This window comes from Strix aluco, chromosome 1, assembly GCF_031877795.1.
Source record: "Strix aluco isolate bStrAlu1 chromosome 1, bStrAlu1.hap1, whole genome shotgun sequence".
Lineage (NCBI taxonomy): Eukaryota > Metazoa > Chordata > Aves > Strigiformes > Strigidae > Strix > Strix aluco.
In genome coordinates, this window is record NC_133931.1 from 147,549,913 (window position 1) to 148,687,032 (window position 1,137,120).

The window sequence follows — 1,137,120 nt, forward strand, 5'->3', positions numbered from 1 at the left end:
GAGAGATCCAATGGATGGTGCTATCCAGAAAGAGAAAAGAGTTTCAGAATGCAAAGTTTCAGAAGATTAAAAAGGCTCTTATTTTCATGGAATTATACCGAGCCTGGTTTTGCCAATGCAATTTTTAAAAGCTTATTGAAACAGTAAGAAAACCTTGGTTTGTATTCAAAAGGAATGACAAACATTAACAAAAAAATTATATACAGTTTTGATTAAAATGTGTGAAAAAGAGTATTCCCCCTGGCCCCCCCCCCCCCCCCCAATATCAACAAGGAGAGGAGGGAAGTCAATTTACTTAACTGATTATTTAGTTTTTCAATCTACAATTATTCTTATAACAATTAATGATGGCATCACTTCCTGAGCACCATTGAGAAGTTGGAGATACGCTGATATTACCATCACCAGGTGGCCTCTTTCACATGAAGTACGAAACTAACATCTGAACCACTACTGAGTTCCCTCAACATTTTGGTTAGTGGTATTGATGGAAATAGTGATATTAATTATTAGTAGGTTTTGTTTTCCACCTGAGTTGTTCTACAATTTAAAGTGATACAAACATGAGGATGGGAAAAATGCAGTGCTGTTGCTAAAATCCCACCCACAAAAGATACCCAAAGGATTTAAAATAAACATATTTTTAAAGTTATCACAGGAAATTTCAGATTCTGTCTTACTTAGCAATTCAGACTGCTGGTAATTTATCTCTCCAGTTACTCATGTTTACTGCGTAGAGGAACCTGTGACAATCTCCACACACCCAATGTCATACACTTTGATCAAAAATGAAATGGTTAATAGAGTTGACCGTTAATTTACTGTCATTAGTTCTCCAAGTTGATTGTGCATTAATGGGATATTTCTGACCTCTCAGAGATGCAATTGCAAGCTTGCAGAAGGGTAAAGGATCTTCATTACAACACTTGGTATGTGGTTTCTGTTTGTGTCTCCAGATGACTCCATACAGCTCTAGAACTGCCCAGATTTTAAACTGATGAGGATCACATAAACACTGGAAAAAAAGGGGATGGAATTTCAGAGGTTTTTTTTGTTACTATAGGATCAGGTTCTCAGTTATTCCAAGGGGTTTTAATGTGAATGAGACTGAAATCCTTACAGCTGATTTTTGCTTTAATGAATACCTAAATTCTGGAGCACAGATGGCAGTTGAAAAAAAAAGAAGAAAAAGAAACAGCATGACAACCTACTGTAAGGCAACTCACTCCAGTCCTTGGATACAGTCATTTTAAAGTGTTTTCCAATACTGCTATATATTACTAACAGTTCCATTGTACCAGGAAATGTGATGAGACTAATAAACAGCTTTTATGTGAAGCAAATACTTTTAAAACTGCCCCTTAGAATGAAGATTTCTATGCAGATGCAATTTGTTATGGTTTCTGGGGTACATTGTATGGCTCATTTAATTCCATCCATATAGTTTTATATTGTCATATATTTTATTTTATTGAAAACAAAGCTGAGTTAAAACACCAGGCACATTATTTTGCCTCTTTTGAAAATCTAAAATAAGAGGTGTGAAATTCTGCCATTCTTACTCAGTTGTTACACTTTCAAACTTTCAGAATCCAGTTTTTGCTTTGCTTCAAAAGCCAGACTTGTCCAAATCACTTGCAATCACGAAGTTTTCCAGACACACAGGTTGGAAAACTAAAGTGCTTTTAACAGCTGCGTCCCAAGTTCAGAATGTAGGTCTCTGCATGCTTTGTTAGCCCTGAGGAGGGAAGCAGGGACTTCAACATTTTGGCTATGTCTTCCACTGTTTGCCTTTTACTGTCACAGCGGCTGCTGCTGCTGTTGCTAAGGATGACATCTGATGTTGACATCAGACATTGGGGAGATAGAACAGACTTTCAATATCTGCTCTCAGTCACTGGGAGAAAAAGCCTTGATAAGAGCCATCGTAAAAGGAGATAATCTCCTCCTCAACGTGCCATCACCTTCTCCTGCAACCAGAAAGCTTCACAGGAAATCAGGCTAATGAGTGACCCCTGAGCCCCACTTTTAATTCATTTATGCTCTACCTTAGGAGACTCTGCAAGCACAACTGATAATGTAAATAAATAATTTCTATTTTGCAAAAAAGTCATATTTATTGAAGTAATTCTAAATATTGTAAGCAAGCAACCACATACTGACATTTCTCATTCTTTCCAACTGAAAAACTGCCTACATCAAAGGAAGAAAACATTAACAGAAAGAGATGGTGTACTACTTTAGTTTTAACAAGTTAAAGGGAGAACTACCACATGATTGTCTTTACTGCCCTACACCTATTAAGTGAAAATGCATTGAATACAGGACTTCCTGAGGCATAGAAATTTTCAGAGAGCTTGATACTGCAATCCTTATGTCTGTTATCTACCTACATGAGTCACCTACTTGCAAGTAATGGACCAAGTAATTTGTATCTATGAGTGTTGTTCAGCATAGGAGCTGCTAGAGTCTGATCAAGGTTTAATTTCTTAATTATTACACTTATTAAAAATTAAAAAAGCAAGACTGTAAAATGTTTGAATTTGTGAATAACTCTTGTTTAACCACAGTGTTAATATGATACAAAGTCTATCTGAGTTGGAAGGCTTCCTAATATTTCTGTAAGATATAAAAATTGAACACCTCAGCAACGTAACAATGCTCGTTCTAATAAGAATCAACTGAGTTAAGCACATGAAGGAGTAAGAAAAAGGAGTTTTTGCAGCAGTATGGTAAGCATATGCTCCACCCTCTCCAAAAAGCCATTGTGCAAGCTATTTGGTGGGGCAGGCTGCTGGATTTGGTGCTGACGGCTGCAACGGATTTATTGTCTTTCAAATTTATGTCAGCTGCAGCAAAACAAAGAAGTATGTCAGTATTTTAAATTACCCATCTTTTTCCATTCTCAAAAAGTGTTTCAGCACTAGTTAAAGTTTCAAGTCCTCTGAGATTTTTTTATCCCTCTCAATTCATCTATCCCTCTTCAGTACTCACACATGTATTTCCAGTCAGGACAGGTACACAGCTCTGCTGCACATAATTCAGATCATTCAGTCTAAAAATTCAACATTTGGTAATAAGCCAAAGAGACTTTTTTTTTTTTTTTTTTTTTTTTTTTCCAGAGGGAACTCTGTAGTTTTCTTTTGAGAGAGAATAGGAATGAAAGGGGAATCCCAGAAATTCCCCGCATTAGCTCTGTGCTTGAAGTATTATTAACACTTTCACTTTCTCACTCCTACTCTCACCATTTGAATCTGGGTCATAACAGCATGCCTACCCTTCAGTACCCTGAGTGGGTGGTTGTTTTGGCTGGCGCTAAGGCATACTTGCTTTGTGACACAGAGTGCCCTTATGGTGACACATACCTGTCCTTTTCAGTTGCTTTTTATACTTTTTTTTATCAACTCATTTATTATAAAAGACAGACTAGAGAGTGGAATTTGTGATATTCAGTATTTGTATTGTTTTAACAATGTATGAAAGGAAACCCCACAACATATTTTAGTCTATTCTTTTCACAACACTGGATTATTCCCTATAACATCTTTTTTTCCCCCTTTCCTAATACCTTTTCCTTACTAAAATACTGTAATACGTGCCCTACCCTCAAATACTACAATGCATGCCTGAAGTCTCAGGTTGGGACTCTAGTACCAGAGTCTTCAAATCCTGAATGAAGAATTTGAAGAGCTAGAATTAAATTATAGTAGAAATTAAATTAAGTTAATGCCTGGCTGCCTATCTAAAGAAAGTGTCAGACCTATAAGAACTCCTATATGAAAAGAAAAAAGGGACCAAACGAATATGTGAAGGAAGCCTGATCTTCAAATTTCCCTGTTAGCAGAGCAATAAAATCAAGAGTCCAGTGCAGGGAAGGTTTAAGTGATGTGCAGCAGAATGACACCTGTAGATTTATGCCTTTCCAAACAAGTGAAGTCTCTCATTGATTCTTTGTGTATCCTGTCATGATGCTTCTTTCTATCCTCTTTGAGGGATGCAAAGCGTTTGTGAGCAAATAATTCTGGACTTTTAGAAAAGGATGTTATTTTTCCAGATTAAAACATCTACCTTTCTGAGTACGATTCTAAAAAAGATAAAGAGAGATTATTCCACATGGTTCTGTTTTACCCTCCCAGTTACTGTGAAATGGTCGTTAACTAATTGTCAAATCTTTTAAAAAGCTGCTATTTTAAAATTTCTCTAAAATCAGTACCAACAACCTGTTCAAAGTAGTTCCCACCTGTTTTTTTTAAGCTAACATATCAAGTAGAGAGAAATTATTGCTTGTATAGTTATTATATACACTATTAAAACATAATCCTAAAATTATATAAATATATGTATACTGTTTGCTTTTACTACTATAATCACAAAGCAAACACAATATTTGCAACCTGCGTAATTAGCACCAGGACTGTTCTTTCTAACTTGCAAGTGAGTATCTCTCTGCCTTCCTTGTTCTTTGCATCCAATTAAGGCTAATGCATACTGCCCTACAAGAATTTGCAAGCTGTACCGAGAAATAATGCAGTGTTAGTTTTGTAATTTAGTGCACAGGGCACATTTGTGCTTAAGCTCTGTAAACTGGGCCCGTGGTCAAAAGGAGCAATTAGCACTTTGTTAGTATGCAATGATGTACTAATCTACACAGTCCCCAAAAGCAATTGTCTATTCCTTTTGCCCTCACGTACAAATTTTCTACAGTGTGCACCACTCTGCCCCTAAAATAGCCCATCACAGCACAGTTGCTGTAAATCAGGTTTCATGTGATAGAACCTACGTAGAATTTATTGGAAAAAAAATCATGTTGTACCATTAATTCCTTTTTCTGTGTTGAGATCGCTGCATAGTTCTCTGAAAGTGTTGAACAACTGTAACTGTTCTGTTAAAAAGAGGGTCAAATTTAGGTGACAGAATATTTACATCTGAACCCCCTCTAAAGGTTGCTCCTAACTAAAAATAGACAGTTGCAAGCTGTGATCTCCAGGAAAGTAAGCCTGGTGTTAAAGTGGCCGGATGGTAAAAATCCTAGAAGCTACCAATAATACTGACAACTGTCAGGAACGGTGGACTAAAACCTACTATTCAGTGAGTATTCCACATCCCCCTCTTGTGGCTGATACGTAAAGGATGTAAATCTATCACAGGTACCAGCTAAATTATCTTTTAAGATGGAAGGGCTTTGTGATAGTCACCTGAGATGGTCCACAGTAAGGGCTGCAAAAATCAAGGAGAAAAACAAGGCGGCATATTGCCAAGTTTCTGAGAGCTGACTAGTGCTTGTTGTTAAAGTCCTGGTTTCAAAGACTGTTTTCCAAAAATCAGGCTCATTATAAGGTATCCTCTCAGCTGGGGCACCCACCAGCCAAAACACCTTCAGCCACTGCCATTTTGGAAAATCTTGGCATTGCAATATGTACCTACCCATTAAAGGGGTACATGCCAAGCATCCTCTCCTCCCTGTATCAGTTGCCTAGAAGCAAGCTAAGACTACAGTTTCATACCTATCCAGCAAAACTTACAAGGCTGGCAGCATCTTCCAACAGGGCTACAGTTTCCAAAAGGAATATGGAAAACTAGGATGTAAGCTCTCTCAGAAGAAAGGTAGGTGGTACTAAGGAGGCATAGCACCTCCATAATAGCAGAACAATACACAATTAGGATGAGTTGGACATCACTATTCAGCTAGGTAATGTGGAAGTTCAATCCTCAAGTTAAAGGAGAAAATAAAAAAGAAAGGTCTATGAACTGACGGCACAGTCAGTAACTGTACCAGAATGATCCTTCATGGGGACCTCTAAATAAAAAGATACCCTTCATAACCACTGCCCACATACCTGTGTCTGACATTATGCAAAAGAGGTCTTTGGCTCTTCAGACTAGAACAAGAGGCACACCTTGGGCTTTAATGGAAGAAAGGGAAGAACAATGAAAAGAAGGTTGTAGGAAGCTGACAGAGCTTTTCTCCTTTCTCCTTTCTTTCGTATTACATCTGTCATTGGAATGAATTAGGTTCAAAGAGTTTCTGGTTTCCATTTTTCCTTTTTTTTCTTCCTTCACTTTGTTTCCAGTGGAAAAGAAAGGAAAAAAAAGATGAATATGAATGAGGAAATGATAAATCAAAAATCTCACTGCAAAAAAATGTTCTACATTTAATTTTTGGGGGGTAAAAAATTAAAAGACAACATTTTTGTGAGAAATATCTAATAATTCCCTCTCCCCACCCCCCCAAACCCTTTGAACAGTATAGATTGCCTGTTCTCTCAATAAATATTACATTCACTTAATGGGGACACAGTCCACTATTCCATTGCTTCTGACAAGAAAACTTCACCCACACAGAACTGGGCCCATGATATTCCTGCTAAACCTGTCAATACCCACCAAGCAGCCACAGTCATCTTTAGAATGGGAAGGCAATAGGACAGTAAAAGGCCTGAAAGTGTGCTTGTTTCTCCAAATTTGAAGGAAACTACTGAACACAAGAACAAGTCTTGTGAGAGCTCTATTTTTCTCTTAATTAGGGGACCTAAATGTTAGCTTCTCGGTATTGGCCATTTTGGTATCAAAACCAAAAGTAATTTGAAGAGGTATTATAATACAATTACATTCACTACTTGCAACACTCTATAAACTAACATATTCTTTCTAATCTTCTTTTCCTTTAACAAGTTAGGAGTCATAGTATCCCTCAGGGAGCTGAAAGAAGGAAATTAGAAATGGTGGCTAAGGAGCTGGAGTCTCTTGTGACTTGGGATTAGACTATTTAGATCAACTGTTAACGTATAGAATACTCTAACATCATATATTTTATTAATGGGTCTGTTACACAGCAATATGGCTCTACTAAGGTTATATCAACTACTTGTCCTCCTCATTCACTTCCTTGTGCAAGCAGCGGTACCTGATTCATTTGATTTCCTCCATCTGTCTTTCTGTTTTCCCAGTTCATCTCTCCAGGACACCACCTTTTGCAAAGAATGCTTTAAATTTGCTCTGGAAAGAAAATATAGTTGCTTGGATGTTATCCAACATGGGTAGGCATAGAAAAGATTTCAGAGGTTCTTTGCTTGGTTTGCATTTAAGCTGCCGAAAGGTGCAGCTGTCTGAAATATTTGTAACAGTACTGAATTAGTTTTCAGTTAGTTCATTTAGCTTTCATTGTCAATGAGTTTTGTAATAGAGCAGTGGTAGGTGAGGAGTAGATAATATGTTAACAAGAAGGCTGTTCCTGCCTCTACTTAGTGTCAGCACCTGCCATTTGGGATTCTCTCCAAAATTTGTGTTCTGTTTGTGAGAATACTGAAAAACAATGAAGAGAGTTACTGAGAATTCTGATTCTGCTTGTCTACACTTACATTTCTGGACTTAGCAAATTAATGAAAAAGAAATGAGCATACAGAACTGTAAGTTTTCAGATATGTTATCCACACTAGATAGAAATAAGATCCTGCCAAAGATTTAGCATTTGAACAGATTGTTTAATATTCATGCAGAAAAATTTAAACTGATTACGTTCCAAAGATATTTTTAAGTACGACTTTGCTAAAAATTGTGAATTGCTCATCTGCTTAAATCTTTTTTTTTTAGAATAAAATAACATATTTTAATATATGTTGTTATCATGCTGTTATAAATATTGGAAATGATTAACACTGGAAGAGTATTAAAAATTTAAACTGTTTCACCATCTGTGCTGTTTGTTTATTTTTCACATTTCATTCAACTTGGACAGTGAAAATACATTAATTTGTTTTTTTTCTTTCACTCTTGTGCTCTAGCATAATGATTCAGTGTTTCTGCTACAAACACTGCAAGGGTAAATTTATCTCCAAACTGCCATATCCAAAAATGCTGTTTTCATATAGTTAGAAAAAGATATACATATATATAAAATCAAACACAAATAACTTGGCTTTATTAAAATTACTACGTGATTGGTCCTTTGTTTCAGTTTTTTATGTTGATTACTTTTCCCAACATACTACAGGCACACCTGGGCTTATATAGCTAGTGTATATCTATCTGTCGTATGTGACAAAAGCTTCTGCAAAAAGAGGTTGTCAGCTAACCAGGACAAAGGATGCCTGAAGTGTGATGGTAAGGTGCACTTGTCTTTGGTAATGCACTCTATGCTATTTTTATGTGATGGATGGAAGACAAGTGTGAACACTTTTTTATAGGCCCACCTTCATTCAGAATGTCTTGCCCACCTGATTGTCGCAATTTAAAAACACTAGACTCTTCAGCTGCAAAATCACTGAAGATGGAACCAAGTTTCAGGGTCTAGATTTACCACAGAAAAGAGTGGTGCCAGATCTGCTATCCTGTTACAATCTTGCTGCTCAGCTGGAATATCTCAGGGGCATTCTTCTTCCATATTACAATGAAGAAAAATCTGAAACAACTGAATCCTGAGTTGATGATTTCCCTCACAAAGAGAGGTCACATCCCAAGGCCATTTAATCCATCAGGATCTGACAGAGGAGCAACTCCCTGTTGAATCACTTAAATTATAGCACAAAAAACAAAGATAAATCTGTTTGATTAGCATTAACAGACACCTTATTTGTTTCATGTTCACAAGCACAACGGCTAGAGATCAGTGTCATCTCTAAATGGGAGTAGATTCCATGCATTCCTCATAAAATATTTCCCGAATCATGCCACAATCACCCCGCATTTATTGATTCCAAGCCTGGACTCAGTGTCAAAGATCTAAGCTTGAGATCTTTGTGTTTTCTCAAAGTAAAACAAAATAAAACCAATTTCATATAATGCAAAAACTTCACTTGAGATTGTTAGCTTTCTCTACTTACCTATTGGTTACACTTCTCCTGGACAATTTCCAGCAACCATTCCACTGTAATACACTCATTAGCTGCAGTGTTCTGAATTTCAAGTAAACTTTTTAAGTCTGTAGTGAAAGAGGTGGATAAAAAGACAAAAGTTAAGATTAAAACCTCTTCTAAATTAATCATGTTTTTCTTGGCAATTTGCTCTGAGTGGACCACACAGTGACCAGAGCAACACCCCCCACCCCCAATACCATCACAGTGAATCAGAATAACAACAAAGCCTTAAGGAATTTTTTAAAAAAATAAAAAAAGAGAAGAAAAAGTGTGACTTAGAAGGAACATTTAAAAATCTTTACAAATGACAACTTTATGAATGTGATATAGAAATGAAGAACAGGTATAAACAAATTGGACTTGGCTAACAAATAAACTTGACCAAATAGATTTGTTTTATCCTTTCATTTGCCCTTGAATTTTGACAAGAATTCCCCCGCATGCCAATTGTCTGGCATTTGAAAGGTCTGACACACAATATTCATGGTAGTCAGCTTCACTAATAGCTCTCCACTCTTGTTTTTCAAGAAAAAAAAATCACACTTTTTGAAGATGTAATTTCCTTATTCATTTTCTCAGGGGGGATTAAAATGTTAAGTCCTTTATTCCTTACCTTTGATGAGTCTGGAATGGATTGTGAATGTGATATTGCAAATTGGCAGAAAGATCTTATTTCGTCTGAATTTTTGAATCAGCCTCTCTCAAAGAGTCTAATCAAACCTGTCACTCATATGAAGACTGACGTGGCCAACAAGTGTGCTGCTGAACTGCAACCTGCCAGACTTAGAAACTCCTGCCATAAACGCATTTGAAAATCTGGATTTTCTATTGATCCCAACTTGGTTTTGTTATATAATGACTTCTGTAGCAGGACCACATCGATGTTTCTGTCAGAAAGGTTACACTTCATGTGTTGATCATGTCCAATTTACAAAACGTTGAAGTGACAATAATAGGGTTATTTGAACATTTATTGTTGAACAGTGAGAAACAATGTATTTGCTGATGTCAAGGAAGACTCTATATGTGCTCAGACACCAGCAAGTGCAGAATTAATTTACCTAGCCTTCCACAAGCCCTTGGGAAGGGATTTTTCATTCTTATCTCAAAAGAGCCTTAGGCCCAAAAATAAAGTTTCTTTTGGAAACTGATATTCAGAACTAAGCCATGCTTTACTACTGTGGAAATTCATAGTACAAAATGAGTCATTTTTGTTTTCTTCCTCTCCATAGGGATGGCTCGCAAACACATATTCCCCTGCTTTCTCTCTTGTCTCTGTGAATGTTGCACTTTTCCTGCTGCATTCAGCAGCATAGCTTATACTCAGATCACAGCTGGTCATTTTAGGGCTCTGGGAAGATTCTGGATCCTCCACCCAAAACTAAAGGTTAGATTTTTAAAAGAAATATAAGAATTAGGTAAGCAGGTGAGTTCAAGGGGCCTTGAACAGCTAACTTGCTTCACCCTCAGTAGAAACCCAAGACTGGAATTCTGGAAATTTTCCTTGGGCAACACCCAGTAGGGAGTTTTGACTGAATACGGATGTCAGGACTGGATCTTTGCTATACCATACTTTACAAATCTGAATGGTATCAGACTTGTTCCAAGGGCTTGTTTGCTACATTATATTTCCTGAATGTAAGTAAACAAGAACAAAGGAGGCTGTATAAATTGGACAGCATAAACATGTTCAAAAAGAACAGTGGTTCAGCAAGTATCTGTGGGTATGAGGGCTATAATAATGTTAAAAAGCTAAATGTTTTCAAATCAATCCAGTCAAGTGCCTATAAAAAAAAAGAAATAAGAAAAAAAGAAAAAGCTCTCTTTTTTCCTCAGCTGTGGTGGTGCAGCACCTGCCATTAGCTGTGGTGGTTCCTATTTTCATATTGTCTGACAGTAGCAGTTGGACTGAGCCAGAGCCAGTGAGGCCGAGAGGCAGACTCCCTGCTTCCACAAAGCTGAATTTAATAAGATGAGAACAGTATGCCAAGATGGTGAACTCCCTCCCTAGCACTTATCATGACACTAGTCACTCAGCAGGGCCCTTATTGCAGCAGTAATCTGGGTGAGCCTGGCAGAGCGTCCTGCTTACAAGTTCAATATAATAGAACAGCAGGGCACTGGAGGCCTGGCAGAAAAGCTTAGCAAAGTTAAAGCCTATTACGCTATGCTTGAAAAAAATGGCTCTCAAAATATTATATGCCGAGCAAAAACCTGGACATGCCAAGTGCAGTGACATACTAAGCCTCTTCCATAATGGTGCACTCATTAGTCTATAGACACAAGCAACATGGATTTAAAAGTCCATAACTTGAATGGAAATGGATATGCAAATTCATCCTTTTCTTCTGCTTGGCTTGAATTTAATAGGCAACACTACAGCATAATATATAGATAGTGAAAACAAAACTTGAATCTGCTCTGAGCTGCATTAAGTTGTTGAAGTTAGAAAATCCCCGCTCTGAATTTTATTTCCCTTATATTTTCATGAATAACAAAAATCAGTTGGAAGTAATAGACCATCTCACTGGTGTACACTGGTATGTGAACATGAAAACTCAACCTTAACAAGACCTGCGGCAGGGAAGCTGTATCAGACACACCCTTAATATAGCGACATATGACACAAGCCCATCAGTACTTAAATTAAAGCAGAATAAAGATTTTGTGGTGAGCTGTCCACAATAATATCTTAAGTCAGACTGTTTTTCATTGGATTATTACTTATTTGATTGAACATTTTAAAGTCTGTTTTACTCCTGTCCCTATTTTTAGCTTCAGTGGTGTCTATTATAGCATGGACTTGAAATTCATCAAGAACGTGCTGATCCAACCTTGAAACATGGTTAGTTTACCTAGTTTGGTATTTTGGAAAGAGAATTTTACTTGTTAGGAATTGCCAGAAAAGTCTTTCCATCTGGTCAAAAGACCATAATGACAAACTCCCCTGAAATGAATTCTAAAAAAATAAAACAGCTAAAAAGAGATGGAAAAAGAAGAGGTAGTCATATACTCTTCTGCATATACTTCACTTGTGATGGGAAGATCAATGTGTCACCTGGCCACTTTGTAAAGTCAAGCAGTCTTTCATTTGCCTAAACACAGGCCCTTAAAGCCATCTGACATACCCTTGGGTTTTCCATGTAGTCTATATCCATCATTCCAGAAGAGTTAGAGACTCCTGTGGTTTCTGCACCATGAATGTCCCACATACAATAGAATTGCATGTCCTTTCAGCTGGAAGGAACCTCAAGAGGTCTCCAGTCCAACAAGGGTCAACACTGCATTCAGAGGAGGTTGCTCTGGGCTTTGTCCGGTTAAGTTTTGAAAACCTCCAAGGATGGACAATCCATAATTTCTTTGGGCCCCTGTTCCAATGCTTAATTATCCTTACAGTGGAACATTTTTTTCCTTATTTTCAGCTATAACCTTCACTGTTTCAATTTATGGCTCTTGTTCTCCCACTGTGCTCCTTAGTGAAGAAATTGGCTCTGTCTTCCTAGTAACCTCCTCTTAGATAGCAGAAAGATGCTACTAGGTGTCCCACACCTTCCCTGAAAGATCTTGCTTTCTAAAGAAGCACAGTTCCCTCAGGTTCCCCTGACAGGGCATGTGCTCTAGCCTCCTGACCATTCTGGTAGCTCTGTGCTAGACTTGATCAAGTTTACCAGCATCTTCCTTGCACTGGGGAGCCCAAAACTGAAGGCAGTATTCCAGATGCAGTCTCACTAGTAGCAAATGGAGGGGAACCATCGCTCTTTGATCTACTGGCTACACTCCTGTTGATACCTCCAGTGTGCTGCCCACCAGGACACCCAGGTCCTTTTCAACAGAATCTCCTAATGGTAGGGTGGCAATGCATAAGAACCAAGGTCAGTGATCTGGTGACTTCCTTGAGGCGCTTAAAGAAGATTTCATCTGTTTCCTAATATTGCCCACATGATCTGTAGCAGATTCCCACCACAATGTTGCTCTTAGCAGCCTCTCCTTTGATCATGACCCACAAGACCTCATTCACCCTATCTTCTGTTCCACAAAAGAGCTCCATGCATGCAGGCTGCTCCCTCACATAGATAGCACCCCGCTTCCTTGTCTTCCCTGTCTATCTTTCCTAAAGAGCCTGTATCCTCTTTACAATACATAGCTCCTGCCACATCTCAGCTATTCTCAAAATGTCTTACTTCTGCACCCACACGCACAGCTCTAGCTCCTCCTGTTTCCTTCCCAGACTGTGTGCTTTTGTGCACAAACACTTGAGGCAAACCTTCTTTTAACCTGTCTTATCCTTCCTGAGGGTTCTCTTGCTCCCGTCACCCTGTCCCATGTATTTACTGCCCCGACTTCTGTTCCCTCACTTATCTGTGAGCTGTCATCACCATCCCCTGATGTACCTGGTTTAAAGCCTGTTGGCAAAGATCATATGTGTGGATATCTTGGATACTCTAGGGCACCTCAAATGGAAAATACTTGCATTAAGACAGTTAAATCCTGCCTTTAGTGTCTGAGTCCAAGACTTACAGCTGCTTCTGTCTGGTCATGTCTATTTCTCATCCAGTTTTTCCAGTCTGTACCATTCTATTGGTCATTCAGACAGAGGAATAGACCATTATATTCCTAGGTGTTCTTTATAAATGCACAGAAAGAGTATTTTAGATGCAGATTTTAGGGGTTTTTTGAGGAAAAGCCTTCCTGTATGAAAGAAATTCTTTTAGGTATCATCCAACAGAATCTAGCTAAGAAGTGCTCAAGCTACAGCACAAATGTAGCAAAACCAGCAAAAACATTCCCACCCTAGCACAAGGGTCAACAATATTTGGCAGATGTGACAAACACATCATGTAGCGAAATTTTAGGTAGCACACAGCCCTGATTCAGGGTGCCTGAGTACACAAATAGGCCTTAATGGCCCTGACCTGCCTCAGCTGGGTCCTCTACCCATACCCATGGGTCCAGAAGCTCTACTTAAGCTCAGTTCTGCACCTTCTTTTCTTTCTTAAGCTACTTTAGAGGAGCCCTGGTTTTCAGCTCAGCTGCAGCTAAGCCCTTGCCTGGCAATGTGTTCAGTTGACCCTGTTCTCTGTGGACTGACTTCCCAGCTTGACCTGGGGTCTGCCTGGCAATTGCTGGACCTGACCCTGACCTCCAGACTGACTTCCTGGCTTGACCTCAAACCTGGTCCATCACCATGAACTTGCTTGGTGATTTCAACACTTGGACCTGGCTATTATCTTTGGGCCTGCCCTGCTCAGGTACTGTGGGGTGGCCCTTGGCTGATGAGACCCATGCCCTACCGGCCAGTTTATTCTGCTTGGCTCCTTGTCCCTTAGGAACCCTCCAGCCCTTGCTGCTCTCTGATGAAAACTGATGAAAACTGTAAAAATGGTTAATGCGTGGTACTGAGAGCTAAGCATGTAGTTAGAGCATTACTGTGAATACAGCAGAGGCAGCATATTGAATTTTACTGCAAAAGACAAGCTTTCAAAAACATCACCTGTTTCCCTTTCAAGTTTTTCTGTACTGTTCTAGACTGCTGACTAACCTTAATATGTACTGATCTCTGAATTACCTTTGAAAGCCTCTAAGTACTAGTTTTCTAGCCTTATACCCTCTCTCCAATGCCTTGTTATATTCTGCCATGTTGTTGTGATAAGTGATAGTCCCCTAATAGAAGAACTTTAGTTTAGTATTGGCAGACTTGATGGTTTCCCCTTGGAAAGGGACACCTTGTGGCTTTTGTGGAAAATGCTAATAGTCCACTTAACCTGAAGAAGAAATTTTATATAGTAAATTACAACCCGTCATCATTCCTCAGCTTTGTGGCACTTCTGTGCTGGCAACAGAACTGAAAGTAGTTTGATTTGCTTTGCATCCCATCTCCCCAGTTAGCACAATGGGAGCTGAGGACATGCATGGTGCCTTACAGCCCCTGAACACTAAAGACCAAACATGGTGCATACTCCTTCCATACTTGCAGTTCATCTGAGAGGATTCCACATATAGCATAGGGTAAAAAAACCCCAAACAACCAGCTTATGGAACCAACAACCTTAACTCTGCCCTGCAGTATGTTTTGAGATAACTATTCAATTAAGTTTCCTGGATGTCCTGTAAATTACATGGAATTTATTTGTAAAGATGTTGGAGTTGGGATTTATTCTTAGATTTTTTTTTTTTTCCCCACTGACATTTTGAAATATACACACTTCTGTTGCTCACTAGTAAGTGAGCCTAAACTACTATGTTCTTCTGCATGTGTAAAATCTATGGGGAGTTTTTATTGAATGATAATTCACATCAGCAGAAAAATTCCTGGCTAGGATTGGATGAATTTATGCAAATAAGCATAAGAGCCTTAGAGAACAGCGGTGTCCCAGAATATTTTTCAGGGCCTGTGGGCATAACCTGCATGAACCTGAGCAGCTAAGTCTTTAATTTGAACAGAATCTCAGTGAAAAGACACTGTAAGAAGCCCTTGCTTTGCTATGTGGTAAAGCCTCTGCTGTTACAAAGCAAGGGTACCACTGATGTCCTCCTCTGCATATCCAAAACCCTGAGCAAGATGAACAGAAACAAGGCACTGCCAAATCTTACCAAAGAAGAATTTGGTCCTATTTTGTCTCACTGTGGGTGATTGGTTTTAGTTTTATCACCTATCAACTAATGATGAAACATTCCCAGGCAAATGGTGTGTTCAGGACACAGCAATATTAAATGCTCTTGGTAGATTTCAGCTATCTTGTCAATATTAGGTTGGTATTCAACCATTTCAGTGTCATATGAAGGATAGAGACAGCAGTGGTATCTTCAAATTATTTTGTTGCTGAAGCCAAAATTAGAAACAGTAAACTTTTCAAATAAGTTTTTAATATGAGATATCAGGAGTATTGCAGAATTCATTAGCAATGCAGTTTCATGAAAAAAAGAAATTCCTTTGGATATTCTAACTGATGGGACCAGTGTACTTGTAGAGAAGGGAATGAGTGAAAGGAACCTCATAACAGAAAGCACAATGCAGGTAGCCTTATATAAAGCTGAGTGTGCCACTTGGCTTGTCCTATAGCAGCTGTTATTCAAAACCATATGGGAATTTCTGAAAACAACTTTTATCCTGAGTTTCCTCATCTGACTTAGCAGAGACAAATACATAGTAATGAATATGTATACTCTTGATGAAATTCCAAGGAAAAGGTGTTCCAACATTCTGAAAGCAAAGTCTTAATGCCTTTGCATCTTGGTAATCTCTTAACTTAGTTATTTAAGATGAACCAAATGTTTTATTTTGTGGGACCAGATGGCTAACAGTTCATAGGCTAAAATGCCAGCTACCAATTTGTTTGTTGGTGTTTGGCTTTAAGTTACTGCATACACTGGGAGGTAAAGAATAAACTTTAATTTGTCAGATTTATTATTTCACATTTGAATTTTAGATAAGTTCACACTGAGTGGAGCAACAACCTAAGGCAAATGCTTGCCCTTTTCTCTTAGGAGATAATTTCTTACATGTACTTGTGCCACCATTTTGATGTGAAAGATAGGCAGTTATGCTCAAAAGATCCGGTTCTCCTGGAGTTCTAAAGATCAGTGTCAGATGAGTAGCTGATTGTGATTTACCTTTGGTGACGGCTTCTTCTTTTCTTCTGTTGATATCTGTTTCCAGCAACTATTCCAGCTGTGCATGCAATACATTGTAACTGATCTTCCATGTTCCATCAGATATGTCCAATGACATAAAAGGCCAAGATTCATCATTATTGATTTGTATTGCAATAGTCCAAAGATACTATGGTGTAGCCTATGCTGACATCAAACTTGAAGAAATCTCAAAATTATTTTCTTGTCCAAGAGAAAAATTATGTATTCTGCTTGAACAGAATTTTGAAGTATTATGCAATGGACAGACTGGATGTGCATACTAAGCCACTAATTCCAACTGACTCTAAAACCCTTTTCTACCAGACCTTGGCATTGAAAGTTTAAGGTATCATTGTTATCTGTACCCAGAGCTAGTTTGGATATGGGGGACTACTTCATCCTGATTTAAAAAATAATTGAAGTGTTTTTTGCATGGTTTATGTAAAAATTAGCTTCTTGGTGTATCATACGATTAAAAGCTATTCCAAAGAAACTTTCATATATTTTATAGTGTCTGATAATAACTGCAGAACTGCTTGCACAAATAGAACAACCTATGCTAGAATAATAGTGTATAATACAATTCTTGTAGACCACTAATAGTGAAAACAGGATAGTCAAAGTCAAATATTTTATATCCACAAAACAGATTCTGTTAATCAGGAATAAACTGATATGCTGAACTGCACTGTTGGGTAAACAATGTGAGGACGAAAACCAGTTGTTTGATTTGAATGTCAAATTTAGAAAACAAACCAAAGTATGGATATATTCAAACAGGGATTTTTCTTTTTTTATTATTCTGTGATCATCATAGATTTAAATTCATTTTAAGACATGAGAATTAATTCAGGAAAGAAATTACTTCAAAATTGAACATTAGCAACCTCAGTTCTAAAATTTTTTTAAAAAAAGAGGTTAATGGGAAATTTTTTTCAGGACAAAGGTGTCTTCATTTCTTCTTGGTCAAGACTGGCTGTGAATCTGTAACTGAGGCCTTTGTAGGACAAAACCAAATTGTAAAGTACCTATACATCAGAAGTTACATATTTAATTTTTTTTTAGGTTCAGTCACTGTTTTCATTTTATTCAGGAATAAAAGCTAAGTCATCAATGTTAAATTTGCTTTTTCTCCCTATCAGGGGGACATCCATAACTGAGTTCTGTGACTCACAAACACTAAAATAATCAACAATGGTCCTAGCCTGTTAGATTTCTGTAAAACAAAATAGATAAATCTAGTGTTGCCAGCTGTAATGGGGCCTGGTAATATGATTCAAGGGAATTAAATTAGCATTTTTTAGGTTTTCTTTATCTACATTATAATATTGAAACCAACATCATTTCTCATCATAGAGTAGAAGCAGACTTTTCAGATTTTAGAATGTACTGAATATGTCATTATAGTTTTCTCTCTAGCAGCATTCTCTACAAGATATTAGACCACTTCTAGTTCCATCTCCTGTTTTTCCTCTGGTTAGTTGGCTATTTTAAAGTTTTAATTCTGTCTTAGGAGTTAAACTGGTCCCTCCAAATATGGAAGGGATTTTCACTGAAAAAGCTGGTTAATGTTTGTTTATTCTGAAAACAAAAGGACAGCACTAAATGAAAGTGTGCATGTATATTTGTTTCCAGTGTTGCACAGAGCAAATGAGAAGTGAGACAAGTGAGCAATGTACAAACATACATATTGTGCTGTCTGGAGGTAGTGGGATGGATCTGTATGGACTTATATAGTTAGTATAAATTACAGCTGATCTGACCTGCAGTCACTTCCATGCCTGTCTGTGCTTTGTGGTACTGATAAGGAGCTGCTCAACTGTTGTAAGCCCTTGACCTTTCACTTGTCTAAAGTGGTAAGTGTGAAATTTGCAACCAGCTATACTTTGGTGCAATTTCAGAGCACATCAAGATCGTGGCAGGAGATAGATGAATTGAACTGGATAGCGTAAGAGCCAACAACACTGCAGACTGAAATTCTGATATAAGATCCTTGGAGAGAGGTTCATCTTTATTTTATACATCATTGATATTGTTCAATGCTTGCTACTATTATAAAATTATACTCATGAAGAGGATTCCACTTTCAAATGTTGCTATTTTACTCTAAAAAGAGAATTTAACAAAAAGACATTCACCAAATAAAAACAACACACCAATTTATCTTCTCTACAACTTCCTTTGTGGTCAGGAAGTTAAAATGGGCATGAACTTGTGAATGAGAGCTTGGTTTTATATATTTACAAAGGTGTTAATGTCTCTGTTTATCTTCATGATTTTACATTATGAAAACAAATCATAATCTCAAAGTAAGCCAATACTAAGAAAGATTAAAGTCTCTCTATTAATTTTCTAGTGGGATGACACTTACAATTTTCCACTCCTTGCTGCAGGTGGGTAGAAGGCCACAGGTCAATAATCTTTTGAGGATGGTATGCCAGAGTCTTTTGTTTTCTGGAAAAAAAAAGGTGTACTACTCAACAGCATTCAAAGAGTATTTTACAAGTCAATCAATAGTTAAATCAATATAGTTATATATGAAAACATATCAATTCTGTACTCAGCAACCAGAAGAGTGTGAGGTGATTATCATTGCAAGTTATTAATACTTAAGCTATTAAAATATCATGCAGGGTTACATCTGTGTGCCAATGTTTTAGTATGCAGCACTGTTTTATCATTTCTTGTTATCATCTATAGGTAATTCCCCTGCAGCATTCAATCCCTTGCAGCACCTATTAATTTCGTGCTCAGGTTGATGTTTGATCAGAAACATCTATTTCTTTACTGTATTCTGAAATGTCTTCATTCGCTGTGCATCATGTCTGTCCTTCACAGATTCCAGACTCCTACAATGCGGCACACCACCCTTGCTCATTACAGGCCTCCAGTGTTGCTCTCCAGCTATCTTCAACACCTTATGGTCTTCAACAGCCACTGTTGCCTGATAGATCTCCACTTTCATAAAGTAATAGCAACAGCAAATGAGAAGGGTCAAGTACTCCTCTACCCTGATGAGTAATGCTCAGGGTAGTTGCACCAAGATAAACAGGTGGGAGGCCTGAGTAACAAATGTAGTCTTGCTCGAGAGGAAGAGAGGGCTGACCAGAGGCTTAGGGGAGCCTGCCTCCTGTATCTAGCTAAATTTCAGCTCATCTGAAACTGGGAGCTTCATAGTTACTTCTGTATAGGTGCACTTCAACATGTCAGGGCCCTCAGGGTGGTAGTAGGACTTAAAGGCCCTGACCTCCCTCAGCTGAGGCCTCCACACTACCCCATGGCACAGGAGCTCTATTTAAGCTGAGCTTGGGGCCTTCACCCATTGCTTGATCTTGACCTCAGACCTGCCTTCTCAGCATGGATTTGTCTGGCAATCTCAACTCTTGGTGGGATCCGGCCATCACCTCTGGGTCTGCCCTGCTCCGTTCCTGGGAGCAGTGGGATAGGCCCTGGCTGACGTGGCCCTTGCTTTGCTGGCCTGCAGTGCCATGGCCACTGCTGTACCCTATGACTCAGGATCACTGAAGTTTTAAAACCACAATCAAATTAATGAATAGTTAGTTAATGAGAAAATTTAATTTCTGATTCAGTAGACCAGTGGCAGGATTTCTTAGTAATTTCTAAGAGAGGAAAAAAGTAGCCACACTAGTGTCAAAAAAGCTTTATTGAAGACTTCTGTTCACATTCTTTGAATCTGGAAAATGAACTTTGGCAATGAGGTAATTTGGGAGTTCACCAGGTACTTTATGCTGTACTATTAAACTACTCTGATATACATTAAGCCTTCAAAATTAATTACTCATATCCTTGCAAAAGATAGTAGAGTTGCTTATTCTAACTGGACAGTGCAGACAAGTTCTGCAATAAATGTAGGTGGAATTATAACCAAGTCATATCCTTGCTTAGCAGTCTTCTGTTTCAAAGATGATAATTAGAACACTGCTTACTGGTCCTAAAAGTCCCACTAGTATGATATCTGAGAGATAATAAGAGGAAATCAGAAGGCAAATTTTCAAACTGATGCAAAATATCCTCACTGAAATTAGCCACTGTGCACATAAATAAAGGTCAAGTATGACTCAAATTTAGGAATCAATATTATGTTGCCATTGCAGTGTCTTAAGGTTATGACTGAGGTTTTTTACGCTTCTGAATGTCTATGTTTGATTCCAGTATGAATACTGAAGTGACTGTCAGTTAACAGAATATATGAAATGTATAGATCAGACTGAGCCAAACAGACAGCCAATGGCTTAGAATCATGAATGTTCTCAAGTATATTGGACTAATGCAACTGCTTGGATTAATGTACCCATTTATTCACTCTTCTGCATTATGTAAAAAGAACACTTGCATGTAGGCTCAATATAGAAAGAAAATGCCTCTTAAAAATTTCCTTCCATATTGACTCAGTTTTTTATATAACAGAAAGACTGATGAGTATGAAAAGCTTAGTTCTGACAACGTGGAAAAAAACAAGGTTAAATGCAAACCCAAATATGATTTAGCATGGAAGTTTACTACAATTGTAAAAAATATGCTTTTAAAAGGAAAAATACTGAATATTTAATACTGCAAATAAGTAGTATGTAGAATTATGCCTGAGGGCTCTTTTGCTGTGTTGAGTGGATTTAATTTCATTTAGAAGGGCTGAGAAAATATTATATGGTACACACTTTTCTAATCTACCAACTTTTTGTTATCATTGTAGAAAGGCAGAAAGTAAGCTGCATAAATACTCTAAAAAACCTCTAAAATAATTTAAATAGGAGCAGAGTTATACGATGTTCACCTTGCAAACAGCATGGCAGAAAAAACTGCTACACTGGCAGTAGGAGGGAATTCACTTACATAAGTTTTTTTTACTTACACAAGAGAGAAGAAAACATTATCATCAAGCCTGCTCTTACTGAGGTACCTGTGAAATAATATTAAAATAACTTTTCATTTAACATTGTAAACAAATTTGAAATACTTTGCTATACTTGAAATGAACAGAATGTAGAACTGCAGACTTAAAACAAACAAACAAAATCCCAAAACCCCAAAACAAGCAAACAACCAAAACCCCTCAGTGAAGAAGCTTTGTAGAAGTCACGTGTTTTGGTCAAAATTTGTTATTTTTAGTGGTCTAGTGCATAAACTTGATACTGATGTTGTAATGTTACCTCCATGTCAGTGGAGTATTTAAAAAAAACCTCATAGGCTATAGAAATCTGGAGACAACTCAGTGAATACTTTCTGCAAGAATCAGCACCAAAAAAAAAGCGCCTTATTTATACTATGTAGATTATTGCTTATACAATCACATCTTCCACAAATCTAAAATGTTTGCTTCCACAAACACAGGAGGCAGATCGAGTCATTTGTTGGGAATATTGAAAAAGTGCAACTCTGAGAAGAGGTGTACGAGTTTGCATTCTGCCATGCATGTCTACAGCCAATCTTAACAGCTGAACTGCCTCACCAATACTTACTGGTTTCACTGAGGCTTCTTCTTTCGCCATTGCAACCAGATAAAGAAGGATATTCATTACTCTCTATTTTTATCCTAGCATGCTTAACAAGGTAGTAGTAGCATTTTTGTTCAGCATGCTTTGGAAGTCAAATATTCCGACACCTCAGAAGTTCTAAAATACCTATTATTACAAAGGCATTAATTAGTTCATTGCTTCATCACATATAACTAGCTATTTGAACAATTATAGACAAACATCTAAGTCTTGATTCATAAATAAAAGGATTACATTCATGCCAGTGAAATGCTGTATGTATCCTGCTATTGTGTAGTGTAACCCTTTGGGCATTTTCCTTTATATTCACAGTCAGATTTGGTTGTAGAAGTGAACTGCATATATGATTCAAATGGGCTCCAGGCAGATGCTCAGATTTTTCCTGAAAACGTATAAAGGCTTCAGGGAAACATCTTCCCCTGGTGATCATAAAAGCACCACTTGCATGTTTCCATATGGAATATCCTTAGAACCTTGTTCACAAACACAGAGAGAACTGAGAAGCAAAGCTGAGTGGTTCTGGCACCCTAAGGATTTCTGAGATAATAACCATAAGGAGAAGGTTCTTGTGTACATAGCAATGTGTTACAAATAATGGAAGATATCTTACTATTCTTAAATGCTTGAGAGTGCTCTGCTCTGGGGCTTCACTCTGGTCCATTATAATGCCAGCCATTAATTTTGGAGGTGATTGATGTTTCTGTAATTCAGAATAATCTGTAATTACAAGTTATTAATGCCTTGGACTAAAAGCATTTATTTAGAAACAAACAAAATACTGATGTTTATTCATAAAGTAGTAGTAGTAGGTGTAATAAATGGTAGCACTTCTTAATTTGAAACAGCTTGTGATTTCATAGCTGCTTTATGGGAGAAATGCTGCACTTAGTGCAATTGTTCTAACAAGTTAATCTTATCATCACATCATAACCACTACTACATAAAAGCTGGTTATCTTTATCTAAATCTTCATTTAGATAATATTGATGGTAGGCTAAGGGTGGGAGAAAGTCCTTTTTAAACCAGTATCTAAAACCATTGGTAAATGGAGCTGCATCCAAGTATCTTTTTCCATCTAGGTCCAGGGTCACTGTAACTGGAAGTGAAACATTTCTCTATTTGTACTGGTGAAGTTCATTTTTTTTTTTTCTTTTCAGTTACTTTGTAGGGTGTCTCTACTATATAATTTGATTATACTCGGTCATCTTTTTCCATCCATCCATCCCCTGGCTTGTTAGATTTTGTGATGGGAAGCTCTCCCTTGCTGCTTCTATTCTCTTCAGAGGCAGAGAAACCATCACACTTTCATGTATTCATGTCCAAGGTGCTTTACCTGTCAGTAAATTCTAGTTTAGAGACCTAATTCAGGTCTCCATTGAGCTTTCTATCATGTTGCCCCCTATGTAGCAAAGCAATATCAACGCCTGTAAACCCATTCTAGTACCTGCATCCACCACGTGATGCTCAGGACTACCCTTCTCCTGGAATATTACTACTTTTAAAAATGGACTTTCTTTCTCAGATGTCTTATGTGTCATTTAATCATGCCTTTTCTATGGCTCCTAACTGTATTGTGACAGAAGTTCTGTCTTCTGATTTTCTCTCTTAACCTTTTCTGTTGGTGTGTTACATATTTCAATCCTTAATATTATTTCCTTTCGTCTACCCATCTGCTTATTTTAGCTGCTTCTTCCTCTCTGCTGGATTCTGTACAGACTTCCCATCCCCCTGTCCACTCCTTTAAACTCTCCCCCATAGCTCTGTCTATCCTCTCAGTCGGTGCATTTGTGACCCTTCTGTTCAGATGGAACCCGTCCCACCTATATAGGCTCCATCTGTTCGAAAATGTCCCACAAACCTAAAAGGGGACGGAGGAAGTTCTCCTCTACAGAATTGACGTCACTAGGTGGAATTCTCCTGGGGTTCTGGCCCTGGAGCATCAGTAGCATTTATGAACAATAAAAAGGCTTCTCGCTGAAAGGAATTCCTGCGAACAATGTTACCACAATACCTATCTATTTGCATGTATACTTCTTAGGACCTGATCCAAAGCCTAAGTCACTGGGGATTTTCCACTGATCTCAGTGGACTTTGGATCGAGCCTTCATTTCACAAATACAGGCGTTCAAGGGACAGGTTTAAAAAATAGCAACTTCTGCCAAGACAAGGGTGTTTAATAACTCCAAAGCAATTCTCTTAACTCAAAAAAATATGGCAACTAAGAAAATAAATGTTACAGAGAGACTTTTTCGGGAAACCATTATTAACAATATCTGTCTGTATGCTGGGACCTAGTGAAATTAAATCTTGTAGATATGATGCAACCTTTTGTCAGTGAAGTGATTTTTTTGGTTATTCTCCAAATGTTGCTCAATATCTGCAGTATGCAAAGTATTAAAACCTCCTTGTGATCTGCTTCAAGGGACAAGGAAAGGTGGAAGCAGATAAAAGCAAAAAACTCCCTAAAATGGAAGCTGCTTTCAGCACTGGTAAAATCTCTAGTGATTTTCTTCTTTATAGCCTAAGGAGAAAAGTTGTATTAGTCTATCACGTGAAGCAAATCTTTTGCTGTTCAAAATGAATACGGACTGAAATCTGAAATTTACATTTATACATCCCACTGAACAAATGTAAAAATGGGGAGGAAAGGCTGAAATTAATTCTTGGCAATTATTACCCTACTCAGTTGCTGCGATGCACTTTAAAATTGCTAAAAGACAAGCACCAGAACTGCTCTCTACTTCTTTATTTTTGAATAAGGTTCCTTGCAATGATGGTCTCTCCCAGCTTTTTGCAAGGTACAGTAGCTGCAGCTTTGTTTATCTGGCCCCTACACAATATTGTCAGGATGCATTTCCATTTTCCAAGTGACTGCTGCCACTGTGCCACAATCTGTGCTCATTTCTCGAGCAGCTAAACCCTTTGACACTGTGGTTTTTAATTAAAATTACATTAAACTTAATCAGCCAGAAAGAGGCTGCTGTAGAAGGCAGGTTTGATTGCAACCTGCAAAGGGCGCTGGGGCTGCCAACTCGCTAAAGATGTGCCGGCAGATGCCAAGCTGCTTGTGTGAGCCCCATGGTCACAAAAATGCTATGAGAGGTCAGTTCTGTCTTCACTTTTTTCTAGCACTGTCACCAAACTATAATGCGTGATAACTCTTGATAAAGCTCAGGGAAGAGAAAGAAATACATTGCTAATGCAGCCAATGTACTTTTATTCATTTCTCAAATAACTGAGAGTCATAGAAAATGACAAATGCTGTTACTTGGGGAATCCTGCAAATGATAGCCCTGAAGGTCTACCTGCATGTTTAAGAATCAAAACATGTCCAAGGGGTTATGGGATTGGGCCTCGTGATATAAATAGTCCCTCATCTCCTCAAGATTATCACTGGAGTTTCTTTATTTTTTGTTCTTGCCTGGCTTTGAATGGAGTAATGAATGAATGAGCAGGCCCAAGAGTATTAGATTGTCAGTACTTCTTTCTAGAGCTAAGACTGATTTCACTGTGTGAATTAATAGTTTTTATTTGAAAATGAAAGTAAAGGTTAGAGTTTTGCAATAGCATTCATAACCTTTTTAAATATTCTTCAATAGCAGCCCAAAGCAACTGTAGAGTTCCTTAAGCTTGGTAGGATATTGGTATCTTCTAAAACACTTCCCCACGTGTTGGTCATTGAATGGGGTATTATTATTTTATTATTTTAATACTTAAGAAACTTAAACCAGCCCTGTGATTCCACCCTCCCCCTTTTTATGTCCATTGTTTAAATCTGAACAAACTCACAATGAACCTGAAGGGTACCAGTGATAGGACTAAGATGCGTCTCTGAAACCTATTTCCATCTTCTTGAGTTCTGAATTTTAGACTCATAATCTAGAGGGGCATGGTGGTTATAACAATAATGTTTCACGATTGAAACTGTCCAATCTTAAGAGATCTTATTGCTTTGAAATCCCTTCTGCATTCTGTACAGGAAGAGTTAAAAAAAGCCCAGGAGCCTTTTGGCTTCTATTATATGTTATGAAACTCACTAACAAGGCTTCTGAAAGCTTCTGGGCAAGATTTTAATGTTTAACTCCATTTTCTATAGCCTCATGTGGGCTACTTACAACTAGTGATTCTGGAATCACTTGATTTTTGCTGTGAGAAATTGATTTATTTTATGTGTCCAAGGGAAGAGATAACTATTGCTATCTCATGACTATACAAGCTAACCAGAATATAATGCTTCACATAGTTTTCAGCTGTGTATGCCTAGAAATGTGTTTACTGAAACCTGGAAAATCAGGAATAAATTGGGCAAAGTAAGGAGAGAACCAGAGAACAGCTGGATGGGAGAGGTAATGAAATCTAAGAGTCTAGCAGATTTATAATTAGCAAGGGGAAACATCTGAAAAGAAAAGAGAAAGAGCGAACAGTAAGAAAAGTTTCCCAGTGATTGAAGAGGTAGGATAGAAAAGTTATCTTTTTACTACATAATCAGACATATGAATTACAGCAGATGGCAATTACTGTGTTAAGATCTATTATAAACTCTATTAGAAAATAAATACATTAACACTCTCATAAATTAGTAATAACACTAATTAAGTCAATGGGATCAGACTATTCTAGAAGAAAGAGTAATTATTTTTTCTTCAACTGTTCACTCAAGAAAACAAAAGAACAAAGCACTTCATGCTTGCTAATTACATTTGGTGTAGGAAGCAATAAAATATATCAGAAAAATTGAACTTGTCTTGTGTGACACAAAAGCATAAAATAGAAGTGATGGAAGTAAGAAATAGTTTTTAAAAGTTTGGACTTCTTTTTTTATGGATATAGGGATTTAGAAATAAGGAAAGAATTAAGCAATGACAGTTGCATCATGTTATGTCTTAAGTGACCGTGAATCCCTTTCTTCCCCCTTATTCTTGCAATCTCCACTGTATTTTCCATTTCTTTCCACATTATCTTTATGTATACAGTTCTTAATTTATTTGAGTGTTTATTTTGTGCCTTGCAAGTATTCCTGCAACTCCAGCTTTGCTAATCATTTCCTGAGACTGAGCTTTAGCCCTGAAATGAAGGGATGAAATGTGGAAAGCATTACACAGCAAACTTCCCTCTTAATTATTTGGGTAAAACAGGCATTAGCAGTAAACATGAACCAGAGTTTTACACCTTACTAAATGGTATTTTTTCACTGTATCAACTAGACCTTGTAATGCATCAAGTGTGCGCAGCGTAGAGCAAGATGCATGGCAAGAAACACTGTTATTCTGTATGTGGAGCTTGGCCAGTTACTTAAAAGGATTACACAGTGTGATCTCCATGGTTAGCAGGGACTGGAGGAGTCAAATATTTCCTTCTAGTACAATGTTCTTAACAAGGAAGGGTAAAAAAGCAGAAAAAAATATTCTTTCACATTTTAGGTCATCTTTTAAGCTACTTTGTATGTAATGAAGTCTATGTTAAAGCTGCGGATAATACTCTTTACTGATCACCCACAGCTTTACTTGGAATAGTAAGATATGTCACTTATGCAAAAAAATAATGTGTAATTCCATGAAAAATAGAACTGTTGTCTTCTGGTTTGTCTTGGTTTTACGTTTTATCAGTAACTAAAGCTTCTTCTGTGATAGGTCTTGCTAAATAGCTTCCCCTGTGTGGATTCTCTGGGATCTAATCTTAGTTGAATTTACACTGCAATCTTTGTCTTGTGAATCATGGTCTATCACAGAGCTCGGATGCCTTGTTACAGGCAACCTGATGAACTTTACAGTTTGAGACGTCTCTGACAGATTTGATTGAAGCTGGTCAATAGGTTCAGGGAAGGGAGACAAACATACACATGTTCCCTGGGAAATTGCAGAAGTCTTGCTTCCTCAGAAAATGAGGCTAAAACAGATATGTAAAACCAGATCTGAGTATTTTTAGATTGCTTATTTACCCCATTTCTTGATGTACAGTTGTGAACTTGTGTTAATACATTTCAAAGGAGTGATGGACAAAGAGCTCTATAGTTAAAGCAAGGTACAGTACATGCACACAAATTCTGCTGGCCCATGGAACGGCACAAACCTCACTACCTCCAGGAGAAACGAGGGAGTTCAGAATGATGTGTAATACATGATAGGATAAAGATGGCATACATGGCAAAGGGCAATTTGATATGGGGAATTTCTACCTCTTGTATAATTGGGAAACCTCAGAGGTGTGATTGAATGAAGGCAAGGGTGATGGATACAAAAATGATGGCTTCTTAAACTAATGTGTAGAGAACCCTGCCAGGAACGGTTCATGTCTAGATCTAGTTAACCAATGATTGGGCAGTAAGAACAAATTAGAGTTGAGCCCCTGGGGGTCAAGTGACCATAATCTGATTAAATTTATTATAATGCAAAAACCAAAACCAATTAAAACAAATATAAAAAGTATGACTTCCGACTGGCCTGCTCTGATGCCTCATGGAAGAAAGGGTCCTTAGTAGTGCATGTACACTGGGGAAGGCAGAATGCAGCTCTTGGGCAGCTCTGGATTTCAGAGTATGCAAGACAAACCTAGGTTTGGTTCCATTTAAAGCTTAACATTTCAAAAGAAGAATAATTTTATTCCTCCTAGAAAATATCCATCCTACCAGCTGCACCAGTTACATTTTTAAAGTGGTGATTTCTTCCTAATCAGAAAAAATACAATTAAAAGACAGGATTAATATGCATATTATTAGCACTCTAAAGACAAGATGCACATTTTTAAGTGGTTACAGTTAACATGGATATTAATATTGTGATATCATTCATTTGCATCATTAGTATGTCTCCAAGCCAACCACTGCAAACAACCATATGGCAGGGAACCATGTAACTCATCAACCTGCACTTGTAAAGCAGGATCTTGTAAGCAAAACAGACAGTGAAACACAAGCACAATTATTCCCTTGTAGGGGGGATACCCAGTTTTTATTTGGTACCTGTGCCGCATTTTGTAGGGGATGGGCACACATCTACACAATGTGGCAACTGACTTGCAGCTGGTGAGTACTCAGGTGTGGATTCCCAGCTGCCGTGCTTCTCAGCTGTTTCCAGGCAGGATAAAACTTCTTATGAGTGTGTATATGGAGCTATAAGACACCAAAAATACCACAAGAAGGAAACTGGGCAGCACAGTTCCTCCAGGGTTTGGGTACGTACTCAAAGTCCAAACTTGTCAACTGTCCACACAGGAGAAAACTTCGGGTTCATGCTGTCTTTTAGTTTGGGTCCAAGCACATATAAGCCTGAAGTGTCTGCAGGTGGCACATGACAGAGGGACCTCTTATAGAATATTGCCTGCCAGACTGGCAACTAGTATTTGTAGGAAGCCTCAGCTCAGGTTGCAGTCATACAGCGTGGATGCTGGAAACAATGTGAATGCACAGAATCAGGTTGAGAAACAGCCTGTTCTAGCCCCAGTTAATATAGTGCCATGTGATCAAAGAAGGACTTATTGGTGCTTTGAAAGAAGGATTTTTTAAATGAGAAGTTAAAAAGCCTCCCACACTACAGAACTGCTGATGTGCACTGCTGTGTAATGCACAGCTTGAGTTTCTCTCTCTCTTCCCTACAATTTTCAGTGTTCCTCTTTAAAAGACAATGTCATATTCATTACTGTACCAGCTCATGCTCAAAGGCAACACGCAAAGCCTACAATGTCTCATGACGGCATATCTCAGGACAACTCTTGCCTTCTAGCTCTGCTCTCTGGCCTGGCCTGAAGAACAAGACTTGGCTCTCTTAATACTTCTAATAGAGAGTGTTGATTTTGATTAAGCCTGTGTAACATGCCTCATATCCAAGAGACAACAATATAGCTTATGAGTTACTGCTTTCTAAGTTTATCAGACTTGATGCTAAACCATGAAAAAACCTGAAACAAATTATGAAATGGCAAATGTAATTTTTCGTCCATTAATGCAACAATGTGAGGTGCCTCAAAGCAACTGAGATCGTTTCTGGTGGCCAAATATACATTATTTGTAAGGCATCCATCATAAACACCAGAGTTAGTCATCACACTGTAAAATATAGATAAATACCTCTATGTCAGTGAAAACAAAACCTTTGTTAAATAACTACAGCTTCCACATGGCTGAGTCTGCCATTGATATATCTTCTGAATGGTACCATGTTACATGAGTAACCTCAGTAATTTCAGTTAAGTTAGACAAGAGGTAAAGTCCTCTGTAATATAAGTACAAAGAAGATTCTAGTCTTTACTGAACTGGGAGGGCAGTACTTACCTCCCAGAACAGACAATTTTGACTTTAAACGTCTTCTAAAACAACAAGAGTGAAGTCTTGAATGTCTTTTTCTGCACACATGAATTGATACAGATCTTTACATCTTTTTACCACAGGAAAAACACTGACTTAGAAGATGACATCTTGACAACAGAAATACTCTGCCACAGGAAAAAAAAAAAAAAAAGTAGAAAAAATACATCCTATAGGACTGGAAATTTTTTACAAAGTTTAACTTATTATTCATAAATTTATCCCCACTTGACATAATAGCTTTGATATTTTTAGTGAAAATTAGTAATGTGCATGATGTGAGAATAAGTACGGGAAGGAACTAAGCTTGAGATAACTCAGCACATTTGCTCTTCAGGAAAGTATCTGGAGAAAAGAGTAAAAATCCAATAGAACAAATGGAAAAAAAAAAGCATCAACTCAATTCCAAAGCAAAATTCCTGAATTTTTTTTCCCCACTTTACATTGTTCTAATTTCTTTCCAGACTGTCTTTTGCTTTATATTTTTCATGCGTTTTAAAGCCACTGTAGCTGTACACTTAACATTTTGTGCTTAACCTCTTAAATACCCAGAGATGTCTTTCCATCCAACAAAGGAACGGACCTATGACTCATCTGGACCTATGACTGTACTTTATACATCACCACTGATCAGGCAGTGTGAGAGTCTATCATACCAGGCATGGCCCTGGCAGCACTGGGTCATTGCACTCAAGGGGTTAACTGATGGCATTTAATATACTTATCTGAGGGTAAAGAGGTTCAAGGCTGGAAAATACTTCCCCTTGTATTACCACTTGGTCAGTTAGCAACCTTTAGGCCACAGCTATGTGTTCATATCCTCTTGTAATCCTGTCAGGACTCCTTACTCTTTCACCAGTAACAGAGTTCTGTGACTAAAACCTTTTTTGGCCAGGGTAGCTGAAAGACCAGCTTCTGATTCCTCACAGAAACTCTCCTATAGGCAATAAAACAGCAGTTATATCACAACTGCTCAAATGGCAAATGTGAAGTGACTGCTCCAGTATAAGATGCTGCCTGAAAAAAAGGAGATGGGGGTAGCTCATTTGACAGAGCTGTTCACACTTTTTCTGCACAGCTGAGAGACATTAGCTTGATTTCCCAAGATTGGTGTGTTTTCCAGAACGGTGAGTTAGAAAACCCAGCAGCCTCAGAGATAAGCTGGGTCTGATCATACATGTTTCAAAGCTCAGGCACCAAAAGCTAGTCCAAAAAAAACCTCACAGAAAGCTGAATGTTTTTGCAAGGTCAATAGTTCAAATAAAGTAAACAGAAAAAGAAAAAAGGCTTTGGTGAATTGTCTCTAGACCATCTTTCCCACAATGGTACCCTATGTAGCTCAGAATTCCATAATTTCTTTTGTAGATACTTGGGCAAAATTCACCTTTTTTGTCAAAAAAGAACAAATTGTCTATGTTCACTCAGACTGGAGATGACTGGTAACAACTATCCAGTTCAGTGGATTTGGGAATTAAGGCAAAGCAGGACACAGTTGGCGATGAAGGAGGAAACACAAGGCCTTTTATTTTTAGTTTTGATTGATGTCTAAAGCTAAACACCTATATTTTACACTGAACTACTCAGTCTGGCAGACTCATAACACTGCTGGTTACCCAGCAGCTTCCATTTACCTTGCCCACAGAAATCATTACTTCTAAAATATGAAATTATTTTTGGATGCCTAAATATGGATTGAGATTTTTATCTTGGGTAGCCATTTTTTAATCTGCAGAAAAGATATATTTTACCAACTTCATTCTACCGCAGTCACTGATAATCAATATTCTTGTAGAAAAAGATATGTAAATTTCTTTTAATAGTATCAGAACTATTTAAAAATGTGTGTTGTATTATAGTGCACTTATTCAGTGTATTATATAGAATTATACTAGCTCAACCTCTGTCAAAGAAAGTAGAAGCAGCAGAGGCTATTTATCTAGAAAAGATGGAAATCTGTTGATTTTGACAGTTTGATTTTGGGATGTGAAAATTTGTGGGAGGATTTTTATTCAATATGCCTGGTAAAACTCCTCTTTTAACTCATGTACCTGGTATGTACTGAGGGTCGATGATTTATTCAGAGTGTAAAATTTTTTGAAGCTCTTATCTCTTTGGACTGAAGCTACTCATACAGTAGCAGTTCAATATGTAGTAAAGGTAATGTGATTGAAGTTGAAAAGGCTTTCCAGAAGTATTTTGAGTTGTTGACTGCGTACCTGATTGTGGATGCTCACTTCTAGTTCTAAGTAGGCAGGTAGTCCCCTGATCCAGTCTTTGTTATGATATGCGCCACTGTCTGGATTTAGAGGTGGAGGGGTTGTGGGTATTGTTTTGTTCTTTCCTTTAAAGACACCTTTATCACCAGCTGCTGTAGAAATATGGATATGTTAGAGGCCTGAGGATATTTTGAAATGATCTGTGGGAGCCTAATTATGTTTTATTCATGTAAAATTCTGATTCATCAAGAAAATTTCATGAGCTGTAACAGCACCTTCACCTTCCTTCGACTCTACATATGGACTAGAAAGGTATTTTGAAATTCTCTGGATAAGGAAAGGCTCTGATGATTTCATATATATCATACTCTGATTTCAAAGTTTTATGTTTCAGTGAGCTTCCCATTTTTGCAACCATTTTTCTTAGGAACAACAAAAAAAGATGTAACCCTTTAAACATATATGCATGACCCATGAAACTACTTAAGACCTGCAAGGAGATCCTTGTAGTCTTTAATTTAAATTCAGTCTCTGTCTCAGCCCAAGAATACTTATCATACAGATCTCCACAGATTGCTTGTACAAAAAGACAAGTAACTGAGAACAGAAAGCAGATTTCCAAAAAGTTTCTAAATCTAAGCTAAATTTCTGGCCCCACTGAAATAAATGATAGTGGGACACAGATTTCATCATTAGAGCTTCATTATTATATGGATAAAACCAGAGCAACAATATAAAAAAATATTTTATTATATTATATATAATATGCTATCCTGGGTAGCTTTGATATCAGTGTATTCCAGTTACTGGGTTTTTTTTCAAAATTAATATAAATTGTCACAATTTTATAGGTTACAGGGGAGTCTAGTCTCATAAACCTCAGAGCAGAAGAAGAATGGAGGAAGCAGAAATTAAAGGAAAGAGAATGAAGTGGCAGTAGTTCCCACCTAAGCAGTACCTTCTAACTGCAGACACCTCCCTTCATCTCCATTCTGACTGCAGCTGAATGGAGCTGCTTCCAGTTTTAGGTTGCTTTAACAATAGTCAGTATCACCTAACTTTCTAATCTCCAAACTTTACAATAATATAAAGCTGTATTTGTTTTAAACTATTAGGCCTACTTCTCATAATAGTTATAATGACAAAACAGAAATTGTACAAGAAAAAGAAATCAGGTTAATACAAGACAGAGGTAGATCACAGCCAAACAGATTTATGCTTCAGCATACTAAATGAAATTAAAGAGATTATAAAGGTATAATCTCCCTCTTTACTATAAAATAAAAGACAAAGCAACCAAATGTTTTTTCCTAACTTCTCTAAAGTTGCAGATAACAATGGAGGAAAAAAATAGACACTGTATTTTTCAGAAAAGCTTTTTTCCTTTTTTCTGCTGAGATACACTTGATCCCAAATCCTCAGTATATTTGTACAATGATTCACTGCCTCCATCAAAATGCCAAGGTATGTTCATTCTAACCCAGGATGTCTCACTGTTTTACTCATATTTGTTTCAATCTACATTAAGAAAATAATAATTGATCCCTGATCATTTTAAGCTGGACTTTGACAACCTGACACTTCAGTTCAGTTAAAATACATTACCCATTGTGTTCTGCATTAGTTTACAAGAAAGATGTATTTTTGAGGCAGACTTACCATAGAAGTCCTCAATAACAAGTCCTCCAAATTTTTTCAGAAGAAAACAGAAGTTGATTAGATGTGAAAATTGGATACCTTACTGGAATGTTCTAAAAGACATGCAAGATGTGCGACAGAAACCTATAAAGAGTCAATATGAGACCCATACTTTGATACATTTCAGGTGCTTGTTTAAAATCAGTGTTTGTCATGTGAGAAATTCTGTGGTGAATGTTGAGACAAAAATCAGAGGAACAGCGGTGATCACAGCTGGAAGTAAGTTTGAAAAAGAAACAACAATGAAAAATCCACTCTCTAAATCGATACAACTGATAATGTAGACCTATACTTTTTTCATATTGAGTGAAAGCTTGGAGTATGCTGACCTAGGTCTGAACCCACTGCCATGCCTCCTATATGTATCATGTGCTCTGAAAACTAATTGGTTGATGGACTTACGCACAGAGGCGTGAAAAACTTTGTAATGCTCAGTCACAGCAGGATAAGGCCAGAAGAAGACATTAACAGGGACTGAAGAGGAAGATGACATGGTAACAAGAGTGAAGTAATGCGTGTCCTTGTAGACATAAAGGACTAGGAAGATTAAGTAAGCAAGAGCCGTTTTTCCTTTTTCACTGTCAAGAAACAATCCTCACAGATATTTTCCTAGCTTTTGTCAAAACCAGGCTCCGTTTCTTTATGTATTACATGTAATAGAGAACACAGTAATACTTCCCTATGACAGAGGTGAACGCAGTGTAAATGCCTGAAGTGTAGTCACTTTTCCTTCCAATTTTCTTTTATTTTATATTGGCTAAAGATAGAAGAGAGATTTTTGCTGTTTTAAAGAACCAACAGCATGTTTTACCATGATTTCCACTTTTAACAGCAATAACTTTACTAAATTCCATTTGCTGTCAGTTAATTTCAGCATGTGCCCAAATTCTCTCAAAAAGTACCCTTTTGTTAAGATTTTATAGCTATTGCCCAGTTTTCTGCTCTTACTACTACTTCCTCCATTACCACAGTTCTTCTCATTCAGCTGGGGCATTCAGTTAAGGACGAAGTGGAATACTTTGTAGTTAATACATTTTTTAGAGAAACATTTTATAAACATTTCTATCATAAAGAAACCACTATCTGTACAACCACACAATTCATGACTTTCAATCTACAATTGACGAGCTTGGTATGTAGTTTATCAAGCTAACACTAACATTTTCCATAGCAGTTCTCTGAACAGTATCTTCAGCCAGCTAGGTGACTGAGGTGACTTCTCCATCCTGCTAAACCATCATCTGCTCTCCAAAATCTCATCTGTCATGTGGTTGTTAGAGTGCTATAGCAATACTATAAACCATGCATGACATAATCAATACAAAACACTGCAGTGTGTCTTCTCAGAAACTGTATATCAAGTGCATCAAACCTATCCTCCACCCCTTGTTCTGGTTTGCCACTGAATATCAAAAATTAGGGCATTCATTTGCTGACACAAAGAGTATCAATATGAAAGATGGCCTAATGCACACAGAAGATGATGATTGACAACAATTTTCTGCCTGGTTCGGTGGAGCTTTCAACAATCAGAAAAATCTTGTCTGCACAGAAGATGAAGATTTTGGAGTGCTTGTTCATTTCACCACTTCTTGAGGAACTACAGCTCATCACACCTCATGTCTGCCTATTCAAGTGAGAGTATATACTTTTGAGCTTCCTAATATAACCTTTTCAAAATAAAGCCACTTTACTGAACACACTGCTGCCTCTCTGGAGTCCAAGAACAAACATGACACATTAGTCATCTGCACACTGCTTAACACACTGATGGATACAATGGTAGAAACTATGAAGAAGAGAACAGAATACTTTAGCACAGATATAATTGACTGGAAGTGCATTAGCATTGTAGAACATAAGAACAGAGAAACCTTTACAGAGGTTAGCTGAGTGTAAAGTACTATCAGTCATTGAAATTAAAAGCACTCATAGTTCCTGTAAAGCACATGGTCTCAGTACTGAACCATTATAAATAGCACAGTACAATATACACTACTTTTGCAAAACAAATTTGAAGTACTTTGGAAACTGCTAAAATAATTAAAAACGGCAGAAAACACATTTTTTTTTAAATTTACATTTAAAAACAAATGAGAACTATGAGCTAGAAGATGCTACAAAATCTAGATATAAGTCAATAAGGATTAAATTTATTAGTGTTTTCCTACAACTTTCAAAGCCTTGCATAAGAATAGTGAATACAGAAGCTCTGGCAGTACTGAATATGGACAGCACAAACCAGAGAACTCCAAACATGGGCAGCAGTGAAAATAAAACACTAAGTCACGCAGATGGACACGATGTTCTAGTTGATAGCCACGGTTTGCATATATTGTAGGAACTGCTATCTTAAATTTTTGCTTGCTAAGATAAAGACTATTTCTTTTACATTTGATAAACATTAAGTCCCTTAAGCATCATATGTACATAACTGATTTAACCTTGAGATGGGCTGCAGGACTGCAAATCCTTAACAACAACATGTATGAGCACAGATGAGGAGGTTCACACAGGTTTAGGATGGATCATCTTGCACTGTGCAGCAGTGAGTCCTGAGACTTTGAGGAATTAACATCCAATTTCCCCTACACTAAAGAAGACTGTGGAGATCATAGCAGCATAGAAGAGGAGGGGAAATATTATGTCCTTAAAATATCAGAGGTGCTAGAAGAAAATCTTTTTCAGATATACTATTGGTAAAGTGTCTGTTTTAATACTCATGAAGCTCACACTTCAGGAGCAGGGAGCGAGCACCCAAGTGGGTAGGGTAGGAGGAATGTTAAAAGACTTCCCACTGGCTCAACCATTTCCAGTTTGCAAGATGGTTTTTGTTTTGTTGGGTTTTTTTTTTAACACCACAGTATGCTGGCAGCCATTTCAACAGCTTGTCTGTGGCTGTGAGAAAGACAGCTTCTCTTTCCATGGGATCAAAAGATATAAAAAGAACAACCAAACATACCGTAAAAATAGAGCTAATACAGTATATACAACCAACATACTGTAAAATAGACCATTATAAAATTAAAACAATAACCGATACCCAGAAAGTTAGGGATCCTTCCTTCCCCTACGTGAAGGAAGAAATTCCTTCTGAATTTTGTATCTAAGTGCACTACTAGAGAAAGATATTCTTCCAAAAAAGGGGAAAACCAATATATTCACAAAATATTGGAAAACCAAAATATTTACACACAGCATATTAAATGCTCAATAAAATTTTTCCTTATTTTGTTGAATGAGAAGGAGCTTGTTAAGCTTCTTTTTTAGTTTTGAAATGTATTTCAGAAGTTTGACCATCATTTTTATTAGCTGCAGAATAGGTTAAGAAAAGGTATTTTATTTATTTTTTCTCTTTGCATTTATGATGCAAGATGAGAATTCCATTTCTTTTCACCCAACTATTTCAGTATTGTTATTTTTAAAGAAATGTGGTACTGCTATCTAAAACCAGTGTGCAGATCTTTAATTTCACAACATCAAACATAGCTTTCCAAACTAGCAAATACATTTAGTCTACCAATATCTGTGTAATTCAATATGCTGACACATTTTTATTTTCTCAGTAATGTCTCATTCCACTAACTCATTGCCATAGGCTACAAACAACTCTCATTCCCTGAAATGTCACACATAATTAATACGTGGTAAATTTTCAAAGAGAAAGTTCTTCAGACCCATTGAACAGGGCACTTCTTTCCCTTTCTGTCCTACAGTATTGTGTAATGTTGAGGCAAATCATTCCATTTTCAAAGTAGACATATTTAGATGTTCAGTGAAAATCTATGCCAAGATGATATTCTCAAATATCATAATCATTTGGTTGTATAAACATAAGCATAAAAGTTCAGCTAAATATGTTGGCCTAATTTACATGGTGATTCACTGACTGCAAGCACAACTTACATCATATATAAATGTACATGTACTTTTGGTCCTACAATGTTTGTAAAGTCATGCACTAAACAATTTAAAAAAACCTAGCCTATACATTTTGTAAATATTTTCAGTATCTGTAGACAAATACAGCACTATATACTGGGAAGACACATTTTCATTATGTAGTGCTATACCTAAGATCTATGCTTCCTGAAGTCTTCAAGCCAAGGGCCATTCAGAAAACACTTTCTGTCGCCCTTGTTTCTGTTTCATTTCCTACAAATATTAAGTGGCTATCCATATGATATCTCTGGTCCAACAGGATGTGTACATGGATACGGTTTGTTCCCACAAATGATGTTTACTCACATAATTATTTGCAGATTTAGCAGCACAGTCAATTAAAAGAAGTAAAGCAGTCCTAGGTCTGAATACCTCACCACAATCAATTTTTTTCAGAAGCAGAGACTCAACCACAATGATGGCTAAAACCTTGCAGTACCGGTGGAAAGAGAGCTGCACAACCTTCCTCTTTGTTTTGCTTTGCCACTCTCAGTTTTAGCTTTGTTCCTTCATTTTTGCTTTCCTATTTCTATTTTAGCCATCAATCTGAATGTAGGTGAAGCAGTATTTATTGTAGTCCTTCAACACCAATTCTGCTTACATTAGATAAGGATGGTCATCAAACCTGCAGGTGTCTTATGAGGCAGCTGCTAATGATATTATATAGGCTATACAATTTAGATAATTTTATTAAGAAAAACTGGAATGAAGCAGACATCTCTGAATAAAAGTTAATAATTGTAACACACAATATACTCAGATGTTCTTTATGGCTGGACACAATGAATCTGTTGCAGCATACTGTTGTAGATCTGTTGCACCACTAAGAAAAAGGTGGCTAGTAATCTCATATCTTTTTGGTGTAATTTATGGGCATGTTTGTGTGCTCTTGGTTGCCAGGTTCAAGCTCCCAAAGCCAAATGGCTAAAGCCAATTGTGTCCACATTGTCATCCCACATTCATTCACAACTGATGCCTGCTGCATTCAACTCACTTCAACAGGCTTGTTGGGCTCATCTGCTTTTGCACTCAGACTTTCCAGGATTAAACAAGAAGTGATTCTTGTGTGTTTCACACGTCTTACGATCTCCCAGCACACTCTGTGAGAATCTCCCTGGCACGTTAGTTTGTGATTTGCTCCGTCAGGACTGAACTCCCTGCACAAGCAAACTGCATGACAGAGCTGATGAAGTCTGGGATGTGAGTAAGAGGCATCAGGGTGATTTGCCTCCCCTGCCTTGCAGCTGACATCCCTGGAGTTACAGGACCCAGAATTTCTTTGCTCTTTAATCTTGCTAGGTCTAGGTACAGCCCCAGCAAGGGCACTTCTACGTTTGTCTAGATCTAGATAGACCCAAGAGACTTGCACAATAGGCCTCAGAGGGCCAACAACAGATTTACTGAAATGCCTCTTCAAGTTTTAAGTGAACCACAAAGGTCTAAGCAACTATCACATATGCTCCACATTTCCAGTTGAAGCTTTCTTGTCTGGGAGACAGCTGTTTTGCACGAAAGAAGAGACTGAATGTGAGCCAACAGCAGGTACTTATGTGGTCTGGTATCAAATATGTAAGCTTGCAATCTGAGTTACCATGAGAGTATAAAGTGCAGTACCAAGTGTAGTCTAGTTCTCATTCTCAGAGAACTTCTGGTTATTTCCATGACTGGGTTCCATTAGCTGGGTTACAGCCAAGAATCAAACCAAGCTTCCAGCAAGGCCACTCACTTTTCCTTGAGAACACATTCAAAAATAGTTAAGCATCCCAGTTTAAACAACAGCTTCAGCATATATTTTAATGTCATGTATCCTGTGCATTTTCCACAATAAGAATCACCACTAAAAATGCATTATAGTCCATGTAATTTTTCTACAGTTCACACATGAATTGTGAAAGCCAAAACACAGCCAGTGGCTAAATGGGGGAGAGGGGCAGGGAGCAGAAGGCACAATTTAAAGTAGCAACTAAAAGAGTTTTAATTAATTTTGCCCGTCATCAAACTTGCATTTAAGAAGACTATGTTCATTCAGTTAACACAAATTCATATTATTAGATAATATTAGGGTTAGACCTACTACATCCTGACATTTACTTTCATATATGAATACTGTTTTCCCCAAATGACTGCCCTATTAAAATACTGTATCTTAATGCTTTATAGTAATTTATAAATAACTTAACCGATAATACTCTAAATATCCAATGACAATGTATCATTATGCTCAATGTTTTGAGTCTTAAATTCTTACTGTTGATTATCTGTGTGTTACTTATTGAATGCAACAAGTCAAAGCATTTCCTTTTCACATTGTTTTTGGAGTGATATTTCAGACTCTCAGATAGCATCAGCAGTTAGATACTTAAAGCCTCCTGATAGCCTAAGACCAGCACGTATTCTTCTCCAGGAGAAGGTTATTAATAGAATTAACATAACAAGGTTTTAAAACTACACTGTAAAAAACTCTTTCTTCCCCTAGGGTGAAACAGGAGATAATTGCATCATTCTACTAATGTCTGATGATACGTCTGTTTCCAGAAGTTAACTATTTTGGGAAATTATTCATTTTCTGTGACCAATTTCTTCACACAGACACACATCTGACAAGTTCTATTATGTTTTTAGAAGTCCATTTCCAATTACAGAATCAATTACTTGGCATTTTAATTAAAATAGAAAGCCATTTTTCTGCTTTGAACTAGATAAACTTGCTCTGATTTTTGACCTGAGTAAAGATGATAATTTATAGTCCATCTTGCTTATATGAATGGCTAATAAAATGAAAACTTTATCTTTCCTTCTTATAATAAAATGTTTACTCTCTAATAATTTAACCTCTGTCTGGATTGTCTAACAACAGAAGGCCACTTTGTGCCACACAATCAGTATATACTAGAAAATTCTCTTTGTGGTAGGGAACATCCTGTAGTGCCTCCTGAACCAGCTGCCCCATATTTGCTCTAAGCAGAGAAACATGTCAGAGAGGTTCCAGCACTCCTGATGTGGGTAGGTGTGATGATAACAAAGCAGCACAGTAACCAGGCTCCTTTACAGAGCAGGAGCTTTTACAGACCTCACTTTCCCTCCTGGTAGACACTAGAACAAAAGGCTGGTAATGATAAGGTACTACTATTCTGCACCAACTCCAGGTGATATTTAGATACAGGGGAGAATGGAGGTCTGTATCACAAGTTTGAAATTTCTCTGAGTGACAAGCATACAGATACACTGATCGCTGCCACCATGTTCCATCTATATATTTATTATTGCATCTAACCAAATATTTCTCTAAAGCCAACTCAGACTATCTTTTTATTAGTTTTTCTGGTCTTCACCTTTTCAGTATAAAACTGTGTGAAAACAAGAATTAACAGAGGCTTTCCAACCATCACAGAAGTGTTTGTCTTCAGCAAGCAATAAGATAAAGCAAAGTGCATCTTATGGCAAAATAATGGATTTGGGGCACATTAAGCAACAAAATCTGTTTTTAAAAGTCATGTGCAATGGGTAGGATCACACTGTCACTAAGATATATTCATAATCCAACCGGAAACACAAGCTGATCTTTTCACTTACAGAAAGTTCAGAGCTGAGAATAATTAATTTAATATCTGTATGTTATTTATTGAACATAATTTGTTAGTGTGGGGTTTTTTTAATCAGATATCCCCTATGCACCCTTTAGCTCGCTAAATTACGATTTGCAGTGCATTCACTGTGTACATATCTGCCATATACAGTTTCCAACTAGGTGACATATTTTACTGAGCTGGGCCTTTATCTAGGAAAAAGTAGTCAAATATGCATAAGCTTGACGGTATTTTCTACTGAAATCGCTCCTACTGATCTTAGAGTCTTAAAGTCTGAGTTGATTTGGCATTGTTCCTCCTTGCTAGAGACTGAAAGACCGTTTCACATGAATATACAAAAAATGTTGTGTAAATTGTGCAGGTGAAGGAAATTTCTGAGAGTGTCGAAGATTTGAAATATAATGAAATCAACACAGCTGAGTAAGGGAGGTATCAGCTTCCCAGAATACCAAAGCAGAAGTTTAGTGTTCCAAGACTTATTTGATGAAAGGTAAAGCCTAATGAAGCTGTTCTGGATCCTCGTTAGTTTGCACAAAATCACACCAACTGACCCTAAAAAGAGCTATTTCAAGAGGCCAAAATAAGGCAGCATTATCAAACTCACAAAGACTATTAAAAAAAGCATATGAAATGCAATCCCATCTCCTCCTACTTTCTCTTCGGTCCAGAAAAACATAAACCATAATTCAAAATGTCTTTTTTTTTTTTCTTATCTGGGTGAAATTCCAAATGAGCAGTGGAAATTCAAGGGAGAAGTCCTTTCAAAAAAACATATAGGCACTGAGTTCTAATAATTTGAACCATGGATGACACTGCTTTACTGAGGTACATAGGCAACTGAGGAGGGCTGCTGAGTATCTTAAGATGCATGTAAGAAAGGTTTTGCTGCAATAAGTAGAGATGACTATAGCTATGTTTGGCACTTTTAAGAAAGTAAATATGAATATGAAGAAGAAGCTCCACATTTCAAAATTAGAGATTAGTAATTAATTACGTGCAATTATTCCTGCCAAAGTTTATGTAAGGCAAATTGAAAGAAACTACTATTGCTGTCACAATCAGTCTGTTTTGTTTCTTTTTAGACAACCAAGTGATCATGGCTAGGAAAATAAAATTTTAAAAAAATTAACAGATTATTTTTTCCTTTTTATCTTACATTGGAAGTCATCAGAAAGTAAGTTGAGTAGTTTTCCATATAAACTGAATAGTTTTGAATATTAAGTAGATGATAATACAATTCCAGTTGCAGCCTCTCCTTTAATGACAGCAGCCATCTAAGCAGAAATGCAATGTGTTTTTATGTATTTGACATGTGCTGTTATCCTGATTTACACCAGGTACTGTATGAAGGATATGAAGGTATGAAGGATTGACTGAAACGTGATATTATACAATACATATAGACATGTAAGACAATGTACACCACACTAGATAGATCATAATTATCAGCAGGCACAACTTCTGAAATAGCCCATTTAAAGCTGACTGAGAGATGCTCAGGTAATTGACTACATGTGTATTACAGAACGTCCTTACTGCACAACTCACAGCTCCATTTCCACACTTCAGAAAAGCCACATTACTAATACACTAAAATAAATTCTTATTGAGGAAAACCAATATGCACGGGCAGCAAGATAGAAATAAAAAAAATTTATTCTATTACCTTAGAAAGAAAGGGTCCAAAATAACAACTGATATCAGTCCAGCCTTCTGTAATCCATTTTGTCATGAAATACAGCAACAAGCATGGTATTTCAACCAAAGAGGAAATTAACACAATTTGCACAAAAAAATAATTTGGGCCCACACAAATTATAAAAGGAAAATAAATGAGCAACTAAATTACTTAGTTTATTATCAGCACGTCTTTCTGTCCCTTTCTTAATTCAATTACATTTAATAGGGGTACAATATTTAAGAGTCTCCCCATTTAGTTACTCCTCAACATCAATCAGCATCATCGACTCAATCCACATTTTTCCCTTTTGTCTCAGACATGCAGCATTCACCTAGGGCTTCTATTGTCTACAACACAACATGCATATAGATCGTTGAGATAGGATTTGATCTCACTACATAACTTCTATAACATCTTGATGAAAAAAAGTCAAGAGAGGTGGTTTTTTCTCCCCCCATGGAAAACTTGAATTCATGTCTCAGTAGGTCCATTGACTAGCTTTGGTCAAACTCATGTAGGTTACAAGGAATAAGAGAAATAGCTCTGCATATACAGTTTTCATATTTCAAAAGCATTTTATGTTTAAGACACTATTTGAGTCTATGAAGTCTGTGGTTTGTGGGAATTGTAGTTATTTAGCTAACTGAACTCAAAGATATGTGAGAAAAATGTGCAAAATATCAGTAAGAGAGCATTTATACATATTTCCTCTGCTACAGTTAGTAAATATTTTTCTTAAAATGTGACAAAGAAAATTCAAGGGTCCTCTGAAGAGTTACTGTGTTATTCAGAGACTGAACTCAATCTTTAATGTGTGAAACAGGAGGATTATAATTTTGCTTTAAAAGCAAGTATCAACAGAATTGAATTATGGATTCTGATGCCTCACTGATACTGAGTGTGCCATAGAAAGCAAAATAAAAGACTGTCTCACAAGTAAATAACATTATGAATCTCTCCAGCTTGAATCTAGCACAAAAATACTCTTACCATCTCCTGCAGTTGCTGCTCATTTATTAACCTTTATGCAGAAGATATTATCTATCATAATCTGCATCTATGTGATGGTTCAGGAAAAACCCTGATACAAGGAAAATCAGTGATGCAAAGAAAACCACCCAACACTCATAATAATTCAGCTTCACTCTTCAGGAAATCAAACTGTAAACTATAATAAATAAACCTGAATTATTGCAGGAGATCTATCAAACCATTTAGTTTTATCCTGCTATATTTGTTCATCATTGACGCAGAATTTGAGAAATGCTGCAGCAAGTGACATAAAAGGGCCAATGGCTATCAGCCACACAGGTAGCCTGCTGTGAAAGGTTAGTGCCAAAAGATTACTCTCCTGTGTGTAGGACACCTGTGGGTGAATCCTCTATCGCACCAAAAGCTGCTAGCTGGCAATCAAGTTCAAACACCTGATCACTAGATACATGTGTATTTTGCCTGTCCATCTGTGGCACAGAACATGTGCCAGAAGTTTCACTAAAAGTGAATAAGGAAGGAGCAGTGTAAAGTGTATCATACGTTTAGGAAACCACTTTGCTCATAAATCTGCACTAAGTATTTTATTACTTTTCTTATTCACAATCAAAATGCACCACAGGCAGTGAGAACATCAGATTTTCAGTTACGGCCTGAGGGATTTACAAGCTATTATTATATTTTGGGGACTACTGTTGTATTGTAATCTTTTCTCAAAGCCCTTGAAATTTCATATTAAGAGAAACTTCTGAAAAAAAAACAAAGTTAAAGTAAATAATTCCTCAACTGATTCATAAATCTGTCAGAACATGTTCAAAAATCAGACCACTGATACTAAATGCAAACTTCCTGGTACACATGAGTGAAAGGAGATCTAATGCATGATGGGATAAAGAACTGCCAGTCTTGTTAAAAACAGAGATTAATCTAAACCTCACTGAAGAAAATGGGACTTTCCATTAACTTCTACAGTCTTTGGATCAGGTCCTATAGTTTATTTTTCTCTGTCCTTTTATCATCTCTCCCTTTCAGATTTGTTTTTCTCCTTTATGTGTTACAAGAGCAGTACTGAGAGCTGAAATGGACAATGCTTAGCTGGCAGTCATTCTCTGGTAATTAGACTGAGTCTCAAACACCTGACCTGCACATCTATGGATATCAAGCACGTCTGAGTGCCCAATTACCCAGGAGTATTAAGAAATAGGTTTGGAGGATGGGCAAATGATTTGATTCTTAAACTCTTCTCTAGTTGACGCTGTACATGCTTCTTCTTTAGCACAGCCTAGAAGACCCAAAGAGAGACTGGAGGTCAAATCCTGTCTGAACCATCATATACTGGGAACAATTTCTTCATACTGTTTAGGATCTTTGACCTTTAGAAAGTCTACAGCATTCATAATTATATCTAAAGCAGCTTTGATGGTGTCTTCCTCTATAATGGATTCACAGACATGAATAATACTCCTTAATTTTCAAGTATTTCTTTTTCAAATTAATATTTCAAAGAGAAAAACCCTTATCTTGTTAAGAAGAAGAGTTTTTAGGGTTGTAGCTCTTGCATAGGATGATACAGTTTGGTGGCCTCTCTTGTTAAAAATGTTCTAGTACCCATCTAATGCCCACTTATTTATGGATTTTAGACTAAAAGCCCTTTTTTGCCAGTTTTCTTCACAAGCACTTATCTCAACATCCTCATTAGATGGTTTTTCTCTTTTCTTTTTTTCAAGGCCTATCCATGCCCTTGGTACTTTCTTTTGTTCCATTCTGCAAAAGGAATGGCTTTAAAGGATGTCTCTCCACCAGTTTCAACTTTTTTCCTTTGTAATTAGCCTTATTTGAGGAGCAGAAAAGTAGAAGACCAGAGAGAAATAATAATAATAAAAAACCCTGGTGAACAAAGGAGATGATGTTCTTTACTTCAATCATATGCTGTATAGCCTGAGTCAAAGAACTTGCACATCTTTCTTTCTTTCTTTTTTTTTTTTTAAATCTGACTCATATGGTACATGTAAACCAGCTGATAGAAAATTTTGACGCTAAAGAAGAGGAATGTTTTATTCAGCTGGTTATTGTTATTACCAAGAGCTTATTTAAAAGTTAGACAGTAATTTGGAAAGGAAAGATATATTTGCTATAATCTACTGAGAAGGAATATATAGATAGTATTAATATACAAGTGTATAAGAAAGAATATATTTATGATTTTAATGGGCAAGTGTATGAATATGCATATTTGAAAAAAAAGCAGTGAAATAATACATCTGAACTAAAATGGAACTTGAATATGAATTACTGTAGAATAAAGTCTAGAACTACTCATGTCATAGCTAAATCTGGTGTCATTTTTAAATTCAAAAAATCGGGGAGAAGAATTTCTTTGGTATTCTCTTTCAAACTGAAAGAAATACCTAATACATATTTGCATAGAAGATATTTCAGCATACAGAATTTGTAGTGGTTTTGAAACTCACTTGTGAATGGTTCAGAAGGGTTACAAACAAGAAAAAACAAAAGGTGCCTTTACTTATACAGAAAGTGAATGGATATGTAGTCTAATTTTTTTCAAAGTCTTCTTTAAAAAAACAAAGAACATTTGTACCTTGAATATCAGGTCTTGACTTCCTAGGTTTTGTTTGCTCTTTTTGCCTTTTCCCTTCTTGGCATACAGTTCTTGCAAGACTAGATATCTAAATGAAGCAACATTTACTACCTGGAACAAAAGGATATTTGAAACTTTAAAAGATAGAACCGTCCTCCAAATAAACTTCCAAGCATTTAAATTAAGAAGATGTATAAAACATCTTTTACTATCAGAAGTCTACAGCTGTGAATTTTTTTTTTATATATATATATATATGTGAATTACATAAGTGTTTTTATTATTAATGTCACTCACATGAAATTTACCTTGACTGATATCAAAGAGTAGATTAGCTAATTTTTATATACTTGAAGATGACTAAATTTGTGTCTTGTGTTAATTGTCTTGATTTTATGTTCACTCTCAAACAAGTTCAGCTAAAGCTAGTAGTAATTTCCACAGATGTTATAAGATTATCTAATATTTACTATAAAAGAAGCAACATACATGTAAAACCTTGATTATTTAATTTTTGTTTATATGTCTAACTTTTAATAATTCTAGACTTATCCAAGTTAAACTAATTTTGATGGGTACACAGTTCAGTTAAACATTTATACAATTGGGTTACTTCTGTGAATTTTACTCACGCTACAAGATCGTTCTGAATCTGCAAAACTGAATATAAAGAGACATTCCAGCAAGATGATAGGCTGTTTGTTCTGCTGCTTACATCAGAACAACTACCTTTTTTGCCACTTATTTTTTCAGTTCTAGACAGCATTTGAGTGAAAATAAACCAGTATGTATCATTTGAGAATAATCACTATATGCTTTTGAACCTTAAAAAATTAAGTTTAGTTTGAATTTTGGACAAAGAGTTCAGACATTTGTTATCTAAATACAATCACTCTTCCTCATTTTGCATATCATGCACCCAATCAATCTACTGACATTCTATACATCAAGATGTGTAAGTTCACACTTGCAAAATGGGGGACAATATCAGTTTGCATACTGCTACAAACTGCAAGTCTGAAGTGGTTAAATCTCTCATTATTTTATCTCTGTATCTAATCAGACATTTTCCTGTGGTCTCTGCTCATTTACAAAATTGTCTCAGCTAATGCAAATGCATTATGTAATCCATGCTCACGATGAAACTATCAGATTCAGAGTTTGTGGCCTGCATTGTTTAAAGAACTACATCTGTTTCTGTTAGTACTTTACCATGCTGCATGTTTAAGACACCTAGATGCACTATATTTTATCAAGTAAAGCATTTTCTTTTTTGTGTACTTCTACTTTTTATTTCATATATTGTATGATTCCTTTTACATTTTCAGTTACAAGTTGACATTTTCAATCAATCCTCTAGCTGAACCCAGCTATAGCCTAGATATGCACAGGAAAGGCAGACAAGGATCACAGACTTTTCAAAATCTATAAATGTGCAAATACTTGTGGTGCTTCACTTGTATGAAGTTTGGCACAGAAAACATCTGTGGGAAAATCAGAAACTGATTCTTGCGCAGGCTAAGGGCAAGTGAAGAGATTTATAGAAGGGATTTATAACTCCTTCTCTCCTTAATAATCTCAATCTAATGTGCTGAGAAGAACATAGCATGAATAAAGATATTTTAACTACATCCTCATAGAATAAGCATAATTGGATGCAACTTTTTTCCTAAACCTCTTCAGTTACATTGCAAAATTAAATTTCATTTAGCAGTATGTTGCATAAATACGTTAAATACAATGTATTTTTAATTTTTTCCTTTTCTGTGGTAGGTAACTTGCCTACCTATTAGTGACAACTTACTCTGTCTGGCAGTACGCATTTTAAGGGCAAGTGATCACTTTCACACAGGAAGTTACTCCTTCCTACTTTTTCAAGTAATCAGACAGAAACAAAAAGCCCTCTCAATCTTAACTTGAACCTATATTTAAAATGCTAATGACAGACATCAGGAAAGACTTCATTACTAGCAGAGCAATGTAGCTCTGGAATAGGTTACTGGAAGCTACGCATCTCCATCCTTCAATGTTTTCAAGACTTAACTTGACAACACCACAGCTGACCTGCTCTAGCGTTGACAATCATCCCACTTTGAGCAGGAGGCTGGATTAGGTGAACTTCATAGGTTCCTTCCAGACAACATTTCTATCATCCTGTGATTAAACTGAATGAATCCATACTTTAATTAGGCACAGTCAACTTCTGACTTTATTATTCATTCACAAAAGAGAGATCAACATTAAGTTGTTACTTAAACCCCATATTTTTCATAAAATCTTTCTTCAAATACCAGAAGCAAAAGCATCTCTGATGGTTCTGAATGCCATTTAAACAGGATGACTATGGTTTTTTTGCATCCCTGACACGCTCAGACAGGACCAATGCAGGAACAAGGACCGGTGATCTTTATTTCTCTATCTCCCTCCTTTTCTTCTTCCCCTTTTCCCTCACTACCATTAAGTAACGCAAGTCATACCTATATCACTTGCCATGACTCCGTTATATACTTAGCCAATTATTGTGTAGCCAGTTAGTACACTGTGGGAAGTTAATAAATGTCTGGACTTTGAGACTTGTCTCACTGTTGTCCACTCCATTGGTGATTTACGAATCTAAGTCACCTGCCTCCCTTGTCTGAGCAGGACGTGACATTAAAACCTTCTTCAACAGCAGCCTACGCTTTTGATTATGGGTTTTCGTATTAAGCAGATAAAGAAACCAGCTCTGTGCTGACAGACCTGAGGACAGTAGAATTGCTCTGATCCTGCTGTGCAGAACTTGTTTCTTTGTGAAAATATATTTTATAGGGGTCACAAATGTTGTGGGTCTAGCGTTTAGTTAGCTCAGCTGAACTGGGATCCCCAAACCAGAAGATTTGGAAGAAAACAGATGAGGCAGAATCAGAACTATAATAATTGGTAACACACAGATCTGAGAAGTGTCTTCCTATGTTACTCATGACTCATGTCAGACTCCTGCTGTTGAAGGCAGCTGGGGCCTGTAATCCTGTTCATGAACCGATGAAATGTCCTCTTTAAATCAATCCAGTTTGCTCTTTGCATTAATATTTTAAAGAAGTGGTTCCAAATCTCACTCCTCTTAAAGTTAAAAGCCTTTTAATTTCCAATGGTATGCATGCCTAGATTCAATACCACTTCTTGTGCCAACTCAGTTCTTTTACCACACTCTTCCTCACAGAGACCTGGTACCAAGGGTTGGACACTGGTAAGAAAATTTGCTACTTGATATAAAATTAATGCAAGACTGCTTTTTTTTGCAAATAAACAAGAAGTGCTTTGCCACGAGTTCTGTCTGTCCCATCAAATATCAAAACCGCAAAACTAAACTATATTCATTGCACCTTTTCAAACCAGTAGCACCACGGTAAGGCTTTGCCCAGCACCTCTTTCTTTGGATTCAGTATCTAAAACGAGATTGTTGGGAAACACAGAGCAGCAGGAAAGAAAAAAGCCTACTTCTGAGTTTTGGGTGGATCAGCACCTACAGGACTTGGCCTCAGCCATGCATACATGTCATCAACACTAATGTTACAATGGCACTCTTAATGCTCATAGTATAGCCAGTAGCCTGAAACCATACACAGCAAACCTTACGCAGTAGAGTCTGAGATGAAGGCATCCACTGCCAATCTGTTCTCACCATACTTCACGAATCTTGCAGACACCTAAAAGGGTTATCACACGTCCTCCTCACAGTAAATAAAATATTCCTTAAAAGGCTTTTGGGGATCCTCAGGGCATTCCAGTGTTGCCAGGAAGATGTTTACCCTACCTAGCAGAGAAATACATAACAATGTGCTTTAAAAATTAAAAATTTAGAAGAATCTGAATAATTGCTTCCTGTCAATTTTCTAGGTTGGCATCATGTAATTCAAGAGTGAACCATCTCAACAAATTCATTTGGAAATGTCTGTCTAGCCTGTGGAAAAGCTATGTAAAACTGTGTACAGAGCACAATACATAATGAAGTTTACACTTGCTTTGAGTTTGTCCTGAGGAACATACAGCAATTCTGACATGGTATCTGCCAGCATTACTAGTTACAACATTCAGCCTAGTAGCAGAGGAGTCTATTTCCTGTTCAAAGATGAAAACAAAAACTTAAATAAATATTTACAAGTCAATTGCCTCAAAATATTTGTTTCTCCTTAAAAATAAATAACTGCATTATCAGAATAAATGAAAAACAAAGTCATTATGTAGATATTCAAACTATAGGTCAGGACAAAAAAATCCATAATTAAATCAGCGGTTTTCAATGTACTTTTTTAGGTGTGCATATGCTATAGTCTCAGACCACTCTCTTTTGACCTGATCATAAGAATCAATCAAAGCTAAATTGATCAGGGTCTCATACTCTGATTTGCTCAAATAATAGCATTTTGTTTTCTGACATGCACCAAATGGCGCTGCGTGCCTATCCAGGGAATATATACCACAGGCAGAAAGATTCCAGTTTATTTCAGTACCTTTCTGGTTCTTGGAAATAGAACATGCAGGAAAACGTAAAATGGTAAGACATATTTGTTTAAAGTATACATCCCCTAGATGCATGCACCAACTCAAATGCCATCAATCTTGAACAGATTTGCACGCTGTAAAATCTCTGAAAATTGAAAAGTGCTGTTTGAAAACATTAAGGCAACAGAATTTCTCAGCAAAGCAGCAGTTAAGCAAATAAATACACAGTGAAAACAACATATTTTCCCCTATTTTTTTCCAGGAAACAGATGGATTTTATTTGTTTTGCTGCTTTTTAAAAAAAGTTAGCCTCAAAGCAGACTCTAATCAGGGAGAATTTCAAACTGTATGGCTTCCCATATCTCAGAGCTAAAGGCATATCAGGCCATCCTACCTGTAAGCGTATTTACACTGTGACAAGAACAGTGCACACAGCACAATGGAACTTCTGTTATGACTAACAAAAATAATTGGATAAATGTTAAAGACTAAAGAAAGAATATTGTGCCTAAATACAATGTATGAAAGTGACAAATTACATATTTGAGATAGGAGTACAATTATATATTCTCAAGAGTTAGGCATTCTTGCAGATCCCCTGCTGCTTCCACCACTGTGGTCAAGGTCTCTTGATTTAGATGGGTAATGAATCTATTACCAATTATATACACATTCCACTAGTTTCATGTAGTTATATACATATTTTGAAGGAATCATCCCAAGTACTGTGGCTGACTTCCTGAGCAGACTACAGTTTCTGTTTGAGCTACAGGAAGTGGAGCAAGTAAATAAACACCTTGATTGGAAAAGTGACTGATACTGAATTCATTACTTGGTGTGTTAGAAACTGAATCATGCTGCTCATTTTCACTTGTCTTGTTTTCATTTCTAGCCTCTGACTCTTGTAATGTATTTCTATAATGGGGTCTTACAGCATGAATCATCACATATTTTCTCCCAATATTCTGCTGCATGTTGGTGAGGACCAATCCTCCTCTTAGTCTTCTTTTCTGGTAAGCTAAATATATCAAGCTATTTATCAATATAAACCAGGCATTGTTAATATCAAATATGCATATTACGTTAAAATTCCTTTCCAATTCTTAACATTAAAAAATACTAAAACAGTAAAAAATACTGACAACTAAAATGGACACAAACTATTTTGATTCTCCATCACACTTCCTCTTTGCTCCCTTTCTATCTTTGACCTGGCTTCCTGGTGGTTTTTTAGCAGTGCCATGAGCAATGCCATGAACAACAATGATGTAGTAACTCAGTATTTCTCTGTGTATGTACATTATCCAGCTGCTTGAATGGCCAGTGGTGTTGCACTGAATTTCAAGTGCAAATTCAAGTTATATTCAATAACTGTGGTAGATATCCAGCTAATATATCTTAAAATTCATAATTAGGACTAGAGAATTTAACCAAATGCACTTAAAAATACCTGGCAGATCTTGGTCTTAGCTATTAATCCTATTTTCAGTGAAACCAGGGAAATACAACTAAAAAAAATGCTTCCATCCCAGATCCCTGATAATATGTTAACATATTAAATATCTTAAATCTATTGATTTCAAACTTTTATTTTATTTCTGCCTGGCAATTCTTTTACCAAAGAATAGGAGGATTTCTCAGAAGTCAACTCAGGTCTGACTAGAGGTCAAAATTTCCCCACAGATATTAATGAACAATCTGGCTATACAATGTATGCCTCATTCAGAAACAAAACTTTTTTGAAGATATTCTACCTCTTAATACGCTTTGACCTAAAAATTCAGAAACAACATTTGTGAATCAGTATGAGTGTTATGAAGAGTTTAAAATAGGGTTATAAAACTTCTTAAAATTGTAAGGGTAAAAGGCTTTGAATAAGCCATATTTTTAAAGCAATGTTCAGCTCTTGACTTTTGTATCTTGGATACCACTATTTATATGGCATAGATTAATTTCAGGTAAAGAAAAGTTCAAATGAAAAGAAAACAAAGAGGACACTGACCAAACCACTTTCTCTTCATTTGCAGGAAGGAGGTAGTGCAAGTTTGAGAGCACTGCCTTTAAGGGAACAGAGAGGCAAAACGTTGTTTTCATCTCTTCCCATTGCTCTCCCAGGGCATATAGCAAGGCAACATCAGCAGCATTCAACTGCAAGCCTAGCAAGAACACCAGTTAGCTGTACTCAAGGCAGTATTATTGAGCCCTTTCTCCAAGTTCTGCGCACTACCTCAGTTTAAAATTATAGTTCTGATTATTGATCAAACAAAAAATTTCCACTCGAGCAGCCCTGCCAGATTTCCTGCACAGAAGCACAGTCCTTCTATAAGGGTAGCCCATGTACCTGAGGCTCCCTCTTCAGTCATCCTGACAGCTATGACCCTAGGGTGCCTTGAGATATGCCTGAAGTATTTCTCTACCATTCATCTACTCTGTACTGGCTCTTCACCCCAACACTAGTCAACAGTCTTACACTGATCCTCTTCAGCTTGCCATAGAGCATTCCCCAGATGCAAGGTGCCATGAGCACCTATTGTTCATGGGATAACAGTTCCCCTTCATACATTTGCAGAAAATGCTTCAGAGAAATCATGAACGCTAAATTTATTATTTTTCCCTTGATCTACCTGAACCTCAACTTTAGCCAAGTTTAATGACAAAAAGCCCCCAAGGAATTATTAAGCAAGTACTAAATTTAGACTTTTAGTTCAAGAATGGAAATTCTGAACTCCCACTTACATGCTAAGCCTGGCTGCTCAGCCAGTAAGATTCTAATCTTTATATCTGTAACCTCTATTTTTTTTATATTTTGCTGTTAGTTTTGGGACACAAAAGCAAATACCCTAAGTGTTCCAGGACAGTCCAGATAATTGTATGAGTGGGAACTATGGTGATACTTCTACAGTGAAGACCATCTCTTAAAAGGGATGCTTTTTAAACTGGAGACTACATCCACTGCCAGCAATGTCAGAAACTGATGAACTGAAATAAAGTAACAAGTAAATTTATACAAAATTTGCTTTTATGGAGTATAATATGAAACATAGGCTTAAATATCCTCTTTGAATAACCTACAACCAGTTACTTTAATTTATTAGACGTTTGGAATTGCACACAGAAAACAAAAGGGAGGTGATACTTCCCGAGCTAACATAAAGTTGTTAACGTCTAATTTTGAACTCTACCTTTGTGCTTTAGCAGATCTGAAGACAGAGCTTGACAAACTGGAGTATTTATCCAGACAAAAATAGCCACTCAGCTGTGCTTTAGTGCCATTTTCTGTCACACCAGCATGACAGCACTAAGTGTTTAGTTCAAATAAGTGGTTCCATGTCCTCTGATAATACAACATGGTTCCAGCATTCTGTTCACTACAATTTCAGCTCCATCAGGGGTGGCACAAGACAGCTCAGTATTCCCAGAGATTTTCAAACTGTGGTGCATGTGTTCTATTATGCACTCAACCCGTCTGGTCCATTTGGACTGGATTCACCAGGGAATACAATTAGCTGGCCATTTTATTTACACAGCCCAGCCTGCCAATTTGTCTGGAGCTTCAGTTATTTTTATGTTTCTCTTCCTTGCAGTTTCAAATTATTTCTGATGTGGTAACTATCTGTAGCACAGATCCTTCTTCCACTGGGCATTCGTGTGTAAGGCAATCAACTGTTGGGGACTCATCTTGGGACAGTTAGGATCTTCAGATTAGAAGTAGTAGTTATTTCCTCAGCAAACTCAAGTACATTGTTCTTTTAAATGAACCACTAGATAAAACAACTTCTTAATGTGCTGCCAAACAAATAATGGAGAATATGAAGGAATGGCAACAGAACAGCAAACAGACAGCAACAAATTCTGCTCCCTACTGCATGACTAATCGGTGGTCCCAAACCAGGGTGCTACTGTTGCACTGAAGACCAGAATTTGACACAGGCTATTCAGTGTTTTAGGAAAACAGACAAATATTCAAAAAATGAGGTGAGAAATTATCTTATCCAGAGGGCACAGAGCTTATGTCATTTCAGGAAGCCTCATAGAACCACCACTGTCACTGTATTTTGGGTATACTTTCCAAAGTTCAGATAGCACATATAACACAAATATCTCATGTCAAAAAATAAGACCGGACAACCAGATAATTATAAAAAGACTCTCATTCAAATGCGAACATTTGAAATGGTAGACCTATGAAAATATTGTCTGCTTATTCAAACTAGGAGGTTCATGTATTACTGATTTTATGATGCCAGATATTACTTTCTGCCAATGTCTTCACTATTCTTTTCTTCCTCTTTCTCTGCCTCTCTCCTCCTGTACCAAAGAAAAATCTCTCAGCCTCCTACATTTTTATCTTGAGGCAACACAAACTCAAAATGTTTCATACAATTGAAAAGAAACTTAGTAAGAAGAACCTTTCATCAGACACTGTTTTTTCCTGTACAGCTACTCAACACAAGTAGCCTGTCTTACAATTTTCCTAACTACCCTAATTATATTTTTTCCAAAAACATGCTACCTCTGGACAAGCCCATAAAATATGTTCTAAGCTACCCTCTTGCCAAAAGCTTTTTCCACAAGTTTTGCTAATCAGCTTCATGTAACTTATTCAATTTTGTAACGATTTATAATTAAACTTTGATAGGAAGCCCAGATCCTTTGGCCATTTAACTATAAAGAATTCAAATTACTAAAGATTAAAGTTATAGTATACATTTCAAACACAAAATGACTGATCAGATTGCAAAACACCTCTCAACTCTGAAGGTTTCCATCACTTTAAGTCTTTCAGTGAGTAATAATGAGTCAAACTGAAACTGTCACCAAAATAGGATTAAAGGAGAAAGAATTATCAGTGCATTTATGCTGACAGACAGACACAGTCTAGACTCACTAGAGTGCAAGAAATGTTCACTCTCCTAACCAATACAGCATGTTCTTATTTACATTAAGAGGCTTGAGAGCAAAAACCAGAACCTTTATCTGACTACTTATCTCGAGTGTCTCTTATTCCTCAGGGCAGTCCACTACCTCCTGGAATGTTTTCCCAAAGCACCGCAGGTTACTAGCCCTCTTCTCGGGAAAGTACAAAGGCCTAAAATCACTCCTCTCCATTCTGTAACTTCATATTGCATGTTTGTTTGGTGGACTGACATAGCAGTTAGAACAAATACTCCTGTTCTTGATGTGTGTTGGGATTAGAGCATCTGTGAAGCCTCAGGAGGAGAGGGGGACACATTGTCAGGACAAATGGAGTGGTTGCCTGGTCATTCTAGCAGAGCACACTGAGGTGCTGAACTGAGAAGGGGAGGTCTTAAAAGCACTGACAACATGCCATAGTCAAGCAACACACAACTTAATATTAGTTTTTGTAACTTCATCAATACACTGGCTTTGGCATGTTCTAGAGTTTCAATTAATTGCTGGTAAATTTTAAAAATCTAGTGGGGGCACTAGATTTTGGATTTCGGAGGGCTTTTTTGCAGAACAAGCTAAACATAACATTGCTTTCACAAAATAAGACACTTCAGCAATAAACAGGAACACTTCCAGGAGACATTTAACAGCCTACAAAAACAACTGAATGCTAATGCTTGGATCAGGACAGCAATTGTCTTTGTTCTCTCCAGCTGAGTAGAAGGCTAATACACTGCCTTCCTAGAGTGGTTTGGGTGGAAAAATCTGTTCTCCCACACCAAAAACCCGAGCTGTCTGGCCACTGTAGTTACTGCTGGGGTACAGGTCCCACATGATTTCTTCAAAGTGACTAATAGTAGCACTTTTAGTTATCTCAAGAGCTGTGTGATATCCCAGTGAACTTGTAAGTCATTTGTTGCTCTTCTTCATTCCTTGCTGAACATGCCTCCTCTATTCCTCTCTTTCTTGTCCTCTAGACTCACAGTTTTAAGAAGATTACAGAACCCTTCTTCATAGGGCCATTTTTATTTCCTGATCACAGAATCATCTAGGTTGGAAAAGACCTTGAAGATCATCTAGTCCAACCATTAAAGAAGATGAAGGACAATCCCTTGGCAAATATGGAACAGGTGCATCAGAAAGATGACATTAAAAAAATGGGCAGCTATTGTTAAAAGGTAATATAGTATAAAAGCAAACTATACTAAAAAACTGCCCCGAATGCTGCAATTCTGATTTTCAAAAAACTCTGAAATAAACATATCTGCTCACTTGCCACTTGCCTCAGGACAGCTGCACAGATCAAGCACAGTGAGTATTTAGGGACACTTTTCAAAGCCTGTGACTGTGAAGAATAGACCACTGGGTACTGTGGGTCACAGGCATGAGGCAAATAAAGTCTGACTCTGTTTAACAGAGAATGAAAGAATCTAAAGAAGACAGCTGTTAAAGGTAGGCAGAGTTTACCCTGCTACTGGACTTTTTAAAGCAATGATGTTGTCAGACCCCCTTCCCAAGCAGTCCCAAAAGGTACTTGACAAAAGAATCAGTTTGACCACATAAAGATGGCTTACAGAGTACCCGACTGGTAACTATCCCATTTCTACTGGAAAAAGTGAACTCTGGACCAAGGTAAACTGATATGGCACAAGTGGAGAAAGTTTGCTCCTATAGTCCAAACCTGGCCAATTCAAACCCAAGGTCAGTAAGTCAGTAAGAATGTGTCCATTTCTCTCTCCATCCCTCAGTGTAATTGTTGAAGTAGTTTCTCTTGTGCCTGAGCTTCAGACTGGAAACTCAAAACACTGTACCTCATATGCAGATTTCAGACAACCTTGTCAGCTGAATGACCAGTTCCTAGATTGCTTACAAGGATTTCTTTTTCAATTTATACACATAAGCATTAGGTTTACTTTTTCCTTTTGCGATACACTAATTTATGCTTAGAAGAAATAGTACGTGCCTGTCCCACCAAATGCATGTGCACATTTGTAAATGTTTGAGGTTGCTTAAGGTATTCTTAGTTTTGCTTATGTTTTCAAGGACAGAAGGTTAATTTAAGAACTTATTTGAAAGGCAATTAACTGGTCACACAGTTTCTGCTGCAGTCTCCAGACAGTGGAAGCAAAGAGAGGAAAAAAAAAAAGTCATTAATAAACATACCCACTTTATTCTGTGGTTTGTACTTCTAAGTTTCATGGGAAGATAGCAGTTTTAAGAGATCTGAATCTTCTGAGGTCCTCTCCTCAAAGAGACTGCTGTCTGCACTTTTGGATGTTACAAAATAGCCAGTGCTACTTGACAGGGAGAAGATAGTTTTCCCAGTCAAAATGGCATTCAGTTTTATAAGCTTTATCAGTAAATATTTCCTGGTCATATTAAAATATCAAAAATTTTAATATGAAAAATATAAGATCTTTTCTTTCAAATGTGGGTCAGAATTAATTTTAACATTTCCAATAAGATCTGGACAGAAATTCATACATTTCTAGCTAAAAGTTTGGCAAAATTCTTCAAAGTTTTCTGTGTTTCATACAGATTATACAAATCTTAAATAAAACACCATTTAATTCCTACACACCTTAGTAGTTTTACATATTTCCCCACGGACATTTTTGTCATCATTCATCATCATTTGTGCAAGAAAATAACTCACCCTCTCTTAATGTCAATTTTTTTCTTTAAGATGGGTAACACTAATATTAACATTCCAGGTATGAGCCTAGTTCTTATAAAATAGTAAAAGAAAAAAAGAAGTCCTTCATTGATTTTTTGCTGGAAATGCCAAAACTGAAAAAAACAAACACCACCCCACCCCCACCCCCAATTATACAAATGAGCTTTCTAAATATATTTGACCAACGATGAGATTTGTTAGTTGAAAACAGGAGAGCATTTCTGGTTTTCTGGTAATTTTAAGGGTAAAATTACCTAGGTGTGCCCCCATACAACCCAAATACTGGATTCTTCATCACCAACACCAACACAAGTAGATTCCTAAAACTTGACATTGACACATACAATACCTGGTAGTCCAGAAATCAATAAGAGCAGTGACCTGCTTTCAAATGAAAAGCAGGAAGAATCTCTCCCAAAGGCCCAAATGTCTGTATGGCCTTCTGACTAACCACCAAAACACAAGAAAAATGTAGAGGCTTCATACATGGCTACAGAATGGACAGAAGTAAAAAACACACTTGTTTCAAGCAAGTATCATTCATGTTTATATACACTACAAGTTTGGGGTTTTTTATTGCAGAAGTCAGAAGTGGTCTGAAGTAAACGACAGAGGAGAGAGAAACTGAATGAAAAAGTGCTAAGAAGGGTTTATGGCAAAACCAACTTGCCAGAACAGCACAGCACTTACAGAATCACAGTAGCCTGCTGACTGATAGTGTGTGAAAAGCTAGGAGGGTATTTCTGATGTATATCAAACACAGTAAAAGCTGAAGTGAGACCACAAAGCTCTTTCTCTTTTCTGAAACAGGATATGAATTTAAGTCCGTAGAAATGGAACTAGTGTGTGCATGTCTTCTTCTGAGGAGGGTCTTGCAGTTGCTTCCTAGAAAAACTGTTGTTTTACAGTAGCACAGCTTCTAACTCCAAGGAGTTAGAAGTATGTCAGTGCTTGCTACTCTCCTTTCACTGCAGACTCCAGCTCCTCCCTGAGTCAGACTTAATGCACCTCTTTAAAAAAACAACTATTCTGACAATATGTTCATCCTTTCTCAGGGTTTATTGCCAGTTTCCAGAGCCTAATTGCTGGTGTGAACTGTGAGGAATATACTATATCCAAACTGCCCGGAATGAAAAACTACCATTTTCCCCCCTTCTGTGCCCTCACTATGTCAGCAGCAGATTTTCTCCCTTGTTGATGCAACTGTGTGTTGTGGAGGATTTTTCCTTCGCAATAAAACCAAAAGCATCTCTTGGTTTCTAGCATGATTGTTACAAATCAACACTGATTCTGATTTCATATTTGACATTAGCATTGCTCTTTAAAGCAAATTTGGTATTTTCTCAGCAGTAGCATCACGTTTCTTTAATGCTTATTGACAGGTAGGTCAGTAGCCAGTGACTTTTTTTTAATGACTGTATTCTTTTGTTCTCTTTGCAGTACCCACAAGGCCTTGAATGACAGAAAGTTCATTTTTCTCCGAATGAACATCTGATTAGAGTAGCCCATGCTTTACCCCCCTTTGGGAGGCATGCTGTCAGCCAGCAAAGCCATGGTGGTCGTGGTAACTGTCACTGCATATCCAACAGCTGCTCCGTTACACATTCCCTAACCTGGCAAGAACCTTGCTGCTGAGATTCTGCCGCTTTCCCCCACCCTGGCTCTGTGCTGCCATAGCCCCGTGCCTCCAGCAGGCAGGCTGGCGAGCAGCTCTCACTGCAGCTGCTTCTCACCCTCCCAGTGTTGGCTCACCACCAGCAGGAGGTCTCACTCAGGTGTCTTCTGTGGCCTCAACCCTGGGGACTGAGTGTCACCCCTGTCAAGGAACCAGAGCTCTTCAGCTGGAAGGCTGCAGGGGCCTAACCTGGTTGGTACTCAGAATTTGCAGGTGGTGGTACACTGTGGGGTTTTTGCTATACCAATGGAATGAAATTATGAGGAAAAAATTATGCTGGAGATTTTGAATTCTTTAAGTTCAAAGCAGAACATGGCTTAAGATGAATACCAAGTCAACAAAATGGCCAACGTTATGTTCCCCAGATACCAGAAGAATTATGTCTCTGCAGTTGCCATGTTGTAGCTGAGCGTTAGCTCAGGCAGAACTCGGGCTACGTAAGACAGATTTCAATGCAAATTGCATTCAATAGATGGATGTCCTAAACATCATCCAGACAGTAATTTTACTTTAACGCTAAATTGTTCAAAATTATCTTTTAATTATACAAAGCTAGATACCATAATATTTTCTTTGGAACAATCCTTTACATTTCTATCTCTGTTGAAGACATGATAAGAACATGAATGGAGCTTAAAGTGCCACCACAAATGGCTACACCTTCCTAGAGGTACTTTGCTTGCACTTAGGCCAGAAGGTCCTAGTTAGGATTATATCCCAAGTCTCTTACATACAAGTAGCTCTGTCTTCCACAATGAAATCAATGTGAGACATTCTTAAACATCATATTATTCTAGAAGCTTAAAAACATAGCAAACTGCTTCAATTTTTTAAATTAACATATATTCCTGCTTGTGCAAACCATACCTGAGCTGAAAAAAACTTTCAAAATTTCCCCTAATTTTTTTGACTAATGTGACTTAATTTCAAGTCAATTCAAAGAATAGAAGAGCTGAATTACAAAGGTATTTCTTTACTTTCAGTTACAGTATTAATAGCTACCGTCACTGTTGTAAAAGTGCAAATGCATTTCAGTACTTCAAAATGGTAGCATCCATGCATATGCAGTATTTCGAACAACTTGACATTCCAGGTTATAGATGGCTTTTTCTGGTAAAAGGCAAGTTAATATGCAAATGGCTAAGCAAGAAGCAGATGAATACGAAGGGATGGTAAAAGTGCATCTGCAGAAACTCACTTCAGCCACACACCTGATTTGCATTAGTGTATCTGTCAATACTGGTACAGGTCAGGTGCCACTCACCAACCAAACCTTTATATTTAAAAAAGTAGACAAAAACTTTCACGGACAACAAAAGAAAAATAATTAGTATGATAAATTTGGAGATGACTGTGGCAAAAACTGAATGATATTAATGAACTGGAGCATACTGGATGACAGCATAAGTGGCATACCAGTAAGTTTGAAATTGGAACCATAACAAGAATGCCATTTGCCAGAGATGGTAAAGTTTTGCAACATACTGCTTCTTCTCCTGCTAAAATTGACAAAAAGTGATCCTTATACAATACAAAGGGCCAAGCTGTCATACTTGTAATAGAGGGCAAAAGAATAATAAATGTTTTCCTATGCATGAAATAGCAGTGGAAGAAAAGATGTAACATTAAGATACTATACTTACAGTATATGTTTCTGGAATGAAAAATCAAGAAGCATAACAAGAAGGTGTAAGAAGTACTTGTTAAGAACCCAATAAAAACATACTTAAAAAATTAAAATAAAATTGTGATTCTCTAAATGTGCTATGATTTCTGCAGCTAACTTGGCTGTCTCCCTTTTGCTAAGATTTCCTAGCTGTGAAAATAAATGCCAAGCTATGCAAATTTCCATATCTTAAAATCTTTTATAAACAGGGAGAAAAGACCCTCAGAACAAACAGAACTTTTATTTCTATAGATGCTAGCAACAGTATATAGAATAGACAAGCGAAGAGTTACTCTGACATTCCAAATGCAATGTTTTTTTAGAACACAGGGGTTAAAATCTTGCTGTTACTCATAATCTGCTGTTCCATATCAGACAATGATGAAATTCAAACTTCAGCTTCCCCTTTCTACAGCTTAACCCAGCATGGGAATTGATTCATCACACTCTGCAATCAACTTTTTGATACTTAACTGAATACAAACTATGATACTGTGGGAGATGTACATGTTTGTGCCACAGAACACAATGCTCAGGAAAAAAAAAAGTTGCTTTATCCTCTTCAGCGGATTTAGTTACATTTCCAAATTCCCAAAGTAAAACACAGAAAGATTGGGAGGATGGGCATTTTAATAATTTTCTATGCTTTTCTATTTCTCTGTGCTAATTTATGTAATTGTTAATTTTTAAAGAATAATTTTCTGTTTGTTTCAAGCCCTTGACTTACCAGAAATATCAAATTTGCTCTCCCATAATTTTGCTGTAGAAGTGCTGGGAAATATCAGAGATGTTATGAACCTTGCAGAAAGTTCAAAGCACTGACTATTCTCTAAAATGTGAATTAGTCACTGAAATTAAATAAAAGGTGTTACAAAAAGGGGGGTAAAAAAACTCCAAGAAACAATGAATTTGAAATAGCCTGACCAAAAAATCCCTGCTTTTCTGAGTTGATTAACACTTAGCCCTAGTTATATAAAAACATGACAGAAAATTAAACCTTACTTATACTTTCTTTTATACATCATTTTTCAATCATGTCCTCTTTGGTGCTATGCTCCTTCCTAATTCTGTGGCATAGGTAGGAAAGATAAGTAAATACCTATATATCTAGCACATATACTACATTCCACATATATTACATATGTATAATGATAACAGATATGCAGTAGATGTGCTCAAACCAAATATGACAATTGTAGTGTCTTCTTGCTCTCTTTGTCCTTACTCAATTCTGCCTGTTATGTCATTTCAGTTGTTTATACTGTGAGGTTTTTGAAACAGGTATGCAGATAATGCCTGAAGAAACAGACCCCAATCCCCAATACTGATGTCAACAATGCATAATGATCAGACTAATGCTGGAGATAGGTAAATAATATAAATACTTATATAAAATCTATAATCCCAAACTGCAGCTTGTTAGGAAAAGTCAAGAAACACAGGACACACCTTAATCAGTTATTTAATTAGAAAGCAGAGAGATTAACTATGAAATTCTGAATCATAGTGTCTGTATTCAACTCCCAGTTTCAGTTTGCCCTAACTTAAAATCGTTACCACTGTCACTGAAATTTCAGAACTGGCTAGCACTTCAAAGATCTTAGAGATTTGTTTTACTGACTTTGCCAAGGGTTTCCATTGAGTACCCATTTTGGTATCCAGCTTCGTTACATTACATATCCTCATAATCTTTTCAGTTGTGAATAAAGGTTGAACACTGGTTGTAAAGCAAAGGAGACGGTTAATTAAATTCTTTGCAACGAGGAATTTGAATGTAGAAGTCGTCAGGCTCTTATGACCTTCTAAACAGAACTGGAATCAACAGGATAAATCTTTTGAGTTTTCATTTGGATTTTATGTATTACAACATGTCACATTAATCAGTCTGAAAAATATCTCAGGATTCTGCAGACAATACTGTGGTTTGCCACATAACAGCAACTAACCCTTGCTGCACCCCCACCAACCAGCCATCAGAACTGGAGTTGCACAAAACCTGTATTACTTAAGGATGTAAATATCCCACTAAGGTAGATAATTAGGAACATACCAGAATCACGTTGCAGGGAAATGCATGTTGAGAGCTCAGTTTTCAAATCAGATCTCTCTTCCCCACGTTCAGTGCTCCCTTAACACAGAAATGAGTATCAGTAGGTGAAAGTACAGCAGCTATAAAACCATAATCGGCAACATAAAAAAAATGAGACAGGGAGATGGGGATAGAAGTCACATTTGTTTGCAGCTACAATGAGAATTTACTTCTCAGCTCAAAAATATGTGACACGATAATTTCACTGTCTTCAACAATAAGACTCCTGTACTTACAAACAGGCAAGTGCTTAACTGCACAACACAGATAAGATACTAGGAACCAAGAAGTTGTATTTCAAAGCAATGGATGAACACAAAGAAGCTTGTAAGACTTTCTTCCCCTTCCTGAACTTCAGATTATGGAGTTTTATGACTGCCAATACTACCTCTTGATAAAATCCATATCTCAGTAAGTAAAAACACAGAATCAGTGCCGGTCAGTTGAGGCTCCTTAGCAGAGTAGTGTTAAATTTAAAGTCAGATTGAATTTTCCAGACTGGTGAATACAGAGAAGCTAAGTGTTCAGCATTATTATTGTTGCATCACTCTTATACACCTAAAAACTAAAGGGAGGGGAAAAGCTTTTATTAAAAAAACATGTTTTGATCATATCTGTTATGGTAGGAAAAGCATCTTCCTCTACTTACATCCTGTTTATCAGTCTTTAAGTGTTAAGTTTAAATTTGAAACAAGTGAAGTGTAGTGAATATATTTAATTATTGTAAATTTTAAGGAACAGATTGTTTTTTACATTTTATGGAGAAGACGACAAACAACAACAGACTTCTCAACAGTGTAAACTAAGGAGGTATGCAAATATAACATCATAGATAATTATATAACACTATCCTACTGTAAATTTGGGTAGACAGGTATGAGGATTTACCATAAACTAAATATTGAGAGCTTGATGCATGCAAAAAGAAGCCATCTGCTGACAGAAAGATTTTTTTAGACAGTATCAGGATCACATTCAGCAACGGTATTTTTTTCTCATTCATTTCTGCATCCTTCTCTACATACATTAAGAAGTAGCTTTTGTCTCACCTTTGTCCTCTGCCCCCATGACTCAGATCTTACCATGTCCAATGGCACCAATCCAAATGCAAAAGTATGGATTGTATTTAGGTCCAATTTCCTGAACTATGAGTAATAGTGTTATAATCTCATGTCATCTCAATGGACTATAAATGGAGGAGCTTGATCTTCAGATCTCTACCACTAGCATTCCTCCACAATGGCAGGCAAACTGCTTCAGCTCTTCGTACTGTTGTTTCCCTATTTATAAGGCTTTTTGAGGTTTAGAGACGAAAGAAGCAACTACTACAGTTGAACTTCAAGGCAGAATGGTGATCCTACATTACAGGGTGTTGTGTCCTATAAGAAGCAAACATTTACAGAACTAAAGAAACAGACAGTGATACTTAAGAGAATCAACCAGCAGTTAAGAGAATTTGTGTCTCTAAGCAGGAATTTACTACACAAAAAGAGTACGTACAAACAAGACTAGTGCTTAAACAGGACTGACTGCATAGCATGTTTCAGTTATTGAACACTTACTCTGTTTCTTTTTCTATACTTGTAATAACTCCTGACACCAAGGATGGAGCTGTAACACCTGTCTATGTTAAGGAATGGATTGGAAAGTACCTCAAAAGTCCAGAGCTTGCCTCCATAGAGATGTTCTCTACTGCGGCACAAAAACCCCAAACACATTAAAACCAGACCAGGGAGCGATTAGGAAGTCTCCAGGCTAGTACTAATGGAAAGACAGCAGGACGGTGCTAGTGCCAGCTCACACACCCAGAGGACTGAACCACACAGTGGCTACTGTGGCCTAGAAGGCACAGTGAACATTGAACCATTTCCTTTTAAACATCTATGATCAGGGACTAGCTCTTCTCTGTATGGCATTTAAAAAAATGGGAAAGGATAAAGTCAGAGAATGGCTAAGTAGCTTTTTAAAGAAAATCATGAACAGAAAGAAAACTTATGACTGCATGCAGAGCTGCAAGGAAGGAAAATGAAAATCCATAGTAATGGCTGAAGTTTCCAAATAAAACCTTTAATACAAGGGACAGTCACCCTATAATTGTTGTGAATGTATTCAGACAAGAAAACATTCTGACCATAGCCTGAAAAGTAATTCTTCTTGTGAGCAGGGTAGATCAAATGATGAGTTCATGGACTGGTTTGTTTTGGTGGTGGACCTTCCCTTACTTTTACCTTACTGAACTACTATTATTTGAAAATCTTGATGCCGGTCAAGTCATCTACACCTGGTATATAGTTTGTAACTTTAGGGTACCTCTGAATCCATTGAGATAAAGAGGAATTTTTAAGGAAACAAAAGCTAGTGAAAGATTGTGCTCCTGTGTGTGGACTTTGGAAAAGGAATGGAAGTGTTTTTCACTCTGCCAATTGAATCTAGTAGTGACTGGCAAACATAATTATTATTTGATGCAATTTTTCTACTTGAGCAGATGGCCAGCTCCCTAGATACTACTTTAGCAATGTCTTGCTAGAAAGACAACAAACAAATTATGGTAGTCACCCTGATCAGATACTTCCAACTCCCCTGAAACATGAGTGGAAAGGCTAGGCCCACGAAGGGAGAGGTTTCATTCTTGGTGAAGTGGTAAGGGACAGGCTGCAGGACTCGACATAGGCACTGCCACCACAGACCGTGCCACCGAGCAACATGCCAGCTGCAGTTCTGCTAGAGCAAGCGAGAGGCCAAGGCAACACAGCACTAGTGCTTGCACTGTGAAGATACCACAGAAGCCTCATGTCACTTATGCGAGACTTGACAGGCTGCAGGTTCAGAGGTCTGCCAACTACTAGTATCTGCTCATTAGAACAAGCAGAATTTTAGGTTAATACGACAGGACAGAAATAGTTCAACATGCCTAGTGTTTCCTCTTCCTGCAATAGCAGACTCTGCTGTGAAGACCTCCAGTCCTTAAACCTTTAGAAAACAGACATATGGGTGGGTTTAATTTTATATGGGGGAAGAAATATAAAATGTTGCAACTTGCACAACAAAGACACGACAAACTTCTTCATCTTTTTCCATCTCTGGAAGACATCTCTCCAGTCAGTGAAAATCTCAGATGGTAATTGCAAATAAGGCCCTCAACAACTTTACAGTGGCTTCAGTAAAAGTATGCTCCCTTAAGAAGAGAAGGAAATGTTTCTTTGATTCTAAATGTTAATTCTCATTTAAAGCTCCCCCACATCTCTCACCTCTGAGTGAATGTATTTCACACTGGTAAGCTTAGCAACGAATCACAGCCTTTTACTGGAATTTATATTTCATGAAACAAGATCAAAAATGTCAACAGCAAATGTTGAAGAGGTGCCATTTGAAAATAGTCCTTTGAACTCATTTGACCAAGGCTATCGTTTGGAGTTAAAAAAAAAAATAAAATCACACCTGTGTGCAGAAAGATAGGCTCTCTTTATCTGGTAAGAACAAGGTGCAGAGACGTGTGTGATAGATAATTAATCTCTACTGCTATCTATAGTTTCATTGTTAACACTGTCTTGGTTGAAGTGTGAAAATATGTTCACACTTTTGAAAATGGGCGATTAACTAATCAAATGACAATATGAATCTTAGAAACACTGAAATGACTGCAATCCAACACTACTTATGACAATATCTTTATATTTAATTTTATAAGAAAAACATTACCTCAAGCATCCTTCAAGGCTATAAGGGAAGTTACCAGATCTTCCCCACTGTAATAATCAGCGCAGAAATTGGGACCACCATCACCAGACTTTTCACTACAGCACCCAGTATTTTACCCTCAGGGAATTAATTGCAGGGAACATTTTCCTTGTATAGACAAGTTCCAAGAGACCATAACAGACAGATGACTTATAAGCAGCACTGACTAACCAGGGGCAGACACTGGTAAACAGTAGCCACTGTCCCATTAAGACCGTGTTAAGTAACAGTTGTGTGTATTAAGTACTACTAGTCTTACATCAGTGCCCCAGGAGATGTCCCAATTAAGCAAGTTTTCTGGATAAGTATGTCAGTTAAATGAAGCATATGGTACTAACTTGTATCAAAGTGCTACACAGCAAGAGCCCCACAGATTTCAGCATAACTTCACAAGGCTGCAGAACCTGTGCAAGATTCATATTTAAAAAGATTGGACTAAACACAAATTACATACCCCAGACGCCATTTCCAAACTCTCCTGGGATAACATGCAAGTTAGACCTCATGTCTAAGGAAGACCAACTTTGCACTTTTTTTTTTTCTTTTTTTTTAATGAAACCATCCCTTTATACCCTTGGGTGCTCCCACAGGATGGAGTTCACGTAACAGACACTTCCACACTAATGAGGAAAGTAAATCTATCTTTTTTCTCTATATAGATCGATGACCTTATTAACATCTAGACTGCATATAAAAGCATGCAAAACATGTATTTACAAAGTGTTTAGCTTTTTTATCTATGCTACTAAAATTCTTGACGCGGTTCTTAACACTTCACATCTCTAACACAGTAACCTCCCCTTTTCTGGTCGGGGAAATTGTTCTGCTTATATTCATTCAAACTGCTATAAGAAAATAATTTCCTTGTGTTACTGACTCAGCCACTGCACCACCTCCTGGGATCACTGCACTGACTCCCAAGTCAGACACAAGCTATTTAACTTAATTTAAAGCCCTGTGTGGACAGTTTCTGTCCTACTGCCTTACTTATGCCATACCTGCTCTGCATAATGTCACTCTCATTTACTTATCTGTCAAGATAACACTTCCTCTGATACTTTCTCATTTCCAATACTTTCTAATAGCCAAATAACACGAGACTATTATCAGACCCACATATGCATATGCCCTCACTCAAAAACTATTTCTGCCCTATTTCTCCAGAACGAAGTTGTTCTATCCATTTTTTTCTTTTGTATTTGTTTTTATTTCCCCAAGATGTCTCTTACTCCCTTGCAGTTCTTAGCATTCTTCACTCTTGTCTGGCAGACGTAAAAATAAGACTTGCAGAAAAATCCTGTTTCTGCTTTGCAGGGCTGTTACTGGAAGAAGAAGCAGGAGAGAACAACTTCCCCAAATTACAAAGTTGTTAGACTTTTCGTTTTGTATTTGTGTTCAACAAAGAACAGAAATACTACTTCAAAGCAAAGTTCTGTCTAGCCTAATATCCTGTCCCTGAAAACTATCAAATTAACACAACAATACACAGAGCTGACATGTAAGTTCAAAGATCTTCATCTTAAATCTTCAGAGTTCTGATTCTGCAGGGCATTTATAAACACCAGTAGCCAAGAGTTTAAGAGTAGCAAAGATTACTAACTTAAATTATTTTTTTTTTTTTTTAATTCACCTTACTGTTGTAAGTGTATATTCTCCTTTTTGGTTCTCATGCTGAAAGCTCCTTTTTGTACCATGTTTTCTTGTATTTTCTCACTGCACATATATAATAACTCTTTGCAGATTGGCTGGTATCTTTCTTTTTTTTACACTCTTACATTCATTGCAGAAGTGGCATAGTCCAAAACCCTTTAATAAAACAAATACAAATAAATTGGTATGTTGCATTTTCACATCCCTGTTCGATTAAAATTTTCACATCAGTGTATAAACATTAACTGAAGCAGTATAGTTTCAAGCTACAAAAAGCAATTTTAATATCCACATTTTACTCTAAGAAATGAGATCAAACTTGTGGACTAGAAAAAAAAGCATAGACACTTAATGCTCTATAACAAAAATTCTCTAGATCAGTAAGGCCAAAAGCATTCGTGTGGAAGATTTTGCCTACATCACGCTCTACTAATTTCTGTGAACGTATCAGCACGAAGAACTTGGCTCTTAGTGTGGTCTCAAGTTGAAACGATCCATTTTCAAATAAAGGGACTGAATTTTCATATGGGGTAAATAATGTAAATCTGGGGAAAAACTGTGGACTTAAAAACTTTAATGAAAATTCATTTTAAGAACAAATGATGTGATAATTGTGATCAAAATGCCTCCTACTGATTTTTTTCCAGACTGCTTGTTGTTATCTTCCACAGTTATGCAAGGTCTCTCTGGTGTTTGGGGAAGGCTCCGGGAGACCCTACTTCCTTGAGAACGCAATTACGGTCAGTGTTAGGTTAATGGTTGGACTAGATGATCTTCAAGGTCTTTTCCAACCTAGATTCTGAATCTGTGATTCTGCAATGTTTAACATTCACCTTGGGGATACTTGAAATCTTTGATGCTGAACTGCACAAATAGAAGTAAAAGAAACGTGACCTCTAAGTAACTGGGGTATGGAGTAACCCAACTTCTGCATTTCACTAGGCTGATCACCGTGCCAACAGGAGTTTTTCCGTAGTAATATTTTGCGAGAGTTTCTGGTAGGACACTAAATTTCCTGATTCCTCCATCACCTTAACACTTGCTGCAGGAACATGGTCTGAGACATACAGACACAGTAACACTGGAAAGCCCTTTCGAAGGGGCACAAGCCAACTCATCGATCACAACGGCCACCGCTGCCATTCTCATCTTCCACTTCAAGCCCTTGCTGTGGAAGCCTCAGACACCCCAAGGACTCCCTCGGCTGGAGGCTGCGACACCCCGGCCTGCCGTCCCGTTAGGGGCTGGGGAAGCTGCTGTGCTCGATACCCGGCCCTGCGGGGACCGCTCGGGGGACCCCAGAGGCTGCACCCACCCGCGCTGCCTCAGGCCCTGCGCTCACCACACCCTGCCCGGTGCCCAAGGGCGGGCGGCGCTGGAGAACCGGCGGGAGACGCACCACCCCCGCCCCATGGCGCATGCGCCCAGGCTTCCGCGACACAGCCGGCGCACGCGCTTTGCCTACTTCCCCCCCCCCCCCCCCCCCGCCTACTTTCCGCTCCCCGCGCGCGCCCGCCCCCGGTGTCCGCCCGGCGCGCGGGGGGGGGGGGCAGGGCCACGCCTGCGTAGCAGAGGGTAGGGGCGGGCCGCGCCGCGTGCGCAGCCGCCGCCGTAGCATGGGGCCGCCGATGGAGCCTCCCCCCAGCCCCGCAGGTAGGGGCGGCCGGCGCGCGCGCGGGAGGGCGGGCGGCGGTTCGCACGTGCGGCGAGGGGGAGGGCGGCGGCGGAGCATCTCCTGCTCCCCCCCCCGCCCCGCTTCGCCTGGGCTTCCTGTGGGGAAACCCCCGTCGCTCTCCGCTGCCCCCTCACACGCGTGGCGGGGGGAGCGGGCTGGGCTGCACCGCCGGCCGGTGCTGGGAAGAGCCACCCTGAGGGGCTCGGCCCGCCCCCCGCAAGCCTCGGCGGGCCGGGGCTGCCCCGCCGGCCGCAGCGGGCTCCTGGCGTCCTCCGGGCAGCGCTCGCCCCGCCGCCTCCTCCCGCCCTTCCTCCCTCCCTCCTTCCCTCTCTCTGGCCGCCGCCGTGACCTCCCACGGCAAGACGTGGACACGGCGCCCGGCCTCACCTCAGCGGCGGCGCGGACCGCGCTGGGGCGTCGAGGTGACCGCGGGGCCTTTCCGCTGCCGCCCGCCTGCTGTAGCCTCCCTGGCTGGGTAGCAAACATAAAGGCAAAATAGCAAGGTTACGTGGTCCTGGGCGTCGTGTTACCAAGGTCTTGTCTGAACGGTTACAGCCACTTATCCCCAGAAGTGGATTTAAGGCCGTGTCCTCACACCCGCGCAGTATTCACTCATCCGCCCCGTTCCTGAGGCAGGTGTCTTCGGCTGGGTGCGTTGGTGGTAAAAGGCAAGTCCCCCGGCAGAACAAACCCAGCAGGGCGTTGATATGCTTCAGCTAATGCAAGGTGTGGAGGCACCTGTAGTTGGCGGTGAACTGCAGCGGTTGTGACTCTGCCCCTGGGTCCGTGCGGCCTGCGGCTGCTTCTTCAAAAGCCGAAGGACGCCTGCCAAGCTCCCGGTTTCTGATGAAAGTGTGTCCTGGGCCTGGATCTCCAGGCCCTACAAACAAGGCATTTGTAGTAATAAAGTTCTGATTTTTTTGATTGTATCTTCCAAGCATTGATCTGTTATTAACTTAAGAAAATGTTATAAAACTTACCGCTGCATTTCAAGTGGTGGTTGTTCATCTACAGCGTAATTTTGCTTCCCAGTTGTCCTTTGGAAAAAGTCAAGTTATTACACTAGCTTAAGTCAAGCTATTGCGCACTCAGTGTATAGCAAAAAGAACACTGAAGTTCATCAGCGTTCTTCCCTATTTATGTCTATAATAACATTATATGTCCCCCCCAATCCACGTTGTAGCTGTATGTTAGGAGTGTAGGACTACTGAGGATGTACTTTGGGTACATGCTATGTGACACCAATACTGGGATTCTTCAGCTGAGCAGTGGCATTGCTTACTGACATCTCTCTAAATTTGCCACCTTGTTATCCAGTATCTTTTGCTTACACCCCCCCACCCCCATCAGTCCCTGGCCGTTACGGCTCTTTTGAAAACCTCAGAACGTGAACTAAAAGCGGAGATGTCTAAGTGAGGTTGTAGAGAAACTGGAACAATAGTTGCAAGAGGTGTGAGCTGCCCTGTTCATATCAGTAAGGTGCTAACTCAGATACCCCGGTGTGGTAGTTTTTAATGTCATCATTGTTAACTTCTTGGCTTACATACAAGAAGAAAGAGGGAGAATCAGAGTTTAGTACCATGACTGAGGCTTCGTTTTATGGCCACAAAAGACAAATACTCTCATGGCTTTGCCAGGCAGTAAGGAGTGAGTATCAAGAGTCCTCTGAAGCTCAGAATGTAGAACCTGTGAATTATGTTGTGATTTGTATGGGAGGAATCTTTTCACAGCCACAGTTTCGGAAGGAATTGTGTCTGTGTCATTAGTTGATTGCATCTAGTAAATAAATTGATAGATATGTTGACAAAATTTTATGTTACGATATTTTGTTTTATCTTTCTTCAGAATGAATGTGATGCGGCCCAGCATTGAAGTTGATTTTTGTGTGCAACACTTCCAAAACTCTGTAGGGTGCTGTTTTCAGTAGTAGAGGTTATGGGTTATTAGAAAGCTCATTTTCTTTTTAATGTGCACTTAGTTATAGCTGCCATTTTCAGATGGTGATGTCTGGATTCCTAGTTGAAGATTCACAAATCTGTAAAGAGAAAGGCAGGGTTATTTACAGTAGTTTAGTTACACAATACAGGTTTTGGTACCTATTCTGGACATTTTTTGGGATCTTAAAAACAGAGGCATTGAAGACTGATTTCATAATTTTCCTAAGCTACTTAAAATGTCTGTTTCTTACTGTCATGTGGAAGTCTAGGTTGTTAAATACAGCAGCAGCATATCAGTGTAAGGAGAGAGCTGGGCTGGTAGAATGGTTGTGACTTGTTTCAAAGTGGCATGGACAGTACGAGAGCTAGAAGAATATACTGAAAGGAATGAAATTATAGCCTCAAAAGATGGAAAGGAAAAAATAATGGGAGATAAAGCAATGTTGAGTTTAAGGGGGAAAATATGTACGTAAAAGGAAGAACAGTTTCAGCTTTTAATTAAACTTCTTTTAGATAATATTTGTGATTAAGAACATAAGTTGCCACTGTCAAGAAAGGAAATGAATGAGAATGACCTTTTTGATATTCTTAGTGTCTTTGACCTGTATTTGGAACATGAAGGGAAGAAATAACGGAGATTTCCTGAAGTTGTTTGACACCACATTTTAAAGAACTGTTCTGGGAAAAGAACTAAAAAAATATTGGGACGCTTCGGTGAGGTTTATAATACTGAATGGTATGAAAGGATTCTTTAGAGTTTAAAATCCAGACTATCATCTGCAATCCTTGCGTTAATGTAACCAAAAGACTTTCAGCTTTCTCTTCGTGTCAGAACACCTCATGCTCTGCAACTTTTGAAAACACTGATGTGTTCTGGTCATATCCATGACGTTAGTTTCTAAAATCTTCATTCATTTGTATTAGATGTACTGATTGTTCCTTAAATACAGAAATACAGAAATCAAAGGTACGCAGTGTTTTTTCTTGTCTCTTAATTGTTACTTCCAGTTAAAAAAAAAAAAAAGCAGGAAGAATGGTATTTGGTACTGTTGTGCGAAAGCCTTGCTTTTAATTTGTGTGTGCTGTTCTGAAAGGTGTAAATTTTATCTTGAAAGGAGTGGTTAAAGAGCTAAATATTCAAGATCCCAAGGACTTTGGGCAGCTTATTTTTAAATGAAACTGTTATTTGTGATTTACATTGTTTTTCTTTACACCTTATCACACAATTCTAAAAATTAGTGGAGCACGTAGTGCTGGAGCCACCAATTAGTGTTATTGGACATGGTGGGAAATCTTAGGTGGTTAGCATCTCCTCTCGTAGTAATTGGGGAGTTTCATTGGTTCTTAGATTTTCCTGCATTTCTTCTTCCTCCAGACGCTGGGTACTTTGCTCTTTCTATGTAGGTTTTACCTGTTACTCATCTCTTTTTTCTGATGCAAATTATTGCACAGTTCTTGAGGTCACTGCTTAGCTCTATTTTATGTGGTCCCTTTGTTTTATATACTTCAGATAGTTTGTGATTTTTGCAGGACTTTTCTCTATTTCTTACTCCAGGTGGAAACAAGCAGTAAATTCTTGGACAACAACCACTGTTAGTAGGGCATAGAAGAAATATGGATTGTATACTTGGGACTGGTTTCAGACAAGAGGTGCTCAAAAGTTTGGGCTTCCATTAAGAAACGTGAAACCCAGGTTAGGAATACAATTGTATCTGTGCTGTTATTATGTTTTTGCCATCCCAGAAAAAAACCAGAATGTGTATTTGGTTGTTGAAACATTGCTGCATGGTGTCTTTCTTTAAGTGACAGAAAGTTGCGTTGAGGATTTCACATCGGTTAGAGTGAAGCATTCAGAAGCTTTGCAATGGTGGAATTCAGGCTGTCAGTGCTATTTTAGTCCTTGGTCGGTCCGTGGCCCTAGTTACTGACCTGGTGTTTTGTGCGTTTTGCACAGTTGTCTACAGTTGTCAGAAGGGGTTTGAGGTGGGGTGGGGTGTTCCCCTTACAGATAGCTCACCCTAAATTTTCCTAACTGGCAGGTCTGTCATACTTGAACAATAGCTCAGGCTAGGTGTTAATGAACCTGCATTATTTTCAGTAGTAAATATTAAGCTCTGATCTGTAATTAATTTTTGGGCCCTGTAACTGGCTTTGCTTTGTGATCAAGAATGTAAAAAAAAACCTCTCTGTGTCAAAAATCTTCACAAGCAACTTCAGGCTTGGCTTTACTTATTACTCACTAAACAATATGAGCATTTGCAGTCCACGTGTAATTAACAAATAAGTGTGCTCTGTTGGATCTGCTTTTCCTTTTCTTTCTAGATATTACAGACTTGCTGTAATATAGCCATTGTTCATTTTTAGCAAACAGGCTTGTCAGTATTCTCGTAATCCAGTACTACCATATTGAAAGAACATGAGCCCCAAAGCAAAATGTAAGACACAAATTCAGCCAGTGAAAAAGGTGAAAATTGACTTTGAGGTGATGATAGAATGGTGAGAAGTTAAAGCTTTGGAAATTTTCCCTGGTGTTGTCATCCCTGTACTCCATCTTAATTTAAAATGATGTCAGTATTAGATAGAAAGATCTCAAAATCTGTAACTTTTTAAATACAAAGAAATTTATTCATATACATTTAAAGAAGAAGAAATGGTAGCTGCATGAAGAATCTGCACTGATCAGCCTCTTTTGCTTTTAAATCAGGGTTTCAGGATATCACGTATGTTGTTTCACTTGGATTATAACACTTCTGTCACTTCATGTTGTCCTTCTATACTTTAAAACCTTAGTAGAGAGCAAAGTACTTAAGACTGTAGTTGATATGCAAACACTTACGTGCAAATGAAATTACCAAACTCGGTAGCATTTCACGTGTGCATAAAGGTGTTTGGTCCTGGTCCGTCATCAGTCAGTTCATGCTGGATGTTTTTGACTGATAAAATCCTTTACCTTTAACCCGATCCTGAATGTTTTTTGTGGGACCAAGGTTACAGAGCAGTATGCTGAAACTGTTTGTCACTTTGGCTCCTTGAACTTCTTGACAGTAAGGGCACAGGAGCTCCCTCGCAGGCTACAGGATTGTGTACTTAAAGTATTAATTACATGGATACGTAAAATTACAATTGTAGGAAAAAATCCTTAGATTTTAGAAACATATTTTTTTTACTCCCATGACTTTAATAGGTCTATCTCTAAATTAATTTGTTCCGATGTGTGACTTTGTGTTTTCAAATAGAGGTTTTAAGAAGTTGATAATATATTCAATGATACACACTTTTTTGATAACTGTTTTTATGATGCACATATGTGCAAATGAGTTAGCATGAATTAATGTAAGATTGGTAACTTTAATACAAAGTGGATAAGCGTGGCAGAATAAAGGAGATGAAAATTTTGAGTTGAATGCATTCTTTTCCTGGAGGAGTAGTAAGCTATAATTATCTTTGCCTATTCAAAACACTGTTACAAGTACACTAAAATAAATCTGAAATGGTTTTTGAAAAAACCTAACCTCTAGAGCCAATAGTCTGATTCATGAAAGGAATGTTTGCCAATAAGCATGCAATTAACACTGTGCTGCTACTTCTTTTATTAATAAATGTGTACTTTTTCAGTGTAGTTTTATAATTAGCTCATAGGCAAGTGTTTTAAAACAAAACTTTGGGATGAAATGGAGTATTTACAGCACAGAAATAATTTTTACCAAGTGATACGAAAAATAACTGAATCGCCAAAATTAATGCACTTATGTTACTTAGCTATAAACTTATTATTCATTCTCCAGCCCATCCTAACTTTAAGTGTTGTTTATACTATAGGTCTGCTTATGGAAAAAATGAGAGAATGGCTGGTAAACTGAAGTTTAGTAGGCTCATCACAGACGAAGGCAAGACCTTCCCTTCTGGAGAAAGAACCGTGTTGCACTTCAGAGTGGAGATTTTCTTTAAATGTATAAGTTAAAGAATGAGAATTCTGTGTGTATCTTCTTGTTTTTCTTCCCTTTCACTGTAATAACTCTATTATTTGTGCTGCTGAAGTTTCATTAATACTTTTCAAGTTCTATTTCTTAGCTTAAAAAGGAAAGGCATCTTAGAAATCTATTCACTGACAACTATTTATCTTTGATGGCAGCTGGTAGGAGAAAAAATAATAAGGTGTATTTAAAAAAAAACAAACCTCTTTTATGACTCCATGTTTCTGAACCAAGGCCCCAAAATAATGAGAGTGATTGTTTTAAAATGTTTATATTTTTATGAGTGTTGTATTTTTTAACTTGGATTCCTGAACCTTGACTGATCTTTCTACAGCATTTTTGCTAGTAAATAACATAACTGATGTCTAAAAGTTGATATAACTGGGACTTCAAGACAAACATGTGGTATAACAGTTGCTAGTGAAGATGTTAAAAACTTACTAAAATGTTCTCTGTTCTTCATATATACTGTGATTCTTACAGAAATAGCTATAATGTTTAAAGTACTACTTTGAGGTATTTTTTTTAAAATGTGCATAGATAAACTGAACAAAGAAAATCTGAATTACAGGTTGTATAATGAGAAAAGCATGTTTCAAAAACTGTTACTAGAATTGCTTGACTCGCTTCCTCTTGGATGCAGAAGGTATGAGGCTTCTGTAAATATCTGGGTAGACAAGTTTTCAACTTTTTCTCAACTTTTCTCCGTAATCTGTGTCCCTGCTACCTGAAGTCATGAGAGAGATGAAAGCAGAGCTGTAAACTACCAGCAGGACATAGTGACAAAAGGGTGAATAAGTCAGTTACCGGCTGTGCTGAATGAAGAGGGGAGATGATACAACTTTTCTCAGGACACTCTTCTAGGAAAGCTTTTGTCTTGGTATTCCCTTTTTGTAATAGTCTTCTAATTAATATGACAAGCTGTTACAGTCCCTTTCATTATTAGGACTGTACAGCAGCTTTGTATGTCGTTCTCCTCTTGTCCTCTTAAATGCTGCCTGCAGCACAGGGCTACACCATGGTCCTCTTAAGGCCTTCCTGGATCCTGTGGTCAGAGACTAACAAGCCAGGAGTGTATTCATCATCTGTTTGTCCAGCTTCCATACAGAGTGAATTTGATGTATGTTCTGTGCTGTTCTAGTGGTTGTGATGCTGTTGTTCCTACTGACGCATTTATTTACTGATTTTTTTGTTTTTGGTCATTTTTACAAAAATAATGAAAACCATTAAACCGAATGGCTGTGGTCCTTGGCCTTCCATGGCAATAAATAGCTTTTGCAGCTGAGGGTTTTGATCAACCACAGAAAACTATTACAATTGTAGTCTTGTGCCTTACATATTGTATCCAACCAGAGAACCGTTTCAAGCACTGAGATTTGCCAAAACACGCAGATTTTATGTGTAAAAAAAAAAAAAAAAGTCTTACATGTGTTCTTAATGTTTTGCTGAATAGGGATATTTCCCAGTGTAGTAATCTACCTCTCCTTCCTTTAATTCTTTACGCTGGGCTGAGGTGATATGGAAGACAATTTCTTTTTCACAGAGGTATTCCCTTTTCTGTAGTTTTCTCCCCTGCTGTCTTTTTTTCCTGGCAACAGCAAGATTACAACCTCTATATCGGTTCCTTATCCTCTCTTGTGTTCCTCATCCCCATGAGGAGTGGCAGCATCCTGGAGTGTTCTGATCTCTGTCTTTAGGAAACATTCCGTAATTTCACCACACAGATTCCTTGGCCGTAGCCTTATTCACATTTTCAAGGAGCTAGTGACTTAGATGGTGTAACACCTGCAAGCCTGCATTTGGTTTTAATTCTGGCTTAACTTCTGTGTATATTTCTACGAATACTGTTAATTTTATTTAGTCTGCTTTTTGTAACCTTTACTCAATCAGCTTGTATTCATCCATCTGTCCCTTGTAATGTTTGATGGTACTAGGAAATTTCAGCAGAATGTAAGGTAAAGGTAGAATCTCAGAGTATTAAGTTATTCTGACAAACATGCCAGAGTTTTGGCTTGCGGGGGAAGAAGGAGAAGCTGCTGCTGGCCCTCTGGAAGCTGAGAGGTATCGTGTTCTTGTTGGTTCACTTTGTGGCCAAAGACTATGATCATCTCAAAGGGCCTACCCAGAAGACCAGGCAAAATGTGTGGAGGATGTGGGTGGGAGCCAGGTATCAGCTTTCAAATGCACAAGGCAAACTGCAGGAAAACATTTCTTGCTTGTCTGGGGATAATTTTATTGATGTTTTGAAGATAAAATAAACCAGTAGTAGTTCTGTTGTAATGCAGATTCTTCTCTAGGGACTAGTCTGCAGAAAATCGGGTATTAGAATTATCTTTCTTAGTGCAGAATAGTGAACTTTCAAAAGGGGGAAAAAATACTTATTATTCTAGAAACTATAATGTAGTTGAAAAAAGGCAAAAGGAATTGATGGTTTCACATCATGGCTGTCTCGTGTTTTTTGATGAAGTCTTGCTTCTGAGGTGTTGTTTCTTTGGAAGTTCTTGCCATATATGTTACTGCAGAGCTGATTAGGTTGGATTGGTGATGATCTTGCAAGTGCTTATACGTTGGTATCTGAAATGCAGTTACTCTGCATGTAAACATATTTTCTAGCTGGTATCCAGTATTGTTAAAATATGTACCTTATTTTTCTTTAATATTTTGTATAAATGCTAGAGATACCAACTTCAGTAAAGTCTTTTAAGATTTTTGAAGGAAAATCACTGTAATTGGAATGGATAGTTTAGAATCAGGGAAGAATATCAAAATACTTAAGACATTACAATTGAAACTCTGAGTAGATATAGTACTGCCCAAACTGAGCATCTGCATTTGAGCTATTTGGAGAGATGGTTGTACCCAGATGTCTAAAACTACCTCCTAGGCATTATAAGATGATTTAAATTGCTTGTGCTTTTCATGGTTTAAAACCTGATACTTACCAACAAACACACTTTTAAAAACTGTAGGTGACATTGTATGTGGTCTTTATTCCCATTTCCCTTATACTGTTGAATAATTAATTACCTTTGAAGTACTGTTGTAGCTCTCTTCTGATTCATTATACTGGACACCTCCCTGTGTCCTGATGTGCCCTCTCCTTCCTGCAATTTCAGCCTCTGCAGGTTTGACAATATGGGACTGGAAAGAGGGAGTTTGCCTGGAGCACAGCCCTGTCACAGTTCTGGTTGAGCTGGTGTTAACACTGGTACCGTTACTTCTTGCTATCAGTCTTATGCCCCTTGCTTCTTGAATAATCAAACAGAAAATTGGGTGCTCAGATAAAACCTGAAAATCCTTTTTGACTCTCTGGGCTAACAGGGAGGCCACTTTTTTCTTTTTTTTTTTTGAGAATGCTCTTGTCCTGTTTCCTTTCTAGCCTTCCATTCCTTCAGTTGTGTTGCTATCCACTTCTCTTCGTCATTAGTGGGTGGCTGGCTGATCCTTGCATTGGAGCGCTGTGCGTTGCTGTTGTGGGGACTGTGACTGCTCCTAGCCACCTCAGCCAGCAGGGGAGGCTCAGCTGCCCTTCCCAAGGCCCTGAAGGCTTCTGTGTTATCCGCTACATTTCCATGTCTGCTGGGGTAGATACTGATGTATAAAAGTTAAATGAAGTACTTATTGGATCTGATTATTAGATCTAGTTACTCCAGAGTGTAAACCAGCTGAGAAGCCCTTTTTTGCATGTATTTAAGTTAGTTTTCTATATTAAACTGGCGCTTACTGTTTGGTTATCACATCAGCATAATAGTGCTGATGTGATAGGGTTGGGTGAGGGCAATGGGGGACTGTCAAAACTTCCCTTTTGGTGGCATCTAGCAACCCAGTTCCTTACCTGTGTCCACCCACACTCATAGATCAGTTTAGTTCCTGCCTAATCTAAGCACCAGTATAACTATTAAAAAAAAAAAGGGAGAACGTCAACCATCAGCTTAGGCTATAGTTTGAGCCAGTGGTGCTGATGACAGTTGCAGTCTTCCCTCTGCTTATTCCTAGTCTCACACAGTTCCCTTTTCTGGTCCTTTTATGTTGTTATATAATGAACTGGATTGGAGAATTCATCTGGCTGGAAAATTGCCTGACAAGAAATTTATTTAGATTTACACCAAATTAACTTCCCCTTTCAGTTCACCCCAGGGCTGCAGAGCACATCGGTGTGGGTAGAGGGGAAGGAGCATCATAGGGATCGGGCGAGGCAGGACTGCAGTAGTCCCAGCTTGCTTTCATTGAAGTTGTACAAAGTAGAGCTGAGAGAGGTAGCTTGGTGGTGCTGTTCCCTGCCATGTCATTCAGCTGAACTGATTTGTCCTGCTTTTTAAAAAGCATGCGTAGAATTTTATGACAGCTTTATGTTGTCTGTAACATAATAAATGCTCGGTACAGTAACTGTACTGATACTCTTCAGAAAGTTAAAATGAAGGATATTTAATTGTAGTTATTTTATCTCAGTCATGAAAATCAGAGCATAGAAGCAAATCTAAGTTGTGAGCTATTTGTGTTTGGCATTCTTGTATTTACAGAAGATGCTTTATTTTTTTTTTTTTTCTTTTGCTATAGAAGAGATTTTTGAGGAGAAGGACAAATCTTTAGTTCAGATTCTGTATATTGCTCGTTGTAATTCTCTGGTTTGTTACCTGATTCGCCCAGGCTCGGTACTGTTTAACCTTATAATGTAACCTCATAGCATTAGTAATCTTTAAAACACGATGAGTTAGAAATCAGGGAAAGGTTAGTCTCTTGCCTTTTGATCTAGAAGTAACTGCAGATGCTCTGAAAAATAGTGTTTGAAAGCGGTAGGTAACTTATTCTGTTTCTTTCCTTAATTTCAATACATCTCACTTTTAATTTCTTTCATTTAATCTACATTTTTTTATAAGCATTTTTTAAATGAAATGATTGTCACTCAGAATAACAGTGTATCTGACGGTAGAGTTTTCATAATGTGCCCATCAGAGCTGATGCTATTCTGAAGTGTAATATCAACATCAAAGAGTGAATAAATAGTGTGTTTGAGGAGGAAAACCAGGTATTTGGTATAACTGTGTTGGACTATACAATGTTCTGAACAAAAATTCTTTAAAAGGTTTTTAAAGCAGAAGCTAAGAAGTAAAAAGATGTGCTTGATAAATTCTCATCCCTTTGTTTTGAAGAAAGTGGTTTTGGAAATGCAGTAGTTTTTTTCTAAATGGTCTGTCGTTTAACTGTTCAAAATTGCTAGCTGCACTCAAATGTACTGGATTTTGTTTTGAGACAACTAAAAGCAAACTGCAGCTGTACTTTTAAACACAGAATTCAGGCAGCAGCATTTGTTCATGTTTTGAGTTTCTCAGTGAAAAAACTAGTCCTCCATTTAAAAGGCTTAGGGTTTTTTTTTTTTTAAGAACTGAAGTCTTACATGTAGCAATACAAATTTCAGGTTGTGCTATATTTCTTGGCTTTATGACAGTGAGTACAGAAGCCAGTTTGTAGAGGTAATGTACATAGAAAAATACTAGTATCCTGAAATAAAAGTAATTCTGCAGACCTTCTATTTAGTAAGGCATAAGTTAGAATGTCCTGCCAGAATTTTCTCCATTATTTTTGGTTCATTGTCCACATTGAGCAGAACAGAAATATTCAGGATAATGCTCATATTTGTATCTGAGCAATTTTAGGTCTTGAACTTTCCTGCCTTTTGATCTGTGTGGTCCTTCCATGGTACTTTGTGCTGCTTTTTGTGACAGTTCTAGTATACTAGTGTGTCTTACATAAACAGTGCTGTGCTCTTTCTGTAGATTGACTTTCTCTGATGGACAGATGAGAATTTTCTTCCTGTTATTTTGTTTTCTTCTCTCTTGCAGAAAATTCTAAGCTGAGACACGTAGAAAAAGATGTTTTGATTCCGCAAATAATGAGGGAACGAGCCAAGGAGCTGTGTTCAGATAAAGTGCAAGGTAAGAGTCAAATATTCATTGGGAGATCAGATGTATTCACTTTTGTGCCCTGAATATAATCCTTGTTTTTGAAGTCAAGTAGTCAGAGAATTAATACGTATGGTCTGCGTCTTATCTGTTCACTGTGAAACCAGTAGTAAAGTGTATAAATCTGCCGTGTTGGCTTTGGCTACTTGGTGATGTGGACTGTTTTCTAAAATGACTTGTTCTTGAGGGCTGTGGAATTTAGTATGATTAACTAGAAAAAATTTCCACATCTCAGTCTAGACTATGTGATGACAGAGCAACACAAGTGTTACTATATTCCTGTATGTAATATTTGATACTTATATAAATGGAATTCCCTCATGTGAGCCATCAGGGCCTCCCTCATTATGATAAATTTATTTAAATGTTCCCAACTGCATCCTTTCCCTGCTCCAGCATTTTAATGATACATACGCATAAACACATATATGTTATTAGATGGATATTGAAATATGATGGCGCCGTCCCCTTTTGCATGTTTTCATTTTCTTTTCTTGAAGAGTACTGGACAATAACTCTTTAAAGTTGGGTATCACCACTTCTTTTGACACCCAGCTGTTCATATATTCCTGGAAGAAATCTGGAACTTTCTGAAGTACCAGAAGGATGCAGCTATGTACACACAGGTTAGCTGAGAATGCTGTAAGAATGAAAAAAAAAAAAAAAAAAAAAAAAGGCCAAGAATTATTCTATACAAGTGGCATGCTTTCAGTAGAGGGCACTTGCCTCTTATCATCTAGCATCTGTGCTCTCTAAACTTTTTTGATCACATACCCCAATCGTAAAAACTTTCTGAGCATGCAATCATGATATTTATTTATAAGTTATATACATGTACCACTGTACTAGTGTATTATGTACATTACAAAACACAAAAATAGAAATTAAAAAAGGATGAGATAAATATGAAATAAATAGTACTTTAAAATAATTTTTATGTTATTTATCAATGGTACAAAAACCTTTTTGCTCTAAAAATATTACTATTAATAACAATAGTTTTATTGACAGCTATATGTTTGAATATGCTTCATTATTTTTTAAAATCTTTGTTTAACACTTTGTGATACAGCCACTGAAAGGTCTGGTTCTAAATTCAGATTATTTCCATACTTGGTTTTAATGGGTGTCATAACTGAAAAAGAGACCTCACAAAGATGCAGAAATCCCAGTGGAAGAAGTGCGTCGTTCCTGCACTTACTAAATCATTATACTCATTTTTAATCCCATCCACAAGTTCTGCAAAGGTTTTGCTTGAAATTGGGCTCATAAATGACCATCTTCCCTGATGTCAAACAGTTGTTTTTCCAAACTAATCAAGAGGTGTTGCACGTTTATGTTTTTAACAAACAGGTTCAAAAACCCCTGAAACTCTCATTTGGGAGATTTTAAAATGGGTTAGAAAATTCTGTTTCTATCCTTTTAAAGTGTCCAGATATGAGAGGTTTTTATAAGTGACACGCTCACATTATGTTCAGCAACAAAACCAAACCAAAACAACAATCACATGATAAGAGGGACATATTCAAACATCTGTTTTCAAAACGCTCTCTCCATAGCATAAGTTTCTTTTGAAAAGCAGCTGCTTTCTAACTCATTGTTAAAACATCACCTTCACCTTGAAGGGACACATTAAGGGTGTTTATTTTTTGGAAATACCTGCTAGGTAGCAAACTACTCACAGCCACCTCTCCTCACCAAAAAGGTCAGCAAATTTGGAACACTTGTCTTTTTGTGAAAGAAAAATGCATACAGTTTGACAGCTCTTTTAAGCTCTTTGCCACAAGATAACCACTGAACCTCTGCACGGTAGGAGAGATTTTCATGGTCCATCCAGATCTTGTTGCAAAGTCTGGTGAAGATGCTGCTGTTTGAAGGGCTTGTTTCTATAAGGTTAACCACATCGGTGTCATCCTGTGGCACTTTGTGCACTCCTGGCTCCGACTTCTGGGCTGCAATAGCTCGCCTATGAGTGATGCAGTGAAGGAGTTTTCACGTGCAGTGCTGTCCCTGTAGCCTTACCCTTCGCTCCACCACTGGTTACACTTCCGCAGTTTTTCCCTAAAACACTGTTTTTATTAAAGAAGCCATTTTGTGTTGAGAATCTATCTTTTGGTACAGCTCTCCTTTACAGGCTCACAAAACAAAATAAAAGTTCTTCGTGCATTTCATTATTGAAATGCAAATACTGTAAGCTGAGAGAAGTTAGAAACATCTGTACTTCCATCCAGCTGCATAGCAAAGTGCCCGCACTGTGTAACTTGTCCTCATACTTGTTTCTTCAAATCTTCAGCCTTGTCTTCTGTGCATCTTCCAACAGGATTTACTGACAAAGGAGTGCATTTTAGTTTGTTGCCATATTGTTTTGCATACGCTATTTCAGCTATTTTTACCATGGCAGGAAGAACAATTGTTTCCCCAATGGTGTGTGGCTTTTTGTCTTTCAGTATTACCTAAGAAACTTCAAATGAGGCTTCTAGACATTTATCACTAGGTTTAGAGTCAAATCTAGTTGAAGTGGACCAGCGTATTTTCAAGCAACTTATTTTAGGGTTTCTCCAAAAGGCATAAAAGAGCAGTGTTGTTATAATTTTGAGATGAATAAGTGGGAAAAGAGTTGGGAATATCTGCCAAAGGAAAGTGGCATCACATGATAGGTAATTTTCAGTGCTGCCAGAAGGACTTAATACAGCTTTTTTTCATTTGAATGATAGTTGAATCATTTTTACTTTGAACTCTATACCTGTTGTGGAAAAAAAAATGAAGAGGAAAAGCAATTACATGTGGGTCATTGAAAGAGGATGTCAGTTAAAAATATTTTGAGAGCATACTATTTGTATAATTTTGTTTGGGGGTAGACCAAAGCGGGGGTGTGTGTGTATTTTTCTCCTCTGAACTTTTTCTGTGTAAGATGAGGATTTCGGTTTCAGCATCTTAATTTTCTGTGGCATCAGCTAATATTGGAGATTGTTGAGCTGTGAGTTGTGGACCATTACCTTGCAGCTTCTCCATGCTTTTTCCTCCATAAATCTTAAAGTAAAATGCTATCTTTTTTTTATTTCTGTGATATTAGGCAATACTGTATTATTTTTATTCTTTCTCCTGAATAGAGTTCAGTTGTGTATCCTTAGGAAAATGAGGTTTGTGGATATATCTGTCAACCACTCATTCCTCTGTCACCTGTAATCCAGCTTTGATCAAACTGTGTGGAAGTCAGAGGTAGAAAGCGAGTATTTCTGATGCAATTTTTATGATCAAATAGACAAGCAAAACCCACCAGCTTTTTTGTTGTACACATTTTAATCTGGAGGGGGTGGGAGAGACCAAACCACAGGAAGTGAAGCTTAAGCAGTTTTGTGAACAAGAGAATTTATCATCTCTTAAATCCATTGTGAAATTATTCCTGGAATAAATTTGCCTTGTTAGTACACAGGGATAGGTGTTAATCAGAGTAAATAGGCTATGGTTTTTATGCTGTAAGCAATTGTAAGCTATGAACATAAGATGGGTAATTAAGTAATCAAAACTCCTGTGATTCGGTTTGTGTGCTACAGAGTGTACACATGTGCATGAAATTGTGCTGCTTACATTAAGTGGCATAGCTACTCATTTAACTTGCTCTCATTTTAGGATTTTTCTGCTTTATGTTAATTTTGTTTGAACAACTGTTAAATACACCTTTGTTTCATTTATCTTTCGGAAATTGTGGTCAATGCATTGGTAATAGAGGAAATAACACTATTCTATGTGTATGGGCCTTTACAATTTAGTTGATCGCTCTAGGTTCATATGTGTCCCTATGGGGAGCCCCTATACATTCAATAGTGCTCTGCGTGAGCAGGGGGGTCCATCTGTATACAGTCCGTTACCTTAGCCTGCAGCTATACCACCTAGAGCTGTGTGCTTATCAGAGCTAATAATGCAAGTAGTGACAGCCTGTCCAGCACGTGTTCAAGAGCCATCCAGGGAATAGAAACCCCAAGGGTTAAAAAATAAATAAAAAACGAAGGTTTTGTTAACTCAAGAGGTGATCCTACTGCCCTGGCATGGTTAAATGGGTGACCCATTGTTGTGCTTGGTTGTTAGCATACCAGAGTAATTTAGGGATGAAATAACCACAAAAATGTGTCCACCTCATAATGTTTAGAACAATTAAGTATTGTGCCTGGTCATACTTTATTTTACTTAGATTATTTAAATTTACTTTGAACTTTTTTCAGATTATTCCAGTATAGTTCTTGTGTGCTGCATGTTTCTCAAGAATTTAGTACAGTTGCAGAATAATGTCTATAAAGGCTTTTTTTAGTGAAAATGGATGTATTAGTAATTTTGTTAAGAGGGTAAACATGCTTTCTGCAAAACACTAGTCAGTTTTTCCATGACCATTATTTAAATATGTTTTATTGTGTTAAGATCCATGCACTGTATATATGTGAAATTGTGCACTATTACAGGAGTGTCAAAAGTGTTATAAAAAACAAGCAAACAAAAAACCCCAACAGCATTGTGATACAGGAGCTTTTCACTGTATTTGTACAAAGTGTAGCATGAATTCATCTGAAAGAATATTAAATCCATTTATTTCTGTATTAGCGTGTCCTTGACATATGAAAATACATGCTTTCAAACTGAAATAGCTAAAAGGAATGTTTATTTGCCATTGCCTTATCCATTGCTTTTATGAAATAGTTTCTTAAGCAAGCTGTTTTCCTTTAAAATTATAAAGTTTCTGGCTTTAATTTCCAGTTATAAGATTTAAATTTGAGTAAATTTTAAAGCAAAATTATAGCAAATTTCAGGTACCTGAAGTTAGCATTTTCCATCAGAAAGGTTATCTTTAGCTTACCAAAATTTCTATAGTTTCGTCTAGCTGTGCTGTGCTTTCCATGATTCCTCTCTGCTCTGAAACTAGGGACACTCACTAAAAAAACCTGCAGGAACCTTGGTTGATCTTCATCATAGCAACAGAAATGTTTGTTTCACTTCTTAAGAGCACTTACTCTGCTGTTCAGAGTTACCAGTTCTGAAACTTGACTTGATTGGTTTAGGTAGAGAAGAACTGTTGAGGACAGAAATATGCAAACTTTAAGGATTGTACTCTCAGTTCAGTTTGATTTTGGGTTACTTGGCTTGGAAAATTAAATCAGAAACAGCTAACTGATTTTGACAGGTTGTGGGTTTGGACTCTGAAAAAGTTGACTTAAGTTGAGATCCCAAAAAGAAATTACCGGATCACTGAGTCAGTCATGCGGTCATAATTTTGTATTATATTTGTTGTATATGTTTTGTATATGTGTTTTATTATAAAGCAGTTCTGCCCATTTTCCAAAACCTCACAATTTATTTTTTTTTTTTTCTGGGAACAAAACAATCTTGCTTCAGAGACAAGGGGTTTTAGTTCTAAACTTTTTTTCTTCTAAATTTTGTTGTCTGTTAATCATACACGATCTGGGTTTGGGCCTTTCAAGGTCACCAAGAGTGACTTGCAGGTGTCTTCTGTAATTGTGACTCATTTGTAAGACTCCAGGATTCAAGTCGGAAACTGAGCTACATGCTTTGCAGGGTGAATACAGGGGTAGATAGTTCAAATCAGCCTCATTCTGCTGTTAGGAAGACAGTGAAGTAAGGCAAACAATTTGGATGACTGAAGACCTGATCCTGCCTGTGACTCTGCAAATAAGAATGTGGCCATTTCTTATTTGGAGCTTGTTGTGGGAGATATCCATTTGGCCAAGATGGCAAGTTGTTATCGTCTTCTTTTTTTTTTTTTTTTTTTTTAATGAGAGGGACAATAAAGGGGGATGTTTCCGCCTTTGCTGAATTGAGGACCTTTCCTGGAGAAAATTGTTATTTTGGTTCTGTTGTCTGTAGGAACTGTGGTAATTAAGGCAACTGGATTCACATTGCTGAAGAAAACTCTTGATACTTGGCAAGGCTTTAAAAAGTGGTTTGGCAAGTGTGGCTGGAAAAGGACATTTCCAAGCAGCCACCCTCCTCCTATTCTCCAGTTTCCCTATTAGCCCTCTCCTCCTCAGGGCTCATGTTGATACTTAGTGAAAATGATGGGATGCAACACTACTGCAGGCTTCTCTACAGTTGAGCATGACCAGTGTCAACCGGAGTTTTGATAATGTGCAGTTACTCAACAGTCCTGTCACTGACATTATCTCTGTCCCCGTAGGGGCCACCTGCTCTAGACCATGACCCTTACACCTGACAGATCCAGGCCCATAAAACCAAAGAAATTTCTGATTGAACTACATGTGATGCTGCACATCTAAATGCCCAAGCATACCTTTAGATATTCCTTCTTCAAAAAAAGGTCTTGTTATAGATACTTTCTTATCAGAAATGCAGATAATGTGTGAAATACTTAGCAAATTTCAGCTTGATGTTACTCAGTGATGTTGCTCACTTTCCTTTGTGTTGCAGGCCAAGTTCTGTTAACTGGTGCAAACCCTTGCCTAATGCTGGGGGAGGATTAACCTGTTGGTACCTATAGTCATAGTTCTGAGGCTGACACTGGAAGATGCTAAGAGTGATAGTAGTGGGAAATTACATGACAGCTCACATTTAAAAACTTTGATGAGTCTGATTTTCTTGAAGCAAATTAAAACTGAAATCACCATTTATAACTGAACTTTGCTCATCTGCTTTACCTCATTGTGAAAATATAGTCCTTACTTTTTTTTTTTTTTTTTTAAATTCACCTATTTTAGGAATATCTGGGAATACTTCTGATTGACCAAAAAAAAAAGATCAAGTAACTGATAAAAATCAATGAGTTAACATGACAACTCCTGATAACTTTTTTTTTGCTTGAACTGCTGTGACCAGAAATTGCTTGCATGCACTTGTGTACGTATATTGTTCGGAATTTGATGGAAAGCCTGAGAGGTTACATGGGAGGAATCATAGATTTTATGACTGGAATAGCCTTCTCTTATGAGGATGAAAAAAGAATGCTGCCTTATTACCTGCAACTTCATTTTCAGAGAGGAAGGTTAGTATAATTTGAGAACATAGTTTCAATCCAGTGACAAAACTACAGGTGGAGAAGGGAGAAAAATGTTATCCTCTGTTGCTGCATTTATTATCTGAATATTACAGTACATTATAGTCATATTGTATGTGACCCTATGACCCTATATGAAGCTATTGAAATTACTGTTGTACGTGTTGTGCAGTTGTCAGTTATTTAAATTATTCTAGATGTTTTGATAGTGTGCAGCTATATTTAGTACTGGTAATAAATTACTATGTGTTTTTCCCTGGCTAGTGTTTCTCAAGAGTAAGATGCTGAATTTTTATATGATGTTGTTCTTTGTGCACAATAGCTTTTATTTTGAAAAAATGATTCAGCTCTATATATTTCAAATGAACATTTACTCTCATCACATTTAACTATGTGAATTAATACAATCTCTAGAGGGATTATGGTATATTGAGCTTTGCTCCAACAAACTGGGCAGATAGAACAGCTATATGTAAATTACAGTTTGAAGAAATGAGATTGTAGGTCTTATGGTCTTTTTTTAATGATACTTAGAGCATTAACTACCCTAAGCTAATTTAGGGGATTTCATAGAAAAGAAATATGAGAGCATATTGTGTTGCTCGGTGAAGGAAATGTAAGTATTCTAACTAATGTTAGGGCTTTGAAGAAAATGTTTGGGGAGCGAACCTACCCTATTTGATTATTTTTTTTCTTCTCCCCTTCATGTCATTTCAACCCAGCTGATGACAAGAAATGGGTCAGACTGCTAGCTTTACCACTGCAACTTAGTTGTGTGGGTTTTTTTATTTTTTTTTTTATTAGGGAATGGAACAGCTTTTACAGGGACAAAGAGAAATGAAATCACTTTCAATGAAAGAAAGAGGCCTCATTATAGCCACCAACAGCAGTTATTGACAGCTACACTTCCTATTAACAAGGAGCATTTAAGAGTTTGGCTGTTGGATCTTTGGACTTGATCTAATTTGCTAGCATTAATTAGTTTCTTTTGAGCACAGACACTTGGTGCTCACAGCTATAGATTTGGAGGACTAATTAGGACAGAAAATTGAACAGAATGGAGTAAGGCATTAACCTTCAACCATTACCAGCTGGGGCTCTGATAAAGACCACAGAGTCCAAATGCTCCTATTCATGCAAAGAGTACTCTAATGAATATCAATTTCAGCCAGGTTGCAGTATCCTACAAGCGCTGTCTTAATTTTGATTCTCTTACCTGGTAGAGATTTTTACGTATAGATACTAAAGTGATACTGGTAGTTCAGAGCTCGTAGATGACAACCTCAAGTGGTTACCTATGTTTTGTCCAGTCTTTCAATTTGGTTTGCTCAAGTTAGAGATTTTGTTGGTTTCTGGTTAAGATCCTGAATTCCAAATTGTTTTCCCTGTCCAGCATAAATATATTAACATAACATAGATTAGTTACATGATGTTAACAAATGCTGGTTTAAATAGAGGATGCCCGCATGTTTTTGGATTGTTGTAGTACATGGTAGTAATATCCATGACAAGAGCACTGACCAAGCTAACTCTGCTGAAGGTTGAACAACAGGATTGCTGCTTTTGCAGCTTTTATGATGAGATACAATTATTATATTGTGGTGTTAAGTCAGTGATCCAGTTTTAGGGGGAGAACTGCTCTTTCAGACTGTGGATTGATAGTGTTTTAACATCTGCAGAATGGAAGTACTTTATCTGTATATAAAGAAAGGAGAAAAACAATTGCCTTTGTCCTTTTGTACCATTTCTTGGATTACTGGAAGTGTTGGACTTGAAATTAAGATCCAAGATTATCAGGTTTTTCTACCCTTTAGTCATATCACTACTCCCTGACAAACTCCCCATCAAACGTGGATCATTGCTTCTCTCTTCATGTGACTTCTGTACCTGGCAATTCCTTGTCCAGTGATGAGAAAAGTGTAAAAGTCTCTTTGATATCCTTTTTTCAAATTTGTTTCTTTCCAAAGGATGTTATTATTAATGTATATCCTGTGACTTTTGAAGAATTGAATCTATTCGGATTACGTCTGGTGTTCAGCTCTTTGAGGCTAAGATTGCCTTTTATGTGCTCTAATTATTTCCAGTTCTCTACTGGTAAACTCTGTACTGAAGGTTAAATAGCTGATTCCGTGTCTTAGGGTCGTGGTGGGGTCAGTTTGGCACAAGCTGTGAAAATAGAGGAATTCAAACTTCCTGTAGCTACTGATCTTGGGATATTTCATAGTATTTAGATCAGTCTTCAGAGAACCACTTTTGCTGACTGTCTGTGAGGTGAGTGTCCCTAAGGCAGCAGCGAGTGGATAGGGGAGACATGGTCAAGTTGTTCTCCCAACAAAAAGGGGAGGCTAGGGTACTTACTATTGCAGGCTCTTACCAATACCAGGTTTCTATCTTTTCCTAGATGTAATACAGAGTAATTGCTGATTCTTATAGTTTTCTTTCCCAGTTGACACATTTTGATTCTTCTGTGTTAGTCATTCTTACTGCCAGCAAGTGAGAGTATACTTGGGATTCTGCAGGGTTTTTTTGTATCCATTCATTGATGGTGGTGATAACTTACAGATACCATAGCTTATGTATTAGAGTATTACAGTATTGTATTACTGTGGCATAGTTGCACACAGCAATACATTGTTAATGGCAGTACCTCTGACTTACGGTAACTGTTATTTTAACTACATATCCTTAATGATACATTAAGTAGTTGCTTTGCAGTTTTGAATTATAAACCCCTCTTAGATACTACATTCAACAGTAACACAGTTAGCACTTTGTGTAAATAATTCTAATACTTTTAAGGGGTCATGCTATATTCCCATTGCATGTGTATGAATATTTATATTGTATATGAATTATGAATATATACCCTGGGGTTACTTTCACACAGAAAATAGGTTATTTTTCAACTGTTGAAGTCAGAATGTGTTGTGTAGATACCATTAGGTTCAGCAGTGGAAAAAAGAATTCAGTTTGGTCAAAAAGTAGCTACTCTGTATTCAGAAATACAAGAAATAGTGAGCTTTCAGATAGCCTACAAGCAGTGTATTGACCTTGTAAAGAATGTATGATACTCAGGGTAAGGTGATAGGGGAAAACTTCTATCCACCATTCGTTAGAAAACGCGTGAAGTTGGCAAGTGTATTTGCCAAAGAAAATTGCTCATCCAAATCACAAAAATTGACATGAAGTATTAATTCCAGCCGAGCTAAATAGGAATCAGTTGCAGTTTCATCTAATATGCTTTGATTTTGTGAGACAGTGCATTATGAGAGTTGTAGTTTGGATCTCCTGTTATTTCCTGTAGACTGGAGAACTATACCTGTTGTACATATCTTTGCATGGAATATTAGGAGTCAGCAGAACTGGTCAAAAAAAAGGGCAGGAATCACAGGCAATAGGGCAATGCAAGTTAAAGTTGAAATACAGTTTGGCAAATAAACACACTTTCAACAAGATTAGGTGGTCTAAGTGTTGTTCATGCATTTTGGTGTTCTGGAAACATCAGAGTGTGTTTAATGAAATGTCAAGTTTTCATCCTGTTTTGGGATGAAAACATTTTAAACTTCTTTTTCCGTGTGGAACAGTAGTTCTGGATTGTTTAGCTTAAATTGAGTGAGTTGTCCCTCTGGCATTTATTCTTTGATACAGAAGTTAATGGATCTTGTGGTAACAACACTGACAATGCACAACTTCTTTTTTGAAGTAGAAACAATGTTGTCTGTTGCTGAGTAAAACCACATTCTTGTACATTATTGTTCAGGTCCTTTTAGTAATGGCAACAAAAAATAATCCCCCTCTTTCCCACCCCCAAATTTAGTTTTGTTGCTGTTGTAATTGTTTTCCAATATTTGCCTCTGTGGTGCTGCATAGAAAAAGAGTAGGAAGATCTGTGCTCTGAAGAGTGTTCTAGTTACAGGTCTGATGCCTAACAAGGGAGTAAAGGCTACAGTAATAAAAGGTCATAAAACACTTGTGCTCTATTGTCATCCCTCTGAATTTTATTTTTAACAGTTTATCACCCTCAAAAATAAGAAGAAAGGAACCTTGCAGAAAAGAGCGCCTGGAACATGTGCTGCCTAAGATCAGGATAGATACCTTTACATGAAGTGTAAGCATATGACAGAAGGCGAGAAGTATTTTGCATGAGGAATCAAGAGCTGCAGAGCTGGTCAGAGGATGTGAAAGGGGATGGATAAGGAATACTAGAGCTGTACAGAGCTTTGGAGGTATGGATGAGGCTTTAAATTTCTGATCAGAGAGCACGAAAAACAATTTAGCTGCTGTATTCCAGATTTGAGAGGGATACTAGTAAAGGACCTGAAAGAAGTCATGTAAGGTAGCCATTCTGATGGGATAATAAGTAGGAAAGGAACTTACATTAGGAATTTTGCAGAAGATAGCATAGAAGAACAATGTTTGAAAATTTCCCTTGGATGGCGTGAACAGATTCTTCTTTTGATATTCGCTATATTGGGAGGGAGTGGAAATAGTTGTAGGGATGTTTGGACTTTAATTATGGTATTAAGGGATCTGCCTTCTTACCTTTTTACCTAAAATGAGTTTAAAAAAATGTTTCTTTAAGTCTGAAATGGCTTTTTTCACTTCTAATGGTCAAGTTCAGGACTTCCTTGTTTGAATTTTATCACACATAATGTCTTGCACTTTATAGCCTTCTTTCTTCCTGTCTGTGATCCAGAATCTCTCAAGGAAGTATCTAGTCATTCTTCCCCCCCCCCCCCCCCCCCCCACCTCTTCAATATAATACGACCTCCAAGCCTCCAGATTGACATCATATTTTAAGGACATTTAAATAATCCTTTTTGAAACACTAAATCTTACGGTCTGCTTACGTGTGTAAATTTATCGTTACACTTGTATACCAGGCTTGATACTGGTCTTGCTTTGTTTCTTGGTGACAGAAATATCCTATACACTTCACTGTAATGGGATACTCATGAAGTTTGTGAAAAAGCACTGTAAAGGCGTGGCTTGAGATGTAATCTCACCTGTGGCCGTAGACCGCCAATTTAACCTTCTAAAAATCATTTTATGCAGACACAGCTTATGTTGGCAAAAAGGACTTCTAAATGCTATTGTTTAATATGTGGGAAATGGATAGGAAGCATATCATGCGGAAACACACAGGAGAGAATTGAAAGCAGGACTTCTTGATGCAGTCTAGACAGGTCTAACTGTGCTTTAATAGCATTAGCTTCCATTCTACAAAGTGATTGTCAAACTTGAGTGCTCTAGAAAATTACCTCCACATTGGAGGGCACATTTATCAAGTGTAAGAGGAATGCAGGGCTGGAAGGGACTTTTAGAAGACACTTTGGGCCATCATCTTCTCTTGTGGCCATATCCAGTATGCTTGTGTTTTTCCTGTAATCTGAGTAATGTTGCAGCTTCTACAGACAGGCTGTTCCAATGCTTCGTTATTTTTTACCATTCAAAGAATGGTTTTTTGTTTTCTAAGTTTTGGGAGGCTTTTTAATGCCTAAACTAACTTTTCTTTGTATATCAAGCCAGTTATATTCTCAGACATTGGGCAGATTCCTGGTCATGGTCTGAATAAAAGCAGCACTTTGAATGAAAGAAATAGGACAGTCTGTTTTAACTAAAAAAGGCAAAAAGGGGAAAAAGAAGAGGGAAGATAAAAGGCTTGTTCAGTAACCATCCCATAAAACTGTTTCTATCACCGAGTCCCTGAGACGGCTTAGGGAAGGTGTTGGACCCTGAGATTCCAGAGTTGTTTCCAGGAGTATGGAGAGTTTAAAACAAAAAAAAAAACCCAAAACCTTAATGTCACAATGTAAAAAATGGCATTTAAATTCACAGGGAGAACTAGTGCTTTCAGACTGAAGAAAATGATATCTAGTAAACAAGAGTGACCACAGTCTGCAACTTCAAATACTATGCTTTGTTGCCAATTATTTTTTTTTTTCTGCCTTTGGGGTGGTAATTTTCTACAGTGAATCTGACAGCCCAGTCAAAATAATTCATAAGGCCAATGATGAAAAGTACTCTTTATTTTTTCTGGTGTAAATAAACTTTGTCATTCCTCATCTGTCCTGGTTTCTTCCTCTTATTTCTTCGCTTTGTGTTTTCTGAGCGTTTTTTTTAATGCTCCTTCTTAATGTATATAAACTCTCCAACTTACAGTGTGCCTTCTGTTCATTGTTTAAGAAGCATAACAAAAAGTATAGTCTAAACATTGCTGAAGAAATTGAGCACCTAAATATGGAAAACGTGTGTTACAGGTTTTGCACAAGCATTAATTTGTGTGTGATACCCATCCTAGGTATAGGTATACCCATGCTGTAGAATAGTAGCCTAGAGAAGATGGTGCCTGCTTATGTGCCAGCCCATTTCCCACCCAACAATGCAGCTTGCACAAAGTTTGCCTATGCAGGAAATGTCCCTTCTGTTTCTTTCCAGCTTGCAGAGCACCTCAGTGAGGGAGATATTTGAAAGCAAAAGTCAACATGGTTAAAGAAACATGGCATGCTGATTGAGACCCAGAGCAACAGGACAAGCACATAGGTTGTCAAGGATTCAAATGGGCATATTCCTTCTGCCTGCCAGGAGCTCAGGACAAAATTCTGCCAGGCCATAATGTTTACATTCTTACATTATTTTAAGGCACTGTTCTGCATTATTACCTTAATGTAGGCTTTGACATATATCTAGTTAATGAACAGAAACTTACTATTGTTTCCCATAGAATATGGGAAAGAAGAATATAAAAGAATGTGTACTGTTTGGGGTTGTATAACCACAGATTTAACTACTAATTAACTAGTAATTAACTAATTAATAATCTTTAACAGGGTACTGACAGAGCTCAGAGCTTCTGTGGTGTCTTCAGTGACTTCTATGCAATGTCCTGTGTTTAAAATATTTTATACTATCTACATCTAATGATGCTTCATTACTGTTGAGTAATAGTACTAATGGTTCTTCAGCTTTCTCTTTGTAATAGAGGTGTCCTTATCTTATACTTTTGAAAACTATTCCTGATTTAACTAGTTGGAAAATAAAAAGCACATACATGATATGTAATGGAATTTTTTGTATTTTATACATTTAAAACAGCTTGAGAAAGTTTTAAGTCCTTTGTGGGGAGTGAGAATGGTGTGGAAAAGAATCCTCTTGCTTCAGCAAGGCTATTGTGTAAGTTCATTTTGATATGCTTCATCTGTTGAGTAACTATGAAACTTCAGCAGTTTTAAAACAGAATATTGTTTGTCGAATCTGTCCTCTTCACTCTGCCATCAAATTAATGTAAGTACAAGTTACTGACTGTGCATAAACTTTTGAGAAACATTAATTGCTGGGCAGAGAATACTTAGTAAATTACAACCCCAAAAAGTAATTTTTGCACTTCTGTAGAAAGAGGATTTTTAACAGAGTTGGCAACTTTTGCTTTAGCTGCATTTTCCCAACAGACTAGTAATTCAAATGAATAGTTCTGGTCTGATATTTTTCTCTTCTGCTCTTGCCATTTAAATATCAATTCAGGAAAATATGGCGTACGATTTTTTATTTTTTAACCTAAGTTAAATATGCTAGTTCCATTCTCTTCTAGGTAACTACTTATTCAAATATGCATTTATGTACCTGAATTTAATTAGAGTCTCATTACTGCTATTGTTAATGAAAGGTAAGATTCCATATTGGATTTTTAAATGCAAAAATATATTATTGTCTTTGTGGAAAACTGCTGGATTGGCATGACTACAGAATAAAGTTCTTTTCTAAATGATAACTAGTTGAGCTTAGGAAACTGATGCAACATTTCACAGGCAGTTCTATTAGTGCAACCTAATTTTGATCTCGTGATCTTACCCAAGGTTTGTATTTCACAAAAGTATTTTCGCTCTGAGGCATAAGCAGTGGCCTCAGTGCAGTGCTGTTTGTTCCAGATCTGACGTTACTGATCTCCATTGCCCTAGTGTTTGAGTTGCAATGACCTGACTTGCCTGAAAGCTAATTCAGCCACTCTAATAAGGAAGACAAAAAAAATCACCTCTGTGAGCGTGTTAAAAGTACTTAAAGGTAATTTATGTTTGCATTACCATATTTCAGGTCCACCTAGATACATTTCACATAAAGGGTAAATTGTGACAGTGACTATAATTGCTTTATGTGAAGCAGGTAGAATTCCCTAGTTTCTAATGTAATATAGTCAATATCTTAAGTTTGATTACAGGTTGGTGTACTAAAGTTTAGGTTCTGCCATGTGCTGTGGGCATCCATGTAAAGAGATATGGTAGTAATGACTGTTTTGTGTGTTCAAACCCTAACTGATTGCACGATAACTTTTTACTTGGGCAGGTTTTGTACTAGCAGTTCAGTGTTCAAGTCTCTAAGTCTTGGCTGGACTTGTGGCAAAAAGTCAGAATGATCATTTAAAGCTTTTTATGTTTTTAGCAATCAGAGGGCATGAATCTGAATAAGAAACAGTGTCTGTCCCTCCATGTCTCCCTTCTGCACTCTTTCAGAGCTCCAGTGGGACAGCAGCTGCTTCATACTGTTCTGCTGTGTTCAGAGAGGAGACCCTTGTGTGGAGTACAAGCCTTGGAGACTTACGTCAGCTCCTTGAACTCCTCCTTTACGATTTTTTGTTAAGTCATGTAGGATAGGAGACATTTAATCCCAGTTTTAGTCATCTGAAAGTTATGTCTAGTCTAAACCAGTCATCCTGTTTAAATCTCTTAAGTGGGACCTAACTGCATTCTGAAAGTACTTTGCGCTCACTCTGTCTCTCTTTCTCTGTTTTGTGTCAAGGCAACAAGAACGACAGCAAGGTACTTCCAGAATCAGCTTTAGGTGAGACATGTAAATTTTAAGTGGCTAAAATTAGGTAAAGTGAATTCCACGGAGGTCCACGGAGGTCATTTTTAGTCTCTGTTCACACATGTAAATGAGGATAAGACCATATATGAAGGAGAACTATCATGGTTAATGCATATGTGATATTGCACTGATATGCATAAAACAAGGATGGCTACACTATGAATTTTTGTTAGGGTATTTGATCTCCTGCAAAAGCCATGTAGAAACCCTTGGGCTTTGTGAGTATTTGCTGAAAATTCCTTTGAGCTGTTTTTTCCTCCCGATTTCAGGTTGCTTCCACATTGCTTGGGAGTCCCATTGATTTGTTAGTGCCTCCTGTAACATTAAACATCAGTGTGTCTGCAGGTTCTGTGCAGGTGTGGGCTGTCAGGATAGTAAGTGCCTTTCAGCTCCCACCTAGATTTGGTGGAAAGGAGGGGAAAGGCTGTTGATGCCTACTACTTCATTACAAACAAGGCTCAGCTGGGCACTGGAGTTACCAATTCTAACATTTGGGGAGAACACTTGGAATCGAATGAAGGTTTTTCCCTTTTATGACGCCAATTACTTCCCCTTTTTTTTTTCTTTCACCACTAGCAGCAGACCTGGACTCTGGTTGAAGACTGAAGAATAAATGAAACTATTTTCCATAACTAATTTGACATCTTATTTCCTGTTTCATCACTTTTTTAGTGCATCACCAAATACTTATGATATATAAGACTGAATCATAGTATGTAGGGGAAAACAGGCAAATAATCCCAACAGTATAAACTTAAATTCATAAATCTGAGACTTGCAACCAGCTTGCTGTATAAGAAAACAGATGCCATGCAATAAATTAATACTAAGCTGAATAATAAACAAGATGTATTGTTAAAGGTCTTTAATGCAAAGAAAGTGATTTCAGACTTTCATATGCTTGTTTTCTGTCTTTGTTTAAGTGAGGCCCTTGCATGTGTTTTCTTTATTGTTCTCTTTTACACACATTTGAGCTTTGTTGGGTTGAGAACTCGGTCTCTGGTTGGGCAGTGGTGATTAACTTACACTAAATAGGCAGCAGTAATGTGATTTGAGAATGAAAAGGATTCATTTCTTTTAAATGAGGGGAAAAAAACCAAGGTTGAAGGAAATAGTTTACATAATCTGTAAACTAGTTAAGGAGCTGAATATTTATGCAGGTTGAAATTGAAGCTTAGTTGCCCTCTAGGGGTTTTACATTAATACAGCATATGCTAGCTTTTGGGTGGGTTTTTTTTTTCTTTCAGAATAAAGGTGAGAGAAGTCTTTGGAAAAACTTACATACTGACAAATCTGTGGTGGTGGAGGCATGTGTACATCTGCATTCAGTGAGTGAAGCTCATTTAGTTCAGAACCCAGAAAATGGAGGAAAGATTTTTAGCCAGATGATGTTCTTGTAATTTCACTGTACCAGTGGAGACAGTACTCACAGTCATCCAGTCATAGCACTGAGAGGTCCCAGCCAGGAAAGATCCTTATGTGGAAGTCAGGATACACCCTAAAGAGCTTTCAGTCCTAAGTAGACATGGAAGACAAAATGTTACACAGGGATGTAACGGTGCTGCTGAGGTGGCCACAGTAATGGCAGCATTAAGACGGTCAGTCAGTTTCTGCTTGTGTTTGAGCCACTGAATGCTGCTTTGAATTCTTAGTGTCCTCAGCTACCACTGCCTAATGCGCAGGGGTCCTCTGTCACATCATGCCTTACGGATTCAGTGACTGAACTTGTTAGAGACGATCTGTGTCTCCTTTAGACTGAGTAGTTCTTGTTTGTGTAGCATATGATATTCCATAGGAAGTATCCTCATGCCATGGGAAGTGTGACTAAAATGGCTTCTAAACTAAAGCCACATATATATTTCTCCTTGTCTAAACTTTTAATGTCCCCTTTGCCAATGGTTTTGTAGCAGATGTATTGCTAATATTTGAAGGATTGCTAAATAAATTCTTTAAAATGCAGTTATTTTTCTAAATGTGGAAACCACATTTATGTTAGTATTTTTGCTGTTTCTTTCATAACAGTGTTGAGACTCTATTACTCTAAAATCTTTTTGCATCAGAAACAAGATACTTGTGGCAGGCAGAATAGATGCACTTAAGCAAGCACTTCCTGCCAGACTTGAGTGCACGTGTGCATACAGCTTGAGGAACACAGTGAGGTCGGTTGACTGTCAGAAGTTACAGCACTGTCCCCGAGGCTTCATTATACCAAACTAAGTCTGGATTTGTGCCATTAAAGTCTATGGCGTCATACAGATTTTTATGCCATTTCCCCATTAAGCTTTACACTGAAGAATAGTTCCTCTTTTTTGAGGGACTTTCATAGCTGACAAAGAGTTCCTGGTGCATTTTATTTTGCTTTGTGGATCTGTTTGTAAATCCTCTGTCTACAAGTATTTAGTTTTACTGTCTTCAAAATTACAACCTTTGCTGTGGAGAAATGGCCTCATCTCTTAATTTCTTTATAGGATCAGGTCTATTGTTACAACCCCTTATACATGTATAATGCTTTGGCCTGCTACTGTTTGGTTCCGACAGCCGGTAGCATCACAGAAGCATCTGCTTGGTTGTATCTACTGTATGCTTGGGCATGACATCGTGGCTTCAGCCTGGTGCTTCCTTGTCAAAAGTAGTGACTCTTACCAGCAGAGCTCCATGTCATCAGTTCTGCCTTCTCCTGCTCTCTGATGCTTGATGTCCATGCCCAATCTGCCTGGGCAGTAACTGATTCCTGGAAGCTGTGCGTTGGACCAAAAGACATGGTAGGTCAGAGGGGAGGAGTGGGTGGGTTGGTTGTAGGATTTTTTTTTTTCCTTTTTTCCATGATCACTTTCCCTCTGTGCATAGAAGCACCTGAGCTGATCGCTATCTTTATGCAAACTTTTGGCCCAGAATGGAACTGCTCTGTAAGTAAAGATGTAATAAGCTGCTGGTCTTGCATTGTTCAGATGAGCCTTGGCTTCATCAGTTTAATGTCTCTGGAAAGTTTGAAGAAAATGTGTATTAACAGCTCGGGGAGGGTGTGTGGTATGGGGGAGTTCCTGATCGAGGGGAGCATCGTAATTGCCATGTTCCTGCAGGGCAGTGTGCAGTGCTCACAGCTCATGGAGTTTTCTAAGACCCAGACAAAATACTGAGTTGCAGTGCTTTGTCATTTGAAAAAGCTTTTGGGCAGCAGTTTCAAAGATGGAGGAAGAGTCTGGTGACTGGATTATTTGCTGTCTGGTCCCTAGTTAGTGCAGTCATTTATTTAAAACAATTTTCAGAAGATGGAAGATAAATGTTATATAGTTACTGCCAAAAGTCCAGATCTTGCTAAGCTTTAGCAGTGCACTTTCTTGTCTCGTCATTAAAACTCATCTCTTGAAAACCATGAAATGAATAGGGAAGTCTGAAATTCTGACTGCCTGCATAGTTAGTGATGCACTTTCTTTTGAAAAAGTAATTATACATATGTTATCACACTGTGGCCACCATCGCAGAGGGTCAAATTACTCTCTTCAGTACACAGTTCAGAATATAGACACAGCACAATTTTCTTTTCTTCCTTTTTTTTTTGTCTGAAAAATTGCGCTTCTGGTTCTGTCATCTTTAGAAATGCTGAATAGTACCTCATTCAGCAGGAATTCTTCCCACATCTCCACACTGGCATATGCCAAAGGCTAGTAGTTTTTGAAAAGAGAGATTAAACACATACTGCAAAATAAGTTAAGTACACGGTAGCCAGTTTTGGAGATGTTGGACTGATGGTTGGGAAGGAGTATAGGATGATTTGTGACTGTAAGTGAAAGTTGTCCTCTTTTAAAAGAGCGTGAGTGTATTAATCTTTAATATTGTATCCTTGTTGGTCATATTGGGTCCTTGTAGAAGTGCCCAGAAGGCCTGAAATTTTGATCCGGTTCTGTCTGCTCTGTCCCACTCAGCTGGAACCCTGAAAGCAGTTTCACTTTTGCTTAGAGGATATTTTGGTTAATTCAGATGAGGGAGAGATAACAATAATATTAATGATGATAATAATACTTCGGTATTGGAACTTTGAGTTAAAAATCATATTTTTGGAAATACAGAAAATTGAATTGAGGGGGGAAAAAAAATATCCCCGAAACAGCATGCTGTAAATTAGAGCTGGCGTCAGAGTGAAATAGCTGTGTAACTGCCTCTTGAGGAGTTACATAAATGACCTGCTCTATCTCCACCGTGTGGTAGAAGGACATTACTGCTATTTATGCCACTCGGTGAATCTCTGTCTTCTGTAAATACTTTTTTTTAACTTTAGAGTTCAGCTCAGGAGTCAGTCACTATGGGACAGAGGTAGGGGGACGTTGGTTTTTTTTAATCATCTGTTATGCTCGCTTCTCAGCTGTCCCTGAGTGGCTCAGCAGCTCCTGAAGGAGGTGGGAGGATAAGAGCAGCGAGGCTACTCTGCACGGCTCAAGTTGGATGCACTTGTTTATATAGAAGCAGGCAGTGACAGACAGTAGCCATGGGGGAACTTGCATTTGTTCCAGTTCTGCCTCTTCCAGCGCCTGGTATGGTAACACTTGATGTCACGGATACTTACTGCAGGGTGGGAGGAAAATTAGATCAAGTCAGTCTTAAAGAAAGCAGTTGTTTAAAAACAGCGCAGTTTAACTAGGCGGCTGTGCTCACTGGGCGTGCTTTCCGTGAATGCCTTATGTAGAAGGCAGTGCTTGTACTTGACAGGAACATTCCTAAAGCAAGTATCTTTAGTAGACCAATGGTGATTTACCCAAGTAAACTGTTTCACAGCAGCGTTTACTTTGCTTAAAAGGATTTTTTTTTTTTTTTGTAATTACAATGGGAAGAAAAGGAGGTCTGCTTTTCTTGACAAATCTGCCTGACTTGCCCAGCAGATTGTCATCCTTGAGCACTTAAATCTGCCTTGCCTTGCAAACTACAGTCACTGTGAAGCCTTATACATAATAGTTATGCCCTTGCTATTTCTCCCCTGTCTTCTGAGGGCATAACCCTCTTCTTTCTACTGCTATGCTCTGGGTGTCTTGCTTAGTCAGAGGCAGGAGGATCTGTCTCACAGCTGTTAAAGAGCTGGGTTGCTGGAACTTACTTCATAAATGTGACACTGTACTATATTCTGTGTGTTTGGGGCAAAATACGCACACACGCATATGTATGTGTACACATGCATACAAAAATGCTGACAAATCTGGAAATCCAGGTTGGGAGATCAGATCAGGTCAAGCTTGTGGCCACTACACTAAAGCTAACAAGTAGATATTTCTCTGCAACATCTGTGCCAAAGCTTCATTTGCTGTTGAAGTCCAAGTTCTGTTGAAATTCTAGTGACTAAACACATATTGCTAATAAATTATGTCTACCACAGCGTTTCATCAGCATTCAGCGATAGTCAGGAAGATACTATCTGGCATTTTGAAGTGTACGTTTTTTAAAAATCATCTTTTCTGGCTCAGTGATTACTTAGGAAAATACCTTCTCTTAGTCAGGTTTCATGTGTGCATTCAGAATTCTTATAAAACTGAAAACTGACTTTAATCTTTCCATCCTTTGTCCCCCAAAAGTAATTTTGGTCAGATCTCATGGGTGCAGGACTGATACGGAAATGTAGGATGGGGAGAGCTGACTTGTCTTTTTCCAAGCAGCAGAATTAAGAGCTGCTGAAAGTACCGTGAGATTGCACGTGTACATTTATTTCAGAACTCTGTTTTTTAACTCTACTTAAATCTGGTGTATTTTTCTTAACAGTTTTAAGTATTTGTCTATTTTTCGTTACCTATACTGATTGGGTTGGCTTAAATTACTGTGTTTGGCTGTGTTCCTCAGTCTTTGGTGGCTTTTTTTTTTTTTTTAAACACAAAACAATTTTTCTCTTTCTTAAACTTGCTGCTTTTCATTTTCATACACTATCTCTTAGAGCTCATTATGAAATTAGGAAGAAAAGGTCCAACAATCTGCTGTAGACTTTTAGACTACAGCATGTATAGTGAGTCCGGTGAGAGAGATTTCCCCCATGCGAGCCTCTGCCTTGTATAGGAATGGGACTGTGTCTTCAGCATTTATGGCTTTCTTGGATTTATTTGTCATTCCTTGATGCTAGTTTCTTAAAATCCTCTTTTTTTTTTCCAGAAATTTGGTCTTTAATGATTGTTGGGTTTGAAAACAATAGAAACCCTGTTAATGTTTCTGTAATAAAAAGTAGATCAGCAGCTGAGCATGACTTCTGTTTTGAATTAAGTGATGCTGGAGAATCCCTACATGTCTTACATGCGTTTTCAGAATTGGTGTGGTATTGTGGTTTCTAAAAAAACCCAACAAACAAATGAAAAAAAACAATAATTTTTTTATAACTTTTGAAACAGAAGGTTTAAAAAAAGCCATTGATTTTCTATATTCATTTGAAAAGCCCCTTCTAAGCCATAATTTCAGAAAAGAAATGATCTTGCCAGGTGTGAGCAGTTGATCAAACCCAGAAACTTGTAATATCTATGGATTTAAGAGATGAAAACCTTTAAGACTATTGCTTCTAAGTGAAGGTAGATGGCATTTACAGGGCAAGTAACTGGATTGTTCTGAAAAAGACCAACCCAACCAACCCCCAGCGAAAACCAACCCTCAAACATTTCTGATCTGCGCAGATCTGTGCCTTTCCTCCCTACTGCTTTGGCCTATTCTACATCCAGCCGAGGCGTACTTTGAGACCAATTAAATTTTGCAGCAGGATTTTGAAAACTTGCTAATGAAAAAGGCATTCATGGTATGACACAAATAACCACAACTGCGATAGTTGGGACTTCAGCACAGGACTTAAGCAAGCCGGAGCAGATGAATGTTGAAGGAATTCAGGCTAGCATAAGCCTTTTTGGTATTTGGGTGTTTTTTTCCTCTTTCTTCCTCTTCATCTCTTGGAGGCTTGTCAGTTTAGACCCACTGTGCAAGTGATTGTAAGGGTTTTGAAAGGCATGTGAGAACTATATGCTTCAAGGTATAAGCCAAACTTACAGTTGATAGGAAGAAACTTCATCTGAGAAAATGTTTTCCTGTAATGTAGACTTGCTGGAACCTTTCTCTGAAGCAGTTGTTACTGGCTTCTAAGAAATACGGTATAGGAGACAAATGGGCCTTTTGTCTGATGCAGTCAGTATGTTATTTTCTTATCTCTAACTGTAAATGACCCCAAAGCAGTCTTCAGATTTGTTTCTAGGATATTGGTAACATGTATTCTTTACCCCAAGGCAATGTGTTTAGAGAAACAGTTTCTAGTTTTTTGGGAAATATTCTTCCTCTGCAGATCACAGTTGGGCTATCTGCCTTCCTGACAGTTCTTTCCTGCTGTATGTTCACCTCTCAATCATGAGACAAGTGACTCTCCAGCATTTGATACCAGCATGCAAGAGATGCTGTGGTCTGCTGGAGGATCCTCTGTTTGCATTGTACACCTTAAGACAAAGATGGTTTTCCATGCTGAGAGGGCCCTGGAAAAGGTTAGGCGGGAGGAGAGATCTTTAACACAGTGAATATCGCTTCCCTAAAATTCCTGGATTCCTGAAATCATCTTTCCTGCCCAGTCCTGTGTTGTGTGCTGCTATGTTATTGATCATCTGCCCCAGGACAGATGCCCCCAGCAGTATGTTGGAGCTACAAAAGCTGAAATGGAGCAGCTTTTTGGGGTGGTGGTGATGGGCAGGAAAATGGAAATTATCTGATTATTTTTATGTTATAGCAAATGAATATTTGTGGAGACAAAGTATTTGATCTGATAACAGAGGTTCACTTGAAAGAATCAAGGTTATTATATGTCAATTTTCTCTTTGCCCTATATAAGATGCATTTAATTATTTCATGCTATCTCCTTCTATTCAAATTAATCTCTTATATATATTGTTGCTCAAATTAGAATAATTCTTTAATCAGCTGTGTTATGCATACCATAGTAGACTAGAATAGGAAAGCTACTGCTGGCATACTGACGATGCATGTATTTTATTTGTTATTGTAATTTAAAAGTAAAATCAGAAATATTGATTTCTACTTGACTGGAGAGATGATTTAGTTTGAATATCAGACTGATCTTAATCAGGTGAGAATTAATTGAGTTGGAGGTATTAGATATTCAGTGATGTTAACTGAACCATGATCAATCTACAGAGAAGCTTTCTTTTGTACTGTGTTGGAAATACCAAATAGCTTGTACTCTACAATGTAAAACAATCTTTTCATGTTCATCCTACTACTTCCTCTGGCTCATTAAATGCACCAGTAATCTGTTCTGTGCATACTGAGTAATCTTCAAAGTAACAAGCTAATAAGTCACAATTTAATACAAAATTAAAAGCACAACAACTTTGCTATAAAACGTTGCTGATAATGTTTTGTGTCATTTTAATGGTTTTGTACACATTTCACAAACATAGATTTTAAAATCTTGTCCTTGTTTGCATTTTAAAGGGAATTGTTTCCCCCTCCTTCCACTGTCCGCCCCCCAAATCCCCATTGTTACTTGGGCGTGTTTTCACCACCCAGTGGTAGAGCTCAAGGAATGACCCAAACGTTGGACAAAACTATTTCCTTTTTTGTGTAAAGGAAAAAACCTACCCCAGGAATAGAACATAAGCCTGGTCTGGATCATGATACAAGTTTTTTTTTTATTTTAAGAGTGTGATAGCAGTATCATAAGTGTTGAGAAAATATAAATGGTGAGATAACACCTCTGTAGGACTTTCTCTTAAGTAGTAAAATTGTAAAGTCTTTAAATAAACTAGAGCCAGACCCGAGAGGATCAATTTATCTTGATAATGGGGAATATTTCATTTATTTTGTGTACAAGAACATCTGCAAAATAGATACATAATTATGATTGATAAAACTACAATACTACTATGATAAGAATTGCACAACACTTTGCAATATGAGTCAATACAAAAGTGCCAAGTATTGTTATAATCTTAATCTGCAAAAAATGAACTTTCAGAAATAGCTTTCATGCGACATACTGTTCGTACACTGAAAATAATAATGATGATCCCTTGGCATTGTTATATCAACACAGTTTCCATGGAGCTGGTTGTCTGGAGAGAAGTCCCAAACACTTTTTGTTCTTCTCTTGCTTTGCATATGGAAAGACTTCGATGTTTGCAGAAAGAAGTAATTAAGTATCTAATTTTTTAAAATATTTAAAGTAAGAAAAAATACTTTAAAAAACCCCTTACAAATATAATTTGCTTGCTGGTTGTTGCTCTTTATTAAATCACACACACCCCTACCCACCTACTTTCTATTTATTTTTTGTGCTTGAGGCAGGGTGTTACATTTTTTTTTCATAAAGTCTTTCCTTTACATATCTGTAACTGAAACCTCTGCAGTCCAACACACTGATTCCACCATTTCATTTTGAATGCAGCACAGGGAAGAGACCAGCCTACCTCTGCTTGGGGGTGGAGGGGTGTTGCAGGCTACATAAAGGACACTTACATCTTAAATATGGTGCTTTGTTTTTGTTGTCCACTGTTTGTAGGTCTGCAGACACTGAGATGAAGAATGTTAAATTTAACCTTCTCTGGTTTAATGGTGTGGAAGAAAATCATGTCTGTCCCTGAAAATTGTAGGACCTAAGAGGTCTTCCCATCACAGGCAGATCACCTATATGCTAGCACGCTGTAGTTAGCAGGTGAGAACTGGCCAAACTGAATTGCTCTGTATTCAAATATGGTTGTTCAGCTTTCGTTCGGTTGAAAGCAGACCTTCGTCTTTGCAAAGATACAGTTTGGCGCTACATAATTTGTTGATTTAGAGAAGGTATTAAATTGCAAGCTTGCCTTAGCAGTTAAAATCTCTGTGTGGCTGTAATGGCCAAAGAGTAATGAGACTTAAAACTCTCAGAACTGTGCCCAAAACTGATTTGGGATTTGCCTTTCAACAGAGGCACAAAGCTTTCTTCGTGAGAGAGAGGAAGACGACAAAATCTGGCCTCGAATCAATGATGAACTGTTCAGTGAACTGTTTCTGAGCTGTAGCCTCGAGGAGAGCTCTTTGCTCCCTGTGCATCCCTGTAGACCCAGCCTGTGGCACAGAGAAGAGCCTGTGGGGCTAACCTATGTCAGATATGATGTCATGAACTGTATCTGCTGCAGGTGAAAGAGGGGTCCATAGCCAGTTGCCGTGGTAACTGGTAGGCACCTGCAGCTCGTTGACGCAGTACTGGATCTGTCTTTTATCTGTTCATAGAGCATTCACTGATGGGCATATGTAGCTGTGCTGGCAAAGCCTCATCAGGGTTCATTTTATGGAGGGCAAGCTTTTTTTCCCCTTTCTAACAAGGCATTTTCACTCCTGTTGTGTTGAGCTCTGTCTCTCATCTTATTTAGCTTGTGTTTGTAAGTCTTGGGGATAACTTTTATTGTTTGATTGAAACATTTCTTTCTGTTGGATTACAATCTGCAATGAATTTGCAGACTGGCCCGAATTTGCATGTTATTTCACTGCTGCCTGAGGTTCTGTTTTGGTAGCTTGCTGCTTGCAAGGAGGAAGAAAACATTATAGCAGCCCACGAACTTGCAAAGTCATGGAAAGCTGTTTGCTAAAGTTGTAAAGATTGGATGATGCACAAGATTTCTAAAAGATCAATTCTGCTCTGAAAGAGCAATTGTTCTTTGTATCATGTGCAGTGTATCAGGAAGGAGGTTTGTTTGAGTGCGAGACCGGGTTCCCTAGCGTTCTCATCACTGCTCGTAGCTGCTAAAGTGTTAAAACTACAATGGGTTTGTAATCAGATCCTGTGTATCTGTTCCTTTTGTGGTATCTTGCTATGCACCCTGAAGCTTTGGTCTACAATGCAGATATTGTTTGAGTGAGGAATGAGTGGTGATTGTCAAGATTACAGAGATGGAGATGAATTCTTGGTTTGAGATTATATCTGGAACTATTGTGCGCTATTTGTGAGATTAGTCTCCAAACCAGTAGTTTTAACACTCTTTGTGCTACTCAAAATTGAGATGTTTTGTTTCATGAAAGAGATGTGAGCAAGATAAAGCATAATTAAAAATGAAACAACATTCTCCAGACTCCTGTAAGGTTTCTAGTAAATGTTTATAACTAAACCTATCTTGTACTACACTCCTTATGTGACTGCCAAAGGGATTTTAAAGTGCTGAAAGTAAGAGGCGAGAGGGATAGTCAGGTGTTGTGTGCTCGTATGAGGATGCGCAGTATGCTTTAACTGCTCCTTTTTTCCCCTCTGATGTTAAGCATCAGCAATGTTAAAGCTAGATAGCTGGAAGCAGTTTTATTACTTTTCATCAGTCCCTGGCTGTGTACCGCAAGCGGGGCCTTCTGAAGCCAGGGAAAGCTTGCAATTGCAGTTCAGGTTTTGTTCACTGGGACATCACGCCTTTAACCAATCAAGACTGGTGAGCTAGCAAGTGAGAGGGACCTCCTGTTGTCTTCAGTGGTTTTTTTTACTTCACAGCTTCCAGAAGGAATGATTACTACAAAAAAAAACCCCAGCACAGCACTTCAGGAAGTGCCTGTAGAGAGTAGAAATCAAACTGGTCACTAAACAAACCATAAGCTTTCAAAGGCTTCTGATGTTTTTCCCAGAAAAAACAAAGGACATTTTTAGAAATGTGATAATAGGTGATTTTTCTGAGATGCTGATGTAGGAACGTTCAATGTAAAGAGTCCAGGAATGAACTGAAGAAATGTCAGATTCACTTTTAAAAACCAAAGAAACATTTTGATAACCTAATAACCCATTTCTTGTGTGGTTATGAGCTTACATTGCTTTGTAAACTTCGGCTGTCCAGAAGTATTCTCAAAGTTGTGCATGTGTATTTGGATGATTTTAGGTCTAAAATTAAAACACATACCAAAAGAGATCTTAGAAATTGAGTATGGTTGTTAATAGGTACCTTTGAGCACAGGTTACGCTGTCTTCCCAACTGGTAATTAAGTGGTTAATTTAAACCTGGTTTTTGCATACTTTCAGCTGGTACATTTTCGGGTGGCATATGGTGATGTCACCAGCGTATAACGTTAGGTGCTGTGTTGAAGCACACTTTAAGTGTTCATCAATAATATGTTCAAAGTAGGTAAGACGTCAATTCTTTGTAAAGTTTTGCAAAGATATATGTAAGTTTGGCAGTGCAAGGATACTCAAGACCGTCATCAACACTTTCAGCAAACACCACTTTTTCTGGTAAATTATTTTATCAAAAGCCTGATTAATATAGCCAGTGGGCAGGCAGATTAGCCCCACCGAGGGGTTGCTTGCAGCTGTTGGATCACTTTCTCCTTAAAGTCTGGCCAGTAGTGTCCAGGTTACTAGAAGCTGAATTTTGTTCCACTGAGGTCTGCGATTGCTTAATGCCCATTTCAGTGGGTATCTGCTAGGAGCAAAGGACAGGACTGCTGCTTTTATAGGCACAAATCTCTTTTTTCTTGTTTGTCGAAGTTTTGATGTAATGGAAGTTATATCATCATACACGATCAACAGTTACTTAGGCAAATCTGAAACTTCAGCTACCTGTCTTGAAAACATACAAGGACAGGTACAGAACTATGCTACAGTTGGTATGTTCAACAGTTGTGCCCATATTCTCACACGGTCAATAGCTTGCAGGTACTTGATGTGCCTTTTGATGCCCAGCATGACTTCAGAAGGTGCATCTAGACAGTAAGCTTAAAGAATGGAAGTGGTACAAAAATTGCTATTTCTGTAAATATTACGTATCTGATCTCTGTGTACAAAAAGTAGAAGATTCTGGTGTGAATACATGAAGTACAAGGTTTTGGACAAAACAGAGTAAGAGCAATGCATTGAGCACATATATATACATATGATATTCAATATGCATGTAGTCAGTGTATCTAAACATACTTAGTGTACATACACACTGAGTATAGATAATGTGATTTACCCTTTGTAGCATCTTTAAGTTTTGATGTTACTGGATTAGCTGTAAATTTTGCTACAGATGTGCAAGAATGTAACAGTTTCTGTATGCCCTGGGTTTGCTGGATATTAAATCACTACCAGGAAAAGCTCAGAAGAGGAGAAATGGATGGAACTCTGGAGGGGAACACAGTAGATTTGACTTTGGTCTTGATCTGGTTACTGGTTGATCTTGGACAACTGGCTTTCTCTCTCTTTCTCTCTTTTCCACCTGTGAAATGTGGATGATTACTAACTCAAACCCCAAATAACAAAACACTTTGAAATCTCCTGATAGGAATAACACAGCCAGTTCTTATCTAGAGTTGTTATTTAGTGAAACATCTGTACAGGGCGCTGGTAACAATGAGGTATAATTTTAGTTACTCCCAGATGAAAACCACACCCTCAACCATGACTTTGCAGTTTGTTTCAGTATCTCATGGACTTGTTTTTAAGTCTCGAGACCCTTAAGACCCTTGGATACTTTCACTTCATTGAGCAAACAGGTTGGGAAGGGATAGATCATTGTCTCTTCCCCCTTTTATATTCCCTTGTTCTTAAATGCCAGAGACCACGATCCCAGAAATGTAGATGATCATCAGTATTTTTGTGGGCAATGCGCATTACTAGCCATTTGGACTTTGAAGAAATGCTGAATTGAAGAACACCTACAGGCCACTACACAATGTAGAGAAGATACAGAGAAGATGGCAGTCCTTCCTGGAGCGCTGTAGTGCCACAGAATACAGTCTGGTACTCCCAGCTGATAAACTGTTGGCTTTCTCCTTGTGCTCCCAGGAGAGATTTTTGGAAATGCCAGGAAAGAACCATGATCTCACAGTTTCTTATCTCCTGTCCCAAGGGAACCTTCACAGGAGGCGATTGCCAGTGGCATTTCTTTGAGACAGTAGTTGCTGTCAACATTACTGCCCTCTTAATTTGTAGATACAAACATGCTTCGGTAATTTCAAAAGCTTTGATTGTAGAGGAACCATTAACAACCCTGGCTTACCTAATTTTTCATGCTTCCTTTTGTTTTACTGCAATAGCCCTGAGTAGTCTGTATGAAAAGCAGGCACAAGAATCATGGATTTGCTGCAAGAGCAACTTCAGAAATGTGTTGGTATTAGCAACAGCAGTATGTGTGTGAACGTGTTACATGGTATGAGGGGAGAATCACAATTAAAATCTTGTTGCTAAACAAGTGACAAAGACCTTTACAATCAGTATGAGACTCCAGGCCAACTATGGTTATACTAATAATAACGAATCAAATCTGGTCTGTGAGGTTTTGTTTATATGGAATAGTATACACATAGGAGGATTTTTATACCAATTGTAATTTTTCTAACTTTAATTTAGTTTGTTTTCTTTTTTTCTTTTTTTCCCCCAGCATTTACGAAATGCTGTCAAGAAACTGGTTTGCTTATGGTGGTGAAGTGTCAGCAAGAGAACACAGCACTGAAAGACTGTCTGGTTGGCTAGTAAGTCCCTCGTGAGTTTTTGTTTTTTTGATGGATGGCCTATACTAATCTAGAAATGAGTAGAAATCTTAAATCTTCTGAAAAGGATTATGCAAGGTTAATGATTTTGATGTGTTTTCTAAAAATTGCATCTTTGCTATATTAAAAAACATGCTGGCCAGGGCCCTACCTGACAGGATTTTATTTCCTTCCTACGGCTGTACTCTCTCCTTGATTTAAATGGTGACAGATGTAGATGTTCAGCCCAGACAACATGTCACCCTATATTCACTATGCTGAATTACACATGTGGGGATGGGGGTGAGCAGTAGAAGCACCTTCATACCCTGTTACTGAGACATGAATAAGTTTGTTTCAATTTTGCTTCTTGAACTGGTTTTTAAGATTTTACTTTGTCCTGAAGGTGTCCTGCTGTTGTGAACAGCAATAGCAGCAGCAGTGGGAAATTGTTAGATATTAGAGAGGTCAACTTGAAACCACGGTGGATTGAAATGTCTCTTTTGGAAGTCCTAATTTATCCCCAGTGCTGTCAGGTTGAAGTGTTAGATTCTTGGAATTTCCCAGAATGAGGGTTGGGGATTTTTTGAGTTCGACTGGGGGATGAAGGGGGTTGGTTTGTTTTCCGGTGGTTTGTTTTTTGTTAAGCCAGAGATTAAGGTTAAATGCCTTTGATCTACTGACAGTTATTCTCAAGTATTTGGGAACTGATGAAAAAACATGTGCAGCCAGGCAAGAGTTTGGGCTTTCCCTTTTTCTACCTTTCCTCTTCATGGCTTCACTGTAGAAACTTGAAAAGGACTACACCTCAAGACAGAGCAATATCATGAGCAAAGGCAAACCAACTCACTATTTAGTTTGCAAAGATAACTCTAATCTTACGTACTTTATAAAAAAAGGTATTTTATTATGGAAGGCAGGCAAATTTTCTTTGGGTGTCAAAGGAAGATCAGTTATGAGTGTTATTCATGCAATATCCGTTCCATGTTGCAAGATGAAAGACAGTATTATGTATTTGTCTGTCTTGTAGCTATTCTGATCCATTATTCTACGAAGAATGCAAAGCAGAATATCTGAAGCAAAGAGAAGAATACAGAGCAACTGGAATTAAGAAAAAAAGACAGAAGCTTACTTCAAATGTGTAGTTAAAATGAACTTTCCAAATTTTATATCTGACTTTGATTTGACTTAATTTAAACAGACATAAATAATCTGTACCCTTCTGTGTGGAATTTAACTGATACACAAAATGAGATGAATGGAAAATAAAATAATCTCTAACCTTAAAAGTCAATTTTTAAATTTTCTGTAATTAAAGATATAGAGCATGCTGTCACAGTTTGCAAGAGAAGTTACAAAGGTCTGTTCCTCTTTGTGGACTTGAGGTTTTCTTACCAATTTACAAATGGCCTTTTGGAATTTAAAGCTTGTATCTAGTTATCTGTGGCAGGCCACATAAAAACTTAAGGGTGAATAATTTCAGTTGTATTAACTTATCACAAATTTGGTATACACTAAAAGTAGTCTAATTGTCATCTGAAGCTGAGGGTGTATGGAGATACTCATGATGCTCTTACTAGAAGAGAAGGGTGGCAAATGCAGAAGGGAAGAGCTTCTTGGACCAACTTGATTTATCTGCTTGATGAAAACGTTAAGTCATATGAGAGCCTGAATAATACTTGTGCCTATACTGTGACTCATTTTTAAGTCTACATCATTAGAAGAGATGGCTGCCCCATGCCCATGTGTGGCCCAGACTGACCGTTCCAACTCTTAGAGGAAAAAGTCATCGGATCAAGACCTTTCCCGAGAATGGGAGAAGCCATGCTGGAGGCAAAATCATTTGAGAGCAGTATCCTCCCCCACTTTCCTCTGTCAGAATGAAGATGATTGTGTAAGCTTCCACATTTCTGGAGTGAGTGAGTGACCACGCTTGCAAAATTATTATGGCTGGAGGTGAGTAAACAACTAAACTAGGTGTGTAAGATGCAGGTCACTTCTTGAAGAAACCAAGTGTAAGCAAGTCCCTATTGAAGAAGGGGCATGCCAAGGATCTTCTGTATACTGATACTTGAAGCTGCTTAATTATAGAACTCTCAAATGCATAAATGGCTTCACTAGAGGTAGTCTGTAAAACTTTCCATTACTATTTTGGAGTATCTTTTGAAGCATTTTGAAATAAAAAAAATTCTTTACAAGTAAGGCAAGGCTGCACTTAGAAAACTTACATGGTAACTTGAATACCCTAATTTAAAAAAAAAAAATTGTCTAAGTAAGTAGTAGGATTGGTTACTTTTTCCATCAGAAGATGCAAAATTTTACTTATTTTAGTGCTGTTTCACCACAAAACCAGTACTGCACTAAAGCTATTCAAGTAGGGAATTCAAATCAGCCTTGGAGGCACGTGTATGTGAACTACCTAAGTTAACGTTGCAGGTTAGTCCTTGCCCTTTATTCTGTGCCTTTTACTGGAATAATCAGTAATAATGTTGCTTCTGCTATTAGACAGCAGATTGGCTGGATGACTAGGGAATGCTTGTGAAGGAAAAACTGAAAAGATGTGTAGCATTTGGCCTTGTTAGGCAAACTTAAGTGGCATTTAGCTCAAACTAACCACCTTAAAATAGCTTCTGTGGAATAGCTTCCTACACATGTGCTTGCTCTTGGCTCCTCAGTTCAAGCATTTTGGAAAACAAAAATATTTCAGATCAGTTAGTGGAAAATTAGTGGTTTTGCTCTATGTATTTTAAAAAGAAGAAATTTAAGGTAGATGGTGAGATCTTTTTTTTTAAGGACAGTGACCATTGTGTTATCCCACTATGAAAATCTGCTACTGTTTTCAGCCTCTGGCAAGCGAGCCTGGGTGTAATTGTTGTCAAAAGCACTTCCAAAGAGGATTTGGGCTGGAGCAAGCATTCTCTTAGAGGCAAGTGCTGTATGATGCCAGCGGCACGTGCCTGCACCGAGGGCTCGCTGGAGGTCTCAATCAGCAGGTTCCCACCACACCTGCTGAACGCAGACAACAGCAATGGGTTTCTCCTTTTCTGGGTTAGCAGAAAGTCTGTTCAGCAGGTGAGGGGGAACCCCAGTGCCTTGACCAGTACTGCCAGGAAGGAATTAATGTCTGTAGTGGAACAAAGCCCAGTTGAACCTGCAGGTATTACTCCCCCACGCTTCTATACATGCTGCATGTGAAGGACGTAACAGCTCCTTTCTACGCTGATAACCAAGCTCTGCTGGCAAGCCTGACACTGCACGTACTGAATTACGCAGCTGGCCATTCATGTCTCTCTACCGACAGTTGTGTGTGTGAGGAAGAACTGGGCTATTGCAGCTCCTCTGTTGTTTACTGTGGTGCATGCTTAGAGCTGGGCTCTGCCCTTGGCTCTGGCATCAGCTTCCTCTGTAATACACCCATGGCCTTAACAGGATGTTTCTTAGTTTTGAATTCTTGATTTCACACCTTTCACTTTTGTAATGTCTTATGCGATATCCTGTATTTTAATTGAATTTACATCTTTTATGTAAAGCTTAAACAAAAGAATGAGTACTACTAAGTGACAAACTCATACTAGTAAATGGCTTTCGGTTTTGTTTTTCTCAGCTGCAACCTCTCCTGCCTACCCAGGTTAAGAGGAAGCAGCCCTAGATTCTAGTCAATGTAAGAAAACATCAATAGTATTGACAAAGCCTTTGGCTGCGCTTCTGCAGTGAACTGGAAGCTTTTTTGCTACATGTTGAATAATTTTTAAAAAGTATATCTATTTTGTCAGAAGTTACTCGTGAATGACGAGGGGGTGTAGCTCGGGAAGCGTGGCTGTCTTCCCCCCGCAGCCCCTCCACCTCCCAGCAAAACACAACACGTTAACTGCCTGTACTTCCTGAGAGTAGCCAGCTCCGGGTGATTAAGGGAGCTGACAGTGGTGCAGACGTGCAGTACTTCATCTCTCTATTCATTTCATTTTGATTCTTACACATTATTATTCTGCATAGGAGTAGACAATTGGTGGAATTAATCTAGGTGTGTCTCCAGTGTTTGCAAGTTAGCCTGTTAATGCAAAAAGGTTGTGTAGGTGCAGAGGCAGGGACTAACTCAAGTAGGTCAGCCAAAGTCTGAAGCGCAGCAACGCCACTGCCCCATCATAGTTAACATTTGTATAAGTGCCTGGTGTTTCCTAACACGTGACCTTAAAAATTAAGGTGGCATTACCAAATGCTTACAGTTCCAGTTGTCTGTTACAACTAGAAGCTTTCACAAGGTTGCTCTGCTTTCACTGTAGCCATACAAGGAGCCTGTGCCTCGTGCTTACCTCCTTTAACAGGAACCATGTGCTCAGCCAGTTTAAAACCTTCCACTATGTGGCACTATTGATTGACATTGATGGATTAAGGTCTTAAAACTAGAAGACTATAATTTGTCACCTAGCACAGTGCGGCAAGGCAGCCGTCAGTTTCCTCAGCACAGGAGCCTATCTCTGCCTCTTCACAGCAGTTGGGAAGAACTTGGCAAGCACCCAAGACACTCACATTTTTCACTTGAGACTACACTCTGAGTATATTAAAGCTCTCTTCAAACTCCTGAGACAAGCCCCCTACAAATGCGAGATCTAAAAGGAAGGAGGAAATGGGCATCATATACTTAATTTAAAAGTTTGCCTTCATAGAGTAAAATGAAAACTCAGAGGAAAGCTGAGTGACAGTTTGTAATGCCCAGGATTTTCAAAGAGGAGTGGAACTACCTACCATCACAGTCCGAGACATGACCCAGTGATTAATCTGTAAACCAGAAACCCATTCTGCCTCATATTTAGTACAGCCATACTCCTCCTCAAGTAATACCTGTGTTCTCTGTTTACTCTGCTAGTCCAAAAATAGTCAAATACAGTTAAAAATGTAAGAAGTGTCCCATGTAGTTAGAAATCAGTAACAGTAAGCACCTGGTTATTTCTTTCATGCTTTTCCCCTAGATCAAACATCCATAAACAATGTCATCTTACCACGTAATTATGAGATCTTGATGTTTGAATCACTTTGTCTCTTCCATCTTAATCTATAATGAAATACATTCTGCTGGATACTGATCTCAGTTCACATCACATTTACTACAGAGAACAGATATATTTTTTTAAATGATTCAACTGCAACTGAATTAAAATGAGGGTTTACTTTTAGTGCTCATAAGCACAGCCCACTGTCCTGTGTTCATACAACTGCAAGCAGCACACCACTACCCCTACAGAAAGGGGCAAAAGCCTGACCCCTAAAAAACACCCACTAACCCCCCTCCCCCCCCAAACCCTTACGTCTTTTTGTATACAAACTACACAAAGCAACAGGGAAACGCGTTACTACTCTTGTGACCGTGGTTCTTCGCAGGGCCTGTCTGAAGGTCAGAAGAAAATACAGGTGAGTTGGTCAGGTACCGCAGCTTTTCAGTCTTCCTTTCGCAGGCCACAGCATCATTAAAAATGCAGGTGTCTGAGCATAGGAGTCTCAAGGTCTACTGCAAGTTGGTTTTGAAATAAAATTAAATCTGCTTTACATCACCGGTTTAGTTCATATTATACTTACGTGGACCTACGTTAAATTACTTGGAATGAGCATTGTCTTACTGTAACTCCATCATATGTCTAGTACTGCTCTTGTCCCTTTCCTGCTGTAAAAATTTGACAACACATCACAGCTAATTTGGGAGTTTGCTTTCTTCAGTATGGCTAGTTCATTTAAGAGAAAAACTCATCAGCTGTAAACCCACAAAACTGGCAGGGAGACTTAAAATTATCAGATTTTAGAAATATTTAAAATGAACCAAACAGTGGAAGTTTACGTGAGTTATTAGAAGGCTAGGCCAACTCTCCTAATACATATTCATCAGCTCGCCATACGCTTAAATACTTAAATGTGCAAAGCAAAGCAACAACCTCTCCTGCCCCAAAAGCTGTCTTCCATATCTGTTAAACGGAATTAGTGCTTTCTTAAATTGAAAATTGTCAAATCAGTTTTAAAATGTTCAAAGTTTGCATTCAAGTTAATTTTATTTTGGTGTTATTTAATATACTTACTTGAGCACTTTGGTCTTTATGCAATTTTATGGTTTTCTGTAACAAATGCACGTGTGCACACAAACCACCCTTTACTACAGCTACTTCTGCATGTAATTTGCTGTCACTGTGATGAAAAGATTTCACTTCTGAAAATGGAAAAAGCACTGTAAGCCACTGGTGGCATGGATTTAAATGACTTTTCCATCTTGAGTCAAAATTTGATTGTATGCTTCAGACCAACAGATGCTTCCCAAGCCAGCTCGCTCCCAAGTGACTTCCAATCTGGGCACTTCCTTTTCAAACGTTACGGCTTGGCCGCAGCAACGAGTGATTGGATTGGAAATGCTGCCTCCAGCCAGCTCTCCCCTCACGGCAGTTCTGAAGTCCCTCTCGGCAAACATCACTGCTCCCTTCTCCAGGACAGGAAGAGCACAGAAGATAAACCAAGAGTCAAAGGCAAAGCCCGGGAAGTCTCAGACACTGCACAGAGCAGCTTGATTCTAAGCTTCCCTGTCACACAGGACAGGGCAGGCTGACCAGGAGCCTCCTGACACAAGCAGTCAAACCGCAGGAGCATCCCATAGCTTAAGGTAACTAGGTCCTTCAGGTTTCAACATCCAAGAGAATACTTTTCCCAGAATACACAGAAGCAGTCCACAGAGGACGTTTGGTTTTTCCCTGAATGGAAGAGGATGAACCCCAAATTTGTTTGTATTTGGAATAACATTTATACACAATCAAGAAATCAAAACTGAGTAAAAAATTTTGTGCCAAATACCGCAAGGAGATTTGTAAGTGAAACCAATTTCAAACAAAAATAAATTTATTTAAAATCTTACACAGTAGAATTCCTTCATTGCACAAATTGAAGTGTTAATCATGTTGATATCTGTTGGATAATACATCACATAATAAAAAACTTCTGTCATGTTGAGGTGGGGAACCCCAAAAAGTAAGCTACATTAGAACTAGATACCATACAGCTTATGCAGCCACGTGAGAAATGTTTTCTGCTGCTTTGTTATTACACAGGTAGTTGGTTCTATCAGCTAAAGCCTAGTGACTTGGATTTGTTTTATGCATATTGGGTTTTGTTCTATTACTTTCCAAGAGATTGTACTCCCCTGAGTCAGCTGTGTTCATTGGTCAGAATAAATTCCAGCATCTGACACCATTTCCATTAATCACAGACAAGCCAGTATACGTGAGCAAGATAATAGAAAGATAAAAACAGTATCTGGTGAGTGGGAAACATTATTTATGTATGCTGTTCACTAATACAGTAGAAGGTATGTGGAAGGCATTTTTTCAACTCTGATATACAAACTGAAAGAGGAGAAGAAGATGGGCATCATATGAAGTATCTACTCCACAGGGAAGAAAGTATCTGGAACCACATGGATCGTGTAGCACCTCGGTAACACTTTTACAGCCCATCATTACTAGGGCTGTGCTACAGTCATAGCTTCCCCATGTATTTGCAAGCAATTTTAAGATAATTTGCTACTAAGCAGCTGTGAAATTAATTTTTATTACACTGATCTTCAACTGGACCTATGATGTTGAATACTTCACCCACCCATCCACCCATCTGTAAATAACATATTTAGTATTATCTTCCCACCCACTACAAGTTAGGTATCATGGATCTAAAATACAAAGCATTTTTCTTCAATGTACTGAGCAGTCAAGGCATTTCACTTAACCCTGTTGTATTAAGCCAGATATGAAGCAGAGCAGTTGTTTTGTTTTGGTTTTTTTTAAAAAAGCATAAATTGTATTTGTCTAAAACCAGTTCTTGGCCTTAAAAGAAAAAAAAAAGTAGTATTTGGACACCCATAATCTATAAAGCAGGCAGTTGCATTTCAGATAGCTCTAGTTCTCAGCGGCATGTCAAGATACCACAGAAATACTTCTTACGTATATCAACAATGCTACAACACCTAGTCTGATTAAATTAAGGCTTTGTTTCTTTAATAAAAGAAAAGTTAGTAGCCTTCATCACCACACAAATAAAAAAGTCAAGGTTCTGGTGCTGTGCAAAGGTGGCACAACAAGGGTAACTGCACTGTGAACAGGATGATTCTGTGGCAGGCACCACCGTGTGCAGAATTAAGTTTCCTACAGCGTGAACTGAGGAAAACCAGCTGAACATCCAGGATTCACAGTGTTCAGCAGCACTACTTATGATCCCTTATAATTCACAATAAGGCCCAAAATGGCATAATCTAAACAGGATAGCCTAGGAGTGATTTTTTGCTTGCTACTATCTAATATAAATAACGATTTTGATAAAAAGATCTCACCTCTCGGTTAAAAATTACATAAAAATGCATTTTGAAACCAGAGGAATCCAGAGGTTAATTGAAAGGAGGAAGGAAGAGGTAATCCAATTCTTCATTTTATGTCTTACTCTGGAAAAAAACCCACTGTCAAGAAGCTCAGAGCTGGTACAACTTTTAAACACAGGATACCAGGTATTTTCTTGATAACATACAAATATCAAACAAATACAGAAGTGGGTTATTTTGTTTTATTCCAAGAACTCACTTTTCAGTGTAATCTTTTGCAAATGTATGCCATTTGCAGTACAAGACTATCTAGGCCCCATGATAGATTTCTTCATATTTACATTATACCAGCACAGCTTTAACTTCAAGGAACTTACTCCTGACTTACAGCAGAGGAAGACTAGGCTTTCTGTTTCAGAACTAGAATTAAAAATAAAGAAACAACATTTCAGGCAATTTGTTTTCCCTCTTTAAAAGTTCAAGCGTTAAGGTGCCTATTCAGAACCACTGTAGAATGCCTCAGTTCATTCTAAAAATTGTTTAACTCTTGTGCAGACAGTTTTGATTACACTGATCCAGGTAATCTGCTGGACAGTTTAACAAAGTTTTATTTCTCATTTCCCAAAACACATTCTCATTAGGCTTTGGAGGACTTGGGAATACCCAGGAATTATCTTCCAGAGAGCTCTTTCCATAGGAATGGTGTTCCTGAAACGTTTTGCCATCAACTGGAATGGGTCTCTCATCTGTCCATGCTTGTAGAGTCACCCTTTCAGGTGGTATTTTTACATCTCTCAGCAGAGGGGGAGACACAACATTGCCGAATACTTTATCATTTTGTGAGAGTTTTTTATAGACTACCCCAGATGTCAAATTCAGCTTTGAAATGTTCGAGTCAACACATTGTACTGGTGCAGTAGAGGCAGCTGAAGAAAGAAGATAAAAAAAGATTTTAAAATTACATTACCTAATGCATTTTTCATATACTCCAAATCTACTAGAGTATCATAGGGATGTTAAACCCAGTGTTTTCAAGCTACAAATTTTCAGACCATATTTTACTTCAGTAACTACTTAAAAGTTACAAACTGAATGCACTAACCTCCTCAGTCAGATTTTGCAAGATGAACCAGAGATCTCGAAATCTCAATGTCTAAAATACACCCAAAACCAAGGAAACCTCCCAGCTCCCACTTGAACACAGATAAAGTGATGAATCTTTTTGACAAGACCGGAATGAATGCTGAAACAGAGAGGATTCTCATGCACTTGGAGGAAACGACCAGATTCAAAACACCGCTTATGCAGAGCATGCTTCTTCCTACTCTACTGATTGTTTTAACAAGTCATGTTCTAAGGCTGCCAAGAACCTGAATTCTCACTGTCTGTGAAGCAGTAAGAGGGAAATGCACGGTGTTCACAGGTTCTCTGTGCTCCACTATTGTCTGACTTCTGAAAGTAGAGCGACAGACCGCAACGTTCAGCCATCTGAAATTCCAGGGGAGTTTTAAACCGTGCTAGGAAGGGGAGGATTTTGAAACAGAACAGCATCTGCCTGGAATGAAAGAGCTGCACCTTCAGTGCAGGTCTGAACAGATGGCCAAATACAACCACATCATTTTTTTGTAGTGAGAATTAACATGTAATGGGAGTAGATTAATGATTCCTGCAGTTAAAGAAACTCACATCTTGCAGGTAGTTTTCTAGAACAGCTACAAGTCTCGAGTATGAACTATGATTTGTAACTTTAGTTCTTAAGGGACAAAAAGAGGAGCCAGTATCTTGGACAAAGAATACAACTTTTGTTTGTCACTGTAAATTAAAAGGTGGTACCCAACTTGCAAATGTCAGTCAAAAGCACTTTCCAGTCGCACAGGCATCACATCTGAAAGACATGCTAAGGCACTGGATTTGGCCTCTTTGTGCTGACAGGTATAAAGAGCAATTTGAGGTCTACAGACCTTTAGAAAGTCACAAAAATTGGAATCCACCAAAAATGGATTGAAAATGTAACAAAAAAACCCAAAACAAAAGACGTGAAAATGCCTCCATACCTAAATGACAGGTAAGTAGAATCCACATGTTAACTGATACTGCTAACATCACACACAGAGCAATGAATACATTGAGTTCTGCAAACTTTACACACCTCTTATAGTGGCAACTAGTTTGTATATGGTAAAATAGCCAGTACTGCAGGTACAGGAAGTGGAAGTTTTAAGTCAAGTCTACCCATATTTTGCACAAGCCAAGATTTTTCTATAAATTTAAGCACAGATATATCTGCATTGCATTCCTAAGTGTGGCTGACAAGCAAGGTAAACAGAAAAAATAAATACGCTTTTCATTTCTGCTGAACCTGTCCACTCTTACATACGTCTGAAAAATTACTAAAAAAAGCCTACAGAGCAAAAGGCAAAATTCCACTGTTTCCCAGTCAATCAATAATGCCTTTTATAGCTGTGGATATACAACTGCATTAGCAACTGCAGACCATCTGACTGTTCACCAAGTAGAAGAAAAAAAAATCAGTACTTGTGTAGTGGCAAGACAGATAACTCCAAATTAGAAATAAGGACAGAAAGACACTACATGATCACATCAAACCTTGACAGACGTTAAGGATGAAAAATTCATTCAGCTCCCAGTTTCTCTGTTGAAGTTATTTGACAAATGTGTCTTAGAACTGTAGGAACACAGAATCACCTGCTAATAATAATGACCAAGTCTACAAAACGTGTTGATAGTTTATCAGCCAAGTACCAGGGAGTGATCACTGATCACTGCTGGCCACAAAGGTAGGGATTGACCTGGAGGTGAATCCTATCATTACCTCACAGAGCCAATCAAAGCTGCTTAGAAACAAGATGTCTTGATCTTGTAATGGACAGGGACATCAGAGACACTCACCAATATATTGTAATCAAGTTCATAGTCTGACATCTTCTGTATTCTTAACACATTAAATACTACAACTGAAGTGAGCAGCAAACAAAGGAAATAAACGCTGCGCTAAACAGTCAGACTGATAGTCTGACCCCATCAGCATCAGAACACTCTCTTTGGCTCGAGACAAACATATGTATGAAATAGAAGAACCATCTGATGAACTCAGATGATGATGCTTACAGAAGTTACACATACTTCACGTGGAAATTATCTTCCCCTTATTTGCAAGGTAGCAGCAGAAATAAGGCAGTTTTGCAGCCCCAGTACTTTGACATTCAGAAAATGTCATCTTGCATAGCATTTTGCTAGAAAAGACAACTTTTCTGAAGGCCAGCAAAGCAATATGCAACCATTAGGGAATTTCAGTCTATTAAAGTCTGATTTTAAAACGTTGCCAAATACTTTATGTATTCTATACTGGGAAAAGAAGACTGCGTTTGCAGAAAGATTTTTTCCCCCCTAATATGAAGTAGTTGTGGTAAAAGGTCAAATACGAGTAAACTTAACACCTCAGCCTTGTGCACATAAGCAACACTTCACTGAGAAAAAAGCCACAAGGGGAACAGAATACAGTACTGAAGAAAAACACATCAGCAACACCTTTATGTGTGAAGTTGACCAGTACGAGACAGAAGCAAAAGCAGAAAATGGGTAGGCTGGAACCATAATACAGTCTAGCTTATCAACTTCAATTGATGAGATTCTGATAAGATATGATAGCTAGTTTCTTTTTCAAATGGTACAGCCTGAATCAACAGTTTGTGTCTGTAAGGTCTGTTTCTGCAAACACTGACTTGCCTTTCTTGGTCGCTGTTGGGTTTGTTTTCAGTTTTCGTAGAACCTCAGTTTGCACGTCAGTCACTAGATGCAAATTAGACATTTCTCTCTTCAATTCCCAATATGCTTGTTGCACACTTTCAAAACAAAAAATTTTTACAAGTTAATTAAATAGTTGCCACCTCTAAAGCATCCTCATGTTAATAAATCACTTTTGCCTGACATACACTGACAATGTTACTCAAGTACCGTAATTCAAAATGAATTAAGCAGTACTGATAATTATCTTAAACTGATGGACCTTTGTATATTTTGACTCTTGCATATTACAATATATAATGTATTGAATATTAACATACTAGATGATACTAATAATTTCAAGTTCCCCAAATGGAAGGAAATACAAAGCATATTCTCCTATTTCATTATTTGAAACTAACCATCTTACCAGAAAACTAGTAATCTCCAGGGAATACTTTTAAAAAAATATATTAAATGGACACTAGACTGCAAACAAGGTAGAGTATTAACTTTGAACGGCTTCTGATAAATGACCATACACACCATTGTATGTTATGATCCTAGTACTGTTAACTGATCATAGTTTTAAATAGTCACTATTTGGGTCTCTACACCATTCATTTTGCAATGAAAAATCTACACCGATTTCATTTTTACAATGAAATCAGACTAGATACCCAGGATCCAAACTGAGCACCCACACACAGACCAAACTAAAATATAAAATATACTGTTTCATATTCAAGTCATGTAATTTATGTTAATAAACTGCCTTATCAGACATTTTAAAAAATAGCGACCCAATTCATTCTCTGGTAAGATAGCATAATATGAGAAACATATTTAGCAACAGCAGCAGTGTTCCAACACTAAGTTTCAGGTGATTAGCTGCTAAGAAAAATCAAGGAAAAAAAAAAAAATCAGAAAAGTCAGCATCACCATATGTTTCTTGGTAAAATTTCAAGCAAAGGCTCACTGAACACCACATTTATGTTGATTAATAATTAACTTAGTGTTCAAAGACATAAGGATGCAGTTATTTCAACTTAAACATTCAATTATTTAATGTTTTTTAATGCTCAACATTCTAGCAAAACACATTTATCGAGGACAAGTATTATGGATGAGAGTTTTCAGAATATTTCTTTCTCAATATATTCACCTATAAGACATTTATTTGAGAACAGTTCAGTACCTCAAACTATAGTTGAGATGACCGAGAACTATTAAGCTATGTAACAACTGTGTTTTCAAACATGCATATATACAGATTTCTATCCCTCCAAAATAGCAATTTAGGATCACTCCTGCATGAAATTTCTCAGACATGAGTGTGTTCAAAAGCAGTCGGAGAAATAGCTATTATTCTGTTCTGCAAGTTAACGCTAGAAGGGTTCTCTTAAAACAAAGAAATTAAACTGTCTTCTATGCACAGAAATATTTCCCCAGAACACAAAAATTCAGCAAAACCTCTGTTAAAGAGCAGAGGAAGCTCACAGTTTAACACGTAATGTATTAGGTGTGAGCAATTCTGATAGATAGAAAGTTAAAATTTTCAGAACTGATACTTCAAGAAGTTCAGCTAAACCTGGGGCCTTTTTACTGCAGAATCCATTTGGCTCTTTGAACTTTTGAGATGACAATTTTAAAATGAAGTTAATGTGGCAACCACATTTATGTGTTTTGGTCTCAAAAATAAGATCAAAGAAGCTTTATATCAGAACAGAACCATCTGATATTTAAATATATTTACATATAGAAGTGGTTAAATATAAGAACAGCTCATTGTCTGCCACCAACCAGAAAGTATTCAGATAAACTTTATAACATGCACTTTAGCGCGTTTAAAAGCATCTTGCAAAGGGATCCAGGTACTAGAATTCCACTTAAATATTTTAAATGTTTCTGTGGATACTGACTTAGAATCCCATTGCAAAGCTTCACTTTCAAGAAATTTGCAATTGAAAACCAAGGATTCCACGTGCTTTGAAGTTTATCCTATACTGCCTTCTAACATGCAATATAAACCTTGAACATGCAATATAAACCTTTAAGCTTGTCTAAATCTACAGCCAAGTAGATTTGCAAACCAAGAATTTAAAGTCAGATTTGGAAGCTGCTGACAAATGTGAAATAATTACTTTCCAAAAAGTTAACTAACTGCAAATGCCTCCATTTTCCATAAACAGCAGGATTGCTTGCTACAGCAAATGTTTCGCATAGGAGGTTTTTCAAGTGCTTTTCCACAGATTTTTGGATAGGCTTACATATTCAGTATACATTACACATTCATTATTTATGTCAGATTACAATAAACACTATACTGTACATATGCTAATTCAGATGGTTGCCACCTGAATATCACTTTGCGGAATAAATCTGCTCTGGAAGATCAAAGAGATAACTGCTTTACCTTGAGATAACACCTTTTTTCAGGCTCCAGCAGAAACCACAAGAAGCTCCAGCAGAAACCACAAGAAAAAGTGTTAGCAAGCTAGCTGTCCAGTCAAGGTGAAACGTGAAAGTGTAATTTGTGTATAATATTATTATCATTACACCAGAGAACATATGAAAAGAAATATCTGTGCTGTTCTCTTTCAGTGACTGATTTCTTTTCCCATCTCTTCGACAGCCAAGTAAGCAACAAGGTATTATGCTAAACAGTCTGTCATTATGAAGGACCACTCTTCCCTCTTGTGGAAAATCGTGTAAGTACACAAATAGGCATAATCCGGTGTAAGAGGTGCAGTTAGTTTCCCTTCTGCAAGACAGAACATTTGGGACCTTCCATGCATTCATGAATTGGTTTTTTGTATAAAGAATTAAATGATATATGTAGTTTCTAATACAGCACACATACTCAAGACAGGGTAATACAGGCGTTTAGATCCTTAGATTTAGCACAATTATTATCTGAATGGCTGCAAAATGACTGGTATGTTAGCATTTTTCTGGAAAATTGCTATTTCTTTTTGAATAGGTCACACAATGGCTCCTCAATATTTTTAAAAAATTCCTTTAAAATGTCTTTTAGTGGAAATAATATTGCACTGTGCCAAGTAAGAACATATGTTCCAACACTAAGGAAGAGATTTGAAGCCATCACCTATGCAAATACAGGAACCTGGGATTAGACTTGGAAATTTATCTACCTCCTCCTCAAGTCAACTAATTATTAAAAAGCTCGTTTTAAATACAGGATAATTTAACTTTCATTTTCTGTACAACAATCTGAAGATGTAAATGTTTTCTTATCATCATCATCCCAGACTGCCAAAATAAAAGAGAAAAAAAATTAAAATGATCTTGCTAAATCAGCATACCTAGACTTGAAATTAAGATAATGCAATTTGAAATAACAAATTCGAACAGGCTGCAAGAATATTTACTTTTTCAAATATGTGTCCCTTGGTAAACTAAAAATAAAATGTGAAAGCCACTTGATTTTCATACCTCTGGATGTCTTGCCTTTGAACTAGGCCTCCATTTAATGGATTTTCATCTTGAGCCTGGTCCTGCATAACAGAATGAGGGGAAGATAGAGAAGGAATGAACATACGATTTCAGACCTTCTACCTGAAAATACTGCAGTGAAACTACAAGTTCGCTAATATTAAAATTCAGGAGTAAAGTAGTCTTCATTTGTGTTGGCTGCAATGATTTTCAAAATGGACATGAAGACTTCTACTAAGAATTTCCACTTAACCAATGCTTAAATTACCTACTTGCATGAAAGCACTGCTCAGCCACCACCATACTCCCTCTTTCCTCACTCCTTTTTCCTTTATTTTAAAAACAGTTGAGCTCTCAGAATTTTTGATTCTTTGAAAGGCTAAAAATTGAGAAAGGGTTTTGACTTCCATTAAAAAAAAAAAAAATAAAATCAGTCTTCTCTTGTTCTTTCCCTGTGCCCCAGTATACAAAGACCTTTAAATTAAACTATTTCAATACAGATTTACTTCCACAAGTTACATTTATGGCAGAACATAATTTATCCATGCTTTAAATCGTGCATACAAGCAGCCTCACTGAAGTTAACAGGACTGTTTAACAAATCAAACATTGGGGTCGCTTCGTTAGTCATGTTTCTATTAGACCCTCACCTGTGATGAGTTCCCATTCATATCCCTTCTCTTCATGTTCCCTTCCTACTACTGTTTCAAGCAACTTGTCAATAATGTACACACTGCACCAACTACAATGCAAAACCCGAATAAGAATATCTAAAAATAGAAAAAAAATAGAAAGTATACTTGCCTAAGGTAGAAAACATCTGAAAATGCTAACTATTAGAAACAGTAATAATGAAGATACCAGCTGGGTTTGAAACAATACTGACTTGTCATTGCCCATTGATCACATTTCCCTGTATTTCACCTGACAGTATTTCCCCCTCCTGAAGACTTTCCCACCACCACCCATCAGAGATTCTATTTCATAGTTAAAAAACAAAAATCCAGTTGTGCTATATTACCCCACATTTGAAAACTTGTACCTTTTTATTTCCTATATTAAGCAGTTAACAGGATCAAGAAATTGTATTAAAAAGAGCTGTTCCTTATATTTGCTCTTTGCAACAAAAGCTGCTGACATAAGCATTACTTAAACAGTGTCATGCCTAGTATTCCTTACAACTGCTATTTTAGTGTGTTCTTTCTAGCAACATTCATTCTTACCATACAATCTGCACTCTTCAATTATTTATATAGCTGTTACTCTATTCTGTAGAGCTACCTGAAGACACTAGAACTGCAGACAAGTTACAGTATGCCTTCAGAATTTACAAGTTACTGAAAACACTTAAAAGAATTCCAGACACAAGTGAAAACAACAACCAACTGTAACAAATAAAAAACCACCAAAGCACCTCGCATGCCTTCCAGGTAATGTGCTTTATCCCCACCTAGTGGAAAACACATAGATTAAACCCGAGACAAAACAATCGATGCACATAAGCCTGTCCACATAAGCTTGGAGTGTGGCATGACAGCAGCAGATCTGTGGAGACACATTCAGTGCTGAGAACCCAACATCCCAACTATATATGCTTCGAGAGCAGCACGGGAGAAGGACTTTACTTCAGGCTAGCTCTAGTCTGGTCCCTGAATGCCCAGGAATGGTTGGGGTGCATCTTCTTAGTTTCATCCAGAAAGATACCCAGTTCCCATACTTCTGACTGCTCCGTAATGCAAGGCACAGAAGGAAGTGGCGATAAGGAGATTTGCTTCAAAAGTACATTTCTGTAGTAATGTAAATGTGCCCATAAGAAAAAGAGCCAAAGGAACATTTCCAAATTAAACCAAATCCTGTTTGAAGTGATGGCCATGCAAGGATTCTATTTGCGAGTCTTACATACATCGAACATTGGCTCACTCAAATCTTGTTTGACTTGAGATTACATAATCATAATTATTAATGGCCATAATAAGAAACCTAAAATAGTCTGCATCTTCAAACAATCACATTTAAATCTTTTAAATTTATTGTGTAACTTCAACGTGACTGTAAAGTCCTAGAGACTGTAACTTTCATCATGTAAAACAGTAAGCATGCACTAGACTTTTTTTTTAACTTAATGCATTTTATCACTGTTAAGCTATCTTAATTTCCTTTTTGAGATCCTAAGCACATCTATGTTACACAGCGAGTCCCTCACAACAGACACTTGCCCCAGAGTAAAGGAGGTATAGCAAGATTCTGGAAACCTTGTTACAAAAAGCTGCTTTCCTGACAAGCTACATGCAACTACCCTAAAGAAAAGTGCTAGAGCTCCTTAAAGAAAGTTTGTGATATCTTTTAACATAGGCATTCTATTGTTTCTTAAAAAAAACACACAAAAAACCAATTAAAAAACCCCCAACCGACAAAAACCAAAACCAAAACCCAAGCAGGTTTTGCCCAAACTTTCCAAGTAGTCCAGTCCAAGCCACGTACCAGCATAGGACACTTCGATCTGATCGGCTACTTATAAGAAATTGTAAAGCTTTATTTTCTGTTATATGGGCAACGGCTAGGAAATCTCACCTATATAAGTGTACTATTTCCAAGAAACAAGTCAGTCTATGAGAATATTTAAAGTTAATTTTACTGGGATGTTAATCTTTCACTCAATTTTACACTTTATATCTCTTTGTTAACCCTTTATTTTGCTTGAACAAGGAATTTAAAAGAATGCTATAAATGCAGTCAAATCTATTTATAGAAAAATTTCTTAAAAATAAAGGTACCTTCTGTTTAGATTTTTCTAACTCCTTCCTGAGACTGTTGCACTCTTGCTTGAGCTTTTCTAGATCCCGTTCCAGACTGTGCACTTTCAAGTCACTGCTCAGCTTCTCTATTTCCCAGCTGGACTGACTACAATTCAGATTCTTCATCACTGTAAGAAGACAAGCAAGACAATCAGATTTCAGTCTCTGTTCAAGACATGTAAGGTTTCACTTTAACCAGCCCATGCCCTACAAAAAAATATCCTGTACATTCTGAAGAAACTGCAGTCTATGTCAACAGAGAAATAATAACACTGGTAAAGTTGTTGGCAGAGAATTAATCTATTTTCTGAGCTTAAAGTATGAAGCCCTACTTTTCAAGAGTGCACTGGAGATTTTACATAAAGAAAAAGGAAGTGACAGCATAAAAAGGCACTGGAAATACAAAAGATCTGTTAATGACAAACACACATGATATATACACCCACTTGCATACTTCTTACATGCTTTGAAAACGTGAGCCTTCTCCCCCCTCAGATTTATATAATTTGTCCTAAGTTTTTCCCAAGTTTAATATCAAGCAGTTCCAAACAGAACTACTAGTCAAAACAGAAGAGTAAAGTCTAGAAGTTACATAAATCTTATTAGACAGAACAAATTCACATGATGTCTATTAAGAAGCAACCTAAGATGACCCTAGCATCAAATCACTAGTAGGAGGCTGGTTAGACAGAAAAAGAACACAACAGGAAGAAAACCCCCAAGTCTTCAACTGCATGGTACACTCACTTCTAGACTTAACAATTTAAACAAGCTTAAGCTACACTGATTTTTCTTAAACAAGGTACTCAGAGCCCACTTATGAATAAAACTGATTACTAAATAAGGCTTGAAATCACCACACTTTCAGAGCTCTCTTTATAAACTCCGCACTTCTTACCTCCTTAAACCATGATGTCCTCAACAATGATACTACAACTACATGTGGTTTCTCCTTCTAGGTTTAAAAGCTTGTACAACTGAAGTAGTGCATTACATGCTTGAGGTCCTCTTGGAAAGTAATCCAACTCGAGCACAGCAATACTTACAACCACCTTTCAACTGACTGCATTTGTACAAAATCTGAAGTCCAGTCCATCTCTAACTTTACACAGATGGTATTTTCTTCTTCTCTTTTCTTGTAACAGTATCCTAATAAAGATTATTTTTTCTTCCATAGTGTTTTATTTTACATACCTATGATCTCACAGCACTCTTTACAATGGCACTAACAGAAGATGGATCTAAGGCTTTTGGAATTGCCAGGGTACACTGTTTATTTCTCTTTCCATCAGGCTCTCTACAACCAGCATCTTTCTACCTCTCCTCACTCCTCAGCCCTGTAAAGAGCTGTTGTTGACGGCAGCCATTGCTATACAACATCCTCTTGTACCTGTCATGTGCCAGCAGTGAAATAAAGCAGTATACCAGATCATCTGCAGGTACCAGGGAAGTGGTATCGACTGGATAGTATTTGATACTTGAATAAGTATGCCCCCACTTCACTCTGAGGAAGGTGGTGGGGTCCAGAGATGCACATGACTAGCCTATAAGCTGCACATTCCTCAAATTATTAAATAACCTACAGTGGAAGAACATGACAGCCTCAGATCTTTACCAGGAAGCCCTCGTCTATGACAATAGAACAAGTCTATCACCATTTACAGGACTGAACACATTTACAAGCTCAAAGTACCTCACTGCAGTACACTGTCTTACCTAGCCACTATATAGGGTTAAACCTCTTCATGGCCTGAGATCATAATATAACCACTAAGACTAATCAACATACATTAAGATGAAGTAACCAAATGCATACCTTGTTGAGTTTCCACCTCAGTTTTTAGTTGTAACAGCTCTACTTCTTTAGACTGCAATTGTTCATTCAAAGTTTTCAAGGATTCCTCACTTTCTTTCATCTGTTTTCAAGGAGGGGGAAGGAGGGAAGCCATTTGTGAAGCTTTTTTCTATCATATCTGACAATTCAATTTCTTTTTTTAAGAACAAGAAAACTATTGCTTTGACTTTTTTTTTAGCATTAGCCTAGCCCAGTAATAAAATTGAGATACTTAAAACTGTGATTCCTCCATAAAGTATCATCATGTACTTTAAAAACCTAAAGGAGTGATAAAACAAACACCACAGACTTTCATCAAATATAATTAATTTTACAGTAAACATTTACTAACTATGCAGTACTTGTATAACATGCATTTGAGTCACTACTTAAAAAGGCATACCATTTTATCCAGTTTGCTTTTCAGATTATCTCGGTCAATGCAGGCCTCTCGATAGGCCTGGTATGCCTTATTTACTTGTTCACGTCCAACTGAACTGCATTCCTCTTCCAGTCGGGAGCCAAGCAGCTAAAGTTTAAACAGACATGAGAAATAAGAAGTTTCGTATGCTACAGTGAGAACTCCAAAACTAGAAGTGCAACAGTACAGCCTGCAACATTAAACTAACAGCATTTTTTCTTTAGGTTAGAAAATAATCAAACATATTGATATGGACGAAAATTTTTTACTGAAGTCCACCAAAGGCTGTCTACAAATTCTACAATCTCTAACCGTACTTAATGCTTGCTAGTTTATTGCTATGAGTATTTAAAAACCATCCACAAGTCATGATTACTCACACTGACAACCCCGTAATAATATTTTTTCCAGGCTCTGAAGATGTACAAACTGCTTTTTGGAAAAAGAGTTTTAAGCATATAAAGACACAACATATAGAAAATGAAGAGGAAAATGAACATCATTTTTTTAATGACTCATCATTTAAACAAATACTTTTTTTCCAGTGTATTTATGTGAGAAACGCCAAAGCAGAATTATGTTACAAATAACTATTAACTTCCAGGTCACTGATATCTCACTGCCTGCTAGGGGACAAGCAAGGAGGAATAAGCACTACCAACCAGATTGTCAGAAAGAGGGGAGCAGAGATAAAATATATTCAGTATTTTTAATAAGACAGCAAGAAGTCTTACATCAAACTATATCTGTCTGTATAGAAAGTTCTTGTTTTGACTAAGTCTTACACTATCCTTTTCATTCTGTTTATCCTGCTCACTTTAAATTGTTGAGGCATTTAAACACATTCAATGTACCTAATGTGGATATTTGCGACAGATTTATAAAAGAGCCATACAATAAAAAATATTTTAAAAATCGAAGAGGTGACAGTTATGTATCTACCTTGAATATCTCCTCTTTTAGGTGTTCGCTTGAAAGAAAGTATGGGAAAGCAAGCCATAAAGATAGGAAGCTTCTGCCCTTTGCTTTCTGTATTGACCCTCAAAGTATGTGTACTACTCATTTTAAGTTTTGTCCTTTACATTTTCCTCCTTCAAATAAAGCCATTCAGATAGAACATAAGCCTTACCAAACTTTTGGAAAGTTTCCATACACTTTGAAATTATTTAAAACTCAAAAGGGTTAACTCCCCATATCATACAGGTATACTAGCCATTAACAAAGACTGAAAATCCGTTCTATTACTTAACAGTTTAGGCCTTCTCGATGCCCCTCTCTCATAGAAACATTTCTGTGGTATTCACAAACTAAACCAGAAGTTTTCTCTATGGAAAACAAAGTATCATCTTCAAGACAATTAAGCTGAACCAGGCCAAACCAAAAGAGACAAGACTAAACAGGATTGTCAAGGTCAAGTCCTGGTTTTTGTGATTTTCAGTAACCACATAAAAGGTGTCACACAGCATGGCTCAGAGAATATTCAGTCTAGAGCTCTATTCCTATCCCCACCCCCACCCCCCCCCCAGGACCTTATATAAAGAAAGTGCTGAGAAAGATTTGCCTTTTGACAGAAAGTCAATCCTGTCAAACTAGTCACCAAGAATTCCCAAATAAGCGTTTCAAAATTGTATTGAGTGTGACTCAAGCTCTTCATTCCAATGCCACAAAATAATATATACTTTGTAAGCTTTTAAGTCAATAGCACATACTTAGGACTAAGTCCTAATAAGTATCTCAGCTCTAACTCTAGGATCTACCTTTCCATCTTATATTAATAAAGAAAGCAACCTGTCAAAGTCAAGACCTTCTGCAGTACAAAGACACTCACTACTGAATGATGGATATACATTTAATGATAGCATTCTTTACTTGGGGCTGAAAAGCCAGCACCATGGTAAATTTTTAGCTTTCACGACCTTCACTAGACTAAGGCCATGAGAAACTGCATATAAAACAAACCCCAGATTCCTTTATGTTTTAGAATTATCACACCAAAAAATAGCCAGCCAACACCTTTATGTTAAGCATTGCAACTTTTGTATTTCATGTTTGAGACTGCTAGATATTCTTAACAACCAATTTTTCCTTATTTCAGTATGCTGAGCCCAAGAGATTCTTTGATAAAGAGGCAGATAATACAGTAACGATCCAATGCAACCACATGTCTTTCTCAATCAAAACTAGTGTCTTTGCAGGGCATTACTGCATTGCATCGCACACACGCCCAGTAAGAATAAAAAATTCCAGTATGATGTAACTAGACTACCAGAGGAACAAACTGTGTTTCACTTAAATAAAACAATTTACCAGAACTTTTTAACTTGGAAATTATTTTAAGTACATTTTTTAAATACTTAACCATCTGCTCCATCATCCAGCCAGGAGCAAAAAAGTAGTGCTACCAGAAGCTGGTAAATCGACTTTTTTCTTACCTTCTCTTCTAGAATTCTCACTCTTTTTTTTAAGAAGGAGTTCTCCTTCTCTGTCTCCTTTAGTCGTTTCTTGATATCTTCATATGCAGTGACAAGTGCGAAGTGTGAGGCAACAGACTCATCTCCATTGTAAGATGAAACAGGAATCTCCCCGTCTCTCTTATGAAGGTTGTCTGCTTTTTCGTGGTTCAAAATACAGATGTCATCCTCTACCAACTCCTCCATGACAGCTGTTAAAAAGACAGAGATGAGTGCAAAATTTTCACAAAGACAAATTCATCAAGAGTCTCAAGTCTGAAAACCTTCCAAAATAATACTGCAGGGTGTTTCTAAGTATGCCAAGACTCAATAATTAGGAAATATCTTAATCTTGCAGAAAAATCTTGAAATCCATTTTACATTGAAAATACGCTGGTTAGAAAAGAAGCATCTTTCACTATTACTTGATAAAAGTATTTTGAGTACACACCAGATTCATGAACCCCCAAATTCATTTTTAAGGCTTAACACCATCCTAGAATTTGGCTAGTACCAGATACTCCAAAGGAATATCGTATTAGAGTTTTAGAGTTTTACTGTTCAGTGCTGGCTTGCAAAAAGAGATTATAGTTGCAGAAATCGTCTACGGTGGTTCCTGAGCACAAGTGCCATATTTCCTTCATTCTTGAATGCAAATATTTATACTTTTTCCAGATTTTAGAATGGCATCTTAAGGTACACTTGCATTAGTCCCTAAAGAGGCTGCAAGAGTAGCTATTCACAGTAGAAGTGACCAGAGTAGCTGGTCACAGTAGAAAACATCCTGCTGAACAACAATTACAGTAATTCTGGACTACAAATACAGTGAGAATGAAAACATACTTCAGTAACATGATCCGCCTCACTACCCACGGAGAAAACTGACAATAATCTGACCATAAGAAAAACATCACCCTGAAATACTAGGTAAATCCACCTGAATGACAAATGCAAAGTAACCATTAGATTGAGTTTTAGGCACAGCAAAGCACTCAATAAGAAAATATCACCTTTAAAAAAATTCCATATACTTTCTTGAACTCCAGGTCTTAAGAGAAAAGCCCCAACAGCATTTTCCTTAGTGTTACTAGTTATCAAGAACAAGTTCATGGATTTGATTTAGAAACAAACAAATCAAGCCACTCCTCCCCCCAAACCAAAACCATCGGAAGACACAGCTCATTCTTACTTAGTTATGAAAATCGAGATTCCTTGCATTTATATGCAATACTAACAAATGCTATACAGTACATGGTAACATCTCTCCCTCCCCTTAAACTATTGATGCTACTTCTACCAAAAGCAGGTTTTTATTTTTATCTTTTCCACTTGAACAAATCCTTAGGTTCCTGATGATTACCTAATGAACCAACAGAAATGATGGAATGAAAGAAATGAGCATAATGAAGACAGTTCGTGAAAAAGTTATTTCAACAGAAAACTGACCTGACCAGCAGAACTTTGCAGGAAAGGCAGGCATCAGTAGGGGGAAAATCCTCAGCGACAATCGCTGCTTTTACTGGGTATTTGTTATTTAAATTTAAACTAGACTTCCACTTGTTTTAGATACTAGGAGGTAAAGGGATCAACTGCCCTGGAGCTTATCGATGTGGTCAAATTTCTCTCACTGTGCCAGCAATGGAAAACTTACATGACGGCAGCATTATGAAGAGCTGTAGTACAGCTATAGCTGAACAATGGTCCTGTTATCACATTTGTCTCCATTTGCTCCAAGCCAGTTAGACAACATGATAAAAAGCTGTGACAGCTCGTTTATACTAACTAGACAGCAGTGGAATTGCAACAGTGAAAAAAGACAAGAAAACTACAAACCAAAACTGAAGTCCTTTTAATGGTTATCTTCAGGAGGTGAACAGATGCCTTGCATGCTGTTTGATGTATTCTAACAAAACAGGTAGCCTGAGCTTCCCTTGCCTGGTGCTCTGCCTCATACTTAAGTAGAAAGAGCCTTGCAAAAAAGGTTTGTTTACTTTTCACTCTAAGAATAACATCACTTCATGCACAAGGTGACCTTGACCAAAAGCACTACATCAAACTCCATTAACTGACTGAAGGAATTGCTCATTTTGTCTTCTAAGATGAGCATGACATACTAGCTTTTCCTCCCTCGTTTTACCAAGGGCCCTGCAAGTCTTGTCACCCATGTCATCAAATTCCAAGAGCTTGCCTTCTTAAGGCAACACATCTCCTTTTCTCCGAACACTAGACTCAAGTGTCATTAACGAAGTGTCACAGCTTATCATTATCTCTTGAAGAAAGCAGCAGATGGTGTGACCTTGTACATAAAATACATCTTTATCCCCACGCTTTCCTATAGCTCCTAAACTTGAGCATCATACAATTCCTATTTATTGCACATATCAGTTCCACCAGGAGATGGCAATAAGGGAAAACAGTAGACAACATCAGAACACAAGACCGTATTTATTCTGTATTTTGCTAACTAAAACTTATTGCCTTTATGAGCTTCCAAAAGAGCAAGACCTTCCAAATAAGACTTGGCATACACAACTACTATTTTATAAATTCAGGCACACACTTAATCTACACCTACTAAGCGGACTAGTTACACTAACATTTTTTTTTTTTTTTACTTGATCTCATTTCATTTACGGGATTATTCAACTCTGGTTTTCTGATGTTGCTCTAAGCCTGCACTGGATGCTATTTAGAAGATAAGCATGTAATTCCACATCATTCAAAGTGGCTTGTAATAAATGTTTTTATGAATTTCTACACACAAGATAACTGTTTCAGAAAGATCTGATATGCACATTTTTGACTAATCTTACTGGATACTAAGTGACAACAAACTGCCTATAAAACAAAAGTCTACTTCTCCTGAGACAGGTGCCCAAATAGGACACCTTCCTCCCAGCTCATCTCTTTTAAAGACAGATCTGATGATGTAACACTTTGGAGGGGAAGTGGCAACACACCTTACACAGGCTTAAATGAACTAAGCGGGATATTCAGAGGGAATTGTGTGATATTTAAACTTTTTGCTTCAATTATTAAAAATTGTCCTGGTTTAGCCAGGATAGGGTTAAGTTTCCCCAGCAGTGGGGGGGAAGCTCTAGCCGGGTTATTCATATATCATGCTGACGTCACATCCTGGTGTGAGCGCGGGAAGAATCGGTGATCGCGTGGGTTGGCGCAGCCGGTTCTCTCACTGCTGTATCGGTATATACTTTGCTCTGTTCATTGTTATCACTGTTATTGTTATTGTTTGTTGTGTTGCTGTTGCTCTGTGTATTAAACCTGTCCTTATCTCAGTCTCGGCGCTTTGTATTTCACTCCCTTTGTGGGGGAGGGGCAGCGGCCACGTGGTCTCAGACCCCGGCAGGGGCTAAACCACCACAACTTTGGCGCTCCAACGTGGGGCTGGAGAAGACTGAGATAAGGACAAAAGGAGAAGGTGTATTAGAGCAATCTGTTAGGTGTAATTTTTCTGTTTTTATTTGCATTTGTTTGATAAGAAATGTTTGCAATGCTGACCAGTTTGCTTACGTGGTGGGGCTGGATTAATCCTTATATCCATTGTGCATTCCCAGTGCTGATGATTGTTTTTGGTGGAAAATGTGTCAAGGGTCTTGTTTTGCTGTATTGGCTGCAAACTGCTTATAATATGCTTGTATCGCTGCTTGTGGGGGTGAACCGATATCTGTTTGCTGCCTGGGCTTTTGTTAAGGGTCTCACCCCCTCTATGGGTGAGCCAGGGGAAGAGATTCTCTCGGTTTTTGAGAGTTTCAGCTATCCCTGGAGCATCCAGGCCACTGTGTTCACGGCACAGTGCTTTCTAATGTCTGCCAGATCTTGTTTTGGGCCACGCGGTATTTCTCCAACAATAGCACCACCCGGAAACCTGCCCTGAGGGCAGATAGTTGTAAATGGCAGGGTGTGGGGGAAAAGATGGTCAAGTGCCTGAGTCAGTGGTCATCCCCAATGCTTTGGGATTTCACTCCCGAACAAGTGCAGAGTCCTGATAAACTGGTGGAGCATTTGGAAGAGGTGTGCTGCCAATCTGACAAACCCCGGGAGACACAAATCCTTGCGATGTGCTGGGGGCTTGCCCATGCTTACCGCATCGCCCTTAACACTGATCACTGCCCTCAAGGAGGAGAAGGGGCTGCAGAATCTGAAAGTGAACTTACTGGTACAGCAGCTGGGCCAGGGGGACAGGCAGTGTCAGTACCAGTTGCCTCCACCAGCAGAGCAGCTGAGCCAGAGGGACAAGTAGTACCAATATCAGTCGCCCCAATACAGAAAACCAAATATACCAAAAAATCCCCTCGCAATGTGCAGGGTGATAATGAACCAGGCCCATCACGAGAGCAGGAGGAAGAGCCGGAGGTAACCATCCGATCTCTATCCCTGAGTGAGTTGCGAGATATGCGGAAGGATTTCAGCCGCAGTCCAGGCGAGCAAATTTGCACCTGGCTGCTCCGATGCTGGGATAGTGGAGCTGCTGGTTTGGAATTGGAGGGGAGAGAGGCCAAGCAGCTGGGACCTTTAGCCAAGCAGGCTGGTATTGACAAGGCAATAGGGAAACAGGCTCAAACCCTCAGCCTTTGGAGGCAACTCCTGCTCGCTGTGAGGGAGAGGTACCCCTACAAGGATGATTCTCTATGTCAGTTAGGCAAGTGGACAGACATGGAGAAAGGCATTCAAAACCTCAGGGAAATGGCTGTGTTTGACATGATCTATGGTGATCTGAATGATGAGCAGTCACCAATGGATCCAGATCAGGCCCCTTGCACACAGCTGATGTGGCGGAAGTTCCTGCAAAGTGGACCAGAGGGACATTCCAAAGCATTAGCAGTAGCGTCCTGGTGGCGAGACACCCAGACTCAGACAGTGCACGAAGTGATTATCCAGCTCCGGCAATATGAGGGAAGTCTCCCTTCCTCCCAACATGCTTTGGTTTCAGCTGTAGAGGAATTGTCTCAGAGGCTCCAGAAAGTGGAACAGGACATGTCCTATATTCCACCTGCACGGGCCAATGTCTCAGCTATTAGAAGCAGGCGTTTCCCCACCCAAGAGAAGGGCATGGAAGACACACACCACAGGGCACCCTGTGGTTCTTCCTCCGCGACCATGGGGAAAACATGAGAAGGTGGCATGGACAGTCCACTCCCGCCCTAGCTGCACGAGTACAGCAACTGAAAGGGAAGACCACCATGAAAGGGGAGTCTTCCAAGAGAGATGCAGCTCCAGTGTCTAGTCAGAAATCCCCCAGACAGAATAGAATGGCCAACAGTATGCTTGACCCTCCTGAGGGGACCAGGAAGTCATTCTTGCAGGAGTCACTCTTAGATCAAGTGAGTGATGGTGAGCAGGATTAGAGGGGCCCTGCCTCCAGCCAGGTGGAGGAAAGGGATAATCGGATTTACTGGAAGGTGTGGATCCGATGGCCTGGCACATCAGAACCACAAGAATATAAGGCCTTGGTAGACACTGGCGCACAGTGCACCCTGATGCCATCAAGCCACAGTGGGGTCGAATCCATCTGCATCTCCAGAGTGACAGGGGGGTCCCAACAGCTGACCCTATTAGAAGCTGAAGTAAGCTTAACTGGGAAGGACTGGCATAAGCACCCCATTGTGACTGGCCCAGATGCCTCATGCATCCTAGGTATAGATTACCTCAGGAGAGGGTACTTTAAAGACCCAAAAGGATACCGGTAGGCCTTTGGTATAGCTGCCCTGGAGGAGGTTGAGCAATTGTCCACCTTACCCGGCCTCTCAGAGGACCCCTCGGTGGTGGGGTTGCTTAAGATTGAAGAGCAGCGAGTGCCAATTGCCACCAAGACGGTGCACCGGCGGCAGTACCGCACTAACCGAGATTCCCTGGTCCCCATCCATCAGCTGATCCGTCGACTAGAAAGCCAGAAGGTGATCAGCAAGACTCATTCACCTTTCAACAGCCCTATATGGCCAGTGAGAAAACCTAATGGCGAATGGAGACTAACTGTGGACTACCGTGGCCTGAATGAAGTTACGCCAGCGATGAGTGCTGCAGTGCCAGACATGCTAGAGCTCCAGTATGAGATGGAGTCGAAGGCAGCCAAGTGGTACGCCACGACTGACATCGCTAACGCGTTTTTCTCCATTCCAATAGCACCAGAGCGCAGGCCACAGTTTGCGTTCACTTGGAGGGGTATCCAGTACACCTGGAATCGATTGCCCCAGGGGTGGAAACACAGCTCCACCATTTGCCATAGACTGGTCCACACTGCACTGGAGAAAGGTGGGGCTCCAGAACACCTGCAGTTCATTGATGATATCATTGTATGGGGGGACACAGCTGAGGAAGTCTTTGAGAAAGAAAAGAAGATAATTGAAATCCTCCTGAAGGCTGGTTTTGCCATCAAGCAACAGAAAGTTAAGGGGCCTGGAAGGTAGATTCAGTTCCTAGGAATAAAACGGCAAGATGGGCGTCGCCACATCCCAATGGAGGTGATGAGATAACAGCCATGGCCCCACCAACCACTAAAAAGGAGACTTAGTCTTTCCTGGGCGCTGTGGGGTTCTGGAGGATGCACATCCCAAACTACAGCCTGATTGTGAGCCCTCTCTACCACGTAACCCGCAAGAAGAATGATTCTAAATGGGGCCCAGAGCAACAACAAGCCTTTGAACAAATTAAGCAGGAGATTACCCAGGCAGTGGCCCTCGGGCCAGTCCGGACAGGGCAGGAGATTAAGAACGTGCTCTACACCGCAGCCGGGGAAAATGGCCCTTCCTGGAGCCTTTGGCAGAGAGCAGATGGGGAATCCTGAGGCCGACCTCTAGGCTTTTGGAGCCGGGGATACAAAGGCTCTGAATCTAACTACACACTGACTGAGAAGGAGATACTGGCAGCGTACGAAGGAATTTGAGCTGCCTCAGAAGTGGTCGGCACTGAGACACAGCTCCTCCTGGCACCCCGACTGCCAGTGCTGGGATGGATGTTCAAAGGAAAGGCTCCTTCCACACATCATGCAACAGATGCCACGTGGAGTAAATGGGTTGCGTTGATAACACAACGGGCTCGAATAGGGAACCTCGACCCCCCAGGATTAGTAAAAATGATCATAAACTGGCCAGAGAGCAAAGATGCTGGGATGTCACCAGAACAAGAGGTGAAACGTGCTGAGGAGGCCCCACCATATAACGAGCTGCCAGATGAGGAGAAACGATATGCCCTGTTCACTGATGGGTCTTGCCGCATTGTGGGAAAACATCGACGATGGAAGGCTGCAGTGTGGCATCCCGCATGAGAAACCACTGAATCTGTTGAGGGACAAGGTGAATCGAGCCAGTTCGCAGAGGTGAAAGCCATCCAATTGGCTTTGGAGATTGCTGAGCGAGAAAAGTGGCCGAGGCGCTATCTCTACACTGACTCGTGGGTGATGGCAAGTGCCCTGTGGATGTGGTTGCAGCAATGGAAACAGAACAACTGGCAACGCAAGGGCAGACCCATCTGGGCCGCTGAAGTATGGCAGGACATTGCAGCCCGGGTGGAGAACCTCGTTGTGAAGGTGCGCCATGTGGATGCCCATATACCCAAGAGTCGGGCCACTGATGAACATCAACATAACCAGCAGGCAGACCAGGCTGCTAAGATCAAAGTGGCTCAGGTGGACTTGGACTGGCAGCGTAAAGGTGAACTGTTCATAGCCCAGTGGGCCCATGAGACCTCGGGCCACCAAGGCAGAGATGCAACATACAGGTGGGCTCGAGATTGAGGGGTGGACCTCACCATTGACACCATCGCAGAGATCATCCACGGATGTGAGACATGTGCTGCAATCAAACAAGCCAAACGGGTGAAGCCCCAGCAGAATGGAGATAGATGGATGAAATATAAATATGGAGAGGCCTGGCAGATCGACTACATCACACTGCCACAGACCCGTCGAGGCAAGCGCCACGTGCTCACAATGGTGGAAGCAACCACTGGGTGGCTCGAAATTTATCCAGTGTCCCACGCCACTGCCCAGAATACCATCCTGGGCCTTGAAGAGCGAGTCCTGTGGCGACACGGCACTCCAGAGAGGATTGAGTCAGACAATGGGACTCACTTCCGAAATAACCTCATAGATGCCTGGGCAGAAGAACTCGGCATCGAGTGGGTCTACCACATCCCCTACCACGCACCAGCCTCTGGGAAGATCGAGCACTACAATGGACTGTTAAAAACTACATTGAGAGCAATGCGGGGTGGAACCTTCAAACACCGGGACACCCATCTGACAAAGGCCACTTGGTTAGTGAACACAAGAGGATCTGCCAATCGAGCTGGCCCGGCTCAGTCAAAACTTCCACGTGTTGTAGACGGGGATAAAGTCCCTGTGGTGCGCATGGGAAAAATGGTCCGGGTTAGTCCTGCGCTGGGCAAAGGCAAACCCATCCACGGGATTGTTTTTGCTCAAGGACCTGGGTGCACCTGGTGGGTGATGCAGAAGGATGGAGAGGTCCGATGCGTACCACAAGGGGACTTGATTGTGGGTGAAAACACACCGTGAGTTATACTGTGCTTTTGTTAATTTTTCTTTGTCAATGCTAATTGCTAAATGGCAGCTGGATGTGACGCACATGGTATAGAATAAAGGGGTGGATTATGTCCTGGTTTAGCCAGGATAGGGTTAAGTTTCCCCAGCAGTGGGGGGGAAGCTCTAGCCGGGTTATTCATATATCATGCTGACGTCACATCCTGGCGCGAGCGCGGGAAGAACTGGTGATCGCGTGGGTTGGCGCAGCCGGTTCTCTCACTGCTGTATCGGTATATACTTTGCTCTGTTCATTGTTATCACTGTTATTCTTGTTGTTGTTTGTTGTGTTGCTGTTGCTCTGTGTATTAAACCTTTCCTTATCTCAGTCTCGGGGCTTTGTATTTCACTCCCTTTGTGGGGGAGGGGCAGCGGCCGCGTGGTCTCAGACCCCGGCAGGGATTAAACCACCACAAAAATAAATAAAATTATCATGACACGTGCTTCTCTGTACTGGAAGCTCAACAGCCTGTCAAGAAGGGAAAATCACCACAATATTCATATGGTATATACTTTCTTTTTATCTTTCAATATCTCTATTAACATGAAGCATTAGTAATATCCACACATCATATTACACTGCCGCGACCACAAAAAAGCAAGGTCGTTTCAGCTTTACAAGAAACACAATTCAAATCACCATTGTCATCATGTCCAACAACATGGAAACAAAACTGAGACTTCAGACAGACACCACTTTCAAATCAATGGACAGATTTGCATTAAACTGAAATTTAAATGCCACTGAACACCAGTTTACTCAGAATTTTAGAGCATCACATGGAGGAAATATAATATTTACATTACTCTTAAGTTTAACATAGGATCACTTAAAAAAAAAAAAGCCATAACGTAGACAGACAGAAAACAAAAAGCTGTTGGTATTTTGAGATTTCCCCCTACCTCATAAAGGACTTTTCTGCTTTTGGAAAGGAGCACTACTCTTGAAACTGAAAGCACCTTTTCTTCACAAAATAAACAAGCCACTATGATTTCCAAGAGACTTCATAATGCTATTGTTAGTCAATCTGAAAGGAAAAGTCTTTACGTATTTTATTCTAAGTAGGTCCCCATTTTCTCGCATAATAATTATTCTACAAGACCGCACTGTGAAATTTTAAAAAACTGCAAAAAATGCAACAAGTTTATAGAAGAAATAAGAAAAAATGCATTTATCAAATCTCAGGTATGAGTTGATACAAAATAATTTTAACTGTTAACTCTACTAGTAAACATCAGTCTGTTGCCTGTACTTACTAAATACTCCTTTTATTGCATATTTCAAAAAAGTTTCAAATCTCACAGTCTACAGAACTATCTGACAGACATTTCCTAAGAAAAAAAAGCTCTACGACTTCTGTATTGGGTAAGTGCATGATGACTCAAAAGCAAGTTATAATATATGCACCACTAGCTGCAGTACAAACTAGATGAGCATGAAGAAAAAGTCACATTACAAAAATTAGAGCAGCATTGCTAAATATATCTAAATAAATCAACACAACCTAAAAAAGAAAACACCCCCCCCCAAAACAGTTTCTATGCTGCAAAAAAATTTCTGAAGTATTTCCAAAGAAAAATATAAATGCAAAGTTACTTCTAAAGCTAAGCACATATTAAAAGGCCAATAAAAGAGATAAGCTCATACAAGAATAAAACCTGGCTGTTAAACAGTATAAGATCAGCAGTTCTATAAAGGTCATGGTGAAATGCACAGTTCAGCCAGCTCTTTGTTTTGCTGTCAGGAAAAAGAAAAAAACAAGAGAAAGCATGCTCACAAATACTTCTCCATAAGAAGCTCCTTCAGGATACTAAAGCAATAGACAGAAACCCTTAGAAGACAAAACCTTACAAAATGGGGCTGTATCTGTAAGAAATCCGTAACTACAGCTGTAGCCTTCAATTTCACTCTTTAAGGACAGGCATCAAAATTTAGCTTCTCCAACTTATCCAGCTATGATATCACATCATTTAAAAAACATTAACTGTAAGTAACAATCGAAGTGCTTTCTGACACAAAATATGCATTAGATTATTCCACAGGTTATGACCCCTCAAATCTGGCAGTCCCAGAAAGGCTTCCAGGATGGCTCACAGCATCCAACCACAGACCTCTCTCTGCCTGTGTTTTATTCTGTTTGGCTTCTCCAGTTCAAAGCTACGCTTGTATGCACTGCTGCAAATGCCCCACAGCTGTCACTCTGAATCACCTGAGTGAGTTTTGATCTCTCTGGAGTTGCGATTCATGACATAATCTGTACTAGAGTAACCAGTTGAAGTGAAAGATTTCCCACTAAAATATTTAAAGTAATATACAGACAAGTTCATGTCTATGACTACAACTGATGTCCATCTCAGCCTACTTAAAGCAAGCTTTGAAAACCCACTTACCACACATCCCATCCCAAGAAAGATGTCCCTAATACTTTTGTCTGTGACAAAGAAACATGTTACATGTATACTTTTTTATTTTTAGAATGATCTACACATGAAACAGCCTATTTAAAAGGTCTTTAATCTTTACTTCCAGAAATACAGTAAATGAATACCAGTACTAGTGTTTATATTAAATAATTGATGTTTTAAAAAAACCTCAAACCAATCCAAATACACTGTTGACAGGACATACCATTAAGTTCTAGCAAGAATAATTAAGTCCACTGTTTATAAGCATACAAGTTTGAAGAGATGGCACCACTTAAATTTTCTTTTCCATACTGTAGAAAAGAATGGTTTCCAGAAACCACTTCCGTTGTTAATGGACGCTTAACACAGGTTATAGAACAGCTTTAGGATTTCATATATTAAATATCTCGAGAATTTTTTCCCATTTCTTACTAATTCTTGGCAGAAATATAGCTTTTCTCTTCACAGAGCTTTACAAACATTAGTCATTAACACCATGGGAGGTAGTTAAATACAAAACACATTTTACATACAAGAAACACAGGACGCAGAGGCTCCAACAGCAAACGGACCACTGCACAAACAGATTTCTGTAGTTTGCAATGCTAATCTTACTCTTGGATCAGGAGAAGAGATAGCAAAAGCAGGATTACATTAAATTTTCCCCGGTATCAAGCAGATTCCCATTTTGCCCCATCTTTTGATTTGAAAGAGAATAGAACGGTTTTCAAAATATTTCCAAACGTCAAATGCAAATAATTTCAAGATTGTATTTTCCTGATCTTTTTCAAGGCTACTGAGTCTGAACCATTTTACTTTGTTTACCTTTGTGGTGGTTTGACCTTGGCTAAATGCCAGGTACCCACCAAGTCGCTCTATCACTTCCCCCTTCTTTCTCAACAGGGCAAAGAGGGGAAAAAAAATAAGATAGGAAAAAACAAAAACAACCCTTGTGGGTAAAACAACAGCAGTTTTAATATAAGCAAAGCGAAGCAAAGGTCCGTGCGCAGAAGCAAAAAAAGAAAACAGATTTATTCTCTACTTCCCATTAACAGGCGATGTCGGGCCTTCTCAGGAAGCAGGGCTCCAATACGCATAGTGGTTGCCTCAGATGACCAAGGGTGACCCCACCCCCTTCCTCCTTCTTCCCAGCTTTATACTGAGCAGACGTCGTATGGTCTGGAATATCCCTTTGGTCAGTTGGGGTCAGCTGTCCTGGTTGCGTCCCCTCCCAAGATCTTGCCCACCCCGTCCCACTGTGGGGGGGAAATGTTGGAAAGAGCCCTGGTCTTGTGTAAGCACTACTCAGCAGTAGCCACACCACCAGTGTGCTATCAACACCCTGCCAGCTCCCAGCATAAAACACAGCACCATGAGGGCTGCTATAGGGGAAAACCAATTCTGGCTCAGCCAGACCCGGTACAACCTTCCAGACTTGAGAGGTAATGGCCTCAAGTTGCACCAGGGAAGGTTTAGACTAGATATTAGGAAGCATTTCTTTACAGAACGGGTTGTTAGGTGTTGGAATGGGCTGCCCAGGGAGGTGGTGGAGTCCCCATCCCTGGAGGTGTTTAAGAGTAGAGTCGACTTAGCGCTGAGGGATATGGTGTAGTTGGGAACTGTTAATGTTAGGTTAATGGTTGGACTGGATGATCTTCAAGGTCTTTTCCAACCTAGACAATACTGTGATTCTGTGATAATGGTAGTATGAACAGCATCCAGCTGTTAATAATAAGCATGTAATTTTTGTACTGGTTTACCTTGCCTTACATAGAAGGCTGTGTATATGCATGTAGACATAAAAAAACCTCCATTAAATTCAAGAAATTCACTTGATCCACAGGAATCCTGAATGAGTGTGTTGCAGCCCTCACCTTAATTTCAGAAAAGTTGTACTGCTTTTTTTTGCTTTTTAAAAAGACATTCCAGCATAGCAACAAAAACCACAGAAATCCTGCAATCAGCATCAAAAACTCCACAGAGGATATGGAATATATGACACATGATGCTAAAACAAGCAAGACTTCCAGTCTCTTTACACATCTATCGTTTTGCATCTCTCCCTCAGAATCTTAGGTTCTCTTTGATTCCAGTCATGAACAGTCTGTTCTACAGAGAGAGACATCGTTTTTTACAAATACTTGCTCCACTTTTAGAGAAAAAAAAAATCTGTACACTTATATTTCAGTAGCTGCTAGCTTTGACCACTGCTCATCCTTCCGTATGGGCAAAGTCCAAAGCTCCAAAGCACTCCCTAAGAGTCCATATGTACAAGGGCACAGCCCTGCAGCCTCAGCATACTTGTTCAGAAACACGTCAGCACATCAGCTAAATCAGACCTCCAAATCGCTTTCATTTTGCTGCCTCGGGGAAATGGAAAGTTACCACCTCTAAGCTCACAAACCAGATCACTGTAGTTCATCTATCATGAACATCTGGGTAAACTAGAGGAGCCAAGCAGCATCTCCATAGGTACAACAGGCAATTTTTTCTGTCTCAAGCTTTTTACAATAAATAATCTACTCTCACAAAAACTAGAAAAGTACTAAAAAGCCCATTTTAACAACGATGCTTGATAAATTTTACTTTCTCTGAATAGTTTTGTACTCCAGTATCTTCATCGCTAATTTGCAAACCCTATGCATCCTCAGCATAATGTATTCAATTTGCTTTTCTGTGGATGCTGTCACAACAACCACTTCACCTGACAACTATCAGAAAAGGAGGAAGGGGAGGGGAAGCTGGAGTAAATTAAATATTGTCCTCTCAGCATCACATAATCCTGTTTATTAAACTATTACATTTAATCCTGAAGCTCATTTGAAGCAATACTGCCAAAGAAATACAAGTAGGAGCAAGATGGCTTCTGGCTGTTAAAGCTTTCTAGCACCAAATGCAAGTACATTCAAAGGTTACTGAAAAACCCATATGTTCTCATGTTAACACTGAATATTATTTTAACAGACACTTTATTGGTGTTCATTCCTTCCCATTTCAAAATGTTTATAAAGAACAACTACTTAGGAAAGCTAAGAGGGTTTGTTTTGTTTGGTGGTGTGGTTTTTTTTTTTAAACCTTCTTTTGTAAAACAGTAAGTCCTACCTCCCACTCAATTCAACTGTCAGATTAATTAATGTTCAAAAAGCTCACAAGTTCGCTGATAAGGTATTATGAAAGCCTTGTACAATTGCATTAACTTTTAATTCAACTGGAAACATACCTCACCTGTTACAGCTATTAAAAGGCAAGTTAAACTGAGCTGCACCGATGGCCCTTGGTCATCCTGCAACTCACTAACATAATGTCTGGAGGTTTTCAAGACACAACTGGACAGGGTGCTAGATAATCTCATCTAGGCTCCATTTTCCACAAAAGGTTGGACCAGATGATCCTTCCAGGTCCTTTCCAGCCTGGGCTGTTCTATGATTCTATATTCAGGTTTACACCTCACCATTTCAGACAAACCCTGTCATTTGAACACAAGTTCCTGTTAGCAGCTTCTAAGTGGATGACTTTGAATGTTCAAGTTACTTATGCTTCACTTCCCTTCTCAAACTTCCTTTCTTCTCCCCAGACATATTGTCAAATTTTAGTAGCATCTACAATTTTATACACTAAGAACTCCACATAAAAATATTATATAATCATGTAAATAACAGTTAATTAATGCAACTCTAGTATAAACATACAGCAAAAACATAAGACTGATTGCAAATTTGACTGTGGATAAATCATATACATAAGGAGTCTCTAAAAATCCCCCTCAGCAGAACCACTGACTTCTACCAAGCTAGTTACTAGCCTGACTCTTGTATTAATCCTGTCATCGCCATTTTAACAAACTGCATCTCATTGCCACTGTAACTGTTTTATTGAGTATGAACTGTCTATCTAGACTTCCTGTTTAGAAAATACCTGTGAAAGAATGAAAACATATATCAAGAGGTAAATCCACACTGCATTTTATCCCATTTACTTCTACCTTTTCACTTATTTTCTTCAAAATCTATTCTAAAGAAGTCAGATATCAATAGCACGTGCAGTGACAGGTCTGCACTTCTTCCAGAGTAGTTTCCACTTTCCTAAGTAGACATCCCACATTTAAATAGTCATAATGCACAGTCTCCAATTTAATGCATCTATTGATATCATAAGAACAAATGCTACTGGATTTGCAACTTCATGTACAGTTTTTCCAAAACTGTAAGATGATGTTATGCCATTTCTCCACCCTGAGTATATTAAATACAGTTTCTTCATGTATTTGACCTGATTAATTTTCACGCTTTCCCCACCTTTTAACTGTCATACAGAAAGCAGAGACATACTGAAAACCAAATCAAGAGTATTTTCAGGCAATCTTAAAATTATCTCTAATTTATTACCCATTTTTGCTGCACAAAGATGTCACTTCATCTCCTTTGCTTTTTTAAAGAACTTTTTACTACTTAATTTTCACTGTAAAACATAACCTATCTAGTGTTCTAGCAATGGTCACTTTATGCTTTTCTGAACTGTAAACTGTAACATATAAGGACTGAAAAAATAAGTAGTTTTAGAGGAAGTGTGGGGTTTTGGGGGGAGAAGGTGGCCAAAATCCGGATATAATCTGATCTAGACTTCGCTCAACCAGTGTGTTGTCACTCAATCAGTTCCACCATCTGACTTCACTCAGAGTTTTTAGCTCAAATATTGTGCTTCGAATTTGGGGCAATAGTCTCTTCAATTATAGTACAGTCCGTCATCTGACAAACACTCCTATCACAAGTTCTTTTATGAAATAACAATTATTCAAAGAACAAAATACAGTAGTAATCTTAGATATTTTTTTTTTTGGTGTCTACAATAAAAATGCCACGATACATGTTCTAGCAGATAACTGGTGTTATTACCAGCAGTAGCATCTCATCACACACCAATATCCAGGAAATTAAATGTTTCCTACACTCCATAATAACACTTTTTTTAAAACTCCATCTCAGAAGACCACCTCTGCCCTTTGGAGTCCAGAACAGACTTGACTGTTATGACAACAATCTTCCCCTCACTCCTCTTTTTCCAGACCTGGCTTCCAGTATACTGATTTTACTGCATACACACAGCATATAGACAACAGGGAAATTAAGGGATTCCTCAAGAAACGCAAAAGCTCCTAAAACCACTCACTGGAAGAATTTACAGTGCGACCCACTCTCACCTGTAAGTTGCTGTAGGACACATCTATTTAAGCAGATCAGGGTAATTTCCCTACCTGGTGAAACACCAGGATTCAAAGCTGTAATTTCTTCAAAGTTGAAAGCATCAGCAGCATATCAGACTACCTCACACTCATCTGTACTCCCTTCTTCCAAACCAACACGGCCTACACCACCTATATTCCAGCCTGCTCCAGCATTTCAGCATGCTTCTGTTTTCACACCCTGCGCCAATAACCCTATTTCGCTCGTTTCCTTTGCCACGTTCCCCTGCACTAACGCATAAACCGCTGCTCCAAGAACTCGCCTCGTTTTTCAGCTTAATGGTGTGCAGCTTTTTAACCAGTTTCACTGCCGACCTGAGACCCATTCCCAAGTCCCCAGCAGTACCTCAAGGCTGCCGTCCCTCAGCGGGGGAGCCCCTCCTCGCCCAGGGACGCCCCGCGCGGCCCCGCCAGCCTACGACGAGAACGGCTCCCTTTTAAGAACCGAAACTACAGATCGGCCACAGCCGCCTCTGTCCGCCCCCAGGGGGAACCGCTCCCGTTCCACCGGGCAGCGGGGCTCCCCGGCACCCCCTCGCCAGAGACAGGCCGCGGAGCCGCCCACGGGCGACGTGACACCAGCAGCCACCTCACCCCCCGCCCCGCGCTCGGACCAACCTCTCCGGGCCTTGCTGGGGCCTAGGCGGGTCAGCAACAGGCCGTCGCCTCGGCCGGCTGGCAGCGCCGGCCGCCGCGGTCTCCGCGCGGGCCCCCGCCTCGGGCTCCCATCGCCGCCGGCCCGGCCGCGGTATCGGCCTCGGCCACCGCGGGAAATTCCCGGGGCACCAGCCCCGCCCCCCCCCGCCACCGCCGCCTCTCGAGGAAGTCAACAAGCGCCTCACGTGACGCGGGCCTCGTCCCTCGGTCCTGCTCCCTCCAGCGGGCGCGCGCTGCTCCCGGAAGGGGAGAGGCGGCACCGCCCGACCGGGGGGGGAGGGAGGGAGGGAGGGAGGGACGGCGGCCTACACAGGCCCGGCAGGCGGAGCACCCCGGGAAACCCCGTTCCTACCCTCCCCCCGCAGGCCGAGGCCTGGCTCTGCCCGGCGGGCTGACCGCTGCCGCCACCCTCCCTCAGCGGCCTCCGCGCCCCCGGGAGGCGGGGAGAGGCGAAGGGCCGGCTGCCGCGGTGGTGATGGCGGGCGCAGAGGGGCGCGGTGCGGTGCTGGAGCCGGCGGTTCCGCCGCTAACAGCCTCCCCTGAGAAGGGTGCGGGTGGCTGGCCCGGCAACGCCTGCGCTGGGCGAGCGCCCGCATCGCCGCCAGGAAGCAGGGGTATAAAACCCCACTTCTCCGCTTTTAAAGGCGCACCGAATCCCTCACCCTGCCTCGAAATAAGGCGGTAATAAAGAGAGATCAGAGCCCTGTGCCGGGGAGGTGCCCCCACTCCGCAAGCACGTACGGCGGGAAAGGCGTTTCCCCGCAGACGGAGCCGCTCTGAGCCCTCCCGAACAGAATGGCCCTTTTTTTTCCCTCCTTCCATTAAAAAAGCTGCAAACCATTTCTAGCTTCTTGAGAAGTTCACACCTGTGCACAATTGAAGGGCTAGCGAGCCACAGTGTAACTTTTTTTTTTTTTTTTTTTGCAACAACCATAGGTAAGCGCAAAGGCAGAGGTGAAAGGCAGTACATAGCCTGTTACTGCATGGGGGTGACGACATCACCGTATGTAACCTCCTCTGACAAAAACACAGCTTTTTTTCCATCAGCCAAGTTCAAAAGAAAGCAAGAATAAATCTAAATCGCAGTTCAGGACCTCTGTTTTAGGGATAAAACCAAGATGATTTGACAAGTCCAAAGTAGATCTACAGAGGAGGGCAGCTGTATTGTTCAAGACTGACTTAAAACTAACAGGAATTTCCTTTCCAGCTAAAAAACCCAGGCAGTTCGCTTTTATGTTATGAGAGCTCTTCAGCCGAATCCCAAAGGGCCTTTTGCAACTGTGTTACAAAGTCAGCTGGAGCAAGGGAAATGCATTCGCATGCCAAATTGATCTATATATGGAAGGACACTGCATTATTGTGTACTCCTTAAATGCTTAAAGGCCAAACGGAAACAGGACCTCGCAATCTGCTCTGGGTAGGGAATTGTTATTTGGACAAGAATCTCATTTAAAAAACAAAACCACAAGATCTCCATTAATCTATTCATAGACCTCAAAACAACTTTTTAAAGTGTTCAGCATACTACCACTATTGAGATTTTCACCAGTTTAGGTTAGATATAAACTGCTCTTTTTATAAGCCAAAGTAGTGCATTGTTCTGTTTTCAGCTGTATTTAAAATCCTTACCAAAAGTAGTGTCCTTCTTTTAAAGTCTGAAAAATACTATTTCCAAGTTAACACCTCTTTGTGATAATTAATGTCATGGATACAAATATGTTTCTATGTCATTAAGTTACAGAACAGAGGTTTTATTACATAAATTAGCACTGACTTGAAATAGCGCCATTATGAAATCCAGAAGAAAAGCATATAAGGATTTGAGCTATCCAGTACGTCCACTATTTTTGTCAATAACATTAATAGACAAATTATCACATTTATTTTTATCCATGTGTTTAATTTGTAGTCTTTTTCCCATTAAAAATTACAGTGGAGATCATATCTGCAGAGCAGTTAAAAAAAATATAGCCCCAAGCAATGGCCAATATTGTAAAAGCTAGTGGTACCCATCTGAAACCAGCTTAAAGACAGTAACATTAGAATTAATGTCAGAATTTATTCCCATAGCAGAGAGCTTGGTTTTTTTCTTTGAGATGTTGAATATTTAAGTGGACAACAGTTCATGGTGTCAGTTATCTTTCCTGAAACAACAGATACTTTAATTTCTGAAAAGAGAAAAACTAATTTATTATCACCCCATTTATACAGAAAGTACTACAACAGGGTATGGATTAAAAAGCTAATTATAAAATGTAAAAACACATATAGTCCAGCTGCACATGGGCCTACAATGTTTCTGTTGAACAAGTATGAAATTAAAAAAAAAAAAAGAGAATGAAATGTACCATTAGATTGACAGATTTTTCTTAAAACACCATCATGTTGCTGCATAGTTCTTTGTAAGGTGTCCAGCCTAGATCCTGCAAGATACCAAACAGTATTATCTAACTAGCAAGACATTTCTCTGTACTTCAGGTTGACATCCTAATTCCAGCACGTTAAGCACATATAGTGAAATGTATTACCAGGTACAAGCATAAATTAGCCCGCAGAACCAGAATACTGGACATTTAAATCAAAATATGAAAACTCCGCCAAAACCAGATCCCAAATCCTTTCAAACTCTTACAAATAATTCAACACAACAAACGGCCACAAGTATGTGGGCCAAAATATCTGGTGTCAAAAGGTGTATCTTTAACTGAGACTAGTAACTTCTCAGTACTGAATACATTCCAGTTTGATGACCCACCAGAGAGGTGTGTCCCTTAAAGAAACTGATTCCATAGCTTGGTTTTCAGATTTACAGAACAACTGTGTGTTTTACTACGAAACAGAAAAGTTAAAAATTCTATAATGGAAAAAACACTGCTCAGCAATTAAATATAGTTGTATAGTATAAGCTATCTTAAACCAAACAACATCATATTTTCATCTAGAAAACTGTAAACAGAAGATGGAAGATTCAGAAATGTTAAGGTCCCAGACGACAATTAAATAACTGATGCATTAGAAGTATGTGCCTAGAACAGCTTACTCCCTGTACTCTGTTGAATTCTCTTGACTATTCCTATTATGTGTGATTTAAATAATGTATAATTAGAATGATACAAAGTTTTTATTGTATATAATTAGAATAAAATGAACTTGATATAAAAATCAGCATGCTATAAAACATATTAAGTTAGATTCACTTTGGCAGATGCAAAAGCTGTTTTAAAAACTCCCATCTATTCATTCAGATTAGCTTAGCCTCCAAAATAAATTTGAGTAATCATAGGTATTATTCTCTCCTCACACAGAGCAAATCCTTGCAAATACAAGTCATAGTTGCTCTCCTCAGATCCCTTCCTGTACTTGACATTGTACAGAAGCAGAACAAAGATCATAAAACATGTCCTGCTCAAAGGTGATGCCTTAGCAGTCTTGACACTCGCTTTGCAATCCTTCTGTACCAGTTGTCATGGTTTAAACCCATGTGGCAGCCAAACACTACACAGCTGCTCACTCACCCTCCGCCGCCCCCAGGGAATGGAGGAGGGAGTTGGAGGGGTAAGGGTAAGGAGACTCGTAGGTTGAGATAAAAACAATTTAACAATGGAAATAAAATAAAATTACAATAATAATAATAATAGTAATAGTAGAAAATAGAAATGGGTAATGCACAATGTGATTGCTCACCACCCGCTGACCAATGCCCAGCCCGTTCTTGGCTAGCGATCCCAGAGAAGAGGGAATCCTGAAACCACCATCCCAAAAACCTGAGTGGAGCTTCCCGACCAACTCTTACCTATATACTGAGCATGACGTTACATGACATGGAATATTCCATTGGCCAGTTTGGGTCTGTTGTTTTGGCTATGCTTCCCCCCAGCTTCTTGTGTACCTGCGCACTACCAGGACATGAGAAGCTGAAAAGTCCCTGATTTCTTAGCGACAACTAAAAACATCAGTACATTATCAGCATTCTTCTCATATCAAATCCCATACTGAATTCAAAACACAGCACTATTCTAGCTACTAAAAAGGAAGGAAAAAAAACCCAGTTAGCTTTATCCCAGCCGAAACCAGGACACCAATCAAGGTAGGACACAAAGCTGCATTACAGGAAAAATACAGTACTAAATACTAATTACGCAATTAAAATCCTTGCTGTGTATTTCTCTAGACTGCTGATACAGCACAAGTAACATTTAAATACAAAGGGCATTTGCTGAGTTTTAGTTATAGGTTAGCTTTTCTGTATTACATTAAGCGTAAATTCTTCTGCAAGAATCACTCATTTCTTTTTCAAGATACATCACTTAAACTGAAGTACTGAATACACTTTTCAAAGTTACAGCATACTTTTTCTCCAAATACCCATTTGATTGAAGCTATTTCTACAGTACTGTTTCAACAACTCATCAAGGATCTTCAGGCTATTCTCAATAGAAAATTGTAACAAATGAACTAAAGTCTTTCAGAGAGAAATAGCATATACACAGACCTATGCTAAACAGGAAACCACTCCATTAATCCTTCAAGACCACTGTAAGAGCGGAAGTGCAGAATTTTCCTGTCTGCAGAGTATGTCTTATGGAGAGACGGGTGGGAACATATCTCTACAACCGTTAAGTGTGGTAAGCAGAATCAGGACTTCAACCTGTATGGGTTTGTTCAAGATCAGTAGATAGCTGTAGAGGTAGAAAAAAACCAAACCAACAAACCAAACAAATCCAAGACACATTAAAATGTGATTTCTGCAGTTCATTGTTTATGGATTTCTAAAAAAACCAAGGCCTTTATCAGATGTGAAAAAAAAAGTCCGTGCACTAATTTCTCCTGGAAGACACTGGGCTATGCAAAAACATAGGAACAATGCACCCCTTGCCAAAATGGATAAACTTTGTAAGCTGACCAGGCTGGTATTTTTTACCTGGCCATCTTGGCAGACAGCAGAACTTGCTGGAAGGTAAATCTCCACGGTTTTGGTGGCTCAGTCAGGCAGGTGGAGCTTGTTCTGTCCTGGGTAATGTTATAGGGCCTCTTTATGAAGGATATTAAAGGAAGGATTTGATAACACCAAAAAAAAAAAAAAAAAGTGTGTCTCTCAGGGACATGATTTAGGATATGTTTATACTTCATTACTTTGTTAGGGTTTTTGTTAAAAATTAAAATGCAGAAGCATAACTGAGTAATTTTGTGACTGGGAATGAGCAAGTGAAGACTAAGAACAAAAGAAAAGCAAAGCCCGCCTTTATTTTCTTATCGAAGTACATTTCCCACAGTTAATTCCGAGGTATTTTCAGTCCCTTAAGAAAACCATGACTGAAAAAACCCCCATGCAAGTTCAGTACTGCATGAGGGACAGACGTGGGTGACACTTCTAACAAACCAAGCTGTGCATAAAAGTGAATGAACACTTTACAGACACTATAGCAGAAGAGAACACATTTCTTTTGAACCTTACAGTATCTATTATCAAATTTATTCCTATTGCAGTAGCAAATGAACTGGCTGAATAATTTCTACAGGTTTAGGACAAAAGCATTTGAGAAAGAGTTGTAAAACTAGTTTTTACTCGGCAGGGCTTGCTGACTTGGGCGCCAGCAGGTCCTGCGGTGGAAGAGGTTATGAAGATATGTTTCTGACTAATAACTGTCAGCGCAGATGAAGCTCGAAGTGACAAAGCTACACGCTCTGACACTGCCGCCCGGATCACCAGCCGGGCCGGCCGCCGCCTCAGGCTCAGCGCTCCCACCGCGTTTCTCCCCTCACAACCCGTCGCCGCCACCGACGGACGGGCGCTGCCTTTCCGGGAGCAGTGAGCCCGTAAACTACCTAAGAACCCCGCGCAGAGCCCGGAGGAAGGGTTGAGACCTGGGTTCCGCGGGGCAGCGCGGCGCGGCCGAGCCCCGGCGGCGCCGGCGGGGCGGGGTGGCCGCCCGGGCGAGCACGCGCCGGCCGCGCCATTTGGCGGGAGATTCCGGCCGGCGCGCGAGGCGCCGCGACGCCCCTTTCCCTCAGGCCGGGCCGAGGTGCTTTGCCACGGGCGGCCCGCGGAGGCGGCGGCGGGAGCGGCTCGTTCCAAGGCTCCGCTGGCGGGCGGGCGCTGGCGATGAAGGTGAGGGGTGCCCGGCGTGCCTGAGGGCGAGGCGACTCAGGAGGGCGGCGGCGCCGCCACTCACTCGCCGCCCCTCGCCTCGGACGCCTGCGGCCACGTCCAGCAGCCCCTGTGCCGCTCGGGAGCGGTTTTCCTGGAGGTGACGGGCGCCGCTGAAATGCCGCAGGTACCGCGCCCGCTCCGGTTCCCCTCCGAGAACGAGCGGCTCGCCCCGGTGCGAGGCTGTAAGGGCAGCCCCAGCGCCGGCTCCGCCCGCCGCGCCCCTCCCCGGGGCCACCCCGGGGCCACCCCGGGCTCTCTCCTTCTTCATTTTCCCTTCTTCTGCCCAAAAAGCCCTTCTGAAAGCTTGCGTGACAGCGAGCTCCTAGGAGGATCTCGGAGGTGAAGAGTATTTTCAATTGCAACAGATCCAAATAGATCCATGTATCTCGCTTAGTTCTAATGCTGCTGCCTTGGAACCCATGTTCGTTGAAATAGTGAATCCTTTCAAAGAACAGATGCTTCGGCAGATTAAAAATTAAGTCCTGTTAGGAAAGAAGTGCTTTAAAGAGGTTAAAATATGAAGTATTGAAGTTTGAACTTTCATCGTCGTCCATAGCTTAAGTAGTCAGGTTTTTTTTTGGTTGAAAAATCAATGCAAATCTTCCACTGAATTCAGCTGAGCTAAATTTCTTTTGTCCCCCCCCTTAATGCCTATAGATTTTGAAGTGCTAAATTGTTTTGTGCGTTAAAATTGAACATTTCTTGTTTGTACTCAGATAAATATTATTTGTAGATATTTCTACTTTGCCGCTTCTCTGTTTCAGACTTAAAACAACAATTAGTGCCTATTTGTGTTCTGGAAACTTCACTGACTTTTCTTTCTGTGTAGCTAAAATACTTACGTCTATCAGGCTTGTTCTATGTATCAAAAGAAAGAACCGTCTGTTTGAAGCTTTTTACAATTTTACAAATGACTTGAAAAGATTCTTAGAAGTCATATTTTTACTTTTGTTTGATGTTGCCAGGCGGTAAATGTGCACGTGAATGAGAAGAGAAAGGAAACGGAAAGAGAATTGTCCAGAACTAATCTGGTGGTAAACAGAATGGTCAGTCCTTTTTATGAAGGAAACACTGTTCTGAAAGAGAATGTAGTCAACAAAATGCATAAACTTCAAAGCACTATAGCATTGCCAGTCCAAATACGGCAATAAACAAACTTTTATTACAGTTTTTTAGAGAAATAGGTTTCGGATTAGAAAGGAATCAAGGATGAGGGGAGGCAGATTAGAGTATTGCCCAAGTTTTGCCACTGGCTTAGTAAGTATGAAATCAAGCTAATTAAACTTCTCTCTTTTTTTTTTTTTTTTTTTTAATTGACATTTAGCTATCTTTACTTTTTTCTTACCTATTTCATGTATGCATTCAGTTTTCTTCTGCAGTACAATTAGGATATGGTACAAGTGGTCCAGAGGAAAGTCAGTCAGATATTTTCAGTATGATAAAGAAACACAACTAATTAGTAGTATTATGAAATTCATAAGCTGAGTAAGTAATATTTTTATTGTCATGGTAGTAGTTAGCTCTGGCTTTATTTCTCTGTTACATGTCCCTAAATTAAAGCCATGATCTGTCTACTGTTATTCAAGGATTACAGTAGAAGAAGGTGGTGAGAGCTAACGATACCCTCAGAAAATTCCAGTGTTCTGTGACAGCTTCCTGTAGCAACTTGTTCTTACTGTTTGCTTGCCTCCACAGTCAGAATTCTTATGGCTAATTATGTTTTCTTTCCTTGCAAAATAGTTTTACTGTTTTACATAACTCTTTATTTAAATTACTGTATAGGTTGATAAGTATGGATAAGTAGCCTAGCAGCTTCTGTGATCTTGTTCATAAGCCTTATAGTGAGTCTCACCTTGTATGAGTATTATTGTTATTTCTAGTAACAAACTGTTATTGTGTTGAAGTGTAAAAATACAAGGTAGAAATGTTCAGAACTTGTAGCTCTCAAAATGTTAAATTATCTGAATTCAAAAACTACTATATGCTGAGCCATAAGCGGTGTCTTCACTTGTTGAATGCTGTGAACTAGTTGGTGTCTAATATTTTGTTACTCTCTAGCAGTATCTAATCAAGGTATCTGAGCCAGAGAGATCTGCTGACTGGCAGGACAATGTGTTCTGGTAGGATTTCAGCTAAGCAAAGACAACAGGGTCTGGTCTTGAGCACACTAACTCATTCTCATTAGTTGCAACAAGTTTGAACTTCCATATGCTAATATGATAAAGACAGTTAATATTCCATTACCTTTTTCTGACTAAGCTTTTTGATTTTATTTCAGTGTTAATCCCAAACTGCTCATCCTCCACTTATGAGTATTTAGAATTGGAAATTGAGCTAAAGGTTTTCAGATCTTGCTCAAATACTGGCTTTTGCACTGTTAGGCTGTTTCTTTATTGATTTCTTGTACAAAATTTAGTGACATACATTAAGAAAGCATAGGGAAAGGAGAAGAATATTTGGGTTTGTTTTTTTTGGGGGGAAGAGGTGTTTTGTGGGGAGGAAGACTATAGGAAGGAAACGTTTATACTCATTCCCAGAAGTTAAGTGGTACTGTGATAAATGGCTGATTTGGTACTATAGGAAGAATAAGTCATTTTCTGCTGAGATAGTTACATTAATTAGAGACTGGCTTAATAAATCTCCAGTTCAGTGATACATACTGTAAATGCTCTGTATTCTCAGGTCTTTTCTAACCAATAGAACTCTTTTTCAATGGCATCAATGTTTTAAACATCTTAGCTGGTTCAAGAAAACTTACTCCTCAGCTCAGAAAGACTGAATGACTTTCTCAGGGCCCTCTGTTGATAACACAAGTATCGTCCTACTGCTAATGGATAGATCTCTTTCATAAACCAGGAAGGCCCTTTGACATAATTTTCTACCTCTGTTTTATACTATTTAATACTGCTGAACCACTCAAGATCCAAGATGGCTGTTTCAAAGCCATAAGCTGGTAAGCATGAAAAGAAATGTACAGGGATGTTCTGGTCTGTTCTGTGATGGATCTGCATCATGTTCCAGAAGGCCAAGAAAGAGAATTAATTTTGTTAATTTTGGAGGAGTAATCACAGTTCAGGATAGATTGATGTGCTCACCAAAAAAGCAGCATTTTCCTGGGGACTCTTTCTTCCATCTTTTCTGAACCATGAGAAGAGAGAGAGGTACAGATACGTATATTGTAGTGAAGGTAGGCTCCGTGTTCTTTGCACTTGTCATCTTTCTCCTCTCTTCTACTGGGCTCTTGTATGAGAATGCATTTTTGGATGTCTTCCCTGGTAGTCTTGACTGTATCTGACAGAAAAAGAAGAGTCTGGACCAAGTCCGGACTTGATATTCTGATATCAATATACATTGTTGATTCTGCCCCCCCCCCCCCCCCCCCCTCGTGCATATGTGTACCAACAATGTCATATTCTGCATTTAAACCATGTAAACCAGTCCTGGTTTTAAGTGCTGTCTAACATGGTTTCTAGTCATTGCACTGACCTGGTAATGTGGGCGAGGGTCTTCGCTGTCATACTTGATCTTGTTTTCAAGCACCAAAGCAATTTATTTTTAAGAGGACTGCCTTCCTCTTTTTGTGCAGTATTCTAATTTAACAAAATTAAAAGCATAAAATGTGTTAGGTATAGTCATGCTTCTGTGATAAAAGAAAACAGAGCTGGTTTTGTAAACTGCAAAATGAGTGAAAGTAGAAGGTTACGTTATGATTTTGTTGTTGAAATGCCATTAATGTGCATATAATTAATTATGCATCTTAAATATCTGATATTCTTTTGGATGTAAGAATTATGGAGAAATGGGAGATCTCAAGAGGCTGTAATGACAAATATATTTTACATGATTCTACTTTTTCTCCACAACATTTCTTTGCCTTTTTTTCTTTTATCCTCTTCATTACTTGATAGAGAAGTAGCTGAAGTAATGTTACATATCGCTGTATGGTATCCTTGTTGAATGTTAAGATAAAATGCTTTTGTTACAACATGTTACTTTTGGATCACAAAAAGAATTAAAAAATAACTTCACCGATAAGTAAATCTTCCTTGAAAAAAATCTGTTGAACCAGTTGTTGCAGCTTGGGTTTCTTTTCCAATTTAGAATAAATACAGTTTGATGCTTTTTTTAAGGATTAGCAAAAATTTGACATTCCTATGGCTGAAAGAAATGAACATTTTATCTAGATAAAGTGTGGGTTCAGACTGAAAATGGAAAATGTTTAGAACAGGGACTGTTCTCAAGTGATGATGCTATATAAGTTTATACAGATTAGCCATGGTATTGCAATGTGGCTACTCGTCCATCATTTAATAAGAGTTTGATTTCTGACAAGTATTTTCCCGAAGAGTCTGAGTTCCATAAAAGTGAAAGTAAGTATATCTGTCCAGAGCTTCCTCTAGGAAGTAGTTCTGGTAAAAGTGTGCAGATGGCCAAGATAAGATTTACAGGTGTTTTAATCTTGATTTTTTTTTTTTTTGGTTGTTGTCATTTTTTCTTGAGACATGCAGATACTTACTTTGTATTATGAACAGAAATATTTCAGATGAGTTTTTTTTCTCAAGTGTGATTTAATAAGGAAAATTAGTCGTGAAAAACACAGCACTATCTCAATCACTGTTGAATCTGTGCTTGGTTATTGGGGTAAGATGATTTATATCTAATTTTCAGCACTAGTGATATTTTTTGATTGGCTGGTAGTTCATGTTATCTCCATTGATACCTATTTAACTGCACTGACTAATGTTTTGTAAGGAGTCTTTGTTAAAGGTTTCTAGTACCAGAGGCCTTTGAGCAAAATGACTTTTCTGATGATCAAAGACTTGGTTTTAGGTATATAGAAACAATTGAAACATGCAAGCCAATTTTATCCTTTCAACAGACCAATATTTGACCTCCCCACCCCATCCCTGCATTTTTCAAAACTTTCTATTCCTTGGGGTTTTCTATTCCTTTTACTGTCTTAAAAAGCATACAATTTTCTTGCCCACAAATGAGTATGTTGAACTCTTCCAAACCTTTGTCTGATGCTTTTTAACAGACAACTGTTCTTCTGTCCATTTTCCTGGCAAACCTCACACCAGGCACTACCTTCTCTTACGCAGTGCCTGCAGCACTGCTTTTTATAGTGCTCACAGACAGTCACATGCCCTGGCTTACAGTTTCCAAGCCTGTTTGCATTGATTCTAAAGAGCTGTGGCACTTCTTGGAGCAAAGGTGAGCTCTTGCTTGCCATTTGTAGCACTGACAGAATGCGTAGACCTTTGCTGTGGAACAGGAAAGCTTTCTAGTTCCTTTTGTGAATTTTGCTTTTACAAAAATGTTAAGAATGTGGAAATTATAAAATATGCATCTTGCATGCTATTCCAGTGGAAGTTCTTTCCATTGAACTTTTACAACCATTATTTATTTTGGGGTCAGGTGATATCACGATGATCTCCAGCAAAATCGCACAGCTGTGATATGTGACCTAGTACTATTGGATTTTAGTGTTGACAGGTCTTTCAAATCCATGGTAAGAATTTCTGAATGCCTATAAAGACAATCACAATTGGCAATTTGATCATTGAAGAATCTTCTAAGATTTATGCCTGTATTTTCTGTGTGTTCTAAATTATAGCAAGCAAATCCATAAAGTCAAAAGCATGAACAGCTAGTATGTCCTGCCACTGCAGGAATATATGTGAAATGGGAAACGAAATTTTGTTAAATTTGGACTTGCCCTCTCTTGATACAAAGGTTTATCACAAAATTCAGATGAAGTTAATATGGATGTTACAATTGTTCATCTTTACAGAGTTTTCAGAGTAAGATAAATACTTTATTTCTCCCTTCTAAAGCATTCCATGCAGTAGTTGATGGTAACAGGGATGTGGATAGATCTCCCAAATGGACTACCTGTGAAGGTATATTTTCTTTTGGTTACTTTTTAGGGTGGCCTGAGACACTTTGTTCCAATCCTGTTAACAGGCAGTGCATGATACATGATTTATATGGATTTGTTTAAAGCTATCACGTGGAATTCCTGGTTAGTCATTATTCCAGAGCTTGGCTTGTAGCAAAACGTATTAACAGCTATTCCAAATTCCTTTAAGGTTGGGAAATAATTACCTTATACATAAATGACTGATAGAATATTTTCAGATATGAGTTACTGTATATATCATGCTTAAAGGTAGGTGGAAATGGACTTTGCATATTATGTAGGTATTAACAGGCATAAGAACAATATGCTAATTTTTTAGAGAATTTGGGTATTTTTTGGCTGTCAAGTCAAAAGTTAAAGTGGATTAAAAGATTCTATTCAAAGTAAAATTTAAATACAAGTAGATTTAAAAATGAAAGTTATGTATACTTTCAGATAGACCATGGGTATCTACAGCAGTTGTGGTATGAAAAATAAGTAGTGTAACCAAAGCTACAGCTTCACTTTGTAAAAAAGAAGGTGCAAAAATGTGATTGAAGTTTCTATAATCACAAATGCAGTGAATAAAAGAACGTGGAACTCTTCCTTGCCAAATCTTACAGTACTAAAACTATCTGGCACTCAATTTAAGTAGTAGGGGGTGAGTTTAAAACAGATAAAGCAAAGTGCTGCTTTATGCAGTGGGCAATGAACTTTTGGAATTTACTGGAGGTTGTAGAGTCAGGTAGTGTAAGTAAGCTCAAAAAGGAATTGTTGTCATAAACAAAACAACAATTTAGTAAGAAAAGGAGTAGGCAATTAAGTGCCTTCTAGCATCCCTAACCCAACATTTGTAGGCGCTGTGCTAGTGTGCTGGGAGAAACTGGCTGGACATATGTGTTCTGCCTAAATAGCATTTCCTTTTGCTACTCTGAAGAGCAGTGCTAGGTGAACCTTTTGTCTGACTTAGCAGGACAAAGTTCTTACCTATAAAACCTTCCATTTTTCTCCCAAAAATATTTTTTCTACTAGCACTTGCTGGCAACTTCATAGAAGCCTACAAATTATATGAAAAAGGAAGAGCACTTTCTTTCTAAATTACTTGTAATTTGTTTTTTTTGTGTGCGTGTTTGGTTTTGCTTTACAGGCATTCAGAACATCAGTATGCATTTCTTGCAAGTGTATACTAATGAAAATGTCAGATATTTACCATAAAATAAAACTATTTCATGACTTGCTTTGACTGCTTTTGAGTGCTTGCCAGAGATTAGACTGTGGGTATAATTTTCTTTTAATAACTTCATGTTGGGTAGCCCTGCACTCTAGTTTAGGCAGATTTGTGCCAGAACAAATCAAATATGAAGTAGATGTCTTATTTTGGAATTCTGAATGTAAAATAGCTTATGGATATTTTGGGGAGTGTATGTTCTGTGTGTTGTCATCAACTATAATCCTCTCTTCCTCCAGTTATTCAGTGATTAGCACTTGTTCCTCAGTGGCATGCATGTTTTTCTGGAAGATGTTACTGCTTAGATTCCACTCACAGAACTGCAAAACATCTAACTCAAAAGTGCCATCTTTTTTGTTTAATATTATCTGAATGATTTTTCAGATGTCCTTGATTTTCAAGAAATCAGTAATGCATTACATGTTACTTGCTATATTATCCATAACCAGTGCTTATTTTATACTGATAGAAACAGCAGTATGCTAATATATTTACACAGGAGTCTGTAAGTCTCAATATTCACTTATTTGGGCCCCAAACTGTTGAAGTACTGTCATTTCTGGTGTTCAGGCACAGCACAGCTTTGTTTGTAGATACAGACCCATAAATAACATGCATACCAGTAAACTGAAATTTTGAATGCTGAAATTAAAAAGAACTTGCTTTTAAATGAATTAAAGTAGTCCTTAAAGATGTAATATTTTGTGCAGAAAGGAGTCTCAGATCATTTTTTGAAACATTCTGTAACATTACCATGAACTTTTCTTATTTATGTGTAGCTTACCAACCTAAGTATGAATGTCCTCTTCTATTTAGTTTTATAGACTACCATCCTAAGAGGAAAAACTCTGAAAAGGCCATCTGACTTGTTATGTCTCTGAGAAGTGTTTGAGTGTTTTTTTTTTTAGGAAAGATAGCATGTTGTCACTGATCTTTAGAACCTCCAACAGATTATTGAAAAGTTAAGGTGTAGAGTTTGGACAGATATGTCCTTGAGCAGAGTCGACAATTTAAATGGTTTCCAGTTTCTCTTAGAGTGGCTGAAAGATTTTTTTCCTTTTTTTATGTGTGGAGACATCTGAACCTTTGGCCTTTAATGCTGGACCAAAAGTATTTGCCAGGTACCTGATACGACTTCTGCTTAATCTACCCAACTCATTTATGTATTTCTTAATATACCCGTTTCTGTTATTTTCAGACACTTCAGTTCTTTTTCTCAACAAAGGCATGTCCATTCACGTAAAGAAAAAAATCTTTCTTAAAGGAATTACTGTGTTCTTGTCTTTGGCTGAAGCATACCTCACAGTTAAGATTGTGAGGAAGCTTGCTGTGCCACTCTGCAAGAGAAGCAAGATTGTACCTGAGATTGATAGTCCTGTTGACTTCTTTCATAGACTTTTTCCTAATATCTGACTGAGAAGGTGATTACCTACAGCACTGATTGGCAGCAAAATTAACTCCAAATGGGTACTATACATGAGGTCTGCGGAGCATTCCTCCAGAAGTCCTCAGAACCATCTGCTAGCGAGAACTCCAAGATAATATGCTTCAGGACTTTATTTCAATTTTCACATCCATCTGTTCTGATCATTAGACACATCTGATCTCCCTGCTGGAGAGGCTGTCTCTGACCAAGTGGGGCGGGGTGGGTGATGCAGCTTTATGTAGATGTTCCACAACTCTGACCCCTCTCCTTCTGTCCTCCCCTCAAAACTGAACAAGAGGGGCATCTTTCAGCAGCTAACACAAGTAAGAAAGCTGTATTTTAATGAGCATAAAGGAAGATACTTATTTTCATTCTGGTAGCACTTTGAGACTGGTATCTAGCTTTTCAAGTACATCTGATGGTAGCTTTGCCAAGTGGATGTAAAACTACCAGCAGGACTCAACTGCAAGTTTCAAGATTTCATGAGTGCTGGTTAGATTGTGATATGGCACTAGACTTGCTATTCAGGAGGTGCAGTGATCTATCTGTAGATAAATTATGACCTAATGGATAGGAAGTATTCTCAGTTTTTGCTGTCAAATCTAAGTGGATGGAAATTTGGTCATGAATGGTTTTGTGTTGGATTTATTTTTGTGAGTTTCTGTCAATTCTAGTAATCAGACATACACTGTGAATCACACTGTAACATAATGGCTGCTTCTATACAGATCTGACAGTAGTGGCATAGACATGTTCTCACCTCTCTTACCAGTATCTCCTTTCTATATGGCTAGTTCAGAATAGCTTGTCTGATCCTTATCTTTACGTCATGGCTTAGTTCATACAACACTGAGTATAACTGACTTTGTATCTAAGTCAAGATGCTATCTGGAACTGTGTATACTGTACAACATTATGCTTGAGAGAAAATGCTTATTTGTAGCAGAACAGTGTAGTCCCCCTCCTTCTGTATTTATCTAGTCACATTATTTATTTATTGTGTTAGATATTTCTGGTTTTGCTGGGCCTCTTATTCAGGTACTTCTGTCTTCCCTCTCAACTTACCTTATGCCTTGACTAAGACTCTTCTGAAAGGTCTTAGTAATACTTCAATCCTTGTCCTAAGAGTCATTGTTACCTGACCTCAACCTATTGCTAAGGATTAGATTTTTTTTCTCCTTCTGAAATGTTCAGCATGCTCTTTGCTTATCTTGCTGAAGACAGAATTTTTTTACTTTAAAAGAAAGAAAAATGGGAGATTTTAATCCTCACATTGCTGAATTCCACAAGAATTTCATTCTCATCTAGGAAAAGCAGACTTGCAATTTAAATACCAAGGCAGCATTACATATGCTCATTTTATTTAGTTATTATTAAATTCTTGTTAAGATTATAAGTTGCTTAAAAAGAAAAAAGTTGATCAATGTGATTTGCAATACTACTGAGCTCTTGCCATATACAAATTTTTTAAGCTGTTAGACCAAATACTAGTTGAGACTTTGGGATGAGAAAATCCACTTGAACAAGTAATAGGAAAGTTTTGTGGGACTCTAACGGTGTGAACTCTTTTGTGGTTATTGTAAGTGAATAAACCAAGAGAAATTCAACAAAGTCAGACAACATAGTAGCTTCAGGAGAAAGCACATCCCAAGAATGATTGTCATGAGCAAAGCTCATGTAATATTGTCTGTCACTAAAAGGCAAGTTTCTGCTCTTCTCAAAGGAGCATTCACCACTTAAAATATGGGCTGTACAGAGTGAATGAGAATGACTGCAAAAATCCAGATATTCTTCCACTTGTACGTTTCACTAAATTCCTTGCTTCACAAATAAATCTTTGGATAAAGAAATATGCCTTTATTCTGACATCTTTAGCCAGAGACATCTCATATGTGAGTGTGCATTAGGTATATTTCTATACTTAATTTATTCTTTAGACTATCAACAATAAAGTTCTGTCATTAGTTCCATTAATTTATATTTGCATTACTTATTTCACTAGAAAACTTTCTTGTCCTGCTACTCACTACAGAAAATAAGTGTATCAATAAGCAAGTTAAATAAAAATTGTTAATATTTCTACATGGAAGTACATTTATCTAAATTATTGTAAGTAGATAAAATGGATTTTTAAAACATCTTGTCACTTTATTAACATTTTATTCAAGAAAGATTGTTTTTCAGGTTGAATATTTGTCAGCTAGAGTGACTTTTTTTCGATTGATTTGAAATTTGTCCTTGAATAGGTATCTTAGTGAATGTGTTATCCAATATATTTACCTTTGAAATTCAACATTAACGATATGATATTTACTTTTAAAAAGAAATATTCAATCATTTCACAAACGTAAAAGTAAGTAAATGAAAGTATCTGTAATAGTTGAAAGCTTGTACTATAGTTATCACAAATTCTATATACCCCTTTCTTTTAAGGATCTCAAAATAAAATTATTAGTATTGCTTTTGCTGTGCTGAGCTGAATGGCTCTTAAAAGGTGCACAGAGCAAAAACAAGGGATAGGAGGAAATTGCATTCTGGAAGGGTTTCCAAATGAACAGGTGTGTTTTGTTTCCCACTCATGGGTCTTTTAAGATTGCATGTGTCCTCATGTCTGCTAGAACCATACCGTATGTATGCGCTGTAACTTAAATCCAATTCCATTCACAGCTGAAGGAGCATTATTCAGGTGGCTTATGTTTTTTGGCTTCAGATTAGGCTCAAAATTTAGTCTATTTTCCTCAATAATTTAAGTTGTATTTAACCATGTTAATGAAAGCATGTATGCTTTAATGGTAGAACAGCATTTAAATTATTTTTTTCCTTCATGTATCACTCTAGAACTTGATACTTTAAAACTTGAGATCTAACAGGCCCTTTTAATAACCCTTTTTCTTAGTTTTTAGAAGAATAACCTTATATATATATATAAGTACTGAATATTCCTGATTTTATTGCGCTCCCCTGCCCCCATCACTGATCATGACTTCAGGGTCTCTGCTATTAATATCGAAACCAAAACTACAGGTGCTCTACATTATTATATTTTAAAATGCATTTACACTGTCTGACCACTAGATGTCACGCACCTATCTGTGAATGTGTAACATAGCTTAACACCGTCGCTTGCTTTTTTTTAATCTATTGGTACTTTTTTCTTTCCTTTTTTTTTTTTTTTTTTTTCCCCTTCTCCCCCAGAACTCTAATATTATCTCTGAAGAAGTGTTTGTTTTTAAATGGCAAATATTTCTGTCTTCAGCTGTCTTTATCCCTTGCTCTCCCTTTGCTAACTTGGTAGTCAAAATACTTCTGTTGTGTGACAAACGTTCATTCAGACTTTCTTTACAGCTTTACTAGTTTGCTTTCTCTTATAAGTAATGGCTTTTCCCTTTTGTTGTTGTTGCAGATGTTTATTTTTGTGAGGACATAGTAAAATAAGAAATATGAAATAAAAAACCCCATAGGAATTCTGGAAGTCTCTTGATTCTCTTTCAGTTGTGGCAGATCTCTGAAAGTGCTGTCACCTTACTAATATTCCTGCCAGTAACTGAGTTCTTCTTTGCTAGTCTTCAGGCCAGGATTCTCTTGCTGGATACAGAATTCTATTTTTACACCTTTACTGTTGTAAAAAAATTTGATACACCTCCCCCAGTGGTGCTTTTCTATTGTCAGTTTTTGTCACCTCTTGAAAGGTGCTCCAATATATTACTCTTGTGTTTTGGTTTTGTTTATTTGTGTTTTTTCTTTCTTCATCTTGCATGATATATGAACTTTTAATGTCCTTATTCCAAAGTCTTCAATTTTCCTGTCTTTATATGCTTCCTCCAAATAACTTAACATGTTTTCTTTCTGAAAGCAAACTAGGCCATGTGTACAAAACTACCAGAAGGTGTGGGATTGGGGATGTGTTGAAAAGGAACGTACATGACACAAAATTATAACGTAATTCTAGCAAGTCAGACTGTTGGTCCACCTAGCCTACCATCCCTTCCCTGATCAGTCAATGCAGAATGTCCAGCAAACAGTATATGGACAATACCGACATGTAGTTGTACTTCTCTAAGATGCCCTCTCAGCCTCCAACAGTTTGTAACTGTAGGGCCTTCCTTTACAAGCAAAGGTCTTGGTGATTTGTTCTTTTCTTTTCCAGAAATTGTTCAGTTACTTTTGGGCCCATATAAACTTTTATGTGATGTGACAAGGAGTTTTTCAGTGTAACTACATATTCTTTTCTTAGTTTAGAGCCTATAGTGCACAGAAGTTGTTTGATGCCACTTAATTCTCATGCTAAAAAAGACAATGGAAATCATTCCCTATTCACTTTCTCTATGCCAGTCAAGATTTAGTGGATCTCCATTTTACCACCTTGTCAGCCATCCCTTTTCTAGGCTAAAGAACTACTATTTTACATAGTGGTACTTGAAAGTCATTCTATACCTTGATTCCCTGTTGCCTCTCTCTTTTTTGGTTCTGTGTTGTTCTTGTGATTGTGGAACCAAAATGAATGCACCCTGTAAGATTTGGGAGCATTGTGGAATCACACAGTGGCATGATGATATTTTCCTCTGTTCCATCTTTAGTAATTCCTATTACTTGATTCACTTTTTTTAATTGCTACTGAGCATTGAACCAATGTTTTCATAGAGCTGTCACATTCCATCGCTTCTTGGTTTTAATTTATGCTGGATTTCATCTGCTATTTTATTGCCCGGTCAGGACTAGAAAGTTGTGTGGGGTTTTTTGTTTGTTTTTTTGTTTCACTCCCTTGTTCTATGCCTTTCATCTTCTAGAATAAGTTAGTATCATCATCAGAGGATACTTAAAGATTCATCTCAGTGTTTACTCCCTTTTCCAGTTAATTTATGAACATGTTGCACAGCAAAGGCCAAGCACCGACCATTTTGGGATTCCATTAGTAAAATGTCATTACTGAGAAACCAGACCAAATATCCTTTTACTCATTTTCTTTTTTTTTTTGTCATTGATTTAGTCATTTGAGGATCCATATTCCATGGCATCTTACTTTTTTAAGAGCTTATGGTAAGGAACTAAGTGCCTTTCAGAAATCCAAGAATATTGTATAAACCTGATTTCTTTGTCCAGATACTGGCAGACTTCTTCAGGGAGTTCAAGTAGAAGTAATAATCTTTCTGTCTATATTCATTCTCTACAGTAAGCTGTGATTCAGTATTTCCATCAGTTGAAGGATCTTTGAAGAACAGTGGGATTTTTTGAAGAACAGTGGTTCTTCAAAGCAACATTTCAGCAGTCTGCAGACATCTGTTTTCTCTGTAATAGCACCATACATTTCAGCACTGTATTCTAAAACTCATCTGGTACAGCCTTTGCACTATCACTATGGATGTTTCCTCAGCCGTGGCATTATCTATCCCAGTTACAAAACTTTAGTGTTAAGAAAAAGCAAGAGAACAGGAAGATTCTTCGGTGCAAGCTCTTTTGAAAGAAAAAAATGGCGCTACTTGCGCTATGCTGTTATGCTGTGGTCTTAAAATTTGTCTTCTGAACAGCGGAAGGTCTGCAATCGGAAAATATTCTGAGTAAAAAAGGAAGTCCTTTGTCTTGTAGATAGGTGGGGCTTTTGTTTTTTTTGTTTTGTTGTTTTTTGTTGGTTTTTTTAGGTTGGTGTTTTGTTTTTTTTTTTTTTTTTAGAAGGCCTGTTTGATCTCTGTGCTCTTGCACTGTTTTTTCTTTTTTGGCATGAATAGTTCACCTGTTGAATTCCTGAAGGCTCGTTTGGCATCAACCCACAAGTCCCATTTCATTTCCCTAAAACTTTAAAAATATCAAACTTCAGAAAATTCATGTTTATTCCTATCAACATTATTCTGTCTGAATGCAGTGCTAATAGAATTAAGGTATCTGGTTGACTATCCTTCTTATAGGGTAACATTCTGGTCTATTTCCGTGAAAAACCTGGTGGGTTATCCAAAGATTTTCTACATACTTAACTGGTGCACCTTCATTTGTAACTCTGACTGAAGTGCCTGTCTTGAATTGGAATTATTCTAGGTACTATTGCCTTAATTGCAGCTGCACAAATTAAAATATGTAGAGTAGCCATATGTCTCTTCTTTAGTAGTTGTACGTTAATCTGTAATTCTGCTTAAATGTTATGCTTTGTTTTTTGCGTAATACTTTTTCCTGTGTTTAACTAGAGAATAACACATCTCCTTATATTCTGTACAACATTTCTGACTGTTACAGTAAAAATGTACAGAGGTCCTTAAAGAAATGTCCTTTTCTTTTAATAATGGTGGTTCTCAAAGAACTATCACTATATACACAAGCTTTCTACGAGTACATCTTCTGCATCAAAGTTCATTTGCTCAAGGAAACATCACAGTTGAAGAGATTTAACTCAATATGTGGTCACCTCACTCTCAGATATCCCCAAGTCATGTTTTAGGAATGCTTTCAAGAACAGTGCCACTGGAGGAGGAATTCCCATCCCTCCCTTTGACTTCTTGTCCTAATCCCCAACCTACTTGTCCTTGCTCTAGCATTTGATCAATGATCAAACAAAAAAGATTGAAATTAAACTGACAAAAAGTGAATTTCCAGTTATGCGAGCTTACAACATACTTATATTTGGAAACAGGATTTAAGACAAACACGAGTTTCAATTGCTGATTTCAGTGGCCCTGAGATTTGTTAAGGATTTTGTAAGCTTATCAATCAGAGGCTGCTAATTCCACAAACAAGAGTACACAGAGATAACACTTAACAGTAAATTTTCTTCAACAAGATATGCTCAAGAATCTTTATTCACCTATTGACTTAGTCTCTCCAGTTTCGAAACTCTCTTAAGGTGCAGATTTATTTCTCATAATTCACTGTGGCAGGATGTAGTTAATTAAAAGCTCCACCCTCAAGAGTGGTATGAAGCAGAAGACAGGTTTTGTTCAGGAACCTGAGGGGATAAGTTATAGACAACAACAAACTATCAAAGTTTAGTCTGATAATGCTACTCTCAGAAGGCTTTAATGGGACTTGTGTCCTGCAACTGTGGATCTGGTCCAGTGTGATTAAACTATGTTCCAGTCAAGGTAAACGTCCTGTTGAATAGGAACTGTCAAGTTACAATGCCATTCAAAAGGTTTCAAGCCTAAGGGTCCATACTTTTGAAGCAGTCTTTTCACTCCATATGAGCGGTGCTTGGTCTCTTCGGATGCAAGTCCTGGTACATGGGTATAGCAAAATCCAAGAGTGCTACGAATGTGTTGAAGATTATCTCTGTTTTCAGATGTGAAAGTTTGCTTAAGTTTAGAAGCCAAAAAACTTGCAGGCATTCACTTTCTTTTCTTGTCAAAAGGTGGAAAGCGTGATCCCCAAAGCCATCTGCTCTGATCCTTCATAGAAGACTTTTTCGATCAAGTTACTAAGATTCAGTTCAGTGCTTTTCTATCACTACAGAGAATTTCAGATAGGCTTCTTTAAAGCTGCAAAACCAGAAATCTCAAAAGGACATGAAATTTGATCAGAAGCAATAAAGTAGATTCTAAAACTATAGGTGGGGTTTTTTTGTATGTCTGTTCAAGCAGATTATAGGTATAGATTTTAATATTGTTTTGTTAATGTATGTGTTATATTGAAGACTTTATGCTCAATAAACAATAGTTGGGACTTGTATCAGACTCAGAAATAGTTACTAAAAGTGTTAATTTTAAAATATATTTTGTTTGCACTTAAAATATTTCAGAGTCAAAATCACCAGTTTTCATGAGTAACATCTTACTAATTCAGAAATTGTAGGAAAACAATCTGCATTTCAGCTTCCTGCTGAAACTTCAGTCAGAGACATAATGCTCCCTGAATGATTGCATTATGTGAGTTGAACAGTGTTGACAGTGGAAGATAAAGAACTATACTGGATTTCCTACAGATGCCCAGAGAGTATTCACAGCTATATAGAAAATAACAGCATTTAATTCAATTTGTTTTGATGATGTTTTCAAGTAATGGTTTCTAAACTTGTTCAGTATTTATGAAAGTTTCATGTCTTGATTTATACTGTCAGCTTCCACACAATATCAAACAATTGTCATCTGGAGGTAGATGATATAAATAGGCAACTGCTCTCAGTGGTTGCTATTAGACTAGAATCAAGGCTGGAAACAAAGTTAAGGTGAGCCAAAGTTGAAATAGAAATTAGGGGTAGGACAAAGAATTGTAAAAAAAATAAAAAGCATACTCAGGAATCAGACTTGGAATGAGAAAGCCACAGAATCAAAATATATACTAAATTAAAGGACAAGATAAGAGTTTATTTAGACCTGGATTGAATATCAAGAAGCAGTGAGCTGGCAGGCAGACTAGTCAGCAGTGGGAAAGAGAATTAGGCAGCTATTAGCTGGGTCTGAGAAACAAGCCATAGGAATGTAGTTGCAACCGATCGCAAATAACTGAGAGCTCACTTGGATGGCATCTCAGGGTTTGACCATGCCAACATTCAGACACACAAGCTGATCCTTAACGGTTCAAACTGGTCAGACTTACTAGGCTTTGCTGGGAAAATTCCTCTCCCTTCAGTAGAGGCTGGAAGTTTCAACTTCTTTGTAGAGCAAGATAATTCAGTCACCTCCCTGTTGTCTGTGTTTGTTCCAACAATTACTGGTCCATTATTTAAAAAATAAAATAAACGTAAGTAGCAATGCCCTTTTGACACTACACCTGATAGCTTTGTTAAGAAACTGGTACTACTGGAAACCTCTTACTTGAAGCAGGGCCTGCAGGGTAGTGATAGAAACATTTTCTTTTTTAATAGTAGCTGTAAGAAAACAATGTGAAGAATTTGAATTCTATATGAATATAATAATTTGGTTAGTAATCATCTAGACCAGTGGTGTCCAAGGCGCGCTGTGCACACACCAGGAGGTACACAGGATGATCCACTGGCATGTGGGGAAAGCAATATTATGACTTGTAGTTATTTTGTATCAACCAAAAATAAAATGAAGTTTTACTAATACTTAATATACAAATGGATGCTGGTGCCCTCAGTTGGTCTGTATGTCAGATGGTCATATCAGCTATGGTACACAAGGTATCCTGGGGGAGAAGTGGGTGTTCCGCAAGGGCAGGGGCATACTCGCTTGTTTTCAGTGTATTGCTCTGTATTGCAGTTTACATGTGTCTGCTTAAGTGAATTTATGTATTATGTTATCTAGTTTTAACTACATTAACCCTCACAAAATGGACAAGTGGCTTATGATTCCTGCAAAGAAACCATGACTGAAGATAATACTGAGCACAAGCAAGCAACAAGAAAATGCCAGAGCTGACGCTTCTGTTGCTAGTACAAGCTCTTTGTCAGCCACATGAGATCAAAATCAATGGTGATCTGATCTGATCTGACAGTAAATTGATCAAAAATATTAAAAATTATCAAGCCTGTTTGAAATATGGATTGACATCCACTGTTGTTAATGATGAACTTCGCTCTAAGTGTGTATTATGTCCTGAGATAATAGCTAATGGTAGTATGAAGCCATTATGATTTGCAAGATGTTTACAAACTAAGCATTCAGAATATGAAGACAAACCTTCACCATTTTTTTCAGCGATGTTTCAAGTCATGATGCTCAATCCAGTACTTTGCAAAAATTAATGATAAATATCTAGAAGTTTCTTAGGTCATAGCAAAAGACCACACACCATTGGGGAAACAATTGTTCTTCCTGCCATGGTAAAAATAGCTGAAATAGCGTATGCAAAACAATATGGCAACAAACTAAAATGCACTCCTTTGTCAGTAAATCCTGTTGGAAGATGCACAGAAGACAAGGCTGAAGATTTGAAGAAACAAGTATGAGGACAAGTTACACAGTGCGGGCGCTTTGCTATGCAGCTGGATGGAAGTACAGATGTTTCTAACTTCTCTCAGCTTACAGTATTTGCATTTCAATAATGAAATGCACGAAGAACTTTTATTTTTTTTGTGAACCTGTAAAGGAGAGCTGTACCAAAAGATAGATTCTCAACACGAAATGGCTTCTTTAATAAAAACAATGTTTTAGGGAAAAACTGCGGAAGTGTAACCAGTGGTGGAGCGAAGGGTAAGGCTACAGAGACAGCACTGCACGTGAAAACTCCTTCACTGCATCACTCATAGGCGAGCTATTGCAGCCCAGAAGTTGGAGCCAGGAGTGCACAAAGTGCCACAGGATGACACCGATGTGGTTAACCTTATAGAAACAAGCCCTTCAAACAGCAGCATCTTCACCAGACTTTGCAACAAGATCTGGATGGACCATGAAAATCTCTCCTACCATGCAGAGGTTCAGTGGTTATCTTGTGGCAAAGAGCTTAAAAGAGCTGTCAAACTGTATGCATTTTTCTTTCACAAAAAGACAAGTGTTCCAAATTTGCTGACCTTTTTGGTGAGGAGAGGTGGCTGTGAGTAGTTTGCTACCTAGCAGGTATTTCCAAAAAATAAACACCCTTAATGTGTCCCTTCAAGGTGAAGGTGATGTTTTAACAATGAGTTAGAAAGCAGCTGCTTTTCAAAAGAAACTTATGCTATGGAGAGAGCGTTTTGAAAACAGATGTTTGAATATGTCCCTCTTACCATGTGATTGTTGTTTTGGTTTGGTTTTGTTGCTGAACATAATGTGAGTGTGTCACTTATAAAAACCTCTCATATCTGGACACTTTAAAAGGATAGAAACAGAATTTTCTAACCCATTTTAAAATCTCCCAAATGAGAGTTTCAGGGGTTTTTGAACCTGTTTGTTAAAAACATAAACGTGCAACACCTCTTGATTAGTTTGGAAAAACAACTGTTTGACATCAGGGAAGATGGTCATTTATGAGCCCAATTTCAAGCAAAACCTTTGCAGAACTTGTGGATGGGATTAAAAATGAGTATAATGATTTAGTAAGTGCAGGAACGACGCACTTCTTCCACTGGGATTTCTGCATCTTTGTGAGGTCTCTTTTTCAGTTATGACACCCATTAAAACCAAGTATGGAAATAATCTGAATTTAGAACCAGACCTTTCAATGGCTGTATCACAAAGTGTTAAACAAAGATTTTTAAAAAAAAAAGCATATGCAATCATAGAGCTCTCACTAAAATATTAATATATATTAATTTATAAATATACATATGTACTACTGTACTGATATGTACATTATAAGACATACACAAATTAAAAAAGGATGAGGTAAAGAAGGATAACACGCAAAAATGTTTTATTTTGTTATTTATTAACAGTATGCTCTTTATTAAAAATAATATTAATAGTAATAGAGACCACTGATCTACATATCTAAAAAGGTAGTCGTTTGAAAAGCAAGATGAAATTTTTTGATACTGTTCTTTAGTGTGACATAATAAATCAATTACAACAGCTTTATTAATATTTCAACAGGTAGGGAGTACATTTATATCATGAATAACCAGTTTTGTTTGTCAGGAGTGTTTGGCTTCTGCTTATATTGGGTTTGAAATGTTTTTTTTGGCAGTACTAGAGGATCAAGCAGGTGATAATGACACTGTATTGCTCAAGAGAAGAATGAGACCTCTTACAAAATTTGTTGTAAAATACAAATTTCTAATGTTCTGATTAAAACTGATGATAAGCATGGTATTAGGTTCGTATTTTTTAATTGCTGTATCCATGTTTTTTGCTGTCAACCAGTTTTAGACTTTGAGCTCTTAAGGTACTTTGAAAAAACAACTGGATTAAAAAAAAGCCTAATTCTGTTGTTCTTCATACCAGAATAGACTTTAACTTTTTTTTTTAATTATATCTAGAAGACTGCAATAATGTTTTAAGATATGATAAAAGCTATTGTATTTGTAAATATTGAGTTTTGCATTTCTTTCATATTACTATTGTTTGTATATGTTTTTCAAATTTTTCACATGGGGTTTTTGTGTGTATTTTCTGTATTTTAAAAGTAGATTATTTCAAGTGTACCACTGTAGGACTGTGAGGCACAACGAGGGCATCCTTTGAGGGGAAAGAAAGCAATATCAAGTCTAAAATCTGAAAACTTGGTTAGTGTTTTTTGATGTGTTAAACATAGTTCAGGCTTATATGGTAACATATGAATGCTATTTAAGAAGTGGCATGTAAAATATTTTGTTTGTGTGGTTATGCCCAACAGCATAATTCAACTAACCCTTAAACTATATGTCTCAATTTAATTAAATTTATTAGAATTTCTTTAAAATGGTAACAAAACATTTTTTCTGCTATCTAATATTTAACCTCCACCAAGTTTTTAGAAAAATAAATCCTAAAGTCCCTATTGCATTGCAAAGAATGTGAAAACAAACAAACAAAGCAATGCACATTCATTGCTCCCAGCACAGACCTCCAAAGGAGCTGCTACAATACAACTCACTAGTATGAAAAGAGCTTACCATCTATGGTTAAATATAAACGATTTGCTGTAGGTTGGTATGCTTCAAGACTCCACAGTTTGTCAAGTTTCTTATGCAAAATAGCAAGCTCTAACCATGTTCAAACTTGCATCAAAGATTTTGGAGGGTGCCTCTTTTTTTTTTTTTATTTTAATATTAAACTCCCATTGAACATATAGGAAAACAGATTGCCTACATTTTGGCACTTTTTTTTGTTTTGTGATCTTTTCAAAAATTTTAACTACATATATTTATTTTTGCATACTTTGTCTTTTTTGGAGTCAAATCAATGGATTTAGACACCTAAACAGGTGGACAAATTTCCAAAAAATGAAAACACTGAGTACCAAGCTCTCTTAAAAATTAGGTCACAAGTAATATAATGGGTCCCAGGGCATACAAGGCATGTCTGAAAGTTTCATACCACATGTAGGGGATTAATTCTTTGAAAAAAGCTGTCTGACTAGTTTTGGAACTTTAGAGAAATGATACTTAGTCTGAAGTTTCTTTTAACTTTACTGGTAAATACTACTATTGGTAGTGTTTCCAGATGTCATAATATTAGTTTGTATAAGTGATACCATTTTTTAATTTATTAATTTACCAATCTGGACTTCTGGAAAATCAGTTTTTAAAAAAAATATACTATACTCCAACACAATAAAATGTATATCTATTATCAAAAAAAGGAACAATTGTTAAATATGGGATTGAAAAAGAACTTCTAAAGTACCGGTAGATAGCCAGTTGCTCTCCTGTAAGAACAGGTAATGCTTTGTCCCTTTAACTGGAATGACAACTGTGCTTTTGTGATAGTTAAAAGCCTTCTGACTTCCAGCCTGAAGTAATTTCTGATAGATTTATAACCATTTCTTTGAGCTTGTGTTGTGTTGTCCTTATGTTTAAACAGCTATGTTCCTTCTTGGTGTTGCCAGTCGACATGTATTTATTAGCAAACAGTGATCTCCACTCGCACCGTGAATTGGCATTGCTACTCTTACCTCAGCTTTGGGCTTTCTTTTCTGTGTGCCAGGATAGACTTATATGCTCAGAAAATAAACCCCATCAGGAAACTGATTAAAACTGATTAGTTCACTGGATGAGCATTTGGGTTGATAGAAAGGCGCAGGTGATGCTGAGGCAGAAACAACGGTAGAATTGGGGGTAAGGAAAAATGTAGTGTGACATCACTTTATGCACGCATAAGTTCTTTTACTTGGTTCTTATAAACCAGGGGATTTTCCATTCTCTGGTCATCCTAGTAACATTTCTCTGCACGTGTCCCAGTTTAAATCCATTTTTCTTTAATATCAGTTGCCAGAATTCTGCATAGCTGTATACACAGGGACTCATTAGTGCAATGTGAAATAGCATAAAGACTTCTCTTACTTGACTGAAATGATCTTTTCTGATTTAAAGTCATGTTTGCCTTGTAAGGTTGCATCACACTGGTGGCTTAGTTGTCCTGAGACTGACTAATACGTTATGATCTTTATTTCCCTAATAGGTTTTCAGTGTATTAGTTTCTGAGGAACTGTCACAGAACTAGATTTAGGCATAAATAGTCGTGTATGGTGACAGACTGATGTGTCTGCAAAATCATCATGGTACAGAATTGCTCCCATAGCTCATCCTCTCTTAGCAGCTCAGGGTGCCAAGATCACGCAAGCATTAATTTCATGTGGCTGCTGCTATGCTGGCTGTGTACTCAGCCCCTTCTGCCCACACCTCATCCCCAGCCTTGTCAGCTCCGCTGCTAGAGTGGATAACAAAATAGAAAGCGCTCATTTCAGCATAGGGGAGTAGAAGATAGATTTAAGGGCTTGAAGCTGGCCCCTACTTTGAGCAGGGCTGGGTGTTTTAAGGTTTCATAGCCACATGTTACTGGGACTGGGAAGTTTTACTCAGTTGGGGCTTTTCTCCCCTTCTCTTTATTTCTCCAGATTTGGCCATTGACAGAGGTAAGCACAGAGCAAACTGTGGGATCTTGGCTATCTGAGGCCAGAACTGGAACTTCTTTTGACCTGGGGTGTGCCTGTTTCAGCTCCCCGCCTCTGCTGGCAGTGTTCCATAGTCCTCCTCAGGCAGGGCGCACGGACGCAGCCCTGGGTCAGCAGGGGGTTTGTGCAGAGGGCAGTGGGACTGTGGCCGTCTGTTATTGGTGGTAGGGATGTTGATTGCTCAGCAACACACAAACTTCTCAGGGAAGATGTTCCTGTCCTGGTTCCTCTGTCATCACCATGAAATATAGTTTTGATGCCTGTTCATGCTGAGAAAATAAGTAATTTTATCCTCTCCTTGAGGGCATCAAAATCCAATTTGGTATACACTGCTAAGAAGCCTTGAGCGCTGAGCCTGTGTCCCAACCTCATACTTTGTATTATTAAATGTCATGACACTTCTATTACTCCAGTCCCCAAGTCACCCACTTTTTCCTTTATCATAGTTCAGTTCTCTGTATTGACACATGGTTAGGAGGCATTGACATCACTCCTACTTTTTATGCCAGGCAGTTTTAAAAATATTAAATAAGATTGTTCCCAAAGATGATCTTTGAGGAACTCCAGTACTAACCTCACTCTAGGGCAGAGGTCTAGCACACAGGAGTTGACATCTCCTCCATAGCCACTTTCTTGCTTCCTACAATTGTAGCATTAATCCCCATTTTACATAAAATTTCTTTGTAGTGTATTACAGAGGTCTGGATAAATCCTATCCTGCTTTTTCTTTGTCCATAAAATTTGCTCTTTTATCAAAGACATCCAGTTATTCTAACAGGATTACTTTGGTAGTCATGTCATTTTATCTCATTTTCCATTTACCCTCATATATTTAATGGTTTATTTGCTTCAGAAGTTGTTTTAGATCTTCTGTAGTCTAAGATCAGAGTAATGTGTTTAGGTGTGTAGATCATTTTTTTCTGTACTGTTTGCTGACACAGAAATGGTATGGCAATAGAGAAGTAGGACAACATTAGCTAATGGCATAAGTTAGACTATTCCTGTAATATTATTTTCAGTTATGGTTGTTATATTTCAAAAAGGGAAAATTATTGAAAAAGTGTTCAGAAATAGCTATAGGAATATTTGTGGGCTTCTTGTAATATGAGTTATAATGAGAGGCTTAGAAAGCTCAATCTGTTCAGTATGTTTGAGTGAGGATTCAGATATAATTTGATCAAAGTCCACAAATAGGTGCATGAAAATGAGATTTCTAGTATTTGATGGCTTTAAAACAGTAAAGAATATAATAAGGTCCAGAAGCTTGAAACTGAAGGTAGACAAATTCAGACTAATAAATAAGGTGCATACTTTTTAACAAAGAGGGTAACTAACCTTTGGAACACATGATTTAGGTGTCTTTACTTGGAATCTTTACAAAGACATTTAGTTTTGATTTAATAGCAGGAGATTCTTTGGCCCATATAGGAAGTGTGGTCATGCTAATTTAGTTATAGTCCCTTTTGGCCTTGACAGTTTTCTACTTCTCTATTAAAATTTTGAAATATAAAACAAGTCCCTCCAAAAAGCAAAAGAAAGGAAATAACATTAACCTCTATTTTCAGTTTGCCACGTACAATGCACTATCTTCATTTTCTATACTTAGGAGGAAATGACCTTACAGAATGAAATCTACTTGCCCTCCTGCCTTGATAATCTGCAAATGATGGCATTTTATAATCATAAACTGTTGGAAACGTTATATTATTTTTATAATACAACAAAATTTGTCATTTAGTCAAGATTATTTGAGCTTGAATTAGTTCCTAGCCGTCTGTTTTCAAATGAGCATTGCTTTCTTTGTGCTGTGAGAACTATAAAAATAAAATAGTATTTGCAAAAATATTGGTAGCCACTTAAAAAGGCAAAATGTTACGCTTCTGTGGAAATCAAGTTGTAGACTATATAGGGAAGTTCTGTGGAAATCAAGTTGTAGACTATATAGGGAAGTTCTGTGGAAATCAAGTTGTAGACTATATAGGGAAGTATTGGGGTTTTTTTGGAGTCAAGTTTTATGGAGACAGACAAAAATTCACTGAGAAATATGGGCAGACATAGGGAATAGCAATAGGGAATGCTGTTTTTATCAGCCATACAAAGTGTAGGAGTAGATGGGCTTGAAGTGACTCTGGCATGAGGATTTCTGAGGTTTTTGTTAATAAAAAATTTAGAAGTTCTATGCTTTATACTTTCCATTCAATGTAAAAAAAGAACATTATTTAACTATACGTATCTCTCCAGACTTCACTAATTAGTGAATAGTTAAGGAAGAAATTTTTATTAAACTATTAGAGGGAATGGGAAATAAAAATGAGTAAGCTGAAAATACTGCATTTTAAAATATTTTGTCTATCACTTTCTCCTTCTGTTTTCCCATGTCATATCACTTGTTTGTGTGTTCTGTGAACAATTTAAAAGTTATCATCACTTGAGGAAAAAGAAGCATGAACAGAGAGATAAACATAGTTTTTTCTAATTTAGGAACATTTTCACTTTAAAAGCACAGAACTACTGATTATTGTGTTAACATTCCTTGACATTGTGCAAAAAGTAAAAGTCAGAAGACTGAATTAACTATAACCTTTTAAGAGAAATCTTAATCTGAATGAGAGAATTAAAAATGGATGAGCAGTCTTTGACAGATGGATTAATGGATTGTCATCTAGTACACTTCTAATACCAGAATTGTTTAATTAGTTCTCTCTTTTGAGAGACATAAATTGACAGTGCCACTAGCAGAAAGTTGACACTGATATGCAATCTCATGAATCTGATAAAAAATCTTGAGAATTTAAGGATGGGAAATCAACTGTTTCTTATAGAACTGTATAGAGAGAATGCAGTATTCTTAAGTGTTGGGTAACAATTATACTTATTTTTTCCTTGACACCTGATTCAAGAACATTAAAAAAAATTATAGAATCTTACTGGAAAAGCCTACCTTTGCCTTCGAAGTAATGAAAACCTGAGTGGGCACTATGGTACTTAATCCTTCCCTGAAATTCTGTGATTGATTTATCTGGAATATTTTTGGTCCAGAATACTTGTGATCATTTATTTGAACATAAATAGGGTTTAGGAAACACTTATTTTAGAAATGTGGTGAGGCAAAACATAATAGTATACCATTACATAATTTCATTCTGTAAGGGCAAAATTTGAAGCAGAAGGTGCAAAGTTCATCTGGATTTGTCTATTAGAGCAGAAGTCCAGGATGACTACTAAATTATTTTAGTCTTTAAACAGGAGATTTAGGAAGCTTCATGTTTTGAGTTGCACTGGAAAGAGCTATAAGAAAGAAATTTATTTTTATGCTGAAGATATGTGAGTGAGCTCTTCTGTATAATTTACATTGTATAACTTTATTCTAAAATTGTAATACTGTTGCTATTCCATTCACAGCAGTTTTTATGTGTCATGGTAAATTGTACCAAATCAGTGTTTTTTACAGTGATCCACTGGAGGATACAGGGATACTATCTATTCCATTTTTAAATGTTGAAATTGCTAAATAGTAACATATTGCTTCAGCAGGTTTTCAGTGCACCATTTTGCCCTGTAGAAAAAAGTTTTGGGGACATCTACAGCAGCTAGGACTAAAGCATCATGTTAATTTATCTGAAGTGTATTCTCAGTAGAGATGTTTTAAAAATAATTGGCATATTGGTATCATACTTCTTAGATAAGCTTTCTTTTCAAAAAATACACAATTTATTAGAACAAACCTCAACCCGAACATGGAATTTACAGTAGCACTTTCTGCTGCTCTTAATTAACAATTGTTCTTCATACAGCATCACTTTATAAAACTCACTTATTAAACAGATGTGCAGGACTTTATATAATACTACTGGTTAGGCAGTCAGTCCTTGTTTGCTTGAACATACAAAGAGTTCAAATCTACTGTGAAAAAAGTGTTGAAAAGGCATAAAATTAGTATCTCCTGAAAGTAAGTTAAGCTTACATGCTGAAAACATTTAAACTGCTATTTCTTCAAACTACATATGAACACAAAAGCTGAGATTGTTGAATACATTAGTACTGGTAAGAGGTTTGCAGATAGGCTACACTCACAATAGAACCGAATAGAACAATGTTGTAGGACTGAGAGAATGGAGAATCAGATAAATGTTAATGAGATATAAAGCATACGCTTTAATTATATAGTTGTTAGTATTATAAGGAGGGAAAGTAATAATTATTGTTATAACCAGTAACATTGGTGTGACTGAAGACTTGCAATAAACAGAGCTGGAGAACAGTGATGTATTTTTATTTGATCGCATTTCTAAGTAGAAACTTCAGGACTTCTTTTCCTTCCAGGCATGTGAAAAACAAGTATGGGTGACTACTGATTTTCTTTTGAATGACTACAAATGCCCAAAGACACTTTTGACAAGGTGGATAGGATCTGAAATTCATGAGATTCAGGGAATGAGAAAGAAAGGCTTGGGGAAGGAGAAGGAACATTTCTGTCTTATGTATAAAAAAAGAGATATGGTTAAATTATAAGTTTTCTTAAAACAGAGACTTTCTGAGAAGTACATATAATATTTATATAAATACAGGTAAAAGTCAGAGACCATAGGTTTTTATTTGTTTGCACAGAAGTATTCACAGGGCTTATGTTACGGTTCTAGAAACATTTACAAAGACAAATCTTAGCCATACAGAGTGGTTCAAGATTTGATGTGGGCAGGAACTCCTTAAGCTGACTTCAATACACAGGCTGACAAATCAAATTTCCATTTATTGGAAATATCGCAGTAAATTTACCTGGTTTTCCTTACTGTGTACTAATTTAGAAAATCTTAATAAACAATAGCAGATTTTTATTATATGCATTAAGCACATCAAAAAGCCTACTTCATGGGACAGTGTAGAAATACACTTCCAAATATCTCAAAATGTGTCTAAACAGAGCTGACAAATAATCAGAAGGAAGGTGGAGACTCAAAGAAATGAAGCATGTTACCCAGTACTTCAGAACAGGTCAGTGGCAGAGTCAGAGGTGAGACCCACATCACCAGACTGTCTTAGCCACATGACCAATGTTTACTTTCCTTATAATATTATGAAAATTTAATAAGCAATTCTAAGGAAAACTGGTGATGAAGAACAGTTTTATATAGGTTTTGTTTCCTTTGGCAATAAGTCTAATCTTTTGGTCAAGAGTCCATTAACATGGTTTTCTTTACCTTCCTTTTTTGGTATTTATAGACAAAAAAACCCCACTATGTGTCAGCCACTGTATCAATGCTAGGGTCTTAACTGTGCTAGCAAAATTCTCAAATCTCAACTTTTTACACATACATGCTTGGTGAGCATCTTATTTACTTTTTAATTGGAAAAACTTCTATAATGCTAAACTTAAGTGTAGTTTGAAGTTCATTTTATAGCCAAATTTATTAACATACAATAGAAATAAAGCATTACAGCTAATTGTCAAATACCAGAATTTAGTTTTACTATCTTGGGGAGAACAAACTCATAAAAAAAGATATGAACTTGGACAAAAGAGAAAGTTTGGAGTAGGCTTTAAAAAATGCTTTTATGTAATCTAATAAATCGTATAAACTAATAACTTTGTTACTTGATAACACTGTGACTAACATGCAGAATAATTTACTGAGTTATTTCTTCATTCTTCAGCTAGTCATTAGTGATCTGGATGATAGGATCAAGTGTACCCTGATGAAGTTTGCTGACGATTCCAAACTGAGTGGAGAAGTGGACACTTTGGAAGGGAGAGCCACCCTGCAGGAAGACTTGGATAGGCTGGAAGAGTGGGCTAACAAGAACCTTATGAAGTTCAGCAAGGACAAGTGTAAGGTGTTGCAACTGGGAAAACATATTCCAGGAGTGCAGCACAGGCTGGGATCTATCTGACTGGGGAGCAGCTCTGTGGGAAGGGACCTGGTGGTCCTGGTGGACAAGCTCAATATGAGCACAGTGTGCTGCCACAGCAATGAAAGCCAACAGAATGCTGCATCAACAAAGGCATCACCGGCAGAGATAAAGAAGTCATTATCCCACTCTACTCACGCTTGTCAGCCCCTACTGGAATACTGTGTTCAGTTTTGGTCCCTGCTATAGAAAAAAGATGCGGACAGGTTGGAGAAGGTCCAGAAGAGGGCCACAAAGGTGATCAAAGGACTGGGAAGCCTTCCATAAGGCTGAGAGAATGGGGTTTGTTCAGCCTTGAGAAGAGAAGGCTTAGGGGAGGCCTTATCCTCATGTTCCAGTATTTAAGGGGCAGCTACAAAGAAGATGGAGACTCCTTTTTTACAAGGAGTCACATAGGAAAGACGAGGGGTAATGGGTACAAGTTAATTCTGGGGAGATTCTGATTGGACACAAGAGGAAAATGTTTCACAATGAGAACAATCAGCCATTGGAATAATCTCCCCAGGGAAGTGGTGGATTCCCCAACTCTGGACACTTTTAAGATTCAACTGGACAGGGTGCTGGGCCCTCTTGTCTAGAGCATGCTTTTACCAAGAAAGGGTGGACCAGGTGATCCTTGAGGTCTCTTCCAGCCTGGTATCCTATGATTATGCATCCGTGGTTCATGGGGATATATGTGTGCTTTCAGTGTTCTGGGATAAAACCAGTATTTCTTAGTAGTAAACTCACAACGCTGTTGAAAGGAAGAAACTCTGTGTGGTTGCAAGACCCCTATAAGAAAGAATTTCGAAGGAGAAGACACAGGTAAGATAATACTTCCCTAAAAGTATATATAAAATTATTTTATTCAGAAGTTAGAAACACTCTTAAGTAAGAATTCCTTTTCCCAAATTCATATCTGCTCACCTTGCTAAATAGCTTATTGCTACTTCTAATGAGTTAATGTTCATGGTGATTTTTATCAGGCTTTAATTTGTGGTCCAAACTATGTCAATGAAAACAACAGCAGATGCAATTCTTATTGGGTAACAGCATAGACCATTTATACCTTTAAATATCTCATTTATCAGTGAAATTAAGTACTTAAAGAACTATATAACTTAGATTACTTTGTGAGGTATTTAGGCAACAGGGTTTTGCCTCATTGCTCATAGCCAGAAAAGCTGTTTTTCAGAATGTGTAACTGTGGAATCATTGCCCTGTTAATAAATTGCAGCAAAATGAGCTAAGTACTATAATTATTGCTAAATGGTGAAAATAAAGAGTCTTTATTCAGAGTTGATGTCCAGCCGCTAGCTCCTTTATGAAATGATATGGCAGGAGATAATTTTTCAGCTTTTTGAAATTGTGAGTCTTATGGATATTTAATTACATTTCACAAAACGATACAATCTTTTTAAAGGAAAGGTGTGCTAAGATGCTCTGATGGAACAGTTGTTGTGGGTATGTAAGCTACATAGAAGTCTTGTTTATTTGAGGGTCATCTTATCAGGAATTACTTATATACAACTAGCATGTGATACATGTGAAATATTTAATAATTTCTCTAGGAGGAGAAAAACGTTTATTTCTGATATAGCAACATTGTAGCAGCCAAGTCAGATGTATACTTCAGGCCCAAGAAGAAAGCTTCTATGCTAGTGCTTTTTTCACCCAGATGTATCATTTGGCCTAAGTAAAGATTATCTCCCTATAGAAATTGTTTTTGTTTTTGTTTTAAATATCACAGCTGTAATGGTACTACTATTACCATAATAAGTATATATAAATAGTATGAGGAAAAAACACGAGATCCAAGACATCTGTTATTACCATATCACATTTTACTTCTATTAATTTCAAGATAGTGTAGATTACAAAAGCAAGTAAACCCCTAATTTTTGGCAGCCATATCCTTAGTCTTTCAGTGTAAGTAACGTTTCTAGTTTGGCACTGGAAGCAGTGGCAGAACATAGGATGGCTTGCTTGGCTGCTGGCCCACCTTGTTGTCTTAATAAACATTGTGTAATGAAAGGCATTTACTTTGTCTCCGACTGTTTGTTTAGCTGAGATAGTTCTGTAAGACCAGCTTCAGTTTAAAACCAGTTGAACCAACTTGACATATAACTGAACTGTGTGATTTGGATCTTCCATGGTAGAGGACTAGGTATGCCACATTGTTTTGGCAGCATCTTAGATGATCAGTTAATTTGCTTATAAACTGTGTGAAGTGAAAAGACCCCACTCAGTAAGAGCTATGGAATTACAGAGTTTTTACTCAAAGTCTGGTTGAAAAATTGAGGTTGAAATGGCCATGCTGTAGTTCTCAGCCAGACTCATCTTCATATAAGTCTCAGAGCATTTGGAAAGGATGGGAGTGGAAAAGGAAGGGCAGGGTGGAGGGAAGAGAAGCTGGACTTGCTTTGTTTTTATTTTGGTTAGAGATAGAGTTCTGTATGTTCCATATGTAGAAGGTCACATAAGTGAAACTTAGGAAACCCAAACCTCATTTGTACTGTTAATTATAAAAGCATTTTGGAAATAAACAATAATCATAGAAGTAATTTCAGTATCAGTAAGAGGTTTTCTTTCCCCCTGTTTTGACAAGAGGAAGTATTTACAAGTTGTTTTGTCACAGCGATTCCAAGTGTAGTTCCAGCTGTTTATGTGTAAATCTTTTCAATCTCTTGTATCATTTTCTTTGGTCAGTTTTGTTTTTGCTAGATATGCCTGGGCTTTCCAGGGAAATAGTTGACAGGCAGAAACAGGAAATCAAAACAGCTGCTTGACCAATCTCCATTCTCAAATACACTAAAAATTACTTAAAACTGTTAAACTTCACAACCAAGTTTTAGAGCATGTATTTTTGAGGTCAGAAACCTTTTTGGATAAACCTATAAAGTGACTGTGAATTACAGTACATAACAGTGTAGGAAAATAAGACTAAGTGAAATAACCCTGCAGTGTAATACTACCAATATACTAGAGGCTAGATGGCAGCTATTTGTTTTGTTTCGCTGTTTTCTTGTCTGGCATTCCAAACAGGCTTGCAGTGGACTAGTTTGAAAAGCCCTTGAAAATACTGTATAGAATTTTCTGTAAGCCCATCCACAGGTGGTATTTATGAATATATGGACTGCAGTCAATCAGAGAAAAAGAAAATGAACTCAGATCCACCAAAAGAAAACAAGACAAAACATCCTAAAAGCAGAATTAAAAAATCCTTTCCCTTATGTTTTTCAGATTTCTTGCTGAGCACTCTCAGTTATGACACTGAAAGTGATTAATAGTATCAAGTTTTAGGATATATAATTTTTGTGTACAACCATGTTTCCTTAGCTACAGCTTTGAGTGACACAGTTTCACAAATATTCTTAATACGCTGAAACAGCCTGAGTATAGGCTGCAGTAAATGCAAAAAAGTGAACTTTTGACATTTCATATATTTTAAAAATATTTCTCCCTGTTACTTGGTATGTAAGTTTTCTTCTAAAAAAGGAATTTTTATCAATAAGGAAGAAATAAATCATACATAAAATATCTGGTATTTTGATAGCTGATTTTCACATAAACAGCAAGAAGCTGCTGTAAATTAAATGTTTCCTGCTGATCCACTTCCTTTTAAAACACAGTAGGAGGGGCATTAGTTAACATTAAGGCAAACACAATTATCTGCTGACTACATTGTATTAAAAATAGCTAACAGCAATAATTCTTTGGCTTCTTCCATCATTGCAGGTATTATAAAATTAGTTCATGTAGAAATGTTGGACACCAGTAAAATATTTCTTACTGATTTCCTGTATGCCAATGCAATCCTTGGCCATAGAAATAATTTTTATTTATGAAGAAACATATTAACCATGTTCAGTATGACCAGTTTAAAATTATCTTATTTTCAGTGGGCATGATGAAAAAGTATTTGTGGTAAACATGAAATAGCCCCCTTTTTAAAATATGTATATATATGCACCTATATGTAAATAATTATTTTCCTATTGGCTTATACCCATGTATGAAAGTATGGAAGATGGCCATATATGGCCCTTTGTCCCCAGAATCCTGTTGTCTCTAGGTGGAACTCCCACAGCTACCCCAATACTACTGTATCTGAGAGAAAGCTGAGGAAAACCCAACCAAACAAAAAATCCATATCCTTTGCCAGAGAGGTCAGCCTCAGGAATTTTACCTTCTCATGTAGTGTTTTGTAATCATTCTTCCACAGTGTTCTGCCTAAAAGGATGAAGATGTCTGTTTTGATTTGTGTGTATATATAAAAATTTGAATATTATTCATTTATTTCAAATAAGTGAAAACTCTGGCATAAATTATGTCCTAACTTAAGGCAAAGATAATTAATCTGTGCTCACATCAGTATCAATGAGAGCTTATTATTTTTTTTATTTCTATGTGCTTTGACAATGTGAAACCCATTTTTTATGGTTAAAATAATAAATTTTCTTACAAATACTGTCCTTCTGAACCACTATTTTAAATGATCAAATAATAGAAATAGTATTGCATAAAAGAATAACATATATGTTAGCTAAATTTTGCTTTTTAGGAGACAGCAATTATTTTAAAAAGTCTGGAACTAATTTTGAGGCATGTTGCAGAGCTGTTGTTTTAAAACAGCTTGTGAGTCATGTAGAGGCAGAAGGAAGAGATACAAGGAGAAAAGGTACAAAGTATACATATTTTTCTGATAACTGATGACTGGAGGCATTTTTGCGTTTTGGAAGTATATTTATTTATAATTCTAAAATGCAATTTAAAAATTCCTTTGCAATTAATAAAATCTATTTCTAAAAACAATATCTTTTTTTTTTTGCATCCACTGTGTCAAGGGGAGTCAGATATGGAAATTCGTTTTCACATTGTATTGATGTTTCTGCTGCTCTTCTCAGACAAGGCAGGATGCACAGATTGGGATGCTGGTGATTTTTGTTTTCTGTAAGCCTTCACACGGGCAATCATATTCTTAATGAAGGTCTTGGGTGTACTTCTAAGCTTAGACCTTTAGAAAACAAGTCAGAGCTGCTCCCTTCTGCCTCATTCTGTGCCCCGAAATTACACCCGAGATCTGCCTTTCTAGGTCTCAACTGGATTGACAAACTTTGCCTTGTGAATAGGAAATTAATACAAAGAACTGCAGAGAATAATGATAACTTATATAGTCTTACTATATATGGTGGTATGTGGAAATTTTGAAGTGTAAGATTCAAATGAGAATGACAGTCTCACAGCAAACTTTTTTGATTACACAGACCTGGTGTTCCAGTGGTAGTTACAAACTTAACAATGAGTAGCACACACTGGAATTTGAACAAAAATACAACATTTGAAATGGAAAAGATAATGTCCGAGCAGGTCCTCATTTTGTGTGTGTGCTTTAACCCTTTGATTGCCACAGAAATTTGCTATTAAATGTTGGGACTCTGTAGGGATGTATATTTGGCTGTCTTTTTTATGCAATGTATTTCTAATTGATTTTGAAGAAAGAAATTTCCATAACTCATGAAGATGTCTCAGCATATTTTAAAATACAGCATTATAACTCAGTATTTGTTATTATTTGTTATTCCATATACTTTATTTGAAAAAGAAATATTTTGGCTAATATTCAAATGTCAAATTAACTTTTTTCAGAGAAACTATGCTTGTAACCTGGGACACTTTTTAGACTCTATTATGCTCTGTTCCTTTCACAGCCCTTGAAACATTAGTGGTCTGCATTGTCTGGACGTGAGAGTACGTTTCTTTTGCTGCTCCCTCTTGGGAGCAGTATCCCAGGGAACCCCGTGGTTTGTTATATCTTACACTAGACTGTTTGGTTCCCATTATACTATTTATTTTAGAAAGGTCTTGTAAGAGAAATGCTTTTGATATACTTCAGCTCTCTCAGCTCTCTTGTGTTTCTTGTCTTTCTTTTCTCATCATGATTTTTTAGGTCAGACACAGTAAGGCTATGTTTATGTAATCTAAATGCATTAACATTGGAACGCATCCTCATGCGTGCTGCTTGTAGACCCTCTTGGGCATGTTTTGCAAGTTATTTGTTTCACTTGTGTTGTAGGGGCCTTTTTTGAATCAAAGTATGCTATGGTGTGAAAGGGATAAGCACTTCCCCCCACCTCCCCCAGAAAGGGGTCATGAATTCATGTATTTTTTTTTTCCTACAAATCTACATCTACTTAAAAAAGTGACCGGGGAGGGCTGTACAGTGTTTAGGTATTGACAGGGTGGTTTTGTATTTATGTGCAGAGGGAGATCAGAATGAATTTAATACTATTTATAAGGCAATGGGTCATAATCTTTGCTTTAAGAGAAACATTAGAACTATACATTGTCTATTACTGCTGTGTACTTTGAAGGCAACCATATTGGCCTATGGCATTTCTTCAACTGAAATTTATTATAAATCTTTCCCAAAATATGCAAAACCAAAAGCTCTCTTTCGAAATATCAAATAGCACATATTTGACGAAGTGCAACGCAATAAGTATATTTTCATATATACTTCAACATAGTTGAAGTCAGTTGTCCTGAAGGCGTTTGACCCAAGGCATCATCCAGCACATAAGGATGGAACTCAGTAGAGAAAGTCCAGAAGTGATTGTGTTTTAGGCTTTACCTACTTATATGTTAGGTACAGAGTTTGTTAGGATTCTGAATTTGTGACAGGAAGACTCAGTGATTGAGTTGTAATTAACTAAAATTATGGTAGTGGTGTATCCTGTGTTAGTAAGGAAGAAATTTTTTTATTCATTCATTATTCCTCAGTAGAAATTAAATGTCTCCAAATGTTAAAAGCAAAATGGGATAAATACTAACTTTGTTATTTGCTACTTACATTATCTCCTGTGAAAAAGCTGGTTTCTGCCAGTGCTTCCAGAAAGGCCTTCTAACAATTAGAAAATTTTCATTAAATTATCTTTGTGTTTTGGATGATTTTGCGATGGTGTTACATTCTTTAGACCATAATCTCCCCATTATTTTCTCTCTCAGCATTTTAAAACAATTCTGGCAAGAAGAATTATATTGTAATTTGTTAATCAGAGATTCATATATCAGACTTTGATCATATTTCTTGAAAGTGAGCATGTATATGCAAAGAATTAGGGATAAATTATCTAAAATTTGTTTAGAAAATTGACCTCTTCCAACAAACCCTTTTAAAGAAAATAGGAGGAGCAGCACTACCAGAAGGGACTGTACTCTTATACTTGGTATCCACTTGACCACAGTCCTAATACAATTTTCAAATGGAAAATGATCTATGTAATTATCAATATAGTTTTGTGACCCTCATAAAGCACAGAATGCTGTTCAGTGTCATGAGTGTGCTGCATTCACAGGGTGTTACCTCTCTTATTTCTACGCAGTTTTCAATCTCCCATTCAGTAATATTTTATTTCAACATATTCTTGCTGCAGTTATGCCGTGCCAGCTCTTCATAACTACAAATGCTTTGAAACACGCTTATATTTCAGGACACGTCTGAGATGCAGGAAAATCTGGGCAAAAATTTCGTGTTTTTATACCATTGCATTATTTTGCCTTTCTTAGTAGCAAAATTATTCCATCGTGATAGGAGTATCACAGAATCACAGACTGGTTGAGGTTGGAAGGGACTCCAGTGGTCACCTGGTCCATCCCCTCCAGCAGGGCCACTCAGAGCCTGTTGCCCAGAACCGTGTCCAGGTGGCTTTTGAATATCTTCAAGGATGGAGACTCCAGAACTTCCCTGCGCAGCCTGTGCCACCAGTGCTCAGTCACTCTCACAGTGAAAAAGTGTTTCCTGACATTCAGAGGGAACCTTCTGTGCTTCAGTTGGTGCCCATTGCCTCTGGTCCTGTCACTGGGCACCACTGGAAAGAGCCTGGCTCCATCCTCTTTGCACCCTTCCTTCAGGTGTTTACAAACATTTATGAGATCCCCCTCTCAGCCTTCTCCCACTCCAGACTGAACAGTCCCAGCGCTCTCAGCCTTTCCTCGTAGTAGAGATGCTCCTGTCCTTTCATAGTGTTTGTGGCCCTTTGTTGGATTCTCTGCAGTATGTCCATGTCTCTCTTGTACTGAGGACCCCAGAACTGGACACAGCACTCCAGGTGTGGCCTCACCAGTGCTGAGCAGAGGGGAAGGATCATTCCTCTCAAACTGCTGGCAGTGCTTTGCTTAATGCAGCCCAGGGTACCATTAGCCTTCTTTGCAATGAGGGCACATTACTGGCTCATTATCACTAATGGGAGAACATTTTGAAGATGGAGATGCACTGAACATTGTTTCCTACCACAGTTCTCTTCAGAAGCATATGCTTTATGAGCAGCTGCTTTTTTTACTGTTTTCTTGATACTGTCTTCAGAACTGTGATACCTCAACTTTGAAGAGTACTCTGGAATCTGGTAATGGGAAAAATACTGTAGAGCTACCCAGTCACATACAATATTTGATTATATTGTATATATAAAAAATTAGATATAATTTCAATATATATTTTAATATATAAAATAAAAATAAATATAATTAGCCATGTTTTGAGAAACAGTAATTTTGCACAGTGCAGAATAACATTGTAGCCCTTCATGAGATACTTTTCACAGGATTCTTGGTAAATGTTGGGGGTTTTTTTGGCATATAATTTTTCATATGCTAAGATCATACAAAAAATAATGACAGAATGTAAGAAATGTTGCTTTTAGGTTTATTTTTTCATAGAACCATAGAATGGTTTGGGTTGGAAGGAACCTTTAAGGAGTCCAGCCACCTCGCCATGAGCAGGGACATCTTTCACCTTATCAGGTTGCTCAAAGCCACATCCTTTGCATTTATTTTATAATATATCTTGGGATTCAGCCATCAAAGAATCGGTTAGGCAACCTGTAGCACTATGCTATCACTCCTCCCCTGCTGGAGTATATACTCAGATATTGTCCACTTTCTCACAAACTCACTGGTTCTTAATGGAGTAGAATTGTTTGAACTATTCAAAGAAATAATTATTTTAACTGAGCATTACATGACATGATACAATCGCTAACGAGCTTACTGTATGTCCAAGTTTAAGGTTGAAAACTGAAGTTGCATTTATTTTTTTCACAGAGAATATTTTTGTTGAGATTTTACAAAATTTTAGATAACTGAAATATGACTGTTCAAGTAACTGTTAAAAGAAAACCAGACAAGCTTCTCTGATTCTACACACATCTTCAATTCCTAATGCATTCTAGCAAAATGCTGGATCTTTGTATGTTTGAAGCTGATTTACGCAAATCTTTCAGCAGTTAGAAACTACATTTCAGCTGTATAATCTTGAGTACATTCCTTTTTTCAATATTAAACAATAATGGGGTTTCATTGTCCTTTGATCTTCATATATAATCCCTTTTGGTTAACATTAGATTTAAGTTCAGTACTGGAAAATTCAGCTTTGCAAACTCCAAGTTGTCTCTGAGAGTTTTTTTGCTTCAAAAATAGTATGTTTGTCCAGAGGAGTATTAGCTGCTACACAGCTTTTAGATATATTAGAGAACATCCAAAGTATGCTCATTTCACTTTCCTACAACTAAAATTATATTTAAAAAAGAAAAACCTGCAAAATATAATAAAGATCAAAGAACATCTCTTCCTCCCACCCCCAGGAGTAGGGAAGGAAAAGAGAAACAGAACAAAGTGGATAAAAATGGAATTAATAAAGGCAGAAAGAGACAGATAAAATATTAATATTAAATGTGAAGGCTTTCACTTCACTATTCTACAGGATAACAGGTTATCACCCCCATACGAATTTTTCAGTGAAAAGCCTTTTAAAATGATTTTATGCTATTTTTTCAATAATTAAAAAGAATTCTTTTTGAGACTTTTTAAAAATAAAAGTATTACTGAAATGATTTCCAAAATATTTCTATTTCTGAAAATTATTGTTTTTTAAGGTTTCAGATAATTACTTATTAATTTAAGTAATACATTACCTCATTTAGACCAGTCATTTTATTGTAATTCTTATGGCCTCAAGCAAACACATGCTATCTTTGAAAATGTTTCTTCTTTGCTACATTTTGCCTGTGACTAAAAGACAAAAGAACTCTAGGAGCAAAGCCGTAACACAAAATGTGAAAGTGAAACTATAAAATCTATACATTATTTAAAGTAAAAAAAATCTATGTTTGAAAAGTTTCTAGCACTGTTCCTGTCTTTTAAAAGGATTTGAGAACTATTACAGGTATCACAGTCTGGCAAACTTCTCTTCAGTACTAGAAGAACTAACGGAGTATAATTAAGGACAAAGTAATGAAACGCTTGGATAAATATATGCTGATAAGATCAAACCAGCCTGGTTGCCACAAGAGTAAATCATGCATTCTTGACCTGCTAAATTCTTCTGAGTCAACAGTACAGTGTATAAAGGGCATCTTGAGGAAGTAATTTACTTTGATTTTTCAAAAGGATTTCTGATAAAATCTCTCAGAAGAAACTAACAAGAAAAATAAAGTAGCCATGAGGCAAGGCCAAAATTCTGAGAGGGATTAAAAGTGAGTAAGCCAAAACAAACAAGGTTTTAATAAATAGCTTCTTCACAGACTAGGGAGGAATTCTTAGCAGGCAATATGAAACACTTATGGAAAAAATAAGGTTTTGTGGTTTTACCCAATAGCTAATAGTTTACCCTGTTTTAGTAATTTTGCTACCTAGATTGGTGATTTCCAGGAAATCTCTCATGATTCACTTTTCATCACAGTTAGCTATGGTAGGGCCACTGATGTGTTTTAGGTACCATTTTATTTTTAACCATGCTGTTTGCTAATATTGTAGCTTCAAAGCATCAAATTGACGTTGCTGCGGTCCAGTCCTTCTGACTTTGGTGCTTTGTTTTTGTTGGTGTCATTTGATGCAGCTCCACTATTTGTGTGGGTGTTTAGTAAATTAGATCAGATAACCAATCTGGGTCAAAATTAATCCCGTATCCCCTCCAGCAAAGAGTTAGCGTTTTGCCAGGTTACTTTGCTGATGCAGGTCACCATGTAGCCACATAAATACATCTGGTGACATAAGAGAGGGAATAGAGCAAGGGCAGGAATAGTGGCTGCAGGGGTTTCCTTCTTTTGATGACAGTTCCTGTTTATGCTTGCTTCTCATTATTTTTGAAGTTGTGGCTAGCTCTGAATAGAACAGGTAGTGAAATCAATTATATCCAGTTCAGACTTGAACTCTAGTAATTGCTAGCACAGATGCAAATGCAAATAGTGAGAGATTTGTGATAAATGATGAGATGACATTTGTGATAAATGAGAGATATCCTAAAAGGGCCGTAATGAAGTATGATACATCTTTGTGTTATACATTGATTTTTCACTGGGCAGCTATACTGAGATCCATTTCACTTTACCTAAGCTTAACAAACAGTCAAATTGGTGATCGTTTAAAAAAAATATTAAAAATTATTTGAGGTAGCAGAGTTTTGTCTGCATTATGATTAGAAATACTTAAAAATGAACTGAACTTTATAGAATGCTTGAAAGTTTACAGAACAAAATGTAAGCATGCATGATGTAGTGTATTAAGCATGCATATTAATATAACATTTCACATGTATTAAAAGAAAATCAATCTTCAGTATTTTTTTTGACTGGTTAGTAGTAATAGAGACAGGAAAAGCTGATTAGGTTAAATGCTAGTCTGAGAGTTATCTGTCACACAGAGCTCTCAACAAAGCAGTAAATCTTTCACCATTCAAATAAATAAGTGAATAAATAGCTTAACTAACATTTAAATTTTTGCCAAAAGAAATGGAGAGGTGAGAAAGGTGTAACAGAAAATTCCCTGGTTCTTTGGTATCTTGATTACACCTGAACATTTTGGCCAAAGATAGTTAGTAATGGATACTGGAGAGAAGTAACCTCTGAATTTTTCACTATTCAGGTGCTTGTAGCAGGTGACTGGCAGCCAAAGCATTATGAGCAGTATGGGTGTAGTACCCTTTCTGGCTACCTTGCCAGAAGATATACAGCACATCATCTTGTTTCAGCTGGCCCTTGGTGTTGGACAAAAGTAGCATGCATAGAAGTGGTCTAGGTTAGAGTTAATTGACTGTGGCTGGATAGGGCACACTTTTATAAAAAGTCTCTAGCTACATCTACAATGCATGAATCTTCTACTTAAGTTTAGTAAAACTTGAGTTTGTGAACTTTCTGAGGATAAGGTAGGAGTGGTTTTTGTTGATGGAAGATCAGAGGGGTGCCAGTTCCTCAGAACGCAGTATGCTCCCTAGGTAATCTGTGCTACCATTTATTCAGATTGACCTTTAGGGAAACAGATTTCTTCAGGTTGCGTATTGCAAATATTCATTGAGAACGCAAGGAAGGAAACTGCACAATCTCTTAAACATGTCTTATTTAACACTATCATTAATGATGTGAAAGACAGGGGTGTTAAAAAGAAAATAGCAGGTTTCACAGATCATACTAAATTAGGAGGTGTTGCAAATATTAGTGAAAACAAAGGTAATACAGAAGAGCAAAAGGAGGTTACAAATACAGGGAAGAAATAAGTAAAACAGAGAAAGTTTTGCTTAGAAAATTCAAAGCTAATTATATAGAGAAAAATAATATGAAAAAAGTTCTGTGTTAGAAATATGGAAAGTAGTAACACTAAAGAAGTTACAGGGACAATAATTGGACTGCGTATTGTATATGAATGTGAACTGGAACATGGAAGAAAACAAGCAATTTGATTTGGGAGGCAAACTCCCTTCTCCAGCTCGCTGATCTGCAGAGCACATAAATAAACTATATCATCTTTCAGGATAGTGCATCTTGTTCTCTCAAGTTTACCTCGCCAATTTTGTGAGCTGGGTCCAAGAGAGGATGTATCACCACAATGCAGCATTTTTATTGTGCACCAAGTTAATGCACGATGTGAGCTACATTGCTATAAGCAGAGAAATGATAAGCCCTCACTGTATCTTGGAGGCCAGAGGTAGATGCAGTACAGCTGTTAATGGCAGAGGGGGAGGCTGCGTCCCATTTTCATCGTTTCAGGTCATTCCCTGTAGACTGGGTCATACAGTGGGGCATGCTGCCAACCTAAGAGCTGCAAAGCATATTTTTTACACTCATATTTTCAGGTGCTGCACAGCACTGCAGTTTCTCTCCAGCATTGGAGGAGCTAGAAAGAAACTGCAGTGCTCCCCTCAAGTCAAGACTGGAATAGTGAGTTGCTGGTGCAATGGTGGAGAATGAAAGAGGAGGTGGAACACTATAATAATAGTACTGTCAGTACTTAATATTATTAGCTATAAGCATCTCAGAGCTTTCTTTTCTCTGCAAGGAAGAGTTGAAATGAAAAAAACTTTTTGATACTGGAAGGGTTGGCTTGTGGAAAAGAGTAAAAGAACTAGACATATGTTCATGAATATGATTATGTCTACATTGCACCTTAGGGGCTGGACCACAGAGCTCACTAAAGCTGCTGTGCCCCTTGATGTGTCTCAGTGCTTTGCATGGTCAAATATAGGACACCTGTAGCATACCCTACAGGCTTAGAAAGACTTCTGGAGCTCAGACAACCTACAGATCCATCTGCCTTTGTATTTCACAACAGTGGGACTCTCGTAGGACGATTCACATAGCTGACTTGTCATTGGCCATGTTATGTCACTGCAAGGCAGATGCTTGGCCAATGTATAATTCAGACAGAAGCATACTCCAACTTGCTAGGACTTGATCGAAATTTTGAGCCTGCAGCATGCCCCAAATCTCTCTCACTTTAAGTTCACAATAAACATATCATTTGTATCTAAACAGTGTGGGCCTGAGACAACTGCGGGCCTTTAAAAATGGGCTTTAAACATACACTCCGCAAAAACAGGAATGAAGCCTATATACCGTGTCTAACAGATAATTGAAGAGAACTGAGTAAACATTCTTTAACAAAATATATACTGTACAATAAAATGGAAATTTGCCAAAAAGTACCTGTCCAGTTTAACATGAGTAATAGTAAATGAGAAGACAATGTTAGGATGTTAGTATGTGCTGACTCTTAAGCGGCCTTGGATATGTGCCCTGCATGCCAAAGCATGCTGAATGTACTGGAAATCTCCATTGCTATTGTCACTAGAATATTCTACAGTTGCATGTCATTTTGCTATGCACATATACCCAAACATAGAAAGTTTACACAGCTATCACCTTTCAAGGGCGCTGCCAGATTTGAACAGCTTTTTTTATGCTATGATTGCCTTCATCCTTTCTGGCTGCGGTATCTTAGGAAATGGTGGTTCAGTCTGTCTCCTTAGGCACTGTGTGTCCTTCATACCTTCTTCAGAACTGCACTTGACATTTCAATATCCAAAACTTAGCATAGTGATACATTGTGTTGATTTCCATACTTGAGTTGAGTTGGGCATCAGGGAAAGTTCATTGTTGCTGCCCCAAAGAAACAAAATATTGCAAAGGACAGAGTATTAAAAAAACATTGAAAAGAGGGGACATGAGACATTTAATAATTTAAAAAACAGTGCAATATAAATATTTTATAAAAGAAATACATATGCAGTGCACTATTGATAAGCTTGGCAGAGAGACAGCAATGCTATCACAAAAAAAAAGTTCTCAAAGAGTAGAAAAATGTTAACAGTTGGCCAGCTGTTAGAGAAAAACCTTATCCAAGTTTTAAACACTAACCTGCAAAGAAGCAAGGATTTTAATGTATCTGCAGCTGGGGAGCTGAGCATGAACATGAAATCAGTGCCAGTGGAATGTCCTCTCAGGGCAGGGCCCTGTTTTATTGTCTAAGCACTAACCTGAAGAAGTGTTATTACAAATGTGGCAAGCAAATGTATCTATTTTTGTCGACCTTTCTCCATCTAGACTAAGTCAAACCTTAGACTAATTCAGTTACTCTGAGATAATTCTGGCAGAAGTGGAAAGTACAATGCTACTGATCTCTGACTATTTCCATTGGCACTTCCTTAGACATTTCTTTTTGTCCTACCTAGACTAAAAGCTTTAACTTATACAGCATGGTCTCTAATGTCAAAATTTATCTTTCTATAAAGCATTAATGCCTACTAATGCTTATACTAATGCCTAACTACCTATTAAAATCTGCTAGCATCGTTATATCTTCCCCCGTCATCTTTTTTATATTTGTTTTTTGGAGTAGGAGTCATCTTTGTTATCTTTTTTGGTACAGCACCTAGCACAATGGGGCCCTGATATGAGACTGATTTTCTTAAGTAAAAAAGTTCTAGAGGAGATGTATTGGGAGTAAAAGTTTCAAAATAGATCTATGTCATGTGAGTTTCTGTGCTTCACTGCATGACTCCCATTTTAAAGGCAGGGTCATATTCGGGAGTAAAATAGTTGGAAAGATAAAAGGGAGGACTACATGAGACTTCTGTCAAAAATAAGATGCTCCATCCATAGTCCTGCAGTCTCTGAGACAGACCTGTCATGTTGTGAAATCATGTACCTTGTGCCAGCCTTCATTTGTATGATGAGAAAACACCAAGGGCAGAATGTTAGAACTGTTTCCACCAAAAGTGTCATGTGAAGCTTTGATAATTGTTTAAATAATTATTTGATTAACTGAGATACCATATCATGTACTCAACAACATTTCAATCAAAAAGAGTAAATTCCATAATATGTGAATGTTGTATTATGCAGTCAGATAATATAAAGTGAAAGAGTGGCTAGGTGAGATTGAGAAATAATTAACAAGAAATAGAGTTTATCATTATTAACATACTTCTAAAATTTCATTTTTCTTGATTGTAAAAGGAATTTTTAAGGAACCTCTGTTAAAGAACAGGGAAATATTATGGAGTTGCATAAAGTACTTGCTGATAAGCAATCCTTTGAATCTTTGAAAATCTCTTTTCTTTAATAATTATAGCAACTGCCACCCCCAACCACAAAGAAAAGCTTAACTGGCCCAATGTCTTAAGAAATGCAGCAGTTGTCGAGGGAGACTAAACAACATATAATTCTGCATTTATTTTTATATTTACATGCATATACAATTTGTAAATGCACGTACCTTCATACATATAAGCAAAAAGAACAAAAAGACCTCAGCAAATGATACTGTTGATGATTTAAGATTCCATAGTCCCCTTTATAGCCCCCTAATAGGTATTGCAGCAAAAACAAAAAAGGAAATTTTCCATTTTAACCAGGCCTCTTAATCCTGAGAAGTATTTAATCTTTTGGAAATGCCTCAGTGGCTCATAGCTGATGGCATGCAGTAAAGGTAGTTGACCTGTACCCTGTGGAGCAAACCCAAGGCAATCTGCCTAATCTCATCCTGGGAAACACATCCAGTGTCACTGCAACTGGAGAAATCACATGGGTATTGTTTCAGATGCCTTGCAAATGCATACACAAAAATTATTAAAACAAGCTTTGTTCAGTTCACAGTTTAGCCTTTCTGAAGTATCTCCCATGCCCTTGAAGAATAAAGAAGCCAACTCTCATTAAATTCTGGTTTTAAGATTGTCTGCAAAACGACTCTCATCCCCTTGAGAGGAAATAAGTCATTCCCCATAATGCCGGGTTTCGGAGGAAATACTGGTACAGTCGAAACTTAAAATAAACACATATAATTGGCAGATAAGAAATCCATATATTTAAGACATTGCCTTTTCCCATTATTAAATGTCTTAAGATATAATACAATTTTGCTAAATGTTAAATACTCAAGTTGAAGTTTTCTGTGGCAGGTGTCTGCCTCAGGCTGAAATGCATGTAGTTCCTTCCTTGTTTTGGAAGGCTTAAGCAAGCAGAGCACATCTATACCTCACAATAGGTTTCATATGAAAATATTTTTGCTCCCATGAAAAAGGTTGACAATTCCCAAGGATACCGTATTATCTTCATGTTCTGGAGCAGTGGCCCAAAATTTGGCATGAGCTATCCTGTGAAAATCTGCCTACATTTGGCTTGCGTTTATAACCTCCTGGAAAAAAAAAAGAAATAGAAAAAGAAAAAGCTTCCATGTTTTTAGCCATTAGGGTTTGGCAGCTATCTTCTTCAAAGCTTCATCTGCACTGTATCTGCTCCTTGCCTTGGACTGAAGGGGCTGAGTGGGACTTTGTGCAATTCCTCCTCTCTTTGACAAGTATTGTGGTTTGGAGAACAGAGCTTGTAGCAGGAGATTTTCTCTCTTTTAGTGTCAAAGAACCCCTGCTGATGCCACAGCAATAAAAGGAAAACTGCCTAAGTGGAGCATTAGGAGCTGGATCTGAGTGTTACAGGGATGGGGACAAGGACAAAGCGTAGGAGAGGAGAGAGTAACTACAATTATTAGACAAGAAATGTGAAGACAGAGAAAAGTGGAGTTAAAATGTAAAAATAATAGAGAGAAGTGGGAACAGTCCAGATCCCAGAAAGGAATTCTTTGACTGGGAAGGCCAGCAAGGAATCTACAACTGTAATATGGATGTACTGGAAACAGCACAAGTGGAGGATATATGTTTGGAAAATGATAGTTAGGTATATACCTTTCCCTGCCCCCTAGAACTAGTCTTTTGCTCCTGCCAGGTAATAATTCTGTAGACCAGGTGAAATGAACGTCTCGCCTCTTGTGGCTGATTCACAGAAGAGTGACAGCTTTTCACTACTCAAATACTTTTCTAGATTGCGTGTCAGAGGTCTGCTGCATCTAAAAACTCAAACCAGTTGAGAGTACACATGTGATGTAATTTCTGTTTAAAATTTTTGCTTTTTAAAAGCTTGGAAGTTGCACTGACTTTCCAAACATAGTCTTATAGGCTTTTACATAGAACATATACTTACTTCAAGAGTTCATAAAGGCAAGTTTTTCACTGAAACCCGATATGAATCGGTCATTCTTAGAATATCCTTAGAGTCCACATGCTTTGTGATTCTGCCATCACATGTCTCTGAGGAGGGAAACTCTAAATCAGAATATCCAAGGGAAGAGAATATTTGAGACGTAGTCAAGCTCATAGAGCTTAAAAGATATGGATATATTTGTAAGCTCAAAATGCAGCTGACTGGAAAATGTTCAGTGATGAGAAATTTGCAAGGACTAAGACAAAAACTCAGTAAACTTCTCTCTGGTCATTCAGCTATGCTGCCCAATTCAGTAGTGCTCTGGAGGCAGGAGCTAACCCATCCCCAAACACTGCATGGTGTTCTGTAGTTACAAACTTTGATTGTGTTGCTAAGTATTGAGAAGTTTCCTTTGCCTTTGTACAGTAGCACTAGCTGAACTATTATGCAACCTTAATACTTTCCTTTTTTTTACTGTTTACCATTTCTTGCTTGCTGTCATTCTAAATAGCACTGATATTTACTTCTACATAAAATTACAAATGAGGTTTTCTAATGAAATAGAAAAGAATATCTTGGCTATAGTTCTGCTAAGTACATAATGCTTTGTCATGGCAAATACTTCCCACAGATATCATGTCTTATGACCACTGTTGCTTAGAATTAAGAAAAAGACAAACATCCAAGTGATAAAATCTATTGCAAGATCAGTGGAACATACTGAAACTCCACTCTAGCTAGAAAAATTGAGTCATTGCCACGACTAAGAGAAATGAGATGACTTATAAATCCCTAGCAATCTTCACCTCTCGGACATCATAGCTAATAAAAACCCATTTGTTTACAAATAGCCTACATCATCGTCTGGTAGCTGGAAGTCTGTGAAGCTAGATCATATTTACCTCTTTGTGAAGCCTTCCAGCAAAGCTTCTAAAAGTTTTCCCTTTGACTATCTTATGTCTATAAAAATTGAATCCACCTTAATCCCTTTGGATATCGTATTAGGTACAACTTTTCTCAGACTGCGGAAATCTTGAAATATCACTGTGAGGATGTTTTTAAGATGGTTTAATTGTAAGCCAGTTTAAGTGATGTAATGTAGCTGCATTTCCTTTAGCCTTTAATTGTACTTGACTGAACAGGTTAATTACCTTTTACACTTAGGATGAATATATTTTCCTAAAACTTAGAGCTATCAGACAACTGAAAAGTTTTCAAGATAATAACCAATGTTGAGTGCGTCCTGGTTATTAGAGATGGTAAATGATAAGAAGTAAAACCAAAATTTGATTACCAAAGAGTACCTGGATATTAAGAGGAAACTGTTTTATCCAAATGATGGATTTCAAGAGAAATTTTAAAAACTTCTTCTCTTTGAACTATTTTGTTTTGAAATCTCTATTTTTCAGTGTTGAGAAAATGTTTATTGCTATAAAATTTCTTCTGAAGAACAGGGATTTCACTCGTCGAACCACCACCATCAGTCATAAAGGCTGTCCTTTTTTATGTTGTCCCTGCATCACATTCCTTTCAGTTGCCTCCTGAAGACAAAATCTCTTTAGTCAAGTATTAGTGAGATAACAAGAGGTTGTATTTTAACTAGTATAGATAACTCGGTTGCTGTGCCAAAAATTCAAGTTTTCATTTTTGAAAAAGAAATTACTCCAGCAATTTTTTTTCCCCACAACTCTTAAAATATACACCAGCACTAAATCAGCACCCTTTCATGGATTCACTTGAAGACCTGAGCTGTGAAATTTCAGCTCAAGAAATTAAGAACTCTTTGTACTATGACAAGTAATACATACTAAACTTTTTACCCAGAACTGGCCAGATGAGATCTTCCAATATACTGGTATCTTTTAATCTTTTTAGTGAAATCAAAACTTGTGATTTTAAATTTCCAGATTTTCTGAATTTCCACTTGAGGGCATGTATGGCCAATATGGTCCTATATCCTTTAATTTTATATCTCCTCTGTGTGCTACTCATGAATCATAAACTTGTTCTTCAGTCTGCTTAGTTTTGGCTCTCTCAATCAGACTACTGTTCTTTTAATACTCGTCCATAATCAGCTACACCAGTTTCTGCTCAGATTAATTTCTTTTTCCAACATTTTAGAACTGTTTCAGCAATCAAGATTTTATTCTGTTTTTTTACCCTGGAGACTGCTTTCGATTCTTCTTTATGTTTGAAGGGAATTTTCCAGCTTCCATTGATAAACACTCTTTTTTTCTCTTGAGAATATTACTTTTCCCCAATGCCACAGCATTTCTTGCTTTTCTAGTTCATCCTAAAAGAAGGCAAATGGGACTGAGCTAAGAAGCAGGGACGTTTTTGTTTGCCATTTTCCTTCTATTGCTTTTAAAATATGGGGGTGTAGGTGTGTCTGTATAATATGGAAATATATGCTTTATATATATTCCTGTTTTATATACTGATACATACCCATATGTTTAAATGCACAAATACACAGGGTCATCTGAGTGGATTTTTTTAATGAAACAGAGAGATTAGCTTTAATATTTTCTTGTCCTCTTTGTTTTTGTGATGCTGCAGATATGCTTGAAACATGTTAAGTATTTCCTAAACAGAGAATAAGAAAGTTCTCAACTTGGCATTCGTGAAGTTAGTTTGTTGAGAAAGAATGACCAAAAGGCAATATTATCTGCTTGTACCTATTTAACCCTTCCATTCCTCTGAACCATGCCCCAGAATACAGGTTTCTTTAGTGGGAGAAAATCTTAAATAAGAAATTGAATATTCTCCTTAAATAGATTGTTATGTTGTTATGACAGGCAGAAAAAACAAATCAGCTATTAGATGTCACAGGACTGTAGAATCACCAGATTGTTTAGAACTTTAGTCTGACTGATAGCACTGCACTGGAAGATGCAGCTGTAGAACTCAAAATGCATATCTAAACAACACTGAGTCATTAGCCATGTTGTTTGAAAAAGTAATGTCTACTGATTTGTATTTGCTTTGCTGTACCTTATTCTGGATTTTTAAAAAGCTTTATAAGATTCTCAGAGTATTAGACCTTTATATGTGTAAAGAGAACATCAACAGTTACAGGAGTTACAATAAGAAATGTTTTTTACACTGTAGATAAAATTTGTTATTTTTGGCATGACAGTGTGGTGGGAATTAAGAGGAAATGTCTAGTACAGGCTAGTTATTACATACTTATTCAATATTTTTGCCTACTTCTTTTCCTTTGAAGAGCATTTGGCACTGGGCACTGTCAGGGTATTGGAACAGGAGGCCTGGTGGTCTTATCTAGGATGTCAGTTGCTAATGTTCTTCTAATTTGCTTTAGAAAAGATTGAAGTGCCTAATATAATAAACACAAAAATAATTATTCCAGAGTGGCTATTGTAGGGTTAGCAAAACAAGTAACTTGACATGCTTATAAAATCTGTATAAATATAGCCAAGTATGTAAACTGTAATGTTTCTTATTAGAAAGTAATAGAAATGCAAACTGATTTCAGAGAAGGCACACAAAATAGTTTTTTTCTGCAAAATTGTTTTATTATTGTGAGACATCAGTGCAATAATGCCACGAAACAGCAGGCATCCTGCTGTTGCTTAGTTCTCAGAAGATAAGGGTTTTCCCAGTACCAGACCTGCTCAGGTTAATGTACAGCTCTATTATTTCTAATAATAGCTGTTTAGCACTTTGACTATCTTCCAGGCAAAGCTCTCGCATTAAACCAGAAAACATTCACTAGATCTACTTCACATAGGCTCCATCTTCACGGACATCCCCTCTAGCTCTCAAACTTGAATTCCATTTTTAAGTATACTAAATTCTGCTTTGGTGGAATACCATTTATCTTATATTCAGCTGTGAACTGACTTTCATGAGAACACAAGGTAATTTAAGAGCTATTACTGCTCAGGGCTTGAATCCTGACTACTTTTACATGTACAAAGAATGACGTGAGGACTCAGGTTTCACATGCTGGCACAGTGTTCCCAGAGGGCCGCAGCTTAAACTCTGGAAACCAAATTTCAATTGAGGTAGGTACAGGCAGATCAAAGGAAAGTGGAGGTTGAGAATAGATTAAGTGGCTGATGAAGAAGTAAAAATATAATCTCTCAGATTGCTATTGGACTCTGACTTCAACTATTTTCTGCAGCTCAGAGTTCTCCTGATGTTCATATGAAACGAGACAAATAGCTGAAGAGATAAGCTCACAGACTATTAGTGAACGTGATTTATTATATGAGGGATAACATTGTCTCTTAGTGGCAAGTGCAAGGGTTAAGCTGGACAGTGAAGAGTTTAGCAGTCCAGTTCTTTTCCCTGGCAGTTGAATCTAAGCATTCACTCTAAATAAATTTTCTCTAGCTCTTGCTAGAATGTCCTGTCAAACACAAATAAATAATGAAATAATATATTTTAAAGGCAAATAGGCAAAGCCCAATGGATCCCAGTGCATTGGGATCCATTGGGCTGGGACAGCTGGGACTGTGCTGAGGCAGAATTCAGTGAAGGGTCTAGCTCAATGTTGAAGATGGCACAGGGAGACATTAGCTGACTAACTCACCCTCAGACCTCTCCTGATCCAGGAATTTTACTTCTGGTTGCATGACTGGCACCACTGTAAAGTACAGGCATACCACGAGTCTTCACGTCAGGATCAAACAAGAGTACTAAGGGTTATGAATTGTGCCTACTTGTAGCAAAGGAGTAGTAACTTCTCTGAAGTTAACTGACCCCTATCGACTGTCAAAATTATGAACTTCTTCACTGTCAATTAAAGGGCACAAGAAAGGAAACAGACAAACACACTCTAGCATCTACATGTTGCCTGGCGTCTTGTTTGTTTGATCTTAAATTGTGTTATTTTATTTTGGTGTAGTTGCTGGAAATGGATTAGATTGTATCTGCAGCATTGTATTGGGGTTGTTTTGCTTTTGCTGAGTGCTACTCAGGACCAGATTTTCAAAATGTGACATCTGTTTTTCAGGTACAATTTTGAGCACTGCTTTTTCTGCAAGCAAATGATAAAATATACAGATATGCATACAAACCTCAGCTGTATGTGCTAACTGCATACAAACTAAGCACAAATGGGCTTTTACAGATGTAAATTCTATCATTTGCTTGTACAAGTGACAGTGATAAACAACCACACACCCCAGTGATTTGCATGAACAAAGTTGAAGTTTAGCCCTGAGTGCTTTCTGAGACCTTAAGTGTCATACCCTGTTGACAGCATATTTGACCTGAGAACATAGGCTTTTTAATCAAAACATTTCCTTGCAACTTCAGTTTATTTTCTTTATATCTATTACCATGTCTATTTATTTTTAATCTGTCATCAAAACATCTATCTTTGAATGGTTAGGCTGACTGTTGTCTTTTGCTGAACTATTGCTAATATGCTGGCAGGCGTTGCTATTCAAGTACATTTGCCTAATTCTGGGTCTAATCCTACTCATTTTGAAATTACTGGACATCTTTCCCTTGGCTTTTCAATTGTACACTCCTTGGGGCAGGGACATGTTTTCCATTGTTTTTTGTGAGTGCAGTACCAGTGATGGTGTCCAAGAAATACAAGTAGACAATAACCTATTCTTTCAGGGAACAAAAGGATGTTCTTTTTGATGCATTCATCTTTCATCTCTCTAGAGTTTGCCATTCAAAGTCAGAAAACTGTTTGCAGGGTTTTTTGCTTTCATCAGTTTCCTAGGTTTTTGCATCTTATAGTGTTCTCATGTATCCTCATTAACTTGCTCTATACTCAGTTGTTCAAGTGTCTGTTTTTAACTCTACAATTGTGGGTAGAAAAATTAAATAAAAATAAATTTCTTATGTTGCTTTTGGAAAATGTATGCTATCCCACTCAGCAAATGTTTCTTTAAAATTTTTACTAGGGTTTCTTTTTCCCCTATATCATCCTGCAAAAGCAGAAATAGTGAAAACATGGCCTTTGCAATTAAGGAGTCATTGCTAGTTCCAAAGTACTCATATATTGAAATTATTTATGGATTTTAAAATTATTTTGGAAAGGGAAAGTTTCTCCTTCAAAGCCCAGTCCTTCATTCCACCTTGTAGTTAGTATTGACCTCAAAACAGGTTTATCTGAGGCAAAGACAGCAAAATCAGACTCTTTTCTAAAGATTAATTAAAGTGGTGAAGACTATACTGTTTAAATACGTCCTCTCTGACTCACTGGATTCAGCCAGTTGCAGATTAAGACCTTAATATAGTGGACAAAACTGTAAACCCCTAAATTCAAGTCACAGCAGTTGAATAGAAGAGTAATTGATAATGTACATACTTGTCATCAATTTTTAGTTTTAAGAAGATGTAATGAATTGTGTTTGGTCTTATTTATGCTTAAACATACTTTGTGTCTTTAATTTATACTTAACACACTTTTTTTTTTTTTTAATCTTAAGAAATTTTGTGAATTTAAATGTTTTTCCAATCTGCAGAAGGAATGAGGAGAGAATGAGGCATATCTCAGCAGGGCCAGAGAATTAGCAGAAGTTGGAAGAAGTAGTCAAATTGAGTCAATTTAAAAATAAAAGCAGAAACATTTTAAGAAAGTGCTTTTGTGCATATTGTTTACACAGATACTACCAAATGGATTACTCATCTATTTTCATCATGAAGAAAATTCTCCAGACTTCAGTTTTGACAGTTTTAAACAAAACCCATCATCCCAGCTCAAAACTATATTTGCATATGTATATATCCAGTCTGCTACAAAAAAGAAGATGCTATTAGCACATTGAGCCTTTATGCTTCTCTCCACTGCAAGGGACAGAAGCAGTGAGAAGAGTTTGGGAGAGAAAAAAAAAAAGGAAGGAAGGAGGAGATAGTGGAACTAAACACCTAACTGTTCTGGGCATTCTCCTGAGCCCAGCATGTTCCAGCTCTGAGGATATTTCTCTAGGATCCCACTGGGCATATCAGAGATAAAGGCGCATAGGAACGCTATAGCATGAAAAATCAAACAGGAGTTAGTGCTCCTAAGACCTGCACTAGTTCCTACACAGATTTCCTCTGCACTTTACATGGCAGAGCTGTGTGCTGTGTGTGGCCTTTGGGTCAGCTGGTGAAGCAGAAATGCCTGAGGGCTAAACCCACGCATATTCTTGTGTCTCTGTCTCTCCCTGTTAGTGGGACTCTGAACTTCAGTGGACCAGCCCTTGCACACCGACCCTTGGCGGCCACTGGACACGTTGTATACCTTGTAGAGCATCCTCCTGCCTTTGTCTGCTCCTGAAAGTTTAACCTCTGGCAATGAAGATTTGGCATCCATTAAGAAATAATATAGACCAATTCTTTTTCCCTTGTTTTAATGCATCTCCTTTTTGTTTATTTGTTTATTTGTTTGTTTGGTCATTTGTTTATTTGTTTATTTGTTTCTAACAGATGGTTATTATGACAAATTACTTTTTCCCTCCCGTTTTCTAAGTTAAGTGAACTCAGTGGAGATTTTCCTTTCCAAAAAAACTGAAAACTAGTTCACATTTTTCAGTTTGACACAGATCCAGGCTTATGACAGGAACTGAGAAGACTGCAACATCACCCAGTGAAATACAGATGTTTTCAGATTGTATGAAACCAATGTCTGTGTGGTTGTGCTGCCTGCCCATGTGCCTCAGAGCTGCATTTCCTTTCTTTGAGTCAGCTAGGTTAGGCCTTCTGTCCCACCCAGTGATGTCTTGACTAACTGTGAGCCCGGGTCAACTCTCAGAAAAGTCAGCAGAAGTATTTGCTTCTTTTTCTACCTCACACAGCAATTCTGAGAGGAATAAAGCCCTCCGTATACCCTGCAGAACAGATGCTTATGTGCTCAAATCATGACAGTGCTTTGGAGAATGAGTGCAGGGTCTGCATGGCCATTGCTCTCTTTGCAGTATCTTAGGCAAGGAAGGCTGAAGCTCTGGCTATGACCAGAATAGTTTTGTTTGTCAGTTATGTAGAATATAAGCTACAAGGAGCTATGTTCATGTTTAAAAGTCATGAAGCCTAGCAATTCTATTTCAATAGCTTTCTAGAAAAGGAGCTGTAGGAGCTCAGGAGACCTCCCAAGGGTTACAGAATTTTTTTGTTCCAGAAAAGGAATGGAGATAAGTCTTTAAGAGACTCAGAAAATATTACTCAAGGCTTCAGTTCTGCAGCCATTCTTTGTGGTTTCAGTGCTTGTGAGCAAAAATTTTAGAATGCAGGGGAGAACTGATTTTATCAAAATTGTGGGTGGAAAGCTAGAAGACAAGATGCTTTTGAAACTGCAGCTTGTAATGTATCCATTTTCATGTTGGACTATGTAGAGAATGGTGGAATTCAAATAGTATTTTCAGCTTTTACTCTCTAAGAATATCCACAGCATGTCTTTATATCCCCGTGCAACATAATTCTTTTAGGGTAGCATTTAGCAAGCATATACAATTATAGACTTTCTGAGGCAGAAAATACCTGCATAGATAGATCTCAAAAGTTACAGGAGCCCCCAGGTTACTGAATGTTTGCATACATGCAGTAAAGCACCTTAGAGAACAGAAGCAGAGATTGATGGCTGGGAAAATGACTCAATGAACATCTGTGTTAGCCACTTTGAAATGTGTAGTACAGAGGGAATTATCGATAAGGTCAGAGTCTTCATGAGAAAGCAACTCTGTTTGCAACTCTCAAGCAAGAAATGAAAGAGCCTAGAATGCAAGTTGACAGATACGGTGTTGAGTGAGGCCCCAAGGAGCTTGCGTTGACAACAGGAAACCTTTGATTTGAATTGTCTAAGGGTGGTAAAAGGTCAAAATTATTCAAATGTTGAATGCAGTGGATAGGTGAATCCTGAACCAGCAGTTATATGAGGCAGCAGAAAGACAAATGCTCCGTCTTTCATACAAAGATAGCTGTGTTTTTATAAAGATTGCATAAAGATTGCTAACTTGTAACAGTCATTTTTGTGCATTTGACATGCAACACCTTCAGTTTATCCACATTAACATAAACATAAATGTGCTTGAGAAAGACCTGAAAATATCTTTGAACAAGAATTGGTGTGTAAGTAAATATCAATAAAGTATTTAGTTAATTTCTGAGCAGTTATCTAACTGTTCTTAAGAAAAAGAGACACTTTGCTAGATGAAACAAATGACCAAAAGAAGAGATCATGGAAAGGGCATAAATGTTCTGTTTAATCTGCCACTGAACTACTTTCTGATCTTAGGCAAATCATTTAATTTGTGTATGTCTTCCCATCATTTCTAGCCTAATTAATTAGGACTACAGAGGATTCCCCTGCCATGTGGCTTGCACAGTATGTTGTACTACCTTCTGATCATAACCAAGAATAAGAATGCAGAAATGACACTGGATTCTAGAAGAAGCAATCTTTGACCCTTTCCATCATATTGTTCTGATACTTGGCCTGAAATGAAATTAATAGAGTCATCACTCCCTAATTTTAATTTTTTAGACATGAAGAATGTAGTTGGTCTTCAATTGGATGAGGACCTGACTGAGAGCTTATGGGTCAGTATTAAAGGGAGGGCAGGGACAGGAGATGTTAGAGTGGGGGTCTGCTACAGGCCACTCAGCCAGGTAGACCGAGCAGATGAGGCCCTTTATAGACAGATAGGAGCAGCCTCACGATCACAAGCCCTGGTCCTCATGGGGGACTTCAACCACCTCAATACCTGTTGGAAGGACAACACAGCAGTGCATAAGTAATCCAGGAGGTTGCTGGAATGCACTGATGATACCTTCCTTCTCCAAGTCATAGAGGAGCCAATGAGGAGAGGTGCTATGCTGGACCTTGTTCTCACCAACAAGGAAGGGCTGGTGGGGAGTGTGAAACTCAAGGGCAGCCTTGGCTGCAGTGACCATGGAATGGTGGAGTTCAAGATCTTCAGGGCAGTGAGGAGGGTGCAGAGCAAGCTCAGTACCCTGGACTTCAGGAGAGCAGACTTTGGCCTCTTTGGGGATCTGTTTGGTAGAGTAGCATGGGATAAAGCCCTGAAGGGAAGAGGGACCCAAGAAAGCTAGTTGATATTCAAGGATCACCTCCTCTAATCTCAGGCGAGGTCAGGTAAGGACACCAGGAGGTCTGCATGGGTGAACAAGGAGCTCCTGGACAAGAAGGAAGCCTACAGAGGGTGGAAGCAAGGACAGGTAGCCTGGGAGGAATACAGAGAAATTCTCTAAGTAGCCAGGGATCAGGTTAGGATGTCCAAAGCCCTGATAGAATTAAAACTGGCCAGGGACGTTGAGGGCAACAAGAAGAGCTTTTATAGGTACGTCAGTGATAAAAGGAAGACAAGGGAAAATGTGGGCCCTCTCCAGAAGGAAACAGGGGACCCAGTTACCTAGGATATGGAGAAGGCTGAGGTACTCGATGACTTTTTTGCCCCACCGGCAAGGAGGGCTCCAGCCACACAACCCAAGATGTAGAAGATAAAGACAGGGACTGGGATAAGGAAGAACCATCCACTGTAGGCGAAAATCAGGTTCGAGACCATCTAAGGATACTGAAGGTGCACAAGTCCATGGGACCTGATGAGATGCCTCTGTGGGTCCTGCGGGAACTGGCGGATGAAGTGGCTCAGCCACTATCCATCATATTTGAGAAGTCGTGGCAGTCCAGTGAAGTTCCCACAGACTGGAAAAGGGGAAACATAGCCCCCATTTTTAAAAAGGAAAATGAAGAAGACCCAGGGAACTAGAGGCCAGTCAGTCTTACCTCTGTGCCTGGCAGGATCATGGAGTGGATCCTCCTGGAAACTGTGCTAGGGCACATGGAAAATAAGGAGGTGATTGGTGGTGGCCAACATGGCTTCCCTAAGGGCAAATTTGGTGGCCTTCTATGATGGGGTGTGGTGGTTTAGTCCCTGCCGGGGTCTGAGACCACGCGGCTGCTGCCCCTCCCCCACAAAGGGAGTGAAATACAAAGCCCCGGGGCTGAGATAAGGAGAGATTTAATACAACAGTGCAACAGCAACACAACAAACAACAATAACAATAACAGTAATAACAATGAACAGATCAAGAATATATATACTGATACAGCAGTGCGGAGACTGATCGCACGAAACACATGTTCACCGATTCTCCCGCGCTCCTGCGCTTGGGCGCCAGGAGGTGACGTCAGCATGGTAATGAATAACCCGGCTAGAGCTTCCCCCCACTGCTGGGGAAACTTAACCCTATCCTAGCTAAACCAGGACACGGGGTTACAGTGTTGGTGGGTAAGGGAAGAGCAAATGATGTCATCTACCTGAACTTGTACAAAGCATTTGACAGTGTCCTCCTGCATGACAGCCTTGTCTCTAAATTGGAGAGACATGGATTTGATGCATGAACTACTCAGTGGATAAAGAATTGGCTGGATGGTCTCACTCAAAGAGTTGTGGTCAATGGCTCGATGTTCGAGTGGAGACAAATGACGAGTGTCGTTCCTCAGGGGTCGGTGTCGGGACCGGTGCTGTTTCACATCTTTGTCGGCAACATGGACAGTGGGATTGAGGGCACCCTCAGTGAGTCTGTTGATCACACCAAGCTGTGTGGGGCAGTCGACATGCTGGAGGGAAGGGATGTGCCATCCAGAGGGACCTGGACAGGCTTGAGAGGTGGGACCGTGTGAACCTCAAGAAGTTCCACGAGGCCAAGTGCAAGGTCCTGCACATGGGTCAGGGCAATCCCAAGCACAGATACAGGCTGGGAAGTGAGTGGATTGAGAGCAGCCCTGCGGAGAAGGACTTAGGGGTAATAGTGGATGAAAAACTGACTATGAGCCAACAATGTGTCTAGCAGCCTAGAAAGCCAACTGTATCCTGGGCTGCATCAAGAGAAGTGTGGCCAGCAGGTCAAAGGAGGGGATTCTCCCCCTCTACTCCGCTCTTGTGAGTAGTGCTGTGTCCAGCTCTGGGGCCCCCAACATAAGAAGGACATGGACCTACTCGAGGAGGCCCAGAGGAGGCCACAAAGATGATCAGGGGCTGGAGCACCTCCCCTGTGAGGACAGGCTGCGAGAGTTGGGGTTGTTCAGCCTGGAGAAGAGAAGGCTCCGGGGAGACCTTATAGTGGCCTTGCAATACTTAAAGGGGTCCTGCAGGAAAGATGGGGGGAGACTCTTTATCAGGCCGTGTAGGGATAGGATGAGGGGTAATGGTTTTAAATTGAAAGAGGGTAGATTTAGATTAGATATTAGGAAGAAATTCTTCCCTGAGAGGGTGGTGAAACACTGGAACAGGTTTCCCAGAGAAGCTGTGGCTGCCCCCTCCCTGGCAGTGTTCCAGGCCAGGTTGGACGGGGCTTTGAGCAACCTGGTCTAGTGGAATGTGTCCCTGCCCATGGCAGAGGGGTTGGAACTAGATGATCTTTAAGGTCCCCTCCGACCCAAACCATTCTATGATTCTATGAAAGGTTTTCCTTTTGCATTTTAGAACATCATTGTCTCTGGAATCTATTTAGTCACCTACACCTCTTTTACAGCACAACCCACAACTGCAAAATATGCAGGAGCATGGAGCGTGTTTTAATGAGTTGTAGTATTGATTTCATCAGCAATATTTTAATGCAGTTTCTCTTGAAAAAGGAACAAGAGATCCAGGCTCAGAAATTTTTAATGCATGTTGTGTATGGTAATAGACAGTCCATATTCAGTAACGTACTTTATTATTCTATATAGAAGCTAAATTATATGGTGTTTTACCACAGTGAATATAAGTGAAGGATCCATGCTCATTTTTTTTGATCTGTTGGCACATCTGGAAAGCATTCAACACAATCTTGTTTTCTTACGAACGTAGCCTTCCTGGTGCGGATTGACTTGCCCTCCGGTGAGACTCCCTAGTTTCTGCTTCTCAGTGAGTTGTCTTCCAAGGCAGTTGCTGTGTGAAACAGGATTCTGGCTCGCCATTCTTCCACCTCAGCTCCAAATACTATTCTGTGCACTTACGTTTTGAGTTCGACATATGTACCAAGTTAGTTGAAGGTACCGAAAGCTTTTCATTACTCAGTACTGATCAACCGTTCAGCTCTGTGGCTTGTTGTTATGGTCTGTAGTTCCATTCTTCTCTCAGTGCTTATCAAAAATAATTCAGGGTAAGAGCTCACGTGCCTCTACCTGGACCTGAGGAGCCTGATACTTGTCAGAAGGACCACTTAGGAGACGGGAAGGAGGTTATATTTCTTGTCTCCTCAGCCTTGGTTCAGATTTCGTTTTCCTGTCCAATTTGTTAGTGCTCCCAGATTTGTAGTTACTGTTTGTATCTCAAAGTATGTTTGACCTGAAGACCATTATTTCCTCTCACAGAAATTTGGGATGATTATTCAGACCTTTACCTTAGCCTGACAAAATATGTTCTACTTAGGATTCTTTTAAAATCCACTGAATAACAGCAGCTGGGCAGAAACCTTGTTCGTGCAGAGAACTGGGAGCACACTATTGTGATGAATTTTTTGTAATAATTTTATTTTTTCAATAGTATTGTAAATCTTTTGCAACACAAAAAGGAAAGATGGGGAAAAAGAGGAAAGAAAGGGAAATTTGAACTTCAGCAGCCAAGTACAAATCTTTGTACTGACTTTCATATAGCCTAGGGCCTGCCCTTCTCTTCTTACGTGTGATCATGTTCACTCAAACCATTTAAGAAGTTTCTATTGGTTTGGGGGGTTAAACTCTTGGATTAGGAGCAGAGCTTTCTGAGTCAAGGGCCCCCATCTCTGGAATTAGTTTTCCTTGGTTCTCTGCCAATGTCCAGCTCCAGTAAGCTTTAGAGCACATGGTGAAGTGTTTGTATTTGGGTTAGCTTTTCTCTATTTTTAGATGGTTTGGTTTTGCTTTGAATTTTACTTTACAGATCTGGAGATGGTAGATTGGGAATTATTATTTTCTAACAGGATTCTTTGGTATTACCCACCATGGGAAGGTTTCTGTGTCATTTATCAGTAATTTTGCAAGTGTACACTGCAGCGCCTGAATGAACAGTATTTTTATTTTCCCTTTTATCTTGCCATTTTCCAACCTGTGGTATTGGAAGTACTTTCACCCAAAATGGAAGAGCGCTTGAACACAGAATTTTGTTCCTTGTATGCACCGTTGTGTGTGGAGGGAGGCGGTGACTGCGCAGGGGACTGGACTGGGGGTGGCTTGTCATCTCTGTGGGCTCATTGCTGTGCTCTGGGCAGTCCTGCAGCAAAGTCCACCTGTGTACGTGTTCTGCAGCCATTGTGGCTGTGCAAAGACATGCCCCCAAAAGTGTCTGTCTGCAGTTAGTATTGCTTTTTGCTAATGAGGCTAAAACTATATGAGTATCCAGAACATTTAAATCCTTCCACCCCAAAATGTAGACTATATTTAAATGATTATAAATAAATGATTGTAAGTAGTCTAAAGTATTTGATTATAAACTTTAATATTCAGGGCTTGATTGTCTTATTATTTACCTCAATTTTAAACGTTGATGCTGATAGTTTCAATAGAAATGCTCCTTGTTTGCACCAATCGGAGAAGACAGCAGGTCCTGCAAATACTTGACATGCTTTGAGAATAATAGTAAAGGATCTTTAGAGATGCGTATTTTAAAAGTACAGATTTGGTGTGTGTCAAAGACTTTTTTTTTTCTCTATTATGAGATCAGCCCCTGCCCTTTGTCCAGATACATTGTTGCAATAAGATGCGTTCAGGTTCCCACAGTAACAACCCTGTTGGGGAATAACGGAACCCAAGGTGAGGAATGAAAGGGCATCATGTAATACCTGATAGTCACCTGCTTCCTGAAATGCCCTGGGATAGGTTCTCTCCCGGTCAAAAGTAGATCAGCTCCTGAGGATTTGGCTCTGCGGAGCGGGTAGCTGCTATGGGAGAGGTCAGCACATGCATCAGGCAGATCGGGTACGGATCAGATACGGATCTTGACACTGCAGGCTCTCGGTAGATGTTTCCAGTTAACTTTCAGAGCAGCTGCTCCTCAGGACAATGTGCTGTTATATTTAGAAGTGCAGACTGGTCACCTGATGGTGTCCTGATTTAAGAGCGATTGGGTCTCCGCTCACCATTCATCTCTTCAAAATGCAAAGGGGAAGAGCTGAAGAGTTGGCTCGGCTCCGGTGCCACTAAGGAAATTCTTGTTTTGGTATAAAACACTCTTAATGAGATTGCATTTTTCCCCACCATGTCTAACTTCAGTCTGAGAAGGAAGCTAGCACGAGGCATAAAATAATCGTGTGCACGCTGCCGTCACGACTGATTTAGCAGCTTACCCGCGATTTTTTTCCCTTTCTCTTCTTCTATTTGCATTGATAAAATCGGAGAGCCGGTGGCTGGTCCTGATTTAGCTTTCCAGCCTGGATTTGCTCTTGTTTTTCTCCTTACTCCAGTTCTCCTTGTGCAGTGCTGCGTGGCGCTGGCAGCCTGAGCGAGAGGGAGCTCCAGGCACACACATACGCTCAGACCGCGGAGAGGAGATTAACATCAAGGAGCCCACATTTGCAATAGCGGGTGGTGCTGGGGGGGAGGCGAGGGGAAAATAAAATAAAAGCAACAATCGGGTAAATGCTCGTCTCTTCTCGCCACCAGCACCTTGCACAGGTCTGAAATCGCTTGTTTTGCTTTGCTGTATTGCGCTTGCCTGGGATGTGGAGAGGGGAGGGGGAGGGGAGGAAGGGGGAGGTTTAACTTTTACTTGACATTACCGGGTTATTGTCAGTTCCCCCGTGTTAAACCCCGGTGGCTTCCCCTCGCCCCCACCCCCTCCCCGGGCTCGGCTCCCTCCAGTTAACTTTGTTCAAAGGGCTGCGGCCAGAAGGGCTTGTCCGGGCCTGGGACACCGATAGCGTAAAGTCAATAACCGCCACGATTAGGCTGGGGCCGGGAGTTGCTCTTCGTGGCGAGAGATCTGCTTAGTTCGCGTTTGCTGGTTCGGGGCGATTGAAGGCCGTCGTGCCAAGGACACGCGCGCACCCGCACCCACACGCACCCGCACCCCCCCCACCCCCCCACTCACTCTTACACACACACACGCGCGCACACACACACACACAGACATACACACACACACACGCTGGATACAAAAGTCTGGAGGATCGAGGGGAGAATTGCAGCCGCCGGATCGGTGCAGCAGCGGCGGCCAGAGCCATGCGTGTCACGGCCTCCTGAGGGGGGAAAAAGGAAGGGAGGAAGGAAGGAAGCGAGGGAGGGAGGGAGGGAGAAAGGAAGGAAGGGGAAAAAAAGGAAAGAAAGAAGGAAAAAAGAAAAGAGGGAGAAAGGAAAGCACAAGAAAGACGCGGGGTGGCGGAAAGTGTTTGCCTGCTTTTGTCTCGCCATACAGTGAACTGGAAGATGGAGATGGATGTTAAGGGAGTTTCTCCGTGCCCGGAGCCCATCCCCCCGGCGGCGGGGTCTGGCGGCTGCCCGCACCAGCGCCCGCACCACCGCGATGGGCAGCCCGCCGAGCCGGCCCCCGCCGCCGACAGCGGCCACCCGGAGCGGAGGCACGGCGGCGAGAAAGAGGACAAAAAGGTAGGTCCGCTCCGCCGCCGCCGCCGCCGGCCGGAGGGGCCGCTGCCCGGGGCCGCGCTCGGCGGGGCGGGGGGCGGGCGGCGGCGGCTCCGCTCCGCTCCGCTCCGCTCCCGCCCGGCCGCGGCCGCGCCGCCGCGGGCAGCCCCGCACCGCCCTTTGTCAGCGCGGCGGCGGGAGGGAGGGAGGGAGGGAGGGAGGCGGGAGGGGGGGCGGGGGGGCGGCGGCGGGGGTTGTCTGAGGACACGGGGGCGGCGGGGCGGGGAGGCGCGGGGCCGCCGCCGGGCCCGGGGCGCCGGGCATTGTTCCGCCCGCCCTGCGGGAGCGGCGCGGCGGGCGGCGGCCCAGGTGCCGCCGCGAAAGTTTACCTCACTTCGCGGGGCCGGTGCCGGCAGGGCCGGCGCTCCCCGCCGCTCCCCTCCCCGCGCCTCGGTTCTCCGGTCACCTGGGGGAAGGAGCCCGGCGCCGTGTCCCTCCAGCCCTGCTGTGTCATTGTGGACCGGGGGACGCCGGCTGCTCGCTGCCGAGGGAGAACCTGGGGGTGACAGAGTTCGGCGAGAAATGGGTCAGATCGCAGCCTTTAGTGCGGACGTGTCTGCTGCTGGAAGAATCGGAAAGTAGGGAGAATGGCATGGAGAAAGGTTGCCGTTAAGATAATGTCAGCGGAGTGCATTGATCAGTGCTTTTGTCTGTGGGCACTGTCTTCATTTCCATTCATTTTTCTCGGCGTGGCTTTACCAAACCGAAGCCGATGAATTCGGCTGTGGCAGTAGGTCTGCGATAGGCAGGGACATTTATGTCGAAGTTTCATCCTAATACGGTGATTGTTGCAAGGAGTGATCCGTGTGTGCCAGACCGTAAAACACATCCGTTCATTTTTCATTGAAATCTGAGCAATTCTCTGAATGGACAGATCCCCCCCCAAACAGATCATAAGCCTAGCGTAAATGAAAAAAAGAAGTGTTGCCATGTACAGGATTTGAGCCGTGTTTCTTCAACTAGTTTTACTATAGTTTGGTTTTGCTACAGATGTGTAAGAGAACAGTAACACAATGAAGGAATGTAAACCAGCAATGCAATAAATTCATGCAACAACTATGTCACACCGCATATTGGCATGACTAGAGTTGCAATTATCATGAGGAATACAAGGTGTTTTGAAAAAATGGTATCTCTAACTGGAGACCCCAAGTTGGTAGTATTTACCTCCTGTACTTCTAGGTTCATTACTGTTTGGTAAAATCTGTCCCACTGTTTTAATTAAAGAGAGTATCAACGACTGATGACTGAAACAGGGCCTGCACAGTTTAATAAGGTGGATACAAGGGCTTTATTTCAGAAATGATAACTGCTGGTTTACATATTGTGACAGATGAACACAGAATTTCATCTCCCTTGAGTTTATGAATATTTAATTCTGTCGGGACTGCATGTTACTGTACGTAGCTAAATGATTTGTGTGTGTGTGATGATTGTATCTAGCATCCCTTCCTCGCATTGTGTTACTTACTGGAACTTAAAATGCTTTTATTTCAAAATAATTAAAATGTAGAGCCAAGGTTGCCATTTACACGAGTTGGTTGTGCCAGTGCCTTGAGCATTTAAAACCCCTGCCATCAGCAGAAATCCCTGCTCAATAGTTACTTTCTGACGTGCCACGCAGTCTTTCTAATGTTTTACCGATCGTGGACATGAGGAAGGCAAACAAGCTATGACTGAAGGTGCATGAACACTAGAGGAGGCCTCATTCTCTACGCTGTGGCTAATTAACGTGTTTAGATACCTCAGTATTGCACCGTTTTATTCTCTATTCGCCGGCATTTTCTGGACACAGAAACAAAAATGCTACCTTTTTTGGTCCTAGTTGTAGCCATGCTAAAGTGCTGCGATACGTTCCTTTTTCTAAATCCACTATCAGCTTTTCCAGGCTTGCCGTTGCCAAGGTGGTTACAATGACTAACTTACATTTTTGGGAAGTGCTGTGATATTTCAAACCTCCCTAAATGTATGTATCTTTTCTGGATGTTGTCCCAGGACAACCAGTACTTCTTATTAGTGTAGAAGTATTTCAGGTATCTGGTGAAATAGTGGCACCAGAAATGTGATGAGAAGGGGAAAACCCATTAAAAAGATAGTAAAATCCAACATTATTGTGAAAAAAACATTCCAACCACAAAACAAAACCCAAGTGTTGCTGGAAACATCATCCAAGAACTTTCTAAATGGATTGAAATAACAGTACCATTGTTTATTTGACCCTTAAACAAATGTCAGACGCGCTTTGATACATCCTAGAAGTGTAAGCGCTCTACGTGAAAATTGTAAAGGACATTACAACCTGATTTCCTGACATGTATATACTTACGGATAACTAAATACTAAGATTTGACAACATCTTATGATTCCACTGTCAGGACTTGTTTTCTGGGATCATGCTTCAATTATAAAAAGTCTTATATTTTATCACTGAACTCCATTTCCACTGAAGGAAAAAAGAGTTTTTGCTTCTGTTTAAATGGAGCTGGGTCAAATTTATGCTCTAATAAAGCTATTTTTTGTCACAGCCTCCAAAAGGAACATTGCTGAATTAACAGAAGGAAGTATTTTCCTAATTCTATGGAATTTCAGTAGAGGTACTGCCACAGCGTCATTATAAGGATTTTTTTTTCTGCTGTATGTTCATTTTTTATTTGTCTTTGAATTTCAATAAAATTGTGAAACATGTGCATAACTTGAAATATATCCCATTGTCTTCAGCTGGGATGCTGACATGCTGAAGTGTATGCTTAAGTGCTTTGTTGGAGGAAGACCTAGGTTACCTCCCATATATATATATATATCCTTCTGTGTTGAAACCATCTCAGTGTATGAGAAGAGAAATTATGAAGATTGACTTTATAATTTGTTAAGTATACAGTACTTGGTGCTTTAAAGCATAGCTGCCATTTAGGTGGGAGAAAATTAAGCGGAAATAGTAGAGTGTAAGATTTAGAAGATGGTTGACTCTATAAGGATACTATTTTTTTCTCTTAAAGCAAAACGCATCAGAAAATATTTTTCAACACTTCTACAATGTTTTCTGTTATTTTAGTTAAAAGCATGTAGGTCTAACCCTATGTACAGCAGCATGTTGACATTCTCCAGTATGGCAAAGTGGGTGACTGGGGGAGAGAACAACATGCAACCCTGGCTGTTTATTCCTGGCTGGAGGTGCAGCTGATGCCTGTGACAGGTTGTGCGGGTGGGCTGTTGCACTGTCTTGCCACTCCGTGGATTGGTGCAAAGGGACACGGGCCCACAAATTTTGCCAAGGATTCTTTCCAGCTTATATTGGAGCGATAGCATCTTTGCAAGGATCAGTGTAGGAAGCAGTTTGACAGTTGAAAGCAGCTTTGTAATTCCTTTGCAGATTGGTGACTATGGGTGACATTCATCACAGCTGACGTTATGACCAGAATTTTCCCAGGGGTGGTGGTACCCTGAGTTAGGACTTTCAAGCCCCTAGCTACAGCCAGTGTGTTACAGTGTTTCCAAAGTACTGTGTAGACCCCAAGTCCTCCAGAAGTTGGTCCTAGGTACGGATTTGGTAATGTAACGCTATATACCCAAATAAGAGCATTTTATTTTGTTTTCCACTGAGGATAACCTCTGTATGTCTGAGGTTTGCACAGATCATTTAGCACAAATGATTTACAAGCACACCCAGAGCTTTCACTCTATACCTCCATTCCAGATACAAAACCCCCTTTGAAGTAGCTCCAAGGTGAAGAACTTTCTGTGTATTTACATGGAAATGAGCACGCTAAGGTTACAGCAAAAGCAAGCCTATCTGGGCTGGGTACATTGTATTCTGGTTCAAAAACAATTTGCCAGTGTTTGATATAAGAGTTCTGAAGTGTTTTGTGGGCTTCTTTGTATGTTATTTCCCAGAATGCTCACCTGTGATATCGCTGTGTGAAAGTGGTACCCAGGTGTGAGTTTCTAGAGGGGAAATGCTGAGTGCTTTGGGGAAAGGCACTTGCTATTAACTTGGGAATTCTGTTCTGCTGTACACATGATCTGGTCTAATCGTCAGTTCTGAAAGCCTTCTGCTAGCGTATTTACAGGACTACTGCTGTCAACAATATGGTGGTTCACTCATCCTTCACAAGTGGTAGGTCAGGAAGAGTGGAAGACTCTTCAGGGGCAATTATTTTTTAATAATTTCTCTTATGTATGTAGTTTTGTTTGGTTTGAAAAGCCATGTGTTACTATGTGTTTACATTTAGAGAAGGCCTAAGAAATGCAGTTTATGCTTGAAGCAGATGGTGGGAAATTTCTTTTTGGGGGCTGATCACTCCAGTCTCAGGTCAGATGTGCTTATCTTACCTTAGGCAGTTCCACTGTGCACAGGAGAGTAATTGTCAACCAATGTCTTTTTCCTGGAGGTTTAGGTGTTTTTTCAGATAACCTGGACCCAGCCCATTGAGCAACTTGAAGTTAAGATCCAAAAGCTGAAACTGAAATCAGTAGTGGATAAAGGGAACAAGTCTGGAGTGTGTGGTACAAAGAAGGCAGAGCTAGACAACACTACCAGTTGCTGATGGTAGCAACTTCTCCCGACACTTGTATAAAATGCAACACCTTGTATTAGCTGGAGTTTCCCAAGTACTGAAGGTTGTGCCAGGTGTATCATGGGCTATGGTCCTGCCAAGATGTAATGCAGGCATGAACACTCAAGGTCAGGCCATTGTCTGATCGGATGGGCAAATTTGCAGCCACTCAGAGGCAGCAGAAAACTTGACTTGCGGCTATTGCTATTGAGAGTTTGATGTCAGACAGAAATCCCAGTGCATCTTTAAAGTGTGGACAGAGCTGGAGAAGAATGGGTCTTTCTCTAACTCATTGTTAAGAATGTTTCAGAAATCATTCCTCAGCCCAGCAACATCAACTCTGTCTTTTTCACGTCCACTTTTAAGCACCTATTCTTCATTCTTAAGCTGCTCCCTACCATGCTGTGGGCCATCATGATATTGGTATTGATCTGCATAGTTCAGTGTCTTCCTGATGAAATGGTCTGAAAAAGAAGAATATTCTGTGCTAGCACCCTGTTCTTAGAGAGTTCCCAGAGCCTGGTGGCTGTCTGGGTAGTGAGTCTGTCCCAAAGCCACAGAGCCAAGACGTGCTGAGTACCTCATATTTGGTTGTTTGTCCTGCAGAGTCCCAGGCCACAGCTCCAGGGAAGGCTCTAACTCCTGGCGGTGTGGGGAGGCTCCCAGATGCATCTACCTGGAACGGCTGCACAGAGCCACGGTGCCTGGCAGGTGCCTCTGGAAGGGAGGTTTTGGTCCTTTGTGTTGCTGCTGTGGGTAGCAAAGCTATTAACCATGCCATTAACCTGTTTTAGTGAGAAAGGCCCAGGGGCCATCTGCTTTGAGGAGAATAAAAAAAAATTCAGATTAAAAAAAAAATCAAAAAGAGGAAATTCACTGTGAACTGAAAACCCTACTTTGCAGGCAGCTCTACTTATGCATTTCCATGCATTTGATGTACTCTGCCTCTCACACCTCACACTCCTCTTGCCTTCTAGTGAGAGAATCTTAGATGAACCTAGGATTGTGCCTTTATTACAAAAATAAGCAGATGAGAAGAATAGAGAAAAAGAGAGAAACTGTTAGTACCGCAACTGAAGGCAAGACTAATAAACTCGTATTTTATTAGACATCAGAGAATCCATAAGGAGAAGAGATATTGGGAATCAGGCTTGTAATTTTCATAGCTCCAAAATTACTTTTTATCTCATATTCTGAGAATTCCTTTTACTGATATGGGGAAGAATTTTACCTTAAGTAGAGTAACTACACATTTAAAATGTATTTATTTTCAGGTGGCATATTGAGAATCTGGAATGTGGAGAATGAGGTCTAGCACTGGTTTTACGTTAGAGTTAAAGCATAAAGTTGGAGAGGAACTGACTTCTGCGCTTTGCCTGTGTCTGTACTAAAACAACATACATGATAGTGCATATGAATGATTCTTTAAAATCTTACACAATACTGGGACTTCTGAAAGAAAAATATGCTATTTAAAATAGTTATCCCCTTAAATAAATTGCATGAGAAATGTTTTGGCAAAGAACAAACAGCTGTTTAAATTTTTCAACTAACTGATCAATAAGCGGATGAAGCTTGAAAAGCTGATCACACTCTGACTGGTTTCTGGGGTAAACACAGAAATATTCAATGTAATGCAGAGGTTTTGTGAAAAGTAAGTACTACTTAGAGTTATTCCAAAGTGAAATTAAGTGCATATGTAGTTGATTAGGTAACAAATCCAGGGACATAAACAATGAACATCATGGGTGGGAACTAAATAACACTCTTGAGTCATCGGAAGCACAACCACAAATTTTGTATGCAGAAGACACAGAACTGGCTCTCTGGCTAAAGGCAAATTTGTCTTGGCTGCAGAAGGGTTGTGAGGATTCCTACTCGGAGGAAGATGTAGCACTGAAAAGGGCATTGTTATCTCCTCTTGAGCAGTTGGGACGGTGCCTTGACTCAGATGTAGCGGTATGTGTTCATGCCTGTGTGCTGAGACTGGAAAGCAGCCCTATTCAGGCCTGCACATGGCAGCCCAGAGCTTGGCCAGTGCATGGCATATCCTTCCCACTTACATAGAGCTTGTTCTCAAAAGCCCAGTATTCACAGGAATTCCTGTCCAAGGGTTGAGTGCCAGCTTGTAACGAATCTGAGGCTTCAAACAATGGATAATCAATGAAGCTAGAAAAGAACAATACCCATGTTGTTGCATGCTATTCCCAGTGTTTTGCTAGATGCTCACAGTGTTTTTAGACCATCTCTGTCCGTGGTAAAAGCTTACTGTGTCATACTGCACCCTCACGGCACAGTAATTCTTACTATACTGAGGTTAAAGTTTACTTAATTGCTCAGAGCTAAGATGGAAGTACAGTTACTGATGTGTGAAGTGGTTCGGTTTTTGTTTGGTTCCATATTTGGTTGTTCTCTGCCTGGCTGTAGCCGTGCTGCTCACATAGTGACTGGGATTATTTCCCAGCAGCTTGTGCTAGGTGGATTTCTGTACTGACTAGCTGCCAGTAGTAATTATCCAGTAAGGGTATAAAAAGTTGCGCACTCTCAGCAGAGTTATTAGTTTCTAACAACCTGTCTCAGAAAATACCCAAATAGTAAATAAAATGGGACTACAGCTGTAAATAGGAAAAATGGCAACAGGAGCACTGATGATAATTCCTATAAAAGTAGTGCTCAGATCAGGTTCTAATGTGATATTTAAACATGTAGAAGACAAAAGGACAGATCTGAAATATATTACAGATATTAAGTATTCTGCAGTAGTTTCTTTCCTTCCTCACTCCTCATCCTTTCTCCATGGGTCTGGAATTCCCTCTGTCTATAATGAAAACTTCTGTTTTGTTTCATTTCCCCACATTGCATTCTGAGCTATAAGGGGAATATGAATTGTTCCAGGAATTACAGTAACCAGTGCATCTTAACTGGGATAAAAGAAGACACAATTTGGCTTATAGTATGGACAAGAACCGTCGTGTATAAAATTTGTTAGACAGCCATGATTTACTAGAAAAAGAGTAATTCTTCCATGCCTAATGATTTCTGCCATGTGTTTAAATACAGCTGTTATTTTCATTATACATTCTATTAAGTGAAGACCAATCTTGTTATAGAAGCAGAATAGAAGTAGTTTCCTTGACTGAAAAACAAGTGTTGGGTGAATAAAAATTAGATTCAAGCCCCAAAGCTTGGTTAATATACTTACTGTTCCCGGGCTTTTGAGTTCATTCCATTGAACATGAATGCCTTGGCCTATCGTGTCAGAGTTTATTCTTTCCAAAAAGAAGTTCTACACAAGTTGTTCAAAGTGATAATGTGATCAACAACTGAAAATACTGCAGGGAGATAAAATGAGTATTTCCCCATTTAGTTCTAGACCATCTGCAAAGAATTGTTATCATTGACTGGAGAATGAAAATAAAATGGTGTGGAACCTATGCTTCTTCTGTTACCATAGGGTCTGTGTTAACTGATTTCAACCGGTCCCTCATTGACACCTCTTCTTTGCTATTAACTAATGATGGTTGTCTCACTGAGGTTACTACTGAATCTATACTCATTTCCAGGAGCCCCCAGCAGAAAATCTCTTTTTGGACCCAAACATGCTCAAGATAAGTCTTTGTGCAAAGGAAGTTAAAGGGCTAGTATCTACCAAAGGTAATTGTTGTAGCTGTTATATTTAGTAGTCATTTGATACTAACTGTAGTATAATAAATACGCATTGTGCTTTGCTGAGGATTCAAAAAGAGTACGTTATTACCTTGAGGTAGTTACCATGTGAGTCAGACATAACACAGGAGGGATAACTGCAAGTCCTCACAGATGGGCAGGTGAGCATGTTATGTGGGGGTAGGATGTAAATAACTTATGCTCATAAGGTGAATTAAGAGTGAAAGGGAGTGGCGTGGAGGGCAAAGAGAGAGTCCTTGCTGGAAAGCTAATTGAAAACAGCAACTTTTGAGTAGGACTGGAAGGAAGGAGTTGTACGGTTCGTATTTTAGACAAAAGACCTTTATGAAGTGTGTATTGGGTCCATGTGGAGTTAAGGAAGCACACAACAGAATCTCGCAGAGTTCTCAAAATACCTATCTAGGCTTCACAGACATTACACAGCGCCCTGGTTAGCCTTGTTAACTTTATTGAGTGTGCTTCGAGGACGTGCAGACTTTCAAAGTATGTGAAAGCCACTTTTAATAATTAATTGGCTCACTCTCTCCCACCTATCGCTTCATGTCTAATAAAAGGCAACAGCGAGTCCTTGCCAAAGCAGCAGATACAATATTTCAGTTAGTTGGGTTTGAGATATGACAGGCTAGAAAGGATATCCCCACAGATCTTAGATGTGAAACAATCCCCATTTTTTGTCCTGTCTTATTTCTCCCATGACTCTCATATGATGTGCTCTTAGACTAAATTTTCCCTGATCTAGTAAATGATTTCAGGAAGATCAGTCCACTTTTAGAGAACGAGAAGTGTGTGTGTGCGTCTGTTTGAACTGATTTAACTGGAAGCGTGTTTCAGCTTTACCGTGTCAGGGAGACATGCTGAAATTTCCAAGTGATAAACTGACTTCTGCTTTAAGCAGAGCAGCCACCATCCACACTGTCATCGAAATCCATGCACACGCAGTGTGACGCAGGAAATGACACACCGTTATCAGATGGCTGTTAAGATGGATGCAGGGAAATGGTGAGCTTGCTGGCATGACCTCAAAGACAGACATCCACAGATGTTCTGTAGTCACTTAAGTGTGTGCAGTTAAAGTGTGCCTGTTGTGCACTCGGGGAAATTTTTATTTAAACGGAGAACACTTAAGTTTGGAGGAGGCCATGAATGTGTTTCCAGAGGGAGAAGGGAGGAAATGCACAAGCTTAATGGGAAGGAAAGCCATATAGGTTTTCAAGAGACCAAGAGGAGCAAGGCAGTAACAAAGGGTCAGACATTTATCCTGAACCTGACTTTGTCTGCCTCCCACAATAGGGAGGTGGCTAATGCGGTGGACACCTGGTGGTGTCATCTTAAGGCAAAGCACGGCCTCGTAAGACCTTAAAATGGGGACTGAACGTGCCACTTCTTGAACTTGTCAAGAGGATGGACCCTACACAGAAGATAAATAAATGATTAATCAATTCTAAGAGAAACCATTTGGAGGCTAGAGAGTCAGAGGCGATCAAGGTCAATGTGGCTCAGGGAATCTGTACAAGAAGGGTCATACCACAGGACTGTCATGAGATAATCAGCCAGATCTACTTCAGAACTGGAATCACCCAGTGTTGGGCAACATTGCTCAGGGCAGGAGCAAGGCTCTGGCTTCTCTGTCTGGTCTGGTCTCTGCTGTGCATGTTCTGCCTGTTGGTAAGACTCACCAACTTTCTCTCTTTAGGCAGTGTTTTATAGTTGTATCCTTTTGCATGCTGTTGCATGCAGAACAGTTACTAAGGTCTTTCTTACTAACTGGTCAAGTAATGTGCAGTCACCTAACTGCTATTGTTTTAGAGTTAGACTGACACCCTCACAACAGGCTATCTGTTAGATCACACTATCCTGTGGACTGTGGCTTTATTCCTAGTAGCTCAGAACTCTCCATAATGCCCGTGTTGTCTGCAGGTTCAAGCAAAGCCCATGAAAAGATGTCATTCTGCAATGCCAGTCTGCATTTCACAACTGTCTGTTCGTGTTACCTCTGATCAAATCATGACACCTCTTAGTCATACATCCACATCTGATGGTAATAAGTGGAAGAGACCAGAGCCATTAAAATTAGATAACCATAGATAACAGGCATTTCTGTATTATTTATGGTATGTTATTATTACTAAGAACTAGGGGAAGGAAGACACAGTGATATAACAGTTAACAGGTGCCTAAAGCGTTACTCTCTTATTTGCTGATCCAGGTGACTTGTTTCTCACCTACGCAAAGGAAAATTATAGATGAATCCATCATAGGTAGAACATTTGCCATTTTTAAGATGCAGGTCAGAGCAGTTGTACCTGCTGACACACAGTTCTGTGATATCAATAGTCTCAGCATGCAGTGTGGTCATTGCTTTCTCGTACATCATGGGTTCCTTTCTAACGCTGCAGCAAAGGCTGTCACAGCTACCCAGAAGATTGTGAGGAGGAGTACAGGACTTCAGCAGTCAGGGTCAAGACCTCTGAAAGGTGGTGTGGCCATCACGGCAGAGAATTTAAAAGGTGAGGTACCAAATGATAAGTATAGAAATGCACTGTGCTACTCTGTGCACAAAGAAATGTATCGTGCAGAGTAAAGGCAGAAAATACTAAGTTCTTTTTCCAACCAAGATTTGTTGTATTATAATTGTTCATAAAATAATGGGGAAAAAGCATATATGCAACAGTTAGGCAAGAATAATAAAACTAACATTTTAAAGCCAAAACAGTAGAAAATGGGTGAATGCAGCTAGTAGTAAATTTAAGTGTAAAGTTAAGGAAGAGAAGAACAAGGCAGTTTAGCCATCCTCCTCTGTTGTTAGCAAGTGTAAGGGAATGGGACCTGCTTGTGTGGCAGGCTGCTGCTTGATCTGAAGTATCTGGGGGCACATTAACCATAGGTGAAATACTCTTTGGGTCTGTCCAGGTGATACTGGATGCCAGTGCAATACTGGCCATAGTGGGGGACAAAGTGTCACCTCTGATCTATAGTCTGTTACTGTCCCCTTTCCTGATCTCCTTCCAAACCGGTGCCAGCATGCACTGGCAGTGCTTCTGTGGACTCAGGAACAGAAGACAGAGATTGTACCCTTGACATGAGCATTACTGTATCTCTCTGACAGCAGCTGGAGCACTTTAGCATCAGCCCAGATGTGCAAGGGTCAAAAGGACTAGTAAGTTAATAAATTTAAAAAACACAGAGTTTGGAAAAGTGCTTCTAATATGCTAACAAAATTTTAAAAATTGAGATCTAATTTTTGATTTCATAGTAGGCTAATGATGAATTTTGTATCCTACTGGCAAAGGAAGTTCACTACTTTTTCACAGGCATGTTATATTTCACCTTCTTGAAATGATTTACAACGAAGTAAAACTTGTTATGAGTAGGAACTGTGCAGGAGGGAGTGGGGAGGTACAGATTGTTAAATATAATCTAGTGGAAGGTGGATTAGTAGTCTCAGATGAGGTACTCAGATGTGCGTTGTCAGTGCTCTAGCAGTTTAAAAGATTCTTATATTTACACACCTAGGAGAAGGACATGCTATAGCATGAATGAGAAATTGAAACTCACTTCCATGCATCTTAAGCAATTCAAGGTTGTAAGAGAACTGCTTTGCCCAGTATAATTTTGGGAGTAATTTTCACATTTGGAGAAAAAGTAAGGAACATGGACAGGTTGTAGTTTGAAATAAATCTGGGTGTTTAAAGTTTGTTAAAATAACAATTTTACTGAACATGCATAGTCCAAATCTTACTTTATTCCACACAAAAGACAGAAACTCCCTTGATGAGATTTTGTTTGGGCTTAGGAATTATTCTGCCTTGAAGCAGGAGAATGCTGTAGATTTTCCACTTCATTCTTGTATGTTTCTGTGCTGGAAAATGCTTTGGTGCTTCTAAAAAAGAAACTGCATCTACACAGAGTTTTCAGATGCACTCAAACTCCAAAAGTTGATATGAATTACCTGACAATTGTGTACAACGAATGTAACTGTAAATAAAATTACTCACTGCAGTCTCACAGTCAGGGGTGCACACTTGCAGGATAAGATCTTGCAATTCTGAGCTTTTGAGGGGCAAGTAACATCTCTCTCTAGGTATTTAAACATTGCTCCTACAATGAAACACGTATACTTGTATGAAACATGTATTTAGCATTTAGCACTAAGTATAATGTTTCAACAGTGTAAAATTGTATTTCCTACTATATCAAAACCAGTCTTAGAGCTCAGTAAAACAAGTATGCTGGGGATGTGATATCTAACCTGAATCTATTTTTGGTAGTAGATAGTTCATATAAAGTGCTAGTGTAATAACTGAACAATGGTTTGAAGCACCTTAAAAAAAATAATATTTCAAAGTTGAAACCATCAGCAAACTTGCATTTTCCTAGGGTGATATGTTTAAAGAGGTATTTCATTATAATGCTGTATTTCAAATTCCAAGTAGTCTCTTTTTCCATGTAGAAGGGATGCGTAACAATGCCAAATGTTGCTATTGATACTAGAGCCTTAGCCTGCACAATAGATTTATAAGAGCAGAATGCTTTGTCCTCTCGCTCTCACAGGAGCATCAGTTTGAAGAGTAACACATCTGTAATAGATTCAGGTTGCTTTTTTATCAGCAACTGATGGTGACACTTAAGAAAGGGCCGAATTCTTATACCTACAGATACATTTGTCAACAAAATATGAGCACGCAAAACAACAGTTCAGTCACATTTCACTTTCATTTTTTCTCTTTTGTGCTAGGGCGTAACTTCCAACTGTCAGCTCTTTCAGCTGAGTGTCAGCCTTTTTATAATTGCTGCAGCATGTCAACCCCTTTAAAATTACCATATGTCAGCTGTTTACCATATCGACTGAAAGCATGCGTATTGGGTGGTTCCCCTTTGCCCTACCTGCGTTGCTCTTGGTGACAGCCAGGTGATTATTTTAGCTGACAATTCAGCCACTGGCAGGAATGCCCCAGGTGTATTTGCTGTGGCTGTGCCGAGTCTGGGAAAGTCAATCAGTTGCAGAACCCGACAGTGGGAAGGATGGGACTGGGTGGCCGATGTGCCTGGCAGGCTGGCTAGTGAGCAGGCAGACTTATGGACCTAATCCCTTCCTTCCTTGCCTGAATATTTAGACAACTGGGAGACAATTACTCTGTAAGTTGTGTGATCTCCGTGGGAATTTGCTCCTGAGAAGACCTGGCTACAGAAGCAGGAGAATCTGTTTGTCTTGGTGTCTGCCTGAGTTTTTGACCAATGTCATCACTATAGGATGTAAGCACCTTGCAAATATTTTAAAATATTGCAATAACCCAATTTTTTCCCCGTCCTCGCTGACAGAAAGATGAATGGCAAAGGGCTTCCTCGTGGCAAACCTTGTGTTAATGGTAACGTGCCAGTGTGTGTCTGGTTTTGGACTCTGTCCGGTGACTGGTTCCTGACTGTGAACCAGAGCTTTTGCTGGCATTTTTCTGTGTCTGACATCCAATTTGGACCTGTACAGCAGAGGGAAACAGTAGTAAGCTAGTAACGGAGTGCCAGATAGTAAGAGGATGACAAGTCTTTTCCAGTCTTGTGTGAATGTTATTGAATGAGCAGTCAGTGTGCTAGGGGCCAGTGAGCCAACAAATATGTTCAGCGTTCCCACAAAATAGTCTCCAGAATAGTAGGAGGTGTGATTATGAAGGGGAGGCATTTGAAAGCTATAGATAGTGGAGTTAGGCAGGGGAAGTGAGCTGGCAGGAAGGTGTTTTGAAGCTAAGTGGGGCTCTGCGTAAGCCTTTCCCACAGCAGCTCTGCCCATCCAGCTAGCACATCCCGCTGGCATGGAGCAGCCGAGGGCAGGAGGCTGCCGGCATGTTTCCCTGTGGGAAAAGAGGAATGAAGGTTATAGAGAAGTGTCAAGGGGACACACATGGGGTGGACACAAAGAATTCTGAACAAGGGGCATCTCTGCCAGGACCACAGCTGTAGCAGTGACTAGGACTGGCTGTGTGTATTTCAGCTGCATTCACCGAGTCTCTGCCTATGGTGAAAGTGAGGCCTCTGAGGCTGAAGTGTCTGACATTCCCTCCTTTTATATTAGCTGTATTATTTACCAATTTTGAAAATGATTCAGTAGGGAATAACTAGGTGTTCTGAGATCATCAAGGGGCTAGTCAGCTTTCCAGAGAGCACAGCAATTACCGTGTGAATAGAGGTGAATGTGACGGACAGGGCAGGTGGCTGCTCGCTCTAACCTAAGCATTAGTTTTCTTTCTTGTGTTTATGTGCACACCTCTTCTCTGTGATTAGCTTCAATCGAAACACCATTGTGAGGGTCCTGTTGGCGGCAACAACTTAATAGGCAAAATGGAGGGGGGTAGGTGTTCTTCTGTCTTTTTCGTTTTTAATTAAATAAGGCCAAATACACAATAAGTGAAGTCTGATTTGCATGAAAATTTATATGCATGTATAATAGATCTTAATGTTAACGCGGGAAATTACTTTCTTTCAACTCAGTGGCCTGTATATTTGGGTTTTAGAATTATTTGCTTCTTTGTAACTTTCAGTAAGTTTCTATTGCAAAATAGTGCCTCTAAATTCCTTGTGAAATACTCAAGCACTTTGTAGTCTAGTAGATAAGGACGTTGCCTTCTATTGGAAAGTACTTTTTATTAAAATCCATTGGCAGCTTTTCGATAAATTCTTCTTTTTTTCCTCTGTCAAATGTATTATTACGAGTATAACAATGAATGCTATCATTAAGAAATACTATGCATTTAATAGCCATAATTTAAAACTTTTATTCCACAAGCAAATGTGTGTGTGCGTCTATGTGTGTAAAAGCCAATTTTCATTGGATTTTTGAATGCAGCTAAGTCTTGGAATGAACTAGCAAATATCCTTTGTTTAAACTTAACAATGCTTGTATTTGATATTTTCAGAATTAATTTTTATAGCAGATTTCATTATATCTCTGTTGTGTTCTGGGTACAATAGGGCAGCTCACTTGCAGCTGAATTAAAATCTGTGGTTTAATAGCAGTTTGACTTGCCTAGGCAATAGACTACCTCCCGTAATGGAGGTGCTATCAAGATGAAACATGTTAAGTTAATTCTGTAACAAATCCCTATGTTGCTGATGGAAAATATTCCAGAAAAATTACTCCCTGCTATGCATGGGGGCTTCATGAATTTCAGGATAACGGAGATTACTGTCTCTGAGGGGTCTGTTGAAATATACTCTTTCCCAAAGCACTGTCTGAATTCTTCTTGGAAGTCCTTGTGGATCAGAAACTGGCTATGGCCTAACTACACTTTCATTTGCTCTACTTTAAGAAAAGGTATGATTTTAATCTGACTTTAGGAATTTGGTGAAAATTCCTGTGTGGATACACTTAATTCAGTTAAACCTAGGTAATACAAATTTAATATGCATGGGCAATTTATAGGTATAAGCTAAGCTAACAGAGTAAGTTTTTAACTGTTTACCTAAATCAGTTTTTAAACAGACAAGGAAAAACTTTCATATAGTACAAGATCGAGAAGATTGGGACTGTTTACCTTGGAGAGGAAATGAATCAGATGAATCAGAAGTGAGATGATAAAAGGTTACAGACAATGAAGGTATAGGCTCTACAGAGCAAGAAATGCTATTCTACCATCAGGGAAGAACAAGGAATATTCAGTGAAGCTTAAAAGTGTCAAAGTCAAAAGTAGTAAAAAGAAATGCACTGCCATGGAGTGAACTAGTTGTTGACGGAACTCATTGTCACTGGATATCTCTGAGGGCAAGAGTTTAACAGGACTCCAGAGGAATAGGGAGTTATGTGTGGGGTAGCCTTAGGCTTGACTTAACTGAAGAGGGAGGTTTGAATGTAGGAGAAGGAAAGCTCTGCAGCTTGATGGTGCAAGAGCATGCTGATGCTTAGAAAGCTCAGCACTAATGTATACACTCAACTGTTTATGTAGATAACAAGAGTATCCAATTGCAATGGTAGGGATTAAAACCCAAAAAGAATGGTGGAAATGCCTGTTTGGTTCAAGATGCTCTGCTATTTAATGAGGTCAAAAGGGCCTTTTTACTATGTCTTTACTATATACAGCTGCTTGTGCAATCTTTTGGTTGCAGGATTCTGGCTGGGTAAATCTTCAGTGGCAATTTCTTGTTCCTGTGCAGATTACCACAGCTGTACCCATTTCCTTCCAAAAGCTCACCATGTCTGGTTACAGCAAACTCTGTTGCAGTCTCATTAGGAGTTTGAATCACCGCATTTCAGTGTTTCTAAGGAGCCAATGCTGCAAATTTTTCTGTAAAGGTGACTGTCTCTCCCACACGCTTGGATAATAGAAAGTACCTTTGTCTGGTTAGCAGAGTATAAAATAGGACAGGCCTGGAAAACTCTCAGTGTTGCTTAATGCTTGGTCCTCGGGAGAGGAAGTGCATCAGAGGACAAGATGGCTTGTTCATGCTTGTGGCTGCTAATCAGATGAACTGGTGTCCCTTTGTAAATAGCCACAGAGAAGCAATGCAGACAGAGTAGGAAAACGAAGATGATCTGTTCTCATTCTGCTGCCTCACCCTGGTGGCTCGTCTCTTAGACATACAAAGACACCTCTTGGACACAGTTTCTAGAGCTTAAAGGGCTTATTTTGCTGATCAAAGCAGGACAGCCTGGAATCAGGCTCCTGAGTTGGATTTGTGGAGGCAATGGGAAAGGCTGCAGTGCAGAGTTAACCAGCACTTCTGGGTTGGGCTCAGTTCAGCCTGGAGAGCTGTGTGCTACATGGACAGAGGTCTGGTAAGTGACTTCTTTTTCATGTGGGTTCTTGTGTTTTTGTTGCTTACTGCTCTGCAGCAGACACTAAGGGTGTCTGTGCTGCCTATTGGCTCTCCTTAGTCAGCAGCTGCTGCTTTGTTATCTGTGGAAGAAGCCTAATCATCTTACCAGGTAGGCAGCTAGGTTGTTCTGGGACCCAGATGCTACCTGGGTCTTCTGCGTTGCAGCTGCAGACTGCACATTGTGGCAGCCCAAGAATGCGTGCAGTATGCTGTTTCTTTTGTTTCACGTGATCAGCTAACCCTGCCAGGTTGTTTGATCCACATACAAGTTCTCTCACTCTTTGCTGTTTATGATGGAATGAGGTCACAAGTTAAGTCTAAGGCCATTTAATCATTCACTTTATCCCTATTGTCTACTCTCACATCCTGCTGTCCTTAGTCATGCCTACAGTATCAGAAGACTAATTGCGCTATGGTGGAAAGACCTGACATGCAAATCTGCCATTGCTCGTTATTGTGGCCTGGTTTGCGCGCCAAGTCTTCCAACTGTCTGTCATGAACTGTGTACTCCACATGGTTACAGGCTGTTGACAATGACTCTGTCATATTCAAAGGCTTTGAAGTACCCTCTGTGTACAGAGGATGTATTTTTCCTTTTTTTTTTTTTTTTTGTTTTGTTATTATTCTATTGTTCTTCATTAATGTAAGTGAGAGTCAGGCATTGGACAAGAGAGAGTCAAGATTAACTTTTCTCCTACTACTTTATTTTCCTCTCTTCCATTTCTTCTAGTCCTTCTTTGTGGATCTCTGAGGACACAGCTTCATCACACCTGGTGAACTGGAGGTAGATTTGATGGGTCAATGGGGGAGGAGAGCTGGTCAAAAGATTTTTCCAAAATATTTCATTGTAAACACTTCAGATTTGATCTGAATTCAGTAAATCAAAGACAGGTTCTCACAGTTGCATCTGGACTCACGGCAGGCTGAAGGGGAGCCTGTTACTTGAAGATATTCCTTGTAGCAAAGGCCTGATACCCTTGCATTTGGTGGTGCAGAGCCAAGACTTGGAAAACTGTGGAAGTCCCAGCAGTAGATGGTTCTTACCTTTTAGATCCTCAGCAAAAAGCCTAGATATTTCAAAAGGTCAGCTAGCTCTGGAGAGGCAGCTGGAGCAAAGGTCTGGGAGCTCTGGTTTCCCAGCCCACAGCGCTGTGGCTGCTGGGAGGGTGCTCAGCCCTGCTAGAGCCCTGGCCCTAGGAGGCCCGACAGCTGCTCGGAGAAAATGACATGTTCCTCAGGCTCATGGCTAAACTAGCACAAATACCAGGTTCCCTCAGCCTCAGAGTAGTGGCGGGGGCGGGGTGGGGGGCACCTCCCTCCCAGAGCAGCAGCCTGCAGACTGTGCCAGCTCTATGGTGGTGGCAGCTTTTAAAATTTTATTCTGTTAAAATATTGCTTCAATCTAAAGGAAAATGAAAGCAAATAGAAAGTAATTCCTGGTGAACATGAACTACTGTCTTCTGGCTGGCTCCAAAGGGGAGCCTGAGAGCAGCTTGCCAGCTGCACTGGGGAGTAACTTCTTCCGTTAGAGAGATAGGGCAATGGATTTCTCTTCCCAGCTGGCATTCGCTGCAGCTCATGTTTATGGCTCTTCCCGGTGGAAGCAGAGCTCTCCAGAGGACTCCTGCCTAATAGCACAGTCTAATGGAAGGGCCCCTGTGCTGGATGATGGTGAGGATGGAAGCATGAGCCTTACAGCTTGCATTTAAAAAGTCAGGCCCTGTAACTAAAAGCTGTAATGATTCATTTCCTTCGTGGATGGACTGTAGAGAGGCATGCGTAACAAACAGCAATGAGGGCTAGGACGCTAGTAAAACCAATATAAAACAAAACCATGTCAGTAAAAGGAACACTAAAAAAATGTCAGTGAAGAAATAAAACAAAGGTGATACATGGCTCATTCTACAGCCTGGAAGGTTTTGCCAGTCTTTCTTATGGAAATATCAATTGCAATTCTGAGATAAATAACATTAATACTGAAATAAGACTTTTGTGCATGTATACAAATACAGGTTTTAGAGAGGGTGGTAGTTTTAGAAAAGCCCTTTTCTGATGCTTATCTATTGCACTTTTTTGAAATATTATTTGCGTGCTATAGTATAAATGCAAGGATGGGTGTATGTCTTGTATTTAGATCTAATGTTACGATGGCTATAAAGTAACCTATTTAGAATAATATGCAATTTGACTCTGCTAATTTTGTGTGTTAGCCTAAAATTTCTGCTGTGGCAAGGTTATTTTTATGTAAATAGAGAAGTTTGGATTGTAAAGTAAATAATTTCCGTTCCATATTCAGTGACTGAACTATATTTCTTTTTGACACTTTTGCAAAATGTGTTACACAAGATTAGTAAAAAAATCACTCACTAGAGCTTTTATATTTAATTTCACATGGCTATGCTAACTGAAAGAGGCAGTACTATGTTACAAACACAATATTTTCTTTGTTTGGAGAGGAGGATGTTACCTATGATTTGCTTACCTGTGGATATTGGTTGTTACTGGAAACGCTAGCATTTTGGAGCTGAAATTAATAAAGTTGAGATCCATTAAGCAGAAAAAAAAATATAAAAGAGAAAAATGTGTGATCCTGTGAAAAATCCCTTTGTAGGTAATAGTATAGCTACGTGTCATTTTTTAGCTACTGAAATGTAAAGTAGGTAATTGGAAAATGCCTACGTTTTCCAACTCCCTGGGATACTAATAAGCATACTTCTGATACAAACACTGCATGTAATGATTTTACCAACTCAGCCTGCTGCTGCTGTTGATACCAGTACCATCAAATCACAGGCCATACCAAATGTGGTTAGGTGCTGTCACAGTAAATTTAACCCTCATCTGTTAGGGAAAGAGTCCAGGTGAAAGGTCACTTCCAACATCAAAGTGGCCATTTAATGCTTTTATTTCCTCTAATTGGAAATGATAATCAATGAGAATCGTTTATAAATCTTGTCCAGAGTAGTGATTCTCTACTTAAAATTACATCTGCCTAAGGCACTGTAATTGCAGTCAGGTTTATGCCGTATGATCATAATGAGATTCAGTACTTAATGATGTATATGGTTAACTTGTTTGCAGTACTTGGCAAATAGACCTGAGCAGGTTATTTCTCCAATAGGAACTTCGTTGCGTTTGACCTTTTGTTATCCAAGGATTTGAGTAAAGTATTACCTTCTCTGGAATTGGGTGCTCAAGTAAAACCTTTCATGGGCCTGCTTAACAGTTCATCTGTGCTACAATAGCAATTAATGTCTGTGTAAGTAAACTTTCTGTTTTAAAGGTCATTAATTTTCTTTACACGATACAGCTCAGAGAGCCTGCTACTAAAATAATTGGGAACTAGAGGTATCGATTTATGAGGGAGGATTAAAAAGACTAAAAATCTAAAGATTAGCTAAGTGATGACTAGGAAAGAGTGTGTTGTAAGTCTGCCTCTTGGTGTTTTTGTTCATATTGTGTATCTGGGTGAAGTTCTTTGGCTTTTGTTTCAAGAGAGTTAAACTAGATGTTCTAGTCATCCTTTCTGGCCTCAAAGCCCATACACCCTACTTACCTTATTCTTTAAAACTTGAGGAGGACCACAGTTCTTTACATGGAGAGATATTTTACCCTGCAGACAAACAGGGCCAGTTCTGCTGTGAGACTTAGGGGCGTAAAGGATGTTTGAGTGGTGATGCAGCTCCAGTACCGCAGTTGTGCCACTACATTGTTTCCTGGGTCAGGGTGGAGTCCGTGTCAGGCAGCTCTTGTTCCATGCAGAGGCTGCTTTGCAATGGTGTCACGCCACCGTGTTAGGACATCGCTTTTTGCTCTGATGGAAAATGTTCTTAGTTCTGGCTCTCCTTTACACCAGTTCTGACTCAGATTGGGGCACCTGTATAGGAGATACTTTGGGTTTACAGCTGTATTAGGGGCAGACTGCATTTCATTAACTTTATGAAGACTATGCTAATGTGAACAAGGGTTTGTAGGACTGAAGCATTTCTCACTGATGAGATTGATTCAACAGTAATTCCTCTTACGGATCTGTTTTGGATTTGGCTCCTTCAGTTGGCAGCACAATTAGTTCTGTAGCATCTGGAAAATGGTTGTGCATCATACATTACCATCATAAGAGTCCTTATTATAGTATATTATTTATTTGTAGCAGTGCCCATGATTTATTGGGGCTTTCCAAAACGTAGGAAGATCTTTACTCTGAAGTAATCACAAAATAAATAATCGGTAGCTTACCAAAATTTAGAAACTAACCATTGTTGCCAAGTAGATCCGTAGAGAATATTTGATGGCATGGCTCACAGTACATCAATTAAGAATTGCTGATGAGAATCCAACACAGTAAGTAACAAAATTAATGGAAGGGCAAGCAGTGGAGCTTCTTGCAGCATTTCAGTGTTATAAAGCTCCATTTCTAAATTAGGAGACTGCGTGTTACCAGACTTTCAACTTGTTACTCATCCAAAACTGAATGTTGCCCATTAAACGCTATGGGACAGTGTCATCTTTGTGAGGAAACCACGTGATGAACTATGCAGGAGAAAGCAACGTTTTCTTTGGCAATTAAAAAATAGGTATCTGTTTGAACCTGCGCAGAAGCTGAAGTGTGAGAAAGGCAGAGGGAAACTGGTCAAAAGTAAGGGAGACAAGCCAGAGCTGAGCCTCAGTGAAAACGGGTGATGACTCCAACAACTGGCTTCTATGCCTTTACTTTTGGTAGTCTTGTGGGGCTGAAGCTGCTTGTGTGTGTGTGTGGACGTACTTAATGCAGTGAGATTGAGATTCTTAATCTGGCACTCCCAAGCAGCAACAAAAGTTAATGATTTTGCTTCATATTTTTCTAGAAACTGAGCGGTGCTCTGAATTGTAAGAAACAAATTCACAAAGAAAAAGGAGCTGCAGAATTCTGTTACTTAACTGATATTTTACAGTATACAGGCTTTCACTTTTTTTAAGCAAAGAAGAGTTTAAAGCATCATGTGAGGCACATCTTCTGTCGGATTTGTTTTAGTTTTGCATAAGATATTTCTGTGAATGAATGTGAGTTCTCTTCCCCTTAAGACTTCTGTTGACTGGCAGAAACCATCTGTTTAGATGTTTTTATGCCTGTTTAATTGATAATCAAGACTGAATCCTGTTGTTTAGCAAATCTGACCTGCCTGTTAGTAAACTCTATTCCCATATTAAACTCTGAAGTATAAAATACACAGAGAAACAAATTCCTGACCTGTAATAAAACTGACAACCTGTACCTTCTGCTAGTATCTGTAAGTACAGCCTCTTTAATCATGGTCTAATTGAGGCTTTGGTATTAGAAGGGAAGAGGAGACTGTTGGAGCCTGAAGGGACAGTTTATCTTAAAATACCAAGAAAACTTCCAGGGCTCCCTAGCACACAGAGTGAAATGAGTTATGTTCACCTGTCGGGAAGGGAAATTCAGCAGTTCTGCTAGACTTCGCAGTTCAAATCATGAATCAGGATCCCAATGATGAGCATGGTTTAGGACTCATGAATGATTTATGAATGATTCCTGCTTTTTAGCTTCTGAAGAGATCTTCTTTTCAAGCGTTTTCTTATGCTCTGCCCACCACCTTTCTTTAAGGGAAATTTGCAAGTGTAACAGAATACCTTGATTATTAGAACTGAAGGTTTGGGGTAAAAACCTAACTACTGTAAAAGTAGGAATTTGATCATAAGAGTTAGCAGGAATGTGCTAAGTCTGCGTGTCTCTAAAGGGTGTGTATAGTGGAAAACTCTTACTGCTCTCTCACATATGCCCTGTGTTCTCATCGTGTTCCCAGCTTGCTCCAGGTCCCGCTGATGACAACTGCAGTAGTGCTTTCTACTGCAAGAAACTGCCAATCTCCAAATCTTGTTCTCAGTATGTTGGGCAGTAATCAAAGTCAGAATCGAATGCAGGGGAAAGACAAGTTTTTCTTCTGCAATGGACATGCCCCAGGAGTTGTAGATGTGCGGTTTTAGGAATTTGAACACATCAGTGGCTGGTCACAGCTGTCTTCTGGTGTTGTGCTACTAAAGCAGTAACTTGCAATGTAGTTTGCAGACTCCCTGTTTTCTGTTGATAGCTTTTGCAGGTGGCCGTTGCCTTCTCTCTACCACAAAAGGTAACTAAGACCATGTAAAAGGCTACAGAGTTATAAGGGAGCCTGCATCTACCCTGAAAAAGTTGTAGAAATCTACAAGGGGGGGAAGGATAGGGGGTTGGTGGGTGGGTGGTTGAATAAAGTTGACCCAGAAAATTGCCGAATAATTAAAAGGGGGATCTGTGGTCTAGTCTACGGTCAGTTCAGTTCACCTGGAAATGCATCTGTACATAAAAGTATGCATGAGGAAATCCTTGCAATTGTAAGCAAAATTCATGTTATTCCCTGTACTATTTGTTTGAGGTAAGGGGTTCCTCCTACCTGCATGCAAGTTATGTGGCAGGTTTCACTCTCCCAGACTGGAGCTTCTTCTAGTTGTTCTGCTGCAATCACTAAGGTTTAGATTTCAGCTAAGCATTATTCTTGCAAGGCTTAATGTTGAAAGACAGGTATTTCCAACTGCTACAGCAAAAGTACCAACATTTCTGTTTGAAATAGATTACATTTGTGCATGTAAGAATTTTATTTATGGCTGTTGTCTGAAGTGCTGTATCTTATGTTCTGTCTTCACAAACGTGGTGCATGTTTTTCAGGGCTGAAGAATATATTTGTAAGGGCGAGAATGGTTTCAGCTACCCATGAACACACTGCGTGTAGCTTGGTTAGATGGAAAGAGTTTTTGTAAAACACAACTAGGATTTGAATTTAGAGTGCAGTAGCACTGTGCCAAATAGGTGATTCTGCCCCCAGAGTGCCTCTGTAGTGCAGATTAGGTGGAAAAAGGGGTCCTTAGTGCAGAGTAAGAGGGCCCAGGTGAGAGTTAATGTAGAATAGCTATAACTTGCTCCTTCCCCAAGTAGACAAACCCTAGAGAAATGTACTCTTTAGCCATCAAGCCAACAGAGACTCTCTTTCCTTGGATTCCTCCTTATATTACAAACCCTTTGTAAATATTTCCTTTGGCTTTAAATGCAACATTTCATAGTCTTAGAATTTTTTTTTTTTTTTTCCATAGTGTAAATGGTCGCTTTCTTGTAGGTTAAATGGAAGCACTCATGATGCTGGCTTGTTTGCATGCTTTGTATAGGGAATTTGGTACGAGACCTTTTCCTCATTGTGGTACATTACTTTCTTTCCTTAGTATCATTTTTTTAAAAGTTTTTCTTTAAAGTTAGTGAGCACAGAGCAGACTATCTTCTCTTGAAACCCTGGGAGACTTGAACAGTTTTTCTAATTAATTCTCAAAGCTCTAGTGCCACTTTTCCACCGTCTTCGTGATTTCAGTCCCAGTTTGGCCCACTGCATAACAAAAAGAAGCTCGCAGGATGCTGTCTGTAAGTTATATTGGCATGTGTGCTCCCTTGAGAGATAATGCACTGCGTTATCCAAGTCCCAGGGTACCCTGACACCCATCTGCCAGGGAACTCCTCATCTGCCTAATGTGGGATTAGCTGCTGTATTGAACCACTTGCTTTTTCTTCCTTTTTAATACATTTTCTGAATACTAAATATCCCTTTCTACACCCACATAGCTTACCTCTTTCATGTTGTTTTATAATAAGTATCCGTTATTAGCATAATAACTGCTCAAAGTGACATCTTGCATTGTATTGTCAAAGATCCATGTATTAATATTTCCACAGTTCTGATGCTATGATACACTGTAGTACTGTAATTTTACCAGAGATTATTATTTTTATGTCAAAGATCTGCCTATTCCATTTACATACCATACAGTGACACCAAAGCTACTGATAGTGGGCTTTTACGAAGGTTCTGTAAAGCAACGTGTCAAAAAAAAGTATGTAAAAGCATACCAAACCAGAGTGCTTTGATTGCTTCTTGAATTGCTTGAGAAAGGAGAATGAGGAAATTCATTCATGCAACATTTGCCTGTTGCGTATGTATTTGTTTATCTTAAAATTGTTTAGGCCTGCCTTATATCCTATCTTCTAAGCAATGTGAGTAGGCAAAGGCCAGCACACCAGTGTTAACTCTATTTTATTAGTTATCAAAAAGCCTTTGTATAAAGATTAACTGTGTTTGCTCTTTATTTGCTATTATTTCCCCCCACTGTTCACTAAGTACCCCAAGCAGTTTGATAAGATGAGGGAAAGGTTGTCTGGTTTCATTGTTGCTCCTCTCAGAATCTCTTGTATCCTCTGGCGAAATGTTATCTTGTACTTTGTTACAGTAATAGTCCTCAGTGATTCAAAACAGGTATTCTTTTGTCTCCTACCCTAACAATGCACGTAGGGGAGACCATTTGTTCTCTTTCAGCAACTCGCTGCTGTTAACAAAAGCAACACTGGATCAGAAGAAGGCTGTCTTTACACCCAGTATCAATAGATCGCCCTCCTCCTCCTGCATGATGATAAGCAGAGGGGGGGCTGCGAATGAGCAAATTCATCTTGACTCTTTCCTTGCTCTGTAGGCTACAGACTTCCTTTTCCCTCTGTGCTACAAGGCATGTTTCAGTGTGTGGTTAGAGAAGATAACAGTGGTACTTGTGCATACACATGCGGTTGCAAGGTGTCCTTCTTGAGGTGCCCCAGTTCTAAGCCAGAGTCTATGAAATCATTTAAAAATTATTTACTTGAAGTGATGATTTCCTTTGACAATGGTGTACTTATAAGGTGTGTGTGGGTAGAACTGCTAAATCCATACTCTGTTTACACATGAAATTTTGAGTCTAGGAAAATATTTCATCAAGCCGCTCCTTTTTATCATTCAGTGCTTCTTGAAAATGATCTGACTGCCATCACATTTTTCAACGCATGCTGAGTCAGTAGATAATGCTGTTTTAGCTTTCTTTGCTTCTTTTGGGGTGGCAGGGAGGAGGGGTTTGAGAGAGGAGTTTGATCCATCTTCTTCTAGGAAACTTGGGAGAAAACATTTTACAGAAATTACTTGTGTAACAAATAGACTCAGACCTAAGGAATCCCACTTCATCTTGAGGTTTTCTAAAGAAAACCAAAGGATTGAAGTCACAGATAGGAAGGGGAGAGAAGAAGGAAGTAAATAGTGATCATTTCACCCCATCACTGGAGATCCCAGAAACCTCATCTGGATTGTACTTGGCCTCAGCTCAGATCTTCACTTTGTTCAAAACCATCTCTCACCCCATTTTGGGAATGCTTTTACTACAGAGCTGTAGGTTCTTCTGGGATGCTCTATTATCCTGAAGCTCTTCCTTCCTGAAAACAATAATGATAATGATCATAGAGCCAGAAAAAGGGTGAGAGTGACTTGGAAGTTTTCTGATTTTGGCTTCTATGATGTACTGTATAAAGTGCTACAAGCCCAGGTAGAAATAGTGAAGAAAAATCTACCTTAGAATAGCTTTCAACCTAATGATTAGGTCTGTCTCCTCAGAAATGAAAGCCCTGGGTTAATGTTCCTTCCATACCTAAGAGCAGCAACTTAAAATGAGGACTCTGTCTCTCTGTTTGTCATGAATACTAGCACCCCATAAAGATGTGATTGTCACTGTAGAAATCACAATTTATAAAGATTATATTCCAAGGTCTTTCAATATGTGAAGGGTTTGGGTTGTTTTACTGAGCCATAGTTATTTGCCAGATATTACCTGAATTTCTCATGAGTAATATTAAGATCACAGTGAATCTAAAAGACATGCAGTAAAACCAATGTCCTCATCCCCTAAGCAGACTTTGACCCAGCCCTGATTGCAGCTTCTGCTAAGAGAGAAAAAAATTTGAAATGCTATTTTGGTGCACTGCAGCACCTACACAGTGGAGTTTGCCTTTCCATCCTCTGATCTAGTCAGAGATGACAGGTTCTTAGTTTAAGGGTTACAAGATTCACAGAAATTAAACCCTAAGTAAGAGACTGGAGAATCTGTATATTCTGTAGTTATTGTAATGTATTTATTTGAGCTTGTTTAGTTAAACTATTTATGGCTTTCAATATTTTGGCGTGATTTCCATCTGTATGGTGTTAATCATTTCAGAGGGTCAATGAGAAATGCAGTATTTTCTGTACTTACTTCCATTCTGACTAATGAAACTTCTTGTGGTGTTTAGCTATGCAACAACATACTGCAAGATAGGAAGAGACTGTGTTCATGAAGATCTGGAGGGACCTCCCAGACAGGCAGTTTCTCTAATATGCCTGTTGGTTCTCTGGTTTCTCAGATGAGATTTTTGTTGTAATGTGCATTTATGATGAAAATTATAACTTCTGTACATCTGCAGTAAGTCTAGCAAACTGCCCTGTTGAGAGTGGCTTGTCCCACAGAATTAAAATGTAAATGAGCTCATTTATTTCTAATAGAATAGGTGTTGTACACTGTAATTCTTGCAGAACCTGGCTGAACTCTTTCTTACACAGAACACAACTCTGACTGATTTCTGTGGAAAGTTTGCTGGAACATCATAGACTAGGACCACGCATAGAAGTGTTCTTGTACTGATGTACCTGCTGGTGAATACTGACTCACCAATTAACTTCAAAGACAAACAAACGAACAGCTTCACATTTTGTTTCTCTGCTCAATAATAAATTCAAAGTGGTAACCTGGACCAGTGGTAGGTAGGATAGGACTGTGATACTGATGCTGGTTGTATTTATTAAGACTATGTTACAATGTAACATGGTCAATTTATGTTTTGCCTTTAACAAATATAAAGTGGTTGGAAACAGTAGGTTACTGTGTTCTGTTGATGCAAATCTGAGTGGCTTCGGGGAAAACCACTTCCCTCTCTGTCATCTGTGTAGGTAACCGATTTATTTATTTGGGATTCTGGACTTGGAATTGATTTTGTTTATGTGCTTTAAGCTCCTGTGAAACAGTGACAAACATGCTGATGTCTGAGCAACACTGCAGATCTGATTATCTGAAGTCATTGCATTATATGACCTCTCACTTTTCAAATCTTGACTACTGGTAGATGTTCTAAGAAGGTCTCTGAGAGCAGCGCCTAAAAGGAAGCTGAACTGCCCCCCCAGTGAAATTTTGTAAGAATGTGGGAAAGGGGGAAAAATATTAGTTCACTTTTTCCCTAAATGTTTATATCTCCATCTTCATTATACTAGCTAAAGTGAGAAGGAGGTAAAAAGGCTCTGTGTGATGCTTCCAACCAGCTTGGGGAAACATGGTATTTGCTGTGCTGCTTAAGACTGTAACAGAACAAGCTAAAAAGCTGTGGAGATCAACTTGTCCCAGGTTTACTGAAAAATACAGTTTAATGAGAATTTTGGCTTTAATAATAAATAAGGCTCTTCTCCTTGAGTCACAGACTAATCAAGTGGCATTTCCAATAGTACTGCTCCATTGGGCTTCTGATTAGTAGGAGCCTCAGTTAATGTGAAAAGATACGCTGCATCTTCAGATGCTCAACTGCTGTGAAGTACAGAAGTTGTACGTCTGTTTTCTGTACGGCAGTGTTAATCACCTACCTATGCTTTAAGGACATTTGTGCATGGATTAAGGCAGCAAGTGCCGGGGTAGAATTGGATCATGAAAATACTTAGGCCTAATTATCTATTTATTAATTCATGCCTTTACTGACTAGCAGGGGACTTGATTACACATATGGGCAGCTAGGATCAGGACCTTAACATGCTGGGGGACTGCATTTGGGGGTAAAGGGGAGAAACCCTATATGGAGCAGTAAAAGAGGAATGGAGCTAAGTTTTCTTCCTGAGATTGATACTTGGATTGATAATTGGAAAAAGTGAGTAACATTGAAAGCTACCCCAAGTGAGTTAGTGCTGTCTGCCCCCCTCCCGCCCCCTCTGGAAGTGTCAGAATTGTCACAGCCAGCTCCCAGCTGACCCTGGGGTGTGTCTCTGGAAGGACACTGTTACAGAGCTTTTTGCAAATGTTTAACACATTGTTTTTTCAACAGCTTATGTATCTAACATTTAATATTTTATTAAAGCAAATTTTATTTTAAGAAAAATTAATACAGAATAGAGGCTGTAAAACCAGATCTTTTCAGCTGTTCTTCCAGAATTTTCCCAATGTCATTAGCTCCTTATGATTTTATGCAAAATTTTTGGGAAAAAAACCCCAACTCATTAAATTAGCTCACTGTCTTCCCCCTTGTAGTTTAGGTACATGGGGTTTTTTCCTTTTTTTTAAAATTTTATTCAGTATTTTATTCACAATCTGCTCTGAGTGATCATGTCTCTGCCCTGATTTAGTTTGGGCTGAGGGAAGCCTGAGCAGAATGACTATCAACACTTTTGCAAATGCTTGCTCACACCTGAACGCGCTCTTTGCTGGGAGGTGTAGGGTGAAAACTAGGGAGGACTGAGATGAAACGGGAAAGCACCAGCCTCTCTCTAGTAAGTTCCTGTGCCCTTCTCTGCAAAGCCGCAAGGACTAAGCCTGGCCCCGTCTAACGCTGTTTGCTTTGGAATGTGGCTGTAGCAGGTTTCACAGTCTTGGATGCTGTCTCATGGCAGTAGACAGCTCTCTACTCCAACCATAATCCAAGACCCTTTTTCTTTCTGCCTACTTCTTAATAGTCAGCACATCTTCCATATGTGCCCCACCTCACAGGTGTTTTCAATTTTGCACAATCCTTTTACTTGACCTGCTCTATATTCTGAACCTTTTTCCTCCTCTGGTAAATATTAGTTATATTGCATTTGGAGTAAACCCATTGTCTCAACGCTGTCTGTGTCTCGGGCTGAAATCTTGAGCTTGCTGCTTTTAAAACGGAACCTCCAAAATGGCCATCCTAAAGGTGAAGATGGTTTTCTAGTTTGGGGGGTTAAGTTTCTTCTCCTTTTTTTCTTTTTTTCCCCCTCAGTTCCTTGAGGTGTTGGTGATCTTGAGTAACTTGTAGCTGTGTAAAACTATCTTTACAACATGGTTAATTTGCTGCAATAACCTCAGCTGCTGGCTAATAGATGTAAAAGGGGTGCTTTTTAAACCCAGTGGAAATCTTTGGAGTGGTTGTGGCAGCCAGCAGACACAACCCAAACACAAATTCCTGTAATCTCAACAGACAGCAGCACTGAATCACTTCCAGCAGTCTCTTGCCAGCGTAGCACTGTGTGTTTCAGAGGCGGGGGTATTTGCAACCCCACAAATCCTCACGGCGCTACGCACTGCTGAGTAGCCTGGCATCACGCAAGCACGGCCCCTGGCCCCTCAGCCCTGAGGGACCCAGAAGAAGGTGGTGAATCTCAGCTGCTGTGGCTTAGTGCATCCTTAGCAGAAGGGGAAAGGAAATGGAGAGGCCTGAGACTGAAAGAAGTAATCCTGGCATCAGGGTCACAACTGACAGTTTAGACAAGGAGCCTGATCTTTGTTGACCTGGACTTTTGTAATGATCCATGAGAGCAGAGTGAGCCTGTTTCATGCCCGTGCTCCTGTAAAATAGCGCAGGATAAAAGGCACCCACCAGAAATTCTCTGTGTCTTTCCACTGGCAGAGGTTTTCTGTCCATTTTACAGAGGCGTACGTGACTGCAAAGCAATGAAAAAATTGACTTTACTACACATCATTGTAAATACCTCCTGTCTCTGCCCAAGTCATAGAAGGGAGGAGGAGGAGAGGATTTTAAATTTGGATTTTTTTTTTTCGGAGAGGCTGAAAGATCAATGTTTTGTACTGTTTATATTTAGACTAAGAAAACTTCTCACAGTCTTATTAGTTATTTTAAAAACCTTTCTGATTTTGACTACCAACTGGCAGAGAACTTGCAGATACTTTTAATACTGAGGTTTCTCCCTGTTTGGAAACTGAAAGCCATCTGTTTCAAGGTGATTTCTGTATGAACTTCAGGCTAGCATAAACATGGGTTCTGTTGTTAAACTAGTGTTCAGTATATTAAAGAATTCTGTCTGTAATTAATATGTACCCAACATTTTCATATTCTGTTACTTGTTATATAGAGATGTCAGGCAGTGAGTTTCAAGACAGCCAGACAATAATAGCTGGATTAATGTGTTTAAGACCTGATGGAGTGGAAGTCTTGGTGGTTTCTGCATAATGATTTGGTAATATTGAATATAATAGTAGAGAAATTATCTTTTTGCTAGTTCTGAACTTCTGTTTCAAAGATGGGAATCAGCAAGTAATATCTTCTAGTCCTGTCTTCAGTGGACATTTGCCTGAAGGTACACCCTTAGATGTTGCTGTGGTTTAGCTGGGGTTGCTGGGTACTTCTGAAAAGCAGGCTACTTCTCCTTCCTTATTTAAAATGAAATGGTAGAAGAAAAATTTGCGTATAATGGTGATTTCAGGAAAAAAATATGTTATATTTCAAATAATCTCACTGCTGTTTATATTCCTCAAACCTTCGGAGAGAATTAGCCATAGGAGGCAGGTACCCCTTGGCTCTCCTTTTGCAGAGGGTCAGGCGCTGACTGGCTGAACCCCTCTGCCCTGGCTTTCCAGTAATGCTCCTGGGCATCAGTTTCATGCTCTACGTGCGTCAGTACCAATCCAAGGAAAACGGTTTGTCCTTGTCGCAGAAAGCATTCTCGAGAGGCTCTTCACCATAGGCCTTCATGCTTTTGTTTTGACAGTATCTCTTCTCACACTGTCATGTTCTCAAGTCCTTCTCGTCTTCAAGACTCTTATGTAAGGAGTGTGGAACTGAAATAAATGCGGAGGGCCAAACCAGTCTCAACTTGATCAGTCACGTAAACACATCCTGGTCTTGCAAGGAAGGCTTGTCTGAGAATGGCCTTTTTTGCTTCCCTAGGTAAATAAAAGATGCATCTTTCTCTGAGGGGGATACGAGGTTGAGTATGTCCACACCCCCTTTTGTAAACATACTGTCTGGCAGTGCTGGCTGGGAGGAAGAAAAGGCCCCTGGCATATCAACTCCTGTGGTGAAGTGTCCTGGATACAGAGGAGCAGGAGGAGGGATTATTTTACAAAGGTGCAAGCTATTCTAACTGTCTTGGGGCTGGTTGACTTCCCACTGCACTTTCGTTGGGGCTGTGGTGAAATGCCATAGTCTAACCCACATGCTTTTGCTTGGAAATCTGAACCTCCGGGCGTGAATAACTGACTGGAATTAATCTTCAAGTGTTGTCATCCAGTATTCAGATATTAATGTGGCTGATCAGAATGAGGCGGTGCAACCATGGTGGTCTTGCAAAATAGTGCATCGCACAAGTGACATTTCCTAACATCAGTCAATGTTTGTTCTTCTATAAAAGGCGTTCTAACATTTTTCTTCAAACTGCCAGGCTAAATGGCTTGTGATGGCTCAACCCTTGTGCAACAAACAGCACATCTGTGCTGAACAACAAATATCAAGAAGCAATGACTGAAGGGGGAAGGAGGAGTAATGGAAATGCAGGAACCTCCCCTGGAGGTGATCAAACTTCTGAGATACTACAGGTTTAGCAAGAACTGTCTTTCCTTTTGTCAGCCATGCAACCAGCATAGCACTGGGAAGGAAGTGCTGCCGGGGTGTGAATGAAGTGATCCTTCCAGGAAACACGTGACCTGGTAGTTCTGAGGGTGGCAGGTGAGGCAGGGTCATGTTTCCAGATATGCCAGGTTTACTTTGTGCTTTGAACTGGAAAGTTTTGTGTAAGTTCATGAACTACGACAGTGACCAAGATTTTTTTTCAGCCCTTTTTCTGAAGGGCAAGTGTCACCATGAACTAAATAATCTTGGATCTGAGTGTTTTGTTCCTATACATGTGGCTGTGCAGCAGGAGGTTATGTTGCACTGCTCTTCTCTTCCAACTCACCTCCAGGGTTGCATGGGGACCTGGAGCAAATATACTTCTCTTGGGGCTCTGTTTTTCTCTTCTGTAATGATGCTTACATATTTTATTTATTTATTTAATTAGATTTTATTTAGATTTTATTTATTAAGTTTTTTTAGTAACTCACAGAAAGCACCATGCAAAACTTGAAATCACTATGTTTTAAGTACATTCTTGAATGCATCCCAGAACAATACTGTCTGTGCTCGTTCATGAGAAGGAATGCTGTTCTAAGTCAATGAGGCTGCTCAGATCAGCTTTTACCTTAGTGAGCAAGTGATCATCTTGTATGATTAAAAATCTCTTTGAGGGGAAGGAGGCTGTACTGATAAACGTGGCTATAACTATTTCTCAAGCATGTAAAATATCCCTTTTCTCATCTCCTCCACAGTGCAAGGACTTTATGCAAGGACAACATGCACATTTCCCAGCAAGTGAAAAACAACAGAATTTCCTAACTCTTTGAGCTTCAAGTGAAGATAGTTGAGTACAGGGTGAGGCACCACAGAGACGGGTCCAGCTGTAGGTAACCAAATCTAGTCTTTTAAAATAAACCTACCTGAATGGAGCAGGGGATGTGAGAGGCACAAGGGAAGAAGTTGCTCCTTGCCACCTCACTTTGTACAAAAACCAAATTAATGATACGGTGTGAAGTGTGCACCTCTGTGAGTTGTTGGACAGACTGCAGCTCTTCCTGTCCACCACGCTGAGCAGGGCCACTTGGACTAGCAGAGTAACCGGTGGCCCCCAAGCATCTTCCCCACGAGCTGGCATGAAGGGGCATCAATCTGCTTTACGATTCACTTCACAGATATTTGACAGAAATCTCAATTTTTGGCTCAGCCACACAAAGTCCCCTGATCACGGATTTTCTTCTGATCTGTCTCTGCTTGGACTTCGGTATTTTCTGGCATGTTGGTTTGTTCCCACTGAACCTCATGCCTGAGCTCCTTTCCAAAGATACCTTAACCAGTTGGTACCTGTTGGACATAGTGTCAGCATTTCTTCTGCATCCAAGATTATCAGAGCTGTGACTGTCGCCCACTCTTCCACACCCTTGCCACGGTTTTCTTTGCCAAATTTCAGTGCGAGACTTGTGAATAATCTCAGTCTCCCTGACTCTCAGATCCCATTTCTCATCCATTCCTATTCCAGCTTCTCCAGGCCAGTCATTAGGAGTTTAGGGAGACATTTCCCCACCTACATGCTTTGTCACCCTCTATTTCTCCCTAAAAGTTGCAAGCCCAACACTTTTGTCTCTACTACATTTGGTTCTGAAAACTTTCTTTTCCATGTTCCCTGGACCAAACAGGGGATGCTGACTGGGAAAACACTGACAGGGGAAGAGGGTATTCACGCTTTTGTTTTAGAGGTCTGATCTGCAACATTTAGCACACTGGAATTGCAGTTCCAAGGAAAGTCCCTATCAGTCCCAGGCTGGAGCAAACCTGCTGGAGTGGAAGCATTGAAATTGCTTAAGCAGCTTATCAGCTAAAACAACTAAAGATCGAATACATTTTTATTGACAGTTTTTGAACTGGATTTTTCTGTTCTGAGGACTTACACCTTGTCAAAATTCAGGTAGGTTTTTGTTTAGACACATTTCTAACACAAAGGGCAAATTTTTGATGTGTCATATTTATTGGCAAGCCCAAAGCAGGGAGGTAGTGGGGAGCTTTTCTTGAAAAAGAGCTTTCCCCCTCCACACCTTTCCCTGTAACCTCTTTCTCAAAACTGCCTACAATATTATGTCTAGAAACCTTTTCCTCCACCCCAAATCAGGCTGCAGCACGTATTCAATGCATTTCTGCCCCAGATTCCCACTCAAGGGGGTCAAAATTTTGCAGAGTTATTGGCAACTGAAAATGAAATTTTACATGGGGAAGTATCAAGTAACCTTGGTAACAAGCAGAGCTGTGCCCCATGGTACTCCGAGCTGACACCCCCCACCTTCCGCCTGTGCCTTTTCTTGCTGCTTTATTTAGCTCAAGGTTTCTTATGATTGAGCCAGTTCCTGTTTCCAGCTGAAGTCAGTGACAAACTTCTTGCTGGCTTTGGGGCCAGAGAGTTCATTGCTTGATAAAATGGGAGCACACTCAAGGGATCACTCAGAAGGTCACAGAGCCCAGCTGGCTGAGGCCACCGCAGGATGTTGTGCTGCTGAAAAATACAGAACAGAGTTGCGTGTGCTGTGCTGTTTTGTTTTAACTTTGTAAACACCCGTGCATTTTAAATAGTCTGCTTTTTTTTTTTTTTTTTCTCCTTTGAAAAGAAAACTGTTGCTGGAGGTGTTGTAAGCAGGAAGAAGATAAGCTGTTTGATGCTGCACATGGCACGAAGCTTGGGGTAATGAAGGAATGGGTATGTTTTGGGTCAGCGTGAGTTCAGGCAGTGAGGTCTAAATAGCTGCTGGAATAGCACAATTTATCACTGTGTGAGTGAGAAGGTTTTGGTTACTAGACCAGTTTGTCTATGATCTATGTACCTTTTGAAATCACAGTGCTTTATTTACCTTAGCAGAATAGAGGTTTAGGTATAAACTTAAACATATTTTTTTTAGCACCCTAAGAGTTTGGGAGTGTCCAGATATTATGATAATATTGTCTTAAAGTGTGAAGGTGTGGAAACACTGTAAAACAAGGTAAAATATCTGAGACTAAAGTAATACCTTTGTGTAATTCTTACCTGTCATTGACTATTTCCCTGAGATGTTGGAGTGTGATAGAACCGTATGGCATTCTTTCCTTGAGGCAAGACTTTTTTTTAAGCTCATGTGAATTATCCTGCATTCGCCATGGTCCAAAAAAATTTACATGTGAATCAACAGATGTGCAGCAACTGATTTGTAAGTCTAAGCCCTTACTGCAGTGATATGTTGTCATATCACTGGCTACTGGCAATGGGCTAATACGCGGGTTTTGGATTAAAAAGGTTAAAGACTATAATTCATTGAATGTACAAAAATATGGTGAGTTGTTGTACTTCAGGATACAGATTAGGTGAGCTTTTTGACAGATTTAACTATCTATGTAACTATACCTGCTCAGAAAAAGAAGGGAAAGTATAGCTATTGACTCTAGGGTTCTTTTTGATAATGGTTTGTGCCTTGTGTAGTCATCACAAGATAAAATTGAAGCACTCTCCCTATCACATTTAATAGCAGAGAAATTAAAGATAGTAATGGGGGAGGGGAGTGATTAACATAGCAGAATAAAGGAGGATTTAAACATATAGAATAGTTAACAGAGGAGAATATACTTGCATGAACACTGATGAAAGAAGAGTGGTGCAGGGCAGAGGGTAGGAGTTAGAGTTGCGTGGCTGTCGAGACAGCTGGTCATGAGGAAAAGCTAGAAAAGAATGCCATCATAGTAGTTCTGGGGTTTGGTTTTGTTTTTAAAATGCGCTTTCAAAATAAGCTTTTAGCAATGTTGCAGGATTATCTTACTGCTGGCATTTGTATGCACTATTCAGCTGCAGCTTTCCATATGTGTTGGAATTGTGTGAGCTGGGACTGGGCATGGCACACAGGAGATTTCTGCAGCGTTCAAGAGGAGAGAAGACTAGAGGCTTGAATGACTACTATGGCTGAGAAGAAGGGAAATGTATCAGCATGTTTGGGAAGTATTCCAGATGGGGGGAAAAACTCTTCCCTCTGTGTCAGTAGCTGCCCTATATCAAAACAGATCTGACTTAAAGGCTTGAGGCTGGAAGAAGGGAGGGACTGTGCTGGTACAGAACTGTGGGTGCGTGCCTGTCTGAGAACTTTCTGGAAAGTTTAGGAGGTATGCCAGGTTTATTTAGTAAAAAAGACGTGAGTAAGGAGGCAGGAGCCTTGCAACACAGAGAATTTTTCAAAAAGTCCATAATTTTGATTACTGAATGCCTGCCCTGAAATCCTACCCGGAGCAATATTTTGTATTGGATAATGAAGTGTGTCAAAGATTTTAGGGGAGAAAAGATATTCTTACACTACTGTAAAAGGTAAATCAGTAAAACCACACTATATAGCAGAATTTCTAAGTTAAATCAATAACCCTACACACTAAAGTAGTGCTTTGTAAGCTAAAAGTGCTCTACACATCATACTAATCCTTTGAGAGTGTAGAGAGTTTAGGAGATTGGTTATACCATCTGCAATATCAGTAAAATACAGTATTAGGTTACATATGCCTACTAAGGCAGGCGTCAGTAAATAAGTATGTGATATTAAAAATTTGACACTTCTAAGTTATTCTTTGATAGCGGAATGTGCGTATTGGTATGTTGCATTTACCTTTCTGTGTATGTGATCTGAGTGAAAATCAGTCCTTTGGTAGAGCTAACAGGCCACTTTAAGCATTTACTGGTGTGTGGATGAACCTGGAAGATTAACGCTGTAATAGGAACAGGAGTTGGAGGGCTGACATTAGTTTCCGGAGGTCTCTGGGGTGACTTATCTGCAGCTAGAGAGGCGCATTTGCCATTAATTTTTAAACGGTGAATGAGCTGGGCTGAATCCACTCCCTGCTCCCTGCTGCACTACATCCTAGGGAAGCAGTGTGTGCTGCCGGAGGTGCAGTCCTGGCCGAGCTGGCAGGGGGTTGACTGCTCTCTCCCCACAGTGCTTAAGTCCTTGAAAAGGGAAGATTGGGGTTTCCACTGAGTGCCCTGGGGAAATCTAGAGGGTGTGTGTAATGAATAAATGCATCGTTTAACTCTGGTCATGACCATTCACCAGAATAGTCTCCCGACAAGAGAAAGTACCAGCTACTTCTGTGCTATAAGGTTGCAGAGCTCTGCTGAAGGCAGAATCAGAATCTTACCAATTTCAATTTTGTTACTTTTTTAACTCTTTATTGTTTAGGAGCAATTATTTACTGCTTCTGGTCCAGTACCTTGGTAAACAGCCATGCAGAGCCTGAGTGGACACCTTTCCATCCACAGCACTGCACTGCAAGGACCATCCAGCCACATCAGGACTGGTGTGTGCCATGGGCCCGTACTTAACGTGGTGGAGGTCCTTTTCCTAAAGAAGCTCCATGTTGTAGCACAGCCATTGCCCCATGTGTTGTCCTAGTGATCCTGGAGTTGTGCTTGGCTGAAGTTGGACTGCTGTCTGAAACTTGCAGTTCTTTTGGTTTTGTGCTTTGCCATACCTGTGCATTTTATTTGCTGATTCAGTGTAGCCAACTTTATCCAAATAATTTGAATTAAAGTTCTCATATTGGGTTTCTGTAGTTAAAGTGCATGCATGCGATAAGAATTGCCTCCTTTATTATTCTCAATGGTACTCACCAGCTCTAGTCCCTGACAGGTTATTGGCATTACATTTGAGCCAATTATTTTTATTTAGAAGATCATACTTATTCATCTACTGTAATATTAAGTAACCAGGGTTGATGTTTTTCTCTTCCTCTAGCCTACATTTTCTGAGCTAGATCTGGGAACATATGCATCACATTCCTTTTTATTTGGTGGGCCTCAGAGTCTAAATTGGGCTGCTTTTGAACACTGGAAAACCATATGTGGCATTGCGTTGTTTGAATGACATTCAAAACCAGAGGGTTTGTGTAAACATGTCATTGAAAATATAGCTCAGGCAGTGTAAGAACATGCACCATTGTTCAACCTATGCATGTGTACAAGAAGGCTGAGAATGGGAGAGAAGAGCTGTAGCTTTTCTAAAATAAGAAAGAACAGGAAAATAGTCTTTCCAGATGGACTCTACAGAGCTGGTGTCTCCTACTACGTACCTTGACTGGAAGGAAGGGGGCATTTGCAGCCCATAACTACTGGTAAACCCAAGGGACTGGAATGGGCCCTCCTGTTTAGCAGTTCACTGTGATTAAAGAAAGCATGGTGAGAAAAGCCCTCTTCAAAGGCAAGAGACACGTTCCCCAGAGGAGGCGGGTAACTCCTGCGGCTGGGGAGAAGTGGTTCAAGGGTGTAGATACGTGTGCTGTTATTTTAAGGAAAAGCTAAAAGCTTGGTATGTGAAGGGTAAGAGTTGTTTTAAAGGAAGATTGGACAGTGGCAGAGATTTTTGAGCTTCAGAATGTTTGTGCTTGTGTTACAATCAAATAAACAATTTTTCTAACTTTTTTTCTTTTTATGTATACCTCCTCAAAAACTTTCTATGAAATCAAGCTGCCATGGCATAAGGGGCAAGGTCCTTACATGAATTAATAATAATTTCAGTTTAGGAAATAAAAGTTAGGGAAAAAGTGGCCAGCTTTTAAGAAAACAAAAGGAGTAGAGTGACCACTGAGGTCTCTCTATTGAGTCTGGTGCTGTTCAGCATAGTCCTGGAAGAGATGGAGAATGAGACAAAGAATCCTCGTGATAATACCAAGTCAGGCAGGATAGCTGAGGTGAGGATGTACTAGGGGACCACAGAAGGGCCTCACTGTACAGAGTGACTGAAGGGCGATCTGGCAGTTGAAATTCAATGTTGATGAATATAGAATAGTGCAGAGGAGGAGAAACAATCCTAAACTGAAATACGTAGTGGTGGAATCTAAACTATCCCTTGGGAAGAAACCTTGGGTTATAATAATTGTAATAAAATGTCTGCTGAACGCGCAGTAGGAATAAGAATTTTTTTTTAAAAATAACCGAGTACTAAGAATTATCGGTAAAGGAATTGTGAGCAAAAAGGAATATTTTTATGCTACAGTATAAATGCATGGCACAGTTGAATATTGCATCCTTGCTCCCTCATTTTAGAAAGGATGCTGGAGAAGGGGAGAAGATACAGGAAATGTTAACAAAAGATGTGGAGTGACTCCCATATGGAAAACAACATGTGGGGATTTTCAACCTCCTATCTGACAGGAAGAAAACGAAGTTCTATCAACTCTCAAGTGGCACGGAGATAGCAAATACAGAATGACTATTCACTCTCCCATACTGTGGGAGCCAAGCAGCCTCAAGTGAATGAATGGTTACGTGACAATTTTAAAAAAGACTTCCTATAGCTGTGAAACTGCCCTGGTATATTGTAGATGCCAAAAGTTCCCATGCTGACAGTAGTGTTTGGACATACCCCTTAAAGAAGACTCTCGCGGGCGTTATTGTATGCAAAAATGCAGTTCTTGTTCAGGGAACCACCTTGCCAGAGAATGCTGGGAGCTGGGGAGGCCCAGAGGCTGGGAAGCTGCGGGGGGTGGTGGGGTGGGTGGTGTGTCCTTCGACCATTTGCTCTTGCCTGAGGGGGAAAAAGTGTAAGCTGTGACTGTGATAGGACACTTGACTTCCTCAGTCTCTGAGCTGATCCTGTCTGGCTGTTCCTGTGTAATTAGACCCACCTTGTGCCAGGGTATTGTTTACACATGACAAAAGAAGCTCCTGCCCTTAGAAATCAATTTTAGCTTTTGTGGAAGGATTTCAGTGAGTGTCCTTGCAGAAGAGAGAGGCAGAAGAATTTAAAAAAAGAAAAGGCTGAGATGAACGAAAATGTGTACTGGATGAAGTCCTAATTTGCAAAGATATTTTAATACTTTTGGGGGGTCTTGTTGTCTTAATAGCTATACCTAATATGTTAGTATGTCACCCATGTGTGAATAACAGTGATGTTGATGTCTGGCGTTAATCTCCAAATTGTGAACATCTTTGTACCCAGGCACTTGCTGTAGCTTTTCAGAGAGACTGAAACGCAGCTGACCTGAATAAAACCTGCGTATTGAAACACCTGATTTTCTTTTCTTTGAGGGTATTGTAAATGTGTGCAGTGTATGTGCTAAATACGTTGCTTTCTAGTTGCCTCTCCACGTAATGTTGGATTGCAACAGACTGCTCTCTGTCACACCTGATGACTAAACCTGTCTCACCCTCGCCATGGGAAAGTACTGGTGCTTTGAGCCTTCTTAGAATCAAGCTTTAGGTTGTCCTCAGATTTCAAATCTCCTGTTCACTTTTTTAATATGGCCTCTAACTCAAGAGATACAAGCACAAATGGATTCCAGGCAACAATTAATCAGATAAGTATTTATTTATTTAACTCAACCTATAGAATTACGCTGGCAGTAGTTTTTTCAGAGTTAGACTTTCATTGAGCAAAAGACTGTCTTTTAAAGACTCTTTTCTCTTTTTCAGGCATCCGCACTGAAGCATTCTGGATTTCATTTGGCATGGTAAGAAATTCCCTCTTAATTACAGAAAAAGAGTCAGTTAAGAGCTGGCTGTTCTGTTTACCTCCTGATATGTTCAAAGTGGAAGTATGGCTGTGGAAACTAGATGCGTTTGATTTATGTTTTGCATTTTAAAACAGGAGGGGAAGACATAACTAAAGCAAATATACATTACAACCATGTGGGACAGTGTTTACTACTGCAATACCAAGAAGTGGGTTAGAGTTGGCTGTAAGCTGGGGCTGAGGGCCCAACAGAAATTGTGGAATGTTTGTCTGCATGATAGAGAGAACTTTTTTTTTAGCTATCTATAATAAACACCTTTTAAATGGTCTTAGTGAGCATACAGTTGCATACTTGATACTGTAAAGGTTGCTTAGCAGACCCACCAGAATATGGGCAGGAAGCAAGACAAAGCCAGGCAATTGGGGAGGATGCACTGTGTTGTGAGGGAAAAAGCTTGAAATAAAAACGTTGCTGAAATATGAAGTAGTTCAATCTCATTCAGATGAAGGCTTTAGTCTTGCTGGCACAGCTGTGTCAGGAAGGGATTTATTATATTTTTGTCATCATTGCTATGCTACCAAAAGCCCAAGTACACATGAAGTTACACCAGGGGAAAAAAAAGTTTTTTTATTTCTTGGACAACTTAATTGCTCATGGAAATGTTGTAAAACTGTACCTGCAATAGGCTTTTTTCCTAGTGTAAATTGTCTATGCTTGTATAACTATACAAATAAGCCGTTACAAGAGTTTACAAGGGCTTGCTGAAAAGAAATAATCTATCTGTAGCTAAAGACAGCAATTAATCCTCAGTATAAATTGCCTAATTCCTATGACTGCACATGGTATGTAAAAAGTGAATACTAAATCCAGGGATGCCACAGGTTTTTTGGGGGTTTGGTTTTGGTTGGTTTTGTTTTTTTTTTTTTTAACCATCCCTCTGAACATGTGGTCACTTTCTGCCTGAAGTTCAAGCTGAGAAAAATTCAAGAGCATCATGCAGATGTTTTTTTGTCCTTTGGCATTTATTATCTCTGAGGGACTAGGTACTACTGGTGAGGCTTGAGTTGGTGGGTCCCAGAAAGCCTTGATTCTGGACCATGAGAAGTACCATTTTCTTGGGCAGTGCTGAGGAAGTCTCTCTTTGAAGACTCCCTCCCACATCTGTATACTGGGCTTGAAGCCAAGCCTCTCTTCTGTAGAGAAACCTTGCTAAAATTTCTCATTTCATGCCCCTTTATGGAGAGAGAGAGAGAAAGAAAGAGTGCGCGAGGGAGACAGAGAAGGAGGTACGTGCCAAGCGTATTGAGAGAGCATAGCAGAGTCTTGATTTTGTGTGTTTGGGGACAAGGGGGCAACAAGGAAGGAGAAGACTTTATATTAATTAGCACCATATTTGCCATCCCTTCCTTCCACCTCAAAAGTGATACATTCTTCTCCTTCTCCTCTCCAAAACACATCTATATTTATTTTAGACAACTGTTTATGTTTGAGTCCTTTGAACTATCAGAGGCACTTGAAATAAATGCACTTACAAATGTGCCTCCTGCCAGCCTTTGTCTAGTCTGCATATGGACACTTAAAAGAGTTGGAGAATATGTCTTACATATCTCAGAAATATGCTAAGTTCACAGTGGTGGCACCTGAAATAGCTTTATTCTTCCCTCCCCCTTAGAGTACAGTGGAATTGCTAGTGCATTATTTGATAAACAATCACCAATTAGTCGTTCCAATCCTTGCTAATTCAGCAACTGCTCTCCAGGGCCTCCAGGCAGCTTGTATGCCAGCTCATGTGCTCGCCCCAGGTAGCTCTGAACTGAAGGAGTTTCCTTAATTGTTTTTGCCGTTGTGTCTGTTTAAAAGGTTTTACTGCTCCTTTAGGTGAGCTAGGTGGTGTATTACAAACACATGCTCGCTGTCTTACCTTTCCCCAGCATGTCGTTAACAACATGAGTAACATAATCCCAAAATGTAATGCTACGTCCTTTTGGTACCTCTGCACAGTGGGTAGAAACACCTACTTTGCGCACCAAATGCAGGGTGGCCTTGCTGAATGTGAGCAACAGGTGTGATGCTGCTTCCCTTCCTCAGTCTTTTATAAGTTTGGGTACTGATGGGTGTCTTCATGGATAGCCCTGCTGCCCCTGATGTACACCTAGATCACAGATAAATGTGATCTCATTCATCTGCTGATCATAGGATGCAGGACAGAAAGACAAATTAGCCATCCTTGATAGATGTTAAAGATTCTTGCAAATTCTGTTGAGCAACAAGCCGTGGATGGGAAAAGTGTCTCTCTGCTAACACTTTTTCCTTATTCTTTTGTCTTACAGGTGCCTGTCAATGACTATGAAAACTGCCACTGAAGCAAATTCTAGAGGAGGTGTCAGACCAATGGTTGTGGATCCTTTGCACATATAAATGTTTTTGTGTGTGTCTGTCTGACCATGGTAGGATATTTAATGTATCATAGAAACAAGTTTTGTACCTCCAGACTCAGTGTCACTCTCACCATAGATCCTTCCTTCCAAACAGTTTTTCCCTCATTTGAACCTTTAAAAAAAACCCCACACCCTTGAAAAAATGTAACTTTCTATGAAAAATATACCCTATTGTCATCTTCTGGGGAAAAAGGGAACTTTACTGTATCCACTGTTGTTGTAAGTGAAATATGGTGTACAGCATGCTAAGTAACTTCTCAGTCAAATGTCAGTGTGAACCCAGAAATCCTCAGTAGAGGAAAATAATAAATATTTTTATTTTCACTAAAAGCTTCCCTGTAAAATTCTTCTAAAGATTTTCCTCATGGGACAACACAAAACAAGCAGATGGGTGCCTCATTACTTCTCAGCCTGGTGGCAGGGTTGTTGGGACTTTTGGCCAAGCGCTCTGAAAATATTCTAAGTCTTCACAAAGATGAAGCCCACGTTGTTAACCAGGGATACACCTCATCTGTGGTGAGCAGGAGACTTGAGTATTAGATGTTTCTATTTTAAGTCACACTTACCTCCTTTATCAGTACCTCCAAAGAAACTGCAAAGATGACTGATGTGAACCTTCTCTGCTCACAAGGTCTGGGCAGAAAGTTGGGCAAAGCTGTTCATCTAAAGTAATTACTTTTTTTCTTTCCTTTCCTTTCATGTGCATCCTTTCATGTGACATCCTGCCTTTTGAAGTATATGTCATTTTTTTCACATTACACTGCCTATGCTTCAGCATTTTCGTTCTGATTTGTTTAATTTTTTTTATAACACTCTTAATTTTCAAACATATTTGCTTTCTTTCAATCCTTGAAATGGGTTGTTTGGTCTCCACATCTTCTAGACTTGTGTTGAAGACTGTAGAGAAAAGCTGATACCACAGCATAGTATTTGCAGTATGGTGCGCCATCTTGTAACCAGACTAAATAGCAAGGCATTATTCACAAGGAGGTGAGATTAGATTTGCTGCTGCTAAGTTCTTAGCTGTTCAGTTTTAACACTGGATGCCTGGGTTTCTTTTTATGGAGTGCCTGTTTACTCTTGTGTATTTTTATAGAGTAAAAGGGTGGTGGGGAGAATGAGGGTGTTATGTGCAGTAATGTTATAAATAACGTTGGCTCTCAGGTTATTTGCATTATATCCACTTGCCCAAATGAGTAAAGTTTAAAAAGTCTTAAAAGTCAGAACAATGGCATGGATAAGAGGTCTAAAGGAAATGCTACAGAGTGTATTTATTGGGGAGCATTCCCTACCTAGCTACTATGCCAGACAGAAAATTGCTTACTCCTACCATAGCATCAAATAGATCAAACAGATATTAAAGCCTTAAAGATGCTGGTGTAAAGAAGAAGGAAGGTTACTCAGCACCCATCACACTGAACTGACAGACAAATGAGGAACATACTGGGAGCAGAGCTACATTCCCAACCCAGGGATGGTGACTCTAGGATGACATGATGAAATGCAGCTGTGATGGAGAAGGGGAAGCACATACATAGGGCTCGTGGTTGTTGTTGTCCTTTTGCTCTGTGCACTGTATACTTTGGGGTAAATAAACAAGATGTGCTTACTTTTGAGCTGCATTTCAATCAGTGTGGTGGTATTTGGTTCAATAATGAAACATCCAGTAATGGTGCAAACTCCTGAACAAACAAGGTGTGGGACAGGCATCCAGGGGAGAGTGGCTGCAGTTCCTCCCACTGACTATGTGTGAATGCTCTCATGGGACAAAGATGTCAAGCTCCTACTCCTGCAGCTGCTGAAACTGGAAAGGAATCAGACTCCAATTTCAGGCAAGGAAGGACTGAGCCCTGAGGAAGCAATGCTGTCATTGTGAGGGCTGTCTGAAAGATTTCAGAGTATGTCTATGCCTGTGATTTTTTTCAGTGCTGGAATTTAATTTCTAAAGTGTAATAACACCAGTGCATCCTTGTGATTTTATTGCATTTTTTATTATGGCAATAATTTACAATTAGCCTGCTGTCATATTGGCCTCTGGTTTCAGTAGTCTCCAACTCTCTGTCTAAGATGATGGAGGTGAAGTTGGACCATTTCATACATGCTAAGTTTTCTTTCTTCCTCTCTTTCCTTCTTCCAAAATGCTTGTTGAGTCCATGGAATTCTTCTGGCTTGTTCTTTCCTAGAGTTTATCCTCAAAGGTACACAGCATCCATTTCCTCAGAGTAGAAGGATTAAATAAACCTCCTTAACAGAGCTGCCTCCTTGATGCAGCATCATGGAAGAAGCTGTGTCCTGCTCATTTTCCCTGCCCTTCCTAAACTGCTGTTTCCCATCCCATATCAAAATCTCAAATTCCTGCATGGCAGCTGGGTCCCTGAAGCTGGGAATTCAAATTCTGGAGGGCTTTGAAGCAAGAGGAGCTCTTGAAGGACTTCTAGAATAGTAGGTCACATTCTGGTTCCCAGAAGTAATACACAAACATCAGTGAATCTGCATGGGTGCATGGCAAATCTGCAAAGGAGAGCAGGGCAGTACTGGAGCTAGCAAAGCCCTGTGAGAAGAAATGGTTTGGCTAACGGCTGTGACTTGAGCACGCACTGCAGAGTGCTCCAGCAGCAAACCTCTGCTAGACCGATTGGTCCCATATGCCAGAGGACTTTGATTTGTGACTGGGTTTAGCAGTGATCTGAGGCTTGCATCTCTTCTATAAATTCTGCTAGAAACAGTGCTTCAGCTGAGAATCAGTTACAGGCGTAGTTAGTTAATTCAGTGATATATTTAAGTAACACTTTACATCTGGACTTGGCAATGAACTTGAAATGCTGATTTAAAAACAATAGTAAAGTACCGGAGAGATTCTGGCATGATGTAGTCCACCAGCATTTTTTTTTACAATGAGAGCTGATGTTTCAGTGGTCTTCTAGCACGGAGAACGTGTTGGAGAAGTCATGAGTAATTGGAAACAACATGCTGTGAGTGACAGGTCTTCGACAAAGCTCTGGACAAAAGATTACAGAAACTCCGATGTTGTGGAATGACAGGCAAAATACTGTTATGGCTGAAAGCTGGGGAGGAGAGGAAAAACAGAGAGTTAGGCTAATCTGCTGGGGTAGAAAGAGACCAAAGTTGGGCTTTGGACATCTGCAAATTAAATAAGAATCCTGTTGTTAACCCATTTATTGCTGTAATTGAGAGAGGGCTGGAGTTATAAAGTTGCAAAATCTGTGGTGGAAATACTTAGTCTGGTTGGGAGCAGTAAGAACTATGAATACCTTCAGAGAATTGTAAAGTTTTCCACCAAGTGGGCAGAACAGTGCTGGATGAAGATCAGTGGTGAATAAAGAAAGTAAGACTGAGTGTGAGCTGTCAGTCATGCTGGATCCAGAAGAGCTGAGTATGAGAGATCAGTGGGGACACTTGCTCAAATTACAACCACAGTCAAAACCCAACTGTGATATTAGGTTGCGTATCATTCAAGACTACTAAGAAATTGAGTAACTGGGAGGGTATTAGACAGGCTTTTGTATAAAGCTGTGCCTGTGGTCTCAGCTAGAACGCAGTGTGCAAATTTGGCCTCCAGAACTCAAAAATGATGTGGCTGAAATAGGGGGATTGGGAAAAGGGTGACAAGAATGTTCAAGAGTCTGGGAGAACTCCTGCCAGAAAAGGAACCAAAAATTTAACCTTACAAGATAGAGAGAAGGAAAAATGATAGAAGTATGGAGGATACTGATTATGTTGGAGACAAGAGGTCAGGAACTTTCTCTCTTCTAGTCCTGTAGTGTTGGCCCACAGGGGCACAGGATGAAACTTCACAGTTGTTCAAAAAGATACTAATTATGACTAAACGGGGAGGTGATATTAACAGTTCAGGCTTCATGTTGTAAACTCAACTTTAAGATTTTAAGAGGGGAAAGGACAGGTGACAGCCACAGCCCTACAAAAGCCTAACTCCTGACAAATGTCCCTCTTCAGAGGGAGTTACTTAGTTACTTCATGCTCCACTTTTCAAACTGTTACTTGAATTTTTCCTGATTCATCCCTCTTCTGAAATCCTGTTTACATTCTGTAAGGGGAGTTAATAATTCAGTGTACTGTGCTCATTTGCAAAAAAATAAAAAGCCTTTGATAGAGATGTCTAGTGCTTGTGCTGTTACGGTGTCATTCAGCTACTGTGCAACTTTAAAATATCTTTTCTAATATGTAATATCTCATGATTCTAGTTTGCGTGCTTTGGAAAAAAAGGGTGCTTTTAATTGCTTGATTAGCTGGCCTAAAGCCACTTACTCAGATGTATATGACACAAATGTGTGTGTATGGGTGTTTGTGTGCATGTACAAATGAATTTATAGTGAATCATGATAGGGGATTGCTCAGTGGGATGCAAATAAGAATAAGACAGGTTTTTTTTTTTTTCTTTTTTCCAGTGGCTTTCATGATCTTCTTCTTTCAGGGTTGTATACAGATGGCTCTTTCCCCAGTGGATACTAGTTCCCTTCACAGTGTCAGAAGGATGACTGCTGCTTTGAGAGATTGTTCCTTAAAACAGTCATTATTTCCCCCTTCCTTTCCCTTTCCCAAATATTCTGCTGCTGCTCTGGGTCCACACATTCTTTGTGCCATGGCAGTGCATGAGTTAAATTTTCCCAGAGGCATGATGCAGCTCTAAAGTAACGTGTCTGTTGACGATAAACTTGCTGGAGAGCATAGAAGCTAATGCACAGCCTTAGACATTTTTGCACTTCTTGGAACACAGATATTAATCTAAACATCCATGTGCCCTTTGTATTGATTTGAAGTATATGGAGACATTGAACAGCTGATCTCAGAAAAGATCTGTCATACAGGCTTTCCCTCTGTTTAGCTTGCTCTGAACAGCTCTCAAGAAATTAGATACTTATTTTTAAAAATAAGATGAATGAAAATTCTGAAGCTTGAGTTTTTCCTCTGACAGAAAGATTTTCTTTTTTTTCCTTAAAGAAACATGAATAAATTGGTTACATTTTAAAATATAAATATTGTTAAGGACCTCAGGCTTGTAAAGAGAGAAGTGTTTATTTAGAAGGGTATATTTTTCCAGATATCAATTACTAAATTATTAATTTTTCCCCTTCATTTTATTACAGCTTTCATTTCTAGGTGGCTGGAGTGATTAATGGGATGTGCTAAGTTAGTGCCTTGTGTTTGGGTACTCAAATGATAGAAGCAGCTTTGTGCAAAGCTTTTAGTGTGGGTGAGAGATTGGAAGGTATTTTGAAGGCAGTGTATTGGCCATGGCACTTCCACTTTCCTCAATTTAGCCATAAATCAATTGTGAATGATTTTCCCACAGTAATGTTTCATACAGTTTGAACCTGGGTAATGAACATCCCTGTCCTGGAGTGAAATTGTGATTTTTCTAGATCTTGTTGAAGACATGATCAAGATTTATGAAGGGTGACGATGTAAACCCCTTACATTTTCCTCTCTCTTGTTTGGCTCTCCACCCCTCCCTTCCTTCCCTTCCTTCCCTTCCTTCCCTTCCTTCCCTTCCTTCCCTTCTCTCCCTCCCTCTCTCCTTTCCTCTCAACCCAAGGAGCTTTAAAATGTCCATAGAATACAGCTGCTGCATGACAGTGGCTCTTACTGCATGAACAGTCATTTGTCAGTGACAGATAGCAGGAAACAGCAATAACCTAGATGGATATGAGATGGTTCAGATCGAGTAACAGTAGGATGTGAGCAACTTCCTACAGTTCTGAACATTTTTTTCCCTCTTGTTCTATTGTATTTGTTTTTAACCTTGCTTGATATCAAAGTACAGTTCTGCTTAAAAAGGAACTTTGTAGAAATGACATTGTGGAGTCTTATATTCGTTTTGTCTCCTCCCAGTTTCCCTATCAAATGCTCAGTTTAAAAGCAAAAGAATACTTTTGTTTGTTTGTTTGTTTATTTTCATGGCAGTCCCCATATATTCTCTGGACTCTGAAGCTCAAGGTAGAGTCATTTCTTCCCTCTCTCCCCCTCCCTCCCCATCTTTGCCATTGACTAAAGTGAAGCTGCCAGTACTGAGTAACCTCTCTGTCTGCTGATGGTGCCCTTTGTACCAGCATGGCAAACCTACTTGACAACCACACTGGGATACTGCATTTATGTATTGTGTAATATTCTGCAATATTGTATTTCTGTCTTGCTTGGCTGGTAGATGTAACGTTGAGTTGCAATTTATTAGCCCTAGAGTAGAAAGCCTTTCCTTGAGAAGGACTAGCTAGGTCTCTCAGAGGCATTTGGCAAGTCATATGTTAATAAGCGCTTTTGTTTTTCATCTGGTAATAAATCACATACACATGCAAACTCATTTGGCTGCAGTCTGCCTGAAATTAAGTTGCAGATTGTATCTGGCCCTTGGGCCAGGAATCCCTTGTTCCTGTATTAGACGGTGTCTAATAGTAGTTGAAAGAGAAAATTTTTAGAAATCATTTTGCAAGTGACTCTGGAGAGACAATGAATGTAAATCCTTGCAGACTTACAAAGACTGCAGTCAGAATACTGAGTGAAACTCAAAGTGCAACATAGCGGTTCCTCCCTACATCACAGGCTTCAAAGATTTAGTATTCAAAAGAATGTGGGAAATTGGGTCATTTCTGTTCAGTTTAGAAGAGATCTGAGGTTACCAACTTTCTTGCTTTAGCCATGCAGAAACTCTGAGTCTGGATTAGCAGGAAATCTGAACAGGATTTTCCTCTGCATTTAACATGAAAATCTAATAAATTTCATTGAACTCAGTGAGTGAAATTCTGCCACCATTGAAATGGATGTCAAATTTTCCACTGGCTTTTATGGGAATAGGATATCACCCTATAAACATAAAAACAAAGTAGAATCTTTAGGTCTTAAATGTAGTTATTTCTGTCAGGATATACTTATTGTAAGACTTTTTGAATACCTTATTTTAAGAAAAGCAGTTTAGCTTTCTTACTCAGAAGTAAATTTTCTGCCTTTTAAAAATGGCTAAAATTGACTTTTCAGTAATTAGCATTTAGAGTGACACCTTAAGAGATCTGAAGGTAACAGGGAGGTGGAGTTAATTACCATCAAATAAATACGTATTCACTATCCTTTCTGCAAGAAGTATGCACTTCTATTACTCTGACCCTGCTTTATTTTTGGTGAGTAATACAAAAGGGAGTTGCTGTAACAATTTTATAGTCCCCGAATAGTTTTCAGAGTTTATGGGATAGTATTTTATAACTACATTCTGTAAGCAATGGTGTCTTTCGGAATGGCCATGAAATGTTATAGTAGAGATTTCAAAAAGACAGGGTCTTGGCATAGGTTTCTGCGGGGAGAAAAGATGACTTTGGACTGGTTTTGGGCGTGTCTCATGCCAGGGATGGCCCCAGAGCTGCCTGGTGTTGTAGGCTGATGGGTCTGTTTCATCAGGTGGAAATTAGTAGATGTAAAAATGGCCAGAAACAGGTCAGCGTGAAAAGTCCAGGTTGCCCATGCCCATCTCCAGCACTACGAAGCAGCGAATGCTCAGTGAGCTTATGTTGATACCTTGTTGTTACACTTTCCTAGACTCAGGAACTTCCTAAGCCAGAGGGTACAACGATAGAGTAGCGGGGGGGGGGGGGGGGGGGGGGGGAAAGCAACATCTGTTTTGTCTTTCTCTGTGACAAGGCTCTGAAGAAGTCTTCCTTTATCCATTTTTTCACAACATCTGTGTCTCAGCAACTACCCTGCTAGAAAATAGTACAACCTGACACTATTTTTACATGGAGCATGAAAGTGGTTAATGTCTAAGTTACATGCAAGAAAATCTGACTGGGAGGAGGCTGAAGGAAAAGCAGAGAGTTAAAGAGGGTGTAAGATAAAGGGATGCATGGCTTTTTACTGTATTTTATTCTTAATTATTCTTTCAGATACTTCCTCCTTCCATCATCTCAACATGCAAGGTAAATCTATTTTACCCTGCATGAATGCCTACTAAGTTTGATGTTTGTTTCTTTTCTATATACACCTGTTTCTTCAAACAACCCCAGGCCAACATTTTGTGTTAGTGTAGAATTTGCCCAAGAAAATAAAGTAAGCTTTGGCAAGGAAAAGAAAAAAACTAATGGTATAATAGCAGTGTAAGTTTAAAGGCATAAATTGATGGTTCACATAAAGATTATAAGACATTTTGGTTGCAGGCTGTTAGCCATGCTACCAGTACATTACAGAAGTTTAGCCTGCAGTTGTCAGCATTCCAGAGTTTCACCCACTAAGTCATTAATTTGTTCTCATGTCTGGAAGATTTAGCATGCCACTATAGTTTCTTGCATATTAATTTTTAATATGTTTAAAAATATTGTAACTAAAATGTTTTTTGATAATAGAACCCCCAAATACCTGAGACCTCATTTCTTCTGTTGAATGCCAAAATCAATTATAGTATTATTTGTATGTTCAGCCGGCTGAAAAGCAACAATTACATCCAGATTTGAAAGCATCGTGAAAAATCAGACTGAAAAATATCATACATTGAAAAATACAGACACCTCATTTTCTGTGCGTGTCTGAAACTGAACATAAAACAAAGTATTGCTGATTGTGATGTGAAAAGGTGGACTCTGCTATATTATCTCATAAAACATATTTTTCCAGTTTCTAAGAGGAACAGATTAAGACATTTGAACACCTCAGCTAGACTTCTTAGAGGTTGGCTTGAAGTTACTGAACATATGGTGTTTTGGGTAAACAGAGAGCCACTAAGAAGCTATTTGAAATCTTTTGGAATATATATACCAATCAAATTCCCACTGGGACCTGACACTATTGCATGGAGCTCAGATCATGTAACTGCTGCTTAACCAGATCTAAAAAAGGAAGCAACTAGCCCAAGCTAATTCTCTGGGTTCCCTCTACAGTCAAGGAGTTAAGGAGGTAAATTCATTGCACTTAATTTAGAAGCCTGTGTTGGAATTAAATGAATCTTCAGCTGCCTGTGTCCTTACTGATTATAATGGCAATTTACTGGCTAGCCTATGATACATGCCTAACTCTGAAATAAAGTTAGGTGAGATGAATCCTGTCCCAAACATATTACTTTCCTACAATGTGGTCTGGGTGGAGTTGTAGTCAAACAAACGAGTATTTGTGTTGCATGACAATTGTTACCCATTGTAAACTGCATAGAAAAATGCTCAGGACAAGGGGTGTCCAAAATACAGGATGGGGAATGGATTCTGATGTTTTTTCAGGGAGCCTTGGGATTGCAGCATCTGAAAACTGCTGGATAACTTTGTGTGGTTAGAGCTGCCAGACAGCAATTAAGCGTAACAACACGGGCTGTTTGCTGTCGAGACTGAAGCATATGAGTTGAGTACACCCTGTTCTAGAGGGAAGTTCATGGGCTGGCTGTTTTGCTTTTGTTGAAAAAAAATCCCAGGATGAGGGAAATACCCAGAGTTTGCGCTTTCCTTTCTCCTTGGTGATTGTCACTAAGGCAGGGTTTTGGAGGGACTGAGATTGGACTTGAAGTGGTGTAAGGACAGGCTGAGCTTTACTATAAGGTTGTGGCAGCAGCAGTGACTGGCGCTAGTCCCATCAAAGCAGTACTTTCATGGACTTCAGTGGCAGCAGATTTAGGTTTACATTGAAGTTTGCTGTTGACAGAAATTGAGATGACGGAAATGGATGTTCTGTTTGTCCAGACTGTTCAGAAAGACAGGATTTGGCGGGGAGGAGGGAAGCTGAAGTATGCTGGACAAACAGAAATTAGGAATATTTAGTATACTTTGCCCTTTCTCCCTTTCAGAACTAGGTGTTTCTAACAGTGACCTACATGCAGGAGTCCTTCAGATAGAGGGATGAATGCTTGTGGGTTTTAAAACCCTCTGTTATCAGTAGGCTTACAGTAAAACAGTCCTCATCTGAAACAGTTGCTATGCACTGCATCCATACAGGCTCAAAGGCAATGTATCAGATGAAACCATTTTTCTATGCCCCTCTCTTTCTGTTGTTTTAGACCTGTTTTAAAGGTCTGCTACATCATATTGTGGCAAAAGAAATAGGACTTTGGCTCGCTGCTTTCCCTCCCTCCAGTTTAGCAGCTGCTGGGGTATCTGCACTGAAGATGCAGAACATGTCCAGAACATGCTCAGACGCAAGGCACCGCTCTGAGATGGGTTAGGTACCAATGGCCTCTGGTCAATGGTTGCTGTATGCAAGTCACCTAATTTCCGCAATTAAGATGAAGGTCTGCAGTGTATCCATAGCATGCTTGCCTATGATCATGATGCATGATGGATTATCAAAATCTCATAGTATGCCATTTTAAGGTTTTTACGTGGATCATGCTTTTCCTGTTGTCTGCCACCAAACTCATCCCTTGACCTGAGAGGAAGATAAGATGGTAAATTCATAAGGACTTTCTGGTCTTCAGAATTTGATGAATATCAGCTCTTTGGAGAGGATTTATGAGAGAGGGAGAACCTGGGGAAAAAATAGCTCGTATGCCTCCGATTATGCAGTGTCTAAAAAGTCTTTCCATTACATACATAATGTTTTTTTTTTTTTCTTTTTATTTATCACCTTCCCTGAAAACACAATAATCCAATCAGCACTAAAAGTTTTTTTTGATGTCATTGGTTTGGCAAGCTAACAAACTGCCTGATTTCTTGTTTCTTTCTGGGGTGACTGAGAAAATGGCAAAAAGCCAACCTCAGAAGCAACCGATCTCGGCCAATATGTTAGACCCTCTCAATTGGACTTTCGACTAGCATACAGCAGAGATTACTTTTGTGTTACTGATGGATGATTTCTTAGTCACAGCTCATAGACAGATTTATTTCTGGCCTGTCTAGAATATTTGACATTGTGAGTAACGCATTGCAGCTGATATGCCTTGAAGATCTTGCAAAGATGTAAGCAAATGAAATGGATTCAGTCCAGCTTCAGTGACTGAACTGTAATGCATAACTGCAGCTCTTCCCTGGGATTCTTCTTTGTAAAAAAGCCTGCAAAATGCTATCCTCTCTCCTGTCTTGGTATAAGCACTATGGGAAAATTAACTGTATGTTAGCACGTATAAGCATCTGTCCTTTGCGTCCAACTCAGAAAACACAAAACTCCTGACCATTCCTGTATCTGAGTTGAAAAAAAATACTTCATTGAAAAATTTCAGGCTAAAACCAGACTCTGGCAATATAAAAGGAACAGAGAGGAAAAGCTAGCATTTTGAAGACTAGATAACATATAACATCATCAGTTGCTCAAGAAACTATTCCAAACATCATGTACTCTTCAGATGGGGTCTTCACATTTTTTTTTTCCTTAGATCATGGACAATCAATTAGTGATGACTCCCAAAATGTTTCTTCCCTCCTCTTTGCAGATTTTCTGTGGACAGATAATATTTTGATAGCATTCCAACATATCCTTAATTCAGGTTATATTCTGTTTTCAAATTGAAAATCTGGTTTCCAGGATGTCAAACTACCTGTTTAAGTTCTCTGGGTAAAAAATGACTGTCAGTATTATGCTCTGCTCACCTTCCTGGTTTCTGTTAATATGGGATTGGGTGGTGAATCAAGCTTTGCAGGGATTATGGTGAAGAATCTATCATTTTTTGTTGTTGTTACCAAAACCTATGAAGAATTCATTCACCAGGAGAAATGAATTTGGAGACAAAATATTTAGATGCCTAGCTGTCAGTTTCATAATTGTCTCTTAGAGATCAGGCTTACCATAAATCATCTTGAAACTGATTTGAATAATCCACCTATCCTTAATATTTCCCCTAGTAAGAGGCCAAAGTTGTCCTCAGCCAAGGAACAGAGGAATAAAGAGACGCATGAAGCTGTAAGCATGGGCTGATACGCAGATTTCTGGGACAGGTGATAAATGTTACTCCTGCAGAGATATTGCACTGGCTTTGGGTAGTATCACTTTGTTAGCCTACATGGGCTGTAAGACTTTTTGTCCTGTTCCCATCTTCCTCTTTCAGAACTAGCTGCTTAGCTGCGTGTTATTTATTGTCTTCAGAAAAAATGTAGATAACAGTATCTGAATAGATCAGAAAAAAGGTAGATAACAGTATCTGGATAGGGTAAAATCCCCCAAACAGCGGCAAAATTCCTGTTGACTTCACCAGAACTAAGACTGCACATGAAAACACAGCTTTACCCTATAGATCACTATTCTTCCATTCCTTCATAACATTTCAGAAGATGGTATACTTGAAGGAACTTTGTTTTACCTGTTGCCTAAATGCAGTTTACACAGTAAAGATCAAAAGAGCATGTAAAGGTGTGGTTGTAGTTTATAATGATTATTTATTGATGCTATAATTCCTATTATATTTCCTTGCCATGCCCTTATGGTATAGACTGATGCTATCAAAGCATAACAAATTCAGCTAAACAAACATTTTAAATACATTTGGGTGATTTTAAAAACTAACTGCATGATTATACTCTGAATCCTAAGTGAGACTGAGACTGAAACCCCTGACTGAGATTAATCAAGGTGCTTGCCTCCCCCCCTCACCTCCCAGTTATGTGCCCTATAGTTAAGTGTTGGGTCTAGTACAAAATGGCAAACACTGAAGAGTATGAAAAACCAACAAACCAGAATATGTTAATTTTAAACTGTCATGGAACAAAAGCTTACAAGGGATGGGTCAAAACTGTGTTAGTTTTGTGCATGAGCTTAACTGGAAGGTAGTTTATTTTTTTTGCCCCCTCTGGCATGAATTCACTGTAAACAAACAAGGGATTTACAAGGGGACTATAGTAAGATGTCCCTCATGTAGCAGTGTAACAGTTATATTTCTTTTTTACTCTTGCATGATTTTTGCCCTACATTGCTCCTCTTGTTGCAACATACATTTCCCAGAAGCAATGTGCAAAGTTTCCCTTCTCTTGTGAAAAATGAAGCTTTTTTTCAATAATCTTGAGTTGTTACCCAGTGATATGTAAGGAACGATTTCTATTACCATCAAATCCTAGAAGAGATCCATTGTGAAAAGCTGTTGAAAGCCCAGGGTGAGCTTTTCAAAGGTATGTGCTTTTATGGGGAGTTGGATTCCTATCATGCCATGATGTGTCTTTGAAACTCTCCCCCATGTGACTAAGACCATGTGTGCGACTGTGTGCCTAATTTGTGAGAAGTCATAATGATCACACAGTAATAGGCATGCAACTGAGTCTGCGTTTTGTTCATAACTCCAAGTGCCTTTAGCTGAATTTTCAAAGAGGCTGAATTCTCACATCTCCTGCTACTTCAGTGGAGCTGTAGGTGCTCCGGGACTGAAAATCAAGCTACTGACATACTGAAAAATTAAAGCTGAGGTATGAATGAGTCAATCACATATCTACTGTTCATTCGCAAGTCAGACTTACGAATCGGGTCTTTCTGAGTTTAGTGGAGGCTGCTGACAGTCTTTCAGGAGATTTTGCATTCGAGAATTTCCTCTTTCTGACACCTTATCACCCAAACTTTAGCCTCATGTAACTAGTATTTTCTATTCACAGGCCACTGCCCCCATTTTCCATTTTATTTATTGGTTTAGGCATCTGGTAACTACAGAGCTCGGTGGGCGATCTATTTTTTTTTCTTCATACTGTATGTTTAGCTGCAACACTTCCGATCTAGGTTTTGGATGGTCTGTTCGCTGAGCTCTTGCTGTCCTCAAGGCTGCTATTAATTTTTAATGCGTAGAAATAAAAATGAATAAAATTTTCTATCCAGCCTGAGTCCACAAAAAGTGCTTTCACCGCTAGTGTTTGTCACAGGCTGTGAATATTCACACGTGTTCACACTTATGCATGTGAGTAACTCCATTAACTTGTTGGACATACTGGTATGTTTGGTTAAACAGGTATCTTCATGCTTGCAGGAAAAGGCATTTTCTTAGTATTTTTTCTCCAGTTCCAACCTTTATAAATCATGTTATACTTCAAAAACATCATGATGTTGGCTGAAAAAAATACGGGGCTTTAAAACAAAATGTGCGTTCTTTTTATTTGCCTTCTGGTTTTTGATCTTTTATCTACAGCTTAGTGATGTTTTCAAAACTCGTCTTTTCAATAACAAAGGCTAAGAGCATCTGGGTTTTTATTTTAAAGCAAAAAATGTAATCCTTACATCCTTACATAAACATATCATTGAAGTAGCTGGGCTTTAAGAAAAACACCAAATCAAAAGACACAAAATAAAATTACGAGCTAGAGGTAGAGAAGCCTTAGACAGAGGGCAAACCAAAAGCGTAAAAGATAGAGTAACTTTTTAGCAGTTTGAAGCTTAGAGGCACATATAAGTAAAGACCCTTGAAACCATGTGAATTTTTAAGACGATGTAGTTTCAGGAGTCTCTCAGCCTTGCAATGCTTAATTTAGATCCACTATCAAACAGGTCTGAACTTCACTTGAACAAGAACTTAATGTTGCAGGCACTAAAGGATTATTGATGAGTAGGTGGAGGAATTTTGTCTTGTTTGGTTATATATGTTGACATTTTTCACTGCAGTAGCTGTAGCTGTTTGCAATGCTGTCTGCAACCACCTCACTTGAGGATGAATTTTTCCTGCATTTGTCTTTGATTCTTGTAGAGCACCCATCGACTGTGAAGAAAACAGCAGTGCTTAAGCATAGTCTATTCAAGTATATTCAAAATAAGTTATTTTTAGCATTATTGTTAATATGAAATGTTCCACCAACCAGCTGGAATTATGCAAATCCTAGCACATGCGTTCCTCACTAATCTGCACTCTTGGATGTACTCTTTACATTCATTTCATTTTATGAATGTCTTTCCAGCATACTTCCCTACAATAGGAGATTGAAAAGCCTGCAATTTTCTTCTTGCCTGATTCTCCCATTGGGTTTTGTTAGTATTCGAAAAAATAAATTGATGTCTTTTTTTTTTTTTAAGTCCAGATTGAGGAATAAATCAACCTGCCAGCACAGATGAGTGGGGAGAAAAGGGAAGGCTCATGAGCTGCAAAAGCTGAGTTCTTTAGGCAGTTCTTTGGTGACTCACTGTTTGCAGTAGAGGTAATTAGGGCAATCTTGGAAGGAGCTCTGAAGGTCTGAGAAGTTTTTCTATAGCTTGATCTTGAGCCAAAAGCTCGCAAACTCTGTCACCTTCACTGGTATCACCAAATTACCATTTCTAGATGAGAGAAAAAGGAAGAAGTAATGGCTCTGCGCTGTTTTATATGAGTCTGTGGATCAAGAGAACATAGACATGGCCTTTGTCATCATTCTCGTCACTGTTCTTCACTCATCATCCTCATCATTGTTCTTGCTGTGGAGATAATGTACAACCACTTACACATTTCTCCTTCCCACTGGGGGCACTTGACATGCTTTAGGAAGCTTATGTGTGTGTCCTGGCCCTCATGTGGTTTTGATTCCTGTTGATCTATGGGAGCAGGATTTCAGTGCCTTCTGGTGGGAGGGGTTCCTGTGTGGTCCACCTGCTGCTGGAACACTTCTCAGTTTCTTGTTCTCTAGCATGTTCCCTGGGGTGCTAGAGGTGAGCAGCCTCGTTCCCTGTTTGCATTCCCATGGTTAAATGACATTCTAAATCTTTGTTTTATCCTCACCTTGTAAGTTGTCTGTTTTAAAGCTTGCTTAGAAAAATTCAATTTAAAAAACTTATTTACACCTCTAGTTCACCTTGTCTCCCTATAAAGGTCTTTCCAAACCTGGTAACTTCAATAATTTGTTGTGTCTCTTCATTTTTGCTGAACTTGTGATTTCCAAATTGAATTGGTACAAGGTTTATTTGCTGCTGCTGTTTTAGTTTTCACAATGGAAGATAAAACACACAGCAAGATAGGATTTTTCAGGCTTTTCCCGTCTGAAATAATAAACCAGCTCCAATTGCTGCTAATCAAAAGCTGGTGATACATTTCACATTAAGCCTCCTGGGGTAGAAGCGATCCACTCTGTGTGTACTCATACACTGGCTAGCACCTTCAGGTCCTACCTGCTGATGGACACTGGCACTTTTCATTGCAAGATTCTTGTTTTGCCTGAGGCCATCTCTTTCCTTAAGCAAGAAGGGACATTCAGAGTTGTTACCACTGTGCACAAGAGGTTTCTCACTTCTCTAACAAATACAGACTTGCAGATCTGGTGGCCTAGATACCCGGTCTTCTGTATTGATCAAGAGCTCTGAGGAGTGATAGGGGTTTATTTCTTAAATGCTTTAGTCAGTCCTGCCTCCTAACTACCCTAGTTTCTATTGCTATTTCTTGTGTCCACTTAGGACCTGATTCTGATCTATGTTTACTAACACTGTTTTCTTAAACAAATGAGACCTTCATTGAGCTACTGTTCAAAGAAGGCAAAAAGGGAAGATTGCTCTGTTACTAGTTTGAAAACTTCCCTAAAACTGACCTTTGTTTTTCTTGTTTAATATTTATCAGTCTTTTGTAAGCATTAGGTATTAGCAGCTCAGTTTTAGCTAATTTAAATGAGATCGTTTCGATTGAGACTTACTGATAAGTTGTATCTTGACCAGAGCACATACGAATGCTGATTTTAAGTATTCTGGCATTGGAACTATTTCCTCTGGTGTAATGGTTAACCATAACTGTTAACCCCGTATACTAATAATAGAATACCATGATTGCTTTACAACCACAACTAATTTTTCCTGTTCATTCCTTCTACCAATGAGTTTGCATTGTAAAACAATCTGTCCTGCTCCATTTGATATGGTTTCTGGCTTCCTAATGTTTTCACAGAGTTGCAAAATGTTCTTGTTTAGTATTATTGCTGTCCACATGACCTCTATTTCATACTGAATATCTCTTGATGTAAGTGATGTTGCTCCTGCCTAAACCAAGAGTTTAATTATACCCTAAATTTGTGAAGGGTGGGAGCATAATTAGGTCTATCAAACTCCTTATGAGTTGTGTGAAACAAAAAGATGTATCAGATGATTTTTGGACTGTAGGAACTTAAGCATGCAGGAAAGAATGACAAATTACATTTTGAAGAATATAAATTTGTGTTTAGATAGATTTCTAAAACACTTCTTCCTCCCTTAGGTCAATCTTCTGCTTTGGATCCCTTCATCAAATTCTGTGGGAAGAAATAATCTTTCAGCTGGATCCATTTAATGGCTGGTGCAGTGGAGTCCAGATCATTGATTAGAGCTTCTATGTGGTATCACTATGCAAACAATAAACACCTTGCCAAGCCATGGACAAGATGTGTTGGGAATAGTATAAGACTGGCATCAGTACCTCTTTGCTGGCATTGATGCAATATTATACACCCTCTTTCACAAAGACACGTTCTGATAGGTGTTTTAAATAATTTTAATAGGCAACTCAGAAATCCGCAAGATGAATACCTTACCATTGACCAATCAGGGCTTTAACTTCCCACTCAACTGGCAAGGGATTTCCACTCAACTGGTATGGGATTTCTGGTTTTGCTGGGTGTCTTCCAGTCTTAATGATTTCCTCTGCAAGGCTTATATCCTCCTTGTGGTAAATGCTGAGACTCCAAAAGCGTATGCTTTTCAAAATGGGAATACAGGCATGTTCAGCATAAGGCAATACATTTATTACAATCAGGTTTCTCATGTTTCTGAATTGCAAACAAAGAATTACTTTTTCCTTTGTTGTCTTGCCATGAATCATGCAAAATTGACGTCAAAGGAGTCATTCAAGGATTAATTTGATTGCATACATACATGCATACAGAGAGAGGGTGGGAGAGAGAGACATGTTTATCCTTAAACAGCATTTTTTATCTGCCTTCACTGACAGTGGGTAATACTGGAGCATTCAAACAGGAGTGGAAGACTTTCCCAAAATAATCCTCTTTTTTGACAGATGGAAACCTCTTCCCTTCCAAATGTGAAGTCAATATGCCCTTAAGAAGATATATTAATTACACTTAAAAAAATTATAAACTGTAGGTTCAGCAAGATTCCTACCTGGTGTACTTTCCCTACATGGAAAAAAAATTCCTCCATACAGGAAAATTTCACCTCATAAGAATCTTTTCTGCAAAGTATTTTTTCATGCAATGGGTGAAATAGGTGCATAGTTCTTTTAGGAAACTTCCTAATCCAAGAAGCTGAGTTGCCCCAGGCTAATTATATATGATATAAAAATGTTTCCTATTGTCTTGTTCTGTCTATAAAATGTAAGCACAGTCTTAACAAGAATCAGCAGCACATGGTGCTCTTTAGAAGTCAAAGCAGTTCCAGCAAATCTGACAACAGGACTGGAGAGATGAAATATATTTCTAAAACATATTTTTCTGCTGGTGAGAGAGTGTCAGAAAGTGGGGAGCAGTGGGTCAGAGTAAAATGGTGAAAAGAAATATTTAAGAGAGGAAAGATGGAGACTGAGGAGGGATCCTCTTCGAAACGTCCCACATTTCACTTTGAATAGAGACACACATACCCCTTTTCCTGATCCCCTTTTCTATGTCTGGGCTCTGAAACAGAGACACATGGCTTTAGCCTTACACACTGGCTGCAGCTCATGGGAACGAAGGGGCTGAATTACCTCTGCGCTCCCCTGGCCTGTGCACCTTCCCCTGGAGACCTGGCACATGCTCCATGCTCAGGTCTCGCTCTGACAGGGAGCTGGAGGGTGTGGGGAGATGCAGAGCTCCATGCCTGTGCAGAGCACACACACCTTTCTGAAGGACTTGATCTCTTACCACACTGTTTTTGTTGCTGCTGTTGTTGTACATAGCACAGGTATCAAAGGCTTTAGGTGCCTTTAAAATACAATTCAAATACTCTTTAAAAGAAAGTCTGGTACCATCGTGGACTAGAATTTAAATCTGTTTCAATGGACAAGACTCCTGGCAACTACTGATTCGGTTTCGATATGAAGCAAATGGATGCTGAGAAGGAATTTAGAGGCAGTGAAGGAAAGCGATACAATTTTGCCATGGGGTCAAGTAGAAATAAAACTGTTTGCCTCTGTCTTAAGAAATGTTGACAGATTTCAACACCCCGAGGGAAGGAGTGGTAGACGATGGATATAGCACAGAAAAACTTGTCTTAAGCAATAAGTTGGAGCCCACCAAAAACTGGTTGCCTAGTGATGGCGCTTTGTGAGATCCAACGAAATTATGCCAGGAGCTTAAGTAGTGGATCGATGCAGTCTCCAAAGAGAGGGGGTTTTCAGTTACAGGCAGCCTTTTACACCGTGTCTGTCTGTGAGCAGACTAATGTTTGGAGATGTAGGGTCAACTTCACACCATCAGATACTCATTCAAATCCACACAGCACTGGAGGATGCGAATGACTTTGTTTCTAAATGGGTCTACTTTTCTGTCGAAGGTTGTTTTGACATTCATGGTTTTGATGGATCCCTGGTCCCTAGCATTTGTTACCGTTTTTACCTGTGCAAATTGTTCTATCTTTTCACTGACACAGCTGTGCTGGTTGGCACAGGTTTTGATTTAGAAAGTGGGAAAACGGCTGGGTCCGTGGCTCAACCCGCTCCTTCTGTTCCTTTATTCCCCCACGTGGAAGCAGAGGCAAAGTTAAATTTCAGAGCATCAGAATTGCTGAAGAGCAAAGTGCTAAGGAAGATTATAATTGATACAGAGCAAAGTTACCGTATGGTGGAGTGATGTTATGCCAAATATTTTTGCAGCATTTCTAAAAGTGGGAGCATAACTTTTCAAACAACTAGGAAGTGCTTACAAATTGCCTGATGTGAATTGCTTTTCTTCATTTAGCAATATTTAGGAGAACTGAATGGTTTTGCTCGATTATAGCAGTTAATTTGATCTAATGCAATTGATGTAAATCATGTAGTTAGTCTGATTTATGTCAATTGTGCTAGCAAAAATTTGTCTATAAACCAAGCCCAGAGTGTCTTTCTTAGCACCAAAAGTATTTTTGTGACAACTGCTGCTGTGAAGTAGAATACATATTGCCAAGCAAACAACATTTCAATTGTATTTTTTGATTTCTTTATAGGTTTGGGTAGGGAAAAGACTTGAATTATTAATTACAGAAATGTGACATTTTGTGGTAATTTCTTAGCAGATTTGGGAATTTAATTTTCAGAAAAAAAAAAAGCTATTATGTTCAAAAGACATTTGGAGAAATAGAATGGTGCTTTCTCACTAATGCATTTCCAGTAAACATGGAGATTTAATGATTTTCAGAGATCTATAATTGTATGCTGACAGTTTCTCCATTGAGGGAAGACCACTCTACTGAGGAACAATTGTCCCACATGTGGATAATTCAGAACTCCTTTTGCAAGGGATTTTGTGGCTTCTGTGGGCATTTATTATGACATTTTAAAATATCATGTACCAGTCTTAAGGCAGTGACGTTCGCTGGCTGGTTCTTCCCTCTCAGGATTCTCTTCCATTGAATCTGTAGCAATTTCTCAGGAATCAATGAAATTACACTGGTATAAAACTACTGTGAGAAGAACACCAGATTAGATGCATGCAGGTATTTTTACCTTATGCCTCTCTATTATCATCAGTAAGGGCGTGCTCTATATTTATGTTGTAAATATTTAAAAAGAATGGCTGTTTTTTGACCTAGAATGCTTTGAATAATACACCTAGTAAATGTTAGTTCAAGAATCTTTGAAAACCAGCATATGAACAAACAGCTTAGGTTTCCTGTTACCTACTGCGTGTATATAGGTCTTTTGAGGGGCTCCAATAGCAACAACATGCAGCATGTTCCCAGTCACACCTCTCCTTTCCGTATGCACAAAACTGCCATATGTTTCTTCATTTTCTCTGTCAGCTTCACTGTTCTTGTTCCTGTTAAATGCAGAGCCTGGAAGGTAGATGTGAATTGCCTCTGGAACAAGGCAGAAGTAGTCAATGTGACCCTCTGGGAGGGAAATTCATTATGTGCAAATGCTGCCCAGTGGCATAAATCAGCCCCTGTGGAGTCTGGGAGGAGTGTTTCACCCTCTCGAATCTCTGCCAGTGCTAGTTAAGCTGAGAGTCAGTTACAACCATGTCGTATGCATGCTCTTCCTAAAGAAATTTGGGGTGTTTTTTTCCCGTTGCCTGTGTCCTTTTCCATTGAATAGACCAAATCCCGGTCCGCTATACAGACAAATTGAGTAATTTGGTTTCATGCATTCTTGAGACACTGTCTTCTTGCTGTGCTGCCTCAGTGCTGTTCTCTGGGGAACTGTCACAAACCTCCAGCTAATGCAAGTTAGGAAAGCAAAGTTGCTGGCAGGGCTAGTTCCTGGGATTGTTACTATCCCCAAAATCTGACTCCGTCCAAAATCCTGATGATGCAGTTCATCTGGCTCAGGGCAAATACACACTTTGTTATACATAACACAGACATGATTACATTTTCCATTTGGTAAAGTCATAGCGTAGCTCCAAGTCCTCTAAAAATAGAGACATGATTCAAGTTGCAAACAAGATGGAAGGATTTCAAATGGCTGCGTTACACATAGGCAAGCAAAGTGAAATTAATAGGAAAAAGCTGGTTTGGGGTCTAGGGCTGTGCTGTCTTTTTCTAAGCAAATGCTTAGCCATGAAGCTGTGTAAATCAACAGTTCCACCATTGCAAGTAGAAAGAGTCTGGTTTACTTAAAATGCAGGCTGTTGCAGGCTTTACCCTCCTGAAATGACAGAGCAAAGAAACAATTTTTCTTAACTCACTGACCCATTTGATACCTGCTGAGTTGCCAAATATGCATTTACAAGAGATATTTGCATTGGCTAGAAAATCAGTATGTATATATACAGTATCCTCCCGCACCTTTTATTAGGAGAGAGTGAGGCTATTTTAATTGCTAGTTTTGCACTTTCTGTCCCCTGTTACCCACAGCAGCCTCACTGACCTCTGCAAAAGCCAATTTAAAATTTAATTGCAATTATTACTGTTTAGGCTAGGAGCAGGTTAATAAGGTGTTCTTCTTGGCTCTCGGTGCAAGGGTCCACTATGCCAAATAGCATTTAATGGATAAATAGGAACTGCATCTGTCAGGCCAGGATATCAAAGCCTTTTAAAAGGATGGCAACATTAGTTTTACAGAGAGAATTACTGAGGGAGTAACGTGGCAGTTTGTCCAAGACTGCAAAACAACACCTGAAGCAGAACCATGAGGGGAAGTCCCAGGCTCATTAAAGCAGAAGAGATGCTCCTTAAAAACACTCCTGGTTTATACATTCAGGAGTTAGGGCAGTAGACTCTTTGGGCTCTGGACTTCCAAATCCCATTCAGGGATCTGTCCAGACTCCTTGCGTGATCTCAGGTGAGTCATTCTGGGCCTCTCATCTCTAAAACGGTGGTATTAGCAATTTCCTAGTCTAGAGCTCTGAAGAGGTAAAATTCAGGTAGGAAAGAGAAAGGAGATGTTTAGGTGTTGTTATGGAGATGAAGCCAGAATACAGGCTTGGTGGACTGTTTGCACCAGAAAAGTCCTTACTTTCTGCGTAAGGCTTTGGAGATTTTATACTGAACTGGCTGGACACCCAGCATTTTCCAAGGACTGAGAGCGAGATGGTTCCCTCCTCCTCTTACTGTCTCCAGTGTGTTGGTCTGCATCACTGTTGCCATCTCCCTTTAGGAACCACAGATCCTGTAGAAGGAGATGATGCACTTAAAGTAAAACGCACCTTATGTAAAAAGTAAGTTTGTAAAAGAGCATATTTATATAGAGGTGATTAATGTGTCCTATAATTAACAGCAAACATTATGCTCTCTGCATACTAAATATTTTAAAATAGGGAATGTATTTCTACAGTACCGAATATTTGATTTTTCAGAAAGGTAAAATCCTATGCAAAGATTTGAAGTTTGCTTCAAAATAATATTCATACATGCTGCTCTACATAAGCATTCAAATTTCATCAGTGTGCTTTTTTGTGGTGTTATGTATTTTTTTAATTTCTTTGCTCAGTTCACAGTGGTTTTCGTGTCAAAGCAAAGATGTAAATATTCCAATTAAGATATCTGTTGTTTATTTTCTTATTGATGCACATGAATAAAAACTATATGAACAGAAAAAAACATGACAGAAAAGGAGAAAAAAAACACCTGAAAACACAGAGCAATATACTGCAGCACACACAAGGTTTCTCAATGTAACTTTAACGAGGTTTATTAGGTTTCTGATTTGTGCTGAGGCTGAGGTTGTGACCAAATATGTCTCCTTGGTGTTCCCATGGACCAGCACTGCTCAGTCTGCCTGTGTAATTATCCATTTTTTTCTGTCTAACTCATCCTTGTGGTAACTCAGCTCCTGAGAGCTCCTGAGCTTCCTTGAGTCTAATGCCATGCTCTTTTGGTCTCACCTGCTTGCACAGAGGATTTCCCAAGAGTGGTTGACACGGCAGAGGCCACCATGCTTGTAACACAGGCAGTCAAGAGTCAAACTAATCAACCTGCTCAGAGGTTAGACCTGAGTGTTAGTGGGTCCCACTGGTTTGAAACTGGATGTATAGGGATGGGTGCCAAGAGTACGGTGGTTTGCAGGGCTGCCCTTCTTCATTCTCAAAGAACCTGCAGAAAAGCACCATCCGCCTGCTGCTGCAGAGCCTTCGTCTTACTGTGTGCTGGCTTTGGAGTTTGAATTAGTCATTGACTTACAGGAACATTCAAATCCAGATTAAAAAGCCACCAAGTGTCGCTCCATTTTATCTTGTCATTTCCTGTCGCTAGCAGCAGTAATGATGGAATAATTTGTTACTATGTTAGAGCTCTGGAGTACTGTAAATTCTCCTAATCTAGTTTAGCCCATAGATAGTTCATGGGAAAAGAACAGGAAATTTTCCAACAACTCTCTCTTTTCTCTTTTGTAAAGAATGTTGAACTTGGTTCTGTGCTTGAAAGCAATTAGTTTTGAGGCTGTTAAGAATAAATTGCTGATACCCTAGAATCCTCTTAATTGCTATCCTGATCAATGACACGCCTGCTTAATTGGGATGATTGGCAGGCAAGTAATCCTGTGCAATGCATTTCAATTACTCTAAACAATATATTAATGGCCTACCTGTGTTTAAATGGCACATCTCCTGTTGTCTTCTGCTACTGCAAGCTTTTCATAAGAGCTATAAACAGAGACCTGAAAGCTGGAGAGGAGACATGTCCTACTTATGCAGCCCCTGCTTTCTTCCTGTTGTTCTGCTTCTATATCACTCAACTTTATCCCAGATATTTAATATGAAACTATTGCATGTGCACTTAAAGACAATTCATGAACTACAGCAGAGTATTTCCCAGCCCTATGCATTCCCCTGCTCCCTGATATGTGGAAGAATCACTTAATTGGTTGGTTTCTGTTTACGCTGGTCTTTGTGCTAACTGGAGTGTGCTATTACATGTAACCTATTCCTATGGTAGCTTCACAATTCATTTTCTAATGGTATAAAAATGTGTAATTCGACAAGCCTGTGGTGTCACTATTAGAAAAGAATACTAATAAGGTATATTGATGTTCTCTTGTTATCAGGGGGGCTCGTTTAAAAAATGTGTGTTTTAATGATGAAAGAGATAGTTGTCTAGAAAAAAAAAGTAAAAAAGCATTTTATTTTAATTAGCTCTAATTAGAAGATTAATAGTTTTTAAGGACAGAAGGAATCATTGTGATCTTTAGGGCTAGCTCCACAGGACGTAGTCACATAAAACAAAACAGATCCAGCCTCTGATGGTACCTCAGTGTGGGTGTAGCAGATATCTACTGCTTACTGGTCATGTAGACCCATTCTTTTGTCAACAGGGAGGATGTGATTTTCACCTCTTAGGTAAGACATCTAGAACAGTTTAAATTGACCATGTTCTAAAGACACCTAAACTAAAAAGATCCGTAGACTAAAAAGGGAATCAAGAGTGACTAGGTCAGTATGGTGGATGTCAAAATATAGATTAGATTAATCCCACGGTGTCATATATCCCACAAAACAATGAAATAAGGAATTCTTCAACAGCCACTGCATTAGTTTGGAGGTGTCTGAACTTACAAAGTATTCCCTGGGACTCCCCATGCTGCAGTTCTCTCTGCTTCATGCAGCCAGGGCTGCTCTCATCTGACCAAGCATTTCCAAACTGAGATAGTGAAAAGCCTTCAGTGAGGGAAGGCACCCTGACTGCGTGCAGGTTGCATGCTTGGCTGCTACAGGTCCTTCGGAGGGAAGCTGAGTGAGCCGGCGATGTGGGAGTACATGCTGGTAGCTCCTCTGCTTGGGTAGACAGTAACTGGGATTATAGCGAGCACCATCAAAATTCACACTCCACAGGTAAGACAAGCTTCTCGACTCTTAGCTTTTCCCTAAGCTGTGTGTTCCTAAACTGTTTGTTGGCCACCACCTCACAGGTATGCTGAATCCCCCCAACATGTGCTAGCAGGACTTGATCCTTCATAGAATCATAGAATTGTTTGGGTTAGAAGGGACCTTTAAAGATCATCTAGTCCAAACCCTGCAATGAGCAGGGACATCTTCAACTAGACCAGGTTGCTCGGAGCCCTGTCCAACCTGGCCTTGAATGTTTCCAGGGATGGGCATCTACCACCTCTCTGGGCAACCTGGTCCAGTGTTTCCCCACCCTCACTGTAAAAAATGTCTTCTTTATATCTAGTTCATCAGGAGGCAGATATGGCTGTTATCTTTTTAACTCACCAGAGAAAGAAGGGGAGGTGTTTTCCATACTAATGTGTATTGATCAGGAATACTTTCAAACGTACTTATTTTCAGTAGGAAAACTGGAGTCAGTTGCTGTCTCAGTCTGGGTTCATTCAAACCCCACTGTCCTGCATTTGAGAAGACTGCCCTAACCCCAAAGGCTATTGTAAAAACAGTCACTGTGCAACTGGTATTTGAAAATTCATTCCTGCTTTTCTCGTTCTCTGGTGTTACAAATCCTGAACCACACAGTAGTTGAGTTTGTGTGAGAAAGGTAATGTGCCCTTTGTGCTTCCCTGCCATCCATCCAGCTCATCAGCAGAGCCTGTCTCTGGCTCTCCCAGTTCTTACACAGTCACAGGAAAGACAGTGTCAGTATCACATCCTTCTTCTTAGTGTTGCCTAGTTGCTTGCTCTGGGTGTATGATCAGAGTACAGATTTTTTGGACTGCCTCTTTGAAGTGTGTATTTCTTCCCATGAACAGAGATCCTGTACATAGATCTGGTGACTGGATTCAGCCTGGCAGAAGGAAGGGATATCAGGTTTAGGATCTGCAGATCCTAGTAGGGAAGTCCTCATGTCTTCCTGTTTTTTGGTCTCATCCTTAGTCTAAAATTCCATCATGATTCTTGATAAACTTGTAGCTAAATTACCTGTGCCACACCTCCAGGTTTCGCTTACCTAAGTCTGTCTTTGCTGTACAGCAATGAATTTGACATAGACCATTTTGTCTTGGTTAAGTTCTGCTTTTATAAATCTTTATCCTGTGTGAGTATCTGCTGATGTACTATGTAAGTACATAAAGCAATGATCAGGTAATAAGTAATAGACCACATCCCTTAGATCTTCAGCTTTATTATAACAGATAATAATTGTGGTATATATTATTAATAAATACAATTTCAAAAATTTGCAAATATAAAAAAATAGGTTGATTAGAGATGTTCATTTCTGGTAATCTATTTCATGCATATTTGTTTCTGTTTATCCTCTTACTGATGCATTCCTTGAGACGTGTTGTGTAATTTGTGATGAGCAGGCAAATGAATTGTTTTCACAGCACTTACATACGTGTAAAATAGGCTTTTTTATGCTATATATTAAACCCCTAGAGAATTGTAAAGACGGACTTTAAGATTTCTACCTTTGCTATATAGCTTTGCAGCCTTCAGTCTTATTATTGTCTTTATATGTATAATCACTACCCCAGGGACAGCCTTCCTTCCAAGTAACAATGTGTAGTTGCTGAATCTGTATTTTTTAAGAAATCTTTCTCTTCCTGACAGTTACTCCAGAGAGCAAAGAGAAAAAGACAAGTGTTTTCTCAGATGTTGGTTTGGTGACAAGGGCAGGAGGCTGAGTAGGTTGGAGTATTAATGTGGGGAACAGAGGAGAAAAGGGAACAGTGATATGCGAGGAGTCAAAAATACAGAATGAAATTGTGTAGATGTGTAGAAGATAGGACAAAAAGACCAGGGGTGATGACGAGTTTGCAGTCACCCAGGAGTGAAGCAGACGATGGGAGCCAGTGCTGGCTTGCTTGGGGGAAGCATCAGAGCACAGTGAGGGCTGGAGCCCAGGAGCAGCGGAGTCTTCCTGGGGTGGCAGGCATCACTCAGGAGCAGGGCAGCCGGGGGGCACTGGGGACAGCCCCAGCCCTGGGCATCGGACTTCTCCCCGGGGATGGGAATAGGTTGAGTCCCAGACAGGCTGTTCCCTGGGGTATACGTGCCATACTACCCTGCCATACGAGAGTTAAGCAAGCCATTTGCAAAAACTGAGTTTGACTTTGCCTGTCCATTCTGGCAAGCGCAGCAGCAGGAGAGGTGCAGCGCAGCCACCGGCCCAAACCAGTGCTATGCCAGGGGAGCATGGGGACTGCAGAGCAGGTTGATCCCAAGGTGGACACTGGTCACTGTTGGGACAGAAAAGCAGTGAAAAAAACTTCCCTGCAGCAGAGGAATAGGGTGATCAGGCACAAAATCTTTGGATTCACCTTTTTCCCGACAGCATTACAGTCCCAAAAGCAGCCATTTCTTTTGCTTGAACTGTTTTTCTATATGAATGGCATTACGTTGTGTGGGCTGGGTATGTAAAATAAATGTAAGCCACCAGGATTTTAATTTATGTGCAACAGAAGATGGTCCTAGTAAGAAAGACAAGGGAAGGTGTGTAGGGAGATGAATGGGAACCTGTGGACTCGTTGTGTGCGTGTATGGATGTGGCATGTCTACCTAATGCACAAGGGAGGGCAATCTTTAGCTATGTCTTTAGATTGTCTTCCCTCTGAGGAATGGGACGGTGCTTCAAGTAGACTTTTGATGGCTGTCTTCATGAATAATGCTAATTTCGTCATAATACAAAAAGTTTAAAACTTTAGCTTTTGTACAGTATGAAATGAATGAACAGTGCATCAGAAACATCTGTCAGGTTATAGAATAAAGGCTTAATTAGCATTTTTGTGTGGTGTGGAATAATTCATGCTGGGACATCAAAATTTGTCTTCTCATATGTATGGGAAAAACACATTTTCTGGTCTTTCTTGTTGCTCTCAATAGACTGGTTCAGGCTGGGGGGAGGAGGAAAATGGAGTTGTGCCATGTTAGCACCAATGAAAATCTGCAGGGTGCAATGCAGTAGTGTGAGCATCTTCAAAGCGCCTTACAAATAGGAATTAATACATTGATGTTGCACAGGGATTCTGTATCAAGGATAATGCTGCAGTCCTATCGAGAGTTGAAGGGTGTGATTTTCAAAAGCACTTAAATGACTTTGTAGCACAAATTCAATTCAGTGGCACTTACGGTTCTGTTGCCTAAACCCTGTGTTGAGTTGCAGTATATGTTGGCACTGAAGTAAAGATAGCAGCAAAAAGGGGGTGAGGAAAGACCTCCATGAATTATCTGAGTTCTGAAAAATCTGTCTTGCTATCACGTTGCAAATTCCATGTGTTTTAATTATTACAGAGTTGTATGTATGGCTACAGAGAAAGTAGCTGCCTATTCAGTCTAGCAAATGAAGTCTATTGCCAAAGACAATAGTTGGAAGGAACAGCTATCAGTAGGAGGAGGATCTTGAGCAGTTCAGAACAGAAGTCTGGGTAGGTATTTATTCTTCTAGTCTGCTTTTAGCTCTTTCAGGCATCTCGTTTAGATTCTCTGATTCAATACGCTGGAGCTGACTGCCTGCCTCTTTTCATTGACTAGGCAGGGAACTCGAGTCCTTCACTTTGATCTGTTGAATCATTCCTGAGCTAAATACCTTACATGTGCATGCATATATGGTGTGAAAACCTGCCAGGATGTATATTTTTATCAGTGAGGCTATGTTACAAAATCGGAACAAATAGCTGGAAATCCCTAAATGAAGGTTGGATACTTTAAAAAAAACTCTTCCAGAAACTGTTAGCTTTATAAAGGAATCCCTAAGTGAAATCCTATGGGCTTGCGTCATGTGAGTAGTCATATTAGAAGAACAAAATGGTCCCTTTGGCCTTAAAATGAATATGAAAGTCATTGTAAACTGCTCTCGTGTCTCGTATGTTTCTTGGACAGTGCATCCTGGGCTATAGGGTCTAAAGAGCAGAATGCAGCATATTCATGCTGTATCTTGGCTCCATTGTGGCAGAGAAATTTAAGAAAATATAAGTAATCAAGAATTTATTAACCCCTTGGTCTCAGTTTTATTCTCCCTTGCCTTTATATACTGTAGAAACACAGAAGATTTTAATTGACTCAATTATAAGTATGATGGGATGAGTTAATAGGATTTATAAGCTTTGTATATACTTCATAAATTCTGAAGCACTATAATGCATTGGAGTTATAGATAAATTATATGAAGAAGCTGGTGAATTGAATAATAGAAAGAATAATAGGAAAACAGTAATTGAAAAACCTATAAACTCCATTAATGCATGCCCTTCCTTTATTAATTTGTAATAATAACATAGATAAATCAATCAAGGATATTACAACAATAGGTGACTTAAAATGTTCTTTTCTAATGAGATTTCTTGCAATTTTATTCTAATTCCACACACTGAGTGAATTGAGGATGGAGTCAATCTGATACCGTTCTGTGTTACACAGGACTGATTTTGAGTGGAGCTGTATTAATGTAATTGGGAGCAGCATTTGGCCCTGAGCGCTCACTTACCATGTGAGGGAGGAGAAGGGAGAGAGGGACACTCCCCAGATTTGCCCATAGTTTTCTAATTTGAGACTTGCTCAGAATGAAACCCTGAACCCAAGCGCCTCGGTATCAACGGCTGCATACATAATGCATAAGCTACTAAGCATTATGAAGAGTGCTCTGCTTGTTGGGTAGCTGCAGAATAACATGGCTAACAGATGTTGTGCTTCTAAAGCAGTTGAACTCCTGAGTGTGCTTTTATCTTCTGATCTGCAGCGTACTGTGGCTCCCTCACTAGTGCGTACACAAGGCAGACAGATTAGCGTTAATTAGAGAGAGGCTTTGCTCATTTTTCATTGCCAGTTTCAATTTTGGGGGAAGTAAATGTTTCTCTCCTTTACGATTTCAAATAAGGGCATTTTAGCATAGGGGTGCATGTGTGTGTGTGGGACTAGGCATTAATCAGTGATGCTTATGCTTAAATTGACTGGTGCAGGTCTGGAAGTCAAGTATTGAAGTCCCAAAGTGGATGAAGGCTGGTGGGGAGGATGGAGAGGGCAGAGCCAGGCTTGGTGCTGGCTGCAGGACAGAGGTCCTAAGAGGAAAGCCAGAGGAGCCAAGGAGCAATGACATTTTGCAGCATGGGTTCACGAGGAGAAGCATTAGCTGATTACTCCTTCTAGGACATTACTGAGCTTTATTAAAGCATTTTGCATTTCTGCTTGTAATGAGAAAGAAAGGGAGCTCTCTCCACCTTCTGACCCTCCTCCCTCAAGCACCAATGCAAGGGAGGATTTATTGCTTCATTAGCAGCGTGATCACGCTTCAGAATGAGTATTAAAGTATTGGCTTACTGGGTTATTTAGGGAATGACTCTTCCCCCAGCTATCCTGCCCTCCCACTGCTACTGCACCCCCACTTTATTTCATGTGCTTTTGCCATTTACCCATCATGATCAAAATATCACTGTTCCCCTTTCTGTAGCGATAGGACACTGGTAACAGAACAAATATTTTTAGGTTGACAGTATGTTGCAAAATTGTAATGTGGGCAGGCTAAATTGAAATCAAAGCAAAACCAAATTCCACTCATTCTTCAGATTCCCAGGCAGACTGAGACATCTTTTGCAGTTCATTGATCTTTTAACATGGGCTTAGAGATCATTCCCACACAAGGGGAGTAAGTTCCCAGATGGTGAGGGCTATGCTCTCAGTTCCAGTTGTACTTCTTTTTTTTCCCCTAGAACTCTGTATTTCCTGTTGAGAGAATACAGCAGGGCCTTTGCAGTGCCTGCGTTTACCTGCTACGCTTCTTAATTACCTCTGTGCAATGGTATTTTATCAAATGGCATAGGTTCACTTTATCTAATGTCTTCCTGAATATATCAGTGATAGAAAAGAACTTTTGCTTTTGCAAAGCAATAATTGTGGTAGGCTTGTGAGTGTTGCCTTCTTCTACCATTAATTTCAATTATGTCCTGTTAGATTTCCGCAGCAGCTGTCCAGCAGTGAGGCTCTGTAGGCCACCATGCCTTGGCACTTCAAATTGTGGTTGTGTTTAGAAAAGTGAATTCTTATTCAGCCTGTCTACTGCCTGTGTGCTTTGAGTCATATTTGCTTACTTTACTGACAGAAACACGTTTTTATTACTGCTACCATCACAGTGCCAATATAACTCCAAGCTGCAGGGTGACCTGTAATCTGCTCCGTCTCGTGTAGCCTCAACAACATTGTCAGCAATACTTTAATTGTAGATGATATTTTGGCCCTGATGCTTGGAACAGACTCAGCTTGGCCTCCATCCACAAAAAAAAATTGTGGCAGTGTATTTTTTTGTTCTTGATATGTTAGGAGGCAATTCACTACTTGGTACTTGTTGGTTTTGTCACTAGTGAACAGTCTTTGATACTACCAGAACCGCAGTCAGAGAAGCTTGGTTCAAGACACTTTGGTGTTCAGCAGACGCATATGCTGACTCTCTGAAGTGTCTTCAGAGGCAACATCCTTGTCGGACTTGCTCCATTTGTATAAGCCTACATATTTGTTTGCCTACCTGTTTCCCTGTTTTTTCTCTTGGACTTGTAAGACTGCTCTGCACACAGAATTTTACTATCAAAAGGTATGATGCTTGTTTTGGCTCTGTAGTTGATACTTGTTTTGGCTCTGTAGTAATGAATGGAATTATTTTTAGCATTAAGCCAATCTAATTTGACAGTGCTATTGCAGTTTAACAAATTAACACTTCAATTTGTCATTTCTACCATCTCTTAGGGGACGGATTGCTCTGTAGGGCACTACAGTTAGCAGTGGCATCAGGCACCATTGTCAGCAGCAGCAACAGTTCCTGAGTCCTTGCAGTTTTGAAATGGTGCAAGCATCAGTACTGGCATGTTTTTCCTGGTGTAGGAACACCTGCATTATGAGCACTCATGCCAGGATGCATTCTCACTATGGAGGAAGGAATAACCAGGGCACTGCAGAACTTTTATGCTTCTAATATTCATACCGAAGACGAGTAATATTCTCGTTTGTATTTCACCACTGGTAGCACTATGACTGCCTCTCCCTTTGCTTTTTAGGGCTCCCTTTATGCACCCACGTCTCTACACTAAGAAATAAGTTGTGCCAAAGATTCTTTGCTGTCCCTGAAGCCAAGGGGTGTGGCACAGTGTGCGTGCACGCTGCTAAACTCTCTTGCCCCTCAAAAGTTGGTGATCTGATTCAAACATCCTATGTGGAATGTGAGGCCAGGGACTAAGATAACATCCAGAATGGCCAATGGCATGCAAGTCCTGGAGCCCATGACCTGGCCTTGTTATTTTACCAGCATAGATGTAGTCCTTGAGGGCAAATAACGTGCTTGTCTCTAGTATCTTGGTCTGTATCTAATATGTATCAAGACAGCCCTTGCTCTGAACACTAAACAGAAAACATTAGGACCAACATGGCTGTTGCATGGTCTTTATTGTGTTCCCTCACTGAATCTTGATGATGCCTCTCCAATGTGTGTCCATGGTATGGTGTCCCTTGGTTCAGTGCTTTCAGGAAGGTCCAAAAAGTCCTCCAAAACCTGTGTACAGAAACAGAAAATCCGAGAGTTTTTCCTTTTGTCTTTTCCTTTCCCACACCAAGGCTTTCTCTAAGGGGAGGGCATCCAAATCCTTCTGTAGCCTCTTGGGAAATGGTGAAAGGATCTCATGGGGTGTGCTGAAGAGTCCTGGTCTGGCAGTCACAGCACAGAGGGTGCTGAGTCCTGTTCCATGTAGGTACATGTGTGGTTGAGCTTGTAGCGGCTTTCTGCTGCTTTGTCTGCTCCAGGGGGGCAGATACAGGCAGGTCCTCAGGCTACATTTGCCCACCTCCTCCTCACTTCTTAAACTATAAAATGATGAAAGTTGGTGGGTTGGGGGCTGGCATGGTTGGCTATGGGACAGCAGATGAGCTGGAGCTGGGCTAAGTGCTAGGGGGATCTGTGGGAGCCTGTAGGATGCATATAATCAAGATACATATGATTATCATGCAATCACAATTTTTGTTGTTTCTGTGGTTGAGAACACTTGGCTTTGTTACAGCTAGGACCCAAGCACAAGCTTATCATTAACAATCAGGAAACTCTTTTACTCTTTGTGTTTAGTTAAAAGGAAATTTCTCCACTATTTACCACATAACCACATCCTTTACCATCACAGTTTTGTTTTCTGGCAATCCAAAACTTTGAGAGGAGAATACCTCTGAGCTCAGGCATTGGATGGGATAAATACCCCATTTTTAATGGCAATGGTTGGCATAGATACTCGCAATTAATATTTAGTTAAAGACATACTAGATCAGTCCTCAGAATAACTTTAACATAAAGGATGCTGTCAGATTTTGGCAAACCAGAAAGTAAGTACCTGTTGCAGGAATGAAAAGAAATCAATATCAGCACATTGTCAGTCACAATGTTTATTTTGTTCTTTTTTTTTCCATAACCTTGTTTCATGGATTTTCAGTTTCTGACATTTTTTTCTCACAGTGTGAATGATATGTTGGGATTAAGGCATTAACTCTAAGACAAGGCTTTCCAGTTTCTAAGTTACCTCACTTGATGATGACTATAATTAAGTTTCATATTACAGCTCTTCAATTTGCAGTCTCATAACTTGATCCTCTTACAGAATAGGGTTTTCCAGGGGGGTTACAGCTGCACCCAGCTCTGCTTTAGTGTCTACCTTTAACAAACATTTGAAAACCTAAGCCATGAATCTTAAAGGGAAAACCAGTTGTTAAAGGCAATCCAATCATGTTCTTGTAACACATCCTCCCAAATAGCAGTTTATTTTATAGTTTGCTAGTTATTCTGGCAGGTTGAAAAAATTTAAAAAATATTTTATGGTACTAATCTGTTAGCATGTGGTAGATTTTGTCTGACCTTTGATGAATTATAATTTTAGGTACATAAATTTCTTTTCATTGCCATGTTATGGTAAGAATCACGATTGCTTTACATTTTTGAGGCAGAACACCTGAGATATTTTACTTCTCACTGGCTAAAGGACTCAGCGGGTGCCCACAGGGTCAAGTTTGTCAAGTTTCACATTGGCCAGAGCTCAATGGCAAAGCTCCATTTTGATGTAAGATGAACCTCAACTGCTCCATAGTTGTTGGGGTTTGTCCGCACAGCCCAGTGTCATTCCTCCAGTATCTTTCTTATTCCAAGGCAAGAAGACGGCAGAGTTATCAGCAATACCTCCAGGTAAGAGGGTCTTTGGGCAATATAAAACTTTATTACTCCCCAGAGCTCTGATAGGATGGACAAGAAATAGAAACTCTGTCCTCAGTGAAGGATTTTGATTTTCCTTCCTAAGCATTCAGCAAGAAGTCTGGCTCAGGATTTGCCACTCAGTTAACACCCACATTAACTTCATTGCAGAAAACTATCCCTGATTCCCCAGAAAGCAAACTACATCATCAGATCTGGTTTTTTTCTTTCATTAATATGAAACTGCTTCTTTTCGTAAAGTGCAGCAAACTGCAATCCAGTAATGCATTTGTATAGACAGGCAAATTTATGTTTTCCATTTTCTTTCTTCCTTTTCGGTAGCCTGAAGGGCATGGATTTTTTTTTTTTTTTACATAGAAACAATCCACAGTAATCAGCTGGTTATTGTAATCTTTGTACCCTTTCCTGAGTCATTCCCTGATTACTACAATGTAATTTCATTTGCTTTTATTAATTACTTCTTTTTGCTTGTACTGTCAGATTAGTTCTGAAATATTTCCATTGTAGGAGCTATTTAAACCTTCCTCCTTTAGATCTATACCAGATAATCAGGTCAATTTGATTAAAAAGGGAGGCTGACTTATAATTCATGTTTCTTTTTCTAAGATGAGGGAAGAAAGTTCAGGTCGTCTTGGAACCACATATAATACTACTCAAAAACCAGTATGATAATCCCGATTCCAGTGGTCTTCATCTCAGTAGGAACTTAGTTCTGTTTATCTACATGTAATTTCTATTCAAAATATGAATTAAAACAGTGCAATTAAAAAAATTACCACTGCAGAGACGGTCATGCTGAAGAATCTTTAGAGACATAAATCTTCTCCAGTACAGCAGAAAAAAAATGTGTCCATAGTTCTCAACAAAAAAAGAGAATGAACAGTGAGATAGCAAAATGTGCAGAGGACAGAGCACTATTTAGATTGGAGAATTTCAGAGAGTACTTAAAAATTCTAGTTGGGTTATCAGCACAGCGGCTAAGGAATTTTTGTCTTGAAAAATGCAGATCAAGGCACTGTCAATGGTAGATTGCTTCCTTCTAAGAGTAACCACTCGGGAAGCAGAGCTGGACATCGCTGCGGGGAGTTCTGCATGCAGAACTGGTCGAAAGGCAAACAAAATACGTGCTTTTCTCCTGTCTCTGGAACTTGGACATTTTTCTCAAACTGCATTGAAGCTTTTGGGTATTACATTTTCATCAAACTGAAGTTATTTTAAAGAAGAGTGAGTTTCGGCAGGTAGTAACTAGACTGATTTTTTTAACCTTCATTTATTTTCTTCAACACATTACCAAAGCAAGTGATAGACATCTGAAAAGGTGACTGACTTCTGCCTCTGAATATTTGTGCATTTGTAAAATGTATTTCTTTGCTATTATTTTTAACTGTACATGGTCCTATGTAATCAAGACAAATGATAGTAATAATAAGTACAAGTCATCTTTTCAGAATTATGTTTATATATTCATTTTAGTTATAGTACAACTCAGAAGAGGACTACTGTGATGCTGTTTCTCTTCAGTTTCTAATTGGGAAAGATCTGCTAGCTTACCAATATATGTTGAATGTCTACCTTCACAGGAAAGGGTAGAGGATTGTTGGGGTTATCATAGTGTAGTGTCAGATGCTATTAGAGACTGTGAAAGGGACATTTTCCTAACTGCTATCTCTTGACACTGGAGTAGTTACCCGATAAATATTATTCTTGTATTTCCCATTTTCAGGAGTTTTTGAGAAGCTTTCAGTACTCTGAGAGTGACTGACCCTATGTCCCCAGAGCAGCATGGCATGTGGCTGTGCCTGTCCATGGTCAGCAGAGCAGTTAAGTGCATTCTTAAGTTTAAATACGTGAGTAAAGTTAAGTACGTGCTTCACTGCTTTGTGAAAAGTTATGGCTGTCTCAATCTTGGCCAGTAAAGACTAGTCTGCTGACACTTGGGCAAGCTGCAAAGGCCTGACCAGCTGGGAGTTGCCATCTCTCCTTTCTGCTCTGATTCAGAGGCGTTTTCAAGAGGTCATTGTGGTTGAGGGGCTGCCTCAGAGCACTGCAGATTACAGCTTTCCCTAGCAATGCCTGAATTTTCTCCATTATACCTGGCACAAACAATCAAATGAATGCAAACCAGAGAAGTAAAATAAATCAGACAGAAGCCTCAGAGGTAAATGAAGAACCTTTGTTTTCCATTTAAACCTGCTGGATGCAGTAGTCTGTATGCCAGACCTTGGATCTCTCAAAAATTACTTATTCCTGGTATAATTTGCCACCTACATTAGACTGAATGAAAATCCATCAGCGAATGGCTTCCAGGTAGAGACTCTGCAACATTTGGATTTAGTTCCAAATTTCAAAGGTCATTTAGAAAATCCAGGTCAGGATTCAGAGCTGAATTTCAAATGTCCCAGAAGTTCATGTTTGTTCAGACCTAAGCCTACAGATCTGAACCAACATGATAATGCAGATTTAAACCAAGAACTTCTAGGTTTATGCAGAATCATTTATTCAAACCCTTGGTTACTTTTTCTCTGTGGTATTATTTACCAGTCACAAGGGCATGTAAAATAACTACTTAATAATTATGAACTCCTAAAGCCACTCATTATGCATTGAAAATGTGTGAGTGCAAATTCTCTAAATGATGTGGAAGTTGGACTGTTGGGAACATTCAGATTGTACATTATCAAAGTGTAGGCTACTCTCTAGTACATTTGTCTGATATACAAGACAATTTCATCTCAACTTGGATGAGATACAGAAGCGTAGGCTCTGTGGAATATGAAGTGGGCTTGGTGGAGCAGAGGGAAATTCATGTTATGTTCTATGTGCCTAGTAAATAATGAGATATTAAATTATAATGGGTTCCAGGAGTTTTCAACTGTATTTTCTCTTTAATCATTTCATTACTTGGAGTCCTTTGTTTCTGACTTGTGTCTTTCATTAGAATTTTAGGATTCGGGTATGTGTGTGAGGAGCTCTGTAAAGGTCCCTGTGGCACCTCCACTGCATTAATTCCCTCAAATAAGAAGGAGATTTGTCCTCAGTAGAATCACTTTTTGCTTCCTGAGCTACAGATTTCTGCTACGGGCATGAGCTCCTGGGCAAGCCTGTGAACACAGGCTTCATCCACAGCAGCCACCATGTATAGCTGGAGCTCCCTTGGACTATATCTCACTTCCATGGCAGAGTACTTCGAATGAGCAGATGTGAACACTATTTCAGAGAAACTTGCAGCAGAAGCGACGTAGTGTGACTGCAGGGGTGGAAGCAAAGGAAAGGACTCTTGTATTCTTATGTGAGCAAGCATTATCCTGCTTGGTGTTCCTGTCCCTTGGCATTGCTGTGTGAGCACTGGACCAGCAAGCAGGATTGGTGCTTTCAAACAGATGGGCCTGAGCACAGTCTGAGCCAAGGGAAACATGTATATGAATCACTTGTGGGTGTTAAGGGCAGGATTCCCATTTGATATTCTCAGCATCGCAGCAGGTATAAGGGTCCAAACATTTAAACAGTGTAAAGCACTTGAGCCTCTTAAAAATGCATGATAAATAGTTAAATTCCTGTTAGTGAGAAGGGGAAGGAAGCTTCTGCAGGTAGGCTCACCAAGCAGCAGAGGATTTAGGGATGTCATTTGTTACCAATGAGTCAAAGAAGCCCTGGCATGTGCATTTGGGACAAGAAGGTGAATAGGCTTCTAATGCATGGCCTTAGTGAAACTCAAGGACAGATTTTTCAGCTATTTCCCTTTGATTACCAAGTGCTAAAGTGTCTATTACAGGAAAGCAAGAAAAGTGCTTTAATTATGTTTCCATAAACAAGATCCTGATTTCCTGGACTGAAGCCTCAGGGAGCATTATAATGTGGCAATTGGTATAGGCTGGTGTACGGGTTGTTTTGTTTTACCTTGTGCTATTCAGAGGAGCCTAAAGGTGTTTGATCCCTGGTCGCTCATGACTCTCTTATGTTTCTTTGAAAATCTCCTCTTTAATGTTCACTGTAAAATAAACCCTATTGACATTGGCTACATTTATGGTACCAGACTGCAAGAGCTCTCCTTTCTGTGCTTCCCAGTCTGGGTACAGAAACTAGCCATGCTTTATTTCCATATGGGATAAGACTTGGACATGCAAGTATGCTGTTCTCCCCGACCGAGGGTTTTAAGGGAAGGAAACATGCCTGGGTAGGAGCAAAGACATGCTCCAAGAGACGTCCTGCTGGACTAGGCAAGCAGGAATACGTGTCATACATTAACGTACCCCCACTGGTAAATCCATACATTGACACAGACACTACTTTGTGTCTTAGTACTTTTTATACACACAGAATTTGTCCAGATATGGTGCTTACTGAATACCCTGCCATATTATTTGTGAAAACACTTATTTAGGTGCCTTTTTTTTCTTTAATGTGAATGTATGGACTGGCATACATGTATAGTTGCCAAGGCCACAATTGGAACAATTTAACCTAGTGTAAATAAAAAGCCAGAAAATCTTTGCAGTCTTGAATAAGGTCACACTTTCTGTGTGGGTCCAGGGTTGATGCCAATTAAACTTATATAATGGCAGTAAGAGAACATTAAGGTTGCAAAGATCGCACTCCAGAATTGGAAATTCTGGAGCATGTGTTGACTAAATTCTTTGGTGCATAGTGGTGTTGTCTTTAACAACAATACATAGGCACACATACACTTCCATTATCAGCTGATGGCAAATGTGCCCATAGATGGCACTCAGAAAAATGTAACAGTGTTTATGGCTTTTGCAGGATCAATAAAGTTCATTGTTGTGCAGTCCAAATAGCTCCCTTTGGTGCAGCTCTCTTTACGGCAGCTTTGAACAACAAAGCCCTTGTTGGAGGGTTCTGAGAAATGGTAATGTAGTTTCAAAGATGCTCATATAATATATATATATTTCACTAAATTGAAGCATTTGATAAATAATACAAAGCCAACACAGGAAATATTAAATGCAGTTTAATTTGGCTGCTGCTATAATACAGGGTGCTCTCAAATAAATATGCACTTTTATTTCAGAAGATCAGTATTGTTTTGCTTTGCTGGTAAGAACATATGCAGTGCTGATGAGAAATGTGACTTGACACTTGAAAATATAACCTAGAACTAGCAAAAGGAGTAAAAGAAAACATGCTGGCCTGCCAACCTGTTAGCTTAGCACCTGACTTACAGATGCCCTACATTCTAAACATTTTTTCTTTTTTAATGCAGACTCATGGATATATTTATTTCATGATTATCTCCATGTCTTCCAACACACTCAGTTCCTTTTGCGAACGACTGCTAACTGTGCTCTTGCATAGTATAAGCTGGCTTGAATTTTTCATAAGGTCTTTCAAAACGTATTTGTATGAAGTTATCTGGGAGCACTGAAACCTTCAGAGAGGCAGTGGTATCAATCTTCTAGGGGTAAAGACTCCTCTACTTGGCAGAGTTTCTTTACTGCGTTGGTTGTCCTACATCCACCCCAAATCTGCAAGCTGGTGTTAGACATAGTGTGCTCTGTACAACCTGTGTAGATGGACTGTATTGTCCAGATTCAGTGTCCTGCTTGTATGACCCTGAATCTTTTGCGGAGAACGGGGAGGGAGTTTCCCAAAGAAGTGATGTTGACAGATGGGCTGGGCAAGTGTTAGTACCTTTTCCTTGGCACATCAAACACCACATGCACTGGGCTGCAAGTGTGAAGAGGAGGTGTTACGGTCACCCTTGCCTGCGGCTTCAGATGGATGACAAATTCTCTCTGAACACTTCATGCTGTAATGCTCCATCCTGTTTCAATATGGCAAGGAGTCAGACTTGTATGTGCTTACATCTAAATACAAATGAATATAAATAATAGGCAGTATTTTCATTTGATATTCTGTTCAGTGAAAGAATCAGTCAATTGATTAACCTATTATTCAGTCCATTATTCAATAGGGTTGTATCACAATGAAGTCACAATTATTTATGAAACTTTGATTAATTTTAAATCTGTTCTTGGCTTTAGGCCATCAATTAAACTATATAAAAAGAAGCAATTAGTCACTTTACCTTTTAAGAATTTTTATTTAAGTTCATACAAAGATTTATTTCTATCTTGAAAGTATTATAGCTGTATGGCACTGTGTTTGTCTCTCTTACGTGTGTTTCTTCACCTACTGTTTTCACTTAATTCCAAAAATTTGCTGAAAGCTCTGAGTACTCAGCACCTTCCCAAACTGGGCTGCTTTGGTTTCATTGCCTAAGTAAGCATTCAGACATTAGCTTTAGGTAGAAATGTTTTGAAATGCAGGGCAGTGGTTTCTAGCAGGAATGTTAATCTTTATGAGCACCACCACTGAGATTTCAGTCTTTGAGGGCTACCCCTTGCGGTAATGAAAGAGCCTGTGTTTCAATGATCCTATCATCCCTGTTGGCTGGAGTTTTAACTCCTGGTAGGGCCACTTAAGTCTAACAGGTCAAAGAGGCCAGATGAAGTGAAGTTCACTGTTTTTCCAGACTGGCAGATGATTGATAGTTCTATAACTTATACTCATTAGCAAAATAAAGTCAAGCATCAAAAATACACTAAGGTAGTCTCACAAGCAAGGTAATGGACTCGGCAATTTTTGCAACTCTTGATGTGGGTCGCTGGCAAAGCCAGGCCTCTACAACAGTCTTCTATGAAGTTAAGTATGTAAGTAAATTTCTAGAGCATTAGAACAATAGTTGCAATAATAAAAGTTGATAGTGGTAATGAAAGAAGTGGACAAATGCAAGCCCTAAATCCTTGGAGTACACAAACATCAGTGCTGACAAAAAGCAATTTAAAAATGAGAAAATCTGTAATATATCCAGGGATGCACGATAGTTACTATTCAGTGAGCATAACATTAATTCAGAAACAGCATCATCACTCATAGGCTAAGAGCCAGTTATGACTGGAGTTACTCATCAGCGTGCTCCGACTGACAACATTGCTAGGCCAGTATCTTTGCAATAATGGCAATAACAAAAGTTGAAGCAGTCAAAATATATTGGAGAAAGCAATGAGCAAGCACAATCCCTGTATTTTAGATCAGCATGAGGAAAAAATGATAATCAGTGCCCAGTGTCAGAGTTAGCGGAAACCATTGTTAAATGTGGCTGTCTACAAGTCATAGTAGTCATCCAAATGGAGCCACCAGGAATTGATTTAATTGGTTTAACTTTTCCTAAAAGGAAATTTAGGTCAGCTCTTGAAGACATGATATGACATAGAAGAGCTGGTATTAAGAGTTACCAGATTTTCTGTTTGGCAAGACTGAAGAACAAATTCATTAAACGAGCACACTTCTTTTATGATGATGCTGCAAAAACATGAGTGACACTTTGGGATGTTTTAGCTTTTTTGTCAGCAGCAGGAAGAGTGCTCTGCTCCTCTTGGAACTGGTGTAGTTGCAATTGCAATATGGTTTTGGGAGCTGGGCTTGAGAGTAGACAGACCAGATAGACCCCAGAGGAGGGTAACCGGAAAAGAGGATTAGAAAATGTGCTTATGGAAACAAGGTGAAGGAACTGATTTGTCTAATTTAGCAAAAAGAGGCCTGAGGGGAAACTTCACCTCCCAAAACATACATGAATGATGTGAAGGAATAGTGAGCAATTGTTCCAACACTGGGACAGTCATTCAGGGCTCCTCATTAGAGGCTTTTAAAAAGTGGTTAAAGGCAACTTTGCCAGGGATAGTCTACAACTGCTTGATCCTAACCTAATGCAGAGAGTGGGGCCAAAGCAGCCTCAGAATTCTTTTCCAACTCCTCTTTTTTTACATTCCTAAAAAATGCATAAGGAAAAGGCTAATCAAAACACAACAAAAGAAATTTCCAGTTGCAGTGATTTCAGGCTGAAATCCTGTACAAGTCAGCCCTGATGTGCCATTGTCTTTTTTGAATGATCATATAGTAGATGCTGCCACAGCTGTTATTGATTTTCGGAAAGGTGTCTCTGAAGTCTGCCTAACTGTGGGACAGAAGAGAAACAAGCCAAAAAAAGCATTAACTCCTGGGAAATACCTCTGCAAAAAGAGGCAGCAAAAAGGTTGTAAAACAAAGGACAGTGCAGTACAAGGCAACATGAGTGGAAATGAAGGGATCAAGGATAATTTTATCAAGAAGTCAAAACAGTTGGTTAAGGGGATTGTAGTATTCTACCAGCTCAACTACTGAACTTGATTAAGACTTTGACCATTCTAGAATTGCTATTACGGCACTTGCTTTACAGGTACAGTAGAAAGATATGATAAATAAACATTCATAAACTTGAGAAAACTTCAGGTGAAGCTCAAACCACCAGGGAAATGCTTGTGAGAATGAGATGGCTGGTAAACTACTGAACTCTTCAGCAAACCAAGGAACTAGGAAAATCTCTCAGAATAATGGGGAATGCAGCATTATAGCCAAAATACCAAAGGATGGAGATGTAAGCAATCATAGCAGTTAACAAACTAAGCAACTGTAACTGTTATACTTCTTCCAGTGACAGGCAAACTCCTCCACATTATCATATAAAACAAAATGAAAGAAGTGGTTGTACTGGAGCCTGGATTTCAACCTGGAAAATTAATCTGTCAACTGATTTTTCACATGAGGGTTAATCATTCAAGAGAACATCAAATGGCTTAAAAAAAAATTCATAATTTTTCTGAAATCATGTGACAGATTTCTTCATAAATTACTCTGAAACATCTTGATGTGTCACGGTATGCCAATAAAAATAATTTTATCAAGGTGCAGCGTGCACTGCTAAATGAATGTAAACTTGAGTGAATGATTTGATAATAGATAAATGTCAAGCATGGTTGTATTATCTCACCTCTGGTATTTGACTGGCCATTATGCTGAAAAATTAAGGTGGATACAGCACAAGAACTGTATGACTCCGAAGCTGTACATTGGAATTAGTTAGATTTTGCTAGTTGCAGAAGTCTTCCAAATGGCAAAAATCCCCACCATGTAGTTCAAGTCTGTTCAGCATCATAAAAATGAGCTGTTTATCAATCAGGTGTGAGTAAACAACAGACTTTGCAGCAAGAACCCCCCAGGTCCCAGCTCATACATTATTTTAGGAGGCAGAGCATACAAGCAGTAATGCACATCCTTTGCAGTAGATTATGGGTCAGTACAGATGTATAAAAGAAAATGCTGTCAAATAGCCAAAATGTGCTTCCACTTAAGAGAGGCTTGATTTCCAAGGGTCTACAAGTGGAAGACTAACCAACAAATCAACTCAGAAGTAACTTCTGATAGAGAAAGAAAGTGCCTTAAAAAGACTAAGCATTAAATGGAATTAATTTATAATAAATACCAGAATTCATCGGAGTTTTCAGATAATTATGCTTTATCATTAAAGCTATTCAGAAAGGAAAATGGGAAATACTTGCTGGGAGTTGTGAATCAAGGCAAGGACATCAGCCATGACAGCTCTGCCATGGGCCAGTTGGAGGAGGACAAGAAAAAGTCCCAGAAAAAGAATGTCTCTAAATGAACTTTATGCAGTGTGGGAAATAGTGCAATATTTAACAATTCTGGGAATATGTAGAAAGCTGTCCAAATCCAAAAAAACCTGGCAAGGCCTCATTCTGGCCCTAAGCTACTTTGGATGGCAGAGGAAAGAATCATCCTGGAGTTTAAGGATTTTTCGTGTTTCTATAGTCCTTGCAGCTATAAAAGGTTTGTGTATGGAACATAACTATTTCATCACTGAGTAATACATTACAGGGGGTAACTAGGTATTACTAGTTCATTTAAGAAAATACTTTCAAAAGGCACTGTGTACCAAAATTGCAAGACTAAATATATTGTATTGTAAAAAAAGACATTAATGATTGCTTCCTCAAGATGAGCATTATAGGTTTCAATTTATAGCTACAAAGCAATGAAATTTTCAGTACACTCAGAAAATTGTACATTGTCTATTAAGTGAATTGAAGACTTTGAAAATGGATATGGGTGTTCAATTTTTATATCCACACAACTGTGGAACAACTAGGGAAAAACACCTGCTTTGACTTGACTCTTGAAGGAAAATGCTGATGCAAAATTGCTAATTAAAAGCAAAACAACAAAAAAATCACACACATACCTCCCAACTTGCTCAAATGTGTTCAGCACAGGCTTCGTGTAAGCTACCAGAATCTCTCAAGTACTTGTAAAACGAATAGAAAACTTCACTAGCTTTAAATCAGTGCAGGCTGGGCAATCACAGACTCCCTTATCACTTCCAAAATGACCTGCTTAGAGTAAATTGAAGCACTTTGATAGTTCAGATAGCTGTACAATTCACATGTTCAGAGTGGTGATCACCTTCAAATTTAAGCACTTAATTTAAGAGCTTCAATAATTTTAAATTGCTATGTGCCACTGAGTGGCAGACAGAGACTCAAGTGCTACAGTATTTTAAAAACACTTTGGTGTTCTGCTTAATATTTTTATTTCAGGGACTTCAGAGAGAGTTTCTATAGTCGAGCATGGAAAATGGAACAGATTTCAAGATTAATGTAGAAAAGTAAGAGACTTTGTTTTTTTTAAAAATCAGAGCAGAGGTCTTCTCTGGGGAACGTAGAGCTCCTAAGCCTGTGCTTGGCCTTTTCTCCGAACTGTTTGACCAACGTCCTTGTGTGGGCTGCAGCAGAAGGTAGAAAGACAGGTAATGGCGTTTACATGGGCATCAAGAGAATTTTCTGTCTATTTACTCTCCTGAAAGAGCCTGCCTGGGTTAGGTTTGTTTCCATGAGGCATTTCTGCTTAACACCTACTTCTGCAGAAACAGCTAGGAATGAAAGCTTCACTGTTATTTGAACACTTTCCCACTTGTGGGTTCAGATATTTTTACCTGTCTGCAGGTTTGTTCATTTGTTATTTTGTTTTTACTAAGCTTCAATTTGATGTCAGGATAAATCCTTCCCATGTGCTTTTAACTAGCCCTGTACAGCATTTATCGATGAAATGCTTCGCTGAAGACTGAGCTGAACTGTAAGTGGCTACCATGGACTTGGTCTCAGCAGGTAGGAGAGGTGGAGAGCATACCACAAAGACCCTCACAGCCCCGTAACTCTGTCAGGCTCCAGATGTGGGCAGCACCATTTTTGAGCGTAATGGGAAAGTCAGACTTCAGAGACGATTACTCACACTTGCTTGGGAGGAGGTGTAAGTCTTTGGACTAGGAAGATATCACTCCAGCCCCCTGCAGCCCAGCTGATGACAGGCACCACTCCTCAGGCTGGAACGGGAACAGGGCAGGGAGTAGCAAACTGCAGCCTCCAGAAAGCTTGTAAATGAACCTGAAGAGCCTAGGAGCAATTCACTGGAGCCAATACCTTGTGACCTTTCATTTAGCGGTACGAGACCAAAATTAGGCTCCTGAGAGCTAAATGTGAATAGTGTCTTTTACTTCCAGAAAACTAGAATCTGGCTCACAGAGATTTTATTATTGAGGGTGCCACTTTAAATGCTAATCACTATTTGCAGGCTCATTACAGCTTCAGACTGGATTCTTCAAAGGAGTGGAGGGGTATTACGTGTTCATCTACCAGCGAAATTCAAACTCCTTTGAAAATCCCAGCTTGAAGGTACAAGGACACAGGCCAAATGTGAGTTCAGTGACTGTTTTGCTAAAGCCTCTTTCAGTATCCGTGTCTGTGAGTACAGTCCCAGCCTATACAATGATCTTGTGTTGGCGTACCTAAGTTGGACCTAAGGGGTGTTATGAAATCTGACATCAGACCAACATCACACAGCTGGAAGAGAAGTGGCTGTTTCTCCAAGGGAGCTGCAATAAACTGTGCTGGCCAAGCACAGAATCATTCCCCAGCACAGTGTGCCGAAACACCCACTGGTTAAAATGGGAATTTAGAAGTCCTGATGTTAAACCTATTAATGCAGCCAGTGCATATGCATCATAGTGGATACAACTTTTAAGTTATAAGGAAAGCTGGCCTGCTTCAATGGCATATTATATTTCTACTAGCCACGTACCCTGACACAGGACTTGGCTTAACGCACCGCTGGTGTTACGCAACTGAAACTCTTCACCTGGTGAAGGGACTGTTGGGGCTCCACTGGATCTCTACCCTTGTTTGATGACTTTTTTGTTTGATGATTTTTTTGTTTTAATTTAAGCAGGTTGTGTAGGTTGAATTGTGGCTTTTCAGCCTGCAATCTGAACAGCCAGATTAAATTTTAAACTAACCTTTCCCTGCCCCACTCCTGACTACTTGAATAGATTTATATAGTTTAAGTATGGTAAAACTGTGTTGAGCAATTTCTTCCATTTTTAATGACTATCAGCTCACTTTCCTTCTTTTTTTTTTTTTTTTTTTTTTTTATCCCAGAGCATACATTTTTTGTAACACATCCTGGGAAGAACTGTTTTTCCTCTGTATTTCAGCTCTTACTGCAATATTCCAGACAACTTGTAGTTTGGGTCTCTGAGTGTGAGCTTTTCTCTTCCACATGCTTGACTTCCTGAAATCCAGTGCTAAAGTGTTTAGATCGACTTGTCTTACTCAAGAATTGCATCTGCTGACTGAAGCTTACATTTAAGGTTGTGAAAAGTTTTGTACTCCACCCTCCAAAGTGCTCAGGTGTTGAAAGCAGGCTGTGAACGTTTTGTGAATAGCAATGCTGATGCTTGCAGAGAGGTCCAGGGATGCAAACATTGACTTGGCTTTTGGATGTGTGTGAGCCTGGTGGTCAGCCTAGGTTTGCCACTTGTCTTTGATGTGACAAGAAGGTGTTAGAAATCACCTAGTGCACACCTTGAGAGTTTCTGCCCAGAATAATTGCAGAGACCAGGAGATACACTCTGAAGCATCATGTTTTATATATTTCTATTTTTGCTGGGGGGTAAAATCTAAAGTAACTGTGAACAGAGGTAATGAGGTTACATCAACATGTTATTTGAGAGGTTTGGGTATTTAGGGAGGGGTGTTGTTCATTTCCCCCCATTTTCTGTTTAGAAGTCTGAAGGTGAATTATCTGTGAGGACTGTGAAGCTTGCAGATTTTGGAATAATGGTGTTACTACTTTCTTGGCTTTTGCCTAGAAAAAGAAGACAGGCAAAATCAAACTGTATTTCTTTGAGCGAATATATCAGACAGTGCTTGGGACAGTTAGGTTGCTTTCTTGTTTTTATTTAAAGAAAAACCAGTAATCTTTGTCTGAATTTACACTGGCTTCCTCTAATGTTTCAATATGAATTTGTATTTTATCCCATTACAAACTTTCATTTCTTGTGTTCTTTCTCTATTGATAAATTTCCATGTGTTCATTTACCTATTCAAATTCTTTTTACTGAAAGCTGCTGTCCATAGAAGAGTTCTTACTGCTCAAGTTATTTACTTTATGAAGTCCTGAATAGACTCTGTAGGCTGTGATTACAAATTGTCACTGAATGAAGCAATTTGTGTAAGAATATATTAACTTTTATAAGTGGTATCAGACAGTTACTGCACAGTTCACTTCAGATGCCACATCTGTAATGCTGAAGGACAGTGGACATACCTGACTGCCCTTTCAGCAGCCTGGGCCTGAAAGAAATGCAGAGACTTGCATGTAATGGGAGAAAAGACTAGTATTTTTTTTTTTTAAAAAAGGCTAATAGTGCATTCCACAAAAACTATTTCTTCTATTATTTTTCCAAGTCCATTAGCCTTGTCTTTTACAAGAAGTATGCTGTGGCTATCTTGTAGAGCAGCCTTTTAATTTTAGGATCCTTGTTTGAGTTTCTCAATAACTCAAAACAGGTGCTCAGCTGTCAGGACAGAATTGTACCTCTGTACACCCACGGCTCTGTCCTCCCACGGCTGGAAGAAGTACTTGGGGTTTTCCCAGGGATGTGACTTTGTCATGGAAACTGCACTCCTTACCAGTAAAACTGTGAACATTTTTAATTTCCTCATGGGAAGAAGGAGAATAAAATTAATTCCAAAGCTGAAAATGTTGAATGGCATTCCCAGACTCACCAGTGGTTTATATAACAGAATCTGTCACTTCAGAAAATTCATAACCCAATCTCTCTTCATAGTACAAGCAGTCTTATAATTTAACAGCATAAGAAAATTCAAGAATGCCAATGTGGACACCCCCGTGTTTCACTGCAGGAAAGAATTACAGCACAGTTCTCAGGAATTCTATTGTGCAAGAACTAGCAATAGCATATAAAATGCTGCTATTCAACTAATATGCCTTTCTTTTACACTGTGTCTGAATTGAGTGAAGGAAAAATACCCAAACAAAACTGTACTGTATTTTGATTATTACAAAATCATGGTTATGTTTTCCATCGAAATAATTTTAGTAAGTGTATACCACAAAATCATAGAAAATACTGCTCCTATAAATAAAGATAGCAGCACGAGAGGTGGCTGAGTCAGTGTGAAGAATAACAGGGTTTTACTGGCAAAAGGGTGATATTTTGAATACTCATAATTTATTTATTCTATCTATCTTAAAATTTCAGCCCATCAATTATACATGAAACTGAATACCATAGTATAGGAGGGGACTAAAAGGCAAGTATTCATTTCCAGCTCTAACATCTCAGTCTTTAAACAAGACCTGCTCCTTAGCATACTGGTAAGAAAGACAGATGGATAAGTGTTGGTAGGTATGAGATTTATAGTTTGGCATTATTTAACTTCTCCACAATTTGCTTGTACTAGTGCCCTTGAGACACATTTTTTCAGAAAGTCTGATTTTTCTACATTTATTCTAGTAATGGTATATTGAGACTTGTTAAGGAAATTAAAGTCCCATTTCAGGCCCCAGTTCAACAAAGCATTTAAGTAATGCTTAACTTAAAGTACATCTTAAACTGAATCCTATTTAAAAAAAGAAAAAAAAAAAAAAAAAGAGAAGCCTTCAGAGGGACTTCCTCACATGGTTAGAATTGACAGCGTGAGGTTTTTGTTAAAGTGAACTTAGAAATGCTGGCTGTATCACAGGCTCGAGAGACTTTCTGTGGAAAGGGACATTTAAAGAAGATATTATCTGTTGTCCAAAAAGCCCCTGTGATGTGGTGAAGGAAGCAGGAAACACAATTCAAATTTTGGAATATAACATACAGAATGAACTGGATTTATCATGCTTAGGGGAAGTGCTTTGAGACCAAAAAAAAGGTGTTTTGCTATGAAAAAAGAGCCATATCTCATCTCACAAACTTATTGGGCAGTTAGGCATGTTCCCCGGAGACATCATGACATTGGAGGCTTTGCTGAAAGGCTAGAAAAAAGACCTTGTCTAAGGATGAATGGAGAGAATTCCATCAAGCTGGCAGTTAAATCCCTTGTATCTTTCTGTCTTTCAGTAACATCATCTCTGCTCCCTGTGCTGAAACAACTTTAGGGGGCTGTATGGATGGTTAATGACTGTTTTTAAAAGTTTGCCTGGTACACTCCTAGGTCCTGTTAAAGGCCTTGAAAAATTTTTGTAGATAAGTATCAGGTTTGGTATTGTGGAGTGTAATCTGTATTTCTGGTTCTCCTCGGCAGTTTCCATGATCCACCTTTCAGTTTTCAAAGTAAAACACCACTAAAAATATTTATGTCCACTTCACCTTCCCCAATGAATTGGAAGCTGTTATTTACAGTAGTAACCCAGATACAGTTATTTTCTTCATACAGGTCATCTTCCTTATGAAAATTCATTCATATTCACCAGGAAAGTACCTGGTGGCCTTGTGTTTTGCCACCTGGTGTGATGCAAGATAAAAATCCACAATTTCACCTGTGAAGACACTCAGATGACCAACAGTGAGGAAAAGAAAAGTAACTTTCTGGCTAAGTAAGCTCAGTTTCCTAGTTGTTCATGAAAGATTTAAGGAAAAGAAATTAAAAATAGCCATCAAGTATAAAACACCAATCATGATGACAAAAATATTGTTCCACTTACTATTTTGGATCGTTGGGGAAATCGAAATAGATCTAAACCCTGAGTTGTTTTAGAGAAAATAAGCAAGTTTATCGTGTTTAATGAGAATTCCCCTGTGATAGAAATTCAACACTGCAAAATGGGTTATTTTTCTATGTGACAGCATAGGGAGAGCTAAGACTCAACAGCTTAATTAATTAATTATGTCTCTGTATTTCAGCATATGAATGAAAGTTTTAACAGCATTATAGAAAATGTATAAAATGATCTGTAGTGAATCTAAACAAACACACATTAATATGTAGCTAATGACTAGAAGAGCTTTTCTTTATATAGTAGCAAATTGTTACTAAGCAGAAGAAAGTTGATATTATATTGATATCGGACTTCACAGTTCATTTCACCACATTTTTATTTTCACTTCAAGACACTTAGAACTTCTTCTGGGTACCTTTTATTAAGTTTGTCTGAAGAGGGCAGCCTTTCCTAATGCACTTGGAATTTTCTTAATTTGGCAAGGTTACTGTACGCTGAACAAACTGACAAAGGACATGCTCATGATCCCAAGTTTGCCTCTCATTACTGCCTATGTTTTCCTTGAAATTTCTGTCCAGGTATATTTATTGACCAATTCCAAATAATATTATTTTAAATATTTGACCTCTGCTAAAATGCAGTCCAATTTCACTTACTCTCTATGTTAAATGAATGGAGATTTGCTGTGAGATTTCTAGAAAGAAATTGAAAGAGAAGACTATTAGCACATTTCTGAAAATAGGGGTGTTGTTTATTCATTCTACAGTCTAGAAATAAGTGTCTTAAGTGCTAAGAATGCACTAAGAACAGGGAAATATCTGTCCCTTTCTGTTGACAGTTCTCCTTATCTTTCATGTTTTCCATCCTGAACTCCTCTCCAGGCTTCAAAAAGAAGCATTAGCCTGAAAGTAGATAGAGTGATGTTACTTTTATTTTATGCTTTAATCATAAGGAAACATTAAAAAAATAATAATCTTACAGCAAATTCATGCATTGCAATGTTACCAGGAAAGATGAATGGCTACTCCACATTTAGCAATTAGTGTGATAGATTTAAGGGCTCTTAGAAGAATTTATTGCCATGGTGTGCCTCGATCACAGTGCAGGGAGGGGCATTTGAAGAAGCTGGAATGATGTATTTTCACAGTTATTGCTGCTCTAGCCACTATTTCGCATTTCTCCTCTTGCAGTGACAGTCAAATTTGAATGCCTTTCTCACCTTCCGTGGTGTTGGGATTTAGATTGTGCAATAGGCTTGGGGGAGAAGGAGTGCAAGCTGAACGCAGGGAGCAAGCACAGGGGTTTCAAACAAGGAGGAGAACCTAAGGCTCGTGCTGGTAGAAGAGGAAGGTAGGTGGAGACAATAGGTGTAGGATTTCACAGCCTTTAGAGAAATGAACATAATGTTTGCAAAACAGTATTATCTGGATTACTAGAATCTCTTTATAAAAGTCATGTCCAACACATTGCTTGGGCAGTAACAGCAGCGGTGTGGATCCTATGCAAACAGTCAGCTAGCTGTATTCTCAGTAATTCTCTGTAGAAATGTCTGCGACAAAATGAGAGTACTTTATGTACCGAGGAGCCCAGCAAGTTTACTGTGGTGGTTGACAGGTAGTAAACCTTGTACCACTTCACAGTCACAGCAGCTGTCACCCGTGCTAGTTATATTATGCTAGCACTGACTACAGTCGAACTGCAGTACAATGTCACCTCTTCAGTTTGTCAGCTCCTTGTCTCAGCTAAGGATTAGGCATTATCAGTGCTAATCTAGTCAAATGATCCTGTTTTTTACTTTGGTGACTTTTTAGGGTTTTTTAGGCAAATAAAAGTATAAAGACAAATTTCGCCGGTGCCACTAGGGCCAAAGGAGGAAATAATTTAATTTCTTCCTCCCACAAATTTGTACTATTATTTAATGCTGCCAGTTGTTTAAGCTACCAAACTCATTGCAATCTCATGTCATTGCCTGACAGAAGTCTTGCTTAAGATCATCATTATGCAGCTGCTTACCTGGTTTTATATTCCTTGAATTTTTTTGCTATGTGCATTGAGCTGAAAACACCCTTTTCTTCCTTCCTTGTCTCTCCTACAGCAGCCACTTACTTGCTCAGAAGTTGAGGCAGATTACTTCAGTTCCTTCCAACCCCAGACTCTCCCAATGGACCACTTTGAAAAGTATGGGGCTTCTTCCTCTTCCTCCCTTAGAGTTGCATTGCTATGAAAAAGAGCAGAAATTTCCTTGTCTTCTACTTAGAAAGCACACAACTTTCTACACATCAGACAGTCAATTGCATGCTTGTGCTATGGGCTTTTAAGATGTCAGGTCCTTTCCCTGCAGGCCAAAGACCCACTAGCATATTCTTTCTAAATCCTCTAAGAAATTACAGCTTAATTGTGTTTATATCAACATTTTCTCTTGAGACAACATCTAACTGAAATGGATTGCTTGTTTTCATCTTTTGTGACTAATCTTGGGAGGGAACATCATGCTTTTTGCCAGACACCAATACTCGCTGTCTCTCACTGTTTCCTCTGTTTAATGAGTATGTGTCTAAAAGGTATGGAGGATGGATTTTTGAGGTTGTAATGAGAAGAAATGTACAAGTAATTCTTACATTTCCAATACGTCCATATTTTGAAATTGGAAATGTGACTTTCTCTTTCCACTCCTTGGGAATGTTTTCAAAATTAGATTATAAAAAATTCGACTAAGCTTATTGCATCCTGGTCTTAATAATTTAGCAGGAATTGCCAGCATTTTTCCTGAATGTCTAATTGCCTTTTGCATACTTTAAAAATTTGATTCTTTTGAGAGTGACTCATTTATCTAGAAAATAGCCCTTTGTTGTTCACTTTTATCTGTCTCACCATTAAAGAGATCATTAGAATACCTCCTCCACCTTTCTATGATTGCATTGTTTGCAAATAAAGATTTTTATTTTTGTACTTTCCTGAACCTTCATGATTCATGTCCTTGCCTTCCAGTACTGAAATGCATGTAAAATATTCTGGTTAATACATCTACTGTATACCATCTTTTACTTCAATTTCTGCACAATTGTCTTTCGCATTGTCTTATTAAGGCTTTTCTCTGTTCTGGCTTTATTATAATCTTCAATGTAAGCATAATTCTGAATTCTTATTATCTTTGGTGAACATTAATAAAAGAAGGAAGGATCCTCCCACACCTTTATGAAAGCATCCATTGTTTTTATATTTGCATTTGTTCCTTGAATGATTTTTTATACTCTCTACAGTGTATCTCTGAAGCTCTCCTACTCAGTGTCAGTCTTCTGTATGGTCACTTCATTATTTTTTAAGACCTCAGACCTGGTATTACTCAAAGATTCTGGATCACTTTTCATAGTTCTTGTCTGCTTTTTTAATGGGTTGGATATCTTTCTTAGAATAACTGCTGGAGGAGAATAGCTCTCACTACAATGAAATTCTTTTACGTTCCTGGTGTTACACCTTTGTCTCAAATCAACACATACCTGTTAATTCTATTTTTGCAGACCTGTGCAAACTTCTGAAGAAAGCCACATCTTTCAGTCCCATGAAACTATCCCATTCCACTGTCTGCCATAACCAAGACTGTCCTTTTTATAGTTAGGTCCTTACACCTCCTTGTACCCCAGCGTTTCATTTACTCAGGAAAATGGTGAGAGTCCAAAGAATATAAAAGATGTCATATGTTCCAAGTTCCTCTGATAATGCATCTTATATTTAATTGTGCATTCATCCAACAGGAGTAGATGTCCTGGTAATATCAGTACTGTTGTGTTCCCTGACTGATTGTTTGAAGTTACTGATTGCTGATACTGTAACATTGCTCAACATAATACTAGAATTACTTCCTAATTTGTAGTCTTTTTTTTTTTCCTACAGAAGCAGCTGCTAACTTTTAAAAATCCACTTTCTGACTATATTATCTCTCATATGGCTGTGATTTGCTCCCCTACCTTCTGTGTAGTGCTTGGTAGAGTTCTTGACCTCAGAGCATTGAATGTTTCCATATTCTCATTTTCCTTTTTTTCACTCAGGCTGAGATGATTTCTCCTCCCTATCTTATTGCGTGTTTCCAAGTCTTGTGACTTTCTTACAATTTCTTAATTGTACATTTTATGGGATAAGGATGCCAAATTTATGTCAGCTCCATCTGGAAGACTTGAAGGTTGTTCCTTGATCTCTTTGCAGCTTATCTTCCAACTCTCTGGTTTTGGGAGAAAGTGCTGACTGCACAACAAATCATGGTGTATGTAACATCTCCACAGAGATGAGAAGTTCTTTCACCATATTAAAATTCCTAAGAAGTTGTTGCTTGTCACCAAGAGTAACAGTTTTTCAGCTTCTCTGTGATTCAAGTACACTGCACTTTCATTGGCCAATACAAATGGGAATGGAGAAGGAATTAATGGCTACAGTATTGTTGGCCCGAGCTTGAGCAGCCAGTTCTGCTAAGGCAGACGCAGTTTGAGATGGGTGGCACAATCTGTCATATCAGTTCTTAATCAGTTTGTGAGATAAAAAAGTCTTGTGGACTTCATCCTCATTTAAAGATGTACTTTGAAATATCAAATATATTCATTATTAGTTTTAACAATCAAGTAGGATATGGGAGGTCACGAAGTTAAGTTTTTTTTGTTTAACATAAAACTCCTGGTCAGTAAGTGGAAAGGGAGTTTCTGAAGAGAGGATATTTTCATCCCTGGCTTTGTTCAGACTTTTTTCCCTTCCAGGGTGACAAAATATCTGTATTAAATTGGTGAACAGGAGTGGACAAAGAGAAAAAGGGGGGGAATCACGGCATCATGACAAGCCCTACACCATGGTTCAGAGACCATGTCAAATTGCTAAACTGTCAAGAATCCACTGTTGGGGTGAGTAATAGATGATTTATACTACTTTTAGCAATTTGACCTCAAAAAATTATGAGTCACTATGTTGATGACCAAGAGTAGACAGTGGATATAAAATGCAAGTGAGTACTTTGAGTGAGTGACTGAGTTGCTATAAAAACGTCTACTGAATGCATTTGCTTCATCAAAGCCCAAACCCACAGGTTCAGAGAGATGTACTCCTATGGTTGACAGCTCAGTCAATATCTTTCCTTCTCTGTCTCTTCCTGTCATAACATCGATTTCTGTAAGCTAGAGGAAGTAATCCCTGATGACATTGTGCAACAATCTTAAGGAAAGTTTGTTTTCCCACTGTGTACTTTTTCATACACAACTTATAAATGTATTTCATTTACAACTTACAAACTTTTTCTCTGACAATTCTGTCACATTTGATGTCCTGACCACTGTATCCAGATTAGCTGCTTTTTTAATACTTTTGTCTTGATTTTACACTTTTATGGGACAACATCCTTGATGATTTTCCTGCATCATCTCATCACAGCAAAACAATGACGTTTCACATGTGCTATTCACACAGCTGCCAAGCTAGCTGAAGAATGCATCATGCGCCCTTTGCATGGAAGAGAAGACCATACTGTCATGCCACGTACCATCATTCCACTGCTGTCAACACCACTATATTTCATTTTGTGTCCTAGCTCCATGATCAGCAGTGTTCACCAGCGAGTGGTAAAAACTGCTGCATAGCTGTAATGAAATTATGATCCTGTTATTAATCTAATTATCAACCTTTTCTGTCTTCATTTTTCTGACCAAAAAAAAAGTAAAATCCATCTTTCTGGAATTTCATAGTTCTAGTCTCACTAGAAAGCAGGTAGTTTTCCAGGCAGTTCTGGAGGACTTTTAACTGTGAGGAATGAGAACCCAAAATTTAATTTTACTTGTATGGTATTGAAGAAACCATGGATCTTTAATGTATTTTCAATTTGTTTTGTCATATGTCCAGAGCGGCACTAGCTATGAATTTCCAGCATAGTATTGGTATTGTTTTAAAATGGGACAAGGTTTTGAAGTGAGCAAGGTATAGTGTATGTTTGTGGCAGAGAAGTGAAAATGGCTTCATGGGTGAGCAGCACATCTGTAATAAGCAGGCTTCAGTGGGGTTTGTCTCCCCATGGAGCCAGGTGTGATACCCAATTGGAAGCACAGCGAGACCATTTCCACTGAGCTGACTCCTCTGATCTGTTGAGATAACATTTGTGTGGAAGAGGCTGGGAAGGATTTAGTATCATTAAGTGTGCGAGGTCTTACCCCACACAAAGAATCAACAAGGCTTAAGGATGTCTGGAGCCAGACCAGAGGCAGGGATGGATTGATATGTAGGCATGAAGTCTATGTTGTTTCAAGGGATATTACTGGTTCAAATTTCAGACTCTGTAATTCCTCTAACCACTAATTTTTATCAGATAGAATCAGATAAGTTGTTACCCTTTCTACTTAACTTGTATATATGAAATTAATAACTTGTCATTTTCTATACTGCAGTGCTGTGGAATAAGCTCAATAAGTGAAAAGAAATAAAACTTAGTACTTCAAAAACCAGCCCACCCCCCCCCCAGTCTGCTACAGTTATTGGCAAAAGGACTGAAATTTCCATGTATGCTCCTAAAAGTTTTTCTGGCTTATTGCTATGTCATCTACTGTGTTCGGTAGTAGGAATCTTCTGAGAAAAGAGTTTCCCTGTGAACTGCATATAAAACAGCAGCTTTGCACATACACTGCATCATTTGCTCTTCTTTTACTGTGCCACTTTATTGCTATGAAAAGTACTTTTTTCCAGCTCTCACTGGGATTTGGAGGCAGTCTGATGTTTCATCAGCATTCCTCATGTTCAGGCTTGGATCTGGCTGTGTGCTTGAAGCACGCATTGCACCTGGACCTACCTCAGATTTTCTCCTCTCATAGCACCTGTTGTCTGGGCAGCAGTGTGAAAACCATCAGCTTTCTTCTCTCTTCTTTTTCTCCATAACTTCCATCTCAGATACCAAAACCCCACATGTCCAGTTGGTAGTTTTATTGCCTTCAGAAGGACAGTCTGCTGCAAAAAGTGTTATATCTTTCTAAAGTTTTCAGCAGTTTATTGGTCTTTTAAAGCAACTGATGGTCACCTGCAGCTGTGTGAGTTTAACCTCTCTTGACAGTGGGGGAATGAGGAGGAGGGACAACGACATAAGGAACAGCTTGGACAAGCAGGTAAGCAGAGCAGTCAGTCCTAATTAGATTTTAATAGTTGGGGAGGGGTTTTTGTACCTACATACAACTGAGAGACAGCTTGTAGGGAACAGAAATGAGCTGGGAAGGTAGAAGGACGGAGTATAAAATGAGCTAAGGGGGGAAACTTGCTGGGGATATGGAGGGAGTTGAGAGTGGCTTGGTTTAGATGTTTTAAATGATGCTGTCAGGGAGCCTTTCAAGACCAGAGAGGGAGTTTATGTCCAAGGCTTGTTCTGAAGTTGAGCCAGAGGGAGAGTCCTTAAATGTTCTGTGTATGTGCTCCTTCTTTATCAAAAGGAAGAGAGATGAGGAAGGTGATTTTAACTAAAGGAAGGGATATGGCTTAAGGGACTAAATGTTCTCCCTGGTAAAGTACCTAGGGAAAATACAACACCTTGAGGTCTCCTTTGTGGTGCAAGCTGGATGCAGAAGCTATTAATTGAGCAGAGAGTGGGGTCTAGCTTGTGATTTTGGCTGCTAGGTGTGAAGGGTCATACTCCTAGAGGTAGGTGGTGGTCCAATTTCTACTGACTGCAGTGAAATAGGAGTGAGTGTGTGTGTGTGTTTGGAGTTGTACATGCATTTTCTTATCACCTGCCTCAAATATTTTAATTACTGAGACAAGCAGGGGATGTGGTCTAGCCTTCTGGTTTTTTTCCTGTTGCCCCTTAGAACTTGGAGAGAAGCTCAGGTGGAAGTATTTTCCAGATCTTTCATAATCTACTCCAAATGATGTGATATAGAAGCTCCTGTGTGTGAGCAGTGTAAGCCTTTGGTTTATAACCTAATATTTTGATTGCCTTGGAACATACAAGTGATCCTACTCATTGATCTATGAATGGAGAAAAAAAAAAAGCCTGGGAGGATAGGGGGAATAAATGCTGACCTCAGACGTTTTATACTACTATTTTTACTATTTATTTTTTAAAGTGACTACCTCTTAATCAAATTGGAAGATGGAGGTCAGTTTCTAAATACTTCTGAGGTGCTAGTCCTTTCTTGTTTGTAAAGTTAGACAAAAATATTACTTTCTGCCTTTGTCTTCTGTCTGGCCTAGAAAGGGTTCTCTTGTTTCTCTGTAATATTGTGGTACTGTTCCTCTGTGGGATATCTTTGGCATGTCCTTGAAGCTGAGGTGGAAGAGTTCGAAAGAGTGATTACAGTAGAGGAAATGTACCTACCTGAGGTAACAGGTGTTGGAGTAAGTAATGAAACCAAAGACTGCTATTTATGTATTTAGACAGGAGGAATATGCAGTTTTTATTGGACAATACTAAAAGGCAGACATACATTATATATCTATATTAATTAAGAAAGGTGTGTGGTGCTTGTGGAAAGGCATCTTGCTGGAAAACATCTTCCAGAAAAACTCTGGCTATCTCGTTATTCATAGATGGACCAGTCTGTCTTCTGAAGCAGATGGAGATCGTTTTAATAAGCTTTTATAAAGCTGAAATCTGCATTGAGTGCAGTTTGTCTTTTCTGAAGTTTCTATCAAAAGAAAATGTTATTCGGTTGCACAGCGTATCTGTTTATTAAAAAATGCCTATCCTTCTAGAGGGTGTCTAGTAGAAGCTAAATACACTATACAATAATGCTAATAATTAAATTTGTAAAATAACTGCTTTTTGATAGAGTAACACAAAAGCACAATTACAGCAGTGGCTGTTTCTCATTAGTGGCAATGACATGCCAGCTTTAGAATATGTAATGATGTATAAGCCCTAGTGGTTATAATTGGCATAGAAATGTACTATATCCTTGGGTGTTAAAAGCCATAAGCTATTTATTTTCATACTTACAAAGAGTATACTGCATTGTGGTATATAATCTCACATGGATTGTCTTGCTTGCATTTTTTTAGTATAATTTATGTCCATATGGTTCAAATATGAATCTGTCCTCCTATTAGCATCCTGCTGGTGACATAATGTACTGATAAATTAGTATCTCGTGTCTGGAAAGACTGTTTGAATTCAGGTCTCGTGAGTAGGTAACTCAAATCTACCTGATCTTCCTGATACTGATAGCCTTGTTGTCACAAGGTTTCTGTAATACCTGAGCTTACACAATATAGTAGTGATATACTTGCATGAGATTTGGCTATTTACTGTGGTGTTTTGGGGTTTTTTAGAAACACCAAGTTCACATAAGTGAGAGGCGGATTTGGAGGAGCTCTGTGCCATGCTAGGTTATAGCCTAAACTAGGAGGAAATTGTGTAGAAGTTCATGGTATAAAATAGTTTTGAAACCAGGGATAATGTGTATTAAATTGGTGGTGTTCTACTAGACACCATATTGCATTGATTCTTCTGCAATATCAAAGGCAGTTTGATTATGAGGTCTGTATGTCACACATAATATAGATATGAAAGTCCATGGTATGGTTGGTTTTTTTTAGTGCTTCAGAAAACAAATATAGGGAAGTGGCTGAAAGAAGTATAGGGATAAACCATAAAGACTGTTGTTTTTCTTCAAAAAAGTCAGTAAATAACTAATCTCTTTTATTCCCTATTCCAAAAATACCCATGTTTCATTTTTGAGTAAGGTGAAGTGATTCTGAAACAACAATATTGCTTTATTTTCTATGAGTGAAGAACAGCTTCTATAAAACCAGTATGAAGTATGAAATGAAACATCACTATGAGTTAGGGAAAAATACAGAAGTACAGATATAACTCAGAACTGGCAGACAAACTCCTTTAATGATGCCTTTCCAGAATAAATGTGAATTTAGAGCATCTTTGCTTAATCGGAGTAAAAAATACCTGGCTGAAGGGTAGTGCTCTGCAGCCCCAGTTTAGGTTAGGGCTCGGCATTTAAATTTGCAATCTAGGTGACATGCAGAATTTGAGGTAAAAATTGAGGTTCTGAGATCCAAGGCTGAACAGATCATTGATAGTAAGTTCAGCAAACTTTCATCTCTGATTTTAATGTTACTGTAGTATATCTATGATTTCTTGAGGTTTTTGTTTAGTGTTTTTTTTTTACTATGGGAGTTTACATGGTTGAGATTGGTAAATCTGATTGTGTGTATGATGGAGATGTTGGTGAATATTTGACATGTCTATCTCTTATTTTGCAGAGAACTACAGCCAACAAGACTTCTGGTACTCCTTCCTACAGCAGATGGTCCAGTTCACAGCCCCATCAGGTAATATGTCCTTGTCAAAAAGGATATGAAGCTCAGGTTGATGCATGCTTCATTTTAAAAAATGAACCTGTGAGAGGATCCGAGAGTGTTATTTACCTGCATTAGCCCAAGTAGGTCATGCTTATCTCTGAGGTTGCCGTGGGATATCCTGTGGCAAACTGTTAGATGCAGTTGCTGTTCATGGAGGGGCTTGTACAGCTGTGACTTCTCCAATGCAGTGGTGCCTCTCCGTGGGTTGTCAGGGATGGTTATTATGGCTGGATCCCCCTATCCTTTGCATCTTGTCACTTAAGCTAGAAGTGTGTTTGACTGATGCTCTTTGGCAATGCATGAAGTCATGTTCTCCCACGTTGCCCCCCCAGTATTTTTAGCACTACTTAAAACAACTGAGTTGTGAAGTGGCTACAATGGCCAAAACTTTCAAGAAAACTTGTTATAAACCCAGACTGAACCTGGAAAGCTGTTCAGTGGTAGCCAGGAAGCAATAATGTTGATTTTTTTTTTTTTTTTAAAGAATTTAAATGGTATTCAGGATTTCTCTTACTTTATCAAAGCCAAAAGACTTTTGACTATAGACAAGGACATGGCTTGCTCTGTAATCAAAGAACATGTATTTCAACTACATCAACTTCCTCTTTAAAAACACAAGTGCTTGTTCAGTATTGATCATACTAACATTGCTTTCCCCCAACCTCTACTTTTGCTACATTCAGACCTCTTTCTACCTTCACTTTATCAAAAAAATAAAAAGCAACCAAACCAACAAACCTCCCCCCAACCTTTTGACACTATGAAAAATTTAAGTTATCCCAGTGAGCAAGTCCTTCATCTGACATGCTGGATTTCTGTTTTTTATGAAGGATATGTATACACTAAGAGGAAACTTCTAATAAGTTGAGATTTGGCCTCGAAAACTAAAGCCAAAGAAACTATGAATTTAATTTGTATTCAAATTAAGATGGAAAAGAAGGTGACTGAATGCTTCATGGGCTGTTAGCTGCCTATTTCACCATTCTTCGAGTCTTAATAGTTCTGCTTTCACGAAGTATTGTAAAAGTCTTGTGCCTCCTCTCTGTATAAAAGTATGTTCTTTTTGCTTGCTATGGGTTCCATACTTTCTTTTTCCTTCACTTTTTGAACATTGAATTTTCACTGTTTGGGAGGTTAAAATAAAGATTATGTAGGCAGAAGGTTAATTCTTTTCAGTGGTTATTGCTTGCCCCATCCTAAGGAATCAGATGGTGAGCAAGAAAAACTTCACGGACTATCAGTAATATGTACAAGGCTGAAACGGCAATGACTTTCCCCTCTTTCTGCATGTCTGTGGTTGCCCCTTAATGTTAATGGGAGATGCATTCCTAAGTCAGGAAGACATCATACTAACAAATGATATGAAATGCACTTTACACTCTACACACTTGATTTTGTTTTTGAGGAGGGAGGGGAAGATAAGTACATAATAGATTGTTCGTAGTGCTACAACCCTGTCCAATTGCTAGTGGAGTTGAGGGATTAACTACCAGGAATGTTGTGTGAAAGTATGTCTAGACCGTCCAGCATCTGCAGGAAAAAAATTGTTGTACTGTATTAAAGCACACCTGTGGTAATTTTCCTCCACCTGTGTTGTACACCACGCCTTTTAATTTCATCTTCCTTTGTCATTTACACTCTAATCTTTTGTTTTTCATCCTTGTTTATTGTAAGCATTTGTCTTCTGTGTTTTGGTTTAATAAGCTTATAAACTTGCCTCACAGATATTAGAAATACCAGCACCAACCGTGAGGATGTGTAGCCATGCCGCAGTTCAGTTTGGGAGACCTGAGTACTGCTGTGCACTCTCATGAGCTGAGTGGCAAAATATTTGTATTGGATCAGAGATTTGTATTCAGCCTTGCAACTTGCCAGCATCTATATATAGTTTATTTAAACATTTTTTTGAAGATGGCTTTCCAGGAAAGAAAAAGATTAAAGTTCAAATTCATATTGTCTGCATTTTCTTCAGTCTCATGCAGTGAACCTAGTGAAGGCTTTTCCACATACATCTTGCAAGAATCCACACAGAAACCTAATAGAACTACATGGCTGAGACCTTTGATGCATCTAAGAAATGTTAAAAGTTAAATTGATTTCCTCCTTCCCTCCTCCAAGTTTTCTTTTTTCATTTCCTCTATCTGTGTGAGGTTTGAAGGTCCATTGTGTGAGAGATTTGAAAGGGGTTCTGCAGGTGGGGTCAGTGAGTCACTGAAAATAACACGTTTTTTCACAGACTTATTTTTTCATGGCTTGTATTTTGTATTGGATAAGCTGAAGCATGTTTATCTATCTCAAATATGCTATCTGGGGAAGGTTTTTAATAAGTTCCTATTAACTCATCACCCTCATGGACATGCGGAATTTGTGTACTCAGGTTTTTTTGATGTGAGGTTGTTCAGGGAAAGCTTTTTTTTTTTTTTTTCCCCTGCCCCTTGAGCCTGGGAAAGTGTCTTGTTGCAGGGGAGGCGTCTTGAAAACTTGATTAAGAGGTTCCTTCTGACTGCCCTGGGAAAGAGTCATTACTACCTGCTTCAAGCTAGGTTTTTTCAAGCACTCCACTTTCTCAATGTCAGAATAAGAAGCCAATAGTCTAAAAGGTTGATCTTTTTTGGAGCCAAGGAATTAATCTATTTAATTAAAGGATTGGGGGGTGGGCAGGGAAGCCAAACCAAATCTCAGCTTCTGAACTGGCATCGACAGAGCTGTGTTGGGCCTTACTGCCTTCAGATGCACTAAACTGGCTTGAGGAATGGAATCAAGGAGAAGATACAAACTGATGCTAATGAGCTGAAATTGCCTACGCTGCTGTTCTTGGCTAGTGGCATCACTTGATGTGTGAAGAAGTCTGCAGCAATTTTGTGAGAAGCTCTGAAGTGAACTTAGTCCTTCTGTGGTACTCTGAAGACTGTGTATGCTTCCTTCTTACTGCTGATGAAAATGAAGGAGGAGTGGTACTTTATCAGGCACAAAGATATAGCTGATCTCTACTGTGATGCTGCTTTTGCTGAGTGGGATGGCAGCCACGGCAGAGTGTCTTATAGTAATGGCATATCCATGTGCAGGACAGTCTGTATCTCATTAGTAATCATAGGTACGCAGGCAGAGTGGGACACAAGGCACAGTATTTCAGCTCAGCTGTCCCTAGAAGCAGTTTTGATATTAACAATTCACTCATTACTAGTAATGACTTGAGAACTAAGTGCTAAGAACTATTGGAGTGGTATAGCCGAAGTAGATGTAAAAATGAAGAAAAAAATAAGTTGATTTGTTCCTTAGAAAAACAGAAGAAATGCAGTATTTCAGATGCCAGCTTAAGGTTGAGGCATTGAAAGAAACCATAGGTGAAGTGTCTGAAAAGAAAGAAGAATGGGACAACAATCCTCCTAACTTGCTTATATCCCTAATGTTGATGAGAGGCAAAAAGTGCATAGCACCTAAACAGATCTCACAAATCCACTTTATATGCAAGCAGAAGACAGTGATACCTTCCCTCTGAATGACTGAGATAGGCTTTCTTTTCTTGCTCATAGGCACACTAGCGAGCTGGTCAAGTCTGATAATTCATTTGGTCCCCACTGTTGACTGGCACCTTCATGACAATATTCCAGGTCTCTTGCACAGGGTTGTTAGCAGGAATATCTTTAGAGATGCTTAGATGATATTACTTTCTAGAAATATATGAAAGCATCATTTAGTATTAGGTGCTAAATGAGCCTGCAGAATAATTGGTGTGTCTTAAATGCCATTAAAAATAATATAGAACATTTCTGCATCTTTCCCCATATCTATTACCAAGACATTAGCTTATGAGCTAGTGAAGTAAAAATGCATGAAGTGAAACAGTGTTCAATGGGCTGCAGGACAGGAGGACTCTCAGCTAAACTTCCACGATATTCTTCTATCTGGCTCCTCTGCTGCTCTGTTACAGAATTATTGCTCTGGCTTTCTGGTATTGGCAACACAAGCTTCTTGCTTTCTTTCAGATAGTTAAAGCTTTGTCCGTTGCTGAACTCGGCATCAGTGCCTCAATTAAGGTCAGAATGTGTTTTTTCTTCAATATCCTGCTCTTTAAACATAGAGCTAAGTACTATATTTTAGTACCCAGTGGTTAGCAGTTTTCTTAGAGGAATCAGAACAGACAGTGTTGATCAACATTTAGTGTAGTATCTAAATTTTAAATAGGCTAACTCTTCTACCACTCCATGTGATAGATTATAATACAGTTTCTTCGTGATGGAAATACCAGTCAAGAAGATGGAAGCTAGGAAGGGTGGTATTCCAGCTTTACTGTGGCAGCTGTTTCACTGAATTCCAGGTCAGAGATTTTGGTATGTAATTTTGCTTCCTCCTTGTTGTGTGTGTCCTTGCTTTCCCCTTCCCTTGTTTTTGCCCTTGTATTCCTCCTGTATACGTATTGGAGTAGTAATGTGTTGATAAGCAGATTATCATATGTAGTTGTCAGTTCAGTAGTCTCTTTCATAGTGCATGAGGTCAAAATGAACCTTGTGATCAATCACTCAGTATAAGAGTAGAGGTTTTATGTAGTTTTAAGAAGCTATTCCAGGTATGGCTGCTGGTAGTACTTGGGATTGTTGCAGCCTGCTTGTATCCAGAATAATAGGGACCTGTAGGTGGAATTCATCACTTGCTAGAGCAGGGACATGGGTAATAGTGAGTTTCCTTTATGGGATCTGGCATGTTACCTGAATGCGAAGGTTATTGGAGCACTTTTTAGCAGTGGCCTAGAAGATCCATTCCTGTGAGGTGACTTTTTTCTTTAAACTCATAGAAGATACCTAGTTCTAAATAATATAAAGATTTGTCTATTAGGCTGTTTTGAATCTTTGGGTTTTTTCCCTTCAGTGCCTCAAGTCTGACTTGGAAAAAGTCAGTATTTAGAAAGTCGCTGTCCCCCTGATGACTCAGCTGTTTGCCTTTCTGCTGAGCACTGCAAACAGTGGCAGTAAACTTCAGGTTAAGTGCTGGTCCACTAGAAAATAAATGTACTGAGGACACCAACAGTTTTCCCAGAAGCCACTGAACAGCTGTCAAATGGCAACAACATTCCTTCACTGTTGACCTAGGTTTGAGCTGCGCCAGTTTGCTCATCTAAATGAGAGTGACTTAGTCCAATGACTAGGGTTAAACCTTATTATAAAGGTCAAATGAGATCTGACAACTCTCCAAAAGCAGACCAGACAACCCAAGCCACAGAAATATGTTACTGCCTCCTGGCACTTGGCATATAACCAAAAAACTGTAGCAAAATTCAGTGGGCTTAATCGGAGTTAATGAGGGAAATTTGTCGGTTTTGCAATAAATCGAGTATAAAATCCCTAAATACGTCCTTTTCATAATACATCTTTTCAGAACTGTACATACCTCTACACCATACATCATCATAGTTTTACAACATTTGAACTTGGTTCTCATTGCACTTTGATCCTAGTTACATTTGGTTTTAAATCATCTTTGTATAAGCACATGGAATATAATCAAATATGGAATGAAAAAAAATGAATTCTTCAAGGTTTTTTGGCATGTTGTCAAATGGACTCACTGAATTTCAACAAGCCTCTGTTTGGCTTACCTTAAATAATTCATTAAACTTGAATTTGAGGTGGAGGCAGTGCCTTGCAGAAGCAAGTTTAGCTAGTTAAATACTTGTTGCAAGACATGATGTATAAAAGAATTATTACACTTTGAAGTTCACTGAAGGATTGGAAAAATCAAATATCTGTGGTCAGTACTGCAATGTTGCTGCTCTTATTACATCCATAGTATATGCCATGTTATGCACATTACAGCTTTGTTGGATTTGGTCTGCTATTAATAAAGACTGACCCACATAGTAGGTAGCCAAGTCAAGTACAACCCTGACTAATAGACACTGTTTTTCTTGTGTGTCTCACCTCTCATAGCACTTGCTCATTTCTTCTGCTAGAGGTTGCTGGTTTCTTCCAGTCAGCTGGAAATGTGGTGTTAAAGGCTCTGCTTGACTGCAAAGTTTGATGCTTCCTCAGTAATATCTGTGGGCCACTGCTTCTAGCGTGATGTTTTTGATAAGACATCATAAGGGAAGCTTGAATCTGGCATCTGTTTTTTAAAGCAACGGGAATCTGCAGCCTGTGCTGACACATCCAACTTCACCAAGGTCATTGGCAAGGGCAGAGCAGACCTGTTAATCTCTGACTGCTATGCAACTAATGAGAGCATGGCACACTGGGTTGGCTACTCGGCTAAATGCATAGGTACAGAAAGAGGTGTAAGCTATTTTTATTGTATGAAGATAACTCAGTCAAATGAGACTCAGGAGCTGTTGTATCTGTTGCCAAGCAAAGTACAACATAAACTTAGCATTGAAAAGCTAAGGTGCTTTTAAGCAAAATAAGAAGGTAACTCAAAAAGGAAACAGGTTTCTTCTGGTCAGTTGCAGAATATGAGTGAATGTACATAGTGTTATTCAAAGGTTGCTCATCCAAGTATGCTACCTGTTGTGTTGGCAAAATTACCAAGTGGCCTACTGAATTAACTGTAAAGCTGTCTTGTAAGCTGCAAGCAGGATGAGACCCTGTGCCTGGAGGGAAGCAATAGCAGTAGATACAGTTGAACTCCATTCTTTCTCTTACTGCTTGTGGAGAAACACTGTATCTGACAGAATGGGTAGTTTTCATCCTGCTATGTTAGCAGCTGTGTATCTTTAGAAAGAAACTAAAACTTATATTTAAAGGTAGGACTTACGCTTCGTGGCTTAATATAAATGACAAAATGCAGGTTAACTGTCCTCTGCAATCTATATAACTGGTCCCTCTAGACCATTCTGCAAGTTGGCTATATATGTATCCCTCACCAAATATGGGATTTGGGCATTAGTTCCCATTACACAATAACTATGTGAGTCTAGCATTACAATACTTTAAAGTCTGGAGAGTGTGTGCTTTGCAGAAGTTATGATGACCTAAGTCTTGGGAAGCTAATTATGTTAAATTTCTCCTGATTATGGTATATAAACCTGAAACTTGAGGTGTAATGTTTATGGAAACATAAGAGGACTCTTCTAAGATGCAGTATTGTGTTTTCTCTTTTACAAGTGTGAGATGAAAATATAACGGGTTTCCTCTCTCATCATTACTCAGATACCATTGGTATTTTGTTGTACTTTCAAGGTGAGGTTCAGAAGATTCCATCTACAGCCCAGTTTATCTTAAAATCAGCATGCAAGGAAGAAAGCTTTTGTTGTAAACAATGTTTCTAAACAGCTGCCATAATGGATTTTTTTCTAGACCTGCTAATTTTTTTACCCTATTCACTTGTTCTGTAATTTTTTTTGATGACAAATACCAAATAAATGCATTATGCTAAGTGTCTGCTCAGCGTGCTCAAGTTTGCCTGGAGAAGTATCTGTGCTGTGGATGAGGGGAAGTCACAGCATTTGTGATGGCTTCCACAGACATGAATCACTTCCAAAAAGTATGTCAGCTGCACTTATTTTGTCTCTCAGAATTATTTTTTTTCCTAGGAGAATTTGATAAGATTAAAAAAAGATGGAAACCAAGAGGGTTCTACTAATTTTAAACCAATAAAATAAAATTTTTCCTTGTGTCATATCTTGTATTGTCACTGAAAGGCTGCCCTACCTCTTTTGGAAACCTTACTTCAAAACTGAGGAGAGTCAATCTGAGAACTTCCCAGAATGTTCCTCCATAACTCTTTTGCCTGTTTTTCTTAGCGAAATAGGTTTACTGATATTCTATCTGTGAATGCTGTCTGCTCCCTATAACTTAGCCTATTTTGACCAAATTTGATGATGAAAGGGAAGGGTGCAAGTTTCTTTAGAAACTTCACATCTCTGGAAGGTTCATGTGAATTGTAAGAGTACAGCAGAGGAGCAAGGCTGCTAATGCCACACCAAAGGAAAGCATGAGATCACCCTTCACTAGCCATCAGGCAATTCACAGCAGAGAATGATGTGATGGATTTCCTAACACTGGGACAAAAGACTCAGTAGTTGTCTGTGGTTTTCTCAAGAACAAGGCTAAACTTTGTCCTGTGCAGATTTTCTGGTTAAGGGATGAGCTCACCCCAGAGCTTAAGGAATAATGCAATTAAAGTCAATCAGCTGCAAGCCATGTGTACATTCACTATCAGGCTTAATTAGTTTTGTTGTTCACACAGCTACAGAGTTGACTTCTAACAAAATTCTATATTGGATTGATTGAATTCAGAACTCTTTAAATCTCTAAGTCTTTTAAGGAAACTGTCTCCTTGCTGCATCTAGCAATGTTATTCCTGACTCTTCTCAAGGTTTAGATCTTGTCAGATAAACTTCAGATAATATTATTTGAAGCAGCACATAATCTTACAGTGGGGTCTTTCCATTACACTGTCTGTAGTATCCCTGATGTGTACATGTTGACTAATAGCAAAGATTGACAAAGGATTTTACACACGAACATCTCACCTCATGTTCTATTAAATGTGTCATTGATATCTTGTATTAGACTTCTAGGTTTTGACTTTGCTATGACATCTTCTTAAAAGAAAAAGAAGCTGCCAGCAGATGATGTTTTAACACTTGTCAGCAATTCGTCATGATTCTTCATACTTTAGATTTAATTGTTCTTGGAATGAACAGTTCTTAGAGATTTTTTTAAAAAAAATTCTGCTTTCTGGTTAATGCAATCAATTTGATGCAAAAGATAATTAGTATGACAAGTTGCAGCCTACATGAGTATTACTATGCCCCCCCCCCTCCCTGCTTTCTTCTGTGTTCCAGTGTTTTTAAAGATTGGAAGATAGGTGGAAGCAGAAGAGTTTAAGTTATTTTTAGGAGACTTTTGCCCCCCTGTCCTATTATTTAAAAGTAACAGATGGAGACTGCTCTTTGTGCCTCTCATCTTTCATACTGCTGAAGCTTTAAACCTGGAAAGAAAATGCAACCAAGAGACCATGGCTGTATCTAGAATGTGCTGCACTAACAAAGGGGTTGATGATTTTCCAGAGCAAACATTAGCTGAGGCATAGGGCTAACCTTCAGAGGAGAAACAGCAGGCATTGAGTTGTGTCCAGTGGAAGGTCTGGGGTTGGGTTGGGGGCGTATCTAAGGAAGACGATCAAATCAGGGCTGGTGGGATAGAACTGTTCCTCTGCTTTTCTAACAAGGTCTTGACAAAAAGTTCTCTAAAACCTTTCACCTTTTCTATCTTCACATGAAAGAGCAAAGCTGGCTGATGGATTGTTTTAATAATCTAAATGATGATCATTTTGCTTGATAATTAACCATGCAAATCTGAAAGAAACAATTGGTGGATCAACAAAAATAGATCTGCAGGCTACATTTGGGGGAATAGCTGAAAAAGCTAATTTGGTTATAAAGATAGGTTATGCTTTGTAATGAGAAACGACAAGGCATTTTGCTGCAACTGTCATGGCAACTTTAGCACTTCTTTATATAGTCTAATTTAAAATGTATTTACCCCGTAGCAATGAAATTGCAATCTATGTATGAATCATAAAAACTGGAGATGGAAAATACCTTTTGAACATATGGACCAGTTCTTCAACAGATACAATTCATTTTAACTCAAAGTCAGAGAACAGATATTCTTTGTCTTCATAGTCAGTCTATTTGTCCTGAATTGCTTTCTGAATGCGGACTCTTTCTAGAGTCTCTTTGTCTAATCTTGGAGCTGTCTTAACTAAGAATCTTTCATTAATTAGAAATCTCAATATTTCGATTTTACTTCAGCAGTTTGTGAGCTCTGCTGTCTACTACATGGCTCTACATAAGCTTGAATAGTCATTGAACACTGGCAAAATTCAGTTATATCAGGATGGCTACTAGTCCTCGTGTTTCAAGGTACAGATTAGTTGCCTACTGAGTTAAGATCCTGATTGCATGAGTGCTCTTTTTTTGTTCAATCAAGCTATGTTAATATTAGAAATAAAACTTCTCAGGAAATGACAGCTTTTTTTTGTCATTCTGTATTAACAGTGAATCAGTTACTAGTTAATGCTAAGCACTGGAGGAAGTTATCTGAAACACGTAAATGTGGTGCTAGAGAGAAAATGAGACTTTTATATTGGCAATTGACTAGAACGTGAGGTTCAGGGTGATGGTTCTCCCAGCATATCTAGAGATCCTGAGTCATCCTGATGCCAGCTTTTTCACTTAGAGGGAAATTCTTTGAGAATTTCTTGTATGTATTCCTAGCAGAAACTAGTTAGCTTCCCCAAATTCACCAAAACTTGCGTTATTCTATTTTGTCCATAGTTTGGTATCCTACTGAAGAGTTCTGTTTCCAAGTTCCATGATGATTATCTTTAGTACCTTGCAGTTCTGCCAGTGTATGAGAATGTTCTGTAGAGTGACCATCACCCTATCTATGAAGTGGGCTATCAGCTTTGACTGGGATTATTTTAATCAGCACCAATGTTTCACATGTTTGGGGGATGGGATTGTTAAAAAAGCCAAGAGCCCATAAATAACTTATAGTAATACCTCAAAGTTCGTGGATGTTAGAGGCCAGGACCCTAATTCCAGCCTAAATTAAATATTTGGGTCTTCTAAGCAGCAAGCTGAAAGAGGGATAATGTAGGCAAAGAACCGGATAATGCAATTCTATATAAGCTTGGCTTAGATTTTGTCATAAATCCACTGTATTTCTTGTTTCAGCTGTAGTAGATGTGAAAGATAATTATTAACGTGGCAGGGGAAGATTTGCACAGGAGAATAAACTGGAATTAAACCTTCAAAAATGAAGAAAAAGCACCTAACAAGCTATTGAAAAGGCTGAAGTAGTAAAAGCAGAAATCCTATAGGCTTCAATGGAAGCATAAAGTTGTGATCAACAGTGCAAGAATAACTTGACTCTCTAACAAAATGAGCAGTTTTGTTGGTTTCTTCTGCTATTAGGTGTGAATGGTGTTCAAAAGGGGGAAGTGTCTGAACTGCAGTGAATGAGTGACAGTGCCTCGATGGCTGAGATAGGTTTGAATCCCTCTTCATGCACAGATTAAAATGCTGATGTTAATTGGACAGTTGCAAAATTAAGATGGGAAAACTAGAATATTGTGTGCAGGTTGGTAACATACCCACCCAAAACTTGTGGAGGAAAACGATAATCTGGCAGAGTATGATAATGTGTCTTAGATTTAAGACATGCAAACTTTTTTTTCATGGTTTACATTTGTGGGCAGTGAAAGTAGTAAGCAAAATCATGCTGTGTGCCTCCATAACCATGGCTGACCATAAGATGTGGGGGGAAAAAATGTTAATCCTCGCAGTGACTCTTAGATAGGTTTCCAAAGACTAGACAAAACTCTAAGTCACTTAGAACAACTGAGCTCTGTTGTGTCCTGCAGTACAGCACTTGCTTATCCTGCTAAAGATCAAGCTCTGCTTGTATCCATCTAATAAGAATATATTGAATCTCGCATGGAGTGCAGGCAGGACTTTGATCAATATTGCACGCACTTTATTTGAGGACCTACAGCAGAGGCCCTACACTTAGAAAAACAATTGAAGTCGGTCTTGGGAACACTTGACAGAATACATAAACAGATGATGTTATGGTCTCAGTGGAAATCTAGCTGCATTGAACTGAAAATAGACCATACAAGGAGAAAATTGAAGAATACTTAGTCCTTGTAGTAGGACACCCTATGCAGTAGGCCAGCAAGCTCTGTTTGGATTCCTTTGGAAAATAAAACTACAACAAAGCTTTCTCCCTCATAGAATGTAGTACACCTCCCCATACTACCCTGTGAACTTCTGAAGGAGGAATTTCTCTGACTTACTGAGTGAAGCATACTATGGGTAGCTGATAGTAAAAATTAAAACATTAATTAGCCAGAAGAGGACATCGTAGGAGGTGTTCATGAGATCTTGTACTACTTTAGGGGAAAGCATGAATTCTAGGGTTAGTTTACGGTTTGGAAAAATATATATATTGCCCCCAAGCTTCAATCATTTGTGTTGCCTGTTCTTCTGTGCAATAGGACAACACTAATATCAAATTACTGCATATTGACAACCTGTGGGTTGGGAAGCATTATCTGAGCTGGATGTCATCTAATGTTTGTTTGTATAACTTTCTGCACATTGATTTTTATCTAAGAGTGTTGTGCCAAAACACTTATTTTGGAAAAGTAACTATGGAAAATTAAGTCAAAATAGCATTAAGTTCTGATTTAGGCCAACATAAACAGCCAGTTCAGAATGAAAGGCCTTCCGTGCCCTTTGGCTACTTGTTTTCAGTTCTAGTAACCAGGCCTAAATCTTTTATTGCAGTACAATAGACTGGCATCTTTTGATTTTACTCTGTTTATTCAAATATCTAAATTGCATTCTGAAGTAGATACTTATTTTGTCTTAAGTTTTGCTCTTTGTAAAATCCAGAGTCATCTGCTAACTTCTCCTTAGTCTTGTTCCTTCTGCAATCTTATTTCCCAAATGTAGGATCTGAGACATTTATAGTTACTGAGCAATAGTGGCTTTACCAGCCTTTGCAGCACAATTCTTAATATGTAATCCTGCCTATAATAGTGGTTGTAAAACTGTTGATATAGCTGCATTAAGAAGTATGAGATATCAGTCATAAAAGGCGATGTGTTTTGGCTCGTATGGGAAGTGTCCATGAACTGGAGTGTTCTCATGTCACAGTTAAGTGGTTACTCTGGTGCCAGAACTGTTTCAGAGTTCCTCATGGTTAAGGTTGCAGTGATTTATTTGTTGTCTTCAGTGAGAAAGCTTTTATTTAGGGACTCACAGACTACTATTTTTTTTAATTCCTTATGTATTTTGTCCCATTACAGTATAAAAGCATCTGCAGAATTGAGTCTTTCAGTCTTTCTCCCAAATTGCCCTTAATATGATTTTTCTCAAGAACCACTCCATTTTGGTCCCTGAATACAATGAAACTATCACTATTGGTTTGGCGTGCTTAAGAGCTTCAGGTAAACTAAACTGAAACCACCAAACTTCTAACTCCATCTTATACCTTGTCACTTGTCCTGGAGATGTTGAATATGATGCCAGTCCCCCAGAAAGGTGCTGGAGTCATATATATCAAACTTGCAACCATCAAGGATACTGATTAAAAACTCTTCTGTATTTTAGAAGTGACATGAGGGCATCTTCTGAGGGAAGGTGAGCATCTGCCTGAATTCTATCAAGGAGCTGGCAGACTCCTAGGTAAAAGTGGTATGGATCCTGCAACGTACTTAGGTTTCAGCGTTAAAACAGTCTATCTGGAGTCCTTCACTGAAGGTGCCTAAAACAAACTAAAAAACTCACTGAATCCTCATAAGATAAGGAAAGGTCATTCTGTGGATTAATAAGATATTGAAAGTGTAGGAAAAAAAGTATCGTTTTCCCCAGTAGGGAAGAGTTGCCACTGGGGTGCCATTTGGATTGGTCCTTGTGCACATGATCAGTACATTCCTAAATGATCTGAAAAAGCGGAATAATAGTGAGATGATACAGTTCTAGCAAATAAAAAGTCCTTGGGCAGAGTAGGCTGAAAGCTCAACTGCACTGAGAAAAGTTTTAAAGTGTGTATAGTATAACAGTTACATGGAAAAAAACTAATAAAGAATCCATCTCCTGTTCTCTATGACTTCTCAGGAGCCTGCAAGGCAGCTATCAGGGAATCTGTTTCAGAACAAAAGGAAGATTGTTCTCATGGAAGGAATAAATAATATAGGGGGCTCGCTACCATGCAGTATTGTGGATGCAGAAAGTATGGGTAGGTTCACCATGACTAAATAAGACCTCCCAAAAAAGTCTACTGAGGTGTATTTAGCATAATGGTGCATGTCTAACTTTTGGCTCTGAAAGTTGTTGATTTAGTAGGGGTCAGAAGGCAGGATTACCCACTCTGGAGCAGTACCACTCCAGGCTTGCACTGTTTCTTGTACCCTTCCCTGAAGCAGTTGCTACTCTCAGGCCTGGAGGAGTATAGGACCCACTTGGACCTTTACTCTGAATTGCTACAGCTGTTCAGTTGTTACTTGAATGTGTTTTGTGTGGTGTATCCCAAAAGTGAAGGCTGTGTTAAGTTATAGAGAATAATTTTCACATGTAGGGGAGGCCAGCCCTTCCAGCTTCTGCTGTAGTGTGACAGTAATCCATCAGCACCACCTATTCTGTTTGTGTCAATGTAGCAAAAAGAGAAGTAAGCATTGCACAGACCAAGTCTCAAGAAACTTAATGCTTTCCACATCAAAGCCACCAATTCCCACACAATATTTATGAAGGGTAAGTGAGGTAAAGCCAGCATTCAGGAAGTGCTGGAGAACTTTGGGCTCAGCTTGCTGAGGCCTCTGGATGAGTACTGGGATGCTGCTCAGCTTTGCTTTCCCTCGAGCTGGTGTCTGCAGAGATTTGCTAAACAGCCGCAAACTTGGGAAGAGGCGGGGAACACCACAGACTTTTCAGTGAGTTTTTTCTTGCTGCTTTTTCTCCTGCAACTTCTTGTGGTTTCACACTCAGTTAAAAAATTAACTGTAAGTGGCTTTCTGATGATTTTTCCAGGAGAGCCAATGCTCCTGTGTTTTTCAGAGCTGACAGATGCATTTGCAAGCTGACCTAGCTCTTGAGGGAGGCTCATTCCAGTGTCTGCCACAAGGAGGCAGAAGCATTAAATCTTAAAATACTTTTAAACCAGGTCCTTGACATGTTCTTAGTTTATTGAAACCCCACTTTGGAGTATCTATAGCTGCTTCTGATGTATACAGATGACGGGGGCGGGGGGGGGGGGGGGGGGAATTTTGCAGGGGAGAATCCAAAGCATCAAACAAGTTTGTGCGTAGTGGGGTTTTAATTGGTGTTTTGACAAGGTGTAAAAAAAGGGTTACAAAAACATATCAGCATCAATTAAAACAGATACACACACACACCTCGGTACCAGTCATGTGACAGTTTCCCACCCTCTGCATTTCATAGTTATGACTTTTGGTCACTTTCCCTTTGTAAAGGCAACTCTAAAGTGACAGTGACGCATTAACATTGCAGTAATTGTATTTTCAAACATGCCTGGCTTCCTGTTCAGCTAATATGTTGCTTACTCAGCTGCTTGCGGTAATTTAGAAACGCAGCATGGCATATTCTTGTTTCTGGACTACCTTCTTGGTGAGGATGTGGTCTGATTGCACTGTGATAATTCTCTTAGAGAAAAGCTATAGAGAATTCTAAAAAGTGCGAGTGGTTTAATTGAGTCTGATCCCTGCACAGCGCTACTGAATGTGAAAGAAATCCCACTTGCATCCTTGGTGAACAGAGTATTGAAAGCTTGATGGTGGTTTATTGTATATGCTTTTTATACTTGGTAATGCATGTGAAAGAAATGGAGAAGGGGAGGCAAAATTCAAAGTGAAAGCTGGTATTTTGTCCTTAATTTGGCCTGCTTTTCTTAAGTATCAAAGCACATATGGCAGAAAGGTCACTCAGTTATCTGAGACAACTGCAGTTCAATACATACCTGGACATAATGGAATTTCTTTAAGGACATGGTATCATCCATAATGTCAGATGTCCTAGCTGTTACCGTCTGTGTCAGACTTCATCTAGCTGACTGTAAATACAGATCCTCTGCTGCATGCTTTAGACTGCTAATCTCTGTTAATATAAGTTAGTTCCTCTGTTGAAATCCACCTAAAAGAGAAATTTCTTCCTGACTAAAAATGTGTGTGTAAGGAAAACCTCTTCTGCCTGTAAAGGGATGTAGCAGTCTATTGTATAAAGATGTATTACAGGTTTAAATTACAGATTATGACACTTCAAAGGTGCTTTCTGATACTCTTGCAGCAATCAGGCATACAGTCATGATGTTGCTGTGGCTTAGTGGCTTACAACTAAAAAGGAAGGAAAAAGGCACTTGATAGCAGATCTGCATTTCTGTAAAGCAGCATATTTTTTCGCTATCATCCTGTATGCAACCACAAATGCATATATTATTGAGAGCAGGCTTGCGCTCCCCCACTTCTACTGCAGTGCACAAGCAGAGCAGTGGAGATCGTGGAATGCAGTGTGCTGGGCTATGTGGGGCCTGTAACCTTCATATGTTACAAGCACTGTCTTTATATTTAAGCAGCGTATTGAGGGCATGTCTTTACACAGCCCAAGGCTTGAATTGGGGATCACCTCATCTAGCTTCTGCTCTAATTAGTTAAGTATACTGGACCTTTTCATGCGTTAATAGCCAGTGAGACTGTATACAAGGTGGTGAGTAAATAAAGCATCAATGTATTTACATTCTTTCTTAGGTACTGTATATATCAAGGGGTGGTTATACCTACCTTTAAATGGGGCGATTTTTGATTTTGTTTCAAGTTTTGTGGAAGCTTTGGATTGAAAATAATAATACACTTCTAGTAAAATAATTTCAATAAAGTCTAGATTCTGACCTAAAATTATTTTCCTCTTCTCACCTTTTCAGATTAAATGTAGTTCTTTCTTTTTTTTAAATTGTTTTCATTTTATTGTTAAATGTTAAAAGGGAGATAGCCAAAACAGTGTAACATCCAGGCTCTCTCCTTTGGTTTGTACTTTCTCATGCTTTCATCAAGTGCTTCCAGAAAAAAAAAAAATCTATGGCTATGTGTTGCTCTGCCATAGGCCTTACATATTGGTAAACTGATCTCCTGTGAGAGATCTCTGTCAAAAACACTATGAGGAGCATAAGATAAATGCTTTATATATATAAGCTGTTTAATGTCCTGTTACAACCAATAAGATCTACGTTGTCCTATTAATGCAAGTAATCACTTAACCTTTTTGGCAACTGACCTTTTTTACCGTATTTAGGAGGGTTGCTCTTGCGCATCTCAGTGCTACGCAAACCATCGTGCATGTCTGGCAGATGGCAGAGTACATGTTTTACTGTCACCCAGGAGCTGCCTTACACTTGCTTCTTCTGGTGTTGCAGTATTTTATCAGCTTCTTCAGTTAAGAATGGCCTGACACACGTTTTCTTTCTCGTCTTGAATAGCCATAACAATTTTAACTGCTATTCAGTTTTGCCATTTGACTGACTTCTGTGTTACGGAAATGGTGTGTGATATGCCTGACCTCCTATTTCCAGGTAAATCACACAAAGACAAGGGAGCCCAGTTTACTGTAATGATACTTCACATTTTCAGAGATCATGGCTGAGCAAATGGTCCATTGCCTTGATTACAGTGGTCACTGAGGTAATGTCTGACAGGTTTTTTTTTAGTTCCCAGGTGTCTAGATAATAGTCTGTGATAATGATGTTATTGTGTGCTTTTTGTAGTGAAATGAGCGATTCCTACTTGAATATCTGCTCTGTCTGTCAGCATGACTGTAGCCTATTGCTTAGTCTGGATATCCTAATGAGCATCACAGCTCTGTATTGGATCTCGAACAGTCACAGCCCTGCTGGGGAACATGCTGTATCTTTAGAGCCTCCAGAGAAATATTTTTATTTTGGAGTGACTCTCACATACTTATGAGAAACTTTTAGAAAGTATTTTATACTATCCAGCCAAAGTGTTTGTCTCTCTGTGTATAACACTGAAGTATTTTTCAAATCGCCTCAAGAGTTAAAATGTTCTTGAGTGTCAAGTTTTTTCTGCAGTGTCTGACTATGCAAGTGGAACTGATATAAATTTTGCCTTATATAATTCTTTTTTGATTTTTTTTTATTTTTTTCCTAGCTCTTACCTTGAAGTGGTCTGAAACTGGTTTGGTTTAACAGTTCATGTTCCCGTTCAGATGCTATGCTTTTCTGTTACAAGACTGTCTTACAGAAGTCAGCAATATATCCCTCTATTTTTTTTTTTTCCTTGCAGTTGTGCTAGTCATGACATTACAGAATCAATCACAGAATCAGCTAGGTTGGAAAGGACCTTGAAGATCATCTAGTCCAACCAGTAACGTAACACTGCCAGTTCCCATCTACACCATATCTCTCAGCGCTATGTCGACCCTACTCTTAAACACCTCCAGGGATGGGGACTCCACCACCTCCCTGGGCAATCCATTCCACTGCCTAATAACCCGTTCTGTAAAGAAATACTTCCTGACATCTAGTCTAAACCTTCCCTGGCGCAACTTGAGGCCATTACCTCTTGTCCTATCGCTTGTTACTTGGTTAAAGAGGCTCATCCCCAGCTCTCTGCAACCTCCTTTCAGGTAGCTGTAGAGGGCGATGAGGTCTCCCCTCAGCCTCCTGTTCTCCAGACTAAACAACCCCAGTTCCCTCAGCCGCTCCTCCTACGACATGTGCTCCAGACCCTTCACCAGCTTCGTTGCCCTTCTCTGGACAAGTAATTCAATGTCCTTTTTGTAGTGAGGGGCCCAAAACTGAACACAGTAATTGAGGTGCAGCCTCACCAGTGCTGAGTACAGGGGTGAGATCACTTCCCTGTCCCTGCTGGCCACACTATTTCTGATACAAGCCAGGATGCCATTGGCCGCCTTGACCACCTGGGCACACTGCTGGCTCATGTTCAGCCGGCTGTCAATCAACACCCCCAGGTCCCTCTCTGACTGGCAGCTCTCCAGCCACTCCTCCCCAAGCCTGTAGTGCTGCTGGGGGTTGTTGTGGCCCAAGTGCAGCACCCGGCATTTGGCCTTATTGAAACTCCTACAGTTGGCCTTAGCCCATCGCTCCAGCCTGTCCAGATCCCTCTGCAGAGCCTCCCTACCCTCGAGCCGATCAACACTCCCACCCAGCTGGGTGTCATCTGCAAACTTACTGAGGGTGCACTCGATCCCCTCGTCTAGATCATCAATAAAGATGTTAAACAGGAGTGGCCCCAAAACCGAGCCCTGGGGGACACCACTCGTGACCGGCCTCCAACTGGATTTAACTCTGTTCACCACAACTCTTTGGGCCCGGCCATCCAGCCAGTTTTTTACCCAGCAAAGCATGCGATCATCTAAGCCTCGAGCAGCCAGTTTTGCCAGGAGAATGCTGTGGGAAACGATGTTAAAGGTCTTGCTAAAGTCAAGGTAAACTACATCCACAGCCTTTCCCTCATCCAATAAGCAGGTCACTCTGTCGTAGAAGGAGATCAGGTTTGTCAAGCAGGACCTGCCTTTCATAAACCCATGCTGACTGGGCCTGATCCCCTGGTTGTCCTGCATGTGTTGTAAGATGGTACTCTGGATGAGCTGCTCCATCAGCTTCCTGGGTACCGAAGTCAAGCTGACAGGCCTGTAATTTCCCGGATCATCCTTCTAACCCTTCTTATAGATGGGCGTCACATTGGCCAATTTCCAATCTGCTGGGACCTCCCCGGTCAGCCAGGATTGCTGGTAAATGATGGAAAGCGGCTTGGCGAGCACCACAGCCAGCTCCTTCAGCACTCTTGGGTGTATCCCATCTGGTCCCATAGACTTGTGTATGTCTATGTGATGCAGCAGGTCACTGACTATCTCCTCCTGGATTGCGGGGGGGTCGTTCTCCCAGTCTCTATCATCTGGCTGAGGGGGCTGGATTCCCTCAATACAACTAGTATTACTTTAAAGTCTTCTCTGTCTGTCAGCACAACTTCCCATTCTTGGAAATGATTACAATGGTATGGTGCGAGTTTAAATATTTGTCAGATTGTTGTGTGTTTGGTTTTTTTTTTCTTCCCCCCCATTTCAGCAATCGTTTGTTCCCTCAGTGGAAGTGACCCTGGCACGAAAGCTCTGGACACTGGGAGCTGCAGGAATGTGTGCTCTCAAAGGTCCCTTTTTCCTCATTGAAGAGTTCTAGGGCTGAGATAGTTTCAGTGAGACCCAAGTCTTTCTGACTACTAGATAACTGCAGCACGTAGAATTGAAAGCTTCAGATGTTTTTACAGCTTATAAAGCTAAATAACCTTTGAATTTACTTTACTAATTTTAGGGAAGGATGTGTGTTGTAATGTTCATACCTCTTCAGGTAACAGTGTAATCTTTAGGTGGACAACAAGCATGTGGTCCCGTATGTAGTTCTACTCTCAGAGATTCATACTGGTTTTCTTTTATCTTATGTTTTCCTTCCCTGGCTCTTTCTAGCAAAGAGGTGAAGATGTAATTCTGATCTCCCTTGCTGTCTCTGGAGCCATTTACTTGTGTTTATCTATTTTGTGCCCTCTACACACAAACATGTCCTTGGTGTTCGTAATAGTCTGATTTAAAACTGCTCTCATTCATTTTAGTTTTGTCATATGCACAAAATATCTCATCTTTTGTCGACTCCCTGCTCTCTTGCTGCTGTGTGCTTTCCCTTGGTTTGCAAGGATGGGTATAATTTTCTTGTCATAATTATTAGCTTTGATTTCATAGGCAAAGTCTTTCCTATGAACTTTATCATGGCTTTTTTATACTGTACTTATTTGTTGCATTTCTGGTTAACTTTTTTACCTTGTATCTTGTGCAAAATCCATATTTTTCTTTCTTTCTACACTTTCCCTGTTCTACTCAGTGAATTATTTGTATGCCTGCTTCCCCAGCTTCCTGGAGTTCAGTGTGAACTTGTTTGCTGACGTTTCCCATGTCTATAATTTTTGGTGGAGTAACTGTAGTCTATTCTGAGTTCTGTCTTTGCAACTATGTATCTCTTATCCTTATTGTCAGTCAGAAAATATTTTTCCTGAAGTGTTTGTTATGGTATGTTTTTACGGTGCTGTAGGTTTGCAGGAGCTCCTTGAAAGCTGGAAGATACTCCTCTTAGCCACTATGTATACAAGTCCCCTTCTACACATACTATAGGCAGTAACTTTCTCTCTTCAGTTCCTTTCAGCCTCTGGCGTAAGTCATGCTGCTGTGCTTCCTTTTCTTTGACTCTGGGTGCAGCTCTATGTCTTCTAGTAACCTCCTATATTTGAACATTTGGGAAGTTCCCTCTTCAGAGTCCCCTCCTACCACTCCTGGAAACAAAGCTCAATGTGGTTTTTTAACTAGGCCGTCATTGTATGGTGTTGGTATTCCTGGCAGATTTCTAACCTGGTGTTATGTGTCACAGTTGCTTCTCAAATTCACATGGATGCTCTCATTGCCTGTATTGCTTGCTAGGAGAGCGCAGTTCCTGGTAGGCATGTAAATCTTGCTCTGAATAAGGTTGATAGCACTGCTTCCAGGACTATTTCAGGAAAACTTCTAAAGCCTTTTTTAAAGGCTGTCATCCTCAGAAGGGTGATCCTTCTTCTACTTCCTACTCACCATTTGGAGGTCACCTGTCTCATCATGACTTCAAGCAAGAGATGAAACCAGTGTGATGCCAGTTCTGGTGCTAGTGGTAGCTCTGTTGCTTGACCAAGGTGACCAGTGAGCAAGTGAAATCATGTTCTAAAGCTGTGTGGAAATTCTGGATTCTTGCACTCTTTATGGAAGAAGGTGGGTTCTCTAATGAAGGGCACTGTAATTTTTTTTTTTTTTTTCAGACCTGCTCCTTCTGGTGACTAGAACAGAACTAAGTTTAAAATGGAGGTCGAGAGATTAGGAATTTTTTGTAGACCATGCGTTGTCTCTTCTCCTGCCAGTCCTCTGTTTCCTCCTTTAGACATTCCGAAATGAAGCCTCAAATTCTGACACTCAGCAACCCACTTAGTCTAAACCACAGGATAAGATGAGGCCTTCTAAGCAAAGGGAACATCAGTTATCTCTTTCCAGAGACTTTTTCTGACAGGTCTACTATATCCAAGTGGAATTACAGAAAAATTTGCAAACTGTTCCTCCACAACAATTTGCCCCTGGGGGCTCCTGGTAATCAAAAACACTCACAAGAGGAAGCTTGAATGGGCTGGTATCTTAACAGTTGAATTTTTTTACCTGCCCCACCTCCCTGTACTCCACTAGCAGTAGGCATGAAAGCTTCTGCCTGCCTTGCTGTCCTCACTGGGAATTACCCATTGGTAATTCTTCAGCATGCACATAAGGTTGTTATGCTTATAAAAGTTCATGTGTCTTCCTTATATCTCAGTTCCTTGTTAGGCACCTGCTACTGCAGACTTTGCAGAAGGGCCTAAGAACTCTTCCCCCCTCTCTCTTTCATCTTTGCCCACTACTAGTAAATCCTGCTCATGGTATGAGCTGAGACTGAAACATGCCAGGAACAAACTGTGAAATCCTCTCTGACCTGAACAGAGCCTGAGTCTTCAGTGGAGAAAACAACTGAGCTGATATCTGTGTTCAGGTGTACTTTCTTCTGCCTCAACTTCATTAAGGCACTGCTTCTAAACTGTGTTCCTACCATTTGATGAATCTGGCTGCAGCAGCCCATCTGTGAGGAGCAATCAAGAAATGTGAGATTCTTTGAGGTGATACTATTTTTCCTTTGATCTTTTAGGCCTTTATGGTCTAATGGTAGTTTTTACTGTAGAGTGGAGGAATTGGTCAAAAAGTGCTTTTGCTGGGGACCTGTGGGCGTATGGATACCCTTGGTGAGAAATTCAACACACTTTACTCATACAACTTCATATCTCAAGTTGTGTGAACTTTAGTGTTGGTCCCGTAATACACCTACCCACTTGCCTTTTGAGGAGGGAGAAGAGAAGGGGGTCTTCCAGTTACACTGCAATAAGTATTGTTAGCAGATGCCAACTGATACTTGTATTTCAGGCTTCCTTGTGTGATAATGTATGATGTTTGTTGACAAATACTGTTACAGTCCTTCACCTTCCCCATGAAGTTCTAGTCCAAAATAAAAGATATTATTTTGGGAAGAAATATCTTCAGCATAGGTACTGACAATGTGCTTGTGAGGAATACCCAGGCAGACTCTGTTCTAGTTGCAAGTGAAGATGCGCCTACAGAGGAAAAGCAGCTCTTGGCCCTATTGCTCTCCAGGCAAGGATTGTGTTTCAGTTGGATTTGGGGAGATGAATTTTTTTGGCTAATATTTCTATATGATTCTGCCATCATATGCACTTTGGAAACATGATTCTCCTGAATATCTGAGAAGGTATATATATTGAGTGACATACTTGCGTAGAGTTTCTAGAAATTACTGGTCCTCCTCTGTACTGTTAAAATGTACAGATGGTTTTGACAAGCTCTTCTTATGACTAAGAGTAGGGCTGCTCTTATTGTCCTTTTTATCCATACCTTTAGCAATTTAAAAGATCTGAAGGTTTTTTTTCCTTTTGTGATCAAAAGATATTCTACTGATGAACATGTCTGCATATACATCAATCTGCTCTAACACAGATCTTGTGTGACATCAGTTGTTGTCTTTTGAATGTTTGCAGCTTTTTCAGAACTCTTAATTTCTAACTTCTAGCATGCCTGTAGGAGCTGCCTTGGCTTTCCCTCCCATTTTATGTTTAACATGTGTTAGAGGCAAGACAGTGAAATGTTCTTTTTTATCTCTTCCCGTATGTGTTTTGTGGTCCCTTTTCAAATACCTTCTGAAAGTACAGTTCCTGTAAAACTGCAGTTTCCCCTGTTAAAAATCTGTTTTATCTTCATTCATGTGATTCTGGTGATTGTAAATATAGGTCTTGGCTTTACTCTTTTTCCCCATTTTATTGCTTTTTTGGTCCTCTTTAAATATGAGGTAGTAGGCTGCATACATGAAAGAGTGGATATGTCTGTCTTACGGCCTATTTCTTATGCACAACTTGTTCTGGCTTTCTTTTTTTTTAATATGTGAGATGTCAACATAGTACCCCAAGAATATGTGAATATGTACTATATTGACCCCTCTGGAGCTGATCTATGAAGGTCTGATCTTGCAAGTATTTAGATATATACTTAACCTTAGGGTCCTGAGCAAGCTTACAGGCTTGATTGACATTACTGGAAAACATTAAAGTCAGGTCTCTTCCCTGCATATGCTCCTGTTGAACATAACCTTTTTATTTTTCCCCGTACTGTCTCAGCGGCTATTTCTAAGATATAATACATGCTAAGGTACAGACCACTCACTAGTTAAATAGTCTTTTTAAAGTAGACCAGTTTAACTTGAGGACCAAAATCATGACTCTTCCATATGATCTAATTAAAAGAGTTTGCTGACATGGAAGACAATATTTGTCACATAATTTGTTATTTGTCTTATAGTAACATTGAAGTTAGTGGGGTTATGTTGATAGCTGTAGCAACGAGAAGTAAGCACTCACAGTATCCTAAACTGTTCTTTTGATATGATAGTAGTTGCATTAGTGATAAATGCTGATACTTACAAATTAGTATTTATTCACAAGCCTCTCAGTTTCTCTTAAGTATTTACTTTTTGGGTATTATTGGCTTCAAGAAGCATTAACAAAATGATGATTATCTGTCAGTTTGAAGGCTATGAATGTTAAGTACTTGAAGCCGAAAGACTGATTTATACTTGAAATCAGTGGCAGTAAATGGAAACATGACACTTAAAGATATGCTCTTACTGATGTTTGCCTTGGTAGCTCAGTTGGAGGCAGAATTTTTCTAGGGTTGTGCATTTCTGGGGGCTTGGGTGTAAACTAGTTGCAAGGCTACACTCAAGCTTCATGTACACACATCAGACAGATATAATGTTTTACCAGGTTTTGTTCTTTATTGAAGATAGGTCATAATATGAAAAGGCACAAGTGTTTTGAATTTGGACTATTATACAAAGAACAGAGCCATGTGAATACCTTAAATAGTGCCTTACTTCTGTTCTTAGTACCTGTTGGCCTAGTCCATTAGACTGCTATTACGAGTGTTAAATTGATACAATAAGAGACAAAAAAGTGCTATGTGTTTCTAGATCTATTTACAGTTGAGTGACACATTTCTGGGCAGATGAAAGAAAAAAACTGTGACCAGGGAAGCAGTTAGCATGGATTTACCAAGAGTAAAGCACGCCTGACCAACCTTTTGTGGTAAAATGACTAGATCTGTGGACAAGGGAGCAGCAGTGGGTGTCATTTACCTTGACTTTAGCAGCACTTCTGATGTGGTCTCCTGCAATATTTTTGTGTGCAAGTTAGGGATGGGTGGTTAACTAGATGCATAAAAACATATCTGTTTGGATGATCAGGCCTAGGAACTAGATCCAGGTAGGGCTGTACTCTGCCTAAGTTGACTCTGAGTGGAGTAGTACAGGGATCTGTACTGGGACCTGTCCTGTTTTAACATATTTATTAGTGACTTGGAGAACATAGAGGACACTCTCATGTTTGCAGATGACACCAAATTGGGGAGAATGGGTCAATGTGCTTGAGAGCAGGACTGCCATCTAGAAGGACCAAGACGGGCTGGAGGAATGGCCTGGGAGGAACCTTATGAAAGCCAATGAGGGCAGTTATGAAGTCCTGCACCTGGGAAGGAAGGAGCCTTCCAATGACACCAGCTAGGGATGCCTGGCTGGGAAGCACCTCTGGGAATAAGGCCCTGGTGGACATGGCAGCAAGTCAGGCAGCAGAGCAGATTGCCCAGAGAGGTTGTACTGTCAGTGTCCACCCATGCATCCATGGATATTTTCAAGACCCAGCTGGATAAAGCCCTTTGCAACCTAGTTTAAGTTCACAGTCAGCCCTTCTCTGAGCAGGGGTTGGACTGAAAATCTCCTGTGGTCATTTTGACCTGAATTTTCCTATGATTCCTATGACTCTGCAATGAAATCAAGGTCCACATGAAATAGTATTTACTTTCCTTACTTTGCTTTTCAATATTTTGGAAAATGCTCTTGTTTATTTAGGTGCCTGCCATATTTGGATTTAAGATTTAGGAAGAGTTATCTAATCTCTCCAAAGTAGTTACAGATATAAATTTCAAATTCAGTAAGCCTGAAATTTAGTATATTGATGAGTACAATAAACAGAAAAGTGAATTTAATAACCTGATAGTAATCTGGCTGGTAACACAGTAAGCTGCGTGTTATAATTCATTCAGGTTCTTCCACAGTACTCATCATCGCACTGCAAACTATACTTAAAGTGTGCACACAAGTTCAGAAAGACCATCCAAGGTAACCTACTTTCTTATGAGCTTAGAGGTTGATAGCTGCTTTTACAACTTCTATTAAGTCTGCCCTTTATCACTTTTTGCAAAATGGTCCCTGCTGTTAGGGTTAGGTTGCTGATGGGGTGTCTTAACTGTTAACCAAGAGCATATGTTGTCTTCGTTAATGCACTTACCTTGTCATAGATCTACACTTCTGTGTTTTAGATCAATCCTCTTGCACATTTCACTTAAACTAGTGAAAATTAGAGACATCTCAATGAATTTGATGTGAAATAAATCAGAAACTTGCAATTTTTTGGTAGAAAGCTCCTAATATGCCGTGTTAGGTGATGAAATGCAAGAGCCTCATTCTTGAAAAACCTATGGCAAGCTGCTTTTTCAAGTGCAAGTTTACTGACAGTACAGTGACGAAAGCTTTAACCCCAGTATACTCTTACAGCTTCCCTCAGAAGCGTTAACACTTGCTATCTTAGCAGTAGACCTGCTGCTAATCATATCAGCCTTACAGTGGTCTGGTCTATTGGCCTGGCTAAGGTTCTAATGGCTAAATCTGAGATTACTTTCAACGATGAGCATATTTTCAGGACATTGGTCACTATCCAGTGTGAGCTAATTGGGTCTTAAGGGCATGACAGCAGTGAAGATGATATTCATCAGAAGGGCATAATTCAATTGCTCATAACTGCTTTATGTCTCCACGGGTGCTCATATTAGTCTTATATGGCAACTTTATATAGGAAATTACCTATAAACCTTAATCCTGATCTGAATATATTTACAAGGGGGTTCTGCCCCCAGCATTTCTGCCTGTCTGTTCTGGATTAGAAATTCTACATCTCCCATGGGAAGATGCTTGCTTCTTATCCTTAAACAACGTCGACCTTTTTCGTTGCCCATGCACCCCAGAAGGTACTGTACAGTGTAGGAATGACAACTTACTCCAGCATCAGCCTGAGTTGCTAGGGGAAATAACATTAAAATATCTTAATGTTGGAAGAGAGTTGATTATCTCTCTCAGCCACTTCGATACATTTGTGCAAAAAATTGACACCCTGTAGCACTAACTCATAAATTTAGAAGCAGGGATTTCTTGTTTTGGTTTGCCTGCTGCATAAATCAAACAGAGCCTTTAAGGAAGTATAACAAATAATGATGCTCCCACTGTTATAAATTTTCTGCTGCTGAATAAAAGGAGAGAAGCTCGATATGAAACCTATGAAAATACAAAATGATAAAAGCAGGTATTTGGCTCTAGAAATTGTTCCCAGTTATTTCCAGCACTGGGGATTTATTCCTAGGTTATATTTCATGCTTAAGTGTGTGGCTGCTGTTTTTCTTGAAACTGAGATCTGCCCACTGTCATTTGAGGGCTGATTTTGTTCCTCTTGGATTTTAGTAAGTATATGATGCTCTTGTAGCTGAATTTTACATGGCTTCCTGTGATGAGCATTACAGGCTCCTATGAGAAGAGATACCGTGAATGAGACTTGAGCAGCTGAAGTTTGGCAAGCCCCGATGGATCCTGTTAGAGATCAGAGGAGTAACCCACAAGCAAGGACATGGAGTAAACAGCGATACATCTGTCAGCAGACAGACGATGAAATTGGTACTCCCAGTATGGTTGGGGATGAAAGAAAATATCCATGTTGCTATTTCACTTACCTTACACCTCACAGCCTCTAGTAAAAGAATGGCTGCACTGTTGAATATAGACTGCTCTGTTAATGAGAGATCATGCTAAGAGTGAATATATGGTATGGATATTAGCACATTGGGTTACAGTGTGTCTACTTTGGCAGTCCTTGGAAGAAATGGGACTAGTGCTGTCTTCATTCAATTAGGTTTTCTGTACTAGAATAAAGCCAAAGTCAAGAAATAGAATTGTTCAATGAAGAGTGCTGTAAAAGAGCTCAGTTTTCACTATTAAGACATTGAAACTTTTGTTTTAAAAATGAAAAGTATATAAATTGTTCTGAGGATGGAAAAACACCTGATTAACATTTATTTTCCTGACTAGTCTTACTTATTCAAGAAATTGGAATTATGTCTGCTTTTTTAATTCTGAGCAGCGAAATAGGAAAAGAGACCTGAGAGACTTTATACATATGTAATTCTTTTTTTTTTTTACAGTAATATTTAGTTAAGGACCATACAGTAAATTAAGAAAACTTAAGAATTGGCATTGCATTATGTGTGAATGTAATATCTTTTTATGACAGTTTCTTTAGACTAGTCTAACTCAAAGTGCTCCAAAGAGAACAGAACTGAACATGGAAAACAAGTAACTGGTCCTGCTGGTCCTCCTGCCAGCTGGAGGAAGGAAGCAGAGATCCTGGCACATGGGTGCCCCTTGGTAGGCTGTGCTGCTGAAAGAGGGTAGGCTGCTGCTCAGTTACACTCCTACAGCCAGGAGTGCTTTTTCTGCTGAGCTGAGCAGACATCAAGTGCAGGCTAATTTGGTGCTTGACACACAGGTTAATTGTTTCAGGGCTAGTTTTAACCTTCTTTGTAAATGGGGAAACTCATAAGACGGGGCCTAGCAGCATTTCTGGTGGAAATTACTTTTCCTTCTGATGTTAGTCTTAGGTCTGAACTGCTTGGAAAAAGATTTGTTCCAACTGCAGTTGAACATAGACCATATCCCAGGTTGCGCCTATGTTAGCATTTTTGTTCAGAGTGGTAATGCAGCTTTGAAGCAAGTCTACTAAACCTCCCTGCTTACACGGCACTGGCTTGATTCACAGTGTGACTCTGGAGCACATGGATTAGATCCTGTTGAGGGCAAAATAAGCTTGGATGTCTACCTTAGGTGTTCAAGCATGCTTGCTAAAAACTTAACAGGGATAGAAATATCTGAACCAGAGAGGGGTAGTGCATGCAGCTTGAAAAAAATTCAGTCTTATAGGTAACATGTAGACATGTGACTTTAGTCCTAGCTGTTTATGCACTAGCAAATAAAATACCTACAGCAACTTTTTTTTTTTTTTAACGTGAGAATACGTTTTGAATTTTTGGTTTTGGCCTTAATTGTCCATGACTGAGATCTTCCATTTGAGGTTTTTATTTTCTCTGCTTATTGCTTTTTTCAGTTTAATCAGGAACAGCAACTGGTATGCATTATTTTATTGAGATGCCATGAAATCCAGAATATGATGTGGATGAGGAAACGTACATTTCTTGAATGATGCTTTTTTGCAATCTAAATTCAAAAGACCTGACCATGCACTTCACTGTTTCATACTTTGATGACATCAAAATGTGAAGGGTGAAGCTGAGAGATCTGTTAATGAGGCTTTCACCCACCCAGAGCCTGCTGGACTCCAGCTCCACACAGTCATATCCAGCATTCCACTGGCCAGTGGAGATTTGGACACACTCTGTGGGTGGGCTCTGAACATGAAGCTGGTGGTGTCAGTCTAGGCACTTTCAGAATGGATATCTGCCTCCTAGGAAAGAAAATAACCACAGCTGGCATTAACTGAGCTTCCATTTTGAAAGTTTAATTGGAGAAAGTGCCAAATCAGCCAAGACGCAAAAAAGCTACAAGAGACGAAATGCTGGTGGGTCAGTGTGATGCAATTAGTGGCACTGCTGTCTGTGGGGATATGCTTTACTGTCCTGGCGTGTGAATAAAGGTTGCTGAGTCTTTAAAGGTGTTCTGCAAGCATTTAGTGAAGAGGAAGGTTGTTGCTGGTAATGCTGATGCGGATAAGGACTTGGCTGGCCATGTGGCCATCCAATACTGCCTCTCTTTAAGAGTCCCTCTGCTCCTGTAAGTTAGCTGCAAAGAAAGACTGAAGATTTCGCTTTTTATATGCCCACCTGAGATCACCTGAGAATGTCAGTGTGATGAAATTACTGATGATGTTATTGAGATACAAAGGAACTTTTTTTTTAATTAATAAAAGAAACTATGAAAAACAATCTTCTAGCGCACATATTAGTTTGCAAAACTGGTGCACTGGGTGCAGAAAGCTGCCAGTCTGTCTATTTAGTGAAAGAATAACAGCTCAGTGTGTCCAAACATGGATATGGTAGAGCAGCAGGCAGAGTGAGGCTAGAGATGAATTCCCTTGCCATGAGTGGCCCCTGTCTAGAGGGCTTTTAGGAAAAAGACAGTCTTTAAGTAGCAGGATTTCAAATGACATGGGATTTATGAGCTAAAACCTGTGCTTTGAGTTATGCTTGAAAACAAACTGATTGTACATTTTAAGGCCATGCTTTCCTCTCTGCAAAGGGCTGTGCAATGCTGACATAGCACATCCTGAAACAATTAGCCATAGCTGTACTAATTGCATTGCTGTATCGAGGGGGAACACAGTACAGGAATGCAATCCTGTAAATTGTGCCCCACAATTAAAAAAGGATGTTAAGGTATTTGAACACCTCCAGAGGAGGGCGATAAAACTGGTGAAGGGGGTGGAATGCATGTACTGTGGGGAGTGGCTGAGGACACTGGCTTTGTCTAGTTTGGAGAGGAGGCTGAGGGGTGACCTCTTTGCTCTCTACAGCTTCCTGAGGGGGGAAAGTGGACAGGGAGGTGCTGATCTCTTCTCCCTGGGATCCAGCGATAGGACGTGTGGGAATGGCTCAAAGCTGCATCCATCAGGGGAAGTTCAGACTATACCTGAAAAAAACATTTCTTTCAGAGGGTGGTCAAATCCTGCAACAGGCTTTCTAGAGAGGTGGTTGATGCCCCATGCCTGTCAGTGTTTAAGAGGCATTTAGACAATGCCCTTAATACCATGCTTTAACTTGTGGTTGGGCAGTTGGACTAGATGACCACTGTATGTCCCTTCCAGCTGAATTGTTCTATTCTGTTGTTCTTCCTACCGCCTCCTATCCCTAGCAGTACATGCTGAGGAAATCTCTGATGACATTCCTTCCCAGCCCTGCACAAGCAGAAGGGATTGAATAGATAATCATGTCCCAGCCTAGGAATTAACTCTGCCACTTTGTGGGAAGGAGGCATGTACCTTCTCATGAGGGTGACAGCTGTTGATTGTCTTTAGGTAATTTGACCATCTGAACAAATATGCAAAAAGTCATGTGTGAAGTGCAGTTTTTGTCTTCTGTGTTCACCCAGTTTAGCTGGGTTTCCGCAGGGTGGCAAAACACCCAGATCTGTGACACTAGTGAGGCTCAAAGATCAAGCCCTCAGTCTGAAGCAGGACATGCTCCTGAACTAAACGGTTGCAAATCTTCTTGATGTGAGCAATACCTGTTCCATTCCCCATGGACTTTCTTTTTTTCCCTTCTTTTACTCGTTTTTAGAAATGCCTGAGCTGTTTCCCTTGGAAAAACATAATAAAACAGAGTCTGAGAACAACAATACTCCATCAGAGCAAAAGTCCATCTTGTCCAATACTGCCTCCAAAGTGGCCAACCATAAATGTCTAAAGAAGAGCATACTTCTGTTGGGCTCCTGTGGGTGCTCATAGGCCTCAATGGCTGGGAGCAGCCTCCCCTGGGAGCCACACTAGCTCCTGCCAAGGGCTGAGGGGATGTATCTCAGCTCAGCCTGGGGCCTTCAGTCCCTGCTCGAGCGATGTTGTAGGTGTGTCCATCTCTGATCCTATCTCCTGGATGGACCTGGGACCTGCACTGCAGAGACCTGCTCTCCAGGATGGACTCCTCAGGCCTAGGTCATAGCTTGTCATGCATGTCTAGGCATAACATAGTGTAGCTATCATATTCTGTTCCATTCCCTGTGTTCCCCATGAATCAATTAATGATGAAACTGTTATTTGGCTGAAATGCCAGGGATTTTTCAGCTCCAAAACCACTTTCAAGAACACATAACACAAAGGTTACAAGTAGAAACAGAATATTATTTTATTTTTCTGAATCTGTTTCAGAGCCGATGCTCACAAGCATTAACACAATGCACATGTGTAGCCAGGAGCAGGCTGATGAATTCTTCAGTTTAGCTTGAAAAAACATCCTTTGCAGTCTGGCAAAGCAAGTCATAGAGCTACAGAAATTAGCAGCAGGAACAGAGGCCAAGTAGTCCCTGCTTCCTGAAGAGTGAGAATGTGAAGAATGAGGATCAGGACTGACCACACACAAAAGAAGAGGAGGAGGTGTGTGGTACCATAGGGTATTTTCAGGAGTATGACACATATCGATGACAAGCACACTTGCCTTCAGAAACTTGCTCTGCTGTGCTTCTTGGCCAGTGATGCATGAAAAGTGCTCTTGCGCCTGCCCAGCGCTTGTATTGCAATGCAGGGAGAGCTGAGAAGTGGCAGTTCCTGATGATGCAGCAAGCCTGGAGCCCTTCCAAGTACAGGCTGTTTTGCACAAGCAAGAACACCCGGGGAAATGGAGCCAAGGGAAGAGCAGAGCTCGCTCCTGCTACAAGCTTGCAATGGGAAAGAGAGCCAGAGTGTGCCAGGGCATGAGGGGCACCTTGGAAGTGCAAGAGCCACAGGCAAGAACACAGCCAAAATGGACAGAGGAGCCCTGACAAGGGACTGTACTTAATGCTACAGAGGAAAAGAAATCACCCCTGGGGGAAGAGAAACCTGTTCACCCCAGATGCTGCACAGAAGGGCCACCTTTGTGGAGCATGAGTAGCAGGCACCTAGCCAAAATGGCCCAAAGGAGCCCTAGTGAGGGGCTGTGCTCGATGCTGCAGAGGAAGGCAAAAAAACCCTGGGGACCAGTGCCAATCTGCCCTGGGGGAGAAAAAAAGTCTTCCTCCCTCCAGCTGCAGGACATGAAGCCATCTTTGTCATCTTCATGGTGCATGAGCAGCAGGAGGTAACCTAGCCAAAATGGACCAGAGGAGTCCTGGACAAGTGGTCATGCTCGGTGCTGCAGAGGAAGGCAAAACCCCCCAGGGACCAGTGGCTGGGGGAAAATTCCTTCCTGACCCCAGAGCTGGTGATCAGCTATTCCCTGAGCATGTGAGCAAGACCTGCCTCTTTGTCCCACAGGCTGGTCATGATTCCCAGAAGATGTCCTATCCTTCCTCAACCTGGAGCCATCTCAAGGGCTCCCAAGAGTGGCCATATGCCCCCAGCCTGATTGACCTTGGGGGCAAGAATCCTTCCTGTGCCTGGCAGGACACCGGTGGGTGCTCCAAAGCACAGGGACCCCTTGCAGCATCTGTGCATCCCATTTCTTATGACTGCTGCCCCTGGCTCTGCAGAGGATGAGGACAGAGAGCTCTGCAGTGCTCCTCAAGTGCTCCTATAGAAGGCATTTCCTTGGTCTTGCCACTGGGGTTGGTGGTTCTTCTCATCACTTGTGGAGCTGACATCTATTTCCCGAAGGCTGAAGCAGGATTTCCATCCATCAGAGGGACTTTGAACGTGGCCTCACCTAGAGCTGGCCGTGCAGTGGAGAGCCTCCAACATCCTTGTCCAGCCTCCAGTCTTCCTCCCTCCAAGTAATTCCACTGGCTCCTCAAGGACTTCCTCTCGGATGTTTTCAGGTCGCCTGCTGGGCAGAATGGCAGGGGACGATGCCCCTTTTATACTGCCCCCTATACACAGCCCGCCACGGTCCCACCTGCTGCCCCTCTGCAGAAGAAAGCACACACTGTTTTCTGCCAGCACTGACCAGGACAGAGCAGGCTGCAGCTCCTTGGGAGACAGAGCTGTATCTCCACAGCCCTTCCCATCCACATTAGGGTCCCTGGTCCCCCAAAAAGTAGCTAGAGAGGACTGCCTACCTGTTGAGCCTCCTCTTTTTTTTTTTTTTTTTTTCCTAGTGAGCTCTTTCAGCAACTGTGTAAGACTTAAATCAGCCCATAACCCAGCATAATCTTTCCTGTTTCCTTTGAAAAATGAACAGCAGGTGCCCCGCTGTGGTTTCTGATTATGGCTCCCATGATCATGCATGCCCACACCCGCACCTTCTAGCACTGGGAGAGGTTATGGAAACATTGAAGCTTGTGGGATCTGGGTTTTTCCATTTCATACAAAGTTTTGGGACAAATAAAAAAATCCTCTTCCAAGCAGACAAAGAACAAAACTTCAAAATCTCATATGAAAGATCTACTTCCTTTTCTCCTCCCTTCAGAAAAAAAGTAAACCATTTGGTTTCAAATATCTGTTTTTTTGCTTCATATAAGACAACACAAAAGCTACAAATCACATTCTGAAAAGATCAGAATTGTTCAGGAAATGTTTTGGTTTGTTTTTGCTGAATAAAATTGTGTTTTTGTAAGTGCTGTCTGTAACAAAAGAAGAGCTTTCCCATGGAAATGTTATTTTGGAAAATGCTGGATTTATCAACAACTCATAGCTATTGCTCTCTGCCTTAAATAGTTGGAATTTTCCCTCAAATTCTGTTATAAAAGTCCTTTATGATCTGGAAGTTTTACTCATTAGCAAGCTTTGTCAGCCAAAAATTAAATGCAAATCACAGGAGAAAACTAATCCGTTATCTTTATTTTGGCTAAAAATACCCTTTTGACTAAGTCTAACAGGTTGTTTTGTTGTTGTCTTCTTGGGAATGATCTTTTCTTGCTGTTGTTTGTTTTATGCTGCGGGTTTAGATAATATCTGGATAATGTACCATGTAAATCAAGGAAATAATCTTAATCTTCTGTCTGGAATATGACAAGTGTTTCTAATTGTAATTAATAGCTCACATATTAAACAGTTAAATTAGCTTTGATTGTTTAAGCTAGGAACTGGTTTCGTTTCAATGACGTGAAATTGTTAGGCAGTCTTTCTGAGGATCGGATCATCAGATCTGCCATTAGTCTCTCATTTCTTTGGTCAGATTATTGTCACAAAATTTCTCCTTGTATGCATGATTAAATCCCACTGAATTTCTTGTCATCTTGAATTTGCTTTCTTAGGTGACATTAGAATTTAAGCAAGGCTTTAACATCTAGTTAAATGTTTTTAAGTAGTGTTTTAATCCATTATTTCATAATACTTTCTATTGTACAGCATCAACTACATTCATTGCAGCTTCAAATATACGTGTCTGGCCCAGAATCTTGAAAGCCCTTGGTTTGCAAGTGTCTGAACTTCCTCGGCTAGCGTAGGCTTACATCTTTGCGTGCAAGTTCTCTGGTTTAAGAGCAAGCAAACCCTCTGCCTTGCCTACTGCTCCTACCTGGGGCCATATCATGCAGCCATGGTGCAGGCTGTGTCTGCAGGTAGTGTGAGTTAAATGGAGCTCAGCAGCACCTCACCTTTCTTTTTTTGGGTGGTTTAGCACAAGACTTGCTCTTGAGCAGAGGTCTGTTCTTTTCTAAAAGGCTTAACTGATGTCTGCATCATTTATGTGAAAATACAGCTACTGACTGGCATCCACCCTTCCAGAGAGATGCTGTAAAGATTAAATTATGGACTAGAGTGGCAGCCCCATCTATTTTTCATTTCCTTTGTTTTGGTATGGGTGTTAGCAGCTCTTGTGGAAATATTTCCTTATGTTTTGTCGATTGCAAAATCTTGATTTATTTTAATGTTTTTTTCAAAATATATAAGTCTTTTTTTCTTCTGACCAGCTGTAGAGATGTTACTGGGAATTTTCTGAGCAGCAGCTTAGTGTGTTTCCAGTTGTACTCCACATAATGAAAGCTCCTTTACCCCCAACCTGTGCCACACTAAATGGCAGTGATGCTTCTGGGTTGGAATCTTCTGTGGTTGGCTGTGGATGGGCATGTTGGATTGCCCCAGAACTAAATTTATAAATGGAGCTCCTTTTATAGCTCCTCTATATGCTATGATAGACTCTGCTAATGAAGGGCTTGGGTGAGGTGCTTTCTCCTCCGTGGCTTGAGGCAAGTGCTGTATGAGAAGGGGAAGCAGGAGAAAATGAGGAAAAGCTTGCTGCAACTAATGTTTTGCTGTGAGCATGTTTGCAGTATTAAAGCAAATTCATTTTTATAGCCTTGTTAGTTTTAACTTTATCGCCTCCAATTCAATTCATAAACTTAGAATGTCTTATGTAAATGCAAAACTACAAATGCCAGTAGTGAAGAATTGGCAAAATAGAGAGTTATCTGTATAATTTATTGAAAGAATGTAAACAAAGATGAATGAATAGACAGACCGCTCTCATGGGGACAAGGGGAAAGCAAAGTCAAAAAATGTACACTGCATGAAGCCATGAAAAGTTAATACAGCATAATGCAACAAGGTCTGCAGAATATTGGGTGAAGCCAATTACTGCTTTTAGCCCAACATGTTTAACAGATTCAGTGTTCTGCCCCTGTCCTCTCAACTAATTCACTTGGGACAGCACAGACAGAGGCTTAAAGTAGCTACAAGATGTAACTTTCCTCAAACAATTTCTTCATGCTATTATCAGTTGAAATGTTTGCATTAAGATCCATGAAACTTGGAACTAATGTTTAAAAAAATTTACAGAACAGATTTACTAGAGGTTGTAACCAGAGCAGAGAGAGCCTGATGCTTCAGTAGATGCCTTGGCCAAGCTTGCGTGTTTCACTTCCACTTGTTTGATCCTTAGAAGTTGTGTCCACAGAAGCTATGGGGTGGAGGGATGGGGAGGATTTTTTCAGTAATTATTAACTTAATACCTGGCACTTTCCCAGCTTGCTTTGAACACATTCCTTCGCCTGACTTACACAGAGCTGAAGCAGTACTGCAATTACTTTTCTGTATCTCCTATGTTAGTCCTAACAGTTCACAATGGAAACCCATGCTCAGAACTGAGCATGCTGGTGTTTAAAAAGCATGAGTCTGTGCAGTTTTAAGTAGATGAGGCTGAGCTTGTTAGGTCCCTTGTAACCACAGATAAGCCAGTTGTGGGGTGGAAGGAGCTTAGCTGCGCAAATGTGGTGCTGTGCTGTAAAATCTGCTTCTTGATCCTGTGAGGGTTCTGCCAAATGATCCTGCTCTCTCCAGCTTTGTGTGGTGGGCATGGGGTGTGAATAACAGGAAGAGATAGAAAACTAAGGCTGTTATGCAAGTCCTTCAGCACCAACCTTTTCATTAAATGCATTTTGTATATTTTTTAATCATTCTCATATATGTTGGCTGTAATTTTCATGGCTACCTGGATAAGGTAGCATGGTGATAGCATGATAGGAAGGAATAGCTACTCTTTTCCCAGGAAAATCATTAGAAGTTGGAGATGAACTCTGTCCCATAAGTTGAGGAAAAAACACAGTCAGTCTGCCGCTTTGGTTTCAGTTTATCCAGGCTTTATCACTGGACTGATACAAAGACCATGTCCTTACTCCCCTTTGGTTCTCTTTGTCTGTAATGTTGGTATAGGGTGTAACCATACAGCCTTCTGTGCTGATTTGAAAATGAACTTGGAAATAGTCTACGTAAGGCTAGATACACACTTCAGGTTGCGTGAGTTTAAAGTCTTTTGCTGGAATGACTCAAGCGCTTAGTGGTTTGTAATGCTGGGGGCATTTATGGCTAAGTGCAGGGCATCTCCAATATTCATGAGAGGATAGCAGCCCCATCATGGGACAGCATAGCAATAAAATGGTTTTTATTACAGCTTTATAGCTCTCCTGAGATAAAGACCTGGTTACAGAATTTGTGACCGTTCCCTCAAGCGTGTGCATGAGGACATTTTGTTTCTGCTGTTTAATTTCAAGCACGCCTGTGAATCTTCAGTTTAGAGTATGTAGAGATTTTCACAGACATGGGTAAATAAACAAACACCTCTGTGTTCAGTAAAATGGGCAGCAAGTCCTACTGTTTTAACACAGAGCTTTCATGGCTGCTGTAATTTTCGTAAGAAGCCTGAGGACAAAATTATCACCAACTTCAGCATAAACTGATTCCATAGGTACTTTCCCTAAGAGAAAGTCTACTCTGAAAGGGTATCTTTTGCTACTAGATCCACAGATGCAGCGAAGTGTATAGAAACAGGATGTGTTGTAGCCAGGCAGAGGAAAACTTGTATCTGCATTTTAATGTTTTCAGTGTATGCATTGTATATAGCTCAGAATTTATACATAGGTCACCATAAAGCTGAAACTTTGTAAAAGTTGAACCTCACCTTTTAAAATGTGGAACTTTAATGATATCCAAATGAGCAATACAGCACAAGAGCCTTTGCCATAACACAGTAAAACTTTTAGTAAAAATAGAAAAATAAAAGTTAGCCAGTTTTGTTAAAGGATATTTTTAAAACAATGCAAAAAAAAGAAAAAATTGATGGTGGTGGTGGGAAGGAACTTGAGTTTCAAAAGCAGCAGAGGAAATATTTTTGAAGTGTCAGTGGAATCTTGCCAACGATACACACTACACATCCTGGTTGATGTAGAAATTGATTACTAGCAAAATTTTGGGAGGTAGAAGAAAAATGGACAAGAAGGACATGCAACTAAATGCTCATACATGCATAGTGTTACCTTCTGCTTTTCAAAAAACAAAGAAAAATACTGGAGCCACTGGACTTGATATGCTTATGCAGTTTTAGTTTTTTAATATGCACAGATGCAGCGGTGGGATTCTTGCAAGATAGCGTGTTCTGTATTATTCCCAGCAGTTGCTTAGCATGGAAATTAAGAGCATCTACTTAGTCAGCAAACCTGCCACAGTGGTGCAGAATGGAAATCTTCATCCTTGTGTTTCTCTTGGATGGAGAAATAACTCCTTCAGCAGCCTGAGTGCTGCTTGTACTGTCACTGTAATGCGGATGAACGTGTGAGGAGGTTGTGTTCTGTGTAGCATGTTGCCATGATCCTATAGAAAGAATAATGTGGTAAGTAGCAGATGACTGATGATTTAGCAATAAAAAGCAATAAATAAATAAAAAGAAGATGCTGTATAGTTTATTGCAATTTTCTGAAACAAGAAAAGATATTGAATTTCTTTCAAGAAGGATCTCAAGAGTCTTCCTTAATGCACAACCAAGGCCAAGCTCCTGAAAGCCCCATGTATTGTATAATATGGCTAACAAAGGAAAAACTGTGCAACAAAGCAGGGGAGGGGCTCATATTGACTGAATGTGGATACACTGTGATTGATAGTGTTGCCTTTTTTCCCGTTTGTGTGCTGTGCACAATAATTACTGTAGGCAGAACCTCATGTTTTAATATATTGTACAATAGCCTCTCTTTTGATTGAAATTCATGTTCATTTGATCTTGATAGCAATGCAAAGTTAGTTTTTTCCGGTAACATTTTTAATAATTAAACAAGCTATTTAAAGCTTGGCATTTTCATTATATTTGCACCAGTGCTATCCATTATTCTGATGATCCAGTGATTCTTTATTAAAACAAAAATATTACATTCAAATATTAAATGTCAGGCATAATTCATAAATGTAATGAAAGTCATATCTGGCTTGGAGATGCAGTCCCCTCATGCATCTCAGTGGTATCCTTTTATGCTGGGCCACCTGGGTGACTATGGATGCACTCCTAAACCTGGTGTCTATTAACCCTGGAGTTTTCTTTCTGGAGAATATTCTCTATCACTTTTGAAAGTATTATTTCTGTGGATGGAAACTGATCAGCAATGCTGCATCACAGTATTGTTGCAGTTGAAATATCTCAATTGTTATGGTCTAGGCCTGTTATCCTGGAGCGGCAAAAACGAAAACTGAAAAACTTGTTTAATCACACTGTGATTTAGGTGAGACCGCAATATACCTTCCGTAAAATGCCATCATTCCAAGGGTTATATGATGTAGAAATACGACAGTTTAAGTTCAGAGCTTAGACCTAGCTTAACTTTACCCACTTCATATCCTTACCCTTGGAAAACACCTAGAAATGTTTTCTATAACAAGGGTAAGGAGTCAGAGAATATTAATTTCTTTTTGTGCAAGGAATATTTGTAAAATAGGCTATTCTGGCTGCTTCTCTTCTGAGTAGTACATGATTTTTGTAGAAAATCTCCACATCTGTCTGGACTCCTGCTGTAGTTTGGGAAATGTTACACCGTCCTGTGTGTCTGCCCCTATGCAGCACAGTCTCTCTGATTGACATCCTGACAGCTAGTGAATCAGGGATATGGCTAAGCCGTGAGCCTCTTCATTGTCCTGATGTGTACATGTGGCTGTAAAGAGTTTTGTCCAGCTGATTCACCTCAGTGACACAATCCCGGTTTGGTATGTTTGTGACTGTTTGCCATCTTTATCCCCTGTTGTTAAGGGGATGGCATACTCGTTACAGCTGATCAGGGTGATGTCGCTACTCCAGTAGTATCTCCTTCTGTGCTCTCCGATTGTTTGCCCAGAGATGGGATCTGATTGAGAAAAATATAGCATTTTCCCCTCATGTACTTTTCACAAATATGCTGCTTTTGCCTGAGTTGGACCAGTCAAAAAGAAAATGCTGAACCTTGCCTTTGCTGTGAAGAAAGCCATGCCAGACAGAAGCGCTCACCGGGGGGCGGGGGGGCAAGGGTTGACCTCGTGGGAAGGTAATACATGCTTTGCCAGCAGTGGAGATGTCATTGCTCCTTCTCCACGTTGGGTTTTTTTTTGCCAAGAGGAAGGAAGAGTTGGAATTAATGTGGTTTCAACCTATATGGAGTCCCAAAAGACTGGAACTGGAGCAGCAGCATCATCTGGTATTATTTACAAAGGGCAGCAGCTCTTGGGCCATTTCCTCACCCCCCCAAAATATTTAATCTCTTCTGGTCTACAGAAATGACATGAAATGGCAGCTGTCTCAAATTCCAGAGCATAACTTAGAGAGTAGGTACTAATAGATGCTATAGACGAACTGTATGTGTAGATTATTTAAATGATTTCTGAGAACATAGAGCTTTTGTTCAGCAGCAATTTGTGGACCTCCTTCCCAGCCTGTTTTTCTGCAGATGGCCGGATATATCCAGAGAGAAATCTGGGGAGAATTCTGTCTAAATGCTCCATCTGCGACACGGTGCTTCGTGGGGTTCCCCAGCTCTGGTCTGGTTTTACACTCAACTGTTTGCTCAAAGCTCTGCCCACAGTGGCAGCCTTCCCTCTAGTATCTGGCGTGCCGGCTTGGACACTGTGTTTGGAAGCCCACGCCTGCAGATTGGCCTGTGTGTGCTGCTTCAGAGTCGCAGGCGAGCTGAACCTCTGGAGTATTTCCAGAGGGGCTTTAGAAAAGGGATGAGGTTTTCTTTTTAGTACATGGTCCTTTTTGTTTCTTTTTATTATCATTCTGTTATTTCATTTAAAAGGACCCCCAAAGTTTTGTTATGGTTTTGTTTAATAAGGCTAAAGCCATTAAGACAGTATTCTGGGATATTATTTCAGTATCAGTGTAGTTGAAGCGCATTTTTCAATTTAGTCTGACTTTGAAGCCATGGGAGCAACTTTGCATTTGAATCCAATCAAGGAACTCTTGATGTAATAAATGAAACACCAGGGAAAAATCAAGGGTAACAATTGTATTTTCCCCTTTTGACTTTGGATTTTTAATGGGAGGAATCATTTCTGAACATTTTGAGAAATATTAAGTCTTTCCAGGCGAGCGTGCTTTTGCCTATTTGTTTTTTATGTATTCTTGCCACATAACAGTGGGAGATTTTTAACATACAGCTGAGACTGAAATATAAGCTCCCCTAATGAGTAAGATATATTGTCAATGTCAAGTCAAATACAATAAAAAATGAGTGAATAATATGTGTACAAAAATGTACCATATGCCATTTCATGATGATTTTTATGATCATATTTATTCTTAAACTGATGCCACAGGCAGGCAAGCACTTTGTACCTTGTGAGTTTTCTCTGAAATCTGTATGCTTATTTTTATTTAGCTGATGCTAATCTGCTTCTAGTTGAATAACGTATATATGCCTGTGCATGTCTATAAAGGTATGTACATACATAAGTGCATGTGTTGTGAAATTCATATGACAGTATGATATTGCTTGGTGACAGTGAGTGTCTCTTTGTCTCCTTTTTTTTTTTTTTTTCTTCCTTCCGACCCATGTACTCATGTTGAAATGCAGTCCATAACCCAGGCACAGGCCAAAGGTTCAGTATCTTACTGGGTGACTCTGCCAGGTTCCAAGCTTGCTTACCCACTACAGATACTTCATGCCCCTGTACTAGGAACTGAGAATTAGTGAAAGCAATGTCTGAGCCCTTACTTAGTTTTACTGGCAAAGCTGTTATTGATGGGAACTGCATCATGTCTTTAAAAAAGAAATAAATTCTGATTTTGGCCTAATCTTGTAACTTCATTAAACTTTCTGGTGCTGTGAATCTTATTTCAATCATATGCAGCTTTTAGCCTGACTTTTTCTTCAGCTAAAGTCTACTGATCTTTGCTGGTTGAGCAGGGCTGTGATTTATTATCCTTTCTTCCCACCCCACCTACTTCTTCCCTTTGCTCTTCTACCCTTCCCACATATAGCTTCTTCTCTTCAGGTCTTTATTTTTTTCCCCCAGTTTTTTATTTTTTTCCGGCATGCTTGCACACTTTATTGGCTGTTTTAGACCAACAAAAATTTAACTGAGGGGCCTTATTTGAGCGTGAAATGCAAGATGCTTTAAGAAGTTTCAGTTTTGGGAAGGTATCTTGTTCTTTGGGAAGGAGCTCTGTAAAGTCATTGTAAACCGGGTGCCCCAAACTTCTAGTCACTTTAACACTGCTTTTTCAATTTAGTCAGTTTTGAATTAAGTACGTTAAGATACCATGACCAAAATAATTCCAAGTGATTTTTACTTATGTTGAGTTGAAAATACTGAAGAACCTTGCTTGAATAGTTCCTATATTTACAACTACTCTGTGAGATTCAGACAGGGAAGAACTTCCAACAATGAGATATTTAAGGGTCAAGAATATATGAAACTCTGACTGGGGCAGGGGGGAAATGCAGATGTAACCAGATATTTCTGAAATGCTTTAAAATTACTATTGAGTGGAGTGAGACTATTGATTTTTATTTTTTTTTTTTTTTTAACCCAGGTCTGTGTTATACGCACATACAAAACTTAAATCGATTTCCTTTCTTTGAGTAGTGGCTCTTCAAAACCTACAAAATGAGGCCTGAGTTGAAACATAGTGGATCTGGTTCCCTGTCCTGGGGTCAAATCATAAATCATATTTTGTTCTTGACTTCTTCAAGGTTGTGTTATCAGCCATAGGTTTCTTTTTAAATGGAGGGATGCCTGCATTCTAATGAGGCTGGATCAAATGAAACTCCATTTTCTACCTCAGTTATCCAAGTGACACACTTAGAGTAGCATTCAGTGTATGTAGCTGAACGTAAACCTCAGAAGATATCAGAAAATTCTGTAATATAGACTTGAATACAGCACTAAAAAAATCATATGATGTGCATCCTCCTTCTACATGTAAATAAATAATGGGTCCTGTTACCAGACTGTGAGGCTTCATTGTGCCGCAACTTTTCCTGGCCAGGGGGGAAATAAAAAGGATGCTGCTATAGTAAAAAATGATGGGAACATGTGTGAATTATGTATGGAGGTTTCTAAGAGTTCTGCACCATCCTGGGTTAGTGTAGCTGTTCCTTCCCTTCTTGTGGAAATGATGATTCATGCAGGGGCTGCAAGTTGCAAAACTAAATAATTTTAAGTATGTTAATGGAATATTTGTAACAGTTGTGAAATATGGAATGAAGTGTACAAGAATGAAACAACTAACAAAAATAAAAGTGTAAAAATATGTAATGATCTGCCACTTTTACAGCATTCCCAGAGATTCTGCTCAAGTCACTTGCTATGAGAGATCAACTGTTATGACCTTAGGGCCTGATTCTTTAAGTGTTATTTCTGGCATAATCCCCCTGACTGCACTGGCATCACTTCATGACAATCTTCACAACACTTGCTGCTTAGTATCCCAATCCTCAAATATTGAATTAATATTAAAAAATGACCATAAATGCTATTTAGAGTGTGTTCATGTGCATATGAGTGTATATATATGAAATAAGAAACAGAACAAGCAAGAACTGTTTTGAATCCTAGGTGAGCAAGTATTTGCTCCACCAGCTCCCTCTATTGCTTCTTGCACTCATCACAAAATCGTGTGCTCTGCTTCTGCAGCTGTATAAAAATATTTATATGGTGCAAAACTTGTAAGTGATATGGCATGCTGTCTGCTCGTTTCCTCATTTCGTGGCTCAGCATTTTGCTTGTGTTCACATTCAAGAAAGCGGTTCCAGCTCCCAAGAGATGAGATTGAATCAAAACTAAAAACTATAAAGCATCAACTTTTCTATTCTTTCTTACCATATGGATTTCAAACCTTTAGGTTCATGATTTTACATGGTCCTTTGAAACCCTGAGGGCTAGAAACTTAAACCTGCTAATACGGTATTTATGTGAAATGCTATGAGACTTGCTGGAGTTAAAGAAACCAACCAACCAACCAGCTAGAAAAAAAACCCCAACCCACCATAGATTCACAAGTTCATAATGTTAGAAAAGAACTGGTTCAAACACAGAATGCTCTTTCTGTAGAAATGTTAACACCTGAACTATTTCATTTCAAACTGGAAACATCTTGGGCTTTTGGGTTGTCAACTGGTACACTGAAGTTTTGTTTCAGTATTTAATGCAACGTCTGCTTGGTCTTTTTCTTAATGCAATTTTGAAGAATGAGAGCGTTTCTGCAGAAAAACTTGATCTTTTTATTTCTGGAAAATAGCATTTGTCAAGAGGAGAAAAGTTCAGTGAGATTATGTAGAAATAAAATTAATCAGCTCTAATACTAGAGCTGGGCTTTGAGGGGGTTTGGTCATCCAGCTGGTTGACACCTCTCAAGAAGGTGAAGCTTTGTGAATTTCTTTTTAGCAAATAAAAGCGAGATTCACTAGCCTTCAAAAACCCAACCGTCTAACTAGGGAAGGCTGAAAATGTCTACTTAAAAGAATAACATAGCTGTAGCGGGTTTTTTAATGGTAAAGGCTGCATTAGAATGCAACCTGCTGTTGCACTATATTACATATTATATCAGCAACAATGAAAATTTCACTATATGCTTCCTGTGATATTGAGGATAAACTGTCCTTTCTATCACATATGAGGTTTGTTCATACCTCTGACCTTTTAACTCTTGCTAATCAATTCTCATCCATCAGGGTATCCACAAATTGCTGTATGACTTGCTAGAGAGGGGAAATTCTCCTCTCATTATACACAGTACAAAAGGTTTGTCTCCCCCTGAAGCATGAAGGTACTGCTGGAGGCAGGTTACTGAACTAGATGTACAAGTGGACTTGATCTGTTTTGGCACGTCCTATAACACCAGAATGAAGACACCGAGAGAGTCATTGTTGGGTTACAGCATCGTGTTAGGCCACAACAATGAGTGGTGCCTAATTTGACAATTCTTCAACTGTTGCTGTCAGAGCAGTTCTGTGCTGGGAAAATTTGTGGAAGTCAGGGGAGCTATACCAATAAAAAGCTAGAAAAAGCCAATGGTGAATTATATCCATTGAAGAGTGTTTTATTTGGTAGGGGATGAATGCCTGTCTCTAAGCGCATGATACCTCTTGGCACCCATGGAAGTGGTGGAAGTCCAGGAACCGCAATAATCAGGCTGTGGGAATCTGACTCTGCAAAGTGCTGTATGTCCCTGTAGGGTGAAGGGCACCTACATAATAGTAATTAAGGGAATGTGATGTTAGGAGAAATTCAGGATCTTATATGAGTCTGCTTTTAATATGGTGTCGATTGCATGATGCTCAGAGCTTTGACTTCAATGGCCTGTGTTCCTCTTGCGTGACATACCTCATTTGGGAGGAAAAAAACCTCATCCCTAAAACTAAATAACCCCCTAATCCTACAAGTTCCTAGTGCATGATCAATCTGAATCCAAGTAAAAAGCAGCTTTTTCCCCAAAAAGAATTCTTGGATCTGTTCGTTCACAGTTTTTGCAGATGTTTATTTGAGTGCAAGCAACACAGTGTAATGAAACAAATGAGTTGGAAGTGTCAGAATGCCCAATTATACAACTCACTGCCTGTCTATGAGGCTGAACAATGGAAACTACTAGGCATGCTTTACTCATTTAACTTCGTTTAAACTATTGGCATCCATGTTGCATTAATGCAATAACTTCTGTGTGGCAATTAACAAACTGTAGCAATCGGAGACATTCATACGGCATGCTGGGGGAGGGTTGCAGGGTGGGCAGTTAGCTGTTTGGCTAATTTCCTGGTGGACCTGAAAAGAGGGAGGAAAAGATTCAGTTCTGGTTTTCTTCTCTCAAATCTGAGAAGGAAAAAATCCCCATAAAATCTGAATAAGAGTTGCTGTTGCTCCCCCCAAAAGGACCTAAATTCTTCTCTTTGACAGTTTGTTCCTTTAGCCACTGTCATAATTTCCTCTCCTTACTTGCTCTCGAGTCCTGTGTCATAAAAAAAATGGACGAGAGGAGGAGGATGCCGCTGTTAGGAAAGAGGTTGAAAGTGAATGGTGGGCAGGTGAGAATCAACTAGAACAAGGCATAAAAACTCATTATATTTAGGAAAAGGACAGCAGGAGTAGTAACTGCAGCTGGACCATCAGGGGGAATGGAGAACCTGAAGATGAAAGAGCCAGTCCTGAGCTGCACACTAAGGAATTTTTTTAAAGAATAAACTTGATCTTATGCTCTGAAGGCAGCCAGGCAGGGCCTATTTTCACAGACATTGTTCTCATTGACTTATATTTAAGTTTTCTTTGAACAGAGACCACAGATTTGAACCCATCTTGTTCAAATAGATGTATCTTTTATATATGCAAAATGTCACTTGACTGTAAATTATTTCAGTCTGCGCTTTCTCCGCTGTCTAAGTGGTAGAATATAAAGTGGACTGAGACGCACATTATGCAGAATTCTGTATGATTGTTAATAATAGCTGCCCAGCCACTCTCCTACAATTTTATGGCTTAAAAATAACGCTCAGCTGTTCTGGAACAAGAGGCCATTGGAAAGGGGTGAGGGCAGAATCTTTCATAACCTCCGAGTGGAAACAGTAGCCGCTGATCTGTTGGCACAGGATTTACCCAAGCCTATTATTATTCTATAAAAAGTAAATTGTTATTACCATATGTACAGACCTCCGTTTGGCGGTGCAGAATCAGAACGGCTATTTCCTGACAGCCCGTGCTTGTTGTAGCTGTGTTGCGTGTGTCATACAAAGGAGCTTCTTGGGCATGGAGGACAATAAACCACTCATGAAAGGATCGCTTCCTACCGTGCATAGCTACAAGGGCTCCTCCAGGGCATGTGTGACCTCCAAAATTCCCATCGGCAGTAAACCAATACAGCATCTTTCTTACTTTTTTGTAGTGGAGAGCAATACATAACCATGCTTAGTGAAGCACGCGATTAGTGGCCAAGCCCACAATCCTCATTTCTGTTTAGTAACATGCATTCATGTAGGAAGAAAGACCAAATGAAGGAGTACAGAGCTGAGCAATCTCTGGGTAGTTGGGGCATTTGACTTTCCTAGCTTTAGGAGAATGTTAAATGTCTTTTTCAGAATTTAAACTTCATAAGTGTGTGGTTTCAGTTAACTTAAGGCTGAAAACCCAAATCGAGGTCTATGCTAAAGCAACAGCAGTTGTCTTCATGTAGGCTAATAGTATGACTTAGCAATTTCTGCGTCAGATCACTGAATGCTTTTTTTTTGGTCAGACTGACTTCCAGAGAACAGTTTGCAGGAGTAATTACTAGTAACAAGTAAGGCTTACAAAATTGGATCTTAAGTCACCTGGCAAATTCAGACTGTTTCCTCTTTTTAAACTGTGCTCAAAATTTCTAGAGGTATTTCTGGAAGCTGTAAAGTGTAATGTATGCATGGCAACTCAAAGGGAAAAGCATGCAGTGTCTGCAGTCTGCTTTTGAATAGCATTGCAGGAATATCAGTTTGTGCAGGGGTGTCACAGCTTTTCTGCAGAATTTGTATGTGGCACTAGATCATGGATGTATAAGAGTAATTGCCTAATTCTGTAACTTGTCCTTATACTGGCATGGGGTGGGTTCGCTCCACTGGGTTCTCAAATCAAATATATTTTAAGTGTGAGGAAATGGCTCTTTATGTTCACATACTGTATGAAGTGCTTAATCATTCATAGCTGAAAATTAGCTGAGTGTGATTATTCACCAAGGTACATTAACAGCAGCTGGTGTTTTACTGCACTCCCACAAGAGAACAAAATACTGGTCCAAAATGTATGCAGAGTTTTTATAGTCTTCTGGGTAAATACCTAGTGGAAAATGGACAAAGTCTTCCGGCTTGCACATTTACTGACAGAGAAAGTCTTGTTTTCAAAGCTACTGTGCTAAACTGAAGGATGAAAATGTTCCTTGGGCAGTGTGGCACAGAGGCCAGCTCCCACCCCTTCCAAGGTCTCCCTGCCTCTGGTTCTGGGCTGGGATGGTGGAGGGCAAATGCTCCACACGTGCTCCTTGGGGAGGAAGAGAGATGGAGTTTGTCATGTTGTCTCGTCTTTGTTCCAGAATAGAAGCCAATTATTGCAAACTGTACTCAAGTCTGCCTGTGAGTTCTGCTGCGCTCCCCTCTGCTGCCTTGGTCCATGTAGCAAAGCTCAGAGGTGATGCTGTGAAAACACCAAGCACTGGTCTAGTGAATGCTCATACATTTTCAAAGAGAGATCTGGTCTGCCAGAAACTCAAGCATGTTAATATTCCAATCACACTTATTTTTCATAGTTACAGTGCAAGTTGAAAGAAAAGAAGGATGTAAAGGAGAGGTCATTCAGTCCATCCACCTGCCCCAAGACAGTACAGATACAACCGATATATTTCAGACAAATGACTGTATAGCTGTTCTTAAAAGGCTTAAATAATGAGGATCACAGGATCTCTGCAGGCCAACTCTTCCAGAGCTTAACTATCCTTTACCATTAGAAAGCACTTCCTAAAGTCAAACCTCAATCTCCCTTGCTGCCGTTTCAGCCTATTTCTACACATCCTATCATTAGCAAACATGGAAAAGAGCTTATTTCCTTTCTCTTTCTAGCAGCCTTTTTCTATATTTGAAGATTGTTATCGCGTCTCCCTTCAGACATCTTTATTTTTAGACTAAACAACTCTGCTTCTCCCCGACTTTCCTTCGAGGATAGGTTTCAAGACCTCTGGTGATAATTCTTTTCATCTGAACTCCTTCCAGTTGGCCTGCATTGTTCTTGCCTTAGATACTGCGCCCAAACCCGGCTGCAGTACTCCAGCTGTGGGAGCCTTACCACTTCTTAACAAAGCAGAAGGTTTACTTCAGCTGTCTTATGAGCAGCACTCCTGTTTATATATCCCCCTTTGATACTTGCTTTCTCTCAAAAGCAAAATATTCCTGACTTGTGTTCAGTTTGTGATCCATTAGGATTCCCAAATCCTATTCTGAAGACCCACTGCCTCGCCAGTTGTTTCCCGTTTTATATCTTTTGTCAGCTGCACAGATGTATATGTGGTTGGTACATTTCATAGTCTGCTACTTCATACTTATTGAAGTGCATCCTCATTTTCTCAGACACTTTCTTCTCTTTCTCAAGATTGCTTTGAGCCCTAATTCTCTCCTCTAAATGATCTGTTGTACTTTCCCAGCTTGATACTCTCTTCAGACCTGGTGTTTTATCTTTCACCATACCAAATCATTAATGAAAATATTGAAAAGTCCCATAGTGAAAACAGGTTCCTGCACATAATTCAGCTTTCCTATTTGGCAGTGAAGCGCTGCTTGTGCGACTTTTCAAATTGTCATGAACCAAACTGGACAGTTTCATCTAAACCTTAGTTGATAGTCTTGTTCGTGTTAAATTTGTGAACAAGTATCAAAACCTTACTAAAGTCAAGATCTAGTACAGCTATTGCTTTTTCACTCTTGATAAGACCCATCCTGTCATAGAATAAAATTGATTTGTTGGATATGTTACGTATGTAAGTCATTTATGTTTGTTTATAACTTTCCTTGTGTGCTTAATTACTGCTTGCAAATAATTTAATTTTGTTCAATATTTTTCTGGCATTTGAAGTTACATTGATTAATCTGTAAGTCTACTCAAGGTATTTGAAAAAGAGAAACACATTTTATCAAGGTACCCTTCATACGCTCATCTGGTTATATATATGCATTTGTCTACCCATCTGCTTGTATTTTGTTGTGGATATGTTTGTCAGCAGCAGGATCTGTGCTTAACGTGTGCTTGATTTCCAGCCCCAAACTTCAAGGTACTTGTCAGCTAGCTACGAAATTTGAACTGGCTGGGTGGCCTCCATCTCTGGCCACCTCTTGAACCTGGTTCATTCAGTCCACAGGGAATGATTTTGTTTTTCAGTGCTTTGGGATAATAGGCTTCTTAGGCAAGAGAACTTCTGTTCAGCCTAACTAGGATGAGAAATGGTACATAGCTACAGCATGCAGCTTTATGCTTAGGCTTGTGAATCTGTGGTACATATTCTGCCTCGTTTTTGCACTTTATAAATGTATGGGAGCGACAGAATGACTGAAGCTTTTAAATCTACCTCTTGTTTTTTTCAAGGTCCCTAATGTGTCAGGATCTAGCTATGGCAGTGATTTGTTCCTGCAGCTTTGTTCTCATGGCAATATAGCTGTCAGTTCTACAACACTTTGACTTCTAGAATTTTTTTACCATCTTCCTTCCGGTGTCCTTAGTTGTACTAAGTGGTTACATTCCGCCTTTACTGATGAGCAGAGTTTAAATGTAATTCCTATTAAAACCCAGCCTGTGTCTCTCTGCCCTTCACACTGCTTCAAAATCACGAGAGCAAAACATCACCACTGTAGCAAACTCGACTTTCAAGTTCTAATCAGGAGCAGTGTCTGCGCGAGATCAGCAGCTCTTAGTTTGAATAGATTCGTTCAGAAGCTTTTCCTTTCTTTGTTGGGTTTGTATATTTTTTCCAGATTAACTGATTTATCTTCCATGTTTTATAGGGGGAGTAGCTAGCAGTGCCTACTTTTAAGCTGCTTAAAGCTTTCCAAAAGCTTACAAAAGATGCTTGCATCCTTTCCTTTGAGAAGTTCCTGTCTTTCTCCTGTTTGCAATGAGTCATTGATATGCAGCATGAAGGATGCCCTTTGGCTAAGGAAATCCCCCTTTTTATTGTTATTTTTTCTCCTATTCCATAAAATGACATCCAGCTTGTCTTGAGATATCAAATATTAAAAATTGTCGCCTCCTTTTGTTGCCTTGTGTTCTGAAAGAAGTACTGGCAGCCCACCAAAATCACAATGCGGTTTAAAGCCAGGCTCCCACTTGTACCACAAATGCAAAGGTGGAGAAAGGACTATGAGTCCTAGAAAGGCAATGGATTAGTTATAGCTAAGTGGTCAAAAACAAATTCTTGCTTTCCAGATAGCAGAGAGAAACTGCCTTTCCTAATGCGGGTTTCAAGCAGCCTGTTGCTCATCCTCCTCCAATGTACCGCTTGAGGGCTAGAGTTTCTTGAGGTGTTGATGAGAGGACCTGACTCTTCCAACCAGTCCTCATCTTGGGGAAAAGCCATACCAAGCAGGAATGTCCAAAACTTCATCACATATTCAGCCCGTGCACTCTGAAAGAGAAGGTCTGGTAACATAGTAGGCAATGGTCTGTATTGTCACAGAAATGCAAGCTGCACTGGGCCATTGTAAAGCCAAGCACGGGAGATGTTGGACAGGTCACCTTTGCAAGCTGAGTAACAATTTTCTGAATGCAGCAGAGAAAGGTGGCTGGGTGATTAGATGTTTTGAACCTGATCCATGTTACTGAAGCAAATGGATCCTTGCTGCTATCCCCAACAGGTGCTGGCTCTCTGCAACTGCTCAAAATGACCTTTTGAGTCATCTGGTGTCTCATGTGCCCCCAGGAGCCATCCTGCCCTTTCTGTGCATCACCTGCTAAGTCTAGTCTGGTGCTTCTACCTGAGCAAAAGCTGCTGCTAATTTTAACAGAGGCCCTGACAAAAACCTATTGCTGTATGGTATTGTGAAGGCAGGGTTTTCTGGTGATTACTCTTGCCCTTTGATACTGTCCTGTGTGCAAGGCAATATGCACTTCACTTCCACTATGTGTACAAACCTTGTGCAAGTGAGTCTCCCAAGTAGTTCAACCAAAGTGCAACTCTGAATCCAACCAAGTAGTTCAACTCTGAAGATAATGGTTGCAGAATCAACCTCTTCATCATCAGGCCTTCCATTGTGTCAGGTGCAGCAAAAAAGTGTTTCTGTTTAACTTTTCCTTCCATCTGGGATGGGAACAAACAATCCACAGTGAGTTCTGTTTCCTTCTACTCTCTCTTCATTCCCCAGCTATGGGGCCATTAGGCCTTCCTTTTGTTGTTGGAGGGAAGGAAAAAAAGCCCCAGTGTGTTGAAGTTGCCACACCTCAAGGCAACATGTTTTGACAAACTTCTGGAACCAGAAGAGCTACCACCAGTCTCCAAGTCCTGTCTCACTGCACAGCTGGAGAGAACCATCAGGGCTTAAGGAGCTGCCACGTGTGCAATTTCAGGGCAAAAAAGGGCTTAAAAAATGTTAATGACATTCTTTAAAATGTCTTCGCTATGGAAGACTTCAGAGCATCTGTCATTTGTAAGAAGAAAAATCTGAGTCTTAACCTGATGCATTGGTTAAGCATGGATTCTCTGTCACAAGCATCTGTTTTTCAGTGTTTGCACTGCACTGCTCTGATATGGGTTAAGAAATACAACAGCAATTAACATAGATGCTCTCTGATAACTTGTGTGTGCATTAGTGCTATTAATATCCATCTATCTTTCTGGCCAGTTTCAAACAGGACACAAAATAATCCCCCACAAAATGCTGAGGCAATACCTTGTGTCATAAACTGTTAAGAAATCAGACTTACACCACTTTGTTTTACGAAATCTGTTTCGTCAAGCTCTTGACAATGCCCCTCTGTTGTCAGGGGGGTACTGTGTGTCTTACACTGTAACACAGCCATTGCCATTTGTGTCTCAACTTGTCCAGAATTCCCATGTCTTTGAATTTCCTGGCACTTTTAACTTACACGATAAATGTAGCTTTCTTTTTTTCTTGAACCAGATGGAGCTATTTCCCAAAGACAGTAAACCTGAAAAAACATCCTAAAAGCTAGATATATACATGTCTCTTTCACATTTATTGTGGATGTAAAATACTCTGTAAAGAATATAAGCTGCTGCCAGGCATGCAGCCACAAGATGGGTGTTTTTCTCACATATGTATCCATTTCTTTTAATAATGAATAATGGACTTTATATTTAAAAGTGACGTTTCTATGAATGTGCTAGATTGTGCTATATTTCTTTCACATGAGTATATTCCCATCATGGCAAACTTCTCACAGAGCTTGCCTTGGGGGGTTTTGTTTAAAGTAATGTACTTTAATGAAAAAGAGCTGCTGAAATTTGTCAGCTTCTTCCAGCATGATTGTGCTTTGGTGGTGGTTTAAAAAAATCCTTACCCACTTTATGATCTTCACGCTTATTCTGAAATCCCTCTTCATTTTTAAAAGTAAAAAGATATATGTACACACATATTACCGAAAGCCCTAAAACTGCCTTGGACCTTTTGCATGAATAGTCTCATTGAAGTCAATGAGTAATAGAGGTAGACTTAGCTTTGTGCAATTTTCAAGCTCAGGCTGCAGGGTACATTTCAAATATTACAAACAATTTACAGATATACACTTGGCACGGAGTTTTCAAAGCCTGCAATACATTTAAAGGACTTAATATCTAATGAGAAATGGATAACTTTGATACGGTGTTGCCAATAGATGGTTTTGGAACTTACCAGTCTCGACTCAATGAAGTACAGACATCTTTGTAAGAGTAAGGGTAAATGAATGAAGTACCCTTGTACCTGTAAGAGTAATGGCAAGCGAGTGCGCAAGTTCCTGTAGTTTTTATTTCTTGAGTTTTCCTTGGGAGAAGTTAAACTCCTCTGGCACTGGGCAGATGAACATGGCAAACCGTATGGCTGCAATGGTTTGTGACACGCAGGTTCCTGGTTATTTGTTTCCTCTTCTCCAGAGTGCTGTAGAGGAGACTAACTCAAAATTAATTCCTGTAAGGTCAGCTCTCCTTTACCAGAGGCAGTAAGGGGGTGGGTGGCTGCAGTGCTGAAAAGCGAGGAAATGTTTAAAGAGGGCAACTCAGGCCTGGCATAGCTGCTGCCAAGGCAGACATAGTAAGCCCTGCTGGAGGCAAGGTGGCCTCTGGGGTGCTGCTAAGGTGTGTTGGAGCTGGTCTGGAGGAGATGTACCATTCTGTGGGGCAGCAGCTGCTCTCCTGCAGCCCAGGCTGCAGTGGTGTGGTCATATGAAGCACCGATGAAAGGAACGGTCTGCTTGGGCAGGAGCCCAGCTCAGTGCCGAGCCAGCACTGGTGAGAAAGATGAGCTGCAGCACAGGGATCTGGGAGCAGCTGGTACATAATTTACAGGTGACAAACTCAGGGTGTGCCACATTTTGTCCTAGAAAAAGCTTCCTAGCTGCAGGCAATGCACTGGGTTTACAGGCAAATGGTTTCTGTGGTTTGGAGGAGCTAGTGGCCATTACCAGGCTTGTATTCAGGTCATTTTCAAATCAAACTGGCTGCTCATGTCTTCTAAGTATTTTGGTGGATCCTGACAGATATAAGGTCAATAAGGTCATCAGGAATGATAATTTTTGAAAGTGTATGTTCATTTAAGAATGCTGATGGAAATCTGTAACTAGAAAGATATGCACACACACATACATCCCCTTAAGAAAGAGAACTATGAAGTGGAAATATTCCTTCAGAGACTTACTAAGCTAAACATTTCAGGCTACATCAGATCAGCCCCTGCGGGAGGGTTGCTGTGTGAGCCTGGCCAGGAAGGACCTGCAGATCAAAAGATCCTTCCTGGCACAGAAGCAACAAAAATGAAGATACCAATCCTCAGCATGGCCTGACCATCTGATCACTCACTTTTCCATACCAAAGATCAGCATCTGTTTTCCAATGGCAGGCCTTGGGTTATTGCTCAACAACTGTCTCGGTTATTTGGAAACATCATAATGTGTCCCTAACAGTTGGCTGCAAAACTGACTTTTGGCCTCCCTTTCTTATTCCATACTGTTCTAGACAAGCAAGCATTTCCTCTGGAGCCTGGACTCATTTCTCTGTAGAGATGCCCAAAATTTCAACAAGCAGCCATATACGGTCTCAATCAAATAGTTCATCAAGGAAACACATTTTAGAGGTTATTAGGTAGAGATGAAACCTGTAGGAACTCTGTAATCTATGTAAATTCCTCTTCAGTAGGAGGAATGTAAGAGTAGGATTTCTCCAAATCAATACTCCCCTCTTCTCTAAGAAATCTTTAAGAACTTAAAAAAAAAAAAAAAAATTAAAATCTCAGAAAAAAAATTTCAGCTCCTATCAGAACATGCCCTGAAAGGGTAAATGAAGTTAGAGAGGGCCAACATTTTTGTTACTGATTTGTATTAGATATTGCAGTGATGGATAGCAGTAAATTAATGGTGCCTGGTCTTCAGAGGCATCTGTGCCTCTTGCTAGTTGCTTTATGTTGTTTGAGCTTGCTACTAGCTCTTCAAAAACATTCTCAACTTGTTGGGAAGATACTTTGTCATAGAGTGATTTCTTTTTTCCCTCCTGCAGTGTGATGATATCCATGCCAGTTTATTCCCCTACCCATTCTGGAGTGTTTTAAGGTGGCCAAAATTGCTGCTGTTACTCCATATGAGGACCAGTCAGGCAAATGCTTCCCACACAAAACCATTTCTAGACTAGTTGGTTTTGTAACTCACATATAAATGTCTAGTGGAGCTCTCTGGAAATTTTTGAATCGCAAGTAATATACAAACTGAGTTATTTGGTAGTTGAAGTGTGACTAATACTTGTTTTACATAGTTCAAGCTGATGATTACAAACTTTGAAGCTTGGATGAATAGAATTTAGTACCTAATACTCTGCAGAGCTTGTTTTCATTTTACATTTAATCAATTGATTTTTCTTTTAATGGATTCTCTTTGAAATTTTATGTTTGTACCAATGCATAGACTTCACTATTGCTGTGTTGCATTACCAAGGGCAATATGAGTTTAAATCACTTTATCATAAAACTTTGCATAATCTGCTCATACGAACTAATTAAATGTCAGGTCATTGTAATACAGAGCTCATATTATCACCATGGGTCACTAGAAACAGCAATTAGTAATTCATGTGTAATCCAGTTAAATTCAAATTAAGAAAAAGAATGTCAAGTCAGAGTTTTGTTCCTAATTCCTAGTTTTTATAACTTTGTACAGGTTTATGGGGGCACTACTTAAAAACACAGCTTCAGAATTGGTTTTTAATTTAATTTAATTTGATTTATTCCGCTCAAGCATGGCTTTTAGGTTGTTCTAACCAATGGTCATATGAGTGACTTGTACTTAGAAATTAATTAACTTCAGAACGCATACATATTTTGAAGATGTTAATCCTTCACTAACTACATTGTTATTTTACTGATGGATATTTAATGGTATGAAGGACCTCTGTATTCAGCTTTCGCAAGCAGAAACAAAAGAAGTGGCTGGTTGGTAGGTGAACTATGCAGTTCATACTGTAGTAAGCCATAAAAAATGAAAGAGTACAGTATTAGAAAGACATGGAGGTTGCTGCACCCTGCCTTGTGCTAGGTAAAGGCAAGAGAGAAGACAGGAGAGTGTTTTCTTCCACAGCTAGTTCTGCCCTGTGGGGCAAGGGCTCTGTGCTGGGGAAGCACCAGCTGGTGCTCTGTCATGCGGGACGTCCAGCTCATCCTCTGGTTTGTATCGCCTGGCACCCGAGGGAAAATGTACCGCAGGATGTGTTGTCTTACTCTGCCACGTGTGATCCTGTTTCTGCAGCCAAGGACTTACCAGCTGCGGTCAGTGTGCCCTTATGTAGCACTCGGTCTTGCTGTAAACGTGCTGCAGCCAGAGCAAAATCGCTACTGCTACAGTCCTCCTGCTACTGCTTTTTTTTGTTAGAGCTCCAGATAGAAGGGTGTACTCAACATTAGGTACCATCAGCTTGCTCTCTATATAGTCTTTATAGGCTTTTTCTTTTAATTTTCCTAGATATATTTGGATTCAGGCTTCTTAGCGTTTGCCTTTCTTTGGTAAAACCTCATTAGGCTCCTATCATATTTCAAACTAAATAGAATATCCTGACTAAAATGTCAGTGACATTCTTATAATGGCCACATCTGAAAGAAGCTAGAATATTGGTTGTAATTTATTTATATAGCATGCAAAGGTTGTAGGTGATTTAGAGAGAAGTCTAAAGACAAACAATGATTCTGATCATGTAATGGTATATCTCAGATTAGCTCAGCTTCATCAGAAGATTTTTAGTTGCTGCAAGCAGTGTCAGAGCTGGATTAAAATTCACAGCATAAAGATACCCACCATTCCCAGCCCTGCACTTCAATACTCATCAGATCTGCACAAAAACAGTCACTGGTTTCACTGGATGTCATATGAGACCTGTTGTGCACTGCTTTCTCAGTAAGGGAGTCTACTGAAATCACTTTGAAATCCATTAAATATTCCAGGGCACTTTTATTTTGATGAGACTTAAATTTAAGTATCTAACTTCAGTTGCCAGATTTTAAAGAGTTGGCCTTCTTTTTTCCTTTAACAAAGTGAACATTTGAATTCTAAATCATAATCAGCAAGCCCATCGCTGCCAAATTAGGGATGACAAGTATACCCTGCTGTGCATAGTTTGAGAGGTGTTTTCAGATATGAATTTAGCTTTCAACAAAAGCATGATTTCTTTGTAACTTTCCTGTCACATTCACTTTGTAATACAGTAATCACTGAGCATTCACAAATAAGTGGTTACCCCAAAATATTGCTTGCGCTCAGTTTATTAGTCTGTGCAATACAGCTGTGTGTTGGTAACCTGTAATATTGCAAAATACTGAAAACTTGAATGGCAGAATCAAATAAACATGGAGATTAATCAAGTGCTGTGCTAATCAATTTTTCATATTTAATTAAAGAAAGTGTTTTGCTTTGGAAAGTTGCCATGAGAGCTGCAGATTTCTATTCCCATCCCAGCTGACTGATACTGAACCCAAGAAATCTCACCCCACATGGTACATGGGGCTGCTGGGCATCAGAGAGAGCTGGGCAGCTGGAACAACTGAGTGTAGAGCATGGAGAAGGTCGCAACACGTTTATATCTCATATTTTCTGGACTTAGTAAATATCACATGAGGCTGCATCATTTTAAAACAGCTGAGATCCTGGCCTTGTATTTTAGAGAAAAAAAGGAGTGTTTTGAAAAAACGGAGAGACAGACTTACGAAGGACCTAGAGATGGGAAGCTGGCATGCTACCAGAGCAGCCCTTGTTTAAGTGGAACTGTATTTAAGTACTGCTCTGCTCTTTGCCATTGTTTCACAAAGGCAATTATGCTGAGTTCATTAAGACAGCATCAAAGGCAGAGAGCTCCCACCATCTATTGTACGACCATTGCAGCAAGTATGCAAGTGGGCTGTTCATATGCATAGAGAAATGGTAGTAGGTTATTTTGTTTTCCCGCCTTACAGCCTAAATTCAATATCATTTATAAACAATGAAGTCAATGAAAAATGTGAAGAATGTCTCTGAAAATAAGCCTGCTTTGAGTAATTATCTCTCTATGTCGTTAAAGGTTAATTTGGGCAATATAGAAGATGGGAGTTTATTGTCTTTATGTACGTTACAGACCATGGCATCAACTCCCTTCCTGCTGATGTTGGCAGAAAACTCTAGCTGGTTTTGAATGCTCTGGGTTTGGTTTCCAAATATAGTCTTAGATCTCACCTGCCCTGCAGTGGCAGCAGGAGCTCCTCACCTGGTTAGCCTAGGTTCTGTAGCAGCGAAGCTGCAGCCATGCACAACTCGGCCCAGGCAGTGAAAATGCAGGTTGTCATTCTGAGGAAAGCCAGCCACAGCAACTGGAAATCATGAGGCTGTCCCCCTCCCCTCAAAATCCCACAGAGCTGTTTAATTTTAAGATAGATATATTTTATATTTGCTTGTGACTTTGAGTCATTTGTTTTCCTACTCATAAGTGCTTAAATACTAGCTTTTACTAAAAAAAAAAGTTTTTTTTCATGCAATTGCATGATACTGGAGTGTGAAGGTTTTTTAAGAAAAGGCATCAAATGGTAAAAGAAGTAGGTAGAAGTTATCGCTATCTAAAGTGAGCATCATCTGAAAGAAGGCATGTTTTCTTATGGGCATTTAAATGCTTGGAGGTCTTTAGTTATGAAAGAAGTCCTGTCAAAGGATGCCTATTGAATTGACTTGGTCTACATGGGAAAATGAATGAGGATAAATTTAAAATTGAATTAGCTGTGAAACTAGGATGCTTTTATCACTGGTAAGGGATGAGTCAAAATAAAGTACAAATATACTCAAGATCTGATAGGTTAAGTTTGGCTTGACCTGTAAGTGTAACAGTGCAGAAGCAGCCTCATCTCACTTGTGTTGCACGAGCTAATGGAAATGCCAGTATTAATAGCCTGTGCACCCATATGATGACATGAAACTGCTTGTATACATTTAGCAAACAAAAGCGACACAGATGTTTCTTCTACAAAAACAGTATATATCATTGTACCATCTTACACAGCGAGAAGAAGAACAAGGCCACTGATCTTGGTTTCCGGAGATGTTACAACATCCTCATCACCAGTGAACTCCCTCAATGTCTCCCCTCAATGTGATATTTGCAAAAGCTGTATGCCATATGTTGTGGTCTATGTGGGTGCATTTAGAAAGCAAGCACTCACAACCATGCAAAAATAAAGCACAAACTGGTCTTTTTTGAGTATGTGTCTATATGAATTTACCACTACTGACAGAACTAGCCTGTTGCCTTTTCAAATGTTTTTTGGGGGGAAGGTTTGTAGCTATATATGAGGAAACTAGTGAATACTCGTGTGATAATACTGATTGGTAGAAATATCCATTGCCTTTTCTGGACAGCCAGAGGAGTTGCCTTTGTGCAGACCAGTACTACCTCTGTGCCAATGGAAACAGCAGCCATTGAAAAGCAAAACTGCAAAATTCTTGTGCGCATTAGCAAGAACATAGAGGGAATGAGATCGTCATTGAAATAAATCTCTTACCTTTTTACATTCCTCCCATTTGCTTTAGTAACTGCAGAACCGAGAACTCTGCGTTCAACTTAATTTCACATCTCTTCCCTTCTTTCTGCCCTTGTAGCTCTGAGGCATTGGGCTCAAATGTTTCCCTGAGCTCCTGCTAGGGTACTGCATTTCCAAATATGCTTTATGCAAGCTTTCTTTATAACCACAAAATCCTACATGTCAGCTGGTGGACTCTGGGAATGTAGACTGCCCCAGCATAGGAAACTGCAGGTTTCTTAGGTCTGAGAGGCAAAGCCATGTCACATGCAAAAAAGATACTGAAAATGCTTCCTTTCATGGCAAGCAGTGTCACTGCTTGTGTTTACTCTTAGAAAGGCAGTTCATTTAGACTGCCCTGCTTTGTTTTCATAAATGTAATCTATAGAAGTAATGATAAGCCAAGCAAGCTCTAAGGGTCCTGGCACCGTCAGGCTCTTTAGAATTCATTGTAGCAGGGGAGAACATCTGCGGTCTGAAACCTCAGGAGTTTGGAACGAAAGACTATTCTGTGTGTTTAACTGGCAATGAACTATTTTTAAATGCCTGTCTTATTTGTTAACACCGAATAATGACAATTAAAAGGAAAACGTGGTCTCATAACTTCAGAAGAGACTAGGCCATTTCTCCAAAATTCTTGTTTCTTCAGCTATGGCTTCTTCCCTCATCCTTGAGTGAGTCTTGTTGATGACTATGACTTTTCTAGAGGTCTGGATATATTCTGAGGTCCAAAGACCTGAATGTGTGCTGAAATTGTTTGAGATTTAGAGAAGCTCATCATTGTGCTGTCTGCCTTAAGTATGTGGCAGTGGGCAACCTTTCATTATATGTTCCACCAGGGAAGAAAATCATGCATCCCCTCCCAGTGACTGACAAGAGGCAGTGAAATCTCATCTCTTTCTGCTCTCCATCACCCTGCCTCAGCACATCAGCTAACTGACAGATGGCACACAGTCCTGATGTATAGGTACTGGGAGATTAAAGAACAACTCTACAACAAAATAAACCCATAGGACACAAGTAGCTTTTAAAATGACCTCAGGAGACATGTCAGTCAGCACACAGTATGGGATTTTCTCAGGTAGGAATTGCATTTACGGATTGTGTGTGTTGTTTAAACTATAAAACTCCCTACTGCCAACCATTTGCCCAGCTGTTTCTTCCTGAGATGGAGGAGGGAGCTGGATCTAGGGCTCCCTGTGTCCATAAACAGAGATTATAGATCTGTATCTATATCTACCTGTCTATGCCAAACGTCTTTTTAAAATGACACTGGCTAAGTTTTGTGTAAAGCAGAGCAGAATTTTCCTGTGATGTTGATTACAACACACACTGCGCACATTTCTTATTTCCAGGGGACAATAACTTAAAAAGTTGTTGAAGCAGAGAGGAGCACATGGGCCTTGGTATAGTTTAATGGCAAATCACATTTGTCAAAAGCGCAGATAAGGAAGCCTCACTCCAAGCAATTTCTATAACAAAAAATGGAACAAAACTTGACCCTGGACTCTGTGCGTGCTGATCTCAGTGTGGGAGTTCTGCTTGCAGGAGAGTGGCAGGATCAGTCCTTTAATATGAAGGGCTTTGCCATGGTCTGCCTTTCATGCCCTTCCCCAGACCCAAGGGGTAGAATTATAGCCTAGGATTTTTTTTTTCTTCTTCTGTGGAGATGAGCAGTTTGGGGTTTTAAAAACCTGAAGCAGAAGCCCTCAGTAGCGTAGCAGTGAATTGTGCCATGGCGAGGCACTGAACTGGTGTGTATACAGCTTGCTGGTGTGTAGGAAACCAGACAAGTGTTTCATGGGGACAGCTTCCTTAACTGGCATTAAATTAAGTAACTTTTCTCTTAATTTGAGGATGGCTGATTTGTTGTATCACTCAAGTATAGAGATATTTTGGGGGAAAAAGTCTTTCATGGGATGATTGTTTCTCTGTTCCTGACATGCAAAATCATTTGCCAGACCATGGCTTTGTGTGAGATACAGGCCTCAAGCAAGAAATGTTCAGCTACATCCAATGCAGGCAAAGGGGGAGAAAAGAGTTGAAATCAATGTGTTCACAGGTGAAATCTCAGGTGTTCACAGGATATTGCACCAAGCTTATCTGTGTGCTTGACTTAGAATCAAATAAACACTTTGATTGCTCTGGAGTGGTTTACTTTCAAGAAGAAAACCTTGACTAGTTTTTTGACTATCAAAGGTAGTAGAGACTCCTTTAGAATTTCCCATTTTAAATTTGGATTTTTTTGGAGGGTCTATTTAATTGCCTATAGACTCATAGACTGTGTAGCACAAGACAGTTGCAAATGGTGAGAGAAAGAGGAAAAGAGCTTTTGTAGCAGACAGAGCCACTGAAGAAGTGGAGACAGACTTCTCTTTAGTTACAGCATGAGAAACTGGAGAAGCTCTGCTGAGGAAATTAAAAATCAGCCAAGCCCAGTGTTTTGGTCTTGATCCTTCAGTCAAAGTAGGCAGTCTTCCAGTGTCAGGTCTATAAAGAACTGCTGAAGTACCTTCAGGGGAACCCCACCTTCTCTGAGAGTGATGGGAGACAACTGGTTGTCCCTCAGGTCACTTCATGAGAGGGGCAGTGCCTTGTCTGAGCAATGCTCACTTGCAGCCTCCAGGCCCTTCTTCCTGACATGTGGCTGCCCTGGACAGTGGAGGAGAGAAGGTGTTGGGACAGGCACAGCCCTATGGTGCAGTCTGGTTACAGTCTACCTGTCCTGTGTAGGAACCAAAGCCTTGACTTTGGTCTAAGGAACACTGACAAATTTATAAGCAACTGAAAACACTCTGGAAAGGAAATATATGTGAATTCATCTACCATGACATGCTGTAGAGAACTGGATTATTAAAATGCATGAGAGTTTCTCTTTTGAGCCAAATCAGGAGCTGTAACTCCGATCTGAGGCCTGGCAGTAGGTCAGATTTTTGCTTTCAGTGTACAGTAAGTACAAGACGTTGCTCCACCTTGGTTTTCTGAGATGAAGACTTGCCAGGTGCCTCCTCTTTATGGCTGCCTCTAAGTGCTGTGGTCGTGCAGGCTGCAACTTCAGACAACTCCACATGGCTCAGCAGGAGTGGTGCCCAGGGGCTGCTCCTGCTGGAAAAGTGGTTGGAAAGTGAACTTGGGCAATCTTCATTGCAGTTCTTAGGCATGGGAAAACAGACTGAAACGTCTCCTCTTTCCCAGACTGAACTGGCTACTAGTGAAGAACAAATAATGCTGAAGATGACCAGTGCAGCTGCCATGATTCCTGCCACAGAGTAGAAGGTACCTTTATGGTACCCTTCAGGTTTTACCATTGTACAAAAACAGTTGTGACTTAAGCTAAATCAAGACCAGATCTTGTCCCTTAGGAAGAGACTTGATGAAGCTGTATTTCCTGGGATTTTCATCATGTTCCTCTTACTAAGCAAGTGCTCTCTTGCTGAATGGGTGGGTGGTGGGTTCCAGTAGAGCCATGAGTATATGAACAAAAACCATAGGAGGGCCAGGATCACTGGCATGAAGGGCTTGTGCTCCTGGCAGGCTCAGAGCTGTTTTTCCCTTATGTAAACACTCTGCTTCCCCCCAGTACTCCTCATCCCAGTTTCCTGGCAGTAAAAGGCCCATAAAATTGTGCTGGTAAACAAGGCATCCTCAAGTACTGCCTTGGTGGCCGTGTGTGACTGTGAGAGACTTCATGTGTGGTCACCACGTGAAAACATATAATTTCAAAGAACTGCAAGTATACTTTCACTGGAGCTGAAGGTTCAACAATTTACTGGAGAGCCTCACATGCAGCTCCTGTGAGCTTGTTTGAGAAAATGCCACCCCAGGCACCACTCATCTGACTCTTAATTCCCTCCTTGGGAGACAAGGTGTGCGTGTGTGTGAGAGAAGATGTCAGGATGGCCCATTTAAAACTTCAGCAGAATCACGAGCTGAGTGAAGCTTTCAGCAGATTCCCGCAGAGCGCGCGTGAGGAAGGACTGTGAAGCACGCACAGGCGCATGTGTACCCTCGGTGGACAGAGCAGCCTCTGAGACCTGAGGGATCAGCATTGCTTCTGGAGGCAGGAGGAGCCCGCGCAGTCTTCAGTGCTGCGGTGTGAAGCCTGCCTAGGTGGTTCTGGGAAGCTGATGCAGGTCGTGGCTCCGTGCATAGCTTATGCTGTGTATGGAAATGCCTCTTGCTCAAAATTAGATGTGTGCTCTCAGGCAACGTAGGGTATCAGCAAGGCCTCTGTCTTTGCATTTTATTTCTGAGACATAGAAAAATAATTGGAAAGGAGTTTTAAAAATCTTTAAAGGTGCTTTTTTGGCCATTTCACATTGAAGATTTTGGAAAAAAACCGAAGCCTTTCCTGTCTCATTGTTGCGTTCCCAGAAGTGGTGATTAGCAACCAAGATAAGTAGCTAAGGCTTTTCTGCAGAGATAGTGTTCTTGGATGCAAGGCACAGCGATTCCCACAGCAGCGCTCCTGCTTGGTCCCTGCTGCCCAGTGCTGGAACTGAGACACCATTTTGCTTGCATCCTTCCTAGCAAATCAAAAATAGTAAGCTGGATGGTTTTATTCCATAACCTGTATGTAAGAAGCAACTTCTTCCTTCTGGCATTAAGGTATTTGCCTTTATTCAACATAAAGCACTTCAGTGGGTTGCTGAATTACTATTAGCTCCCACTGGAGAGTACGTGAAGTATATTCCTTGTGAAGCAAAGTCGTATCATGCTGTAAGCTCCAAAGCACAGATGCAATATTTATGTTGTTCCACGTTCTACTGGCAGATTTAAGCATAATATTGTAGACTGGCAGGAGGCTGTTATGATCTAAACTCCTCAATTATGTCAGTGTTTAATTTTAAGTTCTGTTGCACACAGCAATGTATCCAGTTACGTTTTTGTGTATGATTCTCCTTCTAGGAAGCACAGCTATCAGTGGTAGCGACCTAGGCTGAAAGTCATAAGAGTTTTCTTCTCACTTAGAGTATAAACCCTGCATGGTTTGGGCTCTATGATCTCAGTCATTTGTCCAAAAGACATGTTTTTCAGTGCAACGGCATGTGGCACATCTCTCACTGGTGCTGTGTTATCTGTAAGTCTCACACTGACGTTCCATTATCCCATTTAATTTGGAAGCATGTGCAAGTACCGTAAGGAGAATGCAAATGTAAAAGACCTTTCCTCACAATGCCTTCAGTTTTATACCAGACTCATTTTTGATTTGCATTACGCTGGCAGAAAAGAGTAGCTGCTTCCCCTCAGTTCCCTTGTCTTCCCCTTGAGAAAGGTCCATCAGAGCTAATGTGCACTGCCTGTGTCAGTCCTCTCTCCTAATAATTAATTTGTTCATTTTAGCATTTAATGCAGGGTGATCTCCACTTGGCTTCCTCAGCCCACAGTCTTAAGAGAGTACTGTAAGCTTTATGGGTGATCAGCACCTATGAAACCATTAATTTTTGTGAAGCACTCAGCTCCAACTTAAGCAAGAAAACATCTTTGATTTGAAAAGTTGCACGCCCACCATGCTTAGAATTAGAAGGAGTTTCACGGGTAGTTTTGGTTTTAAAACTGAGTTTCTTGAAAACTGTGAGGCTTGCTGATCTAAATCTTTAGGTCCTACTGAAAATCTGGATGTGAGCAGTTGCCTGTTCCTGTTGATGGTAGCTGTGAGACTGATGGCTGTTTTGCATGCCTGAAGGTTATTTGTCTGGTATCTGAAAGTAGGTTGTCCCAAATGGTTGACGTCATCCTATAAGCTGATGAATTCCTGTAGAAGACATTTTATTTTACTCCATCAGTAGAGATTACATATAAGAGAAGTTGGGGTGTACATCTTTTTCCATTGCACGTGATGTTCATAGAGGTAGCACAGTCACAGCTTCAGTCAAAGTGCACTTAAATTTTTAACTTTAAAGACAAGTAGAAATTTTTGCTTCAACCCTTAATGCTAAGAACATCCTTGAAAACTTAATTTCATTTGTGATAATGTAAGCCCACTCCATGGAGGGCATTTTATCATTTTAGTTCACTATAAACATAAATTTGTTTTTGGCAGTTAAATATTGCAGCTGAAATTTATCCCAGTTAACTGAGGAACTGTAGCTTTCCTGTGTGGCCAAGGAGGAGAGGTCTACCTAATCATGTTTTAAGTGGGCTGTAGCACCTTTGCAAGCATCTTTCTCACCACTGATTGTATCAGCTACTCTCCTAACTTAAGTACTTTGGTCCTTAAAGTTAAGGCTGAACGTAGGCCTGAGGAAGGCTCAATTTTTTGTTGATGAACAGAGGTAAAATGATTACAGTCCAACCAAATACTTTTCATTCCTTTATTTGTTGCTGTGGCTGTCTGTGAATGTCTCTCTTCCTTTCTGTTAATGAATACAGATGTGCAACTCCCTGCACCCATCTGGCTTTGTTCAATAAATGTGCAGGCACAGACGTTTAAATCAAATATTGATAAATACAGCCTTTAATATGTAAATTTGTCTTGTGAACAAAACTATGTCTGCCTGTTTTTTTTTTTTTTTTTTTTATGGAGAGTTATTTCTGCTATGGTGATACTTTTTTTGGTTGCCGTTGTATGCTGTCTACAGCAGCACATGCATTGTTGCCTCAGTCAGAGGGGTAGAAGCGGTTCCTGAAATATATTTGGGGAGAGGAATAAAAAAGGTAGAAGGAGTTCTTTGGACATAAAAATTTTCCTTCTGTTTCAATAGCAACTTCTTCCTCATCCAAATGTCTTTTCAGCAATCAGAGATATATAATGTGCAAGGTGCACTACAGAATTCCTAAATGGTCCCGAGTAACATCTGTGGGAGTGCCAGACAGGAGACTGTTAAAAGGTGCACCTCTGTGTGTACATGCAAAAAAAATGTGAGTAGTAATAACCCCTAGCTTTCAAAATTAGTAGCACTCTGAAAGTAGTGAACTAAGGTCCTGCTAATATGTTTGACAGGTGCTTAATGGGGTTATAAGAGAACAAGAAGTGAGGCATTTTTTTTAACTTATGGTATAGTCTCAGCATACTTTATTTGGGCGCAAAAGGAGTAAAAGTAGCTTCTGTGTGCTCCAGCACCTCCCACCCTGTGACTTGCTGCCTGCTGTGCTGTACAGGTACTGTCATCTGTGAAGTTGCCCTCTAAAAAGGAAGATGTGCGTCCCCAAGAACCATGACTGATGGGTTTCTGTCAGGGATCTCAGGACCAGCCCTGCTGCCATAGAAATATAGCATTTATTATGCTGCTAAGGAGAGTTTTAAGAGGGATTAAGGCAGAGATGTAAAACTGTAGGGTATGTATGGTTACTCAGTGTCATAAAATGCAAACTTAAGCTATTCAGGCTGTTAAAATACTTTGGTTTCCTTGTCTGACCTCAGAACTTTCTATGGAGAATACTTGCATGTAACTTATGGCTTTTTTAGTATCTCCAGAAATGTCAGAAATTGTATTAGTTTTTCCAGAGACACATATGCAGAAATAGATGGCATTATTTCAGTGGTTTATAGGAAGATTACTGGATTAAACTACCTTTTTGTCTAGACAGACTCCAGCAGTTGCACTGTGCTACAAAAGTAAAATTGGAAATGTATTAAAAATCAACATTTTATTTAATGCTGTAAATTGTACTTCAAAACAATTTAAATGACATTGCCATTATGTACGCAAATGGAAGGAGCAATGTCAATAAGTTGGAAGCTCTGTGGGTTGTATTTTATGCTTTGTACTGCAGTAAAGGAATGTATCAAAGAAATCTCTCAAGTATACACATATGTTGTAAAAAGTAACACTATAAAACATCAGGATTTGAAATGCTTGCAGTAAGTGCTCTGTGGGATTATGCTGCCTTCATAAAAAGGTTGTCAGCACAAAGAGACTAATTCCAGCCTTAAATTAACCAGCTCAGGGGAGCATGTTTTGGTACCGAGTGGCAGGGCTTGTGAATCACTCCTGGAACATTTGCCCTGTGGATGGAGGAAGAACATGGTCCATAAAGTTCACAATGGGTCTGAAAAGCAGAAATGTGTGTTGGAATCCTATTGCGCTTGTTGGCTAAACTCAGCAGTGGGGAGCCTGCGGTTCATCAGCTCTGCCTTAGTTTAGAAAAAAAAGAAAAGGGAAAAGCACACAGGAAAAAAAACCCGACACATGGGGGAAGTTCCTCTCATCCTGAGCCCTTTTTTCTTCTGTTTTCTCATAGGTTTTATTGTTGTCCTGGGCAGAGCCTTAAGCTTTGAATTTTATGTAAATGTATTCTAAAAAGTGGTGCCCAGATAGGACGGGATTAGGAGCGTGCTTCAGCCCTCAAGTTCAATGTATTCCAGATGCCCGAGCCCGCACCCAGCACTCTGCAGGCTCCCAGTACCTCCGGGTGGGAATGGCATCTCCTCCCTTCCTCCTCCTCCCCACCCTGTGCGTATTATGGCTTGGTTAAACTATTCCAGAGTCCTTCAGGTCCCTCCTTCAGAAAGCACAGCTCTTGTGAATACCTGCCACTCCCACGAGCGCTTCCCGAAGTGCACCATAATAACCAGAAATGTGAAACTTCCTCCCGTATACATAAGAGATTTTTCCTCATTCCCTTAAAAAGTTAGATCAGTCTTGCATGTAAGGAATCAGAGAACAGTATTTGATCAATGTTATTTTTTTCAGGGGAAAAAAAAAAAAAAAGAAGGCAAGAGACTCTCCTGGAAAGCCGTTTGCATTCTACACTTTGTCCTGGGAAATAAACACCTACCTTTACTGTGTCGTTTTATAACAACTTTTGCACACGTAAATACATATTAAGCAATACGATGCCTGTTAACTAGGTGTTCATGAGCTGTGATAGATTACTTTTAATGGCCGGCATTTACCTACTCCATCAAACCTTCTTTGATAGGCTGCTGCTACGGGAGAGATGGAGCCGAACTTCGTGGGTGCGGAAAGCCTAGCGCCTGGCCTGAGGAGTTAAAGATCTCAGCCAGATTATTAAAAGCGCCGGACTCTGTGCCTCCCCTGCTTTCCGTCTCTATCTGGCTGGCCTATTGCCATTTTCATGCCAGTCTCCATGGTAACTTCTTTCGGGATAAAATAACAGAAATGTGAGTTAGCTGCCTGCCCACAGGAAAGCTGCCACGGTCCCAGTGCCAGAGCCCTGGCGAGACGCGGCCCCGGCACCCGCATTCCGGCGGGGTTAGGCAGGTTACAACAGCTGCTTCCAGTTAAAGGTGAAATCTCTCCTTCCCCGCTAGCCTTGCTGGGCAATGTCTCCTCAGCCCTTCTCTCTCATGTTTGGAAACATCCCTGCATAATTCTTTCGCGGATTACTCTTCCCCTCCTGTTTGCAGGTTTGCATGATTCATTTTACATTTTAAATGGCTTTGTCAATAAAAGCTTCAGTTTTCAAATGAAACATTAGCTGGTAACTGGGGAAATGTTACAGGAAAATGTTTACTAACAGTTGTTAGTAAATTAATGAGTTTGCTGTGCCACAGTGTACATAGGAAATGGCAATATAAAAAATGATCTAGAGAGCCAGGCAGTTTATTAGGAATAAAGCACCTGAGTTCTGTACTTCCCTTGGCTGTTCGAGTTGTGTGACCTTGTGCAAAGTCACTGTCAAGTCCTGTGCTTCTCCTTCCCTAAAGGTGAAAAAAGCAAGTGGTTATCCACACTCTTAAATGATTTTGAAGGTGAACTGCTGTCTAAGTGAGGGCCACAGTGGCACCACTTGAGGTCCTCAGAAATGTGTTTTCATTTTTTTGGTGCCACATTAGGGAGTGACCTGTGTTTGAGTCCCCACATACTCAGTTGTAGCAGGAAGCAGTAGAAGTAGATGCTCTAGATGTTTCAAATACATTTTATTTTTTCTCTGCAAAGTTCTGTAGATTTCTTGCAAGTGTATTGCTTGCACTACCCTTTCTTTACAAGAAGTGTCATTAGAAATCACAACTCTGTTGTTCCAAGCTCCCTACCCAAACCTCAAGAGAGATTTCCATGAGCCACTCAGTGTAATTAGATGAGACAGAGGCATGTTAGGAAATGTTATTATCCTATTCTGGAATGGCCTGTATGTCACACATGAAATATGATAGACCTGGAAGGTGAGTGTTAAGGTCTTGAGACCCTTCAACTGAAAAATAACCCCCTCTTTTGGTGTTGTTGGTACTTGGGGAGCTGCTGGGGACAACAAAGGTTGTCATCTTGTTTTGTTTCATATGAAATCTGTGCCTTTAAAATTCCTGTTTTCCTCTTTGCATTTAGGGCTGGAATTCCTCTCAAACAGCTACCCCTACTTCCTCCCCCAACATGAACTTTATTTACACAGATCCTCCAGCAAAGTCAATGAATTAGGTAGCTGGTTTGAAAGTGTTATTGTCTTGAGAACCATTTGTTGTGGTATCTGGAAAAAATTCACAAGTGGGGGCAGGTTTTGCCCTGCTTTCTTAAAGTGTCTTATGGAAAAGAAGGCAGCGCTTGAAGTTTGCATGTCCTTGGCCAGGTACCATAGCCCATGCACAGCCTGGGTGTGCAGCCTCGGCAGGGCCTGTGTCTGGCATTGGACAAAAGGACATATAACAGGTTATCATAATTCCACTCCTCATCCCCAGTGCTTTTCACAGCAGTCATCAGTGAAATGAGGAAAAGAGACAGTGAAGTGGTCCTTCACAGCCCCTCTCACAGAGTCACAGAATTGTCTAGGTTGGAAAAGACCTTGAAGATCATCCAGTCCAACCATCAACCCAACATTAACAGTTCCCAACTACACCATATCCCTCAGCGCTAAGTCGATCCTACTCTTAAATACCTCCAGGGATGGGGACTCCACCACCTCCCTGGGCAGCCCATTCCAATGCCTTCTTTCCCACAAGGTTGGAAGCAAAGCCTTTGAAGTGACCCTGACAAATGGGAGCATCCACAAACTCCTGCAGGGAACTTAAGGAGTCTTTCTGCCAACCGCTGTCCTCTTTTTTCTTGGGATGCCTTCTGCTAAATCTCCTCACAACTGGAAAGTATTTCCAACAGGGATGGTATAATAAATCCGGTGGTTTAGGAGATGCCGGCCTTATGCACTCGTGGTGAGCATTTATTTAAAATGTTGGTGAGGTGTATGGTATTATTTTATCTCAGTGAAATAATACATGGTATCATTAATTGTGGGTTGTTGACAGGATTTTTGTGGAAGCAGTGGAGAGCTACATTCTGCTGTGTGGAAAGATTTAATGTATAAATAGAAAACAGAGCAAGTGGAGGCTTTCGTTTTGGCACTCATGCAAACAGGTGAAAACAGATTTTGAATGCAAATATGTATAAAAATAAGGTGTTCTGAATGAATAATTTAGCTTCCTGTGGGAGTGTATGAAATTGATCATTTGCTCAGCATCCCCAGTTTGGAAATTGAAGCTGCATGTTGTATCAGCCTGACAACAACACTGCATGCTCCTCTTACACTGGCATCAAGAGGCAACTGTTGGTCAGAGGTCATTAATATTCACATGTGCAGACCAAAATATAGCATTTGCTTTTTGAATTGGCTTCTTCATGGTAACTCTAGCCAGATTATCTCTGCTCAGGGTGAACCATGCAAAAGGGAGTTGTGACAGAAAGAATGTTTCCATTCTCCATGTTGTCCATGAGGGGAAGTCAGGTTCATTCGACAGCAAAAAACTGCGTCCACTCCCAAAGCTGCTGCTCCCACAGAAGGGCTGTCTCCTTGCCATCACTCTGGTCCCCTACTGTGATACCTTAATTTTTCTTCTAAGAGAGACCTTCCCCTTGAGCTGTACCCTGGAAATGCAGTGTGGCTCTATTTTGGCAGGTCTCTGCGGAGCCCAGGTAGATGAATAATGCATCTGGGCTTGGTCTTTCATGGCTTAGTTCTCGCCATAGTGTGTCCGGACCACCAGACCGCTGAGTCTTGAAGAGATCTGTTAGTTACTGACAGAAAAGTACTGTTGACATTGTTGTAAACACAGTTGTCTCCCTACACTCTGGGTAGAAGTCCCTTTCTTGCAGATTTCTTAAACAGGGTGATTATTTGTTAATTTTAAAATACAAACAAAACTGATACCGCTATCAACAATGGTGATAAGAAAATAAATAAAAAACCTTGCAAAAGCTAAAAAACATGCTATTGTCCTTCATCTTAAAAGACAGTTGGCCTCTTACAAACACAGAGCAGGGGTTTTATTGTTCATTTGCTTCGTACAGAAATACACAGACATTTTTTACATCTGTGCTGAAAGTAGCAAAGCCCTCTGTTTCTCAGGATATTTGCTTTTGATCAAGTGTACATGTTAGGCAGACAAATTTATTGATGAACTAACCATTTCAGGCAGTATTAAGGTTCCTGTCTGAGCGTTTTGTATCTCCCTCCTGTGCATCCTACTTTTGCTGGAGAGAAGTGTTCTGGCACTGTCGTGTTCTGTTTCTCCAAGTATCCTCCTTGGAGGTACACTCTTGTTTTGCCTTGCCCATAATTAATGGCACACAGTACTGTTTGCAAAATAAAAGGACTCTGAGTTCACCTTAGCAGTTATTTACTGTCACCCAGTTGCTTTACTTCATTATCCGTTTTGCCAAGTAATGTCTGTGGGTGTGATCATGTGGAAAAACCTACTTGTCACCTTTTTAAGGTTGGTGTGTGAATCCTTGTGCATAATGGTCACTTGTCCTTGTTCTGCAGCTTATAAATATGCCACTGGACACAGGAGAAAAATGGGTACACCCTGTTGGGATGTCATCCCTGAGAGAAGAGCCAGTTGGTGACTGCTGCTGAAACTTTCTTCTGAACACTGCTAATCCAACTTCCATTTCTGCTTTCCTGCTGCTGATGCTTCTGCTACTATGGGCGATGTTGCTACTTTCTGCTTCTTTACACTTCAGGGCCTGCCTTACTGTCTTGGGACCATTCAAGGATACTCAGCAGCCCCCCTGCAGGCAAATAAGTAAATAAAAGGAAGAAAACCGATTCCCTTCTTCTATGACATAGAACCGTCTGGTTAAAATAGCAGCATGTGACACCATTCTCCTCCATCATCTCCAGAGTGATTGAGGGATATGCTGAGAAGATACTGGTTTAGAGCAGGACCTGCATTAACTTGTTTGGCTACTGTTAAGTGAGTGATGAGGAGATTCAACAAAGGTCTCCAAAGACCTAAGAGGCAAATAGTAACAGCACTACCTCCTATATGCAAGTGGCCAAAGGTTGCCTGGTTTGTGTGTTTGTCTTCATGCCAACTGCATAACCTAAAGAGTAAGGCACTGGGAAACACTGTAGTCTGAGCTAAAATTTAGGGCCTTGGGGATTGAGGATTAGGTCCTGTTCTCCCGCAAGGTCACGCAGCTCCATAACAAGTTGCTCAAACTTGCTCTGCCCCCGTTTACCCCCTGTAAAATGAGGATGGTTGGGCAAAATATAGCTCATGCTCATCAGATCTTCTAAACTTCAAAGTGTCCTTGCTGAAGGTAAATATTTCTATTTGTATTCATTTTACGGATTTTCTTAATGTATATTCAGTACTTAATGTTTTGAAAATAATTTCATATAGATAGGAGCTCTACATGAAAAAGAATTTGCGTACAACTCTCAAAGGAAGTTTCTACTGCAAATGACAGAATATGGGATTTTAGAAATTAGGGGTAGTGGAGGTTTCATACTCAATTCAGTACAGTACCCTGACAGGGAGGAGTATTTGTCTGCAAAACAAGTTTGCAGGGGATGATGTGTTTTGCCTAGACTGCGGTCATTCAGTTTGCCAACATTGTTTAATGCTTCTGCAAAATCTTGCTTTTGATTTTAACCCAGGTGCCTTTTATTGAGAAGAGTCTGCATGTTACTATTTACATCCAACAGAACTTAAATAGTTCTGTAAGATTTCAAAATAGCATTTGACAATGTGGAACTAAAATTCAAATCTGTTGTGTCTGTTGAGTTCCTGTCATCACATTTTGGAGGCAGGGGGAAGAAGATCTGTCGAATATGAGAGTGATTGTTATGATTTCTTCCTCAGCGATACAGCTGCCTGAAGTTGTCAGTTACTTTCCTTCATAATTTTAGGGTGGTTTTCTTCCCCTTTTCTGACTATTCTCTGCATTGTTTTATAAAGAAATTACTTTAGACTTGAAAGTGTGTGTGTCATAAATATAATTTGATTAATTGTCATTTGCTTTACTTTGTTCCTTTGACATATCCTCGTGACTTTATAACCTGAGTAATCCTTGATGCACACTTGAAACTTATTCACTCCAGTTGCCTTAATTCTAAGTAGATGCTTTAAAGGCTTTGCTGCAGCAAGATCTCAGTCACCAACGGCTTGAGAGATTCATTAGTTAAGTTCTTTAAATACCATAAAATGCATGTCAGAAAGTCTATCCGTAATCTGTGGTTTGGCTAGGAGAAGGTTTTTGCTTTCAGTTTGAGGGGATTTTTTTTTTATTTTTGTTTCTCCCCTTTACTTTGAAAATGCTTGGTATTTCTAAATGGAGCACTGTCCTAAAAATTCCACTGTCCCTGAAAGGAATTTTCTGAATTCCCTGGTGTTTCCATAGCATAGACGCCCTCTTTATTGCCAGTTAGGTGGCACTTCAAAGCTCTGGTTTGTGAAATTGCTGGTTGGAAGTCACACAAGAATTTTTGTTTTAAGTTAATGGGAATCAGAATCAGATTTGGGTTTTGTCAGATTTTAAAATTAAAAAACTCCACACCAGCATGACCACAAGCACTTGTTTCTTGCCAGCCTCTTTTATGATGATGTTTCATCTTTTAATTAGGAGTGGGGATATGATCTGCTACCCTATAAGCAGCTACACAGTAAAATCCAAGAATCTATTATTTTCTCTCTTCAATGTTCTGCTCTTACTTACGTTCCTGCTCCCAGCACTAACTTCAGTGGGAGTTTTAATGGGACAAAAGGTTTGTTATTTGCCTCACTGACTTTTTGTAAGTTTGTTTGAAAAAGGAGTATTGAATTCTCTCACAGGTAGGATTGTCCTGTACTTTTTATGTTGAAGAATAAACTTTTTTGAACCATCTGCATAAAATTCATGTTGTGGTAGTTTTACTCATGTTAAGCTGATCTACCTCTCTCTGAAGAAAACCATGCATTTGGGCGGCTTTGTGGTCAACGGCAGTGGAAAAACAGGTTGTCTTGGAAAAATATATTTGCCAGTGTTATGCATTGGAAAGTGATTTTTCCATCCTACCACTCATATTCCAGTACTGATGAAAATTACAGCTATTAAGTTAGTCTGCTTTGTCTCAGACCAACTAGCTTTTTACTGCTAGTTTGTCACTGGATCAGGATGAATACTGCTGCTTGTCTTTTTTGTTCAAGGAAAAATACAAGTAGAATCTAGTAACATTTTGCGATAAGAAGAAACAAGGATGCTCTTCCTTTAAAAGTGATCTTTGTGTGTTACTACGCAGCCAACCATAATTTCCTCAAAAATGAACATATTTTGGAAGCCAAATATGGGTTTCCTTCTACCTCCTTGCATTGTCTGGAGAAGTCACTGTTGTTGCAAGTGGATAGAGAAACCACTGTAGCCAGAAAACCCATTGGACTTTATTTGGGAAGGGACGGTGTTAAGAAATGCTAGATTTCCTAGGTTTGCATAATGTAACCAAGACAAAGCATGTGAAAGCAAAAGAACTGTAAGAATGTTAATATGGCTCCAATTGCTGAAACATATGGAGCCAATCATTGGCACTGCCTCAACACAACTGGGAATGGAAATTAACATTTTTCTCTGAAAAATATGGGATATTTTTTCCTACAGTTTGTCTAATTTTTGTGGCATTTTTCTTGTATAAAAGCATGGATATTTTCAAGAGCAAGGCAAGGTATTTTGCCTTCAGTATAGATTTCTGGTCTTGTATTCAGTGCCTTAAAAATAGGAGAATTATGTGCAAAGAAAGAAAAATATGGAGAGGACTTGGTATGCAGTTGAGCATGTTCTCTAACACTGACACATTCTTGCTGATCCTGCCATGGTGCACAGTGAGGGAGGAACTGCTAATAGTTTTTCACAAAAAGCATGCTGATATCTGTAAGGTGGTACCCTGACAAACTGCAAGTTTAAATTATATTTGGGTTGCGATGCGTCTTCTCTGATCTTTAACACAGATCTGTATTTCAGTTCAGTGAGGTGATGAGTCACTTTTAAAAAGAAGACTTTTTAAAAATAAGATTTAAAAGCTTTTAAAATCTTAGATTTTGATCTTAAGAATCCTTTAATATTAACAAAAATGATATGGTAACTTCAAAAATAACTGTGCTCCAAAGAAGTGATTGCTTGATTTGTGCTCTGAGGTGAAGTTTCCTCGTTCTACCTCCTTCCTTCTCTTCTGATTTTAGAATTGTTCCAAATGGAGAGAGGAGGGCTTTTTTCCCCTGCGGCATCTGTAATTTTTAAGGGAGACTTTTTGCTGTTTTCTTTTCCCTTTATAAAGAACTTTTTCTAAAACTTTACTTTGTTTTTATTGCTTATTATTATTATTCCCTAATGGATCAAACAAGTACATATTCAAGTTTATGCCTAGTGACTTAAACAGACATAGAGCCGTTTGCTGGAATATCACCATGTGTAAGCACTAGCAGTTTAAGGACCTTTTTTTAAAAAAAAATGTAGTTGGTATTTCTCAAACCCTTTGCCTTCAGTTGGCAAACTCTTTCTGTTTCTAATAAAGCGGGTCATCCCTGTCATGCCTGACAACAGCACTGGAAATAGTACTTAAACTACTTTGTGTAACACAATGAAAGAAAATTCATATATGGTATATTTTATTTCTTTTGTTGTGTTTGTTTTGCCATGGTGTCAGAGGGGAAAAGTAAGACACAAGGAAAGAGGGTGACCTCCATTTTTTAGTAATTTGAATTTAATTTCTTTTAAAATTATTTAAATAAAGGCTGCGCATTCCTTCTCGTTGTTTAAAATTATCAACTCAAAATACAATGCATTTTGGTAAGCAGCAGACATAATTGAGTGCTCACCTTATACGCGGCTCCTGTACGCACAGCGACTCAGTGGGCGGCTTCTTCTATGAACTCTGCAGTATCTTCATTGGTCTGACTGGAACATTTCCAGGTTTGAAGCAGCTCAGAAGAGAATTGCCACTGGGTTCAGTTACATGGAGTGCAAGAACCGGTCAGATTTTCTTATTTATTTATTTTCCCTAGATGGAAAGAGCCAGTTTTATCCAAACTGAAGCATTTATGGGAACATAACCTTTTTTGATGAAATTTTGCTGGGAAAGAGCCAGGTAGAATTTCTCATGGAAATACAGTACTATTGCATGTATACACTTGAATATGTATTGAATATGAAAAGCACTAGTCCAGAGCAGTCCTGCTGTGCTGCTTGCTTCCCCGGTTCCTGGCAATAAATGGCTTAATGGCTCTGAGATCAAGGCTGCATCCAGGCTATTAGCGTTCACAGTGACCACTGGATCTGTCCTCCATGATACGTTTGAAGCTTTTTATGCTTCTGGCTACCAAAGTATCTGGTAGCTGTGAGCTGCACAGTTTAACTGGGTATCTCCTGAAAAAACTCTTCTGTTGGCTTCTTTGAGTAACCCCTCATTCTTTTATTCCTTGCCACTTCTCCACATCACTCATGTTTTCTTTAATAGACCTTTTTTGTCCTGTTCTCCAAGTGTTGGCTCTTTTCTAAGGTGGAAGCTGTTTCACACCTCTGATCACTTTTGTTGCCTCCTCCTCATATGTGGTTACCATGAGATGAGGTGCCCAGACAGTCAAACGCTATTTCAGATGCAATTGCAGCAGATCATCAGTGCCCTTTTCCTTTGTTTAATATCCTTTCTTAAATAATTTGTAAAATTCTGTCATTTTGGATGACATCTCTCTTTCTAGCCCAGGGCTCAGCCCCTCCACCCTGGGTACCCCTGTGGCACTGAGCTCTGAAAGGATGGACCCAAGGCGCTGTTATTTGCTAGTGACAGAATTATGGTTTGGCATGAAATAACCACCTGCTTTCCCATAGTGGAACTCGTGAAAAACTGTAGATTTACATTCTCATGTTCCTCACTTTTCTATGTATCCCATACTCTAATAATGCTGATGTGATAGTTTGGGCCCTTCTGAAGAGTGAAGTGTTGCTGATACTGATTTCTTGACTTCTGCCCCCAAATCAGACACTTCTCAACAGCATCTGGCTTTTAATGACATATAAGAAGGGAAACAATTCCTATTTAATGCCATATGAAAAATGTCATATTTTTAATAGGAAAATAGGTTTGGTTTGGGGTTTGGGACTTTTTTTTTTTCCCATTTTGTTTTGTTTAAACATGGATGATCCTGACTACTGAGGTATGGGGAGGGTGGCTTTGTCCTGCCTCCACGTCTATGCTCTTCCTCTTACTAACAAAGTATCTGATATTCCTGTGAGGAGATACCAGCTCCACTTGACCAAATCATTGTATTAGACAGAGTGAAAATGAGAGAGTCAAACTTGTTGGGTTCTTCAGCATGTGTCTGCATTTTATAGCACATTAACATAAATTAAGGCAATGTTTTTGTTACCCAAAGAGTCCTCTCATGGTTCTATGAGGTATAGATTTGACTAATTATAATTTCAGGCTATTTTTCTGCCTTTAATGAAAGTTTTTCCTCCAATCTCGTTCTATTGTTGCATTTGGTCTCTTGACAAACTACAATGCTGAACAAGTGTTTTCATTTTATAAAATGATTAGTAAATGTGAAACATTTCTTTCCCCCCAAAACTGGCAATAAATATAGGCAATTTTATTGAAGGAAACCTCAGAAATTAATTTGAAAATACAACCCTTTAATATTGGTAGGTTGTTCCACAAATAATGGCGAGGAAATAAGTAGAGGTAACAAAAATGAAGAAAACTAACCTCTAAATTACTGTTTAAATTCCAGTTCTCAGTTTGAGTAAATCAAAACTGCTGTGGTGAAGTGACGTGATCTATTTACACTTAAAACTATTCTATCTAAATCAGCAGAAATATGTTATTAGCACAAGCTGGCTAGCAGGGTATTACAGAGATTGCCCTAAGAAAAACAGCTACCTCTTTGATTCAACAATGCGGCTTAAATACTTGAAAACTAAAATTAGCCAAATAGTTGATGTTTTAGTTGCCCAATTTATTCCTGCTTGCAGTGAAGAATGACAAATCAGAGATGGACTGACAAAATCTGGATCCAGACTTCTAAATTCCAGTGTTTTGTCTCCAGAGCTCTGGGTTGTAATGATGAGTAGTTTCCTTTCTGTTGAAAGCGTGTTGAAGCTATTTCTGCAAAAGGAGAAGGATGACGGAACCTTCTGAAGTTCTCTTGCAAGTGGCATCTGACCTTCATGTGGGAACTTCAGTGCATTGGCTGTCGGTTCAAATGAAGAGGAGCTTTCCAATCTGCTGTAAATAAACAACAAAGCATCAAAGGACTCGAGCTATGGCAATACAAACTGCATGCCCTATACCTCTTGTATTGATTACATCATTCTTTAAACCTGTGGACATTTGACACCTCAATCAGCTTTCCCAAGTTGTACATCAATATTTTTTTTGTCATAACAACTCAACTTCCAGCATAGATACAGTACAAATATAGAAAGATGCTTCAGCAAAAATGCTAGAAAGGCTTTACAATTTACTTTTGGGGCAAGGGTCACTAACTCCTTTGATATTTTCTTTTCCTCTTTCTGCATGGTTCATTAAATTCCCTGAAAGGACGTTGTATGTTGTGCACATAAATGAAATAGCAATAACAAGGTCCCATCACTTAGGTCTAGTAGCTAGTTTAAAAAAAAAACCATAAACCCCAAACCCCTCCACTATTGAATGGGGCAATGTCCATGCAAGTAGTGTCACAAGTGCTTTTAAGTCTTTGTAAATCAAACCTGGAAGAATATACTGCACTAGTGAGTTGCAAAGACCTTGGTTAGATAATTAATGTATTCATTATTAATTGATTTAATAATAATTGATAGGTAATGTAGGTCACATTGTTAGGTATTGATATATCTAGTGTTTAATCTTATCATTGTGTTCATGGTATAATGTGAGCTACAAGCAAGGAGTTTTTCTGTTCTTAAGGGATATTTGCTGCAACTGGCAAGAAGAGGTGTTAAGGAGTATCCTTGTGAATTCAGCATCTGTGAGCCAGAGTTTTTATGAAGACTACTAGTTACTCGACAGTTTATGGGACAGACATTATAAATTCACATTATCTGTGTCCACATCTCCATTCACATTATTTAATGCAAAGTACTATAAAAATACCATATTGCTAAACATTACAATAATTTCTGTTTTATAGTTTGCAAACTGCTTTTTTTTTCCCATTTTGCAGAATTTTTCATGTTTTTTACTCCAAGGACTCTCTTGATAACATTATTATTACTATTATTAAAAATATTGAACAGATAAATATAATTATAAATATTTAAAGAAGTGATTTTTTTTCTTTATCAACAACTTCTGCAAAAATCAATTTTTAGAAAGAAGGCTGGTTTGTAAATAAATTTTTGCATGAAAATTTGTCACATTGAGCTAATATTGATGTTGTTAATGGTATACAGTTGTTTTTACACCAGCTCTCAATGAAAATGTTACACTTTTCCAGTCATATTGCATTTGCCTAAAATGAGCCTTTGCCATCTCTCCTTTCCTTGCTTCTCAGGCCTTGAAGGAAGTAGCCCTAACCCAGGAAGATTAGCAAGGTCACTAAATCTGAATTTGGGAAGGATCAGAGCCAGTGCAGTCTGTGTTTATTCCTTCCCTTCAGGATTACAGATGCTTCTTTTGCAGTTAGAGTTCATAGGACAGGGGAACTGATAAAGATGGGAAAGGCAGAAGGAACAATTGAGGAATTTTTGCTGCAGTAACATAATCCCTAGTAAAATCCTTAACGATATCAATGTGCTTTAAAAACAACTTGTTTTCTCGCTGCCTGATGAGGTCCTTACGTAATATTATCACATTGCACTCCAGCTACTCGCTGCCTAGAAATCACAGGATGAGTCAGCGCAAACATCAGAAAAAGTCATTGAATCTTGTTCTCTCTAGTCTTACGTGGTGGTCTCTAAAATATGACCTTGGAATTTGCCTGAGTGTAAATAAATAAAACTGGACTAATAATGCTAGTAATGCAAGTCCATTTTAGTTCAATTTTCTGCAGTAAAAAAAAAAAGACTTTGAGGTCTGCTGCCTTGAAAAACACTTCAAGGTGAAGTAGATTATCTAGTGAAAATGCTTGACTCGAGAAAATAGCAAGAAAGGGAAGGAACTATCTAATTCAGAAGTGAAAACATTTTTTCTTGTTTCCTATTCCTGCAGTCCAAACTTATTTTCATTCTGTTCTTCTCGCTATTTCTTCCAACTAGATCTCTGCTTTTACTTTTTTTTTTTTAAAAAATCTTTCCTTACACTCATTGTGTTTTCTTCATTTCATAATCGATAACTAAAACATGAGCTGAATGAGGTATAAAAAATAAGTGTGTGTAAGAGGTTGAAGGAAGAAAGGCCTTCAAGCAATTTTACTAATAAATATTCATTTTTATTTGTGTTTCATTCAAGATAAAGGAAAAGGAGAACTAAAGAATTCTGCATTTGGTGTTTGCCAAGAAAAAAAAGTGTGTTCTGAGACATAGCTTTCTATTAAGGAGTGCTTAGTTTTGTCTGTCTTCCTGCATATTGATGATATTTATTAGAATAATAACCTTTTCTTCATTGTCCCTCCTGCTCCAAGAAGTATTGAAGCCAGATGGTTGGTGTTGGTGTCGATTTGGTAGCTTTAGAAATCAGAGGAGTTATCTGCTAGTTTATTTATTGTGATATTTATATATGAATCCCTGAGTTCACACACATTTTATTTTGGTAATGATAAATGAGCCTGGTTTTCAGCTGTCTCACTGGCTGCATACCTCTCTGGTTGTCCCCTGTTGTGTCTGAAGGTTTGAGGATGTCTTCTGCATCCTGACGTGACCCCATGGCAGGGGGTTGCTCTCACAAGTAACTTCCTTTGAGTGTGTTTCCTTTAAATGACAGTCTGCTTGGAACCCAATGAAATGTAGAATTGATAGTAAGAATTGATCTATATAATACTGGCTCCATAATCCAAGCATAATCTAATAATCTGATTGATTAGAGAGACTTTATGGGAGTCTCTACTGTTGAGGTGAATTGAATGAAATGGATAAGCTCTCTGAAATGTTTGCCTTTGGAGTCAAAAGAGGTACCCGCCTCGCTCCCACTAAGTTTTCTTCAGAGCAATTTTCAGATTGGAATTTCAGGCGATGTAGAACTTGCAACGGTCGCTCACAAGCATCTGTACCTGAAAGAGATGGCCACTGAGATACAAGCTTATTTGTTTTACTCCATTGAATGTTTCCATTACTGATTTCTTCTGGAATCACGGAGCTTCCTGCTCACTAGCCATACCTGGCAGGTTGTTTCTGACAAACCCGGTGGCAGCCGTTGAAGACTGGAAGGAAGTAGTAACATCCAAACATGCAGCCCTAGGATCTGACAGAGCAAAGTCAGCAGAAGGATACCAAGGCCAGTGGTTTTACCACCCTGGCAAACCTTGATTTGGGGAAACCCCGTTTCAGCAGTGTTATCTGGGACATCAGACTGTGATCAGGAATAATCAAAGTACATGTTTTCTTCTGCTTCCTTGGCTACTAGTTCCTTATTATGGTTAGTTTTCTGTCTCAGCACTTGAGCAAACAAACAAGATCTTTTCCTGTTATAACTGTTCATGAATTCTGCTACAGATCAAGCAGGTAAGAAGACTCTTAATTATATGTTGGAGAGGACTCAGACAGAGAGGGTCCTTTCAATTTTTATTGTGTCAGCCAGTCTTAATATAAGAGATTAAGCGTCAGGGATAGGCTAGTTATGTTGTTTAGGCTCTTGGATAGGAAATGCAGCATGGAAAATTACCAAATCTGGTTGCTTATGAACATGAACTCTGGCCACATTTACATGAAAACCAGGTACAATGGACTGTGGGATTTTTTAAGGCACTGGATAGAGGCTTTCACTTGATTAAAAGAAAGAAGGATGTTAATATGAACGGCTTTTTCTTTTGTTTTGTAAGCATGGATAGCAAAGCTTTGAAACCCGTGAGACTCAAGGATACTTGTTGCAGAGAGCTGAATGTGTAGAATGAACAGATGAAGTGACCAAAGATATGCTTGCTTTATAATGCTTTTTTAGGGTAGGATCTCTAATCAAGAGCTGTTTCAGTTGAGGTAAGCATAGTGAAAATTGTAGACTTCCTTGATAGAGATTGTAAGATGAACTGAAATTGAATTTTTCCTGTGTCAAAAATAAAAAAAAAAGGCTAGATGAATACTTACGGGCCATTTTCTCTACATCTAATATAAAATAAAGATTATAATAATAATTTTTAAGTGAAGAATAATGTGTAGTGCTCACCAAATATTTGGAGTTGTGTCTGCCCGTGGAATGAAGCCAGGCTAGCCCAAGCAATCTGGTGGTAGTGGTAAGAGTAGAGGAGTCAGTTTGCCAAGACTTCTGCCAATATTGGTTATCTAGAATAATATTAGTCTGTATGACTGATGGACTTTTGAATTTTTTTTCTTTCTCAGAAGTATATTTGTATTGTTTTTCAAAAGGAATTAGGCAACTTTCCCTTTTTCAAGAGCTAATGAATTGTATGAATTGTTCAAAACCCTGGCAGCCTTCAGAAGACAATCTTTTGCTAAAACTTTCCAATATACGGCATGTGCTATTTGCATGTTACTAACAGCATTTTGATGCTTTGGTTTTGAATTGCAACTTTTTCAGTAATCTATAGAATATCTAGAACATCTAAAACAAGTGGGTTTATTTTAGTAGGAGCCTCTAAGATGAGTATTTTTTTTACAAGACCTTAACATTTATGTGCTGATGTGTACAGTCACACATCTGACTGACGTGTATCCAAAAAATCTTCTGGCCTTACTTGAAGATGATCCTGATCAGTTTTTTCCAGGGCCTCCAAAGCTTGTTTTCCTTCTGCTTCGTCTTCAGATTCTTTTTCTTTTTTGTATCTCCAGTACCTTCTGTTAATCTGTTTGGGTCGGGAGGTTTACAGGTCTTTTCTGCTCAGAAAACTCATCTTTAACAATGGTTTCTGGTACTTCCTTCTTGTTTGTTCTCTGCAAATTAGCTGGTGGAGAAATGAGAATCTTTTACAGTTGACCTCTTTAGTGTATTCATTATTCTAATTAGTTGGAATCATTCTATGTTAATTGTTCTTGAGATTATCATATAAGTGCTTCCAAAAAGGGTGCGTGATACATGAAATGGTCCATGTCAGCAAATGGTTGTTTGGTGCATGGTGGGAAACAGGGGAACATTTCATAGACAGTCTTTAGCGTGACTTCATTCTCTACATTGCCCAGGGCGTGCCTATGTCACTTAATTGGCTCTGGTGGGAACAGAGTCGCACTAGATTAAACTCTGCTTTTGTAAATACCCCTTCAGCAGTACAGGCCACTTTCATTAAATCAGTCGGCATCAGTCAATTGTACATTGACAAGTTTCTTAAACATTTGCAAGTCAGCTTTCTCCTGTGTCTCTTAGGGGAGTCCTTATGCTCCTATTTCAAGAGGAACCATTTAGCCATCTCTTGTGAAGTCATTGTGTGGTTTCAGCACCTTGCAGGGGTGCATGAAGCTCATTTATTAGGAGGCTTTTTGGGGCAGGAGTGGGAAATACCTCTAATGAGGGCTTTGGAGTTGACAGCATGAACCCACCCTTCCTGTTAGATATGCGGGCAGAATCCTGGTGCCTGGGAGCTGGGATTTGGGGAAAATATCTGAAAATTCTGTTGCCTGGCCCAGCTATGGCACTTTTCATTGCTGCTTTTTCTAAATTTTTTTTCTTAATCAGCAGTTCTTTTATTAGAATCAGTTGGCACTAGTTTTTCTCCTCCTCTCCCTGATTCTCACTGCTCTGTGATGAAATGCGTGGCTCTTAGGGATTGCAGGGAGCAGCTAACAAAGCAGTCAAGAAAATTCTTCGTATTAAGAAATGGGATGATGGCTTTTTTGCCTGAAGGTAAAAATAAATTTGAGCAGCAGGGGGCATGGAGAGTGTTTGCGAGTGTAACTGCAGGCTGTAAAGCTAATGTCGTATCTCTTCAGCACCTTGTTCGGGAGGGCCAGAGGGAAGTTCGAAAGGCAGCTTCAAGTGTGCTGGGTTGCTCTTTTCTAAATCTCCCAACTCTTGGGAGTCTGATTTTTCAATGAGAAGTGGGCAGTGCTAGGATGAAATACCCATTTGCTACCTTTTGTGAGTCACTATGTCATGTGCTTTAAAAGAACGGTTCCTGTAATTATACCTGTATCCAGATGTTATTCAGACACTCTATCTTAGTAGCCTACAACTCTGCATGCAGTTTAGTCTCGGAGGAGGACTTGCACCTTCTCTTACCCTCCTGCTCCCCTCTCCAGCATCCTTTTGTACTCCTAATATTTTTGAATTGCTGCTGCCCCAAACAGAGGCTTGTAGAAAGGACTTCAGACCAAGAGGCTTCTGCCAGATTATTTCCTCCTTTGTGCCTCCCTAAGGATGGGATCCCTTAATCTTCTGACTCATTTGGAGCCAGCCTCCCTGCTGCTGAGGGAGGGATATGAAGCTTTTCTGCCACCATCCCTTTCAGATACACTGCTGAAACTGCCACTAATCATGAGGAAGAATCTCCCCTTCCTGCTGACTGATGCTTGATGCTCCTCAGTTTTCCCTGGTTTGTAGTTCTGTCTGGTATCACTGGGGCCTTTGATTTGGAGCAGTGCCTTCACTTTCTTGTGTCTGGAGGCAGTTTTGGAAATAACTCTGTTCTGCCCTGCCTCCGTTACTCATCAAGGCATGTGGCACAGCCTGTAGTCTGTCACCAATTTGTCTGTATCCAGAGCTCCTAGTTCTTCCTTTGTTTCTACAAACACCACACATTGCAAAATGGGGGATCACTGGAAGGTCCTATTCCTTCCTCTGCTTCACTGTTGGACCCTGATGTAGCTTCATCATCTGTGGGTTGCTAAAGATGCGAATCCCAGGACAGTATTTTTTGTATTTGTTCTAACTTCCTTTTTCTAGCCAGGATCTGAGTTCCTGTGTTTACTCTCTAGCAATAGGAAGGCAGCAAAGCACAGTTGTTGTAGACATACAACTTCAGTCACAAATATGCTGTGTGTCCCTTCAGGCTTGCGTCATGAACACAAGAGGAGCAATAACTCAGGGTTTCTCACAGCGGGCCAATACACCGCAACGAGGTCTCTGAGGCACGGTCACAGCTGATTTTTACCCATTTGTGCCTTTGTCCTTGGAAGAAGTAGCACCTTCTGTCCTTGACAGCAGGCCCCAGAAGCCTAGCTTGGGACTAAGCATTTTACTTTAAGTTCAATGTGATGCGCACAACAGAGTGCTCAGTTTTTTTAGATACAAATTAATCTGTTATGTGCTTGAAATGCTCGTCTGCCAACTCCATGCACTACCCTGTAACATCACACAGGCATGAATGGTGATCTGGGAAGCTGGCAGAGATGCGACTCCTCACCCTTTCTTCATTGGGCCCAGTCACCTAGGAGGAGAAACTCCATCCGAGCACCTGGCGAGTCTGTAGTTTTTTACGTGGAATGCTCCTAGGGGTTATTACAAATATGTGCTGGGCAATTTCAGAATGACCAGTGGTAAAAGCTATTTTTGTCTAAATAAGTTTTTCTATGTGTAGTGTTGCATGTGACTGTTACTAGGTAAGCAGCTACTTTAAAGTAAGTCAAGTTCAAATTTAGCAACTTCTCGAACATACCACGTGCAGTGTTCTGATGAGGTGGAATGAGAAGATTGGGTATTTAGACTGCACAGCAACATCACAGCTGTTTACAGTACCAGAGGACTAATATTCCCAGTATGATAATGAATTTTCAGTTATTCCTTGTTGCTTAGAAGTGGTGAAACAAAACAGTGATCCAAGGCTTTTCTTCTTTCCTCTATATTTTATTTCAAGGAATAGGATCATTTCAATTGCTGTGGAATTTGCTTACCGTAAGTAGTACTGAATGCAGCTAACAATTACATCATCTACTCTATGCTGTACAAACGTTTTGACATGGTTATATTACTGCCTCATAATCAGTAAGACTTACTGTTTACTTGAGTGTGGGAGCCAGAGTTTCCTTGTATTTGGCAGACTTTATTAAAATCTCAGGCTATCAGGACCATAATAAATTAAGGGTGTATACAGGGAATTTGTACAAACATACATATCCCTACATGTTATTAATTACTAATATAACTTAATTAGTTACTTAATTAACTACTAATATAACTTTTGGATCTCCAAAGTGTGATTTGTTAGTGGTGGTCAGTTTGCACAGGGCTTCAGGGTTCAGCTATAGCGAGGAATTTCAATGAGGAATGTGAAGGTATGGCACATTATGGAAAGCCCTAAAGTTGTCTCGCCTCTTCTGAGCAGACCAGAGTTTCAGGGCAACCTTCACTGAAGCACACATTATTTATTGTACAACCTCGTTGAGAAGTGGAATTCAGGATTTCACATCTTCTTATAGCATTGTATAGATGTACTGACATTTCTGTTAAATGTTTGGTATAATTTCATGGTGGTCAGTGAACTGTGCTGAAGACCGTCAGCAGTCCTTTGGCCCAAAAGTTTGGGACTTAGTGATCCGAAAGCCATTGTTCAAAACACAGCCATGTTCTGAATGAATCTCAGAAATACAGATTGCAGTGAGAGAACAGAAGATGTTGCCTACAAGCCGATTAGGTATCATGTAACTCTTCAGAATTTTTTTTTTTTACATATTTATCCTATGAATGTATACTTCAATTCCTGTCCAGTGTTGAGAATAAAAAATTGCTTGAGGCAACTCTTGAGTGAATATTTATTTCTCAGTTTTGGAATTTCTGGAGCCTGTATGTTTAAATAAGAAACTGTGTTTCATAAAAGTAATGCGGTTACTATACATAGGCAAATTAAGTATGATTTCCTGTCCTGTGCTTGGCTTAATTTTTGTGTGTAATACCTGCAGATCTTCTTATTTTAGTATCCATTCAGAAAGAAAACTCTGAATTGAGAATTTCCAGTCTTTCGGGGGGACCTAAGAGACTTACGTAAAATTGGTGTTTTTGTTGATGACGCTGTTTTCCAGGATTTGCAGGCAGAAGTCTGTTGTTTAACCATACTCAAATTTAAACAAGTGCTTCCTGACAGATTTCTAGCAGCAACCATTGGACCACTATATCACAACAGCTGTCAGATGCTCTGTAAAGTTAATTACCCCCACATACTTGATTGACCCTGTAAATTAAATTTGGATACACCTTTGAAATATAATTGGCCACACTATAGTTAACTTTTTCTCTGGTAAAATGTCATATTTTTGCCAGGTGCAGGGCAGGGGAGGAAGCACTAAGGGGGGTAATGTGGAGAATGGAATTGATTATAACTGGTATAAATTTCAGATAATGTAAAGCATCAGCTCTTTGCACAGGGAAACCAGTGATTAAAGACCTGGATAGTTCTACACAATTGACTTATACTCTAGAGTGGTGTTCTCCAAATTACAAAACCAATCAACCACCCTAATTGCCTTCATTCAAAACCAGTCACCAATTTGATTCTTTTACCAGGCAAACAAGACAGCATAAATCAGGCAGTATGAGTGTCGGGGAATGTATGTTTGGGACCCGGCCAGATCTTATGTAAACCTAACAATAACGTATTAAATCCACAGCCAGGAGAGACTTACAATTCTCATTTTGGTACAGCATCTCCTTTCGGCTTTCTGCGACATGGTGAGCGTAGGACTGAAATGCTCCAGGTCTGAATGCGGACCCCAGCTATGGTGGTGTGACTTTACAATGGCTATGGTGTAAACAAGGGCTGAACGGGGCCTTTATTTTGTAGTGTCTGCTTTTATTAGGATTTTTCTATAAAAGGCTCTAATGGGATTTACTTTGCTCCCATTGAATCAAACTGTTACTGACATAAGTGAGAGCAAGTTCAGGCCCTAGTCAGCTTTTCAATGTTGTTGTAAAAGCATTTGTTGGTTTCTTTTAGTGGAGTGGAGATAATTCATTTTCTTTTTCTGCATGCATTCTCTTTGTCTACTTTTGTGTGCATGTTCTAGTTTTTTTTTGAAAAAAAAAATCATTTCCTTATTTTAAAATCTGACCCTTTTTCAGCATGCCTGTCACCCACTAGTATAAATGGGAAATCGAGTTGTATGGCAGCTTCTGGATTTTGGACACATTGAATTATTATGGAAACAATTAAAGATTGCACAGTGCCTGAGGAGTCTTTCCTTGGAAAGAGGACTGAACTACTCTCTAGCTATCAGTAGGACTGAATGCCCATTAAAAATTCTTCAAGCCCAATTTGACTGTCAGTTTAGGAGGGTGCAGTAAAAGATCTTGCTGGGCAAGAACAGCAGTAGTTAAAAGCAAATAGATTAGATGCTTGAAGAAGAAGAATGGAGAATATGTCTGCCGCTGATGGGGCCTTGTAAGAAGTATTGTAACAAATTTTGACCACTGTACACACGAATCTAATGTGAAGAGACACAATTGAATTGTCTAATGTGAAAAAAGGGAGAAAATTTCAAGAATTTGGAGAACTTCCATTTCTTTCAAATGAGAACAAGAGGACAGTATAGATGACTGACAAAAGGACAGAATAAACCTGGAAAGGAGGTACAAAACATTTCACTGGTACGTGAAAAACTATGAATGCCATGCTGAAGACTTGACCTGTTCAACTTTCTAATTCTGCCAGTAATAAAAGAACATGGTTGTCTGATTTCCAATAAAATATAAAGGCATTCCATGAAGTAATACTTTATGCAGAAAATATTACACCTGTGATGCTTCTGCAGGAGAATACTAGCTGTGGCCACATTGTGGTTATTATGACCAATACCTTCTGCCGTTACAAAGATTTAAATATAAAAATAATTCATTCTTAGATTTCAAGATATAAATGTATCTGAAAAAGAATTCTCTGCTGATGAATGGCATTACCCAGCTTTCCAGGTGTTTAATACTGATTGTTTTCTGAATTTTCTAATAGATTACCTCTAAACTGGTGAACAGGATGCCAGATTATGAAACAATGGCAAACATTTACCATAAGCGTCTGAAAAAATATATTTCCTGTTGCTGAATGTTTTCTGAAATAGCTGGAAGATAACGCTCTTTGACTTCCTTTGGCTGTTAAATGGAGGTAAAATGCACCGTTCTAAAATAGTAAAGAATTGGAGACACAAGGACAATTGCAACCAGTTTCAAGTAGGGGGACTTTGTCAAAACCTGTGAATTCTGGTTAATTTTATGAAATTGCTTTATCGTTCATGGCTTCAATCTAGAAGTATGTCATTTCTCATCTTGGACAGAGGAGAGAAACAGAGACATGACTGCATGTGCAGGACCTGATCCAGGAGGAAGGAAGCTGGCTGCAAAGCAGAGGTTATGCATGATTTGGTAGAGAAGTCAAAGGAAGGGCAATAAGGACTTTTTTAGGAAAGTCTGACCTAAGTGAAGACAACACTTGAGACTGTTTAGAAAAACTAAAGAAATTTCTTGGCTGTCTGTACACTCCCTTCTCAAACTTGTAGGCCTGCCTGCCAGCCACCAAGGAGATGAACTGTGAATAGGGTGACTAAAACTTTGAGGAGGAGATATCCTCATGTTCTCAGAAGGATGAGCAGGAGGGAAGTTGACCCACTGAAAGCGGGAGATGATCAGAAAATGTAGACAGTGAGGTGCTACTTCTGTAAAGAAACAGAGCTGCCGCTGGGCTGAAAGCGAGCTGAGGAAGCCAAGGAAGGAAACTGGAGCCTCTTCTCCCAAGGGCATCATGAGTGCCCTAGGGCTGGGGTGGGCCCTGCTCAAGTACAAGTATCCTTTTCACTCCTGCAAATTTCTCATTCAACCCCAAAATGTAGTGATCTAATGGAAGAACCTGGAAAAGAGCAGTGGAGCCTGACAGGGATGAAGAAGCCCTTCCCCCACCCACCCTCCCCCTTTGTAGGCCGAGGGGAGTGTGGAGAATTTCTTCTGAAAAGTGGTATTGTAAGCTGTACAGAGGAAGGAATTGAGTGCTTCCCCGCATGAAATCTAATTGCATAGTAAATACTTTTTCCTTCTCTTTTCACTTGTCCTCTTTCTGTTATTTTCTCTTCCCATCTCCTGATTTTCATTCCTTCACTTCTTTTCTATTCTGATTTCATCTGTCATTTCATTGTCCTGTCTTCTTTTGCTCTGATTTTGGAAACTTATCTAAATCATTTTGCTAAATATACTGGTAGTCTGGTCTCCGTGCCTTTCTCCTCTAAATGACCGTAGCCTGGACCCTGTGTTCCACTGCCTGGCCCATATACCCCATCTAGCTGTGCAGAGGTGACTCTTTCCCTCCCCATACCCCCAGAAGAGGAGAGCACTGAAGTCTGATATGTGGGGTTTAAAGAAAAAAGCCATAGGTGCATATATTCATTTCCTTCCTCCAGCAGGCAACTGATTCTGTGGAAGCAATGTTAGCATGAATAAGATTGTGTCCTGCCAAACCTTGAGACGGTCTCAGCTACTTCTCTTTTTAGAGGAAGGAACGTATGCAGCATATTCATCTTCCTTACCTCTCAGAAAAATCCCTGCATTTTTATGGTGACTGGTCTAAAAGATCTGGTTTTGCAGGATGTGAACAAAGAATCCCAGATTTCAGTCTGCAGGCAGATGGACCTTTAAACAAAACTCCCTGCACAGCAGGGACATCTGTTACAATGTGTGATCCACAAACTTTAAGGATACTCAAAATTCAGCTATGGGGCTCAATCCTTAGCTAGACCCAGCAGGAGAAGTAAAAGGCTGTGTGCTGTGAGATTTACTAAGAGCTGAAATAGTTCCTGCAGCAAACTGGAACTATGTGAATTTAACCTCATGTTAGCCAGAGCATGGCTTGGACATCTTTTCTTCCACTTCTTTATTCTAGAAGACCTGACTAAGGATGTGAGGACAGTGACAAGCAACTTGGTGGAGCCATTAGAGGGGTACAACATTAGGATGATAGTTTAAATAATAAATTGTTCCCTAAACTGTTCCAATGGGAATTTTTCATTCACCTCACGGAAGCAGCAGCCAGCCCGGTTGCTTGCATTTACGTTTAATACCTTCTGCATCTTCTGTTGGGAGTTAAAGGGTGCCAAATAATTTTTGTCACTGGAGTCCAGTGTTGGAGTCTATAGAACTGTTTCTGCCCTACTTTAAAACAGGCTCATTAGCTGGTGAATGATACATATTTAGGACAAACATAATTTTCTATTAAGTACCAGGAACTCATTTATTCAATATATCTTTTCTTTAACAGTTTTCAGGGTTTTCTGGAAAAATTATATGACACTTTTCATTGCAGTGGTCACTTCTGATGGTGCTGCTAGTATTTGTGCAGACATTACATGGTGTTTAAAAATGTTAATTATTAGTTTGGATTTTTTCTGTGAATGGTTAGTACTAATATGGGATAAGGGTCATTTAGAACAGGACTGAAGTACTTTGCCTTATTTGTCACTCATTAAAAGTGTATGCTTTCTTTTCATCAGCTTCATTCTTTCAGCAAATACTTCTTCATCTGTATTCCTTGTAAATATTAAGAGAGGGATTCGAGGAGCTTTGGTTAAATACTCACAATGTGTTTTGCTTGGACAGATAGGACAAACATAATATTTGTAGGACTGTGTTGCTGGCACACCACATGCTATATTTTAAAATAATTCTATCTTTAGCCTCCCTGTTCCTGATACTTTTAGACATGAATTAGTATTATGTTTATAGAAGTTCTGAATTAATGGCTGTGAATATTTTCTCCCAAAATCCAGAAGGTGCAAACTTAAAGGCAAGCACAGCCAAAGCAATGTCTATTTCTTCTTTTGGTGAATATTTAGGAGAAATATTTAGATATTTTAAGTTCTGCTTGACAAGTTTCCCTTAATATCTCAGACTCTGCTATCCCTAATTGTTGGTGTCACAGCTTTTCTGCAGTAGTGCTCATGCCAGCAAAGGCTTGGAAAAGCCGTCTGTAATTTAAAACTTTATTTTGAAATTCATTTCACAGGGTATACCTGGCAAGAAGTCAAAGTGCTTCATTGTGTGATCTTTCCACTCTCTGCACTACACAACATGGCTATAGGTCTCCTACCTCTCCTTTCAGTGGTTGGCTTTCCCCCACCAGATCTGTCTCCACATGATCTGACCTCTTTCATTCTGGAGTAGAAATGTTGAACTACAGTGTGAATATTAATTTAGCAATTGAAGTGTGTTCTCCAGCTACAACCCTCTCTCTCGGCCACAACAGGCAAAAAGAATTTATTTAGCATCTGCTCACATCAGACTGATACTTCATTGTACTCCCTCAAAAAAAAAGGTAAAAAAATAGATCTTCTGCTTAGCTCCTCCTGTTTCTCCCTAGTCTGGGGTAACATTAAAAGGAAGAAACTTGTGTATTGTCGATAAACACCCAGAGTGACTTGGCCATTTTGTGATCTTTAGGGAATATTCAATAGAAGAAAATTACTGGTGTTTACAGTGGCCTATAGTGGTTTTTATCTATTGAATAGTTAATGTTAGGCAGAGTGTCCCATGATCGTATAGCTCTCAGTATTGCTTAATGTTATTTGTAGATATCATTAAGCAAGAATAGTGTTTCTCGCTTTATAATCTTTACATAATAAAGCCCCTGGGGATGTGTTCCCAGCTATTTTCCTATCATTTTCAAAATTTCACCCAGGTTTAGTCATCTGTGGATTTTTTTCAGATTATCACCTCTTTCTTCACGGATATTGAAAAAATGGTGACAAACGCATGTTGCTCTTTGTAGACTTTAAATTGTCCTGGGAAGAAGGAAAACCCTAGATTGTGCACTCATTGTGAAAGCTGACAATTATTAAGTGGAAAGAGGGCTACCTGTGGGTGTTTCTATTTGCCAAATTGCAGTAAGAGGTCTTTTTCTAAGGAAATACTAAACTCTTACAAGATTCTAATAGAGTGTGCTCACAGGAACATGTGAGTGTAAGTAGCAGCACACCTGGGTTTTTGTAGTGACAAGGAAGCATGTAACAGTGCACTGCAGATGGCTTTCTCTTTGAAACCCTTTTTTACAGTGTTGGTGCTCAATCTGGGACTTTGCATGGATTCTTGTTCCCCAGCTAACTTCACCCATCCTTCCAAACAGAACAATCTTTTGACTGTTTTACCTTTTTTAAATGACAATAACAGTTATTATTATTATTATTAAAATGCAAAGTGAACCTTAGGGAAACTACTCTGCAACCTATACATTAAAGTTTTAGTAGTAAACAAAAAAAAAGCCCACAATCTGTCTTTTCAAGAATGTTATAAATTTATGTCTATCTCTGCGTAACTCAGTCAACACTGAAGAGTAAAAAAAAAAAAAAAAAAAGAAAAACCCCAAAAGTTTATATCAGCTGTTAAAATCAGTGAAGATGTCTGTGCTCCTTACTGGAGGCAATTAATAAAATTAGATTCCTTTATGTCAGGCATTTGAGTACTGAACCTTTGTTGGCCATTATAAACCTCAAACTCTTTTATTACCCATTTAATCTTGTACTTAGATTATTTGTTTCCTGAGAGTGAAATTATAAGGGTACAAATTTTCAGGTGGGGATTCTTCATATATTGACCTAACTTCAAACTGTTAACAATATCTAAATAAACAGAAGTGAAAAACATTTCACAAGAAGTGTGTGCAAATAAGTGAAAAGAAGAATGGCAGAGACATGGGTACACTGGAATAGATACCCAAGATTTTAAGGAATAGCTTGAAGCTGGTCATAATTTCAAATCTAGATGAAAGTTGCCTACTTACACCTACTTTGCCTGTAAATTCTTTAATTTTTGAAGGCAAATATAATTGTTCAAGTACAAATTACACAACCATTTCTTTTCTGTTCAGTCATCCTTTTTCATGCAAAAATGTGATTTTTTTTAAAGGTACAGTGGATGACTCATCTTTTGAACAATTTAGCCATAATAGAAAGTAAGTAGAAGTAAGAAGAGTGCTTGTTTAGAACAAAATTGAATGAAAAAGCAAGACAGTGAAATACTTCAATTGTTTGTTCCTGTTGTTGAGCCTTCTGTCTCTAGACCTCAGCTGCACCAATATTTCCTCCAGGAAGTAGGAGACATAATGAATGTGTGTGTTTTTTTCCAAAAATGAGTTTATTAAAAGAAAAAGGTCAACAGGGCTCCTCACAATTTGCAACCCCAGTACGCACAGAGCCTGTGTTCTGCCAAGCACTTGCAAACACTATTGACTTCCCTTAAGTTCAGAAGTTTTGCATGATGGCTGTATTGATTGATTTATTTATTTTTAAGTAAGGAAATACACAAGGGAGAGAAATGAATAATCTGACGATATGTTTTAAAGATTAGCATAGTGAAATTCTCTTGTAAAGATCAAATAGGGCCATACGCACCTTCTGGTTTTGATTGCTGTATCACAGTGATCAATGCAGCAAGGCCATATCAGACCATTAAACATCTCTTGTTCCGTGAGCCATTGCTAAATGCTTCAGAACAAGGTACAAGATATCCTGTAGATAATAAGAGTGGAATATGCTGCCCAGAGAGTATTAATCTTCCTAGCATTCTTTTACAGCCTGCATCATGAAGATTTATATCCTTTTAAAACAAACAACAAAATCCCCCTTTTCCTATCTAAGTCTCTATCTTTCTGTTCTTGCAAAGAAATAAAATTTTTGTGTTCAGTGCAGGATCAATTCCATTAGATATTTAAGCCTTTCAAATGAAAATCTCTGTATGATTCTAGTACTATAACGAATCCTCTGGGCTTCAGTAGACTTCTTTCTGTGCTTACAGCTATGCATATGCATAAGGATCTTGATGCACTGAGTCCTTAGCACGTAAAAAATAATTGACATCCAGCACCTGAACGGCATTTCCTGAAATTACCAGAAGAATGGTTATCAGAATCTAGTCAAACTGTATGATTTTGATGTTAAAGAAACAAATAAACATTATATCTGCTGCTTCATCTAAGTTTGCTATTCTTTGATCAGCTAGATGTGATCCATGAAATCAAATGAGTACTTAAAGTTTGTCTTACCATAACTGAATTCTACTGTATTATAGCAACTATATTCCTGTGTATTTTTTTTTTAATTTGAGGATACAATAAAATATTTATTTTCTATAGTAAAATGTTCTACTTAAAAATAAGTTTTTAAAATAAAAATAGTTTTGCATAAGCTAATTAAATTGTTTTTCATTAACCAATAATTTATCTAGAGACTTTGTTATGAATTAAAATGTTTCTGACTCAAACCAGAATTTTAGGCAATGGCAAAAATAATCTATGTGTGTTCTATCAATTGGATTGATCTATCTATCTATCTATCTATCTATCTATCTATCTATCTATCTAAGTTAACAATTCTTATTAGGAAAGTCTGCTTAGCAAATATGCATTTTTCTGCATCATGGCCAAAACAAGAGAGAGCACTGTAAAAAAAGTCGGTAACCTCAAATCTTGGTGTTGGTAGCATCTATTCAGTGTCCATTTAATGATTTTTATTTTGTAACAGGTTGACAGTGCCATCAAATATTTCAGCAGTTTATCTCTGACTATTCCATTGTGCAGCAGCATCTGCAAACAATTTGGGTACAGCAACAGTCTACAACAGATATTTCTAAAATTATAGGAGTTAGGGGCATAAATATATTGAGTTTTTAGAGTGCAAGATAAATTTTTTCTTCTATATTTAAGCTGTAGAATATAATCTTTTTTCCTGTGCCTTTCTTCATCCATGTTACATAAAATCTTAGCAGCAGTCAGTTAAAAAAAAAAAAAATTACCTTTCCCCCTGAAATAAATGTTTCTAGATACTTCTTTTAAAACATAAAATTTTAAGACTATTCAAACTGTTGTAACAAGGTCTGGTTTTAATCTCTATGAATTAAAGAATAGCTTCACAACATTTCCCACTATGTAATATATACATAGATGTATAAATGTAAATATACCTAGATAAATGAGATGGAGCAAAGCTCTATTATTATGATTCAGCTCCTCAAATCTACTTTCCCCTGTCTTTGCTTTTGTATGTGCTTTAGCTTTCTTAAATCCACCTAATTCATGGTTCTGCTTTAGCTTCCTTAAAAACTACTCTGCCAATAGATTTAAAAATCATTGGAAATACCCTTGGTATTCTGCCTGTGTTCTTCTTTATTTCACTTAATTATGCTTATGTATATGTATGTGAATTACTAGAAGCCTCTCTGTATCTTTTTTGTGTTCATTCCCAATTATAGTATCTTTCATACTCATTATAATTGATCAAAAAATTGATTTGGTGATTGGTGATTGATTTGATGATTTGGGACATTATTGTTCTATATGAATGAAATAAAAAGATGTCATACCATCTCTCAAAGGGTGCAAAAGAGGAAGCAGTAAAATCTCTGTTACAGAGACCAAGAAAGAGTTGTGGGAAGTTTCAGTCACATAAGAAGTCTGATTCAGAGCTAATGGTGATTTTTGATCTTCCAAATAACAGTTTTCCTCTTTAGGTGAAACACCATCCTTTTTCTCCACATATAGTAGGTGAGATTCTTTTCTTTTACATCTATAACCATTAACTTTCTGTTTTAGTATCTACGTAACAGTTCACTAGATACCAAAAGTTGCACTTAAATAATGAAGCTACATATAGGTGATTGGAGTTTTTAAAATACATTTTAAACTGAACAATGTATCTCTAAAAATTTCAGCATTTTCAGATTTCTTTCAGCAATCTTCAGAGATATTCCCACCAGTCATTCTGAACTGTTTTGGTTGATAATAGGGTAACTAATGTTGTAAACTTCTGTACAAATCTTGTTAATATTACTGGTTTTTCCTGTTTCTGCTGTAAGGTTATGACACCCACACGTATCAGGAAATACAATGTATGACTATGCTATATGGCAAATTTTCCTGAAATGTATATTCTAAACACAGAGCTATAGAGGCTATCTACTGACATAGAAATATGAAATTCAAAATGTAACTTTTAAAGGAATTTCTGTGGTAACTGTATTAGTTTAATTTGCTGTTAATCCTCTAGCATTTTTAGACCAGTGTCCCTATAGAGTGGTAAGAAATTCTATCCATCCTCAGGCTTTGGAAATGTAGTCATCAACTCTAGAAAGAATTTGACTCGAGAAGTGGAGGTTTTAAACCAACTGGGAACAACGTGACAGAATCTCCACCTGCATTTATTCCATGTTTAGTCTTTTGACAAGTAGGTTCAAGAACACAAAACAGAAACAACAGATGAGACAGCGTAGCATCTCTTTATCCTTTGAGCCTCCTGCTATGGTTTCTGGTCATCTTCTCTCTTGTCCTCCATCTCTGTTCCCCAACTCTCATCTGGTTCTTGCAGCCTGGACATGACTGCTGTACTTACATTTTAAAATCTAGATTTTAAAATTTTAACAAACATTTGGAGATAGGAAAGGGGGCTCTGGTTACAGCAGGGAGAAACACAAAAGCAGAGTCTTCCTTAATTTTTTCCTCTCCTTTTGCCTTGTCAAGTTATGATGTTGAAGTTCAATAGGAAGGATCTGAATCTTTTTCATACCATTGGGCACTGGGGCAGAAAAATCCCATAGGCTGAGCTGCACTGAGTTGTCCCCCTAGCTGTCAGTATTTCCTGAGAGAAGTGCAGCTCCACACTCCAAGCTCTGAGGACCCTCAGCTGGATTTCCTCTCTTGAGGGTCGATGACTTCTCTTATTTGAGCACCCTCCAACAGGATTCAAAAAAATCTCTGCTTTCCACTTTGAGCTCCTCAATGTGTTGAGGTTATTTTTTCTCAGCAGTGCAATTTCATGAAAGCTGTAGCTATTTTCAGACCTGTGTGAGTTTTCCTTACTGCAGTGACCTTACTAAAATGTAAGTTATTGGTGTTTTGTTTTGTTGTTATTTTGGTTTGTTTATCAATTCATAGAGTATAAAATGCCAATCTGAAACACTTGTGGCATGGCCAGAATGCAAGTCAGTCCATAAAAGTCTTGATTGTTAGCTGATAACAATAAAAGGAGTGGTTTATATTTTGAAAGAAAGGTACTATGAGGGAAAGGTTGCTTGTTTGTGTTCACATTGATACTTGAAAGTAGAAGTGGTTTTATATATTTAGAAAGATTTGATTGACATTATCTAGAGGGAAGTTTTCTTTTATGATCTGGCCACATGATAGCGCTTTATGTGCAGTAGACAATTATGCAGGAGAGAACCGTGTTTAACTTAAGGAGTAGTTTCTACAAAGCTTTGTCAGGGATCTGTTTGCTTATACTCACAGTTTACTTTAAGGTCATGAGTAGTCCCATTATTTTAAATACTGTGTTGACCAAGGCCAGGGAAGTTTTGCATGATCAAACCTTCAACATGTGTTACCTCATTCTGCTTTATTAATTCGTTTAAGATATTCACTAAGTTTTTAATTGACTTAATATTACTTTTGTTTGTTAATGCCCATGTCTCCTTCCCACTAGTTTAGACTACAGGATTGTCAATAATCTGCAGAATTATTTGGATTTTAATAGCCTTTCATGGCTTTTTTTTTTCCCCCCCAGGGGAATAAAAACAAAACAAAGAAAAATCCCATCAGCTCTTTTGCCTTTACAGACTATCTCTTAGGTATTTCTGTTGTCTTTTATGCTGGGAATTTTAATGTAATTTTTCATTGAGATTTACTTATTTTTTAAGGAAATTTGTAACCTTGAATTGACGTATCCTGGAAAACCAGCCTTTGCTACACTGAATACAGATAGCTTGTAGTCAACTTCCCAGTCATAATTTGCTCATCCCTTTTAATAAATTAATGATATCTCTCTCTTCTCCAGCGCAAGAGCCCAAAGCTTAAGGGAAGAAAAAGCAGCTAGCAGCTTTTCTAGTCAACAATGTAGCCCTGTGTGTATGTTCCTCTGTTCTGTATTTGATACTCAACAGATATCTGGGGCAGTTGAAATTGATTTTGAGTACCCTGAGAGCCGGTCTTGGATATGTCTTATTTCTTATTCTCTTCTCTTTGTAGTTCATTCTGCTTTCTCTTTTATTTTTCATACCTCCTACTGAAGTCATGGAATGGTTAGACTGACTATTACATTTCTAATGGATTAGTTGAGTACTGGAAAAGCCAGAGGATATTAGCCTTTTCACATTCAAATGTGTCATATACAATATATGTGGCTCTATGAATATTTAATTTGAGTGAAAGGCCTGTCTGAGTATGATTTCGCTGAGAAAGAAATCGCTTTTCATTTCTGGATTTCCTGGATATCCAGTTTGCTTCCTTGCTTTTTAAAATGTTGACTGAACATTTTCAGCCAGACTGAAAACTTTGGCGAATCCTGATCCCAGTAGCAAATTTTATATTGAGTTTTTGTTTTCATTTTAAAAGAGAATTTTGTCCATTTGATTGATTTGACATTTGCTTCCTCCTCCTGTGTTCCCTCAGTTGGATCTTTAGGGGCTTGTCTGTAAGGTCCCTCAAGTGATCAGACATGTTGGCACTTAACAGATAATGAGAGTAAGCTGTAAGTTTCCCTATATTACTTAATTCCGTAAGAAATGGTGTTGAGCTTCAGATTGTTATGCTGGAAACAACTCCATGATCAGAGAAAGCAAGCTGTTTTATTGTCAAGGGAGGAGGAGCCTGTTCCCCAATCAGCAGTAAAACAATTTATGGGAGGAGTATTTGTTTCTCCAGCAGAAAATAAAAACTGCTTGCAGGGTATTGTAGCTAATGACAGGATGGATAAATCATGCACCTACAGAACTCCTGGTATACAATAGATATAACATTGTGGGAAAGAAATCATAGCTTTGATAAATGTCCTAATCCCACAGTGAGGTTTACAAAAGCATGCAGGCCCATCCACAGGAGTTAGCTGTAGAGTGATACACTGGGTAGCTTTGCAGGATTTATAGAATTCTTCCCAGTGGTCAAATGCATTTCATAACCGCACTGCATTCAGTAAAGCAAGCATTTTGTGGACATGAAGACTTGTAATATGCATCTCATACTGGAATCAACACTTTGCCTACAGCAGCTGAGGAGAGAAATCTGACTTTTTCTCATGTGGTAGAATTGTAGAAGTGATGTTGTGCCATGGACATCTTTTGCTTGTTCATAAGCATCACTCTTCCCTGGTATGTGAGTCTGGGTTGCACTCACTGGTTAATGTTGCAGACTTGCTTAAATTGTCAGCCAGCTGTTACTCTTGGGATTGTCTAAAAAAACTTGTATATTGCAGATCTAATGTGAGGGAAATCATTTTGTATCCAAGACAGTGGTTGATTTATAGCTCAGGGAGTAATTCAATATACATGTAGTAAACAGATACATCAGAAAAAAGCATTAAGATACTGTGGAACATAGCAAAACATACCTTTGGGTACTGTAAAAGGGGAAGGAATTCAAGTGTTAATGAAATAATTATTTTTCTCCCCAAACTATCAAAAAATAATGAGTTTTACAAAAGATTTTAGCTGTCTGTTAGAAGTCCCAATTCAGCAGACAGGTAAATGCTAAAATCAGTTATTATTCAGTAAAGCTCCTGAATTTGCGCTTCAGTCAGTGGTACATAGGTCCACATAAAAAAATAAGATGTAGGTAAAAGTGGTTTATTGACTTAACAGCAAAACTACTACAAGAACCCTCTGTACCTAGGAATGTGATCCTAGGAAATACACTTACCACGTTAAATTTTTTTTCAATTTTTGCAGCTTCCCTTTGTGTCCTCTATTTTACCAAAGGAATGCTGCAAGTCCTAAATACTGCTGTGTAGTTTGCAGAAAAGACTTCAAGAGTGGCAACTGTTGTATATGAGAGAGGAATTCTTATACCTTGTAAAAATACTACTCTGGAGATCGGCCAATATCAGAGACTTAATATGGTATGTTTTGTATGTAATCAACAGCTTTCCTTAAGATTAGCGTTCACCATTAGACTTTCTTATCTGGCATAAATCCTTTCCTTCAGGTTCTTTGCCTCTGTGACTTGTGTGCTCAACAGCTCCTGGTAGAAGATCATCCTTTTCTCCAGTCACTCCGCACAGATGAGCTGTATGTGCATTCACAGGAGTATTGGACTGAGTGATTATTTTATATGGGTGACTTTAGAAATCAGAACTATGCAGGTCATCTGTGGCAGGGCCTTAACCAGTGCTATCTTTCCAGAATTTACTGGGAACACTCAGATCATGCTCATCTTGGGTTAACATAATGCTTCACTACTTTAAACTGTAACCTTGGTTTTGTAAAAAAGGCTGGAGTAAATTTAACAGATGCCAGTGTATTTTATTTTCAGAAAATAATTACTTAATGATCTACCATTACAAGGTCATATTCAGTGTTCTTCTGAGGTTGTTATGACTTAAATTTCTCACAATAGGTTGACTAAATAATATTCTGAACCGAATAAACTTTGACATGCCCTTACTCCTTTCAAAGTGAAGGAGGCAGAGGAGGAGGAAGGAGGAGGGGACTCAAGATATTCACTGTGTTCAAACCTAAATTAAAGGTTTAAACTAGACTAGTAAGAACCCCATCTAACAACATACATTTTAATCCCAGTTCACTTTTTACAAATAACATAACAAAGATAAACAAACAAAAAAATATCCTTTGGAAAGTCTCCATTCACTTTCCTTTTTGTGGAAGAAAGACATACAAATAAGCAGTCCAGGAGCATGAGTGTTTCCATTCCTTATGGCTGGGTATAACATGGGTAACAAAACCAATACAAATTTCTCTTATGCATTCAAAATTCCTTTTCTTGTTCTGGAGAAATCAGTCTGAAGCACAGGAGCATTTCTTGTGACTATTACTTGGTCTTTGCACTGAGCTTGCCTGCTGACATACTGGTGGTGGCAATGTTTTTTGGGAGGTGCATGTGTGCAGAAGTTGACTGAAACCCGGCGGTCTCTTGTCTAATGAACCATCAGGTAACAGCAACTTTTGATTACACCCAGGTCTTCCACACAGGTTGACAAAGGACTTTAAGGCTTTAATCTGAATTGTCACTGGCCTGTCTCTTGTTACTAATTCTTTGCCCCTTCACACTGACGTGGTTGGTACAACGGCAGAAACCCAGGCTCTTCACGGCCTCTTCCTCAAACCGTGAAGGCCTTCATTTTTTCAGCTCCCCTGCTCACTCTCTGTAAGTACAACAACAATGTTTCATACTTTGCACAGGAAAAAAATGCTCTTAGAATTCAAGTAACTGTTAAAAGTACCACATGAATTACAGTGTTGAGTCACTGGAAAGACAGCAATTCTAACCAGAAAAGTGTGAAAATTATATATATTTTGTTTTCAAGTCATAACTCTGGGGAAAAGTAACAATGAGTGGCAGACTTTTTTTCTAGAATGTATTCCTCAAGAGTTTTTTAGATAATTAACATTCGTATTGAGCCCCAGCTCTAAGTAGTTCAGCTGTGCTAGTTGTGTCCTGCACGCCTGGGTCCCCTTCACCCCGTTTGCAGGGCTCCTTCTCAGCAAAGCTAGTCCACAGAGAGCATTTCTCTCCCACCTACTGGGAGGGGGCAGATGGGCCGCACACCCTAGTTTTTGGCATGATGTGCTCAGCACTCTTGGATCCACTGGATGAGCTACAGCCTTACATATATGCTGAGATATAAAATATAGCCTCATCATTTCTCTGCGGTTTCAGTGGAATGCTATTTCTTTCAGTTGATCCTCTTTTTCCAGGTACGGTGTATTGGGTTTCAATCCCATGTCTGGAAAAACAATGTTTCTCTTAAATTTGGTCATGTCTCTGAAGTTTTTTCATAAAGGTTATGAGACAAACTTGATAAACTTGAAATCTGCAGTGGCCAAATATTAAGAGCTCAGTTCTTACTGGAACAGATGGAATCTGGTTCTAGACTTAAAAGATTTGCAAGCTATAGTGAAAGATTATGTTGGAAAAAGTAGTAGTGCAAAATTCCTCTTTCCTGCTACTAAAAAAAAAAAAAAAAAAAAAATCTGCAATGTCTCCCATGCTTAGTTTTCATAACAACCCAATAAGAAAAAAAACACCCTCACTTTCTAGTTTCACAATTACCATAATCTTTAAGGTCTCTCAGGTGGATTTTGTGATGAACTAACTTAAGATTTGGTTTGCCAGTTTCATATTTTCTCTGTGCAAGAAAACAAATGCATCGTTTTAGCTCATGCAATAATGTTCCAGGGCAGCTATTTTCATTTCTGTCTTTTCCAGGTTATAGGAAAACTTTGATTTCTATGGGAACAGTAGTATTTTGTAAAGCATCCAGACTTTTAAGAGCATAGGACTGTGCTTTGCATCATGGTCTGATCCAAATACAGGCATATAGTGTTCCTGCAAGCAGTATCTCCAGAATGGCAGTTTCTCTACTTGGCCTCTCCCAAATCCTGTAATCATTCTGACATTCAAAATAAGGGATGTCAAATCCCTTGAAGGGATAGGGGAAAGAGGGTGGACACCCTTTCAAACACAGTTCCTTTCACAAAAAAACCCAGAAGATGCAGCTGAAGACAGAACCATTCTGTAATCAAAATCCAAGTGACTGGAGACAGCTCAAATTGTGTGGGCTAAGAAAATGACATCATAGCTCTGGGAACTTGCTTTTAAAAGATGAGGTAGTGGGAGGCTGAATTCAGATGTTATTTACACCTCTTTAATCCCACTTGTCTTTTTTTTTTTTTTTTTTTTAAAGTCAGTGCATGTATAGAGGTAACATAGAACAGAATATTTGAGCCTCTCTCTTCTTTTGGAGTGCCAAAGCCAATAATAATCACAGCATTTTGGAATAGTTGCAGAAGGGTGTCTGATAGATGTAGTCAGTCTTGCATTTGACATGATGCAGAATTTCAGAATTAGCACATATTTTTCCTGTTAGTATACTGGATGAGGATGCTGTATTGCAAAAGAGTGGAAAGCACAGGTGTGATGACATGAAGACTAAGTCTACATCAGAACTATTTATGTTGCTTAATGTCCTAGTCAAATGGTGTGCTTTATTCACATACAAATAGGAAGGAGTGGCTAATTCTTACATCTACTGTAAACTGCTTTAAAAGCTGGAAATGTTGCACCAGTCAAAAATTTTGCCACCATTTAACGTTTGCACAGTGCTTTGAAGATAAAAAGTGCTCCATAAATACTATGTTCTATTTTTTCCACTGTTAGACTTCACACATCTGCTATTAAAAGAGCTAAGAACTGAAAGCAGTTAAGCTCAAGAAATAGTAATAATACTAATAATACTTTGCACTTCACTCGTGCTTATGTCCAAAAATATTCAAAACTTTTACAAACGTGAAGAAAAGGTTAGCCTAGAAGTTTTAAAGTAAGATTATCCATATTTATAAGCCAGAGAAACTAAGGCACAGAAAAAAAAGGTCATATTTTAAAATATGTTTAGACATTTAAATTTTACTGATCTCAATTTTAGATTGTATCAGACCTTTAGGGTATAAAGGTACTGGAGTGACTTATTGAAGGAAAATAAATTTCTCCCCTGGCTTTGTAATATTTGTTGTTTCTGGCAAAACATAGCAAGAAGGGCAGCACTTCATTTTTGTTGTAATGCGATAATTTTCTGCAGACATTTTCTGAGAAATGCTGATCAGGTTGTCCCAGGAGTGGCAGTGGTGGTCTACCATTGACAACCTAAGAGATACAAATAAGACAGGGTTATGGGGAGAGGTGATACCTTTTATTGGAGTAATCAGTAAAGTTAGGGGAAAACAGATGCACTTTCAGATCCTGAATAAAAGCCTGTGTGCCGTAAGACCTGCCAGTTTGTGGTGGGTTTGCTTTTGCTGGCTGCCAGACTGTCATCCAGCTTCTCTTCACTCCAATGTCCTTAAGAATATGGGGGTAGAAAATAAGATGGAAAAGCTCGTGGGTCAAGATAAAGACAGGGAGATTACTTGGCAATTACCATCACAGGCAAAACCAGACTCAACTTGGGGAAAACTAATTTACTGCCAGTTAAAATGAGTTTGGATAGTGAGAAGCAAGGACAAATTAAGACAATACCTCTCCCCCACCCCTTTTATCCAGGCTCAGCTTCACTCCTCTGTTCTTGAGCCTGTGCCCACTCCACACCCCCACTCGCACAGGGTAATGGGGAATAACAGCTCCTCTTTACTGATCCTCGTGCTTTCCCTCTGCTTCAGCATGGGCCACAGTTCCTTCAGGACATATCCACATCCAGCACAGGATCCTCCATGGATCCTGTCCCGTACCAGCTTCAGGTGGGCTCTCCGGAGGCTGCAGAGGAGCCTCCTCACCCTCCTCCTGCTCTCCCCCCCAGTGCTTGCAGGGATAAACCTCACTTTTTTCCTCACTCCCAGGCAGTAATTTGGCCTTTCTTAAGTATGTTTTCCCAGAGGTGCCACCATCTTGGCTGAAGGGCCCAGCTGTGCCCCACGGTGGGTCGGTTGGAGCTGGCTATGCCTGGCTGTCTCTGGCCTGGGCCTCTCTTCACAGAGGCCTCTCTGCACCCTGTGCTGTCAGCACCTAGGAACCTGCCCCCAGGGCACCATTTTTCCCTCCCAGTTCTCCCAGTTGGCCCAGTGTCTTTCCCACAGGTGCCTCTGCATTGATCTGGGAAGGCTGAAGAGATGCACAGTGTTTTATTGTTCAGAGGAAACCTTGAATTCAACATGTAGACTTTTTGGGGTCTTAGCTCCCCAACCAACCTAGGTTAGAGCCACGAGGTGACCAGGCTGTCCTGGGACTTGGTGGCTGGTGGTGCAGATGTGTCTCTTCGCTGGCTGACAACCTGGATAGCTTCAAGATTTCAAAGCCGAATATCCTGGGAGTGTCTTCATGTACTGACTTTTGTTTTGTTTTGTTTTGTTTTGTTTTTTTCTGGAAGTAAGCCAGCAGAAAGAGAAAAGCTTTTATTGGGTCTGAAATAGTAGCCCCCCTACAAAGTTGTTTGGAGCAGAGGGCTCTCCTTGCAGGAACCTCCCTCTCACAGCTGCATGGCCGCCCCGAGGGGGAGTGGGGTACTTGGGGTCTTGTTTCCTGCCTCTGCATCCCGAGTGACCTGCATGCATAGGACACCCAGCGCATCCTTGATGGTCCGAATGCTTCCCTGTTTCAAATGTGCCTCCTGTGAGGTGGGAAATGGGTGGAGGACCAGAAAGGGGGCAGGGGGCCTCATCTCTGTGCCTGGATTTAGCGCTGGGGCTGAACCGTGCCTCCAGCACAGTGGCAGATAAGGGAAGGTGGTTTGTGTAGCACACAAGCACAAAATAAAACTCAGTCAACAGGCTTCTGCTCAGCATCTGAGGTAGGCTGTTTAAAAAACAGGCTTATTTTTGCTCCTGTTCTCTAATACAGGAACAGGTATTGTGCATGCCTGCGTAGTGCTAATAGCATGTCTCTCCTTACTGTAGCGGACTTCACTGCCATAGTGAAAATAATCAGTTAACAATTATCACAGCTGACAATGCATCTTCACATCCCATCAGCCACAGATATTTTCCACTGGTCCATACAATTCAGACGCAACAGAAATAATAAGAAAGAGCAAAGCTATTGTTAGGATACAGTAGCTCAATATTCACAGAATATTCGGCCGGCAATGAACTCCTCAAGAGGAGTTAATAAGCAGCCACACTTGAATACCTGATGTTTATAAAGGGAAGAAATGTACATGAAGTATATTATGGCTAAAACCTACTTGATCTGTCCGAAACAAAACTAGCCTTCATCTCTCATGTAGAAGAAGCAAGTCTACCAGGGCCCAGAAAGAGAGAAAGTTGTCTTTGAGTGATCTGAAAGATAAGTAATACGTCAAAGGAAAGAAAATGCAGTTTCTGCTCCTTGGGGAAAGAGGGTAAAAGGGGAAGGAGATAAAAAAGAAAAAAGCACATTAAAACCCTTCAGTTTTTTTCTAGCTGTAGCCATAGCCTCTTTCCTTTGATTTGTCATGATTTAAATTCATACAAAAAGATTTATTTCAAATAAGCCCCTTTAACTGTAGGGGCAGATTTTTTTTCCCCTAAAGCCTTTTATAAGAACAAAGTAACCACTTGTCACACACAGTGACTAATGAGAGTTTAGTGTGGGGTTTAGTGTTCATTCATATGCTTTGTGTTCAGCTAGTCGTAAGTTAAATCTTTAGAAATCACACCGCAGGAATCCTTCGCTTAGGGGTGGGGGTGGGAGGCAAATCTGTCGAGATATTGAGAACTGGTGAGCGGAAACTGCTCTTTTCAGGCTTCCTAATCGACGGCGCAGGAAATAAACACATGCAGGAAGTCATTTGGCCTTTTCTTGAACTTAAAGTTTATACAGCAATTGATAACTGAGGCAAACTTTGTGTACTTAAACTTTTGAAAATTGAAAGAAGTAAAGAGGGCATGTTCAGCCGGTGCCAGCATGGCCTGTATTTTCTACAACCAGCTCATATAAATACATTACTCAAAATTTGAAAGATTATACAGGGTATATATTTATAGCTAGAATGTGTTCTTGAAACCTTTTTGTATGTCTTCTCTCCATCCCCTTTTCATTCCATTTTACTAATCCTCTCCCAATGAAACTGAGCTGAAGCATTGAAATGAAGCTGAAAGTCATGTTTACAAAGCTGTTTTCTCTGCTTCTACATCAGACTCTGCTCTTTCATCCTTTCCCTGACCTTCTCATTTCTCTTGTAAGCACTCTGGGGTAAGGATGGTCTTGGACCTTGTGAAACACCTTGTTCAATGCTGGCCCATATTGATATTTGGTTAATGCTACATGTATCGTGTATAAATATTGTCTTTGAAAAGAGGGTAAAAATAAATGAAGCATCGTTCTTGAATATAGCTTTTGAAATGGATAGCATCAATTTACTAACAGGGACATTTATAACCATTTCTAAGAAATGTTATTTGTGTTCATATTTCTCAAGCTTTCAGTGTATTACTGAGGTCACTGTGAATTTAGTGCCTTAAAAAGAACAGTTTCAGGTTTATAATAATTACAGTTGGTGTAAATTTGCATGGGATATTTGGAACACCTTTGCCAATAAAAAAGAAAGCAAGCAAACCCCAAATGCAGAACAGAATATGGAGGAAAAAGTACATTTGCATGACTTTGAAGACCAACCTAAATATCTGCTAAAAATGCATCCACTTCTAATGCATCTTCTACTCTTCTTGAAAATTGATTTTTTTTCCTGCCCTAATAAACCACCCCTATCAGTGCAAGCATTTATTAGGAATATTTTTTATAAAATGAGGACTAGAAGCAGAAAACTGCAGTTAAAATAAAGTAAAATGAGAGAAAGCCAGAAAGAAGGAAAGTGAATTACACATCCATAGTCTGGGTTACTTCCAGATGAAGTTATTGAATTAACTTTAAAAAAAAAAAAAATAAGATTTTGTTTTGTTTTTTTTTTCTTTTGCTTTTTAAGTAATTAAAAAAATGTCTTGAAGTTTCATAGTCTATTTAGAAGGTTACATATTTGAAATGTGGGGGTAGCTTTGTGACAGCTTGGCCTTATGTAGTCACTAGATGGGATTTCATGACTTCAAGAAATATATCTAAACATTGGCCCCAAACTGCCATTTACTGTAAAATGGACATAGCTGATCAGGAGCTCAATAAATGTCAACATTTAGTTCATTATAATAAATAAATATGGAAGTTTCAACTATTAATCTTGCAGGATTGCACCCTCTACACATTTTTAGAACAACCCCTTATCTCCATCACTTTATCCATCACCCATTTGATTTACATCCTAGCCTGAAGTCTAACAGTCATCAGTCTTTCTTTGGGCATTACAGCAACATAGATGTTTCACTGATGTCTTTGAAGGAATTAATTTTTTGCTTTTCCCAGTTCGTTACAGGAAACATTCAAATTTGTTCCAGACCTTGTGGCAGTATGTATATGCACAATGATGATATGTAGCTGCATTGTTTCTATTCTACCCTAAAAGCTATTTTTACGTTGCATTTCTTTCTTTTTTGATAGTCCAGCTCCACAGTGAGAACGTACCAAAACAGTAAATCGAGAGTGACCATGAGCCCTGGCTTTAGCTCCCAGTGGAATAGCAGCCAACCTGCTTGGAATACATACACCTTTCCAAGAGCAAGCTTGCACTACCAGTCTCATGCTAGCTACACCTACTGTGCTGGACATCCTGCTGTAAGTACTTAAAAATTTTCTGCAGTTACCTGAATGAGCTGTATGATTCCCTGGGAGGTGGAGGCACTCGGGGGACTGTGGGGTTCAGCACACTTCACCAGCAGTCTTTGTGCCCTACGGCAGTCAGGATAGCTCATGTGTACTAACTGTAACTCTAGAAAATATTAGAATGAGTCTAAGATGTAAGCAAATGTGAACTTTTCATGGCTCAGTAGAAATATGTATTTTTTTGTACATTTAGCAATCCTTCTCCTCACATGAAATTATTGTTGTGTGCCTGGGTTTCAGTGTCAGGGATGTGGGTTGGAAAGCAGTATTATTGATGGCTTCTTTTCTCTTTCTAGTGAGTCTGTTAGATGAATGAATTATTCTTTCTATTTCAGAGATTTTAAATTTTATGGATGAGTCAGTGAAGGAGGGCATCTCTTCTCATCATTAGGTTTGTTAATATTCACTACTTGATCATTAATGTGATCCGTAGTGAACATGCAATCTTGTTGCTAAGCAAAGACTACTGGTCTTCTGTAATTTGCATGAACTGGTGGCCAAAAAGAATGGGGAGGGGGGCTCACCGCTGTTGTGTGTTTTAATTTGACAACCATGAAAGGGTCACAACTGAAGGTTGATGGTGGTTTTTGTCATATTGGTGTAGCAGACTGCTTATAGCAGAGCCCTTTCATTCTTTTAGTTTCTGGTTGTGAAAGACTCAGGGAGAGTTAACTGGGGAAGACCTCATTAGTGTAAGCAATCTTCCTTTTTTCCCACTCTACACTTTGTTGTTTTAATGTTTGGATTTGAACTTGGCTTTGGATATTGTTAGAACTTCTTAAAGGATGTACTATCTTAACATCCTGTCGTGTGTATGTAATGAAGTTTAGCCATCCTATAGTGAATTCCAGTAGGAAAATAGGGGAAAGTGCAGCTTTTACTACAGAGGGAAATTGTGCTATGCAATCTTATTGCAAGCTCTTTGTGATTTGATTTAGATCTGCTATCTTACCTGCCAACAGACTTTTGGCCAGAAGTTTGGGTTAGGAATTGTCTCAAGCATTAACATGGTAATTGAAATAAAGGAGGGGAATAAATTTGTAAAATCTTATCTCTTTTCTGAGGTAGTGAGATCTCGGAATGAATTAAACATCTCTATGGATTCTGCTGTTTGCTCAATTCCATTATGGTGTCATTGAAAATGATAAAAACTGTTGTGAAGGAAAAAAAGGTATTTGGCATCGGAAGGGCACAGATATTTTCCTCATTTAGAATGATGGCTCAAAAAGAGTCTCTGTATAGCTTAATTTAACTTAAACTTGTGGGTATTCAAGTCATTAACTGCTCCTTAACTTTGATCATTTAGAATAAACATTACCCTCTCTGTGAGTTAGGCTTTGACTTTACTAAGCAAAAGAGCATACAAGAAGAATGCTATACTTCCTGTAAGATGGTTTAAAAATGGAGACCTTTGTATCCATATGAATTAAAATGTCAGTCAAGGCATGGGAGTCTTTTTTAGCCTAATTCCACAGTTCCTCTTTCCTTTGCTTAGACTAAAGCTGATAGTACCTCAACTGGAATTGGTTTACCTGTACAATATTTGTTTTCACTGAGCACCTTAATATGTAGTTATTGGAAACGATACTTCAGTCTCAGAGTTGATTTAGCTGATTGATAGTATGTAGAGATTTCAGAATAACCAGAGTTGCATAAACCTTTGTGCCGTTGAGAAATGCCAAAACCAAGTAGATAAGTACAAGATAAATAACTAAATTTTTCAATTAGTCCTGCCCTCAGTATCCCTGGTTCAGCTGTTTAGAAAACTTGTCACATTTCTTGGCTCCTGCTCTTCTGAGGAGCTCTGCTGTGGTGTTACTCAGCAGAAAACAAGACTGATTTCCTAGGCTGTTGGTAAGAAGCTGTAACAGGTTATCTGCCATTGAAGTGCCTACCACTGTGATCGCATACTTTTTCCATACTTTCCCTGCTTCTGCACGCTCTGAGGTGATCCAGTAAGCGGGGCCCGGGCAAGGCGCTCTAGCAAACTCAGGTCCTCGCTCCTGCAGCATCAGATAAGGGTCAAGTTTTCCAAGAGAAAACAATGCCTTAATATTTGCTTGAATATCTGCTGCAGTGTATATGATAAAGTTAGAATTAGTCTGGTTCCTGTTTCTAACTTAGATTTGTTTAATCTGGGCTCAAACCAACACTTCTATGGCAAAAACGACAATAAAATCTGGATACGGAGGAGCTCCTTTATTCATTAATTTGCCCAGTGTAACGTGCTCAACTGGATATCCACTATACTTCAGAGGATTTTATTTGCCCTCATCTGGCACAGGTTCACCAGAACAAGCTGTAGATTTTATTGCTGTATGAAGCTGTTTGTGCAAAACCTCCCACGTGGAATACGTCTAAAGATAGTTGTAGTTTCTTGTTGCTTTGGAGGCTAACAAACTTATGAGTGCTTTGCAAGTTCAAGGCAGACAAATGTCAGGGAGTTGGATCTGGCCTTGAAGTACTTAAAGATATTAGTCCCTGGAGAGAGGGCCAAGAGAAAAGCTTTAGATTTGTCTACTATTTGGAGAAAAGCTGAAGGAGACAAAAAATATTCATGTTAATTGGGCCAAATGTAACTAAAAAAATAAAAATCCTCTAATTCATTTTTTTCTAAATGAAAGAGAAGATATCATATAAAGTGCAGTGTTAAGAGACCCTTATGACTCTGGTTGGTTGTGAGAAATATGTCTGAGCTGTAGGTGGGATTTTTATTTTATTTTATCTGAGAGCACACTCTGCATCCTCTCTTCCATAGTGCTGCAATTGTTGATTAAATGACGTCTTTTCACTCCAGGAAAGAAAAGAACGGGAAGTTTGTTTAAACGGAGTCATTTTTCAGCTCTTGGAGTTATCTAATGGAAAAAAAGACTGCACATCATCACAGTCAGCAGTGCAATGCAGTTTTTGAACAAACAAGAAGATGCTAACATCTCCTAGCTATCCTGGGAGGCAGGATCTGTGTATACTAATATGAGTAATAATGTGGTAGATGGCCCTTAAAAAGTATACGATGACTTGTTTTGGATATTAGAGGCTAGAAATTCCGCTGGCATTCACATGCAGAGGCTTGCAGCCAGAGAGATTCAGCATGTAGTGCTCAGAACAGGAGGAGACACCTAGCCATATAACATGCTTTTCTCTTGAACTTCCTTCACGCAAGGAAGATAAAAAGAAAGATAAAAAAATAGTCAAAGTAATTCTCATTGTCCCCACTGAGCAAGACAGGAATGGTCCTTTGACCACTGTGATATCTGTGCAGGTTTCCTACCCATGCTTTTTCCAGTGAATCAAAGACTCACTTAATTTCCCTTTCTCCACATTTTCCGGGAAGGACAATAGAATTTCAGCAGATCTTAGGAAGTCTTGTCCAGTGAATTAACTCTAACAAATGACTACTTAGATTGTGCTGTAATTTTAAAGATGTACATGTGTCAAGTGGGCAAACAAAACACAGATCTCATCTTTTTTTTTGAGTATTTCAGTTGAAATTGTAAGGGAGTGTCTTATGTCTTTCTTAAATATTCATGTAGCAGCCATAGATATCTGCCACAGTCATTTATGTAGAAGTCAGTCCTTACTTACGAAGGAATTCGTCAATGTGATAATCTTTTATGAAGCACACAGTACTCTTGCAGACTGAGTTACCCTGCAGGGTTCGAAACCTTTGTTGTAGGCCCATGGGATGATGAATTTAGTTGCACTGTATTAATTTCTTCATGTGCATACATCTCTGTAGCATATGTGATGTCTTTGCATTCTCTATCTAGATATGCAACTCAGCATATGTAAGACTTTCTGCTAGAATCTATTCTGCGCTCTAACGGGATTTGGTCATGCTCCACTAGATCAGTGACAGCCTTCAAAGCATGATTGGTTAAATCTGTAAAGTTATTATTTGGAGCTCTACAGATAATGTTTACAAGCTGTTACATCTGAGATGTCGTATGTGGATCAGACAATCAGTTTGCTTAGCAGTACTTCTGTCCCCATTCCAACAGTCTGTCCCCAGACTTCTTTCTGCTAACTTCTTTAAATGCATGATTGCTTCTGAAATTATGCTGTTAGTGGGAATATGCAAAGCAGAATTAAAAAAAAAAAGTGACGCAGAGCTCTATGAGATGCTACTGGCCTTCTTTGACTCACTTCTCTGAGCCCTAGTAGGATCTCAAATCTTTAATCTTAAGAATCTTAAGACCCAGTAGAAGGAGCTATAGCTCCCTTTACACTTTTCTGCTGGAAATCCTTGGACAGAAAAGCAGAAAAGGAGGAAGGCTGTCACTGTGGGCAACACTAATGGAAGGTTCTACTCACTGTCAGCGTGGCTATGCAGACTCCATCAGAAAAATTTCCAGTGGCAGGTAGGTAACCCTCATTGCTGTTGACAGAACATCAGGACTGCAATATTTCACAGCTGTAATGCTTTATGTAAACTGGCTGTTTTGATCATTACCACACAAATTGGATTACATCTGTACTGAGCTCTCAGTGATTGACTTTTTTAACAACTTATTTTGTATACATTTATAAAATTAGAAAACCTGCCATTTTTATGTGATTAGATAATACCATGTTTAGGGACCACCTGGGAATGTGAGACACGATTATTAATTTGTATGTATACATATATATATCTCTAATGGCTAAATTATTAGTTTGCATATATATATTTATGTACACAGATCAAGTTTTTGGCTGAAATCCTTGCAGAATGACATAGGAAGGTTCTTGATGCAGGCCTGGTCTTGGGTTTCAATCTCTAGTCTTCTGATGTGATCCTGTCATCTGAAATGTAAACCTAGTTAGGGAACACATTCTTGTAAGTGTAATATCCTACTCAAAATTGGTTCTATAGCACAGAAATAAGACTGACAGAAGCAATACGCTGATACATGCCAAATTCTCAAGATAGACCATAAATTATGTGACCATACGCTATAATGCAAAGACAATGTTTTAAGAAGACACTTTCCTTAAATCCAGGGAGCGTTCAATACATATAGCGTGGGTGTCCTATTCAAAACAGGCCCTTATTTCTCTAGAAATAGAAGTAGAACAGATCAGAGCTCAAATTTAGTTTTTCTTTTTATACCAAGATCTTTCCAGTGAGTAATTCTGTTGCACTCTTTTTAGAGAATGAGACAGTGCTAAGGGTTAAATGCTTAGGCAGCATAATACTGTCCTCTATCATCACTAATTTCCAAGATATCTGTTTAAGCAGAAGCTGTCACTTTCTGATCTGGCTTGAGCCTCCTGCCTGATTCATTTTGTAATGTCACGAACAGTGGATTGTGGATTCATGGAATAGAGCTGGTCTGATTAGAGACGAAGAAACTTCCTTTTACACATGCACATCCTTATAATCAGCAATGATGGGAAAGGAAATAAATAGCACAGTAGGCATGAATTGGAAATGTCTCTCTAAGAACCTCTCAATTTCACTTGAAGTTCTGAAGTCTTGGTTTTCTCTGTCCTTAGCGTTAACCCTTTCTTACTTTCAAGGTGAGATTGAGCCCTACCATTCTGCAGCCGGTATTTCTTTGGTGCTACTGACCGTTGTCATTATAATAGCAACAGGTAAAAAAAAAGGAAATGGGTTCAAAGAATCATACACTGTTGAGAGACCATTGAGTAAAATGTCTGCTACGTGACACGCTGGTTACAGTCTTACAGTATATAAAGTGTAAGGGATGTATTTTGATCCTCTAAAGATGGTGATCACTTTACAGAGCAGTGTCATAGCCCCAGCTTCAGAAGCCCGTTAGTTAATCTGGGGAAAGCTCAAGTGTGGGCTGGAGGGAGGTGGGAAAGAGAGTTCCCAACGAGGAGAAAAAAAAGGTTTATCACCAGAAGCTATTTTTTGTAATTGCTGATATGTTCCTTATGAAATACTGCAAGAAGAAGTGAGGGAGCAAATGAAATAGGCAGTCATTAAAGTGAGAATGAAAAGGATGACATCTCTGTTGCTGGGTGTCAGTTGTGGTATGAGCTGTGCTGGGTAGGAGGAAAGTAGATGAAGAGTTGTGGAGAAAGGAATATTTTTAATTGACAAGATGTCGTAGCTATCAGGTACAATGAGTAGTTTAGTGATCAAATGCAAATCCATATGCTAACTGCTGACATAAATTATTTATTCTGTTTATCTATTACCTCCATCTACAGGAACAGAGCCTCAAAAACATGAACTTATTAGGCCGCAAACGTAAAACACATTTTCACTGTGGCTCAGCTTCTTTGGGGAAGAGAGGGTGGAAATTTCAAACCCCCAAACAAATATGTCTCTTAATTAACTTTTCTCACCATCTGTGCTTACTTATAGCTGAGGCAAGTGGTACCAGTGACTTGTGAGATTGCTTTCAATGCTGCCTCTTTAGGCCAGCTTTTCAAAGCAGCAATCACATGCAGTTAATTCCGATCCGATCAGCTTATCAGCTCAGTTCATTGTAGCGCTTTCATAATCATTCGTGTGTGACAGCCCATTAAAACTCGGCCAGGCCTTTAAAAAAAAGTCACAAAATCCACAAAAGTGTTTTATATTCAGCCTTTGACGTATCCAGTGTATTTGTTTTGTGTATTAACCTTTGAAATTGAACTTCTGTGAAGGGTTGTAGGGAAGTCACTGGTAATATAGGACTTTAGCCAAAGCAGTTTACTGTATTTTACCCCAAAGAGTAGTTTTATTTAAAAAAATACATATGATGCTGTGGTAAGTGTGTTAAATGCTGTCTATGGCTCTGCTTGGCTCCTGTAAAGTTACAGTGCTGGGGTTGCAGCCTGCCAGACCTGGGAGGTCTAATGTGGGGTGTGTGAAAGGCCACTGGCTATGGGTGGTTCAGGTTGACCAAGTGAGGTTTTCCTTTCTGGAGGACTTTTGGTGCATGGCAGTTAGAGTTTGAAGTTGATTGCCCTGGTCAGAAATGACAGGGTCTCTCAGAGTGGAGAGCATCAATAATGCAAAACGTTTCAACTGACTTGCAACAAATATTTCTCAAAAAGTCTGGGGAAATGGAGAAGTTCCACCTAAATTTGAGTTTGGAGGTGTTTGGCTTCAGAATTCTGATTTTTATGTGTGAATGTTATTTTGATGTTATTTTTTCCTGTATCCACTACTCATTTACACCTCACATATACTATGTCTTGTTATTGTTTCTCAACAGATTAATTAAAGAATGTTGTGGATTCATATTTGTTGACATCTTTTATAGATTTGTCTCTAGCTTGTATTTTAATAGAAAAAATTCAAATTTTCCCCAAAAAACACAGGACAAAATATTTTTTTCTGAACTATTAATATTAACAAGATTGGAGAAAAGCCCCTGTATGTAATTCTTGTGCACTTATATTCAATAAGATTTCTTTCTGGAAAATATAATTGAAATCTTTGAAATGACCAAAAAATACATATAGATATATATCCACAGTGTTGGTAAAATATGTACTGCTGAAAAGTTTCTCACCACCTCCTAGTGCTAATAAGGTCAACCGTTTTGGAGATGGGAACTTTTTGTTTACAAACAGACTCTATAGCAATTTTCTTTCTGGTTCTGCATTTTTATTCTAGCGTACTGAAGTGTCAGATACACGCCATACCAAAGAAGGTATTTTTGGATAGACTTGAAAAATACAAACCAGATGCTGCCTTTTTTCTTTTTCTTTTTTTGAAAGAAAAGTTCCCTAAATTTAGACTGTAAAATAGACTTGTAGGAGGCAGTAAATACAGATCTTGGTAAATGTCTGTAATTTACAGCTACAGATATATATCTACCTATACATATCTCTACATGTATTTGTGTCTGCATTCACATATGTGTGTGTGTGTCTATATATATGTATATATGTGCTTCTAATGTTTGTTTTGGTTTTCTGCTTTAATTTAGCAAATAGGAGGTCCGTGATTCTAATTTAGCTTCCCCATCGCATTTTCAGTGAGCCAGACAGGTTGTCTTTAGGATTTGTTAGTAAAGGTGATGAGTTCCTCCAGGCTCCAGAGAAAAACCTGGTATTAGGGCTTGAGAGTAGATGCTACAAACTGCCAAGCTGTCACGTGTTTTGGAAACATCTGACACTTTTTGAAAGACTGATTATTTCAAAAGGCCAGCAACTGTGTTGCTCTTATTTTAAATAATTAACACGCTCAGGAGACTTCCTTGTTGCATTGCAGCCCCCAGGGGTGAAGAGTTTTGGACTGGTCTGAACAAATACTGCTTCAAATAATTTTGCTGATGGAGTCTTTCTCTTCTCTCTTAATTTTAATTGGAGGTATTGATTCAATAGAAACCCACCCAATTTAGTGAAGGCTGATGAAGGGGATGAAAATTTTCCTTTTGCACTTAGACCTACCTTCTTGTCTTTTTTTATTTACATCAGTCTTGCAAATGAGATGATATTCAACAGCACTGTCAACAGCGACTTCTGTTTACAAAGAGAGCTAGAAGAAATGCATGTCTGTGAGAAATACTGATTTGTTAAATTGAAATGGTCTTTTGATGAAATTTCAGGATTTTTACCCTTAACAAATTTCAAATGTTGCTTTACTGGAAACCCAAATGCTGATCAATGATCATTTTTCCCTTGCTGTTTTCTGGCATATGTTCCAGCAGTGGTTTAGACACTCTGTTGAGAGCACATGATCTAAAAAGATCAAAATCCTAGGGTTCCTTGCATGGCCATGCTTAATCTGCTAGGCAATCTGAACTTTGATCTTTGTCACCTTTGTTGAAATGTTTGCTGTTGCTTTTATTAGCTGGGTTTCCCTTAAAAGAAACACCTTGGGATATAGTGTCATCTGTGTGTGTGTGTCTTGGGCCTGTGTTCCAGTCATTTCTCTACTTTTGGCCAGTTTCAAGATGAAAGTTACTGTGAAAGGACTTACTCTATGTCGGGGAGACAGGAAGCATTGTGTGGAAGGCATTCCCACAGGACACATGAAGGAGGGATTGGGAGATTTTGAGAGGGGAAACAGAAATCCACAAGAAACCATATTTTATTTTTTTCTGCTACTTAGGGAACAACTCATCGCAGTACTGGATAAGGACTCTATTGACCTCAGAATTGTACCAACATACTGTAAAAGAAGGTCTCTGACTCAAAGCGTGGAAGGGAAGCAGGGGCACAGAGAGGGGGGATACTAATCGTGGTCATGCAGCTGGTAAAGGAAAAGAATGGCAGTAGGCATTGGTTTTCTTTCATTTCAAGTTGGTACCTTCTCTCGTCAAACCAGGCTGTTTTTTGGTATTTTTTCAAGTATATAACTAAGCAGTGTTTAATTTTGTTCTGAAACCCATAACTATAAGGTGATGGAGGTGTTTCCTGAAGACAAAAAGTTCTAGCTGAAAGCAAGTATGGTTAGGTATGTTCTTTGCTTTTAAGCAGTGTCTCTCTTCTGTGCTATATCAGGTTCTCATTAAGGTTGTTAAATAGACAAATTTGTGCTTTTGGGAAAAAGAGACATGCTTCCTGCAAGGGCATCTCCCCTCAAGGCGTCACCCCTTTGTTTATCTGCTTTTATTTTATTTGGGGGCTGTCAATATTTTAGTATAGTGTTCCATGGTGTTCCTCTTTACAGCTGCAAGCTACATCCTGCCTGGATTTTGCCAAATAGACTACATGTAGGTTCCACAAGTAGCAGAAGATTTTCCATTTGGTCCATTCATGTGCAAATACCTATTATCCTTGGGTCGACTGGCAGCTTCCATGCATGAGGAAAAAATTTGAGAGGGCCTGGAAATACCACAAAGAGCTTTGCAGGGATTCTCTACAGTATTTTCACTTTCACTACAGTATTTTTGTGCTTTTTTCTCATCTTTCTAAGCATTAGCCCTTTGGCATGGTCAGGTGCTCGGAATCTCCTGGCACCAAAGGCCAATACTCTGTTGAGGCTCTGTCCTTCTGCCCTGGTGACCTTTCCTTGGATGTCTGCCAGCACGGCTCTGATGAAACCAGAGCCACTGTGGATTTCTCTGCCAAGCACTTGCAGTCAGTAAGACCAAACCTCAGCCTTTATGTTCAGCATGGTAACAAACACTTTTCGGTTGGATTTGGTGATCTTAAAGGTCTTTTCCAACCTAAGTGATTCTATGATTCTATGAAACAATGTGAAGGTTGTCAGGAGATCCAGCTTGTGGTCTGTTCCATCATATTCACTTCTGCTCTATGCTAGCTTTTACTACTGTGTCTCTGTGTGGTCTTGGAAAAACCATGTGGCTTTTACTTTATTTCTTCATTTGTATCATGTAAATGAGAAAGTTTGCCCACAAATACTTAGATGTGCAGCTGACTTTTTTGTATTGTCAGTGATTTATTTTAAAAGTAGGCTCTTTTAACCTTTTAGAAAGCACCTCAATTTTTGCTTTGTTATCAGGGTAGTCTTTCTTTGATTGAAAACTTCCCTTTTTTCAGAAACTGCACTAGTAGAAATCCTCATATTGTATACAGCTGGATGAAAGGTTGGATTGAGTTGTTTTTCTACCAAACTATAAAGTGATTTTCTTTTTAAATCTTTCTTTCTGTTTGGCCGCTACTTAATGTCTTTTGTCTGCTTAAGGAGGACAGGTGCAATTATTCACCTTTGAGTCCTGGGAAAGAAATTGTAATTCAGCATGGTCTCTTGGAAAAGAATGTAATTCACTGCCCCACATACAGTACATTATGCAGGTCAAACAGAATTGTGAAAGCTGTAGCATCGTCAAGGAGAGCATATGATGAACAAATCAGGCTGTTTATCTTAATACTTTATTTGGGACTAGAAAAGTAAAAGAATTAATTCTAGATTGAAGCTTGATAGAATTGTCTTTTCTGTCTTTTAAGGACAAAATCTCTTGGCACTGCTATGTCAGGAAAAGGATGTGTGAAGGTTCTCCAACTAGTTCATTGGGATGTAGATTTTAAAGCAGTGGTAGTAGATTTGCCATCATTTAGATAACTTAATTGCTTTTTTTTTTTGCCTTTTTTTTTTTTTTTTTATTCTGTTACCATTATGAAAATGGAGGCCAAGACTTCAAAAACGTAGCAGAGAATTTGTTTCTGAAGAGAGGAAGTTCTCATCCTTAAAGAGCAACCCTGCCCACCACTGAGTGGTGTAGTCTGTATGACTACATAGAGGTTTCAGCCCAGAGTGAATATATTCAATAGATATTTAATAGATTAATGATGGAATAAATCTGTTTACAGAACAGAATTATGCACTGGGTAAGCTAACAGTTTCTAACTGTGGTCACTTACAACTGCAGAGCAGCTGTGTCCCAGCATACTTGTTGCTTGAGAATTACACAAAATGAACAGATTTAATTTAAAGATATTTAGTTCAAGTTTCAAGACCTTTTTTCTCTCCTGTAGGGAAAATAAGTCATGTTACTGTTTGTGTGTATCGTGGCTAAGTCTTTTCATTGCAGTCCCTACTTTTACTTGCTGATAAGTTTATGACACTTTCACCTTTCTGGGAGAAACCCATCAGGTCTGGTCTAATCCTAAAGGCAAGTTGCTACAGAATTTTGAATAGAGTCCTTTTTGCTGCTTCATAGTCAAAGAAGTCAAATGCACATTTGCCACCTTTGTTTAAATAAATAATTTAATCAACAAGTCTTTTCCTCCACCTAAATGCAAGACAATGATTTATAGAATAGGTACCAGTCTTTTCAGGCAGTTAAATGTTCATGCTTTTTTGTCTTCCCCCTCCTACATATGATCAGCTAATTTAGGAGCAGACAGATAAACTTGATGCTTTCCAGTAGAGGGTGTCTGAAGCAGATGTTTGGTCATTTTGATTTTTCTAAAATGCAAAATGGAGTAATTCTGCGATTCTCTGCCATGGCTTTTTTGTCCTCTTTTCTTGCACCAGAGGAGTTAATTCGAGGTAAAAAGGGCAATAGAGAGAGGACAAATCATTCAATTTGTTTTTCTTACAACCAAGTAGGCAAACTGAATATGGAAACTATATCTGCTTATGGTAAGATGTATAATTCCCATCAGAGAAAACACAGACTGCTGTGCAGATCTAAAAAATGCTCAGAGTCTGGGAATAAACAGCTGTGCTGCTGTTTCAGGACTGAGTGTACCACATGACAATCACTTTATTTCTCTTGAAATGTTAGTGAAGTAGAAAAAAAAAAAAATCACATAACATTAATAGAAGAAAGCCAAGCATGTTAGCGCTTTTGTGGAGTCTAAGTTGCACGGCTTCATGAATAACTGTTTTTTAAAGGGCAACCAGCACTGAAATCTTGTTAACTGACTAAAAATAAATTAATTGATTTGAAAGACTACATCTAATTTTGGTATTTTATTCTAAGATGTTCTGTGTGAACAAACTCTTTTTTCTAGTCTTGTTAACATCATGAGGGGTGTTTGCATTGGTGCTGGTCTCTCTGGGTAGAGTAACTTGCATGATTAAAAATATTTTCCTTATTTAAGAATAAAGACAGAGGGGGAGGGGAAAGATTTTTTTCCTCTGGAAAAGGAATCATAAACTCACACAGAAGGAAAAGTGCCAATTAAATTATGTTTTTGGGAAAACAGTTAAGCTGTCTATAAACAATATGTCAAATATAAAGAAAGAGGGGAAAAAACTCAAATATAATATCTTTCAGCAAAAGTGAACTTAGATTGTTGCCTGTAACATTCTTAAGGAATTTTGTTTTCAGCATATTTAAGTTAATCCTAAAAAACCCAACACCCTACCCTCCACCTGCAAAAAAACCCCACCAAAAAACCAGACCCAACAGAGGTGTCATTCCCACTCAAGGAATGCTTTTTAAACTGACCTTACACGATTTTAAATGTCATATGTCTGGAGGAATAAAAACATCTAATTTCCTACTCACAAACTGGAAATACTTCGTTCTGATTTAAACTGAAGTGAATCAAATGTAATTCAAAAGCAGATGTAAATAAGTCTAGCAATCACAAAGGGATGAGTTGCTGGTCCAAACAGGGAACTGGAGGAGAAAATTGAGAGTCATCCTGAGCAAATTACAGAGCTGGAAGGAGAAACCTTTTTCTTGCTTTGAATACTTGAGTTTCGTGAGGAAGGGAAGGTTTCTTCAACAAAGTGCTTACTACAGTGATGTCCAGCGATGGCTGTGGTATCAGCAGATCCGCAGCTGCATATAAGACTCCTTGCTGATATATTGGACATTTATAATGCAGCTTCCAATCTGAAGAGGTGATTGTCTGATTGCTGTGCAGAATGTCTCCTGCAGATATTTCCCTTTTGCTTTTCCCTCTAAAAAAACCCAAAGTACACACTTGTTCTTTCTGTGTAGAGAATACAATTGGCCAAGCTCTGAGTTGACCAGAGGTGATGAGGTCCCATTGGCCTCAACCAAGACATTCCTGTTTGTATTCATTGATGGTCTGATGAGCAAAAGTAGTCAAAGGGTGTGTCTGACTCTGACATGGACTTCTTTGTCATGTACTTAGGTCTTTCTCATTGTATTAATACACTGAAACAAGCCTGGTTCCTGTGATTCTAAAAAGATGCAAACTGGCTCTGAGTTTTGCCCTGACCATGTTGCTTTAATCACATATAGATGCTGTTTTGTTCTGTCCCCTTCTGGCTTTTCTTGAGAGCATGGGAGAAAGAAAAACACCCTCTTCACAGGAGGCAAAGAGGTGTTTTTGTTTTTTCCATTATTTTCTTTTCTATGTTTTTTTCTTTCACAAGTGAAGTGAATCCCCCACCTACCTGTGGGGATTTTAAGAAAATAATCTTTTAATGTGGAAGTGTTTATGTTCTCATTAAGGGGTGAACATAACATTGATTTCCTCTACCCTCACCCAAAATCTAATTGCAAACCGTAGTGGCTGGAGATAAGTCTGCTTACCAGGTTTAATGGTGCTTTACTAGTTTAATTAGGCTTTGGGTTTAAGGTGTTTCATGAGAAGAAAAGGGTTTCTCAATAGTTGGGTTAAAAAGGCAGGGAGAAACAACAGCCATAAGGGCACTTTCCCATGTACTTGAGCATGATTAAATGTAGCAGGGGGTTCTTCCTTCACTGAGTAAATTACCTTTGTCCCACGTGTATATTGATATAAACTTTAAACATTTGGCTTTGCAATATATCTCAGGCTGCTTCTCTCACTGCTGAGGGTCAAGAGAGAAATTCATGAATGCTGACGGGAAATCTCTTTCTAAGTATAAGGAATAGGTGTCTAGTTTCTCAAATAAACAGAAGATTAACACTGTGAAATTCTTTGTGTGTTTACTTTTAAACAATGCACACAGCAAATGAAGGAACCTTTTCACCAGATGTATATTAGTGATTCAGATGCCACATCATTTCTCTAGTGTCATACGTACAAAATCCCTTGAAAAAATCTGTCTCCCTGTACAGATTGTTTCAGCCTGGTATGGTGATTCAGAAAAATGTTGGTTTGGGCTATTTGTTACTATTTTAGAAGCCAAAAGATCTGAGCCTTCAGGAAACTACCTGACATTGCCAGATGCTACTGAAGTGATAGTCACATCAGGGTGCCACAGGGTTTTAATAGGAAGAGCGTGCATTTCTTTTGCAGTGTAGGAAATGGAGAGCAGTTCATAAACTTTTTCATTTCATCTCCTACTCTCCCATCTCCATCCATCTTCTCTGTAGCATTATGACAGATTTAAGACCAAAGCTGAAACATAAGGCATAAATAAATGAGTACATGATCTTTTTAATCCAAATGTAATTTGTTAAAATCTGTTCAAAATCTTGTCTAATACACTAACCTATATTTAAAAATTCTTCAAATCTTATCCCTTGTATCTGGAATTACTTAAAACCATTTGGGACTTCTAAATGTTGGATATTTATTAAATAGAGTATCAATATATTTATATTTTTACATTTTAATTTGCTAATATTGAACCAAATACAAAGTTTCCTCAAAGTTTAGTCTTAAGACGGAAAAAACTTGTGAGGTGCTTTTCAGTCAAGCTGAAGACATTTTCTTGGATTTTGTTTTTAAAACAACATAACTAACAATTAAAAAGAAAATAAAAAGGTTTGAACCAGGGTGCATACATTTTTAGGTACTAAAATGAGACCAAACCAGCTCTAACAAAACACTTCTGGATGTATTCACTCAGTCTATGCCTTAGTCACTGTGCTTCCTGTGGGCTTATTCCTTCTGAATTTGGGGTACACAGCCTTCTCTATGGAGGCAAGAGCAAGGTGGGATTTAGGCCCATGAGGTTGTGCCATCTAGTGACAATTCACCCCACAGAAGTCACCGACTACTACGAACTCTTGCCATGGCTCTCATGTCACCACCATTCTACATTGGCTTCCGAAATATCTTAAATGACATTTCCTCAACAGCAAGCTTTTTATCTCGGTTTCTGACTGAGAAGTACTTCAATGAATATCCTTGTTCATTAACTACATACTAGTTTTAAACATTTGTTCCATTTTAGCCACTCTTCAAGCATCCTATTTCTAGCTCTTGCTCTGCATGCACTATTTAATAATGATGGTGGGCAGAATAACTTTAGTCATATCACTAATAGTCAACCAATCTATTGTGCAGCTGAACAGATCAAGTTAATGCAGAAAGTGAAGGGGTTTGGAAGCAGTTTCCCTGTTGTAAAAATAGGAGATCATTCGCTTGTACATTGATTCAGATTTGAAAAAAGCAAATTGCTGGTCTGAACAGAAATATATGCCAGTCAGAATAAATATTGGCCTCAATGAGAGTTATTTTGTTGGAGAAAGAGATCTGATATTCAGGAGATACTTTAGCTGTGGTAGTTGTTGGGTATTGCTTATTCAGGCAGCAGAATTGTTGGGCTGAAGCAGGGAAAGTTTATTAGCCCTGCCTTGGGCATCAGACTATTAGATTTCATGTAATTTCAGTAGGTTTATAGGAAATATTTTACACCTTCATGAGTAAATGTGAAATTTTGGGCATCAGGAAACTATATGAGCATTGTATTTTTTTATACCATTTTCCAAATAGTGCTTGGTTCTTTGAGACCATATTGTTTTTATTACGATAAGCATTATTTGTCCCTCTGTACTCTTGGTGCTCATTTTCTTTTTTAAGGAGAATGTAAGAACGGGTGCTGATATAAGATACTGCATAACTTTGTTAAAAAAAAGGGGGGGGGGGGGGGGAATCGTGGTGGAGAGCTGCCTCAGACAGATGAAAAATGCCCAATATGTCAAGGAAAATACATTCCCCAGTGCCATTTCATGCTCCGCAGGGGTCTGTTTTCTTGAGTCCAGTGCAAATGCATACTCTCAAGAAAGCCATTTTCTGCTTAATGTGGAAAAGAAGAATAAAGCAATTTTTTATTCCACTTTTATACAATCTTGTCAGGAGAGGTGGATGAAGAATTAGAATCTTCAGAGATGCCATCAAGACTCCCTAAACACAAACCTTATCAACCCCAGTCTGTAATCATGTCAAATTTCACAAATTAAGCAAGACTGGATTCTGCTTTGGACGCCTCCAAGGAAAACCAGTGGTACAACAGGAACTATCATGCACGATTCCTTAAGCAGATCTCTTTTTCCTCTGAGTGAACAGTGATGAGATGAATATGGAAAAAGTATGCAAGCCCTCCCTTCCGTTCCCTGGAACAGGTTCTCCACCACCCCAAAATTAAAACTTGCTCTGACCTATATTCATATTTCGTATGCCTTGTGCTGCATGCTGGAGAGCAGGCACAGAGCAGCACTGAGAGTTCATGCACCCGCCTGCAGAGAGAGGGAATACGATGCAAGAACAAGATAAGACAGGAGAATTGATCTCTTCAATATCCCAGTGGCAAACATGTAGCATTCAGTTCCTAAATGAGTCTAAGCAAAAGTTCCCTGTGTCATTTGAAATGTCGTAGGGGTTATCCTTCCTTGCCTACAGCTCCACCTCTGGAGCACCACAGGTGTCCCGTAGGTTTTGTGTGATACCTGCCAGGCCTCTGTGGTTGCCGGGGGTACTCTCGGGCATCTCAAATGGCACTAGGCAGCTATAATTAGGCAACTTAATCAAGCCCTTAGTTCCTAGGAGTGCTTTGCCAAATATTTAATTTTAGCTGTCAGTGATGCAATAAGTGGACATTTCAGATGCTGCAGAAAATGAGAATTGTCACCATATGACCCACCAGATCTGCCAATCTGAATGAAGCGCTCAGCAAACCATGAAAAATTCAAAGATCAGCACCTGTAAATGGGAGTGTACACCCAAAAATGAACTTATTTTTGGCTAGTCACTTTGCTTCCATCGGATTTTATGCATCAGAGTAGAGAGTGCTGTGCAGTAGTAACAGCAAATGAACCCAAGGAGAAAAAAAAAAAAGCCTTCCTCACATGAATTAGTGTAGACATTAACACCATTGAATATTTGGTGAATCCTTAAAAGACTCCAAATCTCATAAAATGAAATCCTATGAAGGATTTGCTTTCATTATAGGTCAATTTAAGCCTAAAAGTTTGGAGAAAAACATTCTTTATCTTGGTAGTACTTTATTAAATAAAGTCTATAAATAAAATTGTAACATAGCAATAATTTTCCTGGAGTACTGCATGTTAATTAACTTTCTAGGATGGGTGGGGAGAGAGGTAGTAACGCTATTCATTTTAACAAGCTGCCTTGATAATACTCTGCTGCATCACTTCCAGAATGTATAAGTAGTAATGTTTGAAATATTTCTGAATGCAATGAGGAAATTCACCTTTCATTTCTGTATCTGCTTTTAAATAATATGAATACAAAAATAACAGTATTCCTGCAACTGGTAAAGGAGACAAATGCATAGTCTCTAGAGAATGGCATCTATGAGAATGCTCCCACAGAAAATCCTCACGCTCTTCCTATTGATGCAACAGTTAAAATATTTTCATGTTATATTCCATCCCCATATGGTTTTCTTCAGTGTTGTTTTCTCAGTTGATGGAGGGAAATTCCCTAGACACATTTTACATAATTGCTTGTATGGTTGCTGTTGCTTACATTTGTTCTGTCAATTGTGGATAGTTCTTATTTCCAACTATTTTGTTAGAAATGTTCAGAATGCTTAAAAATGCTGGAATAAAGTATATTTAACACAACCACCCACTTGCAGAGCTCTACAAAGCTGGAATTCATCCCTCAACTCTTCTCTCAGCACCCAGTTCTGTCTCATGGAAATAACTTTGCTGTTTTATTTTGCTTACTTCAACACTTTTTTGAATTTATTTTTGTTAATTTTTAGAAATTATTTTGGTAGTTGTGAAAGATACATTTTCACCACTTTTTATTTGCAAATTGCTTTTGCCACCTTTGAGGCAGGATAGTCTGTTGAAAGAAGCCTAGACTCTAGAGTCAGGAATTGTGAGGTTCCCCCACACTTTGGTTGACGATGATTTTCAGATTAATTAATAAAAGGATTCTGTAGCATCCTAGAAGTATTGGCAGTTATCCTCTGTATTTCAATGGAGAACATTTCCTTTATAGCTTCAGAGAACTGATGTACAGTGAAATTAGATGAGGAGCATTACTGAGATTGGCACTCATGTTTCTTATTACCTACCACCTCGCTAAATGTACCAAAAGGTATTACTCACCCTTTTTTTTTCTCCGTAGCATTTTCCCCTGTAGCAGAATGATGCAGTAATACTTGCCATTAGCTATCCTGATGTTTTGAAACTATTATCAGTTCTGAGACAGCATTAAACCCGTGTGCATAGAGACGATTGCCTAAGGTAGGGATGAAGGTGGGCTCCCCACATGGATCTCCCTGTAGCATTTGGGATATTTTTTCCCCAACATGTGTGATCTTTCACTTTGAAAGTCGAAGCACAAAGTCAAATGAAATCTGACCTGGTCAAGTAAAGTATTTTTTCAATAGACTTGCAGAAGCCTCCACAAATTAGATCTATGATTTAGAGAAGTTACATAGGTTTTTGGTTTTGTTTGTTTGGTTGTTTTTTTGTTTTTTAATTCCAAAAGAGTGTGCTGTTGGACATATCAGAGGTGACATGAGGGTGAACGCTTCTGAAACATATGCTCTGCGAAGACCTATTCAATACATTAATCTTTAAAAACCCAAGTATCCTGTCTTGTAATAAAATAAGATGACAAATCTCATAAGGCAAGTTGTATTTGGGCTCTCTTCATTTACTGAAAAATGACTTGGGAAAAACTACCTGAAAGTCAAACCAAAAGCAATAGATTGTGCCTGTAAGAAATCATAAAATTCATTATGTACACAACTATGTGGCAAAGAAGAGCTGAATTTTCAGTAGCACTGGGTGAAAATTAAAATAATCCTGGGTAAGTAATATGTTGCAAAGTGATGGTTCAGTATGTTTGAAACTCATTTGAATTCAACACTGATGATAAGTGAGATTTTTAACAGAATATTTTAGAGTGGCTTTTCAAGTCTGTAATCTGTAGGACAGAGATTTTTATCTGATACCTGCAGAAAACAAACAAAAAAAGTTTTTTCCTTTCTTTTTATAGGATGAATTTTGAATACTTGTCCAGTTTTATATGTTCCCATAATAACCCTTCCCAGGGGAAATAGTCTGTCAATTATTTCTGTTTTTCATTTCAGATTTTCACATTCTGCTTTTAACACAAAGAAGGTGAGAAGTAAAACTAATTTCCCAAGTGATTTTGTTTTTCTTCATAATGAGAAATATAATTTGTAATGTTTCAGATGATGTAAAAATCAGCTACAGATTTAAATGGCAAATTTCCACTTTCCATTAATGTGACAGTTCATTCCATCAAAGAGCCACTTTTCCCTGCATATGTGGACATCCTGCTATCTGTCATATAAGCAGGAGGTGCTGTACTTGGGAGGGATGTGGGGTTTGGTTTTGTTTTTTAAACTCCTTATAATGAGCTGTAGTAATCTATCAGGATTAATTTTAGGGTACAGAAGAAGTACTTTCCATTTGAGCTCTATTTTCTGCAAATAAATAGCGAACTGAGAGAGCTACAAAGCCAAACTGTAGTTTCAAATCTAAATAAGCATATAAAGGGAATAGCCCTGAGAATTTGATGATGACTCTTAATCTGATGCCACAGGGAGTTCAGGGTGTTTTTAAATGTTTCTGACAATAGTTTACTGTCCTAAAAATGCAAGTTATCTGCCTAAATATCTGTTAGACACAGGACACTGAAAAAAATGGAGAATATTTATTTGGTGAAGGAGAGTTCAGTGAAGTAACTTTAGTTTTGCCTGCTGTTCACTAGTAACACCATGACAGAGTAACAATTTTAACCAGTTTGTTGAATATTGTTCTCTAATATAATACGTACATTAGCATTTTTTCTAGCCTTTATTTTCATGCAAGTAGTATAGATCTGCCAGTTTACATTTCAGACTTCTTTCCATTTTGAGGCATTTTCCCACGATGTTCTTCAAAGGGCAGAGCTAAGGGCGTGAGGGTTTGGGTCCAGTAATCCGGACAGGATTGGAAGTTGCTGCCAACAAAGTGGCAGGAACAACTTGTTTGCTCATGAGGTGTCTTTACTTGTTATTCCCTGTTCTTGGACTCCCCAGTTCTCTTGAAAAGTGTGAGTTGCAAAGAAGACTGTGGCTGTATCTTAAAATATTTCCTTAAAGATAGCCTATTATCTGGTGAGAAATTACCCTGTAGCTGCTGGTGTGTTTTGCTTTCATAAATTCAGAGCCTGGGGCCCCAGTGCATACAGCAAGCCCCTGACAGACTGCCTCTGAACTGGGAAAGAGCAAAAAAGGCAGTGCTTCCCACAAACAAGTTATGGGCTGGCATGAGAGACAGCAAGCAGATAGAAAAAGACGGTGTAGTACAAAAGCCATGTGGTGGTGTTGGTCGAGGTTACAGGTAACTGGTGTGTGGGAATGTAAGATGAGCAATCAAAGGTCTGCCTAATCCAGTTACCTCTTTCCACTGGTGGCAACACAGATGACTAAGATGTGCTATGGGACCAGGGCAAACTCGCAGTGCTGGACACTGCTGTTCTCCCAGCTTCCAAGAGCTTGCGGCTGAGGCGCTTTCTGAGCCAGAAGTGTTGGGTTTTTTTAACTACCAACATTTTTGGAGGCGTCAGAGCAATGCTAAGGAAAGATGGGAAGAACAATTGTTCTCAAAGATTTTTATGGAGAACTCCTCCCTTAGGCAGTTCCTGTGAGGGACAGCCTGAGGGAAACATGTATTTTTGACAATTTAATACATGGTTAGTGGGGACCAAGATTGAAATTGCAAGTAGAAGCTGACTTACTGGTACAAAATGAGAAAGAATACATAATTGTTGCATGTGAGAGTGAGGGTCTCCTTAGAAAGATAGTTTGCTGTTGTTTCTGGTGGAAATTAAATTATTCATTTGCCTGTATTGAGATGCCTCTCTTTCCTGTAACGTTTGAAGCAGAAGAAACACTGCCTCAAGCAGTAAGGGCTGTAATGGCCCATTAGTTGTACCAAAACTGAAGTCAAGCTACCCATGGGCTGAAGGGTTAGGAATTGAATAGCTAAGATGGTAGAAGGACTTGAGTGCCTTCTGAGGTTTTACTTAAGTTGCTGCCAGCTGGCTTGATACCTCTCATCTGAACAAAAACTTGAACTGAAAATATCTCTGTCTTTTCCCAGTGAAGTGTTTCATTAGTCAATGATAACTCTTGGGTGTATATACGACCAAGTGTAACAAATAGCTTGAAATCTGAGGAGAAAATTTTTTAAAAAACGTAGAATTAAGTAGGTTTTTTTTTTTAAAAAAAAGCCTGCTTATTCCCATGATATTTTTCTGAATAAAATTGAAATATAGCAAAGTCTTTGTTTCTAGGACAAAAAGTTGTGTTCAATTTTAATTAAGTCATCATAACCCCTGAACTGCATTGTCAAAGTATGAAGACTATAAATATGTATGGAGCACTATCACATTAAGTAAACGTTTTCCAGTACATCTGTTATTTTCCTCCTCTTTCTTTTTGGCGTAATATAATATTTGGTGAGGTAGACAACTGTCCATGCTGGTAGGTATGTGAAGGAAAAGAATTAATTTTTTAATTGAAATTTGAGGGAAAATAATGGAACAAAATGCACAATTAAAATTAGATATAAAATAAATAATACACACAGTGTGTATTAATTATAGACTATAATTTCTCTGTATGGGCCAGATTTTGGCTAAATCACTTTGCAAAACAGGCCCTATATTCTGATCAGAATTTTGGTCCTTGACAGATAATAATCTTTCCTTCCTAGCAAGTCACCAACAAATTCTATATTTCCGTGAATTCCAAAACGCTTACTGCTGTATCAGTTAGCTTTCTTCTCAGTTTGAAACACATATACCCGGACATCCCAGCGCTTCAGGAGAGAGCAAGGTCAATTCAACCAGCATGTCCCAGTTCAGGTGCCTTGGAGACTGGTGGAGAGAAGTTCTTGGCCATGCCTGTGGATATTCAGGAGCACCCAGACAGGCTCAAGCCAGCCCAGAGGTCAAAGGACAGGCTGTTAATAGGACCTACGTGATGTTTCCACTAATATAATTTTCAGCAGTGTATGACTTCTTTATCCCAGTTACACGTATATCACAGTATTTTGTAACTGCTGATGGCCTTAAGATTTTTCAACCCTTCTATGTCTTTAGTCTGTTCGCTGTCTTCTAGCAATGAGTTCCACGGTTTATCTTCGCTTGCTGGGAAGAAACATTTAATTAATATTTTGGTAGGTTGAACCTGTTGCCTGAATTGGAAATTATGTGTTTTGGATATCTTGCAGTGGTCTGACTACTATTAAAATGGGAAAAGGATATGTTATCACACAGCAGAGATAATGATTTTTTGCTTTTCTACAAGCAAAACAGGATTTCTTGTGGTAACTACGTAGTTGTGAGCTGTACCTACTCTCTCTCTAAACAGCTTTATGGGCTGGGGGTGTATCCCAGGGCCTTGGATCAGACTTTAGAAGACTTAAAAAAATACTTCACTAGAATAATAGCAGGATCGTTTATTTTTAGCACAGAGCGTAGCTAGTGCATTTTAGTTTGAGATACTATGTATAGACTGTTTAATTTTTTTCTGAGACCCAGCTTGAATTTACACTCTTGTTGTTCTTTAGCAATAATTAAAATTTGTTTTGTATAATCTTAGCTATATAATCAGCTAAAAGAAGCAATGAATTTCTACAGCTTCTGAAGTTTGCAAATGATTTCTTTTGGCTAGTTGCTGTCTGCTATTAAATCACTTCAAAGCTTTGGTATGATCCTTAGGTATGGCAAATACGGGGTATTTTTTAAAAGAAGATGTTTGGAGAGTAATAACAATGTTGACTTCACATCTTGGGTGCAATTTGTGCTAAAATAAAATCGATTATCCTCTTCCTCTTGAGGAGAGATGAAAACTGCATTACTCTTGGTGGTCAATTTAAATGACCATTTCTAAGGGACCTATTCTTTATTAACTTGCTTAGGGACAGGAGCAACAGGAGCAGTTGAGGAATGTGAAATTAGTGTCTCTAAGAAAATGTGGTTGCCTAACTAGATAACTAGGAAGAAAGATGGAAACTATGTGTTCATTTGGCCCAATACAATCTCTGAATAACTTCTGAAGTTGATCATGTTTCTGTGAATTTATTGGTTTAGACTGTGGAATGAGGAGATGGGGATTTACTTCATAGAGCTTCCCCAGAATGGAAGTTAAAGTTTTTAAATCCAAATCAAAGGGACACATGAGTTCTCAATTCCGCCATATTAATTTGAGTGTTAAGAGAATCCTTTATTCAAGGAAATTTTTCTACAATATATCTGGCCTTGCATTTGAGCAATGTCTTATCTATGCACGAGGCAGGAGGCAGTCACTGCCAATCAGCTGGTTTGCACATTCTTGCTGCTGTGCAAGGCAGCCAGCAGGAATTCAGCAAGATCTGGCTGCTCAGCGTCTGACTTGTCCCTGTGTGGCAGGCCTGTAGGATTTCAGTGCAGGCTCCAGTTCCTGCTATCTCACTCAGCACTTAAAAGTGGGTTGGGAGGGAGAGGCTTCAGAGAGCAATGATCATGAGTTGGGAAATCAGGCAGAGATCTGATGGGAAAGTGGAGGATGGTGTAGGAAGGCTGAGTTTCTCTTTTACAGGATATAAGCATGTTGAGGTCTCCTTGAATTCAAGGTCATACTTGTCCTCTTAAAAACAATGTATACACATGCAAATAAATAAAAATCATGGTCTCCTTATATTCAGGTAAATACAGTAATTTTACTTTTATATAATAATTTGAAGCAGCTCTTCTGCTTTCAGTGCAGTAGCTCTGTATTAATACATCTGAGTTTAGAATTTGACCCTAGCAGTAATAATGAAATGATCTTCCTGTTGAAGCATAGCAAGCATCACCACCTGGAGATTCCTGACTTCCAGTGAGAAGGAAATTGGGCTAGCACTGTGCCTGCAGTGAGAGGGATGCTAGTCTGACTGACCCAGTACTGATTCAGTCTTTTCAACTATAGTTTCTATGGTACCTTGAAATTTTTGCAGAGTTTGCAGCTTTTGTTTCCTGTTAGTAATCCTTGGGACAGCTGTTATGTGCCGATTTAAGGGATAATAAACCAAATCTAACTTCCAGGGTCTTATCTTTGCCTGCGTTCCACAAAACTGTGGTCCTCATCCTGCAGAAAGGCATGCATGCAGAGTCATTATTTCCTTACTTGAAAGATGAAGTACATATTACTGCCTGATGGAGCTTTTTTTATGTTTTCTTCTTACTTTTCAGTTCACATGCACAACTTCGGTTTTGATCAGTTTGACAAGTTGAAACTCAGCCTGCACGGTGGTGTTTATTGCAGATTTGACTAGAACAGAGTACTTACGACTGGCAATGTTCTCATATTATGTACATATTCAAACTTTTTACCTGCCTCATGTGCTTATTGCCTTCATAGCCTTTCTGGCCAGCCATCACAAGTGCCTGGTAATTTCACATATTCCTCTTCTACATAATTCAGGTAATCCTCCATTGCTGCACAAATGTCAACACTTATTGACAAAGGATACTTGGGGAAAAGTAACTTAAAATGCAATCAGAAAGAGGCTTTCTGTGGAAACAGTCATGGTTGTAGCATTATACCTACCCAGTGGTCCAATTACTTTGTCAATGAGTGAAATACACTCTGAAAAAGAAGTGAAGATTAATATACACGGCCAATGTCTGAAGATCAATATAGTCTTGGACCCATCTTGGATTTATTAAAAGTGTGGATAGCACAATGGATGTATGAGGAATTTTATAGATAGATAGAGGTATCCATATTTTCAAAACTGATAAGCAAATTTGATCCTCAGTGCTTAAGAGGCAATTCAGAATGAGTTGATTTTCTCAAAGTGCCAAGATACCAAACATTAAAGATTTGGTCTCTTTTGGGGATTTCTAATTGAACATTTCTCCATAATGGAGGAAGTGCCAAAAAAAGTCAATTTTTATGTCCTAGTAAAGTTCCTGGTCTCAGGAGCTTCCACATTACATATACTATGATGTCAAGAAACAAATGAGAACTATCAACTGAGGGTAAAGTAAAACAGACCACAAAATTGCACAATAGGGCTGTGTATTTTTGCTGGACATCTATTGGTGGTATGGAAAAGAGTCATCTGATAACGGTTGCCATCCTGATTCAGGTATTTTATTCTTATCCTGAGATAAATGAACATGAAAATATTTCAGATGCTGACGTTAATAATACAATACTGTTATGCACTGCTTTTCACACTATCCCTTGTTTTTTATACAGTTCAGCATAATGAAAACACCAGAAAAACAGTATGTGTGTCTGTCCAGTGTGAAAACATGGTTGACACCTTAGTCAGACACCTCACAAAGGAAAACCGGCCCCGAAGGTTTATCTCAGAAGATGTCACTGCTAATTTACACAAGGCAAAACAACAAGAAAATGTCTTCCTTAGGGAAGATGTCCCAGTGTTGTCCCAAGACAACAGTGGAGAATCTGTTGTCTTTGAAAAACAGATGTTATGCAGGGAAGATGAAAGACAACTGGGAAAGCTGACCGGACTGAAAGATTATGCAACCATACATTGCTGCAAGATGGAAGTCAAACGCATTTTCTTTTTCTTGCCTATGGAAAAAGCTTTACAGTAAACAGGAAAGTCACGGAAAGGGGTAAGAAGCACAGGTTTCTTCCTCAGTAATTCTGTGCGTTAGGCAGAGCAGACTGTTCCACTGCTTGCAGTGGGAAAAAGGAGTACAGCAAGGGCAGTCCAGTCACAGAAGACTGCTGATTTGTGCAGGGTTGCAAAAATAATGGCAAGTCTGAAACTGAGCTGGAATTTGTGTGGCTTGAATTCATCTCTAGTTTCAGTCAACAGGGACTGTGCCCTTCTCAGCATCATTCAGTGGCTAAGCCTGCAGTGATTCCAAGTTGGTGTTATTTTCTTCTCCGTGTCATTTTAGGATTTTGCAACCATAGTTCTGTTTTGTGCTAATGTTCATTAACCCCCCCTTCTTGGATAATATGAGTTCTGAAAAGGTGAAGCTTGTTACACGTTTAGACACATCCTAACTATGATTAACACACTTGTGTACTCTAAGTCCATTGCAAACATACTGCAGGCTGTATAATCTACTTTCTGACTTGAGTGAGAGAAGTAATGGCACTCTCCCCCACCCCTCCATCATCTGCCTTTGTTATTTACCAGACATCTTAAATTTCTGTTTGGTAAGACTGATGACTGCCCTTATACCTGGAAGAGTGCAGGATCCTGCAAAAAGGCTAGCATGAAGAAACAGTCAGGAAAATTTGGTACATTTTCACTCTCTAGCACTTTGGGTTTTCAGTTCAGCATAGACTAAAATTGAGTCAAAACCGCTGCAGATCTGTCTTTATCCAAAACAGCTCCTTGCCAACATCTCCATTTGAACCATTAAGCATTGGCTCTGTATTTCTTCCTGATCACTATCATGTTAGCTAGGAGAATTAAACACTCTTCTCCACTCAATTTGACAAACTGCTTCTTCAAAACTGGCCCTGGAAATTTTTGCCTATGACTGTCCTTCCTCTCTTGCCCTAATAAGAAAGTAGCTGTCTTATGTTTTTATCCTTCAACATGCAACCTCCACAATTTCTCTACAAATCTAGAATCCTCCCCCATAGCTGTTAGTGGAATTATATCACAAAGTATAAGTTCTTCACAGTATGCTAACAAAACCAAGATAAAATACGAAAATCTGGCACATTTGGGATTGTTCAGTTTTTCTGAAGTATTAGACAGTATTGTTAATTTATTTTTTCAACAAGTCCTAGCAGGAAGTGTCCAGTGTATTAGCTACTCAGTGTTGCTGTTGGGTAGGGAATGGATGCATTTCAAATCCTCCTAAATGCCTGAGGTGGTTATCATTCTGTCCATCCCCCCATATGATAATTTTCACGCTAAAAGCAGCAATGTGCTATATTGTTTCTAACTTCACATATTTCAGTCCTAAAGGCTGCCAACCCCTGTGTGTAACGTTACTTGGTGCTATGTAAAGGTGCTATACAATGAATAAAAGTGGTTACCTCCTTGTAATTCTCTCTGAAATACTATTTTGTATCCTGCTTATTGCAGCAATGAGAGAAAGTCTGGCTCTTTTAACCTCTCACTAAGAAAAGAGAAAACTGCACCCAAGTTTGAGAGTTGCTCCTACTGTTGCCTGCAGCAGCTGTAGCTCCAGCAGAATTTACCTCTGTGGGTATCTAGGAAATGCTTTGCACTGTGCCTGTGGTCTTTGAAAGAAAACATGGGAAGAGTTTCACTGATCTCCAAACGGTTGTGTGATACTTTTTGCCATTACTATACTCACTAGAAATGTGTTGGGAAATCAGGTAGGCTTTGGCATATAAGTGTGAAAGGGGTTAAATCAGCCAGAGTAGATGCCAGTGATTGAAGATGTGCAGTTGCCCAAAATCTACGCAGATGTACCCTGGAGTGGGTGTCCAGATGCTTTTTGAAAATCCTACTGAACCTTCACATACCTGTTTAGGAAAGAGAAGACTCTTATGATTCTGGCACCAAATATACACAACTTCTCTTAGCTAGCTTAAACTGAAATTAGTTTACAGATGAAGTAACATCCTTCCATTCAAGTGAACCATAAAAATTTTGGTAAGTTTACCAAAGCTAAGTTACCAAAGTAACCAATTATAGTTACCAGTTTTGATAACTGTAGTCCCTCAAATTTATTGATTTCAAGGCTATTTTGGTTATGTGGTCTTGATTTTGTGTATGATGGAGACTATGAGTACTCCTTGCAGGGAACCCTATTTAATGCAAAACCAGAGGACTACTGTAGCTGTAACTGTGTATAGATGAAGCCTTGCCCAATACAAGATAAATGGCACCATTGCTTGTGCTGATGTTGACTGTTGTGGTATGTGTTCCAGTAGCGAGATCACAGCTGACCTCACTGAAATGTTAAGCTCAGCTTTCTCTAATTTATCTACAAGGAAGTCACCTAAACCAAAAGCAAATTTAAGTCAGTTCTGTCTGGTCAGTGTCCAGAACAATAAGTGCAAAGAACACGCATCGCTTGTTCTTTGTGACAGGCAGGATTTCTGGAGCTGTTTGCTACTCAGCCCAGCTACCTTTCTGGTATAACGTGGCCTCAAAATTCAAGGCAAAAAGTGGGCCTTGGGCTTCTGAAGTCTGAATGCAAGTGTTTCTCCATAATATCACACAGTACATGAAAGGAAGCATCAGGAAGGAAACATACCCTGTAGCATCATTCTCAAGGGAAGGTATACTTCCACAAAATGAAAATAAATGAGTTGGTATTATGATAGTCTAATACTGTGATGTTATGTATAACAGATGCATTTTTCTGCTAAGGGTTTAATCCCTTCAGGCCCATTAAGCAAGGGGAAAAGTTTAGAAGAGATGCTGTTAAAAGAAGACATTAATGCACCTTTAAAGGAAAGTAGTTGGAGCACAAATCACAGGAGGAATACAGTACAAAATAGTGAATGAAATATTTATACTTTCCACTGAAGCTGAGCTTATGCACTTGAGGGAGAAGCCCTGTTGAGATGGGTCTTCCCTTTTGTTCTGTATCTATTTTTCCAATTGCTCAGACACAGCTGTTGGTTTCACAATCACTCTGAAGTTGATTAGATTAGAAATCATAGGTCTGCCTGCTCAGCATGGCTGATGACACACAGAAAGTTTGGATGTATTCTGAGCATGTAGTTTAGGTAAGGGAGATTTCATTTTGCGTACCTCAAGACATATATTGGTTCTTCAAATTTTAGTGGGACTGGATCAACTTTCCTGTCTTATTTTAAACAGAGCAAGTTAATATGTGATATAATGCTTGTATATGTTCATGTGACATCTCACTTAAGGGCCAAATATGCATCTAGAATAACCTGGCATAGGTTCACTGACTTATCCAAGGCCCATGACTCTTACATTTATGTACCATTACTTTTATATTTGTTCAACGTGAAGCAAAACTGCATAATGAAATGCTATGAAAGTTTTTTGGGGAAGACTTTCCAAAGCAAATGGAGGAGGAAGGTGCCTGGCTTGAGAGTAAATTGGACTTTGTGCCTTTTAGAACCCACTGTTTCTCTTTGGACTTTGACACTGAGATTGCATTTACAGGACCATTGTTCTTTTAAAACAATTATTTATGGTTACTAGAAGAACATTATTTATTTTCAATTATTTCTAAAGAAGAGAAAAATTCAAAACCAGTTTTGTTCCTTGTATTCCACAAAAGGGTTCTCATGTTTTCTCTACATGGTTTATTTCTTCCTAAAGAGTTTTTTCCAAGCACCACCCTCTTATTCAGTCTCATTTATACCAGCTACTGGCATTCTTTATCAGGGAGTAGTGGTAGGATGAGGGGTAATGGTTTTATACTGAAAGAGGGTAGATTTAGATTAGCTACAAGGAAGAAATTCTTCCCTGTGAGGATGGTGAGACACTGGAACAGGTTCCCTAGAGAGGTTGTGGCTGCCCCCTCCCTGGAAGAGTTCAAGGCCAGGTTAGACAGGGCTTTGAGCAATCTGGTCTAGTGGAAGGTGTCCCTGCTCATGGCAGGAGGTTGGAACTAGATGATCTTTAAGGTCCCTTCCAACCCAAACCATTCTGTGATTCTATGATTCAGCTACCTCCATCCCTCACCACAGCTACAGCAGTTAGTGAAGAAAAAAAAAAAAAAAAAAGTGAAAAGGTGGTTTTTGCTTTATTTTTTCAGTCAGTTGCTTTTTTTTAACCTTAATTTACTGCATTTTGTAAATTTGATATTCGATATAAAAGGCAAAATTATCTTGGCAAAGTGTCCCTCTTGTGTTTCAGTTTCCTGAACTGTTTTTAAGCTCACAATTTTATGATCTGATATAATGCCTTCACGTGCCTTTTTCATACCTTTCCATTAAAACACACAGATCTCTTGGGCATTCCTATTAGCTCTTTCATACAGAACATCTAATACTCAGGGTTTTTTGCTTAGGTGTGGCCTTTGTTTTTCAGGGTTTTTAGATTTATTTTAATAAATAGGTTTAGATTTTTTAGATTTTTAGATAAATCTGAAGGTGCAGAGGTACAAGGCATATTTCACAAATCCTGAAATGAGTAAACATCTAAACTAATTGTCCTCAAATAATTTTACAAGGAGTAGCAGTAACATGCTTTATTGAATGCCTATTTCTCAAGTATGTATAAGTATATAAGACTAAGTTGGACTGGACATTAGAGAAGATAATTGGCATAGAAAGTCTTAAAATCATAGCCCTCAGGAATGGTTTGGGAACATGATCAGAGGTCCACTGAATAATGTTTTTATTTGTAGTGTTAAATCAAGAGCACATGTAACAGTGAAAACCATTCCTTGAGAACTGTCAAATCTAATCTTTCCTTGTTTTGCTGCATTGAGTAATCGATATATAAAAAAAGGATATGTAGTAATTCTCCCTTGAAAACATCTTCTGCTCACTATTTCAATAATATTTAATGCTTATAGAGCCTTTTTCTTCCCTAAAATGTGTTAAAGATGTGAATTTATTTAATCCATACATGTTAATTTATTTAATCCATCCAACACTTCACTGGGTCTGGTAGTTATATACTACTATTTCTGTCCGAGAGGGAGGAGAGGGTGGGTGACTTAAGTTGCTTCATTAACTTTTTTGTGCACAGGAAAAAGGGGCACAGTTGGATCCCACTTCAGACCTAAGGATTTCCTGATTTTCAGCCTTCTGTTTACACAACTGCATTGTGCTGCTCTGACTTGAACTAAGTATTCCCTGGCTTAGGGGACTGAGGTGTTGTAGATGTAACCAAGATGTCCAAGTCTGTGTATCTCCAGTAAGCACACCGGTACTTTATTAGCTATTAGATGAAGCTTCCTGAAAATCATTTGGTGGTTTCTAAATGGATCTCACAGTCGTGGATCCATTGCCTACTGGTTAATTTAGGACATTGTATTTTCTCCATAATTTTAAATCTAAATGTCATAAGATACTGAGCTTGGGTATTTTACTGTATTGAACTGAAAGGTGCTTTGAGACATTTGCAAGCGATGCATTGTAAGGACAAGGTAACATTTTTCTTGTTTACTTCTCCTTAGAACTTTTTCTTTTCTAATATTAAGGATGCTTTTTCAGGGTGGAACACAGGGAATTTATTGTGTAACACCTGTTAACAAAAGAGGGACTTGATTAATTTCCCACTCATGGTGCTGAGAATGTTCCCCTTTGTTGTCATTTTCTCAGGGTTATTACTCATTACCCTTATTCATTCTGCTTTGATAGAAGTAAATAGCTTTTAATTCCCCCTGCCCCCAAACCTTCTTAAAGTTTCCTTTGACAGCTTGTTGTAATTACGCCCCTCATTGAAGACACAGTCATTATTCTCTGTTGCCCTGAACAAGATTATTTAAGGCTCATTTTGGATTTACTCTGTGCATGTATGTTAAATGTATTTCCCTGAAAAAAGAGAAAACAGCAGTATAGGGGCAGTGTGAGACAGTGGTAAATGGGATAGTGATCACAGCTTGTATGTAGTTGGAGGTATTTCAGTGAACATGAGCAATGCCCTTGTCATTACACTACAGAAAAAAAAAAAAAAAAGAATAATGCCAAAAGGATACAAGCAAGAAACTATCCAAGCTTGCTGTAAAACCTGTTATTGAGTAATTGTTACATACAGTTTACTGTTGAGCTGTCACTGTATCCTCAGCTTTAATAAAATATGAGCCAATATTTTTTTTTTTCCTGTATCAGTAGTCTTCTTTTGGAAGGTATCCGATGGCATTATGAATGTTATTCATAATGTTATAATATTGCAATGCAACATTATTACATCCTCATTTTCCCCACTTCAGCTCCCCAGACATAACTTACTTGCCAAAATTAACAAGTTCTTGGGAGTGTCAAGATTTTTGCTTTGCCACAGGCCTTATTGTTACTGAGACATCCCAGTGCTGAGGCAGTTAACGAATAGCTCAGACCATTCCTGAGAGGCAAGGAAAGAGGGCACTAGTTCTTCATTTCATGTCTTCTCTCCTTTCCCTTACAGAAGGGTGCTGCTTGGTAAGGCTCTGCTCCTAACTGCTAAGGCTCTTAATTCTCTGACAGACCAGACAGCAGGGGTAGTTCTAGAAACATACCTTTGCCCTTAAATGAACTCGAATTCACTGGAGTATCTATAATACACTAGGGTTCCTGTCCAGAAAAACACCCCACAACCTAGCAGAGTAGTTATGTACTTGCTTTTTCATATATACGTGATCACATTTGAATTATCAGCTCTTGTGGAAGCTGCAGTCACAGGTTTTCTAGCTGCACTGTATCTCATCTAAACAGGTGCTTTTCATTTGGAGATAGCAGGTATCTTTTGCTTATGTCCTTAATTTTGTGTTCTTGCCTGCTCCCTTTTATGTTAGGAACTGATATTTTTTTGGTATTCTGACAATGTTAAACTATTTAGTAGCAGTCTGATTCATTAAGGTACTGGCATTTCTAGTTATTTGAAAACAGTAACATGATGCAAGGAATGCTATAGAGATTTAAGGGAAACAACAGTTCCTTTACAAATGAATAACAAACACTAGTTCCTAGCTTATCAAGAATATCTTCAGCTACACTTTCATACTATGAAACTCTCTGCTTTATGGCAAACATATTCCTGATGGGGTGAGTTTTCAAACACAGACACTGTTTCGCCTGTAAATAATCCATACAGAAATGACTGCATGTGCACAACTTTTTAACTGGATATATTAAGTTAAAAGAAAAAAAAAGAAGTTTCTCTAATGACATATCCCAGGTAAGGCATGTCTAGCTTGGAGGTAGATGTATTTTTACAAAATCATAGGTGGTAGGTGTAGGCAATATATATAGACTTACAAAATGTACTTGTATAATTTACTTATTCCAGTTACTTCTTGCTTGATCTAAGCCACAAAGGGTCAACAACTGTGTAAAGATATATATTGGAGATCATTCTTGTTGAAAAGGAAGAGGCTGAATAAGGATAGAGAAACAAAACTGGGAGTACTATGGTGGTCTAACCTTGACACAGTTTTTGTTTGCTAACTAGTCCCAGGGTCCACAGTGTATTGCATTTGCTGCCCACCTGATGTAGAGCTGCTGCGAGGAGCAGTTGTTTAGCTGGGATTTCTGGATGTCTGCAGCAGAGGCTGCCAGAGCACCAACAAACCCCCCTGAAGCAGCAAAGGAGTAGCATGCACCACAAATGGTGAAATACCACCCTAGCTAGCAGATTTGGCAGGTCTGCATTTGCTTTAGGACCACCCTTCCTGTAGAAGTTTACTTGTGAACTGTATATCTACCTGCATTGTCTGCGTTGAGATGTGTAACTTCCAGATGTACATGAGTCTGTGATTTACAATATGGTCGGTGTGAATAATTACAACTGTTGTGCGTACATGCACATATTTAAAGGATGTTTCCAAGAATTTTGAACAAAAAGGACACAGAGCCAGTGCATATTTCAAAAATATCATCATTTTTACGTGTGTTTTTCCTTGCTTCCTACTGTCTGAGTTCCTATAATTGGGAACAATCCCAGTCCAAGAAAGAAAATGAGAAATTGTGCAAATAATGAAGACTTTTTTATCATAATGGTCTGCACATGCCAAATTTAAATGTGCACACAGATGCCACTGAAATTGAGATAGATCTAAAACCATCTCATGCCTTTAGCCTGGCAAACACTTTCTCATTTCCCAAGAGAACATGAAATCCCTCACTGAATATGAGAGATTGTACCTTAAAAATTATTTCAAGTGATTATATTTATAGGCTGTTTATGAGGCTCATTACTATGTACATGAGCACATAAATGAAATTAGCCTCACAAGAGGCGTTTATCCAAGGACACACAGGATGTCTGCAGCAGAGCCAGGAACCAGAAGATATCTTCCAAGTTTAGTCCAATATCTTAACCACAATGCTATTTTTGCTTACTTGAGTCCCACTGTACTCCATTAGCGACCAGAAATCTTCAAGTGGAGAACTCTGCTCTGTCTTTCCAAACAAGATCACGTGTGTGGAGTATTGCTTCTTTCCCACACATGTGTGGCTTGTGTGTCCCTCCCCATTGTATTAAGACATCTCAACAAGACTATGCCTGTGTCATTGTTCATGACCACACTTTTAAATGACTGTAGCAAATAGGAAAAGAAAACAAAAGGCATATGTAAAGTAAGATATAATAGATCTTTTTAAAAAGAGTATCTCATGCGTCTGCTATAAAGAAATATCCTATTCAGAGAAATCCATTACCCAATTTAGTACAGAGGGGATAATCTACTGTGGATGTTAATCCTTTGGAGTCTATTTTAGCTCTTTATTTCATAAAATTATTGCTTCATTCTCTGATAATTTTACAATTCAGTATCATTAATTTTATATATAGAAAAAGATTGATGAAACTGCTTATTGTTAAGGTTTCCCGTCCTTTCCCATTAAAAATCTTTCTTTGTAGTTGCTGTAAGAGTAGGATTAAGTTTACTGAGCAAGAAGGTTGAGATTAGCATGCAGGTCTGACGCTTGGAGCAGTACCTCCATGCCAAGGCTCGAGAGGTGTCTCTGCTGCCAGGATATCCCTGGGGTTCACTGCCGCAGTTCAGTGGGCTGACCTAACAGGGGAGGACAGGAAGGTCTTGTTGGTACCAACAGCTCTGATAGCTTTGTGGCTGAAACCTGTTTCAGAAGGAGTTGCAGGTTTTAATGTTGTGGAGGATGGCAGGGGTGGCTTACCTGAAGCCCCCAGTTTACATATGAGTTGGGACCAATAAGTGTATGTCTCCTGGCAGAAGCCTGGGCTTCGAGCAGGACTGTGCTATATGATGCACAGTATTCTGAAAATGTAGGCCATTCCTTAAAATGTGCACCAAAACCCAGTGCTGACTTTTTAGTTAATTTTCTGTGTGCCTCAGTTACCTACCTGTTAACTGGAGATGAGCATAGTTCTCTATCTCCTCAGGTGTTAAGAAGATAAATTTACATGTGTTATAAAGCATGCTGTCACTGTATTGAAAACACCTTCCCGAAAGTCTATGCAAACATTAATAATTCTGTCTTCAGAGCAGACTTTAAATGCTGTACAGTAAACATGGTATGGCATTAAAAAGTGATGAGAAAATAAAGTATTTTGTCATTTGGTTAGCAATACCCATCCAACACAAAACAAGGCAAGGGGCCCTCACATTAGGATTAGATGTAATTTGGCAGCTTTTATTCTAATGAAGAGGCTCAAGGGGGTAGTTAAGGTGGAATAAGCAGTCTTAATTCTGGTACTCCAGAAATTTTAGCTGTTTACTTTGCAACTTGCATTTTAATATACTTTCTGTCGTGTTATATAAAGCAACTAAGGTGGAAATTTAGAAGCTCTATCAGACTAATGTAGAAATCCTAGTATCATATTCCAGAAATCCCCGGCTTGGTATGACACCTCTTTCCAGCCAAAAGGCACTGGTATTCATGCTGGCAGACGTGCAACAACCGCCAGCTCTGAGGAGGAGGCCAGAGCTGGGGACTGAGCACTGGAGGTATATTGGAGCCACACACCGAGCAGAGCCACAGGCGTTGTGGCTCCTAGGGGAGCTGGAGCGAGTGGCAGGGTGTGTAGCTTGCAAAGTCCGCTGCTGGAAGTGGTTTTTAATAGCTGGTTCAGGAAACGGTTGCGATGTTTAAGAGAGAGTTCTGCTGAACCGGGTCAAACGGCTTCCAGACAGTCCTGTGGGACTGAAATGTGCAAAGGCACACTGTCATCTACCAGCCTACTTGGATCCTGGGTTACGTGTGTGTAAGTGTTTGTATATCGAAAGCCATCCATCATTTCAGTTCAGAGACGGTCCTTTTCAAAGCAGCGCGTTGGAATGTTTTCATTCCTCTTTATAGGAGTTACACAACCAAGTATCCATACATCACCTGATTTTTTGTTGCCTTGCTGGTTAGTGCTGTTACAAGGCTAGCTCTTGAATTAGGTGTTACTGTGTTTCCTTCAGGCAAGGAGGTGGCAACTAAATTATTGCATAAAATTAGAGATATAAATACTGTGAAGTTCATATACTGCTCTTTGTGATGACGAAAAACAAGCAAATGACTTGCTGTGACAGTGAGAGCATGAGATCTCTGTCACCTTTCTCCTATAGCCAAGGACTTAATAATAGAAAAGACCAATTCAGAGAGGCATGCAGAGAGGGTCTTTCATTTGCCCTATCGTTCTTCACTACTGTTTCCTCCTACTTGATCTCTCACTTTACACCTAAGACATGTTTCTCTTGCTGTTTGAAGAGTGCTGAGTAGAGATTGGCTCTTATCTAATATTATTTAGTGTTAACTCCCCTTTTCCACTCAGACTGCAATGACTGCTTCAGGGTCATGCAGCTGGAAATGAGAACGTGTGCTCCACAGGTAGTCGAGTCACTGAGCTGGTCCCCCAAAGTGTCTGCTCTTTACTGCAAACAGTTTTTTTCTTTTATTGCAAATAGAAATCTCAGCTGCCAAGAGAACCACCTGCATATAAGCATGCAGGTAGTGTAGTGATGGTTGCTACACAGTACACATTAGGATTCCAGTCTGAATGATGCAGATGTTTAGGGACTTGCAGCAGCTTTAAGGTGACCCAGAGTTGCTAGAGTGACAAGGAGTTGGGACAGTCCTCTGGGGCATTTCTTAATGTTATGATACTTTGGAAACAAGAGCTAAGAACTTGCTAAGAGCTGACATTTGCAGCTAAAATATGTAATGCCTGAAGAAATGCAAAAGCAACCCTTATTAATATTGGCTTTTCCTAGCAGTAATCTTGAAATATGATTGTAGTCTGTAAGCATCCAATGCCTCTTTCCAATTAAAAAAAATGTGCCTAGTACCATGTCTAATCAATGGTCCAGAAGTGAAGGACAGCATGTACAACTAAAGTAATCATCACAGTGTCAGATGAAAAGGAATCGGGAAAATGGTTGATGCCATGCTCTTGGCCACAACCCTAACTGAACCATTAAATATTTAATTGTGTCCTGAAGCCTCATTAACTTGGGTTCGGTTGCTAGACCAATGGGAGAAGCAAACTGCAGAATCAAGAAATTTTGACAGAACTGTCATAAACACAGAGGCTTTAAAGCACACAAACCAAGCCCAAGAGCCTGTAGCGTGGTTCCAGCTATTGATATAGGAACTGTGAATGTGCAGAGAGGAAACAACCAAATGCATCCTTCGCTATCTCCTGGCTGTTGTTCAATGAGGTAATTGCTCGCCTCTTCTCATACCCAATACTAAAATTTGTTTGAAAGAGATCAAGGAAATATGAAGACTGCAGATGGTGTCTGGAGATTGTTATATATCATTACACAGGCAAAAACAATGTTAAAAAACCATTAAGGTTGCAAAGTCAAGTGTTCAAAAGGTATAAAATTACAGAGTAATGGTTGTCTATGCAGTTGTAATGGGTTTCTCTGTGAACACTCATTATCTTTTTATTATTCATTATAATTATCCCATTACTCATTAACCTTAAATGTGGGATCACATGGAATTTTCCCCCTTGTTCTTTTAATTTAATTTATGTGTGAAAAAGGTTTTAGCTTTTAAAAAAAAAAAAAGAAACTGAAAATGCCATCCCATGGCATATTGACAAATGGATTGTCAGCAAGGTTGAAATCTTTCTATTTATCACAGAGACATGGAGAGTCTGGCAGCATTAGATTTTAATCGTCTGTGTGGACCAGTGCTAGAAGGGGCTGGATTGCTTTGCAGCTGGGCGTAGATGATTTTTGTTGACAACAGAGGAGTGGCCAACATCAGGAATTTGGGGTTTACGGCCAGGATGCAGAGGGGAAGGGCTGTCCTCTCCTCCTCCATACATGTCTCTGCCTCCTTCCATTCTCACCCATTTTGGCTCCTCTCTTGTCCTGTCTAGCCCCATCAGTCAGTTTGGCTCTTCTTAACTGCTGCTTTTTCATTCTTAATTTTAGTTGATTCTTAATCTCATGTCCCATTTTGCACAGGTATTTCCAGCTCTTCATTTGATTATTCTCCACTCTAGACTGTAACACTCGCTCACTCTGGGCTTCTTTTACAACACCAGTGCCTTGATGTATTGTCCTCATCTTCCCCTATAACCTAGGTGTATCCCCCTTTTACTCCTCAGTCTCCTTTTGTGCTCCCTCCTCCACAGCTCCTCATCTCAGTGAGGGATGGGCAATACCCCAACATCACAGTAGTATCATAATTGCAAAAATAATGCAGTACCCCACAGTACTGTTAGAGGTAGGTGCCAGCACCTCCTATCATATCTGCGATCCTTGCCTCCTGCTGTGCTGCTCAGGTGAGACCAGCGCTGCTCTGCACAGCTCCTGTTTCTGTGCGCACACTTCCCCACAGCTAAGAGGGAGGTAGGTGTCGTTCCCTGTCTGGCTGCAGAAGTCTCTGGGAGCTGGAAGGGAAGCGGGTATAGAAAGTCCAGGGAAGTATTTGCTGAGGATGCAGGGACTATGCGATTTCAAATGTTTCTCATGTGGCCATATTTGGAAAGTTTTCATAAGAAAAGCAAAAGGCACATCCCTTAGCAGAAAGAGTCACCCATTTGGCCAAATTTCAAGTCCCTCTTCCACATGTTGTAAGACACTTTACCTTCCTTTGGGGTCCTTCCAGCCACTATCCAAGGAGAAGCAGCTGGATGAACTTGGACATTTTTGCCTACATTGGGCACCACTTCATTCCAAAGCAAAAAACCTATCTTTCTTGAGAAACAAGAAAGGGATAAACGTTTGACTGAAATTTCTCACTGTGAATTTGAAAGGAGGATGTGATCTACAGGATGGAAATACTCAGCTGAAATGGTAGAGATCTGACAAACCAGTAGTTTAGTAGTTTACTCAAATGGAGGTCTGATATCATGGGAAATGTCAAAGCCCCATAGTGACAGAACACTGCTGGCCCTTCTGATAAAACATTGAAATAAGATGACTAGCACAAAGAAATGTCTATTGCTGAAATACAATTCCCCAAATGAAATGAAATTAAGTTGTTTTGTTTTGTTTTGTTTTTTTCTCCTACAACCTCTTCACAGTACAGAAACATCTACCTTTGCTTGGTGGGAATGTACCAAATGGCCAAACCTCAAATTATCTACAAGCTGAATTTGTCAGTATTTCAGCCGGAAAACCGTAGCAAAAGATTAATATTTCACTCCTACTCACTTTTAGTGTTTTCTCCTTGTCATTCTTACCCTGTTGTATGTGAGGTGAGAAATCTTTACAAAGACTGGTTTTATGTTTTTAAGCTGATATATTTTGCTGCCGTAGGATCCTGAAAAGACAAATGTGTTGACGTCAGGTGTGTGCAACTTGCAATTGCGAGGAGAAGGGAAGCTGTATACATCTATACCTAGCAGAAACATCTTTAAATCCCTTTATTGAAGTTAATAAGAGGTGAGATTGATTGGATCCTTAGTTTATGAGACCCAATTCTTCCCCTATTAATGAATTTAATATTCTCACCTTCTACAATGTTTTTAACTTCCTAACTCTGTCCACAACCCTGCTGAAGCACCTCAGCTGACATGAATTTAGATGTTTAAATGGCACACAGTGCTTTCTCCTCCCATCTAGCAGGATGGATCCAAGTTAAAAAGAATAGCTCAGTGGTATCTTCCCCCCCCCCAATACTTTGGTTTTACATTCAAAGAACTGTGACATAAGTAAGAAAATATCAGCGGAGCCTAAAGCATCTGTGACTGAGGAATCAGGGCAACGAAAAAAAAATTGAGAAAAGGTTAAGAAAAGGAAAGTACTTGTGCTGGCAAGACAGGGGTTAGGCGGGGACAGGAATGAAGAGGAGACAAAATGGATGAAGGATTACAGAGTAAAAATAATTTGGGAATAGGATGTTGGGAGAGGTGAATAGGGTAGAACAATAGGGAAGAGCGTTTGCTGAATGTGAATAGAAATCATTATAAAGTTTCCACCATCTCCTAATAAAAATACAGTAGCCTTGAGTCCCTGTGCTTTATTAAAAACCCCAGCTGGAATATATAAAAGAAGGCAGGCAAATTATTCTCAAAACAGATAACTTTTAGATGAAGGAGAATGTAGAGATTTGATGAGATTTTTTTGAAGGCAAAAAATATTTGATGAACAAGACTGAAGAAAAGATGCACTGGGGAGGGGAGGAAGGAAAAGAAAAAAATGGCAGAGGGAAAAAAGAGAGAAGATTTGAGCTATAATTAGCATTTGTCTGTTTGCAGGAAATAAATGATATCTTACCCAAAGAATTTTTCTGGTACAGGAAAGTGGCAGTCCTAACTCTGTTTTTGTTAGATGTCAGGTATCACCCTCCCTTTCACTCTGGAAAGTTGACGAGTATAGGATTGGGAGGTTAAACATTTCTACAGTGTGCTCTGTTCAGAATGGGCTTGGTACCATTTAATGGACAATAAGCTATATTGCAGCTGACAAAATACAGATTTCCTGAACTAAATATATTCAGTTCAATACAGTTTCTTTGGTTATGATGGACAGTAATCTGGCGTGACATAAGGTTTGATTTTGCACGGCAGGTTGCATTGGTTCTGTGGTAAATGGAAGCTGTCCATTACAAAAAATGTCATTATTCCTATAAAAGAGTGAACTGATATGAAAAACGGAGAATTGGTTTGCGTCTCCAGCTTACCTGCACGTGGAACTTTTTACCCAACTCCCAGTACTGTACTTCTCCATTTGCTATGCATTTTCTCCCTATCTGGGTGAGACAGAATTTGAGAGCCGGAAATTCCCCCCTCTGTTGGGAATTGTTACACACAATCCTTTGATTCCATATTTAGTGGACACTTGTAATTTTTCTTGTAATGTCATGGGGAAGCTTTAAATGCTGATAACAAGTCACTAGAGGTCCTAGTAAGTGTTTTTATGTGCTTTCCACTTCACTTCCCGATTGTGTTTAAGTGAGAAGGAGAAGAATAGCATTTTGTTATGGCCGAAGATTACTGTTTCTCATAACCTGTGTTTTTTCTTTATTTATAAAATACTTTGGACTGAATAGACTCTGAATTACTGTAGGGCTTACTGGGGCAAGCTAAAGTGCAGATTGCTTTTCCCAGTCATGAATTTCAATTAAAAACAAACAACTGATGAACACGTTTCCCTAGAGACTGATTTAAATAGTGGTGTTTCTTCTGTATAATTCTTAAACAATATTTTCCTATGTGTGTAGAGAAGAAAGAGAATTTTTGTTTAAGATATTTTTGAAAACATGTTAAAGACTTTTTTTTAGACTTTGATTTTTCCTTTTTCAGGGAAATCATGTAAAGAAATTTTTATTGCAGTTGGGTCAAGGCAGAATTCGTATGAAAAATTTAAAAGATCAAAACTTGAACTAACCTGAAAAAAGGTCATATTTTGAGATTTCATCAAAACTATAAAATTTGCAATAGTCGTAATGAAAAATTATTTTTACAAACACTTTTGAATGAAGTTTTGGGCTAAATTGCAAGGTAGTGCCATAATTGTATTGCACTTTAGAAGGCAGTCTATTAACAGATGAAATAGAAATTATTAGCAAAGGCTCCTTCAGGCCTTATTTACAGCCAGCATTAGATGAAGAGTTATTTAGTGGGCAAATAAGCCTGCCAAATATGAAAGCGACAAGAAGAAATGTGTCTTGGCATGCTGGGGAGCATAAGTATGGAGAAAGCAGAAAGTATTATATTTGATAGTGATGGAATGTAGCCTGAGATGACCCTCTATTCTTGCCTATTGTTAACTTTTTCCCATACAAAAAAACCGCCACAGCCTGAGTTCTCTAACAGCGGCTGTCTGGATGGTGGGAGAACAAGCTGTTTACATACATTATTACAGATTTCTGATGATGTGCGTTTTGGTGCCCTACCAAAATCGAGGTTCCCCTGTGGTACTGTAAAAACATAGAGCTTGTTCTTGCCACAAAGAGCTTTCAGTCGAAGCTCATGAGACAGAACCAGAAGGGAGGGAGAAGCAGAAGTGGTGTGTCCAAGGTCACAGCGTAGGTCAGGGGCAGCACCAGCAGGAAAACAGGACCCAGACCTCTAGTCTTTCTGGGCTTACGTAAATAGGGGCATTTACCAGCGTAATCGCTCCAGGCTAAGAATGCCCACATGAGGCATTACACAGGTATAATTCTAGCTGTGGAGGATGCTGGTGCAATTACATTAGTAAACTTTCCCAGGCAGATAAGCCCTTGCTCCTGGGCTTTAACCACGATAGCCCCATTGCAAGGAGACCCTCTGTCAAGGAGTGTTGTTGGAAATCTAGCAAAAGGAAGGAAAGAAAAAACAAAACAAAACAGCCCTCACTTCAATTAGAGGAAAAGATAATTCCTTTCAAGTTGAGAGGCTCGACTCCCGCTGGCCTTTGTTCTTAAGCTTACCCTTGCTGTAATTTCATAGAGCAACTTGAATAATGCCAGTTTGTTCTGTGATTACCCTCAGCTGGAGTACAAAATTAATATCTCACTAAGTAATTCAGTACATGATGGGCGAACATTTAGTTAAACATGCCCTAAAAAGCTAGGATTTTTTGTGTTCGCTGGAACTCTCTCAGTGACAATTAATTGCCTGTGTTCTTCTGTGTTTATGAGCCTCAGTAAACAGGCAGCATATTTACGTCTCCCCATTACCTTCAGAAATAAACTTCCTTAAGAAAAAAATCTCATGTTCCCTGATTACAATCTGATTTTAAGTAAATAGAGGGTGGGGAAAGTGACTAGTAAGCATGACTTTGGAGGGAGGAAGGTGGGAAGTGGAGAATTTTCTCCCTCTGAAATCATACCAGATCTAATGCTGGTAGTATTAAGTTAATATGCTGGAAGAGTGAAATGGCCTTGCTTAGTTCTTTTACTGTTTGGGTGTTTGCTTGCCCTTTTTATCCTAAGAGTTTAGATTCAAGGACAGATGCAATATTTACTAACTTGTGATGAGGAGATGCTATAGAAAATATCACCTTTGAAAGGTATGTCTTCTAACCTGTGCACAACCCTGGTGTTTTCTGAAAGCCCTAAATTATTGATGTGGGATCCTATTTGAGGGTACAGCAGTGATATGCTACAGCCAGTGCTCCTCTCCTTGCTCTTCACATTGTGTTTCTCTGCCATTGCACTGCTTTCTCTCCTATGAACCTCTACCAGAACTGAAAGGAAGTACCAGCCCTTCTCCCTGTCAGTTGTATTTGCTTCGGCCTTTACCATGCAATGAGGGTTTGTGAAGAGAGAGGAACGCACCGTTCTTTGCGACAACCAGGCATTGCTGCTGACTGGTCGGGTTACTTAATTCTCTTCCATATCACAGAATGAATTAACACTTGCAAAGTGTTCCGAGATGCATGGGAAACAGACTGTAGACAAAAGAACAGATAATAATATTTACTTTGGTTATATCCATTAACGTCTGCAGAAGGAGGACTTTAATGCATAACTTTGGGCTGTCTGTACAACTGGCTGCTAGTTTCATTTGCTTGTGCAAGTAAGAGATTATATCAGACAGAAAACACAAACAATTTGGTAGCAGTGAATGTTCACTGTTGTTCACTTTTCCCCAAAGTTTTTCACTCTGCTGCTGTCCGAAGATTTCCTTTAGGATTGGGCCTTTATGTAAAAGTAGACCAATGGAAATACCTGAGCCATAATATTAAGATAAGAGATGATAAAGTAAAAAATAATGAAATCTAATGATAGACAGATGGCAAGCCTTTTCTGTTGTCCAAAATCTCAAGGATTAACTCTTTCAGATTTACTCTGGGCCATCTGCAGTTCTGCCTAATTCTAGCGTTCAAGGTGCTGTGATGGTTAGTGCTGAAGCATGGAGGGCAAACCTGGCCCATTTCTCATGCAGGTGGGGGGTGTGCGTGTGTGTGGGAAGCCACCTTCGGTGGTGTTTGGTCTCTTGTGAGAGAAGGACATCTGAAAATGGTGGTGTCCCCTACCTCAGAGAGATTTCATCAATCCCAGGCACTTAATGCTGTCGTTATTAAGCTAAGTGTTTTGTTCCTTTGTGTCTTTTTTCCCCCACCTCCTCCATGGTTATCACATGCTTTACTGGTGGTTGCACCAGGATATATTGCTTGTTAGAAATTCAGTTAGCTATCCTTAGGCAAATCAGCTTGATTAATGAACTATTAAATAGCAAGATTCTGTGTTCATCAATAAAGTTTTAAGGTACCTGGACTGAAGGAGCTGACAGATCTAGAAATAAAATCAGTATTCTTCTTGTAACCCATTGTAAACAAGCTGTCAAGCATCACTATAGTCTCTGCTGGAATAGCTTTAATGAGTAAATAGAGAGAATAAAAGCAGAAAGTGACAAAAAAGTAAGCCCAAGATAATTGTTGGGTTTTTTTCTTTAACCTATCAGATTGCTTTAGATGGTGGTAGCTTTATTTCTGCTGCCCAATGAGCAAATTTTCCCTAGTCCTGACTTAGACAATTTTGACCTAATTTTGTCAGAAGTTAATACTTCTAGAATACATATTGCTGCTTTTCAAGACCAAGGAGCTAGAAAATGTTTGAATTCCTCCCTGATTCTGATACCTGTGACTTTAGAAGGTTTTCATAGGAAAGGTAAAAAGCTTATTTAAAAAACAAAAAAAGAAAAAAGTGTATGTAGAATTGTATTTTAGCGAAGAAGAGCCCCTGAATTCCATTCTCCTACTAGGTGTCTGCTTTTTTCTTTTCATTCACTTTTTGTGAATGAAGAAATCTGCATTTTATGAAAGGTAAAAATACATCCAAACATATGTAATTTCTGTACTTCAGGCTGCCAGTAGAAGCATTCTTTTTTTTTCTTTTTTTTTTTTTTTTTTTTTCGTGTCAGTTAACTCCGGGTTTCTTATCCACGGCTTTGGTTGTTGTCAAGCTAATATCCTTTGGCGCCTGCCTTTGAATGTATTTGGCCAACATGTTTACAGTTGATCTGTTCCCATTTATTTTATTTAATTTCTAAATTTCCTGTTGAAGAGATCATTATTGCTCACCCAGGTTGGCGAAGCGGTGGCAGCAGTGCCTTTGCAGGTGTGCTGGGATTTGGCTTGCTCGCTGGATTCCCGCGAGTGGGCCTGGCTTGTGCTTGATAATGAGCCTCCAATAGGAGGAAAAAAAGTTGTCAAGTTTGCTCGCTGTTGCTCACTGTGATCGAACAGCTTGTCTTTTCTTTTGAGGAACATTTATACTTAACACTCGGTAGGCAAACTGCTATTTCAGTTTGCAAGTGGATTCAGTTATTCAAATGCACAGGCCAGAAAATGAAGGGGATTCTATTTAAACAGTGTGCTCCCGAGTCACAGATGATCTTTTTGATGTCTGTATTTTGCAAATGGAAATTTTCCATTTTCCAGCGCTAGCATTTGTTCAGTGGCTGTGTGCTATCTAAATCTGCTTTTGTGGCTGTTCATTTGCATTTTTGCTATGCTATATTGCCTCCTGTCTTCTCCCCTTGTCCCCCCACTCTTTTATATTGAATTCCTATTTTTGCTGCCTCCACTCTATCTTGCATCTCTGAAGGCTGAATCATGCAAGGTGCTGAGCACACAGAACAAACAGCAGAGACTGCTCAGCACCTCATCAGGATTACAGGTGAAAAGGGAAATCCAAACCACCTGCATATTTAAGACTTTTGCTGGGAGAGAGCAGGATGAAGGCGGAGCTGTTACCCACTCAGGTAACAGTCCAGCTTCTCCTGCAGCTCCCGACCTTTCCTCAGTTGTGACAACTGCTGGCACTACTGGCCAGTGCGTCTGATGGGGGGTGTGTGGAAATCTTGTGTTGAAATGTTATGGTATGATGTGAAATACTCACAGTAGTTAGGTGACATAGCCAAAATGATTCTTCCTGGACTTAAAATAATGGCCACAGCAAACCCTGCATGTTCAGATAGATCTCTTGGTCGGAATGCATGGTTTTCTACTTCCTTAGTATTGCTTTTTATTTCACCCTGTACACATAGGTTCTCTCTTCCCCCAAATCTGGTTACATCCACTTCTACAAGCAAACCGCTTAGCAAGAAAAACCGCGTTAATACCCTGAGGGAAAAGTGAGAAGGTGGGGAGAGAAGCACAACAACTTAATTCTGGCAGTTGAAAGAACAATCTGAAAGTTGTCAGGCTCAAAGTATCACGTACCGTCAAGTAATCACTATTCACTTCTGCAGATACCAACCCTCAAACGCTCTATTTCACCCTCGGGGAAAGCAGGGGGAGGAGAAAAAAGAGCCTAAGCAAGGGTATCGCTGGAGTATCACGCACTGCCATGAGAGGCAGCGTATTTAAAGCTGAGCAGCAATATAAACCATAGGGCTGGGAGCTGGGAATTCCAGGCTTCTCCTCCCAGCCCTATCTTTCTTCTTCACTGACCTCTGCTCTGAGCTTCCAAGGGACCACATGGTCCTGGCCAGCTTGGACTTTGGTATGAATTGAAAATACTCAATAGTTTACCCAACCTGGCCTTTCTTCTGAATCTGTTTTGGCAGGTTTGGAAGCTGGAGTGGTGGTAGTGCTCCACAGCGCACCTCTGGATGGGCAAGAGCGACCAGTTAATACCTGTACTGTGCTCTGGGAACAGAGCGCTTCTGTTGTGGAATCTTTTGTCCTGAAACAGAGGGCAAATATCTGTGTAATCATGGCATGTCGTTCCCACTGTATGGCATGGGACTGGTACCTAAATACCAATGATTAATAATTATTAATGCCTGGTGATAAAAGCACAGTGTATCTGTGTACTATGTACAGGTAGATGGGCAGTGTTTTGAGCACATGTATGGCTTCCCGCACTGCCCGTTTCCTTCAGCTGCTTTCTTTTGCCCGGGAACTCACTGGCTGTGGGGCAGTTATAGGAATCCATAGCAAAACCCTCTGCTTACGAGAACAGCAAACTGCCAGAGTAAAGAGTGATATTTCCATGTTCCCGTCATGTGCAAGCACGTGCCCACAAACCAAAACACAGCTGGCAAGTCTAATTTTAGCTCTACCAGCCTTGAGAAGTGTCCCTTTAAAGAAATTCTTTTTATAATTCTTTTTTTTTCTGAAGCAATTTGGTTGATAATACAGCAGCTGACAATCCTGCTGTCATACTACCGACAATTTAAATAAAAACAAAAAGAAACTGCTGCCCCACGTTTCCCCACCCCCCGAATTTATAAATAGGCAAAGCCACTGTAGAAAGGCCCAGGAATTTGATGACGTGTTAAAGCAGTAAGTGATTAAAAAAAAAAAAAAAAAAAAAAGGAGAAGCGCCGGGATTTGTGTACAAGAGGAAACATTTTGTTATTCACACACTTTCTTACTGGTGATTTATAGCCCTGCTGCAGGACATACGCTCCCTTCGGGTCTTTGGGAGGGTCAGAACGTGGGCCGGCGGTGCTGACACAGGCCCTGCACCCGCGGATCCGGGGCAGGTGCGCGGCTCCCCGCCGGGTGCGGGTCCGGGTGCGGGGCCCACACCTGGTCCCCACCTGCGGGGGGCGGCCCTGGGGCCTCCTGCGGCTGCCGCGGGAGCCCGGCCGGTTTGGGTTTGGGGGGGAAGGAGAGGGGGAAGACAGGGAACGGAGCCGTAGGTAACTTTTGTGGCATGGTGGTGTTTCCACAGGTCTGGCTGAAGGCACCCGTAAGTCAGGCCGGGCGAGTTTCCTCTTCACCCTCTTCCTCCATTTTGTTCCAACTTTAAATAAATCAAGTCTTATATAAGCGCTCTAACAAAGTATTATTTAATATGTCTGGCCCCGGGTCGCCTCTCCGCGAAGTGCCGGATGACGGTACGGAGCAGTTTTCTGAGGGGGCCGGGGGTGGGGGGCAGGACGACAGCTTCTCTGCTCGGCGACCGGGCTCCGTGACCTCCCCCTGCCTGTTCCTTTAAAAGAAATAAATCAAAAAATGCGTTGTGGGGCTTCTCGCCCCCCTTCCCCGCGTTAGGATTTCCCGAGTCCCACGGCAGCTTTTTCGGCGCTCCCCGCTCCGGCGGGGCCGCGGGCGGGGCGGGGCGGGGCGCGGGCAGCCGCGGGCGCGGGGGGGGCGGGGGCGCGGAGGCGGCCGCGCGGCCTGCGCCGTCCTCCCGGGGGAGCGGCGCGCCGAGGTCCCTCCCACCGGCGGCGCGGCGCGGAGGGGGTTTGAATGAAAGACAGGACGAGCCCCGAGCACCATGTCACTCCGTGAGGGAGGCAGCGGCAACTAGGCTGGGGAAGGCTCTTCCCTCCCCCCCCCCTTTTTTTTTTCTTTTTCTTTTTTTTTTCTTTATTTTTCCTTTTTTTTTTTTTTTTTTTTTTTTTTTTGTTGGAAGGGGGGTGGGTGGGGAGTGAGAGGGGAGGGCTCGACAGCGGGGCGAGCCGAGGAGAGGACGAGGAGAGCGAGCGGGCGGGCGGGCGGCTCTGCGGCGGTTTGGAGTTGCACTGTCTTCCCGGCTCCTCTCGCAGGACGTTCGCCCCCCTCTCCCCACCCCCCCCACCCCCGAAGCCGGGCAGCGGGCACCGCCGGAGGCACGCTGCTGCCAGCGGGGGAGGCGGGCTGCTCCGCCGCGGGCAGCCGGGCAGGGGGGCTTCCACTTCCACCACCCAGCCCCACGCACACACACACACACACCCGCGCAGCCCCCCTCCACCGCTCCCTCACACACACACACATATATGTGCGTGCGGGCGCGTTTTTGGCTGCGCTGGAAGTAGCGCACGGTAGACGGCGAGGAAGTCTCGGCAGCCTCCTCCGTCGCCCGCGCTGTCAGGAATAGCGGCGTGAGAGGAAGAAAGGCCCTGGGGCACTACACCCTGCCAACGAGTTCCCTGCACCAGCCAGAAGGACTCCAGCTACATGGGCAAACGCCTGGACCAGCAGCCAATGTACCCCCAGTACACCTACTACTACCCCCACTATCTCCAAACCAAGGTAGGGTACGGCGGGGCCGGCGCTCGGCGGGGGATGGAGAGCGGAGCGGCGCCAACCGCGGGCTCGCCCCTTCTCTGTGGCGATTTTTCCCTCGCTTCCTCGGGTTCGGTGTCACGCAGAGCCGAGCCGGTAGGCAGAAAGCGGGCGTGAGGAAGGCAGGAAGGTTACAGTTTGCCCTCCCCTTCAGTTCTTTATTTATTTTAATCCCCCCTCCCCCCAAGGGCTGCTGGCGTCGGCTAATTCCTTTTATTGTTTGGGGGAGACCGGTGCGGTTAACGTTATCGTAACACCGGGCAGGTAGTATGTTTATTATGGCATGGAATAAAGATCGCTCTGGACAGCATCAGGCACGAAACGCTGTTTTGGTGGCTCTTCCAGGGATCTCTACAGTTTATTCGGAGCTAAAAAGCGTTTTGCTGTTAGAAAAGCTGTCTGTGGCAGCTCAAACTTTTAATCAGCTGAGGAGGAGAGCAAGGAGCTAACCGACTGTAAATCTGGTGGAGTTTGTTTCAGTGGATTGCCCTGCTTTTAATATTCCATTAAATATTGAGCACGAAACGGCAGTACTCTGTTGCATTTCAAAGGTCTAGAATTAGAGGGTAGCTACTTTTGGAGAGCGTGTCAAAGAGCAGACTCTTCCTTTTTCTTTCTTCTCTTAATAATTTTTAAAATGCCAGCAGACTGGAAAGCAGGCCTGCATCTCCTGAAGAGGCTGAGGGAAGTCGATGTTACCTGGCTATGAGTTAGTTAATTAAAGCTTTATTTTTCTAATGCCATTGTATAATAGTCTGCTCTCTGAAAAGATTTCCTGTGTGACCAAGGGACAGTAACAAAAGAAAGCCCTAAACCGAAAGTTTGCAAACCCTGTTAGGACACTGTATTAAAAAAAAAAAAAAAGAAAAGAAAAAGGGAAAAAAAAATACTGTTCTGAAGTGTGACCTCACAGCCCCAGATTAACAGTTTCAGTCAATAAACGAACATCCTTGGGGGGGGGCAAAATAGGGAGGGCGCACACACGTGTGTACGGCACCGCATACACATACACACATTGTGCTTCTGTGGCAAATTTAACACATGGGACATTTGACGTGCACGTCTGTGGTGAAGTGCCATGGGGGAGGCTGACTTCTCCAGACTTTTGGTTTGAAGCACGTTGATCTGGCTGCGGTTCTGAAAGGATAAGTTATATTTCCTTGTTAATCAAATTACTTTCCCGTTAACGTTTATAGCCTGACTGCTGCATTATATAAATGAACTAATTGTCAAAACTGTGATTCAGGCTGGTTGGAGTTGCGATGACACCAGAACCACTCAATATGATTACAGCCTTGTAATTCATGGCAGGGTTACCTCTCGCTTCTTTGCTCTGCTCTTTCTTTCACTGTATTGTGCAGATTTTTTTGTATAAAATTTCGCCTTTTTAAATTTTGTATTTTGGAGTGATTTTTATCGGGTTTTTATTTTCTTCCTTTCAAGGTCGATCCAAATTGCGTTTTACCTTTGTGACCGTTTAGTGTGTATTGTTGCTGTTGCAGCAGCAGCCCGTCACTAGCTTGACTGCAATATTGCCTATAGCTTTAACTGTTTGGGGGATTGGGGGACGCAGACTGATGCTATTCCTCAAAACCTGGCAAGCCAAGGACATGAAACAATTGATGGTGTTTTTTTGAAAGAACAATAGCCTCGAGTATTGGAGGAGAAATATTGGACATTCCATGCCTTTTACTCACGTAGCTTACATTTTGCTAGTCTTTTTTTTTTTTTTTTTCCTTTTTTGCTTGTCTTATTTTTAACTTTGTAAAATAGCTTTTTGAGGAAATAAACCTAGTACTTGAGTTTAAAATAGTAACAATAGGTTTTCCGTACCATGGCTTTTTTTAACTCGATGCTTTAAAAAATAAATTAAACGCACTTTTATAGCTGGTATATAAAATTATCAACCCTGTGAAAAGTCATGTGCATCTGTCTTTGCACATGTGCACTATTGCTGTAAGGGCAGGTAAAATTTCAAATCGGTGATGCATTTTATATGGCATTAATTTTTCTTATTTTCTTTGCTTCACAGTTAAGTGCATACATAAAACCTAAATAATAAACAGTATACACACGCATATATATATGCATGCGTACAAGTATTTCTCTTCTATAGACCTTAAGAGTTTAGAGTAGTGCAGACAGGCAGCATCTGGATTTTGTTACCTTAAAGCTAGCCATCAGCTTCTGGGACATTTTAAAGCAGTTAGATCCATTGTATGTCTAAAGCTAATAGTCGGGTAATCAAATAATGTTGTGGTGGAGAGCTGTATCTTTTATCATGCCTGTTGGAGCAACACATATTAATAAAGCCCTGTATGATTCCAGCCGTCCTGTGAACTCTAGCTTTTTATTTTCCAAAAGCTGCTCTTTGAACCGAGCATGGTAGGATCCAGCTCTACAGAAAGAATGTGTTTTTATGCTCATAGTCATGCACGCTGGGGGTGTGTGTGTGTGTGTGCATTCACTTGTAATTAAGACAGAAATTCTAGGCTTTCTTATGGCATTTGTGTACAGCTTGTGAAACACAGAGCGGCAGCGTGTTCAACGGGCAAAGTTTGGAAATTCGTATTCCCCAGCGTATTTGGGTGAAGCGCTGCTTTTGCTTCGCTTGTTTGGTGAAGTTGTCTCGGTTCCTCTTTGAGAAGTACCGCGTTACTGTACATCATGTCCTTCTCACGGGGGAGCACGGAGCTGCGCAAGATCTCAGTCTACAGTCTGTGTTTGCCTTCTAACATAGCTAGCACATTGTTGTGCAGAAATGGTGTAAATGAACAGCTATATGGGTAATGGGATTATAAATAGAAAAAATGGATCCCATATGTTTGATTGCTTTAAGTTTTTATTGTTTTGTGGCCTTTTGTGGAACATGAAGCATGCACTGATTATTCAGTTTACTTGTGCTCCTTCATTATCAGATGCCACCACTGAAGCTAAAACTTTAATTGCAGGTTTAGACAAACCTGTTGTTATCCGAAAAGGGGGAGGGGGAGGAAGGTCAATTTTTAAGAGACAATTGCAAGGAATTTAATATGTCTCTTCAGGACAGGCATGGAGTTTGAGGAAAGATATAACCTTATTTTTCTCGTTTTGGCATGATGCTGTCTGACAATTGCAGTTTGAAAGTACAGTGTTGGAACTTCTTTAGGCAGATCCTGAGAGCAGAGTCCAGTTGTCCTAGGGGTTTAATTCAGAATAAACATTTTTTGGTTACTGTTTTAAGTGAAGGATGGTTCTTGCTGGAAAGAATATTGCATGGAGGTGGTTCAGCTCATGTATATCTAATGAGAATCTATAGTGGTTTTTTATTTTGAGACGTTAAGTGAATTTCCTTAGTTGCATCCTTGCTGATGGTGTAACTACTCCAACAACTGGTTTACAGAAGCATGTTGTAAATTGTCACATATGAAATGATAATGATGGCAAATCTTGCATTGTGGTCTGAATTTCTTTCTTTAGTTTCTTGCTTGCCAAAGCAAATTTTTTTCTCTCTGCGGTTTTGCACAGAGGAAAACAAAACTAAGCACCATGAAATATCATGTAATGATATGAAAAAAAAGGGGGAAAAAATATTAACCGAACTATTTGAATATATTTGAAGGAGTCCCTTTAATTTAGTAGAAATTGTGTTTTATCTTTGCCCTCTGCAGCTTATGATTAGACCTAGCACTGGGGTAAGCTTTCTCTGCAAACAGTCTACTGAAAAACCCTGAATCACTTCGGTAGAAAGGAGGAGATGCCACAGTTACCTGCCGATAGGAATTGTTTGGTTTACAACTGCTGTACCTGTATTTGGGGTAAAAATATGACAGTTTAGCAGCTATTTCTGTGCGGTTTGCTTTCATGCATTCTCCAGATACTTCCTACCTATTAGTCATGGTTTGGGTTTGGTAGTTTAACTCTCATGGTGTTTGACTCTGCTACCCAGTAAGAAGGTTGAAATACCCCAAACAGAGAGGCAGTGTTTACTGTACCCACGATAACTCTTCATCTCTGTATGCCTGATGCACATGTGAACACATGCAAAAGGAAGAAGTGTGATTTCCCAACACCTACATGAATAAAATCCTGTCTCTGTGGACGTGAAGTGTGCAGACTGGCCTGCAGGCAAGAGTGGCTTAATGAGCACGTCCATGAAGTGACAGATACGTGCCCCAGCTGAGAAAAAGCAATTGGGAAATTCAAACAGGTGTACTCAGAAGAGTTTAAGCTTGATAAAGTAATTTTATGGGTACATGTTTGGGGGTGTGTATGTGTTTTGTTATGTTTCCTCTTTGCCATTTTTAGGGTGTCCTTTGGCACAAAGGAATTGGGGACCTCTTTCAGTTGTGTGCCAGGAGCATGCTTCCCTCTTTGCTCAATCAGCCTCTTTTAGAAAGCGTATTTTTGGAATCAGTGAAAAGCTCTTGCCTCTCTTCACCTTGTACCTACCAATCCCGTGTTTCTTTGTCACTCATGTTTCTGTTTTGCGAGTTTACCGCATTCCCCGCTTTTGGCCATCTGGCCATACAGAAGGCCTTGAAGAAAGCGTTCCAGATACGGAGATGCCTGACAGGGCTTCTCTGGCTGGTAGTGTTCAGATTGTGTTTGGTGCCTGGTGTGAAGCAGGGGTCAGGTGTAAGGAGTAATTCATCAACCACACACTGATTTCAGGCTGCATTTCCAACCATCTGCAGCTTGGATTGCTGCCAGAGCTCAAAAGTCTAGCTGGAGCCCATGTGATCGTGCCAAAGTAAAGGCAAACACTTGCAAATAGAGAAATGCATTTCTAGGAATGAAGTTCGTTCGCACTTAGCCCCTGTTTGATTCAGTACGTCGCAGTGTTTTAAATGCCTCCAAGAGCTGCCCAAAAGAAATATGAATTCATTTAAATGCCATTTAAAAATATTTAAGCCTGGCTGTAATTTTGACAGTAATATTAATATCTAACTCTAGTATTTTGCCGGTTCCTTTAAACAATAAGGAAGATAAAAGTTATGTTCCCCTGAAAAATGCAGAAATATATGAACTCTTTTGTTTTCTGTTTGCCATCTATCCTTACATGCCTGGATAAAAATACTTTTGTTGCTGTAAGGGACACCATGATATATATTAAAATGATGTTGAATCTCTTGGTTGATCTTCCTTTCATGCATTGCCTTAATGCAAGTCTGTTTGGGTTTTTCGTTTTGTTTTATTTTTCATTTAAAAAACCCCACCAAAACCCCAAAACTGTTGGAAAGAAAAGTTCAAATTTTTACTCTTTCAAACATTTGTGTGTTACTGTATTCTATGGAGATTTATTTTGCAAGCAAATATTTACTTCCATAAGAAAAGATGGAAGTGACAACCATTTGCCAGATTAGGCTATAGAGATCTTGCTGTGGTGAATGCTGTGTTAGTAGCTATAATTTCGAATGCCTTATACAAGGTGCCCCTTCAAAATAAAGTACAATGCTTCAGAACTTGACTGGTTTTTAATGCATGGGGGCCTTTGAAAGTAAGCTTGATGGTATATTTGCACTTTAATTCAAGTATCTTGGTAAAAATCATCAGACTGTCAGTTCTTAAATTTCCATGAATTAAAAACCAGATAGGAAAAGATGAGTTCCAAGTAGGATGCCTGAGTTCATTTCAGGTCCTGCTGTAAGTAGCCTGGATAGTGTTCCCTCTGCATATAATTGCAAGCAGGGTTTTTTAATTTTTTTTTTTTGGTGTGTGTGTGGGGGGGAGGTGGGTTTGTCACTATCTATGCTCCAGGCAGGGACTTTGAGTTCACTTGCAAACAAGCCCATTCCAGAGTGTCCAGGAAGAGAAGCAGATTTTTAAAAACAAGTGGTCTGTTTTTATTTTTTTTCTGTTTTGTTTTTCTTGAAGAAAAGTCTTTTAATGTTAGAAATTTTATGTAGAGGAAAATGGTTAATGTGTCTCCAGAACTGCTTCCAGTGCTGCATTAAATTGTGTTTTGTAACAGTCTCATCAGCTACAGCTGTATGTGATTAAATAGTGTAATATCAAAAGCATGTGTGAATAAGAGCTTTTATGATATAGTTGTTCCATACCAAAGACTGCAGATGGGCAGAGAAGGGAGATGGAGAACAGTGATTTACTCAGATATTGTCACAGCCTACATTGTGAGTGTTTGTGTAGTGATGTTTCACAATTGCTTTCCCACTTGTATGGGCAAGATTGACTGATGGAGGGAAGTTTAGAAGTAAACACTTAGACAGAGAGCTACTCTAAATGTGCAGGGTATCAGCCTGAGAATGGTGTCTACTGATGCAGAATGACATACCAATATCTTAAGTAGCTGATTAACAATAATATTATTGAATAGAAGTTATAGCGAGAGGGATCTGTTTTGCTTCCTTTGAAAATTCAATGAAAGAGCTTCAGTTGCCTTCAGGAAGGCAGAATCAGGCCCACAAAGCACATACTGTTCTCCATGGCAAAACCAGGACAGTTGAACAATATGCAGGTTTAAAAAAAAAAAAAAAAAAAAAAAAAAAAAAAAAGAAAAAAGGATTACAAAAGAAACAAGAACTGTCTATCAAAATGATTCCACATTGTACAAGTGGCTGAGGACATACCTCATCTGGTGTTTAATAGCATTTGGGGTTTTCTATGGCTATAATTTCTATTTAACATTACTTATTCTGATTTATAATTTTAGAGAATGAGCAGCAAAAACCAGATGCTCTGTCTTTCTGTCTATTTCTCTCTTTGCCACAGTTGGGATATGATTTATATGTAGTGGAAATCTAATTGCTATAGGAGATGTCCTGCATGGAGCCCAGTGCCTATAATGAAGACTAGCAATTTCTGTGAGAGAGTAAGCGTGGTTAATCCACAAGAAGTAAAGGACAGAGCCGAGAGCGGGTTTTGCTTTTATTTGTATAATTCTTAAGATAAAAATACTGTGTAGCCTCTTTGAAATTTGAAACAAGTCAGTTTTCTGCCTAGGTCTTTTCTGAGGATACAGTGTTTCTAAATGGAGAAGTGAAGCAAAGGTTGCTTGTCCTATCTGTAGTTGGAGATTGGAGGCTCCTGTTGAATTCCTCAGCCATGCTGTCTTTCTGATTTTGCTGGTTTACAGCAAAGTCTAATCTCTTCTCCTAGAAGTTTTGATTAGCTGAAAGACTTTTCAGGCCTGATGCTGTCAAGTAAGAGAAAAAGATGCTTTTTGCTACTTTTGGATACAAAGACTTCTTGCTTTCCTTTTCCTTTCTGCTTGTCTTCCTTGTTTGTTTCGGTGCTTGCTTGCTTGCAACCATGATGGGAATAAATACCCTCTATGCTTATTTGTTGTAAAGTCAACTTCAGTATCAAACATAGTTGTTTATTTTAAAAGTAAATATTTACATTTTTCAGTGTTTCATTTGTGGTAAATTTATGCAGATGAAATTGTTTGGACAGATTTTCTATAAGGGTTCCTCTGTTAATTGTGTTGACTTCATTCAGATGCAAATGAATGAAATAAACCACCTGACTTATATAGATCATAGTAGAAGCCAGAAGACACATAAGATTGCATGTTTACAATGTAAAGCTCTGATATTTTGTTCCTGATTGGTGTCTCCATGACACATGTTTTATGGCTGGTACCATGTGGTTGATGATGATTTATGGGCTGTCATGTAGTGGAAGTGATGTCACTCCTGTGTGATTCAAATTTATTCAAGAAGAAAAGTTGTTGAACAGATTTGTATCCCCCCTCCCCAAGTATAAATCAAGCAGCAGTTTGTTCTTATTCTGTGAGTTTGCATTAACAGACTAAATCCTGAAGCTGCACTTAAATACTCCGCTACAGGAGTGTGGCAGAGAAGAGCAGGGGAGTCTTATGGGTGGACCAACATGGTGGTGTTTTATTTAACTGATTGCTCATTTGGCTTCTGTCCCGCTCTCTTCCCCACCCCCTTTCACAGCCCTTCCTCTGCCCAGCTATATTTAGAGACCAGCCGGGCTGAGCCATTCAAAGTTCAGTATCGACTCTGCGCGGGAGCCTGACCTTTCCCCATGCAGCCTCGCACCGACGGGAGGCGGCAGGGCTGGATCAACTGTCGAGTCCCGTTTGACTTGCCTGCAAGAAACTCTCTGGTTATTTGAAACAACATGCAATGCAATCTAGTTGCCTTCCTGGGTGAGAAGCTGGTAACCTTTGCCCGAGGGTCACCGGAGGGTGAGAGGCAGACTGAAGGTGCAGTAGATAGGGCAGAGGGCTCTTTTGGACATACGGTGCCAGAGCTGGCAAAACCTTGAGGTGGTGCATTGGTGACCTGCGAGATAAAGGGAGATTAGGGGACTTCACATGGAGGCGTTTCGCCAGAGAAGGAGATAAGGGAGCCTGGTGTACCGCTACATCACAAAAGGTTTTTAAAGCTACGTATCCATAGTTACAGCAGGAGAGTTAAAATCTAGATTTCAGGGACTCACCTGGTGTAATGTCCTCCTTCCCTTTAAAGAAGAAAGTATTTGGCAGTCCTTAAAGCTGGAATGATGTGCCTGTGTGAATTCCCTGGTGCTCAGAGAACTGCCTGTTTAAAGTTTGCTCTATTTTTCCCTCATGTTCTAATTTTTCTGGCTGTGGAAAAAAAAAAAAGACATTGCAATTCTTAGCCATATAAGGGACTTGTTAGTTTCTTTATGTGGTTGGGAATTGTTTCTCCTTTTGGTCTTCAAAGGCTGTTGCTGCTGAGTTTGCTTTAAAGGGAAGGAACTACTTCTTGCTTAGACAAAGGCTGCGATCCTTATTTCTTCTCTTTCTCACATCTCTCTGACCTTTTATTGGGGGACATGCATATAAATAAATTCTGCTTGTTGGTATCGTGCAAGTTGATGGATGCTCTTTCGAAGAGAGAAGCATAATGGGAAATGCAGTCTTCATTTCTGTTCTCTCATTTTATAGTGATGAATTTGGTTTGGTGCCAGTTAGTAAGTACATGACCTTTTCCCTACATATTTTGATTCATGACAGGGGGTGTCAGAGCTGTGTTAGTGATCTCTCGTTTCGGCTTTTAACAAACTATGAAATATTAAAAATGAATTAGGTCACTTGGAGCTCAGCTAATATGTCTGTGATGCAGGATGGTTATTTCATATTAATGAAGCATAACACACAGCTTAAAACACAAAATTCAGATTTTTATGAACACACAAACAGCATTGGATGTATCACTCGTAAGTCAGAATATTTCATCTGAAAAATGTTATCTTTCTAAGACAAACCAAACAAGATTTTTTTTTTTTTTTTTTTGCAAAGATGGTGTTATCGGCAGCATTTGTTTAGTGCTCATTCCAGAAAATTGTATCTGCCTTTCAGCCTAATTAGAGCTAAGTTTTTCAGTGTATTTACTTTAAGACCAAAATTGCTGACAGGACTTCTTTTGGTATCAGCTGAGATGTGTCTACACAGCTGTCAATGTTCTGCGTAGCCGATACGCACAAACCAATAATTTACCATATGTAACAGAATGGTATGATACATACTTGTTTCGTGTGCAAATGACACTTCTGAAATTGTTTAGTGGAAGGGAGACTGGTAATGAAAAGAGCTGTGAACGGTACAATGAATAAGGTAAAGAATAGGACCGATAGCTCTTATACAAGTCCCTGCCTGGTTTTGCATTCATGAAAACTACCTTTAATACTGCTCTATACCCGAAAGACATCAGAAAAAAAGTCAGAGGCACTGCAGTCCTTCAGATGTTTGACAAAGCGTGCAGTAGGACTTGGTAAGCTGAATGCTTTACCCAGGCTGTATTAAGACAACGTTTACTGTGTCAAGGTAAAAGTGCACTAAGTACTGTTAAACAATCCTTCGTGAAAACAAGCATAAAGCAGACATATTGCTGTGGCCTTTAGCAAAGCAGCTGGGAGCTTTCTGCCTGGGAGAGCACTGCACTCTCTGGATTTCATGTTTGTGCTCTTTGTATCTCTTTGGAGCTCTTGCATCCTAGAGAAACACAGGGGTTGATCCAAATATTTCCAGTAAAAGTGTCCTTTTCAGTGGTGCTTTTACTATTGGTGCCGGCTGGTGGTGGAAGATGGGATAATAATAAACCTGCCTGATATATGGTGACTCCAGGATGGCAGTAGTGGTACATGCTGATCCCGCCTGTCTGTCGTTGTCTCGCAGATACAGGTGTGCAATGCACTGAGTCATCCTGAATTTTGAGATTACGGCTATAATTCCCATCTCTAGAAACAGTCGTGTGAAAGCTGTAGACTACTGGCCTGCCAGGACATACTTGTTATCTGTGTGATTTAGAAGCCTTGCTGGCCACTCAAAGTTTCTGCTTTATATCTCTGCCATTTTACAAAATCACTGTAATTGTATACAGTTGTCCCTGCGCAACGTGCAATTTCCTGTAGTTTGAAAAGCTTTCAGCATAAGATTGTCTAAACTTAATAGCATAAACATTAATTTACTGTGTTAGATGGGTTATTGGGTGTTTTTAGCATGCATAAGTCTGGCAATAATTGTGCTGGACAGAATAAATAAGTTTTGTTTCCTTCACTTTCTGCCCTGCTTTTACTGAAATGGATCCCTGGTGATGGTAATACTTAGCATGTAGCAGTCATTTCAATTTTCAGTGGGCTGTATAAACATTAACTAATCTTCAGAGCCCATTCTGAGAGGTGCCTTAAACACCTTATTTGCTCATGTAATGGCTGCATGCAAATAATGGCCTCAGCCTCCAGAAGCCTATACCAGATTATCGAGAGTTTGGGGATAGACTTGTGTAGTATCCACACCTTCTCTTTTCAGGCAGAACCTGGAGGTGGGGAATGTTGTTGGTGCTTTATGAGCAAATGTAGTGTGTGAGTGGTATAAGAGTGGAGGCAAAGCTGGGAAAATAAAAGGAAAACATTTGCAGAAGGTGGCATGTTATTCTCTGGTTATCCAGAAGTGCTGAGTATCCACAACTCCAACGGTTGGAGGTCTCAAAAACATTTGAAGCCAGACCCAATATGACTCCCAGATGGGGCATCCAGAATTACAGAGCACTTTGGAAAAAATCACTTACCTGAAGTGAGTGCCTAAACCAGCCTATTTGGCTCAATGTTACACTTTCCAGCCCTTGACCCTTTCTCTTGGGGAAGAGGAGAAATGGAGCAGGGTGAAAGGACACACTTTCTGGAGGAGAGGAATTCCCTGTCATTTCAGTGTTGGGGAAGGTGGTTGTCTGCAGACCTACTATGGCACCCAGGTAAGGAGGACATTCGTGGTATGTGACCGGTGATATGCGGGTCAGATCAGGGCCCAGCTTGCACTGTTGTAGAGATTCAAACAGTGCTTGGTGCCAGTTTTTCCAGAAGACATTAAAAACCTAGTGGACACCTAGATAAGGATGAAAAGTATTACTTAGTCCTTCCAAGCAATGGAGGGAAGAATTCTTTCAAGCAGTGCCCACACACAGCCCCCAACATTGCTGGTCCTTGCAGAGCCTCCTGTCATGCGCTGATGGGAAGGGTATTCGAAACGTTTGTCACGATTTGATCAACATCATGTAAGGACTGGTCTGTGTTCAAGTCCTTAGGATAATTTTTGCAATCTACATCACCCTGTTAATCAGCAAGGGAATAGCAAAGAAGTTATTTACGGGTAGGTGTTAGCTAAATAGTAGTTGATAGATACAGATTAATCGGAGCCAATTGGCTTTGGTTTTCTCATGCCCGACGTTGCGTGTCTTGCCAGGACTTATTTTAGATTTTTTTTGTTGTTGTTACTTTTTTTATTCCTTTCATCTTGGCTTGTAACACTATCATATGTGCTTCCCTTACTGTTGTGTTGGAAGTAGTTGCGTTTTTAAAAATTATAGCTTGTTTCACTCAGAGTTATGCTGTGGATGGGAGAGAAATGGATGATATTCCTGATGCTGATAACTTCTTGTGTCCCAAGGGTTTTGTTTTAAATATGTGAAAACGCTATAAACAAGGGCGGATTATTGGCATTTATAAAGCTGAAAAAACGAACTGTGCCAATGGCCACAAAGATGTAGATTGTGATTTTACAATGTGTGTTGAGGAATGAAGTATGACTGTCATGCTCCAACAACAGCCGATGAAGTAGACTGCATTTATGCTTCATCTCTCCTGGTCTTTTAGCAAGGGAGTAAATTATTAGTTGTTTATTATTTCTTAACCTTCAGTGGGTGACTTCCTTTCTGTGCTAGTCAGCTATTCTGGGGTAGAGATATGTGCATTTTATTTCCTTCCTCCTCTTTCCCACATTCTCATTTGCTCTCAGGAGAGATTGTTGGGTAAGTCCGTGCCGCCTTTTTAACCAGCCTGAGTGGTAAAGAGGCCATCTGACACTTAGGTGGCAAAGACAGACCTTGAAAAGGCTGAGGCACGAGGTATGGGCACCATTAGCACAAAATAAATGGAAAGAAAGCCAGAAGCCTTATTTTTATTCTATGATTTGTCCATCTTTTGTGATTTACCAAATCTACCTCTTTACCATTTTTTCTCAGTTTTGCGGTTTTTTTCCCCCTTGTTTTGTTTTTTCTCATCCTTTTAAGAGCTCTCCTGGTTCTCATTTTTCTTTCACCTAATGCTTATGTGTATGTCATGGTGCTTGGTCTGCCATTTGACCATCACAGCTTTTTTTCTTTTTTAAATATAGATATTGCAATTGTATTTTCTAGGCCAGTCATACTCTTCCCCTCTTTATTTTTCTTTGATGGTGTTTTACTGTTTGCAGACCGCCTCTGACTGTGCATTTCTGTTGTGCTGAGCTGCATACAAAACCAGGGTAAGAGATAGTCCCTGCCTGCAAGTGTTTATGAGCAATGTAAATAAGGCAGGCTCACAAAGGTGGGTAGGAACAGAAGCAGAGAGAAATGAAGTGCCCGGTGGGAGGTTGCATTGCAGAGCAGTGCCAGGACCTGTCTGTTGTTTACCCATATACTGTGTGCTACTCCATCACCTCGGGAATGAGTCACTTTACCCTCCCAGTTCATACATTGCTAATTTCTTTCATTTTCTTTCCTAATATTTAGGGTTGCAGTTCCATGCGTTTGGTTCACAACTACCTTTACGTTTCCCTGGGCTTTGGTTTCCCCATCTTTGCTGTTTGGTGGCCGTTGTCCCATGCATTGCAGTCTGGCAGATTTCAGATGTTGGCAGCAAAGTGAAGGAAGCCGCGGTGTGGTTCTGTGGAGGTGCTTGTGTCAGTATGCTGGCACATCAAAAATAAAGTCTTAGTTGATGTTGCTGGCTGGCTTCATGGGGAATGAAATAGAACTGGACAGAAGAGCAAAGCAGCTGAGGTCAGTGTGAGACAGCAAGTCTATTCCCAGCAGATGAGAGCTCTAGAAATATCATGGTGTGCAGTGGCTGGGTGCTTGTGCTTGGTGAGGATTAGAGTGGGTATTTTTTCATACTTGCTTCCCATTTTGCTAGGACTGTAATGTTGCAGGAGAGCCATGTTTCCCACAAGTGTTCAGTGCTTTTTAAAAAAGTAAATACTGTGGGGGAGAGGGATGCATATGTCTTGCACTTCAGCAAGTTGGCTGCTGATAAATGTTAGGCTGAGATTTCAAAGGGACAGTGCTTTGTACAGTAGCTTGGGGCCTCAGAGTCAAAATGCTGGTCACCTGCAGCTCCTATTAACTTCAACTAGAACCGTATGTACATCACACTTTTGAAGACCCAGAGCTCCTTAGGGCTTAAATGTTACCTTTTTTTGTTTGTTTGTTTTTAATAGCAGTTACAAGCTCACCGGGAAATCTCTCACTTTTACTATATTTTTCTTGGGGGGGAGAAAAAAGGGGGTTTGGGAGACCAAGGGAAGAACTTTTTTTTACAGCAGTGATAGAATGTATTTCTAAAAGCAAATATTTCTGTATCTCTTACAGGTAATGCTTCATATTGTTAGCAGCATAATGTCAATGTTTTAAATAACTTTATTGTTCATATGCCTTTCACAACTTAGATTAGATAATGAGGATGGACATAAATTCTTCCCTTATATCTTTTTAATTTTTAAAAATCTTGTAGTGTTTCAGATGCAGGGGCTGTCAGAAAATGATAATTTGCTTAGACAAGGAGAAATGTGACAGAAGCTTCCCTAGCAGTTATGTGGAGTTTGTTTTTATAAAACATGCATTTTGAAAAATACTCACTGCTTTGGTCTGTTACTGGCTCTCATAGTCACATTAAGTGGCAGGAATTTATTATTTCTAAAGATACATTAGTTCAAAAGGATCTAAATTTTCAGTATGTGTGTTTGTATATGTACCAATTTTTATCTCCCTGTAGATTGCAGAGAAAATCTTGATTGTCTAACCCAGGTATACCTTAAAGGCTCAAAAGTCATACAAAAAAAGCAGAATGCAGTCTTCTAAAAAGCTTGGGATGTATCAGCCAGCCTCACTGGGGCTCCCTAGGTTTAGGTGTAGGTTGCAGTCCTGAATACTTCTTGAGATTATCGACTGAGGCTTTGGGGTTAACAGCTGACGATCATTGAGTTTTTTTAATTAGACATGTATTTTGAAATTCTGGGTTTGTGTTTCACGTTGCTGCCAAGTGCTGCTGTATCTGTTGCTTACTCAGCATTAACAGTGGGAATACCCAAAGCAGACATCTAGAGGAAAAACCTGTGCCTGATTTGTTTAGCTGCATTAATTTTCTTCCCATTGTTGTTGGTGGAAGTGATTTACTGACAAATAGGGTGTCCATGTTGGGAGACTGATAAGTTGTGAGGTGCTGTCCCTTTGGGCCCCATCCTGCAGTCCGGGTGTGCTTGCAGCTGAATGTCACCTCATGAGCAACTCTGCTGAAACCGCAGCACTGCATACGCAATGGGGAATTTTTTAGTGAGAAGAGGACTGGCAGAATTTGGCCTTTAGGAAAGAAATTTCATTTTGTGAGTGTATTACAAACAATAGAGAGTTAAGAGATGAAAAACTACCACTACATAGAAAAATAATACAGTTTCAATTTAAGCCTTGGTTTAGTAAGTTTTCCTGGAAAGAAACTTGGTCCTGAGGGCATTTGATCTATTTTTCTCTCTCTCTTAGGGTTTTATACTGCTGCCCATCATGGCAGTATCTGAATGCTTTCTATATAGAGATTGATAGCAACTTTGAAGTCCCCAGTTAACTCTGCAATCTTTGGCACATCTTTCTTTAGGGGGTGAGAAAATATGTTGGGTGGGATTTTTCAAATAAAGTATTAGTGTTATTTAATTTTACATTATAATATTAAAGAAGTTTTTAAAAATTATTGCTTTGGGAGATGTCATATGTTTTTCAATTTTCTTCTCCTTTTAATGATTTTACTGAAATTCTGGGGTACAAGAAGTGCCAGTGTTAAAAGTCAGAATACATTACTGACTTTCAAAAAGGTGTTTTTCTAAATGTTACATCAAGCAGATAAGGAACAAGTTATCAAATGTCTAATGTTACAGAGGTTTTCTTTTTTGTTCAATGTTATCTAGATTGTTTGAAAAACATTCAAATAATATTTACATTTTTACAGGTGATGCATACCAGCTCTGTATCAGCTCACGAGAACTGTTAGATGCAGTCTTTTATCTTTTAAAATGATTCAAGTAAAAGTAAATGTTTAAATTAGTAGATAGGAATAAATTCTTAAAACTAGCAAGATTACAGTGAGAGGATTTACTAACTGCGTTGGATATTCAGTTCTGAACCATTTCAATATTAGTCTTGTGTGGCTAATCTATCTATCCAGTTATGTAGTCTGTTTAAACAAGGTACTTAGCTCTTCCCAAATAATTTCAAAGAGAAGTAAAAATAACATCATTGTTTTCTCTATCTTTCTTTCCAGTCTGTCAGAGAAATACCTTGATTAGCTTATACTTAGTTTATATGCGTGCATGTCTTCTTTGGATGTGAACAGAACTTTTTGAAGAAACTCAAGTTGTAGCAATAAGTCCTGTGGTTAATTCAGAAGATGACTAGTCCTGTCATCATCTCTTTGTTGTTGTTTTTCTTTTTTAATCTCATGTGATTGTGAGCTCCAGATACTAGAGCAAGCTCGTACACCTGTCCTGCTGCCAACATTTATGAACGCCTCCAATAGTGTCCTAGTGAAGATGGATAGCTCTGGCAACTTTTGACTGAGAAATGGTGCTGGTGGTACCTAGAGGGAGTTGAAGATAAACCACTTGATATTAAGGCAGGGATTTGAACCAGGCTGTGCATTTAGTGGGCAGTTTGTGTAGAAGGAGGAATTCTGATAGAGTTCAGGAGAAATGGGGAGAGCAGGGAGGGTAATCTTGCAGTGAGAAGTTTCTTTGTATTTCCTAGATGGACTGGTAGTATTTTGTTAGAAGGGATACAGTATTAGAAGAGACCTCAAGAAGTCATCCAGACCACCCTCCTTTCCTCAGAAGTGAAATCAAGTGGATTTCAAGTATCTCTACCAGGCATTTCTCAGTGGCTTGTGTTATAACGAGACACAAGGAATTCCTACCTCGTGGTGAGAGGTCTGGCTGAGGAAGGTGCTGAAGCCCTTACCCTTTGGTTAAAGAGGTTCTGCTACCTACCCAGGTACCCATCCAGGGTGCTAATAATTTTATAATGGTGGGGGGAAGGCAAATTTGTCTGGTTCTTTCATTTTTGTCCTTTAAGGAGGGCCTGTTGTTCTTCCACTGTAAAGACATTTCATTCTGAGTAGAATATATGGAGGTGAAGCACCATGGTCGACTCAGGAGTGACAGTTCTATCTGAAATGTCTTTAACTATTATTTTTTTGCAGTATCTTTTTTTTTTCTACAGCTGTTGTTTTAACTTCACATACTCTTCAAAGGTGTTAAACATGTATTATCACATGCGTAAGTCTCAGTTTTTACAAGTGGGTTGAAGAAGTCACCTGTATATTTTTGTCTCGAAAGTTACCTGTGTACCCTTATCTTATTTTTCACTATTGAGTGCCCATTAGGTTTGGTGGGAGCTACTGGGTGCGTAATATTTTTGGAAATCAGGGCATTGAAGTATACTTTGGTTATAAATAACTGTGAGCTAATTAGGTTTTAAAATGATAAAGATTCACAAAGGAAGTGCATCTTCCTTGCCTTTCACTAGTAAAGAGACTGGGTCAACTTGGATGAATTCCTTGCTGGTGTGGATGGCATACCCATGTCTCAGTACGTTCTTTGAGCAAGTTTCTTTTTCGAGGACTGTGAGTCAGCAGGGTTTTGAAGTGGATGAGTCATAGGCAAACTAGCTGAATGATGGTTACCAAGTGGGTGGGGGAAGCAAGGATTTTATTCTGGGAAGGTGTAAATGCAGACAGAGGGCAAGTCTGGAGGTGAAGGAGGCCACAGGATGAAAGGCATTAGCTGATAGGAAGCACTGAACTGGTGTTTGATGCTAGCTGCTCTTCGTGGTTCGCTGCACTTCCGCATGACTGTTTGATGCTCCTGTGAGAAGGCTGTGCCTCTCTTGTGTAGCAGATGTCCCAAATGAACAGCAGCTAATCCTGATAGATAATAGAGAAACATTAACTTTGCTGAGAGCCAGCTAGTTTCTATCCAGGAGTTAGATTTCCAACCAAGAGAGAAATCAGGCGAGTCTATACTTCAGCCCTTTCATTCATACAGAGTGTAAACCTTTAACATATCTCTGGCTGGGACAGGCAGCATTAAGCGCTCCTGTGCAGAACAGATTAGCGTGCTGACCTCTGAAATCAGAAACAACAGTGGCGTATTGTATTGTCTGATGAATCTTGTAGGGCTTAGAAACAAGAACACAAACTACATGAAAACATCCTGTTCTGGATAATCCCATTTACTGGTTGGTAGAAGACCAGAACGCTACTCCAGAGCATCCCTTTGTGTGTTTCTCACGTGTTCCTGCAACTCTTCAAGTTGTAATGGAATTTGAAATGAGATTTCCCTTGAGGTGCGAGGATTTTTTATTACACAGTATTTTCGTTCAACAGGAAACTAGAAAATATGACTGTATATCACTTCCACCAGAGTTACTGCTGACCATGTACCTCCATATATTAGTAGATGGTGACAAAATCTGAATTTTTGGGATGCACGCAATGTTTTTTGTGTGCAGTGGAGTGTTTGCTTAAAGTGGAATAGCAGAATAGCTGTCAGTCAGAGGCATTTGGAAGGGACCGAAGACCAGTGGCTTAACAATCAAGCTGCTTGCAATGCTGGCTCTCTTTCTCTTCCTCCCGGTATGTTCAGATAGGCCAGCACAGAGAGTAAAATAAACACTTCAACTGATAGTATCCTGGAGTGTTCAGAAACTGAAGAAGGAAGCTGTGGTCACCAGATTCCAGCTGTCCTGTTTCCTCTTCCAAATGAAAAGGCTTTTATCAGGATAGCGTATATAAATATTTTTCAGTGCGAGCTCAACTAATTCTAGAACTATTTTGAATGCAACGTTTGTATTTTCTTGATGTCAGATCTAGAAAATGTGAGACACTGAACTGAAGGCTGAGAGGCAATCTGATACGCTCTCCGTAAGAAGTACAGAAAGAAATTTATCCATCCTAGTAGAACAAAGAGCGAGCCAATGGCTGAAAGTTGAAGCCAGTAAAATTCAAGAGATGACATAGTGCATGTTTTGAGAGGTAGTGGTAACTTACCGCTGGAACAGATTGCTGAGTGTTGCAGCAGATTCCCCTATCACTTGAAGTCTTTAAATCAACATTGGGCATCTTCCTCATTCATCCCCAATTTGCTGTGTTCAATCCAGGGGTTACTGGCTTTGACGGTATTTGATGGCTTTGAAGGTCAAACTAGATCATCATAATGTTCCTCCTGGCCCTAAAATGAGGGTCTGTGAGCTGTGACTGCTTGTATCATTTGAGTAACAAATTCAATTGCTGGTGGTAATGGAGGACATGCAGAGCCAAATCTCAGATTCAGTCTAAGTGATGGGAAGAGTAGATGTGCATGTGAGAGACAACTGGCTGTGTTACATCAACTTAGATTTCCTTAGAGTCATGCTCACTTACCTATACCCTGCCTCTCACTTGGCCCATTGCATCTCAGGGATTCTCGATGGCATAAATCACAGTTGAAACAGTAAAAGGAGGGACAGTTCAGGACAGATTAACGGAGAGAACAATATGTAGGAAAGCATGACTTTAAGTGCCCTCGACTTTGGGGCCTTATTGTGTTTCTGCCTCTTTGGCATATAAATTACATCAATTCAGAGTCCCTCATGCATCAATAGATTAGGTAGAACAAGTTCTAAGGGAATCTGAGTGAGCATAAGTGGGTATAAATTACATTACCTTACAGATTGCCTCTGAATTTGGCCCAGATTCTTTCCTTTATTTTCATTATGTCAACTTTGTGCACTGGCATTATGGTCTTTTCAACAACTGGCCTGACAGCTAATGAGTTCTTTCTACCAACAGTAAATCAACCAAGTCAGACAATGCTCCTCCGTGTAAATACTTCTCTTTATGTTCAGAGTATTCAGAATCCCATTAAATTTAGAACAGTGTGCTAGTAGAAATGCTTGTAGAGAAGTACTGTAAAAAGTGATAATTATTCATAAGCCACCTGGTTTCTTCTTTGCTCCCCAGCTAACCATGTTCTGAGTCTTAGGGAGAATTAGAAGGGGGCTAGACAACATGATAACGCTGACATATAAACTGCTGTGTTGAAAACAATTAAGTCCAAATGGCTTTAGGAAGTTTTTTCAATTTATGCTTGTTTGTACTCCCCAAAATTTCTGCAACAAATAAGGCTAAAAGAAAAAGTCAGGAAATAAACTAGCAACACTTCCATTCTTGGAGAGCTGAAACAAAGGGAAATAACTGAAGTTCATTAGGAAATAGAATAGAGTTTTCCTTTTATTATTGAATGGAAGAAAAATTGTATTTGTATGTTAATTAAGTTACAGTAGAATTTGCTTTAGGAATAAATTGCATACACGCTATGCAGCTTATTTCATCTCTCAGTTCAGAGTATATTGCTAAAAGGCTAAACTCTATCCCAGATTGCAATGTTGATAAATATTTCTGTGCCACTTCATTATGTTTTAGAGAATTTTTTTCTTTTTCTGATGTTGGCACTTCAGCACTTAAGAAGCCATGGTGTAGGTAAAGCATGGAATTCCTGACTGGTTTCTTCTCCTGCCTTTTACCCTACTGTATGAACTGAAGCAAAAGTCACTATTTTGTGTCCTCCACTTCTGATCTGAGATGGGTAAGAAGCCTATAGAATCTTATGAAAGATGTTCAGAGATACACTTGATGTCTTTTTTTTTTTAATATTCTCAGGTGGTGGGAGCTATATAAATGCAAACTACCCATATTATTTCCTATCATATAAGATTTTCTATCGTGCTTCTCCTCCAGAATCCCTGTGTTCTCTTGAATGGTGAAATTGCAAATGTTCCATGAATGTCAGTGCAATTTATTATCATCTTTCATTCAGAGCATTACAAAATGATTTGCAGATGCAGGTGTTGCTAATGATTTTCAGCCACCCTCCTTAAAGATTGGAGAGCATAATTGTCCCTGTTTCTATAACAAGGATGAAACTTGTTAACTAAAATGAAAAGGCCAGTTTTGAAGGTGAGTCTGGGTTGCTACTACATCTTCTTGTGGCTCTTTTTATACTTTCTTCTACTTTTTCAGTTATTTTTACTTAGTGGAATCCATTGGCTGCAAAGGAGGTGGAAAATTGTTTTTACATGCAAAAGGATGCTTTAGATAAAAGGAGGGGGTAGAGGAGGAAAAAAAAAAGGTGCTGCTTGGCAGGCCTAAAAAAGTGTGTTCCAGTATTTAACTGGGGACATTGTGGCTCTTTCTTTGTCATGACTTTTAAACCTCTGTTTACTCCTAAAATCTACTTCAGCAGCTTCACTTGCACATCAGATTGTGTCTGATTTTGGTTCTAAAAAGTCCTTAGTTAATAGGAGGCATTATATATGACTCTTACCATGGAAGGCTTGAAGGGGATGTGTAGGGAAACATTTCTGGCCATATCACAGACATTCCTTTTGTTAAGCTTCCTGGTGAGGAAGTTGCCTGAGAAATCAAAGCTGTAAATGGAGGCATACCAGAGGCACTAAATGTTTAAGAATATACAAGTCTATAGACTTGACCCCTTGTTGGTGAGGACAGTGGATCAAAGATCCTGGTGATATGAATGACTGTATCAGTAGAAAAAGGACATGATTCCTTCTCTCTGCAGGACTGAGCAGGTGTAGTTGATCCTGGTTGCATAGGGATGCACAGACTTAGTGGTTTTTTTCCCTGCAGCCTCTAATGGAGAAAGTGTTGTAGAGCATTAGCTGCAAATTAAAGCTTTCTTCCATTGGGAAAAACCCTTGGGGGAAGGTTGGTGCAGTCATGTCAGCTCTCTTGGGGCAAATCCTCTTAGGCGTTACTGTATAAGGGGATGTAATTTGCAGCCACGTGCCCGTGGGAATAAGTCAAGTGGGATGGCTAACATGGCCAATGTCAAATGTATTTTAGTACAGATGTGGCTATGAGATTTTTGTTGTTGTTGTTTTTTAAAGTGAAGCTGTACATATTTTGCTTGTGGCAGCTTTCAGAAGGTTCCCTTTTTATTTGATTTTGATTAATATCGATGTTTCTGCCAGCCTTAGTGATCTCATGAGTGAAATATCTGAATTTGATTCCTGGATTTGATCTTTTACTGTGTATGGTGTGGGGAATCCCTGCCTCCCTCTAGGAGGAAAGTGGAGCTTCAGATCTCTGAGCAGCAGCTGTGTCAAGGGTGGGGTGGCTTTGATGGACTCTGCAGGAGGCCTTTTACCACTAATTGGCTGCAGATATGCACCAGGTAAGCATTCCCAGCAACCTAAGCTTCCCACAGAACAGGCGTAGTCCGTGCAAGTCTCCCATCACTCCCTGATAATCCTATTTAATGTTCATATGGAAAGATCAGGTCTTGTGGAGAATAGGGTACTCTGTGTTTCTCCAGAGGCTGAGAGCAAGGGGTGCCAGGTAGTCCTTTTCTCCACCCAGCAGAGATGAAGATGGCAGGTTGTGATGTTGTTGTGAAATTAGGCTGGCATCAGAACAGCATGTTGTTACTGAAGTATGTTCTCTATTAAGAAAGCTGAGGCAGGCTTAATGGCTTAGATAAACTATCCAAAGGTTGGTGAAGTAATTAGTAAATGTGCACTGTCAGACCAACTAATTTGCTTAATCTTGAACAGGCAATGTTTATAGATATTTAAATCATTTTAAGAAGTGGCTGTCCAGAGTCGTGGCAGGATTGTGATCTAAGCAGTGCTGCAGACAAACAGTCCTGTTCCCCTCCTTTGCTGCAACACCAGAGAGCTCTGTAGAAAGCGAGTGCTGTCCTACCATGCTGCTGGCTCATGGTTATTTAATTTAGTCCTAGTGCTAGAGGTAATTCTGTCCTTGCTGGCAGCTGCTCCTTCCCTGGTGCAGGCATTTTTTGTGTGGCTACCAGGTGAATCAGGCTAGGGAGCAGATCTAGCTGAAAGCTAAGACATTCTGCTTTAGGGTTTTTGATTTGGTGGGGTTTTTTTTGTTGTTTGTTTGTTTTTTTCTTGCTCCCTGAGCCAGCTCAGCATACAACCAAACAAGCACTAGTCCTGGCACTCAAGGGGAAATGGGCACACCCAGTCAAGGGAGGTGGTGAGGACAGAGACAACTTGCACTTGTGGCAGCTTAAATTGGTAACAAAACTACAACCTGAGTTCACATGCCTGTTTGTGTAAATTGAATAGTTTACTGATTTCTGGCAGGAGTTGTGTTTGGGTTCTCCAAGGTCCAGGGACAAAAATGTCAGAAGCTTCACTATAGTGACTGAGTGTTTCAGCTTCCTGTGCATTTCTTTGCCAAATTAAACAGAGCCAGAAAACTCAGCACCAGCAGCTGGAGAGAGTTAATCCCACCCAGATCCAGATTAGCCATGGCACATTCTTGTAACCATAGGCATGACATCTTAGTGTAGACAGCTGTTCTGATAAACCAATCTGGGAATCCTGCCCTCGTAGGAATGTTTGATCGGTACTGGTCACAGAAGTTGTTTGCAAAGTTATGGTGAGACAAACTGGTAGCCTTGATAGCAGTTGCATGTTATTGCCACTGTTGTGATGGCAATACCACATGGTTATCAAAAATGACATGAACGGTTTTGCTTTAAAAGTGGAATGAATTTGTATCTCCGAGTTACACAGACACAATGCTATTACTCATCTCTGTGTGTTGTGGGATGATGCCTATTTCCTCACACACTAGAGGCTTGATGCAGAGAAACAACAGGTGTAGAGATGGACAGCTTGCTTCATACCCTGAGAAATACTCTTTTTGCAAAAGGATTTTCTTTCCTGCCTGGTTTTGCTCCTGTGGCCTATGTTGGCATCATTCTTCATTGTGCTGACTGAATATTTGGTGGAAGGGGAGGACAGGGATAATTGAAAATTGGAGGAATGTGGTGATTGTAGATGAGGACAACTTTTGACTGGGTGAACAGAGGTAAAACCTTAAGATTGTTTGAAGCTGCAAAGGTGGGTCAGCTTAGGTACCTTCATGGATTGAGCACCAGACTTTGAATCTTAAGAGCATGGGATCTGAGTGCTGTTTAAGGAAAAAAGTATGGTTTGCCACAGGGTGTTGGAATGCTGAAAGTTCACGTGAGATCAATATATGAATGGATAACTTCCTTGTGTAGAAATCCATTGGGGATGCTAAATACCTAGGAATTGGCTCCAAAAGATTGTCCATGTAGTGCTAAACCCTCAAGTTGTTGAAGGCTGGGAGCGTGCTTAAGGCTAGTATATGCATATTTCCTCTGTTCCTGTGTTCTTCTCTTGGCATCTGCTTCTGGTTATTGTTGAAGACAGGATTTGGGGCTAGATGGACTTCTGCTCTGACCCAGCATAGTTGTTTTTGTGACTTGAAGGGAGAATATTGTTAGAAGTAGTGGAGTCCAGTAGGTAGAGTATTGTAACTGTAGGTATGACAGTTTAGTGTAGGCAGCTGTTCTGATAAACTGATCTGGGAATCCAGGCCTCGTAGGAGTGTTTGATGTGTGTTGGTCACAGAAGTTGCTGGCAAAATTATGGTGAGACAAACTCGTAACCTTGATAGTCACCTCTGATAGAGTAGGTAGTCTGGAAGGAAATCCATTATTTTCTGGACTCTGCTATTGGTGTGCTGTTCAGCTTGGGGCAAGTTATTTCATCTGTTTGACTTGACTCTCCCATTCTCCTGGCATGCACCCTTTTTTTCATGTTGCCATTTCAGTTGTCAGCTCTGTCAGTTGAGGATTTTCTTAGGCCATGTTTGCAGAGGCAAAAGTGAGGCAGCGCATTTCCAGCACTGCTGGAAGTTCTGTGTCTCAGCTGAAATTTGGTAGCTGACTGTAAATGCTTTAGTTTAATCATGGATGTAAATTGAAAGCAGGTTAAATTAAACTATCCTGAAGCATTGCCATGGAAGTGGTTTATACTAACTTTGAAATTGTGATAGGTCAGGAGCACGCATGTCTCAGGTAAGATGGGGTAGCATCCCGGGGTATACGAACTCACTGTCTTCCTGTTGTGCCAGTGTTTCCCCTGTGTTCTGCACAGTGCTTTGCTCAAAGGAGCTCTCAGTCCATTTTATGACACTACTCACTATTCTAGTGATAATAATGATAAATCTGAATAGCAAAATGATTCTGCTCAGATGTTCGACCTCTGCTGCTCCTTTGATAAAGGAAAGATTTAATGCTTCAATTTGAGACATGTTTTGTTAAAGAATAGACGTCTTTGATTCGCATGTTTATAAAGGGGTGCACTTCCTGAGCAGAATGGAAAACATTCTTTGCTGGTGAAAGATGTTGAAAGTACAGGCACTCCCTGCAACTGATGGGTTTGTTCTGGACTTGTATTTATCAGTACATGTTAACAGAAAAGAAAATGTTGATGTATTGTTCCACAAACAAGGTAAATTATATTCCTTCCCACCCTTTTGCTGAGATGGGTGCAAAATTTGCAACTCTGAGTCATTTCTTGACATTAGGACACCTCAGTGGCAGGATTTCTTTTTTGTTTTTGTTGATGTTCATTCCTTTGCTTCGTATTTTTGTTGAGTGATTGTATCTAACTTGAGCAAGCATTTGAGAATGATATTTGTGTGGCAAATAATATGCATCTTGAACGAAATTAAAATTTACTGTATTAGAAGATAATTTGAATTGAAAATATAAAACTCCCAAAACAAACACTAACAAACTCCCCTTATAATTTGACTTCCCGGTCTTTTTTGAAAGACTGATTCTGATAGCAAAGACAAAGATTTTTCTCTGTTTTTTTTTTTTTTTTTTTTTTTCCTGAGGAAATAAAAGTTAAGTGCCTATTGTATAGTAGAAAAAGAACATATATTACATAAACTATTGGTCTTCTAGCTACAGTTTGGCATTATGATTTTATCAGCACTATAGAGTGTCACTAATATGACCCAGAGCTTAAACTTCCTACTCTCACTGTAATATGTGTTCCTTCTAAAACCATTATTGTCAGCCAGCTACTGCAAGTCCAATTCCACATTCTAGCATCCTCTATGAGAACATGTAGGCTTAGCTTATCATCCTCTTGGCACAGAAAGGGATGTGGTTTTGAGCTCTGTACGGTGCAGTCAGAGCTGAGGAGCACCATTCTCCAGGAGCAGCACATAATAAGTATTGAGTTTCAATATGCTTTCTCTTCAAACCCAACATGAGCATCCCTGGCTTGGCCAGAACTCAAAGATAAGAATTTTCAGGGTTCTTAAAAGTGGGGGTGAGGTTACTGCAATTTGAAAGATCTGGAGACTGTTATGGCTTGAGCAGAAGGAAAGCTTTCAGTTTTCTATGAAAGACTGGCCATTATCGCCCCTTTTGAGAAGGTGCAATATGCTTGTCCTTTTCCCTTGTGCAAGGCAAGTTGGTTGCTACAGGAGTAACAAGCCATAACCCTCCTCAATTGCTTTTGAGAGTCTAGTACTGGCCTACACTCCATAAATTGGAAGGCTGTGAATCCTGGCTGGCCCTGCAGAAAATATATTGTGTGTTGTAGCTCTTTGTGATCTTTCTCCCCTTTGCACACCTTCACAGAGCCAGACACAATCCAGCCCATTATCTGTATGTGAGAGTTTTCACTATTACAGACTTGTAAAAGTTTCTATTAGCAATTCTGATTTGGAAAGGACAATTGGAGGCTGAAAGAATGGCAAATGCAACCCGGATATAACTTTTTGATCCCAGAACCCAATTAAATTTGTGGTTTTAAAGTGCGTGTGACTCCTGAGTTCAGCTCTAATACTAGATTTATATTATTTCCTGGAATGAAAGTCACTGCAGACAATTTCCAGAGGAGCATAATAATGACCCAGTGAAAAATGAATCCAGCTTTTGATTTTTATTTTTTTCCCCAACAGAAATAAGATAGAGAACCAATTTAGTTTTATATTGGCTATTCTTTTAATGCTCAGTAACTTTCCTACCATCAGTGACTTCCTTTTTTTCCCAGATACCTTCTTCATTAGTGCTGCTGTTGCTACATAGTGTTAGCATGCATTTGTCTTGACATAGCTAATGCTGTAGCACTGCTACACATTTGGGGAGAAGAAAAAAACCAGAATATTGGCTGAAGGGAAACCTTTCTTATCAAATATCCTATTCATAAGCTCACTTTTAATAAATAGTTAGTATTCTGATACCCATGTGTGTTGTGTGGGTTTTTTTTTTAATGTCAGCACCCTCTGCCTAAAATGATGCTTCAACCTGATCAGTTAAGGTAAGGGGGAGCTTTGGACAGGAGTAATCATGAATGTTCTGTGCTGAGCTGCTTTCTGGCTCAAAACAGCCTTCAGGCTTCTGAATTATTGTCAGAGGCACTTAAGTTTTGGACTAGTAGTACTGTATCTGTGTCTCATTCCTAGTTATATCACAAGATAGCTTTTGTCTTGCAAGGAGACTGTTATCTTAATTTTGCTGTTTCTTGGAGTTTGTGGCACCATTTTCTCTTTCAGACCTCTAGGAAAGAGAGCTGAGATATGCCAAAGATGAAAGTAAGTGCCCTTGCCCACCTCTTCACTCCCCTTACCGAGCTTTTTGCTTGGCAGGTTCTGCAGGTAGTATGAGGTTTCTGGTCTGTAAAGTGATATACTTGAGAGCTTTGGGGTAAACTGTAAGTTATTCTTAGGGAGAAAGTGACTACAAATTCTGTTTTCCATAGAAAGAAATGAAGGTGGTGTGAGAAGTCTTGCTTCTATGGAGTTGAGCTCTTTTTTTCCTACCTTTTCTGCCTGACTCTTAATTTTGGGGACACTTGCTACTTGTAACATGTATCATAATGAAATTTCTGTCCAGCAAGTCCGTGCTCTGAAGATGAGCAAGAATCAGAAGGGCAGATGTACTCCCTTGCTGGTACTGGTAGACTTCCATGGACATGAATGAAGCTTTTTTTTTTTTTTCAGCTACCTGAGGTTGGAGCAGTGCATCCCATTCAGCATCCTCTTTCTAACTTCACGTGACTGGGGAACAAGCCAAGTAAAGCTCTGTCTGGCATGTATCTAGGCAAGTTCCAAAAATAGGTGCATCTTCATGTTCTGTCTTTGGTTTGAATATGAATTGCACCTTTGGTTTCAGCCTTTGGTTGCTACCGTTTGAATGTTTTCCCAGATAAAGCTAATGTAGTTGTGAAGTAGAAACATTCACTTTTACTTCTTCCTGGACTTTTTTCCCCTCCCCGGTCTGAGCTCTGTCCAGAGATAGAGCTGCGGGAAACATACATGGTAATGTAGTTCCTGGATTATCCTGGATTTGTGATAACCACAGACACAGAGGGATGAATGCTGTCAAGAAAAAGTTTCAGCCTAGATGACTGTTAACTGAAGACGAAAATTGCTATGAAGAAAAAGAACTGTTGCTGCAAAATCAAAACAACACATCCTTTTTGAAGCCTTTGGCAAAGCCCTTCTTGCACAAAGAATCTTCTGTGAATCAAAAAGATATCCATTAATTCCTGTTATCCCTTCCCCATTTCACTGTAGAAGATACCTTGGCTACGATGATCATCATCTTTATTCTTTCTCTGCTGTCTTGACAGAATACAGAGCATGAGTCTGGGGTCAGTCTGATTTTCCTTTAGATGCTGAGAGGAGAGGTGTTCAGCTGTGTCCAAAATCAAAAAGCAAAACGTCCATCCACCAGAACATGGTGATTCACTGAGATCTCAGAACAATGGTTTTTCTGTGAGCAGCTAACTTATTCAAACTGATGCTGATTTACTGAGTAAACCTGTCCTGGATACAAAGCTTATTGTAACTCAGCATTGCCTAATAGAGGGAAAACTCAGCAGAATGAAGACTTGACCCCTAAATCTATCTTTTTTTTTTTTTTCCTTCTTTTCTCTCTAAGCCAGTTTGGTAGTTGACCACTTTGCACCTTGAAAGACCAGTAATGTAGCTTGTGGCCTCTCCATTCAGAATGAAGCATGAATCACAAAACTGGGCTGTGTCTCTTCATCTGCTTTTTTCAGACTCTGTGGAGAACAGCATTATGCTATTGGTGCTGGTTTTGAGCTGGAGTTCCTCTCTGAGTAATGTATCCCTGGGTATGGTATGTTGAGCTTGTGGAGCTGGTCTGCTGCAATGAAATCTGGGACCAGATGAGTTGAAATGGATACTTGAATGAAATCATTATTACTCTTACAGACACAGAAAAGTAGACATACAGTAATGGCTTAGACAAAATGTATTGTTTAAAGACCACGTTAAATGAATTCCTCTAGGAGGGCTTACGTTTTTATGGAGAATACTGTCCAAGCAAGAAAGATCTGGACTTCCTTAGTCCTACAGAGTAATTGAATGTGATTTTGAAACTTCAGTCTGCTTCATGTGTTACTCTTCAGGTCAAATACCTGCAAGAATAAATATTATACTACTTTTTCCATCAAGATAGACATGTTTAGAGGGCCTGTTTATAATCAGGTAGTTTTTGAAGTATAATATTATACTCTGAAATCAGTGTAGTAGTCTTCTCAACTGATTCAAAATTTTTTCCAAAGTAAATTTAAGAGATTTTCTTTCTTCTGTTAAATTTCAAAATGTAGTCCCACAGCACTTCTAGGCTCTCAAGGTGGAGCAGCCACTTTGCCTGGAATGGCATAAGCCAAATGGCCTCTGGGTTAGTAATATAGAAATTCACTTATTGTGCTGCTTTGTCATCAATCTGCTACCAGTTCTGTAAGTGTGTGTCTAAAAGTCTTCCCTGTGCATTGGTGCTTATTGAGAGAAAACCATATACACCTTATCTCATTCTGGATATTTATATTTTAAGGAGGAAGAGGTGGAAATTCTCTTTACAAAGGATCTTTGATCCTTAGGATCATGATTGATAGGAGAAAATGTGTCTGTATTTACTTTAAAATCCTCTTTCTTTGAACAAGAAGATCCACAAGCACAACTTTGCTAGATATAAACAGATCAGGGAGGAGAGGGTCAAAAAGTGACTTGGTCACTGTTACTGGGAATGCATCCTGTGCATTTCTTATATTCAGAATTTATGTTACAGTAGTTTTAAAAGTTGTTTATGGGTTTTTCCCCAGCTTGTACTTGGAAATTGGTGTGTGTTTCTTGGTCATTTCCTACACACAGAAATAGAGTATCCCACCTAAATGTTTTGTAAGCAAATGATTAACATCCTTTAATTCTGATTTCATACAAGATGCTGAATGTTTCCCTCATTTGCACAGGCACACAGATGGGCACACGTGCACACATTGCTTGTCGGGTTATCCATTTGTAGAGATGGAAGCTGTCTTTACAGTCTATGATGTGCCTTTAACCTCTTTATTACCAAGACTTAGTTATAAATAAGGTATCAAATTTCCTGTTTGCCATCTTATTTTCTCAATATGTGACCAAGTCTGTATGTTAGTTCTGATTTGTAGGCTTTCTTACATGTAGAAGTGATTTTTGGCAAGGCTGTGTTTCTCTCCAGGGTTCTAATAATATAATAATACATTATTTTCCTCTATGTAGAAGTGTTTATTTTTAATCTCAGGTTTTGCTGCTCAGAAAGTGATAGGTATTTGGTGAACTGTTCGTGTGTGAGAAGGGTATGCTCAGCTCAACGGACTATTTAAAGGTTTAGTTACATTTTGAGGAGTCGCAGTCTGAACAGCGGCTGTGTTGCATGATGCTTGAAGATGTGCCTGGTGTAAACCTTCATTTTCTTCTGTGACTTTGATGCTGTTGGGTAAGTTGTGTAGCTCATTAGCACAACTGCATCTTGCCATGCTGGAGTAGTATTCCAATTTTAGATTAGTCTTAACTGATCTTAAATCTTTATCCTGTCTTCAGTGCTAAGATACTATATAAATAGGCACAGTGAATGGCGTGAGGGAGGTTATGAGTTGCAGTCCCCAGCATGGCTGAATCTCATTACGATGGTTAAGAATCATCATGAGTGTAAAAACCTGACGTTTAAAAGGCAATATGTTTGTAGGCCTGGTAAAAAATGATGCGTGCTCACTGACCTGACATCTTGTTTACTAATGTCTCATTGTGCTGGAGAGAAAAGCCTTCATGTCCCATTAGCCATCTCCTGAACACTGTTCTCTTCCTTCCCCTCACCCTTTGCCACGGATCCTTATGAAAAGATACAAGGCTAGGTTATGGGGTGTGTTGTGTGTGTTTTTTTTTTTTTTCCCCCCCCATGGGATCCTGAAAGAGTGTGGTATCCAACTCCTATTTGAGCCTCAGTGGAGTTTGGTTGTCTGATTTCCATTCCAGCAGAATACATTGTGAATAGTAAAACTCCTAAAACATGCAGCTGTGTGTGCATTTCTGCAAGTACTACAACTCTTAAAAAAGCAAAGCAGAATTATGCTGAGCTCTAAACAAAATACCTTTTTTCTTAGGAGGTGTTTCAGAGTACAGGTATCATGAACAGGTGGGGGCAAGGGTTTACCAGCTTGATATTGCTGTTGGTGATGCTGGTGCTGGGAGGTGATGCTGGCACTGGGAGCAGCATTCAGCCATGCAGGAGAGGAGATGTTTGGGCAGCAGTTGCATACAGCTCTGCAGAGCCAGTGCAACAGTTTGGAAAAAATCTTGATTCCTTTTTGAGTAAAGATGCAGTGGTTACAAATAGCCAACCATTTGCTAAGGGCTTCTGCTCGTTTTGGGTGGTAAGTCGCATTTGAGCCAAACATAGAAACCCAGCGGTTTCTGTAGAACTGCCTGTGGAGTAGGATGCCACACAAGTAGCCCCATCAAAATCTGGCCTTCATTGCTAAGAATGGAACCAGGAACAAATGTTAAACTCTGGTTTTCCACATGCATCTTCATCTATTAGTAAACAAAAATATAGCCATGGAAATTTATATGTCTTCCGTGTGAAATCTCTCTTTTATAACTGTTTCCTCATACTGTAAAGCTAACAAAAAAGTGGTTTTATGAGGCAGTGTTTTTCCTGTTTAGCTTTCTGAAAGCAAACCTGAAATAAATAGTTGTGCAGCTAGAGTATGATTTGCAAGCAGTATTAGAATAAAGATAATAAAGAAGAATGATATTTCACTATAAGAACTCAGTTTGGTTGCATCAATCTTAATGCAGTGTTACCTTTTCTGCATTTATAAAAGTAAAGGAAGAAAGTGATAGTGGCCTTAAAACCTAGATATTTCAATGTAGACAGCTGCCAGCAGAATCCAATCTTCACTAAGAAAACAACTTTTAGTATTGCAATAAATTATTTTTTTAATTAAGACTTTTCTGTATCTTTATCCTTCATGGTCCCAAGGAATTGCTAAGTTAGTGGTTCTGAAATGCAGGACACATGAATAATGCAGCTTTACAAATAAGAAATGTGTGTAAGAAAGATCATTAGATTCCAGTATCTGTCCGTTACTGAATGTTGATTTAAACAAGTAGATGCTGTTCTATCCGTTTGTTTTGAATTCCTATGGTTTAATTTGTAAACTTTTTGGAGCAGAGGCATCTTATTTTGAGGGTGTGCAGGGAACAGGGTTTTGAGTTGGACTTGTACTGCTAGGAAATAAAAAACCAAAACAACCAAAAATATGGTTTTGAAAGGAGGGGAAATCTCCAGAAGTGTGAGAATTACTGCAAATTAGATGTGGAACTGGAACATATGTTTCAAATTCTGTTTGGACTTTGGTCCATCCAGCTCAAATGGTAGGTGGAAACTGTAGTGAAAAGCAGCTAAGAAGAAATTTTCTGAACTTTTCCTAAACACATTACAAAGATACAAATACAATGTTTATAGTAAAGTAAGAAAGCATGATTTTAGAGTGCTTGTAAGAAGTAATCAAAGGGGATTACTCAATGGCTGGTATTAAACAACCATTAGTATCATTCTTAACCACCTACCAGTATAATTTGATCAAGAGTTTTTTACTGTATGTGCTCATTCGATTTAATTGAAGTTGTGATATAATATTGAAATACTTGTGATGTAGGCAGGGGAGTGTTCTCTTTATTGGAAAAAAGATAAAGAAAATCTTATTGATTTGCTAAAGTAAACTTGGAGGTTATTGTCAATCAATACGTTTTAAAGAAACTTTTAATCAATTATTGTGGAATCTAAAAGTTCAGTAATATATATTGTTTCTCATGTTTTAGGGTCAAATTTTCCTGAGACTCCCTTGTAGAAGAAAAATAGTTCATAGAGTTGACATCTCTTCTGTGTGTTTCTGCAGCAGAGACAGAATTCCTGTCTTACCCTGTTGCAGTCTTTTTCCACTGCCTTCGAAGGGATTTGGATCAGACCCATAAATCTCTGCTCACTTCTGTAGGCTATTTGAAGGCATTGCTGTAGAATCAGGTTTCTTCCATTCCTATTCAGTTTGTAGGATTCACGGTATTTGACTGAAGAAAATGTTCAGTGATACCTTCTGGCAAGCTTGCTCATCAGGGGATCGTTGTCTACTTCTCATTATTAGAGAGGGTGGAGGAGGAAGAGTCCTGAATCATCAGTGGCAGTACCCAGAGCAATGCTGTTTATGCCTTTTCTGCAACTGTGGAAGGCAGTGTCAATTCCAGATGCCCTGCTCCAAACCAGGAACCTGTGTGGCTGTAAAAGGCAGGAATGTTTCTCTCCATCACTGCCACATCCTTGAAACTTTGTCTCTGCCAGAGCTTCCTGCTCTGTATTAGGCATGCCTAAACTCATCTAGTCAAAGCACAGGATTACCAAACATGTTAGTACTGAGTCCATTTTTCACCTTTTGGAAGGGCTTTCCTCATCAAGTGCCTCAGTTTTCCTTCATGTGTTCCCTCAGTAATAGAGAAGCTGTGGTCTGAAAGCATAGGAATCTGACCCTTTTCATACCAGGTTGTTTTTTCTGTCTCTCTTTGCTAATGTATCCATTTTCAAGGCAAGCGAGAGAGAAAGATGACTTTGCCATTGTGCCCATGGTTTTAAAATCGTTCAATAAAATTCTCTCTCAATTGTAAAAATATATTTCTGGCTTTTTACATAATACACTGTCTTTAACTGTGATTCTTATCAGGGCCTCAAAGTATGAAGAGCTAGATTTTTCAAAATTGGGGGTGCCCAACTGTGGCATTCCTCACACTGGCCGGTACGTGAGCACGAGTAATACCTTGTGCAACAGGTGTATTAAATACAGCTGCCCAGAGATACCACGGAGGCTGGAGTTGTATATGTTTAGGATTTTAGAAATGCATTAGTATGTGGTCCAGTTGTCAGCATCTGGCTTTAATTCTCCTGTAGGAACGGTTCTGCTGTCCTAATAAAGAGGAATTAAAGAGAGAATGGAGCTAGTAGTTAAAAACTGACTTTAGGTTGGCTTCTGAGTAGAAGAAATATCCATCTGTTGTTAATAAAACTTAAGGGAAACATTATCAAAGGTTTTTAAGATGATTGTACATCTTCCTCCCTTCTAGCCCTATCAAACAGTAATTAGGAAAGATTCTGTTTGGAGTGAGTGGGAGTTACTCCATGAGAATCTGGGAAGGGTGGGGGTGGAGGGGTACTTCTGCCTTCTGTAACACTTCCCCTCTTATCACCTTCAGTTATTCTTTTTGTATCTATACAACAGTGGGAAAGGATTTTCCTAACACTGTAATAGGGCTTTCTTTAACTCTTCACTCCCACTGATACTTCATCCTATAAGGTTTTATTTCTATCAGTGGTGATGTCATGCAGTTCTTTGAAAGCATTTTGTGAGGGCTGCCTTGAAACACAGGTTGGTGCTGATCGGAAAAGTTGTGGACACGTGGTTTCGGTTATATATTGTATAAGTGAAGTTATAATGAGTTTTAACCATGGATAAGTGAAGACTTCTGTGGTCCCCTATAATTTGTGAATTTGTTTAATTGGTGTTGCAATCATCTTACTTGTGATGGGTCTACAGTGCCATTTAGTGAAATATAGCCCTAGAAAATAAAGATTTTGTCATTTCTTCTTCCAAATATCAAACAATTTGTATGTCTCCTGACTAGGGTACATTTTGTGGTTTTTAAACCGTGAGACTACACAGGTGCAGGGAACTCTGTTCCTATAGCCTCATTGTAAAAGCAGTTTTATTGGAAGGAAACATCAAGTTCTCCGATGTAGTCAGTTTGGGGAAAAGTTTCAAGGCAGTGTGTGGGTGATAAGTGTGCAAATCACATTATTTGTTTACAGGATTATAAAAGCTGAATGAGAAATTAGTTCAGTATGGCGTGTTGCTTTTTCATTTGTGACTCCTGAAGCGTTGGTCTGTAACATCAGACAGCACAAAATCAGCATTCTTAAACTAATTCTGAAAGTGTTTAGATTTGTAGTGGAATAGGCATAGAAAATGTACATACAGTGACTCACTGGAAGGGGTAGGAGCCTTTGTCCTCCAAATTTGAATTTAATTTTCGCAGTTGTGGATAATATGTAAGCTGGAGAGACCTCAAGCCTTTTTTTTTTTTTTTTTAATTTAACACCTTTTGATTGAGAATGTGAAGTGCCACAATACCTGTTACCTTCCTATAATTGCTCCTTTTACACATCTAACAAATACATTCCATCAGATTTGATTTTTCATTTACATACTGTGTCCTCTCTTGTGAAATTCTGTTGTCTTTATGTTCGTTACTGGGACTGCACTGGGGTAATGGGGAGGAGAATGAAGCCCAAAGTCTTCCTGACTGATAGGTCTGACTTGAAATCTCTTTGCTTGTGGTGATTTCTGTCTTTCCTGGCAAACTGTTCTGTTCTTTGAGCTTCTATTCTTCTTAGAATCCCTTGATGATGAATATACTGGATGCTGAACTGAAGCTCGGGTTTCCCTTGGTGATGCTGCCCTTCCTGGATGGTCTGTTACCAAAGACTTAAGCAAAGGGTGTGTGTGCATGTTGCTTGTCTCGTGGCATCAAGTGGTGTCTGGATGTGAGCTGCCAGCATGTGAATAACAATGCTGTTCAACCAGTGCCACACAAATGATCAGAGACTGACTGTCCCCACATCCAGCCCAGACAGAAGCTCTCCTCGCCTTCATCGGGTCACTGCCAGGAGGATGAGGGCTTTCTAACCCTTACTGGGTCTGAGCATGCCACACCCCAAAGCAAATGGGGTGGAGGTGGGTGATAGCTTTGCATCGCTTCATCTCAGGCCTCAAACTAATTGTAAAGGGGTTGCTAGAATGCCATGCTGGGTAGGATTAGCTAGGTCCTTGCCACATGTGGATGTGAGAGGCTTGAAATTCTACAGTAATACAGGGATGTCCTTAAATAGCACTGCAGAGCCTTATAAATTAAGGGTTTGTTTAGCCTTTCATTGTTCTAAGGAATTTGCAATTATAGCATTGGTTTGTGCATGAATGTATATTATTAAACCAGTTTTAAAAAATGTATAATGCTTGGAGAGCGGTGTTTTGCAAAGTTGAAACTTGGCATTATAAATTCATTCTTTAGCATTTGAGTGAAACATGAGGAAAGACTGCAAGTCTGTCAGAAATTAACACCTCCATGGTCCTTCTTTCAGCTAAGTAATGGGGTGCCCTCCTTTCCTTTGGTGTTAACTTAAAGTATTTTCTTGCTTTAAAGTTTTTTGCTAAGATCCTCAAGACAACCCTTCCGACCAATGAGTCCATCCACAAGTCCCTGCACATCATCAAGCACAAACTCCTAACAGATCTACTTTATGCTGCAGTTTGCGGGCACCTCAAAAATGCTAAGCCAGAGCCAATACGAAGTCCTCAATCTCTTGGGATTTAATAAGCACTGTTCAAGGGGGGAGGGGAAGAAAGAGAAAGAAAAAAGAAGCCCAGACCACTCCTTGTTCAAGCTTGCCTCATACACCTTAGCCTTTTGAACAGTTCTTATTATAAGCAAATTTTTCATTTAAATTCAAGGTAAATTTTCTAGTTAGTCATGTTGTTTTTAGAACAAAATTTCCTAATCTTGGTGGAAGGTCTGGAGTCTGATCCCATAAAATGATGACATATAAAGTACACATTGGGTTCTTTGATTTTGCTTTGAATGTTTGAGACATCAAGGTACGTTTGGTTCCTGTTCCCAGGCCTTTATGTATTATGCAAGGGTTGGAAGTATGCTTTGGGAAGTGAAAGCTGACATTCTTATATGATCATTTGTTTGGAGGAGCTGGGTTTTTAAATAAAACAGCAAATATGAGAAAATCAGAAGAATTGAAAATGTTATCATTACCTGAATGCAGTTCAGATCAGCAGTGTTGAAAAGTTGCCATCTGATGGTTACAGGATGGCCTGCGAGACAGGGGAGTTTTCTTGGAGACAGGTGTGTATTAGGTTGATGTAACAAAATTGCTACCTGCAGAAAGACAGGCAGAGCTGTACTTTCATTCCTCATGTTAACCTCACCTGTGATGAGGCTAGGAGACCACGCTAATTGTGAGGGTAAAAAATACTGAGCTATTAGTCGGAGAAACGAGTCTGTATGCACTGAGAACAAACCAAGCTAATAATTGCCCTGGATTTGAGCATTGTTATAAACTAAACACACACACAAGTGTAGTTTTGTTAGTTTCCTTCAGAGCTTCTTTCCTCTTTCAGCCCATTACATCAGTTCCATCAGAGAATGCAACTCCAGCTTATTTTTTTTGGGGGGGTGTGTGTGTGCATTGGTTGGAAAAACCAAATTTGACCTAACAGTGTAAGTCAGAAGAAGTTTTGGTGTATGCTTAGGCAGAAGTATGTCTAGCACTTGGCTGAGGCTGTCTTGACAGAAGAACTTTTAATTCCTGTGCAAGTACTTGGAGACCTGGCACCCGCTCCCAAGGGCAGCTGGGGTCAGTGTTACCACACACATGCTCACAGATTGTTCCCTCTCCTGTAGCACAGGAATACTTGCAATCTGTTCAAAACTTACTGATTTCTGCTTTTAATTGGAGAATGCACCCAGGGATGTGTACGCTCTTAAATTCCATTCCTGCTGAAGGTGAGTGCCTCATAAAAACATAGGGAGTACAACTAATCCCCATTGGAAGTGACAGGCAGAGTGGGTGAAGCATCTCAAAACCCACAGTCAGCCTGGCAGAATCCTGAATTTGAACTCAAAACTCATGAGATCCAGTCCAGAGCTTCAATCAAAGAATTGTTCTTTTCGTCTCTTGCAGTCCTTCATTTTCAAAGATGTTCCTGTTTAAATTTGTCTTGACCATGTATAGGTGACCTGCAAGGAGCAGGAAATAATCAGAAAGCCTTGAGATGCTCTGTTATGCTTTATTTCAAAGCCCTGACCTGTGCAGGATGCCTTCTGAATGTGTCTGACCGTCTTCTCTCATTTCTGAGCCCTCTATGGCAGATCTTTTGTCATGGGTTTCTGTGAGAGCAGAGAGACTGTTGGCAAACCTTATACCCTTTTAATATCTGCTTGAACGCATGTAAAGCAAATCAGGGAAATAATATTTATGTAACATGGTCATGAAATCCTTAGCAAGCTGGCTGGCAAAACAGAATTTTTTAAAAAAAGAGAAAAGTAATGACATAGTTGTAGTGAGGCTTCATATCCTCCTAGACAAGCGTTCATTATGAGCTTGAGTAAATATTAGATATTTATCACACAGGATGTTAAATATTTAAATTTTCCTATAACGGATATATATTCCTAGCAGGTAGGCTGCTGCTCAATATTAAATTAGAAGGACAAGTCTCTCTTAAGTTGTTTCCTTGCTTGGGTGTCAACTTGTAATGTACAAGCATTGAACTCATTGAAAGTAAGATTTTGCTATTGTCATTTCATAGTTAAATGGCTACTCCTGGCATTAAGGCTTTTACTTCAAAAGAATCTTGTGACAGCCTGGTCCTGAAGAGTCTGGTCAGTGGCAAAGCAGCACCTCCAGCTGTTACTATAGGATAAAGGTACAAAAATTGTTCTGTTGGCTTTCATGGGACATCTCCCCTGTTGGCATTTGGCATAAGGGCTTTTCTGGAGTGGGATCTTAATCAAGAATGCTGTGAGCTCTCTTTGGCCAAACCAGCCATGGTCTTTCTCATGAGTATCTGTACATCCCAGCTGCCACAGCATTACATGGCAAACTTATACAATGGATGAGAGATGCAGGTCCAGCTGTGGTCTGGGAGTAAATTTTGCTTGGGTGAATTTTCTAAGGCTCCAGATCTATTGCCTTTCCCTCTGTGTTACATTATCCCTCTCATCATTTTCTAGTTTCTAGGGAAGAAACTGCAGGTGGTTCCTACAGTTCTAAGGCATGAAGTGTTGGTCCGGGGGAGCTGGAGTCATCGCATTGCTCCTTGGTTAGCAGATCTTGGTAGAAACTTAGATCTAGATCTAGAGTCTTGTGACTACAGGTGTGTTTGGGACAGCAAAAGACTGTGGAGTCAGAAGGAAATCTATTATTAGACCTTGTGCCTGGTTTGTAACTGTGCCACCAGCTGGAAGGGAGTTTGAGGTATGCAGTGTAAGAAACAGCTTATGCTGAAACTAGACTGGCAAAGTAGAATCAGTTGTGTTACAGGTGATGTCTTCAGCAAAGGTATTCTCATGTTGTATCCCTGTTATCTTCACTTTTTTTATTTCAGAAGACATCCACCAGCTATTTGTAATTTTGAATGCATTAGGAAGCAGTCAAAACAGTGACAGCTAGGTCAACAAAACAGATGTGTTCCTCCATCGTAATTGCATATGATGATCCTCTCCATTGTTGTTATTTTAAAGGAAATCATACCGATTTTAAATTAGTGTTTGATTTGTCTTCTGTGAGAACCACAGCCGAGTTATCTTTGCCTTAGAATTGACAAAACTGCACTGTGTCACTCATCTAGTAGCAACCCAGCAAATGAAGTGCTATTCTGCAACATAACTGTATAAATCAAAAACTAATATTTGCTACCACCTTTTAAAAAAGTTGCTGACATATTAGAGAGATGCTAAATGAGCCTTATTGATGTTTCATTCTAATTAAATGCAAGGTAAATGCTTGCTAATTGCACGTTTCATTAAAATGTGAATGTGTGATATGCAAGCTTCCTAGAGCTGCCCTTTAAAAATCGTCTGAAAATATTTTGGTCTGGTGGCAGTAAGTCACTATAGCTTAGCAATGTATTGGTAACTTAATAAGCTGCTGGCATTTGTTTTGGAGAAATTGTTCATCATATGCAAAGCTGTCAGACTGCTTCACAATATAATTTTTCTTCATAAGAAATAATATGATAAGATTCTCGTTATCAAATTGAATGCTTTACTGTGACCTGTACTTGGGATCTTTGTGTGTGGACTGGAATTGCTTCACAGCAGAAGTATCGTTTGGTGACAAACATGCCAATTTCTTTGCATCCATCTATCTCATTTACAATGTAGAGCACCTACTTTCTGCTGTGCAGTTAGGTCTGAGCAGTTGTATGTTGCAAAATGAAGCTGGCAGCCTGGTTATTTTTGATGTTGTTGAAATGAATAAATGTTGAACTTGTGATATCAATACTGCAGGTGTGTTTATGCCTCCCACGAAAGCCTGACATATGCCGTTTTGTGAGAGGAGAAGATAGGGAAAATTTACATTCTTGCCTGCTTTAAATTAGGATCTGTATTAATGATTTAGACTATTGTGTTATGAGAACATCGATTTCATCTGTTCCAGTGATTCCTTTTAATGAAATTGTTCAAGGCTCAGTTCACCATAGAGGAGAGGTTGCTCTCTGCATTATTGGAGCCAAGTTAAGGTCACAGATCTTGGCTCTTCCATCATGAGAATCGTTCAATAGAAAACATGGATGGGCCAGAGAACAATTTTCAGCTAATTCCATGATTGCTTTGAAAGCAGTGGTGAAAAGCACAGGAGTTAATGAGTCTCTCCATTACTTACTGGTTCCACCTAACTCAGCAAGCTAAATAAAAAAACCCCACACCAACCCTGGTTTTCAACTGCAGCTATTTTTTTAACTGTCCCCAAAATGGACCTGTTTCAGCTGAGGAGGCCTGCCTCTACTGAGAGGAAAGATCAAATTGTTGAAAGACTGATTCTCCTGCTTTCTGTTCTTCTGTCTGTCAGTCGCCTTGAGGAAGTCACTTCATCTCTATTTCTGTCTTCTCATTTGAAAAGATAATATTTTCCCACTTTGTGAGGATTCTGACTTTGCAGTGTTTGAGCTGCCTGAAAAAACAGAAGTGCAATTAACTAGAAAGTATTTCTGTTGGCTAGCACAATTAAAATAGTTTCCTGTTCCTTAATGTACTTATTAGATGTTTAAAAAAAAATCCCGCAAAACAAAACCAAAAGCCACCACCAAAACCCAGCAAAAAACCAGCCAAACAAACAGAAGCCAGTTCAGATCTTCTGTTTCTCTGTATGATGTATCTGGCATAGGGTCCTTTAAAAAGAAAACTAGACAGTCAGAGAAGAGCTGCGCCAGTACATGAGTTTATTGATAAACCGGTATCTAAAATGTTAAGGAAATAATTTTCATCCTGTTATGTGTATGTGTGTATTGAATTGTAAATATGTTGCTATATATAGTAATTAAATATGTAATATGTTTTGCTATATTTATGGATATAAATACTTATTTAATGTAATATAATCAACATCTATAACAACTATAAAAAAGATGTAAGCAAGCGTGTGCTTATATACTAATATATAGATAAAATTTAGTAGATAGAATAATAATTGGATAGGTATAATGATATATTTCATGTTCAGGATGCCCTTGAGCAACACTTCCTACTTCAAAGGAGTTTTCATAGGTTACTGCCCCATAAGTATCTTTATGGTGGCAAACTCAGAAAGCCTGTCTTCTAGGGCATCCTTTGTGTATTCCCTAGATAGCATTGATAGAAAGCTAATTTCCTTGTTTTCATGTAAACAAGGAAAGCTGCAATTCAGAGTCTTTTGTCTGGCACAGAAGAGACAAATGATAGTAATACTACTTACTTCTTATATAGCACATCTCCAACCATTTGGTCTGACTGTGAGTCAGGCACTATCAGGGAATAAAATTCCTTATGTGTGGTTACTGTGCGAGTCCTGAATGCTCCAGAGGTCTTGGAGGAATGCTACATTGTGTTCAAGGTTGAAAACAGAGGCACCCAAAATTTAGGGCTTTCATAAGGTGAAAAAGAAAAGAAAGTAATCCAGGATTATATGCTTTGAGAAACATGTTTTCAGCAGATGCAATTCATTCCTGAATGCACCTGAGTTCTGTTCTCACTTTATTATGCTACAGACATGGGTAGAGTTTAAAGATCCCTTTCTGCATAGCACAGCTGGGCTGTAATCCTGACTTGTGTCTCCAGTCACCACCCTGGCAGGAAAATGGGCAGCAGTAGCTGTTGCTGCTCAGTGCTTGTAGCTGGGGCACAGGAGCTCAGGTGGGCTCATCTGATGGTCTGTCTTCACTTCTCCAAGTGTTTCTGCAGTATCTTACTGCTTCCTTATCATTTGTCTGTCTCTTGATCTATTTTGATGAGAAAAGGGTCTCTACAAAAATTCTTCCCCCCCCCCGGTACATTTTTAAACTGTGGCTTGTGCTAAACTCTGAGGATTTGAAGTGGCCATCTTACCCTTGCACACAGTTCGCCTTCAGGAATGTGGAACTTTAACAGTTGTGTGGGAATGACTGGAGGGAAAAAATGCCAGGAAGGAGGAAGAGAACTCCTGGACCAGATTTTGTATCTTAACTGCATCTTCCCTGATGTGAATGCAATTTCTAGTCTCCCTGTCTGGTCTGTGTAAGTGATGCATGACTTCTGCCTAGGCTGCTCTGCATTTTCTTTCCCCTGGTGCTTCCAGACTCTGAGATGCAAAGAGGTCAGCTCTGCAAGGAGGAGCTGACATGATGAGATGCAAGTCCTGAAACTACTTTTCAGTGATAGTGGGCGGGGAAAAAAAAAAGTTTAATCAGGGTCAAGGCATAAGACTAGGACCAGAGTATATGGGGCTTCATAATTACTGAGTGCTCTTTAGAAATAACTCAAGCACAGTGTGGGAAAAATAAAGCTTTGCCAGTCTGGATTGCTATTCACCTCCCTACCTTAAACTTGGTTTGTTGAAGTAGGGCAAAAAGATGACTCAAACTTTGTGGATGATCATACATTGCCTGGCAAAGTAGTCCCGTGTTTGAGTCAGCCTAAAACGTTAGTGAATGAGCCAGGCAAATACACAGAATAATGTATTTTGCACAATTAACAGGTAACAAAGTTTTCAGTTCTTGATGCAGAGCCATAAAGAGGAGCTGAATGCTTTATACTTGTTTTAATCATACCTGCTGAACTGCAAGAAGTGATTTACTGCTCTTTAGAGTTTTTAAAGAAAGTTACCCACCATGATAACAGTTGTTTTCCTTGTACCACAATTTGTCAATCAACACTATGCGCACATCAAAACATTCTCTGGATAACAGTGGAGATAGAGATAACAATAAAGGTCTGTGAGTACCTGCATATGAATTTCTGTATTAAATATATAAGGAATATTTTGCTTAGGATTGTTGAAAATTAAGGTAAACATGGCCACAGGACTCATATTTACCCTCACTGTTGGTAATTGGCTGTTTAATAGTGGTAATGAGACTTATGCTAATTTACACCCTGATTCTTGGAAGTGACTTTTGTCAGTGGTGCTGAACTCCTGTAGCTCCCCTTAATTTAGAGAGCATCTAGAAGATGCTCAGTTTGGCTAACCTGGGTTCCAGGTGCGTTGTGGACTTACTCCCAGTATACTGTAAATAAGTTGACTCTGAATGACCTAGATAAGTACTTCAGAGATTGCTGCTTTTTCTGTGTGTTTTGTTTTTGTTACTAAGTTTGTGACTTGTATGGCATCAATCCGGCAAATTTCATAATGCTAAATTCTCTGAGCGGAAAAATAATTACAGGACAAAGAAAGTGACCAGTGATATTGGAAATGGGGTGGGGCACACACATGACCCCAAACAATGCAGTCTAAGGAACAAGTAAAGTGGGCCTAGATAATTGAGCAGTAATCTATCTCAGTAGAATTTTGCACTGTGGAAATGCATCAATAGTTGCTTTGTTAAAAGCTAATAACTGTAACTCATTCGATTAAGCTATTACATATACGCTTGTGTATGCACATGTGTGGATGTGATGGGAAGCACAAAATGCAGTAGTCTACAGTGTGAATCTGCACGTGTGCAGATTTAGGACAGGACAACCATGGCTGGGAAGAAACCAATTGCTGAAAGTTTTTTCCGGTAAAGTATTTTCTTTGAATCTGATTTCTCAGGTCCTATTCTCAGTTAAATGCTACTTCCAGGTGATAATACGTGGCCACTTGGGTTTTCTACATTTTTTTTTTTCTTAGTTACATAAAGACTGTGGCATGCGGAGAGACCTGGAGAAAGATTTCTGAGGTGGAAACCCATTTCTAATGAAATTAGCTCTATTTTAATTTCTTTGCTTGGAAATAGGAATTTTTTTAACTTTTCCTCTGTATCTGGTGCTTCTCAAGCAGAAAGGGAAACACATTTATATAAGTGTATAGATCTTTGTTATCTTACATTGCCTTGCTAAGACCCAAATTTTAACTAGAAATATATTGTTTAGAATTACTATAGCTTCATAAAATAGTCAACTATTTTAGTTTTCTCTTAGTAGGCAAATATTTAATTCTTCCTAAATACATGAAGAGGTAGTGTATGGGTAGTGAAGTCACGTGAATGTGACTGATACGATCATCAAAGACAAACTTTTTTTTGTTAAAATCCCAATTTATTGAAACTATCTTGCATTGAATAAACTATTTAATGATGCATACATTTAATTCCCTTTTTCAGTTTTGTATTTATTGGTTTTGCTGTGCTAGCCTGTGTTATGCTCTCAGCAGTTCTGCTTGCTCATTGTACTTTTTTGGTGTTCTTCCACCAGCTCTAAAAATCATATAGTTCATCCTAAATGGTAATTAGGAAAGAAAAGGCTGTGATCAGCATTACTTGAACATGGAATGTTAAAATTAGAAACGGCACAAGTCTTCTGATTCATCGTATCAGGTGGCTTTTTTTCTCCTTTTGTTGAGAGAGGAGAGAAGTATACCCTCTTTCAGTGCCCAGCCTGGCTAGCTCCAGCATTTGTATGTGAAGGACGCTTCAAAGAAGAAACCAATCCTGGCAATTACTACAGAGGAAAAGAAGAAGGGAATAGAGGCCAATGAAAGTTTTCAGTAAAGGAAGGCAAAATTGAAATGAAAGGGATAAGTAGGCTGTTACCGGAGTTTGTTCCATAAAAGAAAGATGCAATGGAAATCCATGGTGGGAAAAGTGGTTTGATGACATAAAAAGCAAGAGTAGTTTGCTTTGAGGGGGATCATCAGCTGAGCACAATAGTTTTACCCAGAACTGCCTGATTTAAACCAGGACAGGACCTGTTCTTTGAACTTGTATCTCTAATCTTAAGGGAAAATGTATTTTCCATCACTGAAAAAAAAACAAACCACAAATCTAACTATATTATGGGGAAAGTAAAAAGACTTTAATATTTTGCTGGCAAACATTTTAGCAATGTTTGTAAACTATATATAGATTCTTGAGTCATATTTCTTAAATAATTGCTAGGCACAGTTTCAGTCTACAAGAACTTATAAAAGATACTGTGAGATTGGAGTAGAGATGAATTCCTTACAGATGAAGTTGCCAAAATAATGCTTAGACCATTTTACTGTATGCATTTAAATTAAAATTTTACCTTAGAACCTTGCCGTAAAGCACAACATAGCATCATTCATAAAATGATGTTGTTTGATAACAAGCTTTTAAGAATACATCTTATAAATCTGTTGCATTATGCCAGTAATATTTATATAGAAAATATGTTCCAGTACAGCCCAGACTTTTAGGAGACACAATTTGTCTGCATGTTACTTTGCATGGGTAATGCTTTGACTTCATTATTAGCTGGCTGATGATACTGATGTTCTCAAACTGCTAAATAGATTCAGTGCATTATAAAATGCCTTCCTGTGGGATATTCGAAGGACTTAGAATCAGCCTTGATTATTGTTTTCACTGCTTACTCTATGAATGAAAATAGACGCTGCAGATCTGTGTAAAACTTGTAGAAATCCCTAGAGTTTGACCTTATGTATAATTATTTTCTCCCTTTTAGTTGCCTGGTGCCATTTAGGTGCTAGCTGATTTTACATACCAGCATTGTCAAGCCTCAGATATTACTGTTAACTAAGTCATCAGAAATTTGGTAACAAAAATGAGCTGCCTCTTGCTTTACAAACCCCAAATGCTTGATATTTTAGCAAGAAAACTGCTTTCTGTACGGCAGGCTGTCCTTTCCTGTGCATGTTATTTTTAATTCTTGAGCAGCTGTAATACGGAGCATATACAATAGCAGGTGGAAGATGTTTTTTAAGCTCAAATGAGGTGGAGTTTCTTTTGTGTCTGAAAATGCCATGTTTGGTATAGAGGGCTTTCCCAGTGCCCCAGGAACCTCCAACCTCACCTGGCAGCCTAGGTAGGCCAGGGCAAAACTCACCTAATGCCATCAGGAATGCTAGCATGCTGTACTAGTTGTTATTGGTAGCTGATCGGCAGGAATTACCTCGAGGAATGCTCTGCCAGGGGAGTATTGCATACTGAGACCAGGAGAATAGTTAAGGCGTTTGGGAAGCAGCATTTTTGTAACACAACTTTCTTCTGATCCAGCACAGAGTCTAACCAGTAGGGCTATAGCCCTGTTTTGTGTCTTCTTGTAGGATGGATACATGTATTGCATTTCCAGATAACTGATTCATGATGGTTCTACTTGGTTTCCTTTCCTTGCTTCCTGGCACCTGCCACTCCCCCAGATAAAAAGTTTCCAAGGGAGTATTTCAACAAATAAAACACCACCACCCAACTCTAATATAATAGCCTTTCCTGTAGTGAACTGCGAGTTGTTCTGGTTTTGTATTTGATGACCAAAAAAACTGATCTTGGTGTAAATGCTGGAGGTTGGCATGGTGGTAAGATCTAGTATTGTGCCTTGGTCTTCGTGTGTGGAAACCAAGTGACTCCAGTGAGTCTCGGGGAATCTTACTCAGTAATGGTTTGTTCTGGGTGGTACTGGTGAAGCACATCACTTGAGTAACATCAGCATTGCAATGTAGCAGTGACAATGACAGCACCAAATATAGAGGGGAGTGTCATGCCTTTTCCTTCTCTCTGTCAGTTAATGTTTCTGCTTCATTGTCAGCATCAGTCCTCTTGCTTGTGCTTTGAGTGATGTGTGTGTGATACACTGCTCTGCTTCTTGCCTACCCTCCTCTGGCTTGATTATCACACTGACTAGTTCATGCTGAAAGGAGTTTGTTCCAGAGGAGATGGTCCTGCAGCTCTCAGGTCTGTGCTCTGCTCTCTCCTGTTTCATTCTGAGGCTGAAGGACAGATGGGCTAACCCCATACTGGAGGCAGAGTAAAGTATACTCGCCTCCATACTTCTAGTAGATGATCTTCATTGCAGGGAAGGGCTTCAAAGGTTTGACATGTTTCTAGCAGCTTACCGTGTTGCTCCCAGCTGCTTCTCCGTAAGGAAGCCAAAATGCTCTCCTGGGTTAGGTCAGGGGCCCCATGAGCTCAATACGCCACCTCTGATGGGTGGCGTGAGCATGAGCCTGGCCCATTCCTCCTGTAGTGCCCCAGCATCCATGGCTGTTGGATTTGGCATGAGAGGGGGGACACCTCAGCCCATTGCTTTTTAGTGTCTGCTTACAGATTAGTTGTCCTATAGTTTCTTGTCCCTTTTACAACCTGCTCATGCTACCTGCCACCCCGGCCTCTGGGGGCAGCGAATTCCAGGAGCTTGCCACTGTAGTGTGAAGTGCTCTCTCATACGTTTTAAACTTATTATTTGCTAGTTTCAACTATTGTCTGCTGGTTTGCAGCATGACGTGATTTAGGGAGTAGCAGTTCTGCATTCGCCTCTCCAATTGCATGCACAGTTTCTCTAAACCCCACTTTTATTATTGCCCACCCCGCGCCTGCCAGCCATCCCCTCTCCAGATTGAAATGTCTCAGCCTTTTTAGCCTCTCATCATAAGGGGGAAGCTGCTTGGCCAAACTTTAGGCAAAAAGTCTTAGGGCTGTTTTGTTTTAAAATGGCTCTGTAAAATTGGGCATCCCAAGCTCTGGTCCTAAGGGACTCAAATTTAAGTGGCTGGTTTTTCAAACTGCTAACACCCCAGTAGTTCCTGTGCAATGATTAGAAACTGCTGAATCTTCAGCAATTTTGAAAATTAGGCCAAGGATTTAGTTGCCTGAGGGTGGTATTTTCAAAAGAGTATGGGTTAGGTCAACACAAAATGCTTGTAAGCACCTTGCTTCAGTGGCAGATTTAAGCGTGTGACTTTACAAAAGATAATACTTTTCTTAAAAGGATAGTTATTTAGTTGTGTAGAGGGGTGGATGGGATTTATGGAAGCTGAAGTGGGAAAGAAAATGCGAGGCATGCATGCTTTCAGGTGCTGTATTGTTAGAATGTTAGCTTTTGAGAAATATTTCTGAGAAGACATGGAGAGCGGCCAGTCTGGGAGTTTAATAACATGTTTTTGATCTGTAAATGTTATTATGCCATGGTTAAAAGATAACTATATTTTCCTTGTCCAGTAATCACTACTGGCTTAACTGCAGTGTATTTCCTTTCAGGACTGTGTGGTTGGTTATAGCAGAAATGAGCTATTGACTGGAATCTTATCATTTATCTAGACTTCTTTTGGTTATTTGAAATGTGCCTGAGAGGTAATAGGTGGCAATTTGCATTCTTTTGTTCTGTGAATTTTACCTTACAGTCTTGTCTGTGGGCTCTTTTGTAAGGTTTAAAGCAACACCAGGGAAGGGAGGAAAAAAGGCTAAGCAAAATCCTGACCTTACCGGTACATATTTTTGTTGCATCAAAATTCTGCCAATTTAGGAAGGTTTTGCTGAAGCAAATGCAGAAACAGGAAGGAGCACAGCTCATCACAAAGACAAAAGAAGTAAATTCTCACAGCAAGGTTTTTTTGGTTGCCTTCCTTCTCTGCTATACTTCCATTTAAACCGATTTTCCCCCTGTTACTTTTATAAGAATTTGAATGAAATACAAATATTCCTGTCTTCCTGAGACATGACTTTCAGGAGGTTTGCTTTCTTCCATGTGCATATGCAAATTCAGAGTGTGTTCTTTAAATTATTTAAAGTGACTATCTATACGAAGATCTGAACATAATGGAATCTCCTAACGTAGTTTAGCTATTTAAAAGGGTATTGGGTAAAAAATGTATGGCAACAGGATCTCATTAACGAAACAGATTTGATTTGAAGCCCTGATGCAGCTGTTGACAGCATAATTAAAATGATTAATTTGGAGTAGAAGAAATACTTTGAACTAATTTGAAAAAATGGCTATGATCTTGACCATACATCTGACCAGTGTTAGGCAGGTACGTAGAAATACTAATAGGAAAAAAAAAAACCACGGTAGAAGTGTTTTAGCTGAAGAAGGGAAGGCTTTGTCTTAGATCCCAGTTTTTTCAGACATCAAATATTTCCTAAGAAAAAAATGAAGACGGTAAAAATAATGAAACAGAACCCGACCTAAACATATGAACAAAAGCAATTATGTATGATTTCTTTCCTAAACCTCTAGGGATTTTTGCATGTGCCATTTTGTCACAAAGAATAATATTTAAAATCATAATTAAGGTACTAAATAGTCTTTGCATTTAATTTCATCTATTTTCTTTATCTGAAATGCAATTGACTACATGTTGTTTGACTGTATGTATTTTTATATCTATACACATGCATATATATAAATTAAAAAAAAAAACCCAAAACCTGTTTCTTTTTCTCCCTGTCTGGATCATGGTGGGAATTCCAGTTAATGCCTGGGGCAAAGTGCCCTGCAAGGATGTTTGGAATTCCTTTGCTCTCCATAAAGGAGATCTTTGGAATCTGTAAGAGAGTTAGAAAATAATAGTTGTTCTATAACAATTGGCCTAACTCCTATTACTTTATTTTATCTTCCTGTTACAATAATTAAATATATTTGATTATGCTTTAATTATATCCTAAAATAAGAGCTGGGCTGCATTTTTTAGTTCTTAAACATGCTGAATTAGTCTGTCCCCCTGTAATGTCAACTATGGCACATGTTGTTTTCTTATGGATGCTGTTACATATATGCATTTAAGCTTAGATATGTAAGCTTTCCTTTTGATTGGAGGTTTTATATCTCAGCATTTAATTGCTGAAAGCTTTAACATGGGTAATATTAATTTTTTGCGCAAACTGGGTTTTGCAGTTTATGTGGTATTAAACTAGTCAAGAATTTATTTTTATACTGTTTCACACCTTTGTGTAGGCAGAGTTTATAGGGCTGTAAGGTGCAGAGAGAAAATTAAAACTGGGCAGAAGTTTGGCTAGAGAAGGTGTTCAATTCCATAGTCTCTCAGTGTTTGTATATTAAGTGCATGTAAGTTCGGAGTAGATGTTTAATGTTAGAATGACAGTTTTCTTTGAAATTTGGAGCTTGAGGACTAGCTTGTCACTTTTATTTCTCTCCTCTGGGCTTCTAGCTTCACATTTGCTTTTCCTTCTTTCTTATTATGGTAAAGATAAAATGTTTTTATTGTAGGGGTACCAAATGTTTTGCTTTGTAAACACAAAACTGCACACACACTCTTGCTGAAAAAGTATTCTTGACACCGGTGCTCATCCCATCTGCATGGGTGTCAAGGCACGACTGGTCCATATGTGTAACATCCTTTTCTTTTAAAATGTGTGAAGAAGTTGCTAAAGCGAGTGCGTGATGCTGTGTTGCATACTCCCAGTTTTCCTAGTCCTTCTGCCTGAAATTGGACCCGATGTACAATGTATGCAAGCAGTTTTCTTTGCTTAAGATTCTGCATCCTAGATCTATTGTGTGATACCGCTTTGACGATGGTAACCCATGTATTCTTTGACAGGCTAAATGCCTGCTTAAAAAACGTTAGTCTTTTTTTACACATTTAAGAAAAGGAAAAAACAAAAAGCAAAACCCTACCACCACCAAAAAACCCAACCACAAACCACCCAGATTTCTTGAACAAATGATCTGCTTTTTTTTTAATCTTGGACTGACCTTTGGAGTTAAGCCTTTCTGTGGTGTATAAATAAGTGGTGACCAATTACTCTTGGGAAGAAGGAAGTTTGATGAATCACAGGAAATAGTAAATTATGTGGATTCCACATGATTCCCAAGGTTGAAACAACTTTTTTTTTTCTCTTCCCTCCCTTGCATTTAGAGGCCCTAAAATGTCACTGATTTGATGGGAAGGTAGGCTCCGGTTACTTCTGGAGGGCATGGCAGGGGGTGGGGGGTGGGTAAGGAAGGGAAAGCAGAAGATTTCACAGTTTTTATCACACCGTGTAGGTTAAATTTGCTCTCTTTGTTTCTTCCCTGGAGGGTGGAGAAAAACAATCGTGGTGTGCTAAAACTGTTCAAAAGCATACCAGCTATTTGGGAACAACAAGTGGTGAAAGTGGGGCCTTTAAAGAAAAAAAGTGTTCAAGGCGTGGCTGTGGTGCTGATAATTTATTTTTACTCCACTGGTCTCCCATGACTTAAAGTTTCAACATATCCATGAAGTGGTAGTAATATAAATAGTTAGGGTGGGGAGGCTTGCAAATACTAATAGCAAATAGACTCCAGGATGTGAGAGCAAATGTGGAAAGGAGCCTTTCCTGGTCTACTCTGTCTCTGTCTCTTCACTGCTATTCTCTCGGCTTCCTTGTCAATTAAACTAATTGGTGCTGAAGATATTTCCCTAAAGGAGATCTCATACTAGGGCATTTCAGGCAAAATCATTTGCAAGACTTTTAATCTAGTCAGGATATATTAATAGTATGCAGGTTTTTTTATGCGTGAAGGGAATGCTCTGAAATTGCTACATTGTTCATGGTCCATATAGCTAGACAAAACACTAGGCACTTACTGTCTCCAGAAAATGAAAGTTAATTTATACAGCATAGCAGCATGCTTTGTTGTGCAGCCACATTAATATAATATAGTTAGAGTCACAGGAATTTTTACTATTTGATTTGGTCTTTATCATAACAAAAGTAACTTTTTAATGTTAAAAAAAAAAAGAATTTCCTTTCCATTTCCTTTCCCTCTCTTTTTTCGGTTTGCTGTTTGTACGTTTTACATCAGGAGGCCTGTGACCTTTATTTTACTTGAATGTCTGATATCTGCATTGTGCCACTAAAGGTTTTCATTCCTTATTTGCTCTACCATAGAATTCATTTGTGGTGTATGGTAATAAAGTGTGTTGGAAAGAGGGTACAAGAATGGTACTAAAAGTGGTGTATCTAGCTGGAATTTAGCACACCTTTGGGAGAGTTCATTACAAAAAATACCAACAAACAAACCTCTAAACTAAATTACAAGCAGTTAGTTTTTTAGATGAACCTCTGTGAAGTCTGATTTGGTCACAGAATTTCATTGTTTGTGTATCCTCAAAGACATAAATGGCTATTTTATAATAATAGCATTAGCTTACAAATATGACTGTGCTTGCCAGAGGTGAACTCTGCTTGGAAAGGTCTCTGTGCCAAAGAGGGTGCCTCACTGTGATCAAAGACAACTGTAGGACAAATACCATTTCTTAATTTTAAATGTTTCTTGCTATTGGTGTGTACTCCTTAGTCCCAAGAACATATATGATGCTTTATAAAACAGAGAGATGGAGTCTGTATTCTGCAGAGCATACTGTGGCTGCGCTCATACAAAGCTGTCCTGTGTTTGTTGTCAGGCTTACCTATGTGGAGAGCTCTAGTAAAGGCTTTTAGCGTTGACCGCGTGGTTGGAAGCTGGATAAGTGGGTTTTAGTCACTGCATGAGCGGCGTTGTGAGAGTAGTGCTGCTTTCCACAGGGTAAATGCTTGGGACAAATGTACTTGCAGTAGCCTTAACACTGTTCTCAGTTCAGGCATCTTTGGGGCATCTTCTACAGGTCAGCTGCAAGGCTTTCATGCTATCACACCTCTGGCATGTGGCAGAAAGGAGCTGATGTGGAGATTGGTGTCTTGATCTAAAACATGATTAACGTCCCAGCTTTAACTTGCTCACAGGACCTGGATTTCACATAGTTTGAGCGTGGCTCTCAGGGAAGACTTCAGTTCCCACCTGGGTGACTTCCCAAGAGCACTGACACGCTGACCTGACAACACAGCACTTTTCCTTTTAGATGAGGTACTTGGGTTAGGTGCCTCCTGGCTGAGGCACACTGAAACCCCTCTGTCCCAGGCACTCATCCATTACAAGTTACCTGTCAGAAACTTGAGCAGTTGAAGTCCAGAAAACAGCGATATAGGATTGCCATAATAACCCACCAGCTTTTCAGAAACTCATTTGTATTTGAGTGCTACCACCACTTGGGGACATCCACTCCAAGCCATGTAGAAAGTGACCCAAAGGAGAGCTTGGAGGACTGGGCCATGGAGTGAGGCACACTGCCTGTGGAGCTGGATATATACAGGGCTTTCAAAACTGTCGATGAATTGAAAAATTGGCTGAAAAAATGATTTGCATTGAACCAAATAAAACTAAAGCTTTCCATTTTAGTTAATGATTCTTTGTCCTCTAACATAAGGGTGTTTAGATCAGAACCCCCCACGTTTTCTGCCTGGAATATCCTGTGTGTTGCTCATTTCTGGGTTTGTTTGGGTTTTTAATACTTAAACAATGTCAACTTCAAGTGAACTTCAAGTTTAGTGAAAAATGTGGAGAAAAACTTTGCCATTTTATACACTAAATATTTCAGCTAATGCAGCAGGTGAAACCTTTCTTTCACTGAAACTATCATCTAAGTTTGAACCATGGATATCTTCTGTTTGTATTGCAAAATACAAAATACATTTTCCAGTGTATTTAGTATTGATTTTCTCCCCCTTCCCCGATCTAGCTGAAAGTGTTATGTACTTATTTTTATTTGGACTTGCAGGTACATGATTAGCTTTCTACAAACCGTGACTCAACTTAATCCAAGGTCAGTTCAGTTTTCAGGCTTGCTGGGGCACTCAGCAGGCATTTAAACCAATTTTCACTGTGACTGACCACTTGGAGAGAGTTGCAGGCAAAGCTGGGCAGGAAGTTACAGAATTCCTCTTCTTCCAAACTTAAGCTTAAACTTTTCCCAGTCAAGTACCCACCAATTTCAACAAAACTCTTTATGTAAACATTTCTGAGGTGGCTGGTGAGTTTTCGGTTGAGAGAGAGGAAGACTGTCCTCAGCGTAGTCATTAACACCTTTTTTGGGTTAGTCACCTGTGGAGAGGATGATCACAGTGCAGATTCTAGGTGCTTTCTAAGTTGGCTGTGGGCCCCATTTTCTGGGTTTCCCACACCCAAAAGAACATGTTTTCAATTTCTTAGATTGGTTCTGTTTTGTAGAATTTAAGTATGAATTCATTCAAGAGGCACTGGCTCTCTGACTGCATGGATCAGGCACTTACCATGGCCCACACAGCAGAATGACCTCTCTTGAATCCTTCCATTCATTTGAGGAGTCTGGAAAAGCTTTGTTCCAGGGTGGAACGTCTGGTTGGTGACTGAGGGGGAAAGGATCTGATGGAGGAAGGGCATGAGTTATGTTTACATGCTAAACACCCCCACCCCCCAAAATACAGCTGTGTATTAGCAAAGCCTCTTTTTTTTTTATAAAATGGGGGTGAGGGAGTGGGAGAGAAGAGCTGCAGTCAGAGAGGCAGGTAGCTGAGCACCAATGTCTCCCAGCCACTGCCCTGCGATGGGGCAGTCATCAAGGTGCAGACCTGGCAGTGTATATAGAGAGCTCTGAGCCAGCCTTTGCTCCAGGTTTGAGTGCTGTTGGGTACCAGCAGCTCACAAATACTCTCCATATGGCCATCCTCTGCTCATCACGAAGATCCGTTGTGCTGGCCATGTGTGAGCAAAGCTTGTTGGTAATATCGATGAGCTCTGTCTCAGGCCAGGCAGCATGTTTTTACTCAAGAGTGTTCTTGATAGTCTATTTTATTTGAAATGCAAGATTTTACCCTGTAAAGGAACAAGGGGAAGTATGAAGGAAAGTGCATGTATATACAAGTAAGGAAACTTTATTTTTTGTTCCCCAGAAAAATATTTGCTGCAAATACTTTGCCCCATTTGTTCATCTCTAAAGGCTGTTGTCTCATGAAACTTGAGGTTTCAGAAACCTCCCAGTAGAATGAGAGTTGGAAAAGAAATTCCCTTTTATTGTATCTTCTTGTTGTAATGGGAAAATGTGTAGTTGCCAGCAGACAATTTCTTGGTGTCATCTAGTCTAATCAAAATGTTCTATCACTGGGCTGCTTTCACAAGGAGTCTCATTTGGCTCTCTTTCTCCTCATGGAGTAATGACAGCATCCTTTCATTCCCAAATGACACCAAGAAGTCCCCTGCTATTGAGAGTCAGACAGCAGTGTGATGCCTGTGACTTTCACACAATCTGATAAGTATTCATAAGTCTCAGGCTGTTTCTGCTTAGCTGGCGTGTATGAAAAGTGGCCACTTAGAGCGGTGAACTGACAAAATGTCTTTGTAACTAGAATCTTGAAGTCAGTTTTCATGGGGGGGGGAAATAGTGAATGTTCTTGACAAATGGTTTAACGTGATCTCTACTTCTGGACATGCCTCGCAAAACAGAAGTCATGCAGTGAAGGGGAAGAAAGCACTTTTGATGTATGTGTTATCTAGTCTTCTGCCATGGTGTGAGAAACACTTTAGCCAGCTTGTCTGTTTACCCAGCTAAAAAGCAAATCAAGGTTACCCATAATTAGAGATGGTTGAAGAAGAGAGTGTTCAGATCTGAGTCTGGATTACAGGCAAGCTGCAGTTCGTGTTTGAGGCTGAATGATCTTGTCTGGCTTCAAGGGCACTGAAACTGGAGAGGTGCAATTCTCAGGAGTATTTTGGCCTCAAATGGCAGAAATGCATGATGTGTTCTTTATAACTTCCTTGTGAGGACAAGAGAAATTTTTTGACTCAGAGTTAGCCCCTGGTAGCTGATCTAGAGAATTTCACACTTCTGCCCTCTCTGTGAAGCCATTGTTTAATATTCATTGCCATGATATACGAACTCCAAGGAGGCAATGAAGTGCCCTTTATGAAAAAGAGCAGAGAGCTGTTGCACCAGCCCTGATCTTTCATTATCTATGGGGAGATCCTGTGGAGAAAAAAAAAAAAAATTACGTGGCTTAATTGGTACTCTTGTTTTCTGCCACTGGCTCTCTTTATTCTCTGCTACTGGATGATTTATGTGGATCCCAGGAATGTCTCTTCTCTGTTCTTGCCTCCCCAAAGAACTAGGATTTCACCAGTAAGGAGAGCAGATATAAACATCCATTTACTAGGTGAGTGCATCAGATCTCTTTACTAGGTTTCCAAAAATCTAATGCTGGGATCATTAATTATGTTTGTGAGTTACCAACATCACAGTAATAGGACAGAAGATTTGTCATGAACGTGCTGTTTAGTTCTCAAGAGTAAAAGGGAAGAGCATGAAGACTTCCTGCCTCCCTCTGTCCCCCCTGCCCCAGCTATTTGAATGATTATATCTTCACATATATACTCGTGAGCATGGTCTTGCAATGCTAAAAGTGGATTCTTTTCAGGTTTATAGATTAATCTAACAAAGAGGGGTTAACAGTCAAATAGATTTGATGGTATCTATCTAAATGCCTTTTTACATAATTTATACTTTGCTAGCTATAAAAAGATGCTTTGGAAATGATTCAGAAAGTCCTTCAGGAATAGTCCCAATCTCTGCAGCCTTATTAAATGCATACAGGCATGTCTCCCAGTGAGAATCTCAAGCTGTGAAAGTCATTAGAATAATAAATTAAACTTCTATGTATACAGGCATTTTAAACTTCAGGTGAAAATTCCTTATACGCCATGTTCTAATTTTCAACTCAAGGGCTAAAGAAAAGAGACTTTGGAACTGATCGCTGATCTTCTACGAAGTTTTACATGCATAATGAGTCATTGGGCTGTGCTGGCTCCTGAAACATGTTGCAGAGCTTGAGATGTTAACACTTTGAAAGGTTCTTTCCTTTCTTGACTCCTAGCGCTGCAACAGCTAACATCTAATTAAGGGGAATAGACTATTTAATGGTGGAAACTATACCGCTAATAACAAAGTATATGTTGCTATTTTGGATTAGTTCCTGTCATCACTTTCTATTAATATTTTAGTCAATATTATATTGTAAAATGGACTCTTTGCATACATTGTGTAATCAGGATGACAAATCAAAATCATCAGGTTTTGCAACTGGAGAAACATCACTTAAAAGAATAACTCTAAGAATCTAAAAGTCAAGGAGCCAATGGAAACAATTCTTCCATGGAAAAATCTGAGACTTGTGCCTGCACAAATCTGCAGTTGACTCTGGATGAAAGGATAACTTTGCTTTTTAGTATCAGTTTTCCAAAAACCTCTTGCTTGTGTTAAATTGCTTCATTTGATGAGTGTATTTGCTTAGATGTTTCAAGGTACTTATCGGCCAGTTTATGAAGTGGAAAGAACCAAAGAATATACTTCATGTTCTGTCAAAAACTGATGTCTCTAGAACCACTAGAATTAGCTATTTAACCTGAAAAATTTTATCTTTAGCCATTCTGAATTACTTAACACATGTCAGGGTACTCACCAATGTGAGGGAAGGGTAAGAGAACAATATGCATGGAGGAAGAGAAATACATAAAGAAAATAGTAGAAGAATTGGAGAGAGGTTTGCAAGGGGGCTATAATCTTTATCTTCCAGATAAGGATTTGGTATATACCTTGACTGACGGATGTGGAATGCTCCCTCGTAAATTTCACTAAAGTTACTTAGACTTCACTAGAGAGGATTTAGACAAAAGTTGCAATTTCTTCCATTTTGAAAATTCTGATTTTTGTTGGAATGGGAAAATTCAATTCACAAAATTGATTGTTGTGAGTTGAAGTATGCTGCCTAAAAGCTAGGGAGTAGAAAAATTAGAATTTCTTGCTTGATTTGTGGGTTTCTTTAAATGTCGGGAGGTTATGATTATGGAGGATGTGGGATCCTCTGATTAGAAATTTCTTTCTTGATACCTTAGGCTATGATTGCCAAATAAAGTAGTTTAGTCAGAAAGTCTGGCAAACAAAAATTAGGAAGGGATACAACTTTAACTGGAATCAATTGTACCTTAGTGGCTTCAACCACAGCCAGAATGATAACTTCAAAATGTGAGTGTGGCCTCTCGCTATGTTGGGTTGAGAAACTTAATCAAGAACATTTTTATTCTCTCTCATAGAAACTGTTAGAAAAATCTATATGCAGGAGAGTTTTGAGGGAGGAAAAAAATTGAAAAAAAAAAAAACAAAACAAAAAAACAAAACCAAACCCCAACCAAACTTTCCAAATAATAACACTGAATCCAGCTCCTGCTCATGCTGCTGCAGAGTAGTCTGTGGCAACAGCTGCTGCTCAAACAGCTAAAAACACTGAAGCATCTATTTCAACACAAATAAAAATAGATCTAAAAATGCTTAGTCTGAACCTAATTCAGAAACTAATCCAAAACAAGTGTATTCTGGGAATTGGCTGTATTCAACAACTGGTCATTTTTAGCATTTCATCAGGCTATAGCATGAAAGAAATATCTACTATAAAAGTACTGAAGAACCTAGTAAATCACAGAGTAGAGGTGGAGAGAATGAACAGTAACAAGTGGTAGTGTTTCCATCGATTTCGATGGACTTTCAACTCATTGTATGGTGACTATTTGCCCAGATTCCTGCACCCTTTTGGCCTGGGTGAGCAATAACAATAATGGCCTTAACCTGCATTTGTTTTGCCTGATGTAAGTCTTTTAGGATTTATATATGTAGCCGTTTTCATGCCTTCCTCAAGTCCGGATGAAAACTAGCCTCAGTGGAACTCCATTCTTTTTCCCCAGAGTCTCTGGGAAACGTCGCTCTTTTAGGATAACTTCCAAGAACAATAGGAACCACCTGCACATTGACTAATTGCATCATCAGCAATTGAACAAAAGGCATAACCTCCTTTCAGCATATTTCTGAGTTCCAGATGTGCATAAATCCAGTTCCTCAGGATTTTCAAGGTGTGAGGAGAACACTTTTCCTCCTCCTTCTTTGCTCCTGGGAAGAAGACTCAACATACTTCTCAAAGAATATTTCTTGAGTCTCCAATTAAGAATATGCACAGAAGTTTCCCGTAATGGATGTGAATGCCTATAATTGTAATGGCAGAAGAAAACCAGCATCCCATCTCATATTGTTCTTTTGTATCATGGTTTTCTGACGTGGAGAGACAGGGAGAACGTTTTTCCTAGACATGCATTCCCTGAAAGATCTGCCTTGATTATTCTCATCTGAACCTGCAGAACTACAAAGATTGCTAGCTCTGAGACTGCCCTTCCAGTCTGAAATTCCAGTCTGGCAATTGCAAAGTCAAGGGATGATGCCTGTCCCTTCAAACTCCATCAACCTGGGCAAAGTTGCAGAAGGAATGGATACTGCATATTGTTGATATTGCTTATTTTCACAGAATTTGTGTCTTGCTTGCATGCAGTTCCCTTGTTTTTTTGGATGTCAGAGTGCAATATCCTGTTGGCATTATCTCTTATAGAAAGGGAAATGGAAATTGTTGGTCACATTCATTGTCTCCTTTACACCTTCTATGCCAGAGGAGAATTAAGGCCTAGGACACACAGGCTGATCTGTGCTCCTTTGCTGTGCTTGCTAGAACACGTTGCTTTGGCTGGCGTGTTGGAGTCGGGGTTGGAAGTCAGGGGAAGAGCACTGAAGACTTGACCTCGATCTCTGTCTGCAAGGAATTCAAAACCCAAAGGGAACGTTCTTCCATGAATCAACACACCGAAGGCACAAAATGAGCATCTGCTCAGCGTGGCCTCACATGGCTTCAAAACGCTATTCCACAACTAATTAGAAAAGCCGCAGGGTGGCCCGCATTGATGTTTGGCCCAAACCTGTGGGCAGCAGTTCACAGGAGGAAGGTGTCAGAGACACTACAGCGGCTTTGAGGGCTTTGCTCAGATGCTGTACTAAGCCCCACTCCTCTCTTCAGGTGAAAGTCTTTTCCCTGCCCGTCAGCTGTTCTATTTGTGAGAAAGACAGAGAGGAGAAGGAGATTTTTGTAAAGCTGTTTAACAGCATGAAATAATCTTTTCCCTGAAATGGCTGGAACCACTCCTTAAGTGAGAACCTGGAGGCAGAAGAAGAGCCCCTGCATTTTTTCTGTATTTCAACAAGAGGACAGAGACAGGCTTTTGACAGGTAGTAAGCAAAGTTTGATTAATTGACTTATCTATGGGAGATAGAAAGAAATGTAGCAGTCAGCAGTCTGCTGGCTTATACCTCCCTAATATAGTTCTTTGCAGAACAGAGCAGTCAAATGATGACCACATTTTCCACCCCCCGCGCACACATGCTTTCTAATGAGTTTTTGCTGAGCCTGTAGATCTACTGGGGACATACTCCTGGTTTGATAATTGATATGCATAGTCTAACCTTCTCTGGGATGGATTTGCAAAAAAATGGTTTACAAGCAGGCTTAGTGTTTTCATCATATGTAGTATCCCTTTTGAATTGTGGACTCTTCATTGCTACTATTATGGCTGAGAGCTCTTCTCATATTTCTGTCCTTTGGTTGCCTTTAGTGCACAATATGGGAATTTTAGAATCCAAGTTTAACATGTGAGTGGCCTGAAAAGTTAACTGCTGCTTAATCATTAGATAAATCTAGCTCTTCCTCTTGTATGACTAACAGATGGATGCATCCACTATGTCATGTTAAAGAAATAATTAAAAGCTTAATTCACATGCAATATGAAATGACCAGAAATGACTATACCCTGCTTTGAGATGTGCTGTAATTTGTACAGTTACTTTGGATTGTTTTCGTTTTCTAAAAATAATAAATGACCCTCCAAATAGTGGTTGGCCAGAGGCATGCAAGAAGCAATCCATAGTATATGGATTTGTTCAATGGCATTTAAAGGACCTTGATTAAAATTCAGCCTGGGCTGGAGTGATGAGAAGACTGTTTACTGAGGGCTGTTTGAAGTTGTACGTTGCACTGCAGACAGACCAGAGGGATGCACAGATTGAAACGTTTTACCTTGCCTGTCTGAATCTGGCTGTCAGGAGCTGATGGCACTCTGAGAGAGGTATCAACATTCTTGAGTGGTTTGACTGCCGCTGCTTACGAGTTTTAATTTTCATTGTTTTCAAGTTTGTGTCTGCATGAGCTCAGCATCAGAGATCATGGCAATAACAAGAGTCTTGTTAGCTGGATCCACGTTTTTTGTCTACTACTACAGATGCTACATTTAGATACTTCGTTTTAAAGTAGTATGCATTTGAAAGTTTGTGCTGTAAAACAGACATCACTTTTATTTCTCTTTTCCCTTAGCCCCATTCAAGCACATCTCCATGCATCTCTGAAGAAAGATTAAAGTATTATTCTCTCTTCTCTATCTCCCTCTCTGACTAGAGTAAGTACCATAGACAAAAAAACCACACCAAAAAACCCCAGCAGGCAAGCACTGTGTCCAACCTCCCCATTGTTTTATATTTGGTTTTTTGTTTGTTTGGTTGGGTTTTTTTTCCCCCCAAATGGAGAACTTGATTTATTTTTTTAACTAAAAATACAAGTTGAACATATGATTTAAAAAACCAGATTCTTTCATTTTATTTTTTCTTGGTCCTGGCTTTTGACTAGGTTTCAGGGTAACCACTGTCAAAGGACTTTTCTTGTTCTATTTCTGTACGTATGCTTTGCCACAAGCTGTGTAACCTTGGGAAAGAGACATGCAGGTGCTACAAAAGGGTTTAAAAAAAAAAAAATCAGTATAAAAAGTTTGAAGAGTAAGGTTTCCCTTCCAGAATAAATCCTAAATAAAAGGAATGTAAGCCGGCTACGTCCTTCACTGTTAACAGTGGCAAAATTTGCACAATCTTCAAAATACTCCTTGCAGTACCTACCACTGCCGCCTTTATGAGTCCACAGAAATGTCTGTTTGGTGTATAGGTAACATTGGTTAATGGAAATTATGAAAGTCAAACCATCATTAATAAATGAATAAAGTAGAATACAAAGTGCTGTGCTGTTTAGGGTAAAAGGAAAGAGGGGGAAAAATATTCTAGATAACAAAGGAAATATTTCTGAAGGGTGTTTGAAACACTTTGTGTTTCATCACTCAGGGTAATTCTGTTGGTCTGTCGTGCCAAGAGCTTTGCTGCTTCTGCTCCCACTCACTCTGTGGTGTAAACTGACAGTTTTGCTGTTGTGATCAGCTCAGATGCCTCTGCTGGAAGTTTTCTGGAAGTTTTCCCTTTTGCAGGTTGTCAGACACTTGGATGTTTTGTCAGCATCCAGAGCATGTTATCAGGCTCTGGTTTGGCTAATCAGTTTCTGAGTGTGCTGGGACAAGTCATGTCTGATTTGGGGTATTTTTTGTTGTTGTTGTTGTTTCCTGTCTTGAATGGATTTGTGCAGCTAACAGGTGAGTGTAGGAGCAGGGAAGCCACACAAGCGTGGTCATGTGGATGTGCAATAGACAATTAATTAATACATGATAAATCATTATGTGTTACTGATTTCTTCCAGTATCTGCTGGAAGTATGTTTGGCAGGCTAAGCTCAATTATTGAAAAGGGGTAGGAGTTGCTTTTGGAAAAGACGGGGCTCTGAGAGCTTATACATCCTGGTCTGTGCATTGCACTTGGGAATAAGCAGGTATTCCGAACTAACATGGCCTCATCTATCATTAATCAGCATTCCTGGATCTAGGCTATGGAGAAAAATGTGTCTGATGTCTCAATATTCCTCTCTCAGCTTCAGATGGGATCCTTTTATAGGTTAGGCATTTTTAGTAAGCTTATAGCTGTGTGTATCTTGTGAATAATAGTGATTTAGTAAAGTAAATTATGTGGGAATGGAACACACTGAGATAATTATCTATGAAGTTGGGAAAAATAAGTAAAGCTTGGTCCCAGTTTTGAGAGAAGTCATTGGTATCAGTTTAAAACTCTTAATTGCTGCTTGTAAATGGTTATCGGTAGTTATTACCCATTTAGAAAGAGCAGGACTGCTAACATCTGAAATGGAGCAAAAAGTAGCAAGTAATTGAGCCTTGAGGGACTCCTTGTCACTTAGGGAAGCATAGTTGATGTTCATATTGCAGTTTATGGGTGCCTGCCTGTAATGAATGCACTTATGGTTAATTATTTTTTTGCCTAACATTTGCTGAGCTATAATCAAAACTCATCCAGAACTATAAATGATCACAAAATGCGAGGGGCTGATGAGCTAAAAGGGTTCATAATGCTGCTCAACTAGTGGTGAGCATCTGAGTTGCAGTCTTGTGAGCTCTGGCCCCTACATGAGAAACAATTTTGAGGTATTCCTTTACTATGTAATGCAGAAAGCTTCTAGATGGAGGCTTATTTTTCAGCGAACTACTGGTGCAGCTAGCTACTTTGATACCTTTAGTCCAAGAACTTGGCACCAATGCAAGCATAACTGGCTTACTGCTTTTTAAGGAAGTTGAAGCATCAGTCTCAAACAATAGTTTAAAAATTAGTAAAGCAACCAAAAGAGATACAGGTATTCACTTGATATCTGGACTGGTGGTGGGAGGCAGAAACACAGTTGAAAGTATTTTTGCTTTTTTCCCCCCAAGATGCAAAATTTAATGTCTTATATTCTGTGTGTGTGGTGGTTTCTTAGATGTACTGCCTAACATTTGAAGTATGTGCTGATAAAAAATTTTGCTGTGTTGCTGGCGAGCTTTAAAATTTTAGTGAATTCAGTGGAACATCAAGTGATTGCAAAGTGACAGCAGAGAACTGTTGGACAAACAGTTGAACAAATGCATTGTGCAATGTAGATTAAGAGTTCAAAAATCAATGTGCTTTGCACTTATGGTGGGGGGACAGATCAACAGGGAGTGAGATGTGGAGGAAATTGAGGTAGCTGGCAAAGAAGAACAGGGTGTAAGTAGTTCTGGTGAGAACTAAGGCAGCTTCGTCCAGTGGCAGTAACTGCTTTTATCTTTGCATGGGTTATGTGACCTAACCTACTGAGGAGCCATTTCCCAAAATGCTGTTGCAGACAATAAGGAGCACTGTGTCACTTGACAGCTAATTAGGAAGCAGAAAAATCTCCTCCTTCCTATGAAGCTCTGTCTATTAAGTCCTTAGCTCCACAGTAGAAACACTTCCGAATGGTACAGATTCATGATACTTCTGCACTGCAGCATTCATGCTAGTGTCAGCTGCTTGATGCTAATAAGATAAACATGGATACAATGTCTTCAGACTCTCTTACAAAATGTGAATTAGCTTTCTCTAAGGTCTTCGTTAGTTCTCAGGTAAGCGTGATTTGTAAGGCCTTTGCTCATACCCTATGTCATAGAAACCTTTTCAAGAAATCTGTGCTTCATTTTTAAACACTGTGCTGTCTAAACTTTTTTTTTCCTACACAGAAAGTATAAAACTAAAAGGCATTTCCAAAAACTTGCATGTCAGATTAGCAGTTTTGCATTCTTAATCTTGCATGCCTCAAGTGTGAAGGCCAGTAGAGATTTACTCATTCTTCCTTGTCCAGTTTGCTTCATGCTCCAGATCCCTCTGACACATTTTTTTTTTTCAGCAACTCTTTCCCCTTGCGTTCCCTTGGCTCCCAGTTTTGTTACTAGGTCACCATCCCCATCTCTTCCATGAGAATCAGTGGCAATGTGTCTCCCTAGGTAGTTAACACAGCAGTACCTTTGGACAAGTGTCTTTATTCCTTGTTGTTATGACTAATCCTTGCTCAGTTGAAGGCCATGGTGTGGTTTGACTGATCATATGAGTGCATGGTGGGTGCGCATCAATGCATAGCTCCCAACAAAGCTTCAGAGCAGGAACTTGCAGGGTAGTTCTTACTCCCTTTGAGCTGGTACTGCCTTTCCTTCCTGTGGATCAGTCTACCCATAAGTGTTATCAGTGGGAGTCAAACTGCAACTATAATCTATTTGAAATGCAGCATAACTCTGGTTCACAAGGCAAAAAAAAAAAGAAAAAATTCAGGAGAAATCTGAGTAGAGGACATACACAAGTATGCTCATCACATTCCCCTAGAAGGCTGGTAATTAATCATGCACACAACATCTGGCCTGCTAGGATACAAACTGCATGATGTGGCCTGTAATTTTGCTTCGTATGGTCTAATGCAATGTGACTTGTATCTCCACATGGGTACCACTAAGGTCTAGCTTAGTGTGTGGCTTCCAGCCGTGTTTGGAAGTCATGTTTGGCCTGAAGCAAGCAAAAATTTTCATATCCCTTTGCTAGACCAATGTATGCTAATCCTGTAAAAATTACCCTGTACTGGAGCAAGTAATTCATCTGGGGACAATATAAGAATTCTCTTACAATGCATGATTTGGGGCAGAGGAATACATTGCCTTCTGCCCTTGTTTTCATACATGTATAGATGTTTACTTGTCTGAGATCTTGTAAAGTTTATAGGGAATGTTGAAGTAGTTGCGTGAAGAGTGGTTTGGTATTGAAGTTGTGCTTGCTGAGTACATGATCTGTGAGGCAAGAGAGCTGTTGGATGAAGTTGATGAGTGCTGTGTTTGTCCAGAGTACAAATGAACACCAGTATGGCTGCCCCTTAACAGGTACATTTATTTTTTTTTTAAACTGGTGTTGTGTAAGAAATAGAAATAGTAGATGATATATCTTTGAGCATGTTCCTCCTGTGTGTGACTTTGAAATGTAGTTTTTGAATCTCAGATCACCCAAACCAGGGTCCCGTATCATCCCAACGACAAAGCTGATTTCATTGGGAGAACCGGATCAGGTCGTACAGGGTAACAGCACAGCAGAAGGTTGTTTCTGTATGTGTGACCTTACTGCCATGATGGTCTTGTAAATTGATCTGTAGAGGAGGATTCTTCTTTCTCTACGGGCAGATTTTAAAAATCGATGCAGGTTACGACATAAATGCTCTCTGGTTCAGCACTTCAAATGAGGTGTAGAGTGTGGGGACAGAGACTAACAGAGGCAGGAATGGGTAACAACTTTTAGAAAATGTGATATGGTCTTCAGTGAACCTAGTGCCAAATGTAAGCTGGACGGAAAGTATGGGAGGAGGAAAAAAGCAGCTCTGCTGAAGCTTTGTAAAAAGCAACAGCTTTTCTCACCAGTACGATTTACCAAAGGGAGGGTGTGTTCAGGCACAGTTTGATCTGGCAGGATTTGGGGACAGATCATAAAACCCACACCCTTCAGCTGTACTCTCATCTTGCCCAGACTTACTCACCTGACAGACAGTGTTTTTTTTTTATTACAGAGTAGACATATTCCATGGCAGGTTATGATAGCATCACTGCAGTGAGGTGCTGTGTTGATACTGCGAGTGGGATTCTGGCTCTGTACTGGTGGCTGGAAGGAGGATGTGTGAAGGGCTGCTCCTGTCCCAGTCACTCCAAGCTCTGAAACCAATAGCAATCATTTCTTGCAGCTCCCAAAGCCACTTTGAGTGAAGCTTGTGCTCACATGTGTTGTCAGGAGTCTTCAGCACTGTCAGCAAAAAAAGAAAAAAAAAAAAAAAGAAAAAAATGACAAAAAAAACCAACCAAACCCCCCCCCCAAACTAGAACTAGAATGGCTTTCTAGTTAGCTCAAATTACCTTGTTCTGAGTAAATGAAGTTTTTGGGGAAGGAAAAAAAAAAAAAAAGGTGGTGGGGGAAGAAAAGCAAGGAAAAAGGTTGTGTTCTCCTTGTTATGACAGGTCTGGCTGTCAAAGCCTGTTCTGTTGCAGTGCTGCCCTGCAAGGCAGCTGCAAAGTCACCCAGGTTGTTTGGCTGCTTTGCTAACAAAGTAAGTGTTGTGAGAACCTTGCAACACTTGCTTAGGTAAGTAATGTTTCAAACGGGTCACCAGTGAGAGCAGGGACAGCAGCCCCAAATACTATACTAAAAAAGCACTCCTTTTATTATGTTTTCCATCTGTAGTACTGGAGGGGTGCAGGCAAAGGGGAGGGAATATAGCTCTTTGGGCTCCAGACAATAGCATATATAATGCTGTATAATACATAGTTGCACTTGCTTTTAAGCCTCAGGGCATTAGGAGGAGGACAGGCAGAGCAGGGCTTCCCAGGTGAGGCCCCGATCGCTAACACGCGAGAGCTCTGTTGGTGTTTCAGTGATGGGCGGCGAGGGCTGAGGGATGGTGTGTGCTTGCGGAAAGGGAGTGGGTCAGTAAGTGGAAGCACATGGTGCTGGCTGGCATTGCTGCTCCCTGTGTTTGTAGTAGGATAGAGTTTCTAAAGGATTAGATAACATGCCTGAGCTCCATGGCGTGCAGTTTTTAAACTGTGTTTACAGTTCAGGAGGTACTGTGAGTAGAGATGATTATGTCCTTTAAGTGCTGTTTTTGTTGCAGCTTCTGTGATAAAAGGAGACTCTGGTGAAGACATTTTCGCTGGCAGATAGATATTCTCTGAGCGGTGGCTGTGCAAACTTTTGGGGGATGGGAGCAACCTACAGAGATACCTCAGCACTTCCCTTTAATAAAGGCACATCATTAAGCCATTTCCTGCACATCTGAGAGGCTGTTGGAAGAGCAAGATGGTATTGAAATGAAATTAAAGAACTGCTTGATTTTTTTTTAAAGTATTATTTAATTTAATCTTTTTGGAGTATTACTGTTTCTGGGGAGAAATAATGTAATGAAGACAGCAAAATTGCATTGGCTCTATGGTCTGAGTAACTAGAGGGAGAAAATCCAGTCTCTTATTTGCTTTCCCTTTCAGAAAATATAAAATATGGAAGGCAGTACAAATTGCAAAATTATTTTACCATGTCAGCTATTAATGTGACTGATGCAATCCGTGTTTGTAATACAAAGAGGCCTTTTGCTGATGTGTGTTCTCTACCATGTATATATATGTTGTATACATTATGTAGGCAGAAATATACATGTCTGTATCTATATAATGAATACATTATATTCTTATGTAATGTGCTGTAACATAGCATAATGGAAATAAAACAGAGGAGAGGGAAAGAAGCCCTTTCAGGCCAAGTAAACCTCGTTGGGTGCCAGACTAGTGATGAGTGCTGGATACCGGGCAGCGGCATGTGAATGGAGCAGGCGCTGGGTGGCTGACAGGGCTGGCCTGATGAGCAGGGTGGGTGTCCCAGGCATGTCCCAGCATGCTGCTTTCTGTACGGCTGGCCATGACCGCTGGCTGCAGCGGAGACGGGTGGGTAGGGACATCTCTGATAACCAGCATACTCCCTGGAGAATAGCTCTCAGCAGCATCCCCTTGCCTCTCTTCGAGGCAAGAATGACACCTCTGTCTCTCTGCTTTGTAGTGGACATCGTGGAGAGCTCTTCTGGCTATTTTGAGCAGAACAACTAATATGGTTTTGATGGTAAAGATGAAACATGTAATTTAGATTTTTGGTGATGTTTGGAATTGGAAGATTTTATTCACCACCACAGCATTTCTGTTGGTATGTGAAGAACCCAAAATGCATAGTGGAAAGATGTATAAAAATATAACTCAGAAGATGCAGAATTAGCCATACAGCTTAGAGTATTCAACGGAGTCCTTGTATGACCTTTATTCAGCTAGGAGGTGGTCTTGCAGCACTTTACTGCAATAGCTCTTTGCAGCATATTGCTCAATATCATAATGGCTGCAGAAGAGCCAAAACATCATGCTCTTTCTGTCGTCTTTAATATTTTTTCCAGTTCTGAGCCAGCTGCATCTAGCTGGCTCTTTCTTTTTTTGTAAAGGAGCTGACAATCCCACTGACTTCCGTAACAATGAGTTATCCTCAGTTCGTTTGTATATGAAAACTACACAGCAAAGGCAAGTTATGTCTTTGTAAGTCAATACTGAGACATGGATGAAATGATTATCTGACATCCTAAGGATATGAGAGGTGTGGTGTGTTTTTTTTTTTTTTTTTTGTTGATGGTCTTTGAATTGAAATGTTGAAAATATCTTTTTTATATGTGAATGTGGACATGATATGTGCTGGATTTTTCTGTCACACTGCATTTTACTGCTTTTCTCAGAGAAGATGAACCTTTAAAAACGTTTCAGCTAAGAAGAGGTATTATTATTTTCTCACATAAAAGCCTTATACTTTGAATAAATATTAATGCTTCATGTTCAAAACTCTGTGTTAGTATATGCTGCATTCTGTTTTACAATTTATATGTTTAACCTTCAAAATGTGGGTATTTTTTTCAACTAATTGGTAAATGCATGGCTAAGACAAATTGCTGGAAATATAAAATCAGAAGAAATGAGTCTGGATTCAGTCCTTCAGTTCTTTGTCTCCCATGTACTTGTTTGGATTACAAATCAGAGCGAAAGGCTTTTTAAGTTATTGATCCCAAAGCGGCTCTGTGCTTTTGCTAGTGTTGAACTGAAAGGATGGGTCAGAATTAGCTTGACATCATGACAGCTTTCCATCAGAGGACTGGTTTGGTTCCAGGTGCCAGATGGAGCAGACTAAAAGTGGCTGCAATTGATACCTCACTGGTGTCATCCTGCTGCTGATGCTCAGGGTTTGCTATGAGGCACCTATGCTGTCTGGCTGTGGGGAGTCATAACCAAGGGAATAGTAATCTATTTTAGCAATAAATACTGCTTGGGAAAAGTGAGGGTGAAAGAATTCTCAAAAATAATAAGGACCACCAGAATACATACAGTAGCAAGAGAGTTTGTCTTAACTTCATATCTTAAATTACTGGCATCAGAATCTGTAGCTCTTGTATAAGAAAAATGTCCCAATACATAATCATGTTAAATTAAGTGTGTCTGCACCTTTAGAGGGAAGACCATCGTCACAACACCGTATCCCATATGAAATGTGAAGAACTCAGCAAAACCAAACCCACGTTCTTTACTGCTATATCAAATAATCTGAATTAATCTGTAGAATTGAAAGGAGTATATATTTTAAGAGAAAACAAGTTCCTTGGCAAACACCAACTTGCTGGTAGGAATCTTCAAATGGAAGTTTTCAGAAGTCAATGTGTTTTCCCATAGAGTAATGATTTAGTGTGTCAGAACAACCATTAAGTAAAAGGATGAAGTAAATTTTGAGACGTTTCCCATATCTGTAATCTTTCTGGCTCAAAGAAAGCTTTACTTCTGTTTCTCTCCCATTTAAAGAATGACAGCCAGATTTGACGAGTGGCACTCGTAAAACTATGTGGAAAACTAAACATAAAAGACACCATGGGAATCTTGTGTATAGTTGTTCAATGGTTTGTAATTATTGCTGGTTTGGTTTTTTTTAAATAGATTTATTGATGGGCTGTCTTAAATTCACCATGAAAAGTTAAGGCAAACTTTTTTTCTAGCTTGCCTTCAGTCACATAAGTAATATTCCTATCGATGACATACATTATGGGGAAAAAAAAAGCCTTGCGGCTTTTCTGATTTCAGGAATGGAAGAAAACAATGTTTTTTAACTTGGAGTCAAATGTTAGTCACTCCACAAACGCAGAATGAACAGACAGCTGATGAAGCAGGTGCCATTTTTCCTATTCCCTTTTTCTCTTGGCCAAAAGAAGAGTATGTGTAATGGGTTCTGTATAATTGTGGTTAAAATGTTTTATAAACAGTTCCAATATCTGAAATAAAGAAGTAACTGCTAAAAAGCATACCTACCTATACGTACAAGATTGCACATATAAAGAATTACTTGGGAGGGGAATCTCAAGAAACAAAAGCAGTTAAATAGAAACAGCAGAAGTGCCTGTTATTGGGGGCTGATCCAAAGATGCCTATTTCTGTGTTTTAGTGACATGCGTATTATACTTTTCCCATGTTTTTTGTATTTTATCCTTTATTTGTGATATCTAAAATAGATATAATGGAGTATATTTTTGAAATGACACTTAGCATTTATTATTGTGGATTCTGTACTATATGATCCCTTTTTAGTTTTTAAATGTATTTTTTCTAATGGAGCTAGATATAAAAATGCAAAGAAGGAAAGAAAATGCGAAGGTATACTCTATGGTTCAGAAACTTCATAAGAAAGGACTGATCCTGCTCCCCCTGTCAGCTGCCAAGCTGTTGATGAGTGTTGTTAAAACAGAAGTGATGGGACCAAAAATGGAAACATGTGAATCTTCAATTTTAATGAAACTTAAGGATTCCGATCTGTTTTAATTTGATTTCAAGTCTTTTAAAAAGCCTCTGCCTCAAAGGAAACCCCAGCACCTAAACTTCAGTTCCCTTCTCTCCTTGCTAAAAGTACATTCTCTTTTCCTTTCCCCCCTTCTCCCTTTCTTTGCTTAAGGCTATGGTTACAGTAGTTAATTTTTAAAACAGGAAAATAGAGAATTAAATAGAATTAGAGAAAGACGCCTTTGTACTAGGTACTGTACAGTATAGTGTTTAAAAAGTCAGAAAATATGTTAGCAGAAAATGCCTAGACTGTAATTTAGATAACAACCCAGACAATGAGCTAGCTTGTTAATTGTAAAGGCTGGTGGAGAGCTGCCAGTTAGAGAACTCGTCTTTTTATATCCCACTGCTCCTCGCAGCTCTCCTAGATGGTGAATGACAGAACATGAACTTTTTTAGTTTAGGCTGGGCTTTTTTTAACATTATTCTTTTTCTAGTCTTTATTTCACCAAAAAAACCCAGTTCATGTATCAGAATAGTTGTTAGCTGAACTTTTTTATAAGAGTAAGTAATAATCAATACTGTGAGGAAGCAGGCAGAATGGGTGGTCTGGAAAGCAGGGTAAACAGTCCTACGGCCTGATTGTTGGTGCTGTAGACATCACTCTAAGTGCTCTTCGACCAAGTATGCAGTCTGCAAACAGTGAATCTTGCCAAATTACTCATCTGAAAACTGTTCCTGAAATAGCGACTGTGAGGTATGCAAAGTTACAGGCTAGCAGCCATCAGATCCTTTTCTTCAGCTGCCTTAGAGTAACTGCAGCGATGAGGAGGCAAAATAGGGGAGTGCCTCTCAGTCAGGCCATTCAGTGGGTTTGTCTCTGGTAGCTCCTGGTGTGAGTTTGTTTGGTGGAGATGAGCCCTGCAGCACTCCAGCCCTGCCCATCATATTTCTCAGCAGGCACTAGATGGGAAGATGACCTGGCAGGCTTGTCCACAGCCCGTCAGTCCTCAGCCTGCCTTGGTGCTTTTAGATGACAGATTTTGAGGAGCAGACGTATTAAACCTGGTGCAGAGGTATACAAAACAGTAATTTCTGATGTCCCAGCAAAGAATTTTAGCATAACTTATCCATAAACATCTGAGAAACCATACTGCTCCTGTATAAAATATTAAGTGTGTGGTTAAAGTATTCTGTTAAATGAGGGGTGGTAAGAAAGGAGCAATAGCTTTGGTAGATACATGAACTGCACAGTTCATCTCTGAGGGGTTCTGATGTGATTGCTTCCTGCTCACAGTTTAGGCTAAGATTTTCTGAGGAATTTGAGGGAATTAAGCACAGGACTGTCACTGCATTTCAATGAGATTTGGGTGTCTGACTCTGCAAGGGCTCAGCTTACACAGAATGACAGCAGTCCGACTAATGGTGTGGTTTCAAACTGATGTAGTTAAACTGATGCAAAAGACTGTATGCATAAGCCTAAGTCAACATTCTCTTGGCTTTATAGCAGTTTGGTTTAAATTAATTAGGACAAAGGTTTAAACTAAGGTAAAGTCAGTCACTCTTAAACTGAACTGTGAGTATATTTGATAAAATTTAGTGCAGGTAGACATACCGTAGGTACATAGAGATGGGTTTGCATTTCCTGGTCAGACACCCTTAAATTGCCTGGGTTTTTTTGTTGTGGGTTTTTTTTTTGTTTGGTTGGTTTGTTTTGGTTTTTTTCCAGAGCAACATTAGTTCCACAGAAAACACTCTATTTGGATGTTTCCACAAGCTGTTTAATTTATTTTGTAGTTTTCTTTACAGATTGATAGAAGTAAATTTTGTCTTTCATTTACTGTTTAACTTAAGGAGTTCAACCATCGGGCCTAGACACACTGTAAGATAATAGACAAGACAGCCACTTTTGTCTTAAGAGAAGACTGAACTGTCAGAAGGGCTGGAACTTTGTGGTTGTATTTTATTCTCTTCTTGACTCTTTGTATTAACTCATCATAAAGTTTAGTAACGCTTTATAAAATGTCCACTTACAGTTTTGGAAGGTAAGTGGAAAAGTCAAGATTTATGTGCCCCCACTGTAGTGCAGAATTTGGTGGAAAGATGTGTGTGTTTGTGTGCGCGCGCATGCACATGCTAGTGCCAGGCTGGCTACTTGTGGAATGCATTTATTTGGAAAGGGATCTCTTCAGCAGCTGGTGGTTTCCTCTTTTGACCTGTGCTGCTTCCAGAGGACTCAAGATGGTTTAGTGGTGATGAATTGGCAGACTTGTCACTAAGCTGTAAATCTTGAACCTGCCTTGCTGTGTTGAGGTGTGAACCCAAGATCTAAAGGAGGCCAGCGTTTTAGGCTGCTGCTGTGTAAATAAAACTCTTAAACCTTCTTTAGTGAAGGAAGTACTGTTAATAATAATAATTTTTCCACTTTTATAGTCACTTTGCCATTTCAAAATTGACATCCATATTATCAAGTAAATGCAATCAAGTTAAAAACAAACCACCCAAACAAACAAAACCAAAACCAAACTCCAAACCCACCAAAGTCAAACCCTGAATAATTTTGCTCTGATATGACTTTAATTTCTTGTAGTTCCAGGACATATAAAAGAAACACAAAATCTGCCTTGTTTAAATGTCACTTATAAAATAATGCTAAGACTGTTGAGTGTTACTGTGATGTTTCCATTATGAAGATAGGTTTCTGCACAGGCTCCAAACTTTTAGACATTTGATATCATTGGGCTGCATATTCTTGTTACATATAAAACACCTTCTTTTATACTTTGTATACTTTATCAAATTGTCCAAGGAACTGTCTACCTGCCATAATGCAACCTTAAATTAAATTACTTCAACTCACTTCCATTGAGCTGCTGGGTCTGTGCTTGCTACTGTAGAGCAACCAACTCAGATGCAAAACGCAGTTTAACTCTACTATTAGGCTTAGACTTATTATGACTAAGCCTTAGCCTTACTACTTCTGGCTCTGCTATGCTGGCCTTTTTGCTGCTGGTCACCCAGTCTGTGTCTAGAAAAGATTGTATTGGTTAACATGTTTAAAAAAAAGTTGTTCAATTTATAATCAGGTGACCACAGCATTTTCACCTACTTGGTAGGAATTAAATTATTTACACCTTCAGTAGATAATATATTTTTGATAGCCTTGGAAGTCTTAAGTGTTGTGAAAGAGTATTTAAAAAAACCTGTCATTAGCTACTAAGTATACTTCTATGTTATTGAACCGAATAAGGAATTTTAAATTGAAATGCTTATTTGTCACATTGAGTGTGAAATCTCTTTTCACGATAAAAGTCCAGCAGATTAAAATTAAATGGAGAAAGGGTGACTCTCATCAAGTGAGAAGACTTGACAAGAGTATCAGCAGAATTTCACCACAGAAGGCTTTACTCACATGCAATCCTGTTATTTCAAGTACAATCTATTCCAGCTAAAATTAGCATATATAATTGAATAGTGCCAAAGGCTGAAATAATTTACACTTATGCTTGAAACATTTTTTTGTAACACTAAACAGAGGTATACACATAATTCAAGCAAAAACACCCGCTGGGCTTTATCCCTCTTCACCCCTCAAATTAAACAGACTTCAGAATCGGGCCTGACATACTATGATGACTAAAGATGCTCATCTGGAAATCCTGCAGCTGTTTAACACTTGAAGTGTCGACCTCTGTCTTTGGCCTAGATTTGGAAATAGCTGTTAGATAGCTCTTTTGTGCACCACTCTTGGGTCTGATTTTGAATAACCATAGAAGTGGTAGAACAGTATCGCTGACAATAATAATGTTCATTTAGAAGAAATGAAAGACCCTAGTGACAGCTTAGTTAAAACCACCCAGCCAATTAACGACAAAACCAGAAATAACACCAAGGTAGCTGCACCCAAACCACAGCATACCTTCTTGGTCCTCCATGTGTTCTTGTGACAGATGTTTACTCAACATGAGCAAGGCGGTCACTAACGGATCATGGTCACTTCTTTGCCAGGGATCTCTAGTGTCTAGTAGCATCACATGAGTGTCTTCATTCAGTGTTGAAGCAGTATGGCTCAACTGGGTTAACTGAGACTTTTTGGCATGGTTTTTGTGTTGTCAAAGGTACTGTTTGACACTTTCCAGTGTACGTTTTATACTGCTGTGGGCAGAGTTTGTTGTCAGAGCTGAAGCTTTCCTCAGAAAAACCTCTGTTTGCATGCTTAGTTTTTAATCTGATCTCTAGTAAATGTTAAAAAATGAGTTTAAACAACGGTAGACCCTCCAATGTGCATTACAGGCAAGCTGAAAGGAACAAGTCTGGAGAAGAAGGCATGGCAACAAAATTTCGAGTGACGTGAAGGGGCTCTTTTTTGTACAAGTTGCAGTTTAGCCCTACTTTTCAATCACACCTTATTGCCTGGTAGCTGACTTACTCTAATGTGATTGAGAGCGGAATCTAGCCAGGAGGATGTGGTGATTGCTGGGCAAATATGAAGTACATGTGCTTTTCCCTCGAGTGAGTGAGAGCTGCAACAACTCAGCAGGTAATTCAGCTACCCTCAGGGCTTGACCTTATGTTTCACATCAGGCTGTAAATTTTTGTTGCGAGTCCAATTTGAATTTTTTGTTGTTCTTGTTAATTTGTTAAGACCCATCCATGTGTGAGGTGCTAGGAGATATGAAAGAAAATCTGGACTCAGGCTTGAGAAAGCTTAGCCTTAGGCTTAGCTCCTGTATGGAGCGGCAGCAGCTGGGCTCTCATACCTGTGTAGGGCTCTTGTGGTGTTATTTTGGAATCTGTTCAGGCACAGGAATCAGCTCCATGTGCTTCTCTTTGTGGGGTTGGGACCAAAATAGATCACTAATATAGGCAGGCTTTGGGAGACTCCAACAATGTTTTGCTTTGAAAAAAGAAAAGAAACTAGCTAGTAATTATCTGGGTAGTGTTTTTGTTCTTCCATTTTGCAAGAAAACTGTATTTCTGCTTCAGCCCATTCCCAAGAGCAGGAACTTGCTGCCTCAGAACTTGCTTCCAACAAGGCTGCTTTTTTTTTTTTTTTTTTTTCTTTTTCTCTTTTTCCCCCCCGGGGGAAAAAAATAGCAAGCAGTAAGAAGTGATATTGTATACAAGGCTATTACACTTTTGTCTTGGCCTGCTTAATGTCCTTGACACATACCCATTTCACCCAGCGACAGCCAGTATGCAAATTGGCTAAAAGCTCCATTAGGTTGTTCAAGGCTGGGGAAACCCATCTGTCAGTGTCTGTGACACAGCCGGGCTGGAGTCTCACGTGGGAATCTGTCCTTGAGATACCCAGGCAGCTGAGTTTCTTCTAGCCTCTAGTGTTCCCAGAATCAAAGGAAATTGTTGTACACTCTTCTTGCTACAGTTTGTATTTTTATCGTTCCTTTTCTCTCTCGATCCCTTCTCAGAAAAGCACAGACATAGACTGTGAATTAACAGGGCAAAATGTGGGATTTATTTTAGTTGCTTTTCCATAAATGAACAATTACACATATTACTTGTGGAAACAAAGAACAGTACTTATTTGTTGTCCTAAAAGAAGAACAGCTTTATAACCCTTTTCTGTATTTTCCTGTGTGATCTGCTGATGACAGGCATGAGGTGGGTAGTTAAAAAAGACTTGCTAGGAATCAGCTGCAGTTGATATGTTCTCTCTGAGTGGACCAGAAGTGCATGATAACCTAACAAAATATCAAAGAATGCACCCATAAAAGGCTTTAATTGAGAGGATTTGAATGTGTGGCCTGAGCCTGAGAGTTGCCCCTGCAGAGGCAAAGAAGCACAGCTCCTGCACTTAGGTTTGGGAACAGGCTCAAGTCTCTCCTCCGCTTGGCATGCCAAGGGGAAAAGTTTCCGCCACAGAAACAGCACTTACTGTACATCCGTTGAGGGAAGCCACTTACTTGCTTTTTCTGCTGGATGGAGGTAAGGCTGCAGAGTGGCAATTTCACTGTTTTCTGCTTTTTTTCTGAAATCTCCAACACTTAACCAGTGAAGCACACCAGGATGGATGGTACAGAAGTAGTTGTTAGCCTGTGAGTGCTACAGTTAGCGATGTTACAGTGTTTTGTAATATGAGACAGTGACAGTAAAATAGTTCACATCTTCCTTGCGTTACAGCAAGAAGACCAGGCATACGCCATCAAAAGTAGAGCCTTTCAAAGTGTGAAAGGTCTTTACTGACAGGCCTTGCAAACTCTTGATTATTTCCTGCTGGTGTCAAGTAAGAGTCCTGAACACAGAGTATCTGGCAAAAGAGCTTGTGTAACTTCAATGCCCAGTGGTGTTCAGATGCATGAGATAATTATAGCCTCCTCCATAGCAGATGCTCTCTTCTTCAGTTTGGCACTTTTCTTCTTCAGTGTGTAAATAATTTTCTCTACCTAAGCTGATGGCCATTTTGATGATACAGATATATATATATATATTTTTTTTTTTCACCAAAAAGTCAGCAGTTTGATTACGGGAGGGCTTATATAGCTAAGAGTGGGATTTCCCTTTATCATCCTATTGAGGAAGAAAAGCCCTTTTGATACTCCTGTGTGGAGACTGATAACATGAAGAGTTAATGTGTTCGTATAGCTGGGATCAGAATAAACTTTATCTTTCCAGAAATAGAAGTCAGCAATTCAGCAGTTATCCTTCATATTGCTAAGTGCAACTTATTCAAATCATGATATATTCTGCTTTTTGTATTCCAAACCCAGTCTAGTAATAAGGAGGCTTTTAGATTAGCATATTAGTTTAAATTTCAGACATACCATTTTAGTTCTGTCTTACATTCCCAATACTTTTTTTTTCTCTCTTTGTCTCTTGAGGTAACATAGACTTTGCTGTAGTATGTGCTTCCAACTAACAAAATTAAAGATCAGGGTAAGATATGATATATGCCTTTTTCTAGAAGTTAGTTGTGATTGGATTTACACAACTTTTGCTCTCACAGTTGAGTATATTTTCACACTTCCCCAATTATTTCAGTGACTGTGTGAGTAACTCAGATTTGCTAAGGGGGGCAGAGGACTTGCAGAAATGGCTTTGAGCAAGACTGCATTTATGTTTTTCTGGCTGTCTGGTCAGATTGCCACATCCTAATGGGAGACAAAACATAATGAAATGTTGGTGAGTTGAACAGCTTGCTTTGAAAAGAGGTGGTCTCTGCTTCATGTGACAGTGAATCAGCCCTTTTAAAAAAACCTAAAAATGATAGGACATAAATATTTGGCCTTGCCTGTGCAAGGGGTTCCTGTGCCTAGGCAAAACAGAAGATGAAGTGGGGTTTTTACATGCATTTAAGGAAAGTGGATGCCCAAAGCCATTGGGAACAAAGAACCTGCTTTGTCCTTACAAAAATTTTGGGTTTAATACTGAAGTCCAGTCTGAGGAACGAATAGTCCTCAGGGCAAACTCTTCCTGAGACTGGCCCTATATGCAAGAGGGCTGAGGACATGCCACAAGGAATATTTTCTTTGGCCAAGGAGGAGGGAAGGGTAGAGCCTTTCTCACAGCAGGTCCATGGCACAAGGGCCACTGCAAAGCATAGGCTGTAACATTTTCTAAACGGATGGAGAAAATGACAGAACCATAAAAATAACCTCTGAGACTTGCTAAGTTTTTGTGGCCTATTTACGAATGCCTGAGAAATGGATTTTAATTTTAGTGAATACTCACAAGCCCGTCAGTGGAGCAGCACAGGGGGACACCATTCTAAAATAGCTCTAACAGATGCCACAATAATACGAGTTTTCCCTGCATCTCTCATTTATTTCTTGCTGTGTGCAGTTTCTTACTAAATCTGCTCCCTTGATAAATGCAAGGATGTTCTTGCCATTGGATAGAATAGATAAATGCAATTGTCACAAGCACTAACTAGCTTAACCTTCTTGTTGCATAGCTACTGCTGCTGTTAAATATTTCCTGGGCTAACAGACATCTTCAAAATTAGTTATAAAGGGTTTTCTTTTTAAATACACAGAGCTTGAATGGAAGATATTTTAATGATAACAACAATAGTGTCAGTTATTTGGATAAACTGTCATCTTAGAGAGGGAGACCAGCCATCAGTGGATCACTGCAAGGAAGCTTAGAAAATAGAGAAAATTACCCTACTAGCATAAGCAATGCCACCAGATCTTCAGAAAGGAGAATTATCTTGCTACCTTGCTTCACGTGCAAGTGTTAACATTGGTAGTAGACATCAAGAGGCCTTCTATTCTGCGAACTTTACCTTCCCTGAAGAAAGGTTCTCCTTTCATATCCTTAATTGCTTTAAATTCAAAATATGGCGAGTTGATACTGATTTATGAGGCATCTTGGTAATCACTTATCAGACTTGTCATATGACTGGTATTATTTATTGTAAAATTTCTTTATTGATACAAAATATCAACTCCATGGTCCATATTTATTTCTGAGAGTCTCTGCTCCAGTGAAAAGGGAAGAATGTGAAGAAGATATTGGGTTCTGTTGCTTGGCAGTGGGCCTAAGTTGAGTGATGCTGTGCTGAGAAACCCGGTGGTCTACATCCCCTTCTTGATGGAGCACTTCTGTGTATCTCTTGCCTAGTCCACCCCTGCTTACTGGCCTTGCCTGCCCTGGGCAAGAGGGTTGGTCCTTCCATGTCAGCGCTGTCCCCCCTTGGTGATGATGAAAGCATGACTGAGCCCTTGGACCATAACCTTGTGGGAGGGGTGTCTGTGTTTTAGGGTGCCTGGGGTGGGGAAAGAAGCTGATCTTCTGCACAACTCCTAATTAATGCTACCCTGTAGCTAACGAATACAGCTAAGGCACTTTTAAGGCCTTGGGTGCTGAAAGAAAATAATGTGGCCTAGGTTGGAGAAAGTGTTGAGAATTTTTTGTTGGTGGTAGATTTTTGTCTTGTAGGGTTTTTTTTGCTTTTGTTTTTCAAGGAAGTTCAGCTCATTTTAAAAATCGGTCAATAGGAATGATAGGCTGGAATCACAGGCAGCAAAATTAAGGTAATTTGGACATTTGTTTCAGTAAGATCAGCTACTGCTTATGAAGATGAAAGTGGTTTGTCCTGTCCTGATTTCATTAATGAATGTTGTATATATTTTTAAAATCTCTGATAAATAATGAAATACTTCAAGAACGACTTGAAATTCAAAGTCATGAAATTAATCAGAAACAGCCACATAATTTCGTTAGTACTTTTATAAGTCATTTTTCAGGGCAGCGAAGAAAACCCTGGTGCCTGGATTGTTGACAAAAAAATAAATAAAAAAAAATCTTAAACCCATCTATTGTCTGTGAGCATTTCTTCCTTAATTTTCAACTTCCTTTTTCTTTATTGTTCTGTTTGTAATGAAGTTGGGCCTTATTTTTCTTGCCAGTAGTTTGATAAATGCCTTGAAAGGAACTGGTGGCGATGGCCTTGTTTGCTCCTTTAGCTGTTGTGACAGGGAAGGGGGTTTTGTGTTTGTTTTTAATTCCCTTTTGGCATAAATGGTTCTTAATAAATGTCAAGGTCAGTTCACAAACTTGGGATGTTGGGTGAGAACTGCTAATCCAGAGGCCTCCTTTTTTTTTTAAGATGTCTTTAAATTGGGACTCAAGTTTAAACTGTCAGAAATGTTATTGTGATCAAATGAGTAACTGATAAACGCTATTTTAGCAAGTAGGCTGCTAGCCTGCGGAGCTGCCCACTGCCAGGGTGTCTTCAAGTAAAATGCTGTGGCTAATTTTAAAAAAGCTCAGAACATTTTAGGACCAAAAATAGCGATGTTTGTAATTAGGGATACTAAAATAGAAGCAGTCAGATCCCTGGGGATTTACAGAAAAATCTCTGCCTCTTCCTACCTCAGGTTTGCTGAAATGCTGTGGCTTCAGTGCATCCAGGGTGCTGCCTTGGGAATTCATGGCCAGGGCAGCACCTTGCTTCAGGGAGAAGTTATCCCTTTACCTCAGCCATGCACGCCGCTGCAGCAAGAGGAGTAGATGAGATAGTCAAGCTGAGCTAGAACTGAGCCAGCGAGGTGATGATAAACGTAGAAGCAGGTTGTCAGAGCATTGTGTTAAGTTGAATCATATTAGCTATGTGCACTCCTGTCGTATGCTATGTGGTGTTATGCAACACTGACCTATGCCTGGGTTTTTGTGTATGTTCAAAGGACTATTCCTGCTTCCCTTATGAAGGACAAACAAAGGTCTGAAATGAGCTGATAATTTGGCTACGCTTTCTTTTTGTGTGGGGATGGTGATGCAACTTCAGCAGATTTAATTCTACCCTTTGTTGTGTTTGAATTAGCAAACACTTAAATACACCTGATTTTATGTCTGTCCTCTGAACAAGGTTTTAAAAAAGAAGGGTTGTAGCTACTTTGCATGGCTGTTAAGGACTGCATGGTGCTGTTTGGGGGGGGGCGGGGGGAAGAGAGAGAAATATGACCTGGGGTTTTATCTTCCAAGTCCTGCCATCCAGCCTACAATCAGCTGCACCTCAGTAGTGCAGGAGGGAGGGATGTGGCCTGCAAAGGAGTTTGTGATACTTCTGGGTGAAGTGTAGAATAACAGTTATCAATGAGATGGATCCACTGAAAGGTTTGTGTTATCTATGCAGAAGGATGCTAGAATAAATAGGCATCTGGTAACATAGTGGTACCTAATAAAACAATTTGTCTGTAGCATAGACATGAAGTAATTTGATTCAGGCCAGACTCGGTTGTGAAGGAGCATATTTAGAGGTGGTCGTCTTTTTAAATATGCAGAAAGTGAATTACAGTGCTAGTAGCAGATGACATATCACGAGAAGCTGCTTGTATAAGTGTCCTTTAATTCTAAACTGTTATGGAGATGAAAGTATTCAGACTCCACCTTTAGGAACATATTGTATTTCCCTATTTATGTTTGTTTCCTATCATGTGATGAGGTGCAAGGGAAGGTGTTGCTTGCTAATTTTAGCCTTGCAGACTGTCACTGCAGAAATCTGGCAGTTAACGCTTCTGGAGCGTAGTGCTCTAAGGAAAACCAGGCTATACTGTGTGTCATTGTACTCGATGGCACTGGGTGGGGGGGAAATATTTCAAAGCCTTTTTTTCCTGGCTTGTGTTAATGTACTAGTTAGCCTCCTGCAAAAGAATTACCAAAGACTGTACAAAGCATTAATGAGAAAAGAAAAACTCTTTCTTTGCTGAATGTGTGATGTATGATATGAAGACTGAGAAATGCCATGAATGCGTATGCGGTAATGTCTTAGCCATTGCTGTATTTTTCAGAGCTATGGTACTAATTGCAGGACTCACTCTGCATATTGACCCTCACCTGTACTTGCCCCTTTCACCATCAGAGCCTGAACAACTCCTGTCCTTCCAGATGCTCTGAGGCATCTTTATGCAGCTGCTGATGTGTAGAAGGAAGGGAAGAGGATTCCAGGAGGCCACTCGTGGCTCAGAAACCCTCAGTATACAGCCCGCAAAGGAACTTCTAAATTGTGGTCATTCTTGCCAGACCAGTGGATTGTCAAAGGTCTGCTGGCTACAGAGGTTCTTCTAGATGTGTTGGGAGCAGGGTGAGGTTTTGAGTGTGGGAAGCCAGAGATGGGGGCAGGGAGAGCCAGGCTGTGTATGGCAGCAGAAGCTATGTCAGGGTCCCTCCCAGGGGTGCCGTGTTGCTGCATATATTTCCTCCTCTGCAGCAGTTTTGTCTGCTGGGGGTGGTAGCATGAGGGAATTACAATGATAAATGAACCTCAGGAAATATGTAATAGCCTGATAACAGGTTGATTCCTTCATGGAAAGACTTTTTGTCCTGCAAGAACTACATTAGCCCAGGGTTCCAGAAAGGAAATTTAGTGGCAAGCCATTGCAAATAAAAATGTTAGTCATGTGAGGGATAATGCAGATATTTAACACCAGAGGAATTAAAATAGTATCTATATGTTTTTAGTCTAGGATTCCCTTTTCCTCTTTTTTCTTTTAGGAGGAATCCCTAAGAAGAAACATTTTTTTTAATATAGACATTTGGATTTTGAAGGGTTTTAAAAACTTCTAGCACTTTTAATAATCTGACTCTGTATTTTGGCACATGCACCACTATGTCAATGATGTTTCAATTTACTTGCAAAAAGATGTGATAGCAACCCCCCTTACTGGGTGGCTGCCACCTCCTCGTGTTTTTGAGGATTGTCCATGTAAAACATAGAATACAGTATGACAGAGTTTTGCATAAAATGTTCTGAATGATAGGAAAAGGTGGAAAAAGAACCACTGCAAAATTTTCCTTGTAAAACAAGAATGGGGGAAACAGCACCAATTACATTTTTTTTGAGGCAGATTTAATTTTTTTTTTCTTTGATATAAAGTTAAATTGTAAAACTGATTCTCACAGAGGTTTTTAGAGGACTAAAGTCTAAATGGATCAGATTACGGAAGAGGTAGGACCTTCACTATGTGGTAGATTGATGGTCCGCATACAGCTTCTGGTTGGGAAGTCCCAAAGTGGAAGGTGTACTGGGAATAATTACTCTCTTCTTGCATTTCTTATGCCATTTCCCAAAACACCTGTTATTAGTGTTTCCCAAATGTAAAGCTCTCTGCTAGGTGGGCTTTTTGTTTTCCCAACTGGTGGTGGTGTTACAGAAAGTAACTGTCAGCTTCTGTTACAAGACTGTTATTATGTTAAAGGTAGTTGAGGTTATCCAGTGAAGGAGTCAGAAGTTAGGAAATGTTGGACTTCTTCATGAGCCTCTGCAGTCTCAATTTGGATCCTGTGTGAGTAGTCATTACCACATGGTCATTTAAATACTTTATTAGATATGTTCTGCTTTCCACAAGACCCCAAGCCTTTGCAGAGGTATTTAGTGATAGTTTAATTCCTTGTGTTGTAAGTAGGATTCAGTCCTCAGACACACCTTGGAGACCTGCAGTATTTGTGCTGATATCTTTCAGTGTACCATTGCAGTTTTAAGATCACTGAAGAAGTTATTTTTCAAGTTCTCTTGGATAAAATTCCCCAAAATTGAGGCTTAAGTTGTAGTTACGGCTTTAGATCTATTGTGTGCAACATTTTATGTCTGAGATTGAGCCTAGGTACTCTTGAGTATGTGGTCTGAGTACACTGCCCACTGAGAGCTATGCCTTGATATGATTGGGGGACTCAGACTGCCTTCCCCATTTTAAGAAGAGGGTAAAAAAAAAAATCTATTTGTTATAGTTAGGGGTGAATTTAATTTAAAATTGCCACAGTTGAGCTGTGATTATCTGATGGCAGCTGACAGTGGCATTAATTGTGTAACTTATAGTCTTGGAGATTTTTAAAGATCTGCCAGTTTATTTCATTTCAAATGAGTGAGAACGAGACTGCCTTTAAAATGGTACTGATTTTTCTTAGACAGTGTTTCCTTAGACTACACTGTAGACCTTCAAAGAAGCTGAGGAATAGGATTTTCAGCATTTCTAATTCCTTTAACCCACAGATATTGCATTAATGTAAATACTACTGCTGCTGAAATCTGTGTGGAACATTGTTGTTTAATAATGACTTTAGCAAATGAACTAAACTTGAGGTCAAAGCATAGCAAAGGAATTAAGTTCAGATGTCTCAGTTTTAGTAAATCCTTTGTGTGCGGTTGAATTTGATTATAGGATGTATCTGCACCTGCAGAAATCACTTAGTAGACATTTGTTCTGTAAGTAAACTTGGAGGGTTTTTAACATACATAATGTGTGAGGTGAAGGAGTTTTGTGTAGAGTAGTTCTTTCTTCCAGCATTGGATGTACTGAGATTAATGTTTTGAAATGGCCCTTTCCTCTAGTCAGCCAGCTGCTCTCCCCATCTTGATGTTATCTGCAGTCTCAGTGAGCATGCGCTCCCTCCTGTCATCCAGCCTGTTGGTGATGGTACCATACTGCAAGCCTTGTTAAAGCCAAGGTAAACAACATCCACTCCTCTCGCCTGATCTGTAGAGCTGGTTGTCTCAATACAGAAGGCAAGCAAGTTGGCCAAGTGCTATTTGCCCTTGCCCATCCATGCTGGCTGCTCTCATGTCTCTCTTGTCTCTCATGTTCTTGTGTCTCATGTCTCTCATGTTCTTAGACGCAGCTCCCGTGAGGCTTTTCTCTTTAGTTTTGCTAGGCTGTGGCCAGCCTGCTTGTCCCCCAGATCCTTCCTCTTTTGAAGACAGGTATAACGTTTGCCTTTTTTTTCCAATCACCAGGAATATCCTGATGGTCTCCGGTTGCCACAGCCTTTCAGAGATAAGAGAGAGCAGCCTCATGGTGACATCGGCCTGCTTCCTCACAGTCATTGAGTAACCTGTAACTGGCTTCCTGGAGTAGTTTCTACCTTAATGCTCCTCTTTTGGGGCAGCACCTCTCACTCCAGGCCCTACTAGTAGGTACTGAGACCTGAGAGGCCTGGCAGCAGCCTTGGCCAGTGGAGACTGAGGCAAAGAAAGCACCAAGTGCCTCTATCTGTTCCGTGTCCTTTGTCCTTATTCCCCAGCCCTATTCAGCAGTGGGCAGATGTTTTCCTTAGTCTTCCTTTTGCTGCCAATGTGCCCGTAGAAAACCTTATTGCCCTGGTATTTCTAACCAATTTCTGCTCCAGCTGGTAACATGGTGTGTTGCTGTTACAATCTGATAATTGTTTTGTTAGAAGCGTTAGAGTTGTCATTCTTCCCCATTCTGTTTTTTTTAATGTAAATTATTTTTCGTTTTAGACTCGAATTCCTTTTTTTCTCAACATTTTGTGCACACGATTCTAACAGTGGTATTAAATGGTATTAAGAATTTTAGAATATTTATGTGTATCTGATTTAAAATATGAACCTTATTGTTACACACTAACATTCTTCAAGCTTCTGTTGTAAAGCTTGGTACAACATTTTAAAGGAAATGTATTAAGGAGACTTCCTTATTCTACTTATCCTGATTTAATACTTGAAATTACTTCAAATATATATTCTTTCTAGAATATTCAGAAAAAAATGCAGACTTAAAAAATAAATAATCTGTGAATGAAGAATATTAAAAGGTCAAAAAGCCAGAAAGTTAACAGAAGAGATTGAAGGCAATGTTGTAGTGCAGAAAGAAATTTAAGCTCTTGTTTATCAAGAAATAGATAATTTGGATGAAAAATGTAGTAAGTATGGATGAATTTGTTAGAATCTCTTTTTTTATTTTTCCTTAAACTTCATGATTTGATTCAGGAATTTTAACATATGTATCCTGTTATGCTGAATTCCTCTTGCTTGCAAAAGGAGAAACCTCATTATCCCAATTAGTGTTCCATTGGATTTTACATAGATGCATAATGAAGAAGTTGATTCCCCACATTGCAAGGCTCTTTAGCTCTGAGCACACAACTTCAGGTTCTTCATATTGTTATGCACAGTATGAGAAAGTGTGTGGCACAAAGCCCGAAATGGTTTGGGTGAAACATCTTCAGCTTAATCTGTGTATGTTAGCATGATACTTATCATCCCACAACATTCAGCAGAATATGATGAAGATTTTAGGGAACTGAGAAAAGAAAGTTGTCACGATGAAATTAAATTTCTGTACTGGTTATGAGCCATGATAAGCATATCAGAAAAAAAGGGCAGGTTACTTTTACCAAACTACACGTTAGTTTTGTATGGATATTTTAACTGAGTCAAGATTTCTGAGTGCATGAGTCAAATGACATTTGAAACTTCGGACAAGCACGGAAGCACAATCTGTTGTTGAAGAAATGGGAAGAGACTGAAAAATTAAACCATCATAAATTTAGACCTTTTTTTTACCTCTGAGAAGTACTAAAAACCAGACATGGTGGAAACATTGAAGAAAAAAGTAGGAATTAGAAGGGAAAGGAATAATATTGGATTGCAGTGTAGGAAATGATGGGTCTTTCACATGTTTAACCAGCAGGGCAAGTTGATGCATATTCAGATTTTGAAGCAAAGTGGACTTTCTGAAGGGTTCTTTTTATACTTTTTTCAAAAAAAGTTATGATTTTATTTAGATTCTAGCAAAAACAAATGTCAAAAATCTCACTAGCTGCTAAGAAATTGTTGTAATCTTCTAGTGACTTTAAGTATTATGAAATTGAGATGTGCATCATTCCATAGTCCTGTGGCATCCCAGGGCCCCCAGTTATGACAACAAAGTGTGTGCTGGGCAGTAACTGCTGTGACATCTGCTTGCACGGGTGCTCAAATACCCCTGCAGGTAGGCTGATCAGTTTAGACCTTTGCCTCAGTCTGCATTTGGTGTGAATATAGGATGTATCTTGAGGATTAGTGCTCAGGCTTCAATTCAGCCTAAGGTACATATGATTTCCTAACAAGACTATGAATGGAAACAAAAACATAGAAATATTTTATTTCATAGATTCAAAAAGACAGCAGTGTTGGGGTTTTTTTACACACTCACAGCATGCTTAATTAAATTCATACTCAAAAATAATATCATTTATAGAAAGTTGAATTTTAAGGAAAAAAGTAGAAATGCCTGTAAATAAATTGAGTGTAATTCTGAAAATTCCAAAAATAGATTAAAGAGGTTCTCTATTTTTGCATTAATTATTTTGTAAACTTTGCCTCAAGTGGATTTGATTGATGTCTGGAAGAAAATTTAAACATAAATTATAGTAGCTTGTCTGCTGCATGAAATCTAGAGAAGATGGAGATTTTATAAGACATCAGAGTCCACAGTCATAAAGTGGGAGAGTGTTTATCTGTATTCAACTTCCTTAGCATATGAGTTTAAGCACTTAGTGACACTATCTGAAAATGTAGGTGCCTAAATCCCAAAATGTGTCATGGTGAATCTTGCTCACCTTCCCAGGTACCTAACATTTTGTGTGCTCCTGGGGTGTTCATACTGTGATGCTCAAAGTTGCCTTTGACCTGATGAAGGTCTGGAATTCATCTCATTACCAAGTTCCTTTAAGGCTTGCAGAGACCCAGTCCTTCACCTCAGTCTTTACGTGGGCTCAAACAGTTTCCTAGTTCATGTATAATGGTGACTTCATTATAAAGCTCACTCTTACACAGACAACTTGTTTTAAGAATGTAGATAAGTACCTAGAATGGGACAGAGAGGTTGCTAACTAACATGGGGTTTCAGACCTTACACATGGCCACCCCAGCTTCCCTGCCTCCCTTAGCCTTTTGTGCTACAGTATTCAGGGCTGTCAGGAGCATGAAAGTGCTCAGCACTGCCTTGGCCAACTATCTCCATAGGCTGATGCCTAAATCCTAACTGCTACCGTTAGATTCTTATTCACACTGTATCAGTGTACTGTTGGAAGGCTTTCTAGCTGTCCTTTAAATGACATTACGTTCATCAGTCTAATTAGGTTGGTTTCCTCCTCTTCTTCCTAAGTGAGGAATTAGGTATGAACCATGACTTGTATGGGCAATTTTTTTAAAAGCTATTTGCTATCATGAACTTGCTAGAGGAGTTTGCGCTGGAAGCAAAAATGCGATGAGGTTTGTGATGGCTCATATCTTCTGTGGGCATCCTCTGTCCCCCAGCCTGGGAGCAGTGTGTTGCTGTAGCCCAAGGGGTTCCAAAGAAAACATGAACTCTGGCTATTGTGGAATGCCCCAAATTCTGTCCTGATGGTGTCACACTGTTATCTTTGGGACAAACCTTTCCCAGACTCTGTGTTCTGTGGATTCCTTTGGCTGCAGGAGGGGAGGCACAACTCATGTTTATATAGCGTGAGGTGGAGGGGGGCAGAGGTTCCCTGTACACATCTACAAAAGATTGTTGTGGTAACATGGGGAGATGATGGGGGGTGGTTCCTGAGGAGATTTGCCACCCCAGATTCCTCCATCCCACCAACGCTTATGTCAACAGTGGCAGATTTCCCGCTTAATTCTTCCATAAGAAAGACAAACTGAGGAAACTTGGGTTGGATTTTGAAAAACCTTTTTGGTTGGGCTTTCATTCTGCAGAATGAAAAAAACATCTGCTTCTGATCTCTGCTCACCAAATTCTCAACTGGAGAGAAAAGAGATGATATCGATGCTTTGGTTTTATTCTGTACTTTAAATTCAGTTCTGTGTGATGGGCTTTTATTATACTCAGGTTCTTGCACCAGTGTTGACGCTGTGGTATGTGTGGACTGTGTGCAGAAAAGCAATGCAATGAAGCGTGTGCCTCCTGCATCTCATTTCCAAGATGCTTTTAGTCTGCCACATGTAAACAAATACCCAGAGAGTAAATTTAGTTTCTCAGAACTAAAAACGTGTTTGTTTTTGCAAACATTTGGAAAGTTAAGTATCAGCCTTTCAATCTGCATTTTTATTCTTAACCTTCAAATGGACTGGCAACTCATTGTTGTAGTCTACAAATTGGCTATGTGGAAATGTAAACACAAACAATAATTTCTGCTTAAATTTGTTATTGTCCCCCTATTTTTTTACCACAAAGTTGTTGTATCACAGGCAGTAATTACTGTCATATTTTGATCTGTGCTCTAAAATATTCTTATTAGGGGAATTGCAATGTTTTATCATCCAGATTGCCCAGATTTAGTATTTTTAAGATCTAAATTCTGTTCACATTTAGACTCAGTACATCAATAAAATATGAATGGATCGGATAATGAAGCAATAACACTAATTTATGTCAAAGAATATAGGTTATTGTTTACGAGTTTGCCAAAGTGCCAAAATACTTTATCTACAGAATGAATTCTTCTTCTCCCTTGCTGAGAAATAAATAATGTCACAGGAATGGTCTGTCACGGGAGCCTCCTGCCATGAAATAAATGGGAGGAGACAAGGCTGTGAAGGTTATTTTCCGCTCTGCAAAATATTTATTTGGTGACACAGCTCTTATTCCTAGTCTTTGGCTTTTTAGTGCTAAGGACTAAATTGTACTCTCCTGTCTGGATGTGAGAAGCCCTAAATTCAGTGAAGCTACCATTGTTTAGTCCAAAGCGACAGGCAGTCCACAGATAAACAGCAAACTGCTTATGTGGGGGATAAGTAGTTTTATCTTTGGTATAGCAACATGTAGGGAGAAGAGGGCAAAGGACTGAAGTTGGCAGCTCGGCAGTTTACATCTATTTAGTGACCAAAACCCAGGGGGCAGTGATGGCCGGGGCATTCTCAGTCTTCAAATGATGCTCTTCATCTCTGTGCCGTCTCCTTGTCTTGGACTGGTTTTTGCTGGGGCGCGTTCATCCTCAGGCGAGATGACCATCTGTCTCTCCTAATGATGTGTTCTAATCCACTTTATTATCTAAACTTCATCATACTTCAAAATAAGCTACTTTCCACGTGATCAATTTGCTTTTGAAGTTTCTGATTGGTAATGGTGGGAAAAGGAGTGATGTATGGATTGATGTATTTCGGTTTATCTTGGTGGAAATAGAAGACGATGTGATCAGTGAGAAAATTTTCAGGCTTCTAGTGTATGTTACCCTGGCAAATGATTGCTTAACTCTCAGTGCTCTTAAAGATAGACGAGAAGAGTGAATTGCTATTGTCTGTTGGTTACTTTTAATGCAGAAAACTGTATAAAATGAGACCTACTTTGTAGGTGCTGTCCAATAAAGGACTTCCTCCTCTTCCCGTGGCTGCTTTGCTTCCCATGTCTTGTCTACCTGTAAGTGCTTATAAAATGCTGGGCAGTCATGATTTGGAAGAGATGTATTCTAGAACAGAGAAAGTTGAGCCAAATTGTGCCTGAGTTTATGCTTTATGGACCTCTAGTGCTTTGTGTCAGGTTCAAGGGAACTGTAAGCCCCAGGATTATTTAGTCTACTAATTTCAACAGCTTTATGTGTGAAACAAAGATCTCAAAGTATTTTACTGACTGTCAAATCCAAATTTTAATCTGACTGTTGAATGACTGCTGTGCCTATTGGAGGACTAGGTATTGTGTTTTTTTTTTTTCATAATTGTCATTTTTCACAAGTGACTGTGTGAAAAGGGTAAGCAAAACACAATGACACCTTTTTCCTATTGGACTAAAGATATCATTTGGAGTGGAATGAAAAGAAAAAGTTCAGTGTATACAAGAAGCATGAGCAAGAGAGCACTGTGATTGAATAATTCTGGTTTTAAATAAAATAAAAATAATAATTTTTAATGAGAAAGCTAATTGGATTGGCATTTTATTAAAGCTTTAAAATTATTCATTCAGTTTAGATACAGGGTAGCAAAATCATTGTATGCAGAAATCACTTTTATCTGCAAAAGAATTAGGGATAGCTTTAGTTGTTAAGTTAAATTTTAATAATATTCCATCTTTAATGTTGCAGTCCTTAATAGCGTCTTTCATCCAGTAATCATACAGCATTATATAAGTTTTGAAAAGGTAAGGAAGAATCGTTGCAGATTGGTAGACTTGAGACATAAGGAATCTAAATGACTCGCTTGGGGTAGCACAGTGATGTAGTAGCAGTACAGAGAGCATAACCCAGCAGCTCTGACTCACCAGTCTTCTTGTATCCAACAAATCACTTTTAAAGGCCTTGGAAGGGATTCAGAGAAATCAAAATCCTCTTAAGGTGTGTCTGGTTTTCCTGATTGAAAGAACTGTGATGGAACAGACTTTGAAACTTATTTTCTTTCTTCATCTTCTGAGTTTACTTAAATTTTCACATGCCATCCCCTTACAAATGGAAAACATTGCCAAGCGGTGGGTTATTGCTTCTACAGAAACAGTCCAGGAAGCTTTGTCACTGTGCAGAGAGGTTAGAAAATATGTGCACTATTACATGTGTTTGTTTTCTGTTAGATGTCTAGGGAAAGACCTGACTGTGTAGGAAAGTGTCCAAGAGGAGCTCTGTTTTCCAGGCCTTCGTTAGCCGGATGGGAGCTAGACGATAGTCATGGCTGGATTCTGCAAAACCAGTGAATGCACTACAAACTCAGGAAGAAAATTATGACTCAAGCTCCCTTGACTACAGCCTTTCTAAAATACATGAGGTTTCTATGTTGACAGTTTCAGTGTTGCATCTTTTATTCACTTTTCTGTTCCACTTGGCTATGGACGAGCAATACAGCTTACCTTTTTGTGCTGCTCCTCATTGAGGAAGCCAACCAAAGGCAGAAGAGTTGCTGTGGTTTTTATCTAACTATTTTTATTATATTTGCCCTACCTCTCTCTGTTTTCTCTTCAACTGTGATGATTGTCTTTTGCTTGATATGAGATTTGCCATTCAATCAGCTCCAAAATCCCATCAACAGGCTGATAAGTTGGTGGCATCCTCTCATCATTACTATAATTGGCCAGTAAGAACCCTCCAGCTCTCAGAAATTGCTCCTTTGTACAGTAGGGTGTAGAGAGAACAGCGTTTTGCTAGTGTGAGCTGTAAACTGATATTTGCACGATTTATTTGTATTTACTTTGTGTTATTTTATTCTCTCAATCAGGAGCTAAGGGAATTGTGTAGCAATTGGGCTCTAAGTGAGATGAATCTAGCAGCTGGAAAACACTGTTCAGAGTGAAATGGATAGTGTATGTTCACAATTACTTAAATAATGCATGTTTTAATGCAGGACTATGTGTTGTACTCATTTTTTTTAATATAAAATATGCACTACAATAGGAAAAGTCAACATATTGGTGTTAATGGGGAATTTTTCCAAGACTTTACTTTCAAGTGGATAAAAATGTACAAATTTGGGATAGCCAAAGGTGAATACAAACAAATTGGCTAGTCCATTAGCATAGCTGTCCAGCTGCATCCTAGGCTCTGAGGCCACTCCAAAACCACAAGCCCGACTGCCTCAGAAGCCTGCCAAGGAGCCAGCTGCTGCTAATAAAGCAGACTCTACAACTTGGCATCTGGGACCTGTGATTCCCATCCAAAAGGAATTGTATGTGAAAAATATTTGAAATTTGTCTTTTTAAGTAGTGTTTTGCTTTGGAAGAAAAATGCTTTAGACTAAACTTGCAACAAGTGAAAAACTACATAAGAGTACTGAGGTTGCCATGGGAAGATAAATACTGTTCTTGTGTGAGGAGGTTGGATGTTGGAAGGAGGAGTGTTGTTCATTTAGTAATCAAGAGGCTTCTGGTTCAGCATTTCTGGGTTATTGAGTAAGAAGGACCAAGGTATCTCATTATTCATGCTTAGCTGTGTGCACTTGCATGGGACACGTTGTTTCAGAGAGCTCAATGGTAGGGTTTAAGCACAAGGGTGTGTTCCTGAGACTGAATAAGAATTAAGCACGTTAATTTCTCAGTTTTAAATAATGAAAAAGGAGAAATTTCATTCATTTTTCAAAGATGAAAACAAATCCTATTAGCCAGCCATGCTAAATTAATAAGCTGCTTGGAATGATCTACAAGTCAGTTCATTCCCCCCACACTCCCCATTGAATAATGAAGCATGAGAATTGAAAAATGAGTTGGTTGCATTGGTTGTTCAAAAAATTAATGGCAAAGCCAGCTCTGAATTCCAGCTCCCTTTTGAAGTAAAACATGTAGATTTTGCCTAATACTTTTTTCTAGCACTGCAGGTCCTGTGCTTGGCTGTGTTGGCAAAACATCTTTCCCAGACTTCTACAGCTGGTGTCAGGGTGTTTTGAGCCAGTGTGGAAATCAGGGCTCCTCATGATGCTTGTGGCAGAGAAGTTAAGTGCTTTGCCCCCAGACACGAAGGGGGCCGACATCAGAACAAGGCACAAATTTCCTGCTGTTGGGTGCGCAGGTGGCTCCCCAGGCGATGCCCCCCCTCAGTATCATCGGGCATCCTGTGGCAAGTGGTCCATATCTGGGATCATCATCAGGTTGCCATTCATTTCTTTCACTCCAGTTATTACATGGAGATTAACGAACCAGACCCTTTGCTCATTTGGAGGCAAAACGCATACTTCTGCCATCAGTCATACACTCATCGGCTCAGGAAACAAGAATTCAAAGCTTTCTTCTGACCTGAAGCTTTTAGTCTGGCAATGGGCCAGAAGATGTCATCAGCCCTAGTACAGGCAATTTTGTAATCTTTCTGTGGATGGTATTCTGGGGTATTGGATATGCATGGAAATTACTGTGGGCTGCAGTGGTTAAGATTTATTAGCGAAGAGAGTTTGGAATACATCAGTGCTTGCTGGTCTGAGAAGATCAACATCCTCCAAAGTGGACTGTGGCTGCCTCTCTGCCTACCCTTAAATCATCTCCCAGGATGCTGCTGTGAACCTGGGCATTTGTGTGTGCCTATTGTCTGAGCAGCTCTTGCTGGAGAGACCACCTATCCCATGGCCTAATTCTCTGGGTATACTGAGGACTTTTTTTTTTTTGTAGCTGTGGCCTTAAAATCAGTGTAAATGTAATTCGTGTTCACTTCTAGGTCCCCTTTCAGCTGGCCAAGAGGGATAAAATGTCTTAAGCTTGAATTAGAATTAGGCCCCCAGTGCTTTCCTCTGTGTGAAGATAAAGATCTTATAATAGAATGGAAATTGCTCTTTGTGTTTCAAAGGTATATTTCCACTTGGTTTTTTTCTTGCTTATTGGGTTGGTGTGAGAATAGGCCATTTACTCATTATCCCCTGCTAAGACATATATAATAATAATAATTATTAATTAAAGTACATAACACTATTGGCTTACAGAAAATTCTGTCCTTGCTTTATGTTATTAATGTGCATTCAGTGTGTATGGTAAACTTGGAGGTGTGGGGTAAAGCAGTAAGAATGTTACCTTGACCATTTTTAATTTTACCAGTACTCAAAATGTGCAAGATTGCTACGGGGTATTTCCTGAGCTCTGGGTATACTAAACCCAAACATCGCTACACACAGGCACATCTACCTCCACCGTGGCCCTGGAGTGCCCAGAGATTTTAAATATGCTTTCAGACAGGATGTTTTAAGATATATGTGTCTGTGTATTTGTTGGAGGTTACTGTTGCCTGCAGTTTTACCCAGCCACGCCATGGCTGTGGCGTGGAGCTGATTTCCAGGACATGCCCATGGCACTGGGGCTCAGTCAAGGCAGTTCCCCATGCTGGTACTCAGGGCTGCTGCTTCAGCTCTCTATTTCTGGGAATGACATTGAAGCTTGGGTGGGTGGGGATTACCCTGTGATAAAATGTGTGTGCAGAGAAATATGATCCGTATGCATTAAGTGCTTTTGATTGTCAGCAAAAGTATCTATGCAGATACTCAGGGAAGGAAGCTCATTGCCCTTTCTCTTTTACTCTAGATGGGAGTGAATGTCATTACTTGCTAGCATGGCGATTGCACTGTCTATTAAACTGATTTTTCCTTTTAATGGGTCCTACTTGAGTCACATTACATCCAGGCCAGATTGCAGAGGAATTCTAATATTCTGACACTTGATGGTGTGTTCCCACTCTCCTGGCTTAAATGGGAGAATCTAGGAAGGAAGGAAGAAGGCAGTAGGAAAGGCATTGCTGCAAGTGTGGTACTTTATGTATTTCATCAAAGTCTCTGAGCTTCACCTATCACTGATGCTCCCTTTATGTTCTCCAACTTTTTTTGGTTCTTCGAAGTAAAGGAACTTGTTTGAAAAACTTTAGAGCTGCTAATTTAAAAAATGGCTCTGGTTTAGTGTGTGCTTAATAATAAGCACTAAAATAGGGTCACTGGAATGAAAGGGGCAGTTGATTAGCATGATCAAAATTACTCGCAGACTTAAATATTTTCTCTGTTCTAGGCCTAAATGCAGAACAAGCATATTAGAAGTCACTAAAGTGTCATTGCTACTATAATGAAAATTGCAGATGTTTTGCTTTTATTAGTCCATCGTCATGGTTAACTTAGCATTGGCCCATCATTTACCTGCTGTTTTAACCATGCTTACTGCTAGCAGAAAATGCTGATCAGCTTGTGGAAACAGGGTTTACCCCTGTCAGCAGGCAGTTATATTCCTGGACCTCTGACTCCAGTTCCCTCAGCTGTCCAGCCACCGCCTTGGCCTGCAACATCCCCCAGCAGCCCTAGATCTCCCCTAGATCTCAGCTTCTCTGCATAGGTCACAGCAGTGACAGGACATGGCCTCCTCCTTCCAACCACTCCTCCATTCTCCTGACAAGTACTCTGTTCTACAAGTAAATACTCTGATGGTCAGAGAGCCAGGGATGTTTGCAGCAGCTTAAATTCCCTGTTAACCCAGATCAGAGGTGCTTAGGTGATTTTTATAGCATGCATGTGTCTTCCTTCATAGTATGTGTTTACCAGGGAGTTAGGGAAGAGCGTTGTTTTCCCTGTGAGAATGCCTCCCTTTTCAAGTGATATTTCTCAGTTGTGTGTGGTTTGTGGTTGTTCAGAAGTGGGTAAGGTTTTGAGAGCAGGAGGTCTTAGCCTGATCATGCTTTCCAAACCCTGTTTCTCTATTGTAAAAGATGTCCATAATGACAGAGTCTTTTCCGGCTGCTTTGGATTTTTTTTTCCCCTTTCAGGCTAGCCAACCCTCTGCCACCTGACTGTGCATGTACTGGATGCTGCTCATGTTTAGAAAAGACTAACTAGCCTTCTGGCATCAGCTTCCATACCTTTGGCTAGATATACTTATTTGTGTCTTAGAGTATTCTTAAAGCAGATTGTGTTTAACTTCTTTTTTTTAATACCAGTTACTCCTGAGTATCTGTCATTTCAGAGCTTTATTTTGTGATCTAGATAAAATAGGCTCATAATCTAGCTACTTTAATTCCAGATTAAAAAAATAAAGAAAAATAATGCACTTCATAGCCATGGCTAAACCCAAAATCTTGGCCCCGTTTTGTATTTTGAAAGGCATTGCTGGCTCGGGGTGGGTGCACATGCTGTAGGAGCAGGCATCTGGAAGTGGTCAGGGAGGGCAGGACAAGCATGCCCTTGGTGCATAGCCCTGGAGTTAGCTGGGTAAAGCGCATGAGTCCACCATGCTTTTGTTCTCCAGTAACAGCCTTTTTGTTTTGTTTCCAGCAGTCCTATGCACCAGCTCCCCACCCCATGGCTCCTCCCAGCCCCAGCACAAACAGCAGCAACAACAGCAGCAACAACAGCAGCGGAGAGCAGTTGAGTAAAACCAACCTGTACATTCGAGGCCTTCCACCCGGCACCACTGACCAGGACCTTATCAAGCTGTGCCAGCCGTAAGTGCACTTAAAATACTTGGTGTCTTCGGGTAGGAAAATGTCCATGCTGGCCTTTCAGATTACACTTATGTATGACCACAAAAAGACATCAGGAGCCTCTTGCACTTGAAGGTTAACCATTATTCCTTTAGTTTGAACAGGTAATTAATGCCTGTTGAAAACCTTCTGGTAATGAGTTTTGGGGGATTGAGTAGTGAGGGCCTTCATATTGCCTTCTGTTTATTTTAATCTGATTTCTTTCTTATGTTAAAAAGAGAATTTGCTTGTCAAGAAAACCTCCCTAATGACAGATTTTATAGTTACAGTGATCTGTGAATCACAACTTGGTGCACAACAAAACATGGGTGTTCCCACCTCAGTCATTTATCCCATCTTTTGATTGCTCTATCACACATTGCTGGGCTCAAAGATTGAGAAGTATAAAACCTGCTGAAGGTGGCCTTGTAGCCATCTAATTAACATCTAATTAACTGCAGTTCCACTGAAAAATGATGCTGTAGAATGTAGCACTTTCTACCTCCCTGTTTATCTTGAGTCATGTTTGCATATTGTACTGATAAATATCAGTTTTGTTGTGTCTTATTCTTTTTGAAACGAGAGGCAGCAGAAAAGAGCTCTTTGCTCCTCATGCATCATCAAAAGAACTGTTTCCCAAAATGCTGCACTCTGTAACCCCTCCTCACTGGACTGAATGTAATGGGTAATATGAGTAGAAATGAGAACCTGATTGGATTTCCAAAGTCTTGATTAATATTGATGACATGTGGGAGGGGAATAATCCAGTTTGAGATTCCAACCAGAAACTGCTTGGGTGGGATGTAGGATAACATGTTTTTTGTGTTGAAATAAGAACATGGAGAGATGTGAAAAATAAAAATCCACCCTTCTTATGATGCAGAAATGCAGTGCTCTTGCCATAGATTAGTCTATTGCAAAAGACAACAGCATACCTGATATTTTTCGTTACAATTCAGCCTTTCAAATAGGGATCAATAAATGAAGTTTGGGAAAGTAAGGAACAGTCTGGGACTGATCTACTGACTTCAATCCAAATGGCTGTTGTTTTGAAGCTTGCAATAGGAGTTAACAATTTAATGGGATGTTACAATTTTACGTTATTCTACCTTTCCTGATTTTGACCAAAAGTGCTGGAAGACTTCCCTATGTATGCTTTCTGTGGACATGGCTGCTAGGACTGGAACTAACAGTCTTACTGAAGTGATGTCAGAACTTTAGTAAAATTATGTGAGCTTGAAACTCTTCCCTGTGACTTTCTCACTTTCTCCTACTAAAGCTGCTACAGGTAGAAGTGGCTCACTTTTCACAGGAGTATAGTGTGCTGAAGATTTTTCATATTTCATGCAAGATGAATTGCGAGTGTACCTGTCTGACATTTGTACAAACTACATTCATTGACAATTCTCACTTGTGACAGTCACAGGTAATCCCAGTTCAAGGGCCAGATCCTCAGTAGGTATAAATTGACTGTAGTCTGCTGGCGTTCAAAAACCTATTTTGCTATACATCTTCTTGCAGTCTGACCCTTTCCCAGTTCAGACAAATTCTTTCAGATGATCAGGAATGAACTAACTATTCCTAGAGGAGCCTTATGGTTTTGGCGCTTAGTGCTGCAGTCATGGTGTGAGGCTGTGGTATGAGCTGCACTACTTGAATCATGAAGTTCAGAGAGCACGTCCCTACCCCTTGTCTGTGTATGGGAAGTGCACATCAAGTACCTGAGAGCTTTGTTTCGGCACTGTGGCAAAATTTTTAATGTGCACCACTAAACTTAATCTGGTCTATGATTAGAGGGCTTTGTCTTGCTATCATGGAGTTCCTGTGTGAACAGATGCTTTTTAAGAAAAATGCTGACGTTCATTTTGCTGATTTTCTGTCCTTTGGCTGAATGGAATTGAGGAGAAACCAGAGAGTTGTTCTGTCTTTTTTTCAGAATATTAAAAGTATTTATCACAGCAAAAGGGAAAAGTGATATAGGGAAACTTAAACATCTGAAAAGACAAGAATTTGTCATGGCAGCACGTAGATTTGTGAAGTAATATATTGCAAGTCATTTTCTTTACCTTTGCAGATGGTTACATAGTAGAGGTGGATAAAGGTCCAAATCCCTTCTCCCTTTACTTCCCCCCACCACATGCAGTATGTATAGCACCAATCTGCTGCTATATGAGCAAGACATAAATTTGTCTCTTCAGAAATGATTGTCTTCTGTAGAGCTCTCTCTTAGCTTACATAGCTGGGGTCTCACCATGTGTTAGAAGACTTCATGTGAACAAGGTATTCACAAAACAGCAGAAGGTGCTGGCTTTTAGGCTTCCTGCATAGAAGTATTAGTGTAATATGCTACAAGATGTGAGGTGAAAACCTGAATTCCAATCCATAAACCATATTATTATTACTTTGCAGTACAATGTTTTTGGAGAGCTGTGTTTAAGGGAGGTATTCACCAAAGCCAGCTTATGCCCGGGACACTGGTTCCCCTAGGCTAGCTGCCAGTGCCTAGAATGAGCCCTTCTGAACCCATTTCCTCTGCTCTAGCATGTGACAAGGCTGCCAGCAGTACAACTGTCACTTGTAATGTCTGACATTTGGCAGGTCTGAGGAATAATGGTCTAAAAACACAGTAGTTCTCTCTCAGAAGTACAGGGAATGTTGGAAATGCTTTTGGTTGTGTATGTTTATCATAGCCCATACCATTTCCAGGTTTATTCCACTAAGGAGGCCACCCTCTAAGTGATGTATAACATTTTTTTATTTAACTGCATTTTACCAGGTGAGTTATGGAAGAGAAACCCTTTAATCAGAGTTGTTTGATAAAGTATGGGGCTGTTTTGGTGAATCCTGCCTGCTTTTCTGTATTTCTGCTGTGGTTTTGGGTGGTGTATATTGCACACTAAACAGAAAACAGCAGACTGGAGTACCATTGATGCTTGAAGTACAGAGTCCATTACACGTGATGTCAGACGTTTCTGACAAATGTTCCGACACTATCAAACCTTTTATCAATTTAAGAGTAACCTTGTCACAGTAATCTGTCAAACTGTTCATACAACTAAAGGAAAACAAGTCATCATAGGCTGTACAGTAGCTGAGTAAATAAATAAAAAAAATTGCTACTGGAAGATTTTCTTTTTGTGTGGTTCTGATCCTCACTATTTGGTTTAACATGTGTCCAGCAAAGTTGCATCAAATTCTCTTTTGAAGCAGGAAGCTGTTAGGTTGCACTGTATCTTTTGGGACTTTGTACAATGACTCTGTCAAATGTCACACTGAAAAAGAGTGAGTAGAAAGTTTTTAGCAAGCAAGAATCTGTTGTTCTTTTACATATGTATCATCTTCTGGATTTTCATAAACACTGAGTAAAGGAACTCCCAAAAATGGACCTTGGTCTCTCTTAACCTTTCCTGAGTTTTTAAAAAAGAGGCATTATACCCATCTGTGATCATAGTGATCATCAGAATTTATTAGTTTAAAATTTTGATTTTTAAATATTTCATGAAAATAGTAGTAAATATCACATCATTATAATTTGTGAGGTACACAGTCTCTGCTTCTGCAGTGGCACACACCATCGTGTATGTATCTTCCCAGTCAAAACCTTTCATCAGAAGGAAAGATAATCAACCTAAGATGTAAAATCACAGATTACAGACAGAAAAATGTGCATGGTGTGTCACTGTACAAGCAAAATATAAATTGTTATCTTTGAAATATTAATAATCTGTCACTCTAATTTTCATGCATGGTGTTATATTTCATCCCAAAGAATTCCAAAATTCTCTCAAAAACATACACAGATGGCTTAGTCCCCTGTTGGTATACTGGACACATCCCATTCTCACTAACTACATCCCAGTGGAGACAGATTGAAAGAAATCGCAAGCACAAATTAAACATTTGACCGTTATTACTTTGAAGCATTCTTCATTTCAAAAACTCACTGTCTGTCTCAAGATTTTGGTCTTTTCTGTCTGTCTTTTCTTACATGTCTTCACTGAAGAAGACATGCTCCAAATTTTTTAAAGGATAAAATAAGTTTTGGAGAGGAGAAAGGCAATTTGGGAAAACAGAGATAAAATATATCTTCCCCCCCCTCCATTTTGAAAAATTGGCTTAAAAACCCCCAACATTTGATTTAAAAAAAAAAAAAACCCACAATATCGTGCATTGCACAATTGAGACATTGGCATGTATTCAAAAGATAGTCCCTGTCTGCCTTGATTCGGTCATGAATTTTTCGTGCCCAGTATATAGTCTGAAAGAAAGCTGCTTCAAACTTCTGGTGTTTGATAGTTTAAACTTACTTATGTTTTTGTCCTGACTTAGTCCTCTCCCCTTGTGTCTATAGTGTACCTTCAAAAATCTATTTCTATCTGCTTTGTTCTTATTTGGATTAGTTATCCTATCACCCTTCAAGTTTTGCATTCTTTGTGGTCCAGGGTAAAATGAAAGGACTTAATTAAAACAACAGTAAAACTATCTAAACCTGAGGAGCTGAATGCTGCTCAGGCTGACTCTTGAGAAAAATGAGACAGAATCTCTCAGATAAATGGTTTTCCAGGTATGGGAAATCCCTACTGAATCATGTGATTCATGATTGTCATGAGTGTTGCTTTCTCTAAATAGCTTCTAGATCCTTATTTTTAAGGTTCTGGGTTTGCTTTTGGGGGGTGTTTTTTGATTTGAGTTTTCTTGTGTTTTTTATTTATTTTTGTTTTTTTCTAAAGGTATCCTGACTGTCTCCTTGACAAGTCATCAAGTGTGAGATTTTTTGCTTCTCATTTCCTTCTGAATGTCCTTGGTTTTGTCCTGTGGAACATCTGAATAAAGATTCAGGCTGCCAGTGTTTGGATCCTACTAAAAGGCTAGCCTCAAGGATAATGTAACTGGGGTTATTAATTGAAAATACACACATTAGTTAAATCCTAGACTATTTTTGAAATGAACTGTGTGCATTCCTTTTGCCCCCACAGAAGACTGCTGAGTTCAAGGTTTCAGAGGGTTCAAGATACCTTTCAGGACAGGGTCTCTTGTTAATAGCTGCAACAAGTACAACATTTTCAATTAGGCTGAGCTTTATAGCAAGTTCATGATGGTCATTTCTGCCATGTGTTAAGGCAGCAAGAGTTTGACATTCCTGGCTATTTTTATTTTTCTTTTCTTTTGTGAAAATAACAAGAAGTCCATATTATGAGATCTGATTAAATGAAGGTGTGGGGAGAATAAATTCCCTTCCTTTCCTTTTTTTCTGCGTTAAAATGTTAATTGAAAATAATTACTGTGAACTATAAATAAAATAAAGGTTAACCAGAATAAAATCTCCATAGTGAGCTCAAAACCAAAAAGACCAAAAGAATCCCTGGGGTAAATCCTTTGTTTCACAATGAAGCCAGACCAAATTGGTAGCCAGTGTAAACTGGTGTTCTTATCCCAGCCCTGGTGAAGACAAAACCCAAACCGTCTAAGACTTCCGTAGCGATACAGTGTTAGCCTGTGTCTGCTCTATATTTTTAAGCAATCTTTGGAGATGTGAAGGAATTTGCTGTGTTCTGTACCCTTGTGTATGTTAAAGCAAGTTGCACTGTGGCTTCAATATTAATTCAAACAGAGCCACATAATCTGTGTCTCTCCTGTAATTGATATCAGCTGACACCATTGCTTTGTGATGTAGCAGAGACTGAAAGGGCATGAAGGTGAGAGCGCTTACTCAGTGGGATTAGCTCATATAGGAACCATGTGGCATCATATAGAGTAGTTCCTGCTTAAATCTTTCTGGATGTTTTGGTTCAGTGTATCCTGGTAATAGGAGAACTGTGAATGGCTCTGAAACCTGCTGAAGAGATCAGTCTTCATGGGAACCAAAGAAATGCCTGCACATGAGGGGAAGGAAAAAACCTCCAAAACCGCCCAGATTTTCTTTGTTACTCCAAGTAAAATCAGGAAAACAAAGTCCCAAGGAGTGTGTACTGTTAGGCCAAGCACAGCAAAGGTGTTCTGCTGGACTAACTATGCTGATTCAAAGCAGTGAGGGAATTATATGAATTTGTTCCTCTCATTTGTTAATGTGTCTGCCCCTTAGTCCAGAGAAAAACAGACTGATGGGTTAGCTTGGAGAAATCTGTATTCTTCTCAAGTTCTTTATATGACAGGCTTTTCCTAAAAGTTTATTAGGAGGGGTGGGAAAAGGAAAATAAATTAATTTCAGGTTAATAGTTTTAAGTCAAAATGCCTTTGATTGGGAACCAAATGTTGAACATTAAGAATGTGTAATGTAGACATAAAAGCAGAGGAACCTAATGCCATGGACATGATTTGTTAATTCTTGCATTGAAGACCTCTTCATAGTGATGGTGCTTATCAATGCTGTTAGTAACATTGTGGGGTTGCTCTTTGGGCGTGAAATGGTACAAGGCAGTGAACTTGTATTTCATGTGAGCAAGATCTTGGTTTCTGAAATCAGTTGATTTGCAGTTTTGCACTCAGCTATATAAATATTACATCTTTTCGGTGTGTAAATGTGGGTATGGATGTTTTTTTTCCCTTTATCTGATATCATTAAAAAATTATTTGTATATTCATTCCCCATTAAAATAATCTCCAAATGTCTTCCATTGTTAAAAACAAACATTAGAGTTGCCCCAGTAGGCAATGAACCAATCCTCTTCTTACCTAGCCTCTTTCATCAGGGAAAACAAAACTCTAGGTCAGCAAATGCCCACAGCACTACAGAGAGCTCCATCTGGGATGTGAACGTTCCCATTGTCAGGAAGAAAGGCAGAAAAATAATCTGCGTAAAGTAATAAATGAGCACCTGCACTCTTCTCTGTTTTGAATGTGCCCGTCTTTTCACTGGAGTGTGACAGAATGTCAGTGAGAGTTTCTCATCTCCTTTCAAGTTGGATGAACCTGATTTAATGGAAGATAGGGGAGGAGGCAGTGTTCTTAGGCACTGCTGCTGAAAACATTTCTTCTGATGAATTTTAATTAAAGTCCTTGGGAAAAAAAAACCCACAACAAAACAGAGAGCTCATAACAGAAGTATTGAATCTTCTGTGTAGCGGTGTGAAGGGCATGACTGTAACAGCCACTTGTTTTCCTTACTGTGCAGGAGGGATGCTGAGATAGTGGGGAAACACACTTAATGAGCTGCTTCTGACCTGTTCAGAGATGTGCATGTTTCCAGTCTTTCCTTGTCCTCTTTCTTTCTCCACTTTTCCAGCATATTTTGTGTGCAGCCCGTCAACCATAGTGTCACCATCCATCCATGAGGCCATCGTCCTCTTATTGATGTAAGCATTTCAGAGTCTGAAAATGCTCATGGCCAAAACCTGTCCAAAGGACAGACAGGCTCTGCACCATGCATGTCTGTCAGGCAAATGCCTGGCTTTGTAGCGTGCGTGTTGCTTTGTGGAAGGGCCTTCGTGACCATGGGACTCTTGACAGCCTGAATTTTCCGGCCCCTCCAGGCGTTCTGTAAAACTGATGTTTGGTTTCTGCTTTTCAGTGAGGAGGCTGATGGATGCACTGGTGCTTTGACAAACGTTCCTTTACTGCTGTCCACTGAGTCGTGGGGGTTTTTTAATGCGAATAGTGGCAGTGAAAGTTTCGGTTATGTTTGGTGGTTCTGTTTTGAAGCTTATCTACATCTTTTAGATTTGTCTGTGCATTTTTCATATTTGTTCTTCTAAATTCTGTGGTGTCAAGTTCAGTGGGTCTTTCTGATCTGTTGTCCTCTGGGTCTGAGAATTGATGGCAGCAGTGGGAGAGCAGAACTGGTGGCTGTATTACATGCGCAGAGAGCGGAGAAGGAAGTAGGAAGTTCTCTGACTGGGATGGGGTTTATACTCCTTAGGAGTCACTGACTTTTGGAAGAGGATGGAGACACACTGTTCATGTTCTGACATCTGTGTTTCTGTAACCTTTCTCTAGAAGGTATGACGCAGATAATGTTCTGATCTGTTTGAGGAATACATTGTCCTAAAGCTTTACTGGAAGGAAACACCAGCTATGCTTAATACCCACCCCCCACCCCCCCAGGAATAACCTGGGCACTGCTTCGAGCTAATGGCAAGAACCTTAGAGCATGCCTGTAATTTCTATACAAGGGGAAGTGGCAGGCCAACTTTGGTGGCAAAGCTATTGAATATTATCAGCACGAAAACAAAAATGTCATTGTGTTCAGCTGCTAGACTTTCCCATACTGTTCCAAACAAGCATGGACAAGAGCTCTGTGCTATGCAGCATGCAATGTCCTTCATTCCAAGCATTTGGTAACTTCCCGGAATTATTTGTGTGACAAGAACTGCTGCTAGATTTGTGTTAAAAACTGAAAAGTCTTTCATTTTTTTTAAAAGATGCTCGCTAGAGAAGAAATTTCTTAGAATTTTTGCAACTACGTCAGAGGTTTTATGCCTGCCTCGTTATAAAACAGAGTCAGGAATGAGGGAATGTTTTCAGCCTAATTTTTTAAAGATGTTGATCTGACAGAGATCTGAAAAGGCTTTCTCTTTCTTCAGGCTTATATTTTCTGTGTCCCCATCATGAGCTCTAGGGAAAGTGGAGACCTCTAGATTCTGGTTCTCTTAGAAAGTACCTAGCCACAGCTCTGGGGATGACCCCAAATAAAATATTGAAGGTAACAGCAATGTGGAAATATAGGTCCTATTCTGAAATAAGCTCTCTGCCAACAGACACCTAGCCTCATATAAGCTTCATGGTAGCACAGCAGTCTGTTCAAATACCAGTTATTGCAGGATCACAGCCATGTTATTGTTTCAGTGTAATACAGGTAATAAGTGCAGCATTTATGGCTATTACTGCCTGGTGATCATATAAAAAAAAAAAAAAGAAACAGACATGCTTTCCTTACTTCAGCTTCCCAGTTCAGCATTTCCATATACTCCTGGGGTTATAATCCAATTATGAAACTTCAATTATTTTCTGTAATTCATTGATTCAAGAAGAACATTAACTTTTTAGCTTCTTTATAGTAGGGAACTAGGAATTAAAAGGGATAAAATAATTCACAGATTCATAGAATTTAAGATTTGGAAGAGACCAAGGGATGGTCTATCATGATCTTCTGGTTGATTCAGGTCCTTAAATTTCCCTTATTTGCTCCTGGACTGCATATAGCAATTTATTTTGATGTAGAGTATGTTCCAGAAAAGCACCCACTCTGGATTTGGAGTTATGAAAGCAACGGCAAACCTACTGCTGTTGCTAACAGTTTGTTCCTGTTAACTGCATTCCCTGGTCAACATTTCTGACCCACTTCCAAATCAACTTTCTGGTGTTGATTTTTACCTGTTGGTTCTTCGTGTAATCAGATTAAGGACCTTTCAGATTCTCTTCCTCTCCCTTCATCCTCCTCCCAAATGTACTTATGCACTATAATCAAGTCACGTTTCAGACTTTTTTCTTTAATCAAAATAGATGGAGCTGTTTAAGTGTCTAATTATAAGACAGTTTTTTCCAGCCTTTGGATAAATTCATCAAGGACTGCAGGTGTCACTTAAATGTTTTAAAAACTAATTATTTGAGGTTAGAAATATTTTGCTTTTCATGTTTATGGAGATTTGTTATTATGTATAGTTTTATGTAGCCATATCTGTTTGTATATGTCCTTAAGTGGGTGAAATGTATCACTGGAACATCTATGTTGCTAAGCAGGAGAAATAATGCTCAAAAGCTGCCATGGAGTCCTAGCAGGAGTGTAAGGAGGTGCAACATGCTCTCAGTGGAGATGCCAGTACACTGGTACTGGCGCTATGTCAGAAGCAGAAGCTTATCTCTCCACCTCTGAGGTTTTGATTACCTGTAATTGTAAATCAGGTGTCTGTCCATCCTTGACTTTGAGTAACAAAACCCCATAGCATGAGAGAACTGTAGCACCATTGAAGCTTTATTTTAAAAAGTAAGGAATTTGGATCTAAGCCATATCTAACTTAATTTTATAGAACTTAATTGCTCTACTCATTTTTAATGTTTCTTGTCCACTCTGCTTTACCTAAATCAACCCCAAATTTAGGATCGTCAATTCAATGGAGTATGGCTATGAAGCTTTTTAATTACAATAATTTAGCACAAATATTTCAATATAAAGTTTATTAAGTGCCTTATGAACTGCATAACAAATTAATACACATCACATATACAGTCATATAGCCAGTTCAAGGAGCTGTGAAGGATTCATACAGGACAATCTCTTGACTCTCAGAATAAAATGAACTCAAAGCAATTGCTTCTAAATGGAGAGGAAAACTGGTGGCTACAGTGGAACAAAATGGAATATGACCAAGTCATTGATGGGGTTTAAATCAAAGCAGGGCAGTATGCTCATGCCATGGTTTTGCTCATTGCCTAAGAATTGGACTAAAGATGTGATTGATTGCAGGTCTTACAGACATGGGAGACAGGCTATAATGATACAACTATTAAATACTGTCATCACTTTTAGGACTTCTAGTTGTTTCATCTCTATTTTCAGCAAGTGGTAAGGAAAACCTGGCTTTGTTGTAACATGGACTTGCAACTGTTAGTTCTCGTTAGGTTCCTGCATTTGTTTGTTGGTTCTTACTACACTTAGATATAGAGAAACAAGAATTTCTCTTGATCACAAGACCACATCAAATGTACTTGCTGTGTCCCTGCCATGCTGTTCCCATGGTATGCTGGGGACATGGAGCTGCTGTTAGGTGAGTGCTAGGAGCTGAGTCTCCCACTGCTGTTGGGTAAGTATAGCTCTATCAGCCAGACTACAAGGCATTTTGTGGTGAGGAAGAGGTGGGTCAGAGTGACAAGAAGAGTGACTGGCAGACATTGCAACTCCTTGGATGATGTTGTCTGTCAGTACAGTTTAGAGTGTATTCAGCCAACTATGTGGAATAGACTTAAACTCCTTGTCCTCCCTCATTCTTTTTTCCATTCCCCCGTGGCATCCCCGTCCCCCCCCCCCCCCGCCTCTTTCTTCCCTAATGCAATCCTCCTCTAAAGAGGGATATTTCTGCACAGTAGTCAGGTGCATCATTTGCTTAGTAGGTGCTGGTTAGCAGTACAAGGGTATTGATGAGAAAGCGTGTGTTAAATCTCCCTTCAGAGGCTGCCCTAGAATTGTTACAACTCATGTACACATGGCATTTTAATCTCTCCGCAAAGACTTCTGAAAGGGATTTTTAAAGGACTACACCACTAGTTAGTAGCTGTCACCAGTGTGTGAGGCACAGTCTCAGTGAAGAATTTAGCAGCCTTTGGTTGCACCTGCAGTCGAAATGTCGCCAAGTGAATACATCTCTATCTTTTCAGACTGCCAAGTCATGGCAGTACCATGTGGGATTCGGGATGTTGAGTCTGTGAGAGGGATCTCGGCACTTTCGGTAGATTCCTGGGGCTGGGCACTTTTTTTGGCCAGGGGACCCGCTGTGGCAGGCTGTCTGGTGGGGACGTCAAGGCGAGTTTGACATGCTGAGGGCTCACAGGATTCAGGCCATGTGCCAGCAGTAAAGTGCTTGTCGCCTCCTAATGAGGTAGCCCTCCAGTCCTGCTATCAGGAGGTCTGCAGCTGGTCTGCTTAATGGTATTTAGTAACAGTATGTGCAGTAAAGCATGCTCTCCTATTACACAGAAATCCACTAATGCTGGCATCAAGAGCGGTGGGTAATTCAATCACACCCACAAAAATGATATTAACATAACATTAAAGAGCTGTGTAGACTAGCAAAAGACAGGAAATTATGGAGTTCAGGCTTGAAACTTTATCCTTAACTCACCCATATTGTGCCGAAGTATTTGGAAATTTCCATAGAGCGTGTGATTTTATGGAACCTACAGTGGGGTGGATTGTCCTGTTTGTCTGCAGAGGATTTCCTCAGTTAACATCAGCCAGCATTAGTGAGAATTATATAAAGAAATCCTGGCACAATTTACAGAGCATAGCTGGACAATGTGAGCTTTAAATACGAATTTCTTGGCTTGGGCAGTTTACCCACCCCAACATTTCTGAAGTGCTACATCAGGAGTTAGCTGTGTTGACCTTTTTCAGACCAAGTTGCAGTTGAGTAGCTAAGTGTCTCTCCCAATTTCAGAACTAATTTTTAGGGTTGTTTATTTTTCCTGTTCAACAGTCACTGAAAGATTTTTTGGTTTTTTTTAAATGTTTTGATTTAAAGACACTGCTGTTATTTATTTGAGGTAAATTCACTAGATCTAAGCTGAATTATTCTAAAAATACCAACCCACCTCTTTTTTCATTTTTGGTCCCGCTGAAGCTAGTAGTGCAACTCAGTAAGCAAGATTAACTTCATCAAAAAAAAAATCCTTTGTTGGAAATGGAAGAAAAACTGTTGACTACCCCATCTTCTTCCTCATGGTTTCCAGTCCTCCATTGTACCTCCCTGTACCAGCATGAACAAGGGGAAGTTCTTTCAAGGACTTCATGGGTCAAGGAGGAAGCAGGGAGTCAACTTACAAGATGTTTATAGGGAAGACTTCAGCTGTTTTCTGAGTACAGTCGTTCTATTTTACCCATTGGCATCAGAGCTGCCAGAGCTAAGGGGAGAATTGTCTGTCACTCCAAGGATGGGACTTTACTGCAATCAAATGGGAGATCGCAGATCTCCCAGAGACGGTGAAGCCAGCAGGTACACTGCTTGCAAAGCAGCTAAAACAGCAAAAAATGGAGCACCCAGATATTTTCTTATATCTTCAGGCAGGTTTTGCGGGCCGTGATGAAATGCATTCTGCCCCTGGATACCCTGATACCAGTGTTCATGTAAAAACAATGTAAGCTCAAGTCACATCTGATTTAGAGTTCATTCCCACATGGCTCTGGGAAAGAGGGAACTATATGATGGTCATTATTTGGAGAAGATTTAAAAATTATAATCTAGTGCAGTGGAAGTAAAAAGTGACAGAAACCAGCAAGAATTACTTTACTCTCATAATAGCTCATTTGGAGATTTTGTATGGTATTTTCTGGAGATGACGAACTCTTGGTATGGTTAAGCTGTGAGGTTGTTCTGATTTTCCCCTGTGCACTTTATGTGCTAAGGAGCTGGGGAGGAGTGCTGCTGCGTCTGTCTCTCTGGTGAACAGGATGGTCATTAATGACCATGCATAGAACAGTAGGATGGCTGTATCCTAGGGGAAATCAATTTTCTGCAGAGAGACTGGCTTGTAAAGAGTAGAAAATTTCCTCTAAAGGGGATGGGGGAAGGGGAGAAAAAAATTGGCAGAGCAGGGATTAAAAAATACAAAGGCTTCAAAAGTGAGAGAAGACTCAAAAGGCTTTCTGTTCCCCCCTTGTCAAAATTGAGCTGATCTTGAACATAGTAATCTTAGAGATGTGAGAGAGAATGGCCTTCTGGAGAAGCTCTGGGATGGGGGGACATGGGGAGTGGGGAGAAGACTGCCTGGAGTTTAGACAAATGGTGACTCTTTTTTGAAGTTCATTTTTCTTTTAGATGGAGAACAAACATGCAGCACTGAATCAGTGCTGTGCTTTTAACTTTCTGAAGGAGCATCTATGTTGCAGATACTTCTGGGTTTTAGAGCCATGCAGTGAAACCTGGGACTAGATTAAAGCTAGCTGAGGTGGCTTCATGCTCTCCTGCAGCACTGATGTGACTGTGGTGTGGGCAGGTCCTTGTGTTCCTTACTGTGAGTGGGTGTAGTTGGGAATTCAGACTAGGGTCACTTTTTTCTGCTGTTCTCCAGTCTTACATTTGTGTCCCTTTCCTGAATTACAGAGTTTCACTGCAGCACTGAGTGTGTCTCTCAACTTTGGGTGTCCCTCCCCCACATGTGATGGTTTGCTTCCCTCTCTTATTTTCTGCTGATTTCCTGCTAACTAAACCTTACTGCCCTAGCCTGACTGCTTCCTTGCAGACAGGCTGGAGAAAGCTTGTTTTCCACTAGGATGTTGTCATTTTACTCTCGTAACAGATTTTGAAAAAACTATTTCACGGGGGAGATAAGGAAAGTAAACTGTAACTTGTGTTAAATATCATCATTCAGATAATGGCTCTAATAAGAGTAAATTTGCTTAGATTTTGTAAGTATGTTTGAATGTTTATGTATCTTAAAAATGTAAGCAGGCATCAATCTTTACATCTCAAACAAGAGGATGATTCTTTTCTGACTCTGCTCAATATTAAAGGCTAAACCAGAGATAAGATAACATTCCCATAACTATGGAAGCTTGAACAAAGGAGCTGTTGTCCTGAGAATGTGGGAATCGAAAAGAAACTGAAGTTTGAACTTAGGAAATTGTCTTACAAAATGGAATGTTGCATGTAGAGTAACATTTAATGGCTCTTAGAAATTGCAGAACTGGGCAAATACATAGGTCTTTCTCTTGATCTCAGTGGTCTCTGGAGCAAGTCCAAAGAAAGCGAAGAGCAGAGGCATATGGGAAGCGAATAGTTGGACTGGACCTTTTCTTTTGCTTTGGCTTCTTATTCAAGATGCTGGTCTTTTGAGACCTTCCTTTCTCGAACAGCTGAAAGGGAAAGGGTCAGAAACTCCCATAGTCTGAGTAAGTGCAAGGAAAGGGTGCAAATGCTGTTGGTGAATGTTTCAGCAATGCATAAATACGTGGTCTGATACTGCAAGTACTTGATTTATGAGAGTTGGCCATGGGGTGCATTCAGGACTGTCCAGAGTATGAATTCAGTTGTTCATAGTTGTAAATATTTGTAGACTATAGGTCTGTTTCTCGTAGACTCCATGAAGACTATGTCCTTTTTACACTGGTTTTGTGTTTCCCTGCTTCTGATGGGATGTTCACAAAGCAGTCAGCTTGCTGCTAGAAGTGATCATTGTAAATTTTGTGTTATTAATTTTTAAACCCAGCACATTTGGCAGATTATAATTTGGCTGCTGGAATATAATTTATCTATATAGGATATACTTGCTGTTTATGTGTGTGATGGCAGTAGTAAAGTGAGGGGTGTCAGCACTGAGGTTTTAACAAATCTTTAAATCCATCTTTTTACAAATCAGGGAATAGAACACAGGGTGAATTTGTTCATTGTTATTATTTTGTTGTTTGGTTTTTTTTCTTCACAAGGTTGTTTTCTGGGACCCAAAACATGCAACTGCCAAGGACTGTTTTCTCCCTGGTTGAGGATGTTCACTAATATTTGATGAAGATGTTGCCCTTGCTGTTGCCAACCCTCAGAAGTTTATTGTGAGGTTCACAATACTTGTTTCTTAAACCCTTAGATCCTGAGGCATGTGATAAGATGGGAATCTCAGCTTTCAATTTTTTAAAAAATGTGGGTTTCTCTCCTTCATGGCTGTGAAAAGAGGCATAAAAATACAGCCTAAGTCTATCACAAAAGCTCAAAATATATGAGCAAAGTAAAAGGGTATCTCAAATGTGATTATTTCTTAATTATTTTTTAATACCAAAAGTTAATTTTGTAACTTTTTTGGTGTATTAGCAACTGGAATTGCCAGTAGTGTACTCCTTGGTCAGTTACAGGAAGAATTGTGGGTTTCTTGCAGTGCATTGCAGTTCTCTCTCTCAAAGTACGCCCAATACTCAGAATGAGGTCTCAGTTTTTCCATGTGTATCTTTATATGGTTTGAGGATTGCATCTTGTTTAATTAGTTTATTTGAAGGCACCTGAAGCCAATAATATTCAAAATTCTTTTCTTGAGGGCTCCCAAGCAACTGAAGCTAGTTTGCTTCCAAATCCAGGGTTACTGATCAGATTTCAAGATGTCCTCACTGTGTTTTTCAGTGACTCTTTTGTTCCTGGGGTAAAATTTCTCAGCAGAAACATAAAATACTTAAGTTCTTGCTCCTTCCTCCATATCTGCCCATATATATTTCAGAAAGGATGGGCTATATAGCATATCTTTTTTCATAGCTCTCCATCCAGAGCTCTGCTTGGCAGCACCAACCAAGTCTTTTAAGGACAGAAGACACTAAGTATATAAAGAGTGTATTTATTTAGTGAATCCCATGGCTTATCTAACCCCTTCCTGGTCCACGTTGGCTGTTTCTGGGTGCAAGCTGAACCACAGCAGAGCACAGCAATTGCCAATGTTGGCTTTTCTTCTGTAGGATACTCATGACCAAGGTGTCCAGTGAGAGCAGCTGGCACAAAGCCTGAGTGAGGGGTTTTTGGTTGACTAAGATTTTGTTTGTCTTAGGCTCAGAAGTGCTGACTGATGAGCAGAGAGCTACAAGACATGCTAATGATGTCATATTCCCTGCCCTTTGATGTTATTACCTTAAAGTGTAACTTCAGTGCTCAAAGACAGAAAATAATGAAGCAGTTGCTCTGTTGGTGTAAACTGGGGCAGCCCATTGGACCCAGGAGGAGGCCACCAGGTTTCTGGAAACCAAGAGTGTGATCCAAAGAGCAGTTTTTAATAAGGTCTCCTTCTCCAAAGATATTTACCATCCTGACGCAGTGAGGCTAATACATTCAATTATGTCCATCTTTGGACAATAAATAATGAAGAATTGTTTATACAATAGACAACAACTCTAATATCTTTTTAAATCTGTAAATGTGTTTTTGTAACAGATGACTCAATGCTGTACTTGCAGGTTTTTGAAGCATTTTGAAAACGTAAAAAAATTAACACACAATTAATAAATTATGTATCTATATTTCATGCTGGGGAGCTTCACCTAGTTTAAATTTTACTGTTGATAAAGAGAAGGTTTTGGAGAATACCTGCTTTGGGACCCTGGTCTGGGAGTTATGGTGAGTTACCAGCAAGAGCAGATTTGTCCTCTTAAAACTAATTACTGTAGTAGTTATAGGCCTTGCACTGAGGAAAGCAAAGCACTCACTGGCTGGAAACTTGCACTTGTGTGTCCTGTGTAAGTCTGTTTACTGTATCAGGTCTGTAGGGAGGACTTTCCACACCAAACAGGCACATTAATTTATGAACCTACAAACATACTTTAACCTTGACAAACATGGATTGTCCTCTTTAAGTTCAACTAGGCTTCTTACATGCCTGAGGTTGTACATGTGCATGAGTATTTAAAAATATCGTGGACAAATACCTTATCGAATCCATTTTCACACCCTCTCCTGAGTCTGTCTTCATGTTACAGAGTTGCCCAAATAAATGGGCTAAAAAAATCTTTGCTTTTAAAAATATACTTGGTGGAGTTAAAAAAAAATTCAAAGAAACTCAAAACCAGAGGTATTCTGTCCCAATCCTAGCCAAGCAGTGTGAACTTTTATCCATGTAATTATAAAACTCCGAATCCATGCTCTTGTTTCTCACTGGAAATTTCAGGCAGAGAAAAATGTGCTCCTCTGCACCACTTTTGTCAAAGTTCGGCCTTTGGAAAATGAACACAACAGTGACATTCCAGCCCTGGAAATAAAAGACTAAAATAAATATATATAAGAAGAAGCACTTCCATGATGTAGTTCCTGAAATACATATTTTGCAATGTAAAAGTTTTAAGAAACAGTTCTTCTCAAAGCTACATTGTTTCCAAAGACATCCCAAGTACCTGGATTTTTCTAATTTGTAAATAGTGAAATGGGAGCTCTGTGAACTCAAGAAGTCTCACTCACACATTTGATTCAAATGCCCTCTGTGTGAACTCTATAAAATGCTTTAGCTTTAAATTATCAGTTTGAGTTCATGGTCCCTGGTGGTAGCTGAAGTTCTTGCTTTTTTCTTTAATTCCTTTTATTTTCTTGGCTATTATTGGACAGGAACCATCTGATTGAGACATATATATGTGTACATATATTTTACAATATGTTGCAGTCATTGAATTATTTTAAGAGTAAATTGTTTTAGTGAAATGTCAGAAAAACTGCACAAACTGAACACTCAGGGTTCCCTTGAATAATGAGGCTATTGTTAAATGATTGAATACTTTAGAGATTAATATCATGGTATGCTGGCATGCTGGTTCATACCAACTGTAATTTAACAATGAATTCTCCGTAAGTAAGCAAGACTGAATGAGAAATCAGATACAAGACAGCACAGCATGCAAGAACATACAAAGGAAATAAATTCTACACACAGGAATGATATGGGGGGGGGGGGTCTTTCACAAGATCTGAAATAATTGAATTGTTGTATAGAGGAGATTCTTCAAATTTGAAGATCTTAAATTTTTTTTTCCAATGCTGATGAGCAATGTCTTTATAGCAGAAAAGATAGGGTTTGGATTTGTTAAAATTTTTTTTCCCCTCCTGTTATTTGAAAATTAGTGTATGCCTGGCTTTATAATTTGTGACAGGCTACAGTAAACCACATCTCATTCTGTGAAGGATTTCAGATCCCTAAGATGTCTTCCCAATAATGCATCCTATCATTATACAGAAAATGTACTGGCACTGCTAAGTGTCTGCAAACAAAAGTTGCATCTTATTTTTTTAAGACATCTGAATTCTTGCAAATATGGAATAATTAGTAGTTGAAGATTTAATGATGGCCCAGAAGAAGGACTGAAGTGTTCTGCTTGAAATCATAGTTATTAATTTATGCATGAATTTCATTTTCCATACTTAATTTAGCAACTGTAGAATATTTTGCTAATTAATTATTAACACTGGTTATTTGTCATGGCAGAACTGTGAGGGAAAAACAGCTTTCTATCAAAGCAAAAATATAAATGTCAGAATTTTAATTGAAATATGATATACAATAATGTAATCATGTTTTAAATAGTCTTAAATAGCTTCAATATTCAAACATACAGATATAATATGAATATAATATATAGCACTAATTCAGAATAAACAGTGTTTAGAATTAGAGCTGCAGCTAAGAGCCAAGTGTCTTACTTGCAATAAATGGAAAAATCACTGTAAAACATCAGGTTTTTATGGGGAGTGCAACTTTAATAAGTGGCATTTTATTCTGTCTTAGGTATCAAGAGTGTGGCAAATCTGTAGCCTTATTATAAGCACTGTGAATAGGATTTGAGCTTGTACCTACTGAAGCCGATGAAAAAACTGCCTTTGATTTCTGCAAGCGTTGGATCAAGCCACCTAATTTCATTTACATGCAGACAAAAAAGTCGTTTTTTTTATTTTGGCAAGGAAAAGAACAAGGCTATAGGAAAAGTTACCTTTGAACTACTGAAGTGATATACTTACAGGTCTGAAAGTTCAAGTTCTTTCTATTTCCAGAAATTCAGTATCTGTTTAAATTTAGTTTACTTTAACTTTTGTTTTACCTGGCTTAATTTCCCAAGTAGTGAAAACAATTAGAGTAAGTCTCTAGAGCCTGTACACTTTCATATGGGACTATTTTTCCAGAGGTGATGGGCATACAATGTTTAGATATATGAATGCAGATAAGTTTTAATAGGAAATATGACTCTCTCTTTCTTGGTAAATATCTGCATTGTCTTGTAAATACATTTCTAACTTGAATGTGAGATACCTCCATTGTTTTAGTGAGGATGGAGAGATGCATCCCTGTGCTTTAATAGCAGTAGATTTTAGGGATACTGAAAAAGAAATCTAGCATTTTAACAGCAGAGAGATTGTTTGTTGTAGGTGTTTCTAGACAAATTTTAAGAGGTTTATTTACAGTATTCTCTGCCCTAGGTTGTTGAAATTTTACAAGAAGCAAACTTCAATAAACCTACCAAGTTTTCCATATTCAATAAAAGAGCACCAAAGGACCTAACACAGCTGCTCCAAGGCTGTATTAGAGCCCTGTGATTTGAGCTAAATGGTGCTTGCATCTTCCCCTGAAAAGCAGGTTTTCTGAATATGATCTGTAAATGCAGTGTAAAGTAAAAGGCATGATCAATAATCTGAAATAGCCTTTTAGGGTCTTTCCTCCTAACATGGAACTGTTATTCAAGAGAATGGTAGGATCTTGGGGTTTATTTATCTAAAGCAATATTCATGTTCACAGACATGTGCATATAGTTATTTTATGGTTTTTTTGTAGCTTTTTTCCCCTCATACTTCTAAAAAATGTATTTTCAGCGGGCATGGGGTGATAGTGAATAATAGGCCCATGTATGAGTAAAATCACTACACCCTTAGTATAAGTATCTGTACCAGAAGATATTGCTGAATATGCATACATTCTTTCAGTGGTTCATCAGCTTTCATTATCTTGAAAATTCATTTCTCATAGGTGCTACAATATTCATTACTGTCTACTTAAAACTGTGTTCATAACTGTGTTGTTAGGAACAGAAATACATGGTCTAGGTATCAAAATTGCTGAGCAACATCTACCCTTACAGAATTCAGTACTAATGACTCGGGAGCCCTTCTGAAAGTCCAGGACAGTTTTAGATGTACAACCAAAGGATTTAAGAGGCCCCCTCCCTTTTTCTGTGGTATTTTTGAAACTTGGACAAGTTGTTAATCTAAATTGCTGTACTAACTTGTATTATATTTAATGAAGGAATGATTTTTGTAAACTTGACAGCCAGACTGAAGTAAGTGGAGAAGACAGAGAACCTGAATATTAAACTCTCGTAGAAGTATGATCTTGTTAATCCAGTACACCATAGGTTCCCTGCAACTACCACCTCCTGTTCATTTCCAAGCCATGCACTGGTCCACGAAAATAAAAGGTGCTCTGAATGGCATGAATTTTGTTGTTGTATTTTTGTGTGAATAAAAGAGTTTAGTCTTAATTTTTCCTTTTTTTAATTAAAAATAATCCACAGAGAAACAACAACAAAGCAGCTCAATCTTTGTTAATGGATAGAATAGTAATGTGTGGTATTTTTTTCTCAAAACTACAAGCACTAAAAATCTCATGCAGTAGATGAAATACCCAGAAATGATCATGCAAATCAGAATTTTCTTTCTTAGTGAATTTTCCTTTTGTGTGTTTTCGGATGTCTTAAGTTCATGTGGCAGTGTATTATAGGAGTAACGTCTCTCCATCAGAAACCAAGCAGCAGTTCCTTCTGTGCTTTAGGCCTTCACAATGTGGTGGGTTTTTTTCTTCTTGAAATCCATGATTTTCCTAATAAAGTCTGCTTTAAACAAAATAAACCCAGTTATGCTATTTATATATTAATTCACAAGAATGAAAGAGCCTCAGAGTTGCTTATCTAAATCCAATTACTGCTGGTCAAATTCATCCCAGTACAAAAGTTCCCAAGATAAAAGCATATATTACCTAAATGCCCAGAAATGCAGACTGTTTTTAGTTGGGTGAATTGTGCTCTGAGCGATGCGTGAGGCCTTGAGTGAACCTTATTGCTGGGGATATAATTATTAAGCTCTGAACTTGGAAATTGCATAGTAACTCCATTGATTTAACTAAGCAAGGAAGAATTCTGTACACTGGTTACTTGGGTTTAAATCCCAAGTTTTACATTTATTTAAAACATACAAGCAGTACCCGGAATTGGGCAGAAGCTGTGTTTTGTACATGCCTGTGCACCTACCGACTTGTAGATGAGGATGGCAGTGGGTGTGTAAGCACTGAGTGGGGTGAGTGGGGAGAGACTCGTCCTGTGGCCATTTTGTGTTACAGGACTAGCCATGGCCAGCCTAAAGGCTGGCTTGAAGGACAGAATAAGATGTACCTATCCCAGAGGCTTTTGTTTTCCATAATAGCATGGAAAAGCTGAAAAGTTTGAGTCGCCCTGACCAGTCTGGCCTCCTAGGAAATCCCTTCTTTGCTTCCCACCTTGGCGTATTGCCTGCCAGCAGTGGGGTGGGTGGCACGTGGTTCCTCTGCCTTGAGCTAGTCCCCAGCTGAATCTCACTTGCTTCCTGGTTGCCCGCTTGCCTTCCCTGTACCCCCAGCTTCCCCCAGGCAGAAGTAGAAATGGCTTGAATCCTTTGTGTGCTGTGAGACAGCAAATTTCTGTCAGTTTGGGATTGATGCGGGCAGTGGGTAAGGTTCCTGCATCTTGCGAGTGGTATCACTTGCAGCTGAAGTGCTTCCTTCAGGAACTATCTCCCTTTTAACAGCAGTTATCAAATAAGTTCCCAGGAAAGACCTGGTTGAGCTTTGTCTGCAGTGTAAGTGCTGATCGACCGCCTGCCTGCAAGCTCTTGAAATGATCTATTGATACTGCAACTTTGATGTATGTTAAGGGCTTATTCTGCATTGCTTGCATCTTTCATGAGTCTGCTGAGTAGTCAGAAAATGTGGGGTGCAATGGAATGGGACTCTTGAGAGTGGTTTTTGACATACCTCTGTAGCTAGGACGGAGCATAGAGATTGTTTCTCTCTCTGTGCACAGCAGTGTGGAGTCTTCCCTTAGTCCTAACGTCCGTGCAACATGGTGTGTGTTACTGCCATTTGTAAGTGAAGTGTTTTTAAGTGACCTTTGTGGATATGACTTGAGCAGTTGTACCCCAAACCAATATATACAAGAGAAGGTAAAAAAGTTTGTTTGTAAGAAAGTAAATTAATGTTCTTACAAACATAAACATAATTTCTGCCCCCAAATTAATGTTGTCTTGGAATGTAAGAACAGCTAGGCTGGGTCAGACAGGAATTTATTTTGGCAGCTGTGGAAGTTCTTGATGTTAAAACAGGGACAACATGCAATGATACCACTCTGGTATCCTCTCCCAGTTTCTGTCAAGATGTGACTTCTAGGGCCATATATGTCTTTGCTATTAATTTTGTGACAGATTTTCCATCCTAGAAGCTGTCTGATAGCTTTTTGTAGAGATTCACTCTGTGGGGCATCAGTGCAGGCTGTAGCAATGAGTTCCACAAGTAATTCTCCATTCTGGGGAAGTATGTATTCTGCAGTTTTTAAACCTTATAATTTTCTTGGCAGTCCTTATGTATTATGAGAAATAATGAGGACAACTAGTCACCATCTCACTGCACGGGTCCTTCTTTAATGATCCAAAGTCCTAGTCTGTGTAGTTGCTGCTGATGTGGAAGCTCTTTCAAATATCTGACCACCTGGTTTTAAATTAAAATTATTACACAGAAAAACATTAAAAGCATAATTCAATATAAGGGATTAAAAGGATTTTTTAAAAAGCATGTACACAATTTTATTTGTGCTTACTATGCATTTAAATAACACTTGAGGAAGAATGTAGTGAAAAACAACATGTATGTATGGAAATCTTGTGAATAGCGATTTCAGTTCAGATGTTCAGTAGACACATTCTTGAGGTAGCCATCTCAGAGATACATTACATCTATTCCCTTGGATACTGTGATGCAGTAGGTTATCCTTAATGATACAGTCATTATGTTGAAGGGTGGGTAATAAGGTACTGAGATGAACTCAGTTCCACAATTACCTTTTTCTGACCAGAATTTTTGATTCAAAATCTTTGAAAGAATACCTCCATGCACTGTAACTCAGGAGGAAATTGAGCAGTGCTCATGTTTTCTCATGACAAGCAAACCATACCTGGTATTTTTTATATTAATGACATCAGTAGTTTGTAGAACAGAGGTGTGTAGGCTGTTGAATTTTACAGTAGTTTCCATTTAAATATAAGAAAACAAGGGGCCAGCTCTTGTGATGCACTTTATCCTTATTTCTGTGGGCATTCTCATTGAAGAATACATTTTTGGTACTTGTGGGTGAATCAAATCACAATTAAAGGTCAAAAAAACAGAAAGCCAAACAACTTTGGAGAGGAGACATGGCTTAAAAGCACTCTCCACACATGCAAGAAAGAAATACGACTACATTTGTAGGAACAAAATACCTTCCTGATTTCATGCAGCACACAAACTAACATTCTTCATCAGAACTGATGTTCTGATTACTGTGAAATAATTGCTTGAAATATTTAGGAAAACAGTGTCCAAATTAATTCCAATTACTTTCTTGTGGTAGCGCTCAAGGTTTATAGCGGTAGATTAAATCACCTGCATATGGCTAATTGCCTATAACAATGTTTGTTATTCTGATGCCTCTTACCACTCTGATGTCTCTTTTTGGAAATGGGAAGGTGGGCACGTAACTTTACATGCAGGACAAAACCTCTTCTGAACTGAACAGAATTACTTCTGTGAGTAAAATCTCTAGAGTAACTAAGTGTTTGCAGGATCACAGTATGTAGCAAATAACTCTGGGAAATCTGTAATAAAAGCAGTGGAACCACAAATGCCTGTCTCCGCTGGCAAGAAATGTTAACTTTTAGCTCTCACATGACTTGGATGAAACAACATATCAATTCATTAGGAGTGGCTGGACTGAAATGGAGGCTGGGTGTTAGTTTTTGTTGGCGGAAGTTTAGGTAGGGGTTGTGTTTTATTTGAGGTTGTTGTGGGTTAGCCGCTGATTTTTGTTGGATTCTTTTTCCATATATCTGTCAGAGGCCCTTTACTGTACAAGATAGGCATGTTTTTGCATGTTTTTCATGTATTTGATTTTAAAATCTAAATAAATCAAATAAATGAAGATGCACCACACCAGCCAAATTTCCTGCTGGGTAAGTTGGCCCACTGAGCAACCATAAATCACCCTAGCAGGGAATTTGGCTTTGCCTTCTTAAGATATGTGCTCTAATGTCTTCGAGGCCAAAGTCAACTTCAGGTATTACCATGAAGAATTATAAAATTAAGTGGAACATAAGTGAGTGTAAAGGCCCCAATTCTGGAAACACCAGAGGTTAGAAAAGCATGTGATCTCATGGTTAATGTTAAATCTGTTACGTATGTGTTTGGAGTAGAGCCAGCTATGGCAAAATAGACCCACAACTAATTGCCCACGTACCCATCGTGGCAGAGTGTACAATGGATTACGCCTGCCTTCAGAGCACAAAATTCTGTCTGTCTACAGAGCCAGCAAAAAAAGGAGAGGGGGGAAGGCTTGTAAGATTTTTTTTTTTTTTTTTTTTTTTGTTCCTAAAAGATGGCTGAATTGGGGCTCAAATTAGATTGCACAAACTGTTAATGCCTTTAGGTCAGTTTGCCCTCCTTCTGACTGGTTTCAGTCTGAAATAAAACAAAGCAAAGCATGCTTTTCCTCCACAAAATGAAAGTCAAATGGAAACAAATACTTTTGCGGGTTCTTAGGGAAAGGAAAAACAGTGAAGTGGAAAGTCTCACTTTGCATCAGTCACAAAACAGAGTAAAGAGGGATGGAGAGACAGTGGCTTTTATCTAAAGCTGAGTGGTTACATGTCACTCAATGTGTGGAAACTTCAGCTGAGAACTTTGTCAGGCACAAAATTGCCTCAAACCTTCTTTGCTGGTACCAAAGAGTATGTTTAGGCAGGCTGTTCCCAGTCTTTCCTGTTGGGTTGCTCCCCCTTCATGAGATATTTAAGTGTTTGCTGGGTCCCAGACAGAAACCCAAGGGTCCCTTTTCCCCTGTGAGTGATGGTAACATTCCTTTTTTTGGCTCCCTGGCTTTTTTTGTCTTTTTTTACTTCCCCCCCCGCCTCTGGTTTACTGGGCATGTTTATAGACTGCTAAGACAGAGAAGAGTGTGGCCTTGAATATGTAGTACAGTGCTCTAGCTGTCCTTTCCTGTATAGTAGGAGACATGGGTTTCCTCCTGAGGCGGATAAGGGAATTGCAGCAAGATCTTCCGTGTCCTGGTTTCTGGACTTCAAGTAAAAGTCACTAACACCAAATTTATATTGCTGCTAATGAAGATTAACCAAATAAAAATTGGTCTGCCATACATTTCAGTGGTTTAGAATTGATGAACTATTGGTTATTTTCTATGGGTGTTGCTTTGCCATCAGAAGATATAATTTTATTATAATCCTTTATAGTAATACGCCCTTCATTGAGTTATGTTCCATGGAAAAGTCTTTCAAATGAAAGCCCAATCTCTCAGAGTACCAGTAATACTTTTTTAAAAAATCTGGGAAAGGACATTTTAGAGGAAGTTCTCTTCAGTGAAGCAGACACCAAGAATTATCAGTGACTTGAGGAATAAAATTAGTTTCCTTATTCTCCTAAACTCTTATATTCAGCCATAAATGCCATCTTCTATGATCTTTTACCAGGATTTTGTGATACTTACTATTAAGTCTTAATTTTTAGTCTTAACCTCTGGGAAGTAAAGACTTTTATGGTCTAGTTGCTTAATGCAACAAGTTGTCGCTGCCTGAATTCCTCCTTCATCATGCTATCAAAAGTCTATCAAATTGCAGTGCAGTGCCATGCGATATGTGGGGGGTGATACAAATTCAAACAAGTATTAACATTCCTCTTGGAAAGAGCTCGGAGGTGCACACAAACCTCAAAGCTTCTGTTGATCCAAACCAGAAATCTAGAGTTTATGTGTGCAGGCATGGATGCAACCATGAACACAGTTGTGTGTGCATGCATGTGAAAAAATGACCATAATTCTTGTATGTTGTTAATCTTGGAGGATTCTAGTCCATCTGTATTAAAACAAACCTTGTTTGGCAGCTAAAAATAAAAAAAAAAAGATTTTTAAGCAAGCCTAATTAATTTAACTGAAGAAACATCTTTACCAGTGCTGATGTTTTAAAATCCCTGTTATAATTGGCATTTATGCTGGCAATGCAGCACAGTGCCCAGAGATGGACAGGGTGTGGCAAATGATGAGTGCTTTTCAGGTGAACCCTAAAGGTATTTGTTGAACTGCAGTGGCAGAACGAACCTCTCCAGGAGTATCAGGTGAACATTTTTCAAGAGCACTAGATCTCTTCCTAGTGTATGTGTTATATGTGTGCAAAAATAACTATGTGCATTATTAAAATATAATAACATGTATCTCTGATTCTTGTTTCCTCTATAGGTATGGGAAAATTGTGTCCACAAAGGCAATTCTTGACAAAAACACAAATCAGTGCAAAGGTACGTGCAAAACGTCTACCGCGTGAGTTCATTGTCTGTTGGAATGATTGACTGGTGGCTTGACTGCCAAGGCTTTGGCTCCAACTGTGCAATCAACATAATGTACAGTGTATTACAAACATATTTAATAATGCCAAAGCTTTGAGTTGTGTTTCCAGTAACATTGCTCATTAATTTTTTTCATTAACAAACAAAATGAAAATCACAAATCAGAACAAGTATCAAATTGCTTCAGTAGAAAAGTAAATTACCTTCTAACCACATAGTGCTGTCTGATTTGAATGATATCATCAGTGATGCAAATTGATTTCCTATATAAAAATGAGAAACCTTTGGGAAAAGGTTCCCAAGCAAAACCTCGTTTAATTTTTCTATTTTTGTGAAGTCTTGGCCTACGCTATTTGAAGAAGAAAATACTCTTTATGACACAAATAGATCCACAAGTTGCAATACCAAGATATAAAAATGATTCCTCTTCCAGTTTTATGTTCTTAATTTTTCTGCTAATGTATGAAAACATTTTTTTAGTGAATTATAGCATGTTTTGTGTGTGTGTATAGCTATATTTGCCTAGATAAATATTGACTAACTTGTCTAGTAGCATCTCAGGACTAGAATTGTTATTCATTTACCTGTCTAAAGAGCCATTAAGTCTGTGGGGGAGAAGCTCTGCTTTAAAATGACTCTGTAACTTTACACTAGTGATATACAGAATCCTTTTGGAGTAATAAGATCTACTAAAGTGGGTTCTTCTGATAAGCACATTCAGAACAGCATTTCTATATGAGTTAGTAAAAAGAAAAAACATTACAGTACAGGAATATCTTGCAAGTGGACAGATAGGGTGTGAAGAGAAAGAGCAGAGAAAGCCATTTCAGGAAATTATGTGATGGGACAAAATTCTGCCAGCTGTACCAGTGATGTTCTGGCAGTTTGTAGAAGTGTGTGGATTTACTGTTGCCTGCCACAGCATTCATTAGCCACTCAAGAGAAAAGTGGGCTGGAAGACTGAAGTTCTAGTCTTAGGAAACTCCACCAAACTGATCAGTCACAGGCCATCATCATCATATGTTGTACTGCCATGCATTTGCTGGACATGTGTTTTCTTTCCTTTGAGCACTGTTCCAGCAGACTTCTGATAATGTTGCTCTGTCTGTGTATTACACCAGGTAAAAGACCTGGTTGGGGTGTTGGTTTTTTTTTTTTTATTTTGTTTTGATTGTATTATGAAGGAATACCCTTGTGGGAAGATGGACTGGGCCAAGTGCAGAAAGCCCTGGCAGGGTGGCTGAGGAGGCACAAAGGTGAATGCTGCAGTTTCAAACTGGGAGGAGATGGGTGTGCCTGCTGCTGGCTGCTGCGTGGCCAGGAGATTTGAGTTTTGAAGGCAAGGTTGCAATGTGGGGAGCTGTAGGAAGAGGGGAACTTGCAGCATGATGGGGCTACAAAGGGGCAGAGCGGATCGAATGGGCTCTGAGCTGGTTTAACGAGTAAGAGTGCTGCAGTGGGATGGGAAAGGCTTTGGGGTAGGAGCACTTGGGGACAGGGCTCTGGGACAGGAAGGAGTTGGAGCTTAGGCCTAGGACAGCGATGTGAGCGATGAGGAATAGAAAGTCTGTGGTCAGGTAGGTTGGAGTTACCATGGGGCCACTCTTCACTGTCTTACACTACAACTAAGACCTTCCTTTGGGGATGGGGACATGTAGACCCTTGTCCCACTCCCCACTACCATACACACGACCAAGGTGTTCTCTGTTCTTTCATGTGTCAACTCTATCCTTTTTTCATCTTTGTTTCTGAAATTTGTGCATCTGAAATGGCAGTACAAGTCAAGCAGATAGAGTAGGATCTGAATTGGGCTGTATGTTGAATAACGAGATGAAGTCCATGGGAAAGAGAAATGTATTTGTCTCTGTTGATCTCGTTTGTCCGAGACCACTGTGTTGTCAGGGTAAATGCTTCAGCTGGGTGCCTAAAGGTTGGTGGAGAGAATCTGCAGGAAGTGTGCTCGATGATTATTCTTAACTTTTTATTTTGTTTTTAAATGCATGTTTGACTGGTAACCACTCCACAAACATGGTGCTGTGTGATCAGAACTTTCTTCTGTTCCCGTTGCCAGTGGTAAGCAAGGAAAGGAATGGATCTGTTTGTGAAACGCAAAACGTGAAGTGAAAAGGTTGTAAAGAATATGAATGGTAGAATTTTGAGAAAGAAAAGCATCTGGGTTTGGTGTTCTTTATATCGTAGTTAGCTTTGAGATTATTGTAGTAGGGGACATCTGACAATGAGTTGGAATTTTGTAAAAGTTTGCTTTCACACTGTTGTATTACACTGTAGGGCAGAGATATTTATTTGTATTTTCAAAGATGGATCTTTATGACATAAGTGGTGCTATTAAAAGATCATAAACATAATAGGATTTATTAACAGTATGCTTCGTGGCATAAAAAGAATAGATGTTTTGCTGCTTTAAATGCTGGGTACAATTTCCTTCCTTTTCAGTAAGGCTGCCAAAAAAAAAAAAAAACCCAAACCAAAACGCTTCCCAGGAATCAAAAGTGGAAGGGACATGAAGAGGTCAGGACCTGCCCTGGGGCAGGATCAGCTCTAACCCACAGCTGAGGGGTGTTTCTGTAACCTTCACTCAAAGGCCTCCAGCAGTGGAGATTCTTCGAGCTCCTCAGGCAATCTGTGATAGTGCTCCCCCTCCTCACTATAATGAAGCATTTCCTAATGTCTAACCCAAATCTCCCTTGATACAATTTAAGCCTATTTCTTCTTTTCTTATCCCCAGTGGACATGCAGAAGAGTTTATTCCTTTCCTCTTTGCAGCAAACATGTATGTTTGAACACTGCTATGCCTCTGCTGTGTCTTTTCCTTAGACTAAACACTGGTTCTTTCACTTTTTGCTTAAAGGCAATTTAAGTTTCTGATTATATTGCACTTTGCTGGTCTATCTCTAATTAGCTCACTTCTTGAAGACCTTAGAGCTGGGCACGGGATATCAGATGGCCTAAATCTTACCATTTTTAATAGTGTAGAGAGGTTATTTAATTTGTTTTCTCTGTGATCAGGACTCTCCTCTTTGTTGATATATCCATGTAAGTAACTGTGTATATTTAAAATATAGATACATTTCTGAGGCACAGGGTGTTGCATGAGAACAACAGTGCTGATTTATGCTAAGAGATTCTCTGCAGCCCCTGGTTCTGTTATTCTTTTCTCCAGTGCTGCTGCCAGCCAGGCATTCCTTATTGTGTGCTCTGCTCTGTGCTGTTGATTATTTCCTCCTAAGGCTAGTACTCTTCATTTGTCTGTATTGAATTTTATCCTATTTTTGTCCCAGCTACTCCTTAATTTGGTAAGATTATTCTCAAATCTTAAGTCTCCAGAGTGCTTGCAGCACTTACCTCTTTAGTATCCTCTTCACAGTTAATAAATGATTTCTCTAATCCACTGGACAAGATAATTTGGAAAAGACTGAATAATAACAGTCGTGGGGAAGACTTCTGAGAAAACCCTTTCAGTACACCAGGTAGTGCAACACTGAGCCATTGAGAAATTCTTTTTTAAACTGGATCTGTTAATCGGTTTGGCACCTACATTACAGCAGTTCTAGCTAGGTGGTATTTCCCCCATCTGCTCAAGTTATGAGAGAAAACCAAGGTTTAACTGAAATATATAGTACTTACCTATCCATAAGGCTAGTTACGTACTTCCAGACAGGAGCATGATATGACATTATTTATTCTTGCTAAATCCATGCTGCATGGTACTAATGACCTGTTACATTTGAGGGTCTGTGAATGGATTTATACGACTATTTGCTCCAAGATTTTTCCAGAAGTTGAAAGTCTCTCTAATACACTGGGGCCTACATCCATTCCTTCAAAAAAAAAAAAAAACCCACCCAAACCAAACAACAAAAAAACCCACAACCAAAAAACGAAAAACCAGGCAATTCGTTTGCTCCTTTCCAGTCTTCTGGATCACATTCACCTTCCGCAAAGTATCAGATATCTTGTTAAATGAACATATCATCCCGTGATGTGTGTCCAATGCAGTAGGGTGGATTAAATTCAAGGAGATTATAGAAGTTATCATGATTGGAGATTTTAGAATCTATTTCAGCATCATTTGTGTGTTGACCAAGGCACAGAGTAGAGCTGAAAGTGGAAATAGTTAATATAGCAAAGAAATTATTTTAAATACCCCATGTAACAGCAGATCTGTTAAAATAGGTTACTGCTTAGCAAGAAGTGTTAGGTTTCCTCTTGGAAAAATGAGGAAAACACTCTGCAATGAACTTTAAGTCATTCTCCAGTATTCCACAGATTTTTAAAAAGATACCCACTACATTCCTGTCATGCTAATGTTATCTGAGGATTTACCCCTGGTATGAATTAAGCAGTTGGATCTAAAGTAACCATATATGCTGCAAGGGAGTTCACTAGGGAAACCTTTTGGCGTAACCTCTCATTTTCAGATTGCTCTTTGTTGGTGGCATAACTGTTAAGTGAGGCAGAGGAGAAGTAGCAATCACCCTGTAATAGAACAATATATAAAACAAAATAAGCACAGTCATGACAAAATAGCTAGAAATCACTGAAGAAAGCAGGGAACAATCACATATGGAGAATAATGAAAAACAGACACATGATTCATTCAGATGTTCAAACACAAGAACCCTAATGAACAAGTCGGAGAGTTTTGGCTGCTTTTGCTTTTTCCCTTTCCCTCCCCTCTTTCCTTCTCCCCCTTGCGCATTTCCCTTCTGGGTCTACTGTATTTGCTAATTTAAAAAGTAGGGAAAATGAAATAAAAGAAACCATTCAAGAGGAGCGTTAATCTGAAACGTGTAGACTCTTCTCTTTCCAGCCCTCGCCCCCCGCCCTTTCCAGACTGGCTTGCCTTTGATAGACCTACGTGCTTAGAGCCCAGGGAATGAGTAATGGTTGTTTCACAGTACAGTTTCCATACCTCATAGCAATGGAATACAGAACAGTTAATCTGCCAACTACACAAGCCCATTTCTTAGAGTATGAATTACTGTCATCTGCATCTGCCCTTGCAGACACTTTAATTGCAAGCATGCAGATTTACTTCCTGGTTTAATCAGGAGCTCATATAATTTTGAGCATTTTGCTAGGACCTTAGAAGATGAGCACAGGAGAATGACTAAAAGTCCGAAATCCCACCTGTGGGAATTTTTTTTAATAAATAAAACCTATGAATCACAGTAATGTGTAGGAGACAAACACTTCAACTACATATTCTTCATTTTATATATATTTTTTCAAACCATGCGTGACTTGATTTGTTGAATAGCAGTGTTTGTCTTAGGAGAAAAATGTGCCTAACATGATGAGGGGAACTGTAGAGACTCTATTTATAATTTTAATATTTCATTATGACATTTTTCTTGTTGAGAAATGTTAGCAATGATCTATTCATTTTTAAAATACGGAAACTGGGGATGCAGATAGGCAGTCATTAGCATTGTGGTGGGTTTATGGTAAAAAAAAAATGCCATGAGGTCATCTGTGTTAACCCACCATATATCACATACAATTTTATTTCTCCAGTTGCCTTGCTGTTTTTAGACCAGGACTTAAAATTTACCATGACCTATTTTATAAATTGAGAGTTTATTTGTGTAACAGAAATGGGATAACTGGAGGCTTACTGTAGGTGTTGGAGATAATTGGAATGGCATGATAAAGTGGTGCTTCTTATCTCCCAAAAGGAGTCTGTCCTGCCTTGTGTCAGTGGTGCTACTCATCTGCTTAAGTTCACCAGCATCCCTAAGTACCCAAATGCACTGGAGCTTAATGAGCTGGAGGCTTCTGCTCTGGTGTTCTGATAAACAAGCTTATAAGTGCATATAGTAGATATACCTTTGTGTGTATGTTAGACAAAATACTTTCATAACCTTACATTTTAGAAAGTTATTTTTTTGCACATAATCTATGAAGACTAAAGATTATTTGTGATCATATGAAATTATGCATTTTCACTTTATATTTATTAATTCCTATTCCTATTATACTTGAGATGGCACAATTTAGTTGTGACTAGCAACATGAAGCAAGTCTATGTAAAATAATAAGCTAGTGAAGAAAGAGCTAAGCTGCATAGAAAGCTATTTAGTTAATAAATTTTATTTATTGGGAATAAGCTCAAATTGCAATAACTGTGCTGTGTTATTTATGATTCTCAGAATTGCCATTTTGAGAGAGGAAAAAAAATCCAGCCAAGTAGGTCTGTGCCTGATCACAGACTCTAAACTGTTCACACTAGGAGGGCATGCACAGCGTGCTTCAAGGGGAAATGGATCTTGTAGAAAGTAAATAATTTGTAAAACAGACTTATTTAATTTTGAAACTCTAGACTTGTGTAACAAATAAATCAATCCTATTTTCGATGCCGGAACAGACAATAGATGTGGTGATTTTTTGTGCATTAGTTTTGTTTGTTTGTTTGCATTTCTTTTCTTTTTTTGCCTTTTTTTTTGATCCATTCCAAAGTTTTATGTAATCAGTGGCATAATAGTTCACAAGTTATTAAAAGTGTAGCAGTATGGAATATTTTAATTTGGCAGGTTTTCTGACAGTGAGGCGTTCATGAAGGCTGGATAGATGCTGAGTGTGGGCAGGTCCTCAGCAAGTTTTATCTGTGGCTCTGCTGATCCATCTCACTACTGACTTGTAGCAGCCCCAACTAATCTGGTCCTTCTGGTCCTGGGTTTCTTGAACAGAGAGCACAAACTGTGCTGAGTTGTGCCAATTTTGGTTAGCAAGCCAGTTGATAAACTTACATCTCCTGAGTTAGAAGGACAAAGTCAGCAGTGGCACTAAGTCCCCATTTCAAAACAGTAAAAAAAAAAGCAAACTTGCCATGCTAAGTTTTTTGATAACAAGAGATACATTTAAACATCATGAGGTTAGTTGTTTACAATTTGTAAATGTTTGGAGGTTTTTTTAGTTTGTTTTCTGTTTTTTTGAATCTTTAGTTTCACTTGTGTTTTTTGTAAGTAAAGGTTGAGATTTTTTTTTTTCTGTCTAATTTAAAAAGTGATATTACTATATAACCACATGAGACTAGGAGCCAAGTCTTAAGGAAAAATGCCTAAAGGAGACATCTAAACATGCTAAAGGCAGGAAGACATCAAAATAAAATGAAAGGAATTGCCAATAAGAAACCATGAGGTTGTTTACTCACCAATGAAGTGTTGTAAGTTCACACCCTACCTTATCAAATGAAAGTTTTTTTGATCTGCAGGCTCATGAACTATGATGCTCTCTAAATCTGACCATTTTAAGAAGTTACCAGAAACTAGATGGGGGGAAAAAAGTGCATGGGTTTATTCAAAAATATATATGTAGCTATTCCCTTGAACTTACAGATGGTGTGTTTATGGATGTTTAGGTAACATAAAGAAGCAGTGGCACTCAGTGGGAGCGTGTGACGATGGTGGGTGAACTATTTTCCTGGCACCTGTTGGATTGACCAGCAGGCGTTATATGTGCCTTGGCAAATGCACAAGTGTTTTGCAAAATCTCGCTTTAGCTTGGAGGTAGAGATTTGTATATTTTGAATGCTTTCCGTATCTGCTGAAGTGAAATGAGAAAGGGTTTGATGAGTTGTGCTGAGCAAGTTGTCATAGCTGGAGCGTGCCAGCACTGGCCACCAGCCTGCCGTGGTGAGGACTCAGAGACATACCCACCTCCATGTGTGCAAAATGTTGCTGCACCTCAGCAGATGTTTTTGACTGCATCTAAACAGTGCTCTGTCTCAAGCAAGTCCTCTAAAAATTGCTTATTGGGTTTAAAGCCAGGTCCTTAACAGAGGAAACTCCTTTCTAATTAGTTCCCCAGACACTTTCTTAAACGGCTTCTTTGCAATTAAGGAAAATATTTCCTGGGTCATTATCTTTTCATAAATGAACTCATGGCCTAGCAAGTATTTTCTGTAAGGAGACCCAAGATGCTCAAGTATTCTGTGACATATCTAATCTGTGATTATTCTTAATTTACTGCTTCCAAAATTTGCAGGCCCATATCACTAGCAAATAATCGGTTTAATTTTGTTTCCTTCCAGAGAAATAAAAAAGTAAAATTTCCATTTATACACAGTGATTAATGTTTTGATTCATTGGTCTGTATAAAGCTTTGCCAATAGCTTGGCATGCATTTGAAGTGCATTTTGGGACTGGGTAATGTTAGTAGGCTCTTAGTGGTCTCAGCAGACTTGAAAATATCTATTTCATATCACAGGAGTGAGCAGAAGAGATTTTTTTTCTCTTTGAACAGTGTCTCATAATCAGCTTTGTTGAAAGCTTACTTGCAAAGCATTGGCTTTTTCAGCTGTCTTGCAGAATCACTTTGCTTAAACTTTTTTTCTCTGATGCCATGATATAGCATCTCATATATCAGTAAATCTGTTTGGCCTCTGGTTACATGAAGACAGGTCAACTCTTGTAAAAGCAGTGGTACTCTGCTGAGAAGTTGGTTTCTCAAAAGTCTCAAGACCTTCAGTGCAGAAGCTGACCTGTGGAAACCCCCAGGCAGAGGCAGAGGAGGACAGTGCCCGGCTCCTTAGTTTTGCTAGAGCTGACTCGTTACATCCTCTCAGAGTATACAGCATATGCAAAGCAAATGCTTACTTGATATAGTGACAATTTGATAATAAATCCAATTGACAGACTCTTACTGAATACGGGTACTCAAGAGGAACCATTCTGAATCAGATCTGTTAATTATAGCATGACTTCACTCTGCAGCATGCCAGAAATCAGAGAAGTCACCGTTTGCATTTTTCTCTACTAGTGCACATCCCTGGCTTTTGTTTAGAAGAGTAGAACTCTTTTACCCAAGTGAATTAAGTAAATGTTCTCTTTCTTGGTAGATAATATACTGTGAAAGTAAAACACTAATAGACCGTGCTGTCATTTTTATTAAATCTGTCTTTCTGGGTATTTGAGGGCTGACCTGTCTGTCTGGAGATGGCGAAGGATTGCTAGAGTAGGAATATATGTGCAACACAGGAGAAAAATCATAACCTATGGCAATAAAGATGTAGTTCTCTCAACACTGAACAAAAAACCCACCCACACCAGTTCTGGGGAAGGAACTAGTGGGCATTATTAATATTACTCTATCTATTTAAGTAATGGTAGCCGTGCAGCAGTAAAGCTCTAGGTGCTAATCAATGGTACAGAAAACAATTGTACTCTATAAAAATTAATTAAAAGACAACCTTGTCCTATGGACTTTGCAGCCCAGGGCTTTGAAAAAGACCAGGGTCCACAGTTAATTTAGGTACAGTGAGTAATCTTATGACTTTGAATGGAGTTAAATAACATTTTTTTGAAATACTGAATTCTCCATAAAGAAAACCCCAAACCAATCTTTCAGTTCTCCTGGGAATAGTCATACATTTGGATAACATTTAGTGAGTTTTTTCAACCCAGAATGTTTTAAGGAGAGCTAAATTTATAGAAGAGAAAAGGAGGAGGCCGTGTCAGGGGTGGTAGAAATTACTTTCCTACTTGGTGAAATAGTTTTTGTCTGACTGGGTCTTCCTCAGGACCAATGAGTGGCTGATGTTTTCTTCCATTAGATGGCAGTGGTGTGATATGTGGTTTCCCTGGACCCCCAAATTACAAGTTTGATTAAAAAAATTACAAATAATTCAATTTTTCTTTTAAGAAAACATCTCTTAGTTTCAGAGTCGCAAAGCTTTAAATTTTTTTATTCACATAGAATTTTACAAATTATTGGCTAGTTTCAAGGGAACGTACCAGAAAACTGGGACTTTCAAATATAGCCGAGTTAAATATTTTCAGAAAATGGGTAGCTACATAGAGTGGAGACTCAGTGCTCCCACAGAAGAAAACATGTGGAAGGTTTAGTTTTTTTAGTTTAGTTCCACCTAAAGTAACCACAGGAAATCACCACTTGCTCATCTATGGTGGAGCCAGATCTTGTGCTGGTTTTACCCAAAAAGGAATCTGGGAGGGAGATATGGGTATTGGAGGGGGAGGGTGGAAGCCATAAGGAACACTTCGGGTGGGGGATTCAAGTTACTGCAGCAACTTGTAGTGTCACAGTTGGGATAGGATATGGGGCAGAGACAAGAAAGATGGGTCTCAACAGGCTTTGTTTGCTTCCTTGCTTGTAGAATATGTTGTTTTATTCTAAACAAAGGAGAACACCAGAAATTTTATTTTTGTGTGATCTCTATAGAGATCTTTCAGCCACATGCCCTTGTTGCTTGTGGTATTAGTTGTAGTGTTGTTGTTTATTAACTTATTAAATATGGAGCAGTAAACACCATTTATTTTTAAATGAATTAAAATGGACTTGTTGCCCTTCATGGCTTTTTATTAATTGAATATTTTTGCTAAGCTGTCTGCTTTTAGAGCAAAGGTTGCAGTTAGGAGATGGGGGTCAATGGGACCTCCATTTAAATGCATGTTATCTCTGTTAATTGCCTGCATATTTAACCAACCAAGCATGTCATTCTGCAGAAAGTAAAGGTTTTTGTGGTCAACCTTTAATCATGAAACAGCAAGAAAAAGTCTGAGTGACCTGGTTTGCCTGAGGTGTCTTGGTTGCTCTTGTCAGTCACTTCAGCTCACAGTAAATTGCAGGGTAAATTCCACATAATTGATGGAATGTATCTTTTAAAAAAGCCCCAAAACAGGAAAAAAAATTGGTGTTCAAAATCTTAGTGTTCAATTTTTGTTTATTTGTTGCACATTATCTTAGTAGTTGTTTCCTTTTTAATTAGAACAGATTTTATTGCTAGCATAGATAATTATTAGAGAAGAAAGTCACAGAACAGACATTAAATATGCCTTGACTTTTGGAGACAGATACATATTTATCAGGTTGGGTGAATTTGAGTTCTTACATCAGAAAGAATTGCATAGCTACTGCTTGCTGTGCTCTACTTTCTTGGACTGTTACTGTAGAAATGTTAAAATAGTTATGCTTAAAGGAGAGGGATGTATGCTATGCAACAAATCCTTCTGAGGCTGCTGGGATTAATAAACCTCTGTTTTGTGACTGCTGTGTTTTCTCTAGTGTCTAGTAATGAGGATTTGGAACTTAAAGTATTTAAGATTGCTACCTCTGTCAAATTTGCTTGAATAGGGTCAGTCACTTCAAAAGTTACAGGAAAGGAGGGGCTGATAGGGAAATATATGTAGATATTTCTGCAGTATATTCTTTGCCTTGCTTTTACTCCTTTTATAACAATTCCTAGAATTCAGTTTGCCCTTTTGAGCAAATATGGAAATGACATTTTATGGACAGTTCAAAGGGCATAATTTTATAATGTGGAACTGGAATTTTCTCCTATATGTATCACTACATTTATCTACATTTAATATCTTCTGCTGGTTTATTACCCAGTTGCTTAGCTTAATAAGGTCCTTCTGCAGTTCTTCACAGATGGCCCCCCCCCCCCCATTTTCTCTCCTGAATAATCTTGTCACCTCACTGCTTAGCCTCTTCTTGTCATTTAGAAACAGGTAGTGCAGTATGAGTCCTGGCAAAGCTCCACATGGAAGTCCATTGCTGCTGTTCCCTTCTTGTAAGAAAGACCATGCCCTCTACCCTCTGTTTTTATCATTTAACCAATTGTTTATCCAAGAACTTTCCCTCTTAAGCCATGGCTGCTTAGTTTCCTAAGAAATCTTTTGTGACGGCCTTGTCAAATGCCTTTCTGAGATCCAAGCAGACTATATTAGCCAGATCACCCTTATCCGCAGGCTTGTTGACCTTTTCAGAGAACTCCGATAGGTCTGTGAGGCAAACCTACAAAAGCTAGGTTAACTCTTTCCACATATTGTATTTCCATTGATTTTACTCTGTTTCTATAATTTCTGGTAATTTGACGCCAGGTTTACAAACCTGTAGGTACCTGGATCTTACCTGAGATCTTTTCAGAACACTGCCACTACATGTTCCACCTCCCCGTCCTCAGGTATGAAGTTGGTTTTAGAAAAGAAGCTGCACACCACTTATTAGTGTGTGTAGTCAGCTATTGCGTCCTGGAGCTCTTTTCAATCAGGGAGGGTGAATACCATCTGTTGTTGCAATTTGTTAGTGTTCACTTTTGTCAACTTGTCCCATAACCTCCTCTGTGGTCATTTCAAATTAAGAGTTGCATCTGTTCTTCTGGGCTTCCTAAGCAGCTGCTCTCTGAAACAACACCTAAAAATGTGATCTTTGCATTATATCCCATTTTGCTCAATCTAGGGGTAATTAAAGTCCGGTATGAGCACTCTGCTCTCTGCCTTTACGGCTGTTCTGCATCTTCCTCTGCGTGTTGCGGTTGGTGTTGCCATCCTGGTGGGCAGCCAGGAGTACAGAGGTAGCTCTCCAGTAGTGCAGGAACAACAGTAGTTTAGTTAGGGCTGGGATTTCAGTTCTTGCAGGTTCTGTGTTAGTCACTGCCATGCTTAGCCTGATCATCTCTCCACCACCAGCACAGCCTACTCTGTCTGTGCCATGCACGTTCTATCTTAGTGTTACGGTGATCCACTTATTGCCTCACTTTCACAGTCTTTCTAATACATGAGTGTTTTCTTACTGTAGTGTGTGTTCCCATTCACCTGTCTTATTTCTCAGGCTTAAAACATTTAGGGAGCTACTAGTGTTTCAGTTGTGTTGTCAGCACCATATTTGAGTGACTTGGTGATTACTTTCCATCCCAGTATGTCCACTTAATGTTCTCTGGACTGTTGTTTTGTTTGCAAGAGGGATAGATCTAGTAATCACTCTCTGATTTTCTTCACGGTTACCAATTCCCCCATCTGTTTGCCTGGTGAGAGAGATTGCCATCACTCCAACCTGCTCCTTCCGTCTGGTTAGCTCCAAGTTCTAGAGGGATGCTTTCAGTGCAAGAAGATGCAAAGTCAGCATCTGTCAGTGGGGAAGCTCTAGCACTGCCTCACGTCCTGCTTCACCACCTGAATGCTGCCTTGAGCCAGCAGCTGCCCTAATGGACTTGGGCCTGCTGTAAGACACTGATGAAATAGCCTCTGTGAACCTCTCACTCCTCTCCCTTAGCAGGATTTGGCTCAATTGTTTGAAATTATGTCCCTGAAGGTGCAGCTGCTGCGTTTCTCTGTCTCATTCAGTTCCTCCCATTTTGCTGTTCTGCTCTCAGGAACCAGAATCTCCAGCTGAAGATCATAGGTTGTCTGCACAGCGCACTCATGTGTGCAGCTTCCCGATGGAGAAGATATAGAAATGATAGTTGGCATAGTAAATTGGGTAATTCCCACCTTAACTCTTTCTCCCTGAGTATTAGATAGGGTTGTTTCTTCAACTTCTTTCTATCCAGGTAACTTATTAGACCTCCCCACCTGTTGCTGCCCTAAGGACAAAAGATAGAGTTTTCTCTTCCTTTTATGCAGTCAAACTCATGCTCTTATGGTCTTAGCTTAGTTGTTGGAAATGTTGAGGCTTTTCTTACCCAAAAGAGTGTAGAGAAGGACTGGTGAGGAATGGAAGACATAACATTTAAGAGAACATTTACAAAACCAAAACTTAATAGGAAAGGCACTGTCTATGAGGAAATCAGTGTCTGGTATTAGACAAGGGAAAAACAAGTGTGTACAGTGTTGACAACAAGAATATGCAAGGGTAAATAGGCCACAATCAAATTACAGGTGAAATATGGGTGACAGTTTCTGACCACCAGAGCAGCAAAGTCTTGCTATAGGAGTTGGAACAAGCTCAGTTTTTATTGACAGGGGTTGTGGCATGAGACTACCTGGGAGTGGGGGAGGGTTCAATGACCAACTTCTTGTCCAAATGCTTGCACTTATTTTGTAGAGTTCCCCCAATATTCTGAGTTTGGAGTCAGCCAAGTATTGTAAGATGTATTTTTTTTAGTGCATTGTTTCATTCAACTGCTATAGTAATCGAAAGAGCTGCACCTCCTCAAGAAGCGCAGGGGAGGGAGCTGGGAGATGTATTCTTTTTGGGGCTGCTCTCCCTGGGGTCATTGCAGCTGATGTGGGACCTGGGCTCTGGTGGACACTGCCTCTGTGGCACTCTCCCACACTCTCTGCCACCCTTTTAAACAAACCTGTCTCTGGAGGATGCCTCGTGGGGCAGCCCCTTTACAAGCAGAGCCCGGCTCTTGGGCTGAAGCGGGGGCAGTGGTTTTACCCTTAACTGGGCTGACTGGCTGCATTGGGGTGCACAGGAGTGGAGGGGGGGAGCTGCAATGGTTTGCTGAAATGCTGGGGAGCAGGAGCTAGAGGAGTGAAGTGTGGCGCCGTTATGGTTCATCTCCTTGCAAATTACATGCATGTTTGCCAGTGTGAGGCCTAGGAAATGTCTGTAGGTTTGCACATTAAAGAAAATAAAATCATTCCAAAATGGGTTTTGTTAAATTAACCTTCAAAAGCCCAGCAAGGTGAGCTCTCTGTGTTTTGGGAGTGAGGATAAGGCAGAGGAATGGCTATGAAATGCTTCTTTATTATTTTAACTGGAAGTTGAGACTATCACTCAGTCATTTCATATTAATAAGGCTCATAAGAAAATGGGATTTTCAGATTACGATTTTAAAGTCCCATGTTCCCACTGTGTTTTAGGGAAGAGTGGAAGCACATGTTGCCCACAGGACTAAGTGAAACCAGAAATTTCATTTCAGTTTAGACAGTCTTTACTGACACTCTGCTCCTGGGTTTGGCATTCCTGGAAGGGAAAAGTGGAATGTAAAAGGAGAGAAATTTTCCAGTCAACATTTGGTTTGAATTTGCATATAACTTTAAAAAAGAAAGGGTAAAAGAAAAAAGGAAAAAAATACCATTATAATTTCAGTGTAGGTCCACTTCATTCTATGTGCTGTGTCAATGTCTCTGCACTGTTATTTTATCCTGGTAAATAAGGATTTAAATGGAGAAAACTTTGCAATACAGAAATGTTTGGATTGGTGTATAGAAAAGTGTGCTTTTTCATTTTTTTTATTTTATTTATTTTATAAATTAAATAGCTCCCCACATTCCTTTAGAAAACAGAAATAAGTTCTAATATTATAGCTTATCTCCTCTATAGTAGAGGTCCACATTCTAGATTGCAGATCTAGCCTGTGTGCTACTCAAGGCATTGTAAGAAAATCTCTGAATTAGGGTAAAGACCTCAATTTTAAGACCTCAGTTGCCCTGTGCAGAGCAGTTATCAAGGAGCTTGATAACTCCTCATTATGTATATATGTGAGATATATACATATATATATATGAAAATATATGTGTCTATGTGTATTGAACTACTTTATTGGAAGTTGAAGTCCATCTCATATAATAGCTTGCATCATTATAGTGCAAGAATTGACAATTGTGAGCATTTAGATGTAAGTTATACAAGTCACAATTCATAAATAATAACTAAAGATATCATTTTAGTGATAAACTTTCCTAGAAAGAGTAATTTTCAGTCACAAGATTGGCATTGACATTTGAAGTTGACAGCAGGGTTCAACTCATTAACGTTTCCATTTTGCATGTGTCCTTTACTCTGCCTTCTGAATTTTCTGCATATAAAAAGGGCCAACTTATGATGTGTATACTTAGCATTAGATGCATGCTGAAGCACAGTACTGAAGAAGGCCTTGAATTTCACTAAAATCAACTTTCATAAAACATGTCGGCTCTGATGCATCCTGGTGTTTCAATGTTTGTTTTAGGACAAAGGGTGCATAAGGTTGCTATTATAGGACCCACAAATGCTACCATTTTGACTGAGCCCTTACACCCTCAGTATTTTGTTTTGAAGTACTGTTAGAAATATCACAGGCCTGAGGATATATTTGAAAAGCTTCCTCTCTCTTTTGTGATGATGTAAAGGTAGTGTTCCCAGGTCTGACGTGCTTGGAATGAATTTGGTCATTACGGCTAGACTGCTTGTCAAAAATGCTATCTCCATTATTTCAGTGAAACCCTGACTACACGCTTAACATGATAGCCTTAAGGAGTACGTATAACACTCACTTGGAGAGGATGTTACGTTCCTAATATTTGTGTTGGCTGGCCTGCGTGCTTGTTTTAAACATATCCTATTTGGACCTTTTGGATCACTTTTGAGATTTAGGGCTGAATCTTCAAATATGTGTCAACTGCTCTCAGAAGTGAGATACAGAGACATGCAACGTATTATTCTTACATGCCTCAAAATCCATGGTACTTTTGCAAAAACAATGCATTGATGCTTTTGATAAATGCTTATTTGTTCTGCTTGCACTGCTACACCTGAAGCTGCACATGGGTTACTGCCTGTGATTCCAGTACATTTAGTGGATTATTTTGATGCGCAGTTCTGCAAACTCTTACTTCTATGTGTATAAGCATGAGTACCTCTTTAATTATTAAGTGGGACTGCAAGACGAGTAAGAACTTCTGGGAAGCTCAGAGTTAATGCAAAAGAGAAGAGGACCTTTTGCTTTGCGAGTTTCTGGGAGGAAAGAAGGTATTTTACACCAACTGGCAAAGAGCTTACAGGGCATGCTTCCAAACCTTCAGAAAAAGTTTCCCACAAAGACTTTTTTTTTTTTTTTTTTTAAAGTCATGCTGCAGGAATTAAGTTGGAGATATCACTGACCGAAAGGACATTTTTTCTGAATGAGCCGAGAACCAAAGGAAATGACTCCGGGGTTTGAAATCCTTTTATTTCCTCTGTGGAAGATATCTGTGCAGCTGAAACGAACCATTCTGGCTGGCTCCAAGCCAAACTTTATGGGAACTGAGATTAGGAAGTTCTATGGTCAAAATAGCCATTGAACAAATTGCTTCCAGTTTAAAGCCTCAAATTTCCTGATAAAGCTACAGTGTTTAACCCTTCCTTTTTTTTTTTTTTCACCTGGGTGAATGACCTGCCTGTTATTAGGCACAAACTGTTTATCCAGTTGTGGTCCCTGCAATGCTCTCAGAAATGCCTGCAAAGCATTTGCTGATTTTTACTTTTATGTGAGATAGGCAGAGCAAAACCCAGAAAAATGTTAGAACAGGTTTGGTTGATGTTTCCCACTTAAAATAGCAGGAAAACTGCTGTAAACAAGGAATCAGATTGCCAGCTGCACTGTGGCATTTTCTTCTTGCAGCCCTTTTTAAAGGGATGCTTTGTTTTGTTTGATGGTGGGGTTAGCTGGCTTGCTCGGCCTTCGTGAACTAAATGAAGAGGCAGCAGTGATAGCAGTCGTGCCTCTGAACTGCTGTATTTACTCCAGAAAGTGCTAAAAACCAGTGTGTTGTGACTAGAGCACCAAGCCTGGCCTCTGAATGCTGGGGCATGAGCTAGCTAATCTCCAAAGTAACAAAAAACTTGAATTATAACAATGAAATTCTACATCTTTGTTTATGGATTTCTTTCCCTGTTGCCTTCAAACTGTTTTGCCTGTGGTAGATAAGGGCATGCTAAGGAAGGCCTGGAAGGGCGACAGAGAGAGTCGGTGCCAGAATGGCGAACAAAGTCAGGGTGTGCTGATGCATCCTGACCCCACCGTGCTTGGGACTACCTTGAGCCAACCACTTCTGCCACCTACATGTGTGCCCATGCCCTCGTGCACACACCCAGCTCTTTTCAACGTGGGCAATGCTTCAAACCAGAGTTTGTCCAATGTGGGTGTAGGCTGTGTTTTGGGCAGTTCTTGAAGAGGATGTTGGTAATTGTACTGCAGTCAGAGATGTGACAGGATGTGGCCACATCCGTTCTTTCTGTCCCCACCAGCACTATTTTATTCCCCAGAGTGTATATGTCTTTGTGCTTACTTTGTGTATCATGCATTAATGTCTTTGCTCAACCTAAATTTTAAAGTCCTAAATCTTAGACAGGTGTTTCCATCATTTCACCTGAGAGACTAATTCCCGAAATAATAAAACTCATTATTATTAAGTTTTTTTTCTTTATGCTCAGCCTAAATTTTGCTTTTCCTAATTTAATCCCACTACTCTTCATTATCCTTTCTCCCCTACCTCTGGGTACCACACTAATTAATTCATCTCCCTCTTTGGTTTTTGCTTTTTATCCTTCAATATTATAGTTCAATGGTAAAAGACATTCCTCTTCTCTTGTATTTACTCAGCCCAACAGATATATTTTAGCTCCAGCAGTCTTTCCTTGCAAAACCCTGACCTCTATTCAATGTTATTGTTCAATGTTATTGTTCATCAGTGAACAAACCCACAAACCCTCTGGTTTGTTTACAAATTGCTGATATGAAAGTGATCAGAACAAGATGCATTACTCCAGGTAAGTGTGTGAGTGACATTATAAACTGTGAATTTATATATCAGTGCCCTTAAACCTTTTTTGTTCTCTTTGTCTTGGGCATGTGCTTTTTTTTTTTTTTTAATTAGAGGGAGATTGATTGTAGTTTTTATGATCAGATTTGAAATCAAACCAGAGTCTGACACTTCTTAAATGTACTTAGGAAGTACTATTGAATAAATATTGAGGGCATAGCTGATTTTTATAATTTGATGATTTTTGAAATGTGTTATATATGTGGGTGACCTGGCATGAACTTTTCAAAAGTCTCAGTTTGCATATCTCTCTTTCAATCAGCACTACAGTGATTTCTAAACATTGTGAAGGCCCTTCTTTCCTATTCTGCTCTTTGTTGGTAAGATGAATAATCAGCCTCTCTGTTCCTTAATGACATCTGCTCTTCCTCATTTTTTTTTCTGTTTATTACTGTCTGTGTCCTAGACATAATATGCCAGTGCAGGTAAACTTAAGCAAGTCACTAATGAAACAAATGCTTAGTCTGTCATTAGTTATCTGAATCTTGACCAGACCATCATTTTTTCTCTTCCTTCTTCCAAAACGAGCACCTAAGATAATTTTTCCATTTAAAAGTGTACCCTCCAGTTACAAAGGGAGCACAGTACCATCATGTATTACCAGTCATCTTAAAAATAAACAAAAAAACCCAAATAAAAAGCTCAAGTCCAAGTCTCAAATGACAAGCAAATAAAGACTGGAAAGAGCATGTCCTTGTCATCTGGCAAATATGGTCTATACTGCCACAAAAAGCAGGAATGATGTGAACTTTGCCTGGAAAAACAAATCACTTATTAGAGACTGTGTTTGTTAGGATACGTTGGCCAACTCTTCCTGCAAAAAGTCCTGTAAATTATCAATTGAAAGTTCCACAGGGCTTTATTTTTCTGTTAATCATTTTATCAAAATAGTATCTGTGGTTTTCTGTCACCTGAAAAAGAGGAAATCCTCTCTGGACCATGTTCCCATGGAAGATTGATTAGGAGGAAGGGCCAAGCTGTGTGAAAACAGTGATGATACGACTTGCCCTGAGGGAAATTGCTGCAGGACAATAAATGCTAACCAGGAAAATTAAGAAAGGAGTACTCCAAAAGGATACACTGAAGTCATGCATTTTTAGTCCTTACCTTAGAGATGATGGAAGATTCCTAATTCATGCAACAGGAGCAACTAGTAAGCTCAAACTGGAGAACTGTCACGAATAATGGACTACTGTTAGCCTGAGAGGTTGTAGTTAATAGGCATGTGAAGCGACTTTGCAGTGTCTGTACTTAAATGGATCAGCAATTGGACTAAATTATTAATAGTCAGAACTTCTATTCCTTAAAATAGTTTAATGAATTTAAGATCTACACACAGGAGGTCCATCAGTCTATTTTGAGATCCTTTCATGGAAACTGAAGCTACAGGAGGAGGGAGGGAGAGGTTGTCTTTTATCCAGTCAGAGGAGGAATGTTGGCAAAGCTAGGATAAAATCGTTTGAGTTTTCTTTGCTCTCCTATGTGCATCTCACAAAACTCTTTACAAGTGTCTCCAGGAGGTAGAGAATTCATAAAAACCATTTAGACCAGAAGATGACTGCATTAATTGGCATAATTAAGAACATAAAAACATGGAGTCCTGGAAAGTGAAATATAGTTACTGAATGATAAATATATAGTCTGAATTTTAAAATCCTATGCAGTAAACCTGAGTTTAAAAATGGAGATGACCCCTTCAATTCTCTGGTTTTGGTATTGCAGAATTGTAGGAAATGTACTGATTTCTGGCCATGCAAGCTACTAGCAATACATTGAAAATTCCAAATTTATCTACTAAAAATATGCAGCAGTACCCCTCATGCAGATAATAGCTACAGTGGCTTAAGTAAATAAAGATGTAGTAGTAGTGCTGGATAAACATTTGAAGATACGTTTCCACGCATATGCTTCTGAATTGATAACAAGTTTATTGTAACCATACATCTTTGTGGTCATTCTCCATCAATATTTGTATGCAGTGAGTTTCACTGCTTCCAATGTTCATGGGAAGAGTACCATTTAGACTAGTGCGAGACACATTTTAGTCTTAGGGGGAGCGGAGTATTTCATCAGCATTTGCCATCAGAAAGCAGGAGCCTGGTCACGGTACTTTGCTGTTTTAAATATAAACTCGATGAGATCAGCACTTTGTTTTTTCTAGAGAGAATGAGATGAACTGCTGAATGTAATGTTACACAGTGACAGGTTTTTGGTAGTTAAAAAAAAAAAAAATCAGACAACTGTATTTCCTTCTAAATGATTGACTGGAATGCCTATGTTGTTCCTGGAAAAACTTAAATATGTATGTGTATGTGATGTAAGAACGTACATAAAACTTGATGTTTAAGTAGGCTGCTTTCTTGCCTAATCATATCATTGAGTTCTGAAATAGTGTTGTCATAACAAATTGCTGTAAATTATTTATTAATATTATAAATATATGATTTCTACAGCAACCCTCATTTTTTAAAAAATGTGTTGTTTTGAACTTGACATTTCTGGAGGGCTGAGCTTGAAGAAACTCGTAATAAAACTTCTGGTGAAATATCAGTGCTTATTCATTTACAGATATGGCAATACATTTTTCTGATTTGTAAACACTTTTGAAAAACATTGAGTTTTCATTTGAACATTTGGTAGTAAAAACAATAATTCTGTAAAGTGTTGATTTCCTGGGTGGTTTAAATCACCACACGTGGCTATTTTGCACATGGGAAATACTGTAGCCGTGTAACTGTTGTGATTGAATGTGGGAGGTGTAAGCTCTCTTAACGTATGAGTATCTTCTTATCAGACCTATCTTTTCAAAAGTGCAGAGTTTGCAGCAGTTCCCATCAGTCTAACTTCTCCTTCCTCCTTTTTTTTTTTTGTAACTCTTGATCTGATTTCCTAATCTATTGTTGCAAGAAAAGCTAACACACACAAATCCCACAGGCATCTCTGTCCCCACATTTATGACTTCTAAATTGCTATTCCTTGACTGATAACTCTTTTCTTGAAACCACCCAGGCAGCGGTATTGCCAGTGGAAATCAAGAGTCATTCTTCCAATGTCATTAGTTACTACATTGCCATGAAACTTGTTTGGTAGTAGTGAGCCCCTCGGTGCTCAGAGGTGTAAGATCCTGCAGAAGGATCAAGGCAGAGCTGGTGCTGCCACCTTTCATAGTAAAGGATTAGAAGTGACAGCTAGCTCTTCCCTTGACTGACTTAAACAATTGCTATCAAAATGAGTGTAGTCGTGCTACATTCAGTCATTTTGTGTGGTAATACATGCTAACACCAGTGGCAGAATAGAAGAGATGGTGTTTTATATTCACTGGGCTACGTAGTTGGGAATCTGCTAGTCACTTGTCTCCCATGCTGTTATTTCCAGTAATATTCTTCATGTCGAAGCTTGTTCCAAACGTATGAAGTACTGGGGAGAGGGGGATGAAATTCTCTTTGCGACACTCTCCACATATTTTTTTTTTTGAGTGACAGGTTGCTTAACTTCTCTCTGCTTCAGTGTTTCCCCATCTGGTATAAATGAGGATTATCTGTCTATCTTGGATTCCTCCACAGTTTGCATCACTGAGGTACCAGAGTGCCTCACAGTCTTGAATGCATTTGATCTCCCAACACCCCAGGGTATAGGAGAAGTACAATTAATCCCATTTTAAACAATCTTAAAGTGTGTGGTAGAGCAGATTTTCCAGGTCAGTGTTTGCTATGAGACATTTTTTCCTCTGATTGGCCACATACAATACCCAGAGAAAGTGGAGGATCTTGAAAGTAACATTTGTTTTTTGCTATCCTCATGGGTGAACATGTCAGTTGGGTAGTTGAGTTGACTAACTCTGAACTTGTTGCCTATTGTAGCCAAGGTAGGCCCTGCTTACATTATAATCAGGACAGTCTTTCAGGAAATAGGCCATGATACTGACCACACCACTGGTATTTCTCAACAAGCTGTAGATATTCCTAATCTGATTAGAGCTGGGTGGCCAAAGGTGCTGTTTGCAAAACAGCCTAGCCACTGCATTTCCTGGACTAAAGAAGACCAAGACCAAAGAATGAACGTAACTTTCTTACCTGTGGGATGGTGCCCTGTGTGAGGATGGGAATATGTCAGGTTTTGATAATATTTAAAATATACTCAATCTGGTGTTTAACATGAATTTAATAATAATGTAAACCATGTGTAGGATAAAGTAAGTGTCTTGAATTTGGCATGCAACACTGACATGTTCTACAGGATCATAGGGGCTTACGTGTTGGTATTACAAACTCACAGGAATGATTGCTGTCTTTGCTGTTGGAGTTGATGCCTGCCTTTCCGAAACAAATTATCTTGGAGGGTGTGTACACAGGAATGAATTTTTCCTGATTCTCTTAGCAAGCTGTGAAGGAGCTGGGGGGAAGGAACCCCAAGAAAAGCAAGGACTCTGCTGAGAAGTGCTTGGAGATGCTCCCAGTTCTGTGGGGAAACAGGATCTGGACTCAAGCTCAGCCTTGTGGCCCTCTTTTTTCCTTTAACCAGCAGATTGCCAGAGTAAAGGAGTTTGCTTCTGGGACCCTGCAAGACAGGACAAGGTCCCAGTACAAGTTGTGGTCAGAGGGTTTCCCAAACTCTTTGTATGAAACTGTCATTAGGAAGTACAGGTCCTAATTCAGTATCACCAGCATCTTTTATTTCCTAATGTGTGGGAGTGGTTCAGGACAATAGCACCCCACTTGTTCCTCTTTCCTTTCTGTCAGCTCTCTCAGCAGGTAACAGATACTGTAACTTGCTCTTAGTCTTTCTTTTCAAGACCTTCGTGACTTATGGGACCTGTGTCATTTCAAGATACCTGTACTTTCTTGGTATTCTTCAGGTTTGCCCACAAAATTGAGATTAGAACATCTATTTGGCTGCTTAGTGTATGCTTGTATTTGCAGGGGCTATCAGTTAGTGCAGAACATTTTGGTATATGCATTTGTGTAGATAGATTTATTTTGCTTTTTATAAAGCCTAGGAGAGATTGTGGAATTGCCCAGGTTATAGTACTGGGGTGTATGCCTGTTCCTGTTGCACTGCCCAAAGTGCATCCAAAAGAAGGTGCTCTAGTTCAGGGATTGCTTTTTTTGTCCTTGCTCATGGTGATGCACACACACATCTGTGTCTCCTGTGGTGTCTGCATGGGGTGATCCCAGGGCATGGAAGGATGAGTGTTTTCAAGGCCCCAATTTACTCCTAAGGCTTTTCAGTGTGTGTGCTGTGGGCTGGTGCTCAGCCTTCATTTCCTCCCTCCTGCTAGAGCCAAGGACAAAATCCTATCTCTCAATACATTAAACTTGTCAATGTTTGACATATGCAACCGAAAGATTGATGAATAGAATAAGAAGCAGCTGGTTTTGAGGATGTGTTATTTTGTTATTGATAGGCCACCATTTTTTTTAACAACAAAACTTGTTTCAAAGGTGTCTTTTCAGTGATTATTTAAGGGATTTTAAAAGAGAAAAACAAGTTCTGTCATGAACACCCATAGTGACTCATCTTGCTGGCCACCATTACTGTGGAAACCTATAGATCTCCATCATTAATGACTTCTAATGAAGGTACTAGAAGGGGATTTGATACAGGCATTTTCAGTAGTTTTATAAACAAATTTTTTTAGGCAGTAGTAGAGCATTTGGAGGTCAGGGATAATGTGTTCTGCTCTGAAGCATGAGAAGACCCTTGTCAGTGGTTACCTAGGGTTATAGCCAGGGCTCTGGGTGTAGAAAGATCATTCTGAGATGCAATAGGGTTTCTCTGTTGATCCAGATCCTACTCCTTGCTCTGCAGAAGTGAATACTTGACCACTTTCTAGGGTGCAGGGTATGAAACTGGTTCCCCTCTTGCTAACTCGTTCCCTCACTGTCCCTTCCTCTCTGCTCTGGTAAACCCTGCCTTAAAAAAAAAAAAAAAAAAAAAGGCAGTCTACTTCAGCTGAAATTCTGCAAAATCTCCTTTCCTCCAGAAAGGCCTTCTTAAATCACAGCCTAGTATTTTATACCTGGAATGATCTTTTCAGCCTCTGCCTTTGTATAAGCCTTATTTTCTAATGATTTTATGTTATGTTTTTATCAGAAGTGGTGTGAAGGGCTGAAATTGTGTGACCAGTGATGAACATATCAGACTAGGCTGTTCTTGACTATCAAATCTCTTTATCCTCTCTTACTAGTGGCAATAATTAATAATTAGGAAGGGGAAAGTCTATTTTCTAATTATTTATTTGGCAGAAAGCTTTCTTTAGGAAGATAAGTAAATACCAAAGGAATGGTGGGTTGAAAAATATTGTGCAAAGTTTATGTAAACAAATTATGTGAAGATAAACAAAAAAATCCAGAGTGTGGGCTTTTGGCTCTTGATTAATGAGCTTTTCCGGTGTTTTGCTGGACTGGATCACTCAATTACACCATGCTGTGTACAAAACCCTTCTAAGGCTTTGTGCATCTGTTTCTGGAACTCTCTCACCCAAGATATGTTTTTATTTAAAAATCCTGATGTGTATCAGAAAGTGCAGTGGGCAAGTAGGTCTTCATGTAACTTTGAGGTTATTGGAATTATACCAGAGGAGACTTTGGTCCCAGCATCTCTTCTTTTGCATATGGCCACCCAAGAGCAGTAGCAGTGTATCCATAAGCACGGATGTTTGTTTTCATCTATTTTTTTAAGTTAAGATTAACACTTTTGAACTTGTATTGCTGTTGTGTGACAGACTGGGGCAAATGCTCCTTATTCAAAGGCGCCGTAGACAATAGAATGATCACATCCATGTTCATAACATAGGGCAAACCAATTCCTGTTCCCTTTAACATTTCAAGATAAAAGGAATTTTTTTTTTTTTTTTTAAAGCTCCGGGACTGCCATCTGAAGCTTACACGTTGTTGCAGCCCATAGGATCCTTTAACACAGATTTCAGATGGAAGGATTTCTATTTAGCTTTTGTTTTAAACCACAGACTTTTATTTTGTCTCTAGATTCTAGAGTGCAATGAGAACCAACATTGTGTCACAAGTAAGCAGGATTAAACCTAAGGGAAAGAAGAGACTCCAGTGACTAAATCAGGATGTTATAATTACATATGACAAATACATATGTTTAGTAGGTTTTTGGTTTTAGAATCCAGAATCTGGTGGCAAGGATAACGTAGTGGTTATTTATCAGTGCTAGCCCCAAATGCTCTGTTACACTTACATCCCACATTAAAGTAACTTGTGGAGTTGCATTTTCGGCGTGTTTTGCATGTTTGTTTAGTTCTTTAACAGTGCAGTGATTCAGCTATCCTGAAATAACACATGGATAACAGCTGTAGGAAATCATGCAAAAATTTTATTAAGCACTAGACTCTGAAATTGCCTTTTTCCACTACAAATGCACTGACATCTGGGTCATATCTTCTGGTTAATTCCAATGTGCCTGACAGTGTAACACACGAACAAACAAGAGGGAAAACAACACAAAACGCACAAAAGAAGGAAATCGAAAATCAGTGTTCCTTGTGTTTCAGACACTGTACTCCAGAATATCTTTCAGATTTTCATAATAAATCTATCTGAAGTCTGACTTCAGAAAGAGATGACTACAGAAAGTCAGTATGACAGAGCTGGCTACCGCTATCATGAAGCTTTGAGGTTTATTATTTTCTACCAGTCAAATTAAAATTACAGAAAGTTATGTCCAGAAGGTAGAAGCAGGTGTCCTCCATCGGTCATATTACTGGGCATTGAAAATAAAAGGGATCAGAAACCAATCTCAAGTTTTCTGAAAGCTTTTACAGTGAGAGATGAACATAATTTCAAACAGACTGTAACAAAGCAACAGAAGTGCCAGCTGTGTAATGACTGACTGAGTAGTCTGAAATTTATATCTATGCAATTTTTTTTGATAAAATTGAGATTTGTATGTCCACTTCATACATAAGCTTTCAAATGCTAATCTGTCTTTTAATTTACAGAGGTTAACATGGGAAAAACGTGGGTGTTCTTAGAAGTGAAAAAAGTACTGCAGTGAAATATGCAGTCTTTCTTCAGCTGGTAGTTAGCTTAATATGTATAACATTTCATTAGTTACAAAATATATTTATTACAGGCTTCAAATTATCAATGACAGGTAGTATAAACCTGTTGTTGTGAGAAATATTCAGGGTAATATTAGCGTAAATTCTGCAGTTTCAAGTGAGATTAAAATGGGGCTCTATAAAACTAATAGTGCTGGTAAGAATTTATTTAGTCCATCCACCTGATCTTAAGGCGGGCTTAACAATATCTGATTTATTTCGTACAGTTATTCCTACATCCTATCCCCCAAAAGCACCATGATTGGGATTCCTGAACATTCCCAACCATTGCATGCTATGCTTACCCACAGTTGTGGGTTTTTTTTTTTTTTTCTGACATCTAATCTATTTTCCTTGCTGTGTTTTAGGCTACTGTTCCCAATGAACATGGAAAAACAGTTTTACCTTTACACATTGCAGCAACTGTTAATTTGCCAGAAGACTGTTATTCTGTCTCTCCTCTGCCTTCTCCAATAACTGATCCCAATTATTTCAGTCTTTCCTCTTAGCTCATACTATCTAGGCTTGTAATTATTTTTCTGTTCTTCAGTTAGTCATGAAATGTGACTTTCATAAATGGGCACAAACCTCCAAACTGAATAGTGGAAGGATTATTTTAGTTGGTTTTTGCTCCACTTTCCCATTCACACAGTGCGGTAAGATCTGCTCTTTGGTGCTCCTATGGCATTACTGAGTTTGGTAGCACTATGAGCTCCAGCATGTGTTTTTTCAAAGCTGTTGCCAGGCAGTCATTCCCTTTTTGAGTTTAAAGTATGTCCCCGGTATGACCTGAGCATCATATTAGATTACTTTTGTTGCAAAATCTCTTCTTACCGCTTTTTATTCTTGCTATTTATATGACAAAGTCAACAAAGGAAGGAAAGAGGGACTGAAGGCTCATATGAGCAAGTTACCATAAGGTAGCAAGTTCTTGCATGCTCCTTAGTGACTGTTCAGGTCCACGCACCACTCAGTATGTTGGGATAAATGCAAGTTATTTATGAGAGACGTTACCTTCAGCAAAGGAGCAGCAAGCTGCTTTGCATTTTTCATGGAGTGAGAACTTGCAAAGGGGGTAGCCAAAAAGATGATGGATGGTAATTTGTTCCTGTAGAGCTACTTTGGTTTCATCCTGAACTATAAGAAAAACTAGTTAACCATGTTTTAAATAAAGACCTTTATAAGCATACCATGTAATGTAGTGGAAAAGATTTGTCATGAAAATTAAAAATTGTAATGAGGAATTTAAAATTGTGAATTATTTTTATTCTTTCTATTTATTAGTGATACTTTTTGAGCCAACTGACTTCAGGGTACTCAGAAATTTTCAGGCAGTAAGGAAAAAGAATCTTTCTATTTTTAATAATTCAGTTGAAATTTTTAGTCATCCAGTTAAAATTACTTGGAGAGGAATCCACAGTCCTGTTTTAGAAAGTCATATTTGAGCTCTGAGTATCATTTTAAGGATATTTTTTCCTTATGTGCAAAAGAAATTCAGAAGCTTTTTTAAAGGGGGGGAAGAGACGTCTGATTGAATCACCCAAAGCTGCATGCAGTCAAGTTGCAGGGATGGCTACAGACAGATCTTCCCACACAAGAGATGTTTGCATGTCCTCTGTACGTACAAAGGGCTATTGCAAGTGAGGTAAGTGATTTGGTTTTGTGGTTAAGCAGCTAGTTTTGAACACCTGTTGTTATATCTAAAGAGCCTTCATATGTCTGCCCAAAGTCCCACTTCAGAGATTTTTTCAGTGAACAAACATCTTTTGGTGCTCATGATGCCACTTGGTTCAGCTGCCTTGAAGTTTCTGCTTCTCACAACAGTTAACTCAAAAGTGCTTAGAAACTAGTTGGGTCTACACGTACTTAGTATTTAGTGTCAGTGTACACACAGACATTCTGGAAACGCAATTATTTTCTATCCATGTGTGAGTTTAATGGGATTTCTGAATAGTTCAAGAGCTCATTTTTTCCAAGATGCTGAGGGAAACATGAACTCGTTCACACAGTGGCTCTGGATTGTTTTACCTAAGCCTTTTGCATTGGTTCACCATCTATTGATGTGCAGTATGAAGCAGTGGACAGTATCTAAGGAGAGGATAAGAATATCCTTTAATCGAGTAAAAAGTCAATAAAACACATTTTTAAAATGAGCCTGAAGGCATGAGCTATTTTTCATAAGCTCGGTTCTTTCTTTTTTGGTTGTCTTTTCTCTCCAGTCAGGTTTTGTTATTAAGCACTGTGGCTTTTTAATCAAAGCCCACAGTTACCCGGAGTACATTTTTATGCTGGCTCTGGCCCAGGCGCAGGCTGCCGAGGCTGCACATCGACAGAAAGCCCAGAGAAGCGTTCCTCAACTTGGACCTTTTGTCCCAGCTTACTTCCTGTTGACCGACGAGTGGCCCTTTGCCTGGCTTCTTGTCAGGTTGTTCACACAGAAGAGAGTTCAGTGTTTCTAAGGGCAGCAAAATCTTGAAGCAGATTAAAAGTAGTATGTGATGCTCTTGGAGCAAGAATGCCAGCTTTTTTTTTTTTTCTTTTGTGGGTTTGGTAAAGGACAAAGGTCACAAGGATGAGATAGAGAGGTTTGGTGTGCTGGGGTGTAATTACACTCCTGCTAGGGAAGAACAGCACGAGATATTTACTAGCTGACTGTTCTCTTTAATGGCAGGGTTGAATCCCTGACCATGTGTAAAGCCTCATGAAAATGTACTATTACTTGTCAGAATATAATTTTAATACAGTTGCTACAGGTCTGTTGCAATATGTCCAGCATAAGCACTGCATTTAGTAGCTGGAGGAAAGAACTGTATTTGGACATGGCTTTGATGAAAAGTCTGTAGTATGATGTATTCATCATATTATCTGTAAAATCTCATTGTCTAGCTCTTTTCATCTGCTACATACATGTGTGATGCCTGTATATAATTTTAGTGTTTATCATAGGAGTAGAAATACAATTGTAGCTGCAGCAGTGCAATGATGATACAGGGAGCCCCAAAAAAGTCATTTGTCCCCCAAAGCTTTTCTCTTCCAGCTATGTAAGCTGGACTAGAGAAAGTCACTGCTACTTCCTACAAATATTATAGGCTTTGCCTTGCTTTTTTAGTGCTTATGGTAGAGAGGAAAGGTATTGTGGTGAAAACCTCTCCACTCAGTTAAGCCTGTGTGTACCATTCTCCTGGCACACTGGTATTTTACTGCTGTCCTGAGCTACTAGGGATTGATATGAATAGGAGATTCATTAACTGCCTGGCCTGGCGAATGATTCAGGAGAGTAAGATGAAAGTTTACAGGACTCAAGGAAGAGAAGGAAGGTGAGGCTGAACATCCAAACCCTACATCTTGAGAGCAGGCTTGTGTCACAGCCTGCCAAGGGCAGTGGCAGGGGCCCTGCTGTTTGAGTCACCTTGCTGAACACGGCAGGACATTGGACAGAAATAACTGTTTGTACAGACAGGGGTGGGAGGAATTAACCCAGGATTTTCCATGCCGTGAGCTCAGCCCGCTGAATAAAGATGGGTGTAGGTCCAAAAACTATTGAAGAGATTTTTGTGTGTGTGTGATTGCAGTGATTGCAAGCTTAGATTTTTCAAGAATTTCTTAGGATGCATCCGGGTTAAATTCAGTAAGAAGGAACATACTTGTGTGAGGTTTTAATAGGAAGCTGGCTCACAGCAATACAAAAGTAGGTTATGAGTCCTAGTGCGTCTCTCATTCCTCTGTCTGCATTCCTGAGGGACTCCTTAATATCACGAAGTCCATTTGACTTATGACCTAAGACAGATTTTTTTTTTTTTTTTCCAGCTCAGCAGAGGTGAAAGGCTAGGGCAGTATCCCACAACCAACCTAGCTTCCACGTTTTTTCCCAGTCTTAAAACACTTCAGTACTTGCAGATAATTTTCCACTGTCAAGATACCTGCATCCAGTAGCTGCAGGATAAGGGAAAATTATGGGGTTAATTAAACATTTTCAAAAAGTCTGCACAGGAAAACATAAATAGTTCTTAATACTAAACATTTCTTAAAAATTAGGGGGAAAAAATGCTGTTCACTTTTCTAATTGGAGAATGCCATTAGTTGTTCCCATTGTTTATCAATATAATTTAATTTATTGCTGGCATTTTTTTCCCCTCTATGCATTTCTGGTATCATTGTATTTTTGATATCATGGCTATCAAATTATTATAAAGGGAGATAACTAATTCTTTCTGCTTATGGGAACAAACATTATTAAATATGGAAAATTAAAGTGTCTTTGATTTTTTTTTTCCTTTATGTTGGATCTGGGTTTTTTAGTTGGTATTTGTTCCACACTACTTTTCCCTTTGTAAAATACTTTTATATTAATAAATAGCTGAGCTTATGATACATGGGAAATGATCACTTCCCCAGATGTTAGGACTCAAGAACCATCATCTTTGGAGCCAGACCACCTATCCACAGTTATTTCTCTGATTTTCATGTCATCTTTACAGTTTTGGCGTGGACAGCCAGACAAATTAGCTCCCATTAGTCCATTTTTTCTCCCTCAGCTTCCGAGGTTTTAGGTGCCTGAGAATCACTGTGAAACCTAACTCTTGGTCTGTAAAGTTATGCAGCTAATAGATCACTTATAGTAAAAAAGGAAAGGGCCAAATTGCTCTAGAAATACCCAGAGGTAAAAAAAAAAAAAAAAGGGATTGGATTGTGAAAACCAAGGCGAGAGAAGGCAATACACGTGTTTGCTGGAAATGGATTTTTTTTTTTTTGTCTTTGAGCAAGACCAGTGGGCACCAGTGGTAACTGCAAGCTGAGAACACAGCAGAACTTTTCAAAGTTTGAATATTAGAGGGCTTCTTCGAAGTTTGTCCATTTTGAAGGACTACAAAGGAAACATGATATCGGAAGTAAATACAGTTAAGAGGAAACCTTTAGTCTGGCTCCGGCAGTCACAATACTGAAAGGTTGGTATGAAATGGATGAGGAAAGCTGATTCGTGCTAGTGGTACAAGGGACACCAAGAGCACAAAGCTACTGTCTCCCAAATGGCTAAAACGATAAACACTCAATTTGCACACACAAAGGAAATATTTCTTTGACAAGGCACGTTGAATTACACCCAGGGAAAATTCCACATGCCCTTAAAAAAAGATTAAAAAATCAATATACTGTTTTACAAATATATTTTTATTCCCTGGTTTCAGTGACTTCTGTAAGCTGCCTGTCTCATGCCTCGCTTCCAGGTCCAAGCAGCAATGATACATTAAATAGCTGTGTTTTTTAAAAAACAATCTGTTTTCTTTTTGATGTAAGCGAAATGTTAAAGCATCTAGTAGCAAGCTTGTTAAATTAGTTGCTTTTTATTTGATGTCATTGGTGAAGGAAGAAATATGCAGTACAGATGCATGCTTGAATGCTCAGGGAAACAACTTTAAGGTGATAGGATGCTGATGACATTGCTTGGACTTTTAGGCCACTTCAAAACATCTGTGTAGCTCAGCTGAGTTGTGTTTTTACTGGTTGGATAGCAAAGCTGATGTGTCAATACAGAGTTTGAACTTACAGAAGCACTATATTCTTGGCTATCATTAAAAAGCCAGGAATGCAGACCATTCTGAAACATAAATGTTCTTGTCTGTAAATATTTCACTTATAAGTAGGTATAGTTAATCTGTCTTAAACAGAAGGTCCTCAGGCTCAAAACCCCAAAATTCCTGCACAATTTTTTGGGGTTCAAATTATCTCTTTTTTTACCAGCTATTTTACCAGAAGATGCACATGAGCAAGCAGTGTCAGCTGGAACAGCACTTCTGTGAATTATTTTAAGTTAGGAATAAGCTTTTGCTTAGTACTTTCATATGTCTATTTGGAGTGCTGCTTTGGTTGGGTGTTTTTTTTTTTTTGCCTTTGAGGTTGAACTTCTCTGTCAGCTGCAGTCAGCAGTGAATTAAAACTCTTGGATGAAACATGGCAAAAAATGAGTTTCCTAGCTGTTAAGGTTTTTTGAGTATTTCTTTACCTATTCTGTATTGGGGTGAACCAAAGATTTTTTTTAAAATCTTTGGAGGCAGGGATGAAGAGAGAGGGGAGGGGAAAAAAACCCCCACTTTGCTGCTTTTTCAGATCTGAAGAAAAGCTTGTGTGTGCAAAAGTATCTTTTCCAACCATCTGTTGGTCTAATAAAAGGTATTTTCGCTGTACCTGCTTCTCTCCTGTATTAGCTTGTACTGTAACAGTCAGTGTTGTAACAACCAGAAAGAAACACCCCATCCAGACAGCTGGCAGAGAGGTGAAAAACTCAGGTTGGAGCTCTGGGCCGGACCTCTTCCACCCTCCTGAGGGTGTCCTGACCCTCAGGCTGCTCTGTCACCCTTAGCCCTGTTACAACTTTGAGTAGAAATTACAATGTGGAGGTGAAAGGTCTGTGGAAACCACTACATTGTTTTGTGTTAATTTAAATGGATTGGGGTATTTTTCAGAGGAAAACTATTTGCCTGGCAGCTTCCCAATCCATTCTGCTGTTGAGCCTGCAATATTTGTGTCTGCCTTAGGAACAAGTTGCAGCAAAATGGTGAATGCCTTGGAGAGTTGAAGCATTGGATTATATAGCCCAGGAGAGTGAACATGCCTGGGTCCAGGGCTGCTCACAGGCTGCACATGGTCTGAGGAAAGCCCAAAGCACGCTGGCCTAGTCTGCACCAGCAGTAGGAGTGTAAGACTAGAAGGAATTGGAGCAAACCAGTAAGAAGTTCACTAGTCTGGCCTAGAAGTTTGATTTAATGAGAAGTAAGCATCCAGCTTTTAGACATGAATTGACCATCAGCATACAGCAAGTTGTGATACTGACTATTTGAAGTTGTGGGACATTAAAAGATAGGTATTGACTCCACTAGGAAGTAGAAGTCAAAACCTTGCAGACAGGAGCATATCTAGCAAGAGGTCATAGTAAGCTGTGGGAAAGGCTTTGATTTAGAAATTAAATACCAACAGTAACTAGTATAAACACTGTAGGACAGAAGTTTTGTGACTGATAAGAGGATTAAAACAGTGCACTGCCATTAGATATTGTGCACTTCCCATCCTCCTCCCTCAGATGAAAGTCCCTCTTTCAGCTGAGATATTTTGTTAGTTACCAGTTGAACATTAAGAGGAACACGCTGTCAAACGTTAACTCTAAATTAAGATGTTTGTTATATTGATTATCTCTTTAGGCGTATGCCCCCAAATGAATGACTATAGAGAATCTTTTATAAATAATACTAACTATAGAGAATCTTTTATAAATAATACTTTCAGAAAATGATAATGATAAAGTGACTCATTAAGGAAGAGAGGACAAGGACTCATTCCCTGTGGTGATGCCTTGTTTATTCTGAAGTGTATAAACAAACGGTGTGATAATTCCTTCTCTAGAATACAAAGGCTACCTTCAACATACAGATTTGACCAAGTTTTTCTTCCTTTCTATTTTTGCTAAGCCTATATGAAAAGTGTGCTAATTCTTCCCTTTTGTCTAGAGAAATCATCACAATATCGTAGTTAAAGCTGTATCTAAACTGATCATTAACTGGGGATCCCACAGACTTGATTTTTTTCATTTTATTCTGAGTTGTCTTTCCTTCCACATTCTTCTGTGCAAAGCAGCGTGCTGTGCTGTGATTGATCTGTCTCTATGAACTAGTGTGTCTTGTATAATACATCTGCCTTCTTTGGATCTAAATCATTAGACTTTCTGAGAATACCTTGGGTGAAATGTTGAAGGGAAACCATAGACTTAGCCACACATGGCCTACATGAATGCAACGTATTTTCTTGGGACGAACATGTGGTAGAGTAGCAGTTGCTATCCATTCCACCAGTCCTCTCAAAACTGATCCAGTACTACTGCAATACCTCATGCCAATGCTGTCAGAGACACCTCCTTTCTGATACAGAAGAGCTATCAAAGGTCTCCTATATGATATCTAGCCTGACATATCATGGCCACAAGATCCTATGATGTGCCATTATTCCACCTCATTTTCTCTAAATAAAGGGTGAAGACAAAGATCTCCTTAAGGCTGAGATCAAGCTAGTTTTTCTAGCAACATCTCAGATGTGCTTTACTGAAAACCCCGATTTTCTAGAACTGAAGACACAAAACCTCAGAATCCAATTTTAGCTTTGTCACTGTAAATTAGAATAATCCCTCATATCCTCAGTGTTCTGCAGGTATATATTAAGATCAGAGTCTGGTCAGTAAATTTCAAGTTCAAATCTTCAGTGTGGTGACAAATTAATTACAAGTAGATCAAGCTTCAAGTATAGCTCCACAGTTTTCACCATTTTTGCTAACATATCTGCTGACACATGTCATTGTCTAGACTCAGTAAACAGTTATAATAACATGTTAATTAATATTGTTACAAAAAAAAAAAAAGAAGGGGGGACGAATTTGCTGCCTCAAATGAAAATAATTTAAAGGGAGTAAGAGGGTGAAACTATCATCAAACCCAAATGAAAATGTGATCACAACAGTTACGTGTTTTGATAAACTGCAAAGCTAAACTTGGCAGGTGAATGTGATCTATTTAAATGTTAGAATAGCGTGATATTTTAAATGTACAGTTGATGATAATGTATGATTTTTGGCAATTTCCAGAATGCTTTTTATGATCAGAAAATGTGTTTTGCCTGTCTTACTAGTTGCACAAGATGACTTTAAAGTGCTTCTAGTCTGGTGCAATAACATTAGTCCTTTGTGTAGCGCAGTGTCCTACAGTGTGCATAATGACAGTGTAGTTATCATAGCTGTTAACAAATGGGGCTTAATGGTTTCTTCAGTCTTTATGACTCAGGCGAGACCCTTTAAAAATTGTACTGTAAACTCATTAGATGTAATTTGAATTGGAAGTTCTAGAAATAGATGCTAGCTGATAGACTTTGTTGATGGTCATAGAGCAAAACAATTAATCCCTAGTTTATTTATCCTGGTGGGTTGGTTTTGTGTTTATTGATACCTCACTTGTTCTTGTTTCTTTCTCTGAAGACCTGTTAGGGTTTTTCGGGTTTTTTTAAGGGAGGCAGAAAAAAAAAATCTGTTTTGTTTGCATGAATTCAAGTTTGAGGAGCTTAAAACACCTGGTTTTTAGCTCTCACTGTCAGCCCTCAACTGTCCTGGTAAGCTGTGCTTTTTCGTAGATGTGAGGCAGACTGGTATAAACAGCTGTCCCCCTAGTAAAAAATCGAAGCATTAGGTCATTGTTGATGTCATTTTTATTTATTTTTTTTCCTTGAAGGCTAGTAAATAGTGGCTGAAGTTCATGTGAACAAGGATGTTTAGAACAATATGTTTTGGCTGCCTGACTCTCAACGTGAGGCAATGTGTAATTCAAATGAACCTTCTGCAGAAGTTTCTGGATCACATACCAAATGCAGTGCTGGCCTTGTAGCACACAGACCCTGATTGAAGTCCAGCTTGCAGTTCCACACAGATTCATTTTTTCCAGGATAGAGCTCTTTCCAAGAGCACAGAGCAAAGTGAGTAGTTAGATGATGTTTGGCTCATTAGCTGTTCAGTCTTATGATGGAGAAATAGTTCCATTCCAGCATTTGCCGTTCTTCTGAATGGAGGTGCTCAGCAGAATCACCCAGTTTGGTAACAACCAAAAGCATCCCCCGGCCAAGGCCATTAAAACGTTCTTTGCGAAGTATGCAGAGTATTGCCTCGATGAGCTGGGCACAGGCGTGTGAGCCAAGGGGTGGGCATGAGCCACTAATTAGGCAAAACAAAATCAAACTCAGAGTTGGAGTGCTGTATGGGTCAGAGCCAGCAATGTCTCCTGCTCCAGCAGTGATTTATGACACTTCCTCAAATACAAAACATCTGGAAAGAGAGATCAGTAAAGTCCCTTTGAGAGAATGCACACAACAGGATGGCAGAGGAAGGCAACACTCATGAAAACTGCCAAAAGACTTGTGTAAGTCTTTTTAGCATAAAGAAGGCAAACAAATAAATAAATGTTGCTTCCTCTCTCCTTAGCCAAACATAGTGTAATGATCCTGATGGATAAGATCATTATTTTATTTTTTCCCAGATAATGAGGTCTCATTTGGGTTAATCCTATGGCAAAACAACCTGCCAAATTAGAGCCCCAGCTTCTGCCTCATCTGTTATGTCATTATTTCCGCACACCCATTGTTTTACCACATAGTACATTTTATTTGGTGTAGTGAGCCTTTCTGTTATGATACTTGCTGATATGGAACATATGATATTGTGACTAGTCCACGTTTTCTGTCATATTTCGCTAGCATAACCTTGCAAGTGGTATGAAAGGCTTTTACACCTGTCAGAAAGGCTTACTTAACTCATATGTTAGAGCTACTGCAAAACCGGCTTGCTGAAATGAGCTGCAAATTCAAAGCAGCATATTGAATTTTGTAATTTATTTGTTCACAGCACAGGTCAATTAATTTATTTCACAGTGATGTAATATTTAATATTTGAAAAAAATAGATAAAGCATGGCTGAGAAGCTGTTCTCTGTTCAGCTGAGCAAAACAGCAAATGTTTCTCCTGTTTGCAGCAAATACAATGCATGTCATACAAATAATACTATCCACTGAATAATAGGCATGCTTGCTGAAATGGTTTGGACTATATTGTTTTTCCTGTCAACAGAAGATTCTTTAACATTCCTTATTAAAAGGCACAGTACAATTAAACAAACAAATAACTCTTTCCCAGACAGGAAAAATAAATAACCTTTCTGGGCCTCCCAAGCTTAAATTGTCATACATATTTTATCCATAGTTTTTTGAGACATGAAATATATGTCCCTTTTTGGTTTCTACAAGGCTTTGCAAGGTGGGGCCCAAGCTTAGTGTAAGCCTTTCTTCTACACTATAACACAAATAATCAATGATTATTGCAGCATCCTATTTTTTTCATCATCCTTTAAAACAGCAATTGAAGAGAGAGCATTATGTGCTTAGTCAGGTTTGTTTATTACAGTCCCTCAAGCTTCATGTTTTACCAAACCCAAACATTTAAAAAAAACCAACCCAACAACAAATCACAAATGATTAGGGAAAAAAAACCTCTTGAGTTTGACTTTTAGATAAGTCACCAATACCAAGAAATCTGAGATGAAAGAGCTGCCAATAGTAGAAACCCAGTATTTTTTTATAAAGAGAAAAAAACCAAAAATGCTTGTAGGTACAGTGGTATATCCTTTGGAGTATAGACAATAATAGAATAAGGATAATAAATGTATGTAAATGATGTATTATAACTGAAATGCATCCTGTAATCTCAAATAGTAGCTCACTCTTGTACATATGTTGAAACCCCTGGCCTGGTCTTGGTGCATTCTCTCTATCAGGTCCCATATATTATCCCTTCCTGAAGAAGAGCCAATGGAGAGACCTCCCTTACATGTTCCCAGCTGCCTGGTGGTGCTTCTGCCAAGATAGATGGTAAAGCTTTGTTCTTAGCAAATGAACTAGGTATTTTCATCCTATTTTTAAGATAAATTACAGAGACAAAATAAAACAAATGCATCTTTCAAGGGTATTTGTCTATATCAGTTTAAGGTGAAGAGTACTTGTACTGCAGACTTAAGTGTTGATTTTGATGGCCAGATTTTGGTTTTGTTTAACAGTTTGTTTAACAGTTTGCTGATAGGTCTTTATGAACATCCCTCCTAACATTCATGCCAGTGCCAACATATATGAATTCTGCCATGTTTTCTACTTCTTTACTTTCCAAATTAATTTGTGATTTTTGTTAACTTAACACAAAGAAGATGCTGTTAATGGTATCATTACTGTGTGTGAAGTTTTGAGGCATGCCTGTGTGATAGTTGAACTGCAACTTTGTTATTTTGGCATTGAATGCCAAACCTTAGCCTCCTGCCTAGAGGGCTAAGACAATGTTTAGATAGTATCCATTTATCCATGCTTCATATCAAAATCTGTGGCAGTGTCCTGCAGAAGACAAACAACATATTTTGCTCCCATGCCTTTATTTCATTGCTTCACTTTGAAGTTAAGGCTTGTCATTAGTTTTAATCAGAACCCATGGCATATAAGGAAGTGGAGTTGCTACAAGTAGGCAAAGTAAACAGCAGCCTGGACCAAAACGGTAGTGGCCAAGTTGTGTATGTTGCCCATGGCAGGGTCCTGGGAACCCACATTTTTCGGTGCTGTGGCCACCAAGGTGTTGGGATGAGCAAGAGGGTGGCTACTACAGGGATCGGGGGATGTGTAATGGGAGTCTTTGCACATTGTCTCTCAAGACAGTGAAAACAACAGTTTATGCTGTTCTCGTCCCGCAACAAGAACAACCCAGCCACTGTCCCTTGTGTCTATGACAACAAAGGTCTGTTTTGCTACTGATCAACCTTCAGATGCCTCTGTTAGTGTTTAAGTGAACAATGATGGAGGCTGTCAGTTGCTGTCAAAAACTGATTAAGTTAATGTTGTGATTTAACCCCAGCTGGCAACTAAGCAACACACAGCCACTCACTCCCCTGGGTGGAATGGGGGAGAGAATCAGAAAAGTAAAAGTGAGAAAAGTCATGGGTTGAGATAAAGATAAATTAATAGGTAAAGCAAAAGCTCCGCACACAAACAAAACGAAACAAGGAATTAATTCGCTATGCCCCATCAGTAGATAGGTCTTCAGCCACCTCCAGGAAAGCAGGGCTCCATCACGCGTAACGGTGACTTGGGAAGATAAATTAGTCCGAATGTCCCCCCCTTCTTTCTTCTTTGCCCAGCTTTATATGCTGAGCATTACGTCCTATAGTATGGAATATCCCTTTGGTCAGCTGGGGTCTGTCCTGGCTGCGTTGTCCTGTCCCAAGTTCTTGTGCCCTCCAGCCTACTCGCTGGTGGTGTGGTGTGGGAGGCAGAAAAGGCCTTGATTCTGTGTAAGCACTGCTCAGTGGTAACTAAAACATCCCTGTATTATCAACACTGTTTTCAGCACAAATCCAAAACATAGCCTCATACTAGCTACTATGAAGAAAATTAACTCTATCCCAGCCAAAACCAGCAGTTAATGATCTTGTTTTGCCACATAATGTGCTTCTCAGTAACTGTTCTGACGGTGAAAATCTGGTAGGCATGTGATTCTGGACTCTGAAATCCAGCCCTTAAATATGCTAATATGGGTAATCTACTTCGCCTGTCACCAGTAATCAGAGTAATTTAGATCACCTTTGATTTACACACTATGTCTTCCTGCCTTTTTCCTCAAGGACATATTTTTGAGGAATTAACATTTGGTTTGACTTGCTCTCTTTCTCATGCGGGTATCCTCACTTGTCCAGGCTTTCAGACGAGCCTCCCTGGCAACTATTTGCAGCTGTAGCTGCTGCATTGCCTTTCATTTGTCATATAGACAAAATTGTGGTGTGTCAATAGTGACTTTCTGAGACCTAAGCCTAGGAACACTGAAGCGTGCTCTTCAGTTCAGCTTGGATTTCTTTAGTGATATCAAATCTTCTGTTGGATCCTCCAGCCTTCTACTATTGCTTTTCCTAACACTGCAAGAGCATTGGGTTTTGATTTATAGTTTTACCAATCAGACATTAGATTGCTCATGATGTTAGTTCCTTTGATATCCTGGGGAGGTGGTCTAATACATAGATACTTTTCAAGTCATATGGTGGGTACAGATGTGGAAAAACAGTGCTCTGCTGCTCAGCTTGGTCTTCTACTGAGTAGGCAGTGGTTACCAGTGTCTGACTTGCCTGTTGTTTTATCTACTCAGTTGTCAACATCTCCAACACTACGCTGAAGTTTCCCATTCTAGTTCGTGGGAATTTGCCAGTAAAAAAATTGTAGAATTAATCTTTGATCTCATCATCATAGTTGTATTTTAGTTAGTATTATTATATAATTGTCATTCTCATGTGTTTTGAAACCTACCTTGGAGCAATCAGTTGCTAATAAGTTCCTACAAGATGAGAAATCTTGTTTTAGAAGTCCTAATTAATGATGCTTCCTGAGAGTGGTAACCATCTTGTCTCTTCAAGTAAATAGTGGGTTTTGTTGGGGTTTTTTTGTTGTTTTGTTTTTTTTTTTTTTTTTCTCCCAGTGGCTTTCTGTCTGCTTCTCATTATTAACTATTGCTTTTTCCAGAAAGAGCAATTACTCCAGGATGAGAATCTGTTTCTTGACTCCTTTTGGAGTCAAAAACCTTTTTTGGTTTTCACTGAGGCAGCCGTGGTTCAAATGTTCCAAAAATCTCTTTCAGAAGTTGTTGCACATCCTCAGAGATTTTGTTACTTTTCAGCTTTCAACAAGAGTCCGTGCTTGCCAGTATAGAGTCTGTTACTTCGGTATGTTCTGTGCCATGCATCCAGCTTTCTGTGTCACTGGCTAGCGTGATTTTTCTTAGACAGCCAGAAAGGTCCTTTTTAATTGGAATCTACCCCTTAGCCCTGCGTAATTCAGATGTCATGAATAGGAGTGAAAGCCTAGTAGGGTCTTACAATATCAAGGGACAGGCCCCAATAAAGAGATTTATTTAAATGAAATATATATGATATGTATATGTATGTTTGTATGTATTATACATGCATATACTTAGCTGAAAAAAACTCTAGGCAAATCTAGAGATGAGTTAAATTAAGAGGATTTTTGACCATGAATACTCTAACGTTTCTGTATTTTTGGGAGGAAAAAACCTTTTCGTTTTTTTATGTTGAGGAGTTTTTTTATTGTGAGTCTGATTAACCAAAGCACCTAAATGCTGGTTGTACTCTAAGCATGTGCTTAAGGACTTCTGCTTTTGGGAATCATGGCTCCATGGAAAAAAGCTGATCAGACAGTATTTTGAGCCACAAGGAGCTTTCTGTGAAATAAGCTGACAACAGCTCCTTAACCAGTTGAAGACTGGAAGCACAAGTCTGCATAATCAGCAGTGGTCCTGCTTTTATTACAATGAAACTGCTGCCAATAAGTGAGACTCGATATTCAATCTGCCAGCTGGCATCTTCCCTTCCCCTCTGAATTTTGATTATTTTTACAACAATAACAATAAAACTTTGTGTTACTGTAATGCTTTGCATCTGAGGAGCTTAGAGTGCTTTACAAATGCACAATAACTGGTTAATTGGATTAGTTAGTCTAATTGCCAAAAGGTAAATATAAATGTATTATTCCCATTTTACAGAAGAAGAAATTGAGGCAGCAAGAGGTTAAGTTATAGAAAGGTCTGCAGACTATATAGCATTGGTGTAGTGAAGGGAGTAAAAAGGGTAAGCTCAACTGATAAATAGAAAGGGAGATAAATTAGCATTCTGTCTTTGATCTAGGACAATTGCTGAGAACTGTATCTTTCATTTCACTCTTCAGTTTGTAGCCCTGTGTGCTGGTCAAACTAGTCCTTCCTTTCTGAGAGGAAAGAGTAACTCCCTCAAAGGGGAAGATGAGATAGAAATACTTTAGGAATTTTTTTAGCGGTATTATTTTTGTTAGGAAGATGGATCTATCAGGTAGAGTTACGATGTGAGTGGAGCCGAAAGAAGAAAAAAAAGTCCTACTTAGGTTGTTCGAGGAGTGAAAATATTTGTGAGGCACTTGCTGTGCTCACCTGGACCTGCACTGACCAGTTTCCCTGGGCCCTGCAGCTATGTTGCTTCCAGCACCCAGGCTGGCTTGTTCAGAGCACTTTCAGGGATCTCTGCACATTTCTACCCTGTCACATGTGTATACATCGTCAGGCTTGGTTGTACTGAGAGCACTAGTGACCTCCAGCAAACCTGGTGCCTGTTTCCCTGTGACCGTAATGCAGACAGCTGTTATTGATCCCCTGCTAGGAAACAGGCTTTGCCCATGTGAAGTTACTGTCGTTGTCCTTTTCTCAATTTACTGCCCTTGCCTGGCATGGAGAGATTTGGAAATTTGTGTTGTGTATGAAACAGGTTATTTTATTTTAGATTAAAAACAGCAGAACTGTCCTTGAAAGGGTACAGCCTGGGGAAGTAACAATGAAAATGGGTTTAAATTATTTTAGTTAAGAAGAGATTAAGGAAAATGCTTTGATCTCCCATGGTAATGATGAACTTCAACAGATGTACCTGAAGTCTGTAATTCTTTCTTCCACTTTCTCTCAGTTAAGTAAAGGACCACCAAAATCTACATCTGGTTTCTGCATTTTTATTTCAAAGAGAATCTCACTGAGGGCAAGTGAAATGCTCTTTAAATTGAGCCAGCTTGGTAGATAGAGTTGTTTCCACTAGTTAGCTAATATGTTGGGCATCAGCCATAATCAAAGAATTATTACATCTGCATCTATACAGTGAGTTGTTTGTTCCTTGATATGTCTGTATCAATCCACATTTATATTTGAGTGATATTACATATGTATTATGCAAATTTAAGAGGGAATTTCAGGATTTAGTAGGGTGCTGCATACTGGGGCGGGGGGGGGCAGTATATGTTGTCAGTATGGTAAATTGCACCAACTGAAAACTTGACCTCCTATTTTTATTTAAAAGTTATTATGAATACATATAATAATGTGCATGTTTGTTTACTCCACCTACTTCGTAAGGGAAAAAATAGCTAAAGAAGAAAGGATTAATAAGGATTAATTGGTTTTAATTCATTCAGCTTCTTAAAAAACACATAGTAGCAACTGATTTAAAAAGATATAAGGCAGCAGAAGAATTTGAGAGGAAAAAAGTTCATGCTTTCCAGCTAATACTTGCTTTTCATTCTATCTGCTCGCTGTGGTTTGCCTGCATGACCCAGCTGCAGTGAATGGAATGAAGCAAGAGCTGTTTGCCTGAGTCTTTCCTATGTGCTAACAGGAACAAGTAGTGGTGACAGTTGTGCCCTTCATCATCACTGGGAGAGAACAGAGAGGGGAGGGAAAGAAAGACCAAGAGCAAATGAGAACAATATTTGGCCCAAATTAGTTTTCCTGACCAAACACTTGGTAATTTTGTTCCAAAGGCCCTTGGCTCACAATGAAAATGAGCTAATCCCTATTAGGAAGTCTTTCTGGATCTTGACTGGGAAGTGTTTGGTGTTGAATGAACAAGCTTTGAGAGAAGCTTTTGTCCGTGTTGTGTTCTCATTAGCAGTGTTCTCATTAGCAGAGCCTTGTGATAAAAATGGGTGCCTTGCCCTAGTTTTTATTTATTAGAGCTAAAATCTAACGTGCAAGTATCCCTGATTTTTTTTCTTTTTCTTTCCTTATCCACCTATGCTGTGCCTTGCATGAGTGCCTCGCTGCCCTGTCCCTTCCTCTGTGTACAATCCCAGCATGAGAGTGTCTCCCTCCTTTCCCTTCCTTTCTTCTCCCTTTGGCACATGCCATGAGCTGGCTCTTGCCCCACGCTGTAAGCTTGATAAAGGCTGAACAGTGACACTTGCAGAGGGAAATGTCCACCCTCTCCAGTTTTAGAAGCAAACACAAAACTCTCAGTTTAAAAGCTGGTTTCTCTAGACTCTGTATATAAACCTGCAGAGAGAAGCTTCTTCACAAGCTGGTTCAGAAAATCAGTCTATCTTTGGTGGCTTGAAATGTCCTATGGAGGAACTGCTCTCCACTTCCACTGACAAATGAGGAACCTAGCGTTCCTGTCCTCCTAAATTAGTCAAAATTACCTGAAGCTGGGCAGAACTGAAGTTCAGAAGCTGAGCTATCTTCAGCTGTGCTCTGGTGAACAAGTTTTCTCCTGTAGCAACCATACCTTGAGAAGAAAAATTATAATCTTCTAATACACATTCCTTGGATAAAAATTAGTTATTTTAAAAACTCTCCAAGGCCCCAATTCCATCTTGAGTGTATTCTAGCTGTGTTTATGGGGCAGAAGCAAGTGCCTGTGAAGCAAGTTGCAGCAGGGAACCGTTGCAGCAGGCAGCCAAAGGCTGTGACACCAGCAGAGTATTGACTTTCACACAGTGCTCTAGAAATGTGCTGCAACACTAAACTGCAGCATCCATCAAGGTAAAGTTTCAGTTTCTTTGCTCTGTGCCCTTGTCCCTTCAGCGAGGACCAAGCTGTCCTTTGTGTTGGGGGGTGTTGATAGAAAAGCCCCTCCTGAGGCAGCTAGAATTAATCTTACAAAGTTGGTTAATATGTTGGAGTGTTAAAAAGGTAAGTACAGCACTTCATGGGCCTGGTCTTGCTTGGGATACAGTGCTGGACTCTTTCATAAAAGAAATTTTCCATTTAAGTACCTAGTAATTTCTGTTTCTGATTTATCTAGAAATTCTGGCATTTTCTCTGTCTAAAAGTCTCATTAGTAGGAAGACTGTCATGATATTTTGGCAAGTCTACTCCCAATTTTGGATGAAATCAGTAAGTACAGAAACATATTGGACAAGAAAAATAATGGATATAGTACACTAACTTCTTTTTCAACTGAAAAAAGCTTCAATTCCAAGCAAAGATTTGGGTTAGTTTTCACTTTATTTCTTCCCTAATTGGTTCCTTTGTTACACTATCATTTCAAAACAGACCTTTCTGCTTACTTTTTGCCTTTTTTCAAAGCCCTTGTATTCCATACTGGACTCCTAAGACATCTGTTTTCTGTGTAGTTTTCCTGTTTCAACTTTAGAAGCTGTTTTTTTGGTGTGGGGTTGGTTGTTGGTTTTTTTTTTTTTTTTTTTGAGAACTACTCTTTCCATCTTAATAGCTGAAATGAGCAGACAAGGGAAATTGGGGGCCAGAGAGGCTAGAAAAACAGGCAAGGAAAGAGGAGATGATGGAAGAAAACGACAGAAATACATAAAAAGCAGTAAAGGAAAGATCTGTTTGAAACATAGCAGGAAGTATGGGAAAAACAGAAAGTGTAGGGAGAAAAAGCAAACAAACAGAAAAGGAAAAGAATTGCATTGCCAGAGCATGAGATCTTCAATCTTTCCTTGCCTCCGTTGGTATGATTATGTATTTGCTGGAAGCATGCAGGGTTTTATGGAAACATCTTCCCTGTCGTCATCCCTGGATGATTCCTTTGAAATGACTTAGAAAAGTGGAAAAGTCATTAATCAAGCCATCTTCCTAGCCTATGTGTGAGTCTTTTTCTTTTTAAGTCACCTTAGAGGAGCAGGGAGAGGAGGAGCTAGAAAGTGAATAATAGAAGTGATCATCTCAGGGCTGGAAAGAAAATGGGCACGGCTGTCTGGAAAAAAGAAACAAAAAGAACAGCCTACCACAGAGCTTCCTAATACCAATATATCCCTAAAAAAAGGGAGAATATATTTGTCTGTGATTTTCTAGAGGAAGTAGAGCAAGGTCAATTAAAAAGAAGGCTAGCAACTTTTAAAATTATTATTTTCTACTTGACTTTATATATATATAAGTAAAGTGAAAACTTAGATGAAACACTCAATTTTATTTGTGCTTGTTTGGATCGTATGATGGCCAAGAATTGTTTGTTTCAAGGGGGTCTGCTTCACCTCTTTGTTCCACTATGGGAACAAGTCTCTCATACTGTTTGTGTCTCAAGAGCCATGCCAGAAGTCTGCAGTTCTTGTCTTCCTGCACAGAACCGTTTTGCTTGGCCATGAGCATAAAAGCTCTAGGGAGGCACTGTCTATTAAGGCTAATTCTGTTTCAGCCTTATCCAATGCTTTTTGTCTTTTGTGTGGCTCTCTTGCACTGTGTAGTTTGGCTGTAGTTATAATCCTCTGGCTTATGAAATGTTGTGCTGGTTCAGTTGCTTTCCAGTGGCCATGTTCCATATGCTCTTTCTTAGCAGTTTGCAGAGTTTAAATGTACGTACTGATCTAATCTGACCTTCACAGAACCAGCTACAGAATTTTGTGCAGTGGTCCTGGTAAATCCAGGCTCTGTCTGAGTACGGTTGGTACTGACTGTGAACTGTAGCAGATAGGGACAGTGGAGATCTCAAAGCAGGTTGTGCAGGAACTGGGGTTTCAAAAACTCCTGAGCATCTAGGAACACCCAGAGCAGTGTTGTACTGAGTAGACCTCTTCAAACTAGCACTGAAACCAGTGGCACAGTGGTGCTCTGGTAGATCTTTTTATACTTGATGAGAAACAGGCCTAAATATCCTGGAAGGACCATATTGTTAATGTACTGCTCTGTGCCATGTAGGTGTACTATCTTGTTCAATGCTGGTGGGAATGTATGGAATGGATGCTGGTGTGATGCGCTGTGGATGTGCCTGTTGCATTTCAGCAGCAGAAAATCCTATTGACTTCCAGTGGCACTTCTAGAAGTGCTGCTGATTTATTGGAGTGTTTCTGATAATCCCCCTCTAATTGGTTTATTTTGTGGTCCATGCGGGTTGTTGCTGTTGCCATTGCTGCAGAATGGTGATTTGTATTATGGGAAGTCCTGGAGATCCCAAAGAAAACCAAAGCACTGTGGTTCTTCACACTCTCCGCACATGTAGTAAAAACCAGGCCTTGCCCTAAGATCTTACTCTAACAGGCACTTTTTTTGTGATGTTCTGCAGAGAAACAGCGTATATTGGGGGAATGATTTTATTCAAATTCTTAAGAGGATACAGTGATGAAGAGCTTTGGTGCTACACACAGTATCTGGGATGATATCCAAAAAGCCCAGATGTTTAGTCTTCAGTGGCTTCATTTTAAGCTATTAAATGTGGAGTTTATTTTTTGGTTGGAAGCTGACTTTTCCCCAATTTTCCTAGCGTACACTGAAATGTTGACTTTCCTGAGAGAAGTTTGATTCTGTTGGTTAGCCCGTTAAACAAGTGCAATGCACTTGTGCCACATGCATGCATTAACATTGGAATCACATGATTTGCTGGGCATTTTTTTAAAAGGATTTTAATTTTCATTATCTGGGACAAAAATGCCTTGGTGCAATACATGCCGATTTCCTCAGTGACAAAATGCCTGCTAGGAAAGCAAAGTGGGCATGCCAAGTTAGATGTAGTTGCCAGTGCAGACTAAGGGAGAGAAAGGCTGCCTAATACTGTAGCCTATCTCCCATCATGTCACACCATCATGTTTTGCATGAGGTCCTTCATCTACCCCATCTGCTTGTTGCTAGATAAAGGCAAAGAAAGGCTGCTGCTTTTTTTTGTACAGGTGCAGTGTTTCTCCAAGCCATCCGGGGAGAAAAAAGAAAGGATGGTATGATTCCTAGAAGACTAGAAGCTTTCCTCTTTCCAAAGATCTTCCGTGTCTATTGCAGGAACCTCATATTGTCTTCCAGTGCAGGAGAGAGCACCAGGGAGGATGAGGCTGTTGTGCCCTTTGACTAAATATGAGAGTGGCAATTCTCACTTCTTTCAAAGGCTCCAAGCCCGGCATCTGAGGGCATCTGCACCTCTGGGAAATGATTACTTGAATTAGACAACTGCCACCCTGAGGGTTAAGAACATGAGGACTGTGTATTCCTTTCCCAGACAGATATAGTGAGCAGGTCTGTGTGCCCCTCACCCCTGTCCTTTGGCAGTGAAAAATATACCTGTTGTTAGGGTCATTAACGCAATATCTTCTTTATGTAATAGAAATACCCAGTACAGGATCTTCTGATGACATTAAATACAGAAATAATGGGTATGCCATGTACCACCTGCCTGTGTCACCTGATGGAAGCTCTGGAAGAAAGAGTCCCAGGTCTACCCCAGGAATACAAAATAGTGACTAGGAAGGTGTAATGGTAGAGTAGCAGGCTGCTGCCAAGGCTGACATCTCTGCGTAATGAAAATGAGATGGGTTACCTTTTGTGGACACCCTTTTGGTCATGGGCCCTGAGTAACTGTGTGCTTCCCTTAATTTTTTCCGCCAACTAGTACCTCATCATCTTGCTCCCCACACGCTTCACTGCTTCCAGAGTCTAGTGGGGGTATGGGAAGTTGCTTTCCTTTGCATTTGGTCACTAAAATGGCTTTGAGAGCAACAGGCCAGCAGTAAAACAAGCAGCCTGCAAATTCTGTAGCACAATATTTATACTCTAAGAAAGCACAACCATGCGGGCCGGATATTCATCTAGCTAATTCTTGCTGTTGACAGGAAGCAGACATTCAGTCTCAAAACATTTACACATCTCCGTATTGACAACACCAACATGTATTTGGCGCCTGTGTAAGAGATGCGCTGCAGTCCCTTTGACTGTTAGCTGTCTTGCCTGCTATAATAAACGTAGGCCAAGTGACTGACCAAGAACACACAAGTATGTAAGATTTAGCACCGTTTCTTGAAAGACTAAAAAATAATTCTAGTTTGCTGGTTCTTTGTTTCTTTGATACGGTGTATGAGGATGCTGCTGGGCGTTTAAAATATCTTTCTATAGGCATTTTGGCTTCCTGGACAAAATATGTTTGATGGGTTTGTGTGTCCTGGCAAAATTCTTCCCTGCTTTCTCTTTCATTTTGGTTTATTTGATGTACCAAGCTGATAATGAACCACTCTCTGCAAACAAACTCAGATCCTACTACAGACTTGGGCATCTCTCAGCCATTTTCTGGATAAAATATCCCTCGTAAATAAGAGAATATTATTATATCTGAATTGTCCTCACTTTCATTTTTAAAAATAATATTTTGGCACATAAATTCCCTCTCCCTCCCATTTATCTTTGTAATATAATACTATTAAGCATTGAAATTCATACCTTTCTCTAAACTGGCTTCATGGGGTAAAAGCTGTTCTCCATTGTATATTTGGCCTTTCACTGGCCATATATGTCAATGAGTTTGCTCTTTAGTTAAAGCCGTAAGGTTCTCCAGAAACCCTAACCAAAATGTTTTTATGTTCGGAAGGTACCTGAACATTTAGGAAGAGCTACTAAGGCAAGTCACTGCTGTGTAGCTCCTTGCTGATATTATTATGATCTGGATGCAGGCTTGGACATCTCAGTCAGCATCTCTGGCAACACCCACCTACCTCTCCCTTTTTAAGGCATATAGAATCATAGAATCATTCAGGTTGGAAAAGACCCTTGGGATCATCGAGTCCAACCATCAGCCCTACTCTCAAAGTTCTCCCCTACACCATATCCCTCAACATCTCATCTAAACGACCCTTAAACACATCCAGGGATGGTGACTCCACCCCCTCCCCGGGCAGCCTATTCCACTGTCTGACCACTCTTTCTGTGAAAAATTTTTTCCTAATGTCCAGTCTAAACCCGCCCTGTTGCAGTTTAAAGCCATTCCCTCCAGATGTCCCATTTCATCTTTAATGATACTGCTACCAAAAGTTCCTCAATACCTGCTTGTTACACAAAGTTGGGAAGCATTAGGTAACCACAAAGGTAATTAGATGATCCTGAAGACTGGATTGTGAGAAACACGGAACAAATCCAATAGTAAAATCATCTACTTAGGAATTAATAGGAAAAACTCTGTATAGGAAGTTGGAAGCTTATCTATAGTGAATAAAGAGAAAGGATGACAGAAGTATTTGATGATCTTGTAAATGTCCAAGCCAAAAATGGGCACAGCTATGAAGGCAACAAATATGGTACAAGGATGTATTAGGTGAGATCCTTCCAGTAGGTAAAGGGTAATATTAGAGAAATTACATGAGTCACTGGTGTGACCCCATGTGGTCGTCTAGTGTATGTAGGGTTATAGTTATGCACTTTCCAGAAAGACCCAGGATACTCTTCCAGTCCTGTATTTGTGCCTTCTTTCTCTACAAGCTGTGTGAAGGCTTGTTGTGGACATGAATTTCAGTGTGCAAGAAGCTTCCTACATGTTGGCACTTGTGCCCAGGGGATTCTCCTTCTGCTGGTTTGATCTCCTGATGCCTCACATTCATCATCCAGGCGGCCTCAGTATGGCCTCCAGATAGCATCCTTCATCATACCTCTGTGGGGTGTGACTGCCCTGTACTGTACCTGCAGGTGAATTTAAATGCAAGCTGACAGTCAAAATAACACTAAATAGCTACCTTAAGTCACAGAAAGAAAGGTGTTTGCTTAAGATTAAAACATTATATTACTCTTTTTCATATAGTTGAGGTATGTAATGATAGGAAAACTTTACAGGTTCAGAAATTCAGATTAGATTAAAAGCCAGTATTTCAACCACTTTATCTGCATCTTCCACTTACCTAGATTGTAGAACTATCTCAAATCTGAGAAAATGGATTGGACATCTTGAAAAGAGATTTTCTGATGTGATTTCTTCTCCATTCTTTTTTTTTTTTTTTTTCTTTCTTTCTCAGCCTGAAAAACTAATAGCAATTTCTGGGCTACCATAATAATAGCATTTTTGAACTTCAGGCTACAGATAGATGTGGCAGGTATATCATGACAGGCTCAGAAGGTGCAACTGGTATTTAACCACAAAAGGATCTATTGCAAAAGAAAAAGAAGACCCTGTAAACAGTGACGGGCAATATAGCTATAACACTATAGGGATACTTAAATTCTGATTGTCTGAAATACTGTGTAAGACTAAAATCATTTGGCACTGCATCTACACGGTATCTTTAACATGGGTTTTGTTCATACCGTGTGTTGTGGTTTATCCTGCTCTGTGCTGCCCATCCCTGCTGTGTTTCCCCTCCATAGCACAGGTGCAATGCTGATTGTGACCACCAACCATTTCTTGAAAATACACTACCCTCTTGCTCAGAAGGTCGCTGGTATTTTAGCATGATGGTGGTGGTGGTATCAGGATCCTTTTCTTAGTATCAGAATCATGAAATATTCAGAAGGTATTGCTCATCTTTGCCTAAAACTCCAAGACATCATGAGTGTTGATGGGTTGGAATAGGAGCTCTTTGCATGTTATCCAAAATGTTTATCATAGCAAAGGTTGATGTGCCAGAATTGGCCAACTGGCATGAAAAAAACATTTCACTTTCTTGGGAAAGTGCTATCACTTTGCTGCCTTTTAGAAACTATAGTTGTTTTCTGAATTACAAGTGGTTTGCATAAAGAACATAAATTGCTGTGCTCTTTATCACTGCTTACTGTATGACAAATATACAGTCCAATTTTTCAAGTGTGGTGTCTTGAAAATGAATGTCTATTTGAAATGAAAACCATTTCAGTACTTGAGCATCCTCCCTCTGGAACAGGCTGGATAATAACATGTTCATCACCTTGGGTTATTTTAATATTTCCTGAAGCCTGCACAAGATGCTTTCTATTTTCTTGTCAAAACATACTGAAATGAAAATTATTTTTAATAAAGTACAGTAATCACAGTGTGATCACCAAGTGCATCTCTCTTGTCAGATTGTTTCTTCCTACTTGTGAGTATTTACAGTTACTTAACGTTATGATTGCTGAGCAATCCAGCATTGAGAGGAAGAGAATGGAATATTTCATTTCTGACAAAGAGCACTGGGTGATACGGAACATCCTCATTTGCCTCCTAGAATAGTATCATTGTTTAAACCTAATGCTGGAAGAGTTGACTGCTGAAGGACTTCATTTTTTTTCTTTCATTGCTGTCTTCTGTAGATACCATAGACTGAAAGCAGAGCTCCCACTGATATTCTGTTTTGTCCATGTCTGTCCATAAATGCCTGCTGGAGTGCCGTGCAGATAACATGCCTGAAAGGGGCTTAGCATGACAATATTAACATTCGTTTCTAACAGTCTATGGGAGCGCTGGAGTTAGTCTCAGAGCTTTTTAGGTTATATGCTCTTCTGGTGAAGAGCTGGTAGATAACTTGCTTAGCTTCGGGTAAACTGAGGTCCAGTATTTAGAAGAGAAAATAGTTTGTCTGCACAGGCACTGGGAGCTTTCAGAGATAATGGCTGAATGATTTTTTTTTTTTTTTCCTAAACTGTTTCTGTACACCAGGTTTTTTACTCAAGTCGCTCAGCTCTAAAATAAGTGATGGACAAATCTCAAGAGATTTGGTTTCATATCTTACCCAAACATTATCCAAGCTAAGTAAAGCTCTGGAGTCTGCATAACTGAGCATGAAACCTCAGAAGAACAGACTTTCTCATGAGAGTGTCAGTGTTTCCTGCCGGCTGGAAATACCAAGAAAATAGTCTTTCTTGTGGTATTTTAGAACTTCAGCATCTGGACGTTGCTGTAATCAGAGGAAAGTGAATATGAAAAATAATTGTTTAAAAAGTGAACCCTTTTTCAGTTGGGGTTGTGAGATTCCTTTCGAGTTTTCCAGTGAAGCTATTAATTGATATGGTAACTCTCTTGCTGAAAGTAGATCTTAATCTGAAACTGCAAGTTCTGGCTATTTTGTTCTGGGTGTTGCGAAATATTATCACTTGTGAGTCACTGAGTATTTCTTCAGTCAAGGGAAGAAACTGCTATTGTATCCTTCCCTCCCTTTTATGTAAATATGTAACTAAGCACTGCTCTTGGAGTACTTGTTTTTTGGGAGAACATTCTGCTTTCTTCAATCACTGCTTCAAGTGTGAAATTTAGCTCAGCTGCAGAGCCGCAATGAATGTCTCATGCTAAACAAGTCTAGTAAAAATAATCTTAATAATTACATTATATAACTAATACACCGATAAGAAGTGTTATGGTGCTAAATAACTGTAATATGAAATCATATGTTGGTTTACATGGAAATTGTAGACATGAGGTATCCCTGTATTTAAAAATAGAGTTCGTTTTGGATTTTGACAGTGAATCAATGGGACTTGCAGAGAGAATAACTTCAAAAGTTAAAGATGGAGAAGTGTGTTTATCTCTTGTCCTTCTGCCACTGCAAGATTTACAATATGTTCTTTTCTTTATTCAGTCCATATTTAGTAACTCGAGCAATGAGTTTTCCATCATTGGCTTTGTATGATTAATCCAAGTTCGTGCTGTTAGCAGAATACCAGGAAATATTTCTCAACTTCCCTCTCCGTTTATTTTCACCAACATTTTCGTTCTTTGACAGATCCTCATGAAGTCTTATGTCTCACTATTTATGCTGGTCATGTGCTGCAGTTTTGTTGCCCATAGGTACTCACTCACATCTAGGTTTACTTTTAAGGCCCCGAACACTTGGCGTATTGTTAGGGATAATCAAATAGAGTTCTGCTGTTCGCAAAATCTGGATTTTTACGGCTATATTTGTGTTCCTTCCAGAATTTTCTCCAGTTTGCCAGTCTTTGTTGTTCTGAATTGCCAGGAATGCAGTGTAAATGTTGGGAGAGGGTAGTCAAGTGCAACATCATTTTCTTGATAGGTATATTTGCTAAATTTGTAGTGCTCACCCCCTCTCCCCCTTGCTGTTGTTATTGCAACCATCTTTCACAGAGTGCTTTTGTCAGTTTTGAGGTCTGCTTCTGTTTTTTCAGAGAGTATGTTTTTGGAAGGATTACTTTCCAGAAAAATACACATACATATGTATATACATATGGTTATTTATTTATTGTGTAAGTACTTCTTTCCCACATACCAAAATTTTACAGGTTTCTTTGTACTGTTACCTTTACTTATTGGAGAGTGCAAAAATGTTTTAATTTAATGATGTTTTAAAATGTAAGAAAAGATCATCACGAGTTCCATACTTGGTTTTGCATGTAAATATTATCATTAATTGTGCAATTAATAATAACCTGCATTCATATACACTCTGTTTGAATCAAAGTAATTTAATGTTCAAATTAAGAGTGTGTTTGCAAACAGATGTCTAAAAATTGTTTGTTAGTTACCTACAGTGCTGGTTTTCTCCAGTTCTGTTGTTATAAAGGGGATTCAAATAATGCAAGAGGCAAAAGAAATCACTGCAGGAACATAATCAAAGTGACAGTTTTGTGCCGTATTTCCATATCAAGCTAAAGCAAACAAAAAAATTCAGCTGTATATGCATACTTAACAGTGTAGGTGTGTCTCTGGGGAGTGATCTGAAATGAAGGGACTATCTTTTCTTTCTCTCATTTAAGACTCTCCATTTCCAATTATTTTTCTAACTATATATTAGCTGTTTTAATTAAAAGGTGATGATTCACCACTTTCTAACCACTGAGAACATTTTTATAAAGTAGAGGTTTAAAAATAGTAATAATGTAGACTATTTTACTATTACTCCGAGCATTTGGAGCTGTAGGAATATTTTAGCACAATTTGAACAATGAAAGAAAAAGCTGTTTTCAGTGATTTTGTGTTCAAGGGTGATTCAACCTCTTTGCTTGCTAACTGTAATTTTCCAAGGCTTATAAGACTTTAATTTGATTCTTTATCTGACCATAAAACAATGTCTGAAAATTGCATAGTAAATTACTGGATAATCACTTTTTTGTGGACTACCTCATTGTCAGAATGAATACTGCCTTTTAAGAGACCCTCTAAATAAGTGCTGGGCAAAAGTGAACTTTACAACAAAAATTGACGTAGATTCTTATGAAATCCAAGTGGTTTCATCTAAGCGTGAAGGAGAAACATCTCACTGATTATTATATATTTGCCTAATTATATATATACATATTTGTGTAAAAACTTTGTGCTGGTGTCTTTAAATGTATGCATATATGTATACAGATATGTACGGAGGTGACATTGTAAAGTTTTAAAAAAAAAGGTATTTGTGATAAATATATTTTATTTCATGATTTCTCAATTCAACAAGTAATTTTGACTGCTGCCTCTTTCCTAGGCTGATACTCCTCTCCCTCATCACAGCCCCTTTTGGGAGTGATTTTCAATTTCCAATCTCTAAGCAACATTAACAAAAACATTAATGAAAAAAGCAAGCACTCTCTTAAAATGACATTATCCTCCTTTTTGCCCAAACAGTCCCTACACCTCTTGAAGACCCAACATGTATGATATGCTCAGTCTTGTCTGTTCTGGATTTCAGATCTGATATATTGAATTCTAGGTGGCCAGAAACAAGGATGGGAAACTTCCTTACATTAAAAAGATGATGTATCCTGGTGGAATGGAGAATTCCAAGTGGTCTGATACATCAGACGTAGAAAAACAGGTTTAGGTATAACAGAATTGCTGTAATTACATGTAAGCAAATTTGGGTTTACCTTTAAAAAGAAAATTCTCCACTATTATGTAATTTTATGCAAAATTTCACAAATTTTATGTTGCCAAAAAAGTCATCATGCCAAAGTCAAACTCTTCAAGGTGGGAAATGGCAGAGCTGGAGTCCCTCCTTCACTGTAGCTTCCCTCAAACTCCCATGTCAGCCGCTAGCACAGAGGGACGTGCAGGCATACGAAGGTTGTGTGGGAAAGCCATGAGTCAGCATTTCCCGTCTGTCAGGCTGGATGTGTTCTCCTATCGATGGGAAGATACTAGCCTACAGAAACAAAGCATTAAAACTTTTGATAAAGTGAGTTTGTTGACATCAATGCAAACAAAAGAGCTCCTCAGCGTGTGTGAGCTCCCCATCAGTATATTTAGGTACTTTTTAAATAACAAGATCATTTACCCAGGCACATTAGTTGAATTAACATACAGACTCCATGCCAGTCTCCTGGCTGAGTGTGTGTGTGAGAGTTGGAAAATGCAGAGTACTAGTTGACTTGAATTCAAGTGATTTAAAGCAGCACCTGGTCAGAGGTCAGACGTGATGTTTGGCCTTGTGGCAGGGTGAAGCTGAGAGCTCACCAGCCCTAGCTTATCCTCCCTCATTCATCATGGCTTCTCCTTTCTCAGCCCCCTGCCAGAGGTTACTGCCTTTGCAGAGCTCCAGCTCAGCAGTGTGCCAAGGCGCTCTGCTCCTCACTTCTGGGAAAGCATATTTCTACTGCCCTTGTTTTTTCTTGTCTGTTTGCTTGGGTCATCAGGACAGGGCTGGGATGGATGAAGAGCTGTGGCCAGCTGTGTGTTGCTCTTTCACACCCTTCGGTGGCCATTAGCAAACCGGTTCAGCAGGAAGGAGGGAGCCGCTGAGAGGACCTGAGGGCATGCGGGCAGGGCAGAGCCCCACCGTTGCTTGTGCAGATTAGTTCAGCAGCCGTGACAGCTCCCTTTCCAATGGCGACAGCAACGATGTCTGCTGACAGAGAGTCTTCCATGCAAAAAAGCACCGTGGTGTGCTAGCTATAAGTACTAACTGGGGGACCAAACTTCCAGCATACCCTGAAAGCTCTGTTCCCATTCACTTCCAGTAACTAATGTTGCTTCCAGCAGGGACAGAGGAGCTGCCTCAGTTCTCCATAAAGGCAGCCAGGCCCACGGGCCTGTCACTACATGAGTGGAGCTTCCCTGGAGGTGGACTGTGAAGCCCACATGCGCCGATGGGAGTTCCCCTTTGCTGTGTGCCACCACTCCAGCACTTTGCGATAACTGTGGGAACCACAAGTGGCAGGCAGTCCCTTAAATTATTTGGCAATACCCTTAAGTACCCCATCAGTCAGGGCGATTCAGAGTTTGATGTCTAAGAGCTCTACACACCTGCAATTACTTAAATCCACAAAATTGCACCCATAGGTATTTGCAGGCACAAAAATGTTGGCATAAAATTAGAGGCCATTTCCTAAAACCTGTGCCGAAATTTCGATGATATACTGTATGAGGGTTGTTATTTTGAAATGGATTTGCAGAAAGCAATTGAAAATCTCCAGGCATCCCATCTGTGTTTAAAGTAACAACAATAACAAAACTTTAAATTAGCATAGGAGATTTAAGACATTTCAGGAAAACATTGATTAAATCTGCCAATGAAATGAACGTGTTTGGCGAGTGACCTAATTAGTGTACACTTGGTTCTTTTTCACTGCACTGCTTACCACTAATTGCTGTTCAGCTGGTCCTCTCCTGACAAGTAAGAAAAAACAAGGATGAGGGATTTGTTGAGGAAATAGTGACATTCAGTTTTAATTCATTTGAACCTGCTGCCAAGCTTAATTATGGAACTGAGAAACTGAGACCGGGAGGCCCCCAGCCATTTAGGTTATAGGAGACAGAGATGTTCAGTGTCTGCCAGTGTACTTGGGTAGCACTTATTGCAGCTAGCTATAAACTTGCGCTTGCTGATGTTTAGCTGTTTTCTTCCCCCACAGGTACAAAACCACTGTTTTTATTCCTTAAATTTAATTATTTAGCTCTAGTGGCATCAGGCCAAACAAAATTACAGTCATTTTATTTCTGAGAGGAAAGATTTAACAATTAATCTAGATAGTCTTGAGGTTTTTTGTGTGTGTGTTTGCATGTACAAACCAGCAATACGTCATTCTACAGAAAATCCTCGCGATCCTGGAATACTTGTAGCATTGGTGTGCTGGAGTCACCCTCAGTATAAGTACGCGTGAGCTGAGGGGCTCACGTTAGTGATAAATTTCAATTCCTGTCTCTTGAAGCAGCAGGGGATAACACAGCTTTCCCTATTTGCGTTTGGAGCTATTAAAGGAAAAGGGCAGGATGCTTCATGAAAAAAGGGGAAATAGTTTTGGTTTCCTGTGGTGGTGATGGATTCATATGAGCAGAGTCTGAAGGTCCTGGTTTAGAATCTGAGTGCGTTTTTCATGATGTTTTGCACAAAAACATGTGTGTGTGTGGGGGGAGTATAATCCATTGACCAGAATATTTACGAGACAGTGCACACACACACACACAAAAAGGCAGGAAAAAAAGCAGCTGTGGAATTTGAGGCTAGCAGAGGGTGGGGCTGGTGGGGCTTGCACTTGTTTTTAAAAGAGGAAAAAGAGATGTAGATGTTTTCTTAGAGCAGCACTGTCCAATTGGCAGACTCTGGCCTAAATCCCTCCCGGGGGATGCTTCCAGCCAGCCTGCTGCCTTTTCCCAGGAGGAGCCAGGGAACAGTTACTTGAGTAGGGATGGGTGCTGGAGCAGCCAAACCCGCTTGTGATGTACGTGCCAGGGGCAGCCAGAGCAGCCCAGCTCTGCTGGTGGGGCCAGAGGGGAGCACAGCCCATGTCTGCTCCAGCCACAGCTGGGACAAAAGGGAGGGACTCTCAGCACAGGGAGTTTGGGGATTCATTTATGCTACTGGGAGAGCTAGAAGGGTTGTTTCAGGACCCAGCTTTAGCTTCTGTGGGGACTAAACTTGATGTACCCTGGAAAGTATATAAAGCCAAACAAACAAAACCCCCAAAAACCCAAAAAAAAAAGCCAGCGTTACTTTGTTAGTGCCTGAGACCCAAAAAATGAAGTGAGATTATAAACAGATGAAATATGTTAGTGTAGGTCACCAACACAGGCTATAAACATCTACATGGAAGAACATAAACTGTACAGAAAGGCAGCATGCCTGGTTTTCTGTTATATAGCATTGCAGGGTTCTTGTAAGGATACTTGAATGCTGAAACAGCCTGGGAACTTGGCTTCCCTTGCGGCAGATTGATGTTCTTTGGACGGGTTTTTAGCCATGGAGTGATTTTGTCCTGATGTTCTGTGTGTGGTGGAGAGATGTATCGGGAGGGGGAAGGGCCAGAAGAAAATACTTGGAATTAAAATGAACTTGAGGGAAGGAAAAAAAGCAGCTTTGCAGAGAGACTGGGAGTAGTAATACTAGAATGCATAATGGGCAGCTAAAGATGCAAGGTTTTTTTGTCTCAAGACTCTCACTGGATCTCTATTATGGTTATATAGCCCCTTGTGCCCATTGAATAAATGTTTAGAAGATATTAATGGTTTTAGATATTATGGACTGATGTTAATCTTCAATAATTCACTGTTAAGATATACCTGATCTCTATAATACAACACGAGAGTATTCTTACACATTCCAGTTTTTATTTACAAGCAGTACTAACTTGGATGTGAATACTTACCGTGCTGTCTAGAAAGTCATATTAAAAATCATTTCCCTTCTATTAAAGCATACTTGAATTCTGCACTACACACTGATGATAAATATAAAAATCTAACTCTATGTGGTTTTAATGCCAATATTAAAACTTATTTTTGCACTTTCACCTCCTAGTTTTTGGGCACGAACGTGATGAGAAATACAAAGAAATTTAGTCTCCTGAGAAGAGCACCTTGCTATCCTAAAAAATAATTTGCTCTTGTGTTTGATCCAAGCCATTCAATGACTTCCCGAGGCATTTCAGATTTCCCACTTGGCAGCTCTGGCTTCTTGTCAGGATCTCTCACCTAGCAAGATGGAAGCTGCATCTAATTGTATCTGCTTCTTGCTCCCAGAAGCTGCTCTCCCAAAGGGCAAAGGCATTGGAGAAATCCAGGGAGGACTCTTGCTGTAGCATGTTTTTTGCTCAGAGCAGCATCAGCTTCACTGCCGCTCTGCAGTGAAGAGAGAGCTTGGATAACACTGCAAAGCAAAATGCGATGTAGAACAAGCTGATTTAAAAATGGCTTAGTAGCAATAAAAAGGGAATATCAAATGGGGGAATCTGAGCAGGTAAAACACCCCCTACCTCCCCAAGTTGACCCAACTCTAGTGTGCTTCTTCATGATTGTGTTTATTAGATCTGTTGTCCCAGTGTGCAGTTTTCTAGGCTTTCCCTCAATTTGTAGTAATGCCCTACCAAACAATTCACCCAAAACCAAAAAAAACCCAGAAAACTGAGGGAAGAAAAGAACGGAAAGGTTCAGATCTTGACTTTTATCAAAATAGCACTTTTCATACTCTTTAAGTAAGTCAGCAGTTTCTTTAACAATTTTGGCTGTTTCTTTTTTCTTATTTCTTTTTCATTTTCTTAAAACTTTGTGAATGAGATTTAAGCCAAGAAAACAAAACTTTGTCCATATGCACAAAATTCCTTCATCATTGGACTAACCCATGCATCAAGTAGTGCATACATACCAAAATAATAAGAAAGAGATCTTTATAACTTGGGGGGCAAGGTGATCACAAACAAGCACTCTTATACCTAGATTTCATGCAGAGAGGAGAGCAATAAGGCCTCCCAGGAGCAGGAAGAAAGGCTGGCAAAAGAAATAAAAATGGATACAGCAGGAAAGCATATCTGTGGTTGCCTCCCGTATGATGTTTATTGACCTAGTAAATGGAGATGTCTGCAAAGGAGCTGCTATGCTATAAATATGCTTGTGCTAATATTGTTAAAGCTTTCAGGCAGTTCAGTTTCGTCTGTATGGCTTCCCAGGGACATGCCAAAGAGGTGGCTCCTGGCCACAGCTTGTCTGAGCAGCACATGCCTACCTGTGCTGTAATCGCTTAATAAGATGTAGTCTGGTGTTTTCCCTGGACGGATTGTGAAATATATGCAGCTGCCTCAATAGGTGCTTGGCAAGATTTTAAAATCTTCCTAACTCTGTTTGAAATCTTTATGAGCAAGACATTTGAATGCTGTTGAAGATCAGAGATAGCTCAGTGACTAGAAGTTGTGAAAAGTCCATTCTTTGTCCTCTTTGCCCTCCTTTGTATCTTTGGGAAAATAAAAATACTTCCAAAATTGTTGATATCCAGTAGGGGATTAACAGCACTGGTCTTGCTTGAACATACCAGTCTTGCTGGTTAAAGGAAGGAAAAAAGAGAGGGAAGAAGAGAGGATAGGAAGTGACTGGCTGATTAATAAACTAAACTAATGCAAATACTGGGAGTAGGAAAGCCACTTAAAAGCAGATGATTATCCCTTGCCAATCCCTAAGATCTAACCTCACTAAGCTGCTGTTCAGATGATACCCTGAAGCAGTTCCTGGTGGGGACCTGGCCCTTGTTCCAGCAGAGAGGGCGGTGAGATGAAAAGGATGTGGTTTAACCAGGCTGTGACTTTATTATCGTACCATCTTCTAGAGCTATCTGGCAGTCACTTGAAGAGCAGGTTGCGATTTCTCCCTTAATTGCTCCCACTTGCTGGAAGACTGTGCTCCCTGCCCCTACACAGATGGCCCCAGCCTGCCGCAGGGACCTGCTACCCTCCTCTTCTGAAGCTTAATCCTCGTATGGGTTCAAGGAACAGGGAAACGGTGTTGTTTTCTCACAAAACCAGCTATTGCAAGCTGTAGCTTTGTATCCCAGGGAGGGCCGTACTGCTGCCTCCTCTTATGGAAGAGATGGGGCAGGACTCCAGAGCACCAGAGCCCTGTGAATGCGTGCCCTCCTGCTGCCAAAGACCTTTTATCTGTTAAAACAGGCAAAGAGCTGCCTTGTCTCCCCTTCTGCTGCATACCTTCCTGCACTTTGAAGCTTCAGGTCATTACAATTCTTTAAACTCCACTAGGTTCAGGAAGAAAGAGGTGAGAAATGGAGGTGTGATGGCCAGTGGTGGTGGCAGCCTGGAATACTATGAGACAAAGTGAGAGAATGGAAAGGGTTTCCTTCTTTATAAAAATAATCTTTATCTATGCACATACACATGGATAATAATGAAAATGTTTATTTATCTCTTTATTTTTCAGGTTACGGTTTTGTAGATTTTGACAGTCCGGCAGCAGCACAGAAAGCAGTAGCATCTCTGAAAGCAAATGGCGTGCAGGCGCAGATGGCAAAGGTAAGAGCAGCCATGTTATTACTGGATTATCTGAGCTGTTGGGTTAAATTTCCAAGAGTTTATTTTGCTCCTGTTTTTCTTAAGATTTTGAATTGCTTATTCCAATTTGTTTTGTTCTTTGTCTCCAGCACCTTATTCATCCTATGGTTTGTCTGTGTTCTTGAGAGTTGTGTCTCATGCAATGGGTTCTGCTCTGATAGTCTCTCTCTGCCCCTCTCACTGGAGAGGTTTGTAAGATGCAGAGCACTGGGCTGGCAGAGCAGTTGGAAATGCCTTTGTACAGACTGCAGTGTGAAAGAGTTGCTTTTTCTTCACCTTGGAGTTGTCTTCATTTGGTTCCTTTGCCTTGGAGTAATTATTCTTTTCTGATGTGCCTGGTGGACTTCTCTGAAGGAGTGATTGACTGAACATAAGGAAAGTTTGTTTGATCTGCCTCGGTTTGGCTTCTCCTGTCTTTTTATTTTGAGGATGTAAATGGAAGTGTAGCAGGTTGCTGAAAGAGTAGATGCTGGAGGTTGTCTGGAGGTGACTGGCGTCTATTGTTCAGAGAGGCTGCAGGAGCCACGCTGTATGTCTTGGAGCAAGCACAGTGAGCTCAGATACTCTGGTCCTGGAGTTGTCCTTTGTCCCCAAGCGAAGGGGCTGATGGGGAGAGAGGGGTTATAGTAAATGACTGTCATGTGCTCTGGCTGTTGCCTTTCTGAAGGCATAATCATGTGTCTTTGGGCTCTAGACTGTGTCGGCCAGCAAAAATAGCAGTTGCTTTGTACTTCAAAAATGCCTTGCCTTAGAATCACAAAAAGCCTTTAGTGTTGTCTGATGTAGTCTCTGCAGAAATGATGCTGGCCTAGAATCTCACACAGTAAAAACAAACAGGTGATTACAAAAACAGAGGCAAATCAAACAGTCACCACGTTTGAGGATTGCCATTTAAAGGAATACTGGCCATTTAAACCCTTGTTTTTCAACATCATACTAAAAAAAATTTTTTTTAACAGAAAAAAAAAAAATCCTTGGTGGTAAATTAGGTTCTTTTGCCTTCTACTGAATTACACTCACTGTGTCTTAAAGTAACTGGTTGTTACCCGTGTATTTCTGTTAACAGTGCCCCACAATGCAAGCTATGCAGTTTTATTGGCTCTTAGTTTTTATTGACATGTGGCGATAAAAAATACTTGCTTCAAATGGGTAAAAGATGGCAAGCTGAAGAATGTGAACACCTGCTAAGGACTGTGCTATTTTATTTCTCAGATATACTGCATCTTCTTGTTAAAATATAGTCAATTTGATGCATTAGTCAAGCTGTGAAAAAGAAACCAAAGACGGGAGAGATGTTTTGTCCTACTGGTTGATATCAAACAGCCATTTCTGGAGAGTGGATCTCTTAACTACATAAATCTGTAAAGCTGTAGATTTAAAATTAGAGATTTAAAGATAGGATTGAAAGATAAATCTATATTTGGTATTCTTATGATTCAGAACAATGAACAATTTCAGCACTCGCATGTGTGGAAATACCAAAACAGAAGGTGTCTTAAAATACTGTGTGTTTGGATTGTCCAGTATTTTGGGGGCTAAAAGCAGTCTGATGCTTTCAGAGTGGGAGGTTTGTTTTCTGGGGGATCTGTGGTGGGAGTAGTTTTTTGTCCTGCATGATTTTGAGGTGACTGGTGTGTACACGTTGTTTGCATAAGGCTGGCTGTATTTTTAATATTTAGCCATAGTGTCTGGAATCCCAGATAGGTGCTTTTTAGTGCGTTTGAGAGTTCAAAATAAATATACGACTGACTTTTCCTATCTTTGAAAAAAATCACAGTATTTAGAAAAACGGGGATTCAAAGGAAATTGAGACAACGCTACACGAAGTACCTCACATTGTGGAGAAGGCACAAGCCTGGGAAAGCAAATCTATCTGGAGAAACATGTTAGTTCTTGCACATGTTGGAAGCCAAGTTGCGTAACAGGACTGAAAGACAATGTTACCTGCCAGTATCTGAATTAACAGTGAGGGCTCCAAAGAGGTTTGAAGACAGAGGCAGAAGAATAAATTAGCCTCCACTTCTGGAAGTTTATCCAGAGCAGTTTTGTTTCCAGAACTGCTTTAATTAGTGGTGAATGGTGGCTATCAAATGAAATCAAAGAAACGAGAGTAAGTGTGAAGAAACTACATAAGCCTTTTGCATGCCATACCTTTAAAAAATAGTCAGTGTCCTGTATCTTTTGTTCTGCATTGCAAAGCAGTGAAACGGCCCCATGTAGAGGCCCAGGAGAACACTGCAACCTGTGTTCAGCAAATGTCAAAAATCTCAGTCCAGTCGTGGATGCTTTTGAGTAAAGGTGAAAGAGGCATTGGCCAGCTTTTGCAATGCACTGGCCTTCTCCAGTAGCGAAAGAAAGTATGCTTAAGTGTCGGTATAGTCTGTGATGTTTTCCTGGAGAGAAATCTTGCTCAGAAAGAGAAGTTCTTTTGTAGTTCTAACACAATATAATTTTTCTCATAGAAATCCAGGAATCTTCTTTGAAAAACAAAAACCAGAGCTGAACTCCCACCCATGTTGGCTAGCAGAAGTATCTTGTGGATACTTGAGTAAAATATACTCATTTTATCGATGCTTAAATACAGGCACCTCCCTCATTTTTATAGCATTTGGACACCTTTTTGGCTGATTTTGTTTCAGAGTGCTGCCTCTGGAAGAAAGTTAAACTCTGGTGGATTGATGCTCCAAGTCCCATCACTGTTGGAAAACTCATTCTGCTGAGGCTAATATACCCCGTAACTCTACTCAGGGGAAAACATCATTAAACGTGTTTGAATCTCTCTATTTGTTCTCTTGGATGCTCTCCAGCCTGGTGTAAAGTAGTCAGGAGAGGAACAGCAGTATTATGCCTGCAGAGGTAGTGGTGGCAGCTGGGAGGTGAGGTCTCATGGGCCCATGGACAGCTGCCCGCTTGGTGAGACAAGGACCCTCACAGCCTCCCATGACAACAGATCTCCTGTGAGATCTGCATGAGGCTCTTGTACGCATGTGTGTTGTCACCTTGCCTCTAGCATTTCCCTCACACAGGTACCTGAAGCAGAAGTTTTGATTACTGCCACTGTCCTGTGTCCAGTGAAGTTCAAGTTGTCCATCATTTTCAAAAGTGCTTATTAATAATTTCATTTATTGAGAAAGATTAATGCTATGGAGCTGCTGAGTGATGGTTTCTCAGCTGTCCTGTCTTATTTTATGATGTGCTTCCTGCTTGCCTTTGGAAGTAACTCAGACATGCAGATTCTTTTGTATGTAGGTAGTGCCTTCTTGTCCAGGCTGGTAGAGTCCAGGTGGGTTTTTGTTTTTGTTTTCCTACTAAAAGCAGCACAACTAATATGCCATGGGATAATCTCACAGGAATAACTGATTTGTTTGTCTCTGTGTGCTAGGGTCTACACAAACATGACGCAGAAAAGACAATGCTATGGGCATGGCTTATATATCAGTTTGGGTTTTTCCATCTGCTCCTTCCCTGCATTTTCTAGAAAAATGTTAGAGACAGAACATGGAAAATTTATAAGGAGAATCTTAGTAATATGGGAGTTGGCTCAGACAAGTAGGCAAGGAAGCTAGTACACATGAAAAACGTATCAATGTTCTAATAAAATCTGTAGCCACATCTATTCTTGGGATTTGCAATAGTCCTTCACCCAGAATTACATATTCATGAGGACACTTCTTAGTCTGCTTTATATGTATGCTTTTAATGATACCAGGGAGTTTAAATCACCTGAAGAATCAATAGAAGTCTGTTGTCTAAATAAATTTGAGTGTCTGAACTTGTGTCAGCCTGAAGTTGGTGGACTGTGCTATCAGTTTATACCTTCAAGGACATTTTAGGGCCCTCTCTACCAACTTTTATTTCCAGTTCTAGTCTTCTCTACAGTTGCGTAAAGTGGAAGTTCAGCCAAAGGTAGGTTCTTGCAGAGTGTATATAATAGCTTCTTTAATATCTAGCAGCCCATCAAGAGCATTGAAACAAACACATTCACCAAGGAGGTGTTTTCAATCCTGTTATTTAAGTGCATTTATAAGGATGGAAAAATGTATTTGATGATGCGTGTCTTCTCTGGGTTTTCCTTTTGTATTTGTGATGCATTTAGACATCCTCAGCAGCTGTGTGAGAAATACGGATGTTGAAGAAATATTTAATTAGCATTGGCAGTTGTCTAAGTCCAAGGAACATTTCTTGACTACTCTGCTGCAATAATTGTTATCCAGAGGGTACACTGAAAGAACTGATTCTGAAAAAAGGACTGTGCCAATAGGCTCTGATGTGTTTTGCTCGACAAGGGAATTACAGAATGGGATTTTGCTTCTTGTGTGATATTTTTCTCATCTCTCCATCATGCAGAAGCTTAAATACAAGAAGTAATCACCATCTAGGTGAAACATAAAAGGGAGCTGTTTCCCACAGGACAGAACCAAGCATAAGAGCTTCTGAAAAGGAACAGAGAGCTGGTTGCTCTATAGTTAAATAGATAGTTTTTCTCCAAGGACCAAGGAAAAGGAAATCCCACAGAAGAATTTTATTTATTTTCCAGGCTCTTGCGTAGGTTTCAGGAATTGCTTTAGTATGAGTCAGCTGACCAAATAAGTCCATTCTGCCTACTCATTTTTCAGCTTCATTTTCTCTTCTTTTTAAATTACTCCCCTTTTTTCTCTGTCATATACCAGTACTCTAAAGGGCCATTCCTTAAAATGGAAACTACAGAACATGGAAAGATCGTCCAGTGAAAAGCCTTCTTCCTAATATTTTTTTAAATCTAGATTTTTAATGGGAAATTTTAATTCTCTGTATTTTGCAGTTTAAAAATTCATGAAAATATTAAATAAAAATGCTATCCTTACAAAATATGAAATACAGCCTATACACTGAACATCTGATACACTTAACCCCACAAAAGGTTTCTTAATTCATGATTGAAATGTCTGAAAATTATAGCTAACCAAACTTCAGGATACTGCTTGTTTGCATTTTTGTGCAGTATTTGTGTATAACAGCCATATTGACTGAGTTAACTTTCCTTTTGATACCAAAGCAGGATGCTAGGATTTTTAGAGCTCAATATTGAAATTGTCAGGCTTCGTTTTAATCCCATTCTTTAATTATCTGATCATTCTCCCCCCACCCCCTCCAACCTCTCCCAACCCCAGCAAACTGTTCTATGAAGTCAAATATTTGTATTGGCTCTGTAAAAGATTTTTTTTCATTTGCTGCTAGAGCAGAAGCTGGTGACTCTGGAAACCCCAGCATGCTCAGCAATGTAGGAGAAGCCGAGAACTGTGGTGTGCTGATGCTGGCCACCTTCCACGGCGTTTCCGAACAAATTGCACAGCCAGACGTGGGCTGCTGCTTCTTCACCAGTTGTCAGAGACATTTGGCATAACTGGGTGTATGTGTGTGGAGCACTCTGCAGTGAACACTCCTCTTATCTTCCTAAAATGTTAACTATCTCTCCCTGTGCTTGTGCATAGTACATACTGACTGACCAATACTGAGCTGAATCTTTAACAATCCTGGGTTAAATGACAATGAAAAAATATAGCTGGGAGGAAGTGAAAGGTTTGGTTTAGATTTGGAAATTACAAGTGCCGGTGTCTCTCTCCTTTGATTTCTTTTACCAAGTCAACCATACCAAAGGAGTCCTGCAGAAGCAATAACCACAAGCCCCAAGTTTCATATAGTGCCACTCATCAAAGCCGTGCCTTCCTCATCCTCTCTCACCTGCTTACCTGTGTTGTTGTTTTGCATAAACTATCTTTCACTCTTGTAATGGGGAAATCATAATTTCCCAGCTGGAACTGGCCCTTAAGTGCAGGTTTTGTAAATATAGGATATTTTTCCATTCCTTAAAGGATAATGATTGACAAAGTAAAAGCATTGAAGAGATGCTAAATTATTTGTTTGTATTAGATTTTATCAAAAAATTTCTTAGGAAGATGTGCCTTTCCAAACCTGGAAGTTTTATTCCAGATGAGATACTGTCTAAATTCAGGATTCAAATCACAGATGTGCTATAGCAAAGTGCTAACTTTAAAGTTCAGAAAATCTGTGGTAGCAGATGACTGTGTCTTATGAGATTCTTAGACAATTGAGACTAAAGCAGTGAGCAGCTTTGTAAAAACAGTGATGGATTGGGGTGATAGCAAAGATGCATGACATATGGAGAGACTTCATAGTCCCATCTAGCCTGGAAAATTTCATGCTTCTACCTGAGAACTATATGATAGCCAACAAGGAATGAGCCAATGATCTTGTTCTTGCTTTTAGATGCACATTCACAACCCAACATAGAATGCATTACCTTGAAAGAAAAACTTCAAGTAATCCTGGAGATATTAAAATCCAACTGTCCTTTCAAACTTGCCTGTATTGCTCCTAAAAACATGTAGGTCAGTCTGAAAGGGGATGTGCATCAGCAGTGCTTGTACCACACCTGCCAGATTTATACACAAAAATTTCTTTGGGGGTTTTCAGAAGTGCTTAACTTAGCATAATTCTACTCTCTTGAAGTGAATGGGACTTTACTGTTGGAGAGGAATTAGGTCAGTGCTATGTTCCTTTGTTCCCAAAAATCTTAGCTCAGCACCTTTCTTAACCACTAAGTTAGCTTAGAAAATCTTACGGCACATACAATCATGTTTATTCTCTAGCTATCACCTCAAATAGACCTTGCCGTGGTATTTTACTTCCCTTTTCAAGCACTGCTTTAGTTTCTAGTTTGACTTGATTTTTTTTCATACTGTAACTTCATCTAAGATTAAAACGTTCCTCTGCCTTTGAAAATTGCAATGTAAATAATCAGTAAATATATCCACCTCCACGCTACTCATGCCCTGCACCACAGAACAGATGCTGATAAGTGAAAGATGTAGCCAACTTTTAGGCTGGAGAATAGTGGAATTACTGGGTTCTTTTCAGGTTATGAACTTCAGCCAAACAAGAATTGGCCTTTTTTCATAAATACACATTGTTCTTGACTTTCCTCTGACTTGGAACACATTTGAATTGGTAATAATACAGCTGAAATCCACAGAGCTTTGGCAATTTAAGCTGGAGAGAAGAATGGGGCTCCCTATCTTTAGGATTCGTACAGCTATACATCTTGGAAGCTCTTACGCACTCTTTGCAAACCCTTTATGTTTGCAGAACAGGAAATCTGAGTCCTGCAAATGAGTTAAACACTGGAGTCAGATTAATTCTTTTTTCCCTCCATACTCAGGAAACTCCAAACGCCCCATGGAGGAGTTATCCGACCACAACTATGCAGCTTGGGAATCTGCAGCTCAGACTGAGAGAAACTATGTTCTAATTTCAGTAAGCACATCTTTACTCACCAGGAAAAACCCAGTGCACTCTGAAATGATCAAAAAACTGTGGTTTTAGAAAATATTACTGTGGTAGAAAATGGACGTAGCCTTTCTTTCAGTGACATGTCATTTAATCATATTCTTCTGTAGCTCAGCATGAGGACGATGCTTTTGTAAGGTGAGAAACAAAAAATCATTGTATCTAGCATGTTTCCTCGGGAGGAGGAGGAGATGATTCACATGACCACCAGTGGGAAGATATGTGCATGCTTTCTGGGGTACCACTTCGTCTGGACTGAGATACAGATTCAACAAAGTGATGCTATTTGTGTGAAAATCAGGCCACTTTCAGATTATTTTGTTTGATTTGGAAAGCAGGTGTGCAAACTTCAGTAGCATTTCTTCTGAGTTGATGTGAGTGCCTGTGTAACAGCTCATCAACCTGGAAACACACAGGTGCATATTCTGCCAGTAAACACAAATCTACTAGTAATATGCATAGATATTCCCTGTGCACATATGCATCCCCCTCTGAATATCTAAATGCTACTGTATTAGTGAATATTCTGCTTGTTATTTCCTTATTAATGAATGTCTCCCATTCAACCGACATGTCTGAGTGGTGGCTGCAATCTAAATAAATTTGGGTTTAGATGAAGTTTTGTTCACTAATAAATGATAATTTTTGTCACTGGAAAAACCCTCTATTTTTCCATTGTATAAAATTATCAGATTACGTGCTCCTCATGATACATGCAACAAACTGAGTCATGACAGCAGGTCACTGAATTTTTTAGTCCTTGGTCTTTCCCTTTATGTGTTTGTGCTCAGAAAGGGAGGTTATGATGATATGAACTGTTAAATTCTATTTGCAGTCACGTTAGACTAACTTTGATGTGATCAAAATAAGTGTAAGTGATATAAGAATGTAAAACTGGCCATACCGGGCCAGAACAAAGGTCCCTCTGGCATCTGATTCTCTTTCTGATAGTGTGCTATAGCACTTGCCAACAGAGGAGTACAAGAACCAGGCAAGCATCTGAGGATACTTTCCCAGAGTACTCTCCTAGCCTCCAGCAATTTTCAGTATGGGGTTTCCTGAGCTTGTATTGAATAGCCTTCTGTAGAACTGCCTCCCCACCCCCAAATAAAGAATTTATCGTGCCATTTTGGCAGCACAACATCCAGCCATAAGAAATTCTTCAGTCTAACTATATGTTCTTCGAAGAACCATCTCCTTTTCTTGCTCTAGACATTCAATGTTGATTCCGTTGATTGCTTGCTAATTTTTGTACTGGAAGAGACAGAAGGCTCTTGTTCCCTATGAATCTTTTTCATGCCACTTACGATTTTATAAAATGCAATCATAACTTCCCTTAATCCCTGTTCTTTTTCCACTTTTAAGAAAGATACGCCAAGATGTGCATGCGTAAATAAGGATGTGGTTCTCAGAAGCAAGAAGCAGTTGCTAAGTAATGAACATGAAGCATGGTACAGTGTTTTTGTAATACGAGAGCACAGCTGATAGGAAGCTTAGAGGGTCATTTTATATCAATATGCTGAACATGAGGTGAGTATTGCTAATGCTGTGTAGAGCTGCAGCCTGGGAAACAGGAAAATGGACAGACAGAGGAAAGGTACATTTGGCTGGTATCAGATATTTTGTAAGGTGTCCTCATTGTACAAGGATAAATGCACATATCTGATTAAACCTAGGAAGATAAATTTTTTAAATAAGAACTGTCAGTTTTAGAAGAATGTACCCCAGAAATAATTGAAGTCTTTAAAAAAAAAAAAGTAACATAACTATTCCTTTAAAACAACAAGTGAAGAAAGTACAACCCCATGTATGAGGTCATATTTTCAGTGTTGTGTCAAAAGGAAATACATGGAAAAAAAACCCAAACCCACATCTGTGTATAAATAAAGCATTATAAATGCCTGCCTTAAATTCTGGGATTGTCTGATCTCAGTTTTCCTTAAATCTTAGATCAAATTAGTTACTGTCATATTGCTGTACAATACCTGAAACTAATGCTACTGGTGGATCGATGTCTGGCCAATTCTGTCAAGCAGACTTGAGGACATTACCTTTTCCAGGGGCTACTGAAGTACCCCTGTGCATTTTGTCTTGCACTCACTGCTTGGGCATGATGCTACCATCAATACTGCAGCATGTGCCTTCATATCTAGAAGGAGGAAAGGACTGCAGCAGATTTCATGCTGTGTAGATGAATCCTTATTTAGGAAGGATGTATATTAATGCTGTTCTGTTTTGCCTAGGGCTCATGAAGGAAAATGACCCTTTTATGAGCCATATTCCAAAATGGTGGACACATGGAATAAGCTAGGGACCCTAAATTGCCATTTTCTCTAGCTGTGTAGGCCGGAATCTGTTTGATTCCCAAAACACCTATACAGAGGGATGTCCTGGGGACCTCTGGGATGCTTACATCTGCCAAAGACACTCCTTACACTGCAGTAATGGAGGTACAAGAGTTATTTCCTGGACTACACCTCATAACTTTGCAGTCTCGAAAACCATGGAGAACAATGAAAACTTTGATGATAGCAGCTGTAAATGCATTTTTGTAGTTGGAAAAGTTGGACCTCCCCCATGTGAACACAGAATTAGAATGGATATAATATTTGATAGGAGGTATATTTTTTCCCTGTTAGAATGGATATAACTTTGCTTATCTGGGTGCCAGTAAAGTAACTAAGCTGGGTGTGTTCAATAACGACCACTTGTCAGTCATCTGCAATCCTGATATTTTTATCAAGATTCAAAAAGGAATAGTAATAGTGAAGACACGGAGTATGAGATGTTTCATTTTCAAAGTCAGAACATTTTGGAGTTAGGATAGTTAAGGCTTGGTGCTGAAAAACTTGACTTTGAATTTCTCAGAAGAAGTGGACACCTTTCTGAGAGTTGTCACTGAAGTCTGCCTCAGACATTATTTCTTCATGCAGTTAAATAATTCTTGGTTCTTAAATGCAGCTGATAAACAGGTAAGGAAAGAGAAGATACCTTGAAGAAAGGCTTCACCATCTTCAAATGTATCTTTGCCACTTTACTATCCCAATTAGTTAATACATGATGTTGTTTCAGTTCTGTCTCTCTGTATATAGACATATGGGTTTTTAGCATGTGCATGCACAGTTGATAAGTACTCAAGTAACTATATTTATATAAATGTATGCACACATTTATAGATGATCATTTAGAAATATTCTTGAAAAGATTTTGTAACATAATGCAGTTCTCATGAGTAGCAAAAAGTATTGCAGTGGTATTTTTATAGTACATACTGTTGGGAGTGTGACTATTTACTAGTAATTCTTCTAAGCACTGGGAATAAAACGCTGTGTGTTTTTTAGGAATGTGCTGTAGAAATAGGAAGGAAATTAGAGGTAAATTAAGGCTTGGTCACATTCAGCCAGTATTTTTCCATCTGTCAGCAAAAACTGGCAAAAACCAAAACAACAACAAAACTGTAAAGTCTGAGATGAGTTTTAGTGATTTACTGTCTGCTTTAACTGTGCCTATGGCTTGAAATAGAATTACACAGCCTCAGGGTTTCCCAGATATTTCCATAACTTATTTGTCCATTTTGCATAAAAGGTTATGATCCCACCATTTATCTAAACATTTTCCTAGTCACCTACTCCAATTATGGCTTGTTATAGAAAACCAGGACTATCATTTATATGGCTGTGTTGCTTTATTATAGCAATGCAGCATGAAGCAGCATGTGGAGTTAGTGAAGGGAGGGTCTCTGCAGCATCTTAGCTTCCAAAAAATCTTTTCCCTTGCTTAAAAACTGTTCATCAGTGAAAGGTCACCACTGCTAATAGCATGACCTAATTCATGTCAAACCACGTTCTTATTGTACAGCATATTTCACATGGTAAAATCATGGGTTTGGTAAAGTAGCTAGAAGAGATCCAAACCAGGTGGAAATCTGGCTGTAATGGAGTTGCAGGGGTCTTGCTACCTTGCCCTCTCTCCTGGGGCTCCTGGGCCTATGGCAATGGAAATGTTTCCCTTTCAGAATAAAAATTTCATTAGCTGAAATACGTAATAGCTCTCTTTTGTATGATCAGTTTTCTAATTCTTCTTGAACTCAGGCTTTCTATGTTGAAAAGGACAGTTGGATGCAGACTTTGCTTTGCTTTGCTTGAAGTTCAAATAAATAGTTTCATCTTACATGATTGTGCTGTTGCATTCTATTCACTTCTCTTGAGTAATTTCCAGATTGGTTTATGGGACTACATTGAAGAGGCTGGATGTTTTATGTCAGCAATTAGATTAGTTACCAGGGTACCTCTTTGCACTCCTGTAAGTGACTATTGTACTGGATCTCTTTGATCGCAAGACATCTGGGAAGTCTGGTGTAGGCTTATCTAAAGGACACGGTCTGACAGAGTAGCAACATAGGCACTTTCTTCGTGGGAGCATCATCTAGTACCTTATCCTTTATATGGGATTTTACTAAAGGTTCCTCCATTTCTTTGGTGAGAGGTCTTTTGAATTTATAGTAGCTGAGACCTGAAACACTTTATACTGTGACAAAAACCTCTCACAAAACACAGCCCTCTTAAGTCACCTAGTCTTAATGGTCCATAGATCAGATCAGGCATTGAATGATACCTGTAAATACTATTTATTGCTTGTTGCTGGTATTTCTTTGATAACCCCTTATGTGTTAGTCTTTCACTTAATATTTTGGAAATTTTTCATAGTCATCCTTGCTTTCACAAATGTCTTGCCTTCTGTAACGTTCCCCTTTGGTCCCATGTGAGTGCAGTCCTTTCACTTTAGTGTTTTCTGCTTCTGTCAATCCACATGAGGCATTTGTAAAGCAGAATGATATCCCATTTGCATCCTTCCTTTTGCTATTGTAAATATACCACACTCTTTTCGTGGTGTTCCTCCATACTTCTTACCATTCTGTTGCAGTTACATGAATTTTGGATCCAAGCTGACTGGATGTTGCACAAGGCAGGCAAAGTCTCTCTTCTACAAGAGTCCAGTTCTTCTTGTGATATTCCACTGATCAACAGGCCTGTTCTATACCTTTTCTACTTAAAATCTATCTCTCTGAAATGTGGTTGAGCAGAGCTGTACACTATTTTCAGAGAGGGTCTTTGCAGTGCTGTAGTACCATCTCTCAGTTGGGCAGTACCTTGCCTAATATGTGTATTTTACTACCTTTTAGTTAATTGATGAGCACCCTAGAGTTTGCAGCAGAAGCTCTTATTTTTAGCAAGTGTATAAACTGCGTTATTTTGTATGTTGAACTGTTAAATTTCATTTGGTCTCTTAAAGTTAAATCTCTGGATGCTTTACCAGGTCTAGAGTCAAATGCAGATGTTATAAGTGCAAGTTTTAAAATGACCCTCCAAGTGTTTGCAAACGTTCACAGCTAAAGTTCAATTCTTTGGCTTGTCTTTAGTGATTATACCAACTGGTTGTTTTCTGTTGTTTAACACCATAAATGTGACAGCTCTGTGTCTTGATTTGTGCTAGGAAAGTCTTGCCAGGTGTCCTAGAGCTTAATTTCTAGCTGTGTATAAAAATAATGTAAAAAAAAAAAAAATATAGTAAGCTAAATAGGAGATATAGAAAGTAAGTTAAATTTATGTGTTTCTAAACTTTAAATGCTTTCTAAAATGCTGCATTTCACAAAGAAAAGTGGAAATGAGAAAATGCCAGTAGAGGGTAGATGAGTTTCTAACATATTAAATCTTGGTATTTTTGCTCTAAGGAACATTTATTTCAGTCGTGACAAAATCTAACATGCTTTAAGAAATGAAGATTTGGTTCCATGGGGTTGACAGCTTTTTAGTACCCTTAAGATTATTTAAAAAAACCCCCAAACACCAACAAATTTGTATTATCTATGCAGATATTTCAATGCTAAAAAGTTTTACCATGAAGACAGAATGGTGAGAAATATAGTCCTGAGTTACAGATCTGTGAGAAGCAAATGGGTATTTTACTATTTCTCCTTTCATGTTTTTGGTTGTTTGCAGGTTTTTTTGTTAAAATTACTGTTCACATAAATAATATGTAAAGAAAAACATTGAGACATGCAAAACATATTTGATAAGAGAATGATCTACCCTGTTCCAATTGGCACTCTTGAGAGATGCACTCTTGAGATATATTTGTGTCTAATGTTTGTTCTAGACAACTGTGAAATCATCCTGTCCCAATATAAATATCTAGATAACAGATATATGTACAAATATTTTTCAGGGAAACAAGTTCAGTTGTTTTAAGACAGAACTCAATTTTTGTGAGCAGGAGCTCAAATCTGGAAGTTTGCATGATTTAGATGACCCTCAGCCTTGTTGGTACTACCACTTCTAATCATGTTTAAAAATAAAATCGCACAGAGTTACACAGCAGTGATTTGTGGTTCCAAGGTTTGCCAGTTTACAATACAGACCTATATTTTGGACCCAAAGTTAACAGATGCATGCAGCATGCAATACTGGAATACGAAGTCTTCTGTTAGGAAGATGTGCTGGTTTGTTTCAAGATTTTGGCATCCTGCTTCCTTAGCTGATATTCCACCTGTGTAAAATACTTTGCTGCCTCGTCTGTGCTTATTGCCTTCTTTTGCAGCAGAAATGGAATATTGGGGGGTTTTGATCAACAAATTATCTCTGTTGATCTTTTCATTTTAATTCCATTTTCATTTGTTCTTAATTTTTGTTTTAAAACAAATAATGCCAGACAGTATTTGACAAAAAACCCTCAGATCTTTGATATTGCTCTACTTGGTCATCAATAATGGAACCACCCCCACTTAACATCTTGGAGAAAAAAATCCTACAATTATTTTCTTCAAAAACAAACAACAGACATTCATTTTTATAGACCTTGCTTTTATTTTTCACCCTTAGTGGTGCGGTGCAAAATTTTATTCTGGAAGAATTTAGGAATGAGGGGTCAGATTTGCCTTTAAAACTCAAGTCTCAGCTAGAGGAAAATATCCTTATTAAATCATTCCTCAAAATTCTTATGTCTGTCAGTGGTGGCCCTGCATGCCTACTGTGGATAGTTTGAAGCCCAAAGGTAAAACTGAGTTAGCAGAATCATGCTCAAAGGTAAGCTTGGCCCGTTAAGCTGGAACCAAAATCTAAGAGCCTGGCCTTCTGGGCAACTCTTAAATTACCAGCCACAGTCAGGATGTGCGCTTTGGCCTGCTGAATCCACGAACTGCCTCCTCCCTCACAAATCTGAAGAGTTGAAAGCAGGTGCCACTGGGACATGTTGGGACCTAAATCATAAGTAAGGTTCCAGCAGTTTCTTCAAGAACTACCTTTGAAAGAGAATCACATCTGATTTGTATAAGCAGTTTACATTAAGGCAAATATTTTGGCTGGTTTAAGCCAGTTTAGAGTTTCCAAAACCAGTTTTAAAAAAGTAGAAACCCCCAATTAATCTGTTTGCTGCAAATTAGAGGTCAATAGCTTCTTACAGACTTCAGAATTTAAAAAAGAAGCCTTATTAACCAAAACCGTCCATCCAGCACTCTGTCAGACCATTACAGTTTGCTAAGTTCTGTGTTTCTCACGCTGGAACAGTAGCATCAAGAGCATTATTAACTTCTATGGCTCACTTTAAGTGTAAAGATTTTATTTCTAGATGGTGAATGACAGGATCAGATCAGGGACCAACTGTGAAAACCTGTAAAGGTTCTGACACATCAACAAATTATTTCAAAGTAATAAATTGGTGATTTATCCTTCCTTTACTGAAGGTTAAACTACTTCAAATTTCTGCATGTATTTTAAGAGAAAAATATGCACATAGATGGTTTCTGAAACGTGGCTGATGTGCAATAACCTGTTCTTGGGCCAAAGTCCTGCAACATGCACAGGTTTAATTTTAGTGGTCTGTAACAAGTAGGCCACATCCTGGCTGAATACTGTGAATTAGTAAATAAGTAATTTAGTAAATAAGTAATTTAGATGATTGCATTTATTTAACAAATGTATTTTCTATTCTCCTTCATTACTTGAGCACCAACTCTGTGCATAGCTCTGTAGATGGTACAAATTAAAATCCAGTGCTTGCAGTGAGTAAAATACTTAGCACAGGAGAGAATATTGGGATGCCTTGGCCAGAGGTTGATTTCAAACATTATGTATGTATCACTTCTGCTCGCCTGTACGTGGACGCCTGCCTGCCTCACATACGTGCATTCAGGGAGAGAGAGATGAAAAGGTCAGATGCCTGTTTTGGGTATGATCTTTGTTCATCTTGCTGTGCTGATGAAGTTTTGTTGATTGAATGTAAATATGCGTTAACTCTTCCACGGCATGTACATCAAAGAGAACATTATTATATAGAAGACAGGCATTTGTCGGAACAATGGAAGTAATACTGGATGTGCAATACTGCTTAGAGGTGGTGCATAGTGGTGTCTGGATATATTTGCATCTAAATGAGCTGAGTGTTTCTTTTCATACAGCTTTGATTTACCTCAATTGCTACAGATTTTTATTCCTCCTGGGATTTGGGGAACCGTGTTCCCATTATGCACTCATCTTCCCTTCACATACTGTCTGCCACCTTCAGTCAGTGCTGCCAGATAAGTATATATAATAAAGATCTTTTACATCAGAGCTGGTTGCTATGCTGTCAAGCCAGTTACTGTGTTCTGGGTCTGAGGAGGAGCAACGAGTGATGAGTACAGCATTTATTTAAGTACTACTTCTTTTTTATGTTAAGTATTGGCTGTATCTGAACCTGCTTCAGCATTATTAATGTTTATGAGAATGACTGGATGATAATGCATAGTTCTGAACTTTTTGGTTTAGAATTGTTTTGAGAGCATTGATTTTCCTTTTATCTTTTTGCCTCCAAAGAGCCTCAGTAGTCCATTACCCAGCTTCCTAAAGATCTGTGTCAGACTCCCTTACTCAGTGAGTTTGTAGATTGCTGTTGGATGTTTCACATACGTCAAGATGCTCCATTTGCTGCATGTGTCACTTAGTGTGGATCATCTTAGCAAAAACATTTCTTGGCCCAGCTCTTCTCTTGGTTGCACCAAGTTGCACTTCAAATTGAAGTCACAGTAAATCAGTTTAATTCTCAGTATAGTGCTGATGTATCTTACAAGGCAGTCAAAGCTTTGGCACTTTAGAAAAATAATGTAGAAAAATATTTGGGAAGCAAAATTTCTAAATCAAAATATGAAAACATGGGTGAACCTCTTGTGCTGCACATTATAAGCTTTTGCTTTCAATTAGTGCAAGATAATTCTCAAATACTCCTTTGCATCACATTCATGAAGTTTTCTTTCCTATGTTCTGCAAGCTATACAAAACTTTCTGAACTATCTCAGCAGAGGAAGTTATCATTTGTTGCTCATTGTTATTTAGATTGTGGTACCTTCCAAGGAGTGCTAGACACTTACCAAAGATGGAGGAAGGTCCATCCATTTCCCTAAGGACTGTATGATTTAAAAAGGCAAGGGCAAATACACATCAAGGTAATCACAGAGTTGTGTGTGTGCTCTTCTGATGAGAAGCAGAATCATCCCCACTGTCTTCGCTTTTTCATTCACTTTTCTCATTTCAGTGAGGGATTCCCTGTTTCAATTCTTACCTATTTACCCAGATTTTATATGTTTGAGTCTTATGATGTTAAGTATGTTTCCCTTCAGTGGAGCATCTCCAATATTTTCCTTTTTCTTCTCTCACCAATTCACTGGGACAATCTTGTCCTTCTGACATACCTAATGGGATTTGTCAAGTCTTTGGTGTAACCGTGTTTTATTTCCATGAGTAACGAGGTACTGTGGTAGGGCATCTTGTCCTGCCCGAAACGAGACATGCCAGGCCAAACATGAAATGGAATGCCAAACGTTATGTCCTATATGTTTGTCAAGTGTGTGATCTATTTTTTAGAGACCCAACTCAGTACACTGAAATATTTTACTGCTTGTGAACTTTAGCTTCTGTTAATATGATTGAAGCAAGTGGAAATGGAAATTGTCAGGGCAATTTAACAAATAAAGCCTGTAAAACTCATTACATCCCAGGTAGTAAAATCACTTTAGAAGGCACATTCTTCAAACTTGAGCTTTATTCAGTAAACTGCATTGGTGTCTGACCTTTTAAGAGCTTTCCTTTCCTTGGGAGGAAGGAGGGGGAAAGGCCCTGTGTTCAGAGCTACCCATCTTAAATTATAAACAGCAACCAGACTTGACTCTGCGCTTTAGATCACGCGGGATGACAGAGTGTGCAACTGCTCCAAACAGACAGTTAAATGGCCAGCTATTTAGATGAGTTTGATGTGTATTTCATGTAATTGTATACTCCATAAAGCAGTAAAAAGCCAATGTTGTGTGCTGGCTGTATTTTAGCACAAAGTAAATCAAAGTACCAATCGCAAGTTTGTAATTCAACTTAATCTTTTCAAGACCTGATGCTTTTAAGAAGTTTTAGATTGATACTACATAGTGGATGTAAGAGGGTTAAAGTTACTTTTGGAAAATAATTCCTGTTAGGGCTATCTCTAATTTGCCTAGCAGGTTAAATTAGTTTGTGGAGAACTCTCGGAGACCATGGCTGGGTTTCTCCTGCACTACAGTGTAATCATGCCCCTAAGTGTGCCTCCCTCTGCACTGTCTCCACACCAGTGTAAATGACTGGCTTTTTCTGCTAAGGTTGTGAATGAGCTGTCAATCCACTCTAGATAGCAAACTTAAGCAGAATTTTTTCTAGTTGTAAATCTTTGATTCTTCCAATCATGTGTCACAAATTTAGGTTAGTGGAATACATGCAAAGCAGATGTGTTGTGGTCTGTGTCTCTACCAGTTCATTATTTCTGTGGTTTTCCATTTTCCAGCATCTAAACAATTATGAGCTGTAGGGATTGCATTTTCTTGTAGCTATCCTCTGCCTGGCTCATGGGCACAAGTCAGGTTGCTCATTAGTGAGCTGCACTCTGAGCGTTTAGTCCAGCAAACTTTGAAGTAAATGGAAAGCCTCCCACATATTTATAGGGTGTCAGATCGGACATTTAGTGCACATTGTGGCATTACAAGATTTTGTCTAATTACATGATAAGGCGTTTGCCTTATCTATGCAGTCTGTGAGACAGTATTACTTATGGGAAATATGTTAGAGCTGATTGTGGGAAACTTTGAAAAGAGAGTGTGTTTGCCTGCTCTGCAATTTTCATGTTGTTTCATGTATTTTTTTGCCTTTGGTGCTATGCATTTTTTATTTCTCCTGGTTCTGTCACCATCTTATCTAGAGGTTTCCTGAACATGTTTAATGGAAAGTTGATAAAAGACATAAGTGAAAATAAAAGAAGGTTAAGAAAGGATTGAGAGTGAGGAATAGAAACTTAAGAAAAGGAAACTTTTGAGAAGAACTGATATAAAAAAGAAATAAATACTTTTTGGTTTACTATAGGCAGAAGTATTTTCAAATGCATAAATGGTTCCAAGTACTTCATGCAGAGAGAATAGTCAGGTCCTTAGGTGACAGATAAAAAGCTATGTAAATTCACAGCACTCCCAGTAAGATTCCTCCTTGTGTACGTAATCCACAAAAAGTTTGCTAGCATAAAGAAAAGATGGGAGATGGTTATACATATAGGTAATTGAACTCTGCAGTAGGGTTTTTTTCCAGAGAGAAGTACTGATCTTTGTGTATAAATTGTTTCACATCAAGCGGAAGCTGGTAAGAGCCCAGATGTAGAGCCGAAGATGATTCCTATTTGAAAATTTTGCCTTTTCTCATCCGGAGAAGAAATGCTCCTTGCTTTCCAACAGGTGAAATTTATTCAATTATTCCTGTACATCTGTAGCATTTCGTCTTCCCTGTTTAAATTCCTTTTTCTAGTGTGTGGCAGTGCCTTAGGTTTGTAGCATAGAAAAGAGAGCAATTATGGAAGAAACATTAATCTTTCTGAAGATGCTAGGATGTAAATGATCCACTGTCCTGTGGAACAGGAACGCAGATGAACCTTTGATTGAGATATACGTGGTGTGTGTTATGATTTTCTTTCACAAATACTCTTTTGCAGAAAACAGAAATAGGGGTAGTTGGAAATATGCGCTGTTCCGCTAATCAACTTGCAAACTGTCTGCTGTAACAATACTGCCTTAATATCTTTCTTCAGTGCCTGGGTGTTATGCCCAGCATTTAAGAAAATACTTAAACTATAACACAGTGTGTTTTATAGCCATGTAACCTATAACTATTATTGAGGTAGCAAGTAGTTTTGGAAGTTTACATTTCTCTAAGGAAGATTTGATGTTCAGTCAAGGGAATTTATTTGATGATGAAAGAAAGTATTTATTTAAATAGATGACTTGCCTTCATTTATTAGTTTACTTCATATAAAGCAGAGTTTTCCACATGTATTGCTTTAGAACCAGCTACAAACTACCTGTGGTTTCTGCAAACTCCACTATGGAGCTCATAAAAATAATCATGAATTGTTTTACATTAGTCAAACATTTTTAACAAGCATTGTTTGCCCTGTCATTTCTGAAATGTCCAACTTTAAGGCTAATTATTTCATCTTTGAAGAAAACATTTAATGCTGTGTAACTACTCATTTCAGCAATCACTCCCTCCCTGCATGTTCGTCTACTTGACGTGTAGGTCAAATGGTGAAGAGCAGGGAAAAAAGAAGAAAAGATTTCATTTTGGAAACAGCACTGTGACTGAGTATTAAATCTCATTCTCTGTTTATATACTTTGTCACTATTTTCTCAGCTTCTGCAATACTATGGTTACATTTTAATTTCTGGTCTTTTTTTGGCTATTTGCATTATTTTACATGTGCTGTCTTCAGTATCATCTTCTGCTTAAATGCTTTATTGTTGGTAGCAACTGAATTATGAGTCATTCACAAGACATGTCTGAATGGGCTTAGCAAGAAAAGCCTTCCATTGTTTTAACAGGTTCTATGAGAAATTGAAAATCAAGCCCTACTTCAGCAAAATATTTTAAAATATACTGCAATTATAGTATTGTAATTGATCATATCTTTGTTCAGGAGAAGTTGAGCTTAACTGTGTGTTTAAAATTAAGTATATGAACTGCTCAGCAAGCTCTTCTATCTCTAGCTCAAGTCTCTTCTAACTGCAGATGTCTGATTTTCAGTTCATTCAGAGTGCGGACAGAATTGAGTTCCTGGGGAAATCCCTACAGAATTGCCTCATAAAGACAGCCCCCTGGCTAACAAAAGGGACTGAGGCTGTCCTTGGAGCATGGAGTAATGGAGGGAGATTAGTGCACTGGATACGAGGTTTTTAATAAATTGTGTTAGCTTGAGTAGCAGTTTTGGATGGTGACTTCTAGGTCATTATGTGTAAGCAAGAGCTAGTTACAGCCTTACCTGTGTGTTTAGACTGACTGAGGTTCCTCCACAACTTGGGTGAGAGAAAATGTATTGGTCTGTATTTGGCTTAACTACCTGGAGTAATAGAAAAAGATATATTTTAGAAAGAAGGTGAGGAAATCGCATCTACCAAAGGCACCTAGTACCCAGCATGAAGTAAAATGGCACAAATTGCAATTCTTGGAAAATTTTTTCCAGGTAGATCGTAGGAATGTTTAAAGGCATAAGATTCGGACCCGCACTCAAGTGGCACGACTGTGTGTATTGGAAAGCAAATATAGGTGTTTGATATATGCATCATTTTGCTGGTAATATGAATCTATCAGTAGCAAACTGAAATTATGCATAGATTTATAGTGGAAATGATAAGTATTCACAAGGAGAATACCTACAGTGACTCCCAGATGTGATTTCCCATCATAGATTTCACCAAAAAAAAAGAATGTTGGCAGGAAGCATGATCCCCTGTTAAACTATTTGGTTTTATTAGCAAATCACTCATATTTTTATGTTATTCACTGAGTGTATTTCTTTTGTCCTAGTGCTTATTCTTCCAAGTCACAGAATAATTCCAGGATATGATTAATTGCCAGTAATTCTCACCAATTTTAGTGGGATTTGAAAGCTTTTAGTTCTTTGCAAGATACTGTGTAGAGTGAAAATATCTGTCCTCTGTATATATATGTGTGTATATGGGAAGCTAGAGCTGTATTTGATAAAAGTAAACATTATTGAGTATATTATGTATAATTCTATTGAATATAAATCTGTTTTCTGCAACACAGTTTGTATTTTGAATAACTCTTATTTCTTTTTCTCAGTATTGCTCGTAATTTTTTTTCTGGAATTAGGCAAAAACTCAAGCAGCAAAAAAGACATATTGAGAAAATATAGCAACTAGTGGCATTTTTGTAAGCCTCTGTCTTGTTTTCACACAGTGGTATGTAAAGAATTTGTGTAAATTTTAAGCTACACAAAGGTAAAGAATTCAACACAGAGAAAGGACGTTCAGGAAGCCTCACAATGAACATAGTGACACCTAGAAAGCATACTGGTGCTTTCTAGGGACTTGAAAATAAAACATATTTTGCCTCTTTGCAACAGAAAGGAGTGACACTCTTCATTTCCTACAAAAATTGCTAAATTTCCCCAAAAATATTTTCAGTGACAGAGAGAAGGTACTTAATAAATAATCTTTGCTTTATTTTACAATTAATTGATCCAATAACTATTTCTGGAGTAGCAGTATTTTGAGTAAAATGTTGATCTGCATTAAGGCAGCTTAACTGGCTACATGGTGTATCTGCACCATGCTCGCTACTTTCTGATGGAGGTTTGCCTCTCTAAAACATTGCAGTGTTAGGGTTTAAGTAAACTAAAGGAGTTTCTGTGTTGTAGAGTATACATGATATAAACAGGTAACAGTGCAAAGCAGGGCTTGCTATAGTGCCGGCTTTAAATATTCAGCCTGTAGTTTTCTGGGGAAAACTTTCAAACTGGTAACTGTGTCATATTTTCTCTCAAAATACTATTTGTTTTCCCTAAACAAAGAGCAGTTTTTGTATAGGTAGTTGAAAGTACAAAGGGGTCTCTTGGCAAATCATTAATCTTGTTTATAATTGCTAGTCAGCATTGTAGCTCTTTTCCATAAATTAGAAGAGGAGGAGAGTTAGCCAAACATCTCGTGTTTCCGGAGGCAGGGAGCAGAAAGAGCACTGATTGTCAGGGGCAAGGACCCCATTTGGTATTTGTCTTAATGTATAATACCTTTTGCATTACTCAGTAGTGGAGAAGGGAAGAGCAGAGATAGATGGGGAGAAAATAAAGAAGAATTAACTTGGTTTATTTACTTCATTAGAAAGGTGGAAGACAGGCTTAATCCCTCCCCAGCTTCCATAGGTTAAATGGTTTTGCCTTTCCTTCTGCTCTTCAGTAATGATACGAATGCCCGTCTTTCCCTCATGCTTTGTTTCTTGTGAGCGTGTTTACACACACACGTGTCAATCAGAATGTGAGTGGTCCCAACCTCATGCCGCAGAGTGGGCATTCACACTGGGGGCTTGCAGGGTGATGAGCGCAAGGAGCGAAGCTCTGGCCCAATCCAGAGGAGATCTTCTGTAAATGTCACCACTGAAAAAGGCATTCAGTCTCTCTCCTCCTACTTGAGCATGTTCATCTAATTATTATTTTTTCAGAGACACAACTGCATCACTAAGGTGCAGCTCATGGTATGAGGTGGAAGCTGAGGGACCTTCAGAGAGAGGACTTTCTTCTCATTCCTCCCTGTGTCTGGATGCAGAGCTGTTATTTTATTCATTCTGAGGGAGTGTCTGAGTTTTCCCAGTCTGACAATACAGACAGGAAAGGAGGAGACTGCCATCCTTCTTGCCCTGCTGATTTAGGGGCAGGCTGCTTACTCGCAGGCTCAGAGTGGATGCGGAGCAACTGTGGGGCTCCCCACACTCTGGTGCCCAACGAGGATTATGCAGGGGGAGGGCTGGACTTTCGTGTCCCTCTGTCCTCCCTTGTTGTACCTCTGTAGTTTGTTCCTAAGTTTTCATACAGAAAGCTCTTAATTAGCCTTCTTCTAAGGGCTCTGAGTCTGACTGCTGCTCATGAAGAGCTCTTTAGGTAAGTCAAGTGTGGGGTGTTCTTCTGTTCTGCATTATAACACAGCTTGTCAGCTCAGGGATTTCACACACTGGTATGGCAAATGCTTTTCTTTGTATGTATCCCAGGACTATTACTCTTACAAAGTGCTTTAAATGTATTTAAAAAAAAAACCCAACCCACAAGGCAAAATGCTTGTCCAGAAAAGCTTGCACAGTGCTGGTACTTGTGGATTAAATATGTACAGCATGCAGCTATACTGTGCTAGTGGCTTTTAATACTGAAACATTCAGCATTCTCCAGTGATAAATGTTGGTGTTTTGCCTGCTTCCTTGTACGTTTCTGGGTAGGGCATAATGATATTGAGGATGTGACCAAGAAAGCATGCGGCTCCAAACAATCACGCTGTTACTTTGCATGCCAGGCAGTAAGGTGTTTTTGACATCAGGTCTTTCCCTTTCTCAACCTTTTACCTGCCTTGTCAAGATTGAAACCTATTCTGGGAGTTTTCTTATGTTCTATTTTTAAACTGTCCATCAAAATCCAGTGCTTAACAATCATAATAAAAAAACCCCCATCAATTACTGTCAAAAATTAATGAAGTTCATACTGAAAGATGGATATGGAAACTGCCTGTGTTACTCAGACCTTTTAATACACTATACAAAGTTCCTCTTTAGAAAAAAACCAAAAGGTGTTTCTCATACCACCTGCCTTCTGGACAGTAGCACTGATATTCCTGTTCAGTAAAATTTCCCAAACTCTTCTCTGTTTGAATACCTGTGCAAAGATGTATGCACTGTGAGTACTGCAGAACAGCACCCCAAAATTCCTGAAAGCATGGGAGGCCACATTTTGTGTGGGAGCAGAAATGCTAGTCATCTTGTCCTCTTGATAACCTTCTCAAGGGCCGCTAAAGTTGCAATCCTCCATCTGCTGTTCCGAAGCTGCTCCTCATCAGGCTAGGGATTGGCTCCAGCTTCCTGGTATACAAAGTACAGGTACTATTCATCTTTAGCTCCTATGTAGCATAGAAACCTGATTGCATGAAGACAAGTATAAAGACAATGTTTGTGGACAGAGAAGTTAATATTCTAAATAATGTTAATAAGAAACATAGAAAGCAGAACAACATGCACATAGAATGGAATGGAAGTTAGTTTGTAAAATTCTATTTGCATACAGCTCAGATCATGGGTTTTTCTGTTCATGTATGTTCCTGAATTATCTTTCCCATTTTATTCTGTTTTGTTCTTTGCTTGGATTTTGCTGGTTAGTTTTCAAGAGGGAACAGATGGTTATAGAATCACGACTGGTGGCAGAGAGTGAGTGAATCATTTTATAACATGAACAAACTTCAGGTTCTAGCTTGTTTTTCCCTAGATTGGAGAGCCCTCTATTAAATTTCTGTTTCCCATATGGGTACTCATAGGCTGAGATCAAGTCACCTCTAAACCATCTCTTTGATGAGTTAAGTAAATTGATCATCTTGCATCTCACACTATGAAGCAAAGGCTTTGATCCTTTCATCACTCTTCTTGCTTTTTCCCTTTCAACCGCTCTGTTTTTTCCAAGTCCTTCTTAGTGTGGGAGCAAGAACCTTGGACCTCATAGTTCCTGTATTGCAAGCACTAGAGCTAAAGCCAGAGACAGCGCTGTGCTTACCCATCCTGTATCTCCCTTCATCACATTACCCTCTTGGAGCAGCATTACGCTAGGAATTCATGTTCATCTTGTCATTTAGCTTGACCTCGGGACTTTGTCAGAGGTACAGCTGAGGGTCAAGCTCACCACCTAGAAAAATGCTCTTTATTCCTTATTCCTAGATGAAAGCCTGTATGCTTTTTAAATAGCACATTGTTTCATTATGTTGATGCACAAGAGAGCACACTGATGTCAACTTTCAAATCAGTTTGATCTGGAGCTGTAGTGAGAATAAATAGTTTTTCTATTTCCACTGAAACCAAGGACTGAATATATCTGGGGAAAAAAAAGACTTTGAGATGCAGGTGAAATGGGCAAAGGATCATGCATAGGATTGGTTTGGTTTTGTCTGGGTTTTTTTAAACAATCCATTAATTCTAATAGCCTAATTTGGAATATTAGTTTCAAAAGCTGGAGTTTTGGCATTATTTAAGATGGTTGTTTTGTGTTCCCATGTTTATATAACAGACCTCATGTAACTGAGTATAGAGGGGGGGAAAGAAAATCCTTTGATCCTTCAGCAAAATGTTTTTATGTAAGTAGCCTTCTCATGGTGAGCTCTGGAAGTCTGGACAGATCATTGTCCATCTGTTTTTACAACTTTCTGTGATCACCATCCAGCAAATGCTGTTTAATCTACAGAGAATAAACACTTCCAGAGTTGACAATGTGCTTCCCAGGTGCCGAGGGGGAGGGTCATGCAGCCAGGCCATTTGCTGAAATGTAGGAAAATAGTCATCCAGAGAAAACAAATACCCAGGGAGACGTTAGGGAAGAATCCCATCTCTTTCATTTTTCTTTCTCTTTAGAAACCAGAGACTCTTTAGGAGGGAAATATAAGGGTATTGGTAACTTGTCTTGTGCTGAATGGACTAATGCAGGAGGAGGGAGAGATGCCGATGACTTTTAGAATCGGTAGATCCTTTTTTAAGATTAAAGGAGTGCAAAGGAAACGTGTAAATGTTTGTGCAGAAGGCTAACGAAACAAATTCCCATAACGGTGTTTCCATTTGGAGCACTGTTGATTGCTGGAAGAGGGATCGGAGGCCCAGCACTGCAGCGTGGAAACGAGCTGCTGGTATCTGGATCATGTCATGGCAAGGAGGCTTAGTAGCTCTGAGACACTGCCCTCATTTGTGCTGTAACCTAACATCCCTCCAAAAAGTTATGCAGCTAGCAGATAACTAGCCCTCATTACTGTTCATCCCAAGTACTGTGCCTGTCTAGGCTACATTCAGATTAGAAATTCTGTACTGGTTTTCTCACGCCAGGATAAGCTTGTAGGGCTTAGGCTCCCTGGCACAGGATGTAAGTATTTTATGTATGTTTTTATGTTGTGGTAACAAAAAGGCATATGCCGCTGTTGCTGGTGCTGCCCTAACTACAGCATTGCTAGCTTCTCTTGCTCTCAGCTGTATGTTTTGTGCACCTTTGTGAGTGTTTATATTTCTATTCACAGGATTTTCCTTCATGGAAATCCGAAGGGCATTACAGAACTGAGACATCAAACTGCCTGTGGTGTAATAACCTGCTTCAAATACTTTGCGCTTCTGAAATGCACAGACTATCCAGGATTCTTTCCTTATCTTTCTTAACAGTTCTTCACTCTGAAGTATACAGGACTCTTTATTCCTGAGAGTTTATTCCCAAAAATGTTCAGGAGACCTCAGCTCCAGGCCTTTTTTGTGATTTTTTTGGGGGGTCTCTAAGTAGTTAGTAAAATAGATAATACATGTATGATCCTACCTTTGGAGCCAAACTAACTCCCCTGGCATCCTTCCATCAAGCACATCACCTGTGTGCAGCAGGGTTTCTGAAGGGGGAATGGGAGAGGGAATGAAGCGATTTGGCTTCTTGACTGCTTCTTCATGAGCTTTTTGGAAGGAGTGTGACAGCTCTCTATCTTGGTTCGTCCCCAAGTACCTAAGAATAAATGTTGTCCAAACACATGCCTTTCTCTGGCTGTAGTGGTTTCAAAAGCAAGCTGCCCTCTGAGCTGGGATTTCTTCTGTGTTTTCTCATCCCATATTTAAGGCTTGGCGGTTTTAAAATGTAAGTAAATGTTTCCCATCTTTGCCTCTAATCCATAAATATCACATAACATCTAAGCTGCTGAAATTAATCAGTGTAGTGAAGAAACCACATACACACCCCAACTGGCCTTTTACAGCTGGACTAGGCCAACAGCACTGCCTGCCAGCAGTATCCATCACTGCCAAATGGGAGTCTACTGGATGAGCAGCAATAGGTTCATGAAGTATTTTGCCACTACAGGTCAAGGAACTGAATGTGAGTATTGGCAGGATCACATTGCAAGGGCATTATTTGATGAGAACTGCTCCTTCTTAGAAAATGACTTTTGAAATGGACTGTGGAGCTAGCTCAGTGCTGAAGGGTCTTGTACGTTTGACTGAAAGGCAGTATAAACTAACAACCACCAACATGAGATGTAAAAGCTGGGAAAACTCCTTCCCCTGAATGTGGCTGAGTCAAGTTCAGGGTCAGCACACTTCTATTCTGGACAAGAAAAGTCAAACCCATTCCTTGCCACCTGGGAACACCAAACAACTGAGATTACTAGGGTTTGTTTTGGTTTGCTCATCAAAGTGGGAGATATAACTACTTTTTGTTTATCATGCTTTAGGCTACTTAGAACTGCATCAACTGTCTCCATCTTGCTAATTATCTGTAGTAAGGAAGGACAATGAAAATTTAAAAATAAGTCCTGCTGTCATTTTGTTACCTGTATGTATTTTTCTAGCCTGTCATGATTTTCTGTTAATCTAGAGGATATTCTCTGTTCACCACTATGAAGTTTAAAAACAGTAAAGAACAAAGATAATTTGTGAATTACATTACTTCAGAACAGACCTTTGAGGTTTAACTGTGAGGCCAAAGTCAGAAAGCACTGATTTTGACACAAGGTGCTTTATCATTTGCAGAGCTGAAGTTCTATTTCTTCTTTGAAGGCCGGGACATGCCTGCTGAGAACTGGTTTATGTCAGGTTGACCTTACCAGCAAGAGACACTGTGAGCAAAGGTCTTTAAAAGGGGTGCTGATGAAACACTTATTTACCTCTCTGTTACTGATAGTACTTTGAGACATAACCTCTTTGCAGAACCTCATTAGATTCCTATAAAGGTAAAGGAAAGAATAGGGGAAAACTACTTTGTCCTGTCAATACATATTATTTAGATTTAATATCTAAATACCTACATATATATGTGTGTGTATATATATACACACAGAGCTCTAGAAAGAGAGAGGACTGTTTAACCATTTTTTAACTAAATAATTTAAAATGGCAAAATGCTTGCCAAAGGATTCAGGGGTCTGGCATAGAATATGTTGCCTCCAAAATACTCTGAAGCGTGGCACGTAGTATTGATTATAGAAACAGTATCTACGTCTGCTGCTTCAGGTTTTCATCCTTCTCTCTGGGCTGCCAGGGCATGGATGGCACAGTGGATAGTACTGACCCCCAAGATTAAGAAGCGACATAGCCTACTGGACTGAAATTTGGGGTAGCGTGGATGCTGTTCCATGCTTTATTGCTGGTCTGCTGTGTGATGCTGGTCAACTCATGTTTTCTCGCCATCTTTGTTACTCCCTCTAGCCCTTTCCAGTTTGACACTTTTTGCTTTGGGATGCTTTGTTACTTTCTGCCTATGCAGAACATAGCACAGAGCAGCACTGTTCTTGGCTTCAATTACTGTAGCATAAATATTAGTGAAGAGAAGGAGAAAAGCACTTCTCTAGTTGTGACTCAATGCTGTTTCCATTGCACTCTAGGGGATACCATGGCCAGGTTGACATGAAGTCTGGAAATGGGTAGAAGGAAAAAGAAAAAGGGCTTTTCTCAAAGCAATGCCCCTGTTCCCTTGGCATGGTGTGGATCCTGCTGTTGGGAAGCTGGACGTTGGCTTCCTGTGTGTGATAGAGCTGGTGGCTCTGATGGTAATACACCTGCTTAAGTGCTTTTCACTGGATTGCAGCCCGAACAAATTGTGAATTCCTTATCCTCTCGTATCTACATTACTGTGTGCTTCAGAGCTGTAGCAAGGCATTTTAGTGTCTGGGATAACACCTTGTACTTGGCAGCTCTCCTGCTCCCCCGGCGTGGTCTCCAGAGTGTCAGCACCTGGGATGGGGGAGGCTCAGGAAGCAAGTACCAGCCGCAGGGCAAGCTGCTGCAGCTCACCTGCGCGGCTGCCTGGCTCCTGGCCCCGCTGCCATCATTCCTGCTCGGTTCTCCCCTCTGTCTTCATTTGGAGATAAACACAAGTGGTCAGGGAGGGCACTGCTTTCGCCCTTTAGAAGGGACTACTCTCACTCCCTATGTGAAAAGGTTTGGGCAGTGGCCAAAAGCAGGCTGCGGGGGTACTCCCACCTCCCAGTTTGGATGCTCCTTCTATCCCTGGCCCCGTCTTTCCCCCAGAGGTTGCCTTGCCCTGCCCCAAGCCATGCTTCTGTCAACATCAAAAACTTGAAATCTGCTTGTATGGAGTCCCTACTTCTGAAGAGGAAGTTTTACGTGTCATGATCTTATTTATTTAGACTGGTCCCAAATCCACCATTACAGTTGATCCATTTATACAGCAGCCCCGTAACTCCTATAGTTTTGACAGTAAGTCCTTGTAGGTATGTCTACCTCCAGGAAAGCCTTTGAGATGATTGAAATGTAATTAAAAAGTGAATACCAGCTGTTTCTTCCCAGATTATGTTTTCAAGATCACAACAGTCCTTTCAAAAGGGAGGAGAGGGAAGAGAAACAAGAGAAAACCTCTGCTGCTCTGTTTTAACAAGGGAATTTCCTAAAGAATATACAAGGAAAATCTGGATTTTGTTCATTCTTTTTTTTTTTTTTTTTTTTCTTCCTCACTGAAGTTTGTAAGCGGCTTGAAACGGTAATAAAACAAAGTGGACTTTCCATTCCATTGTGCAAAGCCAGCAGATGTGTTTTTTCCCCAGTGCACCTGCTTTGTTGCTCAGCCTTTTCAGAGAAGAAAAAAAAAAAAAAAGCTGATTTTTTTTTCCCTGGAACAGTGTTTTATTCGTATTTTTTTCTTTTTCTGTAATTTACCGCAATGAAAATGTTTTCTTGGGTATACTTTTGAAAATCTTTCATTCCTTTCTGTGAAGACAAATAAAGATGTGGAGGAGTTGGGGGAGAGAACCCACACAGATCAAAAGCAAAAGAGAATGTTTAAATAGGTGCAAATCCTTTATAGTAAAACTGCCAGGAAACACACAACATTAATGGAATTATGGCGTTGAACTTGCAAATTAGACAAGATATGCTCCTGCTATCTTTAAACAAGCCACTTCCTTATATAGACGGAAGGATGACTTGATATGTTGAGGTTTCTTCTAAGTATTTAAAATTATTCCGTGGTCTGTGTTTTGTGTTGTCCTTGTACAGTCTTTGACAAGAAAAAGCCCTGTCAAAGAGGGTTTTCTCCAGGAGGGTATGATGATGCTTTGTGTCTTGTAGACAGCAAATATGTGGGCAAACTTTACAGGTATTTACTTACTATCTTTATAAAAGGTTAGGTACAGATGTGTTATTTATCTTACCAATTTAAGCTGACTTTTAAAATTCAAGTGCTACTAAATGTCCTACAAACCGGTTCAGGACATGCTAAGCCTACATTATGTCCATGGAATGTGTTTTTCATTACTCTAGGCAGCATATGCATTTGCCAGGATGATGAAAGGAGATCTTGGTTAACGATCACTAGGACCACATTGCTGTAAGTCCTATTCTAGGTGGGACCTAGAATAATGGGATTTTTTCATGGTTTTGGTACTTTCCAGGACATGTTAATTGTGAAAACTCTTTATGTCCTAATTAATATAACCAGATTTGGTCATTCCTTTTTTTATTTTTTTTTTTTAATAAAAGGAAATGATTAACCAATCTAATTGCACACTACCAGAAGAGTATAAATACTTGAGTAAGTTTTCTCTGGAAGTAGCACTAGTACTCCCACAGCAATCATGAAGGAATTTTTAGCAACCGGATCAGTGTGGTGTTTTCTTAAACTGATGCTCCAAATCTTTCAACATTTCAGTCCAGACTTGGGGCAGTAGTGAGCAGTCAACCTTTCTATCCTTAAGTAACTCAGTGAAGACTGAAAGGTGTTGTATGTTACCTTCTTGGATATTGCTGCTAAGAACGATGCTGGAGTGGGGCAAGGGGACCAAAATGATTTCTGATCCTGAACTCCTCATTCACTTGCTTCATCTTTAGATCAGCATAATCCTGTTAAACTCATTAACAGAGAGAAAAATGGGTGTGTTTTCAACTGGACAATGTTTGCTGAGCTGAGAACTGTAGGGCTTTGCCCAAGTCCAGCATTCAGATTGTGTCTACAGTGGGAAGCAGTATGGACTAATGGGAGCAGTTCTGGGCAGAGAAATAGTGCTGCAGTGCTGGCATCCACATTGTGCATTTCAGCGGCGTTTTATTTCACACTAGTTCTCATCAGGTTCTGTAAGACCTCATGCTCAGTAGTAGCGGAAATACATCAAGTGTAGTCCTGAACTGAACTTCTCGGTAAATTTAATCTGAAAAGACCTATGTTCCTGTGCTCCACAACCACTCTGTGGTATGAACCAGCACATGGTAAGTGGGAATAATTAGGCAATTTGTGTCAAAAACACATTCCTAATTCACACTGAAATGCAAATGTAGATGCAACTTCAGTGAGCTTCGTGCCTGTTTATACTCAGGCTACTTTGCACCTCTTGGAAAACGTGAAGGAAAGAAGTGAGAGTAGATTAAGGAATAATTGCACGCTGAGTAAGTGAGGATCAAGGCTAGTAATTGCCTTAATTTATGTTGTAAATAACTTCATACAGCCGTTATCAGAAAAAGAGATTAATAGAGCAAGTAGATTGCTTTATAAGGTTAAAAAGAAATACTGGATTGTCTTTTGCTTGTATCATTATCTATTCATTACAGGGGAGACTCAGTTACATGAGTCCTTGATGTGTGATAGCCCTTTGGAACAAAATCCCTCCTCAATATATCATAGAATCATAGAATAGTTTGCATTGGAAGGGACCTTAAAGATCATCTAGTTACAACCCCCTGCCATGGGCAGGGACACCTTCCACTAGACCAGGTTGCTCAAAGCCCCGTCCAACCTGGCCTTGAACACTGCAAGGGAGGGGGCAACCACAGCTTCTCTGGGCAACCTGTTCCAGTGCCTCACCACCCTCACCATGAAGAATTTCTTCCTGCTATCTAATCTAAACCTACCCTCCTTCAGTTTAAAACGGTTACCCCTCATTGTATCACTACACTCCCTGATAAGGAGTCCCTCCCCATCTTTCCTGTAGTTTCCCTTTAAGCACTGGGAGGCCGCTGTAAGGTGTCCCCGGAGCCTTCTCTTCTCTAGGCTGAACAACCCCAACTCTCTCAGCCTGTTCTCACAGGGGAGGTGCTCCAGCTCCCTGGTCGTGTCCCTTCTCAGGACCTGCTTGAGCAGGTCCATGTCTTTCTTACATTTGGTGCCCCCAAGCTGGACACAGGACTCCAGGTGGAGTCTCACTAGAGTGGAGTAGAGGGCGAGAATCCCCTCCCTCGACCTGCTGGCCACACTTCTCTTGATGCAGTCCAGGATACGGTTGGCTTTCTGGGCTGCGAGTGCACATTGTTGGCTCATAGTCAGTTTTCCATCCACTGCTGCCTCCAAGTCGTCCTCCTTGGGGCTGTTCCCAATCCACTCATCACCCAGCCTGTATTTGTGCTTGGGGTATTGCAGCATGTACTGTCTAAAATAAGTTATCTAAAAGCATAGAGAAGAAAAATATGTAGTGCCTGCCATCGTGTCTCCTCGAATAGCGTCTGGGCAGTGGACCCCCAGAGTTCAAAAACATGGTGTGGTACAGTCTGAGCTAAGGTGCTAAGTGCTCACATTGAGTAGGGTTGCAGGCTCGTGGAGTCAGGCATGCAGGGGGATTTAATATACATTTACTAGAGTAGTGGTTTTGTGCCTTGCCTTCTAAGGATTTGGGGAATTTTGTAAAGGTGGGTATGTCCAGGTACTCAAAGGACAGATCATGAAGTGTACTTAGGCATCCTGCATGGTGCCAGAGCTGACCAGTGGCAGAAGAGTAAGCAGAGTTAAAAAGCCTTTTTCCTCTGGCCTCCTTTCTTAAGTAGACTAAAATTCTTTTGCAAATTGTAGCTATTTATAAGAGATTCTCATCTGGGCTGTCTCTCCTTAGATTTGCTATTGTGGCAGTCCCTTGGCTCCCAAAAACTGTGCTCTAATCAACCTTATTGACACCTCTATAATTAAATTGGGGAGACAGGAGGCTGAAGAAGTGGAAAAGATGGTAAAGTAACAAGGAGGCCTTCAAAACAGAGCTCAGAAGTCTCTGGAGCCACTCCTGACAAGAAGATTGGCAATTCCCGAGTTCTCAGGATTTAAAATAAAATTGGGCAAAAAGAACAATAATAATCAGACATTTGCTTTTTTTATGATGGTTGGCTGCTACATGTGTTTTTCCTCCAGTATTTGATATCAGTGCTGTAGATTACCATGGTGGAGAATTTCGCCGTAGACCTTGGTGTCATCTGGAGCTTCACAGTCCTATCTCAGAATGTAAAATATTTTGAAATGTGCAAAACCAGTCTGAATCTCCTCCTCCTCTTTCCTCTCAGCTCCGGTTGTTTCTGCCCTATCTCTTATCTCTCTCAGCTTGTTCCTTCCTCACCAGCCTCTTTGAGTCCCAGATGCTAAAATACCTGCTGAAAAAATTTTGATTATGGTTTGGAAAATAAATGTTTTGTGAAGAGTTGAGGGAAAGGAGAAGGGGTGCCCTTTTTTAAATTTCTGACTGGTTTGAGAAATAACCAGTCCCAGATGCTTAAAGGAAAAAACCTGAGAGCTTCTAAACCTCCTCAGAGCCACCAGTTTCACAGTACATGACAGTGCCGGGGTGTGTGTGCGTTTTCAGCCTACTAGATGTGTTAACCCTGCAGCAAGAAACCCAAAATAAATCAGAGTTGTGAGAAGATCACTATCTGCTTTAGTATTAATACCTTATTTATTTGCAGTAGATCGCTCAGAGGGAGGCTCTCAGTTCCTATGCCGGTGGGTGCTAGTCCTCCTCCGGCAGTGCCGATGGAGCCTGTGGTGGGTGCATGTTGCTGTGGCTTCTTGTCTCTTGCTTCCCCTGGGGCTACAGTGCCCCATAGGAGCTGGGACCGCCGCACCAGAGAAGGGCATGGGTGCACGTGTATGGAGCCGGGAGCACCTGGCTTCCCAGCTCTGCTCCTGAGGGGATTTTTGATGCAACTCCAGCTTTTTCTACCAGTGTAACCCTGTAGCCTGTCCTCCTGGGCCAGGAATGCTGACTTCAGCCACCCAGGCTGGGCCATGTTTGTCCCTCTTACCCAAAGTCTGTTGAAACTTCCTTTGCACGGCTGTATGGGCAGTGTCTTCCTATCCTTACCTGAAAGCTATGTATTTAGGACAACAGGATTTGTTCTCTAATTTTGAAATCAAGATTTTAATAGTCTGTGCCACAGGTGGACATTTGTTGCTTCCTGATTTTGCCGGTATCCTTTCCAGCCTTCAGCATCCTGCTTACTGCCTGTCTTGGGACAGGGTTGTGCAATTTTTCCATATTTGGATTCGAATACCCCAAGCAGGAACATGTGTTGGTGATTATCTCAGCAGGTCTAATTTGGACTCAGCACCTGCAGCTCTCTGCCCTCAGGAAGCACCATAAATGGTGACCGTCATAAATAGCAAAAACCTTGCTTAAACCCAAGAAATATTCTCTGAGTACCAAAACACCGAAGAAAGCACAGATCTAAACAAAAAGTGTATGCGTGTGCCCTCTCCTTTAAGTTTTAGGAGAAGGACAAATTCCTTCAGACTTTCTGTGCTCTCTGCCATGTGTAGTCTTGAACAGCATCTGAAAATGGCTTACTGCTTCTTCTCCCCTTCCTACCAAAACTTTAACTGGTGTTCTCCCACTCGATCTCTAAACTTCCAGTACTACTTCGTGCAAACTTGTATTTGCACTGGAGATGAGATACAGGCCCCTCAAAGCTGGTTACGCTCCCCCGTGTATCTTGAGATGGCTGGTTTGAATCCTGGCTTGTGTTAAGCTTAATCAAGGGAGTCAGGAGATACCTTTGAATCATTTGCTGTGATTTTACAGTCATCATTGCCCATGTTACGTGTGCTATTCGCAGCATTATTCCCCAGCACCTCTGTGCCCGCCATGGACCCAAGACTTTGCCTCCCAGAGTTGTGTGCTAATTAACAGGTAGTTTTTCTGATGAGACCCGCGTAGCATTGATCCAGGCTCAACTGGTGATGAGGTTAGTGAGTGCCAGCCTGAGAGCTGCCAAAGGAGGACTGTAAAATGAGCATGGCCTAATGAATGTACAGCTCTTCTGCAGCCCGTGATAGGAGTTTCAGTGTGCTGAAACACAGAAGATATGTTATTTATCTTCATGTGCTATGTTCATTACCTGTGTAAGATTGCTCACGAAGCACTTCTAAGAGATTTCAGAGAAGTAAATTTTGCCAGAACAATGACTCAAAGCTCTAGTCTGCTAAGAAACTTTAATGAGTGTATATTTGTTTACTGTGTTAAATTATTATTTGATAATGGAAGAAAATAGGAAATGACTCAGACTGCAATAAAAAGTATTTTTTTTTCTAATCGCAGCAAATGCATTGCATAGCAGTTTGTGGTTTCTAAGTAAATAAATAATGAAAGATGTTATTCCAAATAAACCTGCTTTGTTCCGTGTTGTTTTCAAAACAGTGCAGGATATGTATTGATAGGTAGAAATAAAGGGAGAGACCTTACAGAGGTGAAACACAGGCAAGCTTTGATGATCTCAAAATTATTTTCTGTTTTTTAATTTTCTTTCTATGCTCTGTGGTTTGACCCTTTCAGAGTTCTTATCCATTCTCCTTGTTTATGAGGGGATTTTTTTTTTGTTTGATTCCCCTGTGTTTGCTTGCAAAACATTACCGGTAAGCAGAAACTAATTGTCTGCACTGTACAGCTCTCTTGGGGCTTGGAGCTCCTTGAGTTCACTTGGTTATATTGTTGGTTTTCTTTCCATTTTCAGAAAATTTGACTGCGATAGCAAAGGATATGTGTAGTAGCCATAATGCATTTTATATGACAACTAGAATATTAAGATCCCAGAGCAATGGAAATTACTAAATGCTTGCAAATGACAATGAGTGGCTACTTTCTGAAGTGAAAGATATGAGTATTATGATAAATAACACATGCCAATGTATTAGCAATTATCTCTGACTTCAGTGTAACAGAAGACACTCAGCCTGCTTGATTTATTTTGCAATGTGTTGTGTGAACAAATTATCTTTATCCTGATCGTATATATTAATCTACAGTGTGACTTGACTAGTTGCTGTATTCTTTGCTGAAATATGTTAGGTGAATTTATTTTTCATGAAGAAATTCTATTTATCAAGACCCTAAACATTCTAATACTTCAATTCACTGCTGAAGTCCTTCAAAGTGCAATTTTCTGAATGCGGAATCAATGAAACTTCAATGTAAGTAGATTGTTTATCAGTTTTCAATATTTCTACCTTCTTCCTCCTGGACTTTAAAAACTTGTTTTACATCTCTCTTATTTCTGTGTAGGACCCTTCATCATGGATCTCGCTGGACCACCTAACCTCACTTTGCTTTGCCACTTACAATGGTAGATAAATATGGTGGTGAAAACGGTGAGGTTTTTTTGACCTTACCACAAAAAAAAAAAAAAAAAAAAGCTGTAGAAAAGCGTTTAGACAAAAAAAGCGTAGCACTTCCAAAATTAATTCTAATAGTGAAAAAAATCTCTTCACAACAGTTAATAATTCAGAGCTTAAAGAACTCATTTAGGTTTTGGTGGCTTGGCTTCAGTCCTGTGTCAGTCTAATTTGAAGCAGGGGCTCTAAGGAGGGTCTCTTACATGCCAGGTGATTGCCCCCCATCAAATTATTGGCTGTCTTGAAAGAAGCCTCTCTTATTCTCTCCCACCCAGACCTTTCCCACCTTGTATGAATAATTGAATAATCATTGAGGCAGTGCAAGAGACTAAAGTTATAGCCTGCTGGGTATTAGGGATGTAGGGCCCTGAACCCAGAGCTCCTGCATCCTGGTGGAGAAGCCCAAAGTCCCAGTGGGACCTCATGCTGTCAGATTGTGCCCTATGCTTTAATGTTCTTTTCTGGTTTGGGCAAAGGAAGGATAATCTACCAGCTATTCTTACTGACCTGCATCCTCATCCCTCCCTCAAAGGGACAATACAATGGACTGCGTAGCCATCTCTGCATAAGTTTTCTTACTAATATTCTGTGTGCTGTAGGACATACTACTTAATCCACAGAGATACCCTGTTGCACTCCTGGCTCTCAGGTTTCCTTCTTTTGTACAAAGCAAAAAATAGTTTATTCCCATCATAAACAATGCCTGTTGTTTATCCGTAGCTTTGATTGTCTGAGACTGTGCAAAAAACTACCATCAAACCCATTTTGTTTATAATTAAACCTAAGCTCATTTGGTGGTCAGGGAGTCTGAGTTTTTCATTTTTTTCTTTTTCTGTACTAACTGTATGATAATGATAATAATGGTAATAATGAGAATTAATCTGTGCCTTCTTCACTGAAATTCACTTAACCAGTGTAGAGCACAGATGTGGAGATTTCAGTAGATGAAAAGCAGAGATACTAGAGAGGGGAAATCTGTGTTCCCATAATGAGAGGCAGGTGTCAGAGACCCAGCACAGACTTCTTGCTGTTCAGCTTGCAATATGATCTGTGGACCTTCTGGGTTAAGCAGTAGCTTCACTGAAGGTAATGGCAAAACTGCTGTACCTTTTGCTCTTGTTTTCAGAAAAACTGGCTCTGCACCATCTTGTGTCATTTGATCCTGACCCTAACATGGACACCATGGAGACTTTATTATTTGTGTTAGAGTAGTAATGGATTGGGCCCACGACTCCACTAGATCCTGTACAAATCAAAAGAAAAGAGCAATTCTTGCCCCAAATAGTTGAAGAGATTCAGGTGGGAGACAGCAGATCATGACAGATGTGGGATAATACTCATCATACATTAGAGGTTGGCCTCGTACCTGGATGTTGTGGCATCTTCACTGCTGTCTCTGTATTCAGAGATGTAGGGTTGCACAAGCTTGAGGCCATGCAAGGTTTAGGCAGAATTTTTCCCACCACTTGAGGAAATGTTTTGCCTGGAGGTTATTGCACTCTAAGAAATGAAGCTACCAGCATAGTTTAGTGGGAAGAGAAAATCCTGGATTTTTAGGCTTTGTTAACTAATGTTTTCACATGACTGTAGCAAATTACTCAACAAGAAGCAAAAATGTCAGTAGTTCGATGCTTGTTTGCACAGCATGTTCCTGCCAACTCTATTTCTTCCTATACATCCAGTAATAAATAAATGCCCATCAAAGCTGAGGACATGGTAGAGATCAAGCTTGTAAGACAAAACCCACCGATCTCAGCCCCTTTTGATTCCAATCTGCCAGCTCTGTCCTGTAGCTGACAAGTACACAGTTACAATCCACAGGACAAAATGTAAAATGAGAAAGTAAAGGGGACTGTAAAAGAGGTACTGTGAGATCACACCTACTGCCACACTCCAGCTTGGACGTACACCAAAGTTCGTTGTACACCGAGATGCAGATTCAAGTTGCAGGTGGGGTTGCAGTGAAGGCGGGTCTGAGTGTGTCTGGGTCAGGCTGCCCTACACCATTTCTGTGAGCCCAGCCTAGCCTGGTCCTCCTGTTTTCACATCAGGACAGCCTAACTATACTCATTTGTTCTTACATTACGGAAAGGGCTATTTATTACCATCAGCTCAGGAAATGACCTAATGTGACCTTGTAAGGCAGAATTAATTTGCAATGACTCCAGTTGAAAGTTGGCCGTCTTTTAACTTAATAACTGAAGAACTGTCAGTTTCCTTTGAAGTTAATAGCAGTTGTGATGTTGAAATAGAAATTTTTGTAGAGGAAAGCAAACTTGACTTGATTTGGGTTTGCAGTATGTAGTGTTTTTCTCAGTGGAATAAAGGGAGAGGGAGAGGGGTGTTTAGCTGTAAAACAGAAAGCATTCCTTTTGTGTTTAAAGAGAACTTTTACTATGCCGTGCCTTTTGAATACAAACTTAGCAGTGATGTTTTGCAGTGAACGTTCAAGCTGGAAATATTTAAAATGTGACTCTTGTAAGTTGTGTGTTTTTTCACAGCAGGGACCACACACTGCAAATACATGCAAGTCTACTTTGGCTCTACCACATCTCACCCTGGGATGCAATTTTCTGCAAAGGTGTATGAAGCCCTGTTTTAATTAGTTTTTCCTTAATGATCAGAGGAACGACTCAGCTGTAGGATGAATAAAGGATTTATTGCTCTAGATGCAGAGGTTGTTTATTATTATATTTCCTCTTTAAGTTATGTAAACTTTAACAAATTGGTCATTTTGGGTTATCAGTGAACAGATCGTGTGTATATGTGTGAATGTGCAAAATGTAGCTGTTTCTAATTTAAACTAGAGTTTATTACTGCCACTGGATCTGCTTCATTGCTGCTAATGAGGTTTTAGGGATCCTCATAATGTAACAGCATGAATAACCTTTTGTTAAAATAAGGCCACCCAAAGTATGTGAAGTGGTGGATACACTTCACATTATTGGTTTAGTGCATTTAGTTCCCATGAAGGGACTGGATGATAGCCTTTCAAATTGAAGAGCAGTCACTCCCCAGCATGCGTAAGAACAGGATTAAAACCCTCCTACTCCTACGATACTGGCTTTAATCATAATCCCAATCATTATTAGCCAAAATGTATTCACATCTGATAGTTGTTAGGCACTGTGAAAGGTGTTGGTGGTTTCCGTTCAGCTCATGTTGGACAGGTGTCCACATCAGAGAAGACCTCCATCGCAGTGAGCACAAACACACGTGCTCCTGAACGAGCCCGAGGATGAAAGCCCGGGGAAATGGAGTTCCCCTGCTGCCACTGCCAGGAAAGGTTTCCTTCAAAAGGCATTATCAAAGCAGACTCAAAGGGGGAAGAGTTACCGTGCAATTAATGAAAAGCAGAGTAGTTCAAATTTTAGTGAAGGTTTTATGAGTGCTTGACTGGATGTGCCATGTATCTATCCATCTGATAAACAGCATTGACAGGTGAATAATATATTTGTACTTATGTCAGCATTAACTTTATATTAATCCATCTCTCACAGGTCACTTTTTGCCATTCAAATTCACCAAGCAACCTTAAACAAATGCCATTTTGCTTCTGTAAAGTATTCAAAGACGTTTTTCTTTCCTCAGAGGAAGAATCATTTATTAAAAGATTACTCCAAACCCCTTTCTGTATTGATTTTAATCCCAACCCACTGGGTAGTGATCAGAACACGTTTATACCAAGTAGCCCAAAATTATCAACCCAAGGCTCTGGCTCATCAGCAATTTTCTTATGCATAGTTTTGTAAGAAATGTCATAGCTCTGGGATCAGAATGGGTGAGGGTATGTGGTAAATCATGCCCTTGATGGGTATAAATCAGCCTGGCTCCATTGAAGTGAATGGAGATTTGAGGTCTTGCACCACTTCTTTAAGCATACGTGGGCCCTATTGGAAACTTTAGTTTTCTGTGGGAATTTAGTTTTCTGTAGCATTCAAAAGACATATGTAAATGAGAAAGTCTCTTCAAGCTGCTGTTGCTAATCTCATTTCTGGTTGATTTATAAAGATAACAAGTTAGCATGTATTCACAAATAGAGTTAATATAAATATCTGTGCATATATTCCCTTTTATTGCACCTTGATAGAAAGGATCTCACAGTACTTACCATCCCTCCCAATCTGTGAGATTGGAGAGGGTATTTGAACATTTTGGTCAAATTCTAATTCACGAAACCTTTTACAATCCCTCTGCTGTTTTCCTTCGGTAAAGTGTCACTCACTTCTTATCCAAACTTGCTGTTTGATGTTGCTGGGCACTGTAAATCAGCCAGTTCATTTTCCCTCCAAGGTGATTCTGTTTCAGCCATAAGTGAAAAAGACAAATGATTCTTATCTAGTTTTTTATAAAACAGAATCTGTGGGTGGAAAAAGAAAGGTTCTCTAGATAAATATCTCCATATTGTTAACTTGATTAGTTTGTTATTCTAACTATTGTTGCAAGTCCTTGGAACTATTATTCCTATCAGATATGATAAATATACATTAGTATTGTAAATACAAACTACGTAACAGTGGTTTGTTTCTTAGCATTAACTTTTGCTCTGTACCTTTATAGTTCACTGTTTTAGCTGCTTATCTACTCTCTACTTTGTTGCCATTGTTATTTATAACTCTACCCTTCCCCATTTCATTGGCAAATAATCTCATACAAGTGTGAAATACTTTTACAGTTTAAAATGAATTAAAAAATGAAAAAAGTCATTAGAAGGCAAAAAACCCCCCCAAACCACAGATATAGCTTTACAGCTTCAAATGTTTTTGATATTCTGACATACGTTATCAGAGATGTTCCACCTTTTCTTTGGCTTCGATCTCCTCTTTCTTGTGCAACCTTCAAAAGATACATTTTTCATAACATTGCATAAATTTGCCAGTGAGACCAGATGTACAGAAAACTTTACCTTTATTAACTAGCTGTGGAAAGACTCCAAATATGGCACTACTGCATAATTTAGTTAGAAGGAAAAGTACTGGAATGTCTAATCTGTAAACTTTTGTGCCTTGTTCCAAACAGTGCCTTGTTCCAAATAGAAGCCTTCTTGAAATCCACAGAAAAAAACCCGGCGGTGGTGTGATAGCTAGTGGGTGCCTCAGTGGGGATAGCTGGTTTTCTCTTGGGACAGGGTTATCGTGGGACAGCAAAGCGCCCTGTGTTAGAGCTACCAAGGACTGTGCTGCTCAGGACAATGGGAGACTCACCATTGTTTTCAGCAGAATCAAGATACTGACTCAGGTTTGGCATGTGCCTGTTACTGTCTTTCAGAAGACTCTTCCCATCCAATGGTCACTTCAGGAAGAAACATAAACTTACTCGTTTTTGTGAGATTAAAATGTACAGGTTTGTCAATAGTAATATTATTTGTGTATTTTGGGAACTAGTAATTCAACTTTCCATTCAGATAACAGAGTTCATGTCAAGTTCTATCAAGCTCTTCAATGAGAGAATAGAGGAACTAAATACCATAAATCTACTGGTTACTGTTTTAACATGTGGTGCAGTACTGCTTATGGGAATTCAGGAATATGAAAAGCTTTCACTTCCCACATTAAGCAAATGTGGAAGATCCAAACATACCTGCCAGCGCCCTTCTTGGACTGAACAGACCCCCAGAAAGAGCATGCAAATGAGACTTGTTTCTCTTTTGAGCAGACCTCTGATATGTTCCTTCTTTACCCCCTTCAAAGTGTAATTTGATTTTGCCCTTCCATTAAGTAATCAGCCAGATGAGTATTCAAAGCCTTGTGATTCCCATCTATCAAGTCAAATTAAATGTTTCTGACCAGGTTTATGAACTAGGCATGTTTTAATCAAATTTAACGACATTTTCAATGAAATAGTGAGTGCAGAGGGCATTTTTGTTATTGGTCCAGTAGAGGTAGAAGAGGCATTTGCATCCTTTGAACATGAAAAGCACTTGGTGTCAGTCCCTGTTTGTTATTGTGGAACATGACAGTTATCTGAAGAAAACCAGCAGGATTTAATCTGACAGCCCAGTAAGGGAAGAGTGCCGCCAATCTAATTATCCAGTAATCTAGTCAGAATGGGAGTAATTCTAGGCCTTTCTCAGTCAGTTAATCACATTTCCCATGCATTAGCAACTGCACATGCAGAGCTTTTAGGGATGAGCTCTTAGCGCAATGTAGCCCATGGTAGATACAAGAGGAGCATCATGTCATTGGCTTTGTTGTGGGGTTGTTTTTTCTAAATGATGATAAAGTGTTCTGTTCGGATTTGTTTTCAGTCTTTGAGATAACCCTCTGTTGATAATTTCTCAGTTCACCATCAGTCATTAACTACAGAAGACACTTTTTAATTTTGGATGTCCCAAGACGGAGGAAAAGGGGTATCATCCTCTGCCATTGATAATATTGTCAAAAATTGTCCTTTATCCATCCTTTTTTTTTCTTCTTCTTAATGCTCTATGGTAAACTAAGGGGCATAATGAATAAAAAAACCCAAAAACCCTTAGTGTTTATCCAAAGATTGTCAAGTTATCTTCAGGCCAGGTGTCAAACAACATGAGATATCTATGGTATAGAAGGTGGGTTGTGGGGATTATTCAGGGAGAGAAATTCATTTAGTTTGTGACAAAAGTTCAGAGGTTTGGGTTTTCTGCTTTTGTTGTTTTTTATTTAACAGTGCTTAAGGCTTGATTCTACTATTTGCTAGCTGTATGACAGGCACATTTATCCTGCCTGTCATTTCTCCCCCCCACATTTTATTGTCAAGCCGGGGGAGAAATTATTTCATAACTCTGTCCTCAGAGGTATAACTTGCCAGCCTGAAATATCTACTTTGGATTGTAAGTAGTTGGGGCGAAAAATGCTGATCCCTGAATGTTTCACCATTTTCTGCTAGGGCAGCAGACCTTGTGCTGTCATATATTTATTTCTGCGGTCCAACCCACTGTTCTTGTAAGTGGACAAGATATGTCTCACTCTTATTTCAGTGGAAGAAGATATCTAAATTCTAAGTGTGTGCCCTTCCTATACTTGGCATTTGAAAGAGGATTCTTGGGGGCTGCCAGAAGATACTTAAGTGCTTGCTTCTCAGCTTTCCCTGTGACAGCAGAGGGTTTGAACTCCATGAAAGTTTAGATATCACCAAGCACCTCGTGGCTTGCTTAAGTCCCTGTGGGACTGCAACAGTTTGTCTCCGGACAGCATCATGGTACATGAACAAGATACCCGTACATAAAGCAGAAATAAATTTCAATTAGAAGAAGAAAAAAGGAAAGAAAATAAAAATGCACAACCAGTTCCCTACCTAAGCCTTGCTTAATTGGAAGAGTGCTAATGCACCTGACTTGCCTGAAAGACTGCTCATCTCGAGCCAGGCCAGAACATCAACTCTGCCTGGAAAGCCAGAAATGGGGTTTTCTCCTACCTGTAGAAAAGACCTGATTAGTAAAATATTTGAAGATTGGTGGTCTTCCCATTCAGTGGGCTTTAAATTGTGTCTTGGATCGGTCCTGAGACTCCCTGTCTCTCCCTCCAACAGTGACATAAGAAGAACACTTTGGATCCAGATGTTGCAGTTCAATTTGATTTCTGCTTTATCTGAATTCCTTTCATCTTTCTCACCTTGTTTGCATTAAACAGGTTGAACTGGATGAAGATAGTTTCTGCAGCAGCAATCCATACAGACTGGTCGTGCATTTTTTCAGCTTTCTTGTTACTTGTGTAACTCTGGATGTTGTCACTGACAGCAGGAACTGATTTAAATGGAAGAGCTGGTTGTTTTCCATTTCAGTTTGACAGGGAGGTGGTGGAGGTCAGAAACGGAAGAGCTGGCATCAGTGATGTGGATTTTCTGGAAGGGCAAATGGCTCCAATTAAAAATAAAAATAATTCCTTAAAAAGAGATACCAATGTCTCATGTGAAACACTAGTGACTAAATAAAAGTCAACAAGGAGGAATTACATGCAAAAAGGGAGAATGGGAAGAAGTGACCCTGTGAGATGAATTGAGCTAAAATTCATGCCAAGTTTGGCATTTCACTTGCAAATGAGTACCAGATCTGAGCTGATCTTCAAAAATGCATTTGCAAAGTTTGAAAACAAAGTATGGAAGAGCCTGCTTTGCAAAAGCATTGGTCCTTTTTTATTTTTAATTTAGTGGAAACAGCAGTTACACAGCACTTCTAAGAACTGAAGGTGCTACTGTTACGTACCAGGATCTTGTGGAGTCATGTAAGCAGTTGTTAATATGTCCAAAGTAGTTATATTTTTATAACGAGTAGGAATGAACAGCAATGTATTTAATATGCAAATATGGTTCTTGTAAACACTGTTTTATATTCAGGAGCCTCAGATCCTCCCTTTCTAGTTTATTTTTTTTCCTGGTCAGAAGTACTTTGTAACATTTGGAAATATTAGTGAGATTCATTTTCTGAAGTTCTTCAGGAATCCTCTTCCACTGTTATTCTTTAACGAAGTACAAATAAAATAAATTTCTACTGTTGGATATGCTACCTATGTGCACAGTTCACTTACGTGATTAACTTGAGACCATGAAACCAGTGTATTGAAAGAAACAGGACTTGTTATTGCTTTTAGAGGTTTGTGCTTTGTTTTGAGTATTCCCTAAGTGGATAAATAGGATACACATGCTTTGCTCAGCTTTTTTCTTAAGAGAACTTTTGTAAGTAAAATTACCTCGATCTGCAGATAGGGGCCTGTGGAACCAACCTCATTAAGTAGAAAAAAGCATCTTCAAACTTCAGCTCCAAAAGAGATAGGAGAAGTGAAAAACTTCCTTGTCTTCTGAGGTCCATTTTAATTGGTTATTTAAATTGTGATTGATGAGTGAGATGTTGAGACTCAGAGCATCAGTTTTAAAACTCCTGCTTAACAGTGAAACAACAATGCATAGGTATGTACAAATCTGAAGGTCCTTTCACTGCTTTATACCTTGGGTCTTACATTTCTCCAGTGACGTCGAGCTGTTTGTCAGCAGACACTTTGATTCCAGTGTTCAAATTAATATCTGCTGAATGAGCAGTGCTTTGCAGAAGTTGAGCTTTGTGTCTTGTTCATTCTTAACAAGAGAGCCTGCTGCTGTCTAAGGAATTTCCCAGTGACAAGAAGGGCTTTGTGGAAAGAGTAAAGGGAAAAAAAGACCTTAACTGACGTAAGGGAATTATCAGTCTGCCTTTCTGTACAAGGAAATAACTGTGGACTTTGAACTCTGGAAAATGATGATAGGGTTATCATTTCAAATCTTGATGTAATATATAGGGCCTTCCATTTTTATTCAATTTTTAATTTGATTGTTTCACTTTGCTTTTTCATATTAATAATCTGTGGTTGTATTCCTGACTTATTTTATCCATGTAGTTGCTATAGTCTTTCAATCTGTTTTCCTCCATCAAGTGAAAATACTTTGGGTTGAAACTACGACATTTCTATCTAACCAGACCACGAATTCCAGCCTCATTTATTAGTTAAGTTTTGGTCAGACTTGCTCAATCCTACTGCCAGACCATAAATACCAATGCTACCAATAGTATTGCTCTGTGTGAAAATGTTCACTTTCCCTTCTTCTTCAAGATCAGCAGCAGACCACTCTTTGGCTGTCTGCGTGTACCTAAAGCGTCACAGTGTGAGCAGGCAGTGTTGAGAGACAAAAGGGTTTGTGGTCTGTATAACATTTATAAGACCATAGGAGGAGAAGGAGGCCCAAAGACCTTAAATCACTTGGTTGAGGCCATTATGTCAGGCCTCAGCATTATAACTCGTCTTTTGGCTCCTAGCATAATACTCAGGTGCCACACCAGTCACAGGCTTACACCTTTGCTACATCAATCCTTAAGCTTTTAGTGTCCTAAGAGATGCTGCATATAAAAGTGTTTATTTCAGGCAGCTTTTCAACACAACACTGAAGCTATGCCAGTAAGCCTCAGAGGTTAGCTCTGAGGAGGAGGTCTTATGCCCATATCCAGAGCCAAAGCTGGAAATGTTCTGCAGGGTTATTTTTCTTGGTTTTTCTTTTTGTTCTGTGTGTGAGTTTATTTTTACTAGAGCTCTACCTATCAGGACATTAAATCATTGATTCAAAATGTTTAAAGAAAAATATTGAAGTAAAAGAAAATACTACAGTAGACAAACCTAAAAGGTCAGCACATACCACAGAAAATGCTGTGAGTATTGGAAATATGTGGTAAAGTCAAACTTATGCAATGGATAGAAAGAATGACCTTTTAAAGGTGCCCTTCCTCTGTGCTCCATGTTCTCCATTTTGACATCTGCAGCCTCATCTTCAGACTGTCCCCTGCCTATGGTTTCCTCTGATATTTATATTATTTTTCATTCTTATAAAAGGACTTAAATTTCTTTCCTTCCTGTTTCATAATGTTTTTGTTAACCATTACTCCATTTATTTTTGCTTTTTGTCCCTTCATCTTTTCTAATTTTTAATAAATATCTTTCTCCCTGGTGTTTCTAAGTTCTCTATATCTGTGATAAACTTTTTTCCTTTCATTTGTTTCACTCTACTTCTACCATCTGTAAGCATGCTTTTTTCTTTTGTTATTGTCCTATCTTAACCCATTCTGACTCTAGTACGAAGGTCGTGCTTGCATTAAAATGCAAATAATGAAAATTTATGAAGTTGAGAGATTCAGAAAATTAATTGGCAACTAAACTTTCCAAAGGTGAACAAGCAAAGAGCTAAGAATTTAGATATTCAATATTCGTAGGCTAGTAGAAAAATTACTTTGCTAAATGTACCTGTCTATGTAGTCCTCTTTTATAAACCTATATTTTTTAGTCTGTTGGTTTTCCATTGATTGTCTACTATTGCATTATTTTAAATGTATAAAATATGTGGCATTCAAAGCTGCCATGTTGTGTTTGTGAGGCAAAATATTTTATCCTGGTCAAAAACTCTGTAAAAGAATTTGGGAAGCCAGTTTAAAGAACCTGAATCTCTCTGAGATGTGAAATCCTTCACTTCAAAACTTGACAAATTAACAAGGCCTCAATAAAAATGTAACAATGTAAAAATGCATATCTATTGGTCTTCTGTGAATAATAGATAGAATAACAGATTTGGAAGGGAGAAATAAATACTTTTTTTCTTAAAGGTAATATATTCTTTATTCTCCTAATGTGAATCATTCAAATATGTTAATTCTGTTTGTATTGTTTAAGTGTTTATTAATACCAGTAACTGTCACCCCAGATTAGCTATATTACGTAAATACTATTTTTAATACAAATTGAGGTGCAGTAACAATATTGTGCAGTCTGTATTTTGGGGTAAATGCTGTTGATGCTAGCCAAGGCTTTCTGGCAAGTCTGTGAACTAGCAACCAAAGCTCATGTCACACCCTTTTGGCAGACACGCTTAAGGTGGGGAAGGATTCAGGCCCTTGCCAGGGAAAGTGCCCTGGCTCTCCTTCCTGCTTGCTTTCTTCTCAGGGATCTCCTTCACCAGATTGCAAGAAACTGATGTGATAAGCTGAAGCCTGATTTTCCCATGGGACAGTAATAATAATGTAGCTTGGGAAAAAGGAAGATGACCCTTGAGACTGTCCTGAATACATCAGTGGTCAAAATAAATGGAGCATTTCCTATTAAGGATTAAGTGTTGTAAATGTGATGAAAGACTAGACGTGGATCATAAAGGCAAACAGTGACTCTGATCTGACTTAATCATCCTTGTTTCACAAGGCGGTCAGTCACCCATGCTGCAATTTGACCTCCCAGTGCGTAGGAAACTCCTGGCATCACCTGGTGAATCCAGACAAGAGGGGAGGGTGTAGGCTGTTACTGTGGCTCTTCAGCCATTTATGCATCTGATGCACCAGCAGGTTGATGAAATGTCAGAGATCTTTGGGCATCTGTGAATTAAAAAAAAAAAAAAAAAGGAAAGGAAGAAAGAAAGGTCCAGGGTTCAGAAGTCCATAAGAGAACTTTCTGCTCATTTGGCATGTTGCATGTGGCAGCCTCAAGGATCTGCTTTGATTCCTTATTGCTCATCACAAGGGAGCTGGTGCGACCCTAAAGAGATTCATGGGAGCAAGCGGTTCCCTTCATCTCTGATCAGACAGCTGCCAAATGGGTAGAGATCCAGTTTGCATAATAATGCTCCCTCAAACCATCTCCTTAACCTTGGTTTCTCCTCTAACTCATCTGTGTTGCTTATCCAGCACTTGAAATCCATCTTCTGCCCTGTAAAGGACAGTGAATAACTGTGCTTCAGCCCTGTGCTGGGTTGGTGGGTGGGAGACCTCTTGAAGACATTTCTGTATCTCCACTAGCCTTCCTGACACCATTTTCACATGCAGGCTGATTACTGGACATCTCTGTGCTAGCTACAGGGTACAGAGGTAAAAGGTGCCCTTCCACAGCATTCTTTAATTATAGTACTTGACAAAAAATACAACTATTTATTACTGAGCTGGTTTTAATTGAATATATGTCTGGAATATTGAATTGAATATACTGGACTGCTCAGGATCCCCTTTTAAAACAGAAAGGAAGGCATCTTGATTTCTGCTTGAAAATTTTTATTACTGCATCAAAGAAAGTGTTATCAATCTGTCAAACTCATTCAGTAACAACTTACTTGGATCAGGTACAAATGTTTCTTTTGCCACAGATTTATTTCCAAAGTCAGACTAGGCAAAGAGTGAGACTTTTTTTTTTTTTTTTTTTTGCTGCCGTCATTAGCACAGCCTCCTTCAGGACAAATTGATTTAATATGTGGAGCACTAGGGCTGTACTCATTTTGGAGATATTTAACTGCCTTCAGAGAGCGCAGGGCTATCTGAAAACAGATACGATGGAGTAGTATGTACAAACACGTCATCTGCTCCCACTGCACTGTAAAGCATGCCTTCCACAGACAAATTTTTTCATTGCTTGCATGGATGCCGGCTTTTCCCAGGGAGCTGTCTCTTGGAACACATTAGTGGAATGTGTTAGACTACACCATAAATAGAGTTAGCACACAGTTGCATCCAAATGATAGTTTTCTTAGAACTGAAGAGAGAGATCTGTATTTGCAGGCACAGCACATGAAAATATTTTTATTCCAAGCTTTGTCAACTCTCCATCTAATTAAAAAGCATACCTCTCTAGGTATAGAAATTTAAATGCTTTTAGTACTTTTTTTTTTTTTTTTTTTTTTCCAAATGCCATCAGCATTCAAATAGTAATTTACAGCCCAGTTCTTTCAGCAGATGTCTTTTTCCTGCAGATCTCATTTAAGAAGGTGTTCTGCTGGAGGAGATCTAATGGGACCCAGTTCTAATACAAGGATTTAATTGCTCTTGCTTTTGAAGTGATGAGTTGGCTGATTAAGTTATGGAGGCTAGATGGGAGAAAATGGGACACTATTGGCCAGAATTTTAAATTTAGTTTAGATATCTAAAGATGCAAATAGGCTTGCAGGGAGATTTTAAAAAAGCAGATAGGTACCTAACTCCTACGCATGGAAATTCCATTAAAAAATGACCCAGAGTGCTTTTTTGGAAAGTCTTGGGCTAATGGTATGTTCTGAATTTCTCTCTCAGACAATTCAGCCTCTTGTGGGAGGAAAAGGTGTCCGAAACTACAAGTTTTAGTTGTCTGTCTTGGATCTGTTCACTGTAGCCATGGGGGTTTTGTCAGGTTCTTAGCACCCTTAAGAGCAATATCTAATCTTGTGCAAGATTTATAAAGTGCATATGTATGCTTTCAGGGCCCGTCCAGGCTATCTTTACTGTTGTGGCTTTATAGAGGAATTACTAGCCCTTAATCCAGCCCTGAACTATTGAAAAGTAGTTTTTTATCTAAGCCTACTGTTATCTGCACCTGCATTTAAAATAATTTTCCCAAGAGGAGTCTAAAAGCAAAATTGAAATCCACAGGAGGTGTTTTTATACTAAGAGTTTAATATTCGTTTTTACATGTGTTTCAAACACTTTGTCTCAAGGTAGTTGTTTAGTTAAGAGGTAAACAGGTTAATTTCAAAACCAGTTTTAATTCATATTAATTAATTTTTTAATTAAAAAAGTTAAAAGAACAGGTTAATGTTTTCAAAACTTAAATCTGCAAGAAGGCTCAGAAACATGGTGGCAGAGAAGTGTTTCTGAGTTCTCTTTGGGACATTTGAGTGTTGGTTTTTTCATCAGTAGTACCTCAGTAGCACTCTAGCTATGAGATTTGGAAGAGAAATATCAGGCTAACAGTTTGCAAAGCCTTCTTAACATCTGTGGGGGCATCCCAGAATGTAACTGCTGGCAAAGATGAGCCTCAGGTTGTAAGATCTTTGTGCAAATACCCCATCTGATTGCTTTAATAGCAGTGCCTAGTGTTTCAGGGGAATAAGGGTAATCTGTGATTTACGGTTTTATTTTAATTTAACTTTTATTTTTATTTTTATTTTATTTTATTTTTTATTTAGCCATGAGCGAGGGAAGGTAGAGCTGCTTCAGCCATGAAGAAGGAAGACTGTCTCTGAAGGCAGCACTTGGAATGGGTCTGGGATGTTCAGCCTAAGAGTAGTGCGGTGGAGTGAAAAACTAAAGGCTTATTGTTTGCTTTTCCTCCCTTTTGGCCCCAATGGGCTACCACACTCTTGGCACAATCTAAGCATTGCATTATTTTTCCTGACATGAAGGCAGATTTCTCAGTCTCTTTGCCTTTGGTCAGATATCAGCAACACAAAATGATGTCTTTGTGTAGCAGTTTTGTGAGGAGGAGTAGCTCTGGTCAGTATTTCATAGATTCATTTTATTAGTCAAGATCTAAAACCTTCCCTTTTTTCTCCCCATATGAGGGAGGGATGCTGGTTCCACAAAAGACTGGTTCTCACAAGACAGTGAGACATTTATTTAAAACCCAAATTTGAATGTTTGAGAACTTTCTTCCTTCCTTCTTTTGTCTGGGACTGGAAACAAAAGGAGCAAAATTCCCCCCAGAAACAAGTACAGAGACTTTGTAGTGCTAGCCATGCCTCTCTCAAAAGCTTTCCATTTCAAACTGCAGCTCAGATTTTCCTTACGTCCATGGAAACCTTGCTGTCTTTCCATGGCTGCGAATTAATGCCATTCAGAAAGAATGGGCTCAGTGCTGATGGTACAGAGCCCCTGCACTTGCACTGTGACTTCTTCAGCATTTTTACTCTTCAGTGAGAGTGTTCCACGCACTCTGTGTGATCTTCCTGTCTGCAATACTTCAGAATTACATCTGGGCAGGCTGCTGACCCACTGTCTCCAAACTAGAGTATCGGAAAACTTTTGTGAAGTAGTCTCTTCTCAGCATTTCTCCAATCCTCTTCCAAAAAGATCTGTAGAAGTTTTACAAAGATTTGGGAAAGTGTTAAAATTTTCGATGCTTCTCTCACATGCTGCTTTTTACCATACCCAGCAGTAAAAGGGGATTTATCAAACAGGGCACCCAGAAGCCATTCCAGGATCTGGACTGAAACGTCGTCTGGGGTTGACACATGCATCAGCTTGATTCACTGGACTTTATAGTTAACTCAGGCTTTTAAACAATTAATCTGTTTTTATTATCAGGTCTGCTACCTGCCATGTGGTTTACCAGTTCTGAAGTTAAGACCCTGTGCTCTTCTGCTTTGGTTGTGTTGTCTCTGACACACTATGGATTGGAAGACAGAGGGGATGGTAATGCCTAGCAAAGAACAGGATACTGTAGAGGTGTGCATAGAAAAAATGGAAAGAAGGATATGAGCAGAAAGTAAAGAGAAAGAAGGAAATGAATGAGGTCCAGACAGGTTCAAAATGTCCAGGTGAGGAGGTTGTGGAGGGAGTTGAAGCCTGGAAAAAGAGCCATTTGGTATCAGGTGCTTCTTGATATTGATTGCTTTGAGTCTGGACAAAGACCGGGATTAGTCAGAATGCAGAGGATGAAGATGAGGTCTCTGGCAATGAATTTGAGCAACTACTCTTCTGAATACCATTTAAGATACCAAGAAGTATGTAAACTGCAAATGTGTGTAATTGTTGTTCTTGTTGTATATTAAATTCTCTTTCCAGACCTGTTTATCTAAATAAATTCCCACCTGGGCAGAATGGGTTGAAAACATTTGACTAAACCAGATGTGACTGCAGTAGATAGCATTAGAATAGTTACTTGTAGCTAAAAGAAGATGCCACTAATGCTGCATAAACATTTGCTGGTCTCTTATAATTTGGAGAGGATAGCAGTTGGTCTACAACAGGCCTTTCTCTGCAGTTTTGTTTTCATATTCCAAGTTAAAATCAACGTATTTTCTGTGCTGATCATGGTATATAGTAGATTTGTAGGAATTCTGCAAGTTTTGACCTAAATCCATTTATGTGCTTTCAGTGGAACACTACTGGGTAAACCTGGGGCTTTTTGAATGAAACTTACAGGATTCATTTCTGCCTCCACTGAAGCCAAGGAAAGTTTTGCCACTGGTGTCAAAGGGGCTTGACATTTCCTCAAAATGGGCAAATTTATTCTATATCAGGGAGCTTAGTGGCTTCAGAATTTCTACCATGTAAGATACCAGATTGCTGTAGGTGATATATACAAAGGTGCTCAAGTATAAAAGAAATCACTTGCTATTAGGTGTTCTCTGTAAGAGCTGATTTCTTCCGCCTGTCTCCTACTCTGCCTCTCAGTCCTTCAAAGCAGACCTTTAGGAGTCTCCTTTAGGAGATATTTAGGAATATTGCAGAAGAAACAACAGTTATATACAAAATGGGCATGGGCAAGGCAGAGACTTAAGTTTAATTTTTTTAGTCATTTGTTGATTTTTTCATTCATACAATTGCATGCAGACAGAAGCTGCTGCACATTTGGAGATGCTAATTTTGATGAATTTTGTAAGTAATTTTCAGAAAAACCCAGGGCCTTGGCTAAGGCCCTCCTGTTGTTTTACAAATTTTTACCTAATGGAATGAAAAATTAGCACTGAGGTGGTAAAATACAAAGGAAGATTTTTCCGAGTTTTTAATTCAGAGCTGGTCACCAGCCAGATGATGTGATGTGCCAGCCCTAACACTGAGTGGGCTGTCTGAGCTTCTTGATGAGAGGCTCCCCCGGTCTGGTCTGGGCTCTCCCCACGAGAGGATGCCAACCGTCTTTGCACTTGCACAGCATCTTTCATCCATGAGTGTGAGTTTATAGATATCAAGATCTTGGGCCACCGGTCTTCATGGATTCAGGTACTGGGATCTATTTTGCTAGCACAACCTTTGTAGAGCAGATGACCTAACTTAGAACAGGTAATGGAGAAGAGTTGAAAGATGTTGATAGCCATCAGCAATGAAATGACACTAGAAAGAAAGCTGGGTTTTTTTCTGACTTTTGGACATATTTGCAGTGTACATGGAAGTCCATCTGCAAATGTGTCAGAATTTTTGCCCATCTTTGCCCTATAACACCCTGGGACTCCAAAGGAGATCCACAGCTTTCTGTATAAGCTGTCTTGTACCCATGAAATCACGGTCCTGTTGAGGTCATTACAAGATTAACCATTGATTTCAAGTAATTGCTGACTTTATGCTATTGTCAACATTTGAACCCTTTAGAACCATAGTGTGATTAATCACCAGCTGATCTGATTTCATGTATGTTCGTTTTAAGGGGAGATGATAGCTCCTGAGGGTTATGTAGATCAACTTGTAGATTTAGTGAAGGAAGATGCATTAAGACACTAGAACTGTAAATGCTGATTAAGTGAGAGAAAAGGGTCAATAATATGGTAAAGCTCTGAAAGAATACTACAAGCTTCCTCTAGTGCTGCAAGACCTCAGATCACTCTAAGCACAGTTTTACATGAATCTCTGCATTTGGTGACATGCATCCGTCTTTGTACAGGTACACCACAAGGTTTTCAAGGCACAGCAGTACCACTCAGTGCTTTAGGCAGGTGAAAACCAGTCCTTAAATGTAAGGTGTGCAGGGATCCAAACTATGAAAACTGGAATTTAGCCATGAGATCAGCTTAAACAGATGCATGCTTCTCAGAAAATTATCTTTGGAACATCAGTGGCATAGTGTGAACTTGGCTCTCCAAGTCTCAGCATTGCACTTGGATCTTCCAACTCTGCTTAAATGGAAAGACAGGACAAGATCACAACCTGGGGGGGTTCAGATCTATGATTTTAATTTTTTTTTTTCTTTTTTAAAGGCAGACAAGGAACTCAACCACCGAAGCAACAATAGAGTAGTGATTATAGAAAAAAACAGAGGCTAAGGTGCTGTAATGTGCGAGCAGAAAAGGGGAGCAGCGCTGAGAGCTAAGCAGCGCATCTGCAGCGGTGTGCTGGCAGCAGGCTTGCTGTGCCGAGGGAGCACTTAAAGGCGAGCTGCCTTCCTGGCAGGGAAGGTGCGCAGGGGCAGTGGGAGCCGTGGTTAAGTATAACAAAGATGGAAATGAGGAGGAAATTCCTTTTTAGCACATTTAGCATGCTCAGCCACCTTGCAAGGTAGGACTGCCGGAGACAGTAGCTGGATATTAATAGGTGACATTAAATAATTGCCAAATGTAAATGCGATTGAATGCCTCTCTTTGCAGCTATCTAAGTGTTCATTATGCCATAAAAAGTAGTTGTTTTTCCCCCCTGTGTGGGTAGAAAGGGCTCACAGTAGCAAAATTCAATTTACATGAAAGATAAGGAAAGATGAAATAATCTTTAAGTCATTTTTATTCTGTGTAATTTTATTTTGAACAGATAAACTGCGTATATCATATTGGTTTTGTCCAAGCTTACACTAGATGTTAGATTATTTCAGAAGATGAAAGAGTCAAGGGTAATAATGCAAGTCCCTGTTTATAAATCTGTTTTGTTGAAGTCTCTGACATAAATACATGAAAGTGAAAAATCAGAAAATGAAGAAAACAGCACAGACATTCTCATAATAATTGTGGTTCACATAAAAATTAATCACTGAAGCATCTAGCTTGGTCAGTGACTGCATTCAAAGTTAAGTACAGCCTGTAGCTTGTCTGTAAAAATCAAATGCTCTTTTTCAGAGTGTTAATGGAAATCTGTTACTCATGACTGAGGGTGCACAAGTGATGCTTGTAAATAAGCTTCGGCTTTTCTGCTTAGAGTTGTTTGGGATTTTGAGAAAGCAAAGCACTCATTCCTTTTTGATAATATTCTAGTTTGGTGAGAGGCATCCTTGGGGCCTTAGCAGCAAATTTATTCTGAAAAGCGAACTTAGTGCATAAATTAGTCTGTTTAAATATCTAAAAAAAGGTTTTGATTTTCTGACTCCCGTATGAGATGTGATTTCTGGCTTTACCCAATTCTCTCTCCGCAGCAGATCTTTTCCCCAGCAGTGTGTGTCATTAGCTCATCAAAAAACCTAGGGGAAGGTTAGGGGTATTAACAAAGAATAATGGATAGCCTTTGAGGTAACTTTTTATTTCTCTGACATAGTTTGGTGTGTCCATTCTTAGAGTAATGTTGACCGCTTCTGGGTTTCCAGTGGAATAATTAATCTGGGTCACTGCTTTAGCAGCATTTTGCTTCTCCTGTGTCTTAATGCCTGGAAATTTCTGGAGTCTTTGACACGCATTGTTTCATGTACACTGTGATATTACTTAGAACAATCTCATTTGTACTTGAAAACAGATTTCAAGGTTTTAATCCATCCCGAGCTTAAATATTCACCCTCGTTTAAAGTGAATTTGATTTATGTCCTATCTGAAACAGGAGAAGTGGTTTCAGATGCTTTTGTCAAGCAACTGATATATGGAGAAAGATTCAGTGTAAATGGCTGGGTTTGCTTATTTTCCAACAGCGTGATAGCTCAACTCTGACTACGTTCAGTTTGATACAAATTGTATTAGGGCTCCATTCGTTCTTGCTTCTTTTTTAATTTATTAAACTGAGTAAAAGTCTTGTACAAATTCAGTGGGTTTGTCTAGGGTGTGATAGGGAAAACCAAGAGAAAGCTGGACAAAATGAAAGGAAGTGCTCAGAGTTAATAATCTCTGATCAGCAATTTAAAGAGACTGGGTGCATTTGAAAGTAGAGTTGACTGAGAGCAAGCAGAATGTCTCTACCGTTTGGTACATTTGTTATGTGCACCTCCATTTGCCCGTGTAAATTGTCTTACTCTGTCTTCTGGTGTGGAGCTGAAGATGACCATTAGGAGGAAACCAGTAGCGAATGCCACAGTGGAGGAGGTGGGCTTGGCATCCCAGGGGACGTACCTACTGAGAGCAGGGGTGAGCCGTGCCACCCCACAGGGCTCAGCAACCCTCCTTGCTTGTGCCAGAGCCTCCACACATAATACGACAAAACTCTTAAAAGACCCTTTTTTTGGCGAGGAAGGAGAAGCAGGCAGTGGTCGCACAGAGAGATAGAGGCTGCGGGCTGCAGGCATCGTCCCACCACCCCTGCAGGCAAAGCTGGGGCTTAATTGCTTGGGTTTAGAGCCTTTGGGTGACTTTGGGTTAACAGTTGTGTGTTTGATGGGAGCTGCTCTCTGTGGAGCATTGCTTTACTCGGATGCCGTTCAAACTGTCTTACAGACATGGGTTCTGTAGGAGGGTAAGAGGGCTAGAAACTGCAGGCTTGTTCCCCTGCTTGGATCTGGGCTATACTCAGGAACTGCAAAATTTCCTCAGAGGAAAACTAATACAGCCAAGCTGGAGAACAATACAGAGTTTACATTTAACAAATGTTTAGTTTGTTGGATCAGGTGATGATAATGCAAACTTCCATAAATATATTTAAATTATTTAAATTATTTAATATCTTGACCTCTGAAAGAAAGTTTCTCAAAGTTTCTCAGAAATTACTTTGTGGTTCTTCAGGCAATGACATCTTACTGTATTGCTATCATTATGGCCTAGTTTTAGAGATGGTAAAGGGCACGCAGCAACCAAGTGGCCCATACATCGCACTTGTAGCATTCTTTTTGACAAGTGGAGTCCAAAAATAAAAGATATGGGTAAGTCTGATCCTTTCCAGAGAGACATTTTTCAGGGACAAGGTTGAAGGGCAGTTTAAAACCTATGAGTGATTCTGATCTGTTGGTACCTGTGTCATAGATTTTCTGCAATGAGGTTAGCTTTGATCTGGAAGCCACTACCTGAGCTGGTAGCCCTTATATGTCACCCACCTCCATAGGTGTCCACCAGTGGTGACTGATGGGCCAAGTCTACTGGAGCAGATTTGCTGCCCCTTCTCTGCTATCCACAGAGGTTTTGTACTTCCTGGGAAAAAGGCCTGAGCTTGATCAGCAGGTTAAATTTGAAACTCTTGATGGAGGCTCTACAAGAGGTATCGCGGCAGGTTTGGTCTGGATGCTGGGACCAGCCTCTCTTCACAGGGAGACAGCAGATGTACATTGAAATTACAGGCAAGGAATCTGGCCTCGCAACACGGTTCTGGGTCAAAAATATGAACTATTGTCTTCACATGCTCTTGAGCTTTGTGCAGTTAGTTATCTCTGCAAGATCCTGGGAGGAGCTCCCCATCCTTCCCTTGGTCTCTGAGGTAGGTGAGAAGGAGGAGGAGGGCTGTTGCACTCCCTCCTTAGTTCCCGGCAGAAGGAGGCGGCCGAGCCACAAGCACATGCTGGGGCTTATGACACCCTTACTGGGCCGTGCTGTCCCCTCTGCCCCACGCAGCAGGACAGTGCCTGCAGGGCACCTGCTGCAGAGACTCCTCTGCTGCCCTGTGCTTCCTGCACCACTGCACCCTCGGCGCTGGCACACGGCAGTCAGGCTTTTCGCTGCCTGCCTTTTCTCCTGTCTTTCCTTTTATTATCCAGCTTTCTCTTATTTATGTCCCTTGTTAAAAGCCAATTTATTCATTTTAGAGTCACTGTCTTTTCTTTGTCCCAGCCTTCATTTATTAGCGAACCTTTTCGATCTTTTTTCTGCCTGACATGAAGTATTTGTAAAAGCCTTTCTTACTCCCCTTAATCCCTCTGGCTGTCTTGAACTCCCCTTGCTTTTCTGTTACTCTTACTTTCCCTGCAAGTCTTAACTGATTCTCTGTAGTCTTGTGTGGATCCTCTCTATTTCCAGTATACCCACTTTTTTTAAACCCTCAGAGTAGTCCCCTGTGAAGCCCCACTGGCTGCTCCTTCTTTTTCTTTGAATTTTTCTGTATCACAGGGACTACAACAGACTGCGTTTTCATTAGAGTGCCTGTCAGGATTTTTCTGCCGCCTTCTGCACTCGTGGCTGCTCAGAAAGGAGCCTGTGTTTTAAGCACCCCTTTGGGAGGAACAAGCTACATCCCTTCTGCCCACAGCCTCCCCCTTTCAATTTGCAAATGAAAACTAGTAATAAGGGACAGATTAAACAGCATCATGCCTGGGTGCACTGATGCGAGAGGCTTTCGATGTGCTTGTGTCTTTCTTCTGAGGCATGTAAGGGTATGGTATGCAAATAGAGACATACACATAACAAGATCCCTGGGTAGGATTGCTCCACACAGATTGGATTTTTTTTCGATATTTATCATCACTCTGTGAATGCACACATCTAAAATGTCCTGTGGCAGTGAGTTCCACAGTTTAATTAATTCTGCGTAATACTTTTAGTCCTGTTGACTGATATGATGTTGTCTACCTCTTTAAAAACAGGACATTACCCTTCTGTAGTCAGCTCTATGCTGTTTAAGATAGAATTGGATTTTATATGCTACCAGATCATTCAATCTGACTATTTTAAATGAATATTTAGTATCAAAAAACTCCAGTGTGGGGTAGTTTGCTGTATACACATTTTACCTTTAAGCATTTTATAAGGTAGGCTAGCAACATTCCTGTCTTTGACTGGTTTCAGATGTTAGAGGTGTACAGCATATGTGGAAAGATACACAGAGATCTATTTTCCTTTTGATAGCAACAGATATTTTAGAAAAAAAAGGGCATCTTCTGTCTAATGCTGCAAGTGAAAAACATATTCAGCATTAACTTGGCTAGTGTCCACAGGAACATCTACTGCAAATGAAGTAATAGGTGAATATTTCAGTGACCCATGGTGATGACTAATTCAGTATCCACCCAGTAATGTAGCAATATAAAGGTATGTGAATGAGGCACCAGGCTGTGTCCAGCACTAGTGTCTGTAAGCCCTAGAGCAATGCAGAACAGTTGGGAAACCAGAAACACCTTCCAAAACGAACATGTGTCAGGCCCAGGGTCCTGGCCCCAGAGGAGGATTCCAGATGACTTTCAAAAATGAGGTTATTGCATAAGTGCATAAAATGAGATGCCTGCAAATGCACGTGGTCACCACAACCTTGCGACTGGTCATTTTGTATCTGTCTCCTGCTAGAGGCAGTGCAGCTTCTAAAAGCCTTTTACCTCACTGTAGTTTTAAGTGGCAAGTAGGCAGAGTCGAGTCACGCTCTGGATTCCAGTAATAAGGAAGCAAAGTGCCATGACCCATGTTCCCTTTTTATTCCCTCTTGTTCCAAAAACCCCGTGAGTTTATTAGCAGTGCTGTGCTGAAGGGAAAGCGGACGCCGGGATCAAAACTGCCTTGTCATGTCCTTGTTCGTGGTGGGAGCTGAGCTCTGCTGAGGGCTTGACAGCAAGAGCTGCTGAACTGCAGTGGTGCCTGTTAGGCTGCAAGTGTGTTAAGATATTGGTAGTATCAGGTGGCTTGTTGAAATTCATCCTTTCCTCCACATGAGGTACTTGCTTTGCACATGAGGGAATAATTCATGCGCAAGAGTTTTTGGCATAGATACTACTGTCATGGTATTAAGTAAGAGAGAATATGTAGGTGGAAGCGCTGGGGTAATAAGCGTTTTACAAAAAAAAAAGGAGGAGGGACAGGAATTCTTGCGTGGATGTAATTTGTTAAAAGCCCAGAAATAACTGTATGCAAGATAGCAATATTAGAGGCATGCAGGGGAGCTGGCTCCACTGCAAGCAGTGCAGCTACAGTCCTGGTACTATCTGGAAAGGAAAGAAAGCTCTTCTGGCTGCAAACAGAGTTGAAAATGCTTAGTGGGTAAAAATTCTAAGCATAAATAAAAATAGGCCTACGTTCAGACTTTTAGTAATAATTATATTAAAATGACACAATTCATTAAATAATGCAATACATTCACATCTCTAAATACACAGCAGCTGTTCACTTCTGTCAAACACGATTCCTTTAGGGACTGAATAGAGAAGAGTAACATGCTGGCTTGCATGGTAATGTCCTGACGAGCACAGGGCTGCAGCCTGCCCCCAACATTTATTAACAAAGGGTGTCTCTCTGCCATTGCCAGATCATGAAGGTGCCTCTCCAGCTGGGTAGGAGGTGCCAGCTGGGCAGGGTAGAGTAGGGAAGGAGTGGGTACAGCACAGGCCTAAGAATTGTCCTTCTTAGGCTTTGTAGAAACTGAGATTTAAAAGATGTTTCAGCCTAAGGCTATAAGCATATAAATTTGGCAGGCTGTGATGTGCTGGAGTTGGAGCTCATAGGAAGATTTTATTTAAAAAAAAAAAAAAAAGCAGAGCTGTGAATAAGCTTGCCAGGTGATGGCTAGTTGAGAGAGAGAATTGTCTGAACTAGTGTCATCTTTCTTCAGCCTTTGGTTATGGAAGTCACATATCCCTCCTGCTGCCAAGCTTGTAATACATAATAATTGATGTCAAAAATTTATTGATACACCAGTTAACCAGCCAGTAGTTATATTTCCCATTGCTTTCTAAACAGAGGACCTTTTCCTTTACACCAAAACTGAGGTAATGTTCAGACAGTGTGGAAAATACAGGTGTCTTACCAGCAAATGTTAGATATCTGTGAAGAGCCCAGCTGCAGGTAGAATTTGAGTTGTTGCTGCTGTTGTCATCAGCTGTTTACTTATAGAAGATGGTGAGCAGCATGTCCCCCTTACACTACCATGCTTCATCTAGAGACACCTCTGTGCATCAAGAAGTGTAATTTGGGCCTTAGTTTCTAACTCTGGTGAGAAAGTCTTTGCATCTTTTACCAGTCTTTATTAAATTAAAATGAGTCTACAGAAATAAAATCTATTTGCAATAGAATACTGATCCTGAAGGTATTATCTTTGACTTCTGCGTTTTACTCTTTCAGTCATCTAAACTTACATATGAGGCCCAACATTTGGCACACCAGCATTTATACATGACATTTTACTTTTACTTGTGCCAAACTTAATTTTCAGATTATATTGAATCCAGTATCAGGAGGCTCATAGTCCCTCATTTATGCAAGCACAGAATTCAGGGCTAAAGTTGGCTCTTGAAGGCCCTCTGTGCCAACATCTGTAGGGAAAATGGCAATAACCTACAAAATTAGAAGCCCAAAGCTTGTACTTTCCTTGTGAATTATTCTTTCTTTGTTCCTTTTCTATGACCATGCTTGTATAAATAGATCATGGTAGCTTATTTTTCTTTGCTGGTGATGGATCTGGAGTGTTTGTCACCTGTGCTCTAATATGATTTGTTATGATATACTGAAGGTTTTTATCTTGGTAAGGATTTTTCTCTCTTGTGCTTCGTTTGTGATTTTTTTCCTCTCTTCATTGTGGTATTATTCAGGCACTAGCTTTTCATTCAGGATCATAACACAGGTTTGATAAGAACACTCTAGAGAATGAAATTCTGACATGAAAAGAGGCTTTCAAAAAGAAAACTATGATTTTATTAACTTGTAGACTAAATTGTGTGGCCCAACATTTGTAGTTTAAAATGGTTCTATGTATTGGTGAAATGGAGCATAAACACAGGTACATGGCATTGATAGACTTCTCATTTGGGTAATATATCATTATCTGCTCCTGCTTTATACCAAACAGGTGAGCTTACCCCCTCTTTATATCCCCTGCGTGCTAATTAACCAGTGTTGAGGACCTTCACCTTTCAACTTAAGTCCCCAAGATTCAGTCTCCTTGTCTTTAGAGACAAGGAGAGGCAGATATAACATTGCTACAGCTTGCTGAGAGTTAGCATCTCCCCTCTTTTAAATGTTAATATAATCTATGGATTCTTTTCTCCATCTTTCATTTATCAGGCTGCTTTGTGCCTTTACCTCACACTGAACTCACAATGTAAGGTGTAGATGAAATTGCACTTAAGTGCACCTAAATAAATGCACGACTTAAATTCTTCTCCCTTCTGAACTACATAAAGCCAGGCCTCTGGAATGCAGTGGGCAGAAGAAGCAAATCCATATAGAGGGGTCTTCTGGCTTAAAGGAAAGGGGAAAAAAACAGGGCATCTGCAATCTCTTTGTTTATCCTCTCAGGATCACAGAGGTTGTCTTTTCTCTTTCGGTGAGATTAAGCATTTCCAGAGGTTACAGGACTAGGGATGCTGCAGGTTATATATTAACATATTTCATGTCCAACAGAGAACTGGCCTTGCAGTAAGACTTTAACTCTTTCTTTTCTAGAGCCACTGATAAACTTTGTGTGAATTTTTGGGCCTCTATATTTATCAATATTTTCTACACGTTATACCAGCAGTAAACTGGTAGCACAATAATTAAAAAGAAATGGTTAACATTTAATTAGTTCCACTCGGTTTTGTTTGTCCTGAAGGGTTTATTTTAATTTCTATTCTCTTCTGCCTCTTTCTGCTCATCCAGTTGCCACTGCATTTACCCACATCCTTTTTACACAGAAAATGGTACGGTGCTGCTCTCCATGCTCAGAGTGCTTTGGACCTTCCTCTCTGACTAAGGAGGTACCTTCCTGCCTGCTATCTCATATCTGTCTTCACAGATGGAAAAAAAAAAAAACAAACCCCACAAAAACAAAAAACCAAAACAAACCTCCAGAGAATAGCTCAAGTTATGGGATACTTTTTCAATAGGTAATACAATGCTGTGCAGTAAAGGCTGAGTAGCTAAATTCAAGCACCTTCATTGAAAATGTCCATCTAGCATCTTTCCTGCTGGAAGAGTGACAGCCCTTCACATTTCCCTCTTAATTTGTACCCTTTGGTTGACTATAGTATTGATTTGTGCATTAAGGATGATTTAATCTTTCTTCCACCCTCTTATTAAGAGGGTTTGAAACCCTACCTGGAGTCTTTATTAGCTTTTGACATCACAAAGGGAAATGTCAACACATAATGAGATAAATTTCAACATCACAGAAGATTGGAATACCGCTTTCACAAACGATGGATATAGACAACACATACCAAAATAAAAAACCCCCAAAAGACAGAACCCTTCCTTTTCAGCATCCATCCATCTTTCTGTTTGTCTGTTGCTGCATTATAGTATTTATTAGAGTTTGTCTTGCTATACAATGGATTGCCAGAATCATGATTAAGAAGCTTATTCAAATGAATTAACAATGTTTAAATGAAAAAGACCCGGAGAAGTAATTGCCAAAATTTAATCAAGGATTTAATTTGTAGCACAGACCAGCCAAATGGATTTTGCCATTTTCACTGCACTGTTTGTACAAGGAAATTAAAAAGTATAAAGAGTCAAAGACTCAGCAGTGTAACCCTTTAAGAATATTGCAGTGTGCTCACTTATTCTCATTAGCCGTATTATATCAGACTTGCTCCTCAGGGCTTGCAGTTTGCAAAGCTAGACCACAGACAGTGGAAAAAAAGATGATAGCATTTTTTCCAATGTCATAAATTACTGCCAGCACACATTAGATGATTTCTTCACGCATTGCTGTAAGCATTTCAATGGTAGGTTAAATATCCCGCTTCTTAATGCCACTTAGTAATAAATGCCCTCGTTTTAGTATGTCATCTTTAGCTGAACTGAAATAACTGAGACTAAGGAGCTGTTGGGGTTTGAAACAGAAACATTTCACTTGCATTTACTGCCGAGAAATACATACATGGTACCATTATGCTGTCTCTGTTCCATTGATGATAATAAGGTATCATCAAGCCTGGCATATCTGTTTGAACATGTTTTGCAGAAGTCTACTCATTAAGTAATATGTATCCCATTTCATCCATCATTTCCACACAAAGAGCCGTACAATGCAATTGACAGAACAATACTTTATGAGCCATGAATAGCTGGAACAATGATAACTTCCAAGTAATGTATAACAGACCCAGAATTGCACTCTGAATTACAGTGCTGAAGGGGTAGGAGGAGACAGGAGAAGTCCCTGCTTGTGAGGAGGAGGCTGAGATCAAGTGCACATTTCTTTCTGATTAGTTGTAGTTGAATTAAACACTCAGCAGAGTGCCAAATGTTCAGCCTCTTTTACAGGCAGAGAGTGAAGATGCTACTGCAGCAGCATGCTGCTTTGCGGAGCCTATGGCAGCAGTCAGGCTGGCCCTCAACCAGGGGTGAGAGTGTACTGGGTAATTCAGTAGCTGTGAACTTCCTTTCTGAAACTGCTGACAAGGATGTCAAAAGAAGTAAAATGGAGAAAACATGAACCACAAATTGCCAAATTGTGAATGGCTTCTAGCTAGCCCAGAGGAGTTACAGGTTCTCCCCTAAGCCGAAAATAACATTAGTGGTTTAAAAAATGGGAAGGAAGAAAGAAAAAGGCTTCACATTTAGTACAAACCTGAGGTGAATCACACCAACTGTGATAACACAAAATGGCAGATAAGTTTGTAACACTGGGGGCAGAGTGCAGTGCTGCAAGACTATTCCCTTACTGCAGGGGAAGGGATTTGGTGTTTGTTTACAAGTCAAGTTTAAAGGAAATTGTGTGAAGTCAGTGATTCTCACCTCTATGTCCTTCAGAGAGACAAAGGTGATGTTTACCGTTCTTTTTTTTTTACTCCTGTAGCACCTAGTGAGTATCAGTTTTATAGCAGAGAGGTGGGCTCAGTCTCTCTCCACAAGAGGATTAGTATCTGACGTGATAAGATATTTCCTAAAAGGAAGGAGCCTTTCTGTGAGCAGAAGCAAGAACCAGCTGTGGCTTCATCTGCTTCTCTGCCCCTGAAGCCCTGGGAAGTCCTGCTCGCTTCATTTCTCGTGTCCTGTACGTTGGAAAAGTAGCATAGTAGAGCTTTTGGAGAATGAAAACTTTCTCCTCTTGAGATCCTTGAGCTCATGAGCTTGCTTAGCTTGCTTCTGCTCCTAGCTGGTTTTAGTTTGCATGTTGCTTTTGCACAGTTGTTCTCTTCACAGTGCACTTTTAATTTAAGTCATCTCTTGCTTGCTCAGTTATGTGGTTATAATTTTATTTGCACAACAGAAGAGTTGCTGATAAATAAAGTTAAGACTTTGGAAAAGGAAGGAGTCCAAAATCCAGTGGTTGAGTTCCAGATATTTGAATTTTGTTCCTTATCCAACCTTCTGAGCCTTTTAAAGATTTCAGCAGTGTAAATTATACAGCTGCTTTTCTATTTTTTTTTTTTTTAAGTGGAACTTAAAAAGGTCATTTTGTTACATGAAATTTGAGTTAAATTCATGCATGTTTTTACTTCTTGTCTCCTTTTTAGAGACTTACATTTTTATAGACTGTGGTTATGCAATGTAAAGTTCTTGCGTTTAAAAGAACAAATAGACTCTGTTGAACAAATAAGAGCAAAACCATAGTATGATATCTCATTCCACATGTCATATATCATTCCACATGTGCAACATTATTTTCACAATTTATTTGAAACCCAGTTTTATTTGCCATTGCATTTCACCCACACAGATCTTAGCATTTATATTGTAGAATTGGCTGTATGTTGGTACCGATTCCATTTGATGGAGCCCAACTCAGTTTAGCTGCTTTACTTGGTCATAAAGAAAAGTATCTTAGGTCACTTTTAGATTGTATCTAACCCTGAAGAACAGCCACATTTTCCTTTAATCTTTTTACTGCTTGTTTGAGTTGTAAACTAGCAGATGATACAGTTATTTTTTTTTTTTATTTCTGGTGGCCTTCTGCTTTACTAGGATGTTTCAGGAATGCAGTTATTTGTCCAGGATTGTTCTGAATGCCTGGTTTTGAGAATGAGACTGAATAAATTTGTCCCATACTTCTTCACAGGATTTTCTGAGCAGAAATATCTGTGCACGAGCCACACAGCCCATGTGTTGTGGGTTTGAGACATAGAGTAAAATCTTGGACAAATGGCCTTTCTTTTTCTTTTTTTTTTTTTTTTTCATCTCTAGACAAAATTTCCACCAGAAAAAAAAAGGCAAGTCCAGAGAAACAGGAATCTGTGGTAGTCCTGGTCATTATACTCTTAGCATTAGAGTCACGCAAGAAGAGAAAGAGGTGACTTCCGTGTGAATTGTGTATCCCCAAAATACCTTTATTTTCGTTGGTTATTATAGAGGTAAATAAAAAGATACAGACTTTGGAAAAAAGGGCACTTTCTTCTAGTGACACTATAACAGAACAGAGTTGTGCGAAACCTTCTCATCCATAGCATGGCTTTATCTTCTTAAGGGGCCCTGGTCAGGACACTGCTGGTGTCCTGTCCCTGCCAGGAAATAAAACAGGGAGTTGCTGCCTTGATCCAAATAGACTCACACAGCATTTCATCAGGGAAACAGAGCTGAAGAGGAATGTTTAGACTGATAAGCTTTTAGAAAATATTTTTGGGAGTGCACTTTTTGAACTGGTGAGCAGAGACAGTCTGTCTGTATCAGGCACTTCTCCTCCTCCTTATCATGGAATTTACTATTTTAAAAAACCCACCACCACCTCCTTGAGCATGGAGTGAACCTTTCACAATTTAGTTTCTCAGCAGCTGACACTCTGGAGTCATGCTGGAGGTAGTAAATGAATAAAGCCTTTTTTAAAAAAAGTGAATAAAGCTATAGCATCTCAACTATGTTAGAGAATCAATCATAGGCTTGAGCTCATTTGTTCCACTAGAGTGTAGTCTTATAAGAAGAGAACTGCTTGTTCCAGAAAAAAGTGTGAATAATGTGATAAAACAAAATGAACTGCAGAATATATTCTAGCCAGCAGCCAAGAAATTATTCACACTGACAGATATTACAGGTACAGTACATTTTCTGTCTAGAATACCACCTTCTAGGTTCTTTTACCATATGCATTATGGTTGCTGTTTTCCTACTTTCAGTATAGAAATGTACCCGGCTGTATATATGTCTTTGTGATACACTTCCTTTTTTGTATATCATACATGGTAGTCAAAACGATCATTATTTAGTTAGAGCAACTGACCTTGCTTATACAATTATTCAAAAATATTTCGCTCTTTTGAAACTTCAGATATTTCGGATTGAAACAGGAGCATTGTTTCTCTTCTGTTCTTACTTTGAGCTGATGCACGTACATGCACATTTATGTTTATAAAAAGATGAATAGACACTTGGGCCAAAAGAGCAGACTTGCTGTAGTCTGAAGTGATAATAGTATGGGCTGCAGATTTGCTTTAGCTGTGTTAAGGAACTCATGGTTTTCTGCCCCATTACTTAGGGTGATTTTTACTATATCCCTGTATATAGTGCACAGCATAATATGGATCTAGATTAATAAATCCCTGTATTTCTTTACTCCTCATCTTGCGTTTCTTTAATTTGTCATCATAGAGTTATACAAAGTACTTGTGCTGATGTCAGCTTAGCTTTGTTAGGTATTGCAGCCTTTACTACCAACTTATGAGTATCGATATGTGCAAGATTTGCCTGAATTAAGTAGGTTGCATCAAATATTAGCAGTACAGCCCACAACAACAGGCAAAAAAATTACCTGGGAGGAAGGGGGACAAGGAGGAGTTTGAAAGGAAGAAAAAAATAGCCTGAAAATGGACAGACCTAGGGAAGAAGTTAAAGGCAAGGCCAGGAAGATAATTAGTGATACACACATGCAACTGTACTCTTCTGCTTATGGCTGCTGTGTTTGAAAAATATCACATTCCTTCTACTTCCTTCTCTTGTATTTACAATCCAGAGCTTCATTCATATGATTATTTGATATGTGGTAGGTGTTTTGCTCTTGACACAAGGACCTTCTGTTTAGGACCTCTCTTCCTATTGAGATTATTTGTGCATACTATGGAATATATGTATTGCATGTAAACAGCTGCTGATCATTTTTGAAAATACTTTTGAAGCCATACATGAAAAACTAGGGAGTTTGTCTAAACCTGTAAGAGTTGAAGTGATTATGTGAGTCTGTTAGAGAAACGTCACAAATCACATATTTTTTATTTTAAGTCATGGGCATGATTAGTACCAGCACCCCCAACCAGTGATCAAGTTTGAATGAATATGTGTTTGTAAGTCAATTCTTTGCTTTTACCCCAAGTGTACTGTGATGGCAAAATCTTTCAGGATGCTGGGAAAATGGATTTATTCCTTTACTAAGTGGACAGAAACGTTGTTACATCGATTACACATTTGCAATTTGCCTTTCACTCATGGAAGTGAACTGGCAGACACTGGTTTCATGTTTCACTCCACAAAATGTTTTGTTTGGGTCTGTTTCCCTTTGAGAGCCTGACTGGGGAAGAATGAGGTCATGCATTTTGAAAGTACATCACTGTGTGAGGATTTTCTTTATGCATAGCTTCTTTCTGAGTCAGAAGCTTATTCTGGCGTGAGTAGCTGCTTATGCCATGTCCTATAAACTGTGTCAACTGAGGACATACCTTTGAGTAGTGGAAGGCAGAGAAAGCGTAGTAACAAAGGACCACAGCAGGTTTAGCTTAATGTATGGCTAAGCCTCAATTTAATCTCTGAAGCCTACAAAAAACAAGCCGGTGCCTTAACTCATTGATATTCTGTGTATGTGAAAATCAAGTTCTTCAAAGTTACCGACAGACAGTCAATACATGTTGTGCCATTGACTTTATACTGGCAAAGGCAGGTGAACGCCTTCAGCAGTGTTATCCTTAGGGCTCTCGCTTCAGCCTAGTTCTCCTGATCAGACCTGAGCTGCATGGGAGTTCGCTTCTAAATGGCAAGGTAGTTGACATATTGTGTCTCAATTTAAGCCCCATTACCATTCATTAGACATGCTCCTAGTTAATTATTTTAAAAAATAAATGTAAATAACAAGTGTTAATTATACCCTCGAGGCCATTGATGTGTACCATGTTGGCATTTCATGTTAGAAAAGGCTGCCTGAAATTAGAATAAAGAGCAGTATAATGCAAGGAGGAGATTTCAGGAAATATTATTGCTAACATAATATTTTATAACAGCAATTTCATCAATTATAAGTCTTAATATTTAAATAATATTCTATTGAGAATCTGTTATGAAAAGCATTTATGTGATTTGTTGGCTGTTATATTTCCCTCTGCGTTTGAAAGGCTTTTTTTGTTAAAAATGGTTTTCAACCAGCTATAACATCACACAGTGTTTCTGGGGCGGTCTCTGTACATATTCACATGTGGGTTTGTGTGAATAGTGACAACTTTCTGGAGAAAAAATGTAATAGTCTGCCCTTCCCTGGTGTTGTTCCTTCTTGCTGTCTGCTCTGTGACTTCACCGGATTCCTCAAGAAGTTTTTTTAAACTCTTAGCCAAAAATTTCTTCTTACCTCACTGTGTAGTCAAATAAAGTGGGTTTTGTATGGCAAATCAGTTTGTATTCTTATCATTTTCTAGCATGGTATGTCTGAACCAAAAAGGAAACCAAAGAGAAGCTGCATAAGCTATGCATTTCATTTGTCTCTCTTCAGGCCATGTTCTGTGTCACGTGCATTGGATTTCATTCCTTTTCCTCAGAAAAGTGATCTTTTCCATAGGGCCTGTAGGGATAATCAGATGTACACTTTCAGATTCTCCTCAAGAATAATTTTCTGTGAAATTACATTTAGAGACTGTTGTGAAGGAGAGCCAAGGCAGAGTTTTCTTGGATGCAAAACTTTGTAACATGGAAGGATAAAACTCTGCACCTAGATCTGACTCAAGATTAAAGGAACAGTCTGGGGGTTGCTCCAAACTTCTCCTGGTGATAACTGCTGGATCCAAGCCCCTGACCTACTGCTCCTTCCCAGGATTTGTCAGCCATGCTGTCAATCGGGCTGTCAACTGGTGTTGTCCGTGGGTGATACATGTCTATCTCAACACCAAGAAAGGCTCCAGCCAGGCAATATTCTGCTCTAGGGCATCTGCAGCCGGTTTGCACTGTGGCAACATTTTTTACAAAGTCAAGAGACAGTTAGGTATTCACAACTGACTTCTTCACGCTGAGAATCCCTCACAATACTGGGCAGTTGCACTGTCTGTACATAGGAGTCACTGGCATCAGGACCTTCTGTTTGTGGAAGTTTCTGCTCCTGCCTGCAAGCAATGGGTAAAAGAAAGTAAAAATTAATGTCTATTCCTAAAGGATACAGTGATGAAAGAAAGAGGGAGAGAGGGAGTGAGAGGAAGAAAGAGAGAAGAGAGGAAGGAAAGACAGAAGAAAAAGCTTTTTCTTGTGCTGTACATAAAGGATTTTCTTGCAGCTTCTGCATTCTCTCCTGATATCACACGTAGTCCTGCAACAATATATTTCTGCCTTCTCATGATGTCCCTACCTCACCAGAAGGCTTCAATACTGTCTTATCTACCTTCTAGCTCATGCTAACACAAAAGTTGGGCAGACTGCAGCTCAAATCAGAGTGCACTTTGTGGAGCTGTGTAGCTTGCATTGAATATCATACCTGATGTTTCCAAGCTCTTGTGGATAAATATGAGGTGTCACATCCCCTGCAGATCCCAATAGCATCAGTTTCTGTTCCCCCGGTGTCTGCCAGGCTCCCTGCACAGCCTGCCACCTTCCTCCGCCTCTTCCTCAGCCTTACTTTTACATTCAGACCTGGCAAAATACTCATGAGGAGCTGCAAGGCTGTTTTCAGCGATGCAGCAGGGGTCTAGCATCTTTTGATTCTTGGGGTGAACACGAGGACACTCTTTTCCCCATGACTGCAGATAATGCATCCTTTATCTCCTGAACCTATCCACATCACATCACAGACTGTCTTGGCTCACTTGAGAGGGAAAGAAAAAAAAATCTTCCCCTTCAAATCATATTGTGGCTTTCCATAGCTTATTCTGTGCATAGGGCTGCAGTGATGCTGATCGATACCTCCGTGAGATACGTGGAGTATAAGTCTGCAGGGCCGAGCCTGGGTGCTGCCGATAGTGCTTTGCTCTCTCTGGGTATGCTGAGAGCCCGCCAGTGTGCCAGAGCATGGTGTTACACTGCATTTCCCTACAAGAAAGTAGACGTGAACTTTTCCTCTTGGATTTTGTGACCAGGGTAATGACATGATAAATTGGATGCTGAGGGGTATGTGTGTAAACTATGTGGAAACCCATTTTTCTGACTGGATGCTCAGATTTTATATTGTCCTGTGATCTTTCCATGAAAAATAATCACAGGTCACCTTCTCTGACTCTTGACAGTGTTATTGTTTGTCCTATATTCAGTAATAATATAAGGAAATTCCAAGTAATTTTATCTTGTGTTTGTAGGGAAGGGAATGTGGGGGCTGCTCTAGAAATTTGAAGCATTATATAAACTGCTTCAGGTGTTTAAATACATTCCCTTTGCTGCCTGGGGCATTCTTTAGCCCTAAAATACCCTAAAATTAACAATTTGAGGAGGGGGTTATTAAGATTTGCCTCCATCACTACATTTGCTCGTTGTCTCTGCATTAAGTTTGAGATTGAAATTATTTAGTTTTTAAATCTATTTAAAAACATGCACAAATGAACTTATGAGAAAATGTTGCCCTAAGCATAATTTTATGACCCATACATTTTGAATATTTAAAGCAGTACTAATAAAAATAAAGCAGTGAATATTCTCAGGGGTTTAATTTTGCTGGTGTGTGTTGATCTGATGGTTTGTGAGTTTTACTACATTTCATTAGGGAAATTTTACCAGAGAAATGGAGTTGAATATACAAAATAGTTTATCCTAAATTGGCAGCATGAATCCTCAGTAGAGCTTGTTTACAAGTACTGATTCACTTGAACACTTACTTTATGAAGAAACATTGTGGAAATAATTTTATTGCCTGTAGTACTTAAGCAACAAAGATAGAAAAAGACTTACTGAAGCAATCTTCTTTTGGATAGGAGTCTTTTAGATCCTTACAATTGCTCTGTACATTTATTTATGTGTTGAACATTACATTCCTATCCATCAATATAGCTTGAGATAAGTTCAATAAGCCTGTTTGCAATTTTTATTAATACTGAAGTTTGAAATCAAATAAATTCTGTGAAGATCTCAGCCTCAAAGGGGAAAACACTCCTGAGATTAAAAACATTGAAGGCAAGCATGGTCTTTCCTGCAAAACTTGAAAGTTTGACTAGACACACCTCCCTCATACTAAACCTTATTAGTATCACCTAACTTTCTGTTCATAATGCCCTAAGCTATTTATCTAGCTAGACAAAAAGCCCACACATACACTTTCAAAATGCTCGGAGACAAATAATAGATACTGTGTTTTTAAGAGAAAATTGTCCTAATGCTGAAAACAGTAAGGAGAAAAGTGTCTTTTCTTTCAAAACCAATTTGCCTTATCACTGGATTTGTAATTTATGCTTTTTATAAAAAAAAAAAAAATTTGTTTTCATTTTATTTGGGGCTGGTTTTTATGTTTCCTGAATGCTCTCTCCCCCAACCCACACTCTAAAATTCAGCAGCAAGTTAGATTACTGTTTACTCTCCCTTGGAGAATACTTGCTTCGTATTTCCTTTTTAAGATAATGGAGGAACTCTTTGAAGTGAAGCATTTTATTGGATTAAGTGTTCTGTGGGGTGACAGAGTGGTTTCAGCCAGTGAGAGGTGAAAAGGAAAAAATATGGTTCTTTTTATTCAAGTAATATATTTTTTTTCCTTGATATTTTTGGTCTTTTTTCTTGGTATTTGAAGCCTGACTGCAAACAGGTATTGGAGAAAAACATTTCTATGTTCACACAAGACTTCTCTTCTTGATTCCAAGTCCAAAGAGATTTGGATAGACGTTTAAACAACTCCAGACATTTCAGGGCTGACTTAGCTTTAATACTTCTGTCACGTTTCTCTACCTCTTCTATTGTGTTGACTGGTGTTTAAACTGTGTTATTAGAGGGTGTTATGCACTTCACTCTAGCAGTCATGTTTTACAAGTGTAATGAAGACCAGGCAGGATAAATTTCTAGCATGGCCTATTGGATTGAATGGAAGCTTCAATTTCTCCCTAAATCCCAACATGAGATAGCTTTACAATGTGCTGAAACTAAGCACTGCTTGCCAAGGTTGGACTTGCTCCTCACAACACCCAGGTGAGCTACAAAGCAATACCAGTTTGTCATCTTTTACAGTTTGTTCCTGTTCTTTTATTAGAGTTTAGTCACATTGCATTTATAATATTATGGGGCTGGTAAAGAGAGACATTTCCAGTTTCTTATTTGATAAGAATAAAATAGCATTTAGGTAAAATTTTGGATTAATATAAACAGGAAAAGAAGAGCAACCAGAATTATTTAAACAGGTATAATTTATACAAGTATACTTCAGAGTATAATACCAGCTACCAGTGAAGGGAATATTCTGTCTATACATGTCTCTCTATACGTCTGACTGCAGAATATGACAGCTACTTCTGAAGTTCCATTTATATATAAGAGAAAATAAATGTACAAAAATAAAGTATTGAGTATACCAGCTTGTGTACAAGATGAATTTTGGACTTTTTGACCTGCATAATCCTCTAGTTCACCTTTCCTGGGATTTGTTTTTGATGTTTGAAACTTTTGAAAAGCATAAAGCACACATCCCTTTGGTGATCTGAAAAGGAGAGGGTACTCTCTCTGCTGTGATCTCATTTTCACTTTAAAAAGGATGGAAATTGCAATTTTGGACTGGACTGTTGTCCACTACAAGGTAAGAGCAGTTGCGCTGAACCTGGCCACTCATCAGAGTGGCTCTTAGCAGATGCTTAAGGAAGAGGCATAAGCACTGTGAAAGTATAGTAGGATGTTTCTCTAAACAGTATAATGATATGTCTATTGGTAGCTAGGAGGGGAATTTTATTTCCATAAAACAAGAAGAGAAACACCCACTATTTCAATGATCTAAGATTTGGTTTTATCTCTGAATGACTTTAGACTTTTAAATCCTAATACTATTGCTGCAGAAAAACAATTATCTGTAAAACTTTAAAACATCTTTTACTTGTTCTTATTCTCTGCTCTCCTTTTGGTGGACACTTTTTAAACAAGAAAAGTTTATCCACACAGGAAACCAGTGAGTAATATCAAAACAGATAATATGATTGTTGGAAATACTAACACATTCCTGAAAGAGCTGCCCCCTATTTGTGATGCTAGAGTCTACATCCTCACATATGCTCTGAATGTGAGTGGAACACTAAATGAGAAGGAGCCTTCCACAAAGCCTATGTGGAAAAACATGTATGTTCATGAGCAGCTACCTCTCATCATATGTGGCCTTTCTAAAAGTAAGGGGCATCCATAGTGTTCATAGCTACTGGTGCAATAGATGCCTTTTTGCACAAAACAGGGCTTAGAACCTCACCTAATTGATCTGCATTAACCCTGGAACATGTCACCAAGTGTAGGATTTGACTTACCCATGGCAGTTGATGGAGCAAGGAGAAAGTATATTACTGACGTGCAAAGGCAGGCTGCTAATACAGTGTGCAGCCCAACAGTCTGTTTCAAAATGTTCATCAAGTAAAATCATGTTTTGCATTTGAGTGTAATTATCTTGAAGACACATTTGTTTTTTCCCTAAAGTTTTCATATGGAACTTGAAATTATGATCATTAATGGTAGTGCCTATAGTGCATCAGGCACTTTCAGATACAGAACCCTGAAGTCGTCACGCATGCACCACCATTATGAAGTCTACTGTTATCAATATTGCTGTTGTCTGAAGCAGTGCTTCTTCATAACCAATAGCTATGGGAAGTGAAGTGAAGGGATAATGTTTCATTAGGCTTTGAGCCATGGAAACAGTGACTATCAATATTCTTTGTAGTGTTTCCTCCTGCTAACAACAGTGGAAGCTGGGTAAAGACAGTTCATTGGGCTCAACGGGTCTCAGCACTCTTAAAATCATACCTTCCTCAGCTATGATGTTGCTCAGTTTTCAACTTCATATTTGCATCTGGAGGAGTGTTACAAATAAATTGTTCAGCTAGTCTGCTCTTGGTGGGATGACCAGTTTGTGCTTACTTACAAATGGGCAAATTTAAGGCAGATGCATTCTTTTTGGAAATACGTTAAAAGCAATGATGTTGTTTAGAGCTTTGAAAGCAAGAAGTTTCCGTGGCTTCTCAGAAGACGATGGAGGCAGCCTGGTGCCACTCTCATTCAGCTGCTGGCTTTGTGGAAGGATTAGGGCTTTATTGTACTTTAAGGGAGACAGTGCTCTTTTCTTTAGAAAAATGTACCATGTCTACTTGCATTATTCTGTCTTTAATCTTAGAGGGGAAAATCCTCCTATAAAACATAGTTATAGAGGAGATGACTAAATACCATTTAGCTTTTTTAACATTGTAGCCAATGACTGAAGAAGTGGTATAACACTAGTGAACAGTTAGTCTCCTATTACTCCCCAAAAGATGGATAAAGATGACCTTAGCACTTGAGATAAAAAGAATATGGCTAAAAGAATAAACATTAATTTTTAGATGGCTGGTTGTATTTATTTTGCTGAGGTTTTGGTCTGTCCTTGTTACATCTGGATAATACAAGAGACTGTTTAAGGTAAGAATTGCTCTTTTTTGTTTTCCTCAGCTAAAATAATATTGTGTTTCATTATGCTGTATCCTTTTTATATGAAGTAGGGCTGCATTACCCATTTCAGATAATATTAGAAATGTTCTGAACCCTCATTCATTCTTTTGGAACCCAACCAGCCACAGACACGCTAGAAATTTGGCTGGTAACCATTCAAATTACAACTCCAATTTTGTACTTTGCTATATTTTCTTGGGCAGCAGCAGGGCCCTCACTTCCTTTCTGAGCAATTCTGGGGTTTTTGTCTGCTGGCCTGTCAGGAGATTTGAAGGAGGCAGCTGTAAGCAGTAATAACACAGGACAGTCAGGAATAAAGTTGTGACGATGCTCAAGAATGTCTACAGCCTTGAAAAGATTTTGAAGAGAGGGAGTTGCTAGATGAAGACACATCAGAGCTGGGGGATGGGTCAGACTGTCATAGACAGACCTCAACTGTGGTAGCCCATTTGGTGGTGGTGGTTGTTAGATAAATATTAGTTTAATAGGCCATACAAATATGATCATATATCTGTATCGCATTATTTCTGATATGTGCCTGTCATACTTTCCATGCACTAAGTGCCGCAACTAGAATTGGAGGGAGGAGGTGCAGTGGTATGTGCTTTTATTGGAAGATCATGAATAAGAGTAAACAATGTCTAAAGCTGGTGGTAGACCTTAGTAATCTGTAGGAGACACAGAAGGAAATAGTGCATACTCTGTTTATTGAACGCAGTCAACCAGAATAGTTTAACTTGTAATGAAATTGATTTACTTGAATGTCATCTTCCATCTGAGAACCAGGGTACTGGCTGTGTCAAAAAAGGGAGTATAAGTTTAGTGAACAATGGCTGCAGGACTGTGAACCAAATGAGACAGATCTATTCTAACATATTCAGAGGTTTATGTAAACATTTTGTGTATTCTACATGTAAAGCATATTTTATGGCCAAAAGCACTGAGCAAGATGGATCTTTTTTTTCCTAACTCAAAATGGAGCACCAGGTCAGTTTAGAGAACAAAAATGTTGCACACTGCAGCAAATACAATGATGTTCTTTGTGACATTATTTCTTAAATACATCATTCAGGCTATTAGACATGAATAATTTCTATTTGCTTGTTTAGATGAACACTCTCGATTCTAATTTTACTAGTCTATCTTGATTTGTACTTCCAATTAGTGTAGTCATTGTCATAAAAAAGACCCAAAAAAAGGCATTTATTTTATTTTTCTGCTTTATAATGAGTTTATAGGTTGTTATAATGTATGAATTTCTATACAAGAGTATAGCCTTTCCCTGTTCCTAACTGTCTTTTACTCAAATAAAATATAAAGCATGGCCAAGTTTGTTTTCAACATGCTGGAGGAAAGAAGAGGGACCCGAGAGAGGTTTTGGTGGAGCACTCAGCAGCAACTGTTACAAGAGTATCTGATGAAACATTTCCTGTTGACCACTATGATGCTATAAAATTTAATAGAAATTCCTTGTCATTATAATTAGGTGGCCTACTGAATTCACAGCATTATATTGGGAAGCTTAAGTGCCACTATTCCACATGCGTCATTTGGTTCCTCCACCACTGCCTTTTATTAGTGTTCATTGAGTACTACACTTGAGAGATTGCCTTTCTTGCTGGGCAGGGGGAAAAATGAGGTCTCTCAGCCTGTAGGAGAGGCCTCCTCCCTCTGAGCCCACCTCTCCCCTCCTCCCCTCCCCTCCCCTCTCAACTGTATAGAGATGGTGTGAGTTTCTGGGGTTCTGGGTTTGTTGGTAGAGGATGGTGATGCAAGGAGGCAGAGGGAGAGCTCAGCAGCCATGGCTGTACTCTCCCCACAAAACAGGTACAGCTTGTGATGCAGAAGTTCAGACTCTCCCCTGCCTCTTGTCTTAAACTCCAGCCTCATAAAACTGCCCCCACACTGGTGCATGGGGAGGTGGGGTGTTTTTCCCCTTCTTTAGCCTATCCTTCAAGGCTGCCCTAAAAAGAAGCTGATTGCAATGGCAGCCTTCCTGATGAAATCTGCATTAGGGAATGGGTTGAGGCCATCCATCATTTTGCAGGAATAACTGAAATGGTATCTGGCAGCAACAGTGCTGGCTCTCTGGAGCTGGACTGAAACTACAGCCTCAGGGAAAATTGTACTTTCATCCTTTTTACCCAACAGCTCCCCCAGCCCCCCAGTTTCCACATAGCTCTATCAAGCAGCCAATTCACACACTGAGGGGAGTGGATGTTTTATGTGTAGTTGAACGGCAACTCTCCCAGGGCTCTTAAGCATTTAACTCTTTTTTTTTTTTTCTTTGGGAAGAAAGAAAAGAAAAGCTCCAGATGTTTTGAGTTTACTTTTCTGGAATTGGTGCATTGCAGACAGCTCCTGTGCCTCCCTGGGAAACAGGTAACCACCCAAGCAGTCCTCCTGCTCATGGTCAGCCCTCGATAACTGAGGTGTGGAGGGGAGTTTCATAAAAGGAGCATTACCTACTTTTTCTGATTAATGTCTTTCTTTTCCAGACAGAATTGTTGGGGGATTTTCAAGGCTTTTTATTTGGGCAGTATATGAGACCTTTGTTAAACTCAACTCAACTCCACTTTCACTGCCAACTGTCTTCGGGATCCCTGGGGCAACTCTGTGCACTGTAACCATGTCCACAATGTGCAGATGTTGTGCGGTGTGGTTGGAGTCACTGCTCATGCATGCTACGCTGTGTCGCAGTGCACAGTAAATCCAAAGCATTGAGCCGTGAATGTGTCACCCAGATGATTTCTGCAAGACAGTAAATCCAGCATTTATTGTGTTGGGATTTACATGTGGACATGTCAACTGTTTGTAAAGAACATATAGAGTGTAATGTTCCTAAACTGAGTTTACCAAGTATGTGCAATAGTTACGGGCATTGATTTCTCTCAGAAAAATTCCTGATAAAAATTGTTGGAGTCCACAAAGGAGGATAAGTTCATAAGGCATGGGTAGAAAAAGTAGTGTTGATGTCATTGATGCCATGCACTGAGTCTCTTTTTGCTTGTAATTTTCTTTAGGTTTAATTTGTATTACTAAGTTTTTCATCAACAACTCAAAGAATAGTTGTCTTTCAAGACTAAATACTTGCTCCAGTGACAAAAATTTTCTTTAGGTAAAACTACTAAGGGAGGCATATTCATTTAGAGTAGATTTTTTTTTTTTTCTTGAAAGAAATGACTTGCTGTAGTGCATTTTTATACATTGTCTATAATTGTTTTCAGTTGCAGATAGCATATTTTCCACAGCATAATATATTTGATCATACTTGGGGAAAACATTTGAGATGTTTTCCTCAAAATTAATAACTAAAAAAAAATGACAAAAGAAAAATCCCATGCCATTAGAGTTTGTTACATAGCCTTCATGAAGGAAAAACGCATTCTGGCTTTGCCTGAATTCCTGTGAAATTAAAGCTCTTTCATTGGACACAGCAATTGCTCTAATTATAGTGCTGGGGATTTGGATAGAAGCTGGTCTGCAAGGCTCTCCCTCACACCCAGCATTATCTGTGTGTGATCATTCTTGTGATAGATGCTTGTCCTCTGGGAGAAAAGAATTGTGTGGAGAAAGGAGGGAAGGCAAGGAAGACTGGGAAATGTTACTCCCTGTCTAGCCTAGATATAGGGAGGAGGATTGTGCCTGGTGCTGAGCCATCCCAAGCACTTTTCCATGCTCAGCGACCAGACAGCCATCCTTTTCTTCTCTTCCAGCTTGCCTTGCTGCATGCTGGCAAGGTGGCGAGGGGAGCTGCAGCTACAGGAATGAAAGAGTGCCTATGTAAAATGGCAGTGGTGCTACTGGTGTTGCGTTCAACTACCTCCTATTTTGCCATGGCAAGCATCTCATTCCTGTTCATTTTGGCAGGGAAAGGAGGAAAATGAACTCTTCATTTTCTGACTGGTGCCTACATTGGATGGGCACTGTCCATGTCCATCACTCATCCCTACCTTGCTCAGGCATGGAAATAGAACATGAGGGTGTCAGTACTGGTAAACCAAGAGTCCAAATCGCCCAAACTGGATACCACAAAGTCATGTGAAATGTTTATGACTGGTATTAAAAATGAAGTTTTAAATTAAATTGACGTTTCCTTTTTTTAATTGTAGAAAAGGGAAAGACAGGTCTAAAAGCTATGCTTTCTCCCTAAGTTCAAACCTAAAATGGGAATCTTTTTTTTTTAATTATTATTTTTTCCTCGTAATAAGGTATGCACATTCACTGTGAGTGCCCACATTTCTGATGTATGAGTGACAGCAGCTCCACTTGTCTCTGAAGACAGGATCCTAATTTCTTAGGGACATAAGCTTCAGCCATCCTTCAGAACTACAGAGCAGATGCGACTGTGAGAGCTGCACAGCTGTGTTGTCACCTTGTGAATTGCCCCACCATGCTGAGCCTCTCCTTGTGGTGCAGGGAAGGGGAGTACTTTTCCCTACAGCAAGTTCAGAGTGGGTAAAGCCAGCAGTAGGAAATGAGGCTGATGGTCTGTCATGATGGCTGAGCTTGAAATCTCTGGCATGTAATGTGCTGGTGTTCCACTGTTATAAGGAACCCAGAAAACAGGATGTTTGGAGGGTGAACTGCTGTTGTTACTACGGTTGGCTTCCTGAAGTAGCAGCAGGTGTGTTAGTGAGGGCTCTGCCTTCTTCCCCAATGTCTGGTGTCATTTTTATATGGCTGGACAGTAGTACTGAGCTATGGATGTGCCCAGAACCTGGTGGCATGGGTGCCAGGCTGCCAGGTTGTTGTGACAGCACAATTATGAGTGTGTGCAACTGCAGCAAGTGGCATCAATTGTGTGGGTTCTGCCACTGTGTGTCAGGAACAGAAAATTGCATTAAAACCATAGTATGATTGAAATCACCAGAAACATTTAAATTACAGAATCACTGTGCTCCTAGGCTGTAAAATTAAATGTTACTGCTCACTGGAGTAATTGAGTTGAAATGGCTTGCAAGAAGGCACTCAAGTTATTGTCATATGGAGAAAGTATTGTCTGCGTTCAAGTTTCCTTATCTGCTTTCTGGATGGGGAAGCCCGTACAGTGCTTCTGGGACATCCATCAGAATGATCCATCATCACCAAGCCCAACCTCACCTAAGACATGCCACAGTTGATGGGAGAGAGGGCTGCAAGGCTGGATGATTTCACACACAGAAGTCTTCTATGTAAATGAAGTTCATGTTTTGCAGCGTCAGTGCAGATCAGTGGGGCTGCAAATACAGAGGTAACTCAGGCAACCTGAATGTTCCTGTAACCCAGCCACCTATGGTGCAGGCATATCGGAGAGCGGAGCCAAGAAAGGATGCTGCACAGTTAGCTGCAACGGTATTGTTAACACATCATTCCCTGAGCACCAGAACTAACAAAGCTTAGTTTCCTGCAGATTTCTGTTGGAAAGTTGATCGATGTGGGTGCATCAGAAACTCACAAGATCTGAGTGAAACTTTTTCATGATGAAGGTGTTTATAAGGCATCTCTCCTATGGATACTCTGCTGTCTTAACAAAATATGAACACATGCTACTTTCTTCTTACCGCTGGGGGAACTTGCTTGGTCTCTTATCTCCTTTTACAGCAAAAGACATGTAGAACTATAGTTTATCTTTGAAAACCTTAGCTTTCTGTTGGGTTTGGCAGTAAGCTGCCATTATGTTAAGAAATGATCAACATAGACAAACATGTTTGCCTAATTTCTCTAGGAACTAGGATAAAGCAACCACTGTTTACTGATAGGAGATGGGAATGAAGTCTACTTTTGTTTTTCTCATCATCTTCCAAACATGGCAGGATAAAAGAAGACAACTGAAAGTGAGTGAGCATGTGTGTGTGCATGCACACGCGGAGTGGAGCACATGTTGATGAAGGAGGCCCTTCCCATGGAGCTCACCCTGTTCTCTCTGGCATTCAGGTAGAAGAAAATGCTTGCTCTGAGCTGCAGGTTGTCTTCCACTAGAAAAAAACTGTGAAATTAGTAGTTGTGGTTCCTGAGAGCTTAACCCAAACAGGAGCAATTGCTCCATCCAATTGAGGAATGAAGCAATAATTAGGTGGAAAAAGAGCAACATAGGGCATAGTTAATTGCTCGGCTAATAGTGCTGCAGTGCAATGCATGAACAGAAGGAGCCTTGAACAGACATGAGACTGAAAGCAAGTGGAAGAAGCATTGCAGTCACCTCGTGGAAGATACCACTCTTTGACTTACATTGCATTAGCTAAGTAGGAGGGTTTTGAAAGAGGTATTTTCCTTCCTATTTCATATCTGCCCAAAGTGCTTATCAGTCTTTATCTCTGTGTATTGATTTCTCTGCACTTTGAGCCCTAAGTAACAGTGAATCTGACTTTCTAACTTGTGTTGAAACATTCTATTGGGAACTGCCTAAAATCAGATTTGAAAATGAGGCATATTAGTTTAGTTTTCTCCCTTCAGTGGCACTGATGAGACTGAAATGTTCTTGCTAGCCAAAGAGGAGTAAAGTGAGCAAATTCTACCTCAACATCATTTTCAGAGATTTTTTTCTGGTATCCTTTGTTCCTGTTAACTAGTTGTCTTTGCTGCCTCAGTTAAACAGCGGAAGATGGAGAATAAAAGTTTTTTTCTTTTTTGGTAAAGTGCCTTGAAAGTGTACGGGTTAGGTTTAAATGCCTCCTGCTTTATGCTGCTCCAATGATGTAAAGCAGCTGCTAGACTCACTGTAACCATTCAACTGAACTGGATTTAGAATGCTTTGCATTGCTATGATGATGCAAGGCAGCTGGAAAAGACCAGTGAATCTGTTCCTTTAAATGAAATAAAATACTTTGATAATTAAAAGTACAATGCTACTTTTATCTCTGTTTGACATTTGTTTTTTCTTCAACTTCATGTTTATAAAGAGCAGATTGTGCCCATGATTGCCATAATCTGAAATTAAAGTGAATGTTTATGGAAAAGATTACTCCTCAAACTGAGGAAGGGCAACAGAATTCAGCCGTGGGAGACATGTGAAGAATAGCAACCTTAAAGTGACAAACCTGTTTGAATTAGGATGAAAAACTATTTAACTCTTGTTGCAGGCCAAGTACAACCCTATTGAACAGGTATTCTGCTCATACTGTCTCTTGGACAGCAGTTGATCCTATTTGCTGTCATTAAAATGAATTTTTTTTCACCAAATCTGTGCAACTTTATCAGTAGCCAGAATTGTAATTAAGGGCCTAATGCTGCCTTATTTACTTGGAGCACATTGCATGTCCTCCTGCGCAGGTACCAGAGCATTGTGGTGACTTTCCTCTGGAGCCTTCTTGTAGGATCTGTCCCGCAGGACAGCAGGGCCTGTCTCAGCTGAACCATGGCTTTCTAAGTCAGCACACATATCTGTTATACCAAAGTAACTGTCACACCTTTCAGTGAGAAAGTTCATCTCTTTTTAAATTATTTTTTTTATTTTCTTTTAACTATACATTCTTCTTAGCAAGACAAATGTGCTGCATTTTGGGAGGTTTTACGGTTGAGGAAGAGCTAACTAAATTTCTCTCCGCTTACTTACACAACCTGTTTAGTTAGTGTAAAAAAGCAGTAAACAAGTTAAGGCAGGCCAATGTAATAGTTCATATGGCTATGAATGAGGGAAAACATAAACATTTTTTCATTTAAAAGAAAAAAATCTTCTTTGCTAGTGAGAAATGGTGGTGGTACAATGCCCAGTGAGGACGTATCAGGAAAGACAGGCTGAAGCGAGCTGACGTTTAATAGAAAAGCCTACAAAAAATGCCAAAAGGGGAAGTAGTCATGTCATGTAGCTGCACAAAAGGGTTTGTGTCGTGTTGTTTTGTTTTCCTGCTGGCATGTTTTTGCCCGTTGGTTTGTCTGAAAGGCGAGCTGGAATGTGCTGTGATGAGCTGCCTTCCACGCAGGCAGCGTGGCGCAAGAGGGCCTAGCAGCAGGTCTGGCATACGGTGATTGATCCCTCCATTTAGGAAGCATAATGCCTTCTGAAGCAAAGAGCAGATCAAAGACTTTAATGATTGACAGCGATTTATGCTGCTTTTGTTTTTAATTCCTTGACTCCTGACACTTTAAGATGGGACTTTATAAAAGAAGGATGCCGTATCCTAGGGTTACGCCTCCTTTCATAACAGGGAAAGAGCTGTGGAGACTGATACCCAGATTCAGATATATTAGTTTTTATTTAAATCTGAGGTTCAGAAGTTTGTGGGCATGCTGTTTCTGTTATTAAATCATTATGCACCTACCTGGGGGGAAAAAAAGCCAACAATCTTACCAGGAGTGCCTCTATAAACATTTCTTACTCTCCATAGTGTAAGGCTGGTATATTAAAAATTCTTGAAATAGCTGACCTCGACAGGTGTTTTATTTGAGCAAACAAAACAATAAATAGTAATATAATCCCTGTGGAGCTGGCATTAGGTTTTGTGGGAAATGCATAATTTCCTTTACTGAACGTAGAAAGCTGCACAAATTTAATTTCTTCGTTTTTGTCATTAATACAAAACCATTCTGGAGCTCTTTTGCTCCTGAGGCAGAGGTCCAAAGCCTGTTGCACACAGTTACACGGAGGGGTTTTCTGTGGTTTCTGTCATGTTTTCCTCTCCTTCCTAGGTGCAGATGCTCTTGGGGGTGTCTGCCAGCTGGGGTGCTGCATGGAGGACTGCAGCCCAGCAGCCCTTTTGCCCTGGGAGTGGGTGTTATGCCATCATGCTCGCAGGAAAACAGCGAGCAATTTCTTTTCTGAGTGGTGTCGGATATGCTGCAGCACTGTGCTCGCAGCCAGCTCCACTGTCAGTCCCTGCTGTACAGTATAAAGCAATTATTGTACTTTTCTCTCCTTGCTTCTGAAAGGCCTCATAATTTAAGGGCTGGTTTGTTTGTTTGTTAGTTTTAATCTAGACCATATGTAGGTTGAAGTTTCAGTGGCTGTATTTGGCATGTTCTGGAAGGATGGTCAACTTAAAAGACGGACTTTGCTGAAGACATTTTGCTAGTCATCCATGCAGCAGAAACCATGATGTTGTCCTGGTCTCTCCAAAGAGGCGGAAGGTGATTTTATTAAATCATTGCTGCTGCCATGCCAGGTGAGGCAGGGACCAGGCAGGACCCAGTGTCACGATATATGCATGGCCTTGTAAGTTCCTAATGCAGCCTTCCATTTTAATGGCAAAGAGCAGTCCTGAAGAAACTTTAGGTCGGAAATGTAAGTTAGTTTAGGCCATTTTCTATGTACTACACAAAGCAGTGATGACTCTTATATTTTCATTTTCCCTTATATATGAGCAAACTCAACTGTTATATTAGTAAAAGCTACTGTTGCTCTTGCATTGCAATGAAAAAATAGATACTAAAGGGACATGATCTCCAGGTTAGGTGGACGAGCAACCCAACCCAGGATGGCAAATGCTGCCTTTTCATGCTTACTATAAAGCCTGAGGTCCTACCCATTAAGAGAGATGATGGCTGAACTGTGGAAGCCATTAGAAAAGCCCATCACTGTATTTTATTGTTCTCCTAAAATTCATGAATTAAGATCCGCATTTTAAGCATCATTTACTGATAACTCCTCTATTAACTATTTATGTATCTTCAGAAAGAAAGCAGTCTTGTAGTGGTTCTCAGGCGGTTTGATCTATGCTTAAGTTCTAACTTGTGAATTCTGTTCAGCTTGCTAGGAGCAGAAATATTTCCTAGCTTTGAACATGTTTTTATAAGAAGATTTCAGCTAAGTTCAGTCCTCTGTGTTGGCAAACTAAAGAATTTGGTTAAAACCATAAGAACATGGGAGTCCAGTAGCCCAAGTATAGCTAGAAGTTAGTGTTAAAAAATGGTGGGAAAATGATTAACGTTTCTTTGTAATAGAGTGGGCACAACCATAAAAGAGCCAAAACCCAAACCCAAAACCAGAGGGCTATATTTCCATAAGTAATTCAAAACAGCATTTGGTACATGCTTTCCCAATGTTGGCTAAGAATGTTCCTTACTTTTAGGTATTCTTCAGAAGCTCGCGAGGTTAGTGATGTGCACTCTTCTATTATTTCTATAGCCTTTCATCTTGGGATTTCCAAACAACTATTGTGCTTTAGCTTGTACATAACCCATCCCGTTCAGCATAATTTGGTGTTGAACCTGCTTGGCCAAGTTAATATTTACTCTTTGGTTTTTATTGTCAGTTCAAACTTGGGTAATTGACAAACTTCTTTGAGGAAGTTGGACCAAAGCTTAGCTACTTTGTATCAAAAATGTAAGAAATCTTTCATTTCCAGATTTGCTTACACATACAGTATTTAGAGCAAAAGATTAGGAAAGGTATTCCTTTACAGCTTAATTTTGGTCCTGGTGGTGGTAGAAGTTTTCAAATAGCTAGTGTAAGTTAGATCAGCAAAATGGTCGGCTAATGAAGACATCATTGATTTATATACTTGAAACAACTGAAACAGAACTCCATTTATACATTCACATTTTCTGTTTTTTTGTTTGGTTGGTTTTTGGTTTTGTTTTTGTTTTTTTTTTCCTGGGTTATTTTGTTGGGTGTTTTTCTGCTTACTGTCTGTTTCAGAAATACAGGTTCTGGTGATGCATGCATTTTTCAGGACATATCTGCACATTAGGGGTTGCTCATGAAAATGAGCTGTTCATCAACCCCACTCAGCCTTGCACTCGTTCGTTTAAAGTCATCTGGCAAGGAAAGGCCAGATGCTCAAAATCACAGGGGATTGCAGGGGATAGTATTGAGACCTGTATGAGGATGGTGTCTGAAGGGATGATACCAACTTCAGCTGCTGCAAGTGGCTTCTGGGGTCAAGCTGGAACTCACTTAGAAGTGAAAGAAAACATAACCCAAACTCTTAGCCAAAAATTCTTGGGCTGATTTTAGATAGTAAAATTTAGTTTAGTTGTTTAGAATGACTTCTTCCTCTCATTTCCATCTCTGAAGGTTAAGCACAGGCAGTGTGAAGAAAAAGCTTTCAAAATCAGACACAGTCCTCAGACTGGAGTCTGGAATCTATGCAGTCCTCTTCGCCTGTTCACATGGACTTTAGCACCAGGTGCAGGTGCTAAAGCAGAGCAGTTTTGGATTAGAATAATTGAGGTCCCTTATGACAACAGCTTAAACTAAAACACCTCTTAAATGTCTCTCACAAACGCTGGAGGGAAACTATATGTGACAAGGTACCTACTCCCAACTCTCCTCCTTTCTGCCTCTGTCCCAGTACAATCAGGGAAGGTGAAAGGGCTGCCATCTCCTGCATGGCCCAAGGGGCTTGCTCTCCTACACAAGTATTCAGTTTAGTGAGATACTCAAAATACTGCACAGAAATATTAATATTTCTGTTGTGAGCCTTAAACTTGAGTGCTTTTCTTTCCACAGTGTGCAGTCTGGACAACACCTGGAAAATATTCAGGTTTTCTTTTTCGTTTTTGGAAAGTACAGCCCACATTAATGGCCAAAGCATAATTAATGAATAAAATGAATAATTCAAACTGTTCTTATAAATTAATTTGAAAAATTGAAAATATTTTATGCTTGAAGGCACTGTGTTTAAAATCCAGAAGTCTTTTTCCCTTTACTTGAAGAGCCAGACTGGGATATACAAAGCCAGGTGCATAGTGCACATCTGAACCTCCATGGTGTGGGCATACAGACATTTCAGCACATACCTCTGCCTTTGTGTGCAGTTCAGTTGTTAGCAAGTAGCTTTAAGTGCAACCATGTGCCTTCAGCTCCAAATGCCCAGTATTATTCAACTGCAGTGATACATTTTTAATGAGATTATTTGGGGTGCAAAATAGAAAGTTTTAATTTGTGTTTTTAAAACAATTCTGGGAAAATCTCTGCAAGTCAAATCTTCTCTCCAGAAGAGTACTTCCTGTAAAAATACTGACCTGTTCTCTAGAATAAATAAAATTACCATTCCTGTGAATGTGTACTTGCTCACACTGCAGAAGGAGAGATGCTTAATTGTACCGCTTGTATGTATGTGTAGTTGTGTTATTTTCCAAAAGAACAAAAGCTTAGCCTAAATAAATCAAGATTTCTTTTAAGATTGTGATGGAAGGTTACCGTTCTATTTTAAAGTGTTTGCAAAATACAGGATGGCAAAAGTTCAATCACTCTAAATTATAGGACAAGGAAACCCCTGAGTTGTCTGTAAAAGACAGCTTTCGCAGCATGACTTAAAAGTGGAAGGTGTTGAGCTCTGTTGGTCTCAGCAAGGCAGATGAATTCCACAGTGATCCCTTCCCTGAAAACCTCTGCTCGCATCCCCTTACTTATGTCTTAAACCTGTCAGCTTTGACACCCCAGTTTGTTGTAATGAAATGATCTGATAGGAGTAAGATGGTTTCAGGAGGGAAATCCAGGACAAAATGCTGTTGAAAATATTTGTTTCTTTTTCTTCTGGGTACTGTCTTGCTGATCACATGGCAAAATCTGCTAAGTTATGTGTTGAAAAGCTTTGAGGGCTCCCTTCCTTCTTCTTTTTATTGTCTCCATGCAAGTATCAATTAGTTCCAACCCCCAAACAACTGGCCAGCTGAGACTGGTATAGCCCTTTTCTTACTGGGCTGTTTTCAGGGAAAAAGTTGGGATTTGCCACTGCTGTGTCATTTGTAGTGTTTGACACGGAGGCAGACATCTCCTTTGCCCATGCTGCTGATGGCCATGCAACAAAGGTGGCTGGTCCCAAGCCTCTGTGGCTGGGAAACAGTTGAGGAGTGTGATCACGGTGGTGGATGCATGTGTGTGCACTCTTGTGTCAGTCAGCAAGCAGGTTTTCTCTCCTCACTTGGCACAGGTTGGGTATTCCCAACTAAATATATGCAGTCAGAATCATGTGCCGAAAGAGTTGGATTTCAAGAGCAATCGTATTGTGTTTTGTCAAGAACCATAGGACTTGTGTAGTACTCTTCAGTTACGCTTTGGAAGCTACATTTTTCTTTGCCCATAACAAAACCACCTCAGTTTGTACACTGTCAAAGCAACTTTTGCTTTAACCACACGCCTTGTTTTTGTCATACTCTAATCTTCCCTCACAATGTTGCTCTCTTTGAGTTTGTTTGATGTAGACAGGAACACCCATGCAGAACCTCACCCCCTTTCTTTCTGTAATTAATTCTGTAATCTTTAATGTGAATATCTCTTGTTGAATCTTTCAAACCCACTTCTGAGATACATAATCTTCTTCACCAGTTTGGCATTGCCCTTTCCTCCATTCCTTTCAGAAATGTTTAGAGGAGGAAAGGGAACAATTTCTCCCTCTCGGGGAGACAATCCACTCATTGCTTTGGGGAATAGTTTGTAATAAACAGATAGAGTTTGCACATAGAATTTAACAAGCTAAATAATAGTCTCAAGACTGTTTCTTTCAGTTTTGTCCAGCACCAAGCTTATGATGAATCTTGTGTAATCTCTGGAGTAGTCACTATTCCCATAGTTCTTACTCACACTTAATTTTTGGTCGGTTACTGGCTTTTTTTCCTTCTGTTTTTCAAATACCAAAGGAAGCATGGTAGGTGGCCCAATGGAAATTTACTTAGAAACAATTCCTTCAGCTGGAGAAATCTGACTGATGCACACCCGCATTGATAAGGCTTGGGCTTCTTTGGCCTGGGGTTGGTGAGACCTGAAGATATTAGAGGCACAGTTGTGACCCTCCTGACTGCGGAGGAGGCAGAACGTGCTGTTACCAGATCAAAGAGAAGGATTGTTTTTAAGTGCCGTTTGCAATCGCTCGGTATGCAAAGTGGCTGGCTTCTAGCTGAGAAGGGTTGAGCACTAGTTATCGTGATGCAGTCAGAGAAAAATGTGATTTTGCTGAATCTTGGAAAGGTGCTGTCTTCTGACTGTCAGGACCGGTGCCGTGAGTCTGCTGGAGAACGCGTAGGAAACATATATTGGGCATCCACAAGCTTGCTGAGGACTCGGACTGTTCTGGTGCCACTTTGCAGGGACAAAATCCAGCCCCTCAGTGAACAGGGCAAGAGGACATTTCTGGCATGCAGAGTGACCGTATGCAACTAGCATTAGCGAAAACATCCACCAAAACACTGAGTGCTGTGCTTTGAGTCCAGAAAAGTGACACCCAAGGAAACAAAGTCTACTTGGGCATAGTCTGGTGGGTGGCTTGGAAGAAAAACATGGATTGTTTTCTGCCTCTGAAGGTGTTTTGTTTGGTGTTGATGGAGAAAATTGAATTATATTCTAACAAAGTAGCAGCGATAGCTGAGGTTTTTGTGTTGGGGGAGGGTTAGTACAGTATGCTCGTACATTTTGCTTTTCTGTTCAGAATATTAGCGTTGTTGTGGCTTTTTGTTTCTCCTTTTCAATGGAGGAGGTTGACGGAGAGGTTAGATACCAGTTCTGCCTCAGTGATTCATTAAAGCAGAGCTGGAGGAACGGAAGTCACCCTGTTCAAAGGTGTGGGGAGTGTTTTATTGTTCTGTACGGTGCTGTGAATGCCAACGATTTTGCAGCTGTGAAAAGGGCTCTTAATGAGTTTCAGCATTTTAATGTACTTCAAGTTCCCAATTGTACAAATTTAAGAAGCTTAGCAATTCAGTATCTCCTGAATAATAGCATTTATTTTATACTCTAAATACACTCGGGGAAGTCTCAACAATATTGCAGGAAGTCTTGGTAATATTGCGGCTCCTTTCCAATGTAATAGCTTTAGAGGACCTAGTTGACTTGAACAGTGGAGTCGGTCCTTTAAAAAACATGCACACGCAATTTTTGATTAATGAGCCCCATAATAAATCATTAATCTTTTTTGGCTCAAAATATGATCTGAATAGTTTTCAAAGTAGAAGTTGTATATGTTTTCCTAAACTGTCTTCATGATACAGTGCTTGCATTTCAAATCTATCATCTTAAATTTACAGAAAAAAATAGCCTAACCTAATTTAATTTTTAGAAAAACAACTCCAAACTCTGAACTACTTGGTTACTAAGAGGCATGTGAAGAAACATCTAGATAGGAGTACTTCCTCTTAGAATAATAAAAGCACTGTAAAATGACCATGTAATAAGTGTCCTTCTTCCTGAAGGATCCCAAAGTGCTTTTACACATTTTCTATAGTCAATGTGGGTCATTCACCCATCACTTGAATGAAACCAGTCTTTACTGGCTGCACTAAACAACACTTTTTATAGGAAGGAAATCACAAATAACTCTTGCATTTGAAACTCTGGGGAGAATTTGAGGTAGGCAGATTGTAATTGCCCAATTTGGAACTGGGCCAGAAGACTGTGATTAATATACCCAGGCTGCGCTTTAATTGTCCCAAAGTAGTCAGGGCCTTGGTTTCAAGTGTGCTTTGTCTCTGAATAGTATTTCTTTTTCTTCATGTTAGTTTTGGAGCTTATAGAATGGGTGGCAGGTTTAGCAGAATTGAAAAGCAGGGAAATTTTTTGCTTACATGGGGATCAGCAACAATGGGACAGTGCAATGCAATTTTCTATGTGTATCTCAAGTGACAGAAGTTGGTTGTATATTTTGTTTTTAATTCCTGTGTCACTGCATGAACTTCTGATTCAGTTGTCTCCCTCAAATTATTTCCCCTACACTTCACAATTTTGACCTCTTTATTATTTTCGGTCTTAAAATTAGTAGCAGAGTAAATGCAAATGGCTGTACTCCTTAACTTTTCACTTTCTCTGGGAATTGCTTGATCTTTTGAAACAGTTTAATATCTCAAAAACCTGTGAAAGGCAGCCTATCAGGTTAAGTTGGTCGATAAATAAAAAAATAGGGTCATGTAACTTGGAACTAAAGCAAACAAGCTGCAGAGGCTGTTGATGCTTTTCTCGGCAGAGCCAGCCTCATCCCCTCCCTGGCAGGGTAAGGCTGGGAAGCCTCTGAATGTCAAATCCCATCCTGAGGCTGCTGGATGTTCATCCATCTGTGACAGTCACTGATCTGCAGATCCACAACTGAGTCAACATCAGGCTGAGACATCACTCAGTGGGATCCAGTGGATATTTATTTTTCTCTTGGGGAACCTGAGAGTTTTTAAGGGATTTTGTGAAGTTACAACCAACTTCCATATTTAGAACATAGGGGTGGTTTTTGGTGGTTTTGGGAGGACTTTTTGCACATGGCCCACAGAATACACCTAACATTAGCTTGGTCCGTTGACAAAGTTCTCCCAGCACAAATTTCCCAGGACTGCAAACTATCAAGTTTGGTCCCTTAGGTTTAACGTGTTTACATGGCTTGTAAAAATGCACACACGTCCACAGCTGTATGTGTTTTACCATGAACCACCAGGAATTGGTACAGTCGTGATGGGAACTTCACGAGCAAACTCTAGAAATCCATAGGCATCCACTTAAAGGTGTTGGTGCATGATACCTTTCAGTCCTACCTACCTTAGGAACTGCATTTCACCTCCTCAAAAAATGGCTGAAGTTGTTTCCTAAGTATTGGGTGATTTTCTGCTTATGTCATCAACTGCTGATACCAGTATCAGCAAGGTTGAGCACTGGCATAAGGAGTGTGCCTCTGGTAAAACACTTCTAATTTACATGATAAAGTGTCTCTCTGTCATTCTAGTTCTTTACCCTAGTGATGCAACACGAGATAACTGAGAGTTTTAAGATGTTCAGCTTGTGAGCCTTCAGCTTTCCTTTTCACTAAAACTGGTTTGAAAACAAGTTGCAAATACAGCACCTGGTAGAGGTAATCCAGAAGCCTAAAGTATTCAGTAGTTCAAGTTCCTTCCTTTAATGCTGTCTTTTTAGTTACAAAAAAGATTCTAAAGCCAGAGCAAAAGGACACAGATCATTTAAGGACCAACACAAGAGCCAGGTCCAGCTTTCAACATCCTAGGAGGAGACCCATACCACTTCCTCTACACCCTGCTGCAGATTATCCTTTGCCTTTAATTCCAAGCCACCCTCTGCATCCAAAATGCCTTTTTTGTAATTTCTTTCCAGTCTGGGACTCAAAGAACGCCAATGTATCTTGTCTCACAGTTTTATTACCGCAGTAAGTTCTTAGAGTTGCTTATGATTTATAAGTGAGAAAAAGAAGAATAGCCTTCATTTGCTGGATTGATACATCCATCACTTCTTACATGAACGGTTTATACATGTATACAAATAAATGTAAAATATGATTACATGCAGATATATTTAATCACACACAAGCATACCACCAGCTAAGCACGTTAAGCGGCTATGTATGGGGATACCTCCCTTGTATACACAGTTACTCACACATATGTATGCATAATTGCAAATATGCCTCCTTTTTTGGAAGTCTGGGTGTAGTCTTGTATCTCTTTACACATAGACATCTGTTCACCCAGATCTTCAAAATTGAAAGCATGCTTAAATTGGAATGCACTTTTATGCATATAATATGTTTTGTTGTTACATATGTAATATGGATCTGTACTTATGTACTTAAATGCATCATTCCCATACATATATGCACGCACCGGCACACGCATATACATATATACATTAGCCGCAGCTGAAATACTCTATAGACGTAGAAGAACAGGTAAGCACAAGCCATGGAGACCTTATATTGGAATGGTATTGCATTTTCTCACAGACCAGCTTAGTACAACACAACAGATCGTTGACACATGAGCAGTCACAGCCAGTTGTGTTCTAGCCAGGGAGGCCAAGTCCAGATTTCTAGAAACAGATGGAAAGACAGAGTTACAGGGCTTGGAGCATTTCCTTCTTCCTTTCTTCTCCTTACAGGGCCTGGTCACAGGTACTTGGGTTCAAGCATTGTACTCTGTCTTAAATTTCAACTTGTAGTATCTTTCAATCCCACTTCTGCTGTGTCTCACCATCTGACTGAAGACAACTGCGTCCGTTACTTCATTTCAGATGCCAGACAACTTTCCTTAATGGCCTTCTTGAAGCTCTTAATTTCTGCCACAAGAACAGCACATGTGCCCTTTCACATTAGTTTCTCGAGCAGAGGGAAATTCTTTTTTCTCTCTACCGTAGGACCAGGTTATGGCTCCTCGTGGCTCAACAAAATTTGCTTTGTAGTTCTCTCTCGATCCTTAGTAGGTGGATAGCACTGGCCATGTTGTCCACCTTGCTATACTTCTTCTAATTTCAGAGTGGTTTTCTGCTTCTTTCTGCAGAAAATTGTTGACTTTGTTTTTTCTATGTGAATATGCAACTGGAAAAATTCATTGGCTTGGAAAACTTGAGTCAGCATTCACTGCTCAGAAAACTGCACTCTTCTAGCTGATATGAAAGGCAGAAGGAACTAATGAACGGTTTGTGGGAAAACTGTCATGAAGAACTCACGCTTTCCTTGGTTTTGGAAAGTAAGAGAGTTCATAGACTCCTTTCTGGTTCGCTGCCCCACATCTGCGCAAAGGCTATGTTCTTTGTAGATGGAAAAGCACAGTCAAATTCCCTCTCCTCTCTGCTTTCATCAGCTGGCAAGAGAAGAACCATGTTTCTCTTACTGCTCTCCCTATCCTTGATTTTTCCCCCAATATTACAGAGTTGTAGGAGTGTCTACTGCTCTCCCCCAGCTTTTTCCAAACGTCTATCTAATGCATTGTGCCACTCAGATCCCTATTTTCTGTCTATACACAGCATAATATACCCTTAAATAATGCTTTCTTCCCTGGTGATACTGGTTTTTTTTGTGTCAGGGAAGGGAAGCTTTGACATTTTGCTCATCTCCCTCTCCCAAGCAGGCTGTGAGAAATGACAGATGCCTGGCCCCTCTTCCCTATGTTGTCCATCTGGAGACTGATGAGGTGTCTTCTCTTCTGCTGCTTGTTCAGTGGCCACCATGGGTTATTGATTTGTCTCACGTCATTGCTGTGCTGTTCTTGTTCATTAGTTGTAGCCTCCGCTGCTCTGCTGGCGCTGGTCACAGTCCCAGGTTAGCTGAGGCCAGAGCAGGAAGGGAGGGGGGTCCCACACCTCCTAGTCCCCACTTCAGGCTACCTGCTGTCTAGGCTCTGCTTTTTGGCATTGACTGCAGCTGTGGGACAGTGGACTTCTCTGGCAGCAAAAACATTGTGGGACAGTGCCAGCACTGCTGGGACTGCAGCCTGCACAGCATGGGACCATGCCTGCTTGATTTGGCAAAGAGAAAGGATTTTAGTCCCATCATTAACTCTTTTTCATTGCTTTCCTGATGTTGGCCCCTAATCTCAACTTCATTTACCCGGGCAATCTCATCACACAGAGCAAAAGTTGCTCTGATGGACACTGCAGAGAGCATAGGCAGCTCAACTGCTTCTGTGCAAGGGGATTCAGCAGTGATAATCACAGCAATTCAGCCCTGCCTTTTTGTTCTATTTTGATATCTTATTTTTTAAGTAAAGCAAAGTTTCAGTTTCTTCACTTACTGATAACATTTCCTCATTTCCATCTGTGAGGGTGGAAATTGAGTATTTCAAGGCCTTTTTGCTAACCCTCCTCTGGGAGTTGCTGACTTCAGCACTGGGAATTCCACACACGGGGAAAATGTGGTATTGCTGTGTCTGTCGTGCTTCTGAGCGATAACCATCCCTTGTCACATTTGAAACATGACTTGGTTGCATTTTTATATCTGATGCATTTAGGAAAAGTATAAGTATTTCTGCAGTGTATGTTTTGTCAGTTGTGCCTGATCTTAAATGGGAACGGTATTTTTGTCTGTGTTAAATACAGATTTCTCAAAATAAAACTGTCAAGGCTATGTTTTATGGTGGATTTTGTTTTCCTTAAGCGGTATCTATGTAGATTTTTTTTTTTTTTGAGTTTCTGTAGTAGTTAAAAGAATCCAGACTCCCTGAAAACTGATGCATCCTCAAGGACTAGTAGGTTTCCATTTCTGGCATGTGCATCAAGATAAATAACTGTTCTCTAGCAGTTTGTATGGACTCAGGCTAAATAGACCTCAACCTTTATCCCAACAGGAATTCCCAGACAAGAAAATTCTGACTCATTTATGGTTTATAGGAAGTAATGTAAAACATGACAAAAGAAAGCGTTTAGTTTTCTTCACAAGCAATCACATGGGATCTGTGTGCTGCTTGAATACGCCTTTGGGTCAATAGGTCAAATATTAAAAAGCATTATACTGTCCCAAAAAGTCCTTTTAAAGCTTCTAATGCTTTCCCAGTGCTGATAATTTACTACCGTTAATAGCTACAGTCTTTTTCCAGTGCAAGTGTAGACAGTTAAATGCTAAGGCTTTGAATTTTGAATGAAGAAGCCTGAGGTTCCTGACTTAGCCCCAACCTAGAGAAGCTTCTGAAGAGAAACACGTAAGTTCCTATTGATCTACAAATAGACACAATATTGATAATAATTTAACCCCATGCACCTATGTAGCATTTCAAATCTATGTTGTCTTCATTTTGCTGGCAGCTTTGAAAGGAAATATTAAAGTCAAACAATAAAAGCGTGATAATCATTAGAAGAGATGCATCCACTTGTTTTTTGGCATCTTTATTAATCTGGATATAGTTCTGAAAATATTTCCGAACACAGATCCTGATACTGCCAAGTGAGACCAATGAAACTTTTGCTGTAGAATTCAGTTACAGAAGGATCAAGCCTTGACAGAGCAAATACTTTGTCCTTAGGGAGAACAGCTGCTAGAAGTAGCGGACAGAAAGTCCTAAGGCCACCCCAGCCAAGTACAGGTTATGCATGCATGAAAACATCTGTAACTTGTGCCTCTGCTGCTTCTTTATAACATCCTATGGCCACTGGAAGATCAGACAGCAAAGCCCTTCCCTTTGCCACATTCCTGTCATTTAGAAAGTCTCACTGCTTCCTTTTCTGACCTTGAGGAGCAACATGCAACCTCTGCTCTAACACCTGGCACAGTCTTCACAAAGTGCATAGGAGGAGTTAATCCATAGGTTGATTTAAATGCTTTAAATCTACTGTTTGAGGAACCCAAGTTTGTCCTCTACAATGCCAGATTCTGTCTGCACTGAGTGAGTGGTATTATTGTATCCTGAGACAGATTAGGGAGAAAACCATTTATTTCCACTACCATTTGTAATCCTTTTGGTCTAGTGTTACTGTCATGAGAACAGAGACATTCTGCTTGAAACTTTGAGGTAAGAAAGTAACGCAGCCCGGTCAGCTCCAGGAGTCACCAGACCATGGCTTGAGAGTTGCCACCTTGACAAATGTGTACTAAAAAAGCGAGATCTAGAAATCCTGTAATAATTTTACCCATTTACTCTAGAATCTCCATTGCTTTGTACACAAATCCAGTTTTCAAGTTTCCAGATTTCAGCTTATGCAAAGGAGAAATGTAGAATTCTTGAAAGAGTTTTATATTCTCTGAGTTCCATCTTCAAACTCCTTGTGTTTATGTGAGGTGTTTAGGAGTATTATGATTTTAAGTAGAGCAAAAATAATTGTAAGTTTCTTTTTTAGATGGTACTACAATTGGACATTTTTGCACTGAACTTATTGCATACTAAAAAAATTGCATTTCAACTAATTAGGTCACTGACACTGCAGATGTGTTTTAAAAGGACTAAAGTAAGCAGTGCTACTAAATACTATTTGTGTGTATCATGTTTTTCAAAATGCCAAACAATCACAAGAATCCATGATAGTGGGATGGGTTTTGTGCATATTTCTAAGATTTTTTTTAAGAACACTTTAAGTTAAGCTGTTAATTTAATTTTACTGATTTAGTACATATGGCATTTTAGCTCAAATTAGTTTTCTTTCTTCCATTATTGATAATGGAAAGTTTATACTGTGGCTTGATTTCATTCTATGTCCTCTGTAAAACAAATATCCTCTTCTGTGACCTCTTCTTTCTCTGTTTGTGTAAGTATATACATGCACACTTACAAATGCACCCTTTCTGTGGGACAGTATCACGTAAAACACATTTCAGTGAGAATGTGAATAGTAGGAGTTAAACTGCAAGATTCGTTGACTCTCTGCAGGGGCAAAGGACTTGACTCCTGTCTAAATATTGGCAAGAAAATCCTGGAAAATATACCTCAATCAGAATGTCATTAACCCTGTATAGCATAAAGCAAATAAACATACTCAATACAATATTGTCTAACATACAATAGGATGCTGTCTTAAGTTCACTAGGACACAGTCAGTGACAAATCAAAATAAATAGGTAAGGTGTTCAACTTAGACCGCAGCTCATCTTGCAAATCAACCTTTTGCTTCCAGAGGTCATCAGAGAGTTTCTGATTTAGGGTTCATGGCTAGGAGATTATGTAGCATTTCAGAAATTGTTCTAGACAGCCTTCAGATAATCTGAGGTAATTAACTGATTCTTACTTAACAGCAATATAAATAGCAAAGCGGTTGTTAAAACAGTGTGAAAGAGAATATGGAGGCAACTGAACACCTTCAAAGCCAGAGTGACACGATGGTTTTTGCAGGGGTTCAGCTGCCTTTTTGGCTGCAGTGCACTGTGCAAATTGGAAACTGTGGAAATTTGTTTCTAGGAAAACTAAGAAGTAAGGAGTTCTAAAAATCTCACCTTGTAATGGCAGAGTATGAAAAATAGGTTTTTATATCAGTCTGTGATAGTTCTGGTTATGATTGTATTTTGTGGAAATAAAAGGAGGTACCATGTATCTTATACGATGCTCTGAAAGCAGTGACCATAGTGACTCAAGTCCATATTTGTCACACAAGACGAAGGGCAAATCAAATCACCATTGGCAGATGAAATGCATGATGGAAGGTTCTGCAGCATCTCTGTGCTGGACAGACCAATAACAATTCAGTTCCAGCAATATTTAGCTTTAGCAAATGCTGTGCTGTCCATGAGCAAACTTAATTAAAAGAAAGCTGAGTCCAGCTTACACAGCACGGCACAGCACTCTGATAGTTTGCACAGTGAGGAGAAATCATGGGCATATATAAACTGTGAACTCTTTTTAAAGTTCATGGTTTTAATTAAAACAGTACTTATAAATAATACTCTGCTGTGGAGCTGATACAGGTATTTGTGACAAATAATTTCCTACAATACGTTTGTTCTTTTTCTCTTCATAGGTCATAGTTTTTAGGAATTTGCTTGTTTGCAATTTTTTGACAAAATTTGGTAGAGCAAATGTTAGCTTATGCCATGTTTAAGAAGTAACTGCAAAGAGTGTTTCAGTGATGGCACAGTAAGGCTGTGTGCCTGAGTCATATCTCTCTCTTCTGATTAGATGATCCCAGGCAAAAGATTTCTAATAGCAGGATTTCTTTTCCTGGGTCATTATAAAGCTCAGAAGTGTTTAAATTTACTTATGCAAATAACAATAAAATACTTCTGAAAATAATTGGGAAAATGCTTTTCTTCAGAATAGCACTTATGAGTGTTTTCTGTGTTCATGTGCAGAACCACTGTGTCTTTTCAGAAAGTGTCCTTCTCATTAACAGGCTTTTGACATGACTTGTTGACAATCAAGCTTATAAAGAAAGTGCGTGCTACGGGTTTAGTTTTAGGTATATTTATAATGTTTGATGGATTTGGCTTAATTATTGCAGTACAATAGTTGCATGATTATGCTGAGGCTGAATCTGCTCCAGCGCTGTGGAAAAAACACGTTGCTAATAAATTTTGAACCATCGTAATATAAAAGTTGGATAGGGTTGGGTAGGGAAGAAAGATAATTTATGAAACATGTAGTCAACACTCAGTCTAAAAAGGCACAGTGACTACCGTGAAGTAGATGTATCAGGATGAAAGAGAGATTTAACATCTCGGGATGTTAAATCTTTACATATTGGAGCCTTTCGAAGGCCGTGAAACAACACACAGATTCTTTTGAAGGTATCTAAGACAAAACAAGCTGCTTTGAATACCCCAATGTCCTCTGCTCTTCAGTACTTGCCCTACGAAAACTTCAGTGTTTAGACACAGTCTTGGTTGAGGAGATAGCTAGTGCTTCCGGCAGTGCCTGCTGCAAAGAGCTTTGGGAGGACTCTTGACAAGGCAGCCAGCATCGCTTTTGCCAGTTTCCTTCTACTGTATTGGATTATTGGTACTTAGTGCACTAATAAAATCCATGTAAAGTTTAGGCTTTTTTTACACTCTTGTAAGCCTTTTGGTGTGCTGCTCAACAAGAGAATAAAACCAGTCAAGGATCAATAGTTAACTGGCCATTGATTTAGCTGTCTACATTGTTAAAAACGTGCCCACATAAAGGGAAGCAAATAGGCCAGTAAAAAGTCAAAGGGAACCCTGGCAGCTGCACTTGATTCATTCTGTTCACCTCATGTTACTGCAGTGATGGCTCAAAATATGTCATTAACAATTCTGAAAGGCTATATGGTCTGGACCACTGCTATAGCAAATGATTCATGTGGGTTTGTTAGTTTGTTTATTCCTTCTTTTTATAAAAGAGACAGTAATGTGAAAAATCTTCGAAAGCAGGACTACTCTCACTTAATTCAAATCAGTGTACCTTCATTGATTCGAAAGGCACTGCACGGGCATATGCGGGCAAGATCCCAGTCCCCAACCACTGCACAGAACCCCTCCCTCACAGCCCCACTAAGAAGGAGAAAAAGGGTTTCGTGCCATCGCTTCTCTGATCCCAGGAGGTGGTGGAGTTTGGGGTGACTTTCTTTCAACTTTCACACCACCAGTCCATATTCATCCTATCTAACTATGATAACAAAGTTAGGAGCATCCTGCCGTGCTTGGATATAGGTCAGTGAAGAGAGAACCTTTCCAAATGTTACTTGCAGACATTAGGTATTAGATCTGAAGTTAAACACCTGAATTATAAATTCAGTAGCTTACTATGTCTGAAAACCAGGTATCTTTTACATATGTGCAAAAATATGCCACATTAATGTGAAAAAGCAGCAGGAATAAATGGAGAAACAATAGAAAACTGGGGAAAAAATCTTTTAATTCAGGTTTTTGGTGTGTGAATCCAATCAAATGCGTATCAAATCTGCTTTCAAATGAATGTCTATTTCAGATGTCCTGGAAAGATCTCATGATCTGCAGTACTTAAAAAGTAAATATTAAATAATAAAACAACAGGAAGAGATATTGAATGTGAATCTACTCAAAGTATTACATGCTTCCTCTAAATTTCATTTAAGCTCAGTGACTTGTAGAGAATCCAGTTTAGAAGTAATCTAATAAACGGAAGATGAGACTGATGCTATGGTACAACTACAGTTTTCAAAATACAGAGGAAACACTGGAAAATTTATGAAATGGCATTTAAGTGTTTCCATATAAATTAACTGTTTTCATATAAGTGGTTCCACATAAATGGCTTTTTCCATAAAAAGCATAACTATTTTTATGTTGAGGGGAGTCAGAAGTTCAACCTAGATCTTTAAAGGAGAGAAGAAGTTACATACATAGCCTGAAGATGGCCATTAGGTAGAGATGAACTAATTTTGGGAAAATACTAATTGAGGGTGATTTGAACCTTTGTCTAAAATGTTCAGAAAGACAGGACCATGCTTCTAAAGGTGAGCTGTAATATTGATCTGTGTCAATGTTAATATGATGAAGTCTCAATTTATTAAAGACCAGAAAAGTATATGATCTATTAATACAAATATTGATTATATCTTTAAAAAGAGGAGTTCAGAATCTCATCCATCCACATACAAAGTTATATTCCCAGAATAAGATTGGAAGATGGAAAAAGGAAACGTTTGAACTAATAATCAGCGCTTAGCTTCCATGAACAAGCTGCTCTATGGAAAAATAATTTAGGTTGAATAAAAAGAATTGGTACACAGGGTTCCCAGATAAACCAAACACACTTGGTTTCCAGCCCTACTGAGTTACAGGAAGTCTGAGTTCCTTTTGGGAAAAAATAACGTATCCAAAAACTGCCCACCCCTCCCTACACATGTGTCTTTAAAGAATGCATTACTAAATGTACTACATAAAGAGGCTCAGCCTCTTCTTGCACAGGAGGAATTGTTCTTTCAGCTTTTTATGCGTTGCTTCCAAAGATTATCTCAAGATGGGAGGGAAAATCCCATCTGAGAGTTGTCCTTTCTTTCTAAAGTGGCTGGGAGGGTCCAGCAAAGCAAACAGCAAACTTTGAGTTGCAGCACGCCCTCCGCTGGATTTTATCCGTTTCAGATGCTGTTGGTGTACTGTGTTTCAAATCCTCTACATTATAAACTTCTTTTGCCTCCTTGGCACAGGCCTTGGGAGCTGAGTGACTGGCCCAGTTCTTGCTAAAAGGCAGTGACAAAATTTCTGGCTGCTCCTGACTGCTGAACTCCAGAGCCTTGCAGCAGGACGCCTGCTGCTGAATGCTGAAAATGCTCTGAGCTAATCAAAAACTTGGTTTTGACCTACTGTTAGTTTGCAGTATTCACAATTTTAAACCTTCCTAGCTGTGGTTTTGACCAGTCTGGGAGTGTCTATCATGTACACCCCCCCCAGCCAAAATGGCCTAACTGCAACATATACATGCAGCTAATGCCCCTGGAGCCCGCAGGCCAGAGCAACTGAGGTATTTAGGCTACCACAATGGTGAAGCAGGCTGGGGTGGGAGTTGCAAAAAGCCGTGCACTGGTCTGGAGAGTAGCTTCAATTGGCTTAATTTCTTTCTTTTGTTGTTGGCCCATTCTGTGGCATGCCGTGTACCCACGCAGACCAGCCCACACCAGGACCCCAGAATGAGCTCAGTCTAGGGTGTGAGGCTATGTCAGGATTTCAGAGGGTTGGGGCTGACTGGATGAGTTCACCCCTGTTTCTCTGGGGCTGCAGTGCAAGTGTAAGCTGTACTTGGAAAATGTGATCCTCTTTGGGCTGTCAAATGGAAGATCTTGGGTAAAATGAACTTCAACAAGGACAGCCAGAAGCAGGCTTTTGGCAGTGCCTTGAGACTGTGCTTGCAAGTTTGCATGCCTTGAGCATGATGCTTTTGCAGCTGGTACACACAGCAGGTTCCACAGCTGCCTTCCTGCTCCCTTCGAGAAGCAGCAACTTGGCTTGCTCTTGTACCCCGTTAATTAGCTGCATTTGGCACAAGGGGTCTGGGAAAGGCACTGCGGCAAACCCTCCACCGCTCCCCACAGCCCACTCCTCCTCTGAGCCCCTGGGGCAGCAGCCGGCTGTGGCGGCCAGCCCTGGTCCCCCTGGGGTGGCCCTTCTCACACCTGGGGGATTAAACCTGAGAGGCCGCTGTGCTCTGGGAAGACTGTGTCAACAGATGTGTAGTTCCCCTGCTGCTTGGTGTCTCTGGTGTGGTCTGGAGGGGAAAGCAGGACAGAAACTGCAAAGCCCAGGCAGCAGCAGGGGCTCTGCTTGGCCGGTGGCCCTGATGAGGTGGCTCTTAAGTTGGCAGCTATGGGGCATCTGAGGCACGGTGCTGTTGGAGGTGTCTGTGGGAAGCATGTGGCTTTATGCCACCCCACCCCTTCTGTTCCTGTCCAAAATATTGGGGGCCTAAGAGGGTAACACAGTTCTGAAGTGACTGTGAGTATCACACAAATGACTTTCAGCTCTCTCATTGATGACTGGTCAGTCAGTCCAGTTTGGAACTGGACACAATAATAAATGGGATTTTAGCATCTCAAGGTGGGAAGTAGCATTTTTTAATGCCTAGTGAAAAGCCACAGAAAGAATTAAATGATCAAGAGGGAGCCTGCGCCACACTGTGTGGATCCAGATGCCACGGTCACCACCAGTCATGTAACCTTGGGATGTGATCCTTCACTGAAGGCATCAACCTGACTGTCAACTAGTTAGGATTATGAAAGGCTAATAGTCTACCGGGTGCTTGGACTTAAGGTTCTGGTTAGGCTCATCTTGTCAACAAATAGACACATTTTGAACAGTAGGACATCTGCCTTTGACACTGAAAAGCTCAGCAGTTACACTGGGCCAAGGAAGCGAGTATGTCACACAGGAGCTTGGGGAATCTGAGATGAAAAGGCTCGGGCAAAACAAGGAGCATGTGTCAGCACCTCCACGCTGCAGAGGGGATCTCTGCACAACTGAATCAAATCACAAAGAGCCCCGGTGTCAGAGGTTGGGAAGGGGGAGCTGGGCTTGTGAGGGTAGGTGCCTGTGGGCTCTGGCAGGGCAGCCGGGCTCCACGCCGCTCCCATAAAGCCTGATCAGCTCCAGGCTTTGTTGCTGGGAAGGTATTTCATCTTATTTCAGTTTGTGGTGTGAGATATGTCTTCTGTGGGGTGTTATTTCTCTGTAAGAGAAAAGGGTATTTCTCTAAATGTTATATTTGTATAGTAAGGAAAAATAATGTGGAATTTTTTCCTTTCTTAGAAAACACTGTTGTGTTGTGGAGGTAGCATGAGTGGTCTCATCTGTCTCTCTCTGCTTGCAGCTCTTCTTTATCATGTTGATAAAAGATAGGCTTGGTAAATCCTTGTGAGAGAGTAACTATGGCCTGCTAGTCTTTCATTCATCCTCAGAGTGTAGCTAAACTTTCCACGGATATTTAAAACAACGGCATTTAATCTCTAACACAGTTAAAAGGCTTATGTGTTCCTACTCCAGAAGTGAGACACGTTGGCGGCAGTTCTTATTTATTTTATTTGTTTGCCCCAGCTTGAAAACTGAGTAGTCAAAAGAGAAATTCTCATTTTAATATTCGGTGGGACTGAATTGCTTCAGTGAAAGCAAAGGCTGTCGTGCAGTTACTGATGCATAACTCCGCTTTTTTCTTATTAGTCTGTCCTTTGGCTATGGGGATCTCATCTGCATATTTTTTCTAAGTATTGGCAAGGCATGTCAGTCCCTGAGCACTGATTGGTTGATTAATCAGAGTCCTTAACCAATCAGTGGGTAGAAGTTTGCATAACAATGTGATTATTTCTGAAAAACTATGCCTATTGAAATTGCAAATGTTTCTACTTAGATTTGTTTCTATAACGTCTCTGCTTTAACTGCATCCATTGCTCACATTTTCAAAGTACTTAGTATCAATGAAGATGCTTCCTAACTCCTATATCTTTCCTTTTTTTTCTGTGGCTTGTGTGGGTGAAAAACAAACAAAAAAAAGTAACAAGCAATAAAACTTAAATGGTTTGCACACAGAAAAGGGGAAAAATGTGGAAAAAAAATAAAGGAGAAAGAGAATGTTTTGAGGTTTTGTTTGTTTTTCCCAAAGCTAAAAGTGTGATCTGAAGCTCATATTCCTCTCTTTTCTTGCCCACCTTCCCTCCAGGACTGTTTGCATGATTTTCCTTGCATTGTCAATAATGTACCAGTTTTGACCCCTCACTAATATCTTTTGGTTATTGGAGAGGAACTAGCTTTCGGATCTGTATAAATGTAAACTGAAGTGAGACAAAGGAGGATGGTGCAGGGAAAGATGACTGGAAAGAGAAAGAAAGTTTTTCTAGATTTGGGGTTTGTAACTTCAGTTCAATTTGCAGTAAGTTTGTTCGTGTATGTGTGTGGCTTTCCTCTCTCTGCCCCTTACTGTGAGGTGTGGTAAGAACTGTGTATGTTTTTACAGACAGCAGCTTGAAAATGTACCTACTTTGTTCTTTTATTTTTGTTTAGTAAAATAGTGGTGAATTCAACCTGCATGGTAATGTGTTGTTTAGTGGGGTAATGGGTCTGGAGATGCAAAGCTAGAATGCAATGAGCATTAAGCAGTATGTCCAAAGGCAAGTGTTCACAGCTCTTAGGTCAGAATCCAAATTATGCAGTAAAACAGTATTACACGCCTCCTGATTTTGGACCCTTTGGGGTATCCATTTGCAGCTTTTCTTCTCATCCAAAAGGGCTAAAATTTCCCTGGAGTCTGGGGTAAGGGAAGCTGAAAACTCTCTTTGGCTTGTGAGTCTGGTATTTAGCTATGCTAGACTTTGCTTAGTCATTCTTGTCCCTGCAAAGATGGAGTGTGTGAATCACAGCTAAAAACGACTTCTGCTTCCATTTTCGAGGCCTTGAATGTGCAAGGCAGTAATAGAGCAGACATCTTGGTTCTGTCCTGTCTTCATACACCTTCTAGAAATAGGATGTGTGGTTCTTTGTGTTTGACAAGACACATCTGCACTGATTTTAATACAGTGTAATTTGAAACTAGTTTAGTTAAACCAGGGCAGATGGCTGCAGGACTGTGTGTAATTTCTTCAGTGTAGGGTAGTGGTACTGCTGCAACATTATTAATCTGGTTTTAGGACACCTCGTAGGAAAAAAAAAAAAAAAGCTAATGCTCTTGTCATATAAATCTCAGTGTTGAATAAGTACAAATTAATTCTGCCCATTAAAATGTGTAATGAAAAAGAATCCAAAAATCTGTCTCAGAAGACTTTGTCAGGTAAGGTATTGTCTGGCTTACTGCACAGCATAAAGATTGTATCATATTTTTGGTTATTAAGCATTAGGTAAAATTATGTAGGCATGTTTGATCCAAATCAGGCTTCTACTGACAGGTGATCAGATATTATGTAAAGCTCATATCAATGAAAATGGAACCAGAGCCATGAAAATTTGCAAGGGCTTAACTAAATTGATTTAATGTAGTCAAGACCTGGTTGTCTGTAGACAAGGTTTTTATTTACTGCTTTAATACACTTATTTTACATATGGCATCTCTGCCTCTTTCATGTTTCTTTGCAGTAGTTTAGCAAGCAAGAATAGAAGTTGGAATGGTTGCCAAAATGGAAGTTTAGCCTGAAAATCTGAAATAGAATGAGAAAGCTGTCTTCAGATTTGTTTTCTCAATTATTCATACTACAGGCTTTAATTTTATAAGATATTTTAATTCAGTCTGAGAATAAACATGTGATCTGTCTCACCACGACCTTAGATAGAACAGCAGAACCTCCCCCCCCACCCAGTTAGGTCTTGTTGCACATTATCAACCAAGACATTTCTGGTGAGGAGAAAAAAAGGAAATGATACTATGGAAAGTGTTCTGTGTTTTCAACCAACCTTGCTCATGATGAACAGGTTGAATGGGAAGTCTGCAGACTGGAAAGCACATCTGCTTAAAACATGTGTTGAGTTTTCTTTCTATATTTATGTTAACAGTGAGCACATTTGTGGAAATCATGTTTTCTTCACAATCTGTTTGCTAAATTAGGACACAAACCCGAGAACACTTGTGCATGAGAGTAATTTTCTATAAATGAGTAGTGTCACTGAGTTCAGTAAGAGCAGTCATGCACAGAATTAAGCACATGCATGAGAGTTTGCAGAAATTTGGCAAATATGTTGCCGTCATGAACAGATTGCCCAGCTTTGCTTCTAATGCAGCTATAAATTCTTGGCTTGGTCCTATTTTGAGTAGCCCTTGTTGTATGAGCCATAAGCTATTCTATTGTGCTAAGCCTAACTGAGGATATTTCTCTTATTTTGTCATAGCAACAAGAGCAAGATCCCACAAATCTATACATCTCAAATTTACCCGTTTCCATGGATGAGCAGGAACTGGAGAATATGCTGAAACCCTTTGGACATGTCATTTCCACCAGAATATTAAGAGATGCTAATGGAGTCAGCAGAGGAGTCGGCTTTGCCAGGTGAATCCTTTACTCTTTTCTGATTCATGCACATTTTTTGGCTTTGGTCCTTTGCAAATGCTGTCTGTTCCATAACTCTGAAGCCTTATAGCTATGGAAAATGCAGAGCAGCACCTTGCAGAAGGATGTCCATTTCACTGCTCTAAAAAATAGTTCATTGTGTGTATGTATATGTAAATAAAAATGGCTAGGAATAGTGAGCTATCCATGGATTATCAAGCTTGGATAATAACAAATGTCCTACAGCCAAAAGCACACACTTGGTGAAGAAACTGTTTAAATGTTTAGCAAAGATTTTGCAACAGGGAAAAGTAAATTTAGCAGTTGGAAGAGCAAAGGGGAGGAACTATAACTGAAGAGTCATGGCTTCCTTGAAAGCTGCAGGGAACTCAGGCCTGTGAGAAGAACTTGAGAAGAAATATTTGCATATAACAAGCCCTGTTGGAGTAGTCAGATACTTTAGACAGAATGGGCAACATATTATTACCATGTACTTCACTGTCAGTACAGATAGACAAGTTTCCATGTTTAGTCTCAGAGAATATTTACGTAGATTCTCTTCAGCTTGAAACATTCTTAAATCAAATAGTTTCTTTTGAAAAGCCAAGGAATAGAGAGCTATATATAGAAAGGTATTGAAAAAGCAAATAAGAAGACAAATTTGCAATTGTGCTGTAAATCAGTCTTCTGCTTCAAAAGAAAAGGAAAAAAATCCCAGATCATTGTTTCTACAGAATATTCATAACATTGTGCTTTGTAGAGGAGGCAAAATGACTTAGTCATCTTGTGAATGTCTTTGAAATACACCATATCTTGGTATATCATGGCACTTCTGTTAGTGTCATAACACCACTGAGTGAATTGGGGTACTGTATGATAAAAAGGTAGCTTGCAAGATAAGTGACATTGTAGTGTTACCTTTGTCCTTGATGTGAAAGATCATCATGTGCGAAGAATGTTAAGATAATATTGTCTGAATTCAAATGGAAAAAGGCAAAACATTTATGCTGAAAGGCAGCTGTTCCTTACGCGTTCTTGCAGATAACAACATGAATTTTTCTAGCTCACTAAATAAAGATTAGTGAAACTCACAGATAAACTTGCATTTTAAAAAATTGACTTTGTTTGTGGAAACGTATTTGATTAACATATTTCAAGAAACCTTTAGTGATCTAACATGAGGTTTGTGTATTTCACCATGCAAACAACAGAGGGGTAAAACCTTGGCTACATCAAAGTGTACAGCCGATCTCCCATTGACTTGAATGAGGCCAGAGTTAATCCAGGAATTTAGAACTGTAGTTGAATACTGACTCTTGTCTTTGCGGAATTATCAATACAGAATTTAATTACATGACCACCTGACCTTCTTTTTGCAATAAAGTGCTATTTGGTATCTTTTCCTGCATGTCAATCCAAATAGCTTAATTTGTTTAGCTTTGCTTGTACTTGTGAATGTTTTGTTCTAGTGTGAGTACACTACAGTGTGAGCAGAGGCTGAGTGGGTATAAATGCGGTACAGGTAGGGGATGGCAGCTATATTTCAGTCCAGATAAGATTTCAGAAGTTCAGACAGCAACCCATGTGGTGATCCTGGCTATTACACATTCTGACCTGGGGCCTTTTATCAGAGTATATCTTGCCTGCTTGTGGAATGTGCCATGCTGCTTAGCCTAGCTCTTAACTGAGCCGCAGAAGCACAGGAGAAAAAGTTAACTTTGCATACACTAAAATGATGCAATTTTGAAATGTTTGAAAGTTGTTAATTAAGCTCTATGATGATTAAAAATCACTTTTTGATTCTGCCCAATTATGTGAATATTCAATCTCAAAATAAGTATATTCAGAGAGCAATCAGAAGTAAAGACTTACAGTAGACAGCTATTGTCAGATTTTTCTCTTAAATGGGTGTGATTAGCAGTTTTATAGTACTGCAGGTGGCTACTTAATCATTTATAACCTGGGTAACTTCAAATGTTCTTGGATCAAAATTATCTGACTAATGTCTGGCCATGTTAGAGTTCAACCTCCTTCAAAGTATGTGTGTACAAAGCTAGCTCTCTTTTTTAAGCTGTGAAAGCATTTCCTCTCTTTTGCATCCCTCAAAAGCAACTGAACGGATTTTCTTGAAACTTTCCAGAGCATTTCACTGTGGCTTGAATCCAACTGTGCCTAGGTATGCCCCAGGGGAGATTTTGGGGAAGAGAGTTATGAGAAAGGGGCCAGAGAAGGGAAACTTCAGACTCCGACTGTGGCTCCACAGAAGTCCATCCAGTTGAAAGGGAATTGCTGTAACTTCTGGACAACCACCTCTGCCTTGCCCCTGGCCTGTGTTTTGTACTTCAAAGTCGTGCTACCTGGCTCCAGGCTCTCCATGGGAGCTGGCATTCTACAGGGCTCGTGTTGCTGTTGTTGTTTGGCAGTGTGGGTTTCTGCTGACACTGGCAAGCAGAAGCTGGGACTAAACACAGCCTATCACAGAGCAGAAAGAAAAATTAGGAGAGGAGGAGGGGGAAGAAATGCTTACTAGAAGTAAGGAATTGGAAAAAGGAGGCGGTGCAGATGAGAAGCTTTGAGTTCAGTCTGTTGTAAGATTGCATGTTGAAAGAGGTAATGATGCAGTGTTGCCCTCACACAGGATTTCATCACAAGATTTAGGATTGTAGGTGTTTGTTTTAAATCCCTGTTGCTGGGAGTCATCTAATGACTTCAGCACCTGAACTTTCATTTAAAAAGGGTAAGTAGATTCCTCAGAGCTTAGAACAAAAGCATAGTCCTTCATCCTCAAAAAAAAAAAAAAAGCAAAGGAAAAAAAGCCACAGAAGCCGCATTTGAAGACTTTTTTTGAGATATAATTCTAAAGCTGATCTCTTATGATTTCAGTTTTGCAATGCTGTTGGTTGTGTGAGTAAAAAGCAGATCAGAGGTAGTAAGTGAGAAGGTCTTTGAGGAAGACTGGAATTACTGGATAGGAAAAGGCGCTGAGAGCACAGAGGGAAATATTTAACTTCATCCTGAAGATGTGTTGTCACTTACGAAGACATAACTGTATGTGCTGGAAGACCTGGCTTTCCACAGGCCCATAAAGGGTGAGTTCCGGATGGTAAGGTGGGAGAAGATAAAGAAATAAAACAATCATAGAGGCACCAAAGCAGCAGTGCTCTTTTGCTAAATGAAAGGAGGCAGAGAAGTGTCATCAGCATCAGGGGATAAAGAACGTCCAGGCAGTTTAAGGATGCATTTATGAAGAGGGGAAATGCTTTGTTCTTCCTTATTCAAGGGTTTAATTGAAGGCAGTTGAAAAGGTGCTAAAAATTTAGCTTGAAGAAATCCATCATCTGGGACGGTAGTGCAGGCTTAGATATTATGAGGATCATTCCTACTTTCAGTTGAAAGAATGATCTGTCACATCCTACATCTTACTCAAGAAATTGCTTTATAATTGGATATCTCAGGTGAAACTGGAAATCCCAATCATGTCCCAAAGACTTTGTGTGATATCTGTAAAATATTCCAATGCCTGTGGTGATAAATTTCCATTGAAAGGCTTCCTGGAAGGAGCGCACATCATCATTGCAGGGTGCTGGGGAGGTCTGTGGTAGAATGTATCTTTGAGAAATTTCACACTTCCATCTGATGTTGCAACCTGGACCAAATTTAGGTAGACTCAGTATATCCCTAAAAAAATTGTCAGGCATGGAGCTGCACTTTCAGCAAACTCCGGAGAGAGGCAGGTGGGGCAGGATCCCAGGACAAATATCAGTTGGACTCTATAACATGAAATGGAATGAAGCCCTTGAAGGTGAAGAGGGAGACACAAGGAAAGTTAGGAGCCATCAGATAATTTGGCTGAGCAATTTTCATAATCCAAGCCCAAAGTACTGTGAGTTTAATTGAAGAACTCCTTGGGACATGGAAGAGGGAGCAAGGAGGCATTGGGATATACCTTGGGAGGGACTTACCAATATCACCAAATCAATGAAATAAAAATTGCATTTTATCATCCCACAGTAAAATACCGTTCAAGTACTATTTAAGTATCCTCCCTATAGATATATTAATATTAATAAAACCATGCATACATGTACCACACAGCTGAAAAGTGGAGTCTTTTATAGGTCCTTTTAAGTGGTAAAGTGCAAAGAAAGAGTTAGAAACCTCTAACTTTTTTATTTTGTTTGCTGTCTTGTAACTTAAAATGACCTTGCAAGATTCACCCCCCAAGCGACATTTTACAACGAAGTCATAAGCCTCTGAAAACAGAAATTTATGATGGAAATGCTGACAGTCAGACAGTCAAGTATTGCACTGCTGGCGGGCACCAGTATAATACTTAACCTGAGACTGTGAAGACAGTAGCATAAATCAGCCTGGGTCTAGGTGGAAATGACTGTGTGTTCATACTATTCTTTTCCAGTAACATGAGAAAATTTGTCCAACACAAACTGTCATAAAAGAATGTTATGATGCTCTTCCCAGCAAACGACCAAAGTCAAGAGATTCTCAATTAGCTGTCTGTATCATCTCAGAGCAAAAGGAAATACCAAGGAGATGCTGCTGTCCCTCTGTTACAGAGCTGGGGGCTCTGTTGTAAGGCATTTACCCACTTTGTTGTTGAGAGTTTAGGCTTCATCGTTGTCTTTTTCCTACCTTGTTCTTCTGGAGGAGCTTCCAATGGGATGCTTTTCTCTGCCTTCATATGGTTTTTATTAAACTTATCTCCTGCTTGTCTGCATTTTACATGTCTTAAATTTAGTCTTGGGAAGCAGCATTCAACTCAGCAACTGAAAGGGAGCAACAGAAAAGGGGAAGCAAGATTTTGAGCCCCAACAGGATCATTATTATATTTATAGAAGTTTTGCATGGATTTCAGTAGAAATGAATGTGCTCCAGTTTCCACTGGACCAAAATGAGAGAGCCAAGCCTTTAAATTGTATGGTTTTTTCCTCAAAGGAAGCTGTGCATCCTTCAGGTTTTTTCGGAATAACATAGGTGTCATTTAGTTATATTGTATTTCTTCTGAAACAAAGAGGTTTCTCTGTGGAGTGCACCATAGCTCTGTGCAGAGATACTCAGGCAGCTCAGAGCAGTCACCATTCTGCAAGGTACAGTATAGACCATATCCCCAGAGAAGAGGAGCCTATCCTGTCCTCACTGGAGTGGTTTCCGCAGATTTTGTATATCCATCTGAGATAGTAAGGCACCTCCTGTTGTTCATGTAAACAGGATTGAACATGAAGAATATACAGGCAAGACATGTTGGGAAAAGATATAATTTAATAATTTATGAGTGATGATGAGAACTTGTCAGAATTAATATATCTTCCTAGGTTGTAAATGACAAAGGGAAGAGTTTTTCCAGCATAAAATGGCTTCAAACCAAAAAGCACAAACATCTTGAAGCAATCTCTTACCAGCTGAGAAGTTGGGGACATAAGATACCGAAGTCAGTTACAGGAGAAAAGAAGATCACAGGTTGCAGCCATATCAGGGTCTTAGAATACCTGGAATTAAATTAGCAAAATAGATTAAAGTAATTAGTCAACATGTTGCCATAGAAGGATGAAGAGTAGAACATAAGGAGGTGCTAAGAAGCCTTATGCTAATCTTGTAGCTTTAGAGTATTAAAGACCTGAAGATCTTTTTCCCTGACTTCTTTTATATCACAGGCAGTTGAAGTACTCACAGTTACCTAATATTGAGAAAGCACTCGTCTTTTACTAAAATGCAGCTTTCAGAAGTGATATGAAGACATCAAACAGTAGAAGAAAAACCACTTCTTTTCTATCTAATGTGTGCCAGTGGATCATCTTCCTTGCAGTTAAATGTTTTTGCCTAATTTCTCTTTCAAATTTATCTAGTACTTGTCACAATTTTCTCAGCAAGATTAAAGAACTACTTAGTACTTAGTTTATTCTCCCCGCAAAGATACTTATGCACTGCCATCAGACTGCCCCTTTAGTCATCTTTTTGATACGCTAAAGAAATTGAGCTCTGCAGTGTGTATTATAACTATGGCCTAAGTTCTTTGGACTCCTCCGTTGTATAATATTGCTACTACCTACCTACTTCCATCTTTGCAAAATGCCTTGAAAAGTAAACAAATATTGCCTCTCCAGTTTTGTTTTTCTTGCTCTTGTAAGAAAACAACAATATTCATATGCTGATCGTAACATAAATGTGGTAGTAACAATTTAATCTTTAAATATTTACACTGAATATAAAAAATATAGTCCTGAGTCTCATTTACGTTATTACTGTTAAGCAAAGTGACTACAGGGTATATGTAAACCAAACCCACATTTTACCACGAACTGGTAATTACATGGTACTGAATATTTCTCATGTAATAATTATGTAATCATCATGTTATTTCTGGTATATAAATTTTATTAAGTTGTTTCTTGACACTGCATCAATCTTTATAATAAGCATGTGTAAGAGCTTTAGTTTTTAAAAAAAATAATTTTCCTTTTTTTTTTTCTTCGTGGGAAAGGTTCCCTGTTACTTATAACAACATACAATGACTACTTTGGAGCCACTGTGGTCTGTAGATAGAGTAACACATTTTTTAAATTATCTAAAATAAATATTTAATAGTAAGATGTAAACATCAAGTTATTTGGTTGTGATACTTGCTTAAGCACCCCCAATTTCTTTCTTCTTTTACTAATCATACTGAAATATCTTAAATTTGCAAATTATGGCTAGAAAAAAAAATAATAAAAAGTCTTCCCTTACAGATTTATTTTTAATTCACTTCCTTTCCAATTGGATTAGAATATAGACAGTCTAGTTACTCATATTGTATTTGGGAACTTTACAACGTAGTTTCCAGAACCTGAAGATATATAGACAGAAAGGAAAAGAAATTCTCATACTTTTGTTAGTTTCTTTGTTTTAGATCATTATCTGTACCATTTGAAATATCATAAGAATATGGCCTATGGCTTTGATATTTTTTTTCCTGGAGTGCATTTCCTCATTAAAAATTATACTTAGATGCGTTATAGTTATCTCCAAATTGCATTTAAACATGAATTATTATCTAAGATCCTCTTAGGATCAGCACTAAAAACATACTGTTGAAGGAAATTTGAAAATGGTACTTTGTGAATGATCTGATCGGAAGTTAATTTCTATTACCATGTGAAGCTGATGTCCTTCCCTTTCCAGCATGAGAGTTGAATATTCAGTAGAAGGTTTTGGAGCATCTAAGACCTTTATCTTTTCTCCAGAATATTATTAGTTGCCACATTTTTGTTCTATCAATTATGAAAAAACCCCTAACACTAAAAAAGCGGATTTGAGAGTGCTCTTCCCCTAAGTTTACCTGTGCTCTGATGACATTCTTTTGTAGGAAACCTGTCCTCTGGAGGCTAATTTTGAACATATAACATTCCTGTTAATGATATTTTTATTAAATACCAGTCTCAACTAACGCTTTGAAACATTTCTATCTCAGACAAGAAGAATAAATTAATGGCAAAAAGCATATTTTGTCCATCTCCTCCGAGTTTCCAAACACATTCTACAATAGAGCCGTGCCACAGCTTTTGAAGAAAAAGTAGGTAGAACTTATTAGCGTGGGCCAAAGAAAAGTATATTTTTATTGGGCCTCTTCCCAGGTATGGCTAGTCTTTATAGCTAAAACAAGTGAGAAGAGAAAGAGAAATGTCTGAATCGATGTTTGCAGATAGGTTCAGCTCATGGGTGGGCACCTGCCGTAGACATTGCCACCGAAGTGGTTGATGTTGATCAGAGTTTTAACTCAACTAAAACTGGGGTCTTGTGATGGCAAGTATCAGACAATTTTAGTAATATATCTGGTTGCTCTATACCCCTCATTCTTCCTAGTCAGTCAGTGAGCTAATCATCCTGAAGAACACAGTTTGAAAGGGTTATTTCTAAAAAAGATGTATCACGGACAAGTGTAAATTATAATTAATACCTAGGTGGCCCTGGGTCCTGACGAATTAGCAGCTGCCTGGCCAGCCTCGGTGTGGCTGGGAGGAAGGTCTGTCCCACAGACACATGCTGCAGAAAGCAGGCAGGGACTCAGGTAGGGGAGGAGAGGGATGGATGTAGTTGTTACTCAGCAACATATCTGAAGGGAACGTGTATAGTCAGCTTTGTCTATTGTGCTGCCTTTTCAAACTGAGTCGATAATGCCAGTGTCAGTTTCAAGCGAAGCGTGTGCCAGATTACAGATAGCTAGCAATGGCATTTGAGAGCCGTTAATTGTGAAACTTGAGAAGAAAATGTGCACATTCTTTTGCAGAGTGCTATTCGAATGATGGCCTTTTTATCCCAGAACACTATGGGTTTCACTTTTATTCTCTTCCCACATAAAATGCATGAAGTGCACTGAGTCTCTTTCACTTGGCAGCTTATATATTGCATTCTTTGCAGGGACTGCTTTGGCTTGTTAAAATGTACCCCATGTATTAAAATGAAATTGTCACTGCTGCGTGATGCAACATAACATGGTTTGACACCAAGTGCCTGCAGCTACAGAAAACAGACTTTTATTGCATTTATTCTTTCAGAGACAAGAGTCTCTAAAGGCTCAGTGCAGACATTCGCTTAGTTAAATCTGAATGAAGCCAAAGTGAACAATCTAAGTTGCTGTCCTTGTGCTTGTAGAAATGGCCCGGCCCACATGATATGCAGTGATGCAACCTGGAAAGGACAATTTTTAATGATTCCACCTGAAACAAACTGACAAAAGTCTTTGACTTGCTCAGAGAATTAACTAGACAATCAGGATTGATGTTTTTTTGGGTTTGGTTTTTTTTTTTTTTGGTAGTGGTGGGATGGTCCTTTGAGTTCTGGCAGACTTGTACCCTGGGAGACAAACTGCTGCTCTGTGTGAACCACTCTTTCTGAAAACCATGTGACAGAAAGGGTGGTGGATAAATTAATTTTAAAAAGATCTAGACTGGTGAGAAGTAACCAATATTTATGTCAGTGGAGTTACTTTGCAAAGAGTACCTGGAGGTAAACACTGCTGTATTGAAGGAGCATTGAACATGTTTTATAAGCACAATTTTTCTAAGAAAAACAAAAGCAGTATGATTTTTCTTTTTGCTTGCTTATTAGCTTTCCATTTTTCTCTTTTCTGTCTTTAAAGTTTCTGTACCCACTCTGTAGTAAAGTCAACTGTTCTCTGGACTAGTGTGCAGTCAATTTACAAGACCTGAAAGAATGGTGAATTCCCAGATGTGGTATGACCATGGTTTGTAGCTAGTAGCTTTGTATTGTTTACAGTTCCTTCAATAATGTATGTACCAGTTCACCTTTAATGCTTTAATGTCTCAATGCTGAAAGTTATCTTGAGGTCATATGAGATGAACAGTAAGGCATTTCTCCTACCAGTATTACATGTAAACTACTGTCTTCACCCAAAATTTGGCTTTATGTTGTAATAGGCCTATATGTGTTGTCTTTCATTTTGCTATACAGTCTGTCTTTGCAGGTTATTTTTTTAACATTGCAATCCTTAATAATTGTTGCTTAATCCTCTGGGTTCTTTTCCAAATTCTGTATTTTTTTTCATGACATTTGAAGTTATTTTGGGTGCACAAGGAATGTAGAAACATGTCCTTTGCCTTTCGTGACAGCATAAAGAATGTCCTTGTTCAGGGAGATCCCCCGGAGCCAAAAGGGAACTGTTCATTGACACTGCTGCAGCTCACACATAGCTGGGAGTGCAGCTGCAGGCTTTGAGGGTGGCAGATCCTCCTCACAAGCCGCACCGTACCATAATGAGCTCAACCAGTTTCTCTGCAGAAATGGGCAAGAACAGCTTTGAAGATTTCTCTCTGTGCTTGTCCTTTTTTCTCCTTCTGCTTTTTGTTTTTGCTGACTGAGCACTTTCATAACAGTGTAGTAATGTGTATTGCCTCTACCCCCATCCCTCTCTCTTCTCTTTTCCAGAATGGAGTCTACAGAAAAATGTGAAGTAGTAATTCAACATTTTAATGGCAAATATCTGAAAACACCACCCGGTCTACCAGGTAGGTCTAGCCATCAATATGAAATTTAAAAATCACTGAAGAGTTTAGAAAACAGAAATGCTGGAATTTATGTTGAGATTGGCTTATATCACCAGCCTTGCTAAGAGGGCATATGACTTCCCAGGTTGAAGCCTATTCTTTATGAACTATAGCAACTTCTTCCTTGCCCAGGTTTGTGTTATTCAAACATTTATGCCTGACAGCAGTAAATCTAAGTACATATAAAAATCATGATGCCTTACTGCGTTTTTTCCTTTTAAATGCATATATTCTGTGTGATTTTTTTTTCCAATTAGAGCAAATGCCACATAAGTAAATGCTAGTGCTTCTCCAGCAAACTAGGAATATAACTAGATGAGCAACTGCATTATAGGTTATAAAATAACCAGGATTTCAGGTTGTAGTAACTTTGTGTTCTTTACTGTTACTAGTTATTGTTACTAGTTACTGTTACTGCAACAACAGCTGTTGCTGTTAATACTAACTGAGGTTATTTCAAATATAAAGTGATTTTATACCATTTGTACTTGCCATAACTTAATGAAATCCTGCCATTTTCTGACAATACCTGTAGAATACATTCATCGGTGTGTCTGTGCCACATCAAAAGCCGAGTTCTAGCCAGGTATCTTGCTTTTGAAATCTTCAGCTGTCATCTATACGGCCATCAGCTGTGCAAAGTTTAGTGATCAGCTGCCTCATTCTTAGTGCTTGACAAGACCTCCCCGAGGCCACAAATCTGCAAAGATTTCTCCTTCAGATTGTCTGAAGAGCTACGTTCAATGAGCAGAAAATCCTTGCAAGAATTGCATCCTAAGTTATTCTCTCTTTTTTTTTTTTTTTTTCTTTTTAACTTCCATTAAGCTATTTCCTTTTTTGGTTACTTTCATTAAATTCCTCCTTATTCATTGCCTGGTTCTTTATGCAGAAGATGCACTAAATAGTCTAATTAAAAGAGAGCCATCTGCACAGCTACTGTGTACAGTAATTGAATGCTGCAATGTACATATAAATTTTAGTCAGATCACCTTCATGAAAGAGTATAAAACTTTTAGTACAAACTGCAAGACTCTGTTTTATGGATACCTTTTTCAAAAGTAGTTACTGACAATTTTTCTCAACACCAACTAATGAAGTGCACCACCAACTTTGTGAAGTACAATAGACTCGGGCTGCATAGAACAATGGGCAAAGCAACATAGGCAGAGACCTTAAACCTTTTGCATGCCTTTCTGTATGCCTACATTGAATCCCAGTGGTAATCTGTTTAATATCATAGCAACACCCAATGGAAAGAGTGTGAATAGCAAGGAATCGATAAGTGCAGCTTTGTCATTATAACCTTGCGTGCTTTATGGTCACATTTCCAGTTGTCTCAGAGAGGACACATCATATTGAGAAATAAAGCAGAATATTCTTACAGTGCCATCTTGAGACAAAAAGGCCACATGGTAAAGAATGAAAGCTAGAAGTTGAAAAGAGTTTGGCTGGTTTTTTTTAATTCTTAAATTAGTCAGGAATATATGGGGTATTTAACATGAACAATGTGGGACATCAAAATAGAAGCCATGATAAGATAGCACGATGACTTTTGTTCCAAGTGTAACACTGAAATTGTGTTTCAAGGGTTATAACTTTTGCTGCTTTCTCAATTAAAAGACGTGAATCAGCTTAGTTTGAAGAAGGTGTCCACGTGGGAAAATTGTCTACTATGTTTCTCTCATGATTGCTGTGATCAGATGACATTTAGTTCCAAAGATGAGCTGGGAAGTGAGTATTTTAAGAGTTTTCGTTTCCTGAGTACTGTTCAGATGCAGATAAAGCATAATGCAGCTTGGAGCAAAGCCACTGGACCAGGACTTGAACTCAGTCATCTATGCACTTGATAAGATCCCATTTTGTCCTCCATTTTTGGAAGATAGATTTTGTAGCTCCAAACACAGATAATTAGAAATTATCGTAGGGTGTTTGATCCACATAAAAGAGAATATTTGTGCCTCATTATTAGAGTAGGGCACTCTTCAAATCCATTTTTAGAAGATTTTCCATATTCATTTCTCGTCTTCTTAAGAAGCCAGAGGACAAACATGTTCATTTGAGCAACTGGGTCAATTCAAGTGATACTGGCCACTCATATTCATTCACCTTTGATCCAGTACAAAAACCACCAAGTTCTCAGTTTCTTCTTCCTGATGTAGATTCCTGTTAGAGCTTCTACTCAGTTTATACATCTGTGCTATGAACCTGTGCTTAAGCCTCTCGGCAAAGATAGAAGCATCTTGCTTTATCCCCCTCCTGGCAGTTGCTGATCTTCCTGCATGGAGAAGGAAGGAAAATCAAGTCTCCTAGTGTACTTGGAAAATCACAGTCAGAGTCTCAAAATTATCCTCCCATCTTCTCAGTAATTGGCACAGAAAAAAAATAATCTCTAGTTATTGCTGTGACCTCTTTGTGGATTTCAGTTTCAAGGAACTGGAGAAAATTAGCAGAAGTACACAACACTATATGTTATTAACCTCTATGCTCAGAAACATGATCTTAGTGCAAGAGAAAATTAATCAATACTTTTAGGGTTAAATTAAATTGATTTAGGATTTTCAGATGGGTTTCTTTCAGGCACAGCGATGAACTGGAACGCTTTTACATTTTTGTCCATGTCTCCCCTCACCCAAGCTCTGATGTTCTGGTTCAGCTTGCCAGCTAATGCAAGGTTGCATGAGGCCCATCAAGAAAGAAATCAGCCTGGCTGCAGACCATTTTATACTATGCTGGTTCCAGAGGCAGTGGGATTATGGACCAGACAAATCGCCTTGTCAACTGGCTTCCATCCATGCTGGCTTCCCCAGTCCTGTTCCCTGAGATTGATCCTGGTGACACAGTGGGATGTATGTGTGTGGGAGTACCATGTCTGTAGGATAAAATGTTCATGTGTTGTGGGGGCAGTTGTGCCTGGTTGCCAAGTCATGATGGAAGAAGAACTGGATTAGGTAGCTTTCATGTGATGCTGAACAGCCTATCAGAAAGTCTGGGCACCATGGCCCTGGCTTTCACAATGAATAAACCATGGACCATGACTTAGTTATTTCCTCCCAGAGAGTTATCTCAAACATTCGTATAGAATACAGAGCTCTTTCCCAACTAATGTTTTCTCGGCAAATGAGATGTAAATTTAATTGGATGTTGGATATTTTTTTTTTTTTTTTTTTTTGTTGGAAATAAGATAGAAATTACAGGAGAGACACTGTTGTGTACCTGGACATTGGAGCCCAGCCAGGAGTCACACATCGAAGCTGATCAAAGCTAACAATATGACAGGAAAGGATAAAGCAGTGTTGTGTCTGCAAGGAAAGGAGGGCATGCAGGGCACTCTGGAGGCTCTGTATTCTATATGTTCCCAAGGCAAAAATAATCATTCCTTGTTTGACTTTCTAACTTCAACTACTGTCTGTTGTCTCTTAAAAATTGTAGAGCTGAGCACTTACAGCTCCAGACAACTCTACTTCAACCCAGTGACAATCTAAAGGTTATTTTCTGGCACTTGAAACATTTTGCTGGTCAGATGTGTAATGCCTGGGCAAATTGAGCAGTATTGTGTCTATGTTGGTGAATTATTCTTGTTAAGGGTGCTTCTCTGTCCAACTCCTTGGCTTCATTCCATTCCAAAGGGAATTGCTCCACTGTCCTGCTTGCTTAACTAATAAGCATTTCATGATGTTCAGTCTAGATATACAGTACAAAATAATTGGTTGTCCCATAAATAATTAGTTAATATGTTTGCATTTCTTCCAGACTGAGAAAGAACAGTTGCTCCAGAAATCTGCAAACTCTCAGTGCTTGACAGATTCCATGTGAACTTCATAAATATTCTGAGTAGCTTTGAGTGTTTATTTTTTTAGTGGGTTTTTTTTGTTTGTTTTTGTTTTCCCTTTATTAGCACTGCTTTTTTGAGAAAAATAGACCAGGGCCTACTGGGTGTATTTTCTTCCTATAGAGAGTGCAGCCCCATGTGAGACTAATTGTATAGGCCCTGTATTGCCACTCTGAAAGAGAAGTCAGCAAATGAATGCATCAGACTATAGCGCTGTACGTCTCCATCAAGATGTGAAGGGCACTACTAATAATGAAGGTACCTCGCCCTCAGTCTTTCAGTGCTGCATCTCTTTTTATTGGTGAATAGGAGACTTTATATGAAATCCTTCTTATCTATCACATTTTGCAATCACTGAATTCAAGTAAAAATTCCTAGCTTTTCTGTCAGTAACAAATTGATTTCTCTTTGGATGGGCAAGCTTAGGGTACAGTTTTTTGCATAGAGCTTTTGTTCATCTCCCAGTATCCTTGGATGTCTTTAAAAAACTTCATTTTTCTCTTTTTGAATAAATGCAAAGACTTAACGAGTTCTACTTTTCTCTCTGGAATTTCACAGGAACATGCCTCAATTGTGGTAATTATCCTCCACTGATACGTCCGTTATGCTCCCTCACAGCATTTTCTAGTCATTATAGTACTTCCTAAATTTCATTTGCTTTGTAAATAGTTTTGGTTGTCAGAGGACATTGGGCCAATTCCTATCACAGGGAAAATTAAATAAACCTGAGACACCCGAATACTACAATACATGGTCAAGAATCTTCCTCTTTCATAGTAGCTCTGTGTGGCTTTTTTTTTTTTTTTTTGCTAATTTTAATACCAGGTTACAAATATCTTGACAGAAAGAAAGATGAGAGAAGTACTATTCTTGTGTAGGTTAAGAACCTCACAAGTAACAAGCGACTGTGGCATTTTGGGACTGACTTTTATTAGAGCAGAAACTCTTAAATAGAAAGAAATTCTCTGCAACAATACAGATGTATTTGCAAATACCTCATATCTTGCTTTAATTGTTATTGGTCATGCATTTTTCTCTTGAAAAGGTCCCAAACACTGTTTTTTTAACAACTCATTTCACCAGAATGAATGGATATTTTCTGCCTCTCTCCTTAGTTTAAATATTTCTCTTAGGTCATCTCTTAGTTACATTTCTCCAACCACGGAGAGTAAATTCAAATACTTAATCTTTGCTTCAGAGAAGTAGACTTAGAACGTGGAATAATGTATTTAGAGTGACATGTTTTCTAGGAGATTGTGGCTAAAATGGTCAAGAGAAAACAGGACTCCAATTGAGGGTTAACTGTGCAATGGATAGTAGTCACATTTTCCAATGTTTTTCTTTTTGTCTTAGTGGATGAACAAATGATACCTTGTTTGTCATTAGTGATGCTGTAAATTGTTTTTCTAAATGAATGATCTTAAAATGTTTTGTCTGATAACTTCTTAGACCCTTTCTTTTAGTTTGGTGCTTTATCTTTTTATTTAATTGTCTCTTCATTTATATGCATAAAACACTGAAAAACTCTTCCAAAACTATATTCTTGGGGAGTTTACCTCACTTTATCAAGGTAAGCAATGCATTACTGTAAATATCCATGTCTTTCTATCTCACTCGCTGTATATATGTGTATGTATTTGACAATTTAAACAAGACAAAACAGCAGCCAAAGGTAGAAACTAGATATTGGTTTATAGTTAGCTTAAAACATTTGTTGAGTGCTACAGAGAAAGAGAATAAAGGGCATTCTTCTAGGTTTGGTACTGGTAATACTCAGTGGAGCTAGTTTAAAAAGGGGTTTATCTTTTATATGTTGTTATCCTCAGACATTATCTTTACTCAAAAAACCCAAATTCTCTCACTTGTATCCTAGTTCCTTTAATGTATATGATGTTAATATTATCTGAGTCTTTTATATTGTCTACCTTCTAAGAATTCAGTTTTGTAAATATTTTCATTGTTATCTGTTGACTGCAGTATATAAATCCTTCCCCACTCTATCAGAAAATATGATCCATGTAAAGACCTTTGTAAAAGATAACTTTAACAAATTTTCTATTTCTTTATCCTGTTTCCAATTCCTGGCTGTCATTTTTTATGGAATCGCTGTTATCTTTAACTTTCTGTGCTCCATGAATACATGTGCTCAGCTCATTGCTAGCAGAAATTTCTTTTACATCTCAAAACCTCTAAACATCCTTTTAACTTCTGTTGGTTTCCAGTCTTCATCTTTGACAGACAATTAAAATCTTTAATTCCTTCTGTTACTGTCCTGCCTGAGTCCTGTTGATGACCATGAGGCCACTGTAACTCCTCCTGCTCTGGACCCCAGGTGCTTCCCACCTCCTCAACAATGTGGAGGCAGCAGTCCCCAGCTCAGGTCTCTCTGACAAACTGCTGAGTGCACAATGAGCTCTGTGGACTTGTTGCCTGGGTCATGTTGGATGTTAATAGGTGCCTTGATGGTATACGTAGCTGTCAGAAGAGCATGTCCCTAGGGAAATAGTTTCATTTTTCAGACATCACATAATGATTAAGATCACATAGACACTGCAGGAGGCAGTCTAAAGATCAACTTTCTAACCAAGACACTACAGAATGGGTGCTGAATTAGTAGAAAATACAAAACCTTTTGCTTAGAAAGCACTTCTCTGGTTAGGTCTCTGTGGCTTTGCTTTGTGCCTCATGCAGGCTTCTTTGGTGTGGCGAGCTTCATCAGTGCTGCATGTTCTGCTCTCCCTTATATGGCTGTCACACAACACCAGTGGAGGGTCCTGGCTTTGCCCTTCATCTGGTACTCAGCCAAATATCACTTGTAGTTAATCCAGCCTGTACTGACTTTTCAGCAATAGATCTCCAATAGGTTGTAACTTCAACTGAAATCAAGTGTTTCTTGGACTGTCTCCTTCCTTTCAAAGACAGCCTTTAAAAGTCAGATTATATATGTGTTGCTTCATGGCATTCTTGAGAATTTCAAATGTGAAGTGTGTCATTTCGTATCACTGAACAAGACAGGTTTCTCTGTCTTTAGCACCTTTTTTTTTTTTAATTTCTCCAAAGTTATGTTTATGTAAGCTTCAGCTGTCCTTGCTGTGCTGACATTTGTGTAGATGCTTCTGGTTTCATAGCACACATTTCCATGTCTTGCTGTAAAGATCTATTTCAAATTTTCTGGTTTTCTTGGATTTTGAAGATTGTCTATTCTTTGGAGGCAAGGGATACTTTCTAGAAAAAAAAATAAAATTCTCCTATCTATTGAAGACTAGATCTCATTTCCATTTAGCTAAAACTAAGGCTCCCTTTGGCTAGAAGGATACAGAATTAGACGTTTACCCAGTAAACCCCAATAGCTGGTATGCACTTATTTCTTGGAGGAACATGAGTTGAGCTAATTTGTATTTCAGATATTAGGATGTGTGTATCAGTGCTAAATCATGTAGTTTGGGCTCATCAGGGAATTTGTGTGAGAGATGACAGAGTGCTGACATTGTCTCAGACCTGCCTTTCCAGAAATATATGAAGACAGTGATGATGGGGACAGTCTCAAAGATCTGATGTGCTCCATATTTATGTCTTGTTTTATTTGAGCTTGTACTGGTCTGTAGGTTCTTAAGAAAAGAACCATATCTTTTCGTATTTTAAATAACCATATTACAAAATACTGATTTTAGTAATCTGGCTGTATAAGTAATGATAAATTATGTCACAGTTTTTTTATTACTTTGTAACTAGAAGTAATAAAAACCACATAAGATCACTTTGTTTGTGGTATTGCAGTAATTCAGGTCATGATGTATAAAACAGTATTACTGCAGTTTGGATTAAGATCTTTCACTTGGTTTATAAGATTGAAGTTAGAGAAAAATATGGCATATGAATGAGAAAAGGTCTTTCTGTTGCAGTATCACCTGTCATACCTTTCCCAAGATTTCCAGAAGTCTGCAGCATAAATCTAGAACTGCATTCATTTCTCATTCATAATATCTAGTGGTAATGAACTCTGTCACAGCTTATCTAAACTAATTTTAATATATACCTTTTTTATTTTAACTCAAAGTGCATTTTTGCTGTGAAGACTGACTATGTAAATCTTCTAATTCAGCAGATCCATTCCCTTTTTATGCAATGGCAGATATGTTGGCTTATGAACAAAAAAGCCACTTCTGTATGTTACTGCTGCATAACCAGCACAGCTGAGAGCGTGTGTACTGAATTCTGTCGTGCCTCATACATCAGCAGGAGAAGTGTCGACAAGTTTCAGGTCCAGGGACAGTGCTGTTCCTTGGATGCACTTGTAAAATCCAAGATGAGACAGACGAGTTGCGCAGGTGTTATGGCAGGCAAAATTTATGAGCCAGAAAGATTCACAGCTTGAATTTCAGATTGTTTAGGTCTAAAGGGCTGGCAATTGAAAACAAAGCAAAACAAACAAATAAAAACATGCAAATCAGAGCATGAAACAATGTGGAACATTGTAAAGTCATTTGTACTTGATTCAGATTTCAGGGAGGAATTCTGCTTTTGCATCAACTATGGCCAGCAGTGGCACAACTCCTCCTGCTTTTTCCTCTCCTGCATTATTTTATTAGTCCCTTCAGGACACTTTAAATGATGGAGTACATCTGCTTTGCAGGCTCTACTGCTGCAGTATAGTGTTGTCACACCTGAGCCAGCTAGTTTAAAACTCATTTAAAAAGCTAACTTGAGCAAGGATATCAATCTAGCTAAGCACAGACTAACCATTTGAGCTCATAGTGTGTTATGCTCAGTAATATCCAGCAAGTGGTTTACATGATCTGGGGTTTTTTTTAACTGAAGAAAATTATTTCCCTTTCAGCCCTTTCATAGAAAAATTCTTCCTTTCCTCCTCCTTCCTCCCTCCCTCACACTTTTCCACTTGCTTTCACATTAAACATTTTTAAATTGGAGGTATAGAGAAGTTTAAGTCAGAAGTTTCAGTCTGCAACTTTGCCCTGTAAATTCCAGCTAACCTGAGCAAAATGTTTTATTGAAGTTTAACAGTGTACAAATAGATATTTTTTGACATACTCCTTTGGGCATCTGTATTTCAGCCAGAAGTGGAAGCCTCTGGGATTGGACTTTTCAGATGTCCCAATAAAATTGGAGCATTGATTTTTCACACGTTTTGGAATGCCACTGTAAATCAGTAAGCGTCCAGGTGATGTCCGCCTGGTCTGTGCTGCCTGCAGGGCTCAACGGGGAAGCGGCGGCTGCTGCCTTCGAGCACACTTGGGCAGCAGACAGCCTCACGGAGGCTCTCAGGTGGGTTTGCTCCATCAGGGCTGGTATGGAGGGTTTTCTCCAAATGCATCTTTAGTGGCAGAGCTTGTGAAGCATTAGGTGGCTTGAAAGAGAGGACACATACCCAAACTTCTGAGTGTTTTTGTGAACAGAAGTCAGCCTGCAGGTGCTTGGTATGTCCTTAAGCATTTTGGGAGAAATTTGGTGCTGATGCCTTTAGGAAGGATTGTGTAGCAAGAAAGGGAGTGTAACAAGAGAGGGAGGGCACATAAGAAAGAAGTATACAGGGTCTGTCCTCCCTTCCTGGTCTTGCCTTTCTGCCACTTTCCCTCCCTCCCTTCCAAAGGAAACCTTTCCATGCCACCAGAGGAGCACTGAGGACTCTTCTGTGGGGCTCCCCCTCTGAGAGCATGAAGTGTCTGAAGTGGCGTGTGAAGATCTTTCCCTTTGTGATTCATCCAGACAAAGTAAGACGAGCAGTATCACAACAGCAGTTTCCATATGTTTTGAATACCAGGAGCCTCTTGCGTAATTGAAGTCTCTCTCTCCCCCTTCTCCTTCTCAAATGGTGCTGCACAACAGAGAAAAGCAATTCAGCCTGAAAGCACTGGGAAAGCAGGATGCTAACATTTTATTTGACTTTTTTTTTTTTTTTTTGGTCACAACAATGTCATTATGCTGGTCAGCTGTCCTTACCAGCTGTAAAAGCCCCATTTCTTGGCCATTTCTGTTAGTCTTTCTTGTTTGAATGGCAGCATTTGATCACAAGATCATAGAAAGGTCTTTTCCAGGTTCAATCACAGGAACTTGAAAGAGGGGCAAAACAGTGTACATTTTAGTAGGACTGCCTTAGTCTGTGATGTGTCTGCAATTTACCTTCTACAATGTGAGAGACATCAAGAGGGAGGGGAAAGGTGCTGGATGTCTGATTCTACATCTATCTTTTTCATCAAAACTCATTAAACCAGCATTTTATATGTAGCTTTTCCTCCACCACCCTCTATATAATCCTCGAGTATATAGTATTTCCAGAATTGCTGCTGTTCAATAAAGAAAAAGAAACTGAAATACAAGAGAGGAGGGGGACAGGAGTAATTTAACTTTTTGATTGCATGGACGTGGTATGAGAAAATATGTTTCAAAGGCCAAGTTTTACAAGCCTTACTTCACATAAGACTTTCCATTTCAAAAAATGTAAATTTTAACCACAAAAAAACTCTTAACAAAACATGTCCCAATTTTCATGGGTGGCTCTGCAGTTACAGTATTACATTACTGGATACAATCAGCATCTTCCTCCATTAGATTACTGATTACACTGAATACACTGATTCCGAGCCTTTTTTTTTTTTTCCCTCTGGCTTTTTTCTTCCCATTCCCTTTCCTTTTCCTCCTTCTCCCTTTTCCTTCTTCATCTCCTTTCTTCCTTTCCCCTCTTCCCCTCTTCTCCTTCCTTTCCCCTTCCCCTCCTCTCTCCGCTCCCCTTTCAGTAAATACCGTAACTTTGTGATCAAGTGTGAAGTTTTGCAGTTCAGAGCTGACACTATAAAGTTTTGAAGTATGTATTCAAATTAAGAAAATAGGACCCAGCAGCCTACTAACTGTATTTTTGTCTGGATTTCCCCCTCCAAGCTCACCCACTATAACAGCACCATAAATGAGCACCTGTCCTCCAAAGCACTCTCCTTCAAGAAATTCTCCATCAGCTGAGTTTTACATTACAGCATAATGAAAGCCTCAACATTTGGGATTTTCAAAAGAAGCCTGGTGGCATAGGACTAAATCTATTGTGAGAGTCTGTCTTTCACTGATGCAGGAGTTGATGCCATTGGTTATTTTCATCTCTAATTTATCTTATTTCAGACTAACCTCAAGGGTGGCTCTGGTAGAAACCAGGGAAAAATGAGCTGGATTCTCTAAAAGCATAGTTTCCCTGTGTGTGTGCAGCAGCACCAACAAACATGCCTTTGCCTTAAGAGGCTGTGATTCCAACTGGCATGGTATGTAGAGGATGCAAGTTTAGGTTGAGTAGTTTTTCCTTTTCCGTATGAGTTGCCTGTTTTTCAGCATGAGTGGGAGGTACATCAGTCCCGTTAAATTGCATGGGTACTTAGGTATTGAAGTCTTTTGGGCTTAATTGAAACTATCGACCATTAATTAACATTAATATAACCAAGTGTATGAAAATTAATAGATGGAGCCAGACTGTCAGACCTGGGAAATAAAACTGTTTCTTTATCCAACAAAAACCACTTGGAAGCTGAAAGCTTCTATTTGTCACACAAGAAAGATCAACTCAGGATCAGGAAAAAGATCCACCCTTCCTTTAAGCAGAGAGTTTCAAAAAGATGCTAATTATATTGATTTTGATAGTGGTTTTTGTTCAGCAGATGTTTTTCTCCTAGGAAATACATGAGGACCACCAACATACTTCAAACAGACCCCCAAAAAAGAGCAGTCGCCACATAATGGTTTTCAGTCACCACTGGCGGGTCTGAATCAATGGCTAATTTGTTATCTCATTACCATTTCTCATGCATCAAATCCTGTACCTAGCAGTGAACACAAAAACCTTTCTGCCTGATTGCTGCACATCTTTTAATAACAAACACAAACTTAATTCTGTTTATTTTCATGTTTCTAACCTTCTGCAGGGGAAGAGCAACGCAGGCAGACACAAGCAGTAACTGCTGTGCAAAATTGCCATTGTAATTAGCCCCTTTTCCAGAAACACAGTGAATCCCAAGCAGTCCAGTCTCAATCTGAAACCTGTAATAGAGCCCTGAGGAGGCATCGTGAAAGGCTTTAGCCAGCACAAGTGCATTTAGTAAAATTGAATATGGCTGTCAGAACCTGCAAACACTAGTTAAGAAATCAGAGCAACTCAGTTATCTAACACAGCTGACAGCTACCATCTATGGGTCTATCGAGAGTTTATGTATACCATCTAAGGGGGAAGTGGCAGAGAAAGATCAGTCAGGGGAAGAGACAACACCAGATTAGTTAGGATGTCAATCCTTCCACCAGGCCTATGAGCAAAGAGATCTTTGTTAGGTACCACAGTGGAAACTCCACAGTGCATGCTTTCTGTTAGCTGCAGCTGTTAGAAATACCGTAGGTTTGCTCTTTGTTTTAATCCTCATTTTGTTACTTTTTTAGTGTTTCTTAACCTGCTACTTTCTTGGTAAGAACAAGCTTAACCTGCATAAGCACCTACTTGAAGAACAGCTGACTGCATCTCACTTTCTTTGCTGCTGAGCACCTTGGAGAGAGTATCTTGACTAATAAAATGGTTGTCCATCACTCTTTCCTGTTCCCAGCAGGCATAGTGCAGTGTGTCTTCCCTGCAGCTAGCGTTGCCTTGCTGTCACCGTCTCTTTTATGCCAGCATTTCAAAAATTTCCTCCATGTGTTTTGAGCAGCCTCAGCTGCACTGAAGTTCTTGTAAATACAATCCTGCATCTACATGTCCTGTGCCTGCAGCACTAGATGAGACACCGTCTGCATCTTGTCATTTACCCGCTCCTGAAGGAAGGGTTTTGCCAGCTGATGAAACAGCACAGATTCCTCCACTCTTGGTAAAGCAGACTGGGCGCCAATGGCTTGGACCTGGAGCCTATCTGTTGCTGTCCTTTTTTCAATGCAGAGTCAGAATTGCTTAATGTTTTACGCAGTGACAGATTAGACAGGAGAAACCTTCTGTTTGATAACCTGTTTTGGTAACAAGTTTGTATCATTAGAGCTGAATCCGTATGACAGCTACTCATCTTGCTTTGTCTGTTTTGCTTGGGCTTTTTGAGCTCTGATACGTGTGAAAGATGTTGACTTGAATATGCCTTGCATTGTTGATTTTTGTAGATTAAGATACAGCCTAACAATCTGGGAAAATCTGAGTTGTGGTCCCACCTGTCATGCCAGAATTGTTGGCAAGCTCATTTTTCATCAAAGCTGATTGTCATAGGATTGTGTGTGTATGTGTATAAATATATATGTGTTTGGGCTCTTTTCCCCCTGAAATGTCATTGATTATCTTGATTGAGAAAGATTTCTTAGCACATTCTTAAATAACCCTTACTCAAATTTTAAGAACATACTTGATTTTTATCCCGAATAGCAGTGGTCTCCCAAGTCTGAACCTTCTATTTAAAGAGTAAAAGAGCAGCTGGGTGAGAGAATAGAGATCATTTTCTAACATGTGCCAAGGTTTTGAAGATAGTTTTGAATCTTTTTCTTAAAGACAAATGAAAGTTAATCATTTTGGATAGATCAGAATCAATTTATCTGAATTGTTTGAACAAGCTAAGAACTTCTCTGAATCACAACATTTATAGAGGCATATTGATGTCCAGTTACTTAAAAAAAACCAGTTCTGTTCTTTTTGTACTTCGAATGCTTTGGACATTTTTGTCTTTTCAATATGCATATCTATTTCCATTCCATTTAATGCCCCTAGTACTTGAGCATCTTACAAATGAATTTACTCATAGGATAATATACCAAGTAATCTTTGGACATTCTTTATGACAGGGTAGGAGAGACCAAAGAAGAGAAGATTTGATTGATATCACATAGGAAGTTTGGAGTGCTAAGACTAATAAAAATAATTAATACATAGCTTTTCCATATACTTTTTCACTAACAGATCTCAAAAAAATCTGGTTTTTAATCCTACATCTTAGTTCAAGCTCATTAACTCTTCTTAAAGTCTGATTGTGTTTGTTTTGATGGGGTTTATTTTGGGTTTAGAGATTATAAATCTGTTTTCCTAGGTAATCCTTCTAAAGATATTAAGTTTTCTGATATTTTACCATTTTGTGCTGATTTTTGAGATCATTGCTGTCTGCATGTTCCATCTGGATACTGATTTTAATTTGTTGGCATGTGTTTTTGTGCTGAAATACCTGTCTCTTGGAATTAGATCTCAGCTGAGCTGGATGGGGAATTGAATCATGAATGTTAACATCAGTTCTTTTTTACAGGCTTCTGCAATTGAGCTTAGCTCTTAGAAAAGGACTTGTGTTCCTTTCAAAGAGGATATCCTTTTGCTCTTGTGGCACTTTAAAGGTCTGTCCCTAATATCTGCCAAAACGAAAATAACAATTCCTTAGGTATTTCCTGTTTTCTCTTGTTAAGAACTCTAAAGCATCTATCAACTTAAAACAGTTTCTCCTCTTCCGTGCTAGCTTTTAAAAGTTGTGTCAGTCTTATAAACAGCCAGTTCTCAGCACATTCCCTTGCATTCAATGCCCTGATAGATTTTTCTTTTGCTATTTTGTCTTCAATTTCATTCTTTTTTCTTTTTTTCTGTTGAATTTCTTTCACTGCTTGTTGCCTGTTTGGAAATCTCAAAGCTCTCTTGCAGACAAAAAGACAGCCTTTAAGATGCTGAGTCTCCTTCTTTGTCAAAATTAGAAACATGCTTAAGGCTTTTGTTAGATCCTGGTTTTAATTTCCTGGTTTAAAGACTTCCCCTCCTTTTTTTTCTAATGCCTTCCCAAGCCCTGCCCCATTTGCCTGAAAAATTGGTTGCTCATTTCCATGAGCATCGAGATGACAGTTCTAAGAATGTCTTTGGGCTTGTGAGCTCACAGGAAGAGGATGCTGGGGAATAGGCACTTGATGGCATCATCACTGCTTTCCTATGGCTGTTACTGCTTGGTTGAGAGAAGATTCTAATCTACCCTGTTTAGATTCTTTGTTATGATTATTGGTTTTTTCATTGTATTAAAATAAAAAGGGGTAAGTTTGGAGTCTCTGAGCACTAGATTGTAAGTAGTATCATTTTAACAGCCCACAGACAATATTTTTCCTCCTGAGACTCTTTCTGATTGTCAGAGCCAATACTCTCTCACCAGGTTCCTTCAGATATTTCACATGAGAAGAGTTCAGTGTTTTAATACAAGATTTACTTATTTAGAAATATTTGATATTATGTGGGATTGTGGTTTAGAAGAGCAATACATTAATATGCTGAAACTACAACACAAGCATGATATAGCAATTGTTATATACAGTGGAATTACAATAGAAACGTGATTCCCAGGACAGTCTCTGTATGCTTCACCATCATGATGCTGAGCATTCCCAGTCATAGGAAAGGAATATATGGCTTGAAGCCAGCTCAAACCTATTGCTTTTTTCTAAGTTTGTTGTATTACTTGTCCATGTTTTATACCTACATGGTCCTGAGACTTGTGGACACTTCCTCCATGCTGGTCTGGCTGGCTCAGGAGGACATTCACACCTTTTGGATTAACTCAGGGAAGTCCATTTACACAAACAAGCGATCCACTCAACCGACAGCGCTGTTTAAAACAAAGGCCACTTTTCGGTGCCCTTTGTGCTGAGCTCAGTTCAGCTTTCTTTACAAGGCTGTGGTCACCCCCTATATTCTTCCCTGAGCTTCCTGAGCACATACCTCGCCTGTGCCCATCTCCTCTGAGCCTTCTTCCAAGGAGGTGGTGGTGGTGGCCGGTGGTTTCCTACCCCCATCTCAGACCAGCACTAGCAATCACTGGTGTTGCACAGTGAGTTTAATACATTCATTACATGAATGACCAGCCCTCTTGCCTGGGCACAGTGAGGATGAGAACATATGCCTATAGGCAATGCTGGCCGGCCCACCTCCATGGGTTCAACTCTGTTGCTCTGCTTCATGGGGTCCACCCCGTCATGATTTGCACAAGCATTGGTGATGACTCATGTGTCAAAGATGTCATTGCAGATATCCCTCTTCTTAATCCATTGCCTTTCCTTGCCAAGCCAAAAGATTCAGTGAAGTGCCTCTTCAGCATGCCACCCAAAGGACAGCAGCCTCTGCTTGTCTGGATCCTGCTTGCTCCAGGTCTCCTTGGAGGTGTGGAGCTTCAGAAGACTGCTCTCATGGCCATTCTGATGGTAGCCCATGCATGTGGCCATCAAAGCTGCCTCTTGATATCATGAGCCACCTCACTGCCTTACCTCCTGAGTCCTGTAGAACCATAGACTCCTGCTGCTGGCCCACAACTCCCTAACCTCCTTGTCCCTGTAGCACCAAGGAGACTTGGCGGCCACCAGTCCTGACCTACAGGCTGTGGTCTATCCAACAAGTCTGAGGCAGCAGGAGGGTTCAGTGTTTTAGTACCAAATTTAGGTATTTGAAGATATTTGATGTTACAATGGCATTTTGATTTAGAAGAGTGATAGAACAGTATGTGGAAATTGCAACACAAGCATGATACAGCAATAGTAATGCACAATTAAAATATTGAATCACAATACGAACCTGATTCCAAATACCAGTGTCTGTATGCTCCATTGTCAGAAAGAGGGAAGTTTTGTCCTAATTAGAGAAGTCCAAAACATGGATTGAATAAAAAGCAGCCTGGAAATCTTTAGATGGCCTGCATAGTGAGGCATTCTTACTAGTTGTTTCCTAATAGTTTGTATTCTGCTGCTTAATTTGTAAGAATGAATGTTGTATTTTTTTTTTCCATGTTAAGTCATGGCTCTCATGTTAGCCCATACTTATGAAGGACAAATCTTGTACTTCACTAAAATCAAGTCCTGAAAGTTGTTGGGGGAAGAGCAGACCCTGCATAATGCCAGGAGTTACTTGGAGATTCAGAGTCAAGGACTCTAGGGTAATTGTGCGTGACATTTCAGCTCTGAGATCTGTCTGCTTTGGGAAGGGGGACAGCTCATTTGAAACGTTTCCCAGGATCAAGGCTTTTTCTGGCTTCATCAGGAGTTTCAAGTTTAAATGGCAATTCAATCAGATGTATCTTGTGCCATCAGCACATGGATGCCAGCTCAGCTGTGCAGGGACAGGGTGGCTTCGTGTGTGCTGGTGGGAAGTTACACCAGGATGTAAAACAACATGTGGTTAATACAGTATAAAATACCATGGCTGTTGATTTTTTAGGAATTATGACTGAAGTGAGGCAAAAGCAAAGCCACTACAGTTAATTTTTGATTTTCCATGCTAAAAAAAGGCAAGGAGGGAGCAGCCTAGATAAGATGTGGATAATACAAATCATATATACATGAAGCTATCCTAACCTTTGATACACTTGTGAACGGCTTCTGTAGAGATCAGGGACAGCTTTTAAAAAGCAGCAGCCAGAACATGGAGAGCAGTGGGCATTGTGCATCGTATTTTCTGTGCCATGGTGCTGGAGCCAGGGGTGTCTGATGAAATCTCATAATGAAACATTTGAATGCTTTGAGCAGTTGAACACAGTTCAGCAAAGCAGAGCTGAACTAATGTGGACTGCCTGTTTGCCAGTAAACAGATAATTGCACTCTGTTGTTAATTGAATTTTCATGAAACTAAAATATACTTTGGTGAAGTCCACCATGAAAATGTGTTCTGCTTGTGGATCCTGCATATAGGGGATCAAGATATTGGGGGGAGGGAGGGTGCCTATCAGATACACAGATAAGGCTTGAGGTTAAATTGTCATAAAAATAATACAATTTCCACATATTATGCAATTTAAATGGTTTTACCCAGAAGGTTTTTCATTGCTGCTGCTGTTATCAGTAGTGATCTGTTCATAGATGGATTAGAGTCAGGGAACATTAGTAGGCCACAAAAAGTTCTTTTGTTTTTACAGAACAACCTTGCAGCTGTATCATTTATACGTGGTTACTTTGCATTTCTTGGCTACCAGCCATTCTAGATGGTAAAGAGCATAGCACCGGACAATGTGATTTTTTTGTGTTGTGGGTTTTTTTTAAAAAAAAAAAGAAAAATCAAAGAACCCTTCTGATTCATGTTCTTTCTCACGAGGCTATCATTTCAAAGGCTCGACATGCAAGTTATGTCATCATAACCTCCTCTGTTCTTCTTTACTTGCTTCATGAACAATTTTCTCATGCAGGAGAGGCTGGATATTCTCAAGAACATTCTTACTCTTTGAAAATAATAAAAATTTTCTGATTCCCTGAGGCACTGTGGGCAAGGTTGATAATTCGTGTTTGTTGCTTTATTCACAATCACTTTGCATTGGGCATTGCAACCTCACTCTTATTTACAATTCTGTGATTTGACCTCAGGCTAGGGAATTCGGAGGCTTAGTACTTGCTTTTTTTCTATGTGCTGTATAGACTGCAGTGGGGAATCAAGCATACAGATGTGACTCCCTCATAGCTCATGCCAGTGAAAGCTGAAGAGCCTAGGCAGAAAATCTCTTGTTTGCTTTTCAGATGTCCTTTTGGTTTAGATGCCTAAATTTAAATATCTGAAGGTAGTTTTCAAAAGTAAAGACCACCCAAAGTTCTGCTGCTTAAAAGAAACGTCAGAAAATCATGCTCTAGATAAGAAAACACACTTTTAAGAACAGAAATACAAGATGGAGGGATTCTCATAGTTTTATAATTCCTTCATTTGGTTAAGTACCTGGAAGGAAGATGATTAAATGCTAATGGTGTTTCTAGAATTATTACTGTCTCTATTTGGTATAGGTAAAAGCAGTGGTCCAGAATTTTTCTGGACCAAAGGACAGCCTTGGTACTTCTGTCAGCCTTCAGAAGTTTTTGAAGATATTGAAGATATCACCACTTTTTAAATTAGAAACACTGTCCTGTAAGTTTGCTGTGAAGACTTTGTTCTTAGGCCTTATGGTCCATAAGAGGTGTTATACCATGATTTGGAAACACACTGTTAGCAAGACATTCCTTAAACGTCTGGAGTAATATAATGGTTGTTCATAGAGTCCTGATTCAGATGCCAGGAGCATATTTTCTTTAATAAAACCCTGTCCTTGTAAGGAAGTAATGCATCCCCCAAGTCAATTTTAAAGTTTCTTGTTCACTTTAAATATTTTATTACATTAATTTTTCAAAACAACAAAACAAACATTCATCAAGTGAAACTAAGCATGTCACCCTTGAATCTGTACATCTGTTGCTCTCCTGCTGCTTTCCTGCATAATTCATTTTAATACATCTAAAGTGTACATCTCATTAAAATTCCATGCACACGTTTATGTATACAGTTTGCATTAAAAAGGAGAAAGGTGGGAAAGGGTTTTATGGCAAGGAGGTTCATTAACATGACTGCTTCTCTTTTTTTCCTTAGTGTTTTTATGTATTGAATGTGTACCTGTGGTCTGCCTTTAACCACCTACCTCAGCATACACTGTCATCTGTCTCTCTGAGTCTCTCTGAGTCATCTCTTTAGTGCCATTAGACATTTCCTCCAGGATATTTTCTCTTACTCTTGATGTCTTTGTTTCTCTTTTAAGTGCATACATCCTCTTCTCTTCATCCTCTTTTACTCACTTCATATAATTTATATACACAATGTGTTCTGTGCATCAGTCCTGTTATCAGCCAAGAGAATATCCATCATTTGCTTGGATGCCCTAAAGAGTTCTTGTGGGCTGGCTGCAGTGCTGGAAAGGGTTTTGATTTTCAAATTTTATTCAGTTTGTGGTTTCTTTTCCCATATCAGTACTTTCAATGATTGCAGCGTTTGGTTTGATTTCATTTATTTTTGATTTTGGAGTTGTTTGTATTTCTTAAACCAGCTGTAGAAAACAAGTCAGTCTGGTAGCTTGAGGTGGCAACCTTTTAAAGTCAGTGACTTCTTATTTCAGTGACTGCTGAAACTTGTTCTCTGAAATCCCCCATAGGTGTTTAGGATTATGTGTGATTGCTAAAAGCAGTCATAAAGTGTTATTGTAACTCTTGATGAATCATAAGAAAAGCTTACAAATGCAGAAGAAGACTCAAAATACTTTGAGAGGAAAAGGAGGTCCATATTTGAGAACAAAAAAAAAATATAAAATGGTAATTTAAGGAATTATCTTCAAGAATTATTCTTGAGGAGGAAATGACATTTTATGTAAGGTGGTATATGGTTGTGTCTACCTGGTTTCTTTAGACTTTCACATTTAGCTTTTGACATGTATCGCTTAGAAACCTCATGAAAGGTATACGATAAATTAAATTAGAAAGTGAAATACATAATGATCGTATACTTGACTAACTTTTTTCCTTATTAGAAATAGGAGTTGAAATACACTTTCTGGAAAAGTTTATTCAGTGTTTACATTGGGAAGCTCCTCTCTGCTTCCTGGATATGATACGTCGGTCATCAAGGAAGAGAATGAAAGCCATATATGAGCCCTTTAAAAAGAATAGGTCAGGTGTGTTCAGTCACTTTGGCTTCCTTGAAATTGAGTAACAGAAAATGCAACTGTGAAGGGAAAATTGAGAGAGTTTTCTTCTGAGCAAAAGTTATTTGATTTTATTCAGATTACCTAGTTCCAAATAAGCAGCATAGGTTTGGAGTCAGTAGTGTGCAGCACTGTCAAATATAGGTTATGAACTATGGGAAACAAGCTCAGCCCTGGCAGGCTGTGGGTCTGGAGACAGCTGAGTTCGTGTGCACTGGAAGTCCTCCCCTCGCACTTCAGTGAGAGTTTGGTCTCTTCAGCAGCAGGCAAGCATAATTTTCAGGTGCAGACTGTAGTGGGATTAATTCATCCATGTTCAACATTGAGAGAAAAAGAGATTCACATAGACTCTAAATCTGATGTCTGTGTTGCCCCTGTACACGTATGTGTTGCTGGGCTTTATAGTAATGGACTTGTATTATGATGGGTTTTTATCTGGTGTATTATCAGTCCAAACTTTTATGTAAATACAACATTGCATGTTACAACAACAGAAAAGGTGGAGGTTGGGAGCAGACTTCGAGAACAGTGGACTGCAACAATTTATCTTCAGAAGAACTTAGCAGTAGAAATGACTGATGTGAAATTCCTTGTTTGTGTTTTTCCTTTGCAGTCAAATGTGCATCAGGGCTTTGCATGAAGGGTGGGAACCATACCATTTGTTTCAAGGCATTTCAGCTACTAGAAGCATGTGAAATTTAAAAAGAGCAGAGTAGGTTCACAGGTTGATTTTTCCCAGTAGTGCTAGATAATTTCATATGTATTCCAGTGAGATTAATGAGTGAGAACCCTGCAATGTATCTCAAGAGACTCAGAATGAGAAAGCAAATAATGTTTTCTTACAAGCCACTTATTTCACAAATGCCTACAGTTTGCTTTCTTGAACTTTCTTTTTATGTATCAGATACAGAGCATTGTCTGGGGCAGACTGGGCATCAGTCTGATGGGGTGATTTCTGGTTTGCCGCAACAAACACTAACTTCTGTCTGGCTGCCGTGTTCCCCTTTGCTGTTCCTTTTCGGCTTGCATGGCACTGCATAAAATGAAATTGGGACAAAAGCCACTAAACCCCTTTCTTACTATTTTTATAAGCTAGAAAAATAAAACAAAAATGTTTCTTATTCAGAACTACTAATTGAGCGCTCAATTAGTCTGTGAACCTAAGTGATTTTGTGCTTTTTACCCTCTCACTACTCATACTTCCATTTTTTCTGTTCCATCACCTTTATTTAATTTCATCTTAAATTATCTAATACTTTAATCTCTTGATGTCAGAGACTGGATTTGTCTATGGTTTGGAAAGCTCCCAGAAAAATGAGGCTGGGAACCATCAAGTGCTACTGCACTGCAAAAAATGGTTGATTAGGCTACAGTCAGGTCAGTGGCTTACTCCTGGTCAAGAGAGAATTTCATGACCCCTTGTATTAAACTTCCATGATGTGTAGCATACTTTAGTCAATAAATAGCATTTAGCTGTTCATGCTGGTTGGAAATAATATGTGATGCTGCAAGTATTGATCAAAGAGCTTCACTCTGTTAATCCTTCTGCTTGTAGCAATGTTAAATATTTACGGATTCTCCCTTAGTATCCTGAAGAGTGTTTTAGCCCTGCAGAGAATGCTCAACCTTTCTACTTTATAAATGGTTTACAGTTTCTTCTTTTTTCCCCTTTTCAAGCACACATGTATGACATAAAGCATTATACTATGCTTGCACCAGTTTTAAAGCTTTATTGCATCAGCATGTTGTGAATGTATACATTGATTGGGATGATGTAGTAATTCAGAATTAAAGAGGAGAATGCCTCAGAGATAAAATCCATCAGTGACTCATCTCCAAGTGGCTGACTTACAGTAAGGACAAGGAGAGGCTAACTGTGCAGCATGTTGCTGTATTCTGAGATGGCAGATAACAAAGAAGACATATTCATATCAGGTTTATTTATTCAAATATTCATGAAATTATCTGAAAATTATCAGAGTATTAAAAAATGAGTTATTTCCCTGCTAACTGCTTATTTATTATATCTGTATTCTCATCAAATAGTCTCAGAGGTTTGTAGCAAAAGATAGAATGAATCGTGTAGGCTTTCTGTCTCCTGTACTTGTTCATTGACCTCATGTAAATGTAATCATTTATCTTCAATTTTTTATACTAATGTATCGAAGGCAGACTTGATATTGTCAGACATGCAATGGAATACGCTCCAGGAAACCTTCCTTCCAGTGGTGAGGTGACAAATGAAAAAGAAAATAAAAATGGATTTTGCAATTTAAAACATAGTGTGCTCAGGGAAGAATGCATAGCCAGCTATAATGTGATATGATTCATTTCTATATATGCAGGGAAGAATTTTACACAAAAGCTTTATGGGAGATGTGCAGGATATTTAAAGTAACATGAAGACTATTCTACATAATGGTGCTTGCTTTATCTATCACGAGCTAGAAGAAAGGTTTAAATACTTGTGTTTATCCTCTTATCTTTCAGTAAGATGTCACATTATGCCGCATTCCATTACCCATTTAATCATCCTTTAGACCTGGTTATGTGTTTAGAGGGGAAGGTTGGCAGAAAGAGTAAAACAAAATGCACACAGGCTTCTAAAGATCTTGTTCATAGTATGTAAAGAAATTACTTTTTAGATATCTACAAAGCTGGTGCAAAAGAAGTCAGGGCTTTAAATTGAAAATTTCACATGACTGAAGGATTTCCTCTTCTCCTAGGTGATCAATGGCAAGTGGGTTTTAATGGTTTGAGTTGCTGTGATGCTCACTAAAGATTTGGGGCATGTTTTGTTCAGAGTTCAGGTTTCATCTGAGCACAAACATAAATATCCAACATTTCAGATTCTTGAAGTGTACAGTCTTAAATGTCAACATGGGAGACAGAGCACTTTTAAGAATCTAATCTTCATCTAGGTGATTTTGTGGGATGAAACTATATGAAAATCTGGCCATTACTGGGAACAGGGCTTGAGAGAGTTCAGTGACTGATGGTGCCACAGAGTGGCAAACAATGATGGCAGCTTCCCCTTTCTTTCCTCATGCCTGAGGATACAAAGTTGTTCATGTTTAGGACAAGCACAGGGATGCTATCTTCTTTTCTCTGTCAGATCCTCTCAACAGATTAAGAAATCTGGTTTCTGCCAGCAGTATTCAAGGTAATGTTTTCCAAATACCAACTATTTTAGCTTCCTTCAGTTACTGCATATGAGGAAAACATCCCAGTTTCCCCAGTAAGGAGACTGAGGCATAGACACAGTGAGGTGATGGGTAGGAGTGCTTGATACCTTTTGTACTCAGCATCCTGTTCGTATGAGTTGACTTGGTCTTCCAAAGACTCCTGCTTTCTCTGTGAACTGAAGCCCCTAAATTTTGCCCACTGAATTGCAGACAGTTGCTGTGTAGTCAGTGTGAAAACCTCCCGATGTGACTCTCTGAGGCCTAGACAGAAACAGAACTCAGATCTCCAGGTTTCTAGACCTGGGCCTTAATTTTGAGACCAGAACAAATATTTGTAATCCTCCTAATCTCTACTGACTGGCCCTCAAAACAGAGTATAAATCTTGGGATTAGTGAGAACTGATTTTAGTGTAAGTGGTTGTGTTCTATGCTTTTTGGAGCATTTCTGTTTAAAATGTATTTCACTGATTTTTATTGGGACGTTTTTATTTGTGGCAGACAGCTATATCTGGATATATGATTTATTGTTTTGTGTTACATTTTCGAGCTGATTTTTCATCATCTATATGTAAATAAATTGCGCTGCCAAAGTTGAGAATTGAACTCCCAATGCTTGCCTAGCAGTCATGACCAGATATATCCTCAGGTGAGTTGACTGAATCATTAAGATTAATGATTCTGCACTCTCCATGCAGGATGGGAAGTTCACATTTAAGGGAGATACAACCACCTCTTGTATCCTCCATAACCACTCATGGGCATAGATCAGCCAAGGTGGGCATCCATGAGTGAAGAAAGCTGTCTCTCTTCTGCATACAGTGAAGCATTTTGCTGTGCAAATGATTGTCAAAGGATTTGAAACCTGAACATTCTCCTGAAATATTTCCTAATACTTCAGATCATGACATGACGAAGTGGCCCCTGCTGTCCCCTGCGTTCCAGGTTTCCACATTTCATGGATTTTATGCTCAAATGTGCTGGTTGCTGCACTAGTAACCTGGATGGCATAGAATTTTAGCAGAAGTCTTATGCTCAGCTAAACATGTTCTTGAATGTACCTGTATAAATGCATTTATTTGTTTTGTTTGGTTGATATGTTTTCTGTGTTTCAGCAGTTTGGCAGTAACATGCAAAATTACTCTTAGGATTTAGTGGACTGCTGAAACAGTCACAAACTGGTGCCCTGTGGTGAAACTGAAATGGTAACAGAGAAGGCCCTGTAGTGGACGGCAGCTGCCATATTTCATCAGGAACAAAACAGGCAGTGATTCCTCATTCTGGAGGGAGAAGATTAGAAAAAAATATGTATATATTGACTTAAAAATGTAAAGAGTGCACTAAATCATAAAATTAAGAAAAAAAAGTAGAGCTGAGTGGATGTACACTCCAATGGAATGGACTAACAATATGTGAAAGCATGCTGCAGAGCATAAAATACAAGGGCATACAATGGGAATACTTGTATGATCAGAGCTGTGTGATGAAGAGCTTTAACTTTTGTAGGTGGATGTTTAGCAGAGTGTATTTGCTGGAATATCTGTCCGTCACAGCAAAAAGCTCTTTTGTACCTTGTAAGCCCATGTGGCCTGACAGAGGTAGTTTTGTGTCGATGATGAGTGATTGCATGCTTTCTGGGTCATTCACGTTAACATTTTGATTATAGTGGTGAGTTACACAGGACGAGCTGCAGAGACTGTGATGTTACACTGGAATGTACTAACTTGGATGAAGAATAAAAGCATTTATCTAACCGCAAAGCTTTGAGACAAAGTGAGTCACATAAATAGATAATCTTTAAAGCAAACTTTCTACTCCGTGTTCTGGTGTTGTCAGACGATGGCCTAATCTTGGTGTCCTTCAGAATTTGCTGTGTTTTATAGTAGCTGTGATCCAGGAAAGTCTGTATGAAGTATTAGGATGGGCTCAGTGATGATACGGTGTGAACCTTTACGAGAGCTCAGTTTCCCCGATAATTCTGTCATGTATTGGGAAAATACACTTGATCCTGGAGAGCACACAAATGAAAATCGTGAGGAACAGAGAGGGGCGTAATCCTGCATGGATGAAAGCACTTTGCATTATAACCAGCTCTGTTCTGCCACTTAACCACCACCAGGAGACAAAAGACAAGAGTAAGTACTCTGTTGTTAAGCCTAAATGTTATGTCTTGATTCTTTTCTGCCAGAAGCACTTCAGACTAAGTGTACGGCTATACGTTAGGCTCAAGATTCCTACTTGATTTAAAATTTTTACACCTCAGTGCATCTATATGCTGACTCTGTATCTGCTGGATGACAGTAGTTCCTACTCTTTGTTGTACAGTGTACAGAGCTGCATGATCTGCCTCTAAATACAATTAATTCAGTGTTCCTTTAAAAAGCAACAACAACAAGTAAAACCCTAGATCTATCTTTGGCTTTGAGTGAATTGTATAAAGCCTGAAATAAATCTTCTACCAGTCACACAGGGCAAACTCACCTTCCTTGAACTTGATTTTTAAGACTTATCTACCTTGGGGATCTCTGTTGCTCATTCCCTGCCCCTTCTATGCATAGAAATTTCATTGATCTCAACAGGATTTCTGTGCACTAGGCACTGTCAGGATATACAGCAGAGACCTGTGGTGCAGATAAGAAGTGCAGAACACCGATTGGAAAGAAAATATGCATCAGAAGATTGCCCACCAAAAACATGTAGTTAACTTTTTACATGGAGAGTGGCACTGAGCTGAATTTATGTACAGTGTAATTTATGTTTCATACCATTTTCAAACTTTGTTCATCTGTACCTCTGTGAATGCTCCAGGTCCCTCTCTGCTGCCTTCAGGTGTAGGCTCCCTGTTCAACATTTGCTGTCGATGTTCAACATTTGTGAATTTGCTCCCTGTTCAACATGTGTGTCTATGAAGGATACATGTACATAGTACAGTATATAAAATTCTATGTGGAAGAGGAAAGGGGCAAACTGTATGTGTTTTAACAGTTACAAGAAGTATTTATTTTTGGGAGGGACTATACTCTGAAACTGGTAGTATCAGGTGCTGGATTGAGCTGCAGCTACTGTGTACTCTTGCATTGTCCCAATAGTGCTGCGTGGAAGCTTGGAGGATTAGCTCTGCAGCACTACAAGTCGAGAGACATTATTATAAGCATAAAGAAATAAGAATAGGGCTGTCTGGTTTGTAAACTGGAGAAGACTAAATGTGTCTCTGCTATTATTTCAGCCAAATAGTTCCTCTCACACTCTGAAATGCCTGAACTGTTTTGACCTGATTATTTTACCTTATGGGGTCAAATTTAGGGGAAAAGCCATTCTTCTGTTGTCCTTGTCCAGGTACTCGAAATGATAATAAAACAAGGTGAGAAGAGCTATTAGGGATCTCTTCCTTGTTTTGGTGTTAGTCTCCCACTCTTCTCTCATATAGACTTTAGTTTTCATTAGGCTCTTTTTTTAATTTAAATTGTTTTTATCTCATGTTGCCAGCAAATCAATCAGAGGAGCCATCCCTACGACTACAGAACATCCATGGAGGCCAACACTGATTTCTCCTCAGCTGCTTCTTATTATAAAGTTCCCTGGTGTGAGGAAGACACTAAATAGAAGCTAATAGACATTACATCTCACATGCATTTTCACATTCTGACAAATACAGTTTGGGGATTTTTTTTTTTCTTCATTAAGAATTTAGCTGTTCATTCTTGAAAAAGGTTAAAAATACATTTCTCCTATTTTCTTTTCCAGTGCTGGAGAGTAGAAACTTGCACAGGTATTGGGAGTCATTATTCACCCTGATCAACAGAGTGTGGTTGCCTGGCAGTGATCACTTGCATGGTAGAAATATTTATATTTCCTGCTGTGTTAATTGGTGTTACTAGTAAAGTCTGGAAGACAGGTATTTCTCAGCTACCAAGAAGTCAGTTGCTAGCCAGTCTGATTAGTAAAGAGAGTGAAAGCCAGCCAAATTATTTTAATAGGATTTTTAGCTTTTCCAGAAAAAAAAAAATATTGCAGAAACAAAAATAGACCACTTAGAAACCTGCCACTTTTTCCTATTTGCTCTCTGTTGTGCATAAATTTGTGAACTACTATGAAATCAATGGCCAGTGTTGTGAAAGGCAGCTTCATGAAGATAAGAAAACCCAGGATCAGATAAGCAGACTTGAGTTTCCCTTGTTGACAGTGAAGGTGGACTACTCCTCTTATGTCATTGTCAAAAGGTGTCCCAAGTCAAACTTCAAAAAAGCCAGCTTACCCCTTTCCCTGAGGAGCGCTCCTTGGTTGGGTGTTCTGCATATGGTGGTTGTTACCAGTGGTTGTAGTGGTTAAGCATCTCCTTCCACTCCCACAGTTATACTTCCCCCTCGCCTCTTCTGACAGCTGGATGCCAGAGTTCCCCATCATGAAAGAAGAGTCCCAATGGGCACCGCTGTCTGTCCTAGTTCAAATTTTGTGGAAAAAAATTTGTGTCCTCCATGGAGGAAATCTGTTGCCTCACAACTTTTCCCCACTGCAGCTGAAATTCTTGCTGCAACTTCCTCTCCAGCATCTCTTTTAATTCAAAGAAGGATCAGAGTAGGTTTGTGAATGCATCAGGAGCATGTGAAGACAGCTTTCAAATAGGTCTCTTCACTTCTGTTCTTTTCTCAGCTCTTATGCTGAAGGTAACTGGTTGTGTCGATTAGACACCAGGATCAGGCCTGCTGGGTCTAAAACTCTGTCTGGAGGTTTTAAAAGTTTGGGGTTTTGTTTTTCTTTTTTATCTCCCTTTAATGCTATCAAGTAGCTACTTGTCTAAATGGACTGTATGTAGGCTGTTGGCTTCTTTTAATCCCTGTATATGTTGGTTTGCCATGATTAAGTCAGCCTAAGCATTCTTCAGATGCCTACAGCTTTGGAATTTAAATGTAAATTGCTTCTAGGAGAAACAAATCAAACTTGCGTTGCAGACCTACAAAATGTATATTAATATATATTAACCTGAAAGTTCTTGGTGGAATAAATTGAGAGCTTCAGCAGTGCTTCTTTCAGCAGTGCCATATCCAGAGACATTTAAATTCATTTTGATTTTAAATCGAGTTTTTTCCAAATTCCAGGCCAGACCAGCAGTTGTCTCTGTTTCTCAGCATTTTTAATGAAAACATCTGCTGTGCTGGACCAATGTGATATAAGTGAATGGCTAAGAGAAATAAGGGACTGACTATTCTGAAGAACTGGGCCCGGGTTGTGGATCAAATATGAATGTCTTCTGTAGATAGAGAAAATTGAGTGATGGCGATATCTGTCATTATTTCTGTCTTTCACCCATCCATATGGTGAGGACAGTTCCAACAGAAAAGTCAAAAAGAGAGACACTGGAGTCTTAATCAAACTCTTTATAATTAGATTCCCTTTTTTGTTTTGCACAACAAAAAAATGCTGAAAAGAATCCTTCACCCTGAACTCTTTTTCACATTTGTCCATCAGCATGTCAGAAATAAGACCTGTTAAGCTAAAGGATAAATTAATCTAACAGTAACATAACCCAAACGAAGAAGAGAATGTCTTGTGCATAAGCATCTTCACTTGATATTAGAGAGAGCTGATAGACATACATCCACACTCTCTCACCAACGCACAGATGCACACATGCACACAAAACCACATACATTTAATGTACAAGATGAAGGTTCATTTTTGTTTTGACTTTGGAGAATGAATTCTGTTTACAGTAGGGCCAACTGACGTAATACTGGCAGCATAAGGTACCCTTTGCATTGATATAAATCAATGACATCAACTCCTGCCATGTCATCAGCAAGCAGCCAACAAACTCAGATTTTCATAATCAGAATCACTAACTTCCATATGTAAAGGGATATTGTCTACTTTTTTAGCTGATTTTATGATTTAACTGTCCCTGTTTTCTTTTCTACCTGTTTTTAACATGATCATTATATTATATTAAGTATATTGCTGTCTTTATAGTGTTGACAGCCAAAAAGATTAGAAAAGATCAAATCTCACTCCATTTCCGTAAGCACCTCTATGAGTAGCAATTCTAATCTTCAGGCTCAGGAGACTGAATTTAGTCACCAGAAGCTGAATGTAGAAGCTTATATCCCACTACATCACCTGGTCCCCTCTCACAGTTAACGGAAAGAAATAGGCATTTTCAATTCATATTTCATCTTGTCCTAAACTCGGTTATATGTCCCAAGTCACAAGTCTGATCTTTTATCTCTCAATTGATTATAGAGGAATCCCAGAAGGACCAGCTTGCATGTAGAGATCTATAATGCCCATGTCTGTTTTAAGGTGAAGCATCCTCCACAAAAGTAGAAGTACCATGAGGGTATCTTGCTTAGTAACCATAGAGCTGATGTCAAAGGGCATCTTCATTCTTGATGTGATTCTACCATTTGCTCTGTGTATGCTTAGTTCCTTCTGCTGCATTTTCCCTGCCTCTGGAGAGATGACTCCCACCCTCAGCAGGGTTTTCACCCAGCAAGTGTGTATATAAACTTTGTAGGAAACATGATATTACTAGATGTAAAATATAACAGTTGTCCATAGTGAAACCTGCTTCATTTGTTTTACTTAGGCAGACTACAGCAGAAGCAGGTAGCCACCATCTCTGTAGCATTAGGTGTTGCTAAGAGAAATCATCCTGAGAAGCCTCCCCCATGCACTTTACTTCTTAGAACATGAACTCTTTGATTGTACCTACACTAAGTATTGGGCTGGTGGTCTAAGTGTGTTTCTGTTCAACAAATATTTGGTTCTGATTGCACAGAGCAAGGGGAACAGCAGCACTGGTTTTGCCAGGTCTCTAAAACATGTTTGGAAAAGTGCTAACCTGTCAGTGAGAGCGAAAAGTAACTTGTTCAGTGTTAAGGCTAAATACTGAATGCAGTGAAATATGAGAAATTACTTGAACTGCGGATGGCAAGGCACAGTCTTTTATTATGGACTTAACTCTAATGACTCTCTTACAGTTCATTTTGGCAGAGAGATGAGACTCCCCCATCTCCTCCCTCAGAGAGCCAGTGTGCAGATGAGCACACTGAGCATAGTCTAGTATCACAAGTTATAGTAAAATATGCGATAACACAGCATGCTTGGCTTGAGGTTGGTAGTTTTTCAGCAATAAACATTATTTACTTTGTGCAGTGAACACAAAAACCTTGGACTGAGTTGTAATGTAGCACTATGGTAATAGTGATTGATTCACCAGATGTCGTACTGTAGGTAGTGCGTGTTACCAGTATCAGATCAATAAATACTGGGTTAGCACTCTTATAGGAGGTGGAGTAAACAGTAAGGAATATCCATGCTTATTATTACATAGGCAAGTTTTCTTTTATTTAAGTAGAAAACCAAAAAAGTATTTACTGGTATGGCTCAAAATGCAAAAGAAAAGAGAGTAGGTAGCTATCAGCCTCATTTTTAAAGAAACTCATTTTTTAACTACTTACAGATAAAACAAAACATGACATTTATGGGCTTCAGAGAAATCTGGATCTAGCCCAGCTTCATCATTCTCTTACAGTTCCCAAATGTATGCTACAAGCACAAATAAACACCTAGGTAGAATTTCTTGGTGTTAAGATCTTTGGAAATTTAGCAACCCTGCTGCAGTGTGGTAAGATGTGTCAGTTTAAAGGAGTTAACAAAATAAGAGCAAGAAATTTTTATATGGAATATGTGTTATTTTCAATTCATTTATGTGCAAATGTGCTATTCAAAGGCTGTATGCATTTCTCATTATATTGTCTCCCTAATTTAGATTGTGTACTCTTTGTGGCGTAGATATTATCTTGGTATTTTCCAAAGCAGTATGCACACACCGCTACCACCACTTCTAGTAATAATTGAATAATCACCTACTGAGTCTTTTCATATTTCTGTGATTCTTACTATTCAGATGTGGCACAATTAGTAGTTGACTGTTGAATCATTCTGAATGTTGGTGGTGTTAGGATATATGGACGTGGGATTTAAGTCCTTGAATGTGTGTGCATACTTTGATTTTGTTGTTTCCAGAGAAACACAGGGAATGGCAGCCAGTTCTTTGTTTAAGTTTAAAATTAGTTAGTTCCAAAGTGCCAAAAAATGGAAACGCCATTCTGTGAAATGTTTCATAACTTAACATTTTGTTTCATAAGGTGGGTTAAAACACGATTTCAGTGTTTTCATATCCAATAAACTCTAAAGCACAATATATGTCAGATACATAAACATGAAAAGTTTTAATGAAAACACTGAGAATAACGAAAAGAAATATCTTAGGTGAAAATTGTGAGAAAAAGGACTCGTAAAGAAAGTGTCAGCAACAGCAATGCTGAACTTCAGCTTCTTTGATCTAATTTTCATTTTGTCACTCAAAGCAGAAGTTGGAGTCAGTTAGATATCTCTAGACAAGGACACATGTTACAGAACTCAGAAAGAGTTGACAACCTCTAAAAGAAGTGCTGATTTTTTCCTGTATAAAATTGAGAAGGAAACTTTTAAGTTGAAATAACAAACAAAACTGAGAACAAGAACAGAAAAATTTTAAAACAAATGGAAAACTTGGTACTAGACAAAAGTGCAGTATTTTATTTTATTTCCAAGTATTTATTTTTCTGTCCAACGTGAAGTGATTTCATAACATTTCTTTCCAGAATGAAAATTGCAAAAAGTTTATGCATTATGACCAAGCAGTAAAACCTCAGGTATTTCAGTGGTCCTGAATGTGAGTTTGAACTAACTTTCATTTGGGCTGTAACACCTTTTTCTTGGTCCATCTCTACTGTAAAATGTGCAGTCTCTTTATTTTTCGGTGTTGTATGTATCTGAAATGCAGAAGTCTCTGTAAGTTCCCATCACAGTTCTCCTGGTCCATCTTTAAAACTCTGTTTGCACTGACACTACCAGAAAATTGCCTTAAGTTATATTATTTGTGCATAAAGAACAGTGACAGATATTGTCTTATGTTTCTGTTGTTTCTTGTTTCATACTTCAGTAGTAAACGCTTTGTTCGTTCCTTGTAGGGAACCTATACAATAGACTCCCTTGCGTTCCAGTAATTCAAACACATAATAATAGTGAGGGCGATGACAGGATGTTCAGTCCAGTATGCCAGAGTATTATAGGAATAAAACGGTCCATTTATGCTTTTAGAGGGTTTTTGTTTGTTTTTCTTTGCATTATTCTGTAAGTGGAATTATAGGGTTATTGAAACATGAAGCTATTTTTAGACAGGATTTTTACTTTTGATTTATTGAGTGCTGTTAGATTCAAGTCAACCAATTAGGTAGTCAAGAAGTAAGTGTAATGGAAAGTAAGATGTCACCAAATATGGAGTCATTCAGTGCAACAGGGGAAACTGGATTGGTAGGAAATTGGACCAGAAGATTACCAAGCGAGAGCTGGTATGAAATGTGCTAGAACACAAGGTTGTAAGGATAAAGGAACATTTTGTTAACTTGCTGCGTGATAAAGTACTGAAGAGTCCAGAATCTTCAAATATCTCAGGAGAACTGGAGGAAGGAGCCAGCAGAGAGTAATGAGCTGAATATTTTAATTTTTGGTTTTATGCTTTGAGTTTTGTAAAACATATGCATTTTCGTGGTGCTCCAAAATTGGGAAATGTCATTATATCTAGCTCTGCATATATGTTCTGGCTATATCTAAAATGAAGTATTCATATTTCAGAGAGCATGTGCTTTGGAAATGAGGCCAATGATGGCAAATATTCTGAACTATGTTCTTGATTCCTTGCTTATTCTCAGTCCTGCATTTGCATTCTTACTAAACAAGAAGGGAAGACTTGAAATGGCAACTGAGATGAGGAATAGTGAAACTGTTGTACAAGTTACCTTACACACACTTTATTTTTAAAATACAAATTGTAAGAGGAGTAGCAGATGTCATTATGTAAATTCATTCTTCTAACAGTGACTTCAACCAAGTAAAGAAAATATAGTCAAAATTGTGCTTGGTGGATTTGCATAATTGCATGTCTGAAAGACTTAAGTGGTAATAACCATTGTTAAATTACTTTCTAATATGATTTTTTCAAATTCAAGCTCAAGTTTCAACAATTACTAACTGAAGGGAATTAACTAGGCATGACTATTAAAAACAAACACAACCCATTGTCAATCTGATCTTAAAACTGAAATCGTATGATATTCCTTGTTTAGCTTTGCTGAATTCTTGCTTGTCAACCTTGTCTTATTTAGTTCCTGGCACCAATGTTCACATGTTTATATTGATCTCCAGAAAAGCCACATATATGCTGATATGAAGATCTGATGAGATCCAGCTTTCAGAAATTAATTTTGGCCACGTGTTGTGACAGGGTTGGAAATTAAGATTGCCTTGTAGCAATTTTACAACACAGTTGCTATTAGCAAACTGAATACAAACATGGGACTCTCTTGTATAGACTAGGTGGGAACACTGCATTGTATGGTAGTCCTGTACATCTGAACATATACTTTATTCTGTATACCTCCTTAATTTTGAAGTGACTGGAAAGATTGCAGAAAACCAGAAGATAGGCCTAGAGGAAGTAGCCATGCATGGTGTCACCATGCCTGAATCATCTGTCAGATGCCTGGCACAGTAAATTAGAACACCCTCCCCTGGCGGGGGGGACCCTATGTCATTTTCCTCTTTTTGTTTATTACAGTGACAAAAGAGAGGGCAAAGACCAAGAATGTTTCTACTGGTGGGTTGTTGAGATCCTTATCATAAGAGTCCATTCTTATAAATTAATGCAGTGCACTGTAAATGATAGTGTTCAGATAGGTCAGAAACCATAGCACTTGCACTATGTATGGAGAGGCCTTACGGACAAATAAATCTCCTTCACATCGTATGCTAACAAGGGTACCAGATATTGGATTTGGAGAAGAGGGGACCAAGAGGCAGAAGACTAATAATGGAAAAAAACATCTGGATAAATTTTTAAGCTACTTGAAAAGCACATTTGCATCATGATTTTTTTTTTTTTTTCTGAAATTTTTTTCATGCAGAATGTTTAGTTTTCTTTCTAATGGGAGTTTTCTTTTTCTAACTTGCATCACTGTAGAATAGTCCACACAGACAGTAGAGTAGGATAACTGTAGGCATCCCAGCACGTGGCAAAAAATTGCTTTCTGAGAGCTGGATTCCTTCAGGACCTCAGATCACAAAGGCAAGAACTGTGTGAGTGCATGTGAGTGCATGCAAAAGGGGGGAAATCATTGCATAGCCTCTTATCAGCATTTATTATTGTTAAAAGATAATGAGTGGCTAAACACAAACCAGAAGGTGGCAAAAGTTTTAGAAGAAAAAGTGCTGTGTTGAGATGGGTGCTCTGCATGGTTCTCAGTAATTATTCCGATCACGTAGCGTAGGTTATGTATTTATGAAATATCCCAGGCAGACATGCCAATTGAGTTAAACCCATTAACGATGAATCTTGCAAGAATCCCTACAGCTTCCCATCACTCAATATCAGGCATTAAGATTGAATATAGGCATCAACATAGAAGATTACAGTCTCTGTAGAACCGACACTGGAGAACGGAGACAGGCAAGTCATCATCAGGCTCAGAATTCTTCTGCTCAGAATAATTGCCTATTTGCTCTGCATTCCAGCTATATTCCTTGGGCTTAGATCTCCTGCACATCTAGTTAGAACTTGCAGAATTAATATCAGGTTTCCTGTCACCTCACTCATTACTTTTGTCAGGGGAATTCAAGGAGGAAAGTCAAAAACATGTTTTTTAGAGGCTATTTCTTAAGGACTTCTCTTTTTTCTTTTTTGTTTAAATAGAAACCTGTCTGTTAGCATGTCAGGTTATTTCTTTAGGCTACACTGGAAAGGACATCTGAATAAATTGCGATTTTACAATACAGGTATTGTTGCTTGAAGATCATTATTGCGTTATCCTTTCTACCCACAGCCACACCTTCAAAAAAAGGCACTTTATAATGAAAAAAAATAGGTTGAATAGCAGATTGGAAGTGTTCTCTTTAGACTTCTTTTTCAGAAGACTTCTGTTCTGAGTCTTAGAGCATGGGAGCAATGCTTTGAATAATGTAGCAATACAAAAACGTGCTTAATTTGTTTAATGTAGTGCTAGGAAATCTCAGTGGACCTTTGTGTAAAGAATGATGATATACAGATGGCATATTGAGAATTTTCACTGGAAAATAAATTATGTCTCCTAGTTGTGTAGGATTCTGACAAAAAAAAAAAAAAAAGCACACAACGATCCTTTAAACTTTTAAGTAGTTTTCTTTAGAAAGCTGACCTGCATTTTCATGCGTTTATGAATGGAGTGGTGGATGGACATGGAGTGCCATAAGACCAATAAACACATGGTCCCGCTGACTTTAACAGATTTATATTGGCTGAGGAAGACCCAGAAAAGCAGTTTAATTCTTCATGCAGAGGAAATTTGAGTAAATGAATACAATCCCAAAGATACACTCAGAACAACTGCTACTACAACCTGCTTTGTTCCAAAGAGTGTAAAGTCCAGTGTATATTACTGGACTTTGTTAGTCACTGCCACTGAAACTAGTGAGCACACCAGAATACTTACTCACTCTTTCTCTTCCCTTAACACTGAGATTTTTTTCATCGCTTTATGCATACTCATATATGTCCCTCAAGTTCCAGCCATTATTTTCTCTCTGTGTTATAAAAATGTAAAGGATATAATTTTCATTTCTTAATGATTATCTCCATGATCTGCCTAGTTGTTAATTAGCTAATAAATCCTTGCAACAGAGTAACAATGCCAGCCAATATTTGACAGAAAAAAAAAAAATATTCTTATGCTGAGCTGTCTTGTTTAGTCCTTGCTTAACTGTTTTCATGTGGCAGATTTTTTTTTTAACAGTTCACATATGCAAAACAATTATTAGTTTCCAACATAATTCTGGAACCATCTTGGAGAGAGTGTGTGTGAATCAGTTCAACATGAAAGAGAAAAGTTAAAAATATGGGTTGATTTCGCTTCTCTGCTATCATTGATCTTGTCTTTGTTGTTGTTTTAAAATATCATTCTGTACATTATTAAACTGAAGGAGCAAAAATTTTCTGGAAAATAGATTTTATATCAGAATTGGAAATGAAATGAAAAGTAATGAGAAAAGAAATTAGGTTAAAAGGCCGGAAAACCCATTAGAAACTGTATGTTTATGTATTATCTAGCAAATCAAATGTCAGGGGAAGACATTTGTGAAATAATTATCAATCATTTAAAACAAAAAGGAAGCAAACAACAGAAGCCTACATTTTTATATTTCAGGGGCTAAATCTGGGCTGCTAAATCCATCAATAAAGCAATTACATGGCATTATTCTGATTTTAAAAGATGTTGACCAGTCACAGCTTCCCTTGCCATCACACTGTCAACAGCTTTGCTGGAAGACTTCACTCCTCAAACATCATTTTCTGCTCAGAGGTAGCATGCTGTTGAAGTGAAGGGTTTCACTTCACACGTGGAGGAAAGGAGACCATTGAAATCATGTTCACCGGACTTGTTAGAGCTGTAGTATGCAAGCTGAACAATGTTGAGAGTAAATGTGGAATGAGACCTGGGAATGGACGTGGGCATTGTCAACAGGAAACTTGGCTTTACGAAAGATAATATTAATTGCAAAGCAGCAAAATGATAAATGCAGGGAAGAAAATGACCGTTCTGTTTTCCTTTCAAGTTTGTCATGCAGGCATTCAGATTTTTGCATGCTGTTCTCTAAGGCCTCAGTGCCTTGAACTGTCTATTTACTTGTGCCTAAGACTGTTTGGTGTAGGGATGTGGTAGGAAAATCTCAGAGATTTGTGAAGGTAGGTAAATTTTGGATAATCAACTATACTTTGCTGTTCTTGAAATCAGGCTGAAAAACTTCTTGAAAGTAAATACGGACAGGTCTATATTTAGCTAAATTAAATTTTGTTAAGTACAGACTTATTTCTGTCTGTCTTTGCAATAGCATCATCTTTGACTTTATATGAAGATGGCAGGGACACGAGCACAACCTGTTAGGTGACATTGCTGTCTAGGATATAGGAGTGTGAGCTTGAAATAGCTAAATATTACAGTAAATAATACAGGTTTGTTTGAAGCTTTAGATAACTGCACTTTGACTGTTCTGATGTTCTGTATTTGATAACTTGCCACAGATAACTGGTAACATGCACATATATAGACATGTAGATGTATATATGTTATGTGCAGAGACACAAACACACTCAGAGAAATGTATATATGTATACCTATAGTGGCATCCAGTCCTTATTATCATTACAAGCTTAATTTTTGTGAGCACTGTAGAATGAGCTGTCTTCTGATGAAGCATTTTAGTGAGTTGACGGTGGCATTGCAAACTTGGATCGGAGAAAGAGATCTTCCCTGAAATAGAGTGAACTGGGAAATGAGACTGAGAAAATGGGGCATCTAGGCAGAGCTCTCTGAGAAGGGTTATCTTGTGAATAAATACTGCACAAAAACTCAGGAAATCCGTACTCAGTGACTGTGTGACACCGGACAACTTGCATTATCCCTGTGCTGCAGCTAATCTCTTTGTGAAACAAGGAAAATGCTTCACTACGTACTGGGAGAATGAATTCATTAGTGCTTGTGAGGTGTTTGCAAACAAAGTCTATGATAAGCACCACAAAAAACCCCACCTTATTAAGTATAGAAAAAGTGGCAGCAGAAGTTACCATGAAGGAGCATGGGATGGCACAGCTTGAGAACTACATAAGCATGCTCGTACCCTAATGCTGCAACACTAGTACACGTTGCATAATGTAAACACGAATAGTTCAGTTAGTATGAGAATCTCCTACAATAGAATTATAAAGCTGGAATAACTCTGTGTTCATTTTATATGCTATGTAAACGCAGTAAAAACTACTGCTATTTAAACACAGTAAAAATATAGTTATTTGAAATGGTCAGCTTGGACCATTTCAAATAACCGTATTTTTCTTCTAGTATTGTAAAGCAAGTCTTCCTGGAGCAAATGCACAATATTATTCTGGCTTGGCACAAAGGCATCCTAAAAAGTTAAATCCGGTTGGCGGCCGGTCACGAGCAGTGTCCCCTAGGGCTCGGTTTTGGGGCCACTCCTCTTTAATATCTTTATTGATGGTCTAGATGAGGGGATCGAATGCACCGTCAGTAAGTTTGCAGATGACACCAAGTTGGCTGGGAGTGTTGATCTGCTCGAGGGTAGGGAGGCTCTGCAGAGGGATTTGGACAGGCTGGAGCGATGGGCTAAGGCCAACTGTAGGAGTTTCAATAAGGCCAAATGCTGGGTGCTGCACTTCGGCCACAACAACCCCCAGCAGCGCTACAGGCTTGGGGAGGAGTGGCTGGAGAGCTGCCAGTCAGAGAGGGACCTGGGGGTGTTGATTGACAGCCAGCTGAACATGAGCCAGCAGTGTGCCCAGGTGGCCAAAAAGGCCAGTGGCATCCTAGCTAGCATCAGAAATAGTGTGGCCAGCAGGGACAGGGAAGTGACCTTACCCCTGTACTCAGCACTGGTGAGGCCGCACCTCGATGACTGTGTTCAGTTTTGGGCCCCTCACTACAAAAAGGACATTGAATGACTCGAGCGTGTCCAGAGAAGGGCAACGAAGCTGGTGAAGGGTCTGGAGCACATGTCGTACGAGGAGCGGCTGAGGGAACTGGGGTTGTTTAGTCTGGAGAAGAGGAGGCTGAGGGGAGACCTCATCGCCCTCTACAGCTACCTGAAAGGAGGTTGCAGAGAGCTGGGGATGAGTCTCTTTAACCAAGTAACAAGTGATAAGACAAGAGGTAATGGCCTCCAGTTGCACCAGGGAAGGTTTAGACTAGATATTAGGAAGCATTTCTTTACAGAATGGGTTGTTAGGCGTTGGAATGGGCTGCCCAGGGAGGTGGTGGAGTCCCCATCCCTGGAGGTGTTCAAGAGTAAAGTTGACTTAGCGCTTAGAGATATGCTGTAGTTGGGAACAGTCAGTGTTAGGTCAATGGTTGGACTGGATGATCTTCAAGGTCTTTTCCAACCTAGACAATTCTGTGATTCTGTGTGAAAAGCAAGAGCATTTGCCCAAATGCACTTTCATCTTTGCTTATCCAGGGGCAAAAGCAGTCTGGTGCGAACAGGCTTGACTGAGCCCCGGGTCACCATGATTGCATCTGATGTCACATGTGCTTGTATTTCTGTCCAGGAAATACATTCTGTCCAGGCTGGTTAAAAACCCTGTGCACGTACTATGTAGCCAACCAGTAAGTTTCCAGGAAATCTCATATGATTCTGTCCCACTGAATACACAATGTGATAGATGCACGTTAATTATATGGTGCATGTCCAAGTAATGCAGTTCTCTGGGCACCTCAGACAGAGGTGGAGACAAAGAAATCTTACATGTTTCATTTACTGCTCCACCAACATGTCCATGCTGGTCTATTCAGTAAAGCTTCCTCCATGCTTGGCATGGAGTCCTAGTATCACTGGTTATCTGCAGTATGAGAAGTTTGTCCTCAATTCGGAGCCGAGTTTTAGAGGGTCTGTCCTCCCCACTGGTAACAGCCCAAGAAGTGAAACTACCCTACATAAGAATAACAACGTGACTTTAACAGCAGCATTTTTAATCATTTGTTGTGGCTCCTTTTAGGATCAACAATCAGCTAGAATCCTGATGGTGAATAAAATCTATGTTTCTGTTATTCCTCTCCTCAACACTGCTATTAAAGGTATAATAAATCACTTTCTACTGTGTTCTAGAGTTCCAATCAAGTCTCATAAGGTAGTACAGTATTCTACTGTTGTGTTAATCCTGTAGCATTATTACTGACATCGGTGTGTTGTGGTTCACTATCTAGAGATTTTATGTGCAGATCCTAGCTGAAGTTATTTGGAGAATATTTAAAAATTTGGGTAGTATTCATGCTTTTCTTACTCAGTCTTTACCTTACCCTTCATTTAAACTTCATTTTTCCTCTTCTGATCATCCTCAGGACTGTGGGATTTTTTTTTCCATCTCTGATTCTATACAAGAAAACATTCTAGAAAAGGTTTTCTCCCTCTCACTTCAGTCTGTTTGTCTCTCACCAGGTTGCAAAGTTTAGTACTGAGCTGGCCTTCTCATGGCAGGAGAAAACCATGAGGTCTCTGCTATGCCTGCCACAGTCCTCAAAGTAGAAAAGTTGTTGCCCTTTAATTCTTGCTCTACTGTGTTGTCTTCAAGTTTTATTAGCAACGTGAAGTAGACTTCGTTCTCTGTCTCCAGGGAAATACTACATTGTAAGCAATAAAGCTGGCAAAAAGAAAAAAAAAAAAAGAAGAAGAAAGGAAACTGAGAGCCAGATTAGCATCTCTGTTAACAGCAAAGTGAAAAATATGATCACGTTTGCAATGGACTCTTATTAAGCTGGTGGAAATTGCAACCCAGAGGTCATACACTTAGTCACTGGCAGCAGAATGTTGTCACTCCCTGCTGGCTGATTCATGAAATCATTTGCTCTGAAGAAAATTGCTGCTTCACATCAGCTGGAGACGGCTTTTGTCAGGCCAGACTCTGAGACTGCTGTTTGGTTGTAATCATGCTTTGAATAGAGCTGCAAACAGATTCATCATGCCAGCATGGCTGTGTCCACATGCCTGTAAACCAAGGAAGAATCCTGACCAAATTGGAACAAAACCTTAAACAATGGTTAGATTTTGGTGTCAGAGCCTGTTATTGCTTCTCATAATGTAATTTATCTGGAAGAGAAGTCCTTGATTTCTTCATCTTTCATGTAGTCATCTCTAATTTTATCTTTCGTGTCACATAAGTGTTGGATCCTCTATACAGTTTTGAGATAAGCTTTTAAACCAACTTTGATAACAGAGCCTTGGTATTTTTGTGTAGAGGAGACACTGGAATTGCCTTGGTTTCATTCATGTTTTGATGCCATACAATTACTCTGACACCATGCACATCTTTAGTGGCTTCCTCACAGTGCAACAGAACAGATCTTCAGTCTCTGTTTTCAGACAAAACCACGATTTTTATAAACTTCTGCCATTCTGTTTCCTGTAGACAGTGACATTTAGCCCATCCATTTGCTTTTTCAGTCTTTGTGCTCATGAAGGCCCCTGTTGTCACCAGAAATGGAGAAAGACATGAGTTGCATTTGCTCTTGTGTGAAGCTAGAACATTTTCAAGGGCAATTCAGAAGCATTCCTCTCCCTTCTCTTCATGTTTTTCATTTTCTTAAGGTGTTTTTCTTTGCCTATTTCTCCACCTTTTTTTTTTCTTTTTCACCTATTCTTCCTTGTAGTGCTTGGCTCACTCCTGTTCTTATTATTCCAGTATTTTTAACTGAAAGAGTAGAGGACTGATTTTTACTTTGCCGATCTTGGCATTGAGATCATATTCCTTTTGTAATTTTTGGACCCGTGGCAAAGCAGGATCTAGCATGACCTTCATACAACCTCTGAGACTGGTATTGAACAGAGTTAAAGAAGAATAGGCTATCACTTAGTCTGTAATATGTAATTTTACTTCCTTGTCTACCCTCAGCTGAGAGCTCTGCAATTGAAAATTTCAGAAGGGTTTAGTGTTATCTATTTAATATTCTAAGATATTGTCTCAGATGGTAATAAAGGATTTTTAAGCTGCAAGGGTTAGAATTTTCCTTATGTCATAGCACATTAGATTTAGTGTTAGTATCATCAACACGTTTTGAAAAGAGCTAAGAAGTATGAGTAAGATCTTCCATTGTCTTAGGAAAAGATTATAATTTCACTTTTTTGTCTTCCCGTTGGATAAAATACCATCATAAATAGGTGACTTACTGGAAAATTCCCAGTGAAACCACTGTGTAGTTTTCTGTTGTGGAAGTCACAGGTACAATTGTGCCTTGAAGGCAGAGACTTCCTTTAAGCTGGTGCAAAGCTCCTGGCAGGAGCTCCAGGTGGTTGTATGCTCCAGGGGCTTGCTGCCTTCTTGTCCTTCAAGGAAATGGGAGCCACTGAGCAATCTTTTTTCCTAAGGCCCTTCCTTTCCTGGCACATACATGCCAATGCCCCATTTGCTCCGTACCTGCAGTTGCTTGGTGAGGGGAGCAGTAATGTTCAGTTCAGTAGCACCCAGAAAAGCCTGTCTTGCAGACTCAGGGCTTGGAAGTTTCTGCAAGGTGCAGCTGATGCACCAACTTGGAGCTGCAAGGGGTTTTGGTGTGTCCCGTGAGTGCTGCATAGTCAGCAGTCCATGTTCTGAGCTGCTGCTCACCCCTTCTGCTGGGGAGAAAAAGGGAAGAGGTATCAGCATCCTTACTTAGATGTTGTTTCTGAAGTATTCGCTCCCTCCCTTTGCGCCTGTTTACAGGAGAAGATGGTAGAGCATGCAGTGAGGTTTTGTGGTACACAGTAATTATCCTGTCCAAGGTGTTTAGCGTGATTTGGATATTCTCTACCACAGCGAAATGAACTCCTGCCTTTAAGCATCAGTCAGTCACCATCTTGTAAATGCTTTCCGCTGTGTAACCTATACCTGGCCATGGTTCTGACACAGTCAGGGTCAAATCCACTTTTTAAAGGTGTTCCTGCATTTAAGTGAGGAAGCTGGCGATGCTGTGTGTTAGCTTCTAGCAAACTCGCTCATTTTAGGTCATACACATTATGTCTTTCAGTGAAGGCAGAAGAATAAAATGAAAGAAGGGCAATAACAATAAAAAGAATTTTCCCTTCAGCTTTTTCTTCTTTCTCACAGTAGTGGCAAAATTATATTGCTCAGCTATGTTTTAGATTATAAGTGGTTGGAGTTTTTGCTGCTGTACCGAGTAGTTGTTGGAATGTGTGTTAATTAGAACGGATTTAAATAAAAGGATTTTCATTAGGCAGTCTGAGAAAAAAAAAATCTGAACATTTCTGAATATTTTTAAACTGTTGAACAGATTGATAGCTGGCTAAAAATTGGGTTTATATTTTCATTTACACAGGAATATTTCATGCATCCACAGTAATCAGGGCTTTTAGGAATATGCTGTTTCAGCTCTGATATCAAGGTCATACTTTGACCAGGCACCGGGCATCTTTACCCAAACCAAATCTTTTTTCCTATTGTAAGAATTTTCTACTGCTACTCTTTAGCAGGCTATGAGTAGAGCTGCAAATAATGTTAGCATTATATATATGGCCACATTTTTACTGCAGTGACTATTCACAAAGACACAACAGATGTGGCTTTCCTGGCAATCGGTAAATAGAATGTAGTATTTAAACATGTACATCTGAATCAAATAAGCTAATGGTCATAACTGAAGCATTTTTTCCTCATGCAGTTTAACACTGGGTTGCATAAGTTTTTCTGGACATTAATGGTATACATATGTTGGAGTGTGAGCAGCAAATGCCAAGACTCAACCTTAATTAGTCAAAAATAAATGTCTGTGTACAGCAATTATCATTATGCTGGTGGAAAGAAATCATTGTATTGACATAAGACATTTGGCCAGGTTTCTTTGTTTATATTGAAAACATATGTTTGAAAAGAATTTTCTTTTCTCTAGTGTTAGTTCTAGCAGTGTCACACAGATAAGGAATGATGTGATGGTACTGTTCTGTTCTATCTAAATAAATACTAAATAAAATGTAATAAATAATTTAATAAACGGAATTTAAAATAAATTAATTCAATGCTAAATAATAAATACTTAAACAGCTACATGAAATAACTTTGTATTAGCAGAGCCAGAATTAATTCTTTATACTGCATAAATTCCAATCATTTTGTCTCTGGACAGTTAGTGCAAGTAAGTTTTTCTTAGCGGGTTAATAGCAAAGTCTCTGTGATCAATAATATTAGTTTATGAGAATAGTAAAAATAGATTTTATAGCAGAAGCGCAGAGCTATTGTTTTGAGAAGCAGCTTCAGATAAAAGCTTTGCATTTGCTCTTTCCTCCTGAGACTACTAAATAGAACACTAAAAAGTGAAATGGGTGACCACAGAAGCAAGTAGGGTCACCCATTACCAGGGATTCATTTTATTTCCATTAGAGGGGAACTAGAAAGCATCTCACACTATTTGTACCTGATTTTCCATTATAAATTATGGTACATGAGATCATTTAAAAATCGCTGAGCCTTTCAGATGAAGCTGAGTCTGTGCTGTTCCTTAATAATTGAACAGTAAGAAATACAAGATCTCCATTTTCATCCAAACAAAATAACTTCTGAGATTATGGAAGAGGGCAAAAAGGTATACGAAGTACAATCTTCCTGAAAGCTCATAGGGCAGTCTCAGAGGGGGATTTAAAGAGTGGGTTTGGGTTCACATTTAGAGGGTGAGGTTTTTTCAGTTGACTTCTACCTGCAGATTGGAGTTCTGGGACCACACGCTCAGCTGGTGTACGTTGGTGCAGGAGCATTCAAGTGTGTATTGGGTCTGGCTGAGATGGAGTTAATTTTCCCCGTAGCAGCCCCCACAGTGCTGTACTTTGTATTGGTAGCTAGAAAGGTGTTGATAACACACCAGTGTTTTGGCTACTGCTGAGCAGTGCTCGCACAGCATCAGGGCTATCCCTCCAACATTCCCCCCTCACCAGCAGGCTGAGGGGTGGGCAAGATCTTGGGAGGGGACATAGCCAGGACAGCTGACCCAAACTGACCAAAGGGATATTCCACACTATGTGACATCTGCTCTGCAATAAAAGCTAAGAGAAAGGAGGAGGAGGGGAAGCATTCATTATGACATTTGTGTTCTGGAGCAACTGCTATGTGTACTGAAGCCCCACTTCCCTGGAAGTGACTGGACATCACCTGCTGATGGGAAGTAGAGAATAATCTTTTGTTTTCCTTTGCTTCTGCATGTGGCCTTTGCCTTTGCTTTATTAAACTGCCTTTATATGACCCACGACATTTTTTCCAACTTATTTTCTCCCCCACCCTCCCCCTGCTGAGGAGGAGGTGATAGAGCATCTTGGTGGGCACCTGGCATCAAGCCACCACAAAGTGGTACACCAGTATGAAGTAAATGCCCTGAAGTCAGAGTGCTACTTGTTTAAAAACATGAAACAACTCAGACCTCTCCTCTAGTTCACTGCTGCAACGTATGAACTTTCAGCTTTAATGCTTCTGAGGGGAAACACAGTAAGGCAGCAGAATCTCACTGTGTATCTTTGCTGAAAACTGGTTCCTGATGACAGGCTAGCAGTTGTACTGACTCTCTTTATATGTTGTTACTAATAAGAAGGGATTGCAGCTTTAAGTTTAAAGACCCAGTAAAACACTAGCACCTGTAATTTTTGAGTGGTGGTACTGAAGAAAAAAATGCTGGGAGAGAAAAAGTTCGTAAGAGACTCCAGCATAACTATTGTCGTATTTACTCCCAGTTCAAGTCATAGGCTAGGAGCCAGTGCCACAACCTGCTGAAGGTATTGAAAGTGTTGTCATCAACTTCACTGGATCTTGGGATCTTGGGTTGGATATTATTCACCTGATCCCTCCTAGTTCCTTATCACACATGGCAGAAGCATGTGCCTGTGTGGCAAGTCATGGTCTAGGAATTCACAATGAAAAACAGTAAACTGTTTTTAAATGTTTTCAGGAATATTTTTTAAGTTTGGCATTTTTGTCGTTTCACCTGGAGGAATCAACTACTGCCCAAACATGTGTAGTCTAATGAGCCTCTGAAGCAGTAAACCAATGGCATAAAAATGGTAAAAGCAACTCGATTTTTTTTCTTTTTTTTTTTTTTTTTAATCATAGAAGTCGGAATCCTAGACAGTAATTAACATTTGCAAACTCTGTACTAAAACATAAAGAACATATTTTTTGTTGTTCTTTGAAAACTGTTCACACTTAGCAGCTATTGTCAACAGGGCAAAATTCCTCATAGGAAACCATTGCATTATCATATCTTTATTTTACTAATTACTTCCATAGTTTCCCGAAGAGCTATGTAGGCTCTTTTCTTCAGTGTCTTGCTTAGTTACTCCGGAATGAGAGAAATACAGGGAAGCTGTGACATGTAAATTCCGCACAAAAATTCTTCAAACATGGAAAGGTGGGTTGGTTTCTTAAGCATTCACTTTTTAACAGTGCTGACTGAGCAAGTGTGAGGCTTTGCTAATTTAACAACAAAAAAGCCATTTTATATCTACTTGTTTCAATATTTCTTTATTATCTATCTCACAGATACTGTGTGAAGTGCTTTTGGTGTCTTGTAACCAATACTCCTCTTCAAAATATGATACTGTCTCAGATTTTTGGTACATGGCTTTTCCAGTGAGGCAGGAATGCAAGGGAGTCTATCAAAGTGGTTTTTGGAAGAGGAGCTAACCCAGCTAAATTCTAATTTTGTAATTCAAATTCTAATTTTGTAATTAGAATCTGCACATTGAAACAATGTCCCCCAAATTTCAGTTGGTTATATGTCCTGTCCAAAAGTCATGGAAAACACAGGTCTAAGCATAGGTGCATAGAATGATTTCTGGAAACTGATGCACATACTTACTTGGTTTGGTTACACAGTCATTTGATAAAAGGACCTCCTCTTTTGCTGTAAAGGCTCTTGCAGAAATTTAAAAGCTGCAAAACAAATCACTCCTCAAAGACCCCACTTCCTTTTCATCCAGTAGTTAAAGGTTGCGAAGAGCTGTCATAGCACTGGGCACAAAGGATGAACTACAGCTGGTCAGCTGGTATTTTTCAGCATTACGACAGGGACCTCCAATAGGGCAGAACTTTGCTGTATCATCACATTTGAGGAAGCTGCTTTCTCTAGCAAAACTCACAGGCCTGACTCTGCTCTTGCTCGCAGTTACCTCAAATTTAAATGTGCCTTCAGTAGAGTGGCTTTGGATTCACTGACAATCTCTCTCCAACTTCTGGGAGCTCTGATTCAGGCCTTTTGTTTAAAATAAAGGCAGACTCCAACATTAAAGTGCAGTGTATTATTTAATTAGTTATTAGTTAATAAAGTTAATTAATGAACTGCTTCATTCTGGTTTGGATTTGCTCCTCATCCATTCATGCTCTCTAATGGAGACCAGTACTAGAGTTGGTTGAGAAATGGGAGCTTGTTAAAATAAAAATATACCATCATATTACAACATTTCAGCACTGTTTTAATACTGCATTTCAGCTTTGCTATTTTAATTGATTGTATTTAAGTTTCAATGCCATATTGAAGCATCTGTTTTTTCTATACATTATCTCCATAAAACAATGTATCAAGTTATAACGGTTTCTCCTCACCAGCAACATTGGAATGGAGCATTTTAATAGGTCTGAATCAGGCACTCTCAATCTGCTCTTCTGTTGAAAATTTAGAAACAAAAATAGTTTTGAAACAAAAACAAACTTTAGAATGAATGTTGCCGTTTCTCATAGAAAGAAGACTCTAGTTTCTGATCTGCTCTAACAAATCTTTATGAGGCCTTCTGCAACAATATGATCAAGTATAACTTTTCTATGTAGTAGCTGGAGTGTTTGCATCGATTACAAACAAGATCTGCACCACACTTCACAGTTAGCATGCTCTTTTTCCAGCGTATGCGTACAGTTAGCTGATCTACCTGCTCCAAGTAATTTCTGTTTCACAGAATAGAAGCACTAACTTTATGCTTGACACACTATTTCTCCTCTGGGATTTATTTTCCTTTTCTAATATATTCTTGCTCTTTAGAAATTATTATTATACAAAAAGATGAAAGGATTACTTCCCATTTCTTAAGACAAAGAGTTGAACTAGAGATAATTACTTAAGCTCTAATAGAGTTTATCAAAAGTAAATCACTTTTTTTTCTTGCTAGCCAAACAGATGTATGCTTATTAATTGTTGCTTTGGGGTACTTTTCTGTTGTGTAAAGTTGTTTCCTCCATTTCTATAATTATATTGTGAAAGTGGTACATTGTAGAAACTAAAATACAATGTTAACTCATTGTTTTGCTTTCATAATCAGCTATACAAGTCCACTGAACATCATGTAGTTAAATTTAACTGTAAACCTACTGAACAAATATGCTGTATATTGCTTGACCTGTGTAAAAGCACTGACTCTTGCAAAAACACAGAGCAGTGAGGAATCATTTGAACATGTAATAGTGTGCTTTCATTATACTTCTCTGTATATATGTTAGGGTCTGCCCTGTGACATCACATCCAGTATTGTGGGCTTCTGGGAAAAAATCTAATACTCTGTCCTTCAACAAGGCAAGCACTCCATGTGGGATGGGATGATGTGTTTATTTGCTTCATTACTTACGGTTTCCTTACTTAACTAATGCTTTGTTCTTACATGTCCTTTTGTCCTTTAGTGTCACGTATCATCTTTTGTAATTCTCCATCTTCATTTTCCAAGAGCAAAATAGCTATGGTTGTTTTTTCTAATCTTCCTTGAAGTTTGCTTTTTGTTTATTTATGACTTTGGGATGAATAAGTACTGTGTGACAGAAACTTTGTAGAAGCCAGTGGACTCACTAGAGAGTCACTCTATTGATGGGGTCCTGAAACTTTTACAGTTTTAAAGCTTACAACACCAAAATTCATTTTGTAAATAAACTCTGTGGGTTCTGTAAAGACTGTAGTCCTGCTGGGTACATCCATCTGAGCTCAGGTATAGAATCAGAACTTTAACTTGCTCTGTCCTGCCTTGCTTCTAGAGCTTTTGTATCTCTTGTGTCTCCCTCTGAAATACTGTATGAGTAAACAAGTCTGCATACAAAGTGGCTTTGATGTTACCAGAGGGTGAAGTTTTTCTTAAAGACTGAAAATGATTGATCTGTGGCAGACAAAGGGGTTGGTTTGTGCATGGATATTTCAATCAGATATTCTATGTGATTTCTACATGAAAATGTTATCAGAATACTTAAAATTTGGAAGGGAGTTAAGAAGGAAAATAGTTATCAAAGCTTGATCAGTTTGGATGCTTGGTGTAGTTGTGAACTCAATTATTGCTCTGCTCCATTTTTTATTATGGAGGAGGATTTGCCAAGGCTGAAAAATAAATTAGTCCCACTTTCTCATAAAAACATGCTTTGAAAAAGATCATTGACTGTACACCGACCATTCATTGATGACTTCAATGACTTTCTCATAATTTTTCTTCATGTTAACAAAATGTGTTTAAAGACCCACATGAATGTTCATAATGCACTTGTTGCTAGGCTGTCGACTGAAAATGTTACTTTCATTTTTGCACAAGATGAGAAGAGATTAAACTCTTCCTGACATGCTGAAACATATTCATAGTGAAAACAGTTAAAATACATAAATATATTCTTGTTATTACTTCTTTATATATGTAATTCTTGCCATTGCTGGACAATTGATGATGTATGACTGAATTGGAAGTTGTGGAGGACAAGCTTTTCTCAGTAACTCTTAAGACAGAAAAAGTTTCAGAGCACCTGAAATAACGGAAAAGATTCACGGAATGCAAATGACAGCTTTCATCTTTCTTTATGAAGCACATGCTCATGAATATATACATTTTTGCATATGTAGAAGCTCAAGTGTATCTGCCTTCTGATGAATGAAAGAATAAGGAAATTATGTATTCAGAACTAGTTAGAAGTTTGCGCTTTTTTTGTTGAATTCTTCAATTTAATTGAAGTTGCTTTCCTGAGATGGAACATTTCTAAGAGGCTGCCAGATTTGAGAAGTGGGCACTGTTATCCCCATCTCCTTCCATCTAAAGGTTTTGTCCTATTTTAAATACCAGTGTTGCTTTTGGTGATATTAACAGTCTTTTGGCAGTTCAGTGTTGTCTGTCTGCACAGTCTGTCCATCTAAAGTAGCAGAGCATGAGAAGCTGATCTCCTAAGGGAACTCCAACAATATCGACAGGCTTGACTGACATAAAACCAGTCTCTCTCTTTCACCTCCCCTGAACTCTTAGAGTAAATTCAGGGCCTGATTGAAGAGAGATAGGGCTTTAGCCATTGACTTCCATGGGAACAGAATTTGAACACTAGCAGCTACTGCCCTCTCCTAAAGCAGTCCTGAATATCTTGGCAAATGCTGTTTAGAAGCACTATCAATTTGATCCTGCTTCCTTCTCAGGACTGAAAGCCAAGTTCAGGGCTATTTATGTCTTACTAACTAGAGCAGGCTTTGGATGGGAACTACAGCAAGCATTTAAATCTCCTCGAAAAATGGGTTATGGCTTAATGAACCCTGTTCAGGTTAAAGCTGTTATTTATTCTTGATATTTGTATTTATTACTGTCAGGTAAAAGTCAAAGAAAGAGCAGTGCCTTCTATCTTGAAGAGTTTATCAGGATGGAATAGCCTGAAATTTGTCTCAAGTGAATCAATTCTCTCTTTTCTGACAGGAAAATACCAACAGTAGATTTTCCAGATATGCTTCAAAATACCACACATGCTCAAAACTTTGAGGATGTCAAGAACCATACAAAAAGATGTGCTTATCGGTTCAAAATATAAACATCTACAGATATCCAAATTACATTTACTATTAAGTCAGCAATACAAAAGGTGAGAGAAGTGGCAGGGACACAGGCATTTATTTTCACTGTGTTCATACAGATGAAAAGGAGAAAAGTAAAAAATCAATCCATAAATTGAAGAATGTCTGTCTGGAATGAAAGAGGGCAAAAGCAGAAAAAGTCTAGAAGGTTGCCCTTTTTCCTTCCTCCCCTTCTGAAATATTTGGGGGTAAAATATCCCACTTCTGCTGCAGTCCTTTGATATTAGTCATGTAAGGTTGATATTGTTTGAATAGTTCCTAAATATTTTCTTTTTGAAAATAATTTTCTTTTTTCTTACTGAACCACAGTACCTAATTGTGATTTTTTTCTTGTTTGAAGTAAATTTATTATTTTTCAAGCACTTCTGACATTTCATGAAACCATTAAAAAAGAATTCTATTTAGAAATAGTTTTGCTGATACAGTGGAATAGGATATGCTCTTTACAGTATTTTCTGTTATGCATTTGATTAGTAAGAATGATGGTACTAATGTCAAATATTCATGTACATCTGATCTTGCCTAGAGAACCTTTCTTACAAGAGTTTTCAAGAGGGCTGAAGTAAACCAGAGATTTGAATTCTTCTGTGTACTTAGAGCAACATGTTTGAACTCCTAAGACTCTGTTACATTCTACCTTATGTCCTGAAAGAATAGAGATTATTAATTTGATTTCTTTATATTTTGAGGTTGGTTACCATAGTCCTTTCCAAGTGTAAACCATTAAGACCTACACCACTTCAGAGCTAATAAGATAATTTTCTATCTTGCTGAATGTAATATGCTACATGCCTGTGTTTTTCAAAAAAGCCCAAACAACCCCAAACCATGTTATCTGGACTCTGTCTTCCTGTCAGAACATTTTCTTTTGATCTTTTTGCTTATACTAATGTTGATCAACACATATTGACTTTTTTCCCAGAATTCCCCTGAGTTTGCTTTAGAGGAGTATAACCTGGCTGTGCAGAAACTTTCTTGTGAAGGGCATGGTATCATTGTCCTTTTCCATCTTCTTCCCTACCTCCTGAAAAGTGTACAATGTTTTTCACGTTTTTTCTAGATGGGGGTGGGGTGGGGTTTTAAAGTTGTTTGGCAGTTCTGTTCAATCTCTGTCAACTTTAGGAAGCTCCAGGTTAACCAATAAGAGGTTGTCAGATGGTAATGCTGGATATTGGGAATTCCAGAAATGGCAACAGCTTCCTATTTGTGGTTGGCTAATATATAGACAGGATATGTAGTAAACCATATGATTTCCTAGCTTGCTCAGCCACATCTTAGTCTATGGGCTTAATACCACATGTGTACATTAGCAGATGATCAGGGCATGTGTAAATATCCAATGTGCAGATTGTTTTTACATGTTCCTCCTAAGGGTATCGTATGTTGCTTGATAGTTGTTCAGTGCTTAAAACAAAAAGCTTTTGAAGCTTTAGATGTGATGTTTAATAGGTCTTCCTCGAACACTGGCTTAACACCTGCCCCTCCCTCACAGTCACATCAAAGTGAATTGTAAGTAACCACTCTGAAATCACGCAGCATCGCACTGTGGAGTAAAACTGGTGAAAGTGCAGGGCAATCAGCCCTGTAAAATCTCTCCATCTGCAGAGAGAATCTCCATAGCCACCTGGATGCTTTTAAACCTTCATTATTTTAAATTTAAAATGGTTGGCTGAGCATTGCTTCTACCAAAATCTGATACAATAATCGAAGTCAGAGGTGGGGAAGGACCTCTGGGGTCACACAGTTGAGCTTTCTGCCAATAATGGATTGTTCCCTGCAGTTCAGTTTCTAGTGACCTTGGAAATTACTAGCCTTGTAAAATGGTAATGAAAAAACAAAGCTGTTAAAGCTTCAGAAGTAGCAAAGTGATGCTGTCCCAATGAGAAACTGGTTTTGATGTGAGATTCTCTATGTGCATTGCTCTTTGGTTGCAGTTTTCAAGGGATCACAGTTTTAATCTAGACTTTCTGATCCATTTTGAGCTGGCTGTAACTAAGAGGTTGGGGAAGGTGAGCTTCTTTTAATAGTATATGAACTTATCCTTTAACCAAATCATAATTTTTATTACAAATAAATTAGTCAGCAACTTGGCTAACCCCCCCTATTGCAACATTTCCTTCGTGTTCCTGCACTGTTATTCTTTCAACATTTCTAGCCTCCCAGAAACAGGAAACAAGGAGGAAAAAACAGATTTTTTTTTTTTTTCCATTAAAACCCCTGGTTAATTAATTAGAGCCTCTATTTGTCATGCCTGGGAACCCAAAATTCCTGAAAAGATTCAGAAGTGACACATTATTTTTAGATTTCCTTCAACCTAGCCAATATTGGTTTACTCTTCTGTTGATACAGGCAATAAAGGACAATCCTGATATACACCTAAAGAAGTGTGTAGAATTTGGCCCCTCTTTCAAAAAGGAGGCAGCAAGAGCAAGCTCCCACTGGCAAGCTAATTACAGTTTTAGCTGAAAAGTCTTTTAGGAGGCTGTTAAAAGCTGGGTAGATGGGAAAAGATCCCAAGACACAAAGTTCCCTTCCTGTTGTACCCATTTGATGTGTGGTAATTTCTTCACTAGAGGGCCCTATTGTGAGCTGCCTTTTGGGGTGTGCAGCTCTGTGAATATCCTTTCTTCCTGGGGCTCCTGCCCCCTGACTATTGTATTCACACACACCAGATCTCAGTTGGAGAGGAAGGAGTTTTTCTCAGCTGCCAACTTGCTTAAAAGAGGAGTTAAGAGGAAAAGAAAGCTAATTGGACTGTGCTTGGCAAATGTCTTTATTTTATTCTGTTTATTCAGATTTTTAAAGGATCAGGTGCCGAGAAACACAGAAATAGTGAGAACACTTATTCCTTAAACAGATTCTTGCAAAGTTTTTACAATAAAAACAGAAAGCTGCCTTAGTAAAGCAGTGTTTATCCTTGCGCTAATGCTGGTCATGAATACGTGTCTAACTTAGCTGGAACGAATGCCTGACTCTACTATTCCACTACAACTTAACATTCTGCGTAGGCTGATTATTTTTTCAACAATATTTGCTAAATTCTTTTAAAGGCTGCCAGTATATATTTTTTGAAGCTTAGTTAATAAGAACAGCTGCCAGTGGAGTCAAGGCTAAAAGAGGCAAAAAATATCTGCAGAAGGCAAGATTTTACTTCAAAAGATCAGTATGACAAAGCACTACTGTTGCTGGTATAATCACTTTCTTTGGGGGGGATGCTAATATAGACTGGGTTTCTTGTCTTCACAGCCCCCACTGAGCCTTTGCTGTGCAAATTTGCTGATGGAGGGCAAAAGAAGCGCCAGAATCAAAGCAAATACACACAGAATGGAAGGCCGTGGCCCAGAGAAGGAGAGGTAAGTGCCACACGGCAATTATTTTCCCGGGGTTTGGCAGAAGTCAGCTGCAGACCTGGAGGTCTACCTTTCAGGGCTATGAAGGAATCAGATTGTGCACAAAATACAATAGTTTCACACAGAAAAAAAGCATATAAGCAGGGGAGAGAGGGAGGCTTATAATAATGCACAGAGTGTAAAGTTACAGGAAAAGCGAATTTCAGAGCTTGGTGTAGAACTGTGCGCAGCCTGGTCTCTCTGTGAGTGCTCTGTCTACAGCCAGACCTGAGCCCAGTATTCTCTTATTGGTGTGCCATCAGCATCTGTGGTGTACCTTTTATAAACCCCAAATCAATTTACACTTAAGCAACTCAACAATATTATTTCTTCCATATAGCTCCTGGTGATAAATCATCATTGGGAAATAGGTGGGTTGTTACAAAAAGGAAAGATGAACTTGCACATCCAAATGCATGGTCCATGTAAAAGTTTTCTAAAAGCTTACTGGAGCTGGGGTCTTCATTCTGTCCAAGACAAAACAGTTTACAGTAGCCTCAGCTCCATCACGTGTACGAAGTTAAAAAAAAAATCTAACGGCTGCTTTCTGCTCTGCTGCAAATAGTCTGTTACTGGAGTTTCCTTTCTGTGTACTTGTACATGAAGTGACTCCAAATGTGCGTGATATAAGAAAGGAATTCATTTGACTCTTCAAGAGTTTGTTTACTCTTCTTGAATGTTATTATAGAATAAAGACACTTGGATAAATGAGATAGATCTGGTCATAATACCTTCTCATGCATGATTATAGCTAAGAAGGCTGAATGACTTACAAGTATTTCTATCCTAAACACCTATTCTTTGTGTTTATGGTTTAGACTTCAAGGAAAAAAAAAAGAAAGTATGTTGCTCAATTATGACCCACTAGAATACAACTTGGTGGTTTGGTTTTCTATTTTTCTTTTTGGTTGGGTTTTTCTTTTTTTTGGTGGGTTTTGCTATATTTACTTCAATTTTACAAAGCAAATAAACCAGAAAACTCTTTGGTATGTCTAAGTTACATGTTTCTAGAGAGTTTCTGCTTTTTTGTAACTATTTGATTTTGCTAGCTGATACTTTTCGGACCATTAGCTTATGACATATATACTCTAGCACGATTGGTGAGCTCCTAAAACAAACAGAAAGGCCTCTTGAAAGCATAGAAATTTCTCCCTCCAGCAAGGTGGTTATTGTACACTGTTCCAACAGCAATGCTCCAAAATATTTTTAGCTTTGTGGGCTGAAAGTGCCAGTGTGGCAGCCACATTTGCTACAAGAGAATGCAGAAATCTCCAAAGGTTCATTGCAGTCTCTCGTGTTGTATGTCTCAAAAAATAGAGATGTCTTCTTAGGAGCCATTATGGTTTGTCATGTTGTCTATAGAGCTTGAAAAACAGAGGTCTATATATAGGAGATACTAATAAACCCTCAATAAGGTCAACAATCCATATTTTAAAGACCTCTAAATCCCTGTTTAAATAGTGAATGCCATCACAGCTATTATCTCCAGTGCTCTATACTTCCTTCAGTTCAAATCAATAAACAAGAGAATACAAAGTTAAAGCCAACAAGCCACTATTATGCCTATGGCTTCAGGGTATCAGCTTATTACATCATATGTAGTTCATTTGCTGCTAGTGGAGTGGCTCATATTAAGCACAGTGATATCGCCATGACCTAAAGGCAGGGTGTAGTTGGTGTGTTTATAGTATCAACATTTAAAAACGAGTTTTCAGTGCTGGGAGACATTCCTTATTGTTGTTCACGGTCAACTACAGAGCTGTTGTTATGGTATAATCTACAAATGTGGAAAGATTGTAAACATACAAACTCAGAAATATTTCAGGCTAGGAATGTGCTCTGTTTTTTTAGATTTTCTTCGATATTCTCTGTTTGCTAACATCTGGTTAATACCTTGCTGCACATTGGATATTTACTACTCAAAGCATCAAAGACAAGAATGCATGTTCTCTTTTAGGGTCACTCATTTATTGGATTTCTTCCCCATCATTGTTAATTTTCTTTTTTCCAATGTAAAATCCTTCTGGTTTACTCATATATTTTATATGCAATAGGGTTTTTCTAACTCTTTGTCCTTTAATGATCTTACTCTAAGCATGATATACCATTCTGTTGTTCTCTGTATGGCAGCACTCAGGTAACCTTCCTACAATTACTCCTGTCATCTTTCATTTCTTTAAAAAAGAACAGGCAGTGAGTAGTGAGAAATAATTGAAATATGACAAGTGTCATAGTTCTGATTACAAATGGGATCTGGAAATATTCCCCACACCTCTGCTTTTTCTTGGTTCTTTCCCCAAAGAAAAGCATTGAAATAGTGTCCAAGAGATTACTTGCTCAGTATTTCCACCCTGGCCAAGTCCTGTGGTATCTAGACCAAGATGTAATTTGGCTATTGTCCAGATAAGCCTTTTGCATTCTTGAGTACTTGCGTGAAGGGCATTTCTAAAACTGAGGTTTAACTAGCATTAACACTGAGCGTGTGTGAGGATTACTGCCGATCCCAGAGAAATGACACTAACAGTTCTGACACTGGCCTCAAATTAGAGTATGCAAAGCAGAGACAGACAGCTGTGCCCAATACTCTGCTGTAGGGGGGAAATGGCAGGAGATTCATCGGGGAGGAGGGGGTTTGCTGCAGTGTTACCTCTCTGGCCATGCTGTTCTCAGAGGTTTTGCTGTCTTTTATGGAGAGCTTCTGGGGAATTTTAAGAGAGGATTACTTTTTTTTGGTAAAGTTTTCAGACCATACTACAGAATGCCATAGCAAAACTTATTCCTACCATACATTTTTGTAGATTGCTTCATAACCATATAGAAATACTTTAGTTGACCTTTTAAAGTCAAGTCTTTAGGAATACACTGACTTTCTCTAGGGCTTTTCGGAGGGGTTTTTTTTGGTAATTGGTGAGTTGCAACCAGGGAAGAATGCCTGACCTTAAATAGCACTTTCTAGTCCTTACCCTTCCACTCTTGTTTGAAGCCTCAGGAAGTACTCAGCAGATTTACTGAGGCATTTGACTGAGGATTTGTGATGGCTGACCAGTTCTGGACTAAGGAAGGAAGAGTTTAGATTACTGATGGCTTTGTAAAAGGCTGTCAAATTAGGCATCTAACATATAGGTGCAATAAATATGCAGTGAAACCTGCAAATGTTGGAAATATTTGCAGTGAAATTCTGACCTAATAGCTGACACAATTTCTGCACAAAGTTCAATTATTTTTTTTAAGGCTACTTTTCCCTGAGTCGCAATGCTTTAATTCAGGACTCTGTTTTGAAACTTTCCCTGACAAGATCATGCTGAGATGGTGATAGAGGGTAATCATGTTCAAATTCCATCTGTAAAATATTTGATTTCATTTACCTCTAAATTGCAATTGTCAAGTCTAGAGATGGGTGACAAATCTCCAGAAGAATGTTCATTAGCTGAAAATGCATCTGAGGAATCAAGAGTAGTTACAAATTGAGATCAGACTGGATTAAAAACTGCAACTTAAATTTTACAACATAATCTTTTATTGCAGATTTACTGAAACTTTGTTTTGGTTATTCAGAAATAAAATCTTTTTATATGTGTATTTAAGAGAGGGATTATTTGAAATTTATCTGGTAGAAGGGGAGAAATCTTGCATAAACTGAAAACAAATTAAATGCTTTGCATCAGCCCACAACTTATTATTATTTACGTTCTTCTAGAAATAACAGTTCTAGAAATGGTAGCCTTTCTATACCTGGTAGCCCAAAGTGATTAAGTTTTTTCTTACAGTCACAATATTTTGAAACCTTTGAAACTTCATTTGCAAGTTTCTGTAAAATTTTGACCATTTAAATATTTGCATTGTCTTTCTTGCAAGAGAATATCACCATTACAGTATTGGTGCATATATCACAAAAGTGACATGCACCATTGAATGTGACCCCCTTGTCACTGAATTTGATCTGATGTCTATAATGATATTTAATAATTGCCTCCAATAATTCTTCTGTTGATTACGTTCTTCCTTCTGTAATCTGGGTTACATTTTTGTTTCTAAATAACCAAGAGGTTAACCTCCATTTCCTTCACACTCTCTCTTTCTTCTTTCCCCCTTTCTCCTTTGTTTTCTTTCAAGATCGGTTGATGAAATGTCTAAAGAATCAAACATGTTTTTAATTCTTTCTTAAAAACAAAGATGACCTAGTAGTTTGGGAATGTTGCTTTTGTTAACAATTTCTCTTTTTATCTGCTACTCATTACAATTTTGTCTAATGCAAACAGTAATTTAGAGAGAAAAACACACAGTAGGTAATTTGAGAGACTTCTCAATTTTTTTGTAAAGTCAATGAAGGGCTGAAACAGTTGTCCCTGGTGCCAGTTGTCCTTTCTTTACTAGCAGCAGGCATTTAGAAATTATTAGTAGATCTGTGCCAGGCCCATTTATAACTCAGACATAGATTTCTTTTTATGCTTCCAAGGACATAGGTACCACTTACTTGTGTTTCATAATCCTCGGTATTTAGGGCTGATATATTTTATGCCTAGACAAATAATTTTTTGTTTTCTGTGGGAGACAATTCCCAGGCCTGTCCAGATATGCAGTAGTACCCTCATATGCAAACCACACACAAAGACATATACTATATATTTAGTGTGCGTGTAAGTTAGACATTGGTCAGTATTTTGCATGCTTATTTTCAGCGGAAGTTTAGTTTAACAAAGAGAGGAATTAAACCTGAAGAGAAGCCTACACACCAGGAGAAAGTAGAAGGGCGAAAGGTAACTAGCAAACAAGTGGAAAGATACAGAACAATGAGTTAAAAATTCTTCATGACACAAGACACTGTCATTGTGGGCAGCCTTTTGAAAAGGTGTCTAAGTGGCACAAATACCAAAGACCAGTTTAAGTGGTTGGATTTTGAGCTTATAAAGCACATAGAAATATTTAAAAATAATAGCCTATATGAAGTCACTGTCCCTGAAATCAGGATTTTAAAAGGGACTGGTTTTATTCATAATAAGGGTCATGGTTTGGTTAAAGTAGAATCAGGACTGTACCTGCTGTCTGAGATTAGTTTTCTTACTTTTCATTTTGGCTTTGGATTTCCTTCCACGGTGAAAAATGTCATGTTATTTTCCTTGGAGATTTTCTTGCAGTTGGGTTTTCCTCCAAATTCTGCTGCTACAACAGTGTTTTCTTATGCAGAATAAACAGATGTTGGAGACAGGGGAAAAGGATGTATCTTTTTCTGCACTCTGCTGTATCCCCAACAGATATTTGTGGGCTGTCATTTTCAGTAGTGCTGCAAACTATTGCTGGAAGTCTTCCTAACTCACTGTAACACATATCTAGTGTGCAGATGTGAGCGCAATCCACAGCTGATTTAGCAGTGGATCAGACTGATGTCAAAATGGGTGTGCCAGATCCCCAAAAGCAGATGGTTCATAGACCTGAAGATGGAAAGGTTAAATACATGAGTTGGCTGTGGAAACAGAATAATTGTATTGTATTATATATGTCTCTGTGAGGAGGATATTATCCTCTTTTTTTTTTCTTTTTAAGTTTTGTAAACTTCAGCACTTATCCTTTAACTCATCAGATGAAGTGGGGACAAAGTGACTCGACCCCAAGAACAGAAGCTGTGTAGATCATATCATAGAAGCATAGAATAGTTTTGGTTGAAAGGGACCTTAACAACCATCTAGTTCCAACCCCCCTGCCATGGGCAGGGACACCTTCCACTAGACCAGGTTGCTCAAAGCCCCGTCCAACCTGGCCTTGAACACTGCCAGGGAGGGGACAGCCACAGCCTCTCTGGGCAACAGTTCCAGTATCTCACTACCCTCACAGTGAACAATTTCTTCCTAATATCTAATCTAAATCTACCCTCTTTCAGTTTAAAACCGTTACCCCTCATTCTATCCCTACACGCCCTGATAAAGAGTCTCCCCCCATCTTTCCTGTAGGTCCCTTTTAAGTACTGGAAGGCCGCTCTAAGGTCTCCCTGGAGCCTTCCCTTCTCCAGGATGAACAACAGACTTCCAGTCCGGTTCTGTACGACAAAAAGGGTTTCTTGTCATTCATTTGGGTATCTGAACTTGTCATTGTGTTTATCAGCTCAACCTCGGACCTTCTGAGGTTCATGAATCACTTCCCACATTTGACCTCAATATTATATATTTTTCTCTCCACAACCACCTTTTTCTCAGAACTTGGAGCTGCTTGAGGAGCACACATCACTGGGAAATGCTCTGTTTCTTTCATATGCATTTATATATTTGAGAGGTGTCACATTTACATTCTAGATTCCTCCTTCTCTAAAAAGGAAAGGTGTTTTTTATTCAGAATTAAATTCAGAAATATTTCTAATAATGTGGAATGTTTCTGACAGAACTGTTTAAATAATCAAAGGAAGGAACTCTGCCAAGTTAACTTTACTGGTGACTGAGCTTATTTTATTAAATCAGTATTTTAAACGAATCTCATTTGGGTTGTTGATTTCTTCCTCCTCCTCTCTCTTCCTTCTTCAAAGTGTTTCAGTCAGAGTATCTGCTGTCAGGGCACAAGAGATCCTTGTGCTGTGATGCCTGGCAGATATTAGTGGTGGTAACAAAACAAGTACAGGAATTTCAGTGTTGAAATTTCAATTGATTCCACTGTCGTAGCCAAGAGCACACCCATTCCCTTAGGACAGCAGTCCTCCAGCATGAAAAGATGAGGAGATGAGTCAGACGAGATGGGGAAGAGACTTATCTTCTGTTCTAACTCCCACATCAGTTCACCACAGAAATCCTTTGAGTCCTAGGGTACAACCTTATTTTTCCAAATCTCACCTTAACGAGGAGAAACCCAGGGAGCCTCCTGCTTGAAAAACCCACCACATCAGTGATTTTCACCCCGTTTTCATTTGTAGGGCTCTCCAATTTTTTCCAATGGGACTGTGGCCTCCAATAAGAAATGCTCCGGTGACAGCAGCCTTGCTTTGTGCAGGTGCTCCAGCACTAGGCATAGGGTGGCCAGGCCAGGTTCGAGGAGAAAATGTGAAAGATTCAGCTCTGAGGAAGAGGCATAGGACATCTCTGTAGTAGGTCAATATTATGGTGAATTTTTGCACAGTGTGGGAAAGACATGTACACTGAGAGTAGGTAGTGATATGTTGGTGAAGTTGTTCATGAAAGATGCTTCCCAGCAACACAGAAGATATCAAGCAACCTAAAATCTGGTCATTTATAGGTATTTGTGTTTGCTGGAACACAGATACTGGGCTGATAAAGGTTGTTCTTGAGAGAGTTCACAGAGATTTGGAAGAGAAATAATAAACCCACCTTATTTCATATGATATTGAAAATGTGATCATTTTTTTAATAATCACTCCACAACTTAATCATTTCTTTGAGAGATTTACAAATCCAATTTACATAAGCAATGCAAATGTGATGGTCTAAGAGTCTTTTTAATGAGGCAAATGTGCTCATTTATGTTCAAATCATAACAAAGAGAGGGAAAAAAACAGAAACAGAACACCTTGTCTTTGCCCATAGAAAATTTTTCACAGTAAAGTGTTGAACAAAGGCCTTCAAACTTCCTGAGGGGATCCCTTGCCTTCCAGAAGCTTTCTGATATTTCCTGCACTTTATTAAAGGGAAGAGCTTAAATTTAAGGAAAGGTGCAGACTGGGTCTCTTGTTATTAGAATCTCTTTGTTTACCAATGTCAAAAATTAGAAAACTGCAGCAAAAAATACAAAAATCTTCATTCCTTTGTCTTAAGTTCAGACACCTTGGTAAATATAATTGATAAGTAAACACATATTGTTTAAATAGTCTTTTTTAAAAATCAGTATTTTAAACAACCTGATTTTATTTCTGTGTCACATGACATTCTGAACAGACCAGTCAAGTAATCATTGAGATTGGTCTTTATTTGTTATCATGTGTGGGACTGATAGCAAATATCCCTTTTTGTTTGATTACTTTAAGGGATTGCATGTTGAAATGTTGAGGTGCAGGGTTTTCATTCAGTAGCTGAGTGTATGTCCGTTATCTGGGTGAGTGGTATAAACATCCTGTGGTTCAGTTGTTCCTTCATAGAAGTTTTATCTGACAAATATTTTCCTAAAGCAACATTCTATCATCAGTGCCACTCTTCAGGTGGCATTTCATCAGGAAGTGTCACTATCAGACGAAGGAATAAGACCTTCCACTGAAACATGAGCAAAACAGTGGATGAAAACACCCAGAAGAAAATACTCTTCAGCACAACAGAGGACTGCTGTAGAGACATCAGCCAATGCCTTGGTATAGTTAATACCGTATTAAGCATAGCGACAGCTATATTCAGTTCTGGTTTTGTCAGATTAAGCTGGACCTCTATCTCAGGGAAGTCTGAGGCCAACCCTAATATTCTGTATTTGGTATTTTTTGAATTTCTGTTTGTGTGCTATGGAAGAAAGTGCAGAAAATTTTCCAGTAAGTTAGTATTGCTCATCAGTTTTTATTCCTGATGAATGAGGATGCTTCGGACCATAAATCTTTCACTGGCCCAAGCTAACTATTGCCTCTCCTGGGCTTCCAGCCAGCATAATTTTGTAGGGAGGAATTACACAACTTGATGAGAAAGAAGTAAATAGTCCTCTGTTAGCAGCTATTTGAAATAGCAGCTGTTTAAGGCTATTCAGCAATGAAGGATATTAGCAATATTACTGGGCAAACTGTAGGTGGTGTACCATATGCATGTATTGCCACACGCTGTGTCATATTTGTCTAATGTGAAACTTTCATTTACTGGCAAATGTGATAGTGATATTTATAGTGGTCACTGCTGAAGTACTTGAACAGATTCTAGTAATCTGTCACCATGCAGTATGGGTATGGAGTGGGGATAAGGAGATGTGTGTCTAGCCTTTCATGTTTTGTACTCACCAGGCCCACAACAGTGTCCCTTATTCCTAGTACCGATAATATGTAATAGATGTGATGCTAATATATAGAGATCAGAGTATGTGCACTTTATCTGCGTGCACCCACACGCAGGTCTGGGGTGTGATGGGGTTGGAGGGCAAGCTGAGGGTCTGTGCACAACCACATGCTCCAGTATCCATGAGGCAATTAACTGAAAGCAGTGTAAACATGTCTGCACACTTCACGTGGACAGTGAGCATTGTTAGGGCTCCAGTGAAAGAGCTGCTGCAATTTATCCTTGCTGCACCCTCATTCTTATTTATGTCAAAGAAACTAAAATAAGAGCAATTGTTCATTTTCCCCTTTCCTTCCAGCCCTCCCTCCCTTGTTGCCACTTTGTCCCCAGGTCACACTAATGTGAGCTGTGGGATATAGTCAGCTCTGATCCAGGCAACTCTAAGAACTGTTAGAGCTAGGAACTCCCTTATTTAGAAAGCTTGGATCTCTCCTTTCCCAAGGAATTGTAAGGGCTTTTTTTTCTTAGTCTTGAGTAGATGTGTAATGTGATGTTAAAATGTCAACACCTTGATTTATAGAGAATATCTTAAGTTATTTTTAAGGTTTTTTTAAAAATTGTTAAAACTAATTTTTCTGTCCCTCTACGGCTTGTACATATTCTTTAAGTTGTCTTTACCAGCTCAGCAATATAAAAAGAGCATTAACAAATTTTTCAAGTGTTGAAAAGAGAAAGGAAAATAAGAGAGGAATTTTTCTCTAAAATATATTGCAGACAAAAAATGCTTATGATATTAAAGTATCATTGGCTATCTTTTGGGATGAATTGTATACAATTCCATTAGTAATTAACGGAACCTTACCAAACAATAACATATGCTGAGAATGTATAAGACATAAGAATATAAAACCAAGTTAAGTAGATCATCCCTTATGATTTTCTAAGCTAACTTCTTTTTTACATCAAAATTAACACTGGTTGGGGTCACCCTAAATTTGGTTCTTTGACATTTTAAACTTGAAGAAATAGCCATCTTTATTTTTCTTTGCATGAAATGAATGCATTTTAAAAAAATAGCCATGTGTTCTTGGCCTTAGTCTCCTGAATTATCCTTTGCTTGGGAGGTAATACATATTTATTAAAACAATGGCATTTTCAATAAGCAAAGCATTTGCCCTAGCATCTGCTTAAAAGAATAATGAGAAAAATATACACATTTAATAATGACATGAGCAGGTTTTTTGGCTACATAAGGTAGTGTGGAGCCTACCCTTTCAGATCAGAAATTATTTTTGGCCTCTGGAAACTTGGACCATCTCCTCTTAGACCAGTGTGCAGCTGCTGGGCTAACCTGGCTCTTCCAGGAGTGCTCCCCGCTCTCTGCCTGCTCATCACCAAAGCATTTACCGTGGCTGCTCACGTGCCTGCATGGGAGCCAGCCAAGCCCAAACGCTTTCCTGACCTGTCTGAGCAGCCATCTGGAAGGGGGCAGATGTCGTTATTTAAAAGTACTTTGGTAGATGAGTCCAGGGGCATTAAAAGCTCCCACCAGGAGTGCAGACCCTGCCATGTGGTTGGTAAAGCACCTGTCCTTAAAGCAAATGCTGCTGTTTCCTGTCAGGCAGTGAGCTTATGGTCTGTATGACAAACAGAGAGAAACACAGTGCCTTGGGGTGGGATGGTGCCATGGCCATTTTTCAGCTGCTCCCAAAGGGAGAGCAGCACCTTGAGTAATGGGGATCTTCTTCTCTCTGCTTCTAGCCCTGCACAAAGGGACATGTCTTCCCATCCCCTGGCAGTGTCTTACATTGGCAAGTTTTTCACAAAGGGAGGGGAAAAAATAAATAAGGAAGACAAAAAGTCAAAGCAAATGCAGTATGTGGGAGGAAAGATTGTCAGTCCCATGTCTTAAAGTAAATGCTGGGAAAAAAGCTGGTCCTTCCCACACGGCCCCTGCTGCTGTCTTGGAGCATAAGGTGGAGTGGGAAAGTCAGTGTCCAGCTCTGCTCTCTCCCTGCCTTTCCTGCAGTACCTGTGGATATATCTACTAAGGTGGTCGTGGTGATGGTTGTTAACTGGATGCTTTTTTGACACTGCCAAATCCTTTCACACAGGTCACCATTTGCTTGGTGGTGAACAGCAGTTGAAAGGCTCTGTGTAGCCCATTAACAAATTCTTTTGCTGCCCAGACCTCTGAAGTATTTTAAAAGCCTTGTTTAAAATTTCAAGCACTTCTTTTTTTTTTTTTTTTTTGGTTTTTTGGTTGGTCCTTTCTGCTTCACAGTCCACTTTTAATTTCTTGTCTCATAGTAATGAATTAACTGTAAGTATGAGTGACGGCCCGGGAAAATGGTAGACTGGGATCACACAGGGTGTGGCCTTTATAGGAAAGATGAGACTCCTTCCTGAGAAGCTCTGGTGAAACTGGCTTTAGAATATTTACCATCTACCTGTCTCACAGGCAACATCAGGATTTGGCCCTGTCCTGTTACAGTGAGCAATCGGATGTAAATGCATCGATCTCAGTGGAGTTATTAACTGATACTGGTGCAACAAACACCATTTGCCCTAAATGTTAGGGAGAGATGACAACCAACATGCTGAACAGATCTGTTTCTCAGGGATCTCTCAGGCATGGGAGGTAGCCAATCTGTCCGTGATGCTTTGGGCCATCTGAGCTTCCCTGGAGAATTTAGATTTCCATCTAAGTTGCATTTAGTTTATATTCATATTGGCTTAGAATATGTTTAATGTCTTGGGTTTTTTTTCTCTTCTCTTTCTCTGCAGTAATAGTAAAAATCTGTTTTTCTTCCCTAACTATGTGCAGGCTGGCATGGCTTTGACTTACGATCCAACAGCTGCTATACAGAATGGGTAAGGAATGCATGTTTTCTTATGCCTTTTTAAAAATTATTTTGAATGCCATCTTCTGTTTTCTCTTTCTGTGGTGAAACTTATTCAGAAGCAAAATCATTCAGTCATATTTTGTCTGAAGCATGTAATGCTGTATTGTCAAGTTCTTCTTTTAGTTTCCCTTTTGTTTTTATGCCCTCTTGTTTATAATATCCATTTGAATGGGAAGTTGTTTTTCCTAATAGTTTCCATCTCTATTTGGCAAATGCTAGTGGATGTTTTTTTAATCTCTGTCATGAAATGGAAACCAGTAAAATTTCCCTTTACTGACTTTGCTTTTGTTAAAATAATCACTGAAGATTCCAGCGTGTTTTGGATGATAGAGCTGTTACTTCATCTGGGGTTCTTTCTACAGGCTGGCTGGCTTCCATGGCATTGTCTGAATAGAAATGCCAAATAGGGAGAAAACCTTAAATTAGTGTGTAAGCAGATGGGATTTAGAGGTACAGTTCTGAGCAACACTCTTCTTCATTTCTCAACTACGGTTTGCTGACACAAAGTATTGTAACTGTTTTTCAAATTTAGCAGAGGTTACATCATGTTACTTACCTGCATGATTACATTTCCAATTATTTCATGAGCTACAAAAACAGAGCCTTGAAATCTAGCTATCCTTTCAGATAGGTTAACAATAATTTGAAGACAAGCGGGAGATTTGGCCCTGAACTCTTCGACAGTCACTCTTTGATCAGAGAGATGTTTGATACAATTATCAAATTCCATGCATACTCCCATTTGCATTTGCCAGCTGAAGGGGAGAATGTATTGATATAGATGAGAATGTGTTTATTTGTTAGGGCACTGCTAGTTAAAGCATTTAGGTAAAAACTAACATTCCCAATAGTTGATTTTTTAAAAAATCAATGATAATAGTTAGTATATTTTGCTTCATTGCCCTTTACAAGCAGTAGCTATGTAGGACTCATGATACTCCCATGTGGAAGCAGCCAAACCAGAGCAACTCAGAAAAAAATAGGGGCTTTGCATAGTTGTGATTTCAAAATCCTCTGGTTCTGTTTCCCTGTTCTGACTGCCCAAACAAGTCTTTGTCCTCTGTCGTCATACTTCTCAGTTGGTAACACATTATAGTTCATAATAGTTCACCACTGTTCCATCCGGACAACTGGCTTTTATTTCAAAGGAATTCCTGCATGTCAGTTGCATGAATGTTTTGGAAACTGTAATTTGAATGATCCTTTGAGATTAATATCATTTGACTTCAAGAATAATTTTTTTGAAATTATGAAAGCTATCTCAGAATCAGACATTATTTGTATCAGAGAGTACCCATGCTGCTCAGGTGTTCAGACTGCTCGGATGGTTTGGTCACTCAATTGTTTGAATGCACTGTCGGTGATCATTAGGAAAAGAAATAGTACCCAATGGAGAATTTCAACTCTGCAGTTTTTAAAATGTTCTTTTATTTGTAAAGCATGAAATAAACTACAGCACTGGATATCTCTCTAAGAGTGACAATTAATTACTGCTTTGACATATCTCTTCTTTCTAGAGTGTCAAAATATTTTCAATTTCATCAGGACAAAACCATCTCATTCAAAATGCTCTTATGGTGAGATCTTGATTGCATACAGTATCATGAGGAGAAGCTCTTACTATGTGGAAAAATCGATTTATCCACCAAAAGTTAAACAACTGCTGTTCTGTCCTTTGCTTGCATCTTTAAAATGCTGTCACCTGAGGATCACCAGGGCCCTTTGGTTACACAGTTTCTTTTTAGCTCCCCAGGCATTCACTTAATAGTCTCTACGTATCTTGTAGTTATAAATTTTTACTATTTTTCATAAGCCTCTTTACTTGCAAGTACAATAAAAATCTAGCTTGTGGGCTTTATTTTAGCTAAGTCCAGGAGCACCTCGATGCTTTGCTTGTAAAATGTGCAAATGCGTTTTGTTGCTCACTGACACAAGACACAGGTATCATAGTAGGTGTATGGCCATGGTGAAAGATTGCTAAAGGCTCTTAAGCACTTTGAAGTAAAACAGGTTAACTTAATCATCAGCAAAGAGACATTAGACAAACACATTGGGCTTCCTCACAGTGAGGACATTCTGAAAGTGACCACAAAGCTGCTGCTTGCAGCCACCTCGTACTGATGGTGTGCACATACCCACCCTGGGGGTAGAATGCTGCATAATACTTTGACAGTAAGGTGGACCAAGCCGTTAAGGTTTGCTTGGAGCAATGTTACCCAAAGTTTCTGTAAAACAAAGACCGCTTCCTTGTAGCAGACCTGGTCAGTGAGGTGGTCAGGTTAAGCAGGTGTTGACCCTGCAAACAGCTCAGGACTTGTTAATGTGCTGTGATAAGCATGAGTTGCTCAGTCCTTTGGGTGCCCACCAGCATGGAACTTAGTGAACTGAGGCTGGAGATGGGAAATGTAAAGATACGTAAGCCAAGGTGAAGATTCAGGTGAGGTGTGAATTACCAATAAAACTTAAAAAGAAAGATTGACTACACATGCTGATGTGTGTTAGAGTCCATTATAAGGTTGATGAATGCATTTTGATGCATGTAAGTTGCTAAATCCACGCAGGATTATATGGAAAATGGAAGCCTCCTAGAGAGACATGTCTCTGCAGGTGTCATGGGTTGGTATTTAAAATTCACAATTCCTTAAGAGGTGTGGATTGTATTAGTTTTTGGGTTGGGGCATAACCAAACCTCAGGGAAGAATCTCGATTCTTGTATGTTGTCCAGATGAAAAGGTGGGTTCTCATTGTTCATGGTGTAGTACTATCACTTTTATTACTGCATAACTGCATATTTGCCTTGAAAATCTATAGCAGGAATAAAACAAAAGAGAGTGAGAGAGAGGCTTTCACTAAAAATAGCTAAGATTTTTTCCCCACAAAGGAATAGATAATTTTCTTCTGAGTCTATTACGTTGTAAAGCTTGATTCTCCATTTCATTATATTGTTTTTATGCCCATGTAACTCTGTTTAAGCATCCAGTGGAGTTACATCAGCATAAAACTGGTATAATGGAGTGGAGAATCCAGCCCATAGTGTACCATAGCATTGCAGTATGAGTTACTGAAGACATGGTAACCACACGCTTCAGTAGATAAGCTCTTTTCCCCTGCCAATCTCTCTGTGTCTTTTTTGTTTTATACTCAGCCTTTTCTGAATTGCATTTACAAAGGTACTCAGGTTTTATTTTGGGGAGTAGTGTGCCTGTTGTAATATGCTATTGATTTTTCAATTTGTGGTATTAATATTGTTTTAGTGGTTTAATCCACTCATACGAAGAACAGAATAGAGCTCTTGTATTTGCACTGTAAGGATGCTCATTTAAAATGTTCCTGAGGCTTGAGTCCTCCTGGCCATTTGACTAAGATTGCGATGTACTGTATCAGTTTAATATCTGATATCTGGGGGACTATACCGTGCATTTGCTGGCCAATGGGCTTAATATTCAGATAGGCCTTTTTCATCTCAAACATCTGACTGTGTGGCTTATTGCAACAGAAAATTGCTGCCTTGATAACACTTGGTAATACTCTTACATTATGTGAGCCCCAGGATACTATTTATGAATCTGACTTTTTCAGTACTGCCCGCAGGCATGAAGCATGAGCCAATGGTGTTTATTGCAGTGCAAATAGGATCTTGTTCTTGTGCAGATTCTGTGTGGAAGCTTGCACATTCCCCCATAGGATGGGAACCATATGGATTTTTTTTTTCTACTTTTTGGCAGGGAAATAGCGACCAGACGCTACAGATAATGCAGTCCCCAAATGCGGAGGAGGGTTGATGTAGGAGGAGAGTATGTGCTTTGTCTGTTAAGCAACAGAAACTGTTCTTAAAGCATTGCCTGTGTGTGACTGATGATGTACTGGGAACGTGGTTCTTTTTAACATCTCTTAAAAACACGTTCTTTTCAGCCCCTTATAAACCCCTCTTCAGGATCATCCAGGAACATCTTTTTGCCTGCTAGTGATGAGTTTTCCCTGTGCTTATGGAATCTGGGCATGCTGAAAAGATCTATTTTTAATACAAGGGCAATGTCCATTTTGCCTTGCCACTGCCACTGCCTTTCTGCGCTTTTGCTTCTAATACTGCAGTTGCAGCTGAGGAGCTGCTGAGGGACACTGGCTTGCACCTGCAAAAAAACTGCACGGGCCAATATAAGGATGCAAACTGCATTTGCAGAAAATGCAGCTGAGCCTTTTGGAGAGCTCTCCTTAGTGCTCACAGGTCAACTACCACAAAGGCTACAGCTCTCAAATACTATACCAGGTACTGTACATTTTCACAGAATCACAGAATCATCTAGTTTGGAGAAGATCTTGAAGATCATCTACTCCAACCATTAACCTAACACTGACCGTTCTCAACTACGCCATATCTCTAAGCACTTTTAATGCCAGGAAGCTTGGGGGCATAATTGAATATATCTAAAATTAGTCAAAACCAGTATAATTCATATCTCTTTCCACTCCTCTTTCTGATTTACATATTCTGATGACTGAGAATCCTGTATTCCCTTGGACTTACTTACAACATGCATCTTCCACCTCATTTCACCTCTCCCTGAGCCTAAAGAAATAGAAAAACAGAAAGCCTAAGATCAAATATGACAAGGTCAGCAGCTGCAGATCTTGTTGGGATGCTATAGGGTTTACACCAGAAGAAACCACTCTTGCATTTTTCCGCCTCCAGTTTTTTATTAGGTCCCCAGCATGTCACTTATGCCACATATTAGGACATTAGCCTATTTGTATATAAAGGGAATCTGGGGAGATGCCTCCATGTCCCATGGGTGAAAGCGTGTTGAGCCCTCTTTGTGAGCACGCCCTGCTAGGGCAGTGTGTGGCTCCAGCACTGTGACAGGTTGAGCATCCTGTGCCTGGGGGGAGCTCTGCTTGAGTCTGTCCCCAGCAAGGACACCCCTATCCTCATCATACCACTGTACTTCACACATGGCAGAGATAGCCACATCCTTCTTTTAGATCCCTTTGTGCACACGTGATGCTGTGGCAAGAAGACAAGCCTTTGTCTCTGGGTGTAAGGGATTCCTGATTGCAAAATGTTTGTCACAGTGACTTAGATTGCTAAACTTGATTTGTTATTATTAAAATTGAAATATATGAACTGGATTTTCTCACATTGTCATTTGCTGCATCAGATTTCCTTCCTTTCTCTTCTTTGACACTCTGGTGCGTGAATTTTCGTAATATATATGGGTGTCCTGATAGTATGTTTTATTTGATGCTTATTTGAGAGCATTCCAAACTGTGACAGATAAATGGTATTGGCAGGGGTATTGGAAGGGTTGTATTTTTCACATTACCAGAGTGTATATTCTACGAGCTTATGTACTATTCAGATAACTGCATCTCTAAGCTGAAACTGAAATGGTTAGCTGTCTGTCAAGTTCTTGGCTTAGCACACGTTTTCTGTAAATTTGGTAGTATTTGCTGGGATTTATTGGAGAATTTATTCCAAAGAGTCAGCACTACTTCCAAATGGAAAGTTGTTTCTCCCCTGCACTTGTCTTTGTCCAAGCAGTTCATACGTGGTATGAGTATGAGCGCAACATCAGTGCCAGGTTGATGGATGGAATGAGAACAGAGTGAACAAAACTGTGTTGTTTTCTCAAAAGAGTTTTCTTTTTATACTGTCCTTCAGTTTAAGAGGTTTATATGTATTTCTATACATTATACATTTTACCCATAGAGTAAATTCTGTCAGTCTGCCATTGACTGTTTTCATTTGCTGCACGCAGCATTTCTTAGTTCATCCACTTGGCAACAGCATAGCCAAAGTGATTTCTGGTTAACCTTGATCTGGGAGAAGACCACTGTAACAGGACTTAGGTAACATATGCATCATGTGAATGCCATAGATGAACCCAGCTAGTGCTGTAAAAACCCTTTCCCTTCAATGTTGTATGAACTTGATGTCTGATATAAGCAGTGGGGTACAGATGCCTCTAAGTTCTCATAATAGGTTATATATAAAATTGGGCAAAGGCACAGTTTTAAAATAGTCTCTGTGTGAGCATTGTAAGGGCAGATAAATGTTCCTAAAATAGCAATATATTTCTATTAAACAAAAAATCACTCAGACGCCACCTGCTGCTTTTGGCACTTTAAAGTCTTATTTGGAATAGAGAGAACAAATGATTGCTTCTCTGTCTCCCTCTCCCCTCCTAACTTCGAATGTTTCTGCCCAACCTTCAAAGACGGCAGCCTGTTTTTCTGAGGCTATTGGTTGGATGAAGTCAGTGGTTATTTGAGCCTGCATCCAGTCTGAACTAGACTGATTAGTACTAAATCCGGGATGCCAGGGTGATCAGGAAATAGAGCACTTGTTTAAACACCAGTAATGATTTTTTTCTTGCACGGCTCTCATGGAAAGCTACTGTTGATTGCCTCAGCGTGGGGAGGAAAAAAAAAAAAAAAAAGACCAACATAAAAAGACAGGGAATGTAATCCACTTCACTGTTACAAAGAGAGCATATGTGCAAAATCTTCTGATACTCGTAAGATTGGTGCATGTTCGATGAGAAGGATCAGCATGGGGTTTAAATTGGACAAGAGAACACTGCACAGGAGTGTTTCTTGGAATCCAAAATATCAGCATTTTGACAGCTATAAGATCACAAACATTCTTCCTTTAAGTAATTTTATTTTTCTGTCTTACAGTTAAAACTGAAAAAAGGGCAAATGCAAAAATCTTTATGAGCACACACATATTAAGTACTTACACAATCCACCAGTAGTGATATTTTCCAAGTGATAATTTTATCAATAATCGTTAACCCACAGGGAAGGAGAAGGAATATAACATTTATTACCATCAAGCAAGAGATAGTGCAACTTTTGTTCATAGCATGCAACAGTGGAAATAAAAACAACTGAATCTGAGATTTTCAGTGCTGCCTGGGGCATTTAGACTCATAATTTCTGATACATTTCACTGGAAGGTGGGTTTTTTGCTCTCTGCCTAGATGAATATGAAAATTTCAGCCAGAGTTTTTGTAGGCATGCCTTAATAAAATAATTCAGGCATGTATATGGAATGTGTTATTCTCAGCACTGAAGCATTAAGATCTGAAAAGGAAACAGTACTGCATGTAAAAATTAAATCAGTAATATTGTCTTCGATATCGCATAAGAAATTTCCTTTCAGTAGCTAGCACTCTGGAAAATCAGCTGTCTTTGCATTTCAGATAATTACTTCTTGTATCGTGAAGTTCTATATTTGTGCTAGTTGAAGTGAAAAAAATGTGCTTTGTGTAAATATTCCTCCTCCTTTCCATTTTCAAGTCCTGTTCAGTGGAGCCATCACATCTTCTTTATTGTGGTTTTCGAAATAGATGGACATAATTACCTGTGTAGACTCTTTTTGTCTTTGCCCAAGAGGCAGTGAATTAGTTAGTCAGAGCCTAGCAGTTGAAAGGTTCAAAAAATCTCACTTTTGTTCTTTGTTTGCAGATTTTATTCCTCACCGTACAGTATTCCAACAAACCGCATGATTCCACAGACATCAATCACGCCATTCATTGCTGCTTCCCCTGTCTCCACGTATCAGGTACGTCAGATTTGCGCTTGTCTGCTATGTTTCCCAGTTAATTATGTTTTGGATGTGGTTGAAGGCAGAGTGTATACCACAGAAAATTGTGTGAGTGCTTGTGCTCTTGAGTCACACTTTAAACAAAAGGCTTTCTAGTAGTATTAAGGTATCCTTTGGTGTAGGGTTTTAAGTGTTTCCTGCGTTCTTTACACTAGCAATGAAAGCCACCATAATTCTTTATTTCAATCAGCTTCTCTAGTAAGCAACATTTTGCTTCATTTCCAGTTGACAACAGCAGAAGCTTATCATTCTTACTGAAATGTTTTGTCATTTTGGCTCCCCTTCATTAGCCAAAAGTTTTTTTAAATGCTTTTTTTTTTTTTGTAATTTATGTTGGCTGCATCATATTTTGACCTCAGCTGTATTTGCTCCAGTAACAGCATCCTTCAAAAAGTGCTCATTTTTTTCCAGTAATCCCTGACAAAGCAAGTTACTTGAGGATAACTGTCCTCATATCATTCTTTAGTCTCCCACACGTTTTGTCGTTCAGAATTTCTCTTTTCAGCATATCCCTCACAGATCTCCACTGGGAAATTATTGCCTTGCTCTGGCTTTCTGAGATGGAAGTCAAAACCAGGTTGTATAGTTTTATTATTAGCCATTCTCTGAGAATATATCACTTCACTCTGAAGCTGGTCATTGGCTATGCATTTTCCCATTTCAGTTATTTCTGTCCTATAGCATCAGTGCTCTTCCAATCCCAAGTCCTGCCTGAGATAAACTACGCAAACTTGCAAAACTGCATAGTGGGTGGTTCTTAATGTTAGGGTTTGTTTGTTGGGGGTGTTTTTTTGAGATGCTATGCTGCTGCTTACAGGTAATTCTGGGAGGTTGTGGTTACACTTACTGTGTTTTAAACTTGATTTTCAAAGATAAATGATTCTTGTAATTTTCTTTTACTTTTGTGTTAATTTTAGATGCCTATGTAACACTTGCCAAACAAAGTTGTTTTGGTGAGACAAATTCAGTAAATTTCAGTAAATGACAACACCGAAGAAACGTCAGTGCCAGAGACATACAAGTGCAGCTCACATGCTTCTTTCTCAGTAGCAAAGCTGGCTTAAGAGTCATACCTTCTCCCTCTTGTTCAGGCTACTGAATTCAGGCTACCCTTATTCCCATTCATAGTTCACAGTTGTTCCCTTCTCCCACCTTGACTTGAGCTATTGCATCGGTTCATGGTTTGATGCATTTGAATGGTTTGATGCATTGCACCAAAACCATTGATTTTATTTTATTTTTTTAACCCATACCATTCTCCATAGATAGTTTGCAGTGTAAGCCTAAAGGCGTTTGCCGTGGCACAGAGGAGGAACTGCAAGGGTGGGAACAATGAACAGCAGCAAGATGTGGCAGCTGTAATATATTTTAACTAGTGGGGATTCACAACAGAAAATTTTGTAGTGGAAGTACATTTGCATGTGTGTACACTGATTTTGGTTCTAAAGATGGTTCACCGAGCTTGCTTTTCAACAATCTACTTTGATAAACATCAACAAGTGTTGAAGTACACAATTATACAATTAATTCTCACCACTTGTTTCACGAACAAAATCACAGGGCACCTGGAGAATCAGGACTTTGTAGCTTTCTCCTAGTTATCCCTGTTCATGCTCAGGTTGAGATGCCACATACCCATCTCTGTAAGCTTGGGGATAGCTAATGAAGTGGCCACTGATGTCTGTAGCACAGCTACATTTTTTGTGTATCTCCTTTGTGTTGTGCTGCCCAAGCTGATGCAAAAGGAAACTAGGATACACAATTCTTGGGGTGAGTCTGAGTTATGATAGCATGTGCATCGTTCACACTTAGCACAAGAGGGAGTTATGGCTCAGAGATGCCACAACAAATGCACAAGCACTCTGTAATGCATTTAATTGTTAGTAAAATGGGTATATCCGTGGAATCTGTTACATGTCAGTCATAAGGCAGAGCAACAAAGGACTTTGGTGAGGCATATAGACTTCTGGTGGGAGTAGACCCCATGATGCCCAAGGTAAGAGGTGTTCCTGGGAGGCAGGGACATCTTAAGCCAGCTTTGTCATGGAAGTTTTCAATTAGAATAAGCTTCAAAAATTCTGAATTAGATCTGCAGTTCTTACTGAAAATGGAATAAATCATTCTGGGATCTCTGAAAATGTCACGCCTTTGAAAGTTCATACAGATACTTTTGAAAATAAACTTTGAACATTTTATGTCTCCTGCACTGTCGGTTGGATGACATGTTCATGATTATATTGATGGATGAAAGCAAACAATACGAATGAAAAAATGGGACAACATAGAATATTGAAGACTGCTTTATGAGATAAAATGGTGTGGATCATAGAAGTGGTACAATCACTCAGACTTCTGACTTTGGTAGAAAACATTATGAAATGAAATTTTAAAGCTTTTTCCTTTGTCCATTACTTCATGAAGCATAAATGAATTTTGCGTTGAGTTACATGACCTAAGTCTTTTGCCAGAATTAGGTCCGTAGTTATAATAGAAAGAATATTTTCAAGTAAATCTTTGAGTTCCATTTTAAACTTTTCTGTACTAATTAAAAGTATTTGATATGCAGGTCCAGAGTACTTCATGGATGCCTCATCCGCCGTATGTTATGCAACCAACAGTAAGTGGACACTTGCTTATATCCAGCTAAGAGTGCTTACACTGTGGCCTCGCTCTGCTTGTCAGCCACATTAAAGTCCTAGGTCATGTAAGAGCTGCCAGCTGCTCCCTTTGACAAGAGCCCTACGCTGTAAAGATTCTGCCTCTTTAGAGAGCACCATTTGTTTTAGTGAAAAGAGGAGGTGATATGTTATCTAATTGCATTGATTATAAGAGAATAACAAGCTCTAAAGTGTTGCTTCTGAAGCTTTGCTTCAGGGACTGCAAGATAACTGCATTCCTGCATACTTTGAATTGCCAGGATCAACACGTTACCACTCCCTTATATGCTTATCCATCAAAAAAGTCCTTTGTAGTTGTCTATACTTTAAAGGATCCTCAATGCCTCAGTAAGGCATTTCAAGTACTGGAAAAGGGTAAAGCACAGCTGTCTTACTGAGTCTCTGACAAATCTGAATATGCTTTATGATTTGACCAATCAACTCTTTTTTTTTACCCCTGAGTAAATTGTCCTCTTTCATCAATTTATAACTACTACTTAAAGCCGCATTACACTTCTACCAACATTCATTAGAACCAGTGCAGGTGACTTTTTGTTTACCTCACAGAAGAGTTTTGATGCGCTTTGACAAAATATTTGCGATATACCAGAAGGAAAAAACATACTGAATCCCACTGTGTACAGATTGCTTTAGTTTCATTTCCTACCTTTGATCAGTTTCTCACGTATGGATCCACTTAACAGTATCATTAATCAAATGTGTACTCCACATAAGCATCAATACATTGATTCATATGAGGAGGGTAAAATTAAAATGAAGGTGTATCCTTTAGGTTTGTTTGTTATTCACATTTGTGTTCAAATATTTTGACTTCCTGATAGAGTAACCTCTGGTGGAGGTAGCTATACAACAACATGGATATAATTACACTACATACCTGTTTAGTAGCACAGGACTCTCATCCCAGTTTGAAGCTCCCTTCCACATCCCTCAACTATTTGGAGACAAGTTCTTCAGTTTTCTCTCACCAGGCAATGAATATAGTGTGGGACTGTCTCCTGGAAGCCCAATTCCTGCTGCTGCGGTGCTGCCCCTCTCTCCAGACCCTGCTGGAAGTTTCCATCTCAATGGAGTAAAGTTACTGCTGTGTTCCTTGTAGGGAGATGAGCTCTATTGATCAAACTCACAGATAAATCAGGCCTGTATTCTAATATTTGGATTTAATTGCAGACCACAAGAAATCATAGATGTGTGTATATGATGAGTTATCAGACATGTGGAAGCCAAAGGATCTCTGATCCTTGCAGAAAGACTTCCTTTTTAAAAGGAAAGCCCAAGCACTTTACCAATCCCGGTTTTTGTCTATATGTGTGTTTGAGTTTTATTTGACCATGTTCAGAAAACCATTTTTCTGCAGTACTAGAAGATGTATTTTGGTGTGGTTTACCCCTTGGTAAAGGGCTGTGAAGAGAAAAATAACTTTTACACTGAGTGGCACCCTCAATATGCCAAGATAAAATTTGTGTTCATTGCCAGCCAGAGAGTTGTGTCAATGAAAGGATGTGTACTTTTAGGTGGAAAAGCAAAAGAACAGTGGATAAATGGTGTAACTTTTTAGTTCCAGTGTCATTGCCATTGTGGGTTACCTCCATGCGTTGTCTGTAGCAATCCTAGTCTGTTCACTGAAAGATTTTTCCCATGTGTTTCCCAAGTTTATGTTCTTAAATAAATGGACATGAGGCATTTAGTACTGAAGAAGTATAAAAGCAAAAAGACAGAACTACCATTCCCCAGGTTTCATTCAGAGATGAATTCTTTATTAGAAATGTCTGAAAAATTGTCAGAGAATTACTACACAGAGGACTCAAGAGGCATCAGAATTAATGGCCTGTTTTGAAAGAAAATAAAGAATCTGTGTCCATTATAAGTTTGCTGTAGTTTCATGCCTAACTATAGACTCTATTCTAGGCACCTCCACAGCTGAAAAAAAAAAAATGAAGAAAAGATTACAATAAAGTTGGCAGAATTTAAGACATGACTTTTGGTAACCCTGTGAGCTGATGAAACTGGGAACTTTGTAATTTGGTTAGCTGTTTGTTTCTTCTTGTAATTTAGTTTGCAATATTATTATCTAAATTGCCACCTCTTTACTTCATAATATTTTATGAGGTGATTGATTGTGGCACGTGATATCCCACTGGAAACCAGTGCAGATAAATATTACATTCCCCTTGCCCCAGGAAGGAGAACATTTTGTGAAGCCTCTGTTGTTCTTTGTGAGTAGAGATGAACTCATAAAGAAAGCACAGTTTGAATTGCTCAAATGCTGGTGGTTAATTCTTTGTTTTGATTGTAAGTATCGACTAAATCATGTTACTGGATGATTAGCTTTTCATTTCCGACAGAAAGTCCTACTTGATATTTATGTATAATTTAACACTGCGTTGTGTCCCTCATGACAGAAAAATAGGCAGGAACATGCGGTAGAGGAGACAAAGGAGGTTTTTCATTCAGTGTGCTGTGTACAGACAGGGCAGTTTTCTCCCAGGCTGGCAAGCTTGCCAACAGGAAGGAAGAGCTGTGCCGCATGGCGTTACCACCCTGTGTCTGCCTGCCTCTTCTCTGCCTGCCCATCTCATCTCCTTTGCCACCTGCCTGCCCACTCATTTAAATACCATACTCCTTCCTCAGTGATAGCCCCTGCAGTAGGTAGGCCTGCCAGACATGTTGCTCATTTATTTCCCTTTATATATCCATTTCAGCCACATTTTCCTGATGTGTACATGTGTGCGTTCTGTATCTGTTTACTTGGTGGATTAAAAAAACCCCACTATGGTAAAGTATTGTATCTCCAATTCCTTCTGTAGCTTTTTAACTACAACCAGATAAACCTCTGACTCTAACAAATAACAATAACATATATATTAACTGGAAAATATTTGCATATATTGCTTTCCATTCCCCCACCTTGTTTATCTTCTTACTTTTGTGATTTCCTTAAAAGACAACAACCAAAATGACATTCTGTGAGAAAAAAACAGTCAGAAATTTTTTTTTCCTAATGGGAGAAAGTCAGATGGGTGGTCAAGGACTCTGCACATATATCATAGTTTACTCATTTTTCCTGTAACTTTTAACCTTGATATCATAGATTAATGCCAATGAGCAACTGCAAATGCAATTTTAAAAAGGTTTTTATTTTTTGGTATCCGTGATTTTTGCTAGCCTTATACTAAGAGCCATGGAAAATTAATATCAAATAGGTTGAGGTAGCATTGCTATTTCAGAATAAATAGTATTAAAAATATTCTTCTGTTGGCATAGTATGGTCACATGTGAAAACCTCAGATCTTTGTGCTTGCACAACCTTCAGGGTTTTGGAAAGCAGGATTCCTGGATCATGTGAACATGATGAAAAGTTTACCTTGAGGCTCATGTGTGACTCAGATACTTTTGAAAAATGTACCCTTTGTAAATGGAGCCTTCACCACTTTTTGACCATATTGACTGCACTGTGTCCGAATAAGAATGCCTCATATTTGCCAGTTTTGTTGCATTGCCATGTGCCCTGGTCCCTCTCACTAACTGTAATGGAAGACAAGGTCCAGAAGAGTTATGGCAGTGTGGGTTTGGATTTATATTGGCATAACATTTAATGCACTGATGGCAGTCTGGGCTCCGTTTAGTTAACTGTAGCTTTCAAAGTACAGCGCTCACTCATCCCTACTTGAAACAAGTCTTGTATTTCATTACTGCCTCAGGATAAGGATAGATGGATAGCGATGACAGAATCAAAACATAAATGGGATAAGAGTTATTCTGGGGATTTATAACATTTGCCATATTAGTGTGTTTTTCCTGTAGTCCCCGAAGGCTGTCTGACGGTTCAGGGAAAACTTTGAAAAACATGTTGTTTAAAGTCAATTCACATATAGATAATCTTCATTTTTATTAACGATGACGTTTGTGTAAAACTTTTTTGATTGCAATCTTTATTACAAATAGTAGATGTACTCTTCCTTTCTAAAGCCTTTTTTTTTTTTTATGAACCAACAGAAATGCTCTACCCTAATACTGTATGTGCACACTGGTTTTACCCCTACCCTCTTTTATTTGCAAGTAAAACTGTGTGACCATAAGTAATCACTGACTATGCACAGAGAGGTGTTCTTGTCAGTTTGAGTAGTTTCTGCATAATAGCTGCAAAAAGGAAAATGCCAGTGGCAGCATGAAGAGTGCAAGCAGAGCAGCATATGGAAAAATCTACTATTGATAATAATAAAGTGCATTGGGGAGAACTTCTCTTCTGGTCGTTTCTCAAGCCCTTACAGCCCTTTTAGAAAGGTCAGTGTCTTAACAAATGCCCTTATTATTTTTTTCTGTCTTCCTTCCTCTGGCCCATGGCTGAATGTAATCTGTCTTTAAAAGCAACAACTAAAATGTTTCTTATTTCATAAGCAGTGTAAAACCCCTACTTTGGTGAGAAGCAAGGCTGAGTAAGGACTCCAGATTCTTGCCTTTTGATTGTTGTGCGTGAATGTAGCATAAAAAGTACAAACTGTCCAACTGAAATATATCGGTTTTCATTTTCTCACTAGCGACTCTGTTGTTTTGGATAATACCCAAAATACCACAGCAGTTTCAGTGTTTTGATTCCTACGCTCTTGAACAAAGAAGTTCCTTGTGCTCCATTCAGTGTCCCTCTCCTGAGACAGCTTTCTCTACCTCCCATTTGTTGCTCTACCTTTTTAGCAAATAGAGCCCGGAGTCCATCTTGCATTTGCCTGTTGGAGTGTAAGGGAACAAAGTATGTCCTCTGCAGACAGCTGAGTCCTGCCTCCAAGATGAAATGTGAGAGTTCGGCTGGCTGGTATGAAAAGTAAACAGGAAATAATCCTTAGAAATTGGAATCTCCAGCTAGTCTTTTAACTTTTAGCTGTGTGTTTTTAAGAGATCCTTTGAACATGAACTTGCTTGAACTTTTAAGTCTAAAGAGTTTAGAGGTTGAAATAACTAACCAAATACCAATGGCAAAGTTCTGCTGAACAATTTTAATTCCAGTGTTTCCCGAGGCATAAAATCAAGGACTGCCAATTCTATAACTCTGATAATCAAGACAGTAATTGGCAGTGTTCCTTTGGGACAGGCAGGCTCGTATGAGGTCATTTCTGCCTTCCTCTCAACCAGCACCCGCTGTATATAGATGTTGTCTCAGCGCTGCTAAATGGATAATTTCAGACTCAGCTGAGCACACGCTTACTGACCCTCTTTAGTGCCAGGTGCTGTCATGTTGAGGAGAGTACCCAGGACAGAAAAGCAGTGCCCAAGCTCAACCAATTCACACCTCTAAAGGAAATAGGTGTAAACAATTCACCCAAGTCACATCTCATAATCAAGTGTAGGGGTTTGTACATTTGATTATACAGCTCTTATAGAATCATATCAAAGTATTGCTGCAGTCATTTGTTCTGCTGTTGTGGAAATTAATATGAATTACTATGAATGGCAGAAAAAGATATATTCAAGTTAGATTTCCAACCTCTTTTGACACTCTGCTAGAGCCCCCTAGTGAAACTGGACATTTTTTGTGATGGCAGCAAGACACACCACATATGGATTCACTTAGAAAACATGGATGGGAGAACCACAAGCGTTTCCAGTAGACAAGCCCTTGCATTTGAGGAACTTGTGCTTTTCTTTTTTATCCTAAAAAGGCTTAAGAGTTCTAGTAAAATTTTCTCTTCTTTCAAATATTTGACAGATAGTGTGAATGCTAAATGGATAAACCATCAGTCTAAGATTTTTTTAAAGACATTTGCATTAGTGGAAAAAACATATATTTCATACAAATCTATAAACGTAAATGGAAAAGAAATTTGGAAAAGAAGAAGGCTGACACTAAATTTGAAAGGTACCCCAGAGATTTTGAAGCCAGGAAATTCTGGTTGAGGTTATGGAATATTGATTTCTTTTTAACAGAAAAGATGCAACCTTAACGGTCAGCCTTCATTGTCAAGAAAAATCTTAACACAACAGCTATTTAAAAGCAGTAAGTTTTATCAAAGGGGGCTATTTTTCTAAAAGATAGTCATTAGTCAATAGACATTAGAGTACCTCCTGTGGAAGAATGTAGTGCATATTTATAAAAGTCAATCTCTGCTTTTGTACACAGTCTACAGTCTTTTCTAACTTTTCCAACTTAATGTACATCAACTAAGACTGAAAATCACTATTTATTTCATATAATATATGTAACATCTCTGGTTGCATGTAGATTTGCATTTATGTCGGTTTAAATTTACACCAAGTCAAAAACCTGAACATGAACTGTAATGTTCATACATCAGGTTTGCCATTCTGAGCAAAAATTCCTCATTTGTCGGGCACCGGTCAAGTTAGTTATTGTCCAGGTGGTAGATTAATAAGTAGGCAGAATGTGATAGGATCAGGAGAGAGCGATGGACTGCGTAAGCACATGGTATTAATTATAGGCCAAGAGTTAGATTAATGAGTGTGCAGAAAGTAATAGGCTCAGCAGAGTGGTGAATTAGGCAAAGCATGTGATTTGTCAGATGATTTCTCAGATTAGCTCACCATCAAATATTTTGCCATGTGTATTGCATTATGGTTATGCATGCATGTGTGTGCTGTGAACTAGAGAGGCATGTAATACATGTATATTACAGCCCTCTCAAATTTATCCTCTGTCATGGTTCATCTCTTATTTTTTGCCTGGTAATGTCCATTGTCTTGTGGTTGATACTAATATTAGCCAACCTCTGCAGTGAGAGCTCTGCTGCACTGACGTAAGCTTATCAGATGATACGCATGTAGCAAGCGGGACACAAGCCTGCTTGCAACGCAGATGGTCCTATAGTGCAATTGCCAAACGTGCAAGTTCTGTGAGGGTGGAAAGGAAAGGCAACAATTTTCATCTGTCACGGGCAGCAAAAAGCTTTGAATAAGCTCTGTGCTCTGGGAGCACAGAGGTTTCACACTAGTTGGTGACAGGGCTGGGAATGACCTACTGCGGGTGCCTGCTTGCATGCAGAGGTGGGTCCCTTTCCCATGATGAAGATGTGGTTCTCGTTTCCATAGTGCAGTTAAGGATAAAGGATGTTGCTGCAGGACAGTTCTCCAGCAGAAAGGGACCTGGATCTACTTTCAGCTTCCCAAACCCTGTCCCTGCACTGCAGAAAATCAGCGTTTCCATTACAGATGAGGCACTGGGCAGCTTTGGAGAAGGGAACAGCCCTGTGAACCCAGAAGAGCGTTTTTGCGGAACAGCTGTGTTATGTACTAGAGTAATGGTGGGGCAGCACTGTAGCTATGATGACTCCAAAATAAGAATTATAAAGACTGGCACAACCTGTGAAAGTGGAAATGTGAATTGCTGCTAGTGAAGGATCAAGTCAAGTTTTAGGCTATTGACAAGATGTCCTTTTATATACAACTGAGTAGGAAGGGGGTTATGTAAAAATCAAGGTGTAAACGGCAAAGTTAATTATTGTATCATTATTTTTTAACATATGCTATTCATATAGGGTTTTGTCCCAGAGGATTCAACTGTTATTGGATGCAAATTCCAAATGGAAATCATGCATACTTGTTCAGCTATAAATGTAATGTATAACTATATTCATCCTTCCCGGAGCTCCTTTTTGGCCTGAGCCTGCCTTTCCTCACACTGTTTTCAAAGGATGCACATAGGCTTAGAGCGCTTAGGTACTTTTTCTTCTGCCACTGATGTGTTGTGTGACCTTGGAGAAAACATCTTTCTTCTCAGCCTCAGTTTCTCATTGGTCTTTTTTTTTAATCCAAATCTATTTAGATTATAAAACTGTCATACCACTAAATAGCTTTTACTAGATGTTTGTGAAAAGTCTGTTGGAACAAGGGCCCATCTTGGCTGATGCCTCTAAACACAGCCTCATAATGATACTATTAACTATTCAGGGTTTTCCTGTTAAATATTAAAATCAGCCTGTCCTAGCTACAAAGGGAAATATTGGATCTGATTTTTACCAGTATAAATCAAGAGTTAACTTTGCTTAAGAAAATTGAACTGCATAGGTGTGAAGCAGTGAGAATGAGAAGAGAATCACGCCTGCAGCAATAAGCTAATGAAGGAGACTCTGGCACCTTCCTAATTCTTAGAACAAAAGCACTTCCATAAATTACCATTATGTTATGCAAGTGTATTCAAGGAACAGTTTACATAAGTAGGAGAAACTAGCTAATCTATATATTACTTATGATTACATCATGATTTATCTAGTGCAGGAGTTGTGTAAAAATTACAATAACGTACTCTAAGGACTTAGTGACCAGTTTATAAGACTCAGGATGCCTGCTCTATCCAGGAACCATACTATATAATCCCTTCTAAAACCTGATTAAGTAGTTTGATTTGTTGCCTCTTGATAATCCTATTGGGAGGCTTGTTTCAGAAGACCTTTGCTTTGAGGCTTGGCACTGCATTTTTAATTTCCAACCTATAGGTACTCCTATTCATTTTACATCCATCTATTCTTGGTCAAACATTCTCCCCTACCTTCAGTAACTTCTTCCTTCTGGGTGTTCACCACATTAATTTATAGACAAAAATCTTACTTGCATTTTCATTTTCTAGATTAACTATGTCAACATCACTATGGATTTTCAGTAACTTAGGGATTTTGTACCTCTGGCTGTGATAATGACCCTTCTTTGGATTTGTTCCACTTTGAATTAAATTTTCTGGGACAGCAAATACTCACAGTATTCCAGCCTTTTGTACAATAGCATTAATACTTCCTTCTCTTTGCTGGGAGTACTTTGCTGCACTGTAGAATAACATCTTTTTTCCCTCGTGCGCACGACCTTGCTAATGCAGTCATCCTGTAATTCACTGATGTACCTAGGTTTTCTCCTTCCAGGTTTCCAGCAAATGCACCTACATTATAAAAGAAACCACATATTAGCCTAATTGTCTCCATTAATTTGCATCTTGCTCTGTTTAATCCAGTCCTTCCTGTATGGTAGTTCAATCTGCCACTTTACTGAATGTGCCTCACAACTTTGTAATTTCCCCAAATCTTTTTCTTCAGGGGCATTATTAAAAATATTGGATGAGAACAATCCTTACAGAGATTTTAGTGATCCTCCCACTGAAGCAGTATAGCTTGTCTTTTAGCACAACCTGTTGTCATTTCCTCTTTACTTAATTCTTTGTCATCCCCAAAGTTCAGTAATTTCTGGTGTAGCACTGCCTGAAATACTTTATTGACCTTCAGAGAGCTTAGATCTGCTGCGTGTCCTTTTTCTAGAAAATAGGTCATTTTATTTTAAAAAATGAGGTTAGCTAGCTCTATCTTCAGTTTATCTGTGTTCTGTAGTCATTAATATCCTTTAGTCCTGGCCACTGGACCTGTGCTTAGGTGTGCCAGCTCTTCCATGGCTCTGCAGCAGAGATGATCCAGTCCTGGTTCCCCATTTCACTTGCATCCGCACCTTGAGTTCAGTGATTTCTCTGGGGTTTTCATCTCCTTTGACTGTGTTCATTCGTCTGCCCAAACTCTCATTGTCAGAAAGCTGCCTCTGCTGTCTGGTGGCTCATGTGAGAAATCGAGGCAGTGTCCTTATCCCATTGGGCTACTTCTGAATTACCTTTAATGTGTACCCCATCCTCATTGCATGGGGAGCCTAGCTTTTGGTTCTGTCCTTGGTTTTCATTTATCTATGTGAGAAACCTTTTGTTAGGTTTTTGAATATCATTTGCAAAGTCTCAGATATACTTTTAGTGAATATTCTGGCCTCTAGATGTAGCTTTTTTTGTCTTTTTTTTTCCCTTCTATGTTCATTCCTGATATACTTATTGAGGTGTCTGAGTAAGTGGCTGCCTAATTAACACCTCCTCGACTGTAACTGGTGAAGCATCTTAATAACATAATTATTTTAAAATTATTTTTACAGAGACAGTGCTAACAGGTTTTTTATATCAATCTATAAATGTACACTGTGATTTGACATCCTGGAAGTTAGAAACATCCAGGATATCATAAGCAGTAGTGTGTTATTGAATGTAGTTGGGTCTAACAGTATTTGTCATTCATTTTTTTACTCTATTAGATAAAATGCTTTCTTTCCAGTTCAAATGTCTTTATAAAGAATGTAATATTGACCTAAGATTTGCAGTACAGAGGCAAATCTAGATCAAATCATGTGTGTCTTTCCTAAACTGATTTCAGCCCAACTGAAGTGGAGTGATTGCTTAATTACAGCTTTCAGGTTGTAACCTTGTGGCCTTCTTTTCTTCTCAAACTGGTGTGAATTAGGAATAAATCCATTCTAAGTCCATGCATTCAACAGTGCGCGCCAAAAAGCTTCTTGTTATGAATCAGTGGTATTCGCAACATTGTTGAGAGCATGGTTTCAACCTCTTTCTTACATGATTGCGAAAACAAATAATGAAATATAATAGTATAAACACTGAACATTCTTTGACTGTTTCACAGTGGATTGATGAAGAATGAGTTTTGTAACTGAGTGACAGATCAACAGTCTGAAGAATTTTGAAGGAGTGTCGAGTTGTTATTTAGTGAAACCACTGCATGGTTATTTTTTGGACTACCTGCCAAAGAGAGGTGTGCTTCCAGCAGAGTAGGTTTTCTTATCAAATGGCCTATTGTTAAAAAGAAGGTGGAAACTAGAGGTTGAAATGTCACTTCTTCTAACCATGGTTTAAATGCAATTTGTCTTATTACTGACTACAGCCTTGAACATACCTAGTTAAAGGATGTCTGCTGAACAGCCTTCGCACTCCATGCCTTTTAAATAAGTTACCTGGGAGGTTTTGTAGCATCATTGCAGATCATGTTGCCCAGGAGAGCCCCTCTCTCTAACATACATCCCAAATCCCAAGTGTAGCTCTTTACCACTGTGCTTTTCAGAGCAAGCAATCAAGTGGAAGGTACCTTTTCTCTGTGCTCTGCAAACCACACACACATCCCAAAGCAGGAAGACAATTGGGTTCCTCATTATCAGATGTCTTCTTCTGCCTCCTAAAAAGCTGTATAACTCACAGAGAACAGACATGTGCAGTCCTCGTCCAGGGCTCAGTCCAGGGTAACTTGGATGGTTTCTTCAGCTCCAAGCTGAGGGTCATAGGGTTGACACCCTGCTACTGATCTCCGCGGTGGGACAAGAGGGTTGCATATGATTCACACAGCAAACAGCCTGCTTTCAAATAGCCTTTGTACTTTTCCAGTACGGCAATCTGTAAATCATTATGCACCCCCTCTTTGCCCAATCCACACAGGATGTGAGTCTGTGTCAGCTCCCAGCTTGATAGCCTTCCTCTTTAGCACGATCAATAAAAAACTCCTGCTTGCAGCTTTGGAAATTACTAGTCTATCGCCTGTCTGTAGCCAAGAGGGTGGGCGTCACATTCACAGATGTCCCACATCTGACAGGGTTGAGACTGGAGGCATATTTTCCATTGGCAGGTAGGGGGAGAGACCTGCCATTATAAAGCTGGTCCATCCACACTGCTGCAACTGCTCCTGGCTAACCCCCGGTTCCAGTGGGCCAGGAGCACCAGCAGTGTTTTGGGAAAAGCGTGGTTGTACGCGCTCCACCACTGATGTTTCTTCCTGCTGGTAGGCCATGTCATTTCTGTGGAAAGGAGAGGATTTCTCTAGGTGTACTTATTTTAAATGGGGATGAAGTTTTGATGCAATGAGTTTTTCCTGGTGCTTGTCACAGGTCTTACTTCAGGGAGAGGAGAGGGTGGATATCTGTCAGGAGCAGTTTGAGTGTTTCTGATAGACAGGCAGATGCAGCACCCTTGCTCCCTGATTCGTGTCTGTGGAAGTAGCAAAGCTATATTAGCTCCCTCGCTAACTCTCACTCCAAGTTCAGCAAGCAAAGCCACTCATCATGACAGCTAAAGTTGTGACGGGCCACGTCTTCCCCCAGGAACAGCACAGGAATAACAAGAATTTGAAGGGAAAGACTTGTGCAATTCCCCTGGTTTTATGCTGCTTTCTACAGACAGGAACACCCAGTTCTCATCTTCAACCTCTACTTGATATTCAATTTTATAACATTTCAGCCTAAATTTTCATGGATGTTCAACACCTTGGGCATGTTGGTTTCAATGGGAGGCAAATATAGAGCCAATTTTAGGAAGTTGCTTAGGGCAGGGTGATGGGGGAGAAAATGGTCTTTGAAAGGTAGGCTTGGTACTGTTGATGCTGCCAAGAGAGAGTTTGTGCTCAGTGCTCCAATTTGAACTCACAACAGCAAACCTACCTTCAATTCATGCCAGTGTTCATGGTAAAAGCAGGTATGACTTTTCTGGAGTAGACCCCAGGACCTCCGTCCTGGTTTTGCCCTTTCCTTTGTTTTGCCTCCTCTTTCCAAGATAGCAAACCCAGACTATTTATCCTTGGGTGACAAAGTTCAGTTTTGGCTATAACACTGAGAAACCTTTTGCTGGGACTGCACATCTTTGAGATTCTGGGCTTTGTACTTCAGTGGATAGTAACCACAGATGTTTCCACAGGGATCAGTGTATGTAACTGCCATCCATTCAGAAAAAAAATGTTGCAGGTCTTTGTGCTATAAGCCAGCTGAGCTCATTGTAAAGATTTTGGAATAGAGCTTGAGGAGTTTTGAGTACCATAATCTAAGAGAACTTCCTTGCATGGGGACTGATGTTCATCTGTGTTCATTTGTCATTCTTCCTGGAGTTTTACATGCCATTCAAATCTCTCTTCCAGATAAAAATCAGTGATACAGGTCATGGCTTTGAAAGTGTGGGCTATGGTGATTAGCCGTGATCTGGTTGTGATGATATCCCCAATATGCAATGTATCCAAATGCTCTCTGAGCCTCTTTTCACCATTTTATTCAACAGAGAAGTAAAGGAGTAAGTAGGAACATGCTGTGAGTGTTGTTGTGTCAAGTGAAGTATGAGACTGTGCTTTGCTCTTTCCTTCCATCTTCCTGGCCAAGCTAGGACAATATGTAGCTGGGTATTATGCCATATTTATTCTTCTTCTCACAGAAGAAAAGGCTATGTTAACTCTTTTGTGCTGGTAAAATTCTTGGGGATAAATACAAGTGACGGAAATCTTTGAAGTTAATAATTCCAATATCCAGTATAAGTCGTAGGCGCGTCACAGGCATTGCTTTTGTATGTTATATGTGCTAAAGGACAATGGTTTTGCTCAAATGTGGTGGTTTCCCTCTGAGAAGTATTTTCTGTATTTCAAAGAACGCTATCTATCATTATGACATGCTCCAAAGTGGAAGCCCAAGCCAAGCAACAGCTGAATTGGCAGAAGGTTAGAATGTGTGGCAGACAAAGACTTAAAATCCAGAAAGAGTCTTCTGTCAGGCACCCATTTTTACCCTAGAAATCATTGATTAATTAGTTGCTGTGAAGTCAGTACACACTAATGCGAAATTGTGTAGCTTCACTGGGAGTGAGTCCATTTTGCTGACCTCCAAATTAGGAACTACAGTAAATGTCATGAGCTGCAGTGAGCTGTTGAGGCCTTCTGCAGTGATCTGCTTAGACCTTGAAGCAGCTGACCCATAGGTACACCCAAATAGCAAGTTTATAGTAAATGTGCCTGATCAGAAGTAAAAAGATGAATCATCATCTCTAAAATATAGGACAGTTGCCAGCAAGTTTTAAAATGTTCTCTGCAGAGTTAAGGGACTTGGAATGCAACTTTCTAAAAGTGATGAATCAGTTCTGATGACTGATATAAGGCTCTAATTTTCCTGAAGGCTTTCAAAGGCTTCTGAAATGTTTCTGAAATATACCAATAATTGGTGTACAATATTAAAAATCCTGCCAAGCTGTCTAATTAAATACAGCCCTAGTTGCTTCTCAAAACCAAAATTAACTACTTGATTTGACATATTGTGAGCCCTCTCACACAGGTGGATAATTCAAGCTCCACAAGGAGTTTTGGTCACCTAGTTTCTCAGTTCAGTGGATCTGCAATTGAATCATTTCCTCTTAACGGGTGACTTGACTAAGTGGTTTGAAAGTAATTAGCAAACCCAGTGGATCTGATATTGAAGTGTATGATCAGCATCTTACCAGGAACTACTTATTTCCTGTGGGAAACTGTAGTTGACTTCTCAACAAACTCAGAAGACAACTTGTTGCTCCTTCTTCTAAGAAAGCTAATCAAGGAATAGTTGCACCATCCCAGGCATGTTTTGACTTGTGATGAAGTGATCCCAGCTGATTCTAAAGACATTTTCAGAAAGTCTATTCTTTATTAGTATTGGATGTTTTATTTGGTCACTTTTAAGAAAGCAGTAATTGACTTCTTACAGATGCAGACTATTCTTTATCCACTAATACATTTTAATCTTGGTGCACAGCTATTAATGGGATATGTTTCCACTCCAGAGCAATTCAGATTGATTTTGTTTCTACTTCAGAAATATATTACAGTAGACCCACAGTATATAAAAGTGCTCAGTGTGTTGAGATGAACTAGCCTCATGGTATTTGCAGCTTCTAATGGGAGCTCAGTACATTTAGAGAAGAAGTGGTGATTGATTGCCTGGTGCTCAGGCTAATTGATATGGCACTGAGTTAGTCAGAAGCTCTCAGCTCCATCAAAATCACACATGACATTGCTCCAGTGCCTCATAATATTGACTGGGTAGTTCATATGATAAAAGCAGCATGTTTTGGAGGAGACTTCCAGAGCTGAGTGAATCTTCCTTCAGCATCAGTTACATTCTTTCCAGAAAGGCTTCCTGCCTGGAGTGGCATTACTCCTCCGCTGGAAATTTTTTAAAAGGATGTTCTCAGGTCTGTTTATTTTTTATGGGCTTGGATGCGGTCACTGAGATCCTGTGAGATCAGAAGAATGGAATGAAAGTGGCCACAGATGACACTTGAGCTATTTCCACAGCTGGATGCACACCAGCCAGAGTAGGCGGTCCTCTGCAGATGAATTAGTTCGTTGAAGTACATGATACAAAACATCTGTTACAATGAGAACAAACAAAAACAATGTGCCTTTGAAGACTGCGATTTGTTGTGAGCTGCTTGCAAGGGTGCTGAATGAGGCAGTTGTCAGCAAGGAAACATTTTCAGTCTTGCCCTTGTGTGAACTAAAGCAAAACTACACAGTAAAAATATCTAAATTCAATCAAGCAAAAGACCTGCTTTTCCCAAAATTTGTTACTCTAATTCCTGATACATCAATGGGGAGGGAGAGAGCCCTTCTGTACCAAATGGTTTTTATACCCTAAACCACTTTTAATACAGTGGTATAATTCCAGCTGAGTGGCTGTAAAAACTTAGAAGCTACACTGGTACAGTAACTGTTATTCTGTCAATCGTTCCCCGCACTGCTTTATTACCAGCTGTCTTGAAGTGCAATAGACGTTTTTCATTGTCACTGCCACCTGATGACAAATAAAACCTTCAAAATGGCTTTGCTCTGAGGAGTAGCTCACTGCTCCTAGCCAGAAGTAGACCTTTCACATCACCTTAATGAGCAGAAGCAATCCAAACATTCCCACCCTATTTTACTCTTATGAAACAGTTACTTTTGGCTGCCTTTGATTTTTTTCTTGCTGATGAGGAAGTAGGAATACTAGATATTTCTGGAGTAAACAAACACACTGTGTGTATAAAGGCTGAAGACAGATCAAAGCCAGGTGTTTATCGGTTATTACAGGGCAGTATTGTTTCGTAGACAGTTTAAAGAAAATGCAATACCCATAACACAGTATTTCAGCAAAGGTGAGGATGAATGAGATGCAGGTATGTACCAAAACACTGGTTCCTCTTCTTTATTTTTTTTTTCTAAAGTGAACATACTAACTATCACACAGATAAGAACCGTATCCTATATGCGTATAAGAAAAGGCTGCACTACCAAAGCATGCTCCCAAAGAGGATTGGTGCCCAGTCTGCGTGTGCACATCAGGTAGACAATAGTAGTAAAAGAAATAAATAGAAGTTAATCCTTTAGATCAAGTAAGTAGTAGGGATATGTGAGTTTGGATCTGGAGATTTTTCAGTTCTTTCCCTCCTGATGGCCCGCTGTCTCTGCACAAGGCAGCTACTGGTTTTTTTTAAAAGGCTCAGCAACTGAATCAGGAGCTTCCGTGGGTCTCAGGGTGTCAGATGGCCATTGGAAGAGGGCATCTTTCCTGGCTTTGCATCTGTGATCCACTTGTGGGTGTCAGGAGAGGTGAGAAGCTGCTGAGGAAGCAAACTTAAACAAGATTCTTGTTTAGTTCAATTGATTCTAGTTTATGCTTTCCTGATGAGCAGGGTGTCTGATTGTATATGTAGTCATAGTTTATTATAGCTGTACAAGACAATTATGTTAATCTTACTTTTATTTCCTAATATTCTTTGATCTCATACACATCAAAGATGTAAAATTTTAGTCTTGTTGGTAATTAGCTAGAAAGCAAATATGTTGTCTGTCAGTACAGAGGATACAAAGCACAAGAAATTGTCCTGGGGGAGTCTAGATTCTAGTCTAATTTTTTTTCTCCTCATCAGATTTTTATTTCCCTTTCATCAGTTGCCTCAGCCATTAAATAAATGTACTGGAAGTAAACTTTGCCATTGTGAAATTCATTCAGCTTTTTAAACCACCTAGTCACTCAGTATGGATCCTCAATTGAGGAAAAGCAGTTTGGTACATCAAACAAAAATGTACATCAATGTTTCCCAAACTTGCAACAACCCCTTGCGGTCTGTATTGACAAAGGTTTCATGCTTGCATGCTGTTAGTTTTAAGCAGACCAGGGCTAATGCTGTGCACAGTTCTGATTTGATTCACCCATTATAGTCCAAAGGCTTTGATTCCTAACTTCTGATTAGTGCTCTGGTCAAGAACAGCAAATGAGTATATGCTAAATTATTTGGCTCTGCAGTTGCTCTTCAAAGCTGTCTTTCTGGAAAGAGAAAAAGCACAGGGATTATTTTACAATTTCTGCAGTGTATCTCTGCATCAGTACTTTATGCCTACAGCTGGTGAATTTATATGTTGCAATTTATTCTGGGGATTGACCCCTCCCCCCACTTTTGTTCATGAATTGCAAAGAGATCATTATCTTCATAAATTTGTTTACTGTCCAAAACTTTCATATGAATAATTTATGGCAACATTTCAGCCTAAGGATTGTTCTCAGTGCACATAACAAGTATTTATTAGATGGTTTCATACTGGAAGATGTTATTAGAATTGCCGCCTTCCTGTTCTGAGGTTGGTTGTCCTTATCTTTATTAATTACTTCAGCTTCTAGACAAGATGACTGTCTTGCCATAAAATAAGATTTTGTTTCTTGATTAAACAAGTCTGCAGGCAGCCATAGGCTGCCTTTATGGCAAGTACTGCAGAAAATAAAAATAACAGAAGATTTGAAATTGGGTTATCGAAAAAAAAATCACTGAATTACAGTCTGATTCTGAAAACAAGAGCAAAATCTTCTCTGCTTGGGATAATTAATTAATGACATTCTGTCTGTGGTATAAAAATCTAATGGATACCTGCATGGTAATGTACAGTTTGGCATCTGTCTCTGAGGATTATAACAATGTGAGATCCTGGTAGCATTCAAGTCAGTGACAAAACTCTAATTGATTTCAGTGGGGCCAGGATTTCAGGCCAAATTTTTCAAATTCACTTAACTAAGATCTGTATGTTACTATGATTGTTGGATTATCAAGGTTTTAACCATTGAAACTGCAAACAGCTTCTGCTAAAAATTTGTCCTCATCTAGTTCCAATGTTATGCTTCAAGCTTGTGTGTTTCTGCATTATTTATCTGCATTTATAATCATTTGCAGTGACAAAGGGCTGAAACACCACAAAACAGGGTCTTTCATGATACTGCAGTTCCTCGACAGTAGAAAGAGTACCAGAAAATACCACAAGAAATACTACCATAAACCATTTCATGTACTTTTCAGTCCCACAAATGGTTTTTCTGTGTGCCTGGAAAAGCCACCGCAGAACAGAAATATGGCTGCCAAGAGGTTGGTCTCTACTGGAGTTTATCGGAACATCTGCTGTTAGTTATGTTGTGTCTTTTGATGTCAAAGACAAAACAAGGGTTTGTTTGGTTTTTGGAGGAAGGGGGTTCACATGGAATGAAGATTCACAAGCATGCAGTGCACAGAGTCCAGCCCTGGAGTCCCCGTCACTCTGGAATTAATTAGGGCGCTCTTTTTTCTATCCACACAGCTCTCAAGAAAAGATGGGAGTATTACCCATTTGCCTATCATCTCATTCCTATTTATCTTCCTTTGGATGTTTCTTGTTTCCTTTTCCTCTGAGGCTACCCTTTGCCTCTGGCTAGGACTGACAAGACGATTACATATATAGTACTCTGTGAATAATAAAATTTGGCTTTGTGGGCAGAATCAAATAATAATTCTAAAAAGTTGTCTTGAAGTGAAAATGTGCAGAAGGAGAGGGTAGTGACATGGAAAAAGTTGTGAAAATGTTGTTTTGACTCTACTCCAGGAGAGAACTTAGGGAGTGGGGAGAGTGTGAGAAGAAGAACAAAGACAAAATATCTATAATCTTTCTGTTTTCATTTCTGGGTTATTGAACTAATTTTAAGCTTTTTTTTTTTTTCCTTCAAATTTAGATAAATTCTGAAATGACATGTCATTTTGAAATATGGTGGAAACATTGCATTTTGACAGCTCCAATTTTTTCATTCTTTTGGTCACAATTATGTGCCAAGTGTGACCTGAATTCACAGGATGTTTTATTCTCTCTCAGTGTATTTTTCCAAATAATTTACTGTTCATCTCAGCAATATGTGTATACAATCCAGCTGGCCTTTTTTTCTCTAGCTTTATTTATTCCTCCCAAGCATAGAGATCTTCTTACCTTCATGTAAAAGACTCAGCTCCCAATCTGTGCTTCCCAGAAGGCTAATCATCCAGTTTGGGTCAAAGACTCACTCTGATACAGTTACCACAGTAGTAGGCCACTGGCTTATTCTTCTCTGGCTGTGCAGCAAGGTGCTCTACATTGTGTGAGCCATTTTCACAGCAATATTTGGTAGTAGGCAGTTCCTAGTCAACTGCCTTGTAGCCTGAAGAACCTGACTTCTGTTGGGTAAGTGTAAATGTAGGGTTTAGGAAAAGACCTTGACAATTCTTGAACTGCTCTTTTTTGGCTCATCTTTAGGACCTCTGAAAATAGTGTGGACTGCAATGGTAGTTTGGTTTCTAGATGCCAGAGAAAATAAAACAAACATAATGATTTTTTTCTAGAGAAAACTGAGCACCTCTACAATATTCAAATAGCTGAAAGATATTCAGGAAGGCAGCCCAGAGAAACATCTTTGACTTCAACCTAGAATTCTGCAAATCAGACTGTGTGTGGAGGACACAAAGCCATAAAGGAGTAAAGAACATCTTTGTCATATGTCAGGATCTGACTGCTGTGCATTCACATGGGCTTGTACAACATGACTGGTAGGAGATCATGGTGCACCAAAAGCTATAATAAATCAAATATTTTTGTAGAGATTACTGCAGCATGTATGGATAAATGTGAATGAGAGACTTACCTAATGTACTCCAAAAAATCCATTCACAGTAGAAAACTGAAGCAGCAAACTTGGACTTCATTTGCCCACATTGCTTTGGCTACTTTTTTGGCTACTTTGGTTTATGACAAAAGGCTGCACTTGATCTGGCAGCCTGATTCTGAGAAATGCAGAACTCTCTGCATTCATCTGCTTATGCAAAAATTGACTACTGTTTTGAGGTAGGTTGAAATGGATTATAATTTGATGCAAATAGCAAGATGTTGCCATCTATCACTGTAGAGAGAGGTAATAATAAAGTATTTGGTCATTCTAGGCATTACTGTAACTAGGAAGATGAAAAAGTACTTTGTTATCTACTTTCTGCCTTCATTTAACCAGTACCACCAGAACTCCTCTGAAACTGCTAGCATGACAGGATGGATGTGGTCCATTCACTGATGTGGAAAAGGGACTCTTTCGGGATCAGTCTTCAGTGATTAGCAACTTTCTGATAAAATAGAGTGCCCTGAAAGACACAGTAGTGATAGGCTGTTGGTCCAGAGACCAGGCAGAGCATGGGGCAGTGACCATGCAAGTCTCTCCCCTCTGTGCCATCAGTGCTCTTCACCTTGGAGGTAACCTGCGGGGATGCAGCTGTGGGGATGCATCCCCCAGCTTTCGCAATCCTTGGGAAGGCTGTTGGACATCACCGGTTGTGGTAATGTATTTTTGTGATGGAGAGTTTGTCTGTGGGTAGCTGATGCCTGGACATAACTGAACAGCTGTAGCTTGATAATGACTTTCAGTCCTAGCAATGACCAAACCTGGTGACCCAGCATTGAGACTCTCTATTCTATTAGCAGTCCTCTGAGCCACTCTGTTCCCCCCATGTACTTGCAACATATTTAACATGTTACAGCTGTTCTCACTACTATACAATAGTTGAGGGCTGCCAGCATTTCCAGTATGAACTCATATTTTAAGGATAATAACTCAGCTGTAAAAATGTGCTCCAGGCTGAAACTTTATAGGGAAGATCTCAGCCCAGAGTGACTTTATCGGGACAAAAAAAGGGGAAATATATCAATTTAGTCATTCTTAATCAGTACAGATATATTAAAAAGAAAGTAAGTAATCCTTGCTGGATCTGTTATTTACTTTTTCTTCTTTTTAACTTAATAATAGCCAAAATCTACACCTTTTTGAACTTTTCACATCTACTTTTTAGACTAGCTGGACCACTTGGATAATCAAGTTTTACTCACGGGTCAGTTTTAAAGTGCTTTTCCTCAATATTTTCATCTTCTTTTAAAAGACAATAAAGGGTGGAGCAAAATAGACTTCAGCTAACCATTTTCTATTATTTACTACAAATCTGCTCAACATGAATCAAGAGGTAAAATGTTTCCTTTTCTTGATTAACTTGGACTGGAGTGTGTGATTAAGACCACCTGTTCTCTTCAGGCCTGCAATGGTGATGACCCAGGCTGTACCCCCAGTCTGAACTCTTGTGGATTTGGGAAAGTTCAGTTGTAGATCCAGACCCATCCCAGAACCCTGATAAGAGACCAGCACCTGAGTCCTCTATATATCACACGGTTCGTAAAGCACTTAGAGGTCTTTGGTAGAAGGGAGACTTATAAATGTCAAGCACTTATTGTAATGCAGTGGCAGGTTTCACTGGAAGTACCTTAAAGTAAACAAGACCTTAAAATATCACATTTCTAGTTATAAAATGTGTTCACCCTCTACAGACTTTTACTTTCTGACTATTGACACAAAACTGGGGGCTTGAATTTGATTTCATTTACATCAGTTGTACCTTCACTGATTTAAATGTGGTCATCGTTGAAGTACATGGTCTGTGTGCTTGCTGCCATCAGCTTTGCTGGCTTCTTGTGGTCTCGTGCATCAGGGACAGAATTTTTAGGTAAGGACATTTTTGCAGCCACAGTTTCTCCAGATTGGGCCTATATTATGAGTTGTTCAAAACAATGAAAAACTGCACAGGTGTCACTGAGGGCATCATCCAAGGATGGTGGAGTTGTTCAGGTGCAGCAAAAGCCACATGTTGGTGGCAGTTGGCTTGTACAGAGTCAAGTCCAAGCAGCAATTGGTCTGGTTAGAGTCAGAAAAAACAACAGTTAAAATATGTAAAGGCACAAGTGAGGCATAGGCTCACATTACTTTTAATAATGAAATATAAGGTAAGAAGGCACTATTGAAAATCAGTGCCTCAGTCTTGGTTTTGAGGTCTGTCACAAAGCTGGCACTGCCAGGTACCCAGCTTTAACCAGTCAAAGGACAACTCTCAATATAGAACAGAGTGCCTTTCACCCATAGCCTTGACTGAGGGGTTACAAGTCCAGAAAATTAAATGCAATTTGGGATCTGGGGCAGGGCATTTAGGCTATGAAAACCTGTGGTTTTAAATGAGAGGAAAGGCAGGGCTAGAATAGTTTTCTTTCTGTTACTGTGTGAGAAAGGGCTTTGTTTAACATTACAGATTATAAATCTAACAGAACACAACAGAGACAGATTTCTGTATTTGTCCTCACTAATAAGGAGACATTGCTAGATTCCAAGATCAGAATGAACCACTGTCATCTAGAACTGAATTGATACATAACATGAATTGTTGCTTGGTACAGGATTTCTCCCGTCTATCAACTTGGAAGTCTAAACTCTGTTATTGAACAGAAGCATATCTTTAGAAAAACATCCTTACCCACTCAGGGTTTCATTTCTAACATCTTTTGCTATCTGTCCTTCTAAACAGGTAGGATAAGAAGGATTCCTGAGAGGATTATGTGGCTGTTACTGCTGCTCATCAGCCTTCCAGAACTTTTAAATTTGGAAAACGGAATGGGGAGGGACAGGACATAGTTTTCTCGCCCTCCATATGTTTAATCTTCCTTTGTGAAGGAGATGCACAAAAAGAAGATTAGACTTAGGCAGCAGATGACAGTACTCCACAGTATGCTGTCATGGAGGATGGATGCTGGGTTTGTATCTGAATTCAAGAGTGATGCAGCAACATCAGCCTCAGCATTTCAAGGTGGTTCTCTTCCTGTCTCTGAGGGCGCAGCTCAGATTTGGGCCTAGCCTAGGATTTAGCTCTGATGCCCAAGAGTTGCCCTTGGCTCAATATTGCAAGGGCCACCATGCATTCCATGAGCAACTGTGTGAAGCATTCTCGCTTGTATTGACCATCACTAATAAATTCTGGCTTGCAAGAGTCTGTCTGATCTTGGAGTTGTAGGGAGACATCCTGATATCTACCCATCCCTTGACCATTCTTCCCATAGTCCTCCCAAGGATTAGGGATCTCACAGAGCAGCACTGCTGTCTGCCACCCTGGCACCTCAATGTGTCGCCTTGGTGCTTCATTCAGTGATACCACCTCACTTTTTGGAAAGCTGAAGATATTTTGGATATTTCCATCTAAATCTGGTTGTGGTTAGGTCCTTCTAGTGTTGTGGAGTTAACACCATGCACAGCCAGTTTTCCTCTGGCTGCAGTTATATAGGATGTCATTTTGTCGTCTTACCACTGGCAGATACATAGGGTTATGTTACCTGCCTGCTTTTCTGGTTTTTTTTTCCTCTTGTTGGTAGACAGTTCCTCAGCATTTCTGACGTCTCCCAGTGTCCGTGTTTGTCCTTCTAATGATTGAATCTTTTCTTCCAGCATAGCCACTAGATTGCAGCTCACACAGTGTGAGTTCCCTCCTGGTTTCGGGCAGGAAATGAAACAGAGCACATCTGTTACAGATCACAGCTGCCGTCCTGTCACTGGCCATTGTAGTGTCAAGGCTAGAAGGGCACATAGAAGAAACGTCACAGACATTTCTTCTGCAAACCCAGTTAGCCACTCTCTGTGCTTGGCAAATGACCTATGTACTAAATCTCACCAGAAAAGCAGAGATCAACAGCGCAGTGTCTCAGACATTTGGTCTGATCAAATGTCTGTTGTCATGACTTCATGGAGACACACAGACAGGCAGGGCTGCCTCACCTTGCCCGCAAGGCTTGAGACCCAGGGAGAGTCAAGGTCCAACCACATTAAACACACAATACGTGCTCTCATGCCACCAACCTGCTCTGCTCCTCTATATCCAAGCACAACCTCTGGAGGCAAATCTTGCTATTAGCCATTTTTCTTGTATTTTGAGCATATTTCCCTAAGTAAAATAAAGTAAGTAAGTGTTTTCCACCAATAAAAGAAGCTCTTACTCATTGTTTATTAAATGTCGCTCATAAATAAGAAGTTTTAAAAGCTGTCACTGTTGCTTTTAGTTACTTTTGTCATAATAAATACTGGACTGAGAGTTTCAGACATGAAAAAAAAAATCCACATGTTGAAAAACAGTGTGGCCTGAGTGGGTGTAATAGTAATGTAATCATTTGTCTTCCCATATGCAGTTATAAGTGTGTATACATGTATATATATATATATATATGTAAAGTTAGACTATGGAGGATGCAAATATGGCATCCTTTTTGAAAGTTTTATTTGCACCCAACAAGGCAGGGAAGTGAAAATTTAGGCTAAACACTGGTGCTGACTCATATGTTAATTGTGCTGTTTAATAATTTCCATTTTGCACCTTGTTAGAACTAGGATGTGCCATCAAGTCAATTATCACGCTTGGCTATAGGCATGAAGGGATGGAACACAGCAGAACTGTTTGGCGAGGAAATGTTATTTGGATTTAGTTTTAATAGATGAAAGTCCATTCTAACGCTAAGAAAAACTAGTCCACAAGAAAGAGACTCCTGATTCCTATTTATTAGGATGGCACATCAGCCAATGGGAGACAGTGGATGAAGGAATTAGTCCACATTAGAAAATATGTATAAGAACATAAACAGAATGGAATTGCCAAGCACAACTCTTTAGTGTGCGTCAGATACTAATTGGATATAGATCAGGAGTTCTGTGGAAGAAATGAAGATTTCTTTTCACTAGAAGTGTCGAGGTTTCGAAATCTGTTCTTATTTTGACATGGAATGAAAAGACCTTTGGATATTTTTTGTGAAATCTGATAGCGGGAAGGGCAGGAGAAGATTTGTTCTGTATATTCCAGTGGTTATGTCCTGGACAAATCACAACCTCTATGTTTCCGCTTTGTCTTCTGGGGATGCTAAGCCTTATGTGAGAGTTGTGAGGATGCTTTTGTTAGCGATGACTGTTCTTGACAGAGCAAAAGCACTGTTACATGGATTGGATATATAAAGCCAGCATACAGCCAAGTGCGCTTATAAACTGAAGAGCAGGAAGAAAACAAAAGAAATGGGATTTGTTGTTCCCCTCTACAATATGTCAGAAGAGGGAGAAAGAGCTGTCTATGGCCTCTCTCTGCCTGCTCCAGCACTTGCTGGAACGAATGCCCAACTGTGACAGGTCATTTCCTAACTGCTGTGGGCTCCTTGTTAGCAGACCCCAGCAAAACTACTCCCATTTTATTCAGGCACATGATACCAGTAATTTTATTTTATTCCTGGGGCAAGTTGGAGAAGGGTGTGAAAACTACTGTTTCTCTCACAGTCTAGAGAGAGCATATGGGCTTGTGGTCCAGCCTGCATGTACAGACAGTAGGGGCAAAGTTATAGCACGGGACTCTCAAACTCTGCTTCAGAGTCCCTGTAGCAATTCAGGTATATTTTCCCTTAATAAATATTGTCCTTTTGTTCAATGGCCTTTCTCCTGAGATCTTATTTTGGGTGAAAGGATTTAAGTCACCATTCAAAAGTCACTTTAGTCACCAAGTGACACAGGCAACTTTTTGTTTGCAACAGAAATAGTATCTCTTTTTTTAAGTCCTTTTAGATTAACAGACAGCAGTATGCTATGAAACTTACTGTTTTTTCAACTCTGGTAGGAGCATAAGCTACTGACATAATATCACAGTGGTACTCTCTGATGTAATACATTTATTAACTGGTACCAATATAGTTGCAGGTATTGTTTTATTTGTGCATGCTGTTACTGATATAAAACTTTTTCTATTGCATCAACTGTTTTCTTTCTCTCTTGATGTTTCCATTCCTATATACTTTTAATCTGCATTTATACATGTAGGCTTGTATCTGTATATTATCAAAAGCTGAATTTCAAACTAGGAGACAGGACATATAGTTAAAGGCAAGAAGGACAATGGGAAAGAAACTATCAAAAACCTTGGCTGTTATTATAGGAAAGGTGGTGCATACACAAGGGTCACCTTTGTTCTTTATTTACCACACTATATTTGGATTCTTAATCCTTTAAGACCAGTTTCTTCTGGTTAGTAACTCTCTTGGATCTATGACATATATTTCCAGCTGAGGAAAGAAGTTCAAAAACATACAGAAAAAAAAAATGAGAAAGGGAAAACAAATGTGTCCATTGCTCCAAGGAGATACAACTAAGGTATGAAGGTGATGTCAGATGAGAATTTGAATTCATTGCCACGGTTAGAAATATTCCAATATGAACTTGTGGTTTAGTACTTGCCACAGAAACAGGACTCAAATTTGCTGAAGGTCTGTATCAAGGTTTGCCCATTCCAAAGTTAAAGCTGCTTTAATTTAGTGCAGGGTTTCAGCTTCCTGCTCAATTTACCCCATTTTTAGCAAGCCTTTAAATTCAACAATATAATGAAATGAAACCAAATCCTAAGATTTGCAGAATATACATTATTAGCTGATATTTGCTGATCTTCTTCACCATACTCAAATCATAATTTAATCTCTGATCAGATAGTAAATGCCAAGGCAATTGGTAACTTTTCACTGAGAAAGGGAAAAGAGGTTTTCTTCGATTTTGAAATATAGTCGTTTTTTTATGGAATATCAAGACGTATGTTCCCAGCAGAGTTGATGACAGAGGACAGAGAAGATTTCACAGCTAACTTTAATCTTCCTACTAAAGTCATGAAAGTTTGGCCACTTAACAGCCAGTTCAGAGTACTTCACCAGGCTCACTACTCTGACAAGGGGACCCTATTTTTTCTGCTGCCTGTAAGAGGCAGCCCAAGGAGATGAGACAAGTCAATCTAGACAAAACAGTAAATCAATAGAAATATGGTTGTCATTTATTCAGTATGCAGAGAGAGTACAGTTATCTGCAAAAAAGTATGCATGTTGGGTTTTTTCATATTAATTCTTGACAGACACATCTGTCTGATAAGTATAAGGAAACTCATCCTTTCACTCAGTTTAATAAAACCTCAAGAAACAACATGTTCTCGATAACATAAAGACATTCACTCAATAGTATGGTAATAACTTTCCAGATGGAATGACCTGGTGCTTATATGACTGCACAATGTGTTTGTAAACAAATCTGAAAAGTTTATTGCTGTAATGTTTATTGGCTTTACATTGGCCAGTATTTACATAATAGAATTTGTAAGTATGATTAACTTGTTAAAACTTCCTAAATAAAGAAAAAGTAAACTGTAAAATAAGCAGATGCTTACTGTAAGCTTTAAAAACTATTTATTCAGCTGGTATTTGTGCCTTAAGTCCAATACCAGTATTAGAGCACTGGAATAAAGCAGAAGCCTTTAATACAGTTCATTATTCTAGAAAGCTGGGACTAGCTAATCCTTCCTCCCACTGGCCCCCAAGTGCATCTCTCAACTAGTGAACTCTTTGTTCCTAAAGCCCCCTAATACACTTTTTATTTCTGATGTCACTTTCCCACCCTTCAAGGCACGTAAGGTGGCTTGTGTCATTGCACCAACATAAACTTTATTTCTGCTGATGCCTTTTGGTATTGGCAAGTACTTAAAGATAGTTTACTTAATATAATAAACAGTCTGTATTTAGTGTCCTTCCTGTGATTTCAATTTGTTGCCATACAGGGAGTGTACAGTGTGTGTAGTTGATAAAGTCAGGCTTCTTTCTTTGCAAGTGATAGACTAGAATATATCCTGAAAAAAATATATTCACTTTCTTTTATGAAAGGTATGTCCACAGAGCTCAGAGCATTTTAAAACTTCAAGGTCTTTCAAATGAAGTGAAGAGGAATTAAAGTCCGTATGTCAATAAACTTATCTTGGGTTTGTCACAGTGTTGCAAAAATCGTGCATTTTCTTCTGTATCATTGGTTCCTTACCATCTGCACTGTTAATCTTGATTTCTTTTAAAGCCACCGTAGCATCAACAGGATTGTATGACAAGTCATATGCCAAGAATATCTTGCCAAATTTAAAAGTCATTATAGTAACCAGTTTGTTGCAGAAATTATAAAAAAATTAATCATACTGAGGCAACAGGGCAGACCTAAATAATTGGCAGGCTGACTACTTGTTTTGGCAAAGCCAGTGGCAAAAACCTTGTCATAATTTCTTCTACAGGTTTTTTCAACTAGGCTGGGCCTCCAGTAGTATTAAGCCATGCTAAGATGTCTCTCTATACAGTTTACAAACACGGTAAAATCAGACATCCAAACAGATAAAGATGAAAAATATGTTTGCTGTAGCCTTTGCTAGTCACCAAGTGGATGTTTATCAGCAAATACCTATTATAGGCTGAAAAGAATCAAATTACTTTTAATACGATGGCAACATCTGATGCAAGACATTGTTGTCTTCTACAGCTAAATAAGTTGAATATGAATGGATTTGACAGCATGTATTATGAAACGCATTATGGTCTGGAGACTGGGTGTCGCCCTAACAACCAGACGATATTTCCTTAATTAAGTATAATTTTTTCCCTACGTGATCACAAGAGGATTCTGCAAACTCTAGTGAATTAATGGTCTGGCAAATGCATGTAATTCTCTGCTCTAGGTAACTGTCAGCTTCAAACATGTTAAGCGTCTTAGGAAAGCTGCAGATACTTGATTTGTTTTTCCAACTTCTTTTCATAACATATTAAACGATACATGTTTAGGGACTAGAATATATGTATTTTCTGTTTAACAATAATATGTTTACTGTCTCTGAGCAATTTTTTTCTCCTTGATATATTTTCTCTCCAGTCCATATTTTTTTTAATACTTTATTTGCAAAACCTGTCTTGCTTACTTATTTACTGAAAGACATTTGCTATCAGATTTTTTCCACTGTGTGTCTGGCACTTGTGCTTGCTACACTAAATCATAAGACTTCCTTCACCGCTGCCCCTTTTTCATTTCCAGGTTCCTGAATTTATACACAGGAATAGCTATCAGTCTGTCACATCTGTAATCACAGCAAGTTCCTCCAACCATAGCTTTGCAATAAACATCTTTACAAAGAAAGCTTGGTATTTTAAGGCTTTGGGACATCCTAAATTAATTGCAGCCAGCACTACTGGCAGTGCAGGACTGCATGAAGCTGTGGTGTGGGTGTGACTTTCTACCTACCCCAGCACACATCACAAGTGGGAGCTCACCTTGTCTGTCACAAAAAGCCCTGAGGCGATTCTGCATCTCTAAGCCAAAGGAGAAAACTGCTCGTAGAGGGAACTGAGAACTATTTATCAGTTGACAAATTTGGTTTGAGCGTTTATGGTTTGGGACAGTGAAAGTGCCGTTTTGTGGTGTGGATCATTCTGAGCATAAAGCTTATGATTTCTTAAGATAACCAAAAAGTGCAGGTGGATGTCCAAACCCCAAGACCTCATCTGGCTGCACGGTATCCCATGCAACTGATTTTGAACATACAGCAAGGACATCATTTTCCTTGGGCATACCCTGCAGATTTGCTTTCAGACTCTTTCAGCAAAAGGGTAGATTTTTTTCAGCAAAAAGAGAGGAGAAACATGAAAGAGAAGAATGTCATGTGAGGAAGGAAGAAGTGCTTTTTGAATAAAATACTAACTAAAATTTGAAACAAATTTTCTGGTGAAAGTTTGTGACTATCTTGATTTGTAAGGACCCATGCCAACAAGGAGAAGGTTAGCACTGTGGTAGTTCATTAGAATGAGTTAATCAATGGGTTAATCTATGTAAACAAGTGCAAATTAATATAGCCAAGAAAGAAGCAAAAGTGTTAGCAAGTGTTGCAGATTTGATATTTGCACACTAATCAGCTTGTTTTATAAGCATTTATTTGGAATCATGACACATATTCTATGGAGGCTAGTTTCTGTAATTTGCCAGATTTCTCAAGGGGCTCTTGTAAGTGCAAGAAATGTTATCTACTATGTGACATAAAGCAAGCATGTATGTATTTCATATGTTGAGGGTATTACAAAAAGGACTGACCAAGCTGAGCCTACCTCCTGTTTACCATTGCATGCAAGTAATGAGTTCGCAGAGACTGCAGAATCTACACTTCTCAGATAGGATGTGAACAGACAAAATCTTGCTGGAAGGTGAGAAAAAATTCAATTGGTACTTCCCCAGCATTTTTTATTTTGTTTATTTTTTATTTGTGACTGACAATTTGAAATCTTTTGCTTCTAGTCAGATCCTTGGCACTACAGTCACATAGCACTACATAAATGTGAGAGACACAAGAATAGGTGCGCTGTGGTTTTTGGAACTAGTTTATTTTAAATTCCTGTTTATAGGTGGATTTTGTAAGTAATCTTGAGGGGAAAAATGTCAGTTTTCCTTTTTTTTAAACAAATACATTCATCCACATTTTCCATGCTTTGTAGCAGATGTAATGTTGTGATTGTGTAAATTTATAATGTGTGCACACAAACATACATATGCACAAAGTACAGCTATTATTTCATATGAAGAAATAGCTGGAAATGCCTCCTTATTTCACTGTCTTCAAGAAAAAAGAGCAGACCACTGTTTCTGTCTGACTTTCTGTAACCAACACAGGAAATAGCATCTTACACCATAGAACTGAAGAGAATCAACACTTCACTAAGGCATGAGGTTACCAACATGGGACCTTGGGGAGTGGGAGAGCAAAACCCAAGGAATAGGAATGGCAAAGAAGCATGTCTTTTGTTTCATTTTTGTTCAAAGTCTTGTTCTTGCTTTAGTTCGTATGCTGTTTGTTATTAATGTCTTTGTTTTTCATGCGGAGAAGAAAAATGCTTTTAAACGCTGTGTATGTGTTTTAAATGGGTGTCACTACCAAACTCACTGTCAATAGCTAGTCTTACTTAATCAGCTATAAAATGTCATGAGTAAGGGTTCTTAATTGAGACTGGAAAAATCCAAGATAATTACCGTAATAGGCTGAAGATCTCAGAGACTGAAGGTTTTAGAAGTCAGAGAAAATTGGGGACATATGTGTTCTGTCTGTAAGATTGTTCTATATAGGATATGGAAAAATAGAAATGACAGGCATTTTGCAATGTACAGTAGCATTCATCATAGAAAGAACATATGCATTTGTTTGTCAGAAGCAATGAAGTAAAAAATGGTGCTTAATTGGAACTGACATAAAATGGCCTCATTAGTATACAAATAATATATGTATGTAGCTTGGTTGTCAATAGGAACGAAACATATTTCCTCTGACAGATATATTAGTCTCTTTTAAGATTTGTGTCAAGTTTTCAGCCAGGTTCACTCATTTAGAGAATGCTGCTTTTTTTAAAAAAGTGAAATGTTGAAGTGTAAACGGTGTGTGTTTGTAGGGTGCTGTGATAACACCAACAATGGACCACACTATGTCAATGCAGCCAGCAAGCATGATGGGCCCTCTGACCCAACAGATGAACCACCTTTCCTTGGGCACAACAGGAACGGTAAGATCATAGATTATACTATTTACTTTCCATATTGCAAAACATTTATTGCTAACTGAATTTCTCAAGGTAATTTACTACTCTTGGGTTTTCCGTTTTTGCAGTTTAATATTGTCATGGTTTACTTTATTTCTTCTCCATGTCCAGAGATTTCTGGCCCTGTCCAGGCAAACATATTGAACTGCCTTTCATCATGACCCAAACATAATGTACTACACAAACAACATCCTATCGCTATGTCACACAAACATATATCTACAGATATGTTTCTAAACCCATCATACAATCAGCATTAGGAATTATAGAACAGAAATGACAAAGTAGTATGAGTAGTGAAACAGTAGGTCAACAAAACCTGCTCTGGTCTTAGCAAGAATTATCTGTACTAATTCTCATGCAAATATGAAAGTACTCCTCTATTAATTTGGGTTTTCATCAGAAATTGTTTGCTTGTCAATCTAGAAGGTTTTATATCACTGGGAAATGGGAGTTCTGGCTTCGTGGTAGGATCTACTACTCACTTCTAAACCATAGCAGCCAGCCATACATAGTTTGCTCCAGGCTCAGAAATGTGATTTTGGGTCAAGGTCAGCTGTGTTTCCAGTGTATTATATTTAAACATGCATATTTCAACAATTATTTTCTCTTTAAGCTGTGTAAGTCAGACTCAGTTAACTCGCCCAGAGTCAGAGAAAGGCAAAAAATACTCTTAATAAAAATTATTAAAACTCTCTGAAAAGTTCCTAAAATACAACAGCCTACACACAATATATGGTGGTTTGATATGTGAACGTCTGCATGCTGCATGTAAATGTATATTTTTATGAAAATGCAGTCATAAACATTACACTTTTATGTCTTTAGCATGCATGCCCTTTATGTAATAATTACATGAAAGATCTATTATGCACATTCTTTTTCTATTTCACCACTGTACTACTTGATGCTAAGCAATTGGAACAGTTTTCCAACTTCAGTTTGGTTTTTTTTTTTAATTGAATAACGTACTGAACAAAGTTATTTAACCCACTGTACTCGGTCTTCTCATCCTCTTCTTGATCCTCTTCTCTTCCTCTCCTTTTTTCCTTATCTGTTGAATTTAATTCTAACTCCAGTGTCTTTTCCTCCTTCTTTAAAAAAACTCTGTTAAGATCTGAGATTTCTGCATTTATTTTGGATGAAACTTAAATATGATGGTTTACTGTTTATTCCTGTTATTTTAAATGATTCATTCAACAATCAAAAGAAGTAGGAATAATATCTCAAAGTTAATATCAACATTTTTCCCCTCTGAAGATGTGAAATTGAAGGAAATATGAGGGCTAGTGAGATTTTCTGTGTGTGTAATTACTGTGATTCAAAAGTGTGTTTAAAAATTAAGACAAGTAAATGGAAAATTAATTCTGGTTGTGCTGCTGGGTAGCTCCTATGAATTTTTCCTTCTGTCATATTCATTTCCATGACTCTTACAGACATGGTCTTCTGCACTCATTTTCTTGTATTCTTAATGCGAACTAGAAAATTCCCATCTAATGTTCTCTTCTGACTTGAGACCACTATTACACCACTCATAGTAACAAATCCATAGTAACAAACCCATTTGGGGAGGCAGAGGAAGGGCTCTGAAAGGCAGTTAGTGATCTAGTGGGTGATAATAAGATCCTGAATTTATTTTACTGCAACTGAAAGAAAATCTTTCCTTCCTTTTCCTAGCTCTTTACACAGTCTTATCTTTCAAGGTCACAGCATTCCCTGATAACTTCTTGAAATACATTCAGAGGTATACCATCTAAGTTTATGTTTACTATCTTTAAAACTCCAAACTCATTTACAGAAAACTTAAAAAGCAAGAAAGAGTAAATGATTGATGGGTGTTAGAATATTCATAGGCTTTTCATAAATCTCAAATGACACCCTATATTATCACATACAGGATCTCTCTTTGGTAAAAACACTGTCAGCACCATATTCAGTTCAAGTCCTCATGCAAGCAGGATAATCATGGAGGTCATTGGGAATTCCTCCTGTCAGGAATTCAAGAGAGAACTTCAGGATTTTGCTGGCAGTAGCAGTTTTGTTGGATGTATTCATCCTGACTTGAAATTGTTTCCTAACATGTTCTGTTACAGAAAAAAAATGTGGGAAAAATGAACAACCTATTTAGAGATATGATTTATTTAGAGATATTTTTACTTCAATTATTCTGAAGTCTGAATTTCAGTCCAGAGAGGAGCACTGAGAGCATAAAGCCATGACAAATTGAGCCAGGTCTAAACCATGCTACTGTGAGTACCTCAGCAGGACTAAGTTTTATGGGAGATATAAGATATAAGCTATAGATTTCTGTTACAAATATATTTTTTAATTTTATCCTTAAAACTGTGCAACAGGGTGCCATAAGCAGCCACCAGCTATCTTTCAAGAAACCAGCCAGATTTTTTTAAGCAAACAAGCCAAAAAGTCACAAACAATTCTGCTCAGTGTTGGCTGTAACTCTGTCCCAATTTAATTTAAAAGCTTGCAGTATGCAAAGCAGTTTTTATTAAAAGGCTTTCATACATTCACTTCCTTAGACAAATCATTTTCCTAATTAACATAACATATTTTTCAGCCAAAACAGTCCTCTGTGGTCACTTTAAGTGAGAGCTGACTTCAAACCCACTTCCAAACTTGCCCAATTCAGGATGAATGCTGAGTTTCTAAAACATTGCTTCAACAGAAAATCTATAATAAGTAAGCTAGAGAAATATCTTAAGGGCTATGCATGCCTTGTATCTTGTGGGAATTACTCTTCCTTTTGATGCTCTCTAAGATTAAAATACTCTGTCCAGGCTGGAGCTGTTCCAGAGGGGAGACCCTTCACAGAGGAGCACTCTTTAGCCCTTCAGTGAGGCGAGTTACCTGAGTAAGAGCAGCCTCTGCCAATTCCTGCCTTGAAACCAAAAACTGGATTTGAGTTTTTATCTCTCAGCCCTGAAGCACACATTAAAACCCCATGGGAATTCAAGGGGAAGCTGCTTCCATCCCTGCCTGCACTTGATTATTTAGTCACCAGGCCAGGGGGTGCATTTCTGGCTAAATGCTGGCAGGGCTGCTCACTTCCAGCTGGGATCATCCAATTCAGCAGCCAAACCAGAGCAGTTTTCCTGCAGCCCCATTCACAACCAGCTGCCTTCCCCTTGTGCTATGGGAAGCCTTCAGTTACTGGCCCCAAAAAACACAAAGAATTTTGTTTAGGAAACCATTTACCATGGATAGGAACAAGAAGTTTTCTTTTTCTCCAAAACTTCCGAAGTATGTGTATTTAATTTTACTTTATTATCTTTTTTCACATTTTCTTTTCTTATCTATTATTGAATTGTCTGCATAAAATCAGACATCTCTGCTATACTAAGCACTCATCTGATCAGGAGGATGCACTAAGGCTATCAAGATACCAGGCCAAGTGAAAAGCTACAAATCCATCTTTACTGGTTTATAGTATCACCAGAAATCTCTCAATGGAATAACAGGCTTGTTATGCGGGTACATCAGTCTTATCTTTCACTTTGTTAGTTCTTTTTGTTGCCAACAGAGCTTGATGATATCTCTAGAACCCTTCAATGGAACAACAAGCTTGTTATAAGTTTTTTATCTTTTATTTCCTTTGGATACTCCATGGTCACTGGTGGTTTAAAATGTCACCTAAAGGCCTCAGCAGAATAACTGCTTTGTTAGATAGGGTTGTTTTTTCTTGTTTAATCTGCAATTCTATTTGCACATACTACAGCTACATGGAGCTGAAACATCATCGTGTTCCCCTGACGTTCAGATCCTTGTTCAAAAAGCACTCTCTGTTATTCTAATTGTATGTCACAAGGTCTCTGGGGAGTTACAGGAGCAAAGTTTCTTTGCAGTCTTGTGCCTTTCATGTTATCAGGTGTTAATCTTAAAGCTTCTTTATTTTATTTATTGACTGACTGTTTCAGTTACTGTTTGTGTGGAAAATATAAGACTGAACCCATTGCAAATGAAATTAGCTTAGTTCAGGATGAAACTAAGATCATCCTTGTCCGTTTACTCAGCCAAGATCCATGAAGCTGTCTGGGGTAGGAGATCCATTTAAGGAGAAATTATTCTGTTTGGAAAGGAGAAGAACAGCATAAGGTCTCTTGAGATTCATAAAAAACAACTCCTCCTGCACCTTCCTTCCCAAACAGCCTCTTGAAAGGCAGCTCCAATTTGCCCGATACGTTATTTGAGATAAAAAAGGGGCACTCAGTGCAACTGAAAAGCACCAGATTCCAAGCAGTCAACAAAGAACAAATAACTTTTTGATCAAGCATTTAATAAATTTGCAGAATTTGCTGCCACTAAATATTATTGAGACAAATAGGTTAGCAACCTTAAAAAAAATAGATTCAGTGTTTCTGCAAGGAAATGTTTGCAGGTGTAACAGCGGGGTGGAAAAATTCTTAATTTGACAGTATAGGCCTAACAGCTGGTACGGTCAACAAGGAAAGATGTGATCTTCTCCCTTTTTGGACCATCTTGAAGCCCCACAGACTCTTGAAAGAATTGGGCTGATCAGCCCTCATGTAGAGGAGGCTTGCTGTAAGCAGCTGTGTCAGCAGGGGTTCCACAATCTATGTTTGACCATAGCTGTGGTTAGATGGTATTTTTAAATGAATAGAGTTTATAAAATCTCATTTCTGTAGTGTTGCCCCTTCTCTTCTGAATTCAGCTTTACTTTCCTACCATTTGTTGGTAGTGACTTACTGTTTGCCTTTATGTGCAAGTGTGCCTACCTTCAAAGCCACTGCCTGCCATAGGCAGAGAAGGGAAATGTAAAAGGAGAATAAACACAGATGGAGGGAATTCTATTTTCGGTTCAAGAAGACCTTCATATGAGCCAAGCGTTGTAGTTTTTATTCTGTGTTAAATGTTACCTTCACACTACACTTCCACAAATGAACAAGTGCTTTTGTTGAGGACTCCTTGCCTCTCTTTGAGGTATCGGCTACTGACTCAAAGCAACATTAGCCCACCTTCCCTTTCAGAGAAGGACTCAACTCCCCAATTATGGTGATAAAAAGTTAACACAAAACAACAGTGATGGATCAGCAAAGCAAAATGTATCAGCCAGAAGAGCCATAACTAATAGAACTTCATTTTCATCATCATACAAATGTCATTCAGATAATTAATTTGCAGCTGACTTCACATATCTGTGAACTAGAATATTTAGAGGCTTGTTTCTCATACATTTTCTTACATATGACTGCTGCAGTTCTATTTTGTGCTTTTTTGAAGTGCTACCTGGTGGTACTTTGAAGGACAATGGGAATGTAGTTCAAAGCCACCTCTTCCAAAGCATATTTGTTATATACTGATAGCCATGCACTGCATATAAAATGAACTTTTTTATTTTGCAATAGTGAATAGAAACAGAAAGCCATAAAACTTATAATATCTGGCATGTAGTTAGTGGTCTGCAACATATCCTCCCCCAAAAGGCTCACCTTTAGTCATACTCCCAGAAATTTTTGTTCATATGTCTGATAGCGATGAACCAAGATTGTGAACTCATTGTGCTAGCTACTAGAGCTTTGAATGTTAAGAAGAAAAAAACACTTGTTCACCCATGTTCACGTGAAATCGTGCTGATGCCATGAATAACAGAGCAGGTTTTGGGGAGAGAAGGTTGGTTTAGTTTGTTTTGGTTTGGCTTTAGTGATTTATATAAGATCTAGCTGAAAGAGGCTTTTATTTAACAGACAGGGAAGTAGAAAAGAGGAACAAATAATACATTAAAAAGAGCTGAAAATAATTCTAGGTGTGAAACATCCTGCCACACCTGCAACTGACACACTTAATAAAAGATGGAAAATAAAAGTGCTCTAAATGTCAGGTCTGTCATCTGTATTTTCTTGATGAGTTTCTCTTTTGTAAATATGTTTTCCATTTGGAAATCAAGAATGTAACTCTTTGCCTTATTAGAATGAAACTTGTTTTTATTGTCCTGCCTGTGTTTAAAGTAGACTCAGGTGATTCTGAGAGAAATTATGAATATGGCTTTCCAGAGAAGTAATGAATCCAAATCATCAGTGGTGCAGACAAACCCTGTGGGGCCTCTGTAATGCAAGACAAGTTTGAGGATCTTAGAGAGGTGAGGGTTTCTTTGCCAAACTGTGATCCTGTGAAAAGCAAGAAGTGTCTCCCAGAGGTGGTGCTCCCACAGCACTTCTCTGCCAAGAGCTGGGAAACAGTCCTGTGGTCACATCTTCACACACTACAAGTGCATGTAAGCACAGCAAGAAGTCCTGAAATTCTTGAAGGGGCTGTACCTTCAACAGAAAAGGACAACATGATAAATTATATGGAAGAACAACTAGTTTCTGCTAAGCACTGTTGCAGTCCACACAAAATCAGTTCTGTTTAAGGTGAAGTACTTGAATTGTATCAACTTCAATCACAGATGTCGTAAACTTTAGCTGAAAGAAAAGAGGATGAAGATGATAGACAACAGTAGCTTATAACACAAAGGAGGTATGTGAAGGGCATCCATGGAAAGGAGGAGATGGTTTTAATGATGGTAACACTATAAATAAGGATCGGAGAGTAAAATAGGGAAAGCATAACTTGAATATCTTGCAGAAATTGGTAATATATTAAGAGCTAGACTAGTGTTTGAAATGAACATGGTCACTGTTTTGGACATCTAGCACTCAGCTGGGCCAAACACCTTAAAATCCACAGGAGGGGCTTTTAGTGTGTTGACATAAAATCAGAGGAATAGTCTAACAGCCTTTTTTCATTTCCAACCTCCGTTTTTCATTGCAAAGAAACATTGTTATTTCAGTTCAAAACAAGTAATAATAATTTAATTTTTATTTTCTATTCATTTAAGTACTGAGAATTCAGGAAATTCTAAAAACTTTTAAAAATGTTTACTGAGCATGATGTACCAAGACTCAGAAAAGAGCTGTACGTCAAAATAACATTTTATTTACAATTTCTGAAGTTTACACAGTCAAAGAGTAAATATATGTTGCAAGTGACTTCTAACAGTTTTCACTAGGAAAAAAAACATTTGGGACCGAGAGTTAAGCATATCCCACTGAACTTCAGTGCACAGTGCATTTCACAGTTCATTCACATGACTTATCAGATGGTTGGCAAGCTGGTAGCCCAAAGGTTTAAACTTCCTCTAAGACAAATTGCCAGTGCTTTTGAGGTATCTTTCTTATTTTCATCCACAAAGAGCAGCCTGTTCAGGGTTCACTCATTTGTGAAGCAAGATTAAATGAAGGAGCTAAAGGTACAGTCTTCATACACTGTGTAAGACACTGGCATCCTGTATATACAGTGATTTCAGCCTGAAGTTCTCAAAAAAGAGTAAGCTTTGTTCAAATGATTTACAATTCCATAGAGAGCTGCTGATGGCAATAACCTCTGTGCCCTCAGATGGTATTTTATTATTTGTGAGTTATGGGCGATTCTGTGTCAGTGCTACAGTGCTGTAGAATCCTCTTGCTCCTAAAAGACTCAATTTGGGAGGAGAGTTCTGCTATAACTAATATTTACTATGAAACAGCTCAGTCAGCACATTTCATTAAACTGTAACAAGGGGTTTGAGAGCAGCTGCATTGAGTGAATTTGGGAGTTTGCTGAATTGAGTTGTTTTTCTAGCAAGGTAAATCAACTGTTGAACACAGAAGATTTCTGCTGTGTGGCAGGTGAGAGCTGCACCATGTCGGGATGGGTCCAGGGAGCAATCATATCTCAAAGAGGCACATCCTTATCCAGTCCCATGGAGGACTGCTCTATCCTTTGGGATTTGTTATGGTTTTCAAATGTGACAGACACACCTGTATGCTTTCAATTTTGCCTTTTTAATTTTAGTAGTTGTAATATAGCAACAGCCAGTTTCTTAAGAGTTTAGTAGCTAAACGTCCAAACTATTGCACATTCACCAGCCTCAATTCCCTGTTTTCCTGGGCTGAGTGTGTTTCTCTTGCAGTGGTTTCCCTCAAATCAGTATAATATTTCTATGATGCAAACTGATTTCACTGATGCAAAAGCTTCATGCTGTTTGTGTTCTCTGGCCTGCCAACCACTGTTGTACACAGGGTTTGCAGCATAGACCAAAGATGTTATAACTTCCAAACTGACCTTTTTTTTCCCAGCCACTAAGGCACCTGACTATTCCCTTCCTCCCCTACCATATACCCTGATTCTGCTCTACTGCCAACCCTTCCCACCTAAATCACCTGCACTGAGCTAAAAAATGCGTTCTATTTGTTCTTTTTTCAATGAGCATTTTTGACAGTGCTAATCAGAGTGACAAAAATATAATAACAAGGTAAAATGAGTATTTGGCTATGATGGTATTCCCACAGATGATCTTGCCTAGTCTATCCACATAACCCAAATTGGTGCTCAGAATTTTAGTAGCCAAAGGTAATTTTCTAGCAAAAGCTATTTTGCTGCCTTTCTTTTAATGTGCAGGTGCTCCTAACTAGCTATTTAGTAGGGCTGACTTCCTGTGAAGATAACGGACTTTTCTCAGCAATTTAGTTTTTTGGTAATAAAAGGCTGCTTCATCAAGGTGGCCATAATTTGATTAATTGTATTTTATTTGAGTTGAGGCTTTCTGCTTTGATGGAAGAAAAAGGATATCTTTTTTCATTTACACTTTCCAGAAGATTAATTGTATTACACAAAGTTTATTAGTAAGTAGAAAATAATAAAAATAGCAACAACTTCAAATTTCCTTGAGATGTTATGGGATGTAGGGAAATAGTAGAAACAAATTCCATCTGGTGTATGGACACTGAATAAGGAGTTTTCCTTATTATATTTGTATAGTTCATGCCTGAATTATTGAGAGCAGAAGACCACTGACCTTCCTGAAATTTCTATCCTGTATAACAGAGTTGGAAATCAGAAAATGATTGATGGAAAAATTTCAAGTAATTAACCTGCAACAGAAGGCAAAGAAAAGAATGATACATTTCAAGGCTTATAAATCCACTTTTCCTTTTCATTAATTTTCGTATGAATGTCATGAGCAGCATTATATTTTCTTGTGTTTCAAAAGGGAAAAATATGGCTTAAGCATCACGGCATCATCCTGAGTTTATTTTTAATCTTAGGATTTTTACTTTATTGCATACGTTATTGGATATGTGTTCCAAGGAATGGTAATATATGATTGCAATTACAAGTCTGGCACAGAAGTGTAAAGGATTAGTGTCTCTGGTCTGTAATTATTCCATAGAGATCTTTGCAGGCAGAGTTAGGCCTATTGCAAACTAAGAAATTGCAACACTGTTAGTTTGAAGCACTTCTTTTTTAGACAGTTCAGTTTATGTAGCTGTGGAGTTTCTGTGGAAATATTTTAACTCCATCTGTACATATCATGCAGATTTCTGCCAAACGTTTCTTTTTTTTTTTTTTTTTTTCAAAGTACAAGTGATACAAGAGGGAATCTATAGTGTTTGCTATTTCTCCTGAACATAACAGGACTCCAGTCTTTTGAGAGACATCCTGAGGTGGAAAGCAACTGACAACAACAACAGCACCTATATTGCATCTTATATTCTCAAAGTGCTTTAAAAATATTAATTAAACCTCATAGCACCACTTAAATAAATAAGCAAATTATTGCAAGACCTTTGATTTCCTTTGAGGAAAATGGACTCCGTAGAGTGTCATCTTTCTTACAGTATGGACAGCAGCTCCTATTCCAAACCCAGGGATGGCTCAGCTAGACTGCTAATGCAAGCAGGACATCTGAGGTTAAGCCCAGACTCTTGACATGACGGACTGCTGTAAGCTGTTCCGGTCATGGCAGCTGAACTAATTAACCCCTTCTTCCTAGTAAGAAAAGAATAGATTTTACCAGCTCTGGTTAGATTTCGTTTTACTCCTTACCTCTTCGGTGTGCCTAGCATTGAAACTTCTTTGCTTCTCACTGAGTCTGTAATAATCTGTCCTCTATAATAATAGTGGAAAAGATTGTAAACTAGAAGTTTGCAGTCAACTCAATGTTCTAAATTCCCATGCCAAAATACATCATGAATGTGAAATACATTTTGGCATTTATAATTTCCTTGAGTTCACTAGCAGTATGGACAGCTGTGTCTTGGTGGTTGTATTTAATGGTTTTAATCTCACTCTGTTTTCATCTTCACACTCTGTGTAGTCTTTCTCATGATCCTTCACAACAAGCAAAAAGTTCCAGTCCTGAGGCTAGGATGACAGTTAAGCAGATGCTCTTTCAGTTCACAATTGCAATTCCTTCAAGGCTGTTAGGGGATATTATGGCTGGACAGGCTGGCAGCTCACCCCCCCACCCCCACCCCCCTCCATCCTAAGAATAAATTCATTGTCCCTGACATTAGCCACTAAGTGAGAGGAATCTGCAAATGCCCTTATTCAGCTTCAGGAATAGCCAGTTTTACACTTTCTAAATGTTAACTCTGCTAATTTGTATTTTAGGAGTGAGGCTTGAGAGTTCAGTATAACACTTTTATGTCAGCAGCGATCCTTCTTTGTAAGGTGAATCATGCAAAGTCCTATGGTTTTAAAGGTGTTGATACAAATTTATTTGATGGAAAAATAGCCACTTTCTCACTGCTGTCATATTCTTGGACAAAAAAATCTGTCGTGCAGTTAGGACTTTCTCCATTACAAATATTTGCACAGCACTTAATCTTTTTTTTTTTTTTTTTTGAGTATAAAAGGAAAGCAGAAAGGGAACATTTTGCTGATCCATGAGTGCCAATGCAGAATGAAGACGTCTGAGCTTTCCAGTCAGACCATGTGCCAAAGCCAGAAGTGCATCAAAGAACCAGAAGGGACAACCTAGCCTAGAAATAGATATTCTGCAGGATCCTTCTGAGAAGAACAATTCTCTGACTGGGCTGCAGCACTTAGAAGAGGCCAGGCTGTTTTCCCCCATCCTGCTTACTTGCCTGTACAGGATGAGGTGCATTTGTGCAGCATTTGTTCCTTTTCACGAGTGGAGCAGAGGGATCAGAAAAGTTCACTGAAAACTCCTGTTAGGGCCTGTGTAGAATTTTTTTAAATATACGCTTTTAACAAAAGTTAAAAATGATTGAATTTCAGTTTGATAGCTGTAGATGGGTTTTCTCAGCTGTGATTCTTACTTTTTTCCAACACTGTATGTGGCATCCATGCCTTGTCACCAATGACATTTAAGAGAGTATGTCTCTCAGCATTGCCTCCTGATGAAAGGAAGGGTCGAAGAGGTTTTCCAGATTCACAGTTCCAGTGTTACTTATGACTACTCTTTTAAAGCGGATGGGCAAAAGTGCTACAGCCTTTTCTTCTACTCCCAGGTGGATCTATCTGAAGCGTTCCCATGTATCTGTAAAGAAGCAGTGGTGTCCCATAGAGGAAAGCTAGATGCTGTAATACCAATTTGGGAGAGGGCACAAGACTATCTCTCCTGCTGGCCTTATCACTTGTTACAGTTTTGCCATCGACAGCAATATTTCATTAATCTGTCATATGGAATTCCATTTGAGAGGATGTAGTATTTTAAAATTTTTGTCAGTTTAAATGCTTAGCAGTGATTTATAATATTCTGTGAAATTAATATATTATTAAAAATATGGCTACAGCTCTGACTGTGCGTTATGACACATTCAAAGGATCTTGTCCTCTCTTAGAACACCCATCTCCAAGCTCTTTTAATTTCATTTGCCATTTGGAGCATGTATCTTGTAGCATTTTCAAGGTGTAACCATGCAGCCATTGAAAAAGGAATGAAAAAATGTCTCCAGACTTTGTATTTCAATCAGGTATAATTTTGAAAAAGTTCTTGCCATCAGGATTAAACATGTAGAAATTGTATATTGAAACATCTTAGAAGATATTCCAGAGTATCCTTCTGCAAACTGAACAATGCATCTCTTGGTACATTTTTTGTTTGATCTGCCTTGTGATGAATAGCTCACTGGTCTACAACATTTCTTTTCTTTCGATTGAAATGGTTTTAAAATGTGCACTGCTGCAAAACTTCTCTCAAAGCCATTTGTGACGGGGGCTTTTCTCTTTTCCATTTTCCGTTTTCCCAGCCTTGTCTTTCCTTATCTTGAATTTGTCTTTGGGCCAAGACTTACCCATGTTTTTGAGCTGGGTGCAAAGTTTCACAACCCCTCGCTCCCTTGGTCTGCTCTCACCCCAGGGAAGCGTAGCTCAACCTGGTGGTGTGGTAATGCTTGTGAGGGACATGGTAATACATTGCCTGGATGAGAGCTGACAGTGCTCTGAGAAATATGACAGTACCTCTGCCCTTGATCAGGCTTCCCATTTGGAAGTTTTCATTTTGGTAATTACATCCTTCCCAGATAGTAGCCGTAGTCATTGATCATACTAATATCATTATAACTGATTCCCGTAAGTCACCTTTTAAAGACACTTTCTATGGTTTCTTTCCCCCCTATATCTTCTTCCTCTGCAGTCACAGGATAAGACTTTTTCTATCTACCCTTCATCTGATTGATTAGAAATGCCACATACTTCCTTTACGTATGGCCTGGTAATATACACATCACATTTCTTCCCTCGGGATCTTAATCAGAACAAGTAATGGCCTTTAGCTTTTCTCATTAGCAAAATGGAAAAGCACCATACCCAATCCATTAGAAATACAGCATAGTAATATGAGCTTATAGAAAAATGGCTGTGTGCCAGCGGACATGGAGTGAGTTTACCTTAAAGGATTTTTCAGTTAAAAAAAAAAAAAAAAAAGTCACCCTTTCTGTCTGGCAAGCAAACGTTTGCAGCCATAACTTATCACGCGTGTCTGTCAAGCATTTTGCTGTTGCTCCTTAAGTGCTGTTTGGACAGCTCTGTCATATAAAGGGCATTCATAAGGAGGAAATATGGGTGTTTGTACATGTATTAATGTCTTCCCCAAAGTTGATTCCCTGCATGGATTATCCTCCTTATATTCCATCTCCTAGTAGAATTAGAGAGAGGGAAAGAAGTTAGCAAGAATTTGTTACATTTTGCTTTGCTGTTAATTTTTCACAGAATGTGCTAATCTGAAAAAATGTAACAAGAACAACCATTAGGGCATAGTCGTCTATCAAGCGTTTACCTGAAACTGCTGCCATGCTTTTTTTAGCCCTGTCTAAAACTATTTACAATCAGTACACTGAGAGTGAGGAAAAGACTGATTAAGAGGGGTTTTTTTCCCCCACTGAAGTGAATTGCTTTTCACTTGGTCTGGACTTTATTAGCCCTAAAAAATATTAAAATTCATACACCAGTATTTGTGCTTATACTGCCCAGAACTGTAAGAGGGTGTTAAAGCACAAATCCGTACCAATTGGTAATTGAATATATTTTGAATGTATATGAGCTGACTCTGTCTCCTTTGGAAAGCTAGCACTGAAGGAATACAAAGAACAGCCTTAGATATGCTGCTATTCCACCAGCAGTAAAATACATCTGTTTTACTGACCCCTTCAAGCATTGCTAATGTGATTCCTGGGAAAATAAGTACCAAGCACAGCCATAAAGCTATATTAAATAATGTCTTATGGCGAATGGGTGCTTGCACTTTTTTTTTTTTTTTTTTTTTTTTTAATACACTTCAGGTTTCCTAGGTCTTAAGTTGCTCACCTGTACAAAGTGAGATTCAGAGCTGAAGCATCAAGCTGGCATTCTTTGCTGCTTCACTTATGGTTCATTAGCAGTGCTGACCACACTTTCCCAACAAAATGGAGTGTCCCAATACAAGGTAAAGAAAATAACACAGTGAAATAGTGTGAAAGACCTGCAGTAGTCAAAAATGGGAGACGTTCTAAAGGGACCTCTTTAGGACAGTTTAGGAGGGGAATTAGTGATTAGATGACAAAACAGGAAGGCCTGAGGCAAGGAGGGATGACTGTTTTTTGAAGCATTGGGCATTTTTTTTTCTTCTTTGATTTTATGTTTTGGTTTTTTACTTTTTGGTATCTTTCCTCCTCCACTCCCTCCCCACTTGTAATTTGAATGACAAACTGGGAGAGATTCTGTGTAACTTTTACCACAAAGTAAGTTTAGGAGTTTAACACTGTAAGCAGATTGTTACATGGTAGACAAGCTCATGACATGGCAATATAGTTCAGTCCACTTAGCAAGCACCCTGCTAAAAGACAAGGCTTCTCTTTTGGTTATACAGCCCTGGAGCTGATGCAGTCTGATGTGGCTCAGAGATCCTCCCACAGCTGATAATTAACATACTGAGGGGCAGACTCTGTAATATTCTTATTCAGTCACATCTATCAGTAGGGTATTAACACTGATTTTAAGGGGACCTTTCTCCCACAAGAATTTCAAGAGTTTGTGGAAAGTGGGGAAAAGGAAGACCTCACAAAAATGCTTACTATTACCACCTTCCAGAGCCCTGCCATGTAAACAAAGCTAATGATCATGTAAATAAATTTAAAGATTTTAAGAGACCACTTCGTATGCTAATGAGAAGCAATATTTTGTACTGTATTATTTTAAAATGTAGTACCTTAAATGTATTGAAGTTGCCACCAACCATTAAAGGTTAGTATTCTCTATTATCCCCACCCTGTTCCAAATATGAACATGGCTGATCCTTTTGCCCAAGCTACAGGTAGAAGAAGATCTTGTGGAGCAACATCCATGGTTTCCAGTTTGTGGGAAATTCATTTTACGAAATTTGGTTTCATTCTGATTCATCTTTTAAAAACTCAAAACAAAAAAGAAAGATTCTCCCATGAGCCAGAAATTCCAAACTAAAAATAACTTTTGGAAACAATGGGTCATGGTGTTTCAAATACAAAATATACTTCGTAAGATCGTGGCAGCTACCCGCTGGTTTAAACATCCCTCTCGGTTGCTTTCCTGCTCCATGTCAGCTTTCAGGCAGCAGCTGCAAAACACTTCCAGGATTTCATGTTCCAGAGCAGACTCACCATGTCTGATGCTTTGGGCAGGCTTTCAGATCTCCTAATGAGTCGGCTTACAGGTCTGCTTACTGAGGACCAGATTAGTCCTGGGAGCCAAGTCAGAAAACCCCAGGAATGTTGGCAGGCAAGTCCTGGAAGAAAAGCAGGGCACTGGCTCGAAGACTGAACAGGGACTGCTGGATCCCAGGTGAGCAGGAAGAGGCAAAGACATCCCAGAGCTTCACCCAAGATCCAGATAGAAGTAGGAGTCTTGGGGCTTGCAAACTGCCTACTCAGCCACCCCACCTCTGCGTTGAGCATCCTTTGCAGGACATTTGGCCACACACACCTGACATCAGGCTCATTTTCCTTGCATTCTTAGGCATAAGGGCCCAGCATTTCCCAGAGGGAATGTGTTTCCCCTTACCTAAGCCTGGACTTGAATGTTAACCATCAGTACAGGAAGGCCAGCTTTTAAGGCATCCCTAGTGCTACTGTTAGCTTCCAGTGTAAGCCCCGACAGGAACCACATGTGATGTCTGCAAGGTATTTTGGGCTTACTGAATTGGCAAGTTCTCCTCCATCACTAGATTCAGGGTACTTCTGGACAGCTATTTTTTATAAAGTTTTGAGATGGTTTCTTTTCTTCTTTTTTTTTTCTTTCTTTTATTTTTTTTTTTTTAACCAGTGATATACTTCATTACAGTTTACCAAATATTTTGGATTCTAGGGATCTTTTAGAGACAAAGGGCTGAGCAATACCATGCTTCAGCTGTTCTTAAGAACATCCAAGTTGTAGTTCCGTGGTGTAATGCTATTATCTTACTACCTTACGTCTGTCAGGCATGGCTGCATTTTCATGCAGGTGATGAAATTCCTCCTGTTTCTAGGTTAATAAGAAATACTAATACTCAGGTGACTTCTGTGTCTCTACTGTGCTGCTTTTTTTTTTTTTTTTTAAGCTTCTAATTGTCCTTGCTTTCATCTGCTTCACTTTTGGACAGTTGGCCCATGAGCTGTCCACTCATATGTCTGGTCTGAAAGAGCAAATATAACGTGTTTGTGATTGATGAGCCACTGTTATTTAAGAAGTCTAAGCAGTTCTCCTGTTGTTATAACAGCAACTTCATCCATACAGTATGGACATTTGCGCACAGTAGTCTGCTTCTCTTTAGACTTGTCAAATTCCTGGAGATTTAATAGCCTCTAGAAGACATGTTTACCTCTACAAAGCAATTATTTGTTCATATAAATGGATATGTTATTAATAATAGCTTAATGTGCTTGTGTGTTGAGAGTTTCACTGACACGTTTATTTATTTACTTATGTTGAAAATATTTAAATTTACAGATCAATCTTCTTTCATCTTACTAGCAGCCATTCATCAGGGACTAATTGAAAGAATTGTATTCAGATGGAAATTCCTAAGAATTTCTAACCGAGGGGGTGCATAGGGAATTTTTATGTCAGAAGCAGTTATAATTCTGCTGCATCATCCCTTTATTCTTCAGGATACAGGATCTGAAAGAAGACTATAAATGTGACAGAATCTCAGTGATTCTGTCCTTGACTGACCAAGACTGATGCAGTATACTGTTTTGTTATGATATAGTCACTATACCCTGGTTTTATATAGGGTGCTGCAGACAGGACAGTCTGTAATAAATCATGCACTAACCCATGCTCAAAAACTTGCCTCGGAGATCTCACAATGCACATTCACAGAACAGGTACATAGAAGGTATTAGAAAAAATAAAAAATGCCCCTTTTGTGGAGAAATGGAAAAGAACTGAAGAATTAAGAATTGAAAATACAACAAAACACCAAGCCTTTGTTTTAAGCATAGGAGTAGTCTTGCTCTCTTGCAAATGTATCCATCAGACCTGTGGCATTATTCAAATTATGCAAAAAAGCAGTTTTCACATCTTGAGGCTATTCATATATGCAGTCATACATGGAGAATCAGTCTACATTTCTGTACAGCCTCCATGGATCCGTGCCTACAGTGGAGGCTTTGTCACAAGGAAGACAAGAGTGAAAATATCATGGGCATATCATGGTACACTGACATGGACCACAAGGATCATTGGCACCCTGTGGTCAAGTTCCATAGCCATGTATAAACTGATAAACATAATCTGAACAGCTTGTTATAAAGAAGTATTCCTATAAGAAGTGTCACTTGCCTTTAATGAAAGATACAATCAAAATGGGAACTTAATTTTCATGCCCTGATGGGTTTTCATTCTCCCTTTTCAGACATTGGTGAGGTATCTGAAAGCAATTTGAGACTTTCACAAAGTTCCTTTGTAATGCCAGCCTTTAGACTCTAAAAAGTGGTTAAAACGAATGAGCCAGTTTTTTATTTATCTGTTTCTAAAGACATTCCTGGGGTCCTGTTTGCATTAACTACAGTTTTTACGAACACAGGATTTTGTATGCTAGTGAGAGCATGATGCACAGCTGTATGTGGTGATCTGACTGTTCTCACATGTGTTTACTCTAAATAGTCTTTATCTGATTAGTCCTGATCACTCTGCTTTAGTAGCAGGCCTGAATTTCAGAAATAAAGAAAAGACCTGTTAGCTGTGGGGGGTTTAGCTCATCTGCACTGTTTCTTCTATACCTTTGTATTACTCTGATTTCCAAAGGTAGGGATTTGTGAAGGATGCTTAGAACTCCTGAAGAGAAAAGGAGATTAGTTTGTAAATATAGTTCTTGAAGTTATTGTTCTTTCTACCTTCATTTACTTGATCAGAGATTTAGGTAACATCTCATTAGGAAGGTTGAAAGGGAGGTTGTAGCTGGTGTTCCTAAATACATTTGTATTACTGAGCAGCAGGGAAGGAAGTTTAAATATTGTAAAGATTTCTATTCTCTGCCTGAACGAGTGCAGTGGCCCAGTGATGGGATTCTGTTGAATGACAGTGCTATTCTTGATAGGGCTATAGTAATTGTGTGGGAAAATAGCATTATATTATTATATTTTAGGCCAGGCTGATAATTATTAGCAAAAATATTGTAATATATGCAAAAACTCTGTATCTTTTATTCTCACATTCTTTAATTGGGAAAAACTAAGATTGATAACAGTCATTGAATAATTACAGGATTGAGCTGGAAAATGAGAATGCTTCTGGGTAGCAAAAGATATTTGAAGTTTAAAGTGAAAACTGTGGCAGCTGGATATTGCATTTCATTGCACTGCCACTGGCGCTGATGAACTAGATGGTCCTTTTCTCTTCCCAAGTTCCTACATCTCCATACCAGACTATGATATAAGAGGACACAGCAAGACAATGTTCTTTTCTATTGGAGGACAGGGTATTTTCAAATGAGAAGGTGGAACCAGGAACAAAAAAGCAGCAGTTTTATTCTACATTTCATTAAAGCTATAACCACTTCACAACGGTTGGAGATGCAATTTTTATTCTTCCCAGGGAGAGAGGTTTGAAAGTGGGAGGACAGGTTTCCTTCATGGGAAAAAAAAAAAAAAAAAAAGATAAAAATAAATCCAGCCAACAGTCTCATTTCCTTCACTTTTCCAGCAATGAAAATGTTTTCACATAATTCTGTTAGTGATGCAGTGTCTAGACTTCTCAGATGGTTTGAAAAAAATACAAACAAACCCTGGCATTAATTCTGAGAATCCTAAAAAGCTAAGTCATTATCACTGTGCTATAGCTCATGCAGTGATATGAAACCACAAATAGTCACTGAAGACCAGACTCTAGAATCCTTGCTCGTTTAAGACACATGGGTTAGCTTTCACTCACATAAGATGTCCCATATAATCTCCCTTCAGCAGGCTGCGCTTACCATCATATGCTGGTACAAGGCTTCTGCAATTTGGCTCTCACCTTGACTGAAAAGGGTCTGTGCCTTCTCAGGAGCACAGAAGTTGATGGAATAAGGAAAGCAATCTTTGATTCTTGATACAGATATACATTTATATAAAAACAAAGTGAAACATCAGAAAGCAACATTTGCACATTGATTTTATAAAAGATCTCTTCTTTAACATATACTCCTTGCTCTCATTGCCCCTTGTCCTTAGTAAGCCTACTAATTCAGAGTAAGTGTCGTTCAAGGTTTCCAATTCTACTGCAAACTTATATGTTAATGTCTCATTTTGTAAATTCTTTCTGATTTTCTTTATACAAGGAAACTTATTCAATGTTGATCAGGTTACTAACTGTTGTCACTCTGTAAAATCTCAGAGTCCTCATAGTGGCCAAGAGAGTTAATGTATATCCAGTAGCCACCTTCTAATCACAACTGTATTATTTTATAGGCAACTAGACCTATAAATAGAATTGTACTTTAGGGTGGTTTCTTATACCTTATGTTAACGATGAGCTTCAGAATTTAAACAAAGTGTGTGGCCAAAGCCTTCTGGAAGTGTAAATGAAATTGTTAGGTCTTGCAAGAGGCACTCACCCTTTCAGGCACTCTCGGTTGAAATTCGGTAGCTAATAGCCTGTGTAAGAGGTGTTTGCTGTGTATCTCAGCTGTTAGGCACTTGCCTGACTCTGCATTACCTGGGCCAAAGAAAGGCAGGCCAGAGGCTTACTAGGGCAAATGAATAAATGGACATTACCTGTGCCATAATCTCGATGTACAAGCTCCTGCAAATTCCCTGCAGGTCACTCAGCTCCACCTTTGATGGGTGAATTATCCTGCTGCAGCATGCTCCCTCACTCTGCCTGGTGCAGGCAGCTGCCTTCCTCCTGTTTTTTCTTCCCAGTGCCTGCCACCTTTATGGGTTTAGTGTTTGCTGCAGGCTTAATAGGAGTTTTGCTGGAGCCAAGCTGGGATACCCCACTGTTTGCAGATCTGTAAGACATGATTTTGCTCTTTGAGTTAAACATGATCCTTCTCACAGTTTCATTTTGCCCCTCAACCCACCTTCTCATTCATTTGTTACCTCCTTTCATTTAACTCTTTGTAGGCATGGAGGGTAATACCTGAAAGGAGAGCAGAGGTGTAAGTGTATGTTACTACTCCCTCATTTTCTAGCTATATATTTTTTCACATACTTAAGCAGTTTCATAAAAGGTAAAGACAAAAGTTCCATTGCACAAGGTGTGAGTAGAATTGTTAATGTAGCATATAGGCTAAATTGTTGCCCTGATAAGTGCAGTCTGAATTAAACAGTCAGGCATTGTAAAGCATGCATTATATTACAATACTGCACATCCTCAGTGCTGAGAATATGCATTCTGCACACTGTATGAAAAAAATAATAGTTTACAAATAAATTAAAAGCACGGTGCCGCCAGCAATGTCTCTTTTTTCTTTCTGTAGTAGAAATTACTAGCTTTTAAAAGAACAGAGTGCCAAAAAAGCTCCCTTATACCCTCCAGATCCATCATCTGCGCCTGTAGAGTTGCTATTCATTTTACTGTCAGAAATAAGCAGCTTCTACTTTTAGGCCTACAAAGCCTGTACAGTTGTGGAAGAATGAACAGTGTTCTTCTGCCTTGCACATACTTTGTTGAATGACCATTCACATTACAGCTCAAGAATCTTTAATCCTGATAGAAACATATGACAAAGAAAGAATGGATTTGGATTTTTCAGATTCTCTCATTTCAGTGCTTACAATATTTAATGGAATATTTAGTGGAATTAGCTAGTTACTGCGAAGCTGAGCATGTGAGTCATGCTGTCTCACACATAGATGTGGATAAAGAACTTTAGTGAGTGTGGTTCAGAGAGAAAATAAATCTCAGTGATGGTCTTCTGACATAGATGTCTTAGTTTGCTGTCTGCTTACTTCCGAGTTACATTAGTTTTTTGAGGTAGATAGGAAGCCATATGTAGACTGTGTATATCTACAGGACCCATGATTCTCACAGAGCTGCATCACTACAGAGTCCCTCAGCTAAGGGATGTCCTTAGACCAGAATCTTCATCCTGGGTGGTTCTTAGCAGGGTAGATATAAAATGTTTAACTTCTCTTCTGAATCTCACAATTCTTTCTGAAGCTCTTTTCCACCTCCCAGTGTGGGCAGCACTCACTCCAACACATCCAGAGCACACTGTTTTACAGAATAGCTAGGTAAAATGTCTGGGGGACCCAGGGAGAGACACAGACTCTAGTGGGCTCAGTGTGTGCTGGGCATGGAAGCTACTGAAAAGCTGTGTTCAGGAAGCTTCTGCTGACAGCCACTGTGAGTATTCATGAAAAAAAAATTAATTCTTGCATTATCCGAATCCATTGATGGAAGTATTGACACTGACATTGTGCCTTAGCACTATGTAATCTTTAATGCAAGATCAGAGAATTAGGATTATGTAGTTCATAAAGGAAAGAAATACTTGAGAACTTGATTGAGCTAATGTCAGTTATACCAAAAATCAATCTGTCTTTCATTATACTGTGAGTAAACAAACTAAACTAAAGTAGCTTCTCAGCACTAGGCTTCCCATGGTGAAAACAGATCCAGCAGGGCGGACACTCCTGAGTCCATGTGGTCTCAGCTGGGACTCCCTGTGCATGTGAGGGGACTTTAGATTCTGAAGACCAGTTGTGTGTCTCTGAGAACTAAGCCCTAGTAGTCCTTTCTAGTTTTGTAAAGTTTTTTACCAAAGCCTCAATGGATCCTTAAGTGAGAGAGAATCTGGAGATTGAGAATCAGTTCCAAGCCCCGATAGCATGTTTAATTGTTGACTCAGCTGTGCTTTTCTGAAATGATGAGGGTATCTTTTCATTTATAAAGACAAACACATTAAATATGTTTGGATATTCCATTGAAAGGCACAGTGTGTGTACCTGTAATACAGACCAGTCTGCTGCTCTGTAGTCAAGGGCCAGTTGTTAAGCAGCAGAACTCTGTAGGATTGAGCCTTGGCTAACTTTTACTAGGACCAAATTCTTTGCCACTAAAAATGTGTCTTCATTTATGCCAGTGGTGGAACTAATTTGGCCCACATCATTTGTTTTAATTGTAGAGTTCTAAATGTTTTAATCAAAAGGTTGAACTACCATTACAGTGGACATCTAGACAAGCAGAATGTGTTATACAGAGGGGAGAAGTCACATCCTTACAGTTCTGCAGGGAGTCTGGCAAGTAACTAGACAGCTTTGGTCTCCAGCACTGTAAATCACGTGCTGTTTGGATGAATTCAGTTAAAATTCGTGCAAGAAAAATTAAACTGAGAGAGTACAGGGAGTTGTGAGTGTCTAGAAAGATCACGGCAAGCAGGATTTGGCCAGGGCCACCAGTCACACTCAAGTCAACAGAACAGTTTCCCCTAGAGATTGTGTAGCAGCGAAGGAAGCAGCATGAAGTAGTCTGGCAAGTAAGATCAGGATCTGCCTCAAGAGGTAAACAATAACAGTGGAGGTAAGAAACTGCACAAGTACCAAGAGCACTGTTTGCAGAGTCGGCAAAGACAACAGTTAATTCCTAGACAGTTTCAATTGTTGTGCTACAGAACTCAATGCCAAAGGATTTTGCAAAAAGCAGAGTGATCTGAATTAAAAGTTGAATAATTTGATATTTGTGTTTGTGTGTAAGGTAAGAGAATGGCAGAAAACTGCACCTTATAAGAGCCTGAGCACTGATCTTCTGCTGGGTTCAAGGAAGAACTCGGAGGAAGCCCAAGTTGAATGAGGCCACTTTATTCTTTAAATTAACACTTTTAATAAAAATCTCTATATATTTGTCTGAGTGAAGCTAGCCTGCGTAGGTGTTTAAAATCCTTGTACGTCTTTGCAGAACTGTAAGAATGAGTGCTTCAGGTTAATGTTAAATATTGACACATTTAGAACAATGCTACATAGCAGATGTCGTCCCGACATGTGACAGCAACATTACAAAGCAGAATGAATGAAGCGAAAGCGGCTCTGGAACACCCTGCTGTAACATTCTCATTAGCTCCTAATCCATAAGGCAAGAGAATAGCCCAACTGTACTAAGTACAATAGGGATAGTTGGCCTAATGTCTTTGGTGGGTTAGCATTCATAAAAAAACTATTGAATTCCATTCTCTTTCTGAAGAACAAGGAAAAGGAGCTGCAGAAAAACATGGCCCAATACAGGCGCACAGACACTGGAGACACTCCCGTCTCTTTGCTCAAGTTAAGGAAAACACTGTGAATTTTAGCAAAAATATTCTAGTGGTTTTCAACACAATATGCTACTCATATTGCAAATATACATTCTATGTCACCTATGTTTCTCATCGATTTCTTTTTTCTATAGAAAACAATTTCATTTAAGTAATTTTTTTTCTTCCACTTGAATGAAGACTTCAGAAAGTAGCTGTGGGATTCTTAAATATGCAGTTCTCGTTCCCTAAGGCCTTTCTTCAGCATTGCTGCAGAGTCTGCACCCCACTATGCAATTTCATAATGCATGTTTGTGACAGGCATATCAAACCATCCAGTTAGTTTAGAATTGAGGTGAGAGAGTGCTTTAAATGTAAATTCTACTATAAACAGCGGAATAAAATCTTGCAAGCACTTCCTAGCTCTGCCAGGAAGCAAAGCTATATTTAACTCATTTTAAAATTCATCAAATACATTCTGGGCTGATTCAGATCTTCGGTGTGTCTTTGAAGATAACATGTAGTGGAAGTGTCATACAGTCAGTTGTGGGATTGGGCACATCCTGAGATTCTTGTCAGTGAAGACATGCAGTTAGGACTGGATTGTAGAAAGAAAAGTACATATAGATTTGACAACTTAGTATCGATACTTTATTTGAAGATTTGAACAATATGCGTTGCATTCAGTTCAAGAGCTTTTTAAGAAGTGCTGTATATAAAGAGATTAGTGTCATACCAATGGCAAAATTCACATGCACTCACGAATTTTGAAAAAGGTTGTCTTGTAGTGCTTGGAAGAGACAGTATTTTAGGGAAGCTAATATAAAATGCTGCTATAATAATAACTTGCAGAAGTTTCAAAATGCTTAGAAAAGATTGCTGGATATTAAGAATAAGCTATAAAATTCAGCTAAGGATACTGTGTACAAAAAGAGAAACTCCCAGATATATCTTCCTCTTCCTTTATTTTTCCTGTCTCAGATCACATCTCCCTGCAGCTTTCTATCCCTGTAAACTCAACTGCTGTTATCGGGAGGGCTAAATATAGACTGGAATAAACCTGTCAAATTTCATGCTTCATTTTTTTGTAGGTGTCATTAGTTAAGATCAATAAGACTCCAAAAGATAGTTTAGACTGTTTCTGTATCTGTAACCACTATATAAATATATGTGTGTGTGTGTGTGTTGCTATCGTGTGTACTGGTTTTTTTGTAAGTACAAATAGGAGTCTCTCAATTTTAGAAGCCATGTGAACAATCTGAATCTATCAGCAAGATGTTTTCTAGTGCCTATATTCAGATATGACCTGACTTTGAAGTTCAAGATTATGATTTTCAATACCTAGGTAATTCCTACCATTGCCTGAAATCCTTAGAAGAAATAATAGGCTATACACTAACCAAAAAACTCTGAACAGGAAACTGAAACAGTGTCGTGCTTCTAATATGGTTTTATGTATCTTGATGGTGGTTTTTCTAATGTTCATTTGCCTTTGATTTGTTCTAGTACATGACTGCTGCTGCACCTATGCAAGGGACCTACATTCCCCAGTACACTCCTGTGCCTCCAACAGCTGTCCCTATTGAAGTAAGTTTATCTCCATCCATGAAAGTAGACTGAAGTGGTAGCAGAATTCTTATCTATTATGCCTCCTTGCCTGTGTTGTTTGAAAGGGGCCTAAAGTTACTTTATGGAATGGTGTCTGGAAACGTCCAGCTTTTAAAATTAGGACTGCACATTTCTTTCTCTTTTTCTTTTCTTTCTTTTTTTTGCCTTGTTTTTTCTACACACACACCCCACACCCCCCTTTTTTTTTCTTTTTAATTATTTGCAAGGGCTCTTGTTTTGCATTTATTTTGTTGTACAGCAGGACATGGAATAAAACATCAGTGCTTATGACTATTTTTTCCCCATGTGCTTGGGAGGGAGATGGGAAGAGGCAGGAAAACAAACCCAGCAGGCAGACCACGAGCCCATAAGAGATTCCAAGAAGAGAAGATTGCAAGAGGGTTTGATGCGGTCTTTAGCAAGTATAGGTAATTGCTGAAACATTTAGCCACCAGAAAAAGTGATTGAGCAATGGAAACCTTCCTCTTGTATATACAGACATGGAGGATGCTGCACTGACTGAGTGCTTTTCATCCTTGAGGAAGGATTCGCTCTCTCCCTCCTTGGGGCTGAGTCATGCTGATGACAGTCTAATGAGTAAGTATTTACTCAACCCTGTAGACCACAAGCTGCTGGGAGAGTGTCAGCTTGGCCTCCACTTCTGTGAAGCTTCACAAGGGCCGCTGAGCACAGCAAGAGGAGGGAGCCTTGGCATCCTCTTCCCTGTGTGCTTCTCTTTGGTGCTACCCCCTTTCATTAATAACTTCTCCCCTGCTCTGGTGTAATGTGAGAAGTGCCAGGGTCTCTGTACTTCTGTCTTCAGCTGTGTGGACTTTGGAGTTTATGCTATTACTACTCTGTGCTTTGAGGATGCTAAGTTAGTGGTACTGTTGGCATGGCTCCACCAGTCGTCAAGTGGACTCATCCTGGTTTCTCCTGGTTCTTTGCAATTACTGAGATTCCAAAATGAGGTCCCACAGGAAAGGCTGCTACTGTTCTGTCATACTGAGCTGGTAATGTTTTAGTCTGTTTTTCCTTGGGATAATTTTGCCCTAAACCTTGTTTGTTTACAAACGGGCCATGGGTGCCTCTTTTTAATTGCCATTCTTAGGTATTAAACTGGGCAGATACGAATGCAAATTAAAAGGAGATGGTGGGATGGAGAGTGTACAGAGCAGTACTGGCTGCATACTGTGCTGACCAGTGCAAATGAGAAATGAAGTTAATTCTTCCTGAGCCCTCCTCCCCATCACCCACTGGTATATTCATGCCTGCTAAAGTGACATGATGTTGTAATTATCTACTGTAATAATCAAAATATTATCTGAAGACATAGCCTGTCTTGCTCTGATCCAGTGATGATTATTATTGTTAATGTTTATCTGTATTCATGTAGCATCATGAATCAGAACCCTGCTATGCTGGATGCTCCACAAGCAGAGACAAAAAAATACAGTCTCTGCCCCAAAGAGCTTACAATCTCAAGATGAAATAGACAAAAGTAGAATGATAAAGACAAGGAAGTAGACAGAAAAAGATAATACTGACAGTCTGTTAAGCAATAGATATGAAGAATTTCTGAAAAATGAAACTGATATTTTTAACAGATAATTTAAAATAAACTGCTTGTTGTTTACACAGGACTCAAATAAAAACAAAGCAAGTGCTTTGTGCTCCCTCTTCTGGCTCTGTTGTGTGCAATACAGTAATGAAGCATGTTCCCTGAAGAGACCTGCTAGTGTTATTCGTATGACCACCACACCAAGCATGAGAGTAGAGGAAAGAAAATATAGCTTACTTTGGAAGTGTACGAAAATACTTAAAAATAATAATATTCAGACTGTCTGAATAGGATAAGAAATAGTGCATAATGTTAAATTCATACATGTCATCCTTTGTGTGTTGACTTATCTATTTTTTTGCAAATGTATAAATAAAACCAAACTTCATTGGGAGCTTTGAATTAACAGATAAACGTCTTTAGTGTGAAGTAAATTTATTTTTGAAGGGAACATGCATAAAAGCAGTGTTCAGAGGAGTGAAGTATTTTTCTAAGGCAGTTAAAATTCTGTTGGATGTGTAGCAAAGCAGACAGCAGTGGGCCTAGATTCTGCCTTTATCACATTACAAATGAAACAAAATAAATGTGAACTCACTGTGAAGTTGGGGTAGGTAAGTGAAAATGAAAAGAGCCATACATATGTTGTAAAAAAGACAAGAAGTAAAATCCAGACTCCATGAGTTAGAAGTTTTGTCTCTGGCTTTAAATGGGCAGGGAACTGCCCTCAAAGGAGGAGGTGTTTTTCGCTGCAACCCCTGAGAGCAAAGTACTACAGGGGCTGGTATGCTAAGGAAGCTTCTTGTTGATGGATTAGCTCTCTAAAACTGATGGAGTTTGTTGTGTTAGCATGTGGTTCTGCTATCTCAAACTCGATTTCTAGAGAAATACAGGAATGGTGAGCTGGTGCTGAGCTCTTTTATGTAATTCGCTGCAGTGAGTAAAATTACTAAGTTTTTCATGTTCTCATTTGATTCCCTAGGGTGTTGTTGCTGATACTTCTCCACAGACAGTAGCATCTTCATCGCAGGAAGCCAGTGGTCAACAGCAACAGATGACAGTGGAAACATCCAGTGAACATGCGCCTGCATATTCTTACCAACAGTCTAAGTAAGTAGGCATATGCTTTGTAACCAGAAGCTTTTGTTTCTTGTTTATAACGGGCCAAATTCTGCTCCCCATTTCAGCAATATAAATTCTGAGTAGCTTTGTTTAGTTCAGATGAATTCTGGATATATAGCACTCTAATTAGCAAAAGGTTTTGGCAGATAGCCTCCCCTTGGCAAAATTTCCTTGAGTTCATGCCTGCAATGGTATGCTCTCTGACTGTCTGACTTTTTGGGACTCAGAAGGATCTCAGCAACTGCGTTAACAATCATCACACTGCGCTAAAGCAGCATCTGGCATCAGAGGTTAAAAAGAGGGCTTAAATTTTGCAGTGGTGAAAATATTGGCATGGTATACATGTAAAGGTTTCTTTCTGAAAATGTAGCTAATGAAGCAGTATAAAGTGCCCCAAGCTGGTATTTGTGATTGTGCAAAACTGGTGCCAGGCAGACACTGAGTAGGCAAGAACTGGAAATGGAAGAAGAAGGGATAAGAAAGGGATGGGGAGAAGCACTGCTCTATCTTTCTCCTGTCCTCTGCTCCCTTTGTTTGCTTCCCATGGAATACCTTGGAAAATTCAAAATTTATACGCTGACAGCTGAATCTAGAACTCCTAAAGTCCTAGACTCTAAAGAGTCCTTTCTTCTTCAGAATAATCCTCAAACACTTCTTCTCTTTGCCACAGTTAAACTGGTCCTCACGAGGGGAAGGTTACTTAGCGACAGGGTACTCACCGGGACTGATCAATGTTGGACAGATACTAGGAAGGAGCCCAAACCCAGTCCTTTATTAATACATGTGTATTGAACACCAGCATCACTGTGAAAAGAGAATTACACGTTTTTTATCTTGGGGAAGGAAGAAGACAAATAGCCAGACAAGAAATATTTTAGATACATCAGTCAGTGCATCATGACATGGTACTTCTAGAGGCATAAGATATGAGCTGGTATAGGAAAGATTAGAATTATACCAATCTGTCAATTGCTTTACTTCATTTTGACCTCTAGAAGTGGAAGATACATTTATTTGTCTAACACATGAGTAACAAATGGTTTCAGATCACACAATGTCCCTTTTTGACCCCCATAAAACATAACACCTGACTGTTTCTTATGTCATGCCCATATTTGTCTATATGTACATATTACAAAAGCAATTGATCACAAGCTTTTTGTTGATGCACCCAATTGTAGACACAGTCTATGCACGTGTATTCCTTCTAGCCATCAGTCTCTCTAGCACCTGTAAATAAGTGATGGCAAAATACTTATAGAACATAATGAGCAGAAAGAGAAATATATGTGACCGTACCATCCTGTTGGCTTGTTCTGATGACTGGGTTCTGTAGGGGTTTGGATCTGACCATTCCTATGTTACAGTTCCCTTTCGCTTAAGCAGAAGGACTTAGGTTCAGAAGCCTCATAAGGTAGCTGTGAGCAGCGGATTCTGGCATTTTTCCCACATAGGAGGAAACTACTTTGCAATTCTTTATTGAAATGGATGCTGTGTTTCTTGCCAGTGTGGTGAATTCCCACCTTCTCTGAGATTGAGATCCCTCATCTTTCCTTGTCAGCTACTGCCTTTTTGCAATGATGGATACACTTCTAATGGCACTGGCATTTATATTCAGAGGAATTTGTTCCTTTTTTAATCACACAGGCAGATCCATTACAGATTTTTTATTATGATTATTTCAGTATTTTTTTTCTGAAATGTGCCCTCTATTTATATCTGCCAGTTGCAAGCGGAAATGCAAACTGTGGGAAGCTGTAGAAACAAACCAAAATATACACAGTCTCTGTCTTAAAAAAACAACTTCTGCTGGAATATTTCAGTAACCTTTGATATAAAACCAAGTCAAGTTATTTTGTAATGAAAATACAGTTTTATTATTCTGCTTTTCGAAGGGCACATTTATTAATAGCAAGCATCATGCCCAATATACAACAGCTGTTTTTCAAAGCAAGATGAGAGGAAGTAATTAACATGACCAGACAATGATTTTGTCAGATATAGGCAAAGGAAAAGGTAGACACTATAAAATTATTTCATAGGAGCTGATCAGTCAGGAGAAAAGTTATAACAGTGTATTTCATTATATTTATTTTCTTTGCAACAATCATGAAATTGCAGGCAACGAAGGAGAGGCAATGTACTCAGAATGAACTGGGTGGTATAAGGACTCTGTACTCTCTTTGTAAGTAAAAATAAACCACAAGACTTAAAATTTAAGTTCCACTTTTTTAATCAGCATACACGTTCTTTTATTTAATATGCTGGCTGCTGTACTTGAGGATCCCACCCATAGATGTTCAGAAATTATAACTTCATGTCAAAAACCTGGCTACCTACTGTGTAGCAATATAGGAGAAACAGCCCCTGGTTTCTGAGCAAAGGACTCTATGAGGAAATCACATTAATTATTTTAGACCCAAACTCCCTTTTTTCCTTTTAAATCTTTAATTTTGCACATAAAAGAGTGAAATCTATGAAGTGGAGATAAATGGACATCCTTCCCCCTGAAAAGTGTACTCTCATACCTCTAAGCAAAACTCTGCTGGTCAACATACTCTGATTTTAAATTGGAAAGAGCTACATTTTTCTGGAGCTTTTTGTGGCCAAACTCAATGCCAGGTTAGATTAGAGAGCGTGTGCTGTGATCCTTTGGTGGAATTGGTCTTTCACACATATGGTGGCCACTTGACCCAGGGGGGCAGTAAAACCTCAGGAGGTGAGCATCCAACTTGAGTACTCCTACCAGAAGTTATGCATAGAAAATCCTAAGAAAATAATGAATTCTTGCTTTCCACAGAAATCTGTTGTTACATTCAAAATATTAATTGTCAGGCTTCATGCAATGAAAAAGTCCTTCAGTAAATCTAGTATTTAAAATTGAAGGTAGCTTTATGTTTACTGTCCCAGAAAAATAGTTCTGTGGCAAATGTTATGTCATCAACATTCATCACGTTTTAACTCCTAATATTAAAATTAATGTAAAACTAAGCAAGGCAAATACATTAATGCTTTCAAAAGCAAAGGTGCTGGATTTTCTTGTGTTGAACTTCGGTTGGAAAAGGATTTTTTCCATGTGAGTTTTGAGGACCGTAGGAAAAGCAATAGCTAACCCTTACTGATAACCCTAGACATGAAACAGCATTTATACGCAGGTTCTACATCTCCCCAGAGGTCTCACATAGTCTTGCTGAGATAAGTTTGATGTGACATATCTTTAAATGACATGGAACCTCAAAAACACAAAATGAGAGTTATCTTCTGTAAGAAAAAGGTTTAGCTTATTCTCTGTGCTATATTTAGAAAGATTTGACACTATATGATCAACACTTATAGTTTTCTAATTAATATTATCTTGAATGTTTCTACTAAGTTAGCCATAAGCGGCTCATTAAGCAGACTGCTCCACAATCTAACTGTTCTTGCCATCAGAAAATGTGTTCTCTTTAGCAAATTGGATGTATCCTTTTATTGTAATTTTATCCTTCGCTTTATTATTAGTATCCAAAATAGTGCCACTTATTATTATGAAAATATTCTCTCTCTTATTGTATTACTCTTGAAATATTTATACAGTGTTAAGCCACGTATTCATCTCATTTCAGTGCCGTTAGACTGCCCATTAAGCATAGCATTAACAAGAGTAAATTCATCTGCTTAGGATGTGTTAACGTCCCCAAAGCAGGAGTTCCCTATTTCTGCCTGACTATTTTCAGCTTAGTGGTGGTATCATATTTAAACAGCTGCAAAGTTAGTTTAGCTTGGATAACTTTTAAAGGGAATTGGGTGGAAAAAAAAGGAGAGGGGCCTATTTCAAAGTTGTTTTGACTTAATGACCACTTTAATTCAATTGTTTTTACAGACAATAAACAGGACTGAAGAATGTCGGTCTGAAATCTTTGCCTTGAATGGAGAAACTTCACTGAACAAGAAGTTGGCTTCCAGTTTGCACAGGCGTCAAATGAATGCTTTTTTTTTCTACCTTTCCCAACGAAAACAAAACAGTGTTTTTATGTGCTGTGCAAATGGTTCCGTCATGTAGTCTGACAATTTTATTTTTGCTATAATTTTTTTTTTAACTAAAGGAAAAACCCAGAGGAAAAACGCTGGGTCGACATTTCATCTGGACGAACATTTGAATTCAGAATTTACCTGGAGGTGTAGCTAGATTTTTTTTTTTTTTTAACAGAAAAACTGATGATGTCAAGAGGGAGCAAGTTGTGATGAAAACCAATTGTCTTCCTCAAAAATTAAGCTACTCTTTTTCTCTCATTTTATTTTTCTTCTTGTTTTAAATCTAGAGTGTTTTTTGGTTTTTTGGTTTTTGTTTTTTTAAAGAAATGTTTAGGTAAGGTTTATCTTGAATCTTAATTGCCTTAATTTTAAGGACGTCAAAGGCTCTCAAGGCAAGCTGTCAACGTCTTGTTAGAAAACCCGAGAATGAATTGAAACTGCTCACACCGGTGCTGGTGCAGAAGTTTAATAGACTGAGTTTTTGGGGTGAACAAAAAAATAAACTGTACAGTTTAAAAGAAAATGATTTTCTTCTTTTGAAGAAAAGTTGATGATAAAGGAACTGTGGCAACTGAAAGGATTGGAAAAATGCTGGGACTTTTATGAACTTTGTCTTAAGTGTTGACAGAAAAAAATCTAGAAGGCTAAAGCATTTTACAGTAAAGTTATTGAATTGAGAAAAAAACTTGCTGCATTATAGAGAATGCAGGGTTTTTTTCTTGCAGAATGCAGATTTTTTTATTTACAAAGCGTGATCGCTAGCAAAAGCATTAGTGCTTTTTATCTGCAGTCTTTTTTATGAGCTTTAAGAAGTTTTTAGTCTGCTTTGCTTGTCACATTGCAAAAACCTAGCTTAAGAGCATTAAAAAAAAACTTAAGTAGATAGGAGCTTATGGTCAAAAAAGTGCAAAAAAAGCAATAGATAGAAGAAATTGTTGACAATTTCTGTAGTCTTTCCTAGTTGTGAACAAATGCAGCCTATGGATGGCCTATTTTATACCAAAGATGAAGTGACACCCTAACGCAGTCCAGAAGATAGAGGTTTTTTTCTTTTTTTATCTTTATTTGACCTACATGGCCGGACCAGTTCTTACTTTCTTGTTTGTTTAAACTATCTTCCACTGGTGTTTTACATACTGCATATGTTTATAGTGGAAATTTTGGAATAGTTGGTATTAGAAGCTTGTTGATGGTTGCTTTGGAGAACATCCCAAAGCAAGGGGGAGTGTGTTACCAACTAATCTGTCCAGGTGGGCTTTAATTTTGATGAGTTTTTCTGTTAAATTGCCTGATCTTTGGTATTTTTACTGAAACAACAGTCTTCCTTCTGAATTCCAACATACCGCAGATTCATTTCTTCACCTCAGTCTTTGTCATCGTCCAGCATGCATAGCCACCTTAATTCTGCATTTGTTTTTCAGTGATACGTTTGAATTGCCAGATAGATGCAAGAGAAAGCAAGCTTGATCTTTGTTCTCATTGTAGCTCTCCCATACAAGCAGAAGTGTTGAAAATTACTTCGTATTGTCATGCAGGCAGGAAGTTAAAATTATTCTTCTCTGCTATGATTTCTGTTGTCTTAATATGTTGGCTGACAATCACTAATTAGTAAGATTAGGCAAAAAAAGACACTAACTAAATTGAATCCACTGAAACCTGTTTTAGGAATGACAGTTATTTTCCATAGAGAAATCTTGATTATGGCCCTTACTTTTTCCAAACAAACAAACAAAAAAGGTGAGAAGCAAGTCAAAAGATGATTTTTTTCCTTAAGGAGGCAGAAGAGAAGCAGCATTTAAATATATACATACATACATGTATATCTATATGTAAAAATTAAACCAAACATTTTTAAACTTTCCTCCATCCAGAAGAGAGGGGAAGCTTCATCACATTTATTGTGGTGCATTAGAGACAGGGTATCCATTAAAAATAATGAAATTAAAACATATATATTGGATCAATCTGATTCAGCTGCCCAATTCTCAAAAGAGATCTGTGTTTCCCTAACCTGACTTTTTTGGGGAAAAGAACACAATTATTTTTTTAAATTGATAAAACAAGATCGTATTTTTTAACATAGTGTGGGGGGGGAGGGGGTTTCCCAAGTAAATGGCTGCTAGATATGCAACATAGAAAAGAGAGAAATGGGAGTTCACGTGATTCTTCACCATAGGAAGAGGGCCTGATTTTCAGAAGTGGTAAAACTTCTGCTTTCTCCAGAGTAGTTGTTGATATTCAACACTTCTGAAAACCAGATGATGCCAAAGTAAATGAACAACAACATCCACAACATGTTTTCAATTCAGAAAAAAAAAAAAAATCTTTATGTTTCACATGCTGTCTCATTACTTGTTGCTTTTTGAGAGTGGCACTTGAATTTTGTCCTTGGATAAAGGTTCCCTCTTTCTTTGGAGGGCATATGATGGAAAAAAATCAATCTAGCCTTATTTTCTTCCTTTCTACACGTACTCTCTTTCTGTCTGTCTCAGAATTCTTTGTACAAATAGAGATAACCCCAGGCACAAGTCAGTTAAATATGAAATAAACACATTTGTTTCTGTGTTAGTTCTAATGTGACACACAAAAAGTCTCATTTACTATCAACAATGAGGCTACAAGGTAGCTACCATGTGGCTGATGAATATGCTGAGGTACCTTCTTGTTTCTATTCAGAACTCTGCTGCTTTATTTATACATTCAGAAACATTTTTCTTATTTTTTTTCAGCAAAGTTAAACAATCTCAGTGTTTTTTATTAAGCCAGACAGGCAACATAATATCACGATGCCTGTCACTTTAAAGTGTTTCAAGTGCATTCTGTATTAGAATTGTTCCCTTTTTTTCCCATGCTATAATGTTCAATAGTGTTTGAAATCAAAAGAAACAAAGCAAAGAGAGGAAGAAGAAAAGGAATGAATATGGATCCCTTAAATACAATTGATCATCTTACTGATCCCCAAAAAAACCAGTGAACTGGTACTTGAAAGTCTATGAATTATAAACAATGTGAGCCTTGAGTATAAACAGTCATAGATCATAAGGTAAGAAAAAAACTTATTTGAAACACTCAAAATGCTCAGAAAGTGATAACTTATTTGTAAAAGTTAAAGATAAAAGAGAACAGTGGAAGAGCAACACACTTGCTGCAGGGGTGTTGTCATAGGACAGGAATACTTGGTGGCCTCTGAAATCTAAAACTGATTTTCTTTATGTTCTGGCTAATAAGATTTTTTGCAAGGTTTATTAGTATTATCTGTTGGAGTTTCTGTTTTCCTTGTTTTTTTCTTTTTTTGAAGACCTGAATTTGTAAAGTCAATATCTATGTCTGTCTTACCAATTTAGCTTTAAATATCAGGAGGGTTCCTGAGAGGTTGCAGAAACAACTCTAGAAGTCTAAGGCAATGGTGCCTGGCCCAGAGGTCTAGAAGTAACATCAAATCCATAAGCTGAACTGCGTATGTACTTTCCATCACACCTGAATTCTTGTAAATAGTCAAATCTGGATGTTCAGGTTTGGTATTTTTGTTTTTACCTTAAAAGATGAATACAGAAGGGGTGTCAGAAAAATATGAATTACGGCTAGAAAATTCTGAATACCTGGGCTCGTCACTTAAAGAAAAAAAAAGATACAGTGGAACTGAAGAGAGTATTATATTTGCAGGTGCTGACCCAAGTGTAGATCAGGGCACTGAAAAGTCTCACTGTTCACAGTGACATTGCTGATGAGGGACTCTTCTTCCTATCTGGCTCTACTGCTGGTTTTGTAAGCACTTTTCACCTGTGACAGTCAGGCCTCAAATTGTGAATGTCCTCTTATTGCCTTCCAGTGAAACAGACTCTTGAAATGTCCTTAGCTTGTGTGCTTACTTGTATAGTTCTGTTTACCTAGAGACTGCCTTGGTTGTGTTGGTCAAGAAATCCACCGTAATGCAGAATGAGGCATATTTGAGAGCAATGGCATCACATTGTATCATCTTCTGCTATGGATGCATGCCCAACTGTGGAAGATAAAGGCTGGTGATTAGAGAAGTGAGGGCTTAAACTTGCAATGGGCAATGGGCTGAAGCATTCGAATGGATTTTTACTCAAGTAAAAATCAAGTGAAGGGTATTATTTATGTATGTATGTGTACCAAAACTCAGCAAATTTGAGGAAGCCTGCATTGTAATAAAGTTTATTTTTAATATGTCATAGTATTTGGATCTATATTATGTTGTTTATGGTACTGAAGGATGAGACTGATACTAAGTGTTTAAAAAAATTGCCACACTTCATGATTTTAAGCTTGATGGTGCTCCTCATGCCACTTCATTTTAATGCTGAGGTTGACATGAGCAAAACAGGTTTAGGCAGACTCGCTGAACTCCACCTATAACAAGAGTCATGCTAAAGATTGATAATGTGCTTAAAGTAATGAATCAATCCATTTTTAGTGATGAGACCAAATGTGGTAGTTGAAGATAGTAATGTTTGATACACGCATGGTCAACATTTCCTTTCAAAACTTTATTTAACATGAAATTGGACCGGATATAAAAGAAGTGCCCTTGGGTAAGGGATTTTCCTGGTCTTTCTCCCTAGCCCACGTGAACTAAGAAAACAGTCACGGTGTGATGGAAATACAAAACAGAAAACAACAAAAATGCTGACATTTGGTGTATTAGTCTTTTCTGTTTAATGACCATTGACTCTAGTAACGAAGATTCCTTTCATTTCTAATATGCATACAATCAATCATGCACGCACACTTTCTCAGAAGGAGCAGACTTCTCCTTTCCCCCATTGCAGATTTCTAGAATCTCAGCAAGCAGCAAAGATGCAGTGTAAGGAGAGTTATTTTCCCCACAAAAAGAGCACCAACTTTTTCTATATTGCTCCTGTCACCCAAATAGGCTAGAGCGCTGTATGTACCCCAGAGATTTATTCACCTTTGTGCCTCAAAGCAGGCAGAAGAGACCCTTTCTTCTCCCCTTTATTAACATGCTCTTTGCTAAAATTAAACAGAAAATTATGGGAAAAGCTGTAAAAAAAAAAAAAAAAAAAATCCCAGTGTTGGTTTAGCTTTCCATGATCAGGAAAATTCTTGTGTTTATTGCAGTTGTTCAGTTCAGTTGTTAATTCCCCAACAGTGACAGCTGAGTTCTTTCACCTTAATAAAAATGTGTAATGAAGTGAAAAATGTCAGCCTTTGACAGGTTCACAAATCCATTTTTCCTTGTAGGGCCAAAGCCTGCAAGGTGTAAGCACCTTCTAAGATCTGGATCTGTTGTCCTTAAGAGAGTATCTGCCCAACATTAATTTTCTGCCTTTAAGTGTCTTTCTCTTGGATGATAATTTTATGAATTTGGTGAAATTTACAGGCAGTTATATTTTTAAAAGCCCAGAAATACAGCCTAGAGAAGAGAACATGATGTTTATGTAACTAAAGTATTATTAAATATGCTGTATTCCAGAGCAGAAGAAAATTCTACTATCTTTTGGAGGCAAAACAATTTAAATTTAATTGTAAACAATTTTAATTTAAATGTAAAACCAGGAAGCATACAGAATTCATATAGGAATTTTTAATTGTTTTCCTTTTTAAAGGAGAATGAACAGATTCTGTAAGAAAAATCAAAGCAGCTTTGAAAGCAGATGAACTTCCTATCAAGAAAACATGCATCACACAAATGGCACAGAGGTTCTTTAAAGCCCTTACAGACCTCACTGTAGCCAAAATGTAGAATACAGAACCTCTGTGATACATTAAATTATGAATCTTATTTATATGGGCATCTGTGTGCTGATGTCTCAGAATGTCTTTGAAAGATCTGTACTGCTATGATTTTTTTTTTTTTGATGTTTTCCATTTGTACCACAATCCTAAATAGCTGCCATTTTCCCACTCCTGGGGCTTTCTGTAGATCAGTGGATGTTAGGTTTAAACTTCTGTTTTCTTTGATGAAGCTTTCAATAAAAAAATAAAGAAAGAGCTGGGTGACTCTGTGTTCTTGTGGCACCTTTCTGCAGAGGCTTCCCAAGGCCGTAGCTCTTGTGCTGAGCACTGAGGGAGTGGAAGGGCTTTGCAACAAAGTCTGCCTCCTTCGTGTCTTCACCAAATGGAAGGAAAGAATTGGAGAGACAGGACAGCTCCGTTGCCCTGTCAGCAGCACAACCACCCATGTGTTAGGAGGTGAAATACAGGAGAAAGTTTTTCTCACAGCAAGGCTGAGTGTTTAATACTTACAGGTATCTGCTGTCCAGGTTCTCAGCTGTGCACCTGCTAGAAGAACACTGCCTCTGTTTCTGAGGCTTATTTTAAAGAGTGTCTTCAGGGCAAAAGTTGCCACATGGAAGACAGAAAATCTTTATTTACAGAGTAAGTACAGCCTAAGCAGTGGTAGTGCAAGCCATACTTCATCTTGAAAGGGAACTGGAAAGTAAATTGCCTCCTTGGCCACATCTCACGGGGAGTGAGAAAACTATTTGGCACACTTCCCCATGGCTGCCTCAATCAGTGGCTCTTGTGTTGCTATCTGCATTTCTTCCCCTGAGTGCCATTTCTGTGACGAAGACAAGGGTGGGCTGGAAGTGTCCAGTAACTCTCCCCAGCCAAGGAGCTTCATTCACAGGTTTGAAATCACTGAGTGTTCCTTTTTACCTACCAGGAACGTGGCTGTCTCCTTCAGCACTAAACATGTTTTGTGGGATTGCCTGCACACTTTCCTTTTCATTCTTTCTGCCCAATGTAATATCCATGAGTAAGCTTCTCAATCCATTCAGCCTAATCTGGAAAGCCCAAAGAAATCTTTAGAAGACAGAGGAAGTGGGTGAGAGGGTTTGTTTCAACTGCATCTGTGCTGAAATGTCCACTACTGTTGGCTGTGATAATGGTGAGAGAAGGAAGGCAGGAGACTGAAGCTGCAGCCTGCCTGGCACTCTGAGTGGTAGCTGAGGAGCCTGGGGAGAGCAGCAGAAAGTGGGATACTTTGTCCCACCAACACAGGTGGTGTTGCCACTGCCAGGATTGCTCCATTTCCAAGATCATTCCACTCTGAATTGTACTGATCAGGGTATCAGTAACAACTGTGGTGTTAGTGATCTGGGGTTTGTTGTCTACCAGCTGTCTGTCTTTTGTGTATACAGAACCAGGCTAAAGGGGGTTTGCATCATCTTCCACAGATGTACAGATGAGAAGGCTTTCTCCTCTCATCCTTTTGGTCCCACCGTTAGTGTCAAAAAAACCAAAAAAAAAGTTAATTGGGAAATTATGTGACTGTATTTAACACTAAGTCCCCTACCTATACTATAGAATTAAAATAACAAGGACAAATGGGCCTTTGTAATGTGTCATATATGCTGCTTCCAGAGGAAGACAGTTGTGTTTATCAGTAGTCGGCATCTAGAATGAAAGTCCATGATTTCCGTGTGGGGAAAGCCATGTGCTCTGATTGTCACTCCCTGAGATTTCAGGCAGAAGGGGAGGAAAAAAAAAAAAAAAACACACAGCGGCTGGTGTAGAATAAACTGAGGACAATTCCACACTTACCAGGGTTAAACACATTTCATTTGTATTCCTTTAGGTGGCCGGAGATTGCAAATGAAGGGCTAGGTCTCAATGCACAGATAATGATCAGCAAACTCAGAAGCAAAGGTTCAGGAGCAGACAGGGCTGCAGCAGAAGTTACTGAAAGTGACAAACCAACCAAGATAAAAACCTAAGTGTCTGCCTGACTGTTGGTAAACTTGCTTGTAGCCCTTCTCTGAGCCTCTGTGCCTCAATCTTGTCAGTTTAGTCTTCAGAAGACTGTATGCTGGGCAAAAGTCTCCATTTGACTTAGCAGAGCACAAGCCACAGCGATAATTAATGGCTAGTAGAAGTAGTCCTGAGGCTGCACACAACAGGGGTTGATCTTGCCAGGCAAATAGCAAGCCTGCCTCGCAGGGAGTGTGCTGCCCAGCACATCCAGACAGGTAGGCTGCAACAGCCCACTGCCACGCAAGGCAGTTGTGTTGATGGGCAGCAGGCAGGAGACATGCAGCTCTCCGCTTAAGCCTTCCCAGAGCCTGTCAGTTCAGAGAGACACAGACATGGTCATCAAGGTTTGTTTACCAACGTTACAATGTTCCTGAAAAAATCCACTGTGGGGAAAAGATGCTGTGACCAAACCACTTCCTTCCTTTAAAAATTTGTAGATATAAACCTCTGCCAAAGCCATGCTCAATTTTATCAGCTTGCTTTGCACTGGTACATCACTGAACTTCTCTGGAGGGACATAAATGATAACTAAATAATCTACTGGATATGTGCACCACTTTAAATGGAGAAATTGAAAGTTGATCTAGTTAAAATGATGCAGCTGGTTTTTAAAGTTGAATGGGCTTGCGTTTGTAGTGTGGCTAGCTGAGGCCCTAAGCTCTGCTGCATTTGAAATACTGCTGAAAAATAGAAGTGTCTAAGGAAAAAAATAGAAAGCATGATTTACACCTATTATTTGACTTATTTCACCATTTGTTACCAGTCAATATATTCTCTATCTTGTCTGGAATTCAGCCATTGATACACGGCCAACTGAAAATTGTGTAAGCTCCTTGAACATCATTCCTGTGGGATCTAATCCCACATTTTTCACTCAGAAATCATTTCCTCCTTATTAACAGTTGTGCTACACCACACAGCAGCCCGCTAGGATGCTCTCTTCCTCAGGTAGAGCAATTTCTACCCAGTGCCAATATCATATGAAACACTCTGTAGTGGAACTTGGGCTCCTCTGAGCTTTCCACACATGATCTGATTATTTTCTAGTTAATCTTGGTGACATGTGAAGGAGGTGCTTGGCCACCACTGAATCCCTTTTTAGTACAGAGGAGACAGAAACAGAGGAGTAGACATATCATCAGCTGATACCGAGACACGGCAATCATTAGCTGGAGAAAAGAAAGGAAGAACTCGTTCGTTTGAGGAAGGTAAAGCAATAGAGAAATCGGAGTTCTTTAAAATTTCCCTCACTCTCTCTTTCTCTTGCTTGGGAGGCATGCACAGCCAGCCAACAGAAATAAAATAGTGTACGTATGTTCTCAGGTGCAGTATGCAGCCATTGGCATTGCTAAACATATGCATGTTTTCCTGTTCATAGACACTCAAACGCTCACCTGAGCCTTAACTTCCACTGCACAGGGAACAGAACTGAGTAAGCCATCAGGAGAAGTGGAGATCTGACCCAATGCTTCCTTTCTCCATTTGTGCTGCAAGTTCCAGCAGTTGTCTTCTTAACAAGCACCCCAACAGTCTGGCCTTCTTACTGTAGAGGTGAGTCTTTGAGGGGCCCAGAAGGTTACCACTTTTTAAAAAAAAAAAAAAAAAATAATTGTTTCATTTTTGCAGTGTCTCTTCCCTGTTTCTCAACTGTGTCTCTTTGGTATTACGTCCTGTGCCTGCTTCCAAATGAGAAAATAAATATTTGTTAGAGTAACACACAGAGGCCCCAGTCTCCACTGGGTACTGTGCAAACACAGAAAAAAGACATGTTCTGCTAGGCTTATGAGGTGAAAGAGAAATGATCCGCTTAATCCATTAAGTGATTCATATTTTTGCTAGACCCTCAGACACAGCTGAGTACAGTGGGCTTCAGCATTACTGGTTACTTTTCACAGCAATAGCTGGCTATAGCACAGAGTTCAAGGACTGCTTTCCAAAATCCATTTCCCTTTTCACATATTGATTGTACTATGAGGGCTTTGGGATGTAAACAGCTGTTTGCAGATGACAGTTTCTGGAGAATATCCAATTCTTTTCTTTTTTTCCAGAAAAGAACATTCTCAGAAGAAACATCTATTGCTATATAGAAAAATAGTTAGCCAGTAGTTGCAGTTGGTGAAAGTGCTGCCACCAAAATTATCTTAAGGTGTATGGTTCACCCCTGTGCAGACCCATATGGCTCTTGTATGAGATACTTCTTCAATCCAAAAAAACTCACGTTGGAGGCCTGACTGACCTTTAAATGGTGTTAAAGCTTTGAGCTTGCTCTGACTAGCGATGAGTGTTGTCTATAGCAATGACTGAGGTAGGATTCTCATGGCAGGGTTGTTTCTACTATGCAAGACAACTGAATTGTCTTTGTAGAAGAGGACCTCACCTAAACGTAAACTAGATGGGAACCTTTCTTCTTTAAGGACTTATGCAGTGAGCTAGCCATAAAACTGTCCCTTCTTTTGTCTTACTTTTGTATTGTATTGTACTGTTGGAGGTGGTTTCTGCAAATGACATTTTCTCCTTGCTTTCTCTTTGAACACGACCCTTTCGGCGCTCACTGCATATTGGCAACAGTGTCTCTGCTCCTGAGGAGGAATCTGCCCCTGTACAGAGGCGTGAGAGGCCCCTGGACAAAGAAGGTTTCCTTCCACATCAAGAACTTCCCTGGGCTGCAGCAATAGTCCTTCCATTTGCCAGCCCTGGCTGCATGAAATATGTTTATTATTGTAATATGTTTCAGCTCTTGTAGCCAGCTCCTTCTGACAGAAACCATGAGAGAACAAGTCCTCCCTGTCCCCTCTCCACCAAAAAAAAAAGGTGTCAGAAACTTCCTCCAGGTGTGGTGACCCAGGATCAGGGAATTGCAAAAGCAAAAACCTCTCCTCTTCAGCTAAATTCTAGTTTATTTTATTATAACTTCCTATTCCTCCCAATCCACTTCCAGCTCATTTATCTCTCCCATCCACATGTCACATCCTGTCTGGCATGCAGAGTGTGAGCTTTCCATTACTTGCCTACACAGCACCTAGGAGAAACCTTCAAAAGCTACCCAAGGCATGACCGCCAAGTTATAACCACACCAGATTCTCTGCTGGCACTTCTTTGGTTATTTCTTCCCAAAGCATGTTATTTTTTATTAGGCTTGGATAGAATTCTTATTAAAAAAAAGGGATTTGAGCATCAAAGCTCACTGTGGTGGACTGTTTACCTGAAGAAGCAGTTAATCTGCTGAGCAGGAGTATTAAAGGCTGTAGCTAATTGGACAAAAAGGGGTGAAAACAAACAAACTTCCCAAAAAGAAGAGGCAGGAAATTACCTTCCCTAACTTGGGAATTACCTTCCCTAAGTGGGGCTCTGCCCCACTTTGCCTCTCCTTGGAGGCAGCTGCTGTTTAGGAAGGAGCATGAGCTGGCTTGTTAAATGAATTAGCAAATTATTTTGATTAATTCTATGCACAGATAAAAGGGAAAGAACTGAAGCAGGATGGATGGCTGAGATGCACACAGGCTGTGAGGGAACAAGGAAACTTGAATGTCAGATAGCAGGACATCAACACCTGGCCCAGCAAATTGTCTCCTCCTCACTGTGGCACAGACAAACATTCACTTTATCAGTAACAAGGGCTCAGAAACGTGGGATGAAAAATTTTATAGCACAATTACTTTTCCCAGTAGTGATATCTACAATGATCCAAAATAAATGTTTTACAAAATAAAGACCCAGTCCCTTTCCTCCCTCAGCTACCTGTTGCCTGCCTCCCACCCCCAGAACACACAGCCAGACATTTCATCAGCACAGCTACACCTGACTATAGACATTAGTAGAAATGCAGGGCAAGAGACTGCTGTAGCCCTGAGTATTTCAGACTTGTTTCTCTTGTCTTCCCAGGTATCATTCATATTTTAGGTTGTTGATTTTCTTTTCCAAGAAAGATGACACAGAGGTAACTGAAAAAGAGCAAAACAAAACCATAAATTTAATTACTAGAGAGGGTAAGGTAGAACTGCACCCTGAAATTACTTACTTCCTAAATTAAAAAAGAAGAACTGAAAAATAATTATATACTTTAAGATTCACATTTGTGTGGTACATCTGTTTGCAGACTAAGGTACTGACCAGAGGCAAGGAAGGTGGCTGCTTTTGGTCCTCTGCGAAGTTCTGCTTGCCTCCGTCCATTTATAAAATGCCATTTAAGAAAGGCATTGTGCTGTGGATATCAATGTACGTACATGTATATCAACCGACCCACAGTAATTTTATGCAATAGGGACTCTATGTAGCATTATCTTCAATCTTCTATAAAACATAATCCATCCTCAGAACTCTAATGAAAAAGCAAACTGCACAGCCGACAACCTGTTTCTTTCTTCCTACAACACTATCAGTAAAAAAACCTGCTTGGTAGCAAGGCATATGTGTAAAATGTGCCTGTACACTTTATGCACCTCACTGCATGCCAGTGCGAACTTGGGCTTTTGTTGTCCTCATTTTTAATGGCTGCAGGTGCCATTTGGAGCAACAGGCGCAGTAGAGAGATGTCGTCTATGGAGAATAAAAAGTATGCGAGTTCAAGTCTCTAGACAGGAAAAAGATCTCTGTGCAGAAGTCAGAGAAAGACCTAAGTAGGGGAATCTTTTCACCATAATGAGCAATAAAAAAACTTCTCAGTTCTCTCCTATAGCTTTACTTAAGAAGCCTTCGATCCTCATTTCCTTGCAATAGACTTCATTACTCCTTTTGGCTGCACAGTAGCCCCCTGTGGCACTGTCTCCACTTCCCACCAAATGCAGATCTATTCAAAATACTTGGTGTTCCAACAGGTATTGAGCACTCAAAACACAGAACGCCAGTAACAGCTGAGTGTGTGCTAGCAAAGCTTGGTCCAACGAGGCACGATTCCACCCATGGCAGCTGGCTGCTCTAGTAAAACTCTTCTGGGCTTATGAAATAACTGACATGAAAGTGATGTTTGGAGCAAGAAACGGAACTCATTTTTCAATTGACATTAAAGAGGAAATCATTTTAGTGTCAGTTGATACTGCCCAGGCACATTTTCAGTAATTAAGGCTCAGGAAAAGCAATGGAAATACCTATGAGGTGTGTTAAGAATTAAGCCAGAAGCAACATGTGAGAGGTGCCAGCTGAAGAAGTCCCTGAGCTGAATGCTACACGTAATGGGAAACCTTGCAGAATTCAACCACAGAGAGAACAAGAGCAGCCCAAAAGCATCAAGCATGGAGGAGCCTAGATTATGCCTTTGAGTATGGTGCAAGGACACAGGAAAGACAGGTGATTTCAGAAGGAGAGGTGTGATGCATGTGGTCATGTAAGGTCTTCTTGTGATTTTGAGGTACTGAGGAAAAAATGCTACTGTATATCCCCCCTTGCCTCAGCTTTGAAACACTTCTGATCCCATTCCTTCTCTCCCGGTTGGCTAATACAGCATCCATATGTGACTTGATTTGGGGTTTGGTTTGTTTTCTTATTTTGTGCTCTTTCATGATACTAGATTTCACTTCTACATCCAATTACAGGGTTTGGAGGTTTTCTTGAGAGTTTTGGTCTTTTTCCATACTATATTTTGCAACATTATAATCACTTCAGAGATCATGTTCCATTATGTACAAAATCAGATAACATTCCTACATTTTTACAACCAAAAACACTAAAAGAGGAGTCAGCTTGACCCATAGGATAAGCATATTTTTAATATGGAATCCCCAAATCCCTGATGGATTTTTCTGCTATATCTCCCTGACTGTTCTTGAGACATGAAATTACAGTGCTTCCCCTCTGTTAGCCTTAGGCAGAGGTGGATATCTAAACTTGCAAGGCAGATACTATCAAATCCCAAGGTGTACATTCTTGGTCGTTGATTGCCTACTTTCCAGATTACCAGACACTACCAACCCCTGCTTTCCACACTCCAAGTTAGTGCCACTACTTACAAGTAGAGTTTATTGTTGAGTGAGGATGTGCAGCAGCACCCCAGAGCAAAAAGTGCACTGCAACTGCAGGTGATAATGCTCCTTTGTGAAGCTGCAAAGAAATCACTGAGGCTAAAAAGCAAACCCCCTTCCCTGCTCCCCAAAATTCCCATTTACTGTCAGCTTCTTCAGTCAAATGTCAGTTTGGTTGAGTGTTCATAAACAAATTGTCTTCAAATTACTTTTTCAAGGTTTTATGAGGAAATTAATCAGGTCCCTTGTTCAATCCCAATTCTATTTTATGTTCTGGCTTTCTTATATCCACCAAGAGCTCAGTCCCCCTCCCATTATAGAGAAAAGACAACATTCCGAAGAACTACAAAGGGAATACGAGCATGGTCACAGTTTTGTAATGTTTGTTTATCTGTTAAGACTTGTTTTTTATAAATCTTTGCTATTTTCCTGCTGTAACTCTTCATAGCAGAACACACTGGTCTCTTATTTATTCTTGACAGATCCTGTATAAATTTATGGTTCTGCATCAATAATAAGAGTCATTAATCATAGTAACAATGCACATCACAGGGTCTTCCAGGCATTCACCACGGAACTGGCTGAACTGTCCTACAAATGAACCCCTCCTCCCTCAGTAATTATTTCTGGTCTTACACAAAAATCAAGGAGCTTGGTTAGAAAAACTAGGAGAAAAAAGATAATTTTCTCCCAATGGATTTGGTGGGTGATGGGGGTGGGGAAGATTTTCAGTTACAGGAAGGCAGAAAGGAGGAACTACAGTTATTGGAAAAGGGTTTCATTTTTGTAGTAAATGAAAGTTTTTTTTTAAAAAACTCCTAGTCAGTCAAAACAATGGACAAAGATTTTGTTAAAAATGTACAAAAATTGTTCCCCAAAATAGCCATTTCTTTTGTTTAGCTTCCATTCTTCCAACAGCTACATTAGCCAATAAGCACAACTTCCCTATATTCATTGTTTATTTACATAAAGGAAAGAAATAGCAGGAGGAAAGTAATCTAACAGATTAGAGCAATGGACAGTAAATCCAATTCTATAGCCAGTAAAGTCAATAAGAATTATTCTGCTAGGTTCACCAGCTACAAGAAGCAGCCTGTGAATCAGACATCATAATATAAGCAATGAGAAACAAAGGAACACAAGAGCAAAAAGCAAGAATTGCAGAAATAAAGCAATGGCAGAAACAGAAGCCATGCATTTTAACTCCCTTTTTTTTTTGAGTGAGTTTTGAGAACACACTTTGGCAGTGCTGAGTTTTGGAGGGCAAGCAATACATTTAATTTGCCAGCTATAAAGATGGTTTAACTACAACTCAAGTCCTAAAATCTTATCCAAGATTTTTCTCCCTCTTTATCAAGAAAAACTGCCATTGGATTAGGATGTTATCTCAGCAGGGATGGGATTATTATTTAGTCATATCACATTTCTTCCCCACTGCCTTTCCATCTGCTTTATTGAGAGGGTTTGATGGCTGTCAGGGAGGTGGTTGGAGCCTTGTGAGAGCCTGACAAGAAAGTGGGAAAGTGATAGACAACCACTGAATGGGCAAAGGGTGAAGAGAGCCTGGGGAAAGAAAAGGAAGGAAGAAGTGTAGGTGGCACATTCGCCTCAGCTGCAGAAGCTGATTATCAGATGGTATATGGACATATATTTTGCTTGCTCACCTATGTACTTACTGCCTCTGCTTTCCAGAGTATTTTCATTGTGAGACACAGAACCTTTGACAAACTTTCCAGCCTTTTTTGAAACATCCCTGATCATTATTTAATTAACTGATTCACTTCAGGATCTTAATCTGAAAATATGAAAGCTGAAATAGGTCGAGCTACCTTTAAAAGAATATGAACAAGATATAATGTCGCCACTCTTATTGATGAACATTTCGACTTCATTTTTGTTTCTCTATAACACTCCATTTTTGCTGCCTTTATTTCTGCCATGGAAGCCTTAACAATGCTATACCTGATCCTTAGTCCTTGATGTAACTGTAAATACACAGTTACAAGTATATAATAACTCTGTATAAAAGAATATTCCCAAATGACCGAATTTTGCATGACCTAGTGAAGAATTAGACCTTACTTTTATTGGGCAGACTCCCTCAGGCCTTGGTCTGTTCTGATCTGAGTGCTGTCCTTGAAGATAAAAGCTTTCTCTTAGAAACTAACTAGTCCATTTATACTTTATTTTCTTCAAAAAATAAAGGGAACTTTGAGAAAACCAGCCCAAAATCTTCAAATAAAACATGAAGACTGCCTTCCTCTGCCTATAAGGCAAACATTGCTCCCAAGTAATCTTTAAAATAAGTGATTGCTTATTATTTTCTAGAAACTCATTTCTATCCCAAGAACTGTGTCTACTGAGAGAAATGGAGACAACTCATGCCAGATGAAGTTGATGGGGCATCAGAAAAGAATAATTGATCTTGTATTCATGTAAATATTCACTCACTGTAAAAAAGTTGACTGTGAGATGCAGACATTGAAGACGTTGAAGATGTTTGATGTTCTGGTAAATCTGCAAGACTCCAACCCATCTACCTCAGATAAAATCAGGGATGGAGACAGTTAGAAATGTCTGGGAGTCTTTACATTTTTCCATAACCCATTTAAGCTTTTTGTGGTTTTAAAAGATCATCAATGACTGCTGATCCATATCAATGAGTGTGACAGTCTGGGACAGTCAAGGTAGGAAGCTTTAGGTTTTGAGACAGACTGGAACTAATCGGTTTTTGATGAACACTGTGGCTTCTATAAATCGTATGGATCAGACCTTCCTTCTTTTGGGGTTTTATTCATTCCTTCCTTATTTTAAGGATACCTTCACTTGTATTTAACATACCAGTAGAGCTGCTGACTTCTTTCCACCAGATGGCACCACAGACTGTAATCCATAGCCACTATCTATATGTGTGTGTGTATATATATTTGTATAAATGTATGTTCATATGAACACAGGCATAGGCATGTATTTGTTGGTGCAAACATATGAGTGCTAGACACCTACAAATCTCACCAACGTTACTTGTCTCTTACCCTACCACAGAAGGAGGAGAAAGACCAACTGGCACCTTGCATTGAGACCACAGTAGAAATAGTGCTTCTATATTTGATGTATTCATGGTACCAGCACTCTGTACTATTTAAAATAAAGGTGATTAAAGACACAGTGCATATTATGAACTTTTACTCTCTAGCACAATTTACAGTAGCCACTTTCTTCTAAATTGCAATACCTGATGCATGGTCCTTCTTAAATTCAGTTCACTTACTGAAGGATTATTCCTTGGAATCCAAATTTGAAATCTTTTCAATCCAAACGTTCCACATTGCAATACAGGCTGTCTACCCAATGTTTTAGTAAGAAAGTGAAAGGGAATACTTTTTCTATCCTAACTGGTTACCTTCTTTATCTTAATTTGACTCTTTGATAGTTTGATCAAATGCCTTTACTGTAAGAATACTATGGAGATCTGAAAGATGAGCAGAAATTAATAATGCATATAGAAAAAACATTTTACAAGAAATTGGCAAATAACACTCATAAGACATTCATTATATTGTGGGTTATATATTTAAACCACACTTGACAAATTTGATTGTTACTTAGTGTTCCCACGTTTTTTCTTAATTAATTCTCAGTTGTTACAGTTTGTTTTAGAAACAAAACCTCTCCTTGATCCAAAGAGTCTTCAGTGGGATTTGTCAACTGACTGCTTAATGACTGAGGAATTGCCTTCATAGACATGTGAAATAATATTAAAAGTTTTTGAGGGCAACCATATTTAATTGCTACTGTAAAGTCCTTGCTGGAAAGGTGTTGTTTCATGCTGCAGTGTAGATTAAAGTTATATGACTATCCTTTGCAAACAGTTTATCAGATCCATAAAGTCTTTTCTGGTCTGTGATTAATTTCCAAGCTATATTAATTTCTGATGTTTTCATAATTCCTAATGTTTTTCCCTCCATGCTTTAAAGAGCTATCTTACCTTGTGCTATTATCACTACTTTGTGGTAATTCCTGTAATCTATTACAACAGTAAGAGGCATAACAAAAATTATCCAGTCTTATGTAGTGTATATGGAAGAAAAAAATAATGGTTGTTGCATTTTTTTTCTTCATCTGTCCATTTTCAGCTGTTCCTTCCCTCCCTCCTGATTAGGTGTCACAGTGGTGAAACTGCCTTCTTCTCACCCTATGCCTTTAAAGCATAAATTTCCAACCCTTTCGAAAATGGGCAGGCACCTGCTGCATCCAATTCCTGCTGAAGACATCTTCAGCTTGTCTTAGCCTCCAGTCTTAGCTGGAAGCCTCAGCAATCCTGAGTGTATTGAAAACTTGCATGAGAGCCATGAGGGAAAAAAATGCATTGCTGATTTATGATGGGTGTCCAGGAACCAGCAGCCAATGAAAGGAATAGTGATTGAGTTCCTGGCAAACTCATAATGCCAAAAAGCAAGCTAAGAGTCTCCATTTAGGTACCCTCAACGGTAGCCTAGAGAGAGGGAGAAGAAATATAATTCCTAGGATCATTAAGCTGGAGAAGGCTTTTATGTAACTGGAAAGCTGCTCTGCATTCAGAAGGCTGCAACTTTGGCTCATAACATACCAGTGTCTCTGCTCCACATGGTACCCAGCAAAACGGGCTCTGGGTGTGAGATCCTGAGCTTGGTATCCATGCTGCAGTGTTTAAACTCCAGGTTGAGCCTGCCTCACATGACAGGCATTCTATATAAGCTGCAGCATGTGTGGGAGACAATAAATCATGCTCTTTGGAAATACTGCAATTATCAATGACTGGGAAAGATAGATAGTTGACCAGGGAAAGGTGCAGAAATAGGTCTTAGCTTGGTACAAGGGATGGACTGAGATGCTTGTTAATTGTTTTCTTCAGTAATTAATGTAATTTCTTAAAAGCATACTGTAAAGTACATTTTAATGCCTCATCCTTTACAGAATCACAGAATTGTCTAGGTTGGAAAAGACCTTGAAGATCATCCAGTCCAACCATTAACCTAACATTGACAGTTCCCAACTACACCATATCCCTCAGCGCTATGTCGACTCTACTCTTAAACACCTCCAGGGATGGGGATTCCACCACCTCCCTGGGCAGCCCATTCCAACACCTAACAACCCCTTCTGTAAAGAAATGCTTCCTAATATCTAGTCTAAACCTTCCCTGGTGCAACTTGAGGCCATTACCTCTTGTCCTATCACTTATTACTTGGTTAGAGAGACTCATCCCCAGCTCTCTGCAACCTCCTTTCAGGTAGCTGTAGAGGGCGATGAGGTCTCCCCTCAGCCTCCTCTTCTCCAGACTAAACAACCCCAGTTCCCTCAGCCGCTCCTCGTAGGACATGTGCTCCAGACCCTTCACCAGCTTCGTTGCCCTTCTCTGGACACACTCGAGTAATTCAATGTCCTTTTTGTAGTGAGGGGCCCAAAACTGAACACAGTCATCGAGGTGCGGCCTCACCAGTGCTGAGTACAGGGGTAAGATCACTTCCCTGTCCCTGCTGGCCACGCTATTTCTGATACAAGCCAGGATGCCATTGGCCTTCTTGGCCGCCTGGGCACACTGCTGGCTCATGTTCAGCCAGCTGTCAATCAACACCCCCAGGTCCCTCTCTGACTGGCAGCTCTCCAGCCACTCCTCCCCAAGCCTGTAGCGCTGCTGGGGGTTGTTGTGGCCCAAGTGCAGCACCCGGCATTTGGCCTTATTGAAACTCCTACAGTTGGCCTTAGCCCATTGCTCCAGCCTGTCCAGATTCCTCTGCAGAGCCTCCCTACCCTTTAATTCTCTTCTGTTTTCCCTTCATTCCCTGTAAATGCATTGGCTTGTGGGCCTGATGGTACTTAATTTGTACATTTTTGCTTAATTTGATGAGCTGTAAGTGCTCTTTTAGCCTACTGTAAGCGTTCAATAATCCAAAGTGGCTGTGAAGTATGTAAGTCCTGTTGCTGCTTTATAGTGCCTGATTAAAACAGAAATAATGTATTATGAAATCTCACTCAAATGTCTTTATTGGATCACAGCTATCCATCATAACTCAGAGGAAAAAACTGTCCTGGCTTGCTGGTCTATTTTTTTCCCCTCACTATCAGTCTACATCAATAAGTGTGATGAAGTAGCCTCCTCATGGTTCTCTGGGTGTTTTCTATTAACATGCAATTTTACATTTCAGTTTAGTGGTAAAGTCCCTATCCCTTAACCTGTGCCTGGCCAGTCCAGAGCTCTGTCTCAAACTAACTTTAGGAAAAGGTTCTTCAATTTCCCCATGTGGAAAAATAGGAATAAGTCTTTTCTCAGCACCTGTTTAAAAGCATAATTGATCATGTTTACAAAGTATTTTGGACCTTCAGATACTTCTTTTTTCAGGGAATTTTTTTTTTTTTTTAAGGATGCAGCGCAGATTATTTTCTAGATTTGTCTGTATGACTTGTAAATGACAATGTTTTTTCTACCCTCTCCCCCTCCCTGTCCAGTTGTAGAAGAAGCAGGGCTAGAGGTGTGACTGCTCAGGCCAGCCACTCTCTGACAAAAAAATGCACATTTCCAAACTGCTGAGCAGAGCATGATAATACCATCCTATATACTATACATGAGGAAGGATTTCTATGTGCATTACCTGCAAAGACATGTTTCCTAGATGAGGACTTCTGCCTCCTCCTCCTTCCCCCTTCTATGCTTTTCTTTTTTTCCCCCTCCTTTCACATGGTCCTTAATATCAGGATTCTCTAACCTACTTTTATTAAGAGGTTAAATGAAGCCAGAATGCTCCAGAACAGTGTTCTGTCTCATCGACCTCCCCTCCAGGCTGTGTTCTGTAATTTCTCCCGCTGTGCTGAATTGATGCTCCTCTCCGTGTGTGAAATAAGCAGTTGCTTCCTGAGAGGAGACACGCTGCCTTCTGAAGTGCCCATTCAGCACTGCAGAGGACAAACTGTCTGGCAACAGGGGTGTGATTCAAGGGCTGCGATATATCGAAAAGAACAAAAGGAGGGAGGTGCAAGGGAAAGAGACTGGAAAACAGAATGAGGAGATAAACAGAAAAAACTAGGGGAAAGACTTAGGTTAGGGAGCAATGGCTAGCGAGCTGTGAATATTAAAATTGTTGGTATAGTGATGGAGCACCCAAAATATAACATGTTATTTCAGATAGATAAAGCACACCATGCAGGCTTACTTATGCCAGGTAGCACTCTGCTGTGAAAATAGGTCCCCTGAAAGTAGTACTACATCGCACTGGCGCATATTTTTTATTTTAAATGAAGATTGATTCTACTGAACGATAGCATACGTGAAAAAAAAAACAAAACAGGAAGGTGGCCTTCCCTCCCACCACCACCACCACGCCAGATAGTAGATCTGAAGTTTTTCCCTCAAAGAAATGTTTTGATTCATTTCCATTTTATATAATGTTACAACATGTTAAATATAATATTACAACAGATTAAGCCATACTCCTATTTCAAAATATAAATTCCAGGTTTTCCTGGCCATTAAGATTAATGTCTAATATCCCTTTGCCAACCCATCTTTCTCACTCCACTAAGTCCCATCAGGAAAGTATTTTGGAGAGTCAGATTGTATCAATCATGTAGTTGGGACATGTACAAGTAGACTGTACTTAGAGAGCTCACTGGACTGCTGCATAGAAGTTGGAACAGGAAGTCTGGAGAGACAGGAAAAGTTTGGTGTTACTGCAAATCATAATGTTCACATCAGAGTGACTGCAGAGCACAAAAGCCAGCACAGGCAGTCCATGCCACCCATGATCTGTGTGCACATGCCCAGTTAGCTGCTGCAGTTGTGAGTAGCGCCACTTCGTACTCTGTGACCCTTGCTGCCCAGAGGGACCTACATCTCTTTTCCATCACCGTTTCAGTAACCTTGGCCTTTCACAACATAAATACCACTGCCTTCTCGCCTCGCCAAAGTTAGTTTACTTGGGCAGGAGCAGCTCTGGTCCTTGCTGCTTCTGCATTCATCTGCAGCAGCTGCCCTGTCTTGGCCCACTGATCTCAGATTCCAAGGTAGATCCTTCACTGACAGAATCAGTTTCAAGTAGGGAAAGAGAGATTTTGTGAACCAATTTGGGATGTTCTTTCTTATTTAGGGGTGAAAAAAACCCACAGCCCGTGGCTTGTGTCTCTATCCATCTTTTGAAATTTTGTCATTTGCAATAATTTATGAGAAGGAAAGCTGAGTGGTTAGGAAGCAAGATTAACCTCTGGAAAAGCCACCTATAAATTACGAAAAATACCCACTGCGGTATCAGAAGCATAATAACATTTGCCTGACTTTGGGATTTACTACCAAAACGCCTGGGTGCTCTGCAAGCTGTGCTGTGCTGTAGGTAACAGATGGCCTTGCTGCCTGCTCATGGACTCCCATTATCACCTTTCCCAGGCAGCGGGTGTCACCTGAGCAGCCCCACAAGCTCAGCTTGAAAAAAATAATGCCCAGCGCTTGAGACCTTCTCTGGCAGCATGACTTTCAGGCGCAGTGCTGTGCGTGCTCAGCAGCAGCACCAAGCATGCTCAGCAGTGGCCCTGACCCCCTAGCCCCTTCCAGAAGGTTCTAGGTGATCCCCAGCCCAGCAGCTGTGGCTATTTCTGTCCTTCAGTGAAATGCTTGGTATATGCTGTAAATCGCAGACGAGCAGGTGGCACCCACGTGCTGTCCCTCATAGTGAGTTTGTGTTGTGTATGAACACCATTGTGGGCAGGGAGGTGGGAAAGGGCATGCAGCTCCGCCCCTCAGCGCTGTGCAGAAATGGGCGGCCATCTCTTTCTGTCAGGGCTGTTTCTGATGGCCTCTCATCTTGCTGGAAGAAGATCATCACCAGGGCTAGGCTGAATTTCACCCATGTTTTGGGGATTAGTGCATATGGCAGGAAAAGCTGAGTCAATCCTAGCTGTATCTGCCTTTTCCATAGGGCTAATTAGAAGTGCTTGCAGGACTTCTGGAGGAGACCTGCCAGCCATGCAAGGTTTTATGTGATTCCCTTCACCTGGCCCTGGATGCTGCCCCAGGAGAGCCTGGCTGTGAGGTACTCCATCCTAGGGTCATTGTTGAAGTCCAAGCAGTGCAGCAAGGCAGCTGGGAAAGGAAACTAAATAACAACTGATGATTTGGGGGCTAATATGTGATCAGATTCATTTGGCAAGGTGGAATTAAGCTGTAATTCTTCAAAGGTAGTTCATTATCATAGTCAGCAGTTTCTTTAGTATTTTTGATATGTGGTCTCATATTTGCTGTCACTGCAACTTTATCGGCAATTTTAGACTCTGCAGGTGTCCTTTTCTTCGTTATGAAATTCCTACTTCTAGCTCCTTTTATTTTAAACTTTGTCAGCACGGAGCTCTTGGGTTGCAAGGTGCAATTGTGCCATAACTGCAACACATAGATATGCACAGTTGATAGTGTGTGGTATTTTCCCTTCATCTCCCAGGAGCTGCCAGGTAGCTTTGCTGTTCTTGCCTTTCTTCATTGCTCCTGAGCTCTGGAGTGTCTCTGTAAGGAGCATATTTACTGACGATGTGTGTGGATTTCAGTGCAAACTAAAATTGTGGAGAAAATGATCAAGAGGCATTTGGGAAATCACTGCCCATCATCTTTGCATGCTAGGCTGCTTTGTGAATGCTAATACCTGTAAGCAAGTCAGCCCAATAACTAAATAATTTCTGTTACTATTCTTCTGTGCAAGGGTAGGAAACTTAGAACAGGAAGGATATGTTCTTTCTCTGTTGTTAACTCATTGAGGGACTTGCTATGTTTCTGTGCCTTTCTGTGACTTAGATTTCCCGTTTCTAAAGTGGTTACATCTGTTGGTCTCCCCAGAATATATGGTATCAGGTGCATTCAATAAAAAAAGCTTTGACTTTGCATATATATAAAGAGCTTCCATAGCAGCCCAGCAAGCCAGCTGATCTATGCAATTTGCACTGTATGTTTCCTTGATGTGATTGCAGCCCTGGCCTTTTGCGTGGAACTACTTACACCATGTAAGTACTCACTAGACATGAGACATTCAGAGCTTCTGCACAGCCCTTTTGACAATGCAGCCCACTGTGATTTCCTTGAATGCTTCAAGGCTATTTCATTGTTATTTTCTAAACGATGTGATGCTGCTTGGCCATCTGAAGTGGCAAAGTGCTTTCAAGCACAGAAGACTTTATGGTGATTTTGCTTTTGTTTTAACTAAGTTCTTTGAGAAGAGGAGCAGGAAGGAGGCAGCTTTGTGAGGTGAGTAAATGATAGCTAGCCCAGAGGAAATAAGGCTGTACGCACAAACACACGCAGGGTAATAGTCTACTTCAACAGTAGGTTCCCTTGCTAATTTGGAAAGCCATTCCGTCTCTGGCTTGATTCCATTTCAACCTCAAGCTGTGAACAAGGAGGGCTTTTAAGCTGTCATTTTGTTAAAGCCAGCTTTTAAAACACAAGAGGAAGAGATATCAATTACCACAGCAAACAAACCTATGGAAATAAAGCTCCTCTCCTTGATATGTAATTCAACACTGACAGCCAATTATACAAGATTTTACTTTCTTTTTTTATTTGTTTGGGTTTTTGTTTTGCTTATTGCAGTTTTGAGGAGGGCTTAATGACCAGAAAGCTTGTTTTGGCAGGTGAACATGTTAAAACATGAGTATGCAGCAGGTGATTTGATTTCAGGTAAAGTCAAAATGGAGATACTGAGTTAACTAACTGTAAAATGTAGTATTACTGGATTTGTATTTATGTTTTTCAGTACTCAAGGGAACCATTTCTGGGGCTAAAATAAGGTGTGATTTTGTCTTTTTTAATGGTATTTTCTCCTATCAGGAAATTAAATCATATATAAAGCAGTGTATTTCAACCCAGTGTATGACTTGCTGATGCAGTACAGAAGCCTGGCAGAAAAGCCAACCACATTTTTAATGAAAAACTTAACATCGAATGAAGGAAACTTCTGAATCGTGAACTGATTCTTTAGAATTTTCTCTTAAGAGCTAAAAGATGAAACTTGGAATATAACTTTCTCAGAAATAACAGATAATTTTTTATTCAATAAGTGTATAGGGCAAGGCCAATAATTACTCCATGATAACAGAAACCATACCTTCAACTGGTATAATCTACCATCATTTCATTAACAGTAGCAGAAGTATGCTACACCAGTTGAGATTCTTGGCCTGTAATTAGCTAAACTAGTAGTAATGAGCTGACAACTAAACACGTACAGTAAAAGTATAGCCTAGCTCTCCTTTTTTTTTTTTTTTTTTTTTTTCAGACAGAGCAGAGTTATTTTCTATCTGTTTTCCTGCTTGTAGACTTTTAATGCTTCATTTGACCTTATGCTGAAAAAAAGGAGTCCAGGCCTGCCCTTGTGTAGTCACTGAAGTGAGTGGAAGCTGTACACCCATGTCTGAGGATAAATAATTCTCTGTGTTTACTTAATACACGTGTATTACATTGCAGTGTCAACACGTTCAATAGGGTATGTTTCCTAGAAAGAAAACACATGGTAAAACATGGTCAGTATGCATTCTGAGATGAAATTATGATATATGACTGCCTTTGAATCCCAAGGATGCTGCAATATTTTTATAGGACTGTCATTTTAATATAAAATCAATTTTTATACAAAATAAATAGTGAACAATTGCCTGCCTACTTTAGAGCTATCAAGGAAGAGGAACATATTAACAAATGCATCCTCTTAACCAATATCTAGCACATCTCCCACTAAGATTCATTTTCAGCCTTTTTTTTTTTTTTTTCTTATGGGTGCAACCATACAAGACTGTGTTGCATCAGAATTTGAAAGCATGTATAGACGTCTCATTTGCACAGACCAATGTGAAGTAATAAGGATTGGCTCTCTGCCCATTTCTTCTCCATAGTGTGTGTTTCTGAGGGTACCATATGGGAGAAGATGAGAGAGCGATGTTAGGTTTTTATGTGTGTGATTGTGAAAAGCTTAATTTGTTGGTGGTGTACTTATTCTTCATAGAATCGGGGAATGGTTTGGTTGGAAGGGACCTTAAAGATCATCTAGTTCCAAGCCCCCTGCCATGGGCAGGGACACCTTCCACTAGACCAGGTTGCTCAAAGCCCCACAAGCTCTCTGGGCCACCTGTTCCAGGGTCTTACCACCCTCACAGTAAAGAATTTCTTCCTTATATCTAGTCTGACTCTACCCTCTTTCAGTTTGAAACTGTTACCCCTCATCCTATCCCTACAATCCCTGATACAGAGTCCGTCCCCATCTTTCCTGTAGGTTCCCTTTAAGTACTGGAAGGCTGCTATAAGGTCTCCCCAGAGCTTTCCCTTCTCCAGGCTGAACAACCCCAACTCTCAGCCTGTCCTCATAGGGGAGGTGCTCCAGCCCCTGATCTTCATGGCCTCCTCTGGACCTGCTTGAGCAGGTCTATCCCCTTCTTATGTTGGGGACCCCAGAGCTGGACACAGTAATGCAGTTGAGGTCTCATGAGAGCAGAGTATAGGGGGAGAATCGCCTCCCTTGATCTGCTTTTATTGGAGTCTTTCCTGTAGAAATAATGACCAAACCAGGAAGAATAAATGAAGCTGTCTTTTGTAATTCTGAACAGGAATACTGAGAACAATAAATCAGCTGCATCTGAGTTAATGAAGCCTGAGTTCCTACAGATTTGGATCTTGCATCCTCTTCACTTCCATACCTCCCCATCAGTCTCCTGTTGCAATACTCACAGGTCTTCCTGTTTCCCCAGTCTTATTATCCCCTTGTAAAACCTTTCTAATCTATCCCCACTCAAGCCCTTCAGATCTGGAAGTCCATCATACTATGGCTGGGTCAGAGCTGCATGTGGTCTGACTGGCTGCCTGGTAGATGGGTGCCAAATGGGCAAGCCTGCCTAGGCTAACCAGCCTTTCCGTGCTTCATCAGTGGTGTCCATCTACCTGTCTGAACTTCCCATATGCACCTTTAATGGGGAGGGGGAAAAGTGTATTAAAAAAATATACTGTTACTTTGAGACCTCTGTCTCACTCTCAAGTTTGGTGAAGTTAACCAACAGGTTCAGCAATTACTAGCTGTGGTCTGTTAAACAACAGAAATACCTTGTTTCCATAAAGAATCCAAACAGACAGAAAATAATACAAAAAAAGTAAAAATCCCCTTAGTTAAAAACAAAACAGACTGTTTTCAATTGCTGTTCTTGTGGTTTTGGGGGAGGGGGGTGAAGGGTGTTAGAGGTTGTTGTGTTGGTTTTGGTGTTTGGGGGTTTTTTTGGTTGTGTGTGGGGGTTGGGGGTTTTTTGGGGGGTTTGTTTTGTTTTTGGTTTTTTTTTAACAAACTGAAAATGCTTGCTTACACCAGAGTGTAAGGAAGCAGCTCCTGCAAGTGCATGGTCTATTTGCAGAGGTATTTTAGTAGAAAAGTGAGATTTTTTTCAAGAGGGTGGTACAATGAAGCCACTGAGGGGAGAGGGAACAAGGTATCACTCTGAGGCAAAGGTGCTCAAACTGCTCAAATTGTGCTCACTGGTACCATTACTGAAGGAGGAGGGTAGGAAGATGGGGCATCAGGGAACTTGATGCAGCAATGCTCTCAGGTCAAGGGAGGAGGCAGATCTCTGCACCTTTGAAATTTTAACTGAAAGCTACTGTCCTTGTTTCAGCAACCCAGTTAATACCAGAGAGGCAGCGTGGAATACCTGTCACAAGTCTGACACATCCTTTTAATTTTGGGTAACTGAGAATATGTTTATAGTGTAATACACAGGAACAAGTCCTGCACATTCCTGAGTGTGCAGGTTGAACAGAAGTATGAGATAGATGCTACTCTGCTCCCTCACCCGATTCGCTGGTGAGCAGGACTGCTGAGCACCCACAATATACTTTGGCCGTCACTTAGGCATAACCTGTGCACACTTGAACTTTAGGTATTGGTCAGCTACTGGGGGAAAAAGGAGATGAGGAGGGAACTCATGGAATTTGAAGTAACCTTGGAGTGTGTCAGGGGCCATGAAAGCAGATCTTGAGAAATGTTTCGGTGCTATACCTGAAGTGTAAAATGGGAACACTGAAACAGACTGAAAAAACATCAGCAAGTCAGACTGAAGTGTGAGAAATGAGTGAGAAATGTTATGGTGTTGATTGCAAAACTAGTCAATTACAGCTAGCCTAACTGTGGGGCATATGATTTAAAAACAAAAAAAAACCAACAAAAAACCCTACCCACAAGCAACAAGGCCCTCCATCAGATCAGTGCCTATTATGACTCTAAGCCACTCTTAGGAGCAGGGGTAGATGAGAGCTAGGCATGTGTATCACAGGCTGTGTAGCTGCAGGCTTCTTTCTTTCAGCTATCAGTCTGTCTCTTGAGATTTATCTGGAAATTACAACTGCATCATTCTAGTCAGGAGTTGAAGGATAAATAGTTTCTACAGGTAAAATGTTACGGGTTCAAACTACCTCCATTGCCACAAAAAAAGGTGACATGGTGATGATCTATCTGTCTGGACTGCATTAAGACACAAGTGCATCGATGCACTTACAATGTATCTAACTTTAGGTCATGTGTATAGTGAGGCAATCTGAAATGGACTCATAAGATCATATTTGAACTGAAGTATGCCTTCAGTCTTAAATACTAGTCTAAATCAGAATCTCTTGGAGGTTCAGAGAGCTGAAATACATATTTTTGGGGTAAAATCAGGTTTGGATAAACTGATTCTTTTCTGTCTCAAGGTCCTGCTCTGGCAAACTCTTCCTCATTTGCAGCAGCTCTGCTTTGAAGTGGATCTTTCATCTTCTGGATTTCCCTCTAGTACGTGGTGGAGTATAAGCTTAATGTGGTACTATGTTTTAATTGTCTGCTCAAGCAGACAGTTGAAGTAAAACATTGTACAGTGAAATTGCACTGCAGCAGAAATACAAGGTGTGTGGTGATGGGGAATCGGCCTCTGAAAGTCTCAATCACTTCGATGTGAAATTGCTTCAGCAGAATGAAATATCTTGGGACAGTGTGGAAAGCAGCAGAGCCAGTGAGGACTGGAGCCTGTGGTGGCGAGCCTTTTGTCCCCTTCCCTCTCCCCCGCCCAAGTAATTCACTGATCATAGTCAGAGTGCTTTTTTTTTTTTTTTAATTTCTCATTTCTGTTTGTATTTTTACCTGCAATTACCTTTTAAAAGGATGTTGCCGACAGCTTCATTATTTTGGTCCCCTAAGCGCTGCAGAAGAGCACAGGAAAAAAAGTCTTCTGGTGCATACTGACTATTAATAACCTTTGCCAGGTCTGAAGACTAAGCAGTGCAAATAGTTGTCATTTATACCACCAACATATTGTCTTTCCTGGTGGAAATGTGGGATATGAATGCATGATTGCATTTGACTGCTGGCTGTAACATACACACATATAACTTGCGTATCTAAGTAAGATATTAAGCAATCCTGGCAAAAAAGTAAAACGAAACAAAAATGCCTCTTCTTTAAGTAACTCAGAGAATATTAATAATTTCTTAAAAAAATAAAGGCAAAAAAACCTCTCATATTTGCAACACTAACATTCATTTTTTACTGAATCAGTGATGAGTTGCACTGCCCTTCCATCTCACCTTTAGGATAGCAGTAAATCTTGCTTGGCTAGTGAGCCAATATAATCTAAAAATAGCCTGTGTCTGAGTGGGAAATGCATACAGCTCTGTAATTGCAGCCTGCATGTGAGACTTCTGTCAAATGGTATTAGATTCCAAATATTTGGGTAATTTCTTAGATGAAAATGTGACTGCTCTCGCTTATATTTGGGGTGTCTTTTTGTGGGGGCAGAAGTAGCCCAAGATTTAATAAAGTAGACTTGGCCCAAAGTACAGGTGTTCTGAGTGATAGGTCAAAGAATCCGTTTTGTGCTGAGATGATGCCATTAAGACAATTCACAAAACAGACATAGTGCACAGGTATTTCTAGATCCTGCTTGAAATGTAATTGCAAATTCTTCCTGCAATGCTATGAATTTCTTGAAAGAGTCATCCTGTTCTATCTCTCTGTACTATTGATCTGTGTTTCTATCCCTTTGGTCAGATAGAGGGAACTTAAATTGGAGATTGCTAGTAAGGGATTTAACAAAAGAGTTGCTTCAAGATTTCCACCGTGGGTCTTGATAGCATAGAAAGGGAGATTTAACCTAGCAATGTCACTATTATACATCATTGGGTTGGTGTTATCCTTCACTGGAGAGGCAGACGCTAAGCTAGATTTTAGTGAGAAAGGCAGTGTGACTAGCAATTTTATCATGTTTAGCAGGTTACAGTAATCCTACCTACACTGTAGAAAAGTATTGTCAGTAATGGAATGCTTGGACTCTTGAGTTAGCTTTTAAATATACTATGTCAATAGAGATTTTTGGCTTTGTTTTGTAGCAAAGCTTCTGAGGTAACATACTTCAGTGACTTCTGTACAGCAGCTGTTTATCTATACCATGTTCCTTTAGTAAATTGCAGCAGTATTTGTTTATCAGCTTTGTTAAAGAAAAGGTGGATTAACCTGGGTATAATACTGCACAAACACAGCCAAATTATTCCTGTTATCTCTGCATCAGACATCAGTAAGCTGATGGATTTGCATGGTAGTGTGCTGTGCCATGTAAGTCTGCTGGATCTCCTCTAGTTCTGGGATCTGTGGCTTGGTGCTCCATTGCCCAGAAGGTATGACTCGGGTAAGAGCTGAAGCAATAACTTAACCTGGGCTGATGAGGATGTTGTGACCCTGTACTGGTTTGTGGAAACACATGGGATGTGTTGTTCTCACTTCAGTTTGGCATGAAAACAAATACTGAAATCCAAAAAAAAGATGGTGAACAAAGTATCATGCAATAGCTAGCTCTGAGCATTAAGCTTGTTCAGAGATGGAAAATGCAAGAAGAAAAAAAGTGCAAAAGGCACAAGCCCTGGGATTTTTGAATATATTAGAGGTAGGTTGTTAAAGTACTTGTTTTCTAAGCCATGTTGTTTCTGAGTACAGAAGGCATATTACTAATGTATGCTACCATATCATACCCTACTATAGTGATATACATTACTAATTAGCATTACTAATTAGAAACACAGAAAAATGTATTAATTCTAAGCTAGGTGCTAAGCCATTGGGTGATGATGCTTCCTAAATTGCATTAAACTTGCAGGGAAACATTGCAAGTATCTGCTCAATACTTTTCACTTCTTGAAGAGTAGAAGTAGGTCAGTAATATTTCTTCTTACAATATACTGTTAAGGAAGTTCCTTCCTCTGACATTGAGAGACTTAGTATTGTAACTCTGAAAGGACATTGCCAATAATCAATCTATTTCAGATTGATCTTAGATAATATCAATTATATCTTCCAAGGTATCGTATAGTTCAGCTTTTCCTGCTTTAAGATGCAGATGACCCACTGATGAAGATAGGGGCATATAAACTGGATGTCCTCAGTGTAAATGTTACAAAAAAACCCCGGCCCACCTTTTTCTCACCACCCCCAATAGCTTTAGAAACCATAAAAATAATGTCTATTTTCCCCATATGTTGTGTTTTGGGATTGGGGCTTGGTTTTGTTGTGTGGGGTTTTTTTTTTTTTTTACATTTTGTTTCGTAACTTTCCTATAACGATGAAAATCCTGAAATCAAAATGGTTCTCCTAGGTCCTGTTTACCTGTCACTGATGTACAGATGATCCAGACCTGCAAAACATTTAAATACAGATTTAAATCAATCTCTATTCAGGAAAGCACTTAACCATATGCTTAATTGTAAGGGCAAACATAAATTTCATTTAACCTAACTTAACCTTACACATTCTCCACAACCAAAACCATGCTTTTAATAAATGCAACTATCTTGCAAAGTTCATTCTGCTTGGTGAATTCGAGACTCTTCCCTGGTTCTCTTCTTTGTAAACATAAGTACATTGCATTCTCTGGGTTTTTAGAATAAGTGCAAACATATGCCTTTGGATGGGACTGGGTTTACTGGGTATTAAGAATAAAAGAAGTTTTTTCCCAGACCCACGCCCCTTATGACATAGTGGGCGAGGGGTCCAACCAAATCTGCATGTGTCAATAAGTAGTGGGTAGCTGCTGAGCCAGACTACTTCTACGATACCACAGAACTCATTGGACTGGGCCATTAGAAGTGGAAAAACTTATCACTTCATCAGTCTCTTGCCTGTCTCAATTTTGTGAAACTTAGAGCCAATTAGATTACCAGATTAGCTGATGGAGGGGGAAATATGGGCAGAAAATTGTCTTCTCCTTCCCTGTCTCTCCTTCCTTTTCTGAAATGGTAAAAAATATGCTGACTGGACTTTTGATCTTGAAAATAAAACACTCACTCTGAGCCTTACTCACTCTGAGAGGATAGTGGCTCTTTAGGTTAAAAAGTAAAACATGTAACATTTAAAAATTTCAGTCCTAGTACGCTAGGGTACAAATCATCTACTCTAGCACCCCGCATTCAAGATGGATTGATTCTGATCTTGTCTTCCTAGGTCTCGTCTAGGGAGATGGACCTTACAGAAGCCAGTGCAGCTCATCCTGAACCAAACTCTGAGAAAGGCCAGACAACTCACTCTCTGGAGGTGCCTGTTTATCTCCTTTGATTACAGAGAGAGTTTGTGAGACTACACCACATTTGGAAGTCCAGCTTGAGGTAATCAGAGGGGAGGGGACTGTTTCCCTTTTGTGTCTTGGAGGAAATTTGTAGAACCACAAATAGGTTTGTATTCTATCTGTATTTTAAGTTCCAGAGTTTGTTTTCTGTAAGCTGTCCCCAGATAGTGGTATTTATTTGCTACTTGGAGTTGGGGAAGGAAGGGCAGGCTAGTAAGAACAACTTTGCAGGGCAGTGACTTGGTTACTTTTCCTGATGCTTTACATTCTTGATAGGGACCCATCAGCATTCTTGTTTCCTTATATCAATTTCATTTGGCCTTGGAAAATAATTGCATGCACAGTAAACTTTGTCTACAATCATGAAACCACCAGTTTGAATCCTGCAGACCAGATCAAGCCTATAATGTTCCTACAAAGCCAATATAAGCAGGAGGATCACCCAGATGAAGAACAGTCCTGTTGGAGGTATTCACTGAGTGCAGCTGTAGAGCTTGTTCCATTTGCTGTAAATCTACAGGACATAACTGAGAAACGATGTGACTGAAGCCTTCCTATGACTTCATAACCTCCAGCCTGCTTTTCTGGGCCAAGGGAGCCCTTGCCAATCTGACTGTGAGCTTTGGGCTGCTCTATTTTATGGCAATCAGAAAAACTTACCCACAGTGAGCTTAAAAGCACAAATGTAAGAACAATACCTTTGCATTTCTTCCTCTCATGTTGCTCAGCATGTGTCTGGGCAGATCTCAGTGTCATAATAGTGAGCCGATTTGTTTTCACTGTGCCTCTTCCATGAGAAAACAGATGATTTGAACCTCCAGGGATCTTAGCCCAGCAGCTTTCACTGAGGGCAAAATCCATGTCCCTTGATTTGCCTGAAAAGGCAAAATTTCTTTCATTGAAGGTGAGGGAAGAGGAAAACCTTGTCAGTTTTTCAGATAAAATGAAGTCTTCAAACTATTAGGGAATCGGGGGATTTATCTTTTATATTTTTATTTTATTTTTCATTTTGCTTTTTTTCCTTAGGTCACTTGTATAGTACAGAACATTAGCTTTGTATTTTAGCCACTAGGTGGAGAAAGCAAGCCTTCTGTAATTTAATAGCATTTGTAGTATAATGTTATTCTGACCTAAATTCCGTAGATATTTTGGAGCAGAAAAGTTTCTTCTTTCCTGCAGTACTTCAGAAGGTAGAATAGCAATGAAGAGTTGAGAGTGACTAGCTGAAACCTTGCCTGAATTAATTTAAGAAAATATGGTAGAAGATCAGTCTTTAAATATAAAAACAAGTATAGCATAGCCAGCCTCAGTAGTCTTCTGAACTGGAATTCTGATCATCATTGCTTCTGATGCCTGTGTTACCAGGAGTAAGGAGTTGGGCTGCCACTGCAAAAACATTGTACACAGAGGATGGGCACCTTCTCATAGAGATAGACCACTTGTCATGTGTTCATCAGGACAGAAAGAAAAAGAGTGGATGTCTACATATAGCTTGTGATAGTACTCTCCTGTTTGAGAGTGAGATAGGAGTCATTGTTTCAACACATGTTTGAGCACATATGCGAAGTTTAACAGACTCAGCTAGGAAGGTTGGAAGACATTCATTTCAGCACAGTTCAGTCGGCAGAGGCCTCTGAGTGAGGCTCTACCCCAAGATGGCACAGGTGGAAATTGACCCTGATTCTCTTGTCTTTCAAAGCAGCGTCTTAGCTATGAATACACGCATTAGAAGGGAGATAATTGCACTACATCCACTTGTAAATGAGGTCTGAAGAAATCAGAATGGTTTTGGTTTGTATTTGTCAAAAGGGATCACTGCAGCATTCTTTTCTCTATGTATATATGTGTGTATGTGCTGAATTTTATCCAAATAAATAACCCCCAGCCTACCCTGATGTCCCAATCTACTAAAACTGTCTGTATTATGGAGACTTCCCTTGGCCTAATTATGAAAGGACTTCAAGTGTCTGTGGAACAGCATGCGCACCTTTTCAGTCAGCATAAATTCCCATTGAAGAGTTTCTACCACTGAACTTTCTGAAATCCCTCTCTGGGAGCAGTGTGTTTCTGTGCTTGAGGACTGACAGAATTCTTCTCCAATCAAAGTCAATGTGAAAACATGATAAATCTGTGCTGTCCCCGTCTATCCTAATCCTATTCTAGTCATGCTGCCCAGTTTGGGGAATGAGTTAACTGCCTACAGCACCATCTACTCACAAGGAAGGGATGTTTTAGATGTTTTATATGCTTACAATCCATTCTTTTTATGCCTATTTTGTCATAACAAGCTAGTATCGTTGTTTGTGTTGTCTTCTGCAGATAATGACTGTGGTCAACTGTCTTCCTAAACTGTAGTCATGACTGCAGCACATTGCACCTTAAATCATGAAGGTATACTTAAGTTTGATGCTGGACTAGAATCAACACTGGCTAGAATCAGTTTCTAATGAGTAGCCCTGTCCCATGTAGTAAAATGCTGAGCAGAAGTGGTCCAAGAGAGAATGCATGAATGACACATCTTGATCAGTGAAGTAGCGGTTGGAATTATTTTTCCAAGTCATTTACAGTCTTTCCATCTATTTTGATGTTGCACTCCAGTTAAAATGAGATAACTTTCCTGTCTAAGATGCATCTTGAGTATTTTGCAGCATGCAGTGTATGATGAATTCCTGCAGGTGAAAGATGACAAGTGGTGCTGTCTATAAACACCTTTCAGGCTAAGAAAGGGTCCTCTTTAAATGCCGTCAGTTTCATTGGTCATTAAAGTTATTTGCTGGTTTCCATCCCAATTAAATCCTTCTGCTACAGAGTTCGATATAAACATTTAAAACCATAAGGATCTTACTCTAAGATATTCATTCATGTAGCTCATCAAATGATGTCTGCAAACTGTTTAGCTTTGGTTTTCATTCATGGTCACTATGAAATGACTCATTGAGTTTGGTATTTGAGAATTTCATGTTACTTTTTTTTTTTATTGGCCTGTGTACAGTTAAAGGGATGAGTCTGGTTTTTATGTACGTGGTCACGGTTAAAGCTGTGTTCCACTTTTCTTTTTTTAAATATCCTGCCCATGTCTGATCCTTGGTGGTCTTTCTGCCTTTCACGTATTTTCTTATAAAGCAGGGGAAAAAAAATCACAAACTACTAGTATTTCAATCAGTTTAAACTCTTTAAATCAAGTCAGGTTAGCTTTTTCTGAAATTATTTTTCACTTTCAACTCTAGGAAATACTGTACTGCTAGATCGTAAGCCTCATCACTAATTACAATTATAATAAGTAATTTTCTTGACTTCATGATTCAGAAAATACATGGATTCTGTAAACTAGGTTTTCCATCAACTAAAGAGTTTGTATATGTACTGCTGGACCAACTGCTAACCAGATCCCCGACAAAGTTTGATTTGTGGGTTGGTGACTTGCTCTGAGCCTCACTTATCGAGGAACTGCAGTACGTATGAAACACTGTGCAGAAAGAAAAGGAATGTTGAAGCCTAACATAAAGAGTAAAGCCAATATGTGTCTGAGCACATGTCAGTGGGATTCGTGTCAAGTTTCCCACAGCAGCTACTATGTTATACAGGCAAACACATACATTGCAAAGGGATGTGGAGAAATCAACAGTCTTGAGATAGTGATTATACACATAGGAAAAGTGATCTAGGAAGATTAAGGCTGTTTGATCAGAAGAGTTAGAGGATACAACATAGAAGCCTTCAGATATATAAAAAGGTGCTATAGGAAGGAAGGAAGGAATCTGCTTTGCTTTCCATCTCAGTGACAGATAAGACAAGTGGTGGGCTTAGATTTCTGTGAGTGATTTCTTTTCCAACAAGGGAGAATGCTAACTTTAGCAGTCAGTGAGCACTGGGACAGGCTAGGGGGAATATGTTTCTAAGTACAGGCTAAAGAATTGTTTAGTGGGAATGATTTAGACTAAATATTAAGTGTTCTGTCAATTTACTAGTCTTTGGACTCTGCAGCTGTAGAAATTTGAAATAAATATCCAAAGAATACTTAGATCTATTAAATGTAGTTCAGCTGATAATAGCACGCTAAATGTTGTATCTCTTAGAAGACTTCTGCAAACCCACAATTCAGGCACATTCCACTCATGACTATCCAGATTCAGATTCTGGACAACATATTATATATATGTATAGATATATTTATACACATACATACAGACAGAGGGGAGCATGAGGAGCGGGAAAGATTCAAAGGACCCACATTTTCTGGGTACTCCCTCCAAAAGAGACAAAATAATCGAGCACTTCACTCATACACTACTATGTCTCCCAGTGACATAGTAAGAATCTTAGCTACAAAATCTCATTCTTCAAAAATGTAAATCATTAGAGAATATGATGGCAGTCCTTAAAGTTGCAGATGAAGATTGAATCTTAAGTATAATCCATAACTGATGTATATTGCTTTTAGAAGTGTGTTCTTGATCACACCTATAATAAAATGACAAACTAGCTTTTCCAGGAAAATGTTTTTGCCAGGCTTATGTGCTACACTGATAATGGCTATGTAAATACCAACAGTGAGGTTAACAGAGAAGAGATGGAGGGGTTGAAAATAATAAATATTAAATATATTGTTGACTTCATTAAGCTTGGTCCTATTTATTTAGTAACTAACAGATTAAACCAAGTGGCCAGAAAACTGCTGGAGGTTGTTTTAGTGTGTTAGATTAGTGCTCTCTGTTATAATATATATCATGTAGTACCTGAGAGCTTTGGTTATGGAATAAAATCTCATATTTCCAGCTGCTAAAAGCTGGTTTCTGCACCAATTTGTTTAGTGTTGTATCTTAGATAACCACCACCAAATGCAAATGAAGGCAAGGATGGCAGGCATGGACAGTGAGGTAAAAGTCAGAATTTCCACTGTGAGCGATAGGTAAACTGAAGTTAGGTTGTGATGTGTGCAAAAAGTGAAGAGAAACAACTTGGATTAGATTCAGTGGAGTAAGAAAACCAGGGGAGGAGTTAAAGAAGATATGGAACGTGAGATGAACAGAAAGATGAGCTAAGAAAATGATTTTTGAATTGATAAGAGTAGGGCAAGGTTGTATTTATCTAGGTTGGAGGAAGACCTATTGCAAAAAGCGAAGTGGGAGATAAGAGAAACTTGGCTAGCATTTTAAGTAGGTGATCAGAATAGGGACTGCCACATCTTAGGTTCTGCAGAGAGAAACTAATTATTGGTCGTCCTTTTCAAAATGAGGTTCAAACGGATGTACTTTGAATATTAATAGGCACGTGCCCAATTTTAAATGTCTGCATTTTCAGTTCAGTCTTTGGTACTTGTCCATTTAAAAGGAGGAAATCAAAACAAAATCCAGGCTGTTGGCTAATAGTGTTAAAGGTTTCTACCTCAGTTGTGTTTGCAGTGGAGAGCATTCCAGGTAAATCCGTATCATTGTGTGGGAAATAGCAGCCAATTCGCTTGTCTAGATTACAAGTGTAGCTTTGTATTTCCACACGATTGCAGGCTACCCTGGACAATCGGGCAGTGTTTCAGACTGGCTGGCAGTAGGCCGTCGGAATTCAGATTTTTAAGCCTGCTTTCTTTCTTTATCCAGACTGGTTACTTTTTTCAAGCCCTTTTGGGGGCTCTTTCCCAACAGGGCAATGTTATGCAAGATTGAGCAGAAATAAACTTCAACACTGGCAATGCTGTCATCACCTGGATTCAGCAGAATCTCAGGGGAATGGCCTGGTAATGGAAGTCTGTGCACCAAAATCGGTTTCAATTTAAAAAACAGAGGCATACTTCTCATTTATTTAGAGACATGGCATGGCATCCAAGATTATTAAGAGAGCCTTACACAGGCCAGATAGATTAAATTATCCTTGCAAGCATTTCCTATTCTGCATGCATCGTCAGGGTGAACTAGGGTAGAGGGCTGTATATTTTGTACTACTACAGTAACTGGGGCAGTGCCAGTGAAGAGCTGGCCAGACGTTATGTTCCTGACAGGTGGGTGTAAAATTTTAGCTGTGGTGAATTTGTTTCAGATTTTGCCTCTATCTTCACTGGGAGTATTGCTTACCTTTAAGGAGAGATTAATTTCTTAGATGAAATATCTTCTCACAACCAACAGCTGCCACAGGTCTTGCCATGCAGCAGTTGACAGTAGTTTATAGTTCTATTCTCAAGACCCTTCATTCTGAAGGCTTTTTTTTTTTTTTTCCCAACTTTAAGCCCTGTAAAGTATTTTACCTCAATATTGAAGCTGACATTAGTGATGGAATTGTTTAATTTAAGGAGAGGGTGTAAATTAATTAAAAACCCTATGTCAGAAGATTTTATGTCCCACCTTTCCCTTCTGGTGCCTTTCCCTTCCATAATTAGCTGAACTTAGAGGGCCATGGGAAGAGGATATTTCTCATTCCTTCAATTGACTAGTCAAAAGACTGCCATTCTGACTGGGTGACAGACATTAATTCAGTGCAGACCATGCAGATCTGGTTTAGCCCTAGGTGAAAAGGGGATCTGGAACTGAGCTTTACAAAAGATAGATATTGGAGGTTACTTCCTAGGAGATCATGTTTGTGGTACGTAGTTCATACCTATGCACCAAAGAATAACTTAGGGTCCATGAAGTTCAAGACAAACTGAAAGCGCATCGCAAATACCATTTTCACTTCTCCCTTTGGCTACCTTTTCATTTCAGTATTCAATAGGATATTCCCTAGAATTAGAGCAAGTAATGAGTTGACCAGTCATATGTCAGTGGTCCAGACTGGTTTATGCATGTGCCTTAAGACACATGGATATGTCACTAGCAGGTTTTTTAGGAGTAACTCTAATGTAGAGGCATTAGGCAATCTGTCTTAAAAAAGTAGCAGAAATCATTAAAAAATGAGGCATTACTTCTCTAAAAAATGTATTTTATTAAACCAGGTTTTGACCTTTGCTGGTGTTTGCTCTGCAGTGTCAAAGCACTTGCTAGCACTTGACTCCCACCACCTGCCAAAAGTGTAATGCTGCACCTTATATGCTGTTACCAAGATGCTGTTAGCAAAACAGAAATGCAAACCACAAAAACAATTTTTATAAACACTATAGTTACATCAAGATTCATGCTTTCTGGTAAACATATAATTTGAAGCATAGAAGAGTTTGTGTGCCTAAACTCCTGTGGAGTCCTAGCACAAACATATAAAAGGCACAGAAGAGAGTCAGTGTAGGGCTGTTTTGAGCATATTTATATAAGAGCACTGTACCAAAACCTTCTTTGTCAATGTACAAATAATTTTCAGTGTACATTTAGGAGTATAGGGCTAGGAGGCACTTTAGAGAGTGTGTATGAGAAATTCCTCTGCCCTGATGCAGGATGAGTATGCTTAGCAGCCCTTCTTGGAGCTATCTTTAAAAAAAAAAAAAAAAAAAAAAAAATTGTATCGGAAGAGATTTCTTAATCATTCTTTTTCCTAAATAATATGTTGCAATTCTTGATTACACTGTGAAGCTCAGAATTTTTTCTTTGGCTACCCACAGTAGTGTTTGATTTTTCTCCCTTTTATATACTGGATGTCTGTTGTAATGTGTATTTTCAACTATACATCCTCTTATTCTCTTCTTTCCTGAGAAGGCTTCTTCACCAGATCCATCTGCTTTTCTTCATTGGTTAGCTTTGTAGCACTCATACCATTCTTGTTGATATTTTCTGCCCTTCTCCTATTTGTTATGCCCAAAACTGAATAGAGCGCCAGACAAATTTCACCAGCACTACGTACAGTGCACCAGAAGTGATGCCATGTTCTAGCTTCAAAGTATATTTATTACCTAACTATAATGCCCCAGCTTCTCTTTTGCTGTAGAACAGCTTATGTATTTTATCCCACTTCTTACACTTGATCTATCCTTCCAGCATGTAATACTTTATGTTTGTTTTTTATTTACTTGTGTTATTTCAACTGTATTCCATTTTCAGCACTATGATGAATCTTACCCTTTGCAGTCTCAGTTGTTATCATTCCTGAATACATAAGCATATTCTCTCATACTTCATCCAGGTCATCAAGAAAGCATTGAGTGGAATCAGGCCTAGAATATTTCCCTTTAATAACCAATGTGGAAACCAAAGCAATCACTTTTTCACCCACCTATGATAATTTAATCTATACTTTATTTCATAGATTGCTGATGGAAATGCTATGTTAAATTCAAGATATATTGCATCTACTATTTTTTAACCATCACTCCCCACCCCAGCTCCAAAACAGTTACTGTAGCGTAGGAGAAAATTTGAGTGGTAGGACATATTTTAACTGGACAAGCCGAGGTCCTCTAAATAGTTATGCATCACTTAAGAGTATTTTTTCTATAATATAGTTCTACAGTCTCAAGAAAAAGTCATTGCTACTTTTTCAAGGTGACTTGTGATTCAAAAGATTGTCTTCAGTGAGTTTTATAAATTACATTTCTTTCATAAGCATGTTTCACTGGACTTCTAGCTTCAGGAGTATGTAACTAGTGGTTGAAATAACCCATGATGTTTCTGCCCTAGTTCATGATATTTTGTTTTCTGGGACCCAGATTTAGCAGAGTGTTACAATGCAAATGCCTTATTTTAATGTCTTGAGAGTGATAAGTTAGAAAGGTGCAGGCTGCCAATAGTCAGACTAACTGTGTTAGTCTGTAAATCCCCTAATGGTAGGTACTTGGCTGCGCCATTGGGTCCGTTGCAGATTCGTGTTCCAGGAACACTTCAAAGTGTTTTTCCAGAATGAATCTATATTTAGTCATGTTGTCTTAAGCAGTTGGTACTGAAAACCCAAAATAACACCAGTGTTAGAATACAAAAGATTTATATTGTTATTTATGAACTAGTATAATCCACAAGCTGTTGTTTACAGTGCGATTCCATAGAGTAGGAAAAGTGACATGTTGCTTTGGGTAAAGCAGCATACCACTGGTGATGAAAGTTTCAGCCATTACCAGTACCCTCTGCCCCCCCCCAAATACTAGACATGTCTACCCTACCTTTTTGCCAGAGCAATTTCTACCACTAGTTTTAGTATTTCATTAGTGCTTAAGAATACACTCCATCAAATGCAGCACAAGATGGAGCTGAAATGTCTTAGAATGCGTCAATGTAGCTAGTTCTGCCCTCATCTGGGAATCAAAGGGGGCTAGCTGAGTTTATTGTAATCTTATTTCTGCTACCCATGCATTTGTTCTGCAGTTGTGTTCCTAATGTTATTTTGACTACCCATGCATTCCTCCTATAGTTGTGTTCCTCTGAAATGAAAGTCCATAAACGCAGAGGAGAATGCCATTGACCTTCCTTGAGAGGTCAGGCAAGTTGTTGTAAGTTTGTGCTGCATTTTGATTTCTACCCTGCTATCCTGCTTTTGCATTTGCTTTACCTTTGTTACCTTTATTAGCAGTTTCTTTTTGCTGCAAATAATAAATTCACAAGCCAGTAATGGAATTTTTCAAACTCATTGCACAATCTCTGATAATAATTAGGAGGAAGCAAAGGTGACTTCTCTCATTTTCAGTTGTTGTGCTGTTCAGACTCATCATGTGTGTGAAACAAATACAATGGGATCTGTTGTCACAATACAATGGTGGATATATTTCCTTTTTCTAACAAAGTTCACATGCATGTTTTGATTGGGTTTTTTTAACTCTCAGGTTATTTTCCTCACCATCAAATGTTGTGTTTTAATTTTTTGGGGAGGGAGCAGGGAGAAAGAAATATTCATAGTCTCTCACTAGCACTAAGAACACTCCTAGGATGGGAAATGAAATCAACTTTAGCAAGCTTTTCAATGAAAGGCTATTTTATTTACATGGCAAAGAAATATGTACTGAGTAGACAGTATGCGTAAGTTCTGTCTGTCTTCACTCCACCATCTTCATTACACCAAAGTATGTAAATACTTTATAAGTATCTCTTTTTGAAACCAGTTCAGTTTGGGAACATCAAGGTGCATGTACACTGCTCAACAAAAGGGGACCAGATGATGCTCAAGCACTGGATCCTGGATTGTCATTATTAGCACCCTCCCTGCACCCCTCCCCACCCCGGATCTGTTCTGCACCACAAAACTTGGCTCTCTAAGCCACTGCATGGGTACAATTCTGTGAAAGAGCACACTCAAGGGACTGCCCCCAGAAAGCTCAACGGATAAGTGGTGTTCCTCAGGGCTCAGTGTTGCGACCATTTCTGCTTAACATCTTTATTGATGATCTTGATAAGAACATAGAGTGTATCATCAGTAAGTTCGCAGATGACACCAAGTTAAGCGGGCGTGTCAATCTGCATGAAGATAGGGAGGCTCTACAGAGAGACTTGGATAGATTGGATCAGTGGGCCAACGTTAATGGGATGAGCTTCAACAAGGCCAAGTGCCAGGTCCTGCACTTGGGCCACAACAACCCCCTGAATTGCTACAGGCTTGGGGAGGTGTGACTGGAGAGCTGTCTGGAAGAAAAGGATCTGGGGGTTCTAATTGACAAACAACTGAACATGAGCTGGCAGCATGCCCAGGTGGCCAAGAAAGCCAACGGCATCCTGGCTTGTATTAGAAATAGTGTGACCAGCAGAAGTAGGGAGGTGATAGTCCCCCTGTACTCTGCACTGGTGAGGCCACACCTGGAGTATTGTGTCCAGTTTTGGGCACCTCAATACGAGAGAGATATTGAGGTGCTGGAGCGAGTACAGAGGAGGGCAACGAAGCTGGTGAAGGGCCTGGACAACAAATCCTATGAGGAGCGATTGAAGGAGCTGGGACGGTTTAGTTTGAGGAAGAGAAGGCTGAGGGGAGACCTCATCACTCTCTACAACTACCTGAAAGGAGATTGTAGAGAGGTTGGTGCTGGTCTCTTCTCACAGGTAATTAGCAATAGAACAAGAGGGAATGGCTTTAGACTGCAACACAGGAGGTTTAGACTGGACATTAGGAAAAAATTTTTCACAGAAAGAGTGGTCAGACAGTGGAATAGGCTACCCGGGGAGGTGGTGGAGTCACCATCCCTGGATGTGTTTAAGGGTCGTTTGGATGAGATGTTGGGGGATATGGTGTAGGGGAGAACTTTGTAGAGTAGGGCTGATGGTTGGACTCGATGATCCCAAGGGTCTTTTCCAACCTGAATGATTCAGTGATAAGGCTGCCATAGGTCTGGCTGTGTTTTCCTACATGATCTGTCAACATGATCCCAGCAGACTTTACCCCTTCAAGCATCCTCATAATGTGCTCGTGTAACACACAACTTCAGCTTCATGTTACAAACTCTGATAGCTTACAGCACAGTCAGTAATCACATTGGTCAGTCTGAAGAGTCTGAAATAAAACCAACTGAACATTATGTCTTAGGGCCATGGAGGCACCAGAGGGGACTTGGGAAGAAATGCTATGTAGTTTGCACATAAGCAGTTTGCCACAGTGGGACTACCTATAAGCAGGATGGCTGTGCTCCACTTTTCAGGTGTAAGGAATAGTCCCTGGTTCTTCTTATTTTATTTCTAATTTTAATTTTTTTTGTTGTATACTTTTTTTTTTTATTTAACAACCTAGGCACAGTCATAGATGTCTTCTGTTAATTATGATTTTATCATGCACTAACAAATCTTGGTTGAGAAGCAACCTTTTATCTGCTGACATGCTACTGAAAATATATCCCTTCCTGGTAAGGGGAAAGAGTCTTGTGCACTATGTCCTGTAGGCACAGGATTGAGATGCAGGAGGTGTAAATACAGCCCTTGGCTCTACCACATTTTCTGTGTGATTCTGAACTTATGCTCAATCAACACTCAGTTATCTGTGGGTGCTTCACCCAGTTTGAGGTTTAATCATACCATGTAAGCAGAGATACTTGAGCTTTCCCCTTACCAAGCCAGCATTGGGCTGCCCAGACTTATTAGTTTAGGACCAATGCCAGAAAGAGACAGCTGTACTGCCTTCCCAGCCAACTCGGGTCTGCGAGCAGTTTAGCCACATTGTGTCTGCAGAACACAAACTAATAGCCCTAAAGACCCAGGCTCATTTTGTGGAGTCATCAGGAAGGCTTCAGTACTGCATTCCAATTTCCCACAAGGACTGGGACTGCACAGAGGCAGTTCAAAGCCGGCCAGGCTTATTAAGTGCCACCTGAACATCTCTATACCATGCAGGAGGTTCCAAGAAGGTTTATTAGCTCAGGTTCAGTGCCAGTCTAATAAATTCACTCATCGTCTTGTCAGCATGTCTGCTTGTATTGTGGCTAGAGCAAGCACCTTATTCAGCAAGAACTTTTTGAACTCAGCATGAAGTTTCTGGTGAAAAAGGTATCGCAATTTAGCCTATGGTGTCTCTGTGCTTCAGATCCCAGCTTTCAGTTTTCTGTTTTCTTTTCTTATACTATGTGTGTGCACTGCAATGGGACACAGTAGGCTTTTAAATGGGATTTATCCTGCAAAGTTACTTGTAGATTGAGAAATCACCCAAGTGGTATGGTGAAATAGAGCAAGTTACCAAGAGGCTGCATTACCTCTTGCTTGTTTGGTGCAAGCTCAGGGAATTTACACAGCATTACCTAATCTGTGACAACAGCTTTAGAGAATACTTCTACCCTCTGAGATAGCTTGCTGCTGTTGTGTTAAAGGAAAAGCTGCCACAGATTGCCTCCTATTTACTGTGGATCATACAGAGGGGCACTTCTCATGGAGTAGCTCATAATCTGTAAACTCATATGCTACGTTCTTAGGTTATGGCTAAAAACTCAAGTATAAACTTCTTTTCTATGAAATGAGGGGCAAGTGGCAATTTTTTGTATGATTGTTGACAGAACATCTTAGGAATTTTATAAGGAAATGATCATTACAGCTATCTGAATTTTTTTGAATGCTTAGTGAGAAGAGAAAAAGCATAGTGACTTCTCTCAAATGTTTGTCTGTTTATTTTCCTAATGCTTCTTAATTATATTTAGATCAGTGATATTCTGCAAAGAACGTCTCAGAAAAAAGTTAAGGGAAAAGTCTACAATGGAGTTTAATGAAATTATATTAGACTCACAGACATGACACAAGACCATCAAAGTAGTATTCCATTTGAGTTTTCAGGAATTGGTTGAAATAAGCAGACCTGCTGCCCTACCCCAAAACCTTTATGTGTTTATACTTATAAGAAGAAAGAGAACATGTTATTCAGCTAAGAATAAATGTCAGTTACAAGCTATGCAGCTGATCCAAAACCTAGTAGAAAGCTGTGAAAATCAGGAATTTTGGCTCAGGTTCTTGAAGCCTGAAAGCTTCACTCATTGACTCTGGAACAAAAGCAAGTAGAACTCTATACATTATTACACTGTATAGATTGTCATGCCTCATTCCAACAGACACAAATACATAATAATAATCAAACATACTTAACATAGCATGAACAAATGATGAAGAGAAAGTAACTGATTCAGATCTATGGGCAGGTCAGATTTATTTGTAGAAGATATTTGATCTACTTCCAGGTGGGTCCATAGGAAGAATTATAGCTCTGTGATGAAACACATGTATCCTGAAAGTGTTATAAACACACTGGTACAGCTCTGAATCCACAATAATTATCTCTGTCTTTCAGCAAGCTGCACTGGTGTCATGACACTGCTTCCAATTCCTGAGTTAGCTGATTAGCTCTATGGCAGTGCATTTAACAACGTAGACATGTCCTAAGACGACCATCTGCTGTGTTTCTTCATGGTGCTTGTTTGGGTTCTGCAGTAGGCACTACAGCAAAAATAGTCACAACCTGAAGCCTACACTTACATTTTAAAATAATTTTCTTTGTTTTATTTAAGTTTCTAAAGACAGTTTGAGTGCTTGGAATGGGATCTGTGCTCTTAACTGAGGGAGGTCCTTTTGAAAATCCACTCCTAGAAAACTAATTGTATGCCTTGAAATGTTTGATGCTCAGTAAAGCGAGGCCTGTTAAGCAAGACTGTGTTTGTTTTCCCAGGGGAAAAAAAAAAAGATAAATTTGTCTATCCCTTTGACTTGATGGATTTAATCTAGGAAGAAATATTTTGTTGAGTTCAACACTGAGAAACTTAAAGTGCTCAGTCTTGTTATCATTTGCTCATCCAATAAATGAATACAAATCAGAATGATTTAGATTGTTACAGGAATTAATATTTTTCTGGTTTACCCAGGCTGAACAACTTTGATTTCATTTGTCTGTGCTTAATAAACTGCAAAAAATGGGTCCAAATATCAGCTGCAAAGTGAAAAGGGTGGGGGGTAGAGCAGGGATTGAGGCCCGAGAGGGAGGAGAGAAAGGAAATACAGTGATGTCTGACATACTCCATAAGTGAAAGTGAGGATGGAATGGAGGGTTGTGGGGTGTTGAGCCAGTGCCTCCTGTCATCTATGGAAGTCCTTCCATTGACTTAAATAGATACTGAACAAGGCCCTACCAGAATGAGTTTGTGCCTCTGTACAAATGTCTGAAGCCAAAACAAAAATAATTACAGTACTGAATGGATTGCATTGGCTGACTTCTTTAGTGTCTAATGTTCTTTGGCAATGCTTCATCCCGATTATTCCATCTGGAGATAATTGTGTGATATCATCCATAAAATTAAAACATAAATCAATCCAACTAGTGATCAGCTCCATGAGCTGCTGTTTAAAAACACACATGGAAATCTAGCGCTCCCTGCCTTTTTAGTAGGATGTGCAAAAATACCCATGAAGTGTCAGGACAAAATAAAATCATGAGCTAGTAGTAGAAACCTACAAATCTTTCATGAGCTGTAACAGTGCTGTCAACACAATACATGGAAAATAATAAAGGAACTCTTTATTTTTGCTTATAATTTAAATAAACTTTTAACAATGGGTATTTGAACTTTAAAAACTTCCCATATTTCTTGGAATGATGGCTTCAACTTTGTATCGCTGCAGTGCAACAGTAAACTGCTGACTTAAAGCAAGTAATCAATTAGCATCTGAGAAAAGACATTCCTAATGGAAGAATAATTTTCTTCCATAGGGCTGGTAAAGTAATACCCTTATACCAATAAAGTCCTTATGCCCCGTTTCTGCCAGGAAGGCCATTATATTATTTTATGTGATATGAACTTTTACCAGGTAGTCTTTGAACCATGAAGAACTAATTCAACTTTTATCTTGCATTGTCTTGAGAAATGATTATTAGCAACAAAGATTAACATCTATTCATTTTGGCTGTTAGCAATTGACCTTTCTTAGGATAGATTCAAGGGGTTAACCTAGGTCATATTGGAAAAGGCCATTTAGGAGATTAATTTATGCTTTATTTCTCCTGTCTCATTTTGAAAGTTGTGGGAAATGTTACAAATGGAATCACTCCAACAGTCTTCCCATCTCTAAAATAACTGTAGTATTTTAAACACAATATGACATGAAAATTTGCATGATATGAAAATTTTAGTATCTTTTCTTTATATTATGCACACAAATGCTTATGAAAAGCACACTTAGTTCTCTTTTGGGGAATATTTTTACTTGCTTTCCTATGGTAACAACTCTCAATCACATGAAACTTTGCAGAAAGCAAACAGAAGAACATTATGAATGAAATAGTTATCCTCAAATGTTCAACTGAACCTTCATAGCAAGCTGTAGATGCAGTGTTTGATCAGGTATGTTTACTGCAAGCCAGATGCTAATACCTTGAATCCCTCTGAATAGAAATCTATTGAGAGAGCAAAAAAATTTACTCAAAGTTCTTTGAAGGTAGATGAGGGGTTACTAACCTTGAATAAGAATTGTACAGTTTTACATCCTATCCATAACAACAATGTATTATAAATAAAATAGAAAATATACAACATAAATATTAAACTCCACTACATATTTTTCTGAGGTCAATTTTTAATGCTCTAAAACTTGTTTTATCTAGATATTAGTCTAACTCACACTAATGCTTTGTCAGTAGATACCAGTGAACAGAGTTTCTAGGAAAGCTAGAATGAAATAGGCTGTAGTGTTTCCTCAGAAAATATGTTTGTCGTAACTGGAATGTGCTGTTCTTGGGTTTTTCCTTAAAAAGAGATTGAATTAGAAATCACATTTAATACATTTCATATTATGCATATTTGATATATGTATCTATTTTTGTTGATACAGACTTTACATACACGTGTACTCAGTGTATTTATATACTGCCTTTATACTTTATATATATACGCTTTATTTGATTAATAATTTGATAGGATACTTATCTAAAGAGCAATTGCAGATGATAGGATCATTTCATCTAGAAAAGAGAATAAAGAATAGAACTTGATTCTTAAGTGATCCTGAAAGTCCTACAAGATACCCAGTTTAATGTGGTAGAGGAAAAACTAGAACAAATGTGTCTTACTGCTTCTAGTGAAAGCTTTAGATACTTCTTTACCAGTCTTCTCTGACTGCCTTATGATTGGAATTGAAAGACTGATCTTTCCTTTGAAGGAAAGTGAAAAGGTGGGAGGGAAACTGAGTCTGTCAATCCCAGAATAGATTTTCATAAAAACAGATAAGAGACTCGGAGAATTGGTAGCTGGAGAAACAGCACCATCAGCTCAAAAGTGCTTGAAATTAATTTGATGTTTGCAGTTTTGATTTTAAATCAGTATCTAATTGTCAATATTTCAACCATGTCCATCACTCTGGCAGTGTATTGTCTGCATTGGGAGTTTGTTCATACAGAATTGAGAATATGCACAGCATTCAGTTCAATGGGTAACTGCAGAAGAAAAGCTTGTGTTCTCTTAATACTCATATAGTGACTCAGGATTAGAAGACATCGCAGTTTCTTTGAAATTAGAACTGACAGAATTCATTATTACAGCAAGAGAGAAAGAAACGTATTTGACATGAGATGACATCTCCTTTTAGAGTTTTTAGACCATACCCTGAGGAAAGAAAACAAAATAGGAGGTACAGTATCTCAGCATTTTGCCATGTGTCTTCACCACATCACTCATTTTTCATTTCAAGCTTGGATCAGGTAGATTCTGAAATATTGAGACAAATCCAGTTGCTACATGCAATAATGCAGTTAAAATCTCTATAGGCTGTAATGTCGCCTGTGTAACTAACTAGCTGTAGTGCAGCTTTATCAACCTACACCTTTGAGACTTGGGAGAAGGCAGCTGATGTATATGACTTCATTTCATTAGATGTCTGGGATGATGAGTCATTTAGAAACACAGGAAAATTAAGAAGGACAAGAAGCTCTGTGTCATCCACTTCATCCTCCTATGAGTGCCCGCTTCCCCCTATAGAACATTACTTCTTGGAATTTTGACCAGTTTCAATGACCTGGCTAGTAAACCCACCATAATTTCCTACAGGGAACTTCTCCACAGTTGTTCTCTTTAAAACCATTGCCTCACACTAAACCAGAACATCACTTTGTTTAGTTTCATACCCAGTTGTTTACTAGCTATAACTCCCTGTTGCTACTTAACTAGTTCTTTTTCTTATGTTTCTAGTTATCGAATATTTATAGACTATCATCCAGTCCATCGTCTCTCAGTCTACCCTGGTAGGTAGGTAGCAAGGTAGGATACAGCTCAACACAAGTTTAATGTTCCTACCAGATTCATTTAGCCCTTTATTTTGATAATGGTTTCACTGTAGTGATAAACTGCTTGATCCTAACCTATTAGGATAACTTGATGTCTATGGGCATGGAGTGTGACTCATACCAAGGAACTTTTACCACCTTATTTTGTGCTTTCTGCAACTCATATTGTTATGGCCTTTGTTGATGTTGTTGCTCACTTGAATTAGAGTGAAGGGAAGTGGTCAGAAAATACAGCTTTGTGCTCTCCTTCTGTAACATGCAATTAAACTCTGTCAGCTGGCCACAGGTTTATGCTTTATATTTAGCTATCTGTGACTTGCATTAGAGTAGCTGAAAGCACCCCATTAAAAGTGGGAGGCATTCTATCTGGAGCTGTAGAAGCATCTCAGAAGGGATCACGCTTACCTCTGACATAAACAGAAAAGGAGTGGGGAAACAGAAGCCAGTGAGGAAACAACTTGCCTGATGTTCATGGGCTTTTTAGTTGTATTGAGCTAAAATATCGTAGATTATAGAATCACAGAATGGTTTGGGTTGGAAGGGACCTTAAAGATCATCTAGTTCCAATTCCCCCTGCCATGGGCAGGGACACCTTCCATTAGACCAGGTTGCTCAAAGCCCTGTCCAACCTGGCCTTGAACACTGCCAGGGAGGGGGCAGCCACAGCTTCTATGGGAAACTTGTTCCAGGGTCTCAACACCTTCACATTACAGAATTTCTTCCTTATGTCTAGTCTAAATCTAGATATAAATCTTTCAGTTTAAAACCATTACCCCTTGTCCTGTCACTAAACTCCCTGATAAAGAGTCCTTTCTCTTCTTTCCTTATTTTGCCACCTTTTCCATACATTATGCCAAGTGTGTATATGCTTTTTACTGAAGTCATGCATGTAATTCTTATGGAAGTAGAAAATTAGTTTTGTAGTAAAAGAAAAAAAAAAAAAAAAAAACAAACAAACCAGGAAGGATATTAAGTTTCTAGTGAATTTAACTGTGCTGTGTAATTGGATGAATCCTATCCATTCCTCTCATGGATAAAGCCCATTGTGGGGTGAGTAGAACCTATTTCTCCTCAATGTTGTCTCTGCCAAATTCTTGAAACTGAGCCTCCTTTTGGGGAATGGAGACAGCAGAAGTGCTGACACCACAGCTTCCTCCTTGCATTCTCTACGTTCAGATGGAAATAACATTCTGTACTCTTAATAGCCCATTTCTTACTATGCAGTATAACGAAGTAAGCTGGGCAATTTGTTTACTGAATTTCAGTGTGTACATTTGTAAAAGTTTGAATAATCAGCAGGATCCTAGCCTAAAAACATCTGATTTTCTCAGTAGTTCAACACTGCCTGTCCTTTCGTCGTTTTACAAATATACTTTAATTGAAACAGGCCACACCAGGGTGTGCATTAATGGGCTGCTGTTGTACTGCTTGGGTGGTATAAGGTAATTGGTCTCTGGTCCAGTGCTTCACAATGCTCCAAAGGCATGTGCCAATGGTCTGTTAATGCACACCCTGTTGTGACACTGCTTAATTAAAATCTTAGGATATCAAAAGCAGAAAGGTCTAATGAAGAAGTTTCTTTCAAGCTGGTAAATACAACTGTATGACATATTAACCAGTGTAATGTATGCTGGCTGGTTCTGGCCTGCAGAATGCTTAGTCAAATCAATGAATAAAAAAAGGAGTGCGTACTGGGGGATGTATCCACCACTACTGAAGTGTGCAATACAATAACCAGACTTGTGCAGTCAGGGCCAAATTATGTTGTACTTTTTCTATTAATCTGTTTCCTGCCTGATGAGTTTGAGCTTTACGCTATCAAATGATAATCAACTGCATTATGAGGTATTTTCTAATGTTTTGTAGTAGATGGATTTTAAATCAAAAGACTAACTCAAATTTGGTTGTACTATGCAACCCAGAACATATATGCCACACTCAACCATATCAATAAAAGTATTAGTCTTGTTAATCCCTCTGTTTCCTCAGGAAGTCTGTATCTTTTAGAATCACTCTCTAGGTACAGATTCCTGTCCATCTTCTCCTTTGTACATTCAGTTACACAGTCTAGCTATCCAAAGTCCAAGGCAACATTAAACCCTGTAGGGACAGACTTCAGAAATGGAGCATGCAACATACAAAAGAACTCTGGAGCCCCAGACATAGGCTTTAAAATGTCTTGAATATTAATTTCATATAAATTTCCTAGTGAGGTATGTGCAATTCTTTATTCCCTTCACTCAGGCAGTTAAAGAGCTACAGTGTCTCCTCAAAATTGTTCTGGGAACACTGGTCTTGAACATTTGGCAATTATAGTAGGCCTGCATGGATGTTCCACCATACGGTAAACCAGCCTGTACTGAGCTTTATGCTGATATGGTTAAATTGTCTGGTGTTGAGTAAGTCAGTTTAAACCCAGGAGAAATCTCTTTAGCTTACAGTGTTCTTCAGCACAGGTTAAGTAGCTCTTTGAGGAAAAAATATCTTTTTCAAATGGTTGTTTATAATATTTGTAAACAGATAACCATATCATTTCTGGAAAGCTTTTTTTTTTTTTTTTTTTTTTTTTAATAAGGAACTAATCTGTTTGGCCTTAAAGAACCTATAATTGCTAAAACCTGAACAAGAACACCCGAACAGACCCAGAGGAGAATGAAATGGAGGATTCCTTTCGATCAGAGAAAAGGGACTCACAGAATTTGTTGTCTATTACTTGGGAGCATTATCTCTACCCTCTGCTGATATCTGCTTTCTTTCCTATGCAATTCAGTAACATGTAATGTGGCTTTAATCTCCTGTTCCCTCCTGTCTGTGTGCTGTGAGACAAGAGAGACTGATGAGCTCAGAAGTCAGGGGGCAGTGGAGCTGCAGCACACAGCTGCGTACCTGTCAAGTCTCCTCAGTCATCCATTTGATCATGCTGCTTTCAAGGCCTGTAGAGATCAAAAAAAAAACCTGTACACACCGCAGGTCCCCAGGGAGACAGCAATTGAACCTAGTCAGAGAGATGTGCGACAGAAGAGAGGAGGTCTTCCAAGGAAAACAATTTTAGGCCTTCTGCTGGTGCAATAAGGTCTTGTCTAATTTGAAGGGGGTAGAGTTATGGTGGTAAAACTGCAACAGCAAATCCCGCTATGGACATTATGGCTTATACTAGAAGGAATCTTAAAGCAGTTCTTAAATGCAGTGATCTGTCCTTTCGTGTTCATATAACTGTACTTATTCAAAGGGATTGGCTAAACCATATAGGTGTTCTGGCACATAAATTCAGATGTGGCATAAGCCTAAATAAGGAGGGAAGTGGATGTGCTATGGATGTACTATCTGTAAATGCAGAATTTTCCAGGCAGAGTGCTTCTTCCTGCTGCCTTTTGTAGGCCCAGGCAGCATGGAGACATTGGACAGATACACAGACTCAGGAAGGAAAGGGAAATCTCAGAGCTTTGTACCCTGGCCAGCTGAAGTGTAAGGATTGCCCTTTCCAGTCATGGTCCTACCCTACAGCTAGATTATTACCTAAACATACATTTTTCCCATCCTGTTTTTCTCTGCAGCAACAAAGTAAAGGCATACTTTATGCCTTTAGGAAAAGGTATACTCCCTCTCTGTCCACAGGAGCTCTGCAGGATGCTATGTAAAGTATGTGCCAGATCTCTTTGTGGTGCCATTTGAAATCTGCTGACATGGAGATGTACCACATTACAGCTTAGCCTGAGCCTTTTATTCCTCTCCTTTCCCCTCAGAGGAATTTTGTTCTTTAAAGTTGCATTATATGTGTGCTGTGGAGACATGGCATCCCTTTTTCCTGTTTTTAATGTTGTGAGGTGGTTTCTGTTAAATTGTACTGGTTTTGATTGTCTAACTTTTCTTTTGTTTCTTTTTATGCTGTCCTGACCTTCCCTAAGCCTTTATCTTCATTTTTAAACCATATCCCAGCAAAAGATCTCTGAGACAAAATCCAACTTTTATAAATCCAGGCCTTGTGCATGCATGTGTATGCATGTATACATACATACAGACTGAGACATTAAACTAAAATCACTACTCATTCTTTATAGCATTTTTTTCAAAACTGTCTCATAAAGCTGCAGCTCACACATATGGTCTTCTGAAGTTTCATGTTAGTCTTCACAAGCTAACAAGGAGTATGATCCTTCAACTGGAGAATCCTTACAAAAATGTAGAGTCCTTCTCTGGTGATTCTATAAGCTCCTCATCCAGTTAAGAGTCCCTAGTCCTTCTGAAAATCACTGGTTATGGCATGCCATACTAAACTATTATCACCAAGCTCCCAAAGGAGTAGTCTGAATTAGTACTTAGACAGAGGATGTTTAGAGATGATGTTGCAATCACCCAACTAAAGTAGCACTGAATCAACAAGTAATCATTTTAGAGCTCACACTATTTCTTAAACTGTTTCTGGTGAAGAAATTAATATACATAATATGCTACTAATGGCAACTAAAGACCCACGGGGTACTTCATGTCAAACACAGTCATCTGCCCAAACTCTTGACTATATTCTGATTACTTACAGTCCTTCTGCAATTTCAGTTAGATTCAGCAGAATCAGTTGGATTTCTTCACAGAGGATTTTGTGTATTCCAGATGTGACTGTGTTTCAGGGGTAGCATATGGAATGTCATCTCTACCTCACTGAACTGATGCAAAGCAAAGGCATGTTTGTAGAGTATTTGAGCCTTCCCAGTAGGAAAGGCTGTTGAACAAAATGTGTGCATTGTCTGATTTGTCATGTTGCTTTTGTTACTTAGACATCTGCTTTGCTAAGTTCAGTGATTACTTCAATTGTATCCACATCATGTAGTTGCAGCAGGATACATTTTCTGATGGTCATCAAGCCATCAGAAGCATAGCCAGAACATACCTGGGATGTCATCAGCTTTACTGTATTAATGGAGAAAACTTTGGCAACAGTTGCAGTGTTCTGTTTTCCTTTAAGTGGTGGATTGTCCTTGTAGGTATATTTTGGGAAGATAAAGTTAGTAGATCAGTGTTGTTTAAGGCCCAGTGTTTTTGACACAGAGACTTAGTTTGGAGGAGGAGAGGCATCTCTGGGGGCCTGTAGCCAGAGAGACTTATTTAAAGCTGCCTTGTCTTGCATAAAGTCTTTATATCTGGGTGTCATGAAGGTAACGTATTGCTGTTGTTTCAGTGTGGCTACAGGGCCTGTTCCTTGCACACTCTTCTTTAAATAAGAAGGGCAAAGTTATTTTGTTCTGAGTAACAGTAACATTATTTCACTGTTGCTAGGGCTAGGTGTGTAGTACTTGGCAAAATAATAATTGTCTGTTTTGGTGTTGGTTTGTGTTGGTTTTGGGTTTTTTTAAATTCACTTCACTGGGGTAGATCTATCACTCCCCTGTGTTTCCTCTTCCCTTGGTGATTACCAATCCTTCCCACAAATATGAAACCAAGAAGCGACCTGTTATCATTGCTTCCTTACACTTCTCTTTTCACCTGTTTCATGTTTCTTGGTGTTGGTGAAATCTTACAATATCAGATCAGACTTCCTGGGTGCCTCAATGAATAGTTCCTTCAGGTCCAGATCCTATAGCAGAGAAATGGTTGCAGGAAGCCATAAGGTATGTCAGTGTCTCCAAGGCTTGAGAGTCTTGGAGCTGGGGAGAGAAGCTGTTCACTCAGGTGCTGGCAAGTTCAGGAGAAGACAGGCATGAAAGAAGAGTGGAGAAGGTTTGTAGTCCAAAGGTCTAGGTGTAACCACTGGCCCAGGTTCCTTCTCCCCTGGCCTCTTGCCCCATTCCAGTTGCTGCAGGATGCTGGGGCTGGGCAAACTGGTACAAAACTGATAGGTGGGGTCCAGTGTGTGTGCATGAGCTAAATAAATCATAGGCAAAAGGAAAGCTAAAGGCATTTCCAGGGTGTTCAAGAGCCAAAGACAGCCTCCAGTGTTCTGGAGAAGCCTGAAAACACTACTGAGTAGGTTTAGACAGGATGTTTTCACCTGCCCACCTTCTCTAGAGCAGCTTTCAAGAGTGATCTAGCAAAACAATATGAGGTTAGAATTTTAACTGGGAATCTGAGGGGTAATACTCAAAACTTGACAGGAAGAATAAAAACACATAGGTTTTGGAGTAGACCAAGTGCACCACACCTTCCTGGTTTGTTTTGTGGTATTAAATAGCTTCTCTACTTTCATGTAAAAAATAATCTTTTAGTACTTTTGTTGTATTATCAGAAATTTTGACTAGTACATTTGCACTCTTCTCCCAGCCTTCCCTGTTCTGCTTCATGTTCCTTTCTCCCATCATCTGAATGTCACTGTCACTTGAACACTGGCTTTTCTTTTGGTAATAATTTTCTCTTGTTGCTGAAGCACACAATAGCCATCTAGACAGTGCAGGAACATAATGGGGTACACTTTCAGCATGGGCAATTAGATGTGCAATTCTCATTAACAATAACGGGACTTGCACTGAAAATTTTCCTCTATAAATCTACCAGCACAAAGCCTTTCCCCTTATGAGCAACAGATGGGTTTTCCATAATGGCTCATTACCTCCTTGCTTTGTCATGCTGCCAGAAATGAAATATAAAGTTATTTATGGTTAGAGAAAGATGCACAAGTCAGTGTAGATCATTCCTTGCCATCTTTTATAGTTTATCTAGTTAGTACTTTAAATCTCTCAGGACTAGGAAGTTTCAGAAGATGACAGAGCGCTGCCTGAGAATTAAGATGAGTGTCCTTCTGTTTGGTTATTTATCCTGATGGTCTTGCATCTCCAGGGTGATGCTATGGTATCCACTGGGACTGGTAATTTGGGTGTTTCAGTAGAAAAGAGGCCATTTCTCAAAAGAAATTTTGTCAGCTGTGACAACACATTTCTGTGAAATTTGACTACTAGGGGCAGAAGGCAGCACTGTTTTACCATGCATCATAAATTTGAAAAGGTAAACAAGTTACTTGATAATATTCCTTATTTGAAATTGGGAGGGGGAAGGGGGTCATTGCTTGGCACATCAATGAGAGATGTCATGTCTCTGACAACTGATGGTGGAGGCCAGGAAAGAAGGTCATTCTGATGTGGACAGTGCTTTTATTTATACATATTTCATGTTATTAAACTCTGTATGTTGAAGTTAATACCCTGGGTCTACCCACAGATTCACTGTTATCTCCACAAATCCTTGCCAAAGACTTGCTCCTGCTACAAATGTGTTCATCTGTCACCTTTTATAAGTAATATATTTACAGTGACTAATATGACATCAGTGTTATTACTTAAGACAGAAAAGCTGATGGCAAAATATAAGATATTGTTTTAACACTACTTACATTAAGAGTTTTTCCCAGAAGGATTATCAAGTGAGTTGATCCCAGCACATCTGCAAGTCCTCCCTGAAGTGTGTAGGTCTCCCAACAGGTTGGAGGATATGCTTACTTGGAATTCCCCTCACTTCCATTCAGGAGGGCATTTTAAATGTATTTAAATTTAATTGAGATCAGTCCAAATTCAGTACATGCTTAAGTGTTTTCCTGGATATGGGTAGTCCTCACCACATGTTCCTGAACTAGAGCCTTAGACTATAGGCCAAAGATTTTGGTTATCTTTGAGCTCAGGTTTTGCTCCTTGTTAAGGAACTATACAACCTGAGGAAGTTCAGTGAAGTAAACCCAGTGGCAAGAGAAGGAAAGGAGGACCTTTTGTACTAAAGAGGTTATAAAAGAACATTGGACTTATGTCACACTCCAATGTATGTGTGGCCTAGCAAGACTATGGTGGATCCCAAATGTTTACATTTTCCAAAATAGAGCTTGTCTATTTCATAGATCAGTGAATTCAGTGACCTATTTATAGATTCAGTAAGAGACCTTTCTCCAATTGTAATCAAACATGCTTTCTGCACATGTTACTTTGAAATGCTGGAGTACTGCTGGATCCCAATCTGTGGGAAATGCCTTGTGCAGCTCATATAATGTGCAATACATAGATGATTACAGGACAGTCTTTATGTCTTCTCTCAGGGCTGATTAGCAAGAAACATTAAAAATGGATGGACAGTTGGCAATGGAAATATGCTGTGGCTGAATACACTGAAATAGTCTCTTCCTGTTATTTATACAAATGATCTCGAGGTTCATACTATGCCAAAGGGTCTGGCCTATGGACAAAGAGAGGGCTATAAAACTAGATGCCATCTAAAGAGGGTGCTGTCTGTTCTCAAATGGCCCATCAAAAGCTGATCCATGCCAACCTATTTACCAGCTAATATTAGTGACAATGCAAGGTAATACTAAAATAAGAACTCTGAAAGAAAAGAAGTGATTTTTGTAAAAAAGATAAGATCTTATTCCTTTATTGAAAGTACGTAATCAGATATATTTCTGGAATCAAAATTTGTATCAGTTTTCAATGTCTATTATTGTCTTACTGTCAGGATGTTCTTCTCTTTTCTTCATTACCTTTTTCTTTTATTTATTTTACTATTCCTTTAATCAATGTACTTTTTAGTTAAAGACTTTTTTTTTCCGCTCAAGTTTATGGCTACTGAGAAACATGAACAAAAGGTTACTATAAGATTTCATGTTTTGTTGTTGTGGAAAAATTTAGAGTTCCATATAAAATTTTTTTGAGCATCAAAATTTAAACATTTGGGATCCACCATTATCTTGCCAAGCTATCAAGGCTAGCTCATCTAAGCTTTTTATATGCCCAAGATAGATGACCTGTCTGAAAAGGCCATCTTCTTCTTGTTGAAATATGTATTTTGTTCACTCCAGAGCACATTTTCTTATCTTTACGCCTATTCCACAGTTTTACAGTTTTTGGAACACGTTCTTCTGGCAGCTTCTGCTGTGTTTAGCAAAGAAAAAAAGAAGGCGTATCTTTGTTTCAACTTCTCCCGGTGCATTGGCTGCAACATTATTCAGCCTCACAGTTACCTTGTGTCACCACAGCTTGGGAAGCACATTGAAGCATGATCAAAGCCCTCTTTGGCCTTTGGGTTATACTTGCAATTCATTATATAAGACCATTTCACTACGAGATTTAAACGCTGTTCCACACAGAGGGAGACTATTTCTACATTAATATATTCCCCTTCCTTCACTGTGGAATTATACTGACTTAGGAAATGCCAAGTTTATGTCTGTTTAACATTCAAAGCACATGTCAAACTGTTAAAAAAAAAAAAAAAAAAAGAAGTGTGTGCCTGTTCTGGTGCATATTTAAAGTTTTTGAAACTATCCCAAGAAAAGACCACTGATTTTTTTTTTTCCTTAGTTTTATTTCACAAAGCCTGTTTATTAGCCACCTGGTGAGCATTACTGCATCTACAGCTTGTCTTAATAAATCATTGACCATTTGGTGCTGCTGAGGCTACTCAACCTCAGGTTTGTAAGGCCTGCTTGCCTGAGCAAAATAAATGAAGGAAATGGCCAGGGGAGGCAGTTAATAGTTGTGCATGGTATTTTAAAATCCAGATGCTGAAGTGGAAGCTTGTAATGCTGCCCCCATCCTTGCTGTTGCAGTTACTATAGCAGCAGCAGATGCTGACTTTGGATTATTTTAAAGTACTGAGTATAAGGCAGAAGATAAATGCCTAGGGAAGATTTTCTTGTAGGGAGTAACATGATGCCTCAGTTTAGGTAGTACTGGTAGATCTGGTAAAATAAGAAGTTTTTCTAGGCTCTCAGAAGTATCATGATCACCTTGGGGAAACCACTTGTTCCTAATTCCCAGAACTGAACCTGAGATTTCATTACACAGGCAAGATTGGGCTCAAATAAAAGGCCTGTCTATTAAGAACAAGGATATCAAGAATCAGTATGACAGTGTGAATGGACATGACTGCTGTTAAGAGTTGCCTATAGGACTGTACCCACCACATGCTCCTGATTCAACATGGGTGGTGGCAAGGGGTTCAGTGAAGCCTTCTCCTGCACCAAGATCTCTGCACAAGAGAGGCAAGCCATCACAGACCTCATCACATGTTTTACCCATCTGTCTCCTCCTTGATGATCTTGTCTGGAGAAATAAAGATAGTTTACTTACAGAACACTGCCAATAGTTTTATGGAGGCTGAAGTCACTGCCCTGCCTTCATCCCTCCCCCTACTCTTTTATTTGAGCAGTGAAGTCAGCTAGAACTCCATTACCTTACTGGGAGGGAGGTGGGGGAAGCAAGGCTGGATTAGTCTGGGAACAATTCCCTTAGGGTAAAGCCTCAAGGGCATTAAGATTGAGAGTTAAATGGCTGGCCACAGATCATCTGCTTTCATGTAGGAAATCTCCTGTGAATAAGACTGACTAGTATGAAACTGTGTTTTCTAATATTTATAGCAGATGCCTTGGCCGGGGAGGGAGGGTCCATGAGTGAGAAAGGGTTGGTTTCAGAGGAAACCTCTGATACTGCAAGGGGCCTTTCTGTCCAGGAAGATCCAGTTGTAAGACTGAGGTTTAAATCTGTCAATATTTCATCTTTAGATTTGATGTGCCTGAAGTCAAGTATCTGTGTTATGCATCATCATGTTTCTTTTGCATAGTCTGAGACAAGACATCTTGGTTACAAAAAACCCTCTTTCACTTTGTGGCAGCTAGTGCCAGCTATAGTATCTGTGCAGATACATACTCTTTGGGAGTTGTAACAAAGCAGGCCCTAAGCAGGGTTTATAGAAGAAAAAAGGGCCATTACAGCTGTCTGTGCAGATCCACCATGCTCTACATTTCCCTGCACATTGCTCTGTTCTCGCTGTTTCAGCCTCATTTGACCCTGTTCTTGTTGCTCAACCCTGCAAGTCCCGTACTCCTTACAAATGGAGCAAAGTCCCAAGAGATGACTTCAGCTGGCAGGTAGCCAGCACTTCTTAAAATTTGACAGTTGGGTAACTCATGCTATGCCTCGGGTCATAATATAGTTGCCTATTAGATGACTCTCTTCTCCCTTACTTCTACTAGGCACAACACTGCCAAACTGTAATACATTCATAATAATAATGACACTGTCATAGCTATTGATCATTCCTCTATGGATCTCAGAGGGCTTTATAAATTTGTAATGAGTCTCCTGACCCTGTGAAGCCATGCATTTAAAGATCCAGGATGCTGAAGATGCTTTGACTCACATAACTGGTACAAAACTATGTGGATTTGTCTTCTTTCCAGCCCGATGGGAAATGGTATTGGCGTGTAATGACTTGTTGGCCAAGATCAGAAAAACCACAGGCTGAACAGCCTCAGCATTCATAGCCATGTTTACTACTAACATTACTGTTCAGCTGTGAAGCCAATTCAGCAGCATTAATTTAAAGCACAGGGTGAATTGATTTGAGGGAGGGAGTGGGGAAAAGGCTTTTGAAGTATTCATTGGATAGTTTGTTTGGGATAAGATGGCCAAATAGCTGCAGCAAAACAGAAGGATGAAAGAGTTAAACTCATTTTCACTAGCTACTGGGAGAAGGAGATGGAGAGTTCAACTTTTACATTCAACTAATTGCCTCTGTCTGGCCTTACCTTCAATACGAGCGTACAGTGTGTAGTATGGACATATTTCTGTCATAGATGTCTGTATCCAAAAAGAAGGAAGCCTGTGCTACTTTGTGAGAAGGGCTGGTTATAATGAAACTGGCAGAAAATAGTGCAGGAATGGGCTGGCTTTCTTCTTTTTTTTCCTTTTCCTTTTTCTATCTTTTTTTTTTAGCACTGTTATTTGTCATGGACTTCATGCCACACCCGGCAATGGTAACTAGGAAAATGGGAGCAGGGGCTGCAGTCCCCTTTATTTCTCTGGAAAATTGGCATGTGCCTGTGAAAGAACATATTCCAGGCCCTATTTAAAGCAATGTATTTTAGCTTTTGAAATATTTGAATTATATGTTTGTTTACAGTTCACAAAGCAATTCAAGGGTGGTTATTTATCTTGTTTACAAAGCACAAAATAACCCCTCAAACAGTCTGTGCTGTATATGTATAAAACTATAAAACACTCTGAGCTCTTCCAAATACACAAATGTGCCAGGAACTTATGTATAAATATATACTCTTATATAAATTCCTTGCACACATGGCTTAAATCCAAATGTAATTTTTCTACATTGTGTGAAAGGGATATCAAAATTATCCTTTCATGTGTCATAGTTTCTTTTTTAACCCATTAAGAGAGCAAAATTCTCAAACACTTTGACAAACAAATTCTCTGAAATTGTTTGCTTGGGGTTAGTTGGTTAGTTGCAGCGTAAGTGCCTTGCAATCCAAGAGTAAAACTACTGCATTAAGTCATGTAAACGTCGGGTTAGTTATCTGATATTTTATGTTAATAATGCATAGCATGTAGAGCTACTTTAATCTGTAGGCCTCAGTATTATAAAAGCGGTTAAATTATTTCAGTCACAGAGGTTAAGTGGAATACTACAGTAGCATGGTTAGGAAATTGTGCTATTTGGCATAGAATCTCTATCCCTGACCCTACCGTTCATCTGCAGGATTTTGATGGCTGCCTTAGTCATTCCTCAGTTTAGGATTGTTTGGGTCAGCAGAATTCTCTTTGCTGTTGGTTCCACTGCTTTTTTTACCGACTTGTCTTGTTTGCTTTAAAGTACCTGAATTAGTACCCAATTACATTTTACACTTGAAGGAAATGAAAAACTGACTGTGTGTCTTGGGAAGTAGACCAAAGAGTTCAGAGGGGATGAACACTGAGCTGTCTTTCCATAACTGCAGATGGTCTACACAGGTGAGGGTTGATTTGCTCAAAATTGGGGAAGAGGGGGGGAGGAGATAGGGAAGGAAGCAAACACTGCTTTTCCTTGCTTTCAAAATGTCCTCTAGCAAAAGGAGCTCAGTTTCTAGGACAGTCCCCTTGACTCTTTGCAGGTGTGCTAAATTTGTTTAAATTAAAGTTAAAGGAAAAAAAAAAGCACTTTCTAAAATGTTGCATTTTAAAGAGTGTAGACTGTATTTAATTTCCTCAGTTGCAGTTAAAGACTATACACCACCACTCAACACCAGAGGTCTCAAAGCAGAACTAATAATTTTTCCAACACTTTTTTGTCTTCTGTTTGGAAAAAACAACTTTGTTGAATCAGAACCTTCTGCCAAAGTTTTCAATGATGTTTCATTTTGGAAAGTTTCTACCTAGCACTTTCAATGGTGCTGACATTGCTGGGAATGAAATAATTTAATATTTCATCTCAAATCAATATTTCCGTTTTTGATACAAATATTTCAAATTCATGCCAAATTGAAACTTTTTAAATAAGAAAGCAATATTAGATCAGCACCCCATTTTTCCAAGAAAATTCTACCCTGTTAGGAAAAATCCTCTTCTTTTTATGTGTTTGTTTTGGGTTTTTTTCAAATGGAAATATAAGCAAATATTTAGCTACTAAAATTGTTACCATAATATGAATTATTTTTATAGCTCTAGCACGAAGTTGGATGTTAATCATGCCAATGTATACTTATACTGACCATTGAGTCTATTGTACATTGGGGTAATACTCGATTACTTCAACACAATGCTATTATCCCAGCCACAGTGAGTAGGGGCACTCTTTAAGTCTCCTGAGGATGGTTGTGACAGCATGTGTGCACTGTGCGTGTCCTCCAATTAAGTAGCTTTCTTATGACAATTTTCCAGAATGGGAAGTGAGCAGAGCATCCACTGGCACGTCCTGAGACAGTTTAGCCCCATGTTTTCCACCATTCCAAACCTTATGGTGGAGCTGGAGAAGATAACTTAAACCATCTCTCAGCTTTATTTAAAGATGCCAGACAGCGGAGAATTCACCTCATTGTTAAATAAGGATTTGTTAGTTATTGTCAGTACTAAAATGTCTGCAGTATTTCCAACATAAACTGTCTGGCTTCAGCTTTCACACTTTGGATTTTGTGCACCTTCATCATGAGAAATTTTTTGCCCATGTAGTATAAACCACTGACAAATAAATCCCTCTGTTCTGAAAAGCTGAGTTTTGTTCTTTCATTGTATGGTTTATTTACCATTCTGTGTGGCTGTTTTCTGGATCATTTCCAATCTGCTGAGACACTAGCAAGCAGTGGGCAAAATTTGGTACTTGGCATATGTTTACTTACTGCTATAGCACCTCATTACAGTAACATCAGGAGGTAGGTGGATGTCTTTTGATTGCAACTGAGCTATGATGTCCTGAGCCATGTAAAGGATTTGACCCTCTCTTCTCTGCTTTTGCACCTAGCTCCATTCCCTGCAAAGTAGGTGTTCCTGGCATTTTGGCTAGACAGAAAGCTGCCTTTCAGAATGATTCAGCACAGCTGTGCAGTCTCAGTAAGTCTTTAGCTAACCAGGTGCTGAGCAGAAAAGTTCTTCCTTGTGCTACTACATAGAAAATGTCGTGTAATAATTATTTGCTTCCTCCATAACAAACCAAGTGCCTGAGTCAGAGAAACTAAGACTTCCCTTAATTCTGAGTAGCTCTCAGCTACTTCTGCAGGCCCTTTCCTAGCCAGCTGTGAATTGTTCGGGCAGAAATTGGACAGGAACAGCTGCTGAAACACCTGCTACAAGGCCTTTGATCTCTCCTACTACAACAATAACTTCTGAGGCTTTGAAAGTTTGTGCAGCTGGAGGAGAAGCTACAGTTGAAACTTCATTGCTGCTATCAAGGCTGCTGCAAGGTGAATGTGTTAGAGTGGTGGCACAGCTTCCAGACGATTCTTTTATACAGGTACATAAATTAAGTTTCAAACTCTTTAGGGTTATGGGGTGGTAAATATCCCTGGATGTTTTCCTGCAGTGTAACGCAGAGCAGCATGTAGTTGTCATATTCTGGGCATTATACACTCTTCTAGCCTGGCCAGTACCACACTTTCAGTCTACTTTGCTTTAAGGACACAGTTGGATAGCTGTTTTGCTCCTCCCCGCAGTTAAACTGTGCTTATCACAGGGCCAGAGATTTTGAGGCTCAGAGGGTTGTTGCTCTCCATGTTCTGCTGCTCAGGATTGATTGGGTTGATGATTCTGCTTTAGACAATGTTCGGTGCTGTTTAAGTGATACTGATTGGTAAGAGCTCTTAGTATCTGTGCCATCTGAGCTTGCATTTGTTCTCTCTTAAACAACCACTTCCATGAAAGTATGAGAAGGATGCTTATGATCCTCAGCAGGGAAGTTTAACAGCTGCTTATGAGCCTTATGACATGAATAGTTGGTCTGATCTCTGATATAAACTGAGGAGTTGTAGTGGTACACTAGATCTTGTGTGCAATTAATATTTCTATCATGTATTGGAGTCATCTCCTGCTCGATTTCTCCTAGTCTGGAGCTAGTGAAATACTGATGAAAGCATTTGCTATATACACTAAAAAACCTCATGTCATTCTTTGTATATAAGTTCCTGAAACACTGATGCCTTGAATCCTCTAACTTGCATTATTATGATAATTTTAGTTTTTGTCATAATTGTAGTTCTAAAGATTAAAAAAAAAAAAAAAAAAGGGAAAGAATACTTACAGATCAACAAGCAAAAACCAGTAGAACTTTTTGTGGTTTTACTTTTTCCTGAATAGCTTGGTATCTGAAATAGCAAAATCCAGATAAGAACAATTGTGTAATTTCTAAAACAGAAATCCCCTATGGCTTTGCCCCTCTACTTATAATATATTATCAGCTGGTAATAAATCCTATCAATCCAACAGTAAATAACCTTTTAACAAAGCAGTTAATTGTTATGAATAACTGAGATTACAATTATGTGAGTCACAAATTGGTTTTGTAACATGCAGCTGGGAGAAAAGAGTTGGGGGATGCTAACAAAATTTTATAAACTTTGGAATTCTAAGAATGCTGGAGGTTTCTCTGTACCATCCTTAGTCATTCAGTGAAATTCAAGTCTACCTTGGACTAAATTGTCATCCATGGAGAAACATATTAATTTTTGAAACCTACACGATAAAGTTCAGCAGCAACATCTCTAGCATTCACAACTATAGAGCTTGCTTAGATAAATACTTCTAATTATTCACATAATTTTAACTTTGAGATGGGATTTGGTAACTTAGATGCTTGTGAAGAGTGGTGTCTTTTACAGCTTGTCTTTTAACTTTATTTGAAACTGATTGATAGAAAAATTAGATTGGCTAATGTTATTTACCCTGGCACTGTTTCTCCTTTACTTCCAAAGCAGATCTTCCTCAGAGCCTCTCAGTGGTATAGGCAAAATTGAATTTTGTTGCCCTAAAGATGAAGGGCAAAGTCCTCCCAGTCATATCTAGGGACAGGGGATAAGATGAACTTGAGATACAGATAGGAAAAAAATAGGTTTATTGTTTCAGCTGTTGTTAGGGAATTGGACCAAGAGGACTCACAAGTGACACAAATTGCTACTTCTGGGATGGGATATAATCTCCCTGAAGTAACTGCTACCCAACTTATCCTAAAATCCTTTGGCAAAAGCAACAACCTTATTTCTGCTTTTCGTGATCCTGTCTAGGTAAGGCAGAGGACAAGGCTTTTTCCACAGTGCTGCTTTTGTACCCAAGCAATCCTTTCAACCCTTCTCTAGCCTCACTGTATAGCAGGCTACCTGCCTGTTGCTTAGATAGCTATTTCTTTTGTCTGTGCCTGGAACTATCTTTGCCAGGAGCAGACAAAGTAGGACTTTCATCAAGGGGAAAAACAGTAGTCCTACCAAGCAGTCTTTACAGCTTGGTTAAGCCCTCTATCAAAAGTAGATTGTAACAGAAAAGTATGGTCTTATGCCATCTTATCACGCTGATGTTTTCCATTAGTGTCATTCACCAGAACAAAGTCTGTTACTAGCAACAACAAATAAGATCCTTTTGGCCTAGATAATTTTATAAATTGTGATAAAACAATGCATAACCTGTTCTGACAGCTATTGTGTGGCTCTAGGACCTTCCAGACTGTGCAAGGTTTGAGTATAGATTCAGAAGACATCTGACATGAATTCTCAGGCTTTCTCAGCATCTCTGAGGTTAATTTTTAAGGTCAAGGTCTGGCAAATCTAAATGGTTCTGCTGGTAGCTATGTCTGTAGAGCTGGAGACATCTGAACACTTGAAGGGTATCACTAGGGATCCTGGGGAACTGCCATCCATTGACAGGGCTTAGGAGCAGGGTAGGAAACAGGCCTAAGTAAGCACACTTGATCTGGCCTTTGGGATATGATAAGATGCCTTTCAGTTCTAGATGGAGTATCACAAGAATCTAAGTTCCTAGCTCAGTGTCCATACAAAGCTTTTCTAATCATTTTGGCAATGATTAGACTGGCAAATCCTCTCTGATGCTTTCATTGTAAACTCAACAACGTCTGCATAGCACTGTCACAGCACTTTCTGGTAATCACAGGAAGGTTTTCTTCTGTGCTGCAACACTTACCTCCACTCCTGTCAAGCCAGCCTCCCTCCACAGCGTTTTTACTAAACCTTTAGGTGAGGCATACATTAACTTAATTTCAAAACTGAGCCATTTTGACCAAGAAAGTAAACTGTTTCCTTTTGAAAATGTCAAAATGATATGATGATTTTGCAACTGTGTAACACATGTCAAACTTGATCTTCCACTACAAAATCAACTTTCCCATGACTTGTTTAGTTTTTGTAATATTTCCTAAAAAATGAAAAAAAAAAATCACAGAAAATTCCCAACCAGCTCTAACAGTGGTGTAAATTCCTGGAATAGTGTGTACTAGTACTTGGCAATGCCTAACACTAAGGAAAAAGAATGTAAAGGAAGATGAAAAGGCAGTTGCTTAGTGGAAGATGAGGGTGAAAGAGTTATGTCAGGTTGGTCTATGGCAAAAGAATGTATGAGAGTTTGTCAAATCAGTATTCAGCATATCTGTGTTAGACCAGAATAATGTGAATGCCAGGAACTCTTCGTGACATTCATATCTTGCACTGGCAACTTCTTGAGCCACTGGGGGAGAAAAAAAGAAAACAAAAAACTCCACCTTTTCTTGTAAATCAACCAGTTTATTTTCAGCCTATGTTGTTGTGGAATTGCCCCATTATGCTGAGCTCTGTACCTTTATGCACACCAGCCTGGACATAGTAACAAAACTTTCCTTGCCAGACTCATTTTCTTCAACATTGATTCACATTAGCTAAACATCTGGCACTTCATATTTTTCACTAACCTGAGTTGTCTTTTCCCCAATGCTCAAAGTATTGGTGCCTATAAGAAAATATTAATGACTGATAACCAGACACAGGCAAATCTTTTTAACAAAGTGCAATGTAAGCAAGCAATATGAGCCAGTTTATATATAGCATGAAGGCCGTGCAAATCGTTTACTACACCTATAATCCAGATACTCCCAAATGAGTTGATTTGAGTAGATAGTGATCTAGAGGCCTGTTAAAATACATTATTGCCTTATGATCAAGCAGTTTGGAGGACACCACATTTAAAAGACTGGTTGCTTGGTGCTACTTAGCCCCCTCTGTTATGTGATAACATAAACAAGGTATGTTCATCATTACGTGACTTACTGTGATACTGTCAGAACGTAAGCTTTCTATTGTTCTTACCACAGAGTTTAAAAGTATTAATTTCATTCTTTATTCATATACAGTAGCATCTATAGGTCTCAAATAGGTTTTGAAGTCAGAATGACTCTTTGTTTTGAAAGTAATAGGTCAAACAGGTTCTGGAAAATCATTTGTGCCTTAGAATTGTCTGTGTATCATGTTAATGAACACCTTTGAAGGCTAGTTTGCTCAAGGATGATGTAAACAACAGCTGACATAAAATGCCCATGAGACAAGGGATCTGTTTTGGTGTTATAGGTGGCAAACAGCAACTGAGACTGCATATGTATTTTTACTTATTTGTTTCTCTTTGCAGTACAGAAGATAGCTTTTCTAAAGTCAAAGGAACAATTCTGTGGTTCAGCCAGGAATGGCCAGATCTTTCTGCTAGCTCTTGGCCATGCACCCCTACAAAAGATCTAACTTTTATACTACCTTGCTACCTTTCCTTATTAAAGCTTTGTTATAAAGCTCACTTAACTACAAGGCAACCATGCTGGAAGATCGTTTTCTCTCCAGGCTTTGAGATCTGCTTTTGAATAATCTAAAGACTTCAAGGAACCTTTGTGTATTATGTATACTGTATATCTACTCAATTCTATTAAGATAAACTTTTCCACAAAACCAACAAAACTTCCCCAGCTTATTGATAAGATAAATTGTGAACTTTATATTTTTTCTCTCCCATACTTTTCTAAAACAGGCACACAAATGAACTAATCAAATTTTTAATCTCATCTGACTCCCACTTCACTTAACAAATGCAAGATACTTGACATGCCTCACTTGTTGCATAGTAACCAACCCACATTGAGAAATACAACTATGCAAGATGAGAATTAGGACTCATTATGCCTTTGCTTAGGGCTCATTAGGATTGCATGCTGAGGGTGCCATCTTAATTAGGGATGAACCTTACCACCTGAAAGTAATTCACACTGGCAGCCAACTGTAGTATTTTCCAATTTCTGATTTGTCTGGCTTCCATCTGCCAGCTTTATCTTAGCAGTGACTCTTTTTGTTGACATCAACAATGATGTTCATAATATCATGAATTGCATCCTGTCTCTTGGGTGCAATCAAGTTCGACAGTTCCCTTCGCAGTATGACTCTGTGATGAGGGGGACTGCTAGCTGTGGGAGAGTCATGATCAAGATGATGAAATAGAGATCTGGACAGGCTGGAGCGATGGGCTAAGGCCAACTGTAGGAGTTTCAATAAGGACAAATGCCGGGTGCTGCACTTGGGCCACAACAACCCCCAGCAGCGCTACAGGCTTGGGGAGGAGTGGCTGGAGAGCTGCCAGTCAGAGAGGGACCTGGGGGTGTTGATTGACAGCCGGCTGAACATGAGCCAGCAGTGTGCCCAGGTGGCCAAGAAGGCCAATAGTATCCTGGCTTGTATCAGAAATAGCGTGGCCAGCAGGGAGAGGGAAGTGATCTTACCCCTGTACTCAGCACTGGTGAGGCCGCACCTCGATTACTGTGTTCAGTTTTGGGCCCCTCACTACAAAAAGGACATTGAATTACTCGAGCGTGTCCAGAGAAGGGCAACGAAGCTGGTGAAGGGTCTGGAGCACATGTCGTACGAGGAGCGGCTGAGGGAACTGGGGTTGTTTAGTCTGGAGAAGAGGAGGCTGAGGGGAGACCTCATCGCCCTCTACAGCTACCTGAAAGGAGGTTGCAGAGAGCTGGGGATGAGTCTCTTTAACCAAGTAATAAGTGATAGGACAAGAGGTAATGGCCTCCAGTTGCACCAAGGAAGGTTTAGACTAGATATTAGGAAGCATTTCTTTACAGAATGGGTTGTTAGGCATTGGAATGGGTTGCCCAGGGAGGTGGTGGAGTCCCCATCCCTGGAGGTGTTTAAGAGTAGGGTCGACGTAGCACTGAGGGTTATGGTGTAGTTGGGAACTGTCAATGTTAGGTTAATGGTTGGACTGGATGATCTTCAAGGTCTTTTCCAACCTAGACAATTCTGTGAAATGTGAGACATCAAGTATATGACAAGACATGCAGTAAATGACCTTGAAATGTAAAAATCCAACCCAAAATTTCCTGCTTCTTCTAAAAAAATTGAATGAACAAAATATGCCCTTACACTTTCTGCCATCATTGCAAGTACACTGAACTGATGCATGAATGGCACACAAAGTTATACTTCATTATGCTTCCTAGGATCTATTGGCACCTATTTCAATGATATCTCAAAGAATCTGTGTTGAGGTAACCCACCAAGCAACTGGTACTTTAACTGGAGCTTTTTTATGCTAGTCATATACTAGTGCAGTCTCAGGACAAAACAAGGCAGATGGGTGCAGGTGCTATGCAAATTATGTTTTGATGACAAGGCAGTGATGTAAACCAGACTACATAAGAAATCCTATAGAGGTTCAGTAGTATGAACAGAAGTAAGTGACTTAGATTCTGAATGAGAGGCAAAAAGTCAAAAGGGGTGAAAATTCCCTCCTTAATTTCAAATAGAACATGGCACCATAGGCATGCTGCTAGTCTGTCGAATACAGAAAAAAATAAATTCAGAAAACTTCATTTAAACCACAGAAAAATTCTTGTGATTGTCAAACTGTACTGCCTGCAGACACATCCTCCTCACCAGCCAGGCTAATAGGAAGTGGAAACTGTAACATCTTGAACTCCATTGAGATTTGTTTAGTTTTAGCTCTGACACGATCATTTACTGCTTTCATCAAGCCACATTTTTTGAAAGGTAGGGATTAAAAATTGAGACAGCTTTTGCCATGTTGTGCAAGGTTAATGGAATGGTTTCCCCAGGAGATGTTTTTTCTCCAATTGCTTCTGAAACTCTGATTAATAGGAGAATTTAGTGTGCTGTACTTCTTGGCATGTTGATCATTCCTATTGAATAGTAATACTTTGTCAGGCATTTAATGTCTTACCTTTCTCTCAGGGACTTCCAACATGGTTTGCCTACTTTCTACATTTGGAGTGGAGCACAACAGTGGTTTACAACATGATGGTGAGAGTGCTTGTAGAAAATATTTCCTTCAACTGAAAGAATAGAGAGATATTAAGTGGAAGAATGGCTATAGACAAAATTTGATTAGACTTCTCTGTGTTCAGATCTGCAGAGAGGTTTTACAGCAGTTCCACATGCTCCGTGTTTCTTGAGAACTGAAACCTAGTACTGAACAAAAAAAACCAAAAACATTTAACTGTCACTGGGTATGTTGGCTTTACTTAATATTCTGAGGTTGGAGCCAGAAGGAGTAGAAACACAAAATATTTATCACATCTTTGTGCATTCAGTGTCCCTCTCCAGCTGGCACCCAAGCACTCAGTGCCCATCTAATTTTGCACTGTGTTTATGGGGATGACCTATGGAAAGTAGGGGCATACCTCATTGAATGGTTACTGTAGCGACAAAGAAGTCTTGCAGGTTCTGTACTCCTAGGATTTCCCAGATGACGTTCACATGTCCACAGCAATCAACAGCCACTGCACCACAGACATGGACAGGTATCTTTAGAGGCCCACCCCTTCTTCTCTATTGGTTCCCAATCATGCCTTACTCTGGGTTGAGACAAAACGCAAGTATTTCTCACTCCAGCTGCTAGGCTTGTGAACTGTTTCACACAAAGGTATCACACTTATGAAATTCTGGCTTTCAAGGGCAAAATAGCTGTGTGACCGATTACAGAAAGTGACACAAAACCATTTTCCTCACCATCCTCATGTCTAGTGGTTGGTGCACTGTAGAAAAGACAAATAATTTAGGGGCATTGTATTCCCTAGCATGTGTATTTCATATTGGTAAAAGACAAACCCCAAGGCTAAGGAGTTCAAGGTAGATTACTGTGTTTTAAGGTTGACGACGCCTGTAGTCAGAATGTTGTTTTTTCTGTGTCTGTTTGGAATGTGGATATGGTTGAATTTCTAGTGCTGAGTTGGTATATACCAATAGATTCACTGTTTTTAATTGCTGATTTACTTAAAACAACAGCACCTATATCATTTGTTAGTCTGAGTTATTTGCTTTGAATAGATAGGTTTTTCAGTGTCTCTAAGAAGTGCTCACTTGACCATCACCCTCTTTATGACCCTCTCCTGTCTATTTTGATTAATTAACTCATATGCAATAGTCTATGCTACTATTTATATACTTCCCCCCCTCACCCCAGTTGCACCTCATCTCTCTTTGAGTGCAATAAACAACAGAACAGTGCAGACAAATGTTTATATAGAGAGACTGAAGTTGGCTGGAATTCCTGACTCTTATGAAGAAAAATTCTTTCACATTATGTACTAGTGGAACAGAGCACACGAATACTGTATTTTGTTGAAAGACAGCCAGTTATGAACAAGCATGAACAGTAATAATATAAAAGATCACCTCACTTAAGCTTCAAAATGAATACCATCTGCAAAACTGTTCACAAGCTGGAGTAGAAAACCACAAGTGACAAAAAAATCTCAGAAGGATAGTCAATATTTGAACATGACTGTTTATGGTAAAAAGAATTAGAAAATGGCAGAGAAGGTTTTTAACTTTTAAAAAGGAACTGAAAAATGTAAAGAACAGAAGGAATTCCTATCTATTTCTACTAAACTGGAGCATCACAGATTTAACGTAAATAAATAAATATCAAGGTGCAAGGGATGAGGCAATCGAGGTTTACTGTTGGAAAAAACATAGACAATCCTTCAAAACATAGAACATAATAAGAACCACAGGCAAATCTTAAGAGAATTCTCCATAGTGGATTGTTGCTTCTCCATGCCCAGGATAAAATCAGTCAACAAGTAATTATAAAGTTAGTGCTGATATACTGATTTTGTTGTTATTTTTTGCCGAGTATGAGCCTATAGAACTAGTTCTAAACAGCACAGGTTGACAAGTCAAGCCCACTCTGTAATCAAGAATGTATCTATGGTCAAAATCACTTTGGTCTATTGGATATCCAATGACTACTGGTGTTGCCCTAATGTGAGCTATTACATCCCTTTTTCCATGCACTTGAAATTTCTTGGGAAATGAAAGCTGAAGATGGCTTAGGCTGGAAAAGCAAGAGATCATCACGCTGAGAGTGTAAATGGCTATCTAGGCAGTGATTCACTACTGGTAGATGCATCACTATAGTTAGTCCTGGCAGTTTTAGCACTACTGACCATGTGGGTGTGTTTTGGTTGTACATGAGTGTCTTTCTGCTGCTAATAATTTTGTTCATTTTGCTTTAGTTCTTTCATCTACTGGCAGCTATATAATTTTTATAATTTGAGATGACACAAGATTTTTGTTTTGAATAATTTTGGCATGTAAGTATAATCTTGTGTGGAAATCTCTATCGGGATTGGGAGGGATTCTGTGAGATAGAATTTTGAAAGATTTTTCCATCCTTTTGCAAAAGAGTTGTTGGGACTTGACTTTTGCATTGTTCTTTTTATTGCCTCAAGTTCTAGCATTGTACTGAGCCACTGACAGATGTCAGGAAGAACTATTGTAGCAATTTAGACTGCTTAATGTAAAAAGTTTATGAAATTTATTAATACTATATATATTGAATTAGCTGGGCTTCCACTGAAGTCATTGTCACTGTTGATGCAGTTGGCTCCAGATCAAAACTTGGGGTTGACCATTATATCCTTTCTTGGTCATGTTCATGTCTGTCTTCTGTTCTTGATGGCCTGTCCACAGAAATGTGTAGGAGTCTAGGAGCTACAATCAATAGGTGGTGAATGATAAGGAAGTGGGCAACGAAGCAGTTCCTGTTGTGTGAATGCTTCACTGGGATGATGCTTCCAGTCAGGTATGACTGTGAGAGCTGGCTACTATAGCAGACTCTAGCTGGGTCAGTGTCAGCCACCACACATTAGAGCAGCCTGAAGACTGTCATTTATCTTTTAGGGGAAGAGAAGTTCTGGAGGAATAATCAAGTGAACAGAGCTCTAAGGAAACAAGGCTGAAACTCTCCCTTATACTAAGTCTTCCTTGGAAGAGCTCTCTGTTCTGCAAGGAGCACTCTCAAACTTCAGATTGTCTTCAATATAGCTTAGATTGGGCATTTTTGACTGTCAGTAATGTATCCAGGAGCAGAAATTCCTCAGACATGTTGATGGACTCCCTTGACCAGGTACTTTATTTTGCATAATTTAGTTGTCACTGCATTTGCACACTGCACAATCTCACCAGTCTCTGCATCTTGATTCTGGGTTGTTGGTGTTTTTCATGAGCTGCTCTTCATCTGTCCTCAATCTCCTCATCTGTTATACCTCCTATAATGGTAGCATTGGAGTGGGAGACAGTAGCCAGAACAAGCAGACTGTTTGTTTTGATGCTGTTTAGAACGACGCCTTCTCTTCCAGCATTCCTTTAATGAAATGCTCACCTTGAAAAGAATGTAGGTGATAACTAGAGCTCTTACTTGCACAGATCTTCACAGTGCCATTCTTCTCCAGTAAAAGATCATTTTTTGTCTTTCATTGAAGCACTTCATTCTGGGTAAGGTTAGTTAAAACTTTCCCTTTTTTTCACCAAGATCATCTGAATGTGCCTACTGAAAATCTTTTCAAGAGTCATGCACTGACATCTCTTTAGGGTTAAATTTGGAAATCTCCAAAGGTCAGCCAACACTTTGTTATAGTAACCTGTGTAAGGTGGGAAGTAGAGAAAACAATGCTTACATAAGATGTGAGAAAATAATAATAGCTAGAATGGTAGAACAATAAATGAGAAGCAAAATGGATAACCTTAGAGAGCAATGTGGAATTTCTTTCTGTTTCTTTAACTTTTCTTTTTATGAGGCTCCAGTGAGGTGTACACAATGCAACGGTTTTGCTAGGCAGTATAGAAACCTTCTAAAAGCAGGATTAAGTGTTTGATGTTGTTTCCATTTGGAAGAATTCAAGCCATAATTATTCAGTATTACAAAACCAGAAACCAAGAGTATTTGGTAGTGTCTGCTTTAGGCTCTGGAATAGAAAATAGTCTCTCACTGGCTTGGTACTTGTTTAATGCCCTTCAAACTATACCCTGTTTTCCTACTAAAACCAACAATTTATTTAAGCATCCTGAAAATGCTGCTCTTGACAGCTGCGGAAGAGACAGCATGGTAACACCAAAATGGATTAACTATTAGCAGCTGTTTTCTACAGAGAAAGCAACAAGCAATGCAACGGAGATTTGTGAAATACTCTCCTTGACATTCAGCTCTTAGATCTGAGAATGAGACCCATGTAAAGACTCAAATGGGGGTTTTTTTGTGACTTAGACCTGCTCTCCAGAAGTCATAAAAAGGAAAATGGACTATCCCCCCTTGATTCTGCCTGTGAGTGCCTGCACACAGCTTGTATTCAAGCTGATGTGAACTATTTAAATTCACGTCTAAAGGCAGACTATGCCTTTTATGACCACATTATGTAAGTAATTCAAATATACAGGCTTTTTAGCATACAGAATAATGGATTGTTTAATCTTACTTCTTTCTACCCCAAAATATTGGTATAAACATAGGTTATTTTATCAAGCACTCTTTGAAATTATAATTTTTGGAGGATTCTGAGTATTTCAAAGTGGATTCTTCCTATCCCATATCTGAATCAGGATTTGATCAAGTATAGAATTGTGTTTACTGAGTGGAGATGCATAATCTTAAAGAGCTAAAGCATCTATAAACTAATGAAATATTGTAAATCACATTTTTCCAGTTTTACACACTCAAAGCTTCTGTAAGATAAAATTGTGAAAAAAAACTTCTGAACAGTAGACAGTACTGTGATTGTTCATATGTTTTTTAAATGTCGTACGTCAAATTCATCCAACTCCTATTGACTTCATTGGAGTTACAGAAGGTGTTGGAACTGAATTTCAGTTATAGAACCACACCTTAAACTGTTGCAGCCATTTTAAGTGTTCATTGGTTTTAAGTTTTTGTTCTGAAAATACTAACACTTGAAAACTGCTTCAGTTTTTCTGTCCCATGACTTTCTTTTTTTAAAAATTGGCTTAGTTAATTTATTTTTGCTTCCATAATATCAAAAAAGTGGGAGGGTTAAGGAAGAGGTGATTATTCATAGTTTTGTGACCATAGGGGAAGAAGAGTTTGGCAGCTCTCTCTTAGACCTCCCTGTCAGAGCACATATTGTAAAAGTAGTCTGAAATGTATCCAAAGAAGACAAACATAGGAACTGAAATTTTAACTCTTATTGGCAGTGACATTAGTAGACTCAACAGACTCTGGGGTTTGGATATATTTTTCTTGTTTTTAACTACAGGGATAAAGCAACTAATACAGCTTCAATTCCTTTACCCTCTGTGGTATTTTGCTTTAATGGTGGAATATTTTGCTCTCGCCTCATAATTGAAAGGCCTCTCTGATGTAAACTGGAACTTGTACTTATTTTAAAAGAGTACAGTATGTCCACAGCACTGCACACACATCAATCTATGTATGTATTCCAGAGTGCACTCTCTACATTTGGTTATTAGGAACTTGAGAATCCTATATGTGTTTATGCTGTACCACTTTTTGGAGCGTGCTTAAGTAAAACAATATATTTTTCCTTCAAAATTACTGTCTCAAGATTTCTTAGAACTATTTACTACGGTTGACCTTCCAGATGGAATTGGTCATTTATTCTGTGCAGTGAATTTGTAAACAAGCAGGGAAAAATCAAGCAGTAAAATCTGTGAAAGCCATAATTATGCTACATATAGTTGCAGTTTCTGTGGCTTTCTGTCTAATTCTGGCACAGAGATTGTATGGCTGAGAAGTCAAATCCGCCCTTTTAATTTCTTCCCAAACCTGTTGATCCTGAGATTGGCACATTTTCCTTCTGGGTAGTGGGAAGTAACAACAAAGGCCAGGAGAAGGGAGGGACTGGAACACACTAGTGAGTGGACAGAAGGAGATGGCCGAACAGCTGCAGTGGGTGGAATGGGTGGCAGCAGTTAATGGAAGCAGAAAAGAAAAAAAAAAAAAAAAAAAAAAAAGAAAGGCCAGGCTGCCAAGAAGGTTTCAGCATGACAGAAGGGATTTGCATAGACCAGTGGTTCCTGTCTTTTCTGTGGCTGAGATGTACTTGAGAAATTTGGCATTGTGTTTCACTTCACTGAACTCAGCTCCTCCTCTCTCCTCCACTTGGAAATTCCTGCTGTCTCTGTGTCCCCAACCCACCCTATGGCTGCCATTGCTGTCTTCAAAAAGGCCAGGAGGCACTGGACATGGCTCCACATCAAGACAGTGTAGTTCTGACAAACTTTATTCCCTTGAGCTCTGTTGCTTATCAATTCTATGTTGTTGTCTCAGCAAGGAGAACCACATATCTCATTGGGAGCTGCTGGGAGAGACCATTTGTGGCTTTATCTTTCCTATTAGCAGATTCCTCTGTACTGGATGAAGATAGTGCTGGCTTCCTTTACCCAGGACATGACCTGTTCAGAAGACAAGTTGTCTCTTTCCACATCTTAGATGCCAGACTCAGTCACGGAGAACGTGCTGTTGCAAAAACTAGAAGTCTTGCCACAGGCAGGTAATGACAGGCATCAAATATATCATAGCAGCCAATGTCGGAAAATTGAGTAACATATATGCAAAGCATGGGATGGCAATGGCAAGCAGGGAGATCGTTTTATCACTGCTGCTCCTAATGGCAGAGACACTGGCAACAAAATTCACTAGGCTCAGCCTGCCTTTCCTTCTCCGCAGCTGTAGTTTTCTATAATTTCCCCTTATTAGCTTTTTGTTTCTCTCTCAAGAAATGTAAATAGCTTCAGTGTGTGAGTTGACATTATAGTGCGACCCAGAGTTTAATTTTCCTCAATTTACAAGCACTCACACTGAGGACTTTACTTACTACTAGATTAAGCTAGAGAGTCTGTAGCTTCTTAGAAGTGGATTTGATCTATTTCTGTGTGTCACATTCCCTTCTCTCCAGTCCACCTGCACCTCTTGTCCATTGTTGTCTTCATTCTAAATCTCGCATTGGTATTTCACACATACTGTGTGTGGCATATTATCTCTGTTCACTCATAGTTTATTCCTTCAACATCCAGCAGAATACAGCCTGGAGCTGTACATATCCTAGGGAAGTATATCTGCCTTCCATAGCTGAATCTGAAACTCAGTTAATAATAAAGCTGTACTGATTTTGTTTGGTCTCATAGAAATACTATCATTTGTCTTTGTCTCTTTTGATCCGACATAAATGAGAGCGCTGTTTCTTGGGAAATGTCATACTTTTTGGTGTCTGGATTTCCACCCAGACTGCAGTTTTCACTTGTAATACATGATCTAGTCTCTGTCAATCAGTCCCAGCTATCCGAACTGAACTAGGAAAAATGATGGACAACTTCTGTTCTTTGAAATCTGACATTTAACCTTCCTTTATCTCCATTTGAAAAAGCATGAGAACCTACCGACAAAAGAGGAGGGAGGGAAAGAAAAGTTGTTTGGCTCAGAGTTTTGCTCTTTCTCAGTCAAGCATTGAAAACTGTTGTCCAAAGTACTCTGAGAATTAGGGAACAGCAAATTTGTGCAATTGAAAACAGTTATGTAAATTGAAATGCCAAATTTCCTGTGCCAGATGCAATATGAATTCACTGTAGGGCAAGAACTATCATTAGAGCTCCCTAGGAAAGGAACTAGAATAGCAAAGTAATGATTTTAGGGTAATATGCTGATGTTATTTGAAAGCTGGGATTAGGATGCAAACATTTGTGCAGCATTTTGTTTTACACAGTCCCTTGTTAATGCATCTGGTATTCATTTTAATACCACTAATCCTAATGGATTCATTTAGTACTCATGTGGATGTCATATGCACTTCCTGTAGGTGTTATGCTGTGATGAAGTACTGGTTGCTGGACACTTAAAGTGTTACCACATTTCCTTTGATTATGTAAATTTTTTCATAAGCTGTCACAATAAAATTCTTCCTGGTATGTGTTAGCAGAAGCAGCTGTATGTGGAGACCATTGTATCAGCTGTATTTGAATAATGTCATGGCCAGGGGGATTCAAGCCTAATAGATAAAACATTCAGTTATCCTGGCAGTAAGTGGAATTTGAAAGTGTTTCAGAAAAGTAATCTTGGTTGCACATAGGGATAGAGCAAATGGGCAGGTTTTGTCAAGGTGGCAATTTTTTTTGGAAAAAGGCAATCAGTCAGCAGCCACTTTATCCAGAAGAAAATCATTTTCCGGCTTTTGTGTGGAGCAAGGGATATGAGTGGGGCAATGGGGCACTGTGGTTTGTTCAGCTGCATGCTTGCTCTTCAGAAATTGGTTTGCCTATCCTATGTGTTTGTGAAGTTTGTAATGGCACTTATTCAAGAGTAAGCATTGTCTTGAAAGCTTTCCAAAAGGCTTACTTTATAACAAAATAAATAAGGCCTGCAAAGTGATTACCTTCAGGTTTCTTGGTGGGGTTTTTGTGTTTTTGTTTTGTGGTTTTTGTTGGTTTGGGGTTTTTTTTACAATATGGCTTAGGAATGTCTGACAGAACTAGATCAGAATGGACTGGAACATTTGGTTATATGGTTTGAATTATTACTAGACTTAGAAATGTACTTGTTTGGTACAGCTTTAGCTTTTACTATGTGGGTTTGTCTTGCATATCTCTGCATGTGATACACAACATAGTACTTTAAAGTCAACCCTCTTGAAGCTCAGGTACTCCTTATCCCCACTGCAATTAATAAGCCCTCCAAAAAGAGTGCTTCATAACCCTGTCCTTGTCCACATATCGTTATTGTAATATCCAGTCTGATAAAAATTCTCACCAAAATCTATCACTAAATGGGAAGAGTAAGCCTTCAGATCAATATTGGGATAACAGAAATTCAAGATACTGCATACGAAGCTGGTTCATAAACATTTTAACCTGATTCAGCTTCATCCAGTTTTTCGAACTTATTCTTTGCATCCATCTCTTTCTGGTAGAAATGTATGGGGTTACTTTTTTAACATTGGTAGTATATAAAATCCTATTGAATGCTCACAGCAAGATAAAGTCCTCTAAAAGGGTCAGTAGGAGATAGAGGCCTGTTGTTCCTGCTCTCTGTGTCTTTCCAACAATTGTACTAGCTTGTGGAGGAGACACGGACAGTTTTAAGAAGGGCTGGCATAAAGTAAACTTATTCTGGCATAGTATCCTAAGCCAGGGCCAGGGAAAAATCACATATTTCCAATGGCAGGAAACGTTATGGATGCACCTATGGCTACAGAAGAGGTTTCTTGGTGGCTTAGTTTGTCATGTAGGTGTTATAGCTTTGCAGGTAGCAAAACTCTTTGTCAGCAACTGCCATGTGTCCAGCAGGAGTCTCTGAGAGCATAGTTGTGTTAGCATACCTAGAGCTGCAGAAACCCTTGTAGCAAGATTTTAAGTGCCAGCAATGGAAATGCTCTTGAAAGCAGGACTTAAAAACTCACATACTGACAGGAGCAACCTGGAGCTTCCTAAGCCACAGTGATGCCAGGTAGATGAAAAAGACTCATTCCCTTTAAATGCCCATGGTATTGCTTATATAAAATAATACTAAATGTGAATTCTACTGGTTTTGTCACTGTGTGACTGCTGAGAGCTGAACTGAGTTATCATTCATACACTCGTTTATCTGTTCAGAAAAGGGATTCAAGTGGAGTCTTGCAGGACTGAAATGAGTAGTTCATGTTCTCTCTGGTCATGCCAGTCTTCTGAGCTTATATTCTTCCACAAACTCATAGAAAGGTGGTCCTTCTGAAATTCAGGTTTCACCCTGTACTTCCAAAGTCATAAAACTCAGACTGCCTTCTGTCGTGTCTTTCTTTGCTGAAGTAAATCATGCTGTGAAAAAACATGTATCATGATGAAGATACAGCAGCTGATGACCAAACCAACCATATAATCCTCAGTTAATTGTTTTCTGTTGATTTGGGAATAATGGCTTTTCTTAATATGATAGGTATTTCTTACAGAATTCCCATTCAGGGTAAAAGATAAGTTCCACTCATCATTTTCTATCTATCTTTTCTTCCCCGCTCCAACTCCAGTCTTTCTATTAGTCCACGTTAAGTATCAGAAAGCAAATCTAATGTAAACAAATACCTATGGAGATATCTAAGGTTTTGTATAACTGTTTTGTGACTGCAACCCCTACCACCTGCCCCTCCCCAAATAACTCCTTGAATGAACACTACAATGTGTATGGTTACATTTTCACATGAAGGAATATGTTATTTCCCATGACACTGTACATCATTGTAGCACTGAGATAATGAGATATTATTGCCTGTAAAAATCACTTTTTACCTGTAGGCTACTTTTCACCTTCTTGGCCCCCTGGAAAATAGCTGAGGTTGTAGAGGGAATTTTGCATAGCTCATGTGGATTATACTGTCAGAAAAGAAACATTGGAATGTAGCCTTTTTTTTTTCCTTTTTTCTTCTGAGTAACAGCTCGGGTCACCAGTTAATAGGCTGTTGCCAAAATTACCTTTAACTTAAAATATGTCAAGTTAATAAAGTAATTTCTCACCACTGAGTTTTGTCAAAATGATTTTGAGAGAAGGGACCTGCCTGTGCCTCTTACATCTTCCTTTCTGTTCTAATTAATCTGTGAAAGTGATACCAAATAAAGGATCTTCCCCATCTTCACTTACTTGAGAGCCCCTGAACAAAACATTATCTCCAAAGAGGAAATCCCACAACCCAACATGGATTAGTTTCTACGTGTAAAGTGCCTTGGATATTTTTGCCACCTTCAAGGCTTGTTGTGTTTTAAGAATGTTGGACTCTGACTGATAGGTTTCATTTGCAGGCCTGTGTTTCAGTATGGCCCAAGTCATGCAGATAGAAGAAAAACTGGTGTTGTCAGTAAATCCTTTTCATTATAGAGTACCACTTCCCACTTGAGGTATACCTCCCTTCCTTGGAAAACACATTGCCAGATTCTCACAGAGCTAAACAAAAATATGTTATGTGTTATATATTAAAAATGCTTATTAGCCAAATATATTCAGACCCCCACAGTATCACTCCTGTTTATAGCACCTCTAATGCTACCAATAAATTTCCGTTCTTGAGGCAGTTAAAAATATATTACTTTTCTTATAGTATGTACTGCACTTCATTTTTGGTATTATTAACTCTTCTCAGTTAGACATTCAAAAGACCTCTTTGGATACTCAGTGCAAAGCTAGTTGTCCTTGCTTCCACTACAAAGTTACCTGAATAGAATGTACAAAGCACACTATTAACTATCTGTAATACTGATTCATTACATGCTGTGATCTGGACCTGCAGTGTGGATTCTGATAGCTTTTTACTGCATATCTTTTTTCCAAGTATTTTTTTTCACCTGTCTGGTGTTCATACCATTAAACACCAAGGCAAGTGATTGACAGGTATTCAAACTTTGTCTGATGAGAGAAACTTGAAGGAATTCTGGCTGCTTCAAAGCAGCAACATTTACAACTTGCTGCGTGTGATTCATGGATTTTTTTAAAATGAGCTGCCATATGTTTCTTCAGGAAATATGACCAGTCACTGATCATCAAAAGGAAACCACAGGCAAAAGGTCGTGTAAATACTGGACAACTCATTTGTGTTCTAGATTATACCACGTGCGTGTGTCTTTTGACTGATGTATCTTTTTTAGTAATTCAAACAGAATGTAGTATTTGCATATCTATTTCATAAACTTAGGTGTCTATTTAAACTGTTATAATCTGACATATACTATGTAACACTTGTCTATAGATGACCTTAGAGAAGCTTTTTTTATCACAGGAAAAATATTGATGTTCTTCAGAAAATTTTGTATTGTTATAGTTGCTTAATCTATTCAGGAGTACCAATAGTTGGCTTTATCTGTTAAATATAGCAGAAGTAGCTTCACTTATCAAGGCAGAAAAACCTGTCAGAGTAGCAATCTGCAACTGAATGCTACTGCCCATGTACCAATGGTCTGTACTAAACCAACTGAGAAAGGTACAACTGAGACTCATCATGTGTATTCCTCTTTTCTCGTACTCATGGTTATCATGGTCTTAGGAAGATATAAATAGGTATGATGTCAAATAGGTATGAACTATCCAAGCAGTTTTTCTTCCAAACAGCATCATAGCCTTGCTGCTGTCCATTCTGGTTACATCAGGAGTTTCCTGGTTGTCTTCACTGCAAAATAAGTTGAAAACTTCTTGAGCAGCATAATTATTTAATGTAACTTTCAGAAAGCTTTTAGATCCCTAGGATCTGAATTATATCCAGACCATGGTGTGGACAACATAACATAATGATGTGTTCATCATACCATTGTCTGTACTGCTGTGTGACCAAGGCAGGACCTCACTCTTTGGGCTGGTTCATCTGGTAATATTTATGTATTTGCCAGCCACTTCCAATGACATTTTCCATTTCTTTTTGTCTGTAGAAAGAATACAAATACATATATGTGTATGCACACATGCATTTCCAGTTTCACCTTCACAAAATGCACTTACTGCAAAGGTAGCCTCACAAACCTGGATTAGGAAAGGATATTAATAACTGGTGCTTTAAAGCTGGCTGCTCTCCTTTATTATGGGTCAATTGGGAAATTATAACAACTGATTCATTGCAAACAGCTGTGTTTATGAAAAAAAAAAAAAAAAAAGCAAGCTATGTTGGCATATATCCATTGTATGCCAGTAAAAGCATAAGCACGTGCTAGTCGCCAGATCTGCAAGTAAAAAATATAGTACTTTAATTAGCTCTGGGTTATGTCTATGTTCCTAGTTTTAGGATGCTAGTGTTTCCTACAGCTTAGATACTTCAACATTAGGAAGAAAGCTCTTAGCCCAATAAATCAATACAAAATGTAGAAACAGATACTAATATTAAAAATGTAATCAATAATAGCAATTGCCATTGTTAATATAGTTGGTACTCATAATTTGTTGAAAGAACAAAAAAACTTGCATTGATCATTTTTCAGGCCTTAGTTGAGAAGATATGGATAATTAATTTTTCACAAAGAAAGCTTTTCTTCCAGAACTTTCCAGGGGTTTGGATTAAAGAGGTGCTAATTTAAGATGTAAAGGTGAGGCAGGAAAGAAAACAAGGATATGACCACAGCATGAGATACAGCATCATATGGAGGTTGTTATAGTTGCACTGATACTGGGAGTAAGTAGCTGTTTCAGCCTTATTCTGAACCTGGCCTGATTAGATATTTTAACCAGCTAATTTGAATAGAGAATGAAACAGAAATAGGTGTGCTATTTAGACTTGTAGTAAAATTTGGGTTGTAAGTGACCTCTGAAGATCGCAGAGTCCAAAATCTTTCTCAAAGCAGGTCTAACTCCAGGTTGCCCATGGCCTTGTTCATTCAAATTTTGAAAATGTCATTAAATTAGTCCAGAAAGAAAAAAGAAAAAAAACTATTTTAATAGAAACAACCTTATTCAGTAAAATTCGTTATTTCTTCTGAAATTGTCTGGTTTCTTTGATAATAAAAGAGAAAAATTGTAAGCATTAGCTCATCAGGAAAATAATTACCTTTATTTTCTTCATTTTTATTTTAAAAGTGAAAAACAAACCTCAGCAAAAAAACAGTATTTTGTACAAAAACCTGTTTGTATTTTACTATCTTAATTCAAATAGAACTATATTTCTTGTTTTCCAGTTAGTTTTTCTGCCATCCTGAGAACTGCCAAATAAAACTACTACCAAAAAAATGAAGAAAATTCTTTCATTTCAAAACCAAGAGTAAACATGGTACTTTATATATCATAAAGAGGCAACAAATAACTACACATATTCTTTCTTTGCTTTCATTCATAAAGAATGGTAAATTAAATATAATGAAAGCATGAATGCTTTTCAGTAGCAGGAGTATGGCTTTTGAACATAATTCTGGTTTTGAGTAGACCTATACAGAGCAGTCTGTGCTTCAAGTTAATTGTTAATTTTTATTTTAGTATTGAAAATAATGTAGTTGCAGGAAAATTATCCTAACAGATTGATATTAATCACAGGAGGTGGATATGGTTAAAGGGAAACAAACACATGGAAGCATTTTTATAAGCTTGCAGTTCTTTGCTGCTTCAAGGTGTGGGAGTGGTGGAATGGTGCAATGCAGGCTTGCTAAAGGCAGCATGGAAAATAAAATAATCTCCCTCTTCCACAACAAATACTATGCTAGAGTGTATTTGCTAATGTGAATTCATGGCATTGGAGACAGAATTAGGAGCCTGACAGACCTCCAAAGCTAACTTCCAGGTCAGAACCCCTTCCTGGCATTCAGGGATTCTCAAGCTGGAATCCTTTCTGATGATTCCCTGGGATGGGAGTAGGGGGAAAAAGCATACTCTATTCATTCTCATCTAGCTCAGTTCACTCGTGTAAGAGAAGACCAGATTTTGTTCTGCCTGGTTTCAAAACATCCAAGTGTTATTTTAAATTTCTGTGTTTGGGCCTGTGGTCTCTGCACAATAGTACATGTGTTGAACTTGTTGCTCTGTATTCATGACACGTCCAGCTGCATCCTGTACTGTCATAGCACAGGTCACTGGTGACTGCCAACTAAAACACATTGCTTGTGTTTACATACTGCACTGAAATGTGCTGGGATGAGATACTGAAGTTTCTTCAGTCCTGAACTGTAAACTCTAAGGAATTGGTATGCAGAAAAGCACTCAGAGAGTACACTTCTGAATGCTCAGGTACGTAAAGTTTTTTTCATAAGATACAGTGTTGCTGCAGCTCCCAGTCACAGCTTTCCTGAAGCACAGGGTCCCTTGTTGAACTATGAAGAAGGCAGACATTTTCTACGATGGTTTCCCTGGAGTCGCCACTTTTCTTTGCTTATTCTTGTTTCTTTCCCGTATTGTACAAACATGCCTTGACGCATAAGTTCCCACTGCAGAAAGAGTCTAGAAAGTCTCCCACAGTTTCTTCTGGTTTTGAGGAAACTATTCTCCTCCTTTGGGTTTTATGACTGGGTATTCAAGGTTCAGGAACTCACTTGTTATTTTTCCTTGTTGTTTGACGTAAGCTAGGTAGAATATCATTTTTCCTAGGAAAAATACCTTGTCTTGGATGTGTTCCCCTGGAAAATAAACTTATGCTACTATTTGGCAAAGTTGGAAATAGGATGGCTTTGTTCTGAGAACTTTTCATCTGCTGATATTAACAGAGATTTCTTTATTGGTTACCATTTGGCAGAAACTAGGGGTTATTCTTTCAGGCATACTGTCATTTTTCTTAGAAACCTAAAAAGCTATGTCAGTTAAGCTGTTGCAAAAGTTTTTTGGAGTTTGAGTTGGGTTGGGTTATTTGGCGATTGGAGGGACTCATTTCTTCTTATGTTGTTGTGAACATAGTAGGCTAGATTTATCTCTGACATCTCTCCACTAAGACCAAACTCTCAGTTTTCCTTCCCCCATTCCTTCTAGCAGGTCGCACAGAATTATATCAGACAGTAAGTTTATGGTGGTTTTTTCCCAGTTCAGGACATTTTGGGCTTACTTAAAATATTCCTTTTCCCTGTTTAGCCAAAGAGCACAAGGAAAGATAATATACTGCTCTGGTTTGTAGGGCACTGGCTTCCTCACAGATTCTGTGACGGGATGATGGAGTTGGGAAGCACTCCTCCCTGGAAATCCATTACTATCTAGATGTGTATCCTACTGCCAAGAACATTAACTGTCCTCTCTTATTATGTCACAGTAAATAGTAGGGCTGAAATAGAAAGGTGAGGAGGAAAGTAAAATAGCTATATGATTTTTTACTACATCAAGTATAGCTGCATTTGTACCATTTCACTTCATATTAATAGCTTTTTTGTTGTCAGTTTTAGTAAGTGTAAGATACATTGTGACAATTTTGACCCCTTTAAAATTAAATTGGCTTCTGTGTTCTTCCTGTTTTAGTCCTACTGGATGGATCTGGAAATTTGTCTGTGATTTAAAGAGGACACCAAATCCTTTTATTTCATTTTCTTGGGAAGAAGCATGATTAGATTATTAACCATTAGCAAAGTAATTACTGTTCCCACAATGTCCTTCTGTTCAAATTCCATGTGAGTCAGATTTGTTTCTAATCCATTGCTCCAAAAAGCACATAGGAGAAAGGAGTGAAGGAAGGCAGCCAAGAAATATTGGGCTTGAATATTATCATTTGAATCTAATTACTGTTCAAGGGGTGACATAAAGTATGATTGCATATCTCTCTGCATGCTAGCTCTAATGTTTTATCCTAGCTGGTAGCTATTCCATGTGGATGTTTAAGTTTCTCTCTACCTCAGGGAGGTAGGACATCACTTGGTTTAGACATAGTCACATATCTCAGCATCCATGACACCTTCCCTGCAAAAACGTCTCTTTTCCACAGAGATGGTCTGGTCCCCCTCCACTGAAGGTATAACTTGCTCATAAACCACAAACATTATGTTCAGATGGTAAATTCATTGCTGCAATGCACAGCTATGATCATCTTTCTTCTCTACAGATATTAGAGAAGCAAGAGTGGTGAGCTTGAGAAAACCTTGCCCATTTTAGTAACAGCTGAGAAAAAAAACCTGAGAGGCCAAAGAATAATTGATAACATTAGACCACAGAGTATCTGCTTTGTGTAGTTCAAAGAATTATAGGCTTCTGCGCGTAAACAGAAGAGGCATGTAGTTGTGTTTGCTAGATGATAATTAATTTTGATAATTTAACACTCATTTTATAGTCTTTTAATTAAGAAAGTGTGATTATTGGCTTTTTAATAATTTTTCATAAAATTCTGCTAAGTTCTCTGTATGTCATGCGGATCAGCTGCCAACCCCACCTTGTTAACTTGTGTATGTCAATGCTATTCCCTCCAAGTTTTCAGTTTATGTAGTGAAAGTTCACTTCTTTATTCACTCTCTCACACTACTCTGGCTATAGCGATCTTGAGAGATTTCCTTGAGCAATGTTTACTCCTGATAATAATTAGCTCTTTTATTATCTCGGTGGTTGCGTACATTGGTGTGTTTTCTCTCTACTTGGAAAATGTTCCCCATTTTGAACTGTTGCTTTTGCTTGTTAGACAACCAATCTTTTTCAAAACAAGACTAATTAGCTTGCGTCTAATGGCCATTTTCAGGACACTGCATAATAGTTTTCTTTGGTTCTTTAGGTATAACTATTTGATTAAAATGAAGATTTGATTACTCCTAAAGCCTGACAAAACATCAGTTTTAAGTAGATTGTGATTAATTTTTCTCAGCTCTTCAAAGCTGTTGTCTTGCAAAACAACAATTACTGGTACGCAACTGGACCAAAAGTACCTTTGAATAGATTACAAGGGAAAATAACTGAACTGCTGTGTCTCATACTCTCCATCATGGAAACCATGGAGAGTCTGCAGCAGATAACAGTGTGAAGGATATAACTATATCTTTGCATGAAGTGGGAAGAGTGACATATAAGCACAGATAAAAAACTTCAGTTATAATTTAGTCCCACAGCACTTCATCGAATTTGTATGCATCTCTTCCTCTCTCAAAATCAGAAGATCGGGGGATTTGGCTTGTAAATACATAATGCTATAAGCAAGACAATCTACAAACCCTCCGTAGCTCACACAAGGGCAGCCCTTCACATATGGCTGAGTCAGTATATATAGAGCTAAGGAAAAGATTTTATTCCCTTTGAAGAAGGAGTATTATATAATCAAACACAAAATAGCAAGGCAATAAAAATCTCCTTCCAACACAATCTGAAGTTGACATGAGATTTTAAAAATACCCATGTATTTAGTCCAAATCTTTCACTCTGGAAATAAAGTATCTCTCTTGCTCCATGTCAAGAATTGAGCTTGAAATACTATTTACCCATATCCATAATTTACTGGCTGGATGGGCAAAAATAAATTAAATAAATAGAACTACAAAGAAGCACACTTTCTGTCTGTGTTTTACTTTGTTTTGTGGTATTTTTATATTGGCAGGTAAAGGGAATCCTTTTACAGATGTTGGCAATACAGTAATACATGGGTGATAAAACTAAATGTGGAAAAATGCTGCATAGCACAGAAAGAGCGAAACTAGAAATCGTTTGGAAAATTGCTGCATAGCACAGAAAGAGTGAAACTGGAAATCGTTTCTGTGACATTATGCTTCCAGTAGAGTAATATTCCATATGAGCCTATTTGAAAGCTTTATTTTCATCGTACAGCTTTTTAAAATGAATTACACCAACAAAATTTTTGTTTAGGTGTTTGCTGTTGTGAACAAACAAATGTGTGAACTTATTTTAAGTTGCTTCACACTGGATGAAATTAATAAAAACTGGTGATGATCATGATAAAAAGTGAAAAGAGTGAGAGAAAAAAACCTGTCAGGAGAATTAGTTCATATAAGGCTTTGTTTTTTCTACTAGATACTGCAAAACATTTGACTGTTCTGAGACCTCTTAAGTAGGGTTAAGTTTAATGTGCATTTTGACATTGATGCCACGATGCTCTCTAAGAGGCCATCAGCTCTACACAGCTCTCAAAGGAACACAGGGAAATGATGCTTCATGCAAGGGCAATAGCTCTGTCTATACTGTTTTCACTCAGGTGATGGCTAAGGTGTCATTAGGGAATTCTAGAGAAAACTATCTTACAACACACCTATCTTCATCCTGAGCTTGTATATCGTGTAGTTGGATGCAATGTGATAGGCCTGGCACTCAAGTTCCTCTCTTGGAAATGTCGTAAAACAAACATCAGGCAGAAAACATGGGCAAAAGCTTTCCTAAATGAGCCCAGACATCATCTTCCGGAAGGGCTGGTGGGACGTACAGGCATTCATAGCTTAGACTGCCAAGAAGAGGTGTTATGGGCATAGGAAGCACAGGCATGGCTTGTGCTAGCCTTCTGCCTCTGCACAGCCCAGCCAGCTGAGGTACACTACAGAGCAGCCTCTCTCTTACAGGAGTTGCTCTGTGCAGGTAGGAGCCCAGTACTAATCTGGTGAGCTTTTAGGATAGCCTGTATGGCATGCATTGCCTCACCAGACCCAGACTTTGAATGATGAGCTTAGCTCCTGAGTATGCCTCTGAAAGTGCTGATCCTGAAACAAATCTGGGAATTTTATTTCATAGATTCCCAGGGATCTTACACATAGTGGTACTATGCAACACAATTCCTTTGTATGATGCATTGCTGGCTTTAAGAGCTAAGAAATTTCTGCTTTGCTGGGAAAAAGTTAGTATCTGAGTCTTTACCTGGGTAATATACTTGTACGCTATGTAGTATCTGTATTGTGCACTGTGAGTTGGGAAGTGCACACCCATAATTAGGTCTGGGCCAGACAAGCTCAGAAATCAAGAGAAGGTTTTGAAAAAAATCAAGAAGCCTAGGATCAGACCAAACCAAGGCTCAGAAACAGGAGACACTAGATTAAAGAGGTGGGTAAGCAAGCAGGAGTATAGCTGTATGCAAGTGGCACACAGGTAATTAAGAGCAAGTGGCAGAATTACCTTCTAAATGTTACTAGTTGGCTATATATTGGCTCAGCTCTCTCCACCTTGTAAGACTACTGGTTGCTGAAGAACACTTGGCTATTAGGGAACTTGGAGAGACAGTGGGGTTTTTTTCACTTGCATAAGTGCTTTGCTCAGTTATGGCAGTACAGGTAAGCAGTTCCTGTGATGAATACAAACACTGCTGCTGAGCGAAATGCTTTCACAGCCATACCTAACTTCCAACGCACCACTGCACTTCAGTGTGCAAACCGGGCCCTTCCGACCCTGTCCCAAAGTGAGCACTTTGCATATAGAAAGAGCTCACAGATCCTGCTTGCTTTCATATTTCTTGACTTCTGAGCAGTCTTATTTCATAGCCATACTATGGTTTTGTTTGTTTACTTTATTATTATTTTTAATGTCCAGTATGTCAGTTTTTGTAAAGGAGCACCTCAGAGTTCTTCAAACCCCCATCCATGAATGCAGCTTTCTCGTCATTTAGTACTGATGCTGACTGGTAGAACTGCCTCTTGGCATCATGGTGTCTGAAGTCATTCTTGGCAGGAGTTGTTTTAAACTCTTAAGTGAAAATGCAGCATCTAAGTTTCTGAGGAAACACTGAAGACATACTGAAAAATGTCATGCGCAGCTTAAAAGGGAGTTGTGCAACTCCACATACCAAGTGAAATCACACTGGGAATTGTGAAGAAGAAATCATTGACAATATTATCGTGGAATCTAGCATGGTTGTTGCCTAAGGCTAAATATGAAACCCTTGAAAAAAATAGGTTGGTGTTACAGAAATTGTAAGACTATATGGGAATTATAAATATCAGAGGAGAGAAAAAAGTTTGTTTAGGAAGTAGAACAAAGCACCTCAACTTCTGTAAGACTCAAACTCAGCAGTCAGTATGAAATTTGTAAGTCTTATTTAATGGAATTGACCTAGCAAATGAACCAGCATTGGCTGTTTTCTTATTTTATTTTTTCTGATATTTATCTAAATAGTTCCCAAAACTATTACCTCATCACTTTCCAAATCTTCAATGAGATCTCTTTTCTGTGAGGCAACTAGAAGAAATACTATATGACAAAGTACAGAGAGATTTGAAGATAATTTTCATGCAGAGCTGAAACTGTCCTGTGTAAAAGTTGAGAAGTGAGAGTGCAAGTGCTTGACTTAGAAACATGGAAAGAGAATGCTGGAACAATTAATGTGATATTCAAGTGGCAGTTCATAAGTGTGTACATGAGAGAGTAAGTGTTTGCAAGAAATATATGGTGCCTTTCATTTCACCATTCATGTTTCATCATCATATGAGTTGTTGAGGGTGGTAGAGTCTGTAAGGAAGCACGACTAGATTTACCAATTTTTTTTTTTTTATACCAGTCTCCTATGTGTCATTTGGCGAGTCACATCTTTTCAGTGTGTTTTAGTTTCACTATCCATAAACAATGTCACACTCACAGCTTATCTTTTGTTCTGACGTTTTGTGGAATCATAGAATGGTTTGAGTTGGCACTATAAAATCCTGTAAGCAAATTTAGAGGACGTTGTGAAACACTGAGGGAATTAGAGGAGTGCTGGTACAGTGAACACAAGAAGTTACACTAGGATACCTGTAGCCATCACTTTGAGGTTAGTCACACTAATTTTTCACCAAAGGAGCTCCAAAAACTGAAACTTCACACATTGGCTTTATGGGAGACTCCATCATCACAGTTGAAGAAATGATATTTTTCTAAGGGAGTTTGTACTCTGGCAGTAAGAGTGTTACTGAACCAACAAGAATTAGCCTCTATGTGTTTTGAGGTAGAGATTTTTGTCTTCCTTTATAGCTGAACAGTGAATAGAATTTTCTTACAATTACTGTGAATAGCAGAAGTGGTATCTTATATGTATTTGAATTAAACAAACCTTGTGGGACTATAAACAGACCATCCACTATCTGTTTAATTTAGTTATTGTAAATGCTTCTCCCTTGACTGTAGAAAGTCTACCTTTGGCTGGGAGGCCTGAAACATTCATCATTCTCTTAACCCTAAACTTTAGACTAAACCTCTAGTAGGCACTAGTGGTAGAAATATGGTATGGATCTAGAAAAGTAATGAAGAACGTTGGTATTATTACAGCTGGATAAGTAATGGGGAGAAAATGAGTGTTTCTAATATTTTATTTTAAAAACTTGTGTAGATTTTTTGAGATCATTCTAGAAATACCGCATTGCAGTTAGGGTCATTGCAAAGACCACAGTAGCACTGCCGTAACACTAACATCCTGGTTTGTATGTTATGCATTTGTTGTTCTTATATGAGGTTGGTGGTGGACTGAAGACTACAGGGATTAAAATTTCTCCACAGAGCAGCAAGAACAGGGGTGAGCATCAGTTGCCTGTCAGTTCTTCACCAATATAAATCAGCTCCATTTTGAGGTTTTCTAATCCCATTCAGCATTCAAACATCTCTGTGGAAAATACTTCCAGTTTGCAACAGTGTCTACTGATGTTAGTACTGTTAATACCACTGTTGGAGGTTAAAAATAAGTGGGTGCTAACACAGTTCCCAGAGATTATGGGAGTAGGAAATTCCAGAAAATGTATATTTGGGTAAACATTTGTCACAAATTCAAAAACACATGTGCTTCTCCAATGTTTATCTGAGCTGTTCAGAACATCCAGATCTGATAAACTTGGTAATCTTTTGAGGACCTCCATTTAGAGGAGGTGCTGTAGAAATACAAGTAGATATCACATATTATAGCTGTTTCCAGCTCTGCTGGTCTTTGCTGTAATAAATAACCAGTCTTCTGAACACTTAAAAATGCAGAAAAAATAATTGGCTGAATTGAAGAAACAGTTAGACTTTAAAAAGGACCTTTCTTATGTAATGATGTGGTAAAATAAAACCTGGACAGCACTGACTATGTACTGACAATGACTTTTAATCTTGTCTAAGATGTAGTTCAACTGCTATAGAAAAATAAAATACTCTTTCTTTTTTTTTTTTTTTTTCAAATCTACAATGTCACTCAGGTCCCCATGTTTACTATTCTCACTAATGTGATGGTGTGAGAACAAACTTGGTGACATACAAGGATAGAGAAGTTAATAGCCTGTCCTGGAAAAAGGGGCAGAAATAACTCTAGCTTTGCAGCATGCATTCCCCTAGAGGAACAACCTTTTATATGGTTCATAAAATGAGAGAAGTACCATCCAAAGAGTGCTACTGTTCTTATGGAGATTTAAGGGGTTTCTGAAGTAGAGACAGAAAAGCAGGGAGAATTTAGAGTACAGAATGTGCAATTTTGAAGGAGCAACTCTCAATATAGCCAAGTTGGAGGATAAGGCTTGGACTGAGCTTCATCTTATTGTAAATGTCTTTGTTAACGCATCCAAACCTCAGGAAAGAACTGAGGCCCGACTTAGTTTAGCATGTTGACTACGTTTTAAAGAGGAAGTGAAAAGTAATTGCTCACAGATGGCATGGTGATCTGTGGTAATTGGAACTGTAGTACCAGCTTCAGGGAAGAAATTCTCAGCTCTCTATAAATGTTAGGTTTCTGATAACTCACAGGGAACTAAATGCTTTCCAGGAGCAAACTATAACTTTTTTAATGACTAGAATGCAAGTTGTATTCCATATATCCACATCACATTTCTTGTGATTGTTGGCTTCTGTTAAACATCTTAATTAAGCCCTTGAAAACAATTTCAGATAACACCATGTGCTAATGCAACTCCTAAGTCCACTGAAGTAGCTCATTTCAGGGTGTAAAGAGAAAGAAGATATGGGAATTCTCCTCTGCGAAATATGGTTTCCTTGATGCTTTTTTCCTGAAGAGGAATACAGCTATTTTTAACCCAGGGACTCAAAGGGGCCTATCTGCATGGAATAATATACCTGTCTTGGGGTAGTCAGATTTTGGAGGGCTAGTTGAAGTGACTCTTCAGCATGCTCCTTTGAATAGTGTAGCCAGTGATGATCTATGGTCATGAAAGAGTATGCTTGTGTGCTACAACTCATCGGTACTTTTGCCTTGCTGCCTCTCTGGCCAGCCATGTCTCAGTTCTGGGCCATGCCAGCCAACTCTGGTGTCTTTCAAAGCAACAGACACTGCACAAAACATAGATGGTGCTGTTTACCTGTCCTGTGATGTATAAAGTACGAGCCTTGACTTACAGTTGTTACAGAAACAATGATTTATAGCTGTAAGCACTTAATAATGCCAAAAACATTTTGTGAATTAGGTGGAACGAATAAACCAAAACTCCCATTTTGCAGAGTGGGCAAAACTGCTTCCACAACAAATGACTTCAGAACTACTAAAAGAGAAAACTGGAACTTAATTAAAGGGACAGGCAAGTAGAGCCAAGAAATAACACCTCTGCCTATCTTTAAGCAAAACAAAGTGATAGTGGGAGCAAAAACAAGTACATAAATAAAATGCCATGAAACGTCAGACTTTTCCTAAGTAACACCTACAAGTCATGTGTCAGACCTCTCTTCTACATACCTGAATTCATGATTAAAAAGTCATGATTCAAAAGTGTTAAGTTAAAAAACAACAAATAAAGCCTGGTTAAAATCTCCCAAGAACACTGAGTTGGAGAAGGGAGATAAACATACCCATCCAACTTTTAATATGCTTTTTCCTGTCTTCTTCAGCTCAACATATGCTCTCAAACCCAGAAGAGCTTTTAAAAAACACAGTTTAACTTGTCCTGTGGTGAAACACATACTGCTGCGTGCTAACAGGAAAAACACCTTCTATTAGGGTGAAATTGTCCTGAGCCAGAGAGCCTACTGGTTTCTGACTGATGGGCTAGACCTCACACAGATCTTTTTTAGCTGTTTTGGTTCTCTTTCTTCTGGAATCTCTTTTTTTAGAGTAGCACCTTGGTAGTTATGGACCTGTCAACATGGCCCTTATAAATGTTTTTGGGGCTTTGTAGTTCATCTGTGTGAGAACTCACATCAATCCAAAATTTGACTCAATAGGTTTGAGCCTTTGGCTTTGCACCACCCTGCTGCTGATCTCATCATTTATTCATGGAGCCTCCTAGGTTCAGTGGGCATTGGGGAGTTACAGCCTACATTCAGCCTAGGCAGAAAAAGGAATTTTGTCAAAAATAGATGTTTGTTTTAATAAGCTGCTTTAGTGTCTTGCTAGATACACTCACTCTTGAAGTTAATGAATTTGCATGCATTTTCATTCTAGGATCATTTTATTTGGGGCTTTCTTGTTTCTCTGAAGTGTTGAAACATCTCTGCTTTTCTGAGCAGTTAAAGTTATTTTATAGAATAGTACAAGAGTACAATGGAACAAGAATAATTTGTTGCAGACGTGCATATTTATAGTTTACAGCAACTTTTACTATCTGCACTAATGCATAAAGTCATTAAGATTTGAGGATATCATTTAGGGATCTCTCAGGAATTTCAGACATTCAGATTTAAATCATCACTGCTATTCTTTCAATTCCTAATTCAGTGCATGTTCCAGCTTTTTAACACCACCTAGTATCACTGTCAGTGACTCTTAATTCTTTCTGGAGATTCAGAAAGTAATTTCTGCCTTGGTAATATTGCTTCTTTTTTTTACATCCCGTTGCTAGGGGGGGAAGAGGAATTATCTACTTTGATAGCAGCACAGCTTGTGCAGGCCATTTCTAGTTCAATGCACAGACCACTGTTGAAAAGCTTTGGATACATTTCATGTAGAATGATAGTGATTTATGTTCTGGGTATGCAAAGTGATGTCCAGGGCCTCCTTACTAATCACTGTTAATTTGATCAGTCTATTTGCACTAGGAGAAACTCTATTTTAAAAAAGGATGTGACATAGAAGTCTGAAAGAGATGAGACTGATCAATGAGCTACCTTCTTCACTTTTTAAAAGATTTGTCATTTGACCACTGCAAAATTTGAGGCAGCTGTCTTCTGCTTCACTCCTTACTATTTCTATTTCAATTATTTGCACCTGGTCTTCCTGTGGCAGTGGATTCAGCAGGGTGGTACACCCAATTGAAAACTATCACTAAGAAGTGGAGACAATGCCTGGCTCAGGGAGTGAATGCACACCCTCATCTCTCTAGACCATGGGCTACAAAATGGGAAAGAACTTTAATGTAAAGTACAAAAAATGTAATAAATCACAATGCAAAGTTGCTTAGAGTGATACTCCTCACGATCACATACTGGATTCCTAGTTATCTGTAACCTCTTCCTGCTGTCATTGACTAGAAGGAATTTTGCCAGTGGCATTGTGTGGAAATCAGTCCAACGGTGTCTTGTGTTTTATATAATGCTTTGTCCTGAAAGAGCCCTTGAGCATTCCACAGACTGAATTCAGTCATGGTTTTGCCACAGGCCTTGGGCAAAGCACAGCCCACTGTCTTTTTGCCTCCAAAACAAGACTGTCTGAGAGTTACAAACTGGTGTTTAGGTTCCTTCTTGCACCCAGTAAACACTGCCTGGGGAAGACTGTATGCTTCAAGAGTGATTTAGGAACTAGAATGGTCAACAGTGAGTTGCATGTTTAATCTAATAGCACAGTGCAAAGCACTGCTGTGTTAAATCCTAAATCCCACCCTCTCCATCCATACAACTCTACAAAGAAAAAATGCTCCCTCCCTGGGAGTCCCCAGTACCCCAGTTTCAGCCCCCAATACGTACTTTTTAAGGTAGCTTGCCTGCAACCTATCTGCCAAAAATGAGAGTGAGTCATTGTTTTCCTTCAAATGTAGGAAGGCAACTCTTTCAGTAAGACAATCTCAGTGGCTAGAACACTGGTCCAAGATGGAGGAGATAGCACTTGATTCTTATCTTGATATGACTGGTGATGACACCTACATCTTCCAAAAGTGAGCACTCCCTATGGCTATTGGCCATACTCCCCTCCCTTTTGTTGAACCTGTTCCACTTAATGGGACTTTGTTGCAGATTCACCGGCCCAGTGAGGGGAAACATACTTAGTGTATTTTTTTTGACACTTATCAGGGAAAAGACTGGGTTTGAGTTACTGCTTTGGAGAGGGTTTGTGTTTTTCATAAAATAGCTATTGTATGAAGTACTTGTACTGACTTTAGAGCAAGACCTGGAACTTGGAGCTTTGTCTTGTCTCATTTATTGCAGCCATTAACTAAGGAAACAAAATTCTCTACTTTTCCTCCACAGGTAACATCAAAATTGGTGTTCTCTGCAGTGTAATACATATTTGGGGTCTTCTGAGAATCATCCTTTCCAAGAAGACTGGCAAATGGGCCTGATCATGGTTTTAAGGATTACAGTTTTGATGTAGCTGATTTTTCTGATCAGCTGATCAGGCTGATGTTTAGGCAAACACCTCCTTTGAATGTGTATTTAAGCAACTGATCCAACTTCACCAAAGAAGTTTGATCTTCTCAGTTCAGAACTCAGATCTAGATCTTTCAAGCCTCTGACTAATACTGAAGCACGAGGTCACCCTTCCTCTCCTGCTGTTCCTATCCACTCTTGAAATATGTTATCTCCCCAGTAGGATATGGAGCTTTTTAGCTGTTAAGGCAAAACTATACAGAAGGCAGGATATTGTATCTGTTTGAAATGTCCTCAGGAATACAACCATCGTAGGTAATTGTGTGAAGAGGACCTTGGGGTGTCTGATCTTTACAATAGTTGTGGTCTTATTTTTATGCCTATATTTAAGACACCATCATTAAAAAAAGGCAAAACAGAAACCACACACACGCTCCTGCCCCCTCACATCATGTTGGGCAGTGATTCAACACTGACTCAGACCTTTCTACCAAGAGAGCCACGCTGTTTCCTGCAGCAGGAAAGAATCTCAGGAAGGAAACCCTACAATTCCAGGCACAAAGTAGTGGCCTTGGGTCCCCTTTGTGCTTTCACAGAAGGTGCCATTAACATTAATCAGCATTAGGGACACAGCAGCTAAGGAACAGTTCAACAGAGAATGCTAATTTACTGTTTAAGAATCTTTGTTGCATTTGATGTCTTTTTTTTTTTTTTTAAAGGAGGGGAAACTACAAGCTATTCCCAAAGGAAAGGGAAGGGATGATAGTGCTTGTAGATCAATCTGAAACATGAACACCCACAAAACAGTCACTGAGCTGCACAAGGAAGAGTGAGTGTGAGGCTGTGTCCATGGCTAGGAGATTGATGTGAGGGTGGGCAGTCCTGGACTCTTCATCCAGGACTTTATTTTTCTACAGTTTAAACATGCATACTGTCTTGGGAGGCAGGACAGCAACGTGTCAGACCTCTATGCTTCTCTCCTGGCCCTGGCATTGTCATAAAACTCTGCACAGGGACATGGTAGCCACTGAAAGAATGAAGTATGCTTTCCTATCTCATGCACACTTTATCTGGTGAGGTGCCTTGCTAGAAGCCCAGTTTTGTTTGAGTGATATAATTTCTAAATAAAGTTACCATTTGAAATAAGAGAGCTGATACTATTTATTTCCTTCAGCAGCTGCATCCTCAGAAGTGAGCCCTGCTCACCTGCTTGAAAAAAAACTTTGTAAGCATCTACTTTCACGAGAGGATTTAATCCTGAGGGAGTTTAGGCATCTGCCTGAACTCTAGTTTAAGGTTTTAAGCCCCAAGGTGATGCAGGATTTCAGATAGATCCTGGTTTTAGTGTTTCCAGCTGTCTCTCTCTAGAAAGCTCCACTTGCATCTTGATACCACTAGGTTACCGTTCTGACTGCCAGTCATTTACAAGGGACTCAGTACTCACGCATGAGCTTAGTATATATTTTGAAGGGGCAGGCATCTAAACATGAGATGCTGCAGATTTTTTTACTTACATGCTACCATGTCCCTTATTTGATCTATCATAGCTAACTCAATGTATATATTTAGAACAGTTAATCAGGGGATGGGACTTCTGTCCAATGATTTCATGTGTGACTTTCAGAATGTGTGACTTAAATCCTTTCAGTATCTCAGCCTGTCATTTGTTTTCTTGGATACCCGGCTGTTTATCATGCCTGGCTCCCATTGCAAATTTTTCAGTCTGGATTGCAAGCTGTTCTAGACAGAAACCATCTTTTCTGTGTTTGTCTTATGCTTGATACACAGTGAAGTTCTATCCTTGAATCTTAACTAGTAGCAGTGCTAATCGTCCACAGGCAGATGCTGAGGCCACAAAGGTTGCTGGGGTTCAGGTCTTTTGCCTTTAAAATTTTCTTTAATAGGAACTGAAAGCACTCTGCTTTTTGGAGGAACAAATTCACTTTCTAGGATAGTGATCAGTGTTAAAAATTGTGTTGGCTGAGAAATAGCTGGAATTCCTTGTTGCCAACAATTTTATTAAGTTGCTGGTCCCTGTTCTGGTTAGTATATGCAAATACAGCACAGCACACTGCAGTTTCTGTGCCTCTCCTTGATTGCTTGTCATTCTATGTAGCGAGTCAGTCTGGCTACTGCACTTTCTCTGCAGTCATAGCTTTAAAGAGCTGGTGATGCATCACCAGTGATAGCTTCAGCCCTGTTCCAGGGAAAAGCTGTCAAGTTTTTGTTTTTACCTTCTTCTGACTAACTGCAACTTCAGGGCATTTTACAGAACTTTCATGTTTATTGTCCTGATTAGCATCAGGGTTTACAGTGATAAGTCATTCGCTAGCGCAACCATTTAATAAGCTTTTCCTGGGTCCGCCTTAATGTGAGTCAGAAAAGTATGAGTGCAGTGCACCCTACAACTGAGACTAGTCACCTTATCTCAGAAATGATCACCTTATTCTTTCAGTAAAGGATTAGTTTTGATTTGTCTGTGCAAAACGAACATCTGCAGTACATATTCCATGGAATTTGTGAGGTGGTTAAACTGAAATTTTACTACTTTCTGGTCAGCTTGCTTTGTTTTATCCCAGTTTTTTTAAAAAATAATAAGACAGCTATCTGAAATTGAATAGTTTAAATGTTCTGCTGTGCTGTCTTCATGGTGAAGATATTAACTGTTTAGTTTTTCCTATTCTCCAGTGCCTTCTAGACTTAATATCTTGCTGCAGCTTTGCTTTATTTTCCCACTGTGTTCCAAATATCTCTGTGAAAATGTGTTGGGGGATTAAATCTTCACGCTTCTCAGATGCTCTAATTTTGTCTAGAATACTCCCATTTTTTCAAGCTAATGAATCTGTTTTCAATTGATCTCTTAATTATTTCTCTAATTTCTACTGTCTATGCCATGAAAAGGTGGTTTTCTCTGAAAGTAATTTAATGCACAGCGTTGAGACAGAATGTGAGTGTAAATCTTACTTGAAAAGATTCTACTCCCTTTAACCCAGATTTTGTTTAGGTAAGGAATGATAGATTTAAACCCTACATTGTGCCTAATCTGCACCAATGTCATGTGAACTGATCTGTAGCTGTCATGTAAGGTTTTGACAGCCTTGATTGTTTTACCTCACACTTATAAATAACACAATTCAGTGCCAGTTATGGCAAAACTGAATAGTTGCACAGAAAACCAAAATAGCGTAGTGTAGTGCAAACACACTGAAAAAGTAGCAGAAGTAGCAAAAGAGAGACTATAAGGCTGTTGAGATATGAATTGGACCAGGTATTCAAAGACACAGAAGTCACATATCAGTTACGTTAATTGTAGTGACTCTAAATTTATCAAAGAGTGGCTGTTAGTGGACAAATTCTTATTATCTATGCATATTTTCTGAAGTCAATATAACAGTTCCAGGAACTTGTTATGAGCAAGAGTGTTTTCATAATAATTAAGAAATAGAAGGCTCAGCTAAATAGAACAGGAAAAAAGCTGCTCCTTTAGTCCAATAAGCAAACAAAATGTTAGGTTATGGTTTTACTGTTGAAGAATGAAGTGTTCTGCAGATAAGCTGACACAAATTTATTTCAGAAACCTCAGTTTCCACTTCTGATTTCTTAAAAGGAAAACCTTGACTTAAATAGCAATTAGTATAAAATGTTAATGGAAGAAGGCGAGTATGTAAGGGAACAAACAGCAGCTTGCTGAAGCAGAATGTAATTTTTGAGTTATTGAGCAAATGAGAAAGCTGGGTTGTGTGTTCTGTGCAGCTGGGCTTATCCTGTAGTTTGTCTGCCTTTTTTTACCTAGACTGAATCTTAATAATGTTAGCTATGTAATTTGCCATAAAATAATAAACTTGGAATTGGAGCCTGCAATATTTTTAGCAATGGCTTACTTTTTCTTTCTGTTAATATTTCCCAGACTCTCCCCCACCTACATCCTCATTAGTCACTACTGCAAGAAAATGAATGGCAACTTGCATTTTGTGAATTTAGAGTTCCACACACTTTCCTGCACAACTCACTTCACTCACTTCAGAATCGTCAGATGACTTCAGTCCAAGTGAATCTGCCATTTCTGTATTTATTTAACGTTGGTTTTTACTGAGTTGTGGGTGGAATGAATGGTATCAAAATGTTTAGCTTGTGGTGGCTGGAGGCATTTTCATCATATTTTCCTGTTGTTATGACACTCTTGTCTGTTTATTTTTTTGTTTTGCTTGCAGCAAGTGTGCATAGTCCTAAACTTCTGAGTTGTTTATGAATTAAACAGTTGTTCCATTTTTAGTATCTTTAAGAATCATTTAGAAGCTTTTTTTACGTTTTAATTGTTTCAGGATTTGTATGGTTGAACAGAAATTAAGGACAGACTCGAAAGGACTGCCCTACAGTTTCAGTTAACCTTTCTTAGAACGTAGATTTTTCCTCACTGTTTCATATTAGGTAAGGGCCAGCGTACAGTGCAAACTGCAAAACTGCAAGAGCAATTACTCACATACCATGCAATAGTGAATTTCTTACCTAGGTATTCTTCATGAGAGCATAGTTGGGAATAGCTAACAGAGATCTAGTCCTAAATGGATGCCAACCCTACTCGTGAATTAACTCCTGAGACAGTGTCAGTTCCCTGCACAGCATCTTAAGACAAATCAGTGCACAAGTGTTTCTGCTTTGATGTAGCGGCATTGGGAGGAGTGAACAGAGTGTGGTAGCTTCAGTAGCTGTCTCAAACTAAAACAATGCTGTTCATGAATCCGTACTGTTAGAAGCACTATTATTCTGGTAACATGGTGGAGAAACAAGGGATTAATCACTGTTCTCCAAGAGGCAAGCTGCTTGACTGGGACAGATCTTTTCTATCATAATTCCCGTTGGTGATTAGGCCTTCTTAGAAAATCTTCTGACCAGCTCTAATTATCAGAAAGCAGGGTGAAGCAAAGGAAATGTGTTCAGAATGGATGGGATCTGTATGAATACCATCCTAATCAAGTTTTTACCATGTTCTGTACATTGAGGCAGTACATCAAGGGTTCAGAAATGTAAGAAAAAAACCTGTGAACATGTAGACAGAACATTCTGCTTCTTTCTTTTTTTTTTCCCCCCCCCCCCAAAACACAGGTATTTAAAACTGACAAATTTCAGCTAGTTCAGCCTAGTTGGCAGGTGGCCAGAGAAGAACATGGTGAGGAACTGGAGCAGGAACAGAAGAAAGAGAGAAATCTCAAGAGGAAGGAAAGCAAAGAACCTTCTCTTAGACATTGGTAGAAGTAAGTTGTTCATCAGCAGGGAAGTGGAGGGGACAAGTGGCTTTTAGTCATGCAAATAATGAGGTAGGAGGACTGTACTTCAAGGCAGATCTGAGAGAGAGCCCCGTTTAGAGGAGTGTGTGTCAGTGCTCAGTTAAGAGCTCTTTGATTATTAGAAAGGGTGCAGACTGTCTGGAGTTTTCACTTCTAGCTTCAAAGGACATTCTTTTTGGCACAGAGGAAAAAGAGGTTTATTTTCAAATCAAATCAAAACAGACTTTGTAGTAAAAGAAACCACAATTTGCTTATTTACTAAGGCTCACAAATCTATTTAGTTTGAAAATGGAGATAGCCTCTTGACTACACTGTTACAGCCTACCAATTGCTGTCTTAATTGCTGCTACTAGTTAGCTTAATTGGGAAATCAACTGTTGATTTACACAGTTAATATTCCAAATACATTTGCATACAGAAACACACAGCCTTGATTGATTATTTTTTTTTTAAATGTCAGAAAAATACCTAGCCGCTTTGTCTGGTGGTTTTGATTAACTCTCCAGAAAGAAAACTACCCTCTGCAAACAAAAAGTGGTCTTGGACTAACTCATTAAAGAAAATTACTTCTGACTATAGCACCAACAAACACAGGAAGAACTTACATTTTCACAGTAACTGCCTTTTCACTGAATACCTGTTACTGTTTTCAGGCTTGTCTTGTACATTGCCTCCATGGCCTTCACCTGCTTCCTCCACTAGGTCAGGAATTTACTGCTACTCAGGTTAAGATATCCACCCATCTGAGCAATCTGACCATATCCATGAAAGGTCCAGTAATGTTCCCTTCCAGATGTGGCTTTTCACCATCATTTTTCTATCAAATCAGTCTTGGATTTAATAAATTAGTTTTATTTCTTACCAGTAATTCTTAAATTGTTGGAGTATTGCTGCAGGCTTGCAGAAAGCTGAACAGCACCTTGTTTAGTCCTGCTAAATACAAATACACAGTATCAGTCCTCTGCCCATGTGCAAAAATAGTGTGTGCACAGGAAAAAAAAAAAAAAAAGACTGCTGAGAATGAAGGCTAAATATTTCCAGAGCCTGCATGTCAACTAACTTGTTTTTTTTGTTTGTTTTTTGTGAATTTCTGAAGCAGTGTGAATCAAAGTGCTGGACTGGAGGCACAAGACACATTTCAGGACTTTCATGTGTGTAGGGGATTGGATGGCTTGTTTAGAAGACTAAAGTCTAGGTCAGAGAGGCTCAGTTAGAGGATTGCCATGCTGATACAAAAGGGAGTGTTGCCTGCTGTACTTCCAATACTGAAAGAGCAAACTGGCCACTGAATTTGTTTGGGATGTGTGAACATGGTAGTAACACAGGGAAAGTTTGGGAATTGCTGACTGGTTTGAAGTGTGTGTTGAAAGGAAAACAGTGGCCTCAGAAGCTTAGCTATCAGCTACTTTGCTTTAATTGCACACAATTATATCACTTTTATAGAGGGTTTGATTGTAGTTTTAAAACCACTAGATTACTACACAAGAAAACTGGATTACACATTTCCACAGTAGGAATCTTGCTGCTGAGATCGGTATTTGCTCAAGTCCATCATTATTCAATTGAAGAACTTGATGCTCCTGAAGAGAGAAGAATTATTGCTTTGAAGAGCTGTGCTGGCAATGAAGAAAATACCAATGATACTGCTGGCTAATTATTTTCAAGTCCGTGGCAGGGCTGTGTTATTATGGGAGAGACTGAAATGCAGTGTTGAAGATGTTGCATTTACTGATGAGAAGCTTTTCATTCTGACAAAGAACTGGCTTGCTGGCAGGCAAACTTGTCCTGCTGCTAAAGGGAAATTGGTAGTGCTGAAAGATTGTTTTTGAGACCTTCAAGAGGGATAGAAAGCATTTTAGAGAGTTTCTCTAAGGCAAACTCAAAAAATAAAACCTCAATAAAAAATCCTGCTCCAATAAATAAAACAATAAAACATCCCTATTAAAGCTCACTCTTGCAGACTTTTTTTGAAAGGCAGAGTCCCTTGAACACCAGTGGAAGTTTTGTATCTTTTTAGGGTTTATTCTTCAACTTAAATTTTAGTTCGATTTACTTTCAGGAATGTTCATTCTATAAGAGGACTGCAATATAGCATTTTGTCTTACATACTATGAGAAGGGAGGACAAGAAAAGGAAAATGAGAATATGAAGAAAATAATATTGCAGGTAATGTTTTTAAGGGGCACACTGCTAAGGGAGAAATAGAATGGAGCTCAAAAAAGGACAATATGGATTAAAATGTTATACGACAAATAATTTGCAGGTTGAAAAAGTTTGAGATAAAAGGAGGGGAAGTAACAGCACTTCAGAGCACTAGAAATAAGCCTGAGAATAGTCACACCTGTAGAGGATCTGTTGTTATGTTGTATATTGGCTCGGAACAGATTCATTTTCTCCTAACACACATTGAAACGTTTTGTCCACTATAATTTTTAAGCATGCAGCTATGGCTGCTTGAATTTTTTTTGCTGAGCTTTCTGTATTTACTGAAGCATACACTAAAGAAATTTTCAAGGACATCCACACAAGGATTAGTATTTATTGTTATAACTCATGAAAACTGAAGTATGTAAAGAAGGCAGATGTTTTCCAAAACACCTTGTAAAAGTGATTATTCTGCCTCACAAATTACTCACCAACTGTTGCACTTCAACAGGAGTTTGTGGAGTGAGATACTTTGATTAAAGCACTGGACCTTTATTAGAAGTGTTCAGACTGTGACAATACCAGGGCCTCCAACGGTGTCCAGAGGAATACCTTACCAATACTAAAATCCCAGAATTGTCCTTTGTTGAATTTTCATTACTTTCTCCATTCTTCAAGATTCACAGAATTTGAGCCTGGCTTTCATGTCTAAACATATCTCTAAATATAATCAAACTTAGCCTGGTATGAAACAACTGCCAGGGAGCCACAAATAAGTATGACTTTCTTGGCTAATTCAGCACAGTATGCCTTTTGTTTTGAACAGTAATATGTAGAGGAGTGGTACACCTTCTTTAGGTAGGAGAGAAAAAATTGGTTTCTCCATGCTGGCACAGACAGGTTTGAGTATCTTTTACTATTTCCCTAAGATCTGTATATTCAGTAGATAATTCATTCCTGGATCAGATTGCTTTTATTGTACCAACCCACATACCAGGGTCTCTTCTAGTGAGCCAAAAAGACCCCATGATGTGGCTTGTTGCCCTTATTTGACTGATTGTTTAGATTAGAAAGGCTACTTATGACCTAAAATGAAAAATGTATTTCCATGTATCCTTGCTATTTTTTTATTGTCTTAAATGATTGAAATTTAAAACTAAACTTACACTTTTATTCTTCATAATTTACTGCGTAAAATTTGTATTCATTTTATCATGCTGTGTTGACTTTAATACTTACATGTATTGTATTATATGGTTCTCCATTGCCAATGGCTAAGCTTCTAGATTAACAATTGATAAATATATAGTACATTTCTGTGAATAAATTGTTAGCCTGTGTCTTAGCTACATTCAAGTGTTCAAAATCTGAACTGATTCAAAGAACATAATTTTTACTATCCATTTTCTAGACTGAGTAGTCAGATGGAAACTTTGCCTACCATTACTACTACTACGTTACTTTTCTATCATTTTCTTAAATAGTGGTGAAAGTAGCAAAAAGTACTTCATGAAGAATGCAATAAACTGTTTACAGATTATAATTATTTTTAATTTCTTACAGCTTTCAGTTAGTCCTAAGATGGACCAAGTAACAAACACGTGTGTTTTCCTGTTATCTTAGCATCTATCTTCTACTCTTCAAGTCACGTTGATCATTTCTACCCTGTAGCTTGCAGGCCATATGCTCCTTTGAGATGTTGGTCACAGCAGCAGGGAAATCAGAAGTTAAAATGGGAAAGCTTGATGCCCGACAACACATCACAGCCACATTACTGTTATTACTGGTTCTATCAAATACTCATGATTGCTGTAGTGAGCCATAAATTTACTCCGAGCTTCAGTCACTAGAGGGCACTTGAACGATTTTCACACATACCATCCAGTAATGACAAAAATACATACCAAGCTCTGTGGGAGTGCAGACTGGACATACAAATATAATTTGTGATGCACTAAGCTTTATATAAAAAGGAGACTATACAGGAGAAAAGAAGACTCCGGTGCATAAGAGAAATTAGGAAAAAGTAAAACCATTATGAATGTAACAGGAGGCACTGATTTCCTAGCTAAAAATGATGGGTAGAAATTTAATTTTTTTTTTCATTAAAGCCATGAGACAGATTTATCTGTTGCTGTAAAGCAGGAAGTAGGGATAGGCTTTGTTTTATCTGCACTTGAAGATTTTTAGTTTCTTGACGGTCTACCTGTAAAGCTCATATTATGTTTCTTCTCCAAATTACCTTTAGTAGTTTATGATCACCAGACTCTGTGTTATGGAAGAAGTCTTGTTAGGTGGATTGAGGCTTCTTTCTTTTTTGAACTAATTCATGCTGAGAAATTTAATTAAGACCTTGAAGGTGATGTGTACTTTGGTTTACAGTTAAAGGACATGATTACCTCTTCTTTTTCCTACTAATTAGTACTCCCTCTCGCAGTGTGTTTCAGTCACATACTTTTATGCCAAAAGGCCTCGCCAAATCATGGTTCACTCACCTCTAATATTTATTTCTTTATTAAAAGTAGGATTTTAGTTTCTAATTTATTTTTGTTTGCCAGATTGCAGAAAAAAAGTGTTCCTTGTAACACAGGAGTTCATGTATTTCTGTAACAAATTGGAAAAAAAAGGTCAGATTGTAGACTTTAAGCTCAGTTCTGAGCAAAAGGGGCTCTGAAGTGCAGTGTGACCCAGAAATACCCACTTCTCACTATGTTTCTTGACACAGATTTGTTCCAGGTTGGTCTGTAATAGCAGTTAACCATAATGAAGACTCCAGACTACCTCAAATATGATAGTCAGCTAGTAAGGTTTCCTGCCTCTCTTGCCCATATGCTGCATGGTATAGGAGGCAAACACAACCACATTGCCCGTGCAGGATAGATTTGTACAAAGCTGAAGGCTGGAAGAAATCTTACTCCATCCTGCATGCAAGCAGTCCAACTCATAATCTAATATTCCAAAAATGCTTTGTGAATGTCCCAGGATCAGAAACTGGTCCTTTAGATAATAGCTTAAAGCAATCTTTCTAATGAACAAAATCTTATAGAATGATAGAATTATTTGGAATAGACCTTTAAGACCATCAAGTCCAACCACAAATCTTCCTAGATAGTGAAAATTTTGGAGGTGCTACCCTTTTGCAACTCATGGGAAGCTGGAGCCCTCCTAACAAGCAGGAACTGGTATTCATTTTGGCTAGACTTAATATAGGCAGACTTTTCAGTTTTGTTAACAGAGGCACTGGGTTGCTTTAGTGCCCTTTCTAAAATAATTTGCTCTCTATTGACTGAGTCCTAAAATAGTCCCAGAAAAATACTACAACTAAAACAGGTAAAGGAAAATAGAAATGTGTGTCATTTTTCCAGACTTTCATGTTTAACAAAAGATGGTGGCAAAACAATTTTCAAAAACAGAGTATCTAGAACAGTGTCTCCACATATCTGTTGCTATTTGAGAGACCGCTGAAAAAAATTACCAATGCTTTCTTGCTAAAGACCTTAAAAAGGAAATAACAGTTGAAAATATTTGAAGTTATACTGTATATAAATAGGTCATATGGCTTCAAGTGTTGTTGTACTTTTCCAATTATGCCTACCATCTAAAATTCACTTTTTCCATTAGTGAAATGCTAGATATTCCCTTTGGCAGCTCTGCTTAAATCATTTGGGATTCACTTTTCTATTTTCCTAGGGTAACACATTCTACTTCCAAGATTGATACTAAAACTTGTTTTGCATCTCTAATTGTTGCCTTATTTATGCTATAACCCCAGGATATAAAAGACTAGACACTGAGCTGATAGTATTGAGATGAGTTGGAGTAATTCCACTGAATTTAGAGAGAACTCATCTCAGTGAAGTAAATGGGAGATATGTCCTTGACTTAAGAAATGTCAGGATGCTACCCAGCGAATTTATTCAGATTGACGGCAGTGTAAATGAAATTAAAATATGGCTGGTTTGGGGCTGTGAAATAATAAAGAATGCACCAGGGTCACTAGTTTTACAAATCTTACCGGGTGGGTTGTGCAGGCAGGCAAACCATCTGAGTCATAAGAGAACATGACAGTTTGGGGCCTCAGACTATTCCAAGCAATTCTTGGATTACTTTGCATTTCCTTGGAAAACATATCTTTTTCCAGAGGGAACTGGGATGTTAATGGTCCTTCCCAAATGGGCTAATTAGCTGCATTTGTATGTGTTAAACAGAAATTAAAACAAAAAGTACTTAGGGCAGTACAAAGGCTGGACTTTTTGCTTTCTGTGTTTGCACGTTGCAGTTTCCAGAACACTATGAAGTCAACTCATGGAAACTTTACTTGATTAACATCCCTCTCTTTATTGTTTTGCTTCAGCCTTGGGATTAACTGTAAATCTTGACTTCTAGTCACAGTTTGAGAAATTCAGTATTGTGAGTCTTACTTGTTGAACTCATTTAGCCTTTATCACTGGAACATCATCACATCCCAAGTAAAATGTAGGGAGAGACCTCAGGTTACATTTCTAATCTTTGGATCTGAAATCTGTTCACAAAATTTGCTGAAGTACTTAAAACTTCAACAGAAAAGTATGTTTTATATTTTTACCTCACGCCTCCATTTAATTTGGCTTGCTCATTATGGAGAAAGATTTTAATCAGTGAAGTTAGTGAACTGGCTAATCTGTCATTATTTTGCTTTTCATTACCCTCCAAGATCATTCCTGTGCAGCTCCAGTATATTTAACTAAAATGAGGATTTAGCATTCTAAGGCATCAGCTTGTAATGATTCATTATTTCTAATATATTCAGTTCATACCAGATAATTTCAAAGTAAATTCTTTTAACTAGTTCCCTCCAGTGGTCCTTATTTGAGCATTGTGCTCAAAAGGACTCCTGGAATCACTGTCCATTACAACATCTCAGGGAACTGGAATTTTGCCTTAAAAAGAAAAAGCAAATTAGTGCTGTTTAATGAGGTCTGCTCTACGTTCATTGACTCACTGAGTTCCCAACAGTATACAAGATCACTGTCAGTCCCTATTTACCGCATATTTCTCCATGAGATGTCCTGTTTGTTACTATGTAATGAGAATTTGTGCTTCTGCATTGCCTTTATTCTGATATGGAAGTGAACTGATAGAAAATAGGTGCATGGATATTTGATTCTCAAAAAAAAAAAAAGTTAGAAATATAGGACTTAAAAGCAGATTCCTAACATTTCCATCATTTTCACAGATCTTTGGATATGTGGAATTCTGGGTGCAAGGGGAGTTATCTGGCAAAACTCTAGAATGATAAAATAATCAGGCAAAGTCATTCCCAGGTCACCCTGGAATTTAAGGAGAACATGTGGTTCCAGTTTTCCTTCCTTTGGCTGCAGTAGAAAGGTTTGACAATTCCAAAGGGTTCAGAGGTAAAATTCTTCAAAAGAAAAAAGAAAATACAAGTTGTTTTTTCTTTAAGATAACATCATGGGGATTCTTAGAGATTTTTAGCTGGTTTTGACATGTTTGTTTTGAGGGATTACATTTTTCTGAATGTTGAACATTTTGAACAGGTTATATAGCTAACTGAAGGCCATTTTTAATTAATAATTTTTGTCAGCAAATGTAGTAACTGGAGAAAGATAGATAGAGAAAGATTAAATTCCGTGACTAATGGACACAATAGATAGTCAGAACTGTTAGCTTCCTAAATGTCCTCTCAGCCCAGACCTTGTTTAAATCCCTCAAATGCCTCTAATGCAAGTAACCTGCCTTCTTTTGGTCTCCTCTTTCTCTGACATGATGCCAGAGTTATTTATCATGAGTAAAATCTATAGGTATGTTAGATTTAAGTCAGATAATTTAGGTTCATATATGACAAGTGATTTGTTTGGGGGGAATACAGGCCTCTGTTCCCCTCCTATGGAAGTCAGTGACAAGCTTACCTTAGCATTCTTTGGTTTAGGACTTGGGCCACAACTGGGATAGTTATATCCACCTTATTTGGTGAACTGGGTTCCACAAAATCATCTGTTAGACTAGTGCAAAGTGCAAAGGGTTCATAGAAGGGTAAAATACAGCAAGTCTTCAGTGTGTGAAGCACTAGACCATTTAAACAATAGAGATTATGTAAACTTTATTATATTCTTTTCCTCATCCATATTATGAAGCATTTTGTTAAAGCTGGCTGGGAAACATAAGTGCAATTTTATGAATGTTTCTCACTAAGACCATAGGATGTTTTTTACCCATGGAAAAAGCCAATATCTAGATGACTATGGCAACTAGGTGGCATATGGGAACCGCATATTCAAGTCTTTGCTCTACATTAGGCAGAAGAAGAACAGCAACCTAGATCATCTACATGTCCACTGGGTGATCTAATCACTAATCTCTAGTGTTCAGCCACTTTTAAAATTCTCTTGTGGGTGCTTTTCAGCTAAGTATAACTAAGGACTCATTGGGTCAAATTAAACAATTCTCTTTAGTCCACGGAATAGACTACTCACTTGGGAGACAGCGGGTCCCTCTTTAAAACATGGACCTTGAACCACAACTCATCCAAGTACCAGATAATTAATTACACCAATCTGCATTTTGCGTTTTTAAATTTGTTTCTGAATTTTGCTGTTGCCATCAAAACTTCACTAGAAACATTACTTATGATTGGTCAGGGGGTTTGCTTAATGGGTATTTTTCAAAGTAGAAGTCTTTTGCTGAAAATAGTTTCTGAGCAGCTCTACTTATCTAATGGGAAGGTAAACTAGCTGCTAAAACAATTCTGTTACCTCCTCAAAAACTTTTAGAAGCAAATGTAAAACTTGCTTTTGAACCACAGGCTGTCAGGTAATATATAGTGTAAATATTAATTAGAGGAAAAAAGAGTATCTTTTAATTAACTGTAATTTAAAATGTTGAATGCAAAAACCATTTTATCAGTGCAGCTTCTTTTTTGTTGTTTTTTAATTGTTACCTCTGGCCCTCTAAACTTCTGAGTAATCCAAATTAAATCTTTCCCAAAAGACCTAATTAGGCCTTTACCAAAAAAACATAGCACAGAAATGTCAAGAATAACTTCTGCAATATGTTGAGTAAAGGACAAACACCCTTGTCAAAACAGGATACCTGGACAGAACTGCAGATCACTCAGCACTCTCCCTTCACACACATTGCTGCCCAGATTAGAGATAGCTAGGAAGTGCGTGTTGTTTACTTGGAAGCTGGCATGAGAACTGCACTGATGTTCCAGTTCACCAGGATGGAGAGGGGACGTAATAAAGAGTGCAGCAATCATCTCATCCACAACTTCCCTCCCTCGTCCTCCATGACTTTTTGACCATTAGCTTAGTTTACATTTAACAATGGGGGGAAAAAATAGTCATGTCGTCCTAATCTTTTCTTTTTAATGGGTTTCAGTTTATCTAGGGTTGCTTGGGTGGGTTTTTGTTATTTGTGTTGGTTTTTTTTTTTTTCCTCATGTTAAATTCAGTTTCTTTAGACTACTTTCCTCTGTCTTGTAAAATGTTGTTAGTTGGTGCTGCCGCATGCTTAGGGGACCAGCATCCTGTGTTTGGAGTTTGGTACAATGGCAGAGACAATGTGTGTCCTCTGTGACACTATGGCAAAATTCTATATGAATTGTTTCACACATTCTCACACATGGGCTATGCGTTTACTCTGTAGAAAATGCTGCAGGCAGACAAAAAACACAGCCCTACAATGACCATGAAAATAATGTAGTTTACAGGGCTGAATATCAAAGATTTTAAAAGGCAAGAATGCCCTTGATGGTGCCTGTTGTGTGGTCTATTACTGTTCTGGGTTTCTGGAAGTTCAGGGGGACACAATGTCTTGGACAAGCAGCCTTCACAAAAGTTTTTCAGTACTACAGAACAGGACCTAATAATACTGTGCTTTTATGTTGTTGTGTTTCTGGGTTCTGTCTTTCTGATGTGTCACCAAAATCACCCAAAACCAGGCATAAAAAAGTGTCAGGAACATTTCCTTAGTTATTATTTTTGTATGGAATAAAGTGAACAATGATGCATGATAGGTTTGAAGGTAGAGCTATATAAACACTTGGAGAATTAGTAGTTTTTCTACAGTGATCACTTAAAAGGAGCCTTGTGGGAAAAGCCTGCCTCATATTAAAAGATACAAAATGCCAGTAATGACAGTTCTGTGGACACAAATCCACAAAGCACTCTGATGAATAACTAAAATTACTGAATCTTCTGGAAGCTGACACAGAATGATGCAAATAACCTGATATTGGAGACAAATTTTCAGCTCCAAGAGCTCTGTCTGGAGCAGGGGAATACTTTAAAAGCTTTCCCTCCACTGTGACACTGACTTGACTCCAGCAGGACTTGTGATCTGAAATCCTAGTCTATGACTTTCAAAAGTATCTTAGCCTATTGGTTGGTGGTGTCATTAGAAGATAGCCTGCTTTAGAATTCCCATCATATTTCCAGTTTGGCCAGAGTTAAATGACAGAAAGAGTTGGTACAATGTCAGTTACCTCATTTCCAAGTTACTGACACTAGAGTTGAAGAACATTAAGGTACAAAACCCAGGGATGCAATGTGTCTAATGGGGCATATAAAGCTTCAGTAGAAGACAACAGCTTGAACGCAAAATGTTCAAAACCTAACTTTTTTCTTTCTTTGAGGACTTTCAACCCAGACTATTCAGGTACTAACTCTTTCTTCAACTGAGAAATCTCAAGTAAAATATTAAGCAAATGTCATCTTTTGGGCTATAATTCACGGGACTAAAATGTGGAAAAATACTAATCTAAAAGCAAGAGTCTATTAAAAAAGCATTTATAGCAAAAAGGTGACTTTATACCCTAGAAACTACTCATGACAAAATGTATTCAAATCATTCTTTGTGAAGGTAAAAAGTTTCAAATGTGTCATGTAGATACACAATATATTTCAGTTTTGTGGTGTACTTTCTTGGTTAGGCAAACGAAGGAAATACTATAGAGGAAAATCTCAAAATCAAGTTTTATCCTCATCCAAAGTGAGGTCTTTGAGGGATTTCCCTGCTTTGAAGGGACATAAAGGAAAATTAACTAGAATTTACATGTATTAACTATTTTGCAGGCAGTTCGAATAAAACTGAAGATAGAATTTCAAAGCCAATTCAAGTCTGTATAAGTGTGTCTACAGAAGAGATTGATGTGCCTTAAAAGGAAATTCAGATTAACTGTGAGAACAGAATCTGATTCCTAAACTGGTGATCTAACTACTTGTACTTTGTACAGGAAACATGTAGCTACTTCCTTCAATCCGTGATTAATGTGATTCAATCAATCTGGCATACTAAAAATTGTTTCTATAACTGCTGACCTTTTTTAACAGCAGACTTGTAGACAAATTTCTGAAAGTTTCTTTAGATTTTTTCTGGTTTATTTTTGAAGAGGTTAAAGCAAATGTGATGTTTAATGTCCCCATCATTTGAAACGTGCATGTTCTTGACTTTATTACCGAGTATAACCTACTCAGGTTCTTCTTTGTACTTGAAGAGCTGCAAGGCACCATAATGGGTGGATAAAAGTTGGGTTTGCAGGACCAAGTTAGAAAACTTTAATGTGCTACTTTCTGCCTCCTCTGAATGAGATGATGGAGGAATGTGTAACTCACTGCACTTGTGAGGCTACAGGCATCAAACATCAGGATCAGAAAATTATGAAGCTATTCCAGAGCCACATTTACTCACCAAGTAGTGAATACTTTGAATAGTTTCCACTGAAATTCTGAAGTATTGTTGAGACAAGAAATCATCCAAACCTTTATTTAAAACTGCTGCAGAATTTTCTCTCCTAGCAAGGATACTAATGTCTGTCTTGGTTTTTTGTCGGGTTTGGGTTTTCTTTGCTTCTTTCTTTTAGCTTAAAAGCTAAAAGAATGAAACACCCCAATGGTTTCCATGCAAATACTACTTTTAATTCTGTTTTATTCTGATCACAAAGATTTTCTTTAAGAGCACTTTAAATCTTCTTTTTAAAAAGCATGCATGTGATTTGCCTTCAAATCTGTTATTTTTGTAAATTAACTTTTATAATGTGTAGAAAGGGGCTTGGTTTTGATAAATAAAACCAATAATTCTTCTAACAAAATATGTCTCTCTACAAACTGTCAATATATTTTGCCTCAATACTAAATAACAATTCCCGGAACAAGGAACACCGATTCTCTTCTTATTTAATTAGAAGACTTGTTTCTCATGGGCACTCATGCTGATTTATGAATACCTATTGTTCTTAATTTAACTGAGCATTCAGTTTTGCACAATGGAAGACATATACACTTTGGCCTTTGTTCATTCAGCATACATACAAGATCCAAGTTTCTATGTGTTTTACAGTTAAGTACCTATTAGGTGATTAATTCTAGAAACCCTTGGGCTGCAATAAATATAATTTTATCAAGTAACCCAGTAATTCTATGAAGAATGCAGGGGGGAGGTCTTCTGCTCTCTAATTTGGTGAATGCCACAAAGTCTAATAAAAAGAGGTTTTTATTTCAAGTGCTTTAATAGGAAAAAATTTAAATAAGCATCTAAAAATTCATGGGTCAAATTCTTCTGTCACTAACAGTGATATAAATTTACTGAATTCAACGTAAATATAATTATGGAACAGCATTTTTTCCAGTATGATTTGAGCTCATTGGTACCTCTTATGTCTGTGACACTAAACGCAAAGTCTCCTGAAAACAAAGGTGAGGTACTGTAGTTATGAGTGTTCTTCACTGCTTCCCTCACCTCTTATTCCTCTCCCCTATTCTCTTTCTCCCTTTTTCTCTCCACATGTCTCTTCACTGTTACTCTGTCTCTGGTCCATACAGGTGTAGGTATACAAAAATACAAAGCCATTCTGAAATAGTAAACAGATTTTGAGTCTTAAAAAAAGGTGTTTGTTTGCAGCTGAGGATGTCTTCCCAGTAAGATTTTATAATTCTAGATAATTGGTGTCAGGATCAGCTAATTCATGCCTACTTCTTCAGGACCGTTATAGATATTTTTAGGCTATCAAGAGGAAGAAGAATAGCTGGAAGATGATTTTAAAATCACAACTTAGTTTAAAGCTTTGGTGTAAAGACTTTTGTCAGCTTAAGTTCTAAGAAGCAGCAAAACAAAAATAATTTTGAAGGAGCATAGACTCAGGTGCACCACGTATGTCCACCCAGCTCTTTCCAATCAAAATTTTTTTGATGCATCATACACATGATCAAAGCCAGGCCATGATTTATCTATTAAAATACTCTTTGACTCTGCATTTTGGTGTTTCTGTCAACACAGCTTACTGTGTTTGATCTACTTGCGCATGAGATGGCTCTAGGTCATCGTTTTCTCTTTACCATACTAGTTAGCTTCAAGCAAAACCAAGTGTCACCTTGAACAAGTTCAAACTCATTCTCACTGTTATTGATCGTAACATCCACAACCGAAACTTACAGCCCTTCTGAGAGTAATGTCTGCTTTCAGATTCCCCATAGCATGTTGGCACTGTTGCCAACACAGCTGAGAAGTGACTTGTGGGTTGGACATCTGATAGTTGGAGACATTTGGTCTGGTTAGATTGTCCCCATCTTTGCCTGAGTGGAGAATTAGATCAAGTGATGCAATCAAGCACAGTTGTCATGCTCCATCAGGAAAAAGTGAATACTGCAGATATTTATGAGAAATATTAAAGGAATGTAACTTGTTTTAGCAGAATAGAAGCAGAGAGTCCTATGTAAATCATCTAGCCATCTTCTTCTGCCAGTGTCATTCCTGATAGATACATGTCTCACCATCGATGGGAAGATTGTAGAGCTTCCTGCAACTTACTGCAGTGTTTTACTTTCTTGCTGTTAGAAAGCTCCTTCCAATGCCCATCCTGATCTTTCTTGGTGTACTAGTCACAGGGAATGGATTTTCCTTTTTTTGAAGCAGCATCCTTCTGTATGTTTGAAAACTTATCAACTCCCCCCACCACAGTTCATTCAATCTTTTCTACAAGGTTGTGTTTCCAAAAATCCGTGTTCCTTTTTTCCCCTCTCATTTTTCATAGTTCTTGAGCTTAAATTTGGACACAGGGCTACCACTTCACTCAGCATTCATGTATCATCAGCTGAAGGAAACTGGAGGATGGCTTCCTAGGCTCTGAAAATTGGTTTATATGTGTATCCCAGTATCATATATACCTTTTTCTTCCAAACAGCATGACACTGTTAACACCGCTTCTGAGCCACTATAAACCCCAAATCATTGCTAAACAATCCCCATCTAATGAGCTGTCCTTCCTATTACAGTTTTACAGTTATGCAGTTAATTATTCTTATCTAACTGTAGATTCTCAAATTTATTCTTAGTTACATCCTATTTTTTTAGGTTGTTTCTCCAATCTGGCAGGATCATTTTGAATCCTAATCCTGTTCTCCAGGGTACTCACAATTCTACCTAGCTCCATGCCACTTGCAAATTTAATAAGCACATTCCTATAATATATATTGGTTACAAAAAAACCCTGAATATTTTTCATAATGGTAAATTATTGCTGACTTAACTATTCATATGAATGCTGCTGGTTTTTTCTTCAATTGCTGGAAGTTCACTAATTATGAAAATGCTACTAAACAGGATTTAATGTGGGTCACATATTGGTCCAGAATTCCAGAAATCCTGAACTGCAAGTCCAGATTTTATATCAAGTTTTTGTGAAAGTCCTGTATGACAGAATTTCAAATGGGGTAGCATTTTAGTTCCATTTTCCTTCTAATATCATTACTTGAGGCATTCAGAATTTACACTGGTTTGAATTGAATCCTATTCTTTTCAGATTTCAAAATGGACATCAGTTTCTTTGTGTGGAAATTAAACGTAATAATTCCTATCCTCCACAAAGAAGCATTTTAAGGATTTGTGGTATTGCAGTTTCAGCAGGGACTTCACTATTAAATGTAATATGGTACAGGAGTGGTAACTGTTACTAGACAACACTGTAAAAATTCTTGGTTTTGCTGATTATTCTTTTCAAAACAACAGCCTATCCATGAGCTATGATCCACTTCTCTGAGTGAATGCTGTTATTTGTTTTAGAAATCTACATCTATTTAAAACAAGCCTTAGCTCAGTTTGACTTACTGAGCATTTAAGCCCCAAAGGATGCATAGTCAATGCATTCCATTAAAGAATAGATACACAAACCTACTGACAATGGCCAGAATTTGCTTATTGCTTGTTACGTTTACAGCATCGGTCCAGGCATTTGGGCCTTTAGTTTCTGCTACTGACTCTGTGTGACTGTCAGTAAATTATTTAACTTTCGTGTGCTCAAGTTCCCTTAGCTGGGCATTTTATCAACTTCAGAGGGGTATTACAAGATTGAACTAAGAACTGGCCTTTTGAGTTCCTCAGATAAAAAGTGTTGTCTAAGTGCCAAGCAGTACTGAAAATCTAGAGGGACTGTGCTGACATTTAGGATGTGGTTCTCATTTTCCATACTGTTGAGCTTCAAGTAACTTCAGCAGTTATTTCTGCTATTTGTTTGCAAACAGAAGAATCACATCCTTTGTATTTTAAGGGGCAAGGAAAAACTGTTCTTCCAACAGGCCCGTTCTGCCAGTGGGTAAGAACTGGACAAGCATTTTCTATTTGGCTTCCCAGTGAGGAATAAGCAGTTGCAACAAAGTATACATATATTCCAAACATATTCTTGTTCATTTAAGAAATAATATCCATCTTGGAGAAGAGATGGATCAGCAGGATCAAGGGCAGGCCCTTCATTTTGAATATCAGTGCCTTCACTCCCCTGCATTACCTTGGTCTTAGGAATGATCTGCTGAGAAACATGCCAAAGGCAAATTTAGCTACAATTTTGTATGACTCTTCTTGCTTTCTGCAGGGCCTTGTGCAGCAGAAGTGAATGGCATTGCAGGATGTTTGCCTTCACATCTCCATGCTCTGATGGCTCTTTAGGAAACATACTCAGGAAGACAGATCACCTCTTGGCAATACTTGCAGCATTATCAGTTAAGGCCTCATTTGAAATAAAATTACCAGTATTATCATGCTATGTCTATATCTTGCAATGTACAGTGTTTTTCTCTTCCAAGATCACACACTTAACTTCAGATTCCTAGTAAGTTTTCATTTCTCATCTTCTGCACAAGGCTAAAGGTACTTTTTCTTAAGCTCTTTGTGATTCTTTTCTTATAGCTTCTCCCTTCTTCTTTTAGCTGTATACAAGTACCCTGTAACTTCCTGCTGGAGTATTGTCGAGCCATATTTTAGAAGAACCTAGTCAAGCACTTCTAACAATAAGATTTGGTAATAGATTTCAAGGGTATTTTGTCTTGTTTTTTTTTTAAACAAAGTTTGGGAAGCAGTGTGTGGCCTTCAGCCCTCAGAAACTTTTTGGATAAATTTGTATTATTTGGGGGGTTTTATTAGTTTGTTGTTCTTATGGTTCTGCAATTTTTTATTTAAAAAAAACCAAAGAAAAACATCAAATTTGAGATTTTAGATTGGACTTCAGATTCCAGCAAGTGGAAAAACCAGCAAATACTTGAATATTAACATTATAATCACTGATTTTGACAGTGAATTCTTTTCAAACACTTCTCCAGTCAGCTCAAGACACAAACTTTCTCTTTTTACTGTACATCAAATCAGTTAACATTTTTTAGCATTCATTCTATCCTACTTCTTAAAGCTATCACATTTCTACCTCACACATCAAACAAATATTGTTGCCTATATCCAAACTAGATCATAAGTTACTTAACTTCTTTATAAACGTATGTGATCTTGAACATGTTATTGAAATTCAGAAACAATAATAGCAACAACATGCCTTCTTATACAGAGCTATGAAAGAAGGGAGAGTGGGAAAGTAGACAAATGTTTCCACCAATTGGAGAGGAATTTTTCAATAACTTACATTCATTTTAGCTGTAGAGATTTGTGTGTGTTATTTGATCCATCAAATGCTGGTGCCATTTCCTGTAGCTATTGGAAATGTGTGATTTATTGGATCAAGACTAATAATACACTCATTTATATAAACATATATTCAGTACTGTAGTGGTTCATTTTTAAATGGTTCTGAGTTAAACCAGAAGTTTTTTAGAGGCAATGGCTCACCTAAAGTATGCAGTCCTTCCAAAAAAGTTGACCAAAAATTAATGAAATTTGTTGTTTACAATGAGTTCTAAACAAAAATATCAAATCAAGCATTTTTAGCAGCTGACATTCACAGACTCAGTCATTATCACTGACAAACAGCTAAAGGTATTAAGTTTGAATTATAAAATAGTGAAGATTTTCTGTTCTTCCCCACAGCTCCAACTAGACCAATCACAATTTAATTTTTCCCCAGGCAGATGCCATGTACCATTTAATAACCTATGAAATAACTGCAGTATCGTTCAGGAATGCCAATATTATACACAACAGATAATATAGTTAATGTTACCACTGACAGGATTCTTTATGTGAATTCTTTATTACTGGGACAGAATCTATGCATTGTTTAATTTGGCTGTATTTTCTACCTGTTTACCATGTACTTCTATGTTGTTATGTGTTAAATTGCAGTAACATCTGATTTTTTTTGAAAATACAGTACTTGCCACAAAGAAATTAAAGTATTCTTACTTCATGTGGAAAATCTTCTTACTTCATGTGAATACATACCACTAAACTGAACTAATGTAAGTAATCTCAGTTCCCTGCAGATTGCAAGATTACCAGACAGAAAAAGATGTATTAACTCATCTCAGCCTAATTTTTTTAACTTCACCCCTCAGAAGCATTTTTTATCTCAAAACCTGCTAATAAATGGAGGTAATTACCTTGTTTCAAATTAATTAACAGGGAGCCCTGGTTGAAGAGTCTGGCTCATTTTTGTCATATGGAGACACCATCAGTGACTTGATTAGTCTTCAGTAAACCTTTTTAGGATTTAGAAAAGATGAGCAGGGTGACACAAAGGGAAAGCAGTTGAGTTAAACTGCAGCTCAAATGGGGGAACTGTAACAGCCAGTATTAGAGGAAACTGACTTTGCAGGCTTTGAGAAGGGCTTATGAAACTGCATCCACTGCACTGATTCTCCCATCCACTGAGCTGTGATTAACACAGTTCCATATGAAGCTGGGGAAAAAACAGGATTTAGTAATATCTGCAAAATGTATTGTTCTGAAGGAAAAATAGTCTAGTTTGGCTGGTGGGTCTAAGGTAGGTGCCAAGATAGCTAAATCATCAAGCGCTCAAGCACTCCTGGGAAAGAGTGTGGAAAGTCCCCTGATTTTATACAGTGTGTTAAAATAGTTCTTTTGTTTGCATCATGTTAAGGTTGAATAAGATACCATCTGTGCTGAGTTTTACATCTTATGGCAGGAATAATGACCATAATTGGTCTGTTATCAGCTCCTGCTACTCATAAAAAAGATGTGAAGATGAGTACCACAGCAAAGCAGGCCTGGATGGGTGCCCAGATGTGGCTCTTGCCTGCAAAGGTTCAAAAAATGCAGTAGAGTCTGCATAGATTGGAAGTAAGAAGCAATGCTCTCTAAAATTTAGCTCAAAAATCAAAACAATTAGGAAGACATTGAGAATAGTAACACATTTGGGGCTTGGTTCCCATGGTAAGGAGGCATGAGCAATCACAGATTATGTACATATGAGTAAATTGAATGTGCCCAGGATTAGCTTTGAGGCCAAATGACACGGAAGAGCCTGTCCATACTATCAAAATTTCTGACCCTCCAAATCAGGGTGGCTGCATCCAAATTGCCATTGGGAATGATCCCTGGACAGTGACAACTTCTGAACTGGGCCCAGGACTTGTTTGCATGATGGGCTATCAGCCTTGGGCCAAAACTGTGCCTGGAAACATTATAACAATTTAACAATGTTGATGACTGAGATACGGTGTCCAGGACTGTTCCTGGCTGTGCTTCATTGATCTCTGTAGATGCAGTCTCCGTGTTCAGGTATATCTCTGCTTGTATGTGCCCCTGTGTGTGACATTTGAACCCTATTGATTTCAAATTTGACATAGAGATAGAAATATTGACCACACCAGGTGCCACAAGGGTAATGAAAACAGGTACAATAAAGAGTGTTTAACCCACAGTGTGAGTTACACCTCATGTACATCCTAACACATTCTTTCTTTCTCTCTCTCACCTTTCTAATTTGGGGTTTTCCCTTGTTATTAGATGAAATGCTAAGACTGTTCTTGAGCATATATTTGTGGCTCAGAAGGTGTTTTTACAAACACCAGAAAAGAATAAGTGAAAATCATACTCTCAGTGTATACCTTCACCCCCAGAAGTTGTTACTACAAACATCTCTACCCTGATCCTCGTTTTGAGTTCCCTGAATACTCGGAAACCAAGCTCACTGAGCTGTAGCTTAGCCCACGTATCAGTGCATAGAAATCGTGATGAGACAGCAATATTAACCTCCAGTGTTCCTTTTGTGGTTGTTAATTTGTTTGCCTTTTCTGTTTAAGTAGTTTAATTTCAGTAAATATCTAGCATGTGGCTGAAAGGGCAGGTTGACGTTAATCAGAGCCTGCTTAGGGTCCTGGGTAGAAAGCTACGTTCACACAGCTGAGAGCCCAGGGCCTTGCAGGGGGATGGTCCTGGTGGCTGAGCCACCTCTGCCATAGTCAGTTGTTGAGAAGGCAAAACACAGTAGGCTTGGTTGGCTAGGAACAAGTAAAGGTGTCTGAAGACTGTTAATGAAACAGCTAAATGACATGGTGGTCGTTTCAATAATGTAACACACAGGAAAAGTTTGAGTGATGGAATCCACATCTTACTGATCTGTGTGGTAAAGAGGCAAAAAGGGCTGTGAAAGTAAACTCAAGTGGCTAAAAGGAAGAAACAGGCAACAGGGAGGGGGAATCAGGTGATCTGGCAGCAGAACATTACTGCCTTACGTAAAGCAATAGGCATATAAGCTTTTATCTGTACCAGTCATCTTTGCTTAAAATGAGATCTTCCTTGAAAAGTTACCTCATGTTAGCTAATGTTTCAAAGCTATATGAAAGCATTAGCAGAGAGTTGTATCTGTGAACACATTCCTAAATAGCCTTTGTGCTGGCAGGTGTGTGGTGCTGGAACTTTGAATATTGCAGAGAAATGGAGGCCTGCCATGACAATGTCCTCCTTCTTCTAAGTGTATGAGCAACCTGAACAGCGAAAGAGGAGTGTCTTGTTCGAGAGGCAAACAGATGTCCTCTGCCAATGCAGACAGGAATCTTTCTGTTGTAGGTAATTCTGTGTAATTCCCAGACTACAGCAGTATCTGATCAATCTCAGTTCTGAATCCTTACACGTCTATTGGCACTCTTTTCCAGATGGGAGTCCGAGGCACAGGAAGCCCACGATTTCCCTAAGTAGTAGGGACCATCTGTACCTAAGCAGGAAATGAACTGGGGCTCCAGAGCTCCAGAACAAGGCTGTCATCATAGGGTCATCTATTTAACCTGTGCCATGATGCTTCCTATGAAATGAAATGCCTTCCTCTGCTCCCCTGGGAATCTAATTCTGTGTACTGAATAAATAAAACTGTGAAAACAGGAACAGGATTATTTTTTTTTTCCCTTTTAAGAGTCTGCAGGCTAATTTATTCTGTGTTCGTATTTCACTTTTCCCTATCTACCTTCCACATTTTCTGTATTTTCTTCTGTATTTAAAACATGCTGTCTCTTTCACATGTCATTCTTTCTTAACAACATAATACTTGACATAATCTGCCCTCTGGATCCTTTCTGTGGTGTAATTATGTTATCTTTGTTGTTATTGATTTCTGTTGCTAGGGGATGAGGTCGTGCCACTTCTGGCCAGTTCTTCTTTGCAATTCAGCTGTATTCTTTTAACTCCTAAAGATTTTCCTCCTGAGAACACTGAGTGCCAAGTTTTGAAGTCATACAAAAATGCCAGCAATCCCAGAGGATGATTTTGTCCGAAGAAAGATTGCAAGATTTAATTATAAAATAGGAGAACAGATAGCAATTGGGAGAGATTCTGATCTTAGCTGTTCCTTTCTGAGAGCAGAATTCGGCCAATGAACTTTGATTTTTTTCTTCAGCCCTGCTATGTTATTGTTCAACAGTTTGAATGCTTCCAAGTAAAAATATTATAGGATTTCTTTATCAGTTGCACACTTCCAATTGAATACCCTTTTTTTTTTTTGAAAGGGGCATGTCCTTTTGAAATACATAAACTATTTTTGCTCTTCACTGTTTCTGCTTTTTTATTGAATCTACATTCCATTTTCTCTACAGAACAGAAATTTGGTTCCACAAAATGAAGGGGCTGATACAGAACTTTTAAGATTTGAATAACAGTTGAAACGAAGGGGAAGAGTGAAATAGCTGAGCGACGCTTTTTAAAAAAAATAAATTTCTTCTTTCAAAATAAATTGGGATTTGATTTTGATGGTTTGTTTGTTTGTTTGGGTTTTTAAGGGAACTTGAGACTGTTATGTGCTGTGCTCCTGGGTGAGATTTTCATATGCTCTTGGGGTAAAATCTGTAGCTTCAGACTTCCTGATTAAACTCTCACAATTTTACTGCAATATTTTACTAAGTACTTTGACTTCTGCCTGCCTCTCTGAGAGCCCACAGTATCACTCAAGGATTATGGAAGTTGGCAGCTCAGCTACTGTGGCCCACAAATGGTCACTTGCTTATTTGTGAGGTGCCAGGTGGGAGCAGACAGGCTATGCCAGACCCTTGTCCCTGGTCTACCTTAGCCTGCTCTGGGTCTTGCAGCTGGCTGAGCTTCTGAGCCTCCGTTGATACGCTCTATGGCTGGAAAGGGCTGCCATAGTGTCATGGCAGACTTTGCAGAGCACTACAGTGGTTCACCTGGCAGCTTCAGAAAAGAACGAGATATAATAACAGACTATTTTAAAGGGATTTTAATATACTGTTTTATTGTATCTTGACTATTGTTTGCTTTCCTTGCATGAGGCTGTCAGACTCCACCCAGTATGCAATAATTTTACCACTTGAAATTCTGTAATTACAACTAATTTGTTATGTGACAAAGGTGGAAGATCCGTTTTCAAATCTTTTTTTCTGTTTGCCCTTGAAATTTGGATGTTACAGAGGTGCCTCTGCAAGAGATTCTCAGAATTATGTTCCCTTGTACACAATAAACGTCCAACTCGAAGTGAATCTGGCATCAGAATCTGCAGTTATATTTAGGTCTAGATCTGTGTTTCTGGCTTGAGCAAGGAGACATCTATCTCTTCCCCTTACCTAAGACCATTTTTCTTGTAAGAAATACCTTTGTGCTTTCTTTATTAGTATGCCTTTCAGCCTGCTCTTCTCATTTTGTTAAGGAATATGTAGGTGAAAACAGCAAATATATCTGCCATCAAATTATATACAGGTAAGGGGGAGTAGTCTCAGAAAGTGACTTCTGAACATTTAAACCTACAGTGTTTGCATCAGATGCTTTTTCTTATTCTAACCTAGCATGAAATGTGTCCTAAACTGAATGTACTTGTGCTAAGGCAAAATGCACTACTTACAGCTTGCATGGTTCTCAAATGAATCATGAGCATCATGTCATACAGTGAAGAGTCCTGCTCTGCACATACATGCACACATATACGCATGCTGTTTTCCTATAAAGAGATGTTGATTTCTGCATCAAGTCACAGTATTGACCAGATTTGAAAGCTGGATAATCATGACATGACTGGGTACATAGGGGATAAGTGCATGAACACTATCATCTCTTTGCTGGCAACCTGTAAACTGCAAGAAGCCAAATGAGTATACTTTTTTTGCCTTTGTGAGTTTTGCTGTCCTCAAAACCTTTCTGTCTGTCTGCCTTATGCAGTGTAGACATCACATTTGATCACGCAGCCAACAAGGGAGGTCATATGTTCTAGATGCATGTCCTTTTCCAGGTACATGTATATGCTACATGTGGTAGAAGCAAACTATTACTAAGAAAAAGATCATAAAGCCACCTCCTAAGAGGATGGCACAAAAGAATTGGTGGGCAATTTTTATGTGAGCAAAAAGGTGATGTTGTTCAATGCTCATGAGGGGAGCAGAGGAAAGCAGAAATGTCTGCAGAGGGCTCTGCCTTTTTCAAACACAGTTGCATAGTAAATAGCATTTTTTTAAAACCTCATAAGGCTAAAGTCTCACTTTCTGTTAGAAGCTCCCTGTGGTAATGTCAGCCACCTTTTACGAGCCCTGTAGGAACAACATCCTTAGTTACAGCTATCAGAGACAGGCACTTCTTTGCCTCCTCACTCTCCTGCTGGCACAGTTCCCAGAATGGACCCATTTGGCTGACAACTTGCTCACCTGCATCAGCCGATGGTGCACAAAGGCATCCCAGAGCACTTGGCTCCGATCTTCCTCAAGGTGAAAACGGCTCCGTGACAGACACACTCAGCACGCAAAATCTCTCGGCACCAGGGGGTGCGGGTGTGCGATTCCCCTTCACACCAAGTGGAGTCACACACCAGTTCCTGACAGCCTGCAACAGGGACATGCTCCAGCTGCCTGATTAGTACTGGAGCCAGCCAAACCATTGAGTACACCTACCTTAGCACTTTCTGTTCCTTATTAGGTTAATCCTAAACAACTGAACATTTTTTTCCTACATTTAATATAATAAATAAATCATGTTAACAAGTGATGTGCATGGGATAAAATGGGGTGAAGCAGAGCTGTTTGCATGTTTGTACAAAGCTGATTTAATCTGCTTAAATTGCTCTCTTGTTCAGAAAGATCTTGTTTGTTTCGGATCAACCTGACAATATAAATATAAATCTGCTCACTGATGCTATAATCTAAGTCTTTAATCAAGCCCTTTGAAGCTGAACTTACACCCTGAGCACTCTTGGTTATATATCCATTACTTCTTACGGCTTAATTTACATTCATAATTTATACAGCAATAAGGAAGTTTTAAAATATGAAATCTACATCCTCGGGTAATCCACTGAAAACACTTATTTACAGTGAGAGCAACACAAAAGGGGATTACTAATAGCTTTCCTTTCCCAACTACTGCTACAGGCACCAAAACAATGGAATTAAATTTGGCTTTATGTGCAGTCTAATCAGATGATTCCAGGATTACTGACTCTCTCTGGCTCCTATGGCTATGAATACATTAAACTGGTCAGTTCTGCAGTGTTGCATTTGTACTCCTGCCATTGAATTAACTCAAGGCATGCTTGATGAAGTGGGAAGAAAAGGACTGGAAGGGAAGGAATTAGGAGACAAGGGAAGGATGGAAGACAACTAGGGTTGGCTGGGATTGGTACAATTCCACTGGAGTCAATAAGAGTGTCTGCATGATGACTCAATACAAAATTTGGGCATAACATTTGGATCCAAGAAAAACGCTCTCCTCAGTTCTGTGGAGAATGACCAGGGTCAGTTATTCATAAATTTTCTGAGCATTATCATTCTCCTTTTGATGGCTTCTTTGGGGGAAACTTCTGGCACAATATTATGTGTTAGTAGAAGCAGTCTGCTTTGTACAGGTTCCATACCTGTAGGTAAAAGCAGTCATTTGTTTTATTGTAATCACATAGCTTGCATGGTGTACCATAGTTTCAATGAAAGTTTTGCAAACCCAGTTTTGGACTCCACTGAATCAGGCAAAGAATTCACTGAAGTAGGTGGTATAGGCATTTGGCTTACATTCTTGGGCAATTGCTTTGCAGAATGTATCTACAGTCTGATTTGGAACCCTATGGTGTGCTCAGCACTGTAGAGGAGATGTATGCATACAGCCTTGTGCTTCACAGGGGTTTTGAAGAGAGGGCAATCTGTCAAAACTGTAAATGGTCTTATTTTAACTTTCTCAGCCACCTGGCTGCAACTGCCCAGCCCCAGTTTTGTTCCCATTTCAGTGGGGTTTTATCAGTTCTGTTGTAGAAACCTGATTCTATGAGAAGTACTGAAGTCCTCCTGACTGAGCTGGCAATGGGAAGTGCTAAGGGCTACAGTTTTCTTTTTTTTCCCTGTGCTCTTTTGAGCACTTGGGTTTACACGGAAGACATTGAATTAATCATCAAAGACACAGTCTTCAAGCCCTTCCTTAATTTCTGCTCAGTACTTACTCAGGCAAGGATCCAGTTGACTTCCTTGACTTCAGCCTCAGCAAAAAAACAAATCAAGAACTTGGCCTCAGGTCTGATGTCATACTCCATTTCTTTTCACTTGAACTCTTCATTTTACCAGGTAGTGAAACTACGCTAGAGAAGGTGGAGAGGGCTTGTGATCATGAATTCTTCATGTTTCCAAGCATTCCTTTTTTTATTTTTCCCCCCACAACACAAAGTCAATGTGGGGGCTTGAGAGAGCTGTGGAGAAATGTAGTGCAGTGTAACTAGCATGAAAGAATGAAGTAGGGAAAATGGTACTAGCTTCTCTAAATACACAGAATATAACCAGTTATTTGAACAACTGATTTCTCATAAAGAGTGCAGCCCTCTTTAGAGCTCTTTATCTTATCTGCTGCAGGTCATGATGGCATTTCCTGGCTCAAAGAGGACCCCAAAATGCCACAGGATAAGTGCTGTTTCCTGCCCTGGCACACCCAATGCTGCCTGCCATGCCTCCAAGGGCAAGGAGACTTTGTCTCTCTGTTCTTTGGATATATATATCTCTCTCCATGTTTTTTGCAGGGGACAAGAAATCAGTTCTTTATCACTGTTTGTTGATTCAATTTATTCCCCATTTGAGAATGAAATTGTATTTGAAAGAAACAAATCACATGGAGTGCCAATCCTGTTTTTTCCCCTCTCTGTTGTCGGGGAGACTTAGCTGACTCCAAGCTCTCCATTTTGAGGTCAGAGGCTTAGGCATGAGCAAAGCTTCCCTCAGGCTATGCTCCATTCTTGCATATTTAGGCTCCAAAGAACAAGATGGAAAAAAACTTAGCCTTCTAGATCTCCTACTCCCAACTGCTTCATGAGCACTCTGAAAGGGCCTTGCCCTTTCCAATTCAAGTTAGCATCTCTGATTCAAAAGACCAGACAAACGCGTGATTGTTCCATAGATATGTCTGCCTCAGTTGAATGTCATTACTAATACTGGAATGCTGTCAGAGTAGACATCCTGTAGTTTCTTTGAGCCAGATGCATTCTGTCTGTGCCAAACGTATTGGCAAACACACAAACACACACAAGTACACACTCACGCAAATACATTTGTGGAGGGTTCCCAAGCAGCATAGCTGCTTGCAAATATGAAAGATGGCTAAGGAAGCTGGGCACGCAATAATCCTAGGCAACCCCAACAGATGATGTTACTGTAGATCCTAACAAAGAGTGGACGGCAATGAAATTCTCTGGGTCCCTCCACAGAAGTGATGCTTGCCTCTGTGAGAAAATAGCTCTCAGTACTACAGCTCAGTGAGTGAGGTTTGGAGCAATGTGAAACTCGCACCTCCCCTTCAGCTAACAGGTTTTGGAGTGTTTTCAAGCTGAGTAAAATATTCACAGTCACAGACCTTCTAAATTTCCTTTGTGCAAAAAGTACTTTGGTAATTTCCACTAGGCATAAACTAGAATTTATAAACAACCATGTGCTCTATAATAGATTGTTGCAGTTCTGTTTTTGCATGTGTTTAAATTTTGATAGGAAATGCACTAAATGGCCTTAGTTACCTCATTGGTATTTGCCACATGTTGCTTTTTGCATCCTGTTTCTCATTTTTCACCTATTAATTAACCTTACTGAGGCACCAAACGTGATGGGCTTCCCCCCACCCCAGCTGTCCCATTTGTTATTTCGTTATGACTCAGTTTTTCACAGCTCTTTCTTCCTTCAGCACAATCATCATGATTTGGTTTCTGTTCTTCCCTTCATTCCTGCATTCCCTGGATACAAAAGAAAAAGTAACTGAAACATTATGAGGCTGATCTGTGGCCTATGGGCTCTGCCTTTCCTTCCAGGTTGCAAGAAATGTTTCATCTGAAAATCTTCAGCTGATGTGAATTGCTGAAACCCTCTTGCCCTTTAGTGGAGCTGTGATAGCATATACCAGCAAAAGACCTGTTGGCCTTTAGCTTCTCCTTATTTCTTCATCTACTGAATCTTCAGGAGATCTGTACTGGGATGTAGATGAAGTGAGGAGCAGCAGCCCTATAGCTATAATTTCAGGATCCATTTTAATGAAACAGACTGGAGCATCACTGCGATGTTAATATTAATCACACTGTCAATTTGGGGGGCCATCCTGCTCCTCCTCAGGTCAATCAGAAAAATTATGTAAACTGGAATCAGGCCTTGAGGATGAGATAAATACCAGTCCAATTCTTCAGCTGGTCCTCAGCCCATGAATCTTTAAGTAGTTTCACTCATGTCAGTGATAATAATTGTACAGTCAAGCACCCCATCTGTAATGAACACAGCTCCCACTAAGTATGGGGGATTCATTGAAAAGCAATTAATCTTCCTCACCAGAATTTTGTCCTCAATCAGATGAGTCAGCTGTTTAACAGAATTTAAGAACCATGCTGTGCAGATAATAACTTTCATTTGTATTCAAAGAAAGTCTCAAACTTACTTCATCCAGTTATTTTTATAACTTACCTTGTTCCTTAGCAAACCCGAAGAAGGAAGTAAACAGGCTACGTAAATTACTATTAGACTAGCTGGGGACCTATCTATTTATACGGTCAGTCACCTACGCCAGCCCACAGAAAGAGATGTATGGCTCACAGAAAAGGAAGACGTAATTCCCATCAGCAATAAAATGGAGTCTAGATGCTAAATTTGTGGAATGCAGAGTGTTTCCGGAAAAGAAGTAAAGGCCAGAACTTTTTGAAATTTTTTATTTGGAGAAATCTTAAAATTGTTATTTATTGTCTTTCAGCAAAACTGTCATTTACTGCAAATACTTCACAGCTAGTGAGAAAATACTATATATTTCTTTTTATTTGACTCCAACAAGGGCAAGAATAATACAACCTAACTCCAGAGAAAAGGAACAGTTTATTAAAATATCATCTTTTTTTCTAAAATGTCAGACCTCTGACTGTGATTTACTTTGAATGGTACTTACAGACCAGGTCTTCCTTGCTGTTAGCCATATGAAATGCTTTGTTGCTTCTACCAGTGTTTGGGCATAGATATGAGGAGAACGTGGCTGTGGATAAGGTGATTCTATGTAGCATGCTGATCACCACAGTATCTGAAAGTCCAGTTTATCAAGGTGACTAACACAAGAGGTTGCAGTACCAAGACAGTCAAAAAACATAGGTTCTGTTACCTTACCACAGACAGAGACATGCAGAAACAAATGCATCTTAACATAACCTCAGGAATGCACAGCTTTGTTATTTTGTTTTCTTTTCTGTGTAAGAGAAAAAAAAAAAATTCTTAATTGCTTGGCCACAATTGAAACCCAACTTCTCTGTTAAGATTTTTGCGGAGTACCTCTCACTAATGTTATGAGTGGTGTAGTAGCATAACAGGATCAAGTGCAGAGCATAACAATGTTATATCTCTGGGAAGATTTTCAGGTTCAAAAAAGAACAAAGGTTTTGTGGGTTGTTCAATTTGCAAGCAGCATCCCATATAGCTATATTGCTCTACCTTGTTTGCAGCAAACAGTAGAGCACTGGAAACTCTCTGAACAGACTTTTCAGTTTCTCAAATATCAGCTTTGCTTTTATTAAGTGGAGGCAGGGTTCATTTCAGTGGTTCTGTGCTGGAGTTCATCTTTTCTTGATTTGCATTTAGCATAAGGGTTCTAGCCATATTACAAAGGGAATTTTATACCACACAAAGGTTGTTGGGTTTCTTTCAGAAGTTTTGTTTACTTAAAGCATACCATGCCGTAAGGCTATTCAATGTCTACCTTCCACACCATATTCCTGCCTCTTAGTCTTCCAAACTTCATAACTGAGCATCCATGCCTTATCTTTCAGAGGTCTCTTTCAGTGGGAAGAATAACTAGAGAGACTTTATGTTCTTCATTACAGAGCTGTCTGAGGAAGAACACTCAGACCTTTCTTCTCAGCTTTACCTGTTCTCTGCCTTATAATGAACACTTGCTAAAGTGCAAGTGTTTCAGAATGTTGTTTAATTTCAACATAATTGAGAAAAAATATTTTGCTATCTGAGAGGTTGGAGAGTACAGAGACTGGTAGCTAATAGCCACTGACAGCCCAGAACACTTATTATGTACGTTTTAGACCAAAAAATGAAACTCCAATTAGGAAAACAAGGCTTGCATTTTCCAAGTTAGTCTAAGTAACTGAGAACTAGAATGCTCAGCCTCACTGAATATACTAAATCACTTTCCACAAACCTCTACTTTTACAGACAGTCCTGGTTACTACATCTAAACCCGCAAGCTCTTTGTAACTTAAATCATAACTATCAAAATGTATTTCACTTTTTTGACAAAACCACAATAAAGTACATGATCCTAACAAAAAGAAAAGCAGGTGGAGAATGAAGATATAGCTAATTTTTACCACCTGGAATCAGAGAACTCTTTCCTTATGAGATTTTTATGTGACTTGGGGCCACTGAAGAAATAACAGTCTGTAAAACTGAATCAACACTCATTAAATCCAGTAGGTGAACTTGGTCTACATGCAAAATAAGCTAAAAAATCAATGACCTACACAGCTTCTGTGTGGCTGTTTGTGTTAAGTTCTTTCAGGATTAGGGGAAAACTTCTCTCTGGGTAGGTCAATATAATTCCCTAGAAGTTAACTGAGCTACTCAGAGACTGAAATTGGTCCTTTATGATTTTGAATGTTAGTGGTTCAAGTTTTAGTCTGGAAAGTATTGGTAGCTACCACAAGGATTTTCCATTTGCATATTGCTGCAGTACCTACACTGGTGATAAGAATAGCATCTTATAGGGCCCAGCTGTGACTCTGAGGTCTGAGCTTGCCGAGGAGCTATACCACAGGAAAAGCCCCGGGGAGAGTTCTGGCTGACTCAGACAGGAAAATCTCTTCAGCAGTGTGTGTTGCAATGACAGCTCTGCAGCCAACATGTTCACTATGGGCACCATACATCCCACTTGCAGCCCAGGAGCCTACATCCACTGTACCACAAGGTGGGGAAATCCCAAAGCTATCCTCAGTTTCAGGAGAGAGAAGGTCCTCGTGAGCTGGCAGAGGACATTCAGCAATTCAGCTTTGAAGTTCCACAGGGAAAGCATCTGTAAAATCAGTGGATTAAATGAACTATTATAGGATAGTGTGGCACACCAATATTTTCTTAGAATATAAAGCATATATACTGGCATTTTCCAGATGTGGACTGCAGAAGAAATAGAGTTTTAGAATGATAATGTGAAAGCTTCTTCATTGCCACAGTGAGATCTCTACCTTTCCATTCTGACCACTCTGTAATTCATGAGTTTCCAAATGCTTTCAGTACCTCCTTCTCCTTTAACACCCAAACCTAGTCTGCTTAGAGGACCCAGAAGGTATCTGGGTAATAGTATTTAGTGATGTGCAGCAGTAGGGAGGCATGTATATTTGTAACTTCATGACCTCTTCCTAAAGCAGAAATTATTACAGCCTGCTCCACACCAGTAGTTTAGATGTCAGTACCAATCTAAAGGATGGGGGTCAAATTCCTCTTCCTTTGTGGGAGGATTGTCTATAAAGAAGAAAGCCCTTTGAAGAAAATGAACAAAATCATCAGCACTGATGAATATAGAGTGGGCACACACGCTCGCTCATGAAAATTCATTTTAAAAGATGAAATGCCCAACATACATCAAAGTTGATGTCTATTAATCTAATCACAAAGTGCAAATCATTTCAGTTGTTAATGGTATAGACATATAGGGGTTATTTTCTGCTGCCTCAGCACTGTAGCATAGTTTTTGTGCCTCCTCCCCAAACTTGCTTCTTTTGTTCTTGCTACTTACAAATTCCATTTTAAACTAGCATATTTCATCAGCTACATCCCCTCCAAAGGAATTAATGCACAGCTGGAGCAGCTGAGGTAGTAGGACAAGCAATAGTGCTAGAGGAAGAGAATACATTGCAACCAACAAGAGGCCTGTATTGACAGACCCAGGTTGCTCAGGGCTTTGTCTTGCCAGGTCTGCCCCTGCTCTATTGCTTAATTATCCTCATAGTAAAATTACTTCCATTATACCCAGGAAAAATCACCTCATTCTGATTTATGATCGCTGTCTCTCATTCCTACACTGTTCACCTCAGCAAAGAGCCTGACTCTCTGCTCTCAGTAACCTCTGCAGGAACTGGGAGCAGCAGGTCTCCTGAAGCCATCCCTTCTCCAGGTTGAACCAGCCCCAGTTCCTCAGCCCCTCCTCACAGGACACGTGCTCCAGCCTTGGCTGCCTTGGTAGCTCTCCACAGAACTCACTGCAGTTTATTGACAACCTTCTTGTACCAGGGGTCCCAGAACTGAACCCAGTGTCCCTGATATGGTCCAGCAAATGCTGAGCAAAGAGCAAGAACTGCTTCCCTCCATCTCCTGACTGTGCTCCTACTGACACAGCCCAGGGCACTCTTAGCCTTCATTGCTGCCAGGGGCCTGCTGGATCAGGCTCACCCCGCTGTCTCCCAGGACCCCAGGCCCTGCTCCCCAGCCAGACACTCCCAGTCTGTTTCCTGTTGGGTGTTAGTCTGTCCCAGACACAGGGCAGGGCATTTGTCCTGGCTGAATTTCATGAGTTTCTTGTCAGCTCATTTCTCCTGTCTAGGTCCTTCTGAATGGCAGCCCTGCCTTTGAGTGTATCAGATGCACACACCCCTACCGCCCCTCCATTTCATGTCATTGCAGACTTGATGAGGGTAAATCAGTCTCCTTCTCCAGACTCAGGACAGGCCTCTGAGCAACTCCGCTTGTAACCATTTACAAACATTTATGTGTAACTTTTTTCCATACGTACTTCATTAAAAGCTAAAATTGTTGCAAGTGTTGTACTAGAAAAAATTTGAACAGTAAATCTGTCCAAACATGATGTTTCCAGCAAACTTGTTGCAAGATGGTCTAAAGAAAATAAAATTAGACTGCCAAGATATTTTGTAAGGCAGCAGGAATTGATGGAGTGATTTTTCACATTATTTTAGCATTTTTCTATCTAACAAATTTATGGGGCTGGTAAGAAGTGACTTAGACTTCGGTTATGGCTTAGCTCCAAAGTACCTCCAGAAACAAACATATAGGAGTGCCAGCATGCCTCAAACTGAATTGGAGACCTATAGAATGAAAAGGATAACCAGTGGCAGGACACTGTTCATGGAGCTAAAATTCACTCTGGTCTAATTTTATTTTTGCTTATCTTTGAACCCAACTCTCGGATGCTCATGTGGCCCTGACCTCAGAATTTGTTAGCAGGGTATTTCATTGGAAAAGGAAAATGAAACATTCTTTCAAGATAGGATTTCTTTTCACTGCTAACACACACACACACACACACACACAAAGAGGCAAAATGCCAAAAATGTCATATTTAAAGCACAAAAGATGCAGAGCCAGAAATTCTCTGGCTTCATTAGAGGTGTGAATACTGCTATGTAGTTTTTACTCTGAGTTTTGGCTCTCTTCTCACTCAGTTGTCGTCTTTATTCATAAGCTCAGAAATTCTGCTGAGTGTGTCAACCTCCTCTTTTGCTGCTGTGGCCAAATGTGCTTTCTTCAGCTTTAGGAATATTCCTTCCAGATATGCTCTCTCACAATAAGTTCTTGTTCATTTGTTGGCTTGATTTTGCTGAAAAGATGGGACAGGTAAGCTTGTGAAGAAAAGAATCCTTCCTCTTAACTCCCCTCCATAGGTTTGCATTTGCCATCTTACCTGCATGATTAACAAGTTAGCTGATATGATAGTTTTTCCTTTTTTAGTAGCTTCAGGCAGAATTTTGTGATTGTGTCCTACTACTCCCACTTGAGTGTCAGTCAGCTTCAGTGCAGCTCTCTGGGCTTGTATACCATGGGATAAGATGTATACCATGTTAGAGACACCTGGCTACCCTGAATGACTTGGTCTCTACACATAACACAACCCAGCTCCAAGCAGACGCTAGCTTCAGAAATGGAAACAGCAGAACTGCATCAGCCCAGCACTAAGCCCAGGCTAATTAGTCTCCCTGAAAAGCCCACTGCTTTACCAAAAGCTTTTCAGCATCTTAGGTCACACCTTGTTTTACCTCCTCTAAATATGTGTTATGGCTGCTTGATGTCTGAGTAGCACTCTTGAGCATCACTCTGGTGTGCACCCATTAATTGTAACTACGGAACATCTTCCTGAGCTTTGTAAGAAAGATTCCCACTCTTAAAGCCCCTTTGCTTTTGGCACCTGGGTTGTGACTGGAGTCATTGTACTCAGGGAGCAGGAAAGAAACATACTGAAGCCATTGTCAAAAGCATGACAAGAATGGTTCTGTTATCTGTAGATCTGAATGAGAAAAGTATGACACCTTTCACAGAGAGAGCTACTCCACATAGAGTAGCAAAACTACCTTTCCCAAAGAGACTTGATGCAATATCACATGACAATGACACAGGATTTATCTGAAGATGTCATCACCACAAGTTTTTCAGCTGTACACTCTGTCTACAAACATAATAATGATGGCTGAGCCCAGCAAACTTTCAAAAGCCAGCTGCAAGGATGGCTGATATTGCTGCCTTTGTTTTGGTGCTTTGAAGACTGTCATTAAATTTTTTTGTGTCAGCTGCTTTCTTCTGATAAAACAATTGTGGGCAGAATTAATTTTGGGGTGAACAGATGAAAGAGGACCAATAACGGTGATACCCACCAGGACAGAGGTACCTAAAGGTTACAGCATTCAGACAGGGTCCAGCAGCCCTGCTCTGCTCTGAACCTGACCGGCCCATCTCCTGCGCAGCCGTGTGAGCCAACAAACGGTGAGCCCACAGTATCCAAGTTGCTGTCAGTGCTGTTCCAGTGGTTCCTCCATGTGGACTTAATATTTAACTGCAGTAAAATATTAAGTGAAGAGCCTTAGCCAATGTCAATAATACCTAGTTAATGCATATTTTTGCAGTTGTAGAGTAAAATGCAGCAATATAGGACTAAGCTGTTTTCATTGTTTACCTAAGAAAGCTCAGCTTAGAGGCAAAATCTCTTCTTTTTTAAATTTGGCCCCACGTTTATCCATCATTCCAGATGAAGCATGTGAGGTGCCAAGAGGCCTTGTGACTTTCAGAAGTCAAAGACTTTGCTGGTGCAAATTTACACTGTCCATTTAAAATTAATGGAGCTAATGTGATTATTGCTAGCTCAGGATCTAGCCCTGAGACTCAGCAGAGGATTTTACTCAAATTAGAAACATTAGGTGTGTTACTGTTGTACCTCCAAGTTGTTTGTAAATAAGCTGCGGATGTTAAAATATTCATGATTTGCAGTGTCTGAGCGTGAGGTCCAGATATTACCTACTGCGTCTTCAAAAGTAGGATAGGAGGAGGAGAAAACTGAAATGTCCACTGTGCTTATGGAAAAAGAAAATATTACTGTGGAGAGGCCCAGGGAAAAGTGCAGAAGGGAGAACATAAAAATGGCATAGGGATTTTGTGTCCATTGATGTGAGAGAGATTTACCTTTGAAAAAAGGCATTTAGCCTGCTTGTCTAGAACAATATTACAGTGGCAGAAGCAGACAGCCTCCAGTTTTAACTGATTATCTCTTCTTAAAAAATATTTAGGGTGAGCAGACACACTACTTACTTAAATACTGCATAAGATATCATTTATCAAAAAGAAATAGGCGCCATTTGGCACCTGCTGTAATTGCTATGATGGAAATAGCAATACATAACTATCAGAAGAAAGGGTGCCACACTTTTAAAAAGCTTACAGCTATTTTATGTATTTCTAATGGCCAATGAATAAATGATGCGACATACATTTTACATATCTGTGAAGTAATGAATTTGATATTAAATCATACATAATGATTTTCAGGTGCTAGACACATTTAATATACTGAGGAAAAAAATGCTTTTGATGTGAAGTATGAATATAATTTCAAGTATATTGGATAGTTCCTGGGAGTACCTTCTCGCACTGGAACAGGCTGCCCCAGGAAGTGGTTGAGTCATCATCCCTGGAGGTATAAAAGATGTGTAGATGTGGTGCTTAGGGACATGGTTCAGTGGTGGACTTGGCAGTGTTAGGTTAACAGTTGGACTTGATGATCTTAAAGTTCTTTTCCAACCTAAATAATTCTATGACTCTACACCTGAAGAAAATTGTTTGGCTTCAGCACTGGACCCACCATAATACATAAAAGATCAGACCTATAGCCCTGAACCTATCTATTTAGTTCTTCTTCTAGATGTCCAGTCATTAAAAACAAGTGCTAAATATTCTTGATTTTATCTGATCCTGCCACTGATTACTACTATAGTCTTCAACATGAGCCATTACAAGGCACAATGAACACAGATGAACATGTTCAAAAATGAGCGGTGAGGAATTTTAATATTAATAATAATCACGAACAAATTACATTACCTTCTTACTGCAAAAAACCCCACCAACCCTCTGTTCATCAGTTGCAAGTATTGTTCAAATAGTAATAAAAAAAATATTTTTTCTTCCAAACAAAATTCTATCTGATTTTTTTACTCACTGGAAGGAAAAGAGATAATCTTTAAATCATGGAATATTGTAGTAACTTTTTAACTCTTAGGGAGAAAGTGCATTGTCTGCCAGGCAGATGAATCTTCTATCAAAGAATTTCAGATGTGATTTTTTTCTTAATGTAATAAGACACTATGCATTTTGTCCTCAGTTCTCTAGAAGTGATCTCAAAGAAGCAATTAATATCAAACTGAATGACTGACCAACCATCTGCCAATTCCAGCACATTCAATACAACTGATGCTTTATTCAAATGCAGAATACAGACTCTGCCACCAGAAGAACTGATTTAGCTCAGATGGGAAGGCAAGAATGATATGTAATTATACATTGAAACCTGCTCGTATAAGACTTTGATGCAGTAAAAGTCTTTTTCTGCTACAGTAAAGGAGAAGAGATAACAAGAAACTTTCAATATATTACAATGTGTAAGATTCAAGGCAAGTCATACCGAATATTTACTTGTCAAGAAGTTGTCTGGGGAAGGGGAGGAGTTGCCTCGTTACAGGAGGTTTTGTTGTTTAAACTCAGATATTCAGAGATGCTAAAAGGATTAAACACTCAGATTTATTTTGGTGGACTTGGACAACATAATCCTCGGGCAACAGCTAACTCTCATGTTTTGACATCACAGAATGCAGCTGCAGGGACAGGAAGCTATCCAACAAAGAGAGAGGAAATGCTGGGTTGTTTGGTTCAATAGAATATAAATGAAGAAGACATTACAATGAATAAGGAATCAAAGCTTGCAGAAGACATTTTGTGTCAGCTTCTGACCGCTGATTTCATGACAGCCTATAAATCAACTGCAAAGTCAACTGGAAAAGCCATGTGAGGTTTTCTGCAACCTTGGGAGAACCTATAGGTCTGCACTACATTTTTCCTCAATTGGTTTGCTTAGCTGCAGGGGGAGGGGTTAGAATCTTCTCTGGAAACAAGGGCATAAAATCCTCACGTGAGTTACGATTTCTGTATTTACACAGAACGTGTCCTCAAGTCAGTATGCAGGATGTGTAGTGAAGTTAGAGGAAATGAGATTTCTCAGAGTAGGACTTTCATGGTTGGTTGTAGAGATTCTAGGTTTTGATAGAGAAAAACATCACAATAAGTGATCAAAAGTAAAAAGGATAGTTCAGAGAATACCTAACTTTTTTTTTTTCTCCTGTAAAAATAATGCCACGCTACAGTGTGACATGACAAAAGTCAGAAAGGGTCATACAACCAAGCTTATCTATACAGCATGGAGTTCTGGAAACAGGCACAAAGCACTCAAACTTTCATAGAAGTGAAAGTACTAGTTTATTTATTCCTGAGACTGTTAGAACCTCTGCTTTGATATTACACAGAGCCAGTCAGTCATTCAGAAGAAGTTGATTTTGAGTCACCAACAGCTCTAGGATATGAGTAAGTTGCAGTTCAGGACTTTTATGAGCAGAGTTTGAAAATAGAACTTGCTTCTTGACCAAAGTACTCAGGCCTTAAGATTATCTAATTATCTTCATTGTTCACCTGTTGATTCTTACATGAAGCAACTACAGAAAACACACTCTCTGCACACTTCAGATATCACAGCTAGTCAATCCTTCCTCCTGAAAAATGCTTCTGAAGTCAGCTGTTCAAACAGTGCATGCTTTGCTTTAAATACAAATTGAAATCTTCAATCTCATTGATTTAATTTGGTGTGGAGGAAGGAGACTTTCTGGGTCTAAAGATTAACTGCTTCTATGTAATCTGACACTCTGGCTGTATCTGCCATCTCTTTTTAAATATTGCTGCTGACATTTGTCAACCTACTGAACCCAAGGAAGTGAAATTTAGTGAACTTAAAATAATTCAGAATCCTTAGCAATAATTATGCTTGGTGCTATTTTCTGCCACTACCAGGGAAAATGGTAGAAGACCTCTAGACTGAAATCTAGCTTGTCAATGGCCAAACTTGCTTCTTGTTCAAGGTTCTTGCTCCATCCATTCCATCAAGCTGCACCTCCAAACCAGTCTACAGATAATGGCACTGGGAAAGTTGGTTGGAGTTCTTGATATTAAATTTTACTTATCCTGTGTACAGCTGCTGCAAAGAGAAGCTCTGTTTTGCCTTTCTCAGCACTTTCCAGAGGCAGCCATGACCCCCAGGTTTAACTACCTTGCTATATTGGCAGAATGATAGCTTTGATGACTGATTACAGGTGGTGAGGTAATCCTGTATGTATGGCTGTTTTCCCTATATCTCTAGATAGTGTTTCCTCCTTTCTGTTGTTGAGCATGACTGCTCAACAACACAGAGCATCTGAGGAGCAAGTTTTAGCCCAGTTTGCTGGTTCTTTAGGCTGCCTTGCACAGCTCTGTTGCAATATTGAGACCTCCCTTGACTGAAGGATAGCCCCTGTCCGAAATGATCCACAGCACTTTCACCCTGTCTCTCCAGCAGGTGTGACAGGAAGACTTGTTATCTTGGAGGGAAACAAGGACACAGGCAAATCTTTAGGCTACTTTAACTTATACTAAGAATTGAGTCAAAATGCAAACAGGATAGATTTCTCTGCACCAATTTCTTTCCTGCAGCAAAGAGCTCTATGCGGGCTTAATGATTTGGCTGCCTGCTGAGAGATGTAATATATGCAACTATCTCTCAATAGATTTCTGCCCTAAAAGATACCTTTTTCATTTCATTCTTTTGATTGTTATGCCACCTAACATGAAAGTGGAAAGGACAAGGGTAATTTTTTAGGATATTTCTTATTGCAGATGTGAAACTCTTAGTGGCCCTTGTAAGTTAGTACACATCTAAATACATGATCAGACCATCAGACCCTGAATATCCCAGGAACAGCTGCTATATTGGCTGCTAAAGGCTAATCTTCATTTGAGATACTCTGATTGCAATTGAATATAGTGAAAAGGTACGACTCTCAAACTCCCTGCTGATCAAAATGTTCTGTTTCTATTCCTGCTATTATACTATTTTTTCCAAGATTGGGAAGATTAAAAGATGAATGAGATCTCAAAATTGAAAGGCAACATGTAGCTTTATGAAAATTAAATTTTTATTTCTTCCTGATAGCACTAAAGTTAAAAATTATTAACTTTATATTTCTAATTCCCTTCTCTGAATTTCCAACTCTGTGTTACTTCTTATGAATCTTTGTTTAATAAAACATGAAAATCCTGTAGCTCCTTCAGCTACAATGATGCTTAGTCATTTCTGTTGTCTCAAACTAAAGTAATAAAAAATAGAAACCATTTTTAGAAGATGAATAACTAAGTATCTCTGGTAATCCAGCAAAACAAACAGCACAATATATTTTTTAACAGCTGTGAGTTGTCAGATATAGATTTTTACTCTAAAAAAAAATCACAGTTTATTTAAGCAATTTATGATTTTAACAATGGTATTTATTTCATGCTTAACAATTGTATTTAAGTAACGCTCTTTGACTACTATTTCCTTTTATGGACTTTTCCTCAGGATGTATTCTTATATTAATATTTCCCATGCTTATAGGGTAGGTCTTCAAGTCTTTTAATGTTATTAATGTTTCTTAATTCCTTTTTAGCCCTTCTACTTTGCTTTTTTGTCTAATTTTTAACTAAATGTTTTAAATGAAACTTTAAAATATTTTTGACACTTCTGCAAGTTTTTAATCAAAAGTATTTGCCAAACTTTGTGACTAGTAGAATACTTTCAGTTGCTTCATCATTATTTTTCTCTGATAAATTCATAATTCACAAAAAAGATGTTTCTGAGTTCGTCACAAAGACTACTTTGTAGATAATATTACAGAAATGCAGAGAATGATTGGGTGAACTTGGTGATCCTGAATGTTCATTAACAAGGGAACATAAAGACCAGAATTGTTTCAATAGGCTATATGTAAAATGGATCTCTAAGTTACAGTGAGAAAATAATAGCAATATTATTTCATCACAAAAGGAAATACCACTGTAGGAAATGAGAAATTGTGCAGACAAATGATAAGTCAATGCAGGAATGCTTCACTGTAATGGAATGATGAGGCTGAATACATTTTGAAATATTTCTCCTTTTTTTTAAATTGAATGTTGTGGTTACTGTTTCACAGTCAATACCACAGAAAAAAAACTGTACAGTGTGTATTTGTATATAATTTGGAAATGCAAGCATTCACCACTTACTTTGCAGGCTTGAAAAAATGAAAAAAAGTTTTTTCAGGTGTCTTCTAAAGCAATGGGTTTTCCTCTGGTTACATACAGGGCTATCATGGCAACTTGAATAACAGAATTAATTTTAAGGTGATTAACAAATGTAGTACAACTTGTTTGCTGGTTCATGATATGCAGACTGATTGTAAACTAAAAAAAAAAAAAGTCATGGCTGTAATTTCCAGTGGAATAGAGCTGTGTGTTCAGTTTCTTCTGTATTTAGGTCAATAGCATGTGAGAAATGGAGAGAGCAAAATAAGGCAAATGATTGCCCTTCAGTCTCACCTCAGAACCCCTAGTCAGTATCTGAAACATAGTCTGCTACTCTACTACCATTTACAGGACTTCATGCAATATCTGGCATTATAATAGCTTAGTTTGGATAGTCATTCTCAGAAGTTTATTGTAGCACTTGTTAAAAGGTCTCGATTGACAGCTCTGTACAGTGAAGTCTTCTCTTAATCGGTCCACAGAAAATTTGCAGCAGCTGGTGCGAGGTCTCTGCATGTCGGAACCACCACCCTACAGAACTGCCTGGATGAGCAGGAGGAAGAATCTTATTTCTCTGCCTGTAGCATCACTCGGATTAAAGGTATTGATAGTCACCATTGTGTAAAAATCTCCAGTGTGCATAAAAGCAGAGCAAAGCACAAAAGGTACTAGAAATGGATATGCCTTAACAAACATGCTTTTAAAAAGCAGTTTAGCTTCAGTGTGAACAGTAGTAAATTACAACACAAGGCTCCTACAAGAATGCTGCAGTTAGTGGAAAGGTATTTATACATGGATTTTGAAAGCCCAGAGAATTCAGAGGTAAGATTAAATTCACAAACCATCAAACACTTGAAAGTTTGAAAATTCAGTTAAGGTCCATAAACTTGGCTCTCTCCCATGGATGATAGCAGCCTCCCCAGATTCTTTATCTACATTGTAGTAAATGGGGTTTTTTTGATCAAGCATTTTTTTAATACTTTAAGAAGTCAGCAAAATTGAAAAAAACATTGCATTTGAACTTCCACAGAAAATCCAAGAAAGGATCAAAGTGCGTGTGTGTGTTTGTATTTTCAGCTGGCTATTCTCTGTCCTTGAGCTGTTGATGAGCTAAAATTAGAATGTCAGGTTGGGTTGCTGGGAACTAATCACCAATAAACTCTGGTTCTGTGCACTTAGCTCTGACTGATATACCCATTGAATCATGATGTATCTTGCTTTTTGGTCATGTTTTTACTGTGAGATGGCAAAAACTGAGGAAGGAATGTGGGTTTTCTGTTTTGTCTCATAAATGTTGAAAAACTGCCTTTGAATTCCTGGAAGGCACAGAAAATTGTAATAATTATAAAATTCTCTTTTCTATATAGCCATAAGCTTAAGGGGAAATTATATCTTAGCCCTTGCTTTGAAACTTGACTTGGGGAGTATGAGGGAGTAGGAGGGCAGATTTTAGAATAAAAGCAAAATTACTGATAATCAGTAAAATTATAGAAGAGGCATTGTTAATGTATGGTCTCCAGGAATATATATGAATGAGGAATCTATTATGTGTATTGAAAACACAACTGTTATCATTGCATAAATAAGTTATGTCATTTACTGGTGAGATTTTCATTTCCAATACCTGTGTGTTGTTTGAGTTACTAAGCCTGTATCTCTCATACAAGTCCCAAAGTAACAGAGGTACTGCAGAGTCCAGAGCAGAGCTTCCAGAAGCTTAAAAAATGTCAAACTTCACTCATGCCCTTTCCAGTCATGTGGATCCTGCTAGCTTTGCTTCTGGATACAAGTCAAATATAGCTGCCTGTAGAAGTAATGCAGAAATACATTACCAGTGTTAGTTTTTAATTCTCCTTCTGACCTGGACCACTCATGAACAAATTTGGAAGCCTAATTAAAATAATGCATTAAAAGCTATCACTAGATTTGAACACAGAGTGAAGAGGTAGTGACACTTTTTTGATTTAAAAACAAAGCAAGTTGGGAACCTGAGTGAAAAATTAAATCCTCTCTTTATTTGATGGTTCCCAGGGATTAAAATGAGCACACAGTGGAAATGTTTGGAGAAGTCTCAGTTTTCCATTCCTCCTTGTGTATTGCAAACACTATTATACAAGAACCGCAGGTAATATTGGCTCTAGGAAACAAATGGCTGACAGTTTTCCAAGCTAGCAGCAAAGTATCCCTTACACTGCTGCCGACTGGTGAAGACCAAAGTGTTTTTAATAGCTCACAGAGATACCACTGTTTTGATTTAGAATCAGCAGAGTATGCCATTCCCTGCTTATCTACAACAAGCATCTGTTTTAAGATTACAGTACTTTCTATAGAGCTGCAAAAATGTGATATGTTGTAAGTTAAAGGGAGACAGAGACTGCAGTGCGCTCACCAGGGTACTGCTCCCACCAAAGCCAAAAGCAAAGCTTGCTGTGACTTCATATACATGAAAGATTGAGTCCCAGCTTCTGAAACAAATATCATGAAAACACAAGGAAGAGAGTATAAGAGCTGGGTAATAGCCATATCCTGAATCGAGTCACTAAGAACAAAGAGTCATACTCTGACCGGGGCCAGCCAGTCAACTGTTTGCCTGGAGGTAAGTAGTTCTTACCTGGGTTAAAGCCAACAGAGCCTTCTCCCATGCCACCCCTTTTGAGGAAAAGGAAATGTGGATATCAGTGTTCAGCTCTGTAGCACCCATAGTGAAGTGAAAGCAGGCACACCATGATGCAGTTTGTTTGGCTGTGAGAGAGCATATACAAACTAAGATGACCCACAACCACCAACCTCTTGAGACTGTCTCCCAAATGTGTCTATGTATTCATAATTTTTTTCTGAAACAAGGATTTCTTATTTAATGTCATCAACATAATATATGCAGAAACATGCATACGCACAATTTACTATATGCTCAGGAAGGAAATGTTAATTTTGTACTCTGCAATATCCAGGATCAACAATCAACTTCTACTGCAGTTATAAATACTAATTAAGGTTTTCCACTAGCTGATATTAGCTAGGACCTCCCATGCTTACCTTTCTACTGACATATGGCAATGCAATTTGTGTTTCTCTTATGATACTGTAACAGAGCTAAGGCTTTGAATTGGCTAAAAGTAATTTTGAGGAAAAGGTTATTATTTTTTTTTTTTTTATTCTTAAAACTCCAGGTTAAATATAATAGCAATTAAGAGTCTGGTGATTCATCTGTATTATTCCGTTAGAAATAATCACTGTGTTATAGTTCCATATCCCATCAGCTTTATGTTTTACATTTCTGTTTTTGTAACCTTGAGTACTAAGAAGACAACTGGGAGTGCAGGGAAAATTTCTCAGAGAAATTATGTTCACCTCTTTTGGAGGGTTGTAGGACTGTTGGAGGGATTTAGTAGCGGCTTTCAATCAATGCAGAAATAATCATCTTAGTGTGATCCAATTTGATTATGTGCCTTTGTATTCTTGTGTGATTTGAGAATATCTGCAGAGATATTTTTGTAGGAGGTGAAGGTAAGCAGTAATGCCTCCTTTGTTAAGAGGCTGTATAATTTACATGGATCAGTTTCAGTGTGATTAGTTTAAATAGGAAGGTGCTAGCAGATACTACCTGTCAGTTGTAGTTTATTACATAAATATGTATAGTACAGAGATAATAGAAATTAAATCTCCCATATTTTTTGATATTTAGTCTTAATGCCTAAAGATATTGGAAGCAAAATTCCCCCCTAAAATGCACTGTAACCTTTTTCCAGTAATTTGTTCTATTCCCAGCCAGGCCTACACAACCTACCTAGTTATGTGTTATTTATCTCTTGGACTGAATTCCATGTGAGCCTTAAGACCCTCTTGTCTTTTTCCTCTGGTGACTGAGGGTCTATGAAGACTGACACAACTTGAAGGGAAAAACTGGCAAAGTAGTACCTGCTGGTAGCTCAGTAGGATGCTGCTGAGCAATCTCTGTCCAGACATCAGTATTACACCCAGGAACTCCCTTCATTTGTGATTCTCCTTTTGTTGCAGTTGGGAGTAATGGCTGTTCCTCAGGTTTCAATACCTCCAGTGTGGCAAGTTTGGCTTCCTGTGGTGAAGAGTGAGTGAATGAGTATGAAGAGACAGCTATGGCTGATGTAGCCACAAGTAAAGTGGCTTTCTTGGTGACTGTAGCCTCAGTCATGCTTTCTGAAATGCCTGACACAGAATAAGTATCCTCGTTATTTTCCTCTACAACAAACAAGACCTTTTTTCCTCCATAACTGATAGAGAGGAACATAATTGAGAGAGATCAACATATTTATTGACTGAAGTAACAGATATTTGGGGAAAAAATGTTGTGAATAACATTCCCTTATTACTTTCTTGACTGAAAATCTACATAAGAAAATACCTTGACTTTGTTCAGGCTTGAAAAATAGCAGGTGCTCTTACTGAGGCTGCCACAAATGTTCCATGACACATGCATGTTCTGATAAAGCAGTACAGATGTGAGGAAAGCAGACCACATCCATCAGCAAGATGACAGAAAAGGAAAAGGGGCCTTCCCACTATTAAGTTCACAGTGTTTGGTTCCTTGAGGCTTGTTTCATATCAATCTGGGGGTTCCACAGTCCTCCTGATGTGTCTGTCATGACTAATTACATAATCTAAAGTTTTAAGCCACTTAGTATATGGAATGGCAAAGCTCTTACCAAAGGACAACCAGCAATACATAAAACCCATGTTAATTACATTGCTTGAATCAGAACCACTTGCATGTAAGCATTAGCTGGATAATACAGCAAATTGCTGCTCTCTGTAAGTGTTAAACCAACCCTAGGAAATCTTGCACTGTTATGAACTGTTGTGATTTATATTAGCTATTAAGAAATTTTTTAAATCTCCAACTATGCAAAAGTGCCGTATAGCTGGAGGGGATCTGGAGATGCTCATATTGTGCAGTGATCCTTTATGAGAAAAGCTCTTCTTTACTTGACAGCTGTGTTATTCACCCTATGCTGTGCTTCCAAAATATTTCAAGTTGTGGATTAGTTGCACTGTTTTAATTACTAAATGCAGGCTTTTTTAATCAACCATGTTTCTAATGCCTGAGGAATTTGCCCGATCCTCTGGTAAATGTTAAGTCTTTGTTAGTGAAAGGCATTTAAAGAATAGCTCAGTAGTCTGAGGGCTAAAGAAAATCCATATAAAACAAAGATATATTTTCATTTTTCTAGTTCTGCATATGAAAAAAATGCTGATATGCCATAAGCTATGTAGCCTTCTGCCATTTTTCTAACCCTTGGGGAATGCAGTGCAGAATGGACACTTGTTCAGTTACTAAAACTTCTTTTCAGCCTCACAAAGACTTGGCTTCCCAACCTGATGAAAACATTCTTAGGAGTTTATATATAGCACTGATTCTTTGAGCTGTATTGTTTGGTGACAATAATAACATTATTGTTTTAGTTTCTCAAAAGCTCTCTTCACAGCAATAGTTGAATAGTAGCAAACTAAATGCCACAGTACAGTCCTACATGTTGTACCATTTTCTTCTGTACCCATGGACATAGAAGATGCAGGTGTTTGTTTCTCTCACCAAATGTATATTGGTTCATAAAAGTATTACTGCATGAAATACACCCTCACAAAATGAGAATACAGCTTCATGATTTGTAAAATAGAAGGAAAACAGTGACTTTTGGAGCAAACTCCCAGCTGGTATCAATTAACTCAGATTTGTTGAAGTCTTTCTTTTGTCATATGCCACCATATGGTTTAAGGGAAACATTTTGGCATAGTCATTTTATCCTGGCTCAGGATTCATCTACCTAGAGAATTTGACAGCCTCTTCAGTGACCTGAAGTCAATACAGAAGTTGAGTGTTTTTCCCCCCACCCCATCAGGGTGCTCTCATTTAGAAGTAGACTTCTTTTCACTTCTTTTCACTGCAGTTTGCACAATAGAGTATTTGAAGTGCTTTTAAGGATTTTTTTTTTTCAACTTCTAACATTAAGTCTAAGCTTCCAGAGTGCCTCTGGATAGATAAGTGAAGAGAGTCCTTGTCTTGCTCAAGCAGTTTAACTGCATTTGTGCTTGGTATGTGTTTGTGGTAACATACCTTATTCACATAACAGTAATTAATAAATCAGGAAATCTCTAAGTTTCTAATCTACTGTTTAGCACCCATTCTTGTAAAGCTGCCATTTTGCTTACCCACAGTTGCGAGAAAATCCCATTCTCCCAACCCCAGTTTTACATTATGCTCACAGATGTAGTATAACCTCATGTAATTGATGCAGTCCTTTGTGACATGTTATAATATAATAGGCCAGCTGGTAGAAGTGGAATAATGAAGAAATGTAAGTAACTGTTGATGTCAAGGTAGGACTGATGTGAATGTTGTGCTCTGGACAAATCCTAAATTAGAGCAAAAACCACAGTCAACTGAGATAAGTATGGTTTGAAGCAGAATTCAAAATGTTATCATCCTGTAGCAATGTGCAAAAAACTCACTAGCTCACTAACTTTCAGAGGAACTGAGGATTCTCAGCACCTCTGAATGGAGGCCCCTTCCTGAAGCATAATTCAGGGTGAAGTCAGAATGCATGAGAAAAGCTACTTTGCAGAAATCCCTCAGCAAGAACAGTGGTGTAGTTTACATCAGTCTCAGCCATACTTTCTCAGAAATCAAATTATGTTAAAACCCAGGCTCTTGAGGATGTGGGCAGATTCTTACAGCATTGCTCCAGAAACATTCAGCCAAATCATATCAATAAAAAAAGAGTTGTGCTTGCTTGATCGTGCTGAAAGATACAGGATGTGCACTGGCTAAAAATCTTGGTAAGATGCTTATCACACTTGACCTCTTGGGAATAGACCTATACTTGTATGTACAGCTGGTCAAAATGCCTTTTTTATAAATGTTGACTTGAGCACAAAAATACTGGAGTTTCTTGTCCAGAATATTCTTGAAAGAAGGAGGGCAGAGTTTGTTATCTAAAAGAAGAAATATTTTAAGAAAACTTTTTATGAAAAAGAGTCATGTTCCACAAAAAGCAGATTCACACATGCACCCCATTTATAAATGTTCCTAGTTAATTAAAAATTCACTTTTTTGTCTTTGCTTTTGCTTTTTTATGATGTTCTGACTTGGAACACACCAAGTTCCTTACCTAGCCTGCTGATAATGTTACCAGCACTGGAAGTTAAAGCAGCCCACTGGGGACAGTAACTTCTGCTGTTTTCACTTGGTGTTCAGAAACAACCCTGAGACCCAGAATGGTTGAAGTTTTGCAGCTTCTTTGGCCTCGCTCCTGTGCTAGTCTTCTAAGGGAGCAGCTTGAGGTTTCACAGAGAAGTTTAGCATCAATCTTACATTGTGGAAAATTCTCTAAGAGGCTACTGAGATTCTCTTACATTGTTGAACAAGTTCAAAATCTGACCCATAATGTTTGATGGTAATCTGAGTATGAGTGAGCTCAGGAATGTTACTTGGAGTTTAGAAATTTTTTCACTTTGAGTTCAACATAAGCTCTGTCTCTTTAACACTCATTTTGTTCAAACTACCAAAGGTTAGACAGTTTCTAATTTGGTAACAAACTGATCTTGTCAGTGGAAATAATCAAGTCCTTAACATGTTCAAACAGGCTCTAGCTTCCAGAGATAAAACTTTGTAAGCATTAAGAAAATGAAACTTTAAGTCAGCTGTGGAATATCCAAAGCACAACTTACTGATGTAAATGTTATTTGTCACGTTCCTCCATTTCCAAATGGAATAAGATGACCAGCAAAGGGCAGAAATATCTTTAAAAGGGCTGTTGGAACAGTTTTCTTTTTTTCAGATGGAAGATACAGGTGAATGGCCACCCAAAACTGCATTCTTGTGACCAAGGTGAGGAGAGAATACAAAGACACCTTAGGGCAAGGAGCAGTCTTCAATTAGTGGTTAGTTTATAAAGGAAAAGCTTTTTAGATGCTCTTATTACTAGAATGGGGGAAATAAATGAGAGTGTTGAAATTAATATAGACCAGCTTCAGAAAGTTTCATGGGATGATGTTGTCATTAAGGTTAGCTGGAAGAACCTAGCAAGCCTATATTTCAATAGAAAATACCTATCTAGTTTTGAGGAACTGATTATTCACTTTGATTTACCAAAACTGTGTAGTTACCTCAGCTCTGCAGTCAGTAGCGAGATAAGGTGGACTCAGTGGTGTGCTAGGGAGGAAAACTGGCTTTCACTACAGACAGTCAGTGTGATCCTGAACATGACAGGTCTCTGTTCATGTTGGTCATGACCGAGTGAGTTGTTCGCAGTCAGTTCTGTGGAGGAGTCAAGGAGAAAGTAGATGGAAATGTTGTCAAAGTACAAAATTATGAAGATGACCTTAAGCATCCATGTGTATTTTCTCTCCCTGTCACATAAATTCCAAAAAGCTGAAATGACAAGAATAGAATGAGATGGGGAGGGGAAGGAAGAAGACAACTGCACAATATATATTTCTAAAGAAAATTAACACACTGAAGACAAGATAACTTCAGAAAATTCAATTTCAATTTATGTTGAAATCTTGATTTGTATTTTTTTCATAGCCATCACACAATTGCTTGGCCTTCCTTATTAGACAGCTATAAAAGCCACTCAGTTTATGAATTGATATGGGAAAAAATCAAGAAAAGAAATAAAAAACTTCACCAAATTGTCTTACTGTCCACATGTGACCTCAAAGAATTCCAGTTTGAGATATAGCATGGTAGAGAAGTGAACAAAATGAAATACAAGAATTCTCCAGTTCTAATGATGTGCCTTTGAGAGAAAATCATTCAGCTTACACAACCCACTACCTTTCTGTATAATGGAAGAAATATTTACCTACCTCAGAGGAATTTATGAACTGGATCCTGATTCTGATTTTATGGTCACATAAATGGTAATTTTACCAATGAACATTTTGGCTGGTAAAAGCACAGAGGAAACAAGTCTTTTTTCAAAATAGAGACTTTTGCAGGTGCAAAACAGCAAGCATTAGTATTTCCTTAATAATATTTGACACCACATAAAATTATAAATAGATGCCCATCTCTCCAGATTCCCAAGCCACTATTAAAAATAATGATACAAATAAAAGCTGGTTTGTTTTGTGTCATGTTTGGAATCAGTAGATTGGGCTGTTAGCTCCATCTGGAAAATTTAAAAATATATAACCTTAGTGTAGTAATATTGCTTTTGCACTACCTTGACAATACTGTCTGGACTTGAAAGAGAATTTGCCTAGAAATGCAATGCAAAGACATCAAAACAGAAGTTGGCATCTAAAGAACAAAAAGAATTAATGTGATGAGATCCTGAGTTCCTCATCCTCTGGAAGTGAATAGCAAAACTCCTGCTGACTTGGAGGGTGGTTTCAAGCATCTGTCTATGTCTGGTAAATTAGTAAAAATTGATAATTCAACACATCCTCAAGCCTTAGGAGTCTAAACTGTCAGATTCTTATCAATTTGCTGCTTCCTCTCTTTCTTGCAAACATTTTTCCTTCTGGTTCTTTGCTGCAGGTCATGCTTGCTTTGCTGTGCCTGTTCTCTAGACTTCTAGGTTGGCATAAAACGAAGACAGCCACTCTGTGCTTGGAGGAGATAATTGTGTGTCTTGAAATGGTCAACTTCAGATAAATAATAGTTACTGCTCTACCTCAAAGAATACTTTTGCTGTTGTACGAACTGCTTTCTCCCTAATGTCTTGGCATATTCCCCCTCCACAAAAATGTTAACATTTGAAATTTAAAATGCTTCATTTTCCCAGACTTCTTGCCACTGGCTAAGGAGGGAAGACAGTGTCAATAACCTTGGTGCTTTTTTTAGTCAGGCTTTTTCAGAAAATCTAAACAAAATCGCATAGGCCTAAATATAAAAAGCCTTACAAGATTGCTGATTCCTTCTCAAACAAGTCTCAGTGCTAAAGAAAATTATTTGATTGCTTTGCACATTATAAATTATTATGAAGAATATCTGCAAAATTTCCTAACTTCTGATGTATTTAGGAGCACAAGTCATGACCATATTTCCCTTCTCTGCTTTTACTCCCTAATATATAATCTGGTGTACCAGACTATACTGTGCACAGTTCTGATACAGGATGGGTCCAGGCAGCTGTCCCATGACTTTAAGGAGGCCAGGAGTCTCCCCTAAATTTTCTTAATCAAGAAGTCCAAAATGCAGATGAGCATAACAGAATCCCTTTCTCATATAAGCAATCCAAATGCAGCTGATGGTTGCTTCACTTTTTGAGATCTTAATCTTTTACACCATTGCCCTTGATTAGAGATGCAAAAGCTTTAGCACCTTTGAAACAGCTGCAGCTTCTGTCCTTACGTCAGAAGATAAAAATATTCTGCTCTTTGTGTCTAATTCTGTTCTGTTACAGTAAAATTAGCACTGAAATTAGGGATTCTGATTTTCAGGTTACTAAAAATAAAAAAAAAATGATAAAATTACCTCAGCTATAAGTTTCCTAGAGTCAAAATAAACATACTTGAATGGCAGAAAGTGACACATTTCCTTTAAAAGGTTTTTCGGGAATTCACCTTCTGTTCACACTGTCTGCCACACAGCGTATACATCTCTTCCTGTTCATGCTCTCTGTGGTTCACATGTGCATTGGTAAAAGTAGTATCTTAAACAGCTTTTTATTTGCGTACTAAACTCCATGTGAGACCATATGTACCAAATCCTAATGAAGTAATGGCAAAATTTGTATACGTTTTTCCTCCTGCCTTTCTGTCTGTCTTGTAAAACAGCTCATTTTTGCACAGGTTTACATGGCTAACATTAAAATCATCATGTAAAAATCAGTTTTCTAAGAATTTACAAAGTACTAACCATTTGTAAAAACAGACACTAAGGATTCACTAATTATACCACTCATTAAAAAGAAATCTCTCTCCTGGATCTGTAAATAATTCATTTTATGTTATATGCCTGGGACGAGTACAGTCTCTCTTTTTTTAGGGGAAAAGTGTTGGAGTTTATTCTAAATGTTACAACGTCAAGGATAGAAAATACAATTAAAAATGACATTTTGATCATAATCCACCTTTCAGATATGGTATGTAAAAGCAAAGATAGATTTAGTAATGGATCATTTCACAGAAAGTCTTAAAATGTCGTTGCTAACCATATTTTCTACCTTGGCTCTCTGTGTGTAGATAACCACTTGTTCCATTTGCCACCTACACACTGATAAAGCTTTAAGCTCCCTTCTCCAGGTGAAAGTATAATCCAGTGGTTAGACTGAAATTTGAATTTGATGACCAGCTTTGCCGTGGACCTATATCTGGTGGCCTGACACAAATCCCCTATTGCCATATGCAAACAAAAGGCAGTAAATGCTTATGCAGACTTATCAGGCCTAGTTGGGCTTGTGGGACACCTTACCTAGAGAGAGCCACCTTGAAATATAGGAACATTCAGTCTGCGGCATCAGGCCAGCTCAAGCCTGAAGTAAAACACACAAAATGACTTGCACAGGATCCTCAGTACCAACTGCTTGATCTGCTTTTATTCCACTGTGCTTACCTGATTGAATCCTGGCTATGTTTCAGCATCTCATTTCCCTGACTGTATGTGCCATCTGCTTGCTAGAACAATCCTGAGATATCACCTGGAATGGAACAACTGGACAAAATTAGCAACTACATAGTGTTTGAGCAAAGATCGTTCCACTGGGCAGGAGGATCCTCTGGTATTGGTCCTCCAAACAGTCTAGTCATCCACAGCGATTCCAGAAAGCATCATATCGGCACATGACCTCCTGCAATAGCATAGAGTAATGCTTAGAGAACCTTTAAAAGTTTTTTAAGATGTCTCAACCCAAAAGAGGGACTACAAGGGACCTGGAGAAGAGATGGGATCTTTATACCAATGTTCCTCAAGCTATGCCACATGAGATAGGAGAGTTCATGTCTGTGATGTTGGTCACCTACAGGGATGTGAAGTGGCTTCATTCAGAGTTTAAAACCAGCATTGAAACTAAATGTGCTCTGTACTAAGCTCTGAGGAGGGAAACTGTCACGTTGAGCACAGGGCAGACAACTATTGTGCCTGTCATGAGTCATGCAATAAAAATTACTTTGACAGAGGAAAAATGGAGGTGTAGGGGACAGCTGTGGAGCCAGAGTTTGCATTAAGCAGTGTGCAGTGTGGAATTGACTGGCTGGTGCTGGGTGTGACTAGGTAAAGGCAGTGACAACGTGAGCTACTCTGGACTGCTTGGCTAAGGCAACAGGCCCACCCATAGGTCAAAACCACAAAAAGAGGAAACTTTCCCCTATATAGAACAAATATTTCACTATCAAGTGTATTGTGAAGTAAATAATTTAGAGGCACTTGAACATTAGAAGAGAGAGTTGTGTAAGCAAGTACTAGACACGCAGTGGATACCTGTTGGCCTTTGAGTCAGCAAGGCAGGTGTTTAAATTTTCTGCTAAACAAGGATTTATTTAAACAAGAGCATAAGGTCAGAGTCCCCATTTTGCTACTTTTGTTTCTCTTTGCTTTGGCCCTAACAACGTCTGCTGCACTGCATCATCCTGCTAAACACATCAGAACAGTCAAGACAACACTTCTTAAAAAAAAAGCCAGATGTCATTTCATACTAATTTCCTGTCATTCCTGACAGGAAATTAGTACGAAATAAATTGGTTGGAATTTTTTTAAGGAACATCAGCATTTGACAAATAAGGATGCATAAAAATAATTGAATATACTATACATTTCACTAGAGCAATAGTTCCTGCACTAAATTACATATGTAGATCCCACTGTTTCATCTGAGATCATCTCAGCAGGGATGACTATGGAAATGCAAATTTACACTGCTGCTGAGTCCTTGCAGATTTTACACTGTGTGTCAATAATTCGCTTAAGGATCTTGGAATGGTTTGCTTTCTTTCTTAAAGTTTAGCAATTCAAACATTTCGCTCTCCAAATTAGACAAAATTATTTAAATCATAATGTTCTTTTCAATGTCCTCTCTGGGCCTCTTCTCGCTGCAGGACGTTTCAGGTTTCCCTATTTCTCCTTTGTGCAATGTGTGAGTATGTCCATCACTTAATCTGAAGTATGGAGGGGACTTTGTGGCAACAGTCTTTCAAAAAATGGCAAAATGTTAATTTTTCATTTAATTTTTTGTTTTACCAAAACCAGAGTCAACACAGGTAACAATATTGCTGTTCATGCAAAATCCTACAGTTATTCTGCCATCTATTGTTTTTATAAAGCTTCTTTTAGAATCCCTGCAAGCTATGCCAATGTAATGTCTGATGAAACATTCTCTGTATGGAGGTGTTCGATATCTTGTTAGACTGACTGATAGAGTTGTTAAAGGATAGCCAAGTTTTTGCCTGTGCGAGCTGTTTTCACCTTGTCTCACACAATCACAGACAGATTGACTTCAAGTCTGTAACTATCTAAAACTGACAATCTCCTAATTGCATTAATCCTTATACTGAAGAAGCAGCAGCAAATGACCAAGACTGGTCTGCTAAAAGTTGGGAAAAAAAAAAAAAAAAATCTCCTAATAACGTTTTCTTACTTTCTTCTATTAGAAAAATCCAGGTTTTCCGTAAACATAAAAGGGAAAGAAACTTGCTTTCCTACAAATTCCCTTCATGATTGACTTCACAGCCTAAGATGCAAGGTCTTGCTCAAGCCTTACCAACAGTGGGGTTGTTTAGGGCAACATTTGATATCACAGTCTTTCGGATATCTAATAAACACTGCACATTTTTCCCTCATGGAAAGCACTGATAGCTTGACTTTACCAAGCCTTCATGGAACTGCTAGGAACTTAATGTCTCTGAGACTGCCTACACTCTGCCATGCTTGTTTGAGCATATTATTGGGAACTGATGGGCAGATAAGTGCAGCACTTAACAAGTCACATGAGGGTAGGTACCTTACTAACAAGGGTAGAAAATAGTGTAGCTTGTAGCTAGGCTAGTCAAACTCACATTTTGGGACATACCTGATTTTTAGGGGATCGGTAACTTTCTTCCAGCTTACTGTACAACTCTGATACATGCCTCTCCATCCGCCAAAATTCAATTATAAAACAAATTTAGGGTTGTTTAAGAAAATCAGTCATTCTGAAAAGTAAACTGCACTTGGATGAATTCTCTTGATATAAATTGGTCTTTAACTCTGTTTCTGGGGGCAAAGATTTTTGGTAGTCACAGTGAAAGGGATAGCACATCTGTGTGGCAGTGCTGAAGGTGTTTTTAGCTTGAAAGTAGTGGTACGCCTTGAAATGAGATACTCGTGGGAAGTGTGCTTGGAGGCCTGACTGACTGAAGCATGCTGCTCTGGGCTCCATTAGCTGTGTCCGTGTTTTGTTGTAGGTCAAAGAACAAGAGGAAGTCTAGTACAACAGAATTTCTAGCCATCCCAAGAATAGAATGGGTTGGATGTTCTCCAGTAAAACCACTTTTTTTGTCAGAAAATGGTGACTCATCACATCTGGAATGATTTGTGGAACTCTGTCAGTTTTAGCAAACTGACAGCAAATCATCAGTTGGTTTTCATCATTTCACGCTTGTTTGCCTGGCAGGAGGTTGTAGACCCCAGCAACAGTCACTCCTTCAGCACCATGGGACTTCTACGGGTTTTTATATCTGCCAGGAACTCTCACAGGCATTTGGAGGCTAGAAGCCCAAGGAGCCTTTGGTCCACTTGGAGTTTGGCCCACTGTTGTGCAGCTGAGAGCTCATGCTGGGGGCCTCTCTCAGGGCTTTCATGTAGACACTGTTGAAATTTTCCAGATATAAACTGCTTTTTTTTTTTTTTCCCCCTGAAAAAACAGCTATTTATATCCATACAAGTAATTTACAGTTACTTTGAGTGAAGAGAGTCAACACATTTCTTTCTTAAATTGACCTAAATTTAAAGTTTAAAAAAAACCAAAAACCACCACAAATTCTCAAACTCCAACATTTCATTCTGCCCAGAACAGTCTTCCTTCCATATTTGGGAGAAAGAAAGGTTGAGACATTGTTTTCTGGGTTTTGATGGCAGCTCATGTGGAAAGCAGGACTCAGATAAGCCAACTACAAAGCCTGCTCTGTGTAAAAACCCTACTCTGGATACCTTTGCCAGTGAACTGGAATGCTGATTCCCACACTCTGAGTCTGCTGCCTTACTCATGGACTCCAGGGGCTTTGTTGTTAGCCGAGGAGCTGAGCATTAAGCAAGAGTCTAACATGTTTTCTAGTTTCAGTTACTTCAACATTTTTGAAAAAACAGTCATTCTGGCTATTTGGAAACAAAATATTTGAGAACTTTTCACTTTCACAGGAAACTCTAGAAATTTCTATTTTTTTCTTCTAAAGAAGCAAGAAAAAAATCTAGAATGTCCTACAGAGAAGAAATGACAACTTTTAATGTGTTCTCAGGAATATCCTTGCTAGAGGCCACAGCATTGCAGCCTTAGGAACAATAGGAGCTGGACAGAATAGCTGGAGGCAATCTGAAGTGTCTGTTTTCTGTGATGTCATTTTACTTTTATCCGGGAACAGCAGAGTGCTAATGCCTTGACAGCCAAAATCACAATAAACTCTAGGTGTAATGAATGTAGGGTTGCAGACTTGCCTGCAAATCATAAGAGGTGTGAGTTTTGGATGCAGTCATCTGTACTGCCAAATCTTGCCCACATGTTGTGCTGTTCTCACACTGGGATTTTTCAAGTGTTACTTCTATTAAGAAATAGCATCACTCTCAGAAATTATGGAAAATAATTTTGGGAAAAAGCAGACCATTTTTGAAATCTCATCTCTGCCACCCTCTCCCCAACATTTCGTTGTCACCTTGTCCTTCCATAAATGACTTGGAATAATTAGAGCTATTTAATCTGAAATTATCTGTTTAGCAGTGAGTGACACTATAGCTCTTCAATAGCACTTGTTAGCAGAATGATATTGATTAGCCAGTCACCCACAATTTCTTTCCTTTCTTGATCTTGGGAAATGATCCTGGTGAGATTAAAATGACATCAAATACGCTGTTTTCTGAAGAACAGCCTTTTGGTTCCATGAAAGGAGAGTTTCCTTTTTGACTGTGCTGCCAAAGCTTTTTGTCTACACTTTCAAATTAGTATGAGTCATTTTTGCAAAGAGCTGAATATCTGTCCACTAGTGAGGCTGCAGGTGTTGGGTGTTATTCCCAAAGTCCTCTTCACATTCCATGCTTGCTGCTGTGTTCCTCCAGCACTGCTCCTGCTTTTTTGCTTGCTAGATTCAAAAATACATTCAGTTCTTGCTAGGCCCTTGCAGGGCAGCATTGATCCTGGTCTTGTTCAGTAACCACTGACACTAAAGGTATCTGCATGTTCTCTTTGAAGCAACTACAGGCTTGAAGGGAGAGGTCATAGTTTGCATTAGACCAGCTGGAGCACTTGGTAAACAGAGACAAGTCTTCACGCATGCAAACCTTTCTTCTGGTCCGAGGGAGAAGCAGCAGGCAGACTCACACTAACTAATTTTGCTCAGCCATCATGGCTACAAAAACACCACTACTATTGTATTGTAATGCTTTCTGTAAAAATGCCAGAGAAATAGAAAATAGAAATCTGGGGAGGGGTACTTTAAATTTTTAGTATTCTGCACAAGAAGCAGTTCCCCAAACTGAAATAATTTTGTTTGGCATTTTTCCTAGATTTGTACTTGCACAAATCTGACTCCAGAGCAAATATGATCTTTTAACAGGGTCACAAAAGTATCTATCAGCAGGCATCTTTAAGATTGACTTCCTCTCTTTCACCTTGTTTCAGTTGCCAGGCCATATTCCTTCAGCGCTGCAGAACTTCATTTTCCTTCCAGCCTGAAGGCTGGTTCTCTGGTGTATATTCATATACATAATAATGCCTTTATATTTAAAAAAATATTAGGATCAAGCATGAGACTTTTCAGTTTGTAAATAACAGCAAAATCTATCAGGCAAGCAAGGAAGCAAAAATTCATCATTTAAATCCCAGATTAGAAACAGTGGGTATAAAAAGCTGCTTGAAATTGTATCCTGCATTAAAAGGAAAATAGACCCTGTCATTCACTCACTTGAATTTACATTTCTTTTTCTCTCATGCAAGAAGTGGGCTTCAATAGATGGGCCATATTAATTACATCTTAACTCCAGCCATTTTAAGGCTTGCCCCTTAATCTACATGAATTATCTTAGTTCTGTTTGTGGAGACAGAGGAACAGAGGCAGGCAGCTCCTGAGAGTAATTCAACCCACCTCTCTTATGAGAGGATGAATAGTCCTGTGTGACTGTCTTGGATTGCCTTTCTTCAAGATAGCTGAAACTAGGTGAGATGAGCCCTATTTCCCAAAGTGAAACCCTACAGAAAAACCCTACAGAATCAGTCCCTTATTTATAGTTCTAGTTTATAAAGAAAACGGTATGAGGTAAGCTTCCTTTTTAAGGCCAGTGAACTATGAGCGGAACACTCCACTTTGAGGGGGATCTTTAAGTTCCCAAAAATATTTACCATGGTGTGGCCTGATCCTAAAGTGAGCTGAGAAGCAGTGGCTCTTCAGACTGTGTGGAGACCCCCTATGTAGAGTTCCTGTATGGGGTGCTCTCTCCAATGTGGATTACATTGCCACCTAGCCATGGGACTCTTCAAAAATGTTTCCAGTCGATATACAGTAACAACCTTTATTGGAGAAAAATGCAGTCTTGCAGATCCCATCAAAAGATCCTTTCCTTCAGCCTTTATCAGAACTGGGGAGTGACTCATTTCAGAACTGAAGTAGAGCCTACTCTGCATCTCACAGGCATCTAACCACTTTCTAGGAGCCTCAAAACCCACAGAAGTAATTTCTGGGTAAACATTAATCTGGGTATTTAGAAACAGATCTTTTTAACCCAAAATAAAGGTGCCATTTCTCATTGGTTATTCTACTCTACCTTTGTGTTTCTCTTTTCCTTAGAAAAGTCTGTAACTGCAATAATTAAACTGACACTTTTAAGAATAAATTTACCTGAAGCCTCTTCTACAAATATGAAGTCATTAGACTTTGGCCTTTGCTTCAGGTTTTGCCAGGAGGCCACTTCTCCTTACAGTCAACTCTATTCAGCCAAGAAGAAAACTGTCATATAGAAATACTATGCAGCTGGATGGAGTAATCATACCATTTATGAGTTTTGGGCCAAATCTCATCTTCAGTGATTACCTCATACCACTCTATTCACTGTAATGGATTTGATGTGAAAAGAGATCAAGCTGATAGAAGTTCAACCAAGGCTACAGGCAACAAATCCAAGGCACATTGATTTAATGTATACCGATAAAGCCAATGTCTTGGCATAAAAATTCAGTAGTGTGCTTAAGTGAGGAAGACTAGTAGTCTAATGTGTGCATGGTTCAGTACAAACAATTGCATCTTATACTGGCAAAGTATGATTAGTAGGAATAAGAAATCCAAACTCTGGTAAATAAACACTAATATTTGTTATACCCACTAATTGTGCACCAACAGAAATGGAAGAAAATTATCCCCTGATGTGCTCAATACTAGTCTTGTTAAATTTCAAGCACTCTGATTCTATGAAACATGCAAATAAACCTAGCTGCAAGCATCTGAGAAGTCATATGGAATTATTAGCTCCATTGCATTTTCTTCAAATGGACAATCGAGTCTAAACTTGCAGTTTCCTTACTAGATGACACTTTGCACCTAACTACAGTCCTGTGTGCCTCTATCTGTGGAGACGGTTAAGGACTTCCAGGAGGCCATTCACTGAATACAGGTGGTGAATATGCTCCTAAATCCAGACCCTCATTGAAATGCTTGGATTTGTATGGAAGTAATGCCAACCATAGTCTTTTCAGGAGGATAGCAAATGCCAATTACATTGTAGTCAAGAGGCAAAACTCATGGTGCCCAGAATAGGTGTGGAAAGCACAATGAGATATCATCAGTGTACATAACATGCCCTTGAAATTTCTCATCCAGAAACACGATCTGTTTCTGAAGAGAGTAATAGTGCTGGGAAGCAAGGCTGCAAAACTACATGGCTAAAAGAAGCAGTTAAACAGCATTTGGGAAAGAATGAAATGGGAAGGCACGCTCAGGGATGCCGTAGTGTTAAGTTTGAAGTTTTACAATTGCGAAAAGAAAAAAAATTCTGTAAATCTCTTCACTATGATGAGAACACATGTAAGAGGTCAGTTTTCTGGAAGCTGGTCATTTGAAAGCAATTCTGATCTGCATCTTCTCATTTGAACTCTACTTCTTTGCTTCCTGAAATGCATAAAGTTAGTTTCCTAAATAGAATATGGATTAAAAACTCCAAAAAACTCATGTCACTTGATTCTTTTCACCAGTAGAGCTATTGTTACATAATCATCATAGGAACATTAAAAAAAAAATAATTGGGAAGGGACCCTTGGAAGTCAACTGATTAAACTACTGCTCAAAGAAGGCTAATGAAAAAGTTTAGCATTTCTAACTTCAAAATCTTTGCTGGCAGTGTCATAAACCATGTTCTTTGATTTCAGTCACTGTGGTTAGTGTAGAGACTGGGGAAAGAGAGAGAGATTTTTAACCACCTCTTTGATTTTCCTGTATTTTTGTGCTCTTAAGTCTGCCTGGCTCCCACTGTAAATCGAGACCTCTCTAAAGTATGTCTTGCTAATGGGCCGTGAGAAAGAAAATACAGTTTTAGCATTCCCTACTCTGCCTGTGTCTTTTGTTCCCATTTTAGAGGAGTGCCATTACAGTGGGAGCTGAGAGAAGAGCTGGAATAGGGTCATTCCCACAACCTGTGCTGATGGGGGAGGCTCCTTTGCCTAGTCCCACAGTACCTTTCATGCTGAAAGATCAAATGTAAACCTTTCTTACATCTTCTGCTGTATTCAAAGAAACAGTACAAAGGACCCATACATTTAGGTTTCAAATAACCATGTTTGCTAATACACAGGGCCCAGCTGCGTACAAACCTCTGTTATCTGGAGGGAGTTGGAATCCATCCACATTTGCTGGATTTCAAATTGGCACTTAATGTATCTCTCAGAAAACCAATAAGAGGCATGTAAAGAAGTGAGATATATTTTCCAGTTCAGAATTTCCCTGTAATTAGAAATATTTCAAGTCCTCTTTTTCTATTTCAGTAATCTAAAATGGAAAAACTCATCATAAGCAAAAGGCAAGCAATTTTCAATCTGCATGTGAGACATCATTTATCATTAGGAGCTATGAGAGCATGACCATTAATTTTTTCCCAGGTCTTTCATATCTTGTATTTTTTAACTCACTTTTGTATTACGTTTTTGAATGATAAAGTGTTCAATTCACTGCTTAGGGATTGTTCTCAAACTCTTTAATATAAACCACATCCATACAATATTGAAGGATCTGACTCAAATTAAATCTACAGAAGAAGGGATATTCAAAGTTCTCTATTTTTATGAGTGTATCATTCATCTTCATCTGTCACGTCAGTGTCTCTCTGTACTTTAAGACTGTGTTATGTATTGCTTAGATATCCTTGAAAAGCCAGGAAAAAAAATCACAAGCAGCGAAGCATTTTGTCATCAACTTCACGGAGCCCAGAATTCAGCTTTTAATGCAAGGAATACTACTTATATGGAAGTGTCTGCTCAGTCACTGCAAAAAATTAAGTATCAGGTGTGAGAGACTATGGAAATTAGGCTCACCTTAGTTACGCAAGTGTTAATCATAACTAAGCTCCATGGATTTAAATGGAGGTGCAGCAAGGTCGATCAACTGCCAGACAAGAACCAGGTTCATTAAGTGCTAAGGGAGTGACTTCCACCAATTTTCCAGACGTTGCATCTTCCTGTATCATTGCAGGGTGAATGGGAAGCTATAAGCAGCAGTAAATAACAGAAGAGGATATGATAAAGTGTGTGTGTGTGTGTGGGGGGGGGGTGTTAACTGTAACCTTCCCGTGAGTTGTTTTTCTGCTACGCATTCCTTTCCCCTGCAGTTGGTTTGCCAGCCCACAGAATGTCAAGCTGTTGCAAGACACACTGGTTTAGCACATCTGTCAATTCTCTAACCGGTGTTTACTTGATGCACTGTATACATGCAACCTGGCTTCCACACACTATCTAAGGCACATATATATACATATGAACTTGAAATGTTGTTCATGGGGACTTTCAGTGGTCTGGTACCTTTGGAAACACAGTAAATCATCTGATACCTATGCACCAAATTGTGTAGTAATTTGCTCCTGAAAACACTTTTGGTACCAGTTTCAGTTCTAAAATTTGTCCATAATCAGAAGTAGGTTTGTATAGTGTCTGCTACTTAGAGTAGTGGTGAAGTGTATACACTGCAGAGAACATTTACATGCTTTTGATGCAGTTTAGAAACAGATTGTCAGAATAAAATATAATCCAGTATAACTCATCACTAGCAACCTAGATGATTTTTAGAGTTTAAATACTTCTTCCATTTCTTAAAGTGCAAAGACTTGACTCACTTCACTATGCTTCCTCTTATGGAGAGATGCTATCATGCAGAGGTCATACTACTGCAGCTCACAGTTACAGAAGCATGCATATATATACATCAACAGTATCCTTAAAAAATTGATGTCACTTATGAGCCATTTTAAATGAATTTATTACTATTTATTATAGGGCCTGTATTTATTAAGACATTTTATCAAAGTTTTTGGACTTTTTACTTAAATCAAATAAAAACATATGATTTTCTTCTTATTTGTGCTACTGTAACTCCATTGCTTTTAGTGTTGCAGCATCCAGTGCAATTTGGAGAACAATTTGACTTTCCTTATTTATGTTCATAATTAAGTTAATATGAAATTTTCTTTCTATTTCTGTTATTCCCGGATGAGCTGTCATGAGAAAATAAGTTCAGGGCAATACCGTTTGGTCATGGCATATCTAAGAAATCCAAAAGCTTGGCTTTCAAACGAAAAAAATCAGTAACCAGAGGTGACTTTTGTTTACTATTCCCTACCGTGTCACTGTCCTGCAGTGGACACATGGATTTTTAACATTCCGGTCTGGAGACCTGCAGTTTCTCTCTCTGTTAACAGCTTTCAAGACTCCAAACCTCCAGCAAGCTGAAATGTCTGATTGCAGAGCTGTGTCCTTGCTGCCCAGCTGGGGAAAGCTCTGCTTGACTTTACCGTCTGCCTCCCCCCAGCGCTTCTAAGAACACTGTGCAGTGGGGTGACTAACGGGTGAAACTCTCTTCTGGGAAGAGTTAGCACAAAATACAAGGAACCTGAAAAGAATGAACTCACTGTGTGGTTGGGGGTGTGTATGTGCACATGAAATTCAAACCAAATGTCTTACAGAATTAAGACTGGTTTGCAGAGAGACCTCCTGTGTTAAGATTGTAAACTGATCATGTTCTGCAAACAGAAAAAGATGAAAAATGAATGCCGTGGACCCTGCAGATTTGTAGTCACCTGGGAGCTTGGGCATGTGTGAAGCTTCCGACACATAAGCAGCCACATTGAAGTTGGTGCCCGCAATTAAGCCTTTTCCTGAATCGGGACCTGCTTGTGAATTATTGGCTTAGTTCTAATTCTTGCCACATGGGATTGCTTTTAAATCTAAATTCATTCATTAATGTTTATAAGGCACACTGAGATCTTCCAATGTGTATGGCACTATTGAAATGCTAAGCATCGTTATAACTCATGCTTGCAAAAGCAGCTGAAGATGGATTTACTTTACATGGCAGACAGTAATGGCTCACTTGGAACAGTTACACATTCTATTGGGTAAATAACAGGACTGTTATAAATTGTAGCAGTGATATGTTTACATAATAGACGGTAACCACTCCAGAGGAGCCATAACAGTCAACTTAATAATGCGCATTTTGAAAATGATGTAAATATATGTATATGTGAGGAAGCAAAATGGCTGTAGGAGATAGAGAGCTGACAGTTCCTGGTAAATACTACATGTTTTCAATGTTATATTTTAATGTTTTCATGCAAACATGTCCATCCGGTGGCTTAACATGATAGCAGAGCAGAAAAAGGGTTGTATTCCAGGGCTGTCGCTAATGTATTCACCAGTGCTGTTAGATGCACTGTAGATGGGCTATACAGTGGGCTGCTGACTTTGCAAGTCAGGCAACACTGCTAAAAGCTTTCAGGCATGTTTGTTCCTGAGGACAACTCCCTCCATCTTCTCATCCCCCTTTTGGCTGTGTACCTTCACATAAGCTTCCTCCCACACTTTAAAAAATGTGACCATTTCATTTCTGCCAAGCATGTTGCCTGTCCTCCATCTGCACAGTGCCTCAGGAAAAGCAGTACTCCCAGCTTTGTTCTCTGGCTCTGTAGCATTTACCTGGTTGTTTCTACCTTATCGTGCCTTAATTTTTAATATTCTGGGTAGTAAAGTTCTGGTAAGGAATGTTGTTCTGTGAAACAGTATGAAACTATATCTTACATATACCATAACCATGCTGTTAATGGTTGTACTGACTATGTGTGAGGGGAAATAATGCAGTAGCATTACTGTAAGAGTGAAACCAAATTCTTGACTGGAGCTATTCTGCGGGTGTTTGTGAAACATTTTTTTCAACAAAAGCAAAAATGCCTTTTTGACCAGAGGAATTTTTTTCATGGGAAAAGCATACTTTGATCAAAATCATTCATTCCGGAAAGGAAAAAGGAGGGGAGGCATACAAAAAAGGCATAATTTTAATTTCTAAGAAAAAAAAGATAGGAGGAAAATCATGATGCAACTTTTTTTTTCCAAAATATCCTGTCAAAAATAGTCATATCAATCTGCTTTATTCCATAGTTGTGCTGATACACCTCCCATCACATAGTTCATATAAGAGCTTTCTCCATAATCTCTCCACTGGTTTAAGAAAAATACTTGGACTGTCTCACTCTCTTTGGTTTCCTCATCTGTTTAAAAAACAAAAAAAAACCCAAAGAAAACCTTTACTCAAATAACTTTTTAAGTACTAAGGATAAGCTAAGAACACTTTAAAACTTATTGTTAGGATTGAAACTATTTTTAGTACCCTAAAATAGGAAGCCTAAAGACAGGAAAAATTGTCAACAAGTAGCTCTGTAAGCCCCTGCGCTGTGGTGGCTGTATGACAGACCAGGAGAACTATATTCTTACAGCTTCTGTAGAGTAAGAATCATACCGCTCTTTCCATATTTATCTGGTTTTTGTTTCTCTCTAAGTCTATGCAATTTGGGCCCCCATGACAGAAAAGGTTTTCTGGGGGGGAAATCACATGGGAGTCCAGAAATCAAGCTGCCTTTTCAAATCTGAGCAGCATCCTGCAGGGATGCAGCCTGGTGCTGTGGCTGCTGAGCCACACAGGTCTCTTGGTATGTGCTAACTCTTTGGCAGAGCCCATGCTGTGGGGTACAGCAGAAAGCCCTGTCACCTGTGGAGGAGTCCTCCTGTCCTCCTTGCCCTGGCTGGCACAGAGAACGTGATTCCTCCCCTTGGGTCATCTGGGTTGACACATGAGGAGAAGGAAGTCTGGAGGAGCTGAAGAAAGGAGCTTTGGAGGTGTAGTCCATGGACAAACTGGGATCTGTTTGTCAATTATCACTAGCAGTGAAAAATGGGAACATTTTCTTGAGGACTGGGACTGAGGGGAGTGCTCCACTCCCCCAAAGCTCTTGTACCTCCAGTTTATTCATTAGACATCTCCCTTCGCCAGAGGATGAACTTGGACTGCAGCTTTAATACTCCCTTGCAGCTCAGCCCCAGTGCGTGCTCCTTGCCCCCTCCCCTCTGCTGTGCAGCTCTTGAGTTTCTTCCTCTACAACTATAGCAGGAAGCCGAGCAAAAGTCAGGAACAGAAAGGTCGGGGCATGAGTCCTGTGTCAAAGCTGAGAGAGAGGAACAGCTTCGGAGATGATATGGCTTTCCATGTTGCTAATAAGGATTGTTTAGAGTTAGAATAAAACTTACTGTAAGGTTCTGATTTGGTTTTTAACTCATTTGCCTTCAATACTGTCTAGGAGCTAAATAGATTTCTACTATTACCCATTTCAGATGCCTGTTTTAAAATATAATACTTTGATCCAGATTTATAAAAATTTTGCTTCTTGAGGATTCTCTTCTCAAGCTACCAGTAATAAGTCAATGTTAGAGTACCTGGCAGATCTAGAGGTTTACAGTCAATTAGATGAAGCCTAGGAGAGATGGGGAGTTTGGGTTTCATTCTTATCTGTGTGTGCAGCAGCTGGGTGAGGATGAGGATACGCTTGAAAGATTGATTTTCTTTTCCTGTAAATACAATGAAGAGATGAGTCTTTTCAACTACAGAAAAACCACACCCTGCCGTAACAGGATCCCCACCCTGTCTCTGCTCAATCCTTTTGATAAAAGCCCCATGCTGTGGGCAATACAGATTAGTTTTAGATGAAGAAAACTGGAGAGGTAAGGATGGGGTGACAGGTCTCTGACTTACAATGCAGTCCATTCTAATTATCTAGGAAAATGTCTAAGGACCACAACTCATCTTACCCCAGCAATTGCTAAGAACTCTGTGCCTCATCAATGTTCAGTCCAGGTGTGGGACTGGGACAGTTTCACTTTTCATATGAAAATAGCTCTTCTCAGGCACATGATTTTAACCAAAATGTGCTATTTACAGTACATCCTTTTCTCATTTATTTTGCAACATCAATGGTCATTTCAAAAAGAGACTTACAGGAAATATTAGGGGAAAAAGCAAAAGTACAAGAGTTACCATCAACAAGACACTGGGAAAGTGAGACACGCAGACCAAAAAGGAAAAAAGAAATTACCAAGCAAACCCAGCTGACATGGGTTGACATTATTCTTCCTAAAGTCAAAATGTCATGACAGCAGCAACGAGCGAGATGTATAGTGTGATATTTTAACTGGGGCTCATTCGTGGTAGACTTAAAAGTGTTGCAGAGAGACAACTCCATTGACAAGTAAATTTTACTCAAGATGCAAGTCCTTCTCTTTCCCTCTTTGTCCTAAAGACATACCATTAGCCTAAAGAGTGACTTTTACTTTCTTTTTCTTATTCAAGCAGTAAGAGAAGCTGGATGGGAGAAAAGAGATAATCTATAAAGTAGGCCAAGTCCTTGAAATTTGGATTTTGAACAACATATTTGTGAGTGTTAATTGGGGAACAAACCATTAGAGTTTTTTCCCACAAGTCTTTCAAGGTCCAGCCCAGTTCCTCCAATTAAGTTGTTCTGAAGAACAGTTTATCATGACCAGAGCGTCCCTATCTCAGTATCGAGTGAGGAAGGGGATTGACTAATGTGCATTGTCTAAAAACTTCATCTGAATAACAAAAAATGTTATTTCTCTCTCCTTTCTTCCTAATATCCATTTTGTGATGGTGACTTGATTGTAGCCCATATTTTGTTTGTAGTACTTTTAGCTGGGAGTTTCAAAATGCCTAGACAAGTCTGATACTTCTTGCCACTGAAATGCAAGGTTAACTGGGAATCGTTACTATTTTTTATTGGCTTCAGAAATCTGGTCTTTTATTTTTCCATCTGTTACTAATTTTTCTAACAGATTTCATTTTTTGAGGTGTGAAGAAGACAAAACGGATTTTTATTGTTTTTTTCACCTGCAGAACCTGATTAAAAAATGTCTTTCTGCACAGAATACACTCAGCTTTTGAAACTGTGGGTGGGGAGCTCTTCTGAATCTTCATGTACTAAATCCTGTCTCCTGTGATGTAATTCACATTTTAGTATGTAGCATATTTTTCTTCCCAAGCTGTAGAATTTCCTAATAATTCTGGTGACAGCATTTGTCATCAAAAGGAATATATGCAGTACATGTATACATATGTGTGCATATATGTATATGCATGTAATTCTAGTGCGCAAGAGAGCAGGGTGCTTTATGGAGTTACTAGACTATATATGCTATCTGAAGGTACTGATGTCTACATTGTAAAATCTGAAAAGAATGTAAGTTAACTATTGTGACACCAAGGGAGAGTTGGCAGCTGAAAAACTAAGTACTTCTTTGCATGCCAACCTGTACAAGAGCAGCAGAGCTGGTGTGCTGGGTAGACTGAGTAGGATGCTGTGGTGCTGCTGCTTAGTTCCTAAGCCACCTCCACCTCTCATTCCCTTTCCTTATTTCTATGTTGAGTAAAACGGTTTAAAGTTTGAATATTTTGTCTTCCTCCTTTCAATTTTTAGAGACATTTAAATAAGTTCTTTTTGAAGAAGCTCTTTTGCCTGGCTGCAGGAATTGTTCCTTAGAGGAAGGCAGCCAGCAAAATACCCTAGAAACAAAAGAAGAAAATGAGAAAAACAGCCCCGATGGGAATGATTTACAGGCAATCTCTGTGAGATTAGCAAATGGAATAAAAGCCAAGTCTACAAAAGGAGGCAATGCAGAAATGAGATACTGATCTCTCTGCAAGAGACACTGTCCCAGAATTTGGGATCAGCTCAACTGAGCAGCAATAAACAAACAAACAAAAACCAACAAAGCTTACAATAGCTGGGATCATAAAAAACTTAAAACCATGCTGCCAGCCATCTCAAAACGAAGCCAACAGAAGAAACAACAAAACTTTGGAGTAAGCTACAGCATTCTGCACCTCCTAAGAAAATTGCCCCCCCTCCCAATATTTAACATGAATATATGTTTATTACATATGTTACAAAACCTCCTTAGCACTGGCTGACCATATCTTGGTATTTTACAAAGGACCTTACATGCTGGGCCTTGTTTCTGTTCAGCTATTTCTAATAGTCAATGCAGTATTTTGTCTCCATCCTCATCCCTTCCTGAGAAACTTGGCCCTCAAATCCACATACTCCAATCAGCTCTCGGAAGGTGGTTTGGAATATTCCACTGATTTTTTTTTCCTCATTTTTTTTTTCTTTTTGGTCAAAAAAATACAGAAACTAATTTTTTGAAGGAAAATGTATCACATGTGACAAAATTTTAATTGGAAAATGTTTTTCAGTTCCAGGAATTTGTGGTCCAAATGTGAGAGTAACAAATTGTTTCAGTCTAGCTTTTAGTATCTTGTGTTTGGAAGAGATCACAGGTTTTTCCAGATTTAAGGCATGGTATCTGTTTTGGTTTCCTGACCTGTTAAAAGTACCTGACAATGGATTAGGACTAATAGAAAACTTGCTCTAGGCCTCTTGGTGTAAACTGTGATCATGAATTTATATTAGCAGAATGCAGTCAAGCCATCCAAAGCAACATTTGGTGCAGCACCACGTGGATATTCCTGAGCTACCTTATTCTATTCCAGCTCTGGGCCCCCTGCACTGCACTCTGCACAGCAAAGATAGGGCAAATTAAGACTTTGAAGATTTTGCCAAGTTTCACATCAATTATGTTCCAGATCAGATTTCTTTTCACATTAACAGTCACTGCCTTCTGATTACTGCTGGAGCCCACTCTTGAACAGTTCTAGTGATTTGCCCCGTCCCTATTCATAATCATGTAGCCAAACTCCTTAGTTCACTGAAAATAAAAACAGATCCACAATTTACAGTCAGCACATCCATTTTGTATTTTAAGAACAGATTGTTCAGTGCAGCGAAGTGCTATTCATGATGGAATAGCACTAAGGCATTTCCCACACTACAAGCTGGGATCTTTTAATTAGACTCAAGGGACTGTTATTCCCTGACCTGCTTTTCTAGCTCAAGGACGTGGTGGAAAGAAGTTCAGCCTGAGAAACTCATGTGGCACCTTGTATTTGTTGGCAGCTTTGAAAACCTCACCTTTGAGGCCAAAACATGCACTGTCCTGGAGTCAGCCCTGACCCCTCAGTGGAAATGTTGTCTGCATGCTAGAGCTAGCTGCCAGAGAGTTAAGACATAAAGCATAAAGGTACTCAAAATTCAGCTTGTTCTTCTTTGCTACTGGACATGTAGTGGGGGAATTAAGAGCAGTCACCTGGGGAGGTAGAATGGAGAAGTCACTGCTTCCTAGCCTCATCCCCACTGCACTCCAAGAGAGCTTGCAGAATAACATCAGGAAAATTTGCTGCAGTGCTGCCAGAATTCAACATTTGCTACAGAAAAGGCCTTTGGTCTGTAGTTCTGCTCCAAACCAGCAAGCATTACATTGACTCCAAAAGTGTTTAAATATTTTTGTTAAGGAAGAGAAGAAAGATTTTATGCTATGAGTAAGGAGGTGTAGAAAAGGAGCAAAAAAAAAATGCGTAAAGGTTAATTAAAAATTATTTGCTGCATGAAGCAGTTATGTGCACCTAAAATATAACATTGTTAAGAAATCATAACATGGATTTCTTTTATATTCAGAATTAAACTCTTCACTACAGTATCCAGTAGCTGGAATCAATAAATAATCACTAAATAATCCATGTTGGAAGTGGTTTTGCGGTTATTTTAAAACAAAGGGAAAATAATAAGAATTGGTGAAATACTATAGTTTGGAAATACTTTTTCTGGAAGAGAGATATACCTTTTAGGGTATTCATGATCCAGTGGGACAAGTACTTCTTCTACTGCTTTGATAAATGACCTTTTTTGCTGCTTCAGAGTCAAAGGGAGAGCCACTTTCCAGAGTGAATGGAGCTGGGTGAATCACATGGTCTATGGCAAGCTCTGGAGTGCTTAGCAAATGAAGTCATCCAGACAGGATTAAACAGAGTTATGTCTCCGTAGCAGAGCCTTGTTTATGGAAAATGAGTTTGGGTGATTGGCTTAGCCTGAGCACATACTGTTCTTTTTTACCTAGGCACATACGGCTTTCTTCAAAAAAGTAGTCCTGTCCCAGGCAGCAAATGTTCCTGGTTTTAGTTCACAGAGGTGGAGCTTGGGGGAAGGAGGCTGGCCTATCTGTTCCTCTGATTTCCCATAGCCTTGGCAAGCTCCTCAATATATACAGCAGTCTGTGCTGCTTTTTTTTTTTTTTTTTTTCTAATGAAATCCTACACTTTTTGAGGTCCCTGTGTCTTTTCCAAATGAAGCCGCCAAGAAACACATGAAATATATATCAGCTGCAATTAGAAAATGGTGTTTTGAAATTATGTCGGTATTTTAATGCATAAATATTCCTATTCATATGCATCTAAAATACATAAATGCACCAGCTGTGAGGTTCTTTCCTTTACTTCAGCTTATGAAAAGTTCCGGGAGATCAGGAAATTTAGAGCACAAGAATGGTTTATTTTTATACCTATTTCCCTTGTCATTTCCTTTTCCCATTCCAGTCCCTGTGAGAAGAACCAATTAACTTGAGACATTTTCCACATTCATTAGTATCTTCATTTAAAAAAAAAAAAAAAGCAGAATTGTTTAAAGACTGGTATTTTATGCCCAGTAAACTGTGATAATGTTGCTGTCAGAGTGCAGCAAATAGGGGAGGTGCCAAAGATGTAAAATCTGTGAATAAATAAAATAGTTAAATTTTGCATCTGCACCTGTATCAGAATGGAACAGATGCCATTACAAAACAGCAGGTTGCTAAATAAAATTTACTTTAAGAAAGCAGGTTAGTGGCCGTAAATGAAAAGATGATTGTCGATGCTGTTGGAACTAGTTGCTGGAAAAGAACCTGATTAACACTTTTCAATAGAAGAACAAACTGTTGTGACTTCAGCAAAACTCTTTAACACTATCAGACATGTAAGGGAGTCACCAAAATGTCACCTGGGCTACATGCCACAATCAGAGAGACAGGAGTGCCCCATCTGGATGCCACCTGAGGAGTCCTGGACCCACAGGGCATCTGCTGCTGGTACTGCTGCATGCTTCCCTTCTCCTCCTTCCCTCTCTCCTCCTGCCACAGAGATGCCACAGCCACCCTGTCATGAGCACAACCAGTAGTAGAGGCAGGTGATAGGGAAGAGCACAGTACATGTGGGGGGTGAGAGCTGATCCCTTCACGTTTATAGGCTTCTCACCTGATCTGGCTGGCTGGCGATATTGCTCTAGTCCCAGAATGCTCCTTAGATGGCTGCTTGGGTTTGGGCCTGATGCTTTGCTTGTTCACTTCTTGGCCTCGGTAGAAAAACACTAGGTCAGTAATAGTGCAGGAGAGGGTTACTTCTGCTGTGTACATAGTTCCCTGCTGTTTATCACTGTATTTCTATGGGTTACATTGCACACAATTTTTTTCACTGTTGTTATTATTATTTCTAGTGAAAAACACTAACAAGTTCTTTTCCACTGCTCTTTTTCTTTTACTACTGAGGAGGTTGGAATTGGCTCAAGCTGTCCAGCCAAAATTGTGTATAATATCAGAAGTCCTCAGATGGCAAGAGATCAAGGTAGCTGGTTCTTATGCTCACTCATCTTAATTCTTTGCTATGTAGATATGAAGTCCTGTGCAGATTTTTCCCGTCCTTCAAAGATTTGTCAAATGATGTATGGTGAACATTAGACACCGACCAATAATGTACATCGGAGCAACTCAGAAAAATTTTTGTTCTAGGATTAGAAAAGCCTGTGCATTAGAAATATGTCACACTTCCTCATGCTACTCTCTGTGTTCTTCCCTTCTTGCCATGTTGAGCAAATTGTTGTAGTGCTATCAGTTCTTGCTAGACCGACAGGAACTCTACTCTGACCCATTTACCCCAAAGGGCTCTACAGTCTCTTGTAGTGACAGTTCCCCAGCACAGACAGGTCTGACACTATTTTCTGGTGAAGTTCCAGCAACCTACTCTTTAATTCCTAGCTGAATCTAGTTTTTCCTATTATTAGGGTTTTTAAGTCACCAAGCTCAGCCAGCATTTCAGACTTAGGGTTTGAGGCTAAAGTCAAGTACACTACTAGTTGCTGCTTGGATAAAGTGACTGGATCTTTAGTAGTTCCATCTCAATTATTAAAGGTAGAGCAAGAAAGAAGAGGGAAGGAAAATAAAAGCATTTGTGGTGGAGCAAAACTGTCACCCCAGAAATAAAGTGGAGGAACATTTCATAATTCTTAAACTGGTATCCCCAAACCTCTGATAAGAGAGGATTTTTGGTTGGATGCCTTTAGTTCCCAAGCTCCTGTTTCTTTAAGACCCCACTCAGAATATGCTGTTATGTAAAAGATTAAAGTTTTCCTGACTAAATTATCAAGAAAGTTTACAACTGCCTTCAGTGGCTGCTTGCAAAAACTGTTTCTCTGGCGAAGAAAAAAAGGCCCCATTTTTAAGGAAAGGGCTTCACATACATCTGCTACACTGTAGGTTCAAACATAGAAAGAGAATTTTAAATGCAAAATTCAATATGAGAAACATAATAGCTGTTTGAGTTCTTGATAGTCATGGTGAGTTTTTGATCTTCATCACAAACAGCACTGAATACAGCTTCCACCTCTCAGTCATATTTGCTGAAGTAATTTAGTATCTGTTATCATGTTGCCTAAGAGGTTTCATTAAACATCGAAGACAAATCTGAGCCAAGTATCTCAAGCATCTTTCAGAGTTTGTAAACTCAATACCTTATAATAGAAAGCATTTCAGTGTCAGAATGCTGCAAAAATCTCATGCTTAAGAATGTTATGTGTAGGACAGTTCACCTCAGAAATTATGTTTAGTTTTTTAAAATAACATTTTTCTGATTTTAATCAGATTAAATCTTCAATCTCCTATACTTAAAAATACAGGAAACAAGAATTAGACAATGGATAAAAGAGCTCAAAATAACTAAAACAAAATTTCCTCCCATGAAGTCAGAGATCTGAACCTTGCAGGAGTATCAAAGTACTGCATATATTTTCTGTGCACTAAACTAAATATTTTAAAATACCATAGAGACTTTTAAAAATAAATACCTTACTTAGAGGACTATTTCTCCTAAAAATATTTTTTAGAAACACAATTGTGGTTTTGGTTTCTATATTGTTCAAAAGAAGAAAAGAAAGTCTGATGAAGCAGAAGCCAGAAAGCAGCAAATGGTGTAGTGTTCCTGTAGAAAAGTAAACAAACAAACAAAGAAAACCACTATGGGGAGAGATGTACTGAGCTATCCAGGGCAAGATTGTAACGACAGTGAAGGGAATCACATATGCCACGTTACAAAAGGGAAACCAAATGTAAAACGAAATTAATCCCACTACATAGAATAAAACAGATAACCGAAGCATACACATGCATTCTGTTGACTTTACTTGTCCCTGCCACACATCTATGGATATCAGTGGCTGATTAAGGATTTGGGAGGTTTTTACATTTTCATGAGTCTGCTGTTTTCTTGGGGATATAAACTCTCTCCTTGACAGTATACTGCATATGAAAGGTGAATGCTTGCAAAAAGAAATGCAGAACATCTTCAAGCTAAGCTTAGAGCTCTGCATTTCAGTGTTGTCCATAGAGCTGGTTGTACAATACTCACCCTGCTCTAATCATTAATATCTATCTATGCCTGTGCAACAAGGAAGATGGAATGATAGAGCCATAGCACCTTACATGAAGAAAAGATGTCTAATATTTGTGAATGTTTTCTAAATTATTGAGTAACAGAGTATAGAGAGTAACAGAGAACAGAGTCTCAGGTTCTGTTGGCACAGGTGCCTTTGTAGTGGAAAGATCAGCAATAAATGCTACCCAAATCAATATTTGATTAGTGCAGGAATAGCTGCAGCTCAGTTTTGTGAGCCTTTTGTCTCACGAATTATGACTTCAGGTTTGATCCAGCTCCTAATGAAGTCAACAAGAGTCTTTGCATTGTCATTCAAGAGAAACTAGATATAGATAGACCTACAAAGTCTGTAGTCTTTGGGCAAAACTCTTTTGGCTTCCACTGAAGAAAAAACAGCCCAAAAAGGCTCTAAATATTTCAGGATAGAGTTACATACTTGTGCTGACACAACAGACAGTTTCTTTTTATCTGGATGTAAAGAGCATTTCAGCCTACTTCTGGATTTTAAGTGGTTAGAGAAGAGTTTTAAAATGCACAAAATACTGCATTACAAGTTGCAGATGTATTCCTCACTACTGTGGGTCAATGTGGAACAGTGGGAAAGTAAAACAGCTTGAATGAACTTGCCCTGTGCCGTGTTGATGGACATTCACGGAATGACTGCATGTTCTTGGGGGTTAACTGCAACTTTGGATTTGAGCATTTTGGCACATCCATGGGTCAGCAGAACTCCTATGCAGTCTTTCTTGGAGTTATTGCATGACTGGACTTGTGTAGTGCGAATGATTCAGAGAGGCTCAGCCTCCTCCCTGTGCCTGAGAGGAACCTTTAGAGAGCCATTTTCTGTGTTTGCTCAAGTTTCCGGCAGAGAGTACATTTGTGGAGTGAGGCTATTACTAGAACTAGTGAAAGGGGTGGGAGAACCTCACAGATCTTCACACACACAAAATTGCTAGGGGGTTCAAGTTCTCCAGCACAAGGACATGTTAAGAGTGGGCAAAGAACAAAGGTGTGAACAGATCTCTGACATCATCAAAGGGACCAAAGGTAGGATTTAAGTAAATGGACAGAGCTACCCATGTCTGGAAATAAACACACTGGGAGAATAGAAGTACGCGCATGGTGGGGATGGCAGGAAATTCAGTTTCCCCATTAGAAGATCTGGCTTGTGCTATACATTGACTGATGTTAATGAAGCAGACTATATTTTCATCATCACCTGGTAACTCTGGCCCTGACGGTGTATTTGTGCATGCTAAGTCTGTGTGTGTAAAAAGGACATTTTCTCTATCTTTCTTCACCTTCTCTTCCCTTCAGTGGACAAATTTGGCAGGTGGTTACTGTCTTTACCTCTGCTTCTGCATGACCTCTCCTGAGAACAAACACTGTTTGTGAAAGCTTTCCCCTGCAAATTTTTATAGCTCTACTAAAAATATTGTACACACACACTTAAAAAGATGTCTTATCAGCATAAAATAACGTGGAAGCCCTTTAGAGTAAATTACTGTAGGAAAAACATATCCTTCCTCTCCTCACACAACATCAACACGTACCATTATTACGTATGTGTTCCTGTCTCGAGTCCAACCACGTGTACTGCTACATATTGAAATGTCTGTACATTAGACAGTTACTTTGAGCAGCTTCAAATATTACAAGCAAAATTTTAAGCACATTCTGTGCTTTGTCCTTATGGCCCAGTTCCTGTTATCCATCAAGTCTCTTTTCAAATAGGACGCGTTTTTGGTACTGCAAAGTCAACAGCACTGGAAAATTGGCAGGTACGCTTGTTTAAACAACATTCCCAAGTAGTCTCCTGGCAGGTGTTTCCAGAGTACTTTGAGCACAATTCTTTGGATGGGATATCTGCCAAAGTACATAGCAACAGGGAAAAAGTGTTTTCCTTTTACCACACTTGGGACAGTGCAGTGGTTTAGATGCTGCGCTGTGCATCCATTTCAGGAGCTTATTTTGGCACAGGCTCAGAGCCTATACAATGGTAAAATACACAGCATCTTCCTGCCTGTTTAATGCAAGTGAGTTCCAGAATACCAACTGGTAGGTTATCTTTCTGGCAATGGGCCAGCCACTGACATTCCTGTTGCACCGATTTAGTCTTTCAGCTATACAGAAACCCTTTACCTTAGAACTCTTTACCATAGACAGTCATGCTGCAAGGGTTTCTGCAAGTTCAGAACAAATGTTCATTTCATAGCTGGCCAAAAGAACAAAATGTGAAGGGTGGGTGAGGCAGGAGGGGGATCGGAGAAGCCTTGTCTACCTGGCACTGATTTCTGTTTCAGCTGAACCTAGATTTGCTTAATTGGAACCTGTCCTTTAAATTTGAAAAACACACAACTGGTTTTATAATCCTTCTGGCAGACCATCCACTTCTCAGTATGTGTTCTAGACCTAAAATTACCCTCTGTGTTATCCATGCAGAAATAGTCCCTTAGATATGTATACTCTTAGATACATACAAATGCTCTCTGACCTAAAATAGAAACAGGTATGTGGAACAGTAAACAGACATCAAAGGCTAAAGGAAACATTAACTGAGAGAGATGCTGTTTTGAAATTTAAACTTTAATGCTGTGCTGAAACAAGCCCTATTCAAAGACATGGTCACAGCATGTTTGGTTGTTAAATGAGTACTTAGTAGTCTAATACTAGAGCTGCAGCCACAGGTGACCTGCACTCATGCAGCCTTGCCACAGGTTATGGAGAGTGCTCTATGGCACAAAGCTGATTTCCAAAATAAGGACTTTCATCTCAAATCCAATTCTAGATCTTGGTTATAAAGAAAAAGACCTGGCTCAAATCCAAGCACTTGCATTTTCCTGGGTGTGTAGACAGGCTAATGCAGAAGTTTCAGATGTGACCTACTCTGGTCACTTCAGAACCTTTCACCACTGGAGAGACTGTGTAAGCATCCATACTGCCAGTTATTTCGCTTGACCTGTTACTGTGCATGTGACACAACTCCATACTGCCTCCTTACTCACCCACCCCACCAGCTGTATAGTGAGCTACCAATACCTTCACCTCTCTCATTTGTAACTTCCGCAAGTTGGCATAAATGCAGGAACCTGTAGTACTCTGTAAGCTGCAAATGACAATACTATGTGGTAAATACTGCAGGAAGACAAGCAGTGTGGGTGGTAACCTTTTTCTGTTTCATTTTGTAATAATCTCCATTTCTCTGTTGAAATTGTCTGGCACAGACTTTTCAGGTTGCCAGAGCAGGCTACCATCAAATCCAGCTGGCCTGGCTACAAAATGTGTGGACTGGCAAGGACTATCCCTTGCCCCTGTAACTGCCAACCTTCCTGTTTCACTGAGCCTGACCTGTTTCTCACACAAAATTCACCTTGGCCTGAGCTAGAGGCAGACTATTCTCTAGGGACTAGGCTTCTCTAGGGAGTCATGACTCCACCTGTCTTCAAAACTAACTTCAAAGCTCTCCTGTTGTGAATATTTTATAGGTGACTATTTTCACTACTTTTCTTTGCCTTTTATGTGTAAGCAGAAAGGGGAGCTTGTTTTTGTTACTGTATCTTATATAAGATAGAAAGCCTAGGCGTACGCATGTGAACAGGGATGCTGTGGGACTAGGCACTGTGCAAACACAACACAAACACAGGCAGCCCAGCATCAGGCACTTTCTTGTCCGGGTGTAAGGGGTGGATGAGCAGGAGAGCATGAGGACACAGCTAAACACTACGGGGTGGCATGGTAGGTCTGAGCAGCCCTGCTCTTATTGTACTATGCCATTATAAGCATTGCAGCAAATGAAAGTTTTCAGCAGGCTTTGGAAGAAAAACTGACTGTCCAAAACAAAGCACGAGTCATCACTTCAGGGGAGCGCAGCCCAGATAAGATACTTTAATGCTGTTATTTGGGGGAAAAGTCTGCAGTACCTTCTTACTAATAAGTCCTTAATAAATTGTTTTATATTACTTTGTGTAGTAACTCTTTTAAAGAATGAAACAAAGAAATGAAACAAAATAAATGTGCAACGTATCCAGGGGAATCAGATATTCAGGTCCTAGTTTTGGTATTTGACTTACAAAACCACTTTTCAGTGGTACACATAGATACTTGAATATTACTGGGGCGTTATAGCCATATTAGTTAAGCATCCTTTTTTCTTGTTTTGTAGACACAACCTTGTTTTCAATCATTTAATATTCTCGAAGAGTGACATTCACTCTGATGCTGGCTCTATCCCCAGGGATGAAAGTAACCTGAGAAAATAAATAGAAATGCTTTAAGTCTGGGTGAAGCAAAATCTGAGTGAATATCTGCAGAAATGTTTACAGTATTTGTCAGTCTATGTTGCTCCAATGAACAATAGAGTGAAGAATACTAGTACTAGTACTGCTTGTAAAAAAGGCTATATTCTGAGTCGTTAGTGGAATCCTAAGCATTTCCAGGTGTTGTGCATAGTTTACAATAGTAAGGATGGAATTTTTCCCAGCCTCCTTTTCCTTTTTGTTTGGACTTTTTCTACAGTTGTGAAGGTTGCTAGACTGACAAGCCTAGAGAATACTCATTTGTCTTGCCACAGATCATATACACTCCTGATCTCTGGGCTTTTGCACTCTGACAAAATGAACATATTTCTTTTTTGTCTTGATTTCTTTATGTTGGAACTGTCTGCCTTCTCCAGATAATGGAGTAAGACCATCACCATTTTCCATTAAAAAAATTTATTCCATTCAAGTTGCATAAACCCACCATGGACATCAATGTGAACACAATCACTTTCAGTGTGATAATGCTTTCTAGTCATTACCAAAGTAAGTCAGATAAAGGCTAGTGACCTAAAAACCTCAGAATTACTTTATTAATCCTGTAAATCTCTGGATTCCTCAAACAGAAAGTGGGCATGGTGCATCTGACCAGGGGTCAGGTTGATGGACATTCCTGTTCAGGGGAATAAGGAATTTTTGGTTCCCTAATAATTTGGACTAGACATATATTTTCAAACAACTTGCCTTTCATTTCTGGGGTTTCCTGAAAAATATTACTTTTGAAGAAGGTTCTTTTAGTTAGTAAGCGCTCCTGCTGGAGAGAGTGAATTATTGGTGTAGTTTTTCTTAAGGAAAATCTTTAAACATACGTGATCTTACAGGTTTGCATCAGTCAGACAGGGCCTTGGAGATGGAACTTCGGACACTGCAACAGAAATTTTGGAAGAAGGCATTTCAGAGGTTTTCCAAACCTTAGGGGACACTCACTGACATTCTTACAGATACTTTTTGAAAGAGAAATGTTCCTGAATGTCTTACTTCCCTTACAGTACTGGATGTAACTTTACTCCAATGCTGGCGTAGCTTTCTCTAGAGTGGGCAAAGGTCTTGCAACCAAAATGGAATTTCCGTGAGTGTGGTTACAACATGCTTCCTCCAGAGAACCTGACAAGGAAAACAGGGAAGAATGTGCTGAACAATCAGTGTGGGGTTTTTTTGCCAAACATGCTAATGCCTGTCATCCTCCTTGAACAGTCACTTCTGAAATTTGTGAGTTTATCAGTAGCACTGCTAAATTACCAACAAGGATCCAGTATTAAATCAACTGTTCAGACTGCAAAAAAATCACCACATCTTTTCCTCTGTTGAGTGCAAGGTGCATAATAATAACTCAGTGGACATTTTCCTGTAGAAAATAGAAATCACTAAAAGCTTTAGAACAAAATGTTTTCCAAGCCTAGCTGAATGGTCACCAGGTTGCTGAGTTGGAGCCAGCTTTCAAATCCCTGTTTGTTTGGAGCTGTGTCTAGGCACAGTTTCTAAACCAGCTTACCAGTACATCTCTGTGGAACAGATCTTCTGTCTAGTATCTGTCATCAGCATGTGCTGTCATAGCATTCAGCTGCCAGGGTCCCAAGTATCAGTTCTGACACATCCCATTTCTTTTACTCATCTCACTAATTGAAATATGTCCAGAGCTCTACCCTTTGGATTTTGTGGCCAATTAGTATAGGGATAGAGAATATCAGCTGACTGAGTGGGCTGTTCCATAGCAAGGAACACAGACTTGGAAATCCCAGCCCACACAGGACAGAAATATGGAATAACAAAATTTAAACATAGGAAGGACAAAAAAGAAGTAACGCATTAGAACAGCCTATTGGAAGGCAACTCACTTTCTAGCAAGCCATGAGGACAAGGCTAGGAAGGCACAAGAGAGCCCACATTCTTTAGAAGGGTGTTGTGCCCAGGACTCCCAGAAAAGGATTCTCAGTGAAGACACTGAAGATCATATATGTAATGTGGACTGTTTTCTTACCAGCTGTTTTCTCCTGAGCTTTGTCATTAAGGCATCTCATTTTAACAGTTGTTACAATTGTGTTCTGTGACACCACCTAGTTCTAACTATTCCAGCCTTGTTTTAAAAATAACTGTAGAACCCAAGAATTTTTTTCCCAAGCCAAAATCTGAAATTATCTTCAGACTTCTATAAGCAAGCAAGAATTGCTAGGCTTGAAATGACTACTCCCTCATAACATCTTAAATTCCAGAGACAGCCAAATCATTGTCCACATTTTCTTTCAGAAGAAATTTAATGATTATGAGGCAGTAACAATTCAACATTGCCTTTTGTTTTTTAAAACCTGTTACTAGTTCAGTGTTAATTCTCAGCTTGTAACTTGCTGAAGAAAAGTAGTGAATGCATTTCCAATATATCCTTTTCCTTTACATATTTTTTTTTCCAGGAGTATTGTAGCAAATAAATTCACTAATAGCATTCTTAGAAACTATGAATTTTAAGTTCATGTTAGGGTTTATCTGCAGAAAATAAATTTTCAACTCATGAAACCTAATTTTTACACAAGATAATCTCAAGCAATCATGTTTCAGCATCTTAAATAATTCCATCTCAGCTCAAAATTATAGCCATGCAACTGAGTCACTGTAACAGATCATCACCATGCTTTTAAACCGGTGTTGATCAGAGTTAAATGAGTTACTGCAAATAACTGCAAGTTGTTACTCTACCACAGAACAGGAAAAATACTCTGTGGTCAATGTATTCAAACCAGACTAACCCACAGACTTTGAACTTTAATTATTGAATATCCTTACCCAACTGTCTACAAATGATGCAGTCATTGAACTTTGAAAAGGTATGCGTTGGAGGAAAATTGGAAGGTGCTCACAGATTTTTTTCCAAAACTTTTATTTCACTGAAGTATGTGATTTGTTGCAAATTATTTACCAGTTCCACTAATGAGAGAGAGAAGAAAAGGAAAGTTGTACAACAACTTCAAAATAGAAAATGGAAGTAGTGTTGAATGTCTTATGCTACAGTGTAAGGAAGAGATTTGTGCACACAGATCAGGCTTCAACTGGTGCAGCAAACCATATAAGATGGAATTCATATCATATCACTGCAGTCATCTGGAAAGTAGATGTTTAATTTAGTAGCAGCCTCAGTTCACTCTATAGCCAGTGGCACGTAGGCACCTCCTGAGAAAAGTCAACCATTTCAGATGGGTTGAATACTTCTCCACATTAATTACAGAGGGAGGAAGCCTCAGTAACCAGCACAATAGCACAGATGACTGTTTTTCAGTAGGTTAATGTTAGGTGAGACGAATCCTACCTACAGGAGGGCCTAGCTTCTATTCAGAGCCAAAGTTACAGGTCAAAGTTTATTGTGTGCAGTAAACATGTTTACATTATGCAAACAGTTCTTTGTCAAAAGGGCCTCCAGCTGGTGAGGGCCAAATGCATTCAGGCTTGTCCTGTCCCTGGAGTGGCTCATGGTTCTTGCTCTGCGAAGCACCACAGCCCTGGGGCAGGCAGCACTGGGAAAGACCTGCTCAAGGAACAATGGGCTCGTAGCTGAGCCACGCACAAATGAGGAAAGGAAGCCATTTATCATCTCTAGGCCATAATGGAGAGCCACTTCCTATTAATTAGAGAAACACAGAAATGAAAAAAGAAAACAAGAAACTTACGTAATATGATCTCAGAGCTGGCTGATTTGCTAATGTAAAACACAGGGTGGAAAAAAAAGACTGATAATGTGGAACAGTAGGGCATGACTGCTGATCTCATAGAAAAAACATGCGGAAAATACTATTCAAAACACTGGCAAAATGACTTCATGCGAAAGGCAGATTTCTTCTCTTCCAGTGGGCTGAATGTTCCAAAGGAACCTGTATGCATCTGCCTGTGTGCTCTTTCCATTAGCAGGCGTGCAGACAGCTTGGGTATTGCAGGGCCAAACGAGCAGTGTTTGGTTCACATAACGTGTGTATCCTTGTCCTAGATTACAAACCTGTTAGATTGCACATTAGAAATTTTCCTGCTTGAGCCCTGGCTGTAAGGCTAGAAGCATTTTCTGTGGTTTCAAGGGTTTGGGGAGCAAACGAAAGGTCCTTATCAGATGCAGTCACTCACCTCTAGCTCTCTAGACACAAAAGGTAGCAGAAGCAAAATTAGCATCAGGATATGGCCAGTCCCTGCTTTTTAAAACTGGAGTCTTGAGCATGGGCAAATGACCCAGGGACACTCTCTACTACTTCCATTTAGTAACCACATACACTTGTTATTATTTTCATAGTAGTTATGAATGACCGAAGAAATAGGTGTTAGTTCAGGTAGATTTAAAAAAATACTCATGATACTGTAAAAAAATTACCATTTACAAGACAAAACTCCCCTCCTTTTTCATGTACTGCAAAGAAGGTTTAACAGTGATTGCTTTAGGAAGAGATAGTATATTGCACTAAAATAGGAGATGTCCAGTATTTTTCATGGAAGGTGGTGTTCAAAATCTTTAGTAGCTCCTAAAAGTTTAGGAAGAATTTCTCTATGTGCTTATGAATTCTGGCTCCCACTATTACGCACTCAAGCACTACACTCTTTTGCTATTATTGGCAGGAAAATGAGCTTGTCAGGGGCTGATCAGAGGCTTGAGAAACAAAACTGTTGGCCTCTGTTTCTCATGCTGTTTTTCCTGCCCTCACAAAATCTATAATAAGCCTAAGCATTGAATGAGATCCCACACATGCTGAGAAATGAACAGCTAATAGAAAGAGATCCCAGATGTCCCTTTCGAGGTGAACATGGTCCTCTCCTGAACAGGCATCTGTCCATCACTTGACCAGAGGTAAAAAGGCTACATCAGCGTTAATTGTGTGACTACAGTCTCTGTCACCTTCTTCCTTCCTAGCAAACCTGTGCTTCCTATCTGTGTATTTTTGGAAACATCAGAGCAAAGACAAAACTGACGTTTTTAACCCTTGTGCAATACAGAAAAGCTGTGGAGTCCTTTTACTCTGGGTACTAGGTGCTTGTTTGAGCATGGAGTATTATTTTGTCTTCAGATTCTCTGACACCTGGCCTCCGAGAGAGACACCTTCTAATTCTTTGACAAGCCCAATGGGTAAATGAATTATTTTATTGCTCATAACTGTTACATGCACCATCTTGCCTTGGTAGTGTTGTCATCTGGCTTAAACTAGTAGGCTTCATGGAAAAGCAACTAAGAGCACCCAGTTTTAGGCAACAGTATTTTTGTTAGGTCAGTAACTGAGCTGACTCAGATGTAGCTTACATTGGTTTTTGGTTCTTTTTAAAGAGCTGTGCAGATGCCATGGCAACTGACCCAGGCTAAGAGAGGCAGGCTGGGCATTACTTAATGAGGCTTTGAGCTTTTTAGTGCAGTTCGCTGTAGAATAACCTGACCTCCATATATGTGGCACTCAGTCAGGCTTTTAAAGTATTTTTTTCATTAAGAAAATGGTTTTGTATAATTTCTGGCCTCAGGCAAAACAGCCTTGGCATTTGCAAAGGCTCTAAGGATTATTAATATTTGACTAGTCCCTATCATTTCAGCAAACTGAGCATAGGAATGGCATAAGGGATACAGAGCATATCAGGAGTTTGTCTTTTTCTGTTATTCATATAGGAAACATACAGTGCATAATAAAACTTTATTCTGAGTCATTGCATTTTCCAAGAATAGATCTAAGAGCTGCAATAGTCTACAACAGAGATCAGCAAGAAAGGCAGGAAAGCCAAAGGTGGCACACAGGCATTTTTTCATGCTATGTGGTCTAGAGCTAGGAGCAACATCGTGAGAGAGAGATCTGTAAACAGCAACAGCTCTCTGCTTCTGTTTAAATCTAAATTGAGCTGGAAACCATTGTCTCATAAAGAATTGAGATGCCATCAGTAAAACTTTCTCTTGGAGGTGCAACATGTCCCAGATTATGGTGTATTTTTACTAGTCAGGTTTTATTCTCTATTTTGGGGGAAGAAAATTACATCCTGATGCAACCCTTTCAGATAGGTTGCTACCTCCCAACATAGAACACTGGGCAAAATACCATACTGCCTAGATAAGAAAGTTTTGGTAATATAAATTGTGCCCCACATTTTCTCCAAAGAAAATTTTCTTCTCTCTTTCTTTCATTTTTAAAGCAGCTGAAAATATGTCATGTACCTTAATATAGGGTTGAAATTTTAATCCCAGTTTTATGAGGTCTATGAAACTGATATGTATTGTGCAATGTGGGAATTAATCCCAGGTGACAACTAGGCAAACCTGGTGTCTCTAGTTATCAAGTGCTAGTCTCCTACAAGTACACGTGTGATCTGTGTGTTTTCCAGTGTGTACAGTGTTACAATTTAATGAGATAAAGACAAGTGGAATGTGCACACTTAATCAGTTCAAATGATAGTATTTCCTAACCCACATCACCAAGAAAGGCTCACAGCTGTTCAGGCTCATTCCAGTGAATGATAGCTTTCAAAGAAAAATGAACCATAAAAAATAGTAGAAATCAAAATGTAATTAGAGGCAACTGGTAATGTTTCTGTCTTAATTACAGCACTGCAATTGTCCTTATTTCAGAGAGAGAACTCCTGGGACAATTTTGCCCACTGGATTGTTCGGGGAAAAAAATGAAAAAACAGTATATTTTTGTCCATTTCCCTCTTGTGTGATTTGTTCCTTTATCCTAAAGGCTGTCAGGTTCATGTCCTTTCAATTTCATTGTCTGGGAATATGTTAGCTGTGGTATGGAAGTGACAAAGAGAAATTGAGGGTTTCTGAAATCTTATGGAAGAATTAGGAAAAGTTCTAAGAGAGCATGCTCTGCATTGCTGTAGAAACTAATGATTTGTCATTTTCAAGGGAAATTGTTTAGAAAATACCTGACACTAGTTTTATGGAGCGGGTTGTATTACTTCATCTGTTTGGAACTTGGTGATTGTACATGTTTCTCTGAATTAGATATACCCTCTCTCTTTGCTTCTCACCCTTCCTATCCCTCTTTCAGGACACATTTCCCTAGTGCCTGTTTTTATCCTTTGCTCAATTGTCCGTATTCTGAACAAAGTTCTTCTCTTTTTTTCCCCTCTTCATCTTCTCCACTGTTATCTTGTCTTTCCTCTCCTATAATAAGCTGTTTAATCCTGTGCATTTTTTAGAAGAGACTGTTATGGGTATACTCTGGCCATCTTTTGTAGGGCTTGTCCTTCCATTTCAGATCTCTCTGCTCAACAGATCCCTTCCACTGCTTCATTTGACTGTGAGGGTGGGATTCACTCATCTAAACATAGGTGCCCATAGACATTTCAGTTGTCTGTCTTGAAATCTCTCATAGGGCCTGAGTATCTAAGAGGGTGTCTTAGATACTCAAGGACATCTAAACCGAACTTGTTGACTGTGTTTAGGTAACTGAATTGTTTCTTTTCAGCTCCTCTTCCTCTTCTCTGGCAAAACAAGTTATTCTCTGTGACAAATACACAGTCTGCAGGCACAAGGCAGGCTGTCAAATGGCTCCTCTCTGGCTTATAGATCTCCTGGGAAGCTCTAGCTATTGTTCCCCTTGAAATTTTTTGCACAGTATCAACTTCCAGTACCTAAGAGTTATAGAAAGATGAGTAAGTCACTGTGCCACATCAAGGTTTATCCCTTGATAAACCACATTTATGACTGGGATATTGAAGAAAGACCAGCAAATTATCACCCATACTTGAATCCACATCCTGGTTTACCTCACCATACTTTTTCACAGCAGGCTTGACAGAAGGAAATGCATTCAGTTGTAGCACTAAATCCTTCTTTCTCGGTTTGTGATTTTCACTTCCTAGTCTCTGATAACCCTGTTTCTTTTTCCTTTTCCCACATGAGTTCCAGTGAAAATGCAGCCTAGTCAGGAGTTTTGGGTGCAAGTTTGAAAGACTGAACAAAAGCACCACCAGGTCAGATTCTGATACCAGTTTTATTATTTTATTATTTATTATTTTATTTTATACCTTTAGAGTAACTGTGAAGCTCAGCACTACTTCAAATAAATAGTGCTCTGAAAATGGTGGCAACAGCCTAATTCAGCACCCACTCATATCTTGAGAAACCCCCACTGAAGTAGAAAGACTCACCCTTAAGTGCCTTTTGACCTTTTCCTTAACTAGGACTTTAAAGTATAGAGGAGATACAAGGAACCAGGTTCAAAACTCTTAAAAGGTTAAAGAATGCAACTTTGCTGGGAAAAAGCATCCTAAATGCCTCAGTTCCAAATACAATGATTAAGAATCAACAATATTTTTTTATCCGCTCTAACACCAGAGTTAGGCAATAACATTCAGCAGGAACTTCTATGTCATTCATTGTGGAGTCAAAATATTTTCTATGACAGGTCACAAAATGGTTTTGCAGCATTTCCACACAGCTGGAGAAATATTCATACAAGCAAAAGGGCAGCAGCTGTGAGATTTCAAAGTCTTACCAGGAAAAGAATTCTAGAAATGTAACAGACATTTTAAAGTCCCCATCATCTGCCCAATCCCCCCATCTATCTCCCTTTCTTGCGTACATATGTCTTAAACACCAAGTAAAATAAATTATTGATATGGTATAGTTCTGGTTTCCAATTTGTATTCCCTGATATTGGCAAAAAATCTATCCATAAATAAAATTAGAACTCTTTGTCTTAGGGATTGGATGTCTCATCATTAAGTATTAAATTGTTCTTTAAGAGCCCATAAAGTATGGATACCCATTTGAATCCAGTAACTCCAGGCTGTGTTGTGAAACAAAGACAGAAAGGAAACCTCCAAAACTGGAAGTGCACAGCAGCCATTGACAAACTTTCAGCCCACCAAATAACTGAACATACAGCTTGCCTTTTTCAACATACTCCTAAGTCTCACGGAGAATACTGCTTACATGCACTGTGGAATGAGCAGTTTCTTGAGCAGCAAACACTGATTGTCCTGGAGCTGCAAGTTTGAAAAATATGGATGAACTGCAGGAAGAGAAAATTAAGTAGTAGGCAAGTGCAATCAGCATAGTAATTTTACAGGCAAATTCTTCAGGGACTTGCTCTCTGTCTTTGGGAATAGTTTGAGTTTCTGCAGATTTTCTTGAACCATTCTAATCTAGAGCATTTTTCCTCACACAAAAGAGATGCTATTTTCAGTTTGCAAATCTTCAGCCAAAGCAAAAGAAGAGTTTATTTTGTGCTCTTGAACGCTGCTATATGTATGTCACATACATCCACTCAGCAATAGTATAATGCAAAGAAATACTGACCAGCATATATTTTGTTGTTCTTAAACCTTGTTTTTACTTCTTTGATTCATTATGAAGCAGCTTTACACTATGGGTGCTCAATTTACCATCTTCTGTAGGTACAATCTCTGTAGCCACCTGTAACAATAAACTCTTCTTGACCTCAATGGCAACAAGAATGTGTGTTAGGCAGACACAAAGAACAGCAAGCAAACACTCAGAAAGCAGGAATGGTAAGCAGATGGCAGTCTCAGATTTACAATCTGAGAATTCACTGGTTTCATCAATATCATATAAATAGCTAAATGCATCTAGTGGTGTTGTCATACCTAGGTATGGTGTCACAGCGATGAAGGATGTATTCTGGAAGGGCTTAGTAGCCCTGTGCAGGGACAGATTCTTGGAGCCCAGTTCCTTTGGGCCATTTTAGTCACAGACTGTCCAAGATTCCTATTGCTCTTAGGAAAGGCTCTTTATGGGTGCCAAAGTGGGCTTTGTTTTATTCAGTTTGGAAAGCTTCTTTCCAGTTTCTGCATGGGTGCTGGGGCTTTTAAAAATCTGGTCATTTATTTGAGATGTTCAGTCCTTCTGAAAAGCAAGCTTGTACTGCAGTGTTTTGCATGCATATTCATACAGGACAGAAGCGTAGGAAAAAATCTCTATTAACCAGCATAACCTGTTAAAACCTACCAACAACACAGGGTAGGCATAGCTATGCCAAAGAAAAGGGTGTCTTCTGATGTGTCATGAGGCGTTATACAGAAGGTGTCCACTAGGAGGATCTGCCAATTAATCCCCATTGGCCCAACTTGTCTTGCAGGTGAGCTCCTACCAAGCGACGAGGGTTGGCACCTTTTGCTAAGTGTTCAGAGTACATGGCATGGCTATAGATTTTGCTAAGGTGTTAGTGAAATACCTAGAAGGGAATTCTGTCTTAATATAAGTTACCTCACAGTTACTGCGAAGTGTGTCCGTCCAAGCTTACCTCGTCTTGTTTGTCTTCCTGCACACCCATGGTCAAGGAATGCAAACACCATCATTTATACCATGTCAAAACGCCTACTAGAAACTATCTAGATGAAGAACAGTCAGTTCAGGCTGAATCCAGGCAAGATCGAAGTGTGTCTGGCTGAAATGGGAAACACTTTGAAGAGCTGGCCAAAACGCTGTCATCAACGTTCCTCAAAGATATACAGCCCTTATTGATCGAAGTTATGGCTGACTCCTCACTAGACTTGGATGATCAAATTTGCAGTAATTCCCAGAAATGCTTTCTCTCACCTTCAGCTCTCTAGGAAACTCTGTCATTTCTTTGTAGATGGGCATCTCACCCCAGTGATTCAGGCAGTTGTTGCCTCCAGCCTGAACTCCTGTAACGGGAGTGGAATCTGAAACCTGTGAATGGATCCAGAAGGTGACTGCTGACTTTTTCCATACTGTAAGGTGCTTTTAGCACAGTATGTCTGAATTCAAGTCCCTCAGCAGGCTTCCACTTTCTCTCGGTACCTGTTTACAGCCTTGGCCATAATTTTCAAAGCAACTGAAGAAATGTCAGAGACAGCTGCATACCTCTGATGTGCTTTAGATCAGGAGGTTCAGGAAAAAATGTGTGAGAACTACTCACAATATGAAGCTGGTTTTGCTTTGCTATATCTGCACCTCTTGCCAAGGTAATCCTGCTGCGGAATGCTCTGCTGGATTCTGATTATCTTCATGAAATACTGCAGTTTTCCCTATGTGATTGGGTGGGGGAGTGGGGACCTTATTACCATATATGACACAATTCAACAGCTGTTTTTATTCCATAATCCCGTCCTCCTTTCTTCCAGCTTTCTCCCACTAAAAAGACCTTAATCAATGTTGATCCCACAGAGCATATGCAAAGAATCCCATCCAGGCAACCAAGGACTTTACTATTGCTTTTGATGTCCTATTCAGATACTGCCTTGTTCTGTTTAGGATTTAAGTCTTAGTAGCTCATTTTTTTCACTTTCAGGCTCTTTTCAGCTTCGGTTACTTCTATTTCAAGGGAGGCTGTAAAGGTTTTCAAGTACTCTGAGTTTTAAAACAATTTGAATTCCGAAGTTCCATGAGTGAGACCTCCTGAGGGCAAAAGTCAGTTCATGTGGTTTATTCACTTGGCTATCTGTGGAATACAATTTGTTTCAAAATACTTAAATACTGAGATGTTCTCTCCTGATTCAAACTCAATTTGAGGTTGTTAAGATATTGTGTTTCTGATATAATAAAAAAAATGTTGGAATTAGTCAAGTAAAGGCAACTGTTTCATTTAGAATGAAAACACATGAGGATGGAAGGAGGTAGTATTTAGAGCTTGCTTCTAAAACAGTGCAATAGTTTAATATTTAGGGTTATTTTGACAAGTGACTAAATCCAACGGCGTACAGGTCAAACCACTGTAGAGGGGGTGGTCTTCATATGATAGTAAAGAATGTGAATACAAGTAAACTAAACTGAAAGGAATACTCCATCAAAATGCACGTTTTTCTTTGGAAGAGCAGGACAGTAAGGTATGACGCAGAAGGCTTGGATGGAATTGAGGAGACACAGACTGTTACTGCACTGAGGCCAAGATTTCAAAATGCATGTAAGAGTGCATAGCAAAAATGCCTTTGGTCTTTAAAGTATAAATCACCCCTGAGTCAGTATACTCGTCTCAAGTAAAAATCATGGGCAAACTGGCTTGCCTCTATCCTTTCTCATTTTAGAACATCTTGTAGATCTATGAGGCCCATGGCCAAAAGTTTTACCTGGCTGTATGGACTAGACTCAGATTTTGGAGGTGTACTTGAGTTGTGAAGTACCAGTTGGGAAACAAGGAGCTTCTTTGAATTAAACTGAGCAGTAGACCTGACTGGAATTCATATGACACGAAGACAGCTGTAAATTTGTGGCTAACACAGATTTCTATGGAGAGGAGGATTAAAAGCTCATTCACACCAGTCAGAGGTTGTTGCCTTGGTTGTTCATATAGCAAGCCAGCGGTTGTGTGTCTGTAAAGCTCTCCCTCAGTTTCCCTTTCCATCACAATTCTGGCTGCATTCATTTCTGGCTAAGGGACATACACTGACTAAACAAAGCCTTGATATGCTTTGGGACAACCTCAGTGCCTAAACTGAATATCTGACGAAGGTAATTAGTTCACAAAGTAGACAAAGTAAAGGTTGGTAGAAAAGATGTATTTATGTATCACTCAATGTTTTGGGAGTAGGGCCTGCCTTTTGATTCTGTGCATTCAGTGAGTTGGCCCAGACAATCTTTCGAGGTCCCTTCCAACCTGTGCTATTCTGTGATTCTATTATTAAATGAATGGTTTGCTCTATCTCATGTATGTCACAGCTGCAAGAAAAAGAGAAAAAATCATTCCAAACTGCCATTGTTGTAGAAAAACTGGGTAGATAGGCAGGCAGGCATGCACATCTGGCACAGACGTTACCTGTGGGAGCCGTTCATGGAAAGAGCCATTTTCCCATTCACAGTGATTATTGCTGGGGAGAATGGGCAGCCCAGATAGTTTAGACAAGGCATTTGGTGTGAGGTTATTAATAAAATTCACACAAATACTTCAGCATAAATTTCTACATCTCTGCCAGACTGAAGTTGTTTGTTCCAAGGCAGACCCCATGAAGCTGAAGCCATGCTTCTTCCTTTCTGCCATACATGGAGGAATTTCTACAAGAAATCCAAATTTATACAAGTAAAAAGAGCCTGGTACAAATGGCAGAGAAGCAGAGATTAGTCCAAAACAAGAAAGCTGAAGAATCTCACTTTCCTAGTAGCCATGGATTAGAGAAGTGTTCTGCCCTGAGCCCACAGTCAGTGAGAAGCAGCAGCTGGGGCCAGACAGATAGAGCTGCTGCCCACACTTTTTCTACTATTCTCACACTCTTTCAGAGATTCCTGGAATTTACAGCCAGCAAGGACTATTAGTTAGTTTAGTCTGACCCACATTTTTTTATTCTGACTTACTCCAGTAACTTGTGTTTAGTTGCAACACATCTTCTCAATCTGAAGACATCAGGAAATGCAGAATCCACCACTGCCTGCACCGGTTTGTCCAATGATCGGTCATCCTCATAATTTTTAAAAGAATGTATCTAATTTCAAAGGCATTTCCTTTAAGCTTCTGGTCATTGGTTAAGTATGATTTTTTTTCTGGTATTTTATCCAGATGAGGGTAATTAATGGAGACATCTCAGTTTTATTCTAGGTAGCCCTCTCCTACTTGTGAAGCTGACTTCCCACCTGAATTAATCTATAACATAAGACAGGAGTAAAGTTATCTAACAGTGTCTGTGGAGACACAGCATTGGTTTAACTCAAATAGTTCATTCTAGTTTTGTATTTTGCTTAGCACAGAAAACTCTCTCCCATCACCATCCTTCTGTAGAGACCTTGGACACTGCTACAATACAGCTAATGTATGACCATGGACATGTCATTCTGTCCCTCACCATTCATCCAGCCCTGTAAGACTATAACCCTTTCAGATGATAGCTGTACTTTCATTGTACTTAAACTTATTTTTGTACAATAGCTAGCACCAATGTCCTGATCTCATTTGTATGTCTTTGTAACGGTCAACACTAATAATTGATGAGAAAGCTCTGACGAGAACAAGGAAATGACACTGTTCTTCAGTCTCTGCAGGTAGGAATATATATGGCAGATCCAATGTTTTGTAAGCTCTTCCAATCTAAACACTGGCCACACTTTTCATTTATATATGATCACTTTTATTGGGTGTGGAAAACATCAAGAAAAATAACTTAAGAAAACATGTGGCAAGTTGTTTACAGTTACCTATGTTATTCTTTCCATCTCTAGCTGTTTTGATTAATCTTTTGAACCCTGCCACAAAAGCTGCTGTGTTCTTTATAGCAGGATAGTAATAACAGTCACCATAGTTATTGCCAGTGCTTCTAAAACTCAAGAAGTTAATGAAAAAATAAATTGCATGTTATCTTTAATGAGAAAGTTGCATTTTTTTGAAAATTATATTCTTCTTTTTATTCATAACTGGAGAGGATTCTTCAGGGCAGTCTGAAATTAAACTTCAGTGTTTTTCTAATTATTCCTCCATTCAATCATTTTAGGGGCAAAACATGGTGTGCAGGAGGAAGAGGGGTGGCAGTAATAACAGAAAGAAAAACATTTGAGAAAATCCTAAATATTTTTAAAAGCTTTTAATAGAAGATGCTTAGGGAAAGAAGTGCTGTTCCCTTTCAAAGCATACGAAATATGTATCTCTTTAAATTTCCTAAAAATCTTCACCAAATCTCAGTCCTTTCTAATGTCGTGGATAAGGGGAACTCCTGGGGAATATGGGACTAAGCTGGATACAACAGATCCTCTTGGGGAAATCATAAAGAATGTTTCTTCTGCAACTTCCTCAGATCAGGAAAACCTGCTGTATTTGCTTCTTCCCTGTTCTCCTTCCTTTGTGGAACCAGCAACACAGAGGAGTCATTTCTCAGGGGTGTCACAACAAATGTATGCATGAATCTAATCGCACTGAAGGAAAACAACATTCCTGATGAGCTGAGCAATATGAATGGCTTACGCTCCCAGTGTGAGAGTTCTTGCTACCCAGTAAGACCTCAGTAGTTTAGGATCACTGACATTAGAAATTATAAAATCACCCAGAGTAAATAACAGTAAAATAGTTACAGTCCCTGCGGGAGAATGTTTAGTATTTTGCTTTAGTATTAAAAGCAGCACCTTGCTAGTTGAACCACAGGAGCACTAAAGCCTTCAGCCTTTCTGGAAAGATTCACAGTGAATCCTGATTTTCTAATGTAGATTGACATTAGCAAAGGTAAATAAATCCACAGATCTCTCTCTTAAGACACTGATTTAATCTATTTGATTATGATTACAATTCAAGAACCTCCAAGAAGGGCATGGGAAGGTTGAACACCTTTGAATTTGACTGCCCATATTTTATTCTTTGCCACAGCTCAGAGGGAGACCCAGTCACCTGTGGAATTAACTATGCTAACTAAATTGCAAAAGTGCTAGAACTTGAACACTAACATCATTACAAATATCAGTCAATTTTAAACAATGCATTTGTGCAGTGCTCCACCTGAACAAATCATGTGTACAGCTCTCTTCTCCTCCAAAGGAAGGCCAGATGGCACTGTTGCAAAAACTCTCGCTAACTCTGCTAATCTGCATCTGTAAACTGGTAGTCCTTGAATAACTGCTTATTGTCACTGGTGAGCCATTTCTCACCAGTAAAAATTGCTTTCCTGGCTTTAATCTCTCTGTGAAACCATTGTAGGTAAGTCTGCTGCCACAGCAATCAAACAAAATATTGTACAGTGCCAAGATGTTATGCTACAAATGAATTCTCAGCACATAACTCTCCAAGAACATCTTTCCACCCAGTTAAAAAGGGGTGGGACTGTTTCTCTCGTTTCCCTTGGCAGTTTCTCCAACAGCTCTCTCCCTAATTAAAACAATTCCTTTGCAGATTATTTTGCCTGAACTTACGTTACTGAAAGAAATTATATATACTAAGAGTTTAAAAGCACCTTTGGAAGATACTGTACAAGAAAGTAAAGACAGATGATGTAAAAGGCAGGCCAAGGTGTGGTTTGTGAAAGAGAAAATGAGCTAAATATCAGCTTGTTCCCAAATATCCAGCAGCTCACAGAACTTTAAAATCTGCTTTTTTTTTTTTCTTTCAATTCTAAGGTATGGAAAAATTTTTCCATCAATTGTATGCATACCCATACTGAAGTATTGCCATCAGCTTGAACAGTCTTTTTGCAGTACAAGATGTAGAGACACTAACTCTCCTAGAAAAGGCAATGTACAACTGAAGGACAAGCTGCACTGACTGGAAAGGACTCACCTCTCACTCTGCCCTGGGGTGCTGCAGAGGCTGTTCTGCAGAGGTTGCCCAGGGGGTTATTCTGATGGCTCTGGAAGGGGTGCACAGGTGTGAGCTGCTGCTTCTCTTGAGGGAAATTCACTATCGTAGTTTCTTACAGAATTCAATTCTTCCCTTATTTAAGGACTATTTCATCTAGACAGTAAATATACTACTCCCTTGAATGACAAAGAGAGTCCTCATGTACTGTGATAAATATTTACATCACTTGTGCATGTACTCTAATGAAGCTGTTTTCTGGATAATAGCCTGAAGCATTTCACTGTGGCATAGTGCTAGGGAACTTTGCTTATAGAAAAGCTGATATGTGGAAAGAGTTAAAAACATGATCTTGGTAACAAAGGACTTCACTTTATTTAGGTACTTCTCTGCCCACTTCCCAATTGCTGGAAAGCATCTCACACAGTTATGTGAGCCTCATAATGCTGTTGTATTCTGAGGCTGACCCCTCCAAAAATGCTCCCTGCCCCTTTCATAAATGTGGAAGTAATCTAAGTGTCTTATTTTCCAGCAACATGGACACTCTGTAGCTTGTTCCTGGCAGAACCCTTTTTTTGTGTGTTGAAATCTTAAATCTCTTGCCTATACTCACATGGTAAGAGAGTAACAGAACTGAGAAGTGACCACAAGTAACCACATGAATTTATTTCTCTTTCCTTCCTTACACAGTGTAACCATATGCATAGTAGTTTGATGTGACAGGCGCTGCTGCAGCTGCAGATTTTCGCAGAGCTCTGTGCTGATCTCTAAGGTCTGATAGAGCCTTTTTGCTCTTGCTGCTTTTCTAAGCACTTAAATACCAGCTGTCATTATCGGGCCTCTGAAATGAAATTCAGATATATGAAGATTTCCTTCATCCAACATAATGAAGTTTCACACAAACTCTGAACAGAAACTGCTGTTACGCTTCAGGGGGTGACAACAGCCCAGGAGCACCATACAGCACTGTGGAGGAGTGCTAGGTTAGTAATCAGAGGTCACTGAAACTGCTTAACAGTGACCACAGCCACCCCCTGCTACTGATAGTGTTTCTTTCTACACAGCTGGAGAAGCGGCTGTTTATACAAATAATCTTTATCACACTTTTACCAGGAAATTGCTTAACATGTATCTGAAGCTGAGCATGTTCAAGTTGAGCTCATTTCATTTCAAGCCAACTGCTGTTTCTGTGCTGCTCAGTGAGCACAATCCATTCAATTTTAATTTTGTAACAAACGAACAAAGATAACTAATAACATACGCTTTAGAAAGACTCTTTTTCCTAGAGCAAGATGTTTTTCAAACCCCTTTCCAACATAGAGTTAAGAGCAAAAACTGTTCTAAAAACTCCTGTGTGAGCCTGGGGAGTGCTGTGCACTGCATACATTGCTGTTCTCTCCTTCAGTGTTCTGAGCCATTCAGCACACCATCGGCTCTCACCTGTTTGGGTCGGACCTTAGTTTTACACAATAGCAGAAACATAAAAATCGTTGCCTTGGTATGGCTTGGTGGTCCACTCTCATCTGTTATTCTATCTCAGTTCTAAATCTGTTAGAGGAAACAACCCGCCACCCCAGAAGCGACTATTAGAATGTATGAGGTCAAACCAAACAAGGCCTTTTTTTTTTAAACATGTTTCTTGAGTTAATACTAAATAGAGAGCGCCATACATCTAATGAATTAAAATGTGGCAACAAAATGTTAGGCATGTAGAAAAATTCCTGAAAATTCCTGTTGGCATTGGTCATACCTATATGACCTAATTGACTTTTTTTAAATAGTGTCAAGAAAGCAAGACTCTACTGACTTCAATGGGACAAAGGTCTGGCCTTAAATTTTCTACTTAGAGTTTTCAAAAACATCTAGAAATGGAGCTAAACCAGAACTACAACTCCAGACCCCAAAGCTCTGAGGAAGTTTTGGTTGGAAGACAAGCTTTGAAGCTGGACTTTGATCTGGATGGAGCAAGCCTAAACCTAGGATGAGATCTCCTGTGAATGCTGAAGAAAATTGTGTTTGGATCTAGATTCAGACAACATGGGGTCCATCTCCTGGAATGGTGTAGATGAAGGCCAGAAATGTCTGCCTGCTATAAAAGGAGGCAGAAAGCCCCCACCAGCTGCATACTCTGAGCAGCCTAGCTGCCTGTGTACAATAGTATCAACGCTGCAGGGGTAAGCCCACGAGGAAGTCTTTGTGGTAAACTGGTTTGCAAAAGCTGAAAGTGGTATGCATCCTTTATAGCACAATAGCAGAAGGCTTCTGCAAAACAACCTCTAATTCCTGTCTAGGGCTGCAAATGCAGCCTTTGCAAAATGTGCTTTATGCTTTGAAACCAATGTTCACACTGGTTCCTGCTTATCACATATTGGCTTACACGCTCTATCAGCACCTGCCAGTTCTCAGTTGTCACCACTTCTTTCACACCTGGAAGCTCACGTTGCCAGTCTGTGATTGGCCACAAGTTACAAGTAGTAAGTGGTGATGTTAGCATGCCCCAGATGAATCACATTTGATACTGCAAATGTCTTCTTAAGACTCATCAACATGAACACTGCGAAGAGAATTATGTTTGCACCTGAAAGGCCATGTAGAAGAAAACGTACTAGAGTTATGAAGCACATATATCATTTATGGTGTTTTCCACCTGGGAAGTGAAGTATGCCTTATATACCCTAATATATAAGTCCCATACACACTGTGGGGTAGTAATTGTTACTTCCATGTCATACATGAGAAAACATGTCCACAGAGGTATGAGTTATCCCCCATCTTGTCCCTTCATGTGCCACACACAAAAGTCAACAACAGAAATAAGAATAGATATACAACCTTGTCTAAAAATCTGCTCAGTGCTGTAAGAAAAAGGACTATTTTTTTAGGTCATAATGATCACTCATGAGAAAAGAAACTTATCTGTGCTTCCCAGGGGTCTCTTTGTCCACCATGCATTCCAGCTGAGGAGATCTTTGAGCACTTCACAGGCAGTAGTGTGTCTCTTAGTCTACAGGAATCATTTGGTTTCCTCTGATTCTTAGAAAGCTCCTATGGCTCCCTTGAGAGAGGTTCAGGCTGTCGGTGTGCATGGTGCAACTGTGACAATTTGTAGCTTGAGTGGTTTATTTCAATGCAAAAAAAATAGTTTTTTGCAAAAAATAGCAGGGGAAAAAAAGACTCAGGTCCTTCGAGTGGTTACCTCCATCTGTTGTCTCCAGTGGAAAATTATAAAATGAGTTACACTTATGGCTACTTGACTGAAGTTCAGTGAGGTGAAGGTCTATGTGTCTGTAGAACAGGCAAAATGGTACCTTGCTCCCTTTATCACCTCCATGACCTGCCTGCCTTCTGGTTGCCAGTGAAGCCCCTTCAAAGGCATGTCTTCCTTTGCCATGACGTGAGTGGACAGTAAGTAGAAAAGAGGAAGACAATGGAGCTTAACTCCACACCCCAGCTGTATCATGCAATATGACCACAGGTGGCCCCATTTGTCATAGCACGTGGAAGGAGTTGTGACTTTCAGGGGATGTTCTGTGTGACTGAAGACTTTTGAAGCCTGTGATGATTGGGCTGACAGACATGTCTGGCTTGGTACGGGAAAGGAAAGGAACAATACTTGAGCTGTCTGTGTAAATTCGTTCTTTGCCAGATTCTTGTTGTTCTCACCGACACCCAAGAGGATCAACAACATCAAAACTAATCAATAAGCAGCAGCTAGATATCCAAGTTCTTAAAGAGTCCAATAAATGTTTTTGGTGTAGAAAGGCAGTGATGAAAAGCCCCTTGTCAATGATTATATGACTGTGGCACCAGCAAACTTTAATCGCAGTGTTAAAGGCAATTCAGTGCTAAAAATCATGTTTACCTTTTCGATTCTTTTGCCCACTACAGCTAAGTAAGAAAGGGAATTCAAAAATTACCTATTAGGTGATTTAGATAGCTTTTTTTTCTTGAATCCTTACTGTTTTTAAGAAACTTTACATAAAATACCATGTTAAAGCTTCCACAAGAGCCATGGAGGATGATCCATCCAGGATGGGGAGGGACACGTACCCCAGCATTCCTTCAAGGGGCATAGCAACCCAAAGCAAGTATGTCAAACCCTGCCAGCCAGGGCTGCTGCCCAGCAAGCTGGGCAGTGGGTTGAGTGGGCCAAGCAGGCAGTGGCAGCTGGCAGGAACTCAGAAGGGCTAGAAATAGCAGTGGGGGGACTGAGAGAGGACTCAGGAACTGGAACAGGTGAGAGAATGCACTGGTGGCAGATGGGAAGGCGGGACAGAAAGGAGATGCTCTGAGTCTGAAACATCCTGCTACAGCTCTGCATTGTGGTAAAAGTGTTTTGGCTTCCAGTTTCATTACATGGAAGATAGGTCTTCACTGCAGTCAGCATAGGCTCTGGTAACCTGGATCTGAGTGTGTAAGTTAGCCTAATCTACCTTTGTCCCCTCTGGGTCTCCCATGGAGAGTGTGTCAAGCAAGTCTGGGAGTGTGTCTTGGTGTAGCACTCATCTGAGCTCATGATCCAGTCCCGGGGAAGGGTGGAAGAGCTCACAGCCAGGGCAAACTGTGGGAGGGCACTGGAAGATGTTCAGCACTCTCATGAGTCAATTTGTGTCCTTGCTTCAAATTAAGCCCATTTTTGCAGTGAAAATAGGATCTATACTCCCTGATATGCCACTAAGCTTCATGAGCAGATCAGAGAGGAGTATAAACAGGTTCTGTGCAGGAGGCCAAGCTCAATCTACAACGCCAACTCCACTTCAGCTACACCCTGCCAGCACTACACACACATACATGATTGCACTGGTAGAAAAGTGGACCTTAGTGCCATGGCTTTTTCCAGGGCTGTATCAGAACATCTGAGAATAGCTAGAAGAAAATGTTGAGGGCAGTAATGGAATGGAAACCAGCCTGAGCTGGGACTTTTAATTGTGTAACCACAGGGCAAATAAAAGAGCCGTAAAGTACATTATGCCACTCCCATTTCACAATGCCCGTTATTCTGGGCTTTGACTAAAAGATAGTATATGAGACCCAGAAGTTTTACCACTGATAAATTAACTGAGTGTGGTTGTTGCTAGTTGTGAAACTAATAGTCAGGAATTTCTTCTGAATTAAATGTTCTTGTGCACACACACACACAAGCAGACACACTTTTGAAGAAGCAGCTTGTTAAGTCTAACAGTACCATAGTTTGGAATAGCAGTAATTGCAAAGATGTTAAAAAAAAGGATTTCTAAAATAGCAGTCTGTAATTGACACCCAGAAGAAAAATCAATGGGGATAGATTAAAACGCTCAGAACAAATAAACTGAAAGAAAAGAAGGAAAGAGATATTAGAGAATAGGAGAAATAAGGGAAAGGAACACAAGGAAAGGAGGCAAAAAAAGTCAACAAAATGAAGAAAAGAAAGACATGCCAATTCAGAACAGCATGCCCTTTAAAGGAAAAACATTGAAATCATATAAGAGTAATGTCATGCAGGCAGCTGTAAATTACTTTGTGATGGAGATTACTGAAGTTGATTTTTCATTTTTTTCTTATTTTTAAATCACAGTAAAAAATCATCAAAGAAAGGTAGAGATGAAAACCAGGTTAATATTCATGGCAATCAAATACATGCATCAAATCGCAAGTACTATAAAAGGTCTTCAGAAAATTCAGTCCAACTTCAACAGGATCTCCTCACTCACTAATGAGCATCACTACACTTTTCTGTATAACATCCCATCCCATCCCATCCCATCCCATCCCATCCCATCCCATCCCATCCCATCGCCTGACTGTCTTGTTTGCCTCACCATAAAGCCTATAAACTCCTCAATTTCTAAACAGTTTTTATATTAGATGGGCAGTGGTCCTTCAGGACAGGGGGGCTCCAACTGCTGCACGATTCAGAGATCAAACTGTGGTAGCACTGGACAAGATGTGTCCTTATCTATACTTCAAAACATGTGAAGAGACAACAAATATTCACTCTCATCCCTCATCAGTGTCAATTGCACCTTGATTTGTAGTAGGCAGGAGAATTACCAAATCACTTTCTCCTCCAGCCATAGGTCACCAGAGACACAAGAATATTCTTACAGACAGGGCAAAGTTGAGCAAGAAACATTATGCACCTTTGTACAGAAAGGAAGACTGACTTTAAACCAGCGATACTCATTTGTTCCCTCACTGCAGTCAATATCTGGGTGTAGAATCTGGGGAATTGACACTCCAGAAATGCCAAATTGACAGAAAATGCATAGTGTTATTTCTCCATAGACAGTGGAGTCAATCATGCATCTTTTATTAACTGCAAAGCATCTAATTCTCAGTTATGTTAAGGACTATTTATAACACTTTAATATTGTAAAAGGGCAATAAAATGGGTGTAAATTGCACTAAAGCTTTCTCTAATAGCCCCCATATTGTTACAGTGATGCAGAAAGCCTGTGGATCACAATCCACAGGCCTGAGGCTGTGGATTAACAACCTCTCCCTGATCTTTGCAGAAGTTTTTAATGCCCTCAAGGCTTGTCCCAATCTACCAGATGGAGTTGGCATCCTTCACACCTATTGAGAGTTTCAGGTGAGCACAATGTAATTTTCACTGCCCAGTATTAGACGGCTTCAGCCAAGAATTGAAATTATGGATGGTAGCCTGGCTAGTCCGGCCTGAGTTGTGAAAGGAAATGCCTGCCCAGCATTCAGGGCTGGTAGGACTGCATGGAGAGCATCTTCCAACTGGGGAGATGTCATACCAGCTGGAAGATGTGGGAGACTGTGTGTGCACAGCCTGAAAACAGGGCTCACAGGCTAGTTTGGTGATGGTCTCTGTCACAGAAAAGGAAGATAGCAAAAGTGAATTATATTAGTTGAGTTATTTTCCAGCCACAGTTAGCCCATTTGTTCCAGGGTCAGCTCTGTTGGAACAATATCCCAACTCCCAAGGCATTCTGGATCCTCTCGTACTGCTTGTTTCCAACCTCTAAAGCACAGTAGCCACCTCCTGTGACCACAGATCATAAAGTTGCCTTGCAGATAAAAATTATGGAACCATGCATTTCCTTTCTGAGAGGAACAGCTGTGCTATGGCAAATAAATTTGTTTAAAGATCCTGGTCAAATGAGTCAGTTTAGCATCATCAGTGTACTGCATTCCTGAATAACACAGACATGATCTTCTGCTTGGTGGGGTGAGAGGATACTTTCCTCGGTTCTGGGGCTTTGCGGTTACAGTATTGGGATTCTTTCAGATTAGATTTAGGGATATACTCTATCATAGATTCACAAATCCCTTTTGTTCCAGTGGGAAAAATGAAACAGCAGGGCCTCTGTGTTATGCTATTTAAGTTCTTTGATAGCTTCAGATATTTTTTTGAGGCTTGGCATCCAATGCTCAAATTCTTTCTAATGAAGAGCCTAAAATAACAAGCTTTGATGATAATAAATACTACAAATTATGTGGTAATGCAGACACATTCCACAGGTAACCATATTTCTGAGCAACTTAAATTATCTCCCAAGTATATCTGTAATAATTTGGTTCCATGTCTTTTAAAAATGCCACTTCATCTAGACTTAGTTTTACTAGTTCTTTGTACATGTAAAAGAGTTAAAACAAAAGATAGAACATGCTTATGGAAATGTGCAAGGTTTTTTCCCAGCTCAAATACCCATTGTGAGAAGTACAAGAAACTGAAGAAAACAGTATAAAATTCTTCAAATGTCCTTTGCTTTTGGAAAAATAGAATGGAATTCTTCATGTAAAACGTTGTGCGGTGAGATTAATGGTGCTTCCTGCTTATGGCCCTGCCAGAACTGAGGGAACGATATCTCGTCTGACACTTCTGCTTTCACTATTGGGGGTGTTTATACATACACAGGAAACACAGAACAAGCCAATTCAGTGAAGCTTAAACATGGTTGATTTGCATTATAGCTAAAAGTCAAAGATCATGTGAACAGAACTGCCCTGAGAGTCTAGTGCTAATTTGAATAATATTTCAAAACCTTATTTTGCTAAGTGTCATTCAGGAGATTTGTACAGAAAGCATTAATAAGATAAATCTTGAAGATAACATTATTCTTGTTGCTGCTGATGTATGCAGGAGTTGATAACAAGCTGATTGCCTTCTTCTGATGGATGATTACACACAACAGATGTTTTAATTTGATTATATCTGTGAGATAAGCATATTGCTGTGTTAATTCCAAACATTTTTTATGAGTCTTTCAAAATATTTTGCAATGAACCTAACCTTTTGTAAAAGTCTTTGCTTGAGTCTGCGTGCGTCCACATAATTGTGCAAATTATTAGTAACAAGTTGAAACCAGTGATTATGCAAAAGAAGAAAACTGCATTTAATAGTAGCTGTAATTCTGTGCTCTATGATAACCTAAATTAAGAGAGAAATGTGATGCCAGTAGTGATACAAGGCACAATAGTTTAACAGTACCCCAAAGAGGACTATGTGTTCTTCAGCAAGTGATGCACAAGACAGGCAGAGCTTTTATCAAGAATGCTGAAAGGCCAATACTCCATGCCAAGCAGCCTCAATTTGAAAATTAGCTGGCAAATGTCAGCCCTGTGAACAGAGCATTACAGGGAACAGAAGTTTTGGGCTTGAAATAATTTAGGGTTACAAAATTTGACTTTGATTTGAACTGAAATGCCAAAATGTCCCTGAAAATACACCTCTTCTTTCACTGCAGTGAAAGAAGTATGTTGTATGTTGCTCTCATGTTTTGTTTTTATATGTGATGTGGAGAGAACAAAAAAATTTCAAAACTAATTTACTGCTTCAAAACAAAACCTGATCTGTATCATATCAAAAACATCAAAATAGAACATGTCAACTTTTCAAAGTAGATTTCCTATTTGTCATTTGAAAGTAGCTATGGCAAAACTTATTCAGAGTCATCAGTGTTTCTATTTTGGTCAAATTACTTATTTCAGTTATGTCATTAACAGTTTTGTCAAGGCAATATCAGCATATTATGTACCAAATTGCCTTGTTTCATTCCAAACAAAAATCACATACAGTAATTCCAATGATTGCCAGCCAGTAAAGCATCTTGTAGCTTACCGTATATGATGTATACAATTCAAAGAATATTTTCTTTAGGATTCATGTCATCTAATATCAGATACCTAAAAAGTAGATGTCTGGGCTAACTATGCTCTCTGTCATCAGCTCATGTGTTTAGAGGTTTTTAAAATATCTAGACTCCTCTCCATCCTTTGATGACTGAGGGAATGTAGGTGACCTAATAGCTTGCTGTCACCATAATAGCAGTTCTGTTCATCCAGCCTTTGTCCTCCATCCTTTGGATCTTGAACCTGATCTGGGACTAACCCTCTACGGTCAAACAAATGAGACTGCTCCTTTAGATGGCAGGAAAGGTGCTAGGTTGTCTCAGACATCTCCTGGAATTTCACTCCGAGGCTAACTTTTAGACGGCTAAAGTAAGGTGAGATGTCTTTGCCCTAAGACACATATGTCAGCTTTATGTAGGCATGAACATTACGTTGTGTTAGTGCAGCTGCATAGGCCTTATTTAATTCTGAGTCAGTGGATCTGGAAAGTAGCTTGTTGTGGGATTCTTAAACAAAGCAACACTGGAGCTAATAAACTAATCAAAATAATGGCTTTACTGGGTACATCAGCAGTTCTTGGCTGTGGGTAGAATGATTTTGGGTTAAAAGTGTATGCTGCGTACAGTGAAATGACAGCTTGTACTAGCAATGCAAGTTTTGTGGAAGCTTGAAAATGTTCTTCATATGAGAATAACACTGTAGTTTGCATGGGATTTTGACAGAAATATGATACTGCAAGATGAGAAATGGTTGGAATACTAAAGAGAGATTATTCATACTCAGTAGTTTTTATGGACTGTTTTAAAAAGCTGTACCTAAAACTGCAGCAAGAAGCACTTAGCTCGTCTTCACTAGGAGGCCCTGAGATACAAGAGGTACTAGCTTGCTTGTGTTCTGGGTATCTCTTTTTAAAGTTCAGAAAGAAAACACAATATTCAGTGCTTCAATATTTTGCCTTTCTGAGTAGTGAACTGAAATTAGCTGACCCTTCCTTACCCTGTCAGACTGGAGTTAATTATTTACAGCTTTAATCTGCAGCTCTTTGAAACGGGCTCTTTCTTACCTTAGTCAGGCTGAGGTTAAATATTCACGGTTTCAGTCTAGAAGTAAGTAATAAACTGCCATCTGTAAATAGGGAACTGGGAACTATGAACAAGGAAATGGAAAGAAATGACCGGCTTAGTCTTGTTTTATATATTTTGGTTGCCCAGGAAATCCTGATTAATCTGCATTTGGGTCCTAACAGGGAAGCTTATAGTACTCAAAAAGGCAGGATGTGAGCTTTTGTCAATAAGCCTGCTGGGACAAACCTGTGAACCAAACTGGGGTTTACTTCAACTTTCACGTTGAATTTTGGTGACAAAGGTGCTCATCCACTGAGGGTATCCAGGTAAGATATATTCCTTACACCCAAAAACTTTATAGTAGCACCTTCCACTCTCATGGGCTCTCTGAACATCCAAAGTGCAGCTGTAGCACAATCCTCACTGCATGATGTGTCTATGAAAACAAAAACAACTTTTATTCAGAAATATCAGACTTCTGAAATCCACTTGTAGCAGACTCCTCACTTACTGGGTAACAGGCACTGTATCACCTCATGTGAGAGAGAGGAGCTGTGATGCCAGCCTGCAGTCAGGGACATGAGACTACTGGGGACCTGAGTACAGCCCTCCCCAAGGCCTCCATCTCCTGCAAGCGCCTCTCCTACTCCCCGACCCTGGATGAGAGAGACTGGTCAGAAGGTGCCCATGTGGGAGAAGAGCCATTGCACTCGTGCGAGGGAGAGAGATGCGAGTGAGGCAGAGGCCAGCTTGCCAAGTCACGCCCAGATTGTGGCAGGTTTGAATAGTAACATTAAATCTGTATTTAATGGCTTTTAAGCTTCTTTTTATATTGGAAGTTAGTCACCAAAAACTAACAGGAGAGTTCAGTATACACAGCCAATGTTCTAAGCAAACAGCAACTCTTTGGCACCCACAGCTTGACAGCTACAAGGAGAGAGAAGTGTATACAGTCTATTCTGATGGGGGTTGAGAAATGCTTTTGTTTAAGTGAATTACACAGCCAGCTTCTAGCATAGAGCTGGTGCACAGGAACTGATAAGAACACTCCATTCTGTGCACAAAGGGGAGTCCAACATTTTTCTTACCTCTGGAAGGTGGCACCTGTATTTGAGTGAATCTTGACTGTATTTGGGGGGGGGGGGCAGGGAGAAAATACTCTTGAAGAGGTTGATGAGAAATTGCACCATAAACTGGGACTGCACTGTGAAAATATGCATTTAGGGAGTTTTTAAAACTAAATTTACATAAAATCACAATGAGATTTTTTTATGTCTGTTATAGGCCAATTAAATGGATTATGCAAACATTTCCAAATTCACACAGAGTTGATCTGGGACATTCAGAGCATGATTACATATATTCCCCCTGAGAGCTTAGCCCTTTTTCTGAACTACCCAGATCTGTATCTTTAAGTAGTGCTGTAACCGAGACAAAAGCAAATCACCAAAATTTGAACAGACACCTTCAAACTATCCCCATGTGCATCAGTTTACCTTTCCATTAATGCCCAGCCATTTAACTCACAGAGGAAGGAAGGCTCTGTGAACCAAAAATGGGTCTTGACACAACCGCTGGCTATGCAGTGGCTGGAGTTATATGGGCAGAAAGCTCAGGCCTTATTCAGGTTGAGAGTCTAATTGTTCTTACAGTCTCTGTCTGGGCCATGCCAAGCTGGTATCACTGCTGTGGACCTACTCCCTGAATCCTATGTGCAATTTCTCCCTTCTGGAGAAGGCAAAATCTCTGGTAAAAGCTAAACCTGCTTCAGAGAGGGATGGAGAAGATCTTCATCTGTGTCACATACACAGTATTTGGGACCAAATGGTGCACGTTCAGCCCATTTGGGAGCAAAATGCAAAAAAAAAAAGAGGCAGGTGACAAGTTGTCCCAGTCAGCTTCC

The 1,137,120-nt window shown here is 39.2% G+C and overlaps 3 protein-coding genes and 1 long non-coding RNA gene across 12 annotated transcripts; 2 read left to right on the plus strand and 2 right to left on the minus strand.

Moving 5' to 3' along the window:
- The first annotated feature begins 71,430 nt into the window (after positions 1–71,430).
- On the plus strand, positions 71,431–115,012 carry CMC1 (C-X9-C motif containing 1). The gene is made up of 4 exons (XM_074839148.1): positions 71,431–71,550; positions 83,324–83,416; positions 113,636–113,726; positions 114,754–115,012. The coding sequence occupies exons 1-4, from the start codon at positions 71,514–71,516 to the stop codon at positions 114,866–114,868; spliced, it is 336 nt and encodes a 111-aa protein (XP_074695249.1). The 5' UTR covers positions 71,431–71,513; the 3' UTR covers positions 114,869–115,012.
- A 7,274-nt stretch (positions 115,013–122,286) lies between these two features.
- AZI2 (5-azacytidine induced 2) lies at positions 122,287–153,770 on the minus strand. 2 transcript variants are annotated; one of them, XM_074839121.1, is made up of 9 exons: positions 153,576–153,770; positions 136,741–136,970; positions 134,291–134,416; positions 133,870–133,969; positions 132,033–132,181; positions 129,259–129,320; positions 128,219–128,566; positions 125,806–125,921; positions 122,287–122,984 (listed from the first exon to the last, which is right to left on the minus strand). In XM_074839121.1, exons 2-9 carry the CDS (start codon positions 136,963–136,965, stop codon positions 122,599–122,601), a joined length of 1,512 nt encoding a protein of 503 aa, XP_074695222.1. In that variant the 5' UTR covers positions 136,966–136,970; positions 153,576–153,770; the 3' UTR covers positions 122,287–122,598. The 2 variants fall into 2 exon arrangements, with proteins under 2 accessions (XP_074695222.1, XP_074695234.1); XM_074839133.1 differs by lacking the exon at positions 128,219–128,566 and having other exon boundaries at positions 153,576–153,769.
- A 68,099-nt stretch (positions 153,771–221,869) lies between these two features.
- Positions 221,870–934,023, plus strand: RBMS3 (RNA binding motif single stranded interacting protein 3). Of its 8 annotated transcripts, XM_074839167.1 has the most exons (18): positions 221,870–221,964; positions 222,704–222,894; positions 326,973–327,041; positions 436,971–437,144; positions 582,930–583,099; positions 609,774–609,832; positions 671,331–671,422; positions 779,074–779,231; positions 789,171–789,250; positions 843,414–843,520; positions 855,278–855,324; positions 862,827–862,923; positions 865,532–865,582; positions 896,654–896,764; positions 921,255–921,335; positions 923,897–924,024; positions 926,158–926,221; positions 927,899–934,023. In XM_074839167.1, exons 2-17 carry the CDS (start codon positions 222,715–222,717, stop codon positions 926,201–926,203), a joined length of 1,650 nt encoding a protein of 549 aa, XP_074695268.1. In that variant the 5' UTR covers positions 221,870–221,964; positions 222,704–222,714; the 3' UTR covers positions 926,204–926,221; positions 927,899–934,023. The 8 variants fall into 8 exon arrangements, with proteins under 8 accessions (XP_074695268.1, XP_074695262.1, XP_074695277.1 ...); XM_074839161.1 differs by lacking the exon at positions 221,870–221,964 and having other exon boundaries at positions 222,626–222,894; XM_074839176.1 differs by lacking the exons at positions 221,870–221,964; positions 926,158–926,221 and having other exon boundaries at positions 222,626–222,894.
- A 75,023-nt stretch (positions 934,024–1,009,046) lies between these two features.
- On the minus strand, positions 1,009,047–1,054,883 carry LOC141934240 (uncharacterized). The gene is made up of 3 exons (XR_012626294.1): positions 1,054,869–1,054,883; positions 1,049,373–1,049,471; positions 1,009,047–1,009,218 (listed from the first exon to the last, which is right to left on the minus strand). It is a non-coding gene; the product is annotated as an uncharacterized LOC141934240 (long non-coding RNA).
- Positions 1,054,884–1,137,120: the final 82,237 nt, after the last annotated feature.

Coding starts and splice junctions, on each gene's coding strand:
- AZI2 (XM_074839121.1), bottom strand. CDS start 136,965: ATGGAGGAGTTGGTAGAGGATGACATCTGTATTTTGAACCACGAAAAA. Junction 134,417..136,740: donor TGAGAATTCTAGAAGAGAAG/GTAAGAAAAAAG, acceptor TTTAAACTTTAG/CTGCTTGGCTCCCGACTGGA. Junction 132,182..133,869: donor TGAGGTGGAAACTCAACAAG/GTATGCATTTGG, acceptor GTCTTCTTACAG/TGATGAAGAATCTGAATTGT.
- CMC1 (XM_074839148.1), top strand. CDS start 71,514: ATGGGGCCGCCGATGGAGCCTCCCCCCAGCCCCGCAG. Junction 71,551..83,323: donor GCCTCCCCCCAGCCCCGCAG/GTAGGGGCGGCC, acceptor TCTCTCTTGCAG/AAAATTCTAAGCTGAGACAC. Junction 83,417..113,635: donor GTGTTCAGATAAAGTGCAAG/GTAAGAGTCAAA, acceptor TTTTTCCCCCAG/CATTTACGAAATGCTGTCAA.
- RBMS3 (XM_074839167.1), top strand. CDS start 222,715: ATGGAGATGGATGTTAAGGGAGTTTCTCCGTGCCCGGAGCCCATCCCC. Junction 789,251..843,413: donor AACACCACCCGGTCTACCAG/GTAGGTCTAGCC, acceptor TTGTCTTCACAG/CCCCCACTGAGCCTTTGCTG. Junction 862,924..865,531: donor CCCCTGTCTCCACGTATCAG/GTACGTCAGATT, acceptor TTTGATATGCAG/GTCCAGAGTACTTCATGGAT.